Source organism: Bos taurus, chromosome 2 (genome assembly GCF_002263795.3).
Source record: "Bos taurus isolate L1 Dominette 01449 registration number 42190680 breed Hereford chromosome 2, ARS-UCD2.0, whole genome shotgun sequence".
Lineage (NCBI taxonomy): Eukaryota > Metazoa > Chordata > Mammalia > Artiodactyla > Bovidae > Bos > Bos taurus.
In genome coordinates, this window is record NC_037329.1 from 59,468,388 (window position 1) to 60,621,820 (window position 1,153,433).

Consider the following 1,153,433-nt stretch of genomic DNA (forward strand, 5'->3'; position numbering starts at 1 on the left):
GTGACAAAATTTATTTTCTTGGGCTCCAAAATCACTGTGGACGGTGACTGCATCCATTAAATTAAAAGACACTTGCTCCTTGGAAGAAAGTTTATGACCAACCTAGATAGCATTTTAAAAAGCAGAGACATTACTTTGCCAACAAGGGTCCATCTGGTCAAAGCTATGGTTTTTCCAGTGGTCATGTATGGATGTGAGAGTTGGACTGTATAGAAAGCTGAGCACTGAAGAATTGATGCTTTTGAACTGTGATGTTGGAGAAGACTCGTGAGAGTCCCTTGGACAGCAAGGACATCCAACCAGTCCATCCTAAAGGAAATCAATCCTGGATATTCATTGGAAGGATTGATGCTAAAGCTGAAGCTCCAATAGTTTGACCACCTGATGTGAAGAACTGTTTATTTGGAGAAGACCCTGATGTTGAAAGATTGAAGGCTGGAGAAGAAGGGGACAACACAGGATGAGATGGTTGGATGGCATCATTAACTTGATGGACATTAGTTTGAGTAAACTCTGAAGGTTGGTGATGGACAGGGTAGCCTGGTGTGCTGCAGTCCATGGAGGTTGCAAAAAGCTGAACAAGAATGAGCAACTGAACTGAACTGATGCAGTGTCACATATGAACTGGTGTCAGTCTTCACTATGAGCCATCTCCATCTTATGTAAAGTAGAAAACCAACCCACTAGGAAGATATCTCATTACCACTGTCTCTCTCTTTTCACTATATCCACCTTGGACAGAACACCATAAATTCATCATGAATGCAGATCTTTCCTTTTCCCTTTTCCATCTATAGGTCTTGCAGTATTTTCCATGAGGCTGTAAACTGGATAAGGAAGAGTCAGTGAAGCAAGAATAGGCACTGAAATCTGAACTTCTTGGTGCTTTTTATCCACGTACTCTGGACTTACTAGTGTTGGAATGTGTGTAATTTCCACTTTTGTCCATATAGTATATAGTGCAATGACTGCTGAAAATGTTCCAATTTTATGACTGGTAAATTGTATAATACCAAGTACATAATAAGTGATTTAGATCACCTGCTTGGTACCCTATAGTCAAGTATTCAGTTTCTCCTTGTGCCCAGTCAGCAGAAGCAAGGGCTGCATTTCAAATGGAGTGTAATTGTCAGAAAGAGAAGGCCAGCAGGACATAACTCAACTTCAATGTCCTTAGGGTCTGCACTGTGCTTCTTCTATGGGAGTTTGTCATATGTTTCATTCAGCATCTCTCTTCTGTTTCCAAAACAGTGTGTCTACAAGTCCCGGGTCCCAAGTGACATGGCAGCATGCACTGTATCCCATTCTTGCTGCAGAGACTTTTTGCTTTAAGGCCCCACTCAAAATCAGAAGGCTTCCAGTTAACACAGTACACATCTTGAAACAGTGAGCCAGAATAAGTGATAGTTACCCCTAAATTTAGAGGACCACTGTCATTGGGTCTGTTTTCATTGGTGAGTCAGCAAAGTATAGTCAGCCGTCCTACCTGTGGCCTCTGCATCCACAGAATCCTCTTATACAGAGGGCCAGCTGCATTATAGCTTTTTATATTAGGGACTTGAGCATCCACAGGTCTAGGTATCCAAGGGATACTGGAACCAATCCCCTGCTGATACCAGTGGATGACTGTGTGGCAGGGTTTTGTGATGGTGGTTGGTTGGTTTTTTGTTGTTGTTTTGTGGTGGTGTTTTTTGAAGATATAGAAGATATACCAATGTGTTCAGTGGGTCCAGGAACCTATGTGGTGGGGCACTAAATGTTAATGGGTATTTGGTGCCCACCTCTGGCACACATATGTTCCTTCCTACTTATTAAGTACAAAGAGGAAAATGTTATCAATATAAGGAGCCAGCATAGTTTTTTGGAGGGATATCAGGAAAATCAAACTCACTTTGAAATTTATTATGGATGGAGATTAGGAAGGTTAGTATAACTCAGTGACAAGATAATAATAGTACACTGTTGTCCCAAATATGTGAAGGTTAGTATACCTCAGTGACAAGATAACAATATACTGTTGTCCCAAATACATAAAGACAAACAGCTTCTAATTAACTTTGCACATAATGATAATGGCAGAAATCATCAAGTTAATATCTGTATAATAGGTGCCAAGGAATGTGTTATTTTATTCCAGAAAAATGCCACATTCACAAAAATCACTGAAATCGTCATCACTGAATCATTAAGTTTGTGCTGATGTGTACTAGAATACATCCAGCATGGCACTGGAGTGGTGAGTGGCTGAGAGGAGATACCAAACGTCCAAGGTCAGAGAACTAAAATGGACTGGAGTGGGTGACTTTAATCAGATGACCATTATATCTACCACTGTGGGCAAGAATCCATTAGAAAAAAATGGAGTAGCCATGATAGTCAACAAGAGTCTGAAATGTAGTACTTTGATACAATCTCAAAAATGACAGAATGATCTCTGTTTGTTTCCAAGGCAAACCATTCAATATCATGGTAATCCAAGTCTATTCCCTGACCAGTAATGCTGAAGAAGCTGAAGTTGAACAGTTCTATGAAGACCTTCAAGACCTTTTAGAACTAACACCCCCCAAAATATGTCCTTTTCATTATAGGGGACTGGAATGCAAAAGTAGGAAGTCAAGAAACACCTGGAGTAGCAGGCAAATTTGGCCTTGGAGTTCAGAATGAAGCAGTAAAGAAAAGAAGAGTGAAATCGCTCAGGCGTGTCCTACTCTTTGCAACCCCCTGGACTGTAGCCTACCAGGTTCCTCTGTCCTAGGGATTTTCAAGGCAAGAATACTGGAGTGGGTTTGCATTTCCTTTTCCAGGAGATCTTCCCGACCCAGGGGTTGAACCTGGGTCTCCCACATTGTAGGCAGATGCTTTACTGTCTGAGCCACCAGAGAAGTCAATGAAGCAGGGCAAAGGCTAATAGAGTTTTGCCAAGAAAATGCACTGGTCATAATGAACACCCTCTTCCAACAACACAAGAGAAGACTCTGCACAAGGACATCACCAGATGGTCAACACTGAAATCAGATTGATTATATTCTTTGCTGCCAAAGATGGAGAAGCTCTATACAGTCAGCAAAAACAAGACTGGGATCTGACTGCGGCTCAGATCATGAACTCCTTATTGCCAAATTCAGACTTAAATTGAAGAAAGTAGGGAAAACCACTAGACCTTTCAGGTATGACCTAAATCAAATCCCTAACGATTATACAATGGAGGTGAGAAATAGATTTAAGGGACTAGATCTGATAGAGTGCCTGATGAACTATGGACAGAGGTTCATGACATTGTATAGGAGACAGGGATCAAGACCATCCCCATGGAAAAGAAATGCAAAAAAGCAAAATGGCTGTCTGAGGAGGCCTTACAAATAGCTGTGAAAAGAAGAGAAACAAAAAGAAAAGGAGAAAAGGAAAGATACATCCATTTGGAATGCAGAATTCCAAAGAATAGCAAGGAGAGATAAGAAAGCCTTTCTCAGTGATCAATGCAAAGAAATAGAGGAAAACAACAGAATGGGAAAGACTAGAGATCTCTTCAAGAAAATTAGATATACAAAGAACATTTCGTGCAAAGATATGCACAATAAAGGACAGAAATGATATGGACCTAACAGAAGCAGAAGATATTAAGAAGAGATGGCAAGAATACACAGAACTATACAAAAAAGATCTTCATGATCTAGATAATCATGATGGTGTGATCATTCACCTAGAGCCAGATATCCTGGAATGAGAAGTCAAGAGGGCCTTAGGAAGCATCACTATGAGCAAAGCTAGTGGAGGTAATGGAATTCCAGTTGAGCTATTTCAAATCCTGAAAGATGATGCTGTGAAAGTGCTGCACTCAATATGCCAGCAAATTTGCAAAACTCAGCAGTGACCACAGGACTGGAAAAGAACAGTTTTCATTCCAATCCCAAAGAAAGGCAATGCCAAAGAGTGCTCAAACTACTGCATAATTGCACTCATCTCACATGCTAGTAAAGCAGTGCTCAAAATTCTCGAAGCCAGGCTTCAGCAATACGTGAACCGTGAACTTCCAGATGTTCCAGCTAGTTTTAGAAAAGGCAAAGGAAGCAGAGATCAAATTGCCAACATCTGCTGGATCATCAAAAAAGCAAGAGAGTTCCAGAAAAACATCTATTTCTGCTTTATTGACTATGCCAAAGCCTTTGACTGTGTGGATCACAATAAACTGTGGAAAATTCTGAAAGAGATGGGAATACCAGACCACCTGACCTGCCTCTTGAGAAACCTGTATGTAGGTCAGGAAGCAACAGTTAGAACTGGACATGGAACAACAGACTGGTTTCAAATAGGAAAAGGAGTAGGTCATGGCTGTATATTGTCACCCTGCTTATTTAACTTATATGCAGAGTACATCATGAGAAACGCTGGTCTGGAAGAAGCACAAGCTGGAATCAAGATTGCCGGGAGAAATATCAATAACCTCAGATATGTAGATGACACCACCCTTATGGCAGAAAGTGAAGAGGAACTAAAAAGCCTCTTGATGAAAGTAAAAGAGGAGAATGAATAAGTTGGCTTAAAGCCCAACATTTAGAAAACTAAGATTATGGCATCTGGTCCCATCACTTCATGGGAAATAGATGGGGAAATAATGGAAACAGTGACAGACTTTATTTTTGGGGGCTCCAAAATCACTGTAGATGGTGATTGCTGCCATGAAATTAAAAGACACTTACTCCTTGGAAGGAAAGTTATTACCAACCTAGACAGCATAATAAAAAGCAGAGACACTACTTTGCCAGCTAGGTCCATCTAGGCAAGGCTATGGTTTTTCCAGTAGTTATATATGGATGTGAGAATTGGACTATAAAAAAAAGCTGATCACCAAAGAATTGAACTGTGGTGTTGGAGAAGATTCTTGAGAGTCTCTTGGACTGAAAGGAGATCCAACCATCTATCCTAAAGGAAATCACTCCTGGGTGTTCATTGGAAGGACAGATGTTGAAGCTGAAACTCCAATACTTGGGCCACCTGATGCGAAGAACTGACTCATTTCAAAGACCCTGATGCTGGGAAGATTGAAGGCCGGAGGAGAAGGGGACGACAGAGGATGAGATGGTTGGATGGCATCATTGACTCATTGGACATGAGTTTGAGTAAATTCCGGGAATTGGTGACAGACAGGGAGGCCTGGCGTGCTGTAGTCCATGGGGTCACAAAGAGTGGGACAAGACTGAGCAGTTGCACTGAACTGATACTAGAAAAATGTGATGGCTTTTGCACTCTTCAGACAAAAGGGAATAAGGGATTTTCATTACATGGGATGGAAAATCATTTTCTGAGGACTACTGATTTAGAACACTGATGACTTACCTGGACCGAAGAACAAAATCTATTATAGTAGTTAAGGTTCTCACAATATGATGCCAAGGCTAGAAGCATTGCTATCACTTAAAACTTTAACTTGCAGATCAATGGGCTCCATCAAAGACTCATTGAGGAAGATAAGTTGGAGGTGGTATCCAGCAATCTGTGTTTTTACAATCCTCTAGGTGACTATAGAGTTTGATAATTTTTGAAAACTACTGTTCTCTACTTGTTATTTCTCTGTATGTGTGCACTCAGTTGTGTCCAACACTTTGTAGTCTCAAGGACTATAGCCCACCAGGCTCCTCTGTCCAAGGATTTTCTAGGCAGTAATACTTAAGTGGGTCACCATTTCCTGTTCCAGGGATCTTCCCATCCTAGGGATCCAATCCACTTCTGTATTGCAGGAAGAGTCTTTACCACTAGCGCCACCTGGGAAGCTCCAAGAATTAAAACTTGGTTATATCTATATCAGCCTGGTGGCTCAGATGGGAAAGCATCTGCCTGCAGTGTGGGAGACCTGGGTTCCATCCCTGAGCTGGGAAGATTCCCTGGAGAAGGAAATGGAAATCCACTCCAGTACTCTTGCTTAGAAAATCCCATGGATGGAGGAGCCTGGTAGGCTACAGTCCATGTGGTCACAGAGTTGGACATGACTGAGCAACTTCACTTTCACTTGCATATCTATACCAAGTCTTAAATCTTGGACAGGGTAAATCATCACAGAATGTATTTGAGTTTTCACTGGACTTATTGTGAGATAGATTGGAGTCAGAAGTTTACCTATCACCTGACCTCTATAAGTACCCTCTGTGACTTATGAAACATATTAATGTTTTCAGTACCTCAGGATTAGCACTAGTATTAAATACTAGCCAATATATAATCATACCCAGAAGGTCTGTGCATTGCCATTTTTGTAGTACACAAAGATATTGGGAAATGATCACAGGTATCTCTGGAGAACGTTCAATCAGTATATAACTGCTGGAGAAGACTCTTGTGAGTCCCTTGGACTGCAAGGAGATCCAACCAGTCCATCCTAAAGGAGACCAGTCCTGGGTGTTCATTGGAAGGACTGATGCTGAGGCTGAAACTCCAATACTTTGGCCACCTGATGCGAAGAGTTGACTCATTGGAAAAGACCCTGATGCTGGGAGGGATTAGGGGCAGGAGGAGAAGGGGACAACAGAGGATGAGATGGCTGGATGGCATCACTGACTCGATGGACGTGAGTCTGAGTGAACTCCGGGAGTTGGTGATGGACAGGGAGGCCTGGTGTGCTGCGATTCACGGTTGCAAAGAGTTAGACACGACCGAGCAACTGAACTGAACTGAACTGACTCTGATTACATTGTAAGATTTCCTTTTCTACTGAGAGACTCAAATTATCTTAAATTAGTTTAAGTCTGGGACTTCCCCAAGTGCTGCTAGTGGTAAAGAACCTGCCTGCCAATGCAGGAGACATAAGAGACAAGGGCTGGATCCTTGGGTCGGGAAGATCCCCTGGAGAAGGAAATGGCAACCCACTCCAGTATTCTTGCCTAGAGAATCCCATGGACAGAGGAGCCTGGTGGGCTACAGTCATAGGGTCACAAAGAGTCAGACACGACTGAAACAACTTAGCACACATTGTATAAGAGACTACAATTTTCTACTGTAGTTAGATCTGTGTCACTAGACATATAATTTTTCTCCCTGTATTTTCTTTGGAAGGAATGATGCTAAAGCTGAAACTCCAGTACTTTGGCCACCTCATGCGAAGAGTTGACTCATTGGAAAAGACCCTGGTGCTGGGAGGGATTGGGGGCAGGAGGAGAAGGGGACGACAGAGGATGAGATGGCTGGATGGCATCACTGACTTGATGGACGTGAGTCTGAGTGAACTCCGGGAGTTGGGTATGGACAGGGAGGCCTGGCGTGCTGCAATTCATGGGGTCGCAAAGAGTCGGACACAACTGAGCGACTGATCTGATCTGATATAAAGCAATGCATTAGTAAATTTTCAGTCTTTTTTATTGAGGTATAGCTGATTTAAAATATGTGTTAGTTTCAGGTGTACAGCATTCAGTATTTTTGCAGATTATACTCCATTATAGGTTATTACAAGATATTGGGCATAATTCCCTCTGCTATACAGTAAATTCTTGCTGTTTATTTAAATATTTTATGTATAGTATTTTGTATCTATTAATCCCATAGCCCTGATTTGTCCCTCCTCTCCTCCCTCTCCCTTTTGGTGATCATGAGTTTGTTTTCTAGGTCTGTGAATCAGTTTGTTTTATATAAACACACTCATTTGTATTGTTTTTTAGAATCCACATATGTGCTATCATATAGTATTTGCCTTTCTCTGCAATTCAATGAGCACAGTGTTCTCTAGATCCATACACTTTGCTGCAATTGTTAGTATTTTATTTCATGGCTGAGAAAATTGCATTTATACATGTGTGTGTGTTTGTGTGTGCGTGTGTGTGTATCCACATCTTAAGACAGTCTTATGTTGATGGGCACTTGCATTGCCTGTGCGTCTTGGCTACTATAAATAGTGCTACTATGAACATTAAGATGCATGTATCTTAAATTAGTGTTTTCATTTTTCTAGGATATATATGCGGGAGTGGAATTGCTGGATCATATGGTAGTTCTATTTTTAGGTTTTTTGAGCAACCTCTATACTGTTTTCTGTAGTGGCTGCTCCAATTTATATTCCCATCAACAGTATATGAGGGTTCCTTTTTTCCCACATCCTCTCTAACACTATTATTTGTAGACTTTTTTTTTTTTTAATCTGACAGGTGCTAGGTGATATCTCATTGTGGTTTTGATTTGCATTTCTCCATTAATTTGTGATGTTGAGCATCTAGTCACATGCCTGTTAGCCATGTGTATATCTTCTTCAGAGAAATGTCAAAAAATCGGATTTTTTTTTTAATATTGAGTTGTATGAGCTATTTGTATATATTGGTTGCATCGTTTTCAAATATTTTCTCCCACTCTATAGGTTGTCTTTTCATTTTGTTGGTTTCCTTGCTGTGCAAAAGCTTTTAAATTTGATTAGGTCTCGTTTCTTTATTTTGCTTTCATTTCTTTTGCCGCAGGGGACTGATCCAAGAAAATACTACTATGATTTGTGTCAAAGAGTGTTCTTCCTATGTTCTCTTCTAGGATTTCATGGTTTCCTGTCTTATATTTAAGTCTTTAATCCATTTTTTGCTTGTTTTTGTATATAGTGTGAGAGAATGTTTTATTTTCATTGCTTTACACATGGCTGTCCAGCTTTCACAGGACCACTTATTGTTAAAGAGATTGTCTTTTATCCATTGCATATTCTTGCCTCTTTTGTCATAAATTAATTGACCTTAGATGCATAGGTATATTTCTTGGCTTTCTATCCCATTTCATTGGTCTATATATCTGTTTTTGGCCAATAACACGATATTTGATTACTGTAGTATAGTCTGAAATCTGGGAGGGTTATATTTCCAACTTTGTTCTTTTTTCTCAGGATTACTTTCTCAGGCTTTTGTGGGTCCATATAAATTTTAGAACTATTTGTTCTAGCTCTTTGAGAAATGTCCTGGGTGTTTTGATAGGGCTGGCATTAAATCTGTAGATTGCTTTGGGTGGTATGGCCACTTTAATTATAGTGATCCTTCCAATCCAAGACAATAGGATATCTTTCCATTTCTTTGAATTATCCTCGGTTTCCTTCATCAGTATTTCATAGTTTTCAGAGTATAGGTCTTTAACCTCTTTGGTTTATTTTATTTCTAGGTTTTTTAATTCTTCTTGATGCAATTTTAAACAAGGTTTTAAAATTTTTCTCTTTCTGATAGTTCATTATTAGCATATAGAAAGACAACAGATTTCTGTGTGTTAATTTTGTATACTACAACTTTGAATTCATTTATTCTATTAGTTTCTGGGTGACGACTTTAGGGTTCTCTATATACAGTACCATGTCATCTTCAAATAATGATAGTTTTACCTCTTCTTTTCCAACTTGGATACCTTTTATTTCTTGTCTGATTGCTCTGGTTAGGACTTCCAATACTATATTAAACAGAAAGTGTCATGAATGGGCAACCTTGTTCATGAATGCTCCCTTTGGAGAAGCTAAAGCCTGTGCAGGGCATGAGGTGAGACTTTCTCTCTGCTCCATGTCTGTTGACACCCTGTCAGGGGTAGGCTCTTCTCCCCAGGTGCTGGAGCAAAAGACCTGAAGATCATGCTTGAGTAGATTCTGTTCTTTTTGAGTGCATGTTTTGCCCCACAGGAGCACAGTGATGAAGCAAGTGAGGATTGTGCACTCACTGAGGTTCAAATGTGCTGCCTGTGCAGGTATTCACTGCTCTGCTTTGAAGCCCAAGGTGTGTCCCATCCCCTGTTGTGGTGATCCCAGATCTAGCACAAGACTGTGGCATAGGATAGGTGGGGCTGGAACACTCGCTAGGCTGGAGCTGGGGTTCAGGGCATTGTGGCTGAAGGACCAGAAGCAGCTGCACTGCTATCAGAAGTCTGGTTTGCTTCTGTGGTGCTGATTGAGCAAGTGCCAACACTGGCTGCTGCTACCCTACCTACCTTTCCCAGGCCCCTGAGCGCCCCCTGCATTCCTAGATCAAGTCTTCTTCCCATGGGGAGAACTGAACTATATTTTGTTGGTTATAAAGAACTTCAACAGACATCAATATAATTTTTACTGAGGTATAATTGATACATAAGAGTATACTGGTTTCAGATATACAACATAATGATTCAATATTTGTATATATTACAAAATAATCACCACTATAAGTCTACTTAACATTTGCTATCATACATTTATGATGGGAACATTTAAAATCTACTCTATTAGTGACTTTTAAATGTATCATAAAGTGCTATTAACTATAGTCACCATGCATCACATCCATGTCTTCTTTAGTGAATAACTGTAAGTTTTTACCTTTTGAACTCCTTCACCCATCTTCAGTTTCAGTTCAGTCGCTCAGTCATGTCCAACTCTTTGCGACCCCATAAATTGTAGCACGCCAGGCCTCCCTGTCCATCACCAACTCCCAGAGTTCACTCAAACTCAGGTCCATCAAGTCGGTGATGCCATCCAGCCATTTCATCCTTTGTCATCCCCTTCTCCTGCCCCCAATCCCTCCCAGCATCAGTCTTCCAATGAGTCAACTCTTCGCATGAGGTGGCTAAAGTACTAGAGTTTCAGCCTCAGCATCATTCCTTCCAAAGAACACCCAGGACTGATCTCCTTTAGAATGGACTGGTTGGATCTCCTTGCAGTCCAAGGGACTCGCAAGAGTCTTCTCCAACACCACACTTCAAAAGCATCAGCCTTGACTAGACGGACCTCTGTTGGCAAAGTAATGTCTCTGCTTTTTAATATGCTGTCTAGTTTGGTCATAACTTTCCTTCCAAGGAGTAAGCATCTTTTAATTTCATGGCTGCAATCACCATCTGCAGTGATTTTGGAGCCCCCCAAAATAAAGTCTGACACTGTTTCCACTGTTTCCCCATCTATTTCCCATGAAGTGGTGGGACCAGATGCTATGATCTTCGTTTTCTGAATGTTGAGCTTTAAGCCAACTTGTTCACTCTCCTCTTTCACTTTCATCAAGAGGCTTTTTAGTTCCTCTTCACTTTCTGCCATAAGGGTGGTGTCATCTGCATATCTGAGGTTATTGATATTTCTCCTGGCAATCTTGATTCTAGCTTGTGCTTCTTCCAGTCCAGCGTTTCTCATGATGTATTCTGCATATAAGTTAAATAAGCAGGGTGACAATATACAGCCTTGACATACTCTTTTTCCTATTTGGAATCAGTCTGTTGTTCCATGTCCAGTTCTAACTGTTGCTTCCTGACCTTCATATAGGTTATAGAGGCAGGTCAGGTGGTCTGGTTTTCCCATCTCTTTCAGAATTTTCCACAGTTTATTGTGATCCACACAGTCAAATGCTTTGGCATAGTCAATAAAGCAGAAATAGATGTTTTTCTGGAACTCTCTTCCTTTTTTTGAAGATCCAGAGGATGTTGGCAATTTGATCTCAGGTTCCTCTGCCTTTTCTAAAACCAGCTTGAACATCTGGAAGTTCATGGTTCACGTATTGCTGAAGCCTGGTTTGGAGAATTTTGAGCATTACTTTACTAGCATGTGAGATGAGTACAATTGTGCGGTAGTTTGAGCATTCTTTGGCATTGCCTTTCTTTGGGATTGGAATGAAAACTGACCTTTTCCAGTCCTGTGGCCACTGCTGAATTTTTCAAATTTGCTGGCATATTGAGTGCAGCACTTTCATAGCATCATCTTCCAGGATTTGGAATAGCTCAACTGGAATTCCATCACCTCTACTAGCTTTGTTCGTCATGATGCTTTCTAAGGCCCACTTGACTTCACATTCCAGGATGTCTGGCTCTAGGTGAGTGATCACACCATCATCATTATCTTGGTCGTGAAGCTCTTTCTGTATAGTTCTTCTGTGTATTTTTGCCACCTTGTCTTAATATCTTCTGCTTCTGTTAGGTCCATATCATTTCTGTCCTTTATCGAGCCCATCTTTGCATGAAATGTTTTCTTGGTATCTCTAATTTTCTTTTTTTTTAATTTTTTTACTATTTTTTAAAATTTTATTTTATTTTTAAACTGTACAATATTGTATTGGTTTTGCCATATATCAAAATGAATCCACCATAGGTATACATGTGTTCCCCATCCTGAACCCTCCTCCCTCCTCCCTCCCCATACCATCCCTCTGGCTCGCCCCAGTGCGCCAGCCCCAAGCATCCAGTATCGTGCATCGAACCTGGACTGGCGACTCGTTTCATATATGATATTATACATGTTTCAATGCCAAATTTTCTTGAAGAGATCTCTAGTCTTTCCCATTCTGTTGTTTTCCTCTACTTCTTTGCATTGATCACTGAGGAAGGCTTTCTTATCTCTTCTTGCTATTCTTTGGAACTCTGCATTCAGATGTTTATATCTTTCCTTTTCTCCTTTGCTTTTCACTTCTCTTCTTTTCACAGCTATTTGTAAGGCCTCCCTAGACAGCCATTTTGCTTTTTTGCATTTCTTTTCCATGGGGATGGTCTTGATCCCTGTCTCCTGTACAATGTCACAAACCTCTGTCCATAGTTCATCAGGCACTCTATCAGATCTAGTCCCTTAAATCTATTTCCCACTTCCACTGTATAATTATAAGGGATTTGATTTAGGTCATACCTGAATGGTCTACTGGTTTTCCCTACTTTCTTCAATTAAGTCTGAATTTGGCAATAAGGAGTTCATGATCTGAGCCACAGTCAGCTCCAGGTCTCGTTTGTGCTGACTGTATAGAGCTTCTCCATCTTTGGCTGCAAAGAATATAATCAATCTGATTTTGGTATTGGTCATCCGGTGATGGCCATGTGTAGAGTCCTCTCTTGTGTTGTTGGAAGAGGGTGTTTGCTCTGACCAGTGCATTTTCTTGGCAAAACTCTATTAGCCTTTGCCCTGCTTCATTCTGTATTCCAAGGCCAAATTTGCCTGTTACCCCAGGTGTTTCTTGACTTCCTACTTTTGCATTCTAGTTCCCTATAATGTAAAGGACATCTTTTTTGGGTATGAGTTCTAAAAGGTCTTGTAGGTCTTCATAGAACCGTTCAACTTCAGCTTCTTCAGCGTTACTGGTTGGGGCATAGACTTGGATTACTGTGATATTGAATGGTTTGCCTTGGAAACGAACAGAGATCATTCTGTCATTTTTGAGATTGCATCCAAGTACTACATTTTGGATTCTTTTGTTGATCATGATGGCTACTCCATTTCTTCTAAGGGATTCCTACCCAAAGTAGTAGATATAATGGTCTTCTGAGTTAAATTCACCCATTCCAGTCCATTTTAGTTCGCTGATTCCTAGAATGTCAATGTTTACTCTTGCCATCTCCTGTTTGACCACTTCTAATTTACCTTGATTCATGGACCTAACATTCTGGTTCCTATGCAATATTGCTCTTTACATTATGAGACGTTGCTTCTATCACCAGTCACATCCACAACTGGGTATTGTTTTTGCTTTGGTTCCATCCCTTCATTCTTTCTGGAGTTATTTCTCCACTGATCTCCTGTAGCATATTGGGCAGCTACCAACCCAGGGTGTTCCCCTTTCAGTATTCTATCATTTTGACTTTTCATATCCTATCCACTAGTAAAACCCTACCTCTCAACACTGCAAAACTGTTTGGTTCTCAAAATCTATGAGATTATTTTTATTTATTTTTTTAAGATTCTATATATGAGAGAAGTCACTGGTATTTGTCCTCTATCTGACTTGTTTCAGTTAGCATAATGCCCTCAAGTTCAACCCGTGTTATCTCAAATAGCAAGATTTTATTCTTTTTCATGACCAAGTAATATTCCATTAGATAGATTATACTACAACTTCTTTATCTGTTCCCTCAGGGATGGACATCTTGCTTGTTTCCATTTTATTTTTTTGGCTATTATAAATAATGCTACAATGAACATAGGTGTGCAGATATGTTTTCAAGTTAGTTTTCACATTTTCTTTGAATAAATATCCAGTAGTTGATTGCCGGAATGTGGTATTTTTATTTTAAATTTTTTGAGGAACCTCCATAGAGTTTTCCATATTGGCTGTGCCAATTTACATTCCCATCAATAATGCACAAGTGTTCTATTTTATCCTCATCTTTGCAAACACTGATTATTATTATTATTATTATTTTAAGTAGTCATTCTCTCAGGTATAAGGTGATTTCTCACTGTGGTTTTGGTTTTGCATTTCCTCGATGATTAGTGATGTTTAGGATCATTTCACATACCTGTTGGCCATCTATAGATGGTCTTAAGAAATACAGTGTATTCAGATGGTCTGCCTAATTTTTAATTAGGTTGGTTTTTTGTTTGGGTTGTTTTTTGATATTCAGTTATGTCTGTTCTTTATATATTTTGGATATTAGCTTATTATCAGTTGTATAATTTGCAAATATTTTCTCCCATTTGATAGGTTGTCTTTACATTTTGTTGATGGTTTCCTGCAAGACCATTGTCAAGGAAGTTACCACTGATATGTTTTTCTAGGAGTTTCATGGTTTCAGAGTTTCCTGATACATTCAAGTCATTATTCCATTTTGAGTTGATTTTTATGTAAGGTATAAGAGATCCAGTTTCATCATTTTGTTTGTGACTGATTTTCCCAACCCACTTATTGAAAATACTTTGTTTCCCCATTATTTATTCTTGGCTCTTTTGTCATAAATCAATTTGCCATATATGCATGGGTTTACTTCTGGTCCCATTGGTCTATGTATATATTTTATGCCAATATCATAGTGTTGTGATTACTGTAATTTTGTAATATAGTTTGATATCAGACAGCATGATGCCTCTAGCTTTGTTCTTCTTTATCAAGACTGCTTTGGGGGTCTTTTTTTGGTTCTATACAAATTTTGAGATTGTTTATTCTGTTTCTGTGAGAAATGCCACTGGAGTTTTGATACAAATTGCATTGAATCTGTAGATTGCTTTTAATGGTATAGGGAATTTGACAATATTACTTTTTTCCATTCACATGCACAGAATATCTTTTCACTTGTGTCTTCTTTAGTATCTTTCATTAATGTCTTATAGATTTCAGTATACAAGTCCTTTACCTCCTTAATTCAATTTATTCCTAGATATTTTATTCTCTTTGCTGTAACTATAAATGGAATTATTTCCTTAATCTGCCTTTCTGATTATTTATTAGTGTATTGAAATTCAACCAATTTTTGTATATTGATTTTGTGTCCTGTAACATTTCTGAATTATTTTGTTAGTTCCAACAGTTATTTGGGTGGAACTTTTAGGGTTTTTTATATATGATATGTCATCCGCAAACAATGGAAATTTTACTTCTTTCTAATTTGGATGCCTTTTCTTTCTTTTTCTTGTGTGTTTTGAATAATGCTTTCAGTATTATGTTGAATAAAACTGATGAGAATGGGCACGCTTATCTTGCTCCTGATCTTAAAGGAATAGCTTTTGGCTTTTCACTATTGAGTATGAAATAATGTTAGCTGTAGCCTTGTTATACATGGTCTTCATTATGTTTTTTCCTCAGTACCCAGTTTGTTGTGAGTTTTTGTTATAAATGAATATTGAATTTTGGTAAATGCTTTTTCTCTCTCTGTAAAGATGATCATATGATTTTTATTCTTCAATTTGCTAATGTGTATCACACTGATTGCTTTTGTAGATGTTGAATCATTTGTGCATCTCTGGAATAAATCACACTTGATCATAGTGTGAATTTGGGCTGCTAATATTTTGTTGAGGATTTTTAATCTATGCTAATCAGTGGTATTGGGTGTTTTTTTTTTTTTTTTCTTTTGGGTCCTTTGTCTGATTTGGTATGAGGGTATGCCAGCCTTGTAAAATAAGCTAGGTAGTGTCCCCTTCTCTTCTAATTTTTTGGAAGACTTGAGAAGTGTTGGCATGTATACTTTCAATGTTTGGTAGAATGTCTGGCCCCAGACTTTTTGTAGGGAGCTTTTTGTTTACTGATTTAATATCCTTACTAGAAATCAGTCTATTCAAGTTTTCTATTGCTTCATGAATTAATCTTGGTGGGTTGTATATGTTTCTAGAAACAGATATGTTTCTTCCAGTTTGTTGAATTTATTTGTGTATAATTGTTTATAGCAGTCTCTTATCCTTTTTCTTTCTGTGGCATCAGTTACTACATATATTTCATTTCTGATTTTCCTTTCTCTTTTCATCTTCATGAGTCTGGACAGAGGTTTGTTGATTTTGTTTATCTTTTCAAAGAATCAGCTCTTAATTTCATTGTCTTTCCTATATTTTTGACTCAATTTTATTTATGCTCTGATCTTTATTATTTTCTTTCTTCTACAAACTTTGAGCTTTGTTTGTTGTTCTTTTTCTATCTCTCTGAGGTATAATGTTAGGTTGATTATTTGAGGTTTTCCTTGTTTCCTGGTGTAGACATGTTTTCCTATGGACTTCCCTCTTTTGCTGCATTCCCTAAATTTTAGTATATTGTATTTCCATTATCATTTGTCTCATGGTATTTTTTTTTTTTTTTTTGATTTCTGCATTGGTTTCTTCTTTGACCCATTGGTTGTTTATTAGCATGTTTTATCTTCACAATTTGTGAATTTTCAGTTTGCTTCTCATAATTGATTCATAATTTCATTCCATTGTGGTTGAAACAGATGTTTTATATAATTTTAATCTTAAATTTATCGACTTGTTTTTTTGGCTTAATATAGGATTTGTCCTGAGTAATATTCAATATGTACTTGAATGTGCATTCTATTGCTTTTGATGGAATGTTCTATATACTCAAGTCTATCTGGTCTAGGTGACCAGTCTTTTAAGGTCAATGTATCCTTATTGATTGTCTGCTTGGATAATCTATCCATTGCTGTAAGTGGCACATTAAAGTCTTCTACTATTATTGTATTGCTTTATGTTTCTCTCTTTAGGTCTATTTAAATTTTTTTTAATATATTTAAGTGCTCCTGTGTTGGATGAATAAATATTGACAAATGTTATACAGTTGACCCTCAAACAATGCAGGGGTTAGTGGTGTTGTCCTCCTGTGAAATAAAAAATTTGCATATAACCTCAGTCAACTCCCTCAGTCAACTCCTTGTATATATGGTTCCACATCTGTGGATTCAACCAATCATGGATTCTGTAGTACTATGGTATTTTTTGGGGGGAAAAAAAAAATTAACATGAAAGTGGACCTGTGCAGTTTTCTCTCTCTCTCCCTCCCTCTCTCCTTTTGGGACTCTTACCATGTGAATGTTAGCCTACTTGGTATTGTATCATTCATCTCTTAAACTATCTTTACTTTTTAAAAATTATTTTTTCTTCTTTCTCCTTTGATTGGATGTATTCCAATGGCTTGTTTTTAAGCTCACTGATTGTTCTGCTTCATCCAGTCTGTTGTTGAACCCCTTTAGTGTAATTTTAGTTGAGTAATTATATTCTTTAGCTCTGTGACTTCTATTTGACTTTCTTATGTTTTCCGTCTCTTCGTTGAAGCTTTACCATATTTATCGATTCTCCTAAATTCAGTGAGCATCCTTATGACCATTACCTTTAACTTTTTATCAGTTAAATTGCTTATCTATGTCTTGCTGATTTCTTTCTGAGTATTTATCTTGTTATTTTTTTTTTTTTGGACTATTTCCTTGTTTCTTCATTTTACCTGACTCTTCATGTTATTTACTATGTATTAGATGAAACAGCCAACTCTCCCAACCTTGAAGAAGTGGCCTTGTGTAGGAGATTAACCTTACTGTTCAACCCTTCCCTAGCTCTTTGTTTTGCAAATCTTTATGATTGTCCCAGCAGCCTATTTTATTTTTAATAGCTTCCAATACTTGAGTGTTTGCAGAGACCTGTCAGTATCCCAAAGAGGAAGATCTCAGTCAGCACCTAGATTCAGGCTGATGCAAGCCAGACCGTAAGATAGCAGCTTTTAAAGTGATCAGTGTGTGGTACTATGGGACCACAAGTGTATGCTCCACTGGTCACCAGAACTCCCTTCTGGGTGAGCTGTAGCAAGGCAGAGGGAGATTGGCATACCACCCATTGGCCTACATTCCACCCCTCTAAGCCTCTCACTGTGCGTTGAAGCCTGGCCCTCGGGGTAAGCTCCATAACTAGCAAATAGGCCTCTTTCACAGAAAGACTGGGGATGTGTTTCAGTCTGCTTTTTGTGCAGTGCCCTGGGGGCGTAGCCTGGCAAGAACTGCAGGGATTGTTACAGTCCCTGAGAGCCAGTAATGCAAGCCACTTGACCACCAGAGCCAGGTGCTCAAGGGGTGTCCCCTGGGTGGCAGTCATAGAAACTGATGTGTGGCAGAGCTCCCAGCTGAGAGACATTGGCACTGCAGAGCACTGCAGAGGGAGAGCACAAAGGTAACTCTCACCCTCTGAGTTCTCTGGAAAAGATTATAGTCAGTCCTTAGATGTGTGTTTAATTAGAATTCTGCTCCTCAGACTGCAGTTATGATCAGAAACAAATAGGCCTTTTTACAGAAAGACTGAGTTCCTGGGTCTATTGCATTCTCTGAGTCTTGGAAAGAAAGAAAGTGAAGTCGTTCAGTCGTGCCTGACTCTCTGCGACCCCATGGATAGTGGCCTGCACCAAGCTCCTCCGTCCATGGGATTTTCAAGGCAAGAGTACTGGAGTGGGTTGCCATTTCCTTCTCCAGGGAATCTTCCCAACCCAGGGATCGAACCCAGGTCTCTCACATTGTAGACAGACACTTTACGGTCTGAGCCACCAGGGAAGAGTCCTGAAAGGGGTAGGCTTTTGAGAATTCATTACCAAGTGGTTATAGTCCTGTGGTACCTGTGAGCATAAGCCCTGCTGGCAACCAGAGCCAGGTGACATAGAACCACTGAACTGGGGCACCAGACAAGGGTTCCAGTTCCTTTCCAGGAGATACCAGCAAGCTGGAGTGAGGTGGAAGATTGTCTCTACCAGCTACTGTTTTCTGATAGCCCCTAAGTAGACCTTATTAAAAAAAAAAAAAAATGCACAATGTGAGAGTTGAGAGTTCAGTTTTCTTTGGGCAAAATGAGAACTGCAGCCCAGTGCATTCAGACAGTTCTGAAAAACTGTTCCAAAGAAGTGAGGGGAGGAGCTAGGATAGGAGTTTTGCAACAAAGGGCAGGCGGTCAGGAACATCAACATATTATTGTTAATTAAAGAGATCAGATATTTCAAGTTAAGGAATTTAGTGCTTTTCTATGGAAAAGATGCAAGGGTCTGGACTCATGAAATCATTCCTTTGATACATACCTCAGCTATCTGGGCCTAGTATCCCGTATTTGCACATCCTAAGTTTCCTCAGGACTCACCAAAGGGTGTGGCTGCAGTCTGATGGCTGCTTGATGGAGGTATTCTGAGTTTTCTCAGGGCTCACTGGCTCATACTGGAGGACTGCAATCGTTGATGACTGTAATATCCTTGGTTACTGATATAGCAGGAAATATTCCATTTCTCTGCCCTTCGATGTGTGCCATACCAAAAGCCTGACCCTCAGACCAAAACTCCAGGATAAGCAAATAGGCCTCTTTCTCAGAAAGATTAGGGCATGTTTTTTCTGCTATCTGTACAGTGCCTAGTGTTGGGGGGTGGTAATCTGCCGAGAACTGTCCCTCTGATTGTTATAGTCCTATAGGACTGTCCCCCTGACCTCCAGAGCCAGGTGATCAGGGTGAATGCCTAGAGTGGCACCCACAATAGACAGAACCAGAGGAAAAAACCCAGAGCACCAGAAATATGTAAAATGTCCCTTTTGAGAGGGGACTCTGGAGTGTAGCAGAGAAAGAGACCAGAATGGTAACAGCTGGCTGGAGTAAGGCAGAAGAGGAGCTCAAGGATAGTGCCTGCTGGAGAGGAAAAAAGTGTAGTGTTTTATGACTGGGGAGATGAGAGAGGGAGAATATAAAGATGGCACCCCCCAGGGGATGAAGGGAAGAGCCTAGGGTTTTAGAAAAGAGAAAGATGGTGTGTAAAGAAGGTGCCCACCAGCCTCTGACCCCAGAAGACTCCTGCATCTTTGTTAATTTCAATGCCTGCCCCTTGGGCTGACTCTTTAAGATCAACAGATGAACCTCTTTCATATAAACCCTGGGTGAGATCAGAGGTTTCCCTTGGGCAAGTGCATCCAAGTGGGTGATCCTTTCAACAGTCATTTCTCAGATTACTATTGCCTTTGGGTCTCATTGTCATGAGCCCCATTGGTTTTCAAAACTAGATGTCTGGGGCTCATATCTCAGGTATAGATTTTGAAAGTTGGGGTGCTGGATGTGGGCCTCAAACATTTTACTCTGCAGTGAGAAGCTTCTGATGGGGGTCCATACACTAGGGGTGGGCTTTATGACAAGATTGCATCTCAGCTTCTCCTACCCACTTTGATGTGCTTTTTCTTCCTAATTCACCTGCTATATGGTCATTGCTTAGCTAGTTTTTAGGTTTTTCTCAGAGCAAATTCTTCAGTGTGTCGCTGTAGATCTGATGTGTCTGTAAGAGTTCAGGATCCTTCTGTTTCCAGCTTGAACTGGCAATGTCAATATTTTGATTTCCTCTCTGACAGATTTACTAAATCCTCTTATCATTTTAAGTGTGTCTGTACATTCTTTTGCATTATCTGTGAGGCAGCTTTTTATCTGTAAATATTTTTTTCCTGATTTCACAGTCTTAACTTTCCTCCCATCTTTTTTGCTTGTTTGTGTTTCAGTGCCTCTTTGATCAGATCTTTATTCAAATTGAACTGTTCGAATGATGAGACCTTTAAGGAATAAATAAATTTTAGTTTATACAGCAAGCTGCTTCTGTGGACTTGATTTCTTCTGGCTTCTTTTCAGCTGGTGGCTTCTTGGCAGCTCCAGCATTTTTTCTCACCAAAGCTTTTTAACACCAACACTCTTCTTCCTTCACTACCACTGGCTTCTTGCCTGGAACACCCTTCTTATCTGATTTGGCTTCTAGGGATGCCTTATCTCCTTGGAGTTTGTGATTCTTGATCTGGCAAATAATGATATTCCAGTGCCTGATTTTTGCATATGAATTTAGTTCCAACATGATTCTCAGGTTTTTAAGTGGATTCTTCTGTATGAGTCTGTGATGAATCTTCTTATGTGGTGCTTGGAGGTGTCTTTGGATCTCTGGGCTTTTTTCAGACTCTGCTAAGGTCTGTATTGAGCATCTTATGTATGGGGAGGTTGCAGTCACTCTTGAGGAAGGCAACTTTACACCAAGTGCCATGCACATCATCTCACTTGAGGAAAGCACTTTCAGTCCAAACGCTATGTAACACCAGGAATAAATTTCAGAATGTTCAGTTTACTTATTATTGTGGTTGTTCAGTCACTCAGTCATGTCTCTTTGCAACCCATGGACTGCATGCCAGGCTTCCCTGTCTTTCACTATCTCCTGGATTTGCTCAAACTCATGTCCACTATGTCAATAATGCCATTCATTCATGTCAGTAATGCCATTCAGCCACCTCACCCTCAGTAGTCTCCTTCTCCTCCTGCCCTCAATCTTTCCCAGCATCAGGGCCTTTTTCAATGAGTTGGCTCTTCACATCAGGTGGCCAAAGTATTGGAGTTTCAGCATCGGTCCTTCCGATGAATATTCAGGACTGATTTCCTTTAAGATGAACTGGTTGGATCCTCTTGCAGTCCAAGGGACTCTCAAGAGTCTTCTCCAACATCACAATTCAAAAGCATCAGCACTTTGGTGCTAAGCTTTCTTTATAGTCCAACTCTCGCATCCATACATGACTACTGGAAAAACCATAACTTTCACTATATGAACCTTTGTCGGCAAAGTGATGTCTCTGCTTTTTAATACACTGTATAGTTTTGTCATAGCTTTTCTTCCAAGGAGGAAGCATCTTTTAATTTCATGGCTGCAGTCACTGTCTGAAGTGATTTTAGAGCCCAAGAAAATAAAGTCTGTCACTGTTTCCATTTTTCCCATCTATTTGCCCTGAAGTGATGGGACTGGAGTGATTTTAAGAATGTCTCTGAAGGGTCCTCTGTACTCAATACAGTGTTGTTGTTTAGTTATCATGTCTGACATTTTTGTGATCCCGTGGACTGTAGCCTGCCAGGATCCTCTGTCCATGGATTTCCCAAGCAACGATACTGGAATGGGTTGCCATTTTCTTTTCTCCAGGATGTCTTCCTGACCAGAGATCGAACCCACATCTCCTGGATTGGCAGGTGAATTCTTTACCACTGAGCCATCAGGGAAGCTCTCAATACAATGACATCTTTTCATTTTGCATTGCCAGCTCTCATTTGCTGAGAGCTTTTTGATATCATTCCAGGCCCTAAGTTTCTTAAGAAGCAAGATAGCCTTCTTGGTCTTCTATTAGCTTTCAGCTTTATCTTCACCCACCAAACAAAGTTCAGAAATTCCTCAGTGTGATGACCTTTAGACAGGACTAGTACTAGCAAGGCTGAAATAGAGCCCTGCAAATGGCATTTTGCTTCTGTGCTGTTTGCTCTGTGGGTGCCAGTGGTGCCAAGTTTCAGTTGATGCAAACATAGCCCCACAACACACATTTCCAAAAGCCCCCTGGCCATAACCATGAGCTAAATACCCAATACCTTGTAAATAAAACTGTGGATCAGCTTGAAACTTTGTGGCATCCTTTGTATATTCTTTCTAAGACACACATTTATCAGAAATCTCTCTCTTCAAAGGAAAGAATAGGCTTATGCGGGGTTGATTATGGAGGGAACAGGAAGATCATATTGGTCTGAAGGAGAGTGAATTTGTTGGCAGTTCCAACCCAGAATTCTTGATGATTACCTGGGGAACAGGAACCAACATTAGAATTAAAACAAACAATAAGTAAAATATCCCTCAAAATTTGGGAATTGGACCAATGACCAGATGAACACAAGTTGGCTTCTAGTGAGTCTGTTCTGGGATGACAGCTTGGATCCCAGAAAAATTTTTTATACATTGTCTTTATGGACAGGCATTCCTTGTTTTGTGTATTGAGCTGGCATGAGGGTACAGCAGTAATTGGGATATGCTGTATTTTGTCTCTTGATCTGTAAGCCCACGATTTACTCAGGGGCAGAATGGTGCCAGTCTGATGATTAATTTTCTGCTCATATGAAAAAGCTAATTCTTTATTATGGTAATATCAATCCATCTACCATGGGCTGAGCAGGGCAGTGAAGAACATTTTTCGGGTTAAGCAATTATATAATCTTGGTGACACAATATTTGACAGAAACCACATTTCTGTTACATTAAGGGATCCAAGTTCACATCTATTAAAAGCATGACTTTCTCTTATTTCTTAAAATACATTATTATAATAAGTCACTTTTCAGCATCCCCTATTTCTGTTGAATTTGATGAGTGAATGTCTGCCTTAAAATACTCATAGTAACACATGCTTTGTTTCACAGCCCCCAGAGAACAGTATGTTTTAATCAACATATACATTATACAAATATCTGCTTATCTTGGTTTTTTTGCATGAAAAGGATTGAAATTTGTTCCACCAAGGAAACAAAGTCAACACACTCAAAGTCTGGGTACAGGTATATTAGCATTTCAGAGGTTCAAGTGGCATAACTGGTTTAACTAAACAAAGCCATATGTGCATTTCAGAGAACTGCCAGGAAGGAGAATCAATTCTGCATTTGAATTGAATTCAAATAAATCTAGCACCATGTATCTGCACTCAGCACATCCCTGTTAGGGTTTCTACAAATTATTTGCAATCAAAAATCTTTCTTAAACTTGTTTGGAAAGAGGCATAAATTTGTCATTTTTATTAAACTGAAAGGTTTGGCCTTACAGAGATATGGAAATATTTTGTGTCCATAAAAGTAATTAATGTTGACATGCTACTTTTCAATTTCTTCCTTGGTATAATTAGTAAAAATTTTAACTTTAATTATAAAGGTTTTCATTTTGTTTGGGAGATGGAGAAAGTGAATGTATGGTATATAATGCTTAGAGTCAGAATGACCAATGGTAGTGAAGAAAGCACACCAAATACTAAGTCATGTGTATATTTAATGTTTCTGCAAATGGATAAGAAATTGATCTTTTAAGGGAAATCTAGAAAGCTAAGGAATTGGGGATGACTATTTAGTACTTGAAAATTATTTTTCATCTATTCTGAATCTTAGGATGAGGCAAGATGCTGGTGTAGTGTTATAATATTCAAAAAATACAATGTAGATGAAAAGCTGATGTATTTAAGATCTCACACTTAAAGGCATTCTGTTTAAAGCATAAAATCAACAAAACAGTTTTTCAGGTTAAAAATAAATTTATAGAACTTTTTTTTCCCCTTTTACTTCAAGTCTGTCTTTGGTACACTAGTTTCAATGTAAAACATTCAATCTTTTTCTTCATTTAAAATATAAAATATGATAAATTTATTTAAGAAAACACCAGAATTAGAGGAAATTATTCCACATAATGATGACCATCAGGGCTGCCACATTACACAACTGTAGTTGGAATTTTCATATAGAAAATGGCAGCCCTGCTGTGCAACTACTCATGAAAGGAGCTCCCTGGTGCTGGGCAATGCCCTGCAGCCTCCATGAGGGCTGTGAATGTTTCTCATCTTTGGTATCAGGTACATAAAGGGGAGGACTTGAAACTTCTCACTAGTTTGCCACCTTTCCCCCCACCACCCCCGCTATTGACAGCTCTTTAAAATACCTGCATATCTCCTCCATCCACTGCAGGTGATTAACCTAATTGGTTTTCCTGTTATTGTGTCCAAGGGAAGATGCAATACAGAGCCTTTAAGAGGAGCTAGACTCTCTTCTTGTTAACGATAAAAGAATGGGAACAAAAAACCCAGGATTCTTCAGCTACCCTATGTGGACCACAGTCACATGTTCTTTCTTGGCATCACAGACAACCCTGCATCAAGATCCTCATTTCCAATGTGATATACAACCATTGTTAACATTGGTTAGTCTAGGAGATGGCAGATCATAGCCCATAGTATTGGTTAAAGGATGAATCCCTTTTCTACTAGATGAATCCTTATTCTACTAGAATAGGTACCTGTAGGCCTATTCTAGTAGATTCATTACAACTTATTGGTGTCATGGAATCAAGTACCTCTCTGTAAAGTGAGGATAATTCTTTCTTGACTAATGTTGCAACTCTATAACGTATTAATATATTGACCCTTGACTGGTCTCAGATCTCCTCTTGTTGGTCTTAAATTTGGGTTCCCAGAGGAAATGCATACATACCTATATATATGTGTGTATACATACATGTATATACATATATGTGTATCTATACATACACATCTATATATGTATTTTCAATTTTAATTATGAACAGAACTTTCATAAGATTTTTATGGCAATGACTTTGGATCCTTTCAATTTATGATATATTAGTTATTGAGGAGTTCTCTACATTTTTACCTTTTCTTTCTGCCATCTCCTATCTGTGTCCCAATTGCATGTTTGCTGGTAACTTTTTTGTCTTATGTAAGTACAATTATGTTAACTAGGTGTTAATGAGAGATGTTTGGATAAAGGGTCTGATAATAGAAAACTTGGGGGAAAGTGCATATTACTCCATGTTAAGGACATCTTCTATAAAAATTATATCTGTACTAGATCATATTTTCTAGGGGTGAGTGATCACACACAAAAAGTCCTTTGATTGCTTCCCTTGTGATTTTAAATATGTAGCAAATCGATAGTGTTAGATAGAAAGATATTTGGGAGATTTGGGACATAAATTGAAACTGTACTTTTAGGACTCTAAACTGCAACAAAATGAGGCTCAAGTGGTTATTTTTCCCTAAATGAACAACAAGCCCATGGAAAACAAACATGGATATCTAAAACCCTAATGGCCCTTCAGAAACACAATTCTGGTTGGCTGTGTAACAAAGTCTTTTGTGGATTACATTCTCCAGATTTTAAATTTATAAAGAAAAACCAGCAAATCACAGCATCAGTCAGATATGTGAACTACTAGTTTAAGGCAGTTGATATTTCAATATTAGATTGCATTCCATTTCTTTAGATGATGTCATATCTTCCAGAAGCTGGGTTTTCATTGATTGGTGTGACAAAAGTAAATAGTGAACAAAAATAAATATGGAATAAGAAATGGGGTGGCAGTATCTGATCTGATACCGTGATCTGATAAGAAGTTCCAGGAGCACAAATCCATTTGATGTGTAACTTGTGGCTTTTTAAAAATGAAATGCAATTTTTTTCTTTTAATGTATGTGTATTGTTTATTCAGAAGGTTGCTAAGTTGTTAGGGCATAAATTATTAAGTTGTCTGAACCTAACAACTTCATAAACAGAATGATTAGGTTTGCTTTTGGGCTGTCAAACATCATGGGGATGTTACTGAGACACTAAGCATCTTATAAACCAAAGGAGTCTGGGAACCTCTGAATTACACAGTTTTTTAAATTTGACATTGTTGAACTGTTTGGATCTGTTGTTTTTCTTTGAAAATAACCAACAAAGGCCAAGTGATACTCTCAGAAGGCTCTTTGGGGGCTGTGCATATGGTATATAGACTATGGCTAAATATTCCTCAGCTCACCAGTCTCTAGCAACAAATTGAGGCAGGGTTTTCTTATTAGGTAGCTGAGTCACATGTTTTACTTTCCATTACTCCCACTTCTGGCATGTGATTGATGAGGCTGCTCCATGGTAGACATAGAAATTCCTTATTAGGAAGGTGCTTAGAGATTTGGTTCTGAGAAGCTCAGCTATATAAGGAAGTGGTTGTTGTTTAGTCACTCAATCATGTCTGACTTTGCAACCCCATGCACTGCAGCACACCAAGCTTCCCTGTCCTTCACTATGTCCCAGAGTTTGCTCAACTCATGTGCATTGAGTTGGTCATGCCATCCAACCTTCTCATCCTCTGTCGTCCCCTTCTCCTCCTGCCCTCAATCTTTCCCAGCATCAGGGTCTTTTCCAATGAGTTGGCTCTTTGCACCAGGTGGCCAAAGTATTGGAGCTTCAACTTCAGCATCAGTCCTTCCAATGAATTCTCAACTGATTTCCTTTAGGAATGACTGGTTTGATTTCCTTGCTGTCAGGGAGGTATAAATGGAAAACCATTGCACACTGCTTGATGAAGGAATTGTTACATCTTGGTTTGGGTTGATTCATTCTTGGACAAACATGAGAATATGAAAATTATTCTAACCTTGGCCCTCATTCCACAGAATGTGAAAATTATCTTATATCTCTGGGGCAGAAATATGGAGCCAATTAGCAGTCACTGTTCCTCTAGCCCATCAAAAAGCCCTTACTCTTCAGCATGTAGCTCAAATTCCATTTTGTTCCTAAGCCTCTCCTTAATCTCCCAAATGAAGTTAGTCAAGGCTACCTTGGGTACTCATTTATATCAGTGTTCCTTATTGTTTATATGTGATTCCCCTAGTTTGTAAATTCATGAAAAATATAAATATACTTATACCTTTGTCCAGTTGTCCTGATGAGCTTTAAAGTCTCAGCAGTAGCCACAGACTTGATGACTTTTTTTTTGTCTTTTTGAAAACAGATGTCATTAACAAATTATGATTGTGTCCATTGTAACTTCTTAACCTTATGCCATTCATATAATAATTCTATAACACATCAAGGCTAAATGGATGAGGCCATGGCCAACTGAGTGGGAAGGTTCTGGTTGCCCCCACTGTGGTAAGGCACTGATATTTTAGCAAACCTGTAACCCATGGGAGGCAAAACCAGTGCACTCTAGTATATTGGTTGGTAGGGGGTTTTTTTGTATTTTGATTACACTAACATCTTTGTGCATAAATTTCTTGGAAGACAAGTTATAAGCATTGTAACACATTTAATGCATAAAATTTACAAAACTCCCATAAAGTCCTTTTGTTCTAAAGCCACTGAGTTTGCTATTAAATGTTGTTATTGAAGAACTATGCAGAGCTTGCCAGTAAACCTGTCTCCCTGGGGCTTCTGCCCATAGAGGGATATTTTGAAGTAGAGTCTTTGAAAACTGGGTGTCCCTGGTGACTCAATGGTAAAGAATCCACCTGCAATGCAGGACACACAGGTTGAATCCTTAGGACTGCAAGATTCCCTGGAGAAGAAAATGGCAACCCACTCCAGTATTCTTGACAGGGAAATACCATGGACAGAGGAGCCTGGCAGGCTACCAGGCTGTCTCATGGCTACCTCATGCCAATCCATGAGGTTGCAAGAGTCAGACACAACCAAACAACAACACTGAACACTAATCTTTTGAGATTTCATTACCATAAATATTTCCCATTCATGAAGTATTTACTGGACTAAGATGTGGAGCACAGGTCAGGGAAGTAACACAAATGAATGGACCTGAGTCAGTCCAGCACAAGGAATATAATAAACCATGAGATCATAGTAGTCTGAATCTCATCATGGTATCCCACTGTTAAAACCTTCCTGTGGCTGTCCATAAATTCAGAATAAAATCCAAATTCTTCATTATGAATTCATCATTGTATGCTGTCTACTGCTTATTTTTGTAACCTCATTCAATTATTCTATAAATATTTGTTGAGTAGCTACCATATTCCATTCATTTGGGATATATATATGAACAAAGTTAAGATTTTCATCCATGGTATTAATATCTTAATATAAGGGAGAAAAAGACTAGAAGTCATAAAATAAACATATAAATAGAATTTTAGAGGTTATAGGGCCATGGAAAAAAGAAGTTGGGGAAGTTATAGGGGATTGAGAGTATCAAAAAAATGCTGTCGGTTAATATTTTAGGCTTTGCAGACCGTAGTGTCTGCGGAAACCCTTGTAACACAAAGGCAGCAATAGATACTATGTCAGTGAATGAGTATGTCTGTGCTTCAGTAAAACTTTACAGAGACAAGCAGTTGGCCTGATTTAACCAATGGGCTGTAATTTAAAGACTCTTACAGTATTAAACATCACTCAAGAATGACTTACTGAGAACATAGGATTTGATCAAAGTTACTTTCTGTTCCGGTGTCCTGTATAATTTTAATCATTGTTGTTGTAATTGTTCAGTTACTCAGTTGTGTTCAAATCTTTGCGACCCCATGGACTGCAGCACACCAGGCTTCCCTGTCCTTCCCTGTCTCCTGGAGTTTGCTCAAACTCATGTTCTTTGAGTTGTGATGCTATCCAACCATCTCATTCTCTGTCATCCCCCTTCTCCTCTGCCCTCATTCTTTCCCAGCATCAGAGTCTTTATCAATGAGTCAGCTCTCTGCATCATGTGGCCAAAGTATTGCAGCTTCAGCTTCACCACCCAACCTTCCAATGAATATTCAGGGTTGATTTCCTTTAGGATTGACTAGTTTGATCTCCTTGCTGTCCAAGGGGCTCTCAAGAGTCTTTTCTTAGCACCACAGTTTAAAAGCATCAATTCTGCGGCGCTCAGCCCTCTTTATGGTCCAACTCTCATATCCACACGTGACTACTGGAAAAACCATAGCTTTGACTATATGGATGTTGGTTGGCAAAGTGATGTCTCTGCTTTTTAATATGATGTCTAGGTTTGTCATAGTTTTTTTTTTTCCCCCTAAGGAGGAAGTGTCTTTTAATTTTGTGGCTGAAGTTGCCATCCACAGTGGTTTTGGAGCCCAGGAAAATAAAATCTGTCACTCTTTCCATTTTTTCCCCTATTTGCCATGAAGTGATGGGACCGGATGCCAGGATCTTAGTTTTTTGAATGTTGAGTTTGAAGTCAGATTTTTCATTCTGCTCTTTCACCCTCATCAGGAGGCTCTTTAGTTCTTCTTTGTTTTCTGCCATTAGCGTGGTATTATCTGCATATATGAGGTTGTTGACATTTCTCCCAGCAATCTTGATTCCAGTTAGTGCTTTATCCAGACAGGCATTTTACATGATGTACTCTGCATATAAGTTAAACAAGCAGGGTGACAATATACAGCCTTGATGTACGTAGTCCTTTCCCAATTTGGAACCAGTCCATTGTTCCATGTCCGATTCTAACAGTTGCTTCTTGACCCACATACAGGTTTTTCAGGAGACAGGTAAAGTGGTCTAGTATTCCCATTTCTTGAAGAATTTTCCATGTTTTTTTTTGTTTGTTTTGTTTTGTTTTGTTTTTGTGATCCACACAGTCAAAAGGTTTAGTGTAGTCAATGAAGCAGAAGTAGATGTTTTTCTGGAATCCCCTTGCTTTTTTCATGATCCAGAGAATGTTGGCAATTTGATCTCCAGTTCCTCTGCCTCTCTTAAATCCAGCTTGTACATCTGGAATTTCTTGATTCACATACTGTTGAAGCCTGTTTGAAGGATTTTAAGCATTTTCTTGCTAGCATGTGAAATGATCACAACTGTATGGTAGTTTGAATGTTTTTCAACATTGCTTTTTGGGATTGGAATGAAAACTGACCTATTTGAATCCTGTGACCACTGCTGAGATTTCCAAATTGGCTGGCATATTGAGTGTACCACTTTAACAGCATCATCTGTTAGGATTTGAAATAGCTCAACTGGAATTCCAACACCTCCACTAGCTTTATTCATAGTAATCTTCCTAAGGCTTACATGACTTCACACTCCAGGATGTCTGGCTCTAGGTGAGAGATTACACCATCATGGTTATCTGGATCATTAAGACCTTTTTTTTTTTTTTTAAATAGTTATTTTGTGTGTTTGTGCCACCTCTTCTTAACCTCTTCTGCTTCTGCTAGGTGCTTGCTGTTTCTGTCCTTACATTTATCATCACATTAATATGTTTTATCTGGATGCTTGTTGTCAAGCTTTGTTTTTATCTCTCCTAATGAGTATTTAAGTGTCATGAGGGCAAGTGAGCTGGCTTCCTCTTTGCTCAGCATCTAGAATAGTGATAGCACATAGTATATATTCAATAATATTTGTTAGGTGAATGAGTGAAGAGTGAATATCATTCGAAAGAGAGCAGCCTCTTTAGTTCCAGCAAAGTATAATCATGAAAGATTGTGGTGTTTGTTACTCAATCTTCTGAGTTTTTAGAGAAGACAGAGACACAAATTTATGTTTAAAATTTCTCAATTTCAAATGACTGTAACTGATAAAAAACCTAAAACATTTGCATATAGAACTAAATACTTCTCAAGCTAGTTATCCAGGACTTCCACATACATTTATGAAGTGAATCATTTGGTGATTTTGCTTGTGTTTCTTTTCTACACTGTGCAGTATGAAAGGTAAATTAGGTGATTTGTTTAGGTCAGTGGGTAGTTAGTAACAGTATAGATTGTGGTTACTTCTTAAGACTTCCAATATTCTCTCCTGTAAGAACTATACATGTTAAAATTCTATTCACTATGGAAGCAATATGCTCTCCTAAGGAAAAGAGTGCACAAATTTCATGGATAAACTTTTGGAATCTGTGTAAACCTATGGAATATAATTTTGCACTTCTTAGTTTTGTTCTACAGGGGTGGAGCTTCTGCATCTTTGGACTGATGTGGTATAATTTTCAAATAAACTAAAAGTCAAAGGATCATATTTCATTGATTTTTAGTGTGTCTTCTAGTTCTGTGCCCAACATGGTATTTAATAAATATGTATTGTTTGTTCTGAGAATGAAATCTCTATTAATTATGATGTTTGAAAAATAGGTGTAATGAACATTTTGAGTAACTGTGTCATCTGAGAAATTACTCACGTCATGGATATTGAATATTTAAAAACACAAATTCAATACATGTATAATCATTGAATCTATAATGAATGAAAACTTTGGCTGACCTAAGGGCCCTAACTGAAAGTGCTATATTATACTAATTGTAGGTGTATTTATTATACATTTGATATGTGCTCTAATTATTATATGTTATTATTTTATTTTTAGAATAAGTAGAAACTATTACTAAGACTATGATTATACCAAAGCCACATAAACCATGCAATTTCAAAAAACTATGGCAGAAGTTTTCTATGGGCTTACCCTCAGATGTACTTAGTATTTTTAGTGCATTTCTTAGTATTTAGGGCTGTTTATTTTAGATAATTTTCAAGATAACAGAAAAGGAAAATGAATGATTGTCTAACCTCTAAGACATAAGGCAAGAAATCTAACACTGAGGTTTTTTGTTTATGATGTTCTGCTTTGGAAATCAGATTTGGGCTTCCCTTGGATTGCAAAGAATCAGACATGACTGAGCGACTAACACTTTTACTTTTTCACTTTGAATGACACACTCAGTCGTGTCCGACTCTTTGCGACCCCGTGGACGGTAGCCTACCAGGCTTCTCCGTCCCTGGGATTCTCCAGGCAAGAATACTGGAGTGGGTTACCATTTCCTTCTCTAGGGGATCTTCCTGACCCAGGGATCAAACCTGGGTCTCCCGCATTAGAGGCAGATGCTTTAACCTCTGAGCCACAGGGAAGCCCTTTGAATGATATATTTTGTTACTAATATTTTTTCAGTATGCTTATGTACATGTGAATCTATTGTGCTTTAAGGGACAAAAATATTCCAGATACTTAAGATATGTATATAGTATTGAGGACTTATTTCTTTAAAATCACATTATTAATCTTTGCTTATAAACAGTAACAGAACTAATAATACATACTGCTAATTTTAGTTTTTCCTACATTTTTCTTTTTTCCTTGAGATAAAATTCACATATAATATTAGGTTAACTTCAGGTATACAACCTAGTAATTTGATATATATATATATATATATATATATGTTGTGAAATGATCACTCCAAAGCCTAATTAATATCTGTTACCATATATAGTTACAAATTTCTTGTGATAAGAACTTTTAATGTGTACTCTCTTAACAAATTTTAAGTATACAAATTTTAATATACTATATTGGAGACCCAGGTTCAATCCCTGGGATGGGAAGATCTCCTGGAGGAGGAAATGGCAACCCACTCCAATATTCTTGCCTAGAAAATCCCATGGTCTGAGAAACCTGGTAGGCTACAGTCCATGGGGTCGCAAAGAGTCGGACACGACTGAGCGACTTCACTTTCACTTTCACTATATTGTTAACTGTGGTCACTATGCTATGGATTTCATCTCCAGGACTTATTTATTTATAATTGGAAGTTTTTAACTTTGGACACATTTTACCCATTTCACTGACCTCCCACAATGCCTACCTCCCAACTCTGACAACTATCAGTCTGTTTCATGTTTGTTTTTTTAAGATTCAACATATAGTGAGATCATAAGGCATTTGTCCCTCTATGACTTATTTCACTTAGTACAATGCCCTTAAGATCCATCTGTACTTTCACAAATGACAGAATTTCCTTCTATTTTATGGCAGAATAATATTCCATTATATAGATATCATATTTTCTTATCTATTCATCTGTTGATGGATGGAACAATTTAGATTGCTTCCATGTCTTGGTTATTATAAATAGTACCACAGTAAATCTGGGATGCAGCTATCTTTTAGGAGTTAGTCTCTCATTTCCTTCAGATAAATACTCAGCAATGGAATTGCTGGATCATATGGCAGTTCTTTTTTAATTTTTTGAAAAATCTCCATACTGTTTTCCACAGTGGCTGCACCAGTTTACATTCCCACCAACAGTGCACAAGGGTTCCCTTTCTTCTGACATCCTCACCAACACTTGTTATTTTTTTGTCTTTTTAAGAAAAGCCATTCTAATAGGTGTGAGATGATACGTCATTGTGGTTTTGATTGGTATTTCCCTGATGATTGGTGATATTGAGCCCTTTTTTCTGTACCTACTGACTGTATGTCTTCTTTGGATAAAACTCTGTTCAGATCTTCTGCACATTTTAGAAATAGAATTGTTTGTTTTTTGCCATTGAGTCATATGCTTTCCTTGAATATTTAGTATTAATACCTTGTCAGTTATATGATTTGAAAATATTTTCTTCTATTTGGAAGATTACATTTTTATTACATTAGTGGCTTTCTTTGCAATACAGAAGATTTTTAATTTGAGGGAATTCCACTTACTTATTTTTGCTTTTGTTGCCTTTCTTGTGATGTCAGATCCAAAGAATACCACCAAGATTGATGTCAAGAAGCTTATCATTTTTGTTTTCTTCTAGTGGTCTTATACTTGCAAGTCTATATCCAAGTCTTTAATCATTTTGAGCTAATTTTTGGGTACAGGGTAAAATAGGGGTTCAATTTAAATATTTTGTATTTGGCTGTCCAGTTTCCCAGCACCATTTATTGAAGAGATTATCCTTTTCCCCATAGTATATTTTTGGCTCCTTTACCATAAATTAATTGGCTATATATGTGTGGGTTATTACTGGGTTCTCTATTTGGTTCCATTGATGTATGTGGCTCTTCTATACTAATGCTATACTTTTTTGATTGCTAAACCTTTGTAATATAATTTGAAATAAAAAATCGTGATGTCTCCAGCTTTGTTATCCTTTCTCAAGATTTCTTTGGCTATTTGGAGTGTTTTGTCATTACATACAAATTATAGGATCATTCTAATTCTGTGAAAAATGGTATTGAAATTTTGATAGAAATTGCATTGATTCTGTAGATTTATTTAGTTAGTATGCACAATCTATCAATATTAAATTCTTTAAATCCATGAACATGGAATCTTTTTCCTTTCATTTTTGTTGTTTTCAATTTCTTTCATCAATGTCTTATTCAGTGTAACTGTCTTCCATTTCCTTGTTTAAATTTATTCATGGGTATTTTCTTTGCATTTTTGCAATTGTAAATGGGATTTTCTTAATTTCTCTTTCTGATAGTTATTAGAGTATAAAATGAAACTTATTTTTTATTCATTGATATTTTATTCTATAAATTAACTGAATTTATTCTATAGTGTTTCTTTTTAGTGGAGTCTTTAGGGTTTTCTATGTATAATATCATGCCATCTACAAATAGACATTTTTATTTCTTCTTTTCCAGTTTGGATGCCTTTCATTTCTTTTTATTGCCTAATTTCTCTTGTTATAACTTCCAATTCAATGGTGAGTAAATGTGGCCTTAGTAGACATCTTTGTCTTATTCCTGATCTTAGAGGAAGAGCTTTCAGTATTAAACCTTAGGTACGATGCTAACTGTGGGCTTCTCAAATATGTCCTTATTATGTTGAAGTACAACCCCTCTATACTCAGTTTGTTGAGAGTTTTTATCATAAATAGATGTTGGGTTTTGTCCACTGCTTTTTCTGCTTCTGTTGAGATGAACATATGATTTTCATCCTTTGTTTTGATAATGTGTCACACTGATTCATTGATGGATGTTGAACCTACTTTGCATCCCTGGGATAAATCCACCTGATGATGGTGTATGATCCTTTTAATGTATTTTTAAATTGTTTGATAATAGTTTGTTGAGGATTTTTCACCTCAGTTCATCAGGGATAATCACCTGTAATTATCTTTCCTTGTAGTGTTCTTGGTTTGGTACCAGGGTATAACGCTGCCTTGTCAAATGAATTTGGAAGTTTCATCTCTGTTTCTATTGTTTGGAAGAGTTTGAGAAGGATTGGCATTAGCTCTTTAAATTTTTGATAGAATTCATGATTGAAGTCATCTGGTCTTGGATTTTAGTGTGTTTGGAGGTTTGATTTACTAGTTTAATCACCTTATTAGTAATTGGTCTGGTTGGGTTTTCTAGGTTTTTTTATAATTCTTGGTAGGTTGTACATTTCCAGAAATTTATTTCTTATAGGTTGTTTAACTTGTTGACATATACTTGTTCATAGTCTCTTATGCTTTATACTTCTATGATATCAGTTGTAACATCACTTTCATTTCTGATTTTATTTATTGGGGTAATATCTATTTTTTTTTTTTTTGCTGAGTTGCTAAAGGTTTATCTGTTTATCTTTTAAAGGTAAAGAACAGTACTTATTTTTACTGATATTAACAAATGTATTTTTAGACTATGTATCATTTATTTCTAGTCTGATCTTTATTTTCTTCCTCCTATTAACTTAGAGCTTTATTTGGTCCTCTTTTCTATTTCCTTAAAGTTTAAATTTCAGTTGTTTGAGATCTTTTTGTTTACTAATATGGGTGTTTATTGCTATGAACTTCCCTCTTATAACTGCTTTTGCTGAATCCCATAAGTTTGTTTTATTTCTGTTTTCATTTGTCTCAAGGTATTTTTTCATCTCTTTCTTTCAATTTCTTCTTTGAGCCTTTGGTTGTTTAATACCATGTTTTCCAGTTTTTTTCTTATAAGTGATTTCTGTTGCTGTGTTTGAAGAAACCTGATATGTTTTAAATATTTTTAAATTCATTAAGATTTATTTGGTGGTCTAACATCTGATTTATGTTGGTGAGAATGTTACATGTACACTTCAGAAGAAAGTGCATTCTGTTGGTTTTGATTGTGATGTTCTCTATATGTATGTGATATTCATCTGACCTATTATGTCATATAAAGCCAATGCTTCGCTACTGATTTTCTTAATTTAAAAAATGTATTTCTTCAGCTGTGTTGGGTCTTCACTGCTGTGTGGGCTTTTATCTAGTTGTGGCGAGCAAGGGCTGCTCCCTAGTTGTGGTGTGATGGGCTTCTCGTTGTGGTGGCTTTTCTTGTTGCAGAGCATGGGCTCTAGGGTGAATGGCTTCAGTGTCTGTGGCATGTGGACTCAGTAGCTACAGCTTCCAGGACCTAGAACACAGCCTCAGTAGTTGCGGCAAACAGGCTTAGTAGCTTTGTGGCATGTGGGATCTTCCTGGCACCAGGGAACCCCCTTTACAGGTTTTCTATTTGGGTGATCTATCTATTGATGTAAGTGGGATATTAAAGTCATCTACTGTTATCATATTTCTGTCTATTTCTCACTTTGGGTCCCTAATATCTGGGTCCTCAAATATTATTTAATTTATATTTAGGTGTTCCTGTGATGGGTGCATACATATTTACAGATGTTAAATCCTTTTGTTAAACTGAAATCTTTACTGTTGGATCATGGCCTTTGTTGTCTTTTATTAGAGTTTTTTTTTTTTTTTTTAACTTAGTCTATTTTGTCTAATATAAGTATAGCTACTGCAGATCTCCTTTGGTTTCCATTTCTGTGGGATATCTTTTCCATCCTTTCTCTTTTAGCTTGTGTGTGTCCTTGTATCTGAAATGAGTATTTTGTAGGCAGCATGTATACAGATTTAAAAAATTCATTTAGCCACTCTGTCTTTTGACTGGAGAATTTAGCCCATAGATAGTTAATGTAATTATCAGTGGGTATAGACTGATTGTCATTTTCTTAATTGTATTCTATCTCTTTTCTAACTCATTTCCTCATTCTACTTTTACTCTCTTCTCTTGTGATTGAATGACTTCTCTAGTGGTATGCTTAAATTTCTTTTCCTTAGTATATCTGCTCTTGGTTTTTGCTTTGTAGTTACCATGAGGCTTACATATAACAACTTATATTTATAAGTCTATTTTAGTCATAACACTGTCATAACACGTTCTAGAGCACTACATATTTATCCCTCCTCTCACATTCTATGATTTTCATGTCACAGTTTACAGTATTCTTACTTGCATTTTTTCAGTCTCTAAGTCATATCTGACTCTTTGCAACTCTATGGACTGCAGCATGCCAGGCTTCCCTGTCCTTCCCTATCTCCTGGAGTCTGCTCAAACTCATGGTCTTTGAGTTGGTGATGCTATTCAACCACCGCATTCTCTGTCATCCCCCTTCTCCTCTGCCTTCAATCTTTCCCAGCATCAGAGTCTTTTTCAATGAGTCAGCTCTTTGCATCATGTGGCCAAAGTATTGCAGCTTCAGCTTCAGCATCCAACCTTCCAATGAATATTCAGGGTTGATTTCCTTTAGGATTGACTGGTTTGGTTTCCTTGCTGTCCAAGGGGCTCTCAAGAGTCTTTTCTAGCACCACAGTTTGAAAGCATCAATTCTGTGGCACTCAGCCTTCTTTATGGTCCAACTCTCAGATCCACACATGACTACCGGAAAAAACCATAGCTTTGACTATAAGAACGTTGGTTGGCAAAGTGATATCTTTGCTTTTTAAAACATTGTCTAGGTTTGTCGTAGCTCTTCTTCCAAGGGGCAAGCCTCTTTTAACTTAATGGTTTCAATTATTGTCTACAGTGATTTTGGACCCCAAGAAAATAGTCTATCACTGTTTCTAGTTTTTCCCCATCTATTTGTTATGGGAGTGATGGGGCCAGATGCCATGATCTTAGTTTTTTGAATGTTGAGTTTTAAGCCAGCTTCTTCACTCTCCTCTTTCACCCTCATCAAGAGGCTCTTTAGTTCCTCTTCATTTTCTGCCATTAGTGGTATCATATCAATTAACAGATTATAGTTATAGGTATTTCTACTATTTTTGTCTTTTGACTTTTATACTACCTTTATAAATTATTAACCCCTCAACTTCACCACATTATTCTTTTACTGTGTGTTTCCCTCTACCAGTAAGATTTATATTTGCATACATTTTCCTATTACTAATGTCCTTTTGTTTTAACTTAAGAAAGTTCCTTAAAATTTCTTGTAAGGCCACTTTTCTAGTGGTGGTGAACTCCTTTAGCTTTTGCTTGTCTGGAAACTTTCTATCTTTCCTTGATTCTGAAGCACAGCTTTGCTGGGTATTCTTTATGGCAGGGTTTTTTTTATTTTTCAGTACTTTCAATATATCATTCCACTCCCATTTGGCCTGCAAAGTTTCTACTGAAAATTGCTGATAGTCTTATGGGATTCCTGTATCTAACAAGTGTTTTTTCTCTTGTTTCTTTTAAGATTCTTCCTTGTCTTTAGTTTTTGACACTTTAAGTATAATGTGCTCTGGCTTGGGTCTGTCTGTGTTCACCGTATTTGGAAAAATTTACACTTCCTGGATCTACACATCTGTTTCCTTCCCCAGGTTTAGGGAAGTTTTCAGCTCATTTATTATTCAGATTATTTATTTAAATAAGTTTTCTGCCCTTTACTCCATCTCTCCTTTTGGAAATCCTATAATGAAAATATTGTTCCTCTTATTTTGTCCCATAAGCCCTTAAGATATCTTCACTCTTTCTGATGTTTTTCTTTGTGCTACTCTGATAAATTTGTCTGTCTTGTCTTCAAGTATGCTGGTCTATTCATCCATTTCATATCATCCGTTGTTGAACTCCTTTTCTAGTTCAGTTATTGTATCCATCAGCTATGTGACTTCTGTTTATACAGTCTTATATTTTCTATCTTTTGTTGAAACTCTCAGTTTGTTCATGCATTATTCTCTTGACCTTGATAAGCATCATTACAATGATTATTTTGAACTGTTTATCAGGTAAATAATTTGTCTCCCATTTCATTAAGGTCTTTTCTGAGGGATTTTCTTGTTCTCTCATTTGGAGAACATTCCTCTGTTATTTTATTTTCCTTGATTCTGTGTTGGTTTCTAGTCCTTCTCTTTCCCAGTCTTGGAAAACTGGTTTTGTGTAGAAGATGAAACTTTGTATGTAACCTGACCTTTCTTGGTTCTTTTCCAAACCTCTTTGGTTGTCCATTTAGCCTACTTTGTTTTTAGTGGCTACCAATAGTTCAGGGTTGCCAAGACTCATCAGGGTCCTAAGTAAGAGGATCTTTAGGATGAATGAATGGTTGCTAGATTTATAAGCAGCAACTTTCAAACTGAGTAGATATACCTCTTCCAGCAAAAGACTGAGATGGACATTTCTGCTTGTCCTTTCTGTACTTTGCTCTGGGATAACAGACAATTAAGAATTCTTTCTTTGTTTGCTATCCTCATGGTGATCCCATGAACAATAAGCTGCACTGACCACCAGAGCATGGTTAACAAGTGATATGTCATCTGGGCAGTAGCCACAAAAGCTGGAGTGCCTGGCATGTGCACAAGCTCCTTTAGGAGATACCAGTAACCTGTGGTGAGGTCAAGTGAGAGAGCCCCAAAATAGTACAGATCAAGAAGCAACCGTTAGAACTGGACATGGAACAACAGACTGGTTCCAAATAGGGAAAGGAGTACATCAAGGCTGTATACTGTCACCCTGCTTATTTAACTTATATGCAGAGTACATCATGAGGAACGTCGGGCTGGAAGAAGCACAAGCTGGAATCAAGATTGCTGGGAGTAATATCAATAACCTCAGATACGTAGATGACACCACCCTTATGGCAGAAAGCAAAGAAGAACTAAAGAGCCTCTTGATGAAAGTGAAAGAGGAAAGTGAAAAAGTTGGCTTAAAACTCAACATTCAAAAAACGAAGATCATGGCATCTGGTCCCATCACTTCATGGCAAATAGATGGGGAAACAGTGGCTGAATTTCTTTTTCTGGGCTCCAAAATCACTGCAGATGGTGACTGCAGCCATGAAATTAAAAGATGCTTGCTTCTTGGAAGAAAAGTTATGACCAACCTAGACAGCATATTAAAGTAGAGATATTACTTTGCCAACACAAGTCCATCTAGTCAAAGCTATGATTTATCTAGTAGTCATGTATGGATTTGAGAGTTGGACTATAAAGAAAGCTGAGCACTGAAGAATTGATGCTTTTGAACTATGTTGTTGGAGAAGACTCTTGAGAGTCCCTTGAACAGCAAGGAGATCCAACCAGTCCATCCTAAAGGAAATCAGTGCTGAATACTCATTGGAAGGACTGATGCTGAAGCTGAAACTCCAATACTTTGGCCACCTGATGTGAAGAGCTGACTCATTTGAAAAGACCCTGATGCTAGGAAAGATTGAAGGCAGGAGGAGATGGGGACAGCAAAGGATGAGATGGTTGGGTAGCATCACTGACTCAATGGACATGAATTTGAACTCTGGGAGGTAGTGATGACAGGGAGGCTTGGTGTGCTGCAGTCCGTGGGGTTGCAAAGAGTCAGACATGACTGAGTAACTGAACTGAACCTAGCCTCCCTTGTCTCCAGAAAGGGTTGCAATTGGCTCCTAAATGCATGCCTGCATCTCAGATGACAGCTACAAAGATAAGGGAATAGTTTTCTTTCATGGATGACTTGGCATTTCTGTCTGCTGCTTCTGTGCTGTGTTCTGGTTGGGGGGAAGCTAATTAAGAAATCGTTCTGTTTTAGTCCTGTGGGACCTGCTAATGTAAGCCCCACTGGCTTACCAGAGTCAAGATGAGCAGCATGCCTGGATGGCTGCTGTAAAAACCAGAGTTTCAGATGTATGAACAAGCTACTTTCCAGGTGATACTGGAGACCTGGGGTAGGACAGAAGGAGAGTTAAAAAATAGTGCCTACCAGTCTCCATGGCTTTTGGAGAGTATTTCATTTAGCCTCTAGATGTGGATTAAATTAGAGGCCTATCCTTCAGGCCAAAGTTTAAGATCTGCAGATGGGCCTCTTTCACAGAAATTCTGGACTCTTTTCAGTTGCATGCTGCCTTGAAGGTGGCCACAGTAAGTTTATGCAAGCTCTTTAAATACTGTTTCTTCATATCCTATGGTTTTGTGGGTCTTATTGTCACAAACCCTGTTAATTTTCAAAGTTAGATGTTTTGAAGACTTCTTAGGTGCAGATCTTAAAAGTTTGGGTGCAAAGGTGAAGTTCAAGCCTTACTTCTCAGAATCTGAGGGATGTTTTCCGTGCTGTGGAAGACTGCACCAGAGGTGGAAGTTACAGAGAGGTTGTATTTCAATCTCTCCTACCTATTCTGATGTGCATTTTTTTCTTGTGTGCCTGATGTGTAGGAGTCACTCAGCTAGTTTTTGGATTTCTTGTGGAAGATTGTTCCATAGGGAGCTGTAGATTTGGCATGTTTGTGGGAGCAGGTAAGCTCAGAATTCTCCTATGTGGCCATCTTGAACCAGAATCCCTTTAACATTTATTGTTAATGTCTACCTTAGGAGAAAAATAATTTCATTATCTCATTTTGTGGGTCACACAACTGAGGCGGAGAGGATTTGGCATCCTTGCACAGGATCACACAGGCAGTAAAGGGGATAGCTAGGATTTGATCTCTGACGCAGGATCTCTTGGGCTACCAGGAAGTCTTCTGAAGCTTTTTAGCCTAAGTGAAATAATGAAAGGACAACTCTAGGAGTTGTTCCCTCAACCACAATACTGACATCAACTATTCTCTTTTCATTGAGTTTTTTCATGTAAAACCATGGTGCCATTGAAGAAAATCAACTAGTGTTAAAACGATTAGCAAAAGCAAAAGTCCCAATTTAAGTAAAACCATTCTCTAACTTGCTCACTCTATCATATTTCTAACATTTCCATTTTCTCAGGCCACCCAGTTCATTTACATATCAGTGTTTGCAATATTACACAGTGGTTTGTTCTAATGTTAGCTAAGCTTTAAATATGCCTTCAGAGCTACTCTGTGTAATCATGCTTGTCTCCATTTCACAATGTAACCAATAGTGTTGAGCATGTGGGGAAAGAGCCCTTTTCTCTGTCAGTGATTTCAGCTGTCAGCCTCTAAAACAGTGACATGGGGAAGCTGTTACTAAAGCTGTCTTTGTCAAATCATCCCTGGAGAAGGAAATGGCAACCTACTCCATGGGCTCTTCAGTAGGAAATAAATCTACAACAGTCAACATTTCAGTCTCTTGAACACTTTATTTGTTATAAATACAAGTCCATACCACAAGATGGCACCTTCTTACTTTCCAACATCTACGATTACAAACATTCATCTTCATAAAATGGTTTCAGCTTTTTCATGTGTTGTTTAGATATTATTGAAACCTTATAAAAGCAAGACTTCCTACAAACAGGATCGGTGTTAGATGTATATTAAATGAGGTCAGATAATTAAATTCAAAAAAAGAATTTATAAATATTCAGATAAGAAAATTGAAATTACAAAAGCAGAGTTTGTCATCATTAAACTGAATTACAACTGTGTGTGGCTAATGCTATATCTACATGGTAAAGTTTTTGTTAAAATACAGTTTTAGTAATTAAATAATTTACCTCTTTTTTCCAATATAACCTCTGATTTCATTTGTACACCCTAACATTCAGTACACATTTCATTCAAAACCACTTAGCTTTCATCTAGTCCAGCAACTACACACATTTCATTTGTTTTCAATAGATACAACTCATGAAGTGCCATCATCCTCCTGGCTACAAAACAAAATACAATTTGTAAAGGTAAAAACTCAGAATTTCTGAAATGGTAACCCATTCTCTCTGTGTTCGTGAAAATAGGCAAGCCAATTTGAAAGTCTTTGAACTGACGTAAATTCTAGAAAACTCAGTGTTGAAGTATGGGAAGAATAAGGATTTGCACTAATATAGTGCATAAGAATGCAGTGTCAGACTGATCATTTACAGTAAAAGCCTTGGCCTCTCCGGATTGTCATCATGCTGCTGAGGATAAAATTTACTTAAGTCTGTGGGAATTCCATCATGTTTTCTTCCTCCCATTTCCAAACAGGAAGAGAAGGGTTTTCAGGTCCCTTGGGAAAATCAAAAACATTAAACACTCACACCCACAAACAACTGGAAAGCAAAATGGCAGACCTAATAATCCTTGACTCCATGTCCAAATGAAGTTGAGGCAATATTACTTTTGCAGTATTTGTATTCTGCTCAGTATATCACACCATGAGATTCCTCAAAAAACTGAGAAGTCTGAGAGCTACAAAATAGAAAGCGGTTAAGGCAGTTGATGTCTACATTTGGATTTCTTTTTTCGGGTTACATGTCTAAGTCTCCATCGTAGGCTAAGGTCAGAGGCTTCTGTTGGGGAGGTGTGCTTTGATGCGGTTTTGGCTTCTTGCTGTAAAGGGAAAAGAATTCCTGAGATGAAGAAAGTTCTCAGAGCTCTGTTTCATCTGCCAAAGAAAACTGTAAGGTACAGAAATCCAAGTGGTTAGACAAAAGACTGATTTCTCTGGACTGGCGGGTTCCTTTTTGGAATACTGGTGTACTTTAACCCTTAAACCAGGAGAAGCCTTTCTTTTCCCCCCAAAATCTTATAAATCTTAAAAATAGTTTAGTGGAAACAATGAACTTGGTAAAGGGCCACTTTCCTTTGTTTATACGCTGTAATGTGAACATCTGTTGCTCACTAATTCCTAAGCTACCAAGACCTCCACAGCGCAGATGTTTTAACATTGTAAGTAGCTAGAACAGCCAGATTCTCTTGCTTTACTCTGCTGTTGTTTTTAAGTAAACACACTTCTGCTCGGGCTTGAAACCTGGCATCTAGCTGCCAAGTCACCAAGGTCTGTTAGGAGAATTTCACTGATGTACCAGGCAAAAGCTTTCTCTTCCGGTCTCTGTGCTCCCTGAGTTTGACATCTTTGCCAGGTTAGAGAGGGCTGTTCTTGCTTCTCACACAGAGAGAAGCTGAAACTGAGTTACATTCCCCAGACTCTCAGCAATGTCCCAGATCTGGGGCAAACCATGCTCCATTATGCCTTTTGATTCTCAGTGTGGGTGAATGTCAACTAATGAGTACTTACAGTTTAATTCTGCTACACACTGCCTTCCCCACCATCATTCTGTCTCCCTTCTGTCCTCAGTGTCTAGGCTTTGCCATGCCTTCAGAGCCCAGCTCTTTGGGTTGTCCTCACCAAGAGGGAGCCACCTCTGGCTTTGTCTCCAGATTTCTATACTATTTATTTTCTTGCAGCATGTTATTAATCGGATGCATGTACTAAGTGCCAAGCCCTGTGCTGAGCACTTTACATGAAACACCTCAATAAATCCCAGGCCAGAAGTGAGAGAAGGGGGCATGGGGATTATCATTACTACTTGACAGAGAAGGACTGGAGAGGTTATTACCTTCCCCAAGTCACTGAGTGAGTGGCAGAGCCTAGAATCCAAATGCATCTTGTACACACAGGAAAAACACTTTTAACCCTTCAGTGCATTCTCCTTGTAGCCACATTATTAATTAGGCACTTGGTAGCAACAACTCTTTTGTCTGTACATATAGTTAATTTTTAATACTTTGAGTGAATGTAAATTAAAAACAAACATTTTAATCTGTACAGTTGATTGGCATTTTGAACATTATGTTGCAACGTTGCATAATCATTACCCCAAAGGGAAACTCTTCCCACTAAGCAGTCTACACTTTGGAACAAGTAGCCTTTGGGACACTTTCCAAATACCATTCTTTAAGGCAGCTCCGAGAAACCAGCATTTGTCCAAAGGAGGAGACTAATGTAATGCATTATATAAGGCTATATATTTTACAAAATGCAATGTATCGTAAAGGGGGTAATTAGGAACTGTTACGGACTCAATATTTGCATTACCCTTTCCTCAATCATATGTTGAAATCTTAACCCTGAATGTGATGGTATTTGGAGGTGGAAGATGGCCTTTGGAAGGTGATAAGGCATTCTCTACCCCTGGCAACCACCTGTCAACTTTCTGCCCCTGTAAATTTGCCTATTCTGGATATTTCCTATGGAATTATACTGTATGTGTGGCTTTTTGTGTCTGGCTTCTTTTACTTAATGGCTAAAAAGTTGAGAATTGCATGATGCGTGCATTTTACCACAAAAGAGACACATGTCTGATGACATTTTTTTATAGGGAGAATCTCCTAGTTTAAAATACTGAGAGAAACTTTGTTTGAAACAATTTATAGATGCTAGAAGCAATTTATAGATGTTGAAGAGGTGAATTAGAATTGATTTCTAAAAAGCCTATTGACAGGAACCAGAGATCCTACAGCGTCCACACCCGGCATACAGTAGGTGTCTGTGTGTGACTGAGTGCTGGGCATGGGCTGCAGGCAAAAACATCCTCAACAGTGGAGAGGCAGAAATAAGCTTCAAAATTCACTGCAGAGGTATACTCACCCTAGGCCTGTTCCCCTTCTCAAAGAACAGGGACTGCATAATTATCTGAATAACATCCAAATTTGTCTATATTAATGTATATGTAGAATCCAGTGGCTCTAGTCACACTGCCAGGCTCCAGCTTGGGTGCAGAGCACACTAATCTGCATTTAAAGGGACTAAAAACTCACACAAATGAGAATTTACAACAAATTGGAAGTGACGGTTTGTCTATTATCCACCCTAGGGATGGTAGTAGAAGGTGTCCTAATGTCCAAAAGAATAGGAGGAATTTCATTTGGAATGACCATAGGGATCTTCTACCTCCTCCATCTCCTGCTGTTTTAGGGGAAGAAAAGAGAGGGGCAAAAAATAAAGGTGTTTCCAGAGTTTCTGGCAATTCACTTTTTAAAGTATTTATTTTAATGACATATAATTGATTTACAATGTTGTTAATTTCTGCTGTACAGTGATTTAGTTATATGTATACATGTTCTTTTCCATTATAGTTTATCACAAGATATTGAATATAATTCCCTGTGTTATACAGTCAGACTTTGTTGTCCATTCTCTATACAACAGTTTACATTTGGCAATCCACTCTCTCTTTTTTTTTTTTTTTGAGGAATTGGCTTCTCTAAAAAAATTATTTCATTGGAGTATAGTTGATTTACAATGTTGTTAGTTTCTGCTGTTCAGCAAAGTAAATCAGTTATACACATACGTATGTCTACACTTTGTCAGATTCTTTTCTCATATAGGTCATTGCAGAGTATTGAATAGAGTTTCCTGTGTTATACAGTGATCCTTATTAGTTACCTAGGCTCAGGGGTAAAGAATCTGTCTTCCAGTGCAGGAGACTTGGGTTCGACCCCTGGGTCAGAAAGATCCCCTGGAGAAGGAATTGGCAACCCACTCCAATATTCTTGCCTGGGAAATCCCATAGACAGAGGAACCTGACAGGCTACCATCCATGAGGTTGCAAAAGAATCATACATGACTTAGTGACTAAATAACAAGCATGTGACTCCCAATCTCCCAATATATCCCGTCCCACCTGGTAACCATAAGTTTGTTTTCTGTGTCTGTGAGTGTATTTCTGTTGGTAAGTTCATTTGTATCATTTTTTTTTTTTTTAGATTCCACAAATAAGTGATCATAACATTTGTCATGATATTTGTCTTCGACTTACCTCACTCAGTATGACAATCTCTGGGTCTGTCCATGTTGCTGCAAATGGCATTATTCTAACTGGCATTTGTTAAGGGCTTCCCAGCAGCACTAGTAGTAACGAACTTGCCTGGGAATTCCCATGGACAGAGGAGCCCGGTGAGCTACAACACACAGGGTCAAAGAGAGTTGGACATGACTGAAGCGACTTAGCACACACAGCTACGTAGGAGAAACATGGGAAATGACGTCCTGGGATGTGGGGAAGAGGGGTAGAGACGGGTAGCTCTTTATGAAAAGACAACAGTATTGGTTACCAAAGGAGGTGGTGGTTAGAGTTAAATTAGGAGATTGGGATTAATATATACACACTACTATTCATATATACTATATTATATATGAAATAGGTAAACAAGGACCTAGATTATGGCACAGGAACTCTACTCAGTATCTTGTAATAATCTGTAATGGAAAAGAATTTGAAAAGGAACAGATATGTATATACACATATACATACACACACACACACACAAAGAAATGGCAACCCACTCCAGTATTCTTGCCTGGAAAATCCCATGGACAGGGAGCCTGGCAGCTATAGTCCATGGAGTCACAAAGAGTCAGGCACAACAACTGAGCTTGCGCATGTGTGCACACACACACACACATATATATATAAAACTGAATCACTTTTCTGTACACTTGAAACTAACAGCATTGTAAAGTAAGTATGCTTCAATAAAAATAAAATCCCCCTCTCCCCCATGAAAGAGACAATATTGCCTAGGAGACATCTAAACTTGGCCAGCCTCTAGGAGCTGTGCCTAGAAAATTCAGCTCAAATATTACTTGAATTTTTACACCAGTTTACAGGTATGGAATTGTGAACGTTGTGCTCACCTCTAGGACAAAAAAAGAGGTGGCTCCTAGTGTGTAGGCTTGGGGTTTTTGTGGTGTGTGTTGGGATGGTTGTGATAAAGGCTTCATTTCATGATGTCTCTCTTCATACCTTGTAAGCTCTCAGTTGATGTATTAAAATCACAGCTATGAATGTGTGAGGGGCTTCCCTTGTGGCTCAGCTGGTAAAGAATCTGCCTGTAATGTGGGACACCTGGGTTCAATCCCTGGCTTGGGAAGATCCCCTGGAGAAGGGAAAGGCTACCCACTCCAGTATTCTGGCCTGGAGAATTCCATGGACTGTATAGGCCATGGGGTCGCAAAGAGTCCGACATGACTGAGTGACTTTCACACACATGAATGTGTGAGATCTGAGAACTTTTAGTGAGTTTAAAAGTTAGCAACCACTGAATAATGTGGTAATGCTGCTGAGAAGCTGTGGCTTTAGAGCTTCCTGGCTGGTTAAAAAGAACCCTAAGAGAAAGATCTGAGTAGGGGCCTGCCCTCTGCAAAGTCAGCAAATAGGAAACTTTTCTTCAGAAGCCCCTGCTCCCTTTCCTTTCTTCCTTCCTGATCTTTATTAGGAAATTCATTTAGAAATAGTTTTTAAATTATTTTTCTCTTTTCAACTCTGCTATCAGGTAAGGTATGAGCACCTCACTCACACTAAATCAGGACCCCTAAATGCCTGGCCCGTGGGCCGCCACCACCCCCAGGCATCCTGTGCCCGTGGTGGCCATCTCCCATCCATCACACACTTCTTTCCTGTTGAGCCCAGGAATAGCCTCATAATTCTTCCTAATGCAGCGCTCTTGACAGCCACTACCACTTTTAGAGTTTGCACAAGGGAGAAAACCATTATGCAGCTCTGGCTGTAAGAGATCATTGACTGACACGTTTTAAAGTCACCTTTTCCATGATCATTTGCATTTTAGCAAAGGATAAGCCCATTAGACCAGAAAAGCGAGTTCATTATGAAAAGACAGGTAAGTGCTGACACTTCTCACCACCCTTGATTGCAAGCCACAGGACCCAGACCAGAAGACACTAACAAACAGTCAGCCACTCATGAGGGCTGAGCCTCGGAGGTGGCAGCATCACCTTCAAACTTGAGAGCCCATTCCCTGCATTGTGCTGAGCAAGATAGAATAGATGTGGTTCTCCAAGTAACTTCCAGACACTATGTCTAGATTAACTAAAAGCTCACCCAATGGTCGTTCCCACTAAATGACCTCATGGATCTTTATTGCCAGGGGAGCTAGGGCATCAGTAATATTTCAAGAAACCCAAATGTTTATGGCAGACATACAAAGGATCATATCTAACCAAAGCAGTCCTTGAGAAGACTATTTTTCTCTATTTTCTGAAAAACATTTCCAAATGTTATTATAAATTGCTTTCATCTAAAGTATACACCTAACACCTGGCATGTTATAGCAGCTCTCTTGTCCTAAGTTTTTTATTTTGAAGGAGAAAATATAAAATCTCCAAAACTGTCATCTTCTAACTCTTCTGCAAGCTATTTAATAGAAATAGATGCTGTGAAAACCTATTTGGATTCTTTAGGCAGCTCATATGTAACAGTAAGTGTTCTGATATCACTAAGTCTGTTCCCAGGTCTATAACTTACTTTTCTTGGGAAATGAAGATCTGCTAAAAAATGGAAAAGGTGTAGACATTAAATTGAGTCTAAAGAGTTTTCGGGATTACTCAAGGACAAGAAATTACAGAGACTGGAAGTCCAGTGGAAAGGGGTTAAGACATTTGAGGGTTAAGACGAATCTGGAGCTGATTTTACCAGGCTGATACCCTTACATAAGTTATTGAACTTTTCTGAGTATGGCTTACTCCCTCTTTAAAATAAAGATGATAATAACAACACTTTATTGGATTATTGGAAAGACTGAATAAGGCAACCTATGTAAAGCACTTTGACATATGTGAATATTAGATTTTTTTCTTGACCTTTAAAGATCATGGGCAATAGATTGTTTTAGCTTATCCACTCATTGATTCATTCACTTATTTAATAAATATTTGTGAAACTTGTACTCTAAAAAATAAGTCATTAAAGCTCTTCTCCCCCACCCCCAAGTCCTTATGGTTTGGTAGATGTTGGAAGACGTTTATACAAGTAACTACAATGCCAGCATGGAGTAAATGCCACAGGGCTGGCAGCTTATACAAGTTATTCCAGGCTGTTTCATAAGGAAAAAGTTGGCATTTAAATTTTTATTGGGAAGAACTGTTAGAATGCCAATAATTTATGAAAATTAATTCTAGAAGAATGAACTGTAAGGAGTAAACCATGCAAGCAGAAGCTTTCTTGTGAAATAAGATACCACACTATGTACCCTAATGTAAGGTAACGCTTCCCAAAACACTATCCTTCAGAAAGAGGTTGTAGCCTTATATTCAACTCCTATAAATATTATGAAAGATTACAATATAAAAAGTATTTTAATGGAGATCATAAATATACATGAGCAGTACAAATAAAATGACAAACGTCCCTAATATATATTAATAGATACTTACATCTTGAGATAAAACCTCTGAAATAGCAACACAAGCAGATTGAAAGAAGTGTTGTATCTCAACCAACTTGGATGGATATGAGTATAGTAAACTTGAAATGTTGACTTTGATGTAGAATGAGATTTTAAATGCTTCAATGATAAAGCAACAATTTAAATACAAGGCAATGGCACCCCACTCCAGTACTCTTGCCTGGAAAATCCCATGGACCAAGGAGCCTGGTAGGCTGCAGTCCATGGGGTCGCTAAGAGTCGGACACAAGTGTGCGACTTCACTTTCACTTTTCACTTTCATGCATTGGAGAAGGAAATGGCAACCCACTCCAATGTTCTTGCCTGGAGAATCCCAGGGACGGGGGAGCCTGGTGGGCTGCCGTCTCTGGGGTCGCAGAGTCAGACAGGACTGAAGTGACTTAGCAGCAAGCCTATGCAACACACTGGGGCATAGAGAAATATGAAAATGAAGTTGAAAGAGTTGTTTGGGCTCAAATAGTGGAAGGCTTTTAATGACTTGCAAGGCAGCCAGAACATGACTTTCATGTTGCTGTCAATGGGAAGCCACTGCTGGCGTTTGAGGAGGAAAGGCGCTGATCACTTGGCTAAGTTTTAAGAAGACTAATCTGGCTATAGACAGTTGAAAGGAGGATTGTAGGGCTTCCAAATATGGAGCTAACTGCTACTTCCAATGGGGGATTATTAAGGGTGGATACTGAGGATGAAAAAAATAGATATACTATACACATAAGTATCTATATAATTTGGTCACTAAACAGTAGGGGATGATTCCCTTGATCTTTTACATTAAAAATTCTCTAGAAAATTATGTTTGTCACCACAATTCAGTGAGGTACCTATAATCAATCCCCAGAGCCTAGGAAGGGCTACAGTAAGTATTGTTGAAGGAATGGATTAAGGGTAACATACTTTTAAGCTGAAAGAAAGGGAGAAGTGTAAAAGGGCAGAATTTATGAATGTTAAATTTTAATTTTTAATCTTTTGGATATTCAAGGAAGAAGGAACCATAGAATCTGGAATTGGGGATGTGACTGTGAAGTAGAATACATCTCAGCTTTCACAGACTGATAGACTAGCTGATTATCTTACACTATACTGGGCCCTTGCTTTGAGAGCAGTTTCTCATCTATCAAGCCTTTATGTTCTTTGTTTCAATTTGAGATCTTTTCCTCATTTTTTCTAGTGGTGAATGCTTCCTATCACTCTCAAGCTCACATAAGGTTTTCCACTTCACATTTGTTCATTAAGACAGGATCTAGACAATACAAAATTAATTCAAACATAACTGGTCAAATCCTTTGATTTTAAGGTAAATAACTGAAGGTGTTACTTTTTTATTGCAACACTGAGGAAGTATTAGCTGGATAGCAATCCAACTTCTAGAAATTCAATCTCAATCACTATAGGTGGCAGAAAGAATTAAAGTCACTTGATTTTCTTTACTAACTTTCACTGACCGAGAGCAAAGACTTAAAAACCTGTGTAACCTTGGAAGTATGAGCTAAAATACAAAGACTGGATTTGAATTGAGATTAAAAACTTGGGCAAAAATTGTCAAGGAAACAGTTTGAGACAGATGATGAATATAAATATCTCGATTTAGAGAAAAAAGCAAAGTAACACTTTATGAAAATTAAAAAAAAAAACGTTGAAAAATTTCAGGAAGCTAATAAAATATTCTCAACACACTTAAAAATATTCAAAGGTATTTACTTCTGTCTGGTTTTAAGATCAGCTCATCAAATAAGATATATACAATAAAGTAATCACCATTTTGTGAGAATAATATACTTAAGGAACTAGTTGCTTACAAAACAGGGTTCCTGGAATGGACAATCAAATTTTCTTTTATGGTTGGTCACTGTAGATAAACACCTGACTCTACTGTCTAAAATATACTCATAGGTTTTTTGAACCAACTGGTCAATTTAACATACTTGGTAAAAATAGGTCAGTTTGAGAAGAAAATTTAAGAACTAGAATTTTCTCAGCCTTGCCTGCTATTAGTTACCTGGGGCTCTTTTAATTACTCCTGCATGTGGTCAAGTTGTCTGGATGCTTAAATCAGAATTCCTGGAGCTAGAGATAGCAGAAAGGAAAATTAAAAAAAGTACCTTGTAAAATCTCACTCCCCTAAAATAAAATACTGAGGAATAAACCTGACCAAAAAGGTGAAATAAACCCACAAACCTATGGTCAATTCATCTTTGACAAAGGAGGCAAGAATGTACAATGAAAAAAAAAGTCTGCTCAGCCAGGGGTGCTGGGACAGCTGGACATATGCATGTAAATCAATGAAGTTAGAACACCATAGACAAAAATAAACTCAAGATGGTTTAAAGACTTAAACATTAAGACATTATATTATAAAACTCCTAGAAGAGAGCATAGGCAAAACATTCTCTGACATAACGTGTACCAATATTTTCTTAGGTCAGTCTCCCAAGGCAATAGAAATAAAAACAAAGATAAACAAATTGGGCCTAATCAAACTTACAAGCCTTTTGCATAGTACAGGAAACCATAAACAAAATGAAAAGACAACCTACAAGTGAGAGAATATATTTGCAAATCATGTGACTGACAAGGGCTTGATTTCCAAAATGTACAAACAACACACACAACTCAACAAGAAAACAACCCAATTAACAAAAAATGGGCAGAAGACTTCAGTAGCCACTTCTCCAAAGACATACAGATGGCCAACAGGCACATGAAAAGGTGCTCAACATCACTACTTATTAGAAAAGTGCAAATCAAAACCACAATGAGATACCACCTCACACCAGTCAGAATGGCCATCATTAAATAGTCTACAGATAATAGATGGTGGAGAGAGCATGGGGAAAAAGAAACCCTCCTATATTGTTAGTGGGAATTTATTGAATAAGTTGGTGAAGCCACTGTGTGAAACAGCATGGAAGTCCCTCAGAAAACTAAAAATAGAAATATCAAATGATCCAGCAATCCCAATTCTGGCCATACATCCATACGTGAAGTTGCTTAGTCGTGTCCGACTCTTTGTGACCCCATGGACTGCAGCCTACCAGGCTCCTCTGTCCATGGGATTTTCTAGGCAATAGTACTGGAGTGGATTGCCATTTCCTTCTCCAAGGGATCTTCCCAACCCAGGGATCGAACCTGGGTCTCCTGCATCATAGACAGACACTTTACCGTCTGAACCACCAGGGAAGTACACAACCTTAGAAAAAATATATGCACCCCTATATTCATAGCACCACTATTCACAATTGCCAAGACATGGAAAAAATCTGTATGTCCATTGACAAATGAATGGATAAAGAAAATTCTTTTACAAATATGCGATGGAATAGTACTCAGCCATAAAAAAGAATGGAATAATGCCATTTGCAGGAACATGGATGGACCTAGACATTAACACAGTAAGTGAAGTAAGTCAGAGAAAGACAAAAATGTCCTATGATATCACTACATGTGAACTCTACAGTATATAAATGAAACTGTCTACGAAACAGAAACAGACTCACGGAGATATAGAACAGATGTGTGGTTGCCAAGTGGGAGGGTGGTAGTAGTTGTAAGCTTTTATATCTAGAATGGATAAACAACAAGGTCCTACTATATACAGCACAGAGAACTATTTTCTATATCCTGTCCCCATAATGGAAAATGAAAAAGAATGTGTGTGTGTATACATATGTGCCTGCTGAGCTGCTTCAGTCGTGTCCGACTCTTTGCAACGCTATGCTCTATAGCCTGCCAGGCTTCTCCATCCATGGGATTCTCCAGGCAAGAATACTGGAATGGATTGTCATTTCCTTCTCCAGGGTGTGTGTATGTATTTGTGTGTGTGTATGTGTGTATAAACTGAATCACTTTGTCTAACAGCAGAAATTAAAACAACATTGTAAATCAACTACACTTAATTAAAAAAAAAAAAAAAAAACCTCTGTGATTAAGTCCTGGTACTAAGAGGTACCAGGAAATTCCAGTGTGTTAAAATGGTACTGATCTAAATCAAAATTGTAAAATGGGAAAGCCCTGATTAATGATTTGCCTCGTATACCTGTGATATTATATGAAAGCCAAATATAAAAATGTTATTTCAAATGAGGACAATAAAGATAATACTCTCCCACTTAAACTATTTAGCAATTCTAATGTTGGTGATTATTTGTGAGTTTAAGGGTCCTGTTTTAATGACCAGATTTCAATATAAGTTTTCTTTTAGTATAATATGCCACCAATGAAAATATAGAGTATAAACTTTTTACTAGTTAGTACTTACCAAACAAGGTAGGAAGTAAATACTAGGAAAATCATGATAAGAAAACCACCACCTGAAACTCCATAAACCCAAATTTTCACTCGGCCATCTGTTTAAAATAAAAAATAACAGGCTTAGCATACAAAAGCTTTTATTTCTCATTTATTTAGTGTATTATTTATTTCTCATCTGAATTCTGAGATTTGCATAAGTCAGAAGCATATGTGAAAATACTCACACGTGACAGCTATCAAATGTCCAAAAAATAGGTGAAAATATTAAATATAGGTTATCAATTTTTTCACAATGCCAAAGACCAGTGCTACTAATCAGTACTTCATAAAATCTAACAACTTGTAGGATATTTTGAATTTATTTTCATTTATATATACTTCTAATACAAAAGTCTTACAAAGCATATCCACATGTAGAAGTATATATTATTTTGGATTTAATATCTGCAAGAGGTTAAAAAAAAAAGAACCAAATAGTCTGATTTATTTTGTGATTTTAACTATATGACACACACCTTGACTGTATGTATGGTGTGTGTATGTATAAATGAGTTGTTTCTGGAAAACACATGGTTTTTGTTATGTTTTACATGAGCACACAGTTAACTAAACTTAGAATTGCACTGATAATAGCAATTCCTTAGCTTCCCAAAAGGAATTATGCTCCTTTCTGAAAGATGTACACACCAAGGTTCATTATACTACATTGACTGTAATTAACTGTAGGTCCAGAAAAACACATGTCAGAATCTTATTCTAAGACCTTCATGGGATAAAAAACAATCTATTGTAAACATTTGTTTGAAAGAAAATCACTATTACTTTCAATTATATTGTGACTATCTATTACAGTTTTGGCTTACAAGACACTTTCAAGCCTCAATCGGGTTTTAGAATGAGTTTTCAACATAGTAATGACCCTTTTTATGGTCATAAAACTTTTAACAAAGCTTTGATTTTGATCTCTTTGAAACACTAATGATGTGATCCCCTATTCTGAATTTTTTACATTGTCACTCAGGGAAGACTTTTTTTAATTGCCAATGTACTTTTCATCTTATTACCCCTAAACCTCATAAAGCTGAAGTATTGTAAGATCCAGTGCTTTTAAATCCCTATTGCAGAGGTATGTGATCTGGGTGACCTTTAAATCATGTTACTTAAAGAAGAATTAATATAGCTGTTTATACGAAGCTAATGCTGTATAGCACAGAGGGCTTAGCTCGGTTCTCTGTAATGACCTGGGTAGATGTGATGAGGAGGGAAGTCCAAGAAAGAGGGGATATATGTGTGCATGTGACTGATTCACTTCATTGTACAGCAGAAACTAACATAACATTGTAAAGCATTTATACTACAATAAAAAATAATTTTAAAAAAAGATATGTAGTGGAAAATTAGTCTTCCTGCCAATCTCTGAGCTCCCTACCCAGGTGCCACTGTTACCAATTTATGAACCATCTCAGTTTTCTCTGCAAATGCAAGTGAGTATATACACAACATACATGCACTTTTTCAAAAAGACACAAATTGTCCTTATCATTCATTTTGGTACTACTTTTCCACCTAACAATACATAATAAAAATATTTCCATACTAGTTCATAAAGGCAGGTCCATCTCATCCTTTTTAATACCCCTAAGAGACATTACACAGTTGAATCATATTTTTGTTTGTTATTCTGTTTGTAGACATTTATGTTATTTCCATTCATTTGCTATATAATAAGCAATCATATAATGAATATCATTTAAATTCTTCTCTCAGTATATGTGTGTATATTTGTATGATTAATTTGTAGGAGGAAAATTTTAGGTCAAAATGTATGATAGGTTTTGCCTAATTGCCTTCCTGAGAGTTTGCTCAAATTTTTAACCCCATTATGAGAACCTAATGAAAGTTATAAACTTTCTCACAGACTAAATATATATTTTACATATATGTTTATATACATACATACATATACAAGTGTATATATGAGTATACATATATGTGTCTGTGTTTATGCATGTATGTGTACACACATGTATAGTCACATACATGGTATTGATGCTTCAGTTAGATCTCCAGTTTAAGGACTTCATTTGTGGATTTGAAAACTCATTTTCTTGGAACCTCATCTTAATTCTCTCTCTGAAATAGGGTCTAGAAGCAGTGAGTGAGACTGGCTGCATTTCATAGCATGCTTCCCTCAATTTTAAGTCTGTTTCTCTAGCTAAACATCACAGATGAATATGATTTTTAATATCTATGTCACGCCCAGACGTACTATGGAACCAAAAGTTAAGATATTGTGGTCATCCTTATAAGCTAGTCATAGAATGTCTTGTTTCTTCCACTAGATCTAGGGTCCTTTGTGCCTGGGCTCTAGTTTTGCTTCATTTGAGCATGTCATCAGGGCACTTTGGTATGACCAAGGCTTAGGATCTGGGCCAAAAGTTCCCAAGGTATATTTTGTCTGAGCTTCATGTGTGTCTTCCTTCTCAAGGTTCCTTCCATCAGTCACGCTATCTCCCTGTCATTCACAGCACTTTGTTTTCTGGAAGAGGTATGTACATTAGGCACAGAGAATTTTGCTTTCATATTTTTGTCCAGTTCTTAAAGAAGAAAGTAGAGGCCAGTGCTGTGTAAGGATCTTATTGGCTTGCCTTTCATACCTTTCTGTCACTTACTGGTGCTGTGACCTTGGTCAAATTATTTTGCATTGCCAGTTTCAGAATCATAATCTCTAAAGTGGGGATAACAACATCTCATTATATGTTGCAAGAATACAATGAGGTGAGTCATGCAATACAACCAGCATGGAATCATAGGGTATAGAGAAATTATCTAATACTGTTCATTCTTATCCTTAATCTCCACTAAGTTTTGAGTCCTATAGGCCTGACACTGTGCTAATACTCACAAAAATTCTTCAGGACAGATGCCTAGATTGATTCATAGATGAGGAAACAGTTCCAGACAGGTAAAGAAATTACATGCAATTACAAAGGAAGTACCTCTGATCCTTGATACCCATAGGTCTCCTGGCCTCTGAAACTGATGCTGTTTTACTATATCACTAGTGTTTCTCAAACCAGATAGGGTACCTGGAATTTCCCTATGTAACTCCATGTTCTTGAGAATCTATTGCTTTTCTCATTTTTCAATTATATATAAAACGTCACAATTTTTATTATAAAGTCTTTGGCAAAGATAATTTACAATTCAAACATTTTCAAAGATTAATATTTGGTTCCTTAACTTAGACTGGGGTTGGGGTTGACAGACTTATTCTCAACCACCCGTGAGAACGTTTTACACTACATGGCACTCAAATGTGAGGAACCTTGAATAAGACTATATTGCCTTTTCTGTCCCTTCTTCCCTCCATGCTTTCCATCATGAGCAGTGGTCACAATATGAACCCTAATCTCCCAAGAGAAAATTTACATTTCTTACTCATAACTGATATGTACCTGGATCAAGGGGTTGGAGAGACCAACCTTTAAAAATATCATGTATTTTTGAATTCACAGGTCTGTTTTTCCCAGCAAGGTTTTTCACATCAGCTTTTTTATCCTCTGAGCCCGGTACCTTCATGCAGTAATCCAGGAGACCATTTGATCTCATGATCTCTGTATAGCCTTTCTCACAACCACAGACTCCACCCTACAGCATGAAAAATACATTTCTGGTTACACAGTGAGTTGTACAGATGAAAAAATAACACCTTAATTGTTGGAACTGCTCGATAGTTGCATGATATGTCATGGCAATTTAGGGTTTTTCAGCACCAGACTTGTCAAAGCAATGAAAAATCAATAAATAGTTCATCATCTTTCTGATTTCCAAAGCCAACACTTCAATAAATTATCAGTTCTTTCTAGTGATTGATCATTCTTACACCTTCCAAATTGAAATCATAATTTTTTGTCAATAGAGAATATGAACTACATCCTTTTCTCTCTTATAGAGGTGTTTAAAGCTTTAATTAAAAATTTACTTTGGTTCTTCCCCCAGCTATCTCACATTCCTGCCTGCTTACTCCAATTTGTCCTTAACATTGAGAAGCAACGCAACAGAAATTATGTGCATCTCTTCTCTGAGTTTTGTGCTCTTTGAGGCCTCTTTCTGCCTCTATCATCTTCTATCATTGATCACAAATTAGAATGAACTGGCTCTCCACTCGTAGGCTTAGTTCCGCACTCAGAGGAGACAGTCCAAGGCTGTGAAGGGGGGAACTTCACCAAAGGCACATGTCCATGAGAGGGAGGAAAGACAGAGAGAGAGATATCTTAAAGTAACCTGAGTGTCACACCACATCATCACATTCCTAGTTGGCATCATGACAATGGGTCTTTCATATTTGTCTGTGGATTCCTGGTAATTTTCATGCACAATAAGCCTTTCGAAGAAACTGATAATGATACAGTGTAATGGGCAAAGATTTTCTATCTGTCTCTGGAAGTGAAACTAAATAACTGCTCTTCCTTCCTCCAGGAAACATAAAGCCAATAGAGGAGAATAGAAAATAAGCATGAGATTATGAATCTCTATGACTTTGCTATTAGGATTCCTTACATAAAACTATGTCTGGTATTTTCTCAACATACCTTAGCCTTAAATGGTAACTCATATCAATCTTTATGCATCAGCCATGTTTACTTACTGGTTCCAAATAGGGGAAGGAGTATGTCAAGGCTGTATATTGTCACCTGCTCATTTAACTTATATGCATAGTACATCATGAGAAATGCTGGGCTAGATGAAGCACAAGCTGGAATCAAGATTGCCCAGAGAAATATCAATAACCTCAGATATGCAGATGATACCACCCTTATGTCAGAAAGTGAAGAGGAAATAAAGAGCCTCTTGATGAAGGTGAAAGAGGAGAGTGAAAAAGTTGGCTTAAAACTCAATATTCAGAAAACTAAGATCATGGCATCTGGTCCCATCACTTCATGGGAAATAGATGGGGAAACAGAGGAAACTGACAGACTTTATTTTTGGGGGCTCCAAAATCACGGCAGATGGTGACTGTGGGCGTGAAATTAAAAGACTCTTACTCCTTGGAAGAAAAGTTATGACCAGCCTAGACAGCATATTAAAAAGCAGAGACATGACTTTGCCAACAAAAGTCTATCTAGTCAAAGCTATGGTTCTTCCAGTAGTCATGTATGGATATGACAGTTGGACCATAAAGAAAGCTGAGCACTGAATAATTGATACTTTGATCTGTGGTGTTGGAGAAGACTCTTGAGAGTCCCTTGGACTGCAAGGAGATCTAACCAGTTCGTCCTAAAGGAAATCAGTCCTGAATATTCATTGGAAGGACTGATGCTGAAGCTGAAACTCCAATACTTTGGTCACCTGATGTGAAGAACTGACTCATTTGAAAAGACCCTGATGTTGGGAAAGATTGAAGGCAGGAGAAGAAGGGGATGACAGAGGATGAGATGGTTGGATGGCATCACCGACTCAATGGACATGAGTTTGAGTAAACTCTAGGAGTTGGTAATGGACAGGGAGGCCTGGCGTGCTACAGTCCATGGGGTCACAGAGTTGGACATGACTGAGTGACTGAACTGAACTAATTTACTTAGTCATCAGTTGTTGACTGAACACATGATATTGAGGAGCAACAGATACTAAAACTAAAAAGTAGAAGTTAAAAAAACATAATTAATAAATGCCTAAAGTTTAGGAAGAGAGTATATAATGACAGTTATCATTATAAATATTTCCAGTGGTTTTACTTAAAGACATTACTCAATGTTCAATGGGGAGAAACTAATGAAGAAAATTGGTACAAGCTCAGATATGAAAGCTATCGTTTGAAGATGTGTCTCTAGTCTGAGTGAAAAGCTGTAACCAGTTATATAGGCCAAAGGTTCAAGGGAAAAGGTATTTTATATTTATTACAGAGGGTATCCAGAGAGTTGGTGGGAAGCCACAACTTCTATTTCACAAACATCATTAGCCCATGAAGTCGTTGCTGATCTCTTTTCCTTCTTTTTTCCACTGGAAACTTAATCCCTAGCTTTCCTATATCAAAGAATTAACCTACTTCTACTTGAAGTAGAAGGTCCATGAAATAGAATGGAGCATTTGAATCATTTTAACCAAATCATTTTTGGAGAGAACACAGTATAAGAAACTTATTTCTTTGAGAGACAGGGCACACCTTTCTTCTTTATACACTGTACACTGTGAGTACCACTGATTAGAATACATGGTACATTTTGCATTAAATCCTGAGCAGTAATGGGTGGGAATTAAAGAAGGAAAAGGAGAAAAATTTCTGCTTTAAAAAATGTATATATCAGACTCCTTTTCTTCCTAGTGTTGTCAGTTTCTCTCCCCAGAATGTAAGCTGCATGAGGGCAGGAAGTTTGTTTCCTGCTGTGTCCTCAGCACCTTGGACAGTTCCCTGTGTGTCAGCCATTCAGTAAACTTTTATTGGTGACTGAATAAATAAATGGGTGTTATGGGGCAAAAAAAAAAAAAAATGTGTGTATATATATATATACACACCCATAATTATTACCCATAACCATACTATCAACATTTAAAATCAACTAAAAATTTATACACACTAATCACAGTGTAATCAAATTTAGTACCTAATGTTTAACAAACATGAACATGAACATATCCTTTTAAAGATTTTGCAAAATAGTTTAGGTATATGAAATGGAGGAAATAAAATCAACTGAGAACACATTGATAATCAGAGGAGAAATAGAGCTAACAGAGATTAGATATCTGAAAGAGAGGTTAGCTATAGATGGATTTAGAGTAAAAAAGACTGCTTTCTTGAACACATGGCCATGCAAAGAAATTCTTAATAGCTGTGATTACTTCTGCAAATGCCTCTAGGTGGTATCGTGGGCCCATGGAATTGCTGCTTGGGCTACAGGAGACTGGAAAACATCAGACAACATACATATAACACAATTAAATTACCTGTCCAAGCCTCAGCACCTGACTCACCTGTGTGCAGTAGGAGAAAGGTTTTCTGCAAGCTGGGTTACACTGCCGAATAGCAGCAGGGCGTGCCTGAGGGGAGCAGCCTCCTACAAAGGAAATCCCGCCATCATTTACAGATTTTTCTAGGATAAATATTCACTTCTTTTCCTCTCTGGCACTGGCTACCTTGTAACAGTATTATTTTTAAAAAAATCTGTTTGCTGACAGTGTGGCTCAGTTTTATTTTGTTGATTATTCTAGGAAGGGCTGTTTGAGATGGGAGGCTCTGCTAACAGAAGTTGTTTACAGTTGAGATTTTATACCTGCGTGTTGGCCAGGTGATTCTATCATATGGCTTCACTTGAGGGCAAAGCCTGTGAGTGTCAGGATCAGCAAAAGAATTGATGAAATCTCAGTTGAAGTTCAGGAGCAGAAAATATATACGCTCAAAGATCTGTCTATATAGTTTTTTTCCAGCTTCCAAACTAGGCACTAGACCAATTCCCAACAACCAAACACTAAAAGAATGCCACTAGCCCATTCATGAGACCATGATATTAAACAATTTGGTAACATTTTAAACATATTTCAGCCAGAATACACACATATACACACACATGCAGAGTCACATACAGATTGCCACACATATTTTTAAGAGCAAATGTATATACTCCAGCAGGGATAATCATACATCTGACACTAGTACTTGCAGGTCCTTATTAAAATAGCTTTCAGTAACTAGATGGAATAATATCTCTGTAATCTAAAACTCATTTATATATTAGTCATGCCTTCCTGGATTCAAGGTACCAGCAAAGAAGTTGACATATTATTCAAGGGCACCATTGAAGCTACATTTATATACCACTGGTTGCATTTATAGGTTCTAGTCTCTGCATTATTATAATTGTCAACCAATTATATAGTATATAATCATAACACAGCCAATTATGATTTTGTAACTAGAGAAAGTTTTGTGCTTAAGGCTGTGTAGGGAATGTGGCATCTACATTTTTCTGAAAAATGAAACAGCTAAAATCTGTTACTTGAAAAATAATTTCCACAAGAAAAAAAACACCAGGCTCCAGAATGAGCAGGTAGGTGTGAAACTGATCATGTGTTAGTGGCAGTAACCACACAGCCTTGTCACTGCCAACAGAGTTTGGAGGTGGTGTTTTTTCCTCCTTAAACCAGGGATCTCCACCATGCAGTGTGTATACTCCATGGGGAGAGGAGCACCTGGGAGCCAGGAAAAACATGTTAGAATTTGTATATTTTAGCCAACATTTTAAATTTTAACAGTTAACTTCTTTAACTTTAACTTAACAAATTAAGCTGTGATGATACTTGGCAGGTGACACTGGTAACCTGAACTCATTCATCAGGTGGCCCTGGGATGCACACCGGGCGCGAGGTGCTCCACGCATCTGATAGTGGAGCCCTCACCGGTTGGTTAACTCCCAGCATGCTGCAGCAAGTGATGCTTTCTGTGTTCCTGGTTAGGCAGATGTACCGTATATTTAGTTTTAATAATAACTTACACAATGGGCAAGTCACTTAAAATAAACGGTTGTATGGAAAAACTATGGACTTAAAGGGACAACCAATAATGAAAAAAACAAGTAAACTAGAAAAAGGTGAAGCAGACGATCTTTCTCCGATAGAAAACTCGAGATTCTTCTATTCTGATGAGCTCTTAGTCAGCCGTAGCGCTAAGTAAAAAGAATGACAATTTGATTTTCTTTCATAAGAAGGCATTGAAACAAACCCCTTTAAAATGATTGAGAAGACCATTTGTACAATCTAATTGCATTCACTGCCCTGAATGAGGAACCCTTCCTTCAATATATATTCAGATATTAAATAATAATCAAGGCTACCACATTGTTAAAAAATGAAGCTTTCAGTACATGAACATAAGCATCTATAATTTACAGGAAAATGTTTTTAATCATTAATATATTTTAGCTTTATTATATCTTTATCAACTCTTTTAATTTCAATTTCTGTATATGTTTCATAACATGATACATTAGCACAGTAGTGTGGGATTTTAGGATATTTTGAGGTCTGTTCTCAAATACCTTTTACTGAAAAGGTACATCTTTTAAAATTTTAGAGACCACTGTTTTAAATCAACATCTGTGTCTTTCCGTTTTTGTCTTAGATCATGATATTCAAGGAAATTTTATTATGTATCAACTGATGCTGAAGCTGAAACTCCAACACTTTGGCCACCTGATGTGAAGAACTGACTCCTTGGAAAAGACCCTGATGCTGGGAAAGATTGAAGGTGGGAGGAGAAGGGGACGACAGGGGATGAGATAGATGGATGGCATCACCGACTCAGTGGACATGAGTTTGAGTAAACTCTGGGAGTTGGTGATGGACAGGGAAGCCTGGAGTGCTGCAGTCCATGGGGTCACAAAGAGTTGGACACAAATGAGTGACTGAACTGAACTACTACTTTAAGTTGTCTGATATACTGTGTGTGTGTATGCTCAGTCAGTCAGTTATATCTACTCTTTGTGACTCCACTGTAGCCCACTAGGCTCCTCTGTCCATGGAACTCTCCAGACATGAATACTGGAATAGTTTGCCATTTCCTTATCTAGGGGATCTTCCCGACTCAGGGATTGAACCCCTGTCTCCTATGGCTCCTGCACTGGCAGGAGAATTCTTTATAATTGTGCCACATGGGTAGCCCGTCTGAGATATTATGGGACTTCATATAGAACTGTTTGCTTTCTAAGATGCAAAGATCTAATGGCAACTTGCCATGAAGCTCATCTAAGTCCACTCCCCAGTCTTCCCTTGCTTATAATTTTTAAGCTAATTCTTCTCACCAACAGCAACACTCAGAGATCTTTCCGAAGTGCCCACATGAATCTTAGGCAGGAATACCTGTGACGTTAATGCCATCTGAACGTTGGCACCACACAGTTCGTTCATTATTGTTCCAAAGACTTGCTTTCCATGTGTAGTGATAACATTTACCTCCTGCAAGTAAATATGATAACAGCGGTTCTATTATGCCTCAATCAAAGCAGAATAAGCATTGATCAATCAAGGCTGAGAGTTGAAAAGTGCTCTTGGTACCTGTACAAGGGCGTGTTTCTAGAACCTGCTGGGGGCAGCTGTCTTGGTTCTCAAAAGACTGAATTATAAATGTCCTTGACCTAGATTGGCGACCCAGAGTCTCGAAGCTTCTTCCATCAATGCAGGTCAGCTCACATGTGCTCCACTCTGACCATTCTGTTAAATGGCAGTCTCCTGGAGGATCATGCAGCACAGAGCAGAGGAAACAGTGTGAAAACTGGCCCCTGACCCCATTTACACACACAGGGTTCACAGCCGGATTTGTGTGGTGCCACAGTGACCACGTGCATTCCAGAAACTACAAACTCTATGCTGACAAATTTTCTAATTAGAAAGCACTAGGAGTGAGGAAGTAATTTATGGTTTAATCTAGTTGAATGAAAAGCGCCAAGCACTATACTGCCATTATTTTGCTTCAAATCATGGCAGTTTTATCTAGAGAACACTAGTGTCTACTAGTGACGATAAAAATTTTAAAAGGACGTGTAAAGATTACAGCAACTCAGTTTTTAAAGAGCATCATAACATCATAAAATGGATGTTCATAGAAATTATATAAAGGAAAGAAGTAGAGTAGCTTTAAACTTAAAGAATGTTTCATTTAACAATCCAAACACGCCCAATTTGTGTGTGTGTGTGTGTGTGTGTATATATACATGAATGTATGTATACACACATATATGTCACATGCCATATTATAAGACCACATAAGGATATATTTAGCCACCTTAAGCTCCTGCCATACAAGGTTAAGTTGTGTTATTAGGATTAAAATAAACTCATAAATCTTATGTAACTAAGAATAACCTTCACAATTACATAGGACTTGCTTGTTTAACAGAGTGCTTTCACGAACTTTTACCCTTACTTGTCGTCACCATGTCATCAGCCAGGGTTCATTACTCATGGATTCAGTCAACGTTTTTTGAATGCTGGCAATGTTCTTGGTGTGGTCAGGTATTATTAACACATTTTCTAGATGGAGCAACCACTGCTCAAAGTGACAGAGTATATGTCCCAGGCAAAATGCCAGTGACGTGATAGTGACCAGATTCTAACTTAGCTCTTACATTTCCAAGTCCAGTGCGTCCCCCCAACTCGCTCTGCCAGCCTACTTTGCCTCTATAGAAGCTGTTAGGTATATTCCAAAGTGATAACCAATGACACATGGATTAAAGTTAGTTACAAACTTCAACTTGGATGAGAGAGAACTCCAAAAAACAGAAAAATAAATTAAAAGGTCACCATGGAAGGCATTCCCAATCATTTAAAATTGCCTACCTGGGCAAGGCACTGAACACGGCTGTTTCAAGACGCTGTCTTGAAAGGGCATCTCTCTACACAGTGCATCATCTACACGTACAGTCCAGGGAGATATTGAACCATTGTGGACCACACAGGAGAGGCTGCGGGTCTGGACTCCTTCCCCACAGTCTCCACCCTGTCAGAGGAAAGGATGCTGTCAGCATTACCCAAATCAGGAACATCTCAAAGTTTTAGCTCCCGCCACCTCTTGGGAAAAAGAAACCAAAAAACAAAAAAACACAGTTGCATATTTCTTTAGCTTCCTCCTGTTGAGAGTTATCTTTCAGTTGTTGACAATAAGGCATCCCTGAGCAATTCTCTTAGAGCTGACAGAGCAATTGAAGCAGAAATGCAAATTTATGCCTTGAAATTTATGCACTCAGAATATGACGATTCATTCTGGAACTCAGCCAGGATTGACTGAAAAAGAAAAACAATACCTAATTTGTCTAGGTGTATGTGATAAAGTGGCCTAATCCATAATCACTCCCCAAAAGAGCATGTACAACCACAGGGTGTACATTTCTCTTTTGCTTTGCTTGTTTTTTTTTTGTAGGGAATTCAGTACTTTTTCATGTGGATTAGATTGGGGTTTCCAGTAAAACGCTGATTTTCTCGGAATGCCTCTGTGCTGAATATTATTCTTTGAAGACATTTTATACAAATCCCACTCAGATTTTTCTGGCCAATTAGAAAAAAAATTTGCAGTTTCTCACAGAAACTGAAGCTTTGTGGTTATCTAGCTCAACCATCTGCCTGATGAAAGACTTCCTACTCTAACATTTTTAGCAGATACTCACAAGGTGAGTATTATCTCCTCAGTTTAGTCAGGTGCTCATATTTCAAAAAGAAGTCCATTGGATATTTGGATAACTGAAGAGGGTAGTTTTGTGGTTTTTTTTTTTTTTTTTTAATCCCAGGGGTGCAAGAGTGAGGCTGAGAGAGCCATCGCGGGTACAGAGGAAAAGCAAATACGAGGTAGTGTGTTGTCAACTGGCCTCAACTTCATAGTAAACACAGCTGGTTTCTTGGTCAGTCACAACATTGTTTAGACAGGCCACATGGATCATCTAAGATGTGGTGGCAGGGAAAAGGCAGAGGCATTTATATGCCACCTCCTCCATGGATCCAGTTCTCATTGATCAACTTTCATCCCAGGGAGTATTAACTCCCCTATACTTCCGAGGTATGTTACTCAGCTCCCACTAAGCCACGAAATAGGTGGAAGACCAAGAGTTTTTATGATTACCTCTGGTATAGATGGAGAGAGAGAGAAACAACATTTGCATAGACTCTGTCGCTGCACACAAGGATGCTACATGCTACCACCCATTATTAGGTGATAACTGGACAACTGGGCTCTGCATTGGGAAACCGAGTTTCGGCTCCTCCTCATTTCTCCCTCCCACCACAAGACTCAGAAACTACATTGCTAGAACTTCTGCTCTGGCAGCAGCAGGATTGAAGAGGGACATGGTGGGCAGCTAAAGCAGTCATGACAGTGCTCCTGGGTGTGCAGCAGGTGACTCAGAGGCTGATGGGCCTGCTGAGCACCAGCCAGGTCAAGCCACAGTGGCAGCAGCTGCTAAGTATCAGGGGCAGGTTGTGGACGGGCTGCCGGATATGCAGGATGGTACAGAGGCTGCTGATAAAAATTCTTTCAGATTCAAAGTTATACTGGCAAAAAAAAGAAAAGGTGCAACTTGGAGGAGGTCTAAGTTACAGCAACTTAGAGACTGAATCATCTGAGCAGATGCACAAACTGGGACCATCACATCCTTTTCCATAGATGTTTTAACAAGAATTGTGCTTTGTTTATCTAAGATGGCAATCCCCACACTTGCTATCTCAGTATCTCATAACCGTTCTAACCATTGTGAAATGGTTAAAAAAATGTGCCCTAGTTATGAACCCAAGTGCACTTTTTTTTTTTGAGAAAGGGAAGTTCAAAATCAATTCACAATATATTTATCCAAACCAAATGTTCTAGTAAATATTTATACCCCAAAGTTGAAAATAACTAGCATAAGTTAAATTTGGGTTTGGGGGTGGGTTCTTTCTGTAACTTTTGGCCATTGCATGGCCAAATTGCCTAAGGTATATGTTTCACTGTAGAGTGTCAGAGTTCATGAACTTGGAGTCTGAAGATACTGCAGCATGTCTGAAGTTTGAAGTTACTGCTCTCTAGAACCTCAGGTAACTGGAGATGCAATTGATTAGAGCTTTGTTTGACATTCCAGGAGATGGAGTGTGCAGAAATGAAGGGAAACTAGTCAACATCAGGGAGCACTTTCAAAACCAAGACAAACAATAATATGTTTCTAGTATGTATCCATGTTCCACCTTAATCTCTTATAACCTTTGACAACAACAGCCACAGTATGAGGAGAAATCAGCAGTAGAATGATAATTTCATTCATAAAGCAAGCATTCATCCAGTCTCACTCATAAGACTTTACAAGCAGGACTTGAAAACAGAGCCAGGCTTCTTAGAAGAAGATGGTCAACAGTCAGGATTCTGTCACTAAGTCTCTGCTGTCCAGATAATTAATGGACTTCCTGTCTACTCTGGATCAGCATCACCAGATGTGGATCAGCAGGTTGTGCTAATGCTCAAAATCAGAGTTTTTATCGACCTTATAATAACAACCTCAATTTATTGAGCTCTAAATTTAGGTACTATGGTCAGCACTACATATGACTTGTCTGCTGCTGCTGCTGCTGCTGCTAAGTCGCTTTAGTCGTGTCCGACTCTGTGCGACCCCATAGACAGCAGCCCACCAGGCTTCCCCGTCCCTGGGATTCTCCAGGCAAGAACACTGGAGTGGGTTGCCACTTCCTTCTCCAATGCATGAAAGTGAAGTCGCTCAGTCATGTCCGACTCTTAAGGACCCCATGGACTGTAGCCCACCAGGCTCCTCCATCCATGGGATTTTCCAGGCAAGAGTACTAGAGTGGGGTGCCATTGCCTTCTCTGTATGACTTGTCTAATCGCTACCAAAACCCCCAGCAAAACAGGTACTACTGCTCCTCTTGTGATATACATAAGTCAACAGAATTTGGAGAGTTTGAAAACCTGGCAAAAAGTGCAGAGTGAGGAACTGGAAAAAAAATCTTGACCAAAATTAGGCCTGCAAAGATGCTGATAATAGGGGGAAGCATGCAAGTTTGGGAAATTAAGAGGCATATGGAAACTCTCTGCTCAGTTTTTTGGTATATTTAAAACTACTTTAAAAAAATACAGTCTAGAGACTTCCCTGATAGCCCAGGGGTTAAGACACTGCTTTTCAATGCAGGGGGGCACAAGTTCAATCCTTGGTCAGGGAACTAAGGTCCCACATGCCACAGGGTGCAGCCAAAAATTAAAACAAACAAATTAAAAACACTCAATTATCTTTAAATAAAAATAAAAGTCTACTGATATATATTTAAATAATAATACAAAATATGTGTGTGAGTCTATAAATATACACAAATGTAAAATGGTGAATCTAGTGAAGAGTAGGCAATGGCACCCCACTCCAGTACTTTTGCCTGGAGAATCCCATGGATGGAGGAGCCTGGTGGGCTGCTGTCTATGGGGTCGCACAGAGTCAGATATGATTCAGTGACTTCACTTCCACTTTTCACTTTCATGCATTGGAGAAGGAAATGGCAACTCACTCCAGTATTCTTGCCTGGAGAATCCCAGGGATGGGGGAGCCTGGTGGGCTGCCATTTATGGGGTTGCAAAGAGTCGGACACGACTGATGCGACTTAGCAGCAGCAGCAGCAGTGAAGAGTAGAGGGTATCACTTCATGTTATTCCACTTTCAAAATGAGAAGCTCTGAGAAATACTAAGGAATAGATGAAGAAGTCTACAAAATAATATTTAAGAATATATAAAATAAAATCTAAAAGAATTAGACCTGAGAGACTCCAGAGTCTGAGCTCTGAAACAGATTTTGCAACATATGTGTGGATACGTGTTATCAGCTAAGAAACTTGGAAGGAGTTAGGAAACCCTGAAAAAAAATGAAGCCTGAGGATAAACACTTTCGTTTGCAAGTCTCTTTCCACAGACGATGGTGACAGAATTGGCCTATCCACCATGCCCTGGGTAAGCTCCTCTGTTTGGGGTTTGATCCACTTGATGGCAATCAGCCACTTCAAGATCACAACCACCACCTCAAGGGAAAAAGTCTGCAACCCACACTGGGCAGGGCAGGATATTACCGAACAAGAAGCTGAAGGACAGCTGTGAGGGAGGTGCACTTGCTTTGTATGTGGAGATTCATGTGTATTTTGATCAGTAATTCCCCAAACTCAGCTTACACAGATGAGTAAGAAAAGGGGACTCATTGAAAATGTCTTGTGTTATGTATCTCACAAAGCATTCAAAATCAGGCTTCAGGAAGAACAGGAATGCAGTTCAAACTCAGCAAAAATTCAAATATCATCCAGATTCTCTTTTCTTTTGCCTCTGAGTTACTGACTTTATCTAAGGTGGGAATATGTGACAGTGATGAGTTTTTGAATATAATATCTTTGAACAGCTTTAATTCCATTCCAAATTCTTGGTGAAGAATGCTGTTGGTCTCCTGCAGATAAGGTGCCCACGCAGGAATAATTAATACAGACACGTTTTCTGAGAGCTTTGCCTGGATTCAGGCTAACTCCAGTTTCCTCCTGACTGGAAATGTCAGTGAATGGAATGACCTCATCTAGAAATCTAAGGCACCTTTGAAATCTCTGGATACACCTGCTCTCATGGTCTCCAGGGCCCCTGGGTCTGGGTATCTCCATCAGATGCCACAACCCCTTCTCCCAACCTCCACAAGTACTGCTATAATGTTCACAACCCACCACCCTGGCCTCTATGGTTCTGGCTAAAGTTCAGTATGTGACAGCAAAATCTCAAACATTACATTTGACATTTCCCCTGCACGTTCCTATGAGACAAACTGGCAGATTTGTCTATTAAAAAAAAAAAAAAAATCTCTGGATACCCAGGAAGATAAAAGGAAAAGTATTGGGTTGGTCAAAAAGTTTACCTTGGATTTTCTGTAACATCTTGCAGAAAAACCCAGATGAACTTTTTGGCCATCTGAATACAAAAGAACAAGTGAGGTATAGTAGCAGCTGTATGGCTGGTGAGACACAGAGTGTGGAGTTTGTCCCCCATCCTTTCCTTCTTCTTCCTGTCTTTTCTCTTTCTTCTCCTGCAATGGGTTCCTAAATTCTTTGAATTTGTTTTCTTTACTCTCTCAACAACTATCAGGAGAAATCTTCCTTCCATTTCTTATTTGTGATTCTAAGCAGTACTGAAAAAACTGTTGAAGGTTTAGGAAAGAGACAAAGTATTCATATTTAAAGCCATTCGGTTACTATTGAATTAATTAGCATGGTACCTTATTTTCTGTAACAAGCAGACTGAACAAATGTACCACACATTTTATTCCTCTGGGACTTATTACAATACATGGGCATTTAACTTCTGCAAGATAATGATGCTGCACAACAATGTCATCCTGACAGGAACACTATGAGAATACTCTGCAGATATCTTAATGCATAATCAAAATTATTGTTACCTAATTAAATCTGCCTTGGAATACGAACTGAAGGATGAACTAGTAAAACAAGAAAATAGAGAAAAATCAATGTGCTTTTTTCTTACACAAGAAACCAGAGAGAAAATGCCATAGAGCATCATTGCTGACCCAGCAAAAGCTCTGGGTATATGATATATTATGATGTTACTAGGCATTTGTATTTCAGGTCAATAAAAAGCAATCATTGAGGAAAATGTAGTAACCTTGGTTTGTGTAATAATGTTAAAATATATCTTTCATACACTTTTGGATTTCTGCCCACATGCAAGATTTTGTCTAAGCCTAAAAGTGCTTTTTTAGGAAATACAGTCTACGACAAGTTGTGCATTTCTATAGCATCAGGGTTTTGCCTAATTGCATAATGCTTTGATATTTCCAACAAGCCAAGAAGATAGAGAATTCTTTAAGATGCTAAAAAGATTGAAAGTCCCCTGATCCAACTTATTACAAATAGTTGATAATGATGGGCATTTATTTTCCTAGCAATATCACTCTGCATGAAGTTAAGTCATTTGGTTTTTTTTTCCATGCTCTCTATGGCATAAAAATACACTCTGCCAGGCCCCTGGTGCTGTGAAGTTTGTTTCATCAGCTTGTAGGTTTCAACAGACAAGTACTTTGGACAGACTGAGAAACATTTCTTTAAATGCCATTATATGACTTACCTCCAGTTTACATGCAGACCAGTTGCTGAGGACCCAGCTGTAGCAGGGGGTCATTGGGCAAGTTTTGTGCTGGGTAAGCTCTGTGGGACATGGCCGGCCTTCTCCTTGGGTTGACATAAGGATAAATCGAGTCCGGCTCCTTTGACCTAAAATGAGAAGGACAATGTCAACTTTTCCGTTAGAGTTTGGCTAAAAAAGGAATTAAAGAACAGAATGTTGCCATATATACAAAGGTCTTCACTAAAACACGCTGAACTTTGTCATGTCCAGGTTTCAGTTATTTTGCTATTTTAATTTCGGTTTCCATGGAGATACAGGTTATCCAAGGTCTGCATATGCTTGTGGATCTGAAACTCTGTCTTCTACTTCAGCCATCTTACATCCAAACTCTGTACTGTTGCCAAACAGACTGAGCCCGTAAACACTGGCAGAATGTTAATTCATTTCATAAATATTTCTCTATTAAGCTCTAGAATAACCAAAGCATCCTGCCATGTGCTAGGGGGGTACAGTGATAAAACAGCCCGATGTACCTCCTGCCTTCACAAACCTTACATTCTAGGCTAGGATCACCAATATTAAGCAAAAAGAGAACAGTATTTCTTATGTTAGGTTCTAAATCATCAAGTGAGCTAGAAAATTGCACATAATCCAAATTACCCTAGAAAATTTCCTAGGAAGATGCCAAGATTACCCTAGAAAATTCCCTAGGGTGGTTCCAATACTGTCACTCCATTAATTCAACATGACCAGTTTTCCTAGAGTTTAGGGCCAATTTCTCTTTTTCACTGAATATAAGATAAAGTTGTTAACTTGTGTGAAGAAGCTGTGATGGTTGTAAAACATTTTTTCAAATACCAGTATTCCATTTCCTAATGAGAAGAAATTGGTTAATAAGAATGGTTCAGGAAAGAGCAGGACTCTCATGTCATCTTATACCCACTGCTAGGCATCAGGTCATAAACTCACTAATAGGAATAATGGAGGGAATTTAAATGTTTTGTTTCTCTCTCCCACTCACTCTTGTCTTTACTCATTTGCTACTGATGAACTATGGTATGCATAGAGTTTCCTTAATATTAGTTATCTGAGAATCCAATGCCCTTCCACTGTTGTTATAAAATTAACTATGTGATTGTATTTGTGATAAATGTGAAAGGAAAAACAGAAGGTTCTCTGAGAGCATGTTATGGGGATGCCACCCAGTCTGAGAAAGAATCAGAGCATATTTCCTTGAGCAGTTGAGCTTTAAACAGAAATCTGAAGGAGTAAGTCAGACATAATGTACGGAGAATGGCCCACTGGCCCGCAGAAGAAAGAGCATGTGAATAGGTCATGAGATACAAAGGAGAAGGACAGGTTTCAGGGGCTCACAGAAGACCATTGTGGCTGGACAAAAAGAGAGCAAGGGACAGAATAGACTGAGGGAATACGGTTAAAGCTATTAAAAGTGAGAATCAAAGATTATACATTTATATTTTAAGAGAAATGGGAAGATAGCAATGACTTCACTTCTGCATAGAATTTACTTGAAAACCTTAGGTAAGCATAATTCTCAGATGTCCTCAAGTTCAGGGAGAAGAGGAACGAACACAGTCAGTGGGCTAGACCTTAGTGGGCACCAGAATATTATCATAGATATGGTGGAAAACCAATTCTCTTTAAGAAGATCTTTGAAGAAAGTGAGGACATTCTCATCACTAGATTCTAAATTCCTTGAGGCCTGAGAATCTGTCCCTAACATGAAATTCCCTATATATGAAGCACCAATTGATTATAGAGTAGAAGTGAGAAATATATTTAAGGGACTAGATCTGACAGAGTGCCTGATGAACTATGGACGGAGGTTCGTGACATTGTACAGGAGACAGGGATCAAGACCATCCCCATGGAAAAGAAATGCAAAAAAGCAACATGGCTGTCTGGGGAGGCCTTACAAATAGCTGTGAAAAGAAGAGAAGTGAAATGCAAAGGAGAAAAGGAAAGATATAAGCATCTGAATGCAAATTTCCAAAGAATAGCAAGGAGAGATAAGAAAGCCTTCCTCAGCGATCAGTGCAAAGAAATAGAGGAAAACAACAGAATGGGAAAGACTAGGGATCTCTTCAAGAAAATTAGAGATACCAAGGGAACATTTCATGCAAAGATGGGCTCGATAAAGGACAGAAATGGTATGGACCTAACAGAACCAGAAGATATTAAGAAAAGGTGGTAAGAATACATAGAAGAACTGTACAAAAAAGGTCTTCAAGACCAAGATAATCATGATGGTGTGATCACTCACCTAAAGCCAGACATCCTGGAATGTGAAGTCAAGTGGGCCTTAGAAAGCATCACTACAAACAAAGCTAGTGGAGGTGATGGAATTCCAGTGGAGCTATTTCAAATCCTGAAAGATGATGCTGTGAAAGTGCTGCACTCAATATGCCAGCAAATTTGGAAAACTCAGCAGTGGCCACAGGACTGGAAAAGGTCAGTTTTCATTCCAATCCCAAAGAAAGGCAATGCCAAAGAATGCTCAAACTACCACACAATTGCACTCATCTCACAGGCTAGTAAAGTAATGCTCAAAATTCTCCAAGCCAGACTTCAGCAATACGTGAACCGTGAACTTCCAGATGTTCAAGCTGGTTTTAGAAAAGGCAGAGGAACCAGAGATCAAATTGCCAACATCCACTGGATCATGGAAAAAGCAAGAGAGTTCCAGAAAAACATCTATTTCTGCTTTATTGACTATGCCAAAGCCTTTGACTGTGTGGATCATAATAAACTGTGAAACATTCTGAAGGAGATGGGAAGACCAGACCACCTGACCTGCCTCTTGAGAAACCTATATGCAGGTCAGGAAGCAACAGTTAGAACTGGACATGGAATAACAGACTGATTCCAAATAGGAAAAGGAGTACGTCAAGGCTGTATATTGTCACCCTGCTTATTTAACTTCTATGCAGAGTACATCATGAGAAATGCTGGGCTGGAAGAAGCACAAGCTGGAATCAAGATTGCCGGGAAAAATATCAATAACCTCAGATATGCAGATGACACCACCCTTATGGCGGAAAGTGAGGAGGAACTAAAGAGCCTCTTTATGAAAGTGAAAGAGGAGAGTGAAAAAGTTGGCTTAAAGCTTATCATTCAGAAAACGAAGATCATGGCATCTGGTCCCATCACTTCATGGGAAATAGATGGGGAAACAGTGAAAACAGTGTCAGACTTTATTTTTTGGGGCTCCAAAATCACTGCAGATGGTGACTACAGCCAGGAAATTAAAAGACGCTTACTCCTTGGAGGGAAAGTTATGACCAACCTAGATAGCATATTCAAAAGCAGAGACATTACTTTGCCAACAAAGGTTCATCTAGTCAAGGCTATGGTTTTTCCAGTGGTCATGTATGGATGTGAGAGTTGGACTGTGAAGAAAGCTGAGTGCCAAAGAATTGATGCTTTTGAAGTGTGGTGTTGGAGAAGACTCTTGAGAGTCCCTTGGACTGCAAGGAGATCCAACCAGTCCATTCTGAAGGAGATCAGCCCTGGGATCTCTTTGGAAGGAATCATGCTAAAGCTGAAACTCCAGTCTTTTGGCCACCTCATGCGAAGAGTTGACTCATTGGAAAAGACTCTGATGCTGGGAGGGATTGGGGGCAGGAGGAGAAGAGGACAACAGAGGATGAGATGGCTGGATGGCATCACTGACTCGATGGACATGAATCTGAGGGAACTCCAGGAGTTACTGATGGACAGGGAGGCCTGGCGTGCTGTGATTCATGAGGTTGCAAAAAATTGGACACGACTGAGCGACTGAACTGAACTGAATTGAATATTTGTTTAATTCATATTTTTGTAAACTGTCTCTATGATATTATCTGGTGTGCAAACATGTGTGATGCTATTGCTAAGCAATTTTCTAAATACTTATATACTGACTCACTGAATAGTCATAACAATCCTAGAGAAAAATTCTATTATTGTCACATACTATCGATAAGGAAATTGCAGCACAGAGGTGTCACTTCTTTAAGGTCAAAAACATAGTAAGTTCCAGAACAGGATTCAAACTCAGGAAGTTTTGCTACAGAGGTGACTGTATTAGCCAAGATGTGAATGCAAGAGAACATCACATGAGGACCCAGACAAGACCGCAAGGAAAGGACTGATCTAGGTCTGTATGGGAAACAGAAAAGAAACTTGAGGTAGCAGTAAAGTTTGTGTCATCAGTAACTTAGGCTTTGTGAACAACAGAATCTACAAATTATGCATTCCTGGGCACAGAGCAGAGCATTTACATTTAGACCAATGTTCCCTCCCAACATCACTCAAACCAAATCATACTTGGTGGACATCACCTTATTCATGTGAAACATTGTCCCTGCTCATGGATACATTTGGCTCAATATTTCACATTAACTCTTACTTAAATACTCTTCAGTTTTATAACAATCTTTATGTTTATTCTCTTGAACTAAATATCTATTAATCTAACGTCATTATAATTGCATCCTGTTCTCTATCCATCTTTGTAAAACTAATGACAATGTGGTGTCACCTTTATCACAGCTAAAGAGATTCTATTTCATTAAAACCAAATAACTTCAAGCTTGTTCTTGAATTGATAGCATGCATCACTGCCATTCCTTTAGGACTATTTTATTTATTTCCATTAAAGTGACAGATATTTTCTGCTGGACATAAATGTGGTGGGGGGAACCTAATAAAGTCAATAGAAAAAAAAATAATGAAGTCCTGTAACCACTCACTGAAAGGACAGCCATATGATTTCTCTGCCTTTTGCTATCCAAACACAAAGATAAGTTCAAACAATGTCAACTATTACCAAGAAGCATATAATTCTATATTTTGAAGTATATTATCATTTTTTTTTCTTTTTTATTATTGGAATATAATTGCTTGACAATGTTGTGTTAGTTTCTGCTGTACAACAAAGTGGATCAGCTATATGTATACATATATCCCATCCCTCCTGAGCCTCCCTCTCATCCCCTCTCCCCATCCCACCCATTCTAGGTCATCACAGAGCACAGAGCTGAGCTTCCTGTGCTATACAGCAGCTTCTCACTGGCTGTCTATCTATGGTAGTGTATAGTCCTAATTAGTGTCGGTCCTCATTTCCCCATTGGTCTCACCCTTCCCTTCCTCATCATATCTACATGTCTGTTCTCTATGTCTGCATCTCTATTCCTGCATTGCTATTAAGTTCATCTGTACTGTTTTTATAGGATAAAGTAGTCGCTCTGCTGCTGCTAAGTCGCTTCAGTCGTGTCCAACTGTGTGTGACCCCATAGACGGCAGCCCACCAGGCTCCCCCATCCCTGGGATTCTCCAGGCAAGAACACTGGAGTGGGTTGCCATTTCCTTCTCCAATGCATGAAAGTGAAAAGTCAAAGTGAAGTCACTCAGTCGTGTCCGACTCTTAGCGACCCCATAGACTGCAGCCCACCAGGCTCCTCGGTCCATGGGATTTTCCAGGCAAGAATATTGGAGTGGGTTGCCATTTTCCTCCTCCAGGGGATCTTCCTGATCCAGGGATTGAACCTGTGTCTTCTTTATCTCCTGCATTGAAGGCAGATTCTTTACCCGCTGAGCTACTGGGGAAGCCCAACACAACCTGATAGGTAGGGTGGGAGGTGGGAAGGAGGCTCAAGAGGAAGGGGCCATATGTACACCTATGGCTGATTCATGTTTATGTATGGTAGAAAACAACACAATATTGTAACTATAATTAAAAATAAATTAAAAAGATGTGATATATATATAATATATATATGTATGGAATATTACTAGGCCACAAAAAGGAACAAATTCGGTTATTTGGAGTGACATGGATGGACCTAGAGTCTGTCATACAAAATGAAGTAAGTCAGAAAGAGAAAAACAAATATTTGATATTATGTTTAACTGGCTAATATTAACATTCAGTAAGAAAACTTTATTTATAAATGCATCAGAGTATAAAAGGTACTTGCTGTACCTTAAGTTTCTGTGAGGTACTATCTTTTAATAAGTTCCTTTTTAAATCAGGAATCTTATAAACTAAATAATCAGAGAAAGTATCCCACAATTAGGCACTTTACCCACAATTCCTGAAGTTGCAAATATACTATCTAGCTACATGGAATACAAGGAGCCCTGCCATTTCCAATGGTCTCTGGAATTCTAAGCATCATATTGGATGGAATACTCAACCACGCACCTATCTCTCAGCACAATTATTCTAAAAGGGACCTTTAAGGACTGAATACTTAAGGAATTGTTTTGATGATAGTGATTTTCATGTGAGAGATAGTGGAGAATGTAGCCAAATGCAAGATATTTAAAATTATGATCTGTTGTAGAACATGAGAAAGATCATTTTAAAACACCTGATGTATGATGCAAAGAAACCTGGATGTGGCATCAAAATTCTCTATTTGGAAACAATTCTCTCAAATTAACAGCTCGTAAATGATGTGACCGTATGAAAGTACTTTAACTTCTCTAAGCATAAAGTTCCTCTTCTGTAAAATCAAATTAAGTACACAGATAGTCCTCATTATATGAGTATAATTCACATTGGGGAAAATGCCACTTAAATTAGGTTATTTCAAATAGGAATTACATTATTTTAAATAAATAATAAATATCTAAATGGGACTTATTTTGGAACTAAAAATATGTGAGTTCATTTTATCTAATATCAACAACCACTATCATTATATAGTATCAATTATATTTATTTTATCTAGTATCATTCAGTTCAGTTCAGTTCAGTCACTCAGTCATGTCAGGTTCTTTGTGACCCCTTGAACTGCAGCACGACAGGCCTCCCTGTCCATCACCAACTCCCGGAGTTCACTCAACTCACGTCCATCGAGTCAGTGATGCCATCCAGCCATCTCATCCTTTGTTGTCCCCTTTTCCTCCTGCCCCCAATCCCTCCCAGCATCAGTCTTTTCCAATGAGTCAACTCTTCTCATGAGTTGGCCAAAGTACTGGAGTTTCAGCTTCAGCATCATTCCTTCCAAAGAACCCCCAGGACTGATCTCCTTTAGGATTGATTGGTTGGATCTCCTTGCAGTCCAAGGGACTCTCAAGAGTCTTCTCCAACACCACAGTTCAAAAGCATCAATTCTTCGATGCTCAGCTTTCTTCACAGTCCAACTCTCGCACCCATACATGACGACTGGAAAAACCATAGCCTTGACTAGATGGACCTTTGGTGGCAAAGTAATGTCTCTGCTTTTTAATATGCTATCTAGGTTGGTCATAACTTTCCTTCCAAGGAGTACAGTTCAGTTCAGTTCAGTTCAGTCACTCAGTCATGTCCAACTCTTTGCGACCCCATGAATCGCAGCATGCCAGGCCTCCCTGTCCATCACCAATTCCTGGAGTTCACTCAGATTCACGTCCATCGAGTAACTGATGCCATCCACCCATCTCATCCTCTGTCATCTCCTTCTCCTCCTACCCCCAATCCCTCCCAGCATCAGAGTCTTTTCCAATGAGTCAACTCTTCACATGAGGTGGCCAAAGTACTGGAGTTTCAGTTTTAGCATCATTCCTTCCAAAGAAATCCCAGGGCTGATCTCCTTCAGAATGGACTGATTGGATCTCCTTGCAGTCCAAGGGACTCTCAAGAGTCTTCTCCAACACCACAGTTCAAAAGCATCAATTCTTCGGAGCTCAGCCTTCTTCACAGTCCAACTCTCACATCCATACATGACCACTGGAAAAACCATAGCCTTGACTAGACGTACCTTTGTTGGCAAAGTAATGTCTCTGCTTTCGAATATGCTATCTAGGTTGGTCATAACTTTCCCTCCAAGGAGTAAGCGTCTTTTAATTTCCTGGCTGTAGTCACCATCTGCAGTGATTTTGGAGCCCCAAAAAATAAAGTCTGACACTGTTTTCACTGTTTCCCCATCTATTTCCCGTGAAGTGATGGGACCAGATGCCATGATCTTTGTTTTCTGAATGTTGAGCTTTAAGCCAACTTTTTCACTCTCCACTTTCACTTTCATCAAGAGGCTTTTGAGTTCCTCTTCACTTTCTGCCATATGGGTGGTGTCATCTGCATATCTGGGGTTATTGATATTTCTCCTGGCAATCTTGATTTGAGCTTGTGCTTCTTCCAGCCCAGCGTTTCTCATGATGTACTCTGCATAGAAGTTAAATAAGCAGGGAGACAATATACAGCCTTGACGTACTCCTTTTCCTATTTGGAACCAGTCTGTTGTTCCATGTCCAGTTCTAACTATTGCTTCCTGACCTGCATATAGGTTTCTCAAGAGGCAGGTCAGGTGGTCTGGTCTTCCCACCTCTTTCAGAATTTTCCACAGTTTACTGTGATCCACACAGTCAAAGGCTTTTACATGAAGATAATTATAACTATGTAGTTATTAACAGAAAGAATAAATATTGATATTTCTTACATAATTTTATGATGACCCTATGAAAGGTTTATTGTTATCACTTCTGGGTTTCATAGTTTGGTCATAGAACCTTTTTATTTTAGTTACTTTTCATCAATTTTCTCAAGAGCTCCCTTTAATCTTTGGTGTACAGACTGCCTGATTTTGTGCCCCTTTCTTATGGGTACACATTCCACTTGCAGCTAGACATGTACCAGCAAATACCCTGATGCAGTGGCAGAGCACATGTGTTACTCCAGAAGGCTCACTGACTGGGGGATGGCTTTACAAGTGGTCAGTTCATCCGTGGGTATTTTGATAGTATGAGGAGTTCTGCTTCCTATAGATCTTACAATTATGCTGATTCAGGTGAAGACTAAGGAGATGATGAGGACTCCTTGGACTAACTTCATGTTGGTTATATGAGTGAAAATACACCATATAGAAACTACAGCATATCTGAAATATAGCAGGTGCTGGCTAAGTCTTAATATTTTTAAACATTTATTTTGACAACTAATATTTTATATCAGTTCCTTGATGGGGCCCTGGAACAAGCCTGTAATGGGAATATAAAGTATGATACTCATGTTCTACTGGGCTTTATAACATGAAGTGCACACAACTATGAAGTCCGTAATGATTCAGCCTGGTCCCACCAAAACCGCTACACCCTGGCCTGCACTCCTCTGGCCTCAGTGTTAAAGAGAAGGTTTCTGCCATCTACATCCGCATGCAGCCAATCTGAGGAGGAGAGAAATTTCTTGGACACTTTCCAGACAACTCTTGTTTGGATTTCTGAATCTATCTGAAACCTGAATTCAATAGTTGGTATAGACAATATGTTTAATGGATAATACCAATGAGATATAGAAACTGATGCTCTTATTCATCTACACTTCAGGCTATAAAAGAGAGAAAAGCATTGGTTTTAAAATACGTTGCCAATTTAATAAAGACCTTAGATTACAGTAGGTTAAGTTTGCTTACAATTCTCTCTAAAGCTTTTCCTCTCCTCCCTTGAGGAATATTGAAAACTCATTATAAGCAACAGTGATACTAGGCCTACTATTAAATTAGCAATAATTTCTGGCAATTAAGGAAAAAGGATTGCCTGATGAGACTTCCCGAAAAAAAAAAAAAAAGATAATGAGGCATGCTAGTGTGACACATGCATGCACATGCACACATGTATACACGGAACCCTAAGAGAGGCCAATTCTACTGCCTACACACAAGTTTAAAGGATATTGGGCCAGATCACACTCCCATTGAACTCAGCAGTAGTCAGGCTTTGCTCTGAGGCTCCACTGACAAAGGGAAGGTGTGGGAAACTTTAAGTAGTAAAAGAACTCCTCAAAACTGGTTACATATTTGTCAATGCATACATTCATAAAAAGAGTCAAATGCAGTGGTTCTCTGTTCTGACCATACTTTCAGGTCCAGGTAGCCAACCACCAACACTGTTACAGTGGAGGCTCTAAACAATGAAGCCCCTGACTATACTGACAGATACTGATGGAATTAGCTGAAAATCATGGTTTTCATAGCTCTGGACAATTTGAATAAGACCCAAGCAAACAATGCAAATATGTTTGTATAGGAAACTGGAAAGGAAACAAGAATAATAGAGCAATGAAGAACATACTTATTTAACCTTAAACAGATCATTAAATAAAATGTCTAAGCAATTCATATGAATATACTTATATACTCCAATGTGCCACAGACATAAAAAATACAAAAACACCAGCATGTGATGCCACTTTGCGCTTAAAGAATGTGATTTGAAAATTATTATTACGGGTTTGCTTTCCACCTAGGAATTGTTTGTTTTAATATGAGTTAAATTTTCAAGGCAGGTGCACAGTCACTGGCAGGGAATTGTCCTCCTGAGCTGACATCTATAGGGGCTGGCTCCCCTACACCACAAAGGATGATGTTCAGTGTCACTGACCTTAAGGTGATGATAGTCCTTCTTGGTGGTTCAGTCACTAAGTCATGTCTGACTGTGATGATGGTCCTTCCTGATATGCACTCAAAAATTAGGTTACTGAATAAAAGGTGTCTGCCTTTAAGTATTTTTTCTTATGAATTTATTCCTAAGATTTTGGCACCTAATATTTTGGCTACCTAATATTAATATCAAGGCTGTATATTGTCACCCTGGTTATTTAACTTATATGCAGAGTACATCATGTGAAATGCTGGGCTGGATGAAGCTCAAGCTGGAATCAAGATTGCTGGGAGAAATATCAGTAATCTCAGATATGCAGATGACACCATCGTTACGGAAGAATGTGAAGAGGAACTAAGGTGCCTCCTGAAGAGGGAGAAAGAAGAGAGTGAAAAAGCTTGCTTAAAACTCAACATTCAAAACACTAAGATCATGGCATCCAGTCCCATCATTTCATAGCAAATAGATGGGGAAACAATGGAAATAGTGAGAGACTATTTTGGGGGGCTCCAAAATCACTACAGAATGTGACTGAAGCCATGATGTTAAAAGATACTTGTTCCTTGGAAGAAAAGCTGTGACAAACCTAGATAGCATATTCAAAAGCAGAGACATCACTTTGCTGACAAAGGTCTATATAGTCAAAGTTATGGTTTTTCCATAGTCATGTATGGATATAAGGGTTGGACCATAAACAAGGCTGAGTGCCAAAGAATTGATGCGTTCAAACTTTGGTGATGGAGAGGACTCTTGAGAATCCCTTGGACAGGAAAGAGATCAAACCAGTCAATCCTAAAAGAAATCAGTCCTGAACATTCATTGGAAGCACTGATGGTGAAGCTCCAATGCAGATGGTGACTGCAGCCATGAAATTAAAAGACGCTTACTCCTTGGAAGGAAAGTTATGACCAACCTAGATAGCATATTCAAAAGCACAGACATTACTTTGCCAACAAAGGTTCGTCTAGTCAAGGCTATGGTTTTTCCTGTGGTCATGTATGGATGTGAGAGTTGGACTGTGAAGAAGGCTGAGCACCGAAGAATTGATGCTTTTGGACTGTGGTGTTGGAGAAGACTCTTGAGAGTCCCTTGGACTGCAAGGAGATCCAACCAGTCCATTCTGAAGGAGATCAGCCCTGGGATTTCTTTGGAAGGAATGATGCTAAAGCTGAAACTCCAGTCCTTTGGCCACCTCATGCGAAGAGTTGTCTCATTGGAAAAGACTCTGATGCTGGGAGGGATTGGGGGCAGGAGGAGAAGGGGCCTACAGAGAATGAGATGGCTGGATGGCATCACTGACTCGATGGATATGAGTCTCAGTGAACTCCGGGAGTTGGTGATGGACAGGGAGGCCTGGCATGCTGTGATTCATGGGGTTGCAAAGAGTCCGACACAACTGGGTGACTGATCTGATCTGATCTGATCTGATGTGAAGAGCCAACTCATTGGACAAGACCCTGATGCCAGGAAAGATTGAGGGGGCAGGAAGAGAAGGGGGTGACAGAAGATGAGATCATCAACTCAATGGACATAAATTTGAGCAAACTTCGAGAGACAGTGAAGGACAGGGAAGCCTGGCATGCTGCAGTCCATCGGGTCTCAAAAAATCAGACATAACTGAGCAACTGAACAACAACAACCTAATACTAATCAGTAGAAAATACTAGCAGATGACAAAATACATGAAAAAGAAACAAAGTGATACTATAAAAACCTTGTTAATGGCCGGTCATGCCAATCTATTTACCAATTTTAATCACATATGTTTCTGTGGTTAAGGCAATTTATTGTATAATTCCACTGGTCATTATAAAATTATTCCTCATTATGGAGGAAGGGCCTAAATTAATTGAGTGAATACAGTGTTCTAGGATATAGAGATGATATAGCATATTCTTGCTTAGCTCTTTTCCCTTCCTTCTTCTGATTTTTTTGCCTCCCTTCACCTGAAAGCACCCACTCTCCCCATGCCCCTGGAATCTATCACTTCAACAAAAATCCCAGTCTCATATTTCATATGTGGTAAACTGAAGCCCAGAGAAGTTAAATAATTAGCTAAGTCACATAGCAAGAAGGATGGTAACAAAAATAGGTCGAATTCCAAAATGATCTGTTTTCCAACAAATTTTATCTGGTCCAAGTCAGGTATGATACCAGTTCAAGGCCACTTGAACAAGTTTGAGAAGTACACTTAGGTCTGCCCTCTGCAATAAATGTGTTACCTATATTCATGTGTTTAATTTTTCCTTTAGAAAAAAAAATGGTAATTAAAATTATGTGACTAGTACTTTCTCTGTGACAACTCATTCACTTTTGGGTATTTGTCAGAGTAAATTTCCAAAAGCATCAGGAAGTCAGATTGTATATAAAATGCTCAGTTAATTTCATGCAGTTCTTTATGCTGGACATCTGTTTTTTACTACTTTTCACAAACATCACTAAGGAATTTTTATCCAAATTTATTTTTAAGTGCCAAGTTTAAGTATACATCCTGTATTGACATGGATTTGGGATCAAGGTTATTTTCTAATGTAACAGGGTGGAGAAAAATTATTGTCTTGAGCTGCTAGCTAAAGATAGATCTTCAGCATATGTTTGATATCATGAGAGACAGAAGATGCAATAATATTCCTGCATTCAGAGCTAGAGTCCCTGAAAGTTAAAGTCACTCAGTCATGTCCAACTCTTTGCGACCCCATGGACTATACAGTCCATGGAATTCTGCAGGCCAGAATACTGGAATGGGTAGCCTTTCCCTCCTCCAGGGGATCTTCCTAACCCAGGGATTGAAATCCAGGTCTCTTGCATTGAAGGCAGATTCTTTACCAGCAGACCCACAAGGGAAGCCCAAGAATACTGGAGTGGGTAGCTTATCCTTTATCCAGCAATCTTCCTGACCCAGGAATTGAACCAGGGTCTCCTGCATTGCAGGTGGATTCTTTACCAACTAAGCTGTCAGGAAAGCCCCAAGTTTCCCCTATAGAGGGACTCCTTGACTTGTCTAAAAATTGCTTCAGGCACCCAGACATCTTTCATCCTAAAGAACACTCAGGTTAGGCAAGGCTAAGATTTCATAAGTTATTCAGATTAAAAGAGACCAACCCCAGCCATGACCATGTATTTGGGAGTGAGGTTAGTGGAGCAAGGAAGTAACAAGACCACATTTTAGAGGGTAAGATAGACCATGGTATCACAGAAGAGAGATGGGTCTGTTAAGGGCAGAAGATTAGGCATTTTTGCCTTTGCTTGGAAATAGAGCTCCAGATTTTTCCATGATAGTGAGTATGCATTCTATCTGTTGGAACATAGTAAAACAGAGTTCTAGAAAAAACATCTGCTTTATTGATTATGCCAATCCCTTTGACTGTGTGGATCACAAGAAACTGTGGAAAATTCTTCAAGAGATGGGAATACCTGACCACCTGACCTGCCTCCTGAGAAATCTGTATGCAGGCCAGGAAGCAACAGTTAGAACTGGACATGGAACAACAGACTGGCTCCAAATAGGAAAAAGAGTACGTCAAGGCTGTATATTGTCACCCTGCTTATTTAACTTATATGCAGAGTACATCATGAGAAACACTGGGCTGGAGGAAGCACAAGCTGGAATCAAGATTGCCAGGAGAAATATCAATAACTTCAGATATGCAGATGACACCACCCTTATGGCAGAAAGTGAAGAAGTACTAAAGAGCCTCTTGATGAAAGTGAAACAGGAGAGTGAAAACATTGGCTTAAAGCTCAACATTCAGAAAACTAAGATCATGGCATCTGGTCCCATCACTTCATGGCAAATAGATGGGGAAACAGTGGAAACAGTAACAGAATTTATTTTCCTGGGCTCCAAAATCACTGAAGATGCTGACTGGAGCCATGAAATTAAAAGACGCTTGCTCCTTAGAAGAAAAGCGAAGACAATCCTAGACAGCATAGTAAAAAGCAGAGACACTACATTGCCAACAAAGGTCTGTTCTGTCAAAGCTATGGTTTTTCCAGTAGTCATGTATGGATATGAGAGTTGGACCACAAAGAAAGCTGAGCAACAAAGAATTGATGCTTTGGACTGTGATGTTGGAGAAGACTCTTGAGAATCTCTTGGACTGCAAGAAGATCCAACCACTCAATCCTAAATCAGTCCTGAATATTCATTGGAAGGACTGATGCTGAAGCTGAATCTCTAATACTTTGGCTACCTGATTTGAAGAACTGACTCGTTGGAAAAGACCCCAATGCTGGAAAAGATTGAAGGCAAAGGAGAAGGGTATGACAGAGGATGAAATGGTTGGATGACATCACTGACTCAATGGACATGAGTTTGAGCAAGCTCCAGGAGTTGGTGATGGACAGGGAGGCCTGGTGTGCTGCAATCCATGGGTTGCAAAGAGTTGAACACAACTGAGAGACTGAACTGATTCTAGTTGCTTATTTTCAGTTCCATTCCCAACAATCACATTTCAAACCCAATGTATCAAAACTTAACAGATCATTGTAAATATACAGCAGAAATACCCACAATGAGGCTCTCCCCATGGGATGCAATACGAGAAGGACACAGAAAGTGATTCTGGCAATCATAAAGCTCTCTGTCCATCAGACTCACACATTCCCTATCTAGAAGGTTGGTTCCCCACAGCTATATTCCAATTAGATGGACTAGATAATATACAACATTGTCAATTAGGAAACAAGTATACATTTAGGAGGCTTACAATTCAGAGAGTCTTAAAACCCTCACCGCCCTTTGTGTTTCAGCCTGTGATCCATTTCTTCTGCTTGTTCTTAAATATACCTATAAATTGTGAGAATTTTAATAAAATAACCTAGTACGCTACCCAGGGCCATGTGTATAACGTGAACACTTACATATACAGTGTCAGATGTGAAGGGGCACAATGGAGAAAATGGGGCTTAGGAGACACCTGAACTTGGGTTCAAATCTTTCCTCTGCAACTGACAAGCTGTGTGACCTTGAGCAGGTTAATTGCCTGTCACCTTACCTTTACAATTATGCCTATAATTTCATAATACTTTCATAAAGAGTTATTCTAATACTCCTGGCACCAATAACTGCCTTTGACCAATAGATATTAAAGAGTAATTATTCTAATATTCATCATTTTACAGATAAAAAGTTCAAGTGAAGTCTACAAATGGTGGCTCAAGAGTCTTAACTTGCCTTTGGAAAAGCCACCTTGAAAACTAGATATTCTTGTCTAGTCTTTATTTTTTTTCCATTCTACAATTTAGCCTCTTGTTCCTTGTCATAGGAACTAATTATTTGATATAGTAAATAAGTTTGAGCTTTTACAGCTATTGGACTGCATATGATCAGGGATACTACAGTGATCATAATTTATTCTGACACTAACAAGGAAGGTTACTGGCTTGCCTTTTAAAGTCTTTAAAAAAAAAGAAAAATGAAAAAGCTGGAATCACAAACTTGTGATTCTCTGCAGTTAATATAAAATTATTTTTTCATTATGGGTTAGAGTTGACAGGATAATCATATGCCATCTGGGACACACAAGCGGCAGGCTGGGTTACACAGTGTAGAAAAATACTATAAACTCATGTGCACTGAATTAAAATATGAAAGAGGAACAAATCATAAGGGGTTAATAACCCTTTTGGAATGTTATCAGTTAAATAATAATTATGAATAATTCATGATATGCTAAATTTAGGGAGTTCAGCATAAAACTGAACTGGTGAAAATTCATCAAAGAACATGACTAATCCAAAATTTAAGCTCTTCTATTACACGCTTTGATCTTTGAAATCTATCTAAAAGGATCCCTTAGTGGAAACCTAGAATTGGTCTCTCTTTAACATGAAATAAATTAGATTCAAGCTATTCTGACCTTGAAATCTTTAACACAATTAGAAGGTATATGCCAAGCATAGGGTGCACATTAAAGAGATAATCCAGACTTTCGGAAATAAAGAAAGAGCTCATTTCAAAATTTCATCTTAGATCAAGGTAGTTCTTTGGTTCAGATGGCAAAGTGTGGCTCTGGGGAAGCTTCTGGAACACCCAGCTCACCAGGATTTTTCTGACAACCCAGTGACTTCCTAAAAGGAGACAATTGTGTGCATTTTGCTTTTGATAAAGAAGTCAACAGAGAGCAGCAGGTGCTGAAGGCAGACTCCCAAGCAACTTGTTTGCATACTTGAATGTAACTAAATAAACTCTGTCTCCTCTTGTGGTCCCTGCCCCGCTGCCATCACTAGTTGGAAAAAGAAAGCGGCTCATCTGAAAGACAGCTGCGGGCACACCGTTTTAGAAGAGACAAGGCACAGATGTTTTTCAATGATAGCTTCCAACCTTTTCAGCGCCAGGAGTTCAGTTTCTTTTAAGAAACAAGTTCATCTGTGCCACATGTTGTGGCTTTTGACTATTCACTGTTTGTTGCTTTTAGCTTGTGCTGCATGGGGATTAAGGCATGGTTTAAATACAGAGTTCTCCAGCTGCCAGGGATTACTGATCAGGGAAGAGCAGTGCTGGAAGACTAGACCTGGAAGGCTGGAATGGGAGGTAGCCTGAGGGCTGGTGGGATGGAAGGGAATGGAATAGAATAGATAAAAGGAATAGAACCTGAAGACTGTCTCAGCATGGTTCTGGTGGTAGCTGCCTATGCCTAAAAATTCAAGGGTGATGTGTCCTATTCTTTGTACTTTTCATTTTATTTCTTAAAGACTGTTGCTGCTGCTAAGTTGCTTTAGTCATGTCCGACTCTGTGCGACCCCATAGATGGCAGCCCACCAGGCTCCCTCATCCCTGGGATTCTCCAGGCAAGAACACTGGAGTGGGTTGCCATTTCCTTCTCCACTCTTAAAGACTGGGCACAAATAAATCAGAAAAATAGTCCTTTTTATACTGAAGTCTGGAGGTCCTGATATAGAGCCTTGGACGCAACAGGTATGCAAAAAAGGCTTGTTTAGAGATTAAACCCTGAAAAGCCTACTGAAGAAAACAGCAATGACATGAACAGCATCACTTCATCATTGAATTCCGACAGAAATACCTCCTTCGTGGCCTCTCTTCTTTCATCCCTCACTTCCCTGCAAATACTTGTTATTCTCCATCTCATGACTTTTTTAACATGGCGCTTATTGATGTGTGTTACCTTTGTGTATGTTTACTTATTTATTTGTCATCTGCCTGTCTTTCTTATCATTGCCATCTAGTTCTCTACTAAAATATTAGTTTTATGAAGTCAGGGGACTTTGTTTCCCTGGGATCTTAGCCTTTCTATACACAGTGTGTTTTTAGCTCCTGGGAGAATGCCTGGCTTTGGGGAAACTTCCAATGAGTAGTTGTGAAATATGTGAGCAAACTTCTCTACAGCTCTGCCTTCAAGAACAGAAGTGAGAATAGGAGCATCTCCATATAATTTCTTTTCCACAGTATCTCTTTTGACAATGAAAGTATATACCAGTTGGTGTCAGGATAATAGGTGTAAACTTTATAAATTTTGATTGAATAAATAAAGAAAATGGAGTACATATACATTTAGATTCCTGGAGGGTTTGCCAAATATCAGGATTATGGAATATTTTTAAAAGACACTATTGCATCTTAATTTAGGAGATCAAGGTCAAGAAAGGATTCCCAAGAAGTTATCCTAGCAGACCCTTAGAAGCTAGCTAGAAATGATTTGTAACTAGCGCTATGTTTATGTGCAGTAGAAGCTATCACATGACTTCCAAGTGCTTTGTGCAATTCATTCTGTGCCTTCGTTCACACAGTGACTTTCCTTAGGAACTTTTGAGTGTTTATTATTCTAAAGATTAGAAAAGATGAATTTAAGTTCAAACTCTAATTGCCTAGAAATCTCCAATAGTGGGATTCAGACTTGGAAAGGACTTTTCCTTTTTTGTTTTTGTTTTTCTACTAGACTAACAAGGTCTGATGAGTCCACAGCACCAACAGAACTCCTTAAAAAAATCAAAGTAATATTTTATGGTACTAAACTTACAATTTGGGGTACTATTTTCAAAGGTTGTTTATCAGCATAACGTGAAGATCTGTCATGTTTCACTGACTTTGTACAGTGGCAGAATTAAGATTTGGGGACAAGAATAATAATAAATGGATCTGTCTCCTTGCATTGAACACATTCTGGACTAATGATACCTAAGACTTATGATGTCAATTAGAGAGAGAGGAAAATAACCACTAGCAGGGTTTGACTTCCTTTGGGCTTCCTTTGTGATCCAGTCTGCAAGCTCTTCCCCTTCCCCCTATGGTCCAGAACCACTTCTGTGTACTCAATGACACAGTCATGTCCACTCTTTGTGACTCCATGGACTGTAGCCCTCCAGGTTCCTCTGTCCATGGGATTCTCTAGTCAAGAATCCTGCGGCAGGGGGGAGGTTTGCCATGCCTGTCTCAAGGGGATCTTCCTGACCCAGGGATTAAGCCCACATCCCCTGTGTCTCCTGCACTGGAAGGTGGATTCTTTACCACTGTACCACCTGGGAGCCCACAGAACCACGTGGGCAATGACAAATGTTAGCTGAGATTCCCCTGATATGCCATGTAGCGTGTTTGATGGGAACTAGAGGGATTCACCCATGAAGAACTCCAAAAAGATCACTGATTCCTTAGACAGATATGAAAATTGATTCAATTTATACATATTAAAGTAGTAGCGAGTGATAGTGGGATAACAGTGAGATATTCCATGGGAGGCAAAGTGTAAGGAAGCAGACACTCAAGATTATGACTGAAATATACTACATTGCAGCAGAGAGATCCAACATGATAAAGAAGGGTGGTGGGAACAGACAGACAGGCACTGTGAGATCCTACAGGTCCTGTGGTCTGTGCTCACCATACAGGACTTCATCCTTTCTCTGCTTTTTAATGCTACTCTTTACCACTGTGAGAGTCACACCTCCTGGCAGAGGGCCATGAGCATAAGACTACAGGGCTTCTGGCTGTGGGATAATCAGGGTGGATCACTCTGGACAGGGTAGCAACCATTCGTCACATCGCTAATGCAAATAATTAGTGCTCTGTCAGTGCTTTCATTTCCACATAGTATTACCTACTTGCTTGTTGTCTGTTGTCCCTCAACTAGATTGTAGGTATCAGGGGATCATGGGAATAAGGAAACTGTCTTTTTTCCCCTCACTGCTTTATGTCCAACTCATTGTACTATGAATGGCACATTAGTATTTATTTAATGGATAAATGACTCAAGTCAGTAGAAAAACAATTATTCAGATTTGCATTTTCAAAACATTGCTTAGCTTGTGATTTTAATGTATGGACTTTAAGTGGGGTGAAGGATGAGATGTGAGAGTAGATGATGAGAGAAAGTGAGTCTGTGGGATAATCTTTATAAAATCGGAGGGAGTCTCTGATAAAAGTCTTTCCTACTGGTGGGTAGGAGGGTGGAGATGAACATTAACACACAATAAACACCGATGCTGTGTCAGATACTGTGCTCTATGGCTACATATACTTCATTGTATTTAATTCTCAAATCCTAAACAAAGCCTCTAATGTGCATGAATTCCATTTTAGAGATGAAGAAGCTGAGACTCAGAAAGAGTAAGTCGTTTGCCTAAAAAGCTACAATTCAAACCTGGATTTACCCAACCTTAAAGTGGATGCCTAATTGGGAACTACACCATGCTGCCAATCAGAATAATTGAGAAAATAGTTTAGGTCACTCACCAAAATCTTGGTCGTAAGATTTACCACTTGGTTTCCTGATGTGCTTCTGCAGGCTCTCAGATGTGCACGAAATGGCATGCTGTTATCACTGGACATTGTGAGCCTCATATTTTCATTTCGAGTGATGCTCTTTGAGGAAGTAAATTTCAATTTCCTTAGCTACGTTTTCCTAATACATATCCTGAGTACTGCTGTCCGCTCTGTTCTTTCCAGGCTCTGAGAGCTGAGTTCACAGAGGAGACCCTCTTCCATGCTGTATCCTGCCTCAGTCCCTCAGACAATCCCAATTAAGGCAGAGAAGTATTAACAGTCCCAGCATATTCACTTGTGAGTAGCTTAGAGATGAGCCCATATTGCAGTGGCAGTGGTCCAATCACAGAGCTTCTAAAAAATCCCTTCCAACTGTCTTTGTTTGGTAATCAGATCCAGGGTTTTTAGCCCCATCTCCCTACCAGATTCCATGATTCCTGCAACATGCAGTTCTTCCTTCTCCTCCTCTACTTTGTGATTACCTATATAGCAGGATTTTCCCTAGGTCCCTACTCCAAATTTCTGTCATTTACCTTAGATAAACTGTAACTCTTTTTTGGGACCAGAATCCTATCCTAAACCTCAGCTCTGTGCTTTCCTGGTACACTCTCCTTATTCTCTTTACATGCACATCTCTTGGTCCCTGGCTCAAGTGCCATCCATGTTGCCATTTACCTAGCTCCCGAGCACCAGCTGCCTTCTGCATTCCCTGCCATTGTGCATTACTTACCTGGGAACTTTGGTATTAATTGCTATTTGTTCAGCAAAGGTTTATCCTCCCTTTCCTCCACAGGAACTGTTTCCTCCATAATACTGTTGCTAAGAAGTGATTGGTCATCAAGAAACTACATTTCCTGCTCTGCTATCTTGCACTGAACTGGAGAAATGGGACCAAATTTTATTCAGTAGAGTAAAGATAGTAGAGATGTATATAACTTCCACCCTGGTCCATAAAAACCTCCACAGGACCAGCGTGATATCATCTTCCAGAAAAAATTGATTATGTTTAAGTGGTAGGGGCTCCATCAACCTGTGTTCTTGATGGACTCTGTGAAGCAGACACTACCCCTCCCTTTATGTGAGTGAAAAATTAGTCTCTAACCCATGATACTAGGGGCTTCCTTGGTAGCTCAGCTGGTAAAGAATCTGCCTGCAATGCAGGAGACACTGGTTCAATTTCTGGGTCATGAAGATTCCCTGGAGAAGGGATATGCTACCTATACCAGTTCTGGGCTTCCTGGTGGCTCAGATGGTAAAAAATCCGCCTGCAATGTGGGAGACCTGGGTTCGATTGCTGGGTTGGGAAGATCTCCTGGAGGAGAACATAGCAACCCACTCTAGTATTCTTGCCTGGAGAATTCCCACGGACAGAGGAGCCTGGTGGGCTACAGTCCATAGGGTCACAGAGTGGGACATGACTGAGCGACTAAGCACAGCACAATATGATACAAAGTCACTGTTATTAGGGGTTTACCTGATACAGGAGCCAGTTTGACTTATAGAACACACACTTCTTCCAAAAACCATGGAGGTCAACATTTTTTGAGTTTGTTGAACTTAGGACCTTCAGAATAAACACCATCTCACAGGGCCAGTGCCCCCTCTGGTGTCTGCCACTGTTACCAGGCCAGTTCTTCACCCTCTGCCTTGTACTACTCAGCCATAAAAAAGAACAAAATAATGCCATATGCAGCAACACGGATACAATTTGAGATTATCATACTAAGGGAAGTAAATGAGAAAGAGGAAGACAAATACTATATGATATCACTTATACATGGAGTCCAAAATATAACACAAATGAACTTAGAGATCAGATTCATGGTTTCCAAGGGGGAGGGAGTTTGGGAAGGAAGGAGTGGGAGTTTGGGATTAGCAGAGATAAACTATTATATATGGAGTGGATAAACAACAGTGTACTACTGTATAGCACAGGGAGCTATATTCAATATCCCATGATAAGCCATAATGGAAAGGAATATTAAGAAAAAAAGAATGTCCATATGTGTATAACTGAGTCATCTTGCTGTATAGCAGAGATTGACACAACACTGTAAGTGAAGTATACTTCAAGAAATAAAACACAATAAAACAAAAGGACTGTTAAGAAGTCAGGCTCCCTTTCTCTGCTCCCCTGGGTCAGCCTCACGTGGCCAACATGCCTTATGCTCATTTATCAAGCTATGGCATACAAAGAGGTACTTAAAAACTGAATTGTTTCATGGAAACCACCACAGGAAAGCCACATACCTCCGAGGCCACAAGTCTGTGAGCACTCTGTCCAAGCTGTCCATCCCGAGAGCTGACAGTTGACCACACACTCCACCAGGCAGTGAAGGTTTGTCCTCTGTGGCTTCTCCAAGTTACGCTGCAGACGGGAAGGAAATATGATTGTACTGGAGAATTCATCGCAACATCAAATCAAATCACTATCCTTTTGTGGGATAATAATCTCTATTCTGTGAGAATAATTTTGCTATGTTTTTGTGAGAAAAATAGCCTGGCTTATAGAAACTGATGGCAAGTCTGAAAAAATGATGATCCTTACTTCATGACATAGAAACTTGTCAGTCCAAATTTCTTTTGATAAAACCTTCAACTTTAGAATAGACCCACATTTAAGGGACCAGGAAAGCAGGCAATTACGTTACACAGAGATCTGTCCTGTCACTCAGCCAGCAAGGAAACCAGAGGGATGCCTCAGTGCTAAATTCAGGCATCTTGCCCTCTGGATAGACCAATAGTATATAGAATAGTATATAGAGAGCTCACACTAACAGCAACCTAGGCTAAACAATAAGTAGAAGAATAAAACTGAAATCAACAACCCATCTAAAGTTCATACAAAAGACCGATTAGCTAAAAACATAAACATGATCTTAATCAAGGGAAAAGTTGATGATACGGTTTCTTTTCCTCTTGTCCTCTCTTAAACCCACATCTAGGCAAAATCACACATTTTCTAATGGCCAGTGTAGAAGAGGTCTTATTGAAAGAGTAAATCATCCAAGGGACACAGAAAGAATACCAAAATATTCAGTTTTAGGAATTGTACATTGTGTGATTGAGGAAAATACTAACATTCAATATATGTTACATATTAGCAATGTCTATTCTGAGCTAAAATTATTGATTACAGCATGATTACTTACTATATGGGCAAACTAGAAATGACATCATAAGATCTTTGATCCATTTGAGATATGTGGATATCCTGCTTAGGTTAATAATTTGGGACTTTAAATATTTGTTGAACATGTATTTAGAAAGAAGAGAAACTAATTTTTCTATTAATGAATAGTTTATACTGCTTTTATATCAAAAGGAAAGATTTACTATGTACACTAAATGTAAATTTTTTACTTGAGTTGTTGTAGGTTGGTGATTTATTTTTCTTGAAGCAGACAACAGTCTTGAGAGGGAGATGAAACAAAATGTTAAACATGACACTTGTTAGAGAGAACTCTGTATGAACCAGTCTCAGAATTTCATTAAAAGGCACATCTGATTTCACATGGTCTAGTTTCAGGGTTTCTGTTGGTCCATGGTGATACTGCTGGTTGAAAGTGATGTTATGGTAATACTTAATAAGGTTAACTCGGGATCAGTGAGGAGGTTTTGTTCTGATCATTTTAATTTTCACTTGTGGACTCTACTTATCTAAGGAGAATGAGACAACTTTTATTTTGTCAGTTTGCTAAAGACATTCCCGTGAAACCTGAGTTCACTGACCCCACACATTTCCAATTATTCCAAAGATTGTTTTAGTGATTCTTATAATGTGATAGCGTATGGTCATCTTTGTTTCTAAACTGCCATCATAGTGCATTTCACTTATATGTTGGGGAGGAAATGTCAGCTTTTGGGGAAGAGATTTGATTATAGCTTTTGTCCAAATTCCACATATTTTGTGATGGGGAAAAATATAAAATTAGAAAGATTCAAAACCCACCAACTCTACCCAACTTGGTAGAGAGACATTTAGCTTATTTTAAGATGAAAAATGCACTGTGTTTATTACCTAGCAAACATTTACTAAGAAAATTAGCAGAGTATTCTAATAGCAAGTATCACTATGCATCTTACATGCAAGGGACAGTGTTTCCTACTTAGGCAAATTGAATCATCTGCCCAATACTAAAAATCAGTTTTAGAGTCAATGATGTCAATTGTTAGTTGGCAAGCAAGTACATCTAAATAAGTTCTTAGAAATAATGAAGAACTATATTTTTAATGAACCCATTTCTCCAATGCAAAATGACGTTTCCTGTCATTTTAACTAAGTTCAAACTCATGAGATGTAACTGTATAATACTAGTAACTTTTACTCTAATTGAACCTAAGCTGTGATGAGAAGAAACTGGGAGGGTCATTTATAGTAAGCATTGTGAAGGTTGCAGACCAAAATACACATATTTACCTGCTCACATTCGTCCATGGCAACAGGCTTGCCATCACTGCGCACACAGCTCAGAAGGCGGGTCCTGATGCCTTGCCCACAGGTTGCATTTTCACTCAGCTGGCATGTGCTCCACTCTACGGGCATAGGGTCACCACACTGAGTTTCAAAGTTATGACCATGTGAGCAAAAGACAACAAAGCTTTGATTCTCTGCATCAGTGGAGAATAGTGCACACAGAATCCTAAAACCATTTCTATGTGGCTTCAAAAAGCATTATGCAATTCTTTAATTACAAAACAATCAATCAATCAGATCACCAAATAGAAGTGAATTTGCTTTCTTGAGGTCAGAAGCCAAATAGTTTATAGAAATCATCTCATAGGTGGCCGAAGTAGGAAAAGGAAAAAACCTAAGCACAAATGACCACCAGTTTGGAATCATCTAATTGCTGGATGTAATTGAGAAAGAAAAAACATACAGAAATGATGCTAGTCTGTGATATCAACTTGAAGATATTTTCAAAAAATAAATATAATTATCTAAATCATTGGGTATATTTGGTACAGTGGAGCCAAGAAAGGTACCCCCAAAGGGAAAGAAGTCATGACTAAAAGGGCCATTTTGAAAACTCTCACTTTAATAAAATTATTCTCTCATGAGAGAAGGTTTGTAGATTTGGTAGATTTGTAGATTTGTAACTGTATTACAAACTCAACAGCGAGAGTTAGAATAAATCATCCCATAACTAATTCTTTTAAAAAATTTTATTTTGGTGTGGGTAGAAAAAGAGATCCTCAATCATATACAGTGAGAACCTCTCTAAGAAGATTTTTCATATTTGGTAGATGATCTAAAAGTTAATAGGAAGAGCAAGTCCATGTATAGCAAAATCAGCATTTTAAAGACATGCTTTTTCAGTAGAGCAAATTTTATTTTATTTTTGGAAAATTAGTATGAAAACTAATGATCTAAAGGACCTTTAATGAAAGAAAAAGGACAAATACAACAGGTCAACTCTCACCTATAAAGACAGTCTCATAGAATTTACTAGAGGTTTTCTACATGAGAAATCTCAGTAGTGCCACTGTGACCTCAGTGGAAAATTTGTTTCAGAAAAAGGCAACTGTTTTGCCCCTTCAGGCAGCTGGCCATTTGGTTATCAGTACTGAAGTCAATGCTGAAACTTAACCTGATTCCACATGTCATGGCATTCTGGGTATCATTGCTGCAGGGAACAGATCAACATAGTTATACAGTCCTTTAGTTTCAGACACTGAACACAGTGGTATTCCATGTCTGAATAAGGAGGTCTCTAAAATATCCCTGTCCAGTCAGGCCTGGAGCCCCATAGAGCAAGTACATCACAAGCTTTAGTTTCTTGAAATAATAAAAGCCATGAGAGAGCTGCATTCTAGGACAGCATGATTCCATGCTGTATGGAATCAAACTTGTGGTTTACAGCCATACCTGTTAGATTGTACTGGAACTGGAAGCAATTTTCATTGAGAAGGCAGGGCCGCACCTGTGAGTCTTCAGCACACGTCCTGGAGCTCAAGGAAGGCCTCAGCAGGTGACGGGTTCTTCTCTGCATTGTGTGCGGATCACACGACTATGAAAATCAAAGAGCAGGCAGAGTTAGAAAGAACTTATGTTTGTTGATAAATTGAATGTGCTGATCTGTATACATGGAGGCACATGTACAACACCTACAGGGAAGAGACTATTGAATAGAGTATGAAACAGAATATTTAAAAAATAAAATCATTATGGGATTCAATGTAAGTAGTTTCTGGTTTTTCTACCTGACAACTCTTTCTTGTTCTACATTATGATGAATAATTAGGCACGTGGGGACCATTTTCATCCACTAAACACACTCTGTACTCTCAAATTGATTTGCCAGGTAGCAAGAGATGAACACATTTTGAATGTATAAATGAATGAGAAAAGGAAGACAACGTCCCTTGTGTCTCCGGCTAGTCCAGCCCCAAATAAATAACCACACAGAACACTTTAATGAGAAAATATTTTTAAAAAACAGAAGAGAGGGAATTATGAAATCAATATTGCCAATATAACAAAACTTTCCACTTATTTGGGAGGCCTTATGATCCACAGATTAGTTACTTCATGCAGTTGCCCTTTCAGCAAAATAAATGTATAAACAGGAACTTCAAAAATCTCTCACAAAAGTCACTTTACTTATGGGTCTACATGTCCTCTTATTGCCTCAATGCATATGACATTCTTGAGCCAGGTAAACCTGCCTGCCATCTGTCATCTATCTACTCTACTCACAGAGGACCTTCAGAAGCTCTCCCTACTAGAATAATCTCCTTTCCCATGTCCTATATCCTATCTTCCTCCTACTTCTTCTTCAGAACACTAATCAAGACTTCATCATTGACAGTCTTTCTTTTAATAATAACAAGTCCTTCTCTTCCATCCTAAGCAACCTTCCACCCATGTTCAAGAATTACTATACAGTATTTGATTCCAAACATAAACATATATGTTGCATTTGCCTTTATATGATCATTCTTTTTTCTTTATTATACCATCTCCTCCTTTTCTTTATAAATTCTTGGAGGACATAATAGAGCATGATTTCTACTTCCTGTGTCACTCCCTGAAAATTCTGGTATATATTTTACACATGGTTGTTCAGGTAACACCATTATATACAACATAATTCAGATCCAGAAATCTAGAGGCACGTAGATGTTTAAACCACAGGAAAGAGAAAAGTCTCTGAATTCATGTCATCAAACCATCATTTTCATATTTGGGATTTTTTTTAACTTTTATTCTTTTACCTTTTCAGACACTGTAGCAAGAACACAACCTGTAAACTTAATTTTGGCTGCTAAGCAAAGTGATAATGTTAGAATACACTGAAATATATAGAAAAATGCTACAAAATTCTCTTCTATTTTCAAATGTTTGGAGCCATGGAAACACATTTACTATTTATGTGACTTTATAGTTGGATAATCTGTCAATACTTATAAAGTATTTTTACATTTTAATTACATCAAATTGCCTCTAGATGATCAAGAAGGGCCATTGAAACCAGGTAATTATTCTTAATTATCTCCAAAGGAATCCCATGCTAACGCTTACAAATAATTTACTATTAATTCAGCAATTAATTTGATTGTTCTCATGAGAAGGAGTGATAACTTCAATGATTTACCAATGAAAGAAAATGAAAGCATCTTAAAAGTTACTCCTGATTAGTGTTCTACTACTTTTCTACCTTAAAAAGTCAATGATTGAACAAGGTGAATGTGTATAAGATTTATGAACTTGCTTAGTCTAGACCACCAAAGAAAGCAAAAGAGAAAATAACACACATGAAAACATGCATACACAATTCAAATTATGTAACTTTGAACAATTCACTTATATATTCTATATCTCAGTTCTTCATCCAGACCTGGGTGAGAAAGGGGCAGGAGCATAATTTGGTAGTTTTTAAGAGTACCTTCCCTCATACCTCACACTCTTATCAGTCTCTAAGTCTGCTACATATGCTTTTATAATGATACTCTCTGATTGTCATTCTTAACCAAGTAGACTTTAATTATCACTTTCTAGAAATTAATATACTGAAAACCAGCACTGCAGCTAACTCTCTTACTAACGCTGTCCAGAGAAACAGGCAAAGAAGGTGAATGAAATCCACAAACACAATCCAACCTAATCTCATATGGTATCTGCATATTCTACCTTATAAAAATTGCCCTAGCACTGCTTACAAATAATAGATGAATTAGTGTTTCTCCTTACTCTTTTCTCCCTGTGAGCTCTTTATAGGAAGTTCATAAAATAATGACTAGGTCACAAGGCAGATAGGGGTTGGCTAAGAAAAAAATGGATGGCAAAGGAGCCTTATATCTAGATGATTTCTTTATTGGATCAAAACTCTTCAAATATAAACCTGAATTTCCTCTCCCCTAGAATATTCATAAAAAGACACTGTCAACTTCCTAAATAGAGAAGTGAGAATGTGATGTGTGGATAACTAACGCCAAATCAACTTTAAACCAGTCTCATTATAAAGGACTACATTAGATAGCTAAAGTTTATTTGCTAGGGAAGGAGATGACCAATAAGAACCAATAGTATCTAGTATATAAGCCCTTTATGAGATTAGGTTTATAAACTTTGAAAACCAGCACTTACCTTAAAGTTTAATCTTACGATATAATATTGCACCTTCATACCTTTTTTCTCTCTAGCAATGAGGCCTCTATCCCTGGGCCTGACCTGAATATTTGTATTCATCTGTCAAAAGTAAATCAGATATTCCCTCTAAGAGCCTCCATTGATTTATTTGCACCCTTATAAGTGGACTCACCTTATCAAGTAAACATTTCCACTGTACTTGTATTGATATGTGTGCATTCCTTCCCATGGGCTATTTGGAGAATGTGTGTCTTAATTTTCTTGGACATTGAGAGCCTTGTTATGTCTCTGACAACAGTATGTAGATAATAAATATTTGGTGTAGGATAATGTTTGGTTATCCTAAAAACTAAATAATAAATATTTGGTGTAGGATAATTTGCTTCTTCCTGGGTAATAAGACTGGATTTTTGTAAACTGCCCTTAGTGACAAATGGTTAACCTTGGATTATGATCACATTGCCTAAATGTAAGGTTTCTCCATAGGTCTGCATTCTTGATAAAAAGATAATATAATATTTTCTCTCCTTCCCATACTTTTTCCATAAAATCCAAATGACAGCTCCCAGAATAATAGAATCTACCATTAAATGAATAAATTATAACAGTAAATGAGTGTTAAATTACCCATATAAAAATAAAAGATAACTTAGATGCTATATCCTAAATAAATCCAATGAAGAATATATAATTTTGTATTTTTCTAATACTGAACTATTAATATTAACAATGATAATTTAATAAAACCTGGCATAAGTCCATGTACTTATGAATTTAACTCACTCTCTAAATTTCTTGTCTGGAGGTAAGCATGAATCCCCAAGGCCTGGCCTTGTCAGCTTTCATCAGATATTGAAACCTAAGGTTTTTATTCTGTTACAGAATGGAAAATTCTGATAATTCTGAGACAATCTCTCCATTTAGCTAATTAGTCCTTTCTCTATATTTCATGAGGCAAAAAAGGGAATATATATGCTATGAAGTTGAGTCTTGTTTTTTTTGAAAAAGTGGGATAAAAGATGTCAAATAGTATAACAATGCTATGTAAGGAAACTTCCTCAGAGATTCTGAGAAAATGGTTACAGAAAGTGAAAAAAAAAGTTTTTTGCATATCACAGTGCAACAAGAAGAGCAAAATCAAAACCATTTAAACCAACCACATGCTCAGTAAAATTAATGACAAGTTTTCTTCACAAACCTCAAAATTTGAATAGAAGAGGACCAAGGACTGAAGTTACAGAACCTGTGTGATATCAGCATCCAACAGGGGAAAGGAGAAGGTAAAATGGAGTGTCTGCTGCTGCTGCTAAGTCACTTCAGTTGTGTCTGACTCTGTGTGACCCCATAGATGGCAGCCCACCAGTCTCCTCTGCCCCTGGGATTCTCCAGGCAAGAATACTGGAGTGGGTTGCCATTTCCTTCTCCAATGCATGAAAGTGAAAAGTGAAAGTGAAGTCACTCAGTCGTGTCCGACTCTTCGCGACCCCATGGACTATAGCCTACCAGGGTCCTCCGTCCATGGGATTTTCCAGGCAAAAATGGAGTGTCTGGTATACCCCAAAACACCAAACTGGAAAACTAAACCATGGAGTAGGAGGCTTTTGCATACTCCAAAAGCAAGCAAATATACGGAATCCATGGACAGGTTCTGGGGGCTGATGCAACCTGAATCCAGTGAATTCTCAACACTATAAGCCAAAACTGCCTTCCAGGACAATTTTCTGCCCTGAAAAGAAACTGGTGGGAAGAGTTTCCAAATTGCTCAAAGTAAGAGGACTAGCAGTGAAGGAAAAGAAAGGCCAGTAAACAAAGTTGGAAGGAAAATGGATCCAGTAAATTTCATGAATCTGCTAAATTTTTGACCACTCAAAGCAAGCAAACAAAAGCAGAGAACCCTGGACCACAAAAATGAAATTAGCTAAAAACAAGCCTCAATCACACCTGCTTCTAAAAGTTCATAAAAATTGATTTCCTGGAGAAATAAGTGAAGAAAGAAATCAAATTCAAATCCCACAAAATGGTGCTAAGAGGAAAAGTGGATTAAAGAATAACATTTCCATAGATAAGAAACTGCAGAAGACAGACATGCATAAAAAAACAGATAAAAACTCCTATTTAAAAAATAAGTGGTTGGTCATATCGGAAATGACAAAATATGAAAGAACACATAAATAAAACACAGATAAAATACAAATGTTAAAGAATGAGAGAACCTATGTAAAAGATATGACCGTTTTAAATTTTATTGCATTTTAACATTTTAACTCATGTTGGTGGAGTATAGGGACTATTTTCTGTGTTATATTGAATAGGGCAAATGTATAATTATGAAATATTCTGTTCTATCTCCAGTATCTTTGAAAAAGTGGATTTTTAGTATAAAATAAAGCAGATATAGATGTAAGATAGAACTTAAGTAAATACCTTTAGTTCATAACATGAACTCAAGAAGTATTTCATCTTCAAAATAAAGGAAATAATAGCATATATTTCAAAATTCCACTCACTGAAATGGTCTAGCAGCTGTGAAACCCAGTAAGTTCAGTATCCCTGAAGTTCTTCTTATGGCACCAAAGAGTTATTTCCACTAAAAGAACCCAGGGGTTTTTAGAGAGAAACAGCTGATTCTAAGTCTGGCAAAGAAAATGTATAAAATAAGCCTGAAACGTTGCACCATAGTGGGTAACAAGGAGGCTAACAAAGGCCACCAGAGTCTTGACTAAAGTGTTCATAGAACAAATTTAAAACACACTACAACTAGAACAAGCTGAGCATTCGTATAGGTGATCACTGAAAATGGTTAAAATATATCAAATTTATTTAAATCTATGATTTCATTATGATACAAAAATAGTCACATATAGTCAAAGATGCTAGGTAAACAACTCCTCGTTGTGAAAAATGGTAAATAAATGGCGAATAAGCATTTTCCTTGCCTTTTCTATTACATAATAGAGCAGTAGGTGATTAAATATCAGTTGGGATAAAAATTTCTCCTTATAGTAGTACTCCCACAAGTAAATGAGAAAGGATAATAGAATTGGAAGTTTGCCGTTTTCTGTTTCCTAAATGATAATGAGTTTAAGCTTTGACCATTGATGTTAGCCAAGCACATAAAAAGCTATAACCATACATTATGTGCCTCCTGAGAAAGAGCACGTCTTCTATGAAGGAGTCTTGCCAAAGACATGATTCTGATTAAGCCTTTGCATGCTATTCCCAATTTATGGGAAATTTAAGGACAGAGGAACATGTTAAATTTCACCACAAGGATGCAAATTAAGAGACATACTGGGAAATTCAGTAGAAAAGGCGACCCATTTCCTTACCAGTAAATTGCTAGGAAGAAAAAAAGAAAGCAATGAGAGAAGCTAGCTTAAAGGAGATTTAAAGGCATATGTAAAAACAGGTTTGAACTTAATGGCTGACCCACTCAGACTACAAATCTAAAGGAAAGTAAGAAAAAAGATTATCATAGAAGTCTTTACAGAGTTTAATTTTACCAGAGTGAGGAGGATATAACCTGTGAAGCTCTTTGTAAGTCGCTGGCAAGTTTCTATTTCATAACCTGGGTGGCTGTTTCAAAAGCGTTTGCCTGATAACGAAATTGTACAATTTGTTTTACATGGTTTTCTGTATTTGGAAAAGGAAATGGTAACCCACTCCAGTATTCTTACCTGGAGAATTCCATGGGCAGAGGAGCCTGATGGGCTACAGTTCATGGGGTTGCAAAGAGTTGAACACAACTGAATGACTAATATTATATATATATATATATATATATATATATATATATATATATATATAATAAATGCTGCTGCTGCTAAGTTGCTTCAGTCATGTCTGACTCTGTGAGACTCCACAGAGGGCAGCCACCAGGCTCCCCCATCCCTGGGATTCTCCAGGCAAGAACACTGGAGTGGGTTGCCATTTCCTTCTCCAATGCATGAACGTGAAAAACGAAAGTGAAGTTGCTCAGTCATGTCTGACCCTCAGCAACCCCATGGACTGCAGCCTTCCAGGCTCCTCAATCCATGGGATTTTCCAGGCAAGAGTACTGGAGTGGGGTGCCATTGCCTTCTCCGATATATATACGCTATATATATATAAAAAACAGATAACTAAGTACATACTGTTTAGCAGAAGGAACTCTACTCAGTTCTCTGCAATGACCTATATGAGAAGAGAATCTAAAAGAGTGGATACATGTATATGTGTAACTGATTCACTTTGCTGTACTCCTGAAACTAACACAATATTATAAATCAATTATAGTCCAATAATTTTTTTTAATTAACATTTTTAAAAGTTTTTAAAAATATCTATCATGCTGGGAAATTTAGGTTTCTTTTCATTATGGGATTTCACAGTCTCCAGATTGCAGTTTTTCCCAAAGAATGTTATATTCTACAGTGCATTCATAGGTGCTGAGAGAAAAGAGATTCATAATCAAATCCATTTTGGAAATGTTGAGCTAAATAGTCCTAAAGACAGATTTTTGTAACACTGTTATTAAGTCATCAAAATCTATTGTCTCCTTTCTTCCAGGGCACAGGAGTGGACCATATATCCAAGGTTTCTTTGCAGGTGGGTGTGACCAGGTAACTGAGCTCTGATAAACGAAAGGTAAATGGGAGGCTGTGTGTGACACTCCACCTCTCACCCTAAAACCCCCCACATGTTTCCTCCATGCCCTTCACCCTCTCGAGGGAGCAGGCATGGTGATGAGTAGAATGGTTTTGAAAGCCAAGCTTGAAGGTGGTAGACAATCTAGTAGCCTGCATCCCAGTATGACTGTATGGAGCAGAGAGTATCCTTTCCCCACCAGCAAATCCTACTTAGGACTGTTTGCTGGGAGAGAAATAACATTATATTCCATTTGATCAGCTACAATTGGGGGTTATTTGTGTTTCCAAATTATCCATTATTATACTATACATTGGGCTTCCCAGGTGGCTCTAATGGTAAAGAACCCACCTGCCAATGCAGGAAACGTGAGAGACGTGGGTTTGATCCCTCGGTTGGAAAGATCTCCTGGAGGAGGGCCCAGCAACCCACTCCAATATTCTTGCTTGGAGAATCCCATGGACAGAGAAGCCTGGCAGGCTGTAGTCCATAGGGTCACAAAGAGTTGGACACAACCGAAAGGACTTAGCACATACTGTTGGAGTGATGGGGCTGAAATCTTGGCTTAAACTTGGTTGAGTCAATTAAACTTAATTTCCTCAGAGGCAAATTTAGTAAACACTTTTGTTTTATAGGGAGGATGAAATAACTATACTTCCTTATAAAACCTTAAGATGTTCTTGTAAAATGTAAGTCTTTTGGGGAGACAAGGCATGAGCTCTTGGAAATTGATAGCATAAAAGCAAAATCCTCCCTGAGATGATGTTTTATTCATTGGTGCAGTGCCTTGCATTTAATGTATTCTCAAAAACTATTTATTTAAAGTGAATGGAGGGAATTCCCTGGTGGTCCAGTGGTTAGGGGGAGAAGGAAATGGCAACCCACTCCAGTATTCTTGTCAGGAGAATCTTGTGGACAGGGAGCCTGGTAGGCTGCTGTCCTTGGAGATGCACAGAGTCAGACACGACTGAAGCAACTTAGCAGGCATGCATTGGAGAAAGAAACGGCAACCCACTCCAGTGTTCTTGCCTGGAGAATCCCAGGGACGGGGGAGCCTGGTGGGCTGCCGTCTGTGGGGTCGCAGAGTCGGACAAGACTGAAGAAACTTAGCAGCAGCAGCAGCCGGTGGTTAGGACTCTGCTTTCACTGCTGAGGGCCTGAGTTCAATCCCTTGTTAGAGAACTAAGATTCCACAAGCTGCACAGAATGGCAAAAAAAACAAACAAAAAAAAACTTATAGAGGAATTCTTAAGGATAACAATTGATTCCTATAGATAATAAATTAATAATCTTGTAATTTATCAAGAACTTTCCATTCATTTATGTCTTTAAATCTGCAAGTCCATGTTTCCCAAAATGTGTTATCGCACAGTCCATATGGACTATGTTCTCAGTTTAGTGGGTCAAAATTAGCACTTTCTAAATTGATAAATCATAGCATGAGAAATATCTGTCATATATTCAGGGTGAAAATAATTTCATGGAACATTTCAGATATTTATATCTGTATCTATATATAGATCTCTCTCTCTCTCTTCTTCTATCTTTATATATGCATATATATGTCTCCATAAGTAAGTGACTATATACACGATCATATGTGATATAAAATGTATTTCTTACTATGTGCCATGGTCAAAAATATTTAGAAGCCACCAATCTAATATACATGATTATCAAAATAGCTTTTCTATTAAATAGCCTGTCATGGTCATTACTGAAAAACTGTTTATTCCATGTGCTTAGTCGTTTCAGTTGTGTCTGACTCTGCAACACCATGGACTGTAGCCTGCCAGGCCCCCCTGTCCATGGGGATTCTCCAGGCAAGAATACTGGAGTGGCTTACCATGCCCTCCTCCAGAGTAGCTTCCCAACCCAGGTTTCCCGCCTTGCGGGCAGATTCTTTACCATCTGAGCCACCAAGGAAGCCACAGGCATGTGGTTTTTATTTTGCAAATATGAACTGTGACTTTTTTAAAGAGGTGAATGTTCATTATATTTTTCTTTCCATAGTATTTTTCTTTATCATAAAAACTTTGTTTCTTCTTTAAACACAGGATTAATTTCAGGATAAAACAATTATTAAATTAAGTTTGTATCTAGAGAACCCACATTTATTGTATGGGATCAAATAATACAACACTGTTAAATCAACCGTGCTCCCATATGAAATTTTTAAAAAGCACAATATGATGCTTAAATGTAAATCTTAAGCAAAAACTTAATTTCTTAAACATATCTTTCTGCACAGGAAACAGGTGGGGGTAAGGGGGCAGGTGGTGGTTGGTGTTTGTGCTCTAGTTGGATAAATTATACCCAGCCAGAGGGGAGAGTGAAGGAAGTGCCTAGGTTAACTTTTTGTGTACTGGAAGAGCAATTCGATTCAGAGTACTCACTTTCACAGGGTTCTTTGTGACATAATAAAAAGTAGGATCAGCACTCAGAAACTGTTGTTCCTCATTTAGGCATAAGCTAATACTCTGTGCTGGAAGAAGCACAAGCTGGAATCAAGATTGCTGGGAGAAATATCAATAACCTCAGATATGCAGATGACACCACCCTTATGGCAGAAAGTGAAGAGGAACTCAAAAGCCTCTTGATGAAGGTGAAAGTGGAGAGTGAAAAAGTTGGCTTAAAGCTCAACATTCAGAAAATGAAGATCATGACATCTGGTCTCATCACTTCATGGGAAATAGATGGGGAAACAGTGTCAGAGTTTATTTTTGGGGGCTCCAAAATCACTGCAGATGGTGATTGCAGCCATGAAATTGAAAGACGCTTACTCCTTGGAAGGAAAGTTATGACCAATCTAGATAGCATATTGAAAAGCAGAGACATTACTTTGCCAACAAAGGTCCGTCTAGTCAAGGCTATGGTTTTTCCAGTAGTCATGTATGGATGTGAGAGTTGGACTGTGAAGAAAGCTGAGCGCTGAATAATTGATGCTTTTGAACTGTGGTGTTGGAGAAGACTCTTGAGAGTCTCTTGGACTGCAAGGAGATCCAACCAGTCCATTCTAAAGGAGATCAGCCCTGGGTTCTTTGGAAGGAATGATGCTAAAGCTGAGACTCCAGTATTTTGGCCACCTCATGCGAAGAGGTGACTCATTGGAAAAGACTCTGATGCTGGGAGGGATTGGGGGCAGGAGGAGAAGGGGCCTACAGAGGATGAGATGGCTGGATGGCATCATGGACTCAATGGACATGAGCTTGAGTGAACTCCGGGAGTTGGTGATGGACAGGGGGGCCTGGCATGCTGCAATTCATGGGGTCACAAAGAGCTGGACACGACTGAGCGACTGCACTGAACTGAACTGAATACTCTGTGATCTTAGCTCTAAGGTGGTGCTTCCACAGTAAGACATAAAGAACATTCCAGCACCTGTGATGTAATCTCTCTCATTTAACTATCTGGGCATTCTCTTGACCATAGCCAACCTCTTCTGCAGATATACCCAATACCCAAGAGTAGTGGTTCTCCACGCGTGGTCCCAAGACCTGCAGCATCAGCATCACCTGGACACTTGCTAGAAATGCAATTTATGGATCCTGTAAAAATCTCTGGGGGGAAATCCCCAACAACTACAGGGGTTGGGTTCAGCAACCTGTCTTTTAAGAAGCCCTTCAGGTGATTCTGATACACTCTGTAGTTTGAAAGCCACTGTCCTCAAGCCAGCTTGAATTCTCTATGTACAAAATAATAGACTCCTCATTTTCCATATCCCAACATCTTTCTCTAATCTTTCCTATCTCTTAATGGCAACTCCAGCCATCCAGAGTCTCAGGTCAAAAATTTTGGAGTCATCTCTGATTCTTCTTTTCCTTACATCTTACAACCATATCTTGAGCAGATCCTTTCAGCTCTAACTTCAAAGTAAAACCCGTGTTCTGGCTGCTTCTCATCATTTGCACCAATTTTACCCTGGTCAAAGTCACCATCACTTTTCACTTGGATTATAACAAATGACCTCCTATCTGATTCTTCCCTTCCTATTCTAGAGACCATGTTCAATTCTGGGGCCAGAAGTATCCTTTTAAAATAATGGAAGTTAGGTCACATAACTCCTCTCCTCAATGGTTTCCCAACTTAGCATGAAAACCAAGTCCTTTGCTAGGGTCTACACAGTCCTCTGCAGTCTGTCTGCATTGCTTGTGCGTGCTCAAAGCCTTCTGCACTCTTTGTTTACTGCTTCAGTCAGCACTTCAGCCCCCTCGGTGTTCCTGGACAGCTCCAGGCCCTCCTCGTCTCTGGGCTTTTGCTCTTGCTGTTCCCTCCACCTGCACTGTTCTCCCTCCAGCACCTGTAGGATTTGCTCCCTTACTTTCTTCAGGCACCTGCTCAAATTTGAGAGGACTTCTTTGACCAGGCTACATGAACATATCAGCAACTCCTCCACATCACTTTTTGTCTTTTTTTTCCCTCCATATCACTTACTACTAGCTGATATGCCATATAATAAGCCGGTGGTGTTTCTGTGTGTGTGTGTGTGTTTAATGGAGTATGACTGCTTTACAATATTGTGTTAGTTTTTCCTGTACAATAACATGAGTCAGCTATGTATATACATATATCCCCTCCCTCTGGAGCCTTTCCCCCACACTCCCCATCCATGCCTCTAATAACAGAGCACCAAGCTGAACTCCCTCTGTTATACAGCATCTTCCCACCACCTATGTATTTTACAGCTGGTAGCGTATAAACGTCAGTGTACCCTCTCAGTTTGTCCCATGCTCTCCTTCCCACTGCCACCCACTTCATGTCCACAAGTGCATTCTCTATGTCTGTGTCTCTATTCCTGCCCTGCCAAAAGGTTCATCAGCGCCATTTTTCTAGATTCCATATATATGTGTTAATATATGATATGTGTTTTTCTCTTTCTGACTTAAAGACTCTAGGTGCTGGTTACATGTTTTGTTTGTTTTTAATTATCTCCCTCCCCTCTATTAGAATGTAAGTTCTGTGAGGGCTGGACTCCTAGAGGAAATCATAGAATGCTCTTTGACATAAACTGCAACAGTATTTTGGCTCCATCTCCTTCTTACGAGACAGCAAAAGAGACACTGATGTATAGAACAGTCTTATGGACTCTGTTGGAGAGGGAGAGGGTGGGAAGATTTGGGAGAATGGCATTGAAACATGTATAATATCATGTATGAAACGAGTTGCCAGTCCAGGTTCAATGCACGATACTGGATGCTTGGGGCTGGTGCACTGGGACCACCCAGAGGGATGGTATGGGGAGGGAGGAGGGAGGAGGGTTCAGGATGTGGAACACATGTATACCTGTGGCGGATTCATTTCGATATTTGGCAAAACTAATACAATATTGTAAAGTTTAAAAATAAAATAAAATTTAAAAAAAAAGTAAAACAAACAAATGGGACATAATTAAACTTAAAACCTTTTGCAGAGCAAAGGAAATCATCGACAGAATGAAAAGACAACCCACTGAATGGGAGAAAATATTTGCAAGTGATATGACCAATAGAGTAATCCCTTATGTCCAACATATATAAACAGCTCATACAATTTACATCAAACAGTAAAAACCCATTTAAAAAACGGACAGAGGGACTGAATAGACATTTTCTAAAAAGAGGAAATCCAGATGGTCAACAGGCATATGAAAAGGAGTTCAACATCACTAATCATCACAGAAATGCAAATCAAAACCCACTAGATATTCTCATTGATTACTGATATTTCCAATACCTGGAATATGCCCAGGTCCGTAAGAAATACTCAATAAACAGATTTCCACAAACAATGTACTAATGACAATCCAACTCCTGCAAGGGCACTCTAACCATCTCATTGGCTCAAATTAAAAAAGAAAAAACATTGATCATATTTATCTCTTCAAGAGTTTGTGATATTTAATGAGTTAAATGGAACTAATGAATGCAAGCATTCTGGGTTTCTGGAAATTTCAGATTGTGAAAGTGCAGTGAACTCCTATTATTACTGTATTTTGCACAGGTCAAAAGATAGCATACAACAAAGGAATGTTTATGATGACATCATAGCAAACCTGATCAGATATTAAAATACTGTAAACTAAATTACTGGTCAACCCAAAGGGCCACATGTTGGATGCTTGGGTCCTACAATGATTTCTCTATTTATTCTGATACTTTACCCTATATTTGAGGGGTCCAACAAGAACTGCAAGCCTACGTAAAGCAGAATAGCCTCTTATAGCTTCTGCTTGTCTTTTGAGAGATTAAATGGATAATAACAAGAGAGACTGAGACTATATTTTGGATGAGTCCCTATCCCAGAAATAATAACAACCACCACAATTTTATACTGTGAACACACACCTAGCATTGTGGTGAACATTCTGTGAGGATTATCTCCCAAAGTCCTTCAGTCTCCCAATAATCCAGGTGTATGTTGAATATGTGTGCTTTTACAGATGATGAAACTGAATCTCAAAGGATGAAACAACCTTATAATAGGCACTCAAACCAGGATTTGAATCTGTGAGGGCTACTTTGCTCCTATCTTCAACTGATCTACTTGTAAAGTAGCAATGCTTGTTGACCATGAGCAGTACGTGTGGGGCCACCCAAGATGGACAGGTCATGGTGGAGAGGTCTGACAGAATGTGGTCCACTGGAGAAGGGAATGGCAAACCACTTCAGTATTCTTGCCTTGAGAACCCCATGAACAGTATGAAAAGGCAAAAGGATAGGACACTGAAAGATGCACTCCCCAGGTTGGTAGGTGCCCAATATGCTACTGGAGATCAGTGGAGAAATAACTCCAGAAAGAATGAAGGGATGGAGCCAAAGCAAAAACACCACCCAGTTGTGGATGTGACTGGTGGTAGAAGCAAAGTCTGATGCTGTAAAGAGCAATATTGCATAGGAACCTAGAATGCTTGGACCATGAATCAAAGCAAATTGGAAGTGGTCAAACAGCAGATGGCAAGAGGGAACATCAACATTCTAGGAATCAGCAAACCAAGATGGACTGAAATTTAACTCAGAATTTAACTCAGATGACCATAATATCTACTACTGCGGGCAGGAATCCCTTGGAAGAAATGGAATAGCCATCATAGTCAACAAAAGAGTCCAAAATGCAGTACTTGGATGCAATCTCAAAAATGACAGAATGATCTCTGTTCATTTCCAAGGCAAACCATTCAATATCACAGTAATCCAAGTATATGCCCCAAACAGTAACGCTGAAGAAGCTGAAGTTGAAAGGTTCTATGAAGACCTACGAGACCTTTTAGAACTAACACCCAAAAAAGATGTCCTTTTCATTATAGGGGACTGGAATGCAAAAGTAGGAAGTCAAGAAACACCTGGCCTTGGAGTACAGAATGAAGCAGGGCAAAAGCTAACAGAGTTTTGCCAAGAGAGCATACTGGTCATAGCAAACACCCTCTTCCAACAACACAGGAGAAGACTCTACACATGGACATCACCAGATGGTCAACACCGAAATCAGATTGATTATATTCTTTGCAGCAAAAGATGCAGAAGCTCTATACAGTCAACAAAAACACCACCAGAGCTGACTGTGGTTCAGATCATGAACTCCTCATTGCCAAATTCAGACTTAAATTGAAGAAAGTGGGGAAAACCACTAGACCATTCAGGTATGGCCTAAGTCAAATCCATTTTGATTATACAGTGGAAGTGAGAAATAGATTTAAGGGACTAGATCTGATAGACAGAGTGCCTGATAAACTAAGGAATGAGGTTCCTGACATTGTACAGAAGACAGGGATCAAGACCATCCCCATGGAAAAGAAATGCAAAAAAGTAAAATGGCTGTCTGGGGAGGCCTTACAAATAGCTGTGAAAAGAAGAGAAGCGAAAAGCAAAGGAGAAAAGGAAAGATATACCCATTTGAATGCACAGTTGCAAAGAATAGCAAGGAGAGATAAGAAAGCCTTTCTCAGTGATCAATGCAAAGAAATAGAGGAAAACAACAAAATGGGAAAGACTAGAGATCCCAGGGATGGGGGAGCCTGGTGGACTGCAGTCTACGGGGTAGCACAGAGTTGGACATGACTGAAGTGACTTAGCAGCAGCAGCAGCAGAGATCTCCTCAAGAATATTAGAGATACCAAGGGAACATTTCATGCAAAGATGGGCTCAATAAAGGACAGAAATGGTAAGGACCTAACAGAAGCAGAAGATATTAAGAAGAGGTGGTAAGAATACACAGAAGAACTGTACAAAAAAGATCTTCATGACCCAGATAATCACGATGGTGTGATCACTCACCTAGAGCCAGACATCCTGGAATGTGAAGTCAAGTGGGCCTTAGGAAGCATCAGTATGAACAAAGCTAGTGGAGGTGATGGAACTCCAGCTGAGCTATTTCAAATCCTAAAAGATGATGCTGTGAAAGTGTTGCACTCAATATGCCAGCAAATTTAGAAAAGTCAGCAGTGGCCACAGGACTGGAAAAGGTCAGTTTTCATTCCAATCCCAAAGAAAGGCAATGCCAAAGAATGCTCAAACTACCACACAATTGCACTCATCTCACACGCTAGTAAAGTAATGCTCAAAATTCTCCAAGCCAGGCTTCAGCAATACGTGAACCGTGAACTTCCAGACGTTCAAGTTGGTTTTAGAAAAGGCAGAGGAACCAGAGATCAAATTGCCAACATCCGCTGGATCATGGAAAAAGCAAGAGAGTTCCAGAAAAACATCTATTTCTGCTTTATCGACTATGCCAAAGCCTTTGACTGTGTGGATCACAATAAACTGTGGAAAATTCTGAAAGAGATGAGAATACCAGACCACCTGACCTGCCTCTTGAGAAATTTGTATGTAGGTCAGGAAGCAATAGTGAGAACTGGACATGGAACAACAGACTGATTCCAAATAGGAAAAGGAGTTCGTCAGGGCTGTATATTGTCACCCTGCTTATTTAACTTCTACGCAGAGTACATCATGAGAAACACTGGGTTGGATGAAGCACAAGCTGGAATCAAGATTGCCAGGAGAAATATCAGTAACCTCAGATGTGCAGATGACACCACCCTTATGGAAGAAAGTGAAGAAGAACTAAAGAGCCTCTTGATGAAAGTGAAAGAGGAGAGTAGAAAAATTGGCTTAAAGCTCAACATTCAGAAAACTAAGATCATGGCATCTGGTCCCAGCACTTCATGGCAAGTAGATGGGGAAAAAGTGGAAACAGTGTCAGACTTTATTTTTCTGGGCTCCAAAATCACTGCAGATGGTAACTGCAGCCATGAAATTAAAAGACGCTTACTCCTTGGAGGGAAAGTTATGACCAACCTAGAGCATATTAAAAAGCAGAGACATTACTTTGTCAACAAAGGTCCATCTAGTCAAGGCTATGGTTCTTCCAGTAGTCATCTATGGATGTGAGAGTTGGATTATAAAAAAAGCTGAGTGCCAAAGAATTGATGCTTTTGAACTGTGGTGTTGGAGAAGACTCTTGAGAGTCTCTTGGACTGCAAAGAGATCCAACCAGTCCGTCCTAAATGAGATCAATCCTGGATGTTTATTGGAAGGACTGATGTTGAAGCTGAAACTCCAATACTTTGGCCACCTGATCCAAAGAGTTGACCTATTTGAACAGACCCTGATGCTGGGAAAGATTGAAGGCAGGAGAAGTGGACAACAGAGGATGAGATGGTTGGATGGCATCATCGACTCTATGGACATGAGTTCGTGTAAACTCTGGGAGTTGGTGATGGACAGCGAGGCCCTGTGTGCTGTAGTTCTTGGGGTCTCAAAGAGTCGGATATGACTGAGTTGCTGAACTGTGGACCATTTTGAGGTAGGGACAGTGGGTAACACAGTGCATCACAGAGCTTCTCTGAAATTATGGTTATTGTGACTGCTATTTATTTTGACCTGGAAAACATTTAGAATGGACAATGGTAATTAGAGATGGAAAGGAGAGACAGAACAGACATAAGGAATTACAGTTCATGTGTGCATGTGTCGTAAGTTGCTTCAGACATATCTGACTTTATGCGACCCCATGGACTGTATCCCACAGGCTCATGGGATTCTCCAGACAAGAATAGTGGAGTGGGTTGCCATGCCCTCCTCCAGGGGATCTTCCTGATCCAGGGATCGAAACTGTGTCTCTTATGTCTCCTGCATTGGCAAGCACGTTCTTCACCACTAACACCACCTGGGAAGCATTATTATAGCTGAGAAGCCTCCCAAAAAGCAAGGTAAATCACAGACTGCACAATGGGAGAGTCAAGTGAGGGACAGATCTATGACTAAGGCTTCCTGCCTGCCTTGGAGGAGCCCATGGTTCATGAAAGATGTTCCTAGTCTAGGGGCTCCCTCGTCAGATTTAGGGAGTTAACTGGAAAGAGGGACAGACACATGTCTCAGTATAATGGGACTGTCAAGAGTAGGGTAGAACCTATGATATCATTGGATATATAAGCCCCAGTAAGGATTTGCTGGCCTATTGCTAAGAGCATGTTAGGATGACACAAAAATAGCAGGAGATTTTTGCTTAGCCAAGATATTTGTGTAAAGATTTTGTAATGGTCAGAGATAACCACACCTAGTCCCTTTACTTGATATTTTATAACATTGACAATTTGTGAAGGTACTTATTTATCATCCAATCAGAGGCCTTAGAAGATATGAGTGATGTATGGCACATCCAGTTGGAGAATCTGAGGCTGTCACCTGTTTATATCATTGTTGGAGCTTGGAAATGAAGAAGGGAGAATGGTCCAAACACAAGTCAAAATACTTTCAAAGTCATGAAAGACAAAGAAAGTTGAAAGACACTTAAGTGTTGTGACTACTTAATGCAATGTGGTCTGGAGCCTGTAATGAAAGGAATATAAATACTATCAAGGGCATTATTTGGGCCATTGAGAACATGGGAATATGACCTAGATATTATCTAGAGATTACTATTGCACCAATGTTATATTCCTGAATTGCTCGACTATTCTGTGATTGTGCTAGAAAATGTATTTAGGACATGCATGCCAAATTAACAATATTATGGGGTAGAGGGGTATGATACCTTCAACATATCTTCAAATGGTTCAGAAATAATAGTGTATGTGTGTATGCATACATATAACACTATTTTTTCATATGTGTATATATGTGGGTGCATAGGGGAACAGAGAAAGTTAATAAAACATAGGTGGCTAACTTAAAAACTGATGTGAATTTCCCTTAAATTTAAAATATTTCTAAATAATTATTTTTAAGTAAGAGAAAATCATAAATGACCCTGGCACATCAATGTTCAGGGGCCACTAATGAATGACATACATAAAGCCCACTTCAGGGAATTCCTTAGTGGTCCAGGGGTTAAGGTTGCACACTCTCATTACTGAGGGCCCAGGTCTGGTCCCTGGTCAGGGAACTAAGACCACACAAGCCACAAGACATGGCCAAATAAATCAATCAATCAAAAAATAAAGTCCACTTCATAACCATCTCTAAGGCACCCAGAGGTGGCAACTCCTATTTGAATTGAGGGCAGATAAACTCCTAAACTCAGTCACTCTCCTTTTCCTTTCTTTCCTTTTCTCCTTCTCAAAAATTTTCCATGTGATGCTCATCTCTCTTTACTCTTAAACCCTAACCATTCAAATAAAAAGACGAGTCAGAATAAGCAATAAACTGCACTGGGGCTCCTGGCCTGTAATAGGCCCCAGGTTGCTGTCTGGAATGAGAATACCAGGACAAAAGATTTGGTCTCTGCCAACAGAATAGGAGTGCTGGGTTCCAGAAGACTAAATGGGAGTCAGTTCTTTGATATTTTAGTTTTATTGTTTGTGATCCATTCCATTTTCAGTCCCCACCATAAATCAAAGAACAAAGGTTCATCATTGCATCTAGAATGTGTCTGGGATCGCACTCTTCATTTGTGCCTTTCCTCTCCCACCAATGAGTATTGGACCTCTTTCCTCTTATACTTGGGTAACCAAAATTATTTGGTTTACTAGAGGAAGTGGTGTTACTAAGTTCTGCACATGGGGCTAATACATAGAGGGCGTCATGGGATTCTGATCTGGGTTTGTTCTTTCTAGTCACACATTGCTCAAGGCTTTCCACTCACACTGAATCTTTTCTTCCTCCCCTCCCTCCATCTTTTCCCTTCACTCCTCTACTCTCTTTTGCCTGCTGCTGCTGCTGCTAAGTCGCTTCAGTCGTGTCCGACTCTGTATGACCCCAGAGATGGCAGCCCACCAGGCTCCCCCGTCCCTGGGATTCTCCAGGCAAGAACACTGGAGTGGGTTGCCATTTCCTTCTCCAATGCAGGAAAGTGAAAAGTGAAAGTGAAGTTGCTCAGTCGTGTCCAACTCCTAGCGACCCCATGGACTGCAGCCTACCAGGCTCCTCCATCCATGGGATTTTCCAGGCAAGAGTACTCACCCTTACTCATCTCTGAGGTTTCTTATGAATAGTCTCTCCTTGGAAAACTGCTCCAATTCTTCCTGGGTTTAGAAAATATGCCATCATATGCTCTCATGACACCTTTTACTTTTTTCTCTATTAACATCTTCTACTCTTTTGAAATTGATTAGGGATTTTCTGTGTTCCCCATTAGACTGGAGATTCCATGAGGACAAGGACTCTTCATTGCCATAATCCCAATGCCTACCATAGTATTCGGCACAGAGAAGGCACTTAATATTGGTATTCATGTAATATTCACAATTCATTTTGTACTTATATTCTAGACACTGTGCTAAATGATTTACACATATCAGTCCTTACTCTAACTTCTTAGATGTGCACTACTGTTCCAACTATTTAACTTACTGGGGTTAAATAAGTTTCCTGAAGTACCAATCTTAAGAAGGGAAACACAAAGGAAGGAAAACACAGTGAATCTGGACTGTTTCTAAATCTCAGACTTATTCCCTATAATTGTTCATATAGCATTGCTATGTACCTCACACTTGCCTTTCCACATGGAAATTAGGAACTCAAAAATAAGACATGCAACCAAATTGAATTTTATCTGGGCATCTCCTGGAACCGGAAAAAAAATCTAGGGGAAGGGACTATGGCCTCCACAAAATCTGTAATTATAAATGAATTTTAAGGTAAAAACATCAGTATTTCTATTACAAGTACTAGCTTTTTCTCTATTTCTATCATATAATGAATGTGGTATTTTAAAACTTAAAAAAATACTACAAATATGAAAACTAATGAATACTAATAAGATATGATAAATCTAATACAGTTAAACACACTTCATCCTTAAGAATTATTCATAGGGCTTTTTCAAGGCATATGTATATTATAACCAAAATGGAAAGAAAGTTAAGACTTGAAGAGGAACATATAAATTTATAAAAGCTGAATTGTGTATAGAAATCAGCAAGAGGTCTCTCTGTCCATTAAGACCCATCAGACACACCATTTTATGGAGAGGTTCCCTGGCAATCAATGCTGTAGTGTACCATGTGAAAGAAAGTGGAAGTATTAGTCGCTCAGTCATGTCTGACTCTTTGCGATCCCATGGACTGTAGCCTCTGTCCATGGAATTCTCCAAGCAAGAATACTGGAGTGGATTGCCATTCCCTCCTCCTGGGGATCTTCCCAACCCAGGGGTCAAACCCAGGTCTCCCACATTGCAGGCAGATTTTTTACCATCTGAGCCATCAGGGAAGCCCTGATGCATTTTTTCCCCATATAACCAACCTGGGGGATTGAAATGATGCAAAGAAGGATTTGTAGAATAACCTTCATGTACTGTAAACATATGTTTAAAATTCAAAGTGAAAACATGGCCTTTTCTTCTTGGACATGAAATATACATTTGAGATGGAATAAAAATCACAAGTAAAATGGAATATAGATCACAAACCTGAATTCAAAATCATTAATACATGGTTTGGTACTAAAGCTAAAAAAGCCATCATAATAATGAAATATCATTGATAGTGAAGACATCTTAGATCAATGAAAAATTGAGTCATTTTAAAAATTAAATTTTATATTTCATTATTTTAAAAAGTTGGAATAGTCACTCTTTTCATACTTTTTGAAGAAAACTGTACTTACTTTCGGAAAGCTATGAGCAATTAAAAGCATTTATTACAAGTGAATTTGGGTTCTGCCTCTTTTAAAATTTTAAATATACTAATTTTTCGTGATTTGTAATCCCAATAAAAAACACATTTGTTATTCCAGAAAGCAATTATCATACTCACTTCTACAGACGAGTAAAGTGTTTCAAAATGTGTTGGCAAGCTGTCAAAGTGACACAACACAAAAAGCAGAACAGAAACCAGAATCTCAATATCCCCTCTTTGTTATCTTCCTAAATGTCAAGAATTGCATCCAGTACTATATTTTTAAAAAATTTCCTAATACCAACATATTTGTTTATTAAACAAATCACTTTCATCAATTACTATCTTTATATACCTGTTTTATGAATAATGTTTGACCAATATTCATTTAGTACCAAGATCACTAATTTTTTTATTCTAACAGTGGCTAACTAGTCATTTGCCCATTTTAAATTGACTGAATGACTAAAATCTTCCAAGTACACTGTTCAATGATCTGGGTGCTGCTATGTCAAAACTATCCTATAAAGACAGAAATTTTGAGATCCTATGTTATCATATTGTGATTAAGCAGCAGACATTGTCAGAAGTCAAATCTAAAGTTATTGCCTCCAAAAATAAATAAATGTCATTTTCTTTTCTGTGTCTTTGTTTCTTCACTCATTGATTTACCCTATGTATAATTCGCAGTGGGCTTCCCTAGTGGCTCAGATGGTAAAAACTCCACCTACAGTGTGGGAGACCTGGGTTCAATCCCTGGGTTGGGAAGATCCCATGGAGAAGGGAAAGGCAATCCACTCCAGTATTCTTGCCTGGAGAATTCCATGGACAGAGGAGCTTTGTGAGCTACAGTCCAGGGGATCACAAAGAGCTGCACACAACTGAGCAACTAACACGTAATTCATAGTGAAGTCAAGACTGAGACAAGCTTGAGAGCACTTTGAAGAACAAAAGACATTCTACAAAGTAGTGCTGTCCAAATTGCAACTGGGCAGCGCTCGGATGAGGGGGGAGTTCTGGCTGATATGTACCGTGATACAGTGGCTCAGCATGAAAACCAAGAGCTATCAAGACCCAACTCTTCACCAATTACCCAAAGGTTGGAGCCACTCAATCAAGTGTCATCAGAAACAAACTGAAAATTTGTGGAGCACAAACAGATGACAGTCAGATCCTGGACTTTTAGTCAGTGCATGTTAGGAAGGCTGATGTCTGCTAAAGCAGTCTTTTGGGACAGTGAATGCACGTGCGTGGCACCAATAGAATGCCCCATTGCAAGCAATCTCTGAACTTCCCAGACTCAGAAATAAACAACACTTTAAAATGATAATTTGCAGTGTATTTATTCCCTTAAGAAGCAAGGTATGTTCTCTTATTCTGTAGGTCCATGTGACAGATAGAGCCAAAGGAAAGCAACAGAAGTAAATGTGAGAGAGGGTTGGTCATTGCAAGTTTGGAAACTCAAGCATAGTTAATGGAGTCAAAATCTCAGAACAGTCTAATGAATAGACATGATGAATTTTCATAAGAGCAGAGCAACCTGTGATAGTTTTGAATAAGTTAAGCTGAAAGAACACAGATCCTGGCTTTTGAAGTAGGCTCGATGTCAAATTCGGACTCTGCAACCTCAGGTATTATAATTATTCATAGTTATTTTACTTCTGTATCTTTCACTTTCCTCCCTAATAAAAGGGAGCCAATAATGATATGGGTATTACATAATATAATGCATACAAAACGCCTAGCACAGAGATATTTAGAAGGTTGGTTCCAAGGTTATAACTGAAATAAATGGTCTGTATTGTTTCCAAAGCTCAGTGCCCATTTTACTTCTGGTGAGCCCTAAATTCTAATAGAATTGATGGAGTTCAGGGTACATAAAAAGTGTCTGCATTGGTTCTCATATGATAATGTATACGGAGGGATGTGGGAGGATGGAAGGAGGAGGAGAAGGAGGAGGGGAAAAGACAGAGCACAAAGGAAGCTTAAAGGCATTGGAAAATGGTTAGTCCCTGTGACTACAAGCTTGCAGGGCATTCCTGAGTCTTCTAAGAAGGATGGCTTGGTAGGAAAAGGGCAGAAGGATACATGAGTGATGACCCAGCTATGAACAGTGAGCCACTCCATATACTTCTAGTGGATTCCTTCTTGTTAGATATTAAATCATCTAGCTTCTATTAAAATGCTTTATAAAAGCATCCAAAATGAATTTCTTTGTGCTAGATGTTTGTCGATATCATATGAGGAGGGAGGAAAAAAAAAAAAAAAACAGGAGAAAAATCTCTAAGGTTTTCTTTGGAGGGTTACAAATCATTGAATTATGAGTTACACTGATATTTACAAGCTTGGCCTAGATACAGTATAGTAATCTATAAATGCTGTTCAAGTGATTTATGGCACAACTGTTCTAACACATTAACAATAGTAGGAAATGTATTTAATTTATTCTCAGGGAGGCGCATTTACATTATTCACAACAAGCCATTTATAGGGAAATGTGCAACCCTTAAACTAAAGTGAATGCATCTCTAGTGGGTTTTGAACAGTTTTAACTGTCTAATAAATGCTTGTCTCCTAACTTACTGTACAGCCAATGTAAATGTTCACTAGCTATCCTGTAAGCATGTTATTCTGTGAGTTAATGAACAGCTCTGGAATGCATGGCAGAATCTGTAGTCTGACAAAGTTTTCTGAGTCCTGAATGACAAAGAGCCTCCTTTCCTTGCTGAAATTTTCTAAGGTGTGAAAAAAAATCATCTTTTATTCCTGATCCTATATCCTAGATGTTTCAGATGTAGCAGAGTGATGTATTTCAGATTCTGAAGATCTCTAAGCATACTTGGCAATTGTCTGGAAAATGTACCACCTGCCAGGCTACTATGGCATCGGACCAATTTGCATTCTACCTGCACCAAGACAAAACTGTTTGGGGCTTTTCTGAGTTCTTTGTCAAATAACCACATGTATAAGGCTTGGAGACTTAGGTGAAGAAGAAACAGAGAAAAGAAGAAAGTGGGAGTGAGGAAGAGACAAGGGAGAGGCATGAGAGAGAGAGAGAGAGAGAGAGAGAGATTGAGTGACAGATGCAGGAAAAGGAAGCCCTATGCTACTTCATGGGAAATAGATGGGGAAACAGTGGAAACAGTGTCAGACTTTATTTTTCTGGGCTCCAAAATCACTACAGATGGTGACTGCAGCCATGAAATTAAAAGATGCTTACTCCTCGGAAGGAAAGTTATGACCAACCTAGATGGCATATTCAAAAGCAGAGATATTACTTTGCCAACAAAAGTTCGTCTAGTCAAGGCTATGGTTTTTCCTGTGGTCATGTATGGATGTGAGAGTTGGACTGTGAAGAAGGCTGAGCGCCGAACTGTGATGTTTTTGAACTGTGGTGTTGGAGAAGACTCTTGAGAGTCCCTTGGACTGCAAGGAGATCCAACCAGTCCACTCTGAAGGAGATCAGCCCTGGGATTTCTTTGGAAGGAATGATGCTAAAGTTGAAACTCCAGTACTTTGGCCACCTCATGTGAAGAGTTGACTCATTGGAAAAGACTCTGATGCTGGGAGGGATTGGGGGCAAGAGGAGAAGGGGATGACAGAGGATGAGATGGCTGGATGGCATCACTGACTGGATGGATGTGAGTCTCAGTGAACTCGGGGAGTTGGTGATGGACAAGGAGGCATGGCGTGCTGCAGTTCATGGGGTTGCAAAGAGTCGGACACGACTGAGCGACTGATCTGATCTGATCTGATGCTAAATCATCATATGTCCTATTGTTTATTTCTCAGGAACCCCTTGAGGTAGAGTTACCTAAATAACTTTTTATAGATATAAAATGAAGGACTACATTACTAGATATAGATAATTACAATTGAATAGTCAGCGTCTTACCAATAAACCTTGTAGCCCTGCTTTAAGGTAATTAACCTACAACTGCCAAAACTGTTTATCCTTTATAAATTTCAAATTAGAAAACTCAGTGAAAAGAACATTGATCTTTTACAAGTTTAGATGGCTAAGTTTTACAAAATGGAAGTATATTGTGTGTTTGGATCATAATATATTTATTTGCCATTTGTGTCTTTATGATGCTTGCAATTGCTTGAACTTTGGATTTTCTGTCTCTTGGCCACTGATCAAGACAATCCTTGTCATTTATGCAAAGGGGAAAGTGAACTACAAGCCGACTCTTTTTTTGATTCCCAGATAAATTATATTGCAGCCAGGAGATAGCTACAAACAAGCACTGTCTTTTGTAAAACAACAGTTGCTTTCTCCCACATTTGCACATTAAATCTTCTTGAATTAGTAAATGACTTTGACAGCTCAAACAGCCGATGCATTTTGAATACAAAGACATCTGTTTTCAAGCCCTAAAGGACCATGCCCTGAGGCCTGATGGACATCTGAGCGTTCTAAAGTCTAAGATTGTTTTAAAGTCAGAGAATTATAGCTCAGTTTTATAGGTGTTTGATAATACAGGCAGAATTCCATTATTCTAAATGCCATTATGATAAAGATTGTGTCCAACACTCTATTTTATTTCCCTGACTCATTCAATTGTCCATGACAACAGTAAAATTTGTTGTATTATTTACAATGGTGTTCTATTACAAAAAGTTGCTCAACTAAAATTTCAGCCCATTTTTTTCAAACTAAGGGTCATTCGCAATGAGAATAAGATAAGTGTAAGGGTGTACTATATGAACAAAGTAATTCTCAGTCCTACTTCTTTTGAAAAGTCAAAGTCTGAGTTGCGGAAGAGCAGAAAAAGGGCAGAAAACTCTTTATTAATGAAAATTAAAGTGCTATATTGTGTTTTATTAAAAATAGGCCTAAGATTTCACTAACCCCTTAATAGAGGAAATAATCAGAATAAGTTAATTTTTGAAAACTGACTAGACCATAATTAGCTGTTGTACTCTAGGATAACTAGTTAGCCTTGTATTCGCATATACAATATGATTGTGATCATATCTGTCCCTGGTTCCCATGGTACGGTTGTGAGATCATATATGTGAAGGTATGCAATTATAATGTTACTGTGGTTTCCTCAGCACTCATCAACACTTTCTGAAGAACTAGCTTTATTGTGTATTTGATAGTTTTCTTTGGTGACTTTGTGTGTTTGTGTATGTGTATGTACATGTAGGAGGATCAGAGAGAAAATGCATATATATTGTATAATAAAATTTACCCTTTTTTCTAGGTTCCATATATCTAACTTTTTCAAAGTTGTGCTAAGATTTACTCTTAAATTACACTAACATTAGCAACTTCCAATTTACTAATATCCATTCTAACAAAATTTTAAAATCACAGACTACCTCATACCCATGAACTTGGAACTGTACTATCAGAAATACTATTTACAAAATGTTTTTTGTGTATGAAATACCATAAAATAACTTAAATATTTACAAAAGTGATGACCAAATATTACATTCTTATATTCTATTGTTTCTATGGCAATACACATGTAGCATCTCTGAAATTTATACATACTCATCTTGCTTTCATTATCTCATTTCAAACCTTTATAAATAATGTCGAGTATATAGTAACGGAGGAGTAAATGTACTGATCAATCCACTGTTACTGGACCATAGAAAATACCACACAGTACTACCAATTATGAAGAGAAAGAAAGGATAAAGTTCCCTAAATAACCTAAAAAAAACAAAAACAAAACCAGAAGTACCATATGATCCAGCAGTTCCACTCCTGTGCACATATCTGGAGAAAACCATAATTTGAAAAGATAACATGCAACTCTATGTTTATAACAGCACTATTCACAATAGCCAAGACATGGAACCAATCTAAATATTCACTGACAGATAAATAGATAAAAAGATGTGGTACATACATGCAATAGAATATTATTCAGCCTTAAAAAGGATGAAATACTGCCATTTGCAGCAACATGGATGGAGCTAGAGGTCATCATACTAAGTAAAGAGCTGGACAAAGACAAATATCATATGATATCACACATAAGTGGCATCTAATTTAAAAAGATGCAAATAAACTTATTTACAAAAATTACAGGCATCAAAAACAAACTTATGGTTACCAAAGGGGGAACATGGTTATGGAGGAATAAATGAGTAGCTTGGGATTCACACACAACATGCATATAAAATAGATAACCAATGATAACCTACTGTATAGCACACGGAACTCTAATCAATATTCTGTGATAAGTTATACGAGAAAAAAATCTGAAAAAGAATGAATATATGTATATGTATAATTGGATCACTTTGCTGTACACCTGAAACACAACATTGGAAATCAATTATACTCCAATAAAATTTAAAAAAAATACAATAGAGGAAGAAGAAGCATAGGAAGAGGAAAAAGAAGGGAAGAGAAGGGGAAAGAAGGAGGGAGGGGAGAAGTCAGAGGAGGAGGATGGGAGGAGCACTAGGAGGAACAGAGGAAAGGCAGATGGAGATGGATTGGCAGAGATCAAGGAGAGAGAGAAGAAAAAGGAGAGAGAAGGAAGAAAAGTAAAAGAAACTATACATATTAGAAATTCAGAACACAACTCAACTCGCACATTAACTCAACTTGAGTGTATGTGGATCAATTTGAGTGAAGTCAGTTAATTTTATTTTGTGAGGTGAAAGTTGCTCAGTCACGTCCGACTCACTGCGATCCCATGGACTGTAGAGTCCATGGAATTCTCCAGGCCAGAATACTGGAGTGGGTAGCCTTGGTAGCCTTTCCATTCTCCAGGGGATCTTTTCAACCCAGGGATTGAACCCAGGTCTCCCACATTCAGGTGGCTTCTTTACCCGCTGAACCACAAAGGAAGTCCAAGAATACTGGGGTGGGTAGACTATTCCTTCTACCAGATCTTCCTGACCCAGGGATCGAACCGGAGTCTCCTGCATTGCAGGCGGATTCTTTACCAAGTGGGCTATCAGTGAAGCCCAAGATAAATATGAGTTGAGATATAGCTAGAAACTGTTTGATATCCGATCTGAATATGTTTGACTATGATGGTAAGATTTTGGTTTCAGGAGGTTTACCTGCTCATCTGAGCAATCAGAAAATGATGTTTGAACACACCGTTAAATGAAGTGCAATTAAAGGAATATTTTTAATGAAAGTTTTTAGGAAACATGCAGTTTTCAAAACATATGCTAATTCTATATGCTGGCAATTTAAAAATAATTTCTTAATCTGCCATTCAAAACCTCTGTTCTCTGCTCCGGTTTAGAAGAATCCTTGAAGTTTGAAAATAGCTACATTGTACTTTAGGTAAGACACGTTCTCCCTATCCATAGAATATGCTATATCATACAGTATGCATTCATGCTTTTTGCTTGTGTTTAATGACTAACTATTGTCTTTCTCCACTTCTTGGGTTTACAGTGATCTTATGACCCTACGTGAAAGGATTAATTTCTCAGTTGTGTCCGACTCTTTGTGATTTCATCGACTGTAGCCCGCCAGGCTCCTCTGTCCATGGGATTCTCAAGGCAAGAATACTGGAGTGGGTAGCCAATCCCTTATCCTGGGGATCTTCCCGATCCAGGGATTGCATCTGGGTCTCTTACATTGCAGGCAGATTCTTTACTGCCTGAGCCACCAGGGAAGCCTGTGTGACACTACAATAAGATTTAAAGACTGAAATATATTTGACTATTTTGTATAATCTCTATTTTTTTGCCACTTGTGCCATTATTGCATATTTAATACTTAATCACTTGAAAATTAACATATTAAGTAGGCATCGAACATAACTCTCCCCTAAAGGACTTTGTAATGAACTATATTATTTTATAATAATAAACTATATTATTTTATTACTCTGGTCATAACAAACACCCTCTTCCAACAACACAAGAGAAGACTCTATACATGGACATCACCAGATGGTCAATACCGAAATCAGATTGATTATATTCTTTGCAGCCAAAGATGGAGAAGCTCTATACAGTCAGCAAAAACAAGACCAGGAGTTGACTGTGGCTCAGACCATGAACTCCTTATTGCCAAATTCAGACTGAAATTGAAGAAAGTAGGGAAAACCACTAGACCATTCAGGTATGACCTAAATCAAATACCTTATGATTATACAGTGGAAGTGAGAAATAGATTTAAGGGCCTAGATCTGATAGATAGAGTGCCTGATGAACTATGGAATGAGGTTCGTGACACTGTACAGGAGACAGGGATCAAGACCATCCCCATGGAAAACAAATGCAAAAAAGCAAAATGGCTGTCTGGGGAGGCCTTACAAATAGCTGTGAAAAGAAGAGAAGTGAAAAGCAAAGGAGAAAAGGGAAGATATAAACATGTGAATGCACAGTTCCAAAGAATAGCAAGAAGAGATAAGAAAGCCTTCTTCAGCAATCAACGCAAGGAAATAGAGGAAAACAACAGAATGGGAAAGACTAGAGATCTCTGCAAGAAAATCAGAGATACCAAAGGAACATTTCATGCAAAGATGGGCTCGATAAAGGACAGAAATGGTATGGACCTAACGGAAGCAGAATATATTAAGAAGAGATGGCAAGAATACACAGAAGAACGGTACAAAAAAGATCTTCACGATCCAGATAATCACGATGGTGTGATCACTGACCTAGAGCCAGACATCCTGGAATGTGAAGTCAAGTGGGCCTTAGAAAGCATCACTATGAACAAAGCTAGTGGAGGTGATGGAATTCCAGTTGAGCTATTCCAAATCCTGAAAGATGATGCTGTGAAAGTGCTACACTCAATATGCCAGCAAATTTGGAAAACTCAGCAGTGGCCACAGGACAGGAAAAGGTCAGTTTTCATTCCAATCCCAAAGAAAGGCAATGCCAAAGAATGCTCAGACTACCGCACAATTGCACTCATCTCACACGCTAGTGAAGTGATGCTCAAAATTCTCCAAGCCAGGCTTTAGCAATATGTGAACAGTGAACTTCCTGATGTTCAAGCTGGTTTTAGAAAAGGCAGAGGAACCAGAGATCAAATTGCCAACATCCGCTGGATCATGGAAAACGCGAGAGTTCCAGAAAAACATCTATTTCTGCTTTATTGACTATGCCAAAGCCTTTGACTGTGTGGATCACAATAAACTGTGGAAAATTCTGAAAGAAATGGGAAGACCAGACCACCTGACCTGCCTCTTGAGAAACGTGTATGCAGGTCAGGAAGCAACAGTTAGAACTGGACATGGAACAACAGACTGGTTCCAAATAGGAAAAGGAGTTCGTCAAGGCTGTATATTGTCACCCTGCTTATTTAACTTATATGCAGAGTACATCATGAGAAACGCTGGACTGGAAGAAACACAAGCTGGAATCAAGATTGCCGGGAGAAATATCAATAACCTCAGATAAGCAGATGACACCACCCTTATGGCAGAAAGTGAAGAGGAACTAAAAAGCCTCTTGATGAAAGTGAAAGTGGAGAGTGAAAAAGTTGGCTTAAAGCTCAACATTCAGAAAACGCATATCATGGCATCTGGTCCCACCACTTCATGGGAAATAGATGGGGAAACAGTGGAAACAGTGTCAGACTTTATTTTTCTGGGCTCCAAAATCACTACAGATGGTGACTGCAGCCATGAAATTAAAAGACACTTACTCCTTGGAAGGAAAGTTATGACCAACCTAGATAGCATATTCAAAAGCAGAGACATTACCTTGCCAACAAAGGTCCGTCTAGTCAGGGCCATGGTTTTTCCTGTGGTCATGTATGGATGTGAGAGTTGGACTGTGAAGAAGGCTGAGTGCCGAAGAATTGATGCTTTTGAACTGTGGTGTTGGAGAAGACTCTTGAGAGTCCCTGGGACTGCAAGGAGATCCAACCAGTGCATTCTGAAGGAGATCAGCCCTGGGATTTCTTTGGAAGGAATGATGCTAAAGCTGAAACTCCAGTCCTTTGGCCACCTGATGCGAAGAGTTGACTCACTGGAGAAGACTCTGATGCTGGGAGGGACTAGGGGCAAGAGGAGAAGGGGACGACAGAGGATGAGATGGCTGGATGGCATCACTGACTCGATGGACGTGAGTCTCAGTGAACTCTGGGAGATGGTGATGGACAGGGAGGCCTGGTGTGCTGCGATTCATGGGGTCGCAAAGAGTTGTACACGACTGAGCGACTGATCTAATCTGATCTGATATTATTTTAAGAGGTTTTGTGTGACTAACATATCATTCATGATGGATCTATATATCTATTAATATCTTCATTAATATATGTGGAAATGTATAGTGTGTGTATTTTTTAAATCAGATTCTTCATAAAGGACAATCAGCAAAAAAGGATATTAGTTTATATGCAAAGATAGTTCATCCTGATCAACGGGAAAGTTGAGTACTTCCAAACCAAGTCAACATAGTAAATCTTTACTTAAATTGTTCTGAATCAATATTTTAAAAAAAATTTTAAGCTAAACCAAAATAGATTTGAACTTACACAAATAAGACAACAAAATGTTAGCAATCAGAAAACACTTTTATATATTACATCACTCTGTCTTCTGAGACTCTGTGTCTCTTGTGTGTTAGGATGTGTCTGCTATTAAGCTCCTTATTCAGCCATATGCTATAGATCAGATAATAAAGTATGCCAAGATTTATGAAATTCACCACAATTTTCATACTACTTTCCATGAGAAGATATGAACAGACTGGCAAATAACAGGAGCAGATGTAACATTTTCATATCTCCTTTTAATTAAATATTGTCATTTTGGAAGAAAGTAGCATAGGAAGTGCATCAGAGAGGGATTTAGGTTTTAGAGGCCATAAACAGTATGGTGATGAAATATGAGGAAGGAAGTCTATCTTATGAACACTGGAAAGATCATGTTTTCTGCAGAAAAAGAGTGCTTTTATCACTAGTGATTTTAGCATAAGTAATGACATTTAAGGATAATTTTTGAAAATTAATATCAACAATGGGAAAATGAAAATAGCAATTTCATTTATAGTAACATTGAAAATATAAAAATAGAAGGAATATGTTAAGATATACAAGACCTCTATATGGAAAACTATAAAACAGTGCTGAAAAGAATGAAAGAAGATCTTAAAATGGAGAGATATACCAGGTTCATGGATTAGAAGACTATCTTTAAGATAGTAATCCTCTCCATACTGATTTATTAATTCCATGCAATATTAATCAAAACACAGTGGCCTTGGTGGAAGAAATTGCCGATTGCATTCTAAAATTTATATGGAAATGCAAAAGACACAGAATAACTATGATAATCTTGAAGAATTTTTTTTAAATGGAAGATTTTAATTCTTATTTGAAATCTATAGTAATTAAAACAATGTGATATTGTTATGTGGATAAACAGATAAATGAAATAAACGGTCCAGAAATAGAAACACACATAACTGTTCACTTCATGGCATTCAAAAAGAAGAAAAGTAGGTCTCTTTAATAAATGATGCTGGAGAAATGAGCTATTTGTATGGAGGCAGAGAGCATTCATTTTATGGTATATATTGTTAGTGCATTCAGATTACTTTGCATATTTGCAATAGCTCAGAGTTTCTTTTTTTTTTTTTTGCTTCTGCATGCTCTGCTGCTAACGACTGAGACTCTCAGATAATTTCCCTTGGACATTTTCCTACCTTTCTGAAACTGTAAAGAGAATCAAAAGCACCTATATGATTTAACGGTGGTTTAGTTCCTAAGTCATGTCCGACTCTTTGTGACCCAAAAAGGCAGCTTATGGTGGGTGAAAGATTAGTAGCAAGATACATGAATCTAGTTACTTTGCGTCACTTTGCATCAAGAAGGAACAACTTTTTTTTTTTGTAATTATGCTCCAGTTCTGCTTTCAAAATCAGGCTGAATCAGGGACTTCCTTTGAAATGGGACCCTTATGTGGCTTCATTTTCTTTTCAGTTCTTCTTCCTTATTATATTATTGGTTTCTCCTTAGACTATTCCTTAATAATTCATTTATACTGAACTATTGGCTTAGGATCCAACTTTGGAAGAACCCAACCTGATACACCCTAAACCATGTTACACACACACACACACACACACACACACTTTTGAGATGGACCATAGATCTAAATGTATACCCATTTAGCATTCCCTCCAGAGAGGGTCCTCCCGCCCCCAACCTAGGTAAATGCAAGATCCACCTTTCCCACCAGGGCTGCCAAAACTGGTCTGCTTTCCCCACCAGAATGATGTTATTGCGAACCAGGGAAACAGGAAAAAAGGTACAGTCTCTATCCTCACGGAGAAGGCAATGGCACCCTACTCCAGTACTCTTGCCTGGAAAATCCCATGGATGGAGGAGCCTGGTAGGCTGCAGTCCATGGGGTCGTGAAGAGTCAGACATGACTGAGTGACTTCACTTTCACTTTACTTTCATAGATCTAAATATGAAAATGAAATCTATAAGCTTTTTAGAAAAACATAAAGGAGAATGCTTTTATAGCTCTGGGTTAGGGAAAATAGATATGACCCATAATATATTACTAGAGAAGGAAATGGCAGCCCACTCCAGAATTCTTGTCTGGAGAATCCTGTGGGCAGAGGAGCCTGGTGGGCTGCCATCTGTGGGGTCACACAAAGTCAGACATGACTGAAGTGACTTAGAACAGCAGCAGCATAATATAAAACAGTAAACTGGATGACACTGAACTAAAATCTTCTGCTAAAACAAAACAAAAAACCCATAGTAATGAAGTAAAAAAAAAAAAAAAAAAACTAGAGGTTACTAGGAGAAAATATTAATAATGCATTTATCTGACAAAGGACTTATATCTAGAATATTTAAGGAATTTCTTTAAATCAATAATAAAAATAGAGTGATGTCTGCAAAATGGTGAAAATAACAACTGTCTGTGGACAAGATGCCTTTGTAAAAATTCCAGAACCCGAGGATGAGATTGAAGCAACCCTGTGCACTAGAGAAAGAGAAAAACTACATTAGAAAATAAAACGGATGGTTTCACTTTGACTGCAATTCCCCACCCCCCACCCAGGCTGGCACACTGCTGTCTCCACAGGGTTGCCCTGGACCTACAGTTCCTCCAGTGGTAGCAAGAGAGCCCAGGATGCACAACTAGCTTCTCCATTGTTGCAGGACGCTCTCAGAAGGCCCCCCTTAGGTCTTGCCTCATGGGGATCACTGGGAGAACCATAAGCCAGTCCACTGTGGATCAGCTACAGATAGGAAAGTAGAGGGGATACACAGCAACCAGCACACAGATCTCGGCAGACAATGTTTCTTCTGCTTGTGGCACCCAATATGCTTTGCCCATGTGCATAGCTGAGCTGGTGGCTCTCTGTGGCCAGGAAGCCAAATCAGCAGGTCTGATTTGGGTCCCCAGCAAATGGGCCACCCTCGCCGTGGACACCATTTTATAGCCTAACCTGGACAATGAAGCAAATCAGCAGCCCTGCTCAACTACTGAGCCAAGCCTCTAGTCCCACCTAACCAGGAAGCTTTGCCAGACACCATATCTAACTACAGAGTTCACCCAATGGCCAGTTTTATTAGAGGACCAAGCCAGCAGCCCTCCACAGCTGTTAGGGAGAGCCTCCAGTTATGACTAATCAGTTAGTGCAGCCAGATAGCCTGGGCAACCATGGATGTCATCCTACAGCCTTGCTCAGGCAAGAGCAAGCCAGCAGTTTAACCCAAGTACAAAGCATAACCTCCAGGCCTGCCTAACCATGGAGCCTGACAGTTATCATGGGCAGGCTTGCAGCCAATCCTACATTTTGGAACTCAGTATACCACAGCACCCAGCAACAGAGTCTGTCCTATGGTCCTGCCCAACTGTTGAGCAGTTGTGTCCTCACCCAGGCAGGGAACACTGCCAGTAACACTGTCCAATTATGGAGTCTCACAAGTGGTACCATGCTGTCATGGAACATAGCCTGTGACCCTGTCCAACCAATGGTGGTTACTGAGCCTAGGTAATGGCTCCATCTGATGTAGATCCAAACCATCAGCCTGGCTTTACCAGTGAGCCAATCCCATGGTCCCACTTGAATGTGGAGCCTGGCCAGCACACCCCTGACCTCAGAGCCTGGGCAATGGCCTGGACCAACTAGAGATCAGAACAGCAAGCCTCATCTGCTTGTATACATTACCAGGTAACCCATCCTAACCCCCAGACTAAGCTGACTGATGAGGTCTTTCCTTGCTTAAGGGAAACTTTAAAAGGTGGAAGAAGAGGCTGCTTCCTGAGATGCACAGCAACCAATGCAGAGACAGAAGGATCACAAAGAATAACGCAAACAGAAAAACATGACAATACCAAAAAAATAATAAAATCCAAAAACAGATTCTAAATAAATGAAGATACAGGTACTACCTGCAAACAGTTCAGAATGATCCTCTTAAAAATTTCAGTGAACATACAGATAACAAAACAAATTTGGCAAACATTGAATGAACAAAATGAGACATTCCACAAAGATAAAACACACACACACACACACACACACATATCAAAAAAACAGAAAACAATTAGACAAACAAAACAGGAAACCCCAGAGCTGACACATACAATGCCTGCACCAAAAAATTCAATAGAGAGATTCAACAGCAAACTTGACAAAGCAGAAAAGAAATCAGAGAACTCAAAGATAAGTCATTTGAACTTAGCCAGTTAAAGCAAAAAAAACCAAAAAGAATGAAAGAGTGAAGAAAGCCTTTGGCGCATATGGGACAGCAAAAGAAAGAATATATATATTATGGGAATCCCAGAAGAAGAGGGGTAGAAAAGGATAGAATGTCTATTTAAAAAATCATGGCAGAAAATTTGTCCAAATGTGGGAAGAAAAATGAACATCAGATTCATGAAGCTACAAATCCCCAACAGGCTGAAATTAAAATGAGTTACACCAAGACATAAATAAATTGTCAAAAGTGGAATACAAAGAGAGAATTTTGTAATCACAATACAAAACATACATAAAAACATATACATGTATAAAAATCCCAAGTAAAGATACAGTCAAGGTCAGATTCTCTAGTATATATTGATGGTGCATACATTTAAATAGAGCAGGGCCCTATTATGGCCCCCACTCCCCATGTCTTCTGCTTGTCTTTTGCCCGTGGAAAAGCTTAAGCCAAACAACAAGCTTAATCAGAGAAGTGAGAAAATGCAGAAGCAAAGGAAAGCAGTCAAACAGGACAAAATAATAGTTTAGTCATCAAGCAAGGACCTTTAGTTCCTTCTCAAGGGCTATAGATACAATTGAGGCATATCCTGTGAGCCGTCTTATAGATACGGAAACTCCCACCCGGTTGAAGAAGGTAATTACATGGTGACCACACTACAGCCGTAACATAAACTTCCACCATTCTGAGAATGGGCCTCAAAGAAATGGGAATGAACTGACCCTGGAATTCAAGATTAACAGTACCTAAAACAATGAGGATGATGCTAATCAGACCACCACATGACCAAGTTCAAGATGACTGTCACAGCTGACTGTGCTGTTTCTGCATGTAGCCTCCTCCTTCTATCTATAAAAGTCAGGCTTTGGACCAGGAGTCTGCCTTATCTCCCCAGCTGTCAGCATCCAAAATAAAGCAAACTTGCCTTCTAACAACCTTGCTTTTTTATTGCCTTCCAAGGAGCAATTAGCCAGACCCCTACTTTCAGTGAAAAACAATCACTTTCAACTCTAGTTTCAAATGTAGAGTAAAAGGTATTTAAAATAGCTATAACTATAATACTTTATTATGGGATATAAAACATTAATAATGTATGTCAGTTATAATACCAAAAACCTAAAACATGAGTGGGGGAGAGGGGTAAAAATAGAGTTTTTAAAATATTATTAACAAAGTTATCAGCTTAGAATAAGATATTATCACTGTAAAGTATTTTATGCAAACCCTATAGTAACCACAAAGGAAAAATCTGTGGTAGATACACCGAAGGTTAAGATAAAAGAATCAAAGCATACCACCATAAAAAGTTACCAAATCACAAAGGAAGTTAAGCAGGAGAGGAGGAAATGAACTACCAAACAGTCAGAACACAATCAACAAAATGGCAATAAGATGGTACACGAATAATTATTAATACTTCAAAAATAAGCCGGGCCTTAATTGCTCCACAGCATGTGGAATCTTCCTGGGCAAGAGATTGAATCCATGTTGCCTGGACTGGCAAGCAAATTCTTATCCACTAAGCCACCAGGGAAGGGCCTAGAAATAGATTTGCAGCTTCCCTGGTGGCTTTGTGGTAAAGAATCCACCTCAAGGCAGGAGTTCTGGGTTCAATGCCTGGGGTGGAAAGATCCACTGGAGAAGGGAATGGCAACCCACTCCAGTCATCTTGCCTGGAGAATTTCGTGATCAGACGAACAGGGCAGATTACAGTCCATGGGGTCGCAAAGAGTAGGACATGACTGAGCAACTAACGCTTTCACTTTGACCAAACATAAGCCTCTTGAGAAATCTGTAGGCAGGTCAGGAAGCAACAGTTAGAACTGGACATGGAACAACAGACTGGTTCCAAATAGGAAAAGGAGTTCGTCAAGGCTGTATATTGTCTCCCTGCTTATTTAACTTATATGCAGAGTACATAATGAGAAACGCTGGACTGAAAGAAACACAAGCTGGAATCAAGATTGCTGGGAGAAATATCAATAACCTCAGATATGCAGATGATATCACCCTTATGGCAGAAAGTGAAGAGGAACTAAAAAGCCTCTTGATGAAAGTGAAAGAGGAGAATGAAAAAGTTGGCTTAAAGCTCAACATTCAGAAAACGAAGATCATGGCATCTGGTCCCATCACTTCATGGGAAATAGATGGGGAAACAGTGGAAACAGTGTCAGACTTTATTTTTGGGGGCTCCCAAATCACTGCAGATGGTGACTGCAGCCATGAAATTAAAAGACGCTTACTCCTTAGAAGGAAAGTTATGACCAACCTAGATAATATATTCAAAAGCAGAGACATTACTTTGCCAACAAAATTCCATCTAGTCCAGGCTTTGGTTTTTCCTGTGGTCATGTATGGATGTGAGAGTTGGACTGTGAAGAAAGCTGAGCACCGAAGAATTGATGCTTTTGAACTGTGGTGCTGGAGAAGACTCTTGAGAGTCCCTTGGACTGCAAGGAGATCCAACCAGTCCATTCTGAAGGAGATCAGCCCTGGGATTTCTTTGGAAGGAATGATGCTAAAGCTGAAACCCCAGTACTTTGGCCACCTCATGCGAAGAGTTGACTCATTGGAAAAGACTCTGATGCTGGGAGGGATTGGAGGCAGGAGGAGAAGGGGACAACAGAGGATGAGATGGCTGGATGGCATCACTGATTGGATGGACGTGAGTCTGAGTGAACTCCTGGAGTTGGTGATGGACAGGGAGGCCTGGCGTGCTACGATTCATGAGGTCGCAAAGAGTTGGACACGACTGAGTGACTGAACTGAACTGAACTGAAGCAGATTAAATTCTCTAAATCAAAAACCACAGAATAATTGAATGGAGATTTAAAAAATCCAACAATATGCTGCCTACAAGAGAGTCATTTTAGCTTTAAGAACACACATTTGTTGAAAACGAAAGGAAGAAAAAGATTCCAAGAAAATGGAAACCAGAAGAGGGCAGAAGTGACTATACTTATGTCAGACAAAGTGGCCTATAAGTTAAAAACAGTCACAGGAGAGAATGATCGTCATTATAGAATAATAAATGGATCAATTCATCAAGAAGATGAAACAATTATAAGTATGCACCTAACAACAGAGCACCTAAATATATAAAGCAAATACCTACAGAACTAAAAGGAAAATAAATAGCATATAGTAAGAGTAAGGAACTTGGGCTTCCCTTGCTACTCAGCTGGTAAAGAATCTGCCTGCAATGTAGGAGACCTGGGTTTGATCCCTGGGTTGGGAAGATCCCCTGGAGAAGGGGCAAGCTACCCAGTCCAGTATTCTGGCCTGGAGAATCCCATGGATTGTATAGTCCATGGGGTCACAAAGAGTCGGACACAACTGAGCGACTTTCACTTTTTAATACTCTATCAAATGGACAGGCATTCAGACAGATAGTGAAAATGTAAATGGTGGATTTAAACAGTATCATAGGCAAAATGGACCTAACAGACATATATAAACATATCACTTAGCTGCAGTAGCATATACATTATTCTCAATTTTCAACAGAATATTTTTCAGAAGAGATCATGTTAAGCCATAAAACAAGTCCAAACAGATTCAGGAAAATTTAAATTATATCAACTATGTTTTCCTACACAATAATATGAAACTAAAAACCAGTACCATGAGAAAAGGTGCAAAATTCACAGTATGTCATAATGAAACAACCCCCTCCTGAATGATCAATGGGTTAAAGATGAAATCAAAAGGAAAATCCAAAAATATTTTGAGACAAAATGGAAACATAGCCTACCAAAATGTTTTGTTTTTTTTTTTAAAGAAAATGTATGGGATTCAACAAAAGCAGTTCTAAGAGGGAAGTTTATAACTATAAAAGGTTACACTAAAAAAAAAAAAAAGAAAAAAAACCTCAAATAAATAACCTACCATTACACTCAAAGAACTACAAAAAGAATAGACTAAGCCTAAAGTTAGCAAAAAAGAAGGAAATAATAAAGATGAGAGGAGAAATAAGTAGAGAATAAAAACAATATCAGGAAAAATAAGACTTGGTTATTCAAGAGGATTTAAAAACTTACAAACCTTTAGAGAGGATCATCAAGGAAAAAAAGATAGAGGACTCAAATAAATTTTAACATGAAAAAAAAGATTTACAACTGATACCATAGAAATACAAAAGGATCATAAAGGCCAACTATTAACAATTACATGTCAATAAATTAGACAACTTAGAAGAAACAGATAAATTCCTAGAAACATACAATCTACCATGACTGAATCATGAAGAAATAGAAACTGAATAGACCAAACATCAATAAAGAGATGGAATCAAGAATCAGAAACTTCCCAACAGAGAAAACCCTAGGACCAGATGGCATACCCAGAAAATCCTACCAAATATTTAAAGACGAATTCATTCCAATCCTTCTCAAACTCTCAAAAAATAGAAGAGTAGGGAATACTTCCAAAATCAATTTAAAAGGCCAGCATTACCCTGATAACAAAACAGAGTACAATAAAAGAAACAATCAACAAAACGAGAAGCCAACACATATGATTGACTAAAATATTTGCAAGTCATACATAAGTTTAAAGATAGCTCATACAACTCAGTAGCAAAAAATCAAATAATCCAATTAAAAACGGTAAAGGACCCAACTAGATATCTTTTCTAAAAATGACATACAAATGGCCAACAGCTATAGGAAAAGATGCATAACATCTATAGAGATGTTACATTACTACTACTACTACTACTACTACTACTACTACTAAGTCGCTTCAGTCATGTCTAACTCTGTGTGACCCCATGGACTACAGCCTACCAGGCTTCTCCATCCATGGGATTCTCCAGGCAAGAACACTGGAGTGGGTTGCCATTTCCTTCTCCAATGCAAGAAAGTGGAAAGTGAAAATGAAGTCGGTCAGTCGTGTCCGACTCTTAGCGACTCCATGGACTGCAGCCTACTAGGCTCCTCCATCCATGGGATTTTCTGGGCAACAGTACTGGAGTGGGGTGCCATTGCCTTCTCCCAGATGTTACATTAGGAAAATGCAAATCAAAATCACAATGAAATATCATTTATTAGCTGCTAGAATGGTTACCATAAAAAATACAAGCAATAACAAGTGTTAGCAAGAATGTGGAGAAAACCATTGGGCATTGCGCACTGTCACTGAAAAAGTAAATTGCTACAGCTATTATGGAAAATAGTAGAGAGGTACCTCAAACAATTTAAAATAGTACTACTATAATACTCAGCAATCTCATATCTAGGTATACAACCAAAGGAAGTGAAATTGCTATCTTGAAGAGGTTATATGTATCTCGATTTTCGTTGTAGCATTATTCATAACAGCCAAGATATGGAAATAGCCAGTGTCAGTCGACAGATGGATAAAGAAAAGGCGGTATATACATATGTGTGCTTGCGAAGTTGCTTCAGTTGTGTCCAACTCTTTGCAACCCCATGGACTGTAGTCCGACAGACCCCTCTGTCCATGGGATTCTCCAGGCAAGAATATTGGAAAGATTTGCCATGCTCTTCTCCATGGGATCTTCCCAACCCAGGAAATGAACCATGTCTCTTATGTTTCCTGTATTGGTAGGCATGTCGGGTTCTTTACAGCTAGAACTACCTGGGAAGGCCACATAATATATATATACACACATATATAAAATGTAATATTATTCAGCCTTAAAAAAGAAAATCCTGCCATATGCAATAACATGGATAAAACTTGAGGGCATTATGCTAAGTGAAATAAGTCATATACAGAAAAATAAAAATACTGTATGATGTCATTTATATGTGGAATAAAAAATGTAAAAAATTTATAAAAACAGAGTTGAATAGTGGTTGCCATGGGCTAGGAAGTAGGAAAAGCAGAGAAATATTGGTCAAAGGTACAAACTTTCATTTACAAATAAATAAGTTCTGGGGATTTAATATATAGCATGATAACCATAGTTAATAATAATGTATTGTACACTTGAAATTTGCTAAAATAGTAGATGTTACATGTTCTCACCATAAAGCTAGAAAGATATTTATATAAGTTGAAGGATGTGTTAACCTTATTGTAGAACTCATTTCACAATATATATGCATAGCAAATTATTACATTATATACCTTTAAACTTATACAACGATATTTGTTAATCATTTCTCAGTAAATATAGGAGGAATAAACCACTTCCCCTACCCACAAAATAAATCAATAGATTTAAAAAACAAATATTTAAATGATTCGAACAGTTATTTTACAAATAAGATATCTAAATGGCCATAAGCCTATGAGAAGTTATTAATTATTATTAGTCTTCAGAGAAATGCAAATTAAAATCATGAGATATTACTACAAGCCCAATGGAATATCTAAAATTTAAGCATGAAAGAGAGTTCTCCTGACCACTGCCAAGGATAGACCCTCTAGTCATCTGTTGCCATCCAAGGAGGCCTGTCCATGTGGCAGGCAATATCGAGTTTCCACTGAGTCAGAGATCTCCATTGGGTTCTTGTGCCCTAGCTTTTGGAACTCAAGTAAAGGCCCTTTCATTTCGGGTGAAATTCCTCTTGGTAGATTGGACCTAGGCTGGTGTTTTGGAGAGATCACGCCCTGAGCCTTTGGAGTGACAGCACCGACTCCAAGACCCTAGACAACCAGAAAACTAATCCTAGGGTGTACCCGATAGTGAGAACTCACACAAAGGGAACCATTTGAATACAAGACCAGCATCATCCAACCACTGGTAGCACCCTGTGCAGGACACCTCACCTAAACAATGAACAAAACAAAAATACAAACCCAATAATCAGCAGACAGGATTACCACCTCATTCAGCCTTGCCTATCAGAGGAAAAACAAACCAAAAAAACTCAGCACAAATCTCACCCTATATGCCAACTTACACAAACCACTGGACCAACCTTAGGAGGGCAGAAACCAAAAGGAAGAAAGAATTCAAACTTGAAGCCTGGGAAAAGGATACCTCAAACACAATCAGTTAAAAAAAAAAAAAATCATGAAAAGGCAGAGAAATACTACACGAATGAAGGAACAAACTAGAAACACAGAAGTCCAAACAATTGAAGAGGAAAAAAGCAAACTACCTGAAAAAGCATTCAGAATAATGATAGCAAAGATGATCAAACACCTTAAAAACAAAATGAAGAAAATGCAAGAATCAATTAACAAAGACCTAGAAGAATTAAAGAATAAACATACAGAGACAAACAACACAGTTACTGAAATTAAAAATACTCTACAAGGAATCAATAGTAGAATATCTGAAGCAGAAGAATGAATCAGTGAGCTGGAAGATAAAACGGTGGAAATAACTTCTGAAGAGCAGAATAAAGTAAATAAGAATGAAAAGAACTGAGGATAGTCTCAGAGACCTCTGGGACAATATCAAATGCACCAACATTCAAATTATAAGGGTCCCAGAAGAAGAAAATGCAATGGCAACCCACTCCAGTACTCTTGCCTGGAAACTCCCATGGATGGAGGAGCCTGGTAGGCTGCAGTCCATGGGGTCGCAAAGAGTTGGACACAACTGAGCGACTTCACTTTCATTTTCACTTTCATGCATTGGAGAAGGAAATGGCAACCCACTCCAGTGTTCTTGCCTGGAGAATCCCAGGGATGGGGGAGCCTGGTGGGCTGCCATCTCTGGGGTCGCACAGAGTTGGACACGACTGAAGTGACTTAGCAGCAGCATCAGCAGAAGAAGAGAAAAAGAAAGGGTATGAGAAATTTTTTGAAGAGATAATAGTTGAAAATTTCCCAACATGGAAAAGGAAATAGTCAAGTCCAAGAGGCACAAAGAGTCCCACACAGGATAAACCTAAGGAGAAATATACCAAGACACATACTAATCAAACTAACAAAGACTAACCACAAAGAAAGAATACTAAAAGCAGCAAAGGAGAAGCAACAAGTAACATACAAGGGAAACCCCATATGCTTAACAGCTGTTCTTTCAGCAGAAATTCTGGAGGGCAGAAGGGAATGCAGAATATATTTAAAGTATTAAAAGGGAAAAATCTACAACCAAGAGTACAGTATCTGGCAAGGATCTCATTCAGAATTGATGGAGAAATAAAAAGCTTTTCAGACAAGCAAAAGCTAAGAAAATTCAGTACCACCAAACCAACTTTCCAACAAATGTTAAACAGACTTACATAGTTAAGAAATACAAGAGAAGAAAAAAGATCTATAAAATCAACCCCAAACAATTAAGAAAATGACAATAGGAACATATATATCAACAATTACTTTAAATGTAAACGGATAAATGCTCCAACCAAAATACACAGACTGGCTGAACGGATACAAAAACAAGACCCATATATATGCTGTCTACAAGAAACCCACTTCAGACCTAAAGACACATATAGACTGAAGGTAAGAGGATTGGAAAAATATATCCCATGCAAACGGGAAGCAAAAGAAAGCTGGAGTAGCAATCCTCATCTCAGACAAATAGACCTTAAAATAAAGAAGATTACAAGAGACAAGGAAAGACACTACATAATGATCAAGGTATCAACCCAAGAGGAAGACATAACAATTATAAATATCTATGCACCCAACATAGGAGCACCTCAATACATAAGACAAACACTAACAGACATAAAAGGAGAAACTGAAAGTAACACAATAAGAGTAAAAGACTTTAACACCCACTCACACCAATGGACAGATCATCAAAACAGAAAATTAATAAGGAAACACAAGTCTTAAATGATATATTAGATGATCTGGATCTCATTGATATCGTCAAGACATTTCATCCAAATGCAGAAGAATACACCTTCTTCTCAAGTGCACATGGAACATTCTCCAGGATAGACCACATCTTGGGTCACAAATCAAACCTCAGTACATTTAAGAAAACTGAAATCATATCAAGCATCTTCTCCATCACAACGCTATGAGACTAGATATCAATTACAAGAAAAAAACTGTAAAAAACACAAATGCATGGAGATTAAACAACATATTTCTTAAATAACCAACAGCTTACTGAAGAAATCAAAAGGGAAATCAAAAAATTTCTAGAAACAAATGACAATGAAAACACGACAACTCAAAACATGATATGCAGTGAAAGTAGTTCTAAGAGGGAAGTTTATAGCAATACAATCCTACCTCAAAAAACAAGAAAAACATCAAATAGACAACCTACCTTTACACCTAAAACAACTGGAAAAAGAACAACTCCCCCCTCCCCGCCCCCACCAAAATTCGTAGAAGGAAAGAAATCATAAAGATCCAAGCAGAAATAAAAGAAAAAGAAATGAAAGAAACAATAGTAAAGATTAATAAAACTAAAAACTGGTTCTTTAAGAAGATAAACAAAACTGAAAGCCTTTAGCCAGACTCATCAAGAAAAAAAGAGAGAGGAATCAAATCAACAAAATTAGAAATGAAAAAGGAGAGGTTATAACAGACAGTACAAAAATACAAAGGATTATAGGAGACTATTATGAATAACTATATGGTAATAAAATGGATAATCTGTAAGAAATGGATATATTCTTAGAAAAGTTCAATCTTCCAAGACTGAACCAGGAAGAAATAGAAATTATGAACAACCCAATTACAAGTACTGAAACTGAAGCTGTGAGCAAAAATCTCCCAAAAAACAAAAGCCCAGGACCAGATGGCTTCACAGGAGAATTCTATCAAACATTCAGAGAAGAGCTAATGCCTATCCTAAAACTCTTTCAAAAAATTGCAGAGGAAGGAACACTTCCAAACTCATTCTATAAGGCCAGCATCACCCTGATACCAAACCAAGCAATGACAACACAAAAAAAGAAAACTACACCTAATATCACTGATGAACATAGATGCAAAAGTCCTCAACAAAATTTTAGCAAACAGAATTCAGCAACACATCAAAAAGCTCATATACCATGATCAAGCTGGGTTTATTCCAGGAATGCAAGGATTCTTTAATATACGCAAATTAATCAATGCAATACACTATATTAACAAATTGAAAGATAAAAACCATATGATAATCTCAATAGATGCAGAAAAAGACTTTGACAAAAGTAGCACCAATTTATGACTAAAACTCTTCAAGAAATGGGCATAGATGGAACCTACCTCAACATAGTAAAGGCCATATATGATAAGCCTACAGGAAGGCAATGGCACCTGACTCCAGTACTCTTGCCTGGAAAATCCCATGGGCAGAGAAGCCTGGTGGGCTGCAGTCCATGGGGTGAGAAGAGTTGGACACGACTGAGCGACTTCACTTTCACTTTTCACTTTCATGCAGAAGGAAATGGCAACCCACTCCAGTGTTCTTGCCTGGAGAATCCCAGGGACAGGGGAGCCTGGTGGGCTGCCGTCTATGGGGTCGCACAGAGCCGGACACGACTGAAGTGACTTAGCACCAGCAGCACAGGAAACATTATTCTCAATGGTGAAAAACTGAAAGCATGCCCCCTAAGATCAGGAACAGGACAAGGGTGTCCACTTTCACCACTATTATTCAACATAGTTCTGGAAGTCCTAGCTACAGCAATCAGAGAAGAAGAAGAAATAAAAGGAATTCAGATCAGAAAAGAAGTAAAGCTCTTACTGTTTGCAGATGACATGATACTGTACATAGAAAACCCTGAAGATAGTATCAGAAAATTACTAGAGCTAATCAGTGAATTTGGTGCAGTTGCAGGATACAAAATCAATATGGAGAAATCACTTGCATTTCTATATATTAACAGTGAAAAATCAGAAAGAGAAATTAGGGAATCAATCCCATTCACCATTACAACAAAAAGAATTAAATATCTAGGAATAAATTTACCTAAGGAGACAAACAAACTGTACACAGAAAATCAAAAAGATATACACAGAAAGACATCAAAGATGACATAAACAGATTGAGAGTTATTCCATGTTCCTGGGTAGGAAGAATCAATATTGTGAAAATGCCTATACTACCAAATGCAATCTACAGATTCAATGCAACCCTATCAAATTACCAATGGCATTTTTCACAGAACTAGAACAAAAAATTTCACAATTCATATGGAAACACAAAAGACCCTGAATAGCCATAGTAGCATTGAGAAGGAAGAATGGAGCTGGAGGAATCAACCTTCCTGACTTCAGATTATATACAAAGCTACAGTCATCAAGACAGTATGATACTGGCACAAAAACAGAAACATAGAAAAATGAAACAAGATAGAAAGCCCAGACTAAACCCAGGCACCTATGGGTAACTTATTTTTGACAAAGGAGGCAAGAATATACAATGGGGCAAAGACAGCCTCTTCAATAAACGGTGCTGGGAAAACTGGACAGCTACATGCAAAAGAGTGAAATCAGAACACTTCCTAATACCATACACAAAGATAAATTCAAAATGGATTAAAGACCTAAATGTAAGACCAGAAACTATAAAACTCTTAGAGGAAAACATAGGCAGAACACTCGATGACATAAATCAAAGCAAGATCTTCTATGACCCACTTCCTAGAGTAATGGAAATAAAAACAAAAGTAAACAAGTGGGACCTGATTAAACTTAAAAGCTTTTGCACAGCAAAGGAAACTATAAGCAAGGTGAAAAGACAGCCCTAGGAATGGGAGAAAATAACAGCAAATGAAACAATTGACAAAGGATTAGTTTCCAAAATATAAAAGCAGCTAATACAACTCAATACTAGGAAAACAAACAACCCAATCAAAAAGTGGGAAAAAGACCTAAACAGACATTTCTCCAAAGAAGACATACAGATGGCTAACAAACACATGAAAAGATCCTTAACATTCCTCATTATTAGAGAAATGCACATCAAAACCACAATGAGATATCTCCTTACACGGGTCAGAATGGCCATCATCAAAAGGTTTACAAACAATAAATGCTGGAGAGGGTGTGGAGAAAAGGGAACACTCTTGCACTGTTGGTGGGAATGTAAATTGATACAGCCACTATGGAGGACGGTACAGAGATTCCTTAAAAACTAGGAATAAAACCACCATATGACCCAGGAATCCCACTCCTAGGCATATACCCTGAGGAAACCAAAATTGAAAAAGACACATGTATCCTATTGTTCACTGCAGGACTATTTACAATAGCTAGAACATGGAAGCAACCTAGATGTCCATAGACAGATGAATGGATAAAGAAGTGGTGGTACATATACACAATGGAATATTACTCAGCCATAAAAAGGAATGCATTTGAGTCAGTTCTGATGAGTTGGGTGAACCTAGAACCTATTATACAGAGTGAAGTGAGTCAGAAAGAGAAAGATAAATATCATATTCTAACGCATATATACTGAATCTAGAAAAATGGCACTAAAGATTTATTTTTAGGGCAGCAATGGAGAAACAGACATAGAGAATAGAATTATGGACATGGGGAGAGGGGAGGAGAGGATGAGATGTATGGAAAGAGTAACATGGAAACTTATGTTACCATATGTAAAACAGATAGCCAATGGGAATTTGCTGTATGGCTCAGGAAACTCAAACAGGGGCTCTGGATCAATCTAGAGGGGTGTGATGGGGTGGGAGATGGGAGGAAGGTTCAGAAAAGAGGGGATATATGTATACCTGTGGATGATTCATGTTGAGGTTTGATAGAAAACAACAAAATTCTGTAAAGCAATTATACTTCAATAAAAAAAAATTAAAAAAAGAATGAAAAAAAAACCACCCAAAACTTCAAGTGTAGATGAGGATGTATTAGAATTAAAACTTTCACATATTGCTGAAATTAATCTAAAATAATTCTATAACTTGAAAAATTGTCTGACCATTCCTCTTGAAAGTGAAAGAAAGTGAAAGTGAAGTCGTTCAGTCATGTCCGACTTTTTGTGACTCTGTGGACTGTAGCCCACCACGGTCCTCTATCCATGGGATTCTCCAGGCAAGAGTACTGGAGTGGGTTGCCATTTCCTTCTCCAGGGGGATCTTCCTGACCCAGGGATCGAACCCAGGTCTCCTGCATTGCAGGCAGACGCTTTAACCTCTGAGCCACCAGGACCATTTCTCTTAATATACTCCTATTCTATGGTCCAGCTATTTCTTTCCTCAATATGTACTCAAGAAAAATGAGTGCATACATCCACAAATGATTCATAGAATACTCAAAGAAGCTATATTCATAATAGTCCTAAATTGAAAATGACCCAAATGTCTACTAACAAGAGAATTGAAAATAATTTATGCCTATAATAAAATACTATTAAGCAACAAAAAGGAAAAACTACTGACCTTCTCACCAACACTTATAAATATCAAAGACATATTGAGCAAAATAAGCTAATCACATGCATATATTGTGTGATTCCATTTACATAATGTAAAAGACATACTACTGAGCTAATAATTTTACATATAAAAGAGTAGATATTACATTATGCTTACTACAAGAAGACAAAAGTAAAATGTGTGAAAGAAATACAGAGAGTGACTAAGTTGGGGCACGGAACTCTGCATATATACTGAAAAGTAAAGATCTGTCTAGTCAAAGCTGTGGTTTTTTCAGTAGTCATGTATGGATGTGAGAGTTGGACCATAAAGAAAGCTGAGCACTGAAGAATCAATGCTTTTGAATTGTGGTGTTGGAGAAGACTCTTGAGAGTCCCTTGGACTGCAAGGAGATCCAACCAGTCAATCCTAAAAGAAATCAGTCCTAAATATTCATTAGAAGGACTGACGCTGAAGCTGAAGCTCCAATACTTTGGTGACCTGATGCAAAGAACTGACTCATTGGAAAAGTCCCTGATGCTGGGAAAGATTGAAGGCAGGAGGAGAAGGGGACGCCAGACAATGAGATGGTTGGATGGCATTACCAACTTGATGGACACAAGTTTGAGCAAGCTCTTGGAGTTAGTGATGGACAAGGAATCCTGACATACTGCAGTTCAGTTCAGTTTCAGTTCAGTTCAGTCGCTCAGTCACGTCCGACTCTTTGAGACCCCATGAATTGCAGCACACCAGGCCTCCCTGTCCATCACCAAATCCCGAAGTTCACTCAAACTCACGTCCATCGAGTTGGTGATGCCATCCAGCCATCTCATCCTCTGTAGCCCCCTTCTCCTCCTGCCCCCAATCCCTCCCAGCATCAGAGTCTTTTCCAATGAGTCACCTCTTCGCATGAGGTGGCCAAAGTACTAGAGTTTCAGCTTTAGCATCATTCTTTCCAAAGAATACCCAGGGCTGATCTTTAGAATGGACTGGTTGGATCTTCTTGCAGTCCAAGGGACTCTCAGAGTCTTCTCTAACACCACAGTTCAAAAGCATCAATTTGTCAGCACTCAGCTTTCTTCACAGTCCAACTCTCACATCCTTACATGGCCACTGGAAAAACCATAGCCTTGACTAGACAGGGGTCACAAAGTGTTGGACAGGACTGAGCAACTGAACTGACTGAAGGGTGCTAAAATCAGCCCGTATTTTGATGTGTTTGGTTTTTAGTCAGATGTATAAAAAGTAAAAAGGCATAAATTGTAGCTTTAAATTTTGTGCATTTTAATTTGTAAAGATTACTGAAAATGTCCTAGACAGCAAGAACCTACTAGCACAGGGAACTGCTCTGCATTAGGTGCAGCCTGGATGCGAAGGGGAATCTGGGGGAGAATGGATACATGCATATGTATGGCTAAGTCCCTTTACTGTCCACCTGAAACTCACACAGCATTGTTAATTGGCTATACTCTAATATAACATGGAAAGTTAAAAAGAAGTCCTAGAATTGGAAGAGGAAAATGCCCATGTAAAAACCTAAACCATCTAACAGTGGGTAACAGAACAATGCAACATGGACAAAAAAGTATCTGGCAATAGGTGAAAATGAGAGGTAAAATGTAGGAAAAATGGTAATGGCCTTAGAATACACTGAAGCACTTGAAATTTCGTTAAAATGAAGCAAACAGAAAAATGAGGTATCATTTCAACTTGCTTGAGGTGATATTTATAACTAGAACAAGAGTAACATGCACTTAAAAGCAAAACTGGTCTAATAAAAAAGAGAAAAAGACTAACATTTCCTACGTAGACATCTACAAATAATATATGATTATGTGAGACACAGAAACTGACAAAATCATCTAGTATATGTATAATATCAGATAAGATCATAATGACAATTGGGGCTTCCTCTGGAAAATCCCATGGGCGGAGGAGCCTGGTAGGCTGCAGTCCATGGGGTCGCAAAGAGTTGGACACGACTGAGTGACTTCACTTTCACTTTTCACTTTCATGCATTGGAGAAGGAAATGGCAACCCACTCCAGTGTTCTTGCCTGGAGAATCCCAGGGACGGGGGAGTCTGGTTGGCTTCCGTCTATGAGGTCGCACAGAGTCGGACAGGACTGAAGCGATTTAGCAGCAGCAATGGCTCAGTGGGTAAAGAATCTGCCTGCAAGTCAGGAGACACTGGAGATGCTGGTTTGATTCCTGGGTCAGGAAAATCCCCTGGAGGAGGAAATGGCAACTCATTCCAGTATTCTTGCCTGACAAATCACAAGGACAGAGGAGCCTGGTAGGCTCCAATCCATGAGGTAGCAAAGAGTAGGACATGACTGAGTACCTAAGCACACAGTGACTCAGATAGGTTTTAGGGAGAAATATAGCAAGCTAAGTAGTTTGATATACAGGGTTCATAATATACTGTTTTTCAGAAGTTTAGAATCGAGGAATATATATATATTCAATTTTGTTTATAAAAATGAAAGAAAATAATAATGTTAAATTATTCTAGTGCATGGAAAAAGGCATAGCCCATGAAGCCAATGGAAACAACTGAAATTTCAAGGATACTTCTTTTAAAACATAAAACACAACAGTCGTCAGTTTGTAAAAATTAGAATAAATTTTAAACAGTCCTATGAAAAACCAAAAAATGAATGTATACTTGTTTTAGAAGTCTTTTTGAAAAGAGAATAGCATAGAACAATATGCACAAAGATAACACAAATAAAAAGAAAGTAAAGCAACAGGAAGACAAAAATAGAATAAAAAGGCAACGTTTTGATGAAAAAAGATCTATTAAAATTATTGAAGCAAACATTTATGAAGTTTGTTGTGCTAAATACTATGGTATCAAACTATAGAAATGAAACACAATTATAAAGGCAAGGAGAATCTGACAGAAATAAAATTGTAATAGCTTACTCTAGTAGACCAAAGTCTATAACTTTTCAAATGGCTGATGACAAATATGGACACAAGAATATTGAAAATTATAATAAGTAGAGCTGAATTTTTCCATATATGTTCTTGCATCCTAAGAAAGGCAATAGCTAATATTTTTCAAGTATAGTGGAACATTAACAAATATTGATCATACATGAGTTCTCCCAAACCACATTTTTTAGAGCAAATAGAAATAAATAAAAATGAGTAAATAAGTAAAAACATCTTTGAAATTTAAAAACTTATATTTCATAAAAATTATTTAAGACACAAGAACATGTGTATCTTAATGACTTATTAGATAACACTGAAAATGAGAGTTGTTGTTGTTCAGTCACCTAGTTATGTCCAGCTCTTTGTGACCCCACAGACTGCAGCATGCCAGGCCTGCCTGTCCCTCACCATCTCCCAGAGTTTGCCCAAATTCATGTTCATTGCATCAGTAATGCTGTCCAACCATTTTGTCCTCTGATGCCCTCTTCTCCTTCTGCCCTCAACCTCTCCCAGCATCAGGGACTTTTCCAATGTGTTGTCTGTTCGCATCAGATGGCCAAAATACTGGCACTTCAGCTTCAGCATCAGTCCTTCTAGTGAATATTCAGGGTTGATCTCCCTTAAGATTTACTGGTTTAATCTCCTTGCTGTCCAAGGGACTTTCAGGAGTCTTCTCCAGCACCACAGTTCAAAGGTATCAATTCTTTGACATTCTGCCTTCTTTATGATCCGGCTCTCACAACCATACGTGACCACTGGGAAGACCACAGCCTTGACTACATGGACCTTTGTCGGCAGAGTAATGTCTCTACTTTTCAACACAGTGCCTAGGTTTGTCATTGCTTTCCTGCCAAGAAGCAATCGTCTTCTGATTTCATGGCTGCAGTTACCGTCTACAGTGATTTTGGAGCCCAAGAAGAGGATAACCTGTTACTACTTCCATTTTCCCCTTCCGTTTAACATGCGGTAATGGGGCTGCAAGGAGGTCCAACCAGTCCATCCTAAAGGAGATCAGTCCTGGCTGTTCATTGGAAGGACTGATGTTGAAGCTTAAACTCCAATACTTTGGCCACCTCATGTGAAGGGTTGACTCACTGGAAAAGACCCTGATGTTGGGAGGGATTGGGGGCAGGAGGAGGAGGGGACAACAGAGGATGAGATGGCTGGATGGCATCACCGACTCGATGGACATGAGTTTGAGTAGACTCCGGGAGTTGGTGATGGACAGGGAGGCCTGGTGTGCTGCGATTCATGGGGTCGCAGAGTCGGACATGACTGAGTGACTGAATTGAACTGAATGGGGCTGGATGCCCTGATCTTAGTTTGCTTTTTTTTTTTTTTTTTAATATTTAGTCTTAAGCTGGCTCTTTTACTCTCCTCCTTCACCCTCATCAAAAGGCTCTTTAGCGCCTCTGCTTTCTGCCATTAGAGTGGTATCATCCACATATCTGAGGTTGTTGATGTTTCTCCTGCTTATCTTGATTCTAGCTTGTAACTCATCCAGCCCAGCATTTCTCATGATGTATTCAGTGTACAGGTTAAATAAACATGGTGACAGCAGATAGTACTGTCACACTCCTTTCTTGATCTTGAACCAATCAGTTGTTCCATACAGGGTTCTAACTGTTGCTTCTTGACCCGCGTACAGGTTTCTCAGGAGAGAAAGATGGTAAGATGGGTTGGTATTTCCATCTCTCTAAGAGCTTTCTACTGTTTGTCATGATCCACATAGTCAAAGTCTTTAGTGTAATCAATGAAAAGAGTTAAATGTATTTCTGAAATTCCCTTGCTTTCTCTATAATCCAGTGAATGTTGGCAATTTGATCTCCACTTCCTTTTCCTTTCCTAAACCCAGCTTGGACATCTGGAAGTTCTTGGTTGACATAATGGTGAAGCCTAGCATGCAAGATTTTAAGCATGACCTTACTACTAGCATGAGAGATGAATGTGATTGTTCAATGAGAGTACTTCATATCAAATTTATAGACAGAGTCAAACTCTCAATATTCCAGCTGGTCTTACACTGCCCAATTCTATTATAAATAAATACTAAAATGTCCTTGGTATTAACATCCTTAAATGTTTTCATTACTACAAAATGCTGTATTAACACACATTAACAAGTGTCTTATTTTATTTGGAAAAATAAGTACCTTACAACTCAAAGAAAATAGATTAAGTACAACAAACAAAAATAAATTAGAAAATAAAAAGATAAGAATTGGAAAAAAAATTAAAATCACTGAAATGAACAAACTTCTGGAAAATCTAACTAAAATAAAAGAAGATAAAAAAACAATAAATGAAATGACAATGAAAAGAGATACAGTAAAAGATACAAAAATTTCTTCCCCCAGGGAAATTTTTAAACATATTAAATATATGTATGTGTGTGTGTGTGTGTGTGTATATATATATATATATATACACACACACACACACACATGAGTTAGTTACTCAGTCATGTCTAACTCTATGACCCCATGTACTATAGCATGCCAGGCTCCTCAGCCCATGGAAAGCTCCAGGAAAAAATACTGGAGTGAATAGCCATTCCTTTCTTCTAGGGATCTTTCTGACCCAGGGATCGAACCTGAGTCTCTTGCATTGCAGGCAGATTCTTTACCATCTGAGCTTTCTCTCTCTCTCTCTCTCTCTCTCTCTCTATATATATATATATATATATATGTATGTGTGTATATATATTCTCAAAATTAGCTGAGGAGATAATATGCAGGGGAGACAATATGCAGGTTCTCCTTGGCTGGTTGGAGAATGAATGGGAATAAGACAAGGGCTGTAAGAAGCCTGGACACAGCTCATGAGGAATGTGCTATGCTAGCTAGCCCCTAAAGCAGGGTGGAGAGAGGTCTCTTCTAGTAGATGGTGGGTTTCTCTGTACTACCTTGCCACGTGTCCCAGCCCAAGCAAAGTGAACACTCCAGCTCTACTCACTACATGCTGTGGCACTGGATTTGGAGTGGCCTTGACTAAGGAAAAGACTTGACCATAGGATGCAAAGGCAACCTGTTCCCAGAGAGGGGCCTGGGTAGGGCTGTGGTAGCCATTGTTGGTGTTTATTCAAGCATCACCTTTGCAGGAGCCCAGATCTCTGATGGCAGTTGCTCCACCCCAGCTTACCCCCTGATACAAGTCCACATGGGCCCCACCAGCCCTGGTGAGTGGTTCCACAAAAGGACAGGGGAGAAAGAACTAGGGGCAATGATTAGCTGTGCAGCCTTTTTCAAGGCATATATATATATATATATATATATGCCTTGAAAAAATGGTAACTGAATTAGGGAAAAGAACTGATGTACAAAGTGAATGTGTTAACAGGAAATATAAAACATAAAAGATAAAATGAAAAATGAAGAATTCAACACATGAAATTAAAAAAAAGAAAAAAATTAATAGCAGACTAAGTGATACAGAAGAAGGTATAAGTAATCTGGAAGACAGAATACTGGAAATCATCCAATCAGATTAGTAAAAACAAACAAAAACTAAATAATGGAAATAATTGAGATTGCTGAGATACTTTAAGCATACCAAAATTTACACTGTGGGGGTCTCAGAAGGAGAAGAAAGAGAAATGGGGATCAAAAATGTATTTGAGGAAATTATAACTGAAAACTTCCTAAAACTGAAGAAGGAAATAAATATCCAAGTATACAGGGAGCACAGAGGGTCCCCAGTAAGATGAACTAAAATCAATCCATATCAAAAAAAATCATAATTAAAATGGCAAAAGTTAAAGATAGAAAGAGAATTCTAAACGCAGCAAAAGAAAATCACAGTGCATATAAAAGGGTATCTCCTTAAGGTTGTCAGCTGACTTTTCTACAGAAACCTTAGAGGCAGAAAGGAGTGGCATGATATATTTAAAATGCTGAAATGGGACATCCTGCACATTAGGATACTCTACCCACTAAGATTATCATTTAAAAAGAAAGAGAAGTAAAGAATATTTCAGGTAAGTAAAAACAAAAATAATTCATTGATCATAAGCTATCCTAAAAGAAATGATAAAAGAGCTTTCTAAGCAGAGAAAAAAAGAACATACAGGAAAGGGAAAATTCCACTAGGAAATGCAAATATATAGTACTGATTGAGGGTCAACCACTTAAATAAGTAAGTATGAAGATTAAAAGATAAAAAAATTGTAAAAGCAAATATAGCTATAATAAACAGTCAAGTGATAAGCATAAAGATGCAAAATATGATAAAATCACAAAATGTGGGGGAAGGAAGTGAAAAATATAAATCTTGTAGGATGTTTGAACATAAACAATTATCGATTTATAACTTGATATAGCTCAATGTATATGAACCCCATGGTAGTCATGAATCAAAATCTGTAATAGTTAAACAAAATTAAAAAGAAACACAAATATATTCCTAAAGTAAGTTGTCAGTCTGTAGGGGAAAAAAACAACAAGAATCCATGAACAGAAAGAGTTAAAAAAGCATCTGGAAAAAGAGTAATGAAATAGGTACATGCTCTCAATAATTAAGTATCAATGAATTGGACAAATATTTACTGGATAGCTAAACAAGACCATTCAATATGCTGCAAACGAGAGACTCATTTTAGACCTAAAGAAACACATAGACTAAAAATGAGGGCATTAAAAATATTTCATGAAAAATGAAAAGAAAATAAAGCAGGGGTAACAATACTCATATCAGATAAAATGGGCTTTAAAACAAAGGCTATTACAAAAGGTAAAGAAGGGCATTATATAATGATAAAGCGATCAATACAAGAAGAGGGTTTACACTCATTAACATATGTGCACCAAATATAGGAGCACCTAAATACATAAAGCAAATACTGAGAGTCATAGGAGCAGAAACTGACCATACTACAATAGTAGTAGGGAATGTTAACACCTCATTTACACAAATGGACAGATCATCCAGAGGGGGAAAATCAATAAGGCAACAGTGGTCTTACATGACACAATAGGCAAGTAGAACTTAACAGACATCTACAAGACATTACATTCCAAAACAGCAGAAAACACATTCTTTTCAAGTACACATGGGATGTTCTATAGACCACATGCTAAATCACAAAAAAATTATATCAAGCATTTTTTCCAACAACAGTGTTATGAAACTAGGTATCAATTATAGAAAGATAAATAACAAACAATGCGAAAATAACAATCACATGGAGACTGAACAACAACATGCTACTGAAAAACCAATGAGGCAATGAAGATGCAAACAAAAGACTCAAAAATCTATGGGATGCACTATAGCAGATCTCAGAGGGAAGTTTCTAACAGTGAAGTCCTTCCTCAAGGAACAAGAAAAACCTCAAATAACTGCTACCTAAAAGAACTAGAAAAAGCACAACAAACAAAACCCAAAGTCAGCAGAAGGAAGAAAATAAAAAAGATCTGAGAAGAAAGAAAATCATGACAAGAAAAAAAAAAAGACCAGTGAAACCAAGAGGTGGTTTTTTTTAAAAAAAGAAAAACAAAATTGATAAAACTTTTCCACAAGCTCACCAAGAAGAAAAGAGGAAAACAAATAAAGAAAATAAGAAGTGAAAGATGAGGAATGACGAGTGATACCACAGAAATATAAAAAAAAATCATAAGATAAAACTATAGCTATATGTCAACAAATTAGACAAGGTGCCATTAGGAAGAAATGGCACCTTCATGTATCACAACCTTGTCGTGGCAGTGGGGGTTGTTTAACTCGAGGAAGCTGTGAGCCATGCCATGCAGGCCCAGCCAAGATGGATAGATCACAGTGGAGAGTTCTGACAAAAAGCGGTTCACTGGAAGAAGGAATGGCAAACAGCTCCAGTATCCTTGCCGCAAGAACCCTGCAAAAGGTATGAAAAGGCAAAAGGATGTGATAGCAGATGATAAGGCCCCCAGGGAAAAAGATGTCCAGTATGCTACTGGGGAAGAACAGAGGGCAATTACTAATAGCTCCAGAAGCAATGAAATGGCTGCGCCAAAGTGGAAAAGACGCTCAGTGTCTGATGGTGAAAATCAAGTCTGACGCTGTAAAGAACAGTATCGCATAGGAACCTGGAATGTTAGGTCCATGAATCATGGTAAATTGGACATGGTCAAGCAGGAGATGGCAAGAGTGGACACAGACATCTTAGGAATAAGTGAACTAAAATAGACAGGCATGGACAAATGTAATTCAGATGTGCAAATTTAATTAAGATGAACATTGTACTTACTACTGTGGACAAAAATCCCTTAGAAGAAATGGAGTAACTCAGAGTCAACAAAAGAGCCTAAAATGCATTAGCTGGATGCAATCTCAAAAATAACAGAACGATCTTCATTCATTTCCAAGGCAACCCATTCAACATCACAGTAATCCAAGTCTATGATGGAATTAAGATTGCCAGGAGAAATAGCAATAACCTCAGGCATGCAGATGACACCACCCTTGTGGCAGAAAGCGAAGAGGAACTGAAGAGCCTCTTGATGAAAGTGAAAGAGGAGAGTGAAAAATACTGGCTTAAAACTCAGCATTCAAAAAACAAAGATCATGGCATCTGGTCTCATCACTTCATGGCAAAAAGATGGGGAAAAATGGAAACACTGACAGGCTTTATTTTCTTGGGCTCCAAAATCACCGTAGATGGTGACTGCAGCCATGAAATTAAAAGATGCTTGCTCCTTGGAAGAAAAGCTACGACCAACCTAAACAGCACATTAGAAAGCAGAGACAGTACTTTGCTGACAAAGGTCCATCTAGTCAAAGCTATGGTTTTTCCAGCAGTCATGTACGGGTGTGAGAGTTGGACTGTAAAAAAAGCTGAGTGCCGAAGAATTGATGCTTTTGAACTGTGGTGTTGGAGAAGACTCTTGAGAGTCCTTTGAACTGCGAGATCAAACCAGTCAATCCTAAAGGAAATCAGTTCTGAATATTCATTGGAAGGACTGATGCTGAAGCTGAAGCTATAATACTCTGGCCACCTGATGCAAAGAATTGACTCATTTGAAAAGACCCTGATTCAGGGAAAGACTGAAGGCAGAAGGAGAAGGGGAAAACAGAGGATGAGGTGGTTTGATGACATCACTGACTCAATAGACATGAGTTTGAGCAAGCTCTTGGAGTTGGTGATGGACAGGGAAGCCTGACACGCTACAGTCCACAAGGCTGCAAAGAGTCAGACATGACTGAGTGGCTGAACTGAACTGAACTGATGCCCCAACCTCTGGTGTCAAAGAAACTGAAGTTGGCTGGTTCTATGAAGTCTTATAAGATCTTTGAGGTCTGACACGAAAAAAACACATCTTTTTCACCATACACGATTGGAATGCAAAAGTAAGAAGTCAAGAGATCGCTGGAGTAAAAGGCAAGGTTGGTCATGGAGTACCAAATGAAGCTGGGCAAAAGCTAACAGAGTTTTGTCAATAGAACACATTGGTCAGAGTAAACACCCCTTTCCAACAATACAAGAGAATAGCTGAAATAGCTCAGCTCCCAAATTCATTCTACAAGGCCATCATTACCCTGATACCGAAACCAGAGAAAGACAATACAAAAAAGAAAATTACCAGCCAATAGCTATCATGGATATAGATGAAAATACCCTCAACAAAATATTAGCAAAACAAATCCAACAACATATAAAAAGGATCATACGCCATGATCAAGTAGGATTTATATCAGTTATAAGGATGGATTGACATTTCACAAATCAATTACTGCGATGTACCACATGAACAGAAGGAAAGACGAATATTGCAAGATCACCTCAATAGATGCAGAAAAAGAATTTGACAAAATTCAACATTATACATGATAAAAACTCTCATCCAAGTGTGTATTGAGGGAATTTTTCTCTATATAATAAAGGCAATTTATGACAAACACTTAGCTAACATCATACTTGACAGTGAAAAGCTGAAAGTCTTTCCTCTAAATTCAGGAACAAGACAAAGATGCCCACTCTTAACATGCCATGATATAAAAACAATAAATAAATAAAAGGTATTCAAATTGGAAAGAAGTAAAACTGTCACTACTAGAAGATGACATGATACTTTGTACATAAAACCTTACAGTCTCCACCTGAGAATTATTAGAATGAATAAATTCAGCAAAGTTTCAGGATACCCTATTAATATACAGAAATCTGTTTCTTTTCTTTTTTTTAAATTTTATTTTATTTTTAAACTTTACATAATTGTATTAGTTTTGCCAAATATACACTAATACTGAACTATAGGAAAGTAAAAAAGCAATCCTGTTTAAAATCATATCAAAAAGAATAAAATACCTATGCATAAACTTAACCAATAGATGAAAGTCTTGTAGTCTGAAAACTATAAAACATTTATAAAGGAAATTGAAGATGACATAAAGAAATGGAAAGATATTCTAGTGCTCTCGGATTGGAAGTGAAGTCGCTCAGTCATGTTTGACTCTTTGCAACCCCATGGACTGTAGCCTACCACACTCCTCCGTCCATGGGATTTTCCAGGCAAGAGTACTGGAGTGGGTTGCCATATGTTAAAGTGGCCATACTGCCCAAAGCAATCTACATATTTGATGCAATACCAATCAAAATACCCATGATACTTTTTACAAAACTGGAACAAATAATCTTAAAATTCATATGGAATCACAAAAGATCTCTAATTGCCAAAGTGACCTTTAGAAAGAAGAACAAAGGTGTAGGTATTACACTTCCTGATTTTAGACTGTACCACAAAAAGACATCTTAGGAATGTCTAAATAATAGCTGGTAATAGTTTAAATAACAGCTAGGTAATAACTGTTATATGTAGATATTTTAATGATAGCCATGCTGACTGGTGTGAAGTGGTATCTCATTGTGCTTTTGATTCACATTTCTCTAATAATTAGTGATATTCAGAATCTTTTCATGTGCCTGTTATCCACTTGAAAAAAAAAAGTCTATTCAGTTCTTCTGCCCACTTTCCTTCTGCCCATTCTCCCTGGTAATAATACCAGGTAATAATTCCCGGTAGTTACAGGAATCAAAATAGAATGGTGCTGGCACAAAAACACAGATCAATGGAACAAAACTGAGAGGCCAGAAATAAACTGACACACCTATGTGGGTTTCCCTGGTGACTCAGCCAGTAAGGAATCCGCCTGCAATGTGCGAGACCTGGGTTCGATCCCTTGGTTGGGAAGATCCCCTGGAGGAGGGCATGGCAACCCACTCCAGTATTCTTGACTGGGGAATCCCCATGGACAGAGGAGCCTGGCGGGCTACGGTCCATGTGGTGGTAAACAGTTGGACATGAATGAGCGACTAAGCACACAGCACCTATGGCTAATTAATCTACAATAAAGGAGGCCAGAATATACAATAGATTAAAGACATTCTCTTCAATAAGTAGTTCTGGGAAAACTGGATTGCTAAATGAAAAACAGTGAGATTAGAACATTACCCCACACATATACAAAAATAAACTCAAAATGGATTAAAGACCTAAATGTAAGATCTGCAGCCATAAAACTCATAGAAGTGAACATAGGCAGATGACCGTATAATATAAATCAATAGCACTATTTTGGGGGGAATTTATCTCCGAAAGCAAAATAAATAAAAGTGAAAATAAGCAAATGGGACAGACTGAAACATTTTTACGTATCAGGGAAACTGTTGACAAAATGAAAAGACAATCTATGGAATGGGAGAAAGGACTTGTCAAAGATATGACTAACAGGGGGTTAATATCCAAACTATACAGACAATTCGTACAACATAATACCAAAAAACAAACAACCCAAATAAAGAAAATGGGCAGGAGAACTGAATAGACATTTTTTTTTCAAGTGGATAACAGGCACATGAAACAATTCTGAATATCACTAATTATTAGAGAAATGTGACTCAAAACCACAATGAGATACCACTTCACACCAGTCAGCATGGCTATCATTAAAATATCTACATATAACAAATATTGGCAAGGATGTGGAGAAAAGGAAACCCTTGTACACTGTTGGTGCAAATGTAAATTAGTGCAGTCACTATGGAAAACAGTATGGAGGTTCCTCACAAAACTAACAATAGAACTACCATACGAATCAACAATTCCACTCCTGGCCATATATCCAGAAAAAACAGATAAAAGCAAACAAAACCTACCTAAGACAGTAATTCAAAAAGATGCATACACCCAAGTGTTGATATTAGTATTACTTATAATACCTAAGATATGGAAGCAACCTCAATGTCCATCAATAGACAAATGGATGAAGAAGATGTGTTTTATGTATACAATGAAATATTATTATTCAGCCCTTAAAATGAATGAAATTTTGACATTTAAAGAAATGTGGATGAACCTAGAGAATATTATGCTTAGTGAAATAAGTAAGACAGTGAAACACAAATACTGTAAGATATCACTTATATGTGGAATCTAAAAAAAATGAAGCGAATGAATATAGCAAAACAGAGATAAAATCATAGATACAGAAAGCCAACTAGTGATTACCAGTGGGGACAGGTAAGTAGAAGAGATAAAAACTGTTATGTATAAAATAGGTAAGTAATAATGATACATTATATAACATAGGGGATTATAGCCATTATTTTATAATAACTTTCAATGGAGTATAATCTGTAAAATACTGAATCACTATGCTATTCATTTGAAAGTAATATAACACTGTAAAGAAACTAAACTTAACTTTTAAAAAAATGGCTCAAACATCATATTATGATAAACACCAGGAAAGAACTGAAATAATTTTAAATTGATTTTTAGCATTATTTAGAAAGCTCTTTCTAATAAAATATGTCCAGAGAAAGTTATGTAAATATCAAAAAGTTAGATAAAAGTAATTATTTGCAGGTTATATGATTATATATAGTTTGCATGATCATATGATTAGGAAAACCTAAATATGTGAACCAATAAAGAAAGCAACCAAAATAAGAAAAGTTAGGAAATATGGTGAATGCAAGATATACATAAAACATCCAATAGTTTAATTAGACACCAGCCCAGAGTTCAAGAAACAAAATATTATCAGCACTGCCTAAGCCCAGATCATGCCTTCTACTAGTTACTAACCACCCTTAGACACTCTGAATGCCATACTGTTAAACTTTTTTTTTAATTAAAATTTTTGTCTTCCATATAAGTATGCTGAAGTTTGTTTTGCCACACAGTGAAGTTACTTGTGAATCTCCTTGATCCTTCTAAGTTTTGTGTAACTTTTATTAGGGTAATTCTAGAGTAGACTTTAGGTCTACTTTAGCCCTCCTCCTAAGGCATAACCCTTATTAGATCCTTGAGAGCTCGCAGAGCTACCTCTTTACAGGTTGGATAGAATTAAAATATCTCTCAGACTTAGGTGATCTGTGGAATGTGTAAAGCTTGTAGCTCCCCAGGAGCCATTTCTTATGTGGACTTATGGAGTTTTACTCCATGGATGTGTAAATCAGTATTTAAACAAGAATTTAAAGAGACCTCCATCTAGATGTCTATGGGATTGGGCAAAAATGTTTGTTCAAGTTTTTCTGTAATATCTTTTGGAAAAATCAGAACAAACTTTTTGGCCAACAATAGATTTCTTCATTTGCCTAGCTAAAGAGGAACTAAAGAGCCTCTTGAGGAAAGTGAAAGAGGAGAGTGAAAAAGCTGGCTTAAAACTCAGCATTCAAAAAATGAAGATCATGGCATCCGGTCCCATAACTTCATAGCAAATAGATGGGGACACAATGGAAAAGACTGACCAATTTTATTTTCTTCATCTCCAAAATCACTACATATGGTGACTGCAGCCATGAAATTAAAAGATGCTTGTTCCTTGGAAGAAAAGCTAGACAATTAGAAAGCAGAGACATTACTTTGCCAACAAAGGTCCATCTAGTCAAAGCTATGGTTTTTCCGGTAGTCATGTATGGATGTGAGAGTTGGACCAAAAGAAAGCTGAGCACAGAAGAATCAATGCTTTTCAACTGTGGTGTTGGAGAAGATTCTTAAGAGTCCTTTGGACTGCAAGGAGATTGAACCAGTGAATCCTAAAGGAAATCTGTCCTCAATATTCATTGGAAGGACTGATGCTGAAGCTGAAGCTCCAATAGTTTGACCACCTGATGTGAAGAACTGTTTATTTGGAGAAGATCCTGATGCTGGGAAAAACTGAAGGCAGGAGGAGAAAGGGACAACAGAGGATGAGATGGTTGGCTGTCATCACTGACTCGACGGACAGGAGTTTGAGCAAGCTCTGGGAGTTGGTGATGGACAGGGAAACCTGGTATGCTGCAGTCCATGGGGTCATAAAGAGTCGGACATGAATGAGTGACTGAACTGAACTGACCCTCTTCATTTGGAGAAGAAAATGGCAACCCAACTCAGTATTCTTGCCTGGGAAATCCCATGGACAGAGAAGCCTGGCAGGCTACAGTCCATGGGGTTGCAGAGAGTCAGGTATGACTTCACGATGGGGCAAACACACACACACACACCTTCACTATTTTACTCTTCAAATTTCAGCCTTCTCCACATCTCTGACTTTTGACCTCTGCCTCCTCACCATGATCTTGTAGGCATCACATCCCCGGCATCACCATCCAGATAATTCCTTTACCCAAAAAGCCACGGTGCTTGTAACACTCAGACATCATTTGGTTTTCTTCTCTTGGGATCATGGTTGCATGCTACATATGAGCCAATATCTTAAAACTGTTTTACATATTTTGCTCTTTGGTTGTTTACAGTGGGAGCATAAATGCAGTCTCTTTCAAATAAAACAATTGCTATTCCAACCTTGCTAATAGTTTTCTGTCCTCTCTAATCCCTGAACCTTACAATCATGCTGCTTTAATTATTAACGAGTTAATTAATTTTTGACACTTCATATGAGAATCATGTTTTTAAGTTTTTGAAAACCATCCTCCTAGAAAGTATAAAAAATAATGTGGCTTTCTGTTTTTGTTGTAATTAGTCATATTTCTCAGGAAGATATATAAAAATATTTAGAGATGAAATGAGATGAAGTGTGGGATATACATTAAAGTTACTTACTTACAGGAGAAGGGATAAGAACTAGAGAAGAAATGAGTAAAACTGTCATGTACATAATTATTGAAGCTGAGCGATCAATATTGAAATTGAGTGATCAATATTGAAGTTGAGTGATTAATTTAGGGGGCTTATTATATAATTTTATAAATTATAGAGATAGGTAAAGATAGGTAGAAAGAAAGGGAGAGAGAGAGTCAGAGAGAGAAGAGATTGAGAGCAATGGAAACCTTATTTTGTACTTTAAATAGGTAATAGTGATAGTCAAAGAAATTGTACTGTATAAAAAGTGATAACAAACATATTAAACTTTAAAAACTGAAGCAGCTCAAAGGCTGCTTTTATAGGACTGTCATTTGCTGCTAACCTGCATGAAATGAGACACCTATTTTTGTAGGACCTAATTTGATTGAGGAAATAAGAATAGTTCTGAGTTTTATGAAAGCTCACTGCTCACAGGGGTAAAATACTCCGCAAGTCCCTGAGTAATGAGTTATTGGCTTCTGACAAGAGCCAATATCAGTGTAACAGAGGCAACCAGAATTTGCAATCAGAACACAGAAAACTATCGTCTTTCTCCTCTGGCTTTTAGTTCTGAGCCAAAGAAAAGCACGAGATAGCTTGAGGGTTGTGACCATTAGACACGTCCTCCAGAGACAAATACAGGTTGTCATGTGCATGTTGCAGACTGTGAGGAGAGGCTGATGAAGCATTTGGAGATGAAGACTAGTCATAAATATTGGGGTAAATTGCTTCCCTGGAAACATAACTTTCAGAGGCAATGCTAAGGTGCTAAACATGCTGAGTCATCAGTAACTGAATGTAGCTGTTGACAGCCCTTACCAAAATAACACATGAGCACCAAGGGGAGCGGGGGGAGGGGAAGGTATTTTTCTTAACCTCAAACCTTAATTTTGGAGCACTTGTCAGAAAACCAGCATGCATTTCTCTTTCTCTTTTAAAGCAGTGTCTTCTGTCTTCACTTGCAGGGTTAATGGTGGTCTTTATGTGCCTACATATATCTGCACTGATTTCACTAGTGTATGGCACATATATAAAGAACAGAGAGAAAAGTAAAGTATAGGAAAAAGATGTATTTTGGAAGTACACTGAGACTATGATAGAATCTAGATTTGATAACACTTAAGCCCTCAAGAGATGGGAATATCAGACCACCTGACCTGCCTCTTGAGAAACCTATATGCAAGTCAGGAAGCAACAGTTTAGAACTGGACATGAAACAACAGACCGGTTCCAAATAGGAAAAGGAGTACGTCAAGGCTGTATATTGTCACCCTGCTTATTTAACTTATATGCAGAGTACATCATGAGAAACGCTGGGCTGGAAGAAGCACAAGCTGGAATCAAGATTGACGGGAGAAATATCAATAACCTCAGATATGCAGATGACACCACCCTTATGGCAGAAAGTGAAGAGGAACTAAAGAGCCTCTTGATGAAAGTGAAAGAGGAGAATGAAAAAGTTGGCTTAAAGCTCAACATTCAGAAAACGAAGATCATGGCATCTGGTCCCATCACTTCATGAGAAATAGATGGGGAAACAGTGGAAATAGTGTCAGACTTTATTTTTTTGGGTTCCAAAATCACTGCAGATGGTGACTGCAGCCATGAAATTAAAAGACACTTACTCCTTGGAAGAAAAGTTATGACCAACCTAGATAGCATATTGAAAAGCAAAGTTTGCCAACAAAGTTCGATCTAGTCAAGGCTATGGTTTTTCCAGTGGTCATGTATGGATGTTGGACTGTGAAGAAAGCTGAGCACCAAAGAATTGATGCTTTTGAACTGTGGTGTTGGAGAAGACTCTTGAGAGTCCCTTGGACTCCAAGGAGATCCAACCAGTCCATTCTGAAGGAGATCAGCCCTGGGATTTCTTTGGAAGGAATGATGCTGAAGCTGAAACTCCAGTACTTTGGCCACCTCATGCGAAGAGTTGACTCATTGGAAAAGACTCTGATGCTGGGAGGGATTGGGGGCAGGAGGAGAAGGGGACGACAGAGGATGAGATGGCTGGATGGCGTCACCGACTCGATGGACGTAAGTTTGAGTGAACTCCGGGAGATGGTGATGGACAGGGAGGCCTGGCGTGCTGGGATTCATGGGGTCGCAAAGAATCGGACATGACTGAGCAACTGAATTGAACTGAACTGAACTGAAGCCCTCCATAGTTTCTTTGCAAAATTTCCCTTTGTGCTTTTTCTCCACAGGTTGTTCTGGTGATAATGCCAAGATGTGAGTCACTGTTTGATCATGAGGTTGCATTCAGACCACGGTTTAATGAGTCCAATTCTCACAGTGTGAGAGGATGCCCAGCGATGGTATTAGCCTGCCTTTGATGCATTCAGCTGGGAGTGAATCAATTAAAGTTCAAATGGGTTTGCTAAAACTTGAGTTGTCGTTCTGGGGAGAGTTTCTGAAGGCTTGCTTCTGTAAAGCCTATAGCAGTTTGGAAATTAATCTCCAAGACCCTCCTTGTTTTTTTCTTATCTATATAATTGTTTAAGAAATGTCTTTGTCAAGCCTCCAGGGACACTCATAAATAGAAAATCATTATTACACATTGGAAATTTCCTGTAAGGGTTGGCATTGTAAATAAACAGAACCATGTAGTCCTTCAGATGTGTCAGGGATGGAGCAGTTTCTGAATTTAGAAATTTGTAAACCTCTCCTGGAGATTTTATGAATATTCATCAGCATAATTTTGAAGTATGAAGGCTAAGGATAAAAACTAGAAAAAATATTAGGTAGATAAGAGAGGAATATTGTGCCACAAACAACAAATTATTATATATATAAAATATAAATATGTATATATACATAGATGCATATATATGCATGTGTTTTTATACACACATATCTTTAAAGAGTAAACAGGATTTCAAAAAATTTTATATGTATAATTCTACAAGATTTCTTTCAAATTAAAGCATTCTACAGAAGTGAGCACAATGGAATCAAAAAATAAATTACATATATATATTGATTAGTGTGTGTGTGTGTATGTGTGTGTCTTACGGGAACAAGAAAAAATGAGAAATGAAAATAAATTAAACACACAGTTTTCCATTTTCTTCAAATTCTGTCTTGAATTGTGTTTATTTTTGCTTGATCCATTTTTGATCCCCAATTTTTCCCAGGACAGTTAAAATGGCCCCATTACAAATTTTAATGCCTCCATCTTATGTCCTCTTTGTTATACTTGGCACACAATTCAGTTCTTAACAAACCATGCTGTGTGACAGGAACTAACAAAGTGTTGTAGGTCAATTATATTTCAAAAACAAACTCATAGCAAAAGAGATTAGATTTGTGATTACCAGAAGCAGGGGTGCGGAGAGGAGGAACTGGTGGAAGGCAAGCAAAAGGTACAAACTTCCAGTTAAAAGAGAAATAAGTACTAGGGGCACGATGTACAACATGATACGTGTAATTAACACTGCTGTGTGTTATATATGAATGTTGCTAAGAGAGTAATTCATTGGAAAAGACCCTGATGCTGGGAGGGATTGGGGCAGGAGGAGAAGAGGATGACAGAGGATGAGATGGCTGGATGGCATCACTGACTCGATGGATGTGAGTCTGGGTGAACTCTGGGAGTTGGTGATGGACAGGGAGGCCTGGCGTGCTGCGATTCATGGGGTCACAAAGAGTCGGACACGACTGAGCGACTGATCTGATCTGAAGAGAGTAAATCCTAAGAGTTCTCATCAGAAGATGAAACTTTTTTCTATTTATTTAATCTGGAATCTATATGAGGATGGAAGTTCACTAATTTTTTTGTGATAATCAATTCATAATGTGCATCATTATGTCAAATTACATATTAATTTGCAATTAATTAAAAGTCAAAGCATGAAGCTGTATATCTTAAACTACTCAGTGCTGTATGTCCATTATATTTCAATAAACATAGAAGTAAATTTTTTAAGGCCATTTCCCCTCAAAATAAATAAGTAGGATTATGAAAAAAATGTAATTAAAATGAGATTGACAAAGAACAGGATTTGAAGATGACTAAGAGCAATGACATAACAATGTCATAATGACATAACAATGACATAACAATGACTAAGAGCCTTGTGACTTAAAGCATGTCCCTAGAATGGCAGAACCAGTATTACCTGGAAAGTTATTAGACATGGAAACTCATGGGAAACACCCCAGACAGACTGACTCAATTTCAGGACTGGACAGAGGAGCTGGGTAAAAATCATTGACCCCGAGGTTAGAAAGTATATTTTAACTTATTTTATATAGTGCCTACCATCTTATTAGAGAACACTGTGTGAACTAATAAACAGACTGCTAGTAGTTACTGAATCCTTTGCTACACCTAAACAAAAGATACTGTATTAACAAAAGATACTGAGAATTGGAAACTCCTCAATGCACTGATAGTCTGGATATATGCGTTTGGCCTCAGAATATAAGACAAATACAGGGATTCAAGAAACAGTTTTAATTAGTTAACTGGTTTTCCTAAGTTTCTTTAATTAACTGCCAAATTGATTTACTTAACTATGTTTTAAAATATTAAGCTTATTTCACATTAAATAACTTTCTTATAACTAAATCAAAATATAAATTTCAGATTTTGTGGATATATAAGATAAATGTGTATTTGTCTCAAAAATATTCTGGCTTAAAAATTATTTTCTGTTTGTATGTTTATGTATTTGTCTTTAAAGAACTGACCTAGGGGAAAAAAAAGAATAAGAAAAAAAATAACACAGTGAATTGGTTTCATTAACATATGTCACACTGCAGACTGTCAAAGGAGAACTTGGCAAATAATGGCCAATATTTAGAATCAGCACACAGTACACAGAACAATTTACAATAATTGTTTCCGTTTTGCTCAGAAAATGTTCATTGAAGTGCTCGTTAAACTTCAGGCACACAGATTCAGCTCACTAACTTTGTATAATCATGATGATGATCACCATTGAGCACCACTTAAAGTACCCATGATGTTGGCACATTATGCTAAGATGATGCAATTTATTAAAATGATGCAACATATTTGAAGATAGGGACAATAATCAGGCACGATCCCTGATTACCTTTCTTTTCCATTTTAATGTCTTTATTTACACTGGAGAGCAGTGTGCATCTGAGAAAGAATGAGGCCATTGTGGTTGGAGAGACCTGAGTGACCGTGGGTAAGTGTTCTGACATCATAGAAAAGTGCAGTGTCAGTTACATACGGTGGGCTCAATGACAGTATTGTTGTTGTCAGAGATATTATTAATACGTAACTTAGAAGGAATATAAACACTTGAAGAAACAACTCCCTCACTTCATGCTGACAGGCGAGTAAATGTCTGTGTCATCTTCTAGACACATGAAGGAAGTTAAACTCTCTTCTCCAGCTCCGTTTCTAAACACTCCAAAAATAGAGTGCTTATGTTTAGAGAAGCAAACCTTAAAGAAAATTGCCTCCAGGAAACTTGAAGAAGGAAACGCAGAATGCCAGGCCATCATAACATGCTCCTGAGACAAGCATTTCAGCTCAGTCAGTGGCAAGATACACTGACTTAAAGGGGCAATGTTTTCATGGCCAAGTTATCATAGCTTAATGGAGTTTTCTGTGAGCAAACTAGAAGAAAAAAAAAAAGAGAGGGAGATAGTTATTGTTGTTGTTCAGTCATTCAGTCACATCCTGCTCTTTGAGATCCCATGGATTGCAGCCTGCCAGGCTTCCCTGTCCTTCACCATCTCTAGGAGCTTGCTCAAACTCATGTCCATTGAGTCAGTGATGCTGTCCAACCATCTTGTCCTCTGTTGTCCCCTTCTCCTCTTGCCTTCAATATTTCCCAGCATCAAGGTCTTTTCTAATGAATTGGCTCTTCACATTAGGTGACCAAAGTATTGAAGTTTCAGCTTCAGCATCAATCCTTCCAAAGAATATTCAAAGTTATTTCCTTTAGGATTGATATGATTGATCTCCTTTCAGTCTAAGGGACTCTTAAGAGTCTTCTTCTGCACCACAGTTCAGAAGGATCAGTTCTTCGGCAGTCAGCCTTATTTATGGGTCCAACTGTCACATCCATACATGACCACTGGAAAAAACATTGCTTTGAGTAGACAGACCTTTGTCACTGAAGTAATGTCTCTGCTTTTTAATATGCTGTCTAGGTTTGTCATACTTTTCTTTCAAGGAGCAAATGTCTTTTAATTTCATGGCTGCAGTCACCATCTGCAGTGATTTTGGAGCACAAGAAAATAAAGTCTGTCACCATTTCCACTGTTCCCCATCTATTTGCCATTTAGTGATGAGACTGGATATCATGATCTTAGTTTTTTGAATGTTGAGTTTTAAATCAGCTTTTATCTCTCTTTTACATTCTTCAAAAGGCTCTTTAGTTCCTCTTCACTTTCTGCCATAAGGGTGGTGTCATCTGCATATCTGAGGTTACTGATAATTCTATCAGCAATCCTGATTCTGACTTGTGCTTTACCCAGCCCAGCATTTTGCATAATGTACTTTGCAGATAAGTTAAATAAGGGAAGGTGACAATATACAGCCTTTACATACTCCTTTTCCAATTTTGAACCAGTCTGTTATTCCATGTCCAGTTCTAACTCTTGCTTATTGATCTGCATACAGGTTTCTCAGGAGGCAGATCAGGTGGTCTGGTATTCCCATCTCTAAGAATTTTCCAGTTTGTTGTGACCCACACAGTCAAAGACTTGAGTGTAGTCAATGAAACAGAACTAGGTGTTTTTCTGGAATTCTCTTGTTTTTTTTCTATAGTCCAACAGACATTGGAAATTTGATCTCTAGTTCCTCTGCCTTTTCTAAATCCAGATTGAACATCTGAAAGTTCTCAGTTCAGGTACTGTTGAAGCCTAGCTTGGAGAATTTGGGGCATGAAGCTGAAGTTGAACGATTCTATGAAGACCTATAAGACCTTCTAGAAATAACACCAAAAAAATGACGTCCTTTTCATCATAGGGGATTGGAATGCAAAAGTAGGAAGTCAAGAGATACCTGGAGTAACAGACAAGTTTGACTTTGGAGTACAAGATGAAATAGGACAAAGGTCAATGGAGATTTGCCAAGAGAATGCACCGGTCATAGCAAACATCCTCTTCCAAGGACACAAGAAACAACTCTACACAGGGACATCACTGGATGGTCAATACTGAAATCAGATTGGTTATATTCTTTGCAGATGTAGATAGAGAAGCTCTATACAGTCAGCAAAACAAGACCAGGAACTGACTGTGGCTCAGATCATGAACTCCTTATTGCAAACTTCAGAGGAAGATATTAACCTCTACAATTAAACTTTTTCAGGTTGGTAATTCTTCTGCAAGTTGATTAATAAAGAATATATGCGGCCACACTTTCTAAAATGTGAATTTATGTCCTCAGTCATGGAATAATCATACAGATAGCTCAAGTAACTAGCTTTGTTCTTAAAACAACTGTTACATCTTAAAGAAACAAGTGTTGAGTCTAAATCCACCTTAATTCTTCTAAGATAAGTGAGCTGAGAATGTGAGATCAAAGGCACTGGCTCCATCAGATGACTCATGAACTGCTCCATAACTTCTGAAATGTGAAACCTTATGCAAGCTACTTTAAGAGCCTTGCTGAGAATCAGTTCCTTCAGCTATACAATGGGACTGATAACAGTATGCACTTAAGTAGGATTATCGCAAAGGCTAAAAGGAAGCATTCTTACTCGTGCCTTGCACAAAATAAGTGTTCATGGAATGTTAATTTTTATTATATTCAAGTTACACACAAAATATATGACTTAGTAGGACATTCCATTCCTACAAGTTACCCTTTATTGGTGCCTCTTTAACTTAACATTGTATGAACCTATCCCCAAAGAACAAAGGGATTTCCTATGACTCAGCAGGTAAAGAAATTGCCAGCAATAAAGGAAACACAGGAGATATGGGTTCAATCCCTGGGTTAGGAAGATCTCCTGGAGGAGGAACTGGCAAGCCACTCCAGTATTCTCACCTGGAAAATCCCAATGAGCAGAGGAGTCTGGCAAGGTAAAGTTCATGGGTTGCAAAGAGTTGGATACAACTAAGCGACTAAACACAAAAGAACAGGGACAAAGTCTTTCATGAAAAGAATTACAGAAACATCAAAGATAAAATTGCAATAATTAATAAGGAATCAATAGTCAAAAACTGAAAATATAGGATATTAACTGATTTTAAAGTATTTTCCAGGCAAAACATTATTTGACATAAATTGCACCAAAGTTTTTTAGTTCAGTTTCCCAAGGCAATAGAAACAAAACCAAAAATAAACAATTGGGACCTAATGAAACCTAAAAGTTTTTGAGTAGCAAAGGATACCATAAACAAAATGAAAAGACAACCCATGAAATGGTAGAAAATATTTGCAAATTATGTGACTGACAAGGGCTTAATTTCCAAAATATACAAGCAGCTCATATAATTCAAAAACAAAGAAACAAACAACCCAATCAAAAAATGGCAGAATAGATATTTCTCCAAAGAAGACATACAGGTGACTAATAAGCATATGAAAAGATGCTCAATGTCAACAATTATTACAGAAATGTGAATCAAACTGCGATGAGGTACCACCTTCACACCAGTCAGAACGGCCATTACTAAAAACTCTACAAGTAACGAGCGCTGGAGAGGGTGTGGAGAAAACACAACCATCTTACACTGTGGGAATGTAAGTTGGTGCAGCCACTATGGAAACAAGGATGGAGGTTTCTCAAAAAAACCAAACATACAATTGCCATATGATCCAGCAGTCTTACTCCTGAGCATAGATCCAGGAAAAAAACTATAATTCAAAAAGATGCATGCATCCCTATGTTCACAGCAACACTATTTACAGTAGCCAAGGCATGGAAACAACATAAATGTACATAGACAGATGAATGGACAAAGAAAATGTGGTACATATATACAATGGAATATTACTCAGCCATCAAAAAGAGTGAAAGAATGCCACTTGCATCGACAAAGATGGACCCAGAGATTATCATACCAAATGAAGTAAGTCAGAAAGACAAATATCATATGATATCCCTTATATGTGGGATCTAAAATACAATACTAATCAACATATCTATGAAAGATAAACAGACTCAGATATAGAGACGAGACCTTTGGTCGTCACGGCGGGGAGGGGAGGGAAAGAAGGCGAGTTTGAGATTAGGAAAGGCAAACTGTTATATATAGGATGCATAAACAACAAGGTCCTACTACATAGCACAGGAAGCTATATTCAATATCCTGTGGTAAACCATAATGGAAAAGAATATAGAAAAGACACATGTATGCATAACTGAGTCACTCTGCTGTACAGAAGAAATCAATGAAGCATTCTAAATCAACTATACTTCAATAAAATTAAAAATGCATTTTCCATTTTCATACAAAGATTTTCTACAATCTTTTCACAAATCAGTATCACCACTGAAATCAAAGTGTCCTAATTCTTTCCTTCCCAATATTTGGAGCCATATAATATGCTCCTTATCTTCATTTTCTCTTTTAGCTTTTTAAGCAGAAACATAAGTCTAAAATATCCAACTTTATCTTCTGAGAATATTAAATTGAACTGTGCTACTTAAAGAATATTTATTTTGCCATACTCCTGTTACACTTCCAATTTTTTTTTTTTTTTTTGGAAAAAAAAGAGGGAAAAGGCAAATGCTTTAGACTTTCAAAAAAGGACTTTCTGTCAGGTTTGGAAGAAGAACATGGTGAAAGAACATATTATCTTTGGGAAAATAGCACGAGGCAAAACAGATCATCACTTATCACTAACAGAAGCTAAATAACACAGTGAGGTACTAAGACATATTGATTCTGCTATGGAAAAATGGAGCAGAACCAATATATTATAATGAGGATGATTTTGGTACCAAAGAAGCCCCTTTAGCAGTGGGCATACATTTGAATCCTAGTGTGACCATTTTAGGTTCCTTTCCCTTGTTCGTACTCCCAGGATAAAGGCCTTAAAGAAGCACTGGCATTTTAAATTGTTCTGTCTTACTTGCTGAATTCTTTTTTTTTTTTTTTTCTTTCTTTCTTAGGCAAAATTATTTTCCCATATTACAAGAAGGATGCTTTGGAGAGCTGCACTGTGCAAATGCAGAGAATGAAAGTGATGGCAGTCCTGGAGGATTAGAACAGTGACAAGGGGAGAGAGATTACCTGTGGGCATTTGCTCCAATGTCCCCACTCAGACATGACACATTCGTTGGGACACAGAAGAGAGCAGGACTGGGTTTCTGGGGGAATCGCATCCTGGCTGCACAGGCTGTTATCCACAGCTCCCCCTTCACCATCAGCAGCATTCATGCATCTATAATGCAAGATCATAAGATAGCTTGAACACTTAAAACAGTGAGGAGTAAATTTAAAATAGTTATGATATATCCTAATTACTTACCCCTCAAAGATAACTAAACATAAAATAAGACTGATAGAGAAACCAGAGCAAAAAACAAACAAACAAACAAAAAAACCTTTCAGTCAGTCAGGCTTTGAGTGAGTGAATGAAAGTCACTCAGTCGTGTCCAACTCTTGGCAATCCTGTGGACTACACAGTCCATGGAATTCTCCAGGCCAGAATACTGGAGTGGGTAGCTTTTCCCTTCTCCAGGGGATCTTCCCAACCCAGGGATAGAACCCAGGTCTCCCGCATTGCAGGTGGATTCTTTACCACCTGAGCCACGAGGGAAGCCCAACCAGGCTTTATTGAGTGGTAACTCAGGGCAGAGCCATTTATTCAGCAGAGCAGGAAAAGACTAGAGACAATACTCATCTTTGAAGAACTCTCCATCTAAAGAGAACTATCTACAATATATTTACTTAGGTTTTTTCATTGTAACGAATCTTGAACGTTTTCCTCTGAATAAATCCATCACTTGGTAATAACTAGACCTTGGATTGTTCCTATGACTCTCTCAGACTTTTCCTGGACTTCTAGCTCAGAGCATCTAAAGTTCCCTAGTTTTTGTTCAATATATTTAAGGTCATGGCAAAGTACTGAAAAAACATTTGAACATATTTTTCTTTTAGGTATTTTCTGCATTTCAGTAAGGAATTTTCACATTATAAACCAAAGGGCAACACGCAAGCATTTTCCTGCAGCAGTTGAGCATGTGCTACTGATGCACTATTATCGTTGCTCTGAGATAAATGCTGATGAGGATGGGATAAATAATCATGCTGCTGATTTAATCAAATTAAAACCAAAGAGTTATACTGCTATATACCTGCCAGAATGGCTTATATCAAAAACATGGAAAATAGTGAGGGTTGGCAAGAATATGGAGCAACTGTAACTCTTCTCACTCTGCTGGTTGGAGCATAAACTCTTTGGCAAACTAATTGGTGGTATGTCTATTAAAACTAAACATATAAACACAATGTAACCCAACAGTTCCACTTCTATTTATATACAGAAGAGAAATGTGGATCTCCCTGTAAAAAAACAAAAAAAAACCTGCTTGGAAATGTTTATGGCACCACTATTTGTAATTAGCCAAAGTAGAATTAATAGTAGTATATCTACAATAGCTATTCAGCCACAGTAAAATGGACAAATATATTGTGATAATTAAGTAATAAGAATTCATTACTATTGTTGTACAGAAGAGCATGAATGGAGCTCACAACCTCAATGTTGAAAAAAAGCTGGACACAAAAAGAGTTCAGAAAAGAGTACAGACTGTACAGTTCCCTTCACAGACACTTAACAGGCAATACTCATCTATGGTGTCAGAAGACAGAATAGCAGTTACCCCTGTGGGAATGGTTATTGACCGATAGGGGCTTACATAGTCCTGGTAAAACTTTGTGTCTTGGCCTCTGGGTTGGTTACACAGATGAGTTTATATTGTGTAAATTCATGGAGCTGTACCCTATGCTGTGGCCATTTCTCTCCATTTATATTATATCCCAACTCAAAGTTAATATTTAAATTATTTTCTCAAAAATATTTGATAAAGACTTGCTGTATATAAGCCTCTTTTGTTTGGTGTTGGAATACAAAGTGATTTGTTAATAATGATTTATTTATTAAATATTTTGAGGGGCTTACTTTGAACCATGCCTTTACTTGGGTGCTAAGGTACAGAACTGAAAGGAAAAAAAAAAAAAAAAGGACAAGATTCCTTCTTCCAATGATAATGATCAAAGTAAAGGTGAAAATGACAATGATGTTAAGGCAAATGGTGCCATTTGCTGATCTGCTACTTTCAGATACAAAGCCACAGCCAAGGAATAAGCAACTTAGGAGGGCTGTGCTGGAAAGCTTCAGCTGGAAAAGCTTTTAGCTTTTACAAATCATGCTATACTGGAATGAATTACCCTATGCATTAGGAGTTTCTTTTATATAATTTTTTTTTTTTATTAAGGAAAACTGCACCGAAGTCTATGACCTGGTACAAAATAAACTTTATGAGGTGCTAAGTAATAAAGAAAAAAAATAGATACTGTATAAAGCAGGTTAATAGAAAATGGTAAACAGAGAGGAGATGTAAGTCATGTCTTCTAATGTAGGGAGGCAAGGTACAGAGTCATCTATAGACTTTAATTTCTCCTGTGGTAATAGTCAATACTGGAAGGAGGAACCACTAAATGGCTTTAATGCCTTTCCCTGGGCAAACTTAAAAGCTGAAAATTGCTTTCCTTCTTGCCTGTACACTCTTCAGCTGATATTCCTTTATGATTTCGCTTAAAAAAGAAGAGGTAATACTTCTGGTCAATGGTGTCCAGTTGGACATATGCATTAGTCTTTGTCTGCTCCCAATATGCCACAAAAACAATAGCAAAGGAATTTAATACAAAACAAAAAAAAAAAACAGGGGAGAAGGAAATGCATTATCTTGCAAGGACAAAAAACACGGGAAAGGACAAAGGCAACGAAGGGAAATAGATGGGCTAGTGGTGTCTTAGCACACAGAGAAAACTGATCACTAAGCCTTCAAAAGAAAACAAAGTAATTCCATTCACACATCAGAATACTTGAAAAATTCAGGAATCTGTGGCACCAAGTACCTTTGGAAATGTGAAAGAAGGTGAGGCAGAAAAACTGGAGGATTTATTGTGTTTATGTTTAAGAAGTACCTAAGTTCTGAGATGCCCTTTCCCAATACACAGAGCTAGGTGATGACCCCAACCCTGCCCCTGCTGGTAACTGAAGGTTTAGTATCTGTATAGGGTCACAAAACAGGTCTTTGAGTTGGAGAACACATGGCCCAACTAAGGATGGGAACATCACACTGATAACAAGGTTTAAGGAAAGTTAACATAGTGAACAAAATGATCACTACCTTCATGACTTAAACAATGCACATTTATTATTTTACAATTTTGTAGTATAGGAATCCAACATGGAACTCACTAGACTAACATCAGCAGTCTGGCAAAGCTACATTCCTTCCTGGAGGCTCTAGGGCAGAATCGTCTCCTAACCTCTTTCATAGTCTAGAAGCCACTCACGTTCCTTGGGGCCATGGCCCCTTTCTCTCTCCTCAAAGCCTTGTACCTCTCTGTGTCTTACTTTTTTCCTTTCCCATCCCCTCATCCATTTTTAAGGATACTTGTGAATAAATTGTTCCCATCCAGAGGATCCAGGACAATCTTCCCTAATCACATCTGCAAAGACCCTTTTCCTATTTAACGTAACATATTCACAAATTTCAAGGGTTAGAATGTGAATATTTTGGGGAGCTATCATTCTGTTTACCACATTAGCCTTCTTTCATTTTGTTTCCAAAATATAGGTTTCTAGGATTATTTATTTCACATGTGATTTAAGAAGAGAGTCTTCCAGTGATTCTGACAAACACAAAAGTAAAGACTTACATAGACTGAAACTGAAGCTGTTTTCAAATGAAAATGCTGTTGCATATCCTGCATCAATGTCCTTGCCATATCTCTCCCTTTGGTCATCATTTTCATTTCTACTCAAAGCCATTACAAAACTGCTTTAAAGCATGGCTATATCCACTATCCCCACATCCTCCTCCTCCCTTATTACCTCTTGGACTTACTTTAATCACACTTTTATCATCATTCCAGACAAAACTGATATCATCAATAGATTCCCCTTTGCCAAACTCAATGAAAGTGAAAGTGAAAGTTAAGTCGCTCAGTACTGTCCGACTCTCTGCGACCCATGAACCTACCAGGCTCCTCCGTCCATGGGATTTTCCAGGCAAGAGTACTGGAGTAGATTGCCATTTCCTTCTCCAGGGGATCTTTCCAACCCTGGGACTGAACCCAGATCTCCCACATTGAGGGCAGACGCTTTACCGTCGAAGCCACCAGGGAAGCCCCAAACTCAATAGTCAATTATTGTTTTAGTAAACTTCTCAGAATCATTAAAACCACTGATTACATTTTCTTTTTTGAAAATCCCTCCTTTTGCCATTTTTGGGTTGAGGGTTAGGGTTCCAAATACAGCCACATTCTCAGGTATTGCAGGTTAGTACTTAATACATAGATTTTTTTTTAGGGGGGGGAGGGACACAGTTCAACCCACAACACATGATATTTGGTAGCTGTCCTGTTTTTATTATACCAGGCTTCATCCATTTGAGCTGAGAGGTATGGCTTAAAGGCCCTCTTGTTCAAGTGTGTTTTTCCTCAATCAACCTGCCACAATTCTGCCGGTAGCAATTTATTCTCTTAAAGCTTTCCTCTCTCTCGTGGGACTTTGCTTTAATACTGCTAAGAGGCCAGGCTGGGATGAGAGTGAGTGATGCCACAGCTCATTTACACGTATTACCTGATAAGCTAGGCTAGTCAGTCATTTCTCAAAGCCATGAGAAAATAGGACACAAGAGACAGACTTTGAAGAAAAAGAGGTAGAAGCCCAAGTCTGTGACAGCCTGAGCTTTCCCCAGGGGAAAAGGCAGTGAAAATGGAAAGAAAGACAATATGTTTACGAGCGTTTTGCCCGGGTTGGTGATGAGGAGCACCTCTGCAATTTTGCCAGTGGCTGTTTCAACGTGTCTACCAGTGACTTTGTGACAATGGGGCCAGGTCTCATAAATGATGGATATATCCTGAATCACTGAATAAACTAAGTTCACTGGTGTTGAATTACACCAACGTATAGAAGTTGGGTGTTCCCTGGCAACTGACTTCAATCTCAAAGATAACTCGTTAGGGAGATACCCGATTCAGCCATAGTGTGTCAATTTGAAATGAAGCTTCCTAAATATAGCAGAATGACATACTACACTCATGCAACTGAAAAGATGACTACACTATTGTTGATTTCTTCTTGAGCTTACATACTAAATCATTATTTACGATTAATACTTTGGCTTATGATTTTCTTTAACATTCATTGGTATTTTCCTCAGTTGATAATAAAATTATCCTCTTTTTTCCCAAATCATTTCTAAATAGACTTTTTTTTTTTTTTGGCTGCACAAACCAGCTTGTGGGGTCTTAGTCCCCTGATCAAGGATTAAGACTGTGCCCTTGGCAGTGAAAGTGCTGAATCCTAACCACTGGACCACTGGTTCAGTCAGTTCAGTCACTCAGTCATGTCTGACTCTTTGCAACCTCATGGACTGCAACATGCCAGGTTTCCCTGTTCATCACCAACTCCTGGAGCTTGCTGAAACTCATGTCCATCGAGTCGCTGATGCCATCCAACCATCTCATCCTCTGTCAACCCCTTCTCCTCCTGCCTTCAGTCTTTCCCAGCATCAGGGACTTTTCCAATGAGTTGGCACTTCACTTCAGGTCAAGATTTGGAGTTTCAGCTTCAGCATCAGTCCTTCCAATGAATATTCAGGACCGATTTCCTTTAGGATTGACTGGTTTGATCTCCTTGCTGTCCAAGGGATTCTCAAGAGTCTTCTCCAACCCACAGTTCAAAAGCATCAATTCTTCTGTGCTCAGCTTTCTTTATAGTCCAACTCTCACATCCATACATGACTACTGGAAAAACCATAGCTTTGACTAGATAGATGGACCTTTGTTGGAAAAGTAATGTCTCTGCTTTTTAATATGCTATCTAGGTTGGTCACAGGTTATTCTCATATTGCATTCTGAAGTCTAATTTTGGGAGTTTACATTGACTTTTTCAAGATATAGACATCCAAAATTAAGATAATGTCCATCAGTTATACTAACCATAGAGCAAAAGAGTGACCTGGCATCAGAGTCTAAATCATCTAATTTGTCAGCAGTGATGGCCATACATCATTGGAGGGATGTGATGGTTTTCCATGCAGTTGGTTTTTCCACTGAAGTCATTTGCAGGAAATGTTCAGGACTGTGGCTGCCATGCAGATAGAATCCCACAATATACATGGCAACTCAAGGGTCCTATGTGTTCAGGAATACTTAAAGATGAGCAGGGACTTCCCTGATGGTCCAGTGGCTAGGACTCCATGCTCCCAATGCAGGGGTCCTGGATTCCATCCTTGGTTAGGGAAATAGATCCCTCATGCTACAGCAAAGACTTGGTGCAGCTAAATAAATACATGAATTTTTTTTTTATGATGGGCAAAAGCCAGAAGATACGGTTTGAGAAGCAGAGTGTACTTGGATCAGCAACACTGTTGTTTTCATAAAAATATGTAAGTTCCACTGTCACATTTCCCAAATGTCTCCATGGCCACACACCTGATTTTCCTAGATTGCGTTCCTCCTCCACAGCGCGGGGACCTCAGCTCATTGTGGATTTTGCATGGAGACCAGTGCTCTACAACCCAGGAATACTGATTGCACTCACTGTAACATGGGACTGCCTCATGCACCTGTCAAGAACAGGAAAGGAGAAGAAAATTATGTGGAACTATTCAAGTCATGGAAAAACAGCCTATCTTTTAGTAAAGTCTGCTGAACATAATCCAGGAGCTATAGTCTGGCCCCAAGAGCTAAACTGCATTCCCTCAAAGCAAGATATATTTGGCTTCTTTGAAATTACTAATGTACCTAAAAAAACATATGGGGACCATCAACTAGAATACGATAGTGTGCCTTTGCAGAAGAGAAAAAAGGATAATAATGACTATTATCTCCCACCAAGAATAGGAATTCCATTATCTTTTCATTCCCCCAAAGATCTCACATAGCATCTATTAGAGGTCCGGCTCTCAATTACATGGTATACTGTACTCTCCAATGTACTTTACGAGGTCAACTGAAATGAATATATGTAAGGAAAATTTACTCTTGAATATAAGAGGTTCTTAGAATGCATAAGAAAAATGGTATTATTTGTATTAGACATTTCTTTTTCTATACCCAAACGATCAATGCTAACAGGTAATCATCCAGCCTTCTGGGCATTGTGGCTTTACATGAATTTAGCTATTTATAGGATGTTTTCAGAACATAGCTAAAACACAGACACACACATACACAAGACAAACACACACACATGATAAATGGTGTGCATGATGACAGACTGAATACATGCAGATTATATAGTAAAAACAATGAATGCAGTAAATGAATTGTTAGGTTAATTCCTACGCATTTATTTGTGATGAGTTTTTCCTGAAATATTATAACATTGTGTAGGCAATTGCATTTGCCTTTTTAAGAATGAATTTTAAATGCATTACTCCTCAACAGAGAACACAGCATTCCCCCTTGGTAAGAAAAACAGTTATCCTGTCCTATGATACTAATATGTTTTAGTATGATTTCCCAGTGTTCAGCAGTAAAGAATCTACCTGCAATGTAGGAGATGCAGGTTCAATCCCTGGGTCAGGAAGATCCCCTTGAGGAGGGAATAAAAACTCACTCCAGAATTCCTGCCTGGGAAATCCCATAGACAGAGGGGCCTGGTGGGCTACAGCAAGAGAGTCAGACACGACTTGGTAATGTGGTATGTTACTCTCAATCACAAAGTGGCTCCAGTGTAGCACGATGATGAGTAGTGATTCTAACTATTACCAAAATAGTTATTTAATGCTTTCCCTTTTAAACAAGAACTTGAGCCCCATGTCTTTCCTCTCCTGGCCTTTCCAGTTCCATAAAATTGTAAATGATGACTAGGCAGTGCTATCCAAACAGAACCATTACTTGCAAGTTTCCTCTAAATGTAAGGGAAAGGACTATGTAATGGGATAATCAGAAACCAAGATTGGAGCACTGTCAGCATGTGAGATGGAAATCAGATGAGAAAAGGTAATTTGTGAGGCTACATCTTAGGAATCGCAAATAATGTCAGAAACTATTTTTAACTGTGGGGTTCGATTTGGCTCTCTCATGTCGAGCATATGAAGATAAGGAAAACTGCAAAGTGAAAAATATGTGAGGGTGAAATGAAAGGAGATGGGAAAATAGGAGTGGAAATGAGTGAGAGGAAAGGAAGGAATTAAGTAATAGAAGAATCACATTTCATGCTGTGAATGCTGATAAGAACAGAATGAAAGGGTTAGAAGCAGTGCCTGCATTAGAATAAGGAAGTGACAACTTGTAAGGGAGGTAAGTCTGTCTCCCCCGAACTCATAGGGTAGTATAGGTAAGAGAAAAATCTATAAAAATGAAAAGACATGACCCAAATCCAAGAGACACTAGGAAACTAAGCTGATGATGGCTGAGGTTTTAGCAGACCCAACTTCATGGAAATTAAGCTTTCACTAAATTTACAAGTTTGTTCTATAAACTCTTCAATATGTATCAGATAATTTAAAGAAAGCTTTTTGGCTTTCCTATGAGATAGAAGGGGGTTTCCCAGGTGGCGCAGCAGTAGAGAATCTGCCTGCCAATGCAGGAGCCACAGGAGACGCAAGTTCGATTCCCGGGTCGGAAGGATCTCTTGGAGTAGGAAATGGCAACCTACTCCAATATTCTTGCTGGGATAGTCCCAAGAATGGAGGAGCTTGGCAGACTACAGTGCATGGGGTCACAAAAAGTCAGACATGACAGAGCAACTGAGTACACATGTGTGAGATAGAAGAAAGCCTGCTAAAGCACTTGCACAAATGGGGGAGGTGAAGAACTTAATTAAAAAAGTAATTTTCCCACAGCTCATGCATGGATCTGAGAGCAAATGGATGGGATATTCTCGGTGAGAGGGACCTATTTTTCTAAAGCTCTCAGTAGCAAGTGCAGTTTACACTTTCACCCTCCCTCCCATATAAAGCCCCAGGGTCAGATGGGAAATGAAAAACTGTTTAGTTGCATGTATCTTTGATATACACATTTGAACTCCTGGTCTTGTACTAGTTTACTGGTTTTATTCTTTATGCTCCAGTAATCGACATGTTCAGTTCAGTTCAGTCGCTCAGTCATGTCTGACTCTTTGTGACCCCATGAATTGCAGCACACCAGGCCTCCCTGTCCATCACCAACTCCCGGAGTTCACTCAGACTCACGTCCATCGAGTCGGTAACGCCATCCAGTCATCTCATCCTCTGTCGTCCCTTCTCCTCCTGCCCCCAATCCCTCCCAGCATCAGAGTCTTTTCCAATTAGTCAACTCTTCGCATGAGGTGGCCAAAGTACTGGAGTTTCAGCTTTAGCATCATTCCTTCCAAAGAACACCCAGGGCTGATCTCCTTCAGAATGGACTGGTTGGATCTCCGTGCAGTCCAAGGGACTCTCAAGAGTCTTCTCCAACACCACAGTGTAGTGAAGTCACTAACTTTGCTGATAAGCTATGAGAAGAGAGGGAGCAGGTCTGTGCAGGGAGATGTTGACCCACCTTCTTAAATAATGCTGTGAAAAGTAGGACTTCTTGAAGAAGATTCTCCATCACATGGATTTGCCTATTTTTCCCCTGTATGCATCTGCCATTTTAATATTTCTTTTACAGTCATTTCTGGCTGATACACCTCTTCCTTCCTTCAAAGTTCAAGTAAATCCCACCACTTCCACAGGGCCTTTCCCATGACTCCACCTGGCATGTCTTTGGTACTCAGTTATTTGTTCAATCTCGTCCGACTCTTTGAGACCCCATGGCACCTCTGTTGTTGTTCAGTCACACAGTTGTGTAGGACTCTGCAACCCCATGGACTGCGGCATGCCAGGCCTCCCTGTCCCTAACCATCTCCTGAAGTTTGCCCAAGTTCATGTCCATTGCATCAGTGATGCCATCCAACCATCTCATCCTCTGATGCCTCTTCTCCTGCCTTCAATCTTTCCCAGCATCAGGGACTTTTCCAATGAGTCAGCTGTTCACATCAGATGACCCAAATACTGACTCCTCTCTGTTTCTCCTATTTTCTCACTTATTGGAGCTCTTTTTTCTCACTACTCTTAATGTCTACTTTGTACCATAAATCTACTGAAAGATCATGCCAAGAGAAACACAATTTGAAACTCCACTCATAAATATGCTTCTGGTTTTAACCAGTCAGACCTGGATATATCAGTGTGTGTTAACATGAGTACCTGAACAAAACCTGTAAATCTTAGGAAGGCAGAAACTGTGTTTCTATGATGTCTATATTGTAGAGGAGGGGGTGATGTCCAGTCAGTATTTGTTAAATTGAAACTAATTTTTGAAGGGGCACTGATTGCTAAACAACCCTCACCTAATTTTCTAGAGAAAACAAGTTCGTGAATGGAACATGTAAGTATTTTACAAAGCTTAAAGGATATTAAGAGGAAACAAAAATGAAATCCTTTTCTTTCCATTATAGGGCTTTGGTGAAGGATATCCATCACGGTTATCAAAAGGTGCTGCCTGATGATTTAGCTACAGGAAAGAAAGGCTGTCTTTAAAGAATTGTGAGTTTTTTCTTTAGAGACCTTGCTCATCAGGCTTGGATTCTTACCTAGAGGATCAACACCCACAAGAGGCAAAAAGGCAGCAGGCATTCAAGAATAAAAATGTACTATCCAGATGCCCAATTTCTTCTCATGTCAGTCCTTTATGTTCTGGCTATTTCATATTGCTATTTAGTTGGTCCTTATTAGAGTTTTATGATGGAAATGTGTTAAAGCCTGGACTTTATCAGAGAATCATATGGAAATGTTCCAAAGGAGAAAAATGAGCCATGGGAAAGTTAAATGAAAATCATTTCTAAATGGTGCAAATTAGGAAGAAAATAACAGGGCTTAATAGGGCCACCAGTGCTAAGAAATGCCACTGGAAAATTTAAAACCTCTAACAGAAGTAGCATTTCATTCTCCTGCTAATGAGTCCTATGTGTTATTTCTTTATTGGGGAATGCTGTTTTTATAATTTCACATTTCAAGAATCACATCTTAAACTCATTCATTGAGTCAGTCATTTAAATATTTATTAAGTAAACCTGATCAATTACTGTACTGTAATTGATCAATTTTGTTAGTACTGTTTTCTGATAAACTCTCCAACTATAGACTAACTGGTAAAAACTTGGAGGCAGCATCTCATTGGGGTTCAGCAGGTATCATTATTATATATCAGAGTCATAGGGTTCAAGGGCTCAAACAAAGCAAATAATCCAACAACAACCACACACACACGCACACAATAAAGAAAGGAAAATTCACAGCCTCCAGTTTTCTGTAGCAATAATGTTTTGCTCCAGTAAAGCTGCCAGCCAAGACTGCAGTAGAGATCTTCATGCTTGAGACTCCATGCTGGGACTGTGGCTACTTAGTAGAACCTGAAAATCAGTTCACAGGCAGAATTGAAACTAGAAATCCCTGCCAGTCGAAACCAAGGTCTGTTAAGATCAGTAAAGCACTATGGGTTTCTTTCTCCTCAAAAATGTGAGTTCTAGTTGTTTTTGTTTAGTAGCTAAGTTGTGTCTGACCCTTTTGCGACCCCATGGACTATAGCCTGCCAGGCTCTTCTGTCCATGGGATTTCCTGGAAAGACTGCTGGAGTGGGTTGTCATTCCCTTCTCAGGGGATCTTTCCAACCCAGGGATGGAACCTGTTTCTCCTGCACTGGCAGACAGATTCTTCACTGCTGAGCCATCAGGGAAGCCCCTTTGTCTCTTTTCTTATGGAGTTCGGCTATGGAGTTATGCTCTCCCTCCTTAACATTTATCTGACTAGCTAGAAAGTATCAATAATTGTTTGGTCCATGGTGTAGTATGTCTGTGCAATGCTAAAAAATTCAGTCCTAATGCAACTGCAGCCACAATGTGCCTGTCTTTCACCAGTCCCTGGTCATCAATGGACACACAGTGATGCTCTGTGGATCTTTATGTCTGTACAAGATAGTCTATGTCTTGGGTTTGATCATCAAAATTATGAGTTAGATCATCACAACTGTGAGTTAGATCATCACAACCTTGAGTTAGACAAGGTTGCTGTGATTAGAAGAAGCTAAGTCTGTCATTTATGGCTTATAAAACACAAGGCTGGTGCTCAAACTGAGATTTGAGAATCCTACTCTGGTGATGTCCAGAGCTCATGGGCTCTGCCTGTTCAGACTGAATGAGAATACCATGATAGCCATCATCTGTTCAGTGATGAAGATACTGCTAGCATGTATAAATTCCTGAAAAAGTAAAACCCAAAGCTGAATATTAAAAGATGTTTACATAGTAAATCCTATTAACTTTAAATAGAAAAAAAATTGCCTAAGCAATTCATTTCTAGTCTTTGGGTATGAAATCTCTTTTCTCAATTTCAAAATCCTCAAAAATGGCTCAGAAAACTAATGCAAATTTAAAGCAAGACCAGGCCTCTGTCTTTTGAATGGTTTTAACTCTTTGGGTGAAGATGATGGATTAAAAAAATATATCCACAAATGTTTTAAAATTGGTATTTTGGGGAAAATAATTATGTCTGTGATTTTGTGCTATGAGACGCTCTAAAGGGCAGCAGTTGGAGTCAGAATGTTCTGAAGTCTGGTGATATGTACAGGGTTTGGATAACTGTCAGTGTCAGCCCAGATGTTCAAGTCTATGGCCCTGGCTAAGCCCCTCTTGCCAGATGTTTTCTTACACTATATTCTCAGCTACCTAGCAACCAAAAAGACTTCCTCAGAATTCTCTGAGCTTACCCACATTCCTGGTTTATAAGATTCACCATTGGTTTTAAATATGCATTATATGTGTTCTTTTCAATCTTGATATTAAAAATCTAAAAATGACAATAATAATGCTGGATGAGTTTTATCTGCAAGATTTATGGACAAATAAACTGTTGAACATTAAAGGCGATAAGAAGTTTATTAAAATAACGACCATGGTAGCTTCATTCTCCATGTCCTAAGAATCATGGTTCCCAAGTTTGATGTGCATACCTGGAGAATTGTCACATTGTTTAAAAGGGCCTGTGAATACATTCTCATTCCAAATCTCTGTAGTCTCAATGAATAATATAATCTCACAAATGTTAGTCCTACCACTTGTCACATGAACGCAGGGAATGTTGTGATTTTAAAAGTTTTAATTCTCTTTGAAGGAACTGCTGGATTTGAAGTCATTCATTAAGAATTTTCCCAACCTAGGCTAACTGGTCCTGGGTTAGAACATAAGGTCCTCATATCACTCAGGGAACCACTGTTTTTTCATATAAAGAAGAGAATAAGTAACTAACAAGAAGGCTATGCCCTATACTCTTTATATCCTGATAAACTGTGTTGTATAGAATAGCCCTCCTTCCAAAACTACATATTGAAATAAATTTTTCCTGAGAAGATCTAAACTCCAGATTTTTTACTTTTCATTTTCCAATGGCCTATGGCACTTTACTCCTTCCCTCTGGTCTAAATATCACTGATGATGTTTTAAGCACAGGGTACTTATTATCAAGACCGACACCCATACAAAGCTAAACCGTCTCTGACATCCATGCAGTACTATTTTCCTCCTCCCATGGCAGAGGGTGGAGAGATGCGGGGTGGGAGAGCTGGTTGCTTACAGCGAATAAGCGTGGCTCCAAGTCATGCTACTTCTTCCTCTTCCCCATGCTTCCTTCTCCCTGTCAAGGATGTCACCCATTACAGAGAGTATTTAATGGAGGGGAACCACAAAGCCCTCATCCAAATGGCCATGGTTAAGCTCAGTAATCTGTGCTGGTGTAGTTTACTTATAATGGTGAATAAGTATAATTGCCTTAGTTTTTATTGCATAATATTTCCCTTTATAACAGATTTACATTTCTTATTGTATATAATTTAAGTGACTATAAAAATAATCCATGAAAAAAAAAATAAATAAAAATAATCCATGGTCTTCAAGGAAACTATATGGTAAGGGACATCAACAACAAAAATTTTTGCTGTGTAGATCTCATAATGCACAGGGTATTCTACAATAAAGTGTGTGTGTGTGTGAGTGCACACACAGGAGCACTGATCAGAATCCCTCTGTACCTGGTATGTGATACAGAACTGAGGGAGCATAGTGACACAAGCAATTTGGGGCAAGTTGAACTATAAAGCCCACACTCTGTATCACAGTACTCTAAACAATCATAACCAGTAGGATGAGAGGAGACTCACTCCAGAATCTGGACTGTCTTCTCCAATCCCCTGGGAGATACCACCCACGGCCATGCTGTGAGATGAGATCAGAGGGAATTTTGTAGGTTGCTCACAGTATGCCAGTGACTACTGTCATGGCTGCCCTTTGGATCTTCACAGAACAGATTGCAGTTATCAAGCTGAAGTGAAAAAAAATAAGTAAACCTGTGCCAAATTTGACTGATACTTCCAGAATACTGTGTAATAGCTATACTCATAACCCTTTAGAAAAGAGGTTCTGGATGAATCTTGAGCATATTATATAAAATAAGCCAATCACATAAGGATAAATACTGCATGAATATATGTGTATGAGGTATATCAGATAGCCAAACTCACTGAAGCAAAGAGTAGAATGGTGGTTATCGGAGATTGCAGGGAGGGAAAAATAAGGAATCACTAATCAATGTGTATAAAATGTCAGCAATGCAAGATGAATAACTTCTAGACATCTGTTGTATAATACAGCCTATGGATAACCACACTGCATTATATACTTAAAAAACCATTAAGTGGGGAGGGCTATCTTATATTAAGGGTTCTTACCTCTATAAAATTAAAAAGAGTTACATATCTTACAGGGGGTTGGGTTGTACCATGGAAAACTGACCAGTGAAAGAAACTTTCTGTTCTTAGCATCTGTTAGATACTGTCTAGGGGTCTAGTACAGAGATTAGATAGATGGATGGATGGATGGATTGAGAGACAGACAGATAGATATGGGGGACAAATATACAGGCAAAAAGTAAGTCTGGATCCAGAATAGGACCATCAGAAATCAGGTGAGAAAGGAAAGTTTTCTTTCTCTGATGCAACAGAAAGAAGAACCTGAAATAGAGATTGCTTTCCTTCTGCAGGTTACAAAAGTTTATAGCCATGAGGCAATGCTAAAGCAGAGATGAGCAGATCTCAGTTCTTCGAAATAGATGTCCAAAGGGTAAGTCAGAACACTATATGGTATTGTTTGGAGTTTATCTGGAAAATGAGGAGATGGGATTTAAGTCCTTACATATAAACTTGAAACTCATTATGTAAGTGTCCAACAAAAGGGAAGTTTTGGGGAAAACCTTTACTTTCTTTAGTGGCCTTTGCTGGGAGAGGGTCTTGGACTGCTCTCACCCATTCTCAATAGTTGAGAGCATCATGCTATCCCTACTCTAGGATGCAGGCAATTGTCTTTTCACTTGATGAATATAAGAGCCTATTGCAGCATGCTTAGGAAATCAATCTAGTTTGAGTTATAAAAAATAAATGTGTATAAAGAAGCAGTATGATCTAAATTGAACGTTCCTTAGGTAAAGACATCCTATGTTTGTGTGGATGAACTATCAGATCCAGAAGGATAAGGATAAGTAGCTCTAGTTGAAATTAATCTACCATGACCTTCTTTGGATGAGAAATTTGTCAAGCAACCAAGTAAACAAACCAAAATCTAAATCTCATAAACTATGTACAAGGCCCTGGTTCCTGCAAGATGAAGCTTGGACTGTAGCTACCTGGGGTAAGTAAATAGGAAATTTGACAAGGAATAATTTAATTGGTAGACAATGGGAGCCATGAAGACTTCTGAAGTTCATGACACGAGAGAATATTCCAAATGAGGTTTGGGGCACATAAATCACCTTCAACGTGAGGGAAATGAGATGGAGATGTGTGAGAAGGCTGGGAAAGGGGAAGTGGTTCCAATATGAGATTATGGTTACCAAAAAAAACGATCATGATCTACCTTTTTCATAAAACTTCCAACATAACAAGAAAGGAGAAATACCAAGATTTGGTGGTGAAAATGAAAGAGATAAGTAAAACATTATTCAGTTCAGTTGCTCAGTTGTGTCCAACTTTTTGTGACCCCATGGACTGCAGCACACCAGGTGTCCCTGTCCATCACCAACTCCCAGAGTTTACTCAGACTCATATCCATAGAGTCGGTGATGCCATCCATCTATCTCATCGTTTGTTGTCCCCTTCTGCTCCTGCCTTCAATTTTTCCCAGCATCAGGGTCTTTTCCAATGAGTCAGTTCTTTGCATTGGGTGGCAGGACTACTTTTTGAAATCACTTAAGCTTAATATATTCTAGAACCTCGTGACACATTAACGTTTTCTCTTTTTTACCAACAGAATTGTAAGAAGATAAGACATCAGCTTTCCTGATGTCCTGAATTCCAGGGAGTATTGCTAATGAGCATAGCAGCAGAAACTCTTGGGGGTTTGTCAATAAAACTTCTTTATAATATTTTTACTGTCTTATTTTATCATATCTTGGCTTAGTAGGGCTAAATCTAAGGTCATGAGTGACCTAAAAGAATTCTAGTCTTTGAAGGGTTTGCTCAGAATTTCCCAGTATTCACAGTAGGCAAGAACAAAACTGGCTTCTAGGACCAAATCCAAAAGGAAAATCCCATAATTGGCAAGAAATTACTTTTCACATATTTCCTATCATGCAGTGGGAGCTCTGGGCCCACCATGCTACTGTCTCTTAATCACTACAACAAACAAATCTTTCCTACTCTAAAATGCATTGGTTCTCAAATATCACTTACTCCAAAGTCTATCAGGGAGTTAGAGAGAACAGAACAAAAGAACGAGCCATCAGAAATGGCCTTTCTTCTATGTAGTAGAAGAAAAGAGAAAAGAATTTCAGTCTACAAACTTTATTCCTATTTTGGCTAATTTATACATGCTCCTGACATCACAAAAGGCAGAAGAGGAGAGGAACAGTTTATCTTTTCAACTAAGGGAAAACAAAAAAGATAATTATTATTTATATGTAGTTTGAGGCAAAAGAGAAAGAAAATAAAAAAAAAAAAAAATGCTACAAAATATCCCTAGAGACTTTTTGCACAAAGATGTTATGTGTGACACACACAGACACACACGCAGAGTAGTCTTTCTTCTACAGATAAATGTGCCAGGAAGCAGTTCTAAGGCTGTATTGCGCTCTAACACTTCTCCTTGTTAAAATACAAGGCCAGGCACAGCACAAAATGACTTTTTAAAATATGAACTCTTGGTGTGAGTCCTTCCATAACAAAGCTTAGGTGTCTAAGACAAAGTTAAAGTGAAACATAGAGCCCCAAGTGATGTTTTATAACCAGGATGGCACAGCCTGACCTTTGCAGAAATGAGAGGCAAGATTGATTGGCTAATGGAATCTCTGCCATTCACTTACATGGTAATAAATTGGGATCTTGGCTCTGATTCCCACCCTAATTTCATCAGTTGGAGACTCTTATTAGGGGCTAATTGAAAGCTGCCTCTTTATGGAATAAAGAACATTTTATTGGCAACAGTCTTCCCCTGAGGCAGAAAGTTAGGGAAAGACAGGGACTGATGTGGACCTTTTAGTTTCTTCACAAAATAAAAACAGAAGATCATTGTTGAAGGAAAATGATAGTTAAGGGCAGACCTGTACCTGGACTCTGTTTTAGTAAATATTGTTTTGATCAAAGGAAAGAAAGCTGATGATAAGGTAGAAGTCGTGTCTAACAATCAAGTATCATTTCTATACAACATAAATGATGAGCCTATTCCTGGACTTGCAAAACACAGGTTATTTGAAAAACTTGACAAAGAAGTTCTTAAAATATACTGCAGAATGATGAATTAAGCCATTTACATAAAGTGGGCAAGTATCTGCAGACTTGGACTTGATAAAAGCTAAAACATAAATACACAAAATGTGTGGAACCAATGACAGCTTTTCTGAGATATTTACCGATAACTAAGATTTCCAGATATATTTTCTATAAACAATCCCTTCCCTATCCCTAACCCCCAAATAAAATAATTTATAGTGTCTCTGGTTTACACTCTGTACTCAATAGATATATATTGGCAGAAATATGAAAAAATTAGTACAGAAATATTCTCTAAGCATGTTCCTGAAAAGTATACATAGACCAAACCATGATTCTGGCATCACCTGAAGCTCAAAGTTGTGCCCTTTGTAATTAACTGTATAGGAATATTGATATTATTCATCAAGTATTCAAGTCTAATTGCTTGTAACTGTACCCTAGTCCAACATTTTAAAGTAGATATCCAAGTGAATTGAATATTTCTTAGATTTGGTTATTTAAAATTTTTCTCATCTCTGATTTCATTTGACTCCTCTGAATAGAGATGATGGTACTTGGACTGTATTACCCTACTTCCCTATCCCAATCATGGATGCCTTGAATGGATTATAAAATACATAAGCTTCTAAAATGTCGGTTTCTTTCCCTGTAGGCAGATAATATTCAAGATGTTCAGGACTCACCATGCCTGCTAACTAAAGGCAGACCCTGCTTGCACGAGGGAGCCAGGCTCACAGTGACAACTGGATCTCTCTGAAGGGAGGGGCCATTTCTCGCACATCTCTTATGTTGCACTTAGCATCTGACACGCGAAGGGACAATAATAGGCTCATAATTAAGTGCACGTCCAACTGAAAACTAGGAAGTATAGGGCTTATGGTTCTAGATCTCAGCTGGCATCTCACTTGCCAGGGTGGAGGGGTCTGTTATAATATACTTCCTTAGCAGGAACCACACTGGTTTGGATTGATGACACGGCATCTGTAGAGCAATTTAGGAGATGGGCAGCATCAACTACTTTACTTGTATTGGATTCCTGTCCTCCATTATTGGATTTCTTGGTTAGATTCTATTAAATTGATAATGTGCTCCTCTGTAGGGGTGGACTCATTTCAGTGATGGGTGAAGTGATCCTTTACTCTGTGCTAAAGATTATCTGTGGTCTAGTGAGCAGAAGATATGAAGAGAGCCATGAGAAAGTGATTATGATTTAGGTTCTGCCATTAATTTCCTGGCAGTTTCCTGAAGGATCTCTTGGGGTTTAGCTTTTCTCTCTATAACCTAATGTTAATACTTATTCTCAAGAGAATTTCAGTAAGGTATATGAGCATAGAAAGTCCGAAATGGTTCACTATAAAAAGTAGTATTTTTTTAATACGATTAGCATTGAGGCATGGAATTGAAACCCTAGAGTAGGAAATGGCAACCCACTCCAGTATTTTTGCTGGGAAAATCCCACGGACAGAGGAGCCTGGCAGGCTGTACTCCAGAGGGTCACAAAGAGTCAGATACAACTGAGTGCACACACACACACATGAGCTGAAGACATGTTAGAGGTGGAAGTAAACCACATGATCATCTGCTTCAGCTGCATTATTTTCTTCATCAAAAATACACCTGTATTCTCATCTAGATTAAACTAATAAACTTTGAATAGGTGTTAACACTATACCCTCAAAACATGGGAGAACTGACAGATGGGAAGAGACAAATGCCTTGAATTTTTATCCTTCTTCCTCCTCCACACCCCCTAATATATTGATTAGAAAAAGAAGCCCAATCAGGAACAGCTAAATCAGCAAAACAACCTGAGTCATTCTAGAAACAGCATTATTATTTCTAATAAACTGACATCAAGGCTTTTTACAATTCCATAGTCACATCAATATTTGAAATTTCTCTTTAGCATGAAATGATTACTCCTAAAAAGGAAAATTCTTTAATTTCATAGCTGAGATGTAAAGAGTGTGCTATGCTTAAAGTCAAAAACTATTAGCATTTAGGAATTGTTTGCTACATAAAGGTAAAGAAAAGGGTATTGATTAGGAATAGAAAGAAAAGGAAGTATGACTATCATGAAAACTACTTTTCATTAAAGATAAATGTCATCTGATAACAGTTAATCTTTTGATAGTGGGAACTTTTGATAGTTGCAACTAGATCTCCTGTATTTACTTTTTTACGAAGGGGTCAATTAGTTAGACATTTACTGAATTTCTACTCTGTAAGACACAGAATCTCCTTAGACACTGGGCAGAGATGACACGCATTATTTTCTCTGATGTAGGTGTTGGAAAATGTATGGTCCATGGGTCAGATTTGACTTGCCGCCTATCTTTTTCCTTAAAAAAAAAAAAGTGATATACATTTTATATACCAAAATATTCACTCTTTTATAGTGTAAAGTACAGCTTTTAATATATTTAAAAAGTTGTGCAACCATCACCATTATCTCTAATTTCATAATATTCTATTCATCTGAGAAAGAAGCCTTTTGTCTATAGACAGTCACTACATGTTCCCTGCTTCCCCCTCCCCTGGCAGCTAACCACTAATCTACTTTTTGCTTCTATGGAGATTTACCTATTTGGACATTTCATATAAATGGGAATCATACAATACATGGCCTTCTGTATCTTTTTACTTTGACTTAGCATAATATTTTCAATGCCCATCCATGTCACAAAATCAGTAAGTATTCATTATTGTTTATGATTGAATAACATTCAATTTCATGGGTATACCAAATTTGTTTACCTATTCTTCAAGTTGATGGACATTTGTGTTGTTTCCATCATTTGGATCTTATCAATAATTCTGCTATGGACATTTGTGTACAAGTGTCTCTGTGGATATATATTTTCAGTTCTCTTGGTTATATATTTATAAGTACAATTGCTCTGTAGATTCTACTTCTAAATATATTTAGAAAACTCTGTTTATCTTTGAAGAAATGCCCATGAGTTTTCCAAAACAGCTACAACATTTTAAATTTCCAACAATCCATGAGGGTTACAATGGTTACAGTTACTCTCTCAACATTCTTGTTAACACTTATTGCTGTCGGTTTTTTTTATTATAAGCATCTTAGTAGGTGTGAAGTGACATCTCATTGTGGTTTTGTTTCATAATTCCCTAATAAATACTTATGCTAGCATCTGAGCATCTTTCCATGTGCTTACTGGTCATCTATCTTCTTTGGAGAAATGACTATTGAAGTTCAGTGTCTATTGATTAATTAGGTTATTTGTCTTCTTACTTCTGAATCACAAGCATTCTTTATATACCCTGGACACTAGAGCCTTATAAAATATATAATTTCCAAATATTTTTTCCCATTCTATGGGTTGTGTTTGTACTTTCTCAATTATGTCCTTTGAAATGCAAATTTTTTTAAATTTTATTTTTTAACTTTACAATATTGTATTGGTTTTGCCATATATCAAAATGAATCCACCACAGGTATACATGTGTTCCCCATCCTGAAGCCTCCTCCCTCCCCATACCATCCCTCTGGGTTGTCACAGTGCACCAGCCCCAAGCATCTAGTATCGTGCATCGAACCTGGACTGGCGACTCATTTCATATACGATATTATACATGTTTCAATGCCATTCTCCCAAATCATCCCACCCTTAATGCAAATGTTTTAAATTTTGATGAAATTTATTTTTTCCCTTTGGTTGCCTGACCTTCAGAGATATCCATGGCCTGACCCAAGATTACAAAGACTTATGCTAATGTTTTATTTTGAGAGTTTTATAGTTTTAGTTCTTACATTTTGATCTCTGATCCATTTAGAGCTAACTTTAATGCATGCCCTGAGAGAATGGTACAAATTCATTCTCTGCATGTGGATATCCAGTTGTCCAAACACTATTTGTTAAAAAGACTATTTTCTCTTCATTAAATTGCATTGACATCTGTGTTACGTTTCACAAACCTTGACAAAGATATCCATGTCCTAATCTCTGGAGCTAATGAATGCTGCTTTATATAGCAAAAGGGACTCTGCAGATGTGGTTAAGTATTTTGTGATCCAGAGATACTCCTGGAATATAAGGTAGGCCAGATGTAATTAAGAGAGTCCTTCTAAGAGGATCACAGAATAGTCAGATACAGAAGCTGATATGAAAATGAAGCAGAAATGGTGCTAGTGGTAAAGAACCTGCCTGCCAACACAGGAGACATAGGAGAGACAGGTTCAATCTCTTGGTTGGGAAAGTCCCCTGAAGGAGGGCATGGCAACCCACTACAGTATTCTTGCCTGAAAAATCCCATGGCAGAGGAGCTTTATGGGCTACAGTCTGTAGAGTCACAGAGTCGGATATGGCTGAAGTGAATTAGCACACATGCACAGCCATGGATACTGGCAGCTTCTAGAAAATGGAAGAGGAAAGAAATAGCAGATCCCTTGGAGCTTGCAGAAGGAACCACTGCTGCTGCCACCTGTGAGACTTTGGACTTTTTACCTCCTGAATGGCAAGACAACTCATGTTGTTTTAAGTCATTAAATTTGTGATGATGATGATTTCTTACAGAAGAAGCAGGAAACTAATGGAACACCCTCATCAAAAATCAACTGTCATAAATGTGTGGGTTTATTTCAAGATTTCTGTTACTATTCCACTGATCTACAGGCCTGTCCTTAGGTACAACACACTATTAATTACTGTAACTTTGTAGTAAGTTATGAAATTTCAGAGAGTAAATCCTCAAAATGTGTTTGTGTTTTTTTCAAGATTATTTTAGCTGTTCTGATTCCCTTCAATACTTTACTTTGTATGGTTTCAGTCCACTTAAATTTACTGAGACTGTTATGTTCCCTAACATGTTGCCTGTCCTGAAGAATGTTCCATGCACAATTGAGAAGAATGTATTTTCCAATGTTATTTGCCAGAGTGCTTGATAGTTTACCTTTTCCTTTACTAGTACTCTTTGTTTTCTCATGTAGACTTGAATTACTGTCTAGAGTCCGTTCATTGTGATAAGAAGTGCCCCCGTTAGCATTTTGTGTAGGCCCAGCCTGCTAGCAACGAGTTCCATCTGCTTTAGCTTATTTGGGAGTTTTTAAAGTTTTCCTCATTTTTGAAGAATGATTTTACTGGATATGGAATTCTTGATTGAATCTTTTTATCTTCTCCCATATGTCTTCCCATTGTCTTCTGGTCTTAATGGTATATGATGAGAACTTAATTGTTAATCCTAATAATGGTGATCATGTGTATACAATGAGTCCCTTCTCTCTTGCTCTTTTAAGATTCTTTGTGTCTGACAGTTTTTATTATGATGTATCTATGTGTATATTTCTTTGACTTTATCCTGGCCTGGAGTTGGTTGAGTTTTTGAATGTGTAGATTAATGTTTTATCACTAACTTTAGGAAGTTTTGACCTTGTTTCTTAAAAAAAAAAATCTTTGTTTCATCTTTCCTCTTTCCCTGGGGCTCCCATTTTGCATATGTCTGTATTCTTGATAGTGTCTCATAGATTTTAGGCTCTATAAATTTACCTCCATTATTTCATTTTTTCTATTCTTCAGACTGGATAATCTCAAGCAGCATATCTTCCAATTAAATGATTCTTTATTTTTGCCTTCCCAAATATACTGTCTGGGCCCTCTAGTTAATTTTTTAATCTCAGTTTATGTACTTTTTAACATCAGGTTATCGGTTTGATTCTTCCTTATAATTTCTATTTTGTTATTGATATTCTCTGTTTTGTTTGACACCACGCTTATATTTTCCTTGAGTTCTCTCAACATTTTTAAAATAATCAATTCAAAATCTTTGCCTAATAAATCCAACTTCTCAGCTTTCTCAGAAGTAGTATCTATTCCCTGCTTGCTGTATATGGACCATACATTTTCCATTCATGTTATTGTGTGTGTGTGTGTGTGTGTGTGTGTATGTGTGTGCATGGTTGAAAACTGAATACTTAACCTAATATGGCAATTCTGGAGACCAGATTTCCCTACTCTCTGTAGTGTTTGTTGCTTTGGCTATTTATTACTGCTATTGTTTGTTTAATAACTTTTGGTAAGTAATTATCAGGAATCTGTGTTGTTTACATGTCTAAAGATGTATCTGTCTAATGATCTGACACAGATGTCCTTTAATGCTTGGCACCAATAAGTCTTCTAGTAAATGCTAAGGGTCTCTATATGTTGGAGCACACACTCAACACGCAGCTAGTTTATTTACAACTCCACCTTTGTCTTCACTTTCTGCTTGCACAGAGACTCAAGGTCTGAGCAGAGAGGGTCTTGTCAGGGCTTTCCTGAATATGTGCACTGCCCCAGGCAGGTGTATATAGCCTCTTACATTCCCGGAAAATAGTCAGGATTTTTCAAAACCTCTATGGACATCCTATCCCCTAGCCTTTCCTTTTAAATATGTAAAAAAATGAAGTATAACTAGCATATAGTATTATATTAGTTTCAGGTGTATAACATGGCGATTCAATGTCTATATACATTTCTAAATATTCATCACAATGAATCTAGTTACCATCTGTTACCATACAAAGTTAACACAGTATTACTGACTATATTCGCCATAGTTTATATTATATCCCAAGACACTTGAGCACTTAGATGAAGCTTAGCCACAACAGGAGGTATGATATCATAAAAGTTTGAATTTACCCTTAGACCCCAATTAACGGAAGACTGGTAGGTCTGGAGTTGTACATTTTATTCCCTCCCCAGTACATGGAATCCAAACTACTAAGCTATTTTATTGTTCTTTGTTAGTCCCTGTAAAACTTTGCACCTGAAAAAATTTGGATTCTCCTGTGACTGAAAAACTCACTTTAGCTGTATTTAGCTCTTGGTCCCTAAGGCATCATAAACATCACTCTAGTCTACTACACAGGTAGCTTCTGAAAACGTTACTGATGTATTTGTTCATTATATGACCAACAGTATTTCAAATAAAATTGTGGTGGACAGAAATAGCTTGTGGATTTATTAAAACTATAAAAGTGAAGAACCTGAGATTTATATGAGATATTGATGTAATCTTGAAAAAAGATTAACATCTTTAAAAAGAAAATGAGAGAGAGATTGAAAGAGTAAAAGCTATTGATATTCTGAAGACTATTTGTTAAGAATTTGGTGATCCTAGAATCAGCATATTGATAGGAAGCTATGTATGGAATTCTTAATACTAAGTTTGGAGTTACAGAGATCATGCACAATGCCATCTCATATACTCTGAAAGTAGAAAGTTTAATGTCAGAAATGTTTTAAAAGTCTGGTATGCTTTGCTGATTCTAAAATCTCAGAGTATTGTTTTCTTTATATCATAAGATAAGCCCAGCATGGCCAATTTAAGAAGATAGATATCAAATTTCTGGATTTCTGAAATAGCTACTTTGCTGATGTAAAGGAATTCATTCAACAGCAACATACAAGTAACTGACTCTCCTGTGGGAGATTTTTTTTCGTCCATGTGTGAACAATGTTTTGATCAGGATTTACAAAGAGAAAAATGCTGATTTGTGAAAGACAACATCAAAGCTGCTTTTCACTAAATGAAAACAGTAAAGATCAAAACAGATTGCAACACCAACCTGAGCCTTTGTAGAAGTCCATGTTGGCAGTGCATGACAAGCAAAAGGGAAAGAAAATTATATATGCATTAGTTAAGCTGCTATTATAATGCAAAATAGAAAACGTAGAAATTCTTTCCCCTGGTTATTCAAAATTAACAGCTTACACTTTAGCTTGAATTTGAATTTTTCCCACCTAACTTTCAAGCAAAATACTCCCTTTACATGGACATCAAACATATGATTGTGTGAAAAAAAGAAGGCATGGATCTGAGAAAGTTAAGTAGATTTTCTCCACCTGTCCTCTGGTTATGAGAGCTGATTCCTAAGACCAAATCCTAAGGGAATACTATAAAGCCCTGAAGCTTAATCCAAACTCCCTAAGAAGTAGCACAAGTATTAGTCACAGCTTATTAGTTATGGCAAAATAAAGAAAAAATACACAAGATTTATTATTTTTGAAGCTTATAGCACATACTGTTCAGACCAAATCTTAGAATATGGATGCAATGACAGTTGGTCTTACTGCCCACTCCTCACCCCACCATGTACTTTTATTCCTCAATCTTACGATGATTAAAATTTTGAATTTACTCAAATGCTTATCTAATTACTGTCATCTCTACAAATAGACTGTATGCTCCCTGAGGGCAGGGTTAGTATCATTTTTCTGTTTTTCATCATTGTATTCTCAATACATATCCAGTACTTTAGATTGAGTAGATAGTTTTCAAAAATATTTTCAAAAGGTGAGTGAATGAAGGCAGTCCCAAGGCTGCATGTAAATACAGCAGAAAGAAAGATTTAAATACATTTAAAAATCATAACCCAAATTAAAAATTCATTTTCAATCTGAAATCAAGTTGTACTCTTTTAGGTGACAGATCAGAAATCTTAATTTACAGAATAATATTTCCAAAGGAACTAGTTTGGGTAAATTGATTAAACATCCATTTACCTGCATCTTGGAGATTCTAACCACACTTGAATCAACCCACCGTCATCACAAAGTATAATTCATGATTGTTTAAAATCAGAAGTCACTGAACCCAAAGGGCTTCACAAACATATGAGGTGACCACACTTACTATTACTGTTTCATAGATAGTATTAAAATTCATACATTTGCCAGGTCTAAATTACATAGGTTAATCAAAAGAAGAATATTTTTTGGCTTAGAGATAGTATAAGGATTAAAAATCCTTAATGATAAGAAGCTAAGGAAAATCTCTAACGTTAGAAAATATCTGTTTTCAGGATAACAGCTAGATACAATTAACTCAGAGTTAAGTGCTTAATGAACAATGAACAATGTTCACATGATTATTTTATTGCACATTAGAATCACTCTTTGGAAATGATTGATGTACTATTTTAATATTACTACCAAATCATGATGATGACTGCCCATGGATGGAATTTTAATCAATGAACAGAGAAACTTGAGTGTATTACTTCTTTTACTCTAGTTTTTGTGCAGATATCCTACACGTTTGACTGTCCAGCATTAGAGTTCCAGGTGTAGGATTCTAGGCATATAGCTCCATGGTCCAAGGATTGCTAAAACTTCAGTTCACTGCACTTCCAGAGCAAGTATGTAGAAATATGTGTAAAAAAACAAACATATTATTAACATTAAAGACCAAGAATTCTCTCCATGAAAATAATAAGTAATTTTTTTTACATAGATGGTTAAATTTCTATAAGGCAATGCATAAAAGCATCAAAAGTACCTCTTTTTTTTTTTTTTTTATTCCCAAAGATGCATACTGAAGATGTTTTCCAAAGTATTGTTAAACATGTTAGATATGGGAATCTTACTGTACTCTGAAGAACTAAGTTGTTCTCCAGAAATTACAATTATTACTTTTTGTTTTTCTGCTTTAAAAAAAATATTGGTTCTATAATTATTTAACTTCTGGCTAAAATATATAAAATTTTGAGATATTTTAACAACTTTACCTCTATTTGCAGCTTCCACTTTCTCCTTGGCTTTATTTAAATTTTTAATGGGAGTATAGTTGATTTACAATGTTGTGTTAGTTTCAGGTATACAGCAAAGTGGATCAGTTATACAACTACTTTTGGCTACCTCTGGTTTAAATACTACTATCACATACATGGTTAAAGAAATACTGCTTAACATTCCCACTGGGCCAACTCCATTTCCACATGTCTAAATACTATTCTTTCTTTAAAGATCAATTTAGGTCTTGCTTTCTTTTACCTTAAAATTTCCAAAACCTGTGCCTCCATACTATCCTGAATTCCTGAGGCCCAACAGATTTGATTTTTAAATGCATATGTTCTATATCCTTAGATGAAGTCCAAGTCTGTCTTGAGAATGGGATCCATAGCACTTCCATTACACAAGTTCAGACCAATTCATGTGACCACTCAAAATATGGCAGGGCTCCTATTACCCTTAGAAACCATACCTGTGGTTCTCTTCCTCATGGCCCACTGAGCCTTAAGTGACCCCACCCTGCCATTTGCCTAAAAGTATCTCCAACTTTCTCCTTCTAGCTCATTCAACTCCAGCCATACTACCCTTCACACACAGAAAATTTCCCCTTAAGTTATGCATTTATTTGGTATTTGGTGCACAGTGGTAAGAATGAATTAGGTATTATACACATTTTCAATTTGAGATAGAAAAGCTTAATGAAGACACAACTCAAACATGCTACCTCTTTCCTTAGAGTACCTGTTTTTTGTTGTCTCCTCAAAGACCAAACAAGGAAAAAAAAAAAAAATTCATCACATTGCCCAGGAATCTCATCAGTGTTATTTTTCAAAGAATACAATTCCTAGTTGGTCATAATACACTATTCAACACCCACAGTGACATAAAAGAGATCGTTACACACTATTTAATAGCCACCAATGACATCTAAAAAATAGATGTACTGCTCTTAGAACCCTGGTTCTCATTAATCTCCTGAAATTCTCCAAAAATAGGTAGGAAGGCAGAAAAGGAAATGACTCTTTCTATTTGATGGTACAGAAACTAAAAATGGAGGAATAAGCTCGGATCAAAGGCAAAGGGGAAATGGAAGGACTGGGAAAATAATCAGTGTTTCAAACTCTGTGGAAATCAAAGTTGGAACAAAACAAGCTACTTTGCCAACATTGTTAACTGTGTGTGTGTGCATATGTGTGTGCGTGTGTGTGTGCGTGTGCCTGCATGCACATCCATGCATATGGGCACATGTGTGAGCATGAGTGCATGGACAGAGTTATTTAACATATACTTTGAAAATATTTGAATAAACAAGAGTGATATAGGAAAGAGAAAGTGCCAAAGATTGGAGCTAACAAATTAAGTGTTTAGTCAAAGTTTTTGTTGTACTTCCATCTAATGAGAGAACCAATCAGGCAGTCAAACAAATAACATGATCAGAGGCAAATTGCTGGTGCTGAGTCTAATCAGATGCAACTTGCTGAAATCTCATAACTTAGAAAGCCCAGTGGCAGCCCAGGCTTAGGATGGGCATCCTATGACTATATTAATACAAATATACTAATCTATCTGGGGGATTATTACTTCCTTCTAGTGCAGGGAGCTTATTTACATAACATTTGAAATATGCTGCTTTGCATATCAGTTGACTGAGTCACTAAACAAAGCCTGTGTTGGAATGGGAGGTCTAAAACAAACAAGGCAAAATCTGAAACAATAACAAAAACAACTAATGCTTCGATAGCTTTGCTTAACTTTTAGCTATCAGAAGGGCAAGGATCTTTTTTTTTTTTTTTAATTAGGGTGCTGAGATGAAGAAGTTAGTGGATTAAGGTAAGTCTGAAAGTTGTATAATAACATAACAGAGGAGTTTTTATTCATCTGAATATAAAGAGATGTAGATTTAATCAGAGTAGGAGTAACAGGTTTTACTCTGTATTTTACTTATTTTCTAAGACAATATTCTGGACAGTCATGTTATAGGGAATTGGAACATTTCTAATACTAGAGGAGTGAGCCAAGAACAATGCAATTTAGAGAAACTAAATTAGCATTCAGAAGTCATTTATACCCATATCATATTATATATATGATATGTTTGTATTTATATATATATATTATAGATATGCCAGATAGTTATACCATATATATATATATATATATATATATATGTATGTATGTATATCTTATCCAAGAAAACAAGTGAAAGTCGCTCACTCATGTCTGACTCTTTGCAACCCCATGGACTATATAGTCCATGGAATTCTCTAGGCCAGAATACTGGAGTGAGTAGCCTTTCCCTTCTCCAGGGAATCTTCCCAATTCAGGGATCAAACTCAGGTCTCCTGCATTGCAGGTGTATTCTTTACCAGCTGAGCCACAATCTGAGCAATGTGTGGGTCAAATACTCACTTCCCCATCTTTCTAACCCAAATATTTTAAGATGTATGGATTAAATTTTTAATATCAAAATCATGGTTTATTCACTATTTTGATTCATTATTTGTCATTAGAATTATTTGTCTTAATCACTGTGGTTTTGTTCATACAGTCACTTGCTAGCAAGTTTATGGACTTGTTTTCATCATGTTCAGTTATTATAAAATTTCTAAATCATTCATCATTAAAAAAACACAAGTGTTTCAATGCCATTGAAACATGTATAATATCATGTATGAAACAAGACGCCAGTCCAGGTTCGATGCACGATACTGGATGCTTGGGGCTGGTGCACTGGGACGACCCAGAGGGATGGTATGGGGAGGGAGGAGGGAGGAGGGTTCAGGATGGGGAACACATGTATACCTGTGGAGGATTCATTTCGATATTTGGCAAAACTAATACAATTTTGTAAAGTTTAAAAATAAAATAAAATTAAAAAAAAAAAAAACACAAGTGATATTGTAAAATCCTACAGATAAGAGCAGAGTTAAAATAAGAAAGAGAAATGAAGATGCAAGGAGAAAGTCAATCATACTCTGTACCTGGAGACAAACTCTGAGGGATGGGAAAAATGTATTTAGTCTAAATTTCACAACCAAACATTTTAATTGTTTATAGAGAAGCATTTAATTCCATGTATTCTCTAATAAGAAAATCCTACTTCCAAGGTATTAATTTTTCCCCAAAGGCTGTGATCTCATTGAATTAAATCTAAATTAAATGTGCTTTATAGGAACTTAGTAAATTGTAAAACAAATAGAACCAGAATAATCTAGAATAATTCTATTTTTTTCTTAATCTAAAAGTTTTACCTTTTCTATAATTAGAGTATCTCTAGTTTCTTCAGTAATTAGTAATAGCAAAGATCTAAGAATTGCTCTTTTAGAAGCTAAGTCAGTAATAGCTTCATCTGTTTAGAAAAACATCCTTTATTGGCATTTGATATGCAGAGAAACTAGCAAAATACATTTGATCAAGATGGTTATAATGATCCCCCAAGACACAGATTCAAAATGGTCCTAAAGTTAATTGCATTCCCCAAACATTTACTGACACTTAATGTGGCCTCAATATCAGGCTAAGCAATTAACTTGGTAAATCAGAGCTCCTAACCTCACTTCTTCAAGATTCAACTCCAAAAATACAATTAAAATGAGTTCTTCCTTTCAAGTACACCTTGCTCTGTCAAATACACTCTCTCTGTTTATTTTATAGGAGTCTAATCATCTCTATTTGGTTCTGAGTCCTAGACTAGAGCTCATTTCTCTTCCAAGAAAGCACTACTTGATATTCTGTGAGCAAAATATCACAACCCACCCAAAGTCTACATGTCACTCCAGGAAGACACTTTACCTACTGAGAATATAAAATGAAGCTGAATTAAGCATAAGCACTAAGTAGTGGCAGAAAACCCACACACATTGAGAAGATTCAGTCTCATAGACTTCTCTTCCTCTGTGTACCTCTAACCCTTACAATTAACTGCAGGTGTATGAAATTGCATGCAGATTTAAATTGCACCTGAAATTGGCTGTCTGTAACTGGTCAGTTGTACCCTCCCAAGGGAATCTTTGGTTAATTATGCCAATTATTAGCTAATTATAGGTATAATTAAATGAATTTCCATATGATTGTATTGCTTAAAAAACTCTAGCACAGAAACTCTGATATGAACATAAGTTTTCATAAAATTTTTCAGTAAGTGAGAGCACATCTGGGTTTTGTGCTTAAGAACTGCATTTCACACTAACAATTCTTAGTCTAGGGGCCTGCCTTACAGTCAATCATTGTTTGATTCATACCCATAGGTTTTCCAACAAAGTGATATGGCAAGGGCATCGGTGACAGAATATCTTCTTAGTTTTAGGCCTAAATGCCACCATTCATTGTAGAAAACATTATACTCTGATAAGACTGCTTTACTGATCTTCAGAATCTAAGACTGTAAATATTTTATAGTTCAGTGTCCTTGTCAGAGGCAAGAAGTGTACCTCACTAGGTAAGTCCTTACTGCTGTGAGATAGAATGCCTATACTCCCCTAGTACTGGGTTGGCAAAAAAAAAAAAAAAAAATTCATTTGTTCAGGTTTTTCTATAAGACGGTATGGAAAAACCCAAACTAACTTTTTGGCCAACCTAATAGAATTAGCTTACACTCTGTCATTTTATTTTCTGGTGATGGAAACAATGAGGTTGTGATTGCTAAGCCCATCTTTTAAGAAAAAAGTTCTAGGCTACAAAAATGCTCAGTATGATAGAAAATAGAACCCAAATATTGCCTGTTTGGGTATTTGAGAATGGACAATCTACCTGGTTAAATAGCAGAGTTCTAGGACCAATGGTGCCTGTCCTCCTCTCTGTTCTAATTCCAACTACTAAGGTCTGGCCATATTATTGGTGGGACTCTATCCCTCACAATAATTCTAATCACAGGTCCTATTCTCGTTCCTGTATGCTTTAGTCAACTTTGTGCTTTCAGTTCAGTTCAGTCGCTCAGTCATGTCCAACTCTTTGCGACCCCATGCCAGGCCTCCCTGTCCATCACCAACTCCCGGAGTTTACCCAAACTCATGTCCATCGAGTCGGTGATGCCATCCAACCACCTCATCCTCTGTCGTCCCCTTCTCCTCCTGCCTTCAATCTTTCCCAGCATCAGGGTCTTTTTAAATGAGTCAGCTCTTTGCATCAGGTGGCCAAAGTACTGGAGTTTCAGGTTCAATATCAGTCCTTCCAATGAACACCCAGGACTGACCTCCTTTAGGATGGACTGGTTGGATCTCTATGGAGTCCAAGAGACTCTCAAGAGTCTTCTTCAATACCACAGTTCAAAAGCATCAATTCTTCAGTGCTCAGCTTTCTTTATAGTCCAACATTTATACATGACTACTGGAAAAACCATAGTGTTGACTAGACGGACCTTTGTTGACAAAGTAATGTCTCTGCTTTTTAATATGCTGTCTAGGTTGGTCATAACTTTCCTTCCAAGGAGTAAGCGTCTTTTAATTTCATGGCTGCAGTCACCATCTGCAGTGAGCTTCCTGAGGTCCTTCTTCTGCATCCTGGCCCCTCAAATCAGACCTGCGATATCAATCACCAGGAGTCTCCTTAATGCTGCCTCTTTGGACCTCCTAATTTTCCCCTCAATGGTATAACTCATCTTCCTGTCTGAGAAAATAAAAGAGTTTGGTGCTAAAACAGCATCATTATCCAAGCAAAGTCAATGAAGCGTTATCTTGTCATTGGAAGGCTCATCTGACAGATCCAAGAAACATCATTTCTACTGCAGTTTTGTCTCATTTCAGGCATGCTCCATCAACACCATCTTCAGGAACAAGGGCATCAATATGAATAGTGCATTTTGTCACTGAGAAATATGGTGAAGCCTGGCAGATCTTTTAGCCATGTGCAGCAACATCCTCATGCAAATCTCACACATGGCATAATAGATCAGACTGCAGCATCTTTGTGGTCAAAGGAAAAGCTGTAAACCTATGAAACATTCACAAATTTTAATAAGGTCTATAGTCAAAAATACTTGTGAGACTGCATATATACATACATATATATACATATACCACGTTTCTTTCATAATGTGTATTCATATATAAGTTCTGAGACTACCAGAAAGAAACACATTTGAATTTGTTAAAATCCATGTTTCTCCAACTTATTTTAATACAGAATCCTTTGGGAAGCAGAATATCTGATAATAGCCTTTATAACATCCCTGGAACATGCTCTGAAAAACATTCAAAAGTTCCATTTGTAAACACGGTTGACTCATTTTGGGTCCCTCGAGCTTCTTTATCCATTATTTAGTCCACAATTGATGACTACAAAGGGCAGAAGAGACAAACGCATCTCGACACTAATTGCAAAAGCCACAGTAGGATTCTGATTTTTTCCTACAGATCTGCAGTTTTAAATGCTAATCCTCCCAGGTATACTACAGAACATGCTGCATAACTAACAGTAATTTTTTCAATTAACAGTCAATATTTAGAGGGAGAAGTTAAAATTTTTTAAAAAGCTCCTTTCCACTTAATTTTTCCATGAACTACTTAAAAGGCACTTTTCTCCCTTTTAATGTTAATTGAATGATCATCTACTTGTCACTCAAATTTGAACCGTGTGACAGGACACTTCTCTAAGTGCTGCCATGTAGTCAGAAGGCCACACTCTAAGCCCACACATCTCTTTTCTCACCTCTCATCTCAACCACAGCAAGAAAAGTAAATGTGATATCTAATGGACAGTGCTATTCTCCTGATGGTTAAAAACATCCTCTTCTAAAAGCTTCAACTTTCAAATTGAATTTCTGAAGTTCCTATGTTTTTCTGAGCACAGATGCACTCAAGATGAAACAGACTTGTCGTTACCAAGGGAGAGGTGGGGAGGAAGAGGAATGAACTGAGAGTGTGGATTAGCAGATGCAAACTATTACATTTAGAACGGATAAACAACAACATCCCACTCTATAGCATAGAGCGAACTATATCCAATTTCCCAGGATAAACTATTACAGGAAAGAATATAAAAAACAAAGGGATATATGTGTGCAACTGAGTCACTTTGCTATACAACAGAAATTAGCACAACATTGTAAATCAACTATACTTCAATTAAAAAACAAAACGGAGTGCCGGGAGCCATCTCCCGGCATATTGCATATTGAGTGCAGCACTTCTACAGCATAATCTTTCAGGATCTGAAATAGCTCAACTGGAATTCTATCACTGCCAGGAGCCAGCGTGAGGAACTCCGCCCATGGCAAAGGTCATGAGGAAGGAGGCTCGGCACAATCAAAGGCGGGATCGAGCCTCAGGAGTCCCCCTGGAAATTCTTGAGCATCTACCCCCAAACCAGAGCCTGCCTACTTTCTGCTTTGTGCTTTCACCTACACCTCTGACTTTACAGGGGGCTGTCCCCCACTACCTCACTCTGAAAAAAGAGTTAGCTTACAGCTCCAGCTAATAATTCCTGGGTGTGACAGTGTTTCAACCTACAAACTCCTTCGGAAGTCCTCTAGCCTACCTGAATAGGTTTTTCCGGCCACATGTGATTGCTCAGAGCCTCCCAACTGTGAGAGGCATGAGATGTTCTAAACTGTCTAAATACAGAGTCCTTTGAGCAGTTAAAAGATTGATTAGAAATTGTATTGGTGAAGGGTTTTTCACTTGTTGGGCCAATGTTTGCTGCTAAGTCTCCATATCCCTTACCTGCTGTGTCCCTGGCAGTGTATTGATTCATATAATTGGTGTAAGTAGTAGCTTTAATGTTTGTAACCTTGGACCCTTGAGTTAATTCTTTTTTGTTGTAGCCCACCACACCTTTGCCCTATAGGAATGCAACTTTAATGCTTTTGGAGGGTGGCACCTGCCTAATCACCTTTAGAGAAAAATAAGTTTTCTGAAGAAAGGGTCTTAAAATGTTAACAGGCCTCTGGGCCAGAAGATGATGCAAATCATCTAAACTTTTGCATATGATAAGTTAGCAGGAAGAAAGCCTGGCTTACTGCCTGACTCTACCCCTTCCCCTATTATCCTCTATGCATAACTTAAGGCATAAAAACTACTTTGAAAAATAAAGTGCGGGCCTTGTTCACCAAAACTTGGTCTCCCCATGTCGTTCTTTCTCTCACCTTCTGGCTGAATTATTCAGCCTCTTTTCTCCACTGAATTTCCTCACTGAGCTATCCTCATTCTATTACTCTTTATATCTTTGATGAATATTTAAATAAATAGGTTGCCGATGCCATCTCTCCTTCGAATACCCTGGATCAGCCGGGGCTGGACTCCGGCAGCGGAGGATTCTAAATTCCTTAAAATATCCAGATTCCATGGATATTCTATACTAGCCTGTTTTTACTGCTTGCTTATTCTTCTCCTTCAAGGCTCAACTCTTACTTTACTTCCTTTATGAGGCTTCCCTAAGCATAATGAAATTATTTAGCCTTTATCTTTCAAACAGTCATTAGTCCCTTAGCACAAACAGGCCTTATCTTGTTAAATAAACCTTAGGTGAAAGAGCTAATTCCCCAACTGGATTGAAAAGCCTCACTGTGTCATTATATTTCTAATGCCTGTCACAATGAATCATTCAATCTTTTATTCAACACATATCTATAGAGGACCTCATTATATAGTAGTGATCATATCTCGATCACTCATAGTCCAGTGGAGAAAATGATGGAGCATGGGTGGGTGACGATCATGGAAAAACAATTCATAAAAGTGAAAATGGTTTCAAAAAGAAAAAGGATTCTGTTATAGTGGGGAAATCCTGGAAGATTTAACTTAACCTCTATTACTAGTGATAGGGCTTCCCAGGTGCTTTAGTGGCAAAGAACCTGTCTGCCGATGCAGGAGACATAAGAGACATGGGTTTGATCCCTGGGTTGGGAAGATCCCTGGTGGAGGGCAAGGCAACGAACTCCAGTATTCTTGCCTTGAGAATCCCATGGACAGGGGAACCTGGTAGGCTACAGTCCATAGGGTCGCAGAGTCAGACATGACTGAGGTGACTTAGCAGGCATGCATGCTATCACTAGTGATAAATGGGGATTTGCTAAAGAGTAAAATGAAAGATTTTGAAGGTGAAAATAATTACATGAATGAAAATTTAATGACTGAAGATAATCGTATGCTCAAGGAATGCCAAGAATTTTCCGTGTGGCTGGAATGCAGCAGATGGAGGAATAACAAAATGCTAGAAAGAGGAGTCTAAAAAGTGCCAAACAGCTGAATGTTTTATGTGCCATCCCAAGCAGTGTGCTCTTTACCCTGTGGACCAGTAGGTCTTGAACTTTGGCATTCACTCTAGAAAGTCTTAAGGATTCTAAGGGAGGAGGTCTACACTGGATTCCAGGAATATACATTTGCAACATCTCTGGTGGTTCTGATTCAGGTTGTCCACAGATGACATCATGAGAAGTGCCATGTGTGTCAACAGGAAACCTAAGGGGGTTATTAAACAGGCAGCACTCAGGCTGCATTATGCTGGGAGGCTTAATTTTCCATTGCTAACAGACTTTGACATTAGATCAGGCAAGAAGGTAAATTTTAATGATAAGGATTATAAACAGCTTTAGTTCCTTGCTATCATTCTTGCACAAAACAAGATTGTACCTGAATGATCTATAAATAGAGGTACTGAAATATCTTTTGTTTGATTCACAATATTCTAGCATCTGTCATTCTTACCTTGTTATACAATATACTATCCTACTTTGGAGAAGGAAGTGGCAACCCACTCCAGTCTTCTTGCCTAGAGAATCCCAGGGATGACGGAGCCTGGTGGGCTGCCATCTATGGGGTTGCACAGAGTCTGACACGACTGAAGTGACTTAGCAGCAGCATACCCAAAACATATGGAGAAGGCAATGGCAACCCACTCCAGTACTCTTGCTTGGAAAATCCCATGGACGGAGGAACCTGGTGGGCTACAATCCATAGGGTCACTAAGAGTCAGACACGACTGATCGACTTCACTTTCACTTTTCCCTTTCATGCATTGGAGAAGGAAATGGCAACCCACTCCAGTGTTCTTGCCTGGAGAATCCCAGGAACGGGGGAGCCTAGTGGGCTGCTGTCTCTGGGGTCGCACAGAGTCGGACACGACTGAAGTGACTTAGCAGCAGCATCCTACTTTAAGAGCTTTCTTGGTGGTGCAGTGGTAAAGAATCTGTCTGCCAATGCCAAAGACGTGGGTTCAATCTCTGGTCCTGGAAGATCCCTGGAGCAGGAAATGGCAACCCATTCCAATATTCTTGCCTGGGAAATCCCATGGACAGAGGAGACTGGCAGACTATAGTCCATGAAGTTCCAAAGAGTCAGACATGACTTAGCAAGTGCAAAACAACAATCCCACTTTGGCCTCATAAAAACCCTAGTAGGTAGTTCTTACTATCTCTAAGGAAATAAGGGCTCCAGGAGTTGAAATGACATGCTCATTGTATTGTATGTTACCCAATACATACATGATAGGGGTGTAGATTAAAATCTAGGTCTGTCTGACTCCTTTCTCTATGCCATGTTGCCTTTCCAAATAACTGCAAAATAACTTTCAAAATACGCAATGAGATGCAGCAGACATCAGTTTTGTGCATGACAAAGCTTAACATGAACTTGATATTATTAAAGTTTAAAAATACAGGTATCCAATTGCTTGTATCAGGACTGTCCTTATTGCAACCAGCAAAACCTCAAGCCTAAATGGTTTAAGCAATGTGGGAATGTATTGATTCTTAAGGCTGAGAAGTCCATGATAGTCCATGATAGACCAGGTATTACTTGATTCAGGAAACTAAAAATAACTCTAGAAACCAGTTTCTCCCTCCTCATCTCTTGGCTGCTTTTTCTTTGTCTCCATGTGTAGCTCCACTCATCATGGCAAGATAGCTTCTTCTAGAGCTCCAGCCTCAAACCTTCTAAAGTTCAATCTAATGAAGAGAGCACATTTTTCTCCCCAGCATTCTCTGTCAAAGATCAACTGTAGTTCTTACTGGGTCATGTGTCTATCCCTCAGTCAACCCCATATCCAGTGTTACTCAGTACTCTGATTCTCCATGTGGGAGTCTACTGTTTACCTGTGGGTCCAGCATGGAGTTGGGCAAATATCTCAAAGAAGTAGGGGAAAATTGTTGTTTGAAGTAAAATTGGGGTTTCAACCTTGAGACAACACTAGCAAATAACTACTGTGTTATTAAAGAGCAAGTTAAAGAGCAAGTTAACTCACTATGGTTTTATATTTTCTGACAGAATCAATTACACTCTTTGATGAATTTGGGCTTTCCTGGTGTCTCAGATGGTAAAGAATCTGTCTTCAGTGCAGGAGACCTGGTTTCAATCCCTGGGTCAGGAAGATCCCCTGGAAAGGGAATGGCTACTCACTCCTATATTCTTGTCTAGAGAATTCCCATGGCAGAGGATCCTGGTAGGCTACAGTCCATAGGGTCATAAAGACTTAGATGACACTTTCCTAAATTGCCCTTTTCCCTCAGGATCACACACCACCAAAATAAATAAAATATATTTTAGCAAAGAATGTGCCTTTAGATGGACTCTCTATACACACACACATATCTATAAGACGCCTTTGTTCATATTAATTGAATCTATTCAAATAAGATTACTCTGTAAACAACTGATTGAATTCTGTCATTTCATTTTCAAAATAACCCACTGATCAATCGAACTCAAGCCCTTTAAAAAAATTTAAATTAATGTGTGTGCACATAGAGCTACAATCATTCCTCAATCAAAATTAATTCTTTAATCAATACTTCCTTCTAGCAATTCATATCTTTTATTATTTTTCCCAAATCACTCATTTCTATAAAGAAAGTGGAAGGTTTTTAGTGATCAAACTCTTTGGTGGATTGTTTCAGTTTGTTTCAGAATTTTGTTTCAAAATTTCTGGGCATATTTCTCTTCTGCAATATTTTATATACTTCTGAGTATAAGTATTAATTTTCAACCTGCTAATTCTTCAAACCACAGTTCAAGCCTCTAAGACACCACCCTTCTATACTGAGAGCCCCTTATTCCAAAAATTTAGCAGTGTGCCATACTGAAGTATGCGTACCATAATAATAAAATTAATTACACAAACAAGATTCACTAAACTAAAATAACAGTTTATTCCTGCATCAAGTGAAAGCTCATTGAGGTCACAGCTCTGATTTTTCAGCCTCCAGACAGTGTCTTATAAATAATAAAGCTGGTTGAATGAGTTAAGATATATGTCATATGGTAACTGAGTCTTTCATATTTTCAAAAAGTTGATTTTGCTTCATCCTTCTGGATGAAAAGGTTACAGAGGGAACATAACAGGAGTCATTTTTCTATTCCTGCAAGGCAGAGCTTTATCCCTACTTCAATCCAGGCTATAAATGTAATGAAACTGGGGAAAGGAGAGAGAAGTGAGGCAGTGAAAACAGGCCATATGGCTGTGAATTTGGGAGGAGCTAGGTTGATGCAAATATCTGAAGCTGAACTTTGAGTGCCTAGAACCAAAGACCAGGGACACGAGAGGAGGTACTGATAGACTCAGGAGGAAGGGGCCAACTGGTGCTCCGACTGTAACAACTGGGTGAAGCTGGCTATTAAGTAATTCCTAAATTGGGATGCACGACTGTATTACAAGCTAGGAGCAGAGGGAGTCATTTGGTTACACAGACACCTACTTATCCAGCCCCCCCTGACTCATTAAATACTTATACACGTGTGAACTCACCAGAAGCTCTTTGCTCTCCAGCTCTTCTTCCCATTAGTTGCTCCTTCCTGACTATAATATTTCCATTTGTAAGCACGGTAAATCATGAAATATTGGTATAAATGATATTTAAACAAATTAAAATGCACTATTATGTTGGCCAAGTGTGGCCCACATCAATCAACACAACAAATTAGAAATGCAAAACACTACTTAAAGCTGCATAATGACAGAGTTCTTTAAAATTTGTCCCTGAGCAGCAGTTAGGAGTTTCAAGAGAAGAGAGAAGAATTGTACATGATTGGGAAATGGATAAATAAGTAACCAGCCTTGCAAAAGGGTTTGCCTCACGCAATGCGTGCTCCAAAGGCATGCCAATAAGTTGCTTGCAAAATGAGAAGAGATTTGCTGCTACCAAGGAAGTGAAAGTTCTCACCTCAGATGTCATCTGGGGCTGTGGTTCTCTTTTGTGATGCTAAGAATTAGAATCCACCGAGATGTCTGTGGTCAGTGACATAGAGTGCTAGAAATTGTGTATGGTATCTATTTTGTTGTCACTTTAGGGGGTCATGTTCTAAAACTATCGACTGGAGAAAAACACACAACCTGAAAGTTACCAGTTAAGTTTAATTAGGAGAACTTACAGAAGACTAGACGCTGGTAGATAGTCTCTCAGATTTCTCTGAGGAACTGCTCCAAAAGGTAAGGGAGGAGCCAAAATATATAGGATTTGGGGCTTGGGGGGGGGGTGGGGAAGCAAAATCAAAAATAAAAGTAGTAGTCAAACTTCAAAAAAAACAAAAACAGTGAAAGAGTTAGTCGCTAAGTCATGTCCAACTCTTAGGGACCCACCAGGCTTCTCTGTCCATGGAATTCTCCACACAAGAATACTGGAGTGGGTAGCCACTCCCTTCTCCAGGGCATCTTTCCAACCCAGGGATCAAATCTTGGTCTCCCACATTGTAGGCAGATTCTTTACCTTTTGAGCCACCTATTGTCTCTCTGGCAATTTATATTCTAAAAACTATCTACTAGAGAAAAACATAAAGCCTAAAAGTTGCCAGTTAAGTTTAATTAGGGAACCTTATAGAAGCCTAGAGCTTGGGAGACAGCCTCTAAGATAGTTCTCAGGAACTGCTCCAAAGAGGTAAGGGATGGGCCAGGATACATAGGAGTTTTTGATTGGGGAGAAACAAAAAACAAAACAAAACAAAACATGTAGTCAAATGTCAAAAAACTACTGTTAATCACAAAAACTGGGCATCTCAAGTTAATGATTTCATCACTTTTCTGTGAATGGGAAAATGCAAGACTCTGGGCTCAAGGAATTGTTCCTCAGATATGCAAATTCACTTTCTAGGGCCAGTATCCATAATACTTCCAGTCTTTCTCTATCTTGAATTCCTCTCAGGGCACACTTTCAAAGGGATAGGGAGCTGATGGCTTGATACTTACTGGAATGGCAGGCAACATTGCCTGTCTACAAAGCCATCTACTGGAACAATATTGCTAAAGAGCAGGCATATCCACTACTCTTGGTATGCTGAACCTCCTAACCAAACAACAAATATTTATTTCATACTAAGTACCAAGGGTGTGCCAAGTATATGGGAAATATAAATCAGATCCAAGTCAAAGAACAAACAAAAAGTCACACAAACAACAACCCCAGAACATGCAGTGCAAACTCCTATCTTCAATCCTGGTTGTTAACATTCATGAAAAGAGAGAAAATAGCAAATTAAAAAAAAAAATGCTATCCATAATTCAGTTGAATACAAGTTCTAGTTAAAAAGCTGGCTTAAAACTCAACATTCAAAAAATGAAGATCATGGCATCTGGTCTTATCACTCATGGCAAATAGATCTTCTTGGGCTCCAAAATCACTGTGGACAGTGACTGCAGCCATGAAATTAAAAGATGCTTGCTCTTTGGAAGAAAAACTATGATGAACCTTGACAATGTATTAAAAAGCAGAGACATTACTTTGCCGACAAATGTCCATATAGTCAAAGCTATGATTTTTCCCATAGTCATGGGATGTGAAAGCTGGATCATAAAGAAGGCTGAGAATGAAAGAATTGGTGTTTTTTAACTACGGTGCTGGAGAAGACTCTTAAGAGCCCCTTGGACAGCCAGGAGATCAAATCAGTCAATCTTAAAGGAAATCAATCCTGAATATTCATTGAAAGGACTGATCTGAAGCTGAAGCTCTAGTACTTTGGCCACCTGATAAAAAGAGCAGGCTCTTTGGAAAAGACCCTGATACTAAGATAGATTGAGGGCAGGAGGAGAAGGGGGTGACAGAGGATGAGATGATTGGATGGCATCACCAACTCAATGGGCATGACTGTGAGTAAACTCCAGGAGATAGTGAAGGAGGGGGAAGCCTGGCATGCTAAAGCCCATGGGGTCACAAAGAGTCAGACAGGACTGAGTGACTGAACTGACAAGTTCTAGAACAATGATGATGTTTAAAATACTTCAGCCCCCCTGGCTATGTAACATAAGAGGAAATATATTTAGTCTGTCCCCTGTTCCTGACACAGAGCTCCTAAATCTTAAATCTCTTGGAGTTTTCTGGGTTATAGGAGCATCCTTTGTTCTAATGATGCAACACTTTTTGGGCTCCCAGATAGCTTCAGGATGTAGAATGGTCACCAGGGACATGAGTCATGATTAGAAGCCTGGATTCTCAGCCCCAACTTTTGATGTTCAAGGTGGAGAGTGAGGCTGGAGGTTGAATTAACCACCAATGACCTATGATTTAATCAAGCATGCCTATGTATTGGAACTCCACAAACTCTAAATAAAGGGGATCAGAGATCTTTGTGTTGGGGAACATATCCATGTGCCAGAGGTTGACACATCCCACCTCCAATGGGACAAGGGCTCCTGTGTACAAGACCCTTTAAGACCACACCCTAAGTACCTCTTTAACTGGCTGATAATCTGTATCCTTTATAGTAACACTCTTTATAATAAATCAGTGAATGTAATAAATCAAAAATGTTGCCCTGACTTTGGTGAGGTGTTCTAGCAAATTATCAAATTTCAGTGGGGAAGGATTGTATTAATCCTCGACTTTACAGCCAAGGTAGATGGAGGGATAGGTACCCTGGAGACCCCACACCTGTGACTGAGGGACTGAGTCCTTAAGCCTGTAACATCTGACACCAACCTTGAGTAGTTAGTATCAGAACTGAACTTATAAAATACCCGATTGGTGTCCACAGAGCTGGAGAACTGGTTGGTATTATAAAAACATCCCTTATATTTGGTGTCAGAAGTATGGTGAAGAGTAACGGTTTTCCTTTTGTCTAGGACACACCAATAAGGAGAATCACCAAAATATCAGAGGAAGTACCAACAGGTACCTACCCATGGCTGGTCTGTACTAAGAGGATGGGACAACTTAAGATGGGAAGCTCACCTCGAACCACTGCACGTGGATTTCCTGACCTTAGGCAGGTACATTTTTTCTCTGCACACTCGATGTTTATAAAACAGAATATAAGCTTTCTGCATGTTGGCATTGTTTCATAGTCGACATTTAATGCACAGCGGTTGACCCTCTAACCTTGGTTCCGCAAACAGAAACAAGGACATTGCAGCCACCTATTAAAACTCTAGACACTTCTGTTCTGGATTGTGTGGGAAGGTGAGGAGGCATCTTGTACTCCAAAATATCTTGAACCCCAAAATAATATACAGCAGGAAAGAAAGCAAAATCAACCAAGAGCTCTAACGAGCATGAGCCCTGTTGTGCTGACTGCCAAGCAGCAAATTCCCGTGGCCCATGGCAGGAATGGGGAGGAGGGGGTTCCACATGACAAACTTCTTCATGAGTTGGAAAATGTCTCTTAGGCTAACTGCATGGCCTCCCCGTGCTAGGCTGGAATTTTTCCAGTGGCTTACTGAATATCCTATTAGTATCTCAAGGCATTCTCTTAAAATGAGGTTTTGATGCCAAATCTTTTGACATTTTGACAGTTACAAAACTCAAAACAGCAGGATTTTCCATTTGCTGCCATTGTTTGGGTTTCAACGCAGTAAACACATATGCAGTTTCACTCAGTGGACTGTAAATAGAGTTTGGATGAAATCCAGAAATTGATTAATAGACAATTGTAATGGGGAGAAAATCCATTAAAAAAACTACCTTGACATGAAATTAAATCCCCTCAATGTATTTTTTTAACTAAGAGGCATGTGTTGAGAACATTTAGAATATGATACAGCAGTAGTTTTCTACCTTGGCTTCATATTTAGAATATAAAATGATCTTTAAAAAATGATGGTTCCCAAGCCCCACCCTTGGGCTTACAAAGAGTTTACCCTAGAGATGTATTCATAAGTAGAGATTGCAATAACTAGATCATGGGCTGACTGAAACAACATAATAGAATAACCATGTCTCAGTTAGACCATCTTGATATACTTAGGGAAGTTGGATGTATAAATGAGTGAACACATTTGGGTTCTGTGGACATGAAGAAAGGAATAGAAAGAAGAATGGCTATTGGGCAGTGGCTGGGCAACCAAATGTGCCTGCCACAGACTCTAAGTATCTCAAATGATTCTTAGACAATTTCAGAGTGAGATGGGAAACTTACCAGAGCATAGTTTGAAAGTAACAGTATTTATCATATTAATTCTTCTCCTATACTTCCTGTTCTGTGTGAGCATACAAAGTTACTGACAATGGCTCAGGAACTATGGATTGGATTCAATAATTTAAAGTCTTTGACTGTGTGGATCACAGCAAACTGTGGAAAATTCTTAAAGAGGTGGGAATACTAGACCACCTTACCTGCCCCCTGAGAAATCTGTATGCAGGTCAAGAAGCAACAGTTAGAACCAGACATGGAACAATGAACTGGTTCAAAATTGGGAAAGGAGTGCATCAAGGCTGTATATTGTCACCCTGGTTATATGCAAAGTACATCATGAGAAATGCCGGGCTGGATGATTCACAAGCTGGAATCAATATAGACAGAAGAAATATCAATAACCTCAGATATGCAGATGATGTCACCCTAATGGCAGAAAGTGACAAGGAACTAAAGAGCCTCTTGATGAAGGTAAAAGAAGAGAACGATAAAGCTGACTTAAAACTCAACATTCAAATAACTAAGACCATGGCATCCAGTCCCATGACTTCATGGCAAATAGATGGGGAAACAATGGAAACAGTGACAGACTTTATTTTCTTGAGTTCCAAAATCACTGCAGATGGTGACTGGAGCCATGAAATTAAAAGATGCTTGCTCCTTGGAAGAAAAACTATGACAAACTTAGCATGTTTAACAGCAGAGATATAACTTTGCCAACAAAATTTCCATCTAGTCAAAGCTATGCTTTTTCCAGAAGTTATGTATGGATGTGAGAGCTGGATATAAAGAAGGCTGAGCACCAAAGAATTGATGCTTTCGAACTGCGGTGCTGGAGAAGATTCTTGAGAGTCCTTTGGCATCAAGGACCAAACCAGTCAATCCTAAAGGAAATCAGCCCTGAATATTCATTGGAAGGACTGATGCTGAAGCTCCAATATTTTGACCACCTGATACAAATAGCCAACTCATTGCAAGAGAACCTGATGCTAGGAAAGATTGAGGGCAAGAGGAGAAGGGGGCAACAAAGGATGAGATGGCTGGATGGCATCACTGACTCAGTGGACATGAGTCTGAACAAATTCTAGGAGATAGTGAAGGGCAGGGAAGCCTGGTGTGCTGCAGTCCATGGGGTAGCAAAGAGTTGGACAAAACTGAACAACAAATCTTACCTGTAAAATCCTGTGATTCAAGACACTATGGGAAATTTCAGGTGTGAGAAGGACCAAGGCTTTCTGGCACTGAAGATATGATGGTCTCTTAAGGAGACATATCATGGACACATTTGAAGACTATACTGACAAGTAAAATTAATGTAGCAAAACTTGAACTTTGAATAAATAAAAGAAAAAGCTGTTAAAATAACAAAAGCCATCTATAATCATAGCACTCAATATCTGCACAGTGTTTTTCTGTACCCATGAATCTGAAGTGACATTTATAGAATTATACTGGTTTAAAGAAAGTTCATCACTCCTTGGCAGATTTTTAGATTGTGGCACTTACAATATCAAACTCTACTCCTCAGTGTATTCACTGAAGACACAGTCTGCTTAGTAGCCACTATGCAGAATGTACTCTGCCATATGATAGGAATATTTGAAGATGAATAAGATGTGATCCTTGCCATCAGACAGATAAAAAAAATAGTGTGAATGCAATCATCCAGCACTAATGGTAGTAATTGGTAGGATCTTAAGTGCAGAAATGATCTATTTGGAGTAAATGGATATTGCATCACAACGTGATTCTAAGTGCTTTGTTCTGCTCTGCTGAGAGATTTCTAATCAAAACGTGCTTTGTTCTCATTCAAGTAGCAGGTGCGTTTACTACAAAACTGTGCCCTTATGAAGCTGGGTTTGTAAAAATGTCAATGACATAATACAAAGGACTGAAAAGTCCACAAGCAAAGGAGTTGCAATAAAGTTTCTAAATCACTAAGGAATTTCACTTTTGCCCCATCTCTGTTCTTTCCTCACTTATTAAAAAAAAATTAAAAAAACACCTGGAATTGCTTTCTTTCTCTCACCTGAAATTCACTCAACAATTTATTAAGTAATTCCTCCATGGTGAGAAATATGGTAACCACGAAGAAAAACAAACATTCAAGGCAGTCACAACACTAGGGAATTTCTGGCTTGTTATCATTCTGTGTTTGAGATAAAGGAATTGACATACATAAACTGATTTACTCCTCTGCAAAAGAAACATGTACAAAGTTAGGAATTAAGCTTACGTAATTAACTCCAGGATGCTATTAATTTAGAGCATCTGTGGGGATACCTTGGTTATTACAAGAGAGGGTTATCTGAGCTGGTCCAAAACTCAGAAAAAGATGGCCCACCTATACAGTCCTCGGACTGAGTTTGGGAGAAAGGGAAATTTACCTCCATGTACAAGGCTGTACATGTTTATAGAGGGCAGGGCCAAGCAAGACCTAGAGTGTGCTTTATAACAGCCTCAGGATGTATTCAAGCACTGGTCATCTCATGCTCAAAAGTAAGACAGAACATGGGCTGAGGTTGCTTAACAGCCCAGGGACACATTCCTGCTAGGCGGTGTGGATGTCCTATAATTGACAAGCCCTCCAGTGGTCCCCAAGTGATACAGTGACCATATGCTAAGGAGCACTCCTGCTCTATGGGAAGCCAGATTGTCAGAGAAGCGACAAAAGCCAGGCAGATGCCAGCATCCTTCCACTGTCCCTGATCTACCAGCAACAGCCTTGCCAGCTGGCATCTCTGCCTCCTCCAGCCATGCTCTGATCACAAACAGCAAAGAGGGTTGAGATGCTCACAGCTCTGTTCCCTATATCAGGGCAGCCCTGCCAGTGAGCAACAAATGCACGGGCAGGGAAGGGGTCCAAAGAGAGGGCAAAGAGGCACGAGGAGAAGGGCAAAGAGGCAAGGGGAGAGTGATGGGCCTTCCTCTAGGCTTTTCCTTAGACAAGCCAGTGATGCACTCTGTGTGACCTATTCTAATTTAACTCTTGAGTAGTTCCCCCTACTTATCAGAGTCCCCTCTTCTTGGTAACAGAGATGGTCTAACTGCCTTCAATAGTCACAGCTTCCAGCTGGCACAATGGCCAGCATAGAGTGAAAGTTCAATAAGTATCTTTTGCTACTTTTTAATTTTTTTATTGGAATATAGTTGCTTTACAGTGTGTTAGTTTCTGCTGTAGAGCAAGGTGAATCAGCCATACATATACATATATCCCCTCCTTTTTTTATTTCCTTCCCATTTAGGCCAACACAGAGTACTGAGTAGAGTTTCCTGTGCTATACAGTAGGTTCTTATTAGTTATCTAAGGTGGTGCTAGTGATAAAGAACTCGATTGCCAATGCAGGAGACGTAAGAGACATGGGTTCCATTCCTGGGTTGGGAAGATCCCTTGAAGAAGGGAATGGCAACCTACTTAAGTATTCTTGCCTGGAGAATTCCATGGACAGAGGACACTGGTGGGCTATGGTCCATAAGGTCACAAAGAGTTGGACACAACTGAGGAGACTCAACACTCAGAGAGATCAAGAGTGTATATGCATCAATCCCAATTTCCTAGGCCATCCCAGCCCCACCTTCCCTTCTTGTGCTATTTTGTGTGTGTGTGTGTGAAAAATGATGCTGTGATGATGAATTGAGGCAGAATTCCTACTGAACAAGGACTGTGACATTTCTATAAAGTAGGGCCCTGAGATCCCAGGAACGGTCCCTTCTCACCTAGAACGTCAAACAAATTACTTTATTGCACATACTGTGCCTAAATGACTAAGTGCCTCTGCAGCAGTTTCAGGCCTGTGCCAGCTGTACTGCCAGACAGCAGAAACTACCACCCCACCCCAGCCCCACTCCGGGTCAGAGAAAGGACTGGAAATTGGGGGTGCTAATGTTCTCTCTCTGTCTGACCACAGAGTTCACTAGATATAACTTTCAAGCAATTTGGAAATATATTAAAAGTCCAAGTGCTGATGATTTTTAAGCACTAATCATCCAGTATATTAAATTATCAAAAGTAATTCTGTAGAAATTTCATCAGTCTTGAGTATTATGAAAGCAATAATATATAATTGCATATAATTGCAATTTAATATGAAGCATTGCACTCTTTATTGGCTTCCTAATACATATGCTATGCTGAAGTATAAAGACAAAGATACTGAAGATAAACTTTCTTACAGCAAAGAATAGTAAATGAACGGAAATCAGTCAATGCATGACCTTATCGTTCTTCCAAGTGTTTCTCCTTTTACAGTCCCTACTAAGCCTTCAGACATAAACCACTTGTAGTAGTTATGGGCATCTTCCTCGTACCCATTTAAAGCTCTTAGTGGAGAGCTGAAAATTAGTTTCAGTTCTGGATTCAGCTGTCTTCACATAAGAAGAGTAACTAGTTCACTTCCTTATACCTAATTTGCTCTTCTGTTAAAAAGGGGTGCTTCAAACATAATCATAAAGATGATAATTTTACATTCAGTGTATAGCATCTGGTGTATGGATTAGTTGTAGAATCTGTCATCATCAATTACGCAGAACAAAAGCTGGATGAGACCTTAAGAAACAAGTAATCCAAGCTCTCTTTTTTCTTCAGAGAAGAGACAGCACACTGTTAACCAATGCACATGCCAAGTAGTGTATGACTCTGCGGCCTTATGGACTGTAGTTCACCAGGCTCCACTGTTCGTGGGATTCCCTAGGCAAGAATACTGGAGGGCTTTGCCATGCCCTCCTCCTGGGAATCTTCCCAACCCAGGGATGTAACCCGTGCCTCTTATGTCTCCTGCATTGGTAGTGGGGGGCTTCCCTTGTAGCTCAGATGGTAAAGCGTCTGCCTACCCTGTGGGAGACACGGGTTCGATCCCTGGGCCAGGAAGATCCTCTGGAGAAGGCAATGGCAACCCACTCCAGTACTCTTGCCTGGAAAATTCCATAGATGGAGGAGCCCGGTAGGCTACAGTCGATGGGGTCGCAAAGAGTCAGACACGACTGAGTGACTTCACTTTTTTATTACTAGCGCCACCTGGGAAGCCCATGGTAACCAATATAGTACACCAAAATCATTCAAGAAAGCAGGGAGAAAAATTAAAATAGGAATACATCCTAACTCCAAGTCTAGAGATTTTTCACACAACTATTAAATGATTTAAAAAAAAAAATATTTTTAGGTTACTAAGGGCATTGGGGTTGCAGAGAGTTGGACATGACTGAGTGACTGAACAGCAAGGGTACTGGATTAGGAGGTCTCTATTATCATCTCTCTTGCCAAGTTCCTGTGACAATGCTTCCCATACCTCAGGGCTCTCTGTCAGCAAGGAAATGGCAATTGGTATTGAAATTTTTATAGTCTCTTGCTGACATCCATTCCTTTTTAAAAAAAAAATATTTTCTTGGTCACACCACATGGCATGTGGAACCTTAGTTCCCTGACCAGGGTTTGAACCCATGCCCTTTACATTGGAAGGGTGGAGTCTTAAACCACTTGACCACCAGGGAATCCCCATTCATCCTTTGACAAACGTTTCCTTTTAAAAGTCTGAGTGACCAAGTAAAGCTACTGTTTCTATATTTTAAGTATTTATGAACTGCTTCAGAAACCATTAAGAAGATATCAAATATATAATAAGAAGGTCTAAATATATAAAAAATAGGAACACTAAGACCACCTACCTCATGGCAGATACTTTATTTTTTTGTTTCCTTTTAATGTATGAGACATTTACCTATTACTTTTCAGCCTCAAACTTGTCTTTCTAGATTCACCTCAAAACTGCTAGTACCAGGAGCCTGCAAACTTCAATTTGCAGGTTTCCTTGCTAGCAAGTTTCTGGTTATATCGTCACTTAGAATTACTCATGCTGAAATGGAAATCAGTAAAAAGTTAGACATCCTGTATCTGGTGGACAATCCTGTCAGCCAGCGGTCCCCAACCTTTTTGGTACCAGAGGCGTTTCATGGAGGACACTTTTTCCACAGACTGGGGAGGAGGGATGGTTTCGGGAAATGGTTCAGATGCAGTACATGTATTATGCACTTTATTTCTAACCTAGTGCTGCCATTGATCTGACAGGAGGTACCAGTCCTTGGCCCGCAGGTTAGTGACCCCTGCTATAAGTGGTAGCAACAGCGACACGATCAGCAGCCCGAGTTCTACTAATTAAGCGGTTTAGAAGCAGGAGTTCCATCAAGTGAAGAGACGACAGCTCCTGCTCACAGCCGCCTGCTGTGGTTCTAGCAGCTTTAAAGATGACTGTTCTAACAATCTTAGGGGCAAGAATGCTGTTACGGGGATCAGTCCAGGAATGGTAGTATCCACCTATCATCTGGGTAACATCTTCTCCTTTTACTTCTCCAGCTCTTCTAATACATTTCTATTAAAAAAATAATTCTCTGACTTAAATATCAGATTGGTGTCCGTTTCCTGACTGACAATGGTATTGGATTAAGATACACTTTATTTTTACAGTGATGTTTACAAATTTATAATAACTTGTCAAGATTGTATTTTTACTTCCACTTTACAGATGAGAAAAATAATTCTTAGAAAAGTTATGTACCCAGCTCAATCTGGCTAGCAAGAATTAGAACTAAAGATTTGTTAGGCTGAAATACCCTTATTATGCAATGTTGCTGCTGTTAAGTCGATTCAGTCGTGTCTGACTCTGTGGGACCCCATAGACGGCAGCCCACGAGGCTCCACTGTCCCTGGGATTCTCCAGGCAAGAACACTGGAGTGGGTTGCCATTTCCTTCTCCAATGCATGAAAGTGAAAAGTGAAAGTGAAGTCGCTCAGTCATGTCTGACTCTTTGTGACCCCATGGACTGCAGCCCACCAGGCTCCTCTGTCCATGGGATTTTCCAGGCAAGAGTATTGGAGTGGGGTGCCATTGCCTTCTCCTTATGCAATGTTAGGCACCACTTATTTAAGCATGTTATGAACATTTTAAGTGTATTTTATTGTAATTTTGAAACAATCCATAGTAAATTTATAAGACTTGGAAATAAGACATAAGCATTGCTTTTTAAGTCTCCAAATGAATTGAGCAGCACTTTGATCATTTCCCATGGGCCTGGCTTCCCAGATGTGGTAAAGAACCCACCTGTCAATACAGGAGACCAGGGTTTGATCCCTGGGTCAAGGAAGATTCCCCTAGAGAAGGGAATGGCTACCTACTCCAGTATTTTTGCTTAGAAAATCCATGGACGGGGAGTTTGGCAGGTCACCGTCCATAGGGTTACAAAGAAATGGACATGACTGAAGCAGCTTAGCACGCAGGCACAATACAGTACATATCACATATTCTGTCATATATATTAGCAGGAAAGGAGGATGCAAGGTCAATTCTAAGGTATTCATCAATTTTCAGTTGCTGTTCAGCGAGAAAACACTATCAGAAATGAAATTAGACCATTGGTCAAAGAAAGGGGGAGAAAAAGAGAGATAAAGTGAGATACAGAGGCAGAAGACAACTGAATTACTACTTTGAGACATATAAACATTATATTTTACAAAGGTAAATGGAATGGTATAGTCAAACTGTGTCTGACACAATTCACATCCCCCCTCAGAGCCTCTGGGTATGACATGTCTCCTAGTACTCTGGCTTTGTTCATAGATTCCCCACTTCACCACTGCCTCATCTGCAAACTCTACTTGTTGTCTAGACAACCCAATTAAGCACTGGTTCCAGAACACCCTTCACACTTCCTCTAGATTTGTGTCAGTCTGTTTTCTAGAGTACATTGAATAAGACAGAAGGCAAAGAAAATCATTCTTAAGAAAAAAATTACTTATATGAGTTAATGTTTTCTGGTCAAATTTATATCACAAGATTCTTATTAGGAAAGTTTGAAGTTGTCAATGTACATAACATATTTATGTTTACTTGCACTATTTGGATCATAGTTTTCTGACTACAAATTTGAGGATTTTATCTTTGCTTTTCTGCTCCATTGATCAAGTCTAGATTTTTACGTGAAGCTAGATCCTGTATTTTCCATTTCTCCTACCTCCAATTAAAACATCAATGCTATAGAGATGTCATGAATTTTTCAACAATTCACTTTACTATGCCCTTTCAGATATGTGTTGCAGTAAAAATTCCCAACTTTCAAAAATTCTTGACCTCAAAAAATTCATGCAGAATTGCAATGTAACTGACTGTATATTATTATTTGACTGATTGATGGTACAAAGTATGGGATGTGAATTAGAGAAATAGACAGCATTGTTAAAAAATATGGTAAATATACCCCAATGGCTAAAGAACCTTGAGTTTTTCCAATATATGAAAGCTTCAGGAAGACACTGGGAAATATCAGAAATCACAGTGTACACCCTTATGAGGTTCTGGCACTGCAGCTTGGACATTTTCAACTTGGTCACAGTTGTTAGTTCACCCAGTGTCAGAAGGTAAGTAACAGTCTTTGAGAACTTTTGATATTATGTCAGGTTTGTTTCTCTAATATTAGGAAAGAAGAGACTGCATGCAATGGTTGATTATCCCAGAATGCCTGAATTTGAATTCAGCTCTGTAATTTAGTAGCTGGTGATCATTGGGAAGTCATTTATCCTGATTTACTCATTGAAAATGAGGATAATAATATTTCCTTACAGGAATGATTTGAAGATAAAATTATTATGTGTGATGAATGTAGAACTGTGTCAGCATTAAGTTAATCTTTAAATACATAGTATTTTTTAATTATAGGCTTTTCAGAGTCTTTTAAACATCTCATGATCATTTAAAAAAATAAACTTAAATACATAAAGATTCTATGAATGATTTAAAATGATTTATGGAAACATTTAAAATAAAAAGAAAAAATTTAAATAGGTCAGAATTATTAAAAATAATCATTTCAGGACATTGAAAAATGACTAAAGGTAAGCAATGACTTGAGGGTTATTTATTTTTGAAACTGCTAATTCATTCATAAGACGTGATTTTATGGCCATAGTGCTAGATATATTTCCATTCTTTAATCTCAGGTGGCACAATCCTGTCGCTGTATCATTTGGTGTTTGCGGACTCAATTCACAGCAGGTGGCAAAACAACTAGAAATTTCTGGGAGGAAGTTTGGAAGTGAGGAAGATGTAGAAAACCTGGAAAAAATACACTGTCCACACATCCCTGGCTTATTCTTAACTACACATGCAGGAGGGGCACACCAGGGATTCCAGTGAAAACTGGAAACCTGGGGAGCACTGAGCATTTGCCATGCCTCTGAGACCATTTGTCAACCAACACATAGCGCAGGTGACAGAGGATGGAAATCTTACTGGAGCATAATGCCTGTGTACATCACTGGTTGACCATGAACTCTGCAAGAGGTCCAAGCTCGCAAACACTGAGTAAATACACTGGGACTGTACACTGCAGGGCATACAGATTTTGCAGCTTAAATTCAGGAAATTTAATTGCCTGCCAAAACAGTACAACAATCCTCAGAATAAAAGATCACTGACATAAAAGTAACCACAACATATCATCTACATGGTTCACTCTCTCACAAAGTAAATTACTAGACATGTTAAGAAATAAGAAAGTTACCAATGCCCAGGAGAAAAAAGTCAATAGAAACTGACTTGAAGTGAATTTAGAAGACAAAGACTTCAAAGTAGCTATTCTAAATCTGCTCAAACTGAAGGAAAATGTATACGAAGAATTACAGGAAAACACATTCAAAGCATTTGAAAACATGAAAATTATAAACAAATGAATTTAAGAACAGATCAATACTCAATTAAAAGAGCAGAGAAAAAGTGCTTAAAAGAATCAACTAGAGTCTCAGAAATCTGTAATACAGTATCAAGCATTTCAACACTCTAATAATTGGAGCCCCGGAAGAAAGTGAAATAGGGAAGAAGGAAGAAAAATATTTTAACACTGATGGTCAAAAATTCCCTAATTGGTTAAAAAAAATTAACTTATGCACACAGGAAACTCAATAAACTCTAAGAGAGTGTACCTAGATACATGATAGTCTACTGTTGATACAGACTATCGTAAAATAAAGTGGAAATCTTGAAAACAGAAGAGAAAAATGACAAAACACATACAAAGTAAAAACTATATGATTAATGGCAGAATTTTCTTCAGAAAGTGGAAGCCAGAAACATTGGAATGCTGTTCAAAGAACTAACAGGAGAAAAAAAAATCAGTGAAGAATTGTACATCCAGCAAACTCATTCTTTAAAAATGAAGTGAAATAAAGACTTTCTCAAAATAAAGAAAACTATAACAAATTTGTTCCTGGGATGGCTATACTATAAAAAATACTAAAAGAATTCCTTTAGGCTGAAGGAAAATAACACAAAATGATGACTTAGCTACACTGGGAAAAATAAAGAGCCCCAGAAATGGTAAACATAGAGTAAATGTGTAAAATACACACATACATAAACACACACACACACACACACACACACACACACTTCCCTTTTCTTAACTTCTTTAAGATTAAGAATTGTATAAAGCAGAATTTATAAAATTATATTTGGGGGCTTATAATACATAGAGATATAGTATACTTAACAATGCAAGGATGGGAGAAATGGAGGTACATTTGTACAATTTCCTGTTTTTTATCAGAAGTCAGTGCTATTTTATCTTAGATTATAACAAGGTAAAGATGATATTATAATCTTTAGAGCAACCACTTTAAAAATTAAAGTAATATAGTTAAAGAGTCAGTAGAGGGCAAAATTATTAAGATAAATAAATGAAAGGAAAAATAGAATAAAAAATGAATGAAATAGAAAACAAGTAGCCAAATAACATATCTAAATCAAACCATATCAATTATTATATTTATGTGAATTTACAAAACATATCAAATAATACAGTTTTTCAGACTGGACAAAAAATTCTGACTATATACTGTCTTTGGAAATGGGGTTTAAATTTTAAGATGTAAATAGGATAAAGGGATAGAAAAAGTTAAACTAACCAAACAATAAATAATAAAGAGATGGGGTTGCTATACTGATAGCAGACAAAATAGACTTCAAGAGAAGAAATATAATTAGAGAAAGGAATTTAATATTTAATAATAAAAGGAATAATAAATCATAAGCCTTTAACAGTTGTAAAAGTAGAAGTTTCTAACCAGAGGAGTAATTGCAAAAGGGGAAGTGGAAAATGTAAGGGATAATGGAAATTTTCTAAAACTTGATCCTGGTAGTGGCCAGAACTCTTTTCACTCATTGTATAGTTAGAATGGTTGTACAGAAATAAAACAAAACTAAATAAATATATGAAAAAAGTGAAGAAACACACAGGAAGGTGATCTTAGACTACAAAGGCTGTCATAGATGTTGCAAATCTCTGGGAAATTATTTTTGATGGTGCTCCTGTCTCTGTAAATGAGTCTTCCAAAATCAATATCAGCGCTCTTACAGAAGCCTGATCTTGCCTGAAAAATAAATATTTCTCAGGTTGGCAAGAATAATTCCCTTGCCAGGTTTTCCTTCAAGAACCAGAACTTGGCCAGAACCTTCTATCATATACTAAGACAGCTGTGTGTCCTGGGAATTCTTGGTTAACCCTGCATGGAGGACTTCCCTGGTGGTCCAATGGTTAAGAATCCACCTACAAATGCAGGTGGATTCAGGAAGAGTCCACATGCTGCAGGGCAAGCAAGTCCATTTGCTGTGACCAATGACTCCACACGCCCTGGAGCCTATGTTCTGCAACTACAGAAGGCACCGCAATGAGAAGCCCACACACCTCAACTAGACAGCAGCCCCACTCGCCACAGCTAGAAAAAGCCTGCATGGAGGAACAAAGACCCAGCTCAGGCAAAAAAAAAGAAAAACAAAAAACAATAACCCTGCATAGAATAGAGAATTGAAGATTTCTCTAAGGCTGCAAATAAGACAAAACCTCGAGTAGTTCTGGCTCAGGACCCACTCAGATAGTTACTGCAGCTAGATGATTCCACCTTTTCTATCAAGGTGCGTGCATTCTCAGCCACTCAGTTGTGTCCGATTCTTTGTAGCCCCATGGACTGTATAAAGGAGGGTATTCCAAAACTCCAAGTCCTTGAGAAGAGACAGAAGACCTGCTTTCCCAGGTCTAAGGGAGGTGCTAAGACTATACCTATGCACAAAAATTCAATTTAATTAATTTACTTTCAAAATTATTTCTTTCAAACCACTGTAATCTAAACTCAGGTCAATTCAACCTGTTACCTACTTTTCAAATAATACTTTAGGCATCTTCTTATTTAACAAATATAGCAACTATTGTATGCCAGTTACTCTTAATTGTTTGGCAAATATTAACTCTCATGAAGTAGATGCTATTTTTTTTTTTTTTTTCCTATTCTAAAGATGAAGAAGCTGATGCACAGAGAAGTTTAGTAACCTGACCTTATGTACACAGCTAGTTAGCGGGGATAGGATTTAATCCCAGGGAGCATGGCTCCATAATACTTGCTCTTAATCATTATGCTATGTTAGTTAAAGCCTATATATCCTATATAAACAGAAAAAATATCGATTGGGCTAATGCTTTCAACTTAAAACATCTTTCTAAAGAAATCTCTTTCATGAAATACAAATAATTATTATTATTTTTTTTTTACCAAAAAAAAAAAAAGGCTTTATTGAGATATAATTCACATACCATACAATTTACCCATTTAAAGTGCCCCATTCAACAGTTTTTAGTATGTTCAAAGATATATGCAATCATTTGCCACCACGGCTGAGTTTAAAACATTTTCATCACCTCAAGAAGAAATCCGCCACCCTTAATCTCCCACCGTGTCCCCATCCTCCCTGCCCCCCAACACAGAGCAACCATGATTCTGTTTTCTGTCTCTATGGATCTCCCCATTCCGAATTTCCTCTGAATATCCATTCACATGGTATGCAAATAATTATTTTTTAAAGGATGGAAAGAAAGAGAAAAGAAAATGGATTTGAACACAGCAAGAAGGATTCAGGTTTGAAATTAATCTGCTATTCAAGAGACATTATAACTTTTCAAGGAGCTTGTGTGTGTGTGCTCAGTTGCAGTCATGTCCGACTCTTTGCAACCCCATGGACTATAGCCCGCCAGGCTCCTCTGTCCATGGGATTTCCCAGGCAAGAATACTGGAGCAGGTTGCCATTTCCTACTCCAGGGGATCTTCCCAGCTGATTACCATTTATTACCTATTTCAGGCCTTTATTAAAGTCATGAGGGAGGAAGCAGAGATTGACGACTTCATGGAGGTTAAGCCACCTGCCCTAAGTCACAGAATAGCTAGTACACAGAAGAACTGACTTGGACCCCACCAAGTTTATTCCATCAAATGGCACTCCAGAAATTTTAAACCACCAAAGTCAGGGGATTTTGTTTTCTGAGGATTTTCTGGTATGATTTAAATTCTGAAAATCCCAAAGTCACAATGTGTGTCTGTGGTTTGACCTCTCCCCAAGGCTGGCAATTCTTGGACTTTGTGTTGAGGTGGCTCTATTTCAGCAGTTTGAAGAGAAGCCGGAAGGAAGGACTGTTACTTACTGGCACTGGCATGAGACCCATTTGTAACTTCCCTCCCCCTGCTGTCATTGCAAGATGAAGGTTGACAAACAGGCCAGATTTTGGATGAATGAGAATACTCCATTCCTGGAGGGATTATCTATTTTCTTTACAAGGATATAATTATGTACAGTGCTGCCCTCCCAAATATCTTTAAGCCCCTGGAGTCTGCCAGCTAAGCTTCTATTGTTATTCTAAAGTAAACATGACTTTCTTCAGAGAACACCAATTATGGGATTGTCATGTCTCACAAGCCTCTGGGGATGAGTGTGTTTGCTGAGTTTAAGGTTGCCAATTCACCTTTCTTTAAATATGCTTTGTGGGACTCCTTTTTGATGCAGAGATTCTTACTATTTGCTGTCTCTGAAACCTAGGAGCCCAGCCAACTCACCATAGCTTCCAAGACATTGCCAGACAACAAAGGCTTCAAGTCCATCACCACTGAATCAGGTTTTCATTATGAGGTCATCAAAAAAAAAAAAACATAAAAGGACACTGTAGGATAAAGAGTTCTGGAGAAAAAGATGCCCACTCTGAAGCTTTATTTTGTGGTAAATGCTAATGTATGAGCCTTGTGGGCCTTCCTGACCTTCCCTCCTGAGTGTGTATCTTAGACTTTTCATTACCATCTTTGTTCTCCACAAAGCAACTTTTGAAAGTTGCTTATGAGGGAGAGCTCTGTGGTTAGACAGCTGGGTTCACATCCTGGTGCTGCCACCTGTCAGCTGTGTGACTTGGGGTGGGTTACTTGAGGCTCTGCTCCTTCATCTGCAAATGGGGGTACGGGGGCGGTGGTTGTAAAAGTCACTGGTTGTGGAGCTCTTGGCTGGTTGGTGAGCAGTGGGTGATGCCAGCTGCTGCTCTGCCATGTTATCTGATAACTTATGGTGAACTGATAATAACCAGGAGTCAAACAAAGTTCAATTCAGCCTTTTTAGAAAAATAAAAGGGTTATTTTAATGGACATTAACTGGTATTTGTATAGAAGGAAGACTTTGGTTAAGTTTTCATCCAGGAATATTATAGAAATCAAGAAGAGAGGTAGAAAATTATTGTTCTAACTAGAAAGTAGCTCTTGCAAGGGCAAAACAAAACTCCAGAGCTAATCGTCCTTGGGTACGAGTAGTAACACCTAGGATGAAGAGGCATCCAAGGGCTTTTTGTACCCACAAGTCACTGCTGAATTGTATTAAAGATAGTTCCAGCTTCTGTAAATTTGACACTTAAATATCTAACCTACATGCCTATGCTAGACATCCCTAGTTCTGGACAATCTGTCAATGTGCCACTCACCCAGCCATGGCCTCCTGACTCCTTCTTCCAGTCCAACCATTCCTTTGGAGGAATCCATTTTTTTTTCTCATGGGCATTCTTCACAATCAATCCATAGCTCACTCTCAACAATCTCCTTATCGGGCTCTTATACTGTGGACTACTATACACCTGATCTGATCACCCCAGGGCCAAATATCAGACAACCTGAGACAGTGCCTATGTTCCAGAGCCTGCTGGAATCATTTAAGCCTGCCTATCATCCATTCTAATCCTGATTATCTGCCTTGCTTGTTGCTTCCTGTAGAAATCATCATAAAGGCTCTTGCCCACTGTCCCCCCATCTCTTCCTATACTACCTGCCAACCTTTGTCCTGTTCAGTATGGTTCCTCATGGTTTGATATGCCCCCTCCTTTTAATCAATGAAACTACTTTTTTCAATGGCAGTCATTTTTCTGATCTGCTGGCATCCTAGACATACAGTTGTCTATTCATTCACTGTATTTTATAATATGAGCTATTTATCATTCATGGTTACCACACTTTGTACAACATTATCTCAGAAAGTTGGTCACAGATTATTGGTCCAGGGATGACCATGCAACATGAAACAGCCATCTACAGACTGGACACTGGCCTAGGAATTGGTCTGGTACAAAAGCTCTATGTAACCAGGCTTCCTTGACTGCAAATGAACAAAGGAATAATGAATCCATAAACATGGGGTGATCCTACCACTGCAACCCAATGGTGGTCCTTGGACCAGTGGCTTAAGCAGCTTCTGTTTGCTAGTGAGAGCTCCAGAACCTCAGTTCCCTCCGAAAACCTCCTGAAGCAGAGCCCGCATGTAATGGAAACCCTAAGTGGTTTGTATGCTCACTGAAGCTGGAAAAGGACCATCCATGTGTATTAGACGCGCAAGGTGCTGAACTCTGAAATCCTTCACAGTGTTTGCACAGAGGCCAGGCTTTCCATGGGCCACTCCCAACCCATGACTGATATCAGCAGGAATACCATGCAGTCCCATTCTTAGGAAATGTGGGTGCCCCTGATACATAAATTTGGCTCAAGGACTCTGTGACAGCCTTGGTAAATTTCTTGGGGCTAGATCCTAAGATGTTGGCACCATCCTTCTTTCATTCCTTCTATACTTCACCTGGGGTCAGACCCTCATGGTGGTACAATGGCTCACTCAACACATTGCATTTCTTCTTACAGGTATTTTTCCCCAATAACTTGCTTAAGGCTTTTATTCTGTCTTAAAGTTTGCCTTTAGGATAACATACAGGTCTGTACCTGTACCATTTCAAGTGTCAGCTTTCTAGGTCTGCAGAGGTTGCAAAACTGACACAAAGAAACTGGTTGGAATTGCAGTTACATGACTGAGGAGTAGACAGATATATACACACAGATATACATGTCTCCAAATAATACCTCACTAGCAATGCAGCAGTTTTATATATTTCTTTCTGAGTTTATGATCCAAGACTAAATACTGTACAGATGGATGTTGGATCCAAGATGACTACACAAAAATGATCAAAATATCTTCAATTTACCAAATATGCAGTGAGGATCTAATTTTTGTTTAATTCAATTGTATTTGTATTACATCAATAGCCATTTTAAGTAAAGAGAGTAATAAATACCCTTGTTTAAAGAATAGGTGTACTATGGGGAACAGTATAGAGCTTCCTTAAAAAAATAAAAATAGAGATGCCATATTATCCTGTAATCAATCCAAGGAATAGACATATATCTGAAGAAAACCATAATTCAAAAAGATACATACATCTCAATGTTCATTGCAGCACTGTTTACAATAGCCAGGACAGGGAAGCAACCTAATGTCTATCAAAAGAGGAATGGATAAAGAAGATGTGGTTCATATATACAATGGAATAGTACTCAGTCATAAAAAAAGAATGAAATAATGCCATTTACAGCAACATGGAAGGACCTAGAGATTATCATACTAAGTGAGGTAAATCAGACAAAGAAAGACAAATACCATAAGGTATCACTTACATGTGAAATTTAAAAACACAGTACAAATGAATTTACATACAAAACATGAATAGACCCACAGATATAGAAAACAAACTAAAGGGGGTGTGGTAAAATAGGAGATTGGGATTAGCATACATACATTACTATAAATAAAATAGATAACAAACAAGGACCTACTGTATAGCACATGGACTATACTCAATATTTTGTAATAACCTATAATGGGCTTCACTGGTGGCTCAGACAGTAAAGAATCCACCTGCAACACAGGAGACCTCGGTTTGATCCCTGGGTTGGGAAGATCCTCTCAAGGAGGGCATGGCAACCCACTCCAGTATTCTTGCCTGGAGAATCCCCATGGACAGAGATGTGCGGTGGGCTATAGTCCATGGGGTCACAAAGAGCCAGCCACGACTGAGCAACTAAGCACAGCATAGCACATAATGGAAAAAGATTGAAATTATATATATATATATATATGTATTTGTATAATTGAATCACTTTGCTATACACCTTAAACTAACCAACATTATAAATCAACTATTCAGTTCAGTTCAGTTCAGTTGCTCAGTTGTGTCCAACTCTTTGCAACTCCATGAATCGCAGCACACCAGGCCTCCCGGTCCATCACCAACTCCCGGAGAATACTTAAACTCATGTGCATCGAGTCGGTGATGCCATCCAGCCATCTCATCCTCTGTTGTCCCCTTCTCCTCTTGCCCCCAATCCCTCCCAGCATCAGAGTCTGTTCCAATGAGTCAACTCTTCTCATGAGGTGGCCAAAGTATTGGAGTTTCAGCTTTAGCATCAGTCCTTCCAATTAACACCCAGGACTGATCTCACTTAGAATGGACTAGTTGGATCTCCTTGCAGACCAAGGGACTCTCAAGAGTCTTCTCCAACACCACAGTTCAAAAGCATCAATTCTTTGGCATTTAGCTTTCTTCACAGTCCAACTCTCACATCCATACATGACCACAGGAACAACCAGGGCCTTGACTAGACAAACCGTTGTTGGCAAAGTACTGTCTCTGCTTTTTAATATGCTATCTAGGTGGTTCATAATTTTCCCTCCAAGGAGTAAGCGTCTTTTAATTTCACGGCTGCAATCACCATCTGCAGTGATTTTGGAGCCCAAAAAGATAAAAGTCTGACACTTTTTCCACTGTTTCCCCATCTATTTGCCATGAAGTGATGGGACCGGATGCCATGATCTTCTTTTTTGAATGTTGAGCTTTAGGCCAACTTTTTCACTCTCCTCTTTCACTTTCATCAACTGGCTTTTTTAGTTCCTCTTCACTTTCTGCCATAAGAGTGGTGTCATTTGCATTATTGATATTTCTCCCGGCAATCTTGATTCCAGCTTGTGCTTCTTCCAGCCCAGTGTTTCTCATGATGTACTCAGCATAGAAGTTAAATAAGCAGGGTGACAATATACAGCCTTGACGTACTCCTTTTCCTATTTGGAACAAGTCTGTCGTCCCATGTCCAGTTCTAACTGTTGCTTCCTGACCTGCATATAGGTTTCTCAAGAGGCAGGTCAGGTGGTCAGGTATTCCCATCTCTTTCAGAATTTTCCACAGTTTATTGTGATCCACACAATCAAAGGTTTTGGCATAGTCAATAAAGCAGAAATAGATGTTCTTCTGGAACTCTCTTGCTTTTTCGATGATCCAGCAGATATTGGCAAGTTGATCTCTGATTACTCTGCCTTTTCTAAAACCAGCTTGATCATCTGAAAGTTCACATTTCACATATTGCTGAAGCCTGGCTTGGAGAATTTTGAGCATTACTTTACTGCGTGTGAGATGAGTGCAACTGTGCGGTAGTTTGAGCATTCTTTGTCATTGCCTTTCTTTGGGACTGGAATGAAAACTGACCTTTTCCAGTCCTGTGGCCACTGCTGAGTTTCTCAAATTTGCTGGCATATTAAGTGCAGCACTTTCATAGCATCATCTTTCAGGATTTGAAATAGCTCAACTGGAATTCCATCACCTCCAACTATGCTTCAATTAAAAAAAAATTTTGAAGTTTCTACTGTTATTGTGGGTTAGCTCATAAAGGAAAAAAAAATAGTTAATCTATGTGGATTAGATGGGAGGGAAATAATCCAACACCAACCTTAGAAACTGATCTCTCAGAAGCACAATAGGAGTTGATGGAGAATGGCGAGGATACACTTAGATTAGTTAGATACAAGAAAGACTATCATCTTCTAGATACTACACAGGGAAAAGAAAAGAAAACACTGTATCCCATGTATTAACATATATACCTCTAATCAATTTCTGCAGTATTCTAAGTGAAGTGAGAGTTGCTCAGTCATGTCCGACTCTTTGTGACCCCCTGGACTGTATAGTCCATGGAATTCTCTAGGCCAGAATACTGGAGTGGGTAGCCTAAGAATAGTATAAATTCATCATCTTGAACATAAATATTACAAATGATGACATATGGAGTTACAGATCTTGTCCAGGGTGAAGATTGACCAGTAGTCTTCAGAATAAAACTAATTTGAGGATAAGGCATGCTTAGCATCATAAAGGTAACAATCACTGCCCTGAATGAATCATCCCTAGGGTCTAATTTATTTCCTTTTTTGCCACATTTTTCTGTACCCTGTAAGTAGATGTCATCTCTAACAGGGGAGAGAACCAGGGTTCATAGAAGTTATGCAACCTGAATAAAAATGATGCACCAAGCAAGTAAGTAATCTGGAATTTGAAACCACTGAAACCCAGGGCTGTTTTTATTACTCTCCATATGTTTTGCTTAATATTCTTCCCATGAGAAAAATATAAACATAACATTTAAAAACTGTACTATATACATGTACAATTTTCAAAATACTTTCATATGTCTGTGTTCCCCAACCCACAGCATGATTAGTACTGAATGTAAAGGCAAGCTTAAAATGGGGAATATCTTTGATTTTAAGCCATATAGTAGAAACTGAAGCAAAAATGATGGTGACTGAAAAAAGGGCATGAGGAAACCTTTTTTGGGAAGAACATTCTACATATTTCTTCCGGTGGTAGAAATATTTAGCCTTTGCATTAAATGGCAAGACTATTACAGTTGGCAGTTACACAAGTGTATGTGCTTGTCACAACTCACTGACCTGTACTGTACACTTAGGAATGAATTTCATTATATATAAATTAAATCTCTAAAGTTGGTATTAATAATATCACTAAAAAAAAAGTCCCAGGGTTACAATAATGGTAACACTTGAAGATTATATTTCTTTCTGGATGCATAAATCTCTGCAAATAGCAATGACAGAATGAAGTTTTACTTAAAAATGTGCATTTTCTCCTGGCTGCTTCTTCAAAAAGATTTCTTACTGTTTACAGCCTGTTATTATATAAAATATATAATAATGACTCTCATCCTGTAAAAATGACATAGGGATTTTTTTTTCATGATTGTATTGTATTATGTGAATATACACAATTTACATGATTTTCTTAGAACTCTAAGAACATAAATTTTTCAATTTGAAAATAATATTGCCAACCACGACCCACGTAGTCATAGATATTATACAGAGCTGAGATTGACTAGAAGTGACCTTCGGAGTAATTAGAAGACAAAGTGTGTCAGTGAAACCAAGCAGGACCCTTTGGGGCTCCCAGTGCAAATCCTTTCTGTGTCCTCTGTTTCCAGTTTGCATGAAATAGGCTTCATTTATCCTCCAGCATCTTCCCTGAGTTCTAAAGGGAAGGTTCAAACAGTTGCTAATCAGGGAGGGGAGGGGATACAGGAACAGGGGAGAAGCAGTCCAAAAACATGGGTGCAGTCTTGGGGCAGGGGCCTGTTTCTTCCTCAAGGAATACACAGAATATCATCTTTGAGCCGTCTGCAGGAATTAAGACTCTCAGCCAGATAAAGGATGGAATCTTCAGGCTGACCACAAGATTTCTAGAGAACAGCTCTAATACCTTACCACCAACCAATCAGAAGAAAGTCATATACCCTGCACTCCTCACCCCAAATTTTGTCTGCAGAAAATTTTTCCCCCAAACTATTGGGCAGTTCAGGGTTTCTGAGCATAAGCCACATGTTCTCCTTGCTTTGCACTGCAATAAACCTATCTCTGCTCCAAATTTGGATATTTTGGTTTGTTTGGCCTCACTGTGTTCGGCACATAAATTTTGTTTGGTAACATCAGCATTGTATTAATTAAAGTGTGGGTTGTCCCAAGGTATAAAAATCTCAATTCATTTGATTTATTCAGCTTATATTTATTGCAGCAATGATGACAATTTTAACTTGGCAGAGGCAGCTGCTTTCATCACATTTTAATCTTAATCCACAAAAAAGACAGTGCTTGGAAAGCATTTACTTAGTGCCCAGGGTCAAGTTTAGCAAGAAGTTAGATTATATTCATTTTGCCCTTGAGGTTGCATTAATAGAATCAATGCATTCCCTTTCAAATGTCAGGCTTGTTTCTACTCTTTCTCTGGGTCTCTGTCATTCTCTCAGTCAGTTCAGTTCAGTTCAGTTCAGTCACTTAGTCATGTCCGACTCTTTGCGACCCCATGAATCGCAGCACGCCAGGCCTCCCTGTCCATTACCAACTCCCGGAGTTCACTCAAACTCACGTCCATTGAGTCAGTGATGCCATCCAGCCATCTCATCCTCTGTCGTCTCCTTCTCCTCCTGCTCCCAATCCCTTCCAGCATCAGAGTCTTTTCCAATGAGTCAACTCTTCGCATGAGGTGGCCAAAGTATTGGAGTTTCAGCTTCAGCATCATTCCTTCCAAAGAACACCCAGGACTGATCTCCTTCAGAATGGACTGGTTGGATCTCCTTGCAGTCCAAGGGACTCTCAAGAGTCTTCTCCAACACCACAGTTCAAAAGTATCAATTCTTCAGGGCTCAGCTTTCTTCACAGTCCAACTCTCACATCCATACATGACTACTGGAAAAACCATAACCTTGACTAGACGGACCTTTGTTGGCAAAGTAATGTCTCTGCTTTTCAATATGCTATCTAGGTTGGTCATAACTTTCCTTTCAAGGAGTAAGCATCTTTTAATTTCATGGCTGCAATCACCATCTGTAGTGATTTTGGAGCCCCCCAAAATAAAGTCTGACACTGTTTCCACTGTTTCCCCATCTATTTCCCATGAAGTGATGGGACCAGATGCCATGATCTTAGTTTTCTGTCATTCTCTAGATGTACACAAATGCATAGCAGACACTTTAACCTCTGAGCCACCAGGGAAGCCCATATTAATAAATACATGTGTGTATATACATATACATACATGTGTAATTAGAGGACAAAGTATACATACATGTATACATATACATGTATGTATATGTATCTAGTCCTCTATCATTAGGATGTTGCATAGTGAACTCCTAAACTGATTTTATTCTCTGACTTAGTAAGAGAACTGCTAAAGTGCAAAATCGTTATGATGAAAGAACATTAATGTTGGAAGAATAATAAATACAAGGATCCTATCCTTAATGCACAGAACTTGACTTCATCATCATTGGTTTTATTAGCTAACATATTTTCAGTTTATGCTAAAATGTTTCACTGTGTCTCATTCATTGGTTTATGACATTCTTGTATTTAGGCTTAGGATAAACACTAAGAGCTGACAAATCAACACTTTTTATCTTATGCATTGATCATCAGTGCCCATTTAATCCTTTCCTGTTTACTCAATTCATTAGCCAGACCACAGGAGCCAAGATACTTCCACTTGCATTCAGGGAAACTCAATGCTCTTCACTGAGAGCGAGCCCAGCTTACATTTCTACAATTTCCCTTATAATTAGCTGCTGAATTTAACTTGCCTCTGCTCTGCTGTGGTTTCAGAGATGTTAATTTTCTTGCTAACCCACAATTAGAGGAGTAAAGCATAGGCAATTTTCTTGAAGGAATCTTGAGTTAAATGCAAATTACTTGAGTGATTCCTATAAGCTCAATCAAATTGCTAATACACTGATGACCCTTTGTGTGAGTGCATGTGTGTGTGCGTGCGTGTGCGCGTGTGTGTGTGTGAGTGTGTGTGTGTGGTGGGGGCAGGTTAGGGAGGGGAGGATGGGAAGAGCATCTCTTTTGTTCTTTTTTAAGGAAAGTTTCCCATCTCTAAAGAGGCATCGACCAATATGAGTAAAGCAAAATAAATGGAGGAATGTATTTATTTTATGTCATAGAGTAGAACTCAATCAAAAAATTTTGCGATTATCTATTTTGACCTCTGAAAGTATTATTTTGTTTCAAAAGATAAATACAGAATACCTCCACTAATACTGAAGAAATCCTAATATTAGGAATAAATTCATCCAGCATTCCACACATACTGGGCTAGCATTTCACTAGATACTTTGTGGGGAGATGTAAACCCTCTTATTGTATTGTGTGTGTGCATGCTTCGTTGCTCAGCCATGTCCGACTCTCTGCAACCCCATGGACTGTAGCCTCCCAGGCCCCCTTGTCCATGGGATATCCCAAGGAAGAATAGTGGAGCAGGTGCCTTCTCTAGGTTATCTTCCCAACCCAGGGGATCTTCCTGACCCAGAGATCAAACCCACATCTCCTTCATTTCCTGTACTGGGAAGGGATTCTTTACTGTTGAGCCAACTGGGTTGTTGTTGTTGTTCAGTTGCTAAGTCATGTCTGACTCTTTGCAACCCCACTGACTGTAGCCCACCAGGCTCCTCTGGCCATGGGGATTCTCCAGGCAAGAATACTGCAGTGGGTTGCCTGCCCTCCTCCAGGGGATCTTCCCAACTCAGGGATCAAACTCAGGTCTCCTGCATTGTGGACAGATTCTTTACCACTGAGCCACCTGGGAAGCCCAAGAATATGGGAGTGGATAGCCTATCCCTTCTCCAGGGGATCTTCCCAATCCAGGAATCAAACTGGGGTCTCTTGCATTGCAAGTGGATTCTTCACCAGCTGAGCTACCAGGGAAGCACACTATCTCCTGGAATTTGCTCAAATTCTTGTCCATTGAGTTGGTAATGCTATCCAACCACCTCATCCTTTCCTACCCCCTTCTCTTTTTGCCCTCAATCTTTCCAAGCATCAGGGTCTTTTCCATTGAATCAGCTCTTCATATCAGGTGGTCAAAGTATTGGAGCTTCAGCTTCAGTATCAGCTGAATCTAGATTTCTCGTATCTAGAAAAGGACTAAAATACATAATGGAGACATCTGTTTCTTATGACTAGAACCAGCCTTCTTATGACCAACAGCCAGTCTCTGCAAAATGTATGCTTGACTGCATGTATCCCTCTTCACACAAATCACATATATATTGATATCCCCTTTGCTTCTTTGGAGCAGTTCCTCAGAGCTCTCTGAGATGCTGTCTACAGGGCTATAGTTCTCATTTTGCCCCAAATAAAATTTAACCCATAACTCTAAGGCTGTACATTTTTTTTTCCAGTTGGCCCTGGTTCCCTATATCAGTGGTATCTAATTCTAAGACGAAAGAGGTCTTAGCTACATGATTTTATAAATGGGTGCTAGGTAAAGCCCTAAAAGAACTGCCCTTTTAAAGTAAATGTCACAGTTCAGGGCGATTCTAAATGTTAACTATGCCTGCCAAGCAGTTGATTTTCCTCTTGTGTGAGGCACTAGAATATTTAATCTTACAATTCTAACAAAATTGGAAGATGTTCTGTGGTTTTTTTTCTTCTTTTTTTTTCCTTTATAATACAAGAAGCCACACAATCAGTAAATTCTAAGCTTAAAGTTACAATGTACATTTTCAATAATTCGTTCTTGGGTAACTGCTATGTTCTAGTCTGTAACAAGTCACCAAGTGATAAACTTAGCAGATATATGGTATGCACTTCTCATGTGTGCCATAGAACTTAGAAATGCTCAAAATGTATTTTATTAATCTGTAATAAACAAAATGATACACATTACTGAAAGCTTACTGAATGTCAGTTTCTATATTAGAAAATGTGAAAATATTATTTTGTTTAATCCTCATAGAAAGCCTCAGAAAAATATAGTATATATGCCTAGTTTACAGATTTAAAAAGTAACTTCAGAGAGTGGTAGTGACTGAGCTGCAGGGCCTGACTTTTTTCTTTTTTGTTTCCTGTGCTTTATTGGTGAAGTGAAGTCGCTCAGTCATGTCCAACTCTTTGCGACCCCACGGACTGTAGCCTATCAGGCTCCTCCGTCTATGGGATTTTTCAGGCAAGAGTACTGGAGTGGGGTGCCATTTCCTTCTCCAGGTGAGTCAACTCTAAACCCTGGAAACTCAACAGAAGAGTGACACATATTGAGCTGAAATGAGAACTGAGCTATCAGCCTGAATATACACACCTACATATCAAGATCTTTGCTACTGAGTAAAAAAGATGTCTCTGAATTATCTGAGGCAGGAGGTAGACTTCCCCTCTACTCAGGGTAAAGCAATTGGTAAAACACTCCCTACTGACTGAAACTCCAAGATGAGAATAGTAGGAAAACTAAGGGAGGAGGCTGGGCCCTGCCCAGACCACATATTTCTCATTCCCGAAGGCTGGATACCTCTTCTGCACCACACATGTCCAGATAGGTCCCTGGAGGCCAAAGGGGGAGTGATGTCAAGGGATGCTTTACCCATATGCCTTTGTGGTAGAGTCCATCTTGGCTAAGATTTGCATGCACACACATGGAAGGATCCTGAGAAACACGACATACAGACTGTGAACCAGGCAAATCAAAATGATTGGTCAAGGAAAACCAAAAGAAATGCCCCATATAAGTGATTTAAACTGTCATGAGGGTGCAACTCAGGGACTCTGCCTCTGAGTCTGCCCATGTATCTATCCACACTTACTGAATTCTTTTCCTCTTAATAAATAATTTACTTGCTTCACTACTTCCCATTTTTATAAAAATTCTTTTCTGCAAAGTGAAGAGCCAGGCCCTTGTCACTGACCACTGGTCTAGTGGATAGGATGTGGTGCATCACAGCCTCAATCTCTGGCTGGGAACCCAAGGCCCACTCCAGTAATTGCAGACTGATGCCACCCAAGAGCATATCCATATAATTGCTTTAATGTGTATTTCCTATAGGAGATCTAAACATAGAGTTAAAGTTTATACTTTTGTTAGGTTGTTATAATATCTCATTTTATGCACTTACATAGGCTTTGCTATTCAACATTCAATTCTCTATTCAAAATAAGATTTCAAAATGAGTATTTTAATTAGGCCAGGATTTCACTAGTGAGTGATGTTTTTTTCCAAAGAATGTGGAGACTTTAATTGGAATTGAGAGTTTCTGTCTCAATTCTTTCCTGAAACAGTGTCTTGAAATGAACATGCTTTTTAAAATTTTTCTCTATATTATCAGGGATTAGACACCATAACGATTTTTATATATTATCCTATTTTTCTTAATGAGCTGAATTTCTTTTTGGTCTTAGAAGATTTTACCCTCATCTTTTCTTCCAGGATTTACATAGTTTCCTCATAGTATCCTCATTTTTTCTGGATCACACTGTATTGCCTGACCTCTCGCAATGCCCTCCTTCTGCAAGAATATCTGATAGCCTTCAAGGTGCACAGATACATCTAATCACATTCTTATCATTCAGCTACAGTCACCACAAGGCATTTCTCAGTCAGTTCTCTTCTGGCTCAGCTCCAGAAGAGAACTGACTGAGAAATGTTCCCCACGGCCACTGTGCAATTCATGAGGGCTTGAAAGAGCTCCGGTTGTCATGGCACGTAGAGAAGTTGGAGAGAACAGTGTTATCCACAGATGGATGCTGGTAAGAACTTAAGCTATTTAATACTTGTGTAACTCATTGAAACTATGAGCCATGCCATACAGGGCTACCCAAGATGGATGAGTCATAGTGAAGAGTTCTGACAAGGTACAGTCCACTGAAGGAGGAAATGGCAACCCACTCCAGTACTCCTGCCCAGAGAACCCAATGGACAGTATGAAAAAGCAAAAATATATGGCACCAGAATATGAGCCCCCTGCCCCTACCAGGTTGGAAGGTGTCCAACATGCTACTAGGGAAGAGTAGTGATTACTAACAGCTCCAGAAGAATGAAGCAGCTGGGCCAAATCAGAAACATCACTCAGCTGTGGATGTGTCTGGTGGTGAAAGTGAAGTGCGATGCTGTACGGAACAATATTGAACAGGAATCTGAAATGTTAGGTTCATGAATAAAGGTAAATTGGACACAGTTAAGCAGAAGGTGGCAAGAGTGAACATGGACATCTAGGAAACAGTGAACTAAAATGGACGGAATGGGCAAATTTAATTCAGATGACCATTATATCTACTACTATGGGCAAGAATCCCTTAGAAGAAATGGAGTAGCCCTTACAGTCAACAAGAGTTCAAAATGCAGTACTCATGTGTGGCTTCAAAAATGACAGAATAACCTCAGTTTGTTTCCAATGTAAACCACTCAACATCTCAGTAATCCAAGTCTATGCCCCACCACCAATGCCAAGAAAGCCAAAGTTGACTGGCTCAATGAAAACCTATGACGCCTTCTAGAACTAACACCAAAAAAAAAAAAAAAGAAAAGAAACATGTCCTTTTCATTGGAAAGGACAAGGGGATTGGAATGCAAAAGTAGGAAATCAAGAGATACCCAGAATAACAAGAAAGTTTGACCTTGGAGTACAAAAGGAAGCAGGGCAAAAAATAACAGAGATTTGTCAAGAGAACAAGCTGGTCATAGCAAACACCCTTTTCCAACAATCCAAGAGATAATTCTACATATGGACATCATCATAAGGTCAATACCAAGATCAGATGGATTATGTTCTTTGCAGCCAAAGATAGCAAAGCTCTGTTGCTGCTGCTGCTGCTGCTAAGCCACTTCAGTCGTGTCTGACTCTGTGCGACCCCATAGACGGCAGCTCACAAGGCTCCCCCGTCCCTGGGATTCTCAAAGCTCTATACAGTCAGCAAATATAATACCTGGAGCAGACTGTAGCTGAAATCATGAGATACTCACTGCAAAATTCAGACTTATATTGACGAAAGTAGGGAAAAACACTAGACCATTCAGGTATGGCCTAAATCATATCCCTTATGATTATACAGTGGAAGTGACAAATAGACTCAAGGGATTAGGTGACAGAGTGCCTGAAGTACTATGGATGGGGATTTGTAACACTATATGGGAGGTGGTGATCAAAACCATTCTAAAGGCACACACACAAAAAAAATGCAAGAAGGCAAAGTGGTTGTCTGAGGACGTTTTACAAATAGCTGAGGAAAGAAGAGAAGCACAAGGCAAGGGAGAAAGGGAAAGATAGACTCATCTGAATGCAGAGTTCCAGAGGCTAGCAGGGAGAGATAAGAAGTCCTGTTTAAATAAAAAATGCAAAGAAATAGAGGAAAACAATAGAATGGGAAAGACAAGAGAATTTAAGAAAATTGGAGCTATCAAAGGAACATTTCATGCAAGGATGGGTATAATAAAGGACAGAAACAGTAAGGATCTAACAAAAGAAGAAGATATTAAGAAGAGGTGGCAAGAATGCACAGAACTATACACAAAAGGTCTTAGTGATCCAGATAACCACGATGGTCTACTCACTCACCTAGAGCCAGACATCCTGGAATGTGAAGTCAAGTGGGCCTTAGGAAACATGACTATGAACAAAGCTAGTGGAGGTGATGGAATTCCAACTGAGCTATTTCAAATCCTAAAAGATGACGCTGTGAAAGTGCTGCTTTCAGTATGCCAGCAAATTTGGAAAATTCAGCAGTGGCAACAGGGCTGGAAAAGGTCGGTTTTCACTCCAATTCCAAAGAAAGGCAATGCCAAAGAATGTTCAAATTACCATACAAGTGCACTCATTTCACATATTAGCAAAGGAATGCTCAAAATTCTCCAAGCTAGGCTTCAACAGTACGTGAACTGAGAACTTCCAGATGTTTAAGCTGGATTTAAAAAAGGCAGAGGAACCAGAGATCAAATTGCCAATATCTGTTGGATCATAGAAAAAGTGAGAGTTCCAAAAAAACATCTACTTCTGCTTTATTGGTTACACTAAAGCCTCTGACTGTGTGGGTTGCAATAAACTGTAGAAAATTCTTAGAGATGGGAATACCAGATCATCTTACCTGCCTTCTGAGAAACCTGTATGCAGGTCAAGAAGCAACAGTTAGAATCAGACATGGAATAACAGACTGGTTCAAAAATGGGAAAGGAGTGTGTCAAGGATATACAGTATCACTCCACTTATTTAACTTATATACAGAGTACTGAGAGAGTCGGTTCCTAGGCAGGTTGATAAGGAGTCTAGGGGTCCCCAAGGAGAGAGGGGTCTGGAATTCTCAAGGAGGAAGAAAGGACAAACTTTTTTTCTTTCTCTACATTCCTTAGGATTATATAACAATAATGTATCCTGCCTGAGGACAGTCTCTGGATTAAGGACAGTCTCTGGATTAAACCTTCTGTTATCTTAAAATGTAAATTATGGGAGTAGACCTGGTCTTTACAAGGATGTATCCTGCCTGAGGACAGTCTTAGGACTAAACCTTCTGGCTAATTCTGTTATCTTAAAATGTAAATTATGGGAGTAGGTCTGATGAGGTCTTTACAACCTCCAGACATTCTTTGGATTCATTGGAGAGTATGTAACTTCATTGCTAACACTAGCAAGGAGGTACTCTTTCTGCCCCCCTTCTGATACCTATGTCAGAAGCTTTCTCTATCTCCTTTATACTTTAATAAAACTTTATTACACAAAAGCTCTGAGCGATCAAGCCTCGTCTCTGGCCCTGGATTGAATTCTCCTCTGGGGGCCAAGAATCCCGGTGTCTTCGTGTGATTCAACAACAACCTTTCATCTTGGGGGCTCATTCGGGATCCTTCAGGACAAGGTAAGGATGCTTGGAGCTTTAGTTCTTTGTTCTCTTAGCAAACACGTTTTCTGCTGTGCTTTACTAACTCTACGGTGTGCTTGTGTGAATGAATGGCATGCCCTACGTGAAGCAAGTAAGGAGCCCTGCTCTGCGGTTCCACGGTGATCTCATACAGCTTATGGCAGAAACCTGTCAGGGGGTTATACCAACCTGCCAATGCCAAGAGGCACCCGATGTGTCCGGGAACCAACCAGAAATGGGCAAAGCGTGTAGACCGAACTCTCCTTTCTCGGTCAAATTTTTCAGTCTCTTTGACCATTTCATAACTCCTTGGGAATTAGAAGTACTAACCTAATCTATCGGATCATAGACTTTCAAGGGACTTGTGATCTATACTGTTATTGTATACTAAGGCTTAGGTCCCAAACTTGGATTGGTAGTCAAGAAAGCGCCTAGCCTCGCTAGGAATCGAAAGTTCAGAAGCTAGATGGAGCTCTAGCTCCAAGAACATCTCTGAGGTTAAAGGTTACACAGATTGGGACTGAGATGGGTTTTTTCCTTTGGTAACGCCGGCTTTTAGTGGATCAGAGGAGGCTATTATACTGGTGTGGTGATGCTTAGAAAGAACATCTCAGTTTTATATTTGTGTCAGTCTTATTGTGGTCAGGAAATACTCAGGGTCGTGCACAGGCACTCAGGTGACAAATGTTTTCCCCAGAGGTCTTAGCTTGGGAGGCATTCCGGAAGGTTACTCTGATTGCACCCCGGGTGATATCAGAGGCAAGCAAGGTTAAAGGTGAAGAGCTGGACGTCAAGTAGGGATGCTATCAAGTCTACCCCTGGTACATCCCCACCCCATCTCAGTGGTAGAACTGGGAGGGACGCGGACTGCACCTGTGTCAGTAAGGGACAGATTAAGTCCGACCAGGAAGGAAAAGCTTTTGGTGTAACGTCTGCCTACACCCTCATCTAGAGCAGGGAGGGATGCCTCCGGTAGAAAAATGGCCTTGGTCGCTTTTTTCCTCTCTTACAGATGGGAGCTAACAATTCCAGCCTCACTCCTTTGAACTGTATCCTGAAAAACTGGGCTTAAAGAAGACACACCTGGTCTTCCTATGTGATACTGCATGGCCACGGTATCCATTGGAGGACAGCGAATGGTGGCCAGTTGGAGAGTCTCTTAAGTATGTTAGGTAGGTAGAATAGGGAAAAGGAGTCCAAAATGGCAGTGGCTAAAAGACAAGGAAGGTCTGAGGACCAGAGTGAAGACTTCAGGCAGAACAAACAGAACAAACAGCACTCCTGGCTAAGCCCAATTTGCACAGGGCAGGCCCAGGTGGAGGAAAAAAACATATAAAAGGAGGAGCCAAAGCGCTTTCTCTTGGACTCTCTCTCCCACGTGCGTGAGCTCTTTTCTCTCTCTTTCTCTCTTTCTCTCTCTCTCACTCTCCTGCTATCTTCTAAATAAAATAGAGCTGTAACACTGATTTGCTTAAAAGCTGTAATATGGTTTGTCTAAGACCCGAGAGCTGTGATGCGCCAAGGGCTTTAATGTCCGTTGCTCCAAATCTTTGTTGTGACGAGACAAAGAACCGAGGAACATACACTCGCGTGACAAGTATAATACTGTTCTGCAATTAGACTGGTTCTGTAAGGAACAAGAGAAATGGGTAGAAGTAGCATATGTGTTGCCCTTTTTCTCTCTGCGAAATATGCCAGACTTATGTCCTAAGTTTATAGATTTGGGTGTGAAACCTTACAAAGAGAAAAAGAAAAACAGGTTTCTCCAATCTATCCCTGGGATCATATGCACAGAGTAGCCAGAGAGACTGAGGAACAGTCACACAAGCTGTTGCCTCTTTATGAAACACCCACTGGGAGAAATAATCAGTCTGTGAGAGTTAATAGGCCTTTTTCTTATCAAGAAATACAAAGAATCAAGGAGGATCTGGGAGACTATTTAGAGGACCCAGAAAAATATATTAGAGCTTTTAAAGGTGTTACTCTGCTTTATGACCTCACTTGGAAGGATGTGATGTATATCTTGGGACAAACGTTGACTCCCGAGTCAAAGACTCGAGTTTTGGGAAAAGCGGTTGCTTATGTAGATGAATGGCTTGGTAATGAATCAGTAGGGAAGAGGGAGAATGAGATAGTGGCCCTCCCCACTGGGAATCAGGCGGTCCCAACTATAGAACCAGACAGGGACTACAACACAGCTAAAGGAAGATGGAATCAGAGTCATTTTCTTAGATGTATTCTTGAAGGACTTAGGCAGTCGCGTTCTAAGCCTTTAAACTATGGCAAATTAGCAGACATAGAACAGGAGGAGAAGGAAGCTCCTGGTAAATTCCTAGATAGACTGAGAGAAGCCCTTTGCAGATTCACTGAGATTGATCCCGAAAGTGAAGAGGGAAAAGTGATCTTAAAGGATAGATTTCTCACTCAGTTGGCTCCAGATATCCGCTGTAAGCTATTAAAACGGGTGTATGGACCAAATCAGTCTTTAGATACTGTTACAACTGGCTCAGACAGTCTATTATGGTAGGGAATATGAGGAAAAGAAAGAAAGGCAAAAAACGACAAAGGAAAAGGCGGAAGCCTTCATCATGGCTATGAAAAACATTCTTAAACAGCCTGAGAAAAATGCCCAGAGGGGCCCAGGTGAAAAGGGATGGGCTTGCTATTACTGTGGAAAGGAGGGGCATCTCAAGCAGGATTGCCCTCAGGCATCTAAGTCACCCTGGGCTCCATGTCCGGTCTGCAAAGGACCACACTGGAAGAGAGACTGCCCCAAGAGGTGTAGGTCTCCGGGGTCGGACTCTCAAGACAATCAGGACTGAAGGTGCCCAGGGATCCCCACACAAGCTCCCGTCCTAATTACACCTGAGGAACCCCGGGTATTAATAATTGTGGCAGGCCAATCTGTCGATTTCCTTTTAGATACTGGGGCAAATTTTTCTGTGCTTACTGAAGCCCCTGGCCCACTTTCTTCCCAATCCGCTTCCGTAATGGGACTGTCTGGATGAGCCAAAGGTATTATTTCAGTTATTCTTTATTTTGCAACTGGGATTCTGTGCTATTTTCACACGAGTTTCTGATCGTGCCAGAATCTCCCTCACCCCTTTTGGGAAGGGATATACTGAGCAAGGTCCATGCCTCTGTTTTCATGAATATGGAGCCCTCCCTTTCTCTCCCTTTAGTTGAACAAAATGTAAATCCTAGAGTATGGGCTGATGGAAAATCTGTGGGTTGAGCACAAAATGCTATTCCTGTAGTTGTTAAGCTCAAAGACCCACACATATTTCCACATAAGAAGCAGTATCCACTGAAACCTAAAGTTAAGGAAGGGTTAAAATCCATCATCGAAAATTTAAAGGAGCAGGGACTATTAATTCCCTGTAACAATCCTTGCAACACTCCTATTTTGGGTATAAAGAAATCAAATGGTAAATGGAGACTAGTTCAAGATTTACGAATAATAAATGAGGCTGTAGTTCCTTTACACCCCGTGGTGCCTAATCCTTATACTCTATTGTCTGAAATTCCTGAATGGGCCAAATATTTCTCAGTAATTGATTTAAAGGATGCCTTCTATTCAGTGGGCTTCCCTGGTGGCTCAGAGGTTAAAGTGTCTGCCCGCAATGCGGGAGACCTGGGTTTGATCCCTGGGTTGGGAAGATCCCCTGGAGAAGGAAATGGCAACCCACTCCAGTATTCTTGCCTGGAGAATCCCATGGATGGAGGAGTCTGGTGGGCTACAGTCCACGGGGTCGCAAAGAGTCGGACATGACTGAGCGACTTCATGTTCTATTCAGTGCCTTTGGCGGAAGAAAGTCAATTTCTATTTGCCTTTGAAGACCCTACGCAGCCAGCTTCTCAGTTAACCTGGACAGTTTTGCCCCAGGGATTTCGTGACAGTCCTCACTTATTTGGACAAAGTTTGTCAACAAACAAAAAGTGATTCAACAACAACCTTTCAGTACCTCATGTGAAATGCCAGGCTGGATGAAGCACAAGCTGGAATCAAGATTGCCAGGAGAAATACCCATAAACTCAGATATGCAGATGCTGCTGCTGCTGCTGCTGAGTTGCTTCAGTCGTGTCTGATTCTGTGCGACCCCATAGACGGCAGCCCAGCCCACCAGGCTCCTTCATTCCTGGGATTCTCCAGGCAAGAATACTGGAGTGGGTTGCCATTTCCTCCTCCAATGCATGAAGGTGAAAATTGAAAGTGAAGTTGCTCAGTCGTGTCTGACTCGTAGCGACCCCATGGACTAAAGCCTATCAGGCTTCTCCGTCCATGGGATTTTCCAGGCAAGAGTACTGGAGTGGGGTGCCATTGCCTTCTCCGCAGATGACACCACCCTTATGGCAGAAAGTGAAGAGAAACCAAAAAGCCCCTTGCTGAAAGTGAAAGAGGAGAATGGAAAAGCTGGCTTTAAACTCAACATTCAGAAGACTAAGATCATGGCATCCAGTCCCATCATTTAATGGCAAATAATGGGGAAAATGTGCAAATAGTGACAGACTTTATTTTCTTAGGCTCTAAAATCACTGCAGATGGTTACTGCAGCCATGAAATTAAAAGATGCTTGCTCCTTGGAAGGGAAGCTATGACAAACCTAGACAGCATATTAAGAAGCAGAGACGTTACTTTGCCCACAAAGGTCTGTAAAGTCAAAGCTATGGTTTTTCCAATAGTCGTGTATGGATGTGAGAGTTAGATCATAAAGAAGGCTGAACACCAAAGAACTGATGCTTTTGATCTGTGGTGCTGGAGGAGAAGACTCTTGAGAATTCCTTGGACTGCAAGGAGATCCAACCAGTCTATGCTAAAGGAAATCAGTCCTGAATATTCATTGAAAGAAAGGACTGATGCTGAAGCTGAAGCTCCAATAGTTTGACCACCTGATGTGAAGATCTGACTCACTGGAAAAGATCTTGATGCTGGGAAAGGCTGAAGGCAGGAAGAGAAGGAGATGACAGAGGATGAGATGATTAGATGGCATCATTGACTCAATGGACATGAGTTTGAGCAAGCTCCAGGAGTTGGTGGTGGACAGGGAAGCCTGGCATGATACAGTCCATGGGGTTACAAAGAGTCAGATAGGACTGAGTAACTGAACAACATCATCCCACTGTATTTTATATATATATATGTGTGTGTGTGTGTGTGCATGTATACAATTTGTCCCCATTACACTAATAATGAAGATTTCATGATCTTGCCCCATCTGCTCCCAGTATACCTCCTCAAATACCCCCAAGTCTCCTGTAATTCTGAACAGGAGTCTACAGATGCTTATAAACCCTTAATCACAGTCATACACAGGAGCTCCAGAACCTTCTCAGCCATATCTGTGTCCAGGAAGCCACCCAAGGGTGTCTTAGTACTGCCTCTGCTAGTGGTAATGGCCATGCTTACATCCATGTTTTATGTTATCTGTCTCAACCTCTCAGAGGAGAAAACATCACTGTATTCTTGGCAGAAGTGGGGAATAGATCCCCTTTCCCAGCATAGCACAGCTCACCCTCATTTAGGCCCTGAGATAGTTTGCTCTCTCCTAGAGTTTCACACAGAGAAGGCAATGGCACCCCACTCCAGTACTCTTGCCTGGAAAATCCCATGGATGGAGGAGCCTGTTAGGCTGCAATCCATGGGGTCGCTAAGAGTCAGACACGACTGAGCGACTTCACTTTGACTTTTCACTTTCATGCATTGGAGAAGGAAATGGCAACCCACTCCAGTGTTCTTGCCTGGAGAATCCCAGGGACGGCGGAGCCTGGTGGGCTGCCATCTATGGGGTCACACAGAGTTGGACACGACTGAAGTGACTTAGCATAGCATAGAGTTTCACAAAGTCTACCATGATCTTGATTTCCTTCAGGACATAATATTCATCTCTCTTCCTTCTTACTCCCATTGAATCCAAAAGCCAGTTCCTAACCTTGCTCTTTTTGTCTTCCTTTGTCTCTGAATGATTTATGTAGGTAACCACAAAATGCCCAATGGAAAATTAAAAGCCTTCTCCTCCCACCTTTGAATCCTCTCATCAAAAATATTCCCATAGAATATATCCAAAGAAGGTCACTGCCAGTAAACTTTATTAATTCTGAAGCTTTGTTTGAGATTGGTAGGACATCTGTTTTCGATTATGCAAGTTTAGAAGATATATATGATATATGATCATCTCATCGATGCTTTCATTTAAGGATAAGAGTCTGAGACCTCAGAGGTATAAGTAATGTCTTAGAGCTACTTCGTTATGAAATCAATTAGAATTTTCCAAATCATGATAATCAGTGCTCTACATGTGAAACAAGATTTCATTCTTCCTTTACAGAGATGTGATATACTAAACTCAATAGTCTTAAATTATCTTTTTATTCTCTGTGCCTAACATAATACCTTGGCACAAAGGGAGGGGGGATAGTGCAAAAAAAAAAAAAAAACCTATGGTGGGGGGGGGGTGGTAAAGACAATATAGGGGAGGAGAGTGGGAGTTTTGAAGTACTAGGTTTCAGACAGATTACAAGGATGTATTGTATAACATGGGGAATATAGTCAATATTTTATAATAACGGTAAATGGAGTGTAACCTTTAAAAATTGTGTTAAAATACATTAACAAAGAATGAAATCACAATATAAAGTACATCTTCAATGAAATCAGAGGAGGTACTATAATTTATAAATAATTTCATTTCATATTTATCTAAAAATATTTGAAAATCTCAAGAAATATTAGTTATCATAATATTATTTTATATCTGGCTAAGTTTTTTATGCCTTAGATATTCAAATTGCAATGGTAGTGAAACCAGTGTTCTATGGTTCACTGAATTATCCTATGGTGTTGAGCATTCAGGGTTACAAGAAAAGTGAAGTGATGAATCTATAGTCGAATCTATAATCTCAACAGGAAGGTTACATTTTGTTTCATCTTGATAGAAAATATTTCTTTGAGATTTCTGAACCTTAAAAGGAAACCAGCTTTCCATGAAAACCAATATTAGTTTACTCTCTTAAAGCTGAACATATGTGACTTTAAAAATGGGAGCCATTGAAGGAGTCATGAAACTTTCCTGCTATTTAATAATGCCTTTATGTCATAAGGGTAATTTTACTCAGTAGCCTCTGGCAGTCGGAATTAAGTTATACTATTGTTAGAGATTTTTTAAAGGAGTCAACAATTTTCCTCATATTTACAGGGGAAATTATTCATTTGGGTAATTTTTTTTCCTGTATTCTATTACAAAAAGTTTATATGCAATGGGTGTATTTGGAAATTAATCTAGTCTTAAAACAGGGCTAAAATAACCATGGCCAATAATATGTTGTTCATGGGTTTCTATACAATTTACTAACAAGTTGAAAAATATTTTTAGAATCTCAGATTATATTAATTTTATATATTTATATATATTTATATATATTTATATTTACCAGCTCAACTGGTAAAAAATCCACCTGCAATGCAGGAGACCCCAGTCTGAAACCTGGGTCAGGAAGATCCCCTGGAGAAGGCACAGGCTACCCACTCCAGTATCCTTGGGCTTCCCTGTTGGTTCTAGTTGGTAAAGAAATCCACCTACAGTGTGGGATACCTGGGTTCAATCTATGCAATTTACCAACAAGTTGAAAAAAGTTTTTTAGAATCTCAGATTATATTAATTATATAAACTATATAAATCTAAACTATATATATTTATACAATATATATAATATATAATGTTAATAAACAGTACTTTATATTCTTTAACAAACAGAAAGAGGCTTAAAGTGAATTTGTGTATTAGTTTCACCTGTAAGAAATCTAACACTAACCAACAATCTTGGTGGAAATCTTTGTCTGCATTTGAGTTTGGCCAGTGCTTGGCTGGGATTAAATTTAACCTTTTTCTTTTTTTTTTTTATAAATTATTGTTAACTTTTGAAGAACTAAATGATAATTATGGCTATTTTCTGCAGAAAGTAAACAAATCAACAAACAATCACATAGAAATTTTCCCTATTATTTCAAGTGGTTCACTGACCCCAGAAGAATAGATATCTGAAATCTCTCAAGGGTAATCACTGAATGTATTAATTTTTAAATCTCTAAGTCAGGTATGCTGTACACACTCAAAATTATGCCTACATTAAAAAAAATTATCTTTATGAAAAAAGTTAATGAGAAGCCACAACTCTATGACTATAAATTACACTCAATTTTTAAAATGGTCTCCACTCACAGCATGTTTACAACATAATGATCACTTTAGAACTCTTCCAATTATAAGAGTTTATCTTATAAATAAGTGGATCAGAGATTGATGCTTTTGGAAAAATCAAATATTGTCCATGGTTGTTTAAAAGTGCAGTTGAATGAGATAAGTTATTGACATAATGGTAATTATAGCTAGTAATAACTTAAAAGAGTTGGCTGTATAAAAGAAATCTAAATACAATAAAAGCTGGCGAAGTTTTGGGGCGTGAAAAAAAAATCCATAAAACAAAGAGAACTCAAATAGTTTAGAAATGGGTCTATAATGTGGGAGGGAACAACATTTTGACAGGGAGCCCTGATTAATAGGGCTAGACGAGTTTATCTTTAAACTAGATGAGTTTGTCTTTAAAATGTAAGAGGAGACAGACCTACATTAGCTAGGATAGAAAGTGTATTGATTTGGTTGTCAGGAAATGAACAAATCAGTCACTTTTTGGCTGTAAAAGGAGGCCTCAAGAAAGTCACCTAAGAGCATTGAGTCTGGATTTTATCCATTGCTTGTAAAATAAGGGAGCTCATTACTGGAGCTTGAAAGTCTTTGATAGCTTTAAAAATTAACTTTCTTTGATATCTCTCTACTTATAGAATTTCAAAGGATGGCTTAAACTACAACTCACCAATTTTCTTTTCTATAAAAATTATTATGGAAGCAAAATATAGCTTAAGAAAAAATGGATATAAGCTAGGAAAAATATGCAGAAAGAGTAAAAAGGTTAGTGAGCAGAGATGGTCAATTGATGCTTAATAAATGCATATGCTTTTTAGGGAAAGTGAAATTTCTCTTTTGCTTTTATCTGCTAATCTAGATCCTTAAAGAGGTAGGAAAATAAGTAGACAGACTGTATTCTCTGTCTACATATCCTGCATGATAATTGCTTAGAATGAAACCAGAATGTACAAGATCTCAACTAAATACTATCCTTTTTCCTTTGTACTTATAGAAATAACGATGTGAAGAAAAATTGGCATTATGTACCAATCGAATTTTTAAAAAAATAAATTCTAAGGAATATATTATAGGTGATACAATCCACTGCCTATATCTTATGAAATTTCATCTACTGTACTCCTAGGTACACTATGATGACATTAAGGAAATATAAGGATACAACCATCACAGAATATCCTATTCATTATATCCAGCATACCATCCTCTATTTAATAAGGCTATGAAGTAGAATAATACTTTTTAAGCTATTTTCAACAGTAAAGATTAAATTAGTACCTTTCTGTTAACCACAACTTTAAAATATAATAATAAATGTCTTTTCTTCATGCATCTTGGTTAATCAAGAGGCAGGAAGATTGATTTCTCTTAGGAAAATGGTATGCCATTCTTCAATTTTCTTACTAGTAAAAATGTATAGTCAAAAACATCACGCATCGAATTTAATTACTAAGCAGATCATTGCATACAATAAAAGAGTAAAGTTGTATGAAATGTGAAGAATAAGCTGAACTTTTAACACTATCATTTTCCAAAATAATGCAGAAGATAAAATATCCAATGGTACACAGCTTTTCCTGAGTATTGGTATCATTCTTCTTAAAGTATGTTCTAACTGAAATGAAAATAATAGTAATAATAATAATAAAGTAGGAACAAGGGATAACACATTTCCAATATGTTACTATTCTTTGCCTTTTGGAAAATTTTGGCTCTTAAAGGTTGTCAGCACCTTGCCTTTTATCTTATGACTTTGTTTCTCTCTGAACCAGAAACTAAAGGTACAACTGGACTCATGAGCTGACCTTTACCACCAGTCATTCTTTTATTTGAACATGATAATAGATTTTCCTTGTAGTAGAGCTTGTGAGCCATGAATGCCCTCACTTACCTTACTGTTCAAGTGTGTGACATGGTGATAGCAGTGGGGAGCAGGAGGAAGCCTCTCTTAGGACAACAGAAGCCAGGCATGGCTGCATCACAGTTTATTAGCCTTAGAATATTCTCTGATTACATATAATAAAGTTAATTTCTTGCTGACATTTAACTTGCATCTTTGTGGCCAAAATAATAAGACCCATTCTACAAGCTTTTAGAGAAAATAACTGTTAAAACTATAAAGGAAAGGTCTCTGTGAATTTGGCTCCTAGCTTCCTATAAATATCTATCCAGAAAAACAAGAGATTTAAAGAATACTATGGATATAACATGAAAGAAAAAGAAAAAAAAGAACAACTATTGTCTGAAAATATCTTCCTTAGTTTATTGCCACAGTACTTAAAATTGAGTTATTTCAAACTGCTAATTTTTGCATTATTAACTGCTAATTAATAAACACTGTGCTTGGCACTTTAGATATATCATCTAATTTAATCATGGCAAGATTCCTGAAAAGTAGAAATTGCTAAGTATTTTTACAAAGGAAACTGAGATTAAAATGGGGCTAGAATGATTATTCAAGTGTTCTTGATCCTGGGACTACTCTGGTGGTCCACTGGCTAAGTCCCTGAGCTCCCAATGCAGGGGGTCTAAGTTCGATCCCTAGTTGCAGAACTAGATCCCACATGCCATAACTAAAGATAGCACATGGTGCAACTAAGACTGGTATAGCCAAACAAATGTTAAAATATACATATATATATATTTTTAAAAAATTGTTCTTGACTCATATTTCAAACTCTTTTCATGCAGACCTTCTACCACCTCTTTACTTAGCTTGAATTAGGAATTTTTCTTTTGCAAGGCAAAAATTAATACTGGGCAGATGACAATACTATGCCTATTAGCCACTTACTCATTTTCACCTTAGTCAGACTTGTTTCATTTCAGATGATTTCTCCCCTGGAGTTGGTTTACTTGATGTAAGGGTGGGAGCAGAAAGGTGTCTAAACAGAAATGAAAGAGGTTCCTAACAGGCACAGAGACACAATGGACAGTTGGTGGATAGGAACACTGAATTCTGGAAAATAAGTACAAGATAAAATTAAGAGGAAGTTTTTAAAATGAAACATTTTGTTGTTAGACGGCCCTACTTAATTAAGGTTGCAGTCTTTCTGAAAGTTGGAAGATAAAGTCTTGTAAGCAAAAAGAACAAAGGGTGTCAGTCATCATCCTGTTATACAAAGGGTTGTTACAACCCACCAAAGTTATTCAATGACAGTGCACCCAGAGGGAATTTGGGAGGGAAAAGATAGGATGAAGCATTTTGTGCTTTGGACATATGGGTCCCTAGATAGTAAAGATGCATATCTAAGGAAGAATTTCAATGATCCCAGTTTCTTGTATCTTCCTGTAAATAGAAAAGCAGTAAAATAATTAACTTGAGAAGTTGTTTCCCTTAGCAGTAATCTTTCTCCAAGATGTATGCTTGACAAGATATATTTCTCAGTGAAAAACCTCATATATATGTACCGGCTCCTCCCCTACCTCTTTGGAGCAGTACGCTCAGAGACACTGAGAAGCTGTTTCCCATGCTAAAGTCCTTAGTAAGGTCCCTGAAGAAAACTTAACTCACAACTTTTACATGGCGCATTTTTCTTTCAGTCAACAGTTTTGGCACCAATGAAGGGACCCAGAGCAGAATTTTCTCCCTCACTTGAACTCCAGGAGGATTTGGATCAAGGGTTCCTTGAGCCCGTTCACCATCTTGAAGAATATGTAGGACGCTGGCCTGACATTTTTCTTTGAAATGACTACTAAGTAAAATTTGTTGGAATAAAAGTGAAGATACCAAATGAAAGCTCTCAGCTCCAAAGATAAGAGGCATAACTCCTTCTGGCTGATTATGACTTTCTCAGGTAACTGAGAAATTTATGGGAGTGGAATAGGCGAGTCTTCACACTGTGCAATAGTACCATAGGGAAACACACTCATTAATTTAAATAAACTAGCGCATCTAGAAACATACACAAGAGGATTGGCCATCCAGCACTCCAAATGCCTGTGGTGGTTTTAGACTACTAGAAGGAGAAACCAAGACATATAAAAGAGATGAAATGAGGGTGCTACCTAGAGGAGGCTGCTACCTAGAGGAGCCAGGCTCACAAATAGCACACCAGGCCATCACACAGTCTTCAACAGTAATTTTATCCTGACAAACTGATCCTGAAATGGAGAACAAAGTTTCCAAAACAGAAGAAAGAGGGGTGCTAGGGAACCAACCTCCAACTAACAGCCCAACCTTGTTTACCTACATATAGAACATATACTTGCAAGTACTTACTAAATTGGGAACTAAAAACATTTTGCCCTGAAACGGCTAATATGGGGCACTTTTTTTTTTTTTAACTTTTACTTTTATATTGGAGTATAGCTGATTAACAATGTTGTGATAGGTGGATGGCAAAGGGGCTCAGTCATACATATACATGTATCCATTCATCCCCAAACTCCCCTCCATCCAGGCTGCCACATAACATTGAGCAGAGTTCCCTGTGCTATACAGTAGGACCTTATTGGCTATCCATTTTAAATAAGCAGTGTGTACATGTACATCCCAAACTCCCTAACTCCTCCTTTCACAGTGGGGCACTTTGACATTTCAAAACTGGAGAGAACAAAAGTCCTTCTAGAAGAAGCTTGCATTTCTCTCCCTGTGCCTTTGAGATGTAAATAGTCTACCAGGTCAGAGAACCCTTGTCTAGATCATCTCTAATTCTAGGAATTAGGAGGGGAAGGGGTGGAAGAGGCTTTCTTTAAATTCAAGCAAGTAAACTTAGCTTACTCTAGCTGTTATTTACAAACTAATGAATTTTATATTGTAATACCAGATTTATAATTAAGTTTAAAATAAAGCTATGAGATCTATGCTTGTATCTATCTTTATGTCTGTTTGTACCTATAGATATGCTATGTCTATACCTTTAGATGTTATTATCAAAATTTGTTAATAAAAGAGCTTTATTTACCTGACTTAAAAGTAAATGCTGGAGCCTATTATACATAGTGAAGTAAGCCAGAAAGAAAAACACCAATACAGTATACTAACGCATATATATGGAATTTAGAAAGATGGTAACAATAACTCTGTGTACGAGACAGCAGAAGAGACACTGATATATAGAACAGTCTTATGGACTCTGTGGGAGAGGGAGAGGGTGGGAAGATTTGGGAGAATGGCATTGAAACATGTAAAATATCATGTATGAAACGAGTTGCCAGTCCAGGTTCAAGGCATGATACTGGATGCTTGGGGCTAGTGCACTGGGACGACCCAGAGGGATGGTATGGGGAGGGAGGAGGGAGGAGGGTTCAGGATGGAGAACACATGTATACCTGTGGTGGATTCATTTCGATATTTGGCAAAACTAATACAATTTTGTAAAGTTTAAAAATAAAAAATAAAATAAAAAAATATTACTATATTAAAAAAAAAGTAAATGCTTATTAATTAAATATTTCTAAATAATAAAAACCAACCCAAATGAATTTCAAGTTCATATGATCTGGGAAATGTTCAAATTAAATTAATATTTGGTATTAAGGTTACTTTGGGATTGGAATGAAAACTGACCTTTTCCAGTCCTGTGCCCACTGTTGAGTTTTCCAAATTTGCTGGCATATTGAGTGCAGCACTTTCACAGCATCATCTTTTAGGATTTGAAATAGTTCAACTGAAATTCCATCACCTCCACTAGCTTTAGTAGTAGTGATGTTTCCTAAGGTCCATTTGACTTCACATTCCAGGATGTCTGGCTCTAGGTGAGTGATTACACCATCATGGTTATCTAGGTCACTAAGACCTTTTTTGTCTATTTCTTCTGTGTATTTTTGCTACCTCTTCTTAATATCTTCTGCTTCTGTTAGGTCCATACCATTTCTGTCCTTTATTGTGCCCATCTTTATATAAAATGTTTGAAATTCGTATGAAATTTTCTTGAAGAGATCTCTAGTCTTTCCCATTCTATTGTTTTCCTCTATTTCTTTGCACTGATCACCAAGGAAGGCTTTCTTATCTCTCCATGCTATTCTTTGGAACTCTGAATTCACATGGGTATATCTTTCCTTTTCTCCTTTGCTTTTTACTTGTCTTCTTTTCACAGCTATATGTAAGGCCTCCTCAGATAAATATTTTGCCTTTTTGCATTTCTTTTTCTTGGGAATGGTCTTGATCACTGCCTCTTGTACAGTGTTGCAAACTTCCGTCCATAGTTCTTCAGGCACTCTATCAAATCTAATCTCTTGAATCTATTTGTCACTGCCATGGTATAATTGTAAGGGAACTGATTTAGGTCATACCTGAATGGTTTAGTGGTTTTCCCTACTTTCTTCAATTTAAGTCTGAATTTGGCAACTAGGAGTTCATGATTTGAACTATAGTCAGCTCCCAGTCTTGTTTTTGCTGACTGTGCAGAGCTCCATCTTTGGCTGCAAAGAATATAATCAATCTGATTTCGGTATTGACCATCTGGTGCTGTCCATGTGTACAGTCTTCTCTTGTGTTGTTGGAAGAGGGTGTTTGCTATGATGAGTGCATTCTCTTAGCAAAACTCTATTAGCTATTTGCCCTGCTTCATTCTGTATTCCAAGGCCAAATTTGCCTGTTACTCCAGGTATTTCTTGAGTTCCTACTTTTGCATCCCAGTCTCCTATAATTAAAAGGATATCTTTTTCGGGTGTTAGCTCTAGAAGGTCTTGTAGGACTTCACAGAACCATTCAACATCAACTTCTTCAGCATTACTGGTTGGGGCATACACTTGGATTACTGTGATATTGAATGGCTTGCGTTGGAAACGAACAGAGATCATAGTCGTTTTTGAGATTGCATCCAGTATTGCATTTTGGACTCTTTTGTTGACTATGATGGCTACTCCATTTCTTCTAAGGGATCCTGGACACAATAGTAGATATAATGGTCATCTGAGTTAAATTCACCCATTCCAGTCCATTTTACTTCACTGATTCCTAAATTGTCGATGTTCACTCTTGCCATCTCCTGTTTGACCACTTCCAATTTGCCTTGATTCAAGGACCTAACATTCCAGGTTCCTATGCAATATTGCTCTTTATAGCCAAAAATGCTCAAACTACAAAACAACTGAACTCTTCTCACACACTGGCAAAGTAATTATCAAAATTCTCCAAGCCAGGCTTCAGCAATACATGAACCGTGAACTTCCAGATGTTCAAACTGTTTTAGAAAAGGCAGAAGAACCAGAGATCAAGTTGCCAACATTGGCTGGATCATCAAAAAAGCAAGAGAGTTCCAGAAAAATATCTTTTCTGTTTTATTGACTATACCAAAGCTTTGGACTGTGTTGATCACAACAAACTGTGGAAAATTCTTTGAGATGGGAATACCAGACCACCTGACCTGCTTCCTGAGAAATCTGTATGCAAGTCAAGAAGCAAAAGTTAGAAATGGACATGAAACAACACACTGGTTCCAGATCAGGAAAGGAGTCCTTCAAGGCTGTATATAGTCACCCCGCTTATTTAACTTATATGCAGAGTACATCATGAGAAATGCTGGGCCGATGAAGCACAAGCTGGAATCAAGATTGCTGGGAGAAATATCAATAACCTCAGATGTGCAGATGATACCACCTTTATGGCAGAAAGTGAAAAACTAGGAGCCTCTTGATGAAAGTGAAAGAGGAGAGTGAAAATGTTGGCTTCAAGCTCAACATTCAGAAAACTAAGATCATGGCATCTGGTCCCATCACTTCATGGCAAATAGATACGGAAACAATGGAAACAGTGACAGACTTAATTTTGGGGGCTCCAAAATCACTGCATATGGTGACTACAGCCGTGAAAGTAAAAGATTCTTGCTTTCTGAAAGAAAAGTTATGACCAACGTAGAAGGCATATTAAAAAGCAGAGACATTACTTTGCTAACAAAAGTCTGTCTAGTCAAAGCTATGGTTTTTCCAGTAGTCATATATGGATGTGAAAGTCAGAATATAAAGAAAGCTGAGCACCGAAGAATTGATGCTTTTAAACTGGTGTTAGAGAATACACTTCGGAGTCCCTTGGACAGCAAGAGACCCAGCCAGTCCATCCTAAAAGAAATTAGTCCTGAAAAATCATTGGAAGGACTGATGCTGAAGCTGAAACTCCAATACTTTGGCCACCTGATGCAAAGAGCTGACTCATTTGAAAAGACTCTGATGCTGGGAAAGATTGAAGGTGGGAGGAGAAGATGATAACAGAGGATGAGATGGTTGAATGGTAACACTGAATTAATGGACATGTGTTTGAGTAGACTCTGGGAGTTGGTGATGGACAGGAAGACCTGGCGTGTTGCATTCCATGGCTTTGCAAAGAGTCAGATATGACTGAGCGACTGAACTGAACTGATTAAGTTACTTTACATATGTTGGTTTAATTACTAATTAAGATTGCCAGGAGAAATAACAATAACCTCACATATGCAGATGACACCACCCTTATGGCAGAAAGTGAAGAAGAACTAAAAAGCCTCTTGATGAAAGTGAAAGTGGAGAGTGAAAAAGTTGGCTTAAAGCTCAACATTCAGAAAACGAAGATCATGGCATCAGGTCCCATCACTTCATGGGAAATAGATGGGGAAACAGTGGAAACAGTGTCAGACTTTATTTTGGGGGGCTCCAAAATCACTGCAGATGGCGAGTGCAGCCATGAAATTAAAAGACTCTTACTCCTTGGAAGAAAAGTTATGACCAACCTAGATGGTATATTCAAAAGCAGAGACATTACGTTGCCAACAAAGGTCTGTCTAGTCAAGGCTATGTTTTATCCAGTAGTCATGTATGGATGTGAGAGTTAGACTGTGAAGAAAGCTGAGCACCGAAGAATTGATGCTTTTGAACTGTGGTGTTGGAGAAGACTCTTGAGAGTCTCTTGGACTGCAAGGAGATCCAACCAGTCCATTCTAAAGGAGATCAGTCCTGGGTGTTCTTTGGAAGAAATGATGCTGAAGCTGAAACTCCAGTACTTTGGCCACCTCATGTGAAGAGTTGACTCATTGGAAAAGACTCTGATGCTAGGCGGGATTGGGGGCAGGAGGAGAAGGGCATGACAGAGGATGAGATGGCTGGATGGCATCACCAACTGGATGGACGTGAGTTAAGTGAACTCTGGGAGTTGGTGATGGACAGGGAGGCCTGGCGTGCTGCAATTCATGGGGTCACAAAGAGTCAGACATGACTGAGCAACTGAACTGAACTGAACTAAGATGTTTTACTTTCATCTCACCTAGGTTTACCAAAATTCAGATAAGATCACGTTAACTCTGTTACAAAATTATTCAGTAAGAATAATAGCTTGGAGTTAGTATAATTTCTCTAGAAATTTCCAAAACTGCAATCTAAATATAAGTGTTGAAAACAAGTGAAGTAAATAAATATAAACAGGGTAAGAGCTTTTAGGCATAATTTTTAAGAATAATCATGTTTTATGATATGACTACCTAAAAAATAGTTTCTTCAGGTTTTTGTTAACTTGAAACTTGAGCACTTTGTTGAATTAAGCTAAACGATAAAAATTTACTGTCTAGATCATTTCCAAATAAGATAAAATATTGAGAAATTAATTATGAAACAGGTTTCCTTTTACAGAGAAATTAAGTCCAGCTCAGTTCAGTTGGTCAGTCCTGTCCAGCTCTTTGTGACCCCAAGGACCGCAGCACGCCAGGCCTCCCTGTCCATCACCAATTCCCGGAGTTCACCCAAACTCATATCCATTGAGTCTGTGATGTGATTCAACCATTTCATCCTGTCATTCCCTTCTCCTGCCCTCAATCTTTCCCAGCACCAGCATCTTTTCAAATAAGTCAGTTCTTTGCATTAGGTGGCCAAAGTTTTGGAGTTTCAGCTTCAACATCAGCCCTTCCAATGAACACTCAGGACTGATGTCCTTTAGGATGGACTGGTTCGATCTCCTTGCAGTCCATAAGATATTAGTAAATATGTTTATGGCTACACTGAGACATTTTTCTGTAAGAAAGCACATGTTTTTAGAAGCTATAAATAGTATTTAGAAGTTTGCCAATACACAAATGCTAAAGTAAAAATTCATTATTGCTTACTTCTTAGCTTTCATGAGAAATTAAGGTTTTGAAATGTCAAGGATTCTAATTAAAATATGTAATTAAAACCACCGAAAACTTATAAGGAAAACATCCTTGTATGCATGAGAAAAGAAGGTATAACAAGTCCAAATGCATTTTGTTATAGAAAATAACAAAAAGAAAGTAATTTTGCTCTAGAGAATGATTAAGAGAGACAGAAAGAGAGAGAAAGAGGGGAGAGGAAGCAAAGAGAGAAAAAATCATAAGACAAAATCAAGGTAAGAAAGAAATGTATAGAAGACTATGGAAAAGAAATTCTGGGAAAAAGAGCTTAATGTGTAGTTAGGACTGAATAAGATCAGAAAAAAATTAACTGAGTAATTAAATTTAATATTAAAGGTTTGGTAATACAGACTACAATTAGGTTTTCTTTCTTTGTTAAGAGGACAACATTTCTTGAAATATTGTTCTACTTCTGAAAACAGACTGCAAAACATTATGCAATCTTATATAACTATCAATATTTCCTTTTAAAATCTTTTATTGTCATTTTGGTTAAGTGTTGTTGGTAAGTTTTGTTTGTTGGTAAGTATTGTTTCACAGTGACAAGTCCTATTTGACATATTGTTTTAAAACCTTTTAATAGCTTTGAAAAACTTCTTCAATCAAATTCTAAAGTTCTTTTAAATCCCAGCTAACTTTAGGATGCTTCAGAGAGCCCATGAAACATCTCAAGGAGAGATACTAATTAGGATTATTAAATTAAATGGTAAACATCATCAAATGAGTGATGATAAACCTTCTCAGATTATACTATACAGGTACAAATTATTATATACAACTATTAAAATTTGGACAATACTAATATATGTCATGGCACCCCACTCCAGTACTCTTGCCTGGAAAATCCCATGGATGTAGGAGCCTGGTAGGCTGCAGTCCATGGGGTCGCTAGGAGTCAGACACGACTGAGCAACTTCACTTTCACTTTTCACTTTCATGCATTGGAGGAGGAAATGGCAACCCACTCCAGTGTTCTTGTCTGGAGAATCCCAGGGATGGGGAAGCCTGGTGGGCTGCCATCTATGGGGTCGCACAGAGTCAGACACGACTGAAGTGACTTAGCAGCAGCAGCAGCAATATATGTCCTGGTATGTTATGAACTCATTTTCTAGTTATTATCTTAAAATGCTATATGTCACAGATATAACCAATTTCCTTGTTAATTATATTGCAGTGAGTGCTTTAACCTTGCCAGTTGTTTTTTTGTTTTTTTTTTTGTCATGTATAGACATTATTTTACTCTAGTACTTTTATAAAAATTCTTCATCTTGAAAAAGTTTCATAGAAAGTACTTTTTAACAAGTATAGAGTTCTAAAAACTTTAAGGTCACATGACTAAACTGGGTAAGAAGTTAGAGAGTTCTAATGGAAAATGTGATGGATTCATAAAACTGTTAACAGAAGATCAAGATTTACAAGAATTAGTTATATAGGTTGAATGATAATTTTTATGACTTGTCTGAAATATAACTGGCTTTTTATTATTTTTTTCAAGATATAAGAAAAAACTTTCCCTCTTGATCTATCCTTTACCATAATTAGGGAGATTATAACTTTTTAAACAGAACTGAAATATTTGTCTTTGCGGTCTACCTGATCCCTTTATAATTTGGAGATTTTTACTGAGCATTCTTACCCCCCCACCAAATATTATTTTCATAACAACATAGTTATTTGCCTAAGTTCAATAAGAACCTGCCCTTATAACAGTAAACAGTTTTATATTACCATGGATTTGACTGGAATGTCATATTTGAGAATATGGATAGAATTAGATATAGCCAGACAGCTTCAAGGAACCAAGGTAGACTTTATGAAGCAGTAAAGCCCCTTGGAAAAACAACCTAGTGCTTAAAGGCCACCCAAGCAGCCTTTTCAAGTGAATAAGGAAGGCTACTTCCTGGCAGGTGCAGGAATCTCAAGATATACCAGAAGCCTCAAGAAGAGAGGAATCGACCCAATATTTAGATATTATAGGCAGAATGTGATGACAAGTCCCTGGCATGGCTTTCTTGGTCTTGAGAAGCCTTTTACAGTTCAACCTGAGACTCCTTATGAAACGGTCTGCATTAATTTAAAAGAGTTTGTCTGATTAAACACAATTATGTAAAACAAATCAGGCCAAATTCATTGAAATCATTCCAAACCTCAAATACAGATATGGCAAGAAGAAACAAGGAAATGCATTTATTGGATCATAACAGACTAGTAAGACAGATGATCCAAAGAATTTTATATTATTAACAGGGCCTAATCCAGATATAGCACATGAAATGGCCTATCAGTGAAATCCTGAGTTGTCCTGGGAATGAGCACCTGCCTGTTGAGAAACCTGTATGCAGGTCAGGAAGCAACAATCAGAAGTGGACATGGAACAACAGACTGGTTCCAAATAGGAAAAGGAGTACATCATGGTTGGATATTGTCACCCTGCTTATTTAACTTCTATGCAGAGTACATCATGAGACACGCTGGGCTGGAGGAAGCACACGCTAGAATCAAAATTGCCACGAGAAATATCAATAACCTCAGATATGCAAATGACACCACCCTTATGGCAGAAAGTGAAGAAGAACTATAGAGCCTCTTGATGAAAGTGAAAGAGGAGAGTAAAAATGTTGGCTTAAAGCTCAACATTCAGAAAACTAAAATCATGGCATCCAGTCCCATCACTTCATGGCAAATAGATGGGGAAACAGTGGAAACAGTGCCACACTTTCTTTTTTGAGTCTCCAAAATCACTGCAGATGGTGAGTGCAGCCATGAAATTAAAAGACGCTTACTCCTTGGAAGGAAAGTTATGACCAACCTAGACAGCATATTCAAAAGCAGAGACATTACTTTGCCAACAAAGGTCCATCTAGTCAAGGCTATGGTTTTTCCAGTAGTCATGTATGGATGTGAGAGTTGGACTATAAAGAAAGCTGAGCATCGAAGAATTGATGCTTTTGAACTGTGGTGTTGGAGAAGACTTGAGAGTCCCTTGGACTGCAAGGAGATCCAACCAGTCCATCCTAAAGGATATCAGTCCTGAGTGTTCATTGGAAGGACTGATATCAAAGCTGAAACTCCAATACTTTGGCCACCTGATGCGGAAAGCTGACTGATTTGAAAACACCCTTATACTGGGAAAAGTTGAGGGCAGGAGGAGAAGGGGATGACAGAGGATGAGATGGTTGGATGGCATCACTGACTCAATGGACATGAGTTTGGGTAGGCTCCGGGAGTTGGTGTTGGACAGGGAGGCCTGGCGTGCTGCGGTTCATGGGGTCGCAGAGTCGAACACGACTGAGCGACTGAACTGAACTGAACTGAGCACCGTGGGACAAACTGGTCATGAAATGCCTCCAAAACCTTTGTCAAATTTATGATCAAAAGGGAGAAGCAATAAACAAACAAAACAAAGAATGTCATTCATTATCCTATTGCACAAAGTGTATACAATCCACTGCAGTGGGCCTCAGAAAGTGTGCCCTGAGTGGAATTCAGGAGGGGTAAAACAGAATGAAGGATTCTGTGCTTCAGATATATAGGCCCCTAGATATTTAACATGCATATCTAAAGACAAATTTCAATGACCCCAGATTCTTGCATCTTCCCTTATATAGGAAAGCACTAAAATCATTAACATGAGATATCTGTTCTTTGTGATTACCAGTAGTCTTTTCCGGTGATATATGCTTGATGACATGTGCTTCCAAGCCAAAAAATTCATATGTATAATTTAAAATTATATATGTAAATATATATATAACATGAAAAATAAATATATATATATGTATATATATACATGGAAACTTACAATACCATATATAAAATAGATAGGCAATGGGAATTTGCTGTATGATTCAGGGAACTCAACCAGGGGCTTTGTGACAGTCTAGAAGGGTGGAATTGGGACTGAGGTTCAGAAGCGAGGGCTCATGGGTGTACCTATAGCTGATTCTTGTTGATGTTTGACAGAAAAACACAAAATTCTGTAAAGCAATTATCCTTCAATTAAAAAAATAAAGTGTCAAAAATTATATATATATGCACATGTGGATATGTATGTATGTGTATATATGTGTGTGTGTGGCTCCTTCCCCGCCTCTTTGGAGCAGTCTCTTTACAGCTACTGAGAAGCTATTTCCTGGGCTATAGTCCTTAGAGAGTCCTAAATAACACAACTCACATATTTTATATTGTATATTTTCCATTCAGTTGATAGTCTCATTTCTGTCCCATTGCAATACTGGCTATGTACTTTACCTTGAAGAAGCAGAAAAGGAATTCAGCATTAAATGTCAAACTATAAAGGATGGATACAGTTGAAAATAGAGCTAATCAAGAAATTGCTCTGGTCTTCCTTGTTGAAATGCAAAGATTAGCTTAGACCAAAACCAGATTAGAAGTAGTACTCTTAAGAAAAAATAATAATAATAAAGAACAGCTTTAGATTTTGCAAAGATCAAACAGCATGGATTGCTTAATAAAATCAGGTAATAATCACAGTACATAGAATACCAGAAACAATCTGGAAATTAATAGAGTTGTACACTAATCTTCTAGGAACAGTGTAATTCATTTCCTTCAAACAATTCCCCCCCCCCCCCGACTTGTAACTTTTAAATAGTTTAGCTGTCTTTCAATTGACATTGAAATCAGGAAAGGCATAATCTTTCAAAAAGGAATTGGAATATAATTTCAACCAGTGTACCATGAAACAAGTTTTGGATCAAAGTGTGCTGGCTTCCAGCAGCTTGGGGTGAATCTAGAAAGTGAAAGTGTTAGTCGCTCAGTTTTGTCTGACTCTTTGCAACCCCATGGACTGTAGCCCACCAAGCTCCTCTGTCCATGGAATTCTCCAGACAAGAATACTGGAGTGGGTAGCCATTCCCTTTTCTGGGAATCTTCCCAAACAAGGGATCAAATCCAGGTCTCCTGCATCGCAAGCAGATTCTTTACCATCTGAGCCACCAGGGAAGCCCACAGGGTGAAAATTGTCAACAGCTAAATCTATTGACTACCTAGCATCCAAACTTGTATTCATATGACGGAAAGACAATAGTCCATCTAGATAAAAATACTGAGGACTGGGAACTAAAAGTCATCAGTTAACACAATGCTTGGCATTTTGTAAACAGAACTAAGCTGCTACTGCTGCTAAGTAGCTTCAGTCGTGTCCGACTCTTTGTGACCCCATAGACGGCAGCCCACCAGGCTCCCCCGTCCCTGGGATTCTCCAGGCAAGAACACTGGAGTGGGCTGCCACTTCCTTCTCCAATGCATGAAAGTGAAAAGTGAAAGTGAAGTCACTTAGTCGTGTCCGACTCTTAGCGACCCCATGGACTGCAGCCTACCAGGCTCCTCCGTCCATAGGATTTTCCAGGCAAGAGTACTGGAGTGGGGTGCCATTGCCTTCTCTGAAACAGAACTGAGCAGTTCACTATTTTTTTCCTTTGGTTTGCAGCTATTACGTAAGCCCAGATTAACAGACAAGTCAGAAACTCCATCCCATATTCATGCAGTGTTATTTACAGAAGCCAAGATATAGAAAAAATCTAAATGTCCATTGATAGATAGTCCAATAAAGAGATATCCACACCATAATTCCTCATAGTCTTTTTCAGCAGTTAATTCAGGGGAAAAAAAACGATGAATATAGTTTCTCTCTCTCATCACCCTTCCCGCTTGTTTTCACTTTAAATCTGGCAAAGGTGAAAAAAAAATCACTATTTCTGGTGTATGTGTATAGGCTGCATGCATGCGTGTGTGTGTGTGTGTGTTTCCTTCAAGGATCAACTGAAAACTTCATCTATTTTTGTTGGGAGTGCCTACCTTTATCACACAGTGTTTGCACACAGTAAGTACTCATATCAAAAGCAGCCTATCTGCTGAAGAATACATCCTTGTAATAACGAGGGACAATATGTCTCTAAGTTCAAAACACAGGGAAATACGCACAAAAACCTCCATTTCTATGTTCACTGCAGCATTATTTAAAATAGCCAGGATTTATTAATAGAAACAACCTAAATGCTCATTGACAGATAAATGGAGAAAGAAATGCAGTATATATTATACATACAGTAGGATATTCTTCAGCTTTAAAAAAGAAAGAAATCCTGCAGTATGGGACAACATGGATGAACCTTAAGGACATCACACTAAGTGAAATAATCCAGTACAGAAGAACAAATACAGCATGCTTCCATTTATATGAGATCTTTAAAACAGAAAAGCAGAGAGTAGAATGGTCATTGCCAGTAGCTGGAAGAAGGGAGAAGAGGGGAGTTGCTATTGAACAGGCATAAAGTTTCAGTTACACAGATGAGTAAGTTCCAGAGACCTGCTGTATTACATTGTGTCTTTAGTTAATGATACTGTCCTGTACAATTAAAAATTTACAAAGGGGGAATATTTCATGTTAAGTGTTCTTCAGTTCAGTTTAGTTCAGTCACTCAGTTATCTCCAACTTTGCGACCCCATGAACTGTAGCACGCCAGGCCTCCCTGTCCATCACCAACTCCCGGAGTTCACTCAGACTCAACGTCCATTGAGTCGGTGATGCCATCCAGCCATCTCATCCTCTGTCGTCCTCTTCTCCTCCTGCCCCCAATCCCTCCTAGCATCAGAGTCTTTTCCAGTGAGTCAACTCTTCGCATGAGGTGGCCAAAGTATTGGAGTTTCAGCTTTAGCATCATTCCCTCCAAAGAAATCCCAGGGCTGATCTCCTTCAGAATGGACTGGTTGGATCTCCTTGCAGTCCAAGGGACTCTCAAGAGTCTTCTCCAACACCACAGTTCAAAAGCATCAATTCTTCAATGCTCAGATTTCTTCACAGTCCAACTATTGCATCCATACATGATCACTGGAAAAACCATAGCCTTGACTAGATGGACCTTTGTTGGCAAAGTAATGTCTCTGCTTTTGAATATGCTATCTAGGTTGGTTATAACTTTCCTTCCAAGGAGTGAGCGTCTTTTAATTTCATGGCTGCAGTCACCGTCTGCAGGATTTTGGAGCCCAAAAAAACAAAGTCTGACATTGTTTCCACTGTTTCCCCATCTATTTGCCATGAAGTGATGGGACCAGATACCATGATTTTAGTTTTCTGAATGAGCTTTAAGCCAACTTTTTCACTCTCCTCTTTCACTTTCATCAAGAGGCTTTTTCATTCCTTTTCACTTTCTGCCATAAGGGTGGTGTCATCTGCATATCTGAGGTTATTGATATTTCTCCCGGCAATCTTGATTCCAGCTTGTGTTTCTTTCAGTCCAGCGTTTCTCATGAAGTACTCTGCATATAAGTTAAATAAGCAGGGTGACAATATACAGCCTTGATGTACTCCTTTTCCTATTTGGAACCAGTCTGGTGTTGGAGAAGACTCTTGAGAGTCCCTTGGACTGCAAGGAGATCCAACCAGTCCATTCTGAAGAAGAACAGCCCTGAGATTTCTTTGGAAGTAATGATGCTAAAGCTGAAACTCCAGTACTTTGGCAACCTCATGTGAAGAGTTGACTCGTTGGAAAAGACTCTGATGCTGGGAGGGATTGGGGGCAGGAGGAGAAGAGGATGACAGAGGATGAGATGGCTGGATGGCATCAATGACTCGATGGATGTGAGTCTGAGTGAACTCCGAGAGTTGGTGATGGACAGGGAGGCCTGGCGTGCTGCAATTCATGGGCTCGCAAAGAGTTGGACATGATTGAGTGACTGAACTGAACTGTTGTTCCATGTCCAGTTCTAACTGTTGCTTCCTGACCTGCATATAGGTTTCTCAAGAGGCAGGTCAGGTGCTCTGGTATTCCCATCTCTTCAAGAATTTTCCAAAGTTTATTGTTATCCACATAATCAAAGGTTTTGGCATAGTCAATAAAGCAGAAATAGATGTTTTTCTGGAACTCTCTTGCTTTTTTGATGATCCAGTGGATATTGGCAATTTGATCTCTGGTTCCTCTGCCTTTTCTAAAACCAGCTTGAACATCTGGAAGTTCACGGTTCACGTAATGCTGAAGCCTGGCTTGGAGAATTTTGAGCATTACTTTACTAGCGTGAGATGAGTGCAATTATGCAGTAGTTTGAGCATTCTTTGGCATTGCCTTTCTTTGGGATTGGAATGAAAACTGACCTTTTCCAGTCCTGTGTCCACTGCTGAGTAGTCAATCTAACCACACTAGGACCACAGCCTTGTCTAACTCAATGAAACTAAGCCATGCCCTGTGGGGCCATCCAAGACGGGTGGGCATGGTGGAGAGGTCTGATGCAACGTGGTCCACTGGAGAAGGGAATGGCAAACCACTTCAGTATTCTTGCCTTGAGAACCCCATGAACAGTAAGTGTTCTTACCACAAGAAAAAAAAAAGAGAGAGAGTCAACTGTAACCATCACTAGTTTATGGATCTCAAGTTAAGATTCAAAATAAATCATTTAATTACTTGTTACTAGTGTGTGCAGAAACAGAAATGTGAAAATGATTCAACTAACCATATCACTTGCTTGCATATATAGTATTTATATGAATAAGCCAGAATAAGTAATACATAAATGTATTCTTTTCACAAGAATTCTCTTTGTAATTAAAATAATCATAAACACATGCCTGCATAGTTCTCTTGAAAAATTTATGGGCTGTCTAGACTATGTGCATTATCCTCTGGGGATATTCAGACTCCAGAGGAATAAATTTTCATATAGAAAATTAGCTTACTTATTACTTTCCAACAACAATGCTTCTGTTAGAATCTTCTGAAGGACCAAAAAACAACAACAAAAACAATTTAAATGTTCTGGCATCTTGTTAAAATCTTTAACTTACTTTACTTTCTAACATCATTAGGAATGAATTTTTAAGAGTATGATCTTGTGTACTTAAACTGTGAATTATCAACATGAAATAACTAAAATTTATACTTCAAATGTTATAACATCTAAAAAAAGTAAATTTCTAAAAAGTCACCATCCTATCAATTACCAACTACTCCTAGTTGGAACTTAATGGGTATCTTTTGAATGTTAGTGGTTAAATGCTAATTAATGGCCAGGAAATATACACATTTTAGTTGTACTCACTTGACCAGTGTTTATAACATTATCATCCATGTTAGCTTGGTGATTATTCTGATTTTATTTTCTGTTCAATCTATGTGCATTTCTCCTCGGCAAAACTCAAATCACCACTGATTTCTTTGATGAGTTTTTCTAATGAATATCTATAGTTCTCGAGTTGCTCAACTATTTCTCTATATGATACTGGGACAAAAAAAAAAAAGAACATTATTCCCTGGACTTCACAATCTGTGATGTTTGTGTAGCAATTGCCAAAGGAGACAATGCAAGGAGGAGAGATTTTCTCTTCAAACTCTGAGTGATTTGAAATATAACAGATAAGTTCAGGATGGCAACACAAAAAATTCTGTATTTATTCTAATACAGAATATTCTATAGTAAGTGTGTGAATGCATGTGTATACACATCAGGAATAGTGCTGCGTTGCATTTCAGGAATTCCTTTTAATTTTTCCAATTTTTAAAAGTTATTGGTTGACTGAAGTACAGTCGATTTACAATGTTTCAGGTATACAGTAAAGTGATTCAGTTTTATATATATATATTTTTTTCATTTCAGATTTTTCCATTATAGGTTATTACAAGATAAGGAATATAGTTCCCTGTGCCATTAAGTAGGTACTTGTTTGTTTTATATATAGTACTGTGTATCTGTTAATCCCATATTCCAAATTTATCCCTCTTCCCCTCTTCCCCCTTTGGTAACCATAGGTTTGAAAAAGACAAGTCTGTCTTTCTGTCTGTAAACCTATTTCTGTTTTGTAAATAAGTTCATTTATATCACCTTTTTAGATTCCACAAAAGTGATATCATATGATATTTGTCTTTTTCTAACTTCACTTAGTATGATAATCTCTAGGTCCATCCATGTTGCTGCAAACGGCATCACTGCCTTCTTTTTTTGGCTGAGTAATATCCCATTGTGTGTGTGTGTGCACTGACACACATTAAAAACCACATGTTTGATACATACCATTTGATGTTTGGCATGTGTATGTCATTAGCTTGACATGTGCACATCGACATATGGTATCATAACCACAATCAAGGGAATAAACATAAACGTCATCTCCAAAGTTTCCATGTGCCCCTTTCTTTGCAAATATCTTTAAGATGAGATCTATCCTCCTAAAAAATTCTTAGGTACACAGCACTGTATTGTTAACTAGAGGCCCTATGTCAGGATTTCCTATTTTTAACGATTCAAATCATGATTAATCTAGATCATATCACTTTCAGAGTGACTCAACAGTGATCCTAAAAACTATGGTAAAAAAAAAATAAATAAATATATACTTGATTTAAAATGCAATTCTTAAAACAAAAACAAAGCAATTTGCATTCACCAAAATTCATAAACAGTAAAGAAACAAATCATTAATCATCTCTTATTTTTTATGGGTTTGGGTGGATTAACTATTTTCTTGAGAAGAAGAGATATATTAGAAGAAATCATTGATTGCTATGTCTTTTCTACTTGTTAGCATTATAATTATACCCACTGTAAATTACTAGAGGTCTATTCTGAAACAAAGTCACACCCATAAATCTAGTTCTATATCAGTATTTAGAAAAACAAAGTGCTTTTTCTCATAGATTTTATATATATATATATATATATATATATATATATATAGTAGATAATATATATAGGCACATGCACACATATAGTATGTGTATACATATATATTTGAGAATACTTTATTATTATTTATTTTATAACATTAAGTGTAAGAAGTTACTTCTGATTTGATTATAAAAGTTACTACCAGTTGAAATATTTCACCCTTTTAGTTCCACCTCAGTGTGCCCCATGTTAAGCATTTTCCTGCACTTCAGGTCTAAATATCCATCTATTGATTAGAAATCTGCACCTAACTACCTTAAGAAAGCTCAAGCTAAACATGTCTGAAATAACTGCATCATGTCCAACCCTCAAGGTGTTCTCTGTCCATTAACAGTGTCAGCATCTCACCAGCCATCCAAGCATGAAAGATGATTCTTCCCTGGCTCTCTCTGCCTCAAGTTCTGATGCATCAACATGTCTTATAAATTCTGTCTCTGAAATGATTCCATAGGTTATAACCCGCTATACTTGACAACTCACTGCTCCTTGCCTACACCAAGGGCTGTGGGCCTTTTTGTTTTCTCCTTTCCAGGAGGACTTTCTTCTGTTTGCCATTGGTTAAAATTCTCCTAGAGACAGTTACTACTTCTTCTATGGAAGCTTTCCTAACTTCATTAAATAAAATCAATTGTTTCTCCCTAAGAGCTTCTGAAAATCCATCCATAAAAATATAAAAACAAATAAACAGTAACTAGAGATCAAAGAAGAAGGTGCCATGGGTAAGTGTCACCCGGGCAAGGGCTAGATCACATTCACTTCTGAGCGTCCTGCTTCCAGCACAGTGCTCAGCACTGAGTGATCTTTACAGACTTCAGATGGGATTAGGGGCTTCTGCTCCCTCATGCACTGGGTCATTAGAAACAGGCATTAGCTAGGACTCTAGGGACAAGCTTCCCTGGGTTTTAATCCTAGATCTATGACTTAGTAGCTATATAACTTTAGGTAATTATTAAAACTTTTTTCCTCATCCATAAAAACAGCATGATAGCAGTACCTTCCTCAGAGGATTAAGCAAACAACTAAAACAGATGATAGAGGTAAAACATTCTGCTTACTAGCTGAAACTCTTACTACCAGAATTCCCTCGAGCAGGAGAGTCACCAAACACCGGAACAAAATAACAGTTGGTGCAGAAGACGGCCAAGGGAAGAGCAGTGTAGGTCTTCTTAGGGACACTTCTCAATTCCAAAGGGGACAAAACATACTTTCTGGGCTTTCACCTATGGCTCTGTCTCTTGATAACTCCCCATGCCTCCCGCCTCATTAGGCTGTGAGAACCAGAGCACTCCGCATGTTTATGTGTCCAGGGGTCTCAAGTATCCTTCATCTGTATTTCAGAGAACTAAGGCTGCTTTGGGTATAAGGATCTATCCCAGTCTTATTTCTTTTCACCTCACCCTTGTCGGTTTTTTCTGTTGTGGAACAAAGCGAGAAGTTGGAACATAATCAAGGTGGAAAGCGAGGTCTGGGAGTACAGGTTGAGGACAGACAGACCTAAGCGGAGGCTGATGAGAAGAAATAGTTATCCTTAGGAGGATATGGAGGCTTTTAGCTGGGAAAGTTATTTCCAGAGGCCCAGTCAGAATTAAGAAAGCTGTCAGGCATACACCCAAGCTGGGACTACGTGGACTAGCTCTTCTCAAACTATGTTCCATATATTTTCAGTGATTGCTCCATGGAGATTCTATGATTAAATAAGTTTGAGAAATATATCATCACCATACTGTCACTGTCACACTGTCATACTGCCATTGCATCATGGTATATATAAAAAGTTTTATAAATAAAAAGCAAACAAATACATTTAGTTTTGATAAATCCTGTGTTTCTGAAAATAATCTGGACATGAGAATTTACATAATCCCCTCTACCCTTATTGTCAGTTTCTTAGTGAACATGCAAATTATAGCTGAAAAGCTGGCCTATACTAATAACTAAAGTAGCCAACGGTTTTATATGCAAAAATGAACCTATGGCTAAGCTCATATAAAATGCAGTTTCCACTAGCATTTGGTTCCTTTGGTTCCCAAAGGAACCACAGCATCTAATTTTAGAGGCATTGTTCCTGACAGTCCTTGGATGTGTGAAAGGGATCTGTTATTTATGTGATCTCTGATTTTTAATATCTTTTCTAACTCCAGATATTCTAAAAAATTCTTCATTTATAGGGGGCTTGAGCAACTTAGCAGTAGCAGTAGCAGTGAGGGTTGGTAAACTACAGTCCACAGGCCCAATTCAGTACACTGCCTGTTTGTGTAAAGTTTGTTTTTCTTTTTTTTTTTTTAAGGTAATCCAGACATGTTTACTTGTTTACTTATTGTTTATGACTGCCTTTGCCATGCCTCAGCAGAACTAAGTAGTCCTGGCAGAGATCATATGGCCTACAAAGCCTAAAATATTTACTATTTGGTTCTTCATAGAAGAAGTTTGCCGACACTGACTTCTCAGATTATTTTTTAAGAATTAGATGACATCTTTCTAAAAATAATCTCACAGAATTTATCCACATTATTTCAGTATGGAAAATGCCTAGTTAATAACCTCCTCTAGTGCCAGCACAAAACTTTAAAACTATCATAGGAGTAAAACTAAAACATCAAAAACTGATATTTCTATATGAGTCACAAAAGTCATAGCATGAAGAAAGTCTCAGAGTTTTAAGAGGTAACTAACAGTTAAACATGGGAGAAGGTGATGGCACCCCACTCCAGTACTCTTGCCTGGAAAATCCCATGGACCGAGGAGCCTGGTAGGCTGCAGTCCATGGGGTTTCGAAGAGTTAGACACGACTGAGCAACTTCACTTTCACTTTTCACTTTCATGCATTGGAGGAGGAAATGGCAACCCACTCCAGTGTTCTTGCCTGGAGAATCCTGGGGACGGGGGAGCCTGGTGGGCTGCTGTTTATGGGGTCACACAGAGTTGGACACAACTGAAGTGACTTAGCAGCAGCAGCAGCAACAGTTAAACACAGAGTACTTCTGGAAGAGTTTTTTCCCCCATAATTTTGATTTCATTTAAAAAACTTCACAAAGTACTCTTTTTAAAAATCCAGGCTCTTCCCACATTCCTTCACATGGTTAAAATTTTAATCTTGTTAATTTATTAATACACTTAAATGTAACCTCTTCTGAACACTAATTAAAATCTCTATTTGAAATATAATTAATTAGAAAGTTCTTGAAACATACAATTTAGCTTAATCAAAAGTGAAACTTTTCATCTTTTCTCAATAAATACAGAACTTCAGAGTAATTGCTCGGTATGTAGAACACTCTACATGTAAATTTAATGAAAAAAATCTAATATTTACAGCTAGTTTTTTTTGGTTGAATTGCAGAATTTGATGAGAACTATGTGAGCACTATGATAAATATAGTGTTGGTATTTTAAATTAGTGTCATATATTATAAATCAAAACAAGTGTCTGAAAATTCTGTAAGATAGCACGGACACAGAATTTTTGTAAATGTGGAGACAATAGCTATGATTTTAAATTGCTGATAAAAGAATATCTTGACCGTATTCTCTTTAGAATCACAAATGGTAGTCTAATCCTATATTCTTACCCCAAATGTTAAAGAACGTTCTAAAAGTACTTCAAAAGTGAAAAGTTTGAAGAATTGAATATTGAGTGTATATCTAAATACATATGACAAAGACTCTTTATGTAGAAATATATAAGGAGAATAAATGACATCACTCAAGCACACTGAGGACACTGGCCTTTCTGAAGAGAGTCTTTTTTTCTCAGAGTCCCTGAAAAAAAGAACACCCAGTCCTGGTGAGACTTATACTTGAATTACACAGAATTATAACATTACAGAAATAAGACAGAAAGTGAATAGAAATGGAATATAACTCTCAAAATAATTTACTGACATTAACAATCACAGCTCCCACTTATTGAAGATTAATCTAGTCACAGACTGTGGCATCTGTGTATCATTTTTACGTATCAATAATATAAATACCATCATCACCATTTGTGATCAGGATATTGGGATGCTGAAAGTTTAATCTTGCTAGAGATCAAATAATAAATAAATGACTATCAATTTTAAGATATGTTTACCAGAATCCAATGCCCAGGCCCTTTTAGCTGTGTCCTAAGACACTGAAGAGAGGTTAACTAATTAGAGCAAATCAAAAGATGGGTCAAGGAAGTACTAATAGCTCTTTAAAAATCTTAACAATCTAAGGGATCTGTCATTTGATCAGAGTTCTGAACTAACACCATTATTAGAAGAGTCTATAAAGGAATGGTTCTTGTGAAATATCTGGCATTTCCATACATCTTGGTCAAGTTCAGTTGACTTTATATAAAGTCTCTATCTTGGGAGAATGGAGAAACAAAGTGGCACTGGTAAAGCTAGGGGAGAGCGGGGAAGAGAGAGAAAAGCCTGTAGACTTTGACAAATAAAATCTGAAATCATTCCATTGGTTCCTTTCAGGTCTGATGACTTAAATGAGACTCGGAATAAGATGAAAAGAATCCAAGGGGAAAGATTAATTGAAAACTTATAGAAGTTTTAAAAAAGCTGAAAATTACAACAACAACAAAAAAAAGTAGATGATTGAAGAGTAACTTCAGAGCAGTATTTGCAGAGAGGAGCTATAAATGATATGGGAAGACTATGTACTTACACAAAGAAAAGTCAAATGGGAGGATTTTAGTTATGAGTGAAAATGGTTTTCTCGAAGTGAGGAGCATAAGAATTGTGATGTCTTGGAAAAAGTAGTTAAGCAGTATTCTTAAAACAACAACAAAAACAACAACAAACCTTGGATTGTCTTATAATGGATTTTTTAAATGACTAAAAGGGAAGTCTAAGTAGAAAATGCAATTTTTCTTCTCTCTTTCAAAGGGTTCTACACTCATTCTTCTACTTTTAAGGTAGTAGGTTTCAAAGCATGGTTTGTGGACAGCTAGGGAGTGTTTGTGGAGAAGGAAATGGCAACCCACTCCAGTGTTCTTGCCTGGAGAATCCCATGGACAGAGAAGGCTGCAGTCCATGGGGTTGCACAGAGTCGGACACGACTGAAGCAACTTAGCAGCAGCAACAGCAGGGAGTGCTTGACACATTCTAGAGGGTCTAAAGATCACAATTATTTTCATAATAATAGAGATGTCATTTTTTTAACTCAACACATTTGTAAAAATTCAAAAGCAATGGTGTGTAAAAATGGTGGTCCCTAAACATACCAAGGAGTGGCACAAAACTATACTAGTTATCATTGTATTCCTCACCACTCCACTCTAATTACACATCGTTATAATATTCTGCCTAATTTTCAAGTATTCATGAAGCACTCTGCATACAGAAATCTGATGGGTCTGTCAAGAAAAGATATTTGCGCAATTAAAGTACAGGCTGAATGAGCTCCTTTGATCATGAAACAACACTTTTACTTAAAAAGAATATTTTGCAGACAAACTGGTTATAGAGACTTAAATATTTAGCAGACAATTTCTCAAAATATGAAGTGAGTCCATCATTTTAAGTAAAACAACTAAGTGTATTTGTTTGCAATGATAAAATTAAAGCTGTTAAGTGAAAACTAAAATTTTGGAAAACATGATTCTGTCACCATAAGCTTGGGAGCTTCTCAATACATAATGACTTTTTTGATAAGATCAGTGGTGATATGAATAAATAGGAATTTTTGATACTATGTAGTGAAATAGGTCAACATTTCAGCAGAACTCAATAGACAAATACATTCCAAATGAACAATGCATGAGGTTACAAAATCATGCATGGATTAAAGACTTATTCAAAGTGCCAGATAGTCCAATGTATTTTAATGTAACAGTGTAGGAAAAGTGGATTGTTTAGATTTCAGATTTCACACTGCAATTAAACTTTGAAAAAATTACCACCTGCCAAGTTTGCTTACGCTACCAAACACTATCCAAAGTTAACTTTTTAGGTAAGTAAAAAAGTTAAAAGAATGAAATTAGAACATGCCCCAGTACCATAAACAAAAATAAACTAAACATGAATTAAAGACATAAATGTAAGGCTGGACACTATAAAACTTTTAGAAGAAAACATAGGCAGAACACTCTTTGCCATAAATTGCAGCAAGATCTTGTTTGATCCACCTCCTAGAGTAATGAAAATTAAAACAAAAATAAACATATGGGATCTAATTAAACTTAAAAGATCTTGCACAGTAAAGGAAAACATAAACAAAGTGAAAAGACAACCCTCAGAATAGGAGAAAGTATTTCTAAAGAAGCAACCGACAAAGGGTTAATCTCTAAAATACACAAACAGCTCATGAAGCTCAATAAAAAAACAAACCATCCATTCAAAAAATGGATGGAAGGTCTAAATAGACATTTTCCAAAGAAGACATATACTTGGCCAAAAAGCACATGAAAAGATGGTCAGAGAAATCCAGTCAAGACTACAATGAGGTATCACATCACACCAGGCAAAATGGCCACCATCAAAAAATCTACAAACAATAAACGCTGGAGAGGGTGTCAAGAAAAGGGAACCTTCCTTCACTGATGGTGGGAATGCAAATTGGTACAGCCACTATGCAGAACAGTATGGAGGTTCCTTAAAAAACTAAAATTAGAACTACCATATGACCCAGCAATCCCACTCCTGGGCGTATACCCATAACCATAATTAGAAAAGATATATACACCCCAGTGTTTACTGCAGCACTATTTACAACAGCCAAGACATAGAAACAATATAAATGTGTATCAACAAAAGAAAGGAAGATGTGGTACATATATATGATAGAATAATTACTCAGCCTTGAAAAAAATGAAATAATTCCATTTGCAGCAACATGGATGGATCTAGAGATTTTCACACTGAGTGAAGTAAGTCAGACACAGAAAGGCAGATATCATATGATATTGCTTATATGTGTAATCTTTAAAAAAGGGTACAAATGAAAAAAAAAAAACTCAACATTGAAAAAACAAAAAACAAAAAAAGGGTACAAATGAACTTAGAAAACTGAGGCAGAGTCACAAATGTAGAAAGTAAACTTACATTTATCAGTGGACAAGCCTGGGCAGGCATGCAGTGGGGTGAGGGGGAGGTGGGGTAAATCGGGAGACTAGGACTGACATATACACACTACTATACATAAAATAAATAGCTAATAAGGACCTACTGTATAGCACAGGGAAATCCACTCAATACTCTATAAAGGACTATAAGGGAGAGAATCTAAAAAGACTGGTTATATGTATATCTGATTCACTTTTCTGTACACTTTAAACACAACATTGTAATTCAACTATAGTCCAATAAAAATATTATAAGAAAGTTACCTAAAAAAGGCCTACTAAAGTACTTTTCCTTTTTCTACCTTCGTATATGTGTAAGTCTGGAGTTTCTTCATCTACTTTGCTAAAGCATTCTATTACAAAGGCTGAATGCAGAGGCAGACAGAGTTCAGCTAACTTCTATGATGCCAGTTATTAAAGAAATTTGCAAAAAGTAAAACAGTGCCTCTTTTTAAAACTATTTGTTTTGAAATAGTTATTTTTAATAAAAGTATTATTAATGTTAGCATATAAGGAATTTCATTTTAATTAATATTTAGTATTTTAAAATGAATTAATAATTTTTCAAATATCTTAAATTTAGAGAACAGTAAATGTAAGTAGATACAACCCATATGAACAAAAGCTCTTTGAGATCCTCTTGCCTTTTTGAGAGTCTAAAGGTTCCTAGAACCACTGGTTTAAGAGCACTTCCTAAAATGTTTTTTTAGATTAAACTCTCCTAATTTCCTTCTTACACTCTGGCATTGTGGCAAACAATTAATATTCACTAGTAGTCACTAAGGAACTTTCCTGTAACTCAGTAAAGAATCTGCCTGCAACGGTGGAAATCTGGGTCTGATCCAGGGGTCAGGAGGATCCTCTGGAGAAGGGAATGGCATCCCACTCAAGTATTCTTGCCTGGAGAAATGGACAGCGGAGACTGCCAGGCTACAGTCCACGGAGTCACAAAGAGTCTGAAACGAATGGGTGACTAACATTCCACTCCAGCAGCCACTAAGCACCATAAACAAGACACTGAAATTCAGATAGGAGGAAGATGACTAAACCAAGTGCTTCAACTCAAACACCTGCAAACAAATCACAGGGCATATGACATAAAAGAGTAAAATAATCTCCATTTGAAAAATATGCAGGCTGCAACCCTCTCCCCACATGAGCATCCCTAGGCCTGAAGACTGGGACCAGGGTGTCTGTCTGCAGTGGGCAGATCTTGTGCAAGTAGACGAGGGTGTCTGGACAGAGCTGGAGATGCCAGAGTGGAAGCACAAACCACAGGCTGAAGACTCGATCTCCCAATGGCATCACATTCCACAACAGAATTTTGAGAATCTCAAATCTGAATTTAGCCTTCTCAGTTGTGACTGAAGGTATACTGAAAGTCACTCAGTAGTGTCCTACTCTTTGCGACCCCATGGACTATAGAGTCCATGGAATTCTCCAGGCCAGAATACTGGAGTGGGTAGCCTTACCCTTCTCCAGGGGATCTTCCCAACCCAAGGACTGAACCCAGGGCTCCTGCATTGCAGGTGTATTCTTTAGCAGCTGAGCCACAAGGGAAGCCCATTTGGTAAGGTAGGATGATTAAAAAAAAACAAAAAACGTATTTTGTAGAAACTCTTTTCACCTTAGTTTGTAACTTAGTTGTGGAAATAGAGGAAATGTGGATATCTTTTTTGTGTTCTCTCCCCGGCTCACAGATGTTTAGGGATGAACCTGGATATTGGCCTAGGCATAGGAGAGCTCTGTGTACAGAGAGAAGGAAGATACTCATTATACTAGTACAGTCCCTCTTAAAGAGGACAGGTATTCTCAGATTCTCATTGCCTTCAGAGAAGGCAATGGCAACCCACTCCAGTATTCTTGCCTAGAGAATCCCTTGCACAGAGGAGCCTGGTGGGCTGCTGTCCATGGGGTCTCACAGAGTCAGACACGACTGAAGCGACTCAGCATGCCTGCATGCATTGGAGAAGGAAATGGCAACCCACTCCAGTATTCTTGCCTAGAGAATCCCTTGGACAGAGGAGCCTGGTGGGCTGCCGTCTATGGGGTCTCACAGAGTCGGACACAACTGAAGTGACTTACCAGCAGCAGCAGCATTCTCAGATTCAGAAAATTGGCCAGAGCTTCTGATATTTGCAAAGATTTTAGAAATCCAAATTTTAATGCAAGTTTTTCCATGTTTTAAAACTTGACAACTAATCAAATGTATTAACACCTGGTAGCAAACCCTGAACAGTACAAAGAACACTTTGACATCTAGAGCTTGCCAATGGACCACCAGGTTATAATACCTGGGCTTGAAGAAAGTTTCCAAAAACCTTCTCTCAGAATCCCCACCAGACTCATGATTAATAATGTTGGAAATAGATAGTACTTAGAGAATGCCTCATACAAAGCCAGGCATTATATTAGGACCACTGAACACATTCTCTCAATAGCATTCATATTTTAAAATGTGTTTTCATCTACGAAAAAGCTTTGGAGTTGAACCATCAGTTTTCACCTAACCAGTCTATTCTGTAATAAGTCTTATCAAGAACTCTGTTTACGCTTTTGCATAGTGACTTGACTATGGCAAGGTTAAAGTATGTGCACATAGGTTAGAACAATTTACCTGGTCTGTGGAGGTCTTAAACTTTGGCACAAATTGTAATTAAGTGTATTAATCTGTTTTTCATATTGATTCCAAGTCTGTTATTCAATAACAGATTCTGGGCAAGTGAAACCTGAACCCTTCTGAGCAAAAACTCTTCTGCTTCTATGCCAATAAAGTATCATCTCTTGATTATGATTTCGTTTATAGCCTTTCCATAGCTCCTTCAAATGGTATTCTAGATGGGCTATAAAGCAGTTAATAAGAATAAATTAAAATTTGTACTTAGCACTAAAATGTAAATTAATTGTATGTTTTCTCCCAAATCTAACCATTTTAAACATCTGGTATATATTTTAGTGCTTCATTCGCTCTAATGGTGATGATTTTAGAAAGTTGTTAAAACTGCTTTTCACTTCCCTATCATGGCAGTGCAAGGGATGTCAGCACTGAAGCATCTCTTACAAAATCATTAGAAAAACAACCAGTCCTCCTTGGTTTATCATAAAGTAAAATAGAGCAGAACATTATCATCTGCCCACTGCCAACCAGACAATGAAACCACTGGCCTGACCGTGAAGAAAGCTTAAAGTTTTCAAGAATCAAGGGCATTAAGTACAGAAAATTAATCTTTTCACTGCCATGTTTTATTCTTTTGAATATCAATTTTCACCAGCTGTGATAGCTTGTGTAGCATCTGTTAGAAAGTAGGGAAAAAATGCACAGAGATTGTACTTAAGTACAGCAATAGTTTTATTTATTTTTTGCTTATGACTAAGGCCGACAGAATCATGGGAAATTCATGACTTGCAAATGATATAAATTACATAAAGATTGAAAATGCTCATAACTTACTTTTAATTAAGTAATAAGCCAGAACAGATTTTTCTATAGTTTGATTAATGTACATTTCAAATGACAGGCAATAATTCATGCAAAGACTATCATATATTGAGTTCAAGATGTGCATATTTCACTTTTACATTCCAAAGCTGTTTCAGTTCCTCTTAGTTCTTTGCTCTTCTTATTTAACATTAAATAGCTAACTTGACCAATTGCTTCCCCAGAATTATTCAGCCTTTTAACTCAATTATCTTTCTGGTTTGGTTTCCTAGACATGGAGAGTTTTAATTCCAATGCCTATAATTACAAGGAGAAAAAAAGTAGAATGCAGATAGGTCTATAATCAAGTCACCAAATGTTTCATGTTTGTGGATTCTCTTCCTTGTACTTGACTGAATTGCTCATTCGTATAGACATTGCTTCTGTCACTACATGTAGAAAAATCACCATTTTTTAAAAAAGTAGACACAGTTGGAAATTCAGTTTTTAATAAAAATTTGCAATTTCTTTTTACCAAAAAGAGAAGAATGAATCATACTGATAGAGCAAAATGACTGCACTAAACTTCCCTTCTTACTCTAGAACTCAGGGATTGCTTCTGCTTGTCTAGTTGCTACTGCTAAGTCACTTCAGTCATGTCCAACTCTGTGTGACCCCAGAGACAACTGACCACCATGCTCCCCCATCCCTGGGATTCTCCAGGCAAGAACACTGGAGTGGCTTGCCATTTCCTTCTCCAATGCAGGAAAGTGAAAAGTGAAAGTGAAGTCGCTCAGTCGTGTCCGACTCTTAGCGACCCCATGGACTGCAGCCCCCCAGGCTCCTCCATCCATGGGATTTTCCAGGCAAGAGTGCTGGACCGGGGTGCCATTGCTGAGTAATAAATTCAAACACCATAAAGAAGCCATAAGGGCAGTAAATATAAGACTAAAAATGGAATCTGAACATGAAGTATCGAAATATACATGCACCACTATCTTAGTTTGAGCTGTTATAATAAAAATACCATAGGCTGGGTGACTTTTAAATAGCAGAGATTTATTTCTCACAGTTTTGGGGGCTAAGAGTTTAAGATCAAGGTGGTAACAAGTTTAATGTCTGGAGAAAGCCCACTTCCTGGTCCACAGACAGACATGTTTTCTGTTTGCTCACTTGGAGAAAGGGTCTAGGGAGCTCCCAGGGTAATTTTTATAAGGGCACAAATTCCATTCAAGAGCACTCCACCCTTACAACCTAATCATCTTCCAAAGCCCCATCTCCAAATGCTCTATCACATTAGGAATAAGGGATCAAAATATATACGCTGGGTGGAAATATACACCAAGTTTATAGCAGTCAGCCTACCCTCCAATGGCTCATAATTTACCTCGCCTGGAAAATCCCATGGACGGAGGAGCCTGGTATGCTACAGTCCATGGGGTTGCGAAGAGTCAGACACGACTGAGCGACTTTACTTTCACTTTTCACTTTCTTGCACTGGAGAAGGAAATGGCAACCCATTCTAGTGCTCTTGCCTGGAGAATCCCAGGGACAGAGGAGCCTGGTGGGCTGCCGTCTATGGGGTCGCACAGAGTAGGACAGGACTGAAGCGACTTAGCAGCAGCAGCAGCAGGAGGGTTAAACTTTCACCATGTCAGAAATTATACACACAGGGATTTCCCTGTGTGGTCCAGTGGTTAAGAATCTGCCTTCCAATCAGGGGATGTGGGTTCAATTCCTGGTTGGGGAACTAAGATTCCAAATGTCCCGGGCCAATTCCTGAGCCCATGCTCCACAACTGAGAGCCTGCATGCTGCAACTAGAGAGAAGCCCACACATCACAATGAACTGCCCTCATGCTGCAACTAAGACCTGATGCAGCCAAAAATAAAAATAGGATATTCTATACACATATAAAAAATCCATTTGCTTCTAAAATATTTTTCTTTCCTTGTTTTCCTTTATGTTGTTAGGAGAACACATGGAATGTAGTAAGACTGTTGTGAGTGCTCAGTCTTGGAACAGTTATGATGGCAATAGAAAACAATATCTACTTGGTAGAAGCCAAAAGTCTCAGGATGAAATGGGACAGACAGACAAACAAACAAAGAAGATTACAAATAACTACATGGGGATGCACATATTAAACCACATTCTAAGTGTCTGATGTCTCATTGTTTGGATTTTTTAAGATTCCACCTGTACCTATTCTGAATGTATCATCCCTCAGGGGCTGTTAAAATGTTTTAAAGCAGCTATATATCTCAATCTAAATATATAAATCTCTTTAAATGAACAGTTTCACTGAGATTTCTTTTCTATAAATATGGGCTCTTATTTCACCTCGTACAAAATGATATTCAGCTCTACTTATTCTTACCATCTGCTACTGTTACTCTCATTACCAAATGGTGTTGCAATGTTGAATAGTCTATAGAAGGTTTACTTGGATTGGAATGTTCTACAGGAATCTAAAGATATTGCCCTTGGTTTCCTTCATTAGAGTTCTTTTGAACTCTTCCCATTATGTGTATAATTCCAACATGACTTTAAATTATTGATAATTAGCCCAAGAAAGGGTTGTGTGGGCTACACAGAGCAGGGAAAATAGGAGAGACACATGGTATATGAATGCATTACTTATCTGGTAGTTGTCTGCTTATTTATCATATAGAGTGAGGCACAGGTAGGTTGGTTATGCCAAATAATTTACAAAATGGAACCATGATGTCCTTGTCAAAAAAAAAAGTATCAAGAAATAGACCAAGTCAAGGCAATTCATATCTTCATAGGGACTAAGTATTACCTCATATTTCTTAACACAATAGACTTTCAAATATTCAATAAAAAACATTACTTAAATTTTTCATCTAGCTTTAAGGCTCAAAATGTTATTTAAAGCAAATTATATTCTTATGAAGTTAAATGTCAAAAAGAGTAAAATTAAGAGTATACAGTGGACATTTTGGTTCACTCTTTCATCATGCATTCCACCCCAGATGATTAGCCTAAGGGAGAACTTCCAGGTCACACATATTAGCATCTCAAGGTATAATCTGCAAACTAGCAGCCTTGCCACCACCTGGGAGCCTTTTAAATTTGCAGCCTTTTTTCTCTTCCCCATAGGACCTACTGGCCTTGCCTGGTAGTTCAGGGGTAAAGAATCCTCTTGCAATGCAGGTTCTATCCTTGGGTCAGGAAGATCCCCTGGAGGAGGGAATGGCTACTCACTCCAGTATTCTTGCTTGGGAAATCCCATGGACAGAGGAGCCTGGCAGGCTAAAGTCCATGGGGTTGCAAAAGAGTCGGACATGACTGAGCGACTAAAACAACAACAGCAACCAGATCAACTGAATGAGAGTCTGAATTTTAGCAAGCTCTGTCAATATCCAACTTCAGTGACTGAGATGTGAGTTATAGTCCTTTAGGGGAGTGAAGGAGGTTCTGGAAAACTTTACTGGTTTTAAGATTCTCTAGAGAGAATTCAGAGAAGGCGATGGCACCCCACTACAGTACTCTTGCTTGGAAACTCCCATGGACGGAGGAGCCTGGTGAGCTGCAGTCTATGGGGTCGCAAAGAGTCAGACACGACTGAATGACTTCACTTTCACTTTTCACTTTCATGCATTGGAGAAGGAAATGACAACCCACTTCAGTGTTCTTGCCTGGAGAATCCCAGGGACGGGGGAGCCTGGTGGGCTTCCATCTATGGGGTCACACAGAGTCAGACACAACTGAAGCGACTTAGCAGCAGCAGCAGAGAGAATTCTTATTCTTCTAGTCATTGTTGCATCAGGAGGCTATGCCTGACACTGCTGATTGTGCTGTCATCCTGAGGTTTATCTTTCATTCTTCAGCTGACTTCATACCAACACTGATGATGAAAAAGCAGAGAAACTGAAAAAAAAACCACTATGTCCTTGATGGCATTGCTGAGCCACAAAACCAATCAACCCTGGAGCCCACAGAACCACTGGGTTTCTTGTTATATGAGGTAATGCATTTCCTTATTGTTTCAGCCAGTTTGGATTGAAGTTTTGGTTAGCTGCAAAGCATCCTAATACAGAGGAGAAGCAGGAAATTTTTCTGATTGAATCCATGTTGGTTTCATGTATTTTTCAAAATGGAAAGTATCTATGGCCTGATTGTCCATAATTTCAACCCATTGAACCTCTCTCTTGAGTTTCCACGAATGCAGGCTCCCAGTGGAAACTTGTGGCGCAGTGGAGTAGAAATTGGAGGAGGAAATGACAACTCACTCCAGTATTCCTGCCTGGGAAATCCCATGGATAGAGGAGCCTGGTGGGCTACAGTCCATAAAGTCGCAAAGGAGTCAGAGATGACTGAGGGACTGAAAAGCAGAATAGCAAACTCCTCCTGGCTTGTCATTCTAGAGACGCATATGCTGAATGAATGACTAATGGCACAGGTGCAGAGAATTAAAGTTATCTTCCAAAGTATTTATAATTACCCTATATTCAATTTTATTTTTACCTCTTCTCTTTTTGAAAGCTACCATGGCTCATTAATAAATTACTATTGCTTAGAAGTCCCTATCCACAGGATGCACTTATATAATTGTACCTGCCACAATGCAAGTTTATATGTCTCTTTCCAATGTCCCTAATTATACAGCATGAGAATTCACATATGATATCTGTTGAGAACTACAAAGCAAAATATATCTACCATCTTATCATACCACTCCAAACCATGGATCCATGCGATATATGTTTCCACCTATTCAGAGGTATTTGCACAGCCTCCGGGTAAGTTCCCTCACACAGGAAAAGACCACATGTTCAGTTAATCTCAAAGAGGTCACTTGCTCATGGTAAAGGCCATGACTCTGGGCTCATAGAATATGGTTGGGTCAAGATCATGAAATGTCTTATAAACTATATCATGTAGTTTGTGTTTTGTCCTGAAGATAACAAGAAAGAAGCAGAGGAAGCATGATGGGTATGGCAGCAAGAAGGCAGTGCTCACACATTTGATCTCTTTGGGAAGAGACATATATGTGGTAGGAGACAGCAATCACTGATGTGCTGTGATATGGAAGGTGATGAGATAAATAATACATCCGTATGGCTTTCACATCTCTTTACATGATGTCAGACAGGTCATATTTCAAGTCATTATCTAGAATTATGTGCTACCTATATTCAGAATGATCTGTGGCAGTGTATAAGTTAAAATGAAGTGCCAATTATCTACTAAAGTTGTGTATGTGCATAGCATGTGACCTAGGAATTCTACTTTTAGGTCTGTCCAATAGAAATGCATACACGTAAGCACCAAAGACATGTGCAAGAATGGCTGCAACAATGTTCGTTGTAATAACCCTAAATTGGAAATAATTCAAATGTCCATCCATTAATGAGAACAGATAAAATGTGGTATACAACCTAATAATGGGACATACACAAGGACACTACATAAAGCAATGGAAATGAACAAAATTATTGCTATCCATCACAATATGGACAAATCTCACAAATATGCAGAGGAGAAAAAGGCAGACAGAAAAAGAGTACATAGTGCAGAATCCATTGTGTAAAGTTTCTTTAAAAATTATAAAACTAATTTATCCTGTTAGAAGTCCAAATAATAGTTCCATTTGGTGAGAAGAAGATGGTAGAGAAGGAACTAGAGTTCAAAAGGGGGCATGAGAGATATTGATAAAGTATTACTTCTTGATGTGGGTGGTGATTGAATGGGAAGATTCACTTTGTGAAAAGTCATGGAGCTCTATTCATATTGATTTGTGTATCTTTCTGTTACACGCCTTAATAACATTTATGTAAGTAAAGATCCAAAGAACCTCAAGGTCATAGGAAATTAGTTACAAATATGTAATAAGTTACATCTCTTTTTGCCACTAGGAAAAAATGTAATATCAAATAATACAAGTGAAAACAAACTAAACTGGAAATGGAAATTATGTGTCAGAGACCAAGAAAAAATAATACTAATATTTATCAAGTATTTAAGTCTTTGCCAAACAACATAACAGGAAGTTTATATTTACTTTCATTTTATATTAATTAACACAATAATCTTAAAAGGTAGCTGTTATTGTTATACTCATCTAACAAATTATGAAACTGAAACTCAGTAAGGTTAAATAACCTTACTGAGATTTAGTAAGGTTAAATAATTTTCTCATGTTCTCACAGCTAGAATGGGGCAGGGTAGCACTTGACCTCAGACCTGAATGACTTTTAACCCCTTATAAACATCATTTCCATAGTGAAGTGGTTATCACGTTTGCCTCACACATCAGTGGGTCAACCTGAGCAACTTATCATCCCCTCTAAGCCCTAGTCTATTCCTCTGTGAAATGGGAGAGTACTCCCAAATTTGCTTGGAGTAGGAAAAAACTAGTGGTTGTGTTCACTGTAGATATTATTAGAAAGGGCATGCTAAGGCAACTGCTGGGAAAATCTTTTCCAGAGCTGACTTCAGCAAAAATTATCACCTCAGTGACAAGATTCTTAATTCAGCACTGTTCATCAATGTGCCTGATCAGAAAAAGGAGCAAAGACAAAGCTTTGTTAACAAACATGCCTTCTTGAACTTACTCTTGTGCTGGCCACAGTTTGCAGAGCAGGGGCCCGGGAAAGTGTTTTATACCAACCTTTCCTCCACCCATGGTGATTTTTCTACTCTCATGATCAGTAAAGATTATGAAGCAAACTCTATATTACAAAAGATTTAGATAAGCTTCTCAGAGAGACTATTTTTATCTTGACTCTTAAGTCATGTTGTTTTTGCTGTTCAGATGCTCAGTAATGTCCAACTCTTTGAGACCCATGGATTGCAGCACGCCAGGCTTCCCTGTCCTTCTTCATCTCCGGGAGCGCGCTCAAACTCATGTCCATTGAGTCAGCGATGTCACTGAGTCACTTTGTCCTCTGCTGTCCCTTTCTCCTCCTGCCTTCAGTTTTTCCCAGCATCAGGGTCTTTTCTAATGAGTCAGCTCTTCAAATCAGATGGCCAAGGTACTGGAACTTCAGCTTTAGCATCAGACTTTCCAATGAATATTCAGAATTGATTTTCTTTAGGATTGACTGCTTTGATCTCCTTGCAGTCCAAGGAACTCTCAAGAATCTCCTCCAACACCACAGTTCAAAAGCATCAATCCTTCGGCACTCAGCCTTCTTTATGGTTCAACTCTCAATCCATACATGACTACTGAACAAACCATAGCTTTGAATAGATGGACATTTGTTGGCAAAGTAATGTCTCTGCTTTTTAATATGCTATCTACGTTTGTTATAGCTTTTCTTCCAAGGAGCAAGCATCTTTTAATTTTATAGCTGCAGTCACCATCTACAGTGATTTTGGAAGTCAAGAAAAGAAAGTCTGTCACTGTTTCCATTGTTACTCATCTATTTGTCATGAAGTGATGGGACTGGATGCCATGATCTTAGTTATTTGAATGTTGAGTCTTAAGCCAGCTTTCTCGCTTTCCTCTTTTACTTTCATCAAGAGGCTCTTTAGTTCCTCTTCACTTTCTGCCCTAAGGGTGGTGCTATCTGAGTATCAGAGGTTATGGATATTTCTCCTGGCAATTTTGATTCCAGCTTGTGCTTCATTCAGCCTAGCATTAAGTCATGCAGAAAAAACTAAATCTTGGTTGAAAGAGTGTTTTTGCATGGATTGATCAAAGGATCTAGTCAAGACCTTGGTAATTGGCTTTTCTGGTAATTTAATCAAGGGATAAAGCTTGAAAAATCTAGAGGGCACAAGCTTACAATTAGTAGATAAATAAATCCTGGAGATCAAATTCACAGCATAGTGATTATAGTTCACGATGCTGTACTATAAAGTTCCAAGTGACTAAGAGACTAGGTTTTAATTATTCTCACCACAAAAAAGGAAATGATGATTATGTGATATGAGAGGTGTTTTAACTAATTCTATAGTGGCAATCAAATTACAATGTGTAAATGTATCAAATCCATACATTGTACATCTTAAACTTACACAGAGTTATATGTCAATTATATCTCAGTTTTAAAAAAAAGAACTGGAAAATTAATGTGCCATTTAGAATCTTTCTTTGAAATGAGTCTTAAGTAGGCTATGTTTAGAAGAGCTTCCAGGTAGTTCAGTGGTTAAGAATCCACCTGCCAATGCAGGAAAGGCAAGAGACTCAGATTTGATCCCTGGATTGGGAAGAGGCCCTGGAGGAAGAAACGGCAACCCACTCCAGTATTCTTGACTGGGAAATCCAATGGACAGAGGAGCCTGGCAGGGTTGCAAAGAGTCAGACGTGACTGAGCATGCACATGCAGCAAAACTCCCATCAGTACATGGCTTAACTTTCTTAATGCTTGTGGTTAAAGTCATATTTTTAATGTATGACAGGAGGAGGGACATTTCCGATTTGCATTTAAAACTTAAAAGGTAGGATGATTCAGGGAAGATCTGAAAGGTAGATTCTGCCAATACTTTTTTCTAGAAAAGTACCTAAGCACTTCTACCTGAGTACTTTGTTAAGAAGACAGTTTTGCAAAATTTCCAATACAGATGATGTGAGGCTGCTGCTGCTAAGTTGCTTCAGGTGTGTCTGACTCTGTGCGACCCCATAGACAGCAGCCCACCGGGCTCCTCTGTCCCTGGGATTCTTCAGGCACGAATACTGGAGTGGGTTGCCATCTCCTTCTCCAATGCATGAAAGTGAAAAGTGAAAGTGAAGGCGCTCAGTCTTGTGTGACTCTTCGAGACCCCATGGACTGTAGCCTACCAGGCTCCTCCATCCATGGAGTTTTCCAGGCAAGAACACTGGAGTGGGTTGCCATCTCCTTCTCCAATGCATAAAAGTGAAAAGTGAAAGTGAAGGTGCTCTGTCTTGCCTGACTCTTTGAGAACCCATAGACTGCAGCCTACCAGGCTCCTCCATCCATGGGATTTTCCAGGCAAGAGTACTGGAGTAGGTTGCCATTGCCATCTCCAATGTGAGGCTAATATTACCTAATATATTTCAGAACTTCAGGAGTTAAAGGACTAGGAATAATATGAGGTGTAACAGCACATTTGAAAGGGTTCCAAAGACAAAATTTGACAAAATTTGCCCATTTCACAATTTTATAGCTATCTCCTGCCAATCCTGGAAACCCTGCCTAGCAACAGCATTGGGGAAATTTGCCAAGCCACATTAGTAGAGAACTATCTAGAGGTACATAGGAATCTCTTTCATAAAAACTAAAAATGAGTTTGAGTATGTGCAGAGCGGCAATACCCAGTATTAAAAAACACAGTAAAATGCAAGAGAGTGGACAACATGTAGAGGACAATTGCTTCTCATGAGTGACACTGGCAGTTCTCAAGAAACATGATCAAAGTTGCTTAAGATTTCAACAAGTCTGAGGGACAGTCCTTCTGGAATGATCAACAATAGGGTATATGTAGAGACAAGTGTAGCGGGGAGAGGAAGCTCTTGAGAAGGAAAATATGATTTTTTTTCTTTTATTTTTTGCTTGGAAATGGCGACACAGCAAGAACAAAAATGAAAGATTGCCTTTCCTGCAAGCTCTACTCAGCTCAGTTAGTGGTTTGTCACAAGTAGAAAGCACAGCACGTGGATTGGCAGACAGCCACAACGGATATGAATGGGTGAACACCAGCCTTCAGGAATCATTTCGCTCTGTCTGTGAGATGGGGTGACATGTACCTGAGTTTTGCTATAATAATTACTATGTCAGGGAGAGGTGAAATGTTTTAGTAGTATCTGTCTTTATTAAATCCTCCCAAGTAACCCTAAGAAATAAATCATGCTGCATCTCTTAATTTTTTGACCTATGATATTTCATAATTACAACGAGTTCTTATCAAAGGTATAATTAATCACCAAGCCATACCTCCCTATGCAAGAACAGTACACCTGAATGTACTTGATCATGGATAAGTGTGGGCCTTCTATATTAATGCTCAAGAAGATGACTTCTTGCTCCATTACAGTCTGGGGCTCCTGCCAATTCCAGAGTGAGCAGAACTCTGCCAAGAATGATTTGGACTAGCTTAGGATGAGTGGAAGTTGGGCAGATCCAAAGAAACCAAGAGGCCAAAGTTGGTTACATCAAATTAAGCATTAAGTGTAGCCATATTTTTCTGGGTAAACAAACATTCAGATTGAATGACAGTTATCCTCTTTCCACATCCCAACATGCTACTAACAATTAATGAAGCAATATTAAAATGTACATAAGCTACTTCTCTACGGAAAACTTTTCTCATCTGAAGTTGCCTTCTAAGGGAGAAATGCTCCTGCTAAAATACAACTGTTTATCTTTGGAAAGAAAGTATTCTTTAAAATAGTATTACCTAGCTATGAAAAATAAAATGAATTATACTCATCATTTACAAATTTAGGCCACTTCTCTTTGGAGTAAAGACACACATTTAAAATAGAAATTGTTTCTAGAAAACATTCATTTAATTTATATCCTCTCATTCATGTGCAAACATAATCAAAACTCTTTAAAAAATGTGTTTAAATAGATAGGGTAGATTTTTTTTAAAGTATAGATAATGAATCCCAATGTAAGATTTCTGCTCACGCACACTGAACACATAGATTTGCAACATATAAACAACATGGAATTTCCTGCCCCTCCCTTGCTTTCGATTGTGTAAAGAACTCATAAAGGGAAATGTTAATCCAATGGAACTTTAATGTCCTCATATTTAATCTTCTATTAAGCAGAATTACAAAAGAAAAAATACAGCAAAAAGATACAGTACAAGTGCACTTAAATCCACTCACTACATTATAGATTGTAAAAAATTAAAATACATTATCTATTTGATTTTGAACAGTAGAGGCAAGGACATCAGGCAACTGACCTGATAATTCAATAAACTATTTAGAAGTTTTCTAGCTATACGAAAGCTTTGGGTAAGCTGCATGCTGGAGCTATTTAGCATCACACATACACTTAGCAGAAAGCCATCAAAGGATTGCTGTCACTTTGGTGCTTCTGGAGAAAGAGCTATCATATTGATAAGTTTTAGTTGAAAAGGGAGGCTTTTTATGAGAGATTATAAATATCAACTTCACAAACTGACTCAGAGCAGTTTATGAGCTTGTGTACATAATATCAACTCTTTCATTTATATCACTGAGTTAAATTTCAATGGAGATACAAACACAGGACTTTTCCAGGCAAATCGTTAATGAATCCTTAGGACAATTTGGAGTTCTTATTTCTTCCTGAAGAGCTCAAGTTTTTTGAGAATTCGAATGACAAATCACAGCTTAAGAGACCAGAGTTCTAATACGTATTTTATTCTTTCTATAGAGCTAGCCACCCACTCATCCAGAGAGACAGCTTCTTTTCAAATAAAGCATCCAATGGATGTAATCTTACAATTCACTGGATGGTGGACCAGGGGCTAGAATGAGTTACAAAAGCAGAAAGACAGCCCTCGCCCTTGGAAAGACCCCATGTTTTGAAACGGAACAAAGGAGGAAAGTGACTAAGTGCATGCACGTGTACTAACATTTACACAGCTTGCACATAATATACGTATATATGTAGGTATACATATGTGTGTACAATAAGTATATACAATACACACACATAAGAAAATTCAATATTTTTCAAATGATATGTTAGGTTCAATCCATCATATACTGAATCTTCTTTATGCACAGGTACCAAAGATATGAACTTTTCTCACTGCTATAATTTGGTTATATTTTTTAAGCTCTTTCTTATGGGTGAATACATGAGAGAGTATTACTCTGGTTCCAAAAATAGGACAATAAATTGAGACCTAAAAACCAATTGGAAAGAAGACCAATAACCTAAGGCCAGTAGTAAAATTGAACTTTACAAAACAGCCTCAGTGTACCTCTACTGGATCTAATTTCCAGCATAGAGAAACAAATAGCAAGCTCTTCTATAGAAGAACTGCCAGAAATAATAGAAGCTGGGGAATATTTCGTAAATAATGAAAATTCCAGACAATTTATTTTCAGATGAATTAAGAAAATGTGGATAACTTCAACAAATTTCAACAAATAACACACACACACACACACACACACACAAAGGGGGTGTCTGCAATACATAAGAGCAAAAATATAATGAAATCTATAGACAGCTTTCCACAAATACACTTTAAGTAAAAGTACGCTTTAGAAACGGAGAAGGCAATGGCACCCCACTCCGGTACTCTTGCCTGGAAAATCCCATGGACGGAGGAGCCTGGTGGGCTGCAGTCCATGGAGTCGCTAAGAGTCAGACATGACTGAGCGACTTCACGTTCACTTTTCACCTTCATGCATTGGAGAAGGAAATGGCAACCCACTCCAGTGTTCTTGCCTGGAGAATCCCAGGGACAGGGCAGCCTGGTGGGCTGCTGTCTATGGGGTCGCACAAAGTCAGACACGACTGAAGCGACTTAGCAGCAGCAGCAGCAGCATGCTTTAGAAAAGAAAGGCCTCTAGTGACAATTTCCTTTACGTTTAGTATTTTTTACAGTAGCATTTTTCCTTGCCATTCATAGACTTACAAGTGAGAGGGAGGGCTTATTTTTTACTATCTTGATCAATTATGTTAAAATATCAAGTATGGATTAGGGTGAAGTTTTTCAAGTTTAAACCACATGTATTATAAATACCTGAAACCTCTTTGCATCAGAGTACATGCCATGTTAAATTTGATTTCTGATAACTAAATCTCAGGATTCAATTCTGAGCATCACAACCAATGTCTTTGGAATGCTACCCACTTCCTTCCCGAATGCAAAAGCTAGAAACACCTCCTGCAGACAAACCTATCTTTGCTTAGCCTTCACATATGGAATTTATCTAAGATTCTTGAACATAGGATTAATTTCTAATGTGTACTATTTAAGGGCACAAGTTTTAACATCAGTTACTCACCTAGAGCCAGACATCCTGGAATGTGAAGTCAAGTGGGCCTTGGAAAGCATCACTATGAACAAAGCTAGTGGAGGTGATGGAATTCCAGTTGAGCTCTTTCAAATCCTGAAAGATGATGCTGTGAAAGTGCTGCACTCAATATGCCAGCAAATTTGGAATACTCAGCAGTGGCCACAAGACTGGAAAAAGTCAGTTTTCATTCCAATCCCAAAGAAAGGCAATGCCAAAGAATTTTCAAACTACCTCAAAATTGCACTCATCTCACACTTTAGCAAATTAATGCTCAAAACGTTCCAAGCCAGGCTTCAGCAATACCTGAACCATGAACTTCCAGATGTTCTAGGTGGATTTAGAAAATGCAGAGGAACCAGAGATCAAATTGCCAACATCCGCTGGATCATCAAAAAAGCAAGAGAGTTCCAGAAAAACATCTATTTCTGCTTTATTGACTATGCCAAAGCCTTTGACTGTGTGGATCACAATAAACTGTGGAAAGTTCTGAAAGAGATGGGAATACCAGACCATCTGACCTGTCTCTTGAGAAACCCGTATGCAGGTCAGGAAGCAACAGTTACAACTGGACATGGAACAGACTGGTTCCAAATAGGAAAAGGAGTACGTCAAGGCTGTATATTATCACCCTTCTTATTTAACTTATATGCAGAGTACATCATGAGAAATGCTGGGCTGGAAGAAGCACAAGCTGGAATCAAGATTGCTGGGAGAAATATCAATAACCTCAGATATGCAGATGACACCACCCTTATGGCAGAAAGTGAAGAGGAACTAAAAAACCTCTTGGTGAGAGTGAAAGAGGAGAATGAAAAAGTTGGCTTAAAGCTCAACATTCAGACAATGAAGATCATGGCATCCTGTCCCACCACTTCATGGCAAATAGATGGGGAAACAGTGGAAACAGTGTCAGACTTTATTTTGGGTGGCTTCTAAATCACTGCAGATGGTGATTGCAGCCATGAAATTAAAAGATGCTTACTCCTTGGAAGGAAAGTTATGACCAACCTAGATAGCATATTGAAAAGCAGAGACTTTACTTTGCCAACAAAGATCCGTCTAGTCAAGGCTATGGTTTTTCCAGTGGTCATGCATGGATGTGAGAGTTGGATGGTGAAGAAGGCTGAGTGCCAAAGTATTGATGCCTTTGAACTATGGTGTTGGAGAAGATTGAGAGTCTCTTGGACTGCAAGGAGATCCAACCAGTCTATCCTAAAGGAGGTCAGTCCTAGGATTTCTTTGGAAGGACTGATGTTGAAGCTGAAACTCCAGTACTTTGGCCACCTCATGTGAAGAGTTGACTCATTGGAAAAGACTCTGATGCTGGGAGAGATTGGGGGCAGGAGGAGAAGGGGACGACAGAGGATGAGATGGCTGGATGGCATCACTGAATCAATGGACATGGGTTTGGGTAGACTCTGCGAGTTGTTGATGGAGAGGGAGGCCTGGTGTGCTGCAATTCATGGGGTTACAAAGAGTTGGACACGACTGAGCGACTGAACTGAACTGAACTAAGTGTTTAGAACAAGTTTCCTTTAAGTCCTAATAGGCATACAAGTACTTTATCTTATCCATAGTCTCAAATTTGATAGACAGTTTTTGATACATTTGCATACACACAGTAAGAATACAGTTTTGGGATCTGCGCTCAAATGAAGTCCTTTTACTCCCTGGATAATTTTCTAGTTCATAAAAGTAGTGTATTAAAACTAGTGTTTAACACTAGTTTTATAAAGGCTTTGTTTTCTTTTATGGTTTTGAGGAGACAAAAGAATTATCACACATTATTTATAATTACAAATGCCTAGCAGTTATTTCCTTCTTTAAATCCCTGGAAAATCCCCTAGGGAGGGTAAACTAGTCTTCAGACAGAGGATTCATTTCAAAGTCCTCTTTCTGATCATCAACTTGGGTCATACCTTTCTTCATACTGAGGAGGTTTCTCTCCTCAAACTCCCCCTACTTGGGTTGTTTCCCTCCTATTTTCATTAATCATATCCCAACCTTCCCTTTCCCAAACTGTTGTACTTGAGAAGTTTTTTCTTTTTTTTTTTTTGACAAAATTTGTGTGGATTTTGCAATACTCTGAATTGTTTTTTCCCCAATATGCTTTATATTTGCTTTGAAGGAAGCAACCAGGATCATCATTTTACTCTACATAACTTTAAAAAAAAAAAGACTAGCTTAATACTTTGCCCTGTCTTAGAACACAAACATTTTTTGCCATTATAATAATTTTTCATTTTCAGCAAGTTATGTATCTTTTATCAAAACTTACAAAAAAAAGCTAGAGATGTCAGTCTTGAAATGACAAATGATATCTAAATAGAAATAGTACTAGATATGTTATTTATATTAATTAACTAGACATTGGATTTCCCCTCCATTAAACAATCTCTATATAAAGTCTGATCAAAATGGGGATTAGAGGGAAGAAATAAATAGACTTAGTAATAGAAGCCTGTGTAGCTATTCTGCTAAAAGTTTCAGAGTCATAAAGGATCTGCAGGCCCATGTTTAAGACGCATGTCACTTAAGAATAAAGAACTTATTAACAACTGTCATCTTGTACTTCACCTAATCAATTAATTAAAATATATATATCAGTCCATGTATAATAACAGTATGCAACAATGGGAGAAATTTGAGTTCTGTATCATAATTCTTCATTAAATCTTAGTTTCTGTTATATGGGTAAAGTTAAATGAAATATTCTAATCAATTTTGCTTAAGATGGAAATTTCATTTGATATCTGCATGACAGTGTATGCTTTAGGTTCCATTTATGAAAACGGCTTTGATTTAGGGGGAAAGGTAGAAAAATAGCTCAGAAGAGACAGAAAGAGCTGTGAAAACACTGACAAGATTAGGAACAAAGAAAATTACGATGAAGAGTTAGGTAAAGGAAAAACAGAACACCAGTTTTGGAGTATGCAGATAAGACCACTAATTATATCTATAGCCATAAAGTAATTGATATTCTCCCAACATTATTACATACACACACACACACAGAAACCTTTTATAATATAATTAATCAAATAACATTTCAAGATAATTTAAAAACCAACTGGATTTAATTTTTGTAAACATCATTATAGCTAATATTACCAAGTCGTTCTCAGCATTGCCTAGGAGTGGACAAAGCTTCTATTAACTAATTCTATTATATTAATTTCTACCCTCTTATCCACTCTTCTGAACGTCTAATAACTTTTTATGAGCTACTTAGAACAAGATAATGACTTCAATTTCAACAGGAAATAATAAAGGAGATACTTTTTCTGCTCTGTATTTGTTGTTTCATGTACTTTACCTGATTCTTGAGATCCAATTTGGGACATGGGCGACCTCCATTGTATGGTTTTTCTTTCAGCCATTTAGATCTAATTCTCACTCCAATCCCACAAGATGAACTGCAAGACCCCCAACTTGACCAGTCGCTTAACTTGCAATCAAATGGGCAAGGAATGACACATTCTTCTTGAATATAGCCTGGAAAAGATATAAAAGAAGTGAAGAAAGTCTGATCAAAATGTACTGATCAAATTTACTTTGTTTACTTTATTAGAGATCATATTACCTAACAATATTGCTGCAGGGGTTTCAATAAACAGACAAAAGATTTCCAAGAGAGATACATATGGTTACTTCTCCATTCCAAACTTGTGCCATCTGCTTACTTCATAGGCAAATTTGGGATTGAGGAAGGAAGAAGGGAAAAGTGCAAAGTCTTCCTTTCTAATAAGAAGAAATGAAGCAGCTCAGGGTTAATGATGGCACTATCTCCCCCTGCAATGGATCTACATTCCCTTTTCTGGGAACAGAGAGCATAATATAGTCAATCTCAGTGCCTTCGATCTGCAAAGCTTTCACAAAGAAAGATCTTGATTCTCACTGCTGTAGTGTGACTTGAATGAAGGAGGAGGGCAAAGACTGAACCACAGATTAGGAAGAGCAGGATACTACTGAAAGAAAAGAGGAATCGTGAAAGGCTGTACATGAGATACTGGACTGGAATCAAGAGGTGAAGGTTGAAATACAGTTGCAGATGTTCTAGCTTTCCTAGCTCTTATTCTGTCCTCAACCCACTTCTTGCTACAATTTTTCTCTGATTAACCATCACATCTACAGATCATTCCGTTCAGTTCAGTCCCTCAGTTGTGTCCGACTCTTTGCGACCCCATGAATCACAGCATGCCAGGCCTCCCTGTCCATCACCAACTCCAGGAGTTCACTCAGACTCACGTCCATCAAGGCAGTGATGCCATCCAGCCATCTCATCCTCTGTTGTCCCCTTCTCCTCCTGCCCCCAATCCCTCCCAGCATCAGAGTCTTTTCCAATGAGTCAACTCTTCACATGAGGTGGCCAAAGGACTGGAGTTTCAGCTTTAGCATCATTCCTTCCAAAGAACACCCAGGGCTGATCTCCTTCAGAATGGACTGGTTGGATCTCCTTGCAGTCCAAGTGATGCTCAAGAGTCTTCTCCAACACCACAGTTCAAAAGCATCAATTCTTTGGTGCTCAGCTTTCTTCACAGTCTAACTCTCACATCCATAAATGACCACTGGAAAAACCATAGCCTTGACTAGACGGACCTTTGTTGATAAAGTAATGTCTCTGCTTTTGAATATGCTATCTAGGTTGGTCATAACTTTTCTTCCAAGGAGTAAGCATCTTTTAATTTCATGGCTGCTGTCACCATCTGCAGTGATTTTGGTACCAGATATGTATTCCCAATTTCCATCTCTCCAATAAATTCTATGCCACCTACTGATACACTCTAACCAGATTCCCGATTCCCCTCAAATTTAACATGTCTAAAGCTGAGGTCACCGATTTTCTCCTAGAACATTCTAATTTTCTTATATTCCTTACCTTAATTAACTGCAGCATATCTGATTTCCATGTACTGGTGTATGAAGTTGCTCAGTCCTGTCTGACTCTGTGATCCCATGGACTGTAGCCTATGAGGCTCCTCAGACCATGGAATTTTCCAGGCAAGAGTACTGGAGTGGGTTGCCATTTCCTTCTCCAGGGGATCTTCCCGACCCAGGGATCGAACCCAGGTCTCCCGTATTGCAGGCAGACACTTTACCATCTGAGCCTCCAGGGAAGCCCATACTGGTGTATATACCTGTATAATCTCTTCCCTTTGAATCTGGGCAAGACCTGATTAGATTATGGTATGTGGCAAAAGGGAAGGGAATGCACAGATATTAATATGCCAAATTTTGAATTAATCCAAAGGAAGATTATTCTGAGGGGTCCTGAATTGATCAGGTGAAAATCTTTAAAAGAGTGATTGGGCTTTTTGTCTGTGTGTGTGTGTAGAACAAAATTCTCCTACTGGTCTTAAAGAAGCAAATAGCTGTGCTATAAAATGCTACAGTTTGGCCACAGTCCAGGGGACCACAGCCAGCTTCTAGGGCCTGAGGACAGCCCCTGGCTCTCAGCAAGCAAGAAAACAGGGGTCTCAGCTCTGCGGGTTTTAATACATGAAGATGATTCTGCCAACAATTACAAGGGAACTTGGAAGAGGAGTTTCCCTCAATCACACTGGGCAGAGTCTTAAATCTTGACTCACAACTTGATTACAGTCTGGTGAGACCCTTCAGCAAAGAATTTAGAGAGGCCACGGTTGTACTTCTGACCCATGGAAACTGTGAGATAATACATGTTTTGAAGTGCTATGTCTATGTTAATTTGTTATGCAGCAATTGAAAGCTAGCAGATTATCCAAAATAAAAAATATTTCAGTTACCTTAGACCAGCCTCCATCATTTTACACATATACTAATTAGTTCTTACGTTGAAGCATCACAACAATGTCCCCTACTCTATAATTCTTCTTTTTTTAATTTTATTTTATTTTTAAACTTCACAATATTAGTTTTGACAAATATCGAAATGAATCCGCCACAGGTATACCTGTGTTCCCCATCCTGAACCCTCCTCCCTCCTCCCTCCCCATACCCTCCCTCTGGGTCGTCCCAGTGCACCAGCCCCAAGCATCCAGTATCGTGCATCGAACCTGGACTGGCGACTCGTTTCATACATGATATTATACATGTTTCAATGCCATTCTCCCAAATCTCCCCACCCTATCCCTCTCCCACAGAGTCCATAAGACTGATCTATACATCAGTGTCTCTTTTGCTGTCTCGTACACCTATAATTCTTCTGGTTCATCCCTGGTTCAACTCTTTCTGACCCAGAATACTGAAATATTCTCCCCACGAGTCTCCTTTTCTCCTAATCATTCTCTTTGGTATTGGTCAGTCACTCTGAGGAAAAAGTTACTATTCTAAAATACATAATAATTTACACTAGTCCTTTTATAACCTTTGCTGATTCTCTATTGTCTTGAAAATAAAGTGACAACCACTTTGCAAAAACTATAAGATTTTTCATAAGTGGCTCTACACAAAGATTTTCAACGTTGGCCACAAAATATGTTCCCACTGGCCAGGTTATACTAGGGACTAATTCAACCAAATCTCAGAGGATGGGACCTAGGCAATGGTAGTTTTCAAAGATCCCCAGAGAATTCTAATGCGTAACCTAGTCTCAGAACAACCTCCCTGACTTGTTTTCCTCCTGCCCTTCCCTCTCCTATATCTTGAAATCTTTCCACATAGACTCTACTTCATCTTCTCCAATAATATTTATGCTTTTCCTCATGAAAACACCTGCTCTTCCTCTAACCAGTTTAGCTTTCATTATTTCCCTAGTGGCTCGGATGCTATAGTCCATGGGGTCGCAAGGAATCAGACACAACTTAGCGACTAACACATACACATACATACATACACACACACACACACACACACACACACACACTTCAACTACTCTCTTGAAGTATGGTTGACCATCTGGCCCCATCACTCCTCTGCCATGCCCAGTCTGGCAAAACTTCAGATCTAAATTGGTCCAACTACATTCCTACCCTGTGCTTAATACTGGAAACCAAGTGGAGACTAAGGCAGTGCTAATGCCATACATTGCTTGGTGATTCTTCTGAGTTTTCTTCTCACTCCAGTTCCACATGACAGCTTTGCCAAACCTCCTCTCCTATTTTCAAACTTTTAAGATCTGTTCTTTTTCAGAAGAAATAGGAGTGAATACGAACTCTTTTAATTTCCTATGACTATATTTGTATGAACTTCCATATTTTTCTTCTATCTTCATATCACAATGGAAAAGATATGCATTTTCTTATATAAGCCATCTTTTCACCATTTTCTATCTCTCTACACTCTCTCACTCTCTAATTTTAGAGTTATATTTCTCATACATTAATACTAGAATGATTGTACATTCCCCAAATAACACTCACTGATAAGAAAGAGCACACTTTAAACACCTAAGTCATCAAGAGGGATCCCTCTGAGGTTGAAAACAAATTCTATTTGGGATTGTTAACATTCTCTATTGTTTATCATAGTTATAATTGTACAGTCATTACTAAGGAGTTTAAATTATTAATTTAGTACTAGGTGTATAAAACGGAGAAGCCTATGGCACCCCACTCCAGTACTCTTGCCTGGAAAATCCCATGGACGGAGCAGCCTGGTAGGCTGCAGTCCACGGGGTTACGAAGAGTTGGACATGACTGAGCGACTTCACTTTCACTTTTCACTTCTATGCATTGGAGAAGGAAATGGCAATCCAATCCAGTGTTCTTGCCTGGAGAATCCCAGGGACAGGGGAGCCTGGTGGGCTGACATCTTTGGGGTCGCAGAGTTGGACATGACTGAAGTGACTTAGCAGCAGCAGCAGCAGTAGCAGGTATATAAAAAATGCTAACTATAGGATTAACTAGAGGCCACAGGCATTACTTGGTTTTATAAAGAAACTGAGTCACAAAATTATTCCATTTGCTACTGAATGAAAAAAGTGGATTAGTAATTGAATGAAATTAATTTTTTCACTCAATTAATTTTCATGGTGTAAATGCTTCAAATATGAAATTTTAGGAGACTTCATATAAATTAACTTGTTAATCCTTGTGTGTCTACTTAGATTCTATGTTAAAGTAGATTTTGAATTAGATGCTCTTTTAAATCAAGGAGACTTAATATAAATATCTATATTTGCATATTGAAGGATTTTTAATTATAGGGTCTCTTAGTGATATGTTTTTTTTTCCCTGTGATAAGACATGAAACCAGAGGATCTCTATGAAAATCAAGGTCATAAATTCAATGAGTAAAATATAATTCTGAAATTCAACAGATTTGAGCAGTGGTGACATTTATTTTTCAAAAAAGTTATTGGCATGCTAGAGTATACCCCAAAGGAAAGACCATACTGAGAACCATTAATAACTGCATAGTTTTATACCTATCTTATAATACCTACAACTGTTGGTAGTAGAATATGATCAAATGTGACTACCTACAAGTTAACCTACCATAAGAGAATTCCAATTTCTGACTATGGAAACTTCAATAATGTTTTAAAAGTTCATTTCCATAAAACATACTACAGACTAACTGCCTTGGCAACATTCATAAATCTAAATCCAATTGCTATGAAAGAAGTACTTTTTCTACAAAAAATATTTTACACTATAATTTATAAGCAGAATGTGTTGCTTGGACCAACATTTTACTTGACCTGTGGATGCCTTCATGTTCTATTTTAGTTATCTGTATGCATATGAAATTGAGTATGAAGTAGTTCTTACAAAATTATCAGTAGAGAATGCAACAACAGTGATTTTATAAGACATTGTACATAGTAGGTATTCAAAAAGTATCTATTGATATTACAGATAAAGATGAGCTGAATAAAATCTATTAATAGAATCTGTATGTTATAGCTGGAGGAATTTAATGACTTAACCCCAATAGGGCTGAAGCCCAGGAACCTGGTTTCAATCTATATTACTAACCCCCATATATTGCTCTTTGCTGCTGCTGCTGCTGCTGCTAAGTCCCTTTAGTCATGTCTGACTCTGTGCGACCCCATAGACGGCAGCCCATTGCTCTTTAGGTTAGTTCAATAGATGTAGGTAAAAACACAGCTCTCTAAGTATGATGGCCTCATTAATAAGACCACTTCTCAGGATATTATGTGCTGTAGATATTTTTCTTTTAGCATTCAATTACTAACACTTCCCCTTCACACCTCTCACTGTCCCCTGAAAATCTTGTTTTGGAAGATGTGAAAGAAGGAAATATTGATGATATTAAGCCTGAGGAAATAACCTAGGTTAATTTACTTATATTTTCCCACTGTGTAAAGTAATAGCAAACATCTGCCTAGATAGTGAATGTTCTATTGACTAACACTGCTAAAAGAATAAAAACACACTACCAAAAATAAAATGCTGCTCATCTCTTCTCCAGTTCAAAGTGAAAACCTGGGAGAACTTTGTGAGTTCGAATGATATCATGTCTTCATTTGTCCATATTTAAAGATTTATTTATACATTTTAGTCCTATTATTTATTTTTTTTAAATTTTATTTTATTTTTAAACTTTACAATATTGTATTAGTTTTGCCAAATATCGAAATGAATCCGCCACAGGTATACCTGTGTTCCCCATCCTGAACCCTCCTCCCTCCTCCCTCCCCACCAGTGCACCAGCCCCAAGCATCCAGTATCTTGCAATAAGTAAAATATACTGTACTTAAAAGTATGTGATGACTTAAGTCAGAATGGTTTAGATATTCTTCAGGAAAAATGGGGAAAGCATGGGGGCAGATGTTTTATTATCACAGGAAAGAATTTGAGAAATTAGAGCAATACTATGCCATTGTTCTCAAGGGAAACACTGACAAAACATCTGTTTAAAATCTCAGTCCAGGTTCGATGCACGATACTGGATGCTTGGGGCTAGTGCACTGGGATGACCCAGAGAGATGGTATGGGGAGGGAGGAGGGAGGAGGGTTCAGGATGGGGAACACATGTATACCTGTGGCGGATTCATTTTGATATTTGGCAAAACTAATACAATTATGTAAAGTTTAAAAATAAAATAAAATTAAAAAAAAAAATCTCAGTCCATTAGCATGTGGCTAAGTAGTGTGCCGCACTACTAACTGAAGTGCCAGCTTGCTGGTGTGCATTTATATTTTGAACTGAGAATACTGCTCATAAACAGCAGTTACGTTCTTTCAAAGATGCAGTCTTTCAAAAATGGGCCCAACAGTGTTTAGGCATCTGGAGGCCTGAGAAGGGAAGAGTTGGAAAGCACCTAAAGTACCATTGTTTCTTCCTTTAAAATTTTGATTTATGGCATGGAAGAATTGATGTTTTTGAACTGCAGTGCTGGAGAAGATGCTTGAGAGTCCCTTGGACAGCAAGGAGATCAAACCAGTCAATCCTAAAGGAAATCAACCCTGGATATTCACTGGAAGGATTGATGCTGAAGCTCCAATTCTTTGGAGCTGATGCAAAGAGCCACCTGATGTGAAGAGTCACTTGATGGGAAGAGCTGACTCATTGGAAAAGATCTGATGCTGGGAAAGATTGAGGGCAGGAGGAGAAGGGGATGATAGAGGATGAGATGGTTGGATGGCATCACCGACTCAATGGATGTGAGTTTGAGTAAACTCCGGGATATAGTGAAGGACAGAGGAACATGGTGTGCTGCAGTTCATGGGGCTGCAAAGAGTCAGACACAACTGAGCAACAGAATAACAATAGCAACAACAAAAAGAACAGTTTTGAAAATATACTCCCTACTGGTAGAAGAATATCTTTACTGCATATATGAAAACCCATCAGCACAGACTCTCTAATATTAACCATTATAAAATATGGTTATGGTACTGCAAATAACAAAGTAGCTTATTTGGATCCACAACCTCATCAGATACCTGAATGCAGCTAAATAAGAAATCATACAAAGTTCTAATAATCACATTAAGGAAACAGTTTTCTGGATTCCCTAAAACTCAAATATTTCATAGCATTATGTATTAAATTTTATTACATCTACCAGAAAGAAAATCATCTAAGTGTCAACTATTTTTCTTAATTAAAAATATAATTTATTGGTGAACTTTCAGATGAAAAGCTATTGAAAGTCATTAAGGTCAAAAGCTTCAACTTATAGACTGGTCAGAATTAGAAAGGGAACTTGAATCCAGACTTGATGGAGATACACAGCTCACAATCAAGTAAGAAAAAATCATTATTATGACCTCAGAATGTTCTCTTTGGTTCTAGAGTGACAAATCAGAAAATCAACCCTGGCCCTAAAGAAATTCACATTTTGCTAGAAAGCTGTCTTATAAATAAGAAAAAAAAACACATAGTATATAATCAATGACTTTAACTATATGATACAAATAATATATATAAATCATACAACAATCTGAGGTAACAAATGGATTCTGGCTTCAACTGTCCATCACATGAAAATAAAAGATTGGCACATTTTTTTAGGAAGCACAGGTTTTTGAGTAATTGCTCAACCTGGTTCACTTACTCAAAGTAAATGTATCAGTGTCAATTTAATCAATCAATCAAATCATATAAAGAACTGATCTTCTAAATTGAATTACCCAGGTAATTTAATATAGATGGTATCTGCAGGTGTTCATATAGACAGAGTTTCAGCATTAATAGCCTCGTATCTGGCTCCTCTAGGCAGACAGAAGAGATATTTTGCTCTTAGAAGGTATTAAGGATGTTAGGACAAATGAAACACTAGACAGAAACATTTGAACCATTTGAACCATTCACTTAGGACTGTATGTACCAAAGCAGTTTTTATCATTACTGCAAATAAATGCTGTTAGAATTAAAGTGACTGAATGCTTTAACCACATAATAAACTTGGCATTTGAAATACTGCAAAGCTGAAGACTGCAGACAAGACAATATTACTGGGTAATTTGTAGGACTGTGGCTGCAAGAGCCTGTATAAAGTCCTCTCATGACATCTCCTTGCCCTGAGAAAATCTTGACTTAAATTACACCAATCAGTAATTTACATTTTCTTTCAAAGTTCTGAGAGCTGATCTCAGAGCACATCTGAGACACTTATTCTTGTCATGTCATCAGTGCTATTCTCCAAATACTTTTGGTTTTGCTTCTGGACACATGGCATGATTACACTTCCCTGCCTCTAGAATTGAGATGTGATCTTCTTACTTTATCCAGTGAAGTGTAAGTAGAAGTGAAGTGTGTCCATTCCAGGTGGCATCTTTAGGAGCTCAAGTGTATGGATTTCCCCAGTGGTCCTGTGGCTAAGACTCCACACTCCCAATGCAGGGGACCTAGGTTCAATCCCTGGTCTGGGAACTAGATTCCACATGCTGTGACTAAGACCAGGAGCAACCAAGTAAATCAATTAAGTAATGAATTATTTTTAATAAAAGAGAGTTGGACTGTAATTTGTCCCCCCCTTTCTTTCTATATACCAGAGGGTCCAAAAACACCAGCCAATGCACAATGGACATGGATACTGAATGATTTTAATGGCTTTCAATCTCTGGGATTTTGAAACTGTCAGTTTCATTTGTTACCATACCATAACCTATCTTATCCTAATGCATCAATAGTGGCATAAGAAAGTATATCTTCAGAAGATCAAGTAAAGAGCACTCAGTTCAGTTCAATTCAGTCGCTCAGTCATGTCCAACTCTTTGCAACACCATGAATCGCAGCACGCCAGGCCTCCCTGTCCATCACCAACTCCCAGAGTTTACGCAAACTCATGTCCATCGAGTCGGTGATGTCATCCAGCCATCTCATCCTCTGTTGTCCCCTTCTCCTCCTGCCCCCAATCCCTCCCAGCATCAGGGTCTTTTCCAATGAGTCAACTCTTCGCATGAGGTGGCCAAAGTATTGGAGTTTCAGCTTCAACATCAGTCCTTCCAATGAACACCCAGGACTGATCTCCTTTAGGATGGACTGGTTGGATCTCCTTGCAGTCCAAGGGACTCTCAAGAGTCTTCTCCAACACCACAGTTCAAAAGCATCAATTCTTTGCTGCTCAGCTTTCTTCACAGTCCAACTCTCACATCCATACATGACCACTGGAAAAACCATAGCCTTGACTAGACGGACCTTTGTTGGCAAAGTAATGTTTCTGCTTTTTAATATGCTATCTAGATTGGTCATAAAAATATTTAGAGTAGTTTGAGCATCTATACATAATGTCCTAGGAAAATAAGATTAACTTGTATCAGTAGTTAGCACAGTCTGAATGGCAGCACAATCCAATAAGAATGTGACTTTGCAAAAGTTGAGCCTATAGATACGTATTTCAGGAAAATGTATAATTTATTATTTTAAAAAAGGACTAGTGATATGGATTATAAATCAAGATCTGACCTTATGTGATCTGGAATAAAATATTAAATCTCAATCATTCAATTTTCTCTTGTGAAAATAAAAATGTAAGAATGCATGTCTTTTTTTTAATTCTCTTTAATACTGTAAGGTCAAAAATATAATAAGCAGGAGTTAGTGGAAAAATAACATATAATACAAGCAGCATATTAATATTTTACCATTACTAAAAGCTATATAGCAAGGTAAAAATGTTTTTTCCTTATCTTGTTTCTGTGCTAGTGATTGATAGAGAACATAATTCTGTAAAGATGCTTAAGCAGAAAAATTATAGGGTAATAATTTTCAAATTTGGGTGCCATTTCTCATTCCAGATCATTTCCATATAAATTAAAGGCTAAGATAACATTGACAAAATGAGCAATTTTTTACTGGATCAGTAAATCAATTGTGTTTTGAGTCCATCTCTATCTTTCCAAGTCTGCTGCCACCAGCCAAGGCCAGATGCTCGTTATCTCTCACCTGGACTATTATAATGGCTCCTTAACTGGACTCCAGGTCTCCAATCTCTTTTAACCCATTCCATATCTGATCACATGAAAGAATACAGGAGGAGTCTACCTAGAAAGCTCCACTTTGGAAAAGGTGCATGCAAGAGAGAGGTCCTGAAGTTTAAACTTCACTGAGTGGATTGAGTTCTATGGCCATCAGTACCCTGCATCTTACGAGCACCAGCATTTAAACATAATTCCTAAAGGTGGCAATAAGAGACATCAAAAATACCTACTACAGAATGAATACCTAGAAAGAGGCAGATGACAACATCCTCATTCAGAGCCAACTTCCTGCAAGCCCTGGGGCACAGAATAAAGCTCATTCTGTGCTGAGGTGTGCATAGAATAAACTTCAGAATGAAACATCAATTATTTTTTTATTTGCTGGAATGTTGAGTCATCCAGACAGTGATTTTTATCCATGAACAATGAAATAAGTTGTTATTAAAGATTCTAAATTATGGATTACACGACCAATCAAATTTACCTCCAAAAGTTTGCTTTTGCCAAAGAACTGCATCTTTCACTGAGCTAATGCAGAAATCAATGTACTGGAATGAATTCATAGCACATTAACTCTTTGCAAGTTACTGTAAAAAACCTTTTAAAATATCACCAAGGTGTAAAATTAAATAGGACTCCTAGCCTTGATTTATACTGCATGCTGATAATGGTGAATTTGTTTCACTCACCAATAAATTTGTTTCCTAATGGATTGTGGATCAGCCAGTCCAGAGATTTACATTTAGGTTTCTCTTGTCTTCTATAGACAAATAGATATCTGATGATTTTATTTACTGATATTTCATGATATAACTGCTAAATGAACAGAAGAAGATGCAAAGAAAGGGTGAGATGTTTACTTTTCCTATAAGAAAATTGAAATAGTCAATAATCTTCTAGTTATAGTAATCATGTCAAGGAACTGCAGATGATTCCAATTCACAAAGAGAAAGGGCCTTTTACATCAAGAGAAAGTCTCAAGAGTGACCAGAAGTGTCTTTCAGAAGAGAGAACAAAAAGTGACAGAAAAGAGTTTATTCAATTCCTGGGGTTGTCATAATCAATAGTCACAAACTTGGTGGCTTAAAAAAGCAGAAAATATCCTCTCATAGTTCTAGAGGCTGGGAGCCTGAAATTAAGGTATTGGTAGGGCTGTGCTGCCTGCAAAGTCTGTGGAAGAAAACCCCCTTCCTTGCCCTTCCAGCTCCTGATGACTCTAGGCATTCCTTGGCTTGTGGGAGCACACCCTCAGTTGCTGTCTTCTCTCCACAAGGTCGTCTTCCCCGAGTGCCTGTGTCTCAAACCTCCCTCTCCTTCCTCTTAGAAGGATGTCAGTCATTGGATTTAGAGTACAGCCTAAATCCAGGATGATCTCATCTTAATTTCCTTGTCTTAATTATATCTGCAAACAACTTGGTTGCAAAAAAGGTCACCTTCACAGGTACTGGAGGTACTTTAATGTATTTAACATATTTTGGTGGACAAAATTCAACCTCTTAGAGAGAGGAATGAAGACTATGGTAAGAAAGAGAGTTAACACACGGATGACGGTTTGACCTTGGTATCATGCCTTCCTAGGCCTATCCCCCATTTTAACAGCAGCTATCTAAATCTTCTGTTGTTGTTTAGTCACTAAGTTGTGTCCAACTCTTTTGTGACCCCACAGACTGTAGACTGCCAGGCTCCTCTGTGTGTGGGGTTTTCCAGGCAAGAACACTGGAGTGGGTTGCTGTGCCCTCCTCCAGAGGATCTTCCTGACACAGGGATCAAATCCACATCTTCTGCACTGCAGGCAGAATCTTTACCACTGAGCCACTGGGTGGCTAAATTTTCTCAGCTGCAGTTTTTTGGGAATATTTTTAAACATTATACTTATTTATGTATTTGGTGGGGTCAGGTCTTAGTTGCAGCCTGAGGGAACTTTGTTGAAGTGCACGGATTTTCCAGTTGTGGTCTGCGGACTCAGTAGTTGTGGCTCATGGACCCATTTGCCCTGCAGCATGTGGTATCCTAGTTCCCCGCCAGAGACTGAACTCACATCCCCTGCACTGCAAGATGGATTCTTAACCACTGGACCACCAGGGAAGCCCTCAGGTTCACTTGTATCATCTAAAACAAAGATTGGACAATTGTGACTTGCAGGTCAAATTCAAATGGACTCTTTTTTAAGTAGTTTTGTTGGAATAGAGACACAATCATTTAAGTGCTGTGTACAGTGACTTTTCCACTGAAACAGCAGAGGTGCCTAGCTGTGATGGAGACAGTATGACCCACAAAGCTAAAAATATTTATCATCTAGATCTTCACAACAATGTTTGCAACATCAGATTTATAAAATGGGAATAGTAATAGTACCCACCGCATAAGATTATTATGAGGATTAATTGAGCGCTCAAAACAGTGTGGACCACACAGTGAGCACTCAGGTTCCATAAGATAGGAACAGTGCCATGGTGGATAACAGTATGGGCTTGAAAATGGGAAAGAGCTAATTTCAAAGTCAACCAGGACACTTACTACTAGTGGTGTTAATTTGCAGCTGTCACTGAACCCCTTCAAGCCTCAACGTTCACATCTGCCAGATGGAGGTAATTATTACCGACTTCAAAGAATTGCTTTGTGCATTAGAGCGTCTGGAATGCGGAATTAACCATGGCTACTACTATTTCCCGGAGAAGGCAATGGCACCCCACTCCAGTACTCTTGCCTGGAAAACCCCATGGACAGAGGAGCCTGGTGGGCTGCAGTCCATGGGGTCGCTAAGAGTCAGATACGACTGTGCGACTTCACTTTCACTTTTTACTTTCATGCACTGGAGAAGGAAATGGCAACCCACTCCAGTGTTCTTGTCTGGAGAATCCCAGGACAGGGTAGCCTGATGGGCTGCTGTCTATGGGGTCGCACAGAGTCGGACACGACTGAAGCGACTTAGCAGCATTACTATTTCCAGGCGGCACTAGTGGTAAAGAACCTTCCTGCCAATGCAGATGTAAGAGATGCGTGTTTGATTCCTGGGTGGGGAAGGTCCCCTGGAGGAGGGCATGGCAACCCACTTCAGTATTTTTGCCTTGAGAATCCCCATGGACAGAGAAGCCTGGCAGGCTATGGTCCATAGGGTTGCAAAGAGTCAGACACGACTGAAGCAACTTAACAAACAGCATCGACTACTATTCTTATTCATTACAAAGAAGTTATGGTATCATCTTTGGTGTATGAAATGGAGATGGGAGGTAGGAAGACAGTCCCAACTTGAGAAATCACATATAGGAGAAGATCCAACATCTTGAGTCTTTGCAAAAAGTTACTTTCACATCAAGACCCAGACGTCTATTTCATAGGGGAATGAGGAAAGTGTGCATATGAATTTTTGTCTGTTGAACAAACAAACAGAACAGACAATGATCATCTTTCAGTACATGACAACTAATAATCCCATGCCAATTATACTAGAAATATCTAGAATATTGAACAAACAGAGCTTGAAGGTCACTAGAGACTGAAGTGACGTTATAAGATTTTAAAGAAAAACACATTGAGAGTAAGAATAAGCACAGGACCTGTCAGGCAATCACATGCTTAATATAGGTCAAGTATTATCATTATTATTGGAAAAAGTTCCCCCGTAATAACCTTGCAGCATCTGTTATTGCAATGCCCATCCAGCATGACAACTATAAGCCATGATTACCCTTTGCTTCATATTGGAAACTCGAAGTATTCGAGTAACAAGCAGACTATATTCTGCTATACAATTTCTGCTAATTAAATTTCTTTATTGTGGTATTCTCTGCCTCACATTCCCAGTTGGGATAAATCCCAAGGGAATATGGGACTATACAACTTGATATAGTCCATTAAAAACTTAAGGGGGTGAGGGATAAATTAGGAGCTTGGGATTAACACATTAGTACAAATAAAACAGATAAATCACAGGACCACTGCTTAGCACAGGGAATTAAATTCCATATCTTGTAATAGCCCATAATGGAAAAGCATTTGAAATAGGTATGCATAACTGAATCACCCTGTTACACATCTGAAACTAACACAACACTGCAAATCAACTACACTTCCAAAAATAAATAAATAAAATTTGAAAAAAAATTAACTTGGGGAAGCAAGACTACAAATTTACTGCATAAGTTTGTGAAAAATCTATTTCTCCTTCACTGTGAGAGAAAGTATAAATTGTATAGGCTATTTTCCCCTTCACTTTTAGTGAGATATAATTGAAATACAGCACTATATACATTTAAGGCATAAAACAATGATTTGACTTACATACATCATGAAATGATTATCACCATAAGTTAAGTGAACATCCATCATCTCACAGAGAAGCACATTATCATCCCCAGTTTTGACCAATCATGTTCCTCCTTCTGTTCCCCATCCTACTCCTTTGTTAAAGTCCCAGCTGTTTTGAAATGACTTACAGGGACTTCTATAATCTACTGCTTCAGTGTCTCTCCATTATGAAACTCTGTACCTTTACAATGTCCAACAGGTGGTAGTAAGTTCAAAATATGGAGATATAATTCAGGAAGCACTGAAGACAGCTTCTTTTGTTCTACTTCATGCTCTATACAACCATCCTAGCTTTATAGGGATATCTTTACAATTATCAGGGTTTCCCTGCTAGTTCTCTTGGTAAAGACTCTGCCTGCCATGCTGGAGACACCGGTTTGATTCCTGGGTCCAGAATATCCACTGGAGAAGAGATAGGCTACCCACTCCAGTATTCTTGGGCTTCCCTCGAGGCTCAGCTGGTAAATATGCCCGCAATGCAGGAGGCCTGGGTTTGATCCCTGGGTTGGGAAGATCTCCTGGAGAAGGGAAAACTACCCACTCCAGTATTCTAGACTGGAGAACTGCATGGACCGTATAGTCCACGGGGTTGCAAAGAGTTGCACAGGACTGAGACTTTCACTTTCCTTTCCTCACAATCATCATGTAAACTGTGTATATTTCAGAGTGTAACTCTGGTCCAAGAATGTGCTGAGTATGCCATCTGGAGTTAACATGTCTGTATTCATCCTTCCAGCGTCCCAAAAGATGATTCAGAAAAAGAAATGAGATAAAATCCTCAAGTCTTATCATGTAAGAGGATTGAGATAGTGCCAACTAAGGTATTTTAAGGTATGATTTTTGTCTTGGAGCTGTTGGAAATAATCAAGTGAAACCAGCCCACACCTGGATTAAGCAGAACTCCAGGGACATAATACAGACAGCAGACCTAAAAATTTCGTTCTAGCATTGATTCCATATATGAGACTCAAAATCTGAGAGTTGTCAACAGTACAATTATAAATGTAGAGGTATAGAAATGGAAAGCAAAAGTAAAAAGCAGTTGGAAGGAGAAAATATCCTTAGAGTTCAAAGACTCTCAGCTATTAGTGTTTTGGTATATTTGTCCTTGTTTTGTTAATGTTATTGTTTTTAGTGTTGTTGTTGGTTTTCTTTTTGGTAAATTATATTAATACTATCTTACTATCTACCTAATAATCATACTGTAGCACAGGTGCCATAACAGGCTATTCGCACCATTCATTGATGAGTTAAGACTGGAGTAAAGCCTAGACAGTTTATCACTATGGGAAAAGAAATATAAAATGATAAATACGTGTAAAAGATAGAATAATATGCAGTGCCCCCAAAAGAATAAACAATTCTGCATACAGAAGAATGAATAGAGGCAGTTAATATGTTAAGAGATGCATTCTGGAACCAAATTGCCTGGAAGAGAAAACAAGCTTGACATTCTTAGTTGAGCAAGCTTGTGCAAGATCCTTAACCTCCCTATTCCTTAATTTCCTTTGGAAGGACTGAAGCTCCAATACTTTGGCCACCTGATGCAAAAAGTCAACTCGCTGGAAAAGATGTGGAAACTGGGAAAGCTCGAGGGCAAGAGGAGATGGGCGCAACAGAGGATGAGATGGTTGGATGGCATCATTGACCCAATGGAAATGAGTTCAAGCAAACTCCTGAAGATAGTGAAGGACAGAGCAGCCTGGCATGCTTCAGTCCATGGGGTCTCAAAGAGTCAGACACAACTTATTGATTGAATAACAACAACCTGATGATAAAACTAACATCTAATTTAGACTATTGATAAGAACAACATGAGTTAACAAAGAACATTTAGAGACAGGTATAGCCTATTTTCGGAGAAGGCAATGGCAACCCACTCCAGTACTCTTGCCTGGAAAATCCCATGGATGGAGGAGCCTGGTAGGCTGCAGTCCATAGGGTCGCTAAGATTCGGACATGACTGAGCGACTTCACTTTCACTTTTCACTTTCCTGCATTGGAGAAGGACATGGCAACCCACTCCAGTGTTCTTGCCTGGAGAATCCCAGGGACGGGGGAGCCTGGTGGGCTGCCATCTATGAGGTCGCACAGAGTCAGACACGACTGAAGAGACTTAGCAGCAGCAGCAGCATAGTCTGTTTTAAATGTTCAATAGATGTTAGTTATCATTATCAGGGAACAAACAAATAGCACTGCCACGTGGTTCAGCAGTTCCAGTACCGGGCATATATACAAAGAAAATTAAATCAACGTGTCGAAGAAACATCTAGACTCCCATGTTCATTGCAGCATTACTCAAAATAGCCAAGATATGGAAACAATCTGTCTGTCCATCCATGGATGAATGATAAATAAAATGTATACACAAACAAGGAAATATTATTCAACCTAAGAACGAAATCTTGCCATTTGTGACATCATGGATTAACTTGGAGGGTGTTACATTTTGTGTTGCTGGCATGCTTGGTGGTGTCAGACTTTTTGCAACTCCATGTACTATAGCCTGTTAGGCTTCTCTGACTGTGGAATCATCCTGCCAAGAATACTGGAGTGGGTTGCCATTTCCTCCTCCAAGGGATCTCCCCAACCCAGGGATCTAACCCACTTCTCCTGTGGCTCCTACATTGGCAGGCAGATTCTTCACCACTTGAGCCACCTGGAAGCCCTGGAGAGTGTTATGTTAAGTGAAATAAGCCAGACACAGAAAGAAAAATACTACATAATTTCACTTACATGTGGAATCTAAAAATAGTTGAACTCATAAAATCACAGAGTAGAATGGAAATTGCCAAAGGTTACAGAGTTGGGGCAGTGGGGAGATGCTGGCCAAAAGAGACATTTCATTTGCACAAGATGAAAATCTGAAGTACAACATGGTAGTTAATAATATTGCATTATATACTTGAAATCTGCTGAGAGTAGATCTCAGTTATTTTTACCATACATACAAAAAATGCTAACTATGTATGGTGATGTATATGTTTATAAGCTTGACTCTGGGGAGTAGTTCACTATGTATGTGTTTATCAAAACATCAAATTGTACACCTTAAATATATACAAACTTACGTGTCGCTTTTACTCCAACAAAGGTAAAAAAGTAAGATGGTTATATACTCTAAATGTACATCAAAACAAGCTAAATAATTATATTCACACTTCAGGAACACATAGGCTTCAATATAAACAGATGTAGAGAGGGCTGGAAGGTTATAAATTAAATATGAGGGAAGCTAATAGGATTGGAGATACAGAGTGATAGGGGAAATTATAAAACTAAATTAAAAATAAAAGAAGGATGTACATGGACTTAAAATGAGAGAATGCAGCACCTTAGTCAGATCCTCTCTCCAGGAATTTTAAATGAGAAACACAGAGAAGTAGGTAGATACAGAGGAGGAAGGCAAAGACAAGGTTGTCAAGCAAGACTCAGCAGACCAAAGGCACGTTCATGAAAAGGAGAGTCATACTGCGGGGAATAGAAGCAAAGGGCAGAACTGGCACCACTGTATATTTCCTCCTGAGGTGGAGGGAGTTCTCTTTGCTCCCTTAGCTCTCCACGTACCTAGCAATGAGCCCTAAGACCTGAGGTTATTTGTTTGTCTTCATCCTTTGAAATTAAAAATAGTCTAATACTACACCTGTCTGATGCGACACTTCAAAGAAAATTTGCCTAGGGCATACATGACAAAGTGCTTTGGTTCAACTTGAGACATAAATTATAAAAACGCTGAAAACTACTATAATGACCTTCAAGATAACTGTTATTTTTGTCCTGCTCAAAGCCCCACAGGGGACAATTGCTGGGACAGAAATGGGAAAAATGGTGTATTTAAGATCTCTGTGCCTAAAATCCACTGTTCCACCCCCTTGTATCATGTCAAGAGTTTGAAAATTTTTTAATATTTTAATTTCTTCCAAGGAGATAAGATATCAAGAGTAAGGGTGTGTGGGCCTTGAGATTTTATTCCTGTTAAACAGGTGTTGTAAAATAATAAAAGCAAAGCCCTGAGCAGATTGCCTATACATAACATGCATTAAAAAAGCTAAAATCTTAACCTTCCCCAATCACGGCTCCAATATCCAAGAAAAACCTACCAAACATGTAAAATGAATTGATTGCTACTTATATAGATGACATAAGTGAAAAGGAATAGAAGAGAAATCTGGAATGAAGTTCCTGGGACTTAATAGCCTTAGATATGAGGATAAGGCCCTTAGGGGGATCCCGATGGTACTATTTTTTGTTTGTGTGTTTGTTTGTTTGTTTCCCAAGAAGAAGCCTTTGGCAAAGAAGAGGAAGGAGAATATAGAAAGTAAAATGCTAGTAGTATAGATACTACTGAAGATAATAACTGAGTATTTTTGCTAACAAACTCATGGAGGAGGACATGGCAACTCACTCCAGTATTCCTGCTTGGAGAATTCCACGGACAGAGGAGCCTGGCGGGCTATAGCCCATAGGGTCACAAAGAGTTGGGATACAACTGAAGCAACTTAGCTAGCAGTAGCAGGCTTAGAAATATAATAAATGTTTTGGCAAACAATTAAGTACAAAGTGGAGAATCAAAGAATATTTTGCAACTCGCATGAACTATAGGAATTTAAGCCAAATTTGAAGTAGAGGGGAAAAAAATGGACAAGAAAAGTATAAAACTGAGCACAAGACTAAAATCAAGGGTAGAGGAGGCTCAAGTTTCCGTAAAGAAAGTAGAAGAGGGGGACCTCCCTGGCAGTCCAGTGGTTAAGACTTTGCCTTAGTGCAGGCTTGATCCCTGGTTGGGGAACCAAGATCACACAAGACTCCTGGCCAAAAAACCAAAACATAAGATAGAAGAAACACTGTAACAAATTCAATGAAGATTTTTAAAATTGTCCACAACAAAAAAGAGAGTAGGTAACAGAGCAATAACTGAAGAACAGTAATTGTAGCCAATATTATCTGTAGACCAACACACAGAATATGGAAAGCAAACACAGTAAAACTAAAATGTGGATTAAATCAGGGTAGGAAATATATCCCACAGTTACATCCCTATGGTGTCCAACCAGGCCCCTGAATAGCATCACTATATGAAAGGAACAATGAGCTGTTAAGGGACCCACCCTCACTTGGCTCTGTGCAGCTTGGCCTGGGATTCAGGTCACTGAGATTCTACCTTCTCCCAGTCTGGCTAGAGTTAGTCAAGAGGAGGTTAACATAAAGCCATGGAAGTGGCCAATTCTGGCAAAAGCCCATAAATATATATTAAAGAGTAATTTGGTACTTTAAAATAGAAGTGGGCATTGGGCATCAAAATGAGCTCATGTGCATGCATGCAAAGTCACTTAGTCATGTCCTATTCTCTGTGACCCCATGGACTGTAGTCTGCCAGGCTCCTCTGCCCTTGGGGATTCTCCAGGCAAGAATATTAGAGTGGGCTCTCTTGCCCTCCTCCAGGGAATCTTCCCGACTTCGGGATCAAACCCATGTCTCTTATGTCTCCTGCACTGGCAGGCAGGTTCTTTACCACTAGCACCACCTGGGGGCAGCCTGTAGGAACCATCTCTTAATACTTTCAATGAGTATATCCTAGGTATCAGTACTTCATTCCTCTAACTGCCAAGCTAATTTGAAATACAAATGCTATATTTTATTTATCCATTTATTAGCAAATGAAAATATGGGATGTTTCCACATTTTGGTTTTACAAGTAATGTTGCAAAATATTTCTGTTTTATGTGAATACATGCTTTCAAATCTCTTGGGTGTATATTTCATTTCTGTTGGGTCATATGGCAACTCAGTGTTTATCTTTATTAAGGAGCTGTCAAACTTTTTCAAAGTAGTCTCATCATTTTATATTCTCATCAGCAATGTATGAAGATTTCAGTTTTTTTGCATCCTCACCAACACATTGCCTTTTTGACTAGTGGATATGAAGTGACATCTGATTACAGTTTTGATTTCCATTTCCCTAATGACTAATGATATTAAGCATCTTTTCAGAAGTTTAAAAGCCATGTATACTTAATATATCTTCTCTGGAGAAATGCCTGTTTAAATTCTTTGACAATTTTTCAACTAGGTTGTCTTTTTTTGTTGTTGACTGAAAAGACTTTATTCTGGATGCAAATCTATTTTTATCAGATACACATTTGCAAATATTATCTTCCATTCTGTGAGTCTCTATACATTGTGTTTGCTTTCTGTATTACATTTTAGCCATGATATTTTGTCTAATAATTTGCAGGTTATGGTATCAACTATTCACATATAAAGCCTATTGTGCAGACACTACACACAGGAAAAAAAATAACACTTTGTGAGTGGTTCTTATACATGAGAAGTTTCCAATTCTTTTTCATTTGCACATCTTTAAAAGGTTTAGTTGCAAAAATACAACAGCCTTAACATATTCTGGTATGCTAAATAATGGCCCCCAAAGATATCTAAGTTCTAATCTCTGGAACCTCTGAATGGCCCCTTATATGTGAAAAGAGACTTTGCAGGTGTGATTAAATCAAGGATATTGAGGTGGGAATATGAATCTGGGCTATCCTGAGTGCCCTTACAAGAGGAAAACAAAGATTGGGACAGAATTGACATTAAAGAAGTAATAAGACACCAAACAGGATGCTATACCACTGGTTTTGAAGACAGAGAAAGAGGCCATGAACCAAGGAATGCAGCTCTAGAATCTGGAAAAATGTCAGGAAATAGATTTCCCTCTAGAGGCTTTGAAGGGAGTGAGGCTCTGACTACACCTTGATTTTGACTCAGTTATACTGATTTTGGATTTCTGACCTTTAGAAGTGTTGAAGAGTAAGTGTGTCATCTTAAGCAACCAAGGTTGTGGAATTCTTGCTGCTGCTGCTGCTGCTGCTGCTAAGTCGCTTCAGTCGTGTCCAACTCTGTGCGACCCCACAGATGGCAGCCCACCAGGCTCTGCTGTCCCTGGGATTCTCCAGGCAAGAATACTGGAGTGGGTTGCCATTTCCTTCTCCAATGCATGAAAGTGAAAAGTGAAAGTGAAGTCGCTCAGTCATGTCTGACTCTTAGCGACCCCATGGACTGCAGCCTACCAGGCTCCCCCGTTCATGGGATTTTCCAAGCAAGAGTGCTGGAGTGGGGTGCCATTGGCTTCTGTGTGTGGTATTCTTAGAGCAGTCATAAAAAACTACTACATATATGTATATGAAAATTCTTTATATAGAAGCATAGATTTAAATTCTATGTTTTGTTAATTACAAGAATGTATGATGCATTGACTCTTTGCCAGATGTTTGTGACCACACAGTAATGAAGTAGACACAGTCCCTCCCTCAGGGATGCCATACTCCTCTGTGGCAGGACAGACTAAGACATACAGCAGGTAAAATATGAGAAGTACTAGGATTGGGAGCCTGTTTTTTCAAGGTATATACAGCAGATACACTTAACTCCTAATAGGTTCTAGGATTTGGGAAAGAACTGACTAGCAGGATTGCCTGGAATTTCCCAGAAAGGGTGACATTTCTAACCTAAGTCCTAAAAGGTTACTAGGAGTCTACTAGAGAATTAGCTTGCAAGGGGGAAAAAATTAAAGTGTGTATGTAGAGAAGGCAAAAGCCTCATGAGAAGGAATGGTATGCATTGAGATATGCAAGGTTCTAAGATGGCTGGGGCTCAGCATGGGAAGGAAAAAGGATGAGGTTTCAAGGGTTAACAAAGGGAAAAACCATGAAGGGTCTTGTATGTCACACTAAGTGGCCTGGGCAGTCAGTTGACAATGAGAGTTTAAAAATCTATGGCAGTGATCATGATACCAGCCTGTGGGAAAGATTCTTCTCATTGGAATGGGACCAAAGGGTGGTGGAAGGAAGGACTGAGAAAGGCCAGGTAGTGGGTCCTCACTGCTGTGGATCTAAGGAAAGGTAAGGAATCTGAGCAAATCAGGGAGAACCACTGGAATGGAGAAACACGGATAGAGGATCAAAGCATCTCTAAGTAGTGATTTCATATGAATTTTTATAGCAACATTCACAGGAAAAATGAAGCAAAGGAAGCAAAATCTCAACACAGAAAATACAGACGCATATCCATCTTGTCAAACTTAAATTTATTTGCTAAGGAGTAGACACTATTATTCCTTCTCAAATGATGATTTGAAGAGCTTTTCAACATCTGAAAAAACATACAGGTGCAGAAGATTTAGGAAATAGGTCATTTGGCAAAAGCTGCAGATGACTAAAGAGTTGCTATTTCCTTCTGCAAGAGATATAATTACTCAGTCTCTCTGCCTGGTGGACTCATAAAGGAGAGCTCACAATACCTTTAAAAGTTTGTCCTATCTTTGAAACACACAACTCTTTGCCAGGACACTTCATAAAATGCTCTTTTAAACAATTCAGTTAATAAAGATGTAAATTTCAGTCTATCTTGGCCAAAACAAACTAGCCCATATGTAGTTGAGCTAAATCTTTTCAATAATATAAAATTCAATATAGTCATGTTAGGGGAAGCACACTGATTAAAACTGCCCACCCTGGCCCAGCACCATAGTAACCATTTGCATGAGTTGTTTTATGACAGGAGATCCTGATAAGGAATACAGAACTAATAAGCCACCACCAACCGGAAGAGTTCAGGAAAGGTTGAAAGGAGACACCACGTGTCCGTCCACTTCCCAGAATCCCTCTTGCTAGCATCCATCTTGGCTGAACGATGTGTGCGCCAGCAGGAAAGACTCTGAATTAGAATGATTGGCCAAAGACCACCCAGAAACTAATCCCATCAGCATAAAACCTGAGACTGCAAGCCACGTGGCAGAGCAGTTCTCCTGGGTTCCCTTACCCTACTGTTCTCCACCTGGGTACCCTTTCCCAATAAAATCTCTTGCTTTGTCAGCACATGTGTCTCCTCAGACAATTCATTTCCGAGTGTTGGACAAGAGCCCAGTTTCGGGCCCTGGAAGGGGTCCCCCTTCCTGCAACAGTCATAGAAACTAAACTTTCTAAATGTACTAAGATTAAATTCCCATTTTGTCAGTAACTGCAAGTACATGAAATATTATTCTTTAAATCACAAAGATTTCTTATTGTGCTTTGCTTGCTATCCATACCTCCTTATATATAACAGCAAATTAGTTGACTTGCTGTACTAGACTTAAGTTGCAAATGCCAAGTTATTTCTGGGTGAAATACAAGTGATCATTAATATAAGATCATTAATTGCCTCTCCAACTCAATCATAATTTATCTGGAATCAGATATGAAACAAATTCCATTTTCACTTTATAATCTGATGAATTAAAATTTTATTCACATAGTTCTCACTGGATCACTAGGAAAATTATTTTTCTGCATTTTTCCCATTCTTTCAAAAATATTCCTTGTCTACTGGTAGCAATACAATTTCATTCCAGTACATTAGGACTTCCCCTAATCCCAAACATTTTTTAAGGGCAAAATAAAACAAAATATTCTAGTGTTTGTCTGGCCTTGTGTTTTAGAGTCAACTTCTCTGTGGTTCCCTACTTATTATACTCAGCTATTCTACCCAAACAACTCTTAACACACACACACACACACACAAAACTTTTATCAAGGCATGCACGTTGCCTCTGGTCATATCTAAACTCACCTTTTCATTCATTCAACCAACATAACTGAAAGTCTATTGTGCGCCAGACCCTGTGTTAAGCCCTGGGGATGGAGAAATGAACTTGAGTCAATACACCTGAATTGAAATGAACCTGATTCAATAAACAAACAGGTTAGTAAGAGAAACAGAAAAGTATATTGTTGGGGGCCAGCGTGAGGCACTCCGCCCATGGCAAAGGTCATGAGGAAGGAGGCTTGGCATACGCAAAGGCGGGATCGAGGCTCAGGAGTCCCCCTGGAAATCCTCAAGCATCTACTCCCATAACCAGAGCCTGCCTACTTTACTACTTTGTGCTCTCACCTACACCTCTGACTTTATGGGGGGCTGTCCCCCACCACCTCTTTTGGAGAAGTAGTTAACTTAGAGCTCCAGTTAATAAAAACTCCTGGGCGTGACAAGAGTGTTTTAACCTACAAATTCCTCTGAAGTTTCTCTAGCCTGCCTGGACAGGCTTGTCCGGCCACGTGTGATTGCTCACAGCCTCCCAACCATGAGAGGCACGAGATGCTTTAAACCTTCTAAAAACAGGTTCTTTAGAGAAGTTAGAAAACTATTAGTATAAGTATAGTGGGCTGATTAGAAATTATATTGGTGAAGGGTTTTTCGTTTGTTGAGCCAATGTTTGTTGCTAAGTCTCCATATCCCCTGCCCTTACACACATTAATGAATATATAGAAGAAATAAGTATTAACCTTTGATATTAATCATGTTAGACCTTAGGCTAAGTAAATTCTTTCCTTAATTAAAACCCACTACACCCTCACCCTATAGGAATGCAACTTTATCTGGTACCTTTGGAAGGTGGAGTCTTTTTTAAGAATAATCACCCCTGGAGAAATAAGTGTCCTGGTTGATTGACCGCTGTCACAAGGAGAGGGTCATAAATGGTCAGCAGGCCCCTTGGCCAGAAGATGATGTAACACCCCTAAGACCTCTGTATACATTTGTATGAAGCAAATACTTTGATAAAAGTCAGGACTGCTGACCCCGCGTGACTTTTGCGTAACATTTCAGTGTCTAAAAGTAGACCATGGAAAATAAAGAATTGGGATCAATTTCTCAAAATACTGGTCTCCCCATGTCGGCTCTCTCTCTCAAACTCTGGCTGAGTCTCCATCTGGAGCGCGGAACCCACCAAGCTTACTAATTATGCCTGGGCTTCTAAGATCTGACTGGGGAGGCCTCAGTGTCTCCTCTCCTTCGGGAGAACGGAAGGATGCCTGCGGCCTACGTAAGTGGTGCAAACTTCTTGTCTTGAAGTTTTATTGGTCTCCCGTGTAAACCAAGCTACTCAGCCTCTTTTCTCCACTGAATTTTCCTACTGAGCTATCCTCATTCTATTACTCTTTACATCTCTAATTAATATCTAATTGAAGCTATTGTATCCTGATCCTCGTCGATGCCGTCCCCGCTTCGAACACCCTGGATCAGCCGGGGCTGGACCTTGGCAGTATATGGCTAAAAAAAAATCTAAATATATTGATAAAGGAAAAAAAGGATGATCCTCTTACCTACCCTGGAAATGGAAGTAGGAAAAGTGCTTCCTGGATCAGGCATCACTTTGTCTTATCTCAAAGGAAGAGGAGCCTCATGAAAGGAGGAAAAAGAGCATGCCAGGTGGAATATATAGTCATGGAACTCCTTTAAGGTCCTGTTAAGGAGCTGGTATATGCAGAAGAGACCAGGAGAAACTGCCAGCACAGCACTGGCATGGTCACACATGTCTTTTAGTGTGATGATTGATGGCTCTTAGTGGATAATAGATATCAGGTGGTTAAGACAATATTGTAACATCTGTCACTGGATGTAGTAGACAGCAAGAGAAAAGAGAAGCTTGAGAAAATGCTTAGGAGGCAAACTTATTAAGACCTGATGGTCTAGTCATGTGTTTACAAATATGTTTTAAATACCTACTAACTTTCAGGCATCATTCTAGGTGCCATGGATATAGCTGAAAAGAAAAGTAAAAAATAAAAAGCAGTTCTTTCTTTATTGGAATTTTACTATCCAATCATAGGAGAGAGAGATAAAGTGTTTTTAAAATGTAAATGCATAATATTTTAGTTAGTGATTAAGTACCATGAAGAAAGATAAAGACTGGTAAGGGGAATAAGGAGCTTCCCAAGTGGCATTAGTGTTAAAGATCCCATCTGTCAATGTAGGAGACATAAGAGACATAAGTTCGAGATCCCCTGGAGGAGGGCAAGGCAACCTACTCCAGTATTCTTGCCTGGAGAATCCCATGGACAGAGGAGCCTGGAGGCCTACTGTCCATAGGGTCTCAAGGAGTATGACACAAATAAAGCAACTTAGCACACATACATGAATGGGGAATAGGAAGTGATGAAGAATGATTTATTATAGGAGTTGGGCAAAGATTTGTTAGGAGCAGAGACGGGAATGAAGGAAGGGATGAAGGCAGGACATAGCGGAGAGAATGGAGTATGTTGAGGTGTGGGGTGCTTTCATGTCCTATTCTTTGAAAATAATATCACTGGGATAAGAGGCATAACTGGATGTAACTCTCCCAAAGTATCATTATTTTGGCACATTCTATTCTGTTGACTGAATTAGGTAATCATCCAGGCCTGTTGTCACACAGAGTTGAGAATTAAATCCAACACCTTGACACTAGACAGTGATAAACTCAACAGCAGCAAAGATCTGCTGACAGGATACAGACACAAATTCCACTCTTAAGTGTTCTGTTTGCTTTAAATGAGGCATAATTTTAATAGTGGTCCCCTCAGTGATATTCCTAAAGACAAAGAGACCGGGCTAATATTATCTGTGGTTTGAGTATTCCATAAAATCCATTCAGTTCAGTTGCTCAGCTGTGTCCGACTCTTTGCAACCCCATGAATCGCAGCACACCAGGCCTCCCTGTCAATCACCAACTCCCAGAGTTCACTCAGACTCACGTCTGAGTCAGTGATGCCATCCAGGCATCTCATCCTCTGTCGTCCTCTTCTCTTCCTGCCCCCAATCCCTCCCAGCATCAGAGTCTTGTCCAATGAGTCAACTTTTCACATGAGGTGGCCAAAGTACGGAGTTTCAGCTTTAGCATCATTCCTTCCAAAGAACTCCAAGGGCTGATCTCCTTCAGAATGGACTGGTTGTATCTCCTTGCAGTCCAAGGGACTCTCAAGAGTCTTCTCCAACACCACAGGTCAAAAGCATCAATTCTTCGGTGCTCAGCTTTCTTCACAGTCCAAATCTCATATCCATACATGACCACAGGAAAAACCATAGCCTTGACTAGACGGACCTTTGTTGGCAAAGTAATGTCTCTGCTTTTGAATATGCTATCTAGGTTGGTCATAACTTTCCTTCCAAGGAGTAAGCTTCTTTTAATTTCATGGCTGCAGTCACCATCTGCAGTGATTTTGGAGCCCAAAAAAATAAAGTCTGACACTGTTTCCACTGTTTCCCCATCTATTTCCCATGAAGTGATGTGACTGGATGCCATGATCTTCGTTTTCTAAATGTTGAGCTTTAAGCCAACTTTTTCACTCTCCACTTTCACTTTCATCAAGAGGCTTTTTAGTTACTCTTCACTTTCTGCCATAAGGGTGGTGTCATCTGCATATCTGAGGTTATTGATATTTCTCCTGGCAATCTTGATTCCATCTTGTGCTTCTTCCAGTCCAGCGTTTCTCATGATGTACTCTGCATATAAGTTAAACAAGCAGGGTGACAATATACAGCCTTGACATACTCCTTTGCCTATTTGGAGCCAGTCTGTTGTTCCATGTCTGGTTCTAACTGTTGCTTCCTGACCTGCATACACCTTTCTCAAGAGGCAGGTCAGGTGGTCTGGTATTCCCATCTCTTTCAGAATTTTCCACAGTTTATTGTGATCCACACAGTCAAAGGCTTTGGCATAGTCAATAAAGCAGAAATAGATGTTTTTCTGGAACTCTCTTGCTTTTTTGATGATCCAGCGGATGTTGGCAATTTAATCTCTGGTTCCTCTGCCTTTTCTAAAACCAGCTTGAACATAAGGAAGTTCATGGTTCACATATTGCTGAAGCCTGGCTTAGAGAATTTTGAGCATTACTTCACTAGCATGTGAGATGAGTGCAATTGTGCGGTTAGCATAAGTAATTCAGAATTTACTGAATTGTGTTGTCCACAGCTATATGTACAATCTATGTGCCCATCAACAGACGAGTCAAAGAACTTGTAGTGTATATAAACAATGGACTATTATCCAGCCATGAGAAAGACATTAACCATTTGTGACAATGTAAATGGACCTAGAGGATAGTACACTGAGACAAGTCAGAGAAATATGTGTTATATCAACTTATATGTGTAATCTAAAAGTGTCAAACTCATAAAAACAGTAAAATGGTGGTTTCCAGGAGATAGGAGTGGAGGGATAAGACAAGGATAGAATAATTTTTTTTAACAGTATGTACTTGGAATGAGCAGTAAAGAAGCCAAAGAGATCTAATGCACAGTACAATAATATGGACAACAATATAGTCTTATAACCAAACTTACTGAGACTAGAATTTTTCCAAACACTGAAAAGAAATGATAAATATATAATATTATATGTGTGTATCATCACTGCAATTGCAATCATATTACAACCTACAAATGTCTTGAATTAAACTGTACACCTTAAATTTATGCAATGAATGTTATACATCAAATATATTTCAAGAAAATTTTAAAAATAGACCATTATGTATACTAAGGGCTTCTCAGGTGGCTCAGTGGTAAAGAATCCACCTACCGAAATGCAGGAGATGGGTTTAATCCCTGGGTTGGGAAGATCCCCTGGAGAAGGAAATGATAATTAACTTCATTATTTCTGCCTGGAAAATCCCATGGACAGAGAACCTGGAGGGCTTCAGTTCATGGGGTCACAAAAGAGCCAGATACAGCTTAGTGACTAAGCAACTGGAGTGGGTAGCCATTCCCTTCTACAGGGGATCCTTCCGAACCAGGGATCAAACTAAGGACTCCTGAATTGCAGGCGGAAGAATCTTTACCACCTGAGTCATCAGGGAAGCCCTAAACAACAACAATGTATTTTGGGTGAAAAACAAAGATCAGAGTAGTCAACTCTAGCTTTTCCCAAATGGGTCCGTTACTTGTCTGTGATGTGTTTAATGTTTCTGAAAGTAAAATCACTGAATACAACACTGCAGACTAACTCAACAGGCAGTGCAATGACTGTGCTAACTAAAAATTATTAAATCTCAAACTGCATTCCTATAATGATCCAGGTATAGCCTAAATAAAATGAGCTGATATACTAGCAATATAGAATAAAAACAAACTATCATTTACTTGTGTGTTAAAAGTGAATTCAATTTGTTATTTCTGGTTACTGAGAAAACTTAATAAAATATAAAAGCCTTGATGATAGTGACCAAAATCTATCAATTTTATTTTATTTTTTTAGAGTTTACCACTCAAACATAAATTCTCTCTATTCGTACCTTCTATAAAATCCCTAACTTCTTTAGTTTTTGTTTGTTTAAGGGTAATTAAAAACCAAAAAGTAGAGCAGGAACTAGATAAGCTCCACTGCTATCAATAGTCAAGCCTCCCCCATCAATGTTTACACCAACTGTATTTAACCATCATTCTTTTCTCTGTTTACCCATATCTTTTAAATTATGTCAAGGTTCAAAAATAATAAAAAGAGGGTCTTCTCCCTGTTTAGTGGCCAGGAGGACCAACCCTACGCTCGAGGCCAGGGACAGCGGCCGGGAGGACCAACCCCACACCCAAGGAGCAGTGGCTGCGCGGGCGCAGGAGGGCCTAGAGGAGCTATCCCACATTGAAGGTCAAGAAGGGCGGCGGTGAGGAGATACCTCTCATCCAAGGTAAGGAGCAGCGGCTGCGCTTTGCTGGAGCAGCTGTGAAGAGATACCCCACACCCAAGGTAAGAGAAACCCAAGTAAGATGTTAGGTGTTGCAAGAGGGCATCAGAGGGCAGACACAATGAAACCATACTCACAGAAAACTAGTCAATCTAATCACACTAGGACCACAGCCTTGTCTAACTCAATGAAACTAAGCCATGCCCATGGGGCAACCCAAGACAGGTGGGTCATGGTGGAGAGATCTGGCAGAATGTGGTCCACTGGAGAAGGGAATGGCAAACCACTTCAGTATTCTTGCCTTGAGAACCCCATGAACAGTATGAAAAGGCAAAATGATAGGATACTGAAAGAGGAACTCCCCAGGTCAGTAAGGGCCCAATATGCTACTGGAAATCAGTGGAGAAATAACTCCAGAAAGAATGAAGGGATGGAGTCAAAGCAAAAATAATACCCAGCTGTGGATGTGACTGGTGATGGAAGCAAGGTCTGATGCTGTAAAGAGCAATATTGCATAGGAACCTGGAATGTCAGGTCCATGAATCAAGGCAAATTGGAAGTGGTCAAACAAGAGATGGCAAGAGTGAATGTAGACATTCTAGGAATCAGTGAATGAAAATGGACTGGAATGGGTGAATTTAACTCAGATGACCATTATATCTACTACTGCGGGCAGGAATCCCTCAGAAGAAGTGGAGTAGTCATCATGGTCAACAAAAGAGTCCAAAATGCAGTACTTGGATGCAATCTCAAAAATGACAGAATGATCTCTGTTCATTTCCAAGGCAAAACATTCAATATCACAGTAATCCAAGCCTATGCCCCAACCAATAATGCTGAAGAAGCTGAACGGTTCTATGAAGACCTACAAGACTTTTTGAACTAACACCCAAAAAAAGATGTCCTTTTCATTATAGGGGACTGGAATGCAAAAGTAGCAAGTCAAGAAACACCTGAGTAACAGGCAAATTTGGCCTTGGAATATGGAATGAAGCAGGGCAAAGACTAATAGAGTTTTGCCAAGAATATGCACTGGTCATAGCAAACACCCTCTTCCAACAACACGAGAGAAGACTCTACACGTGGACATCACCAGATGGTCAACACTGAAATCAGAGTGATTACATTATTTGCAGCCAAAGATGAAGAAGCTCTATACAGTCAACAAAAATAAGACCAGGAGCTGGCTGGTCATGATCAGATCATGACTCAGATCATGACTCCTTATTGCCAAATTCAGACTTAAATTGAAGAAAGTAGGGAAAACCACTAGGCCATTCAGGTATGACCTAAATCAAATCCCTTATGATTATACAGTGGAAGTGAGAAATAGATTTAAGTGCTCAGATCTGATAGATAGAGTGCCTGATGAACTATGGAATGAGGTTCGTGACACTGTATAGGAGACAGGGATCTAGACCATCCCCATGGAAAAGAAATGTAAAAAAGCAAAATGGCTGTCTGGGGAGGCCTTACAAATAGCTGTGAAAAGAAGAGAAGTGAAAAGCAAAGGAGAAAAGGAAAGATATAGGCATCTGAATACAGAGTTCCAAAGAGTAGCAAGAAGAGATAAGAAAGCCTTCTTCAGCAATCAGTGCAAAGAAATAGAGGAAAACAACAGAATGGGAAAGACTAGAGATCTCTTCAAGAAAATTAGAGATACCAAGGGAACATTTCATGCAAAGATGGCCTTGATAAAGGACACAAACGGTATGGACCTAACAGAAGCAGAAGATATTAAGAAGAGGGGGCAAGAATACACAGAAGAACTGTACAAAAAAGATCTTCATGACCCAGATAATCACGATGGTGTGATCACTCACCTAGAGCCAGACATCCTAGAATGTGAAGTCAAGTGGGCCTTAGGAAGCATCACTATGAACAAAGCTAGTGGAGGTGATGGAATTCCAGTTGAGCTATTCCAAATCCTGAAAGATGATGCTGTGAAAGTGCTATACTCAATATGCCAGCAAATTTGGAAAACTCAGCAGTGGCCACAGGACTGGAAAAGGTCAGTTTTCATTCCAATCCCAAAGAAAGGCAATGCCAAAGAATGCTCAAACTATCGCACAATTGCACTCATCTCACCTGCTAGGAAAGTAATGCTCAAAATTCTCCAAGCCAGGCTTCAGCAATACGTGAGCCGTGAACTTCCTGATGTTCAAGCTGGTTTTAGAAAATGCAGAGGAACCAGAGATCAAATTGCTAACATCCGCTGGATCATGGAAAAAGCAAGAGTTCCAGAAGAACATCTCTTTCTGCTTTATTGACTATGCCAAAGTCTTTGACTGTGTGGATCACAATAAACTGTGGAAAATTCTGAAAGAGATGGGAATACCAGACCACCTGACCTGCCTCTTGAGAAAGTTGTATGCAGGTCAGGAAGCAACAGTTAGAACTGGACATGGAACAACAGACTGGCTCCAAATAGGAAAAGGAGTACGTCAAGGCTGTATATTGTCACCCTGTTTATTTAACTTATATGCAGAGTACATCATGAGAAACGCTGGACTGGAAGAAGCACAAGCTGGAATCAAGATTGCTGGGAGAAATATCAATAACCTCAGACATGCAGATGACACCACCCTTATGGCAGAAAGTGAAGAGGAACTAAAGAGCCTCTTGATGAAACTGAAAGTGGAGAGTGAAAAAGTTGGCTTAAAGCTCAACATTCAGAAAATTAAGATCATGGCATCCTGTCCCATCACTTCATGGGAAATAGATGGGGAAACAGTGGAAACAGTGTCAGACTTTATTTTTTTGGGCTCCAAAATCACTGCAGATGGTAATTGCAGCCATTAAATTAAAAGAAGCTTACTCCTTGGAAGGAAAGTTATGACCAACCTAGATAGCATATTCAAAAGCAGAGACATTACTTTGCCAACAAAGGTCCATCTAGTCAAGGCTATGGTTTTTCCTGTGGTCATGTATGTATGTGAGAGGTAGACTGTGAAGAAGGCTGAGCGCCGAAGAATTGATGCTTTTGAACTGTGGTGTTGGAGAAGACTCTTGAGAGTCCCTCGGACTGCAAGGAGATCTAACCAATCCATTTTGAAGGAGATCAGCCCTGGGATTTCTTTGGAGGAACGATGCTAAAGCTGAACCTCCAGTACTTTGGCCACCTCATGTGAAGAGTTGACTCATTGGCAAAGACTCTGATGCTGGGAGGGATTGGGGGCAGGAAGAGAAGGGGACGAGAGAGGATGAGATGGCTGGATGGCATCACTGACTCGATGGACGTGAGTCTGAGTGAAGTCTGGGAGTTGGTGATGGACAGGGAGGCCTGGCGTGCTGTGATTCATGGGGTCGCAAAGAGTCGGACACGACTAAGCGACTGAGCTGAACTGAACTGAACTCCCTGTTTAAAGTTTCAAAAATTCCTCCAGCTTGCCTAATTTCTTTTCTACAATTCTAGTCTTAATTTACATGTACTTACACACTGTACTGTACAACATTTAATATTAACTTTTTCATTGGTATTTTGTCAACACCCTTATGAGACACTGAAGGTCTGATGCCTTCTATATAAGTGATTAAAGCACCAATAAACAGCATAAAATATATTCATTTGTGTTAGGTTTGGCTCTCTCAGAGAAAGCCTGTGCTCACACATAGAAGTATAGAGAGACGTGAGTCAAAGATCCGAACACTCACATTCCAGATAACCACTGTATATGTACATTTCCTATATTCATGCTTAATGAGAGGCAGTGTGTTTTTGACAAAGGAAAACTGAAGCAAATATTAAGAAACAAGGTTATGAGTTCTAGACCTGGGACACACATCCTGGGCTACATGTCAGTATTCTCATGGGTTACTCCTCACCCATTTCCTTACCAGAACTGTTGCAGTGGACAGGGTCAACAGGTCTTCCATTTTTATCAGAGCAGGCTACTGCTCTAAAGCGCAGGCCTTGTCCACATTCTTTGGTATCTCCTTGTAGCCGCAGTCCTCTATGAGCCTCCTTTCTGCTCTCAGGAAGGATGCAATCTGACCAGTTTCCATAAGGATGAGATGTAAACACATCACAAGGACATGGTTCTGTTTCCACTAGAGGGTACAAGTCAGCATCCTGGCATTTCTCCTTCTTTCTGCTTTTCCCTGTTCCAACAAGAGACATGGATGTGTTAATTTCACATCTGTTGTTTTGCTAAGTTGTTCACATTTCAAAGCTCTTAAGCAATTAAGTCAAATAAAGCCTTTCTTTTTTTTTTTTTTTTCCACTTTTTTTTTCCTTTAACACAGAAGTAAATCCTAGGACAATGAAGCAATTCCCACAGCAACTTTGAAATTTAAGTTAACTGGGGGGAAAAAAGGCTTCATATTGGAGAGTGGCAAAAAATATTTAGAAAAAATTGCTACAGTGGCTTGACAACTAGAAAAATTCTTGTTGATTTATATTGATGTCTTTATAATTTGTTGATAAAAACTGACTACCTTGTCTCCATTTTCCTTGAAAGTAATGGTTTCCAGGGAAGTGAACAAAATGGGGTAAGTATAACTCTGCCTTTTTTTCAAGTGACTTTTAAAAAAATAGTTTGTTTATTCAAGGAAAAAAATTATATCCTCCCAGACAATGGCCTTGGAGTTAGCCTGGGTGTCACCTGGGGTGTGGCGGACAAAGTGTAATTTATTTTGATTCCTGTTATCAGGAACTCAGAAATGCTGACAGAAACAATATATTGAAATAAATGCTCAAAGCAAGTTGGGTAATTTAATCTGAGAAAAAGATATGACTTGCACTTTGAGAGACCTTTTTAACTTAAAGATTTTAGAATATGACCTAACATTACCAGTTGACTTTTATGGACCTTTTAGGTGTAGTCCCAACTTTTGAGTAATGACAATGCAGAGTCATTTTTCAAAGCTGTGAGTACTTGATAATTATGTTTAATGGATTCTAAGACAGTCTGTAACTTGACTCAACTTTGCTACTAACACACTTCCTCTAGATTTTTAAGTTTTCCCAGATTTAATACTTTTTCTTTGTTTCTTCATTAGTGGGCCATTAGTGAGAGTCACGGCTGGTTATTTTAAATAGTAGGGAGCTTTATTAATCTATTTCCAGTCTTAAATGGCTGTTTTGGAAATGCTTGCTATAAGTTGATGATACATAGATTACTTTCTCATTGTGAAACAGTTTACATGTGCTGTGTTGCTCAGTCATGTCCAACTCTTTGCAACCCCATGAACTATAACCTGCCAGGCTCCCCTGTCCCTGGGCATTCTCCAGGAAAGACTACTGGAGTAGGTTGCCATGTCCTCCTCCAGGGGATCTTCCCAGCCCGGGGATTGAACCCAGGTCTCCCTCATTGCAAGTGGATTTTTGACCCTCAGAGTCACTAGGGAAGCCCACGAATACTGGAATGGGTAGTCTATCCCTTCTCCAGTGGATCTTCCTGACCCAGGAATCAAATGTGAGAGCCTATGTTGCATGTGGATTCTTTACCAGATGAGCTATCAGGGAGGCTCCAGATAGTTTACATTACACACAACAATTCTACAGTTGTCACCTGGAGGACCAGCTGTATCTCTTCTGTGATGCTTCTGGACTCAATAAATAAGGATTCCTATAGGTTATGAAAGATCTTGTAGAAGCTTTGGACACATCACTGTCTCTCCAGGGGGATATATTTCTTGCATCTACCATTAGGGCCACTTACTGAGAATAAGTTTGAGGAGCACTCCCTCTATCTCTGCTGTGAGCATTTACTGCATGGGAGACATATCAGTGGGTGAGGAGGATTAACACCTTCTTATCAGCATTCAACATACCCAAGTATCTAGTGCTTCTCACATGTCCAAAAAGCACAGTTTTCTCCATCTTTTATGTGTCCATTCTCTTCTCAACACACTTAACTCTAGATTTTCAGTCTACCTATTCCTTAAAACTGCTAACTCTTGCCAGAGTAATAACATCCTGAACTATCTTTTACTTTTTATCTTTCAGACTTGATAGTCAATGATAGCCTTGGAGCATTGACTACACCATCATTCTTGAAATGTCCTTTCACAACTTACCTTTCTGTCCCTCACCTCTGCTTCACACCCCCACCATCTTTCTGGGCATATCATTTTCTGTTCATCTATTTGTTGAATTCTTCTCCCTCTGTACCTCTCTTAACTAATGGGTTTCCAAAGGCATAGACTGACACTCTCTTTTCTGATCCTCACAAAGAGCATAATCCTCTGTACCCCTTAAGTCCTTAATTATTGTCTTCAGCTCAGATTTCTTACTCAAACTTCAGGGCCACAGACTGAAAATCTACACCTAAAGGATCAGTCAAAGTCAACCTGGCAACAGCAACACTCACTCACTCTGACCATCATAACTTTTCCTTCTCCTTCTACATTTCCCAGTTCTACCAATACTCATATTTAGCCCTCCACCAAATTCCCAGCTTAAATCACTATACTGGCTGCTTTCAAGATTTTATGGCCACCATAACTCATTCCCTTCAATCTTTTCCCTGCACTTCAGCCAGGACCAACTTACAAAGTTGGAAACTTGATCATATCATTCATCTACTTAAAAGTTTCCAGTGGTTTACACCATTCATGGAATAAAGTCTAGATTCTTCACTTTGGTCACCAAAGTTCCATAGGATTGGGTCTGTTGATATTTGTCTCACAAATATGCTGCACCACTCTGCTTGTGTCATACTAAAAATTCTCAGTATTATTTTTAACATGACAGTATTATTAAAAATAATACTGAGAATTTTTAGTTCCTAAAAGCCACTCATTTAACTTCTGGTCTTTGCATGTTCTATTCCAGGAATGGTCACCAGTTCTACCCTCTCTATATAGCCTAGTTAATGACTACCTGTCCTTTAGGTCCAAACTGGAATTACTCCTCCAGAAAGTCATCCTTGAACACACTCTTTATCTCCGTTCTAGAAGAGGTATTCTTCTGGACTTGGGTAGCATCTGATGGGCAGAATGCTGGCTCTCCAAGAACGTTTACATCCTAATCCCTAGAACAACTAAACATCTATGGTAAAATAAACTTTGTAGATGTAACTAAGATTATGGATGTTGGGATGAGATCATTTTGAATTATCTGGTTGGGTTCAACATAATCACATGATCTCAAATTCAGAGAACTTTTCCAGGTTGAGTAGAGTCAGAGGGGATATAAGTATGATAGAATAATCAAAGGCATACAATGTTACTGAATTTCAAGACTTTGGAGGAAAAGAACCATAAACAAGGAATGTAAGCAGCTCCTAGAAGCTGGGAAAGAAAACATGTTCCGCTAAACCTTCTAGAAAAAAAAAAAAATCCTATCTTGACAACATCTTGTTAATAGTCCTGTAAAATCTCTGACTTCAGACAAAGAGAAATGTAAGGTAATAAATTTGCATTGTTTTAAGTCATAAAATTTGTGGTAATTTGTTACAGAAGTAATAAAAAAAAAACTAATAAGCACCCTACATAACAGCTATTGTAGCAAGTACTATACTGTATTGTCACTATCCATACCAAAAATACCTAAATTATACTGCTGCTGCTGCTGCTGCTAAGTTACTTCAGTCATGTCCGACTCTGTGCAACCCCAGAGATGGCAGCCTACCAGGCTCCCCCGTCCCTGGGATTCTCCAGGCAAGAACACCGGAATGGGTTGCCATTTCCTTCTCCAATGCATGAAAGTGAAAAGTGAAAGTGAAGTCGCTCAGTCGTGTCCGACTCTTAGTGACCCCATGGACTGCAGCCCACCAGGCTCCTCCATCCATGGGATTTTCCAGGCAAGAGTACTAGAGTGGGGTGCCATTGTCTTCTCCGTAAATTATAGTGGAAGCTCTTAAATTAAAACCAAGTCTATCTATTCCTTTGTAGAGCTCCAAGGTCTAGCACACATAAATGATAAAAATTATTCCTTGAATAATTGAACAAAGTTTTCTAAAAAGATGAAAAAAAGGAAGACATAAGAGAGAGAAAGAATGGGAATAAGGAAAATGTTCATGTACAATGTAACCAAGTTACTGGCAGAACAAATATTCTGTAAAATGTATGCTGTCTCTATGTTTGTGATATCTTTCTTAATTACATGGGATCACTGTTTGAAGAAGGCTTTGAGCAAATTGGTTAATGCAGAGATAATTTTCACAATAAAAAACAAATTATCGGTGGTCCTTAACTTTGGAAAATTCTGAAAGAGATGGGAATACTAGACCACATGACCTGCCTCTTGAGAAATCTGTATGCAGGTCAGGAAGCAACAGTTAGAACTGGACTTGGAACAACAGACTGGTTCCGAATCGGGAAAGGTGTACATCAAGGCTGTATACTGTCACCCTGCTTATTTAACTTATATGCAGAGTACATCATGAGAAACGCTGGGCTGCATGAAGCACAAGCTGGAATCAAGATTGCAGGGAGAAGTATCAGTAACCTCAGATACGGAGGAGACACCACTCTTATGGCAGAAAGTGAAGAGAACTAAAGAGCCTCTTGATGAAAGTGAAAAAGGAGAGTGAAAAAGTTGGCTTAAAGCTCAACATTCAGAAAACTAAGATCATGGCATCCGGTTGCATCACTTCATGGCAAATAGATGGGGAAACAGTGTCAGACTTTCTTTTTTCAGGCTCCAAAATCACTGCAAATGGTGATTGCAGCCATGTAATTAAAAGGTGCTTACTCCTTGGAAGAAAAGTTATGACCAAACTAGACAGCATATTAAAAAGCAGAGGCATTACTTTGCCAACAAAGGTTCGTCTAGTCAAGGCTATGGTTTTTCTAATAGTCATGCATGGATGTGAGAGTTGGACTATAAAGAAAGCTGAGTGCTGAAGAATTGATGCTTTTGAACTGTGGTGTTGGAGAAGACTCTTGAGAGTCCCTTGGACTGCAAGGAGATCCAACCAGTCCTTCCTAAAGGAAATCAGTCCTGAATATTCATTGGAAGGACTGATGTTGAAGCTGAAAATCCAATACTTTGGCCACCTGATGTGAAGAACTGACTCGTTTGAAAAGACCCTGGTGCTAGGAAAGATTGAAGGCGGGAGGAAAAAGGGACCACAGAGGATGAGACAGTTGGATGGCATCACCAACTCAATGCACATGAGTTTGAGTAAACTCCGGGAGTTGGTGATGGACTGGGAGTCCTGGAGTCTATGGGGTCGCTAAGAGTCAGACACAACTGAGCGACTGAACTGAACTGAACTAACTTTGATTACATTCTAGTCATAATCAGTATTAATCTTTGGATTCAGAACCAGCTAGTATTTTAAAAATATTTTAAAAAATCAATCTCCACTACAACTCTGAGGACATTTTTCACCTTAAATTAGAAACTTATAACTTATTCTACAAAAACACAAATCTACAATATTTAAAAGGTATTAGTTATCCAGTTATTTTGAATATATCATTTTTTAGTAACCTAGGTAGATTTTCTATTTTTTTAGACTGATAATTTACAGTACTGTATAAGCAACTGCTTTAGTTATCACTAAATCTAAAACTTGTGATTATCTAATTTGCATAAAACACAGAGAACACTCAGATATTAAACTGAAGACTCTAGTTAAAAAAATGGAAAAAGAAAAAATAAACACCTTAGATGGTCCCCTATACAACAAAGGGCTTGTATTCATGTCTGTATGCTTCTCTGGGTGTGTCTATGTTAGAGAATAGCATTGCTTTATAGTCTAAGCCCATGTTTTTTAATACTATCATTCATGTTTGAGATTGCTTATTTTATTTACTACCAAATTACATGGGGGAAACCAAAATACAAGCATTCGTATCACAACAATAAAAATAAGGCTTCAGAAGTGCACATTTTTCACTACTTATTTTTCTACCAAAGATATGGCAAACAAAAGAAGAGCAAAGAGTATTTTGCTCTCCATTCAACTTTACAAAGATTAACCCACTGTAGTTGCTGACTGACAGTGAACTCAATGTTTCAGACAGAGGAAATTAAAGACAATGACAGAATGCTTGTGGTTTGGACAAACAGACCCTTACACAGTTACATGCACTTCAGAAAGAATTCCAATAAATCACACTTCTTAACATCTTCCAATACATAAAAGCAATACAATCATTACATTGAGATTTCTGTTTTTTGTGACTAGCGGTAGGTTTCTACCAAGATGCATGCTGACTGCATTACCTAACAACAAAAGTTCAGTTCAGTTCACTCAGTCGTGTCCGACTCTCAGTGACCCCATGGACTGCAGCACGCCAGGCCTCCCTGTCTATCACCAACTCCTGGAGTTTACTCAGACTTACGTCCATTGAGTCAATGATGCCATTCAACCATCTTATCCACTGTTGTCCCCTTCTCCTCCTGCCTTCAATCTTTCCCAGCATCGGGGTTTTTTCAAATGAGTCAGTTCTTCGCATCAGGTGGCTGAAGTACTGGAGTTTCAGCTTCAACATCAGTTTTTGCAATGAATATTCAGGACTGATTTCCTTTAGGAAGGACTGGTAGGATCTCCTTGCAGTGCAAGGGACTCTCAAGAGTCTTCTCTAACACCATAGTTCAAAAGCATCAATTCTTCAGTGTTCAGCTTTGTTCACAGTCCAACTCTCACATCCACACATGACTAACTAGAAAAAGCATAGCTTTGACTAGACAGACCTTTGTTGGCAATGTAATGTCTCTGCTTTTTAATATCCTGTCTAGTTTGGTCATAACTTTCCTCCCAAGGAGCAAGAGTCTTTTAATTTCATGGTTGCAATCACCATCTGCAGTGATTTTGGAGCCTGAAAAAAGAAAGTCTTGCCTCTGTTTCCACTGTTTCCCCATCTATTTGCCATGAAGTGATGCAACCAGATGCCATGATCTTAGTTTTCTGAATGTTGAGCTTTAAGCCAACTTTTTCACTCTTCTCTTTCACTTTCATCAAGAGGCTCTTTAGTTCTTCTTCACTTTCTGCCATAAGAGTGGTGTCACCTCCATATCTGAGGTTACTGATACTTCTCCCTGCAATCTTGATTCCAGCTTGTGCTTCATGCAGCCCAGCGTTTCTCATGATGTACTCTGCATATAAGTTAAATAAGCAGGGTGACAGTATACAGCCTTGATGTACACCTTTTCCTATTCGGAACCAGTCTGTTGTTCCAAGTCCAGTTCTAACTGTTGCTTCCTGACCTGCATACAGATTTCTCAAGAGGCAGGTCAGGTGATCTGGTACTCCCATCTCTTTAAGAATTTTCCACAGTTTATTGTGATCCACACAGTCAAAGGCTTTGGCATAGTCAATAAAGCAGAAATGTTTTTCTGGAACTCTCTTGCTTTTTTGATAATCCAGCAGACATTGACAATTTGATCTCTGGTTCTTCTCCCTTTTCTAAAACCAGCTTGAACAACTGGTAGTTCACAGTTCATGTATTGTTGAGCCTGACTTGGAGAATTTTGAGCATTACTTTGCTAGTGTGTGAGATGAGTGCAATTGTGTGGTAGTTTGAGCATTCTTTGGCATTGCCTTTCTTTGGGATTGGAATGAAAACTGACCTTTGCCAGTCCTGTGGCCACTGCTGAGTTTTCCAGATTTGCTGGCATATTGAGTGCAGCACTTTCACAGCATCATCTTTCAGGATTTGGAATAGCTCAACTGGAATTCCATCACCTCCACTAGCTTTGTTCATAGTGATGCTTCCTAAGGCCCACTTGACTTCACGTTCTAGGATGCCTGGCTCTAGGTGAGTGATCACACCATCGTGATTATCTGGGTAATGAAGATCTTTTTTGTACAGTTCTTTGTGTATTCTTCCACCTCTTCTTAATATCTTCTGCTTCTGTTTGGTCCATACCATTTCTGTCCTTTATTGAGCCCATCTTTGCATGAAATAGTCCCTTTAAGTCACATATAAACTAGCTTTCACCACTACATCTTTGTAGCAGTTCCTTAGAGTTATCTAAGAGGCTATCTCCTGGGCTATAGTTATCATTCAGACCCTGGATAAAGCTATACTCACAACATGAGTGTTGTGCATTTGTCTTTCAGTGAAAATTTTGGTGACCACTAAGGGACTCAGAATATACTTGTCTCATTTGCCTGAACTCTATCTGGGGCCTTGACCCTCCAGAAAAGGCCCTTTGTGCTAATCTACACCCTCAGGGAATCTAGACAACTGGGTTAGTCTCTCCTAGGTCCTGGATCTCCTGTGTTGATTCACAGTTCTTAAGGTTTTTTTTTTTTTTGGTGATTGTTAAACTCCTTGCCATTAAGAGTAAGTTTTCCTTCAACTTATATTCAAGAAGAGGTAACTAGGTTACCCGGATGAAAGACAATGGGAAGATTTTGCTCAGTTATAAGCCACTGAGTGGGTTATTCCAGTTGAGAGAGGTTGGGAGCTCGCTCAGTTGAAATACACAGAGTAGTTTGGACTGGATGATTACATAGGAGGCTTGATTGGCATCTTTTCTTGAATACTTTAAGCAGAGTTTGTCTGAATAAGTTACCATGTGAGCACTTTCAGCTCCAAAGATAAGAGACACAGCTTTTCTCAACCAGTTACAGCTTTCTTAGTCAACTGGGAAAGTTATGACAGTGGCAAGGGCAAGCCCTCACACCATGCAATGGTCCCATGAGGAGACCCACTCCTTAATTCAAAGACACTGGCTTTGGGGACACATATAACATTGGTCATCCAGTGTTCCAAATATCCATGGAAATTTTATACAGCCAGAGGGAGAAACAGACATGTGAAAGAGCTGAGATGAATCCAGGGTGCTTCCTAGAGGTGTTAAGCCAAACAGCATACCAGCCCACCATGCAGTCTTTTATTCTGACAAACTGACATTTAAATGGGAAACAAAGGCTTCAAAGCAGAAGAAAGTGGTGTCAGATAAACCTTTGACTCATATCCTGCCAGGTTCATATATATATATATGAGCTTATACTTGCAAGTAGTTTGGAAATTAAGAAAACTTCATCCTGAAAAAGGTCTTGATGGGATTCTCCTGACATTCCAACAGTGGCTTTTACATATGCAGTTAGAGAAAAAGCTGGCTTTGTATAATATTCTTTCAAAATTCTTACCCTAAGGGAACAAAAGTCCTTCTAGGAAGAGCTTACAATGATCTCCCTGAGTCTTTGAGATGTAAATGTTCTACCAGGTCTTCTCAGAAACTCTTATCTAGACCATCTCTAATTTCTGAGATTGAAAAAAAAAAGGGGGGGGCGGTTAGCTTTTATCCAAGAGTAAACTCCAAGAATAAACTCATTCCAACAGTTATTATAAACTAGTGAGTTTTATATTGTAATACCAGATTCATGTCTTAAGTTTTAAAATGAAGCTGTGAGATCTCTGATTATATGTCTGTGTATATATTATAGAATATTATATGTTTCTACCTTTGGTAATGTTTTATAAAAATTAAACTGTAAGAGAGACCTATTTAATTGGCTTAAATATAATGAAGTGCTTCAAGAAATTCTCAGAAATACAAGTTAACCCAATTTTTTTTAAGATCACATGATTGAGGATTAATCATTACCCAATAGAAACAAGCTTATTGGTTTAAGTAAAAAACCAATAGCATGACAACATTATTGTATCTATGTTTGCTGAATGTCAAAAAAGATCATGTTACCACTAACAAAATTTGTCAGCAAGAAAAATGATATTTTCATAAAGAAATTTCAATGCAAGCACGATTTTTAGGTGAATGCTAAGAATGTTTATGTCTTACTCTATTTCTACTTAAAGACAGTTTCTCTAGATCTTCTGATAACTTGAAACTTTAGAGTTTTACTAAGTTAAATGATAGGGATTGATCAACTGTCTAGATTATTTCCAAATAAAATACAGGAAAATTTATACTTGCTTAGCAATTAAAATCTCAAATTTCATATTCTTACAAAAAAAAATAAAGATGTTTGGTTCACTGGGCACATGTCTTGTACCACATTGGAGAAAAAATTACATTGTGGAAAAATGTGTGTTTCTAGAGGTAACGGAATATGTTCATAAGTTTGACAATCAGACATGCTAATGTGATAGTTTACAACTGTTTTTTCTTGGTTTTCACTAAAGATGGAGTTCTTAAGGTTTGAAAATTATGATTAATATGTGAAATTAGAACCACTAAAATAAAGAAAGTGTTTTCATATGCAAAAAAACTTTTAAAAGGGTAAATAGAAAGGAAATGCATTCTATTAAGGGAAAACAAAGTAATTATTTTCAAAAGACAGCCTAAGAGAAAAAGAAAAAAGATAACTCAAAGGATAAAATCTAAAACAAAAAATGCAAATTATAGGCTTATGGAAAAGAAATCTTGAGAAAGAATTTGATGTACAGTCAGGGCTGGCTAAGATTAACATGAACTTAATTGGTTGAAAGAATTCTAATATTAAAAATAAACTTTTGCAAAACTAGAATTTGAATCTCTCTGTTATGACCTCTTGCTAATGTTGGCATTTCTCAGAGAGCCCCAGAAAAATCAAAGGGAAAAAAAAAAACAGAGAAAGTTATTAAATTATTTAGGTTTACTTGATATATTAATTATATGATTAACATTGTTAAATGAATGATGATGAATCTTAGGTAATATTGTATGAATAAATATTGTTAATGTAAATATTCTAGAGTTTATATGAAATTGCTAAAATTTAGTTGTCCTATGTTATCATTTATAGTCCAAATTATCTTAAAATGTAACAGAAATAACCAAATTTCTTTGTCAATAGTAATCAGATCCTTAAAGATGCCATTTTAAAAGTCTTTTGTCATTTATAGTTATTTTATTCTATTACTTTTATGAAAATTCTTCATCTTCAAGAAGATTCATAGAAAGGGCTTTTTTGGGGACAATTACAGGTTTTTTTTTAATTAATTTATTTTTTATTGAAGGATAATTGCTTTACAGACAATTACAGGTTTTTGACAACTTTCAGATTATACTACAGAACTGGGTAAGAAATTAAAGAATTCTAATGAACAAACTGATGACTTCATAAAATTGTTAACGGGAAAGCAACAAAATTAATTGCCTAGGACTGAATGAACTGATGATAGGGTTATAATTTTTTAGACTATTTTTTCTCTTTAGACTTTTTGTCTAAAATATCACTGCTTAGCTTTGTTTTTCTAGATATAAGGAAATATTTCTTGTACAATGACTAACAATCATTTGATAAATTATACCTTTGTAAGTAGAAGTGAAACATTTATCTTTTTTTCCTACCTGATCCCTCCAGAATTGGATACTTTTTATTCTTATTTTCATGGAAATAAAGTTATTTGCATAAGTTCAATAAAAATCTGTTCTCCTTTTAACAGGGCACAATGGAAACATTGGTTATGTTATTATAGCTTTGACTGGAATGTTGTGTTTCAGAATAAACATAGAATCAGATATAACCAGTCAGCTTTAAAAAACTAATACAAACTTTGTGCGTATGTGCTTGCTCTGTTGCTCAGTTGTGCTCATGTCCATACCCGACTCTTAACGATCCAATGCACTGCAGTGTGCTAGGATTCTCTGTCTATGGGATTATCCTGGCAAGAATACTGGAGTGGGTTGCCATTTTCTTCTCCAAGGGATCTTCCTGACCCAGTGATCCAGCCTGTGTCTCCTGAGCCTCTAGCTTTGTCTCAGGCGAATTCTTTACCACTGAGCCACGTGCGAAACCCCAAGAAAGACTTTATGAAGCCATGAAACCCCTTAGAGTGACAGCCTACTCCCTTATTTTCAGGGTTCTTGGCAACCTTGGTTGGTGGCTCAGAAAGTAAAGTGTCAGTCTGCAATGCAGGAGATCTGCGGTTCAATCCCTGAGTTGGGAAGATCTCCTGGAGAAGGAAATGGCAACCCACTCCAGTATTCTTGCCTGGAAAATCCCATGGATGGAGGAGCCCAGTGGGCTACAGTCCATGGGGTCACAGAGTTGGATCTGACTGAGCAACACTTTCTTTTCTTTCAGCAACCTTATCAGGTGAATAAGAAAGGACTCTCAAGCTATCTGGGGGACTTGAGAAGAGAGGAATTCACCCAAATCTATAGGTATCATAGGTAAATCTGATGGCAAGTCCTAGGCATAATTTTCCTGGCTTTGAGAAGTCTTATAAACTTTAGTCTGGGACTGTTTATAATTTTAAAAAAAAAATGCAACCAAATTTAAAGAGCCTATATAAACAATTGCTATTCTTGGTACACTTATATAAATAATCAGGCCAAGTTTATTGAAACCAGACTTACTAAATTAGTCTTAGTTTGGCTGTATTGGTGGAAATGAGGATAATTTTATAGAAAAAAAATTTCAGTAATATACCTTTATAGTCCTAAATGGCTCCTGTTGATATATTATAGTGTCACAAAAGTTTAAATGAATTGTTAAAAGGACATTTTAAGCTTGTTTCTGAAGTTTATCACAGTAATCTGTCTTTGGATAAGGATCAGATACCCCATGAAGTACATTCCGGAGAATATATACTGGAAAAAATATATCATTTAAAGGACTCTCTCCCGCCTAGATGGAAAGACCTTTATCAGCTACTCTTAGCTTGTTTATGCACAACAAAACTAAAGGGAATTGACTCTTAGATTCATATTTCCCACTTAAAAAAGGTCCCTGAACCAGACTTGTCTGTAGAGAGGATTGCTAGCCTCAAACTCACCTTCGCACAAATGCTCAAACAGAAGAAAAACAGCATCCACAATAGGAAGAGAAGATGAGGGCATCAGAAGCAGATATTTATTCCAAAGTACCAGAGCAGATCTTGATTTCTTGGGACTTCTACATAGGAATCAAATGTTTTTCTAACACAGGCACAATCCTATGAAAAATTTTAAAAATCTAATGTTTTGATCTACGGTCAATTATCTATGTCCAATACTTCTGGTTCACCTTGGTAGATTTCTAACACTCTGATTGGATGATCCCTTTGAAAATTTTAACATAAATATGAATTTTCTATCAAAGTTATTCAAGCTCAATCAGAACAATAAGCTAAATTTCACTAGAAAACCATAACTTCCCACTTATCAGGAGGGGCCTTTCCTCAGCTATGGACTGTATTTATATGGCAAGAGTCACTTAAGAGTAATGACTTAATTGGACTTGTTAATAGAACACATTTAATCACCCACATTAAAAACAAAAAAGAAAATCAGATTTCTGCCTTAAACAGTCTGTTCCCTAGTCTTGGTGATCTCTTAAGAACTGGTTTGATGCTGGCCGTTCAGTGCATGAATCCCCATTATGACCTTATTATTACTTCTGGTAATGTAACATATATTCTGCTTATTCTGCTGAGTCTCTGACGAAAGTAATGATTACTAAGAGACTTGAAATGACTGACTGAATATTCAGTTCTATATAGAATTAAAATGATTATAGTAGTGCTATAGTAGATGTAAGAAGAAACAACAAGGGAGAATCATTTCCTGGATCATACAGACTAGTAAGACAGGTAGTCCAGAGCTATTTATGGTTACCATTAGAAGGACCTAGTCATAGCACTTGGATTGTTTATCAATGAAATCTGACCTTGACATAGGAATGAACATTCCTAGGGCTATGGGACATGAAATGCCTCCCCAACTTTGAATTTATGACCAAAAGGGGGGCACTCAAGCAGAACAAGAGCAAAGACGATCCCACTCTCCACCCAAGTCTGCAAAGATTAATCCACTATACTCCTTGACTGACTCAGTACACTCTATGCTTTCAACAGAGGATGCTAAAGAAAATAAAAAGAGACTGTGTGCTTTGGACAAACAGAGCCATAGATAGTTACATGTATTTCAGGAAGAATTTTAATAAACCTCACTTCTTGCATATTCCTAGAACACTACGATCATAAAGTTGAGACTTCTATTCTCTGTAACTAGTCGTTTTCACCAAGAGGTATGCTGTATCGAATTCTATAACAGAAACAAAATCACATATAAACTAGCCTACTCCTCTACCTCCTTAGAGCAGTTTCTCAGAGCTACTTGAGAGGCTGTCTCCAGGGCTGTAGTCCCCAGTTAAGGCCATGAATACACCTTAACTCTCACATTGTGCATTTTTCTTTCAATTGACACTACTATGTAATCCATTTGACTGATTTTTTTTAAACAGTTCATGTATTTCATGAAATCGGCCAGTTGTTTAGGTCATCTAGGTACTCAGACATACAAAGATCAATTAGCTAGGCAAAACCTTAGCATTTAATGATTTAGAAAATGAAGTCTAGGTGGTTTTTTTTTTTTTTTTGGTGTGTGTGTGTGTAATTTTTAGGATAGAGTATAATGGTTTTTCAAGATTTACCTTAAAAGTATATGTTAAATAAAAGTCATTAAAGTTATGATAATTGATAACACAAACTTACTGGCTGTAAAATAAATAAATGTCCTAGGATTTTCAATTATTTCATTCTCAATTTACTGACAAATTATCATTAACAAACCTTCAAAAGGAAGAAAAAATTGGCCACGAATTAAAAATTTTCTTTCCCTCTCAAGGAAATTCTCTCTCATCTCAAATATATGGACAGAGCTGTTAAGATAATGGTTTCTGAAACATGACACACGAACATGCAAACCAAGTTCCATTAAACTGTCCCTTAACATGGAATTATTCCTGCCACATATCTTCTACCCCACTATACAGTGGTCATGTATGGATGTGAGAGTTGGACTGTGAAGAAAGCTGAGCGCCGAAGAATTGATGCTTTTGAACTATGGTATTGGAGAAGACTCTTGAGAGTCCCTTGGACTGCAAGGAGATCCAACCAGTCCATTCCAAAGGAGATCAGCCCTGGGATTTCTTTGGAAGGAATGATGTTAAAGCTGAAACTCCAGTACTTTGGCCACCTCATGTGAAGAGTTGACTCATTCGAAAAGACTCTGATGCTGGGAGGGATTGGGGGCAGGAGGAGAAGGGGACAACAGAGGATGAGATGGCTGGATGGTATCACTGACTCGATGGATGTGAGTCTGAGTGAACTCTGGGAGTTGGTGATGGACAGGGAGGCCTGGCGTGCTGTGATTCATGGGGTCGTAAAGAGTCAGACACGACTGAGCAACTGAACTGAACTAATATTGTTAAAGATTAAAAATCTGTTTTATCTTAGAAGCAGAAGATATGTTTTATGCTGCATACATTTATATATGAGCACTTATTATAGACAAAATATCAAAGTATAACATGTAACTTAATGTTTCTCTTTGTGACTGCATGTTTCACCTTACTTACAGATGGGTTCCTGATCTGCATGCAGAAATACTATTAAGGACTCTCATGGATTTCGTCAATCCATTAGAGTAAGTTAAATGTAAAATAATCATGCATCTAATGCATCCAAACAAAGGGGAGTCTTGAACCCAAGGGAATTAGCACTTGAGTTGCTCATGAGAACAAATGGTCATCTCTGCTTAATTCTTCAATGTCAATACCAATAGTATTAACCTAATTATTATTCTGGTATTTTTCTTGGTTCTCATTTCCTGAATTAAGCTTTTTTTGCCTATATGAAAAAACCTACAATGAAGAGAAGTTCTGGAATATTTATCTAGATAAGAAGTTAGATATATTACAATGTCAATTATTTATATATTATCGCAAAAACTGCTCTGATACTTTGATTAAACTACTTATGACTTTAGTTTTCATTAAATTTCAAAGAAGTAAATTGAACCAATAATAAGCATATACCATAAAAGCAGAATCTATGTATGTACGTATGTATGTATCTATATGTGGGCTTCCCAGATGGTACTCAGTTCAGTTCAGTCAGTCATGTTCAACTCTTTCTGACCCCATGGACTGCAGCATGCCAGGTTTCCCTGTCCATCACCAACTCTCAGAGCTTACTCAAACTTACTCAAACATCGAGTCAGTGATGCCATCCAGCCATCTCATCCTCGGTAATCCCTTACTCCTCCTGTACTCAATCTTTCCTAGCATCAGGGTCTTTTCTAGTGAGTCAAGTTCTTCGCATCAAGTGGCCAAAGTAATGGGAGTTTCAGCTTCAACATCAGCCCTTCCAATGAATATTTAGAACTGATTTCTTTAGGATAGACTACTTGGATCTCCGCGCAGTCCAAGGGACTCTCAAGAGTCTTCTCCAATTCCACAGTTCAAAAGCATCAATTCTTTAGTGCTCAGCTTTCTTTATAGTGCAGTTCTCACATCCATATATGATTATTGGAAAAACCATAGCCTTGACTAGATGGACCTTTGTTGGCAAAGTAATGTCTCTGCTTTTTAATATGCCGTCTAGGTTGGTCATAGCTTTGCTTCCACAAGTAGCAAGTGTCTTTTAATGTCATGGCTGCAGTCACCATCTGCAGTGATTTTGGGGCCCAAGAAAATAAAGTCTGTCACCATTTCCATTGTTTCCCCATCTATTTGCCATGAAATGATTGGACTGGATGCCATGATCTTAGTTTTCTGAATGTTGAGTTTAAAACCAACTTTTTCACTCTCTTTTTTCACCTTCATCAAGAGGCTCTTTAGTTCTTCAATTTCTGCCATAAGAGTGGTGTCATCTGCATATCTGAGGTTATTGATATTTCTCCCGGCAATCTTGATTCCAGCTTGTGCTTCATCCAACCAGGCATTTTGCATGAAGTACTCTGCATATAACTTAAATAAGCTGGGTGACAATATGCAGCTTGTACACACTCCTTTCCCGATTTGGAACCAGTCTGTTGTTCCATGCCCAGCTCTAAATGTTGCTTCTTGATCTGCATACCAATTTTTGAGGAAGCAGGTCAGGTGGTCTGGTATTCCCATCTCTTTCAGAATTTTCCACATTTTGTTGTGATCTACACAGTCAAAGGCTTTGGCATAGTCATTAAGCAAAAGTAGATTTTTTTTATTTCTGGAACTCTCTCTTTTTTTTTTTGATGATCCAACAGATGATGGTAATTTGGTCTCTGGTTCCTCTGAATTTTCTAAATCCAGCTTGAATATCTGGAAATTCATGGTTCACGTACTGTTAAAGCCTGGCTTGGAGAATTTTGAGCATTACTTTGCTAGTGTATCAGATGAGTACAAGTGTGTGGTAATTTGAACTTTTTTGGCCTTGGCTTTCTTTGGGATTGGAATGAAAACTGACCTTTTCCAGTCCTGTGGCCACTGCTGAGTTTTCCAAATTTGCTGGCATATAGAGTGCAGCACTTTCACAGCATCATCTTTCAGGATTTGAAATAGCTCAACTGGAATTCCATCACCTCCACTAGCTTTGTTCGTATTGACTTGCCTTTGCATTCAAGGATATCTGGCTCTAGGTGAGTGATCACATCATCATGGTTATCTGGGTCATGAAGATCTTTTTTGTACAGTTCTTCTGTGTATTCTTCTACCTCTTCTTAATATCTTCTACTTCTTTTAGGTCTACACCATGTCTGTCCTTTATTGTGCCCATCTTTGTATGAAATCTTCCCTTGGTATCTCTAATTTTCTTGAAGAGATCTCAAGTCTTTTCCATTCTATTTTTTTGCTCGATTTCTTTGCATTGACCACAGAGGAAGGCTTTCTTATCTCTCCTTGCTATTCTTTGGAACTCTGCATTCAAATGGGTATATCTTTCCTTTTCTCCTTTGCCTTTAGCGTCTCTTCTTTTCACAGCTATTTGTAAGACCTCAGACAACCATTTTGCCTTTTCATATTTCTTTTTCTTGGGGATGGTTTTGATCACCATCTCCTGTACAATGTTACAAATGTCCATCCATAGTTCTTTAGGCACTCTATCAGATATAGGCCCTTTGAATCTGTTTGTCACTTCCACTGTATAATCATAAGGGATTTGATTTAGGTCATACCTAAATGGTCTGCTGACTTTTCCTACCTTCTTCAAGTCTGAATTTGACAATAAGGAGTTCATGATCTGAGCTACAGTCAGCTTCTGGTCTTGTTTTTTGCTAACTTGTATAGAGCTTCTCCATCTTTGGCTGCAAAGAATATAATCAATCTGATTTCAGTATTGACCATCTGGTGATGTCCATGTGTAGAGTCCTTCTCTTGTGCTAATGAACGAGGGTGCTTGCTCTAACAAGTGTGTTCTCTTGGCAAAACTCTATTAGCCTTTGCCCTGCTTCCTTTTGTACTCCAAGGACAAATTTGACTGTTACTTCATGTATCACTTGACTTCCTACTTTTGTATTTTCCAGTTCCCTATAATGAAAAGGACATCTTTTTTGGGTGTTAGTTCTAAAAGGTCTTATAGGTCTTCATAGAACCATTCAACTTCAGCTTCTTCAGCATTACTGGTTGGGGCATAGGCTTGGATTACTGTGATATTGAATGGTTTGCCTTGGAAACAAACAGAGATCATTCTGTCATTTTTGAGAGTGCATCCAAGTATTGCATTTTGGACTCTTTTGTTGACTATGATGGCTACTCCATTTCTTCTGAGGGATTCTTGCCCACAGTAGTAGATATAATTGTCATCTGAGTTAAATTCACCCTTTCCAGTCCATTTTAGTTCACTGATGTGTAAAATGTCAATGTTCACTCTTGCCATCTCCTGTTTGACCACTTCCAATTTGCCTTGATTCATGGACCTAACATTACAGGTTCCTAGTCAATATTCCTCTTTACCCCATCGGACTTTACTTACATTACCAGTCATATCCACAACTGGGTGTTGTTTTTGCTTTGGCTCCATCCCGTCATTCTTTCTGGAGTTATTTCTCCACTGATCTCCAGTAGTATATTGGGTACCTACTGACCTGGGGAGTTCCTCTTTCAGTGTCCTATCTTTTTGCCTTTTTATACTGTTCATGGAGTTCTTAAGGCAAGAATACTGAAGTTGTTTGCTATTCCCTTCTCCAACAAACCATATTTTGTCAGAATTCTCCACCATGACCCATCTGTCTCAGGTGGCCCTACACAGCATGGCTCATAGGTTTATTGAGTTAGACAAGGCTGTGGTCCATGTGATCAGTTTGGTTAGTTTTTTGTGGTTGTGGTTTTCTGTCTGTCTGCCTTCTGATGGATAGGGATAGGAGGGTTATGCAAGCTTCCTGATGGGAGAGACTGACTGAAGGGGAAACTGGGTCTTTTCTGATGGGTGGGGCCATGCTCAGTAAATCTTTAATCCAATTTTCTGTTGATGGGCAGGGCTGTGTTCCTTCCCTGTTGTTTGACCTGAGGCCAAACTATGGTGGAGGTAGTTACAGAAGGTTTTGGTGGAGGTAATGACACAAGGTTTTGTTTGTGCCCTCCAAGAGTCTGTTTCCCCAGTCCTGTGTAAGTTCTGGCACTTCTATGGTGGGGTTAATGGTGACCTCTTCCAAGAGGGTTTATGCCTAACCCAAGTCTGCTACACTCAGAGCTCCTGCCCCTGCGGCAGGCCACTGCTGACTTGCACCTCCGCAGGAGACACTCAACACAGTTCTGGCTCAGTCTCTGTGGCCTCTCTGGGTCCTGGTGCACACAAGGTTTATTTGAGCCCTCCAAGCATCTCTGGTGGGTATAGAATTTGATTCTAAATGTGATTTTGCCCCTCCTACCATTTTGCTGGGGCTTCTTCTTTGCTCTTGGATATGGGGTATCTTTTTATGGTGGGATCCAATAGTCTCTTGTCGACCAGGCAGTGCTAATGGTAAAGAATCTGCCTGCCATTTCAGAAGACACAAGAAATGTTGGTTTGATCTCTGGGTCAGGAAGATCCTCTGAAGAAGGGCATGGCAACCCACTCCCATATTGTTGCCCAGAGAATTCCTTGGAAAGAGGAGCCTGGTGGGCTACACTCCATAGGGTCACAAAGAGTTGTACATGACTGAAGCAACATAGCACACACACACAAAAGCAGAATCTATGTATATAATCAATTTTTGCCTTCCACTACTAAAGTTTTAAAATATCAAGTTACTTATAAGGTAATGGTAAAGACCCTGATACTGGGAAAGATTGAAGGCAGTGGGAGAAGCGGACAACAGAGGATGAGATGGTTGGATGGCATCACTGACTCAGTGGACATGTATTTGAGCAAACTTTGGGAAATAGTGAAGGACAGGGAAACCTGTCATGCTGCAGTCCATGGGGTCGCAAGGAGTAGGACATGGTTGAGCAACTGAACCCACCGATAAGGTAACGGCAAAAGACAATGATATAGGTGAGGTCTGTCTTTGATGCTTTTAACAAATCAGGTACTTCTTTCAAGCTTGCTGAGATCCTGGCATGAAAAATACCAGAAACTCTGCCATTTACTATTCTAAGGAAGTTGGTTGATATACTGCCATTTATCACGATAAAAATTAAAACGCTATATAGAGAGGAACTTCATAGCTTTGGAATGGTTCATATCTTTCATTTATTTCACAAGTATTAACTGAGTACATATTGTGTGTCAATCATATGCCTAGGAGATACATAATGGCAGGGAGGGTGGGGGGAAAGGGAGAGGTGATATAATTTCCCATCCTTCTGGAATGGATATTCTTCTCAAAAGGTTCAGGACAGCATCACCTGCTTGAAGCTAAAGAATAAAATGCACAACCTACCTGTGAGCTGTCGCCTTCTACTTCGAGTTGTTTCACAATTCGCGGAGCAGGGTGTAAACTTGGACCAAGCAGTGAAGGTGCAGTCATTGCGACATGGGACTGTACATTCTTGCGTGAGGGGAGGCATGCTGTTCATCTGCTTGAGGCATTCCGTCATTTCTGCTGATTGGTTATTATCAGAGATGCATGAGACAGCTAAAAAAAAAAAAAAAAAAAAGGATACTTTTGTTGCTATTTTAATTAAATCAAGCTGCTGCTGATTCTTGGACGAAATAGCAGAATTCCCTAATGTTTGAAAAATTTTGTTATCACTGTGATTGCAAAAGGTGTTCAACATAGCTAACCTTATTTCTCTCTGGAAATTAAATGTTTATTGTTGCCAGTGGAGGTATTTGATAATTTAATTGGTTTCATTATTAATCCAAACCCTGCACTGACAGCAACCAAAATAATTGTTCAGTAATTTTCTGTATGTCCTGCTTGTGAGCATTTGATCTCTAGAGATGGTATAAAACTAGAAAACAGAATCTACAACAGAACAATACAAAGATGAAAAAGGACCAAACCATGAAAAAAATCATTTGCATCTTTCATAGATTTGATTTTTGTTAACTTGCTAAATAGCACTTATGTTTAAATGGTCCTATGTTTGTCAGTCAGTATTTAAAAATAAATTTCCCTTTCTACAAGTAAACCATTTTTTCCCCTTACTAACATTTCAGGATAAGGTAAAATTTTTAATCATTTTTTCCAAGTACAGGCATAATGTCTCCAGATAATCCCTATTACAGATATCCTACCAATTGCAGATAACTCTTCAATGCTCCTCACATACTTTTTCAACTGGAATTGTCTGCAGTCATACCATGAACTTATTTCAAGGTAAAACATTTTTTTTGATTTTGCTTAATTTTTTAGTCTTTAGACTAATGCCACTGTATTCAATTATGAACAAATAATATTTTGTGCCTCTTTTATTCACCCTAATTATAGACTCAAAGGATGTATCTTTACTTTCTAGACCAGCATGTCTCAAACTTGGCATCAGTGACATTTTAGATTGGATCATTTCATTTTGTGGATACACAAGTTTGTCTTGCACATAGTAAGATACTTAGCAGCATTCTTGGCCTTAGCCAATTAGATGCCAATAGCACACGTACCCTCTTGGTTTTGAAAACCAAAAATGACTTTACACATTGACATGTCCCCCTGGTTGACAACTACACCTCTCAACTGATTTCTAACCATGGATGTCTTCGAGAATACAGAGATTTGATGGCATAACTTCAGATCTACTCAAACAGCATCTCTGGGAAAGAAGTCTAGAAATATTTTTTGTCTCTAAGTGTCCCAGGTGGTTCTGATCCAGCCTGTCCAATGGCCACCTGCCTTTGGCATGATGTCTTTGGAAATGGTATGTGTTAATGGATATTTGCTGAGTTTAGCATCCTAAGAACAAACTGTTTAGGATCACTTTTATTACAGCTCTTTAAATTCTACCAAATTAAAAGGAATAAAGAGACCACAACTAGGAACACTGTTGTTAAGAACTGTTTATATAAACTTTTCTAGCACAGGGTAAGTATATGAAAGGGCCTTCAGTTGTCCATTTCTCTTATATTCTGAATTTCTTTATCTGGAGCACAACAAAAAACAAGTCAATCTGAATATTATCTATCCATGTATCCATCCATTTATTTACTTATTATTTATGAAGTGGTGAAAGCCAAATGTATCTAATGCTTTAGGACCAAGGAATTAGCTAAAATAACAATGGCTGCACACACAATATGTCCCAGTTTGTACATCTGCTCTGAAGCAGGTGGGGCTATTCATTCATTCTGAATAGTTTTATTCTTGTTTCTGTCCATATCCTAGGAACAAAATCCACTGCACATCAAGCCAACATCACCTGCATTTTCTTTGTTGGGAATATTATAGCCATTAATGATGAATACAGTGCAAGATCTTTTCTCAAGTAGGGTACAAGCAAATGTTTACTTGAATTTCATGCTTAGATAACTAATCTGGAGTCAATTTAGGGGATTTTTACCATGCTAATTTATTTTCCAAGATGACAGTGTAATGAATAACATAAAGAGGAATTTTAAACACTTTGAAAAAATATTGCTATTTGAAAACTAAACCTCTACAAATATACAAATTAAGAGTTTTTCCAATGATAAAACATTTTTAAATACTTTATATAATTTCATTTAAGTTTAAAACTTGAAAACTATACAATAAACATTCAATGATATTTTTAAGTTTGGCAAGCTATCTAAATTAGAGTACAAATGGATTTATGAATGTCTATATTCAACTATATTGGTTTCCCTGGTGGTTCAGTGATAAATACTTTGCCTGCCAATGCAGGAGACATGGGTATGATCCCAGGGTGGGGAAGCTCTTCCGCATGAGAAAATGGCAACCCACTTCAGTATTCTTGCCTGGGAAATCCCAAGGACAGAGGAGCCTGGCAGGCTATAGCCCACGGGGTCGCAGAGTCAGACACAATGGAGCACACACACACACATATAGTTCTGTGGGCAATATTAAGCATGTATAAACTCCTTAAGTCAGAGTTTTTTTGAGAACTAAATCAGAGGCGGTAAGTAGATAAACTTATCAAATTTTGGGCCTTTATTACTGACACCTTTTCCGCTAATAGAAGTTACTGAAATTGAGTCATTTATTCATCCATCCATCTGCTCACTTGGTTACAAAATATAAGGAATTATGAATAATTATAAAAGCATTTTGTGTGTGTGCAAGGAAATATACATGTACATATAAATCTATCTTTCAAGGACGCTACTGTAGTGGCAGAGGTAAGCACATACACAGATAATAGCAGCACATTAATGCAGTTTCCCTAATGGCAATGACCAACTGGAAATCCTGGTACACAAGAGAAAAACAGGTACTTCATTCTTGGATGGAAATGATGTATAAGGTACAGGCGGGAAAGAAATAAGAAGAGACTGGACCTGTCAGACATCTGCTATTTAGTCGAACTCTGAGTTCTGGAACTTTTTGGATCATAGCACATCACTTGAAGGTCACAATCTAGAGAAATGATGTCTCTTTTGGTGTTTTTAAGTATTGAAAGCATTGTACTGTACTAGTGGGAAAGGTCTTTTCATCAGGCAAGGAAGAGGTATTTACTATTGATCATCCCTGTCATGTATTTCTACCCGAAATGAATCTTTTAAGAGGAACAGCAAATCAATGCTTAATTATATTTTATTAATTAAACTTGAAATATGGCTCTCTTTACTGGAGGAAAATTGTACTCCCAAGTAAAATTAGCTCAAATAGCTTTAGAACAATCTTATTGTGTGTTGTTTGAGATTTAGCTATCTTAAGCTTTGGACAGAAAGCTCTCAGACTGGCTGCCTGGAACAGCTGGGCACTGTCTTTAAAGGAATGATGGAGAAGCAGGTGGGTGAGCTGAGTTACTGAAACAGAGGTTCTCAGATGACAACAGTCACCTGGTGAGTGGGTGTGGTCAGAGGACCTGGAACCCTCCACATGTCTGTGTGGTTTTCTTATCCATAGTGTCTAGCAATGAGCAGAAAGCACAGAATTGAGTTCAGCTTTATCTTTCTCTTAATCATGACATAGCCTGAGTCTTGGGAGAAAAAAAAAAAATCACCAAAGAGGGGAAAAGAGTTACTAATTGCTTTCCCATGGTACATGATTCTTTTCAATTCTATCAGCATGAAAAGGAATGGCCTGGCAGGAAATGTAAAATTATCTGAGAATTTAGCAAAAGAAATAAAGCAAGGATCTGTATGTATTCTCAGTGTGATTCCTAGTTAATTTTTGGAGGACACCAGCTGTCAATGTGAGATGGTTAGGCAGCCTTCTTAGGCTTTAACGATGACTGAAATCAGCAGATTATTAACTACCACTAAATGACTAGACTTTCTGCCCCCATCACCTCTAAACTCTGATAGTGAGACATGCCATGATAAGTTTGTCTTCTATTCAATTATGATATGAAGAGGGCAGGGGTTGCTGGCCTTATGATAAGAAATGGTAATATTCTACCTGGAATGACTAAATAAGTGATGGAATCCACTTCAGATCTACTCGTGTTCATAACCTTCACCAAGGTCACATTACTTTCCCAAAGTTGTTCCTAACTAGAGTCCAACTCTAATAGTTGACAAGAAAAGGTAGGAAAAACTTGATTCAAGAGGTCATGATTTCCAGGAAAGGAGGGTGACATGCTAGAAAAATAGAAGAGCTCTATTAGCTTGCTGTTCTGAAACTGTGAACCACTTCAGTTCAGGTAGAGTTTGATATATGTACATCGAAAAGGAGGGGGCAGCTACTGCTCGGCTCACACAACATTCGAACAATATATTCTGCAGGGCAGACCCTGCAACAGAGGCCTGGGATACACAGGAGAAAGAAACATGGAAATAAAAGCTCATTCCACTCAGGGTCTTGCAAGGGCAGGACTCTGGGGCCTCAGGCACTGGGCAGCCAGGAGCCTTCCTGGATGGAGGGGAGGCTTGAAGAATGTACACAGTGAAGACATGAGTCTGACCAGGGGCCTGGCACAACTTATATCTGTGCAGAGGAATAAGCAGATGCGCTGGCTTCTGGCCCTTGCTATACACATTCTAAGATCCTGTACCTCTTCTTTGATAAGGCTCATAACATTTGTGACTACCTGTTCCATGTCTGTGTAACAGGAACAACTAATTTAATGATGCAATGCCAGGTTGCCCCTTATACATGTGGGGACTGGCGCTGGAATACAAGAGGAGGTCACAGATGGTAAGTCTAAAGAGTTAGATGTTATCATTGAAATTTACAAGCCTGTAATAGATCAGTTCTATTCTAATTAAAATACACGTCTTCATGACTTGGAACATGAAGTTCCAATATAAATTCTGGGATTACTTGGAGTTTCAGGCTGGAATGTGCCAGCTCAGGAACGATGGGCCCAGGTCTGAGTCTCTGGCCAGTCCTCCTCTCACTCCCAGCTGGATTCTACCTCCGGAAGGAACATCTAACATTTGTGAGTGGGCACTACAGTCAATACTCCAAAGCTCAATTCACAAATTGGCCACCCTTGTACACCCATCACATTTAGGGTGTACATGGAGTCAGTGCAAATGCTGATCACAGGTCAGACTCAGAGAAGAGGCTCCTGTAAGTTACTGAAGCTGGTTCAGGGCTCTTGCTGATGCTGCTAAGCCACTTCAGTTGTGTCTGACTCTGTGCGACCCCATAGACGACAGCCCACCAGGCTCCCCTGTCCCTGGGATCCTCCAGGCAAGAACACTGGAGTGGGTTGCCATTTCCTTCTCCAATGCATGGAAGTGAAAAATGAAAGTGAAGTCGCTCAGTCATGTCCGACTCTTAGTGACCCCATAGACTGCAGCCTACCAGGCTCCTCTGTCCATGGGATTTTCCAGGCAAGAGTACTGGAGTGGGGTGCCATTGCCTTCCCCATCAGGGCTCTTAAGACAGGGGATTCCAAGGTTCTGACAACTAGGCAGAGTTTAGATAAGGAGTGGATGAGGAATCATGGCATCCTTGCTTCTGAGAAGGAACAGGCTGGAAAGGGGCCAGAGAAGGGTGCTCTAAGGCAGGGGTCCCCACCCTCTAGGATCTAATGCTTGATGAGGTGGAGCTGATGTAAATAATAGAAATAAAATGCACAATGAATGCAACGTGCTCGAATTCTCCCTAAACTATACTCTCTACTTTGTCCACGGAAAATGTCCCTGGTGCCAGAAGGTTGGCAACCCTGCTCTAAGGCATGGAGGTCAGCTCTTACTGAGACTAAGGGCAGAACTGCATTCTACTCCAATTATTTCATCATACACTGATGCAATCTTTCTTAAGAGCACCCTTCCTTGTAGATAATCAGGAAAGGTGCAATTGCCAATTAAAGCTATCTCAGATTTGGCCATTTTAATTAGCCTCCTTCCTATTTAAAATAATTATTTTCAGGTAAATGTGCAGTTTCTCTTCCAGCCACTTCCCCCTCTCCCCTCCAGGAAGGAATCTAGGTGCCCAATAGCTATCAGGGGTCTCAGATCTGTATGAAGGTCCTTCAGAAGTGCCCCGAGTCACTGCCAGTGTCTACAGTGACAGTGGCCCTTGTCCACCGGGTGGCTGCTCACCCACCAGGGAAGTCCCCTTTCAGGGTGAAAATCACACGAACGCTCCCCTCTCAGCCTGATCCTCATCAGAGGGCTGTTGTCCTCTAAGCTGATGAGGGCTCAGCCCACCTGGTACCTCGCGTGGAACTTCCTGCTGGGGCCCTGTGATCAGCGTTCTGGGAGAGTCAGAGTATGTTCTCCTGTGAAGCCTGCCCACACCAGCAGCTACCACACCCTTCCCAGGGCCTGGGGGCATTTCTGCAGACTCTGTAACACAGGAAACTCAGGGAGCTTCTGAAGAGGCAATGAGGCCCTCCTCCTGGAGTGGCACCCCTGTAGGGCCTCTCTTCCCAGAGTTCTGAAGAAGACATGGAGCAGAAATCCTTCAGCTTTTTGCTGGTTCCTTAGCTAAACTCTCCACCCTCTTATATCAGTCCTGAGTCAGCGAAAATCATGACACAAGTTACTTTTGCTTGGCTTCCCCACCCCAGCTTTTCTTTTACTACTAATCACCCACCCAGGCAAAAAGACAAGGGCTTTGCATTCTTTCTGATTGATAGACACATCCATCTCCTATCTGAGATGACATTTATCTTGTCCCTTTCTATGAAGCCATAATGACAGACAAGATGCAGAGAGAAAATTTTGATTGGATTAAGGATGCTAATTTAAAGACATCTAAAAAATATGAAGCCTGCCACACATGTGCTTTACCACTAGGTGCTGAGATCTGGAGAGTAGAGCCTGTGACTGGCTGGTATAAGGATGTTTATTACAAATTAATGTGCTTCTTCCCCTTAATACAGTAGAGGACTTCCCAGGTGGCACAATGGTAAAGAACCCACCTACCAATGAAAGAGATACAAGAGACACAGGTTTGATCCATGGGTCAGGAAGATCTCTTGGAGAAGGAAATGGCAACCTACTCCAGTATTCTTGCCTGGAAAATCCCAAGGACAGAGGAGCCTGGTGGGCTACAGTCCATGCGATCACAAAGAGCTGGACATGACTGAGTGTGTACGTGCACACACACACACATAAAATAGAAGGGTTTTTTGAAACCCCAGCACAATGTAGGAGGCAGGGGTCACTAGGCACGTTGCCTTGGGAGTCAGGTGCTGAAGGACTTAAATGCTCTACTGCAGCGGTCCCCAACCTTCTTGGCACCAGGACCCAGTTTAATGGAAGACAATCTTTCCACACACTGGGGGATGAGAGGGAAGGGGTAGATGGCTTGGGGATGATTCAAGTGCATTATATTTATTATGCACTTTATTTCTAGCCTATTTACACTATTGCTCTGACAGCAGATGCCAATGTTTAGCTTAGAGTTTGGGGACCCCTGTTCTACTCAAGAGCTCAACTATTGGTCCTTTAGTTTCAGGAAAGACCCATGAGATGCTTTTTAATGTTACTGTTTCCAGGGTATTATTGTTTTTTGTTGTCACTGTAACAAATTACCAAAAACTTAGCAACTTGTAAGAACAGAAATATTTTCTCTTACAGTTCTAGGAATCAGAAGTCCAAAATCAGTTTCCTTGGGCTGAAGTCCAAATGTCATCAGGACCAGTTCCTTCTGAAGGTTCTATGGAGAATCAGGCACCAGGCCCTTTCTAGTTCCAGCAGATGCCTGAATCCGTCACTCTTAGCCCCTTCCTCAGCCTTCAAATCCAAGAGTGTGGCATGAGCATATGAGCAGGTCACTTTCTTTCTGCATCATCAAAGGGCGTCCTGCCTCCCTCTCACTTTGAAGCTCTGTTGTGATTGCATTGGATTCACCTGGGTGATCCAGCATATTCTCCCTTCACAGCCTTAACTTAATTAATCACGTCTGCAAGGTCCTCTTTGCCATGGAAATAAGATATCACAGGTTCCTGGGATTAGGGCTTGTGCATTTTGGGGAGCTTTTAGCCAGCCTACAATATAGAGCAAAGGTATTTCTTCGTAGCTCATCCACTGGAATAAGAATCAAGCCTACCTCATCTACTTGCAAAAATAGGAAAAACAGAGTTGACACAATCAGGCTTACCACGCCTTCCCGCGTCCTTACTCTCACAACAGGTTGGTTTTGTTTTAATTCTCTGGTTTTTCAATCACCCAGCCTGACTTCCCTCAGCCACTCAGGCACCTTTAGAATTACTCTCCCCACCCTCTGTTGGGTACCCTTAGGGAAAACAGACAGATTCATTTCTTATTCAAGACAAAGCATAAGGAAGACTGCATACATCTATATTAAACAGAAGTGCATTTCAGTGGCAAATACCAGGATTGGGGGTAGTCTGAGCCATGGGAAATGCAAAGCCACTTTCCCCCTATCCAATTGTAACCCTTGGATTGTTGGCTTCATGAATAAAGGAACAGTCTCTGCAGAGAAATATTAAAATTGAGAAGGAGTGAGAACAGTTAGAAGGAATAGGAAGTTCTAAGTCCTGGAAAAGTGGCTTCCCTGGTGGCTCAGTGGTAAAGAACCCACCTGCCAATGCAGGAGACACAGGAGATATGGGTTCAGATCCCTGGGTCAGGAAGATCCTGTGGAAATGGCACCCCATCCATTATTTTTGCCTGGAGAATCCCCATAGACAGAGGAGCCTGGTGGGCTAAAGTTCATGAGGCCTCAAAGAGTCAGACAAGACTTAGTGATTGAGCATGTGAGTCCTGGAAAAGAAGGCTAAGTCTAAACTCTCATTCACAGGAAGCATGCCTTATTGCTCCTGCTTTGAACTGTCCACCATTAGAGAGGAGAGCCTTGAGCCACCATCCAAGCTCGAGAGCCACAAGCTGGTCAGGGATGTAATGGATATCAATATGGGCTCCCACATGCTGTGTGCAATTGTCTTCCCAGCTCGTCTGTGCCTATTTACTCTGGCCTCTGTTCTAATCCTTCATGCAAGTGGCCAGCGCTGATGTGGGGCATGGCCAGGAGCCCTGGTATCATCATTGGCAATAGGGATGGAGGCCCCCACCATGGCATTTCCCAGGGCAGAGACTGGGGTCACCCAGGACTGACCAAGCCAACTTCACTCAAGGATTAAACCTAGGCCCTTCCCCTTCAGACGTCAACCACCAAAGCTCAAACTACCAGTCGTCTCATGTACCCTAATTCTCTCAGTGGATGTCCCAGCATCTCCATTTCTGTGACAACTATAGGTAGTGGAGAAGACATTTTCACTTGCTATCATCCAAATGAGTCAATCTGGAATGAAAAGCCAGTTCTTTCCATATTCCAAGTGTTTTCATTTTCTCCTAGTATTTTTTCTCTTCCTGTGCAGAGCACAGTGGGTGAAAGCATGGTATTTGGAAATCCCATTCTTCAAAAACTATATTTGAATAAAATGTGTACTTATTATTACATGCTGAATGACATATATGCAACTTTTGAGTGGAACAGCATGAGTTGTGGAAATTGAATTAAACAATAAACGTGTAATTGCTTGTTAGGGTGCTTTAATTGACTCATAAGTACCATATGAGAAGCTGTGTGGCTGCAGGAGCCCAATTATAGGCTTGCTTATGGAAAGATACAATTCATTTTGCATGTTGGAAACATATTCCCCAATTATTGGTGCCCTCCCAGAAAAAAAGAAAAAAGAATTTTCAAATAAATAAGAAATGCTTAGTAAGCTAATAATGTAGACTTAGTCCCTTAGTCCCTTGAAGCACTTTATTTAGGTTTTAATGCATGATCAGGAAATGAACAATTAAAAATGCCCATTGATTTTATTCCAGGGGATTTTTAAGCCCCAAAGCTCTCTCTATCCACAGCTAAGTAAGGAAGCATATACAGGCAGGGCTCTTTACTTCAAAGGATCTGTCCCCTAACTGAAAAATACTGGCTAGAATTAAATACTTCAGGAAAGAATTGGACAGAATAAAATTACAAATTTTGATATAATTTTGATACAAAAATTATATCAAAAAGAAAAACAAACAAACAAACAAAAAGGATACCAAAAACAGGTGAGTCACAAGGGAGGGCAGGGGATCTTAAGCTCTGACTGCTGGTCTGGTGTGGCAGATGCTAGAAGGGAATGCTAGGCCTGTGGTCAAGATACCCAGCCACTGCTGGGAAGCAAACGGAGCCAGATGAGCTGTGGGCCTTGGGGCATGAGAAACACAGGAGGAGCAAGTTGACTAACAAATCAAGGCAAGAAACCAGAGGTTCCAGACGAGTATGGTGGGCACCTTCAAAAACTGGAGGAAAGAAGGAGTAATCATTAGGAATCTTAAATCTAAGGGAGGAAAGCATTACACTTTGCTAGGCACAGTGTCACCTGACAGTGATGTCTGCATGAGCTTTAGATCCCCAGTGATTTCCATTAACCACAGTGAAACTACTCAAATATTTAAGTACAGAGGGTAGCGCGCTTATTGAAGACGGTGCAAGACAAGTCTCTTAATCTCCAACCACCTCTCCCCTAAACGAGACCCCGGAAATAAATACTCAGAGTAGACCAGACCAGGCTATGAAAAGTCAGCTATAAAGTTCTTAGCCTTTCCTTCAATTTAAACTGCCTCTCTGAGCCCTTCCTCCTACAGAGAAACATTAAAACCTGTATTGAAGACCACCATTTAAAAATGCATCAATTCATCACATTTGCAGACATAACTATAAATTAATTCATGACAGTGAATATGAAGGAGTCATTATTGCAACCAAGCTTTTTGTACATCAGCGACTCCCTCCCTGGTTTTATAATACCTTAGAGTAGCTTCACAATGGCAACCCACTCCAGTTCTCTTGCCTGGAAAATCCCATGGACGGAGGGGCCTGGTAGGCTGCAGTCCGTGGGGTCGCTAGGACTCGGACACGACTGAGCAACTTCACTTTCACTTTTCACTTTCATGCATTGGAGAAGGAAATGGCAACCCACCTCAGTGTTCTTGCCTGGAGAATCCCAGGGACGGAAAGCCTGGTGGGCTGCCGTCTATGGGGTCGCACAGAGTCGGACACGACTGAAGTGACTTAGCAGCAGCAGTGTAGCTTCATGCATCTCAGTTGACTTTCTTTCATTCAGTGGGGAATGACTGCTTATGGTAGAGTTTTTTTTGGGGGGGAGGTGGGCGGGGGGTGATGAAAATGTCCTGGAATTTGAGTGTGGTGATGGCTGTATAACTATAAACGTATTTTTTTAAAAAACTACTAAATTATACACTTTAAAGAGTGAATTTTCTCTCAATGTAGCTTCTAGGAAAACTTCATCATGTAAGTATTCTGAATTACTTTCTGAATCAAATAAAATTTTAGAAGAAAGAGCTCAGAAATCATGGCACAAAATTTTCAATTAGATGCTGCATGTCCAGAAATCCTGGGAATTAACTATTTACCAGTAAGCAAATAAAATTTTCTCCCTAAAGTTATGCCCCAAACCACTTATATTAGCTTTCATAGACAATTAGTAAGAATGTTAAGATTTTTAAAATTATTTTTTAAAATGTTTTCCTCCATTAAGGGAAAAAATACCTTTGCCTAGACTTTCTGTGGTGCTATATTTATTAAGTTAGAATTCTGCAGAACTCTATTTTGTGGACATAACATAACAGTTTAATAGAAGATAAAAATCTCTGCCCTACGAGAGATAATAATCTATACAGAATAATAATCTATATAGAATACTCAAATTCCACAAGCGGGGTGAAAAAAACTCACTAAATATACAAACATCTATGAACCACCTGCATTTAAATGTATTCAGTATGCACAATCATCACATGGTAGTTAAGAGTTAATTTCTTACCATGTTATAAAAATCTTTCAGGTAAGAAATCACCTAGCTCCCCTTAAAATGTTTTTTTCTTTCCTTCTTTCTATATCGTGGGCTCATTAGAAGTGTAAACTAATGATGAGATGCTTTCTAGTATTTCCAAGTCATTTTTCTCACAGCCACTAAAAACCCATCAGATCAGATTTCTTCAGAAATATCTCCCACATCTAAATTCTTGTCTTGTGTCAAATGAAATCCTCAAGTATGGAAGTTTTTTGACATTTCTTTCATATATGTCAGGGAAAATTCATACACACTTCATTCTACAGAATATTGTCTATAAGTATGCAATATGCTAGAAGCTTTATGCTTCTCTGGTCCCTATTTTATGTACATGAACCAAAGTAATGTATATTTGGCAGGTGTGAACGAATAAATATGCTAATTCACACACTGCATGTAGAAAGTGATTTATTCCAGTTTTAAAGGAATATGGTAGTGTTTACATAAGATTCACCTGTATCTCTGCTAACAGCTGTTGTGTAACCAACTTCCAAATGAGGAGAAAAAAATGGGCTGGGTATTTTTTTAACAGTTGCTCTGAATTTGACAGATGGATGGTGCTTAGTTACCTACTGCACTTCACAGAAAGCTACAGGGAAGACTTGGGCCAAATCGCTGCAGCAGGTAATTATAGATTTTTTTTTTAAAGAATTTACTTTAGGAGCTTAAGAGGTAAGATTCTTCAAAGCCTTTGTGAAACAAAGATTGTAACTATATGTGCCATGAAATAAGCTATCTTGATAATGAGTGCTAAACCTCATGTCATATAATCATCCCAGTAACAGTAACTAATGAGATGTAACAGTAACTATTCACATCTCAATATCCAATGAGATGTGAAATGCAAATTTCAAAATAATTTGGTGTTCTCTATTGAAAAACAACTTCAAAGACCTAGGATACTAATTATCGCATTGCTACAGAGAAACAATAAATCAGCCCTATATCCATATTTATCTTCCCCCCTTATTAAAGCATACTACATTTTCTTGTGGTTCTGTCTACTAAAACATCTCTAAGGAACTCTCCTTTTTCTACAAATGATTTCCTCTTTGAGATCACTATGGGTACTCATGCTTTACATAGAACCATAATCACCAGCATTATAATAAATTGTCGGTTATGTACAAAGCTGATGTCATGTCAAGAAGACATTTGTTTTCATTTTCTTGTCTCCTCCTCCATACACTCTGCCAAAATGCTGCTGCAATTATGTTTATTCATTTCCATTTCCTCTTTGGGCCTCTGGAGACCATGCATTTGTGACATTCTCTATGATAAATACAACTGTTACATTTTAATTCAGTTCGAGAATCTCAAACTTAATAAAATCCCATTACAAAAGTCTGAGTAATGATGACTTCAGAAAATCATATGCACTGTATATATTCATTGGTCATGCAATTTCTTTTCTCTCACAAGACTTTTTAATAAAGAACAATTCACTTTATGTAACATGTGGATGGAATCCTGAAAATTGTATGCAAGAAATGTGAAGGAAATTAATTTATTTTGATGCAATAGTGAAGCCTGCTATGGGAAGACTTTCTATCCAGAATAATGACCTCTAACCTCAAAGGTGCATTTTTCAATGTAAACAGACAATGTTGTGCTTATGTGAAACTGAGTTTGTTTAAAATGATACATACCTCAAAATCAAATGCCTCCAAATATCTTATGTATAAGTTTTTAACAGCTAAAATTAGCTGAATTAAGATTAAAACTGTCTTCCAGCATCTTAGCAGTTATGAGTAAAGTCAGGAAATTGATCTACTTTTACCTTTAAGTACTGAGAAATAATGAATCTTAATGTGACTATTCAATTCACATACTACTTGAGGAAGTACTGACATCTTGAATGCTGATTTCAGACCCAAAGCTAACCTGACCCTGTAATCAGATCTTCTCTTAAAAATTACATTATTTTACATATTTGCTTCAAGTCCTCACAGCATCCAATGAAACTTGCTTTTCCACCAGAGGTCATGCCGGTGACCAGGACAATCTGAGGAGGCAACATGGCCAGCCAAGAGGATGAGCCTGGCTCCAGCTTTTCCTATAATAGCTGCAGGACCCACTGGACTAGGCTCCTTGAAACTCCAGTGTATTTATATGCAAAATGAACGAGATGGACCAGTATGTGCTGGGTCTCTTTGAGCTTGAATAGTCTTTGATTATGAGTACATGCATGTACAAAGTACTCTGGTGGGTACGTTACAGTTCATGGTTCTATTGAAAACTCGTAAGATTAGCACAGACACTTAGTAACAAAACAAACACTCATGCATAATTGTTTCTCTTTCATTTAGTGACATCCTAAGTACACATAGCATGCTAACATACAATGGAAAATATTCTAATTTTAGTTAAAAAAAAACTCCATACTTATCTCCGGAAATCATTTTAGATAACATAAAATGTAGACTTCCAGGTAAAAATGGCAGAGAAGAAACTTACATGCACTTGCGCTTTTTGCTTGTGTGCATGCTCAGTTGCTTCAGTTGTAGCTGACTGCTTGCGACTGCATGGACTGTAACTCACCAAGCTCCTCTGTCCATAGGGATTTTCCAGGCAACAATACTGGAGTGGGTTACCATGCCCTTCTCCAGGGGATCTTCCCAACCCAAGGATTGAACCCACATCTCTTATGTCTCATGCACTGGCAGGTAGGTTCTTTACTGCTAGCACTATCTTAAATATCATTAAAATTTAACACACTGAGAAAATGAGAAAGAACAGAATGGTGTCATGATTCCAGAAGTTTTGTATCCGGGGAGCAGAGTTAAAGGATTAAACAGACTAAACAAAATATTAAATTTTAAAGTAGAAACAGCAAGAGCCAAATCTGACTTATATCATAGAATATCCAGAAGTGTGGCTGAATGGGGGGAAATAGGTGTTTTTTAAAAAATAACTCACCTTGAGTATATACAAAGCAGTCATCTCCACAACTCACTGCCAGGTCACATAGCAAGGATACTGACTCCTTTCTACCCACCCTTTTTGCAAAAGACTGGATTTTAAAATAAGTATGTTATAGGCTCACTGAACCAGAAGCCAAACACCCAGCTGAGAAGTTTACTTGATCATGGTCGTACTGAAATCTCTCACCAGCTTCCCTAACTCAGTCCAGAGACTGAAAAATAAGTTTTCCTCCTCCAGGCAGCCAATTTGGAAGTCTGTTCTAGGAAATACAAAGTTCAAGAGGAAAGACTTAACTCTGTTGAGGTGAGAAGTTTTCCAACTGAACAGCCCAGGTAGATATTCTACTCTTAAGCTAGCATGAGCAGCCAACTTCATATAACTCAACCTTGCTAATTCTAAAGAGAAGCAGAAAAACAAGAATGATCAGGTATCTGAGGAAAATGTCTGACATAAAAAGAGTAACCAATTCAAACTATAGAATAAAAATAAGTTGGGACACGTTGAAATCTTATAAGGGGAATTCAAAAAGAAACATGTACCTCAATATTCATTGCAACACTATTTACAATAGCCAGGACACGGGACAACCTAGATGTCCACTGACAGAGGAATTGATAAAGAAGATGTGGTACATATATACAATAGAATATTCAGTTCAGTTTAGTTCAGTTGCTCAGTCGTGTCCAACTCTTTGCGACCCCATGAATACTACTCAGCCATAAAAAGGAATGAAATCGGGTCATTTGTAGTGATGTGGATGAGCCAGGAGTCTGTCCTACAGAGTGAAATAAGTCAGAAAGAGAAAAACAAATATCATATGTTAATGCATGTATATGGAATCTAGAAAAATGGTACTCATGAACCTATTTGCAGGGCAGTAATAGAGATGCAGACTTAAAGAAGGGACTTGTGGACACAATTGGGGACGGAGGGCTTGGAATGACTTGAGAGAGTAGCACTGACATATATATGCTGCTTCTGCTGCTGCTAAGTCACTTCAGTCGTGTCCGACTCTGTGTGACCCCCTAGACGGCGGCCTACCAGGCTCCCCCGTCCCTGGGATTCTCCAGGCAAGAACACTGGAGTGGGTTGCCATTTACTTCTCCAATGCAGGAAAGTGAAAAGTGAAAGTGAAGTCGCTCAGTCATGTCTGACTCTTAGCGACCCCGTGGACTGCAGCCCACCAGGCTCCTCCATCCATGGGATTTTCCAGGCAAGAGTACTGGAGTGGGGTGCCATTGCCTTCTCCATATATATACACTACCATGTGTGAAACAAGTAGCTAGTAGGAAGCTGCTGTGTAGCAGAGGGAGCTCAGCTTGGTGCCCTGCGATGACCTGGAGAGGCGGGATGGTGGGCGACGGGAGGGAGGTTCAAGAGGGAGGGAGTATATGTATGCATATTGCTGATTCACATAGCTGTACAGTAGAAACTAATACAACATTGTAAAGCAATTATATTCCAATTAAAAATAAATTTGAAAAAACCTTGATGGGGAGAACCAGAAAATAAAAGGCTATCACTACCATTTTTTTCATATATATATTTCTACCATGTCACTGGAAGTGGACACTCCGAAAAGAGAATGTTGAGCAAATAAAGACCTTTCAGAAGTTTAAACAAAGAGAAAGGTGAAAGTGAAAGTCACTCAATCATGTCCAACATTTTGTGACCCCATGGACTATATTCCCCCATGGACTATATTCCATGGACTATCCATGGAATTCTCCAGGCCAGAATACTAGAGAGGGTAGCCATTCCCTTCTCCAGGGGATCTTCCCAACCCAGGGATCGAACCCAGGTCTCCCACATTGCAGGCAGATTCCTTACTGGCTGAGCCACTAGGGAAGCCCAAGAATACTGGAGTGGGCAGCCTACCCCTTCTCCATTGGATCTTCCCAACCCAGGAATCAAACTGGGGTCTCCTGCATTACAGGTGAATTCTTTACCAATTGAACAACCAGGGAAGCCTTCAAACAAGTAGCAGAAACTAAAAGAGAAACTCACTAGAGGATAAGATTACGTTGAGGAAGTCTTTCAAAGTAGAATAAAAAGACAGATGGAAATTAGGAGAGAAAAAAATTTAGAAAACATATCCAGAGGGTCTAACATTTGGCTTTTAGGAGCTCCGGAGCTAGAGAATAAAAGAAATTAGGCAAGCAAATCATTAAAACAAAAATAGTTCATGAAAATGTCAAGAATATATATTTCTAAATTAAAAGAAATTTTGAATGCTTCAGTTCAGTTCAGTTCAGTCACTCAGTTGTGTCCAACTCTTTGCAATCACAGCACGCCAGGCCTCCCTGTCTATAAAAAACTCAATTAATATAGATCCCTAAGAAGGTAAATCTTAGTGAAATTTTAGAACAAGGTAGACAAAGATCTCAAAAGCTTCTAATGTCTTGCCCCTAATGAAATCCAGAATGAAAACATATACAAAATTCTGAAGGAAAAGTTTTTCCAGCTTAAACTTCTATACCTCATTTTATTGTCATTCAAGTGTGAGAACAGAATGAAGGTATTTTCAGACACTCCTGGTTATGAAAACTTTAACTCCAAATCCTTTCTCAGGAAACTACAGAAGGGTGAATTTCACTAAAAGAAAAGAGTAAATCAAACAAGAGCAGAGGAGAGAATGAGAAGAAAAGTGGATGAGGAAAGAGGTCCCAGGATGACAGATATAAATATAATAATTGAGCTGAGATTGAATAGATCAAAAATGCCATGAGAGCTTTTTCTGAAATATGAAACTGATGGATCTGATCATCTTGAGGAAACATTTACTGAATCATCAGAGTTTGGGGTTTTTTCCAGCCAAGAGAAGACAAATAACAAAGTAAGAAAAAAATCTAGAATATGAATAACTCCAGGGATAATAAAATGTTACATGAAAAAAATGATTATCATAGTTTACTTATACAAGTCAAGGATTTCAAAAACACTGATAAACCAATAAAAACACTGAATATATTGATCTAATAAAATTACATAATTACTAGATGGGGTAACAGGAAGGGTGACTATCTAATTAGGATAGGGTGAGACAAAAGAAACACATCCTTATAATTCATAGTGAGAAGGCAGTAGTTAATGTGTAAGTCTGAAAAAAGAAAAATCCACAAGCCAAACACAATTTTTGGATATATGTTTCAAAAAACCAACATAATTAGCTAAAATAAATGAAAGTAGTTGACCTTGGGGTGAGGCAAATGAAGGCAAATGTCACAGAATATTTTTTAAATTTTATTGTAGAACTATTTACCCTTCGAATTGTGCACATATATACATTTGCTAAAGATAAAAATGAATAAGGGAATGATTAAAATAGATTAAGTCTAACATCTTTAAAATACTCTCACAATATATATATAATAGTATATTAAATCAAATACATAATATACTGGATTATATATCATAAATACATACAAAGTCTTTCCAATTTGCTTCCTTTTGCCAATAAAATACAATGGAGCATAAGTCTATATTTTGATACTCTTAATATTCTACCTATTTATTTCTTATCTTTCTCAACAAAAAAACAACAGCATGAAAACGTGGCAGATTTTTTTTTCTTCCAACTTTGTGAAAAAAGCAGAAACAGCTAGCCATGCATTTCCTTTATTAATGGCTTACTATGTGCCAGGTACTCTATTAGGCATTATAAAGTAAAAACATGAAAAAGAATTCCAGTCCTTGGCTTTTGACAACTTAAGTGGTTGGTTGGGAAGGAGGTTGGTTAGATGGGTGATGTAATTTACTTTCAACCTCCAAACGAGAAACTAGAACAGGATGTAGAGAAAACTGCTGATGACAGAGATCAAAAAGATGAATATAAAATGCAATGGTCATTGGCTCATAATGAGACAGGAACTAGGAGGAACACCTGGGCTAACATGGGAGGATAATTATTACTGATCTGTGTGGAAAGGCAAAGATAGCTGGTTACTTACAAGTTCTTTCCTTAGTGAGTTCACTAAATTCATTTCCTTATTTAGTACTATTCTGCCTTTTTCAGGACATTTAGCTCCTGACAATTACTAACTTAAAAATAACATAATCTCAGATTTAATTTCCATGTTGCTTTTTCTCCATTTCTAAGAAAGTAGCTTTAATTTCTGTATCCCTTTGATTTTACAAGTCACAGAGAAATAGTCCAGTGCAAATCCCAGACACTGGACATGAATTCTGTTTTTGAGGGCTTTCTACTCCTCCAAGCTGCTGCCTGCTAAAGCAAATAACACCAGACATCAACTTAAGAGACTGCTGACCACAATTATCAAACCCAAGCCAAAATAATCTCACTTTATTCTCAGCCATAACAAGCTCATTAGTGACTGTGAGGGATCTGCTTCTGTTCAAACCGTGCAACATTTTGGGGAAAAGGGATGCAAATGTGCGATGCTATCTGAAGTTGTTTCAAAACAAAATAAAATAAAGCCAGGAAGGACAGTGGGCAAGTGCAAACCTAAACATCCAAGAAAGCATTTGGTGTCCTGGGTGTGAAAATGATGAAAATATTCTTAAAACATCTGGCTTTAACACATTTAGGTAGCACTAACATTCAAGTTTCCCAATAGCCTATTTCTTGGAAAATGTGAACCACATAAAGGGGACCAAGATGACTCAGTAATCTACATCAAAATGAGAGTGAGTTTGAAAAATTCTATGCAGACTGTTATTTAAATATGATTAAGGATTCCAAATATCATATGATATCTGTCTTTATCTGAGTTACTTCACAAGATAATCTCTAGGTCCATTCACGTTGCTACAAATGGCATTATTTCATTCACTCAGGACAATATATAAAATAGATAACCAACAAGTATCTACTGTATAGCACAGAGAACTATAATCAATATTTTATAATAATCTAAAATGGAAAAGAATCTGAAAAAAATAGATATATGTATATATAACTAATCCACTGTGCTCTATACCTGAAACCACCATAACAATGTAAATGAACTATACTTATATATATATATATATATATATATAGGATGGAAGATTCTGAAAATTACATGATGGTAGCATTCTTGTGGTCATAATGGACCCATTTACTGGATAGGCAATAATTAGAAATTAATTAACTTATATACAGAGAACATCATGAGAAACGCTGGGCTGGAGGAAGCACAAGCTGAAATCAAGATTGCTGGGAGAATATCAATAACCTCAGATATGCAGATGACACCACCCTTATGGCAGAAGTGAAGAAGAACTAAAGAGCCTCTTGATGAAAGTGAAAGTGGAGAGTGAAAAAGTTGGCTTAAAGCTCAACATTCAGAAAACGAAGATCATGGCATCCTGTCCCATCACTTTATGGGAAATAGATGGGGAAACAGTGGAAACAGTGGAAACAGTGGCTGACTTTATTTTTGGGGGCTCCAAAATCACTGCAGATGGTGATTGTAGCCATGAAATTAAAAGACACTTACTCTTTGGTAGCAAAGTTATGACCAACCTAGACAGCATATTAAAAAGCAGAGACATTACTTTGTCAACAAAGGTCCGTCTAGTCAAGGCTATGGTTTTTCCAGTAGTCATGTATGGATGTGAGAGTTGGACTATAAAGAAAGCTGAGCACCAAAGATTTGATGCTTTTGAACTGTGGTGTTGGAGAAGACTCTTGAGAGTCCCTTGGACTGCAGGAGATCCAACCAGTCTATCCTAAAGGAAATCAGTCTTGGGTGTTCATTGGAAGGACTGATGTTGAAACTGAAACTCCAATACTTTGGCCACGTGATGTGAAGAGCTGACTCATTTGAAAAGACCCTGATGTTGGGAAAGATTGAGGGCAGGAGGAGAAGGGGATGGCAGAGGATGAGATGGTTAGATGGCATCACTGACTCAATGGACATGAGTTTGGGTAAACGCCGGGAGTTGGTGATAGACAGGGAGGCCTGGCGTGTTGCAGTTCATGGGGTCACAAAGAATTGGACATGACTGAACGACTGAATTGAACTAAACTGAATGAATCAGGATAAAGCTAAAATACACAGTATCTAAAATAATGAATGGATTGATATGAAAATTTAGTTTCCTTATAAGTTACTTTCCAAATAGTAGAAACTTTCATTGCATCTGTTTTTTACCTGTTTAATGCTCTTGGTTCTATAACGCTCAATTCTGATTGTCTAAATTAGCACAGTAAAAATATGTTTGGAATGAAACCCAAACATATGAACATGATGTCATTGACAAAATGAGTCTAGATTAAAATAAACTGAGTTTATATGTTATCCTTTTGCAAACAATTGCACAGAAACTAGTTGAAGAATCCAGCATTAATTTACCTAATATACTCTTTATTGATAACATAATTTTCCTATGGCTAGAGGAACCCCAAAGGTTAAAACAAATGCCTGTTTACGGATTCCAATTTTTTTTTTTACTTTTAAGATGAAAAAAATGAAGGAGAAAAGGAAAGGAAAAATAGCTTAGCCTTTTGGTAAGGAATCTTAGCATGAAATTCCCTATTTTTTTTAATCAGGAGACTTGGTTAACTTTTAGATTTTTTTTTCTTTTATATATGCTAAATTCATCCTTCCTTAATTTGGAAGATAGTTCCTTGTTCTTTCAATAACAGAGACAGAAAACAATGAGCTCACATTATCTGCATAATCTTCAGATGTAGGAATGCTCTTCTTCCTTCTCAATCATACACCATCAAAGAAAAATGGCAGTGAGTCCTTTAGAACCTTTAACTGCTTAATCTATCCTTTCCAACATTTCCAGGCAGACACACTAAATGGTTATGCTATGGACTGAATATTTGTGTACCCTAAAATTCAACATGAAGACCTAACCCCCAACATGATGATATTTGGTGATGACATCTTTAGAGAATAATTGGGTTTAGATAGAATTAATGGCCTTATAGAAAGAGGAAGAAAGAGACAGAGAGATCTCTACATGTGCATAACCAAGAAAGACCATGTGAAGACACAGGTAGAAGGCAGCCATCTGCACATAAGGGAACTCTCACCAGAACCTGACCACGCTGACGCCATGATCTTATACTTCCAGTTTCCAGAACTGTGAGAAAATAAATTTCTGTTGAAGACATTCAGTTTGTGGTATTTTGTTATGACAGCCCTGAGTTCACTAATACAGGTAATAAATATTACAGGATTTTAAAGCTGCAAACATACTCGTGGACATCCATACCAAGGGATTAAAAACTGGTGGGCTTCTGAATTAGCCTATAAATATTCATAGAGTTAAAAAATACTAAAAAAAAAAAAATACTTTAGGAGTGGTGTGTTAGTTGCTCAGTCATGTCCAACTCTGTAAGAGCCCATGGACTGTAGCCCACCAGCCTCCTGTGTCCATGGGATTCTCCAGGCAAGAATACTGGAATGGGTTGCCATTTCCTCCTCCAGGGGATTTTCCTGACCCAAGGATTGAACCTGGGTCTTCATAGTTTCATATAAGCCCCATGATTGTCAACTGCATTGTCCTACCCTAATAAGACATCTGTGTAACTTGATTCTTGCTAGTTACTCTGGTTACTGCTGATCCTCTCCTTTTATACATGAGGAAAATAAAGTCCAGAGATGTAAGGTGACTTGCCCAAGCTAAAGAAAGTAATTAAAATGAAAAAGGGGTCTAGAATCCAGATTTATTGATAACCTATCTGGTTTTCTGCTACACAGCCCACCTAAGGGATGCATTAGTTAACCATAGCACCAGGACATTAGGCTAGCAAATAATTTGGTTACTTGAAGCATGGAGACCTGGGGGAAATATCAAGCAAAAAAGGAAAAAAATAAGTCATTTATTTTTTATTTTATCTATTTATCTGTCCAGAAGGATTAATCCTGAAAAAGTACATAGTAAATTTCAATATGAAATATCATCATTTTGGTAGTAAAAAAGCAAAACAAAAATTCTCATACTCTGTTCTTTGAAGTAATTCTGTTAATATTGACTTCAAAAAGAATGTAAAGGTATTTTGGTAGGAAAATATGATAAAAGAGATGACAGCAAAGGAAATAACATTAAAACGTAAAAATAATTATGAAATTCTATATTCTGACCCAGGGATCAAACTCAGGTCTCCTTCACTGCAGGCAGATTCTTCACCATTGAGCCACCAGGGGAACCTAGGAAGAATGCATGCAATTCTGCCTGATAACATGAGGAAGGAGGAGATCCTACAGATGAGGAATAACAAGCCTAATTAGTCCTTCTCAGGCTAAAACCCAAAGATTGAAATAAGTAGGAAAAGTAGGAAATAAGACTATCAAAGTAAGCAAACACAAAACTGAGGAAGGCCCTGGATGTTCTATTAAGGGCTTGGTCTCTACAGATAATGAAAATCTGTGAAAATTGTTTTGTTTGATTTTAGCAGAGGAATATGTGTTTTAGGATATATGATGAATGTCCATAAGTAATAACTTTCTTTGAGAACAGCTGCAGGGAGCCAAAGAACCCACAAATCCATGTGCTTACAATAAAGGACATTGATATAAATGGTTTATGAAAGTTGACAACCATGTTAAGATGCCCGAAAAAGCAGTTAATAAAACTCGGTTGAAACAGTCACCCACTGAATAAATATCAACTAAGCACCTTCCCAAGATACTGCATTGGCACTGAAGGTATCCAAACTGTAACATATGGCTTCTGCCCTCCATGGGTCTACAAGCAACTCTTTTTTTTTTTTTTTAATTTTATTTTATTTTTAAACTTTACAATATTGTATTAGTTTTGCCAAATATCGAAAATGAATCTGCCATAGGTATACCTGTGTTCCCCATCCTGAACCCTCCTCCCTCCTCCCTCCCCATACCCTCCCTCTGGGTCATCCCAGTGCACCAGCCCCAAGCATCCAGTATCGTGCATCGATCCTGGAAGCAACACTTAATAGGTCTCGTTTCCCTCAAACCTCCATGTGGTGATAAGTGACAAAAGCAGAATGCAGGAAGTCATTGGAGCTGCCAAAAGGGCTTCTCATTTGAGAGCCACTCTCCAGAATGTGTGGCTTTCCTGGTAGCTCAGCTGGTAAAGAATCCACCTGCAGCGTGGAAGACCTGGGTTTGATCCCTGGGTGGGAAGGTCCCCTGAAGAAGGGAACAGCTACCCAATCCAGTATTCTGGCCTGCAGAATTCCATGGGCTGTATAGTCCATGGGGTTGTAAAAAGTCGGACACAACTGAGTGTGACTTTCACTTTCTTTCTCTAGAATGTATTCCCATTTTTTCCCCTGGGATGTTATCTTCATAAACCAATAACACATTTAACACTGTTTAAGATTTGTTCTCAATCATTCAGTCGTGTCTAACCCTTTGCAACCCCATGGACTGTAGCCCACCAGGCTCCTCTGCCCATGGGATTTCCCAGGCAAGAATACTGGAGCGGGTTGCCATTTTCTACTCCAGGGGATCTTCCTGACCCAGGGATCGAACCTGAATCTCTAGCATCTCCTGCATTGGCAGGAGGATTCTTTACCCCTAGTGCCACCGGGAAGCATTTATGATATTTGTTTTCAAATTAATTTAGCATATTTCTAACCACTTTTAAATAAACATTTTTTATAGTTTTAATAAGTTTATATCAAAATCAGCTACTGTCTGCAAATTAAATTAGATCTTAATCATGACCAAAAATGGTCTCAAAAAATGCTATTACATGAGATTGAAGGTTAGGTCTATTTGACCCACTTTATAAAACAAGAGAAAGAGAAATGAGGTTCTCATTAGAGCCTTGACTACCAATTTAAAGATATGTCTTTTCAGGGAACGTGTCCACAAGGAAATTTCAGTAGAAATCTCAGACTTCCTTTTAGGTTAAAAAAAAAACCGACAAAAAGTCTTCTCTTTTGCAGTCTACCCTGAAAAAGAGGCTTGCTTTACTTGTTCTCAAATATTTGAAACAAGCAACATCCAGGACTGGTGCTTCAGGGCACAAATGCTCACTTCAGCCAAAACCAAAAACAAACAAACAAAAAAAAATCATTAAAAAGGGCAAAGGTGCAAGAGAATAAACAGAGAAATATTTTGCTCTGAAATGTGAAAAACTGGAGAAGGAAGATATTTGAAGTACTGGGTAAAACCTCATCACTTGATGCTCTAATAGGTGTGACTAGTATAAGCTGCAGAGTAAATTATACAGGTGTTACAGGGCTCCTGCAATTCCATCACTATTATCTGTCTCAGCCTACAGCAGTGTTGATCAACATCTTGACATATGGATATAAAACATTAGAGAGTGCGGTACCAGCACTGGTGCTGCACTAGTGATCAAAAGAGTGACAAATTAGAATATCCATTTTCTCCATTATCTACAGTTGCCAAGATATGGAAGCAACCTAAATGTTTATCAGCAGATGAAAGGATAAAGAAGAAGGGGTGTATATAGGTATATACAATGGAATACCACTCAGTCATTAGAAAGAATGAAACTCTGCTGCTTGCAATAAAATGGATGGACTTAGAAGTATTACATTAAGTGAAACAAGTCAGAGAAAACAAATAATATATATCATCACTGTATGTACACTCTAAAAATATAAAACAAATTAGTGAATATAACAAAACAAACAAACAAAAAATAAGCAGATTCACAGATTACCAATCAGGAGAGGAAAGGAGGGAGGGACAAGAGGATTGAAGAGGTGCAAACTACTATATAAAAAACAAACAGCTAAAAGGATATATGGTATAACACAGGGAATGTATCCAATATTTGATAACTCTAAAGAGTATAACATTTTAAAACTGTGAATTACTAAATGTTGTACACTTGGCCATTAACGTCTTAGTTCATTTCAGTTCAGTTACTCAGTCATGACTATTTGCTATTCCATGGACTGCAGCATGCCAGGCTTCCCTGTCCAACACCAACTCCAGAGCTTGCTCAAACTCATGTTCATCAAGTCAGTGGTACCATCCAACCATCTCATCCTCTGTTGTCCCCTTCTCTTCCTGCCTTCGATCTTTCCCAGCATCAAGGTCTTTTCCAATGAGTCAGTTCTTCACATCAGGTGGCCAAAGTATTGGAGTTATAGCTTCAACATCAGTCCTTCCAATGAATATTGAGGACAAATTCCCTTTAGGATAAACTAGTTTGATGTCCTTACAGTCCAAGGGACACTCAAGAGTCTTCTCCAACACCACCATTTAAAATCGAGTGTAATCGAGTAGTCATATAGTAACTTCTCTTCTTCCTCTTACCATATACTAGTTTTGAGAACATCTGGACATACTTTAAATGAAACCACTGGAAATAATTCCTCTTTGAAAAATATATTTGGAGTGTTCTGCCTATGTTTTATTTTAGGAGTTTTATAGCTTCTGATTTAAATTTATGTTTTTAATCCATTTTGCATTCCATTTTAATTCATTTTATATTATTATATCCAGCTGAAGATGAAGAAACTATATACAGTCAGTTAAAACAAGACTGGGAGCTGACTGTGGCTCAGATCATGAACTCCTTATTGCAAAATTCAGACTCTAATTGAAGAAAGTAGGGAAAATCACTAGGCCATTCAGGTATGACCTAAATCAAATCCTTTATGATTATACAATGGAAGTGACAAATAGATTCTAGGGATTAGATCTGATAAACAGAGTGCTTGAAGAACTATGGATGCAGGTTTGTAACACTACAGGAGGCACTGATCAAAACCATCCCCAAGAAAAAGAAATGCCGAAAGGCAATATGGTTGTCTGAGAAGGCCTTATAAATAGGTGAGAAAGGAAGAGACACAAAAGGTAAGGAGAAAAGGATAGCTATATCCATTTGAATGCAGAGTTCCAAAGAATAGCAAGAAGAGATAAGAAAGCCTTCCTAAGTGATCAATGCAAAGAAATTTAGAGGAAAACAATAGAATGGGAAAGACTAGAAATCTCTTCAAGGAAATTAGAATGACACAGGGAACATTTCATGCAAAGTTGGGCACAATTAAGAACAGAAACGGTAGGGACCTAACAGAAGCAGAAGATATTAAGAGGTACAAGAATACACAGAAAAACTATACAAAAAAGATCATAATGACTCAGATAACCATGAAGGTGTGATCACTCACCTAGAGCCAGACATCCTGAAGTGTGAAGTCAAGTGGGCCTTAGAAAGCATCACTATGAACAAAGCTAGTGGAGGTGACAAAATTCCAGTTGAGGTATTTCAAATCCTGAAAGATGATGCTGTGAAAGTGCTGCACTCAATATGCCAGCAAATTTGGAAAACTCAGCAATGGACATAGGATGGAAAAGGTCAGTGTTCATTCCAATCCCAAAGAAAGGCAATGCCAAAGAATGTTCAGACATCGCCAGATGGTCAACACCGAAATCAGATTGATTATGTTCTTTGCAGATAAAGATGGAGAAGCGCTATACAGTCAACAAAAACAAGACCAGGAGCTGACTGTGGCTCAGATCATGAACTCCTTATTACCAAATTTAGACTGAAATTGAAGAAAGTAGGGAAAACCACTAGACCATTCAGGTATGACCTAAATCAAATCCCTTATGATCATACAGTGGAAGTGAGAAATAGATTTAAGGCACTAGATCTGATAGATAGAGTGCCTGATGAACTATGGAATGATGTACGTGACACTGTACAGGAGACAGGGATCAAGACCATCCCCATGGAAAAGAAATGCAAAAAAGCAAAATGGCTGTCTGGGGAGGCCTTACAAATACCTGTGAAAAGAAGAGAAGCAAAAAGCAAAGGAGAAAAGGACAGATATAGGCATCTGAATGCAGAGTTCCAAAGAATAGCAAGAAGAGACAAAAAAGCCTTTCTCAAAGATCAGTGCAAAGAAATAGAGGAAAACAACAGAATGGGAAACACTAGAGATCTCTTCAAAAAAAATAGAGATACCAAGGGAACATTTCATGCAAAGATGGGCTCGATAAAGGACAGAAATGGTATGGACCTAACAGAAGCAGAATATATTAAGAAGAGGTGGCAAGAATACACAGAAGAACTGTACAAAAAAGACCTTCACAACCCAGATAATCATGATGATGTGATCACTGACCTAGAGCCAGACATCCTGGAATGTGAAGTCAAGTGGGCCTTAGAAAGCATCACTATGAACAAAGCTAGTGGAGGTGATGGAATTCCAGTTGAGCTATTTCAAATCCTAAAAGATGATGCTGTGAAAGTGCTACACTCAACATGCCAGCAAATTTGGAAAACTCAGCAATGGCCAGAGGACTGGAAAAGGTCAGTTTTCACCCCAATCCCAAAGAAAGGCAACGCCAAATAATGCTCAAACTACCGCACAATTGCACTCATCTCACATGCTAGTAAAGTAATGCACAAAATTCTCCAAGCCAGGCTTCAGCAATACGTGAACCATGAACTTCCTGATGTTGAAGCTGGTTTCAGAAAAGGCAGAGGAACCAGAGATCAAATTGCCAACATCCGCTGGATCATCGAAAAAGCAAGAGAGTTCCAGAAAAACATCTATTTCTGCTTTATTGACTATGCCAAAGCCTTTGACTGTGTGGATCACAACAAACTGTGGGAAATTCTGAAAGAGACGGGAATATCAGACCACCTGACCTGCCTCTTGAGAAATCTGTATGCAGGTCAGGAAGCAACCATTAGAACTGGACATGGAACAACAGACTGATTCCAAATAGAAAAAGGAGTACATCAAGGCTTTATATTGTCATCCTGCTTATTCAACTTATATGCAGAGTACATCATGAGAAACGCTAGACTGGAAGAAGCACAAGCTGGAATCAAGATTGCCAGGAGAAATATCAATAACCTCAGATATGCAGATGACACCACCCTTATGGCAGAAAGTGAAGAGGAACTAAAAAGCCTCTTGATGAAAGTGAAAGAGGAGTGTGAAAAAGTTGGCTTAAAGCTCAACATTGAGAAAATGAAGATCATGGCATCTGGTCCCATCACTTCATGGGAAATAGACGGGGAAACAGTGGAAACAGTGTCAGACTTTGTTATTTTGGGCTCCAAAATCACTGCAGATGGTGACTGCACCCATGAAATTAAAAGACACTTATTCATTGGAAGAAAAGTTATGACCAACCTAGATAGCATATTCAAAAGCAGAGATATTACCTGTCAACAAAGGTCCGTCTAGTCAAGGCTATGGTTTTTCCTGTGGTCATGTATGGATGTGAGAGGTGGACTGTGAAGAAGGCTGAGCACCAAAGAATTGATGCTTTTGAACTGTGGTGTTGGAGAGACTCTTGAGAGTCCCTTGGACTGCAAGGAGATCCAACTAGTCCATTCTGAAGGAGATCAGCCCTGGCATTTCTTTGGAAGGAATGATGCTAAAGCTGAAACTCCAGTACTTTGGCCACCTCATGCGAAGAGTTGACTCATTGGAAAAGACTCTGATGGTAGGAGGGATTGGGGGCAGGAGAAGGGGACAACAGAGGATGAGATGGCTGGATGGCATCACTGACTCAATGGACATGAGTCTGAGTGAACTCCAGGAGTTGGTGATGGACAGGGAGGCCTGGCGTGCTGCGATTCATGGGGTCACAAAGATTCCGACATGACTGAGCGACTGAACTGAACTGAACTGAACCGAACACTCTAGCAAAGTAATGCTCAAAATTTTCCAAGCTAGGCTTCAACAGTATGTGAACTGAGAATTTCCAGATGTTCAAGCTGGATTTAGAAAAGGCAGAAGAACCAGAGATAAAATTGCCAACATCCACTGGATCATAGAAAAGGCAAGAGAATTCCAGAAAAACATCTACTTCTGCTTCATTGATTATGCTAAAGCTTTTGATTGTGTGGATCACAACAAACTGTGGAAAATCTTAAAGAGACAGGAACACCAGACTACCTTACCTGCCTCCTGAGAAACCTCAAGAAACCACACTTAGAACTGGACATGGAACAATGTACTGGTTTCAAATGGGGAAAGGAGAGTGTCAAGGTTGTATATTGTCACCTTGCTTATTTAACTTAGCAAAGTACATCATGAGAAATGCCAGGCTGGATGAAGCAAAGCTTGAATCAAGATTACTGGAGAAATATCATTAACCTCAGGTATGCAGATAACACCACCCTCATGGAAGAAAGTGAAGAGGAACTAAAGAGCTTCTTGATGAAATTTAAAGAGGAGAGTGAAAAAGCTGACTTGAAACTGAGTACTCAAAAAACAAAGATCATGGCATCTGGTCCCAGCACTTCATGGCAAATAGATGTGGAAACAATGGAAACAGTGAGAGACTTTATTTTCTTGGGCTCCAAAATCACTGCAGATGGTGACTGCAGCTATGAAATTAAAAGACACTTGCTCCTTGGAAGAAAACTTATGACCAACCTAGACAGCATATTAAAAAGCAGAGACATTACTTTACCAACAAAGTTACGTCTAGTCAAAGCTATAGTTTTTCCAGTAGTCATGTGTGGATATGAGAGCTGGACCCTAAAGAATACTGAGCACTCTCAAGGACACTCTTGAGAGTCCTTTGGAGTGTAAGGAGGTCAAACCAGTGAATCCTAAAGAAAGTCTGTCCTGAATATTCATTGGTAGGACTGATGCTGAAGCTGCAGCTCCAATACTATGGCCACTTGATGGGAAATACTGACTCATTATAAAGGACCCTGATGCTGGGAAAGATTGAAGCCTGGAGGAGAAGAAGATGACAGAGAATGAGATGGTTGGATGGCATCACCGACTTGATGGACATGAGTTTGACCAAGCTCTCGGAGTCGGTAATGGACTGGTGTGCTGCAGTCCATGGGGTTTCAAAGAGTCGGACACAGCTGAGCAACTGAACTGAACTGAACCTATTGTGAGTTTTTTTTTTTTTTTTTTTTATGGTGTTAGAGAATAATCTACCCACTCCAGTGTTCTTGCCTGGAGAATCCGAGGGGTGGGGGAGCCTGGTGGGCTGATATCTATGGGGTTGCACAGAGTAGGACACGACTGAAGTGACTTAGCAACAGCAGCAGAGAATAATCTAATTTCACTATTTTACATGTAACTGTCCAGTTTTCCAACACCACTTATTGAAGAGGCTGTCTTTTCTCCACTGTATATTCTTGCCTCTTTTGTTTAAATTAATTGACTATGCTTTTATGCTTATTTCTGGTCTTTATGATGTTAATCTTTGTGTCGTGTGTGTGTGTGTGTGTGTGTGTGCCAGTACCATACTGTTTTGATATTTGTAGCTTTATAATCTGAGGGAGAAGGCAATGGCACCCCACTCCAGTACTCTTGCTTGGAAAATCCCATGGATGGAGGAGCCTGGTAGGCTGCAGTCCATGGGGTCTCTGAGAGTCGGACACGACTGAGCGACTTCACTTTCACTTTTCACTTTCATGCATTGGAGAAGGAAATGGCAACCCACTCCAGTGTTCTTGCCTGGAGAATCCCAGGGACGGGGGAGCTTGGTGGGTTGCCGTCTATGGGGTCGCACAGAGTCGGACATGACTGAAGCGACTTAGCAGCAGTAGCAGCAGCAGCAGTATAATCTGAAGTCAGGGAGCATGACTACCCCAGCTTTGTTGTTTTCTCTGAAGATTCTGTTAGCTGCTCAGGGTCTTTGTGTATCCATACAAATGTTAAGATTATCTGTTCCAGTTGTGTGAAAAATGCCCTCGGAATTTTGATAAGGATTGCAATGACCCTGGGGATTGCCTAGGTAGTATGGTCAATTTAACAATATTAAATCTTCCACTCTATGAATATTGTATATCTTTACATTTTTGTTATCTTCAGTTTCTGTCATCAATTTCTTATAGTTTTCACATTATCAGTCTTTTATCTCCTTTGGTAGGTTTATCCCTAAGTCTTGTATTGCAATAGTAAATGAGAGTATTTCCTTGATTTCTCTTTCTGATAGTTTGTCATTAGTGTACAGGAATGCAACAGATTTCTGTATATTAATTTTGTATCCTACAGCTTTACTGAATTCATTGATGGGACTAGTAGTTTTTTTTGGCATCTTTAGGATTTTCTATGTATAAAATCATGTCATCTGCAGACAGTGAGGACTTAAGTGAAGAGCTGTCTAATTTTTTAGGGTGATTCCTATAGAGAGAAGTGGGGGAAATTTTTGCCCATGAATTGCTGGATCTTGTACTCTGTCCTCAATGGACATCCTAGGCCAGGTATGGCACTGAGATGTGCACATGTGTGAGAAATAAAAGTATTGAGCATAAAGATATGCAAAATTGGTAACCCACCACAGTGCTTTCTTGGCCAGAATTCATCCCAAGGGTTGTGAAACTGTCTTTACACAAGAACCCTCGTGGCCAGGTGACAGTCAGCAAGGATGAACCACAGGACCACCACAGCAGATCAGCTTTCAATCACAAGTCTCTGCCTCACTGAGAAGCCACGCCTGCAGTGGACTTCATGCATGCCCATTCTCTCCCTTTTTGAATTGCCTGACAAACTACCACCTCCATAATTTTCAGGAACAAATAAGATCCAGGCAGATGTGCAAAATAAATACAGTGTTAACTTTATGGAGCTCTTACTATGTGCCAGATTCTAGTCTATACACCATACTTAGATTCTATTATAATTACTGTTTTATAAAGAAGGGAATTAGAGGCCAAAAAAGCTAATTAACTTTTCAAAATACTGTTACCTGGCAGAATTAGGACTTAAAATCTAAAAGTCTGATTCTAGAACCTGGGCTATGAACCACTGGTCATTCTGACCTTGTAGGGGGCTAATTAATTACAAAAACTAGTATTATAACTATATTTGCAACTCTTTGGAAATTCCATGCTAATTTTAAAAAGCATTCATGAATTGGAAATTGTCTATTAGTACGTTTTAACCTTAACCATACCTCTACTCCCTTCCCAGATGTCTGTGTCTGGGCAAAGATATATTTATTTTTATCAGTAGTAAATTGATGTTTCTTCTCCTTTTCATTCTCTCTTGAGATGTTTTTAGGAGAATATATATATGAATAAATGAGACCTAATAAAAGCTTTTGCATGGCAAAGGAAACAATAAACAAGATGAAAGCACAACCCTCAGGATAGAAGAAAATAATAGCAAATGAAGAAACTGACAAAGGATTAATCTCTAAAATGTACAAGCTGGACCTGCAGCTCAATATCAGAAAAACAAACAACCCTGCCAAAAAATGAACAGAAGACATAAACAGACATTTCTCCAAAGAAAACATAGAGATGGCCAACAAACACATGAAAAATACTCTACATTGCTCATTATCAGAGAAATGCAAATCAAAACTCCATTGAGGTATCACCTCACACCAGTCAGAAAGGCCATTGTCAAAAACCTGCAAACAATAAATGCTGGAGAGCATGTGGAGAAAAGGGAATTCTCTTGCACTGTTGGTGGCAATGTAAATTGATACAGCCACTATAACGAACAGTATGAGAATTCCTTTAAAATCTAGGAATAAAACTACCATATGACCCAGCAATCTTACTAATGGGTGCAAACCCTGAAGAAAACCAAAGTCACATGTACCCCAATGTTCACTGCAGCACTATTTACAATGGCTAGGACATGGAAGCAACCTGGATCCCCACTGAGAGATGAATGGATAAAGAAAATGTGGTACATATATACAATGGAATATTACTCAATCATGATAAGGGACGAAATTGGGTCATTTCTACAAATGATATGGATGAACCTACAGTCTGTCATACAGAGTGAAGTAAGTCAGAAAGAGAAAAGCAAATGTCATATATTAATGCATATATATGATGTGAAGAGCTGACTCATTGGAAAAGACCCTGATGCTGGGAAAGATTGAGGGCAGGAGGAGAAGGGGACGATAGAGGATAAGATGGTTGGATGGCATCACCAACTCAATGGACATGGGTTTGGGTGGACTCTGGGAGTTGGTGATGGACAGGGAGGCCTGGCATGCTGCAGTTCATGGGGTCGCAAAGAGTCGGACACCACTGAGTGACTGAACTGAACTGATGGGATCTAGAAAACTGGTACTGATGAACCTATTCGCATGGCAGTAATAGAGACACAGATGTGGAGAATGGACTTGTGGACACAGTGGGAGAAAGAGAGGGTAGGACAAATAGAGTAGCAATGACATATATACATTACCATGGATAAAACAGATAGCTAGTGGGAAGCCACCATGTAACACGGAGAGCTCAACCTGTGCTCTGTGATGACTTTGAGTGGTGGGATTAGGGGTGGGGGGTAGAGGGAGGAGATCTATGTATATTTATAGCTGATTCACATAGTTGTACAGCAGAAACTAACAAAACACTGTAAAGCAATTAATGTACAATTAAAAAAAGAATATATAGGTGTTAAAATGTATCTTTAAAAAGAGAAAGCTTCTATTCTTATGGAAATCTTCCTACTTATAAGCATGTTGTTTAGTTCATATTAAATAAACATCAATCAAACAATATTACTTATTTTGTAATGTGTTATGGGCCACTCTGATCTTCTGGCCTTCTGGTATTTAAATGACCATCCACATTTCAATATTAGAGTTGATAGCAACTCGTTTATTTTTATTGCCTTGGCTCCAGCAAAAATAAAACCCACCTAAGGAAACGAGGTACTTAAAAAGCTTTAAAGTGCATGGCTCTTCTTAAGAAAAGCATAAATATTTGAGGTCTGAAATTTATTTATGACTGTTCTTTCACAAATCATCAAAAACTTGAATTATTCCAAATCTACTAAAGATACTTGCAGTGGATGCTTAACTAAATTTTTCTTATTTTGTTGTTTAGTTTACCATTTCCTTGCTAAACTGCAGTAGTCCCTTGCTATTCTTTTTATTTAATAGTTATTTCTAATCTCTTACAACATCTGCTTGCAGCCTCACTGTTAATTTCAGGCAAAATGAAAATGCATTTAGAATATTCCATTTTGATTAGAATGATCAAGACACAGTAAAAATGACTGCTCAGATACCCATAGGGACCTGAAAATTCAAACTTCAATCAAATAGGACTTATTTTGTCAGCTGTTTTTTGAACAAAAATAGTCCCACCTTGATTGTAAATTTCACGGCTACCAAAAATATGCAAGATTACCATAGATTTCATAATAGAATACATAACCATAAAGGCAACTGCCAAACAACTCAATCACAAACTATTATGAAACCTGATGTAAAACTCTTAACTTTAAGCTATTTTCTACATGCCAGATGTACCCTTTGTTATTTAAAAGGAGAAAAGTATAAAGTTAATTATAGTAAAATCTAAAATGTAAATAATCTAAATGTAAGAATATGTGATTTTTATATTGCTCAGCAGAGGATTTGCATGTATGAGTTTTAAAGAAAAATCTACCTATTTGGTCAAATTATGAATATGATTACACGTTATTGGTTCTTCCCAAAAGTCTACCTATAGGGTATTTAAGCACTTTCCTTTTCTCCTTAAAAGAGAGACTCTTAAAAGGTAATGTGCCATCCACTACACATTTACTGGAATTAAGATATCCAGAGTAAGGAGTTCTTTCCTGACTGTATTAATTATATTCATGCACTGAACATCCAAGATCTATGAGGTATGGGGATGACAAAGACAAGTGAGACACTACACCAGGGACTTCCTGGTGGTCCAGTGGTTTAGACTCTGCCTTGCAATGCAGAGGGCACGAGCTTGATCCCTGGTCGGAGAAGTCCTCACATGCTATATAGAGCTACTGAGACCACGTGCCACAATTTGAGAGTCCATGCACCACAACAAAATAATCCTCATGCCATAACTAAGACCTGGCACAGCCAATAACTAACTAAATAAACGTTTTTCTTTTTTTAAAAGACATTATATCCTTAAGAAGTTCATTATCTCATGGGAAAGACAAATACATAAACGAGTGACTATAACACAAATGTAATGAAATATTTCAGGGGAGAGATGCACATAGTTGTGAGAAGCAGAGGGGAGAGAAACACGCAGTTTACCTCTAGGGAGAGTCGTGTAGTTACAAACAGGGTTAGTCTGAGACAAGATCAGACATCAGACCCAGCGGGGGGCTGGAAAAGCAGACCATATGGCTGGAAAATCGTCCTTCTCTAATAAAAAGTGACATAGAAATTGATTTCAACGTGTTGTATTTTTTCCTTGTGGCTATAGCCTACTAATTCTTCTAAAATATACTCTCTTTTCCAACCATATGTGGAAGCTGCTGCAATATTGAAAATGAGGATTCTGAAAAGTTTGAAGGAAGGCTTCTCTGTGGCTGAAGGCTTCTATTTTGTTTGGCAGAAGTAAGTTAAAGATCATTTTTATTCATATGTATTTACTTACAAGTCTTTATCTAGAAAAATGAACAGAATGAATCCAGGTAGATTCTCACTGCTAAAGAGTGCCAGGAGTGAAGACAGACAACCTTATCTGTCAATACAATGGACTCCAGGAGGTCCGGAAGAATGATTCCTCAGTCCTGTGATTCTTTGGGGGAAATTCAGACCCTTGTCCAGCATATAAGAAAGACCCCTCCTACTCTGAACACCCTCCAGCTTCTAGGAAAAGGAGCCTGGTTGGACAGGGCAGTGAAGTGGGGAGGCTGGGACACAAGGATCACTGCCCATTGCTGAACACTTGGCCTTGTGGATAACAGGACAAGCTTCACCACCAACCTGATGCCAACCACAACAGGAATGATCTAACTGACACAAGCTGCTAAACTCTCAGAGGAGGTTGTCTGTGTCTCCCTAAGTTAGCATTCCACCACACCTAACACTCAGTTTCTTTCTGACTGCTTTTCTTGTTATCCACATCTCCAGGTATTCCCGATTTCTTTCCAATTCTTCACCTCTGTCTTTCTAAAAAGTGAGTCCAACTGAATCAGTTACTAATATAGAACACTTGAATTGAAGAGAATTCCAGATCTAGGCCAATTAATAGGTCCCTACTCCTTTTCTCTGGTGGCTCATCTTATAAAGAATCCGCCTGCAATGCAGGAAACCTGGGTTTGATCCCTGGATTGGGAAGATCCCCTGGAGAAGGGAAAGGCTACCCACTCTGGTATTCTGGCCTAGAGAATTCCATAGACTGTATAGTTCATGGGATTGCAAAGAGTTGGACATGACTGAGTGACTCACTCACTCACTCCCTTGTGTAGATAACTCAACATTTTACTATATTCCAGGGAACACAGCTTCTAGGAGAAGTTAATCAGTTTGTTCTGCATTAAAAGAGCTAGGGAAAATTCATACCTGTTGGAAACTCACAATGGGACTTAAATATAAAGACTCTAAAGTGTTTCAATAAGAAAAAAAGAAAACCTTTTTAACTGTATTGAATTGTTAAAGGAATCACTTTTAAGATAAGAGTTTATTTTTGTCTTGAAAACTTTTTATCACACTCAATATTTAAAAGCATGTCCACTTAATCTGTAGTTTGGGAAAAACTGCTTGAGATGGCTTCAACTTGAATATTGAGATCTGCTTCTATGAGTTGTGGGCCGAGGGTCAGAGATACATGACACATACTCAGCAATTTATATGTCAGGATCCACTAGTGGACGTTTGCCTCGAACGAGGGCTGTAGTCATGGCAGGAACTTTGAATCCTGTCAATCCTACTCTAGGCAAACCCCATAAACCATGAGACAATGACTTAGAAATAACTTGGTTACAGAGTCACCAAGGATGAGAGAATTAAGTTATGTAAAGCAAGAGCCAGCTCAGGTTTCTGAAGTCCCAACAAAGTTTCCTACCCAAACTGTTTTTGAGTAGGAAGGCAATAAGTTTCTGTCCCTCCTTAAAATAGATGCATTCAAACCTGGGGACTTTCAGAAGCAACTATGGTCATCTCAGGTGATTCATCCATCCATTAACTTCATTTGGATCATGCAGGTAGATGAGAAAGGTAAGAGAGAGCAGAACCTCTGTTCTGTCCTCTAGCACTCAGAATCCATCTCCCTCTCTCCCCGCAAAAAAGACACTAATGAACCTATTTGCAGGGCAGGAACAGAGAAACAGATATAGAGAACAGACTTCTGGGCATGGGGCGGGCAAAGAAAGTGTGGGACAAACTGAGAGAGTAGCACTGACATATATATACACTACGATTTATAAAATATACAGCTAGTGGGAAGCTGCTATATAGCACAGGGAGCTCAACTCAGTGATCTGTGAACACCTAGATGGGTGGGATGGGGGATGGGGTGGGAGGGAGGCCCAAGAAGGAGGGGACATAAATACACATATAGCTGATTCACATTGTAGTACAACAGAAACTAACACAATATTGTAAAGCAACTATACTCCAATTAAAAAACATATATATATATAAGAATCCATCTTTCATTTATAATTATATAAAATGCTTCCCCCCTCCCTCGTTTCCTTTTCTTTTTTTAGGTAAAATGTTGCTTTGAATATAGAATAAATAATGCAATTATTTGGTGGTATGCTGCTGCTGCTGCCACTAAGTCGCTTCAGTTGTGTTAGACTCTGTGCGATCCCATAGACGGCAGCCCACCAGGCTCCCCCATCCCTGGGATTCTCCAGGCAAGAACACTGGAGTGGCTTGCCATTTCCTTCTCCAATGCATGAAAGTGAAGTCGCTCAGTTGTGTGCGACTCTTTGTGACCCCATGGACTGCAGCCCACCAGGCTCCTCCGTCCATGGGATTTTCCAGGCAAGAGGGAGGATTAAAATAAAATGCTCAGTATTATTGAAAGGTCATCCTTAAATAAACTTGTAGTTGGCACCATTTATCTCCATGCACCCCACGTCCTAGCTGTCTTAGCTGCATCCGGTGCTTCCACCTCCCTCCCATGTGTTCAGGGTCCTCATGTTGCAAGTCACCCAGAGTCCCATGCTCCTAGTCTCTACATTTCACCTATTTCCTAAACTCTATCAAGACTCACTCATCCGATGCTTCATTCTATCAGAACCCTTTTTCTATTTAGCTGGAAATCATCCTTAGTAAAAATGTCTGCTAAAATGATAATCTACTCTGCTTATGCACAGTTGGGTAGTCTTTAATTTTACTGACAAATAAACTGAAGCTTTGGAGGCCATGACTTGCTTGAAGTCTCAGAAATATTGTCTGTGTCCAGGTGAAAATACAGTACTTCATTGCACGGCAGTTTAAAAATATATACCACAAAACCAAACTTATGGTTACCAAAGGGTAAAGACAGGAATTGGATAAATTGGGAGCTTGGTATTAACATATATGTGTCACTTAGCTGTGTCCAACTCTTTAAGACCCCATGGACTGCAGCCTGCCAGGCTCCTCTGTCCATGGGATTTCCAGGCAAGAATACTGCAGTGGGTTGCTATTTTCTCTGATCCCCTGAATGAGTTAAACCTCCATCTCCTGCATCTCCTGCATTGTGCCTGTGCTTGTGTTTAGTCAATCAGTTATGTTCAACTCTTGCAACCCTGTGGACTACAGCCCGCCAGGTTCCTCTGTCCATGGTGATTCTCCTGGCAAGAATACTAGAGTGGGTTAACGTTTCTTCCTCCAGGGGATCTTCCCAACCCAGGGATCAAACCCAGGTCTCCCGCATTGCAAGCGGATTCTTTACCATCTGAGCCACAGGGGAAGCCCCACTAACACATACACACTACTACATTTAAAACAGATAACAGCAAGGACCTACTGTATAGCACCAGGAACTCTATTCAATATTTTGTAATATCCTATAAGGGAAAATAATCTGAAAAGATATACATATATATATATATATATATGTATGTATAACTGAATCACCATGGTGTAGATCTACACTATGGTGTAGATAAAAGAAACTAATATGATATTGTAAATTAACTATACTTCAATAAAAAAGTAAAAAAACAAAAAATATATTAAATATATGACTTTGATGTTCAATGTTAAGCACATATCTTGCTAATTATTTACTTAAGTTATTAAATGGCACCTAAATGCATGTTCTACCATTTGACCTTTTTTTTAAATATAAATTTATTTATTTTAATTGGAGGCTAATTACTTTACAATATTGTAGTGGTTTTTGCCATACATTGACATGAATCCACCACAGGTGTACATGTGTTCCCCATTCTGAACCCCCCTCCCACCTACCTCCCCATCCCATCCCTCAGGGTCATCCCAGTGCACCAGCCCCAAGCATCCTGTATCATGCATTGAACCTGGACTGGTGATTCATTTCACATATGATAATATACATGTTTCAATGCCATTCTCCCAAATTATCCCAACCGCACCCTCTCCCACAGAGTCCAGACTGCTCTATACATCTGTGTCTCTTTTGCTGTTTCACATACAAGGTTATCGTTACCATCTTTCTAAATTCCATATATATGCATTAGTATACTGTATTGGTGTTTTTCTTTCTGGCTTACTTCACTCTGTATAATAGGCTCCAGTTTCATCCACCTCATTAGAACTGATTCAAATGCATTCTTTTTAATGGCTGAGTAATACTCCATTATGTATATGTACCACAGCTTTCTTATCCATTCATCTGCTGATGGACATCTAGGTTGCTTCCATGTCCTGCTTATTATAAATAATGCTGCAATGAACACTGGGGTACACGTGTCTCTTTCAATTCTAGTTTCCTTGGTGTGTATGCCCAGAAGTGGGATTGCTGGGTTGTATGGCAGTTCTAGTTCCAGTTTCTTAAGGAATCTCCACACTGTTCTCCATAGTGGCTGTACTAGTTTGCATTCCCATCAACAGTGTAAGAGGGTTCCCTTTTCTCCACACCCTCTCCAGCAATTTATTGCTTGTAGACTTTTGGATAGCAGCCATTCTGATTGGCGTGAAATGGTACTTCATTGTGGTTTTGATTTGCATTTCTCTGATAATGAATGATGTTAAGCATCTTTTCATGCGTTTGTTAGCCATCTGTGTGTCTTCTTTGCAGAAATGTCTGTTTAGTTCTTTGGCCCATTTTTTGATTGGGTCGTTTATTTTTCTGGAATTGAGCTGCAGGAGTTGCTTGTATATTTTTGAGATTAATTCTTTGTCAGTTGCTTCATTCGCTATTATTTTCTCCCATTCTGAAGGCTGTCTTTTCACCTTACTTATAGTTTCCTTTGTTGTGCAGAAGGTTTTAATTTTAATTAGGTCCCATTTGTTTATTTTTGCTTTGATTTCCAATATTCTGGGAGGTGGGTCATAGAGCATCCTTCTGTGATTTATATCAGAGAGTGTTTTGCCTATGTTCTCCTCTAGGAGTTTTATAGTTTCTGGTTTTATGTTTAGATCTTTAATCCACATTGAGTTTATTTTTGTGTATGGTGTTAGAAAGTGTTCTAGTTTCACTCTTTTACAAGTAGTTGACCAGTTTTCCCAGCACCACTTGTTAAAGAGATTGTCTTTTCTCCATTGCATATTCTTGCCTCCTTTTTCAAAGATAAGGTGTCCATAGGTGCGTGGATTTATCTCTGGGCTTTCTATTTTGTTCCATTGATCTATATTTCTGTCTTTGTGACAGTACCATACTGTCTTGATGACTGTGGCTTTGTAGTAGAGCCTGAAGTCAGGCAGGTTGATTCCTTAAGTTCCATTCTTTCTCAAGATTGCTTTGGGTATTTGAGGTTTTTGTATTTCCATACAAATTGTGAAATTATTTGTTCTAGCTCTGTGAAAAATACTGTTGGTAGCTTGATAGGGATTGCATTGAATCTATAGATTGCTTTGGGTAGTATACTCATTTTCACTATATTTATTCTTCTGACCCATGAACACGGTATATTTCTCCATCTATTAGTGTCCTCTTTGATTTCTTTCACCAGTGTTTTATAGTTTTCTATATATAGATATTTTGTTTCTTTAGGTAGATATATTCCTAAGTATTTTACTCTTTTTGTTGCAATGGTGAATGGAATTGCTTCCTTAATTTCTCTTTCTATTTTCTCATTATTAGTGTATAGGAATGCAAGAGATTTCTGTGTGTTTATTTTATATTCTGCAACTTTATTATATTCATTGATTAGCTCTAGTAATTTTCTGGTGGAGTCTTCAGGGTTTTCTATGTAGAGGATCATGTCATCTGCAAACAGTGAGAGTTTTACTTCTTCTTTTCCAATTTAGATTCCTTTTATTTCTTTTTCTGCTCTAATTGCTGTGGCCAAAACTTCCAAAACTATGTTAAATACTAGTGGTGAGAGTGGGTACCCTTGTCTTGTTCCTGACTTTAGGGAAATGCTTTCAATTTTTCACCATTGAGGATAATGTTTGCTGTGGGTTTGTCATATATAGCTTTATTATGTTGAGGTATGTTCCTTCTATTCCTGCTTTCTGGAGCATTTTTATCATAAATGGATGTTGGATTTTGTCAAAGGTTTTCTCTGCATCTATTGAGATAATCATATGGCTTCTATTTTTCAATTTGTTAATGTGGTGTATTACACTGATTGATTTGCGGATATTGAAGAATCCTTGCATCCCTGGTATAAAGCCCACTCGGTCATAATGTATGATCTTTTTAATGTGTTGTTGGATTCTGATTGCTAGAATTTTGTTAAAGATTTTTGCATCTAGGTTCATCAGTTATATTGACCTGTAGTTTTCTTTTTGTGTGGCATCTTTGTCAGGTTTTGGTATTAGGGTGATGGAGGCCTCATAGAATGAGTTTGGAAGTTTACCTTCCTCTGCAATTTTCTGGAAGAGTTTGAGTAGGATAGGTGTTATCTCTTCTCTAAATTTTTGGTAGGATTCAGCTGTGAAGCTGTCTGGACCTGGGCTTTTGTTTGCTGGAAGATTTCTGATTACAGTTTCAATTTCTGTGCTTGTGATGGGTCTGTTAAGATTTTCTATTTCTTCCTGGTTCAGTTTTGGAAAGTTGTACTTTTCTAAGAATTTGTCCATTTCTTCCAAGTTGTTCATTTTATTGGCATATAATTGCTTATAGTAGTCTCTTATGATCCTTTTTATTTCTGTGTTTTCTATTGTGATCTCTCCATTTTCATTTCTAATTTTATTGATTTGATTTTTTTCCCTTTGTTTCTTGATGAGTCTGGCTAATGGTCTGTCAATTTTATTTATCCTCTCAAAGAACCAGCTTTTGGCTTTGTTGATTTTTGCAATGGTCTCCTTTGTTTCTTTTGCATTTATTTCTGCCCTAATTTTTAAGATTTCTTTCCTTCTACTAACCCTGGGGTTCTTCATTTCTTCCTTTTCTAGTTCCTTTAGGTGTAGAGTTAGGTTATTTATTCGACTTTTTCTTGTTTCTTGAGGTATGCCTGTATTGCTATGAACCTTCACCTTAGCACTGCTTTTACAGTGTCCCACAGGTTTCGGGTTGTTGTGTTTTCATTTTCATTCATTTCTATGCATATTTTGATTTCTTTTTTTTTTTTTAATTTCTTCTGTGATTTGTTGGTTATTCAGCAGTGTGTTGTTCAGCCTCCATATGTTGGAATTTTTAATAGTTTTTCTCCTGTTATTGAGATCTAATCTTACTGCATTGTGGTCAGAAAAGATGCTTGGAATGATTTCAACTTTTTTGAATTTACCAAGGCTAGATTTATGGCCCAGGATGTGATCTATCCTGGAGAAGGTTCCATGTGCACTTGAGAAAAAGGTGAAATTCATTGTTTTGGGGTGAAATGTCCTATAGATATCAATTAGGTCTAACTGGTCTATTGTATCATTTAAACTTTGTGTTTCCTTGTTAATTTTCTGTTTAGTTGATCTATCCATAGGTGTGAGTGGGGTATTAAAGTCTCCCACTATTCTTGTGTTATTGTTAATTTCCCCTTTCATACTTGTTAGCATTTGTCTTACATATTGCGGTGCTCCTATATTGGGTGCATATATATTTATAATTGTTAAATATTCTTCTTGGAATGATCCTTTGATCATTATGTAGTGTCCTTCTTTGTCTCTTTTCACAGCATTTGTTTTAAAGTCTATTTTATCTGATATGAGTATTGCTACTCCTGCTTTCTTTTGGTCTCTATTTGTGTGGAAAATCTTTTTCCAGCCCTTCACTTTCAGTCTGTATGTGTCCCTTGTTTTGAGGTGGGTCTCTTGTAGACAACATATGTAGGGGTCTTGTTTTTGTATCCATTCAGCCAGTCTTTGTCTTTCGGTTGGGGCATTCAACCCATTTACATTTAAGGTAATTATTGATAAGTATGATCCCATTGCCATTTACTTTATTGTTTGGGGTTCAAGTTTATACATGCTTTTTGTGTTTCCTGCCTAGAGAAGATCCTTTAGCATTTGTTGGAGAGCTGGTTTGGTGGTGCTGAATTCTCTCAGCTTTTGCTTGTCTGTAAAGCTTTTGATTTCTCCTTCATATTTGAATGAGATCCTTGCTGGGTACAGTAATCTGGGCTGTAGGTTATTTTCTTTCATCACTTTAAGTATGTCCTGCCATTCCCTCTTGGCCTGAAGAGTTTCTATTGAAAGATCAAGTGTTATCCTTATGGGAATCCCCCTTGTATGTTATTTGTTGTTTTTTCCCTTGATGCTTTTAATATTTGTTCTTTGTATTTGATCTTTGTTAATTTGATTAACATGTGTCTTGGGGTGTTTCACCTTGGGTTTATCCTGTTTGGGACTCTCTGGGTTTCTTGGACTTGGGTGATTATCTCCTTTCCCATTTTAGGGAAGTTTTCAACTATTATCTCCTCGAGTATTTTCTTATGGTCTTTTTTTTTTTTTTTTGTCTTCTTCTTATGGGACTCCTATGATTTGAATGTTGGGGCATTTAACATTGTCCCAGAAGTCTCTGAGATTGTCCCCATTTCTTTTTATTTGTTTTTCTTTTTCCTCTCTGTTTCATTTATTTCCATCATTCTATCTTCTACTTCACTTATCCTATCTTCTGCCTGCATTATTCTACTGTTGGTTCCCTCCAGAATGTTTTTTAACTAATTTATTGCAGTATTCATTATATATTGACTCTTTTTTACTTCTTCTAGGTCCTTGTTAAACCTTTCTTGCATCTTCTCAATCCTTGTCTCCAGGCTATTTATCTGTAACTCCATTTTGTTTTCAAGATTTTGGATCATTTTCACTATCATTATTCTGAACTCTTTATCAGGTAAATTCCCTATCTCTTCCTCTTTTGTTTGGTTTGGTGGGCATTTTTCCTGTTCCTTTACCTGCTGGGTATTTCTCTGCCTTTTCATCTTGTTTATATTGCTGTGTTTGGGGTGGCCTTTGTGTATTCTGGCAGCTTGTGGAGTTCTCTTTATTGTGGAGTTTCCTCGCTGTGGGTAAGGTTGGATGGGTGGCTTGTCAAGGTTTCTTGGTTAGGGAAGCTTGTGTTGGTGTTCCGGTGGGTAGAGCTTGATTTGTTTGTTCTGGTGGGTGGAGCTGGGAGTGCAATGAAGTGTCCAGTAATGAGTTATGAGATGTCAATGGGTTTGGAGTGACTTTGAGCAGCCAATATATTGAAGCTCAGGGCTATGTTCTTGTGTTGCTGGAGAATTTGCGTGGTATGTATTGCTCTGGAACTTTTGGCCCTTGGGTGGTGCTTGGTTTCAGTGTAGGTATGGAGGCATTTGATGAGCTCCTATCAATTAATGTTCCCTGGAGTCAGGAGTTCTCTGGTGTTCTCAGGATTTGGACTGAAGCCTCTTGCCTCTGGTTTTCAGTCTTATTCTTACAGTAGCCTCATGATTCTCCATCTATACAGCACTGATGATAAAACATCTCCTTTTGAAGACAATGGGCTGCTTTTCTGGGTGCCTGATGTCCTCTTCCAGCATTCAGAAGTTTTTTTTGTGGAATTTACTCAGCGTTCAAATGTTCTTTTGATGAATTTGTGGGGGGAGAAAGTGGTCTCCCCGTACTATTCCTCCTCCATCTTATTACCACCCTCCCATTTAATCTTTAAATGTTGGAGTTCTTCTGGGCTTGGTCTTAAGCATTCATCTCTTCTCACTTAACATACTCTCTTAGACTAGCAGATCACACTCACTTCCAAAGATTCAATTACCATTGGTAATACCAGGCTTGAATTTGTAACTCAGACCTTTCCATTTAGCCCCAGCTGTCTAGGCATCTCCTCCAGAGTATTTGTTTCAGGCTAGGTAAACATGACATGTCCAAAGTTTAATTAATGATCTTCTTTGCATCTTGTTCCACTCTAAATGCTAACTCACTCGTGGAATCAACATCAATGCTATCCTTGCTCAAGCCAGAACCTGAGTGTTGTCCTAAATACTTCTCTCATTTTACTTCCCTATTCAATTAATCTTGGGTATTCTACTTTTAAATATGTCTCCAGCATATCCTTTTCTATTTCCACTATTGTTTTGATAATCAAAGCCACTCGCCTATCTTCACTGGATTATGAAATCAGCCTCTTACCTAGTCTCTCTTACTCCTGTCATCCTTCCTCTCAATTTATTCTCCATATTGCTGTTAGAGTGATCTTTTTAAAACAAAAATCTAATCATGCCACTCTGCAGCCAAACACTGCACTGCTTCCATCGTAACGTCTAAGTACATTATTTCCATGGCTTACATGCTTTCCTATAAGCCTCCTTCCCTTCCCACTGGTGTAGCTTTACTTCCAACACTCTATTTCCAACACAAAGTAGTTATATTTCAATTATTCCATTGCAGTAAACAACAACCTTACATACAGATTTACACATACTATTTCCTTTGTTGGAACTATCTTGTCTCCTGTTCTTGATCAATCAAATTCCTTTTATCCTGTCTCCACATCATTACACTCACTCATTTCACTCTGAACTTTTCATTTATAACACTTCTAAGGATAAGAATTGCTAAAAATATATTGGTTCAGTACATAATTGCATCATTAAATTAAAATATCTGCATTGTTTTCTGTTCTCCACTCTATCCCTGGTACCTTGGAACATAGCAGGCTATCAAATAGTACTTCCTTTTGTAAATAATTTATAATAAAAAATTAATATTTAAGAGACATTTTTAGTAATATTTGATGGCAAATCACTATTTATAGTCTCTAACTGTGTGTGCCATAGTAAAAGTATGAGAAATATAATTTAGCAAATAATGATTAAGAATGGGCACACCTTATGATTCAGAGTTGGCAGGCAAGAGAAGACACTTTTTAAAAAGTAGTTCTTTTTATACCTTCAGCATATTACAGTTCTTGTTGGCTTATCATTGAGCAAGATTTTAAAAAAGCATGGACTCATTTTAAAAATGAGAGAATAGAAACTTGAAATAACTATCACAAGTAACTACCTGGGTATTCAAGAGTCAAAGAAAAATGGTCTCAATAAAATGTTGAACATAGCAGGCAATGGCAATAGCCTACTTTGAAACTGTAACTGGAAGCACAGTTTCCAGTAAGTGGGTCACACAGCTTTGCCCTCCTGGCATAAGTTTTTAAGGCAATTGAGAGATTCATGAATTAAAGATAGACCTTTCTAAAATATTACAAATCTATAGCCATCACCTGGCACATTATTTAACAAATTGCCAAGGATTTTCATGAACTCTGCACATGCCAGGCATGATTCTTACAAACAGCATTGGGGTACTGTGTCCCGGCTGGCTTTAATCAACTGAAAAGGAATGCAATCAGCACCACAAATTAATAATATTCCTTTTCATGGTCATTTTGTTCCATAAAGAGTGACAAATGGGTAAAAAAACACTGTGAGAAAAATCACAAAATGATGTCTCCATAGGAAAAATAAGCTAGTTTGATTTGAAGATCCCCGTGATTATTTCTACATGATTTCCTAAAGCAATAGACTTCAATGGATGCCTCTGAAAACATTTTTCATTTTGATCAGAGTCAAATAAAGAGCTTTGCCACAGGACAAAATAAATCACCAATCTTACCTAAATGTATCACAGACTGAGGAAATAGTTAGGCAAATACACACGGGCACACAAATTCACATTCAGAAAATTACAATTTTACATGGCAAAAAAACCTGTTATTGTATACTGTTATTGATTTTTCAGGACTTCCAGATTATTTTCACTTCTTAAAACCTCATGAAAAGTAAAGAACAATATTCTGTACCCAGAGATGTTCTACCAACATGCACAAATTTGTTTTTTTTTAATTAATTTATTTAAATTGGAAGATAATTGCTTTATAATATTGTGATGGTTTTTGCCATACATCAATATGAATTGGCCATAGGAATCAGCAAACTAAAATGAACTGGAATGGGTGAATTTACTCGGATGACAATTATATATACTACTGTGGGCAGGAATTCCTTAGAAGAAATGGAGTAGTCATCACAGTCAACAAAAGAGTCTGAAATGCAGTACTTGGATGCAGTCTCAAAAATGGCAGAATGATCTCTGTTCGTTTCCAAGGCAAACCATTCAATATCACAGTAATCCAAATCTATGCCCCAACCAGTAATGCTGAAGTTGGATGGTTGTATGAAGAACTATAAGACCTTTTAGAACTAAAAACCAAAAACAATGTCCTTTTCATTATAGGGGAAAGGAATGCAAAAATAGGAAGTCAAGAAACACCTGGAGTAACAGGAAACTTTGGCCTTGCAGTACAGAATGAAGCAGGGAAAAGGCTAATAGAGTTTTGCCAAGAGAATGCATTGGTAAACACCCTATTCCAACAACATAAGAGAAGACTTTACACATGGATGTCACTAGATGGTCAACACTGAAATCAAACTGATTATATTCTTTGCAGTCAAAGATGGAGAAGCTCTATACAGTCAGCAAAAACAAGACTGGGAGCTGACTGTGGCTCAGATCATGAACTTCTTATTGTCAAATTCAAACTTAAATTGAAGAAAGTGGGGAAACCCACTAGACCATTCAGGTATGACCTAAATCAAATCCCTTATGATCATACACCAGAAGTGACAAATAGATTTAAGGGACTAGATCTAATAGAGTGCCTGATGAACTATGGATGGAGGTTCATGACATTGTATAGGAGACAGGGATCAAGACCATCCCCAAGAAAATAAAATGCAAAAGAAGCAAAATGGCTGTCTGAGGAGGCCTTACAAACAGCTGTGAAAAGAAGAGAAGTGAAAAGCAAAGGAGAAAAGGAAAGATATACCCATTTGAATGCAGAGTTCCAAGAATAGCAAGGAGAGAAAAGAAACCCTTTCTCAGTGATCAGTGCAAAGAAATAAAGGAAAACAATAGAATGGTAAAGACTAGAGATCTCTTCAAGGAAACTGGAGATACCAAGGGAACATTTCATGCAAAGATGGGCACAATAAAGGACAGAAGTGATATGGACCTAACAGAAGCAGAATATATTAAGAAGAGATGGCAAGAATACACAGAAGAACTGTACAAAAAGATCTTCAAGATCCAGATAATTATGATGGTGTTATCACTCACATAGAGCCAGACATCCTGGAATGTGAAGTCAAGTGGGCCTTAGGAAGCATCAGTATGAGCAAAGCTAGTGGAGGTGATGGAATTCCAGTTGAGCTATTTCAAATCCTAAAAGATGATGATGCTGTGAAAGTGCTGCAAGCAATATGCTAGCAAACTTGGAAAACTCACCAGTGGCCACAGGACTGGAAAAGGTCAGTTTTCATTCCAATCTCAAAGAAAGGCAATACCAAAGAATGCTTAAACTAACACACAATTGTACTCATCACACATGCTAGTATATTAATGCTCAAAATTCTCCAAGCCAGGCTTCAGCAATATGTGAACCGTGAACTTCCAGATGTTCAAGCTGGTTTTAGAAAAGGCAGAGAAACCAGAGATCAAATTGCCAACATCCGTTGAATCATCGAAAAAGCAAGAGTTCCAGAAAAACATCTATTTCTGCTTTATTGACTATGCCAAAGCCTTTGACTGTGTGGATCACAAAAAACTGTGGAAAATTCTGAAAGAGATGGGAATACCAGACCACCTGACCTGCCTCTTGAGAAACCTATATGCAGGTCAGGAAGCAACAGTTAGAATTGGACACGGAACAACAGACTTGTTCCAAAAAGGAAAAGGAGTACATCAAGGCTGTATATTGTCACCCTGCTTATTTAATTTATATGAAGAGTACATCATAAGAAACACTGGGCTGGATGAAGCACAAGCTGGAATCAAGATTGCTGAGAGAAATATCAATAAACTCAGATATGCAGGTGACACCACTCTTATGGCAGAAAGTGAAGAACTAAAGAGCCTCTTGATGAAAGTGAAAGAGGAGAGTGAAAACATTGGCTTAAGGCTCAACATTCAGAAAACGAAGATCATGGCTTCTGGTCCCATGACTTCATGGCAAATAGATGGGGAAACAGTGGAAACAGTGACACGCTTTCTTTTTTCAGGCTCCAAAATCACTGCAGATGGTGAGTGCAGCCATGAAATTAAAAGATGCTTACTCCTTGGAAGGAAAGTTATGACCAACCTAGACAGCATATTAAAAAGCAGAGATATTACTTTGCCAACAAAGTTACATCTAGTCAAAGCTATGGTTTTCCCAGTAGTCATGTATGGATATGAGAGTTGGACGATAAAGAAAGCTGAGTGCCAAAGAATTGATGCTTTTGAACTGTGGTGTTGGAGAAGACTCTTGAGGGTCCTTTGGACTGCAAGGAGATCCAACAAGTCCATCATAAAGGAGGTCAGTCCTGAGTGTTCATTGGAAGGACTGATGTTGAAGCTTAAACTCCAATACTTTGGCCACCTGATAAGAAGAGCTGACTCATTGGAAAAGACCCTGATGCTGGGAAAAACTGATGGCAAGAGAAGCGGATGATGGAGGAAAAGATGGTTGGACGGCATAACCGACTCATTGGACATGAGTTTGGTTAAACTCCAGGAGTTGGTGGTGGACGGGGAGGCTTGGCATGCTGTGGTCCATGGGGTTGCAAAGAATCAGAAACGACTTCAGAAAACTAAGATCATGGCATCTGGTCCCATCACTTCACAGCAAATAGATGGGGAAACAGTGGAAACAGTGGCTGACTTTATTTTTCTGGGCTCCAAAATCACTGCAGATGGTGACTGCAGCCATGAAATTAAACAATGCTTACTCTTTGGAAGGAAAGTTATGACCAACCTAGACAGCATATTAAAAAGCAGAGACATTACTTTGCCAACAAAGGTCTGTCTGGTCAAGGCTGTGGCTTCTCCAGTGGTCATGTATGGATGTGAGAGTTAAACTATAAAGCTGAGCGCTGAAGAATTGGTGCTTTTGAACTGTGGTGTTAGAGAAGTCTCTTGAGAGTCTCTTGGACTGCAAGGAGATCCATCCAGTCCATTCTAAAGGAGATCAGCCCTGGGTGTTCATCGGAAGGACTGATGCTGAACTGAAACTCCAATACTTTGGCCACCTGATGAGAAGAGCTGACTAATTTGAAAAGACCCTGATGCTGGGAAAGATTGAGGGCAGGAGGAGAAGGGGATGACCAAGGATGAGATGGCTGGATGTCATCACTGACTCGATGGACATGGGTTTGAGTGGACTCCAGGAGTTGGTGATGGACAGGGAGGCCTGGCATACTGCGGTTCATGGGGTCACAAAGAGTCAGACACGACTGAGCGACTGAACTGAACTGAACTGATACATGTGTCCCCTCCATACTGAAGCCCCCTCCTACCTCCCTCTCTATCCTATTTCTCCAGGTTGTCACAGAGCAGCAGCTTTGGGTTCCCTGCTACATACATCAAAGTTGTACTGGTTTTCTATTTTATCTAAATGTTGAAGACAATAAGAATGAAAAAACCCAGCATTTAGATTCCAGTGCCTTGACTTTGACCTTAATTAAGTTAAAACTTGTTTGGTCCACCACTCCCTAAGTAATACTTGAAAGGTTAAAAAAAAAAAAAAAAAGAAGAAGCATTCTTAGAGATAGGATAATGAACTATTCTATCTAGTTCATGAAATATGACCACTGTTTCAGAGAGACACTTTGATTTAATGTGCATTGGCAGACAATGCAAAAATTATGAGTGGCCCTTATGTGCCACATGCACACACTGCAAAGCTGAATTACTCATTTGTTTATCTCATAAAGCATAGGCTGATGCAACGTAAGGGCATTTCTAGCAAAATCCATGGAGACATAATCTGTAACTGTTTAAAATGATAAAAGGCTAATGAAATGGATTGAACACAGCCTATCGAGGGCATATGATTAACAGCATTCAGGAAATCAAAAACTAGAGAAAACACCAAGAAAAAAGCATGAGTTTAAACATCTGGCCATGCAGTTATGAATATTGTCACTATGCATTCAGTGGCAAACAACTGCTTTCTAGTTAGTAAATCAGGCTTGTCTTTTGACACCACCTTGTATTCCCTGAATCTATCTGGTCTATTGGTGACATTTTAATCATATCTTTTGTTGAGGGTCTACAGCAATTGGATAGCTGTGAAATTTTGCATTTGATTCTATCACAGTATTGTTCTTCACATGAAAGCATTTAAGATGGATCAAATGCCTCCACATAGACTTTTCCACATTGCTGAATTAACACAAACAAAATGATGAATGGTCCAATTTAAGTGTAGCTGCTGTGAAATGCCAGGCTAGATTCCCTGAGCAATGCCACTTGTCTACATGCCACACCCTACAACTCAACAACAAAAAGAACAAATCAACTGATTCAAAATGGGCAAAAAATGTGGATAGACACTTCTCTAAAGAAGATACATAAATGGCCAACAAGCATATCAAAAGCTGTCCAACATTACTAGTGATCAGGGAAATGCTCATCAAAACCACCATGAAATTCTCCTCACACCCACTAGGATGGTCACTATCAGAAAAACAAAACAAAAACCAAAGTGAATACAAGCTTGGTGAGGTTGTAGCAAAACTGGCACCCTTGTATACCATTGGTAGGGATATAAAATGGTGCAACCACTAAAGAAAACAGGAGAGCAACTCCTTAGAAAGCTAAAAATAGAATTACCATACAGTCCAACAATCTCATATCTGAATATATATATCCAAAAGAATTGAAAATAGGATCTTGAAAAGATTTTTGCATATTTGTTCACTGTAAAATCACTCAAAACAACCACAATGTAGAAACAACCAAAATGTTCACTGCCGGGTGAATAAAGAAAATGTCGTTTATTATGTGGTGTATATACAATATTACTCAGCCTTAAAAAAGAAGGAAATCATGTTACATGTTACAACATGAATGAACTCTGGGGACATTATGTTAAGTGAAATAAATCGATCACAAATGGATAATCACTACATGATTCCACTTCGAGGAAGTTTTTAAAGTAGTCAAACATAGGAACAGAAATTTGAATGGTGGTTGCCAGGGGCTGAAGGGAGGGGATGAGGGGATTAGTTTTTCCTTGTGTATAATGTTTAGCAGCCATGAAATTAAAAGACACTTGGTCCTCAGAAGAGAAGCTATAGGACAAACCTTGGAGAAGGAAATGGCAATCCACTCCAGTGTTCTTGCCTAGAGAATCCCAGGGATGGGGCAGCCTGGTGGGCTGCCATCTGTGGGGTCGCACAGAGTCGGACATGACTGAAGCGACTTAGCAGCAGCAGCAGCAGACAGCATATTAAAAGCAGAGACATCACTTTGCCAACAAAGGTCCATCTAGTCAAAGCTATGGTTTTTCCAGTAGTCATGTATGGATATGAGAGTTGGACTATAAAGAAGGCTGAGCACTGAAGAATTGATGTTTCCAAATTGTGGTGTTGAAGAAAGACTTTTGAGAGTCCCTTGGAGAGAAAGGAGATCAAACTAGTCAATCCTAAAGGAAATCAGCCCTGAATATTCATTGGAAGGACTGATGTTGAAGCTGAAGCTCCAATGGTTTGGCCATCTGGTGCAAAGTGCAGACTTATTGGAAAAGACCCTGATGCTGGGAAAAATTAAGGGCAGGAGAAGGGGGAAACAAGATGAGATGGTTGGATGGCATCACCAACTCAATGGGCATGAATCTGACAGGGAAGCCTGGATTGCTGCAGTCCATGAGGTCATGAGGAGTCGGACACAACTGAGCAAGTGAAAACAACAAGTGTATCGGACTGGCAGGAAAAAAAAAAGAGTTCTAGAGATTGCCGTACAACAATGTACATGTAGTTAACACTGCTACACTGTGCACTTAAAAGCGGTTGAGATGGCAAATTATCTGTTATGTGTGTTTTTACTACAATAAAATAAGAAGCCCTTGAAACAAACACAGAGCAGGTAAGGGAATGTACACAAGGCCAAGAAGCAGCTGACAGCACCTCAGTCTACATAGAAACAAAGGGGCAGGTTCTCCACCCCATCTCCTCTCCACACTAAGCAACCTAGGACACTTCATCAAGGAGGGCTTGGGTGGTATAAGCATTTACTAAATTAAAAAATAAATATTTTATTAGATTTCTGTTACTGCTTACTTTTTTCTTTTCATCGTTTATTTATTTTTAATCAGCTAAATTGCTTATATCCAAGATTTCGTTCCTAGTTTGACAAACTATCAAGTCCATGATCTCTTCATGACCCCTCCTTCCTTCTGTTCTAATGTAGGTTATCTAGGCCTGATGAACTCCTATGTTTCCTTGCTGTCTTTGTTTAACTGATCTTCTTGTTCACAGTCACTACTGCTTGGACTCTATATTCAATCATTCATTCATTCATGTTCTCTCTCTCTCCTCTTGCCCTTTAAATGTTTATCTCTAATTTTAATCGAGGGCTTCCCTAGTAGCTTAGTTGGTAAAGAATCCACCTGCGATACAGGAGACCCCAGTTCAATTGATCATAACCCTTAAGTACTTAAGAAGCTTTGATTCTTATATCGCATTATTTTCCTAAAATTATTTTTCTTCTTTTTGAGGTACATGTTTGCATTTCCTTAGAGAGATCTGTGTCTAGAAAGCACTGCATATTTTTGCATGTCTAATTTTTAAAAAGCCTTATTTTCTCTTTACACAGGAATAGAATTTTATGTCCAGGAGTTCGGCATAAAATTCGAGGTGGCAAGTTGTTTCCCTTAGCTCTCTGAGGCACTGTTGCATTCTCCTGGTGTAGCCAGAATGCTGAGATAGAAAACCAAAATCACTATTTACTTTATTCTATGTGTGCTTCCTCCATTAACCCTTTTTGTAGGTGATTCCTCCATTCATTCAGTTTTCTTCCTTGCTTTGGTGATGCTGTCTTTCCTTAAATGTTCAATGACTAATAGCTATTTGGATTAGTTTGTAGTTGAAATTTTCTGCATGACTATTGGATGTATCAATACATACAGTCTGTCTGAGGGTGGAGGTTAGGGAAGGCAAGAAATGACTTTGGTGGTTTGTACTCACATCTCTTTTAAGAAGGAGGGAGTAGGAGGCTGAATATGTAGTCAAAGACCCTGGGGTCAGTCTCTGCACAGCACACTGCTTATTCCACTTGGGTATCACCAGCTTGTCTTTCCCATATAAGCTACCATATACAAGGCTCCATCTTGTAACTTGTCTCTCCACCACTGCTGTTTAACCCAGGCTCGAGTAGAGAGATAGGCAAGGGTCAACCCATTCTGGTTCTGTTAATAACTACATATTCTTTCATTTGCCCTTGGACCACTCTCACACTCTTTATATTCACTCTTTCCAGGTGTGTTAATTCTTATGTTATCATTAGAGGAAAATGATTCTTCCCAACTCAGGATCTTTCCTCTACATGAAGGAAGCTTTGCTAGCTATAACACTTCTGGTCTATCTCTTGCCTTTAAATATCCCTCCCCTAGAGGGGAGGACATAGATTGAGGTATGCTGACATGCTGTGGTGTGTCTCTCACACATACTCACAGAAAGACGCACCACTTTGAAAACAAAGTGCTTTCCCTGGTGGCTCAGCTGGTAAAGAATCCTCCTGCATTAGAGGAGACCTGGGTTCGATCCCTGGGTTGGGAAGATCCCCTGGAGAAAGGAAAGGCTACCCACTCCAGTATTCTGGCCGGGGGAATTCCAGGAACTGTACAACCCATGGGGTCGCAAAGAGTCGGAAACGACTGAGTCACTTTCACTTTCACTTTCTTTGAAAACAAAATATCATTACAGTGAATGAGGTAACTGTAGTGGAAATAACCTGGCAAAGCAATGGCCAAATTCTGCAGAACTGAACACCCTCCTGGAGAACGTGATGATTAGGTGGCTTCTCCCATCTCTGCACAACTCATGTGTTCATGACACAGAATAAGATGTACAGTTCAGAAGCAAACCCCAAGGGGCCTAGAACTGCTACACACAAGGAGTGTCCTGACCTGACCCTCCTGTGATGGGACCTTGCATCTCCATCTTCTGTAGGACCTTCAAGCATGGGTTATCATGGTCCCTCCTGTACCACCAAGCTGTTTATATGCTAACAGGAAATAGAGGCCTCTCAGTGGAACCTGATCTTTCCAGCCCTTCAAAAATTGCTACAGGACCCTAGGTTTATGCTGATATAATCCTTCTTAATGCACAGCCCCAAATAAGAAAATAGTACCAGACATTTCTTTCTGTTTGCAGTTTTGATTACAAAGAAGGAAACTGGGTTGTTGGGGACAAAAGGAATAAGGAGATTTTTTTTTTTTTTAAGTTATTTAAATGTGCAAGTATATTCTATAAAATTTTGAATAAATTTAAAATTGGGGGAAAATAAAAAAAATAAAATAAAATAACGTGGGCAAACCAAACTCAGAGACTTCTTTTTTCCCTCACTCCAAAGTGCCTGCCTTCAGAAATCATGATATCTTCTCTGTTCTGCTACACTATGGATCTTACAAGGGCAGCAACCACATCTCTTCATGTGGGAAGGTCTGCTCCAGTCTGGTGTTGCCTTGGCTGGCTGGGAGGTCTGTTTCATGCTCCTATACACAAACTCGCTTGTCCTGAGATATCATATAAGGCACGTTCTCCAGTATCAGTTTCAAGAAGCCAAATATGTCATTCCAAGTCTTAGCCCACTGTCTTTGTTCTCCACTGATTCAGAACTCAAGGAGTAAAGCAGACCCACTGTGTATCAGACACCTTAGAGCTGAACATAGGTATTTGAGACCACTGTTTTCCATCACCTTTCTAATCTTCCATTTTAGCAATTTCTGGTCCACCAAGGAATCAATATATTGCAAAAGAATCCAACCAGTCTATCCTAAAAGAAATCAGTCCTGGGTGTTCGTTGGAAGGACTGACGCTGAAACAGAAACTCCAATACTTTGGCCAGCTCATGCAAAGAGTTGACTCATTGGAAAAGACTCTGATGCTGGGACAGATTGGGGGCAGGAGGAGAAGGGGATGACAGAGGATGAGATGGCTGGATGGCATCACCGACTCGATGGACATGAGTTTGGGTAAACTCCAGGAGTTGGTGATGGACAGGAAGGCCTGGCGAGCTGCAATTCATGGGGTTGCAAAGAGTTGGGCACAACTGAGCAACTGAACTGAACTGAAAGTTATGCATTAAATTCACTTTTCTACCATTTCTAAGGGTTAAGTGAGGAAGTTGTGCTCTACAGCATGTAGTCAGCCTAACATCTGAAAACATATCCCTTCTTCTAAAACAAATACATATCTAGTCTAGTTCAGAAGTTCTCAGCTGGCAGAACAGTCCTGCTCAAGGTAGGATTTAAAAATGAGAAGCATCGTGGTTGTCACAACAACTACGTGGCATTTGGTATCTAGGGATAGAGAAGCTAAACATTTTTCATTTCAAAATAATCCTACGATGTAATTACTAAATCATCATCACTCTAGAGAAAAGAAAATTAGGGTATTAGAAGATTCCTTGACCTGCCAAATAACACCTGGTTGGTATTAGAGAAACTGGGATGAAATTTCAGGTCTATCTGATATAGAAACTATCCCATTATTTTCCTGTTTTTTTCTTCTTTCTGAAGCACATCTTGCCATTTTTCAGAGAAGTCTGTATCTAGAAAACATAACTTGTTGCTTCCTCCCCATGGTGGCCCCACTCCTAGGGTCGCATCACAATAACCACTTGGTTAAAAGCACTTTCCTGTATTATTCTCATTGAGACACCAATTTATTAACAATAACTGCCTTATAAATTTCCCCCAAACCTCAACCCCCAAGTGAAGGGTCCTTTTTCCTTTTTATAAATCAATTTAGAGACAAAGGCATTCACCTGAATAACCCCAGTTCCTAATCCTTCTCGTCACAGTCCAATGCTTTCCTCTGCTTCATCCCATCCTATATTCCCAAGTATGGCAAGAAAGACTTGCTCTGGCTGTTTCTATTTCTCCTTCTCTCCCAGCACTCAGCAGAGCATTACGGAGCTTGTGCTCATTTGCTCTTTCCAGTTATTTCTGTATCTACCACAGTCACACCTGCTCCAGTGATTTCTGGATGCACTGGACGCCCGCCATCTGACAGAAACAGTTGTCTTATTTGTCTGAGCAGAAGGACTGCGTTGCTAATGGCTCAGGACTCCGATTGATGACACTGTTCACAGAAGACAAGGACCAGAGGTCAGTCTGTAGTTTGTCTTCAAAAGCTATTTTTTTTTCCAGGAAAAAAAGTTTATCCTGTGTCAGTTTTTAAGAGAAGGTTCAGGCTGGTACTTCCTTGTTGGAGAGAAATAGATTATAAGTTCCTTGAGAGTGGAGACCTATATTTATTAATATTATATATGTTATCTGTAACTACATATAAGTAATCAGTTATACATATAAGTAATCAGTTACAGAATCATAGAAAATATAACTTCCTGATGCTCAGGGACCTTAATAAAAGTTCTGAAGAATAATTCACTAGTAAAGACACAAGCTCTACTAGCTTTCTGTCCTCTACCCCATCTACTTCCTTCCATTAGTAAATGATTTCGTGATGCACAGTATACCTAGAGGCTTTGTAATTAATTAAACAATGAGGTTATGGTATGTCAGATTCATAACCTCCTTATCCACAGCACTCAGGACAGCATCCTAAGGAGAATTTTGGTTTCAGTGAAACAACATCAACTGTCATGCTAAATTAATATTGTTAATTAAAAATACATGGGACTTCTAATTTTTCTTACATTTAACTTGCATTAGTTTACAATCAAAAGCCCTGCAAACATAGAAAATATTTCTTAGCTTTATATAAATTTAAATGATATTAAAATTAAACTAATTTAAATCAAAACTGGGCACATGTAGTGATCCATCTCCAAGATGCCATCATTTTCTTCTCTCCATTTTGTGTAGGCTATTCCCCCTCTGAGAGTAGAAGGCCAAGCCCCTAAATTCCCAAACATGAACTCACTGGCCTGTAACTTCTCATCAACAGAACACAGCAGAAGTGGCAACAGCAATAATGTGGAACTTCTGAGGCTGGGCTCTCCAGAGTCTGTAGCTTTCACTTGAAGCCCTTGGGACATGCACTCTAGCAAAAGCTACCTATCATCTAAGATGTCCAGCTATTTTGAGACTGCCATAATATGAGGAAGCCTAACTAGCCATGTGAAGGAAAGACATGGAAAAAGAAGTACCTGATGAGCCCCACTTTTTCTAAATTCTTGGTCAGGCTTCAGACATGTAAGGACAGAGGCCTTCAGCAGTCTTGGCAACTGTTTGAGTCCAACTGTTTGAGGGGTCCCAAGTGAAAACCACCAAACTCAGTCCATCCTCAGAAGCACAAGAAATAATAATAAAATGCTGTTTTAAGCCACTAAGTTTGGGGTTTGTTTCAGTTTCAGTTCAGTCACTCAGTCGTGTCCGACTCTTTGTGAGTTTGTTACATAACATTAAATAAATAGAATTGTGTCCATACTTTTTTCTTTTTAGGAAAATGTTAATATATGGAGCCAACTTGAAGGAGTTCCCAAAGGCCAAATTTGGAACATTTGAGCAACAACATAATGATAGTAATGGATTCTTATTGGCTAAAATAACTATCCCTGAGTCCATACTGATATAAATAATTGAATAATTAAATTAATGGGGAAGAAGAGACAATTTTCCTGCCAGCAGTATTCAAATCAATAAATACAGTCAGAATGATAGAAAATCACCACTTGACAAATATCACATACATAATTTTTGCTGATAAGAACCACTGATGGCTGCTAAATTCCATTGGCAAAGAATAACTAGAAACAGGATATTTGTATAGCCTCAAAAAGTGGTGAAGAACCTATCTGCCAGTACAGGTAGACTTAAGAGACACAGGCTTGATCAGGAAGATCCCCTGGAGTAGACAGGAAGATCCCCTGGGCATGACAACCCACTGCAGTATTTTTGCCTTGAGAATCCAATGACCATAAGAGCCTGGCAGGCTGCAGTTCATAGGGTAGCACATAGTTGGACATGACGGAAGCAACTTAGCATGCAAACTTTCCACAAAAATACTTATTATTATGAGAAAAAATAGCTACTTCACAGTGGAGAAACCTGTCAGATACCACCTTAGCAAAGGGATCAAGATGAATCTATAATAAGACATGCTGATATCATGTAACTCCTGATTTTATGCTAATCCTGCTTAAAAAAAGGTATAACCTATTCCTGCTTAAAAAAAAAAAAAAGTATAACCTTAATCTACTCATGAGAAAAAAACTCAGACAAACTCAAACTGGGAAACATAGTGCAAAAGTAAATGATGATCTTAACAACTGTTAGGGCCACCAGAGAGAGACTGAGAAACTCTCAGATGGAGGGAAAGGAAGGATGCATGAAAACAAAATGCTATGTGGAATTCAGGACTGTATTTTAAACCAGAAAAACAAAACAAAAAAGGAATTCATGGAACAACTGGTGCAACTTGAGTAAAGTCTGAAGACTCCTAATATTATTGTATAAATACTATATTCCTGGCTTAGATAACTATATGATCACTGTTATCATGTAAGATGTTCACAGCAGGAAAAGCTGGCATACAAAAAGATCCATGTACCACTATGCAACTTTTTTTAGGTCAAAATTATCTTAAATAGATAGTAAATATCAATAATCACAAAATTACATCAGAGGAGGATTGGGTGTGACCTCTAAAGTTGTTTCATTTTATTCTTGCAGAAGAGACATTTAAACGGCTATTTTAAAAGACATTTTAAAAAAGTTGATCTATAAGTCAAAAACTGACAAACACAGTTGTGTGATCTTCTATCCAAAAACACAGTTTCATAACTTAATTGCCTATCCTGTGGTCTATGTCATCACTGCTTTTCAGGTTTCCAGCACAGAGAGTAAGGCTATGAAGAGAGCTGCCATCTTGCAACTGCAATTGAGCTGTTGAGAGTTTTACACAGGTCTTGATTTTGGTTTGCTACGCAAATCATTCTGGAGGTGGACATGGAAGGGAAGAAGGTATAGGTTCTCTAATACCACCTGTGTAAAGAATTTTCTTGTTGCACAGCATGGATCCTTGGCTGGCACTTGAACCCTGCAAAATCTTGCCTAGTAGGTTGAACCAAGATTTGAAATATGAGAATAAAACTTGTGGGTTGAAGTGGAGTCAGTCAGAAGCCATTGTTTAGTTCCAGCAGAGCTTCCAAAGATTAATAAAAGTAGAGGGTGGGGAGGAGGCAGATCACTTTTCCTGCTTCAGCTCTTTATTTTTCTTTACATCAGACATAAATATTGGACTATTAATAGTGCCCAAACATTGAAAGTCACCTTAAATATTTTGGATGACTTAATTCTCATAACTAACTGCTTCTCTGACACATTAGGGGGCTTCCCTGGTGGCTCAGACAATAAAGAATTTACCTGCAATGCAGGAAACCCAGGTTCAAACCCTGGGTCATGTGGATCCCCTGGAGAAGAGAACGTCAAACCACGCTGGTATTCTTGCCTGGGAAATCCTATGGACAGAGGAGCCTGGTGGGCTACAGACCATGGAGTGACAAAGAGCTGGACACAACTGAACGACTAACACTCGACACATTAGTATTGATAATTGAGAGCTTTCTTCTGTCTCAAGAAAGCAACACTTATCTTTTAATGATCAGCAGATTTTAAGACTTTATACTTTTTTAATACTCATCTAATTAAGAAGCATCTGTGTTCTTTGAAAGGTAAGGCTATTAAATAATATTCATTAATGATGCACTAGTGGAATATCTTGCCACCAGAATGAAGTCCCAAGGGCATTTAGAAAATTTAAAAATAAATAGAGCATCAGAAAAAAAATACTAAAACCATGAAAAAAAAAAAAAAAACAAACACATTTCAAACTTGGCAGGGCAATGTTCTTCACTTAAAACCCAAGAAATGTTTCCTCTGAAGGTACTACCATTGACTCCTAATCGCCATTCTCTGTGCAGGTAAAATCATCTCAAATCAATATTCTGGTCTTTCTTAGGTTTTTGTTATTTTAGAAACCAGCATTTGGCCCATTTACACAAGGTGCACCGAAGGTCAATAACTACAACTCAAAATCACCTTACTGCCCTCTCGTCCTTAATCTGGTTCCAATCTGTCTAACTAATGTAATACATGCCAAGCATGTATTCTTCCTAAACCAATATTATCACCAACTGCTGCTGATTTATTTAGGGGCTGTGAGCATGGGTTAGTCACTTTGGCAGGAAAATTCAATGTGGATAACAAAAAACTCTTTACAAGAGGAGAAGATAAAAGAAAGGTTAAAATAAAACTCCTTCCAAGAGATGATAAAATAAGCAAGATTTGATGCATCAGCTCCTAATCTGTTCTCTGTTCTGCTATGAATAGAGCATGTTCATGTCTCCTCATGGAGACAGCAGAAAGATGATTATCAGAGACTGTTTCCAGAACCCATGGAGAGCATTACCCTCCTTGATCATCTCTGACTCACAAACAGTGCCTTGGTTACCTTATCTGTGAGTGCTCAAAATACTCCAGCACTAAGCAATTCTTGGCTTACCTGGAATGCAGAAGTATCAATAGTTTCTAACTTATGAAATTATGTCATCATTAACTAAACGTTCATATGTCATGATAAACTCAATTTGAATCTCCAAATAACTACTGTGTTTGCCTATATAAATACAATTTTCCTCATATACATTATAGAAATATAGTTAACTCAATTTGAGCATATTTAACTGTCCTCTGTAACAATCTGTATGGAGAAAATGCACTGAGAAGTAACCTTGGAATCCCAGGAATACATGTCCTTGCCAGATGTCCTGCTGGGCCAGTCACTGCTGCTGACCTGGTGGGCAGAGCTCACAGGAGAGGGGAGCTGGGGAAAGGGGAGAACGTAAGCATTTGTGGGAGGCATGCTGAGGAGTTAATAATAGGCTGGAGGGTTAGGAAGAATTCCGCACAAGACACAGGGTATGATAGAAGGGCTTGGGAGTAGAATCAGGGTATGGAGAACAAAGACAGAGAGGGTTTATCCCCTCCCTCCCATCACTTCCCTTCTTTCTCCCTGCTCTGCTCTAGTGGAACAGGTGCTGGGCTGGATAAGCTGAGCAGGGAAGGAAAGATGGTGGGATAAAATATATCAAATGCTTTCCTGAATTTTTCTCCTCTTTCTTTGGTCAATAGCATAGGGCTGATATAGAACAACTGTATGGTCAGGTCACTCAAGATGGCTGTTTTCTTGTGCGCTGTACCTCCCCTGCTCGACCTGCTTCACCTACACCCTACTCACACGACTGGTCTTCCTACATACTTGTCTGCACCCATTTGGTGATTGTTCTAATCTTTAGATCAGAATATCCCCACCATGATAGCTTATCAAAGGGGTGATGAGGGGCAGGCCTCTCTGCTGGTTTCCCTGGTAACTAACGTGCCCACCTGAGGTCAATTTCTCTGCAACTGGTAATCTCCCCTAACTCCCAGGGGCGAAGATGGCCTGTCATGTTCTGCCTGCCCTGTGATATACACAGTGGGGCGTCACTCCAGAACCTTGCCTCAGATGTGTAAGTTCCCCTATCCTTTAAACCACCGATGTCTTTTTTTGCTGACTTCAGGCTCTTTCTTCAGTCTTAAACCTTGGCATGTGCAGGCCTCGTAGGTCTTTGGAGTGCAGCCAGGCAACAACCTATGGGAGAGATCTGGACTGCTGCTGCTGCTGCTGCTAAGTCGCTTCAGTCATGTCCGACTCTGTGCGACCCCATAGACGGCAGCCCACCAGGCCCCCCTGTCCCTGGGATTCTCTAGGCAAGAACACTGGAGTGGGTTGCCATTTCCTTCTCCAATGTAGGAAAGTGAAAAGTGAAAGTGAAGTCTCTGAGTCTTGTCTGACTCTTAGCGACCCCATGGACTGTGGCCTACCAGTGCAAGAGTACCCCATGGACTGTGGCCTCCAGGCAAGAGTACTGGAGTGGGGTGCCATTGCCTTCTCCGGATCTGGACTGATACTGGCTTGTCTACACTATAAAATTTGGGATTTTGTCTTTTTTCTGGCTCTCTTTTCAAACCACATGTGGATCTTATTTTCTCAACTAGACAAAATCTTCTTTATGTGAAAAAGCTATATGCCTTTTATGCTTTCCTTGGTGTCTGCTACAGTCCAGACACAGGTTGAGGAACGTAATCAAGAGTGACCAATTGATGGATTAGGGACAGAAGCTATTTATTTGTGTAGAAGTGCTCAGAGACAAGTAAATACAAGAGTTAATTTAGATAGGTGAGCATCTCTGAAAATTCTCAGAATGCACTATCTGAAGTACCACTATTTTTATAATCTTCTCTAAATTTTCCTGAATTTCAAGAGGCTGCAATTGGGAAATAAATGTATTTGCATGAAAGATTTTTATTTCTTAACCATTTTAGGAAATTGCATTCTGAAAAGGTGGACATTTTATCATTACTTTTTTTCGTTTCAATATTGTCTCTCCATTGCATGCTTACTATGCCAACACTCACAATTTTCTGAATGGTTTCATGCTGAAGAAAAGATACAATGGAAATATTTCAATGATAAAAGAAAGCCAGTTAAAAGACAGTCAAGACAGTAGAAAACATTCAAAATTTTACAGCACAGACAACTAGAAAAAAGTAGATAAAAATCCATAAACCAAAATTGTATAGCATAGACAACTAAAGAAAAGAGATACAGGAAAATGTTCAATTCCTAATGTCTGATGGCTCAAAAGAATTTCAAAGAAATACTTGCAAATAAAGACTGAATTTTTAGCATCATACTAACCATACAGTTGACTAGCTAACTATAAACTGCTCTTAAGGGAAATTAAAGTGCTGATTAATGCAATATTAACATAGAGCTAAATATAAGTAATGGCATAACATTCCTGACAATAATTTTAATGAGATATTATCTAATTTAATCTTTACAATTACTACACGTGCATGCTCAGTTGCTAAGTTGTGTCTGACTCTTTGTGACCCCATGGACTGTACCAGCCAGGCTCCTCTGTCTGTGGGATTTTCCAGGCAAGAATACTGGAATGGGTTGCCATTTCCTCCTCCAAGGAATCTTGCTGACCCAGGGATCGAACCCACATCTCCTGGGTCTCCTGCATTGGCAGGTAGATTCTTTTTTTTTTAGGTAGATTCTTTACCACTGAGCCACCTGGGAAACCTATTTCCAATCACCATGTGTCACATTCTGAGCCTTGTTGGAAACTAAGTCTAAGGATGATTACCTAAGTTGACCAAGGTTAGATAGCAAGGAAGCTAACACTGGAATTCCAGTCTCTTTGATATCAAAACCAGAACTCACATCGACTACTCTCTACTTTCCTTGCATGAAGAGTCATTTATTTTATATACACATCAATTAGTGTTGCCAAGCACTATACTAAATACTGGGAAACCAGGAGTTGGCACAATAGACGCAAGTTTATAATTTGGATATCATGGAGTTTACAATCTGGTCTTATCAAATCACTCAGTAAAAAGTACATATTAATCAACTAATCCTACAAATTCATAAATGAAAGTTGTGGTAAGTGCTACAAAGACATGAGCTGTCATAGAAAGATCTTAGCAGTCGAGGGGAGAAAGAAATTTTTCACACTGAGGAGAGGCTCTCAGAAAGCAAGAAGAGTGCTGCTAAAGGCTGGAGGTGAAAGAGAGGAGCATCTGTTCTAGGATCCGAGAGAAACTGGTATGGCTAGAGCATGGAGTCTGGGTGAAAGAGAGAAGCATCTGCTCTAGGATCTGACCGAAACTGGTATGGCTAGAGCATGGATTCTGGGTGAAAGACAGGAGTATCTGTTCTAGGATCTGAGCGAAACTGGTATGGCTAGAGCATGGAGTCTGGGTGAAAGAGAGGAGCATCTGCTCTAGGATCTGAGGAACTGTATGGCTAGAGATGGATCTGAAAGAAGAGCATCTCTCTAGATCGAGCGTACTGGTATGTTAGAGGTGAGTTGGGTAAAGAGAAGATCTGTTAGATCGAGCAAACTGTATGGCTAAGCATGAGTCTGGTGAAGAGAGGATCTGCCTAGATCTGAGCAAACTTATGGCTAGAGCATGGTCTGGTGAAAGAGAGGAGTATCTGCTCTAGATTGAGAGAACTGATATGGCTGGAATGGAGTCTGGGTAAAGAGAGGAGTATTGCCTAGATCTGATGAAACTGGTTGCTAGAGCATGGAGTCTGTGTGAAAGTGAGGAGTACCTGCTCTAGGATCTGAGCGAAACTGGTATGGCAGCATGGAGTCTGAGGTAGGAAGGGCTTTTCCAGGCCTGGAAAAGGGCATTGACATTCAGGCCTTTGCCAACCATTTTAAGGACGTGCCTTCATATACGTGCAGCCTAGAACAATGGTACAGATGAACTTATCTGCAAAGCAGAGATAGAGACACAGATGTAGCGAACAAAATCATGGATACCAAGGAAGGGGAAAAGGGGGTGAGATGGACTGGGAGATGGGATTGACACATATACAGTAAGGAAACTGTATAAAATAGATAACTAATGAGAACCTACTGTTATAACACAGAGAACCCTACTCAATGCTCTGTGGTGACCTAAATGGGAAGGAAATCCAAAAAAGAGGGAGTATATGTATAGTTGATTCACTTTGCTATACAGCAGAAACTAACACAACACTGTAAAGCAACTAGAATCCAATAAAAATGTTTAAAAAATAAAGAAAAATACTGTATGATCTCACCTAAATGTGAGATCTAAAAAAGTCACTATCATAAAAGCAGAGAGTAGAATGGTGGTTACCAGAGGCTGGGGTTGGTGGGGAGAAATTGGGGAGATGTTTAAGATGAAGTTTACAGCTAGTAGATAAATAAGCATAGTGAATATAGTCAGCAAAACTGTATTATTTTTAAAAAAGACTGTGCCTTTATCTTAAGAGTAAAGGAAAATCACTAAAGGGTTTAGGCAAGTAAATGGTATCATTTAAGACAACACCTGAGCAGTAGAGGAGAGTATGGATTGAAATATTCATCTGACCTGGTGGGGTGGTGATGGAGATGGTGAGTTCTTAGAAGACAGATGTGTGAGAACTTGGTGCTGGGCTGGAGATGAAGGGGGAGAGATGTTTGGGATGACCCCAATACTGCCAACCTGGGCTAACTTCTTCTCCTTTGGTATTGTAGTTTCCTCTACCTCACAGACTCTCCCAGTATTTCTCTGGACAACTTATGGTGAATTGATGCAGTTGGTTTCTTTAGTTCTTGGATACATATGACTCCATGAACACCTAATACATTCGATGGCTTGCTAAAACTTTCTGTGTTAATAGAATTTGAGAAGGTATGGTGGAGAACTGGAAAACTAGTCAGGCATCACTGAGCAGAACCTTCTAAGAAATATAATCACTACTAGTATACATTCTGCAACTATGTTTTCTTTTTTTATTGAAGTATAGCTGACTTACAGTGCATTAGTTTTAGCTATGTAGCACAATAATTCAACTTTATATATATATATATATATACACATGTCCTTTTCAGATTCTTTTATGTTTTTAAAATTGTGCTATACAATAGATTCTTGTTGGTTATGCATTTTATATATAGTGGTGTATATAGGTTAGACCTAGATTCCTGATTTATCCCTGACCCCCTTTCCCCTTTGGTAATCATGTTTGTTTTCTATGTCTCTGGGTCTATTTCTGTTTTATAAATAAGTTCATTTGTATCTTTTCTGTTTTCTTGATTCACATTCATGTTTTAGATTGATAATAAAAACCAAAATTGATAATTTTGGTTTTATTTGTCATAGCAAAATAAAAATAATATGTTAATTTTTAATGGGATAATTAATAGTGTCCCATTTAACACTGAATTGTTTCATGTGAAATTTCAGAAGTGTTCCCCAAGAAACACAATATAATCAATCCTTAGAGTAAGGGGATAACCTGTTGCTACCAGAAACTGTCTATTGTACTTGTTCATGAACATTTTTTATATCTAATTTTTAGTAGAGAAACTCTTGTGATAAAATAAATCCAATGAAAATGAGTAGACATTTTTTCAATATATTTTCTAAAATTGTGTTTTCTTTATCTAATTGATTAGGTCCACACATGTTTTCCTAAGAATAAGATGTCAAATCTTACAGAACCATGTCTCACTTACAAAGAAGCAATGAAAAATGCCAATTACTTCTAAATAGCTAATTAGAAACCCAAATCCCCATATTGATACCAGAAAGACAGTGTGAGAACTTTGTAATGTTTTGCCTCAGTGGTGTCTTGAAAACTCATCCAACTAAGGAAAAAATGTCAACTTGGACTATTTGCTTTTCAAAATGTCAGCATACCTTTCACAAAAAGACCCCTGAAGAATAATCGAGAACCTCCAAAGGCCAAATCTGTAAAATTTGACAGCTTTTATTTAAAATAAATAATGCCATTCAGCTATTGTGCTGTAAAGAAATACACATGTTGGACTAATGATTAGAATGATTTTCTTCAGTCTCTAACAGCACTGAAATTGTTACTAGAAAACATCTTTTTACTACATCCAGCTCTAGAAAGTCAGAGCTCATTTAAAATCACACACTATAAATCACAGTCTCACACATGTTTATCGATCTATCTACAATAAGCTTGCAATAAATATTTAATGATGGAGAGGAGAAAGGAAGGGAGATGGAGGAAGTACAAAAGGAGGAAAGAAACATAAGAAGAAAAGAGGGTGAGTAGAAGGAGAGGAGAGACAGAGGAGAATAGAGGTAGTGAAGAAGAGGAAATGTAGATGGAGGAGAGAAAGCAGAATCAACAGAAGAAAGAGGAGAAAGACACCATTGGAAAAGCGTGGACCACAGGTTGGATTAACTAATCATAGTAAGACAATGTGAGTTTTCACTCCTTGGTGAAAAGCTAAAAAAGAATGATAAGCTTAAAAAAAAAAACAAAACTATGTGATGTACTTCTAATATTAACAGTAACAAATCAAGCTAACCAATTACAGCCTGAATCCATTGGCTAGTTGGTAGGGACTGATGCTCTTGGGCAAGATTAATGAGGGTCCACTTGGCTGCACAAGCTCCTACTACGTAGCATAGGGAACTATAGTCAATATCCTGTGTGAACCATAGTGGAAAAGGACATGAAAAAGAAACTATATATAAGTAAATTATTTTGCTATACAGTAGAAATGAACACAACACTGCACATCAACCATATTTCAATAAAATTAATTTTTAAAAAGTGAAGTCCACAATATGTAGCACATGTCACTGCATCTGTTTAGCTTGGCAGTGGCCTGAGCTTGCCAGATCCTCATCCAGCCAGATTTCCCACCTTGACCTAATGCTTGTCTGCTCTTTAAAACAGAAATCTCAGTAGGAGGAGACAGGTGAAAACTGCAGTAAATATACTCAGCTTTCATTTGGCAATAACACATAACTTACTAGCCACTATGGAAGGAAATATGACTTAAAATAAAACCACAAAATGTGTGGATAAATGTGTTTTCCAGGAAAGAATCAACTTAAGTGTTCCAGCATTGACCCACAGAAAGATTTTATGCATTTCTTATTTTCACACTTGAATATTTATCACAAAACACATTTAAGCATGCCTGTTGTGTGTAGGAGTCTTCTCTCCAGCATACACTCTTAGAAAGTCTGGTGTTTACAAAGAAAAAAAGGCCACAGACACATACAAGTTAACAGGTTGATAAGCAGCCTTTGAAACGACTATTTTTTCAAGGGAGGGGTGCATTCTTGTGACATTCTTATATTGATTTGTGCTGGTTTATTCGCTATTTTGTGAAGACTCAAGTCATTTTCACTTGTGTACATCTAGTTTCATCAATATTTTGTTTCCAAAGAAAGTTCATTCCAGTGTCTTCTATTTATTTTGATATCTCCGTAGCTCTGCATTTGATGGACCTGAAATCAATGCCTTGGACTAACTGACAATTTTTCATACTAAGAAGGATAGTAGAACCTGAGGACATGATTTTGGGAGGGTATCAAAATTAAAAAAAAAAATAGAGCACTGTTCTCTATCAACCATTTACCTATGACTTAGGAATCTAAGTAGCCTTGTATAACCTACTATGACGTTTCATTGCTTAAGTTCACGTTGAGCAACTACATTCCTGACAAAGATGAAACATGTTCACAATTGTGTTGAAATGATGCTGGATGTTCACACATTAGGTATTCACTCTTCCCCTTCTATTCCTGATGGAACCCTGATTTTCCTTTGGGCATCTACCCCTCTCTACCAGGATCTTATACCTCAATAAAAGTTAAGGTCCTAGTCAGAGTCAAAGTGAGGCTTGAAGACTCTAAAGGTAACTTTCCTAGAGCTACTGACTCAATCAAGAATTCAAACAAATCAGTTTTTGTTACTCTTTTATCAATAAGATTGTTTCTGGAAGAGGCTTGCAACACAAACCAAGGCAGTGATACATGTAGGAAGATTTCCAAGGGTTTCTATGGAAAAGTCTCTCTCTTACTTAAAAGAGGACACTGGAAAGATGTGTTTCCTCTCCTTTGGATGGTATGGCAACATATGGATGTTAAGTCTGGAATTGTACAGCCATGGAGAAGCCAGTAAATGAAGGTTGCAATGAACAGAGTCAAGACAGGTAAAAAATGAAGCAGACCCATATCTTGACATCTGGGTAGTGGGAGAATCTGAAGAGAGTTTGCAGCCAAAAACACCCTTGTAAGTACAGTTTTTGCCTCTCATTTCATCTCATCAAATACAAGAAGTAGGTATTATTCCCATTTAAGTCGCTTCAGTCTAGTCTGACCCTGAAACCCTATGGACTATAGCCTGTAAGGCTTCTCTGTTCATGCAATTCTCCAGGCAAGAACATGGAGTGGGTTGCCATGCCCTCCTCCAGGGAATCTTCCTGACCCAGAGATAGAACTGCCTGTCCTATCTCTCCTGCTTGGCAGGTGGGTTCTTTACTTCTAGTGTCACTTGGGAAATCCCTTTTACATTCTGTTAACTTTTTTTGCAAATAATCTCATTAAGCTCTGAAACAATCATCTGACATTGTGTCTTCTCATTTTAAAGATCATGAAAGTGATAAAGGATATGTAATTACACCATCGTCAAGCAACTAGTGCATGAAAAAAAGAAAAAGAAAAAAAACTAGTGCAATGCTGGTGAACCCCAACATCACGTTTCCTTCAGAAAAATCATTTTGTTGGGTACAGGGATTTTCAACCTGATTTCACTGCTGTCCTTGATTTTTCCCATGGGAAAGAAAAGAGAAATAATAATAATGAAAAGTTATGAATGAAAAGCAAGCCAAAGTACAGGTCAACTACTTACTTTGTCTTCAATTTAGAGCTGTCTCCCTGCCCTGGATGTAGACCTTCTGTCTGGGACCAGATTTTTTTTTTTAAGAGGAGGTGGGGAAGACAGCTATTAATGGAATTCAGAGATAATTTCTCATTAACCTGTAACTGCTTGTCTAGTGACTATTTCTTTCTATAGCAACAAAATCCCAAACAGACCCAACAATTAATGACAACACTTATGGCAAAACCCCACTGAATTAGAAATAAAAACACAATTTGAGTAAATCTGTCATATCATATCATAAAAAACAACCAGTTGAATGCAGTTAGCTATGAAATTAGTTGGCTCTTCTTCCAAAGGAAGGGGCCTGCATTGATCAATTTGACTCAGGTCTGAGGTATTCTTCCTCTTGGGGGAAACTTCCTTGGAAAAAATATCAGTTATATGGAGCTCTGACTTTGCTCTGACTCCATTTTAATTTGGCTTTTTGGTTCTTTCTTTGAACTAATCCCCTCCTGCTTTCATACTATGACAAAACAATAGTCTTTGAATTTGTATTTTCCTATGGGAATACACATTTGTTTTTTTAAATAGTTCACTATTAGCAAAGGGAGAAAAACTGCTTTACAAATCAATGAGTAAGTCACAATCCCTCCAAAAAGTATGTCTGTTAATGATCATGCCACTTAGTTTTCCATTAAACATAATCATTTTAAGGGTAGGAACTATAAGCGTTACTTTCTTTTTCTTGTTATTTCAAAAGGTGTCTAATAGAATCCAAAGCAATGAATGAATGGATTCTAAAATATTTAATAATTTCTCACTGAATGGAATAAACATGATAGATTTCATTATTTATTGGCTGACTATATTTTTTCTCCACAGGAGTATTAATTCTAGTATTGTAAATATAACCATGAACACATAACTCATTAAGGATGAGATATAACATCCTTGGTTTATTTTTTTGTTCATTAAGTGTGTAAACATTGAGTGCCAACTGTGTGTTCAACTACTCAGGACTTTAGGGCTGTAGATGTTAAAGGGTTTGTTCTCTGCCTAAGAGTGTTGAGGACAAAAGAAGTAATTACAAATTGTAAAACAATGTGATAAGTGAAAGAAGAATACAGCACGAACTTCCCAGTACAACCTCTTACTTTCATGTTTGAAATATGTTATATCCCTAAGAGTTTTGACAACAGGGGAAAAGAAATCTAAGTCTAAAATGATGATGTCTTTTTGGGTCACTCATTGCTATGAGCCTCAGAGAGTGATGTATTTTCCTATTTAAAATTCACTTGCAAAATGATTATGACCTAGGGAAAACATGGAAATAAATGAAAGGCATTACTGCTGACAATAACACAGCATTTTTCTTTGCCAGAACTGGACCATTTATTCTTGTCAACTAGAGTCTCATTCGTCTTCCTAAATTTTCTTATATCAAATGATGAATATTCATCTGTGAAATTTATGGAATTAATATCTTTCAAAACTACCAATTCACTGCAGTCCTTTTCCACTGTGGCTTGGAGACCGATTTGTCACCCAGTTTCCAGTCAAATTCATTCATATAAGCAAGAGATGAAACACTTAGCCACAACTACTTCATCAAAATAGGTTCCTTCAGGCCCTCAAGAGCTAATAAGCATCAAAGAAGAGAGCTGTGTGCAGCTAAAATTCTTTCCTTAATGCCACACACTATCTTTCAGCACAGACAGCGAGAAACAGAAGCGTTACTTCATTCTTTTGATTGAACATGAGAGAGTTATTTATGATATTTCAATAGGAAAGAGGGAGAGTGCTGGAAGGTTATTCTGTCAGGCAATAAGTGAGGGAGATTTCATGGGAACACTTTGATACCTAGCTCCCAGTGTGAGAAAGACTCTAGGGTCCACGGCATCCAGAAGGTTAGGCTACTTGTTTCCATGCTCATGGGTTGGATGGCATTTCTATCACACCACCTTCACTTCTACATTATTTGTTCCAGTCCACTTTCTCTGTGAGGGCTTCTGAGGTGGCTCAGTGGTAAAGAATCCACCTGCAATGCAGGAGATTTGGGTTCAATCCCTGGGTCTGGAAGATCCCTCTGAGAAAGAAATGGCAACCCACTCCAGTATTCTTGCCTGCAAAATCCCAAGGACAGGAGCCTGGTGGGCTACAGTCCATGAGGCCGCAAAAGAGGTGGACCTGACTTAGCAACTAAACAATTCTCTGTCAGCTCTGCTGGGTTTGTGCGTGTGTGTGTGTGTGTGTGTGTGTGTGTTGCTGTTCTTCTACTTTGTAAGTTATTTTTAATCCCACAAATTCTGTTCACTCATAGTTTTTTTCATCCAAAATTTCATATTGAACATGATCCATCATAGACTTTTCGGCTTGTTTTTCATCACATTCTTGGAGATTCCACTGAACTATGTGCATCATTATGTGTTAACTGACTTAGGTCAATGGCCTTTTCCAGGAGCCAGGAATGTGGAGCCAAATAGTAATACTGGTGGTTGGCTAAGGAATGCCCTTTCAATGGGAGCTTTGGAATGACTTTCCTTTACAGAAGCTGTGTGAGTGTCGGTCAATTTCTTGATTTGCTTGTGGTAGAGACAATGAAATCCTCTTCTCTGTGTTCAATTCCCACACCAACTAAAACTAGGTGTCTGTACCTTCAAGACAACAAGGTGAGGCTCTGTGATGTTCAGAAATGATCTAAGTCTAGGAATTGAAATGGATTAGAGGCTATTCCTGGAAATTTCTTATATTCATCTAAATTTATTATAACCATCCCAAGGTTATGGTTCATCAATGTCCCATGATATCTCAACTCAAGGTCCAAATGATTTTTTTTTTCACCTTTGGTCAAAGATTTATCAGCTAACATTCATGAAGGGAAAAAGAAGCACAGTTAAGGATGCCAACTCTGGAGTAAAACTGCCTGAGATTGAATCCTGGTTCCAAACTTTCATGATAAATGAGCCTGGCAGAGTTCATTCTCTGAGATTTAGTTTTCTCATACATGAAGTGGGTACAAAAATAGTACCCACCTAATAGGATTTCTTGAGCATAAAATACAATTCATATAGTTAGAGCTGAAAGGTCACTTTAATTAGTTATTATTATTACTATATGCCAGGCTCCCCACTCCATGCTCTACTCCCATGATTGCATTTCAATCATCATAACATCTCTACTGGGAACGTGTTATCACCTGTCTTTGACACCAGAAGTTGGTTGACCTCAGGCTGGAATTAAAGTTTTCATGGGAACTTCCAGCCCAGTGATTTGCAACTTTATAAAAGCTTCTACTCAAAATCAAGATTAAGGTTGAAATTATGATCCCATACCAGGGAGGAAAAGGGAAACGAGTTTTGGAACGAGCAAATGACTTTTTAACCCTGTGTACGAGACAGCAAAAGAGACACTGATGTATAGAACAGTCTTATGGACTCTGTGGGAGAGGGAGAGGGTGGGAAGATTTGGGAGAATGACATTGTAACATGTAAAATATCATGTAAGAAACGAGTTGCCAGTCCAGGTTCGATGCACGATACTGGATGCTTGGGGCTAGTGCACTGGGACGACCCAGAGGGAGGGTATGGGGAGGGAGGAGGGAGGAGGGGTCAGGATGGGGAACACATGTATACCTGTGGTGGATTCATTTTGATATTTGGCAAAACTAATACAATTATGTAAAGTTTAAAAATAAAATAAAATTAAAAAAAAAAAAAACAAAAGCACAAAAAAAAAAAAAAAAAAAAAAAGTTTCAAAATTATACTCCCACCGTGGCATTAACACTTAACAACCTCAGTGCTCTACAAACTCAAAATCCTGTTTGCTGCTGCTGCTGCTAAGTTGCTTCAGTCGTGTCCGACTCTATGCGACCCCAGAGACGGCAGCCCACCAGGCTCCCCCGTCCCTGGGATTTTCCAGGCAAGAACACTGGAGTGGGTAGCCATTTCCTTCTCCAGTGCGTTAAAGTGAAGTTGCTCAGTCGTGTCCGACTCTTTGCAACCCCATGGACTGCAGCCTACCAGGCTTCCTCCACCCATGGGATTTTCCAGGCGAGAGTACTGGAGTGGGGTGCCATTGCCTTCTCCGCAAAACCCTGTTTAATTTAACATATAAGGAGTAACAGCAATGCATAGGCAGCCACAATGCAGAGGCTGGGAGTGCAGAAAAAGCATCTGCTTCCCCATAATGTCTCAATGAATCATTATGACAAACAGAAATAAAGCCAATGCATCTCACTGTATAGCTGATGCCGCTTTTCTGCTCACAAGGCACAGGAGTTAATTATTATGAACAGATGTGCTTAGATTGGACAAGAATTTATACTCCATGAAATTCAGCCTGGACTAAAATAACACAATATGGTTGGTATATCTGTATTTCTTGGAGGTTGTTGGAAGGGATGCCCACCATCCCAGAGTGTAGATTTGAATGTCCTTGTGGGCTGGATTTTCCTATTGCCAACCACTTCACAGCTATTTCACTCCAGGAGAATCCACTTTACACACTGACACTCATTTCACTCTTAAGATGCCAGTGACTGGCTGGCTCTGTTGTTGGCATGGGTATCTTTCCCATCTGGGGTGTCATATTTGATTCAGTATTTCACCCCTGTTGTACTCCTTCTGGAGTAGGTGATCAGATAAAAAATATATGGATTCAGTAGCAGAAACAAAACACATCTCTTATAATAGTTCAGAATGCATATACATGATCTTTGTATACAAAGTACAAAGTATGCAAACTCAATTGTTACTACTAAATCCATTCACTCAAAATATACTTGTTTTATCGGTACACTAATCCTGTTCAATAACTATGTTATTCCACCATTTAGGTTGAGGCTACTCAAAGATGAATAATTCTACACTGTACAGAAATGAGCCTCTAAGAGACACAATGCTTTAAACTTCAGTATATGTGAAGTGCTAAAATGAAAAGAATAATTCTCATAAGGCTAATGAAGAAGATAAGAATGATGAAAGCTTCTGTAATTTGAATGTTAAATAGGGGTTGACTGCTTTGTGAAGACCTTATATAACTAACTTCATTTAATTTCATTGCTACTTTATGGCATGGGTACTATTATGGTTATTTTTAAGACGAGAAACCTGAGGGTTAACATATTAATAACTTATCTAAGGCACAAAACTTGTCTAAAGCTCAAAGTCAGAGAGTCTGGATGAGAGCCCAAATGCATTTTTCTTCAGTGCCCTGGGAAGCAAGAAAAGAGGAGGAATAATTCTGTCTTGGAAGCTAGGAAGGTTTCATAGAAAAAGTGCCACTTGCTTGGGGCTTTGAGGATAAGTAGGATTTTATCAGACAAAGAAGAAGGCAAAGGGCATTCAAGGTAAAGCCAGGTATAGAGAAAAATTAATGAATTTCCTATGATTTGGACATAAGTCCTTTCAGCTCACTTTTGTGAGCACTGCATTTTATTTACATATATATATATATAAATTTCTTTACACGCACATATAGTTTTATTTATTATATATATATATATATATTTCTCCTTCAATTTAGATATGAAAGCATAACCTCAGATATTTATTTATTTATTTATTTATTTATGGCTGTGCTGCATCTTTGCTGCTGTGTGAGCTTTCCTCTAGTCACAGCAAGTGGGGGCTTTTCATTGCGGGGGCTTCTCTTGTTGCAGAGCACAGGCTCTAGGGCACGTGGGATTCAGTAGTTGAGGCTCCCGGACTCTAGGGTGCTGGCTCAATAGTTGTGGTGCACGGACTTAGTTGCTCTGAGGGATGTGGGATCTTTCCAGATCAGGGATCAAAGCCATGTCTCCTGTGTTGGCAGGAGATTCTTTATGACTGAGCCACCAAGGAAGCCCAACCTTGGCATTTATATAAATTTATAACCCTAACATTAGTCCAAATACTATAGTCAAATTCAATATGGCCTAAATATGCAGACATGAGCTCAAAATCAAGGACAAATTCTTCATCTAATGTTATTTCCTTAATCAAAGACTATTATATCTTACTGAAGGTTGTGATTTCAAAACAGTTATACTTTCCAAAGTGCTTCTCTAGTGGCTCAGTGGTAAAGAATTTGTCTGCCAATGCAAGAGACACAGGTTTGATTCCTGGGTTGGGAAGATTCCCCTGGAGAAGGAAATGGCAGTCCAATACAGTATTCTTGCCTGGAAAATTCCATGGTCAGAAGGGCCTGGTGGGCTACAGTTCATGGGGTCACAAGAGTCAGACATGACTTAGTGACTAAACAACGACAGCAACAATACTTTCCAATAAACTTGGATGATTCTTTTTGGAGAAAAAGGGCACTTTCCTATTTTTTTTCTTTAGTTTAAGTATGGTATGCTGCTGCTGCTGCTGCTGCTAAGTCGCTTCAGTCGTGTCCAACTCTGTGCGACCCCATAGGTGGCAGCCCAACAGGCTCCCCCGTCCCTGGGATTCTCCAGGCAAGAATACTGGAGTGGGTTGCCATTTCCTTCTCCAATGTAGGAAAGTGAAAAGTGAAAGTGAAGTCGCTCAGTCGTGTCCGACTTTAGTGACCCCATGGACTGCAGCCTACCAGGCTCCTCCATCCATGGAATTTTCCAGGCAAGAGTACTGGAGTGGGGTGCCATTGCCTTCTCTGAAGTATGGTATAGTAGGCTAAAAATCTTTAACAGCACTGTGCTATGTAACAAAATGCAATGATACATATAGAAAAAATATTTGATAGAATATATGATGGGCTACAATGTAATATAATTACGATAACTTTAGACTTTGTGAGATCATGTGCAAAATGTTGATACTACGATAAAAATAAAATAAAGGAAGAGTCTATATGGGAGCCTAACAATTAGGAATTATATTCAGCTGCTAGTAACAGAGATCCATTCTGTGGTTTGAATGCATTAAATCCTCTTCCAATTTCATTCTCTCATAAAACAAAAACAGTGATAAGTGGTCCAAGGCTGAGAACAACTCCCTTAGGCTTTTCTGTCTTTTGGCTCTGTAATCCTTGGTGCATGCCCTCCATCCTCAAGGACACAATATGGCAGCTGGAGCTCCAACAATCTCACCCATGAGCTAGGCAAGAACAAGCAGAGGGACAAGCCGGTTCACTTCTGTTTGAGGATATTTCCCAGAAAGCCCAGTCAGTAATTTTCAGCCTTGAAACTTCCTTGAGGAAGCCTTGGAAGCAATGATATTTTTTAAAGCTGGGAATCCCTAAAAATATCAAAATCTGTTGTTAGGGGAAAAGAAAATAAAAATTAAGCAGGCAGCTAGTCTCCACCATAGTGTGTGATCATAGTGTGTGATCAAAAATCCAAACTGTTAAATAAGTTGAGAAAATAACAGTAAGAGTAATGATGGATTCTTTGTGGTGTCTTACTCTTTATAAAGTGCTTTTGCAGTCTACACAATATTGAACATGAGGTGATTAAACAGGAATCAGCCAGATTAAAGGGGCTTGGGCATGCAGATACTAAGATACAGCAATTGTCATGAGGGATACCTAATAAGTGACTCTTTCTGCTAAGAGCATTATTCAGAGCTCTTCTATGTCTATCTCAGGCAAAGTGGCAAGTGAACAGAGATATACTGTCCTCAGGTGAGAGTTACAGCTGTAGGTAGCAACATACAACTGTGTTTGTTATCATATGGAAAAGAAAGTCAGCAGCTGGCAGAGAACACTGGAGGCGAGAAAAAACCTTCCAGAGAAATCATTCCTAAAAGTTTGAACAAGAGCACAGTGAATAAGTTATCGGAGTAAGAGAAAAACCAGACTTAGGGACCCCATGGACTGCAGCCCACCAGGCTCCTCCATCCATGGGATTTTCCAGGCAAGAGTACTGGAGTGGGGTGCCATTGCCTTCTCCTATAATTGACCTAGTTTGTTATATTTTCTGTTGTAGCAATGAAAACAATCTCACCTAATAAAGTCAGTTTATAAAAGATAAAAAATAGGATGTAACTATATGATGTAATTAATATTGATTATTTAGGACTGAATCAGGAAATACTATAATGTAACCTAGGGCTTCCCTGGTTGCTCAGTGAAAACGAATCCTTCTGCCAATACAGAAGAAGGAGGAGATGAGAGTTTGATCCCTGGGTCAGGAAGATCCCCTGGAGTAGCAACCCACCCCAGTATTCTTGGCTGGAAAATTCCATGGACAGAGGACCCTGGCAGGCCACAGTTCATGGAGTCGCAAAGAGTCAGACATGACTGACTGACTGACTGAGCGGGCGCGCACACACGCACGCACACACAATCTAGGGGATCAATAATTTTTAGAACTCATGTGTTGTGAGTTAGTAGAACTGTCTTACTCTGAGCAGATTTGGGACTTTTTCCCCTCTGGAGATGTCTATGCATAAACTATAAAAGTATTTGATTACAAAGAACCTTCTTAGAGTCCTTATATTTTTTTGATCTGATATCACTTGATCCTCTAAATAACACTCTAAAATAAACACTCCATAAATACAGTCCATGCACTGTATTTCATAAAGTGCATCTACAAGTAGGCAACTGTAGAAAATATAATAACAGCATACCATGAAAACTGTTTATATGTAGTAGGCTCCTTATACAATTATCAATAAACACTATCCAAACATCTTGCATTCATAAAGATGTTCTATTTTATATATGAAACTACTTGAAGTAACTGCTCACAGATATTTTAGGAAAATAAAAATAGACCAGACAACTACTATGTAGGACAAAGTGAGTTTATGGATAAAAAAATAATACCTGATCAATATTCTGCAAAGAAACAGAAAAAATCATGCTATACAGAATTTTATATATCAACATCACATGGGAAAAACTGTCAACTGCATTCAAGGATCAGTGTAACACCCTGAATAAGAATTACTTTTATAAAATGTTTCAATTTATACTCTAAATTCTACAGACTTTCCCCCTATGGTTTTACTTTTACTCGAAATACAGATTATGTCAGAACACACCAAGTCATAAAATTAAAAGCCTTAATTATCCACTGGGAGTAATAAACTTATATAATGTTAACAACACTCAGTGATTATAAATTCTGTTTCTTTAACTGGCTCACTCTCTTCATCTCTCATTTTTCCCACCCAAGTTAAAAAATATACAAATCTGATTGTGTTGTTTCATAGCAGTTAGTTCTTATTTAGACAACAGACTTATGTGAACCTAGATTTTTTTTTTAATATTTTGGGCAACATTATAGAAAAGATTGGGGAAAGGGAAATAAGCACTCTAGGAAAACAGCCACGCCATTTTTTTTTAAAGGCTGTACCATTTGGTATCTTAGAATTTAGTTTCCCAACCAGGGATCAAACCCATGCCCATACAAAACCCATACAAATTTTTTGCAATGGAAAGCCAAAGCCAATGTCTTAATCATTGGATAACCAGAGAATTTCCAGTAATTTCTTAATAATTTTTTTTGACTAAGTGTCAGAGGTTATTTTCACCACAGAAACAAAGATGGTGGCATTCTGCTCAGATAAATCATTCAACCTTTACCATGTCCTATAGCTTCTTAGTCTTAAGGATTCATTTGAACCTACCATTTATGCTAATGTTTTTAACACTCAACCTATATGAAGACTACTTCTACAAATCTGTGATACTATAGACATCTTTGCTATAACTGACAATATATTTCCACCAGACTTATCTTGCAAAAGTCCTAAATTTAATCCAAATAATAATCTGAGGTGATATAAAATCTATGGAATGTGCACAATATGAAGTTCTTAAAAGTCAAAAATTTAATAAAGGGTTCAAAATTCACAAGAATAAATATATAAAATTCTGAAAATAACTGTACAATGCAAAAAAAAAATGACCTAATAGACATTGAAACATATTACAAAAGTATGAGTATTATAAAAGTGGAATTACTATCATGTGAATAGAAGGATCAAAGAAAGAAAATAGGGCCCATTAACAGACCCTAATGAGAAATTTTGGTAGGCAGTTTTAAGATTATAGGATAGTTGGGGATAACTGGCTGGCTAAATGAAAAGAAAAGAAAACATTCAATCTCTTTTTCAACCTTTCCTCCAAATATATTCCAACATAATACAATAATTAAACATTTTAACATAACAGAAAAAGAAAGTATAAATGCATACTTTTATAATCTTGTGTAGAGGGACTTTTTCCCACAGACTAAATATGCTTTTTATTGTAAAAAATGGTTAATGACACAAAATTCCATGTTTTTCTTATTTAAAAAAATACTCTTCAGCTGAAATTGTGTCATCAAAATATTTATCTCCAGGTTGTATACAAAATGTTTCAAAGAACAAACACTTTTTTTCCTTAGAAAGCCAACCAAGTGAAAGCAAACAAAAGGTAGTTGTACAACCAACAGTATGACTGTTTTACTAATCTATTAGAAGATTTAGGCTACAGAGCGGATACATAATAATACCTACATTTTAGGTGCTTCCCTTTCTTCATGATAAATTGTCTAATTACCAACTTTTGGAAATCTTTCAACAAATTATTTGAAAAGGTTATTATTGAATGAACATTTTTTTTTTTTTTTTGGTCTCAAAATATTTGCTGATGGATTAGCTGAGCTATCTCTTAGCAGGACTGAATCATTTTCCCCTTACTTCAGGTTATTGATATTGTAAATAAAGCTCAAAGTTATCATTTAATTTTTCATTGCTAATTTTTCATTGTCCTCTAATTTTCCTTTGTTAAGTACTGTACACTTATCACTTTGAAGAATCTAAATATCTCAGTTACTTAGGACTTTCCTGTTGGGGGCCAGCGTGAGGCACTCTGCCCGTGGCAAAGGTCATGAGGAAGGAGGCTCGATGTACGCAAAAGTGAGATCGAGCCTCAGGAGTCCCCCTGGAAATCCTCGGGCATCTACCCCCATAACCAGAGCCTGCCTACTTTACTACTTTGTGCTCTCACCTACACCTCTGACTTTATGGGGGGCTGTCCCCCACCACCTCTTTCAGAGAAGGAGTTAACTTAGAGCTCCAGTTAATAAAAACTCCTGGGCGTGACACGAGTGTTTTAACCTACAAACTCCTCTGAAGGTTCTCTAGCCTGCCTGGACAGGCTTGTCCGGCCACATGTGATTGCTCACAGCCTCCCAACTGTGAGAGGCACGAGATGCTTTAAACCTTCTAAAAACAGGTTCCTTAGAAAAGTTAGAAAACCATTAGTATAAGTATAGTGGGCTGATTAGAAATTGTATTGGTGAAGGGTTTCTCATTTGTTGAGCCAATGTTTGTTGCTAAGTCTCCACATCCCCTGCCCTTATACACATTAATGGATATATAGAAGAAATAAGTATTAACCTTTGATATTAATCATGTTAGACCTTAGGCTAAGTAAATTCTTTCCTTAATTAAAACCCATTACACCCTCACCCTATAGGAATGTAACTTTATCTGGTGCCTTCGGAAGGTGAAGTCTTTTTTAAGAATAATCACCCCTGGAGAAATAAGTGTCCTGGTTGACTGACCGCTGTCACAAGGAGAGGGTCATAAATTGTCAGCAGGTCCCATGGCCAGAAGATGATGTAACACCCCTAAGACCTCTGTATACATTTGTATGAAGCACCTGACTTTGATAAAAGTCAGGACTGCTGACCCCACGTGACTTTTGCGTAACATCTCAGTGTCTAAAAGTAGACCATGGAAAATAAAGAATTGGGATCAGTTTCTTGAAATACTGGCCTCCCCATGTCGCTCTCTCTCTCAAACTCTGGCTGAGTCTCCATCTGGAGCGCGGAACCCACCAAGCTTACTAATTATGCCTGGGCTTCTAAGATCCGACCGGGGAGGCCTCAGTGTCTCCCCTCCTTCGGGAGAATGGAAGGACCCCTGCGGCCTATGTAAGTGCTGCAAACTTCTTGTCTTGAAGTTTCATTGGTCTCCCGCGTAAACCAAGCTACTCAGCCTCTTTTCTCCACTGAATTTTCCTACTGAGCTATCCTCATTCTATTACTCTTTACATCTCTAATTAATATCTAATTGAAGCTATTGTATCCTGATCCTCGCCGATGCCATCCCTGCTTTGAACTCCCTGGATCAGCTGGGGCTGGACCTTGGCACTTTCCATCATAATTTGTGATTATCTGCTCAATAGTAAGGTTAGTTTTTTTTTTTTTTTTTTTTACTTTTTTAGTTATAACAACAAATTTAGAAGCTAAAAATTGAAAGTTGATAGACATGCCACTAGAAAATGTTTAAAAATTGAATACATCAATCCCTGAACCTTATCCAATAAATTTTAAAAACACACAAAAAATCCCAAACAAAGTTGAAAGCAAATATCAAGTTGGGAGCATATTTTTAAAATATAGTACAAATAAAGTTTTATTATTCATAATATATTAAATGACATTTAAAAACTATATGTGTGAATGAAAAAGGTTGCCTGTCATGTCAGCAAACAAAGGATGCTGCAGCCGTTAGCCATTACAGCCACCCCCAACAGAGAGCCCTAAGGGAAATCAGGATGGGAAGGAACAGAATATGGGCCCTAGATAGGTAAGGTAATGTCAAAGGAATGATTTCAATAAGACCAGACTCTTGCATCTTCTCATTTTAAACTGTTAAATTCCTTAACATGAGATGCCTGGATTTCTTTAATTAATAGTCATCTTTTGATGTTTTCTTTGGTTTTTGTTGCAAAAATTCCTATATATCCTGGCTCTTCTCCTACCTCTCCTGTGTAGTCCCTCAGAGCTATCTCAGAGTCTGCCTCCCAGGCTTGAGGTCTCCGAAAATCCACCAAATAATGTAATTCTCAGCTTTCAGGTTTTGCATCTTTTCAGTTGACATAGGCAAAGACAAAAAGCTAGTATACAAATAGACAAATAAATGTGAGAGGCAATGTTTACAAACAGTCCATGGGGTCACAAACAGTTGGGCATAAATGAGTGACTGAACAACAACAACAGTGTTTACAAAGGAATATAATTGGCTAAGAAAAACTAGCAATGAAAGAAATATGAGTAGAAAAATAAGCTATCACTTGAGAAATGGAATATTTCCTGCCATAACAGTAAACAAACGATGTCACAGTCATCGGCTATTGCAGCTACCACAAATGGTGAGCTGTTGAACCTTGAGGGAACTCAGGAAGAAAAGAATATCTGCCATCTAGCAGTCATCAGACTGCAGCCACTCCCTACAGTGAGCCCTGAGGAAACTCAGGATGTGAAAAGAAAGCACAAGACACTGGCCCTGGATAGATAAGGTGTGTATCAAATGAAAGATTTCAGTGAGTCCAGACTCTTGCATCTTTCCATAGAAAAATACTAAATTCCTTAACTTGAAATATCTGGTTTTCCTTTAATTAATAATAATCTTTTGATGTTTAAAACATGACTTTGAATAATCTGCCTTCTGTCCTCTGTTGCAAAATTTCTATATAACCTGGCTTGCCACCCTTGTCTCCTCAGAGCATTTCTCTCAGGGTTACTCTAGGTGCTAACTCCTGAGCCTGAAGTCCTAAAACTTTCTGCCAAATAAAACATAACCCTCCAATTTTAGGTTGTTTGTATCTTTTCAGTCAACACACGTATCCATTTTGATTGACAAATGTTAAAACTATTGGCTAGACCTAGCATTTGCTAAAGGCATGGGCAATAGGCATAACCCTATGCTTCTATGTTGAGAGAATAAAATGATACAACATTTCTAGAAGCCAACTTGAAAATATTTAGTGAAATTTTTAAAGACACAAGTTCTCTGATTTGGCATTTCTAACGGTAAATTCAAGTCAAAAGTGAACAAAGTGGTAGTGAGTGGTGTTCCTGATAGAGGAACACCGTCACATCTGTCAGTAATAAGTTGATTACCACAAAATGGAGCCTTCATACATCAGTGGCTTTGTATCATAATAAATGCACTCAGAAATGTCTATTACTATTAGGAAGGAAAAATGCAAGAATGTTTTCATGTATATATGTATAAAAAGATGTTTAGAAGTTTGGTTACTAAATAAATAGTTCAGGTGACTTTTATGATATTATTTTCTTCAGAATTCTATGAAATAAGGGGATTTTCTTCAATATATAACACTTTTAGAGTTTTTATTTTGGAAACCAATAAAATTCCATAAACGCATAAAACAAGCCAAAAATAGAAGTTGCTTGTCTGAAAACTGTAACTTGACAGCTATCCATTAATGTGTGCTAAGGGACAATTTAAGGCTATGATACATCAAATATGGATAGTGATTCTGAACAAAATCTAAAATAGGTCTTCTTAAATGTGGCTTGTGATATCTAATGGTACCCCATCACTTAGAAAGTCCCTACACAACTCCAAAGTAGAGAACTGTTTCTGCTGGATCTCTATTTACAGATGAAATAACCTGGTCTGGAACCTGATCAGGAAACTCAGAGCCAATAAAATGAATCATCATGTACTGTTTGAAAAGGCTCAACCCTTTCCTCCTGGAGATCTTTTCTGCTTGAAGCTCAAATAGAGCAGGCCCATGTCCATTGCAGCTGGGTCTGTGTCTTGAGTTTATATGAGTGTGATGTGCACAGTCTTGTAGGATAAGTAGGAGAAACAAGAAGACATCAACTGAACACCTGGAAAGAAGGGGAATGGAGAGCCTCCATATTTTTCCCTATGGTGCATGACAAATATGTATCTAATGAGACGGCAGGGACAGAATGATAAACAGCTGGTATGACAGGAAATCTTGCCCTGTTTGCACCCCTACCTCCCAGAAGAATTCTTACCTCCTGTTGACAGGTGATAGCAGTTCTTGTGAGTGAGGGCTAAGGCTTCCTCTGTCATCAGAAAAAGTCCCCAGAGAGGGACATCCTTGCTGGTGAGATTCTGGAATCCTCTGATGGACAAAGGCACTGAAGCCAAGAATAATAAATCCTAAAATACATACTAATCCTACAGTTCATTCTGAGAAGAATTTAACTGATGTTTGTGCAACATAAATCCAGTTGATGTTTAACAGTGTCCAAATTGCACACAGAATAGTAAAATCATGTTCAGTGGTATATGACCATTGCTTTTATCTTTCATGAAAATATCTGGATAGTCTCCTAGGAATGGAAGCCTAATAGGATTTTTAGGGACACATTTCACATTTGGCATCTGAGCTTCCCATGTGCAGTCTATCCAGAACAGTCTCATGATTTTTCTATTATGTCTTTAGGAGGTAAGTTATCACCACCTTTGGATTCAGAATGAAGTAGAAATTGATACTGATTCAGAGATGCCTTCTATTCCTGACTTGTCAACACACATTCCCGGAAAGTTTAGTGTTTCTTTTATTCTTTGAATGCTTATGGTCACCTTGCACTCCCTGTCTTAGTGAAATCATGTACAAAGCCCTGTGCCCATGTCTTCTGAAGTAAAATGCTGACTCAATAGTTATGATATGATCCTCTATACATAAAACCCTAAAGATGCCACCAGAAAATTACTAGAGCTAATCAATGAATACAGAAAAGTTGCAGGATACAAAATCAATACACAGAAATCCCTTGCATTCCTATACACTAGCAATGAAAATTCAGAAAAAGACATTAAGGAAACAATCGCATTCACCTTTGCAACTAAAATAATAAAATACTTAGGAATAAATTTACATGAAGAAACAAAAGACCTGTATACAGAATATTATAAAACACTGATGAAAGAGATCAAAGATGACACAAATAGATGGAGAAATATACCTAGAGAATACCTAATATTCTTTAATAGAAATATACATAGAGAATATCTAATGTTCTTAGATTGGAAGAATCAATATAGTGAAAATTAGTATACTACCCAAAGCAATGCATAGATTCAACACAATCTCTATCAAACTACCAATGACATTTTTCACAAAACTAGAACAAATAATTTCACAATTTGTATGGTAACACAAAAGACCCTGAATAGCCAAAGCAACCTTGAGAAAGAAGACTGGAACTGGAGGAATCAACCTTTCTGACTTCAGGCTCTACTACAAAGCTGCATCATCAAGACAGCATGCTACCGGCACAAAGACAGAAATATAGATCAATGGAACAAAATAGAAAGTTCAGAGATAAATCCATGCACCTATGGACACCTTATCTTTGACAAAGGAGGCAAAAATATACAATGGAGAAAAGACAGTCTCTTCAACAAATGGTGCTGATCAAACTGGTCAACTATATGTAAAAGAATAAAACTAGAACACTTTCTAATACCATATACAAAAATAAACTCAAAATGGATTACAGACCTAAATGTAAGACCAGAAGCTATAAAACTCTCAGAGGAAAACATAGGCAAAACACTCTCTGACCTAAACCACAGCAAGATCCTCTATGATCCACCTCCTAGAGTAATGGAAATAAAAACAAAAATAAACAAATGGGGCATAATTAAACTTAAACTTTTGCACAATGAAGGAAACTATAAGCAAGGTGAAAAGACAGCCCTGAGAATGCGAGAAAATAATGGCAAATGAAACAACTGACAAAGAATTAATCTCCAAAATATACAAGCAGCTCATGCAGCTCAATACCAGAAAAATGAACACCACAATGAGAAAGTGGGCAAAAGACCTAAACAGACATTTCTCCAAAGAAGGACATACAGATGGCTAATAAGCACATGAAAAGATGCTCAATATCACTCATTATTAGAGAAATGCAAATCAAAACCACAATAGGTATCATCTCATACTGGTAAGAATGGCCAAAATCAAAAAGTCTACAAACAATAAATGCTATAGAGGGTGTGGAAAAAGAGAACCCTCTTACACTGTTGGTGGGAATGCAAACTGGTTCCTTGGAAGAAAAGCTATGATAAACCTAGACATCATGTTAAAAAGCAAAGACATTACTTCATCAACAAATGTCCATATAGTCAAAGCTAGGACTTATCCAGTAGTCATGTATGGATGTGAGAGTTAGACCACAAAAAAGACTGAGCACCAAAGGACTGATGCTTTTGAACTGTGGTGTTGGAGAAGACTCTTGAGAGTGCTTTGGACTTCAAGGAGATCAAACCAGTCAATCATAAAGGAAATCAGTCCTGAATATTCATTGGAAGGACTGATGCTGAAGCTGAAACTCTAATACTTTGGCCACCTGATGTGAAGAACTGACTCATTGGAAAAGACCCTGATGCTGGGAAAGATTGAAGGCAGGAGGAGAAGGGGACGACAGACGATGAGATGGTTGGATGCCATCACCAACTCAATGGACATGAGTTTGAGCAAGATCCAGGAGATGGTGAAAGACAGGGAAGGCTGCTGTGCTGCAATCCATAGGGTTGCAAAAAGTCGGACACAACTGAGCGACTGAACAACAACAGCAGCAGCCACTATGGAGAACATTGTGGAGATTTTCTCCTTAAAAAACTGGGAATAGTACTGCCATATGACCAAGCAATCCCATTGCTGGGCATGCATTCAGAGGAAACCAGAATTGAAAGCGATACATGTACCCCAATGTTCACTGCAGCACTATTTACAATAGCTAGGACATGGAAGCAACCTGGATATCCATCAGCAGATGAATGAACAAGGAATTTGTGATATATATACACAGTGGAATATTAGTCAGCTATCAAAAGGAACACATTTGAGTCACTTCTAACTTCAAGTGGATGAACCTGTAGCCTAATATACAGAGTGTAGTAAGTCAGAAAGAGAAAGACAAACACTGTATATTAAAGCAAATATATGGAATGTAGAAAGATGGTATCAACGATCCTACATGCAGGGCAGCAAAGGAGATACAGATGTAAAGAACAGACTTTTGGACTCAGTGGGAGAAGGTGAGGGTGGGATGATTTGAGAGAATGCAAAACATGTACATTACCATATATAAAATAGATGACCAGTGCAAGTTCAGTACATGAAGCAGGGCACCCAAAGCTGGTGCTCAGCAATGACCCAGAGGGACAGTGTGGGGAGGAAGGTAGAAGGGGAGTTTAGAATGGGGGGGACACGTGTATACCTGTGGCTGATTCATGAATGGCAAAAAACAAAACAATGTTGTAAAGTAATTATTCTCCAATTAAAATAATTAATTTATAAAAGAAAGAGTTAAGATTAAGAAATGTAAAGATGTAGAAACAAAGAATAAATATTGGGCTAGGGAACTTGTAACTATTCAAACTACAATTCTGCCATATACCAGGATCACTGAACTCCAGGTTCCCTGAAAGATATAAAGGTATGAAAAATATTCCTGACCTGTTTTATAGGAAGCAGAACCCCTCCAGATAAAAATTGATGACCACAAGAACATAAACCTTAGACAAACTGAAATCAGAAAACTGATGATGCTTGAAACTTCATCTTGATATCAACCAATCCAAGAACCATCCACGAGCTGATCACACCTTGCTCCCTGAACACTATAAAACTCCCCTCTCCCTCTCCAGGGTGGGTCACCTGCTCTTGAGAGCATTAGCCTAGTGTGGCCCCATTTGCCCGGCAAAGCAATAAGAGCTACTCTTTTCTACTTCAACCAAAACTCTGTCTCTGCATTTCTATTTGGCACTGGTAAACAGAGGCCAAGTTTTGACATTAGTAGGGTTCTGGGAATTACTTTGCCGGAAGGTGGTCTCTGCTAGGAGGGCTGAAAAAGGAGCCTTTTGTGGGTCTGCTGGGAGCACCAGCAACAAAGGTATTAGTAACAAAAAGTCAACTTGAGCTGTTCTTCCATTAAGAAACTGCATGTGTCATTAAAACTGAATGAAGGGCTAATCCCCAAATAATCCTTTCTTTCCATGGGATACACCAATTTGTAAACCTGCTGCAGAACCCTATACTTCAAATTAGTCCTTCAGAGGAAATATAAATAAACAATGAAGGATCCCCAGAACTCTCAGGAAAAACAAGGCTTAAATTTAAAGGCCAAGATGAACAGAGATAATGCAGATTACAGAAGAGAATTTAAAGCAATCCTATTCTTCAAGATTTGACATTGCATCATTTATTAAAAGGCTGGTACTTGAAAATATTTTTATGTTCTATCATCTACCTACCTACCTACATAGCTACCTATCTACCTATGTCTTCCTTATACATTTTGAAAAAAGAAACAATAAAAAATAAGAAAATTTAACTAAAAAAAAACATGATTGATATTTACAAAAACTCAATAAACATGTTAAAAATAGAATAGACATGGCTGAAAACCATATCAGAAAGCTGAAAACCATATCAGATAAGACAATATTTTTTTCTTGATCCAAAGGAAAAAGAAAGAGACAATAAGAGAAAATTAAGGTATAGAAGATAGAGATAGAAGATATCTATCAGTCTAAAGATATCACAGAAAAGAACAGAAATTCTAGACCTCATAAAATAGAATTCTTTACTACAGAGACATGTAAACCTTCAAATTTTGCCCACTAACTTTACAGAAAGACTAAAATAACAAAAGCAATGTCTTATTATAACAATAAATAATATAGATGAGGATGAGAATGAAGATTATGGTGACGATAAACAAAGCAAGTTCTGGTAAAATTTTAGAAGTACAGAGTAAAAAATAAAGTTTGAGAAAAGAAATAAAAGGTCACAAACACAGACTACTTGAAAAGAAAGTATAAACGAAGGTGGGAGGGGGAAGGATGGGGAAAGAAGTAGAAGGGTGGCTCAAGAGGGAGGGGACATATATATATCTATGGCTGGTTTATGTTGATACTTGGCAGAAACAAACACAATTCGATAAAGCAATTATCCTTCAATTTAAAAAATACATTTAAAAAAGAAAGCATGCGATGGTTTTTGTATCATGTCAACTTAGCTAGCTTCCCAGAAACTTGGCTAGTTTTCCCAGAATTCCCTTAGATGTATATTTCAGGTTGTACTGACACATAAGGGAGATTTTTAGATTTCAAAGGGGGAGAAGAAGCTATAACCATTCCATAGCTCATATACATTGTCGCTGATCTGCTGACTTGTTTCCTTGGAATGAAGCAGCAGCTAAACTAGAACTGTCTGTCCTTCATCTGGGTCCGTTTTTAGGTCTCACACTCTTGTGCCAGGTTGTGTGTTTCACTATGACAAGAAAACAGCTTCTGCAGGATACCTCAAGGTCAGGACAGGCCAGAGTGCCAATTCATCCTCTAAACAGTGCTCACGAGGTCAGGCTACTCATAATTTCTTCCTCCTGCATGCTTACCCTGGAAACTTCAAGCTTCAATATCATACACTACCTTTCAGAGATAGCTTCACAAGTTTCCATAATTACATAAGCCAAGCCTCTCAATAAATCCACATCTCCTACTTGTTCTGCTTTTTGAATAGATTCCTAACTAGTACTATGAATATCTGGTTGGCATAAGATTTCTGACCTGCAACATGAGAAAAATCATTTCAAATCCAGAATTGCTGTACTCAGTCAAACTGTCATTTCACTTTGAGGAGAAAATAAAATCATTTTAGAACACAGAAGATATCAGAAAATTTACCATATCAGGGCTCCCAAAAAACTAAGCCAAGAAAAATTAAATATGAATTCAAGAGAAAAGAAGCAGAACTAAATCTAAGTTCAAGTCTTAATTTTATAATCATGTACTAGGTCTAGAAAGTTCCATGAATACATGCTCAAAAAGATAGCATTCACCATCAAAGACTGTATAATCAAAATCTTGAAAGTACAGTTATGATACACAGTTCCTACGAAAAATGCATAACATCATTTCTTAAACACATAAACAAAAAAGGAAACTTTAGGAAAAAGTAGTCCTAACAAGAGTCATGACTCACAGACAAACAAGCTAAATGTGGTGTGGTTTGACATAATGAATAACATATAGAAGAATTTCTAGAAATGTAACAATAAACATACTAGTGAAGAAATTGCAGAAATTTAGATGTCTAAGAGAATATGAAGTCATGTGATTTTTATTTTTAAGTGGAGGATAATTGCTTTACAATGTTATATTGGTTTCTGCCACATCAATACAAATCAGCCGTAGGTATATGTATGTCCCCTCCCTCCTGAACCTCCCATCCACCCTCCACCCTATCCCATCCCTCTGAATGTTAAAGTCACTCAGTTGTGTCTGACTCTTTGGGACCCCATGTAGCCTGCCAGGCTCCTCTATCCATGGAACTCTCCAGGCAAGAATACTGGAGTGGGTTGCCATTTCTTTCTCCAGGGGATCTTCCTGACCCAGGGATCAAACCCAGGTCTCCTGCATTGCAGGCTGATTCTCTACCATCTGAGCCACCAGAAAATTTTTTATCATTTATAAAATTTTTGCCTTTAACCTTTCCTTATTACTATTTCTAAAAATGGATTCATGTCTAATATTCTTATTTTTAAAATAATTGTAAATTCTATAAGGCAAGAATTTTATCTACATTGAAATTACTGCATTTGGATTTTCTAAAATAATGCTTAGCATACAGTGCTTGAGATATACTTCTTGAATTAGTTAATTAATTTTTAAAATTTAGGAAGATTTACTTTGCTATTTAGACATCAGTGGTACATTCTAATTTTTAGGAAACAATAGACTAAGTGTTATTAATGAAAATAAACATATGACCACTAAGAAACACACAAATAAGATAATAATTCCAACTTATTGTTTCTCTAGTAAACAAAACTGCAAAGGTTGTAACACAGTATGAATTTGTATTTTTAAAGTGCCTCTCTGTGTGTCTGTGTGGATATTTGCACATACATTTCTGTAGAGATAAATATCAACTTCAGTTCAGTTCAGTTCAGTTCAGTTCAGTTGCTCAGCCGTATCCGACTCTTTGCCACCCCCTGGACGGCAGCATGCAGGCTTCCATGTCCATTACCAATTCCTGGAGCTTACTCAAACTCTTGTCCATAGAGTTGGTGATGCCATCCAACATCTCATCCTCTGTCGTCCCCTTTCCTCCTGCCTTCAATCTCTCCAAGCATCAAGATCTTTTCCAATGAATCAGTTCTTCGCATCAGGTGGCCAAAGAATTGGAGTCCTTTCAGCATCAGTCCTTCCAATGAATATTCAGGACTGATTTCTTTTAGGATGGACTGGCTGGATCTCCTTGCAGTCCAAGAGACTCTTAAGAGTCTTCTCCAACACCACAGTTCAAAAGCATCAATCCTTCAGTGCTCAGTCTTCTATGATCGAACTCTCAGATCCATATAGGACTACTGGAAAAACCATAGCTTTGACTAGACAGACCTTTGTTGATGAAATTATGTCTCTGCTTTTTAATATGCTGTCTAGGTTGGTCATAGCTTTTCTTCCAAGGAACAAGTGTCTTTTAATTTTGTGGCTGCACTCACCATCTGCAGTGATTTTGGAGCCCCCCCCAAAATAAAGTCTCTGTTTCCATTGTTCCCCCATCTTTTTGCCATGAAGTGATGGATGGGACTGGATGCCATGATCTTAGTTTTCTGAATGTTGAGTTTTAAGCCAACTTTTTCACTCTCCTCTTTCACTTGCATCAAGAGACTCTTTAGTGCTTCTTCTTTGCCATAAAGGTGATATCATCTACATATCTGAGGTTATTGATATTTCTCCTGGCAATCTTGATTCAAGCTTGTGCTTCTTCCAGCCTGGCATTTCGCATGATCTACTCTGCATATAAGTTAAATAAGCAGGGTGACGATATACAGCCTTGATGTACTCCTTTCCAGATTTGGAACCAGTCTGTTGTTCCATGTCCAGTTCTAACAGTTGCTTCTTGACCTACATACAGATTTTTCAGGAGGCAGGTCAGGTGGTCTGGCATTTCATCAAGTTACTCTTTAGTTTATTAGAGAAGTGAGAATGTGGTGGGAGGAATGAAGGTTAAGGATTGCATTTATATTATATATTTTTTTCTTTTCTTTTTTAATGATCATAACTTCATTGTTTAATACATAGAGGAATAAAGTCAAACTCATCCCTTCTTGGAGAAGGCAATGGCACCCCACTCCAGTACTCTTGCCTGGAAAATCCCATGGACGGAGGAGCCTGGCGGGCTGCAGTCCATGGGGTCGTAGAGAGTCGGGCACGACTGAGCAATTTCCCTTCACTTTTCACTTTCATGCATTGGAGAAGGAAATTGCAACCCACTCCAGTGTTCTTGCCTGGAGAATCCCAGGGACAGGGGAGCCTGGTGGGCTGCCGTCTATGGGGTCACATAGAGTTGGACACAACTGAAGTGACTTAGCAGCAGCAGTAGCAGCATCCCTTCTTGCCTTTAAAGACATCCTTCCAGCAATTCTCTTCTCTTTGTCCACCAGGAGCTTCTCTCTCTCCTGAATCATTCCCTTCAGCTGTTATGTTTCCAATAATGGAAAGAAAATAAGTGAACAACCCCCTTCTTCATTCCCTTCACAAAGTTGTTATAAGGTTTTTTGTTTTTTTTTTCCCACCAGTTACTACTATCTCCACTTTATTTTTTTAGTCCTCCATGCAGCTTGCAGGATCTTAGTTTCCCAAACAGGGATTGAACTTGCACCCTCAGCAGTGAAAGCAGAGCCCTAACCACTGGACCACCAGGGGATTCCCTCCAACTCTGCCTTAAACTCACTGTACTTATACTCTTGCAATTGTCCCCACCCATCTATGTAACTGTTCCTGTCAAGATTAACAATGACCTCCACATTTTTACATCTTACAGACAATTCTCCATCCCCTTTTATTTATTCTTTTGACAAAATTGAGTGCAATAAATAGCTCCTCCTTCTAAAATACTTATTTCTCTTGGTATCCAAGACTTTACCCTTTCCTGGCTTCCTCCTATACTCCTGATCTCTTTTCCTATCTCCTTTCCTGGTTACTCTTAATTTCCCCAACATCTTAGCCTTGGTTCAATCCTTGGACTCTTTCCCAGCTACATGGAATCCCCTGGTGATCTCATCCAGTCTCATGGTTTAAATAACAACTATGGGCCTATGACTCCCAAAGTTGTATCTTCAGTCATTCTAGGATAACCTTCCTCTCATAACATGTATCCAATATTTTGCAAATACCCAGCAATCCCACTTTCAAAACATATTTGAATGACCATTTCACACCTCTAAACACAATATCTTGGCCAAAATCCTCCTCCTCGTTGCTCACATCATTCTAATATCCTCCTAACTGGATTATTGCTTGGATCCTTCCACTTATAGTTTACCATCCACTCAACAGACATATAAGTCAGATCATAAAGTCTTCCGCATGATGCCTCAATGGCTGCCCATTTCATACAGAATACCAATCAAAGTAAAAGTCTTTATAAAGCTGATCACAATACGGTTCTCTTTAACCAACTCCTGCATTCATGACCCCTCTTTTCCTGATTTGTATTTCTCTACCACTTATCACCATCTGACATGCATATCATTCCTTTTCTTGTTGTTGTTCCTAATAGATTTATCTTCATGATACATAAGTTGCCAGAATTAAATTGCTGATTATTATATTTCAGCATCTAGAACTGGTGCTTATGATACTGTAGGTATAAATATTTATTAATAACTAAATAAATAAGTGAGTGAATTACTAAGCCATGAGTATGAACTGAAAATGGGTTCAGAGTCAGTTACTTGAGAGTCAGAAAGGGAAAAGCAAGAGCAGCACTTCCAAAAGAAGCTGAGGGCAGATGGGTTAATGCCCATAATAAACATTAATGGGCTGGCTGTGATGCAGTGCTGGGTGTAGTAATTTCTTTAAAGAGCAAGTGGGAGGGAGGTTTTTATATTGTTTCATGAATTATATGAAAGGTTATAAATTCCAACTGCAAAAAGACAACTTGTTTTGTCAGTGATGAGAATCACAATAAGGAACTTTTTACCTATTACAGCTACCTCTACTTTGTTCTCTACCCCCTCCAATATGGTTTCTAGAACTTTCATGCTTTTTCCAGAATATTCCCTGTTGTCTCAGTCCTCACTGTCCTGGTTGCCCTCTACTTTCCTCAACCATTGCAAAACACCTTTCATTTCTTCTTCCTACGCACCTTTGTCCTACCGTCTCTTATTTTTGCCATATTCAAATCAAGGACCATCATAAGTATGAGTGAATTTTCTTGGCTGGTTTCACTTTTCCTTTTTCCAGAATGTACCTTCTATTACTGTTATCCTCTAATCAATTCTTATAAATTTCCCCTCTCTAGATTTTCAGCCAGTATAAATTACATGATAAGGACAATTTATTGCCTCTATTTCACATAGGATTGTTAAAAATTTTGAAATTTCACTTCCATGTGAAATGTTGTAAGGAACAGCAGTTGGATGGATACACACACACACATACACACACAAACTTATCCGAGAATTGTGGACTGAGTTATGTCACTAAAAGGACAGATGCAATAGAGATGGCATACCATACAATTATTATTCAAAGAAAGGAAGGAGGGAAGGAAAGCTTTTAAATTTTCATAACCTTGTGTAAATTACACAGTAACTTTCCCAGGTTAAGTTGTCAATTTTTTCAGATTCAACAATATTGCAATAATCAGTGTGGATACTTAGACTGGAATAGTTAACTTTTTCCTCTCTTCTGGCTTGGAAGCTTAGGTACAGCGGCAGGTAGGAAAATGAATCAACTCAAATAGCATTAAATTTATAAATACTAAGTATGAGATTCCTATGTGATTTCCCTTAGCACATAAAATGTAGAGGAATAATTTCACTTATGAAACAGATTTTTGAGAAATCATAATCAACCTTTATCTACTCCTATTCATTCCAAAAAGTAGATAAATACTTTTCATCAAGCACATAGCAGTGAGACACAGTAATGCTCCTGTAAGGAACATTGTTCAATACTTTATTGCCCAATTGAGAAAACAGATGTAAAAGACTGCATATAATGTCATGTTTTATGATAAAAACAATTTCTCAAAAATATAACAAATCTATAGAGAAAGTTTAAAGATCATATCTATCATTCACTGGTGCCAAGTCAATTTGGTATACTGAATAGAGAAAAACCCATGATACAATAGAGATGATTCAAAATTTAAAATATCTATAATGTTTATATTTATCAGCCAGTTAAGCCCACAAGTTTAAATATTTTTAAAGTGTAATAAGAGTATAACATTGTTTTCAAATAAAAGATGTTTCCTTAAATCTTTCTATATTTTAATAAAGTAGCTGATAGTTGCACTAAAATTTTTCTATTCTAAAACCTCACTCTCTGAGATTTCTTGATCTGAAAAGGCTAAATGGAAGCTTTCAATAACACAAAATAAAATCAAGGGCTCTTATAGTTAATAATATATTTATACATGTTTAAATAAAGACTACAACAAATTAATTTAGTAAAACTGCTATAGAATACTGACTGTGCTAGAGAAGTTAGGTGAGATTTCCAGGTGGCCCTGGTGGTAAAGAACCCCCTGCCAATGCAGGAGACATAGAGACATAAGTTTGATCCCTGGGTTGGGAAGATCCCCCGGAGGAGGGCGTGGCAACCCACTTCAGTATTCTTGACTAGAGAATCCTCATGGACTGAGGAGCCTGGAGGGCTAGAGTCCATAAGGTCACACAGAGTTGGATGTGACTAAAGTGACTTAGCACACATGCACACATACAAGTTAGGCACTTTGGATTCACTCCAAGAATATGAGAGAAGGAAATGATGTACAATACAAATTTCAATATCATGTGTTGAGTCATGATAGAACTTGGCTTTAAATATTTAAATTGCCATATTTATGGAATCACCTTTTGTTGATCAATTTATTCCCTTTTAAATGTATGAGTATTACTTACCTGGAATTTTGGCTTTAAAAGAATTTCAAACATGACCTAGTTGAACTCAGGATATTTACCTATAAAATATGTGGGCAGGCTGAAGAAAGAACAGTATGATAGTAAGGTCACCCTAGTGGATATTTTCTGAGATCCCCTCTGACCCTCTCATTTATAATTCTTTGGAAAAGACAACAGATCTAAGCAAGAGTGTGCAAATCCAAACATTAAAAGAATAATCATAAAACCATTCACCAGGATTTCCTTGGTGGTCCAGTGGTTAAAAATGCATCTTCCAATGCAGGGGACATGGGCTTCATCCCTTTTGAGGGAACTACGATACCACATGCCTTGGTACAACTAAGCCTGCACGCTCTGGAGCCTGTGAGCCACGACTACAGAAGCCCATACACCGTGACTAGAGAGCTGACTCAGCCCAAAGAAGACTCAGTCCAGTCAAAATAAAAAACAAACCAAAAACTCTTTTGCTGGAGAAACCAACAGAAAAGGCAAAGCAGTAAACATGAGCCAAGTAATCCACTATACCAATTATAGAAAAGAATAAATTTGAAGAAGACAGGTTGATTTGGGGGGGGAGGTTTCAGTGTTTTTTGAGGGGTGGAGGAGACTGAGTGAAGCAGATTGCCCTCTCTGGTGTGAATGGGCTTCACCCTGTAAGTTGAAAGCCTGAATAAAAAAAAAAAAAAAATGAGTAGGTGGGAAATTCTCTTGTCTGTTTGAGCTAGAATATTGCTTCATTCTGGCTCTTCCTGAGGCTCAAGCCAGGTTCACTCAGATGGATATTTACACCATTGACTCCTCTCAGTCTCCAGTATTACCACTGCAGATTTTGGCACTTTCTAGCCTCAAAAATCTTGTGAGTCAATTCCCTATAATCAATCAACCTCTCTTTCTATTTCTCTTTCTCTTTCTGTTTCTCTTTCTCTATTTCTGTCTCTTTCTTTCTCTCTGTCTCTCTGTATAGAAACCAGATGGAGGCCCAGGGGATAGGAGTCTTATTCTGCATCTGATAGCACCTGTGCGTGCATGTGTGCCAAGTCACTTCAGTTGTGTCCAACTCTTTGTGACCTTATGGACTGTAGCCCAGCAGGCTCCTCTGTCCATGAGGATTCTCCAGTCAAGAATACTGGAATGGGTTGCCATGCCCTCCTCCAGGGGATCTTCCCTACTCAGAGATTGAACCCAGGTCTCTTATGTCTCCTGTATTGGCAGGCAAGTTCTTCACTACTGGCACCATTTCGGAAGCCCCTGACAACTGTTACTTCTGGTATTTATTGCCAACTATGATGATGGTGAGGGAATTAAAGAGGTTCTTCAGAATATCTTCATTTTATCTGTCCATATATATGCAGAGTATGTTCTTGTCAAATTTGTCATTTAGATTTCAACCACATTATTGGTGCTAACCCTGTGTGTATGTGTGCCGTCACTCAATCGTGCCCAGCTCTTTGCAACGCCATGGACTGTGAGCTGCCAGGGTCTCTGTCCATGGAATTTTTCAGGTATGAATACTGGAGTCGGTTGCCATTTCCTCCTTCAGGGGATCTTCCTTACCTAGGAATCGAACCTATGTCTCCTGCATTGGCAGGCAGATTCTTTACCACTGAACTACCTGGGAGGCCCAATGGTTTTAACCAACAACTGCTAAATATAAGCTTCAGAAAACTATGTAAAATCCTCTCTGACATCACAGGGTTACAGTCTATAGCAGCTACATTGTTTTCAATTGCACTATCTGAAAGGCAAAAGGAATGCCTTTACTACTTCACTCATACTCACCTAGAGCCGGACATCCTGGATGTGAAGTCTGGTGGGCCTTAGGAATCATCACTATGAACAAAGCTAGTGGATGTGATGGAATTCCAGTTGAGCTATTTCAAATCCTGAAAGATGATGCTGTGAAAGTGCTGCACTCAATATGTCAGCAAATTTGGAGAACTCAGCAGTGGCCACAGGACTGGAAAAGGTCAGTTTTCATTCCAATCCCAAAGAAAGGCAATGCCAAAGAATGCTCAAACTACCACACAACTGCACTCATCTCACATGCTAGTAAAGTAATGCTCAAAATTCTGCAAGCCGGGCTTCAGCAATATGTGAACTATGAACTTCCAGATATTCAAGCTGGTTTTAGAAAAGGCAGAGGAACCAGAGATCAAATTGCCAACATCCACTGGATTATCGAAAAAGCAAGAGAGTTCCAGAAAATCATCTATTTCTGCTTTATTGACTATGCTAAAGCCTTTGACTGTGGGGATAACAATAAACTGGAAAATTCTGAAAGAGATGGGAGTATCAGACCACCTGACCTGCCTCTTGAGAAACCTGTATGCAGGTCAGGAAGCAACAAATAGAACTGGACACAGAACAACAGACTGATTCTAAATAGGAAAAGGAGTACATCAAGACTGTATATTGTCACCCTGCTTATTTAACTTATATGCAGAGTACACCATGAGAAATGCTGGGCTGGAAGAAGCACAAGTTGGAATCAAGATTGCTGGGAGATATATCAATAACCTCAGATATGCAGATGACACCACCCTTATGGCAGAAAGTGAACAAGAACTAAAGAGCCTCTTGATGAAACTCAAAGAGGACAGTGAAAAAGTTGGCTTAAAGCTCAACATTCAGAAAACTAAGATCATGTCATTCGGTTCCATCACTTCATGGCAAATAGATGGGGAAACAGTGGAAACAGTGGCTGACTTTATTTTCTGGGCTTCAAAATCACTGTGGATGGTGATTGCAGCCATGAAATTAAAAGACGCTCCTTGGAAGGAAAGTTATGACCAACCTAGATAGCATATTAAAAAGCAGAGACATTACTTTGCCAACAAAGGTCCATCTAGTCAAGGCTATGGTTTTCCCAGTAGTCATGTATGGATGTGAGAGTTGGACTATAAAGAAAGCTGAGAGCTGAAAAATTGATGCTTTTGAACTGTGGTGTTGGAAAAGACTCTTGAGAGTCCCTTGGACTGCAAGGAGATCCAACCAGTCTATTCTAAAGGAGATCAGTCCTGGGTGTTCTTCAGAAAGCCTGATGTTGAAGCTGAAACTCCAATACTTTGGCCACCTGATGAGTAGAGCTGACTCATTTGAAAAGACTCTGATGCTGGGAGGGATTGGGGGCAGGAGGAGAAGGGGACGGCAGAGGATGAGATGGTTGGATGGCATCACTGACACAATGGACATGGATTTGGATGGACTCCAGGAATTGGTGATGGACAGGGAGGCCTAGTGTGCTGAGGTTAATGGGGTTGCAAAGAGTCGGACATGACTGAGCGACTGAACTGAACTGAGAGATAATTACTTAGCTTCAACAGCTCCATAAATGATGCCCTATTAACTCACATATCAAAGCCTCCCATTGTGGGATACATCTATTTGGCAGAAAGTCCTATGTAAGTTGGGTAGCAAACTGAGTCACTGAAACCAAGAAAGTAACAGCAGACAGTGTTTAAGAAATAGATGAAAGAAAGGTAATCTTTATGTGTAATAAGAGTCAAGCTGAATAAAATCAGCAAAAACTTCCAGTTAAACATAATATACATGACTTAATAAATTTACAAATAATACGGCATACATTGTGTTCATCATCTATGAGCTCATGGCTCAAAGGAAAATATTTGAAAGAAATCTGTGAAAAAGTCATTTTCAACACAAATGGATTTTTTTTTCCCCAAAAGAATTGTGATCCACTTACAACAAGAGTTAGTGGTATCTGACTTCTGATGGCCTAGGTTAATAAGCTATACCATGACTTACTGATACCCATAAAACATGTACTGCACAAAAAAAAATTGAAAGGAAGAACTCAGTCCTCAGTCGGTGAAAGAGGTCAGGTCATGCAGGACACAGATTTACATAGCTTAATCTAGCTCAGCCAACAGAAGACAAAATATTTTGGGAATACGTATATTAATGGAAACAAATCAGCCACTGGGAACCTGACCATTTAAAGAAGCATAAGCCTGGAGAGTCTATGAGCTAAAAGGATTTCTCTTTCACTAGGGCAAGGTGTTCTCTTTAACGCTGATACATTTTTCATTGTCTGCTTGGTGTTTTGCTGTGCTCAAAGAATGGGAACATGATACATAGAAAAATTCCCAAGGGAATCTTACAGCTGGAAGAGATACAAAGAAAATAAAAGAAGATGAGTATCATATATCTACATTAAATGTATTTTAGAGAAAATGGAAAAAACCTGTCATTGCAAAATATATTATAAACTAGATAAAACAAAAACATAAATATTTTTTCAATTGACACTTTGTGTTATTTAGACTATTTCTTTAGCATTTGTTGTTATGATATTCCTGGCTGTGATAGTGTTTTAATTGGTACAGACTCTGTTGTTTGTCTATAGTGACTCCAAGGAGGAAATGTGAAGAAAATGGAGAAAATTAGAAGCTCACTTAAGAAATTACACTCAAGACATGTGAACAAATGTCAGCAGTGATAGTAGGAACAGAAGAAGAGGGATAAAGGAAATGGGAAAGTAGTGCATTAATAATTAGTTAATATGGGTACATGTGTATGTATTTGGCTCAGTGGCGAATAGGCTCTGAATGGTGGCTCAGACTGTAAGGAATCCACCTGCAATGCAGGAGACCTGGAGTTTTGAAACTCTCTCCAGAATAAAAAGTAAGATGTCATCATTATTTAGAATTCCATGACAATAAGAGAAGATAAGCAACAAATGATCAATTTTCTAGGTATTTATTGGGCACCTAGAATGTGCTGGATACTATGTATAGGGGATACAGAGATGGATAAAACAGAATTTTAACCCACCACTAGGAGACAGATCATCTGTGCTGCATGGCTCAGAGGGTAAAGAATCCGTCTGCAAAGCATGAGACCTGGATTCCATCCCTGGGTAGAGAAGAACTCCTGGAGAAGGGAATGGCTACCCACTCCAGTATTCTTGCATGGAGAATTCTATGAGCAGAGGAGACTGGCAGGCTTCAGTCCATGTGGATGAAAGTGAAAGAGGAGAGTGAAAAAGTTGGCTTAAAGCTCAACATTCAGAAAACGAAGATCATGGCATCTGGTCCCATCACTTCACAGCAAATAGATGGGGAAACAGTGGAAACAGTGTCAGACTTTATTTTTGGGGGCTCCAAAATCACTGCAGATGGTGATTGCAGCCATGAAATTAAAATACGCTTACTCCTTGGAAGGAAAGTTATGACCAACCTAGATAGCATATTCAAAAGCAGAGATATTACATTGCCAACAAAGGTCCATCAAGTTAAGGCTATGGTTTCTCCAGTGGTCATGTATGGACGTGAGGGTTGGACTGTGAAGAAAGCTGAGCGCTGAAGAATTAACTGATGCTTTTGAACTGTGGTGTTGGAGAAGACTCTTGAGAGTCCCTTGGACTGCAAGGAGATCCAACCAGTCCATCCTAAAGGAGATCAGCCCTGTGTGTTCATTGGAAGGACTGATGCTGAGCTGAAACTCCAATACTTTGGCCACCTCATGTGAAGTGTTGACTCATTGGAAAAGACCCTGATGATGGGAGAGATTGGGGGCAGGAGGAGAAGGGGACAACAGAGGATGAGATGGCTGGATGGCATCACCGACTTGATGGACATGAGTTTGAGTGAACTCCCGGAGTTGGTGATGGACAGGGAGGCCTGGTGTGCTGTGATTCACAGGGTCGCAAAGAGCTGGACACAACTGAGCGACTGAACTGAACTGAACTGAAACTACTTTCACTTTCTTTTCAGGAGACAGATAAGGAAACCAACAATGACAACTCGCACTAAATGAGACTAAAAGCAGGATGGCATGGGAGAGTAAAAATCTCCTATTCTGATAGCACAGTAAAGTGTTTGACCCAAGAGAAGTGAGAAGACAAACAATCCAGGAAAATTCAGTGTGGGGCTGAGTTAGGTGTTGGAGGGGTAGCTCCAGATAAGGTGTTGAGTGAAACCAGGAGCCAGATCATGAGCAGCTCCATATGTCATGTTTTAGAAGTGAACAGAGATGTACTCAAAATGTTAGTGACACAAGGAAATATTAATCCTAGAAAAATCATTTAGAAATATTGGGCAAATATTTGAAAATTAATGTAATAGAGTCTAAAAATAGTAATGAGGCATTGAACTAAACTGGCAGTAGTAAGAAGCCAGAGTTCATTTGAGGTAGAAGGAAGATTTGGGATAGAATCTATAAGATCTTATGCTTAATAAGATATAATTACTTAAGAAGCGAGAAGAGTCCAGAATAACTTTACAGTAACACCATCCTTTTAAAAACGGGATACTGGAATAACAAATTCAGAGTATTGGTGTATATCAGCTAGGGATTTAAAGCTGCAATCAAGATAATTAACTCCCAACTAACCTAGGTTTTTCCAGTGGTCATGTATGGATGTGAGAGTTGGACTGTGAAGAAAGCTGAGTGCCAAAGAATTGATGCTTTTGAACTGTGGTGTTGGAGAAGACTCTTGAGAGTCCCTTGGACTGCAAGGAGATCCAACCAGTTCATTCTGAAGGAGATCAGCCCTGGGATTTCTTTGGAAGGAATGATGCTAAAGCTGAAACTCCAGTACTTTGGCCACCTCACGTGAAGAGTTCACTCATTGGAAAATACTCTGATGCTGGGAGGGATTGGGGGTAGGAGGAGAAGAGGACGACAGAGGATGAGATGGCTGGATGGCATCACTGACTCGATGGACGTGACTCTGAGTGAACTCTGGGAGTTGGTGATGGACAGGGAGGCCTGGCGTACTGCAATTCATGGGGTCGCAAAGAGTCGGACACGACTGAGCGAATGAACTGAACTGAACTGAACTGAATTTAAGCCAAAGGGCCAGTGAAAGAGAGAAAGAGATGAGAGAGAAACAGAGAGAAAGGTAGGGAGAAAGGAAGGATATAAATCATTTTAATGATAGAAGAAAAAAATAGTGATACCATATCATAAAATGAAAACCAGTTTTTAAGTCTGACTAGCAGTTTTTAAGTCTGACTAGCAAGGAGATTCTTCTGAAATTACTACAGTTGGTTCATTCAACTTAATACTGAAAACCTAGGAGACTAAAGTCTTAATGACTGGCTGGGAAATTATGCCATCTATACCTTGGCAAAGAGGGTAGGCAATTTGATTGATAGTTCTTCCAAGACATAAGAAAATTTATTGCTCTTATTAGATTGCAGGTGGAGATACAGAGTGTTAATATAGAAATTTAACCTATAAGATGAAAAAAAGGAAGAGCAGGTGATGCTACATACATAACAGCCAACACAGGGGTCATGACAAAGTCATGGTTTAGAGGAATTAGAGATAACTGGGTTTATGGAATTGCTGCTGAAAGTTAGGGAAATGTGAGGGTCTTTATACCCAATAAATATGGGTAGTTAGTACAAGGGAATAAATAGCCTAGTAAAACATTAGAAGATAAAAACAGTTGTAGAGACCAAGTCATTTTACTGGCAACATAAAGAAGAAAAAGTACTTATTAAATGCAAACTGTGTTAATGGTAGATTAGATGATTAAAATAATACCAATACAAATTAAACTTAGCAGGTTCTAAAATATAAACATAGAATAAACAATTCTTTATGAGAAGTACAATGATATTTATATCATCTCCAAACCCAGACTTTCAAGGAAAGTTGCTCATAAGATGGCACAGTACTCAAATTTTCAGTCTGCACAAGTGTTTCAGAATTTAATTATGAGTCTGCAGGTTTGAAATTGTCATATTACCATCCTCCTTCCAACTGTAAAGTCTGAAGTGTTCTGGATCCACAAATTCTTTAAAAAAGCACTTAGCATGACTCCAGCTTAAAATGCATTTGTAATGAATTTACCACTAAGCATGCAGTTAACCAATTATTAACAATGTGTATAAGCTATAAGAAGTATTATTTATATGGGAAACATTCTGATCAGTCCTTTAAATGAAAAGCCATTTTTAATTAGAGTTGTTTAATCATGAGGAAGTGTATGAACACTATACTTCTGGTTCTAGAAGCAGCATTTCTCAACCTTGGTATGCCAAGCACTCTTGGTGTGTCAGAGCTATGTCTGTTGTGCCTTGTGCTTCCCAGTCATGACAATCAAAATGTCTCCATGGGACTTCCCTGGTGATCCAGTGCTTCGGAATCTGCCTGCCTATGCAAGACATGGTTTCGATCCCTGGTCTGGGAAGATGCCACCTGCCAAGGAGCAACCAAGCCCATGTACCACAACAACTGAAGCCCTCGTGCCAGTGCAATGAGAACCCAGGCACTTCAACGAAGAGTAGCTCCCACTCAATGGAACTAGAAAAAGCTTGCATGCAACAACGAAGAGCCCATGTGCTGCAACAAAGACCCAGTGCAGCGAAAATTATAATAAATTAAAAAAAAAAAGTCTCAGATGTTGGCATATGTTCCAGGGGAGCAGATTCACTGATCAGAGAAAACCAGTATTCTAGAGAAAGTGAAGCAACACCTTTTGTCCACTCTGCTACAGGTGAAAGACAAAATCCTCTCACTTTTACATAAATTCATGGAGAGGCACCTACCTGACAACTATGCTTCCCTGGTGGCTCAGATGGTGAAGAGTCCGCCTGCAATGCAGGATACCTGGGTTGGGAAGATCCACTGGAGAAGGAAATGGCAACCCACTCCAGTATCCTTGCTTTTGAAGAAGGAAATGGCAACCCACTCCAGTATCCTTGCTTTTGAAGAAGGAAATGGCAACCTACTCTGGTATCCTTGCTTGAAAATTCCATGATGCAGGAGCCTGGCAGGCTTCAGTCCACGGGGTCCCAAAGAGTCAGACAGGACTGAGTGACTTCACTTCCTTTCTTTGGCAACTATGGAAGTTCAGTCCCTGATCTTGACAGGAGAAAATCAGCTTGTGTGATTAGAACTTTATCATCATTTCATTATTTTTCACTAGAAATACACTTTTGAAGTAATATATGGGGATAGGCTGCCCACTTCAGTATTCTTGGCCTTCCCTTGTGGCTCAGCTGCTAAAGAATCCGCCTACAGTGCTGGAGACCTGGGTTCAATCCCAGGGTTGGGAAGATCCCCTGCAGAAGGGAAAGGCTACCTATTCCAGTATTCTGGCCTGGAGAATCCCATGGACTGTATAGTCCATGGGGTGGCAAAGAGTCGGACATGACTGAGCAACTTTCATTTTCATAAAATATGCACACTGTAGAGTAAAGCCTCTACTCTCTAGGAGGCTAAGCTCTCAGAACTATAGTTCCTTTTCCTATTACTCGATCTAAGCATAGATATAATATTTTATAATAGCAATTTTAATACCTTATAATTTCTATTTTGCATTTACTGAATAAAAACTAGACATGCATTGCATGTACCTTTATTCTTTATCCTTGGCTAAAGTTCTGAACTTTTTATTCTGGTACACAGAGTAATGATTATTGAGCAAAAATGTAATGAATAACTACTATGCACATAGTAGAGGGATATTTGGGGAGCATTGGTGATATAGAGATGAATATCATACACACTTTGCATTTTAGGACTTGTAAAATATTGGGTTAGCCAAAATCTTCATCTGGGTTTTTCCATCAGATGTTACTGAAAAATCCAAATGAATTTTTTAGCCAACCAAAAATAAGAAGGTGGACATTCAGGGCATAATTACAAAACATAAAGTATGGGTAAGAAGCAAGTGTACACTGAGAAATTCCTACTTATAACAAAAAGAATGGAACTATTTGGAGAAGGAGCTAACATCTGAGATGGGACCAGGAGGAAGTATGGAATCTCGACAAGCAGAGGAATGGAAGTATTCCCAAGCCAAAATAAGTGCCCTGTGGTTTATGGTAATGGCTTAGGCAATGGCTAGGTGTTGGGGACTCGGAGAGACAATAGTGGGAGAAGTGAAACAGAAATTAGGAGGATATTTAGGGCATGGTAAAGGCTTTCAATTGGAAAGAAACGTGCCTGGAAACAACAAATGGGAGGAGACAGTAAATGTGGTCTAGAAAAGGTGAGAGAGACAGTGGAGGTCTTAAGAAGATGGGATTGACGGGATTTGTTGGCTGACACTATTAATGAATGGATATGCAACTCATTGAGATTGAAAACACGGGGGAAAGAAATCTAGTTTCAGAAGGTAGAAACTAGATTTACTTTTGGAAACAATGAATTTAAACCATTAGTAGACTGTATGGTGATGAATGTTGAGCACATGGAAAATTCTCATCTCCAGTTAAGAGAGATACTTTCCTTAACACATAGTGATTATCTCAAGGGCTAAAATCCTGGGAGAAGCTGGGGTTACTTGGGGAGAGATTATACATAGAGATGATAAAAGCAAAGAGGAGAACTGTGAAGAAGTTAAAGTTTGAGTGAAGAAAGAGAAGTCAAGCTTAGAAAATGGAATATAAGTATTTAAGAGAAATGGAGATGTTCTAGGAGAAAATGGGACAAGCTAGACCCTTTGGGCTTTAAAAGAAGATGACTGCATTTATAATTAAAATATTACCAGCGACTACTGGAGAAGTGGTTTCTAAGGACATTGAGCCATTTTATAAAAGCTCTTTCATCTTCTTTCCTGACCCTGCATCTGTGTTCTGATATTTTTCTTTAGGGTTCAGAAGAAACAAAAAAGACTTTATTCTTTTTCACTCCTGTATTTACCTCTACATGCAGTTACATACCCTCCTAGCTCTAGAATCTTGCTCATTTTAGTATTTTACCCCCCCCCTCTAATGGCTTCAATTGAACTGTGGTGTTGGAGAAGACTCTTGAGAGTCCCTTGGACTGCAAGAAGATCCAACCAGTCCATCCTAAAGGAGACCAGTCCTGGGTGTTCATTGGAAGGACTGATGTTGAAGCTGAAACTCCAATACTTTGGCCACCTGATGTGAAGAGCTGATTCATTTGAAAAGATCCTGATGCTGGAAAAGATTGAAGGCAGGAGGAGAAGGGGATGACAGAGGATCAGATGGTTGGATGGCATCACCAACTCAATGGACATGAGTTTGGGTAAACTCCGGGAGTTGGTGATGGACAGGGAGGCCTGGCGTGCTGCTGTTCATGGAGTGGCAAAGAGTCGGACAAGACTGAGCGACTGAACTGAACTGAATGGCTTCAATATATTTTCCCTACCACTTAATTCTGTCTGTTCTTCCTACTTTTGCAACGTGGTCTTATCTCCATTCTTTGAGCCCTGAGCTATAAGACTACTTCTTTCCTTTGACAAATATTCTGTGAAGTCATTTATTCAATCTGTTTTGTCTCAATTCTTGGTTTTAAAACTGTGTTTTTTGGGGGAGTGGGGCTGTTTTTGTTGTTGTTGTTATTGTTATTGCTTTCTTGTCTGCACTATTTGGCACGTGGAATCTTAGCTCCCCAACCAGGGATCAAACCCATGCCCAGTGTGTTGGAAGCTCAGAATCTTAATCACTGGACCACCAGGGAAGTCTCTAATTTTTTCTTTTTTTATTCTATGACTATTAATATTTTGATAAGACTAGATATGAATATTCAGATATATCCCCTTAGTTGTCAAATCATTTCTTCCCTCTTTATTTACACAATTATTTCCAAAACATTTGGCAGCATCATATACATATATTCTGAAAAGTTCCATGCTGTGATATTTATGATAAAGTACCCACATTTCTCAAAAACATAAAGATGTCAGTTGCTATTTTGTGAAAAGCAGATTCTATGGACAAATGGATTTGGGAAAACTCTCCATTTATTAAAAAAAAGTAATAGATCTTTTCATCACAGCCCATCTAAGAGCCTTCGGTATGTTCATTCTGAGAATTTCTAAGAGGAAGATTATTTGATCCATCACAGAACTCTTTTTTTAATGTAACCAATGAATCTCTCCACGTATTCCTACTCATTTACTTAAATAAACCCTATTTTGCAATATGTTCATTCTCCCTGGTTTCTAAACATTCCCATCTTCCAATTTTTATAAAAGGAAAGGAAGTTAACACATCCTCAGTGACTACAAACACTGGTAAAAGGAGCAAGAAACCAAAATTATTATTTCCATTGTAGAAGGGAAATCTGAGGCACAGATGGGTTAAGTGATCTGACCAAATCCATACAAACAGTGAGTGTCATAACTGTTATTTGAGTCTTTCATATTTCAAAGCAAAGGAACAGTCTCCATGACACCACACCAGACCACTTCTAGGTCTTATACCTCTACTCTTTCTCTATGCTTTCATTTAAGAAAAAAAAAACTGGCAACAACTACAACTTTTAAAAATACAGGCTACTTTTCTGTAGTCTGTATTTTTCACAAGAAATGACTATTCATGGTAAAGGCCATGATACAGAATCTAGATTTAATAACTAACTTAGATGCAGTTTCACCCTCTCCCAGAAATGTACTCTTTGCCAACAAGTCTGGAATTTTCTAGTTAGCAAGCATGAGGTAACTTGTCTGTGGGCTCTCTCTACCCTTTAATGAGAAAACCTTTACCATTCCGTGGCTGAGTAGTGGAATATTACTCACTCACAAAAAAACTCAAAATAATGCCATTTGCAGGAACATGGATGGACCTAGAGATGATCAGACTGAATGAAGTTGTCAGACACAGAAAAACAGATACCCTACATCACTTATCCATGGAATATTAAAAAAAATACAAAAGAACTTATTTACAAAACAGAAATAGAGTTACAGGTGTAGAAAACATAGGGGATAAGGTCAGGGAGGATAAATTGGGAGACAGGGGTCTATACAACCACACTACTATATGTAAAATAGATAACTAATAAGAATCTGCTGTATAGGACAGGAAACTCCACTCAGTATTCTGCAATGGCCTCTATGGGAAACACATCTTTAAAAAAAAGTGGATATATGTATAACTGATTCACTTTACTGTACACCTGAAACTAACACAACATTGTAAATCAACCATATTGCAATATTTTTTTAAAGCACTCTCTCTCACACATACACACATACCCTTTCCCATTCTCTCTGTCCTGATGGCTCAGATGGTAAAAAATCTGCCTGGAACATGGGAGACCCTGGCTCAATCCCTGGGTCAGGAAGATCCCCTGCAGAAGGAAACGGCAACCCATTCCAGTATTCTTGCCTGGAGAATCTCATGGACAGAGGAGCCTGGTGGGCTACATATAGTCCATGGGATCACAAAGGGTCAGACATGACTGAGCACGATTAACACAACACACATAGACATCACCAAATAAGTTGGATAACCTGAAGATAATTTTTTCTTTTCTTTTGTGCATAGCTCCCTTGACCCACTTTTCTTCCTACATAAATCTTCCATTTTGTACAACCCCTTGGAATGTCCTTCTAATTGCTGAATGGGATGCTGTCTGATTCAAGAATCATCTAAGAAAGCTAATTAGAGATTCAAATTTACTCAGCTGAGTTTTGTTTTTTAATAAATCGGTGGCAATGAGATCTGAAGTGAACTTCTGATGGCATCTGGGGGCAAGGAGAAACATAGGTGAGGCACCCTGTGATCCTTTGAGTTCACTGCCTTTCTCTCATATCCAAGGACTATTGGTGAGTTCCTCTTGGTTGACCTTCACATTTTTGCTTCTGAATTCCAGATCTAATTGGCTTTTCAGACAGTAGTTCCCTGGGTGGAAAACCCTGGGTCTCTGCCTCTAGATTTCACACTGGGAATGGCTGATGGTTTAGTCAATAATTCTTTGCTTGGGATCCTTCCACAGATTGCATGCTGGGAACTGCTGGCAGCTACAGTGCTCCACTTATGTGGAATCACACGTCCATGATCCTCATTTTCTGAGGTCTGCTGGGTTTTCCTCAGTCCAAAATTCCACGGGAATTGGTGGTGGTTCAGTTCAGTTCAGTTCAGTCGCTCAGTCATGTCCGACTCTTTGTGACCCCATGAATTGCAGCACGCCAGGCTTCCCTTTCCATCACCAACTCCCATAGTTCATTCAAACTCGCTTCCATCGAGTCGGTGATGCCATGCAGCCATCTCATTCTCTGTCGTCCCCTTCTCCTCCTGCCCCCAATTCCTCCCAGCATCAGAGTCTTTTCCAATGAGTCAACTCTTCGCATGAGGTGGCCAAAGTACTGGAGTTTCAGCCCTAGCATCATTCCTTCCAAAGAACACCTAGGACTGATCTCCTTTAGAATGGACTGGTTGGATCTCCTTGCAGTCCAAGGGACTCTCAAGAGTCTTCTCCAACATCACAGTTTAAAAGCATCAATTCTTTGGTGCTCAGCTTTCTTCACAGTCCAACTCTCACATCCATACATGACCACTGGAAAAACCATAGCCTTGACGAAATGGACCTTTGTTGGCAAAGTAATGTCACTGCTTTTGAATATGCTATCTAGGTTACCTTGGTGTTAAACTGGGTCCAATTTAAGAACAGGACTGTGTCTGGGATCAGACTGTCTGATTTAAGAACCAGACTGAGTCTGACATTTGCTGGACTGGGTTCAGTGGGAAGCCTCAGGTAGATATTAAGTTAAAAAAAGTTATTGATGGGAGTATCAGAAGTAACTGGAAGCTGATTAATGTGGCTCTGAGAAACCCAAAGGCCCAGCTAAAAGAAATGGTATATTTTATATCCAAAGAGTGGAGTGTCTTATTTTCTGCCACAACTGCTTATTTTATGTTTAAGAACGATGGTCCTAGGAGCTGAATATATTTAATAAAATGGCAAAGTTTTACTAAAAACCACCTAGAATTAAAATGACCATTATGGGGGAGTGTTCCAAATAGATAAAATCATTTTAAAAGTTCACTTAAAAGCAAAAATTATGGGGAAAATAAAAAACAAGGATTATGCAGAAGCCTCCAAATGTTTTCAAAAATCCAAAATAGCTTCTTGAATCATTGCAAAAGGCTACTGATAAATTAGAGATTAAAGGTGCCTGAAATGAAAATATGGTAAGACTGATATATACAGAGGTCCACAACCTTTTTGGTACCATGGACTGATTTTGTGGAAGACAGTTTTTCCATGCACTCAGAGGAGGGATAGTTTTGAGATAACTCAAGTGCATTATATTTATTGTGCATTTTATTTCTATTATTATTACATCAGCTTCATCTGAGATCATCAGGCATCAGATGCCAGAGGTTGGAGTCTCCTGATGACTGGCATCCTCTCTATGGCTCTGCTCAATCCCCTTTTATTTGAGTACTCTGTATTTTAAAATAGGGATACCTTGAGACTACAGGAGACCTTACTCAGACACCTTTCACTTATAGGTCAAAGGTCAATTGAAAGGCCATAATTACTTTTCTAAACTCAAGAAGGATCCTGAAAAGGTTTTGTAAATGGATTACCTCCTGAAATCCATGAATAAATAAAAAGGTGAAAAATAAAATGGGAATTCACAAGTCTGAAATTTGGTCATGACTATCAGTGCCTGCTAGAAAAAAAAAAATTTTTTTTTAAGTCCTCCTCCTAAGCTAGGTGTACCAGGATGGAAAGAAACATTCCAATAATATGTGGACCAAGGATGTCAGTCCTTTTGCCAATCCTAAAAGTAAGTATCTATCTCAAAATACTTGTAGGTATCGGGACACCTGAAACAGAAATGTCCTGCAAATCTGGCTCCCAAAACTCCATGTCAGAAGAATCTTGGACACCTTCTCTGTGCCTTTGTGATACAGATTTTCTACACCCATCTTCTCTAGAACTTAAGAACCATTATTTGAAATGCAAATGGTTCTCATCGAAGGGAAAACAGAAAACATTTGGAAATTTGGCTAATGAGAAGTCTCACAGATCTACAAGTCTCCTCAATAGATATTAAAAATTATAAGGTGTCTGAGTCTATGTGTCTGCCCATACGCCCATATGTATGTATGTTGTAGATAAGTGGTATTTTTCTACCCCTAGATGTTGAAGCTGAAATTCCAATATTTTGGCCACCTGATGAGTAGACCTGACTCATTTGAAAAGACCCTATGCTGGGAAAGATTGAAGGCAGGAGGAGAAGGGGACAACAGAGGATGAGATGGTTAGATGGCAATCACTGACTCAATGGACATGAGTTTGGGTGAACCTCGGGAGTTGGTGATGGACAGAGAGGCCTGGCGTACTGCAGTTCATGGGGTCGCAAACGACTGAGCAACTGAACTGAAGATAGTATATCAAAATTAATCTGTAAAGGAACTCTACTTAATTGGGTTGAAGGTCAAGCACTTTAAGGACTGACTATTCTAAAACTCTCATCAGAAATACAGAAACCAACCCAAATAATTATTTCAAGTTCATGTGATCCAAGATTATCTTTGGTAAATAAAAGCTAGTTTAACTTTGTTGGGTTACTAAAACAGACATAGCTTTGGAGCTATCAGCTTTAAGTATAATACTTTTATTCTACTTAGGCTTAAAATTTGTCAGGAAGAAACATAACTTGGTATGATGAAGTTTTCGTAGGTAATCTAAACCTAATTTGTGGGAGCAAATGACTCAGATAGATGCAGTGTAATTTGGATAAGAGATACAGAAAAACATTTTAGCAACAATTACATTTTATAGTATATGTACTTAAAAATAGCTTCCAAAATTCTTTTTGGTATCTTAGAGCTTTGCTAAGTTAAGTTAAATGATGAGAATTCATTGAATATATAGAGTATTTCCAAATAAGAAAAAAAAATATGGAAACATTAACAAACATAGGTTTATCTACTTTGGGTTTCTTATTACAAAGATACTAAAGATAAATTTGGTTCTATCAGTAAACATGTTTAGTGTCATGTTGAGAAATTTCCATGTCTCTAGAGATTATAAAAATATTTATCATTTTGTTAATGTAACAGTCATTTAAAAAAAATAGTCATTTAAAAGACAGCCCATGATTCTTTACTTCCTAAATTTTCACTAAAAATTAAAGTTTCTAAAGGGTTAGGAATTCAAATGTAATTGAAAATTGTAAAAAAAAAAAAAAAACAACAAAAAAAAGGAAACCTTTCCTTATGCAAGAAAAGTAGGAAGTAGGATGTGTTTTTGACTAAAGAAAAAGATGAGAAATAAAGATGCATTTGTGTTCAGGAAAATGAGAGTAATTTTGTCTAAACTAGAACTTCTGGGTATAAAGAATAAACCAAAAGTATATAAAAGGCTCCAAAAGTATGTATAAAAGGCTGAAGAGAGAAAGATAATCTTTCCTTGTGTAATCAGGGAGGCAAAAATTAAACTATTATAAAGGTTTATCTTTTAATTATGCTTTAATATCAATGAACTTATGTAAAACTAAAACTTAATTTTTTTCAATTGCTAAATAGATAACTATTGTTTCATATTGATCTGTGATCCCATTTAGTCAAGTGTTCAAACCTTTTGATATCTTTGATGTGTGTGCTACATGTATGCTAAGTCGCTTCAATCATGTCTGACTCCTTGTGACCCTGTGGACTGTAGCCCACCAGACTCCTCTGTCCGTTGGATTCTCCATGCCAAGAATACTGGAATGGGTTGTCATGGCCTCCTCCATGTGATCTTCCCAACGCTGGGATGGAACCTGTATCTCTTATGTCTCCAACATTGCCAGATGGGTTCTTTACCACTAGTGTCATCCGGGAAGCCCAGATGTCTTTGACAAACTTCTCCAAATCAAATTCTTAAAATAAAGTCTTTATGACCTGGAAGCAACCATGGGATTTTTCCAGAGAACCCCTGGAACATTCCAAAATATTTGTCAAGCTAATTAGACTTACTTGATGTTCAATATGTTAAATCACATGGGAAACACAGTCAAATAAGAAGTTGTGACATTGTGTCTATTTAGGAATACATGAAATTATGTGGAATTCCTAGAAGTGTGATATGTCCTGACATAAACTGTTGCCTGTCATCAAAATTGATGCTAACACTAAGAGGAATAAATGAACTTGAAAACTGTGTGTGTGTGTGTGGGGGGGTGCCCTTACTAACTTTCATATTAAAGCAGCAGCAACAGAATCTGTAATGATTGTGGCAGAGGTGGATAAAGTTCATTCTGCTTCTGCAAAAAATGACCTCTCATTACCAAACTTTTGGCATCCTGATGTCCTTGTAACATGGCAACCATCTGCTCTTGAATCAGATAAATTAAGATGAGTAAACAATAACCATAAATGAGACAAACAGTTCAAACTATGGGAAACCCAAGACAACCACTTAGTTCTTTTTGACCCTCTGGTAAACCCCATTTCTGGGTCTTTGCATTTCTTCACCTATCATAGTACATTTAAGCAAAACTGTTTTCATCCTTAGAAGTCTCAAATATCCTCCCTGGGGACCCTTTGAACATCTACAGCAGAAATTTGTTCAACTGTCACTTAGCGTGAGTTTTCAGTGTGTTCTTATTGTATGTACGCATGTTCTCTAAATGGGTTGAAGCCATCCCCTGTCACAAGGCTGGTGCCCTCACAATGGCAAAGAAAGCATTACAAAATGTGTTTTTCAATTGGTATACAACTTCCACTATCTCCAATGATCGAGGTACAACTTCACTGGGCAAATCATATCAGCCTTAATGAAAACCTGGCAAACTTCTGGGAATTATCGCCACCCAGTCACCCTCAATCACCAGGCAAGATGGAGAGAACTAATGGAAAAACTGAATTCAAGCAGAACAAGTAGTAGTTACATGAAACCACTAAACCAAGGAGGATGCTCTAATGTTTCATTTTTCCAGATTTAAGGAGACCTTTTCTCCTAAGCTATTTATGACTTACATGAACCTGGTAAATTATGCTTTACAATGATGAAACACTGATGTTTTCTTCCTACCTGATCCTTCCAAAACTCAGAAATTTTCAGCAAGTGTTATCTTCATGACAATATATCTGTCTACATAAGTTTAGTAAGAATCTGTTCTCCTTGTAATAGGGCACAATTAGAAAGACTATACATATCCCCATCACTTTGACTGCAATGTCATCTTTGAGAGAGTTGTGAATAGACCTACATATGACCATAGAGCTTTAAGCAACTGCTTAGAAAAGTCAGCCTGGCTTATAAGGTTTCCGCAAAGCTGTCTTAAAAGATAATTTTTATGATCAATCATTATTATTGCTTCACTTATATCAACCACTAGGCAGCAACATGGAAACTTGCATTACCATATGTAAAATAGATAGCTGCTGGGAATTTGCTAAAAGACTCAGGGAACTCAAACCAGGGCTCTGTAACAACCTAGAGGGGTGAGATAGGAGGAAGACAGGAGGGAGGCTCAAGAGGAAGGGGATACCTATGGATATATATACCTATGGCTGATGCATGTTGGATGTTTGGCAAAAACCCACATAATTCTGTAAAACAATTATCCTTCAATTAAAAATAAGTAATAATAAAAAATAAGCAGGCTAAGTTATATACAAGCACATGAGTTTCATTGTGATTATATTTGGTAAAAAAAATGGAAGTAATTGTAGACAGAAAAACTATGTTTCCAACTTTGCAAATATTAGATTCTAGTCCTGTTAATTATCTTTGGGGATTTTTTTTTTTTAACTTGATTTTACTTTATTTTTAAACTTTACATAATTATATTAGTTTTGCCAAATATCAAAATGAATCCGCCACAGGTATACATGTGTTCCCCATCCTGAAGCCTCCTCCCTCCTCCCTCCCCATACCATCCCTCTGGGTCGTCCCAGTGCACTAGCCCCAATTGTTAGATACCTGTGAACTTGGATCTTGAACTGTTCTAGCTTCCTCAAATATCTGGCTACAACTCACCAAACTAATGTTTCCAATTTTCTCCCACCCTTCTGATCTGGAAGGGAGCTTAAAGACAGCCCTAAAGCCCCACTGTAAAGGACCTCACCATGAACTCCTGATCACTGACATTGCTGCAAAACTAGAAATGTACTGACACACATCTCACAGTTCAGGAGGACTCCACCTGATACCTGCTGCTGCTGCTAAGTCGCTTCAGTCATGTCCCACCCTGTGCGACCCCATAGACGGCAGCCCACCAGGCTCCCTCATCCCTGGGATTCTCCAGGCAAGAACACTGGAGTGGGTTGCCATTTCCTTCTCCGATGCATGAAAGTGAAAAGTGAAAGTGAAGTCGCTCAGTTGTGTTCAACTCTTCATGACCCCATGGACTGCCGCCTACCAGGCTCCTCCATCCATGGGATTTTCCAGGCAAGAGTACTGGAGTGGGGTGCCATTGCCTTCTCCTGGTCGTATGCAAATGCTGGAGAGCACTGACTAAAGAAAGGGAAGTAGCTGACATCAACGTAGGTAGACTGCTTTGGTTCAAGATGCCAGATCAACACTTCCTCCTTCAGCTAAACATGAAAAACAACTTTTTTTTTTCTTCACATTTTCATTGGCCTGGGAAGATAATGCTATCATTTCTGTAAGGCATTGTACAGGGGTGTGAGGGAGCAACCCCTAGAATTTAGGATGACTCTATTGCAGGCTAGGACACTGTCTTCCAATGTGTGCTAAAAATCTGACTGACTCCTGACTTGAATGGGTAAACACAACAGTCCTTGTGAATGAAGCCATTCATTACACTTCCAAACAGGAATGAACTGCACCGGTAAGTCTTGTGTTTGTGATAGTAATCATTCTCCTTATTCTCCTTAGACCTATCAATGCCTAGATGGCTGGCTCCCATCTTAGGCTACCTAACTATGCTCCTAAGGGCTCAAGGAAGGACCCACCAGGAGGCATTCAAGATTCAGGAACTGATTCCTCTGGCAGGATTCCACTTCCCTGGTTAAGAGTTAATAACAAATGAGATTATGATCAGGAACATTTCCTTAACTCTTAGAGACACTGCAGATTCCATTACGAAGATATTAGCTTCCTCCAAGAAAACTATTGGACTCTCAGACCAAGCTTGTTTTTGATAATAGGATAACTCTTGATCATTCTTGGGCTGAGCAAGGAGGTGCCTGTGCTGTGTTGTACTTGCCATACCTGGATTGACACTTCTGGGGAAGCTGAAACTCAAGTATGTAAGATCAATGAGTAAGCCACTTAGCTTAAAAGGGTAAATCCTTCAAAGGGTTTCTTTGACTGGTTTGGGTCTTGGAGACCAGGGCTCTGAAATGCACTGCAAACACTGGAAATTATCCCGTTTATAAGACTAATAATATCCCTGGTGCACTGTATCCTCTCATGAGTTTCAAACACATGTTCACATCCACTGACCAGCAGGAACACACTCTCCCTAAGACCAAAACATCAGAGAAGAAGCAATGAGAATAACCAACTTAAAAACTGTGGATCTGAATTTCACCAAAAACATCATGATCATGACCTATGATTACCATATCAAAGGTCAACAAAGCAGTAGCTGAGATAATGCTAAGGCCTTAAATTTTTATCATCTTGCTCAGTTAGGCTGAAAATCTGATCAAAAGCGGGTAATTATTAAAGAGAAAAACACAGGGCCAAAATGGCATTACTTGTGCTAAAGCCCATGACGGCAAATCTAGATTTAATACCTAACACAATTGAACTTTTGACCTTTTCCAGAAAAGTACCAGTCTAGAATTGTCTGGTCTATACCAATGAGGTAATCTGCCACATAAGGCCTCTGTAACCCCAGAGGAAGAAGAAATCTGCATGATACAACTCTAACATCCCTTCTCCACCACAAAATGGAAGTCCTGGCCTCAAAGTCCTTTCTTTTCTTTTGTTAATAGCTCCCTTGCCTCATCTTTCTTCCTATATGAATCTTCCAATTTGTACAACTCCTTGGAGTACCCTGCCAGTTGCTAGATGGGCTGCTGCCTGAGTCATGAATCACCTAATAAAGACAATTACATCTTCAAATTTACTAGGTTGAATTTTTTTAAAATAATACTCAAATATTGTGTATCTCTCTCCTCTCTCTCTCCTTCCCATTTTTATGATTGTATTTATGTCATTTATATCAAATTTTTGTGATGATACTGTTTTCATTGGACATTTTAAAACCATTGAATCTTTTACAAGTCCTCATTATCCTTTACTCTGTATATAAATGAAGCTTCCCTGGTGGCTCAGATGGTAAAGAATCTGCCTGCAATGTGGGAGACCTGGGTTCAATACCTGGATTGGGAAGATCCCCTGGAGGAGAACATGGCAACCCACTCTAGTACTCTTGCCTGGACAATTCCCATGGATAGAGGAGCCTGATGGTCTACAGTCCACAAGGTTGCAAAGAGTTGGACACAACTGAGTGACTAAGCACAGTACAACACTGTGTATAATTGTAGCTACACATTCTTATTTTTCCATAAAATTCCTTTTATGTATATTCCCTCTGATCCATTCCCAAAGTTACTACTGTGGTATAGGCTTTCAAAACCCTTTGTGTTGTAATTACAAAGCCTTGGTTGACCCCAACCCAGCCTTCTTGCATTGAGTTTCTCCTTTCAGGATCTTGTTATGAGGTTGATCATCCTTAAACCTACTGAGTTTAATTGACTATAATAGATTTTTAATTATCATTCTTCACAGCTTCCCAGATGGCTCAGTGGTTAAAAGAATCCATCTGCAATGCAGGAGACACAAGAGACGTGGGTTCAGTCCCTGGGTCGGGAAGATCCTCTGGAGGAGAAAATGGCAACCCACTGCAGTATTCTTACCTAAAGAAAATCCCATAGACAGATGAGCCTGGCAGCTGCAGTCCATAGGGTCACACAGAGTCAGACAGGACTGAAGCAACTGAGCACACACACAGGCATGCATCTGGGTTAAAAGACTGCTTTGTGTCACCACGTGAATCCTTCAAAACGTGACTGGCCTAAAAAAAGCACTTGTTCTATAACTTTTGAGACTATAGTCAATCCTTGGTGTATGAGAGGCTTTGGTTCCGGAGCTCCACTTAGATATCAAAATCCACTAATGCTCAAGTTCCTTATATAAAATGATCCTCTGTATCCACTGATCAAACCAATACCTAATCTGTGGATTCAACCAGTCACAAATGAAGACTTGATCCACAGTTGGTTGAATCCTTGGATATGAAACCCATGAATATGGAGAGCTACCTTTATGCTTATTGAAAAGTATCTGCATATAAGTGGAGCCATGCATTTCAAACTCTTCTTATTCAAGAGTCAACTGTATTCAAATCCAGAGCAGAGGTTTGTCTGAGTTTTGTTGCTCTTCTATTAGTTTTTAGAGCCTTTTCTGTAAGTGAGGGCTCATTCTCCTCTTGCTGCTGCTAGAGGAATGCTGAGGTTTCTGTTTCCTTTAGAAATGCAAATAAAAATGTAAACTTAACCTCCTTCTGATACAACCCCAAAATAGCTTCTGGGCTAAATAGAAATGAATACCTTGACCTTAGTAACCTGAGAGTTTAGGGAGGCCTGGAGGTTCATATCTATTTGAATTCTGGTCCTGAACAAGAGAAGCATAATCCTATTACATTTACACAGCTTGCAGTAGACTTTGAAATTCATATTAACATTCCTGAAGGGAAGATAGTTTTGTAACTAAGAGCCATGCAAGTCATAAGAGAAAATTATTGCTCCTGGTTTAGTGAATAACTATATTTCTCAAAGGAAAAAAAAAAAACATCCCTTCCCACCCTCCACTCCTCATTCCCTCAGGGAAAAATATTTGCTGGTGATATGGGTGGGGTGGAGGTGGACAGAGGAGTTACTTTGTGCTTTGCATGATACCTTATTATGTTAAAAATAGAGAGGCAGGCATGAGACAACATCTCTGAATTTTAGTTCACATTATGTTAACTAAAGCACCATGCCCACGCCTTAGGTCACTCACTTCCTTTAATATTTATTTCTAATTTATTGCCAATTTTTGAAAAAAATGTGCATATTTTACCTGCAGGAACCATGAAAGCCACATAGCTAATCCTACCCTAAAACATGCAAAGAAATGAAAAATAACCACTCAGAATCATTATTCACTTATTAAAATGCAATCTTTGCTACAAGTCCCACATTTTACTCTCTAAACCAATGCCTACGGTATTATAAAATCTGCTCTTTTGTTAAAATCCAAGATATTTTCACTTAGAGAGCTGCCCTACATTGTCAATTTAATTTCTACACTCTAACCTGATTTTTTTATTTACATACTTTAACAAATTATATTTAAAAGAGATTTTTAAAGTTTCTTAGAATCTTTATAATAAATTGTTTCCGTATCAGGTGATGATTAGTAAGACAAATTAACAAAGAACGTCATGTCCTCCAACTGGTTATTCTGATGTTGAAATCAGAACCGAAGTTACAAATTCCTCTAAGAATGATCTTGGACACAAAGAATCCTGGGGTTGGATAATTTATTGTCTATGAGATGAACTCACAGTTACCAAAAAATGAAAATATGAAAGTTTTTGAAAATAGTGTTTCTCATTGTCTAGACTGGAAACCCTAGATGATATGGGGTCGCAAGTGGTATCAAGTACTCCCTTCTTGAAATAGACAGGAAAGATATCACCAAATATCTTTAATCATTTAAGAAACAGTTATATCTGTGGACCGAGTTCTGGAGGTAGCTAGAGTTACTCCTGACTCTCTCCTGGAAATGCCCACAGTTCATAGCTAATGTAGCTCATTTCCGTTCAAGTTTTGAAGCTAAATGGAAGAAGTTATCTTCCCCCTCTCCCTCCTTCACCAAACACAAAAATAGAGATGACAGTGACAATATTTGTTTTTGACTATTGTTCAGTTATAAATTCTGTATATTTGTTTTCCTCTCTGAATCTACTGAAACAATTTCTTGCTGTGATCTATGTAGATGAATATGACAAAAAATAAATTTGTGCAACTTATATGACTGCCTCCACTTGGAGATTAAAAAGTCCAATCATTCAGAGATATTCTCTTAAACTCTTAAAATGAAAGGGTATTAGCAAACTTAATCCTCATGTGTATCTGTGTGCATATATGTGTGTGCACTCAGTCATGTCCGACTCTGTGACTCCATGGACTGTAGAAAGGCTCTTCTGTCCAATGGGATTCTCCAGGCAAGAATATGGGAATGGGTTGCCATTTCCTTCTCCAGGGTATCTTCCCAACCCAGCGATGGAATCCTTGTCTCCTGCGTCTCCTGAGTCTCCTGAATTGGCAGGCGTGTTCTTTACCACAGAGCCACTAGGGAAGCCCTAAAATCATTCTACCTATTTCTAACTCTCTGACTTTTAAAAATAAAAGTAACCCAGAACTTATACTGAAAGTGGATTACTTTGCCCAAGCTTTTTTTTTTTTTTCCTGGAAGAGCATCTTTAAAAAAAGGAAAAATCTTTATTTAAATTAGAGGATAATTATAATATTGTGATGGGTTTTGCCACACATCAACATGAATTGGCCATAGGCATACATATGTACCCGCCCTCCTTAACCCTCCTCCCACCTCCCTCCGCACCCCATCCCTCCAGGTTTTCATAGAGCACAGGCTTTGGGTGCCCTGCATTATACATCAAAACTTTTAAAGAGAACCCTTGATTAAAAGTACAGATTGCCAGCTATAAAATAAGTCAGGGGGTTGTAATGTACACATAGGAAATACGGGCTATAATGTAACAACTTTGTATGGTGATGGATGATAACTGATCTTTTTGCTAAGATCATTTCACAATGAACAGTGAATAAAATGAATGAATAAAAATATCAAAACACTATGTTGTACACAAGACTAATATAATATTGTATGTTTATTATAACTCAATTAAAAAAATAATGAGATCCTCTGAACAAAAAGAAAACATACAGGTTCCATCTAAACTATTGTGGAAGAAGTCTATGCCTTTCATTGTGATAAAAACCAATTTAAGGAAGAACAAAAAGATTTGATAGAAGATTAGAGATCGGCCTCCCTTGGTCCCTGTAAACATTGTTCAGTGAGAACAAACCAAAAGAGAATGCAGGGACTTCATGGAAGTCAAGAATATCTAAGGCATCACAATTTTGATCTCCAGTGCTTACTCTGTATTCATTATAGTGTCATAGACGTCAAGTCTCTCTTCTATGATAGAGTATACCCACAGACTTCTGAATGAGAGGAAAGCACTATCCTAAAGAAAAATACTGCTAAGTCCATTAAACTAGCTTTAAAGTAGTCACTGTGAACAGCAAAACAAGAATCAGACCACAGTGTCCACAGACAAACTCACTCCCCTTCTAACATGCCCGCATTCTTACTTGTTCTTATTTTAGTACTGATATTCTACCCTATGAAGGGTAGACACATCAAAGTATGCTGGAGTGTTTAGATTTCTTCCTCTTACACTTTCATTTTCCACAGAAGCTGAGCTATCCTTCCTTCTCTTTTATACAATTATTTTTATATTTATTTATTTATTTGGCTCTGTGGGATCTTTAGTTCATGGCATTTGGGATCTAGTTCCTTGACCGGGGATTGAACCCAGGCCCCCTGCATTAGGAGAGCAAAGTCTTAGCCATTGGACCATCAGGGAAGTCCCTATCATCTCTTCTTAATTCAGATCAAGCACAAGAAGCTGTGTAGAGAGAATACCCAGTCTTTCCTTGAAGGATGACAAAGTTAGGACAAAGGAATCTGAATGCCCATTTCCTTGAAGACTGTATAGATATTAAGTGACAGCTGTAATTCTATTTGCCCTTCTATATTTTGTTTTCCTGTTTTTGAGTAAAAAGGTATTCTTATTGCAAATCAGTTAATCAGCAATATGAACACAGTGAGATAAAACAAGGAGCACTTCTGTTTGGGATGGCATAATTGCTTAGAAATCATAAAAATCCTTCTTCATGGAAAACAAACAAACAAACAAAATTAGGTAAAATATATCTGTTCTAAAAAGATCACAGGGTTGGCCCAGAGGAAAGGAACCAATAATGCACAAGCAAAGTAAAAGCTCAGGATGCAAGGTACACAAGAGAGACAAACTTTATCATCAGGGTTTCTACAAAATCTTGGAGACTTTAGTTTCCCTTTCATGACTTTAAGGCCTGTTATGGAGAATTTCATAAAATACTTCATGCCAGAAATGATGACCACAAAGACTGGCCCTCAGTGTAAGAATAGACTGGAAAGAGACATGCCAAGTAACACATTTTGCCATGTATGTCTACAATTTAATCCAAGATGGTAAGGGGACCAAACTCTCTTGTGAGAATTTATAATCTCAAGCTGGCCTTTCCAGGACTTTAGGGTCTGAATTCATGCTCCTTCTGTGATTCAAAAAATCCTCAAAGCAAAATGTAAATAGTAAGTGCTTGCAGATTGCTGGGCTTCCATGGGACAGAAAGGTGTAAAAGCCACCTGACCAGCATGTTACAGCAGCAGAGGAAGGGGCTGAGCATCTCCTAATTCCTTACTTTGATCCTCCTGACTTCACAACAGCCCCTTGGCTCCTTCCCCCTCTGACTGTAGTCCTAAATCCACAACCTCTTTGGTTCTACATCTGCAGAAAAAACCTCCAGGCTCCTACATGAATCAGAAAAGATGGGAGCCTGACTGCAGGGTGAGGGGCAGGGTGAGGCGAGTGCACACAGCTGGCTCTTTAGTCAGACTCTCAAAAGCTCCTGATTTTGCTCGCACCCCCAACACATACACATGCGTGCGTGCACACACACACACACACACACACACGCCCACACACACTCCCACACACAGCCTTGCACTTCCTTCTACACTTCCTTCTGTAGAAGGTGGTGCTTTTTTGGAGTTGTTCAGGCCAGAGGACCTTGTTTCTCTTCAACCCTCCACCCCCATACACACTTAGGTATAACCCTGCTCTGCAAATTACTGGGTTGGCCAAAATGTTTGTTCAGATTTTTCCATGTTACCCCATATTTTACTTGTATCTCCATCCACTTTCCACATCCTATGACTGAGGTTATAGACGACTCCTAAATTTGCTTGAAGGTGAGCTTATTGTGCTTCTTGTTCTTTGGTAACAATTTTATAAAAGGAATCTCACTGAAGTTTACATTTTTATTACTCTTTCACGTTTTTATTGCTGGTTATAAAGTAATTTTAGAGAAAAGAATAGAGTAGAAATACCTTTGATCCACTATCTTAAAACTGGAGATCCATCCTACTAATTTAGAAGTGCAAATTTCCAAACAAGCCAATACTAGGAATTCTCTGATGTTGGGGTCTAACTTGGGGAAAACTCAGAAAGAATGCTGAGCCTGAAGAATTGATGCTTTTGAACTGTGGTGTTGGAGAAGACCCTTAAGAGTTCCTTAGACAGCAAGGAGATCAAACCAGTCAATCCTAAAGGAATTCAACCCTGAATATTCATTGGAAGGACTGACTGATGCTGAAACTGAAGCTCCAATAATTTGGTCATCTGATGTGAAGAGTCGACTCACTGGAAAAGACCCTGATTCTGGGAGAGATTGAGGGCAGAAGGAGAAGGAGTCAACAGAAGATGAGATGGTTGGATGGGTATCATCGAATCAATGGAAATAAGTTTGAGCAAACTCCAGCAGATAGTGAAGGACAGGGAAGCCTGGCAGGCTGTAGGCCATGGGGTCACAAAGAGTTAGACGCAACTTAGTGAGTGAACAACAATACGTATCTACCTTGTCTACTTTGAAGGACTATCTGGGCTCCAGCTAGAATCCACTGAAAACACTTCTAAGATAGATACAATAATTTGCCACTATAGGGTAACTTTTTACATAATTTAAGAGCATCCTCTCTGCAGAATTCACTAAGTGATTTTGCAGTGGAAACAAACCATAATTATCTCTAGTGTCACAGAGCATCAAAGTCTAGGTCACCATATAGCTACACTGGGCCCTGCACAAAGGTACCATTTTATTTGTGGCTGTACAGCATGGCATAAGGGATCTTAGTTCCCCAACTAGGCAGCAAACCCGCACTTCCTGTGTTGGAAGCACAGAGTGTTAACCACTGGATGGTCACAGAAGTCCCAAAGATACCATTTTTAAAATACTTCATTTATGTAGATTTTGCTGATCTAAATATTTAATAACAACTCTGCAGCAGAAAGTTAAGTACAAGCCTTGGAATAACAAGATTATATTATTATAACAATTTTCTGACATGCGGAAACAAAATGTTATTAGGAAGTGGTTCCTTCCTGTAATTCATAGCCACTGTATAGCTTCTGAAAAGTCCTAAATCTAACTACCTTGCACATCAAATTTACATCTGCAAGTGTTCTGACAAGGACATCATTTCCAAGGTATAACTATTAGGGACTGAATTCTAACCCAAGCTCAATCACTTTTCCTTCAACAAGATACCACACTGGTCCATTACACTGGTGACTTTATACTGATTGGACATAATGAGCAAGAAGAAACAACTCTAGACTCACTGGCAGGACATTTTCATGTCAGAGAGTTAGAAATAAATTTGAGAAAGTACATGTGACCCCCCATGGACTGTAGCTGCCAGGATCCTCTGTCCATGGAATTCTCCAGGCAAGAATACTGGAATGTGTTGCCATGCCCTCCTCCAGGGGATCTTTCTGACCCAGGGACTGAATCCAGGTATCCTGCAGGCAGATTCTTTACCATCTGAGCCACCAGAGAAGCCCTGAGAAAGTTCAGGGGCTTTCAACTCCAGTGAAAGGTCTAAAGGTCCAGCCATGTGAAGCATGCTGAACCCCTTCTAAGGGAAAGATACCTTATTATATATGGCCCCTTCTACAACTGAAATAGAGATACAACATCTAGCATATTGTGTCTCTTCAGATTTTGGAGGCAACACAGCCCTCATCTGGGTGTGTTACTCCAGCCTATTTGCCAAGGGATCTGACAAGCTGCTAGTTTTAAGTGGGGCCTAGGAAAGAAAAACAAACAGACAGGCTCTGTAACAGGTTCAGGCTGCTGGGAAAGCTGCTCTGCTACTTGGGCCACAGGATCAGCAGATCCAGTGGTGCCTGAAGTGTTAGTGGCAGGTACAGATGCTCTCTGGGGTGCATGGGAGGTTCCTATAGGTGAATTGCTGTTTAGGTCCTTCCGATTGTAGAGTACAGCCCTGCCGTCCTCTGCAAAGGGCTTCTCTCCATTTGAGGAACAGCTTTTGACCAGCTACTGGGCCTTCATAGAGGCTGCATGCTTAACCACACATCCTGAGCTGCCCATCATGAACTGGATATTATCTGAGATATCAAGCTACAGGTAGGGCATGCACAGCAGCACCCCATCATCACATGGACATGGTATATATGTAATCATATATTACATTGGGGGGCACCCAAATGGACAGCTGTGACACTAACCCCTTTCTGAGACATCCATGAAAGACAGAGTGAAGGAAGTCATCCTGATGTATAGAACTTCAAGCAGCATGTATGGTTGTTCACTTTGCTTGGAAGGAGAAATGGCCAGCTGTGGGATTAAGTACAGACCCACAGGCTATGGCCAACGATTTTGCTGGATGGCCAGGGACTTAAAGGAACACAATTAGAAAATTGGTGACAAGAAAAGGTAGGCAAGTGGTATGTGGATAGGCTTCTCTGAATTGGCAACAATGTGAACAGATTTGTATGCAATATTTGTATCCCATGTGAATGCTTCCTAAAGGCTGACCTCAGTTGAGAAAGATTTTAATAAGCAATTGAATAGGATGACCTATTCTGTGGATAGGAGTGAGCCTCTGTCCTCAGCTACCCCTGCCATTACCTAATGAGCTCCTGCACAAAGTGGCCATGGTGGTGGGAAGGAAGGTTATGCATGGACTCAGCATGGGCTTCCACGCATCCAGGACAACTTGGCTATAGTCACGTCTGAGTGCTCAATCTGCCAGCATCAGGGGCCAGTGCTGTGCCCCCAATATGGACCATTCCCCAAGGTGATCAGCCAGCTACACGGTGGCAGGTTGATTACATTGGACTACTTCCATCATAGGAGGTGCAGTGCTTTATTCTTACCAGATAGGTACTTATTCAAATAGGATAAGGATTTGCCTTTCCTGCCTGCAATGCTTCTATCAAAATTACCCACTGCAAGATAAAAATGATCACTTGCCATCTGCCTCTACAAGGATGAAGTCACTAGCCACTGCAGTCACTGATCTTCAACACACTCAGAAAGGAGTTCAGGGCAATGATCAGGAATGAGGCACTCTGTGCTCTGTGATAAACCAGCAGACAAGGCCTTCAGATAGTTAGGTATTTTCAAGAGAAGATTTTGTGAGCTCAAATTCTTGCATCTTATATCTAGCAAAGCACTGAAATCATTAACAAAGACATCTGTTCCTCAAGACTAGCAGCAAGTCTCTGGCAAAAGGTGTGCTTGATAAAATGTATCCCCCTTCACAACAAACATATACATAATACTGACCTCCCCCAGTCCCTCTCTGGAGTAGCTCCTCAGCTACTTAACTCACAATTCTCATGTTGTTGCATTTTTTTTTCAGTTGACACTATCATCCATGGACTTACAGGACACCTTGTCCATCATCATGATATTCCACACAACATTGTTTTGGATCAAGGATCTCACTTTCCAGCAATTGAGATCCGGCAATGTGCCCATACTCATTGATTCCACCGGTCTTACCAAGTCCCCCACTATCCTGGTTTGATATAAGGGTGAAAAGGTCTTTTGAAGACTTAATTACAGCACCAGTTAGCGGGCAATACCTTGAAGGGCTAGCGAAAAGCTTTCCAGAAGCATCCAACATGTGGTGTTTTTCTTTTTTTCTCCCATATCCAGGATTCGCAGGTCTAGGAGTCAAGGGTGGAAATGGCACTGGCATAACTTACTCTTACCCCTAGTGATCCATTAGGAAAGTGTTTGCTTGTAGTTCCTCTGCAGTCTTATGTTCTGCTGACCTACAGTCTTATTTCCAGAGGGAAGAATGCTTCCACTAAAAACAGCTATGATTTCCTTGAACGGGAATTGAAAACTGCCACCCACCCACACTGGGCTTCTTACACCCGGGACTCAACAAAGAAGGGAGTTATTATGCTGGCTGAGATGACTGATCCTGACTTAAATGATAACCTATGCAATAGGAAGAGAAATAATTCTCAATATGCTTTTCAGCTGAATTATGAAACCAGTGATACACAGCCAGTCCTACAAGGTCTGAGTTTGGCTACATACATCCCTTTAGTGACAGAGTGGTCAGGTTTTAAGAACAAAGCCTTCTTGTTAATCCTTATATTATTGGCATGTGAATTCTGAAAGAAACAGAACAGTGAGCAACCTGATGACTTTCTGAGTGCTTTTCAGAGATTTCAATATGCCATACTTTCTCAACATTGATGATAAAAGGCACTTACATGCAGATCCAGAAGTCAATTCATAAGATCTTCCAGAAAAAAAATTTTAAATATTGAATGCATCACAAATCTGCATGTCATCATTATACAGGAGAAATGCTAATCTTCTCTGTATTAGCCCAATTTCAGTATATGTGCTGCTGAAGCAAGCACCAGAAATTTTAATAATTCCGCTCTATGCATATTCCATATGAAACATACAGCAAGTACGTACATAACAATCAGGTGTAAATCATGATTGCTATGATTAGTTAATTCATTCAGCAAGTATTTAATGAGCATCTAAAATGTACAATATATATTATCAGATCCAATTTCAACACATCCCTTCATTCTTTGACTAATATCCAATGTGCATTTGGACCATCAGCACTAGGGTATGTTAAAGACTGAGAACATGTACTTTCTTACATTGCATTAGTCCCTAGGTGCACTAGCTAGCTATGGTTAAAAGGTGGTCTAATATCAGCATGAACTAATGTCAACCTTAAACTCAAACACTCATAAACAATCCAATCCAGCAAGATCACAACTTATCCAAATATAAAAAGAGATACCAATTTATAAAAGCAATATAACTTTGAATTACATTTGATTAGAAAAACTGTTTTGAAATCCCCTTACCTCTTATTTGCACTCCCTTTCCGCAGGTTTCACTGGTGCCTATTAGTCCCTGCCGGACAGACTCTGGCACGAGGACACAGGGGCTCCATTTCTGTGGCCTCCATCTGTGATGACAAAGAACAGCAGACTAGAAATTTCACCACGGCAAACATACAAAACAAATACTGGAAACAGATGAATTTGAAACCCAAAGCATAAAGGTAGTAATTCAATAAAAATGGATTTGAAACCGATGTTATAAAAGGGAGCTCTGGCACACACTAGGGATGGCATCAGTCTCTCTGCCCCAGATCCATAGTTAAAGCAGTAATTCCATTTTTTTAAAATGTGGACATTTTGCACAGAAGCCTTAGTGGATATAGCAAAGTGGCCATAAAGAAACATTAGAGGCACAGATCAAATCTAGAAGGTTTAGCTCTGTATGAACTTAAAATTGTTTAAAGAAAAACAATATAAAAAAGAAAATCAAAGAAAGAAAATTCCTATGCCCCATCTGAGCATTAGAGAATCAAGGTGATAACATGTGAAAATTTTAGGAACAAGCCTTCATACTTGATCTTCTGCCTCAAAATTTTTACAAGGTGCTTCCCAGAACTTCGGGGTAGCTCAAACATCTCAATAGGTTATAGAGTAAAGACAAGGCAGGAGGCCGTAGGGACTTATCTTATGCGATGGTTTCTCTCAGAGAAGAGAAATGGAACTGTCTCTGAGGAATGACCCATATTTCTTCTCCACAGAGGGAAGAGTATGTACGGAATCCTTCTGGCTTGCCTGCGTCTGTGTGTGTGTGTTTAAGGTGAATAGAACTCTACTTTTATGACCTGCAGGGCAGACTGTGACTTGAGCCCTTAAACCTGTGTCTTTGGAATGTTCCAGAAAACCCAAACCCTAAATGTAGCCACAGATTTTGCTCTTTCATTGAGTACATTTTTGTACTTTTTCACATAATCCAATACCTCTGATAAGAGGTGCTAATTAAAAAAAAAGAAACAGAACCATAGCAAAAATATTATTGACTAGTTTGTCAGGATGAGAAACATCGAGAGAGCGGTTGTACTTCAATGTGCATACAATCAAAACTATAGAACTGTACACTTAAAAATGGTTAACATGGCAATCTCTGCTGTACAGCAAGGTGATCCAGGTTTACACATATATGCATTCTTTTTTTAATATCCTTTTCCATTATGGATTGGTACAACATTGTACATCAACTATACTTCATTAAAAGAAGCTAATTTAGAAAGAAAAGGTTACAATGTAACTTTTATGTTATATGATTTTTATCACAATAATAAAGAAATCTCAGCAAGAGAAACAATAATGTATAACAGAACATGGAGTAGACTTCCTTTGTTCAGGAAAAATCACCTTAAGGAACCCTTTTAGTTATGTGAACATAGATTAATATAGCATGTGAAGATCACTTAGTATAACCCACATATTAATTAATTAACATCATTTATCTCAGCAATCACCACCCTCTCCTCTGTCTAGACTAAGTGAATCTCACTTACTGGAGGTGAGGCAGTGAGGGTGTTAAGAAATAGATACAGACTGTCTTGCAGAAAAGCAAAGTACATTAAAATGTAAAAGTGAAAAAAAATACATATCAGTGACCTCATTCAAGTGACCTCCATATTAAGAACAACTGAAGAGCTGGAGAGAAACCAGGAAACAACAGAAAAACCTGCCCCATTTTTTAAAAAAATCACCTATTACTTTTTAAGTAGTTAGAAATTTGCTTTGTAGATGCAAAGACTCATTAAGTATAATTCTAAAACACAGACGGAAATGGTAAGGGAGTTTAGTCTAGCTTTTCAACTGGGATATGTCATTCACTCAGATCCCTCAAGTTCCTAAAATACTTACTAAAGTGAGACCAAGGAATTCAATTTAGCTTAGTGTGCTAAATAGAAGGGAGAAATGTCAAGAACTCTTGTTAGATTCACAGTTTTAGAAGGATAAGCCTGAGCTCAGAGCGGTTTCGTGACATGCCTGAGATTGCACATGAAAGGGCAGGCCAGCTGTCGGTCCTGAATCCTTAGATGCTCAGCCACAGACTCTGGGAGACATCCCACTGCCGATTCTATTTAGGGGTATATCACCCACACCGTCTTCCCTCTTGCTTACATTGTCAGCCATCCAAATGTGACTCAATTGAATATTGTCTATCTGGAATGAACGTTACTTAAGAAATGGCCAACACAAGAGGGGCACTCTGACTTTCCTTCTGCTTCCCTCCTTCTGCCTCCTTCCTTCTGCTTCCCCTTGAAAGCAGGAAATAATTCTCTTCTGTGAGCGGTGCCCTTCCCACCCACATCTGAAGGTAGAAGGAAACCCTTACCACTAGGGAATTCAGGCTGTATAAACCTTGATACTTTTAAAAATTTAATACCCCAAGCTCAGACTCTGTTTAGATTTTTCATGGATTGAGCACCCAAAGCCGACATTTACTCATCCAGTCAATTCTTTACTAATTTATTGTTTCTCTGTCTAAAAAGGATAAAAGCGTCCTGCTTTGGCCACTTCTTAGGTTCAATTTCTATGGGATCTCCATGCATATGAATTAACATTTGTTGCATTTTAATACTAACCTATCTCTTGATAATCTATCTCATGTCAATTTTATTATTAAGAGAGCTATAAGAACTCATGAAGCGTAGAGGGGAAAATTTCCTTTCCCCAACACTAACTTAAAATTAACATAGTGGGAAATGCTCAAATTCATAGAAAAAATTCTATAGACATTGTGATTCTGTTTTAAATTGTGAATGTCTCATCTTGCTGCTGCTGCTGCTAAGTCACTTCAGTCATGTCCGACTCTGTGCGACCCCATAGATGGCAGCCCACCAGGCTCCCCCATCCCTGGGATTCTCCAGGCAAGAACACTGGAGTGGATTGCCATTTCCTTCTCCAATGCATGAAAGTGAAAAATGAAAGTGAAGTCGTTCAGTCGTGTCCGACTCTGAGTGACCCCATGGACTGAAGCCCACCAGGATCCACCATCCATGGGATTTTCCAGGCAAGAGTACTGGAGTGGGGTGCCATTGCCTTCTTCACCAATGAAGGGAAGGCAAAACCTAAAGAGGAACTGTATGCTTAAAATTCAAGGGTGTTTGACTAAGAGTCTCATGCTGATAAGTTGGACACACTATCAGCATCAGGAGACATGATACAATCAGGCAATCCAGGAAGAGTGGAACTAATTTTTTGGAAAAATGGCAGGAGGTCATTTATGGAAACAGGTTCAAGAATGAGTGGCTACACTGAAATACCACAAGAGGGCAAAGAGAGTGGAGAGTAGGAAGAGAGACCGCTAACAGTTTCCAAGATTTTCTCTGATTATAATAGCACCGGGTTCAGAAAATGTGTAACATTACTTGATTTGGCTATTGTTTTTTTCAACTGACTACTTTCTCTGACAGCTCTTTCACTGAGCTAGAAGTTTCAATATTTAAATGTGGCACAATACGATGGATATTGACAGTGTTCCCACAATGGCCTGGCCGTTGATGAAGAAATTCTGGCAGTCTGGGCTTGTTCCAGGGCTGATTCATGTCTTTCCCAAACTGGTTGTTAGATAGGAACAAAGGAGGAAGTGATGATGAATTGATCATGATTGGGGCTTCTTTCTAGCTAATGGGAGGCCTTCTTAAAAAACAAAACACGACAAAACTTATATTTTCCAGAATAAATTAGCTCATTTTAAAAATATATTTATTTGTATTTATTTATTTGGTTGCACCTGGTCTTAGTTACAGCACGTGAGATCTTTAGTTGAGGCATGTGAACTCTTAGGTGTGGCATGTGCGATCCAGTTCCCTGACCCAAGATCGAACCTGGGCCCCTTACGTTGGGAGCTTGGAGTCTTAGCCATTGGACCACCAGGAAGTCCCTAGAAAAAATTAGCTCTTGAATCACATAGACTTAAGATACAGTTTCTCAATCAGGGAAAACCCTAGACATTTTGAATAAAGGCATTTTTAAGTATGCTGATAACAACATGATTATTAAGACCTGGGGCTTGTTTCCACAAAACAATAAAACCCAACAGTGATTGAATTTAATCCATAAGTATTAATACTTTAAAGCAGTGCTTCAATCTGATGTTAAAAGAATGAAAGTTTATGACTAAAGACACAAACCTCAGGTACTGTTTTTATAAATAATAATCACTTTCTTCCCAGAGGGGCAAATATGGGTAACATATATAGTTTAAATGTTACTCATTTTCTTTTTCTAAAGACAAATTACCCATAGGTTAAAATTTTTTCCTAAGATTTCTTAAAATATGTACATGACAAAAATTGAGAACCAAAACCATTTTTGAACTAAAATAAACAACTGTTCAGGCAGTAAACATTTGTTCTTAGTTCTTGATTACAGGCTTTAGGATGAGAAAAATAGAATGAGGTAAGGTGTGTGTGTGTGTGTGTGTGTCTAGTAAGGACCTCAACCTGCATATCTTTGAATCCTAATCCTGAAAACTGATTACCTGGGTGGCTGAAGTCAAACAGCTCAACTGCAATCAAAATCTGGCTGTTACCTTTTTTGTTTTAAATTAGACTTTCATACTCTTTACTCTCTCAAAACATACTCCAGAAAAGGGGAAAATGGTGAGATATTTGAAGATAAAAAAAATACTACCTCTTTGTATTTCTCACTACAAGTGTTTCATATAATTACCACATACTATATAAGAGCAAATAGGTCATGGCTTATACTAAGGTCTAATGATTATTTTGAAAGTAAGTAATTACCGATATGTGGAGCACAATGACACATCTTCACACTCTCGCTCTTCAAATAAGGTATCTGGGCATTCTTGGCCTCCGTTGGCTGCTTCTTGGATGATAATCCTATATCGAGACTGTTTTATTGTAGCATTTCCTGAAGTAAAGGAAAAATAAAATAATAGTGCCCTTTTATGTGGAGGCAAAGAAAAGTCCAGGGATAGAGAGCAATTTAATAAAGAAAAAAAAGAAAAAAGAAGAACCTATGGAAAGACTACCTGGGAAATGAGAATAATAAGAAAAGACCAGAGATTAATACTCAACCTTACTTCTATGAGAAAGACACATCACACTTACTGTGATTTCAAATCTGTATGTTCTAATATGGGAAGATTGTTTCCCACTGATAATATATTTTAATTAATCAGAATCTATATTATATTTTGCATATATTTCAGCATAATCTGAAAGGCCCCTGAAATACTCTTTGATCTCAAAGCAACAGCTCAGGGGGTTAACGTTTTACTATTAGCAATTTTCTCCCTCAGGTGGGGTACTTCCTTCTTTAGGCTACTTTTTACTATGCAAACACTTATTAAAATTAATACATTACTCACATATTTATTAATGGGAATTAGTTTATTAGATTTCTTATTCCTCACAACCTGAGGTAATATGTGTACAATTGGAATTTAGAGAAGAGGCAGTAAAATTACAACAGAACAAACATTATCTTCCTGGTTATTTTGCTGACCCACAGAAGTAGTAATAGGCACCTGGATAAAAAGACAGCTGATGTTCACTCTAATGTGTGGGGCATTCATTTCATAATCTTTAGATGCCTTCTAATCAACAACTACTTCCAAAATCAATGACAGTGCTTAGCAACTATTTCAATTGCCATGTGTAAGATACTGTGCTCGATACACAGATACAAAGTCTTGAATTTGCAATGAAATGGAAAGAAGAAGAAGGGGCAGACAGACACACACCTAGTCATTTGGGCTTTGCAGAGTGAGATGCGTCAGACACTGGCACAGTATTAGGAGAGTACAGAAGAAAGCATAGTCATGTGGGGAAACCAAAGACAGTTCCTAGAGAAGGTGGATTTTATTCTGGCATTGGAGGGATAAGTAGAAAAACAATTTTTTTTTCCAAAAAGCAAAACAAAAATACCAGATGATATTGCTTATATGTGGACTCTAAAATATGACACAAAGGGACCTCTGTGAAACAGACAGACTCACAGACATAGAAAACAGGTTTGTGGTGGTCAAGGTGGGGTGGCGGGGGAGAAAAATCAGGATTTTGGGATTAGCAGATGTATATAGGATGGATAAACAAGAAGGTCCTCATATAGCACACAGAACTATACTCAATATTCTGTGATAAACCATAATGGGAAAAATATATTTTTAAAAAGAATATATATATATATATGAATCACTTTGCAGAAGAAATTAACATAACTGTATTTCAATAAAAAAAAAAGAAAAACATAAAGTCTGAAGCCATTGCAGGTCAAAGAACCAGTGTGAGAAAAGACACAAAGCTGTAAGAGTGCATGGACTTCACAGAGAAAGAGAACAGAACTGCATTCAGGAGGGTGTATGTGTGTGGGGCTTGTGTGCGGGAGCTTCTGGTGGCTGGAGGAAGAACACAGAGAAGGTTATAAAGAATGGAGAGGAGACGCCTAGGAGAAAACCAAATTAATTTTTAGGTTTAAGACAGCTAATGAACCTAATCATACAAAGAAGGAAATTTCTATAGCCAGCAAACTAAGTGGAGCCAAAAAAAAAAAAAAAAGGAGCTTTTACTAAAATTATATATTCATATGGTTTCTCAAAAATAATTAATGCAAAAAAGACTTCCTATAGTGAGAAGCAACAGACCTACATGCCATTCCCTGTCTTCCTCCTTCCAGAACATTCTGAACTCTATCTGTATTTAGTTCTTCTCTGGTTACCTCCAAATCTATAAATAATATGTACATGTCATCACTAGTTGTTTTCTTAACTTTAGACATCATCTATTGACTTTCTTCTGTAATCAATGAATATTTTTTTCCACTACTGTTCAACTTTTTTTTATAACTGTATCACGATTTTTATGCCTCTCCTCATTATTTAAAGGTTTTATATAACCTGCATTTTTTTCTGTCCCACTTCTTACTCCCATCCTCCATCAGATCAGCCACTATGTTTCTAAAGAGTCTTTCCGGGCAGATGAACTTCCTTTTTTATTGCCATCCACTTTCTGCTATATTAAGTCCTGTCTTCCTGTGCTGCATGGTCTGTTTCTATGCTCTTCAGTCTTTGTCCACTGAATCTTTCATAAACAAGTTTAGATCTCTCAACCACTGATGGAACTCTTTGTTTTTGACAAAGAATTGGGAATTTTAAAATCCATTTCTACCACTTTAATGAGATTATGAGAAGGGGAGACTAAAAGTTAGGGAGATGCATGAGGCCTTTGGGGGCTTCCCTTGTAGCTCAATCAGTAAAGTATCTGTCTGCAATGCAGGAGACCTGGGTTCGATCCCTGGGTCAGGAAGATCCTCTGGAGAAGGACATGGCAACCCACTCTAGTATTCTTGCCTAGAGAATCCCATGGACAGAGGAGCCTGGCGGGCTACAGTCCATGGGGTCACAAGAATTGGATGCGACTTAGCGGCTAAACCACCACCACTGCCATGAGGTGTTTTCCATCTGCTGCCTTTTTTGGCCCTTCTTTGCCAACATCTGTTGGATCATGGAAAAAGCAAGAGAGTTCCAGAAAAACATCTATTTCTGCTTTATTGACTATGCCAAAGCCTTTGACTGTGTGGATCACAATAAACTGTGGAAAATTCTGAAAGAGATGGGAATACCAGACCACCTGATCTGCCTCTTGAGAAATCTGTATGCAGGTCAGGAAGCAACAGTTAGAACAGGACATGGAACAACAGACTGGTTCCAAATAGGAAAAGGAGTACGTCAAGGCTGTATATTGTCACCCTGCTTATTTAACTTATATGCAGAGTACATCATGAGAAACACTGGACTGGAAGAAGCATAAGCTGGAATCAAGATTGCCCGGAGAAATATCAATAACCTCAGATATGCAGATGATATCACCCTTATGGCAGAAAGTGAAGAGGAACTCAAAAGTCTCTTGATGAAAGTGAAAGTGGAGAGTGAAAAAGTTGGCTTAAAGCTCAACATTCAGAAAAGGAAGATCATGGCATCTGGTCCCATCACTTCATGGGAAATAGATGGGGAAACAGTGGAAACAGTGTCAGACTTTATTTTTGGGGGCTCTAAAATCACTGCAGATGGTGACTGCAGCCATGAAATTAAAAGACGCTTACTCTTTGGAAGAAATGTTATGACCAACCTAGATAGCATATTAAAAAGCAGAGACATTACTTTCCCAACAAAGGTTCATCTAGTCAAGGCTATGGTTTTTCCTGTGGTCATGTATGGATGTGAGAGTTGGACTGTGAAGAAGGCTGAGCACTGAAGAATTGATGCTTTTGAACTGTGGTGTTGGAGAAGACTCTTGAGAGTCCCTTGGACTGCAAGGAGATCAAACCAGCCCATTCTGAAGGAGATCAGCCCTGGGATTTCTTTGGAAGGAATGATGCTAAAGCTGAAACGCCAGTACTTTGGCCACCTCATGCAAAGAGTTGACTCATTGGAAAAGATTCTGATGCTGGGAGGGATTGGGGGCAGGAGGAGAAGGGGACAACAGAGGATGAGATGGCTGGATGGCATCACTGACTCGATGGACGTGAGTCTGGGTGAACTCCTGGAGTTGGTGATGGACAGGGAGGCCTGGCGTGCTGCAATTCATGGGGTCGCAAAGAGTCGGACACGACTGAGTGACTGAACTGAACTGAACTGAACTCAGAGATCCAACCACAGAAGGTATGTATTAGTGGCTACCTTGTCCATTGGCTTCTGGTCAGCTTTGGTCAAAGGTGGTTTGGGGCACACAGTGTAAAGATAAAAGTTGACAGAGGAAGGGCAGACAGAGAGAGAAGAAAGATCAGGGTACTTATTCCACCAGATTTCATTGTCTAAATCACCTCAAAGTTGGTTCCCTTGCTCCCCAGAGCCACAGTTCTAATGGAGCGGTAAAAAGTAAAGTGAAGTCGCTCAGTCGTGTCCAACTTTTTGCGACTCCATGGACTGTAGCCCACCAGGATCCTCAGTCCATGGAATTCTCTAGGCAAGAGTACTGGAGTGGGGTGCCATTTCTCACCTGTAACTACCTTCTTCGAGATCTTCTAATAGCTCCTACAGGTATCAGCTTTCAGGCTCCCAACTCCCTAGCCAGCTACTATTAGTTTCCATTAACCCTGTCCTCTCCTTTGTATTATAAACTGTTCCTTCATTGAATTTTCCCCATTTGCGTGGGCCACCTATTTCCTACCAGGACATGCTTATCAAATCAAAGGACAGTTGCTATTATTTGACTGAGAAGAATGCTATAATTAACTTCTTTTTAATGTGGTTAAGGCCCAGTGAGGAGTATAGAAAAAGAAGGCTAAGAAGGAGGGAAAAAAGTATAATTAAAACAGTTCTACATAATAATATGCAAGCTATCTTTATCGGGGTGGGGACAATCTGGATAAATAATTGTGCCTTTAGGAAAAAGTCTCTCTCCTCCCCACCCCCAGTTAATTCCAATTACATTGTACTTACACTGGTAATTATTGTTTACCCTCAGGATGTGTGGGATTGTGTGTGTGTGTCTGTTTGCTTTGTCCAAGTGTTAAGAGTCCAGAAATAACCATTGAAGACAATAGGAACAATTAAGGGGTTGACTTTATCCCATATTGAGACAGAACATAGATCAATGCCTCTCCTTTCATAGGACATACATACATACACACACACACACACACACACACACACACACACACACATCCACACACACACAACCACACACACCACACCACACACACAGAGTGCAAGCTCACACTTGATGTATTCTTCCTTATCGTGTAATTCCAGGTCAAATAATTCAAAGTTTTAGAAAAATAGTCACATTGATTATCATACTCTATAGATCTCGAGGTGAAGGTTGAGAAGGATACACTCTATGGGCAAACTAACTTTTAGAACTGAGGTCACATTTTTCCAGAGAAAAAATTGATTGGCACCACAGAAATTAAGAATTATTTCATGTCTATGAAGAGAGAGAGAGAAAGAAATAAGGGAGCCTCTTAATAAAGGCAAAAACCCCCAGGATCTATGAGACACCAGTTAAGACTTTCTCATTGTAAGTGAACATGTGTTTCTTGAACATTGGACTAGTCAAATTTAGCTGCTGCTGCTGCTGCTAAGTCGCTTCAGTCATGTCCCACTCTGTGTGACCCCATAGACAGCAGCCCACTAGGCTTCCCGTCCCTGGGATTCTCCAGGCAAGAACACTGGAGTGGGTTGCCATTTCCTTCTCCAATGCATGAAAGTGAAAAGTCAAAGTGAAGTTGCTCAGTCGTGTCCGACTCTAGCGACCCCATGGCCTGCAGCCTACCAGGCTCCTCCGTCCATGGGATTTTCTAGGCAAAAGTACTGGAGTGGGGTGCCACTGCCTTCTCCAGTCAAATTTAGCACTCAGGTTTAAAGGATTTTCCCCTTCCCTATGATGTACAGTGCTTCAAATTATGACAACAGAATTGGTTTTGCAGAATGGACATGATTTAGCTGATGTCATGGGAAGTCAAGAGCAGGCAGGTCTACACTTGAGATGAAGCAGCCAATCGTCTTCTCACACATGAATTTTGAAGGCAGCATGAGGGTAGTAGCTTTGTATCAAAGTAGGACAATACTTTCAGAAATGTGAGAGGTGATTAGCAACAAAAGGAGTGGACGCTCCTGACAGCACCCAAGATCATGGCTTGAAGCCAGACAAGAGAGGATGAGCAAAAGGCCAAGTAGAAGCTCTCAGGAAGTGATGTCAGTTTCCGTTGCCTTTGAATACATAAGAAAATGATTTCTGAGAGGTAATATTGAGATGCAAAGATAATGGCTTTGCAGGAGGAAAACATTTGTATTACATATGTACCTAGAACATGTTAGATTTCTAAGTGAATTTCTTTTTTCTTTTATTATTATTATTATTTTTTTTACTTTACAATATTGTATTGGTTTTGCCATACATCAACATGAATCCACCACAGGTGTACATGTGTTCCCAATCCTGAACCCCTCTCCCTCCTCCCTCCCCATATCTCATTCTTTTACTACAACACTTTATGAGGTTGGTATTATTACTATTGTTTTGTTATTGGCATTATTGTTATGGTACCCATTTGACAGACATGAAAATGGAGGTCAGAAGGGGTCAATAATTTCTACAAAATATTTTCCACAAAATAATTTCCTGTCTAGGATGAAAAGAATGGCTAGGTAGATATCAAAACCCATGATTTTTCCATAAAAGAGACTTTAGAACAAGATGAAGAGAAAGAAAGGGGCACTCCAAGCAGGAGTTCATGCCACAGGGACTCTGCTATTCCCAAGGGACACTTCTTTCCTAATCAATTCTTCAACTGTACCCTGTTGGCAGAAAGCTCCAAGTATCATTGAAAGCAATGTTCGTAGGGCTTTGTTGATGCTTTCAACCTCATTAGGCCTATGAAAAATACCAATAAATGAAAGTGCCTGTCTGCAAACATAAACAATTGCTCAAGCATGATTATGGCTCATAAACAACTATTCTACATTCAGCTTTAATTTACACATACTTTATCATTAATAGGTCATTGAACATAATTAAACTTAAGTTATTAATTATAGTCAAAAGACATAACATTTAGAAAAGATGGCAACTTAAAGATCAACAGCCGTGTTTCATAAGGAAAGTATATGAGTGGACTGCAAACACTGAGGGATATTTAGAGATTCTCAGTGAAGTCTTTCCTAGACAGATGGTAGCCAAGGTGGAGAAAAACAGTACCTCTGGATGACTCACAGCCAGGTAAGCTGGGGCACATCACACTGACCCAAAGAGTCAAGGGTGTTGAGCCCTGATACCAGGGTTATTCAATCAGAGATTTGAAATAAAGACTTTAACCTCTATATTTCCAATTGATTTGAAATGTGAGAGCAGGGAGCAAGTAGAGCATGGTGAGCATCAGCTCTGGCTGATGGGGAGGCAGGTTTGCAAATGCTCCCAAAGGAAAGAGGATGTGCGTGTATTACACTGCCATGTGTAAATGGACAGCTAGCGGGAAGCTGCTGTGAAGCACAGGAGGCTCAGCTCAGTGCTCCGTGATGACCTAGATGCATGAGGTTGGGGGTTGAGAGGGAGGTCCAAGAGGGAGGGCATACATACATATACATAGCTGACTCACTTCATTGTACAGCAGAAGCTAACATAACACTGTAAAACAAATATACCTCAATTAAAAAAATAAACAAATAAAAAGAGCATGTGCAAAGGGGATGCAGGATAGATGGATATCAACAAATCATGGAAGTTTTTCCAACACCAATCTGTAGAATTTTGATGGTACATTGATAACAAATGACCTTTCTGGCTTTCCCTGGTTTCTCTATTGTTTCAGTTACTAACAGGTTTAATGGATTTCAGCAACCCACTCTGCTTCTAGGCACCATCATCCTGCTAGGCTTACAGACTTGTAACTCTTGGTTGCCACCTAGTGCTCTTCTTCTTCCTCCCCACTTACACACCCAGTTCACCGTTAAAAACAAAACCAAAAGTCTGTTGATGATTCCTCTCTAACCAGTAGATCTTGAAGCCAAAGGATGGTACCAGTGATATTTTAAGATCTGTATCATATAAACAAGCCAATGCCTGTGTGTGTGCTCAGTTATGTCCAACTCATGGACCTTCGCTTGCCAGGTTCTTCTGTCCATGGGATTTTCCCAGGCAAGAATATTGAACTAGGTTGCCATTCTTCCTCCAGGGATCTTCCCAACCCAGGAAATGAACCTGTGTCTCTTGTGTCTCATGCGTTGGCAGAAAGATTCTTTACCACTAGTGCTACCTGGGCTTGTAAACATCCATACATTAAATACATCCTGGGGTGGAGTTACGACTCTAGTGCATATTAGATTTCAGACAATTCCTTTAATCACTCTGAACCTCAGTTTCCTTGGCTATAAAACAGGGTGACTACAAGCTCCTATTTCATATGACTGTTTTGAGGATTAAATGAGACACACGTGTAAAGCATGTCAGCACTGCTGGTACAGGGAATCTTCTCCAGAGTCATAAAAGTTCATGAGAGAAAGTGAGAAGGAAGCGTTTAAGAAAAGAGGAGGATAAAAGCTTCAATAGTTGAGGCTTTTTCTAATTAAAATAAAAATGTGGCAAAACAGTCTTCTGTACAATGGTGGGTCGCATTCATGTTCTGAGCATCTAAAGGTGGACCGTGAGTGGCTTGAAATCATTCCATGTTTCTGGTAAATTAAACTCCAACTACAAGGCAGTTAGCTCCGACCACCTTCTGATATCACTGGAGAGGAATGGGTAGGGGGATCAAACAATCCTGTTTGCTCAGGACAGTCTTCATTAATGCCTATTATCTTGGCTTAAATATTAATAGTTCATCTACTCACTGTCAGAAAGACCATCTACTCACTTTCAGAAAGGCCTCTGTATAAAAAACTAAATGATAACTCAGAAAAAGACCATCACCTCCATGCCAATGCAAGAAAACAAGCACATTTTGTTTCTCACTGCACCAAAGGGTTGCATTTCAAATGTGTGGAAAATGTAGACTGCCTTGTTCTTAAAATTATCTATTCAATCTGATCATTGATCTCGTTATCTTATGCCACAGAATTCTGCTTGAGATAGCAGTTCATGCAGTTGAAGAAAACTGTTTTGTGCCTAAAGCACACTTCCTTATAAATCATAAAATTAAAAAGTAAAGGGAAAGAAGAATATAGGGCTTACTTCAAAGTAATCAACTAGACCTACTTGATATGTGTCATTATAATAGAAACATCATAAATAGATGCTATGTAACTACTGGGAATCAGCACTGAATCAAAGTGGAGCATCAGAGGACCAAGTTTCACTTGGCAAAGATTCCAAATGGTTACTAAGAAGTCTGTTTCTAAGTCAGTTCTATAGACAGAGGTTGTAATATTGCATTAGGCAGTCCAGGTTCATGAACATCAAATCCCCTAAAATGTAGATTCTGTTTACTGATTCACTATACATAAGAGAATACTCCCTTCTACCTTATTCACAACCGTTTTTGAGATTTGAAGCTGATTTCCTTTTCAGAAAAAGTACCAAACCAGGATTCAACCATCCCAACTTTTTCTCACTTAAATTTGGAGAAATACATACTGTGACCCTGAGTTCTCAGAGGGACCACATACAGTGTTGTCATTACTGATAAATATTTTATCATGTATCTGCTATACATGGAGCTACCAACATGTTTGGTGCTAGGGGTAATGAATCTGCTTAATGCAGGAGACCTGGGTTCGATCCCTGGGTTGGGAAGATACCCTGGAGAAGGGAATGGCAACCCACTCCAGTATTCTTGTCTGGAGAATTCCATGGACAGAGGAGCCTGACAGGCTATAGTCCATGGGGTCGCAGAGTTGGACACAACAGAGTGACTAACACCACACCATACCATACATGGAGGATACATACCTAAGTGCTATGTGTTACACTGACGTGTACATATATGTAGTATTAAATCTCCCCAGTAAAGCAGAAGTGAAACATGATTGAGAGATGATAATGTAGACGTTCTCCATAGTTCTATAAGCATTCAGAAAAGACAGTTAAACATCATATTTATTTTCCAAAGGCCATCAATCTGGTATGTTCTCTCTTTGCTCAAGGGGGATTAGAAGGTTTAAGTAGTAACAAATGCAATGTCCTAGAACAGCTATGAGTAGGAAGCTTTTATCTCTTCCTCCCTATTCACCTTGGTGCCCCATATATAGAGCAAATACATCAAAAGCAGCCTCTTCCCCCAGAATTCCCCTCCAGCTTGCAACTCCAAGTACTTCAAAATGAACACTGAGTGTAAAAGAGAGAGTGGGAAGTTGCTAAACAACACAGGAAGCCCAGACTGGCACTTTGTGATGACCTAGAAGGGTAGGAACAACAGACTGGTTCCAAATAGGAAAAGGAGTACGTCAAGGCTGCATATTGTCACCCTGCTTATTTAACTTATATGCAGAGTACATCATGAGAAACGCTGGACTGGAAGAAGCACAAGCTGGAATCAAGATTGCCAGGAGAAATATCAATAACCTCAGATATGCAGATGACACCACCCTTATGGCAGAAAGTGAAGAGGAACTAAAGAGCCTCTTGATGAAAGTGGAAGTGGAGAGTGAAAAAGTTGGCTTAAAGCTCAACATTCAGAAGACAAAGATCATGGCATCTGGTCCCATCGCTTCATGGGAAATAGATGGGGAAACAGTGGAAACAGTGTCAGACTTTATTTTTCTGGGCTCCAAAATCACTGCAGATGGTGACTGCAGCCATGAAATTAAAAGACGCTTACTCCTTGGAAGGAAAGTTATGACCAACCTAGATAGCATATTCAAAAGCAGAGACATTACTTTGCCAACAAAGGTCCGTCTAGTCCAGGCTATGGTTTTTCCTGTGGTCATGTATGGATGTGAGAGTTGGACTGTGAAGAAAGCTGAATGCCAAAGAATTGATGCTTTTGAACTGTGGTGTTGGAGAAGACTCCTGAGAGTCCCTTGGACTGCAAGGAGATCCAACTAGTCCCTTCTGAAGGAGATCAGCCCTGGCATTTCTTTGGAAGGAATGATGCTAAAGCTGAAACTCCAGTACTTTGGCCACCTCATGTGAAGAGTTGACTCATTGGAAAATACTCTCATGCTGGGAGGGATTGGGGGCAGGAGGAGAAGGGGACGACAAAGGATGAGAGAGCTGGATGGCATCACTGACTCGATGGATGTGAGTCTGGGTGAACTCCTGGAGTTGGTGATGGACAGGGAGGCCTGGCGTGCTGCTATTCATGGGGTCGCAAAGAATCGGATATGACTGAGCAACTGAACTGAACTGAACTGAGAAGGGTAGGATGGGGGTAAGGGAGGGAGGCTCAGGAGGGAAAGGATATATATATAATTATGATTGATTCACATTGTTTTATAGTAGAAACTAAAAATTTTAAAAAATGAATGAGCCTGTTTATATATGGATAAAATTAAAATTGCAAAGCTTTTTCTTTTAAAATTCCCAGGAATGCTAAAAAAAAGGCTCCAGGATATCCATATAGATCTTTCATTTTGAAATGTTGCCTGAAAAAATATATTCTATGTTCTTAAATTTTTGTAATCATCATTCACTTTGCAACAGAGGTCAAATTCAATGGCTCTGCCAATAGACAAGACCTCCACAGCTCTGGCTTCTAAGCCCAGTTCATTACTGAATCATTATATGACCTTGCACATCGCACTTCACCTTTCAGAACTTCAATTTTTTTGCTTGTCCTATATGGATAATATTGTCAAGCCAATTCACAAGGTAGTTGATAGGAATGTTTAATTAAGTGAGATTTAAAGCAATTTTAAAATGTTATATATGTTATATATAATATATACAGAACCACTAGATTTAATGCAAGTCTTTAACATAGATTTCAAAAGGAACAATTCATGTTTACATCTGCATGGGATGACAGTCAAGGCAAATAAACACTTTCTTTCTATAGCAGGCACTCATGGAGGCCTAAGCAATAGTTCTAATCTCTGCAAGGAGATCAAACCAGTCAATCCTAAAGGAAATCAATCCTGAATATTCACTGGAAGGACTGATTCTGAAGCTGAAACTTCAATACTTTGGCCACCTGATGCAAAGAACTGAGTCATTGGAAAAGACCCTGATGCTGGGAAGGATTGAAGGCAGGAGAAGAGGGGACAACAGAGGATGAGACAGTTGAATGGCATCACTGACTCAATGGACATGAGTTTGAGCAGACTCCAGGAGTTAGTGATGGACAGGGAAGCCTGGCATGCTGCAGTCCATGGGGACACAAAGAGTCGGACACGACTGAGCAACTGAACTGAACTGAACTAAGGACTATTTCCAGTTTCCTTACTTGCTACCCTCAACTACCAATGTACTTAAAATACCAATGTACTTAAAATATCTCCAATCTGGAGAGTTAACCTTCCAAATAGTGACCAGTCCTTCCTCTTGCTAAATATCAAAACTAAGTCCTGCATAGCTAATCTTGCCATGCATGGACTCAGTCCATGTGGTTCTTAACCCTAGCTGCATATTAGAATCTCAAAGGGTGCTTTTATAGATTCCTAATACCCCTCAATCCAAACCATTTAAATCAGAATATCTCAGGGGTGGGGCCCAAGCATTGAACTGTTCAAAAAATCTCCAGGGCAGAAAACCACTGATTTAGCTCATTGACAGCTAGCATCTCATATTCATCCAGTATGTAAAATAGGAAAAAGAATGCAGCATGCTTAACCAAGCAATAGAAAACAAATGAGCACCAGCTAAATCAAGGCTGCTGTCAACACATTTAAAACCTGCCCTCTAGCCAAGTACATTATAATGGGTATAATTGGAAATGTGTGCTAAAAAGAAGGAGGGTTAACAAAACTACTTGTTGCTCTTGTCTTTTCCTCATGCCAGTGAGTGAGGAAATGACAGGGATTTATATTCCCCCCAACCTAACTCCTTTTCATTTTCACAGATGAAGTGTCTGGAGGTTGCCTGCCACAGTGCTCCCTAATGTGTTGCACTCTATCAACACCAAGACTGAACTATGCTGCAATGCCATGTTGCACTGTATACAAGCAGGTTTTAGGGGGACACAGATGTCAGCTAAGACACAGGCTCAAGAAGCTGTCATCATTATTAGGCATGGATCCACAACTATACATTAGAAGAATCCTTTTAAATAATGCGTGTTGCCCTAGCCCATTAATGCTTTATGCTTTCATGGGCATGAAACAATGATATCTATGACCAGTCTTGTGCAGACAGCCAGAGGACAGAAGCGTTTCCAGTTCAAGCTCATGTGTCATAGCACAGTAAGGACAGAGACTTCAGAACCTTTGGGGATAGAAACTTTAGAACTTCAGATCCCCCAGTCTTTTTACAAGAGAGTGAAGTGTAGCATTTGGCCATTTGCAGTATGGAGTCTGACATCTTTAAATGCATCATCAAGCATGATGGCTCAACCACATAAATCCTGGTTTCTGCAACTTTTTGCAACATCCATTCCAGGATGTATCTACATGCAAAGTGCAGGGAATCAATGTAACATGCAAGGAATCAATCACACATTAATATCAGTTGTGACATTAAAAGTTGGTTTGGGAATAGTGGTAGGATACGTTAAAGGAAAATAACCATGAGAGCAAATAGGCAAAAAAGGTTTTGCATTTTCAACTATAAATTCTAGAATAATGTAGACAGAGTCTCTTAATAATCCCTTTTATATATTAGGTTTGTGCTATCCCCTGTCTTACTATCTTTATTATTTTGCAATGTCAACATAAAGTCACTAGGTTTTGAAACTCCTTTTTTGGCTTAGTACTGGTGGGATAACATGACTTCAGTGAATCTAGAATTCCAGGTTTATGAACTTGGAAAAATTATTTATATCCTGGTATATCAAAGGGAAATAAGGTATTTTATTCTAATAACTAGAATACCTTGTTTGGGATTTTTAACAAGAACACTTAGGAAAAGAGATGTAAAGCAGCTCAGCATTTGGCATTTGGTAATGATGCTGGGAAAGATTGAGGGCAGGAGGAGAAGAAGGTGACAGAAGATGAGATGATTAGATGGCATCTAACTCAATGGACATGAGTTTGAGAAAACTTTGGGAGATAGTTAAGGACAGGGAAGCCTAGTGTGCTGCAGCCCATGGGGTTGCAGAGAGTCAGATATGACTTAGCAACTGAACTGACATATATAAAATTGTTCCTTGGTAGACAAGTTAGTGTCGAGAATGGGGCAAGTGTATTTCCTCTTCCTTTTTATCTAGATAACCACTAAACTTCCTTTGACACTGAACAAAGTCTTTCTTTCAAGAAGTCTTTCCATCCTACCCTCAGCCAAGGCGCTGTCTCCCAAAGCTCCCACCTCTCTATAAAATCCCCATAGCACCCGACTGTCTTGTTCTGTCTCCAAATAGGAAGCCTCTCCAGGTTTTGCTGTAGTTTGTAAAACCTGGTTTACAGCTGAAGAAAGATTGCTGAATGAATAAAAAGATGAAGTGACAGTCACGACTGCGTGAATAATATGAACATCAACCAAATATTTGGTTGGAAATATTAGTTTCTGCCCACAAGGCAGAGAACATGTATGGAGAAACTCTGCTGGCACAGGAAAAATATATATTACTGGTGAATTTTTAATTCAGTTTAAAAGTATCTTTTTAAATTTTGGAAATGTTCAAACATATCAAATAAACCCAATGTTTTCATCCATCAGCTTTGATAATTATATAACCAAGCTTGTTTCATCTATACCCTTACCCATTTACTCACACTCAAGTTATTTCAAAGACATCATATGGTTTTATTTATAAATATTTCAGAATAGATTCATAAAGGATAAGAGCTCTTTTTTTAAAACACAACCGTAGGAATACTATCATATATAGAAATATTACTATAATTTATCCCCAATAAACATAGGAACACTTTTATACATAGAAATATTGCTATCTGTAATCCCCAAATACCTGCAAATACCCAACTGTCTTTGGACTATAATTTGGGTCCCAGTTGTCCATTGGATTACAATTGGTTGATATGTCCTACAGGAGTCTCCTTATTTTTGTTTCCTTTGTACTTCTTGTTGAAATAATTTTAAAATATTTTATAAATGCATTGCTAAAAAAATAGGACATTCAGGAAAAATTTTGGTGCACTGATTTTTGAAAAATATCTCCATTGCTAGTTCTAAGAGCTTGTTTTTTAATGGATGTGGTAAATCAGATAACAAGAGAGAAATCCTGTAGCCAGAGCACTCCCGACTCCACACATACACACACACACATGCACACACACACACACACACACACACACAGCCTGAATCCCTTCATGTGTGAACCAGGAAATCACCTATGCTGACAAACAGAAAGAGTAGAGATGCTTGTCTGTTTTGGCCTTATTTCCAGAAGGAATCAAGGGAAAAAAAAAAAGAAGTCAGTCAGAAATTTCCTAATCAGATGCCTTCTATTAATACATGTGTGAAGCTAGAATTTTTACTATTCTATATAGAAGAATAATAAGATATAACTGTTTATAAACTGTTCTGGATTATTCTGAAAAGGGACTATTGAAATCCTCTAAGGGGGAAATACTGTTCTAGAATTTGAGAATACAGCACAAGAAAAAACATCCCCCTATTCATAGACTTTACATTTTAATGGAGAGAAAGACAAAAAATAAATGTCAAATATTTAGTATTTTATATGGCAATTAAATGCTGCTCAAAAAAAAAGAAAAAACAACAAAAGACAATGTAGAAAGAAGTGCTAAGGAAAGTGTGTGTGTGTTTTGTGGGTAATTTTAAGCTTAAAAGCCTCAATAAGAAAGGAATATTTGAGCTGGAACATGAAGGAGGTTGAGGCACTCATCTGAATAGTATCTAAGGGAAGAGGAATCTAGGCAGAGGGAATAATTTTGCAAAGGCCCAGAGTAAAAGAGCAAGGGAAAGAAGAATGGCTAGATCACTGGCTATATTGGGGTGCAAAGGGAAGAAACAAAAGGTCAGTGACTCCATATAGAAAAAGAAATTGGATTCTTTTTTTAAATTTTATCTTTTGGCCACACTGCATACCATGTGGGATCTTAGTTCCCTGACTAAGTACACAATCCATGCCCTCTGAAGGGGAAGTGCATAGTCTTAACCACTGGACCACTAATGAATTACCCTAGAAATTGATTTAATATGATACATAAAATGAATTATTACAGATACACATAAAATTTTCCAAAGATAAAGATAGGGTAAAAGCTTTATGTCTTTGAGATAACAAGACATATCCTAAAACACAACAATGAAATCGATTATAAAGTAGATGATTGGTAAATTCAACCTCACTGAAATTAAGCATTTCTGCCCACTGAATGACTAGCCTCACCCTGAATGGTAATTGTTGCATTACAGGGAACTAACTAAGCTTCACTCTCCAGGATACAATCTCCAAAACAATAACAAAAATGATCCAAGCACTTACTATGTTTCATTCACTTGCCAAGTATGAATCACTTAGTCCTCATTATAATCCTAAAACACAGTTCCTCTCATCATTCCCATTTTGCAGGTTAGAGAATAGAAGTACAGAGATTTTGTCCTTTGTCCAAGGTGCCAGGAAAGTGATAGAGTAGATTTGAAACCCAGGAGGGATCATTTAACCTTCTCAGCTGAGCACAGGAAGAATTGTGATCCAATGCAACAGTAATCTAGCAACCTGGGTTAATGTCATAGTTACAGGATATGACAACTGTTCTCAGGAATCAAAACTTAAAGTCAGTGAGGAATCTGACCCCTACAGAAAGCCAGTGAGAACCAGGGCAGCACAGTGGGCCTATGATCTGTGTGAGTTTGCACAGGCTCAATGGGGCTCTTGGGGCTCTTAGTTTAATGCTCTCCCACACCTTAAACGTGTTAGTAATTTTAGAACAAGGTACCCACATTTTCATCTTGCACTGGATCCTGCAAATTATGCACTGGTCCTGGTAATAATAGATGATGGTATGAAATAGTGAAGGCTTCTTTGTCTTTGGGCTTATCTTACTGCTTGGAAGTATACACTCAGAAGGATGATCAGGAAGGATCTGCTCCATCCTGGAGTTCCTTACTGTGTTTCTCTCTTACCACTGACATCTCTTGAGCTGGAAAGAGGATTTGCATAATCCTCCAGTTATGTGAACTCCACAGGATGGGTGGGGAACTCTGGGTCACAAAAACATGCTATTAAACAATGTTGAGATATGGAAATTTATATGCTTACCTACATATTTTTATTTTTTTATTTGATAAAACAGAGTCTCCTTATTTCTTAGCCAGATAATTGAATAGACTCATACTTTTCCCATTGGTTTCCAATGCTGTCTAACCTCATTATTTTCTGTACTTTTCTTTTCCCCTTAAAACACTAAGTCTGATTTTATCATACCCATGCTTCAAATTTAAATTGTCTACCAGAATTCTGGGTAATGTCCAGACTTTTTAGAATAGCATAAATCTCTTCATGAGTTGGCTCTTGACTGTCTCTCTAACCCTATTTCTTATCACTCCTGCATATGCATTACACAACCCAAGCATTGCAAGCTGCCTGTAAGTCATTTAATTAAAACAGATTTTCACATTGCCAAGCCTCTTTACACATATCCCCATCTTTAAGATAATTGTACCCCCTGTTTACTGGGAAACTCCTAATTTGCTGAATCTTGTCTCCTTTAACCACTTTGCTAAGGGAAGACATTCTCCTCTTGTTTGCTGAATATACTGTGCTCACTCCCCTTAGTTAAAGAAGATGCTTACACATTTGAATGCCCTCATAAAAAGCCCCCTGATTAAAGTAACCTCATCTTACTTATCTTAATGTTACTGGCAGTAGCCACAAAACCTGGTATAGTAGGTCCTATGCAAACTTTCACTGAACTAACGATATCATCATTCATTCAATAACCATTTAGGCACTTTACCACTTTGTGGCTGCCACTCTTTCGTGTGTCTAAACAGTGAACAAGACATAGAACTTATGGTCTAGTTGGGAGACCATAGTACTTAGGGCCTAGTTGGTCTAGTTGCCCTCACAGGGCAGTGCAGTGAGAAAATTAACATGGGTTGATGAACAAGAAAGAGAAATGAAAGATGATTCCTATGATTGTCAAAGACTTTGAAGTATGGCATATGAACTGAAAACAAAACATTGATCAAAAGGCACCCATGCAAAAGGCTGGAAGAAGAACACAATAGGGAGAAGAAACAGCAAATGAAATTCTGAACAAGCTTGGTCAGAATTGAGGCCAGCACAGTGGAGGTAATTGAAAGAAATGGTGGGAGTTAGTGCCTGAGTTCACAAAGTTGCTTAGCAAGAGAGAGCGAGGGTGGCGCCCTCCTGATGATTTCGTCCATGTGAAGGGAGCTCCACTTCTACAGCCTTCATCATCCCTGAACTCTCATCACCTCCCAAGAAGGAGAGGTGCCTTTTTTGGGAATGCTGCTGCTGCTGCTGCTGCTAACTCTCTTCAGTCGTGTCCGACTCTGTGTGACCCCACAGACGGCAGCCCACCAGGCTCCCCCATCCCTGGGATTCTCCAGGCAAGAACACTGGAGTGGGTTGCCATTTTCTTCTCTTGGGAATGATGAATGGCACCTAAATCACGACTTTGGGCGAAGGAAGTGGGCATATGTGGCCCTTCTTTCTCTCACCATCTCTTTCCTCATAATACATATGCTCAGAGGAGGCATATATTCTGATCTGTTCTCAGCCACACTCATTCAAGTTTTTAGGGGCTCAACAGGGGCTGTGACCAGGCCAGGTAGTTAAGTCTGTTTAATTAATTCTAGGGTTGAGAATCAGCTGATATTCTGATCTCCCTCTGCTTTGATGAACTCAATTATTACTGAATCAGAGTGAGGGAGAGTTAGGTAAGAAGGATGGACTTCCTCAAAGTCTAAGACCCTGTGTGGGTTTCTTGGTCATGTATAATGTTGCTTCATATTTCAAGCCATGTAATACAATATTTACTAAATTCCTATTATTGTCCTTCTAGAAAAAGGTGTGTTCTCTCTCTCCTTCTCTTTCTCATTTTCTCTTTAAACATGCACACACATTCCCTTAAGTATCTCCTGTTTATAAAATAGATAATTTTTATGGCTTACACTTGAGTACTCACAGATCCTACAGCTTAGCCAGGGGAGACAAATTATGAGTGGGAGGACAAGGTAGGGATTATCAACTGAGCAACTATTACTGGGGCAGCCTCTTCACAGATGGAGAAGGCAATGGCACCCCACTCCAGTACTCTCGCTTGGAAAATCCCATGGATGGAGGAGCTTGGTAGGCTGAAGTCCATGGGGTTGCGAAAAGTTGAACATGACTGAGTGACTTCACTTTCACTTTTCACTTTCATGCATTGGAGAAGGAAATGGCAACCCACTCCAGTGTTTTTGCCTGGAGAATCCCAGGGACAGGGGAGCCTGGCGGGCTGCCGTCAATGGGGTCACACAGAATCGGACATGACTGAAGCGACTTAGCAGCAGCAGCAGCTCTTCACAGAGGGTAAGAGAACCCTAGGAACCAAGCTGTCTTGCTATGCTACACATTATATTTTTGCTAAAGATGAGCAAACAGATTCTCAGAGAGGTTATCTAAATTTCAGAACACACGACTGAGAAAAGGCAGCATCAGGAGTCTGCTGTGTGTTAGATTCCCAAGGTCTTTGAGCTTCTCACACTACACATAAACAAATTAGAAAGAAGCTCAAGACAGGATATAATTAAGTGTGAAATGGAATGTAATCAAATATCAGTTGAAAAAGTGCTGTGGTTGTTCAGCAGTGTGGGAGGTATTGTTGATTCAAGTTAGATCATACCTCCCACAGAACTTGTCATCACACCCATGCAGGCTACATTTGGACCCTGGCTATCACCCATAAGGTCTCCAAATAAAGTTATGATAATATGCATGATAATACATATTTTAGGTATCAGAGCAAACAAAATTAAACTTGGGTTTCAAATGGCAGAGGATCTATCATTCCTAGCATACTTATTTTAGGATATTTTCATCCTTATCAATGAAACCATGTTATTCAGTAGCTACTCTATCTGAACCATCTCCATGTAGTAACTTAATCATGAATGAACCTCAAGAGATTAGCAGGATATTCAGTGACACTTTTTCTACTGAACACTTAAAAGTTGGTTGTCCAAACCATTAACCACCTGCTTCATTTTGAGTATGGATTTCATATCTTCCTGATTTGCTACCATACATAAATTATTTGATGTCCTTATAACATCTGTAGCTCCAAACTGATATATTAAGATCCCAACATTAACTCAACTTTAGGCTTTGTTTTAGTAATACAAATTAAATCATTCAAAAGCCTACCATCATATTAGCTAGTCCAATGAGTCAAAGATTGCCTGAAACCACACTCTCATTGAAAGTCACATTTACATTGGATCAAAGCCAAGGAAGTGAAAAATAATTAATTTATCCTTTTTAACTGTAGAAAACTATTTAATAAACTGAAAGTAATACCCAAGCTAAAGCAAAAGCAATTTATTCTATTTCTTTGTAGAAAGTACACTGAGAGTCTAAAAATAAACTACTAATTAGAATGGGTACCTTGGTTTCTGAAAGGCAACTCATTCACCTATATAGGCAAATAAGGATTATATTGTATTGTTATATTGTATTGTCTGCAGAGAATTCTATAGATGTGAGAAATAAACCAGCCAGAAGTAAAAACATATTGAAAAGAAAGAGCATTCACCCTCAAAGAAACACAGATTTTTGCCACCAAGGCTAACAATAAATCATTATGAATATCCATGTGAACCACAGGATTTATTTATGGTAGTGTAGCTTGACTGTTGAATAAAGGAGATTAATAGAGTTTGAAACCAACTTTTAAATGCAAACTAGAAGGTACAACAGTGGATTCCAGGTGTAAAAGACAGAACTTCAGGCATCAAATCTACATTCGATTATTTTGTTTGATTTTTTATTGATTTGATTTTGTATGGTATGTTAGCTTTTCTGAAAAAAAAAAACAACCAAGACAAGACTGTTTATGATAGACTCTGGATAGGAATAATATCATAAGCATTTTGATATGAATTCAAGTACATGGAGAGTCCATATTTTATCTGTTTGAAGTGAAATTTCTGGCCCAGATCACGTTCAGGGTGAATGCCTTCTCTCTTCCCAGTTTCTGTTCTACACGAAGTTGTCATTCTACTGCATTTATATTCCCTGTAGTTTCATTTTCCTTCTCTGTATTTCCACTTAATTTACAACAGCTCTCTTCCCAAAGTGAAACTTTGACGTGAAAAAAGGATGACTTTTGGAGTTGAAGCAGGCTGGCAGATTCAGCTACTCCTCTGCCTATTGTTCAGCACCGAGAGGGGTGGACAGCAACCGAAGAGAGGAAGTTAGGTTCTGAATTCTCTCCCAAAGGGCTAAACATGGGTATCCTGGAGAGGTTGGTCTCAGCAGGGAACAATCACTGTCCCTTTCAGTTCCTGCTGCCTTCCCCTTCTAGAAGGCTCCTGACTTGAGGAGAATGATGAATCCATGGGCTGCTGTGTGATAGAAGGACCAAACTGACACAAACTAGGCCAACAAAGTCTCTTTCTTGGTAATAAGTAGATTAAAGAACCTGAAGGGAAGGAAGCTTCTATCATGCTGAGTTCTTGACTTAAAACATTTTGTAGAGTAAGGAGCAGACAGTCATTTGGGGACTTTATATCTCCTACTTGGAAGAGTAGAGATTCAAATGACACCTGTTAGAATCTGTAGAACAGCAGATATACACAGAGAAGCAGAGCTGGGAGAATCACACTGGCTCTGAGAGTTGAAGCAGCAACCCTCAGGTCCTGTTTGCATTTCTAATTCTTACATGTACACTTGGACATCTGTGAGATTTCCTGTTCTAATTTCCCAACAAGCCTCTTTTTACTTATTGTAGCTTTGAAAGCTTTATAGAAAGACCTCTGTTTCTTGAAAACCAAAACAGACTGGATTAGAACAATATAGTAGAGGTGAGTTACACCATTTTTTAAAGAATCCATTGACTCATAGTTAAATGTTTCTCCAGGTCAGTGGGTCTCAAACATTAATGTGTCTTAAAATGATTTAGGCAGTTTGTTTAAATATGAAGATTTGGAACTCTCAATCCTGACTTCAAAATCGGAGTCTCTTAGGGTTTTAACATGCATTCCAGGTAATTCTGAGCTAGAATTATATTGTCCAAACCTTCAGAAACCTAACTATCTTCTAACTATTCTAAGTTTTATCTCTGAATCAATTGAGGACACTGAAAGACTGCAATGATCACACTTTTGCAATTCAACATTATACCCTTCAGTTATATATTAAAAAGACTCTGACTTTATTGCATTTCCTTAGATATTTTGCCTCAGCTGGTGACCTTGGTTAAAGTGTGGAATTCTAGTAGGAAAATACTTTTAGGAATTAGAAATCCAATAGCCCTTGCTTCCCTTAAGATACTCATATAAACTCACTGAAATATTAATAGCTAAAACTCCAGATTTACTAGACAAAAAATGAGTGACTGAATGAGTGAGCAAGTGAATGAATGAATAAAGACTTGGGATGTGTTTCCGTTTTAATCCCATTTGCCAGGAAACCGATGACATCTGATTTTCAAATTGCCACATCTTCCATTGCCAGCATCATCGTGTGTTATAAAAGAAATTTAATTGCAAAGGCAGAGCATAATTCCTTTTAGTAGTCTGCTAGGTTTGCTGAAGCAAGTAAGTTCTAACTGGCATCCATTTATTTATCACAGATATACTGAATTCTATTCTGTTAAGTTTATTACCAGGCACTTTAGGAATAGAAACTGAAAAGGGTTGAGCCTTCACGGACTTCATGTTTCTTCAGAGGGACACGAAACACATTTACCAATAGTGAGAATGCAAGCCATTCAGACAGTGTTATGAGACTCAGGAGTGAGAAGTGATTATTTCCAGCAGGATGATCAGGTCAAGTTCCACAGAGCAAGCAGGGCTGTACATCTAGTAGGATGGGCAATGAATAGAGATGAGGAGAAAGATAATCTAGACACAGGAAATCCTGATTTTCCTTACTAGCTTTTCTCATAGGTCCCTGCATTTCTGCAGAGCTCCTACTGTCTTTTGTAACTGCCATTCATCTAGGCAACTATGTGTTCAATGCTTCTATATTCCTCCACTACTCAGCACTACCCACAAGACAGGGCTGTGTGTGCTTCACACACCACTCTAAGTACACATGCACACAGTACCCAGCACAGTGCCTGGAACACAGTGATTGCTCAGCAATAATTTACTGCTGAATGAATGGTGAAGAGCCTAGGATTCTACATGGTTTGCCATTTGTTCCTTTTGAAATCTTCGGACTCATATCTAAGTCTCTGTTGCCTCCTGTGTAAGATGAGGCTGTAATAGTCCTTTCCATATAGAATTGAAGTAACTATTAAAAGGACTGTACATGTCAATAAATTATAGGTATTTTTACTTTTATAGGAAGAGGCAGTGGTACGAAGCAAAGCAATGTAGGAGTTATAGGTTTTAGGGATGAGTATGAATTTATCTGGCTTTTTTTCTTTTTTCTGTAACTTTACAGGTTCACCAGGCAAAGCAATGTAGCAAGTTTGATTTAAACTAGGTATCTCCCAAAGCAATCTATAGATTCAATCCAATCCCTATCAAGCTACCCATGGTATTTTTCACAGAGCTAGAACAAATAATTTCACAATTTGCATGGAAATACAAAAAACCTCGAATAGCCATAGCAATCTTGAGAAAGAAGAATGGAACTGGAGGAATCAACCTTCCTGACTTCAGGCTATACTAGAAAGCTACAGTCATCAGGACAGCATGGTACTGGCACAAAGACAAAAATATAGATCAATGGAACAAAATATAAAGCCCAGAGACAAATCCACACACCTATGGACACCTTATCTTTGACAAAGGAGGTAAAAATATACAATGGAGAAAAGACAATCTCTTTAACAAGTGGTGCTGGGAAAACTGGTCAAACACTTGTAAAAGAATGAAACTAGAACACTTTCTAACACCATACACAAAAATAAACTCAAAATGGATTAAAGATCTAAACGTAAGACCAGACACTATAAAACTACTAGAGGAAAACATAGGCAAAACGCTCTCTGACATAAATCACAGCAGGATCCTCTATGACCCACCTCCCAGAGTAATGGAAATAAAAGCAAAAATAAACAAATGGGACCTAATTAAACTTAAAAGCTTTTGCACAATGAAGGAAACCATAAGCAAGGTGAAAAGACAGCCTTCAAAATGGGAGGAAATAATAGCAAACAAAGCAATTGACAAAGAATTAATCTCAAAAATATACAAGCAACTCCTGCAGCTCAATTCCAGAAAAATAAACGACCCAATCAAAAAATGGGCCAAGAACTAAACAGACATTTCTCCAAAGAAGACATATGGATGGCTAACAAACACATGAAAAGATGCTCAACATCACTCATTATCAGAGAAATGTAAATCAAAACCACAGTGAGGTACCATCTCATGCCAGTCAGAATGGCTGCTATCCAAAAGTCTACAAGCAATAAATTGCTGGAGAGGGTGTGGAGAAAAGGGAACCCTCTTACACTATTGGTGGGAATGCAAACTAGTACAGCCACTATGGAGAACAGTGTGGAGATTCCTTAAAAAACTGGAAATAGAACTGCCATATGACCCAGCGATCCCACTGCTGGTCATACACACTGAAGAAATCAGAATTGAAAGAGACACATGTACCCCAATGTTCATCGCAGCACTGTTTATAACAGCCAGGACATGGAAGCAACCTAGATGTCCATCAGCAGACGAATAGATAAGAAAGCTGTGGTACATATACACAATGGAATATTACTCAGCCATTAAAAAGAATACATTTGAATCAGTTCTAATGAGGTGGATGAAACTGGAGCCTATTATACAGAGTGAAGTAAGCCAGAAAGAAAAACACCAATACAGTATGTGAAGTGAAGTCACTCAGTTGTGTCCGACTCTTTGCAACCCCATGGACTGTAGCCCACCAGGCTTTTCCATCCATGGAATTTTCCAGGCATAAGTACTGGAGTGGGTTGCCATTTCCTTCTCCAGGGGATCTTCCCAACCCAGGCATTGAACCTGGGTCTCCCATATTACAGGCAGATGCTTTACCATCTGAGCCACCAGGGAATCTCCCCCAATACAGTATACTAATGCATATATATGAAATTTAGAAAGATGGTAATGATAACCCTGTATGAAAGACAGCAAAAGAGACACAGGTGTATAGAACAGTCTTTTGGACTCTGTGGGAGAAGGTGAGGGTGGGTTGATCTGAGAATAGCATTGAAACATGTATATTATCATATGTGAAACAGATCGCCAGTCCAGGTTCAATGCATGAGACAGGGTGCTCAGGGCTGGTGCACTGGGATGACCCAGAGGGATGGGATGGGGAGGAAGGTGGGAGCGGGGTTCAAGATGGGGAACACATATAAACCCACGGTGGATTCATGTCAATGTATAGCAAAAACCACTACAATATTGTAAAGTAATTAGCCTCCAATTAAAATAAATAATTTTTTAAAAAACAAAATAAAAAGTTTAAAAAAATAATAAACTAGGTATCTCGACTCAGTCTTTCCTCCCATTGAACCAGGCAATAAGGAGTGCTTCCCTTGAAGATCCCATTGCTTCTTTTATGAAATAGGACTAACACAACAGCTGCTCCTTTATCATGAAACTGTCCTGATGGTCAATGAGAGAGCACAAGTAAAAGTTCTATGGAGCAGATCTGTGCTGTACAGAGCCTGTGCCATAGGTTTGAGGATATCCAGCTTTTTCTTGAATTGCTAGTAAACAAGCAAGATAAGCTGTGCCCATGTGAAAACAGGGCTTGTTGTGGGATGAAAACAGGCAGTCCCTTGAGTCAGAGAAATCTCACTTCCAACCCTGGCTCTGCTTCTGACATGCTGGGTAACCTCCGACCAGTTACCTTATCTTTTTAAGCTAGGCATTCCTCACCTGTTAATCACATACAATTAAATCTACCTCCTGGAGTGAAGGGCTTCCCAGGTGGCTCAGTGGTTAAAAAAACAAACAACAAAAAAAATCCGCCTGCCAATACATGAGACGTGGGTTCAATCCCTGGGTCAGGAAGATCCCCTGGAGAAGGAAATGGCTGCTGCTGCTGCTGCTGCTAAGTCACTTCAGTCGTGTCCAACTCTGTGCGACCCCATAGACGGCAGCCCACCAGGCTCCCCCGTCCCTGGGATTCTCCAGGCAAGAACACTGGAGTGGGTTGCCATTTCCTTCTGCAATGCATGAAAGTGAAAAGTGAAAGTGAAGTCGCTCAGTCATGTCTGGCTCTAGCGACCTCATGGACTGCAGCCCACCAGGGTCCTCTATCCATGGGATTTTCCAGGCAAAAGTACTGGAGTGGGGTGCCACTGCCTTCTCCGAAGGAAATAGCAACCCACTCTAACTCTAGTATTCTTGTCCGGGAAATCCCATGAACAGAGGAGCCTGGTGGGCTACAGTCCAGGGAGCTGCAAAAGAGTTGGACAGGAATTAGCAACTGAGGATACATGCATGCCTGGGGCCACTGGAGGAGGCAAAGATAAATCCCAGTAGAGATACTGTGAACTCCAAGTTCCTGTAAATATACATCTATCTCTGGTCCAGAAAGAAGAGGGAGTAGGGATAGGAGGAAGAGTGCGGACCGAGAAGGCTTCCCTGTCCGCTCTCACATGGACTAAAATGTCCTCTGAGTGGGGGATGCAGATAAAGCCAATTACAAGCCCGGCCCTCCAAGCAGCATTTCTCCTTACAACCCAAAGGTGTTCTTCCACAACTGGATGATCATAGCACTCTAGTGAACTGTACTAAAAAAATTTTTCTTTTTGCCAAACTTGATTTTTTTGTCAAATTAAATCTACCACATACAGACTTTTAATAGGGACAGACAGAAGGTACCAATTTTTAAGGAAACACACACACACAGGTGAGGAAAAAAAAATAATTTAATGTATATATTTTTTTCCTATGTATGAATTGAAGTAAAGTGTTTGTGTCTTTTATGACTTTTATCAGCAGAACTCCTCGGTTTGGCAGGAGGATGATTGAGAACTGTAATTTCTACAAGCCTGAGTGTTTGTCATTTCTCCTGCTAAATTTTCAAGAATATTTATTGAGTACCGGGCTATGTAGGGATCTATGGACTTTAAATTATACAGTAAAGGGGGCACAGCCTCCCTCAATGGAGCCTATAAAAACAAAGGCACCCATACTCTGGGTATTGGGTTGTGGATTGGTATGTATATGTGAGATACACATCTTATTTTATGAAAAACACTTGGAAATAGAAAACATCCAAAATTTATAGGGGTTGTAACTTAGATTTGGACTAAGTCACTTTCTTAAAGTAAGTCATTAGATCATTATATTACCTTCAACCTTATTTTGGGTGTTGGTGTACCAGGCCCCATATCTTTGATTATGCAAACACCATTACTTGGGTGTAAATAAGCATTCCATCTTCTGTTTTCCAGGAGGACAAAAGCTGGTGCACTGGGATAACCCAGAGGGATGGGATAGGGAGGGAGGTGGTAGGGGGTTTTGGGATGGGGGACACATGTACACCTGTGGCTGATTCATGTCAATATATGGCAAAATCCACCACAATATTGTAAAGTAATTAGCCTCCAATTAAAATAAATTAATTTTTTTTAAAGTATGTATGAGCCTATGGGGAGAAGGAGGGGACCACATCTGCATGAAAAGAGTAAATAAAGACAGAGGCTGATGCTAGTATGCCTTTGAGTGGACAGAATGTGGCTTCTGATGGATCTGACATTCTGAATGACCAATACCTTTTCCCCTAATTGGCCTGGACCAACTGAATAACCTTTTAGTGTTTTGGCTTCATTTAACTGGGAGCAACATCTTTGGGAATTAGAACTGGTAATGGGAAAGATATGGAGTTTATTCACTCATTCATTCAACAACACTTACTGAATGCCCATGATGTGCCCTCTGGATGTTATAACCTGTCCAAGAAAAATGCAGACAGGAAATAAGTGCCATAATACTAGCACGTGGATGACTAGACAGTGCAGGGTAACAACATAATGAAGACAAGTTACCAGATTTTAAGGAACTTACATCATCATTACCATTGAAATTTCTGCCATGTGTCCTATTCTCATTTAATCCTTATGACCAGGCTATGAATTGGGTGTCAATATTATCTCATTTTAGAAACGAGAAAGCTGAAACACAACAAAACTGAAAATGAGTCTAAAGTAACTTGTACAGTAGAAATGGGCATTGAGTCAAGGGAGTCTAACTTGAGATTCCACGCTCTTAACCACTATATAGTATACCACCTGGACATTGGAGAAAAAAAAACAACAACAAACTGTCATTGATAATGGAAACTCAAGACATAACTCCAGGAGGTCTGATGCAAGAGCAAAGGACCCCACCAAATGAAACGTCCTAGCAAATCCCAGCAGCAGTTTGCCTTCAGTCTTCCAGTTACCATGACACTGCTCACCAGCTTGCCCCTTAGAGAGGAAGGTTAAAGGAGTTCCCTCAGCTTTAAGTTATTAAAATTTCTATAAATTTACAAATAATCATTAACTCCATAGTTTCTAGGAATCTATGAGAAAAGCTATTTTGAATATGCCACATTTTATCTACCAAACTGTCAAATGACATTACCACTTACATATTTTTACCTTCCATGGAAGTGATATAAACATCTCGGAATCATTACAAAAATATCCACTGGCAATGAAATATTGGTAACAGTAATACAAGCAAAACAAGGGTAGCCATGAGCTGGCAATCATTTTTACTTGGTGATGGCCACATAAGACTACATTCTATTAATCTGTAATATTTTCTATTGAAAGTGAAGTCACTCAGTCATGTCTGACTCTTTGCGACCCCATGGACTGTAGCCCACCAGGCTCCTCCGTCCATGGGATTCTCCAGGCAAGAATACTGGAGTGGGTTTCCATTTCCTTCTCCAGGGGAATCTTCCCCACCCAGGAATCAAACCCGGGTCTCCCACATTGCAGGCAGATGCGTTAACCTCTGAGCCACCAGGGAAGTCTGGTGGCTCAGATGGTAAAGAATCTGCTTGCAATGAGGGAGACCCAGGTTCGATCCCTGGGTCGGGAAGATCCCCTGGAGAAGGGAAAGGCTACCCACTTCAGTATTCTTGCCTAGAGAATTCCATGGACAGAGGAGCCTGGTGGTCTGCAGTCCATGGGATCGCAAAGAGTTGGACATGACTGAACGATTTCATTCATTTTCTATTAGCATTATATTAATTTTATTACCTGTCTGATATTTGTATTATTAAATGTTGAAACTTTAAACTGAAACTCTTTAAAGGTAACTGGAGAGAAATTTTGGAAAATCAGTCCTGATTTGTGACTTTAAAGTAAAAACATTAAGTATGATGGTTATGAGATCATTGGCCAAGATAATTAATTTCTAAAGGCTAACCAGGTAATTATCAATGATAGGCTAAAATGTATTTGAAGATACCCTGAAAGGATAAAGTACTAAATGAGTGTGTCTCATCCCTGCCCCATTACAGGTGTCACTAACAGTAGGTTTTAAAATTGAATATGTCCCTTTAACATGAAGAGATTCTAACGTGGGATGAGGTGAGTCTCAGATGGTTGTTCATTGAAAAACAAAACTTCACAGGTCTGAGAAATGAAAACAATGTGGTAGTCCCTCAGTCTTGTGCAACTCTTTGCAACCCCATGGACTGTAGCCCACTAGGCTCCTCTGTCCATGGAATTCTCCAAGCAAGAATACTGGAGTGAGTAGCCATTCCCTTCTCCAGGGGATCTTCCCAACCCAGGGGTCAAACTCAAATCTCCTGCACTGCAGGCAAATTCTTTACAGTCTGAGCCACCAGGGCAGGCCTGAGTCTGAGAACCTCTACAATAAATTGCAGCTATTATTAAGCAAATAATATTGAATATTTATTCAGGCATTTGCTTTATTTTTGCTCCTTATTGCAAAATTCAGACTTAAATTGAAGAAAGTAGGGAAAACCAATAGGCCATTTGAGTTAAATCAAATCCCTTACGATTATAGAGTAGAAGTGACAAATATATTCAAGGGATTAGATCTGATAGATAGAGTGCCTGAAGAACTATGGACAGAGATTCCTGACATTTTACAGGAGGTGGTGATCAAAACCATTCCCAAGAAGAAGAAATGCAAAAAGGCAAAATGGTTGTCTAAGGAGGCCTTACAAATAGCTGAGAAAAGAAGAGAAGTGAAAAGCAAAGGAGAAAAGGAAAGATATACCCATCTGAATGAATACAGAGTTTCAAAGGATAGCAAGGATATAAGAAAGCCTTCCTAAGTGATCAATGCAAAGAAATATAAGAAAACAATAGAATGGGAAAGACTAGAGATCTCTTCAAGAAAATTAGAGATACTGAGGGAACATTTCATTCACAGATGGGCCCAATAAAGGACATAAATGGCATGGACCTAACAGAAGCATAAGATATTAAGAAGAGGCAGCAAGGATACACAGAAGAACTATGCAAAAAAGATCTTAATGACCCAGATAGCCACGATGGTGTGATCACTCACCTAGAGCCAGACATCCTGGAATGTGAAGTCAAGCAGGCCTTAGAAAGCATCACTAAAAACAAAGCTAGTGGAGGTGATGGAATTCCAGCTGAGATATTTCAAATCTTAAAAGATGATGCTGTGAAAGTGCTGCATTCAATATGCCAGCAAATTTGGAAAACTCAGCAGTGGCCATAGGACTAGAAAAGAGCAGTTTTCATTCCAATCCCAAAGAAAGGCAATGCCTAAGAATGCTCTAACTACTGCACAATTGCACTTATCTCACATGCTAGCAAAGTAATGCTCAAAATTCTCCAAGCTAGGGTTCAGCAGTAGGTGAACCAAGACCTTCCAGATATTCAAGCTGGATTTAGAAAGGGCAAAGGATCCAGAGATCAAATTGCTAACATCCATTGGATCATAGAAAAAGCAAGAGAATTCCATAAAAAAATTTACTTCTGCTTCATTGACTACACTAAAGCCTTTGACTTTGTGGATCACAACAAGCTGTGGAAAATTCTCGAAGAGATGGAAATACCAGATAAACTTACATGCCTCCTGAGAAATCTGTATGCAGATCAAGAAGCAACAGTTACAATCAGACGTGGAACAATGGACTGGTTCCAAATTGGGAAAGGAGTAAGTCAAGGCTGTATATTGTCACCTTGCTTATTTAACTACATGCAGAGTACATCATAGGAAATGCCAGACCTGATGAAGCACAAACTGAAATCAAGATTGCTGGGAGAAATATCAATAACCTTAGATATGCAGATGACACCACCCTTATGACAAAAAGCAAAGAGGAACTAAAGAGCCTCTTGATGAAAGTGAAAGAGGAGAGTGAAAAAGCTGGCTTAAAACTCAACATTCAAAAAACTACGATCATGGCATCCAGTCCCATCACTTCATGGCAAATAGATGGGGAAATAATGGAAACAGTGACAGACTTTATTTTCTTGGGCTCCAAATCACTGTGAATGGTGACTGCAGATGGTGACTGTAGCCAGGAAATTAAAAGACACTTGCTCCTTAGAAGAAAAGCTATGACAAACCTAGACAGCATATTAAAAAGCAGATACATTACTTTACCCACAAAGTTTCGTCTAGTCAAAACTATGTTTTCTTTTTTCAGTAGCCATGTATGGATGTGAGAGTTGCACCATAAAGAAAGTTGAGCACGGAAAAATCGATGCTTTTGAACTGTGGTGTTGGAGAAGACTCTTGAGAGTCCCTTGGATTGCAAGATCAAACCAGTCAATTCTAAAAGAAATCAATTCTGAATATACATTGGAAGGACTGATGCTGAAGCTCAAACTGCAATACTCTGGCCTCCTGATGTGAAGAACTGACTCATTGGAAAAGACCCTGATGCTGGGGAAGACTGAAAGCAGGAGGAGGATGACAGAGGATGAGATTTCAGATGGCATCGCCGTCTTGAAGGACCTGAGTTTGAGCAAGTTCGGGGAATTGGTAATGGACTGGGAAGGTTTGGGTTCTGCCGTCCATGGGGTCACAAAGAGTCGGACATGACTGAGCAACTGAACTGCCTGACTTGCTTTACGGACAGAAGGAAGAATAGAGAAATTAACAAGAACATCACCAAATGGTTCTTGATTATTTGGCTAATGTTTTTACTGGCACTTAAAATTTGGAGAGTCCACAATAGGACCACAGATTGATAGCTATTTGATTTGCTTAGAAGAATGTGGGACTACCATTAATCCTTTAAGGAGATACTCAGATGAACAGGAGTAAAAAGACAGGAAGCATGAGTAGCTACAAATGAGATTATTCATGGCTTGAGAATACTTTTAAGTTGTAAGAATCTGGATCATAAACCCAGCCAGGACCAAATAAAACCTGATACAACTTATCCATTGCTAAAACCCAAATCACTCCAGGGACAGTCTGCCATTGGCTTTTTGAGAGGTTTAGAATGGATTTGGTTTTGGAGTCATGTAATCATGCAATTTCCTTGGTCATAGAAAAAAACTATTAAATCGTAATGTCTTGCAGTAGGATTCATGCATCGGGACATTTTAGAGATCTCTAAATGACCCCATTGTGTAGGCAAATTTGGGGGTAGGAATGTAAACTCCTCACACTCATCCATCTTTGCATCCTCCATCCTTTCCACCCCTCAACCCACCCTACCCGTGTCCCCATCTTTTAGTCTGTCCCTAGTCTACACTTTTCACTTTATAACTTTGGTCAGGTCATTGCCTTGGTCAAAAATGTCTAACTTACCCTACCCTTATCTCTGGAGTTTTGTAATCAACATACAGGTATCACCTGGGAGCTTACACCAAGGTCTAATTCCAGGTCCTGTCCAGGTCTACTGAATTAGAACTTACATAATATTTTAATAAGATCCTCTGGAGACTCGTATAAGCATTTACATTTGATAAGTATTGCTTTAAAACATTATTTCCCAAAGTACGTTTTGAAGGACATTGTCAAGGACAGAGAATCTACTGCCCGGATTCAAAGACACACTTTCCTCTCTCTTTACGGAACATCTGTCCATTCAAAAAATGTTTATTCAGTGACAACTATACCCTACACTATGCCAGGTTTAAAGGATCTTGTGGTGAGGATGACAGAAGCGGTCCCTGCATTTGTGGCCTGCAGTCTAGGAAGGCAACGTTAACATGGAAGGATAAGTATAGGAGTGCCATAAAGGGGAGATGCAAGATGCTGTAGGATGATCTAGTTAACGTCGATGGGGAGATGGATGGGGAGGGTCTAATGAAGTTAGGAAGGTGAACATAACATTCCTCAAAAAAGGCTGCTACAGCAGTTCTGTGCTGATAGAGTTTGGAGGACCAAGGAGAGGTAGCTGAACACAGCTCCAGCATCCCACAAGGCAGATGCAGAGGCTTGGAACGACGATAGGAATGCTTGCCCCATGCCTGCTCCATTCAAGGCAGTGTGGGCTCTAAGTATTTTCCTTTTCAGTAGGTGCGGTTATGAACCCTATTCTACAGATAAGGAAACTGGGGCACAGAGAGATTAAGGAAGGCATCCACTGTCACACAGCAAAACTTGGAACTCAGCTCTGGCCATGTGCCTCCAGCACTTCTGTTCTTAGCCATCATACTCCAGCATGCTTGAGCTGGGAAGAATATGGCGCATTCAGGAAGCTGAAAAACAGGCTGTGTGCCTAGAGGTCAAGCATTTGTTCACAAATCTATGATCCTTTCTTATCTTAAGGGTGAAACTATAATACATCACCATTCAGCTGTGACTTCTTATAGCACAAATTTTTAGAAACATCCCATACTTACTGAATCAGAATTTCTAGCCATGGAGCTGAAAACCTGCATTTTCATAATGCTTCAAGGTGATTCAGAGTCAATGCAATTTGAAAACCATAGAATTAGCAATACCAATTCCTCCAATAACCTCCCTATCATAGTCTCCCCTAATTAACCCACAGTTATTTAATAATATATTGGTCCCAAAGTATGAACTAAACATCAGGGTAAATAGGATTGAAGCTGAAAGAAATCTGAAAATTGAATCTATGCTTCTCCAGGTCCCCTGACTGTCTGGCTGTGAAAAGAATTATCTAGACTTGAAAAATTGGAGGCTAAAAAGAGACCACAGAGGCTTAGAACTATTTTCATTATAATGCCACCCATTTAAATAACTAATTGAATCTCTGGAAGTTGGAGTAAAATCTGAAATTGCTGGAAGAGCAATTATTTCACATGGCTTATGACTCCTCCATCCTTTCACAGTGCTAGGAGAAGATGCCCATGCAGCAGAGAGAATTTTCTCAAAAGTACTAATAAAATGCATGCAATAGCAGTAGCTAAAGTAATCTCTGGCCACTGGGGCACACAGACTCAACAAAACTAATATGCCTTCTTAAGTGTCCAGGGACCTTGACAGCTCTACCACCAATATCTGGCTGCCAGTAGGGTATTATTTTTAATTTAACCTTTTCTTTATTAAAGCCATTTAACAGAGGAATTATGCTAATCTCTTATGAGACAGAAACTAAAAGAAACAGCTGCATTTCAATAAACCTCCATCTTCATATATTATCTTCCTGCATTTTTCCAAGACTTATATTTAAAAGCTTGAATATTATTCAGGTACATTAGTATTAAAACTTCAAAATCCATCCTCCTCGATGTTGCCTTTCAAATGGTTTAGAATAAAGATCACAGTTTTTCTGTCCCATTCTGTTTGGAAATAACATTCCCCTGGCTATTCCACATACCCTGTTCATTCAGCTCAATTACTTTGAATTTTTATTTAGGAAAACAAGTTTTGGAGAGTTCCTAAAAGAGATTGCTGTCTCCACCCCTCAAAAGATCAGATAAATATCCCACTGTATTTTCCAAGCTCTTCTGTATTCCATATGTTTAGTTCTGATTCTACCCATAAGCAACATTTACTGCATGCTACTCTGTTAACACTGTGACAGAAGATCATTAAAAAGATGAAATGGTACAGTCAGAAAAACTTTATGTGGCTACCTCACCAGTGCAATGTAAGACACTGATGATGATAACCTTCAAGAGCTGTCACTGCCCCCTTGCCAATCACTGAGAGGCGGTTTGAAGTGGCAGACAGATGTGTGTCGGTGTTTGCTGCAACATCATGTCACTGCCGTGAAGATGTGTAAGTCAAAGAATGACCGGGGGATCCTAGATGCCCAAGGCTGGACTTCCGAGGAAACATATTAATAAGCTCAGTATTTGTGGCAGGTTCTCTCCTGCAGAATGACCTGCTTTCCTTTCCCTTCTTCCAGGAGGCTAATGCAGAGACACAGGAAGAGCCAGGCCCTGAATGAGAGGATGTTATTGCCAACACAAGGCCACAGAGATGTGGATGAGACCCACTTTGCTTTGAGCACTAGTGTTAATATGCTTCCATCCTTCCTTCCCCTGGGTGTGCCTTTTCTTACTCTGGCAATAGTGAGATCCATAGGACCCAAGATAAGAGTATGAGACTATGGAAAAGGGACCAAGTTATTAATTCCAGGTCTTAGGTCAAAACAGGGCCTTAGAACTAGGAGTTCTTGTATCTCAACAGGAACTAGCTCATCAGGGAACTGAAACAGGTATGGGGGAGAAGACCCATTCTAAGAAAGGCAGTCATTTTACAAAAGTGCTCCTCTGTGTTTGTCAGGACTTAGCTATTAAATATCCTGGATCATAGCATTCCAAATATACCTAAGTGTATAAAGCATCACCATTAAGAGTAAAGAAATAACAAATCATATACTTCCGACTTCTGCACCTGTTCAATACTTTTTAATGTATTGGTCCCTCTTCTTCCACAGGCTTATATTTATCAGTGATATGTGCATAGTTCTGAAGGCCCTGCATTCTAATGAAGATGCCTGGAGTCAGGCTTAAGCACACAGGATCCACAAATAAATTGTGATGGTATTCATGCCACATTTAAATGGCTGTTCAAAATACCACAACAGTGTTAACAAAAGACAAGAACTCCTACAGCACACAGCTGTAAAATCATGGCATAGAACAACAAAATATATTTTCCCTGCCAAATCATAATGGTTCTAGAAAGCTAAGACTTCATTTACAAATTTTACAAACTTCATTGCCTGGGTTATATGCAAAAGGAAAAGAAGGGAGCCCTTGCTCCCCCATCTCTCACTGACTCAGTAGTGGAGGAGGCAATCAAGTGGTCAGGAAGCAGAGAGCACTAAGGAAACAGCAACCTACCTGGTTGGCACAGCCTTGGGCAGGGAGTCCACTCACTGAAAGCAGTCACGAGACAGTCTTTTTTGCACGGGAGCAGACAAGCGCGTACAGTTTCTGGCCGAGTAGATTCTGGACATCTGCCAATGTGAAAGACTCGATCAATATCTCCTGGAGAAAGTAAGTAGTTTGACACAGAACCATAGGATTCATAACTAAAAACACTGAGACCCTGTTCCTTTTACAGACATGAGGAGAAAGATCCAGGAGAAGCTACTCGCCCAAGGACTCAGAGCAGGAGGCAGAGCATACAACAAACTTTATTTCTCTTGACCTAGAGACTAAAGCATCAGAAAGGGAGGGGAGTAAGGATATACACTTGGTAGTTTGTAGCCATAATGCTATATCTACAATGGAGGTAGGTAAGAAAGTAATAAGGACTTTCCAGGTGGCGCTAGTGGTAAAGAACTCGCCTGTCAATGCAGGAGACAAGAGATGCGGGTTCGATCCCTTGGTCGGAAAAGTTCCCTGGAGGAGGGCATGGCACCCCACTCCAGAATTCTTGCCTGGAGAATTCCACGGACAAAGGTTCACGGGATAGCAAAGAGATGGGCATGACTGAAGCGATTTAGCAAAAGAAAGAAATAAAGTGGTTGCCAGGGGCAGGACAGGAGGCAGGAAGGGGATGGATGAGAGCAGGGTTGAGTGCAAGGCCATTCATCGTTGTATATTATATGTCTCCTTGTATTTTGTTATAATTTATGAACCATGTGAATGCTTATCCAGTCAAAATAAAGACAGAGAAAGGAAGAAATGAAATACAAAAATCATTAAAAAGGGGTTGTATTTGGGATGTGGGATGCTAAGTGGAGGAAGGTGTGGCCAATTTTCACCATCAGGCCCTTTGTATTATTTTATTATACTTGTATAATAATATATAGAAGCATATAATACTTGAAAACACATTAAAATGGGAATGTATATACTCACAGAAAAGGAACTGTTCAATAATTATTGGTGGCCTTATTATTAATCATCCTTAATATACACACATAAAAACTGTCTATCAAATAGGTCAATTCAATGAACATAACAATAGAAAAAACAGTGTCTTTAGAGCACAAAGTATTATTTAAGCAAGCTATTCTGGTAAGGAAAACTGATGTCATGCTTTAGTAGAACTAGCAAAAAGCACTAAACTCATCCCCAAGTTCTTTAGTCATCCCTTGAAAGCTACTAAAATTAAACTGAACTGCTATTTACTCCATCTCCCCTCCAGTCTCTCCTGGTATCTGTCTGGAAAGGAAAGTGCAACTTGAAACATGTCAATTTCCTGTGTTCCCAGTGGGGCAGCAGGGTTTGAGGGTACAGGGAACCCAGCCAGGACATGCTCAGACATCACAAACAGCTCAGAAATGCCTGTGGTGCTGGCTTGGCTTCAGGCTTTCTGGAGAGGGTGGTTTATTCCCCAGGGACTTTGTTCATTTCAATTAGAAGTAGGTTTTAATCTCTTTTTCAACTTTTAAACATACCTTTATTGAGGTATATTGTTATGTTGTTTTGTGTGTGTGTGTGTGCTCACTCATGTCCAATTCTTTGCAACCCCATGGACTATAGCCTGCTAGGCTCCTCTGTCCATGGGATTTCCCAGGCAGGAATACTGGAGTGGGCTGCCACTTCCTTCTCCAGCGGATTTTCCCAACCCAGGGACTGAACTGGCATCTCCTGCGCTGGCAGGCAGATTCTCTACCTCTGTGTATACCTGATACGGAAAGGACTGCACCCATTTAATGTGATGAGTTTGAATATATGCGAACCCCTGTGTTCCCATGTCCACAAGCAAGGTGATGGACCCATCCCACACCTCCCAAAGTGGCCTTGTGTCCCTTGGTTTTGGTTTTTATTTTTATGTAAGGGAGGTGTTAATCTCTTTTGGGGAACTGATATGGCCTACTTCTAAATTTCTGATTTATTAGCATCACTCACAATAAATACTCAGTGGCCATAATATCAATTCTTCATATCATGGTCCCCTTTCCCAGTGTTCTTCGTCTAAGTCCTTAAGACAGAAACACTATCATCCCCTCAGGGACAAAGCTCAAATTCAGGTTATCTTGCTTTTATAGAGGCCATGAACTAAGGGCTTTCCTGAAGTATGATTTCTGGTCTGATAAGAGCCAAATATTCTCTTGCTAGTGAAACCTTTTGTTCATTTCTTCTGCCAATAAGGTTTATTTAGAAGACATCAATTTCCTTAAAGGTCAATTACCTCTTCTTTTCTATTTACATGATGTTTACCTTTCCCAGGATCACATTTTCAATTTTCATAAATTTTCTCTGAATCATCAAGAATACTCTCCTTGACCATTAGCAACTTATGTGCTAAGTTGCTAGCACATAAGTTCCTAAGATCCACATAGCTCCTAAGAAATATAATGTTTATTTTATTTATTGTTTACTGACACTAAAAGGTTTTTGATATTTGTTGCACTGCTGGTTTTCTGTGTGTGTGTGTGTGTGTGTGTGCACATGCACGCGCACATAGGCATGCGTTATATAGATACTAATTTTTAATGACTTCATGGTAGAGTTTCACCTCATATCATTGCTTAAAAAATGCCAGATCTTAATGTTGTGTAAATATTTAGTAATACTAACTGAATGATTGAAAAGCATTCTGTGCCATTGGAGCCTGAAGACAAATCCCTGGGGAAATAAGGCAAATTTATCTAGTCATTTCCAAAACAAATTTGAAACCTTAAAAACTAGGGTAACATATGGATTCACATTTTAGCTAGTAAACACAGTATGGCTTCTTGCCTTTTGTCATAAATTATACTTTTTACTGTTATATAACACTCTGATCCTAGATTGGCAATACTCTTGCTAAAAGGGTGAATGCATTTCATTTCAACACATATATTTTTCCAGAACTTACACTGGAGTATTCCACAATTGCCTCCTGGTTGCCCTGGAGGCTTCCATTCCTGTGCTGAAAGGCATCAAACTTATCTACAGGGGTCTGCCATTTCTCAGTTATGTGCCCATAATCATGAGGTAGACATAGTCATTCAACCCTGGGACTGAGGGGCCATCCCAACCTGCCAACTTTGTAAACATTCAATGTGTTAATGCAGCTCCCCATTACTATGTCTCACCAAATGCCCAGTGTTTTCTCAGGAAGTGCCTTACATGACCTTTGGAACGTTCTGAGTTGTGTGATTTTAATCTTTATTATTTTTTCACACATTGCAACTGGGAAAAAAAGAAAAAGAGAAGTGAAACAAAGCCACATATCCCAAGAAGCTCTCAAGCTTTCACTCCTGTTTGAGTTGCACCCTAGCTAGTCCTCATTTTCTGATGTGATCAGTTCTATTACTCATACAATGGTAACATTCTTACCTATACAGTTACAAGGAAACCAGAACCCCAATCCTGGGAAGCAAAGAACTGCAAGGAGTTCTGTGCACCCCAGTACAATGGGTTTAGAGTATCAAACACATCTTGTTAAGCCCATCCAGTCTATGGAGACACATTTCTTTTTTTCTACTCTGAAGGCCACTCTTTCTTTAGGATATTTTCTTTTCCTATTGCCATTACCTTCACCCAAAGGATTTAACAAATGGCAGGGAATTTTTTTTTTCTCTGCAACAGCTTTCACATAAAAAAGAGCAAAAGCATACTTTTTGAAAGGGCAAAGCAAAGGATACTTTCTCTTGCTGATAATCTCACTATGTGCTTCACTGGACACTAGGTATTATTTTCTTAGCTCAATTAATCTCATTAACCTCAAGAATTTTAATTAACTTTACTTAAGTCAATGCAGCCTCCTCTTGTTTAGCAGGATCGTTTGGAGACATACAGTAAGAATTAAAACTAGGCTGTTAAGTCTCTAGCCTCATTAAAAGTGCAAAAAGTAATTAGCAATGTCCTTATGTGTGGGCATGTATGTATGTGTGTGTTAGGGAAAACATCTGTGCAATTCATTTTTCTCTGTTGCAAAACTGAGTTAACACGATAGGTTATTCACTGTAATAATATTTTAGTCTTATGAAAATTATCAAACAAATCCATATGTATTTGTTCATTATGTTTTAAACTATAACCTTTTGACTCTGGTTTATCTGGTCACAAAATATCATTCAGTTAATATTTGTATAAGCTGATGAGCTTAGAAACTTTTATAAAAAAAACTATCATTCAATGTAATCATAAGGCTAGATAAGGAAGCAGAGGCCTATTTGAACATATAACCCAACCTTTCATGTCTAAATAGGTTTAATAATGTATTTGGCAGTTGTCAGTCTCAATTCTAATGTTCCTTTGCTAAGAAAAAAATAAACTACATTCATAGCAAGTGTGGATATTTCCTATTTTGGGCCAGAGGTGAAAAGTTTTATGGAAGGGAGATCAGGCTTCAGGAATGCTAATTTTTCTCATCATTCTAAAGAATAATAGTTTGTTGCATTTCACATAGCATTTATTCCTATATCTAAGCTATGTTTATTTTTATTTGTATATTCAAGCTAATAATTCTGGCATCTTTTTTTAAGCAGTTGAAAAATCTACATTATGAAAATGAACATTATCAGGGCTGCAATCCTTCTCAAGATAAAAGTAGTTCTCTTGTTTGCATAATATCTTTGTAAATCTTTCAGGATTTTACCATAACTCCAAGAATTAGATTAACACCTGAACGAAGTGATATGCAAACATTATTGTTCGCGTTTGCCTATATCTCCCATTGACTCTATCAGTCCACATGGTGTTATGGATACCAGGTAAGTTAAAACATACAAGTGATATAATTTGATGTTCTAAAAATATCACAAGCAACCCAGAGTTATATGCTAAAGCAGAATTAACATTTATGAGTTAATAAGAGCAGAAGGTCATTCATGTGATCTGTTTATTACTTTTCATGGCAGTCCCCTTTGCCAAACTTTACCATGGTAGATAAAATATTTCTTATTAAAGCAAAAAATAAACATCAGCTTCTCAAACTTCTGCATCTCATATCCATCCCCTGTCAAATCATTTTACTTTCCTACACACAGGTCTAATTAATTCATGAATTCTAAAAATGTTTTTGGACAATAATGACATGCCAGTCATGGTTCTAAAATCTGCAGTGGCAACAAGGAAGATCATCCAGCCCCAGCTACATCCAACCTTTGGAAGCCACATTTAGGAGGGGAAAGAGAGGAAGTCTTTTTGATTGTGCTTCAAGTCAAATTTATCTTCCCTTCCATTTTCATAGCCATCTGCTCATTTGATGCTCCAACACCAGCAGTATCTGGCCAATCTGTCCTGTTTTTGCCATTAGCAGTTTGTTTCCCTTAACTGAGCTTCTGTGACTTTCCTTACACACAGCTCAAGTAGTTTCCATGACACTGTGGATAAGGCCCAGAGCTTATCATCATGGTGCCCTGAGATGAAGTTAATCAGGTTTAAGTTGTCCATGACAGCAACACAAACTGGACTGAATTAGGCAGAAGAGCAAATGTAGTTGCCTATGTTGCCAGGAAAAGCAGGAGGGCTCTTAAGTGAGAAGGGACCAGAACTTGATATTTGTTCTGTTCCAGTTTCTCTCTTTCTAGTTTTACTCTCTCTTCGTGCTTTTTCCACCAGGCGTGACCATGGCATGGCAACTCTCCACTCAAATACTTAGAGCATCATGAACAGAAAGAAGAGAGAGTTCATTTTCTCAACTTAAAACTTTTGGAGGAATTTGTGACACTAGACCAAGGCTTGAACCAACCCATCCTGGTTACCCACCAGTACTGTGGTTGGGGTAGGGTCTTTCAGCATGGCCACTTGCAAATCTCTATGGACAAGCCGGTCACCCAGTCTCTGTGTATAACTAGGTCACTTACTTTTTCTTTTCCATGAGCCTTCCTGCATGCACTTGAAGAAGAGTTATGTTTTCTCATTTGGTCTAGAGAAGAACCCCCCACAGCTGAGCTCTCCAGTCAATTACTCTTTTTTCCTCCATCACTTGCAACTATTCCTGAGCCTTTTCTTATCCTAGCCCCCATGTCCAAATTCTTTTTTTTTTTTTTCCTATTTACATTTCTATGTGCAGAACAGAGCAGCCTTGAGATTGTAAACATACTGGAGGACATGAATTAGTCTATTCAAAATGGCTGTATGGATTTATGTCTCACCTCAGACAAGGCCAATGGGATCTAAAGAAGAGTATAACACAGCCCCATATTTCAAAGTACATAACCTACCTTGTTGTGAACCTAGTCATCATGTGATTGGAAAAGAGTCAGAAATACTGATATCAACTGTAGAAAAGTTGATTATTCAAACAGATTCAAATTTGTGGGCATTATATTTACTGTTATCCTTCAATGAATGCATATATTAGAACTTAGAAGAGTGTCTACCTTTGGACAAGACTCCAACAAAACAAAACAAAAACCTCTTACTCTAGTACAAACTGGGACATATTCAGTGCTCAAAAATGCATCTGACTAAAAGCACTCAACTATGCAATTATCATCCCATGTACTTTCAATAAACTATTGATCATACCTTTTTGTCATCACTTGTCCCACGTGACTCTTGACACAGAAGACTCTCCGTGTCTGAATGCCCACACCACATGTAGCTTCTCCATTCCAGCCAATGGTTGCATTAAGGGCAGTTACTAATGTGTCTTCAGAACAGGGACCCCAAGGTGATGTCTCCCAGTAGAGCTGCATGCATGAATGGTCATTGCATGAGCGATATTCTTGGAGGGCCTGACTAGGAGGGCATGGTTTTCCACCTGCAAATATCAAAAGAAAAAAAGAATACATCGTTGTGGCTGTTATTGGCATATTGCTGCTGTTATTCCTGTCATTCTTATTGTTTTTCCTGTTTCAATGTTCTAGAAAGATGGCCTTTTGGAACAATCTTCCTAAGACCTGAGCCACTGTACAATGTTTCTGACTCTATGAGCATGGTTGTTCTGTCATGAGTAACAACCTGAGGACGATATACTTCACCTTTCTCTTCTCAGTAACAGGCAACAGTATGTTAAAAAAAAAAAAAAAATCAATTCACTTGGACATACCTCTCCTCCAGCAACAAAATACAAAGAAACCGTATGGGACTAAAAATAAGGCTGTGCACTCCCACTTGGGACAAATTCGGAACACAAGGTACAAAGAGATGAAAACATCCAACTGTCACTTTTGAAGAGCCTGGAGCAAAAGCAGGTTACTGAACATGCCTCCTGCCCACAACATTAATGGGTGGGCAAAGCAGCTAAACTACCCCTCCAGCCACGAGCCCTGGACACACCCTTACCCTCACCCCCACGTGCGCGAGCAAGTTAGGGAACCTGTTGCTGTGTGTTCCCAGTACCCCTTGGTGCAGCAGAGGCCCTGAAAAAGCCTTGCTTGGAAAAGATCAATCGATTCTACTGCTCACCTCTGTGTCATGTATCTCTGAGATAAATCCCAAAGATACCTGCTTTTATTTTAATATTATTATGCTGACATAAATTAGCCAGTTAGATATAATAGACCATGACCTTGAAGTGGTATTATTCAAACCCAAATACTCACACACGTTACCTGCATATGGGTTCTCTTTCCTAAGACAGCATGATTTTTCTCAGAGAACCACTTTAAGACATCCATCCTGCCTCAAGCAGTGCATTTTACTGCAATTTGAGAAATCCAGAAATCTCTCTTCAAGTTTGGCAGGAGAGAGCTCACCCTTAAACTCTGAAATCATATCTGACAATGTGTTATCCACTGGCAGGGAGACCAGACGATTGTGCATTCCTACACTCCTGGGTGAGTCAGACAATCACATTTCATTACTATCTTTTCTTTCACAATGTTATATCTATGTAAAAACTGGTATTTATCTAAAGCATTGATGCTTCCCCCTGACTCTCCCACAGCATAATGATTTATTCAGGGGGCCAAATGCTTGAGAAGATTTGTGACCTTGATTTTGTTATTCTTGTTATTTTCCCCCCATTAAACACTATTGACTTTTTTCTCCTTCCATAAAAATAACAGACAAAAGGAGGAAGCCACTGCACTTTGAGAACATGAAAATCTTCATTTCTCTTGAACCTGACCCCATTTCTTATGATCACAGGACAGAATCTTATCTTAAAAGGAGCTCCTCAAAGCAAGTGGCCATATTGCTCTGTTGTCCTCACTGAGCTGATGGCAGACAGAGCCAAGGGAGGGCCTAAAAGAAATGAAATGGCATGTGTGTCTGGGGATGGAGACCATTGCTCTAAGTGATAGAAACAGCCGCTCCTCTAATTTGTCCTCAAGTCACCCGTTTACATTCCCATAGCACATTTTAGCTTCTTCAGTGCCATTTTCACAGCCTTCATCTTTTTCCCTCTCACAATGTGCCAGCCTGACAGAGCAGGAAATGAGGACATGCAGATCAGGTACTTTGCCAGTGTTAGTGGTGGCTCCAGGTCAAGAAGTCACATCTCTTGATTCCTAATTTTGAACTCATTCTACCAGGCATATTCCAATTATGTTCCCAACTGCATGAGCTATCAGAAGCTGGATGTTTACCAATGAAGTCTTGTCTTCTTCCCTAAAAATGTATAACAACTAACACCCATCTGCCTGCCATGACCTGAATTTGCATGAGTTCTATGATATATCATGTGTGCTCAGTCACTCAGTTGTGTCCGACTCTTTGAGACCCGTGGACTGTAACCCACAAGAATCCTCTTTCCATGGAATTTTCCAGGCAAGAATATTGGAATGGGTTGCCATTTCCAACTCCAGGGGATCTTCCAGACCCAGGGATCAAACCCACGTCTCTTGCATTTTCTGCATTGGCAGGTAGATTTTTTACTAAAACAAGTAATGTTAATCATGGGAACCCAACATAGATCAACTAGGGAGAGAGAAATGCTTGGAAAGCAAATTGTTTACGTAGATTTAGGGACTAGAAACCTTTCTTATTACTCACCTTCTCCAGCCAATGCCAGGATAGTCCTTGACCTGGTCTGTTTCCCATCTGAGTTTTTATTTGAACAAGACTGAGAGCAGGATGACCACTCTGTCCACTCGCTCACCACACAATCCATCCGGCAGGGAATTTCACATGCCATCTGTTCAGGAGGTGGAGATGCTGGGCAGAGACTCCCTGATACATCTTCTCCTGTAATCAACCAGATCAAGACAGCTGCTGATGAATGGAAAACCGAGGCCAGTCCAGGAACATTCAGATTCATCTCTTCCTCTATTTCAGCTTAGCTTAGAAGACTTCACCTTGTGTCTAAACCAATAATGTTTTTGTTGTTGTTGTTGTTGTTCAGCCGTTCACAATATTTATGTCAAGAAAAACTTTTAGGAGATAATTTGGCATTTAGAAAGGTAGATACAATAGGAAAACTGCCTTTTGTCATCCTTCCCAGGGACAAGTGGGCTTTTTCCAGAAACAATTTAGCCGAGATGGCTAGGGACAGACTGACGTGCTATTGACAACCACATGTAACAAGTACATGCATTTCTGCAAAATTGGAGCTAGAAGCATCTGCTGACCTGAAAAACCACAATTTATGCTGAGCCATCTATTGTACTCCCTTCCCAAGTTATCAGTCTAATTTTCTGTTGGGTGTTTTCATCTCCAAATGCATGTGTGTGTCCTCAGTTATTTCCAACTCTTTGCAACCCCATGGACTGTAGCCCACCAGGCTCCTCTGTCTATGGAATTTTCCAGACAAGGATATTGGATTGAGTTGTTATTTCCTAATCCAAAGGATCTTCCCAACATAGGGATCAAACCTGTGTCTCCTGCAGCTCTTGCACTGGCAGACAGATTGTTCACCACTGTGTCACCTGGGAAGCCCCGTGTCTAAATATGCAATCTTAATGAAGACTATTGCACAATGACTCGTTTATTCTATTTGTGCATAGTGGTAAATAATCCAAAGTCACAGTGGATATGAACCTGTGGCTAAAATTATACACTATGTTGAAACAAATGGTGAACGCAAGCCCCCAATTTTCCCAAATCTATACCCCCTTTGATGAACTACTCAAACCAAAACACACAGACACAGACACACACACACACACACACACACACACATGATAATGGGGAATGTAGTTTTACAATTAACAGACACAGCCAAGGGGATCATTTCTAAGTTGCTATTCTATATCACAAATGATTATAATGAATTTTTTTTTCTAAACTCTCTTTTAGGTTATGTATCCACTACTTTTAGAATTCAAATATTCCTCTTTATAGATAACAATTCCACTCTTACTATCCCCTCCTTCACAGTCACCTCATGAATACAGAAGACATGAACAATAGTAAAAACATTTATGGTTTGAAGCAACAACATGAAATGTGGAATGGCAGGTCTAGGAGACAGGCAGTTTCCTCTTTGTGACTTTATGCCCGTGGAATTCTCCTGTCATAATCTGACACAGAAAGTAACTGTGAAAGGGGGCTAATATTTATGCAGCATCTCCCTTGTGCAAGGCACTGTCCTCATAAGATGGTCCTAGACACAGGCGTGACCCATCTTGTTTTGTAGATGAGGTGTCAGTGGCTCTGGAAGGAAGACTTGCTCAGGGTCACAAAACTTGCTCACAGGCCTGAGTAGGGAAGCAAATGAAAACTTTCTGACTCCAGAAATTCTGGTTTCTCCATTAACTATATTGTGTCTAATTCCAAGAGATAGATAGTTCTTTTTAAAGGAAGTACCAGGTTGGCCAAAAAGTTCATTCAGTTTTTTACACCCAATCTTACAGAAAAACCTGAACAAACTTTTTGACCAATCAAATAAATAAAACAGCTGTCAGTAAGCAAGACTCCCTGGACGAGAAGCTAGTGCCCTCCTAAAATTTGCATTCATATTTGTAAATGAGACCAGGCTCACTGCGCTTGAGGGAAAATAAAACTTTTCAAGCATATTATAGGAAGTAATAGAGATTCTAGCAGATAATCACGCTGAAAGACCAGTTCCAATCACTCTTTTTTCAGTCTCAATCTATTTTCTTGTTGAATCTACACTGTATACTACATGTAAACACAGACACACACACACACACACACACACACACACCCCCAATATAACTTAGGGAGAGGGCTTCCCCAAGTACAGAAGTAGGCAGGTCAAACAAAACATACCAACTACATCTAACAAAAATTCAATTTCCACATTCATGAATATTATGAGCATAACTTCTACACAAAAACTTTTCAAAGCAGTGTCTTGCAAAGAACATTCTGAGGAATAAGATATTTGAAGGTTCTTATTTTAAAAGGGAGGGTGGAGCTGAGAAGTACTAGATTAAAATAGTAAAACTGGTCTCATTACTGGAGAGTAGTGAGTGTTAAAAATGCCAGTTATCACATAAACTCCCTTTGATGCAAATAGGATGTAGTATTTTTCAGTCTTATTTGACTAATGGTTTTCCTTTTGGGGGAGAATCTCTCCCAGAAATTTTATTTTTATCAGTATGCTTTGAGAAAAATCCTGCCTTCAAGAGTTATAAAATTATCAACTACTATTTGATGAGCATGTATTACATCCAAGGATTAATGGGATAAATATAAATGAAGATACTGTGATTTATCCCCCCAGAGCTCATGATTAATAACAGAGATGAGCTATAAATACAAAAAGATAAAACCTAGTCCAAAAGTAAATGTCAAGTACTGTGTGTTTCAAATAGAGAATCCTATAGTGATTTAGGGAAGAGAAAGCTCCCTGGGGACCTAATCTGAGAGTAGAAGACTCTCAGTAAGGAAAAAGAGAAAGATTAGGAACTGGTGGCAACCAGGGAGGGCATGTCAGTCAATACAAGTGTCAACAAAGGTATAATGATAGGAAAATACAAGCTATGTGGAAGGCAGTTAAACCTGAGGGTCCATGGGGAAAAGAGAAAGCATATGTTGGAAGAGTTGTTTGACATCAAATTCTGGATAACAGACTGAAACACCAGTTCTATTTCCACCTTCATTCAATTCCCAAACGCCCAGGTTTCCCACGACCCAAATTTAACACCCTGTAGGTCATCCATCATCTAGTAGCTTTAGTATTCACTTCCAGTGCTGGAATGGTTTTTAAAACCTAAGCTTTCCTATAAACTGATACGTCCATTTACACAGGGCAGTGAAATGTCAATACTCCCACCAACACTTTGACAGCTTGTCTATATGCGCCAATGCAGAAATGTGGGCAATCAGATAAGTTGTTCTTTAGTGAAGCCAAGCTAATAGTCATAAGCAGGCTATTCAGTTCGTGTGTGAGCTATTTTATAAGAAACCTTGCCAAAGAAAAGATCACAATGGGATCTTGGTTATGGGTAACCTAGTCAGACAGAGTTAAGTATCTGAAGGTGGAGCTTAGGACCACTTATCCTCCGGGGCATATCACTTAACTTCTTTGAACCTCTGTTATCTGCAATAATGAAATAATAACACCTACATTTCAGGGATAGTCTAAGGATTATAAATCACTAATGCAAAATACACCGCAGTGTTTCCAACAACAGAGGGAGGAGACAATATAGAGGAATGTGAAATAGATCACCAGTCCAAGTTTGATGCATGAAACAGGGCATTCAAAGCTAGTGCACTGGGACAACCTGAGGGATGGGATGGGGAGGGAAGTGGAAGGGGAGTTCAGGATGGGGGACACATGTACACCCATGGCTGATTCCTGTCACTCTATGGCAAAACCCACTACAATATTGTAAAGTAATTAGCCTCCAATTAAATAAATTGTTTTTTCTTTTAATGTCTGCAAAGACGTACACCACCAAATGGAGAAGGGAATGGCAACCTATTGCGTATTCTTGCCTGGAGAATCCCATGAACAGAGGAGCCTGGTGGGCTACAGTCCATGGGCTCACAAAGAGTTGGACACAACCGAGCAACTAATACTACACTACACCACCCAAACCTACTGGCATTCTTGATCTAAAAATCTAGAGATGCATGCCATAGCCATGAGAAGCACTTGCTCTAACATGCATACATACGTACACATTACCAGCAACAGCTTCACAGACTAGTTCACATAATATATAACGAATGCTTATAATTATCCAGATAACTTTGCTTATATGTGACTCATCTAATCCATTTAAAAGCCAAAAATAAAGCACTTGAGCCTGAACAAGCTCATTAGCCCATCTACACTGGTACAATTGTCTTCCTACTGCAGAGAGAACCCATATCAAAAGGGGAGCATTTATTCTTTCCTGTTTTCATTTTCATGGATGGATCAATGAGACCACCTGAAATCTCAGGCAAGCATGGGAAATAAAGCAGCGCATGGGACAGAAACCTAGTCATTAAAAGTGATTTTCACAAGCTCTTATAATCTAGTGTCACAATAAAACTGAATATATTTAAGAAACTGAATTCATCTTTCAAGAAGACTCTCAAATTGTTCCCTGTCCTCATCAGGTTCCTTGATATCAACAATGACAAAGTGGATTATCTCTCCTCAAGGAGTAGACTTCTTTAAATTAGTTGTAATTCTGAAAATAAGGTATAGGGTGCTGCTCCAACTTTGTGACTTTTTTAAAAAAAATTTAATATGGTGACAGCCCATTACATAAAATTAACCATTTTAGAGTAAATATTTCAGTAGGATTCGATAAATCACAATTTTTGTACAGTCCATCATCTCTATTCTTTGTGATTCTAGAGACCTTGGCTTAGATAACTGGGTGACCCGGTCTTGCCCGTGGGTCATAGTACCATTCTCATGCTTGCCCATTCATGACTAAAAACAACAGTTCTTAGATAAGAGAAAGATTATTTTCTTTTTTTCAAAGTACAGTGTATTTACAATGCTGTATTAGTTTCAGGTGTACAGCAAAGTGATTCAATTATGTGTGTGTGTGTGCATAAGAGGGACTTCCCTGGTGGCTCAGAGGAATCATTTTTGGATTCTTTCCCATTATACATAATACAAGATATTGCATATATCTCCCTATGCTACACAGTAACTCTAGGTCCACTATGGAACTAGGAACTATGGATGGAGGTTTGTAACATTGCACAGGAGACAGGAATCAAGACCATCCTCAAGAAAAAGAAATGCAAAAAAGCAAAATGGCTGCCTGAGGAGGCCTTACAAGTAGCTGTGAAAAGAAGGGACATGAAAAGCAAAGGAGAAAAGGAAAGATATATCCATTTGAATGCAGAGTTCCAAAGAATAGCAAGGAGAGATAAGAAAGCCTTCCTCAGCGATAAATGCAAAGAAATAAAGGAAAACAACAGAATGGGAAAGACTAGAGACCTCTTCAAGAACATCAGAGATACCAAGGGAACATTTCATGCAAACATGGGTACAATAAAGGACCGAAATGGTAGGGACCTAACAGAAACAGAAGATGTTAAGAAGAGGTGGCAAGAATACACAGAAGTACTGTACAAAAAAGAGCTTCATGACCCACATAATCACCATGGTGTGATCACTGATCTAGAGCCAGACATCCTAGAATGTGAAGTCAAGTGGGCCATAGGAAGCATCACTGTGAACAAAGGTAGTGGAGGTGATGGAATTCCACTTGAGCTATTTCAAATCCTGAAAGATGATGCTGTGAAAGTGCTGCACTCAATATGCCAGCAAATCTGGAAAACTCAGCAGTGGCCATAGGACTGGAAAAGGTCAGTTTTCATTCCAATCCCAAAGAAAGGCAATGCCAAAGAATGTTCAAACTACCGCACAATTGCACTCATCTCACCTGCTAGTAAAGTAATGCTTAAAATTCTCTAAACCATCCTTCAACAATATGTGAACCATGAACTTCCAGATGTTCAAGTTGGATTTAGAAAAGGCAGAGGAACTAGAGATCAAATTGCCAACAACTGCTGGATCATTGAAAAAGCAAGAGAGTTCCAGAAAAACATCTATTTCTGCTTTATTGACTATGCCAAAGCCTTTGACTGTGTGGTTCACAATAAACTGTGGAAAGTTCTGAAAGAGATGGGAATACCAGACCACCTGACCTGCCTCTTGAAAAACTGGTATGCAGTTCAGGAAGCAACAGTTGGAAAGGACAGGGAATAACAGACTGGTTCCAAATAGGAAAAGGAGTATGTCAAGGCTGCATATTGTCACCCTGCTTTTTTAACTTATATGCAGAGTATATCATGAGAAATGCTGGGCTGGATGAAGCGCAAGATGGAATCAAGATTGCCAGGAGAAATATCAATGACCTCAGATACGCAGATGACACTACCCTTATGGCAGAAAGTGAAGAACTAAAGAGCCTCTTGATGAAAGTGAAAGTGGAGAGTGAAAAAGTTGGCTTAAAGCTCAACATTCAAAAAATTAAGATCATGGCATCCAGTCCCATCACTTCATGGCTAATAGATGGGGAAGCAGTGAAAACAGTGGCTGACTTTGTTTTTCTGGGCTCCAAAATCATCGCAGATTGTGATTGCAGCCATGAAATTAAAAGATGCTTACTCCTTGGAAGGAAAGTTAAGACCAACCTAGACAGCATATTCAAAAGCAGAGACATTACTTTGCCAACAAAGGTCCATCTAGTCAAGGCTATGGTTTTTCCAGTGGTCATGTACGGATGTGAGAGTTGGACTATAAAGAAAGCTGACCACCAAAGAATTGATGCTTTTGAACTGTTTTGTTGGAGAAGACTCTTGAGAGTCCCTTTGACTGCAAGGAGATCCAACCAGTCCATCCTAAAGGAGATCAGTCCTGGGTGTTCATTGGAAGGACTGATGTTGAAGCTGAAACTCCAATATTTTGGCCACCTGATGTGAAGAGCTGACTCATTTGAGAAGACCCTGATGCTGGGAAAGATTAAGGGCAGGAGGAAAAGGGGCTGACAGAGGATGAGATGGTTGGATGGCATCACTGACTCAATGGACATGTGTTTGGGTGGACTCCTGGAGTTGGTGATGGACAGGGAGGCCTGGCGTGCTTGGTTCATGGGGTCGCAAAGAGTCAGACATGACTGAGTGACTGAACTGAACTGGACTCTAGGTCCTTGTTGCTCATCTATTTTAAATATAGTAGAGTATATCGTGTATGTGTGCATGCTCAGTCATGTCTGATTGTTTGCAACCACATGGACCGTAGCCCACCAGGCTCCTCTTTCCTTGGAATTTTCTAGGCAAGAGTACTGGAGTGGGTTGCCATTTCCTCTTCCAGGGGATCTTCCCAACCCAGGGATTGAACTCACATCTCTTACATCTTCTGCATTGACAGGCAGGTTCTTTACCACTGAGGCCACCTGGGAAGCCTATAGTATGTATCTATTAATCACAAACTCCAAATTTATCCCTTCTCCTATCTTTTCCCGTTTGGTAACCATAACTGTGTTCTTTTACATTTATGTGTCTGTTTCTGTGTTGTAAATGAGTTCATATATATCATTTTTTTTTTAGATTCCACATATAACTGATACCATAAGATATTTGTCTTTTTGTGTCTGACTTACTTCACTTAGCATGGTAATCTCTAGGTCCAAATGAGAGAAAGATTCTTGAACACATGAATAAACTCACGATTCCCTGAAAATCTTTTTTTCCAGTTCAAATGTATATGCTACTTAAAGTATAAATAGTTCACAGCAGACTGTCTATGGTGGCCATGTAAATTTAACACTAACATAGCTTTCAGACTTTGGCTTCCACATAAAATTAATGTTTCAGCCACACCTATGCTATATCCTATGTCCTGTGGCATCCTTTGTTTTATAACACTAAGGAACTAGAATTTAATATTATAAGCCACCATCTCTCTTTATAATAATAGAACAAACAGCTATGTTTCTTATTTTTCTGACCTGTACTATGTATCCAAAATGAGAAAAGATATAGACAAAATAGAAATAAAATGAGAAACCAGATAGCTACAAATCTACAGTCTGATTTAAAAGTAGACTAGCATTTTGTCATCATACACAATTTAAACTATCTTACTCTTTCAAAAAATAATGCAAATTGGGTACTTCATCAATATTTCCTCTTGTATACTATTACACTATCTATGGAAAATAACGAAGCAGTTATTGAAAATACTTTACACGTCATAAAATTTTATGTCCTATTTAAATCTGAAAAGAATGCCAATAAACATTGATTAAATGCTTGCCAACAGCTAGTAAGATGTCAGTGGATGGTATACAGCAAATTTCCTGGAATTCATATGCACTTAATTTCATTTTTTAAATTTAAATGTTATCTCCTTAAATGTAAGTAGCCCCTAGCCACTTCTGGACTGGGGCTCTACTCAGCTAAGGAAACGTTTATACTTCAAAAGAACAAAATATGAAAGAAAGCTAAGGGCTAAACAGAAGTTATGTGCAACTCTGCAATGCCAACAATGCAATTAATGTTTCTGCTTGCGAATTTTACCATTTGAAGCTTATCTATCTAGTTTGTACACACAGGAAGGCGAATTTTAAAAATATGATGTTAAGTATTATCATATTTATAATAACAAAAACAACTGAAGTAATAAAATAACATCAGCATGTGATATCTGGGAAAGTATAGAGTGGGCTGTACGCTGCACAAACCACATTGCTTTTTTTTTCCTCAAATTTTTTAAAGTTTTAATTGGAGGATAATTACAATATTGTGATGGCCTCTGCCATACATTAACATGAAGCGGTCATAGTTAAACACGTGTCCCCTCCCTCTGGAAGCCTCTCCTACCTCCCTCCCCACCCCATCCCTCCAAGTTGTCACAGAGCACCAGCTTTGCATTTCCTGTGTCAGACATCAAACTCCCACTGACCATCTATTTTATACATGGTAATATATAATATATATATTATATGTATATAATATATAATTATCCCACCCTTTCCTTCACCTAATGGATCCAAAAGTCTGTTCTTTCTGTCTGTGTCTCCTTTGCTGCCCTACTGACATCATTAGTGAGGCATTACTGTCACACGTGAGGTACAGAGAGCTTAAAACCACTTGTTCAAGAAACATGTGGCTGGTAAGTGTCTGACCTAGAACTGGAAAACATACCAACTAGACCCTAAAAGCTATATTCTTAACTATTTTGCTGTATTGTGTCCTGGTTCATATGTCACATACGCCTTTCTCATCATATTACTTTTAACTGATACTAAACTATGAAGAAAGAATTCTATACAATCCATTGTCAGCTAGTAAGTATATTTAGTATTGGAAAGAATCAGCCCAAAGGAGTGAGCAGCTTAATTATCTAGGAATTGCATCATAAGATGAGGCAGAACAGGGTGATATTTTTCAAAAATAGAAAAAGCAGATGAAAAAGAGTTCATCATGCAGAGTTGGAAGAACAAGATAGAAGGCAAGACAAAATAGGAACACGAAGTATGGATGTTCAGCAAAAACAGTGCACTGTATGATTAGATAAATGACACAAACACAGGCTAAACATAATAATGATGTGGCGCTAGAGGTAAAGAACCTGCCTGCCAAGGTAGGACATACAAGAGATGCGGGTTCGATCCCTGAGTTGAAAAGATCTCTTGAGAAGGAAAAGGCAACGTGTTCCAGGATTCTGGCCTGAAGAATCCCACAGAGATAGGAGTCTGGTGGGCTACAGCACATGGAGCCCCAAAGATCTGGACATGACTGACTGACTGAGCACACACACACAACTGTATGCACGCATGCTCAGTCGTATCTGCCTCTTGTGATCTTATGGACTATAGTCCACCAGGTTCCTCTGTCCATAGAATTTCCGAGGCAAGAAGACTGGAATGGGTTGCCATTTCCTACTCCAGGGGTTCTTCCTGACCCAGGGATTGAACACCCATTCTTGCATCTCCTGTGTTGGCAGGTGAATTCTTTACCACTACGCCACCTGGGAAGCCCAGTAATGATTAAGGACGCTCACAAAGCAGAATAACAATACACTTCTAATAGCTGATCAAATAAAAGAAAGGAGAACATAAGAGCAAAGGCTAAAATAAACATAGGGGAAAACTCAAACATTAAAAGGAAAAGACTTTAGGTAAGAAATAATAACAGCTAAATATAAGAAAACAATATTTCCAAGATAAACATATTTACAATGGCCAGAAGCTGAAATTGCATCTAATGGCAGGTGAGCTCTTTGTTCAGAAGTCTGTCTAACTGAGCAGCTGTATCAAGTTTATTCAGCATACAAGAATATATTGATAATAGCAGCTAACACTTTGATCATTTAGAATGTACTCAGCATAATGTTACACTTTACATGTATTTAGTAACTCATTGACGCTCAAAAACATCAATAATAGTAAACATGTATACTGTACATAACAGATGTTAGTTATTACTCTAAGTGAATTACATATATCAACTCATTTGGATGTCACAATACTATGCCATAAGCACTACCATTATGTTCATTATATAGAGGAGAATATTGAGTCTTAGATGAGTTAAAATTACCTGCCCAAAGTCAAACACAAGTAAAATGGTAGAGTTTGAATTTGGACCTGGGTAACTTGGCTCTAGAACCCATTTCTTAAAGGCAACGCTTTATTGACATGCACACCTTCGACTCAATGTCAGGACAATTTATGTACCCAGCTGTACAAAACTCAATCCAGTGGAGAATCAGTGAACTGTGAAGCATCCCAACACATTTAGCTCATGAATTCTGTGTGTTACTCAGGGTGCGAGAAGATGCAAAAGGGCAGAAACAGTCTATGATTTAGGAGCAAACTACAATCGCTCAAAAAAACTCCAAGTAAAACCTAATAAAATTCTTAGTGGGGAAACGTCACATTTCCTTGGTCTCAGTCACACATTCCAGAGGGCAGTAACCACTATTTTATGTGTATGAAAAAGGTCTGAAAATTATGCACTCTGATTTAGGTTTGGAAAAAATATTTATATATTTCTGGTTTTGACACCTTCCAAAATGTGACCTTGAAAAATAACTTCTTCTTTTCTAACAAATGACATCAGTTTGCTCACAGCCCCAATTTCTGGTCGGTAGTCAGGGCCAGATGGGAGTTGGGGAAGGAGGGGAGAAACAGAAACATATCCATTTAAAGTAACTTAGCAACTCATGATCAAACTGTATCATTTCAAAGTTAACTCCATCTCAGTTTTTCAATGCTTCTCCCTCTCTCCTTTCTTCCCTTCTCTTTGGGTGGCAGCTGAGTCTAAGAAGAATGTCTGTCTCAGAGCTGCACATTCTCCTTTGAATTCTGTTGGATCCCTACTGAGCTATTACCATCAACCTGGTTTTGGTATACCATTACCTAGTCCTTAAAGGTGCGTCTGCATCCACTCTAATTTCAAGGTTTCCTATCACAGCTACTGACTTTCTAATCCACACACTTTATACTCATTTAGACTTGACTCCAAGCTAGGTCCAGTTTCCTGGAGGGGTCAGCACCTCCACATCCTATAGTGGGGCATGATTTCAGGACTGCCCCCATATTACCAGGAAACTGGGGAGACCCCATTGGGAAGGTGGTGAGCAGCTGGCTCAGACCCACTCTGTGCCTGAACACAGCAATCACTGCTTCACTGTGGCAGCCCCATCGCTTTTTGCTGGGAAACAAGGAACTCTGTGTGCAGTCTCTTTCTGCAGGCTCAAACCAGAGAAGGAAGTACTAGCCCTACTGCTTTGGTTTTCCCTTTAACTTATCTGAAATGTCCACAGTTTTCATTTCCTCAGCGCAGCATTTCAACTGCAGAATGAAAAGGAGCCAAGGGACCTCATGTCCATGCACTTCTCAAAATCTTCCCTAGATTCCTTCTTTCTGATCCAGGAAACCATCTAATGCAGAAGTCTGGCTTGTGCTAAATCTGTATTCTGAGACTTCAGGCCTCTCATTTTAATCTCTGGAGGGAGCTCTTCAGAACTTATAAAACGCTTTTCTTCCATACACCTGCCTCTTGCATAAGAAAGTCAATTTTTCAGGATTATTGTCCCTGAAAAGAGCTTTAAGATTTCATTTTTGGGCACTTACTTGTTCTGTTTGCATCTGAGATATAATAATAACCTAACTTTTGTGGACACAGTGGATAGCTCAGAAATCTACTGAGGTGGGGCAGGAAGGTGGGGGAGGTCCTGTCCAGTAAGGCACAGAAGCAGACACCGAAAGAAAAGCACTCACGCATCTTAAAACATAATTTGAGGACATCTGCTTAGTGTGGAAATCCTGTTTCTCATGAGAATTTTATAGAGATTCTAATTTTAAAAAAGATTAATACAGAGGGACAATAATTGAATAAATATACTTAATAATGCAAGACATGCTTTTACAAAAGAGAAAATCTCAGAGTAAATTAACAGCACATGATAAAGGACAGAATATTGGGAGGAGCTGTGACATCTGGGTTTGAGTTCTGCCTTGAACACTTAACAAAATGTGGCCACGAAAAATGGTTAAGCTTTTTTAGGCTCCAGAAGCCTTGTGTAAGTAGGAGGTGGGGCACTGCTATCATCCTTGATTATATTATCTGGTCAGATGATAGATCAAAGAGGCTAATGTAAAATAATGCTTTGGAAATTGCAAAGCATCATTTATATATAATGTAGCTTTTTATTATTGGTGAAAATGGGGCTAAAGGGCACTCCAAATAGGAAAATGATTTAAGTCAAAGATACTATCTTTCTTCTCCATCTCAATTTTGTCATAGCTAGAAAAATAAGGGGCACTGAAATGATTATAAAGAAATAATGTTACTCATTTCATCTACTTATCTAGCTATATAACTAGCTATTAAGAAAAGGATTTGGACCAGCTTGAATATGTGGTATACCTTTAGAAAGCACTTAAATTTGTCTAAAAGCTTTCTGAAAATCAATATTTTTAAGTTAAACTGAGGAAGTCAACAGAGTAAACCAATAAAAGAGCAGTAAAGAATGGTCATTTTCTCTCTGTAATTAACCTTCAGAAACATAATTTTAATGCCTTTAAGTGGGAAATATATTATGATTTATTTAACTACTTCACTTTCATGGCACAATTAAGATGTTTTCAATTCCTCTTTTGATAAGCAATACTGCAAAGAACATTGTTGATTAAATCATTGATTGCTTTCCTAAGAATAAATTTCTAGAAAGGGAAAAATAAAGTCAAAGAATATGAACTTCATTGAAGTCCTTGCATGGAAAATAGTGCCAGTTTGCTTTTTAGTTTTTTATTCCTTATCTTACCTTCATTTTAAAATTTGCACACAATAAAATTCACTCTCTGTGCTATACAATCCTGTGCATTTTGGCAAATACATAGAGCCTTGTATCCATTATCAAAACTATGAGACAAAACAATTCTATCACCACAAAAAACTTCCTTGTGCTGCCTTTTTGGAATTATCCCTTACATCCTCTGATCTCCCCCCGAAAAATTGATATGATCTCTGTTCTTACAGTTTTATTTCTGTCCCCCAGAACGTCACAACAGTGGAATTATACAGCTTGTAGTTTTTGTACCAATATGCATTTGAGATGTGCCCATGTTGCTGCATATAAGAAGAATAGTTCATTCTTTTTTGTTGCTGAGTAGTATTCCATTTCGTGGATACAGCACATTTTGTTTGTCTATTTAGCTGAAGGACATTTGCATTGTATCCACATTTTGGTGACTATGAATAAAGCTGAAATACAGGTTCTTGTGTAAATATAAATTTCAATTTCTTTGGGTAAATAATTAGGAGGGTAAATATGGGATCATACGTAAGTGTTGATTTTATAAGACACTGTCAAACTGTTTTCAAAGTGTCCAGACTATTTTCATTTCATCAGCAATGTATGAGCTTTCTGGTTGCTCTGTCTCCTACCAGCATATGGTATGACAACTCTTTTACTGCTTGCTTAATTTTTATTATTCTTTTTTTTTTTTCTAATTTTATTTTATTTTTAAACTTTACATAATTGTATTAGTTTTGCCAAATATCAAAATGAATCCGCCACAGGTATACATGTGTTCCCCATCCCGAACCCTCCTCCCTCCTCCCTCCCCATACCATCCCTCTGGGCCGTCCCAGTGCACCAGCCCCAAGCATCCAGCATCGTGCATCAAACCTGGACTGGCAACTCGTTTCCTACATGATATTTTACATGTTTCATTGCCATTCTCCCAAATCTTCCCACCCTCTCCCTCTCCCACAGAGTCCATAAGACTGTTCTATACATCAGTGTCTCTTTTGCTGTCTCGTACACCGGGTTATTGTTACCATCTTCCTAAATTCCATATATATGCGTTAGTATACTGTATTTATGTTTTTCCTTCTGGCTTACTTCACTCTGTATAATAGGCTCCAGTTTCATCCACCTCATTAGAACTGATTCAAATGTATTCTTTTTAATGGCTGAGTAATACTCCATTGTGTATATGTATAGGGATATAGTGGTAATATATTGTCATTTTGATTTTAGTTCAGTCGCTCAGTTGTGTCCGACTCTTTGTGACCCCATGAATTGCAGCACGCCAGGCCTCCCGGTCCATCACCAACTCCCAGAGTTTACCCAAACTCAAGTCCATCGAGTCGGTGATGCCATCCAGCCATCTCATCCTCTGTTGTCCCCTTCTCCTCCTGTCCCCAATCCCTCCCAGCATCAGGGTCTTTTCCAATGAGTCAACTCTTTGCATGAGGTGGCCAAAGTACTGGAGTTTCAGCTTCAGCAACAGTCCTTCCAATGAACTCCCAGGACTGATCTCCTTTAGAATGGGCTGGTTGGATCTCCTTGCAGTCCAAGGGACTCTCAAGAGTCTTCTCCAACACCACAGTTCAAAAGCATCAATTCTTTGGCACTCAGCCTTCTTCACAGTCCAACTCTTGCATCCATACATGACCACTGGAAAAACCATAGCCTTGACTAGACAGACCTTTGTTGGCAAAGTAATGACTGTTTTTTAATATGCTATCTAGGTTGGTCATAATTTTCCTTCTAAGGAGTAAGCGTCTTTTTAATTTTATGGTTGCAATCACCATCTGCAGTGATTTTGGAGCCCCCAAAAATAAAGTCTGACAGTTTCTACTGTTTCCCCATGTATTTCCCATGAAGTGATGGGACCAGATGCCATGATCTTAGTTTTCTGAATTATATTTTCCCAATACTAATGGTGCTGAATATCTCTTTATGTTGTTATTTACCATTTTTACATTCTCATTGGTGAAGTGTGTATCCAAATCTTTGACTTTGTTTTTATTTGGATTAAGTTATGGATTGAATGTTTCTATTACTCCAAAATTCACAACCCCCAATGTTATGGTATTTGGAGGTATGGCCTTTGGGAGGTGAATAGCTTTACATGAGGTCCTGACAGTGAAACTCTCATTCTGAGCTTAATGTCCTTATAAGCAGAGGAAGAAAGAGCACATAGTGAGAAAGTGGCTGATACAGACCAAGAAGCAGGCCCTCATCAGACACCAATCTACAGGCACCTTGAATTTGGACTTCAAGGACAGTTCCAAATAAATGTCAGTTTTCAGTTCACCCAGTCTATGGTATTTTGTTACAACAGCAGCAGCTAAGACAGGCTGTTCTCACTGAGTTTTAAGAGTTCTGCATATATTCTAGATATAAGTCCTTTGTCAGATTTGTGATATGTAAATATATGCTCACAGTCTGAGTGTTTCCTCTTTTCATTTTCTTTCTTTTTTTTTTTTCTCAGCAGTACTTTTTTTAATATAAATTTATTTCTTTTAATTGGAGGTTAATTACTTTACAATATTTTATTGGTTTTGCCATACATCAACATGAATCTGCCATAGGTATACACGTGTTCCCCATCAGCATCTTTTCAAAGCAAAGTTTTCATTTTTAATTAAACTTTTAAGTTCCATTTGTCAACTTCTCCTTCATGCATTGTGCTTTTACACCATATCCAGTTTGTTTTTCAAAAAGACAAATTTTCAGGAAGGAACAGAAAGTGGATTGTCTGCTGCAAACAAACACTTATTTGAAACTTACATATTAGGATCTAAAACTTCATAATTTTGATACAGAGACGTCTCTAACTAGTGTGTCCTAGTGTCTAACAAAACACACACATTTTGCAAACATTGCAATTTGTTTCCATGACAAGTATTTACTGATATAAGAGTTGAGAGTCAGCATTATAACATACTGATGATATGTGTCATGCAATGATAATTAGCTTCTAGGTACACAACTTATGTCATATTCACACAGTATAATGGACAATGTAGGAAGATGGGATTTGGTCTTTTGTGATGCTGCATCAAACATTTGGCACAATGTATGGTGTCTATTAGGTCTTAAAAAATTCTGACTGAAGAAATGAATGAGAAAGGAAAGATATTTAGCCTGTTTAAGGTATAAGCAAACCATAGATTATGCTTTATAGTAGGCAACCGAACCTCAGTGCAGTATGCACTGAGAGATAACTGTGATGAATCCATCTAGGGGATGTCAGGCACTAACTGGGAGACAGGTCAGGGTTAATAACCCACTATTAACTGAGAGAGAGCACAGCATAATGGACTCTGGAGTCGGACTGCCTGGGCTCCAATTCTACTTTCTTTTTTTTTCTTAAGATTTTCCTGATATGGACCATTTTAAAAGTCTTTCTCGAAAGTGCTACAATATTGCTTCTGTTTTATATTTTGGTTTTATGACCAAGAGGCATGTGGTATCTTAGCTCCCTGACCAGGGATCAAACCCACATCCCCTGCATTAGAAGGCGAAGTCTTGAACCCCTGTACCACAGGGGTGCTGGTGATTTAGTCGTTAAGTCTTATCCACCTCTTGCAACCCCAGACTGTAGTCTGCCAGGCTCCTCTGTCCATGGGATTCTCCAGGCAAGAATACTGGAGCAGGTTGCCATTTTCTTCTCCAGGGGGTCTTCCCAACCCAGGAATTGAACCCAGATCTCCTGCATTGCATGCAGATTCTTTACCGATTGAGTTATGAGGGAAGCCCTCGTACCCCCAGGGAAGTTCCTCTAACCCTACTTCTGATACCTATCTAAATTGGGAAAGGAGTATATCAAGGCTGTATATTGTCACCCTACTTATTTAGATTATATTCAGAGTACATCATGTGAAATGCCAGACTGGATGAAGCACAACTTGATACTGTCAGGAGAAAAATCAATAACTTGAGATGCGCAGATGACATCAACCTTATGGAAGAAAGCAAATAGGACTAAAGAGTCTCTTGATAAAGGTTTAGGAAAGTGAAAGGGCTGGCTTAAAATTCAACTTTCAAAAAACTAAGATCATGTCATTTGATCCCATCACTTCATGGCAGATAGATAAGGAAACAATGGAAACAGTGAGAGACTTTATTTTCTTTGCTTCCAATATCACTGCAGATGGTGACCACAGCCATGAAATTAAAAGATGTTTGCTCCTTGGAAGAAAAGCTATGACAAACCTAGACAGCATATTAAACAGCAGAGACATTATTTTGCCAACAAAAGTTGGTATAGTCAAAGCTATGGTTTTTCCAGTAGTCATGTATGGATGTGAGAGTTGGACCATAAAGAAGGTTGAGTACCAAAGAATTGATGCTTTCTAACTGTAGTGTTGGAGAAGACTCTTGAGAGTCCCTTGGACTGCAAGGAGATCCAACCAGTCAATCCTACAGGAAATCAAACCTGAATATTGACTGGAAGGACTGATGCTGAAGCTGAAGCTCCAATACCTTGACCACCTGATGCAAAGAGCTGACTCATTAGAAAAGACCCTGACGCTGGGAAAGATTAAAGGCAGGAGAAGGGGACGACAGTAGACAAGACGGTTGGATAGCATCACTGATTCAATGGACATGAGTGTGAGCAAGCTCTGGGAGATGGTGAAGGATAAGGAAGCCTGGTGAGCTGCAGTCCATGGGGTCGAAGAGCTGGACACATCTGAGTGACTGAACACCATTCCCTTCCTAGGGGATCTTTCCAACCCAGGAATCAAACCCAGGGAAGTCCTTGGGGTTGCAAAGAGTTGGACATGACTTAGCGGCTGAACAAGTAGTTGTATATTAATATAATTGTGGGAGAAACATACTGAAAGTTACAGACCATGGCAAACTATTTTCATCCAAACACAAGTTTCAGCTCAAGCCTCTGGGAAGCTTGTCTTTGAATAAATTACAAGAAAGGCGAAATAAACTTGCTTTTTTCTTTAGTTCGTCTATGCTTTTATTTTGTGTCTAATTCACAGGCTTACAACTGTGGGAACTGTGAAATTGCCAATCCTTCCCCTCAGACTCTACACAATTTGGGATCTAAGAAGAATATGTAAAGTTCACCAACATCTTCGAAGGATTTTTTACTGGGGAAGAATTCTACAAAAGCAGAACATTTTAAAGCAGAGAAATATTCCTGATCATATAATTCTCAGAAGACAACTATACCATTTCCCTTCAAAAGCGTTGTTGATGTCTTTTTCCTATTCCTGATCCCCTGGCTATTAAACTGTTCCTATTCAATTTTGTAAAACATAGCAGGGGTCTAATGATTACTTTTGCACCATATTGAAGAAGTATAATAAAACACCAAACTGCAAATCTACGTGATGCTTTGCCATGTTCATCTAGTGGAAAATCATACTCTATCATTTTCTCATTGAAATGCTACAAACTAATTAAGGCTCTAAAATAATGACTGGATTCTACTTTTCCGGTCTGCTTCACAAACTTATTTTCAAATAGAGAATTACAGTACCTAAGACCAGAGGGCACATAAACTGATTTTCAGAATATGTTTCATTATTGGTCAGAATTTGAGATCAAAACAGAGAACAAACAGTTTTTAAAAATGTAGTTTGGTCTTTTATAAACAAATGAAAAAAAAGTAAAACCTCCAAATGAAAATTAGGTAAATAATAATTAGAAAAACAGGATGGTGAAAAAATGAACACGGAAGGTTTATTAAAGTTTTTATTCAAGTCAAATTGATTTCAGGTGGAAATCTGTATGTACAATAAATAAAAAGTTTTTGTACCTAGATTAATTACATGGGTGGTACAAGGTCCAAAAGTTTTTTGACTTCTACTATAATTTTTACCTACTATATGTCACTAGTACTATCTTCAGACTGATACTGTTGTCTTCCAGCAATTGAATGAATACTAAAGTGGAATAAACATTATCTCTATTTGTCTATCTTCCCCAAACTTATCTACAATTACAATGATAATTCAATTGGCACTGCCATTTTTTTCAAGGCAATCTCAAGTAGCCCAAAAAAATCAATGAAATTTAAAATATCAAAATAAAATGTATGCTGAAATATTTTAAAACACGAGGCACAAACTCAAGCAAATATTTAAAAAATCCAAATCTTACTTTATACCACTGCCAAATTCTCCTCGATACTTCATTAGGGTAATTATGACAATTGATTCAAGCTGTATTCTCAGAGTAACAAAAGATGAATACAGACATTTGAAATCTGTGTACTCCTTTTTGTTCTGCACTTGAGCCCAGAAAGAAACATGTTCTGATTTCATGAAATAAATATTATTTTTGGGGGTGTCTGCTTTACTTAAGAGGTCAAATCCTTAATTACATCATTAATAATTATGCTGACATTTACTGCCTGCAAGGCATGGTTTCTTTGGAAGCAATTTAGCAGCACTAGATATTTCAGATCATTTATCTTATTCTAACTGGTCCACTGGTTAGAAGAATAATTTTCTAATCTTTCCAGGCAGTTAAAACAGCGCTTATTAGGTTATTTGTAAATAAGCACTTTTTCCCTGAGACATAATAAATGAAAGGAAACATCTACTCAACAAATTTAAGATTGTATAATGTTGTAAGTCTTTAGCTCATTATATTGCTTGCTTGGCCAGAAAAATGATGTATCTTATGTATTTCTGAACACCCAGTGCCTAGAACAGTACCTCCTTCATAATAAATATTCAATAAATGTGAATTTTGTAATTGAACTGAACAGATGTTTTAAAGTCTGAGACATTTCTGGTATCCATAGGGGCAGCACAAATTGAAGACATTTTTAAATACCTAAGAATGAGCAACACAAATATATCTGATAAAGGTCCTACTATTGTGAATAAGGACATTGATTTAGAAACAGAAAGACATGAGTTTCAATTCTAGCTTGTTCTTAGTAGTTGGGTGTCATTGGGTAAGTTATTTCAATTCTCTACAAAATGGTTTCCTTATCTAAATATGGGAATTGATCAAAACAATGAAGATGACATATGTCTACCAACCTCTTTTAACGCCTTTAGATTTTGCATAAGTTCATTACAGATATAAATGAATATGTGAAAGATTATTCTAGCACAGGAGAGAAGTTAGGAAGAATGTAGAAAATAATACATATACCAAAAAGCATTTATGTAAAGATATGTAAGGCTCATCTGATGTGTCAGTTTGCTTGCGTAAGCAGTGGGTTTACCTATCTGTGGTTTTTATCTTGCTTCAGGTAATACTACATTAGCATATATTTCCTCATGCAGATATGCTAAGAAACAATGCTGACTGGCAATAGGAACATGTCAAAAGGAAAGGTTACCACAGGGGGTCTCACTTAGATAATCAAAAATGACTGAAAGTGCCAAAGGGAAGATAGAAGAATATTTTACAAAAGGGTCAAACTCCCACTATACATAGCTCTCAAAAGATGCAGAAGCAAACCTGCTCTGAGACAGTCAGAAGAGGTGACAGAGACAGTGCTATTTGTGCATCCTTAAAATATATGAGCTGACAGTGGTAGTCTGAGCATGTGATGTGTTATTTTGTTTACAAACCTGGCTTCCTGCGACTTTCCAAACTCCATTGCACAGATCAGCCAAAGCTCAGAAAACCACATTTTATTTCCCAATGAAATCTCACAAACCGCAAAAGCTTAATCACCAGCCACCTGACCTGCCTCTTGATAAATCTGTATGCAGGTCAGGAAGCAACAGTTAGAACTGCACATGAAACAACAGACTGGCCCCAAATAGGAAAAGGAGTAAATCAAGGCTGTATATCACTCTGCTTATTTAACTTATATGCAGGGTACATCATGAGAAATGCTGGGCTGGAGGAAGCACAAGATGGAATCAATAACCTCAGATATGCAGATGACACCACCCTTATAGGAGAAAGTGAAGAAGAACTAAAGAGCCTCTTGATGAAAGTGAAAGAGGAGAGTAAAAATGTTGGCTTAAAGCTCAATATTCAGAAAACTAAGATCATGGCATCCAGTCCCATCACTTCATGGCAAATAGATGGAGAAGCAGTGGAAACAGTGGCTGACTTTATTTTTTGAGTTCTAAAATCACTGCAGATGGTGATTGCAGCCATGAAATTAAAAGATGCTTATTCCTTGGAAGGAAAGTTATGACCAACCTAGACAGCATATTAATAAGCAGAGACAATACTTTGCCAATAAAGGTCCATCTAGTCAAGGCTATGGTTTTTTCAGTGGTCATGTATGGATGTGATAGTTAGACTATAAAGAAAGCTGAACACCGAAGAATTGATGCTTTTGAACTGTGGTGTTGGAGAAGACTCTTGAGAGTCCCTTGGACTGCAAGGAGATCCAACCAGTCCATCCTAAAGGAGATCAGTCCTTAGTGTTCATTGGAAGGACTGATGTTGAAGCTGAAACTCCAATACTTTGGCCACCTGATACAAAGAGCTGACTCATTAGAGAAGACCCTGATGCTGGGAAAGACTGAAGGCAGGAGAAGGCAATGACAGAGGATGAGATGGTTGGATGGCATCAACAACTCATTGGACATGAGTTTGCGTAAACTCCAGGAGTTGATGATGGACAAGGAGGCCTGACGTGCTGCAGTCCATGGGGTCGCAAAGAATCTGACATGACTGAGTGACTGAACTGAACTGAACTGGATCACCAACCTGTTTTATACAGCAAGTGAAAGCCTGGCTGACCTATGAGATCTTTGCTAACCATGCCAAACCCATCATTGGACATCTGGGTAACACGGGGCACTTGTGTCCAACTCAGAAGTAATTGTACATTTTTTACTATCAGGTTTGACAGAGGCTTCTATAATTTCATATCTATGAAATTTCAGCAACATGGAAGGGGAAATCTGTTGTTTTCCTTATTAATTGCTTTATCCCAAACCTCACATCTGTAAAGAACAATTTTGACCCACTCTTCCAAACTGAGATTAGTCAATGAAAAAGAAATATGTGTGCTAATTTTCCTCAAAATACAAAATCCCCAAAGTTAGAGAAAGCAATATTGTTGCTTTAACTTTGGAAATATTCTTCATTATTCAGTTATTATAATAGAAGAGAATATACTGACAAATGATTTTGGCAGAAGTTGTTATACTTATGTGTGCAAATGAATAAGTATGTAAACAGAGAAAAATATAAAACTTTAAATGTTAATCTATATTTTAATATCCAAGCATATCTTGATAAACTTCCAAACACAGAATGCATGAAATTCATAAAATATATATGAGCATGATTGCATTACTGTTTCTAATTTATTTTCCTCCTCAACAAAATTCTGCCTTTGAATTCTTATTTATTATCCCCTTTATTCAATTGAGTACCCAGGCAGAAAATACAATAAAGCTTTGCTAATTTCATAAAATATTGAAACACTGAAACTGCAAATAGAATTTCACTATCTTTATGTACTTTTGGGTCTATCTCGCAGTTTAATCTAAAAACCTAGTTAAGGAAGCCATGATTTCTTAGACAATTATCCTGATAAATTACTTACAGCACCTTAGAGAAGAAATATTCAAGCAGAACTCAGAAATAACATTTCCACTTGTTCAAAAGAAGCCAAAAACTAGTCCACAAAGACCACGAGATTAAAGAAGACAACAAATGTGGCCAATGTCTTAACACAAGCTTTCCAAAGCAAGTATTTCTCCCACCATCTGGCAAGGTCTAGAATTGAATCAAAACCTTGCCAAGACAGTAAAGACTACCTCTAGATGGTAATCTTTATTAGGTGAGCATTTTCAAACTTATTGTATTGTTCTAATTTCCTAACCTATATATCTCCTTCTGCTGAAGGCATATAACACTCCTCAGGCCACCATTTCTCCTCTATCTATTACAGATAATGAATACCTTATTCCAAATGACTTCTCCCTCTATGGGGATTTTGAGTGTTAGTTTTTTTGTTGTTGTTGTTGAAGTGATTTTATTTATTTATTTTTAATATAAATTTATTTATTTTAATTGGAGGTAGCAGCAGCAACTACTTTACAGTGTTTTTAAAATTTGTATAACCTGCCTTGGGATCTGCCTTGCTTGTAGAAGAAGGTGAGAACAGTCCCTATTAAAATGCTCACATCTCTCTTTGTGTGTCTCTTTAGCTTCTACCAAAGGCAGGGCTTTTAAAACTTGAATATTTATTATACATCAGGCTAGAGATTATTATTAGAGTTCATATTCTTATTTAATAGGTTGATTTCCTACTTCTTAATCTTTCCTAATTCTTAATGTCAGTAACCTTATATGTTAAACATACAAAAGATGGTAAGCAGAAGGAAAATCCAGATAAAAGTACATAAATACATATAGTAACAATATTAAGTATTCTTTATTTGCCAAAAAGAAAAACAGCTTCTATGAGAAAGCACATATTCTGCCATTAATACATAAAACCTATGGTATAACGTTATCAGTTAGAGTCAGAGCCTTCAAGTTATTAATTTCTTTTCCTCATACCTGAAACATACAGGCATGCAGATTCTCATAATAAAATACAATAATATAACTATTATTAAAATTACATGAGATTCCAAATTTACTACAAAGAAAACATTTATAAAAGTATTTTAACTTTCAATGTTAGCTTATTATCAGTAATCTTTCCTCTTTCTATTATGTTAACTTGATGTTCCAGTTATTCTAGGAAATAAAATATAATGATCCAATTGAAAACAAAGACTTTTGTCATTATCTAAAGGGCATATGTAATATACAATATATAGTTTCCTTACATGTATATCTAGCACATCCACATCATAGTAAATATATATAACAAGAATAAGCATTTTTTAAAGCTATGCTTGTACATCATTTGTTTAACTGGGACACTCTAATGACAAGCATGAGCAAATAACACTGGCTGAGGTCTTTGGTTTAACTTTGATCTTTAATTTTTTCTTTTTTATTTGAAAAGAAGATGAGACTTTTGTGCCTACCTTTAGAAGTTAAAAAGGCTATCTTATTTAACTTTAAATAGCACAGAATTTAATTTTATAGACATTAAGATATAAATAGAACTTGAATTCATGACTTCAGTATATTAAATTTTCATCCTAATGCAATAAGTGAACCCTAAAAACTTTAATCACACAAAATATAGAATTACATTTATTGTGAGGTGAGAGAAATGCCTGGGATGAGCCTGAGTAACCAGCTGGGCTCTCCTGAGACTGCTCTGTGACCCAATCCAGCCTGCCATTTATCATCACCTGATGGCTACTGTCTACTTTGGTTTAGAAGAGCATGGGAACAATTCTAGATCCTAAGTCTGGCTGAGATTTTCAGAATCAATATCAAGATTCCAAAATGAGCTTGTTGGTACTGGTTTTATCACCTCTATTTGTCTAAGAATGCACTGGGGATGAAGAAGGCAATTCTTAGCTTTACAACTTGAATTTTGTTTTGGCATTAGTAGATAATGATATATTTATGTAATTAACAGTATGATATGCTATATATAATAACAGATAATCACATAGTTAGTCAATAGACCATCTATTATCATGCTATTACATGTGATTATCTGCTACTATATATGCCATACCATACTTATTAATTGTATTATGGTACAATAGAAAGTATATTATATTATATACTATATATAACATAGTATTAACTTGATGCTATAACCTAAAAATATATCATACATTACCTTTATATTATATAGGTTAGACTAATAGTATCGACTACATTCAAAGGTATTAAATATTTTATATACCATATATTATATACTATACTCTATGTTGCAATTATATACATATAATTATCTGTTAATTTAGTAAAAAAAAAAAAAACATTTAAGCAGAGAGAGAAAGAATTAGTGATAGGTAATACCTGTTATAGGAGAAGGCAATGGCACCCCACTCCAGTACTCTTGCCTGGAAAATCCCATGGACGGAGGAGCCTGGTAGGCTGCAGTCCATGGGGTCACACAGAGTCGGACACGACTGAGCGACTTCACTTTCACTTTTCACTTTCATGCATTGGAGAAGGAAATGGCAACCCACTGCAGTGTTCTTGCCTGGAGAATCCCAGGGATGGGGGAGCCTGGTGGGCTGCCGTCTATGGGGTCGCACAGAGTCGGACATGACTGAAGCGACTTAGCAGCAGCTTAGCAGCAATACCTGTTATAATAGGCAAGTTTGGCCTTGAAATACCAAATGAAGCACAACAAAGGCTAACAGAGCTCTGTCAAGAAAACACACTGGTCATAGAAAACACCATTTTCCAACAACCCAAGAGACAACTCTAACATGGACATCACCAAATAATCAATAGCAAAAATAGATTGATTATATTCTTTGCAGTTGAAGATGGAGAACTTCTATACAGTCAGCAAAAACAAGACCTGTTGCTGACTGTAACTCAGATCATGAGGTCCTTACTGAAAAATTCAGTCTTCAATTGAAGAAAGCAGGGAAAACCACAAGGCCATTAAGATATGATCTAAATCAAATTCCTTATGTCTATACAGTGGAAGTGATGAATAGATTCAAGTGATTAGATCTGGTAGACAGAGGGCCTGAAGAACTATGGACAGAGGTCCTAAAACTGTATAGGAGGCAGTGACAAAAACTATTCCCAAGAAAAATAAATGCAAGAAAGCAAAGTGGTTGTCTGAGGAAGCTTTACAAATAGCCAAGGAAAGAAGAGAACCAAAAGGCAAAGGAGAAAGGGAAAGATATACCCAACTGAATGCAGAGTTCCATTGAATAGTAAGGAGAGATAAGAAGCCCTTCTTAAATGAACAGTGCAAAGAAATATAGGAGAACAATGGAATGGGAAAGACTAGAGATATTGTCAAGAAAATTGAAAATATTAAGGGAACATTTCAGGCAAGGATGGACATGATAAAGGACAGAAACGGCAAGGACGTAACAGAAGCAGAAGAGATTAAGAAGAGGCAGTAAGAATACACAGAAGAACTGTACAAAAAAATGTCTTAATGACCTGGAAAACCATGATGATGTGGTCACTCATCTAGAGCCAGACATCCTGGAGAGTGAAGTCAAGTGGGCTTGACTATGTTCATTACCATGAATATCGCTGTTGGAGGTAATGTAAATCCAGCTGAGCTATTTTAAATCCTAAAAGATGATGCTGTTAAAATGCTGCCCTCAACATGTCAGCAAATTTGGAAACCTCAGCAGTGGCCACTGGACTGGAAAAGATCAGTTTTCACTCTAATCCCAAAGAAAGGCAATGCCAAAAAATATCAAATTACCATACAATTGTGCTCATTTCACATACTAGCAAGATAATGCTCGAAATTCTTCAAGCTAGGCTTCAGCCCTATGTGAACAGAGAATTTCCAGATGTGTAAGATGGATTTAGAGTAGGCAGAGGAACCAGAGATCAAATTAACAACATTTGTTGGATCATGGAGAAAGCAAGGGAGAGGGAGTTCCACAAAAATAGCTATTTCTGCTTCAATGAATACACTAAAGTCTTAGACTGTGTGGATCGCAACAAACTGGAAAATTCTTCAAGTGATGGGAATACCGACCACCATACCTGCCTCCTGAGAAACTTGTACGCAGGTCAAGAAGTAACTTAGAACCGGACACGGAACAACTGACTGGTTCAAAATTGGAAAAGGTGTACAACAAGGCAGTATATTGTCACCCTGTTTATTTAACTTCTATGCAGAGTACATCATGCAAAATGCCAGGCTGGATGAATCACAAGCTGGAATCAAGATTGTCAGGAGAAGTATCAACAACCTCAAGATATGCAGATGGGTTGCCACTTCCTTCTCCAGGAGATCTTCCCAACCCAGGGATTGAACCCCGGTCTCCTGCATTGTAGGCAGATGCTTTACCGTGTTAGCCACCAAGGAAGTCTATAATATGCAGATGATAACATGCTAATGGCAGAAAATGAAGAGGAATAAAGAGACTCTTGATGAAAGTGAAAGAGGAGAGTGAAAAAGCCAGCTTGAAACTGAATATTTTTTTTTAAAAAAGATCATGGCATCTGGTCCCATCACTTAATGCAAACAGAAGGGAAAAAAGTGGAAGCATAGACAGATTTTATTTTTTAGGATTCCAAAATCACTGAGGATGGTGACTGCAGTAATGAAATTAAAAGATGCTTACTCCTTGGAATAAGATCTATGATAAACCTAGACAGCATATTAAAAGCAGAGATATCACTTTTCTAACAAAGGTCCATATAGTCAAAGCTAAGTTTTTTTTTTTTTTTTCCAGTAATCATATATGAATGTGACAGTTGAACCATAAAAAGGGTGAGCACCAAAGAACTGATGCTTTCAAATTGGGGTGCTGCAGAAGACTCTTGAGAGTCACTTGGACAGCAAGGAGATCAAAGCAGTCAATCCTAAAGGAAATCAACCCTGAATATTCATAGGAAAGACATACTGAAGCTGAAGCTCTAATACTTTGGCCACCTGATGTGAACAGCTGTTTCACTGGAAATGACCCTGATGATGGGAAACATGGAAGGCAAAAGGAGAAGGGGGCAACAGAGGATGAGATGGTTGGATAGTAACACTGATTCAATGGACATGAACTTGGAAATAATGGAGGGCAGAAGAGCCTGGCATGCTGCAGTACATGGGGTCACAAAGAGTGTAACATGACTTAGTGACTGAACCACAACAAGATTAGATGTACTAAAGATGTTTCAGATATATACGTGGTGTGTGTGTGTGTGTGTGTGTGTGTGTGTGTGTCACTGAGTTGTGGCTGACTCTTTGCAACTTTATGGATGGCAGCCCTCCCAGCTTCTCTGTCCATGAAATTCTCTAGGCAAGAACACAGGAGTGGGTTGCCATTCCATTCTCATAGATAAATCTGATAGCTGATATCTATTATTCTATGTATGTATATACATATATATCTGTATCAGTCCAGTTCAGTTCAGTCACTCAGTCATGTCTGACTCTTTGCGACCCCATGAACCAAGCACGCCAGGCCTCCCTGTCCATCACCAACTCCAGGAGTCCACCCAAACACATGTCCATTGAGTCAGTGATGCCATACAACCATCTCATCCTCTGTCATCCCCTTCTCCTCCTGCCCTCAATCTTTCCCAGCATCTGGGTCTTTTCAAATGAGTCAGCTCTTCGCATCAGGTGGCCAAAATATTGGAGTTTCAGCTTCAACATCAGTCCTTCCAATGAACACCCAGGACTGATCTCCTTTAGGATGGACTGGTTGGATCTCCTTGCAGTCCAAGGGACTCTCAAGAGTCTTCTCCAATGCCACAGTTCAAGAGAATCAATTCTTTGGTGCTCAGCTTTCTGCATAGTCCATCTTTCACATCCATGCATGACCACTGAAAAAACCATAGCCTTGACTAGACAGACCTTTGTTGGCAAAGTAATGTCTCTGCTTTTTAATATGCTGTCTAGGTTGGTCATAACTTTCCTTCCAAGGAGTAAGTGTCTTTTAATTTCATGGCTGCAATCACCATCTGCAGTGATTTTGGAGCCCAGAAAAACAAAGTCAGCCACTGTTTCCACTGTTTCCCCATCTATTTGCCATGAAGTGATGGGACCAGATGCCATGATCTTAATTTTTTGAATGTTGAGCTTTAAGCCAACTTTTTCACTCTCCACTTTCACTTTCATCAAGAGGCTTTTTAGTTCTTCTTCACTTTCTGACATAAGGGTGGTGTTATCTACATACCTGAGGTTATTGATATTTCTCCCAGCAATCTTGATTCCATCTTGCGCTTCCTCCAGCCCAGCATTGCTCATGATGTACCCTGCATATAAGTTAAATAAGCAGGGTGACCATATATAGCCTTGACATACTCCTTTTCCTATTTGGAACCAGTCTGTTGTTCCACGTCCAGTTCTAACTGTTGCTTCCTGACCTGCATACAGGTTTCTCAAGAGGCAGGTCAGGTGGTCTGGTATTCCCATCTCTTTCAGAACTTTCCACAGTTTATTGTGAACCACACAGTCAAAGGCTTTGGCATAGTAAGTAAAGTAGAAATAGATGTTTTTCTGGAACTCTCTTGCTTTTCCGATGATCCAGCAGATGTTGGCAATTTGATCTCTAGTTCCTCTGCCTTTTCTAAAACCAGCTTGAACATCTGGAAGTTCACGGTTCAAGTATTGCTGAAGCCTGGCTTGGAGAATTTTAAGTATTACTTTACTAGCGTGTGAGTGCATTTGTGTGGTAGTTTGAGCATTCTTTGGCATGGCCTTTCTTTGGGATTGGAATGAAAACTGACCTTTTCCAGTCCTGTGGTCACTGCTGAGTTTTCCAAATTTGCTGACATATTGAGTGCAGCACTTTCACAGCATCATCTTTTAGGATTTAAAATAACTCAACTGGAATTCCATCACCTCCACTAGCTTTGTCCCTGTGATGCTTTCTAAGGCTCACTTGACTTCACGTTCCAGGATATATCATTTGGAATATAAATTTTAAAAGTAATCACAGAAAATTTTGATGGAAGCTATGTGCTCTGTCAAACAAAAACCAGAGTTGGATAATATAGTGATAAAAACAAGACTGTATTCAGAAATCTTGTAATTGGGGGAAAGAGACCTCAGTATAGAACTGGGCTGAATTCTGAACACAATAAGGAAAAGTAGGGATTTATACCCAAGGAGCAGAGTGGGGAGCTGATGGGTGGTAAACTCCTAAGAGGGTAGTGTTATCCTTGCTAAAATGACCTAAGAGGATTCTTGCTGAAGACGTGCTAGGATGATTAGATATTACCTGGAGGTGATGACGGATAAGGAATTTTGGCAGTTATTGAGAGTGATCAGATATCAATGATATGGCTTCTTTCTAACTTGACTTAGCAGGACTCTTGCTAAAACTGGACTCTTTTAGGACAGATAAGAAAGTCCAAGATGTGACCTAGTTGAGCTGAGGATTCAGAGGAGTTTGCCTAAAGTTTGGTAAAGGAGAAAATTTTTGTCAGCCCCAATAGGCTAATACTCCTCAGTGTATTTAGAAATATCTCACAGTCTTCTTCAAATGCAAACTTTCAAAGATATTACATATCTGATAAGGTTTCCATGTAACTTTTTTGAACATATAGATGTTAGCTTATAGAATTTACCACAATTTCTGTTTAGGCAGATTCTATGAATCTGGGCCTGAGTTGAACTATATTCCTGTCTTTGAACACTTATTCAGGTACCAGCTATCAAGAAAAGTATTCTAGTTTTTATTTTAATTACTAAGCCATTATTTTATATGATTTGCTGTTCTTTTCCAGGCCTCCACTTTCTAGCATTTTAAGTTTTGTCCCTGGAGCTGTTCTTAAGACTTAGTGCATCATTTTACATATTAACCATACTCAGAACTCTTCTTAAATATACTTTATGTTCATGACTGACTAGAGGTTGCCTTGAGCTACATAATTTTTGAACTAAAATTCATAGGACAAAAATGACACTCTTTGTGTATTAAAGCAATGCCAAGTTAGAGGTGGGGCCAGCCTTAAAGCACTTGGTATTACCATATCAGCTCTCAATGCCATCAACTTTCAAAGCCACTGGTCTCAAAATCACTTGTTTCAATTTGCCTTAAAATTGTATTACATATTATTTCTCTTGGGCATATTTTCAATTACCCTGTTTGACAAAATTTCTTGACAAATCAAATTAGTTCTGAATAATTTTCAAGTATTCTCAAATTTTTCCAAATATGGATAGTTTCCTTGAGAAGTCTTTTTATAATTCTGTTGTGAATAGCCAATTCTGTACCATTTCAGTGGCTCTGAAATGCTAATGGAGATAAGAACTTTGAAAATTAAACCAAAAGTTCACTCATGTCCAAATGAATCCAGGAGAATATATATATATATATATATATATATATATATATATATATATATATATATATAAAATTATATCTGCCAAAAACAATAGTTAAAAACTGGCCAGTATCTAAGGGTATTAAATTCAGAATAAAAAAAAAGTGACGTAACTATACAAAATGTAGCATTTAAAGATATTTAATAACATAAATATTTTTAAACTGTTGACTTTTCAAGAATATATTAGAAGACATCAGCACAAATACTTTAGTGGTTTTACATCTGTGTGATTTTTTAAAAAATGTGGTTTAATATAAAATGCCCCTTTCCTTTTATTAAGCTACAAGATGAGTCTATTTCTGTTTTCCTCAGCATAGTATCTTCCCTCCCATCATGGATCACAGCACATAATATCAACTCAATACATCTGTATTCAATGAATGAATGTAGGACTAACAGGAAAGGCTGATTTTTCACTCCATCTTTATTGAGGTATAACTGGATATAATGTTATTTTAGGTTAAGATATATAATGCGATGATTTGATATACATATATACCACAAAATGATCACCACAATATGGTTAATTAACACATACTTCACCCCATATAATCAACATCTTTTTTTTCTGTTGCATCGATGGTGAGAACATTTAAGACTTACTCTCTTAGGCACTTTCAAGTATACAATACAGTGTTGTTAACTATAGTAACCATGCTGTACATTAAGTCACCATAACTTATTCATCTTACAACTGAATGTTTGTACCATGGTCAACATCTTTCCACTTCTCCCACCCTCTAGCCTCTGTCAACTATCATTCTACTCTCTGCTACTGTGAACTCAATTTTCTACAATCTGCATATAAGTATAATTATTTTGTATTTATCTTTCTCTATCTAACTTATTTCCCTTAGCATAATGCTCCCAAAATTCATCAGTGTAGTCGCAAGTGAAAGCACTTCCTTCTTTTTGTGGCCAAAATAATATTCCATTGTATGAATATTCCACATTTTTCCTTCTTTGTCAATAGCTTAAACAACATGTCTCGATTACTCTGAGTAATGGTGCAAGGAAAATGGGAAGTGGATTTCATTTCTTTTAGATATATAATCAGAAGAGAGATCATCATATGATAGCTCTATTTAAATTTTTTGAGAAATCTTCATACTGTTTTCAAATAGTGGCTGTACCAATTTGTATTCCCACCAAGAAAGCTCCCATTTCTCCACATCCTCACTGATACTTGTTATCTCTTGTCTTTTAGATATTAGCCATTTTAACAGGTATCAAATGGCACTGCATTGTGGTTTTTATTTACATCGCCCTGATAATTAAGGCTTCCCAGGTGGCACCAGTGGTAAAGAATCTGCCTGCCATGCAGAAGACACAAGAGACATGGGTTTGATCCCTGGGTTGGAAAGATCCCCTGGAGTAGGAAATGGCAACCCATTCTATTATTCTTACCTGGAAATTTCCATGGGCAGAGGCCCCTGGTGGGCTACAGTCCATCAGGCCACGAAGAGTTGGATACAACTGAGTACATCAGATCAGACCAGTCGCTCAGTCATGTCCGACTCTTTGAGACCCCATGAATCGCAGCACACCAGGCCTCCCTGTCCATCACCAACTTCCGGAGTTCACCCAGACTCACGTCCATCGAGTCAGTGATGCCATCCAGCCATCTCATCCTCTGTTGTCCCCTTCTCTTCTTGCCCCCAATCCCTCCCAGCATCAGAGTCTTTTCCAATGAGTCAACTCTTCGCATGAAGTGGCCAAAGTACTGGAGTTTCAGCTTTAGAATCATTCCTTCCAAAGAAATGCCAGGGCTGATCTCCTTCAGAATGGATTGGTTGGATCTCCTTGCAGTCCAAGGGACTCTCAAGAGTCTTCTCCAACACCACAGTTCAAAAGCATCAATTCTTCGGCGCTCATCCTTCTTCACAGGTCAACCCTCACATCCATACATGACCGCAGGAAAAACCATAGCCTTGACTAGACGAACCTTTGTTGGCAAAGTAATGTCTCTCCTTTTGAATATGCTATCTAGGTTGGTCATAAATTTCCTTCCAAGGAGTAAGCATCTTTTAATTTCATGGCTGCAATCACCATCTGCAGTGATTTTGGAGCCCAGAAAAATAAAGTCTGACACTGTTTCCACTGTTTCCCCATCTATTTCCCATGAAGTGATGGGACCGGATGCCATGATCTTAATTTTCTGAATGTTGAGCTTTAAGCCAACTTTTTCACTCTCCACTTTCACTTTCATCAAGAGACTTTTGAGTTCCTCTTCACTTTCTGCCATAAGGGTGGTGTCATCTGCATATCTGAGGTTATTGATATTTCTCCCGGCAATCTTGATTCCAGCTTGTATTTCTTCCAGTCCAGCGTTTCTCATGATGTACTCTGCATAGAAGTTAAATAAACAGGGTGACAATATACAGCCTTGACATACTCCTTTTCCTATTTGGAACCAGTCTGTTGTTCCATGTCCAGTTCTAACTGTTGCTTCCTTACCTGCATACAAATTTCTCAAGAGGCAGATCAGGTGGTCTGGTATTCCCATCTCTTTCAGAATTTTCCACGGTTTATTGTGATCCACACAGTCAAAGGCTTTGGCATAGTCAATAAAGCAGAAATAGATGCTTTTCTGGAACTCTCTTGCTTTTTCCATGATCCAGAGGATGTTGGCAATTTGATCTCTGGTTCCTCTGCCTTTTCTAAAACCAGCTTGAACATCAGGAAGTTCACGGTTCACATATTGCTGAAGCCAGGCTTGGAGAATTTTAAGCATTACTTTACTAGCGTGTGAGATGAGTGCAGTTGTGCGGCAGTTTGAACATTCTGAACTTGAGTATCTTTTCATGTACCTGTTGGCCATTTGTGTGTCTTTTTCCAAAAAATGGACTTCCCTGATAGCTCAATTGGTAAGGAATCCACCTGCAATGCAGGAGACCCCAATTGGATTCCTGAGTTGGGAAGAGCCCCTGGAGAAGGGATAGGCTACCTACTCCAGTATTCTGGCCTGGAAAATTCCATGGACTGTATAGTCCATGGGGTCACAAAGAGTCGGGCACAATTTAACAACTTTCACTTTCTTTCTTTCACTTCAGAAAAATGTCTATTTAAATTCTTTGCTAATTTTTCATTTGTAGATATTTGATCTTATGTTTGTTTTTGCTATCGAGCTGTGTGAGTTTCTCATGTATCTTGGATATTAACCTCTTACCAGATATGTAGCTTGCAAATACTTTCTCCTATTCCATGTGTTGTCTTTTCACTTTGTTGTTTTCTTTTGCTGGGCAGAAGCATTTGAGCTTCACACAGTCTTCCTTTGTTAACTTTACTTTCGTTGCTTGTGCTTTTGGTGTGACACTCCACAAATCATTGCCAAGATGCACGCCAAAGAGCTTCTTCCCTGTTTTCTTCTAGTTTTATAGTTTCAGATCTTACTTTTAAGTCTTTAATCCACTGAGTAAATTTTTGTAAGTAGTATAAGGATCCAACTTCATTTTGTTACATGTGAATATCCAGTTTTCCCAATACCATTTATTGAAAAGACTTTCATCACTGAGTTTTCTTGGGTCTCTTCTCAAATACTAGTTGACTGCACATGGGGTTATTTAAGGGCCCTCAATTCTGCTCCCTTGTTCTATGTGCCTGATTTCATGCTAGTATCATGTTGCCTTGATTATTAGAGCTTTGTAATACAGTTTCAGATCAGGAAGTGTGATGGCTTCATCATTGTACTTTCTTAGGTTTGCCTTGGCTATTTGAGGTCTTGTTTGGTTCCATACAAACTTTAACATTCTTTTTCTAATGAAATTTTGCAAGGGACTACATTAAATCTAGATGACTTTGGATAGTATGGACATTTTAATAATATTAACACCTCTTATTCACTAACACAGGATATCTTTTCATTTCTTTCATCAGTGTCTTCTAGTTTCAGGGCATAGATCTTTCTCCTCCTTGGTTAAATTTATTCTTAAGTATTTTGATGCTGTTTGAACAAAACTGTTTCATTTCTTTTTCAGATAGTTCATTGTCAGTGTATAGCCATAGAACTGAATTTTGTATGTTGATTTTGTATCCTGAAACTTTACTGATTTTGTGTTATTAATAAAAGTTTTTTGGTGGAATGCTTAGAATTTTCTACATTTAAGATCACGTCATCTGCAGAGAGACAGTTTTACTTTTTATTTTCCAATTCAAATGCCTTAAGGCTGTTTTTCAATCCTCGATTTTCTTTTTGTTATCTGATAGTAGGTAGGTACTCTTGCAAATTCCATGAAAAACTACTTGAAATAATAACCATAATTTCAACGAAAAGTTAACAACACCACCAGCAAAAAATAAACTTAAGGAGCATGTATCTGTCAATTAGACTATTTCCCATTTGTGAGTCATATCATCTTATTTTCATTATCATCTTACTTTCACAAGGAATCTGAGGTACAAGATTAACTGGGTTGTGCCAAGTCAGCTAACACATGGGAGAGCCATAGTTCAAATGTGAGTCTTCCTACTAATATCATTTATAATTTCTATACTAAAAGTTCATCTAAATTGTTAAAAGACATAATATTAATATAAATTATTTAAAATAAAAATTATACAACATACATATATGCCTCCCAAATCATTAGTGTTTTATAACATTTTTCATATAAAATACTGGCTTTATTGAGAAAGTCTTGAGTTTAAAACATTAAAACCATAATTATGGCATAATCTTGTGTGGTTGTGTGTGTGCCATGAATGTAGGATGGGTATATAACCTTGTGTGTGTGTGTGTGTGTGTGCTATGAATGTAGGATGGGTATATAACCTTGTGTGTGTGTGTGTGTGTGCTATGAATGTAGGATGGGTACATAACCTTGTGTGTTTGTGTGTGTGTGTGCTATGAATGGAGGATGAGTAGAGTACGAGTGAGGTCACAGACAGTGAAGGCGGATTGATAGTTTTAAATAGTCTATGTCCCATTGTTCAATGTCAAATTTTATGAACAAAAATATCAAACATTTTCTCATGGCCAGTATCTATTTGTGCAAATCTCAGCTCCTAAGCAGATGTGAAAGATATTTGAGATCACTTGCTACCTTTGAAACATTAAATGACTAGGAAGCACCTTGCCATATAATAGATTCTCAATGAATGTTCACCTTCACAAGCTGCTGAACTCCAGAGACACACAAAATCAAGGCCCAAAAACAAAGCTAAGAAAGAATGGCTAATGTTCCTGCAATCAACAGGATCAAAGTTTGAAAGAAACAATTAGAATAGGGGAAAAAATGTCTTTTTTTCCCAAAATGAATTATTCTAAAAATTCTTCAAAATAAATTGAAAGACAGATACTGAATTCAAAAGCCATATGACATCCCAAAGCCTGATGTACCTAGAGGGCTAAGTTTTATCTTCTGAAATAACTATTTTAAAAACTTCAACTAGAATTTAATTTCATTAAATGGCATAATGCAGAAGTGAACCTAAAAACTGTACAAGAGAAACATTAAGCACTTTCAGAAGAAATTAATGTTTATTGCCATAGTCTTTGATATACCTCTCATCTCTAGTTTAAATGCTGTGTAAAAATATTGCCACACATCAAAGCAAGTCAGGCTAGTAATTTCTTATAAAATTGTCCCACTCATAGTTTATAAAGTTTTGACAATGACTTATAGGTATTTTAGAAAGAGATTTATCCTTGAATGATTTCAATGTTTAAACTTGAAAAGAAAAAAAATATGTAATAACAGAGGTTCCTATGTGACTGTAACAGCAAATACTTGAATCAGCTTCAATAGATAATTTAAAACAAATGCATATATTTTAACCTCACTTTATAGGGTACTTCATTTCTCCAAATATCTCTGCACCCATTATGCAAATGTTTTCCAACTATAAGCTGCAGAACTTGTTAATATCATATGCCCCTGTGCTCAGGCATGAGCTACTTATGCTTACTGATTAGTGGTAACAGCTACTTAAATGTCAAAAAGTGAAAGCTTGATAAACTATGAGGAACTTAGGTGATGTAGCATCTCTAAGGAAAAATAAACAGCATGCTGTCTTAGTTTGCTTGGCTGCCATAACAAAATAGCACAGCCTGGTGGCTTTAAATACCAGAAAGATATCTTCTCACATTTCTGGAGGCTGCAAGTTCAAGATCAGGGTGTCAACAGCAGACTTAGTTTCCTCTGAGGCTTCTCTCCGTGGCTGGAAGATGGCATCCTTCTAGCTGTGTTGTCACATAGTCTTTCTTCTGTGTATGTACCCCCTGATGCCCTACTGTGAATGCAAATTTCTTCTTCTTATATGGATACTGCTCACACTAGATTATGGCCCTAACTCTAACTACCTCATTTTAACTTAACCACTTGGTGGAAGGTCCTACCTCCAAATACAGTCATATTCTGAGCCACTGAGGTTTAGAACTTCTACACATGAATTTCCAGGGGATTCAATTCAACCCATCACATGTGCCAAGTTGCTGTAACTCTCAGGTTTCTTTTTTGTTTGTTTGTTTTTGGTTTTTTTGTTTTTTAAAGTTTAAATTTTATTTTATTTTTAAACTTTACATAATTGTTATTAGTTTTGCCAAATATCAAAATGAATCCGCCACAGGTATACATGTGTTCCCCATCCTGAACCCTCCTCCCTCCTCCCTCCCCATACCATCCCTCTGGGTCATCCCAGTGCACTAGCCCCAAGCATCCAGTATCGTGCATCAAACCTGGACTGGCATCTCCTTTCTTAAATTCAAATACTATTTGGTAACCTGCTCTCTATCTCCTTGTAGTTAGAATTACAGGTACATTAAATGATTATTTGAGCATTATTTAAGCGATTTAATCACTTGCAGAATCCATCAGTACCTAGTTCCCATTCCTAAATTTAAATGTTACCCAAATGAGTTTCTAGATATTACCAGATTTTTAAAACTTAAAAGCTATAGCAATAATTACATCATTTTTAGGTAAGCAAGACAGTCACAACTACATTGGAAATAACCTAATTACTGCTGGCCCTCTTAACTATGTCTGATCACAAATCAGGCACAGTGTGGGACCTAGTAATAGTCACTGGTGAAGAGATTAAACCCAGTCCATTCACTCACACGTTTTTTTTCTTATCCATTTATTTTTTATGTTGAAAACTTTCTGTGCCAGAAGTTATGGATTCAAGAAGAAATAAAGCATAATTCCTGCACTCAAGAGGGTCTGACTCCAGTGGAGTCAGCTATGTAAGTAAAGACCTATTTGATCAGTGTTACAGGTATTTGAGAATAGCAGTGATAGCACAAAGGAGGGTGTGGTTCATTACGTGTGCAGAGATCTGAGAAGGCTTCATCGAAGTGGTGGCAAAAGAACTGGCGCTTGTATGAAAGGGATCCACACCCCCCACTATCTATAAAATATTCCATTCAATGCCCTCTCTTAATACCTAAAGCCACACTGGCTACCCTTCATTTCTCTTTTATTTTTTCCACCTGTTCTTATGTTGCATGATTTGTTGATATCTTTTTCTTCTGGCAAATGATCTGCCTCCTGCTCTGGTGGCCAAAGGGTGACCAGCCAAACAGTGTGCAGGGGTTTGTCACCACCTGCTGCCTCATGTGCATTAATTCAATAAAGTCTGATTACCTGAGGGTTCTTTGTAATATGCATCCATTCTTGTTGTGTTACAGGGCTATGGGGTTTGGTAGAAAAGAGATGTATCAATAGTAAAATAAGCCAAGCTTCGGAGCAGAAACATCTAGATTTGAGCAATAACATCATCCGTTTCTAATCTTCTGAACTTGAGCAAATTATGTAACTTTGCTAAGCCCAGCTTCCTCACTGGTAGTAAATAAATGTTGATAATGAACTCTACTTGGTTTGGTCGTTAACACACGAAGGCACCGAAACAAGTAGGTATCCCGTTAGCTGATGGATTACCATCATCTTCCTCCTCTTTACCTTTACAACTTGCCTTGTCTCCTCACTCATTGTAACACTGTCCTAAATTATCTATTTTAAGTATCTATTTCTTTCTAACATCAGTATTTTCTTCCCCTATGCTTTCCTTTCTAGAAAACCAGTGATAACTTTCTTCAAGCCTCACCTAATCAGTTCACATCACTTCTGTGAATAATACACATTCTTGCTCTAATTAGAGCAAATCCTTGCTTATCTAATTGCTCTTATTTCTCTCAATATATTAATTTGTATTCACAGCTCCAACCACAAAATTGCATCTATTTTTCTTCTCTGATTCAACTTCAGCTACTGAGTGGGTCTCCGTAAACAACGTGCCCACGAAATGGACTATCTGGTAAACAAAACATATCCTTACCCTTACTCAGATTCACTACCACAAAACATACCTCTTTTCCCTGTCCAGAATCCCTTTTGCACTGAACTTTCCAAGAGTTTATTTTGTTCAAACATGAGCTCTGTTCAATTTTTACATAGAGAACAGTGATGTTCAGTCCTCTCTGCATAGTAGAATCACCTGGGAATTTTAAAACTATATAATGCTGTTAGGGTTCAATCCAAGTTGAATTAAATCAGTGTGTTTGGGGATTGGGCCCACTGATATTTTTTAAAAGCTCACTAGGTGGTACTTCTCTGGTGGTCCAGTGGTTAAGATGCTGTGTTTCCAATGCAAGGGGTACAGACCCAACAGATTCAAATCCTGGTCTGGGAACTAACATCCCACACACTGCAGAGGCAATGAAAGGTAGCAAAATGAATGACCTAGCACAGAAAATGGAGAAGGCAATGGCATCTCACTCCAGTGCTCTTGCCTGGAAAATCCCATGGATGGAGGAGCCTGGTGGGCTGCAGTCCATGGGGTCACGAAGAGTCGGACACGACTGAGCGACTTCACTTTCACGTTTCACTTTCATGCACTGGAGAAGGAAATGGCAACCCACTCCAGTGTTCTTGCCTGGAGAATCCCATGGACACAGGAGCCTGGTGGGCTGCCGTCTATGGGGTCACACAGAGTCGGACACGACTGAAGCGACTTAGCAGCAGCAGCACAGAAAAAGCACAGAGGATGTGCTCAATGTGTGTGTGTCTGTGTTTTTTTAAGCTCACCAGGTAATTCAAATGTGCAATGAGGCTTAAGAATCTGAGAGTGACAACTGACTACAAAGGATTGTATGTTTGGAACTTTTACTATTTTCATTTATGTTTCTTGCATCTCCCTCATTGTTAAATATAAAGACCATTTTCATATTAAGTCTGTCCAGGTACTAGATGCGTGGCCTTAGGCAAGTCATCTAACCTCCCATAATCAAGCATCCTGATTTTTAGAACTTCATGGGGAATCCCACTCCCAGGTAGTGTCAAGAATTAAATGAGATCAGTTGGAAGGTAAATATAGAGTATTACTGCTGCTGCTGCTAAGTCGATGCAGTCATGTCTGACTCTGTGCGACCCCATAGACGGCAGCCCACCAGGCTCTCCTGTCCCTGGGATTCTCCAGGCAAGAACACTGGAGTGGGTTGCCAATTCCTTCTCCAGTGCATGAAAGTGAAAAGTGAGAGTGAAGTTGCTCAGTCATGCCCGACTCTTAGCGACCCCATGGACTGCAGCCCACCAGGCTCCTCTGTCCATAGGATTCTCCAGGCAAGAGTACTGGAGTGGGGTGCCATTGCCTTCTCCAATATAGAGTATTAAACAGCTGCTAAAGAAGCATCCACTAAAAATAAAATGCCCTGCCTCCAAAATGATCCACCTCAATCTACTTCCTATAAAAAAAAGGAAATATGAGACACAGAAATTTAAAAAAAAAAGAGAATCTTTGCTGAAAATATAAACTACTTTCTTTGTCAAAAGAGGTACATATTTGTATTGGCAATGAACTTGTGTCATATAAGGAAATAAGTTAGTAGATGCTATTAATATGAAGAAATATGCTGACAGCAATCTTGCCGCTGACATTATTCTAAACACAATGATAAATAATGTATTAGAGCAAGTAGGGTCTAAATCAATGCAAACTACTGTAAAATAAATGTTGAACTGTTGTAAAACCACTTCCCTGGGATTAAGATGCACATAATGTTAAAAGTGGGCTTCTCTTTTGGCTCAGCTGGTAAAGAATCTGCCCGCAATGCAGGGTACTTGGGTTCGATCCCTGAGTTGGGAATATTCCCTGGAGAAGGAAAAGGCTACCCACCCCATATTCTGGCCTGGAGAATTCCATGGACTGTATAGTCCATGGGGTCGCAAAGAGTTGGACACGACTGAGTGACTTTCACTCTCACTTTCAGTGTTAAAAGTAAAAATATTTAAATGCAAAAGTAGGGCTCTCCAGGACCCTAGAATCTTAAAATATGGAGCCATTTCTATCCACCTGAAGTTTGTAAAAAGGAACATATTAGGAGATAAAGAACATCCAAATTTGAGATTGATGGTCAAAGTCATCCAAACCTGTACCACTGAGAAGGTCTCATACACTAAACTCAGGGATAACAGTGAGAAACAGCATTTGCCTCTACTGTACAAAAACCAACCAAATGAGAACTAAAACCCAAAAAACTACAGAATTAAAAAATGGAATAAGAATCAAAGGACTGGGTTTAACTATCCAATTTCCTTAATTTCTTGGAAAACTTTTCAATGAGTGGTCCATTATTACTTGAATTTTTCCAGTGACAATGAATTGAAATCTCTCTTATAGTTACTGAAATGATGTTTTACAAACCCATTCATTTGCAGTAGAAGAATCCTTGGGATTTTGTCAAGTCCCCAGGGGACCAAATAGAACAAGTTTAACACATGTTCTACATGGCAGACTTTTAAATGCCTAAGAACAACTTTTATAAGTCCCAGGAATCTTCACTTAAAAAATCCTTTTTTCTTTTTCTTTAACCACTGTCAACACTCTATTCAGCAATAAAATTGGCATTAGAAAAATGGTACCCAGTAGCATCCTGCCATCTTCCTTCCACTGAAATGTGGACAATAGGGGATTTATACCTGGTTTATGCAGAGACAACAAAGAAACTGATGTGGGTAATAGATCAAAGACCCTGTTTTTAGATCATCTACTTGCAGAGATGGATCTATGGCCTCACTGACTCAATGGACATGAGTTTGAGCAAGATCCAGGAGATGGTGAAGGACAGGGAAGCCTGGTGAGGTGCAGCCCATGGGGTCACAAAGAGTTGTACACGACTGAGCAACTGGACAATAACAACAACAACTGGCAGTGTACCCTGACCTCTCTCTTCTCACACAGTGATTGGGTGTCATATTCGGATCCAGTATTCTGTGATGATGTAGGTTTTGTCATGCATTAGTGATTCTCCTTGACTCTAATTTTTGTTAATCATTTCATAGTCTTACAGATGCTAATATTTTAGTGACTTTTTTCTTTTCAGTAAATCTGCTAAAATTCTCTATAAAACCTACTACATCATGAGCTATGAAAAATGCTACATATCACAATCACACTTTACAAGTATAACTTCTTAAGATTTTGAATTGATTCTGGTTTCCTTATATGGTTCATGTAAGTAATATGCCCGGACAAAGCCACATCTATACTAAATAAGTGTATGTGTATATAAACAGAAATTATAGATGTATTTCTAAAAGAAACAGTCTCATTTTTGAAATGGTTTCCTTTTAATAAACATCAACTGTAGAATGTCAATTACAATTTCTCAACAAGTCTAACTCACCTCAGATCTCAATCACCCATAGACAACTGAACAGCAGAGCAGTCAGCATACAAAAGGTTGTAATAAGAATTCACAGCTGACATTGCAGCACAAAAGATATGGAAATCTGAAGACCACAGCACCATGGGGAAATAACATACACCATGGGCCTCCTGACTATTATTAGGCATTTCCTACTGGAAGCCAAAAATAATGGTGAGAACAAATATTTCTCTGTGGCTCCTCAGTAGAGTTTGGATGTATTCATATCTTAAGCCTGTTTAGATAAACGGTAAAGCAACTTTTTTAAAAAATTGATTTTTCTTTGGAAAAAAAGAAAAAGTACCCACATAAGCAGACTGGAATGCTATTTATATGATGCCCATCACAGGTACCATGCAATAGACTGTCTTCTATTTAGAAATCTCAGAGGACTCAACAGCACAACTCTTGTCTGTCGTTCTATTCCAATTATCATCACATTAACATTCAGGAAAAAAAAAACACATTTGGCATTATTTTCCTTGCTGCTTTAAATTGTTACTTTTCCCTTGAGGTTGTCTATGATAATCTTTCTTTTACATACTTCTGTTTCTCACTGAGCACTCTCATGCTCCCACCGGACTCTATCTTCTTGAGTTCCAAGACCTTACTTTTTTTTCTTAATTTTTTTGAAGGATAATCGCTTTATAGAATGTTCTTGTTTTCTGTCAAACCTCAACATGAATCAGCCATAGGTATACATATATCTCCCTTCCCTTTTGATTCTCCCTTCTATTTTCCTCCCCATCCCACCCCTCTAGGTTGATAGAGAGCCCCTGTTTGAGTTTCATGAGCCATACAGCAAATTCCTGTTGGCTGTCTATTTTATATATGGTAATTTAAGTTTCCACGTTACTCTTTCCATACATCTCACCCTCTCCTCCCCTCTCTCCATGTCCATAAGTCTATTCTCTATGTCTGTTTCTCCATTGCTGCCCTGTTAATAAATTCTTCAGTACCATTTTTCTAGATTCTGCATATATGTATTAGAATACAATATTTATCTTTCTCTTTCTGACTTACTTCACTCTGTATAATAGGTTCTAGGTTCATCCACCTCATTAGAACTGACTCAAATGTGTTCCTTTTTATGGCTGAGTAATATTCCATTGTGTAGATATACCACCACTTCTTTATCCATTCATCTGTCCATGGACATCTAGGTTGCTTCCATGTTGTAACTATTGTAAATAGTGCTGCAATGAACAATGGGATACATGTGTGTTTTTCAATTTTGGTTTCCTCAGGGTGTATGCCAAGGCGTTGGGATTGCTGGGTCATATGGTGGTTTTATTCCTAGTTTATTAAGGAATCTCCATACTGTCTTCCATAGTAGTTGTATCAACTTACATTCCCATCAACAGTGCAAGAGCATTCCCTTTTCTCCACACCCTCTCCAGCATCTATTGTTTGTAGACTTTTTGATGATGGCCATTCTGACTGGTGTGGTATCTCACTGTAGTTTTCATTTGCATTTCTCTAATAATGAGCAATGTTGAGCATTTGTCATGTGTTTGTTAGCCTGTTAGCCATCTGTATGTCTTCTTTGAAGAAATGTCTGTTTAGGCAAGACCCTACTTTATTTAACAAACACCTACACCTTATTCCTTGTTGGCATGATTTGAAGTTTCCAGTGTCAAGAAGACATACAAATGACCAAAACACACATGAAAAGATGCTTAACATCACTAACTCTTAGAGAAATGCAAGTCAAAACTACAATGAACTATCACCTCACACTGGTTACAATGGCCTTCATCAAAAAAATCTACAAACAACAAATGCTGGAGAGGGTGTGGAGAAAAGAGAACTTCCCTACACTTTTGGTGGGAATGTACATTGGTACACCCATTATAGAGAATAGTATGGAGATTCCTTAAAAAAAAAAAAAAAAAAACTAAATTAGAGCTACTATATGCCCAGCAATCCCATACCCAGGCCTGTATTCAAAGAACCATAATTTGAAAGGATTCATACACTCTAATGTTCACTGTAGCACTATTTACAATAGTCAGGACCTGGAATCAATCTAAATGCCCATCAACAGAAGAACAGATAAAGAAGATGTGGTACATAAATATAATTTAATATTGTGTGAAGTCGCTCAGTCGTGTCCGAATCTTTGCGACCCCATGGACTGTAGCCCACCAGGATCCTCTGTCCCTGGTATTCTCCAGGCAAGAATCCTGGAGTGGGTTGGCATTTCCTTCTCCAGGGGATCTTCCCAACCCAGGGATCGAATCCGGGTCTCCTGCATTGCAGGCAGACGCTTTATCCTCTGAGCCACCAGGGAAGCCTGTAATATTACTCGGTCCTAAAACAGAACAAATAATGCAATTCACAGCAACATGGATGGACTTAGAGACTGAGTGACGTCAGACAAAAACATATATTTTATGATATTGCTGATATGTAGAATCTAAAGAAATGGTGCAAATGAACTTATTTATAAAACAGAAGAAGGAAAAACACCAATACAGTATACGAACACATATATATGGAATTTAGAAAGATGATGGCGATGACCCTGTGCACGAGACAGCAAAGGAGACACTGATGTATGGAACAGTCTTATGGACTCTGTGGGAGAGGGAGAGGGTGGGAAGATTTGGGAGAATGGCATTGAAACATGTAAAATATCATGTATGAAACGAGATGCCAGTCCAGGTTCAATGCACGATGCTGGATGCTTGGGGCTGGTGCACTGGGACGACCCAGAGGGATGGTATGGGGAGGGAGGAGGGAGGAGGGTTCAGGATGGGGAGCACATGTATACCTGTGATGGATTCATTTTGATATTTGGCAAAACTAATACAATTATGTAAAGTTTAAAAATAAAATAAAATTAAAAAAAAAAACAAACAAACAGAAGTTGAGCCACAGATGTTGAAAACAAAGTTGTGGTTAAAATGGGGGGAGAGGGATAAACTCAGATATTGGGATTAACATAGACACACTGCTATATATAGAACAAATTATTAATACGAACTTACTAAATACCACAGGGAAGTCTATTAAATATTTTGAAATAGTCTATATAGGAATAGGATCTAAAAAAGAGCAGATGTATGTGTATGCATAAGTGACTTGGCTCTACAGCAGAAACTAACACAAGACTGTACATCAACTCTATTCCAATGTAAAAATTAAAGTTCCCAGTATTATTATCAGCTGTCTCAGTTCTTAAATGCCTTAAGCAATCTGCATACATACTAATAAATTACACTTTATTTAACAAATATAATTAGATATTATTTACTTTCCATTCCACTACCGAGAACTAGAAAAATGTACCTTATTAAAATTTGAATGATCTGTCTTCAGTCCCTTATACTCATATCAATCTTTGGAAATTGAACACAATTATCATTTTACTATCTAGGGAAGAATAAATCAAGAAACAACCTTATTTCAGGGATTTAAAATATCAATAAGAAAGATAGTTCTTAATCTATACACTGCTTGCTACCTTAGATCAAGAAATACCTTATTCAAGAATTAGAAATAGTTATTTTTCTTCCCAGAGAACAAAGTAAATTCAGAGAAAAACTGGGAAGAATTTCAGTTTTAACGACGGTTTACATAAGACTTCTGCTTTGGGCTCTGATGGAATAGTTGGATACATGCCAAAAATACACTGAGAAAAAAACAGAGAAGTCTAATAAAATACTGTTCGTCTATCTGTTTATCAATCCATTGACTGATTGCCATACAAGAATTGTCAATATTGTATTGGTCTCCAATTTAAATAAAAAAAAAAGAATTGTCAAGTCATAAAGCAATCTGTAGGTCAGGATTCCAGAAAGATGGAATCCCAGGGGTGAGACTAGAATCTGCAATCTTTGCGCTTAGCTCATTGGACATTCTTGCTGTGAATCTGGGCTACATTTATGCAATCATAAATATAAGAAGCCTGATGAAACCTGTTTTAGTTTCCTAGGGCTGTTATAACAAATGACTATAAACCTGGTGCTTCAGAAAACAGAGACCTATTCTCTCACAGTTCCAAAGACCAAGTGTCCAAAATCAAGGTATCAGTGGTAATACACTCTCTACAGAAGCTCCAGGGGAAAATCTGTTCCTTTCTTTTTCTAGTAACTGTTAGTTTCAGCCGGTCTCTGGCTTATGGTCACATAAGAATCCGCTTCTGTCTTTTTACTTTGCCTTCTCTCTGAGCCTCCTCCTCCAGTGTCTGCCTTATAAGGATACTTGGAACAGCATTTAGGGCCCACTTGAGAGAATCCAGAATTTTCTCTTCCTCTAAAGATCCTTAAACTTGAAATCACACATAAAAACACCTTTTTTTTTCCCCAAATAAAGTAATGTTCACAGGTTCCAGAGATTTGATGCAGATATCTCTTTGAGAAGTACTGTTCACTCTACTATAAACTAAAGGAAAATAAAAAATCTTTTTAAAAAATTATACATGAGCTCATTTGGAAAAGCAGAATCATTAAAAGAAAACTGTAATAAGTTTGTTCGATGGAAATGAAAAATCTTTTCTTCAAAAGACACTGTGATGAATGTGAAATTCCACAGTATACAGTAGAGGAAACAGCTGTGTGAAATAAAGAACCCATTTTCAGAATACGTTGAGAACCAAGCACTCTTAGAGATTAACAAGAAAAAGGCAGAGAGTCCATTGGGAAAATCGACAAAGACCTGAAAAGGAATTTCACAGAATAGATATGGCTGACAAAGATAAGGAAAGCTATCTTTTGCATTTAATAAATATTAAACCACACATCAGACACTACTACTCTCCCACTGAGTGGTTAAGAGGGGAAAAAAAATAATGGTACCAAACTGACACAGGTGTATAGAACCCAGCACTGTCCACTGACGCTGTGGCTCCAGCTGCACAGAGCTGCACTGGAGACTGTGGGCAGCTTTGTCTAAAAGTGAACATATGAACAACATATGACATAGCAATTCTGCACCGAGCTTTTAAAAAGTCACTCTTAGAAACAGCTGTCAACACAGAATAGAAAAACAAACTTCTTATAATCCAAAGATGGAATGCTTTTAACTAATGAAAGACAATAAACTATGAGTATATTTGTAATATTCCAAATGGATGAATCCTACAAATACAATATGGAAGATATGTTATTTCTGCATAAAGTTCAAAAACAGGCAAAACTAGGCCATGATGTTAAAGTCAAAGTAGTAGCTACCTTGGAGAGTGTATATAAAGAATTGGGGCATAAGGAGGTATTCTGAGCCTTAGGAATTTTCTGTTTCTTAATATGAGTACTGTGTGAACATGCAATTATATTTTAAAACTTTATACAGGGAAACTCATTTTATGCTGATTTCCATATGTATATTATAGTTTATAAAGATTTACTTCGCAAATAGGATAAACTCATTTTAAAAAATCAGTTCCTGAAAAACCAAGAAAGAATAAAAATCTGAAGAGTAAGTAGCCTAAACCAATTCATAAATAAATTATTCAAGATCACATCTTTTCATCTTTATATTCCTAATGCAATGAATATACAGCAAAATGTATATAGAAATATACAAGTAAAAAGGCACTTCCATTATCTTGAATAATTTATAGCCATCACAGAAAAAGGATTATATATGTCTGAAATATTTAAGGCAGAATTCAGTGGTACAGATGTAAGGATTTGAGTCGAGGGAAAATCATTAAAGACTGAAAAATATTCAAGTTTCCAATGTTCCTTGTAAAAGTAAAATAACATAATTATGTGAAGATTCTGCAATATACAGGTCTGATTCTGAGACTCTTTCTTCCCCAAAATCACTTATATCTCTAGAAATATTTGAACACTAGCATTTCTTTCTCATTAATAATTCTAGTCACCTAGCCACTCAAAATATTTTTCACTAGCTTCATATTTTTAATTTTCTCTATAAAACCTATTTCTGGGTAAGGTTCAAAGTATAATGCAAGATTCTTATATTTGCACATTTCCCTTAGTTAAGCAGAATATAAAAAGAACTTTTCAAAAATGTGAGATAGGAAAACAGATTACCCTCACTTATCAGAAGAAAGATGCAATGTGGTATGTTTATCTCTTAGGAATCTTCATCACAGCATGATGCTTGCTTGTTTGTTTGTTTTCTTTCTCCCCATGTAATGAGTACTGGAATTAGCTTTCACTATCCTTTCAGAATGCTCACCACTAAAACCAAATATTTAGGATTCTTAGAGATCAACTAAAAGGCATTACCTCGTAAGTCTGAATTTTTATCCATGACAGATATAAACATATATTTATAGATATTAAGTGAAAGTGAAAGTCACTCAGTCATGTCCAACTCTTTGCGACACCATGGACTATAGCCCATCAGGCTCCTCTGTTCATGGAATTTTTCAGACCAGAATCCTGGAGTGAGTAGTCGTTCCCTTCTCCAGGAGATCTTCCCAATCTAGGGATCAAACCCAGGTCTCCTGCATTGCAGGCGGACTCTTTACCATCTAAGCTACCAGGGTATATGTGAGTAAGTCAATATGTCAAATCATATCAATTATTGGGAGTAGATGCTGATTGGGGAAAGGGCTTTGTTATGGGCAACACTCATTTTCAATGTTACATATATTCTTAATTCTAAAAATATTTATAGCAAAGTTTGTATACTGCAAATTCTTCTTAAAGTTCTGAAAGACTGTTTCTGTTTAGTCACTAAGATTTGTCCAGTTCTTTTTGTGACTCCATGGCCTGTAGCCTGCCAGGCTTCTCTGTCCATGAGATTTCCAAGACAAGAATACTGGAATGGGTTGCCATTTTCTTCTCCAAGGGATCTTTTCTACCCTGGGATGGAGCCCACATCTCCTGCAGGTTGGAAGGCAGATTCTTTACTGCTGAGCCACCAGGGATGCCCTCATATTCTCTTTCAATGTATTTTCTAGGGCAGAAAGAGAAATGAAAATAAAAGCCTGAGAAAAGCACTGTTCTTGAAGCAGGTTCACCCTTGCCATTGAAGAGCTAGACATAGAAGGATACCGAATACAACTCACTTGTGTAATGGGAGGGCATAGCCATTATGCATCCAATCACATGGTAGGTCACACAGTTCTGTGCTGGACATGATGCATAATTCCAGCCCTCTCCTGGAATGGTGAGGAGCCTTAAAATCATCCATTATTCTGATCAGTTCAGTTCAGTTCAGTTCAGTTGCTCAGTCGTGTTCAGCTCTTTGCAACCCCATGGACTGCAGCACGCCAGGCTTCCCTGTCCATCACAAAGTCAGGAGCCTACTCAAACCCATGTCCATCAGTTGGTAATGTCATCCAACCATCTCATCCTCTGCCATCCCCTTCTTCTACTGCCTTCGATCTTTCCCAGCATCAGGGTTTTTCCAATGAGTAGGTTCTTCACATCAGGTGGCCAAAGTATTGGAGTTTCGACTTCAACATCAGTCCTTCCAATGAATATTCAGGACTGATTTCCTTTAGGATGGACTGGTTGGATCTCTTTGAAGTCCACGGGACTCCCAAGAGTCTTCTCCAACACAACAGTTCAAAAGCATCAATTCTTCAGTGTTCAGCTTTCCTTATAGTCCAACTCTCACATCCATACATGACCACTGAGAAAACCATAGCTTTTACTAGATGGATCTTTGTTGGTAAATAATGACTCTGATTTTTAATATGCTATCTAGGTTGGTCATAGTTTTTCTTCCAAGGAGCAAGCATTTTTTAACTTCATGGCTGCGGTCACCAGCTACAGTGATTCTGAAGCCCCTCAAAATAAAGTCTCTCATTGTTTCCATTGTTTCCCCATCTATTTGCCATGAAGTGATGGGACTGGAGGCCATGATCTTAATTTTCTGAATGTTGAGTTTTAAGCCAACTTTTTCACTCTGCTCTTTCACTTTCATCAAGAGACTCTTTAGTTTTTCTTCGCTTTCTGCCATAGGGGTACTGTCATCTGCGTATTTGAGTTTATTGGTATTTCTCCTGGCAATGTTGATTCCAGCTTGTGCTTCATCCAGCCTGGCATTTTGTATGATGTATTCTGGATATAAGTTAAATAAGCAGGGTGACAATATACAGCCTTGACATACTCCTTTCCAGATCTGGAACCAGTCTGTTGTTCCATGTCCAGTTCTAACTGTTGATTCTTGACCTGCGTACAGATTTCTCAGGAGGCAGGTCAGGTGGTCCGGTACTCCCATTTCTTGAAGAATTTTCCACAGTTTGTAGTGATCCACAGAGTCAAAGGCTTCGGTGGAGTCAATAAAGCAAAAGTAGATGTTTCTCTGGAACTCTTGCTTTTTTGGTAATCCAGGGATGTTGGCAATTTGATCTCTGGTTCCTCTGCCTTTTCTAAATCCAGCTTGAACATCTGGAAGTTCACATACTATTGAAGACTGGCTTGGAGAATTTTGAGCATTACTTTGCTAGCATGTGAGATGAGTGCAATTGTGCAGTAGTTTGAGCATTCTCTGGCAATGCCTTTCTTTGAGACTGGAATGAAAACTGACCTTTTCCAGTCCTGTGGCCACTGCTGAGTTTTCCATATTTGGTCATTCATTCCAAATAAATAATTCAAATCCAGGACATTCAAATTCCCCAACTCAAAATTCTTAGCTGAAACCATAGCAATATCCCCTCCAAAGGCATCTTAATATTTAAATAATAAGAGTTAAAATAACAATAAGGTAATTTATTTCATTCTTTTTTCATAAGGCTGTTTGCAGCAACATGGAAGGACCTGGAGACCACCATACTAAATGAGGTAAGTCAGAGAGAGAAAGACAAATATCATAAGATATCGCCTCCCATCACTTCATGGCAAATAGATGGGGAAACAGTGGAAACAGTGGCTGACCTTATTTTTGGGGGCTCCAAAATCACTGCAGATGGTGATTGCAGCCATGAAATTAAAAGACACTTACTCCTTGGAAGGAAAGTTATGACCAACCTAGACAGTGTATTAAAAAGCCGAGACATTACTTTGTCAACAAAGGTCCGTCTAGTCAAGGCTATGGTTTTTCCAGTAGTCATGTATGGATGTGAGAGTGGGAATATCAAGAAAGCTAAGCGCCAAAGAATTGATGCTTTTGAACTGTGGTGTTGGAGGTGACTCTTGAGAGTCCCTTGGACTGCAAAGAGATCCAACCAGTCCATCCTAAAGGATATCAGTCCTGGGTGTTCATTGAAAGGACTGATGCTGCAGCTGAAACTCCAATATTTTGGCCACCTGATGCGAAGAGCTGACTCATTTGAAAAGACCCTGATGCTGGGAAAGATTGAAGGCAGGAGGAAAAGGGGGCAACAGAGGATGAGATGGTTGGATGGCATCACTGACTCGATGGAAATGGGTTTGGGTAAACCCGGAAGTTGGTGATGGACAGGGAGGCCTGGCGTGCTGCAGTTCATGGGGTTGCAAAGAGTCAGATACAACTGAGCGACTGAACTGAACTGAACTTAACTGAACTGAACATGTGGAATTTAAGAAAAGGATACAAATGAGCTTATTTACAAAACAGAAACAGACTCAAAGACTTAAAGAATGAACTTACAGGGGCATGGGGATAGATGGGGAGTTTGAGATCAATATGTACACACTGCTGTATTTAAAAGAGAGAACCAATAAAAATTTTAAAAACCTTCATTTTCAGAAAAAAAAAAACTTTTTCAAAAAAATAAGAAAAAAACACAGTATGGTAATCTAAATTCTTTATCTAGAAAACAAAAGCATCTTCCAAAAGATTTTTCAGATATAACTGCTCCCTTATCAACCTCAGAGTAAAGGTTTGTGTTGAGCGATATAACCATTTAACGAGAGTCCACAGAAATCAGGAGCTAATCAATACACATCTTCCCACTGAATGTATAAATCACCTCCCCTTTCCTTTTTATAAATACATTTTCTACCACTCAAAGAGCATCTACACCAGGGATGCGGAGGGAAGGATCTGACACTCAGGTGGCTGCAAACTAGCTGCAGAAACCCTGAGTCTCTTTCCCTCAGAAGCTTAAGTGGTAGCAGCAGCAGCAGAATAATTTTGTAAGTGCAGCTTCGAAAAGCTTGGGAGGAATTGCAGAGGACATGTAAAGTTTGCCATTTACTCTCAGTGAGCAGATTTTCATTAAATAGAAGTCATCCCTCTCTCTTCCCTCTCTAAGTGTCCAGGTCTCCCTTCAGAGGTTTAGGGATGATGAGGTAGTTATAGCACTGAACAATTACAAGGAGAAAATACCACGTCTCATATTCACTCTTCAAAATCAGGGGAGACAGACAAGCAGTGGAGAGAGGATTCCCAAAAGGAAGAAAACAAATGAGGATGAGAGAAACCCACTCACCCCATTGATTTCTGTACCCGTAATGCCTCTGAAGAATTTCTGATAAATGACCATATAGACTCATTAGTATTTCTGCTTCACTTTTTCCCCTTTGGTAAAGAAGTAATGAAAAGTAGGAACTAAATAATTGAAGAGCAGGCAAGCAGAAAGATGAAGTAGAAACAGAGGCATGAAGGATGTACTTGCTAGTCCTTGGAAATAAAAAACTGAACTTATCCACCAGCTACTCGCCACCCCATCCCACACACACACACTGTACATGCATACACCCGAGCACAACCGCATGTTACACAGGAGATGGCCCAAGTCATTTGATTTGATACAGGACTCAGCTAGCTATCAATGACCCTACAGAGAAAATCTCATTTTTGTTAATATAAAAGCCACCGCCTACGCTAAAGGGAATCATGCATCCCCAGCCTTCACAATCAATGTGTTCCAAAGTCTCTCAACAAATGCTGATGCCCTAAGATTAAGGGAAGATAATGTTGAGGTTGTTTCAGGGATGTTCTTACTCACCCTGAACCCAAGAACAAAGATTCTTACTCACCCTGAACCCAAGAACAAAGATTCCTCCTGTGCCTTCTGACTGGAGCATTTCTGAGATGCTAACTGTGCTTAATGCAACCCCGATTCATCTTCATCAGACTCATGACTTACTGTGACATTGCCGACTCAAACCTTTAATAACTTCCCATTTCATAATGCCCAAACTTCTCTCTATATATAGTCTGATGTCTCTATTTATTCTGCTTAATGCTTTTTTTAGTGGATGAATCATATTTATTTATAAACCATACTGTATTTATTTATTCATTTTGGCTGTACCATACAGCATGTAGGTTTTCAGTTCCCCAACAAGGGAACAAACCCACGACCCCTGCGTTGGAAATACAGAGACTTAACCACTGGACTGCCAGGGAAGTCCTATCTTATAAATGCTTTTTAACTGACATCTATTTTGATCATTTAATTTTAATTTATTTTAAAATTTGTACATGATTTCACACTGCTATAGACTGTCGCCCCAAATTCACAAGTTATTTAAAGTCCAGTCCCCAATGTGATGGTATCCGAATGTGTGGTTTGGGGAGGTGATTAGGTCATGAGGGTGAAACCCTTGTGAATAGGATTAGGATCCTTATAAAAGACACCCCAGAACTCCCTGGGGCCATCTTGCATGTCACAGACAGAGAAAAGATGACAATTTATGAACTAGGAAGCCAGCCCTCAGCACACACAAAATCTGTTATTACCTTGATTTTGAACTTTCCAATCTGTCTATAGTGTTTTGTTAGAGCAGCCTAAATAGACTAAGACACACACTCACATAAAAATTATAAGAATAAAATATTCCTGCCAACCATTCAACAAGAATGCCTGAATGTTATATTTTACTACACACTAAACTAGATTATTGCTCTGTCTCTGTTTCATAAACAATATAATTTAATGTTGAAAATAATATCATCAACTTTCCAAGTCTTTTTCAGATTTTGCTACTTACACCAATAATGCAAATCCAAAATCATCCAATATTTTGCATTCAGTTATCAGGACACTTTTTCTCTTCTAATCTGAAAAAATTGCTCAGTCTTTCTGTGTATTTCCTGGCTGACCTTTTTGAGGTTGTTTGCAGAATATTTCTAATTTGTGTTTGTCCAAAGTTTCTTCTTGATTCTATTAGGTAATCCATCAGGATTAGATTCAAGGTACACAGCTTTGGTTAGCAGGGCTACCACAGAAATGATGCTGAGTTTTTCTTAGGATGTCATAAGAGGAGGACTGTCCATTAGCCTCATCATTACTGGTATTTGGTTGTTCAAAGTGATATCTGTTAATTTGTAAAGGTAACACTTTACTCTTTGGAATGAAAATGTATCTTGTGGGCACAGACTTTCAGATTATGTAAATATCCTGGTAGTGGTCATACTCAGTCATGTCTAACACTTTGGGATCCTATGGACTGCAGCCCACCAGGCTCATCTGCCTATGGAATTTTCTAGGCAAGAATACCGGAGTAGATTGCCATTTCCTGCTCTAGGGGATCTTTCCAACCCAGGGATCAAACCCAAGTCTCTTGTGTCTCTTGCACTGGCAGGCAGACTCTATCACTGACACCACCTTGGAAACCCCGCATAAGTATCCTGTTCCTCCTCCAACGTTCATCCACTAGTCTCAACATCCACTGATATTCTTGCCTGACTAAATTATTATTATAATGGTTCCAAATGTAAATTTCTAATTTATTGTATATTTATTAGTTAGCTCTCTTCTGCCAAGAAAAGCTTTTCCTTCTCCTCGTTCATTCAATCAAAGCAGATTTATACTTTAACCAATAGATTCTAATACTTAACTATAATTGATTTGAGGTTTCAATCATCCAAGATTTGGCTAGTAGGAGCCACTTCAAAACAGTCCCTGCATTCTTTTGTAATAACCATACCATTCTTTGAGTATTTTCTTATTTTTGGCACAGAAGATTTTCCAGTTTCAGCTTATCCTTTTTCTAACTCAGTCCTGGAATTGGCTATTTTTCCAAGGAGCCCAGAGTCATTTTAGTGGAGAATGACATTTAGAAACCAAGAACTGGGATATAGAAGTATTCACTGAAAGTGAAAGTGTTAGTGGATCCGTCGTGTCAGACTCTTTGTGACACCAGGGACTGTAACCCACCAGGCTCCTCTGTCCATGGGATTCTCCAGACAAGAATACTGGGGTGGGTTGCCATTCCCTTCTCCATGGGATATTCCTGACCCAGGGATCAAACCTGGGTTTCCTGCATGACAGGCAGATTCTTTACCACCTGAGCCACTCGGGAAGCCCAGGAGTATTTACTGCTATGAGCAAAACTGATGTCTCAAACTCTCACCTATTACCATACGGATCTTTCTAACCCTTTTCTTTGTAATCATCCATTCTTATAGTGAGAAATCTGGTTCCCATTATTCACCATCTATTTAAATCTTCAATTCCAGTATACATGTATAATGATTTCAGAGTTGTTAACCTTGCATATGAGAAACAGTCTAATCATCTGGACTTGTTTATGTATCATTCCTTTTGCCTTTATTTTAATACTTTCAGTCATTTCCAAAGTTACTTAGGTAATTGCTGCACTCTTGAGTGAAGAATTTCAAACAGTGTAACACAGATCATTTTGTCAGTTTGAATTTCATCCTAAATTATTAAAACATATATTTTCCCCCTATGGCTTTTCTGAGGATTTTCTCTTTTAGTTTTCTGCAGTTTCATTGAAAACTACCTAAGTGTTTTTGTTGTTGATTGCTCCTGGTATTTATCCTATTCTAGAGCTTCCTATACTATTCCACTTTCCCTTTCTCCTGTCAATTGTATCACATTATACCTTTTGATATCATATTATGCCTTTCAACTTATCTGCAGAGTACATCATGAGAAACACTGGGCTGGATGAAGCACAAGCTGGAATCAAGATTGCTGGGACAAATATCAACAACCTCAGATATGCAGATGACACCACCTGATGGCAGAAAACAAAGAACTAAAGAGCCTCTTGATGAAAGTGAAAGAGAAGAGTGAAAAAGCTGGCTGAAAACTCAACATTCAGAAAACTAAGATCATGGCCACCAGTCCCATCACTTCTGGCAAATAGATGGGGAAACAATAGAAACAGTGAGAAACTTTATTTTGGGGGGCTCCAAAATCACTGCAGATGGTGACTGCAGCCATGAAATTAAAAGACACTTACTCCTTGGGGGAAAAAAAAAAAAAGCTCTGACCAACCTAGACAGCATATCATAAAGCAGAGACATTACTTTGCCGACAAAGGTCCAACTAATGAAAGGTATTGTTTTCCCAGTAGTCATTTATAGATGTGAGAGCTGGACTATAAAGCTGAGTGCCGAAGAATTGATGGTTTTGAACTATGGTATTGGTGAAGACTGTTGAGACTCTCTTGGACTTCAAGGAGATCAAACCAGTCAAACCTAAAGGAAATCAGTCCTGAATATTCATTGGAAGGACTGATGCTGAAGTTGAAGCTCTAATACTTTGGCCACCTGATGCAAAGAACTGACTCATTGGAAAAGACCCTGATGCTGGGAAAGATTAAAGGCAGGAGGAGAAGGGGATGACAGAGAATGAGATGGTTGGATGGCATCACGGATTCAATGGACATGAGTTTGAGTAAACTCCAGGAGTTGCCTATAGAGAAGGAGGCCTGGTGTGCTGCAGTCCACGGGGTCGCAAAGAGTCAGACATGACTGAGCGACTGAACTGATTCCTTTTGAAATTGTCCCATAGTTCTTGAATGTTTTATCTTTTTCATTCTCTTTTCTCATTTCATTTTATTCTGGGACATTTCTGTTGATTTATATTCTAGCTAACTGATTCTTTCCTTATTGTGTACAGTCTATGAAGTAAGGCATCTTTCTTTCTGTTACAGTAATTTTTATTTTGAGCACTTCCTTTGACTGTGTCTTATATTACCCACCTATTGTTGCATGTTACTACTTTTTCTACTAGAGCCCTTAACATTTTAATTATTATTTTAAATTCCCTGTCTGATAATTCCATCATCTGTGTCATATGTGAGTCTGGTTCTAATGATTGCTTTTCTTTTTCCTTGCTTTTTTCATGCTTTGCAATTTTTTATTGAAAGTTGGACATGCTGTACCAGGCAGTAAGAACTGAGGTAAATAAAACTTTATCATGCGGGCTTATGTTAACCTGGATAAAAATTGGGCTGTGTTTAATTTTGCTTCTAAGTATAAATATCAAAGGCTTCCAGTTTTTGTGTGTGTGTTTTTAAGTATCATTAGATCCTTAGTTTTGTCTTACCTCTTGACTTTCAGTTCAGTTCAGTTCAGTTCAGTCGCTCAGTCTTGTCTGACTCTTTGCGACCCCATGAACCACAGCACGCCAGGGCTCCCTGTCCATCACCAACTCTTGACTTTGGGGTTGCTCAAATATCCCACCTTGAATAGAATCTGTGTTTTACAGAATTTTCAGTTGTACTGTGCTAAGTCACTTCAGTCACGTCTGACTCTTTGTGACCCTATGGACTGTAGCCCACCAGGCTCCTGTGCTCATGGAACTTTCCAGGCAAGAATACTGGAGTGGGTTGATATGCTCTCCTCCAGGGGAACTTCCCAACCCAGGGATCAAACCCAAGCCTCTTATGTCTCCTTTATTGGCAGCTGCGTTCTTTACCACTAGTGCCACCTGGGAAGCCCTAAGTGTTAGTCACTCATTGTAGCTGACTCTTTGCAACCCCATGGACTGTGGCTCACCAGGCTTCTCTGTCTATGGAATTCTCCAGGCAAGAATACTAGACTGAGTTGCCATTCCCTTCTCCAGGAGATCTTCCCAACCCAGGGATAGAACCCAGGTCTCCCGCATCGCAGGCAGATTCTTTACCATCTGAGCCACCAGGGAATCTACTGTTATTATCATGGAGCACTGGTGGAAAGGGCTAAAATTCAAGGAAGGAGGAGCAATCTACAATATTCTGATTACATCTCAGTCTTTTAGTGATCCTGTGCCTTGAGACTGTGAGCTTCACAGTGTTTCTATGATACTAAACCTTTTTTTTTCCCCTCGTCTCTTCTCTGGCTTCAGCTAGAATCTACTCTAATGGATTCACTCTGTTGGCTTATTCCTGCTGCTGCTGCTGCTGCTAAGTCGTTTCAGTCGTGTCCGACTCTGTGCGACCCCATAGACGGAAGCCCACCAGGCTCCCCTGTCCCTGGGATTCTCTAGGCAAGAACACTGCAGTGGGTTGCCATTTCCTTCTCCATGCATGAAAGTGAAAAGTGAAAGCGAAGTCTCTCAGTCATGTCCGACTCTTAGCGACCCCATGGACTACAGCCTACCAGGCTCCTCTGCCCATGGGATTTTCCAGGCAAGAATACTGGAGTGGGGTGCCATTGCCTTCTCCGTGGCTTATTCCTATTCCCACTTAAGTGAGAGAAGGGCTGGAGGAGGGAAAAGCCCTCTTCCCCTGGCTGGGATAAAGCTTCTGGCATCTTTAACATAAGAACCTGTTCAGGTTCCTGAAGGGAGAGCCCATAACAATGTGGGCCCATGCCTTAAGACTATAGCTTCTAGGAGTTGTTCACTTTTAAGCTAACCCACATGCCACTTTTAATACTTGGTCAAAATTACAATTTATGTGTTCCTATTTATTTATAGTTCCAGCTGCTTCTGTTCAATATACACAGATCTCAGGTGTGGTATTTCTGTGGATGCACTTGTCTCTCCAGATGTTAGAAGGACAATTTGCTGAGACCTTGGATCTCTGATGCATCCAAAAAATTAGTTTTCAATTTTTCCCACGTGTTCCTATTTTAAATATGGAAGCAAAGACTTTCAAGATCTTTACATGTTAGAATTGAAGCCAGATGTCTCTATCATATTGTCAGTTGTCTGTCTGTCTGTCTATCTATCTACATACCTATTTCTCTCTCTCTCTATTGGTCGTCACGTACTGCAGGCCATAATTTCATAGTTATACTGTCAATTCCAAACCAAGCTTAGAGATCATTCCATGATTTCCCCTTTCCAGATTTGAAACTCATTTATCCAACAGTGGAAAACCAGCCCCACAGAAGGAATAAAAAGTAGTTTCAGAATTCTAAACTATGCCTCTGCAGAGGAAACTTTTTGTTAGACAATTAGAGTTCAATATACCTTTAGACTTACTTGCTATTTTTTGTCTTTTGATCAAAAGCATATGTTTCAAATACTCTGCTTAAAAGTTACTTGAGTTAGTTCTCTCCCTCTTTCACTGTGACTATATTTACTCATTTTAAAAACAGCTCTCAGTTTATTTATTTCAATATGTTTTTTGATTTAACTCCACCTCCCTGTGCACTCTGTGCACTTTATTTCTTTTGATCCTTTTTTATCTATTTTTAATATGTGAAACATTAACATGATTCTAAAGATCAGGTCTCTAAAGAGATAGGGCTTCCCTGGTGGCTCAGTGGTAAAGAATCTGCCTGCCAATGCAGGAGACAGGGGCTTGATTCCTGATTCAGGAAGATCCCACAGGCCATGGAGCAACTAAGCCCATGCACCACAACCACTGAGCCTGTGCTCTAGACCCCAGGTGCTCCACAAGAGGAGCCGTCACAGTGAGAAGCCAGGTGCTGCAACTAGAGGAGCCCCCACTCTCTGCAACCGGAGAAAGCCTGCTTGCAGCAATGAGGACCCAGAACAGTCAAAAATAAATAAATAAAATTATTTTTTAAAAGATATATTCAAAAGTGTCATTCTGTATCTACCATGACCATCCCCAAATCCTTCTATTCTTTCCACTCAATTCCTACCCACACACTACAGGTAACCAATCTTTATCTCTGAGGTTTCTTTGCTCCATTTCTTAATATTTCTTACTCAAAAGTTAGTACAATTCAGTAATTTTTTTTGTACTCTGTATCTTTAACAATATGTCCTAGAAATTAGTCTACAACAGTTCATGAAATCTTCCTCATTTTTTGTTTATAGCTGTATATGACTTCAACATGTGGATATATCATAGTTTATTAACCATTGTCCATTCTACATCTCTCCTATGTATGGGCATATAGATATTTACAAGCCTTCTTAAATAACAAACAATGCCATAATGAATAGCCTGTGCTATATATATATATTACTGTGGGAGGTACGTTTTCTATTGTAACGGGGCATGTTAAACCAAAATATAAAAACATATATAATTTCTCTAGATATTTCCAAATTTCACTTCATAAGGGTCAATACTAATTTTTATTCCAACCAGCAATATGTTTTAATGTCTTTTTCGCCACATTTTCATCAACAGATTGTGTTATAATTTTTAACACATGCCAATCTATCTGATAACTGAGATATCATATTTCAGGGTCATTTTCATTTGTACCATTGTAAGTAAAGGTGAATTTTTATATGTTTAAGGGCCATTGATCTATGCGATTTTTGTGAATTGTCTATTATGCTTTTTCAAAATGTTATACTGGTTTTCTTATCATTTTCTCCCAGTTTCTCCCAGTGTTTCCCTTTCAACTATGATATATAAAATAATCAATGACAAGGAAATAATAATTTTCAGTCAGAAGAGATTTAAAAAAAAACCAAGAAATTATTTCAATTGGCTTTCACACAAATAAATTTGAAAATCAAAAGAAACAAATAATTTCCTAGAGAAACATTTACCAATATTCATCTCATAAAAATAGAAAGCTGAAACAGATGAATTTTCCAAGAATAAATTAAGTTTGTTATCATAGAACCACATCATACCCATATCATAAGGCAATTCTTTCCACCATCAAAAAACAGAGAGAGCCCTCATACTCTATACTATATATTGTTAAAGAAAAGATCATTAATAATCTGATAAAACTATTTAAAATAACAAGGAATAACAAAATATGCTTAAATATTAATGGAAATATTCAAAATAAAATATTAGTGAACACAATTATAATAATATGATTAATATTAATATCATACCAAGAAAATAATATACCATGGCCAATGGACTTATCCACGAAAAGCAGGGCTGGTTCAACATTAGGGAATCTGTTTATATAACACACTATTTGACAATATTCCACCTACATTCTCAGTTAAAATATAATAAAACAGGAATTGTTAGATATATTCTTAAAATACATTTACCTTAGCCCCAAAGCCAGCATTTTTCTTAATGGAGAGATACTAAATATATCTGTACTAAGACCAGGTAAAAGTAAAATGTCTCACTCTTGTCACTATTCATCATGCATTAATCAATGCATTTAGACAACAGAAATGAATTACTTAGATAAAATCTGAACTAAAAAAAGTAAAATAATATTTTTATGTGAGTATAATTATGTATTTGGAAAACCCTAGATATGCAAATAACAAAATAATTTAATAAATAGCAAGCTATAAAATTAACATAAATTACTAGTCTTCACTTACACAAATAATTAGAAGACACAAAGGGAGGATAATGAACTATTTCCAACAGCAGCAAAAGAATGAAATATTTAGGAATCACTTTAATGTGAAATTTATAAAACCTCCATAAGAAAAATATTAAAACAGTCCTGAAAAACACAAACCTTGATTTGAACATAGGTAAGGACACCTGGAGTAACAGGCAAATTTGGCCTTGGAATACGGAATGAAGCAGGGCAAAGACTAATAGAGTTTTGCCAAGAAAATGCACTGGTCATAGCAAACATCCTCTTCCAACAACACAAGAGAAGACTCTACACATGGACATCACCAGATGGTCAACACCGAAATCAGATTGATTATATTCTTTGCAGCCAAAGATGGAGAAGCTGTACACAGTCAGCAAAACAAGACCAGGAGCTGATTGTGGCTCAGATCATGAACTCCTTATTGCCAAATTCAGACTTAAATTGAAGAAAGTAGGGAAAACCACTAGACCATTCAGGTATGACCTAAATCAAATCCCTTATGATTATACAGTGGAAGTGAGAAATAGATTTAAGGGCCTAGATCTGATAGATAGAGTGCCTGATGAACTACGGACGGAGGTTCGGGACATTGTACAGGAGACAGGGATCAAGACCATCCCCATGGAAAAGAAATGCAAAAAAGCAAAATGGCTGTCTGGGGAGGTCTTACAAATAGCTGTGAAAAGAAGAGAAGTGAAAAGCAAGGAGAAATGGAAAGATATAAGCATCTGAATGCAGAGTTCCAAAGAATAGCAAGAAGAGATAAGAAAGCCTTCCTCAGTGATCAGTGCAAAGAAATAGAGGAAAACAACAGAATGGGAAAGACTAGAGATCTCTGCAAGAAAATCAGAGATACAAATGGAACATTTCATGCAAAGATGGCCTCGATAAAGGACAGAAATGGTATGGACCTAACAGAAGCAGAAGATATTAAGAAGAGGTGGCAAGAACACACAGAATTGTACAAAAAGATCTTCGTGACCCAGATAATCACGATGGTGTGATCACTGACCTAGAGCCAGACATCCTGGAAGGTGAAGTCAAGTGGGCCTTAGAAAGCATCATTACAAACAAAGCTGGAGGAGGTGATGGCATTGCAGTTGAGCTATTTCAAATCCTGAAAGATGATGCTGTGAAAGTGCTGCACTCAATATGCCAGCAAATTTGGAAAACTCACCAGTGGCCACAGGACTGGAAAAGGTCAGTCTTCATTCCAATCCCAAAGAAAGGCAATACCAAAGAATGCTCAAAACTACCGCACAATTGTACTCATCTCACACGTTAGTAGAGTAATGCTCAAAATTCTCCAAGCCAGGCTTCAGCAGTATGTGAGCCATGAACTTCCAGTTGTTCAAGCTGGTTTTAGAAAAGGCAGAGGAAACAGAGACCAAATTGCCAATATCTGCTGGATTATGGAAAAAGCAAGAGAGTTCCAGAAAAACATCTATTTCTGCTTTATTGACTATGCCAAAGCCTTTGACTGTGTGGATCACAATAAACCGTGGAAAATTCTGAAAGAGATGGGAATACCAGACCACCTGACCTGCCTCTTAAGAAATTTGTATGCAGGTCAGGAAGCAACAGTTACAACTGGACATGGAAAAACAAACTGGTTCCAAATAGGAAAAGGAGTACGTCAAGGCTGTATATTGTCTCCCTACTTATTTAACTTATATGCAGAGTACATCATGAGAAACGCTGGGCTGGAAGAAGCACAAGCTGGAATCAAGATTGCTGGGAGAAATATAATAACCTCAGACATGCAGATGACACCACCCTTATGGCAGAAAGTGAAGAGGAACTAAAAAGCCTCTTGATGAAAGTGAAAGTGGAGAGTGAAAAAGTTGGCTTAAAGCTCAACATTTAGAAAAAGAAGATCACAGCATCCAGTCCCATCACTTCATGGGAAATAGATGGAGAAACAGTGGAAACAGTGTCAGACTTTATTTTTCTGGGCTCCAAGATCACTGCAGATGGTGACTGCAGCCATGAAATTAAAAGATGCTTACTCCTTGGAAGGAAAGTTATGACCAACCTAGATAGCATATTCAAAAGCAGAGACATTACTTTGCCAACAAAGGTCCGTCTAGTCCAGGCTATGGTTTTCCTGTGGTCATGTATGGATGTGAGAGTTGGACTATGAAGAAGGCTGAGCACTGAAGAATTGATGCTTTTGAACTGGTGTTGGAGAAGACTCTTGAGAGTCCCTTGGACTGCAAGGAGATCCTACCAGTCCATTCTGAAGGAGATCAGCCCTGGCATTTCTTTGGAAGGAATGATGCTAAAGCTGAAACTCCAGTACTTTGGCCACCTCATGAGAAGAATTGACTCATTGGAAAAGAGTCTGATGCTGGGAGGGATTGGGGGCAGGAGGAGAAGGGGACGACAGAGGATGAGATGGCTGGATGGCATCACTGACTTGATGCACGTGAGTCTGAGTGAACTCCGGGAGTTGGTGATGGACAGGGAGGCCTGGCATGCTGGGATTCATGGGGTCGCAAAGAGTCGGGCACGACTGAGAGACTGAATTGAACTCAACTGAAGGACACCTTTGTTCTTTGATGGGAAGAATCAACATTAAAGATGGAACTGCTCCCTAGGGTAATTTATATAATTAATGCAATCCAAATAAAAATACTAGGAATTCCCTTGCAACACATTTGTTAGGACTCTGTACTTCCACTGCTGAGGGTATGGGTTCAATCCCTGGTCAGGGAACTAAGATTCCACAAGCTGTGTGACAAAGCCAAAATAAGATAAAAAATCAAATAAACAAAGAAACTTCTTTCCGTCTGAGGACCATTATCTTTCCAGGGTCGGTTTCTCGGATCAGGCAGAGAAATATTTACTTATCTGGCTGTACTGCATCTTAGTTGTGACACATAGCATCTTTAGCTGTGGCCTAAGAATTCTTAGTTGTGACATATGGGATTTAGTTCCCTGACCAGGGATCGAACCTGGTCTCCCTATATGAGGAGCACAAAGTCTCCAGGCAAGTTCCCCAGGCATGCCCTCTTACATCTCTTCCCAGAAGTAAGAGCTCTCAACTGGAAGGCAGTTTTAAAAATATTTTCATATGTAGTAATTGTTTTTTCCTTCCTTGTGGTGACTTGATGTCAATTTTAGTTCTGATGTCGGCTCATCTGTTCTCTCTTCCTACACTGCATTGGTCTCTCCCTACCCTTGAACTCCCTGAAGGCAAGGGTTCTGGAGACAGCCCACTGGATTTGGTGGTAGTTTTTCTACTTGATGAAATGCTTTGGTTCTTTTCTGCCTTCTAGTTATACTTAGGCTGTGGATTGTGTGTGGTTTTACTTGTTATTCTCACCATTTCCTATTGTTTGTGGAGGAGAAGTAGGGAATATCAGTTTTACATGGATTGCATTGCCTTGGCCAGTACTTCATTTAATCTTTACAGGAAACTTGTGAGGTTAGTCTGTCGACTTAATTCTCAGATGAGAAAGCTAAAACTGAAAATTCACACTCTCATTCACTGTCAAATAGCTACAGAGATAAGGAACTTAAAAAATATACAGTCTAGAGTATTATCTCGGATGCACAAGTTTATTTCTATGATTTGCCATCTAGGTTTAAGAAAAGTTTGATGCTTCAAGATGTGAAGATCAGAAGTTTTATATACATCCCCTATACTATGACTTCTGGCTTTCATAACCCAGTTTATGTAACTAGCACACCCTAAATAACAAATTCTTGATTTCATAAGGATCTACTCTGTTTATACAAAGTCTAAGGCATGCTTATTAATGAGGACATCAATAACGTAGGACCTACTACTGCCAAGAGAATCTGTAGCCATTCTTTTCCTTCAAAACCAGCGTCTTCTTATGGACTCTGTGGGAGAGGGAGAGGGTGGGAAGATTTGGGAGAATAGCATTGAAACATGTAAAATATCATGTATGAAACGAGATGCCAGTCCAGGTTCGATGCACGATACTGGATGCATGGGGCTAGAGCACTGGGACGACCCAGAGGGATGGTATGGGGAGGGAGGAGGGAGGAGGGTTCAGGATGGGGAACACATGTATACCTGTGGTGGATTCATTTTGCTATTTGGCAAAACTAATACAATTATGTAAAGTTAAAAAAAAAAAAAAAAAAAAACCAGCGTCTATGGTCTCAAGATGTTTTCTTCTCAATCAGATTTGTCCTGTAACTTCCATCTTCACAATCCTCTCCAAAATAAGCTAGCGTACAGCCACATATAACCCAGCTTACACACATACATTAATGCTCAGAGGTGTGTATGTACACACACACATACACACACACCTACTGGTGTGCCATGAGTATTAACCAGGGGCTGGACTGTGGAAAAGTATAGTACCACATCCATCTATGGGTGGATGGATAAGCAACTATTTACTGAGCATGCTAAACTATTTTAATATTTCCACAACTAGTACATACCCTCTGATTATCATAATAAACACCCTCTTACAACAACACAAGAGAAGACTCTATACATGGACATCACCAGATGGTCAACACCAAAATCAGATTTATTATATTCTTTGCAGCCAAAGATGGAGAAGCTCTATACAGTCAGCAAAAACAAGACCAGGAGCTGACTGTGGCTCAGACCAAGAACTCCTTATTGCCAAATTCAGACTTAAATTGAAGAAAGTAGGGAAAACCACTAGACCATTCAGGTATGACCTAAATCAAATCCCTTATGATTATACAGTGGAAGTGAGAAATAGATTTAAGGGCCTAGATCTGATAGATAGAGTGCCTGATGAACTATGGACTGAGGTTCGTGACATTGTACAGGAGACAGGGATCAAGACCATCCCCATGGAAAAGAAATGCAAAAAAGCAAAATGGTTGTCTGGGGAGGCCTTACAAATAGTTGTGAAAAGAAGAGAAGCGAAAAGCAAAGGAGAAAAAGAAAGATATAAACATCTGAATGCAGAGTTCCAAAGAATAGCAAGAAGAGATAAGAAAGCCTTCTTCAGCGATCACTGCAAAGAAATAGAGGAAAACAACAGAATGGGAAATACTAGAGATCTCCTCAAGAAAATCAGAGATACCAAAGGAACATTTCATGCAAAGATGGGCTCGATAAAGGACAGAAATGGTATGGACCTAACAGAAGCAGAAGATATTAAGAAGAGGTGCAAGAATACACAGAAGAGCTGCACAAAAAGATCTTCATAGCCCAGATAATCACGATGGTGTGGTCACTGACCTAGAGACAGACATCCTGGAATGTGAGGTCAAGTGGGCCTTAGAAAGCATCACTAGGAACAAGGCTAGTGGAGGTGACAGAATTCCAGTTGAGCTATTCCAAATCCTGAAAGATGATGCTGTGAAAGTGCTGCACTCAATATGCCAGCAAATTTGGAAAACTCAGCAATGGCCACAGGACTGGAAAAGGTCAGTTTTCATTCCAATCCCAAAGAAAGGCAATGTCAAAGGATGCTCAAAGTACCAACAATTGCACTCATCTCACACGTGAGTAAAGTAATGCTCAAAATTCTCCAAGCCAGGCTTCATCAATATGTGAACTGTGAACTTCCTGACATTCAAGCTGGTTTTAGAAAAGGCAGAGGAACCAGAGATCAAATTGCCAACATCCGCTGGATCATCGAAAAAGCAAGAGATTTCCAGAAAAACATCTATTTCTGCTTTATTGACTATGCCAAAGCCTTTGACTGTCTGGATCACAATAAACTGTGGAAAATTCTGAAAGAGATGGGAATACCAGACCACCTGATCTTCCTCTTGAGAAATCTGTATGCAGGTCAGGAAGCAACAGTTAGAACTGGGCATGGAACAATAGACTGGTTCCAAATAGGAAAAGGAGTACATCAAGGCTGTATATTGTCACCCTGCTTATTTAACTTATATGCAGAGTACATCATGAGAAACACTGGGCTGGAAGAAACACAAGGTGGAATCAAGATTGCCAGGGAGAAATATCAATAACCTCAGATATGCAGATGATACCACCCTTATGGCAGAAATTGAAGAGGAACTCAAAAGCCTCTTGACGAAAGTGAAAGTGGAGAGTGAAAAAGTTGGCTTAAAGTTCAACATTCAGAAAACAAAGATCACAGCATCCAGTCCCATCACTTCATGGGAAATAGATGGGGAAACAGTGGAAACAGTGTCAGACTTTATTTTTCTGGGCTCCAAAATCACTGCAGATGGTGACTGCAGCCATGAAATTAAAAGATGCTTACTCCTTGAAAGGAAAGTTATGACCAACCTAGATAGCATATTCAAAAGCAGAGACATTACTTTGCCAACAAAGGTTCGTCTAGTCAAGGCTATGGTTTTTCCGTGGTCATGTATGGATGTGAGAGTTGGACTGTGAAGAAGGCTGAGCACTGAAGAATTGATGCTTTTGAACTGTGGTGTTGGAGAAGACTCTTGAGAGTCCCTTGGACTGCAAGGAGATCCAACCAGTCCATTCTGAAGGAGATCAGCCCTGGCATTTCTTTGGAAGGAATGATGCTAAAGCTGAAACTCCAGTACTTTGGCCACCTCATGCGAAGACTTGACTCATTTGAAAAGACTCTGATGCTGGGAGGGATTGGGGGCAAGAGGAGACGGGGACGACAGAGGATGAGATGGCTGGATGGCATCACTGACTCCATGGTTGTGAGTCTCAACAAACTCCGGGAGTTGGTGATGGACAGGGAGGCCTGGCGTGCTGCGATCATGGGGTCGCAAAGAGTCGGACGCGACTGAGCTACTAATCTGATCTGATTATCTGCCAAGCAAACACATAAAAACTTACATACATATACACAAACAGTCAAGCTTTCCTTTGTAGGCTATGGGAAAACATGTCAAGACCAGGCTTCAAAATAGTATCTCCAATAACTTAGTCTAATCACCAACTCGGTGGACATGAGTTCAAGCAAGCTCCAGGAGTTGGTGATGGACGGGGAAGCCCAGTGTGCTGCAGTCCATGGGGTCAGAAAGAGTTGGACATGACTGAGCGACTGAACTGAACTGAACCAAATGGTGGAAAAACTTCACTAAGCATTTTCTACGGCTCCTTTCTTTGTCCCTTTGGAAAAGGTTAAGGTGATCAGGGGCTTCCCTGGTTGCTCAGTTGGTTAGGAATCTGCCTACAATTCAGGAAGACCCAGGTTTGACCCCTGGGTCGGGAAAATCCCTTGGAGAAGGGAATGGCAACCCAATCCAGTATTCTCCCCTGAAAAATCCCATGGACAGAGGAGCCCAGTGGGCTACAGACCATGGAGTTGCAAAAAGTTGGACATGACTGAGCAACTAAACACAGATGAACAAGGAAACAGTGGTTTTCCTTTTATGGAAAAAATTTTATATATAATTATTTAATTAATAAGAGTTATTAGATTCAAAATGTGTATAGCATGAACAAAGCACACAGTTACAGCAAGAAGCATAAAGGTGGCGGGTAAGTGACAGGAGTTTAGAGAAATAAGCACAGAGTTTTCTTATTCACGTAGCAACTGGAAACTCCCACCATCCTGGAAAGATGCCAATTGCTTTTCTGCCTCCAAGCTTTGCTTTCACAATTCTTTGCACTTAGAATTTTCTATCCATCTCCCGGTTTTCTCCTTCAGTATATCACACCAGTGCTTTGAGTCTCATTTGAAATGCCACCTTATCCAGAAAGCTCCTCTAACCCCAATCACCCTGGCCAGAAAAGACATTCGTGATTGATCACCAACAGACTTTAACTACTCTTCCCTTATGGGCTTTTTCCTTGCTTATACCATTTCTGAATGCATCTGGTTCGCCTCCTGTACTATAAAATCCTTAGTGATTATTTCACGCATCTTCCCACATTCTAGAACTATACACATGCCCTCACTCTGTTCTGTTGAATCAACACATGATGTATAATAGCATATTATTTATGATACACCCGTGATCAAACTGGAATAAACTTACACAGTCACAGAACTCTCCCTATCTCCATCTTTTCTCCCACTCTGAGGTTAACTTTCCCATCCCAGTAACAACACAGGAGGTAATAACTCATGAAAAATAAGTGGTGATGGCAGTAATTCCTTCTCTAACAACTCATTCTAAGGAAAGCATAAAGATTTGGTTACATACATAGTCATCCCAGCATTGTTTAAATAACCCCCAAACCAAAACATCCTAAGTATCCAAAAATAGATGAGTCTTAAATAAATCATATTTGTCCTATGATACACAAAGAAGTCGTCAAAAATGATATAGAAAAGCATATAAATGATACATAAAGTGCTCATAACACAATAGTAGGTTGTTATTCAGTATATATGCTAAAATCCATTTCTGCAGAATCTGGGCTGAGTAAGACTGCACCCATGCTACAACGGGGGTAATAAATGGGAGTCCCCAACTAAGTGGAGGGCCAGAGAGTGCTTCCTGGAGGAGACATCACCTAAACTGAGATGAGGGGTTGAGTGATGATGGAAGGCAGACATGGGGGAGTGTTACAAAGATGCAAAGGTGTGAATAAAACTCCAGAGGCAAGAAGAAGCCTAAGCCTGGGGGACACAACGTAGTTTACTAAACATCTAGAAATGCCTAGTTTAAAAAAAACACACACACACACACACACACAGCAGGATTAAAATAAGCACAAGGTTCCCTATTCCTATGCCAGGCTGGGGCAAAGCAGCTAGATAAGCCCTCATTCCAACCTACGCCCCAGACTAAGTCCCCAGCTGAATCTTGAGGCTATGACAAAGGAATAAATGAATACAAGTGATAATGAGAGAATTCATGCAAACTTCTGAAAATTAATTATATTTGAACTATTAAAAAAACCACAATGATATTTTATAATAGCAAACCAGGGTGGAGATGATGAAGTGGAGGAGGAAATCATAAATCCTGCCAGTAATGGACAAGTCTCTTATTGAATAAATACTCCCCAGGCCAGTAGAGAAGGTCACTATGGTGGCAAAATATCTGCTTTTAAACCTGCTTCCATTCTTGAGAAGACTGATCTCATCTGCTGAGATTATCAGCAGCTTCTCTGCAGGTTGAGCAAACCCTCATGAAGAGAGACGCCCCTCCTGGTCCCCAAGACCTCTTGTAAGGTTGATGGCACACTGCAATGGGCAGCTTGGCTTGCACAATCCTGTCAGCAGCTGTGTGGCTGTGAAATGTGGCAGCTCTCAACCATGGCTTGGCCCTTGATAAGCGGTCTGCCCCGAGGAGACATATAACAATTCACTTCCAGCTAACAGCCAGCAGGAAGTCAGTGGCCAGCCGTCTCCCAGGGCACCAGTGGCAGCTGATGGGGGCATGCACCCGTCAACTCTGCACAAGAGGGAAAAGGTGCAATCCCCTTAAAACCCAGGGGGAAAAAAAGCCTGCATTTTTCAGAAATGTGATTTCCTGACAGTGTGAACTACAACTCATTTCCTCTATGAATTCAAGTGGTAGACATGCATAACCAGCCCCCAATGGAGCCTTGTCTGGTATTTAGTGCTGAAGTTGTCACTCTGACTCATGAAAGCCCAGAAAAGGATAATCAGGAAAGCCATGCAGTACAGAAATCAAATTGAAGCCATAAACACCCAAGGAGGCTTTTGCCAAGTGTCGTCAAACTCAATGGGTTCAGAAAAAGAGCAAGTCCTTTGCTGCAGGTGGGTCTGGCAGAATCCTTTTCACCGTAGCAACCCCACAGCCCCCACCCTCCTCAGAGACAGCTGGGAACAGATGTTCTGATGTTGACGCCACATCATATGCTGCCCCAACTCAGGCAATTTGCTTCAGTTTTCAATCAACACAGAAGAATTGAAAATTGGTAAACAACTGATATGAACTGTAATATAGTAAGTGCCTGATACGCCCAGATTTTGAATAACACTTGACATGGACACTGTCTTACTTGTAACCCTCAGTTCAAGCTTGTAAATTTCATAAAATCATCTCCGTCCACCAATGATGGGAAATACTGAGGCCACAGAAAAGGGTAGATTCCCTAGTCAGTCAAAGCCAGAGTAAGGCTTCAACCAGTCTTAATTGTAGGCTACTCCCCGCTTTGGAATGAACAATTTTTCCTGGCAACCTGGACTGGACTTCAACACACAAGTGACTTCATGCAAGTTGCTGTACACATTTAAGGGCTGACCAAGATGATGTCTAAAACACCTTCTATGACTGAAACTCCCTAATTCATTTGAGCATTATGATATATGAGGCAAGGCAGGAAATTTAGAATCATTAAGACAGTCTCTCTTTCCAAGGAGTATACACTATAAGAAAGAAGCTCAGGTTAAAAGAATACAGTTAAAGAATTAAGTGTAAAGCTGTGTAGTAATAGCTACACAGAGATAGGATAAGTAGGAAAGGAAAGAAGGGAGTTGTCAGTCAACTCCCTTTCTTAAGAAAGCCCAGACAAAAACAGAAAACATAGGCAGAGTGGGCTCCACCTGCAATGCAGAGAAACATACCATGACCAGTAGAGGAAAGGAGTCAATGGACCAGAAGACCTGAGTAAAGAATCCAGAGGTTCCTGTGGATGAAGCAGGCTTGAACCTGAGCTCTGGAGAGTGCAGGCCATGGAAGATGTGAGTCTCGTGCGCTCCTACCCAATGAACCTGCAGGCCCCATGAGAAAGGGCAGGGCCTATAGTGGACATCATAATGGGTGTGGACAACACAGGACCCCAGCCAGAGATTATGTTACAGGGCCGGTTTATATACAGTTGTCTGTTTGTTGGTTTTAATTTTCTGATTTTTTCCCCCTTTATAGGTTCTTAACAACATCATGACAATTCTTGTGTAGAGAGAAACCAGTTTCCATATCAAGAATTTTGAAAGCCTCACTTCTGGTGAAAAAAGCTGGCCCTCAGGTTTCACAAATCTGGCAGGTGTCTCTGCCTAACACAGTAGCAGTAGGAGAAGCAGTGAGAACTGAATGTGTTATGGAGGAAAGTCAAGGAGGAAGACGGGATGGGAGCCACCTGCCAAAGAGGAGAAGAGTTGAAGAGAAATGGTGCCAAATATGGTGGGGCTGAACTTGGGACAATTACTATGTGTCCACACAAGGACGCTTCTGAGATTGAAAATGGGTGGCATTTGTGTTTATAGAAGAACAATAGAATACACTGGTTTTACTCAGCAAATCAGGTGAACAGCCACTCTACACAAAACCCTTCTTCTGTCCTTCCTAGTACCAAATGCTTAGGTGTGACTAACATCTTTTGGCAAAAAAAGTTCAGTTCTGCCTTCATGTTATCTGTAGACACAGTAGCATAGGAAATAGGCTGCTCCTAAGAACCACAGAATATTATTGGGTAACTTGTTCAACTCTGGAAGTTAGATGCCAGCAGTCCCCAAAACGTCATCCCTGGGAACACTTTTCTACAAAGCATCGGTATACACATAACAAATAAAGTGTTCAATGCTCCAACAATTTTGGGAAACTCCCAAGGAAACACAGTTAAGTAGGTTTCTTCAAAGGTATTCTTCTTGGAGCCCTGTCTGTAGCAATGTGCACTAGGAGTTACCATAAGAAAAGTGTACAGCACTTTCCGCTTTTATTTAACCAGAAACTTATTATTTTTTTTTACCTTGCTTATTGGAAAGCACTGTAACTAATGGTCCATGATACATAATTTGGAAAATACTCTGTTACAAGGATGAGTTAGGTTTCCAGATATAATATCTACTCACAATGTCCCAACACATAAAACCAGGAACATCAAAGTAGTTCTGCTTTGAGAAATGGAATATCCATCTGCTGATAAACGAAGTGAGAGAAAGAGGACTTGGCAGGCTGCTAGGTGACTAGATTCCAAATTCAACTCTGTCACTTTGAGAAATCAAGCTTTTTTGAATCTCAATATAATGGCAGGGTTGAATTTAATGCCTGAGCATCATTCAGCTCATAAATCTTAGGATTTCTATGTGCCAATGTAGCATTCTTTTAACTTATCAAACAAATCCTTATTGTCTAAGGTATGTCAAGTTCTTTACAACTGTTATAAAGCTATAAGATGAGCAATGAGACCTATTTTGTAGTGTCTGGAGCTGATGTCTTTATCCTCTGGGGGTTTCCCATGGAAAGCAAACAAGAAAATGTTGTTTTTTTTTTTTTTTTTTTTCAAATTTGGCATAAAAATCTTACATCTTGAATATATAGAGTGTTAGGAAAGAGTGTGGATAGAGGGTACATTTGAAAGGAAATTGAATATAGCTAAAAATTGAAAAACATTGAACTACATATATTCTAATCAGCACAGGATATTATTTCATGAAAAATTAATAATAACATACTTCTTTCACCACAGCTCAGCCCCCTCTCTCAGGATTTTCATGCATGGTCTGGCGTGGCAGCAGAGCTGGCATTCATTTCAGGCCCTCCAAATCGTATCTCCAAATCCTGGACTTTTAGTGTCTTAAAAAAGCAGAGGGATTCAGGAATATATCTGCCTAAGGTCTGTATAGTCAAAACTATGGTTTTTCCAGTAATCAGGTACGGATGGGAGGGTTGGACCATAAAGAATTCTGAGCGCCAAAAAATTGATGCTTTTGAACCATGGTGTCGAAGAAGACTTGAGAGTTCTTTGACAGAAAGGCGATCAAACCAGCCAATCTTAAAGGAATCAGTACTGAATATCCATTGGAAAGACTGTTGCTGAAGCTGAAGCTCCAATACTTTGGCCACCTGATGCAAAGAGCCAACTCATTGGAAAGACCCTGATATTGGGAAAGATTGAAGGCAGGAGGAGATAAGGGTGACAGAGGATGAGATGGTTGGATGGCATCATTGACTCAACGGACATGAGTTTGAGCAAACTCTGCAAGATAGTGAAGGACAGGGAAGACTGGTGCGCTGCTGTCCACAAAGTTGCAAAGAGTCGGACATGACTGAGCAACTGAACAACAACAACAACATGCTGTGCACTGGCCTGTGACATTTACTCAATATTATTAACACTGTTTCATTTGTAAACATTTTATTGATGTATAGTTGATTTACAATGCTGGGTTAGTTTCTGGTGTATAGCAAAAAATATATACATATATGTGTGTGTGCGTGTATATATATATATGTATGTATGTATATATATACATATATGTGTGTGTATATATATATATATATGTATGTATATATGTGTGTGCTTAGTGGCTCAGTCATGGCTGACTCTTTGCGACCCCATGGATTGCAGCACGCCAGGCTCCTCTGTCCATAGAATTCTCCAGGCAAGAATACTGGAGTCGGTTGCCATGTCCTCCTCCAGGGGATCTTCCCAACTTAGGGATCGAACACAGGTCTCCCACATTGCAGGCAGATTCTTCACTGACTGAATCAAGAGGGAAGCTCAAGAATACTGGAGTGAATAGCCTATCCCTTCTCCAGGGGATCTTCCCAACCCAGGAATCAAACAGGGGTCTCCTGCATTGCAGGCGGATTCTTTACCAGCTGATCCACCAGGGAAGCCCATGTATGTGTGTATGTGTATACATACATGCATATATATGTATGTGTGTATGTATATGTATGTTTAAGTGTGTGCTCAGTCAGGTCCGATTCTTTGCGACCCCATGGACTATAATCCACAAGGCTTCTCTGTCCATGGGATTCTCCAGGCAAGAATATTAGAACAGGTTGCCATTTTCTTCTCCAGGGAATCTTCCCCACCCAGGGATTGAACCTGCATCTCTTGCATTGGCAAGTGGATTCTTTACTACTACTGTCACTTGGGAAGCTCCGTATGGATATGTGCATTATACACACACACACACACACACTCTTCATACTATTTTCCATATGGTTTATTACAGGATATAGAATATAGTTCCCTGTGCTATACATTAGGACCTTGTGCTTTACCCACCCTATATACAATAGTTTGTATAACACCCTTTCAGAACAGAACTTCAGAAAAAACAAAATAATTTCGATTCCAAAACACTCCCGGATCTCTAAACTATAAAAGGTGGCACTGCTCTTGAGCTTGGTGTCAAACTGACACACATGGCCTGTTTGGCGGGTCACCGTGTATAGCCCACATATCTCCTTCATCCTTTCCCGACATGCATTCATACTCTGGTTGGTTCCCACGTTCACCATCTTTCCTAATCCTTGAGAAGCGATCTTGCCACTCCCTGATGCCTTCTCTCTCTTCACAAAGCAGTTTGGAAGAGCTGTAGTTACTGAGTATCAAAGATTAGGCAATAGACTGAGCTTCACAGACACAAAATGCTTTCAAATGTCATCCACTAGTGACAGAATCACAATAAGGCGTAAGGAAGCCTAGCCAACGCTCTCTGTATCCTGTCTCCAAAGTCACCTGGCTTCTGTGAGCAGGGCTTTTAAAAGGCACCCGGGATAAAAGTTTGCTGCTAGCCCTGTGGCTAGAAAGTCCCCTCATTTTCTTCTTTAATAAGCTTTGGTTTTGTTTCATTTTAATATGTTGATTGTATTATGGGAACTTATTATTTTTAAGTTGGCATTTGCCATTTCTGGGATTCCTTTGGGGGGATATTCAAACATTTGACCAAGCCTCTCCTTCCTGTTCTGCACAATATAATTCTACACTAGCTGCTGTAGTATATGAGTCAATAGGAAAATGACAAAAGAAAACAGAAAGCTAAAAAGTGGTTATCTGTGACTATAAATAAACACATGCAATCAAAGAGAGAGTAAAGAACTCTCCAATAATGTCATTTGGGGTGAGTGAAATGAAGTCTCGTATCCCCCAAACCTATCATCACCTACGAGGCTTTCCAGGTGACGCTAGTGAAAGAACCTGCCTGCCCATGCAGGAGATGTAAGAGATATGGGTTCAAATCCTCGCTTGGGAAGATCCCCTGGAGGAGGGCATGGCAACCCACTCCAGTACTCCTGCATGGAGAATCCCATGGATAGAGAATCCTGGCAGCTACACTCCAGGGTTGCAAAGAGTCAACACAACTGAAGTGACTTAGCATGCATACGTTCAGGTACAGATATAGATTTATAGATGCAGATATAGGCATAGGTGATACAGATAGGGATGGATATAAAGATGTGGATTTTTAAAAATTTCCCCATAGGGAATATAAATATTAGTCAGTGTCTCATCTATATTTCATTATTTGGTTATAGTTGTCTTGACTCTGTTTTCCTATTTAGAATCTCAGGATTCTGTAGCCAAACTTTGGAAATATACTGGTTTAGGAGTACGAAGGCAACACAAGCATTTGCCTTGTAACCTGAGACAAGCCACTTAACCTCTCACATCTTCAATCTCCTCTGCTGTAGATGAGGGTAAGCCACTAACTCCTGACTACCATGCAGGGCAATTGTGAAAGATAAAATGAAATAATGTAAGTGAAAGTGTTTTGTAAAGTGCAAAGTACTATAAAAATGGAAGGTACCATTACCTTTAATCAAAACTGTCAGAAAACATATGTATTTTTCATCATTATTGCATACCATAAACAAATTTTGAACTCTAAAAATGAAATCGGCCCAAAGTAAAATGTTAAAAATGACAATGAGTCATTTTTCACAACAAAGAAATTGATTTTCCGTAGATGCTCTTTCCTTTTGTACGTAAAGATCCATATCCATCAACGCCTGGGTCCTCGGTGTTGACACTGGGTATAATTACAGCTGATCACACAGTCGCTTGACTCACATTACTCTCGAGCCTGAGGTCACTAAGTTTCCTCCCTATTACTACAGGGATATGACAGGATTTATTGTGAACTCTGCTGCTACCAAGGCATTTTTTTAATTAATTAAAAAACAAAAGCGATCCTTTTCTAGAATACAATCTGAGCCTGAAGCTTGAGCTAAGCATGCACCTTGAAATTTAAAAGTTCTACATCTTTTACCATCATCATTTTTTTTTTTTACCATTTTATACTACTTGCATTTTCTTTTTTTTTTTTTTTTTATGATGGATGATGTTCGAATGCACATCACTCACCTGGGGGCTTAACTAAAGTCTGACAAGCTCAGAGAGCTTGTGCAGTGGGTGAGTGGACACAGCTGGAAATAGAACTGCCATATGACCCAGCAATCCCACTGCTGGGCATACACATCGAGGAAACCAGAATTGAAAGAGACACGTGTACCCCAATGTTCATCGCAGCACTGTTTATAATAGCCAGGACATGGAAGCAACCTAGATGTCCATCAGCAGACGAATGGATAAGAAAACTGTGGTACATATACACAATGGAGTATTATTCAGTCATTAAAAAGAATACATTTGAATCAGTTCTAATGAGGTGGATGAAACTAGAACCTATTATACAGAGTGAAGTAAGCCAGAAAGAAAAACACCAATACAGTATACTAATGCATATATATGGAATTTTGACAGACGGTAACGATAACCCTGTATGAGAGACAGCAAAAGAGACACAGATGTATAGAAAAGTCTTTTGGACTCTGTGGGAGAGGGCGAGGGTGGGATGATTTGGGAGAAGGGCATTGAAACATGTATATTATCATATGTGAAAAGAATTTCCAGTCCAGGTTCGATGCATGATACAGGATGCTTGGGGCTGGTGCACTGGGATGACCCACAGGGATGGTATAGGGAGGGAGGTGGGAGGGGGGGTTCAGTATGGGAAACACATGTACACCCATGGTAGATTCATGCCAATGTATGGCAAAACCAATACAATTTGTAAAGTAATTAGCCTCCAATTAAAATAAATGAATTAAAAAAATACCATCATCATTTTTAAGTGATGCTTTCTTTTTTATTTATTTTTTAAATATAAATTTATTTATTTTAATTGGAGGCTAATTACTTTACAACATTGTATTGGTTTTGCTATACATCAACATGAATCCACCACCGGTGTACACATGTTCCCCATCCTGAATCCCCCTCCCACCTCCCTCCCCGTACCATCCCTCTGGGTCATCCCAGTGCACCAGCCCAAAGCATTCTGTACCCTGCATCAAACCTGGACTGGCGATTCGTTTCATATATGGTATATATTATACATGTTTCAATGCCATTCTCCCAAATCATCCCACCCTCTTCATCTCCCACAGATAAGTGATGCTTTCAAACATCCTAACTAAAGATTACCACACACCCAACTCTTTGTAATCAAGATCCACTTCTAGAAAAATCAAAATAGCTGCCAGATCCTCCTTTAGGCCTTTTTATTGTTCTATTTAGCCCTCAAAACCAGGTCTATCATGATAATTTCAGTTTTGGTTTTGAACAATTGAACTGCGGTCATGTGAGATGTTAACAATGGGGGAAGTGTGTGACTGTACTGCTTTTGCCACTCCTCTGTAAGTCCAAAATTAGCTCAAAATATTGAATATAAAGTAAAAAAATAAAATAAAAAATCTCATAAAATAGCATCCTATTTCCAAGAGTCTAGATACTAGGTAATCATTTGCCTTCAAGTCACTAAACATTTCCATTATTTATACCAGCAATTCATTTGTAAGGATTTACAAGTTTATTTATACAAGATAGAAGATAATAATTGTAATTTTAAAAAAATATAGCTAACACTTTTGCAGCAGTAACCACATGCCAGGAACTGTCCTAAAAATCTGACATAGATCAAATCAATACCTACATCAACCCTATGATGTAGGTCACACTCTAATTCTACTGCACATGAGAAAACAGAGATGACAAGAAGATTAGTAATCTTCTTAAGGTCACATATTTAGCAAGTGGGGAAATGAGGATGATACCCAGGATACACGACAACATTCAAATGGCAGGGGAGAAATACAGGAGCTAAGAGAGTGAATACGAAGTGAATCCAGGAGGGAGGCAATTGGTGTCAGGTCAACAGTGCAGTCTTCTGAGCGAGTTCAACAAAAGCCCACCAGGTGATCAGGTTATGGTAAGAATGCTTAATCTAGGCCCAGACAGCCCTTCTTCTAGATATCCTCATGCAAGATGCTGCTACTTATTATTTGAAGGACTTAACTCTCAGACCTTTTGAGGAAATGACAATGAGTTTTGTGGGAAAGAGTCTGTGGTGCTAGAGAAGACTCTTGAGAGTTGCTTGGACTGCAAGGAGATCAAACCAGTCAATCCTAAAGGCAATCAACCCTGAATATTCATTGGAAGGGCTGATGCTGAAGCTGAAGCTCCAATACTTTGGCCATCTGATGCAAAGAACTGACTCATTGGAAAAGACCCTGATGCTGGGAAAGATTGAAGGCAGGAGGAGAAGGGGATGACAGAGGATGAGATGATTGGACGGTATCACCAACTTAACGGATGGGAGTTTGAGCAAGCTCTAGGAGATGGTGAAAGACAGGGAAGCCTGGCAGGCTACAGTCCATGGGGTCCCAAATAGTTGGACGCGACTGAATGACTGAACAACAAAAACTATGGGCAACTGATGTCACAGTAATATGATTCTGTAAAGACAATTTATAGGTTGTCAGTAATTACGTGCTCCAAGCATACAGCTCTCCTCTTCCCTGACTTAATTCAGGGAAAGACTGCAGACTATGTGGATTAATAACGTTTCTCTCAGCAGCACTTGTGAGAAATATCGGATGGAAATGATATGAAGTTGTGCTCCCACTAGGTGCCTAAAGAAAGGGGTTCTACTTATCTCAATAACACACTCCCACATGCAATACTATTCCTATAAAGAGGTAGACACACTTCTCTATCACATTATTTCTCTCACATCCCCTGGAACATCCTGTAACATAAGAAACCTTATTTACCAATCATGAAACTGGCCTTTCTGGACAAGTGAAATTCCTATTTACTGAAATCTAAAATTTTAACTTGCAGCACGGTCCTTATTCAAGTTCTTTGAATTGCAATGTATTCACAATATGCTGAAAATTTCCCTGTCTTAATTTGTCTTAAGTATTTAACATCAATCAATTCATTAGAATTCATTACTTAATTAAGCCTAACCATTTCTTGGTAACTTTGAAACGAACTGGGCATTTCCTTGTCCTCGATTTTCCATCAGGAGAAATTCTTCTGGGGGTGTCTGAAAATACATGAGGCTTGATTTGGGCTGACACAATGGTTAGAAAATGACAAGTGGTGTTTTAAGGGGAGAAAGGGATATGCTAATCATCTTCAAGTGTAGGAAAATTAAGAACAATGCAGAACTGTCCTGTCCAAAATGGTAATGGAAAATCCACATAATAACCCTCTCAGGCAGAATACTGTGGAGATTCTTACTGTAGGAACCCTGAGAGGAGGTCTCCAGCCTCTGTGTAAATGCCTTTAGTGAAAATGAGCTTGTCATTCTAATCACCATCGCCAGATACCTGTGGGATACATATTCAGATGTTAAACCAAATTTCGTCATCTTTTAATTTCTACCCATTTGTTTTCTGGAACAGTGTCATAAGGAAATTATGTACTCAAAGAATTACTATTAAAGTATATTTAAATAAATGTAGGGGGTGTGGGATGGACTGGAAGATTGGGATTTACACATATACACTACAATGTATAAAATAGATAACTAATGAGAAACTACTGTGTAACACAGGGAGCACTACTCAGTGCTCTGTGGTGACCTAAGTGGAAAGGAAATCCAAGGAAGAGGGGCTGTATGTATACGTGCAGCTGATTCACCTTGCTGTACAGTAGAAACCAACACAACATTGTAAAGAAACTATATTCCAATCAAAAAAGAATAAAATTAAATTAACATGGGTTAAGTAAAACAATGATTGACAGGTGTTGAGAAAAATGTTGTAATGATTTCATGCATACTTACCATGCCTATTAAAACATTATTACAACTTTATTTTCTCTTTGTTTTTATTGCTAGGCTACTTTTCTTCTTTGTGATGAGCATAATTTCCAACATTCTTGAAGTAAAAGAAATAGGAAGCCTTCTTAAAAGAGTCATATAACTTGTTATTGTGTCAGATGTGGATTAAACTATAGTAATGGTCTAAGTCTAAGTAATGGTCTAAGTAAGTAAAAGTTACTCAGTCATGTCCGAGTCTTTGTGACCCCATGGACTATATAGTCCATGGAATTCTCCAGGACAGAATGCTGGAGTGGGTAACCATTCCCTTCTCCAGGAGATCTTCTCAACCCAGGGATTGAACCCAGATCTCCTGCATTACAGGCAGATTGCTTACCAGCTGAGCCACCAGGGAAGCCCAGTGGTCTAAGAATACTGGTGTAATAGGAAGAACCATTTTGTGTAAAGAAATTATTTGCTTTTCACTAAACTCCATGGGAAATACATGGGGAAAGAGCATCAGACTTTATTTTGTTGGGCTCCAAAATCACTGCAGATGGTGACTGCAGCCATGAAATTAAAAGATGCTTACTCCTTGGGAGGAAAGTTATGACCAACCTAGATAGCATATTAAAAAGCAGAGATGTATATATACACAATGGAGTATTGCTGCTGCTAAGTCACTTCAGTTGTGTCTGACTCTGTGCGATCCCATGGACTGCAGCCTACCAGGCTTCTCCGTCCATGGGCTTCTTCAGGCAAGACCACTGGAGTGGGTTGCCATTTCCTTCTTCAGTGCATGAAAGTGGAAAGTGAAAGTGAAGTCGCTCAGTCGCGTCTGACTCTAGCGACCCCATGGACTGCAGCCTACCAGGCTCCTCCATCCGTGGGATTTTCCAGGCAACAGTACTGGAGTGGGGTGCCATTGCCTTCTCCCAGTGCAGTATTACTCAGCCATTAAAAAGAATACATTTGAATCAGTTCTAATGAGGTGGATGACACTGAAGCCTATTATACAGAGTGAAGTAAGCCAGAAAGAAAAACACCAATACAGTATACTAACGCATATATATGGAATTTATAAAGATGGTAATGATAACCCTGTATGCAAGACAGCAAAAGAGACACAGACGTATAGAACAGTCTTTTGGACTCTGTGGGAGAGGGCGAGGGTGGGATGATTTAGGAGACTGGCACTGAAACATGTATAATACCATGTGTGAAATGAATCGCCAGCCCAGGTTCGATGCATGATACAGGATGCTTGAGGCTGATGCACTGGGATGACCCTGAGGGATGGTATGGGGAGGGAGGCGGGAGGGGGGCTCAGGATGGGGAACATGTGCACACCCGTGGTGGATTCATGTTGATGTATGGCAAAACCAATACAGTATTGTAAAGTAATTAGCCTCCAATTAAAATAAATAAATTTCTATTAAAAAAAAAAAGCAGAGATATTACTTTGCCAACAAAGGCCCATCTAGTCAAGGCTATGGTTTTTCCAGTGGTCATGTATGGATGTGAGAGTTGGACTGTGAAGAAGGCTAAGCGCCGAAGAATTGATGCTTTTGAACTGTGGTGTTGGAGAACACTTTTGAGAGTCCCTTGGACTGCAAGGAGATCCAACCAGTCCATCCTAAAGGAGACCAGTCCTGGGTGTTCATTGGAAGGACTGATGCTAAGGATGAAACTCCAATACTTTGGCCACCTCATGCGAAGAATTGACTCATTGGAAAAGACCTTGATGCTCAGAGGGACTGGGGGCAGGAGGAGAAGGGGACGACAGAGGATGAGATGGTTGGATGGCATCACTGACTCAATGGACATGGGTTTGGGGGGACTCCGGGTGTTGGTGATGGACAGGGAGGCCTGGCGTGCTGCAATTCATGGGGTCGCAAAGAGTCTGACACTACTGAGCGACTGAACTGAACTGAAACTCCCCAAAACTGCATGATACAGTGTTATTTGCTAATAACACTGTATCTGTGTTGATTGTGTGTAGTTCTGTTGTTGATTCTCTCTGTAACTCTTCTACTGTGAAGCTGAGAAAAGCTGGCTGTCCCCAATGAGTTGTCTTTTCTACTTTCTCCTTTATGGTTTCATATATCTCCTTTTTCAGAGAATCTCATTCTCTTTGTGCTCTCAATCTAGAATGTTGAATAAGTTCTGTGCTGCTTAGCTGTCTGAATATAATCAAGATTAGAAGTAAAGTTGCCAAGGAGAACCGATAACTAAATCCTATATATCAAACTCCAAGACAATTTGTGCCAGACGGAGACAGGAAGCATGTGTGGGCTTCATGCTTTCATTGTATCCAGGGATCTCTCTCTTGCTATTAGCTCACACCAGGAGAAAGAGTCAAAATGTTTAGTGTGCATATAGAAATGGGTTTCATTTTTTGGACCTATATCAGTCAGCTGGCAGTGGTTGCCTTTAGTGCTGCATTAAGAATGACTCTCAGCCCAAGCCTCACTTAACAAAAAATAACATCTTAACCAATAAAAGTTATTGCGTGGGTCTGAGACACAGTAACCTCAGTGTTGATACAGGCAATATGTATTTGCTGACACTGATACAGTTAGAACAACTACTAATTAGGAGTCCCAGGTTTGGAATTCAAAATTCTGGTGTTAAAACTTACTGGCTGAGTGACAGTGGGCTATCAATATCTCTCGGCCAAAACACCCTCATCAATAAAATAGAAATAATAATTATAATTCCCAATTGGGCTGCTGTGAAAATCAATTGAAATAACTCTTTTTAAGTTCTATAAATATTTATTGAGTACATTCTAATACGCCTGACACTCTAGCATCACCCCAAGAGTAACATAAGGAATAAGTCAAGTTCTCTGCCCTTGAGAAGTTAAGAATCAAATGGGAAAAAAGGATTAAGTGAGGAGATGATTCCAGTATAATGTAGCAAAGACATGGATAACTGAGTCACAAAGTGTTATAAGAACACAGAAGATAGTCACCCTATCAAGTAGGATGATTTCTGCAATAGCTGATATAAACTGGCTTAATAATAAGGAAATCTATTGACTAACATTACAGCCAGGGCTCAAAATGTCGAGTCGGTGGCTCAGTGGTGTTCTCCAGGACTCAGGGTCTTCACATCTCTGCCTACTGTAAGCAGCAGTGCCTGCATCTTGAAGCCAAATTACACAATGGATTACGACAGCAATTTAAATTCCCTGCCTTACTCATTTCCCTCTTCCCTCATCTCATTGGTTCAAACATATTTAACCTGACACATTTCTGAACTAATCATCTATAAAGGAAATGGAATTATCATTATTGACTGTGACACAGAATTGGTGATAGGTGGTAACTGTAATATTCACTTGAGATTCCAAACCAGTTGAAAGATGTGAAGTGGGAGTAGAGAGGTGGTTTTCTGTAGGACATCAGTCCAAGTTTTTAAAGGATGAGTAAGAATTTGGCCAAAGAAAGAAGAGGAGGATGACCATCTCCAAACAAGGGGATAACATGATCATGATTGTGGAGGCAAATTAGGATAGAAGTAACAGTTAGCGGTAGCATTTACAGTGAGCTATGGATTCCCGAAATATCTGTGGTTGATTGAAATCTACCTACAGAGTAAGAGAAGTATCATGGTCTTAACATGTCACTAAATTAACTTTCAATACATTTTTACTTTATGTTTCTTTGCTATCAAATATATGATTCCTCTAAATTTTTTTTGTTTCGACCTCTTAGATATCTCTCCACAGAAAATTAAAATATACAATTCTTTGGGCATAGCGCACAATTCAGTGTATGGAATAAGCTATGCAGCATAAAGAGTAACACACTAATAACTCTCAATTTTGAATCATCAGTTAATTTAGAAAGACAAATGTTCTTCAATATAAGTCTAAAAAAAATGCTCTTCTAATTAGTTTTGTGTGGGATAGATTAGCCTTTCCAGGGTAGATTTATTTCATTATATTTTCTTGAAAACACAGAAGTGGGTACAGCACAGGTAGCCCCTTACTGCATACCCTAACTGAGTCATATTGGCTGTCTTATCAGTGGAAATGACTCCATCATCCTAGCATCGTGTTTTAACCCATGTTCTTTACTTATCCTATGTTTACAAAAAGAAAAAAAAAAAACAGAGAGATGGTATGTCAGGAATATCTACCCAAAGACCAAATGAAACAGCCATATACAACTTTAAAATGCATTTTAAATGAAATCAAAATTACATCTTCGTGACTAATGTTGTAAGTAACCCCTGTTAGGAATACTAGTGGAACACATAATGGAATAGGGAAAATTCAGAGTACATTCAGAAAGTCGAAAGTCATGGGAATGGTGGTGATCTCACAGTAATTCCCACTGAAAGGCTAAGATGACCGCTTAATCATATGAGCTACGTTTTGAAGCATCAGTATAACTTATGATTTAGTTTGCTTTCTGAATCATAAAGAATGGGAACAGAAAGTTGATTGCCTAGTGAGAATTTCAGAAGAGATAGGCAAAGGAAGCATTCTTTCTATAAGAGACGTAGGCACACTTAGGAAGCAATTTACTCTAGCTATTCTAAATATTATAAATCTGGAGAAATCAGACTATATTTAGTCTGATTGCGGAATACCGCTGGGTAGTGATGTGAAAACAGTCATTTCTTTAGGCATCTCAGTAAAAGAGAAAAGAGACAAAAGCTGTCCTGCAAAATCTGGGTAGGTAGCAGAGTGGAAAGAGGAAATAATTTCAAATACAATACCTGTTTATCAACAGACAACATACAATAAATATATTTAAAACTGCATTGCAGTTCCTCTCTCCTTAGCATTTAAATTGATTCACCAGTTTACATCCACTCACCACCTTCCCCTCAAATATGGATGGGAAAACTCTGATTCGAATAAAATCTTTATTTTTCTCTTTTGGATCCCCCTCATTGCCAAACATTATTAAAGTTTCACCTTTAATTTCACTGCAAGACATCTAAATGAAAGGGAATGATGAACTTGGCTACAGGAACTCTCAAATTTAGTCTCCTCTGCAGTCTGATTCCTGTAGTGTGAATAGCAGCCTGATCTTATTGGCACTTTCAACTGCAATGCCAGATTCATTTCAAAACTTAATACAATGTATTTGTCATCACCACACTTCCATCGGTAAGGACACTGACACCAAACTGCTACCAGTTGGTGGTCTGAGAAAGATAGCTTGCGGGAAATGAAAATTCTCTTCTCTAAACCTAAATAACTCATCTCATATATTATATGTCTTCTGTTTCTGCAAGAGTACACTATTGCTTTCCACCATTCGATCTTTCAGTAATCCATCTAGGTAACAATAAAGAAATAAAAGAACATTTACTCACTGCTTCCTTCTGGAATGACAGTAATATATTTCACAAATTTCAAGAAAAAGTTTCCCAGCCGGAAAGAAGAAAAAAATAGATTAGAATCAATATCACTGCTGATTATGTTGAAATATAAGACCTGTCTTTCACTATTTCAGTCTACCTCTGCTACGTACTAACATGATGAGGCTGCCCATAGGTCCCCTTCTTTCTAGAACAGAGTTTCTCAAAGTACAGTCCTTGGACCAGCACCATAGCATCTGAAGTTGGGGGAAGCAGTGTCAGAATCTTGCATTTTTATTATCCATCTGAGTGATGGATATATAATATCCATCTTATATATAATCAGTTTTAGAACCAACAACATAGAAAAAAGGAGATAAAGCAACATGTCCCCCTTTCACTTCAGACCCAATTTTTCTACACAAATAAGTCTGCTAATATTCAGAAGAGTCTGTTTTTCTTGTTCTTCTTCAAAAACATTCCAATACCCTCTGGAATTACTACAAAATGAAAATATGAATAACCTAGTCCTCCCCTGAGAGGCACAAACTGACTTGATTGTTGGAAAACAAGACTCAGGAGGATGGTATAAGTTACCAGTACTGTCTAACTGGGAAAGAAATAGGATCCACTGATGTTTAGTTGTTTTTTGTTTTGTTTTACATTTTCAAAGGAAGGACACAAGCAGCACACTGAAGCCCTTCAGATATTACCCAACAACTGATAAACAATAGGAGGTGCTCAAAATAATGAATGAAATCACATGAGAAACTATATCATTTCCTCCTTAGAAAGTGATTTTTAAATAGCATCATGGAGATCTCGCTGGCAGTCCAGTGGTTAGGACTTTATCTTCCAATGAAGGGAGTGCAGGTTTGATCCCTACTCATGGAGCTAAAGGAGAAGGCAATGGCAATCCACTCCAGTACTCTTGCCTGGGAAATCCCATGGACAGAAGAGCCTGGTAGGCTACAGTCCATGGGGTCCCGAAGAGTCAGATACGACTAAGTGACTTCACTTTCATTTTCACTTTCATGCACTGGAGAAGGAAATGGCAACCCACTCCAGTATTTTGCCTGGAAAATCCCAGAGATGGGAGCCTGGTGGGCTGCCATCTATGGGGTCACACAGAGTCGGACACGACTGAGGTGACTTAGCATCAGCAGCAGCAGGGAGCTAAGATTCCACAGGCCTAAGGGCCAAAAAAACCCAAAACATTAAACAGAAGCAATGTTGCAATTGGAGAAGACTCTTGAGAGTCCCTTGGACTGCAAGGAGATCCAACCAGTCCATCCTAAAGGAGACCAGTCCTGGGTGTTCATTGGAAGGACTGATGCTGAAGCTGAGACTCCAGTACTTTGGCCACCTGATGCGAAGAGCTGACTCATTTGAAAAGACCCTGATGCTAGGAAAGATTGAGGGCAGGAGAAGAGAAGAACAGAGGATGAGATGGTTGGCTGGCATCACCGACTCAATGGACATGAGTTTGGGTAAACCCCAGGAGTTGGTGATGGATAGGGAGGCCTGGTGTGCTGCGGTTCATGGAGTCGCAAAGAGTCAGATACGACTGAGCGACTGACCTGAACTGAACTGAGTGTTGCAATAAATTCAATAAAGATTTTTAAAAATTGCCACATAATATATTTAATAATAATAATAATGATAAACATCATTATCACTATGGTATGATTTGAATTGAACCCCGTATCTCTTACAGGAGTGGATCCATTAAATATCTTTTCAAGTATCCTTGTCACAGTTTGAGTTGCACTACAACCAAACTCTGTGACAAAGAATCATGGGCATTTATTTATTGTATTTACTGAGCAATAATGCCAAGGAACCGGCACAAGAGTAGGGGAGCGAGACAGTACACGGAAGGAGGCTGATTTTATTATTTAGTCATTAAGTTGTGTCTGACTCTTTTGCAACCACATGGACTGTAGCTCACCAGCCTCCTCTTTCCATGAGATTGCCCAGGCAAGGGTACTAGAGTGGGTTGCTATTTCCGTTTCCAAGGAATCTTCCCGACCCAGGGATCGAACTCATGTCTCTTGCACTGGCAGGCGGATTCTTTGCTGCTGCCACCAAGTGTGTACATTTTTTTAAAAATCAGACTATTAGTAACCGGTGCTTCATCTCACTGCAAATTGTAGGATACAGCATAGAACATAACCTCAAGGTTATTCCATCTGAGGGGTAAGGTAACTGGCATTTATATACCACCTCTCAATCACTGGTTGAAGGCTGCTTCCTGGAACTGTTAATTCCCTGGCACTTCTGACTGCGTATATGAGCAACGAAGGCTCCAGTGGCTGGAGAAATTCCTTAGGCAAAGAGATGCAGGTGGTGTCAGTTGAATTTCTAGCTGGCATGCAGACATGGTATGGCTAAGAGGATCTGGCCAGGAAAGAAGAGTACTTGCTAAGTCTGACTGCTCCAAAAAGTCATTAATCTAAATCTACACTGCTAATAAAAAATGCATGTCCATGTTTATTCTCTCCTTTTCGATTTCCTCTGAACACCTGGTAACATAGTTCTAAGATTTTCAAACCCTGCACAAAGATAAGTTTTTTTTTAACTCAAAATAGAAATAAATAAAAAGTTAAAAGGAGAAATGATAATGACTTTCTTTAAAATAGAACTCCAATTACTATTATCCTTTCCAAAATGCATATCTTAATAAACTGTGTGTTTATATGAACAATGCTGCCATTATTCAAAATTTTTAGAAGATTTGTATTTGAAATTTAATTTAGAGATACTGTATTCTCTATCATGGCTCTCATTTTATGATGTCTCTTAAATAGGTTGATTGATTGCATGAATATACTTGTATGGCAAAGAAATATCTGATGAATGCTGCTGCTGCTGCTGCTAAGTCACTTCAGTCGTGTCCGACTCTGTGCGACCCCATAGAGGGGAGCCCACCAGGCTCCTCTGTCCCTGGGATTCTCCAGGCAAGAACACTGGAGTGGGTTGCCATTTCCTTCTCCAGTGCATGAAAGTGAAAAGTGAAAGTGAAGGCGCTCAGTCGTGTCCGACTCTTAGCGACCCCATGGACTGCAGCCCACCAGGCTCCTGTGTCCATGGGATTCTCCAGGCAAGAGTACTGGAGTGGGGTGCCATTGCCTTCTCCATTCTGATGAATAATCTATTCCTTTTTCTTCCTAAAATATAAGAAAACAAATATTATGCTGAAACAGAAAGTCTTGTTTAAAAAAGAAAAAAAAGATATGCAGAAAAGTAAAGCAGTGCTTATTAATCAAATAAAGCACAACATGATCAAAGGTTTTATTTTTAAAAATAGTAAGTTGAAAATACAAATGTGGTTCTATTTAGAATTCTGGTGAATCACAAAATATTCTGATCAACCAATTCCCATATGAATCAAGTTTGACCTTATTCTCACAGGTCAGCTGAAGAATATTTCTTGAGATTTAAAGATAATAATAAACAAAATAAAACTTCCAATTCCAATCACAGACATATAAACATGTCTAAACATTGTAACCAACTCAAGTAAATGATTATTCTAGTATGCTTTCCACCAATTAAAGTCATCCTAGAAAAGGCACGACAGTGTTAAGGATTGCAAACACATGCCATTTTAGCTAAGATTAAAGATCACATTTTTGGCTTGTTCAAGGTTAATGATGCAAGGCAAGAACTCACAGAAATATGCCTCTGAGAAGAAAAGCCAAGTCACTGTAATGATGGGAAATCATTTCTCATGCTTTCTGTGCAAACATATATACCACTTAAGGAAAATATTTGCATGGAGGAGGTTAGTGGAACTGTTAAAACAAGAAACCTTGTATTCAAGGGAGTGATACAGAGGTACCAGAGAACTCAACTCCATGTACCTGTCAGCGTGTGAACCTTGTTCTTCCTGATGTATTGCGGTCTTCTCCAGGATGGATATTTGCTTTATATAAGTACAGAATGTACACTGCATTATTCCTTAATAAACATGTTTCCTGAAATATACAGACACTTTTTTTTAAACAGCCTATTTAGCAAATTATAGAGTAAAATATGTGCTGAGTACTCAGAATCTGATCGCTCGAGTGGGAAGTTTGGTATTTATACAATGGCACTGCAGTGTCCTCTGCCCATTTTGCATCATGGAGACATGAACAGAGGTAAAGAGTGGTCACCTGCCAGTCAGTGGGAATGCTGTCCACTGCCCTGGCATTATGGGCATTTTCCCAACCTGCTCTGGGAAGATGTCCCCTGATGTTCCATCTTCCTCAACTGCAAGCGAAACCTAGCACAATAAACCAGTTACATGTCAAAGAAACAAAGGTGAAAACAGTGAATTTACTTAATCTAAGGGAGATATATGTCAGCTTGCAGTTTGCATCACACTTCATTTACTTTTAAATGCTCCCCCCTTTTTTATTGAAGTATAAACCATTTACAATGTTATGCTAGTTTGTGGTGATTCAGTTACATAAAATGAATGTGCTATATAGTAGGACTTTGTCATTTATCTGTTTTATATATAGTCATGTGTATCTGTTAATCCCAAACTCCTAATTTATCCCTTCCTTTCTTTTCCCGTTTGGTAACATAAGTTTGTTTTCTATGTCTGTGAGTCTATTTATGTTTGTTAATAAGTTCATGCATCATTTTTTAAAGATTTCATATATAAATGATATCATATGATATTTGCCTTTCTGTGTCTGACTTATTTCACTTAGTATGATAATCTATAGGATTGTAAGGACCAATACTATTAAAATTACCATACTACCCAGGGCAATCTACAGGTTCAATGCAATCCCTATCAAATTACCAATGCCATTTTCTACAGAAGTAGACCAAACAATTAAAAAATTCCCATGGAAATTTAAATACCCTCTTGGAGATGTAGGAAACACACCTGTTAACGAGACAAGAAAAACCTATGTATACTCTATACTCAGTAGACTTCTTTTGATTCATAATAATTATTAGATGTGCAGAGGAGAGAAATCAAAGCTAATTTACCAAAGTACTAGAAATCAGATTTCATATCAGAATAATCATTCATATAATCTATGATATAATTTTATTACTCAAAATAAACACTACTGACTAACATTATCTGTTACCATCACAGGCTGGGTGAGAAATAGAAACATTAGTGAGATTCACTGAAGAGCATCAGTGATAAATAAAAATAGAGAAAGGGTCAAAGTACTAGATATCTACAGAGATACCTGTAGAAAATCATATATGACTACTTGTCTCTTAAGTAATCCAAAGTAGATCTCGTTTTTAAACTCACAAGTTTTAGGGATAACAGCTACTTCGTAGTTTCAGTGTAGCATAGATATTTTTAAGTCCTCAAGCTAATGGTAGGAATGAACTTTTGAGGGAAAGAGAAACATGCCTTTCTAGTGAGGGGAGTTATGCTGAACAAGACACTGTCAAGAGTCCTACAGAATCCTGATCACAGCTATGAGAAAATCTCTTGGCTCCACAAGCTGAATGGGTTGTCCACATGTGCAAGGATACTGAATCCTTTTGGTATAAGGGATACCTGGAGTGAGTCAATATGGACAAGTCTTAAAATAAAGAACAAAGTAAGTAACCTTGAAAATTACAGCAAGTCTCAAGTCTAATTAGATTTGAGTTTAATTTTTAATAAAAAATTATTTTCTTTGGTCTCATCCATTTACCTATGAATAAATTCTGAAATAAAAGCCTATGAAACAATAGACTCAGAGTAAAGAAAAGTCTCAATTGTTAAAAGAAAAAAAAATCACAGGAGATTCATTGAACAGATCTCAACCCTTTTTTTCTCTCTAAGCCTTTAAATGAATGTCAAGAGTCCTGTCAACTTCTGTAACTGTGTAAAGGCTATGACAATACGCATGTGTTTGTCACTCAGTCGTGTCCTACTCTTTGCAACCCCATGGACTGTAGCCCACCAGGCTCCTCTGTCCATGGAATTTTCCAGGCAAGAATAGTGCAGTGGGTAGTCATTTCCTTCTTCAGGTGATCTTCCTGACCCAGGGATCAAACCCGGATATCCCGCATTGCAGGCAGATTGTTTACCATCCGAGTAACCAGGAAAGTCCTATGACAATATGTGCAGAGTCAAACAGGAGCACTCTCTGGCAAATTGGGGTCATCAATCATCTAGAATCTCATAGATGATGAACTTCAAAAAGTGCAACCAGATCACATTTTCAGTTTCTCACTGGATCAAAGACTACATCAGCCACGTGGAGGCCAGTGCATTTTTGTAACCATGACTGTGCTTGTTGCCCCATAAATTTTGAAGGAGCCATCCAAGCACTAAAAACTACAAAGACTTCATGAAACTGATCTGAACAAGTAGTAATTCCTACATCTCCCATAGAAACTCTGAGTGTAAGCTCATGCTGAAAAATGAGTTATTTCACAGGAATAAGCAATAGAACTCCAGAGCTGCTGTAAAATGGTAAAGTTGATAGCTCTGTCAAAAATGTTCTGCCCTCAACTCCAAGGTGTACATTACATGTATGTGCAGGAGGGGGTGGTTTCCCCACACCACATCAAGCAAATTGCCCAGTCCAGCTGCTTTACCATTCAACTTATTTCTGATACTGTCTATCTGCAGGTAGCATCAGAGTCCACAGGTAAAGGGCTCACTCCCTCAAGACTGCCCTTCGCTTGAGACACTAATCTCAAGTCCAGGTTACCTGTGCTTCTCACCAAACTGACTAAAACCAGAAGTTCCCACGACCTGTTACTACAGTTTGATTAATTTGTTAGAGTAGCTCACAGAACTCAGAAAACCCATTTGCTTACTAGATAACCATTTTGTTATAACAGAATAAAATTCAGGAACAATGAGGTGGATAAGATGCATAGGGCAAGGCATGGGAAAAGGCAAAGAGCCTCCATTTGCTGCTGTTCCCAAATATCTATGTATTTATCAATCTGGGAGCTCTCTGAACCATGTCCTTTGGATTTCTACGGACATTTCCTTACACAGGCATGATTGATTAACTCATTAGCCATTAGTGTTTCAGTCAACCTCCAGCCCCTCCCCTTTCCCAAGATATCATTGGATGGGGTTGAAAGTTCTAATCTTCTATTCATGGTTACCTGGGGCAACCAGACCTCACCTTTAGGTACTTTTCCAAAGTCACCTCCTTAATATAAATCCAGTAGTGGTAGAAAGGGGCTTGATGTGAATAACAAGATGTGAATTTCAACTTTATGGACATGATTTCAGGAACTGAGAACCACTGGCCAAATGTTATACCAAAAGCTTCTCCCATTGCTCGTACTGCTCAGGAAATGCCAATGATTTTACAAGCCGTGTGCTAGAATAGGGACGGAGACCAGATAGATTCTTCTAATTATAAATCAGAATCTCTCACTGAGCAATACTGAAGAAGGGGCAGTATACACTGTGAAAGGAGTCCCCAGCAGCTGTTAAAATCTTCAAAACCTGCTATGACAAAGCTGGGCAGTCATCTGTCACTGGGTCTCAATCAAACAAATGATCTTGTTTCCACAGCTAGAGGCTGGGAGGATGAACTAGTATGGTCATTCTAATCTCCATTATTATTTCCATTTTACTAGTATAAAAGAATGCTGTTTGCACAAATCCCCTAGGACAGAAAACAATAAGTGTGCATTACAAATGAAATAAGCTCTCAGCTTATTTTGAATGTGCCAGGCATCTCACTTATCACTTTCATATAAGTAATTTACAATCTGAGAGTGAGAGGTAGGTTTTTATTATCCCTACTTTCCAGCTGAAGGAAAAGATGTCTCCACAGTTAAGACCATCTACCAGAACAGTAGCAGACTGGAAATTCCAACCTGTCTGACTCTAGAGCTCAGGTTTTAAACACCTGTTCTACTCTTTTTGAATTCAAAAATTGATCTTAGGTGCTCATGTTAATAATTCACATGTATGTCACCACAATTCAAAAATTGCTTTGTAATATTAGAATCTACTGTTAAATGATTTAGTCAAAAAGGACTATAGCTAGTACAATCTGGTGTGGCTCTCTATTTAATTAAACAACTACCTGGCTTCATGAGGTAATCAATTACATCAGTTGATAATTGTTTATTTGTATAATTATGGCAGTGATTTAAAAAAGGAAGGATGTATGGAGGGAGAGAAGGAGGCAGAAAGGAAGAGGGAAGGACAGAAAGAAGGAAGTGATGGAGAAAAGGAGGGAATGAGAGAGAAGAGGCAAGAGGAAGGAAGGGAAGAGGAAATATTAATACACTGCTGAATGCCAACCCTGTGTGAATGCTAAAATCCATTCTGAATCCACTTTGTAATTTCATTCTATTCTGTGGATCTCTTCACTCCATAAGTCAAAACATTTCACTCCACACACCATGAGTATTATAAATTATGACTATTCATGACAGGACTGATTAATAGACATACTCGATACTCTTCCAGGAGACTGAATATTTTTTTAATTCTAAGATAAAGGTTTTAAATGTCACTTTTCTCATTTCCATGTGACTTATGTATTTGCTAAATCACCCTTCATTGCACAAAACCACTGTACCAGAAGTTTGGTGATGAGGGAAAGACACCACTTTAAGTAGTTTTGTTAATCTTGACAACTTATATTTTAACACAGTTCTTTAGAATTGTTAGTATTATGTCTAGAACTGATTCTAATCTAATGCTATATAACTGAAAAGATGCAGCTTTTTACTTTTTATTTTTTTCCTTTTAACTTGGAGGGGGCTTCAGCCCTGCAGTTTACAAGGTGGTATTTGTTAAAAATGATAACATATAAAAAGCATGTTACATAATAACACCAATAAACACAAATAAATCTTGTTTTTGTATTAATGAGTTGGAGGTTCTCCAGACACTTTTTGTATTGTGCATGTCTTAATAAACTAAGAACTCCAGAGATCCCTCTGAGTTCTCTGCACTGCATTTAGGTATAATCAGTGTTCTGTCACAGAGCACACAGCTCTATATTAAGTCAAAGCAGCTTTCTCTGCAGAAATATGTCACTGTCATCAACTCAAACATGGATATTCAAGACTAGGAAAGACTGTTTCTCTCCTTGTGGAAGACGATCTGAGAGTGGTGATGTGTTATTTGGCAGACATTACTCAATCTCCATGTTTCTTTGAGTCATACCTTGCTCATTCTGGCAGACAGCCTTCAGGATGCGATGTCCAGGGCCACATTTGCCATGGTCAGGGATACAGATCCCTTCAGACGTCAGCCACTGGTAACACACAGGATCCTCACAGGGAACAGATTCCACCAAGTGAGGGCAACGGCCCGCAGGCCCCGTAGGTTCCATGAGGACATGGCGCTGTCTCATTCTAAAACCTAAAACAAAAAAGAAAAAAGCGTTCTGAGGATCTATCCTGATCTAGCAAAGGAAAAGAATCAGCAGCCAGGAAATTGATGAAACTTTTATTTATACATCTACATCTCAAAAGAAGAGAAGCTAAAGGCAAGGAGAAAAGGAAAGATATACCCATCTGAATGCAGAGTTTCAAAGAATAGTAAGGAGAGATAAGAAAGCCTTCCTCAGTGATCAATGCAAAGAAATAGAGGAAAACAGTAGAATGGGAAAGACTGGAGAGCTCTTCAAGAAAATTAGAGATACCAAGGGAACATTTCATGCAAAGATGGGCACAATAAACAACAGAAATGGTATGGACCTAACAAAAGCAGAAGATATTAAAAAGAGTTGGCAAGAATACACAGAAGAACTATACAAAAAAGATCTTCATGAACCAGATAACCACAATGGTGTGATCACTCATTGAGAGCCTGACATCCTGGAATTCAAAAGTCAAGTGGACCTTAAGAAGCATCACTATGAACAAAGCTAGCAGAGGTGATGAAACTCCATTTGAACTTTTAAAATCCTAAAAGATGATGCTATGAAAGTGTTGCACTCAATATGCCAGTAAATTTGGAAAACTGAGCAGTGGCCACAGGACTGGAAAAGAGCAGTTTTCATTCCAATCCCAAAGAAAGGCAGTGCCAAAGAATGCTCAAACTACCACACAATTGCACTCATCTCACACGCTAGCAAAGTAATGCTCAAAACTCTCCAAGCCAGGCTTCAATAGTACGTGAACCAAGAACTCCAGATATTCAAGCTGGATTTAGAAAAGGCAGAGGAACCAGAGATCAAATTGCAAAATCTGTTGGATCATAGAAAAAGCAAGAGAGTTTCAGGAAAACTTCTACTTCTGCTTTATTGACTACAGTCAAAGGCTGTGTGGATCAAAACAAACTGTTGAACATTCTTAATGAGATGGGAATACCAGATCAACTTACCTGCCTCCTGAGAAATCTGTATGTAGGTCAAGAAGCAACAGTTAGAACTGGACATGGAACAACAGACTGGTTCCAAATAGGAAAAGATTACATCAATCATATAAGTCAACCTGCTTATTCACCTTATATACAGTACATCATGCAAAATGCTGGACTGGGTGAAGCACAAGCTGGAATCAAGATTGCCAGAGGAAATATCAATAACCTCAGATATGAAGACGATACCACCATTATGGCAGAAAGAAAAGAGGACCTGAAGAGCCTCTTGATGAAAATGAAAGAGAGTGAGAAAGCTAGCATAAAACTCAACATTCAAAAACCTAAGATCATGGCATCTGGTCCCATCATCTCATTGCAAATAGATGGAGAAACAATGGAAACAGTGACAGATTTTATTTTCTCGGACTCCAAAATCACTGCAGATGGTGACTGCAGCCATGAAAGTAAAAGACATTTGGCTCCTTGGAGGAAAAGCTATGACCAACCTAGACAGCATATTAAAAAGCAGAGACCTTACTTTGCCAACAAAGGTCTGTCTGGTCAAAGCTATGGTTTTTCCAGTAGTCACATATGGATGTGAGAGTTGGACCATAAAGAAAGGTGAACACCAAAGAATTGATGCTTTTGAACTGTGAAATTGGAGAAGACTGTTGAGAATCCCTTGGACTGCAGGGAGACCAAACAAGTCAATCCTAAAGGAAATCAGTCCTGAATATTCATTGGAATGGCATCACTGACTCAATGACATGAGTCTGAGCAAACTGAAAGAGTTAGTGATGGACAGGGAAGTCTGGTGTGCTGCAGTCCATGGGATCACAAAGAGTTAGACATGACTAAGTGAACTTAACTGAACTGCTTCATTAGAAGGATTGATGCTGAAGCCCCAGTACTTTGGCCACCTGATGCAAAGAACTGACTCATTGGAAAAGATCCTGATGCTGGGAAAGAATGAGGGCAAGAATAAAAGGGGACAACAGAGAATGAGATGGTTGGATGGCATCACCGACTCAACAGACACGAGTTTGAGCAAGCTCCAGGGGTTAGTGATGGACAGAGAAGCCTGGTATGCTGCAGTCCATGGGGTCGCAAAAATTTGGACATGAATAATCGGCTGAACTGACTGAAAGATCAAAACCACATATTCTTTTAATGTGTTTTATTTTATGGGAAATTGGAAGATAAGGGGAAGAACAAAAGACAGAAGGGAAAAGAACTAGAGCAGGAAATCTGTCTTCCAAGAGTTTACAGTCTAGGAGTTGAAGAGGCCAGGCAGAATCAAATGCACTAATAAGCAGCAAATGTTCAAGGGTATCAGTAAACCGGTACAAATAAATGAAGACTCACAGATTCCTGATAGCTGGGTGGGAAGATCCCCCAGAGAAGGAAGTGACAACCCACACCAGTATTCTTGCCTGGGAAATCCTATGGACAAAGGAGCCAAGCAGGCTACAGTCCATGGGGTCACAAAAGAGCTGGACATGATTTAGTGACTACACAACAACAGAGAAATAGCCTGAACATAGATAAACCCCATGTTCTTTTGTTACTGTTTTTCACATTCTTATTTATGACCAACCTAGATAGCATAGTCAAAAGGAGAGACATTACTTTGCCAACAAAGGTTCATCTAGTCAAGGCTATGGTTTTTCCTGTGGTCATGTATGCATGTGAGAGTTGGACTGTGAAGAAGGCTGAGTGCCGAAGAATTGATGCTTTTGAACTGTGGTGTTGGAGAAGACTCTTGAGAGTCCCTTGGACTGCAAGGAGATTCAACCAGTCCATTCTGAAGGAGATCAGCCCTGGGAGTTCTTTGGAAGGAATGATGCTAAAGCTGAAACTCCAGTACTTAGGCCACCTCATGAGAAGAATTGACTCATTGGAAAAGACTCTGATGCTGGGAGGGATTGGGGGCAGGAGGAAAAGGGGACGACAGAGGATGAGATGGCTGGATGGCATCACTGACTCGATGGACGTGAGTCTGAGTGAACTCCGGGAGTTGGTGAGGGACAGGGAGGCCTGGCGTGCTGCGAATCATGGGGTCGCAAATAGTCGGACACAACTGAGCAACTGATCTGACCTGATCTGATTAGTCTGTATGAAGGTGAAATACATCTACATTTGGACACATTCCTGGTCACTGTTTCAGGCCTTGAGAGTTCCCTGCATTGCTCCCTTGACATTTCCAGGTCAGCCTGCCCTGTGAAGGCAGGACTATTTGGGGCTGCATGCCCCACCCTAGCTAGACATAGGTCTCTGGACAACTACTCAGTTTTTCAAAAATGTTTTGTGGAACTAGGGACAAAAGTTATGCCATAATAAGGATGTGAATGGACCTTCCATGCTACATGCCTACAGAGTCACAAACTCATCAGATACAAATGGAGGGATATGGGTCAACCACAAGACTGTAGGAAGTGGTGAAGTCTGTGGTAAAATGGAGGACATGTGCTGAATTTAAAGTGTACGGATTTCAGTCAGGCTCCACTGACAGTTACCACAGGAAAATGTGAACCTTCTGTTGTCAAATCTTCTGATTCTAAGACACCAGAAGTCCAAGCTATGTTCAGTTTTCATATGAAATCTATTTTTAAATGATGGAAACAAATTTATGTTTTTAAAAGCCACATAAGTTTTAAAATGTGACAGAGAACAAGATGCAACCCTTTTGTTTTTTAGTTTTCCATTTCTTGCCTTCAGGATATATCACTTCTAAAAGTTAGGCCCGGGACTTCCCTGGTGGCCTAGTGGCTAAGACTCCTCAATCCCAATGTAAGGGGCCCAGGTTCCATCAGCGGTCAGCGAACTAGATCCCACATGCTGCAACTAAAGAGGGCTTCCCCGGTGACCCAGGGGTAAAGAATCCACCTACTAATATAGGACAAACAAGAGACATGGGTTCAATCCCTGGGTCGGGAAGATCCCCTGGAGAAGGAAGTGGCAATCTACTCCAGTGTTCTTGCCTAAAAAGTCCTATGGACAGAGGAGCCTGGTGGGCTACAGTCCATGAGGTTGCAATGAGTCCAACATGATTTAGTGATTGAACTCGTGCACACACAGGTCAACTGAAAGATCCCACATGCTGCAATTAAATGTCCAGTGTGCCACAAGGAGCAAAGATCCCACGTGCTGCAACTAAGACCAGCACAAGCCAATAAATACATAAATATATCTTGTTTTGAAAAAAGAGCTAGGCTTACCTCCCATGGATCTCATATTTTACTGTCCATCCTTTCATTGTCCAAATTCAATCAACAGATTTAAATCCTCTTTCAAAAAAAATGAAACCCAATCTTATTACATAATAGCATCTTGAGATTATTTCTTGGGATAGGTAAAGATATAAAAAGATAGATAGGTAGGCAGATAGACTTAGCTAGGAAGATAGAAAGCCTGAGAACACTGAACTCAGAGCCAAAGACTGTACCCCACAACCCTTCCCACAAGAGAAGGGGAGAAAGGCAAGTTTGGGTGCATGAGCAGTAACTAAGCCAGTTGTACATCAGTTTACCAGGGCTGTGTCTATTTTCCCACAAGGAAGGATAGAAAGCTCAAGATGTAGTTGGCAAAAGACTGGCTCCTATAAAGTAGTCAAAGAGGATGGAACAAATGGACACATGTTTTTAGGCCACAAGAGGGAGCCGAGCTCCCTTAGAATATTGCAGGGTTGGGTAAGTGTTTTAGAGACACAGTCCTAAGGGCTTTATTTGTTTTGTCTAGGGCTAACCCATCAGCCCCCTTTATAAAAGACTCTTAGACTCTTACTTTGTGGAATGGCCACCTGTGGGGAGGCATCATTCAGTCAATCAGAGACCATATCCTCCAGGCATGGACAGTATTAAGGTCAGAGGTAATTAAAGGAGTAGATAGCTTCTACCACACTTCACACCTCCAAGCCTATGTCATTAATTAGTCAAAATAAAACCTGCAGCTCCCTTCCCAGGCCACCTTGAGAAGAGCGGCAGGAAAAATACAGGACTGAGCTCTACTTGATGAACATCAACCTACAATGACCTCTGAGCCCTCCCTGCCACACAACTTGGATGACCTCTGTTCTTTCATGTAAGACCCACATGCTGCTTATTTACTGTCTTATGTCTGCACTTGTTTTAAGTTTATATCTTTGAGCAGGACGCGGCCTGGGTCTCCATGATTTATGATGTTTGACAATCGGCCCAGAAACTTAGCCATCTTTACAAGGGAAGGCTGGCTGTCCTATTACCCAGAGCTCAACCCCATTGAGGGGCAGGTGCAGCTTTCCTCTATAAATCCAGTTGCATCCATCTCACCATAAATCTATAGATTATATCTCCTCAGTCAATAAATTCTTTCACTTTTTCATTTGTGTTGCCCTTGTCCTGACTCTAACCAGGCTCACATCAAAGCACAAGCTCAGCATAAAACAAAAACCTTGGATTCTCTTGTTAGCACTTAGCTTTAATCACACATTGGTGTTCATGGCTGCAACAGATGTCAGGCTTCCCCGGGGAGCTTCTGTTCTGAAAGATACAAAACTGCCAAGTCCATGGTGGCTGGGGCCAACCAACCACTTACCTTCATTTGCTGAATTTCATACTAATCACAGAGTATCACTCAATATACATTAATTGCCATATGTAGATCAGAGTAATATACCATGGGTAGTCACAGGAGGAACAGAAAACACAAACCCACTTTTCACAGAGCATACAGTCCAAGAAGGCAAAGAGCACATATGTTAACTAAGCATCTACCCTACACCAAGCCACTTAAGTTCTATTACACAAAATCAATGAATCCCCTAAACTATGTCATTAGTTACTATTCTCATTTACACATGTGAAAATTAAGACTAGATGATACCTTATAACTTCTCCTATGGCACATTGCTGATTAAATGGATATGTATAAGGATAAATTAGGCTAGGATTAACATATACATAATACTATATATAAAATAGATAATCAACAGGACTTACTGTATAGCATAGGGAACTATACTCAATATTTTGCAAATATTGTGTACCTATAAAGGAAGAGAATCTGAAGAATATATACATGCACACATATATACATACATATATAACCGCATATATATACATACACTTAACTGTATATACATGTATATGTGTAAAGCCGTGCTATATACCTGAAACTAGAACAATATAGTAAATCAACTACACTTCAATAAAAAATGGATATGTATGAAATCCAGCTGAGGTCTTCTTGATCTGTGACCTCTTTACAAGAAAGGATTCAATTCAGCACTTTATGACATGTTCTAGCCCCACTTCAAACAGTGAATATGAAAGTTACCATGTATCATTTCCTTAAAATAAAGTTGTACAGATTAGATTGGTGAATGTTAGGTGCTGGGTAGCAAGAAAGAGTTCTAATCATTACTTTCTGACCAGAGCTTAAGTTCACCTTTAGTGAAACTAATATTTGAGGGTTTTTTTTTTCCCCTTTGGACCCAAGGATTTAGTATGTAATCTAATATTTTAGTGCATGTTCTACTGAGGAAAATTAGAAAAGAATGATTTGTGAGATGGGGCAAGAAAGCGAAAGAAGCACAAATGCTAGAAGACAGGTAAATGTTTTTTTAATTGAAGCCATAGAAAAATTGAAGGAGGCTCTGGAGGATCAATCCAGGTGTAAGACCCTATATCTTCACATGCTTATAGCCCAAAAATGTCCACGTGAACTTCTATGAAACCACCATGGCCAACATTTGTCCCCTTCCAACTCCACCAGGACAGGCTTGAAGCAATACCCAGCAGGTTGACCAAAGATGAAATACAGAAGTTTATTCTCTAAGCATTCCATTTGCTCCTGAACTCTGCAGCCCTGGACACTGGGGAACAACTCTGAGTCAAAGAACCTGAGCAGATTGAATCTTTGATTCCAGCTCTTATCAGCTACCATTTCTGTAAGTGTTGCATTTTATAGTATTATTATAAGTTGACACCCTGTTATGAATACAGAGAATAAGAAGCCAAAGATCATGAGCATGAGAACCCTCAATGTTCAGAATGAGAAATAGGCATAGCCCCCTACAAGCTCCAACACACACAAACATGGAAAAAAGGAAAGAGAAAAAAATATATCTTACATTTAATCTGTAAAAAAGCAAACTTATTTCACAGACTTCTCATAATGGTGGAACTTTCTAGGAGGCACAGATGGAAATGAAAATTTTTTCCATCATTGTTACATAAGATCTAAAACATGTCAGCATTTCCCTACTTTAGCATATTATCTAAATTGATTTGTCTGAGAGCATAAAAGACTGTATTCATAAAGATGGTCACAGGTTCTGTTTCATAGTGTCTTTTCCTATGGGGATTTTTAGACTGTTAGGTGCCAGTCAATCCTAAAGAAAATCAACCCTGAATATTCATTGGAAAGACTGATCCTGAAGCTCCAACACTTTGGCCACCTGATGCGAAGACCTAACTCACTGGAAAAGACCCTGATGCTAGGAAAGACTGAAAAGGCAAAAGGAGAAGTGGGCAGCAGAGGATGAAATGGTTGGATGGCATCACCGATTCAATGGACATGAATCTGGGCACACTTTGGGAGGAGCCTGGTGTCTTGCAGTCCACAGAGTCACAAAGAGTCAGACGTGACTTAGCGACTGAAAAGCAACAAGGTTTTATAATAGGGTGGGGTAAGGGCTACTTTAGGATTCTCTGGAGTCCTACCTCATAAGCATTCCCTATTGTAAGACCATATCAGGAAGCCTCCATCAAATTCCTCTTTACAAAAACTTCTGTACACAAGGTTGCCTTTCTAGAATGTGTCTGTAAAAGGACAAGGATGTCATATAACTATATGTCCATGTATCAAAAATAATTTTAAAAAATGCATTATACCTATGGAGTTCACCAATCAGCAAGTTTTCCAGGTTATTTCTCTTTCATATATCTCTAATTATAACTCTCTGGGAGAATATCAAAGATAAAGCAATGAATGATAAAACCGGATCCAATTTAAATTCCTCTGAAAGTCATTCTAGCTTCACTTGACAAGCACTGGCCTGCCAAGCACTGTTCCCCTTGTCTGCCTGTCACAGAGCTGATGGAAGGCGTGAAGCCTGTGTACAATGGCAGGTTTTCTAATGTACTTTGAACAGCTGACAGCCACAAACCTCAGAGGATTCCTGATTGAAGGATGTCGGCCTAAGAATAACAGCCACGTGAAGATAATTTCTATAATAACTAATTTATTCTATTAGATAAATCATTTCCTGCTTTCCCATCCTTTACTACTTTTTTTTTTTAATGTGAACACAGGAAGCAAACCAAAGCAATAACACATGATTGGAAAAAAAGACAAGTGAGAAGAAAAAGTCATAGCCTCCAGCATCACACATTTATGTCTTGCACTGGTGGGTGTGGTTGTTTTTTTCTCCTCAAATCCTCCACCATCCACACAAAAAAGGGGTATAAAATATCTAGGAAAGTATGACTATCCCAGATTGCTGTGAGGAGGTTCACTGCATTTCTTTGGGGTAGGCAATTCAAATATGAAACTAAGCAGTTCAGTTTACATCCTAGAGTTGTGTCATGTTTAATGCATTAGCTCTGTATTCTAGCCTCTGTGGAATTCGCAACTGCATTTAGTATGTGCCTATCAAAGACTCTGGCAGAAACCATGGCAGGACCACAGGACATGCTGAGACTGAGAGGATCCCAGAACTCATGCTCACGATGACTTGGTAGAAATAACAAGATAACTTAGCCTTATCATAACACGCTTGGATTCCTTTCAGGCAGAGAATCATTTCCCTGGAGGGAAAACTCTATTTGTTATTCTTCCCAAGAGGGATGATAGGCAGGTGGTCCTGGAAGGTTTTAGCAAGATTTTAAAAACCAAAATTATCTCTGCTCTGGTGAAACATTTATGAAAGAGCACACTCTGAGACTCCAATAACAATCACTGAGGTTTATACTCTCTCCTGGCTATGATTACTTAGTTCCTAGAGCAGGTCACTTAGCCTCAGTAATTCTCATCAACTCCAACATGCCTCCATACTCTGCAGGTGGCTGATGACACTACTACCTTCAAGTAAGAAGTTTTTCTGTCTCTGTGCTTACCTTCAGTCCCAAAGGCTGAGCTTTTCTTTGAAAAATATATTGACGAAGGCAAAAAGCACACATCCCAGTTAGCTGGTGCTCTCAAGCTGTTCTTGGAACACCCTCCCCTTATCATACAACTGCAATCTACTTTTCCTTCCTCTCTAAAGATGACACACTGAAGCTAAACTGAATCCCATGCCTCACACTGTATCTCCTTCATCAGCACAGTGATTCATACCCAAGCCAGTGGTTCCCATGGGCAGAGGGCTTCTTCTAAGCTCAGTATTGGACTTCTGTCTTGATCCAAACTTCTTTATACTTATGAGAAAAATCACTAAGGAAACCAGTGCTAGAAGGAACACTGGACTAAGCATGTTGGCCCTGGCTTGGCCATTATTAAGTCACTACAGGACTTAGGATAATTCTTTACTTCTGTACACTCTGGTCTTGGCATTTTAGGAAGTGTTGGATCCTCGCTAAGCCTAAATGCTGACACAAAGTTGGGAAGTATGAAAGTTGCCTAGGATGACCAAAATAAAATACCATAAACTGAATAACATAAAACAACATCAATTTGCCTGACAGTTCTGGAGACTAGAAGCCCCAAATCCAGGTGTCAGTGGAGCCATGCTCCCTCTGAAGGGAAAGACTGAAGCCACGCTCCAGGGAAAGACTGTTTACAGGCCTCTCTCTTAGCTTCTAGTAATTACCAGCAATCCTTGGCTGGTACAGGCCCGACTAATGTCTGTCTCTGTCTTCATGTGACCTTCTCTTTGCATCTTCAGTGTCTTTATAAGGCACTCCACTCTGAGTGTAGCTGTGTGTCCAGATGTTCCTCTTTGTATAAGGATGTCAGTCATTAGAATAGGGCCTACCCTAATCTAATATGACCTCATTTCAACGTGATTACTTCTTCAATAACCCTTTTCTAAATAAGGGCATGTTCACACGTCCCAGGGGTTGGTACTGAACGTATCTTTCTGGAGAACACAATTTAACCATGGCAGGTGATGTCCGACAGTGCACCACAGTGCCTTTGTCAGAGCTGACTTATACAAGAGAGGGATACAAGCCAACGCTGAAGATGTCTGGCATAAAAGCATCTTGGACAAATGGGGTGAATGAAAGAAAGAGCCGGAATATTTTGAGTTCTCCAGATGAGTTCCATAGACCTGTTCTGAGTTATGCGGAAGAGGAAAACTGAAATAAAGGTTGAAAGTGTGGTTTTTCACAAAGGGTTTTATGAAAATTTGGCTCAAGTGAACAAAATAGCAACATACAATTGGAAAAAGAAGTATTTTCTGAATTGTTACAGAGCCTCTATGGGCCAGAACAAAGCAGTTAATAAACATCTGTTAAGTTGGACTCCTGCATTGGCTCTACCTTCTTACAGTATCAGGACCTCAAATTTCCTTAAGGGAGTTGTCCCTCCCTTACTCTGTCTGTGAAACTTGGGTGGAGTTATCCCTGCAGTGGTGGCCACATGCTCAGGACCTGGCTGGGTCAGTCCTACATCCTGCAGTCAGAGTATTTGCATCAGAGAGGAGCACATGACACAAAGCAGCCAATGAGATTCAACTCCAGGAATCCCTGAAATTATTAAGGAAGATACTTCTTTCTATATTATTTATTATCTAAAATAAAAATTTCCTTATATGTATATGTATGGTGAGTGTTTTTAAGATTTACTCACTTAGGAACATAAGTACATAATATACTGCTGTTAACTACAGTAAACCATTCTGGGCATTAGAGCCTCAAATAGTACTTATCTTATAACTGGAAGTTTGTACCCTTTAATCAATATCTCCCCATTTTCCTAGATATGCCCATGTGTGCCTGTGAGCCCTGTGGGGAGTGCTGAAATGTGGGTTTTCAAACGGACAAAGAATTAAGCTGATGGCATCAGTTCTGTAGCATCATGCACTTGGCCACATTAGTTTTTCTTTGCATGGGAAAACTGGAGGAATTAGTGCTTAACACGCTAGTGCTAAGCACAACAAACTTGTAGAATGCCCTTGCATCTCATTTCTCTTACTAAACGTAGTATTTCTTTCTAGCACTGCCATTGAAGAGAGCATGATATCAATACAAACTGAAAGGTCAACAAAAGATGTCACCAAAGATGAATGTTTGAAGATGCAGATGTGTATATAACAGCAAACAAAAGAAAACAAGATTGCCGAGACCTACACAGTTAAACAAGGACACAAAGTTTGAAGATTCTGTTTAAGCTTGAGGACAGCATCAAAAAAGGAAACAACAATAAGTGTCCTCCATGAAAATTTGAACCATAACATCAAGTTGAGCATGTGATTCAGCCTTTGGAAATCTAAAAATAAAAAATATATACAAAACAGTTGCTTCTCGATGTGATTACAGAAGCCATGTCTAATTTCTGTAGTATAAACATTATATGTTAAAAACATTACATTATGGTTAGCAAATATCTGCTTTGGCCCAAAATATCCATAAGACATTTGGTGCAAGGCAAAAGGTCCTTGAAATTTATTCCCAACCAAACCTAGGCAACATGGACCAAGTATGCTGATGGATGTTTTGGCCAGGAGAAACTATCAAGGACATTTTGGTGTGAACTAAGTGTCTTCTAGGTGTTTTGGTCAGCACCAAATGTCTTGCAGAGTTAAGTTACATCATTTTTGCATAATAATCACTTTATCAACTATAAGCCTAATTAAAAGGTCAACTAAAGTGGAATACTGTGCTCCAAAGAAGTATCCCCAATGTCTGCTTAATAACTGAATGCTGTCAGAGCTACTTATCTACATTTTATAGACAAATATTGTCCTAAGCAAACTTAAGGAGCTTTTCAGCAACCAGAATAAATCTGTGTGTACTGAGGAATTGAAGCACATGTAAACAAGGCACTCACCTTTTCTCCCCTGAGGATCACGGCAGTTTTCATGGACACACAGGCCCCAGGCCGACCAGGAAGACATTATACAGTCTGTAGAGCAAGGGATATTGCAGAGCTGAGAGGCCGAAGGGGCAGGTCCCAAACATAATGTCTTTGCCACAGGTCTAGAGACTGCATGGATGAGAAAAGAATGGCCGGAGTCACATTCTCTGAACATCCCTAGAATTTTCCCTGTCTATTTGTGTACCTGCCTTGCTCACATCAGCTTTGTGGTTAAACAGTTTATATGCAAACAAAATATCAACACTCTTCCAATATGTGCTACTTAGCTCTACATTATTAGCATTTGGGGTGAGGAAAGGCAAGAAAAGACAGTGACAAAGGGCATGCATTTAAGTTTTCTGTTTGACAGAGTGTTCCCTGGGAATCCAAGAGAGGACTAGCAATTTAGGTACAAATTATCTAGAGTTATGAATTTAAAAAAAAATTACGTGGCTCTGTGAATCTTAGAGATGAGTCTATCTCGACTATACAAATGACTGAGTTGCTGTGAAAAATTCAAAATCAAACCCCGAGGTGGGGTGTTTAGCATAACCAATCTACTGCTATTACTCCCCGGACTGGTGGAGCTCTTGAAGACACAGAAGAAAAATGGCTCTTAGAATAAAAAGAAAAATCAAGATCTGTGACTTCAGAATTAGCCCCTAGAAGTCAGTTTCATTAGTGAAGCAACCCAGAGGCACAAGGAGTGCCTGAGGAGCCACAGGGAATGCCAACTAGGAAACTTCCAGGTCTTCCTGATGTGCTCCTGCACCCAGAGAAGCCCAGAACTGGGTCACTGCAGGAGGCAGTACCCATCTGTCCAGTGGTGGTGCTTGTCAAGTGTCCTCTCTAGGCAGACCCATTCTGGGAACCATGGAAATACACAGATGAAGAAGATAGGATCCTGATCCATATGGAGATTATAATATATTAGGAGCATGGATAGCAATACTCCAAAATGACCCAATAAAAGAACACCCAAATGCATAGCTACACTTGCACAGTGTGATCCCACATAAGCAAGTTTTAGAGCAATTCAGTTTGTGAGCCAATGGTTTAAGATCAGATGGTTTTATCTTACAGATTGCCTTGTACTATGGTTGAAATATTTCATATATAGCACTTCTCTCCAGTTAAGCAGATCAGAAATACTTCAAAGATGGAGACTGGTATGAGACAATAGGGTGGTAAACCACCTGATCTATTTTGCTTCCTCACTCTTTACATAAGATGCAGATAGAGATGGCAAAAAATCACAGCTCTGATCAGCAGAACTTTGAATGTAAACCAAAGCAAAATCAAAATAAAAAAATACTATCTCTGAGATGTGCTAACCCATTGGAAAAGAAGTGTCTCTAGTGAACAATGGAGGGGCTTGAGGTGTTTATGAGAGTAAATGGGAAAAACAAAAGGTTGTCAAGGAAAATAATAATGGTTTGTCTGCAACTAATTTTTTTAGCTTCACTGCTCACTGATTAGGAATGTGAGCAAGTGAGTTTATCACTTTAAGTTTTGGAATTCTTTTAGTTTATCAAAAGGATTTGACCTGACTTAGAGAGGGGCAGGCAATGGCACCCCATTCCAGTACTCTTGCCTGGAAAATCACATGGACAGAGGAGCCTGGTAGGCTGCAGTCCATGGGGTTGCTAGGAGTTGGACACAACTGAGTGACTTCACTTTCACTTTTCACTTTCACGCATTGGAGAAGAAAATGGCAACCCACTCCAGTGTTCTTGCCTGGAGAATCCCAGGGATGGGGGAGCCTGGTGGGCTGCCATCTCTGGGGTCGCACAGAGTTGGACACGACTGAAGCGACTTAGCAGCAGCAGCAGAGAGTGGCAAAAGCAAGATTTGTCAAAGCTTGCAAGCCATGTGGAAAAGATAAACAAAGGAAGAGAGAACAGATATTGGGGGAGAGTAAAAGGTTTTCCTGAGGCTGAGGAATGTTGATGTTCAGAGACTGGGCTAAAGAAAACAGCTGGGCAGGGAGGATGGGGTAACCAGAACTATGGATGCATACATGACACTGATGGGCTGCACGCAGGTAAAGAAAAATCTGAGAGAGGAGGCAGAATTCTGTAACTCCTTCTCCAAGAGTAAAATAATCACAAGGCAGCCATTCACTGAGTGCATCACACATTCATTCCAAAACTACTGAGCACCCGTCTAAATCATGCCCTATGGATGCTGTCTGCTTTTAAGGAACTCTCAGTCAAGAAGGGTAAGTCAAATCGCATTTTAACAGAAGTGCTGGGAAGAGATGCTTCAGAGCATTGCATAAATGGAAAGGTGCACAGCCAGAGGTCTTAAGACAGAAGTGTATCTGGGCCCAGCCCCATGTTTGGTTAGCATGTATTCTCATAAACTCAAACTTTAATTCCAAAACCAAAACCTAAGTCAATGATGGAAAATGAAGTGGAGAGTGTAAACTGATTAATCCAGCTGTTTAATAAAAATTTACAGTGCATGCCAGGTACTGGTTATAAACATCAATTCATTTAACCTGCATAACTTTGAGATGTGTATTATTATTAGTCCTAATTTAAAACAGGTAAATTGAGACATGATTTACTCACTTGCTCACATTCCCAATCAGTGAGCAGTGGAGCCAGAATTTGGAACAAAATGGCCTGGCCCCAGAATCTGTGCTGTGGACCGCTGCACAAGGTGGCCTCATCATCAGACATTCAAACTACATAGCTAAGTACTTCCATGAGTTAACACTGAAGGTGTGAGGTTCTTTTAGATGCTGAAGCCAGATTAGTGAGTGAAACAGACAAGGTCCCTGTCCTCAGGGAGCCCATTTTCCAATGTGAACTGATATTAAATGTTCATGAGTCCATGAGCCTCAACAAGCCTGGATATGCTTTACTGCTGCTTCTCTTTGCCATGGCTGTCTCCCTGTAACACCAGTTAGACCTGGAGGATCTGATGATCAGCGCTTAGAAGATGCCCCAAACTCTCAGCTCCATGACTCAGCAGACACTTCCTGTCACAATCACTGAATTTGATGTTGGGTCCTGTAGTTGAAACTGGCCAATCCACCAGTGCAATCCCCAGGCTCTGAGTCGATCTGCACTAAATCTCTTTAGAAGCTCCAGAATAGCTTAACTGTCCAGAAGGCAGTTAAGCTTTGAGATTGGCAGTGTAGTTAGAAAGAAACTGGGGAACTTGTCCTGAAACTGCATATGTCAAGGACAATGCTTTTACAGGTATTATGTTTCTTTGGCTTATTTTGGAGGGCTATTGATGATTTTGAGGAGGTGAGAGGTTAAGTTCTCTAAGGTCCCTTTTGATAAACACTTAACTGTCAGTCAATTGACTGTTGGACATTAGGGCTAATGGAAAGTAAGGAGAGACATGGTATGCTGGTGAGGAATGGGGGCATTTCCCTGGAGGCTACTCAGTGGCATAACTGGAGGCTCAGGAGTATGAGTGAGGCCATTTGTCAGAGCATGCACGCAGCTTCAGCACCTGCTGCTTTGAAAGACAGTTGATCTTAATCCATATCAATAAATTCTTCCAGTCTCAGAGACATGTCTAAAATGCTTCATTTAGGCTTTGAATCAATGGGTTTAAGTCAACCTTTCTCTATTTCAGCCCCCCGGGAGACATTTTCTCTAGAAATAAATCATGAGTAAGTCACAAAGCACTTACCAGCTTCAGAACACTTAGGTAATCATCTCCTTGAAAATAGTGAACACAGGATATTGCTACGCCTATTGACTTGTAGAGCTAGAAGGGAGCTTTAGAGCTAATTTAGTTTAATTCATCAATTTCACTGAAAAGCTGTACTCCAAAGACCTTAGGTAGTTTCTCCAAGTTCATTCAGCAAGTCCAAGGCAGAGTAAGACCTGAGCCTTGTCCCAGGTGGCTGGCTCATTTCCACGTGTCCCTCTTGGCATTCCTTCAATGGAAGAGGGCAACTGACAGAACAGATGGGGTCTTCTGGACTGTTTATGAATTACAGTGACCTCAGTGGAGGCAACCAGTGACACAACATATCAAAGATATCTACCAAAGTTGAAGACTCAGTTTAACCCTTTAAACAAAATCCAAATTCTGTTCCTACTTCATTGCTACTTCAAAACCCCTTTAAGCCCCATCCCAGATCTCCCCAACTAAGCAGAAGGTAATGAGACCAAATATCTGCTCACTTTAAACAACTATACTTTTATTTGTAGCATTCATGCTGTGGGAGGTAGTTTAACTTTGCCATCAAAGATCCATCTAGTCAAAGCTATGATTTTGCCAGTAGTCATGTATAGATGTGAGAGTTGTACCATTAGGAAGGCTGAGTGTGGAAGAATTGATGCTTTTGAACTGTGGTATTGAAGAAGACTCTTGAAAGCCCCTTGGACTGCAAGGAGATCAAACCAGTCATTCCTAAAGGAAATCAACACTGAATATTCATTGGAAAGATTGATGCTGAAGCCAAAGCTCCAATACTTTGGCCACCTGATGCAAAGAACTGACTCATCAGAAAAGACGCTGTTTCTGGGAAAGACTGAAGGCAGGAGGAGAAGGGGATGACAGAGGATGAGATGGTTGGAGGGCATCACCAATTCAATGGACATGAGTTTGAGCAAGCTCCAAGAGATGGTGCAGGACAGGGAAGGCTGGTGTGCTACAGTCCATGGGGTCTCTGAGACATGACTGAGCAACTGGACAAAACAAACAAAAAATAGTTGCTTTACAATGCTGTATTATAATAATTTATACTGTACAGCACAATGAATCAGCCATACATATACATATGACCCCTCACTTTTGGACTTCCTTACCATTCTGGTCACTACAGTGCATTAAATAAGAGTTCTCTGTGCTACACAGTACATTCTCATTAGTTATCCATTTTTGACATAGTATAAATAATGTGTATGTGTAAATCCCAATCTCCCCATTTATCCCACCTCTCTTCCCTGTTGTTCTCTACATCTGTGTCTCTATTTCTGCTTTGTAAGTAAGATCATCTCTATCATTTTTCTGGATCCCACATATATGTGATAATATATATTCGTTTTTCTCTTTCTGACCTACTTCACTCTGTATGAAACTCTCAAGGTCCATCCACATTACTACAAATGCCCTAACTGTGTTGCTTTATATGAGCCCTCAATTCTTCTTGACCAAACTCCAGTCATGATGCTTGTGGGAAGAACAGTCACCTGAAGTCCTTGCTTTTTTAGTCACCTGAAATCTTTCTTTAGACAGACTGACTGAAACAACTTTATTTCTATTTGCTAACTCTATCTGCTCTAATGCAGTGGACCCCTGATGTGATCAGTGTCCCTATTCAGTGAAGGTCTGTGCTGCCCCTGCTTTCTCCAGCTGCCTTTGGCCATGTCACCTTGACATCTTCTGCCACTCTTGTGTTGACCAGTTGCCTGACTAGGTTAACAATTACCCAAAGTTTTATAGGATATTTAGGTTTTGTATACAGCAATGTTAGTCCCTATAAAGACTTCTCATGGCCACAAGTGTTAAAGAGAAAAAATAACTTTTCACTCAGATCAACCAAGATCACTACATAGCAGAAGCTTTTTAAATGCTAGGGAATACATTACAGTGTAAGTGATTGTACATATGCAGTAGTCATTAATGCTTTGAATATTTTGGTGCCTAACCTGGAATTTTTCATTTACAATAAGAAAATTATTAAATTGACCTGCCTTACAAGAAATGTGCAAGTCTGCTACTAATGATTGCAAAGTAACCTTAAATAATGAATTACTCCATGAACAGAATGCTAATTAACAAAGGGGAGCAAATATTCTGGGTAGCTGCTATATTTAATATTAAAGAAAAAAACTGTTCTAATTCCATAAATGTACAAAGGTCATACTTTTCCTTAATCACAAAGTGATCTTACATGGACATACAAATTCAATTGAAATGATTTGTAATTAAGAAGAAAAATGCCTGTTGTGATCATTAGCATGTGACCACCACTGTAAAGAAAAATGAGTACCTTCACGTTTCATTCTTTGAAACTAAATCAAGCTCTAATCAACACAGAAATAAATTGGCAAAGATTCAATAAGAGTATATTATCCCCCACCCCTACTGCTGGTCATTTTTTAAGATCTAAATTTCAATGCCATTTAATGCCTCAAAAAGAAATTAGATAAAATTGCATCATCATCATGATAATTAGTTAATTATACTTAATAACTAGGTACACCTCTGTAGTTTATTTTTTTAAAATGAGGAATGTTTGCTTAATGTAAAAATGTTATCACAGGATTCAATTTTTTTTTTTAATGTCTATTACTGGATAAAACATCAAGTCAGTCTTTAAAAACTTAGGATATGTTTGAGGCAATTCTGCTGTGGCATAATGGAACTCAGCTTTCCCTCCGAACAGAAAGAAAGATCTTGATCATGGGTGAGAAATTAGTCAAAGATACTGATTATTATTTTTTTCCAATATTTTCAGGGAGGTAGAGAAGAAAAGAAAATAAAGATGCTATTTCCTGAGAACTCTTAAAACCTTGATGATTTTCCCTGCTTTCTATCTTAGGAGTACCTGAGTACCCCTACACTCTACAGTCAGCTTATTTTACATAAGATATTTGATTTGCAGAAAGACATCAGCCTTCACAAAAAACTTAGACAGAAATGTTATATTTGTTTCAATTTTCTGAATCAAATGTAGGCCCTGTAAACCCCAATGGGAATTCTCACTCAATATTCAGGACCCCCACATTCCACAAGATGTCTAGGAAAGCACCATAATATATGCAGCAATTGCTCAGATTTAATTCAAAACTAATGAAAGGGCCTACTTATGTAAAAATCCTGCTTTCTAAATGACTTTTGAGAAACAATATTCCCTCTGACGTATTCATTTAGGGGAGTACACTGACTTGGCAGAAATTCAATCGACCTTACTGCTAAGATAAATAGACTTCTTCTACAAACTGAAGGAGTCAAACAGTTGAAGAGAAAAGACAAATAAAATTACAATTTTAACCAGAAAGCTATTTTCCTTCAAGAAGCTTCATGTATTATTTCAATTGCCTTTACCACTGGGATTTGCAAAATAAGGTATCATTCTTTTAACTTAGTGGGTAGGATTAAAGCAAATATGTCTTCTAGCACTTATAGAGACCTTAAAGAATTAAATCACATCTCATCCTATTATATCTAATAAAGCTTAATTTTAGCTATATTGTGACTCTTGGCAAAGTACTGTGCAATTCAGTTTGGCAGGAGGATTGCGTGTGTATGTACAATAAATATAATATCTAAAAATAATTCCTGCAATTAAAAATAATTATGTGAAATTTGGCCACATGTCAAAAAATTCTCCAAATTTCCTTCATTTCACATAGCAAATTAGAAAGTGACTACTGACTAGTGATTTTAATGTTACAGAGTAACAACACGATTAAGTAAAGATTGAAAACAATATTCAGAATAAAAATGAATACAGAATAAATGTATGTATGCAGTTTTAGAAGTAATTAGATCAATATCCAACAATTATGAAATTAAGGAAGAAATACAGGAGTTTTCAACCCTATAGTCACATATTTCTGTGGTTTCTTCTCTGTTCCTCTTTTGAGGATTTTGGTCTGATCATTTCTCAGATTCTTAACTCAGAGCTAAAACGAAGGTATAGAGAGGGTGGAAAGAATAACAGCTGACCTAAATGGTATCTTTTACATCTTACAGAGTTAAAAATACCATTATTGTTGAGAGAGAATGGAAAGGAAATAAGAGAATGTAGAGAAGTGGTCAGGCAAAGAGAAAAAGTAAAAAGGTAGAGAGGCAGGTAAGAGAAAGAATTATCTTCCAAGCTATCAAGGATAGAAATGTGCACCGTCAGGGAAGCACAGCTTTTAAAGAGGTTTTAGAGCAAGGGTCCCATGAACAGAGGAGTCTGGTGGGCTACATAGGGTAACAAAGAGTTGGACACAACTGAAGTGACTCAGCTCAAACACTCTTCTTCTCAGCACTTTGCAACCTGGAATTCATTTTGCAATAGAAACAATAACAAGATTAAAATGAGAGTCAGTTTTAGCCTGGATAGGAAGGGAGTTTGGGGGAGAATGATGCCTGTATATGTATGGCTGAAAAAACAAAAAACAAACCCAAGCAAACAAAAAACACTAAGCTTTGCGATTTTTCTCAAAGAAGATTAGCATCCTATATAGTAATTTCTCACATTTAATAAGTACATACAATACACTATCTTTAAAAAGATAAAATAAATGAATACATTAAAAAAATGAGAGTCAGTTTTCCCATGAATGACTGCAAATGTGTATTTCACTGATTAATGATAGAATTAATAGCTAATGCATATTACTAACCAACTTGTCCCAAAATACTGCATGAAGCACTTAAATGCAATTTCTCATTCATTCATCAAAATCACTGCAAGATAAGTAAAATCATTATTCCCATTTTATAGATGAAATAACTGAGGACAAATTATTGCTGAGCATGCCAAAAGCAATAAATGACAATCCTGGTGCAGGACCCTTAAAAGCCAATACCCTTTAACACTATGCTATAGTATGATTTTATATTGGCAATAAAAGTTATGATAGAAATGAGCAACTGTAGCATTAATAGTCAGAAAATAAATAAGTGGACACTTTCAGTTCATTTCAGTTATTCATGGCCAACTCTTTGCAACCCCATGCACTGCAGCATGCCAGGCTTGCTGTCCATCACCAACTCCTGGAACCTACTCAAACTCATGTCCATCACGTCAGTGATGCCATCCAACCATCTCATCCTCTGTCATCCCCTTCTCCTCCAGCCTTCAACCTTTCCCAGCATCAGGGTCTTTTCCAATGAGTCAGTTCTTCACATCAGGTGGCCAAAGAATTGGAGTTTCAGCTTCAGCATCAGTCCTTCCAATGAATATTCAGAACTGATTTCCTTTAGGATTGACTGGTTTGATGTCCTTCTAGTCCAAGGGACTCTCAAGAGTCTTCTCCAACACCACAGTTCAAAAGCATCAATTATTCCGTGCTCAGCTTTCTTTATAGTCCAACTCTTACATCCATACATGACTACTGGAAAAACCACAGCTTTCACTAGACAGACCTTTGTTGGCAAAGTAATGTCTCTACTTTTTAATATGCTGTCTAGGTTGGTCATAGCTTTTCTTCCAAGGAGCAAGAATCTTTTAATTTCATGACTGCATTTACCATCTACAGTGATTTTGGAGCCCCCCCAAAATAAACTCACTGTTTCCATTGTTTCCCCATCTATTTGCCATGAAGTGATGGGACTGGATGCCATGATCTTAGTTTTCTGAATGTTGAATTTTAAGCCAACTTTTTCACTCTTCTCTTTCACTTTCATCAAGAGGCTCTTTAATTCTTCTTCAATTTCTGCCATAAGGGTGATGTCATCTATGTATCTGAGGTTATTGATATTTCTCCCAGAAATACTGATTTCAGCTTCTGCTTCATCCAGTCCAGCATTTCACATGATGTACTTTGCATATAAGTTAAATAAGCAGGTGACAATATACAGCCTTGATGCACTTCTTTCCTGATTTGGAACCAGTCTGTTGTTCCATGTCCAGTTCTAACTATTGTTTCTTAACCTGCATACAGATTTCTCAGGAGTCAGGTCGGGTGGTCTGATATTCCCATCTCTTCAAGAATTTTCCACAGTTTGTTGTGATCCACAGTCAAAGGTTTTGGAATAGTCAACAAAGCAAAAGTAGATGTTTTGCCCCCTTAAAAAAATTCTTTTTGCTTTTTTGACTGTGCCATATGGCTTGGCAATCTGTTTCCTGACCAGTGACTGAACCTGGGTCATGGCAGCGAAAGCCCAAAATCCCAACCACTAGGCCACCAGGGAAAATGGAAATGGAAATTAAAAGATGCTTGCTTTTTGGAAGAAAAGCTATGATCAACCTAGACAGCATACTAAAAAGCAGAGACATTACTTTGCCAACAAGGGTCTGTATAGTCAGAGCTATGGTTTTTCCAGTAGTCATGTATGGACATGCGAGTAGGACCATAAAGAAGGCTGAGCACAGAAGAATTGATGCTTTTGAACTGTGGTGTTGGAGAAGACTCTTGAGAGTCCTCTGGACTGCAAGGAGATCAAACCAGTCAATCCTAAAGGAAATCAATCCTGAATTTCATTGGAAGGCCTGATGCTGAAGCTGAAGCTCTAATACTTTGGCCACCTGATACAAAGAGTCAATTCATTGGAACAGATCCTGATGTTGGGGAAGATTGAAGGCAGGAGGAGAAGGGGATGACAGAGGATGAGATGTTTGGATGGCATTACTGACTCAATGGACATGAGTTCAAGCTCCAGGAGATGGTGAAGGCCAGGGAAGGTTGGCAAAGAGTTGGACATGACTGAGCAACTGAACAACCACAAAGCCACCAAGGAATTCCCTAAAGAAATTCGTAAGCTGAAATAAAAATTTTTAAAAATAGTTCTAAAAAAATATGAGTAGTAAAGGCCAAAACTCAGAAAAGTAAGTGTTGTTAAAGAAATTAAGGATCTAGTCGAGTATTTTTGATGTGACTCTGAAAGGTACTTAAAATTATTACTAACGGGTTGATGGAGAGAATGAAATTTGAATAGAATGACTGTTTTCATCATAAAATTTAAGTTTAGAGCCATTCCCAAGGGATTATAATGAGTTCACCATAAGACCCACTCCCTCCCACCGCCACCAAGATTTTCTTAAAGAGCAAACGATGACCAAAGGAGCCTTTAAGGCAGGTTGGAACCTGGAAAGGAAGGCAAGTGGGTGTAAAACTCACCCTCCACTGGGTACCTAGCATCACTAGCACAGGTCTTTTTCCTTAACAACTATATCTAATCCCTCAACTGAGGAAAAATACAAGTAACAGTAGAATGTTTCTAAGTTCATTGGGCAAGAATTGGAAAGATATACTTCTTAAGTTAATTATTTTATTTTTGGCCACCCCCTGAGGCATGTGGAACTTCCCTAAGCAGGGATCAAACTTGTTTCCCCTGCATTGGAAGGGTGGAGTCTTAACCACAGGATCACCAGGGAAGTGCAGAATAAGGTGTTTTTTTTTTTTTTTTTAATGACTGCGATTAAGAGTATGTGAGAGAGCAGGAGCAGGGAACAGTGAGATATGGTAAGAAAGATCAGACATGGCTAAAGAAAGCAGACCTAGGTCTCCAAGTCTTCAGTACCAACCACAGGATGCCCCCGTGAGTCCATCAGTAAGACAGGTCTTCACATGTGTGGATTTCGAACACAGATGTTTCAACTTGGGAACAACTAAACAGAAATTTTTAATAATGTAAGAAGAGGAAATCCATACTCTCTGAGATGACCCAGTCCTCCAAGAAGAACACTGCAAACTCCAAAGCTTAAAGCCACTTCCAAGGGACCAAAAAACCAGTAGGGAAATATGTGATAATGATTTTAGAGCGCCAAGAAAAAACTATCGCTCTCTAAAATAAATATGCATACCATCTTATTTTTAAAGAAAGGGCTCACTGTACCTTGTTAGCATATGCTGCTTTAAATATGCAAATCCTTTTAGACTGAATAAGTTAATTTGACTTCAAAGGAAGGCTCGTGGGATTCACTAGGTCCCAAAGTAGTGATAGGAACAAGACGCCATCTAATAAATTCTTAAATGCAGAATAGTTCATTCTTTCATCTGAGAAACAGCATTAGGTATTTTTATGAGAAACACAAAAATTACAAACCAAAAATTCTGCACTACAAAACTTGATGAAAGCTCTTTTCCTCTCTTCCTCCTATTTTTATATTATAAGTCCTACCTTGTAAGCTCTTCACTATGTCGAGGCCAATGTTATAAAAGTAGTAGCTTCCAACCTGACTAAACCAATGGGATCAAAGGGAGACCCAACTCAAGAACTGGGTCAGAACTGGGAAGGGGGAAACAGAGAGAATAGTTAGAACTTAAATCTTTGAAACTCTTTATGATTAGCAGGTTGGAAAGTCAATGCCCTGAATAACTTCTGGAGTATGATTTTTGCAAAGCCAACTGGCCAAACACTATCATTAAAATCCATTAAATTGGAAGTCTACCATTGCCTGTGTAAATTGGGCAACTTGTTTAGCAACTGAACTTCTGTAAAACAGACTATGGGCTTTCCTGGTGGCTCAGTGGTAAAGAATTCCCCTGCCAGTGAAGGAGACAGGGGTTTGATCCTTGATCTGGAAAGATCCTCTGGAGAAGGAAATGGCAACCCACTCTAGTATTTTCGGTTAGAAATCACTATGGACAGAGGAGCCCAGTCAGGCTACAGTCCATGGCGTTGCAAAGAGTTGGACATGACTTAATGATTGAACAACAAAATAGACTATCTAATGTTTCTCACCTTTGTTATATTATCTCCTCCCTGTGAGCTTCTGTAAACATTGTTTCCCTAATTGTCCTTCCATCCCCTATGACATTTTCACAACACAAACATGCTGTCTAAATTGGTTATATACAGATACATGTGGCTTATGACTCTTTGTGACTCTACAGACTGCAGCCCACCAGGCTTCTCTGTCCATGGAATTTTCCAGGCAAGAATACAGGAGTGGGTTACCATTTTCTACTCCAGGGGATCTTCCTGACCCAGGGATCAAACTCGTGTCCCTGGCATTGGCAGGTGGATTCTTTACCACTTTGCCATCTGTGAAGCCCATATATAGGTACATATAGACTTTATATTGGAGAAGGCAATGGCACCCCACTCCAGTACTCTTGCCTGGAAAATCCCATGGACAGAGGAGCCTGGTAGGCTGCAGTCCATGGGGTCGCTAGGAGTCGGACACCACTGAGCGACTTCACTTTCACTTTTCACTTTCATGCATTGGAGAAGGAAACGGCAAGCCACTCCGGTGTTCTTGCCTGGAGAATCCCAGGGACGGGGGAGCCTGGTGGGCTGCTGTCTCTGGGGTCGCACAGAGTTGGACACGACTGAAGCAACTTAGCAGCAGCAGCAGACTTTATATATAAAAAGATTTTTTTCATCCCAAGAACCATTTGTGTCCCCTTGGGGGCAATATCATCCCCTTTGGGAATGCATGGACTAGACCATATATTGAACTTGAGTTTGTAGGCTGAGCAATCTACAAGTATATTCTGAGTTTATCAGCAAAACATTCCATGCAGCAAGTACTACCAGTGTCTCCAGTTTCCAATGAGACAACTGAAATTTTAGAACTCTGCCCAAGTTTCTATAATTAGCAAAAGCAGAGGCAAGCCCTGAACCCAGCCAGTGTGATTCTGATTTGCCCTGTTTTTACCATGTTAGGCTGTTCCAGCTCAAAGCTCTGAAATTCTTGGGTCCAGTGCATTGTTTTTATGGCTATAGGTTGGAATCTATCTTTTTTAATTTGACTCCAGTGCTCCTCAATATCTGTATTTTGCTTGAATTTGGAATCTACATGCTAATTTTTTGCAATAATCAGGAGATAATACATTAACAAGATAACATATTATTAATCAATAAGATAAGCTATTCTCTGGTAGAATACTGATACATGCAGAGAATACAGACATTTAAAACAGCTGAAAGGCTGTAGAATTTTATAAATTTTGTTTTTTATTTAAACAGTAATCAAGTTATTAAAAATCTTCCCTGAGAAGTTGCCTATTCTAATTTTGTGTACATTTAAATATATCATCAGAGCAAAACAGGTTACAATGTCAAGAGGACAGTGATTTATATTTTAAAATATTATAGCTCTTTTCTATGAAGTCTTAATTTGAGAGAAAAAGCAACAAATTATTTTGTTGAAATAATTATTTAATTAAAAAATAGATGATTTTATATTAAAGCAGTATGGATGTATCTATAGGCTATTTAAATACAAAAGAATATTAATTCTGAAAGTGTTCTTACCTATTTTTAAAAGGGAGAGGGAACTGAATTTTCCAAAGTAATACAGATTTTTTATATCATAAAATGAGATGCCACCGCATGCAACAATTGATTTTTTTCTAATGTTTGTGTATCTAAATTGAGTCTCTCTAATGAAAACACTGTTTTGTTCAGTCTGGTAAAGATCAAAGGTAAGACATGTTTATCATGGTTATACTTTTTGGTGGAGGGGACCCTGAAAGAACCATAAGCATGATTGGTCAGAAAATGTTCAGACCTTTGGCAGCTAGAGATCTTTAAAGTAGAGAAAGCAATTTAATATGAAAGTCAGCCTTCAGGACTCCCTATGGGCCTTACAGAGAATGATAAGTCACCTCACCTGAGGACCAAATGGTTACCAACCAGAACCATCTTGCATCCTCTCTAGCCAAACAGAATCTAATCTTTACAGAGACTTCTACCATCTCCACTCCTGCTCTCTAACATATGTCTTATGCTGCGAACAAATACAGGACCACATCCTGCAGGCCACCAGGCCATAACCAATTTTGTCCTCTTTACTTAACATGGCTTGCCAACTAATTAATTATATATGACACTTTTCATCTGAAGTTATTTTGTCAGTTTGTTATGATCAAAACCAGATATACACTGCTACAGTTTTAGAAAAAAAGAAACTTAGCAATCCTACTCTTGAGTTGATGCTTGTACGGTCTGAGAAAGTTTTATGTCTCATAAAGTAACCAGCCAGAACTTAAAGAAAATGGAAATCTACTTGAAATGTCTTTCCCCTCTGAGATAAGCTCCCTCATGGAATCTTGTAATGGAAGAGATCTTCAGTTCAGTTCAGTCGCTCAGTCATGTCCGACTCTTTGCAACCCCATGAATTGCAGCATGCCAGGCCTCCCTCTCCATCACCAACTCCCAGAGTTCACTCAAACTCAAGTAGTGTCTTATATAATACCTTATTTCTAAAAATGAGAAAATCAAAGTCTATAGTGGTTCTATAACTTGTCCAAGATCAACAGATTGTGTAAGTATCAACCTAGAATTCTGTCTTGCTACTTAGTTGACTTATTTATTCTGCCTCTAGATTTTTTTTTTTAATTTCCTTGATTAGCCTTACCATACCCCATTCACTGTAAAACCACAGTAGATGAAAGAAGTAATCAGAAACCAAGTCTTAGGGTCTGAGATTAGCTAATGTAGTTTTTTAGTGTTAAGATACTAAGGCATGGAGTGAAACACGGCTAGAACGAAGAATGTGGTTAATAGAGACATTCATCAAAAGTCAGAATGTTATATTTTTCGCTAATGATTCCAAAGTCCAAAAATTTAAATAGAAGTAGTGTGAAAGTGTACACATGAGGCCATTTACCTTTTGTAACCTCTTAGCAATAAGCAGTGTCATGTTAAAAGGAAAGGCTACATTCATCACTAGAGGAAATATTCTGGAAGCAGAAAGGACCTGCTAAACACAAATCACTGTCAAATAAGACAAAACAATTGAGCTGAAATTGCAATAAAATGGAAAACCACTAAATCCCCCTCCCCATTCCACTGCCTGATTCTCCAAGGCAACGGTTACTAATACCCAGCCCCTTTTCTAGGCACTGGTAGAAAGTACTGGAGAAGAGGCCATATCATCCCATATCTCGTTGACCTTATAACCTGAACAAATGAACTAGATTTACATATAAAAACTAAGCACTCTTAAACAACAGGTATGTAATTAGGCAATCATGGGCCTAGTACTTGTACAGGAGGCAGGTATTCCCAGAAGAAAACAGATCAGGGACAGCAAGTCAGTTTTTGTGGGATGCAAGCCTGGGCTTCTTAACACTCCAATGTTATTCTCTCTACTCTATATTACATTTCCACTCTCACCATGTAACTGATCACAGTTGGTATTTTGTAACCTGATGCTAGAGGACATCAGAAGAAAAAACATTCTTATAAAATGAAATTGCACTTATAAATAAATGCAAAAATCCAAATGATAATCATTTACTATGGAAATCTACTATGTTCAAAGAACTACAAATTTAACTCAACAACATATTAAAATATTGCAAATTTAATTCAGTAGCACATTAAAACACTAAAAGATTTGAAAATTAAAAAAGGAAATGTTTTTCCCTAAAATTGCAAGGATGGTTCAACAGTGGTATATCTGCTAATTTAACTTACTACAAGAACAGCTTGACGGAAGAAATACAAAAATTCACCTCAGAAAAAAAAATATATATGTATATATATTTACAATGACATAATACTTGATATAATATGGCATAATAATTATGATATAATATACAAATGATATTTATATATAAATTTCATAGCCATTAATAAAAAATACCCCAATACTCTCCCCAAAGTAAAAGTACAAATTCTCTTACTCAGTAAATGTCATTTAACATGACCAAATCATATTTATAAGTGAAAAACTCCAGATATTTAAGTCAGAAACAAGGCAGGGATACCAGCTAACATTTTATGACCTAACTCTATAGGATTGCCTTGCCAGTGTAATAAAACTTAAAAAGATACAATAGTTATAAATATAAAATGAGAAAAGATAAACATTACCATTTATATGATTATTGCCTAGATAACTTAAGAACTTCAAATATTCTTAAGAAGCCTTTTTTATCAAAAAAACTTAAGAATTTATAGGACTATCTCACAAAGTTTTATATATTGTCTTTAGTTTCTTAGACTTCCCTTATGTTTACTTTTTAAAGCTACTTACTATATTTTGTAATGCTCTCCCTGCTAATAAAAAATATTATCATGAGTGTGTGCATACTAAGCTGATTCACTTGTGTCTGACTTTTTGCAACTGGTCAACCCTATGGACTGTAGCCCTCTAAGCTCCTCTGTCCATGGGATTCTCCAGACAAGAATACTGGAGTGGGTTGCCATGCCCACCTCCAGGGGATCTTTCTGACCCATGGATGGAACCCAAGGCTCTTACTTCTCCTGCATTGGCAGGCAGGTTCTTTACCACTAGTACCACCTGGGAAGCTCACTGTTAGCAAATTGTTTATCAACGTATGGAGCCTCATACATAAAAAACTATATACTATATAGTTTTTGGTAAGAGTTTAAATAAACTTGTAGCTATATGTATGTCTTGACCTATATTAAAACCTAGTTCCCTCTATCCATTATCCAAGTGCTTTGCAGACAAAGGTAACAAAGAACATTGCAAATAGATGACCAGTGCAAGTTCCATGCATGAAGAAGGGCACCCAAAGCCAGTGCTCTGGGACAGCCCAGAGGGACAGGGTGGGGAGGGAGGTGGGGGACGGCTACGGAATGGGGGGAACTCGTATACCTGTGGTTGATTCATATTGATGTATGGCAAAGCCATCAAAATACTATAAAGTAATTATCCTCCAATTAAAATAAAATAATTAAAAAAACAAACAAAAAATATTGCACATAAGTTGGAGGCTGTAGTACTAAGTACCAAGAATGGGGTGAGGGAGTAATCTGCCCCCTGGAAAGAGTATTTTATCATTCATGTTGCTAAGTATCATAGGTTCCCTGTGATATATATATATTTTTCACTTTTAATTTTGAACTAATTATATTTTCACAGGAAGTTACCAAAAAACAAGAATAAATATGCATGGATGTGTACTTTCAACAAGTTTCTTCTATGGCAACTTCTTGCATAATTGGTGTTGAATATCAGAACCAAGAAATGGACATGGGTACTGTTTACAATTTTACATATACTAATGGCATATGCATATGTACATGTGTGTTCACTTCAGTTAGTCGCTCAATTGTGTCTGACTCTTTGTGACCCCATACACTGGAGCACACCAGACTTCCTTGTCCATCACCAACTCCCGGAGCCTACTCAAACTCATGTCCGTCACATCAGTGATTTCATCTAACAATTTCATCCTCTGTCATCCCCTTTTCCTCCTGCCTTCAATCTTTCCCAGCATAAGGTCTTTTCTAATGAGTCAGTTCTTTGCATCGGGTGGCCAAAGTATTGGAATTGCAGCTTCAACATCAGTCCTTCCAATGAATATTCAGAACTGATTTCCTTTAGGATTGATTGGTTGGATCTCCTTTTAGTCCAACGTACTCTGAAAAATCTTCCTCAACACCACAGGTCAAAAGTATCAATTCTTCTGAGCTCAGCTTTCTTTATAGTCCAACTCTCACATCCATATATGACTACTAGAAAAACCACAGCTTTGACTAGATGGACCTTTGTTAGTAAAGTAATGTCTCTGCTTTTTAATATGCTGTCTAGATTGGTCATAGCTTTTCTTCCAAGGAGCAACAGTGTCTTAATTTCATGGCTGCACTCACCATCTGCAGTGATTTTGGAGCCCTCAAAATAAACTCTCTCACTGTTTCCATTGTTTCCCCATCTATTTGCCATGAAGTGAAGGGACTGGAGGCCATGATCTTAGTTTTCTGAATGGTGAGTTTTAAGTCAACTTTTCACTCTCTTTTACTTTCATCAAGAGGCTCTTTAATTCTTCTTTGCTTTCTGCCATAAGGGTGGTGTCATCTGTATATCTGAGATTATTGATATTTCTCCCGATAATCTTGATTCCAGCTTGTGCTTCATCCAGCCCACCCAGCACTTCACATGATGTACTCTGCATATAAGTTAAATAATCAGGGTGAGAATACACAGCCTTAATGTACTCCTATCCTTATTTAGAACCAGTCTGTTGTTCCATGTCCAGTTCTAACTGTTGCTTCTTGACATGCATACAGCTTTCTCAGGAGGCAGGTCAGGTGGTCTGGTATTCCTATCTCTTTAAGAATTTTCCACAGTTTGTTGTGATCCACACAGTCAAAGGCTTTGGCATAGTCAATAAAGCAAAAGTAGATGTTTTTTTCTGGAACTCTTTTGCTCTTTCAATGATCCAACCAATGTTGGCAATTTCCTCTCTGGTTCCTCTGGCTTTTCTAAATCCAGTTTGAACATCTGGAAGTTCACGGTTCACATACTGCTGAAGCCTGGCTTGGAGAATTTTGAGCATTACTTAGCTAGCATGTGAGATGAGTGCAACTGTGTGGTAGTTTGAACATTCTTTTACATTGCCTTTCTTGGGATTGGAATGAATACTGACCTTTTCCAGTCCTGTGGCCACTGCTATATGTAGTTCTATGCAATACTATTGCCTGCAGCACCATCAAGATACAGAATGGCTCCATCACCACAAGGACCTCTCTGTGATGCCTTTATTGCCACACCCATGCCCGCGTATCACTAGATCACCTGACACCTACTACTCTGTTGTCTGCTTTTTTCTGATTGGGTTCACCATCACCTCCTGCCTATCTCCCCTGTTTCACAGGCCTCTGTGTGAGAGGCTTTTTGCTTCATCAGGGAATATTACAAGCACACAGCTACCATGGAACTTTGTACTTGTTCCCTCTGCCTGGAACACTTTTTCCCAGAGAACCACTCTCACTCTCTTCTTCTACTGAAGTCTCTGCTCAATGGCACCCCACTCCAGTACTCTTGCCTGGAAAATCCCATGGATGGAGGAGCCTGGTAGGCTGCAGTCCATGGGGTTGCGAAGAGTCGGACATGACTGAGCGACTTCACTTACACTTTTCACTTTCATGCACTGGAGAAGCAAATGGCAACCCACTCCAGTGTTCTTGCCTGGAGAATCCCAGGGATGGGGGAGCCTGGTGGCCTGCTGTCTATGGGGTTGCATAGAGTCAGACATGACTGAAGCGACTTAGCAGCAGTAGCAGCTGCTGAAATATTACCTCTTGAGAAAGAATTTTTGATATCACTGTTTGAAGCAGTTCATATTTTTACTCACATATTCAGCAGTTTCTTTTTTCTTAGTCTGCTTTAGTTTTCTTCATAGCATCTGCTTGCTGCTGCTTCTGTTTAGTTGTTAAGTCATGTCCTACTCTTTGCAACCCTATGGACTATAGCCCACAAGGCTCCTCTGTCCACGGAATTCTCCGGGCAAGAATACTAGCGTGAGTTGCCATGCCCTCCTTCAGAGAATCTTCCCAATCCAGGGATCAAACCAATGTCTCCTGTGTCTCCTGCTTGACAGGTATATTCTTTACCACTGAGCCAAACTTGGAAGCCCCTTAATAGCATCTATCACCCTCCAATGTGTATTTTTTCCCCAAATTAGTCATTATCTCTCTCTCCTCATCAGAATATAAATATCACAAAAAAGACTTGACTATCTTGTTTACAGCTATGTTCCAAGTATCTAAAATATTTCCTACACATAATGGATGCTTAATAAATATTTGTTGAATAAATAAATTCTCACAAATGATCACAAAGAGAAACTTTAAATACAAAGACTACAGTTCTCTCTTTTCCAGTTGGCAAAAACTGTAAACAAATGAAAACACTTAGTACTGGCAAGAATAGGAAGAAACTGGCACCCTTAGACACTGTTAATGAATTTAAAATGGCACAGCAGTTTTAGAAGGAATTTTGGCAGTATTTATCAAGTTTGAAATCCCCAAATGCAATAACTTCACTTCTAGGAATCTTATTAAAATACTGACATTTAAAATCTGAACAAAGCTAGGTGTATAGCTAGATGTTTTCCTCAACACTTTTTTGTTATCATTAAAAAAAAACCTCTTAAATGCCCTTCAAATGTAAAATAATTAAATTAACTAGGATCTTACCATGGATATTAAACAATTATTATTATGAGGGATCCCTATATATTTACTATCAAGGAAAAAATGAAAGAGCAAAAGGTAAGTTGTAGAAAATTATGTTAGGTATAATTATCTTATGTGATAAGGAAAAAGCAGATCTGAAAGCACATTTAGATGCGTGTGTGTGTGTGTGTGTATGTGTATGCACATGCACACTCCGTACATACAAAATTAGACCAGGAAGTATTTATACCAATTCATTTACAATAACTGAGAATCACTAGAATCTAGTAATCAGTGAGATTACTAGACCAAACTTGAGGGAAATGTTTGAATTTTTTGTACTATATATTTTCTATATAAATTTTTATATTAGTGCATTTATTTTATAAATAAAATCTGATGAGAAAAAAGTAAAAAGTAAATGGAATGTAGTCTCATTAAACTACTTCAGATTAAAGTACGTTTGACAAATAACATTGTAAGATATTTGATACAATGTGCTATCCTTTTAACGAAGAGACTTTTATTCAAACATAGTTCATAAGCCAAAGGAATAAAATCCTAATGGCAGAATTTCAGCTAGAATATTTCTACTATGGAGGGCTTCCTAGGGATCATTCCATATCCGCATCAATCAAAGAGCAGTATATAGGAATGTCTAAATCTCCTTTTATTCCTCATCCCATATCATGCAAACTATTCAAGGGCTTGTGAGGGAACATTCAGGATTCCATACCTGGAATTTAAATGACTACCAATAGATAGTTCCTTACCCTTCTTAAAAAAATAATATATATATATGTATATGTATGTATATCTTTTTAGATGACTTCTCAAAATGTATTTTTTCTGGTTGCTACAGATAGCATGTGGGATCTTAGTTCCCAGCCTAGGGATTAAAACCGAGGCCCTTGCACGGTAAGTGCAGAGTCTAACCACTGTGCCGCCAGGGGAGTCCCAGTAGTTTCTCAACCATCTTAATACCAGACCCCTACTGTGACTGGGCTGCTTCCTGGCTCAGCTAGTGGTCCCCTGTAGCACTGTTCCTTGGGCGGATTCACACCTGCTTCATGCTGGTTGTACACTACATCCTTCAAAATGCATTCCTTTACATCTAGGACAGCAGATCCTCTCAGTATTTAGCTTTTCCCACATAAAAATTCCCAAAAGAACTTATCAGATAATCTGCTAGGAGTGTGGGGATGACTAATGGCAATCTAGTTAATATTATTTGAAAACAATTCTATGAACATACCCTACTCTCAACCAGCAACATGTCCAAACAGTAGGTGCTGAATTTTAACACAGCACTTACTCTCAATGAATAACTATAGGGTAACCTTCAAGCTGAAAATGTAAGCAAAGAAAGGAAAAGAACCATGTAAAGCTGTAAAGTGGAATAGACAAAGGACAGAATGTTGAATGGGATGACAGAAAAAGACAACAGTAGAAGATATTCAGTAATACACAGGAATAAATACTTGGGAAACTTTAAAATAGCACAGTAATACCACCATACAGAACGAATTAGAAAGATAACGAGATGAGGTAAATAAGATGTGGTGAGTAATACCATGACTTGCTGGGCTAAAGCATTCAACTGGTGTATGGTACCTGCATAGCCCTCCACAATTTTATATTCAGAAGGATGGAGGAAAATAATTCAAATCTGTAACATTGACAGAATATAATGCTTTTACATTTTCTCACTAAATGCCACAGCTCTGCTTACCTGCTTGGAAATCAGTGGATCTAAACATGTGATGTATTGTTCAAGGAGGGCACCAAAAAGGGACAAAGGAAGAGAAGCAACCTTTAACAACCTTGGTAAACACAGCCAAGCTGCTAACAGACTTGGACATTGTTATTTTACACTGAAAACCATCTCAGTTCTCTTCCAATGAGTAAGAATTCCAACTTCGCAAAACATACAATAAGCAAATGAAAAACCAACCAAGTCATGAGGAAACACAAATTAAAATCACAATAAGACATTCATCCACCAACACAGCCAAAAGTAAAAGGACTGAAATTATCAAATGCTGATAAAGATATAAAGCAATGAGAATCTCATTGTTACACACAGCTGAAAGGTATGTAAAAGAGTATAATCTATTGGGGGAAAATTTTTTGAGACTTTTTAAAAAATAAAACTACATAACCTATTACCTAGAAATTCCATTCCTAGCTAGTTACCCAAGATAAATAAAGGAATTCATTCACAGAAAAATGTTTCTTTCTGTGAACAAATAAGCATATGAATGTTATAGTTTTATAAACAACAATGAAAAACATAATATTGATTGACAGGAGGAAAAAGAAATTGTGTTATATTCATCACTGATATATTACTCTATAATATGAGGATAACATGAATCAGATTCAGAAATATCATGCTGAGTGAACAACACAAAAAGGTACATGATATATTACTCCATTTATATAAAAGTCTGCTGCTGCTACTGCTGCTGCTGCTAAGTCACTTCAGTCGTGTCCGACTCTGTGCGACCCCATAAACGGCAGCCCACCAGGCTCCCCTGTCCCTGGGATTCTCCAGGCAAGAACACTGGCGTGGGTTGCCATTTCCTTCTCCAATATAAAAGTCTAGAACTGTATAAACTGACTGAAGGTTATAGATAGATAAATGGTTGCTTCTGGTGGAAGTTGGGGTTGGAAGTGAAATGGGACTGATTGGGAAGGGACAGAGCAAAATTTTGGGAGCAACAGAAATGTTGGTTCTAAAGATACATTCATTAAAATATACTCTTATCTTCTGAATATTTCATTGAATATAAACTGTATGTATATAAAATACACCTTAATTAAAAATCACAGAGCTATGTTAAGATAAAATGAGAATGTCAGCTGTGCAAATATTTAATGAAAATTTCATTCAACTAAAACCAAAATTTCTGGAAAATTCTGTTGGCAGTACATTCATAGTGGAAGTTGTAAAGCAAGTAGGGAAAGGAGCCGTCACCCCAGAAATAAGTCTGACAAATGAGAGGCTATCTTTGGTACTGAAGACATAACAAGAGTGCAGAAAGAAAGGGTTTGAATTGGATTAACTGAGATTCTGTCCCCTACGGTTCTATTTAATGGAAGTATATAGACACTACTTTTCTAGTCCTCAAATGTGTGATTGGCTCAGTATAGTACAAGTACGTGCTCAGTCACGTCAGACTCTTTGTGACCCCCTTGGACTGCAGCCCACCAAGCTCCTCTGTCCATGGGATTCTCCAGGCAAAAATATTAGAGTGGGTTTCTATTTCCTCCTTCAGGGGGTCTTCCCAACCCAGGGATGGAATCCATGTCTCCTCTGTCTCCTGCATTGCGGGGGGATTCTTTACTGCTGAGCCACCAGGGAAGTCCTTGGTTAACATGAAAAGAACTGAATTGTCCTGGAGGAGGGGGGGAATGATGGGGGAGGACTGTGGGGCAGGGGGAGGAGGAGAAGAATATGAGTTGAAAGAGGACAAAAAAGATAAAGAAGCCAGGAGAGAATAAGAATACCAAAGACAGAACTGAGACAGAAGACATACAGAAGAACAGACTTCTGGACACAGCAGGGGAAGGAGAGGGTGGGACGAACTGAGAGAACAGCACTGAAACATATACATTACTGTATGTAAAAGAGATAGCCAGTGGGATTTTGCTGTATGGAGCAGGGAGCTCAATGCAGTGCTTTGTGACAACCTAGAGGGGTTGGGATGGGGTGGGAGGTGGGAGGGAGGTTCAAGAGGGAGGGGACATATGTATACCTATGGCTGACTCCTGTTGATGTATGGCAGAAAACAATACAACATTGTAAAGCAATGATCCTCCAATTAAAAAACAAAAACAAAACAAAAAAACGGAAGCAGAACAATGTATCTAATGGCCTAATGAGGAATGTATTGAGTTGAAGAGTTTGATGTAATACATGTCTCTTCATTTTTGATTTCTTCAAATCTTCAGGAAAACATCCGTTTCACATTAAATATCATTGTTTCATTGCAGCTCTATTTGGAGGCTATGTTCAGAGACTGAGTCTTGTTCTAAAATGGAGATGAGTCCATTTGGGACCAGCCACGGACCGGTCCTGCTTCCCCCTGGTTTCCCTTCAAGGTCTTAAGAGTCTGTGACAGAGGCAGGGAGCTGAGCTAGACTTGCACCCAGAATTCAGAAATGCACATTCCAAAAGCCAAGGGCTAAATTTCGTAAGATGGAATACATTTTAAAGTGAATGCCTCACCCTGAAGGGAATTTTGATCCTCCCAAATATTACAAGAACACCAAAGAAGATTTGACAGAATAAAACTCCAAGGGGTTTTGTGGGGCTGCAAGGGAACTCTCCAAGGAGCACACAGTTTAAAGTCTTGCACAAATTTAGAAAGAAGGAAACACAGCCAAGACCATATGTTAGTGACTTTAGCATGACATTATAATAACATTATAAGAACTAAAGCTTGGAATAAAATGGGCCTGTAAAAATGTTAAAGAATGCAAAAGAGGGCAAAGGGTACTTTAAAAGTTTTATGGTAAGAAAAATAAGACAACTGGATGATTTTTCAGCTTGGGCAAATAGAATAATGATATAAGGGCTAGAATAGCAATGATAATTTAATAGTCAATTTTCATGGCATTTTTTTCTCAACATCAGGTACTAAGCTGCTGCTGCAGCTAAGTCGCTTCAGTTGTGTCCAACCTTGTGCGACCCCATAGACGGCAGCCCACCAGGCTCCATCATCCTTGGGATTCTCCAGGCAAGAACATTGGAGTGGGTTGCCATTTCCTTCTTCAATGCATGAAAGTGAAAAATCAAAGTGAAGTCACTCAGTCGTGTCAGAGTCTTAGCGACCCCATGGACTGCAGCCCACCAGGCTCCTCCGTCCATGGGATTTTCCAGGCAAGAGTACTGCAATGGGGTGCCATTGCCTTCTCCGACTTAGCTAAGTAGTGTATGTTTACTATTTTATATGATGCTTACAACAGCCCTGTGAAACCAGTGCTATCATTAATTAGCTCTACTTTAGGCTTGTAGAAAACAGGTTCCTAGAAGATAATAAGTTCCTCTAAGTCACACAGCTAGTGGGGGACATGATCATGTCTGAATACAGCATTCAGAGTCCAGACCCTGCTTTTGGAAGCACCACTCAGTAGTTTACCTTTCAAACTCCATTGTTGCTATTATTACCGAAATCCTTGTCTACAGGTGAAAAAGCTAGAAACATCTTGGCTGAGAAGGGATCAGACATCTAAAGCTGGTAAAGAGATGCTGCAGCTTGTCAAAATAAAATCAACCTCCTGCTCCAGGTAAAATTACAACCCAGAAGAGGTAGAATTTATATAATCAATGCATCAACCAGTGTTGACATGGGAGAAAGGAACCCACAGATTCACTGTTTTCTTTTGGTATAAAAACAAAAGTCATCCAAGCCCTCACCCCACATGGGTGTGGAAGGCCTGATCCCTGGGAATAGGTGTAAGAATTCACCTAGGGAGCAGGAGCACCTCCTGGGGCCGACCCCATCTCCCTCTAGACACTGGACCAGATGACCCAGGTGCCTCTGTGGCCTTGTTGCCATGGCTGCAAGTATAAGCCCCAAATCCTCCTTCTTTCCCCACCAATCTCAATCCCCAGAGGCACTGTCAACAGGAGGCCTCTGTTACTAAACTATAGAAGTTAATCAACACCACCAAAGGCTTAAGGATATCATACGGAAACTATATATACTCATCCTTTAAAAAGCAATTTGCACCTCGAGATCAGAGTTTAGTAGCCACACCAGCTCACAGAATCATCTTTTCTTCCCGAATGCCAAGCCTGCTGCTCCCACTCCTTGAAGACTTGCTTCCCTCAGAAGTCCCCTGCCCTGGATAAATGGTGAAAAACACAAGCTCCAGAGTCAGATTCTAGATCAAATCCTAGCCCTGCCATTGTGACCTTAGGCTAGTTACTGCCAGTTCAAAGCCTTGATTTCTTATGAGTTTAATGGGGACAATAATGACTCATCTAAAGCATTTATATGGTACTTGTATCTCCTAGCAGTGCCATGTGCAAAGCACGCATCAACAAATACTAGTTATTTGTGTTATTTCCAGGTTCTGAGAAATCCAACTCTCTATACTTTGAGCTGTACTATCCAATACGGTAGCCAGTAGAAAAAAAGCCACATATACTAATAAGCACTTTAAATATGGTTAATCCAATAGATGTGCTATAAATACAAACTATAGACAAATTTTCAACATTTAATACAAAAAAGAATTTAAAATAGGTCAATTACTGTTATACTGACTGCATGTTGAAATAATAATGTATTAGATGTTGGGTTAGAATATTACTTGAAAATTAATTTCACCTATTTTTTTATTTTTGAATTTTTTAATGTGGCTACTAGAAAAAGTACTATGTGACTTACATTTGTGACTCTAGTATTGACCATTATTTCTGCTACTGTGGGCAGGAATCCTTTAGAAGAAATGGAATAGCCATCATAGTCAAAAAAGAGCCCGAAATGCAGTTCAGTTCAGTTCTTGGATGCAATCTCAAAAACGACAGAATGATCTCTGTTCTTTTCCAAGGCAAACCATTCAATATCACGGTAATCCAAGTCTATGCCTGACTAGTAATGCTGAAGAAGATGAAGTTGAATGGTTCTATCAAGACCTACAAGACCTTTTAGAACTAATACCCAAAAAAGATGCCCTTTTCATTGTAGAGGACTGGAATGCAAAAGTAGGAAGTCAAGAAACACCTGAAGTAACAGGCAAATTTGGCCTTGGAGTACAGAATGAAGCAGGGCAAAGGCTAATATAGTTTTGTCAAGAGAACGCACTTGTCATAGCAAACACCCTCTTCCAACAACAAAAGAGAAGACTACAGATGGACATCACCAGATGGCCAACACCAAAATCAGATTGATTATATTCTTTGCAGCCAAAGATGGAAAAGCTCTATACAGTCAGCAAAAATAAGACCGGGAGCCAACTGTGGCTCAGATCATGAACTCCTTATTGCCAAATTCAGACTTAAATTGAAAAAAGTGGGGAAAACCAGCACACCATTCAGGTATGACCTAAATCAAATCCCTTATGATTATATAGTAGAAGTAAGAAATAGATTTAAGGGACTAGATCTGATATACAGAGTGCCTGATGAATTATGGACAGAGGTTCGTGACACTGTACAGGAGATAGGGATCAAGACTATCCCCAAGAAAAAGAAATGCAAGAAAGCAAAATGGCTGTCTGAGGAGGCCTTACAAATATCTGTGAAAAGAAGGGAAGTGAAAAGCAAAGGATATAACCCAGCAATCCCACTACTGGGCATACACACCGAGGAAACCAGAACTGAAAGAGACACGTGTACCCCAATGTTCATTGCAGCTCTGTTTATAATACCAGAACATGGAAGCAACCTAGATGTCCATCAGCAGAAGAATGGATAAGAAAGCTGTGGTACATATACACAATGGAGTATTACTCAGCCATTAAAAAGAATACATTTGAATCAGTGAAAGTGGAGAGTGAAAAAGTTGGCTTAAAGCTCAACATTCAGAAAACAAAGATCATGGTATCTGGTCCCATCACTTCATGGAAAATAGACGGCGAAACACTGTCAGACTTTATTTTTGGGGGCTCCAAAATCACTGTAGATGCTGACTGCAGCCATGAAATTAAAAGATGCTTACTCCCTGGAAGGAAAGTTATGATCTACCTAGATAGTATATTCAAAAGCAGAGACATTACTTTGCCAACAAAGGCCCGCCTAGTCAAGGCTATGGTTTTTCCCGTGGTCATGTATGGATGTGAGAGTTGGACTGTGAAGAAGGCTGAGCACTGAAGACTTGATGCTTTTGACCTGTGGTGTTGAAGAAGACTCTTGGGAGTCCCTTGGACTGCAAGGAGATCCAACCAGTCCATTCTGAAGGAGATCAGCCCTGGCATTTCTTTGGAAGGAATGATGCTAAAGCTGAAACTCCAGTACTTTGGCCACCTTATGCGAAGAGTTGACTCATTGGAAAAGACTCTGATGCTGGGAGGGATTGGGGGCAAGAGGAGAAGGGGACGACAGAGGATGAGATGGCTGGATGGCATCACTGACTCGATGGACATGAGTTTGAGTGAACTCCGGGAGTTTGTGATGGACAGGGAGGCCTGGTGTGCTGCGATTCATAAGGTCGCAAAGAGTCAGACAAACTGAACTGAAGTGAATCAGTTCTAATGAGGTGGATGAAACTGGAGCCTACTATACAGAGTGAAGTAAGCCAGAAAGAAAAACACCAATAGAGTATACTAATGCATATATATGGAATTTAGAAAGATGGTAATGATAACCCTGTATGCGAGACAGCAAAATAGACACAGATGCATAGAACAGTCTTTTAGACTCTGTGGGAGAGGGAGAGGGTAGGATGATTTGGGAGAATGGCATTGAAACATGTATAATATCATATAAGATATGAATCGCCAGTCCAGGTTGAATGCAGGATACTGGTTGCTTGGGGCTGGTGCACTGGGATGACCCAGAGGGATGGTACGGGGAGGGAGGAGGGATGGGGTTCAGGATGGGGTTCACGTGTGTACCTGTGGAGAACTCATGTTGATCTATGGCAAAACCAACAAAATATTGTAAAGTAATTAACCCCCAATTAAAATAAATACATTTGTATTTTTAAAAAAAAAAGATCTTCATGACCCAGATAATCAGGATGGTGTGATCACTGACCTGGAGCCAGACATCCTGGAATGTGGAGTCAAGTGGGCCTTAGGAAGCATAACTACTAACAAAGCTAGTGGAGGTAATGGAATTCCAGTTGAGCTGTTTCGAATCCTGAAAGATGATGCTGTGAAAGTGCTGCACTCAATATGCCAGCAAATTTGGAAAACTCAGCAATGGCGAGAGGACTGGAAAAGGTCAGTTTTCATTCCAGTTGCAAAGAAAGATAATGCCAAAGAATGCTCAAACTACCTCACAATTTCACTCATCTCACATGCTAGTAAACTAATGCTCAAAATTATCCAAGCCAGGCCTCAGCAATATGTGAACTGTGAACTTCCAGATGTTCAAGCTGGTTTTAGAAAAGGCAGAGGAACCAGAGATCAAATTGCCAAGATCCACTGGATCATGGAAAAAGCAAGAGTTCCAGAAAAACATCTATTTCTGCTTTATTGACTATGCCAAAGCCTTTGACTGTCTGGATCACAATAAACTGTGGAAAATTCTGAAAGAGATGGGAATACCAGACCACCTGATCTGCCTCTTGAGAAATCTGTATGCAGGTCAGGAAGCAACAGTTAGAACTGGACATGTAACAACAGACTGGTTCCAAATAGGAAAAGGAGTACGTCAAGGCTGTATATTGTCATCCTGTTTATTTAACTTATATGCAGAGTACATCATGAGAAACGCTGGGCTGGAGGAAGCACAAGCTGGAATCCAGATTGCCGGGAGAAATATCAATAACCTCAGATACACAGATGACACCACCCTTATGGCAGAAAGTGGAGAACTAAAGAGCCTCTTGATGAAAGTGAATGAGGAGAGTGAAAAAGTTGGCTTAAAGCTCAACATTCAGAAAGCTAAGATCATGGCATCCAGTCCCATCACTTCATGACAAATAGATGGGGAAACTGTGGAAACAGTAGCTGATTTTATATTTCTGGGCTCCAAAATCACTGCAGATGGTGAGTGCAGCCATGGAATTAAAAGACGCTTACTCCTCGGAAGGAAAGTTATGACCAACCTAGATAGCATATTAAAAAGAAGAAACATTACTTTGTCAACAAAGGTACATCTAGTCAAGGCTATTTTTTTTTCCAGTAGTCATGTATGGATGTGAGAGGTGGACTGTGAAGAAAGCTGAGCACAGAAGAATTGATGCTTTTGAACTTGGTGTTGGAGAAGACTCTTGAGAGTCCCTTGGACTGCAAGGAGATCCAACCAGCCCATCCTAAAGGAGATCAGTCCTGGGTGTTCATTGGATAGATGTTGAAGCTGAAACTCCAATACTTTGGCCACCTGATGTGAAGAGCTGACTCAGTGGAAAAGACCTTGATGCTGGGAAAGATTGAGGGTCGGAGGAGAAGGGGACGACAGAGGATGAGATGGTTGGATGGCATCACCGACTCAGTGGACATGGGTTTGGGTAGGCTCCGGGAGTTGGTGATGGACAGGGAACCCTGGCGTGCTGCAGTTCATGGGGTTGCAAAGAGTCGGACTCATCTGAGAGACTGAACTGAGTATTAGACTTCTGTTGGATAGCGCTGTTCAAAGCCTGGTCCATGGAACAACAGTGCAGGCAGTCTTCTAGGAGCCTAGATATGCAGGATCCCAACACCACACCAGACCTATAGAATCACAATCTGCATTTTAAAAGATAGGTAATTTTATGCACATTATATCTGAGGAGCAGTATTCTAAAGGGAAAACCAGATAGCCTTTTGCATTGTCTGCCTGGCAGAGAGGGGAATACCTCTTCACTCTAGTAGATAAAGAAACTGACTATGTTTGGCAAAACCAATACAATACTGTAAAGTTTAAAAGTAAAATAAAATGAAAAATGAAAAAAAAAAAAGAAAGAAATTGAGGCCCCATCTAGCCAACTTCGGGCTTCTGAGTTGGCACTGGTGGTAAAAAACCTGCCTGCTGGTGCAGGAGATGTTAAGAGATAGGGATTTGATCCCTGGGTCAGGAAGTTCCCCTGGAGGAGATATGGCATCCCACTTCATTATTCTTGCCTTGGAAAATCTTATGGAAGAGAAAGAAGCCTGGTAGGCTACAGTCCATGGTGTCACAAAGGGTCAGACACAACTGAAGCTACTTAGCACACACGTTACCCAACTTCTCCTTTTTATAGACTTCACATTTCACTTAACTATCAATTAAAGACCATATAAAAAATTGCTACTCCCCACCTTTACCAAAGGAACTCTATCATTTTAGGCTGCTTCAAGGTAAATTATTCTAGGCCTTACTACATGAGAAGCTTTAGACATGAAAATGGAGGTAGAAAAGAAACCAATTTTGAAAAGGGAAAGAGGGTGAATTCCACGGGATATTCAGTATGATAATAATCCCAGGCCAAATTCAAAGGCTTATTTTTAAATAGACAGTAACCACACAGAAAGGAAATCATACTTCATTATGAGATGATTAGGGTTCATTAAGCATCCTTTATGATGAAAGAATAGAAAATATGACCCTTGAAGAAAAAGTTGAAGACTGGGAGTGTTTGGTATAGAGAGAAAAAAGTAAGGAGTATAGTGTGGCTAGCTTTAAATTTTTGAAGGGTTTTCATATGCAAAATAGATCAATTTTAGGTAGCTCCTAAGTATAAAACTGGGAGAAATGGATTGAAATTAACAAGAAGCTATACAACATGAGAGACGTCTACATAGTAATTGGAAATGTATAGCATAAAAAGTTAGTTATCACTAGCATGCAATCTGAAACCATATGGAGAAATGCTTCAAAAGGAAATCACTGTCTGAGACAGGTTTGCACCAAACTACAAGACACTATGATTCCACTATCTCAGGCAGTAGAGGAAACAGGAATGGTCACCACCATACTAACAGCCTTCTAACCTCCACCTACATAAAGACAGAGCAGGTTAGTTTGGAACTGAGAGGCAGTCACTTAATATTGGGCATTTAATACATATACCACTAAAATGTTACATGAACATACGTTACATGAACATACATAAGAAAGATTCCTTATCTTACCAGTAGAGAAGGTTTTTATTCCCCAATAAAAGAGAAACATTTCTAAGGACAAATAGACACAAGCTGTTTCTGAAAATGGAAGTGGGTTCGAGGAAGGAGTGGGGATTCTACTAATTATAGGGATTATAAAGCATGATGCAGGACAACCCTTTGAGCAAGTAAGGCAACAATATACTGTTAAAATATATGAAGGAATTTGTCATGCAACATGTCTTTTCAGTGACTGTCCCATCCAAGTTTTTGAAATCAGCCTCACCTTCCCATATCCAAAATTAGTTATGGTCTCACCCACCTGCCCCTTCTGCTCCCCTCTCTCTCTCCACTGCAGCCCCCTCCAGAGTGGCTCTTACTTATTTGATTTACAAACCATCTCCTTTCTCCCCCAACTTCAACAATCTTCTAGAAAAACATCAAAACTCAGCCATATTCCAGTGTGTCCTCTAACATCAAATACCAAGTACATTAGAATAAAAATTTCTTTCATGTCCTATGTTTCCCCTAAAAATCTCACCCATATTCTCATTTGGAAGTGATCATGAGGAACTCAAAAATGGATGTATTTCATAGGTTCCCTGCCCATGACAAAAATGGTCAGTGCATAGGTAAAAAATGCTTGTAATTGTAAATGGAATAAGAAAACTGCTGTGGAAAACTGAGTTTAAAAGTATTACATAATGTTCAAAATAGGATGAGCAGAACAAGAAAATAAAGCTTCTATAAGAAGCCTTCTTTTTGACATAAAAGAAGCAAAAGCACATTGACCTGTGATAACAAGGTCTAAATTACACTGTACAAGGTTTTCCCTCCTACTAAAGATAAAAGGGAAAGCCAGACAAAGTCTTACTAAACTGAGCTTCACAGTTTTAAGATGCGAGTGATCAGATTGATGGCTGGTAATATAGCCACCATGCTTTTTTAAGCTTTAAATCTACCTCAAGCTATTTGGAATCTAAGTACAAAAATAATCATCTTCATCTTTGTAACAGGTTATATAGATTTTCAAGAATCTTTGACACCATATTATCACATTAGACAATTCCTGCAGGGTCATAAAGAAAAAACCATATACCTTATATAAAATGTAAGAGTAACTAGGAAACAGAAATCCATAAAATCCTAGGTAAAAAACAATTAGGAGTTAGCAAGTCATTAAAAGCTTTGATGCTAAAACTGTAAACCTTGCACCAAGTCCTGACATAAAGTTATCATTGGAACAAGTTCTTATAGCAACTCTGTAATTCCTGGGGCTGCTTTCCAGCCCCTAGAACTTGAATACTTGCTAAACTGAGCTTGAAAGAAAATTGTTAAACTCGTATGAAGAAAAATCAGTGTAAGTTAGTACAGATGGTGCATACTTTGTAAGCACATTAACTTTTAGGCCAGGGTAATGAATGGAGAGGTGGGTAGTTAGAAGTTTAAGGCACGGGCTTTACCCTTAGGTCTGCAATTAATCAAACTTGAGAATCAGGCAAATTCATCTACTGCAGGTCTCAAGTTGCATATTCAGGATAAAAGTATTGAATTGTGTCAATTTTCCATAACCTTCCTCATTTATAAGAATCATCTGTTTTATCACTTTAAAAATGTACAAATTTCAAGGCTCTGAGACGCACTGAAACAGAATGTCAGGAGAGGAGCCGAGGAAGGCATACTTTTGCCAAGTATTACAGGTAATTCATATCACTGGGTTTGTTGATAATTTATGCTTAAATGATAGCTAATTTTTCTCTCAGTTCCAAGATTACATTTCTTTAGATCTTGCTTCAAACAATAGTTTCTCATAGCCTAAACACATAAATGTGGAAAAGTACTCTTAAATCAACAAATAATTCATATTTAAATGAATGTATCAGTCTTAAAAATGACAGATGTGGTTTCAAGCTTTATCCGGTCTAAAGATACTAAATGAGTCTGACCAATTTCATAATATATCCTAACTAAAAAAAAAGAAAGTTGCAGACATAGAATTTTGGGGAAATTATGTACCTTTAGTGTCCTCAATCAATTCTATATCAAGGAAAGGAGATTATATGATAACAAGAATGCATATAAACAAATTTTATTCAGAATGCAACTATTTCTTTCACTTATATTTACACTAATATTTAATATACCTGTGAGATGAAAATGAATACATTCTATCATCTTTATAAAAGGATAAATTGAAGCCAGAATTGAGTAACCCATCTACCCAAGGCTAGGGATCATCAACAGTGACACAGACAGAATTAGAATTCTATTCACTCCCAGTCCAGTATTTCTTTTCACATAACTTCATTTATCAAAGTGTAATAGCTATTATCTCAGTTTCATGTACATTTGAATATTCCCACAATAAAATCTTTAAAAAATATATTACCTTGAGATAAATAGGTGGCAATCTCTAGATAGAAACCTTTCATTTTCTAGAGCAGAACTTCCAGAATAGTGGCTCTAGAAGGCATGGCACCCCACTCTAGTACTCTTGCCTGGAAAATCCCATGGATGGAGGAGCCTGGTAGGCTGCAGTCCATGGGGTCACTAAGAGTCGGACACGACTGAGCGACTTCACTTTCACTTTTCACTTTCATGCATTGGAGAAGGAAATGGCAACCCACTCCAGTGTTCTTGCCTGGAGAATCCCAGGGACAGGGGAGTCTGGTGGGCTGCCGTCCATGGGGTCGCACAGAGTCAGACACGACTGAAGCGACTTAGCAGCAGCAACCAATAGTTTTGGGAGAATCATTTAAAAGTTCACATCTCAAAAATTTCTGCAGGAGAAGCCAATCTGCTACATATTTATTTCTCTATGCTTAATGCATTCTTCTTACAGTTTGCTGGATAAAGCTGCACATCAATAGCCCAATACCTCTACAGTGTCTGTCTGAAGTTCCCTTGAATGCTGCAATTTTCAAGACAGAAAAGACGTTTTCTAAATAGAAGTATCTGTTGATTGTATGTATGTATTTTACTGTAATAACTGCATTCTATGAACTAACATCACAACTAGGATACTGAAAAACAAGGTTGCTTTTAGCCAATCAAAGATTTTAGAGGGCAGAGAGTCACTTTATGGTTTCATATATTGGAGAGCTTGCCTGGGGGCTCTGTGGTAAAGAATCTGCTTGCCAATGCAGGAGACATGGGTTTGATTCCTGGTCTAAGAATATCCCCTGGAGAAAGAAATGGCAACCTACTCTAGTATTCTTGACTGGAAATCCCCTTAGCAGAGGAGCCTGGTGTGATATAGTCCATGGGGTCTCAAAAGAGTTGGACACAACATAGCGACTGTACATTACCACCACCACAGTGGAGATACTACTTCCTGATTATAATCAGAAAACCATAAGATCACTCACTGTATATAATTTGTTATATCTTTCATTGAAAGGGACATATTAACCAATATGTGTCTATGTGATGTGTGTGTGTTGCTGTTGTTTTGGAGAGACAGTTTCTTCATGATCTTTCTTATTTCTGCATAACCTATGATCAGGATACTGACAACTTTTGTTTCAGATTATTTTTTAAAGTATGCTTATATAGTGATTAGCCTTGGGAAAAAAGGCTCTATTACCCTCTGGGGCAAAGGCTGTACAGGTTTGCTTTCAGCCCGTTTTGAAGGATTGGGGTCTCTAAGGTTCAATGTCAGGCTTCCCAGGTGGCTCAGTGGTAAAGAATCCACTTGCCGAGAAGGAAACCCAGGTTTGAGTCATGGCCTGGGAAGATCCTCTGGAGAAGAAAATGACAACCCACTCCAGTATTCTTGCCTAGGAAATCCCATGGACAGAGCTGCCTGGTGGGCAACAGTCCATGAGGTCTCAGAGAGTCAGACACAACTTAGTTACTAAACCACCACCACCACCACCGTGGAGGCTTAGTGTCTCCCTCCTGTTACGTAACTCACCATGTGTGCAGGCATTAAGGGCCCCTGTGAGTCGCACGATGGGAACCAGGGCTCCAGAAACCAGTCCAATTGATGATATTCTGGCAATTGACATGGCTATAAGTAACAAATGCCCTTTGTCTCTGACCAAGGGATATTATGTCTTCTGCCAGCATCTATGAAAAGGTTGCAGGCAAACATGTTAGCTGGCAAATAGAATAATATCTGAGACCCTCTACTGTTCTTGACGTGTGTGTGTCAGTTATCCACATTTGAGCTTACTGATAGCTCTTGCTATAAAGACTGCATAATTCCTTTAAAATTGTCTTTCAACTTTATTTACATACTAAGAAATCCAGGAGCGTCATTTTATGACTTGTCATCTCAATTAAGTAACTGAATAGCCTTGGGCAGTATTCTGAAAAAGTCAAAAATTTTTTATACTATTCTAAAATTCTCATCTATCACCCATTTTTTTCTATGTCAAACTATGGCAACAGAGTGCTTAAGTCATGGCCTGTAGACTTCATCCGTTAAAGTCAAATGAGATGGTTTGAAAGAGATCCCATTCAAATTTCTAAGGAAGTACCAAATCTGTTAGTTGTAGATTCTGAAGGTATTGAGACAGAATGTACAGATTAGTGCCATGTTCTTGGTGACTGACTAATCTCAGGTAGATGGTAACTGACACAGAACTTAAGGAGTGACTGTTTCTATACCCATCTTACCAGGTTCAGGGCAGCAAAGCATCTGGCCAATCCTGGGTCATGCCCTTTCCCAGAGAGAAATGATCACATAGTCTTATTGCTGAAAGAAACTTTGTTGTTGGATCATATTCGAATTTCCTCATTTACAGATGAGAAGCTGAACTATTTGCATTTTAACACAAATTTTAAAATACACACTCCTCCTTTTCTGGGTGGCTTGTTGTGTAATCTTGCACTTGAAAAATAATTTTACTTACTTGTAATATAATATTCTTTATATTATATCTGCATAATTTATTTTTGTGTTTCCTTCTCCAAATTGGCTTTGACTCCTAATAGCCAAGGTTGATTTGTTCACCCCTCTGTCCCTAATATTTGATTCACTATGTTGCCTATGGCAAGGCTCCAATAAATGTGAGTGCACAAGAAAGCAAAGCCTTTATTGTCTATAAAAGAAAAAAATAATCACAACACTTTTTACATATTGAGTGTTTACTACATATCAAGCACCGAGCTGTGATTTTTTTCTCCTTTAAATATAGATGATCTCATTTACTCCAGATAACTATTGTTATCTCCATTTAACAGATGAAAAAACTGGAGACAGACTGGCTATGTGACCTGCCCAACATCATTGGTCTTGTTTAGTCACTAAGTTGTATATGACTCCTTGCAACCTGGACTGTAGCACACCAGATTCCTCTGTCCATGGGATTTTCCAGGGAAGAATACTGGAGTGGGTTTTCATTCCCTTCTCCAGGGGATACTCTGGACCCAGGAATCCAACTCATGCCTCTTGGCAGGCAGATTCTTTACCACTGAGCCACCAAGGAAGCCAGTCCAACATCATATAGGGAGCAAATGGGAGAGCTAGTACTCAAACGTTCCAATTCCCACTTCAGAGCTTAAATTGTTAATTATAAGCTAATTGGACCTCTGTATGTCTTAACATCATGACATATAACCCATATATTCATAAGAATCACCCTCTAGTTTAGTTTTCAGTTCAGTTCAGTTCAGTCGCTCAGTTGTGTCTGACTCTTTGCGACCCCATGAATTGCAGCACGCCAGGCCTCCCTTAGTTTTAGTAACCCCCAAGTATTGATTTCTTTCAAAAGGGAGAATAGTATCTAAATCTTACCCCTACTGTGTGTAACAGGGGAGGGCAAAATCTGACTCCATGTTGTATCTGTTTCTTTTCCTTAACCTTTGTTTTTTGTTGCTTTTGTTATTATAGTCATACATAATGACCTAACTCAGGGAATCCTGCACCTCTGCCTAAATGTTTATCTAAAGTGCCTTTATTCAGCTCACAGGGAGATCAGACTCTGCCTACCTCTGAATGGCTGCAAAGAAGAAGAAATTAACATATCCCCTCCCTGATGCTGGCCAAGCCAGAATACATTTTGCAAAACTAATGACCTTTTTACTTTAGTTCCTCACCTCCTCCCTCTATAAAAGAAACATATCCAGACCCCAATAAGATGGGTTTTGGGGACAATAGTCTACCATCTTCTCAGTCTGCTGTCTTTCCGAATAAAGTTGCTATCCCTTGCCTCAACACCATGTCTCCCAGTGTGTTGGCCTGTCATGCAGCAAGTAGAGTGAGCTGGGACTCCATAACATGTAGATTTCAGATTGTTCATCATCTGACCTTGAGATGGGAGATTATGCTAGATTATCCAGGTGGGACCAGTGTAATCACAAGGATCCTTATAAATGGATGAGAGAGGAATAAGGGTCATGGAAAGATATCTGAGGATGCTATGTTGCTGGATGGCTGTGAAGACAGAGGAAGGAGTCATGAGCCAACAAATAAGGGGAGCCTTTCAAAGCTGATAAAAGTGACGGAAAGACTGTCCCTGAGAGTCTCCAGAAGGAACTGTGCTCTGTTTCCATCTTGATTTTAGACCAGTGAGATCCATTCACATTCTGACCTCCAGAACTATTAATCAATTTGTGCTGAGTCATTAAGTGTGCTATAGCAGCAATAGGAAATTAATACAGGGGTGTAATTAATAGTAAAGAATACCTGTGGCAGAGACAGCTAGCTACCCTCCAATTATCTTCCAACGTGTACAGCTATTGCTAGAAAATGGCTAATTAGCCAGAGGTCACACCCTTCAGGGACATCTAATCCCCATTCCCTTACTCTTCTGAAACAGGGACAAAATGACTAGTCTCTTCAGTATACTGTGAAAGAGTGTCAGTTCTGAATCAAGATGAGTTCCCTGTTCTCTGCTGCCTGTATGATGCAAGGCTATCTTCTTGCCACACAACATGGAAACTCAGACACAGAAAGGTCAACTAACTTGCTCAAGGCCACACTGTGTGGCTGGGATAGGATGAATGGAAGGGTGGGTGCAGCCAGGAGAGGCAGACAAGGGATAGATCATACATGGCTCTGTGAGAGAGGTGAAGTTTTAAATCAGACAGGGGCACTGAAGTCATTTTGCATGGGAACGATAGATTCATATAAGCTTTCTTGTGAAGCTGCTTCATCTGGAGAGTGGAAGAGAGGCTCTAAGTAACAGTGCATAAGGCTCTAAGTAATGCGTAAGCATATGTATGCTCATTTAATCCTCACAGCAGTCTATAAGTGAGGAATGATCATCATTTCACACATCTCCCCTGTAAGGGGTAGAGTGAAAATTTGGACAGAGGTAATGTGTATATTGTGATCCACACAGTCAAAGGCTTTGGCATAGTCAATAAATCAGAAATAGATGTTTTTCTGGAACTCTCTTGCTTTTTCGATGATCCAGTGGATCTTGGCAATTTGATCTCTGGTTCCTCTACCTTTTCTAAAACCAGCTTGAACATCTGGAAGTTCACAGTTCATGTATTGCTGAAGCCTGGCTTGGAGAATTTTGAGCATTACTTTACTAGTGTGTGAGATGAGTGCAATTGTGCGGTAGTCTGAGTTGCAATTCTTTGGCATTGCCTTTCTTTGGGATTGGAATGAAAACTGACCTTTTCCAGTCCTGTGGCCACTGCTGAGTTTTCCAAATTTGCTGGCATATTGAGTGCAGCACTTTCACAGCATCATCTTTCAGGATTTGAAATAGCTCAACTGGAATTCCATCACCTCCACTAGCTTTGTTTGTAGTGATACTTTCTAAGGCCCACTTGACTTCACATTCTACGATGTCTGGATCTAGGTGAGTGATCACACCATTGTGATTGCAGATGGTAACTGCAGCCATGAAATTAAAAGATGCTTACTCCTTGGAAGGAAAGTTATGACCAACCTAGATAGCATATTCAAAAGCAGAGACATTACTTTGCCAACAAAGGTCCGTCTTGTCAAGGCTATGGTTTTTCCAGTAATCATGTAAGGATGTGAAGAAAGAAAGTGGATGTGCCCAAAGAAAGGCAATGCCAAAGAATGCTCAAACTACCACACAATTGCACTCATCTCACAGGCTAGTAAAGTAATGCTCAAAATTCTCCAAGCCAGGCTTCAGCAATATGTGAACCGTGAACTTCCTGATGTTCAAACTGGATTTAGAAAAGGCAGAGGAACCAGTGATCAAATTGCCAACATCTGCTGGATCATTGAAAAAGCAAGAGAGTGCCAGAAAAACATCTATTTCTGCTTTATTGACTATGCCAAAGCCTTTGACTGTGTGGATCACAATAAACTGGAAAATTCTGAAAGAGATGGGAATACCAGACCACCTGATCTGCCTCTTGAGAAATTTGTATGCAGGTCAGGAAGCAACAGTTAGAACTGGACATGGAACAATGGACTGGTTCCAAATAGGAAAAGGAGTTCGTCAAGGCTGTATATTGTCACCCTGTTTATTTAACTTATATGCAGAGTACATCATGAGAAACTCTGGTCTGGAGGAAGCACAAACTGGAATCAAGAATCCCGGGAGAAATATCAATAACTTCAGATGTGCAGATGACACCACCCTTATGGCAGAAAGTGAAGAGGAACTAAAGAGCCTCTTGATGAAAGTGGAAGTGGAGAGTTAAAAAGTTGGCTTAAAGCTCAACATTTAGAAAACGAAGATCATGGCATTCAGTCCCACCACTTCATGGGAAATAGATGGGGAAACAGTGGAAACACTGTCAGACTTTATTTTTTGGGGCTCCAAAATCACTACAGATGGTGACTGCAGCCATGAAATTAAAAGACGCTTACTCCTTGGAAGGAAAGTTATGACCAACCTAGATAGCATATTGAAAAGTAGAGACATTACTTTGCCAACAAAGGTTCGTCTAGTCAAGGCTATGGTTTTTCCCATGGTCATGTATGGATGTGAGAGTTGGACTGTGAAGAAGGCTAAGCACCAAAGAATTGATGCTTTTGAACTGTGGTGTTGGAGAAGACTCTTGAGAGTCCCTTGGACTGCAAGGAGATCCAATCTGTCCATTCTGAAGGAGATCAGCCCTGGCATTTCTTTGGAAGGAATGATGCTAAAGCTGAAACTCCAGTACTTTGGCCACCTCATGCGAAGAGTTGACTCACTGGAAAAGACTCTGATGCTGGGAGGGATTGGGGGCAGTAGGAGAAGGGGACGACAGAGGATGAGATGGCTGGATGGCATCACTGACTCGACGGACGTGAGTTTGAGTGAACTCCGGGAGTTGGTGATCAACAGAGAGGCCTGGCGTGCTGCTATTCATGGGGTCGCAAAGAGTCGGACATGACTGAGTGACTGATGTGATCTGATCTGATTGGAGAAGACTCTTGAGAGTCCCTTGGACTACAAGGAGATCCAACCAGTCCATCCTAAAGATCAGTCCTGGGTGTTCTTTGGAAGGAATGATGCTGAAGCTGAAACTCCAGTACTTTGGCCACCTCATGCGAAGAGTTGACTCACTGGAAAAGACTCTGATGCTGGGAGGGATTGGGGGCTGGAGGAGAAGGGGATGACTGAGGATGAGATGGCTGGATGGCATCACCGACTTGATGGACATGAGTTTGAGTGAACTCCGGGAGTTGATGATCAACAGAGAGGCCTGGCATGCTGCAATTCATGGGGTCGCAAAGAGTCGGACACGATTGAGCGACTGAACTGAACTGAACTGAATGTTTCTATGAACCACATTAAAGACACCCCACTCTATTTATATGGGGCTAAGAGGACAAAGAGGGAAATAAGTCAGAAAACTATTATAGTAGTCCATATGAGAAATACTGCTAGAAGTGGAGATAGAAATAAGCAGAATAAACAAACAAAGAAACAGAGAGAAGTAGAGAGGTAACCAATCAAGACCCTGTGGGGCCTTTCCAGAATAGTTGCTGTTCATTTGCTCAGTCATGTCTGACTTTTTGTGACTTTTTGAGCGCCGAAGAATTGGTGCTTTTGAACTGTGGTGTTGGAGAAGACTCGAGAGTCCCATGGACTGCAGCATGCCAGTCTTCCCTGTCCTTCACTCCCAGGGTTTTCTCAAACTCAGATCCATTCAGTTGGTGAAGTCATCCATCCACCTCATCCTCTGTTGCCCCCTTCTCCTTCTGCCTTCAGTATTTCCCAGCATCAGTGTCTTTTCCAATAAGTCAGCTCTTCACATCAGGTGGCCAAAGTATTGGAACTTCAGCATTAACATCAGTTCTTCCAATGAATACAGACCCCTCCCAGTATCCTCTCCTCTAGCTCCTCTGAAGTACCTATAATAGCTGTATCTGATGCATATTTCCTGAGTTGTCTTAGAGATGCCAAAAACCCCACCAAATGGAAGACATTAACTACTTGACGACCATGAGCATATGGCCCTCCAGACTTCTTGGCACCTGAGGGTTGATACTCTTGACCCCTGTGACAATGCTCTGTTACCTTACCATCAACCAACTGGAGAATCATGCACGAGCTGATCACGTACCCTGCAACTCCCCTCCCTCCTTGCTTTTAAAAATATTTTGCTGAAATTCATCCAGGAATTCAGGCTTTTTGAGTACTAGCTGTCCCAGACTCCTTGTCTGGTGTCCTATCATAATCATTGCACTCTCCTTCACCACAATCCAGTGTCAGTACATTGGCTTTACTGTATGTGGGTGAGTAGATGCAAATTTCAGTATGGTACAACAAAATTAACAAAATTTAGTGATAAGCTAAATGTGGGCAAAGAGGTGAATGACAAGAGAAGTGCCAAGGATATTGTTCAGGTTTCTAGTACAAATGTTTGCAGGAAGAGAGAAAATTTCCTGAATTTTGAAGCCCTGGAAAAGAACCTGATATGCTGTTGGGCAGAACAATGAAAAGTCCAATCTGGGGAACATTGTAGTTAAAATGCTATGGTTTACTCCAAAAGAAATATCTGGGTTCTGTACTGACCTCCATGCCTAAAATAACTAGGACAACTCAGAAACATTTCATCAAGTCAGAAAGAACATTTAAGTCTTAGAAAAGCAGATCTTGAAAGAATAAAATGAACTACAATTATTTATTCCACACTGAAACACAGAGACTCTTAGAATTAGAAGGGGTATCATGATTCAGCTATTCTTTTTTCAGTTTTTTCTAACATGGAAACTGATTCTCTGCTCCAGTATTGAGAAAATGGCAGAAGACATAAAGAGTCATCTAACCATTCTTAAATACACAGAGACCTTATGATTAAGATCTAAATGACTCTTCCATCTTGAACACAGAATCTGGCAAGAAGCCCAAACCTCGAGCAGAGAAGAAAGCTAATGACTACAATAAGTTGGTGAGAAAGTTATGAAACTTTCATGAAGGAAGAGCTGGACAAAAAGTTGATATGTCTTCAATGTCCTACTTGCATTCAGATATTCAAAAAGACTGGAGAGAGAGATTTGGAAGGAACAACTTTGTTTCAGAAACTGCACTGCCAAGAGAAACCTCATTACCTCTTGGCTTGGTGTTCGAGGAAAATGTAATCCAGGTGACAGTTTAGAGAGAGACCTAACTAAAGATTGTAAATGCACCGGTCTCAACATGTTTTTTTTTTTTTCCCCCCCAAAATACGATCTTCGACTCTGAATGGAGATCTTAACTGTTCATTAATGAAGTGCAGGTGTATGTGAATAACTGCAATGAAGAGAAAAACTGTTCCAAAGTGAAAATAAATGCCTGAAACTGAATGGTGAAACTAGATGCAGAGGTTTCTATTCATTTGTTCAAGAAATACCTACTGAGCTCTTCCTACTTTTACTGGATGATATACTAACTGCTGTGAAGTTGACCAAAGGTACTGAAAATGTTACAGCTCACAAAGATTCATGTCAGATGAAAAGAAGAGGAAAAGGACCAGGAATGGGAAGAAATGGGGAAAAAAAATGAATGATGAGGAAGAAGGAATATATAGAAGGAGGAGGAAGGAAAATGAGGTTGCAGCGTGGGGGGAAGAGGAGAAAATGAAGGAGAAAAATAATGTTTACCGCTGCCACTGTACTTCAGGCTCATACTACGTCTCATGTAGACTGTTATAATAAATCCTTCAAAATAGTGTCTCTCATTTTTTCTTGTGATACATACTTGAGTTTTGTTGTTGCTGAGCCCTCTAGAAAGCAGAGCTTATGATGAGAATTAGGGTGTTAATACTTTATCTGTGAGATACAAGGCTTACCAGGCAGTAACAGAAAACAAAAACAAAAACAAAAAACCTATGGGTAAAGCAGGGAAAATAAGAAGTAATGCTATGTGATGTGTTTTGCAGGCTACCATTTTACAATGCACCACATGATATACAGCAGATTTAAGTATTTGGAAAACAGAATTTCTCTAGAAGGGTTAAAAAAATGTATTGGAATCATATACAGGTGCACAGGGAATAACCTGTTGTCATTGCTGTTGTTGTTTAGTTGCTAAGTTGTGTCTGACTCTTTACAACTCCATGAACTGTAGCCTGCCAGGCTCCTCTGTCCATGGAATTATCCAGGCAAGAATACTGGAGTGGGTTGCCATTTCATTTTCCAGGGGATCTTCCCAACCCAGAGATCATCTCCTGCATTGGCAGGCAGATTATTTACCACTGAGCCACCAGGGAAGCCCCAGGAGTAGCCTAGGTCACTCCTAAATTGTATTTCCCTCTGATGACGTTTCATTCCTCAAGGATCCAGGTCTCCTCTCCTTCTGGGTTGTATTTCCCAGTCCGAACTATCCAGCACCTCTTACTGCTGCTCAGGAAGCCAGATCCCAGGAACAACAACATGGTGTTTCACCCAAGTCTGAAAGTGGATTAAGAATCACATTACTGCAAAGCATCAGCCAAGAGAAAGAAAGATGAAGGTGGTAAAAGAAACATGAGAGAGGACAAAGCTTGAATTTAGTTCGAGCATCTTTTGTGTGTCAGACACTGTGCTAAGTGCTGGGGTGGTGGGACAGCGACGTCACAGACCTCACAGACCTTGCACAGTAGCCTGGTTAACAGTGAACACACGCAGTGCAATTACAATGCAGTGAGATGACATGACTGGGGAGCAGAGACTCTTTGTCATCTCATCTGACTGATGCTGAAGCTCCTTCAGTTTCAGGTGAAGCTTGGCCACCTGATGCAAAGAGCTGACTCATTAGAAAAGACCCTATGCTGGGAAAGACTGAAGGCAAGAAAAGAAGAGGACAATAGCAGATGAGATGGTTGGATGGCATCGCCGATTCGATAGACATGAACTTGGGCAAACTCCTGTAGATAGTGAGGGAAAGGGAAGCCTGGCATGCTGCAGTCCACGGGGTTGAAAAGAATCAGACTCAACTTAGTGACTGAAAAAAACAACAAATGTCAAGAACAGGTTGATAATCTAATGAATGCTTAAAGTAGACACTCTTCAAAATTTTTTACTAAGTTCAATAATTCAAAAACATTTGCTATACTAAGATGTTTGTTACACTTGATTAAAAAATCACTGAAATACAAATGCAGTGAAACAGAATCAGTAGAAACCAATTTCAACTTAGACTTCTCATGACCTAATTCCCTATAAGTATTTCATTTTCAACTTTTCTTAGCTTTCACACTTTTGGAGAGAATATTTGAGCTACATTTGCATATACGCTATATGTTCCCAATAATTGAGTATGTTTCTAAGGTAGAAAGATTACAGGTCAACAGACGTTTCTGTCTCTTGGTCTCATGTGAACTGCCATTCAATACCCAGCTATTAATTGGCAGGAATTACTTTGTCTAGTTATCTGTGCATCTCTATTACTATAAAACAAGAAGAAAAAAAAAAAAAAACTCGTAACCCCATTTAAACAGTCTCATTTCTCCTCTAAGGGTCCACACTAAGGAAATTTCTAAGCACATTACTTTCCTGACAATTTTCTCACACCCAAATGAGGTTATTGACCTTTAAATCAATTTCTAAAGACAGGTAAAGGACATTTCTAGACCTTCAAATGATGGTAGAGCACCTCCTTCAACTGTCTCTTAAGAAATCTGTTCATCTGTTTATAATGTAAATTATTTCAAATCTCAAAATGTTCTTGGATACTCAAATAAATCTGCAAATAGGACACGACCATTCATAACAATTCTCTTAGCACATTAACATCTGTACTCGAATTGTTTACCCCTATAGTGCCTCTATAGGTGACCTAGAGCCAGACATTCTGGAATGTGAAGTCAAGTGGGCCTTAGAAAGCATCACTACAAAGCTAGTGGAGGTGATAGAATTCCAGTTGAGCTATTCCAAATCCTGAAAGATGATGCTGTGAAAGTGCTGCACTCAATATGCCAGCAAATTTGGAAAACTCAGCAGTGGCCACAGGACTGGAAAACGTCAGTTTTCATTCCAATCCCAAAGAAAGGCAATGCCAAAGAATGCTCAAACTACCTCACAATTGCATTCATCTCACACGCTAGTAAAGTAATGCTCAGAATTCTCCAAGCCAGGCTTCAGCAATACGTTAACCGTGAACTTCCTGATGTTCAAGCTGGTTTTAGAAAAGGCAGAGGAACCAGTGATCAAATTGCAAACATCTGCTGGATCATGGAAAAAGCAAGAGAGTTCCAGAAAAACATCTATTTCTGCTTTATTGACTATGCCAAAGCCTTTGACTGTGTGGATCACAATAAACTCTGGAAAATTCTGAAAGAGATGGGAATACCAGACCACCTGATCTGCCTCTTGAGAAGTTTGTATGCAGGTCAGGAGGTAACAGTTAGAACTGGACATGGAACAACAGACTGGTTCCAAATAGGAAAAGGAGTTCGTCAAGGCTGTATATTGTCACTCTGCTTATTTAACTTCTATGCAGAGTACATCATAAGAAACGCTGGACTGGAAGAAATACAAGCTGGAATCAAGATTGCCAGGAGAAATATCAATAACTTTAGATATGCAGATGACACCACCCTTATGGCAGAAGTGAAGAGGAACTCAAAAGTCTCTTGATGCAAGTGAAAGTGGAGAGTGAAAAAGTTGGCTTAAAGCTCAACATTCAGAAAACGAAGATCATGGCATCCAGTCCCACCACTTCATGGGAAATAGATGGGGAAACAGTGGAAACACTGTCAGACTTCATTTTTTTGGGCTCCAAAATCACTACAGATGGTGACTGCAGCCATGAAATTAAAAGATGCTTACTTCTTAGAAGGAAAGTTATGACCAACCTAGACAGCATATTCAAAAGCAGAGACATTATTTTGCCAACAAAGGTTCGTCTAGTCAAGGCTATGGTTTTTCCCGTGGTCATGTATGGATGTGAGAGTTGGACTGTGAAGAAGGCTGAGTGCCAAAGAATTGATGCTTTTGAACTGTGGTGTTGGAGAAGACTCTTGAGAGCCCCTTGGACTGCAAGGAGATCCAACCAGTCCATTCCGAAGGAGATCAGCCCTGGCATTTCTTTGGAAAGAATGATGCTAAAGCTGAAACTCCAGTACTTTGGCCCCCTCATGCAAAGAGTTGACTCATTGGAAAAGACTCTGATGCTGGGAGGGATTGGGGGCAAGAGGAGAAGGGGACGACAGAGGATGAGATGGCTGGATGGCATCACTGACTCGACGGACGTGAGTCTGAGTGAACTCCAGGAGTCGGTGATGGACAGGGAGGCCTGGCGTGCTGCGATTCATGGGGTCGCAAAGAGTCGGACATGACTGAGCGACTGATCTGATCTGATCTGATAGTGCCTCTCCCCACTATTAAGCTGTTTTCAATATCTGAGTCTCTTTATGTTTTTTATATTCATCCATTTGTTTTATATTTTATATTCCACATATAACATCATACACTATTTGTCTTTCCCTGATTTATTTCAATAAATATAATATTCTCCAAATCCACCCATGTTTCTACAAACAGAAAGTTTTCATTTTTTTTTTATGGCTGAAAATATTTCATTGTATAAATGTATAAATCTTCTTTATTCACTCATACACTTGATGAACTTTTAGGTTGATTTCATAACTTGGCTATTATAAATAATGCACAATGAACATTGATATGCATATATCTTTTTAATATAGTGTTTTGCTTTCTTCAGATATATACCCAGGAGTGAAAGAGCTGGATCTTAGGTTTGTTCTATTTTTCGTTTTCTGAGAAGCTTCAATGTTGCTTGCCACAGAAGCTGTACCAATTTACACTCCCATCAAGAGTGTATGAGGGTTCCCTTTTCTCTAAATCTTAGCCAATATTTGTTATCTCTGGTCTTTTTGATTATGGTCATTCTGACAGGTATGAGGGTAATCTCATTGTGGTTTTGATTTGTACTTCTGTGATGATTAATGATGTTGTGCATCTTATCATGTGTCTCTCGGCCATTTGTATGCCTCCTTTGGAAAAGTGTCTATTCAGGTCTTCTATTTTTTAATTGGATGATTTATTTTTTTGAAGTCATGTTGTACGAGCTGCTTATATATTTTAGATATTAACCCCTCATTGTTCACATCATTTGCACATATTTTGTCCAATTCAGCAGGCTGGCTTTTTATTTCACTGATGGTTTCCTTTGCTGTGCAAAAACTATTAAATTTAATGTGGTCCCATTTATTTTTCCTTTTATTTTTTTAAAGACTTTTTGTGGACAATTCTTTTAAAATGTAAAATATTCCTTCTTCTTCTTCTTATATGTTTTGGATTTTTGGCCACAAGGGCTGTGAGATCCCAGTTTCCCAACCAGGAATCAAATCTGTACCCCCTGCACTGGTAGGCAAAGTTTTAACCACTGGACTGCCAGGGAAGTCCTATTTTTGCTGTTATGTTTATTTTTGCCTTAGAAGACAGATACAAAAATATTGCTATGATTTATGTCAAAGAGTGTTCTGCCTATATTTTCTTCTAAGAAGTACATCTAGAAGTTCTCAGTTCACAGGCTGCTTAAACCTAGTTTGAAGAATTTTGAACATAATCTTGCTAGTATGTGAAATGAGTGCAATTTGTATGGTAATTTGAACATTTTTTGGTATTACTTTTCTTTGGGATTAGAATGAAAACTGACTTTTTCCAGTCCTGAGGCCTCTGTTAGTTTTCCAAATTGCTGGCATGAGTGCAGTGCTTTAACAGCATCATCTTTTAGGACTTGAAATAGCTCAGCTGAAATACCATACCCTCCTCTAACTTTGTTCGTAGTAATGCTTCCTAAGGCCCACTTGACTTCACACTCCAGGATGTCTGGCTTTATGTGGGTGACCATACTATCGTGGTCATCTGGGTTATTAAGAGCTTTTTTGTACAGTTCTTCAGTTTATTCTTGCCAACTTTTTTTTTTTAATATAAATTTATTTATTTCAATTGGAAGTTAATTACTTTACAATATTGTATTGGTTTTGCCATACATCAACATGAATCCACCACGGGTATACACATGTTCCCCATCCTGAACCCCCTTCCCTCCTCCCTCCCCATACCATCCCTCTGGGTCATCCCAGTGTACAAGCCCCAAGCAACCAGTATCATGCATCGAACCTGGACTGGCGATTCATTTCATATATGAAATTATACATGTTTCAATGCCATTCTCCCAAATCATCCCCCCACCTCCCTCTCCCACAGAGTCCAAAAGACTGTTCTATACATCTGTGTCTCTTTTGGTGTCTTGCATACAGGGTTATCATTACCATCTTTCTAAATTCCATATATATGTGTTAGTATATGGTATTGGTGTTTTTCTTTCTGGCTTACTTCACTCTGTATAATAGGCTCCAATTTCATTCACCTCATTGGAACTGATTCAAATGTATTCTTTTAATGGCTAAGTAATACTCCATTGTGTATATGTACCACTGCTTTCTTATCCATTCATCTGTTGATGGACATCTAGGTTGCTTCCATGTCCTGGCTATTATAAACAGTGCTGCGATGAACATTGGGGTACACGTGTCTCTTTCCCTTCTGGTTTACTCAGTGTGTATGCCCAGCAGTGGGATTGCTGGGTCATAAGGCAGTTCTATTTCCAGTTTTTTAAGGAATCTCCACACTGTTCTCCATAGTGGCTGTACTAGTTTGTATTCCCACCAACAGTGTAAGAGGGTTCCCTTTTCTCCACACCCTCTCCAGCATTTACTGCTTGTAGACTTTTGGATCGCAGCCATTTTGACTGGCGTGAAATGATACCTCATTGTGGTTTTGATTTGCATTTCTCTGATAGAGTGATGTTGAGCATCTTTTCATGTGTTTGTTAGCCATCTGTATGTCTTCTTTAGAGAAATGCCCAACTTTTCTTAATCTCTTCTACTTCTGTTATGTACTTGCTGTTTTTGTCCTTAACTGTGCCTATCTTTGTATGAAATGTTCCCTTGGTATCTCCAATTTTATTAAAGAGATCTCTAGTCTTTCCCATTCTACTGTTTTCCTCTGTTTCTTGGCATTGTTCACTTAAGGAGGCTTTCTTATCTATCTTTATCTATCCTTGCTATTGTCTGGAACTCTGCATTCAGTAGGCGACAGAGGCAGTGGTGAGGCCAGGATACCCTCTGCTCCCAGGCATCCTCCAACATTAATTTCACCCTTCCACAGACCCCCTTCCCACCCACTCCAGCAGGGCCTTTGCCTCCACCCTTGGGCACACACTGACCGATACGCGATGGAAAATGAAGGTTTACATGCTTAACAAGGACCAGTATGGGACAACCAGGGCACCAGGCATGTCATCCAGCTACATTAAGTGGCTGAAGGCCATGTCTCTGCTAGTTAGGGCCTGACACATCATAGTCTGCTGGAGAAGGGAATGGCAAAGCACTTCATTATTCTTGCCTTGAGAATCCAATGAACAGTAGGAAAAGGTAAAAATATGACACTGAAAGATGACCCCTCTCCCAAGTCAGTAGATGGTCAATATACTACTGGGGAAGAGCAGAGAAAGAGCTACAGAAAGAATGAAGGGGCTGACCGAAGTGGAAACACCCAGTTTGGTTTCATCTGGTAGTGAAAGTAAAGTTTGAAGCTATAAAGAATAATATTGCATAGGAATCTGGAATGCTAGGCCCATAATTCAAGGTAAATTGGATGTGGTCAAATGAGACAGCAAGAGTAAACATTGACATTCTAGGAATCAGTGAACTCAAATGGACAGGAATGGGTGGATTTAACGCAGATGACCATTCTATCTCCTACTGTGGGCAAGAATCCCTTAGAAGGAATGGAGTAGACCTCATAGTCAACAAAAGAGTCTGAAATGCAGCACTTGGCTGCAATCTCAAAAACGACAGAATGATCTCAGTTTGTTTCCATGGCAAACTATTCAACATCACAGTAATCCAAATCTATGTGCCAACTAATAATGCTGAAGAAGCTGAAGTTGAATAGTTCTATGAAGACCTACAAGACTTCCAAGAATTAACACCAAAAAATGATGTCCCTTTTCATCACAAGGGACTGAAATGCAAAAGTAGGAAGTCGAGAGATACCTGGAGTAACAGACAAGTTCGGCCTTGGAGGACAAAATGAAGCAAGGCAAAGGCTAACAACTGTGCCAAGAGAATGCACTGGTCATGGCAAACACTCTCTTCCAACAACACAGGAGATGACTCTACACATGGACATCACCAGATGGCCAGCACCGAAGTCACATTGATTATGTTCTTGGCAGCCAAAGATGTAGAAGCTCTATACAGTCAGCAAAAACAAGATCTGTGGCTCAGATCATCAGCATCTTGTTGCAAAATTCAGACTTATTGAAAAAAGTAGGGAAAGCCACTAGGCCATTCAGGTATGACCTAAATCAAATACTTTATGATTATACAGTAGAGGTGATGAATAGATTCAAGGGACTCGATCTGGTAGACAGAGTGCCTGAAGAACTATGGACAGAGCTTCAGAACATTGTACAGGAGGTGGTGACCAAAACCATCCCCAAGAAAAAGAAATGCAAGAAGGCAACGTGGTTGTCAGAGGAGGCCTTACAAATAGCTGACATAGACTCACAATTCCACAAATTTCTCTCTCAGAACTGCTTTTGCTGTGTCCCATAGGTGTCAGATCATTGTGCTTTTTAGTTTATTTGTTTTCATTTGTTTCCAAGTATTTTTTATTTCTTATTTTTTCAGTAGCTATTCAGTAGCATATTATTTAACCTCCATGTCTTTATATTTTCTGAATTTTTGTTTCTTGTAGTTGATTTATAGAGTCATATCTTTGTGGCCAGAAAAGATGCATGATATTACTCTAATGTTCTTGAATTTAATGAGATATTTTATTCCCTAGCATGTGATCTATCCTGCTTAAGTGCTCAATGTACACTTGAAAGGAATGTTTTTGTTTGTTTGTTTTTTGCTGTTTTGGGACTGGATGCTCTATAGATCTACTAATATCTATTAAGTCCATTGGTCTAATGTGTTATTTAAGGTCTGTGTCTCCTTACTGATTTTCTGTCTGAGCTGTCCATTCGTGTAAGTGGGATCTTAAAGTCCTCAACTATTAATATGTTTCTGTCAATTACTCCCTTTATGTCTGTTGTTATTCGCTTTATGTATTCAGGTGTTCCTATGTTGCATGCATATACACTGTTGTATCTTCGTCTTGGAATGATACCTTAATCATTATGTAATGTTCTTCTCAGAGCCTAGTTTTAAGTGTTATCTAACTTCCTATGCTCCTCTTATAACAGTTCACATGCCACTGTTGAATATAAACATTTCTACATACTTTCATCTGTTCTCCCAGTCTTGACTTTGAGTACTTTCTTCTGTTGATTCTCCAAACTCTCTCTTAAGCATCATCTGCATTGTGAAGATTAATGTCAGGCATCATTAAATGGTTCTAACTATGCCATATATATGGGGCTTGCTCAGCAATAATCTGCCTGCAGTGCAGGAGGCCCAGGTTCAATTCCTGGGTAGGAATATCCCCAGGTGAAGGAAATGGCAACCCATTCCAGTATTCTTGACTGGGAAATCCCACAGACTGAGGAGCCTGGCAGACTATAATCCATAGGGTAGCAGAAGAGTTGGACATGCATTGGTGACTAAACAACAACATCATATATATAACATATGCATAAACATATATATACACATATACACACATATATATTGACAGCCTAGCATGCTGCAATCCATGAGGGTTGCAAAGAGTTGGACATAACTGAGCAATTGAACAACAACAACATATTATACAAGATTACTGAAATACACAACCTAAGACACTATAGCATAATTGTTAGTACAACTGTTGTCACAATTAAAAGACTATAAGTTAATGAGGCATCTTTATAATTCCTGCGTCTAGGACAGGCCCTAAAATATAGCTAGTACATAACAAATCATTTGGGGAAAAAAAAAAAACAACAACGTATGTATGACTGTCATCCATTTTTTTACTCAGCAAACCAGCATATTTAAAACTATGACATATCATGTACTGCCTTAATGCCAACTCTGAGCCTAGCTTCATAAAGACATAGGACTCAAGAACTATTTGCTCTTAACTGGTGTGGAGTGGTCAAGTAACTTAACAATTAAAAGCTAAAGTGTGTCCGTTCTGAAGTCGTTGAGTCCGTTTAATGGCAAATAATAAATCTAAAAGATGGGAAAATATCTAGGTAATATTCTGCTTAACTGCCACCACACCAGTATCTTTTTCCAGTCTTTCTTTTTTAGCTTTTAGGTTTCTGTTTTGTTTTATTCACCATATAAATACATTATATCTCTATGTTATTTCAACCTGCATTTGTTGATATGCCAATCTCTAGGCTACACTGTCTTGAATGAAATACATTTTTCCCTCTTTCTATTAGATTAATGATGGTATGTCCATTGTTTCAACATTTTACCACCTGAGAAATGACTCTTGAATGTAGGCTGAGTGGTTTTAATTTCACCTTAGAAAGGGGCAAGAAGAAAATGGCTTCAATGAATCCAAGTGTTTAGATTTATAGGCAAGCATCACTCTGGCAGGTGCTTCTGAATTATAAAAGAGAAATACAATTTTCTCTACTACAATAGCAACTGGTAAACAAAATCATAAATATTGTGCTATAGTTTGATTCACACATTGACTTGGCTATTACTATTACTATTGGCTTGGCTTGTAACTATTACTAGCAACACTTCTCATATTCAATATTACAGCATTAATTTTGCTGCAATTAAAATACCACATGGTCACTGAATAGCAGAACCAGGTAAATACGCCATATTATACTACTACACATACAATGAACTGAGGTCAAATGGAGAATTGGGTATCAACAAGAATAAGTTGGCAACAGAACTGCACTGAGATCCTAATTCAGCCTCACCAGCCAGAATGAGACTCGGAGGACCTTGGGAGAGAATTAGTAGTCCTTTCAATTTTTTTTTTCTTCTGGTATTTAGAAATTCTATTGCATCTTATCATGAGAGATCCTGGAAATAAACCTTATTTATTTATTTATTGAAAATTGTAGGTTCCTCTAAGATCAGGTTCTTGGAATGCAGAGCAGCTAGTTAACAGTGGATGGTGGGATTTCCAAGGAAGAAGAATCCAGAAATTCCACTCCAGAAAGTAAACAGAATATTCTATAGCCAAAGGTAAACTTAACTTGGTGGGAAAGTCAAGTGTGACTGAGAAAAGTTTACCAAAGTCAATGCTATTAAATGTCTCTCTCCCTTCAAAACAAAATCTGACACAATGATAGGGAAAAAAAACAAACAAACAAACAAAAAAGCTGATCTTCACAAAAATGGAAATGTTAAAAAAAAAAGTTACCAAAGTTTGGCCTTTGTTACTGCATTAGCAGAAAGGTTAGAAATATTTAAATTATGCCTCTTTAATTAGGCAAACATACTCTTTGGTCTCTTATAGTTGCAATTCAATTGTTTTCTTGTATTTCACTTGAGCCAAGAAGAAATTTTCACATTGCCAGATTTGTCAAGGTATATCCATAAATGACAGGCTTCCCACTTGGCTCTGTGGTAAAGAATAAGCCTGCCAAACAGGAGACACAGGTTGGATACCTGGGTCAGGACGATCCCCTGGAGGAAATGGCAACCCACTTCAGTATTCTTACCTGAGATATCCCATGGATAGAGGGGCCTAGTGGGCTATAGTCCACGGGGTCGCAAAAGAGTCAGACACAACTTAGTGACTAAACAACAATCCATAAATGGTAACAGTAGAAAACGAAAGCATTTATAAGAAACAAAACTAATAAATGATATTTCTGGTTCATGTCCACACAACAGCAAAATCAGACCTTTGTTAATGACTACAAATATAAGTAGTAAACTATACCATGCCTTTAATCCAATGTGGCTGTCCTGTATTTTCCAATGCAGCAACAGTTTGATTACTTTACTCAAATTTCTACAAGAATACATAGTTTCATCATATACATCCATGGGTATGTATCTTGTCCCCACATCTAAGCACCTCCACCAACCACCCCCAAGACCTGGGTTACCAAGCTTAGGCTTTCTAATCACTTTCTGTTTCCATGTGAACCAAAGTATTAATTTAGAAGTATGCCTTGTCCTAAGATTTTTTCCTCTTTTCTAGGTGCTTGAAGAATATTGTCCTGGGGCTTAACAGGCTGCTAAATGTGCACTTAACATCCTTCCTCTACTTAGTATTTCCCAACATGTAACATATGATTCCCAACCCTAGAACACCATCCTTCCAATTTCCTCCTAATTACAAACTTCCTGCCCAGCATGTTTCCATTAAGAAAGCTGGAAAGACTAAGGTTGAAAAAAACTTTAGAAATAGTTGATCCACAAGATAAGAAAGCCATTTTTACTAAAGAAACTTTAGGAAGATGTCAATAGAAGATTCAATGTTGAAGCTGAAAATAGATCATAATATATCAATTCTAAAAAAATTTTATATATGTTTTGACCCCTGAAGCCCCTATTACTGTAGACAACAGTAAAGGAGAAGAAAGAGAAAGTGAAATAGAAAGATCACCAATGTCTGAAAGAAAAATTTGAATTTTTTTAATCTAAATTCTATTCCTCCAAATTTAGAAAAGTAAGCATAGTCATGTCTATCCTGGAAGAGAAAGTGTGTAAATTTTCACTTTCCAAAAGAGACATTAGAGAAGGAAAAAAATTCACCTATTAAATAATTCTAGCCCTATAAATGCAGCACTGTAACTTCAATTGTTGAAGCAAATTCTAAGGAGTCTGTAAGGATGACCCCTCTATTAGTCATGCAGTGAATCATAGAAGGCTATGGTCATGGCCTCTGAAATGATGAGAGGCCATGTCACAAAAAAAGGCACCTGGTGAAAAACGTCACAGGATAAAACGGATATATCTCCACAATAAGAAAGCTCACACCTCTCTCCCTAACCAAGTTGGACAGTAGAGAAACGTACATGCACATTCTCAAGGAAGCATTTCCATCTTGACCACTTCTATAGCGGGCACTGCTAAGTGCCCCTCCAATGTGTCTGGTACAGACCGTATATTTTTTCTAGACTGGAAGCATTACTGCATACTCTTGGCTTTTCAATCCATTGACTTAAGTAAATCTGGGCCAGTTTTTCAGTTCTTATATGTTATCACCATGCCAAACTCTGAAACAAAAGGACTGTATACACCTAATGAGAGCATACCATGGACAAAGTTGTTTTTCCTCCCCCACTTTCTTCCTTATTGTTCTCTTATTATTTAAACTCTGGCAATAAGACAATGGATCCTTGATATCTGAAAATGATATGTCCGTAGAAGTTCGCACATTCACAAAAAAACCTCTCTTATAGAAAAAAAGAAAAAGACTGTTACTACTTCTTTGCCAACTGGCTGACTCCAGCATACTAGCCCCTTAGCATGCTGCATTCACTTCTGTTCCTGATCTTAGGTCTATTTTCTCATTTAATTTTCACAATGATCCCTTCCAATGAGGAAATTATTATCACTAGTAATTTTTAACTATTCCTAACTATTGCAAGTAGCAGAACTTAAGGATAGTTGGCAAATAGGCAATACAATTTTACATTTGTGAATGCTGAAGGTCCATTATACCAAGGAGAATATGAGGAGATGGTATTGGAATGCATTTCCATTCCAATCAGCAGCAGACTCTGGCCCCAGTACTGGCTGCCTACCTTCCTTGGCCCTCTGTGCTGTGGATGCTGGTGTGCTCTGGGCACAGTACACCTCTCGGGTCTGGATCCCACCTCCACAAATGGGTCCCGTCTCATGCCAGTGGAGGTACTGCTGCTCGAGAAGGAGAGAGACTTGGCATTCTTTCCATTCAGAGGTCTTCCAGGAATACCTGTTTGGTGTGATTTGTTTAAAAGAAGAAGAAGAAGTAAGGAAAACACAGAATTCCACAGGAAACTTATTGACATCAAATGTATGTAATCATCTCTCTTTCTAGTATCAAATCATCGCCTATGGATAAAGACATTTACCAGCTTTGAATACTAAACCTCTTTTATTTCCTTGAGAAAAAGTAGGCAGTCTATCATGCTAATAGCACAGGACCAGAAGATTGAATGAAGGAAAATATGGGTAAATAGTAGAGATGTCTCAGACTTAAAGTTCTAAGAGAATAAAGAATCAGAGAAAAGACCCTGGTAGTCCAGTGATTAATACTCTATGCTTCTAATGCAACAGGTGTGGGTTTGATCCATAGCTGGGGAACTAAGATCCCACATGCCACGCAGCATGGCCAAAAAAATTAGAGGAAGGAGCTGGAAACTAAATGAGCTTAATTCTAGCAGGTGAACTCATCATGGGGTTTAATTCCACAAACTTTTAGATGACTTTGTGTGAAAGTTGAGCTTTCTTTTTTAATTAGTAGGACAGTGTATGAATGTTTGAGTATATTATTTTAAATGAACAGAGACTACCTCCAACTTGTCAACCTTATTGATACAGGTATTTCTATCAATTCGACCCCATTGGAATAAAGGTATATGTATTAAAAACAAGTTCACCATCAGTTCAGTTCAGTTCAGTCACTCAGTCGTGTTCAATTCTTTGTGACCCCATGGACTGCAGCACACCAGGCTTCCCTGTCCAACACCAGATCCTGGAGCTTGCTCAAACTCTTGTCCATCGAGTCAGTGATGTCATCCAATCATTTCATCCTCTGTCATCCCCTTCTCTTCCTGCCTTCAGTCTTTCCCAGCATCAGGGTCTTTTCCAGTGAATCAGTTCTTTGAATCAGGTAGCCAAAGTATTGGAGCTTCAGCTTCAGCATCAGTTCTTCTAATGAATATTCAGGACTGATTTCCATTAGGTTTGACTGCTTTGATATCCTTGCTGTCCAAGGGACTCTCAAAAGTCTTCTCCAACACCACAGTTCAAAAGCATCAATTCTTTGATGCTCAGCTTCTATGTACCACTGTATTTAATTGGTGAGTTGTTTTTCTTTTTTTCACACATTTACAGACATGCCATTGTTATACTGACTTAGCATGTCTTCTTGGTTTACAACTGATTGAGATACACAGTGATAGACACATGCACACACAAAGAAGGGGGAAGGCATGATGAAGTTTCTGCACAACTTACAGAAAATAAAACAATGATAATAATACTACATTCATACCTAGAGAATGCAAAAGTAGGTTTCAGACAGAATCTATTTTTGTGGTTTATGAGAGCATTCCTAAAGCCCATAGCATTACGATAACCCAACAGAATTCACATAAATATCAGAAGATTCCTCAGTTACTGGAGTAACAAGCCAAATATAAGAACATTCTCATCTCTGCTGTCCCATTTCATATTTTAGGAAAAATTTCTCAGTTTGGGGATTGTTCAAAGAAAAAAAATAGTACTAAAAAATAAACACGCCTCACCAAGGCCCTGGCCTTATAAAAACTAGAGTAAAACTGAAATCAAGTAACAGACATCAAAATCAGGAAGCAAATCTCTGAAGTACCTAAGAGTGAGCAAAGCCCTAGACAAGGAGGGTTTTCATTCTAAAAAGCTTGAAAGCTGAGGCTCATCAGTCTTGTGAAAAGCCCTTTGTAGTAAAAGAATTTGGATAATCCTGTGGGGTTTGTAGTAACAGGATTCTGCTCCCTTTGCCTCACTACTTCATTTTCACAGGGTTTTCCAAGTGAAAATCAGTCAGAGAGCTGAACAAGAGTCTGAAGTGTCGAGCTAAGTCCTGCTTACACTAGGTGAATATAGACAATAACATGTTTCTAATTCCTGGGCATGAAAGATGGAGGAAAGTCTAAGTCTTCCCAGAGATGGTTCTTCTCCAGAGGTGATGATCCAAAGCTCTTTCTCCTCACTAGACAGAGGGGTCACCTAGACTCCATGGTCACTCAGGCAGAAGGCTTGTCTCTTGTGTCTCTGAGTCTCAGGGCACAGGTAAGTTCTCTTGTCTCTGGACTCTAAGGCAAGGCACAGTGTGGTAGGGGTGGGTTAATTGGACAGTTACCACATTCTCATTTCAAATCCTCTCCCCCCACTGATTGCCTAAAAGGGCTCTCTAGCTGTTAAGGAGGTCAGAGCAGTTCTACCCTAAGGCTCCTATAGCAAATAAGGTGGGGAAAAGGTGCAGTAAGGTGTGGACGACAAGCATGCTTTGGAATCAAACAGACATGGTTTGAATCTGAGCCTTTCCACTTACTAGTCATGTGACTTTGGCTCAGTTCTATTTTCCTAACTGTAAAATAAGGGTAATAACACTGAATGTGGATCAAAGCACATAACAAATGTTCAGTAAATGTTAATTCCCTTTTTTACATCCTTTTACACCTGTTTTTTGGTCTCCTGCTGACATAGAAAACACACACACACACACACACCCAACATTGTACTTATGAGAACTTAATTGATTTTATCAGAAGTTAATATTAGGGATCCAGGAATGCCATAGTCTTACCTCCAAGAATCAAAATTCAGTAAAGAACATAAAAGAAACTTAGAGCATTTAGAATTATAGCAAGTCACAGCAATTTGTTCACTTGTTTGAAAGGAATGGGCCATGCTGCATAAACTGCTTTTTCAATTAATTTATCATGACCCTATAAGAATTAGCAATGGAGGAATTTTGGGAGTCATTTTAGAGATAAATGAAAAGTTTAATGACTATGGTTTTCTATAAAGTAACAAAAACCCTGTTCGTAGCTCTTTAACCAAAAACACCCAAACTCCATTCACTGGCAAACAACAAATTCTTAAAAAAAAGAAAAAAGAAGTAGACATTTATCATGATTGCTATTGCTTACCACCTCAGAGAAAACACCAACCTAGCAAGAGGCAAAGGAAAAAGCACATTAGTGAAGGACTTCTATATTCCTTTTTAACATGCCGGTCTTTTCATAGTCTTTGCCTTTTTATTTTTATTTTTTTTCAAATGCAGTATGTTCAGTCACAAATCACCTAGAAGCCAGGAAAACTGAACATTCTGAACTCATCCAACCTGGGAAATTGTCTCTAGGATCTGACAGAATAAGAAATCAAAGGAGTCTTCTCAGCTAAATGTTGCCTGTTATCTCCCTCAGAGGCTGTGACAGGAATAGCCCTCCAGCCTCTGGACAACTTGGCTTCCTGATTGCCAGGGACATTCTCTTAATGTCCAAGTCCACATCAAAGACCAGGCCTTTCCACCCTCTCTCTCCCAACTCTGCTGCCTTTCAAGCCTTACTTTGTCCTTCTGCTTAAGAGAGAAATAGGAAGTGTCTCAAAGGCCAAGATCCTGCCTCTTGTCGATAAAGAACACTTTGAAACCAACTATACAAATGCCTCAAGTAAAGTAAACGGCCATGACATGAAACCAATTAGTCGATCCTCATAGCCCCTCATGAATGTAGCCCCTCATGAATGTAGTCTCTCATGAATGCCCTCATGAATGTAGCCTCTCATGAATGTAGCCCCTCATGAATGGATCCATTTGTCTTGTCACATGGCCTGACTGAACAGCAGAGACAAGGCATTCATTTATTAAGGCTTCTAGGATATCATGACATACACCTGAAGCAATAATAACAAAGTTTTCTGCACGCTAAGTCTGTTACAGGCACCACGTTAACCAATCTAGGTGTATAACTTCATATAGTCTTCCCAACACGTCTCTAAAGAGACTTGTTGAGAATATCATCAGTTAGGTTCAGTTTAGTTAAGTCACTCAGCCATGGCCGACTCTTTGCGACCCCATGGACTAAAGCACACCGTTAGAATTTGAACACTGTGGTCACATAGGGTCAAATTCTAGCATTTTCAGGAGATAAGAACAAGTTAAAGAGAAATATAAAACATAAACCCAATAAATGTATCTAACTGTAAAAATTCAAGTTCCCACAAAATGCTGAAATGACAATTTTCTGATGACTAATACCTTTTCAAGGCCCTGAAATCAAACTCACCATTTTGCTGCCTGGTTACCATGAGTGTTAGGGAAACCTGACATCAATCTTTTATGTGAAAATGATTCCAATGACCTCACCATTAGTGAGACGTCACACTGTCAGCCACTTATATACTGAATACCCAAGGGAAATAACTTGTGTTAAGAATATTTCAGTCAATGCTAAGGTATGTATGCGAGATGGATGGCAGAAAGGAATTAAAAGTAGGACTCTCTAGGAACAGAAATAAGCCTGCCCAATAGTAAGCAAATCACTTAATCAACCATGCATTTATTCCTTTTTTCTTTTAAGAAGTAATTCTTGAACTCTAATTATATGTCAAGGATGGATTCAGATAATAGAAAAGAATAACAATGATCAAGACAAAGCCCCTGACCCTGAAGAGATGACCTTCTAGGGTGGTAGACAGACAGAAATGAACCAAAACAGAATTCGGCATCAGATAACATGTCCATCAGAGAGAGATGGATGAGGAGAGCTAGTTCAATGCTGTAACAGGAAAGCCTGCAGAATGCTGAATAAAATAAAGCAGTGGGCACAAGAAGAGGTGGACAAGAAGCATTCTAGAGGAGAGTATGCTCCAAGGTCCCAGGGAAGGCGAGTGCTTTGCGCTTTGTAGGAAAGCTCAGGAGCCAGTGTGGTTGGAACAAGCAGGTCAAGGTAGGAGGGAGAAAGAGGGAGAGGCAGGCAGGGGCCAGGCTACAGAGGGAGGACTATGAGTGTTATTCCAAATGTGCTAGGAAACCACTGTCAAGTTTTGAGGAGGGTGAAAGAGTCATCCTGGCCACTGACTGAAGGACATACTACAGGGCAGTGGAAAAAGGGAGATAAATTTAGAGACATTTGTTACTCTAGGAAACATGCTGCTAAGGCTTCAGGTGGGGCACTCACAGTGAATATGAGAAGTGATCAGACTCTGGATATTCTGTGAAGGCGGAGACAGCCTTCTGATGATTAGATGTGGGTAGGAGAAGACTTCCCCAGTGGCTCAGTGGGTAAAGAATCTGCCTTCAAAGCAGGAGACACAGGAGATGCAGGTTTGATTCCTGGGTCAGGAAGATCCCCTGGAGAAGGAAATGGCAACCTGCTCCAATATTCTTGCCTGAAAAATCCCAAGGACAGAGGAGTCTGGCAGGCTAGAGTCCATGGGATTGCAAAGAGTCAGACACGACTGAGCAACTAAGCACTAGTGGGAGAGAAAGAGAGGAGTGGGGAACAATTTCAGGAACCTGCCTTGCGGTCCAGTGGCTAAACATCTGTACTCCCAATGCAGGGGTTCCAGGTTCAACCCCTGTTCAGGGAACTGGCTTCCTCATGCCTCAACTAAGAGTTTGCATGCCATGACCAAAGATTCTGTATGCCACAAGTGATACCAGGTGTAGCCATATAAAATAAATAAATAAAAAAGAATGATTCCAAATTACTTTGCCCCAAGTACTAGTAGCACAATTTCTTGGCACTGAATTCTTACCTGAAACAGCCCAGGAAATGGGACAAGAACTCAGATATCAGGTAAATGAATAAAACCTGAATTTCACTGCTATACTCTGCTTTCTGAAGCTGTCTCCCACACCTGGAACTCACTAGCCAATTTCTTCATATGTCCCCCATAATTTAAGTCTACTCTTAGGAAACGGTCAATAAATGTATTCACAGGATACTATTAAGTTACACATGTGTGCTTGCTCAGTCATGTCCAACTCTTTGCCACCCCATGGACTGTAGCCTTCCTGGCTCCTCTACTCATAGAATTTTCCAGGCAAGAATACTGGAGTGGGTTGCCATTTCCTACTCCAGGGAATCTTCCCGACCCAGGGATCGAACTCAGGTCTCTTGTGTCTCCTGAAATGACAGGCGAATTCTTTACCATCTGTGCCACCTGGGAAGCTCCATATATTAAGAGTTATTATTAAATATTTCATCATTCTGAAAAGGTATATGCAATTTACAAGAAGAAATCAAGATTAAACCAAAGAAAGAAATCTCTAGTGGTGGGCATACACATTTCCACAAAGAAATAGAGGAGACAATTTCTGGATTAGAAAAAGCTCCCCAAGGCCTGGAAATCTTATCCTCTGGGTAGCCAGCTTGTCTTCCTGAGAGTACTATTGTCTAACTCTAGGAAACCTGTACTCAAACTATTCTCCAAATTTATGGGGGAAGGCTAGAAGGGGTAAGGAATGAATGCATTGCTCTGAAGCAAGGAATAGAGACATTCTAAATTAGCAAAGTCAAATTAGAAAAGTACGTACATTTAGTGACTATTTTAAAAAGACTTTCATCCTACTAAGGTGACATAAACTGATTTTAATAGCAGTAGTATGGCAAGACCATCAGAGTTTTATAGCAACCCTCGCCCTTTAGAATGCATGCTTTGTCACTTTCAGAAGGCTTAGAATTGCTTACAGAGTGTGGATTTCTTTCCTCCTTCTAAAGGCTTAGATCTAAAGCAAAGCAACATGGAATAGAATCTTCAGTGATCTAACAATGACAGATTGAAAGAATAATTGCATTAGTGAATGGTCGTGTTTTGACTAAGCACATATAGCTTTGCAAACACTCTTGGAATTGAAACCCTAGCACAATATATTCAAATTAAATGTGCGTATATTAAAAATCCATGTACTGCAGCATGACTAATTTATGATAATGTCTGTAGTTCTTTTAAAATTGTAAATGCATTTAGAAAAGAAGTAAGTTGTCATTTTTTGCTGAACAGACAACCAAAATAAAGAGAACTGATCGAGCTTTATGTGTTTTACGCTCTAGTAATTTTTTATTGAATAGAGTGGGACTATTGATTATGGTAAGCTACTCTCAAGTGCAAAGCTCTTTGCTCTTCGGCAGATGACTTTGCCGGTCAAACTCCATGTATGCATTATTAATAGATTTCTATCACTACGCACAGCACTTAGCAATACGTTAACTTTCTTACACTAACAGGGGAGCAAATCTTCCATCCAGGAGAACTGAAAGTGGCACAACAGGGACTCATGAAAAAATACGCACCAATAAAAGATGGACTCAATAAAAAGGCATCGGTCTCCTTCTGCTGAAACAATTTACAGATTCTTTGAAACTGCTATTTCTTTCCCAAACAGATTCTCCTGAGGTTCCAGGTCATGACTCCTTTACTCCTCAAGTGCTGTAGAAAAGCTGCTTAATTAAAACAATTTTAAAAAGCTTCCTTAAAGAACTCATTAATTCATTTGGAGGATGAGATGGCTGGATAGCATCACCGACTTGATGGACATTAGTTTGAGTGAACTCCGGGAGTTGGTGATGGACAGGGAGGCCTGGCGTGCTGCGATTCATGGGGTCACAAGGAGTCGGACACGGCTGAGCGACTGCACTGAACTGAACTGACTGAGCTTCTATTATGTGCAAGGTGTTACTATGGTAGACAAATCAATGGGAAAAGATCAGTAGATGTGGTAGGCAATGTGTGTGCCCTTCTTTTCCAGAAGTCAGACTTTTACAAATGAAGAATCCACTGGCAATATGGGAGACCCAGGTTCAATCCCTGGGCCAGGAAGATTCTCTGGAGAAAAAATGGCAGCCCGCTCCAGTATTCTTGACTGGGAAATCCCATGGACAGAGCAGCCTGGTGGGCTATAGCCTAAGGGGTCACAAAGAGTCAGACAAGACTGACTGACACTAACTAATTGTGGTCTCATTTCTCACCCTTCTTGAACCTACTCTTATAACTAATGATGACAGAAACTTCTTTTCTGGAAATCCAGACACACTTAGCAAAAGCAAGGCAGCCACTGGGGACCACTTTACAAGTTCTGTGTGTTCATTCCTTCCCTGGGGAGATGTCCATATTGAATATTCTTTATGAAGCCAATTTCAGATGCCTGTTATACAAACTGACTTGAATTATTCACACATGTCATATTAAGTATCAGCATGGAATAAAGCACCCTGTGCATAAAATTGTTCTGGAACTGCCCTACATTTGATGATCTATCCATTGTCTGCTGAGCATTTACTCTAAGCCAGGCACTTTTATAGATGCTACCCACTCTGAAGTAGAGGCAGAAAAAAAAAACTAACAAAAAATCCATATGTTTGGGATGAGTTAAGGGAACATTACCAACTATTAAACACTCTTAAAGAACATAGTTATAAGCTTTGAAGACGTGCTAGTTTTTAATGAGAATATTATACAAGATTCTTAAAATCAGTGAACTAAGACAGACTGAAATTTCCTGAGTCTTCCACCAATCAGCACAGTGAAGGCTAAGCAGGTGTTGAACAAACATCTCTTCAAGACACAACATCCCTCTTCTAACACTCACTTCATTCCAATGGGCAAAGGAAGCCAAATACTAAGCCAACTTTTATCCACCATCCCTTCTCTTGGCACCATTACTTGGCTTTAACAGTCATCTTAAAAAAAAAAAAAAAAAAAGGTCATCAATTGATCCCCAGAGTTTTCTCAAGGAAAAATAACTTTATCTATAAAACTTAAAATCAGGTTAAATACCTTAAAGAGAAAATAGGAAGGAACAGCCTGGCCACAGCAGGTTGTTTTAAAAGCACATCAAAGTGGGTAGAAGACCCACATAGACCTCTCAGAGTCTGCACAGACAGACCTTTTACGAAGAATCTCTAGTTTCGCCCAAAACAGAGATAAATTAACACATACTAGAGGTAAGGAGAGACAGTTTATGAGGCCCCATATTTTTCAGTGTCAGACCAGAGTGTTGAAGCAATGTTTAGGAAATTGTTTTTTCTGGGCAGTAATTCACACACTCTATGTAAAATATCAGCCATACAGTGTCTGCCTAGAGATCTTCTTAAAAGTTTTACTCCATAGTGGTAACTGTTACCTTTTAACAGCACTGTCTTATACTTATATTAAATTTTAAATGTTAAATTAACATTTAGGAAATACAACAGTCATTTTAGTGTGAAAGCTGTTGTCTCCTGGGGAGATTGTGGAAGTTGCTGGTAGGTCATCCAAGGTGTCAGTTCCAAGAAAGATGCTGACATTTTTCAGTATTCTTGTCTGTTAAGTGTGTTCAGCCAGAACAGGCTCTATGCTTAAAGTACAGAGGGTCTGGAGTCATAGCTGTTGTAGCATCAGGTCAGGTCCCAGTTGTCTGTGTCCTCTGCCTTTTCTTATGCTATCCAGTAACCAGAGGTTCAAAACTGGGAAAGGAGGATGTCAAGGCTGTGTATTGTCACCCTGCTTATTTAACTTATACGCAGAGTACATCATGCAAAATGCTGGGCTGGAAGAAGCACAAGCTGGAATCAAGATTGCTGGGAGAAATATCAATAACCTCAGATATGCAGATGGCATCACCCTTATGGCAGAAAGTGAAGAGGAGCTAAAGAGCCTCTTGATGAAAGTGAAAGAGGAAAGTGAAAAAGCTAGCTTAAAACTCAACATTCAAAAAATGAAGGTCATGGCCTCTGTTCCCATCACTTCATGGCAAACAGATGGGAAAATAGCATCCTTTTGAAAACAAACTTACGGCTATATGTGTGTGTACATGAGTGTGTGTGTTAGTTGTTCAGTCATGTACGACTCTGTGAAAGTAGCCTTAAGCACTTTCTCTCACAAAGATCTTAAAGCTATACTGCTAACTCCCTCATATAGTTGACTCTTGAACAACTATAAGAGGTTAGGGGTGATGATGTTCCACATAGTCAGAAAATTTGGTGTTAGTCCACCCTTTGTATTCAAGGTTCTTTATCCATGAAATCAACCACCCTCAGATTGTGTAGTGCTGTATTATTTAGTATTGAAAAAAGTCTGTGTCTTGGAGGACCTGCACATTTCAAACCCCGGTTGTTCAAGTAGCAACTGTAGTTCTAAAGTTCGATACAGGATCCTCGGGGCTGGTGCACTGGGATGACCCAGAGGGATGGTACAGGGAGGGATGTGGGAGGGGGGTTCAGGATGGGGAACACATGTATGGCCATGGTGGATTCATGTTGATGTGTGGCAGAACCAACACAATATTGTAAAGTAATTAGCCTCCAATTAAAATAAATAAATTTAAACTAAAAAAAATAAAGTTTCCCAAATTAGCTTAACACAGGCTGACCTCAGCCTTTCAGGTTAACTTATGCTCGATGCTTCAAGGAATCTCCAAAGTGTTCAGGGTCAGGGAGCTCTTCTAGCAGGGGCTCTTCTTGGTCACAATTGCTTTCATGCCTTAGGGACTGGCACTCACAGTGTTCAAGTGAAAATGTTGATTAGTGAAGTCTAGCTAGTGAAAAGAGTAGCCCCTGAACTATACAACTAAAAACCATTGTGAACAGTATTATTATTGGAGGAAGTAGGAAGTAAACACATCTCTAGCTCATCTCTTCTTAGAATACATATTCTTCCTCTCATTAACTGAAATGCTAATTTCCTCACTTCCTTCAAGTCCTCCTCCAAACCCCAGTCCCTGATCCTGCTCGTTCAAAGGAAGTTTCTCTAATGACACTCTTTAATTCTATAACCTGAGCTGACCCTCATTACAGCATTCCAGAAGTCTCTATCTTTGCCCTGTTCTAATGATTCATTTTTTCTATATTTCATACACAAAATATATAGTTTATTTTATTTATTACATTTATTTAGTATATCTTCACTAAAATTTAGGTCCCATAGGAGGAAGGGAACTTTGTCCAATCTATTTTCTGAGATATCCCAAACATTTAATGTAGTGCTTGGCATATGGGAAGAGTTTAAGAGTATATTTATTGAACAAAGGAAAACATCTCCTACAGCAAAGATGGTAGAAGGGTAAAACCAAGTGACATTCCAAGAGAGGACATTTTCCTACTAAGGAGAAGGGTGGCGAATTAAATTTCTTGATACATATGAAGTGCTCATGAATTCTGGGAAAGGAGAAATGGATATTTTTGATTCCTAAGAGATTTTGTTTCTATTTCCCTTGTTCACGATGAATTTTAATCACCGGTGTCAAACTAGAAACAAAAGTTAACACACAGTCTTTATGCCTTCCTGAGGCAGAGGCCACAGCTCAGATCTCAGACAAATAAGAATGTCAGCCAATGTTAATTTTGTTGTTGTTATTTAAGTGTGCTCCTCCCCACCACCAACTAGAATCATTAGTAAACACATCATTCTCCCTAGAGAACACTGGTTGGTATTCGGTGAATTTTCTAAGACTCCTATCTCCTACAAATTCACTATTTGAGAAGGTTTTTAGAAAATGTCATACTCAGTAACATTTCTATACAGCAGATCTAGAGGCCCAGGTTAACCTCCAATGAACTTTTTGTCAGGACCTGTTTTCTGATGTGAAGGTTCAATTAAATGAAGCTCAAAGTAGAAATTAATCTTGGATAAATCTTATATGCAGAGTATATCATGTGAAATGCCTGGCTGGATGAAGCACAGCTGGAATCAAGATTGCCGGGAGAAATATCAATAATCTCAGATATGAAGATGACACCACCCTTAGGGCAGAAAGTGAAGAACTAAAAAGCCTCTTGGTGAGAGTGAAAGAGGAGAGTGAAAAAGTTGGCTTAAAACTCAACATACAGAAAACTAAGATCATGGTATCTGGTCCCATCACTTCATGGCAAATAGATGGGGAAACAATGGAAACAGTGACAGACTTTGTTTTCTTGGGCTCCAAAATCACTGCAGGTGGTGATTGCAGCCACAAAATTAAAAGACGCTTGCTACTTGGAAGAAAAGCTATCATTAATCTAGACAACATATTAAAAAGCAGAGACATTACTTTGCGAACAAAGATCCAACTCAGACCCAACTGAGTGACTGAACTGAACTGAACTAAACATCTTGAAGTATTACCATTCCATGGTATTATGTTGGGAAAAACAACACGTATGAATGCACATATATGTGTATCTATACCCTCATCTGGGTGTATGTCTTCACTAACATGAGAGTCAGTGTGAGGTATTGAAAAGATCACTGACCTTGAAGCCAAATGGACTTCAACTTGAATTAAAAGAGACAATACCAATTTACATCACTTTTTACAATTAAACATGTCCCATTTAGATGATAAACGTCATATTATTCTAAATAATCTTTATAATATCTCTCATAAATTTATTGACCTAAAGCATATACTCAATAAAAGGCAGTCATGCTTAACGAAGTTGATACAACTCAACTTCTTCAACATCTTCAGGGAGGTACCACTCTTACAAGAGAATTGCATAGTTATTGACAAAAAGAAGAGGAAAATGGAGGATATTTATAACTCAAAAAACTGTTGAAAATATCAGGAGAAAGTCATCAGCCATTCCTTGAAAAGGATGAAGGAAAAAAGGACACACGTGAAGTTATCATTTAACTCAGATTCTATTCCTGGCAGCATAACATTGAGAATCTTCCTAAACTAGACCTCCATAGGGAAAAAAATAATCTTCAAATCACTCAGAAGAATAACTTTCTATTCTATTAAGTTATTATAGAATAGATAATATACCAAAGAATGTTCAAAGTACCACACAATTACACTCATCTCACACAGAAGCAAAGTAATGCTCAAAATTCTCCAAGTCAAGGCTTCAACAGTATGTGAACCAAGAACTATCAGATGTTCAGGCTGGAGTTAGAAAAGGCAGAGGAACCAGAGATCAAATTGCCAACATCTGTTGAATCATAGGAAAAGCAAGAGAGTTCCAGAAAAACATCTACTTCTGCTTCATTGACTATGCCAAAGCCTTTGACTGTGTGGATCACAACAAACTGGAAAATTCTTATAGAGATGGGAATACTGACCACCTCACCTGCCTACTGAGAAATCTATATGCAGGTCAAGAAGCAACAGTCAGAACCAGACATGGAACAATGAACTGATTTCAAATGGGAAAATGGACTGGTTTCAAATTGGGAAACATACATCAAGGCTGTATATTGTCACCCTGCTTATTTAAGTATATCATGCAAAATGCTGGACTGGATGATGCAAAAACTGGAATCAAGATTGCCAGGAGAAATATCAATAACCTCAGATATGGGCTTCCCTGGTGGCTCAGAGGGTAAAGTGTCTGCCTGCAACGTGGGAGACTTGGGTTCGATCCCTGGGTTGGGAAGATACCCTGGAGAAGGAAATGGCAACTCACTCCAGTATTCTTGCCTGGAGAATCCCATGGACAGAGGAGTCTGGTGGGCTGCAGTCCACGGGGTCACAAAGATTCGGACACGACTGAGCGACTTCACTTTCACGTTCACTTTCAGATATGAACATGACACCACCTTTATGGCAGAAAGTGAAGAGAAACTGAAGAGCCTCTTGATAAAGTGAAAAAGAAGAATGAAAAAGCTGGCTGAAAATTCAACATTAAGAAAAGTAAGATCATAGCATCCGGTCCGATCACTTCATGGCAAATAGATAGGGAAACAATGGAAATAGTGACAGACTTTGTTTTCTTGGGCTCCAAAATCACTGCAGATGGTGACTGCAGCCATGAAATTAAAAGACACTTGCTCCTTGGAAAAAAAAAAGCTATGACCAACCTAGACAGCATATTAAAAAGCAGAGACATTACTTTGCCAACAAAGGTCCATCTAATGAAAGGTATTGTTTTCCCAGTAGTCATTTATAGATATGAGAGCTGGACTATAAAGCTGAGTGTTGAAGAATTGATGGTTTTGAACTATGGTATTGGTGAAGACTGTTGAGAGTCTCTTGGACTTCAAGGAGATCAAACCAGTCAAACCTAAAGGAAATCAGTCCTGAATATTCATTGGAAGGACTGATGCTGAAGTTGAAGCTCCAATATTTTGGCCACCTGATGCAAAGAACTGACTCATTGGAAAAGACCCTGATGCTGGAAAAGATTAAAGGCAGGAGGAGAAGGGGACAACAGAGAATGAGATGGTTGGATGACATGAGTCTGAGCAAGCTCTGGGAGCTGGTGATGGACAGGGAAGCTTGGCATGCTGCAGTGCATGGGGTTGCAAAGAGTCAGAGACTACTGAGCAACTGAATTGAACTCGTTACAGTATGCCTTCCAAGAGGAGATTCTCTTACTGGGGGAAATGAACCCACCTGAAAATAACAATAAGAATCAGTATACCTGTAGTGCCTCCTATGTGCTAAGCAGTGGGATAGACAGTGCTAGTCTGCAGCTCTTAAACCTCCAACACAGGCAGCATATTTAGACACATGTTATTGACGAGGGGAATGTCTTAAAGAAGTCGTATAGCTTTTTCAAACACATACAGCTAAAAAGTAATGGTATACAATTTTAACCCAAGGTCTATCCAAGTTCAAAAGGACAGAGACCTCAGGTTTTATTTCCAATCTCATGCTTTGCCCCAAAATTAGTGTCTTGAAAGACTGAACACACACTCAATACAATTAGGAAGGATTCTGTGACAGTAGGTTAACCTGTCAAGAATCAGGAACTGCATCTGCTTTCTCTCTTTTTCAGGAAAGAAATGATGTAAATATAAGTGGTCATCTTACTAAAAAATGAACAATCATTATATAAGGAGTATGTTGAATCAACCCCGATTTCTATGGTGAGGTGGAAGAAGTGTGTGACTAAGAATGTGAAAAAAGGAACTTGCTCAGCGATACCCCACTCCCCAACCTCTGCCCTCCTCTCACATGCATTCTTTCAAGTATAAGGAATAGCCAGGCCCATCCACAACACCAGGTGAGTCTGTAACCTGCTTATACTCCACATATCCCAGGTGATTAATTCCTACAGTACGGTATGTTTTGCTTCACTGTTTCACTGAGGAAATGGTCTCAAATCTTAGATACAATAAGAAACTAGAAAAGATCTATCTAATATAGCTACAGACTTAAGATACAGTTCAGGGCAGCTGTGCAGCAGGAATTATCACAAATTCATCCCCAACCGACTTCTGCACTTCTATCATTATCAGACTGAGTCCATTGTAAGCCAACAACCAGATGAAAATACACTGGGGTCTTCACCAAAGGCGACACAATCAGGCAAAATATAACCAATATCAAGGTCTTCAATTTAGCTATTAATTTGTGTCAACCCGTTTCCAGCATTTTCCATTTCCCTAGGGACCTGAAATAGAAACAGTGCCCCAGGGTGGCAGTGAATTTCAGAGAAAGAGTGTCATTAGAATCAGGGGGCTGTCATTCATTAACTATGTAACCTCAGAAATTGCTTAATCTCTCTGAGCATCAATGGCCTTATTTACAAAATGAAGATGCTGATGAATGACTTCTCAGATTATCAGAAAAATTAGGTCTGGCACATCAGGTAATGATAACTAATGGCTATTAAACATTTATGCTGTGGCAGGTGCTAGATGAAGTGAATACAGTTAGTAGAAGAGCAAACTAAGGCACTAGATTTAACTCCCTTGCCAAAATGCACATAACTGGAAGTCTCAGAAGTAGGACTGGAGGCCAGGGAATCAACGCAGCCTATGCCCTAACCCCATTGCATTCTACTGCCTAATATGAAACTTTGCACTGAGTAAAGACTCGACAAGTATGAGACACAGCTATAGTGATCGGTAACATGTCTATATCACGTAAAATCAGATTATATAGAACTGAACACTCATGCCAAAGAATACACAATACCTGGGACATAAGTGCAGAAGCTCTCCTTCGACAACGCAGGCTTCTTTCTCGATAAGTTCAGGGCAATCCTTTCCATCTCCAAGAGCAACGTGCTTCACATCGCGGCTCCTGCTCCTAAATCCTGGTGAGAGACTCCCTGAACGACAGGTCTTAGAGCAGGGGCTCCAGGAAGACCACTCAGTGGTTTCACAGTCTTTCGGCATGATGCAGGACTGGACAGTCAAAGGGAAGGAATCTTGCATGCAAAGGCTGAAGGAACAGAAACAGAAAACAGCAGGCCATGGGCTAAGAGAGTGCAATCACATAATGAAGCACCTAGTCTGGATTAAAAGCAAACAAACAAACCTGAAACCTGGGTTTTTCAAGTTTTCATGATAAGCTCTAAAGTAAGAGAAAAAAATTTTTTTTAATGTTAGAGGCATCATGATAAACCTATTGAAGGTCTTACATGTTAAGAATGAACACTGGATTTCATCTGAAACTGTGAAGTCACAATGTTTCACTCTCACAAGACACATAAGTAAGATGAGTCTATCGTGTACCTTGTTCCAAAGCACCCTCAGAAACAATGGAGGTTCTTCTCATGTGCCTGCACTTTCTGACACAGCCTACAGTTCCTCTTTATTCATTGGTTCCTCAGTGTCAGATACTGCACTGTGCTTCACGGGCATTTTCTTACAACAGTCTCATGAGTTTACCTATTGTTACGTCCATTTGTAGATGAGAAAACGTAAGGTCAGGAAGGCTAAATCATCTGTGTAAGGTCACAGAAAAGTAAATGTAAGCTTTTGAGTATTAATCTGTCCATTCTTTTGCACACTGGTCTATTAAAAATAAACAAATGTGGCCTTATGTTTCCCCATATTGTTAGGCTCTGCACATCAATGTCCTCATCTGCAAGACTGAAGTGCTTTAAATGCTAACAGTGTAATTGGAAAACAGATAAATAAATAAAAAGATATGATAATGTGGTGAACTCAACATAAAACCATTCCCAATGATGAAGAGAAAAACCAATGAGGCAGTGATAGACCACACGGGAAAGCTGGGGTAAGGACAGGGGGGCAATTCTAAGACGGACGGACATCCGAAACACACTTTAAAAAATTAATGGGAACTTCTCGGGCACAGAAAGAAGACTTAAAATCAAGTCAAGTCAGTAGCATATTTGAAGCCTTGAGGTAAAATTTGTGGGCATAGGAACCAGTGGTATGCTAGAACTGGATATACTATTCAACAAGGACCAACTGTAAAATTTCCAGAATTTTGCAAGCCAGTTGATTTCATGTAACTAGCTTAAACTTAGCCATGGTCAGAGTAGTTACACTACAGAAATCAGCAAATGCTACAAATCAAGCCCCCTACCCTACTCTGAACCTTCAACCACCAGAACTGGTGGTCAACTATTCAAAAGCACGCCAATGGGAGAAAGTAAAAGCCATAATGGACACATTTAGGGCACATAAAATTCAAAGAGAAAAGTGGACAAATATTAGGAATGTGGTTATGTAAAAAGTATGTCTGGAAAAGCTTCATGTCATGGACTAAGGACTTTGGATTTAATTGAGTATTAAATAATTTTAAGTGAAGGAAGTCAGATTCATGTAGGAAGATAATAATAATTCAAGTATTAATTGACATTCGTTTCTTTTTCATCTTGTTAGTATTTCCCTTCTTCAGTCAAAGACATCCATTACTTCGAATGAAAGAAAAGCATAATTTTGACAGGAATATAAATCAAAGAAAGGGTTTAAACACTGTTCAAACACTGACTTTCAAAACTGGGCCTGTGAAACCGGGTGGAACAACCCCTACAGATAGAGTTTGGCAACGGTTATTTTGTATGTATTTAAAAAGAGATAAGTATTAAAATGTTTCCAAATTTCTGACTTGGAAAAATAATGAAAATTAAGGGAGCCAATAAAGAAATAGATTATAGAAGATGGTGCAGGGGAGAATAATATATGTTTACATTTGGCCAGATCAATGAGTAAAATATGGTGAAATTTCAGTACAGATGTCCTTCATGAAGGGCACTAGGTGGCACTTGTAGTAAAGAACCTCCCCACCCCCCGCCACTGCAGGAGATTTAAGAGACACGGGTTCGATCTCTGGGTGGGAAAGATTCCCTGGAGGAGGGCATGGCAACCCACTCCAGCATTTTTGCCTGGAGAATCCCTTGGACAGAGAAGCATGGCAGGCTGCAGTCCATAGAGTCGCAAAGAGTCGGACATGACTGAAGCAACTTAGCAAGCATGCTTGCATGCATCCTTTATGAAACCACAGAGAGTTAGTATGGTTTTCAAATTTCACAATGATATAAACTTTTGGTACAGTATTTTTTAAAGTCTATTCAGATCATATGATCCCCTTCAAAATGAAAAAAGCAATGTATACCTCATTATCATTACTCACTTCAATTAGATATTTGGGGGTCTTGGGATTGAGAGAAAATAGGAAGAATCTTTGTTGAAAATTTCCCACCTAAATCATAATGTACCATCTTTGTACAATGGGGAGAATGGAAGGAAGGACCACCTCTTTTAAACTTGTGACACAACAGAAAACTGTTGATTAACAAGTTTCTAGGTTTTGACTTTTCAGAAAACATAATTGGCTGAGTCATGTCCTGACACAAATTCATACGTTGAAGTCCTAACCTTCAATATCTCAGAATGTAACTGTACTCGAAGACAGAGTCTTTAAAGCAGTAATTAAGTTAAAATGTGGTCATGAGGGTAGGCCCTAATCCAGTATGACTGGTGTCCTTATAAGAAGAGATTAGGGCACAGACACACACAGAGGGAAGAGTATAAGAAGACATGGAAAGAAGACAGCCTTCTACAAGCCAAGGAGAGAGTCTTAGAAGAAATCAGTCCTGCTGACACCTGATCCACCCTCCAGAATTGTGACCAAATAAATATCTGTTGTTTAAGTTACAGTCTATGGTATTTTGTTAAGGTAGCCCTAATCAATGGATTTAATAAAGTTTTTAAATGTGTGTATACTTTAAAAGAGTTTTAATTTCCAAAGTTGATTTTCTTCTTCTTTTCATAATGAAGATCCCACACTATACAGTTCTTTGTCTACAGAAGTAGTGGTTTGGTCCTTAGCATTTACCAGTTGTCATTCTCATCTTCCCTGAACGAATTTTTCCTATTGGACTAGAAGAAGGGGTAAGACTCCAACAGTAAAGCATTTGCATGGAGTTGGATGAATTAATCAAGGGGTTTTGTAATTCTGAAAACAGCTTCTAATTCTTGGAATTAGGATGGGCATATGTTTTAATGATTACATATTTACTATTTTAATGTTATAAGTTAATAGCAATATTTAATATTATTTTTACCAACTTACCTCCTTTATTGAAAAGAGTAATCATAAAAGGTACCACATAAAGCCCTGGTCTAACATAATCAGTGAGATTAGTTCTTTTTCTGAAATAGTGGAGTAAGCACTAAACGGTCTATCAGAAATGTCTGTATCCTGAATTCTGTATCAAAATACATTTCCATGACCTTAGTCTGAAGGCTACTTAGATTCATTATCTATGGGAAAAAGAATAATAAAATGTGATCTGCTTACCCTGTCCGGAGTTATAGTATTAATACCTTTCAGCCCAAGTAGAGTCACCTTACAAACTAAAGCCCCAGACAAAGAGTATTGTCTATACACAAATAAGACTCAATTCTTTCACAGAAGGTGATATGCCTTTTTAATAAAACAGACATATACTGCTAATTTAGCTTTAAAAAAAAAAGACAGAAAAGCCAAGGTAATTAAACCTTCTTGACATTTATAGAGTATGTTGTCATTTGCAAATTACTTCACAAGTATTCAACTGTAAAGGAAACCTTTGAAACCAAAAATTACTCTAGTTAATATTACTTCCTCTGGAAATGTAAGGAAATCTCTTTACTTAGAAAATAAGGACAGAAACACTTATAAAAACCAACAGAAAATTACCCTCATTTCATTTACGCTTCAATTACTACTTCAAGATAATATTAAAGAAACATTCAGAAAAGCTGAGTAATGTAACAAACACTCCCATACTCTGCTAGCAAAAGCTAACATTTAGCTTCAAACTTCATTACATAAATGTTTAAAAATTATAAATTCAGGTAAACAACCTATGTCTTTTACAATCTTAATACCATCTCTCTTCTTCATACACAGCCACTACCTTGAAATTGATTTCTATTATTCTCTACACATTTTTATATTTTAAGTAGGTATATGCTTAGAAATAACATTTATTGTCTGGTATGTTTAAAAAATTTTACTTAAATATTTCTTTATTATTCATATTACTCTGGAAATCATTTTTCTCATTTGATATTATGACTTCTACATCCATTTGAAAAATGCAGATATGGCACATTCATTTTTATTAGTGAGCAATATTCCAACAAGAATACAGGGAAATTTATTTATTCATGTTCTCATTAGTATACCTTTTGGTTGTGCTTAATTTCTTTTCCATAGGATTATGTTTTAAACTTTCCTTTGCATGTCTCTATGTTGCTATACATCTGTGAGCAAATTCCCTAGTATTTTTGCCTGAAGTTGGGCCATAAATATTCATGTAAAGCAATATAATAGGTAGTGTGATATTTTTCCTTTCCTACATGCTAAAAATTCTTGGTATTATTAGACTTATTTTTTCACCAAATGTTGAGTAATTGTATTTGTTTTTTCCAGGTTACCACTGAGCTGTATTTATATTTTTCTTGAATCATTAGTGACTACTCAGATTTCTATCCTATGAATTTACCATTCATATTATTTGTGCGTTGTGATAGGTAGACTAGTGGTCCCCCAAAGATGTCCGTATCCTAATTCCTGAAAGCTGCGAACACGTCTAAGCTGTGAACCTTACCTGCCAACGGAAACTTTGCAGATGCAACTGTTAGAGATACTAAGAGGAAGAGATGATCCTGGATTATTCAGATGGGCCCAATGTAACTATAAAAGAGTCCAAAGGGAGGCAAAGGGGCCAGAGACAGAGAAGCAGATGTGATAACAGAATCAGAACCCACGTCTCATGTCCTCCTTCACTGGCAGGTGGGTTCTTTACCACCAGCACCACCCGGGAAGCCCAGCAGAATCAGAGGCTGGGATAATATAAGGCCACGACCCAGGGAAAGTGAGCAGCCTCTAGAAACAGGGAAAATGCAAGAAAACAGATTCTCCCCTAGAACCTCCAGGGAAAAACAGAATAATACCTTCATTTCAAGAGTTCTTAAGGCTTCTGACCTCCAAAACTATAAGTTAGTACATTTACACTGTTTTAAGCCTCTTAGTTTGTTGTAATTTGTTATAGAATCTATAGGAAACTAATACATATTTCTAGTGGGATGACTTTTTCTTAAGATGAAAACTTAGACACATTATAGGTGATAAAAGTAAATACAGAGAGAGAAATACAAATTCTACATAGTAACCTGTTTTTTCTTATTTATGCTACAAATAACTTTTCTCATATTATTATTTTTAATTTGTATATAGTGTTTTGTGATATGCAATAGTTTGTTTTTTAGTCTTTCCCTTTATAGTTTGTGCCTTTTTTTTTTCACCATGTACAAAACTTTTTTCTCCTATCCCAATGTCATAAGCTACACTCTCATATTTTTCCTTCTAGAGAACTTTTATATTTCTGATTTCCTATTTAGGTCATCACAATTTGATATATATTTTCATATGTGGCATTTTATAGGAAGAAACTCCTATGTTGGAAACATCAACATTAAACTCATTTGTCCTTGTTTAACCTATATAATTCTGTTTTTTCCCTATTTTCAGTATTGTTTTTCTTTCAAAGAGATTCCCTCAATTATCTTTAAAATTTTTAATTAATTAAACATATTTAATTTAATTCAACATATTTAATTTAATTAAACATATTTTACAATCAAATTTTAATGTCCAACATTTTTTTCTTATTTCCTAATTTATTTTAATATTATTTTACTTTTATTTCATGAGTGAAATGTTTAATATCTTTGACAATATTATATATAACTTTTTTTTAACTTTAGTGATCCTTTACTCTTATGGAGTAAAATGAAGTACCATAAGCACAGATGGGAAACTCTTTGATCACAGGCGAGGCTCATTGAAACATTTCTGTTGGGTGATTATGCAGAACTCAGACTACTTTATTGGAGACCGTCAAATGTTGGTCTCCATCAGTCTCTACTCTGTAGCTCCCATTTTCCCTAAGATAGGACTTCTGCTATCTCTTGCACTATGTGTATAGAGCCAGTCATCAGCTTTATGAAAACTGGTTAGAGAAAGAGCTGTCAGAATACTCACACACTATGAATGGGTTTTCACTTACCCTGCATGTTCAGAGGACAATTTTTCACACTTAAGACTATGTTCTGCAGAGAAGGGAATAATTTTTAGGCATACTGAACATATTTGTCATCAGAGTTGCTTACCACTGCCTATAATTCTTAAACCTTCTAAGAATCTTATATTGGTCAGAGTAGAATAGGCTATATTCTGGTAACAAATAAACCCTGGAATCTCTATGACTTAACAAAATAAATGTTCACTTTCTCTTCACAAACACTTTAGTCTTTGATGCAGTTTATCAGCCTTCCTAGAAGACGCTCTTCTACCTAAAGACTTGAGAACTCAGTTCATACCCTTCTCCCTCTCCCTCTCCCTCTCCCTCTCTCTCTCTCTCTCTCTCTTTAATTTGGCTAGCCACGTCTTCGCTGTGGCAGGCAGGATCTTGCATCTTCATTGCGGCATATGGATTCTTAGTTGAGGCACCCTGGGTCTTCCAACTGTAGTTGTGGCTGCAAACTCTTAGCTGCAGCTTGTGGGATCTAGTTCCTTGACCAGGGATTGAACCCAGGCCCCCTGCACTGGGAGCATGGAGTCTTAGCCACTGGACCCAGGGAAGCCCCTGTATTCATCTTATAAATTCACCGTCTAGAATATGTGTCTTCCAAGTTCACCTTTAGGTAGAAAGGTAGAGAGAGCAAGAGGATAGCCCAGAGTGATTTATGATTTTGACCTGTAAATGGCTTATGTTACTCCTGCCACTTTGCATTGGCCAGAGCTCAGTCAGATGGCTCCTGTAAAACTGCAAAGAAGACAGTTAAATATCTTTCCGTGTGTGATGGAAGAGGCAAAAACGTGACAGGAAAATGGCTTTGTGTCTGATACAGCTGTGTCATGTAAACTGGTCTGCTTTTGACAGGTCAACCAACTGAAGGGGGAGCATTCAGCTTTTTCCACCCTGTTAAGTAAACCACCATGCATCCATCTACTTTCCAGCTTCCCTCATTTGCTGACATTTCATTTAAACTATTATATCATTTTCTATTATATTTCTCCTTGAGAGTTCATGCCTCTTTTATTCCTTTACTGTTATTTAAGTGGGGTTTCAGAATACAGCAGTAATAAATGGTTATGTTCGGTCTGCCATATTTAACCAAAAACTGAAAAAGTCCTTTGACACAATGCTTTGCAAAAGCCACATAATTATCTATTCAATAAATCAACATATTCCCACAGAGCTCAATCTTCCCTACATGTGGAAAAACACTGGATAGAAGTAATTAAAAATGGATGAGTGAAATATTGAATTGTGAAAGAATTTTCATTTCTATTATGCTTGTTCTAAATTATGTAATATTTGTTTACAGCCTTTAGTACTTGCAAAATACACTTAACAGTTAAAAGGTTATTTTTATAGAAGTACAATTGCAACTAACTAAGAAAGTACTTTAGCAAGCTTAATAAAACTGGGTGCTGTTCAAATGTACAGATATTCCAATTATTTAGCAAAAATACTGCTATCCATATGGTAGCAGCTACCCAAATTATAGCATAATAAGCAGAGAACAGTTGCTTCTAGGGCTTACACATTCTAACATAGAGAATGATTTCAAGATCACATTGTGAAAATAACACCAGGGAATAAAATGTGAATGGGAAAATGGAGAGAGAAGAACCAGAACCCAGATAGGCTTGAGAGAATAGATTTGGGAAACCAGATAGAATATATGCTATTTATTTTTAATGATTTTGACTCCAAATTGGTTTCATTTTTCTCCCATCAGTCAAACTAATAGGAATATCTCAGAAAATAAGAATAGTAACCTGAAGAAGAAAAACATGCACATATCAGGTTTATGTGAAATCCCTGGCCACTTTAGAAACTAGACTAAAAGTAAGCTGCCTACTGCCTATATGATTCAATGAGTAAAGATAATTTAAAAAGTTGACTTTTTAAAATTTTGTCTGGAAACCAACTTTGCAAATTTAAGAAATAGTTTAAAATTATCATGAAAATAATTAAGAATTCCTGAGAAATTTTAACTGGAAGATTACGAGTTTACTTTTCTAAATGCCCTTCCTGGTCACAGTAACCTGGGATAATTTATGTCTTATATGACAAAAGGCATTTATGTTAGGTTAGAATTTATTACTAATGGGAGCCTCTAATTGAGATATATAAATTGTTTTCTTCTAATCCACAATATAGTAAAGCTGAGCTCTTAAAATGCCTCTTAATTTCTTATTGTGATTTATATCATTTTAAAGTATTCAATAGATAATAAACCTAAAATCATGCACTAGAGCTAAAATAGCAACATGAAATTCTATTTTAAATACACTGCTCAGTTGCTTCTGTGGGATAGAGAGATTTTTCTACAGATAAAGAGATCAGAACACAGACTGAGATATTACATTCTTGAGAAGAAATATCCTTGAGAGTGATATTTTATCAAAAGGGAATGTTTTTAGTATTGTGCTCATTTCCTGTTACCAGAAAACATTATTCAACAGAATTTAAAGTGCAGTATAAGTCTCAGAATAAAATGGATTTTATCTTCTCCAAATTTCTTAGAGTACTAAGAATGATATGTTGGTATATATTTGTGAATGCTTAGAGATGAAAGCAATATCAGTAATCTTTGAAGGTCTTAGCTTCTACTTTCAATTTATGGAAAAGAACACTCGTGCCCCAAAAATGTTATGTGATTTTCTAATGGGCACACAGCAAGAATACAGAATGGCCAAGACTAAAATTAAATTTCTCCGGCTTTTAAGCCAAAATTATATTTACAGTTGATCCATGTGAGAGTTCTTGTTAGAGACTCAAATGTATAAGAACTGAAAATTGCATTAAAAAAAAAAATAGGTCCCATTTGTTTATTTTTGCTTTTATTTCCAATATTTTGGGAAGTGGGTCATAGAGGATCCTGCTGTGATGCATGTCGGAGAGTGTTTTGCCTATGTTCTCCTCTAGGAGTTTTATAGTTTCTGGTCTTACATTGAGATCTTTAATCCATTTTGAGTTTATTTTTGTGTATGGTGTTAGAAAGTAGTCTAGTTTCATTCTTTTACAAGTGGTTGACCAGTTTTCCCAGCACCACTCGTTAAAGAGATTGTCTTTAATCTATTGTATATTCTTGCCTCCTTTGTCAAAAATAAGGTCTCCATAGGTGCATGGATTTTTCTCTGGGCTTTCTATTTTGTTCCATTGATCTATATTTCTGTCTTTGTGCCAGTACCATACTGCCTTGATGACTGTGGCTTTGTAGTAGAGCCTGAAGTCAGGCAGGTTGATTCCTCCAGTTCCATTCTTCTTTCTCAAGATAGCTTTGGCTATTCAAGGTTTTTTGTATTTCCATACAAATTGTGAAATTATTTGTTCTAGCTCTGTGAAGAATACCGTTTGTAGCTTGATGCTTCTGCACAACAAAGGAAACTATAAGCAAGGTGAAAAGACAGCCTTCAGAATGGGAAAAAATAATAGCAAATGAAGCAACTGACAAACAACTAATCTCAAAAATACACAAGCAACTCCTACAGCTCAATTCCAGAAAAATAAATGACCCAATCAAAAAATGGGCCAAAGAACTAAATAGACATTTCTCCAAAGAAGACATACAGATGGCCAACAAACACATGAAAAGATGCTCAACATCACTCATTATCAGAGAAATGCAAATCAAAACCTCTATGAGGTACCATTTCACACCAGTCAGAATGGCTGCGATCCAAAAGTCTACAAGCAATAAATGCTGGAGAGAGTGTGGAGCAAAGGGAACCCTCTTACACCTTTGGTGGGAATGCAAACTAGTACAGCCACTGTGGAGAACAGTGTGGAGATTCCTTAAAAACCTGGAAATAGAACTGCCTTATGATCCAGCAATTCCACTGCTGGGCATACACACTGAGGAAACCAGAAGGGAAAGAGACACGTGTACCCCAATGTTCATTGCAGCACTGTTTATAATAGCCAGGACATGGAAGCAACCTAGATGTCCATCGGCAGATGAATGGATAGGAAAGCTGTGGTACATATACACAATGGAGTATTACTTAGCCATTAAAAAGAATACATTTGAATCAGTTCTAATGAAGTGGATGAAACTGGAGCCTATTATACAGAATGAAGTAAGCCAGAAAGAAAAAAACCAATACAGTATACTAATGCATATATATGGAATTTAGAAAGATGGTAACAATAACCCTGTATACGAGACAGCAAAAGAGACACAGATGTATAGAATAGTCTTTTGGACTCTGTGGGAGAGGGAGAGGGTGAGATGATTTGGGAGAATGGCATTGAAATATGTATAATATATATGAAACGAGTCGCCAGTCCAGGTTCGATGCACAATACTGGATGTTTGGGGCTGGTGCACTGGGATGACCCAGAGGGATGGTATGGGGAGGGAGGAGGGAGGAGGGTTCAGGATGGGGAACATGTGTATGCCTGTGGCAGATTCATTTCTATATATGGCAGAACCAATCAATATTGTAAAGTTTAAAAATAAAAATTAAAAAAAAACAGGAAAAAAAAAAAGTCTATCTTGATTTCAGGTTTGGAGAACAATGGTAGTTACCTAACTCTGAATTTCTCCTACCACCATTACCCCACAAAAAACAGTAAGAGTGAAACAAACCTTATATTACCATTGTGTTCACCATTACTGGATAAAGAGAACACACACACATAAAAATACACAAACACACACACACACACCTTTACGTTCAAATCACAAGTAAACAGAAAATATTCTAACAGATTATCCATTGACCCCCTTCAGACTCAATTTACTGGGTGCAGAAAGTAGAGGACAGGTCTTGTAAAAGATTCCATAATAACGATTACAGAGATTATCATACTAAGTGAAGTAAGCTAGACAGATAAAGAAACTAACATTGTTTATATATGGAATCTAAAACAAAAATGATACCATTGAATTTACATACAAAACAGAAAATACCAACGTACATAGAAAACAACTTATGGTTGCATGTATGTGTGCTAAGTCACTTCAGTCCTGTCCAACTCTTGGTAACTCTATGGAATGTAGCCCACCAGGCTTCTCTGTTCATGGGATTCTCCAGGTGAGAATACTGGACTGGCTTGCCATACCCTCCTCCAGGGGATCTTCCTGACCCAGGGACTGAACTCACATCTCCTGCACTGGCAGGCAGATTCTTTACCACTAGCACCACGTGGGAAATTTATCAAAGAGGAAAGGGTTGGGGTAGGGATAAATTAGGAGTTTGGGGTTAACAGACATAAACTAACTATAGTTAAAATAGATAACAGAGTTCAGTTCAGTTCAGTCGCTCAGTTCAGTTCAGTTCAGTTCAGTCGCTCAGTCGTGTCCAACTCTTTGTGACCCCGTGAACCGCAGTACGCCAGGCCTCCCTCTCCATCACCAACTGCCAGACTTTACCCAAACTCATGTCCATCAAGTCGGTGATGCCATCGAGCCATCTCATCTACTGTCCTCCCCTTCTCCTCCTCCCCCCAATCCCTCCCAGAATCAGGGTCTTTTCCAGTAAGTCAACTCTTCGCATGAGGTGGCCAAAGTATTGGAGTTTCAGCTTCAGCATCAGTCCTTCCAATGAACACCCAGGACTGATCTCCTTTAGGATGGACTGGTTGGATCTCCTTGCAGTCCAAGGGACTCTCAAGAGTCTTCTCCAACACCACAGTTCAAAAGCATTAATTCTTTGGTGCTCAGCTTTCTTCACAGTCCAACTCTCACATCCATACATGACCACGAAAAAACCATATCCTTGATTAGACGGACCTTTGTTGGCAAAGTAATGTCTCTGCTTTTGAATATGCTATCTAGGTTAGTCATAACTTTCCTTCCAAGGAGTTAAGCGTCTTTTAATTTCATGGCTGCAATCACCACCTGCAGTGATTTTGGAGCCCAAAAAAATAAAGTCTGACACTGTTTCCACTGTTTCCCCATCTGTTTCCCATGAAGTGATGGGACCAGATGCCATGATCTTCGTTTTATGAATGTTGAGCTTTAAGCCAACTTTTTCACTCTCCTCTTTCACTTTCATCAAGAGGCTTTTTAAGTTCCTTTTCACTTTCTGCCATAAGGGTGGTGTCATCTGCATATCTTAGGTTATTGATATTTCTCCCGGCAATCTTGATTCCAGCTTGTGCTTCTTCCAGTACAGCGTTTCTCATAATGTACTCTGCATAGAAGTTAAATAAACAGGGTGACAATATACAGCCTTGACGAACTCCTTTTCCTATTTGGAACCAGTCTGTTTTTCCATGCCCAGTTCTAACTATTGCTTCCTGACCTGCATACAAATTTCTCAAGAGTCAGATCAGGTGGTCTGGTATTCCCATCTCTTTCAGAACTTTCCACAGTTTATTGTGATCCACAGAGTCAAAGGCTTTGACATAGTCAATAAGCAGAAATAGATGTTTTTCTGGAACTCTCTTGCTTTTTCCATGATCCAGCAGATGCTGGCAATTTGATCTCTGGTTCCTCTGCCTTTTCTAAAACCAGCTTAAACATCTGGAAGTTCATGGTTTACATATTGCTGAAGCCTGGCTTGGAGAATTTTGAACATTACTTTACTAGCGTGTGAGATGAGTGCAATTGTGTGGTAGTCTGAGTTGCAATTCTTTGGCATTGCCTTTCTTTGGGATTGGAATGAAAACTGACCTTTGCCAGTCCTGTGGCCACTGCTGAGTTTTCCAAATTTGCTGGCATATTGAGTGCAGCACTTTCACAGCATCATCTTTCAGGATTTGAAATAGTTCCACTGGAATTCCATCACCTCCACTAGCTTTGTTCGTAGTGATGCTTTCTAAGGTCCACTTGACTCCATATTCCAGGATGTCTGGATCTAGGTGAATGATCACACCATCGTGATTATCTTAGTCATGAAGATCTTTTTTGTACCGTTCTTTTGTGTATTCTTTTCACCTCTTCTTAATATTTTCTGCTTCTGCTTAGGTCCGTACAATTTCTGTCCTTTATTGAGCCCATCTTTGCATGAAATGTTCCCTTGGTATCTCTAATTTTCTTGCAGAGATCTCTAGTCTTTCCCATTCTATTGTTTTCCTCCATTTCTTTGCACTGATCACTGAGGAAGGCTTTCTTATCTCTCCTTGCTATTCTTTGGATTTCTGCATTCAGATGTTTATATCTTTCCTTTTCTCCTTTGCTTTTCACTTCTCTCCTTTTCACAGCTATTTGTAAGGCCTCCCCAAACAGCAATTTTGCTTTTATCACTTCTTTTCCATGGGAATAGTCTTGATCCCTGTCTCCTTTACAATGTCACGAATCTCTGTCCATAGTTCATCAGGCACTCTATCTATCAGATCTAGTCCCTCAAGTCTATTTTTCACTTCCACTGTATAATCATAAGGGATTTGATTTAGGTCATCCCTGAATGGTCTAGTGGTTTTCCCTACTTTCTTCAATTTAAGTCTGAATTAGGCAATAAGCAGTTCATGATCTGAGCCACAGTCAGGTCCCAGTATTGTTCTTGTTGACTGTATAGAGCTTCTCCATCTTTGGCTGCAAAGAATATAATCAATCTGATTTCGGTGTTGACCATCTGATGATGTACATGTGTAGAGTCTTGTCTTGTGTTGTTGGAAGAGGGTGTTTGCTATGACCAGTGCATTTTCTTGGCAAAACTCTGTTAGCCTTTGCCCTGCTTCATTCCATATTCTAAGGCATTGCTGCTGCTGCTGCTAAGTCGCTTCAGTCGTGTCCGACTCTGTGTGACCCCATAGATGACAGCCCACCAGGCTCCCCTTCCCTGGGATTCTCCAGGCAAGAACACTGGAATGGGTTGCCATTTCCTTCTCCAATGCATGAAAGTGAAAAGTGAAAGTGAAGTCACTCAGGCATGTCTGACTCTTAGCCACCCCATGGACTGCAGCCTACCAGGCTCCTCCATCCATGGGATTTTCCATGCAAGAATACTGGAGTGGGGTGCCATTGCCTTCTCCGATTCCAAGGCATTAGGGAAATATAAGTCAAAATCATAAGATACAACTTCACACCTGTCAGAATGGCTATCATCAAAAAGACAAAGAATAACAAATTTGGCAAGGATGTGGAGAAAAGACTTGTACACTCTTGGTGAGAATATAAGTTGATGCAGTCACTATGGAAAGCAGTAGAGAGGTTCCTCAATAAAGTAAAAGTGGACTACTGTACTAATCTAGCAATTCTAAATCTGTGTGATATATGAAGGTGAAAGTGAATGTGTTAGCCGCTCAATTATATCCAACTCTTTGAAACCCCATGGACTGCAGCCTGCCAGGCTTCTCGGTCTTTGAAATTCTCTAGGGAGTATTTTGCCATTCCCTTCTCCAGGGGATCTTCCTGACCCAGGGATCGAACCTGGGTCTCCCACATTGAGGGAGATATTTTTTACTTTCTGAGCCACCAAGGAAGCCTGTGTATGTATATACTTCCATATATATTACATATTCTATATATAATATAATGTTATACATATAATGGGATATTATTCAGTCATAAAAATGAATAATGAAATCTTGCCATTTGCAGCAATACAGAAGGTCCTTGAAGGCAATATGCTAAAGTGAAATAAGTCAGGCAGAGAAAGACAAATAACATATGATTTCATGTGGAATCTACAACAAAACACCAAATTCATCGACACAGAGAACAAATTGGTGGTTGAAGAGATAGGACATGAATGAGGGGAGAGATGGGTAAAGGAAGGTACAAACATCCAGTTTTGTACAGCATGGTTACTATAGTTAGTAATAACAGTGTATTCAGTATTTGAAAGTTGTTAAGAGAATAGTTCTTAAAACTTCCCATTAGAAGAAAAAATACTTTTATAATTATGTATGGTGATGGATGTTAACTAAAACTATTGTGACTATTTTGAAATATACAAAGATATTGAATCATTATATTGAATACCTATGTGTAACATAATGTTATACATAAAATATATCTCAATATAAAAATAAAGGAATCTGTATTATTAAAAATGTTAGCTATATGTTAATTTATAAATTTAATGTAATCACAATAAAAATTCCAGTGAGCTAACTTTATTGAGCTAGACAAATTGATCACAAATTTTATAAGGAATGATTATCTTTCAAATAAGCCAAGAAATACAAACAAAGAATAGTTATGAGAAATGACTACCCAGTGAGATATTATGTTAGCAAAGACCCTCTAATTAAAGTAACGCCAGACCAGTGTTCTTGCCTGGAGAATTCCAGGGACAGGGGAGCCTGGTGGGCTGCTGCCTATGGGGTCACACAGAGTCAGACACGACTGAAGCGACTTAGCAGCAGCAGCACCAGCTCATAAATAGATAGACAAATAGAATAGAAGCCCAGTAAGAGACCCAACTATGTATAAAAATATAATACATAATAAAGATGATATCTCAATTATAGGGTCAAAAGGAGACACTTTTTAATAAAATAAATAGCACTGGAACACTGGAAAGACTTTGGGGAAAAGACTAAATAAGATCCATTTCCTATACCATATATAAGAACCCAGTGTAAATTGATCAAAGATTCAAATATAAAAACAAAATTAGTCACACACTAGGAGAAACTGAAAGAGTCAATTCTAGGCAGGTTGATAAGAAGTCCGGGATCCCCGAGGAGGAAAAAGGGGTCTGGGGCTCTCAAGGAGGAGACAGGGCTCTGGAATTCTCAAGGAGGAGGAAAGGACAAATGTTTCTTTCTACATTCCTTAGTAAGGATTATATAAGAATAATGTACCCTGCTTGAGGACATGTTTCTCCTTCCTGAAAACCTTCTGATTAACCCTGTTATCTTAAAATGTTTATTATGGGAGTGGGTCTAGTAAGATCTTTACAACCTTGAGACATTCTTTTGATTTATTGTAATAACCAAATAAAAAGTATATAATTCCCTTGCTAAGACTAGGGATTGGGGGCACTCTCCATCCCCTTCTGATGTCTATGGTAGAAGCTTTCTCTGCCCCTGTTTATACTTTAATAAAACTCTGCTATACAAAAGCTCTTGAGTGATCAAGCCTGGTCCTGAAGCTAAATCTTCTTGGGAGATCACGAATCGAACACAATTCACCGTAAGCTGTCATCTTGGGGGCTCATCCAGGATCTTCAGAACAAGGTAAGAACACTCAGAGCTCTATATTCTACTTTCTCAGTAAACACATTTTCTGCTTTACTTTACTAACTCCATCAGGGCTTCCCTGTTGGCTCAGCTGGTAAAAAATCTACCTGCAATGTGGGAGACCTGGGTTTGATCCCTGGGTTGGGAAAATTCCCTAGGGAAGGGAAAGACTACCCAACCCAGTATTCTGGCCTAGAGAACTCCATGGACTGTAGTCCATGGGGTCACAAAGAGTCAGACACAACTGAGCAACTTTCAGTTCACTTACTAACTCTAAGGTGTGTTTATGTGAATGAATGACATGCCCTGTTTGAAGAAAGAGATGAGCCTTGCTCTGCAGTTTCACAATGCCTCGTAATGACCGAAGGCAGCCCCAGAAAGGGGCTACTTGGTGGGGGTTTATACCGACCTACCAATGCCAAGAGACCCCAAGGTCCCTGTGAGGGGAGCGGCCAGAAACGGGCGAAGCATGTGGACCAAACTTTCCTTTCTCGGTCAACTTTTCCTGGTTTCTTTGACCATTTCATAATTGCATGGGGAATTAGAACAACTAACCTAATCTGTCAGATCATAGGCTTTCAAGGGACTTGTGATCCATGGTGTTAATATGTACTTTTATTTAGACCCCCATGTATGGAAGTGCCTTGCCTTGCTAGGAGCCAAACATTACAAGAGCACGTTTGGGATTGAGGCAGAGCTCTAGCTCCAGGAATGTCTCAGGCTAGAGATCACTCTCTTGGCTGGCTGCCTCGGGGGCCAGCGACCTGAAAGTGAGTCTTTGTCATGGTTTTGCCTCTAATCTACGTGGATAGAAGCACAGGTGGTGACCATAATGTATTTGAAGACACAGACTGGGAATTGCAGGATATGGTCAGATTGGAAGTGCAATGAGCTTCTTCCTGAGGTAGTGCTAGCTCTTAGTGGACTAGAGGAGGCTCTCTGGTGGCTTTTGTCTCAACTCTCTAGATATTCATTTTGTGAAATCTGTGGGAATGAACTGGAAAGACTGGCCCTCGTAGCTTGAGGACAAATATCACTTTTTCCTGGCTGGCCAACCCTCCACCACCGCTTTTGCTACACTGGTGTGGTGACACTCAGAAGGGACATCTTAGTTGTTCATCCCTTCATGACTCACCATTCTACTGAGGTCAGGACTGTACTCAGGAATGTGCACAGGCACATGTAAGATAGATGATTCCCCTACTAGCACTAGCTTGGAAAACATTCCAAAATCTGCTCTGCTCTACCCCGGGTGGCATCAGAGAAAAGCGCAAATCAAACAAAGGTCTTGGTGGTATGGAACTAAATCAGTCTGGGATGACATCAGGTCTACCCCTGGTGCATCTCCACCCCACCTTGGTGGCAGAGCTGGGAGAGATGAATACGGCACCTGCATTAGTAAGGGACAGACTAAGTCCAACCAGGGAAGGAAAGCTTCGGTGTAAAATGTGTCTATATCCCCATCTGGCGTACTGCAGTCCATGGGGTTGCAAAGAGTCGGACAGCACTGAGCAACTGAGAAGAACTGAACTGAACACCCTCATCTAGAACAGGGAGGGACACCTCCGGTGGAAAGAAGCCACAGCTGTGGATGCCGCTGTCTTCTGTCTTACAGATGGGAGCTAACAGTTCCAGAACCACTTCTTTAAAATGTATTCAAAAAACTGGGATGAGTTTGATTCCCCAGAATTTAAAAAGACACGCCTGATCTTTTTCTGTGATACTGAATGGCCACAGTATACTTTGGAAGACAGGAACACTGGCCAATTAAAGAATCTCAATTATAATACTGTCTTATAATTATATCAGTTCTGTACAAAACAAGAGAAATGGGCAGAAGTGACATATGTGTTGCTCTTTATCCCTCTGCGAGACATGCCAGACTTATGTCCTAAGTGTACAGATTTGGGTATGAAACCTTCAGCTCCCTTCTATCCTCTTATTTTGCCACTGCACCTGAGGCTCCCAACGGAATAGGCTGAGAATCAGGGCACCTTTCCAAAGGGGTTGCCTCAGTCTTGGTAAAAATTCAAATAGTCCCAATTGCGGTCAAGACTATCGAGAGGATCCAAAAAGCACACAGAAGCCTTTATGGGACTAACTTTACTTTATGAGCTTACTTGGAGAAATGTAATGTATGTCTTGAGACAGACGCCAACTTCTGACTTGAGAGCTCGAGTTTTGGGGAAGCTACTACTTTTGGAGTTGAATGGCTTCAACATGAGACAAGGGGAAAGAGGAAAGACAAAATAGCTCTCCTTCCTACTGTGAGCCAAACAGTTCCCATAACAGAGCCACTTTGCTGGAGGTATTCTTGTAGGACCCAAGCAAACACATGCTAAGACTTTAAACTATGCTAAGTTGGCTAACATAGACAGGGAGAGAACGAAACTCCTGGTAAATTCCTAGTTAGACTGTGGGAGGCTCGCCACAAGTTTACTGACATAGATTCTAAAAGTTCAGAGGGAGAAATAACCTTAAAGATAGATTTTTCACTCAGTTGACTCCAGCTATCTGCTGTAAGCTACCAAAACAGGCATTTGGACCAAATCCGTCTTTTAGAAAAACTGTTGCCGCTGACTCAGTATATTACAGTAAAGAATATAAGGAGGAAAAATGACAGCAGAAAAGAACCAAAGAAAAGGCCCAGGCTCTAGTGATGGCTATGAAAACTGCTATGAAACAGGCTGAGGAAAAATGCCCAGAGGGACCCAGGTGAAAAGAGACCGACTTGCTATTACTGTGGAAAGGAGGGGCATCTCAAGCGGGACTGCCCTCAGGCATCTAAGTCACCCCGGCTCCATGTCCGGTCAGTAAAGGACCACACTGGAGGAGAGTCTGCCCCCAGAGGCGTAGGCCCCAGGGGTTGGACTCTCAGGACAATCAGGACTGAAGATGCCTGGGCATCCCCACACAAGCTCCCATCCTAATAACATCTGAGGAACCCTGGGTATTAATAACTGTGCGGGTCCAATCAGTTGATTTTCTTCTGGACACTAGAGCAACTTTCTCTGTGCTCACTGAAGCCCCTGGACTGCTTTTCTCCCAATCCCCTACTGTAATGGGACTGTCAGGACAAGCCAAACGTTATTATTTCAGTCATCCTTTAAGCTGCAACTGAGACTCTGTGCTATTTTCACAGGAGTTTCTGATTGTATCCGTCTCCCTCACCCTTTCTGGAGAGGGATATACTCAAGAAGGTCGAGGCCTCTGTTTTCATGAATATGGAACCCAGTCTTTTTAACTGAACAAAATGTAAATACTAGAGTGTGGGCTGATGTAAAAACTATGGGTCAAGCACAAAATGTTGTTCCTGTCATTATCAAGCTCACAGACCCTCACTTATTTCCACATTAAAAGCAGTATTCATTAATGTCCAAGGTTAAGGAAGGGTTTAGTCCATGCAACATTCCTATTTTAGGTGTAAGAAAAGTCAAATGATAAATGAAGACTTGTTCAAGATATACAAATAATACGTGTCTAATCCTTATACTTTACTGTCTGAAATTCCTAAATGAGCCAAATATTTTTCAATCATTGATTTGAAAGATACTTTCTAGAGCTAAACCTATACTAAATCACCCTCCACCTATGACTTTAAAACAATTGAGAGGATCCTTGGACATTACAGGCTATTGTTGCATTTAGATTCAGCGTTATGCAGAACTTGCCTGGCCTTTCTATAAACTTATAACAGAATCAGCAGGCCCAACCTGACAAGCTGGTTTGGTCCCAAGAGACTCAAAAGGTTTTTAAGGCCCTTCAAACTGCTCTTTTGTAGGCTCCCGCTTTGAGCTTGCCCACAGGATCAAAATTTAGTTCCTTACTGAAAAAAGGCTATGGCCACATTTCTGAAGGGTAACTGCTACTATTGTTTTGCTAATGCCTAAAGCCAACAAAGGTCCGTCTAGTCAAGGCTATGGTTTTTCCTGTGGTCATGTATGGATGTGAGAGTTGGACTGTGAAGAAAGCTGAGCACTGAAGAATTGATGCTTTTGAACTGTGGTGTTGGAGAAGACTCTTGAGAGTCCCTTGGACTGCAAGGAGATCCAACCAGTCCATTCTGAAGGAGATCAGCCCTGGGATTTCTTTAGAAGGAATGATGCTAAAGCTGAAACTCCAGTACTTTGGCCACCTCATGTGAAGAGTTGACTCATTGGGAAAGACTCTGATGCTGGGAAGGATTGGGGGCAGGAGGAGAAGGGGACGCCAGAGGATGAGATGGCTGGATGGCATCACTGACTCGATGGACGTGAGTCTGAGTGAACTCTGAGAGTTGGTGATGGACAGGGAGGCCTGGCATGCTGCGATTCATGGGGTCGCAAAGACTGAACTGAACTGAACTGAAAGCTCATAAGTTTACTAATAGGCAAAATCTTACTGTACTGACTTCTCATGATTGAGAAGTCATTAAACTCTAAAGTTCAGAGCAACAATGCTCTGTCTTTAAAGCTACTGTAACTAAAGGGGTGTGGCCATAGCCTTTTTAAAGTTAAAAAGGCTAATGACATTATTCAGAGGCATCTGTGAAAGTTAACTCAGAAAACACAAGACAGTTTGTTTAATATTTTACCCATAGGTTTAATGAGGGCTCAAAAGCTCTCATTAAAGCACCCTTAAGAAGAAGGGTCTGTCTCTATGACAGACTGTTTTTGCACACAGATATTGTCATAGATCCTAAAGCCTTAGAACTAACTATGTGACTCAGCTTTCAGCTTTTCAACCTCCTCATTAACTGAAGATTTCCCATGGTGGGTTTCTCCACTTCAAGGCAAGGAGTTTCTTCAACTGTGCAAATACCTTCACCAACAACAATTGTATGTGACACCTCTTCTTGATCTGATGACATCTAACAATCCTAAGATGAACTGGTATAACATATTGTACCTCAACTATGGACATAATGTGACTTTAATTTTGATTAGGTTTTAACTTGGTTTAACGATTATTTTGCCTTAAATCAGCAACTAAAACAGGGTTTGTTTCTAACTGTCTGAAAGCTTTTAAGTTACAAATAGTTGTCCAGGTTCCTATGAGTACCACAGCCTCCTCCAACTATTACAGGGGGCCCATTGATCAGAGACCCTCAATATGAGGATCAGGAGAATATGTTGCCTCAACAATTTAGGGATGATGCCCTTCAATAGCAGGAAGTAGTTATGGAACAAAGATGACACCGCTTTCCCTTGGCAACATAATTCTCCTAAAATAAAAGGGGGAAAGAGAGAGTCAAGTCCTAGGCAGGTTGATAAGAAGTCCAGGGTCCCCAAGGAGGAGAAAGGGGTCTGGAATTCTCAAGGAGGAGGAAAGGACAAACTTTTTTTCCTACATTCCTTAGTAAAGATTATATAGCAATAATGTATCCTGTTTGAGGACATATTTCTCCTTCCTGAAAACCTTCTGATTAATCCTGTTATCTTATGGGAGTAGGTCTAGTAAGATCTTTACAACCTTGAGACATTCTTTTGATTTATTGTAATAACCAATTAAAAAGTATATAATTCCCTTGCTAAGTCTAGGGATTGGGGGCACTCTCCATTCCCCTTCTGATGTCTATGTCAGAAGCTTTCTCTGTCCCTTTTTATACTTTTGTAAAACTCTGCTATACAAAAGTTCTTGAGTGATCAAGCCTGGTCCCTGGTCCTGAAGTTAAATCTTCCTCAGAGATCACGAATCCAACACCACTCACTGTAATTTATCAAAACCATGGATACACTTTTGAGGTATTATTTTATCTTTATTTTGAGAAAAAGAGTCACTGAAAATATAAAGAATAATGTTTCTTAAAATATACATTTACCTCACTCCAATCTAGATCCATTGATTTTAACAACTGTCATACTTGCTTCAAATTATTCTCAAAGAAATAAGATGTTAATATAATAGTTTAATTCCCCTTAAACCATAACCAGGACTCCCTTTTCCAAGTACCAGAAGGAACCACTATTGTAACTTGGGACTATATTTAATTATAACTATCAGTTACTATTATATAAAAAATATATTTATCCATAACATTCTAGAATCTTGTATTCACACCTTACATTTATATCCTGGATATCCATGAATCTCGATATACAGAGAAATCTAGTTTACTTCTTTTCTTTGCTGTTTAGTGTCCTGTATTGTAAGTTTTAGTTATGGTATTCCCTTTTGACATTCTTTCTTATATTTTGCTCTTATAAATAAAGAGTAGCTTTACACACATAGGACCCACTGACAAGAGGTTATCTAGGGTCTATGCACAAAATGCATCATATGTAGGGTGACATAATAACCAGATGGCCTGGAAAAATCCCACATTACCCATTTGCTCTGGCATAAATATTAGTAGCACCTTGAAACCATCAATACATTCAAACTGGATGTGGAAAAGGCCATAATTAAACTTCAAATTCAATAAATTATACATAGAGACCAATATGACTACTTAGAAAAAATTTTAAACTTTTACATAAAAAATATCATAAGCAAAGTTGAAACACAAATTGACAACTAAAAGACAATGTGAAAACACATATCCCATATTCAGTGCTAATATCCTTAACTATTGATACAAAGACTTGGAAATGACACCTTGGACAAAACTTCCTATAGAAATGCAGGCAAACAAAAGATAGACAATTTGCAAAATGAACTAGAAATGCAGTCCCTGAATATATGGGCAAATGTTCAAATTCACATATATTAAGAGAAATACAATTATGATATCATTTTTCATATTTCAGATTGGCAAAAATTCCAAAAGCTTGACAAAACACTCTCTTTGTAAATTTGTTGATGGGAATTTAAGATGGCATCACTTCCAGGAAGGGAAATTTGGCAAAACCTAACAAAATTTGTATACATTAATCCTTTCACCCAGCTATCACCCTGTAGGAATTTATCCTAAAGATATACCTTCAACAGTATCAAAATACATGATCCAGAGTTTACCTACCAAATAATTATTTGTAATTAAAATATACTGGAATCTACCAAGAGGCCAAGCATAAAAATTTGTTCAAATAAGTGGTTTAGGGAGTCAACAAAATTCTAAGCAAATGTCAAAAAAGGAAGAAGACCTTGAATAACTCAATAACTCAGTAACTGATGTGGAACAATTTCCAGTAAATAATAGTAAGTAAAAAAAAATCCAAAGACAGTAGATAGTATGCTTTCTTTTGTGAAAGAAAGAAGAGAAAATATAAAGAAATACAAGGAGCAAAAGCTGGAAAACAAGAAAGTATATTATCTACAAGAAGTAGAAGACAGGATGAAAGTAAGTTGAATGGAGTATCATTTCTTTGAATTTAACTTTATGTATACATTTGGCTTTAGATATATGATACACCATTTAAAAATTAAATCAATAAAGATGAAGAGGGGAAAACTAAAATCTAAAACTTAAAATTGGAAAAAACAACAAACAAAATTTATTCTTTTCTCACTCTTCTTCCATTTTCATTCCTACCACCAAAACATTCTCTACTGGTTTCAAAGAATAAAGTATGAAAATAACTCTTTCGTTTTGGGTCTGCATTTTTTATGTTTGGGGGACTATAAAAATAGACAATTTCTTTCCAAACCTACTTTTGTGGTGGAGATAAAATGCAAACAAACACAGCAACAATAATATTTGAGCTTTAGAAATGATGTTTCCTTTATAGTCTTAAAATTTATTATCCTTCAGAAACTCTTTTCAGGAGAAATCAAAGTATTTATTCGACCACAGTGGTCAGAGAAATTAAGGCATGTTTAACAAAAATCAAATGATCACAGCTTATCCATGCCAAATTTCCCTCTATATTAAAATAAAAGTAAAATTCATTCATCTGAATTTTATTCATCCAAGCAATACATAAGAATCATTTTCCTATTCATATGAACAGATTGTCTAGTCTACAGATCAAAATTCCTAACTCAGATTCCTTCTACTTAAAAAAAATAAAGTAAAAGAAACAAAGTGAATCATTAAAAAAAAAACTCAATAGAGAAAACAACTTCATTTCATTAAGTCAAGGCTTTATAAAAAGCTCAATAACAGTATCATTGATATTTGAGAAAAGGAATGGTTAATAGGCTATAGGACAGCTATTTTAAAATGTAATAATGAAACCTCAGAGAAAGTCCTGTCAAACTAAAAGGCAAAACAGGATATGTAATGAGACAGTTAAAAACAAAAGATCTTTAAACCCAAGAGGCAAATCAATGAGGAGGGAGCAGAGTGGCACCATGAGTAATACAACTGCCTATCACATTGCACACGTAACTTTGAAGAGAAAATTGCTTGATGTGATTATCAAAAGTTAAAGAAATCAATGAGAGAGCTACTAAAGGACATTACTTAAAGCTCTGTGTTGTCCTAGATGAAGAAAATGACATTCCAGCAAGGCACAAGCAGGAGCATGCATTATGGAAGTAAAGATGAGGTCCTCCTATTCTAAATGCCAGGACAACCAGACATTGCCATAATCAAAACAGGGGAAGCAAAATGACATTTGTCCCAACAGTATCACAGAGAACACCAAAATAAAACTCATCTAAAGGTGGAACAAAAGAGTGAAAGGTATCTGTACTTAAGGAAAACTTGTACCTATTAAGGGAAACAAAGTTCATCCCAGAGGTCAACCGTCACATTTAAATGATGATATTTTCTTAAATGAACCAGACCCACAGAAAGAAAAATGTATGCTTTTTAGAAATAGACTTGAGCCTTTTTGGCAAAAATCCTGTGGATCAGGATTGATACACCTTTGATACAAATAAGACAATATTGTCAATAACTCAACCACACAGCTCTCCAGGATATTTCTGTTGATTACAGTGGAAGAGAGAGAAAACAGAAATGTCCCCACTGAACTCTGTATTTTCCTAGTAAGTCAAGTAACACCATATTTCCCTAGTCTGTGAGTCAATTTATAATGCTTCAATGACTAAATGGAATGAATACAATCAATTTCATGGAATAATGGTTTTAAAAAGGTTGCTTCAGTCTGATACACTGCATAGTACTCAAAAGAGAGGGCTTCCCAGGTGGCACTATTGGTAAAGAATTTGCCTGCCAATGCAGGAGATGCAAGAGATATGGTTTGATCCCAGGATCAGGAAGATCCCCTGGAGTAGGAAATGGCACCCCACTCTAGTATTCTTGACTGGAAAACTTCATGGGCACAGGAGCCTGGTGGGTTACAGTCCCTGGGGCCACAAGAGTTGGACATGACTGATTGACAGAGCACACACACACTCAAAAGAGAACAGGGTGACTTCTGGCTCCCATTTCAGCATGTAAACAGCTTGGAAGGCATCACTTCAGTCCTCACAACAGGACTGGACAAACTAAAAATCTTAGATCCATCAGAAAATTGTAGTCACAGGGCAGATGACAGCTCCAAACATTGAAGAGACAAAGACAGATACAGGGTACCACAAATTACTATTGGAAGAGGAGACCAGAAGCAGAAACTGCCACTGGAGTCAGTACCAGGGTAGGAAAACTTGAACTGAAATTGACAAATTTCTGGTGGTTGAGTATGGACAAGCTTTTCAGTTAAAATCTCTGGGGCACTTGGGGAGAGTCCTAGTAGATATTCTATCTACATTTTCATAAATTTCACTTCCAGAAGTCCTACCAGGTTATCATAGTGAAGATAAAAATCTCTTCATGCTCCCAGCAGGAAATGGGAATCCTAGCCATTTTGAAATACACCCAGAGAATTTTTTTTAAAAGCCTGTCCTCAAAGGAAACTATTTTACCAAAGCCTAACCAGCTGGGATTTTACCAAGCCTAATTAGCCTATTGGAAGGAAAACACTCAACTCTACCCTCTAGCCTTCCTGTTTTACCTCTGGAAGAAGGACTGAGGAATGTTTGTGAAGACCATGTTGCCGGGATATACAAGTTCAATACAAGATTGAGATATAATCACAGGACTAGAAAACACTCCTCCTCTCCTCAAAATCTGACATATCATCAATAAGTCTCTTGCATAATAAAAGGAGATTAAAACAGAAAGAATTGCATGTCCTAGATTTAGGGAGATTTATCTAAGGAATCTCCCCTAGAAAAAGAAGGAAGAGGAAAAACAAGGACACCAGAGGAAAATTTTAGACTTTAACACCTAGAGCATCAGCAAATATGACCTAACTCCTAGCTAGGTAAGTATAAAACTTCACACTAAAAATCTAGTTATCTCCATTCCTTACACTCAGTACATTAAGTCTAGCTTTCCACAAAAGAAAGGAAACAAAAGGTGTACTAAAATATAAAATACAGTCTAAAAGACATAGGAAGCACACCATTCAGACTCAGATAGAGTGAAATTTTGGCATTATCACAACTATGGGAATTTAAGACAACTATGATTAATATGCTAAAGTCTCTAAAGTAAAACAAATAGACAAAGTGCAACCAAAGATGGGCATTACAAGCATAGGGATGTAAATTCAATGGAAGAATCAAAATGAACTGATAGGTATCAAAGACTGAAACAGAAATGCCCTTCTTCATAGAATGCCCTTTGATGGACTCATCAATAAACTGGACAAAGGTAAGGAAAGAATCACTGAGTTTGAAAAACATCAATAGAAACTCCAAAAACTAAAATGTAAAGAAAACAGAAGAGTGAAAAAGACAGAATATCCAAGAACTGTAAGACAATTACAAATGGAGTAACATTCATTTAATGGGGATACTAGAAGGAAAAAAAATAGAAAGGAACAGAAAAATTATTTGAAGTGACTATCAGTGATACTTTTTCCAAAAATTAATGACAAACAACCAAACCACATAACCAGGATACTCAGGGAACAGATAGCATATGACAAACAAAAACAAAACAAAACCAACAATACTACATGGGTATTCTATATTCAAATTGCAGAAAATCAAATACAAAGAGAAAATTCTTGAAAGAAGCTGGGTATGGAAATGGGGGTGTTGGAGTAAGGCCTAGAGAGGAACAAGGATAATACTACATCAGATTTCTTTCAGAAACCATTTCAGCAAAATGAGAGTGAAGTGTTGAAAGGAAAAATACCACCACCGAAATTTCATATCTAGTGAAATTATCTTTCAAAAGTTGAGAAATAAAGACTTTCTCAAACAAAAATTCAGGAAATGTGTCACCAGGAGACTTGCCTTGCAAGAAATGTTAAAAGAAGCTTTTCGGAGAAATGAAAATAATATAGCTCATGACCATACTTTAAAAATAAAAATGAAGTAACTATGGCTCAGGCATCCAAGCTGGAGCCAGGTGGCCATTACGAACGTGTTTTCAGCTACGTTCCTGCATCAGTGAAAACGTGAGTTTTCTGAAATATATCAAACTTAAGACCACCCACCATTTTCAAAAAAAATATCTGCTAGCAGCTGCCAGGTGCAGTCTCAAGTTTCCCCCTGGTAATTACGCAAACTTGCTTATCAAGCACCCTCACTTCTTGACAGCTCCAACCCCAATTCTTGACAAATAAATTATGCGATTTTGTGGTTTCATTTATACATATCTCCTCCATTTTGTAGTCTGGTAGAATACAATTCAAGTATTTCTCGAATCTGTGTCTCCCACGCTATGGTCCTCAGTTTGGCTTGAGTAAAACTCTCCTCTATTCCTTATTATATCTTGTTTACTGATTTTGTTGATACTCAGAAACTTGGATCTACATAAAGAACTATTGGAATAAATGAAGATAAAATAAAATATTTTATTTCTTCTTAATTGAGAAAAGATAATTTGTTCAAAATTACTGTAACAACGTATTTGGTGATTATAGGTTATGGGTAAGTGAAATTAATGACAACAGTATCTGAAGGGATGGGGAAAATGGATGGGGAATACTCTATAATGCATTTCACTATGTGACATGTTATACTGCTATTTGAAAGTGACTTGGATTAGTTATAAATTTCCATGGCAAACCATAGGGCGACCACTGAAAAAGATTTCAAAAAATATAAATTGATACTAAAAGAGACATGGCATATTATAAAATATTAATTAAAAATAGAGAAATGGGAAAACAAAAAAAGCAGAACAAAGAACAACAGCAGCAGTGAACAGAAAACAACAATGAATGTGGTAGCTATTAATCCAATTATAACAATAATCATTTTAAATATCAATGATATAAATATAGCAATTAAAGGACTGAGACTCTCAGAGTAGATAAATAAATACAACTATATGTTGCCTATAAGAAACTTATTTTAAGTAAAAAGATACAGACAGATTAAATAGTAAAGTCATAGAGAAAAAATATCATATTAACAGTAATCAAAGGAAGCTGGAATAGTATATTAATTCCAGAGAAAGCAGATTTGAAAGCACAGAAAATTATCAGGAATAAAGAGGGGCATTGCAAAACTCTAATGGGGTGAATTCTCCAAGAAGGCATAAAAATCCTTGTTATGCATGTACCTAACAACAGCATCAAAAGACATGAGACAAAAACTAATAGAACGGCAAAGAAAGATCGATGAATCCGTTATTATAGTTGAAGACTTCAACACCCCTCTTGTCAGTAACATCAGTTCAGTTCAGTTCAGTCGCTCAGTCGTGTCTGACTCTTTGCGACCCCATGAATTGCACCACACCAGGCCTTCCTGTCCATCACCAACTCCCAGAATTGCTGACTCCAGGAGTCAGTAACATACAGATACAGTAAGCAGAAAATTAGTAAGACCACAGCTGAACTGAACAGCATTACCAATCAATTGAATATGATTGACATTTATATAGAATATTTCATCTAACAATAGCAGAATACACATTCTTCTCAAGCTTATAAAGAGCATTCCCCAAAACAAACCATATTTCTGGGCCATAAAACACAACATTAACAAATCAAAAAGAAATCATACAAAGTATGCCCTCATGACACAATGCACTTAAACTACAAATCAAAAACAGAAAGATGGTTGTGGAACACTCAAATACTTGAGGATTAAATAGAACATCTCTAAATAATACATGAGCAAAGAAGAAATCTAAAAAGAAATTAAACATTATTTTGAACTAAATAAAAATGAAAATAGAGCTTTTGAAAATTTGTGGAATGCAGTAAAAGCAGCACTTAGAGGGAAATTTACAGCACTGAATTCACATATTAGAAAAGAAGAATTATCTAAAATCAATAAACTAAACTCTTACCTTAGAATATTAGAAAATTAAATTAAATTCAAATAAGCAGAATGAAAAATACTGAAAATTAGAGTTGAAATCAACATAATGAGAAACTGAAAATCAATAGTGAACATAACTGAAACCAAAAGCCGTTCCTTTGAAGAAGTCAATACAATTCATAAACCTCTAGATGGGTTAACTAAGAGCAAAGGAAGAACAGAAGGAGGAGAGAGTGAGTGAGTGAAAGAGAGAGAAAACAAAGCACTAACAACAGTACTGAACAAGAGGTTCTGACTACCACTGAAATTCCCCATGGCTACGGGAGGATAATAAAACAATACTATGAACAAGCTTATACCCCCAAATTTCCTAACTTAGGTGAATGGACCAAGTCCTTAAAACACACAATCTGCTAAAACTCACACAAGAAGAAATCTATAATCTGAATAGATCTATATATATATTAAAGAAACTTAATCAATAACTAATAACCTACCAAAGCAGAAAGCATCAGGCCCAGATGGGTTGAATTCTACCAAAAATGTAAAGAAAGTGTTAGTTGCTCAGTCATGGGATCTTTGTGACCCCAGAAGGAAAAAAATACTATCAATTCTTGACAACTTACTTCTCAAAGCAGAGGACATGATTTCTCAATTCATTGTATGAGGCCAGCACTATCCTATTACCAAAACTAGACAATAATATTATAAAAAAAGAAGACTAATATTTCTCATGAACATATATGCAAAAATTCTCAATACAATAGTAGCAAATAATACCCAACAACATATAAAAATACTAATACATCATAGCCAAGTATGATTTATTCTGGGTATACAATATAGGTTTGACATATGACAATCAATCAATGTAATCTATCCCATCAACAGACTAAGTAAAAAAAAAAAATCATATAATTATACCTGTATATGCACAAAAGGTACTTGACAAAACCCAACACTTATGTATGATTAAAAATTCTCAGCAAACTTGGAATATAGGAAGAGTTTTTCACCTTGCTAAAGAATATCAACAAAAAAACCTGTAGTTAGCATCACACTTAATGGTGAGAAACCAGATGCTGTACTAAGATTAGGAGTAAGGTAAGAATGTCCCTTCTCACTACTCCTATTTGAGAACATACTAGAGGTCCTAGATAATGCAATAAGCAAAAAAATCAAATAAAATATGTCACATTGGAAAGAAAGATATAAAACTGTCTTTTTTGAAAATTATACACATGTCTACATAGATAACTCCAAAGGATCAACAATGGCAATAATAACAAAAATGGAAAAAAAACCCTCCTGGAACAAATACATTATAACAAGGTGCAGGATATAAGGTTAATATAAAAAGTCAACTGCTTTATTATATAAAAGCAATGAATAATTAGAATTTGAAATTAAAAACACAATACATTTACATTAGAACCAATAATATATAAAATACTAAAGTACCAGTCTAACTATATATATATATATATATATATATATATATATATATATAAGATCTATATGAGGAAAAGTACAAAACTGATTAAAGAAATCAAAGAAGTTTTAAATATATGGAGAAACATTCCATGTACATGACTAAATGCAATATTATCAAGATGTTAGTTCCTCCCAAGTTGATATATACATTACAAGCATTTCCAATAAAAATCCTAGCAAATTGTTTTGTTAATACAAACTGATTCTAAAGTTTATATGGAAAAGCGAGAATTCCAAAAAGTCAACACAATAATTAAATATAAACAAATTCAGAGGACTGACATTCAACTTGAAGACTTACTATGTAAAAAAAAAAAAAAGAAAGAAAAAAAAGACTTACTATAAAGATTAGCATTTAAGACAGTGTGCTATTGGGAAAGAATAGATAAAATACAAGAATGGAATAATGATACAGGGCCCAGAAACACATCCACACAAATAGAGTCAACTGATCTTCAATAAAGAAGGAATGGCAGTTCAATGAAGAAAAGTCAGTCTTTTTAACAAACGGTGCTAGGACAACTGAACATCCATAAGTAGAAAAATCCAGATACAGAACACAAGACTTTCATAAAAATTGACTCAAAATGGAGTCAAGACTTTCATAAAAATTGACTCAAAATAGAGTAAAATGCAGAACTGTAACACTCCTGGAAGATAACATAGAAGAAAATCTAGTTGACTTTGGGTTTGGTAATGTTTTCTCAGATATAATGCCAAAGAACAACCCATGGAAGAAATATTGATAAACTGGAATTCATTAAGATAAAGAATAACTTTTCTGTGAAAGACACTGTTAAGAAAATGAAAAGACAGATCAAAAACTAGAAGAAACTACTTTCAAAACATGTATCTGATAAGGGCTGGTATCCAAAATATACAAAGAACTCTAAACTCACAACAATAAGAAAAATAAAACAGACAAGAGATCTGAATAGACACCTCACCAAAGGAGAAAAACAGATGGAAAGTAAGCATGTGAAAAGATGCTAAACATCATATGATATGAAGTGACTGCAAATTAAGACAACAAGATACTACTACACACTTATTAAAATAGCTAAAATCTAAAACACTAATAACATCAAATGTTGGCTAGGGTATGAAGCAAAAGGTGCTTTCATGACTCAGTCACTTTTTAAGAGATTTTGGCAGTTTCTTACAAAACTAAACATAAATTCATCATCATAGCAAGAACAGTGCCCATTGGTATTTAAGCAAATCAGCTGAAAATTATATTCACATAAAAATTGGCACCTAATGTTTACAGCAACTTTATTTATAATTGCTGAAACTTGCAGGTGATAGTAAAATGATCACTGGTTGCCAAGGGTTTAGGGAGAGGAAAGGTGGAATTAGTAGAGACAGTAGAGAAGATTCTTAGAGTAGTTAAACTTTTGTGTATTATATAGTACTGCTGGATACATGCCATTATACATTTGTCCAAGTTCACAGAACGTGCAGCACAAAGAGTGAACTCTAATGTAAACTATGAGTTTCAGTAATGTATCAGTATCGGTTCATCCGTTGTATTCAAATGTACCAAACAACTACACTAATGCAAGATGTGTGTACGAAACAGTATATGTGTGGAGAGGGAATGATGAGGAGATACATAGGAGCTCTAGATTTGCTATTCAAATTTTCTGTAAACCCAAAATCACTCTAAAAAATAAAGTCTATGAATTTAAACAGAAATTAATTTAAAAACAGAAAAAAGCCAACATTTTTTAGTTTAAAAAAAAAAAGCCAGCTATAGGCCGAAAACATTCTGTGTAATATTCCAGTAGAGAATATTAACAAACAATGTTTGTACAGATCCCACATACATACTGAGACAATAATCACCCCAATCATCTGCTTAATCTTTTGTTTCACAGAAGCAGGGAATAAAAGGCAGAAAATCACTCTTCAATGGACTTGCCAAGTTATATGGCATAAATCAGAATGAAGCATCAAAGACAAAATATTTGTAAAGCAGAATGGGAGAAAAAATAAAAAAACAATCATCACACTACTTTGTTCTGAGATAGTCCTTTGTGCCAGCTGTGGATCCTCAGAAATGAGCAACTGATGATAATGATTAATTCCATCCATGAGTGTTTCATTGTTGATAATTCCAACTATTGAAAGCCATCTTAATTTGGAAGAAATTTAGCAATATACCAGGGATTACACTTAAGAACTTCTGAGGGAAAAGTAAACAGATACTACTTTTAATACACTTTTATGGTTTATGTCACGACACTATAATACAGTGTAAAGTAAACAATTACAAATAATTTTGTAGCCTAAACTATTGCTTTTAAAAGTTTTAGTCCATTCCCTTTAAAATCTGTCTTTCTAATTATTGCTGTGCAAGATAATGTTTCCATCAAATCAATGCCAAAGAAAACATTCTTGGATTACCTTATTGGTATTATTACTACTATAAAATATCTACAACCCAGAAATAAGAGAATCTGCTTACTCCTCAAAACAAAGTAAACAAACAAAAATCAGTTTAAATGAAAAATATTTATATAGCTTATATCCTAAATTTGAGAATAATTTAAATTTTGTCATTATAATAAATCACTTAGTATTTTATTACTGTAATAACAAAAAAAAAACATTTTTATGGAAGGAAAGAGTCTTTAAATTCAATAGTGCTTTACAATTTTTAAAATTTTACACATATGATTTCATGTAATCCCATAATAACCCTTTTTCCCCCAGTACTATATTACCCTAGCCTTTTCCCTTTCCCCACTGGTAACCTCACTCGTTTGTCTTCCAAATATGAGTCTGCTTCTTTTTTGTTTTATTCCCTAGTTTGTTGTATTTTTTTAGGTTCCACATACAAATGATATCATACCATATTTGTCTTTCTCTGACTTATCTCACTTAGTATATTGCCCTCTGAGACCATCCATGTTGCTACAAATGCCAGAATTTCATTCTTTTTTATGGCTGAGCTATAGTCTACTGTCACACCTTCTTTATCCGGTCATCTCTTGATGAGGACTTAGGGTACAAGATCTATATTTTTAGCTGACTGATATATTGATAAAATGTGAAAATGGATGACTTGTCCTATACAGTCACACTATTAATTACTCTGGAGTTCAGTGTACTTCTGGTCTAGACTAAAAAATGTTTATACTTGACACTGAAAGCTTTTCTAGAGCAACTTTTAAAAACTCAAATCCCAAACCTGATTACAATTTTCCCATTGTAGAAAACCATGAAGAAATTTTTTATAAAATTACACTGTAAAATATTTAGGTGAACCATGATATAAACACCACAGACCTCCTACCTTAACACAGCATTTCTTCCATCACTCCTTGTACACCAAACCTGGCGGGTTTGAAAACCTATCTCTATGTCCCAGGACTTGGAATGGTGATGCGCCTTGTAACTGTGATGTCTGAAAGTGACCAACTCCTTCGACTCAGAGCTAAAATCCAGAACGGTTCTTCCACTTAGGTTAAGTTCTTTGAGAGGAGGCAGTCTACATTTACTCCATGGTCCAACTTTAAGGCTAAACGTATATTCCTCTGCCCCAAGAGGACAAGAAATGGGAGCATCACAGGCTCTTGACTCAGTCAAGTTAGGACACTGTGACCCTCCATAGAGAGGGAGGGCAATAGCTGAGCGAGTTCTGTGCTGTAACTGCTTCCCACACCCATTGCTACACGTAGACCACGGTGAGAACTCAGACACCACACAATCCCGTGGGCAAGGGATGAGGCACGCTTGTTCCGTGGGGGGCTGAGGGGCAAAGTGTTCACATATCTCATTCACAACCATGGTTCTGTTCAGCTTCTGAACACAGTGCACCGTCCGATGCTGCAACCCGTGCTGGGCGGTCACACACGCTGCAGCCCGAGGCCTGGCGGGGCCCAGGGCAGGAGGAGCGAGTACACAGTGGTGCCAGTCGGAAACCTCCCACTGGAAGAGGTCTCTGTGCCAGTCACAGACTCGGAAGCAGCTTCTTTCCTTCGGAGGTCTGTTGTGCTCATCACAGTTAGACAGGTGGCTCGTCCACCCCTCAGAGTGGAAACACCACAGGGCACGACTCTGGCTTCCGCCTGGCCCACAATTTCCTGTACACCTTCCCCAGGGGCCTGCGGGCAGAAAAGACAAAGGGGTCGATTACTCCAAGATCCCAGGCCACCATCCACACAGAAACAGGTCAATCTGTACACCTTGAGACACAAGCAGTGTGAAATTGTGAAATACGAGAAAAAAAAAAATAACTTAGTGGTTAAGAAAGTGGATTCTACTCTACATCAGTTGGCCCTTCTTGAAACCTGCAATCCATCTCTTACAGCAATGTCAACTTGGATGAGTTACCTCAACTGCCTAAGTCTCAGTTCCCCACCTACAGGAACAGATAATTAAAGTGCTGACTTGTAGAGTTTTTCTGAGGATCAATAATAAAATGTGATTCCAAGTAACAATATACGTGTAATAAATGATTGGTATCATTATAATTATTATGTCTCAAAGCCTATATATCTAACTCAATATTAATACTTTCAAGTTAGGCAGAGTTTCATCTAAAAGAATAGCCCCAAATCCAGGATTTTAATAAACTAGGATTTTTCATGTTTCCAATTCTTCAGCTCACAACCTAAGTATACGCTCAGAAGAAAAAGACATTTAAAAAAATAACTTGCAAAAGCATCCTAAATATATATTTGCTTTCTAAATACTGTCCTCAGTTTTGGTTTTTACTTACAGAATGAAAAAGAAAAATGTGATACAGGGGTAAAAGTGAAGTTAATTAAAAAACAGCAGCACTGAACTGTCTGTGGAAATTCTGCCCCTACAATCCCTGAAATATACTGGCTGGGTAAAGCTTCCAAGGGCATCCCTGGTGGCACAGTGGTGAAGAATCCTCCATTGTAGGAGACATAGGATGTGTGGGTTTGGTCCCTGGGTCAAGAAGATCCTCTGGAAGAGGAAGCATGGCAACCCACTCCAGTATTCTGGCCTGGAAAATTGCAAGGACAGAAAAGTCTGGTGGGCTACAGTCTATGAGGTCGCAGAGTCAGACATGACCTAGCAGCTAAACAACAATAACTTCCAACATTAGCTTGTAATATGCCAAATCTTTTAATTAATGAATTAGTTTTATGAGAAAATTTCAAGAAATGGACAGATAAAAGCGCTACCCATTGACGTTTCTCGCTTTTCTTTTTGCATCCTAACTATAAACACACTGGCTGGCCTCATCCATTAGGCTGATCATCGATCTTTCCACAAAGACAGCAAGTAATCACATTTTGTGTCAATGGGAAAAAAATAGTTTCCTCCTTTTCTCTTTACTTAAATATTTAATAAGAGCCTGAAAAAAGAAGCTTATCACTGTTATATTTGCCCCTTTCCTAGCTTTGGAATCACCATAAAGGCAACTCACATCCCGAGAAATCATTTAATTTCCACAAGCAAGAGAAAGAAGGTGAGGTCTTTCTCTCTTTCCTCAAATCTGATCAAACTCCAACATGTCACTTAATTAGTCCCTGGAATGCATTTTCAAGCACATCTAGTACATTTCTAGGAGCAGTAAATGTGTATAGTAACATGCATTTAGGAAGAGACATGTGCCTGCCCAGAGAAACAGGTATTTGCATTTGCTGCAATGAGGATCTCTCTGTGGCAGGGCAATACTTTTGAGGTTGTAATGTACCCAGTCCACCAGTTCTTTCCCCGAGCCCTGGGTGTGCAGACCTGCTATTCTAGGCAATACCATGTTGATAATTTCAGTGCTGATGATTTCTGTCACTTTGTGAAAGAGAATAAAATGTACTCTCATCTTCTTTTGGTGCCCCCACACTCGAGTGTGGTGCTCCATTTCTTGTTGAAACAGAGTTTTACAGAATGAAGTCAGCCTACAGTCACCAAAATGCCCTTTGGTTTCCCACACTCTTTCCGGGGTGAGCTGTCCCAGCACTGCCTCCTCAGGCACAGTCAGTGTGCATGGAAAGTGCAGCGTTCAGCACAGGTCAACTAATCAATCATCTTTAATTCTGATTATTTCCTCCTGAATCACCCACAGCTTAGTATTCTGTACACTGAGATGCTCACTGTGACATGATGGTTATTTGCAGGCTCCAGGTGTCTAGATGTTCTGGAACAGATTCAGGTTCAATACGCCACTCCCTGCCCAGCATCGCAGACCCCGCATGCGAATATTTACTATCATTAAAAACACAAACTACAAAACCCAAATCCACGGTTACTATTTCAAAAAATATGTGATTGTAGGAAACTTTTTAAATCTTTAGATTTTAATCATTTAAAATTATTTAATAATTTAATCCATTAAAATTAGATTTTAATTTTTGATCTATCCAGGAATTTGGGATTAACATATACAGGCAAATTCTTTACTGCCTGAGCCACCAGGAAAGCCCAACATATACATACTAGTATATATAAAGTAGACAACCAATAAGGACCTATTGTATAGCACAGGGCACTGTACTCAATATTTTATAATAACAAACAAGGGAAAAGAATCTGAAAAAGCATATATATATATATATATAACACATATATAAAACTGTTTATATGTGTAACTGACTATATGACAGTTTATATATATATAACTGATTATATATTCAGTTTATATATACATATGTTCAGTTTATATATACACATACTGCATTATGTGCTCAGTCACTGAGTCATGTCTGACTCTTTGTGACCCTATGCATTGTAGCCCACGAGGCTCCTCTATTCATGGGATTTCCCAGCAAGAATATTGGAGTGGACTGCCATTCCCTACTCTAGGGGATCTTCCTGACCCAGGGATCAAACCCAGGTCTCTGTGTCTCCTGCACTAGCAGCCAGATTCTTTACCCTGGCACCACCTGGGAAGTCCATATAATATATAAGTATATATAATAACTATATATAATGTATATAACGTGTGTATAACTAAATCATTTTGCTGAACACCCAAAATTAGCACAACATTGTAAATCACTTACACTTCAATTAAATAAAATCTGTTTTGAATGATCTAAAACAGTTATTAGTTAAAATGAAAACAAAGCTTTTTTTGCTAAAACACTGGGTTTTAAAATATAGGCTGTCAGTTTCTATTTGTTTAGGTATCAAGTATATACAACTTTATACTTAGGATTTATTCCTGTGTATTAAAGAATGTAAGATGAAAATAGGGAGCCTCTTCTAACCAATCTTGAAAAGCTAACAGTAAATTTAATCAATCTAGAACTTCTTACAAAGTGATCCTTATTCTTAATTTTAAAATATTTGATTAACACATTTTCTTATTATTAACATTCTGTTTTCTTCTAAGTTTTTGCCCATTTTCAAAACTGTTAATGTAGCTTTTTTATTATTTGAAATCATTAATATTTTAAACTATATAAATTACTATTCTTCCCTTTGCTTTCATTTCTCCATCTATATAGAATTTTACAAACAGCCACATTTTTTTCTAGATCAATGGAAGACAAAATATAATTATTAACAATTATCCTCCAGTTAAAAACAAATAAATAGAAAGAAATAATTACTACCATTTGTTAAAGCCTAGTGGTGTTGTACTGTATTTGTTTTCTTGTTAAATATTCAGGAATTTTACCAGGTGGTCATTAAATCATTCATGATTTAAAATCAGCCATGGTGGGAGTATTTACATCACACTACAAATCAAGGCAAATGAAGGCTTTTTTTTTTTTTAAACAGTGAGCCAGTTGGTTTATCTTATATCACTGGTGACTTGATAAGTGCCTTCCTTCCTTCTGTTCCTTATAACAATCCCATGAAGTGGGGCTACTTTGCTCATTGTATCAGTTGAGGGGAATGGAACTCTTAGAAGTTACAATGCACACCCAAGTTATACAACCAGTGTGTGATAGACTAGAATGAAACTCCAGATCTGTGTGACCCCAAGCGTGGGCCCCTGCCCTACATTTGAAAAGACCCTTTCTACAGTGTGCACTGCTATGTGTGATCCTAAAATCACAAGGCAAATGCGTTTCTTCACTTAGCTACAATCTCTCCAATTTGTTAATATTCCTTTGGATGTGAGTAGAACAAGTTATCAAGGTTGTGGCGGCGCAGGATTTCCCCCTCTTGACCCTGGGAATTTAGGACAGCAGTTTTTGCATACTAAGACACACGCATGTTTATAAACTTAAGTTACCGCATTTAGGAAGGCATGGTCGAGGGAGAATAGTTTTTCCACATGTTAAAGCGAACTTTGCAGACAACTGAAAAGAATCTGAATAACAAGTAAATGTAACTTGAATTGGCTATGCTTGGAAAAAAATGAAAAACAAATTGTAAACAAGACATCTGAGACATGACAAGACCTCTCAGCAATTGACCTATAACAATTTGCATTTTTCAGACATGGAGAGAAAAATGTGTCCCATGATTTATTCAGTTGTGTTTGGCTATGAACTTAAAACACACACAATAGTGAAAATCATACAGCCCTGAGGGATTTTGCCTTTTCAAAAAACATGCATATTGAAGTAAAGTGTGACCTGCAGTATGACAAATCTTAAATCCCTTGTCCAAGTGCAGAAATAGAAGAGCTGATTAAAATTTTGAGCAGTTGCATGAAGAAAAAAGAATATCACTTTTAAATTTGACATATATATATATAAAACATATGGTTATATTCAGAACATACATCTGAGATAAATAATCTAAAGAAACAAATAAAAAATCTATGTACAAACAATAATCATTTTATATTTTTTAATTGGAAATAGGCTTCAAGTAACACAAATAAAACAAGATTTTCATTACTCTAGGAGATGTACCCTACAAGATACTGCTCTGATTTATGTCAAAGAGTGTTCTGACTATGCTTTCCATAATTTTATACCATGGTCATATGCTGCTGCTGCTGCTGCTAAGTCACGTCAGTCATGTCCGACTCTGTGCGACCCCATAGATGGCAGCCCACCAGGCTCTGCTGTCCCTCGGATTCTCCAGGCAAGAACACTGGAGTGGGTTGCCATTTCCTTCTCCAATGAATGAAAGTGAAAAGTGAAAGGGGAGTCACTCAGTCACGTCTGACTCAGCAACCCCACGGACTGCAGCCTACCAGGCTGCTCCGTCCATTGGATTTTCCAGGCAAGAGTACTGGAGTGGGTTGCCATTACCTTCTCTGATCTGGTGATATAATTAGGTCTTTAATCCATTTTGAGGTTGGAGGTTCCTTAAAAATCTAAAAATAAAACTACCATATGATCCAGAAATCCCATTCCTGGACATATATATGTAGAAATCCATATTCAAATATATATATGCACCCCAAAGTTCTTTGCAGCACTATTTACAATAGCCAAGACATGGAAAAAAATCTAAATGTCCATCAACAGATGAAAGGATAAATAAGATGTGGTACATATATACAATGGAATATACTTAGCCAACCAGTCCATTCTGAAGGAGATCAGCCCTGGGATTTCTTTGGAAGGAATGATGCTTAAGCTGAAACTCCAGTACTTTGGCCACCTCATGCGAAGAGTTGACTCATTGGAAAAGACCCTGATGCTGGGAGGGATTGGGGGCAGGAGGAGAAGGGGACGCCAGAGGATGAGATGGCTGGATGGCATCACTGACTCGATGGACGTGAGTCTGAGTGAACTCTGGGAGTAGGTGATGGACAGGGAGGCCTGGCGTGCTGTGATTCATGGGGTCGCAAAGACTCGGACACGACTGAGCGACTGATCTGACTGATCTGATCTGATACTTAGCCATAGAAAATGGTGAAATAATACCATTTGTAGCAAAACGAATGGACCTAGAAATTATCATACTAAGTGAAGTCAGACAAAGAAAGACAAACATCAATTATATGTAGAATCTAAAAATGATACAAATGAACTGATTTGCAAAACAGAAACAGACTCACAACTTAGAGGACAAATCTATGGTTACCAAAGGGGAAAGGGAGGTAGAAGAAAGGATAAATTAGGAGGTTGGAATTAACATATACCCACAACTATGTGTAAAACAGATAATCAACAAGGACCCACTGCCAAGCATATAGAATGCTATTCAATACTATGTAATAAACTATATGGGAAAAGAATCTGAAAAAAAGAATATATATATATATATACACACACACATATATATATGCAGATATGCAGATGACTCCACCCTTATGGCAGAAAGCAGGAGAAAAAAAAAAAAAAACTAAACAGCCTCTTGATAAAAGTGAAAGAGGAGAGTGAAAATGTTGGCTTAAAACTGAACATTCAGAAAGCTAAGATCATGGCATCTGGTCCCATCAATTCATGGCAAATAGATGGGGAAACAATAGAAACAGTGACAAACTTTTTTGGCGGCTCCAAAATCACTGCAGGTGGTGATTGCAGCCATGAAATTGAAAGATGATTGCTCCTTGGAAGAAAAGCTATGACAAACCTAGACAGCATATTCAAAAACAGAGACATTACTTTGCCAACAAAGGTCCGTCTAGTCAAAGCTATGGTTTTTCCAATAGTCATGTACAGATGTGAGAGTTGGACTATAAAGAAAGCTGAGCACCAAAAAATTGATGCTTTTGAACTGTGGTGTTGGAGAAGACTCTTGAGAGTCCCTTGAACTGCAAAGAGATCCAACAAGTCCATCCTAAAGGAAACCAGTCCTGAATATTCATTGGAAGGACTGATGCTGAAGCTGAAACTCCCAATACTTTGGCCACCCATGTGAAGAACTGACTCATTTGAGAAGACATTAATGCTGGGGAAGATTGAAGGCAGGAGGAGAAGGGGATGATAGAGGATGAGATGGCTGGACGGCATCACCAACTTGATGGACATGAGTTTGAGTAGGCTCAGGGAGCTGGTGATTGACAGGGAAGCCTGGCCTGCTGCAGTCCATGGGGTCACAAAGAGTCGGACATGACTGAGCAACTGAAATGAACTGAAACTGAATCACTTTGTTATACAGCAGAAAGTAACATAACATTGCAAATCAACTCTATACCAACATAAAATAAAAATTTAAACCAAAAAAACACAAAATTGAGAACAATTAAAGGTTTAAAAGTTTAATTACATACATAATTACATAGATAAGTTTTAAACTAAAACTTGAAAACATTTCAATGGTGTAATAGGAATAGTAATTTTCTACTTGTTTACCTGCACTAAGATTATGTAAAATCACAATCCACCTGTGACTCATTACCCTTTCTATGAAATAAACACAGCTACTCTGCAATAAACTGTGAAGTATTTCAAGTCACATCAGTTCTAATTAACACGCTAACATTTTTGTATCAGTTCAGTTCAGTCGCTCAGTCGTGTCCGACTCTGCAACCCCATGAACTGCAGCACGCCAGGCCTCCCTGTCCATCACCAACTCCCGGAGTTCACTCAGACTCACGTCCATCGAGTCAGTGATGCCATCCAGCCATCTCATCCTCTGGCGTCCCCTTCTCCTCGGCCCCCAATCCCTCCCAGCATCAGAGTCTTTTCCAATGAGTCAACTCTTCGCATCAGGTGGCCAAAGTACTGGAGTTTCAGCTTCAGCATCATTCCTTCCAAAGAAATCCCAGGGCTGATCTCCTTCAGAATGGACTGGCTGGATCTCCTTGCAGTCCAAGGGACTCTCAAGAGTCTTCTCCAACACCACAATTCAAAAGCATCAATTCTTCGGCACTCAGCGTTCTTCACAGTCCAACTCTCACATCCATACATGACTACTGGAAAAACCATAGCCTTGACTAGACGGACCTTTGTTGGCAAAGTAATATCTTTGCTTTTGAATATGCTGTCTAGGTTGGTCATAACTTTCCTTCCAAGGAGTAAGCGTCTTTCAATTTCATGGCTGCAGTCACCATCTGCAGTGATTTTGGAGCCCCCCAAAATAAAGTCTGACACTGTTTCCCCATCTATTTCCCATGAATTGATGGGACCAGATGCCATGATCTTCGTTTTATGAATGTTGAGCTTTAAGCCAACTTTTTCACTCTCCTCTTTCATTTTCATCAAGCAGCTTTTTAGTTCCTCTTCACTTTCTGCCATAAGGGTGGTGTCATCTGCATATATGAGGTTATTGATATTTCTCCCGGCAATCTTGATTCCAGCTTGTGCTTCTTCTAGCCCAGCGTTTCTCATGATGTACTCTGCATATAAGTTATATAAGCAGGGTGACTATATACAGCCTTGACGTACTCCTGTTCCTACTTGGAACCAGTCTGTTGTTCCATGTCCAGTTCTAACTGTTGCTTCCTGACCTGCATATAGCTTTCTCAAGAGGCAGGTCAGGTATAGAAGTGAATTTTTTTGGACACAGGGTAGAATTGATGAAATCTCAAGTTACATTCACCTTTATAACTCTATGATTCCTCTTTTTTTGTAAGTTCTGGCAAATTGTATTCTCTTAATTAAGTTATCCTTAAGTGGATTAGTTTTGATGAATGCATCACCCAATCTAAATCATCACAGTTAAAGCAGCCCACAGGATGCCTGAATATTAGGTGCAGTATTAAGAAGCCTGCAACCAAGGGGAAAAAAAGCACTCCAGAGAACAGGGAATAAACATATTCCCAGGAGCATTCACACTGTTCTCACCACTATTTGAAGTAGCAAACTTGATTTAATACCATTCACACAATAGGAAGAGACGTTTGTTTTATTATTCACTTTCTTTCAACCACTGCTTTTATTATCCTGACATTGCTTTATATTTAACTCGACCAAGAACACTGAGAAATGACATGGATGACATGGCTGAGCTTTACTGTTCTAAACAAATTATTGATGGATAATTACTGTACCAAAGCACTCAGAAACCTGAGCATTACACAATGTGACATAAAACAGCATTGATCCACTTGTAAGATGTCTCATCTACAAGAAATTGCTTGGAATTTCTGTCATAACTTTCACATCTCAAAAAGCTTTCACATTGATCATGGAGAAATTAAAGTAATATCTCCATTACACAGTGGACAATTATCTAGGAAATCACACTTTCTAAAATACATCAAAGAACCCAAGGGATGAGAAAAAGTGGCCAGTGAACATTTATTCACTGAAACAACCATTATTCATTATCTGCTATTTGACAAGTAGTGTATTAGACTCTGGGAATATAAAAATGAATGAGACATTAAATACATCTCATAATAACTGTGCACTAAATATAATGCCTACATGCTGATGAAAGGACATCAGGCCACTCAGGGTTGTCTACACTTAGCTTGTACACAGCATTAACAATCTTAATTTGACTTCCCAGAGTTTATTAAATCAAAAGCAGAAGCCTAGAAGTTGAGAAGGACCACTGAAGGCAGGCACAGTAATGAAAGTCAGAAGAGATGATAGCTTCTGAGTCTACATTTCAAAATATATTATAATAATTAATAACTTCCACTAGCAGGGGATGTATAAAGTCACCCAACACTTTCTAACCTTTCAGAGCAAACCTGCTTATTAGATATATCCATTTGTGAGTTATGCCTCTGATAGAAACAGGCACACAACACAGAAAATGGAGAGACAGGAAAAAAAAATTAATGGGAAGGAATTTAAACCCTAATGCATTTCATTTATTTTATGGATTTTATTAGATTTTTTTTTTCATTAGAGTATAGTTGATTTACAACGTTGTGTTAGTTTCCAGTGGGCTTCCTAGGTGGTGCTAATAGTAAAGAACCTGCCTGCCAATTCATGAGACATAAGAGACATGGGTTCGACCCCTGGATAGGGAAGCTCCCTGGAGGAGGGCACCATGGACAGAGGAGCCTGGTGGGCTCACAGTCGGTAGGGTTGCAAAGAGTCGGACACAATTGAAGCAATTTACCGTGTTGCACAGCACATTTGTTTCAGATACACAGAAAAGTGAATCAGCTATACAAATACATACACCCACTCTTTTTTAGATTCTTTTCCCATATAGGCCATTACAGAGTATTGAGTAGAGTTCCCTGTGCTGTAGAGTAGATTCTTATTAGCTATCTGTTTTATATATAGTAGTGTATATATGTCAATCCCAACCTTCCAATTTATTCTTCCCCATCTTAACACCTGGTAACCATAAATTTGTATTCTACATATGTAACTCCGTTTCTGCTTTGTACAATAGATATGTTCATTTGTACCCTTCTTTTAGATTCCACATATAAGCAATATCATATGATATTTGTCTTTCTCTCACTTAATTCACTCCACATAACAATCTCTAGGTCTATCCACATTGCTGAAAATGGCATTATTTCATTCTTTTTTATGGCTTAACAATATTCCACTGCATATATGTAACACATGTTCTATATCCAAGTCTCTGTTGTGAAAAACACAATGACACAGAGGTTAAACATGTTACTAAGTGACCAGTGGATCACTGGAGAAATCAAAGAGAATATAAAAAAATACCTAGAGACAAATGACAATGAAAATACAATGATCCAAAAACAATTGACACAGCAAAAGCAATTCTAAGAGGGAAATTTATAGCAATATAATTTTACCTCAAGAAACAAGAAAAATCTCAAACAAACAACCCAACCTTACACCTAAAGCAACTAGAGAAAGAAGAACCAACAAAACCCAATGTTAGTAGAAGGAAATAAACCATAAAGATTAGAGCAGAAATAAAAGAAATAGGAACAAAAAAACAACAGCAAAGATCAATGAAACTAAAAACTGGTTCTTTGAGAATATAAACAAAACCTTTAGCCAGACTCATTAAGAAAAAAAGGAAGAGGACTCAAGTCAATAAAATTAGAAAGAAAAAGGGGAAGTTACAATGGAGATAACAGATATATCAAGGATTGTAACACACTACTACAAGCAACTATGCACCAATAAAATGGACAACCTAGAAGAAATGGACAATTCATACAAAGGTACAACCTTCCAAGGCTGAACCATAAGGAAATAGAAGATATGAACAGAGAAATCTCAAGTACTGAAATTGAAATTGTGATTAAAAATCTCCCAACAAGCAAAAGTCTAAGATCAGCTGACTTCACAGGAGAATTTATAAAGTATTTAGAGAAGAATTAACACCTACCCTTCTGAAACTCTTCCAAAAAATTGTAGAGAAAGAAACACTCCCAAGCTCATTATACAAGACCACCAATACCCTGATAATAAAACCATACAAAGATATTATACCACAAAAAAAGAAAATTATAGGCCAATGTCACTGATAAACATAGATGCAGAGTTTCTAAACAAAATACTGAATCTAACAACACATTAAAAGGATCATCCATACGCCATGATCAACTGAGATTCATTCAAGGGATACAAGGAGTCTAAAATATCCACAAATCAATCAATGTGATACTCCACATCAACAAACTGAAAAATAAAAAACATATGATCCATCAAAAAATGTCCACTGACAGATAAACGAATACAGAAATTGTGGTACATATACACAGTGGAATATTACTCAGCTATTTAAAAGAACACATTTGAGTCAGCCCTAATGAGGTGTATGAACCTAGAGCCTATTATACAGACTGAAGTCAGAAAGAGACAAATATTGCATATTAATACATGTATATGGAATCTAGAATGACAGTACTGATGAATCTATCTGCAGGGCAACAAGGGAGACACAGACATAAAGAACAGACTTGTGGACACAGTCGGGGAAGGAGAGGGTGGGACGAATTGAGAGAATAGTATGGAAACATACATTACCATATGGAAAAGAGATAGTATGTGGGAATTTGCTGTGTGACACAGGGAGCTCAAGCCAGTGCTCTGTGACAACCTCAGAGGAGGATGGGGTAGAATGGGGAGGAAGGTTACAGGAGGAAGGGGACATATGTATACCTGTGATTCATGTACGGCAGAAACCAACACAATATTGTAAAGCAATTATCCTCCAATAAAAAGATTAATAAAAAGAGAGAAAAAGTTACTAAAAAAAAAAAATGATCATCTCAATAGATGCAGAAAAAGCTTCTGACAGAATTCAACTCCCATTTATAATAAAAAAAAAAAAAACCCTCTCCAAAAAGTAGGCAAAGAAGGAACCTACCTCAATGTAATAAAGGACATGTATGACAAACCCATAACAAACATCATTTTTAATTGTGAAAAACTGAAAGCATTTCCTCTCAGATCAAGAATAAGACAGGATGTCCACTCTGGCCACTATTATTCAATGTAGTTTTGGAAGTCCTAGCCATGACAATCAAAGAAGAAAAAGAAATAAAAAGAATCCAAATTGGAAAAGAAAAACCATAACCACTTGCATATGACATAAAACTATACATGGAAAACCCTGAAGATGTCACCAGAAAACTACTAGAACTCATCAGTGAATTTGGTAAAGTTGCAGGATATAAAGTTAATGCACAAAAATATCTTGCATTCCTATACACTAACAATAAAGGATCAGAAAAAGAAATCAGGGTAACATTCCCATTTACCATCACATCAAAAAGCATAATAAAGAGTGCCAAGAGAAATATCAATAACCCTTATGGCACCCTATGGCAGAAAGTGAAGAAGAATTAAAGATCCTCTTGATGAAAGTGAAAGAGGACAGTGAAAAAGTTGGCTTAAAGCTCAACATTCAGAAAACGAAGATCATGGCATCCAGTCCTATCACTTCATGGCAAATAGATGGGGAAAAAATGTAAACAGTGACAGACTCTTTTCTTTGGCTCCAAAATCACTGCAGATGGTGACTTCAGCCATGAAATAAAAAGATGCTTACTCCTTGGAAGAAAAGCCTTGACCAACCTAGACGCATATTAAAAAGCAAAGACATTACTTTGCTGACAGAGGTCCCTCTAGTCAAAGCTATGGTTTTTCCAGTAGTCATGTATGGATGTGAGAATTAGACTATAAAGAGAAAGCTGAGTGCCGAAAAATTGATGCTTTTGAACTGTGGTGTTGGAGAAGACTCTTGAGAGTCCCTTAGACTGCAAGGAGATCCAACCACTCAATGCTAAAGGAAATCAGTCCTGAATATTCATTGGAAGGACTGATGCTGAAGCTGAAATTCCAATATTTTGGCCACCTGATGAAAAGAACTGACTCATTGGAAAAGACCCTGATGCTGGGAATGATTGAAGGTGGTGGAGAAGGGGACGACAGAGGATGAGATGGTTGGATGGTAACCATTCAATGGAGATGAGTTTGAGTAAACTCTGGGAGTTTGTGATAGACAGGGAAGCCTGGTGTGCTGCAGTCACAGAGAGTCAGGCAAGACTGAGTGACTGAACTGAACTGAAAAAGCATAAAATAGCATTTTAAAAAATTCCATTGTATTTTTCATAGCAATCAAAAAACCCTTATTACTACTAAAACTATTTTCAAAATACATATTTGGGACTTTGAAAAATAAGTTTAGAAAAATTTAACAGCAACAGTCGAGAGATAGTAAACATTATTTTCATAAGTATAAAGATACACTTTTGAATATTTTTCATGATTTCAAATTCCAGACCACCACAGAGTATCTGGACTGCATATATACACTTCCAGTAAGCATATACATTGCTGCTAACATCCCAGGTTCTTTTTGCATGATTGTGTTCTATTTGACATCTAACAGCACGTTCTAAGTCCATTTCACCGTTATGGACAGATGCCTCTGTCACTTATCATTTATGATTATAAATTATTAGTTGCCAGTAGCCAGAACATCCATTAAAAGTACTTGACAGCGGAGCAGATTAGAAATCTATCTGAATGGCTAATCAGTTCATGCAAACACCATAGAGACAGAAAACTACCTTTTAAAAATTGTTTATCAATATTTCTAGTTTCTAAAAATTCTGAAGCCTAAAAGGGCATCTCAAACCTCATATACTTCATTGCATCCTGACATAAAGTGGGTCTTTTTAGATCACTCATATATACAGCCTGCAAACCACCAAGATTGGAGGAATGTAAAGGAAATCTTATAGCCCAGTTTTTGGAGCAGGGAGTGAAGTCCAAACAAAATCCATGACTTGCTCAAGGTCATGCAGTCATTTGGAGCAGAAATGGAATGGATCATGGCCCTCCAGAAGCCCAATCCAGTGATCTTTACAGTATATCACACTGGTTTCTGTTATAACACTCTACAACTGCAAGGGGAAAAAAGGGCTCCATCAACGGTCTGTCATCCAAGGCGGAAAAGGAGGAAAAACAGAACGAACAAATGGAAATTCCATAGAAACGCACTTTATATAAGCATCAACCCGACTGTGAATGCTGAGGGAATTTAATCTCCTAGATCACCAGCTAGGAACACACAGCTTCCCAGAGGCCCTTCAGAGCTGATTACGTGAAACGGGATCCTTCCTGTCTCAGTGTGAGTGAGAACATGGGCAAAGTTACTATTTGGGTACATCCAACAAGGCTTAGGGGTTCAGCACACAAAGAAAGTCATAGGCACCAATAATGTCCTTAGAGTAAATATAGCATTAATAGTAACAGTTGTCATTTTTGAAACATTTACTATCTTCCCCATATCATTACTGAGATTGGTGTGCTTTGCTAAATGAGGTCAGCAAAGCCTGAGGTCAAAGAGCTTTCTCAGGGTAAATGGCTCGGTTGTCCAGATACTGTACTCTTCAGTTTTATCGACTCCAAATATTTCCCATTGTAACTGCAGTTTACCTATTTTTAGAAGCCATATCTCTTGAGTAAATAAACCCTTGCAAAGCCCCTTAGGTAAAATATATTTAGGAGGAGGTCTATTCTGAGGGTAGCTGGGTGAGGGACTCGGGGTCCTGCTCTTCCTCTCCTGCCTACACCCCTCAGCCTTGCCAGAGTCCCAGCTCAATGGCCCAGCTCCCTGACGGCTCCAGAACTCCTGGGGCTTTGATACCTGTCAAGGGATACTAATGGGATGTTCTCATCCCATATATGCTCCACTCAACTTTGACTTTACTTGCAATAAACACTTCAGCTAAGCCCTCTCAATTCCCTGAAGACACACACACACACACACACACACACACACACACACACACACAACCAATTTTTCAGCTGTTTTGCATCAGTTCAGTGAGAAAGGCAATGAAGTGTAGGCCAGACATAGAGTAAAGCTGAACTCTTCCCAGTATTCTAAAGGACTTTCTCCCTTTCCTTATTGATCACTAGGCAGTGATGACTCTTCAGGAGGATCAGAGATGTGTTTGTTTTATACCACAAAGAAAGCAAAGTGGAGCAAGTTCTTAGGATGTTGAAATTTGTAGTCTGTGCCTCCACCCAGAAAATAGAAACCAAGTTCCACAGTGAATAATCAATATGTGTTGGGCTTCACGAGGAAGGCCTTGCCTATTGTTGTCTATTAGAGGCTCACAGAAAAGGCAGCAATGTTGGAATTATATGTGTAAGCTTTAAGAATATATAAATCCTTTTTATGTCTGAGTAATATTCCATTGGATTTGTCACTGTTTAGTCACTAAGTCATGTCCAACTCTTTTGCAACCCCATAGACTGTAGCCCCCAAGCTTCTCTGTCCATCCGATTTCCCAGGCAAGAATACTAGACTGAACTGCCATTTCCTTCTCCAGGGGATCTTTCTAACCCAGGGACTAAACCCACATTTCTTGCACTGCAGGCAGATTCTTTAGCACTGAATCACCAGGGAGGCTCCTGTGTTTCCTTAGCTTATGCTTCAAAGAACAAACATCCAACATAATGCTCAATGGGATTCTTAAATGTTGGTTTTACAAAACCCCACCTGTAATACCCATTACTCTTTGCTGCAACTCTTTGGACTCCTTATTGCCAGGCTCCATGAAGCCCATGCAATCAGGGATGGAGTGTCCAATCTTCTAAGGGTTGTTAGTTAAATGAAATACCTGTCTACAGAAATACAGTTGATCTTAGTCATGGCTCTAATCAGAATATCCTAGTGGCTTCAGGCACATTACTGAACAAGATGCTATACTCATTTTTTTCTCTTAGAGGATTCAAATAAATAAGAATTATATATCACATCTTACCATCCCAGTCTATGACTCACAACCCTAAAAAGTGACAGGGGGTAGAATTATCATGGTGGTCACAGGCTTGTTACAATAATAGCACTGACACAGTAGCAGACACTGTGGCTGACGTTTAATAACAACCATATTACTCAATCCCCAAAGCAGCCTTGAAAAGTAGGCTAATTTAGAAAGGACTCCTAGATGCCCTAAGTTCCCTAAATATTTTCAGGAAACTTTACAGAAAGAGAAAAAAGAGAGCAAATATGGTCTTTTGTTGACACGATAATATTCTCAGACACCCAGGAAAACACCTAAGAAAAGAGGAGTCTGGAAGACTTGCTTTAAAACTGTTAACTTGGGACACTGCTCAGCCTGAGGAGGAAGCCCCAGACACAGAGGTAAAGCTGAGAAACCTGCCATGATACAGGTTTCCAGTGGAACCACAAACATTCTGTGGAGATACCTTCATGCTCACATCTTAGGGGGATTTGAGTGGCACCATTATTCGGAAGGGTGTTTAGGTCAAAGACCCAGTACCCACATTCCTATGGGGTTGACAGATGGAAGAACCATGGTTGAAAGGTATATTTTGCTTACAGAAGCACAGAGATTTATTAGATGGTGATCTGAAGATATTTTTGAAACCAAACATAGCACAATAAGCCTCTGACTTCTGTGTAGACAGAAGTCCAGTCCATTAAGGTTCTGTTGGATGTTCCTGAAGAATGGGTCTCCTTCCCTTGCCACATGCCTGCTGGCTCAAAAATAAAAGTTTATCCCTGTTTCTTCTACCTGGGACAAAATTGATAATAATAGAGATCCTGATGTTAGTGAGACAGAGAGACATAGAGACCTTGTATCTTCCTTCCCCAGAAAGAAAATGGCAGCTGTGGATGTCCAGGCAGATAAGGCCAGGGCCAATGGGAACCTCTGAGATCCAGCACAGTGGAAAAGTTACACAAAGAACCAGCTATGACACAGAAGTTCTAGAGAGAGTTGACAGCTACCAAGAATAAGGGCCATCCAAGTGGTGGCCAGTATGAACTGATAGTTGAGGAATAGGTAGACTTCCCAGAGAAAAGAGGAGGGACTCCAGTGGTAAGAGGGCTCAAAATAATCAAACTAATCTAAAAATGAATGAAAAAAGTATCTTTTTTGCATATCTAAGTTTTCTGGAGGTGTTTCACTCATTTATTCGGAGGAAATCTTGCAAGAACTAGAAGTGTAATGCCATAAGAATGCATCCAGTCAGTAAGGCAGAAGCAGGAGGGTAGAGAGATAAAGGACGACGCCCACCAGGTCTGGTCCCTGGTGGAATCCAAACAGAGGAACCTCCCACTCCTTGCCATTACTCATTCTAAACTGAAAGTCACTCAGTTATGTCTGACTCTCTGCCACCCCAAAGACTGTTGCTTGCCAGGCTCCTCTGTGCATGGAATTCTCCAGACAAGAATACTGGAGTGGGTAGCCATTCCCCTCTTGAGGGAATCTTCCAAACCCAGGGATTGAATCCAGATTTCCCACACTGCAGGCAGATTCTTTACCGTCTAAGCCACTCATTCTAAGGCCAGTGCTTAATTCTAGGCAGAATGAGACTGAGGAACAAAATGAAAGTTAATCACCAAAGAACAGATAAAGCTGATTCATTTCTGAATTCAAGTAAAATCAATACAAAGAACTTGAATATTTGGCTGCCTAAATATTAAACAAGAAAATCTGGACTAGACATTGTCCCTCTTGAAAGAAGTGGAACCTCAAGAAAGTATTTCATCAAGGTCAAGGTTGCCATTGGGAGAACTGGCAGCCTAAGTCTTCAAGAGCGAGGGTGCATCAGACATTCTTATAAGTTGCCATGGATTGGCATGAGATGAAGAAGACCTACCTGGGTTCATGATCTATTCAGTCTACACAGTGGTGCACCCAAAGTTCTTAGCTGAGATGAGTACTGAGTATCACTACCACATATAAGAGTTCAGGGGAATCAGAGGAGTAACAATAAATATAGCCTCAACCACCCATTAAGCTGAGAGTCCTATGGGACATTCAAGCCCTTTGATGGATAGCACACTGAGAAAATACATCCTCATGATTCTTTTCTAGCTAGGTGAGCACAGGGCAGTGGCCTGAAGCCTGGGTCAACTCCTTTTAGCCCCTCAACCCACCCACTCATGCATGATGGGAATTTCCCAGAGTGCTTTGTGGGAATTAATTTACAGTGAAAGTGAACTGAAGAAATGTCATTTGAGATATGGGGGTAGTTTGCATTCACATAATGAAAATAATAATTATTATAAGGTAATAGTCACTTAGGAAAGTGAAAGGAAAAGAAGGAAAGCTATGACAAACATAGATAGATCAAAAGAGACATCCCTTTGCCAACAAAGGTCCATATAGTCAAAGCAATGTTTTCTCCAGTAATTGTGTATGGAGGTGTGAGTTGGACCATTAAGAAGGCTGAGCACCACAGTTGATGCTTTTGAATCATGGTGCTGGAGGAGACTCTTGAGAATCCCCTGGACAGCAAGGAAATAAAACCAGTCAATCCTAAAGGAAAGCAACCCTGAAGGGAAGGACTGATGCTGAAGCTGAAGCTCCACTACTTTGGCCACCTGACACAAAGAGCCGACTCACTGGAAAAGACCCTTACGCTGGGGAAGATTAAAGCCAGGAGTAGAAGGGGGTGATGGAGGATGAACTTGTTAGATAGCATAACCAACTCAATAAACATGAATTTGAGCAATCTCTAGGAGACAGCAGAGTACAGAGGAGCCTGGCGTGCTGTAGTCCATGGGGTCGCAAAAAGTCAGTCATGACTTAGCAACTGAACAACTAATAATCACTTGTAGACTTAATACACAAGTGATTAAGAAAAAAAAAAAAAAACCTGCTGGATTTTAACCATTCCTGGGGACAAGAAATACTGTTCTATCTCCCCATCTTTCCTGTATTATCAGATTCTCATCAGAGATGACATGTCATCATTCAGGAATTCCTAAAATATTTTCAGAGGAACAAAGACATCCCCTGAGATAAAAATCCAAAGAAGGGCTCTGTTATTAAATAAATTTGGGGACAATGCAGAGTTAAACCAAATTTAAGGTTTTCTTCTTTGTAGGACTTTTCCAATGTACATAAAAGCTTTTAATGTACATGTGAATTTCCAAGAATTTATCCCTAGTGTGTACCACTCACAAGTACCTTTGCTGACTTCACTCTTTCCCTAGAGGCAGACACAGAGAAAATATTTTGCATATGTGATGCTTTTCTCTTGTTAGCTGAGGTACTTGATCATATTTTATAACCTTAATAAGTTGAGATAACATGAAAGAAAAACATTTTTATAATTTTAATTTCAGAGTCTGTATATTAAGTTAAGGTTAAATAGCAACTTCCAAAGACTAGCACATACATTCCTCCCAGGATACAAACACACAAAACAAAGAATGCTTCAGAAGAAGTAAAAAATCTGCCACCTGTCCACAAAGGAGATGACACAAAGCACACAGCAGATATAGCAGTTGTTAGGCAATAGCTGAGCACTTTCAAAGACCTAAAACACAAGATCAAAGCACATGGAATGTGCCAAGGCTTAACGGCAAAAAGGCACGAGCCAATTCAGAACAGTCCCTGAATACATCATTAATTTACAGCTCAGTAAAAGGACTTAAAATGTAGTACACATCAAGGTTTAGAGTTTCTGTATCATTTCAGACATAGTTTGTACTATGCTGTGTTTGGGGCTTCAATGGGGCTCAGTCAGTAAAGAATCTGCCTGCAGTGCAGGAGATGCAGCTTCAGTCCCTGGGTCAGAAAGATCCCATGGAGAAGGAAATGGCAGCCCACTCCAATGGGCTTTCCTCTTTCTTGCCTAAGAAACCCCAAGAACAGAGGAGCCTAGCAGGAAAATTGTGCAGAGTCCATGGCGTTGCAAAGAAATGGACGGGACTGAGTGACTAAACAACCAACTGCCACCATGTTGGGTTTTACTTCAGGATATAACAAGGTGTACTTTGCTGGCAACATGTTAGTGAATTGCAACAATGTAATCACTGATTCCAAGTTTGGAACACAGCCTATTGTCTATATGCCATTCAGGGACCATTACATGAATCTGATATTCTACAATAATACACAATAAACAGGACTGGTTTATACATATTTTATGCAATTATATTAGCATTATATTATATTAAAGGTATAGTACACATGACATTAATATTATATATATAAATTATATGTTTTAGACAATTCTATTTCTTATGCATGGGGCTTCTCCACTGGCTCAGTGGTAAAGAACTTGCCTGTAAATATAAGAGATGCAAGTTCAATCCCTGGGTCCATAAGATTCCCTGGAGAAGGAAATAGCAACCCACTCCAGTATTCTTACTTTGAAATCCCATGGACAGAGGAGTCTGGCAGGTTACATACAGTCCATTGGTCACAAAGAGTCAGACACGACTGAGTGATTAAACAACAACATTTCTTATGCAAACTATAGTTTACATATTTCATTATATATACTCAGCGATCAGTGCAAAGAAATAGAGGAAAACAACAGAATGGGAAAGACTAGGGATCTCTTCAAGAAAATCAGAGATACCAAAGGAACATTTCATGCAAAGATGAGCTCGATAAAGGACAGAAATGGTATGGACCTAACAGAAGCAGAAGATATTAAGACGAGATGACAAGAATACACAGAAGAACTGTACAAAAACGATCTTCATGACCCAGATAATCACGATGGCATGATCACTGACCTAGAGCCAGACATCCTGGAATGTGAAGTCAAGTGGGCCTTAGAAAGCATCACTACGAACAAAGCTAGTGGAGGTGATGGAATTCCAGTAGAGCTATACCAAATCCTGAAAGATGATGCTGTGAAAGTGCTGCACTCAATATGCCAGCAAATTTGGAAAACTAGCAGTGGCCACAGGACTGGAAAAGGTCAGTTTTCATTCCAATCCCAAAGAAAGGCAATGCCAAAGAATGCTCAAACTACCACACAATTGCACTCATCTCACACGCTAGTAAAGTAATGCTCAAAATTCTCCAAGCCAGGCTTCAGCAATATGTTAACCGTGAACTTCCTGATGTATAAGCTGGTTTTAGAAAAGGCAGAGGAACCAGAGATCAAATTGCCAACATCCGCTAGATCATGGAAAAAGCAAGAGAGTTCCAGAAAAACATCTATTTCTGCTTTATTGAATATGCCAAAGCCTTTGACTGTGTGGATCACAATAAACTGGAAAATTCTGAAAGAGATGGGAATACCAGACCACCTGATCTGCCTCTTGAGAAATTTGTTTGCAGGTCAGGAAGCAACAGTTAGAACTGGACATGGAACAACAGACTGGTTCCAAATAGGAAAAGGAGTTCGTCAAGGCTATATATTGTCACCCTGTTTATTTAACTTATATGCAGAGTACATCATGAGAAACCCTGGACTGGAAGAAACACAAGCTGGAATCAAGATTGCCAGGAGAAATATCAATAACCTAAGATATGCAGATGACACCACCTTTATGGCAGAAAATGAAGAGGAACACAAAAGCCTCTTGATGCAAGTGAAAGTGGAGAGTGAAAAAGTTGGCTTAAAGCTCAACATTCAGAAAACGAAGATCATGGCATCCGGTCCCACCACTTTATGGGAAATAGATGGGGAAACAGTGGAAACAGTGTCAGACTTTATTTTTCTGGGCTCCAAAATCACTACAGATGGTGACTGCAGCCATGAAATTAAAAGACGCTTACTCCTTGGAAGGAAAGTTATGACCAACCTAGATAGCATATTCAAAAGCAGAGACATTACTTTGCCAACAAAGGTTCGTCTAGTCAAGGGTATGGTTTTTCCTGTGGTCATGTATGGATGTGAGAGTTGGACTGCAAAGAAGGCTGAGCGCCAAAGACTTGATGCTTTTGAACTGTGGTGTTGGAGAACATTTTTGAGAGTCCCTTGGACTGCAAGGAGATCCAACCAGTCCATTCTGAAGGAGATCAGCCCTGGGATTTCTTTGGAAGGAATGATGCTAAAGGTGAAACTCCAGTACTTTGGCCACCTCATGCAAAGAGTTGACTCATTGGAAAAGACCCTGATGCTGGGAGGGATTGGGGGCAGGAGGAGAAGGGGACGACAGAGGATGAGATGGCTGGATGGCTTCACTGACTTGATGCACGTGAGTCTGAGTGAACTCCGGGAGTTGGTGATGGACAGCGAGGCCTGGTGTGCTGCGATTCATGGGGTCGCAAAGAGTCGGACACGACTGAGTGACTGATCTGATCTGATCTGATACCAGGCTTCCCTGGTGGCTCAGATGGTAAAGTGTCTTCCTACAATGCAGGAGACCCGGGTTCGATCCCTGGGTCAGGAAAATCCTCTGGAGAAGGAAATGACAACCCACTCCAGTACTCTTGCCAGGAAAATCCCATGGATGGAGGAGCCTGGTAGGCTACAGTCTATGGGGTCGCAAAGAGTCGGACACGACTGAGCGACTTCACTTGTATACTATGTAGTATATAAATAAACATACATAATTGCAATATAACCATAGACATAGTACATATGTATGAGTTGAATATATATGTATGATCTTATCAGTTCAGTTCAGTTGCTCAGTTGTGTCTGACTCTGTGACCCCATTGACTGCAGCACACCAGGCTCCTTTGTCCATCACCAACTCCTGGAGCCTACTCAAACTCATTTCCATCATGTTGGTGATGCCACCAACCATCTCATCCTCTGTTGTCCCCCTCTTGAACCACCTTCAATCTTTCCCAGCATCAGGGTCTTTTCTAATGGGTCAGTTCTTCGTGATCAGGTGGCCAAAGTATTGAAGTTTTAGCATCAGTCCTCCAATGAATATTCAGGACTGATTTCCTTTAGGATGGACTGGTTGGATCTCTTGCAGTCCAAGGGATTCTCAAGAGTCTTCTCCAACACCACAGTTCAAAAGCATCAATTCTTTGGCACTCAGCTTTCTTCATAGTCCAACTCTCACATCCATACATGACTACTGGAAAAACCATAGCTTTGACTAGATTGACCTTTGTTGGCAAAGTAATGTCTCTGCTTTTTAATACGTTGTCTAAGTTGGTCATAGTTTTTCTTCCAAGGAGCAAGTGTCTTTTAATTTCATGGCTGCACTTACCATCTGCAGTGATTTTGGAGCCCCCCCCCCAAAATAAAGTCTCTCACTGTTTCCACTGTTTCCCCATTTATTTGCCATGAAGTGATAGGATCAGATCTTCGTTTTCTGAGTTTTAAGTCAAGTTTTTCACTCTCCTCTTTCACTTTCATCAAAAGGCTCTTTAGTTCCTCTTTTCTGCCATAAGGGTGATGTCATCTGTGTATCTGAGGTTATTGATATTTCTCCCGGCAATCTTGATTCCAGCTTTTGCTTCATCCATCCTGTCATTTTGCATGATGTACTCTGCATATAAGTTAAATAAGCACGGTGACAATATACAGCCTTGACACATTCCTTTCCTGACTTGGAACTAATATGTAGTTCCATGTCCGGTTCTAACTGTTCCTTCCTGACCTGCATACAGATTTCTCAGGAGGCAGGTCAGGTGGTCTGGTATTCCCATCTCTTGAAGAATTTTCCAGTCTGTTGTGATCCACACAGTAAAAGGCTTTGGTGTATTCAATAAAGCAATGTAGATGCTTTTCTGGAACTCTCTTGCTTTTATGATGATCCAACGGATGTTGTCAACTTGATCTCTGGTTCCTTTTCCTTTTCTAAATCCAACTTGCACATCTGGAAGTTCATGGTTCACATACTGTTAAAGCCTGGCTTGGAGAATTTTGAGCATTACTTTGCTAGCATGTGAGATGAGTGCAATTGTGTGGTAGTTTGAACATTCTTTGGCATTGCCTTTCTTTGGGGTTAGAATGAAAACTGACCTTTGCTAGTCCTGTGGCCACTGCTGAGTTTTCCAGATTTGCTGACATATTGAGTGCAGCACTTTCACAGCATCATCTTTAAGGATTTGAAATAGCTCAACTGGAATTCCATCACCTGCGCTCTTTGTTCATAGTATTGCTTTCTAAGGTCCACTTGACTTCACATTCCTGAATGTCTGACTCTAAGTGAGTGATCACACCATCGTGGTTATCTGGGTCATGAAGATCTTTTTGTATAATTCTTCTGTGTATTCTTGCCACCTCTTCTTAATATCTTCTTCTTCTGTTAGGTCCATACCATTTCTGTCCTTTATTGTGCTCATCTTTGCATGAAATGTTCCCTTGGTACCTCTAATTTTCTTGAAGAGATCTCTAGTCTTTCCCATTCTGTTGAGCTTATGAGTATGTGTAAATACGTACATACATACATACACACACAATGCCACATGTATGTTTTCTACTAATTCAGTTAACCTCTGAGTATATTTCATTAGTATATCTCAATAGTCCTCCTAATATGCATCAACTCAATTACAGACAGAACTGCTTTCCAGCATCTTCCCAAGCTCATCCCACCACCAAGGACCTTGAGAAATCTTTTTCTGCTTCTCTTTCTTCTCCACAAATGGGCAACTGTCTCCCTTATTTAAAATACTATGCTTATGAATACAAACATCAGCATACTAATATCCAACACATAATAAACTTTTGCTCTCTCCATACAGAGACCACACAGAAACTGCTGAAATACTGAATCATGCACAAAGTGATTAATTTACATTCATTGTCCTTTTAGAGTGAACTATACTCTGTTAAATCTGTGTTCTCCAAAAATCAATACTTAATTCATGGTCTCGATGTGAGGAAATTTAATATGAACCATAAAATTCGACTCCCTGGGCACTAGCTTACTGTAACATGCTATTAGAACTCTTTATCCCTCTTGTGATTTCAGAGAATTAGTCTGAGCACCTCATAATTCCTACCCTGCTGAAACACATTATCAAAAGCTTATACCACTTGGAAGTAATTGAAGTCCACACTTCCTAATCTACATTAAGATTTATTTGAGGTGTTTTTTTTTTCCTTACTCTGTTCAAGACAGACGTAGTCTCAGCACGTATCCCTGTCATTTACTTTTTCCAACTAGACCACATAAACCATGGGATATGCCAGGCAAGCGATCTACTAGGTCCTAGAAAGAGATCATGCTACATCTTTGCTGTCATCTAGCGGAGAGGAAGTATCACAATTAGCTTTTATATACTGTCTGGGGTTGATGGTGATCCCAGAGGTCCTGTCTGCTTTTCCACTGGAACACATTTTAAGCACTAGCCGGCCTTTGGAGTCATCACTGGACAGCCCCTTTGGGAGTGAACTTCTACATCGCCTCTTTGACTTGCTTCTTTCTTGTGACAGCCACAACAAACAGTGGAGGCAGGGCATCACTCATGGTGTGGCCAAACGTTTAGCTCTCCTAAGGGCTGACTACAGACGGAGCACTCTTTGGTTTGGAGGCCTGTCCTGACTAGGGAGTAGGAAGCAGCAGGGAACTACGAGAACATTAGGGCCTTTCCTGATGCCCCAGGCATGGGTGGGCAGAAGCACAGTGTCGTGGGTGGGACATCTTGACAAACTCACCCTAAATGCTTACGTTAATTTATTCTTTTAACTATCTAAAGTGAAGAGCCAAGGACAACAACTACTTTAAACCAGGAAGAAACAGGTTTGTAGGAAATGCTTCGGAGGTATGCAGATGTTAGTCCACATCTTAATTTTGCCATTCAGCACTCTGTGACCTTAAGCAGCATTTTTGGCCTCCATCATCAACCGTTTTAACCTACAGGCTGGAGAGAACTGAGATGATCCATGTAAAGCTCCTTGACACAGTGCCTGCCACACAGCGAGCCCTGAATGAACAACAGATCCACGTGGGAGGTGTTATCTGTCGCCAGGCTCTTGACTTACACATTTTTTGACCTCAAGTTTGTCATTTGACACTTGGTCAGATGATTCTTTGTTGTGGAGGGCTGTTCTGTGCATTACAGGATGGTTAGAAGCATTCTTCGCCTCTCCACATTAAATGGCACTGGTACCCCCCCATCCCCAGTTGTGACCATCCAAAGTGTCTCCAGACACTGCCAATTGTACCGTAGGAGCAAAAGTGCCCCGATCATCACTGCATCATTTAATCCTGAAAAAAATCCCAGGAGATGGGTGGCTTGTCCATTCTACAAAGAAGCCACATGAACTGTGTAGGATCCCAGCGGTAGTAAGGGGAGATCCAGGACCTCGGGCCAAGAGCCTGAGCTCTACTCCCATGTTCCACATCTTTAAAATGAGTATTTTTTAAAGAAGACGAATCGAACTACCACTGATGTGTACTCAGCGTTCTATGTCCAACTTCTGACTGGCCAAAGCAAGGTTTACGGGCTACATGTCTCACCTTTACTCCAGTTTTATTAACTTTCAATAACCGTATTTTCAGGGCTACCCTCCCACATATTTCAGTGCTACTTGATTAAGGTCCATTTTCTCTCCCTCTTCCTCCTTCCCTCTAAAGACAGCCTGAACTTGACAATCCAACAGCCTGGATTTGAGCTGCAGTTCTTCCACTTCCTAGCTATGTGGCTTCAGGCAGGTAATTTAATCTCACCCTTGTATCCTACACAGGGACAAACTGGATTTTGTGGACTTCCCAGCTAAGTAGATAGCCATCTCTACAGGGCAACCTGCTATGCAGAGCACAACTGTAGAAGGTACACAGCTGGAGTTGTGGAGCGAAACCCTGCCCTCAGCCCTCTTCTGCAGAACCGTCAGCACAGGCCGTGCCATGCTTTCCCCTTCATTCAGTGTACTCTGCTCATGCACAAGCTCTAAAGATTTGTCATATCTTCCCCACAGAAATGCAAATCAAAAATATAAAATAGACAACCAATAAGGACCTATGTACAGCACAGGGAACTCACTCAATCATCTGCATTAACCTATATGAGAAAAAAATCAGAAAAGAATGAATGTATGTACACAAGTAACCATCACTTTGCAGTACACAACCCAACTAACCGTACATCTCGCAATACCCAACAGAAATTAACACAACACTGTAAGTCAAATGCACTCTAAATTTTTTTTTTAAATCCAACTTCCTCAACAAATTGAACACAAGTCAAACATAACCCAACTGCCCCATTTAGTTTATGCCTAAGAGACTGTGGAAATGGACCCCGCAAGAGTGCCTGTTAATGGCCAAAAGCACTGGCAGCTCTTTTCCACGGAAAGGGTCCAGGCTTATACCAGTGGGAACTGTCCACAAGGGGGCAGCCAAGTCCTGTTGCCCAGCTCAGAGGAATAATTCCTTCTCATCAGGTGTGCTGGAACTTGACTGGCTTTCAACCCCCTTCCATCTAGTGATTTTGAATGGGGACGTCTTAACAAGATGCTCAAATAAATCTCACAGAGACAATGTCAAATATTCCAATCACTTTCCACTTCTACAACTTCAAAACTCATGAAACGTTCTTGAGAAAGGACAATTTTAAAGTCACACAGCCCTTAAATTCCAAACTGAGCAATAACTCTATCACCATTTTGAGTCCCAAATGCAAAATGATATGAAAAACTATGGGTAAGAGTTCGGTTTTCTGTTAAAATTATACAAAGTTAAGAAAAAAATTCTGAGTGGTTTTCCAAAGAAAGTGGCCAAGAAAACATTTTTATTTTCTGAAGCATTAAATAAGATGAAAATCTTCACACATAAATAAGAACATTTGGGATTATCCTTTCCATAGGTGATATGACCACAGCAGATACTGCTTTATGTATTAGCCCTATTTCAAAACATCTTCCTTAACATTCTTAAAGTTATTGTTAATGTCCTCTAAATACGCTTTACCAGACTCTAAGAATGCAGCTAGTACAAACTGCACTATTTATACTGCCTTCTCACATTGCAAACATGTGAGCATGTAGGAAACAGCAATCTTAAGATACAACTTGTTAGTGCAGGAAGTACTTTAGCCAGGTAAATCCATATTTATCTTCTTAAGGCTTGAAGAGAAGATACTTATCTTCTCTTCCTGTCTTGAAGAGAAGAGAGGAAAAAACAAAATTGTGATTTCTAGGCCCCCAGGTCAAGTGGAGTGAGAAGTCAAGTGGGCCTTAGGAAGCATCACTATGAACAAAGCTAGTGGACATGATGGAATTCCAGCGGAGCTATTTCAAATCCTAAAAGATGATGCTGTGAAAGTGCTGCACTCAATATGCCAGCATATTTGGAAAACTCAGCAGTGGCCACAGGCCTGGAAAAGGTCAGTTTTCATTCCAATCCCAAAGAAAGGCAGTGCAAAAGAATGGTCAAACTACTTCAAAATTGCACTCATTTCACATGCTAGCAAAGTAGTGCTCAAAATTCTCCAAGCCAGGCTTCAGCAGCATGTGAACCGAGGACTTCCAATGTTCAGCTGGATTTAGAAAAGGCAGATGAACCAGAGATCAAATTGCCAACATCCACTAGATCATAGAGAAAGCAACAGAATTCCAGAAAAACATTTACGCCTTCTTCACTGACTATTCTAAAACTGTTGGACTGTGTGGATCACAACAAACAGTGGCAAATTCTTTAAGAGATGAGAATACCAGACCACCTGACCTGCCTCATGAGAAATCTGTATGCAGGTCAAGAAGCAACAGTTAGAGCCAGACATGAAACAATGGACTGGTTCCTAATTGAGAAAGGAGTACATCAAGGCTGTATATTGTCACCCTGCTTATTTAACTTATATGCAGAGTACATCATACAAAATGCCAGGCTGGATGAAGCACAAGCTGGAATCAAGATCACCAGTGGAAATATCAATAACCTCAGATATGCAGATGACACCACCCTTACGGCAGAAAGTGAAGAGGAACTAAAGAGCCTCTTGATGAAGGTGAAAGAGGAGTGTGAAAAAGAACGTGAAAGAGGGGAGTGAAAAAGCTGACTAAAAATTCAACATTCAAAAAATGAAGATCATGGCATCTGGTCCCATCACTTCATGGCAAAATAGATGGGGAAACAATGGAAACAGTGACAGACTTTATTTTAGTGGGTGACAAAATTACTGTAGATGGTGACTACAGCCATGACATTAAAAGATGCTTGCTCCTTGGAAGAAAAGCTATGACCAACCAAGACAGCATATTAAAAAGCAGAGACATTACTTTGCCAACAAAGGTCCATCTAGTCAAAGCTATGCTTTTTACAATAGTCATGTATGCATGTGAGAGTTGGACCATAAAGAAGGCTGAGTGCCAAAGAATTGATGCTTTCAAACTGTGGTGTTCGAGAAGACTTTTGAGAGTTCCTTGGACTGCAAGAAGATCAAATCAGTCAATCCTAAAGCAAATCAACCCTGAAATTCATTGAAGGGTCTGATGCTGAAGCTCCAATACTTTGGCCACCTGATGAAAAGAACTGACCAATTAATAAAGACCCTGATGTTGGGAAAGATTGAAGGCAGGAGGAGAAGGGGACAACAGAGGATGGGATAGTTGGATGGTATCACTGACTCAATAAACATCAGTTTGAGCAACCTCTGGAGATGGTGAAGGACAGGAAAGCCTGGTGTGCTGCAGTACATGGGGTCACAAGAGTTGGACATGACTGAGTGACTGAACAACAGGTTAAGACCTGTTGGGAAATAAAAACAGGACTTTCAGATACAGAAGTGAGAAAAATAAAAATAGCAGACTATAGTTACATGGTAAAACAAACTAGATTCAGAAAGGTCTGCCCTTTTAGCATAAAAGTGCAATATTCTTAATATATATATATTATATATATAATATATATATATATAATAGTAGCAATCGTGTTAGTCGCTCAGTCTTGTCAGACTCTTTGTGACCCCAAGGACTGTATAGCCCACCAGGCTCCTCTGTCCATGGAACTTTCCAGGCAAGAATACTAGACTGGGTAGCCATTCCTGTCTCCAGAGAATCTTACCAATCCAGGGATCGAACCCAGGTCTCCCACATTACTGGCAGATTCTTTACTGTCTGAGCCACTAGAGAAGCCATATATATGTGTGTGTGTGTGTGTGTGTGTGTTTAATGTATGCTGACGTGTGTGCTCAGTCACAACTGAGTCTTTGCGACCCCATGGACTGTAGCCCGCCAGGCTTCCCTGTCCATGGGATTCTTCAGGCAAGAATACTAGAGTGGGTTGTCATGCCCTCTTCCAGGGGATCTTTCCAATCCAGGGATCAAACCCGCATCTTTTATGTCTCCTGCATTGGCAGGCATATATATGTGTGTGCGTGTGTGTGTGTGTGTGTGTGTATAATATCTACACAATAGTCTCTTGGTACCTACAGGGGATATGTTCTAGGATTCCTTACAGATACCAAAATCTATGGATGCTCAAGTCCCTTATATAAAATGGTATAATATTTGCATGTAACTTATGCACATCTTCTTGTATACTTTAAATCACCTCTGGATTATTTATAATACATAATACAATGTAAATGCTATGTAAATTGTTGCCAGCATGTGGCAGAATCAAGCTTTGTTTTTTACAACTTTCTGGAATTTTTTTTTCCCAAATATTTTCTGTCTGAAGTTCATTGAATTCAAAGATATAGGACCTCAGATACAGAGGCTCAACTGTATGTATTGGGTATAAACACCTCTATCTATCTATGTATGTGTGTGTGTATATATATATAAATATATATGATATATATTTTCAGTTCAAAAAACACGAGCTTTATTTTACATGGCCTTCAGAGTCCAAGCAAAATAATCTAGCATCTGCTTATATTTAAATAATTTTAGTATATAAGCATAAAATATTTGAAGAGTTGGAAAAGTACCTTCCTATATGAAGTATTCAATTCAGTATTAAGTACTATAAATAGCATCACAGTACAATGTAAATACTATAATTAGCACTCTGATACTATTTATTACTGCAGCATTATAGCACTACTTATAGTATTCATATATAAACTTAATTCAACTTAGTATTAAGAAAATGCTAAGCAGAAAATATAGATATCAAAATTAAATTAGAAATATAAAAAAGTGATATACAAGAAGTCATTTCTAAGCCCAAAGATGGCTTAGAATCTCAGAGAGGAAGAAAACTTAGCTAAAATAATGTTAATATAAAGAATAACGAGTAGTTGCTCCACATCCAACCGACAAAAGCTTCAGAAACCTTGAATCTGAAAAATTATTCACTCAGAAAATGAGCTTTCTCGTGAACAGAAGAAAGTGATAACCACACTTTCTTTGCAAAGATAGAGGTAGAAAATGGGAATGGTGTGGGCAATTCATTCCAAAGTATCTTGATCTTTTTAATCAAATGGGAGGGAAGCAGAGAGAAAGTTTCAGCTCAGCCACAGTGAAACAGATGAGAAATCTGGTAGAGATGAGTCATCATCCCTCTAAATGTGATGGCTGTTTTTGTGGGGGTTTTTTTCACCTTGCATTCATGATAGGCATACCCTCTCAATACCCTTTCAATGATATTCCAGCTCTTTGCTAAGTTGTTCTGGGAATGGAATGCACACACCATTCTGATTTAATACTTGCAGAATGATGTTGTTCTACAGACCCTATGTAGCAGTTGGAGGTATTCAAAATAACCTTATTTAAGCAAAAATTCTACTTGTTACAGGTATATCTTTTTATGTTTTTGAAAAATCACAGAAAGTTGTTACAGTTCATTCAATGTAAGTGAATAACCATTTTTTGCAACACTGGTAATGATGATAACATTTCCATCATTTACAGTTCATCCCTCATAAGTTGGATACTCTAGCTAAAAAAAGAGAAATTTAGTATTTCTCAGAAAAAATTGCACATGTACTTACCATGTTGGTGACATAAAACAAAGATATAACCAAAAGATGATGTGTGTTGACATTCCATTAAAACCTTTCTGGACATTTGTACATTTGTACATCTGGACATTTAATACAGCTATTAAGCAGGAACATCAGAAAATAAAGATAATCTTTTTTAAAAAAGAGAGATCATAAGGTAGATCTAGCAAACATTTTTAAGTGATTAGTGAGTATTTCAAGGGAACTGGTGAAAATAACTAAAAATTGCAGCATTTGTGATAGTCCTAAAAATACTTATAATTGCACACGAAAAACCTCTGAATCATTTAATCTTTTTTTTTTTTTGAAAGCAGCCATTTGTTTTAAGTGTTTGCACATTTTGAATGTATGGAAGCACATTTTATGTACTTTGGAGTACTGCTGATGTAGTAGGTAGTATATCATCAAACCACCGCTGCAGCAATTCTAAGGTCAAAGCTATTTCTTTTGGATTTGATACATTTTGCACATGATTTATGGATTAATTTTATGGAAAATATGTAAGCTATATGTCCCAAAAAGCATTTTATAGTATTATAACAATAAAACATTATAGTTATGGGACGCCCTTCATCTACATTTATCAAAGCCCTTTCCTGACATTAGTTAAGCCTTAAAATACCCTCAGAGGCAAGGAAGTATACCCACACAACCTTTTTTAGAACATAAAGAGCACTTGGGATTTTCACAAGTCTACCTAGGTTTAGAAATACTCTAAATCATTCATGCCTTTATTCATTCATTCTACTAGAATGAGCTACAGACTGTGCTAGGACCTGGGGATAGAATGATGTGGAAATACTAAAAGCACCATTCCTGGCCTCCCTCTTGAACCTTACTATGAAATATGTGAAATGCTTTCATTTATGGGAAACAAAACAATCTAATACCTTTCCTCTGATTTGGATTTCACTCTTGCAATCTGAAAACACACCTCTCAATGATATTTTCTAGCAGCAAAAAATCTAAGCTTCCAAGTAGCAAAAATGCATTACAGACAGTAGAGCTCCTCCATAAACCCTTCTGAGAACTAACTTTACCCAGATCCCTAACCCACGTTAGTCAATGGGATTCTAAGCAAGTGAGTCCAAGTAAAATTAGAAAAATTAGTAAAAAATTTCAAAGAAAATCAGAAAAGATATAATTGAATGGCTTTGAGAAGCAGATGCATCAACAGTGAGGATAATTTAGAGAGCCTAAAGAGAAGAAGAGTTCCACATAATTCCCCCAAAAGCAAATAGAAGAGCTCAAAGTTCACACTGGTCTGAAGCCAATTAGCATCAGGTGCTGAAGTCTTGGAGCTCATGCTTTCTTAATGAGGCAATAGTAGATTATTTGCAAGAAAGAGCCCTGAAAGTTTCAACCCTCCCTGCATCTATACCCTTTTCAATATGACTCTGCAGCAATTCTATCAAGATGTGATATTTACTTCACCCCCTGAAGCTGAGCTAACCCCATGACTTACTTCGCAAAAGAATGCAGAGGAAGTAATTGTGCCAGTTCTGACAGAGGTCCCAAGAGGCCTTATACCCGTTTCCTGCCACTTCTGCCACTGTCCTGTAAACGAGCCCAGGCTGCCTGCTTGCAGATGAGACACCATGTGGAGCAGACATGAATCATGCCAGCTGTGACCATCTTAGCTCAGCCAGCTTCTAGCAGATGCTCTCACTGACTAAAGATGCAAGAGCAGGTCCAGCCCAGATCAGTGGGGTCCAGCTCAGATAAGAAGAGCCACCTAGCTGGTCTGCAGATACAAATAAAATAATAAAATTATTAGTTTAGGCCAGTGGATTTTGAAGTATTTGTTACGGAGTAATAACTAATGTAACTGAATTTCAGCAAATATTATCTGTTGCATAATGATGAACTTGAATCACTAGAAAAGATTAAAGTCTACCCTGATCCTCTGTTGAGTTAGGCAAAGATACACGAACACATTAGAGTTATTTCCATTGAAGGAGCCATTAAAAATACATAAAAGGAAAAAAGTCCAAAACCTCTGAAAACTCCAATTATCCAGTATGGTTTATTCATAAGGGTGCCATATAATCTTAATTTTGCTAGACATGAAAATCACAATTATAAAAATGACAAATTAGAGAGTACTAGACATATTATAGGATATTACCATGCTTTGTAAAAGATCCATTAGATGGCTCTAATAGGCATTTAAACTATAATCTAATTTTTGAATAATCTACTTTTCAAGCAATTTTTTGCAAACACATTGTATGATAGGGGAACACTTTATTAACTAGGGCCTTCCTGGAGGAATTTTTGTGCCAAGTTGTGGAAAGCTAAGTTGACTAAGTATTCTAATACATTCTAAGGAAGTCATGAGGCTATTCTAAGAGAAGTGGGGCAGTGGTGACCATCTGCGGGAGAGAAATTTTTCCTTTGGGGGAAGACCTGGAACTGACAGAGAATATTATGAATTAAGTTATGAGCTGGGAATTACTCAATCCTTTATGTAATAGGGAAGAGCAAATCTGACTCCATGTTGGATCTGTTTCTTTCTCTTTAACCTCTGTGCTCTGTGGCCTGTGCTTAGTCATGCTCGCTCTACACATCTTGAAAAAGAATATAGTGTATAGCCTGATATATAGAGGATAGCCTATTATCAGGGTTCTGATCTTTAAGAGTCCATAAAGAGATAAAACATCGCAGAACAGAGAATAACAATTGTCTTGGTGGTGGTTTACAGGAACCTCGTGACTTGACCTACATGGACAGCTGCAGGAACAGCAGCAAACAATCACCCTCTCTCTCATTTTTAATATAAAAGAAGCCTGAATTTTGACTGGGATAAGACTGTTCGTTGGGACACTAGTCCGCCATCTTCTCAGTCTGCTGACTTTCCAAACAACGTCATTATTCTTTGCCCCAACAATTTATCTCCCAATTTATTGGCCTATAGCATAGGAAGCAGAATGAATTTGGATTTGGCAACATTTACCTACTCAAAAAATACTTGCTGAGCACCTATCACACGCCTAGTACAGTGTTAGATATGAATATATATGGAGATAATGAAGACAAGGCTGCTGTCCTTGAGTAAATGTGATCTCTTTAGAGAGATCAACAAGTCTGAGTCAGGGATCTAAGTAACAAACAAAAGGCCTGCAGTCAAATATCATCAGAAAACAAAGGATACTTTTTAAACCTCAGGCCTCAACTGATCAGAGTGCTCAGAAAATATTGTATGAAGAAGGTTTCTGAGATCCTGTCCCAGCTTATCAAAAAGCATGCAGTGGTTGGGTAATGATGTAATGTGTTGGTAAGACAATGTGATGTGTTGACATGGGTAATTTTAAAGCAGATATATTTCCCAAATATATTTTATTATTCTCCTTTGTGTATACATTTAATGAGGTCCACTTGTTAGCTAAATGCTGTATTAGTCACTGAGTATATGTGTCCTCATAGAGTCACTGTTCTCATGGAGATCATGCTGTAGTGTCATCCCTGTCACACTGTTTCTGAGGTGACAAAATACAAGGGCATCAATAAAAATGACACTACTTAAGAGACCGCTGGCCACAGAGAACTGGTAATGGTATGTTAAGATTTGCTTGCTGCTTTAACATTTCACTCTAGTTTTTTATGGTAGGCCAGTAGTAGGGGCATGAGTATTAAAAATTAATATAATAATAATAAATTAATATAATATTAATAAAATAATATAATAATAATCTAGTGTTTATGGAAAATTTACTTTGTGTCAAGTGCTTAACATATATTTTCACTAAATCTTCACAATACACCAATTATCCCCATATGGGAAGCTGTACCTAGCAAGGTTAAAATATCTGTTCAAGTTCCCCTGCCTCCTGAATCGCAGAGATCAAATTTACATGCACAACTTTCTGACTCACAGCCCAAATTCTTAACCAGCAGGCTCTCTTGACTGGTAACTATAAATATTCTGGTTAAACTTAATCTAATACTTCATACCACTAACAATGAAGAGTTCCAAAGGAAATGCCCCCAACACCCACATGTATATTAAAATATATTTTCCTAAGCTCTGTGGCAAGCTATGAAATTTCCTTTCTCTAAGTATCCTATATGTCTCTCTCCTGGAGTATTTATTGTGGTCTATATACAATATGGGCTTCCATGGTAGCTCCGATGGTAAAGAATCTGCCTACAATGCAGGAGACCTGAGTTCGATCCCTGCATTGGGACGATCCCCTGGAGAAGGGAATGGTGATCCACTCCAGTATTCTTGACTGGATGAGAACTTCATGGACAGAGGAGCCTGGCAGACTACAGTCCATGGAGTCACAAAGAGTCAGACATGACTGAGTGTATATAATATAGACATTTGTGCATTTGTGTTTATAACATTAAGCCTTCTCTATATGCATACATTCACGCCCTCCCACATGCACATGTACTAATACATAGTTATCTTGATATACTCAGCCCTCAAGGACAGGATCTGCTTCTCATATGCCAACATATACCCCAAGGGGTGTAGCTCAGTATTAAACAGTACACAAATATTTGCCAAATATGAGTTGAATTAAGGCACATCTCTTCCCACCTTAGCTAATATAATCTTTCAGCCAGCAGCAGGCTGCCTACAAGTTATAATAAATAAGTCTTTATAGATCTGTGCTCCATAGAACACTAGCCCTATCAGGAGCTCTGTATAAGTAGGATACCATGATCAATATACTATTATTATTATTATATATATCAATTATCAATATATCAATATACTATACTATTTCAATTATATATAACTTACCCAGAAATATATGGATGAAATAAACTGGAATGTTAACAGTGGTTTCTTTAGTTGATGGGATATGTAAAATATATACATGTATCTGTATGTTTTTTCTATATTTTAATATAACTCACTGTAAAATAAAAAGCCAATTATAGGTCATCAGGGAGCCAAAGCTTTGTTCACCTAACTAGCCTTATTTTTCAGGTCAGAGATTAGATTCAATTTCTTTTGAGAAACCATCTAGGAACCCATATCTGCTGTAGATACCCTATCTGTATTCTTTCCAATCATGGCATTTACAACATAGAATTCTATTTTCTCAGTACTTGTTTCTTGACCTTCTAGACTAGGTTTATAGATGTCTCCAGTTCATCACTGTAAGCCCAGTGTCTAACACAGTGATTGTATGTACATGGTAAGTGTTAAACATTTACTAAAAGTTGAAAGTTTGGATATTTTCTCATTTCCTATATATGTTGCATGAAGTGTGGCAAAAAAATATCAATATTCTGGAACAACAATGGTCATTCCCCCTTTAAATGATATCTATTATTAAGGTAGCTGATTTTGGGGATAAGTTGCCAGTACTTTAAATTTCCCATGAAACTTTACCTACAAGTCATTTCCTCCATACCAAGTTAAAGGGTAATAGAGGTCACTGCTATTTGTTACATAATTCACCCAGCATGACTAAGTACTGTAAGATTATATATGCACTGCTGCTATTTCTTACATAATTTTATCAGCATGACAACCTAAGTACTATAATGTTAATATGTACTCCTGTTTGAAGCTCTTAATTTGCTTCATATTAGAGTGTATTCTCGCCTGGAGAATTCCATGGACAGAGGAACCTGGCAGGCTGTAATCCATGAGGTCGCAAGGAGCTGGAAATGAGTCAATGACTAACACTTTCACTTTCACAATGAAATCCTCTAAGTTTTTTAGTCCAAAACAGTGAATTATTTGGAACCTGTTTTAATTCTATTTAATACTTAATTCTAGTGAAATTCTATTAAATTATCCTCAAATTTTCAAGATATGTTACTTGGGATATATATGTGTGTGTGTGTGTGTGTGTGTGTGTGTGTATAACAGGAATAATAATAATATTACCTAACATGTACTAGATGCTTACCATGTGCTAGGAATGATGCTAAGTGATATATATACCTTATCTAATTTGACCCTCACTTTATGAAGTAGATAATAAGATTTTACTCTTTGATAATGGGGAAATTGAAGCAACGATCTTAAATTTACAATGAATTCCAGAGTCAAGATTATATATCCCGGAGTCCAATTTATTAATCACAGTCATTCCCTCTACAAATATTTACTGAGTACCTATTCTAATCAAGACATTGTTTATTGGTATAGTCCCAGGACACAGAGCAAACAGAAAGTCCCTGGGCTTCTAGAGCTTACATTTTAATCAAGACAGAAACCTAAGCACAGGCAGGCATATGGCAAAGATGGCTGAAATTCCACCAAAACATTTATTTCCTCTTTCATAGAATATATTTGCCACTGGGAAGCAGCTGTTCAGCCAGGATGAAATTTATAAGTTGTTCTGGCATACAGACATGACCATGTGACTGCTTCTTACCAACTGAATGTGAGTTACAGAGATTTGTGTTCCTTTTCAACAAAGGCTTCAAGAAATCTGGTGTGGGGTGCAATCCCCACCTATCATTTTCCTTCTGTGATATGAATGAAGACAGTAATAACAATGAAGTCCTGAGAAATAGAGGAGCCTCTGCAGGGAATTTGCCTGAGTTTCTAAATCACTACTCAGAGGAAAGATGACTGCCAATCAGGAAGACATATCCTGGACCACTCTGTGAGTGATAAACAGCTGTGTGTGTGTGTGTGTGTGTCTGTGTGTGTGTGTGTGTGTGTGTGTGTGTGAAAGTCACTCAGTCATGTCTGACTCTTTGCAACCCCATGGATGTAGCCCACCAGGGTCCTCTGTCCATGGAATTCTCTAGGCAAGAATACTAGAGTGGGTTGTCATTCCCTTCTCCAGGAGATCTTCCTGACACAGGGATCAAATCTGGGTCTCCTGCACTGCATGCGGAATCTTTGCCATCTGAGCCACCAGGGAAGTCCAAACAGCCATCTATGGGCTCAGCCATTATAACACGAGGTTAAGTGGTTCAGTGGTAAAGGATCGGCCTGCGAATGCAGGAGACATGGGTTAGATCCCTGGGTCAGGAAGATCCCCTAGAGGAGGAAGTGGCAACCCACTCCAGTATTCTTGCCTGGAAAATTCCATGGACAGAGGAGCCTGACGGGCTACAGTCTATGGGGTTGCAAGGAGTCAGACACAATTGAGCAACTGAGCACAAATGCACTATTTGTTAAAGCTGTTAACACCATCCTAAACCATATAGAATGTGGCGCCGTGATTTGGTTGCTACCATGAAAATAACCTAAATATGTGGCATTAATTTAATGGCCAAGCATTGAGTGTCATGGAACAGATATCACAGACTAGGAATACGAAGCTCTATAATATAAAGCTACATATTTGAGAACACTGTTGCCTACAACAACTGGGAAGGCTGACCTAGCATCTACTTAGCTTATAGTTCCAAGAAGCATAACTTCTGAGTTTTAGTTAGTATTGGGTTATAGCTACTGCTTTTTCCAATGTATTATAAAAACTAATAAACTAGGGGAAAAGGTGACTGCTTAGCAAATAGAAACTAGGGGACTTGCTGGGGTGGAGAGACAAATGATCAATGACCACAAACATGAGGAGATGAGAATAAAAAATGAGAACAAATGTTTATTAAAAATTCTAATTTAAACAAATAGTCTCAGCTAGAAACAAAAGTATGATTATGAGTGTTGCTTCCCAATATATAGTTTCAAGAGGCTGCTGTCAGGCTGCGGGTGAGAGGCATAGGTTTGAGGAAGCAAAAAACCAAAGTAGCTTCCAAAGGGATACATAGAAAAAAAAAAAACATGGGTAGAGAAACAGACACACAATTCTGATCAGAAGCAAACAGACGAAAAGGCTAATAAGTTTTGATGAACTTTATTGCCAAAGGTACCATGGGTCTGGTTTTTAAAAAGCCTTGGACTCTTAAATCCTTAAAGCAGTCCATATTCCCCCAAATATCTGCTATGAGCAGGAAACAAGTTGCAAAAATTGCACAGAATCCAAGGAAGTCCAACTCACAAAGTTCACTATAGATATGTCCATGGAAGAAACCGAGCAAGGGAAAGTTTCGAAGGCGAAGCAAAGAACCACAGAGAACAATGGACGAGGGAGGTCCTCCCAATGCAATCTAGGTTCCAATGAGGAAACTTCCGTCACTGCAAAAGCAGAGTCTATGATCCCTGTCCCGAAGATTCCATCACTGTTCTGCACTATTGACTGTGTGAATCTCAATCTTCCCTTTTTGACTGGGACTCAGGGTGTACATACGTTGTCCCTGTTCTACTGTCTTATTTAGCAGTAGGAGAATGAAAGATCATCTTTCAATTAAGTCGTCAGAACATGATAAACCATATCAGGATCGGATAGGAAGAACTGAGCATGGCTCAGAGATTCGGATGCTGAGATGGATGCAGTATCTGAAAAGGGGCTTTGGAATATCTGGCTGAGCATGAGTTATGCTCTTCGTGAGAAAAAAAGAAAAGGCATGCTTCCCATATGGGCTTCCCAGGTGGCTTGGGGGTAAAGAATCCGCCTGCAATGCAGGAGACACGGATTAGATCCCTGGGTCAGGCAGAACCCTTAGAATAAGAAAGGCCAGACCACTTTAGTATTCTTGCCTGGGAAATCCTATGGACAGAGGAGCTTGTGGGCTACAGTCTGTGGGGTTGCAAAGAGTCGGACATGACTGAGCGGCTGAGCATACACACATGCACGCATGCTTCCCACACACTCACTTTCTTCTGCTGCTGATTACAGACTCAAGAGAAAAGCAGTCACAAGACAAGAGGCACCTGGGACTCTGAAGCCCCACATGGAGGGGAGTGGCCTCCCAAATAAGAACACCTACCTTGAACTATTACATGAGCAACAGATTAACTTCTGTACTGTTAAAACTAGGATACTGTTTGTGGATCTCTCTATTTCTACCATTTAGCCTTTTCTAAATAATCCACATCCACACATAAAATTCCAAATAGCGATGTTCTTAGGAAAAAACAAAACCAAACAGGGTGATGGATAGAACTATAACCCAGTTAGTTGGGGTGACCTCTTGAAATACAGAGATCAAAGAAGGTCTCTCCAAAGAGGTTAATTTTAGCTGAACAAGGAGTAGTCTGGCAAAATCTATGGGACAAGTGTCTGGAGCAAAAACTATAGCATGTGAAACATTTACGGTGTAAACCAATTTTATGTTTTCTGAGGAAAAACAAAAAGGCCCATGTGGCAGAGCACAGGGAGATGAGAGAGAGAGAAAGATGGTTAGCTGGTATCTGGGTCTTACATGGTGAGACAATTAGATAGATTTTGAGTCTAACAGGAAACTTTTGGAAGGTTTTAGGCAAAAGCATGACATAAATGATGTAGTTTATCCTTCTGGCTGCATGGAGACTGGCTTTAGGAAGGCAAGATGGAAGGACAGGATCAGACTAGAGGCTACCGTAGGACAAGGCCTGGTGGGGGCAATTGTCCAAAGGCCAGTGGTTGTTGATGGCAAGATGTGGTCAGGTTGGACTGTACCTTGAAGCTAGAGCTGAAATAGCCTGTATATGGGTATTGCAGGTGAAGAAAATCATAGATTGGATATTGTGGATATCCTCATTTCTCATGTTTTCAATGAGAAAACAATGATATCTGTATGTTTGACCTGAAAAGCTGAGTGGATAGTGTTGTTATTTACTGAGACTTGAAAAACTGGGGGACTATTCAGTTGACTAGATGTGAGAGAACTAGGAATCATGTGTATGTGTATTTTTATCAGAGTTCCTGACACAGGTAATGCATTAAATGTCAACTTTGAATACAGGCATGCTAATATGTCTTTTGCTCTCAGATCACCCCTATTAGAATAATAGAGGGCTGCTTAACATTGGAGATTTAGATAAATTTATCATATCCTTCTACTACCCCAAAATTTGAAATCAACTAATAAGCAAATCCAGGGAGCAACTGTAAAGAGATCTAAATATCACATGTATAATGAATGATGCTGATTAGAGAATACAAGTTTAGATCCTTAACTAAGTACCCCTACTAATATTAAGCCCCACTTCCTTGGCAGGCAGCTCTGAACAAAAGCATGCCAACACTGTAAGTGAGATCCCTACACACATACCCAGTGTGTGTGTGCCAATGCTGCCTCCAAAGAAACAAGCCCAAAAGTGCTGAAACCACACATTATTTCACAGGATACAATTACTCCACATTCAACCACAGGATACAATGAGGAGAAAAGAGAGAAATTTTCAATGGATGGATATCATTTCAAAGAAGAATGAACATGGCATCAATGGCCTTTTCCTTTACACTTTCAAACCCAGCTCTTAGAACTCAGGAACAGATTGAAGCCAAATTGAGATTTTATATTATTTCAGGTAGTAAGAGAAAAAGGCAAAAAATTAGAAGAGAAAAAAAAAAAATGTCTTGTCCACTAGCTGGATTTGGAGTGAAATTCTGTTTTCCTATTTTCCAATCTCATATTATATGGTGGCTCATACCCAGAAGGAAAAATTGTAACACTTCCTCCAGCTACAAACTGCCAGCTCATATTCCTTCACTCATATTCCAGCTCATATTTCAACCCATAGCTCAGTTGGTAAAGAATCCACCTACAATACAGGAGACCCCAGTTTAATCCCTGGGTCCTGGGGAAGGGATAGGCTACCCACTCCAGTATTCTTGGGTTTCCCTGTGGCTCAGCTGGTAAAGAATCCTCCTACAATGCGGGAGACATGGGTTTTGATCCCTGGGTTGGGAAGATCTCCTGGAGAAGGGAAAGGCTACCCACTCCAGTATTCTGGCCTGAAGAATTCCATGAACTGTACAGTCCATGGGGTCGCAAAGAGTCGGACATGACTGAGCGACTTTCACTTTTCTGAAGAGTCTAGTCCTCAGGCCTTTTATCTTATTCTTTCTTGACTAACCATCTTCCCTGAGGGATTAACTTGTAAAACTACTCAAAAAGAGTGCACATGAAGGGAGGAAATGTGTAGCACAAAAGGCTGTTTTTGTAGTCTAGCTCGAAGTTCCTTACTTCCCTCTACATCTACGTTTAATCTGTGGACTGAAAAGGCATTGCACTCAGATGTCATCCCCATGCATCCCAGGCTCTGCTGTACTTTGTGGGGTACCACATTCGTCAAATTCCATTCCTGATGTAGGACCACTCACTGCAAGGCACCTGTGGAAGACTGGAGACACAGAAGGTAGTGGGGGAACCTCTGGCAGCCAGTGGACTTCCTCAAGAGTGTGCTCCCATGTAAGAATCATTTTCTCTGTAGTTCCAACCCTTAATGGAAGCCCCCAGTATGGCAGTAGTTCCCACAAGATGGACTCTGAAAGCATAAAGTTTTACATAACTTTATGGCACATGAGGTCTAAATGGTTACTGACTGGCCTTTTGTAGAACATGTCCACTGACTCCTGTAATAAATAAAACAAGACACTCCACTGAGAGGCCCAGGTGGGCTATGTGATCCAATCAGGCTAGACCAGCACTGTCCAACAGAAACATGGTCTAAACCCACAGTCCCCTACATTTTTGGCACCATGGACTGGTTTTGTGGAAGATAATTTTTCCATGGATTGGGCGGGGGTAGAAGGGATGGTTTGGGGATAATTCGAGCACATTTCATGCTTATTATGCCACACTGGTCTGACAGGAGGCAAAGCTCAGGTGGTAACACCGGTGATGGGGAGCGGCTGTAAGTTCAGATGGAGCTCTGCTTGCTCACCCACCACTCACCTCTTGCTGTGCAGCCCAGTTCCTAAGGAGGATTGGAACCCCTGGTCTAAGCCATCTTGTAATTTTACATTTTCTAGTAACCACACTCAAAAAAACAAACATGTTAAACTAATTTTAAAAATACATATTATCTAGGCCAATGCACCCTATAATCCTTTTGCTGTTCATTTGCTAAATCGTGTCTGACTCTGCGACCCCATGGGCTGCAGCACACCAGGCTTCCTTGTCCTTCACGATCTCCTGGAGTTGGCTCACATTCATGCCCACTGAGTCGGTGATTCTATCTATCTCACCTTCTGCCACCCCCTTCTCATTTTGCCTTCAATCTTTCCCAGCATCAGGGTCTTTTCCAATGAGTGAGTTCTTCACATCAGATGACCAAAGTGTTGGAGCTTCAGCTTTAGCATCAGTCTTTCCAATGAATATTCAGCATTGATTTCTTTTGGGATTGATTGGTTTGATCTCAAAACTGTTGAGATATTTTACATTTTTTAGTACTGAGTCTTCAAAGTTCAAGGAGGATTTTATACATAAGCACATTTCATATGCTATGCTATGCTAAGTCACTTCAGTTGTCTCTGACTCTGTGTGACCCCATAGATGGCAGCCTACCAGGCTCCCCCGTCCCTGGGATTCTCCAGGCAAGAGCACTGGAATGGGTTGCCATTTCCTTCTCCAGTGCATGAAAGTAAAAAGTGAAAGTGAAGTCGCTCAGTCGTGTCCCGACTCTTAGCGACCCCATGGACTGCAGCCTACCAGGCTCCTCCGTCCATGGGATTTTCCAGGCAAGAGTACTGGAGTGGGGTGCCATTGCCTTCTCTGAGCACATTTCATATTGGACGCTAAATTTTCATAACAAATACTTGAACTCTATGGAGATCTCATAAAATCTACAATTGAAAAAGTAGATTCACACTGCATACCTAGCAGAATGAATAAAACAAAAAAGTAGTGACAAACACTAAATGCTGGCCAAGATGCAGAGAAACTGACTGGCTCACTCATATAATGCTGGCAGAAGTGCAAAATGGTAGGGTGCCCCCGAAAATAATTTGGCAATTTCTTATAAAACTAACGTGCACCTACACCGTGACATAAACTTGCAATCCTGGGCATTTATCCCAGTTAAATAAAAATTTATGATCACACAAAAATCTGTATGCACATGTTTAAGATAGCTTTATTCATAATAGCCTGAACCTGAAAAATCTGCATCTGCTATCCAACAGGTCAGTGGTCACACAGTCATGCAACCGAACCATGAACTATTACTTAGCAATGAAAAGGAGCGAACTATTGAAACATGGAACAATATGGATAACTCTCAAATGAATTAGTGAAAGAATTGAGACTCAAAAAGATGCTTAGTCTATGATTCCATTTCTACAGCATTCTTGGAATGGCAAAGTTACAGAAATGGAGAACAGAGTAGTGGTTGCCAAGGTTAGAAATGAGGGAGGGAGGTGTGGAAGGATGTGGGTGTGACTAAGAAAATGCATAAGAGCACATGAGGGACCCCTCTGGTGACGGGAGTGCTCTAACTACATTAATGTTAAAATCCTGTTTGTGGTCTGGTGCTACAATTCTGCAAGGTATTATCATTGGAGAAACTGGGTAAAGGAGACATGGGATTTCTCTCTCCTATTTCTTACACCTGCATGTACATCTACAAAATAAAATGTTTAATTTTAATAAAAATAATTCACATAATCAGGTTTCTCCAATAGCTGAAAGTCTTTCAATAACTGAATCAAATATCAGCTTTTAAATTTTAAAAATGAAAAATTCAATCCTCAAATCCCTCTTGTCACATTTCAAGTACCCAATAGCCAGATACAACTAGTTGTCAAAGCATTACACAGAGTAAATTGAGATCCTCTTTTTGGGCTAGGATGACTAAAAATAGAGCCAAATTTGAGGCATTAGAGAGGGAAATGGCCACACAATACTACTCCCAGAAAGCATACTTCCTACAAAGAAATGAACATTTCTATTCTAAACACTCTGCAATTCCAAAAGAGGTAATGAAACCTCCATGGTATTAAAAACTAACCAGTTGTGACAAACTGCTTATAGAGAGGTATTGTTCTCTAGACAGTTCCTCAGCCAGCTAACAGGATGCTGTCTCCTAGACAAGATGCACATTTCCTCCTTAAACTCGCTTGTTTAAAAAAATGATTAAGCAAATAAAAGGTAATTGTTTTAGATTACAGCGTCCCCCCACCAACCCCTATTTCTGCATGAACAATGGAGTTTAGCACGATGAGCAGAGATGGCACACACTTACAAAGAGAAGCTGATGCTCAGCTCAACAGGTCCCTCTCTTTGACAAGCTGACAGCTGAAACTGGAAGACGACATGAAATTATGGCTCCTCCATACACTGGCTGCCTGCCACACAGAAGGGCCACAGGAAACAGGTAGGGACTGTCTTCTGCTAATGGAGCACTTGAGGGGTGTGTGCAGGTTTCGGGGGCTCTGCTCTCTTGGGTGACCACTGAGGTTAGTTTCTCTGGGAAATAATGGGAAGCCTGGCACAGCTCCAACGTGCTGCACTACTTCTGTGTGTTCCCATCGGTGGGGCCTTGGGTGATACACGTGCCTTTTCAATGGACAGCAACAGATCACATTGTGAGAAAATCAGCAGGAACAATGGTCTCTTTAGATTGCAGCCTCAGAGCAGTTCTGGAAAGAAGTCAACAGCCCCTCAGTCTATGAAGCAAGGCCCCCCACCATCTGGACCTTTCTGCCTGCTGCCTTTATGTGCCTCCACCCTCTACTTTTACTGGTTTATTTCCTTTCTTCCCTCAGAACCCTGCCTGGCTGACCTGTTTAACACTGCTCGGGCTCTACCTCTGTCTACAGTGACACCTGTTTCTTTCATCTTTCTGAAAGTAATTTATTTTTGTCTTTATTTTTTCAATTGGAGTTGATTTATAATGTTGTATCAGTTTCAGATATACAGCAAAATGATTCTATTATACATAAAGTTATTCTTTTTTAAATTATTCTTTAATTGGAGGGAAATTATAATGTAGTGCTGGTTTCCACCATATAAAAAATCAAAATCAACCACAATTACACATGTATCCTTCTGCTTGAGTATCCCTCCCCTCCCCTCCATCTTACCTTTCTAGGTCATTCCAAAGTGCCAGGCTGGGCCCCCTATGTTACAGCAGCTTCTCATCAGCTATCTTACACATAATAGTGTACATATGTCAATCCTACCTTCGCAATTCATCCCAACCTCTCTTTATCCCTCTGTGCCCACAAGTCCGTTTGCATCTCCATTCCTTCCCTGCAAATAGGGTCATCAGTACTACTTTTTTAGATTTTATATATATAGATTAATATACAATATTTGTTTTTCTCTTTCTGACTGCTTCATTCTGCATAATAGGCTCTAGGTTCCTCCACTTCACTACAACTGACTCAACCTCATTCCTTTTTATGGCTGAGTAATATTCTATTGCATATATGTACCACATCTTCTTTATCCACTCATCCGTCAGTGAACATCTAGGTTGCTTCCATGTCCTTGTTGCTGTTCAGTTGCTCAGTCCTGTCCAACTCTTCACAACCCCATGGACTGGAGCATGCCAGGCTTCCCTGTCCATCACCATCTCCTGGAGCTTGCTCAAACTCATGTCCATTGAGTTGGTGATGCCATCCAACCATCTCATCCTCTGCCATCCCCTTTTCCTCCTGCTTTCAATCTTTCCCAGCATCAGGGTCTTTTGCTATCATAAACAGTGCTGCAATGAATATTGGGGTACACACGTCTTTTTAAATTGTGATTTTCTCAGGATATATGCCCAGTAGTGAGATTGGGAGGATTTAAATTGTGATTTTCTCAGGATATATGCCCAGTAGTGGGATTCTCAGGATATATGCCCAGTAGTGGGTCATATGGTAGTTTTGTTCCTAGTTTTCTTTAAGGAGTCTCCATACTGTTCTCCATAAAGGCCGTATCAATTTACATTCCCACCAGCCATGGAGGAGGGTTCCCTTCTCTCCATATGTTCTCCAGCAGTTATTTATAGACTTTTTGATGATGCAGTATCACCTCACACCAATCAGAAGGGATATAAAGCTATTCTTTCTCAGATTATTTTCCCTTATAGGTTTTTACAAAATATTGAGTGTGGTTACCTGGGCTCTATAATAGGTCCTTATTGATTATCTAGTGTGTATATGTTAATCCCAAGCTCCTATTTTATCCCTCCCCCTCTTTGCTGTCTGGTAACTGTTTGTTTTCTATGTCTGTGAGTCCATTTCTGTTGTGTAAATGAGTTCATTTGTATCATTATTTAGGTTACTCTTACAAGCAATATATGATAATTGTCTTTCTCTGTCTAACTTACTTAATATGACAATTTCGAGGTTCATTCATGTTGCTGCAAATGGCATTGTTTTATTTTTTATGGCTGAGTAACATTCCATCATATATATGTACCACATCTTTACTCATTCATTCACCAATGGACACTTGGGTTGCCTCATGTCTTGGCTATTGTACATAGTGCTGCTATGAACACTGAAGTGTACACATCTTTTTTTAAAATTAGAGTTGACACGCTGCTGCTGCTGCTAAGTCGCTTCAGTCGTGTCCGACTCTGTGCGACCCCATAGACGGCAGCCCACCAGGCTCCCCCATCCCTGGGATTCTCCAGGCAAGAACACTGGAGTGGGTTGCCATTTCCTTCTCTAATGCATGAAAGTGAAAAGTGAAAGTGAAGTCGCTCAGTCGTGTCCGACTCTTAGCGACCCCATGGACTGCAGCCTACCAGGCTCCTCTGTCCATGGGATTTTCCAGGCAAGAGTAGTGGAGTGGGGTGCCATTGCCTTCTCCAAGAGTTGACATAAATCCCCCCAAAAAAGTTTAGCTTTATTTGGATCTCATTCTTCCTTCATGGTGTTGGAGAAGACTCTTGAGAGTCCCTTGGACTGCAAGAAGATCAAATCAGTCAATTCTAAAGGAAATCAATCCTGCATAATTATTGGAAGGACTGATGCTGAAGCTGAAGCTCCAACACTTTGGCCACCTGATGTGAAGAGCTGACTCATTAGAATAGATTCTTATGCTGGGGAAGACTGAAGGCAGGAGGAGAAAGGGATAACAGAGGATGAGATGGTTAGATGCTGTCACTGACTCAATGGCATGAATTTGAGCAGGCTCTGGGAGATGGTGAGGAACAGGGAAGTCTGGCATGCTATAGTCCATGGGGTCACAAAGAACTGGACACAACTGAGTGACTGAACAACAACAAAAACCACAGTTCTTAGAAATGCACCCTCAATGTGAATGATCTTGCCTTCTGAAAGACTACTGTTGCTAATAATAATAAGAGCTGTATTTCACTGGGCAACTGTTTATTGACAGTTCTGTGGTGTTTTCATATTCTTTACCTTAATCCTCACAGACCTGCTCGGTGTGAATTATTACCCCCATTTTCCAGACAAGTAATTAAGGATGAAAGCTATTATGTAGCTAGCCTAAGGTCACACTTAGGATGACTGTTATAGCCAGTATTCACACTAAATCTGTTTTTTTGTCTCCAAAAACCTAACTTTTATTCCTGTACTATTCCATAAACTCAGGACACATCATTTAATCAAACCACATTTGCAGAGCATCTGATAGACACTAGGCCCTGAGCTAGGCTCCGAGGACACAGCAAATAATGAATTAAATATGGTCACCATACAGTAAGCACATTTGGTGAAGACATGTACTTCACCTAAGAATTATAAGGATTCTCAGAAATATGCCATTTATGGTGGGTTTTCAAGATGTATGAAAGTTTAGCAGGTGGAAAGGACTTGATCAAAGTCATGGCATGGGGGTGGGGAGATGCAGGGTGATATAGTCTAGATGAAGAAAACTCATGTGCAAAGGCAAAGAATTAGAAAAGTCCACAGAGGGTTGAAAAATAGTCCAGCAGCATGAGGAAACACTGTCAAGGACAGGTTACAAGGGCTTGCTTTGTCACTCACAGGAGCTGGAAGGTATTCTGTGGGTAACAGAGCCACAAAAAGGATTTTTTTGGCACAAGGTGGTCAGAACACATGGGCACCTCTTTCACTTATACAAGTATATATCAAGTATATTTAGGTATATATCAAGTACCAAGTATCTTATTGAAATTGGAGATATAAATAAGAGTTTCCAGTTGGGTGGTGGAAAGAATCAAATACATTAACAATCAGAGAAAAATAGAGTGACTTCTGGACAGAGCTGTGTGCAGGGTGATAGGAGGCACAGAGGGTGGAGCACTGGTTAGAATGGCAGGAGGTTACACGTGTCAGAAATGGCTCCCCAGAGGAGATGTTGCTCTAGGAGTGGCTGAAGGATGGACTAGAATGTGTTAAATGGGGGATAAAATGAGGGGATTGAAAATATAGTTGAGAACAGTTGAGAGTTATCTCACAAAAAGTATTAAAATATTTAGTAAAAAATTACTAGTAATTTTTATTAGTAAAAATTGATATTAGTAAATAATATTAATGTTTTAATATTAGTAGAAAGTATTAGTACAAAGAAGAAGTAGAGAAAAGTGGGCGGGAACAAGGAAGAAGTGGAGAGAAAGGGGAAGGGATAAGGAAGAAGTAGAGAGAAGAGTAGGCATTGTGTTGCAAATCTTTAGTCCACTGAGTTTATAGAGAGGCAAGGTATTGGGAACAGAAGAAGCAGTGAGTTTGCAGAGAAGGGTCTACATTCAGCTTTGTACACAGTAAGAGAAAACTGCCCATAATTCACAAACAAAACAAACAAAAAGAAAATAGAATAGAAAAAATATTGGAAATAAAAAATGGAATGCCAGAGAATAATATCATACTTACGTTATTTTTTTATACTAATCACTGCATCTGTTGGCAATAATGGTAAATATTTAACCATCTCACTTATCAAAATTACATGTTTGAGCTTACTAAAATAACAAATCCTATTTTATTTGTTTTCTTGCTCTAGGTCTCTTGCACAGCAAAACATGAATTCATTGCAAATTTGTAACCTGCACTTATAACTATACAATGGAGTTTTCTAGAAGTTATATTTCATTTGATGACAGCATCACTCTGACACCACAGATGTGTGCTTATATATACTTGTGTGTTTCTCAAAGTTTTGTGTTTAGAGCACAGTTATTTACATTTCCAAAGATAAACTCAGCTTGTTTTCAGTACTCTACTGTGGTCTTATGAGGCTTCTTTGGATCTACCTCCTACCATCTTTGTCCACTCCAGTACTCTTGCCGGGAAAATCCCATGGGTAGAGGAGCCTGGTAGGCTGCAGTCCATGGGGTCGCTAAGAGTCGGACACGACTGAGCGACTTCATTTTCACTTTTCACTTTCATGCATTGGAGAAGGAAATGGCAACCCACTCCAGTGTTCTTGCCTGGAGAATCCCAGGGACAGGGGAGCCTGGTGGGCTGCCGTCTATGGGGTCGCACAGAGTCTGACATGAGTGAAGCGACTTAGCAGCAGCAGCAATAGCAACTACCATCTTTGTAACCTCATTACCAACCAATAAATCATTGTTGTGAAATCTTAAAAATGTTCTTATGCCTATGTGGAAACACACTAAGGGCTAAGTATACTCTGTTGTCTTATTTTACAATATTCTTAAATTGTTTTGAAATTTTTTCAAATTTTAAAATGCTATCTGTATGCTATTTTTGAATTTAATGATATTTTACTCTAAAGTAAAATAAAATGCATTTATAATGCATTTTCCTTACAATTTAAGGACAGATTGCTGTTTTTTCTTTTTTTTTTTTAAAGAGAGAACTGAAGACTCAGTTTCTCAATGAACAGTATCATTGATTGGCATTTAAAGAGGCTGAAAAACATCAGAGTTCTTGATTGAGGAACAGGGAGAATCTACTCCTTTGGCCTCACAGATGTTAATAATTTCTCTTTCTGCATCTCATACACCAGACATCTTGGTAGTATATTTATAATAGTGCAAGCTAAGATGCAGCATTAATTTTTAATCCAACTGCTCAGGATTTAAAGAAAAAGGAATGGGATATTCCTTTTTGATGAGACATTTAGAAGCTAAAAATGATTTTCTAAAACTTTTCAAACTAGGAGTGGGAAAAAAAAAAATAAAAAGCCATGGAAGCATCTGACACAGTAAGACACCATACCACTTTGAGTAGAGAAGTACCCATAACACCCAGGCACTAATAAGGCCTATACAACACAACGGACAAAACATAAGGGATGCCCTGACATCAAAAGTGTAAGAACCAGGAGTCTACCCTTCAGCTGTCTCCTCCATTCTGTTCTTTTGCTTGACAGTCTGTTTCACACATTGGCATCTGCCATTTCCAACCTGAATACTGCCCTTCTGACACTGAGCAGATGATATTTAGTTGCTCAGTTGTGTCCAACTTTTTGTGACTCCATGAACCTGTAGTCTGACAGTCTCCTCTGTCCATGGAATTCTCCAGGCAAGAATATTGGAGTGTAGGTAAACATTCCCTTCTCCAGGGGATATTCCCAATCCAGGGATCGAACATGTGTGTCCTGCAATGAAGGCAGATTCTTTACCATCTGACCCATCAGGGAATTTGCTGCTGCTAAGTCGCTTCAGTCGTGTCCGACTCTGTGCGACCCCACAGATGGCAGCCCACCAGGCTCCCTCGTCCCTGGGATTCTCCAGGCAAGAACACTGGAGTGAGTTGCCATTTCCTTCTCCAATGCATGAAAGTGAAAAGTGAAAAATGAAGTTGCTCAGTCATGTCCAACTCTTAGCGACGCCATGGACTGCAGCCCCCCAGGCTCCTCCGTCCATGGGATTTTCCAGGCAGGAGTACTGGAGTGGGGTGCCATTGCCTTCTCCATCAGGGAATTTAGGCCCCTATAAATCACATTGGAGAAGAAAATGGCAACCCACTCCAGTATTCTTGCCTGGAGAATCCCATGGACAGAGAAGCCTGGCAGGCTGCAGTCCATGGGGTCACAGAGAGTCAGACACAACTGAGCGACTAACACACACATACACAAAAACTGGAGGACCAGAGCGTCAGGCCTGTACCTCTATGTCCTGCCTCCATTCAACTCATACAAGCCATTCCGTCACTCATGCTCTCCTCCTGCCAATAGTTGGCCGTCCTTTCTCTCCTGTTCTCTCAAAGGTGTGTGTCTCTCTTGCAAGTTCTTCCCAAAATTGTTTCCATCTCACTAATGACTAATTTTTCTTACAAAAAGAAAGACACAGACAGACAACACACAGAACCCCTTCTTTCAATTGCAGTTTTGCTTCGTTACTATTACATCATTTTTATTTTCTATCTGGTTAATAGCAGGGGATACATACTGTAAGTCCACAATCTCTCATCCACGTGCTAATGTACAGAAAGCTGTGAAAATCAACAAGTTATTTTGCAAGTCATTTGAGGACCACTCCTGATCTTCTAATTTGGCAGTAAAATCTAAAATGACACTTGACAAGAATAATCATATTCTGCTGTGGAAATATTACTCTGGAAGGCTGACACAGTGTGCTGGGGAAGGGGTGCTCTGTAACATAAAGTCTGAGTGCAGTCTATTACATTTTTAAAACACCTGTATTTTGAAAACATCTGGCCCCGAGTATTTGGAGGAAAGGACTATAAACCTGTACCATCTTTCATATCAATCTCAATATTTAGGAGCAATTACAGAAGTATCTACACTAATGTCTTTGATAAATACAGAGGCTGATTTCAAACACCAGTGGTTTCCAACTTAAGAAGCCATCTAAAGAATTGTGGTCTAATTCACACTGCAAGATGACATTAAGGTGCATTAACATGTCTAGACACTCTTCATATACCATTTAATATTCTCAGAGTATGTCCTCTGGTGTAAGTGTGGAGAGTTATCTTAATAAAATAAAACTTGATGATTCCCACGAGAACCAACAGATAAAAAGAGAGAATCACCATGGCCACTCTCCCAGCTAGGACGCTTGTAGATCACTTTTCCCAGAAAGATGTGTAGCGTAGTGACAGAATTTTACAGTCAGATGTCAATATTTGTCCAACTCACCACGGAGGTGAGTAACAGATATGCACCATCATTTCAAACTGAGGTCAAAACTGAAGCTCTCTAACAGACATACTTTGAGAGAGATGGTGACAGGTGATATTTGTCAAAAATGTCTCCAAAAGTCTACTGGATACAATATTCATTATAGCCTGAAACTCTCATGCTTGTTGTTATTCTTCTATTTTAGAAAATAAAATAGGCTACCTGTTTCCAAAAAGCTGCTGGTATAAATTCATTTTAGTATTAGTTGGTTAGGGAAGCTCTCAAGGGTCTCCTTTATCTAATTATTCACTTGACAAACCCTTTTCAGTCTTTGCAAAAGAAACAACAGCAGAGGTAAGACTGAGGTGAGTCTCACTGAGCAGGAATCCTCTCAGTTACTTCAGGACATGACTTAACCTCTCTGAGCCTCTGTTTTGTAGATTACCTACCTCAAAGGGTTCTTGTGACAATTATATGTGACTTTCTATGTAAAGCATTTAACAGAGTGGCTAACATGTAAGTAAGCATTCAACAAATGTTAGTGTGGCAGAACCTGAATACTCGGGCTCTTATATTATGCAAATTCAATTACTTTGTTTTAGCATTCACAATTGCACTAGAAGAAAGGAACCCAAATATTTCCATTTCTCTTCATTTCTCAGAAGGTTTTGATGATTAAGCCCTCCCTGATCTCAAGGAAACGGGAACTGATTTCTGTGCTACTAGTTCAGATGCTGAAGTTCATAGGACACCAAAGTCTACTTTGGAAAGAAAAGAGAATGGCTGGTGTTTAAGTAAGAGATAGAGTCAGAGAAGCAGGAGGCAAAGAGAGGTCTCCTGAAATTAGAAAGAAACTTTAAAGCAGGAGTAATAACAGAAGTCTTGGATTCTAGAATAATAAGTGTTCAGTTCTTATGATACTGACTGCACCCACAGAGGCAGAAATTACTTTTAAGGTAAGAATGAAATATGGTATGACAAAGGAGAATGAAATTCATACAGAATTTCTTGTGAAATATGGTATGTCAAGGGAGGTGAGTTTTGAAGGCCTTGAGGTATTCATCTTCACCACTGATTTCCAGTCCCACTCATGATACCAAAACACCAGAAACCTGTAGAAACAATGGATCTAATCTCTGCGGACACATGGGATATAAGTAATAAGTAGAAAACCTCTAATGTTACGACACAATCAAGTCTAACTAAGTTGAATTTCCTAACAGTCTATCAGAGTAACTCAGAATCAAAAAATATGTCGACTCATAGCAATAAATAAAGGCCACATTCCTTGGATGCCTGTGTCTTGGAATAAGACTGAAAACCTCTGCTTCAGTTAGCATCATTATGATTCTGTACTCCTATTTGGGATAAATACTTGGCATACATGAGTGAGCAAAAGATAGGGTCACTTGGCTCCTGGGAGTTTATCATTTAATAAGGGAGATAGACACTTTAACAGTAATTTTAATAAGCAGTGGTGATATGATACAGGAAATCGGAGATAAAAGTGGATTCAAGAGCACAGAAACAAGCCTAGGAGTCAGAAAAGACCTCTCTGAGGTAATGCACATAAAACTGAGCCTGGAAATGTGAGGAGGAGTTAGGCAGGTGAAGTGTGCCAGGTTGGGAGAACAGCATGGTCAAAGTTCCAGAGGTAAGAAGAGAGAATGTGATGTAAGGAAACAGAAGATGTCTAGTTAGACTACAGCACAGAAAGCAAGAAGGAAATGTACTTAAATGAGGTCTGTGGGAGGCTGAGGTCTGATTGCGGAGGACAAATTTTTCTGAATGATTTCCATGAACTGACCAGGGAAGTTCATGGTTAGGTTAGGGCAGCCCTTGCTGCCATGACCATGAAAATCAGGTAAAGCCCTCAGGGAGGGAGATGAGAGAGAGGCAGATGCTGAGCAGCCTGGATGGGGACCTTAAAGGGGGATCAAAGAAGCCTGGGCAAAGCTTGAAAGAGCTAGATGTGGTGGCAACGTATAAGCCCTTGTGGTATGTGCTCCTGTAAATTAATGAGGGCATTAAATGGAAATTAATTTAGGGAAGAGATCTCTCCCCTACTGGATACAAAATATTTCTAGTCCAGGGTACTGTTATGGACTGAATGCTCATGTCCCCCTAAAATTCATATGATGAAACCCTAATAATCATTGTGATAATATTAGTGAGACAGATTTGGGGAGGGAATTAGGATTGGATGATGTCATAAGCACATCATGAGAAACACTGGGCTGGAAGAAGCACAAGCTGGAATCAAGATTGCCAGAAGAAATATCAATAACCTCAGATATGCAGATGACACCACCCTTATGGCAGAAATCAAAGAAGAACTAAAGAGCCTCTTGATGAAAGTAAAAGAGGAGAGTGAAAAAGTTGGCTTAAAGTTCAACATTCAGAAAACTAAGATCATGGCATCTGGTCCCATCACTTCATGGCAAATAGATGGGGAAACAGTGGAAACAGTGACAGAAGACTTCATGATGGAATTACAGCCCTTAAAAAAAGAGACCAGTGAGCCCCCTCTTCTTCTCCCCACCTCCCATCACCCCTGCCATGTGAGGATAGGGCCAGATGACAGCCATTCACCAACCAGGAAGTGGGCCCTCACCAGAACTCGCATATGCTGGCTTGCTGATCTCAGACTTTCCAACCTCCAGAACTGTGAGAAATGAATACCTGTTTTGTGTAAGCCACCCAGACTATGGGTATTTTATTAAAGTAGCCTAAGCTAAAAGGGGTATTTGCATTTTTAATGGACCAAATAAGAGTACTTTAGGGCTGACAACCCTTGAAAACTCTAAGCTGAGAGAATGGATGACTCTGAGTCATTCATTCAGAGCAGGCATGGCTATAAGTTCTTGTGGAAAAACAGAAAAGAGAACTAGCAATCCTGGCCTGCAGGGGAGGAGATGCACCCTAAGCAACAAGCCCAATGGACACAGGCATTGCAGCACCAAAGTAAGGACCACCAGTCACATGAGTGTTCCATCCCAAGACCACTCACAACATATCTATTCTTTAAAATTATTTGCAACCACATTAATCTTCAGTTATGGAAACCACAGCTATGTGAGTAGTTGCAGCAATATCTGAACATTGTGCACGGGGCTTAAATCCTGACTCAGCCTTGTTCCAGCTGCATGGCTCTGGGTAACTTACTAGGCTCTTTGAACTTCAATTTTCTCATTAGGAAAACAGAAAATAATGGTCTTTCAAGGCTCTATGGCTGGCAGAAACGCAGTCAACCAACACAAGCAAAAGAAGAGGACTTTGTTTTCAGAATGAGGATGATGACATGGAACCTGCTGGCAGGACATGCAGTCAGGTCTCCCAGGGGAATGGAAGCAGACCCAAGAAAGCTGGTGGAAAATAATTACTCTCTCAAAGGCTCTGATTCTCCACCCCTGCTTTACTTTCTCCTCCACATCTTCTGTTCCTCCGAGTTGAACCTGGTAAACTGTGGCTCTCCATAACCTCTGGGTTAACATTTAGTTATTAAAAGAGACTGACTAGTTTCTACGAACCGTAATCCCTAATTCCCAGGAGAGAACCCGAGTGCCCACCTCTATCCTAGGGGCAGTAGATCACACACACCTGCCTGGCCCCAGAGCCCTCTTGTAGGGAGATGGGGAATGAGACAGAGGAAGAACATTAAAGAAGGTTCTGTAAAATGACAAGCAACACCCAAAAGGGGATCCTCTACAGGGAAACCTCATGAAAAATTTTGCTTAGGATTTATTTAATGGCTACATGTGAACCAACTAGCACATAAAATAATCCAGATATTATAACCTAGACCCTTACTGTACCCTCACAATGATTTTAGTAAATACTTAATTTCATGCAGAAAGATCCTGATGGCTAAAATGAATCTGTCTCAGTAGGTATGGCCTTTGTCACCACATTGGGAATTCTTATGTAAGTCTAGACTGCAGGCTGGAGAAGGAAATGGCAACCCACTCCAGTACTCTTGCCTGGACAATCCCATAGATGGAGAAGCCTGGTAGGCTACAGCCCATGGGGTCGCGAAGAGTCAGACACGACTGAGCGACTTCAATTTCACTTTTCACTTTCCTGCATTGGAGAAGGAAATGGCAACCCACTCCAGTATTCTTGCCTGAACCCATTCCAGTATTCTTGCCTGGAGAATCCCAGGGACAGAGGAGCCTGGTGGGCTGCCGTCTATGGGGTTGCAGACACAACGGAAGCGACTTAGTAGCAGCAGCAGCAGACCACAGGCAGTTTATATCCAGTTGTTATATGTGGAAATAAAACAATTTACTTGACAATTTAAAAGAATTTATTTATGAGCAGTAAGAGACAGGACTGTGCTTCAGACATCCCTACACAGTCTGTGAAATGTGCATCTGAAAACAGAGGAATCGCTATCAATCATGACATTAAGTGGAAGAAAACCACCAGGAGACCTGAAGGTGATGTCAGAAAGCTTTGGTTGCCCTAGCTTCTCAAATGTCATTACAAAGAACTTGAATTGGGTTCACCAACCTTTAATAATTACCTGAATGTCACATGAGTACTGAATTTACTGAACAAATCAATACACTCTGAATAATGAGCTGTGTTCGGGGACTTCCCTGGTGGTCCAGTGGTTAAGAATCTGCCCTGCGACGCGGGAAATGCAGGTTTGATCCCTGGTTGGGGAACTAAGATTCCAACTGCCGTGGAGCAATTGAGCACGTGTGTTGCAACTACTGGGTCTGTGTGTCTCAACTAGAGAATCCGTGCACTGTAACAACTAGAGAATTCCTACACTGCAATAAAAGATCCAGCATGACACAGTGAAGACGCTGCCTGCCGCAACAAGACCCAATGTAGCCAAATGAATAAAATTTGTTTAAAAGTTGTTTTCAGACAGATAAAGAATTGAATACGCAGGATTTTCTTCCAGTGACACCTATATGCCTTCCTTCCAAGAGTAAATCCAAACCATCACCTTTTAGGTGTTTCCCAGGTGGTTCTAGTGGAAAAGAATCCACTGCCAATGCAGGAGATGTAAGGGACTCAGGTTCGATCCCTGGGTTGAGAAGATCCCCTGGAGGAGGGCATGGCAACCCATTCAAGTATTCTTGCCTGGAGAATCCCATGGACAGAAGAGCCTGGCAGGGTTGCAAAGAGTCAGACATGACTGAAGTGACTTAGCATGCACATCAACTTCTAGAAAGACACATGTACAATTTACCTGAATGGATGTCCCTTTCCAAATATTCTCCTCAAAAGACCTCATTACTTTGTTACTAGTAATGATCAACCTCATGGTCCTAAATGGTTAGGTGACCCCCTTTTGCATAAAGAGCTAAATTATGTGGAGCCTTACTGCTGAGGTAAAAGACCACTACTTACAGTGTCTGACTCTCCAAACTCTGAATCACTCTAGTTATTATCTTCCTTCAGAACATGTAGTTCTCTAAGTTCAATTCCTCTGGTATCAGTTACTAAGCCTCCATGGTATTTGCTACACTGGAATCAGATGTTGGATTTATAAAAAATAATTTCCCAAAATGGCTGATAGTTATGAAGACAATACCATAGGTTATCTGTCACTTCTCCTGGTCAAGGCTGGGACCGCTGGTGGAAGATTTTTCTAGGTGCTCATGCACAGGTGACTAAGGCATGAATTTATAACCTAGTTTAGATAAAAAGATGTAAACCTTTCAGTAAACAGCAGTAGGCGTGGCTAATGGATGAAGATGGAGAATGATCAAACAGGAAAGACTCAAAATAGGAATTAGGAAGTAAAAGAGATGAAACAGGCTAGAGTGCATCGAGGAGGCTTATAGGCAGTAGGGAAAGCTCTCGCTGAGTCTTAAAGAAAGGGGAGGATTCATAGAATGGAAGAAGATAAAGGGGCTTGTGATGCTGCACTAGCAAATACGAGTAGGGAAGCAACAGCCTTTGCAGGAGGCACTTAAGACAGCTGAAAAGACTGAAAAGATTCATATAGCACAGAAGTTTTCAGCTGCAGCTGACTTTGGTCCTCAAGGGTAATGTGACAATGTCCACAGACATTTTCAATTCTTACAACTAGAGAGATGGAAACTAGTGGGTACAGGTCAGAGATATTGCTGAATATCTTAGAATGTACACTGCTGCTGCTGCTGCTAAGTCGCTTCAGTCGTGTCCGACTCTGTGCGACCCCATAGACAGCAGCCCACCAGGCTCTGCCGTCCCTGGGATTCTTCAGGCAAGAACACTGGAGTGGGTTGCCATTTCCTTCTCCAATGCATGAAAGTGAAAAGTGAAAGTGAAGTCGCTCAGTCGTGTCTGACTCTTAGCGACCGCATGGACTGCAGCCCACCAGGCTCCTCCATCCATGGGATTTTCCAGGCAAGAGTACTGGAGTGGGGTGCCATTGCCTTCTCCAGAATGTACACAACAGCCCTCAAAGCAAAGAATCACCTGCCCCATAATGTCAAGGGTGCCAAGGCTGAGAAACCTTGCTTGAAGAAGAGATTAAAAAGGATTTGAAATGGCTCACTGAAATTGCCTTCTTAGACTGTTCAGCCATGCTACCTTTGAAGCTGCCATCTTTATACCAACAGAGAGAAAAACAATGGAGAAAGGGGGCTGTTTAGAAAACAAACAGTATATAAATTTACCTCTAAGTTTAGAAGTAAAGCTTCCTTATAGAAGGCTTCCTATGCACACTGGCCAATTAAGGCCAGTAACACTGGCCATAAGTCTGATTCACTCTGTGCATATGTCTTATGAAAGCAATAAGATCTAACCCTAACCTCATTTCCTATTGTTGGTCTCAAGGGGAAGCTGGTCAGAGAATGTAACTAATTCAGCATCTCTATTAGGAAGATAAGTCAAAGCACAAGTTCTCCTAATTAAAGACTAATAGCATCACTTGATGATAATATTAATTATGCTAATGATAAAAAATTATGATGTTAATTACTTCCTGAGAAACCTTCCCTTGCCACTCTCTATAAAATAGGTCCCTCCATCACGCTCATCTCATCTTGGTATATTTTTTTCATAGCACTTACTCATTTTACAGCTATCAGAAATTATTAAAAGGTAGATAGGTAAGTCATAGGTAGGCAAGTAGAGAGATGATGAATGGAGGTTTAGGTTCTTATTGACTGCCTGACCCACTAGAATGCAAGCTTCATGAAGGAAGGCACTTTCATCTATTCCCTGCTATAGGTATTTCTGGATCTAGCACGTCCCCCAACTTGGCTTTGAAAAGGTGCTCAGTAAACATTTATTCAATGAATAAATGATGATTACTAACATTTATGGAGCTTCTCAGGTGGCACTAATGGTAAAGAATACACCTGCCAATGCCAGCAGATGCAAAAGAAGTGGGTTTGATCCCAGGGTCAGGAAGATCCCCTAGAGTAGGAAGTGGCAACCCACTCCAGTATTCTTGACTGGAAAATTCCAATGAAAGAGGAGCCTGGCAGGCTACAGTCCATGGGGTCGCAAAGAGTCAGACATGACTGAGCAACTGAGCACCCGCACTAACGTTTATATAGCCTCTGCCATTACCGAGCATTTTCCCCAGTGGCTAAGATGATAAAGAATCTGCCTGCACTGCGGGAGACCTGGGTTCGATCCCTGGGTTGGGAAAATTCCCTGGAGAAGGGAATGGGACCCCACTCCAGTATTCTTGCCTGGAGAATCCCATGGACAGAAGAGCCTGGCAGGGTACTGTCCATAGCGTCACAAAGAGTTGAACATGACTGAGTGACTAACACTTTCGCTTCATTCTTCGTGTCTTTACTTTAAGAATAACATGCACTGGCACTGTGACCCTAACTCTGGTGAGTAAGAGAGATCTAAGTTTGCCCCTTTATACACCTTACAGGCGAGTAAGAGTGCAATCAATGGAAAAATTATGACCAACTGATACGTATTCCAATACAGAATATTGAGAGTAAGAGGGAATCATAGGGATCCATAACAGGGTCAAGGGAGGCAGATATTACTATTCTTTTAATTTTATTAGTGAGAAAACAGCAGGTCAGAGAGCTGAGCAGAATCATCCAAAGTTACACAGTTTAAAGGTGAAGATGAGATTCTTATAGCTATATATGGACACCTTAGATATTAAGATTCATACCGTGTTATTATTTGGAAGTACACACATAACTAAAGATGGAACTTTATCTTCACTCTGTCAATATCTAGTTTCTTCCACCTGTGCTGTCTGCGAGGGTGTCTATGCATGGCTCTGTATCTGACTGTTATGGATTCTACCACTTCTCAAGTCAAAATGAGCTAGAGTTGTCCACACAGTGGGATGACCCACCATCAGGAGTTTGCCAGCATTGCAAAGCCAAAAGTCCCAAAGCAGGAACATGGAGGGAATGGAAAGGGCAACAGGGAAAGTCATCCACATTCATTCAGAGTTAAATAACAGCATTGGGATTGGGAAATCAGTCTGCCTTTCCATTCTGACACGACTGTGCTTAGTCACTCAATCACGTCCAACTCTTTGCAACCCCATGGACTACAGCCTGCCAGGGTTCTCTGTCCATGGGTTTCTCCAGGCAAGAATATCGGAGTGGGTTGCCATGTACTCCTCCAGGGGATCTTCCCAACCCAAGATCAAATTCAGGTCTCCTGCATTGCAGGTAGATACTTTACTGTCTGAGCCACCAAGGAAGCCCACAAATACTGGAGTGGGTAGCCTACCCCTTCTCCAGGGCATCTTCCCAACCCAGGAATCAAACGGGGGTCTCTTGCAATGCAGGCAGACTTTTTTTTACCAGCTGAGCTACCAGGAAAGCCCTAGAATGTGACCAAATGATGCTTTCAGAGCCATTTAAGCCCAGAATAGACTACTGGGTTCACTCGTATTATTTTATGAAGCATCAATAACTGCCAGAAAATACTCACTGAATGTAAACTATGTGCCAGATATCAAGCTGTTGTTCATCTGGAGACATTTCTGATTGTCATGACTGGTGGGTGAGGCACTGCAACACCTAATCAATAGAGGTCAGATATGGTCCTAAAGAGTCTACAATGTATGAAACAGGCCCACAACAAAGAATTATCTGGATTAAAGCATCAAGAGTACCAAGCTTAAGAAACCTTGGTGTAGATCAGAAAGTTCAAAAGGAAGAAATTCTGCCCTCAAAGACTCTAGGCACACAAAGAATAACAACTCAACATGCTAAGCCCCATAATCAGATCAGATCAGATCAGTCGCTCAGTCGTGTCTGACTCTTTGCGACCCCATGAATCGCAGCACGCCAGGCCTCCCTGTCCAGCCCCATAATAGACAATACTAAGATGCTTTAGAAGTACTAGGGAAGCAGTACCTGTATCCAGACTCCTGAGAAAGTCAGAAGAGGAAATTGTGGTTCTCTACCTTAGCTCTCAGTCAAAATGATTCCTATGTTATAGGAATCTGGGTCTTAAATTCTAGTGCCAGATATTACATCAGAGACTTATAGAACTTACTCCCAGTGGTTTTTACCTCATTCTGGTTCTTTACTCTCTGCAGGACAAAAAAAAACCCGATGTGGCATTCTAGGTTCAGAGACTGTCAGAAGCATTTTTATGTCAACCATTTTCTTAATGGTTTCTTAACACCCCATGCTGATGTAGCAAACAACAGAAATTACACAATAGTTTATACATGAATGTAGAACAAAGGATTTAGTTCAAAAAGGAAAGAATGAAAGGAGCCACTTAAGGTCACTTACACCTCCAGTGGTTAAAAAGAGGTGCAATATATTAGCTATCACTGTCTTCTTCATTCCCAAAGAAAGGCAATGCTAAAGAATACTCAAACTACCACACAAATGCACTCATCTCACACACTAGTAAAATAATGCTCAAAATTCTCCAATCCAGGCTTTAGCAATACGTGAACCATGAACTTCAGATGTTCAAGCTGGTTTTAGAAAAGGTAGAGGAACCAGAGATCAAATTGCCAAAATTCACTGGATCATTGAAAAAGCAAGAGTCCCAGAAAACATCTATTTCTGCTCTATTGACTATGCCAAAGCCTTTAATAGTGTGGATCACAATAAACTGTGGAAAATTCTTCAAGAGATGGGAATACCAGACCACCTGATGCGGGGAGCGAGCTCCGCCTCTGGCAAAGGTCATGAGGAAGGAGGCTTGGCATACGCAAAGGCGGGATCAAGCCTCAGGAGTCTCCCTGGAAATCCTCGAGCGTCTACCCCCATAATCAGAGCCTGCCTACTTTACTACTTTGTGCTCTTACCTACACCTCTGACTTTACAGGGGGCTGTCCCCCACCACCTCTTTTGGAGAAGGAGTTAACCTAGAGCTCCAATCAATAAAAACTCTTGGGTGTGACAAGAGTGTTTTAACCTACAAACTCCTCTGAAGGTTCTCTAGCCTGCCTGACAGGCTTGTCCGGCCACATGTGATCGCTCACAGCCTCCCAACCGTGAGAGGCACAAGATGCTTTAAACCTTCTAAAAACAGGTTCCTTAGAAAAGTTAGAAAACTATAAGTATAGTGGGCTAATTAGAAATTGTATTGGTGAAGGGTTTTTCATTTGTTGAGCCAATGTTTGTTGCTAAGTCTCCACATCCCCTGCCCTTACACACATTAATGAATATATAGAAGAAATAAGTATTAACCTTTGATATTAATCACGTTAGACCTTAGGCTAAGTAAATTCTTTCCTTAACTAAAACCCACTACACCCTCACCCTGTAGGAATGTAACTTTATTTGGGTGGCGTCTGTTTTGAGAATAATCAGCCCTGGAGAAATAAGTGTCCTGATTGACTGACCGCTGTCACAAGGAGAGGGTCGTAAATTGTCAGCAGGCCCCCCTGGCCAGAAGATGATGTAACACCCCTAAGACCTCTGTATACATTTGTGTGAAGCACCTGACTTTAAAAAAAGTCAGGACTGCTGTCCCCACGTGACTTTTGTATAACATCTTAGTGTATAAAAACAGACTCTGGAAAATAAAGAATTGGGATCAGTTTCTCGAAATACTGGTCTCCCCATGTCGCTCTCTCTCTCACTCTGGCTGAGTCTCCATCTGGAGCGCGGAACCCACCATGCTTACTAATTATGCCTGGGCTTCTAAGATCCGACCGGGGAGGCCTCAGTGTCTCCTCTCCTTCGGGAGAACGGAAGGACGCCTGCGGCCTACGTAAGTGGTGCAAACTTCTTGTCTTGAAGTTTTATTGGTCTCCCGAGTAAACCAAGCTACTCAGCCTCTTTTCTCCACTGAATTTTCCTACTGAGCTATCCTTATTCTATTACTCTTTATATCTTTAATTAATATCTAATTGAAGCTATTGTATCCTGATCCTCGCCTATGCCGTCTCTCCTTCGAATACCCTGGATCAGCCGGGGCTGGTCCCCGGCAACCTGACCTGCCTTTTGAGAAACCTGTATTCAGGTCAGGAAGCAACAGTTAGAACTGGACATGGAACAACAGACTGGTTCCAAATAGGAAAAGGAGTACATCAAGGCTGTATATTGTCACCCTGCTTATTTAACTTATATGCAGAGTACATCATGAGGAATGCTGGGCTGGATGAAGCACAAGCTGGAATCAAGATTTCTGGGAGAAATATCAATAACCTCAGATATGCAGATGACACCACCCTTATGGTAGAAAGTGAAGAGGAACTAAAAAGCCTCTTGATGAAAGTGAAAGAGGAGAGTGAAAAAGTTGGCTTAAAGCTCAACATTCAGAAAACTAAGGTCATGGCATCTGGTCCCATCACTTCATGGCAAATAGATGGGGAAACAATGGAAACAGTGTCAGACTTTATATTTTGGGGCTCCAAAACCACTGCAGGTGGTGACTGCAGCCATGAAATTAAAAGACGCTTACTCCTTGGAAGGAGTTATGACCAACCTAGATAGCATATTAAAAAGCAGAGATATTACTTTGTCAACAAAGATCCAGCTAGTCAAGGCTATGGTTTTTCCTGTGGTCATGTATGGATGTGAGAGTTGGACTATAAAGAAAGCTGAGTGCTGAAGAATTGATGATTTTGAACTGTGGTGTTGGAGAAGACTCTTGAGAATCCCTTGGACTGCAAGGAGATCCAACCAGTCCATCCTAAAGGAGATCAGTCCTGGGTGCTCATTGGAAGGACTGATGCTGAAGCTGAAACTCCAACACTTTGGCCACCTGATGCAAAGAACTGACTCATTTGAAAAGACCCTGATGCTGGGAAAGATTGGGGGCGGGAGGAGAAGGGGATGACAGAGGATGAGATGGTTGGATGGCATCACAGACTCGATGGACATGGGTTTGGGTAAACTCCGGGAGTTGGTGATGGACAGGGAGGCCTGGCGTGCTGCCGTTCATGGGGTCGCAAAGAGTCAGACACGACTGAGTGACTGAACTGAACTAATCTCCTTCATAAGCCATGATCACTTTAATATGACTCAACTCATTTATTTAGACAAAGTTAAACTGAAGTCACTCAGTCATATCCAACTCTTTGCGACCCCATGGACTGTAGCCTGCCATGATCCTCCGTCTGTGGGATTTCCCAGGCAAGAGTACTAGAGTCAGTTGCCATTTCCTTCTCCAGGGGATCTTCCTGACCCAGGGATTGAACCCAGGTCTCCCACATTGCAGGGATGCTTTACCATCTGAGCCACCAGAGAAGCCCTATTTAGACAAAGTGCTCTGGCAATTGCGATGTCTATGTAAATAGAAATCTTACTATAAGGTAAGCTCTTATAGAAAAGTTGAGTTCTATCTTTTAACTTTGAACACACACACACACACAGAGAAATCAACAACCACATCAACAAAAGAGCAGAAAAATTTAAACTTATGCTGAGAGACCCTACTTCACGTGGAGAACTAAAGAAATAAACCAAGTACTTTGGTTTCTCTTATAGGTTATAAATTCAGTTTTATTAATAGCTAACAGAGACAGACATTTGAAGATGCAGGGTACCCTAAAGATTTAATGATTTGTTTCATAGTTTCCCTTTAAAGTTGATTTCCATCTTGTATTTTATTTAACTCTTTTTGTACAAAATGGGACTTCTTAAAATCATTTGTTTCTACATGTTCAACTCATTGTTGAAAGAACATTTTCATTAAGATGTTATTCTATCCATTCCTTTATCATGACATGATTTAACAAATGCCCTGCAAAAGGTAGATGATCTGGAAAGGATTTTCCACTCTGAATTGCAAATAGAGATTTTGGCCACAGGATATTTTCCTGATCCACTCCAATCTAGGATATACTCTTTTTCTGATAATACAATACTTATTCATGCCTTTGCTAATGGAATGGATTAGATAGGAAACCATTGAGGCTCATAGCCTTGACATCATATAAAATTTATCTGGATAGCAGAATCCTTCAAGTAATTACTGCTGAAACCAAGCCAACTAATATCAATTATGCTCAGAAAAGTAGTCCACACATCACTCCATATGTTATGATGGATATTTGTTTCATAGATAAAGAACTAGTGATACCATCAATTAATCTGGAATTAAAGTGATATTTATATGACTCGTAGTTAAATCAAAAGACTTCTAGTCTCATGAATTCACCACATACAGTTCTTTGTCCAACTTTTTCACTGGCGATATGATATGTATAGAAATATTATTGTAAAGTTTCCCTTAATTTCTGCTTCTTTATGTCACCACAAAAATGGCACAAGAATTTCTTTTTGTAATTCTTATCTCCCATGTTGTACCTTTGCAACAATTAATGGTCTGAGTATAGAATTCAAGGTCGGACTAAGCTACCGACTTAATTTTTCTTTCATTGACGCAAACTTTACAAGCGATCTTCTATCAGCTTGTACTTTTTTTGTGAGTTGCTTATGCTATGATATGGAAGCATATTAAATTAGGCACTTCTAATCTTTTTCCACAGAGTCCCTGCCTTCATTCCTCCATTAGATGGTCATCTGTCTTTACTGGATGTTAATGTGATTCAAATCCATAGGAAACTTTTAATTGTTAAAATGCTTCACAGTGTAATTTAAACATTCCTGTGATAATTAGTATACATTTTAGTCATCAAAGTTTTCTCAAACCTAATTTAAGCTGCCCACAAAGTGACTTCCCTTAAAGTGACAAATGTTTGACTTAACTCCAGTTTCATTCACTACTGCCCCTTTTTATAATATGAATATTTACCATCTTAGAACTGAGACAGCCTACACATTCACACCCAGGAATATCTGTCTGCATGCAAATGTTTACTATTAGTCACAGGCAATGATGTGATATAGAAAATTTTTTTAAGTTACCCCAATGGATTTAAATGTAGTGTTTTCAAAACTAAGAGAATACTAAGATTAATTTGGCCATCATCTACACAGTTAGGAAGAAAATGTTGTGCACAACATGGATTTGAGTAAAATTTACATTTTTATCATGGAAAACTTTCCTTTAAATTATTTATATTCTAGCCTTTGACATCACAGATTCATAGAGGTCATGAATATAGTTTCAAAAATATTCCAATCTCTGATGAGATTTCTCATTAGAAAAGACCCTGATGCTGGTAAAGGCTAAAAGCAGGAGGAGAAGGGGACAAAAGAAGATGAGATGGTTAGATGACATCACCAACTCAATGGACAGGAGTTTGAGCAAGCTCCGGGAGTTGGTGATAGATAGGAAAGCCTGGTATGCTGCAGTCCATGGGGTTCCAAAAAGTCAGACAAAACTGAGTGACTGAACTGAACTGATGTTGAGAAATATTTGAACTACAGAGTTATAGTTCTAAATGACCCAGAATTTGAAAAATGTAAAATGGCCAATAAATATGAAATGAGATACGTCACATTTAATTAATTCATATTAGTTACAGGGTTAACCTAAGTTGAGATAAATATTTAATTACTTAGTTATGTCCTGCTGATGTTAAGAGAGTTGGTTACATCTTCTTTTTCAGCATTAGTGGCAGAGGATGGATTAGAAGTACAGCACAGACTTGTCAAACAAGCCAGTAGGATGAAAATGGCAAGAGGCATTCTTTAACTTTCACTACACAAATTCCAGTCCGTGTCACAATCAAATGCACATGCTTCATACAAACAACCCAGATTTATTCCTTAAAACAGCTCAGATGGCACAATTTTTTTTGAGACAGTTCTCATTGCCTTTGTATTTAGAGGTGTGAAAATGGTTTTCTATAATATTCAATGTTGTTATTAGCTCAGATCTTTCTTAACAATTTGAAAAAGATGTAAAGTCTATGATTTATTATAAATGTGTATACACATTCACATATACACACATAAAATTTCAAATGAGTTCTCTCTTCACTCCAGTAACACATAAAACTATGTAATCAATACTTTATTTGATTTAGTTTAATTTTCAGGCAGAGACAAAAAGAAATTCTTTTGAAGGTGAAACTTCAGTTAACAACATGAAACAACTGTGCTATTTGAGCTATACACAAAAGAATCTAGAAAAATAAGCTTTTTCTTTCTCTTTTGTGTATAATGAGAAGCCTTGATTGCAGGTTCCTTTTTTTCTACACAAGAAACCGTATTAATTTGCTAACTTGAAATTCATGTAACTTGGCAACTGCAGACGTCACTAGGGCACAGAGAAGCCAACAATACGGGAATACAATCACTTCTGCTCAGATATCTCAATTTCTCCCTACAGTCATGCCAACACATGCAGCCTGGTGTCCAAATGTTCTAACATCTCACAGTTCAACTGATGTTAAAGGTCACAAGGAGACCACAGAGGCTTCAGGGATGGGCAGTTTCACTGATGGCCAAACAGAGCTAATGCCCTGGGGATACAAGATAGCAGATGATATTTTCTGCTTCCCATGGGGTTGCAAAGAATTGGACACAACTGAGCAAATAATACACATTTTCTGCTTCATACCCTACTTTCCTTGTCCTTGGGGAATTCAAACCTAAAACAACCAACATGCTTTGGCAGGTTTTAGAATCTTTCAACTCCATCAGCTGACTTCTTCATAAACATTTGTTGGCTCAGGAGGAAAACAATTGTTAAAATAAGTTGGCCGAGTACTAAAACCATATTTTCATTTAAAAATCCTGAAAACCTTCCAGTTCTCCTGGATTGTACCAAATAGTGCTTCAAAGAATTGGCACAAAAGTCTCATCTGGTATATAATATACACATTCCATAGGATTTTCTGAGCAGTGATGTATATTTGTTTAGCTTATAAAATGTTTAGCTTATAAAAATATTTTACAAAAAAAGTCATAAAATGACTACATGAACGAGTAAATAGTACTTTTACATAATATCCAACTTCAAAAAAAGAACAATATAATGATTTAAATAAGATCTAAGGAAGTTGAAATACATTTTACAATAAAAATTCAGTGAATTCATGAATATATTTCAAATCAGTATAAAAACCTAACAAATGAAGACCTAACAGAAGCAGAAGATATTAAGAAGAGATGGCAAGAATACACAGAAGAACTGTACAAAAAGGATCTTCACGACCCAGATAATCACGATGGTGTGATAACTCACCTAGAGCCAGACATCCTGGAATGTGAAGTCAAGTGGGCCTTAGAAAGTATCACTACGAACAAAGCTAGTGGAGGTGATGGAATTCCAGTTGAGCTATTCCAAATCCTGAAAGATGATGCTGTGAAAGTGTTGCACTCAATATGCCAGCAAATTTGGAAAACTCAGCAGTGGCCACAGGACTGGAAAAGGTCAGTTTTCATTCCAATCCCAAAGAAAGGCAATGCCAAAGAATGCTCAAACTACTGCACAATTGCACTCATCTCACACGCTAGTAAAGTAATGATCAAAATTCTCCAAGCCAGGCTTCAGCAATATGTGAACCGTGAACTTCCTGAAGTTCAAGCTGGTTTTAGAAAAGGCAGAGGAACCAGAGATCAAATTGCCAACATCCGCTGGATCATGGAAAAAGCAAGAGAGTTCCAGAAAAACATCTATTTCTGCTTTATTGACTATGCCAAAGCCTTTGACTGTGTGGATCACAATAAACTGTGGAAAATTCTTCAAAAGATGGGAAAACCAGACCACCTGATCTGCCTCTTGAGAAATTTGTATGCAGGTCACGAAGCAACAGTTAGAACTGGACATGGAACAACAGACTGGTTCCAAATAGGAAAAGGAGTTCGTCAAGGCTGTATATTGTCACCATGTTTATTTAACTTATATGCAGAGTACATCATGAGAAACGCTGGATTGGAAGAAACACAAACTGGAATCAAGATTGCCGGGAGAAATATCAATAACTCAGACATGCAGATGATACCACCCTTATGGCAGAAAGTGAAGAGGAACTCAAAAGCCTCTTGATGAAAGTGAAAGTGGAGAGTGAAAAAGTTGGCTTAAAGCTCAACATTCAGAAAATGAAGATCATGGCTTCCAGTCCCACCACTTCATGGGAAATAGATGGGAAAACAGTGGAAACAGGGTCAGACTTTATTTTTCTGGGCTCCAAAATCACTGCAGATGGTGACTGCAGTCATGAAATTAAAAGACGCTTACTCCTTGGAAGGAAAGTTATGACCCACCTAGATAGCATATTCAAAAGCAGAGACATTACTTTGCCAACAAAGGTTCGTCTAGTCAAGGCTATGGTTTTTCCTGTGGTCATGTATGGATGTGAGAGCTGGACTGTGAAGAAGGCTGAGCGCTGAAGACTTGATGCTTTTGAACTGTGGTGTTGGAGAAGACTCTTGAGAGTCCCTTGGACTGCAAAGAGATCCAACCAGTCCATCCTAAAGGAGATCAGTCCTAGGTGTTCACTGGAAGGACTAATGTTGAAGCTGAAACTCCAATACTTTGGCCATCTGATGCGAAGAGCTGACTCATTTGAAAAGACCCTGATGCTGGGAAAGATTGAGGGAAGGAGGAGAAGGGGATGACAGAGGATGAGATGGTTGGATGGCATTACCTGCTCAATGGACATGGGTTTGGGTGGACTTTGGGAGTTGGTGATAGACAGGGAGGTCTGGCGTGCTGCAGTTCATGGGGTCGCAAAGAGTTGGACACGACTGAGCGACTGAACTGAACTGATATAATGTTTAATACCAAGAAGTAACAAGCATGGAGAAAAAAAATTCATGCTATAAAGCCAGACTAAACATCAAATTTGAATCTTCACTTTACCACCTACATTGCTTAACTACGGGCTTGTTGCTTGACTCTTGATGACACTCTTCCCTTGTCCTCAAGATGGATGGAACTGATAACACACCCCACAGGATTAGCTGTGATGACTGATAAGCTGATAAATGCAAAGTAAGGTGTAACACAGAGTAGGTACATTAAGCAGGGGCTTACGAAGAGTCTTTCTATGTGAAGAAGATCATCCAGAGCAGGTACTTCAAAGAAATTAACTTGAAAGTCAGAGCCTTTCTAGTCCCGCAAAGGAAAAGAAACTTTCATTTAACTGAGTTTTCATCCCAATAGCTGCCATGTTTTACCTTCTATTTCTTTTTGATACCAAATAGAAGATTTTTGCTCACTGACATTAAGAATTTGAGCACTCTTCTGTTTGTAGACCCTACTTTCTCTTTAACCCACTCTCTCATGTCTGTTCAAGGCAGGAAACACAGTAACTTGCTCCCTCCTTCTCTTCTAAGCAGTTAATTCTGCCTTTTCTCATTCTTGGAATGGCTTTCCCACTTCCTTAGCAAAACTTTCAACCTTTCTTTTTCAGTATTGTTTTAAAAGAGTAGGACTCCAAGACAGTCAAATTACATCTGAGTTTTATATGTTATGCGTTTATAAAAAGCAATGTCAGATTCATGTTGATATATGGCAAAACCAATACAATATTGTAAAGTTAAAAAATAAAATAAAATTTAAAAAAAAAGCAATGTCTGGGAAGGGGCTTGGGGGAGAATGGATAAATATATATGAATGGCTGAATTGCCCTGCTGTCCACCTGAAACTATCACAACATTGTTAGTTGGGTGTTTGTTGTTGCTGTTCAATGGCTAAGTCATGTTCGACTCTTTGCAACCCCCATGGACTGCAGCATGCCAGGCTTCCCTGTCCTTTACTATTTCCCAGAGTTTGCTCAGACTCATGTCCTTAAGTCAGTATATATACTCCAATATAAAATTAAAAGTTCAAAAAAAGTTAAAAAATACAAAGTAATGTCTGGATGCTCCCATTACTTCAACACAGAAAAACAGTATCTAGTTCAACGCTTACCATTAGGCAAATTACCATACCATTGTTAACTATTTTACAAACTAATAAAAAAATTTCCCATTAGGCAGATTACCATATTGGTGTTAACTGGCTTACAAACCAATAAATAGATTTCCCAGTGAAACATGTCAAGAATTTCAAAAGTTGATGAAGGAACTACTGTAGACTAGACAAAAGACTTGAGCTAGACATAGAGGCTTAATTTATTCAGATACCAAACAAAACTCAAGGACTTCTACATTTCCATAGTACCTGACCCTCTGCTGTCCACCTGCTTAAAAAAAGGAGCCATAAACTACATTTTATCTTCTAACTAAAATCTAGTTAATATATGAGAAATATAAGAAAAATATCTGAGCACAAAATATAAAGTTAGCATGAATTAGATAACTATAATTTTTAAAGTAATGGGAATAGGGGATTAAGGCAAAAAAATAGAGAGAAGAAAAAGGAAAATAAATGGGGACAATAATATCGAATAAAAATACAGAAATTAAGGCAGAAAACAAAACAAAACTGATAGAGTGATCTAGACAATATTTAGTGTCATTTACCAAAATTAAGTGAATACCTCTAGGGAATTCAATTTGTGTTCAAGATTATATAGGATGATAGAAGACAAAAAGAAAAAGGTATAGTTCCCAATTTTTAAGAATTTATAAAATAACTGAGAAGGGAAAAGGTATATGCATGACTGGTCTGAGATAGAGCAGGTTCAAGGAAAGGGCATGGAATCTGCAGTCACTCAGGCCCTGTTCTGACACTAAATGCTCTCATGACCTGGGACCACCCAAGTGAGTCTCTCTGGACCTCAGTTTTCTCATATGTAACATGAGGAGATCTGACTACACGGGCTCAAAGTTTATTCTATAACTCCAGTTCACGAGAGGGCATACTCCATAACTGAGACAAAAATTATTGAAAGAATAGAATTTAAAAACCAAAAACGTCACTTTATTGAGGGGTTACTTTGTGCCAGGTGTTGTTAACTATTTTACACATGCAAATTCTAAATCTTCATAATCGTGTTTTGAGGATACTCTATATCACCTGTATTAATGAGAAAACCAAGGCAAAAGAACCTTATAAGGGCAGTTACTCAATGTTTCACAGCTGGTAAGCTTGAAATCATACTCAAACTCACAGGTTGATTACAGAATTTATGCACTTAAGTATAGTTTCTAAATGTCTGTTCATACAGAAATTTGCTAATGGTTAAATAAACTACAAGGAACTAAAAGGAATGAGGGACCTATGCCTCAGTGTGCATGGACCCAGTCTTCAGAATAGATTAAGTGGTAAAAACAGATAAATAGCAACACATGTATTTAGTTATTCTGTGGGAGATGGGGCAGAGTGAAATTTAAAAGAGGATAAGGGAGTGGATTATTGACAAAGTGTCAAAGAGAAAATTATAGGCAAAACAATGTACAAAACTCCAAAGCAAGAAATGAGAATCATATGAGAAAGACAAAACTCCTATCTGGTCAGCCGCCATGTGGACTCAGTCAGAAATAACAGTAATGAGAGGTGGGAAATAGGGGAGGGTCTTGGAGACCAGATGCTTGAGTGAAGACAAGGCAACCTCAGAAAATATATAGGTATAAAATAATGAAAACAGTATCTGAAAAATGAGAAAAATATTTTCTAGGGGCAAAAGAAAAATGTTTGAACAAAGGGAACAAAGAAATTTAGGTGCCATTAAAAGTCAGAAACCTGTATGTAGATCAAGAAACAACGTTAGAACCAGACATGGAACAATGGACTGGTTCAAGATTGGGAAAGGAGTTTGTCAAGACTGTATATTGTCATCCTGCTTATTTAACTTATATGCAGAGTACATCATGTGAAATGTTGGGCTGCATGAAACACAAGCTAGAATCAAGATTGCTAGGAAACTATCAATAACCTCAGATATGCAGATGATACCACCCTTATGGCAGAAAGCAAAGAAGAACTAAAGAGCCTCTTGATGAAAGTGAAAGAGGAGAGTGAAAAAGCTGGCTTAAAACTCAACATTCAAAAAACTAAGATCATGGCATCCAGTCCCATCACTTCATGGCAAATAGATGGGGAAAAAAATGAAAACAGTGACAGACTTTACTTTCCTGGGCTCCAAAATCACTGCAGATGGTGACTGCAGCCATGAAATTAAAACACTTGCTCCTTGGAAGAAAAGCTATGGCAAACCTAGACAGCGTATTAAAAAGCAGAGACATCACTTTGCTCACAAAGGTCTGTAAAGTCAAAGCTACGGTTTTTCAGTAGTCATGTACGGATGTTAAGAGTTGGACTACAAAGAAAGCTGAGCGCCGAAGAATTGATGCTGTGGACTTTGATGCTTTTGAACTGTGGTGTTGGAGAAGACTCTTGAGAGTCCCTTGGACTGCAAGGAGATCAAACCAGTCAATCCTAAAGGAAATCAGTCCTGAATATTCATTGGAAAGATTGATGCTGAAGCTAAAGCTTCAATACTTTGGCCACCTGATGTAAAGAGCTGACTCACTGGAAAAGACCCTGATGCTGGGGAAGACTGAGGGCAGGAGGAGAAGGGGTGACAGAGGATGAGATGGTTGGATGGCATCACCAAGTCAATTGACATGAGTTTGAGTAAGCTCCAGGAGATGGTGAAGGACAGGGAGGCCTGACATGCTGCAGTCCATCAGGTTGCAAAGAGTCAGACATGACTGAATGACTGAACAATAACAATAAAAAGTCAGAAAAGTAGAAAAATAGCTGTTGGGTTGATAAACAAGGGAAATGAATGAGTAGGTGTTTTAGCAAAAGCGGATTCAGGTTGGAAGTTAGATAAATGGTCAGAGATTGAGCATTATTTCTGAATTGCAGCCTTTAGTACTGCATCACAATGGGCATTTCAGGGTCATTGAAGCAGCCAAAAGAGTCTGGCTTCTGCAAATATTTTAACTGCCAAATTTGAAGCATCTCCAAGCAGTACAAGTGTAGATGAGGAAGTGAAATTGTTGGAAAATTCTGATGAAACATATTTTCTTCCTCCTAAAGCTCAAAAACAATTCATTGGTCTAAAATTGGACTTCCAGAAATAGCAAATGCAATGCAATTCAAACAATAATTATAATCTGAGCTAACATTTATTGAACCCTTCCATGTACCAGGAATCAAGCTGTTTTAAAGGTACCATCTCATTCAGTACTTCCCGTGAAAGGAGAGAAAACGTTGTAGGTGGCCATAAACTATGATTCCAGCCTGCTTGCCCTATCCACATTTATATATGAAATTCAACACTCCTAGTAAGCAAGACAATTTTAAAAAGTCAGGTGTGTAGGGCAAATTCTACCCTTCATTAGTTGTCACCACACCAGGGAAGAACAGGTAGAGGTATCATTACCACCTCACACAGGAGAGGCCAAATGAATCCATGGCATTAAAAAGAACTCAAAGAAATGTCAAACGTGAAAAGGACTTCAGTGCATAAAAGTTAAATGAGGCAATCTAATAGAACACATGCTCTTAAAACCTTCAGCCTCCCATTTTTATTCTGTAATGTAAACATAATATTACTACCTGGAGGGTGGATGAGAAACAACTGAGGTCAGTTTAGTTCTCAGGAGGAGTGAAATAGAAGAACATCACTCATATTTATAATTAACCAGATTATTTCTGTAATAACTATGAGAGACACTCAAAATGCAATGGCTTGCTGAAGTTTCTTCTTATAACTAAAAATAAAAAAATAAAATAAGAACATCTGCAAAGGTATACCTGGTAGTTCTCTAATTAATGATCAAAAGTGCACTGACTTCACAATTTCACATTTTTATGTAAAGTCTTATTTGATTGTAATTAGCCCAGACTACAGAACATAATTAGGACTAATGATTCCTTAATGCAATCAGAATCCCAGAAGAACAATATCAACAGACTTTTATTGGTATTAGTGATGCAAACTTGTAAAATATAGAGCCAATTAACCTATAACAATGCTTCCAAAATAAAAAATAAAAATAAATTATGGGTGCATTACAAAACAGCTTCATGAATATACCAGGAACATAAAAACTGAGTTAATAGTCAAACCTCACAGGATCAGTCTTTCTTAAGTGCTAAAGATAGTCACAATTGTGAAGAATGTTAAAATATGCTACTCTTAATGAGATTAAGCATTTAAAGGCTTTCCAAGATACTGCAGGTTCTGTGGTGTCAACACAGCTCCCGAGAGTTATGAATTTCACAATTTCTAGATCATGTAACAAAATTCAATTATAGTGGCCATAAGTTTTGAAAAACTAAGTGTAGGGGAAAAAGTAAAGGGGAGGGGAACTTAGTAAACATTTTTGCTTTGCGACCCTCAGAGCATAACAAGCAAGTGTAATGTCTTGTCCATTACATCCTAAGTCTGTAAGATTCATTTTTCAGCCTCATGAAATGGTTTTGAACCCCTCTGGAGAGGAAAAAAAATTGTTTTACAGATATATATATATCTGTATTGAGACATTCCTGTTGCAATTTCTGAAAAGTCAGTAAATAGAATTTGTCTTAACACAGTAGGACTCTCCAGTGAAATTTCTCCAATGGAATTTTGTAATCCACCCTTAAAAAGTGTGGACTATTTCACATAATTAGATTTGGAAATCCAACTGTTCTCCATCCATTTCCAAAAAGTACCAAAGTGAGCGTGTTAGCACAGGATGGATTCTCTTGACTGAGCCTTGAAGTAAAACTTGAAAAATACAAATTGGCATACAACTTTCACTGAACCAAAATGAAATCCCAGCTGGGCTTTAGTCAGACATTAAGGGGGAGGTGCAATATTTGAAATATGTAATCTAAACAGTATGCTCAAATTTCTTAAATATTTTGAGTTTCTTCTCACAATACTGCAGATTCATAGCAGCTTGCCGCTGAGACAGATGCCAAAATCATACGCTAGGAGGATAGGGGACAGACTTTTAGATTTGGGGAATTAACTAATCCCTTACCTGCTGTCATTTGTCAGTATTTCTAGGGAGAGTTCAGCCAAGTTCACATAGATATGCCAAAGGGATAAATCAAAACCACCACCATGATTGAACAGGTAACAAAATCTCTGACTTCATCTATCATCTTCCACACTTTCAGGCAGAACATTCCTAGTTCCTAGTTCTGTTTCTTTGTTTTTTTTAGTCAACACACAAATTTATCATGCTCAATCTTTTATTAAACATGATTTAGTAGAGCTGATTAAAAGCATTCACCAGGAATGTCTAAAAGAATTTTTCTTTATTTGGGATAGTCGCACAGCTTTCGCTTTAGTTATCAAGATTCAGGTAATCTCCTTTGTGTCCAGAAGTGTAGGCTGAGATCATAGGGCTTGGGTGCTGTCTTTATGGGGCTTATCATCTTTCCTGAGGAAGCAGCAATACTCATAATACTATTGATAACTCCTGAGGCAAAATGAGTCCATAAATAGGGAAGGCAAAAAAATAGATACTGAAAAGAAGGAATGAGATGTGTGGCTAGGACTCCAACAAGAAGGAGAGTCTTGAACAGAATCTTCCCCCATACTTGCACTTTGGACAAAAGGAAAGGAAGCACACATATGCATGTGTGATGAGGATTACTTCAAGGAACATAAAATAGATGATGACAAAAAGGAATGCCGTAATTTCTTCTTTACCCACTAAGTGTGTTTTTAAGCTTCTCCAAGCTGTCACTTAGGTTTTTGCTTCTTGCAACAGCTTTAGACTCAGAACTTAAGAACTTGAGACCCGACCTTCCCACTCTCCTGAAAGGAACCACAAAGTGCCCTAAGCAGTAAATGAAAGCAAGCCTGTACATGAATGCCAGGAGGACCATTTGCTACTCTAGCCAGCAAAGATTCCCTCTCAAAAACCACTACTCCACATAACTTGATCCTATAAAGCTTTATGTTTAAAGTCAAATTTCTCACTACAACTTACAAAATCTTCCAGCCTCTGCCATTAGTAGTGCTTCTCCCATTTATCTACAGACAGGATGCAGAGAAAAGAGTCTTAGACGTCCCCATGGGAGTTAGGGTGTGGAATTTATACATGTCATGATCAGATGTACAGAAAAACATATTCATACTTCATCAAAAGCAAGGAGAAAAGAATGTTAAATTTTCTAATCGAGGTGTCTTCAGCTTTTCTTCCCTCTGTCTTGTTTTATATTCTTTTATGAGATGATCAATCAGGGATGGACACAGAGAAAATAGAAAAGAGGCTCGGGAGAAAACAGAGTCTATTATACTGAGAGAGCCCAGAGAGCCAGTTACATCAGTCCATGATAGGATGACCTGTGGGGAACGGCCAGGGCGTGGGCTCAGCCAAGCAGGTGGGAATCAGAGAATGAGGAACTAGGGGCAAGTGGCTTGATCGGGAGAAGTGAAGGGGGGGTCCACACCAACATGAATGAATGTCACTAGGTCACTCAGAGGAAGGTCGGAAGGAGAATCTGTGGCAGGGGGCACCTTGTCACCTGGTCTGGATGCTCACAGTCTGTTTATGAGAATGGTGAGGCATCAGGGAACGGCAGATTTAAGGGTGAACACACAAGTTCTTTCCATTGCTTTCTGTTTATAAGATTATTTTAGGAGGTAAATTCTGTCTTTTATGGATAAATTATAGGGTTTAGGGGTTTCTAATGCAATCTCTTCCCAAAATGGCACCTTAAGGGGAGTAGGAAGCTAGGTGATGCCATGGGGATTAAATGGGGTCCCTGGTTTTTGCCTGGGTCTTCAGTCAGTGTCTTCAGCTAGGCTACCCATTCCTGAGTACTTGTGAAGCTGTCTGCTAAGATGTGACTGCTGAATCCCCAGCTTTTTTTTTTCTTAGTCCACTCCAGGACACTTCCCCACAGACCATGGACAGAGGAGCCTGATAGGCTACAGTCCATTCGGTCGCAAAAGAGTCGAACACGACTGAAGCGACTTAGCATGCACACACGTCTCTGTGACTAAACACGTTTATTTTGCTGTGACTAAAGGGGGAAAATTAGGACATAGTGACTGATCACTTGTTTCTGCTACTTTTTTCTACTTTTCTTCACTCTTGTACTCTCAGAGATTCAAGGCTTCACCACCTCCTCTGCCACCTTCTGGTGGTGTCTATGCACCTGCTTCCCACTTTCCAAGGGGCTGGCGCAGAAAATCAATGGAGAGAGGCAATTAAAAAAAAAAAACTACATTGGTTATATGTATAATATCATATATGAAACGAATCACCAGTTCAGGTTCGATGCATGATACAGGATGCTTGGGGCTGGTGCACTGGGACGACCCAGAGGAATGGTAAGGAGAGGGAGGTGGGAGGGGAGTTCAGGATGGGGAACACGTTTATACCCGTGGCAGATTCATGTTGATGTATGGCAAAACCAATACAATATTGTAAAGTAATTAGCCTCTAATTAAAATAAATAAATTTATAATAAAAATAAAAAAATATTATCTCCACTGAGTTGAGGCTATAACATGTACTCAAAAAAAAAGGCCATGACTTGTAAAAGATATTTTATACTTTAAGCCTCAATTAAACAAATCACTCAATCATATGGATTTTGTCTTCTATTTGTACCCTAATTTTACAAGAATAAAGGAAATGTCAATAAAACAATTTTGTAAGTGGGATTTTAACTAAAAAAGGAAGAGGAGAAACATAGGATAAGGAGGAGATAAAGAAGGGAGGGAGAAAAGAGAAGCACATTCCCACACGAGAAATGTTCTCAGCTTGCTACAGATTCAGCACAGTTTATTCTACTCCTCAATTTTAAATAATCCTTGATGCTTATTATGACTAATTTTGTAGTACTGAAAGAAGATTCTGAAATCTAGAGTTATAATTGCATAACTAGACTGTTTTTCTCAGGACAATGAACCATTATAGATGTTCAAAAATAAGAAAAAATAATTGCCATTACTACTTAGAAAATGCATTCAACAAAGATAACCCGCTTTTTCTGCCCGTGGACGCCGCCAAGAAAGCATCATTGAAGTCTTCCCCGCCTCCACTGCCATCATGTCTAAATCAGAGTCTCCCAAAGAGCCCGAACAGCTGTGGAAGCTCTTCATCGGAGGATTGAGGTTTGAAACAATCGATGAGAGTCTGAGGAGCCATTTTGAGCAATGGGGAACGCTCACAGACTGCGTGGTAATGAGGGATCCAAACACCAAGCGCTCCAGAGGCTTCGGGTTTGTCACATACACCACGGTGGAGGAGGTGGATGCGGCCATGAATGCAAGGCCACACAAGGTGGACGGAAGAGCTGTGGAACCAAAGAGGGCCGTCTCAAGAGAAGATTCTCAAAGACCTGGTGCCCACTTAACTGTGAAAAAGATTTTTGTTGGTGGCATTAAAGAAGACACTGAAGAACATCACCTGAGAGATTATTTTGAACAGTACGGGAAAATTGAAGTAATTGAAATCATGACTGACCAAGGCAGTGGCAAAAAGAGAGGCTTTGCTTTTGTAACCTTTGATGACCATGACTCCGTAGACAAGATTGTCATTCAGAAATACCACACTGTGAATGGCCACAACTGTCAAGTGAGAAAAGCCCTGTCTAAGCAAGAGATGGCTAGTGCTTCATCCAGCCAGAGAGGTCGAAGTGGTTCTGGAAGCTTTGGTGGCGGTCGTGGAGGTGGTTTTAGTGGGAATGACAACTTTGGTCGTGGAGGAAACTTCAGTGGTCGAGGTGGCTTTGGTGGCAGCCATGGTGGTGGCAGATATGGTGGCAGTGGGGATGGATATAATGGATTTGGTAATGATGGAAGCAATTCTGGAGGTGGCGGAAGCTACAATGATTTTGGCAATTACAACAATCAATCTTCAAATTTTGGACCCATGAAAGGAGGAAACTTTGGAGGCAGAAGTTCTGGCCCCTATGGTGGTGGAGGCCAATACTTTGCCAAACCACGAAACCAAGGTGGCTATGGTGGCTCCAGCAGCAGCAGTAGCTATGGCAGTGGCAGAAGGTTTTAATTACTGCCAGGAAACAAAGCTTAGCAGGAGAGGAGAGCCAGAGAAGTGACAGGGAAGCTACAGCTTACAACAGATTTGTGAACTCAGCCAAGCACAGTGGTGGCAGGGCCTAGCTGCTACAAAGAAGACATGTTTTAGACAATACTCATGTGTATGGGCAAAAAACTCAAGGACTGTACTTGTGACTAATTGTATAACAGGTTATTTTAGTTTCTGTTCTGTGGAAAGTGTAAAGCATTCCAACAAAGGGTTTTAATGTAGATTTTTTTTTTGCACCCATGCTGTTGATTGCTAAATGTAATAGTCTGATCATGACGCTGAATAAATGTCTTTTTTTTTTTTTTAATGTGCTATGTAAAGTTAGTCTACTCTGAAGCCATTTTGGTAAACTACCCCAACAGTGTGAAATTAGAATTCCTTCAGTGTGATGCCAGGTTCCATTTGAAATTTATTTACAACCTGCTTGGTGGAGAAGCTGTTGTCTTCAGAACCTTGGTGTAGTTGAACTGACAGTTACTGTGTTGTAACCTGGAGTTCACCATTAAAAGGGTCACCCATGCAAAAAAAAAAAAAACAAAGATAACCCTCTCCCTTATATCACTTCAGTGCATAAAAATGTAATCATGAATGTTTCCAATTCAGGCCAACATCAGAGAGAACTACAATATTTTATTAGTAAAGTTAAAGGACAGCTCTCTCACAATCATTTATTTACACTTTTATATATGTGTTAGATGTATTTGCTTTGGCATGTAACACACTATTTTCAAAGGAGCCAATGAGTACCGATTAATGATGAAATTATGTTATTAAAAGAACCAATCTGCATTTTAGGTATGTTTCTAAATCATGTGTTAAAAACACAGTCTGACTCATTTGTTAGTAATTGAAACAGTTGCAATGTCTTTTCCAATTACCTACTGAATTGTGAAGTAACTTCTTCCTTTCTGCTAACCTTGTGTGCAGACAGATTAGGGAAAATAGAAATTAATGCTCCAGCAGCATCTCGGCAGAGTTGTCAACACATACAGGATTCATGCATTAAAAAATTAGTGTAACTTAAAATAACACCCTCACATTTTAAAATTATATGTTGCTGTTCAAAGATGCAAAATATTACATGAGATGAAGAAAATATAAAGCAAATTCCTTAAAACCTTTAGGAGAAAAATCAGTTGCTAGATCTAAAGATGAGGGCTGAAAAAAATATTCTAACATGGGACACACTGCTATTGATTCTGATTACAGTGATGATATGTACTCTATTCTCCTTCCACTCAGCTATAAATAAGATCTAGCATTAAAAATGAATAGCCCTGAAAATCGACTCAATATAGCACGTAGAATTCTGCCTTCAACAAGTTTTTTTCCCCTTGATTTCCTCATTAAAATGAAAAGGACAAAAGCAGATAACAACCACCTTTCTTTCTTAGTGAGATGCATGAGATTTGGGGTCCTTAGAAGATGATGAAGTCAGTAGAAGGTGCCAATCATGTCCTCTTCCCAATGAAAAGGATGAAGTCAGGAGAAAATGATGGCTTCCATATTGATTCACATCACATTTCCCTTAAGAAATGCCCTCCTCAGATGGGGTCAGTCCATTTAAGGAAACAGAAACATACTCAGACTAGTATGAATTAAAAATAGGTATTTAGTGGAAAAATTAGGAAAACCAAACTGAAATACGGGAAGAAAGAAGAGCTTGAGCTCAGAGAAGCAAGAGATGAGGAAGCACTGTTACTTGCTCCATTTCTCAGTGATGCTGGTCCCTGCATCTCTCTGGGATTTTGACTTTACTACTCACAATCTGTTCATCTCCCCTTCTCCACCTCCACATCCATCCCAACTTTTGCTGGTGACACATCCCGTTCAATGGCCTTTGGCAAACATCCATGTCCCACCTTCAGATCACAGTCTCCACCAGAGTTTGCTCTGAGGCAGCCATTTTCAGCCATCAAGTTCTGGGTTAAGGAGAATGACCCTGCCCCTCTACTCCAGGGGCAAGTATTGAAATGCTTCAGATGTCTCTTGACAGCTTAACACACTGCTCTGAAAATCGAGCTAAACTGTTGGAAAGACTCCGCCAGACAAATGGGTCATGGGGAGTAATGCAGTCAGGTTAGATCAGGCACCATGAAAGATACAAGCTCTACTGAAAGTCCCCAGTTGAACAGCATTTGTCAACCTACATTCCAGACCAGAATACCATACACAAATACAAATTAATGCCTAGTGTCCTACTTTCTGGAAAATGTAAACAATTCCTACTGCTTAGAAAACCATATATACAGGGCTGCATACCTACTTTAAGGAGTATGATCTGTATGTGAGCCTTGGTACTTATATGCATTATTTCTATAATCTTGAGCAAGTTATTTAAACTCTAGGTCTTTGTGTCCATGGACAAATAGAGGGGAATATTTTCCCTTTCCTACAACTGTCTCTTAACACCATACCAGATTATTATTGGAACGAAGTGACATAACAAAGGCAAAGTACCTCTCTCAGGACTCAGTACCCAGAAACTTTCAATATATGCTACTTCTCTTCTCAAACTATGATCTGAAGTCCTTACAAACCTCTCATGCTTTCTCCTCTATTACAAAATGATCAGGGTAAACCTCTTGTGCCAGATCCATCCAGCTGGGGATTTCCCTCTAAATCTGTGTGCACACCAAGAAATCCCTCTTGCAAAAATCTTTTCTGATAAAGTTAAGGTTTCCGTGATGTGCTGATGGTGGTTTAGTCACTAAGTCATGCCTGACTCCTGTGACCCCGTGGACTGTAGCCTACCAGGCTCTTTTGTCCATGGCATTCTCCAAGCAAGAATACTGGAGTGGGTTACCATTTCCTTCTCCATTCAGTGATGTAGCAACAGTAGAATTAGCCTTGAGTGGGAACATGTTTGAAAGGGCAGGTATACATCCTCCCTACCCATCTCTTCAGAAAATATACTTATTTCATTGCTTTCAATATGTATGTATACATTTATACACATAAATATATATGTATTTACCTCAGAGAATCAAGAGAAGAAGAAACACTGTTACTCTCTCCATTTCTCAGTGATGCTGGTCTCTGCTTCTCTGGGATTTTGGCTTTACTACTCACTATATATATATATATATATATATATATATATATATATATATATATATATTCCTCATGAACCAAAGGCTATTCTATCTTTTATGAACACACGCACACAAACACACAACTCTTCCAATTCAGCAATGGAAGTCATCTGGTAGATGTCATTGTGTCAGAGAACTCCAGCTAAATTTTGTCTGTATGCTGAATCTTCATAGAAAATATATTTTATTTGGGCTCCATAGTGTTTCTTAAATGTTTATGAATTACCTACTCATTTGAAATTTTCAACAATGTCACATGAGCATCCATATACCTACTATGGAAAGTCCTAAATCAAACTCCTTACAATTATACACTGAAAGCAACAGATTCAAGGGATCAGATTTGATAGTCAGAGTGCCCGAAGAATGATGGACGGAGGTTTGTGATTGTACAGGAAACAGTGATCAAAACTATCCCCAAGAAAAAGAAATGGAAAAAGGCAAAATGGTTCTCTGAAGAGGCCTTACAAATAGCTGAGAAAAGAAGGGAAGCTAAAAGCAAAGGAGAAAAGGAAAGAGTTACTTAACTGAATGCAGAGTTCTAAGGAATAGCAAGGAGAGATAAGAAAGCCTGCCTAAATGAACAATACAAAGAAATAGAGGAAAACAATAGAATAGGAAAGACTAGACATCGCTGCCAGAGAAGGCAATGGCAACCCATTCCAGTACTCTTGCCTGAAAAATCCCATGGATGGAGGAGCCTGGTAGGCTGCAGTCCATGGGGTCACAAAGAGTTGGACATGACTGAACGACTTCACTTTCACTTTTCACTTTCATGCATTGGAGAAAGAAATGGCAACCCACTCCAGTGTTCTTGCCTGGAGAATCCCAGGGACAGAGGAGCCTGGTGGGCTGCTATCTATGGGGTCTCACAGAGTCGGACACGACTGAAGCAACTTAGCAGCAGCAGCAGCAGACATCACTTCAAGAAAATTATAGAGAGTAAGGGAACATTCATGCAAATGGTCATACCATTTGGACCTAACAGAAGCAGAAGATATTAAGAAGAGGTGGCAAGAATACACCGAAGAACTATACAAAAAAGATCTTAATGACCCAGATAGCCATGATGGTGTGGTCACTTGCCGGACATCCTGGAGTGTGGAGTCAAACGGGCCTCAGGAAGCATCACTACAACAAAGCTAGTGGAGGTGACAGAATCCCAGCTGAGCTATTCAAATCCTAACAGATGATGTTGCCAAAGTGCTGTACTCAATATGCCAACAAATTTGGAAAACTTAGCAGTGCCTGTAGAACTGGAAAAGGTCAGTTTTCATTTCAACACCAAAGAAAGACAATGCCAGAGAATGTCCAAACTATCGCACAATTGCACTCATCTCACAGGCTAGCAAAGTAATGCTCAAAATTCTCCAAGCCAGGCTTCAAGAATACATGAACTGTGACCTTCCACACATTCAATCTGTATTTAGAATCTATTATAGAGTGTGAAGTAAGTCAGAAAGAGAAAGATAAATATCATATTCTAATGCATATATACGGAACCTAGAAAAATGGTACTGAAGAATTTACTTACAGGGCAGCAATGGAGAAACAGACATAGAGAATAGACTTATGGACATGGGGAGAGGGGAGGAGAGGGTGACATGTGTGGAAACTTACACTACCATATGTAAAATAGATAGCCAATGGGAATCTGCTGTATGACCAAGGAAACTTAAACAGGGGCTCTGTATCAACCTAGAGGGGTGGGGTGGGGAGGGAGATGGGAGGGAAGTTCAAAAGGGAGGGAATATATGTATACCTACGGCTGATTCATATTGAGGTTTGACAGAAAACAACAAAATTCTGTAAAGCAATTATCCTTCAATAAAAAATAGAGAAAATTTAAAAAAAAAACCTTAAAGATTGCCATGAGAAATATCAATAACATCAGATATGCAGCTGACACCACCCTTATGGCAAAAACTGAAGAGTAACTGAAGCACCTGTTGAAGAAGGTGAAAAAGGAGAGTGAAAAAGCTGGCTTAAAACTCAACATTCAAAAAATGAAGATCATGGCATCTGGTCCCATGACTTCATGGCAAATAGATGGAGAAACAATGGAAACAGTGAAAGACTATTTTATCTGGCTTCAAAATCACTGAGGACAGTGACCGCAGCCATAAAATTTAAAGATGTTTGGTCCATATAGAAGAAAAGCTATGACAAACCTAGACGGTTTATTAAAAAGCAGAGAGATGACTTTGACGACAAAGACCAACATAGTCAAAGCTATGACTTTTCCAGTAGTCATGTACGGATGTGAGAGTTGGACCATAAAGAAGGTGGAACACCCAAGAATTGATGTTTTCAAACTGGGGTGTTGGAGAAGATTCTTGAGAGTCCCTTGGACTGTAAGGAGATCGAACTAGTCAATCCTAAAGGAAATCAACCCTGCATATTCATTGGAAGGACTGATGTTGAAGCTGAAGCTCCAATACTTTGGCCACCTGATGTGTAGAGTCAACTCATTGGGAAAGACCCTGATGCTGGAAAAGACTGAGGGCAGGAGGAGAAGGGGGCGACAGAGGATGAGATGGTTGGATGGCATCACCGAGTCAATTGACATGAGTTTGAGTAAGCTCCAGGAGATGGTGAAGGACAGGGAGGCCTGCCTGGCGTGCTAGTCCATGGGGTTGCCAAGAGTTGGACATGACTGAGCTACTGAACAACAGCATGGAAAGTCCAGTTGATTCATAACTGCAGGGTGCAGGGACCACATCTCCTTATAGATGTGCCTAAGACATCAGTTAAGACAGAGCTCAAGCCCTTCATTTTACTAAAGAACATCACTTCTCACTATTCCATTCTTGACCTTGAGGCTAAGTGTTACTTACTAATTTGTCATATTATGCCTGGCTTGCTTTTAACTCACTTTACCTTCATGGCCATTATGGGCACTTGTTTTTGTGCACTCTGGACTATACTTTATATGCATTTCAGTGTGTTACTCAGATTTTAGACTCCAGGAGGCAAGAAGCACACTGGTTTGACTTGCCTTTTATATTGCCTAAAAGTGTCACATTCAAATGGAGATGCCTACTACATGTATGACATTATGACCGTGATACAAGCACTAGCTGATTTGTTCTTATATTCAGCTGAAATAGCTAAAGTCTCCTCTTAGTAGAAAAGGCCTGTTCTGACAACCCTTGATTGTGCATGGTCTGCTTCTCCAATTTATGAATCATTCGTGTAGCTTTGTTTTTATTCATTTTGCCCACTGCCTGATCATCTGAGTATTTCCTCCAGGGCAAGAATATAAATAGAAGGAACTCAAATCTCTTGATTAGACTATAGATAAATAGAAAAGATAACTAATGGCTTAAAAACTGCTCAGTTTTCCTGACAATCTAAAAATGGACCATCCCCTGGAGAAGGAAATGGCAACCTACTCCAGTATTTTTGTCTGGGAAATCCCATGGACAGAGAAACCTGGTGGGCTACATTCCATGGGTTCCCAATGAGTCCTATGCAACTTAGTGACTTAACAACAATAACAAAAAATGGACCAGCCGATTGTAGTAGGTTCTGTCAATGGCCCCTGCATTTTCCTGGGACCATTCTGTGTGCTGGGTGCAGTTTGACTACCAACTGCCAGCGGTTGAAATTTGCTCTTGAAATGATGTAAAGGCATGCCCAGATGTGCTACTGCATGGCAGGCCAGAAGTGCCAAGGAGTTAATACCCTCGGGGACAGGGCAGTCTTCAATCGATGTCTTGAGATTCAGTGTGCTGTGTGCTTTACACTACATTCCAGACGCCCACTGTAAGGCTGGTTTAATAGCGCACCTTTATTGACTACCTTCTTTTTCCTCCATCGCTTCCCTCCTCCCTATAGGCTTTTCCTATACTTACCAAGTAACTGTTATTCCCTCAATCCTGATCTTTGGATATGCTGCTGGAAGACCCACAATAAATATGTACACTAGAAATACTAGACTATCATTGAAACAAACAAGTAAATTGGCTCCCATGATTTCCACAGAGCCCAAATGACATTTTAAGATGTAAATACTTTCAGATCCATTACAGCCTTTCATCAGTGGGAGTTTTGCTGGAGAACAAATTTTATGTGCCATACTTTAGTCATTTAAATAAGGTCTTGGTAACTGAAGAAGGAAGATCATTGTGAAACAAAGACTCTTTAGTCAAGCTTTTTATCTTGGTTGATCTAAAATGTCTTTTTATTGCTGTATCAATCAACTAAATGATTTTTTCCAAGTCTGAGATAAAATTACATATTGGTGTGTTGGGAAAGAGAGACAATGAGGATAACATTTAACTTGTTTTCTTGAGAATGACTTTGTAGCTTATGTAAATGCTGAAGGGGACTCTGGAATTTTCATGATGGTAAAAGACCTGGGTTTGATCCCTGGGTCAGGAAGATCCCCTAGAGAAGGGGATGGCTCCCCACTCCAGTATTCTTGCCTGGAGAATCCCATGGACAGAGTAGCCTGGTGGGCTACAGTCTATGGGATCCCAAAGAGTTGGACATGATCAAGTGTACACACACACCAAGTGTACAACTGAGCGACTAACATTACTAAAGTGACTAATGAAAGAGGAAGAAACCAAGGAAGAAACCCTGTTTTAGGGCCAGACAAGCTTCCCAAAATTGTGAAAACCAATGTGGTGGTTTGGCATTCAGTTTATGAACCTAAATATAACTTCCAAAATACTCTTGACAAATTTCATTTGGCCATGGGGCAATAGTGAGGAAATGAGAATTTTTTTGGCTTTTCAAAAACTGAATTGAAGATCCTTTAAATTTTACTTGACAATTTTCAAACATTTCACACACATCATTTCATATGATCCCATGGTAGCCCCTTTACCCCCTACCCCTATTTGCTCCTCCCTGCTTCCCTCCCCTACTGGTCACCACTACTTTGTTCTCTATACCTGTGAGTCTATTTTTCTGTTTGTTGGTTTTACTCACTAGTTTGTTGTATTTTTTAGATTTCACATATAAGTTATATTAAACAGTATTTGTCTTTCTCTGTCTGACTTAGGAAATAAGAAAATTTGAAGGAAAGAAGTGAAGTAGAAGAAAAATTAATGGGATGAAAGAATGGCAGTGAGGACCAAATGCAAATAGGGCTGGGTAGTATTTGTAATTCTTGCTGCCTTAACAAGGACTAGGAAATGAAATGGCTTACAAACCAGTGGACCCATGGGACTCAATTTATCCATCTCTTCCAGCTCCTCAGGGATGCACGGAGACTCACCCAGCTACCACTCAGAGATTTTTAACTTGGAAGCAAAAGGGATGCATGGACAGAAATGGAGGGAGAAGAGGTCCCCTCCATTCCACCTCTGTCTGCCCACCCAGTTAGACTCATAACTTCCAATAACACCAAAGACAATATTTTGCAAATATATCATTAAGTCAACTCATCTTTCTCAGAATCATAGTTGACCTCAATATTTTAATATATTTTCTCACTCTCATTATCACAAAAGCTTGTCATTCATGGGACTAAAATATTTTTTACCTATCTCCATAATAGCAGTTATGTTAGAAACAATTTCTATGTGTTCTCCCTGACTAATAATGAGAGATTTGAGATCTACAATTCTACTGTGCTTAACTTTGCTTCACCAGAACTCAGCACTGCATTTGGCCCATTAGAATTGCTAAAAAAAAAAAAAAAAAAAAATCTTGAGTTAAAATGCTCAATTATTATCTAGTACTTCCTGATAAGCTAAAAAGTATAGTCTTTATATTGAATCCTGTAATTGTTCAGACTCTTTACATTTACAGATAACCCTGTAGCTCAAATGGTAAAGAATTTGCCTGCAATGCAGGAGACCAAGGGTTCTATTTCTGAGTCAGGAAGATCCTCTGGAGAAGGGAACAGCAATCTCCTCCAGTAATCTTTCCTGGAGAATCCCAAAGACAGAGAAACCTGGTGGGCTACAGTCCTTGGGGTCACAAAGAGTTGGACCTGACTGAGCAATTAACACACACGCACACCCCCTTCTTTTTTATTCTTTTTTTTTGTTTTTGCTATCCAACTGTGCCAGTGGAGATTCTGCGATAGTTTCAATGTCTTTCCTAATGTCTGAATCTCCTGTTTTACCTGCTGATTTGTGTTAAGAAAGCACCTTATCTGTCAGGTTTTGCACTGTTTCATTTCTGAATATTTTAGATGTAAGGGAATTTCAATTTGTGAAAATGCACAGTACTGAGAAGAAATACCACTGGCCAGGCATTGCTCCTAACTGGTATCTCTTCATCTCAAACATGGAATGTGAGAGGGAAGGGCAAACTCCAACTACTTCCCTGGTTCCTCAATCGAGTGCATTTAGTGTAAAAAGTTGTTGTGAACTTGTCCAGCCTAACAGGAAATGTCCTATGAAATAAGGCCATTTCCCCCCATGTTTTGCAAAGCACCTCCATCACAAGTAATTAGTGTCAATGACAGTGCCATGCACCCCACGTGTCGACGCATCCAAGCTGTTGACTGTCCTATAATGTCCTTAGACAAGCTCAGGTTCATTGGCTCCCTGCCTGGCATTTGCCCCCTACCGCTCTGTCCATCTGCTGCCTTCATCATCGCTCTGACCTTTTAAAGTCCCGTTGATTTGCTGACTCTCCACCACCCTTGTTCAGACATCTTGATCACCTTGACCTGACACAACGATAGACTCTGCCAGCATGTCCTATTAGCTCAGGCCTCTTTTTCCTTTGCCCCATCTGTCTGATCCTCATATCACAGAATACTAGAACGAGTACATTTTTTTAGAGCACAGAAATCAGGCTGGACCTTAGGGGAAGGAGCAATCAAATACCTGGAGTCCTGAGTTCTTCTTTTGGCTCCATCATTATTTAGATGTAGAAATTCAAACAAGTCACCAATTTTGCTCTTAACCTCAGCTGCCTTAATTCCAAAATAAGGAGCTTGCACTATATTATCTCTAAGAATATTTCTAACTCAATGATTAAAGTCATCCTCACTGTAAGTTAGCCAATTATATAAGACCATTTTTAAAAAAGGAAATAAAACGAAGATAAACTAACAGGATGGATGCACCAAGAACGAGGAGAGAAAGCACCGTGTAAAGAATAAACATGTGAGGACTTGCCTGATGGTCCAGTGGCTTAGATTATAGGCTCTCAATGCAGGAGGCTGCGGTTCAATCCCTGGTTGGAGAACTAGACACCAGAAGTCACAACTAAGTGTTCAAGTGATACAACTAATGATCCCACATGCTGCAACAAGATCAAAGATGCTATGTGCCACAACCAAGACCTGGCACAGCCAAATACATTAAAAAAAAAAAAAAGGAAGAATCAACATGTGAAACTGCCAGAAGGCACTAGGATCCTAATAGGAGCTACTGCCATTATGACCTCCAAACAGATCTCCCAGGTTCCCCCCACGAGCCCTAGATGGTATTTGACACTTAACCCTTAGTGTAATCTTGATTGAGTATCAATCAGATCACATGCCCCTTCACTCTCCCCCATGGCTTCCTATTTCACCTAGAATAAATTCCAAATGCCACAGGGCCCAGGCTCTTTGATCTCATGTTGGATACTCTCTCATTTCTTGCATTGCAGTCATAGACATCTTAGTCGGATCTTTCAAACACACCAACTTCGTGCCCTTCTAATTATAGTGACTGCTACACTCTCTGGTTGGAATGCCCATCTAGTCAATCTTCAAATGGCTGGCTCCCTGTGTGATTCCAGTCTCGGCTGAAATGTCCATCTCCTCCTAGAGGCTTTCTCCTGATACCCTATTTATACTAACCATGCCATCTTGCATCACCAATCATATCTCTTCTAAGACCCTACTTTGATTTCTTTGTATCATCGACCTCTGTCTAAATTTACCGTATGTATTTGTCTATTATTTCTCTCCCCTTACTAAAACAAACTTTTGGGGAACAACTTTTGGGAAACTTCTAGGAAAATTTTGTTCTTTTTTTTTTTTCATATCCACACCTGTCTTCCTATTATCCAGAATAGAACAATGTTCTCAATGACAAAATCTTGTTCAATGAATGAATAAAAGAAGGAGAGTTACTGGGGCATTAAAGCCTTCTTGGAGATTTGGCAGACTTGATTCTGAATGCAAAAGGAGAGACAGATTTTTAATGGAAAATAAAGAACAGGGCATCCTTGCTTCCAAATCTGCCAGGGAGAGTTCAGAAGTTTAGACAGGAACTCTATTTAATGCAGTGTGGTGACCTGAATGGGAAGGAAGTCCAAAAGGGAGGTGATATATGTGTATGTATGGCTAATTCATTTTCCTGTACAGTAAAAATACAACATCATAAAGCAACTATACTTCCATAAAAATTAATTTTTTTTAAGTGTGGATTGAGATTGTTTTGTCCTTTCTATGGCCAGAGTGTGGCCTCACGTGATTTTGGCCTCCACTGACATGTAGTAATCTGGCTCATGTGTGGGGAGCTTCCAGCGAAGAGTGTCCTTGGAGTGGCTACAGATCACAGAACTCTGTCCTCATCTTCTGAAAATATTTTCATTTTCCAGAGAAATGTATCTATAACCTTGAGAACCTGTCATGGATTTCCACATTTGGGCTTGTGAGTTTTTCCTCACAAATTCAGATTACATGTTGTTTCTTCCAATACCCATGTCTATCTCTTGTAAAATAGATAAAAAACCAAAAGTCTTACAAAATTCAGACTACAATACCTGATCACAGAATCCCTATCCTACTTCTGAGGTCAGAGACAGCCAAATTCAACCTAAAATCTTCCTGGCCCATCTTGTTCTCCTTAAAGTAAAGCCTTTGTGAATCTGTGGAAATCTAAAGTATATTCGTGGTTGCCTAGGGCTGAAGGGGAAGTGGAGTAACTAAAAAAGGGCACCATGGATCATACTAGTTTGGTGGATGTGTTCTAAAACTGAATTTTAATGATTGCCTGGTAACGCAGTATATATATCAAACATTATCATCTACTTTTGCTTCATTGACTATGCTAAAGCCTTTGACTATGTGGCTCACAACAAACTGTGGAAAATTCTTAGAGAGATAGGAATACCAGGCCACCTAACCTGCCTCCTGAGAAACCTGTATGCAGGAAAAGAAGCCATAGTTAGAACAGGACATGGAACAATAGACTTGATTCCAAATTGGGAAAAGAGTTCATCAAGACTTTATATTGTCACCCTGCTTATTTAACTTATATGCAGAGTACATCATGCAAAATCCTGGGCTGGATGAATCACAAGCTGGAATCAAGATTGCCAGGGGAAATATCAATAACTTCAGATATGTAAATGACACCACCCTTAAAGCAGAAAGCAAAGAGGAACTAAAGCACCTTTTGAAAAAGATGAAACAGGAGAGTGAAAAAGCTGGCTTAATACTCAACATTAAAAGAATGAAGATAATGGCATCCAGTCCCATCACTTCATGGAAAGTAGATGGGGAAAAAATACAAACCGTGACAGACTTTATTTTCTTGGTCTCCAAAACACTGCAGACGGTGACTGCAACCACAAAACTAAAAGACACTTACTTCGTGGAAGAAAAGCTATGCCAAACCTAGACAACATATTAAAAAACAGAGATATCAGTTTGCCAACAAATATCCATACAAAGTTATGGTTTTTCCAGTAGTCATGTATGGATGTGAGAGTTGGACCATAATGAAGGCTGAGCACTGAAGAATTGATCCTTTTGAACTGTGGTGCTAAAGAAGACTCTTTTGTATCCCTTGGACTGCAGGGAGATCAAACCAGTCAAACCTAAAGGTAATTAGTCCCGAATATTCATTGAAAGGACTGATGCTGAACCTGAAGCTCCAATACTTTGGCCACCTGATGTGAAAAGCCGACTCTGAAAAAGATGCTGATTCCGGGAAAGTCTGAGGGCAGGAGGAGAAGCAGGCAATAGAAGATGAGATGGTTGGATGGTATCACCAACTCAATGGACATGAGTTTGCGCAAACTCCAGGAAATAGTGAAGTACAGGGAAGCACGGTGTGCTGAAGTTCATGGGGTCACAAAGAATTGGGAACAATTGAGTGAAAAACAACAATTAAATTGAATGCTTAAAAATGGGTGAATTTTATGGAATGTAAATTAGACCTCAATAAAGCTTTGCTGCTATTGTTTTAAAATTAAATTTTTGGTCTTAATCAGTTGGGTTCCCCTGGCTTTCAGTTTCAAGCAGAACAGTATTTTTATACAATGAAAAAGGATTTTTTTCCTCTTTTCTTCCTTCAATTGAATCTAAGGACCATTTATTAATAAACCACTTGATAATATTGCCAGAGACATAGTTTTCACTCCAAAAATAATGTGTCATTTCTTCTTCACTAATTTTTTGGTAAACAGAAAGTAAAATCTGGCACACTTCCATGATCAAATCCAAAAGGACACAATTACTAGGTTATGTGAAATGTTGAGCGAATAATCCAAACTGAGTTAAAATGACACAAGTCTGAAGCAAAGTCAGAAGCCTGGTTTTGTGATGAAAGACTGCTAAAAATGATGGCCTTCCACACCTTTATTACTATTCCCTTCCCAACTTGATGTTTCTAATCTCCAAGGTTGCTTCAACTCTCTCTCTCTCCTTGTAGTAGAGATGAGATCATCATTTCCCATTTAAACCTGGCCTAATATGCTGATTTCTTGCTCTTTGTTACCATTCCCTGTGCGGTGACCTTTTGATTCAGTTTTCACTTTTTTTTTCTTTTTTTACACTTTTTAAGGTAAACAATTTATTTATGTATCAGGTAATAAATAAATATCTCCAGCAGTTCCCACCCAGTTTACTTCCCAAAAAGGACATACTAGTCTTTGATTCTGCAGCAGTCATAGTTATCTTTCCTGGTTAATGACTTCAAAATCAAAAGAGCTCTCTTTCAATTGCTCTCTAGGACACATTCTGAATGCCATTTGGGACAGATATAGATTGGGGACATATAGACATATTCTTTGAACCACTGTGAATCTAATTGCTCTCACTGGAGAAATGGAGATAATGGTAACTACCTTCCTGTATTGATGACAGGTATGAAGACAACATGGTGCTGTCTCAAGTGAGTGAATTTGGAGGGGCTAAATAACACAGTCTGTGTTCAGTTCCGTTCAGTCGCTCAATTGTGTCTGACTCTGCAACCCCATGGACTGTGGCACACAAGCTTCCCTGTTCATCACCAGCTCCCAGAACATGCTCAAATTCATGTCCATAGAGTCAGTGATGCCATCCAACCATCTCATCCTGTGTCATCCCCTTCTCCTCCTGCTTTCAGTCCTGCCCAGCATCAGGGTCTTTTCCAATGAGTCAGTTCTTCACATCAGGTAGCAAAAGTTTGAGGTTTCAGCTTCAGCATCAGTCCTTCCAAAGAATATTCAGGACTAATTACCTTTAGGTTTGACTGGTTTGATCTCCCTGCAGTTCAAGGGATACTCAAAAGTCTTCTCCAACAACACAGTTTAAAAGCATCAATTCTTCAGTGCTCGGCTTTCTTTAAGGTCCAAATCACATATCCATACATGACTACTGGAAAAAAACATAGATTTAACTAGATGGACCTTTGTCAGCCATGTCTCTGCTATTTAATATGCTGTCTAGGTTGGTCATACCTTTTCTTCCAAGGAGCAAGTGTTTTAATGTCATGGCTGCAGTCACCATCTGCAGTGATTGTGGAACCCAAAACAATGAAGTCTGTCACTGTTTCCATTGTTTCCCCATCTATTTGCCATGCAGTGATGGGACCACATGCCATGACCTTAGTTTTCTGAATGTTGACTTTTAAGCCAGTTTTTACACTCCTTCTTTCACTTTCATCAAGAGCCTCTTCAGTTCTTCATCGCTGTCTGCCATAAGGGGGGTGTCATCTGTGTATCTGAGATTATTGATATTTCTCCCGGCAATCTTGATTTCAGCTTTTGCTTCATCCAGCCCAGCATTCTGCATGATGTACTCTGCATATAAGTTAAATAAGCACAGTGACAATATACAGCCTTGACGTACTCCTTTCCCGATCTGGAACCAGTCTGCTGTTCCATGTCCAGTTCTAACTGTTGCTTATTGACCTGCATACAGATTTCTCAGAAGGCAGGTCAGGTGGTCTGGTATTCTCATCTCTTGAAGAATCTTCCACAGTTTGTTATGATCTACACAGTAAGGCCTTGGCATAGTCATAAAGCCATGTAGATGTTTTTCTGGAACTCTCTTGCTTTTTCAATGATCCAACGGATGTTGGCAATTTGATCTCTGGTTTTTCTGCCTTTTCTAAATCCAGCTTGCACATCTGGAAGTTCACAGTTCATGTACTTTTGAAGCCTGGCTTGGAGAATTTTGAACATTACTTTGCTAGCATGTGAAATGAGTACAATTGTGTGGTAGTTTGAAAATTCTTTGGCATTGCCTTTGTTTGGGATTGGAGTGAACACTGACCTTTTCCAGTCCTGTGGCCACTTCTGAGTTTTTCAAATTTGCTGGCATATTGAGTACAGCATTTTCACAGCATCATCTTTTAGGATCTGAAATAACTCAACTGGAATTCCATCACCTCTACTAGCTTTGTTCATAGTGATGCTTCTTAAGGCCCACTTGACTTCACACTCCAGGATGTCTGGCTCTAGGTGGATGATCACACCACTGTGATTCTCTGGGTCATGAAGATCTTTTTTGTATAGTTCTTTTGGGTATTCTTGCCACCTCTTCTTAGTATTGTTTGCTTCTCTTACATCCATACCGTTTCTGTCCTTTATTGTGCCCATCTTTGCATAAAATGTTCCCTTGGTATCTCTAATTTTCTTGAAGACATCTCTAGTCTTTCCCATTCTGTTATTTTCCTCTATTTCTTTGCATTGATCATTGAGGAAGGCTTTCTTATATCTCCTTGCTATTCTTTGGAACTCTGCATTCAAATGGGTATATCTTTCCTTTTCTCTTTTGCCTTTAGCTTCTCGTCTTTTCTCAGCTATTTATAAGGCCTCCTCAGACAACCATTTTGCCTGTTTGCATTTCTTTTTCTTGGGGATGGTCTTGATCACTGCTTCCTGTAGAATGTCACAAACCTTTGTCCATAGTTCTTCAGGTGCTTTGTCAGATCAAATTCCTGGACTTATTTCTCACTTCCACTGTATAATCCCAAGGGATTTGATTTAGGTCATACCTTAATGATCTAATGGTTTTCCCAACTTTCTTCAATTTAAGTCTGAATTTGGCAATAAGGAGTTCATGATCTAAGCCACAGTCAGCTCCCAGTCTTGTTTTTGCTGACTATATACAGCTTCTCCATCTTTGGCTGCAAAGAATATCATCAATCTGATTTCAGTATTGACCATCTGGTGATGTCATTGTGTAGAGTTTTCTCTTGTGTTGTTGTAAGAAGGTGTTTGCTATGACCAGTGCATTCTCTTGGCAAAACTGTTGGCCTTTGCCCTCCTTCATTCCATATTCCAAGGCTAAATTTGCCTATTACTCCAGGTGTTTCTTGACTTCCTACTTTTGCATTCCAGTCCCCTATAATGAAAAGGACATCTTTTTGGGGTGTTAGTTCTAAAAGGTCTTGTAGGTCTTCATAGAACTGTTCAACTTCAGCTTCTTCAGCATTACTGGCTGGGGCATAGACTTGGATTACTGTGGTATTAAATGGTTTGCCTTGGGAATGAATAGAGGTCATTCTGTCATTTTTGAGAATGTACCCAAGAACTATACTTAGGACTCTTTTGTTGACTTTGATGAAAAGAAATCCTTGCCTACAGTAGTAGATATAATGGTCATCTGAGTTAAATTCACCTATTTCAGTCCATTTTACTTCACTGATTCCTAGAATATCAATCTTCATTCTTGCCATCTCCTGTTTGACCACTTCCAATTTACCTACAGTCTGTGTAGATCACAAGAAACTGTAGAAAATTCTTCAAGAAATGGAAATACCAGATCACCTTACCTGCCTCCTGAGATAATCTGTATTCAGACAAAGAAGCAAGTTAGAACTGGACATAAAAAACTGGCTAGTTCCAAATCAGGAAAGGAGTATGTCAAAGCTGTATACTGTCACCCTGCTTATTTAACGTATATGCTTATTTAACACTCAAAATGCTGGGCTGGATCAAGCACAAACTTGAATCAAGATTGCTGAGAGAAGTATCAATAACCTCAGATATGCAGATGACACCACCCTTATGCACAAAGTGAAGAGAAACTGAAGAGCCTCTTGATGAAAGTGAAAGAGCAGAGTGAAAAAACTGGCTTAAAACTCAACATTAAAAAACTAAGATCATGGCATCTGATCCCATCACTTCATGGCAAATAGATGTGGAAACAATGCAAACAGTGACAGACTTTATTTTCTTGGGCTTCAAAATCACTGTAGATGGTGACTGCAGCTATAAAATTAAAACATTTCCCCCTTGGAAGAAAAGCTATGACCAACCTAGACAGCATATTAAATAGCAGAGACATTGCTGACAAAGGTCCATCTAGTTAAATCTATGTTTTTTCCAGTAGTCATATGTGGATGTGAGAGTTGGACTATAAAGAAAGCTGAGTGCCAAAGAATTGGTGCTTTCGAACCGTGGTGGTGGAGGAGACTCTTGAGAGTCCCTTGGACTGCAAGGAGATCAAACCAGTCAATCCTAAAGGAAATCAGTCCTGAATATTCATTGGAAGGATTGAGGCTGAAGTTGAAGCTCCAATACTTTTGCCACCTGATGTGAAGAACTGACTCACTGGAAAAGACCCTGATGATGGGAAAGATTGAAAGTAGGAGGAGAAGGGGATGACAGAGGATGAGATGGTTGGATGGCATCACCGACTCAATAGATATGAGTTTGAGCTAGCTCCCAGAATTGGTGATGGACAGGGAAGCCTGGTGTGCTGCAGTCCTGGTGATCACAAAGAGTAGGACATGACTGAGTACCTGAACTGAACTGAAATAATAAAGTCCCCACTTTGGCTGTTACCAGTATCCTGGGCTCTGGGATGGCCCTAAATTAGTCCTCAAACCCACTAGACAAATTTTTAGTATGTCAAAATAGCATTAGATCTATTTCTGAAATTATACGTTATCCTTAGAGTCATGCTTTCTTATGAATAGGAACTGACAAAGTGACAGAAATAAACTTTCTCAGATGATGGTTTACAAAGGTATTCCCATTGATGCTGGCAGGAATGGCTACCTACCCTGTGATTCATGTTCTCAGATAACATATAATGAACTGACTCTGAACAGCATCATTCCTGTTTGACATTTCCACAGACAATCCAGGAGAAGCATTCCAACTACCTCTACTTTTTCAGGCCTATGTTATTTGTGTCTACATACCTGCTCATTTCACATTCTTTTCAGCTAGACAATTATATAAGATGCAATGTGCAGATAATACCTATTAAAGTGAAAAAACATGGACTTCATACATCATACTCATTGTCCACCTGATAAATTATCACAGACTTTCTTGTTAGTGCTTATGGAATATTTTCTTTAAAAAGTCTTTATTTCCAGGCTTTCATATCCTGTTTTCCTGTCTGAGAATTGCTAAATTAAGGGCAAAAGGTATGCTTACACTTTGCATCTTACAAAACACATCAGATTGCACACTCAGTGCTCAATGAACCTTTATTAATTTGAAGTGTTTGGATTATCCAGACTTTCCATTCCACATGGCTGCACTACGTACTAAGCACACTCTTGAAGTCCAGGTTAGCAAACAGTGGTTCCTGAAAGGAGGGACCTAATCATGTTATATTTACCACATCATGTATATCATGCAATGTCTTCATTCTAATACAGGACATTTCTCTGCCATACTATTTTTTAATTAAAATATAGTTGATTTACAATGTTTCAGATGTACAGCAAAGTGATTTATATATATATATATATATATATATATATATATATTATTTATATAGTAAATATTTTTCACATTTTTTTCCATCAAAGTTTATTACAGGAGATTGAATATACCTCCATGTGCTCCACAGTGGGTCCTTGTTGGTGTCCTATTTTATATACAGTACTGCATATCTGTTAATCCCAAGTCTATAATTTATCCCTTTCCCCTTTCCTTTTTGATAACCATTAATTTATTTTCTATGTCTGTGAGTCTATTTCTGTTTTATAAATAAATTCCTTTATAGAATTCTTTTTAGATTCCACATATAAGTGAAGTCTTCTAGACAAATATCTTACACTATATGTCAGTGATTTCTGTATCTGTCCTTTATCGAGGTTGTGAGCTCCTTGAGAACACAATGGAATCACATTCATCGTGTTATCCTGAAAACACAACCCAGTGCTTTCTGCATAATGGCTCTCAAGACCTCTGTCAGAGTCAAGCAGTATGATAGGCACCAGACTACAGATGAGTACCAAGTCCTCCTGTCACTGGCAGAGAGTTAGTACACCAATGATTACAAGAAGGCAGACAAGGCTCTGTAACACAGGTGACCTGAAAACTTGAGTGGGAAAAGATCAAAGGAGACAGGTAAGATTTTCCAGATAAGTTCATAACAAAGAGAAAATGTATAGAGAGAAAAAAGAGAAGGCACTCATTCAGGATTTGTAAAACTGAACCTAGCATAAAGATAAGGCATGGCTAATAATAACAGAGAGACCTGACCTCTGCAAAATATAGTATAAGGTGACAATTAACTTTAATATCTAAATTATGTACTGGGACTTCCCTGGTGATCCAGTAGCTAAGACTCCCAGTGGGCTCCCAATGCAGGGCCTGGTTCAATCCCCAGGCAGGGAACTAGATCCCACATGCTGGATCTAAGTGTTCTCATGCCACAACTAAAGAGCCCACGTGCTGCAGTGAAGATCAAAGAGCCTACACGCTGCAACTAAGACCTGGGCAGCCAAAGAAGTAAATCTTTTTTAAGTATATATTTATTTTGAGTTAAAAGGTCATTTTTAAAGAAAAATAAAGATACTTAATTGTATTCCCTACATGTCTAATTTAGGATTCATTTATTCTGTCTCCTCTTGGTTTGAGTGTGTATATATATATATATATATACACACACACATACATACATACATATTTGGGCTTCCCTGGTAGGTCAGATGGGAAAGAATCCACCTGCAATGCAGGAGACCCAAATTTAAAAGTACACAGAGACACAAGTTCAATCTCTGGATCAGGAAGATCCCCTAGAGGAGGAAATGGCAATCTGCTCTAGTATTCTTGCCTAGGAAATCCCATAAACAGAGGAGCCTGGGAGACTACAGTCCATGGGGTCACAAAAATTAGACATTACTGAGTAGACATGTGTGCACCTTTTATAGAACCAACTATGAAGACAGAGGGGTATATACCAGCTAAAGCAACTGTCCATCTTAGAAAACTTTGGGAAGCATTTAAAAAACTATAAACAGTTACCTAAAAGTATTTTTTGTTTGTTTCAAAGTATTTTTAAAGGCATTATGGATTAACAGTAAGTATACCTTTTTAGATTACTCACTCCTATTCCTATGTAACATTAGTTTTCTACTGTGGCATACCTACACACAAGCATTCATATATCCAACAAATAATGATATTAGGCAATGCAAACAAATTAAACGATAAGAGACAAATTACACCAAACAAACACTCCTTTAAAAAACTGAATTATATACTTCTTCTGTCTCCTTCACTACGCTTCTGAACTGAATGATATGACAAACTCAAATCGATCCTTCCCCAACCATTTCAGCCATTTGGGAATAGTAGCCAGTTCTTAAGAAATGTGATCACTGTCTGCACCGTTCTGTTCAGTTACCAAGATGCACAAATTCATTTATATTGACCAGCCTAACAAATCACACACTTTATGCAACAATCTGATCAACTGCTCAGTAATTAACATTTTTTAGTCTCAAAACAAAATAAAGTAATAAGCTGTCTCCTCAAGGATAATCTTAGACATATCATCTTTTAAACTTCAGAATATATGTTCCATTTATTTATCAGTTGTCTCTACCCAAGTCCACATCTTCTATGCTCTGCTTTGTGACACTGGGGCTAGATCTCTGAGAACTACATACATTTCTCAGATTCCCTGACAGTGACACTGTCACTATGCTCTGACATATGTCAGTGTCACTGACATATGCTCTGACATATGTCAGTGTCACTATGTCACTGTCACCATGCTCTGCTTTGTGACACTGGGGCTAGAAGTCTGAGAACTACATACATTTCTCAGATTCCCTTGACAGTGGCCTTTTGGTTAGCTTCTGTCCATAGGAGACTGATGGAAGATGAGCAAGATGGAAAGGAGAGCAAAGGAGAGCTAGGGCTTTGTTTCCAATTCCTGTCCATACTCTTCTAATAACAGTGGCTGGCTCTTTCCCTTCCCTTTGGCATCTGAGGAGCAGCCCCATGACACACCTGAAGACCAAGACCAGCTCTGCAGAACTCTCCCAAAGGTTCTAGCCCACTGAGTAGTGTTTCTCAGTTACCAGTCCTGGTTCCATGGTGGCCACTCCTTGACCTACTTAGGTTCTCACGGCATGACCTCTTCCCTTTGTTATCCCAGCCATAGGAGTATTAGCTGTTAATACTTTCCACAATTACAAGTAGCAATTTCTTGGTTATTTCTTTGTCTACTTGATACTTTCTCAATGTCCCAATGTCTATACTAAAGTAGGGCTTCTCCAGTGGCTCAGAGGTAAAGAATCCGCCTGCAATGCAGGAGACCTAGGTTTGATCCCTGGATCAGGGAGATCCCCTGGAGGAGGGCAAATCAACCTACTCCAGTATTCTGGCCTGGAGAATCCCATGGACAGAGGAGCATGGCTGGCTACTGGCCATAGGGTAGCAAAGAGTTGGACATGCCTGACGTTACTGAGCATTCATGCATACTAAATTTATTCTGTTTAAAATACCTACAATATGTACTATCTCTTGAATGGAGCATGATTAACATACTATATAATGTATTTTGAAAGAGCAATTGTTAAATGTATAAGAGTAAATAAGACACAATTTTTTTCTAACATATTTGCCCTAAGACATGTGGATTTGGAAAAATTCCATAACCTCTAAGTCTTCGCATGCATGCATGCTAAGTTGCTTCAGTTGTGTCCAACTCTTTGTGACCCTATGGACTCTAGCCCTCCAGGTTCCTCTTTCCATGGGATTCTCCAAGCAAGAATACTGGAGAGGATTTCCATGCTCTCCTCCAGGGGATCTTTCTAACCAAGGGATTGAACCTGGATCTCTTATGTTTCCTGTGTTGGCAGGTGGGTTCTTTACCATTAGCACCACCTTGGAAACCTCTATTCACTCATATAAACTAAATTCAATAGCAATATCTATTTAAGAAGTTATTATTATTGTTGTTTGTTTTAGGTGAGGTTAAAAGAAAAGATGCAGGTTAATGCTTCAACACAGTTTCTGGCATGTGAAAAGCATTCAATAGATGTTTATATTATTATTATCATTATTCAGTTCAGTTCAGTTCAGTTTAGTCGCTCAGTTGTGTCTTACTCTTTGCGAACCCATGAACTGCAGCACGTCAGGCCTCCCTGTCCATCACTAACTCCCGGAGTTCACTCAAACTCACGTCCATCGAGTCAGTGATGCCATCCAGCCATCTCATTATTACTACCCACCAAATGCAACATTCTATCCAGTGTTGCCAGATGATTGTGAATATTTTTAAAACACATGTAGGAGAAAAATAAAATCAATTTCTAATAAACTATGTCTAAAATTATAATATATAGAGACAAAGTTGTGATGCTTACACAAAGCATCACAGAAAGAGAATAGTCTACATTAATTCTTTTATATTTTAAGATCAACATGAAACCTTTATTCAAAAAGCTGTGGTACATATACACAATGGAGTATTACTCAGCCATTAAAAAGAATACATTTGAACCAGTTCTAATGAGGTGGATGAAACTGGAGCCTATTATACAGAGTGAAGTAAGCCAGAAAGAAAAACACCAATACAGTATACTAACGCATATATATGGAATTTAGAAAGATGGTAACAATAACCCTGTATACGAGATAGCAAAAGAGACACTGATGTATAGAACAGTCTTTTGGACTCTGTGGGAGAGGGAGAGGGTGGGATGATTTGGGAGAATGGCATTGAAATATGTATAATATCATATATGAAATGAGTCACCAGTCCAGGTTCGATGCACGATACTGGATGCTTGGGGCTGGTGCACTGGGACGACCCAGAGGGATGGTATGGGGAGGGAGGAGGGAGGAGGGTTCAGGATGGGGAACACATGTATACCTGTGGCAGATTCATTTTGATATATGGCAAAACCAATACAATATTGTAAAGTTAAATAAAATAAAATTTAAAAAAAAACTTAAATATCTCTAGTTTCTTAATTACTAAATTTTACCTAAGAAAATTAAATTCACATTTTTATATTATTTCAATATAAAATATAAGGTATAAAACTTTTTATACAAGCAAATGGTATATCTTGAGAATGGCAACCCACTCCAGTATTCCGGCCTGGAGAATTACATGGACAAAGAAGCCTGGAGGGCTACAGTCCATAGGGTCCCACTGAGCAATTAACATAAACACACACAAACTGAGCAATTAACATATACACACATAAACACACACATATTTTGACACAACTGAGCAATTAACATATACACACACAAACACACACATATTTTAACACAAACCATATAAAAGCATTTTTGAATCCTAAGAATACCAAAATATCACAGATATAACAATATACAATGTAAGGAGCAAGTAATTTTCAATAGCAGGATAAAAATAAATGCCATAAGTTCAGATGAATATTCATTAAATTCTTACATAAATCATAACAAGCAAAAGAGCATAATCTGAATCATCATCACTTAATCACTTCCATTTGATCTAACTTCCATTAAAGATAAAATTCTTTTGAAATCTGTGGCTATACAGAGCATTTTCTCATGAAACTTTAGTTTCAAAATATTGTTTCCCTAACCTATACAGGTCACAAAGGAATAAAATAACTGCTTTCACCAAAACCCAACATAATAACTTGTACTCTCCAGAATGCTAGAGTTCAAAAATATTACCATAAATATTATAACTCAAGGGTGTTACTTTAATGAACTTAATTATGGAAAACACCAAATGCAATAATGTGCTAACAAAACAGCAATTTGAAACAGATGGGCAATTACAACAGCTTACTACAGATGGCATAGCAGTACAATATATTTGTCAAGTTTGGTTCTGATCAGAAAAGTAAATTGAAGACACTTTTCTACTGGTACAATAATAACATGAATATGTTGAAGACAGAAATCCATTTTTACAAATAATTTTGGAAAATGATGAATTGTGCTTTCCATGTAATGAAAAACACTGATTTTTAAAAACACCATTATAAAAAAGTACAGAAAAAATAAAAACAAAGTTATTGGATTGGAAAAAATTCATTCCAGTCTTTCTGTGTCATCTTAAGGAAAAACTTGAATGAACTTTTTGGCCAACCAAATATTTAATCTTTAAATTCAATCTATTTGCCAAAATAGGATGTAAAATTCAAAACTAAGTATTCCACGTTGAAATGCAGGACCACTTCATATTAAAAGAACCCAAATATGAGGGGTATAAAAATGGATAAGACATTAACTCCAGAGAATTAGGTCAGTTAAGGAAGAGCACAGAATTCTGATAGCCAGTACAGACAAGACATCATCTACTCCTGTAGAAAAATGAAAAGACTGGTGACAATATAAAGGAGGGGAAGAAGAAAGAAACCATACCTCCCAATTATAACCTTTGCACTTCCCAATATTCCTTGCCTTGAGGCATGGGGGTAAAACTGTGAGTGACCAGGAAGGCAAGACTGAGACGAGAGAAGATTATGTAGTGGGAAGTAATGGTTTTAAGAATCATATAATTTATACTAGTGACTTAACAAATGTTTTAAATCATGATTTTTTGGAGGGGGAGGGTAATGTTCTCCTTGCATCCAGTGATTTTCAAACCTGCATTGGAAGAGTTTTCAAAACAAACACGTGTCTTTGAAGCTACCTCACCCCAAAAGAAGTTTTGATGCAGTTGCTCTGGGGTACAGCCCTAGTATTGAGATATTATAAAATATTCACTGGAAGGACTGATGCTGAAGCTGAAGCTCCAATACTTTGGCCACCTGATGCAAAGAGCCGACTCTGGAAAAGACCCCGATGCTGGGAAAGATTGAAGGCAGGAAGAGAAGGGGGCAACAGAGAATGAAATGGTTGGATGGCATCACCAACTCAATGGAAATGAGTTTGAACAAACTCTGGGAGACAGTGAAGGACAGGGAGGCAGAGTTGCACAGGACTTAATGACTGAACAACAACAAGAAAATCCCTGCAGATGATGCAAATGTGAATAGGAAGCATTCAGAAGTATGCAGCCAAGTTCAGCATTATGTTGGTTACGTATCCAACATTTAGCCTTGCTCTAAGACTCTAAGCCCATTGTGATGGTCCTTTCTCCTTGACAGTGATAGGGTTTTAGGTGCAGACTTATAACGAATCCTGTCATGGAGACTGACACAAAGGTTTCTGTGACTGGGAAAGGTTTCCTAGATCCTAAGAAAGAGGTTTCCACAGAGATGATCCTCTTTCTGTTTCTGGACTGTTTTGTACCATGATAAACAATGCTTATGTTTGCTTTTCTATGGAATAGTTAATTTTCTTGGAATTTAAAAGTGTCACATTTTTCATTTGCTTAGTTTACTTTGGTCTATAGCTTTTTCTTCTTACACAATACATAAGTCATTCGTGATAATTTTTCACATGATAGAACACGTCTGGTGTGACCATACAATTTAATATCCTACCTGTGACACTTCTAAGGGTGAAAGTATGTGTTATCAATGATTATACCAGAACAACAGTATAAATCAGGGTTGTACCTGGAAAACCAAGACAGTCTCCATAAATACACATAATAATCTATCAAGGTGTTTTTAATTAAGGAGCTCCCTCCTTGTGTTCCCCTTTCTCCAGCCACAAACTAGACCAGCTGCTTTTTAGGACAGCAAGCCATAGTTCTGAAATGTCCCATCACAGACCTCCTGGGAATTCCTTGTCTTACTCCTTCTTGTTTAGGATATTCTGTGTATGGTTCTTGTGTTTTTCTCTTTATTTAGGTAGAGAATATATTCCAGTAGATTCTGCTTTCTGAGAGAAGTACACTGTTCTGTTGGAACACATCATTAAGTAGCTGCCTGAAAAAGTAATTTTTGAAATAAAGTATGAAAGTTTCTTTATTCTACATTTAAGTATAATTACCTACCTAGAATTTTAAAAGTTTTAATATATTACTTTAGTGCTTCCAATCATCCTGTCTAGAAATCCAAAGCAATTTTATTCTCAGTTCTCAGTATATAAAATGTTTTTCATTCTTTTTCTCTGAAAAAAAAAATCAGGATGTTCTCTTTATTTCTGATGTTATGCATTTCATTACCTATACTTTGGAGCGGGCTTTCCTGATGGCTCAGACAGTAAAGAATCTGCCTGCAATGTGGGAGACCTGGGTTTGATCCCTGGGTTGGGAAAATTCCCTGGAGGAGAGTATGGCAACCCATTCCAGTATTCATGCCTGGAGAATCCCATGGACAGAGGAGCTTTTGGAATACATTTGTTTCATTAGCTTAGTGAGTCAGAACTTGATAGGACTTTTCAATCTAGTTACTGATATAATTCAACTCTGGGAAATTTCTTATAACACTATTTTAGCACTTCTTTTTTGAGTTCTGTATTTTTGAAATTGTGTGTCAAGTGTTAGACCTCTAAAGTTGAATTTTTAAATGGTTTTACATTTTCTTTTGCTTTAATTCTTTCTTACATTTTTTCTTTTGTTACCTTTGTGTGTTTTATTGGATTCTGAGCATTCTTCAACTTTATCTTCTAAAATTTTATTTGATCTTTTTGTTTTTGTTTTTTTCCAGTTTTAGTGAGAAATAATCGATATATGTAACTGTATAAGTTTAAGGCATACAACATGATGATTTGCTTATTGTGAAATGATTACCACAATAGATTCAGCTAACATCTATGCCACATTTGTTATCCCTTATCTTTTTGATAATGGTCATTCTAACAAGAGTGAGGTGATAGCTCACTGTGGTTTGGTTTTAATTGGTATTTCCCTAATAAGCAGTGGTGGTGACCATCTTTTCATCTACCAATTGGCCTTTTGAATATCTTCTTTGGAAAAATGTCTATTCAGGTCCTTGCCCACCTTTCACATTGGATTATTTTTTGTTTTTGTTGCTATTGAGTTCTATAAGTTCTTTTTATATTTTGAGTATTGCCCCCTTATCAGATATAAGGTTTGCAAATATGTTTTTTTTCCCCTTCCATAGGTGGTCTTTTCACTTTATTGATGGTTTCTTTTGCTGTACAGACCTTTTTGGTTTGATATAGTCCCACTGACTTACTTTGCTGCCTGTGTCACATCTTAAAATTCATTACCAAGATTCATATCATGGAGTTTTTTTCCTTATGTTTTCTTCTAGAAGTTTTATGGTTTTAGGTCTTAAGTCTTCAATAAATGTTGAGTTAATTTTGGGGAGTGGCATAAGTTCAGTTCAGTTCAGTTGCTTGGTTGTGTCTGACTCTTTGCAACCTCACGAACCACATGAACCGTATGAACAGCCGCACGCCAGGGGTCCCTGTCCATCACCAACTTCCGGAGTCCACCCAAACCCATGTCCATTGAGTCAGTGATGCCATCCAACCATCTCATGCTCTGTCGTCCCTTTCTCCTCCTGCCCTCAATCTTTCCCAGCATCAGGGTCTTTTCAAATGAGTCAGCTCTTCACATCAGGTGGCCAAAGTATTGCAGTTTCAGCTTCAGTGTCAGTCCTTCCAATGAACACCCAGGACTGATCTCCTTTAGGATGGACTGGTTGGATCTTCTTGCAGTCCAAGGGACTCTCAAGCGTCTTCTCCAACACCACAGTTCAAAAGTATCAATTCTTCGGCACTCAGCTTTCTTCACAGTCCAACTCTCACATCCATACATGGCTACTGGAAAAACCATAGCCTTGACTAGATGGACCTTTGTTGGCAAAGTAATGTCTCCACTTTTGAATATGCTGTCTAGGTTTGTCATAGCTTTCCTTCCAAGGAGTAAATGTCTTTTAATTTCATGGCTGCAATCACCATCTTCAGTGATTTTGGAGCCCCTCAAAATAAAGTCAGCCACTATTTCCACTGTTAAGATATAGGTCTAATTTCATTCTTTTACATGTGAATATCCAATTATTCCAGCACCATTTATTGAAGATACTGTCTTTTCTCCACTGAGTTTTCTTGGCTCCCTTGCCAAATAACTATACATGCCTAAGTTTATTTCTAGGCTCTTAATTCTGTTCCACTGGTATATTTTTATATCAAATCATATTGTTTTAATTCTTATAGCTCCATAGTATAACTTTAAATCAGAAAGTGTTAAAATTTCTGCTTTGTTCTTTCTCAGAATATCTTTGGCTACTCAATGTCTTTTGAGGTTCCATATAAATTTCAGGACTCTTTTTTTTAATTTCTGTCAAAAGATGCCATTGGAATCTTGATAAGGGTTTCATTAAGTCCATAGATAGCTTTTTGAAGTACTGACATTTTAATGGTATTAATTATTGATATTATGGTATTATGAACACAGGACACATTTCCACTGTGTCTTCAATTTCTTTCATCAGAGTGTTATCGCTTTTAAAATAGAGATTTTTCACCTCCTTGGTTAAAGTTATCTCTTAGCATTTCATTGTTTTATGCTATTGTGCTAAGTCACTTCAGTCGTGTCCAACTCTGTGCGACCCCATAGACAGCAGCCCACCAGGCTCCCCCATCCCTGGGATTCTCTAGGCAAGAACACTGGAGTGGGTTGCCATTTCCTTCTCCAATGCATGAAAGTGAAAAGTCAAAGTGAAGTGGCTCAGTTGTATCCGACTCTTAGCAACCCCATGGACTACAGCCTACCAGGCTCCTCTGTCCATAGGATTTTCCAGGCAAGAGTACTGGAGTGGGGTGCCATTGCCTTCTCCATATGCTATTGTAAATGGGATTAAATCCTTTATTTCTTTTTCAGAAAATCTGTTGGGAATATATAGAAATGCTACTGATTTTATACACTAATTCTGTATCTTTCAACATTATTGAATTAATTGATAGGTTTTAAAAGCTTTTTTCAGTAAAACCAACACAACATTTTAAAGCAATTATCCTCCAATTAAAAAAAAAAAAGTTTGGTTTTTTTTTGTCTTTAGAATCCTCTCTATATAAAATCATGTAATCTGCAAACTCGCTTCCACAAATAGAGACAATTTTACTTGTTCCTTTCAAATTCTGATACTTTTATTTCTTTTTTGTTCCTGAATGCTTTAACTAGGACTTCCAGTACAATAATGAATAGGAGTAGTGAGAGCAGACACCTTTATCCTGTTCCTGATCTTAAAAGAAAAGCTTTCAACCTTTCACCATTGAGTATGACATTAGCTAAGGGCTGGTCATATAAGGTCTTTATCATGTTGAGATATGTTCCTTCTATGCCTAATTTGTTAAGACTTTTAATCATGAATGGATGTTAAGTTTTGTCAAGGGCTTTTTCAGGGTCTGTGGAGATAACATGATTCTTTTCTTGCATTCAATTATTGTGATGTATCACATTGATTAATTTGGATGCATTTGAATCACTGTTGCATCGCACTTTATAATGGTGAATGAGCCTTTCAACGTGCTTCTGGATTTGGTTTGCTAGTATTTTATTGAGAATTTTTACATCTACATTCACCAAGGATAGTGGTCTGCATTTTCGTTTTTAGTAGTATCATTTTCTGGTTTTGGTATCAAGATAATATCAACCTTGTAAAATCAGTTTGAGACTGTTCCCTCCTGTTTGAGTTTTTGAAAGAGTTTAAGAAGAATGTGTTATTTCTTTAAATACTTTGTAAAATTCTGTAATGAGGCAGTGAATATTGGTTTTTAAAATTCATTCAGCTATTCTATATCTTTTGATTAGATAATTTAATCTGCTTTTTTGTTATATTCACTAGTTTGTTGTATTTTTTTATTTTTTAAATATACTAAAACTATTTTATTTAAGATAAAATTATATATAAATGTTTATCCATTATACTTATTAAAAATTCTAAAATTCAAGTAAACCATAAGAATACATAAGAAACATTTTTCAAACATTCAAAGAAATGAAAACATTAATGGAAAATTAATCAGTACAACAAAATGTAGGAAAACAGAAATAAAATAACATAAAGATAAAATAACTCAATAAAAAATAAAGCCAAATATAGTAGTGAAAACTCCAAATACTCCAAATATAAATGAGTTCATTCCACATATAAGTGATATCATATAGCACCTTTCTTTCTCTGTCTGACTTACTTCACCCTGCAAGTTCATCCATGTTGCTGCAAATTTTATTATTTTTATGGCTTAATAGTATTCCACTGCATATATATATACACACCACATATTATGTATCCATTTATTTGTTCATGCACACTTAGGTTGCTTCCATATCTTGGCAATTGTAAATAATGCTGCTGAGTTGGACTGTGAAGATGGCTGAACACTGAAGAATTGATGCTTTTGAACTGCGGTGTTGGAGAAGACTCTTGAGAGTCCCTTGGACTGCGAGGAGATCCAACCAGTCCATCCTGAAGGAGATCAGCCCTGGGATTTCTTTGGAAGGAATGATGCTAAAGCTGAAACTCCAGTACTTTGGCCACCTCATGCGAAGAGTTGACTCATTGGAAAAGACTCTGATGCTGGGAGGGATTGGGGGCAGGAGGAGAAGGGGACGCCAGAGGATGAGATGGCTGGATGGCATCACTGACTCGATGGACGTGAGTCTGAGTGAACTGTGGGAGTTGGTGATGGACAGGGAGGTCTGGCGTGTTGCGATTCATGCAGTTGCAAAGAGTCGGACATGACTGAGCGACTGATCTGATCTGATCTGATCTGATGAACACTGAAGTACATGTATTTTTTCAAATTAGTATTTTTGTGTTTTTGGATATATATATACACCCAGTAGTAGAACTGCTAAGTCATATGATAGGTATATTTTTACTTAAGAACTGAACTGAACTGAACTGAACTGAATTATTAGTGATGTTGAGTGTTATTTCATGTGACTGTTGGCCATCTACATTTCTTTAGAAAAATGTCTTATTCAGCTCTTCTACCCAATTTTCATCAGGTTGTTTTTTTCATGTTAAGTTGTGTGAGATGGTTATAGATGTTGGATATTAATACCTTACTGATCATATTATGTGCATTTTTTTTTGCCTTTTAAACTAGAGCTGTAAGTGAATTATGTACCATCATCATCAAATTGGAGAAGGCAATGGCACCCCACTCCAGTACTCTTGCCTGCAAAATCCCATGGATGGAGGAGCCTGGTGGGTTGCAGTCTGTGGGGTCGCTAAGAATCGGACATGACTGAGCGACTTCACTTTCACTTTCCACTTTCATGCATTGGAGAAGGAAATGGCAACCCACTCCAGTGTTCTTGCCTGGAGAATCCCAGGGACGGGGGAGCCTGGTGGGCTGCCATCTATTGTGTCACACAGAGTCGGACACTACTGAAATGACTTAGCAGCAGCAGTATCATCAAATTATAGAATCTAACTTTGACTATGTATTTATCATTAGCAGTAAGTTGTAGGCTATCTTTTTATGTTTTTATGACATTAATTAGCATCCATTTACTTCCATTCAAATAACTCTTATTAGCATTTCTTGTAAGACTAGCTAGTATTGTGAGTTCCTTCAGCTTTTGTTTGGGAATCTTTATTCCTCCTTATTTCTGAAGGACAGATTTGCCAGGTAGAGTATTTTTGGTTGACAGTAGTTTTCTTTCAACATTATGAATATGTCACCCCATTCTCTGCTATATTGAAATGTTTCTGTTAAGAAAATTCACTGTCAGTCTTATGGTGGTTCCTTTGTATGTAACTTCTATCTTTTCTTTCTGCTTTTAAAATTCTTTCTTTGCCCTTGACTTTTGACAATTTAATTTTATGTTTCTCAGTGGAGCTTTATTCATTTTCAACCTGTTTGAGGTCCTCAAGACCTCATGGATCTGTATGTTCACTTCTCTCCCAGGATTAGGAAGGTCTCTCCCATTATTGCTTTAAATATACTACCTATCCCTTTCTGTTCTCTTTCTGGAACTCACACAATGTGAATATTATTTCTTTTCATTGTGTCCTATAAGTCTCATGGGCTTTCTTCACTTTCTCACTCTTTTTTTCTTTTTGCTCTTCTACTGGAAAATTTCTCATGTCCTATCCTCTGGTTCACTGATTCTTTCTACTACATGGTGGAGTCTTCTTTTGAAACTATTGCATTATTCAGCTTCTTTATTTTCAACTCTAGGACTTCAGCATTTTTTATGGTTCTACTGTTGCTTTGTTGAACTTGTTTGTGTATGCATTGTTTTCCTAACTCCATGTAGTTGTCTGAGTGTTCTTGCAGTTCACTAAACTTCTTTAAGATAATTATTCTGAATCCCTTGTATTAAGGTTGGTAGATTTCCTTTTGTTTAAGAACAGTTATTAGGGCTTTATTGTTTGACTTCCCAGGTGGCTCAGTAATAAAAAATCTGCCTGCCAAGGCAGGAGATGCAGGCTCAATTCCTGGGTCAGGAAGATGACTTGGAAAAGAAAATAGAAACTCTCTCCAGTATTCTTGCCTGGCAAATCCCATGGACAAAAGAGCCTGAAGGGCTACAGTCCATGGGGTCACAAAGAGTTGGACATGACTTAGTGACTGACCATAGGCACAGCACAGATTAGGGCTCTATTAGTTTCCTTTGGTAGTATCATATTTACCTGTTTTGTGTGTGTGTGTGGTGGGGGGGGGGGTATTGTTCCTTCATTCCTTACATTTGTATGCATGCACTTGTATAATTGAGTTCCTTTTCCAAACTTTATAGGTTTGTTTTGGTAAAGACAGATCTTCACCACTTATTAAATAGCTCAGTTGTGTTTCTGGGCATGTCTGCTGGTAATGTCCATGGTTGGGTAGGGCCTACTGCTGTGATTTATTTTGAGATGAGGTGACTATTCAAGCTCTGTGGTCCAAGTAAGTGGTGTGACACAAACTAAGAACAGCTGGATAGGACTGTTAGCCTGTTTCCCTTCCCAACTGAGAATGGGCTCCACAGTTGCCAGAATTCCCTGATCAAGATTACTAGACGGTTAGGACTGGGTACTCTATACAGCAGTAGATGGGACAATGAATTGGCTTCCCTCCCTATCAGGGCAATAGGAAGGAACCCAGGTCCTATATGGCTAGTTATTTGGGGACCTTATTCAGGCAAGAATGTGCCCTGCATTCCCTGGTCAGGTGAGGCCACCTGTTTTGCCCTCCAGACATGGAAAGCCACAGGCTGTGCTTTATGTTAAGTGTCACTGTAAACAGAGCTGCTGGGTGGGCTACACAGCTTCCCATATGCTATGGTTAGGTTCCCTAGTCAGGTAGACTGAAGACTGTATTCAGCATTGAGCATGGTAGTTTCCTAGTCTGGCCATAGTTAGAGCTGCAGCACCAAATCTGGTAAAGCCCTATGTGCCTTAAATCAAGCTAACTTGCACCCCAAGTTCCCTGCCTTAACAAGACTATTTACTTTGCTCTACAAACTTCAGTTCTGCCTGTCCTTCTCTCAGCTCAAGCACCTCTGACCACAGAGATCCCGGATATTTTTGCCATCACTTCTGGTCATATGGGACCAGGAGCCTCAGTAGGTGGGGCTTTATCTGTTTCCCTGTCTGAGTGGGAAGGGGATGGGACACTCCAGGCAACAAATTCACAACGGGTTCTTCTTTTAGAAGTGGCTAGAAGCTACTCTCAGCCTTGGCTCTGAATTAATACCTGCTGATGGAGGTATTCCCTGCAAGGGAACTCTCCATGTCCAGTATTGGCTTTGGTCTAGGGGCAATCAGCTCCACCAACTCACCTCTCAGCTCAAGGATGAGTGAGGTACACAGTTTCCAGGTGTTTCCATCAGCCCCTCTGGTTAGGTGTGGTCAGGAGACACTCTCCACAGCAGATGGGGCTATGACTCAGCTCCTTGCTAGGGCATGACTAAACCAGCCTCCAGGGCCACCAAAATTCCTCATTTGAGGATTGAACTAAAGCAAATTGGCACCTGTCAAGGTCCCTGGTGAGAGAGTACATCACCACTTGGTTCTGCAGATGAGCAAAGGCATTGGTTGCGATGACTCCTTGGGCACTGCAAAGATGAACTTATTTGCCAATATCCATGTGCTGGTTTTTACAAGTCCCTGCCTCCTTCTCCATCATAGTCACATTCCAGCAGTTGAGTTCCTCAGATTTCCCTGTAATCCCTAGTGGGTAGGGTGGAGGTGAGATCAGAATGCTGCTACTGCTAAGTTGCTTCAGTCGTATCCAACTCTGTGCGACCCCATAGATGGCAGCCCACCAGGCTCCCCCGTCCCTGGGATTCTCCAGGCAGGAACACTGGAGTGGGTTGCCATTTCCTTCTCCAATGCATGAAAGTGAAAAGTCAAAGTGAAGTCGCTCAGTCGTGTCTGACTCCTAGCGACCCCATGGACTGCAGCCCACCAGGCTCCTCCATCCATGGGATTTTCCAGGCAAGAGTACTGGAGTGGGGTGCCATTGCCTTCAGCAACCTACAATGCTGGGGGTGTCCACTTGTCACTGTGGGGTTCTCTTTTCTCACTGGAGGAACCACAAACTCAGGGAGACTTCTCTTTGCACTGTTGTGCTGGCCTGGGGGAGCGGCAGTCCATGTGTAGCTGCTCCTCTTACTCTTTTAATGCAGTCTTAGTCTCTGTTGTGCAGGGGGTGCTTCAGCCTCTAGGAGTCTCTCAGTGGCATCTCATTCTTAAATAGCTGTTAATTGTTCTTCTTATGAAGGGAGCAAAGTCAGGAATGATCTATATATCACCATATTGGTGACATCACTGTCTGATTTTTTTTTCTTTTATTTTTAATTTCCTAAGGCACATTGATATTCTGAGTTTTTTTTTTAAGTATACTGATTTTGTGTCATGCATTCAATATTTTCTCCTATTTCTCTCAAGATATTAATTTTAGAAAGTATTTTGTTTTCTGCATTGTCTCATCTTCCTTCCAGCTGCTGCGGTGTGTGGTTGCCTTGCTCTTCTAGTTTGTGAGTTTCATAGTGCAGGCTTCTCTCACACGTACAGTGTTCCCTGGATATGCAGTGATACGGCACAGGAAACACTGGAAGGCTGGCTGGAAGCTTGTCAATGGATGGGCTTCACTTAAGGTGAGTAGGTGGTAGCTTTTTGTTAGGGGAACCTTGGTTTCTCAAACACTGGTATTTCTAGGACTTTCCTCTTAGCTTATCCAGTTTCTTTAAAGAAAAATTCTCTATGTCCTGCCTGATATGTTCTGGAAACAGTACAGCCAATGAGGACTGGAGGTCTTCATTTATTCCTTTCTTTACACTTTCACTATTTTTCACAAAATATTTTTGGAACAAATTACTCATAATTAGATAACCTTTATAACTTCATATTAAGAAAGAATAAGAAAGAGGAGGAACTGATGATCAAAGGGATTCAAAAAATATTTTTGAGATCCTACAATATGTAAGGCATGTTTGATGCCCTCTGAGAGTCCAAAATTAAGATTTAAACATTTTCTGCAAAATAGCTGACAATCTTCAGGAGGGAGACACCAGCACAACTAACTTTAAAACAAGATCTGTTTTGTGGTATTTCAGAGAGGGAAGAGGTGTTCCTTAACCAGTGCTGGGAGACAAGATGAGGTAGTGGAAGAGGAGAGCAGAGCAAACATATCCCACTAAAGGGACTTGGAAAGCTTTTGAGAATGAACTAGACTTTTGAGGTTAATTCTTACAGTGTGCTGACTTAAACGCTGCACACTCTCCACACATAAACCATCCAAGCTATTATTTTAGAGACCATGAGTCTGGCTACAAAATACGAGGTAGATGAGAGGAGGGAGAAAAGAGTTAGAAGGCTGCTTCCTTCTATTTAACAGCTTAAACAAGAACCAAAGATAGAATAAAGACGAGTATTAAAAGCTTCCAGAAAATAATACGGGGAAAAACCTGCAAAAGTTCAGCATAGAAAAGGATTTCTTAGATTCTAAATGTACTAAATATAAGTGATTAAATTTGTCTACATTAAACTTAAGAACTTCGATTTTTAAAAAAGTGATGAAAATATATAGCAGGAAAATACATGTATATTACATATGACCAACAGAGGGTTCAACCCAAGGACATATAAGGAATTCTTTACATAAGTGAGCAAAAGGGAAAACAAAATAGATGAGTGGGAAAAAGACTTGAAGAGGTATTTAGCAAAAGGAAAATCCAAATGGTCAATAAACATGAAAAGATCCTCAGGTTCATCAGTAATCACAAAAATGCTAATTAAAAACTACAAACAGAGGGACTTCTCTGGTGGTCCAGTGGTTAAGACTCTGTGGCTCCCTAGAAGGGGGCACAGGTTCAATCCCTGATCAGGGAACTAAGATCCCATATGCCATATGATGAGGCCAACAACAAACAGCTATAAAGACTTTAAACACATAAATATTCATACATAAGCAAAAACAAAAGTTTTAAAAGGCAGGTTACAACACATATTATCAGTTTATGGAATAATACAGATACCTGTATAATATCAAAGCTAATGTAAATTACTTTCATCACTTGACTGTGTGGATCACAATAAACTGTGGAAAATTCTGAAAGAGATGCCTCTTGAGAAATCTGTATGCAGGTCAGGAAGCAACAGTTAGAACTGGACATGGAACAACAGACTGGTTCCAAATAGGAAAAGGAGTACGTCAAGGCTGTACATTATCACCCTGCTTATTTAACTTATATGCAGAGTACCTCATGAGAAATGCTGGGCTGGAAGAAGCACAAGCTGGAATCAAGATTGCCGGGAGAAATATGAATAACCTTAGATATGCAGATGACACCACCCTTATGGCAGAAAGTGAAGAGGAACTAAAAAGCCGCTTGATGAAAGTGAAAGTGGAGAGTGAAAAAGTTGGCTTAAAGCTCAACATTCAGAAAACAAAGATCATGGCATCTGGTCCCATCACTTCATGGGAAATAGATGGGGAAACAGTGGAAACAGTGTCAGACTTTATTTTTCTGGGCTCCAAAATCACTGCAGATGGTGACTGCAGCCATGAAATTAAAAGACGCTTACTCCTTGGAAGGAAAGTTATGACCAACCTAGATAGCATATTCAAAACCAGAGACATTACTTTGCCAACAAAGGTCCGTCTAGTCAAGGCTATGGTTTTTCCTGTGGTCATGTATGCATGTGAGAGTTGGACTATGAAGAAGGCTGAGCGCCGAAGAATTGATGCCTTTGAACTGTGGTGTTGGAGAAGACTCCTGAGAGTCCCTTGGACTGCAAGGAGATCCAACCAGTCCATTCTGAAGGAGATCAGCCCTGGGATTGCTTTGGAAGGAATGATGCTGAAGCTGAAACTCCAGTACTTTGGCCACCTCATGCGAAGAGTTGACTCATTGGAAAATACTCTGATGCTGGGAGGGATTGGGGGCAGGAGGAGAAGGGGACGACAGAGGATGAGATGGCTGGATGGCATCATTGACTCGATGGACGTGAGTCTGAGTGAACTCTGGGAGTTGGTGATGGACAGGGAGGCCTGGTGTGCTGCGATTCATGGGGTCACAAAGAGTCGGACATGACTGAGAGACTGACCTGAACTGAACTGAATGGTAGATTAAAGATATACATGCTCGTAGATATGAAGAAAACTCTAATTCAAAGAAATACATGTGCCCCATTGTTCATAACAGCACTATTTACAATAGCCAACACATAGAAGCAACTTAAATGTTCATCAACAGATGAACAGTTAAAGAAGATGTGGTACATATATACAGGGGGTATTACTCAGCCATAAAAAAAAGAAACACCTTTTGCTGCAACATGGATGAACCTAGGGATTATCATACCAAGTAAAGTAAGTCAGACAGAAAAAGACAAATATCATATGGTATCGATTACATGTGGAATCTAAAATAGAGTACAAATCAACTTATTTTAAAAAGTAAAAAGACTCACAGACATAGTAAACAAATTTATGGTTATTAAAGGGAAAGGAGGTGGGGGATAAATGGGGAGTTTGGGATTACCAGATACAAACCACTAGGTATAAAATAAATAAACAATAAAGTCGTAGTATATTGCACAGGGAATAAACAATAGTTTGTAATAAACCATAATGGAAAAGAAAATAAAGATACATGCTGAGCAAATCTACTCCAACACGCAAATCCCACAGAAATGCATGCACTTCCATAGTATAACATTTCTAAAATGTTCTGAGCAGTACCATTTGCAATAGTGAAAAAATGGAAACAATCCAATGTTCATTAATAATAGAATGAGAAAGCAACTTATAGAATATTCATTCAATAGAATAATACTGCAATAACAACATGTAGTGATACGTGGATGAATCTCAGAAACCCAAGTGGACTAAAAGTCACAAATCACAGAAAATCCACATAGAATCTCATCTTATTTACATAAAGTTCAAAACCAAGTAATTTCCTTAGGGAAGCATCCATCAGTGATAACTCTAAAGAAATGGCCACATTATAACAAACATCAGGGAAAGTGCTTCCCTCTGGCTGATAAGGAAAGGAGCAGATTGTGATAAGGATAAAGCACATGGGGGTACAGACAATACCTCTTGGTGTGGGTGGTTGCCTTATGGTTCATTTCACAATTATTCTATAAACCTACATTTATATGTATTTTCCCTAAGAATATCAACCAACAAAAAACAAAATAAATACATAAAGATTTTGCATACATGAATAAGGCAACAGATTTGGAGGAAAAAAAAATCAAAAGTAGAAAATGGGCTATTGCAACAACTAAGAAGACCTGAGGTCTTGGGCAATGAGAGGAGGAAGGAAAGGAATGCATCTGAGTTACCACGATAGAGAGAATTTAAAGGATTTGGTGAATGGTTAGTCACAATAGCAAGGAGAAACAGATGTAGAGATAGCGTCAAGATGTTTTTTAGGTGACTAGTAGGATAAATCCACCATTTAGTAAAGACAATAGAGGGAGGTGGGAAAGTTCACCCAACAGGAGAAAGGTGGTGAGCATGATAAGAACTTCTCGGGCAAACTGAGTTTAACCCCTTTTGTGTACATCTCTGTAGAGATACCCAATAGGCTTGAAATACTCATTGAGAATATAATTCCACTGCAATCATTTCTTTCAAGTCAACCCAGAACTGTTTTTTTGAGGACCTCCCGCTTACAAGGTACCATGTTCAGTGCTGTAAAGGACAATGAAAACATAAGCAGTATACTCTTCCCCAGGAAGCTTAAATGTTAGCCAAGGACATGGATCATATGTAACGGAAATAACAGCTAAATAAAAGGCAAAGGTAAACGAAATACAGAGATGATGAGTGACAGAGTTTCATAGGGGAAAAGGAAGGATAAATGACTGGACAGATAGGAGAGAGAAAGGAAACCATTTATGACTGGTCATTCTTTTGATCTGCATCTTGGAACATGAATAGAACTTAGACAGAAGGAACAAAAAGTATTTCCAGTCAGAGATGGTGCTAAATAGTGTATTCAGAAGACACTAAACAAACCAGTCTGGGAAGAATTAGAGGAACTGCAAACACAACATAGGGATGATAGAATGAACCAGATTTTTTTTTTTTTTCCCCACTAGCTGAAAAGGAGATGAGAAAACAAACAGAAGATAAAGAACACAGTTCAGAGATCATAGTACTATTGCAGTCAAGACAAAAAGATAAAAAGACCTGAGCTAAAAATGAAAGTGAAGGAACTGGCTCAAGAATATTATTTAGGAAAAATTAATATAAAGTTGCTGGTAGGGGAGACAAAACCTAAAGCCATCTCTGAGGTTTAAAGTCTAGACAGCAAGACTCTTGAGACCATTGTGAGAAAGAAGGTTGGCAGGAAGAGGAGATTCTGGAGAGACATTAGTTCAATTTTAAGCATTGAGAAGATAATGAGACAGAAGCTGATTAATCAAGCCCAAAAGTTCAATATGGTCTTGGAAAATTAAAGCATTAACTCAGGAAAAAAAGTTAGCTCAGCAGAAGATGTATGCACAGAAAAGTGGAAGCTGAATCTAGAGAAGTAAAAGGATCTCTAATGAAATTACTGAAAAATCATGTATTAAGCACCAACCATGTCTGGTATATCATTATAGGAACTTTGAGTTAAGAAGACAGAAAAAGCATTATAGGGAGAAAGTAGAAGAAATTCACAAATTTAAGAAGTGAGAAGAAGAAAAACATTTAAGAATTACCATGATTGGCGACTCCCCACTCCCCTCAGCCTAGCACAGGTACAAAGTTTCATTTATGCAAGATAAACAATGTCAAGAGATCTGCTATACAACACTGTCCCTATAGCTAACGATCCTATGCATGCTATGTTGCTTCAGTCATGCCCAGCTCTGTGCTACGCTATGGACTGTAGCCTGCCAGGTTTCTCTGTCCATGGGATTCTCCAGGCAAGAATATTAGAGTGGGTTGCCATGCTGTTATCCGGGGGCTCTTCCTGACCCAGGGATTGAACCCACGTCTCTTACGTCTCCTGCACTGGCAGTCAGGTTCTTTACCACTAGTGTCATCTGGGAAAAACCCATTAAGGAAGTAGATTTCACATTAAGTGTTCTTTTCACTATAAAACAACTTAAGATATATTCCAAGAAAATAAGAGACAAAACTCAAAAAAAAAAAAAACAAACCAACAAAACAGATTATCTCAACTAGAAAGAAAAGAAAAGTGATTGAAGGAAGACTAATAGCGCAAACACAACAAAGAAGTCAAGGAGAACTGGACACAGAAGGGATCTTTAAAATGCCACTGACAATCAGAAAGTCATTGGTACACTTCAGGAAAGCAGTGCCACTGATGTGAAGTGAAGAGAAGCCACACTGGGAGGGGAGAGCTCTGCACTAGTCCCCTCCATAGATAAAAGAGCACTTTACCCATGGCTGCTCCTTCACTTCCTTCATTATCTTTTTGCAGATGTCATCTTCTTAATGAAACCTCTCCTAATCCTCTTATTGGAAACTCTAACCCTCAGCACTCTTTCATCCCCATGCTCTGTGTTCACTGCAGCACTTATCACCATGCATGTTACTTATATTTTTTTCCTTCCATCTCATCCCATATAAACCCCATGAAAGCAGGGACTTATGTTTAGTGTTTATCACTCCAGGACCTAGAATGGTGCCTGTACAGAGGATGGCCTGAAAACTAAGTCAAGAAAGTGTATCAAGAGGAAGGTGTATTAACTGTGTTATATGAAAGGCCAGATAACACAAGGACAGAGAATGGGCAACACGATTTTGGAAGAAGACCTAAACAAGGGCAATTTCAAATGAGCAGAATAAAAAAATACCAGGCTGAAATGGGTAAAAGCATTCATGGATAGGGAGGAGGTAAACCTAGGAGTACAAACAACTCTTCCAAGGTTTGCTATACAGAGAAGGAGAGAAATGAGATGATAGTTAGAGAGATGTCTTTGGTTTTGTTTGGAGATGGGAGATGCCACAGAATATTTGTATAACAATGAGAATGTTCAGTGTTCAAGTTATTAAAATAGAAGAAGGGATATAGTTACTAAAATGATACCCTGACTTCCCTGGTGGCTCAGACCATAAAGCGTCTGACTACAATGCAGAAGACCTGGGTTCAATCCCTGGGTCAGGAAGATTCCCTGGAGAAAGAAATGGCAACCCACTCCAGTATTCTTGCCTGGAAAATCCCATGGACAGAAGAGTCTGGTAGGCTATAGTCCATGGGGTTGCAAAGAGTCGGACACGACTGAGTGACTTCACTTTCACTTTTCACTTTCAAAGTCTAAAGGGGGTAAATTCTGATGCACATGGTTGGAAATGCAGCCCCCAAGCCAGAAGGAAAGACAATGACCCCATTGGGAAAGGCAGCAAGGTCTAGCCTGGATGCAAATTGACCAAAGATAAGGCAATTCTCTTCTGATTCCTTTCTTAGTAAAAGGAAAACTGAGTCTGATTTAAGAATATATGAAAAAAAGAAGAAGATCTAAAAAGTTACCATAGGTGTGAGAAAACGAATCTACTAAGGAAATGTATAAAATCCTTAGATATTATTGAATGCCAATGGGAATTTGGGGGTATGGAATTTTAAATGAGAACACTGAGTAGCAAAATTGTGGATTATTTTTAAGCTATGTTCAATTGCACAGGTGCAACTGTTTAGTGGATGAAGGGTTGGGTTTAACCACCATGACTAGCAGTGATAACAGTGATGCATAGTTGCAACCCAGATAAACAGCAGAGCCTCCATGGCCTAGTCTCACCATGTTAGCATATTAACCCAGACATACACAAAGTCTAGTAATCAGAAGGAATTATTTACTCATATCTTTCAAAGAACACTTGAGAAGATGCAATTCAAACCATATGAACACTACATTCCCATTCTGTTCAGTAACTCTCTCACCCAGGGATACCCTGAAACTCTCTGCCACAATTTATTCAACTCTCCCAGTCAAAACTTCCATGACACTCAGTTGGAACAGGAGCTGCTCCTTTATCTTCATTTCCCTTTCCTGTTGTCTTCATTCCTTTCACTTTTCTTGAGCAAATCCTGAGCCTTTCCAATAAATTGTCTATCTTTCCTTATCTTATTCTTCCCTACTAATTATTGTAACAAGCGAAATAAAAGGAAGGGCAGGGTGGGAAAGATGTAAGAGACCATACAGACCAAACAGGCCAGTTCAAAGTTTTCCACGGGACAGGAAAGCAATGGTAAAAATTCATACATTCATCCCTGTGATATATTTTCATTATGCAATTCTCACACCAGTCAAAGGGCTACTACCTCTATCTCTGGAAAAATATTCAGAAGCAATAATATAATCTCTATTTGAAATTCCATCAGAACTTATACTTTGCTTTTTGTTGAAACAAACAGCACTTCAACACAACAATAAAAACCTGAATTTCAAGAAAAACATTTTATAATCAAAACTGAAGCATTAGTTTTTAAGTTCCTTTGTTCAAACTCTATGTATTTTTAAAATTTTATTGATGTACAGCTGATTTACAATATTGTGTTAATTTCTGCTGTACAGAAACATGATTTGATTATACAAACACATATTCTTTTTCATGTATGTACATTTCACAAATGACAAAAATACTGCTACACACTTATTCCCATAAGAAAAATCATAGATCATTTAACTTTATGAAGTTAAATTTCTCAGCAAAAATATATAGTAATGTAACATCATTTTACTGAGAATTTTTCCTCAAATGTCATATTTCTACAGTAAAGTCTTAGGGAAGTTTCTCCAGCCCAGAGCAACTCTTATCTCCCTCCCTTTCTTCTATTCAACCATCTCCAACACTGTCTGCTGTGTCTTCAGTGACTGACGTGACAGGCACTACTTTAGAGTTGCTGCCTTCATCCTTTCCACTCAAGATTCACTGTGGGATAGGGTAAAGTCACCCCAACTTTCCACAAATATGCTATTTCTAAAGGCAAGTGCTCACTCAACTTTTAGGATTTTCATTCATCCACTGTGAAGAAACAGACAATAGATTTTAAGAGTGTATTCATTTCCTATGTTGCTATAACAAACTGTCACTAACTTGGTGGCTTAAGACAACACAAGTTCATTATCTTACAATTCCAGAGGCCAGACGTCTAACATGGGTCTCACTGGGCTAAAATCAAGATGTCCTCAGGGCAATGCTCCTTCTAAAGGTTATAGAGAAGAATCCACATACTTGCCTTTTGCAATTTCTAAAGGCTACCTATGTTCTGAGCTCACAGCCTCCTTCCATCTTCAAAGCCAGCAACAGCCAGTCTAGTCCATTTCATGGGGCTTCACTCTAATACTCACTCTTTCATTTTTTTAATGTATAAATACCTTGGGGAATACATTGGGCCCATTCAGAAAACCCAGGATGACCTCCTCATTCCAAGTTCAAATTATTAGCAAACTTGATTCTATCTGCAACTTCAGTTCCATTTTGCTATGTAACACAACATGTCCCAGGTATTAGGTAGGCAAAGAGGCCATTATTTTGCCTACCACAGAAACAAAGATTATAAAATCTAAGAAATCTTTTTAAGTTCTCAAATTCATTTCCTTTAGTTCCAATCCCCTTGCTGATAGAGTAAGTAATTGGAAGTTGTCTGAGGCTTCTATTCACTTCCATTATTAGAGAAAATGGAACTTACCACAGTGCCCTGTTCATAAACAGCCCACTTGGGCTTCCCTCTGCTGTAATCATTTATCTTCCTTAAATATAAAGCTAAAGAATCAATAAATGCCCAGTAACAAATGCCCCCCTGCTTCAGTTGGACATGCATATGTTGGAAGACGTCCTCAGTAAAGGGCACCAAGCCCTGCCAGGAATGATCCATTCTGGGCATGCCTTCCAGTTGAACTATTTACATTTAAAATCATGTGCCTAAATGCCAATAACACCTATAAGTCAATATGACAGCTTTCCATCAGAAGCAAAAACCTTGACTTTTACCTGAGAACTTTCCAAAACTATTTGTCTCCAATTTTCTGTTAAGTCATTACCTACTCGACCCAACCCGCACCCGGAGAAGCCCACACGTCACCCTCCATTCTTCTGTTTGTTGGACCGAAAGTGACAGTGGCAGCTCCTGAATTTCTCCACACAAACAAGATAGGAACTATGTTGGCTAGGGAAGCCCTGGCGTGAGGGGCTGTGCACTAGAGCGACTCTTTGAAACGTGCTTATTAGAAAGGACAGTAAAATACCCTTTTTCAAGAACAGAGCGAAGCTGAAGCAGCTCATGGAAAGCCTAAAGGCATTCCTATCCCAAAGCCATCTTATCTTTACCAGCAAGGATAGATAATCCATGGAAACCTACATTTGAAAAAGCCCTTAGAGACCATTCTAGTCTGGGTCCCAATCTCCTGAACTCCCTCTAAGGAGCCTTTGAGACATGAGTCATCCATCCACTGCAGTATCACCCAAACACCATCTAGAATCACAAGTTCAGAATGGTGAGCATCTCAGCTCTGAGCTCTTAATCTGGGCGATCATAATTCTACATCAGGAAATCCTTCCTCTAGCCCAGTGTCCTGGTCCTTTCCACAAACCTAATATCTGATACCTGCAGAAGTCTCTGAAGTGCCCCTGCAGAATTTGCTTTTCTTGCCAGACTTCACTTCACTTGAAGAAAAATTTCAGAATCATTTCAAGCACAGAAGCACTCCAAACTAAGTCTGCAATATATGTATCAGGGAATTGACAGGGGCAGGAGCAGCTCCATCTTTTTAGATGTGCAGTCTATTTCTGGTCACTCAGATTCCAGGTCGAAAAACACTTGGCTGAGGAGCCGTAAATGGTTTTAAGTGACTTGAAGTTCAGCCCACCCTGTTGAAACACCAACAAAGAAACTCAAAATGATTCCTCCAACCAAATAAAATGCGTTATTTGAAAAAGTTCATGCAATGAGTGTTTTGACAACCAGGTAATTTTAAAAGAATGTGGAAAGTAGCAGGTTACTCTAAAACCTGTGTTTAGGGCAAAAATGAAGCAGTAAATTCAGAGAATGAGAAGTTCCATGACAAGAAGAGACAGGGCATCAGAATACAGTTCAATGATTCACTTTGACAAATGCTGTAAATTGCAGTGAAAAGACGCTGAGCTATGTTCCAAGCAGAGAGCAGGAGCTTATCTGAAGCAATTTCTACTGCCCTAAGTGACCACAGTGGCTCAGTAGGGAAAGAATCTGCCTGCCAATGCAGGAGACTTGAGAGATGTGGGTTTGATCCCTGGGTCAGGAAGATCCCCTGGAGTAGGAAATGGCAACCCACTCCAGTACTCTTGCCTGGAAATTTTCTTGGACAGAGAAGCCTGTTGAGCTACAGTCCATGAGGTTGCAAAGAGTCGGACATGACTGAGCACATCACAAGCGACCAAGACTATCATTTTGGGAAGAAAGCTGGACAAGCAGACAAAGAAGCAGGAAATGATGATGTCATCACGACTGAAGCAAATGAGTTGAAATTGTGTTATATCAAAGTAGTTCCTGGCTCTCAGATGTGCTAAGGATTCTGAGACAGAATCTATTCGCTTATGTTTCCTTGTGCATTTGCCACTGATACCACTTGAAACCTATTCCACTTCTGAAAGAATGTTCCAGAATCTCAGGATGGATGGAATCCTAAAAGCCAGGTACAATGTCCCTCCCTACCACCTCCTCCACCAGCATCACCATCTCTCTGACACCTGTCTGTCTGAAACCCACTCTGGAGGAAATTCAGCCCAATGCGGGGCAGTTCTGACTATGAGCCTCCCAGAAAACCTACCAGTAAGATATTAGACCCAGTTTCGTTCCTCAGTGTTGCCTGGAATAAACTGACTCGCTCTCCGGTATAAACACCTTTCAAATATTTAAAGACAGTTATATTCACCCTAAGTCTTCATTCCTCTAAGGCAAACACTTCTAATTTCCTCAGAATAATGACAGATTCTCTCCCCCTTGTTTTCCCTTTCCTCTGAGCCCATACTTTCATCAATATCCATCAAGCACAAAGCCAAAACCAACTCCCTGATTCTTCAGATGAGGGATAATGATCCCAGAATGAAAGGTGACTGTTTACCTCCCTACTGAATTAAACCAACATACATCTGAATCAATGTGTCCAAATTAACTGTTTTGGCCAGTACACCAGATTGTTAAGTCATTTATTCTTGCAATCAACTAAAACCACTGAATTATTTTCATAGTGCTGCTAATGAACCACACGTCTTCTTTACCATGTGCTCGGGCAGTCTGCAGCTTATTTGAAGGACATAACTCTAGATCTATACTTATAGAAATCCTTAGAGCTACTTTTGCTTTCACTTTTTTTTAAAAAATGGACTTTCCAATATCTGCATTTTGATAAATTAAAAAACATCTTTCCTCTGTCTCCTCATTCATTACTTCTATATTTGAACTTGTTTCCAGAAAGTAAATTACTTCAGATGGAAATAAATTTTAATTTGTTTTGGTAAATACATTGAACATGCCGTTGCTGTTGCATTGTGTTTATAGTCGCTCAGTCATGTCTGACTCTTTGTGACCTCATGGACTGTAGCTCACCAAGCTCCTCTGTTCATGAGGATTCTCCAGGCAAGAATACTAGAGTAGGTTGCCATGCCCTCCTCCAGGGGATCTTCCCAACCCAGGGATTGAACCCATGTCTCCCACAATGCAGGCAGATTCTTTACCATCTGAGCCACCAGGGAAGCTCAAACATGTTGTAATTAATAAGAAAAACAAGCTTGACAAATCTTACCTCTGTGTACCACTGTAAAAAATTAGAACTCCACTAAATTTCACCTTGGTACATAAAATAATTACCCTAGTTATTGAAGACCATTGCATGTCTTGATTTAGGTATGTAAAATATTAATCATCACTTTCAGCTTTTGTCCCACTCGTAAATATCTTCATTGATGGTTAAATCCAAAATACTGAAAAAAATACTACAAGATTTAAATTACTACCAACCTTAAGGCAAGCTATTAGCAACTAGTATTGGGTAATATGGCAGCTTTACTCCTCACAATTCAAGTACAGCCCTTTGTTAGTCAAGAGTCCCTCTAGCTTTGGACTATCATTTGGGTCAAGTTTTTCAAACTTTACCCACAAACTGATGAGATATGGCATCATGTAATGTACTGAAATATACATGACCACATTAACACAGATGTAGAGAGGTTTAATCCAGATACAAAACTCAGGAGGCTCTTTGCAACACAACAACAAAGAAAATGAAATGCTTCAGTCAGACCAACAAAGCTCTTTAATGGGACTCTGCTTAATATTCAGAAAGAAAATAGTAATAGTAATGATAATCAGGGAATTCCCTGGTGGTCCAGTGGTTAACAATCTGCCTTCCAGTGCAGGGGACATGGGTCCAATCCCTTACTGGGAACTAAGATCCCACAGGCTGAGGGGGAACTAAGCCAGAGTGCTGTAACTACAGAGCCAGTGTGTCATAACTCAGACCCTATGCAGCCAAATAAAATAAATAAATAAATATATTTTTTTTAAAAAAACAATGACGCTGATAATTGAACCAGTCAAGGCAAAACAGATTGTACTGGCTCATTTGACTGAAAAGTCACAATAGCCCACAGCAGAATTCTGGGCTCATAGGGTACAATCAGGACCTAGTTTCTCTCCATCTCTGGGTTCTGTTTCCCTCCATGCTGGTTGCACAAGGGAACAAGGTGGGGTCTAGTAGCTAGTACTCTAGACCTCTCAGAATCAATTCCTGGTTGAAAAAGCATGTCTCCTTGTGGTAATATCAGCTCAAGGTCTGGGAATAACTAAACAAACCAACATAGGAACTAAATGACACTGATTGGCCAGAACAACTCACATGCTCTTGGGATACAGGAGGAAAGCCCTTGGTCAGTACAATCTGAGGAAGGCAGTGGGAATTTGAGCTACTGTAACCAGAGCCAATGGAGGTTGAATGGGCCCAAACCTCAGATGGGTACCATGGAAGCATCATCAAAATCTTATGGGATGCTCACCACAAGAAAACACTTTGCCAGATAAAACAGAGGTAGATTGCTATCAGTGAGACTAATAGGCAAGCTTGAAATGTTTCCAGGTGCAAATAGCCAAGAGATTTCTTTCAGATTTGCAAGCCATGCAATCACATTTTCCATTTCAGCCAATGTAAGTTCCATTCTCACTCGGGGCCAAACTGGTACTGTGTGAGGCCAAAGAATTGATGTTGCTGATGTGCAGTTAAAAACCGTCATATCTGCTTTGCAAAGTACCTTAGAGATCAAAGGTTTAGTTCAGAATTCATACAGCTGGTCTCTTTTTGTATTTAAAGAATTTACGGTAAATTTAATCTTACTCCATGCCTGATTTTTTTTATTAAATTTCTACTGCCTGAGAGTAAGAACATTAACTTTTTTATGTGCAAGAAAACATGTAGTTTTTATATTCTTTTCTGCTGCCTCTTATGGATGAAATGCTCTCACTTTTGTCCTACTTTTATATTCACATCCTTTGTACACAACACTCTAAGTAATTTCTATAGAATTTAAAATCTGAAAAAAAATGATTTAAAAAACACATTCTAAAACTAATTGATACTGAAAAAATTAAGAAACCTACAGTTTTATAGGAACTCTGAGGACTGATTCTGTGACTGGATTTCCTGACACGGCACATCTGTTTCTCTGAGAGTTTCCTTTCTAAGGAACATGGGAAGCTATTATTAACACATGGGAAGAATCTATACAGAGTAGATTATGTTAGTCATATCAAATCCAATTCCCTTCTGGAGTGAGGCTGATTTAGCTAGGTGATTTTCTAAATTAAGTTATGACAACTGGCTATTACAGGCTGAAACTTACTCAGTTAAAGATCAGAGCAAACAATAGCTCTTGAAATTTCCGTTTATACATCAGCTCTATCAAGGTGACCCAATATATTCCAGCTATTTGAGAGTCACCTTAAATTGCACACAATTCTACTGCTAAGTCTTTGGTTTCAGAAAAGGGCAGAGTTTCCCAAGTCAGGACTCAGGTTCACCAGTGGGTGGTCCTCATTTCCACACCAGTAGGATGACTGATCTCCCCTTCACTCCCCATCATAGTCTTCCGGGGTCCCTCTGATAAAAATCAATACAAACAGGTGGACTTCATTGAAGGATAAAAAACCACTAAGACAGCAAGATTACAATCTACTGATAAAAACTAAAATGGTTTCACTCTAGAGCCTGTTCAAACATACAAAGAAATGACTGCAGGCAACCATATGCAAATGTTCAATCAGAAACTAAAGATCTGGATACTCTAGCGTGAAGCTGAGAACCCAGAAATGTATTCCTTTACTATCTAATAGAAGATACAAGGGGAAAAAAAAAAAAAAACAGAAGACAAAGAATAGGAAACCTTTTATGTAATGTCTTAAAAACAAAGTAGAGATACTAACTAGTCAATATTTCAAATGAAGAGGAAAATTACTATGAAATGAATAAACCAAGGGATATTTGCAAAACACTTTACCTTTTTTCACCTGGCTACCCTTTGATGGGTTTCTTTAAATCTCAGCTGAAACATGACCTTCTCAGAGAACCTTCCTGAATCCCAGGCCAGATGAGCTCCCCAGCACTCCATCCCCATTAAACTCCTACAGTAGTCCATTTTTCTCTTTTGGAGCACATTTTACAATCAAGACTTCATGATGAATAATGTTTTTTTTTTTTTTTAATATCTGATTACTATATTGCAGACTCAGTGACTGCATGGATCATGCCTACTTCCCCAGCATTTAGCCATGCAATAAATAACACACTAAGCAATTTTTGAGTGAACAACTAAATGAACCATCTAACTCTCGTATCCCCTAGAATATGATTCTAGAATAAAATTCTGAAGCATGTCACCATTTAGATGACTGGGTGAGGCTGTATTTCTGACATGTCTGTCACTAAGCAAACATATCTCCCATTCCAGCTCTGGCAACATCAGCAATTTTAACAACTCTCAACCCCTTAGAAAAGAATGAGCATAGTAAACAAGAGAATGTCCATGAGATTCTCAGAGGAGAATAACAAAGCTATTTAAGGATTAGGAATTATTGGTGCTTTGGGAATACATGTGTACTTGTTTTTCAGGATGGAGGAGATTAATTAAGAAAGGAAGTGATGGTTGGCTGATGCATGAAAATGGTGGGTTGGCTCTGAGGGGTCATCCTTCTTCCATTATGATGCTCCATTTAAACCTGACCCAGGTCATCCCTCACTGAGCCACATACATTTATACATAAGCAGCATAATAATGAAATAACTCCAGAAATAATCTCTACATACACCAGGAAAGCTTAAATATTAGGATATACAATTCTTTCTTTACTGTTTCTCTGTTTGAGTCCCTTATTACTTGGGTAGTAAATACTGTAAACTAATATGATGAGAAGTTCCTAAAGCTGAAAATAGTTGTTCTCTAAAATAGTTTAATGTGTTCTTTGAAATCAGTAATTAGATTAAGCAGCAGGGTCTTTAAAGGAGTTATTTAGCCTTTAAGTCACATAAAGAAGCTTGTCTTTCCTACAAAATTAACCTAGGAGTGAATTTTCATCCAGAGAGAGAGTCTTCAACTGTCCATTCCTTTGTTCTTAAAGTACAAGTTAAAAACTATAAGTGAACAATTTTGACCATGTTTATATTACTATTTTTTCTATATATACATTTTCTCCTTTAATTTTGTAATGTTCTGCCACTTTTTATTGGATCAGTAATAGTCTCTTGCCATGTTAACACACATGTTACTTTATTTACCTGTTCAATTTCTCCTAAGGAACGTATGCTGCTGCTGCTGCTAAGTCGATTCAGTCATGTCCGACTTTGTGGGACCCCATAGACAGCAGCCCACTAGGCTCCTCTGTCCCTGGGATTCTCCAGGCAAGAATACTGAAGTGGGTTGCCATTTCCTCCTCCAATGCATGAAAGTGAAAGTGAAGTCGCTCAGTCATTCCCGACTCTTAGCGACCCCATAGACTGCAGCCTACCCGGCTCCTACATCCATGGGATTTTCCAGGCAAGAGTACTGGAGTGGGGTGCCAAGGAATGTATAGCTTTATCCAAATGACATGTGCTTTATCTTACGTGATTTGGTTAAAGTTATAAACTAACATAAACATTTGTTTTGAAAGCATCCATATGAAACTGTAATTCTAAGTGGAAAAAGTTGGCTTAAAGCTCAACATTCAGAAAACAAAGATCATGGCATCTGGTCCCATCACTTCAAGGGAAATAGATGGGGAAACAGTGGAAACAGTATCAGACTTTATTTTTTTGGGCTCCAAAATCACTTCAGATGGTGACTGCAGCCATGAAATTAAAAGATGCTTACTCCTTAGAAGGAAAGTTATGACCAACCTAGATAGCATATTCAAAACCAGAGACATTACTTTGCCAATAAAGGTCTGCCTAGTCAAGGCTATGGTTTTTCCTGTGGTCATGTATGCATGTGAGAGTTGGACTGTGAAGAAGGCTGAGCACCGAAGAATTGATGCCTTTGAACTGTGGTGTTGGAGAAGACTCTTGAGAGTCCCATGGACTGCAAGGAGATCCAACCAGTCCATTCTGAAGGAGATCAGCCCTGGAATTTCTTTGGAAGGAATGATGCTAAAGCTGAAACTCCAGTACTTTGGCCACCTCATGTGAAGAGTTGACTCACTGGAAAAGACTCTGATGCTGGGAGGGATTGGGGGCAAGAGGAGAAGGGGACGACAGAGGATGAGATGGCTGGATGGCATCACTGACTCGATGGACGTGAGTCTGGGTGAGCTCTGGGAGTTGGTGATGGACAGGGAGGCCTGGCGTGCTGAGATTCATGGTGTCGCAAAGAGTTGGACACAACTGAGCGACTGGACTGAACTGAACTGTTAAAGGTGAAATGGATTAAAGATCTTCATAGAATTTTATTCCACAGAACATCATTAAGGCAAAAAAAGAATAAACACCTTCTTTTTACCATAATCAACATAAAATACACAAAGAATTTTAAGTTCTTTGAGAAATTCTTTAGGGTGCAATAAATCACGCATTTGGCACAGTAGTAGGAATTCACAGAGTAGAAATATTAAGATAAATTTAGGCCTCTTAGATGATTTACTGTTCAGCTCAGTGGCTCAGTCATATCTGACTACAACCCCACAGACTGCAGCATACCAGGCTTCCCTGTCCATCACCAACTCCCTGAGCTTGCTCAAACTCATGTCCATCCACTTGGTGATGCCATCCAACCATCTCATCCTCTATCATCCCCTTTTTCTCCTGCCTTCAATCTTTCCTAGCATCAGGGTCTTTTCCAATGAGTCAGTTCTTCACATAGGGTGGCCAAAGTATTAGAGCTTCAGCTTCAGCATAAGTCCTTATATTCAGGACTGATTTCCTTTAGGATTGACTTGTTTGATCTCCCTGTAGTCCAAGGGACTCTCAAGAGTCTGCTCCAACACCACAGTTCAAAAGCATCAATTCTTCCACTCTCAGCTTTCTTTATGGTCCAGTTCTCACATCCATACATGACTACTGGAAAAACCATAGCTTTGACTAGACGGACCTTTGTCAGCAAAGTAATGTCTCTGTTTTATAATACGCTGTCTAGGTTGGTCATAGTTTTTTTCATCCATGGGATTTTCCAGGTGAGAGTACTGGAATAGGTTGCCATTTCCTTCTTCAGACGATCTTCCCAACCCAGGGATCGAACCCAGGTCTCCTGCATTGCAAGCAGAAGCTTTACCATTTAAGCCACCAGGGAAGCTCTCCAAGGAGCAAGCGTCTTTTAATGTCATGGTTGCACTCATCATCTGCAGTAATTTTGGACCCCAGGAAAATAAAGTCTGTCACTGTTTCCATTGTTTCCCCATCTATTTGCTATGAAGTGATGGGACCAGATGCCATGATCTTAGTTTTTTGAATGTTGAATTTTAAGCCAGCTTTTCACGCTCCTCTTTCACTTTCATCAAGAGTCTTCATTTACTCTGCTTTTTGTCATAAGGGTGGTATTATCTGCATATCTGAGATTATTGATATTTCTCCCGGCAATCTTAATTCCAGCTTGTGCTTCATTCATGCAGTCCAGAAATTTCTCATGATATACTCTGCATATAAGTTAAATAAGCAGGGTGACAACATACAGTCTTGATGTACTCCTTTCCCAATTTGGAACCAGTCTATTATTCTGCAGGGAGCAGGAGCTCCGCCCATGGCAAAGGTCATGAGGAAGGAGGCTCAGTATATGCAAAGGTGGAATCGAGCCTCAGGAGTCCCCCTGGAAATTCTCGAGCATCTACCCCCAAAACCAGAGTCTGCCTACTTTTCTGCTTTGTGCTCTCACCTACACCTCTGACTTTACAGGGGGCTGTCCCCCACTACCTCTCTGAAAAAAGGAGTTAACTTACAGCTCCAGTTAATAAAGTTCCTGGGTGTGATAGTGTTTCAACCTACAAACTCCTTTGGAAGTCCTCTAGCCTGCCTGAATAGGTTTTTCTGGCCACATGTGATCGTTCAGAGCCTCCCAACTGTGAGAGGCATGAGATGTTCTAAACTGTCTAAATACAGATTCCTTTGAGCAGTTAAAAGATTGATTAGAAATTGTATTGGTGAAGGGTTTTTCACTTGTTGGGCCAATGTTTGCTGCTAAGTCTCCATATCCCTTACCTGCTGTGTCCCTGGCAGTGTATTGATTAATATGATTGGTGTAAGTAGTAGCTTTAATGTTTGTAACCTTAGACTCTTGAGTTAATTCTTTTTCTTGTTGTAGCCCATCATACCTTTGCCCTATAGGAATGCAACTTTAATGCTTTTGGAGGGTGGCGCCTGCCTAATCACCTTTAGAGAAAAATAAGTTTTCTGAAGAAAGGGTCTTAAAATGTTAACAGGCCTCCAGGCCAGAAGATGATGCAAATCACCTAAACTTTTGCATATGATAAGTTTGCAGGAAGAAAGCCTGGCTTGCTGCATGACTCTACCCCTTCCCCCATTATCCTCTATGCATAACTTAAGGTATAAAAACTACTTTGAAAAATAAAGTGCGGACCTTGTTCACAGAAACTTGGTCTCCCCCTGTCGTTCTTTCTCTCACCTTCTGGCTGGATTATTCAGCCTCTTTTCTCCACTGAATTTCCTCACTGAGCTATCCTTATTTCAGCCTCTTTTTTCCACTGAATTTCCTCACTGAGCTATCCTGATTCTATTACTCTTTATATCCTTAATTAACCTTTAATTAAGCAGTTGTTTCCTGATCCTCGACGACGCCGTCCCCACTTCGAATTCCCTGGATCCACCAGGGCTGGACCCCGGCATTATTCCATGTCCAGTTCTAACTGTCACTTCTTGACCTGCATACAGATTCCTCAGGAGACAGGTAATGTGGTCTGGTATTCCCATCTCTTGAATAATTTTCCACAGTTTGTTGTGATCCACACAGTCAGAGGCTTTAGCATAGTCAATAAAGCAGAAGTAGATGTTTTTCTGGAACTCTCTTGCTTTTTCCATGATCTAACGGATGCTGACAATTTGCTCTCTGGTTCCTTGGCCTTTTCTATGCAAAAACCCTTCAAAGATTAGTTCTCTGCCACTGAACAAGCCTGTACTTAAATCAACTCAGAGATTTCTAGGAAAGGAGATTCAATAAACAACAAGGAAACAATATTCACACACAAGACAGTCTTCCAACCAGAATATATCAGTCTTCTACCCAGACTATGCTTCTCAGTGCATTTATGGTCTTTTATGGAAACTGAGAAAAAGAAGCTACAGTATATAATTCATATTCAAGTGCAGGACAAGCTCATTAAAATAATTAATCTGACAAAGAACAATTTAAATCCCAAAGTTATTTCCATATCATGATCCACTGAAATAGGTTTAGTTAATGGTATTTAAATGAGTACATTGTAAGTGCTACTTTTTTCGTGGTCACTCTTTATTTAATAAAGTATCTTTATTAGATTTTTTTTTATCTTGATGATGTTACCTGCATTGTAATGGCAGAGAGAAGTTGATTTATGATTTAGGTTGAAATTGTGATAGCTCTTCTTTCTGACCAGCAAGGAGCAAGGATTACGCTGCTGACTACCCTAACTGAAATATTTGAATTCAAAAACCCATCAACACTATCATACCATCCTTTCCAACAAAACACTGTCATGTAGATTTGGAAGTTACTATCTGGGCTTTCTTGGATTTTGATTACAATGCTGATAAGACTCAGTTTACAAGGAACACAAAGATATTCGCATCATCATTCACAAAGGCCCAAGTTTCAGGTGTGGGGCAGAAGTGACAGAGCCCATTGGGATACGTCAGGGTGACATACCTGGAGGACATTCTTGGCAAGATGGAACATGGCAGGGAGAGACATATTTGTGAATGTCTATTTGGGGTGCCATGTTTCCAAGACAGAAAAAGTGACAGAGAAAAATGCATCAGTTATTACTCACAGAGTCACAATTTTATAAAAAGTGATCTATAGAAATCCCTCATGATTTATAGAAATTAACAGATTATAGAAGTTCAGTCTGATGCATATGTATTTATATATACATCTTAGAATCAATGATCAAAGTAGGATTTCCCTTCTTTTGATTGTTCACTTAATGGGAGATGACCAGGATCAAGAAAAACAGAAGAAAGAGAGTGAGAAAGCAAATTAATCTGCAAATTGGATAATTTTCTGACCAGGGTGGGTTGTTAACACAGATCCCTAGATTTAACCTATCTCTCCTCCAGGAAGTCAAATCTATAACAGAGTATTTTAAATGTAAATTCAATCCTTGATGGGCATTTGATATATTTTTTTCTCTGTTATAAAAGGTAACATTGTTTATGAAGACATTCCAACAAATTTGGAAAACAATTTGAAATGTAATACCCTCCCTGTTTGCTTAAGGAATTATTTTAAAGGTGAAAGAAATATTTAATAATCAGAGATTTTACAACATGAGAAGAAAAATAATCTCAAAAATTCTTCAAATATCTCAATTAACCAAATATTTCTAACTACCCTTTGTGTCTATGCTATTTTTCACCTCTCCAGTTTTGCTTTTCAATATGGTAACACCTGAAAACACAGCAAAAAAACAGGAAATAAAGTTTGCAATACTTTCCCTGATTGAAGAAAGACTTTCTCTTAGCTACATAAAATCATAATATTGATTATATTAAAAATAACCTATTTGATGATTAGTTCTTCAAACCCCATTTATTACACACAAGAAAGGATGTCCTGGCTAGGATAGTAGTTACAGACATTAATATATGCATCTTTTTACAAAAAAAATTAAAGCTCTGGAACACCATTGAGTCCTTTGGGATGAGATGGCAGGGGCAGTTGGTAGGGAGTGAAGGGAGAGGGAGTACTAAATAATTTAAATTATCTTGCCTGGAGGTCCCTCTAATAAATGCCGCATCTTTACAAGAGGGCTGAACAGAATTAGGGGTACAATTTGTGTCTGTGAAACAGAGTGAAGGGAGCAGACAGCCCAGATGGGAGACGGTGAGATGCAGCTACATTACAATAATGAGAGTTATAACAGAGCATTTGCTATGATGGTTCTGTAAAGGAAAAGACCACTGCTGTTTGTCAGAGAGAAACAAAGGCTGCATGGAAGAGACAGAGATGAGCTGAGGCTCAAGAAATAGCTGGTGATAAGAAAGGTGTATACCACATTTATGGTAATAGGAAAGATCTAACTTGCTAAGAATGATTTTAGAAAATCACAGAGTGGACTTCCCTGGTCAAGTGGTTAGGAATCTGCCTGCCAGTGCAGGGGACATGGGTTCAATCCCTGCTCTGGGAAGATCCCACAGGGCAACTAAGCCCATGTGCCATAACTATTGAGCCCATGACCTAGAGCCCATGCTCTGCAGCAACAGAATCCACCACAATGAGCAGCCTGAGCACCATAACCAAGAATTGCCCCCTCTTTACCGCAACTAGAGAAAACCCGTGTGCGGGGACAAAAGACCCAGTGCAGTCAAAATAAATAAATAAATAAATGAAAAAAAAAATTTAAAGGGAAAGACAAAAAAAATCACAGGGCATCAAGTAATAAAGTCATAAAGGCTGGTAAAGTGAAGGGGACTCCTAACTATAGGTAATGGGGCTGAGGGTAGTTAAAAACCCCAAGTAGCAAGATAACATATGAGCATTTGTGTCTGGAGAAGATGAATCAAGTACTTTCCATTCCAGAGTTGATTACTAAAGAACATGTTCAAACAATGCAGAAAAATCTGGAGGCTGCTTCTAGGGTGGCAGCAATAGGAATGCAAAGGTAATTTGAAGACATGCTCAATCTCACATGGAAATTCATTAGACTTGGGAGACAAATGAGGGAACTGAGGGAACTAGGAGCTGTAGGAATGAGAACTCAGGTAACCAGAGAAATGATGAAGCCAATGAAAGGGATGAGAAAGTCATTTTTATTGAGACCTGCTGAAAGATGCCATGGAATCTTGTTTTGCACGGCCAGGTGGATGAGTGACCAGGAGTGAACCAAGGAACACCAAAGAAGTTATGTATGATCCTTTCCATTACTATTGTCAAGGCACATAGCTGTATCTTGACTTCTATAACACTGTGGGTTGTATTATTTTCTTTTTTCCCCATTAATTCTCTGTCTGCATGAGAACAAAAGTTCTATCTTGGCAGCCACCTCTGTTATGCCACACAAAGTCAGATTGGTTTATTCATCATCACTCTGTTATGGACACAGACACAATGAGGGCTTCATCAATTCAGGTCTTCATCTTATTTTTCTTTACAAAAGCCCTGTCCACTCCTTGCAGCATCAAATAACCACCTTCCCAGCGATGTATCACGGTACAGAAAGGGAAAATGTGTTTCAATACATTCTAATCTCTGCTGTAACAATAGCCAAGAACATTGATGTGACTCCAAACTAAAGGAAAAGAACATCTATTTCAGATCCTACGTACCACAAGTGCCTGAATAAAAGTGAAGCAAACGAAAACTGTGTATATGTGGGTATGATACACATATGGAATAAATAAAAACATTGCATGTGAGGAAAAATGAGGCAGTGCTAATATTAAGGTTTGAAAAGTGAAAGTCAAAGTGTTTGTCGCTCAGTGGTGTCTGAAGCTGTGACCCCATGAACTAGCCTGCCAGGCTCCTCTGTCCACTGGGTTCTCAAGAATATTGGAGTGGGTTGCCATTTCCTCCTCCAGGGAATCTTCCCAACCCAGGGTTTAAACCCCGGTCTCCTGTATTGCAGGCAGATTCTTTCCCATCTGAGCCACCAGGGAAGCCTTAATATTAAGGTTTCAGTTCAGTTCAGTTCAGTCGCTGTGATGTCCGACTCTTTGCCACCCCATGGACTGCAGCACATCAGGCCTCCCTGTCCATATTAAGGTTTAAGTGTTTTAAATAAAGAAAGAGAAAACATTTCTGATCGCCTTTGCCCACTGAAGGATAAACTTGAGCCTTTATCTTCCTTTGGCTCCTCAGTTTCTAGGTTCAGCAATTTTCCTTTCCTTCTCCCCTCCTGTCTTAGCATTCTTGTCTGTTTAGTGACTAAGGCTTATTTTATTCTTTTCAAGCCTGCCTCCACTTAAAACCCCATATTCAGCTGTTTACAAAGGATGAGCACTTTATTCTCTCCTGGGACTGTCTCTCTAGTCATTAGGACCACCCATCCACATCAGCATCCTTCAATGTAGCCAAAAGGCAGATTCTGAAGCACAGCTCAAGTCTAACCGAGTTGGACTTGTCACCTTTTCCTGTACCTCATACTTTTTGGTGGACATCTTTTACCTGTTGAAGTACCCTTATATTTTTCCTTTATTCAAACTCAAACTGCATCAAGTAAGATAGGAGCGGAGTGTCTTGATACAAACTCTACTCATTAGAGACGCACCTATTTAAGGCCATTGTCCAACTATGCAAGTATTTTATTTAATCAATCACAAAATCAAGCAAGAGCTCAATTCAACTGTTTCTTTGATAGTTAAACTCAAGATCTCTTCCATTGCTAGCGAAGTACAGTTTTTTCCAGACAAAAAGAATCCACCATAGGTCCAAAAAGCAGATCTCTTTCATAACAAAATTGAGATGACTTAAATCTTTATTTGAGTAACTGTGTCAAACAGATGAGTGAATAGACAAGATAGTTAATATTAATTTGTGCTTTGAGATTAAAAATTAACAAATATTTATTGAATAGCCATTCCATACAAAGAACCATTAAATATTCTGTAGGATACCTAGGGATCAAGCAGCCTGTAACTAGTTTGGGAAAATAATGCCAATATATGAAAAATTAAATAAGATTTCCGTTTAAAACAGTGGAAGGTTTGGCATGAGACTATATAAAATATGCCTGCCAACTGGAGCGATCCAGGCTCAGAGAAGACATAATTCAATTCACCCTGAGATGTCAGCAAAGGTTTTACAAAGGAGATGAGATGTGAGCTGGGATTAATTGGGTTGACACAATTAGAAAAGAAAGGGACAGGGTTAGCAAGATGGAGGGAGGAAATGATGAGACAAAGAGACAGAAACGGCAAAGCAAAACCATTTACTGGAGAACTGGAGTAAACCAGAGAGGCTGGAGTAGAGATTCTAATCAGAGAAAAGGCAAGAGAAAGCCTCAAAAATGAGGGGGAAAAGTGAAAATAGATTCAGTTCAGTTCAGTCACTCAAGTCATGTACAACTCTTTGTGACCCCATGGACTGCAGCACACCAGGCCTCCCTGTCCACCACCAATCCAAACTCATGTCCATTGAGTCGGTGATGCCATCCAACCATCCCATCCTCTGTCATCCCTTTCTCCTCCCGCCTTCAATCTTTCCCAGCATCAGGGTCTTTTCAAATGAATCGTTTTTCACAGTGGCCAAAGAATTGGAGTTTCAGCTTCAACATCAGTCCTTCCAATGAACACTCAGGACTATCTCTTTTAGGACAGACTGGTTAGATCTCCTTGAAGTCCAAGGGACTTTCAGTGATTCCCTATAACTAGGGCTGCAGGGGGTGTGGAAAATGACTGCTAATAGATGTGGAGCTTCTTTTGTGGGAGGTGACAAAAATTTTACAGCTAGAATACAGTTGTATAACAAACATTTTACATGGTTGAGTGTTATCGTACAAGAATGCTATCTCAATAAAGCTGTTTTTTTAAAAAGGGAGGGAAGATGGTCTTGACAATCCTTGTCACTGAAAGATCTTCAAAGTTCTGTCTTATATAATTAGTCTAAAATCTAACAAATATCTCTGTATATACCACAAATTGTGTGACCATCATTGTTCCTTAAGTCTACTCCCTGGCATTCTTCACAGAGTACAGAGTATATTTCTTATCAATGTTCTTTTTTATTCCAAAGTTTGGCTTGGGAAGATCCCCTGGAGAAGGGCATGACAACCCACTCCAGTTTTGTTGCCTGGAGAATCCCCATGGACAGAGGAGCCTGGAGGGCTACAGTTCATGGGGTCATAAAGAGTCAGACACGACTGAGTGACTAAGCACACACAGCATGGACTTGGTTTACATTCATCATGGTTTTGGGAAGAACAAATTATATTAGTTTCATCTGATTTTTTTTCATATTAGAGAAACAACACCAAGTTCACAGCATAGCTGAATCTCAATAGTCTGCTGTCTTTTAGCCCATGGAATGTTTCCATCAAATTATAAACATGTGTCCCTAAATTCATTCATCCTCTTGATATACAAATAGCTTAAAGTGGCTAGTGATTGGTGGATCCTAGAATATATTCAATATATTCCATCTAGCTCTATTCCCTACATTATAAAAATGACATAATAAAAGTAACCTAAGTACATTGTTATTAGCATGTGCTAGTACTCTTGCCTGGAAAATCCTGTGGACGGAGGAGCCTGGTGGGCTACAGTCCATGGGGTCACTAAGAGTCGGACACAACTGAGCGACTTCACTTTAACTTTTCACTTTCACGCATTGGAGAAGGAAATGGCAACCCACTCCAGTGTTCTTGCCTGGAGAATCCCAGGGATGGGGGAGCCTGGTGGGCTGCTGTCTATGGGGTCGCACAGAGTCGGACACGATTAAAGCGACTTAGCAGCAGCAGCAGCAAACACTTTTCAGATACTCTCCTCATCAAATCCTAACGATGATGCTATGATAGAGGTATAAGGACCCCCATCATGTAGATGAAAATGTTGAGTGAGGCTCAGAAAAGTATAGTATAATAATTTTCCCCACCAATAGAAAGTAGTTCAAGAAGGTCTATCTGATCCAAAGCCTATCAAAAAATATTTCAAAGGGAGATAGAGTAGAATTATACATAAGTACAAACATTGGCTGAAGTCAGAACATAGACAAGAAGGTAGTTTTCTATCTGAATCATTTCTCAAACGTCTTTGGAAGTTTTCAAGTATGAAAATGAACCCTTAATTTTCTTTGGATCCATAAGCCTATTCTCATGATCACATTCTGCATAAATACTGCAGTTTTACATTCATCTTAATTTTAAAAGTTTCTTGAAAGCTCTAGAAATAATGAATTATAAAGTCAGCATTAGCCTGCTTATTCAGTAGCTAAAATTATTATGTGCTTTAAGAATAAAAATCAAAATACATATGATTTAGCATTTTTATAGAATGCACTAGTAGAAATTTTGAGCTAGACTGAAATGATTATAATTTAACATGCACACAGACAAAAAAAGGGAAATTATATGCTAAAATACTTAAATGGCTTAGGTATCCCTAATTTCTTTTTGCTACCCTACATTTATTTTCTAAAGTTAATTCTGATCACTAATCTCTCATCATTAAAAACGAATTTCCCCCAGTGCATATACAATTGTTGTCTATCTTCATCTAAAAGAGATGCTGAGATTCCTGCATCATGTTAGACAAAAATTCTGTGGGTCTACAAATTCATTTGGCAATAATTTGTTTATGCAAAGATAAAGCAGTGAAGTTATCCATGTTTAGGCATAAAACAATGGAAGATATAAATCTATTTTTACTGGAAATAAGAGAATGTTTCAGAGTTCTGCACAATCCGTTAACTACTATACCTAAACAAAGTCTTTATAATATTATATTTCTCATTTCATGAATTTTTATAGCTAATGTGTTTTCAGTCAAGAATAATGTGGTGATTAGAAGAGAGTTCAATACGGATATGTGGCAATACAATAAGTACAGAGGTTAATGAATTTCTCAGTGACTAGAAATCAATTATTGATTACCAAATTTTGGGAAGCTTTCAATCAAATTTTTCACTACAAAAAGTTTCTGGAAAAAATTCAAGAGGAGCTAGATGAAAGGTTTTGAAACTAATAAGATATTGATTTTTCTAACTTTGTATGCTAATCCGTGGATTTACTAGCCCCTAATTTAATTAGACGAATGCCTTTTGTGTAGACTGGCTTGTAGAGCAAGGCTGCCTGACAAAACTGAATCTGTGAACTGATGTGTCTCCAAAGAGGGGGAAATTAATACACTTCTAGTTTGGGAACTTCAGTTAACAGCATAACCTAAATAGCTATAGATTTGGAAGATCCATGCACTTTTATACCTGTTTCTTATTTATTTGTCACTTGAGGTCAGTAGACTAGATTAGGAATTGTTTTAAAATTCAATCAGTTAGATCCATAACCAATTAGGTTAATATAATCCAGCAGTAGGATATGAAAAAAGAGTAGACACTTCATTTCTATGATAATGCTGAATGACTGGGGGCGGGAATGGAGATGGGAAGCAGAGAAAAAGAGTGAGACAGAGAAAGATACTGATTACAGAAATGAGATTCATGTAATTAAAATCTATCTAGGAACCTCTTCACAAATCAAGAATTTTTAATGACCACTGCCGTATAGCAATCACAATGGATCTAAACTTAGCTTTTGTTTTTTGAGTCCAACCTACTGAAGAATGTATTAAAAGGAGGAGGGAGGGATAAATTAAGAGTTTGTGACATAAAATAGGTAACCAATAAGAACCTATTGCATAGCACAGGGAAGTTGTAATAACCTATAAGGGGAAAAAATCTAAAAAATATACAGATAGATTAATATAAATATATACACCCGAATCACTGTGTTATACACCTCAAGCTAACATAGCATTGTAAGTCAACTATACCTCATTTTTTAAAAAAGTCATAGAAAAAGTCTGTCGTTTTAAAAACACAATGCATTAAAGAAACAATTAAATAGTCAAGCGCTAAATAGAAACAAAATAGACAGTCTATAAATGAAGTAATTACCCCCTGAATAAAGTCTGATATTAAGATACCCGCTGAGTGATAGAAACCAGATTTACAAGTATTACTTTTCTCTTCTTATAACTTCACCCCAGTTAGCCCTACTGCATATGGTGCCCTCCAAGCTTCTTTGGCACATCACCACCCCCTGGTGGCCAGAAAGGGAAACTTCTGATCCCTCTTGCTTCCTTACCATCTTACAGAATTAGAATTCACTTTGTATTTTCAGTTTCTATGTCTTCCAGTCTGACTCAAGTAATTCCACCTCAAGAAATCAATATTCAGTTTCATTCCCATAACTAAGTATCTACTTCTTCAACTTCTATATCTCTTCAAACTTTCAGTAAATTTTCTTTAAGAAAATAACTTTATAACTCTCTTTACCCTTCTATCTCACTTTGATCTCCATAATGAGCTAAAAATGGATTAATGAGCTTACGGTTCAGGTAAATAATCACTAATAAGTATATTATTTCTGGTGCCAGAACTTTAGAAAATTATACCAAAGAGACAGAAATGGGATATAACTATTCTGAGAAAAAAATTACAAATGTAATTGAAATAGATATCAGAACAAGTACTCTCTACATTAAATGTAAATTTTAAAAACATTAGATCTAGTAAATCTATGTTAAATTTAATGGAGAAAATATCAGTTACTACTGTCTATATTAAATAATTTGAAAAGCGCCTCCAATGTCATTAGAAAATTCCACTACTGTTTCCCCATCTAGAAAAAACCTTTTAACTCCTTCTAACCTATATATTCGGAGAAGGCAATGGCACCCCACTCCAGTACTCTTGCCTAGAAAATCCCATGGACGGAGGAGCCTGGAAGGCTGCAGTCCATGGGGTCGCTAAGAGTCGGACACGACTGAGCGACTTCACTTTCACTTTTCACTTTCATGCATTGGAGAAGGAAATGGCAACCCACTCTAGTGTTCTTGCTTGGAGAATCCAAGGGATGGGGGAGCCCGGTGGGCTGCCGTCTATGGGGTCACACAGAGTCGGACATGACTGAAGTGATTTAGCAGCAACCTATATATTATAAGTGTTATACATTAAAAGCTAGTCCTAGTTTAATTTTGCTGCTTTTTCTTTGGCAACACCACATTCCACATTTTTATTATTTTATTACTACAGATTATAATATGAATAATAGATTTTTGTGGCTAACGTTTGACTCAATACTCTGTGACGCTTCTTATAGACAGAAAAGCTCTCCATGTTTCATTCTAGTGAGAGTCACGTGGATGTGAAGAAGAAAGTATCACCTTCCTACAGCAAAGAGCAGAACTACAGTGGCTGTGTTTGCTGAGAATATACCCTAGAAGCATAAAAGAAACACGAGGAAAATGCAACTAATACTTATTTAGTTTGAATAGACCCTCTACCACCATAGAAACAGGCAGTCTCATAAAGAAAAAAAAAAGTTATGGTTTGGAATTAAACTTAGGTTTTAATTCTCAGTCTACCAGATTTGTAGCTATTTAGCCTTGACCAATTGCTTGGCTTTCTGAGCGATGATTTCCTCATCTGCAATATGAGGCTGTAAGCACCTGAAACTGACACGACATCAGAAATCAACTGCATTTCAATGTTTTTTCTTTAAATGCAGCTAGAAAGGCTTATATTCCTAGGACTGCACTAATGTATTCATGAACATGTGCGTGCACACATACTCACACACACACACACACGCACACACATTTCCCTCCAACTCTTTAATCACTGATCTTCTCATTCCATCTTCCTGCCTTGACATCACTTTCTCAGGTTGCTCTCCCACAAAGCTGTAAGGATAGTGTCAGGCAGATCTGATTTTGTATTTTTATGGCTTCGTGACCAGAGGGAAAATAGGATTTTGTCTAAGTAGGATAATCAGGAAAAAAAAAAAAAACCTGGGAAAGCACTCTTATTGTCCCACATTGAGTTAAATATTTAAGGCTAGACAAATCACTCTGCCCTAGGGAATGTGCTAATGTATTGAACCAGCTTGAGCAGGACTTAAGGAGCATGAGTTGTCAGCTAACAGACTGGGTGGGCCTCCTGAGGAGAAATAGACGCTGGTCTTTACAAAGACCACCTTGGCATCTTGGATTCCTCATTTTCTAAAATTAATATATTCTTTCATTTTTGGGGGGCTGGGGGGCTGGGAGGGGTGATTTCCTGTTGGCTCAGATGGTAAAAAATCTGCCTGCAATTCAGGAGACCTGGATTCGATCCCTGGGTCAGGAAGATTCCCTAGAGAAGAAATGGCTATCCACTCCAGTATTCCTGTCTGGAGAATCCCTTGGACAGAGGAGCCTGGCAGGCTACAGCCCATGGGGTCACAAAGAGCAGGACATGACTTAGCGACTAACACTTCGTCACTATTCACGCCTCAAATACTTTGATCAGCCTGTATGACTGTAGCCGTTTTCTAGGTGGGTACCACTTCTAGATTCATCTTCCCATCACTGTCCTTTCATATTACTTCAGTTTTCAAGAACCTACAATGGTTTTGTGTGGCCTGTCATAAGAAATCAAACCTCTGCCATATGGCCTTAAAGCCCCTTTAATGTCTGGCTGTCCTTTACAGCCATCCTTATTCCTTAAGATGAACCATTCTTCTCAAATACTTTAATATTCCCTATCATGTCACAATCATTCTCCCCCAAGCCTCTGATTATGCTAATCTCATTAGCTAAACTCATCTCCTCTTCCATTTCCAAATACCACTCATCCATTACAAACCAATGTTCCAATTTTGTCCTGTATTGATATGAAACTCATACTGATCCTTCCTGCCCTTGCATTCTTACAGCATCCAAGTGGATTCAGTTATATAACAATTTATTACTTATTTGTTTTGCCATCTCTCCATTTAGGTTATAGGTGCTCTGAGATGAGAGACACATCTCAGAGTCACTTTCCTCTCTGATACCTCCCTTAGAAACCTTGTCCTCACAGTGCCAAGCATAACGGGCACCAACAACAAAAATTAGATGTTCCTTTGCAAACAGAGAACTTAGATGCCCTAAACAGTTAACCCCAGGATAAAAACAAACAGAACTGCTCTGTGATTAAACTCGTCTGTCTCATTTCTCTATAGCTATCATGAAAATGTTATGTTTCTAATTCAACATTTAAGTCCAATTCTGCTGCTAGATAAAGGTCATCTTCAGATGGTCATGTGACATTGGGGAGCCAGGAACTGAAAATTGCACATGTTTACAACCATTTCCTGGCATGCAACTCCTGCGCAGGGGAGACCCAGTATTCTTGCACACAAACCGATCGGCAGCAGTCTGCCATGGGGACGCCAGTAACCATCTCCTAAATATAACTGAAAACCTTAACTCCTGAATCCTAAGCAGCCAGTTCAGGCTTACATCAAGCTAATAAGAAAAACACCAGTTCGTCATGTCTTCACTGAACTGATGTGAGTTGTCGCTATTTTCTGAAGGAGTGATGAAAACTTTCCAACTGAGTGGCTTCTCACACTGCCATTTCTTTTTCTTTTCTTAGCTGAAAAATATCAAAGAACATAAAACTTACTAAAAATTAGATGCAGATACCTGACACTCTGAAGCAAAGAGATTAGACCAATGACCCTGCAGAAAAACACGATATACGTACTGATCTATTTAGGTAGAAAGCACAGAAATGGGAAGTCAGATCGGGAAGAGATCAGGAAAGTGAACATCCGCTGATTTACAGTGATAAGTGTTTCAAACCCAAATTGAATAAACTAAAGCAACCATCTGTTTTATAAACTGAAATGATTAATTTTTAGTAAATCTTCTGATGGGGCACTGTTTTTGGCAGAGCATTAATTTATAAGGAACAGAACAAACGGGCAATCCAGCACATTTCATAAAGGATAACTACATTTCCCAGTTATCCATCTGGGTCCTCTTCATTTCAGCGGTTTAATTAAAACTCAATGGTATTATCAATCTGTTACATTTTTCATGTTGATGGTTATTACGTTTACAGTACAGCAGGAGTACAAATTAAAGTGAGAAGATGATAAATCTCAACTCCAAATTTCATTTCTGTTTCTCTAGTAACTAATACTCTGGCAATATTTTTTAGCTCACTCATGTTTATAGAACAATTTCCATGATTTTTTATAATTAAAATAAAGGGAAAAAAAGAAAAGTGTTATTTTTTCCACAGCTTTTTTCCTTTTTGTATGCATTATGTTTTATGACTCTTCCATCAACCCAGTTTGTAGATTTATTTGAGTTGGGCTCCTCAAAATCTGCAATAAACTTATTTTATGACTTTCCTTTTAAAAATATTTGCTGTTGTTGTTGTTTTTTTTTTTTTTCCTGAATGGATCTTTTAATATTAGACTTCCTCAAAATGAAATAAGATGCATACCACTCAATTATGAATTATGGGGCTATACATCTATAGGTAAAATATAGTTACATTCTCTTTAAATCACTAACATAAATAAATGATTACCTTTCCAAATCAGGAATGCCACTTCAAACCTAGACCATTAAATATATAATCTTTGAGTTACACCAGGGGTATAATCATATACTGTTGTTAATATATGATTGTAAATTGACTTAAGATAATGTCAAAAGTAGAATGCCGTGAATTATACTGGAAAAAAAATGCTATATAAATGCTTTCAAAATACTAAAAGCTATATGACTATATACAAAGTTGTAAAAAATCAGATTGAGGCTGACTTTTAGAAGAAAATATATATATGTATACAAAATGCTTCTCTTTCTCCCACCTCCCTCCCTCCTGATCTTCAGTCCTGGAGAGGATGCAAATGAAAAGAATGGATATAATCCAGTGTGGCCTGACAGACTATCAAAAGGACTTTAACTTGACCACATCTTGAGAAACAATTGTTTTGAAATAACTGTTGTCAAAAATTGATCTGGAAAATCTCCACTTCAAGTCAACCCACTGCTCAGAAATGCTAATTAAATGCCCTGCAGTTTAACAATCTTTTTTTTTTTTTTAACTTTACATAATTGTATTAGTTTTGTTTGAGACTTACACAGATAGAGGTGGCTTTATCTGTTCTGTACTTTGAACAAGGGCTCCATCCCTGAAGCCAATCATTTAATGGGATCCCATACCATTATCTAAATGTCAAAAGATGCTCAGTCTGGTACAGCAGCAGTAGAAGAAAATCCACTTGTTAGCATTCCAGAAGTCAATTTGCCTGAAACTCAAACCATGTCTTAGGCAACATAACAATGAAAAGACAATGTCCCCTGGAAATCAGCATGCCTGAATGTCCTACTACCATAAGCCCATTCTCACCAAGTGCGTATGTGTGCAAGGCAGGTGGTGAGGGCAAAGTTCATATAGCAGGTAATAAAATATTTAGCTGGTAGCAAAAGATTAAAATAAGTTAACTATGTAGTGATAGAAAGAAAGTGAAGTAGCTCAGTCATGTCAAACTTTTTGCAAGCCCATGGACTATAGCACACCAGGCTTCCCTGTCCATCACCAACTCCCAGAGCTTAATCGAACTCATGTTCTTTGAGTCGATGAGGCCATTCAACCATCTCATCCTCTGTCATATCCGTCTCCTCACACCTTCAATCTTTCCCAGCATCAGGATCTTTTCCAATGAGTCAGTTCTTTTCATCAGGTGGCCAAAGTTTTGGAGTTTCAGCTTCAGCATCAATCCTTCCAATGAATATTCAGGACTGATTTCCTTTAGCATTGAGTGGTATCTCCTTGCAGTCCAAGGGACTCTCAAGAGTCTTCTCCAACACCACAGTTCAAAAGCATCAATTCTTCAGCTCTCAGCTCTCTTTAGTCCAAGTCTCACATCCGTACATGACTACTGGAAAAACCATAGCTTTGACTAAATGGACCTTTGTTGACAAAGTAATGTCCTGCTTTTTAATATGCTATCTAGGTTGGTCATTGCTTATTTTCCAAGGAGAAAGCATCTTTAAATTTCATGGCCTCAGTCACCATTTTCAGTGATTTTGGAGTCCAAAAAAATAGTCTGTTACTGTTTCCATTGTTTCCCCATCAATAGCCATGAAGTGAAGGGACCAGATGCCATGATCTTAGTTTTCTGAATGTTGAGTTTTAAGCCAACTTTTTCACTCTCCTCTTTCACTTTCAACAAAAGGCTCTTTAGTTCTTCTTCACTTTCTGCCATAAGGGTGATGTCATCTGTGTAGCCGAGGTTATTGATATTTCTCCTGGCAATCTTGATTCCAGCTTGTGCTTCATGCAGCCTGACATTTTGCATGATGCTTTCTGCATATAAGTTAAATAAGCACAGTGACAATATACAGCCTTGATGCATTCCTTTCCCAATTTGCAACCAGTCTGTTGTTCCATGTCCAGTTCTAACTGTTGCTTCTTGACCTGCATACAGATTTCTCAGGAGGCAGGTCAGGTGGTCTGGTATTCTCATCTCTTTCAGAATTATCCAAGTTGTTGTGATCCACACAGTCAAAGGCTTTGGCGTAGTCAATAAAGCAGAAATAGATGTTCTTCTGGAACTCTCTTGCTTCTTCAATGATCCAGCGGATGCTGACAATTTGATCTCTGGCTCCTCTGCCTTTTCTAAAACCAGCTTAAACATCTGGAAGTTCATGGTTCACATACTGTTGCAGCCTGGCTTAGAGAATTTTGAGCATTACTTTACTAGCATGTGAGATGAGTGCAATTGTGTGGTAGTTGGAGCATTCTTTGGCATTGCCTTTCTTTGGGATTGGAATGAAAACTGACTTTTTCCAGTCCTGTGGCTATTGCTGTGTTTTCCAGATTTGCTAGCATATTGAGTGCAACACTTTCACAGCATCATCTTTCAGGATTTGAAATAGCTCAACTGGAATTCCATCACCTCCACTAGCTTTGTTCATAGTGATGCTATCTAAGGCCCACTTGACTTTGCGTTCCAGGATGTCTGACTCTAGGTGAGTAATCACCCCATCGTGATTATCTGGGTCATAAAGATCTTTTTTGAATAGTTCTTCTGTATATTCTTGCCACCTCTTCTTAATATCTTCTGCTCTGTTAGGTCCATATCATTTCTATCCTTTATGGAGCCCATCTTTGCATGAAATGTTCCCTTGGAATCCCTAATTTTCTTGAAGAGATCTCTGGTCTTTCCCATTCTATTGTTTTCCTCTATTTCTTTGCCTTGATCACTGAGGAAGCCTTTCTTATATCTCCTTGCTATTCTTTGGGACTCTGCATTCAAATGGGTATATCTTTCCTTTTCTCCTTTGTTTTTACTTTCTCTCCTTTTCTCGGTTATTTTTAAGGCCTCCTCAGACAACCATTTTGCCTATTTGTGTTTCTTTTTCTTGGGGATGGTTTTGATCACTCCCTCCTATACAATGTCACATACCTCTGTCCATAGTTCTTCAGGCACTCTATCAGATCTAATCCCTTGAATCTATTTCTCACTTCCACTGTATAATCATAAGGGATTTGATTTAGGTCATACCTCAATGGTCTAGTGGTTTCCCCTACTTTCTTCAATTTAAGTCTGAATTTAGCAAGACTGAGCTACAGTCAGCTCCCAGTCTTGTTTTTTGCTGACTGTATACAGCTTCTCCATCTCTGGCTGCAAAGAATATAATCAATCTGATTTTGGTATTGACTATCTGGTGATGTCCATGTGTAGAATTTTCTCTTGTGTTGTTGGAAGAGGGTGTTTGCTATGACCAATGCATTGTCTTGGCAAACCTCTGCTTGCCTTTGACCTGCTTTTTTTTGTACTCCAAGGCCAAATTTGCCTGATACTCCAGACATCTCTTGACTTCCTATTTTTGCATTCCAGTCCCCTATAATGAAAAGGATATCTTTTCTGATATTAGTTCTAGAAAGTCTTGTAGGTCTTCATAGAACCATTCAACTTCAGAGCCTTCAGCATTACTGGTCAGGGCATGGACTTGGATTACTGTAATATTGGATGGTTTGTCTTGGAAATGAACAGAGATCATTGTATCGTTTTTGAGATTGCATATCCATGGAATACCTGCATATCCATGTTTATCACAGCTTTATTCACAAGCAACCCAAATGTCCATTAATAGATGAATGGATAAAGAACATGTGCTATATAAACATAATAGAATATTATACAGCCTTATATAAGAAGGAAATCTTTTCATATGCTATAACATGGATAAATTTTGCAGACATTTTACTAAGCAAAATAAGCCAGTCACAAAAATAAATACTGTGTGATTTCACTCATACAAAATAACTAAAGTAGTGAAAATCATAGAAACAGAGGTAGGTTGCCAGAGGAAGAGGTTGGGGAATTACTGTTTAATGGGTAAAGAACTTCAGTGTCACAAGTGAAAAAGATCTGGAGATCTGTGCACAACAATGTGAATATATGCAACTACACGGAACTACACAGTTAACATTGGTTACGATGTTAAATTTTATGGTACGTGCTTTTTACTCCAATCAAAAAACACTGGAAAACAACCACAGGCTCACGTGAACATAGACAGGAAGGGCAATTGGGGTGAAAGAAATGTTACAGGGCAGCAATGTTCTCTGATGTGCAAATAAAGGGGTTAGAAGTTTGGCTTTGTTATTTTACTGCAAAGGTGGGCTATGGCTAGCTTGATAAAAATGGAGACTAGTCATGGAAAAGAGCATACTACACAGTTTTACTTTAGAAAAGTATATAATTCTGTCAAGGTTATCTACTTTAAAAGTTAAATGTAGCAAACAACAGTTCATCAATCAAGTATAGCAAACAGAATGTACATCTCATCTCTCTATTTCCAGCTGACTGGAGAAACTGAAAATGGAAACATATAGAGATAAGGAAGCTTATTACATTTTTTAAAGTATAATTTCTGGTTGATAGGCTAAAAAGATTATCAACTGGAAATTACATCATGGCCAAATAAGTGATATTCCCCTTCAAAATAATGTAACTTGTTAGATACATTTCCTTTTTCCTTTCCAATACCTTCAGAAAGCTGGAATTCACAAGATTCCTACCTAGAGACACTGATTATGGGGAGGAGGGAGTAGGAAGGGCATGATCTCAGTAGAATCAGGTGGGGGGAAAGGGGGCTAAACTTATGATATATAACTCTATGACACATTATAACACTGTGTGGCATCAATCCTTCTGGTCTGAGAATGGCTGCAGTAGCCATCTACTCTGAGTTCACACAGTAGACCAGGCAGCCAAGTGGGAATTAAGGAAAAACTGATGCCATGCCAGACACAGTCACATTGCGCTTGGTAGCTCAGTTCCATCAGAGGTGGGAAGCATGTTTCTGAGAACCAAGAAGTCAATCAGTGAAGGAGAAATTAAAAACATATTGCAGAAAACAAGGTACCACTGTATAGTACAGAGAACTACGTTCAGTGTCTTCTGACAGACCATAAGGAAAAGAATGTAAAAAGAAAATGTATGCATGTATGTGTGGGCGTGGGGGGGGGGTTGTGTGTGTGTGTGTGTGTGTGTGTGTGTGTGTATAACTGAATCACTTTGCTTTACAGCAGAAATTAACACAGCATTGAAAGCAACTATAGTTCAATTTAAAAAAATGTTGCAGACAACACTGGGGCCTTTGATTCCTTTGCTAAGGTGTACGAAAGCATAGCTGAGGTTAGGTAATAAAAACTGAAAAGAAACGAATATTATAAAGTACAGAAGCAAACCCAGGCTCCAATTTCTCCAAGGAAGATTTACAACTCGGGAAGGTTCTAAGTAAAATATCCATTCCTGTGCAAAGTGACAGCCAATCAGAAAGACAAGGGATATTTAAGTCCTCATAGTCTAGGGACAGGGTTCAATTTGGCCCAATGCTCTACTGGCTAAAACCACAGTGCTCTGTTTTATAAATAATGGTTTGCAAAAACACAGCCTTTATGAATTCCGTTATCTAATGATTTTCCATTAACATGCTAATTAATTCCATAATTATGAAAACGTGAAAAAAATCTTAAAAACCTAGAAAACCAAGGAAATGCCAAATTGAAATTGCCATCTAGTCCTTAAGACAGTACTGTCAGGAGTTAGTAACATCTGAAACAAATTCCAAACATTTTACCTTTTTCCTTATCAAACTGTGCTTTCTACCTTCCCTAGCTTAGTAGTCTTACCTGGCCTATGTAACCTCACAAGAGAAATAAAATCCAGCTTCCGCTATGTATAAAAGCTGTGCACATTAGCAAAGTGAGATGACTGTCAATATGATATTCTTTGTCAGTCTCCAGAATGAAATATTTCGTGAACTTCTATTTGGACACGCCTGTTGCCACAATCATAGAGGGAGTTCTCTGAATTAAGATGACGCATATATATGGAATTTAGAAAGATGGTAACAATAACCCTGTGTACGAGACAGCAAAAGAGACACTGATGTATAGAACAGTCTAAGTGACTCTGTTGGAGAGGGAGAGGGTGGGAAGATTTGGGAGAATGGCATTGAAACATGTATAATATCATGTATGAAACGAGTTGCCAGTCCAGGTTCGATGCATGATACTGGATGCTTGGGGCTAGTGCACTGGGACGACCCAGAGGGATGGTATGGGGAGGGAGGAGGGAGGAGGGTTCAGGATGGGAAACACATGTATACCTGTGGCGGATTCATTTTGATATTTGGCAAAACTAATACAATTTTGTAAAGTTTAAAAATAAAATTAAATTAAAAAAAAAGATGCTGCATATTTAGAATAAATCTATTGGGAGGTAAGCATTCTTCCGAGAAAAAAAAGACAGGATAAACAATCATTAACATAACTTAATCTGGGTCATCAGAATGTAGCAAGCCAGGCTCCTAAAGAGCAGAATGCTTAAGGTTAAAATAAGTGTAGATAAGAAAGGGAAGGGGAACCCTGAAAGAGAAATTACCTCCTTTGGTCCTGCAGGAGATTAGGGCTAATTACCAGGAAATAATCAAGAATCCATTGTGGCAGAGGGAAGAATATACTCCATGGTATTACTATTTTAAGCAACTATTTCTTTTATGGTGGTTTTATCTGAGTGCCATCTTCAGTCAAGGGTTTCAAGAGAGTAAAAAGAACTAAAGCTATTGAATTGACAATTATTTACTAGGCTATCCTAAATCACATGCATTTTTAAGGAATTCATCATTTAGGAAATAGTTTTGCTTTGGGGCTTGGGAAGCACTTCTTTAAAGTCCTTTAAAGGACTTAAAGCTACTTTTTAAAGGAGTTCTAAATAGAGTGTTTAACGAGGAAGACCTGAGGTAAAAATGCCTCCACAAGGAGAATGCTAAGTCTTGCCAGCACTAAACTCACCACACTCACGCCTCAGGCCTCCAGGTGTTAAAAAGGAGCTGTCTACTTTTATTCGCCCAGGCCTGACAAGGACAGTATATATACTAAGAAAGGGAAGAGATCAATTTGAAGAAACTAACATTCCTTTGAACTCCATTGTCTGAGACTAGATAATTTCCTTAAGTGGGACAGCCAATTTAATATAGCACTTCTGGAAAATCACTAGAGGCCAGGTTCCCTGTCTTGTCCCAGCCGTTCAAATTCAGACCTATCACAGAGAAGAAAGAAAAGCCTTGGACACTTTCTGTCGTTATCCTTCACTGCAAAGAGTGCAAGTTATAAATCCTTTAGCAAAGGTCTACAATTATGAGACCTATAACGTCAGGGTTGCTGCCCCTTGCTACACTCTACCCCAATGTCTTTATTACACACATTTAGGAAAACATAAGCACAGGCTCAGTGAACAGGTCTTATGCAGACAAAGATAAGAATAGATAGAATGTAATGATTACATTTAGCAAGTAATTCAAACAGAGGAAAGGGGAGATGGATTTAGTTCCTCTTTACTTTTCTATTTCCAACTTGCTGAAAGAGTGGAGAAATGTACATGAAAGAGACCCAGACTTTGATCTTTTCTAAAATAAGATTATGTGAGTGGGACACAATGTAACAGAAAGGTTATTCCAGAAATCAGGTGACTTAGGTTGTGGTGTGACCTTCAACAAGTAGATTTTGTTTCTAGACCCAGAGCTCTTCACAATCAAATTAAAGAGATTATGGGAGAATAATCTCTGTGCTCTGTTTCATTTTCCAAGTAATCTGTGACTAAATATATTTATAATCAAACTAATTTTACAATTGAAAAAAAAATTTTTCAGAGTCCATAAAAATGAATGGCGTACAGATTCGAGTTTCTGCAGACTACAACTGGTAACTGGTAACACTGCTTTGAAATTACAATTAGTGTTCCAGAAATTTCTTCCACCCAAACCTAAACCACGGTATTTCAGTGAAAGGATGTTAAGCTTTTGGATATTGTACTTGAGACTTTATGCCAAAGTAAAGAAATCGCTCAAGGCACATTTGAATTTTTATGACTCTAATGATGTCAGTTCACAAGATGGACTATCTCCTTTGGAAAACAAAGAGTCCTCCAGGGCGACAGAACAGACGGAGGGCCAACTTTTACTTATGGCTCAGGTTACACAGATGCCGCACCTTAAAAAATTTATATGATGTGATCATACTCAGGCCTCATCTGTGGGAACAGACTGAACTGAAACCAAATATGCCCCAATCTGTATAGTAATCACTATTCAATGGCAGAGACACAGTGGAGAGTTCATTAGGCTAGCCAGAGTCTGGAGGCTCAGGCTACTTAAGTACTGAGCAGATGCTCAATTCTGGTTAAAATGCCTAGTTCTACCCTACTCCCAGCTGAGAGCTCAATAAATGGAAGCTGACTCACTGACTCAATTAGACAAGAGCTGGCTTTGGGAGGCCATAGACAAAACCAGACATCCATCAGCCTTTGTCATTCCCACATGAAAGAGCCCAGTAACATATGCTATCTCCATAAGCTAAAGAATATCTAAAAACACTGTAGCAGCAAATATATGTCCATTTACCAAGAAGAACTAGAAGAATAGGAATAAAGTGGGGAATGATAATACTACCATCCTACAGAGTTCATGTAAATTCAAAAGTTCTGCTCCAAAGTTTGAGAATGGGTACTTTCATCATCTGGAAAAAGTCAAAGTATATTTGAAACGTTCCTCATGCAACTAATTGATGGTTTATCCAAATTGCTTCTTGTATGAGATTGCTACTACCAGCCTCAATTTTGAGTGCTATTTTTCTAGTCATTTCTACGAAATTTATTTTGAGAACCTCATAATAATGCTGACTATAACAGGCTGGATACCACTAATTATCCATTTAATTAGGAGCCCTGAGTTCTAATTCAAAGAAGTGCAATGCCATCACTAGAGAATGAAACCACTGATTCATGGCCACCAGGATCAGAATTCAGGTCCTTTGCCACTATAAAGTGCTAAATGCTATTGGCCTTCTGCTTCCCTACTATGAGTGTGCAGCATGGCTAAATACTGTGGCCAGATGCAGCTCCAACATGGCTGAACTACCTGGATCAAAAAGGAGGCAAGGAGAGGTGAGAGACTCCAGAAAAGCCACATTTGCTGGAAGCTGCTCTTCATGTCCAGTGAGAAGCAACGGGGACAAAACATTTTCTATATCACTGGCTTGGACTACTATAAAAGGCACTATAAGAGGTGGGAAGTGGGTAGGAGTTCCAGAGATCCAAGTTCATAGCTGAGCTCTATTGCTCATGAGCTCTGTGACTTGGAGCAAATTTCTGAACATCTTGATGCCTGGCTCTTCTCATCTATAATACAGGATAACCATGTCTTCTAGACACTGTTGTAAGTAATGAGAAAACACATCTTAACTAGTCTACCTGGTGTGGTAGCTCCTCCATAAACAGCATCTTTCTTACTACACTTGCTACTTGTAGCCACCAAATCCTTTCAAGGCCACAAAGTTCAATCTGAACCAATAAACCTGATATTCTCATTGTCCATAGTGGGTAGAGGCTAGAACAGGCTCTTCCTATCCAATCAAAGACAACCACAGACAATCAAAACAACCTTACATTTAACAAGCACACTGAAATATGCTTTCTAGCACTTTTCTTTCTGTGGTTAGAAGTAGATTGAAAAACTAAAAATCTTTCAGTTTCTGTTTTCCTTCCTCCCTTTAGCAAAATTTAGATCAAAAAGAAAGCAATTAAATAAGTATAGGCAAAGGAAGAATGGCTCTTTGTCTCTGTTTCCCCAGAGGGGAAAGGAAGGGTGGGTTACTTCTGCAATCATTATTAAATGTGCTTCACGTTCACACACTTGACACAAACCTACAAACCTGGAAATGAAGGGTCATGCTGAGCAGAGATGTCTTTTTTTTTTTTTTTGGCTATATTTAACTGTAGATATTATTATAATTATCTGAAAATATTAGGCACTTATAAAGCATTAGTTTAGGATCGAGGCTCTGAAATCAGAGTGGGTTTGAATCCTTACTCCACTACAGACTTGCTGTGTGACCTGGGGGTGAGTATCTAACCTTTCTGCACCTCAGTCTCAAGTTTGACAAAAATCAAAATACTGATAGCACCAGCCACAAAAGAATATTAAAATGCATGCAAAGCAATTGTAACAGTGCCTTACTGTTAAGAAAAGTAGTAAATGTTAGCAGTTATGCTTAGTTATCACTGAGTGAATCCCATAGGTCTTGAGAGAAATGTGATAAATTAAGATTGGTTGTGCTAAACTCTGGAGAGTCTGAAATAACATTTTATAGTAAAGTCACTGAAAAACTCTCCCATATTCATGGTGCCTGCTGCCACACAGGAGAGACAGCATCCTATCACTGCATTTACACCTGATACAGGACATAAAGCAATGCATGATAAAGTGATCTCTCTGTCTCTTGACTGAGTGATCATTGCTGATCTGAATCACTGATCATTGCTACACTGAAAAACTAACCATTGCACTTTGCTTTGAAAAAGATTGTTTTAAGTCTCACAACTCATTTTACAGTAGTTTAACCCCAATATGAATGTTTCCTCCACACTGAAATGTCCTGAAAAAGACTGGTACCTCACTCGATTGCATGGAGGTGGTTTCCCTCCACCTCTCTGAGATCCCACCCTACAGATAAAACCCTCTTCTAATTGAGACAGTTTATTGAACAAACAGTCCATCTCCCATCTAAGATAACCCATAAGTCATATTTTTGTTCCTTCTAGCTAAAGTGCAATTATTTTTATCTTGACTTGCTCTAGTACAAAATGGCATCCTAAAAATTTCAGTGTATTTACCTTATCTACCTCTTTACCCTCTTTTGAATAATGTTACTAATCATAGCTGAAATTATATAACTATAAAATACAGATCATCAGATAGACACTGACCACAATTCACATAACTCATTTTCATCATAATAAAGTTATATCATAAAGTCATAATAATCGTATCATAATATTATACAATATCTAATATCATATGGGCTTCCCTGGTGGCTCAGATGGTAAAGAATCTGCCTGCAATGCAGGAGACCTGGGTTCAATCCCTGGGTCGGGAAGATCGAGCACTTTAACCCTCTAGTATTCTTTCCTGGGAAATCCCATGGACAGAGGAACTTGGCAAGCTGCAGTCCACAGGGTTGCAAAGAGTTGGACATGACTGAGTTACTAACACATACACACTTCTATTTGGGATATTTTATTGCACAACATCTAAGATAACCCAGAAGCCATATTTGTGTTCCTTCTAGCCAGAGTGCACTTATTATCTTGAATTGTTCTAGTACAAAAGGGCATCTTAAAAGTTTCACTGTATTTATCTTATCTATCTCTTAATCTTTTCAGTAATGTTACTAATCATATAGCTCAAATTATATAACTATAAAGTACCTATCACTGGGTACAGAATGATCACAATTCACATAACTCATTTTCAATTTCATAATAGTTGTGCTATAAAGTCATAATAATAGCTATATAAGATATAATACTATATTACAGTCAATATTATATATCTGTTATTATGACCTTTTCAAAGGTGATAATAGTGAGGCAGAAAGAGTGTAAGTAAGTGGCTCAGGGTCATAGAGATGGAAAGCACAGAGCTGGAAGCACATTTACCACTACACTAAGTTCAAATTCCTTCCTTCCTTTCTGTCTTCCATCATCCATCTATCCTTTTATCTATCTGCCTATCTCCCCATCCAGCTATCAACCAAGCAGTAGAGGAGAAAGAAAAAGGAATTAAGCATTTGCTTAGAAAGAAATTTGGAATTTAACTAATTCTAATATATCAGTAGGATTTGGTGGCTGTAAAGTGCTCACTTGTAGTAGGTTCAGCATGGAATGCATTATTAAAGAAACAGTGCTTTCAATGAGTATCAATTTTTTCAAAACCTAACAACTGGCTTTATTCAAGAAACCCAGGAGATTTGAAGGGATGTGTATAATCTTACTACAGAACGATCACGTTACTAAGATATGAACATTATATCTGAAAGGAAAGACATGATCAACAATTATTCTTTTCTTTCAGTAAGAAGAAAGCCAGGTAGGTGTATGTCTAAACTTCCTTTTCCTTCCTTAATGAAACTGCTATTGATTTTTCATGCTACTGAATCATTGCCTAGAAGCAATTTCTTTTAGCTGCAGGTTCTCACATTTAATTTGGATGTATGCTTAAGGGAGACTTTATCAATACAATCTCCAGAGGAACACCAAAAGGTTTATATTATAAAGAAACAATGAAAGCAATTTTATCAATTTTGTTAAACACAAAGATGATCAAAGAATTACTAAAGAATGGTATTTAGAAAGAAATTTCACTGTGAATCTGGGTCATATCAACATAGTCATCACTCTCAATGTTCTCAGTGGGCAAAAATATTAAAAATTTCCATGAGCAAAACATAAACTTGATACTATTAGAGGAAAGGGCAAATATATTCATTCACCAAAAGCTGGCCTTCAAGTTGACTTTGCTGACCCAAAATTAATATCTCCCCATGTTCTTTTAGCATCATCCCTTATTATGTACCTGTTATTGACTAAATAATGAACTATGTATTATCTTGTTTGACCTTATAATTCAGGTACCATAAACTGCAACATTATACACAAAGAAAGTAAGAGAATTTAAGAAATTTACTCCAAATTATATGATTATGAGATGGCAGAGCCAGCATTCAAACTCATGTTTGTGTGTTTCCAGAACCCACATTCATAACCCCATGAAATGTCTGTATACACAAAGTACTTTGATTCTCCACCATGTACCAAAAAAACCCTCTGAATAAAAAAATGTTTTCTTCACATTTATTAATGCTTCAGGACCATGAATTCTGTAGACTTTATCCATACGTGATCAACCACAAAACCCATGTGCAAATTAGAAAATGCTCTTGAGTTTCAATTTACTTTAGATTCTCAAATATATACAAGAACCATCAAATCCCACATGGAGATGAGTAAGTCCCTCTCAAAACATTGCCCCTTATCCCTAAAAGTATGCCTTCTAGAATGACTGCACCATGGAAAAGGACTAGTTGCAGTATCATCTACATTGTTGGCTTTTCTCAGCCCTTCCTGTCTCAACTCTCTTAATGCTGGCTCGTCTCCTGCCCCACGTCTGTTGCTAAACTAGTCTCAGTTCTAGATGTTTGTAGCTGAAGATGTTTTCTCCCTTCCCACAGAATTCTCCATATATGACACAGTATGTGATTCCTCTTTCCCTGGGAAACCTCAGCCCTGCTCTTGAAAGTGGCTCAAACCAAGGGAGAAAGTTCCCTACTCCACAGGGGCCCCAGCAGTCAATATAAGACTAAGAACACGACTGTCTTCTCTGCCTGCCAACAACTCCTTCCTATTCTATTCTACTCTCAAAGTTCTCACTGAGTCATCCCAATATGTCAGTAATTTGTGTTCATCCCCAAGGATATCATGCACAAAAATGAAGAGCAACAATACCCAAAACCAGAACAAAACAACAACATAAAAAGACTTAGTCATTTGTCATGTTATGAATACTAAAAAATGAGTACATCAAGGCTGTATATTGTCACTGTGTTTATTTAACTTATATACAGAGTACATCATGAGAAACGCTGGGCTGGATGAAGCACAAGCTGGGATCAAGATTTCTGGGAGAAATAACAAGTCAACCTCAGATATGCAGATGACACCACCTTTATGGCAGAAAATGAAAAAGAACTAAAGAGCCTCTTGATGAAAGTGAAAGAGGAGAGTGAAAAAGTTGGCTTAAAGCTCAACATTCAGAAAACAAAGATCATGGCATCTGGTCCAATCAATTCATTGCAAATAGATGGAGAAACAATTGAAACAGTGGCTGACTTTAATATTTTGGGCTCCAAAATCACTGCAGGTGGTGATTGCAGCCATGAAATAAAAAGACGCTTACTCCTTGGAAGAAAAGTTATGACCAACATAGACAGCATATCAAAAAGCAGAGACATTACTTTGCCAACAAACGTCTATGGTTTTTCCAGTGGTCATGTATGGATGTGAGAGTTGCACTGTGAAGAAAGCAGAGCGCCAAAGAATTGATGCTTTTGAACTATGGTGTTGAAGAAGACTCTTGAGAGTTCCTTGGACTGCAAGGAGATTCAACCAGTCCATCCTAAAGGAATTCAGCCCTGAATATTCATTGGAAAGACTGATGTTGAAGCTGAAACTCCAATACTTTGGCCAACTGATGTGAAGAGATGACTCATTTGAAAAGACCCTGATGCTGGGAAATATTGAAGGTGAGAGGAGAAGGGGATGACAGAGGATGAGATGGTTGGATGGCATCACTGACTGAATGGACATGAATTTGAGTAAACTCCGGAAGTGGTGATGGACATGAAGCCCTGGCGTGCTGCAGTCCATGGTGTCACAGTCAGACACGACTGAGTGACTGAACTGAATTGAACTGAATACTAAAGTATCACATAATTTTGGATTTATTATTGGAATTATTATTCAAATGAACTAAATGGACTGGAATGGGTGAATTTAACTCAGATGACCATTATATCTACTACTGTGGGCAGGAATCCCTTAGAAGAAATGGAGTAGGCATCATAGTCAACAAAAGAGTCCGAAATGCAGTACTTGGATGCAATCTCAAAAATAACAGAATGATCTCTGTTCATTTCCAAGGCAAACTATTCAATATCACGGTAATCCAAGTCTCTGCCCCGACCAGTAATGCTGAAGAAGCTGAAGTTGAACAGTTCTATGAAGACCTACAAGACCTTTTAGAACTAACACCCAAATAAATGTCATTTTCATTATAGGGGACTGGAATGCAAAAGTAGGAAGTCAAGAAACACCTCAAGTAACACGCAAATTTGGCCTTGGAGTACAGAATGAAGCAGGGCAAAGGTTAATAGAGTACTGCCAAGAGAACGCACTGGGTCATAGCAAACACCCTCTTCCAACAACACAAGAGATGACTCTACACATAGACATCACCAGATGGTCAACACTGAAATCAGATCGATTATATCCTTTGCAGCCAAAGATGGAGAAGCTCTATACAGTCAGCAAAAACAAGACCGGGAGCTGACTGTGGCTCAGATCATGAACTTCTTATTGCAAAATTCATACTTAAATTGAAGAAAGTGGGGAAAACCACTAGACCATTCATGTATGACCTAAATCAAATCCCTTATGATTATACAGTGGAAGTGAGAAATAGATTTAAGGGACTAGATCTGACAGACAGAGTGCCTGATGAACTATGGACGGAGGTTTGTGACATTGTACAGGAGAGAGGGATCAAGACCATCCCCAAGAAAAAGAAATGCAAAAAAGCAAAATGGCTGTCTGAGGAGGCCTTACAAATAGCTGTAAAAAGAAGAGAAGTGAAAAGCAAAGGAGAGAAGGAAAGATATACCCATTTGAATGCAGAGTTCCAAGGAATAGCAATGAGAGATAAGAAAGCCTTCCTCAGTGGTCAATGCAAGGAAATAGAAGAAAACAATAGAATGGGAAAGACTAGAGATCTCTTCAAGAAAATTAGGGATACCAAGTGAATATTTCATGCAAAGATGGGCTCAACAAAGGACAGAAATGATATGAACCTAACAGAAGCAGAAGATATTAAGAGGTCACAAGAATACACAGAAGAACTGTACAAAAAAGATCTTCATGACCCAGATAATCACCATGGTGTGGTCACTCACCTAGAGCCAGACATCCTGGAATGTGAACTCAAGTGGGCCTTGGGAAGCATCACTATGAACAAAGGTAGTGGAGGTGATGGAATTCCGGTTGAGCTATTTCAAATTCTGAAAGATGATGCTGTGAAAGTGCTGCACTCAATATATCCGCAATAGCCACAGGACTGTAAAAGGACAGTTTTCATTCCAATCCCAAAGAAAGGCAATGCCAAAGAATGCTCAAACTACTGCACAATTGCACTCATCTCACATGCTAGTAAACTGATGCTCAAAATTCTGCAAGCCAGGCTTCAACAATACATGAACCACAAACTTCCAGATCTTCAGGCTGGTTAAAGCCAGTTGAAAGGCAGAGGAGCCACAAATCAAATTGCCAACATCCGCTGGATCATTGAAAAAGCAAGACAGTTCCAAAAAAAACATCTATTTCTGTTTTATTGACTATGCCAAAGCCTTTGACTGTGTGGATCCCAATAAACTGTGGAAAATTCTGAAAGAGATGGGAATACCAGACCACCTGACCTGTCTCTTGAGAAACCTGTATGCAGGTCAGGAAGCAAGTTAGAACTGGACATGGAACAACAGACTGGTTCTAAATAGGAAAAGGAGTACGTTAACGCTGTATATTGTCACCTTGCTTATTTAACTTATATGCAGAGTACATCATGAGAAATGCTGGGCTGGATGAAGCACAAGCTGGGATCAAGATAGCCAGGAGAAATATCAATAACTTCAGATATGCAGATGACACCACTCTTATGGCAGAAAGTGAAGAAGAACTAAAGAGCCTCTTGATGAAAGTGAAAGAGAGACTGAGAAGGTTGGCTTAAAGCTCAACATTCAGAAAACGAAGATCATGGCATCTGGTCCCATCACTTCATGGCAAATAGATGGGGAAACAGTGGCCGACTCTATTTTGGGGGGCTCCAAAATCACTGCAGTTGGTGACTGCAGCCATGAAATAAAAGATGCTTACTCCTTGGAAGAAAAGTTATGACCAACATAGACATCATATTAAAAAGCAGAGAGATTCCTTTTCAACAAAGGTCTGTCTATCAAGGCTATGGTTTTTCCAGTAGTCATGTATGGATGTGAGAGTTGGAATATAAAGAAAGCTGAGCACAGAAGAGTTGATGCTTTTGAACTGTGGTATTGGAGAAGACTCTTAAGAGTCCCTTGGACTGCAAGGAGATCCATCCAGTCCATCCCAAAGGAGATCAGTCCTGGGTGTTCATTGGAAGGACTGATATGGAAGCTGAAACTCCAATACTTGGCCACCTGATGCGAAGGGCTGATTTTTTGAAAAGACCCTCATCTGGAAAAGATTGAGGGCAGGAGGAGAAAGGGACAACAGAGGATGAGATGGTTAGATGGCATCACCAACTCAATGCACATGAGTTTGGGTGAACTCCAGGAGTTGGTGATGGACAGGGAGGCCCGGCATGCTTCGGTTCATCGAGTCGCAGAGTCTGAAAGGACTGAGCGAGTGAACTTACTGAACTGAATTTTGAACATTGTCACAGTACATTCACACAACTTCCATTAACAATGCCACAGACATTTTCCCTTTATTTCTTATATTTATATATATATATATATATATATATATATTACTATATATTAGACAAACTAAATAGTATTCAGGGTTTCACAAATAAATAGAAGCTCAAACTGGATTTTCAAAAGGCATGTGTGTATTTTGTCATACACTCATTCTCCTATTCACTGCAGGTTCATTCACCTCAAAACCGAACAAAAACGTTGGGGTGCATATATCTTTTCAAATTATAGATTTTCTCCAGATAAAAGCCCAGGAGTGGGACTCCTGGATCATATGGTAGTTCTATTTCTAGTTTTTTAAGGATCCTCCATACTGTTCTTTATAATGGCTGCAACAATTCACATTTCCACCAAAAGTATAAGAGGGTTCCCTTTTCTCCAAATCCTCCCCAGCATTTATTTCTTGTAGATTTTTGGTACAAATGAACTTATTTACAAAGCAGAAACAGAGTCACAGATTAGAGAACAAACCTATGGTTACCAAGGGGGAAAGGGGAGGGGAGGGATAAATTGGGAGATTGGGGCTGACATATACACACCACTGTATCTAATACAGATAACTAGTGAGGACTACTGTACCACACAGGGAACTCTACTCAATATTCTGTAATGTTCTATAAGGGAAAAGAATCTTAAAAAGAGTGGATATATGTATATGTACAACTGATTCACTTTGCTGTACAGAAGAAACTAACACAACATTATAAACCAACTACAATAAAAATTAATTAAAAAAAAACTGAGCAAGACTCTGAAATCAAACTATGAGGGGTACAACGATGAGTAAGAAATATTCTTGCCCACAAAGCGTTTCTCCTCTAGGAGTGTGAACAGCAGGGTACCAGCCATTGTCTGTAATGGACAAGACATGAAACATCCTCTTCCTGTCTCTTTGGCACTTCCCCCTGCCTCATTTCTCACCCTCCACCCTTCATTTATCTGACCCCTCCCATACCTTGCCATCTTTTAGGCACCTAAACTTCCCATTTCATTCCTCTCCTACTCTCTGGTGACATAAGCTAAAGAGAATACTCAGGTGCATTTTTGAGGGCAGCTACATTTAATAAATCTGCTCCATTGTCTCCATAACTTGTCTTATCAAGGGATACTCTGTTTTATGTATTCAGAAAATATAAGTCTCTATAGTATGGCTCTAAAATGTCCAACTTCTTCCCCATACAGAAAACTCCAGTTCACTAGGTCCTTGTAGTCAATTTTTGATACAGCCAATGCAACTGACTAAGGTATAAGATCCCTCATTCAAAACTATGTTCTCTATCTGTCCATTCAATAATTACAATTTACGGGCATGCATGCATCTGCAAGTGATGCCCTATGTGGATGATGTATGGATCTAGAGCAGGCTGTCTCCTCCAAATGAGACCCCCAAGGTTCATGATGGCCATGATGGACTCCCATCTGCAGACTCAGTGTTCCATTTTTAAAAGCAATTGGTTAGAAGCACAAGGCTGTTAATAAGAATACGGACATATACACATTACTATATAAAACAGAGAACTTAATAAGGACCTCAATGGCACCCCACTCCAGTACTCTTGCCTGGAAAATCCCATGGATGGAGGAGCCTAGTAGGCTGCAGTCCATGGGGTCGCTAAGAATCAGACACGACTGAGCAACTTCACTTTTCACTTTCATGCATTGGAGAAGGAAATGGTAACCCACTCCAATGCTCTTGCCTGGAGAATCCCAGGGACGGGGGAGCCTGGTGGGCTGCCGTCTATGGGGTCGCACAGAGTCGGACACGACTGAAGTGACTTAGCAGCAGCAGTAACTTCTCCCCTGGAGAAGGAAATGGCAACCCACTCCAGTACCCTTACCTGGAGAATCCCATTGACAGAGGAGCCTGATAGGCTATAGTCCACGGGGTCGCAAAGAGTCGGACACAACTGAGTGACTTTTTACTTTACTTACTATTAAACACAGGGAATTTTACTCAATACCCTGTAATGAACTATATGGGAGAAGAATCTAAACCTAGTCTGATTTTCATAAATTTGACCAAGAAGTATTTGTGGATTACCTTAAAATTGAATACATGTTGCTTTTCTACTGATTAATAAACTTAATTTAACACACACACACAAAAATGATTGGACATATGGGTTCCAAATAGGAAAAGGAGTACGTCAAGGCTGTATATTGTCACTCTGTTTATTTAACTTATATGCAGAGTACATCATGAGAAATGCTGGACTGGAAGAAACACAAGCTGGAATCAAGATTGCCGGGAGATATATGAATAACCTCAGATATGCAGATGACACCACCCTTATGGCAGAAAGTGAAGAGGAACTAAAAAGCCTCTTGATGAAGGTGAGAGTGGAGAGTGAAAAAGTTGGCTTAAAGCTCAACATTCAGGAAATGAAGATCATGGCATTCAGTCCCATCACTTCATGGGAAATAGATGGGGAAACAGTGCAAACAGTGTCAGACTTTATTTTTCTGGGCTCCAAAATCACTGCAGATGGTGACTGCAGCCATGAAATCAAAAGACGCTTACTCCTTGGAAGGAAAGTTATGACCAACCTAGATAGCATATTCAAAAGCAGAGACATTACTTTGCCAACAAAGGTTCATCTAGTCAAGGCTATGGTTTTTCCTGTGGTCATGTATGGATGTGAGAGTTGGACTGTGAAGAAGGCTGAGTGCCAAAGAATTGACGCTTTTGAACTGTGGTGTTGGAGAAGACTCTTGAGAGTGCCTTGGACTGCAAGGAGATCCAACCAGTCCATTCTGAAGGAGATCAGCCCTGGGATTTCTTTGGAAGGAATGATGCTGAAGCTGAAACTCCAGTACTTTGGCCACCTCATGAGAAGAGTTGACTCATTGGAAAAGACTCTGATGCTGGGAGGGATTGGGGGCAAAAGGAGAAGGGGACGACAGAGGATGAGATGGTTGGATGGCATCACTGACTCAATGGACATGAGTCTGGGTGAACTCCAGGAGTTGGTGATGGACAGGGAGGCCTGGCATGCTGCGATTCATGGGGTCACAAAGAGTTGTACACGACTGAGCGACTGATCTGATCTGATCTGATCTGATAGTATAATTGATGCACTTTTACTGTACATCTGAAATACAACATTGTAAATCAACTATATTCCAATAAAAATGAAAAAAGAATATTCTAGTTCAAAGTCCAATCTGCTACTCACCTCCCTGTGTGACTCAGTTTCCTCAGATGTCATTGGAGATAATAATCTCATAAGATATTTATGAAGAATCAATGAAATAAAGCAACTAAAAGAAACCAGGGTGTAATAACTGGTCAATCAATATAAATATTATCACTGCTATTATTTCTAGCACATCTGTGGAAATTTTTAAAAGATTTACTTTATAGGTTATTAATTCTGTGCATGACAGTATTTTATGTAGCTCTAGAGATTTTTAAATGAGCCTAGGAAGCAAATTTTGGCATCTCTACTCAACACTTCTCTGCAAAATAAAAAAATTAAAACTACTAAAAAGCATGAAGTGTTTTAAATCAAAGTTGTCTTATAAACTCTCTGAAAAGATTAAATGAAAACTGAATCAATTTTTGAGAACTTTAAGACACTAAATTTTCAGGCAAATATAAAAACTTCAGATAAATGTTTTTTCATCAAATATAGCTGCCTGTGTCAAATTTCCTCTACTATTAGTGTCATACCTATCACCTAAAATACTGCACTAAAGTTGACATCCCACTGTTTAACGTTGGTGACATTTATTTTTAAGAAGGAAAATAAGAAGGAAAAACAAAAACCTCTAAACTGAAAGCTTTGTAGGCCAGTGAAATACAGCAGTTGTCTTTTCAAAAGAAGAAAAAAAAAATACAATGTTTCATTATTTAATACCATAATTATCACTTTGTGAAAGTCGCTCAGTCATGTCCAACTCTTTGCAACCCCATGGACTATACAGTCCATGGACTTCTCCAGGCCACAATACTGGAGTGGGTAGCCTTTCCCTTTTCCAGGGGATCTTCCCAACCTAGGGATCAAACCCAGGTCTCCTGCATTGAAGGAGGATTCTTTACCAGCTGAGCCACAAGGGAAGCCCAATTATCACTCTAAATTGTCACTTTAGCTTCTCTTAAACAAAATAAAAATTTTCAGATTTTAAGTCAATTTTCACTACTATAGTAAATTGGCAAAACAGTTCACGAAGCTAAAATGTCAATTATTTCTAGGTGTAAAATTTATTAAGATAATACCAGTTTTTATTATTTAAACATTAAAAATCAAAATTATTCTATGGCCTTTATCATATTTTCTTGTTTTGTTTTGTATTTTCTCTCTTGGTTATCAAACCAATGATCCAATGTAGGTGAACAAACAAGTGGATTGAAATGTATTGACTTGTATGGATTTGAAAATACAAAATTTAAATATTTGTTCAAAATTTTAAAAATAATCAATATTTCCTACTTTTGCAACTGATTCAATGAATAAAATTTGAAGACTACTTAATTTTACATGCTTTCTTCATTGTCCATTTTTAATCAGAGAGCTAATGAAACCTTTTTCACATTTCTTACCTAGAAATTTTCTGTATGTTTAATTCTACATATAAGTGAAATCATTACAGTATTTGCATTTGTAGCCTAGCTTACTTCACGTAGCATAATTCCCTCAAGATCCATCCATGCTGTCTCAAATGGCAGACTTTCTCTTTTTTATGGCTGAATACTATTGGGTGTGTGTGCATGTGTGTGTGTGTGCACATGCATGCTCACATGTAAAACACATTTTCTTTATCCATTCATCTGTCAGTAGTAACTTAGATGGTTTCTATGTCTTGGTTACTGTAAATTATACTGCAGTGAACATGGGAGTTCAGGTATCTCGGGATAGTGATTTCATGTCCTTTGGATATATACTTAGAAATAGGATTGCTGGATCACATTAATTTTTGAGGACTCTCCATACTGTTTTTCATAATGGCTGTATGTATAATGACCTCCAAAATTTCAGGTTTATTTTATGTGACCCCAATCCTGCCTCAAATAAATCCTCCTTCTTTACTAAGGGAATACCCTACAAGTACAAGAAAATCAATGTGTGTACTTTCCCCACTTAAACACCTTTCTCTGCCTTTCCCTTTCCCTCAACTCTCACCTCTCCCTCTCCCTCTTTATTCACACACACACATATATGCACTATATATATATATATATAGAGAGAGAGAGAGAGAGAGAGAGAAAGACATATACTTTTTATTTCTATACAATATTCAGAACACACATTGGAAGACCAGGTATTTTTTAAGTTAGGAGACTGTCATAGGATATCTGCCTGCAGCTGAATATTGAAAGTCCATTCCTAACCTCAGATTCCCCTAAAAATTTAACCCAAACAAGGGAAATAGGATAAACACAGGAATATAGAATATTGTAAAGACATTTATTAAGAAATGGAGAGGAAATGAGAAAACAGGTCACAAAAAGGAGAGCAGAGAAAGTGGGGGAGACCAGGATAAATGGTCCAGAATGCTGAGGCTGGGCTCTCCTACCAGCGACTGAGAACTTCATTTTACATTCACAGAAAATGCCCCAGTCTGCCTCTGCTTGTGGCTGGGAGTGTCTCCCACTGTTCTCCAACTTTCAGAGCCACCTGCATGTCTCCCTCCCTGCCCCAATGTAAAGACGTTTTCATGCTAGCTGCAAATGTCCCCTTCCATCTGACTCCCACTGCTTTTCTGTCTTTGCAAGAGACTACGTATTCCCTTGATTTTAGATAATCCAGGATGATATGTTTCAATGTATAATTGGTTATCACTGGTTTATCTGCCTACAACAAAAAGTGATGTATTATTCCTGAAATATGCTAAGAGAACAGGCACTATCTTGATTAGGGAGGATGACTATAAACCTAGATGTTAACTCAGGACCAATGAAAACTTCTTTCTAAGTTATAAAATAATCTGTGCAAAGCATTTAGCACAGTTTCTGGTATGCAGACTATGATAGCTCTTTTCCACTGTCCAAAGCATTATTTTTCATACAATATTCTTATGATTAAGATATCATAAGAATATCTTTGTTGGTTTGTTGATATCTTTGTTGGTTTTTCTTTCTGTAATTGTCTGCTTAATGTGCTATGTAACCAACTAGATGGTTAACTTCCTGAATGTGAATAAAAGGATATCATCATTGGACCCTTAGGGCCTAGCAAGTATAACAGTAAATACCATGGCAACCACCTCATAAATATCTGACAGTTAACTGAAGATAGGAAGGTCAAGTTTTGCAAAGTTCACTACCAATGAAGTAGGATGATGAGAAGAGCACCCAATCACTGATCTGGAAAACTGGATTTTGATTCCACCTCTGCCAATGATTTCCTGCAATATCATAAGCAACCCACACGGAAGTGGAGACAGTAACTTACCTATACATCCCCTAAAGTTGCTATAAGGATCACATTAGACAAACATGAAGATGAAAGCCAAAGGGTCCATCACAGAGTCACTTCCCTTCCTACAGATGCAGTTTCCTTAGCTGAAAAAATAGGCAGTGTATCAGCACCAGCAGCACTGTAAGAGCCTGAGGAATCCCTACACCAGCTACACTAAAGAAATTCTCAGATGAATGAAAACAAAATTACATCAAATGAAACATACATTTGCTGGAGGCATTTTTTTTTTCTTTTCTCTCAGTTTGTGCTAACTCCTTTGTCCAAAATATTTCATCTGTTCCAAGATTACTTGCCAGTGAGATCTGAGGGTTAATCACTGAAGGTTTTTTAAAGTCCTTATACTCCTCACTCCTCCCCAACTGGGATGCACCATCAGTGATTCAGCCCCAGCTGCCCCGCACCTGGGGGTCCCTAACCCTAACCCTAACCCTAACCCTAACCCTAATTAGTTAGGCCAGAGATGGCCCCTGCCACAGGACAGGAAGCCTCGGCCAGGTGCCACCACGGTTTCCCTATGCCAACAGTGCAACTCCAGCTCCAATTTATCTAATTTTTGACAAATGTTTTACTACTTTATCCAATTCCACATTTTAAAACAGCTTTCTGGGGTACATATAAATAACCCAATTTGAAAGAATATGATAGAGACCATAATAAATGCTATGTAAGTGTTTATCAAGTGAATGAGGGAAGGCAGGCAGATCTAAGGAGAACGCTGAAGCATGGGGAGGATGTACAAGTAGGCCACACTCACAAACTAATAAGAACAAAGCTCAGACACAAACCAGTTTCATCCAATCTGGAAATGCCTCTGTCCTGGCCTAAACTTGTTGGCACTGATTTTAAAATGAAGTTTCATTTTATTAAAAAATAGAAATAGATTCACAGACATAGAAGACAAACTTATAGTTACTAAAGGGATAGTGGTAGAGGGTGGGTAAGGGGAGAGATATATAGAGTTTGGGCTGAACACACACACACTACTATAAATAAGTCAGATAAACAACAAGGACTCACTGTATAGCACAGGGAACTCTACTCACTATTTTGTAATAACCTATAATGGAAAAGGATCTGAAAAAGAATATATATACATATATAAGCATACATATATGAGAATATATATATATATACACATATATATACAACTGAATCAATTTGCTGTACACTTGAAACTAACATAACATTGCAAATTAACTATATTTTAATTTAAAAAGAAACAAAAAATTAAAATTAAATGAGCTTTCCTCCACATAAATATTTTTAAGTAGCCACTTTTCTTCATCAGGTTCTAGAGCTGCCAACTCCAGTCTAGGTTCTCAGATGCTCCTCCTCTATCTAACGATGGGAGAAGAATCCTGACCTTTTGGCAAGCCATTCTGGACATCTCTGCTGTATTTTTCATCCATCTTTTCTCCTGAGGAGTCTCTACTGAATTCACTCATTTCAGCTTTCACTTTTAATGACCTGCTATTATGTAGACTATGGAATGTGGAATGGGAACCACTAAAATCCACTATCTGCTCCCCCACATCCAGGCTCTGGTCTTCCTATCATCAGCCCGTGTGGAAGAGGAAAGTGAAGTATACCTAAAAGGGAGTGCGAAGGATGGACCGAAAGCCTCCATCTCGCATCCCATCCTTGATGCCCCAAGCTGCCTTCCTGGCCCGCAGTTTGTTCACCTGTTGGTGAGAAGGCCAGGTTTGCTGATCTCAAGGTTCCATCCTCCAGCTCTAAAATTCTATGAAAATGTGTGCTTAAATACATGTCTCATAAGGGTCCAAATAGTTCATAACAACATTTGAAGCCACTAGAAAATGCATTGTACATTAACCTCTGGTGGCAGCAGTGGCATCTGTGTTCAGGCTGCTAATTTAAGCATCCTACATTGTGGCCCCTACCCATCCAGGAAATTAAGTATATCTTGCATTTGTCATCTCCTCCATTGTCTAAGCTCTAGATTATTTATCAGCCCCCACTTTCCATGATGAGACTTAAATGGACTCATCCCAGATTAAGAGGCACCAATAAATTCAACCCTTTCACATGTAGAACTGAGGACCTAAAAGGAAAGGCACCACTGTTAGGTCACCATGGGGATATCAGATAGTAACATATACACCACAGCTGTTCACTAACTCATCCTGAACTCTGTTTCAACACACCATCAAATATGATTTTGGGCTTTGGGTTCTGAAATAATTAAATCAGTCTCCTGCTCTGAAAGCTGGCACATCTATTTCAAAATTAATCAAGGACAAACAAATCAGAGAGTCCAACAAAAATGGAATGAGATGGCAAAGACTACCTTTGAATGCATGAGTGGCTTTAATATTGAGTACAAAATTATCTTCAAAAATACTTTTAAAAAAGTACTCTTAATTTGTGAAACTCTTATTGAGGATATATATTTTTCTTGAGTGTTACAAATAAAACTACCTGGGAAGCATCTCTCCTTGTCAAAATTCACCCTAATGGAAATGTCTTCAAAATATCAGAAAAACTTAATTAGAGAGCTAAAGTGATATTCTCAATAAATTATAAAATTTTTACCCAAGGGCTGAGGAATCTGTTAAGTTTAAGTATCTGTTAAGTTCTTCTCAAACATCCTTTTTCCAGTCATCTTGTTACCACCCTTTACTGGCCTTGTCTGTTTCACAATGCAATGATTAAGAAGTACTTGGATTTTCTCAGAAAATAGCCCAGAGCTTTAAAAAAAAAAGTGTGAAGCACTAAAGAAAGGATGTATTCTTAAAATATCGAAAGTTTTGTCATCAATATAACTTAGAGGAACAATCTTGGTGTTCTTTAAGAATGGGTCTTCGTGGGCCATGGTCTATTTGCTCCATGTTGAGATCAGTCAATGGCAGCTTTCCTACTAGAAACAGGAGCTGTGTCTTACTTCACTCTGTAACTTTCACAGCATAGCACTTGGCACAGAGTAACACTCAAGAACTAATAATATTTGCTGCATGAATAGAACTTTATCATTCAACCATAAAGGCAAGAAAAAAAAAAAAGCTAAGACATCACAGATCAAAACTTCTCTATTAAAACAATCAGCAAATCCAAGGAATGACAATACTTTCCTGATTTACAGAAGCATTGAGTATAAGTTCTTATGATGGTCTTCAAAGCATAATCAATTTATACAATCCTCTCACTTCATGCCTTGAGAGAGAGAGATTTCATGTATTTTAGGAGGGTTCATGTATTTTATTTATTCAGGGATACGCATCCACTCATTTTCAGACTCAGAAACAAAACTCATTAAGTTTAAGCTTCATGCTAAAATCACAGCTGTGCATACTTATCTTTCTTTCATCAAAATTTGAGACAGTCAATTTTGATGGATGTTTTATTTTTCTTTTAAAAATTAAATTTTCAGACACTTCTTAATAAATTGTCATAAAAGATTTATTTTAAAAATTACAGAATATATGAAAATGAAAGGGAGTGGTATGTAAAAGATATATTTAAGATAAGAAGTACTCCTTGAAACTATGAAGTATCAAATAGATGCAAGCTGACAAAGCATTAGATAAATAGACCCTTTTTTGTTTGTTTTTTTATAAAATGTAATAAAAGGTTTTTCATTATGGTCACACTGCTTTAATATTGAAAATGTTTTTCCACACTAAAATATAGAAAGTCTTCATTGCACTGTGCTGAGCTATGTGCTATGTCTGTGTGTGTGTCTTAAATTAAGCCATGGTTCTGAAGCAACTTTGGTGCTATTGATCAATAACAACACACAACACAAAGACATCCCTAGGGTAAAGAAGCAGAAGGAACCTTTTCAACAGCCACAAATAGTTTGTTGCAAATTCAGAGAAAGAGAGCAAGAACAGATATACTCACACAAGTGTGCACTAGTTTATGAGTCAGACTCACTACTTTATAGATCAAGGGGTTAAGAATCATTGGTTTGGAGATCCTGTTTCCAGCACTGGTGGGATACCAAGTAAAGGTACAAGAGTCTCCACTACAAAGATGTCAGATCCTCATTCATGGCACTCCAATAGGATGCTCTTTGAACACATGGCCTTTCAAGTGAAATTAATCAATCTCTTTATCACTCTCAATGCATCTGGAGCCATAATCATTACCCAACTGCTGAGAAAGAAATGAAACCACTCATCACACAGGGAGTAGAGCTTCGTGTTCAAACCACAAAATTTTTCTATTAAATTCTAATTTGAAAAGTCATTCTTCATGATCAGGCAATACCAGACAAGCTATGTTCAGAAGGCTGCACAACCAAGGCAAAGAGCAAAGTATCCACAAGCATGTTATCAACATGTTAATAATTATAGAACATATGTGTGTGTGCGTGCATGTGTTTGTGCTTAGTCACTCAGTTGTGTTTGACTCTTTGTGACTTCAAGGACTGTAGCCAGGCTTCTCTGTCCATGGGATTTTCCAGGCAAGAATACTGGAGCAGGTTGCCATTTCCTACTCTAGGGGATCTTCCTGACCCAGGGATTGAACTCGTATGTCCTGTGGCTCCTGCACTAGCAGGTCGATTCTTTCCTACTTTAAGAATCTACTTTCCTACTGTACCACCTAGGAAGTCCTATAGCACCTAAACTTTGTTTAAATCATTCTATGATTGAATCTTAACATATCTTATAATACTTACCATGCAGTATTTTAGGAATATCAAAATCCTTCTGATTATCTGAAATTAACATAAAGGCTGGTAAGTACTAAACACATGTGCATTTATGTTAAATTCTTCCTACTGTAAGAATCTACTTTCCTACTGTACCACCTAGGAAGTCCTATAGCACCTAAACTTTGTTTAAATCATTCTATGATTGAATCTTAACATATCTTAAAATACTTACCATGCAGTATTCTAGGAATATCAAAATCCTTCTGATTATCTGAAATTAACATAAAGGCTGGTAAGTACTAAACACATGTGCATTTATGTTAAAACACAGAAGAATTTATGTTTATAGTATGTTAGGGTTTTTTCCTTTTCTAATATATTAAGATTTTTTCAGAATCACACACACAAAGCCCCTTCAGTTCAGTTCAGTTCAGTCACTCAGTCGTGTCCGACTCTGCAATGCCATGAACCACAGCACACCAGGTCTCCCTGTCCATCACCAACTCCCGGAGTCTACCCAAACCCATGTCCATTGAGTCGGTGATGCCATCAAACCATCTCATCCTCTGTCATCCCTTTCTCCTCCTGCCTTCAATCTTTCCCAACATCAGAGTCTTTTCAAATGAGTCAGCTCTTTGCATCAGGTGGCCAAAATATTGGAGTCTCAGCTTCAACATCAGTTCTTCTGATGAACACCCAGGACAGATTTCCTTTAGGATGGACTAGATGGATCTCCTTGCAGTCCAAGGGACTCTCAAGTATCTTCTCCAATACCACAGTTCAAAAGCATCAATTCTTCTGTGCTCAGCTTTCTTTATAGTCCAACTCTCACATCCATACATGACTACTGGAAAAACCATAGCCTTGACTAGATGGACCTTTGTTGACAATGTCTCTGCTTTTTAATATGCTGTCTAGGTTGGTCATCGGAGAAGGCAATGGCACCCCACTCCAGTAATCGTGCCTGGAAAATCCCATGGACGGAGGAGCCGGGTAGGCTGCAGTCCATGGGGTCAGTAAGAGTCAGACATGACTGAGCAACTTCACTTTCACTTTTCACTTTCATGCATTGGAGAAGGAAATGGCAACCCACTCCAGTGTTCTTGCCTGGAGAATCCCAGGGACAGAGGAGCCTGGTAGGCTGCAGTCCATGGGGTCAGTAAGAGTCAGACATGACTGAGCGACTTCACTTTCACTTTTCACTTTCATGCATTGGAGAAGGAAATGGCAACCCACTCCAGTGTTCTTGCCTGGAGAATCCCAGGGACAGGGGAGCCTGGTGGGCTGCCGTCTATGGGGTCACACAGAGTCGGACACAACTGAAGCAACTTAGCAGCAGCAGGTTGGTCATAACTTTCCTTCCAAGGAGTAGGCGTCTTTTAATTTCATGGCTGCAATCACCATCTGCAGTGATTTTGGAGCCCAAAAAATTAAAGTCAGCCACTGATTCCACTGTTTCTCCATCTATTTGCCATAACGTGATAGGATCAGATGACATGATATTTGTTTCCTGAGTGCTGAGCTTTAAGCCAACTTTTTCACTCTCCACTTTCACTTGCATCAAGAGGCTCTTTAGTTCTTCTTCACTTTCTGCCATAAGGGTGGTGTCATCTGCATATCTGAGGTTATTGATAATTCTCCCAGCAATCTTGATTCCAGCTTGTGCTTCATCCAGCCAAGAGTTTCTCATGATGTACTCTGCATAGAAGTTAAATAAGCAGGGTGACAATATATAGCCTTGACGTACTCCTTTTCCTATTTGGAACCAGTCTGTTGTTCCATGTCCAGTTCTAACTGTTGCTTCCTGACCTGCATACAGGTTTCTCAAGAGGCAAGTCAGGTGGTCTGGTATTCCCATCTCTTTCAGAATTTTCCAGTTTATTGTGATCCACACAGTCAAAGGCTTTGGCATAGTCAATAAAGCAGAAATAGATGTTTTTCTGGAACTCTCTTGCTTTTTCGATGAGCCAGCAAATATTTGATCTCTGGTTGCTCTCCCTGTTCTAAAACCAGCTTGCACATCTGGAAGTTCACGGTTCACGTATTGCTGAAGCCTGGCTTGGAGAACTTTGAGCATTACTTTACTAGTGTGTGAGATGAGCGCAATTGTGAGGTATTTTGAGCATTCTTTGGCATTGCCTTTCTTTAGGATTGGAATGAAAACTCACCTTTTCTAGTCCTGTGGCCACTGCTGAGTTTCCCAAATTTGCTGACATATTGAGTGCAGCACTTTCACAGCATCATCTTTTAGGATTCGAAAGAGCTCAACTGGAATTCCATCACCTCCCCTAGCTTTGTTCATAGTGATACTTCCTAAGGCCCACTTGACTTCACATTCCAGCATAGCCCCTTCAGTCGTGTCCAACTCTTTGCAACCCTCTGGAGTATAGTGTGCCAGGCTCCTCTGTCCGTGGAATTTTCCAGGCAAGAATACTGGAGTGGGTTTCCATGCCCTTTTCCAGGGGATCTTCCCGACCCAGTGATTGAACTCAAGTCTCTTACGTCTCCTGCATTGGCAAGCAGGTTCTTTACCACTAGCGCCACCTGGGAAGCCCATCAAACACATGAATATCTAGGTATTCATAATTCTTAAATTTCCCCACCAACAATTTTAGGAACCCCACTTACAGCTTTAACATAAACCCAGTGAAATGCAAGGTACAAGATTCTCACCTACTTGCTACTTTTTGAACTTTTAAAAACCTCCCACTATTTCAGGACGCTAAATATAGCTTGATTCACTGGAAATTAAAGGCATATTCTTGAACAAAACCAGTTTATGTTAACTGAAATATGCTGTCCAACAGATTTATCTTATAAAACTGGACAAGAGTCTCCAGAATAAAAGTTACAGTGTCAGAATACAGTTTTAAAATCACATTTAAGAATGCAATAAACATCTTTACATTAGATAGTTGAAATGATAAATAGTAGTTACTTGAAGCATATAATAATACACAACAGAGATAAATATTAAAACAAAAACAAGACACTTAACTCCCAAGAGGCTAGAATAATAGAGCACCAGACACAGACTGCAGTACTGATCTTTAAACAGAGTTTTAGGAAACAGAAAAACAATACATTTTTTTCCACACAAGCCAAGTATCCTTAAATATATATAAGCTAAAAGAAACTGGCCAAGTTCTGCTATGTCTTTTTTTTTTTTAAAGTAAAATAGTATTTAGAAGGAGTTAATGGAGAATAGCTCCCAATTCAGCTGGCAATCAGAGCTTTTCACTTATTATAAAATCTTTGCTATTTGTAGAGGTGTGTTAAGAAGAAAAAATCCTAATATATTATAAACATAAATTTGTCTATGTTTTAATAGTGTATTCACTTAACAAAGAGTATTTTTCATAACATGGTTCACTGATACTTTAAAGGATGTGTTCTCTATTGGTTAGCTGGAAAAAAGAGTTTGCCTTGATAAGGTACAAGGAGAAACCTCTGGGCACGAGAGATAGCAAAGATCATTAAAAGGTTCGGTTTCCCACTATTATATTCCAAGTGAGTTGTAACACACTACAAGCTCCTTTTTTTATTAGGCAGGAAGTAGTCCAAATAAATTTTACCCCTACATTTAAGATCCTGGCAGCCCAAAAAATTCTACATAGTTCCCTAGTATGATCAATTTTAAATCAGAGAATAGTTTAATCACAAAAAAATAAGCTTAATAACCAATCCTGGCAACATACAAGATCAATATAAAAATAAACTTCATTTCTTTGTACTATCAGTAAATAATCTTAAAATCAAATTAAGAAGACAACTTCACTCAAAATGAATAAGATACTTATGAATAAATTTAATAATAAAAGTATAAGATTTATCCACTAAAAAGTAGAAAATATTACTAGGGGAAATAAAAGAAATTAAGAGACAGTTCATGTTCCTAAATTAAAGATTCAATATTGCTAAGATAGCAATTCTTTCTAAACTGAACTATAGATTTGGGCATAATCCCTTATCAAAAGTCCAACAAGCGTTTATAGAAATAGACAAACTAATCCTAAAATGGAAACAGAAATGCAAAAGACTCAGAAGAGCAAAAGGAATTTTTATATAAAATGAGGTTGGAGAACTTTCCAATTACAAAATGTATTATAAAGTTATCAAAATAAGCTACAGTTATCAAGACAGTGTAGTTATGGCATAAGAATAGACATATAGATCAATGCAATGGAGCTCAAAGTCCAGAAATAAGCTCTGATATTTATAGTTAATTGACTTTCACAAAGATGCCAAGGCAATTCAATGAGGAAAGTATAGTCTTCTCAATAAGCAATGTTGATACACGGGATATCCATATGGCCCCCAAAATAAATTTAAACCCTTACCCACACCATACCAAAAAAAAAAAAAAAGTATTTTAAAACTTATCACAAACCTAAATCCAAGAGTCAAAACTACCTAAATTTCAGAAAACAGAAGAAAACTATCTGACAGCTTGAATAAGGCAAAGATTTCCTAGCTATAGTACAATCTATAAATGAAGGAAAAATTGATAAATTGAACTTCAAAATTCAAAACTTCTGTACTTCAAAGACATCATTAAAAACTGAAAAGGCAAGTCACAGACAGGAAGAAAATATTTGCAAAGCTCATATCCAGTGAAGGTCTTGTATCTTGAACATAAAAAGAACACTTGAAACTGAATAACAAGAAGACAGCTAATAGAATTTAAAAATGCAAAAAGGACTAGAATAGACATTTCAAAAAAAGTATATAAATAGCGAATAAATACATGAAAAGACATCATCATAAGTCATTAGTTAAATGCCAATCAAAACTATGATACTATTTCATACCCACTAAAATAAATTTAATAAAAAATATAGACAATAACAATTGTTAGCAAGAAAGTATGGCAAAATATGAACCCTCATATATTGCTGGTGGTAATGTAAAGGCTCTGGCCACTTTGGAAAACAGCTTTCAATTTCTTAAAAAAATTAAGCATCAACCCAGCAATTCTACTCCCAAGAAAAATGAAAATGTATGATCATACCAAGACTTGTACACATATATTCACAGCAGCATTATCCATTTAAAATAACCAAATGTCCATCAACTTATAAATGGATTTAAAGAAATTGAAGTTATTATACCTCACAGTGTTTTCTTATAAATTAATTTTCACACTTTAAAATAACATTTTACTTAAAAGAATTATTTCTTAAGTGAATGAACCTATCTTTACTTGTGTTGATTGTGATCCTAAAATATATATGAGGACTATTTTCACATTGTAGTCTAAAGATTAAACTTTCTATCTAAATAAATAAATAAATAAAATAACCCAAATGTCCATCAACTTATAAATGGATTTAAAAAAATATCATATGAATATAACAGAATATGATATTATTCAGCAATATTAAGGAATGAAACATTGATAGTCCTATAATATGAAGTTCAGAAACATTGCTGCTGCTGCTGCTGATGCTGCTGCTGCTAAGTCGCTTCAGTCGTGTCCGACTCTGTGCAACCCCATAGACGGCAGCCCATCAGGCTCTCCCGTCCCTGGGATTCTCCAGGCAAGAACACTGGAGTGGGTTGCCATTTCCTTCTCCAATGCATGAAAGTGAAAAGTGAAAGTGAAGTCGCTCAGTCGTGTCTGACTCTTTGCAACCCCATGGACTGCAGCCTACCAGGCTCCTCCGTCCATGGGATTTTCCAGGCAAGAGTACTGGAGTGGGGTGCCATTGCCTTCTACATTTTGCTATGTGAAATAAGCCAATCACAAAGGAACACTTCCTGAATGATTTTACATGAAATATCTAGAAAAGGAAAATTCATGGAGACAAAAACTAGGTCAGTTCTTGCCTAAGGCTGGAGAATAGGAATAGGGATTAACTGTAAATAGTTTTGTGGTAGTGATAGTTGCTCAACTTGGTTAATGTAGTAAAAATAATTAAAGCAGAGTAAATGTTGGGCATATAAACTATACTTCAATAAATCTGATAAAAAAGAATCATTCTTTCATGCTAATAATTACTAGTATTGTAACAGCATAGAATGCTGCAGAGAAGCCTCCACTTGGCATAAAACATTTATCTGGATTATCAACCACCAAAATGATAATCAACTAACGTGAAATCTTAAGAATGGAAGCACCATAAGTAGCTCTAAGTTCAAAGTTTCAAACAAGGAAAAACCTTTGCATAATGAAAACCTAACCAAAATTTGAAATCGGCAGTGGGCTAGTGTTGGTTCCATCACTTAATATCTATGCTATTCAAACTTGGTTTCTTCCCTACCCTTCCCAGAACATCTCAGGCTATTCAGGACCATGTGAGATAAATAAAAGAGAATGTATTATGCTAATTTTTGAACTTACCATCAAATATAAAGTTGTCAGTTACATCCTTGATCATTCTCATTCCAAATTTGAAGATGAAGAAAGTCAATCATATAGATGCATCTAAGTTCAATCCTATGTTTGGTGAAAAAGGCTACACATTCTTGGCTCTTAGAAAGCTTTGAGACCATATTCTACTCGGTAACCATTTTGAATAACATCTCCAGCTTTTGCTTTGAAAAACAGTCAAAGAATTCTATAAACAAATATCAGGGGATGATATTATTGGAGGTCCAATATTTGAAACAGCTAGTGCATGATGAAGGATAGAAATAACAATAAGCAACAGAAATAAGCAATAAAATGGAAATTTTTTATATATTTTATTTTTTAACTTTACAATATTGTATTGGTTTTGCCATATATCAACATGAATCCGCCACAGGTATACACGTGTTCCCCATCCTGAACCCTCCTTCGTCCTTCCTCCCCGTCCCATCCCTCTGGGTCGTCCCAGTGCACCAGCCCCAAGCATCCAGTATCGTGCATCGAACCTGGACTGGCGACTCGTTTCATATATGATATTACACATGTTTCAATGCCATTCTCCCAAATCATCCCACCCTCTCCCTCTCCCACAGAGTCCAAAAGACTGTTCTATACATCAGTGTCTCTTTTGCTGCCTTGTATACAGGGTTATTGTTACCATCTTTCTAAATTCCATATATATGTGTTAGTATACTGTATTGGTGTTTTTCTTTCTGGCTTACTTCACTCTGTATAATAGGCTCCAGTTTCATCCACGTCATTAGAACTGAATCAAATGTATTCTTTTTAATGGCTGACTTATTTTAGAACATTAAAATGAAGAAAAAGAATAGCAAACAACATCTTGGGAGAAATTATATTCATTATAGCTGCATTTCTATATATCCAAACTAACTTGAGTTCCACATGTCAGGTGGGAGGAACAGTAAATAATCTCTTAGAGTAGCATCCATTAAAGACAAATAAAAAGGTAGCTTAACTGAGTACTTAATGTGACTTTCATCATGTAATACTTTGAGTATAGAAATGTACCCTTGAGTATGTAGTATAGAATATGAACTATGCTTTACACAGAGTCCTTCATTTATTCCAATTTTATTGATGAGAAAGTAAAGGCATAAGTTTGAGGTCACACACCTTCACATAACACCCAGACAGTTTTGACTTTGGTATCTGTGATCTGAACCACCCCATCACCCTACCTAGTATATGGAGCCAACATCTCTATTGTTTACAGGTTCTCTACAAATACAGCTAAGTAATTAAGCCTCAAAACATTTATCTAAAAATGATTTAGAAGGAAGCATTTGTTTTCAAAAAGTGAGCATACTTAGCAACAAAAATTCTTGAGCAGCTGCATTCAATTAAAAAAATTATTAACCTTGAGGAAAAATCCACACAAAAAAACATATCCATATGTTATTGTTACCAGTTGTTGTGTTGCTTTTGTAGTGAAGTGTATCCATGAATGAAATTTACCGTTGGGTGATAAAGTTACTTATTTCCACAACAGCTTATTATTCTCCTCTTTGGGGAGAATCAAGATAAGGGGGTAATAATATCACAGATTCCCTATAGGAACCACAGTTTGTTACCATAGTAATTCCAAAGAAGAAAAGAAACAAAAGGATGAGATGGTTAATTCATATTCATACACTTGCTATGAAAATAAGCTTTAACAGATATGGTATTAAAGAGAGTAGTAAACAAGAATGGTGTTAAACACACACTTTTGAAATTATTTCTCTGATTAAGTCTTAGATATTATCAGTGGCACTAACATCTATCACACAGATGTCACCTGTGGCTGTATTTTGGAGAACTTTGTTCATATATCAAAATAACCTCATGAACTGAGTAAATCCATAATCAAGCCACAAGAAGGTAAGCTTCTTTTTTTTTTCCCCCCTTTTTAATTCCAATCAACACTGCCTGTGCTTCATGGTAAATAAGATCACGAAGAGCTTTACAACATAAGTTTTTCAGCTTGCTTTATGAATTTGTAATACTGCCTTTTGGTCTTTAATTCGTATTTCAATCCCACTTTGATAGCTCAGACTTGTTTTCATCTTTGACTTCTCTATTTCTTTGAATGGAATCCTCTGTTTTTCTAGTTAAAAATAATTCAACCTTATGTTAAATATTTGAATTCTACCATGAAAGGAAAAGTTGAAGGAAGATAATTTTCAGGGGGTCATAAAGAAATCTCCATTGATAATCTGACCTTTAGGGAGAAATTGTTCCCCTATTTATCTCTAATCCAACAGCTCAGTCTGAAACAATCATACAGACCCAGTGAACATTTAAATTAAAACAAATTTTAACCTGGGAAAAGTCTGGTCAGTTTTGTTATAAACAGATTTTGTAGTACGTGCCCAACAGAATAAGGGAGTCAGTCACCACAAAAAATTAACATTTCAACATCCTTCTATTCCATAATAAATATCCTAAAACAGAAGTTTTAGGACAAGTAAGTTAAAGATGTCCAATTAACTTGCAGGACATGACACACACACACACATATATATATATATATATTTTTTTTTTTTTCACTCCTCTCCTGACACTCTCTTGAAATGACAGAAAAGGCATTACAAGATAAAACCCAATAAGGACCAAAAATATGGAGCTAGAGGTGAACAAGTAGCACTGAACCTTGGAACATTCAGAGCAGGTAGAGGAGCAGTAAGTAATTTGAAATGTGAAGGAAACCGGAGATTCTGCCCACAGATGAATACAACAGAAAAAGCTAATTTATACTAGCAGAACTCTGGGCAAGTTGAAACCTAGAGACCCTAGGAAAAAAAGCAATAAGGCTTATGGCTTGAAATGGGGGATAATTTAAAGCCTATAAATGAAATCAATTAGCCCCCACACACACACAATCCTTTCCTCTGCCATCCCTCCCCACCAGTCTTTTGCTCTGTCTGTTTCTCAACATCTGTAGGAAAAGAGACAACAGAACTCAGCACTCAATAAGGACATTTTTGAGGCAGGCACACAAAGTGAAAGACAGTGATGAGGTATCATGTTTAAAAGAGAGGAATTAAGTGAAATGCTGAGGACTAAGTGTTGAGCCATTTCTGCTAAGATTCTGCCCTTATTCTTTTATCAGTAGTCCAGTGTAGGCAGGGTTCATTTTAGGAGACACTATGATGGTAAATTTCATGTGTCAACTTGACTGGACCACAGAATGCCCAGACTAAACATTATTTATGTATGTATCTATGAGGGTCCTTTCAGATGAGATTAACACTTATATCAGTAGACAGAGTAAAGCAGATGGCCCTCCTCAGTGTGGGTGGATATCATCCAATCTGTTGGAAGTCTAAATAGGATAAAAATATTAATACAAAGGAAGGAAGAACCTACTCTCTGCCTGTTCGAACTGGAACACTGCTCTCCCCCTTCACTTGGACTAGGACTTATATTATCAGTTCCCCTGATTCTCAGGTATTTGGGCTCAGGCTGGACTAACCAATGGCTTTCCTGTCGGCCTCCAGACTTCTCAGCCTCCATGACTGCATGAGCCAATTCCTTATACTACATCAATCCCATCCCTCACCTCCCTCCCCCTCCCTCTCTGTCTCCCTCTCTCTCTCTCTGGAAATCCTGAATGATCCAAACACTGAATAGTCCCTGTTATGAAGACTGTTAATCATGACTGAATCTATTTTCCCTTCTCATCACATGGCTGTCTGACTATAAACTACATTTCATATCTTCCCTTGTGGCTAGCAGCAACCATATGAGCACATTCTCACCAGTGGAATGTGACCAGAAATGATGGATCAAGGAAAATTTAAAACATCTATCTGCAAATTCTTTGCCACTCCTCCAATCAAAAGATGAAATCTAGGTCCTCTGCTTAAAGATGCCCTTCGAACCAAAAAAATGCAGCACAAGTGACCATGAGTGACTCTTAGGCTACATTAGAAAAACCCATGCAGCTCCTGCCTGTTTCTCTTTGGAAGCTTCAGCTATCATGTAAGAACTCCCATCACCCTGCAGCCTCCATATAGAGAGAACATGCAGACACAACCACACAAAGAAAGATATGTGAACAGAGAGTCCCCATCATTCCAGCCCCAGCTGTATGAGTCTTCCCAGTCCAGGTACCAGATAAGTGGATAAAGAAGCCTTTCAGATAAGCCACCCTCTGCCCTTATCCAAACACAAGGGAGGAACACCCAGCTGCACCCACCCACCCCCAGATGCAAAAGCCAAATTGAAGACAGTCTTCAATTGCTTGAAACCACTTTTGGAGTGGCTGTTAGAACCGGAACATGTATGGAACTTCTACATCATTTGTTGCAATGTCTTTTTTTAGATTTTAGCTCTGTGCTCTTTTCATCACCAAAATATGGAAATGTCTGTGATCCAGCTTGAATGGGCAAAGAAGGATAATGTCCTTCGACAGGATAGAAGAAAGCTTTGTGGTTGAACAAACATATGGAGCAGAACCACTGGACAATCTGGTCCATGATGAAACCTTCTAATGAGTGAGATAGGAGCTGCTAATTTTTTTAAGCCATATATTTGGAATCATCGTTGTTACAGCAGCTTAGCCTTCACTTTAAATAACACCCATAATGAGCCCTGAAGAAAAGACCTTCAGGTACTGATGGATATAAACTTTTGAGAAACCCATCTTCCAATAAAAAAGCCAGTTCATGACTTAGAAGAGTCTGACAGTGAAGCCCAAACATCTGAGTCAGGTACACAGAATGTCAATCAGCTTTTAATGTCTCACCCTCAATAATCGAAAACACTAAAGAGACAGCCAATGATCAATAGACATTAAAAGAAACCTGCCCACAGCAGAAGCTATGATCAACCAAATAAATCAATAAAAGAAGAAAATAGATTTAGAGGAAGCATAAATGGTACAGAGCATAAAAAGGAAACAATTAAATTATTATTAACATCCTCTAAATGAAAGCACGCTGCATCTGTGAAGAAGATTCAATTTTACAAAGTATAGAACAGGGACTTTTCTGGTGGTCTGGTGGTTAAGACTCTGCCTTCCAGTGTAGGGGGTATGGGTTCAATCCTTGGTTGGGGAGCTAAGATCCCACATACCCCATTGCCATACAGATCAAAATGTAAATAGCAGAAGCAATATTGTAAAAAATTCAATAAAGGCTTTAAAAATGGTCCATATCAAAGAAATCTTTTAAAAAATTTTTTAAAGTATAGAACTCAAAAAAATTTTTTTAAGTTTTCTTTGATATGGACCATTTTTAAAGCCTTTATTGAATTTTTTACAATATTCCTTCTGCTGTTTATATTTTGACACCTGTGGCGGATTCATGTTGATGTATGGCAAAACCAATACAATAGTGTAAAGTAATTCGCCTCCAATTAAAATAAATAAATTTAAATTAAAAAAAATTTAATGAAAATACTACTCTTTAAAAAATAAATATATATATACATATAAAAAATAAAGTATAGAACTCATTGAAATAAAAAATATTCAAAGGAAGGTTTGAAAGATGAAACAGAATAAATATTTTACAAATTACAATAAAAATGCAAACAAAATAAAAAAACAGGGGAAAACTGAAGATCAATTAGAGAGGTAAAACACCATTCCAAGGTGTTTCAGAAGGAAGAGAGACAACACAAAATAAATCTCAGAACTGCAGAGCATGAGCATACTGGTAAAATATTCTCCTAATGGCCAATAAAATAAAGGTGAAAGGACTCACTTCAAAATACATAATTAAGAAATTTCAGAATTTTGTGGATAGAAAGAAGATTCAGAAAGAGGGAAAGAACAAACACGTAACATACAGAGATAAGATCAGAATGACATAAACCTTCCTAGCAACAACACCAGAGAAGGCAACAGCACCCCACTCCTGTACTCTTGCCTGGAAGATCCCATGGACAGAGAAGCCTAGTAGGCTACAGTCCATGGGGTGGCTAAGAGTCGGACACAACTGAGCAACTTCACTTTCACTTTTCACTTTCATGCACTGGAGAAGGAAATGGCAACCCACTCTGGTGCTCTTGCCTGGAGAATCCCAGGGACGGGGGAGCTTGGTGGGCTGCCGTCTATGGGGTTGCACAGAGTCGGACACGACTGAAGTGACTTAGCAGCAGCAGCAACAACAACCCAGGAGGCTGGAATAGAGTAGAGCAAAACCTTCAAAATTCTGAGGGAAAAGTGCTTTTTAACCCTGAAATCTACACCCAAGCTATCAGTCAAGCAGAGACCCTTTCAGACATGAAAAATTACTTCCAGTGTATCCTATTTTAGCAATTCTAGAAAATAAAGCAACAAAAGCAGAGAGACACAAAACCAGGAAAACAAGTTCAGGATGAGAAACTGCCGCAGTCCACACTGAATAGAGGACACGGGGCTGTGGAAATATCTCCCAAAGAAAAAATATAATAGAGTGTTCGGAATTGTGCTGAAATTTCAAAAAACTAATAATGAGCATGTCAACTGGAGCATCAGAGGAAAGCAGCAGTAAACTTGAAGAAGGCAAAGCAAAGAAAAGATGAGGTAATTTTTTAATTTCTATATAAGACAAAAAGTTGAAAGGAGGCTGTAGTATACTGCTTGACTTAGCAGAGTATCTATCTATGTAGAAATAATAATACAGTCACTGTTCATTGATATAAGTATTCTGATATAACTGCTTTCATGGGAGGCAGTAAGTAGGGAAAGATGTAGGTAGATGAGAGAAAAAGTCTCAACTAACATAAGAGAAAATAAATTGCAAATATTCAACATGTAAATTAAGGAACATCAATAATGAGTACATTACTTAGAAATCTGGAGGTAAGCAAAAAGTCAAAACTGGCCGCCTCTGAGGAAATTAAATGGAAGACAACATGCAACTGTAATATTTCAACATAAGTGAAGTGAAGTTGCTCAGTCGTGACCAACTCTTTGCGACCCCATGGACTGTAGCCTACCAGGCTCCTTCATCCATGGGATTTTCCAGGCAAGAGTACTGGAATGGGTTGCCATTTCCTTCTTCAGAGGATCTTCCCAACCCAGGGATCGAACCCGGGTCTCCCGCATTGTGGGCAGATGCTTTACTGTCTGAGCCAAATTACAGAAATAAATTTCTTACTCTGTGTACCTATTTTCTTTTTTATGACAGTTGTGTTCAACACCTTTTCTAGAGATGATCAAAAATGGTACTGGAACCAAGGAACAAGAAAATAAGGATGATTAATTTTCATATTTACTGATTTATAAGGTTGACTTTGGTTTTCATCATTTCATATCCTTTCTTCAATATATATTTCAGGTTCTAGAATAACAAGGATCTGATGTTCTATTTCTTCGGTCTCTACTCCTTACTTCTCAACTTCCATAAATACACACTTACAGTGGCCCTCATTTCACAAGTACTTAATGTGCTAGGGATATTCTGTGCAACAGTTATTCATGTTGTAGGTACTGAGAAAGTATCAGTGAATAAAATCGATAGCATCTCTTTCCTCAGGGAGCCTCCATTTAGTACTATTTAGAAAAAATCAGAGTAGTTTAGTTCAAGTTATTTAGGTAATATATACTTTTTCTGGCTTACTGAGAGAATTATAAAATTAGGGCTTGTGGTCCCCTAGGAAAAATGATTAGACATGAATCCCAGGCCATGTAAGTCTACGTTTTTTTGATATCACAGAAATAACACCACTGAGAATTTATTATACACATGGCTAAGACAAATTAATATCAATAGATGTAACCAAACGATTCCAATTTAATCAAATTCTCAGAAGAAATATTTCACAAAATTCTAGCACATATTAAAAAAAATCAGGTTTCTCCTAAGAAAGTTGTACTGTCTCTAAGATTCCTAAACTTAAATATATGCAAATATATAAAACACCATTTTTCCTTAAAGTCCTTTCAACATTGAAAACATTATTATGCAATCTATAATTAAATATTAATCTAAGATCCTTTTTTCTTACCCAACATCATTTTCATAATCCTTTTTTCTTCCAGAAAGATTGATTAATTTTGACTTATTTACTTAGTTCCTAGAACACAGGTCATTTTTTTCACCCTTTTCATTCACTGGGAAGGAATTACTGAAATTAAACTTTTCAAGAGTCTCATATAGAAAGTTTTAGAGCTAAAAAGTCAGACAAATTACTTGTGATCATTTCCTAATAAAGTACATATAGCTGTCAGATTGATCTCACCTCTTTTTCGAGTCTAAAGGAAAAAACTATACAAAATTGTATAACATAAAAGCAAGAATAAATATTTCAAATATCAAATAATATATAGCAATGATAAAAATAACAGCTAACATTTATGAGGTTATTGAAATATCAATAACCTCAGATATGCAGATGACACCACCCTTATGGCAGAAAGTGAAGAGGAACTCAAAAGCCTCTTGATGAAAGTGAAAGTGGAGAGTGAAAAAGTTGGCTTAAAGCTCAACATTCAGAAAATGAAGATCATGGCATCTGGTCCCATCACTTCATGGGAAATAGATGGGGAAACAGTGGAAACAGTGTCAGACTTTTTTGGGGGGGGCTCCAAAATCACTGCAGGTGGTGACTGCAGCCATGAAATTAAAAGACGCTTACTCCTTGGAAGGAAAGTTATGACCAACCTAGATAGCATAGACATTATGCTATGACAGTAAAGCAGAGACATTACTTTGCCAACAAAGGTCCGTCTAGTCAAGGCTATGGTTTTTCCTGTGGTCATGTATGGATGTGAGAGTTGGACTGTGAAGAAGGCTGAGCGCCGAAGAATTGATGCTTTTGAACTGTGGTGTTGGAGAAGACTCTTGAGAGTCCCTTGGACTGCAAGGAGATCCAACCAGTCCACTCTGAAGGAGATCAGCCCTGGGATTTCTTCGGAAGGAATGATGCTGAAGCTCAAACTCCAGTACTTTGGCCACCTCATGCGAAGAGTTGACTCATTGGAAAAGACCCTGATGTTGGGAGGGATTGGGGGCAGGAGGAGAAGGGGACGCCAGAGGATGAGATGGCTGGATGGCATCACTGACTCGATGGACGTGAGTCTGAGTGAACTCCGGGAGTTGGTGATGAACAGGGAGGCCTGGCGTGCTGCGATTCATGGGGTCGCAAAGAGTTAGACACGACTGAGCGACTTAACTGAACTGAACTGAACATTTATGAGTAGCTACTATACACTAGGTTTTTCAATATATTTGTTTTACTGTAATTTTCAAAACAGTTCTCTGAAGTATGTACTGCCCTCATTTTGATAGATAAATAGGGCTCAGAGAGATTAAAGAACTTTCTCCTCTCTAGACCCTTGGGACTTGAGTGTGAATCTGCCTGTGTACAAAGTATACAAAGTACACTCTTCCTAGTACACTGAGTGATCTCTGAAGATGACTTAGGATCATTAGAACAACCTCTCACAAGGAAACAAATACATAATTTTTTTTCCTGTCATACCTCATTATTCATAACAAATAGTTTTCCAGTCTTTTTATAAATACTTGTAAAATGTAATTTGGAATAGTGAAAATGTTCTGGAACTAGATAGCAGCAATGTTTCCAACACACCATGAATATACTAAATATCACTGAATTGTACACTTTAAAACGGTTAAAATGGTAAAGTTTATGTTATGTGTATTTTACCACCGTAATTTTTTTTTAAAGGCATTTGGCCCCAAGGAAGTACATTAGAACCTTACCCTTTACCTACACAGGATTACAGATTTCAAGGCTGCCTCTACATTTCTAACACTGTACATTTAAATTTGACCTCGCTGATATGGACTTCCAAACATCTGGTTCTAGGAGCGACCTGCCTCCTGAATTCAGACCCAACTTCCTGATCAGCATATCCATGTGAATTTCCAACAGGCTTATAAATCGAACCTGTCCTATGCCAAGTTCCTCATATTCCCCCACGCAGGCTCCTTCCCAGTCAGCCCAGGTTAAATAATGGCAATTCCACTCTCCGAGTGGCTCAGAGCAAACCTTCAGGCCACTGCCCTTGTATCTCTTTCCCTCCTCCTCCCTACATCAGTAAATCATGATGGTTTTACCTGAAAACACTGTTTCTCAACCTGGGCACTGTTGGCAAGTGGGGAAGGGATAAGTCTTTGTTGTGGGGGTCTGTCCTGTGCATTTTAGAATGTTTAGCAACATCCCCGGCTTCTACTTTGCTGTTGGTAGCACACCCCAGTTGTGACAACCAGTTGTGACAATCCTAAATGTCCTCTGCTGGGCAAAATTTTCCCTGATTGAAAACCAGACCTTATATATAGCAAAACTCAACCCCTTCTTACCACCTTCACTGACATGACCTTGGTTCAAGCTATTATCATCAACTGACCTTATTTCTACAGTAGCTTCCTAACTAGTCTCCTTGTTTCCAGTTCCTCGACTGATCACCCAAGATAATCCTATTAAAGTATTATAAAGAAAAAGAAAAAAAAAGATCATGTCACCACTCTCTAAAAACTCCCCATGCCTTTCTATCTCACCCAAGAGCAAAAGCCAAAATTGTATCCTGATCTATGAAGACATACCTGATTTGGGTGCCCTTTCCCCTCTGACCTGACCTCCCATCACTGCCCACCATGTTTGCTCTGCTCCAGAATGTTGGACTCTTCTCTGGTCCTCAAACAAGCCACACCTACATCTGTCTCAGGACCTTTTGACCTTGTTGTTCTCTTCCTGTGGGATATTCATCCTGATTTTCCCATGCCTGGCTCCCTCACTTCCTTCAGGTCTTTACTCAAATTCCCTTCCTCAGTGGGGGAGCCCCTAGCCCCCCCATTTCAAATGTCACTCTCTTGCCTATCACTTATGTGTGGACTCTAAAAATGGATATAAATGAACTTATTTACCAAACAGAAACAAACTTACCCACATAGAAAACAAACTTATGGCTACCAAAAGGGAAAGGTGGGAAGGAGGGATAAATTAAAAATTTGGGAGTAAGAGATACACACCACTATACATAAAACAGATAAACAGTAAGAACCCTCTGTATAGCACAGGGACTACTACTCAATATTTTGTAATACTTATATGGGAAAAGAATATGAAAAAGAATATACATATAACTGAATCACTTTGCTGAACACCTGAAACTTAACACAACATTGCAAATCAAATATATTCTAATAAAAAATAAATTTTAAAAACTACAAAAAAATAGTCATCTCTCATCTATCATTGCATATCCCTCCTCCTTTCCTTACCTTTCCTTCTAAGCCCTCATCACCAACCAATACACTCCGTTTAACTTCTGGACTGTGTTTATTAATCTGTTCATGAAGATCAAGGATTTGTCTCTTTTATTCTCAACTTTTTTCTAAGAACACCTGGCACATAGCGAGGTCTCATCAAGGATCAGAAGAATGAAGCAACCTCTCAGAACCAGTACTGAGGAATTTTTAAAGAGATCACTAGTTATCATAGCTTCAGAGACCATAATGTGCTCATCTCCAGGAAGCAAGCAGACAGCAATAGTATATGTTTACTTAAGACAACAAACAGCATCACTCCTTATCTGGTATTTTTGCTGACATGATCCTTCTTTCTTGGCTGACAGAAGCCAAACACTAAATATAGATCAATGGATCTCATCACAATGATGACAGGCATTCGATAGCCTTGCTGGATCAATGACCCCACAGCCTGTACCTCACCAGACTCTCTCTTAGTAGAGAAAACATAGCAACATAATACATCACTCACTTATTATTCATCAATCCATTGTTTTTCCACAGCCAAGACACACTTAGAAATGCCTCTGATTTGGCTGAGGTTGACTAACACCTAATCTATGTATGCCGGAAAAACAATAGATAAAGCAAAGAGCTTAAATGACTGGCACTACAATCTAAATAGGGAGGATGGTTTCTAGGTTTCTAAAATAAGGTATATTTATCTGGGTCTCCATGGAAATCTGTTCAAATTCCAGATTATACTGGACCTGAGTTGTTGGGTTTGATAATATACTCCAAAAATGCAGCTAATTTCAACTGCAATTGAGTTTTTAATTCAAATAAAATATAATAAACCACACATAAGTAGGTATAGATGCTAAGCGGGCTAACTTGTTTCAGTCATGTCTGACTCTTTGCAACGCTATGGACCGTAGCCTTCCAGGCTCCTCTGTCCACAGAATTCTCCAGGCAAGAATATTGGAGTGGGTAGCCACGCCCTCCTCCAGGGGATCCTCCTGACCCAGGGATTGAATCAATGTCTCTGGCACCTCCTACATTGGTAGGCAGGTTCTTTACCACTAGCAGAACCTGGGAAAGCCCTGAGGTTGTCTTTCTAGGTGATGACCCAGAATTGCTCTAGGGCATGTGACTTCTCAAACTGATTTATCTCTTACCTTTAAAAGAATAGTGCATTCATGTCAGTACTATTCATAATAACAAAAAGCTAAAAGCTAGTGAAATGGCCATGCAATAGAGGAAGAATAGATAAGCAAATGAAGCACTGATTAAATAAATTCATAAAACTGCAAAAGAAAACTATGCAACCAATAAAAGATGAAATTGACCCATGTGCACTAGTATGTAATATTCACCAAGTCATTACATGCTGAAAGCAACATGCAGAGTAAGACACCACCAAGTATGATTCTGATTGTATGAAGTACTGTGTGTCTGTATGTACATGTTGTTGCTGTTGTTTAATCACTAAATTGTGTCCGACTCTTTTGCAACGCTATGGTCTGTAGCCTGCCAGGCTCCACTGACCATGGAATTTCCCAGGCTCTAAGAATACTGGAGTGGGTTGCCATTTCCTTCTCAAGGGATCTTCCCGACCCAGGATCGAACCAGCATATCCTGCATTGGCAGGAGAATTCTTTACCACTGAGCCAACAGAAAAGCTCATATGTACACATAGGTATGTACAAATCAGAAATTTTCAGATCCACATTCTCTACCATTTCACACTCAGCTTCCCATCCAAAAGGCAGAACCATAACTAGTAATAATAATAAAACATATGTGTGTGTAATTTGGGATTTATATATACAACTATGCATAGAAAGGTACTTCCTTACATGTGCAAGGGATGTTTCTGAAGGATATATAAGAAATTGGAATACACAGCCTAGACTTTGGCTTTTAATTTTATATTTCTGAGATCTTTTTTACTTTTAAAATGACTGATCACATACAAGGAATAAATTAATAATTTATGAATGAAACCATACAGGAAAACATACATTATTACCTTTTTGATGGCACATAAATGAGAGAAAGAAGTAACGAATACCAGGGAAAATGAGAGTGATGACATGGATATTCATTTTGAACAGCGCAAAGCATCCGATGGGAAGGATTCTCACTTCTAAAACTTCAGTGTGACAGTCGCCACAGTGGCCCTCACGGTAGAGTGGGTCTGTGCCCGATGGGAAGCATTCTCACTTCTAAAACTTCAGTGTGACAGTCACCACAGTGCCCCTCAAGGTAGAGTGGGTCTGTGCCACCTTGCTCCATTGACCTACTTTTAGAAAAGCACACCTATTTTTAAAGTTTGCTTCAAAATAAACCCATTTTCTTAATACACGCCATTCACATTTCAGATTCTCTACTCTCCATCTTAATTGCACTTTTTTGAGAACTTTAGACCAGAGTACAGCCATACAAATGTGTTTATCTGGATTTGATCAAATGTGAAGTCTTTTCTGACTAAAATAAAATAACCCCTTTGCAAAAATGCAATCTTGACTTTTACAACTATTTCCAAAGCTTTCTAAAACTACTGTGAGGTAAAAAATGAAAATCACTAATGTGGTATTAGAGTCCACAATTAAATTAATTTATAAGGGCTTTAATGCAATTAAATTTCCTCCAGACTGTATCTCTAATGGTGCTGGGGTTTTACTTAATTTACTTTAAAGCATAATTCACTTTCGTTTTTGCAAAGCCATTTAAATATTACAAATATCACTTTTATACATATTTCCATGGTGACATAATATGTTTTCAGTCTATTTAATTTACAGATGATGAGCCTAAAATGAAAATTCTCCAAGGACCATAGATCTTTTATGACATCACAGTTTCCAATTCTAAGATATTAGGTGTATAAGTTATCTGTATTTGCTAGAATGGACTCTTGAAACAGTAATAGTATTTTAAATGATCTGATTGTGAAACTTGGAGAAAAATAAAATCTACAACAAAGAAAAAACATCAGTGATATAAAGAGCCAAGATGTTTGGGTTTATGATTTAAGTTGATAAAGTATTAGCCTTTAAAATTAAACAGTGCTCTTCCACAGTCACATTAAGGAAATATTTAGAAAAGAAAATAATTTATATGCAAGTCTCCAAACCTCAACTTATTCATATACTCATGTACAAGGTAGCTAAGGATCTCCAGACACACTAAGGCCACTGTATAATCACAACTAATGGGCAAAGCTGTTCGGATAATTTTCCATGCTTCAAAACTTAAATATTCAGAAGGTATGCTAGAAAATATACAATAATAAATACCTAGCTAGTTTCTACCATAAAAGAAAGAGACACAAATTAATATTTCAAATCATTTTGAGGATATCAACTAAATTCAGATGCCATTTTCACTACAAATGTGTTGCACAGTGGTGATATATTGACAAAGGAGAAGCAGACGTAACTATGGAGATCATAACTTTAATTGACAACAACATGAAAATTCAGAAGGATAACAAGCATCACGGTTGGAAGTGACAATACAGGAATAAGAATCAAATGTATTATAAAGAAGAACCTATTTTTTCTCCTCTCTGGAGATTTCCCACTCCTCCATGAGTAAAAAGGACAAGAATGGACAGAATATTCTTCTCGTTAATGAAAATGGGACAAAGGAACATCCAGGACATGCCTACCTGGTTTCCAGATGAACTGATTATCCTTTTTGCCTTCCAAATGAGCTGCATGGGACAGCAAGAGAGAAAGTAACAGAAATAGCTTCCTCATGCTCCTCCATACCCAGCCAGTGACAGCCAGATTATACTTCGGAAACATTCTTCAGAATTCAACCTCTTGACTTTCCTATTCCTAAAAGAAAAAAAAAGAACATCATGTAAGTTTCTTCTGTAAAGAAATTACAAAAACTCACTTCAACCGCTAGAACTTTTAGCAAAATGGCATTATAAATGTTCAAGATCATAAAGAGAGTACATGGAATATTGTTAATAATATTTTAAGGTCAGATGTGAATTATTGCATGTTTTCAATCCTTACCCATGGGAGGCGGGTTCTTTACCACTAGTGCCACCTGGGAAGCCCTTACCCATGGCAGGTGCTATCAATTCTAAGGACTCTGTGTGTGAGCGCACTGTCCACAGTCCCCCATACAGTTTATCCTTGTTTTTAAGAGCAGGGTTGGCAGATACCTAGTATACTCCCTCCTTCTATTCAGTCAAACTCCTTGAGGATCCCATGATTTGGGGAGAAAGATCAGCATATATAGCAAAGTTCAAAATAGGACAATGAATGCTCTAACAGTGGTATTAAGAAAGTGAGAGCGAACGATTTAGAAGAAGGCAATTAGTTCCTCTGTGATGAGAAAACAAAAACAACAAAAAAAAGGGAACTCTCACACAAGGTAACATTTGAGATAAGCCAGAGGAAAAGGGCTTGAACGTGTCAGGAAGGCATTTCAGGCTGGCTGAGAGAACTAGGTGCTGAGATGCATTTTGTATTTGGGACCAGGGAGTGGGCCAGTGGCTACAATGAAGGACACAAAGGGGAGGGTGGAATGGACAGAGATGAGATTTAGCATATAGGTTGGGAGCAAATTATAAAAAGCCTTGAATGTCATGTGAGGGTTTTGGGGTCCATTCTGTAAATATCAGTAAGAATCACAAGGGAGCAAATGAATTGTACATAACTGACATCAGTGAACAAAATGGATCACAAAGAAATTGAGGCCAGTTTAGAAACTAGGTAAATATTCCAGACAAGTACTGGTAAATGAAAGGATCAGAAGAAATTTCAAAATTTAGTTTACAGGCTAGATGTGATGGATTTGGTTACCAATTGGATGAGATGTATGAGAGAGATAAGATAGAAAGACAGATTCCAGAGCTGATGGGACCCCTCGACCAAAAAGGAGAAACAGGAAGAGGAGCAGATTTTCAAAAGAAGATTAAGACAATTTCCTTAAGAGAATATCAAATCTGATGTGCCTGCAGGACACAATCCTGCAGGTAGTTTCCCAAAAGACATAAGAAGATTCTACACCGAGTTAAAGAGATCTAGGGTGAACACGAAAGTTACTCATTTAGTTGTGTCTGACACTTTGTGATCCCTTGATCGCCAGGCTCCTCTGTCCATGTGATTTCTCAGGCAAGAATACTGGAGTGGGTTGCTATTTCCATCTCCAGGGGATCTTCCTGACCTGCCCCAAAACATAATGTTAGAAAAATATATTGATAGGTAAAAGGCGAAAAAAGGATATGTTAGAAAAATATTACATATGTTAGAAAAATACACTGATAGATAAAAGGTGATAAAAGGATAAAACAGTAAGAGTGTCAAGGATAGAAGTTATTGTCCATAAACATTTACCAAAGAATTGCGGAAAGTGGGGAGCAAGTCTGACTGTGAATTTCCTAGTTAAAAAAAAAAAAGACAAAAAGAAGTGGCTACTACAGCCCTCATATACAGAGGAGTAAAGTATATGTTCTTTTCATATTGTTTTAGGAGAAGCCATCACCCTGCTCCCAAGCAGTGGTGGAATCAACCCCGAGAGTTCTCATCAACACAGATGCCATGCTGAGTCATGCACTCAACGCATCCCTTCATCAATAAAACAGACAACAGCAATCTGCAGTCAGTGGGGTCTCCGGCTCTTGTAGAACACTCCAAGGGTACAGGGACAAAGTACAAGTCAGTGAAAATGATGCTGCAAGGAGTCAAGCAACGAAGTTCAAGTACACGGCTCTCTGATGACTTGACTTGGTCCAGGGATGAAGAGAATACTTGGATAAGCAACCAAAAGCTTCTTTTCTGTTTCTGCATTGCATACCAATATCGAAAGAGTGGAGTGCTGCCGCTAAAACGAAACAGAGCTCCCCTGCTTGACTGTTCCCAGGAGTGGCCTATTAGACTATCCCATGGAACCTGTGAGGCACTACTGGACACACTTCATAAACCTCTGGATGAGACCCATGCTGTACCCTTACATGAGACACTTCTGTGCACATATACATACATATACTTTAGACGATGGGTATTTCAGGTTGCTAATGGCAAAACCACGTGCTTAACAAGCAACACAACAAGGAAAGGTTTGCGAATTTCACTATGATATTTTAAAGTCTGCACACATACCCACGCATGCAAGTAGTCAATTCATTCTTCATAATACAGATTTGCTACAAAAACTTTGGTGTGCACATTTTGTAGAAGGTACCATTACCATTAATTCCATGAAAGCAGCTGAAAAATACCTAAATACTGCCCCCATTATACAACATGGGTAGACATGTTGAGACATGTAGAGAAAGACAAATATCATATGATGTCTCTTATATGTGGAATCTAAAAAAGAATAGTACAAATGAACTTGCATACAAAACAGAAGTAGAGTCACAGAGAGGGAAAACAAACTTGATCATTAAAAAAGAGAAGGGGGAGGTATAAATTAGGAGTTTGGGATTAAAATATACAGACTGCTATACAGAAAAGAGGTAACTAACAAGGACCTACTGTATAACATGGGGGCTATATTCAATATCTCTTAATAATCTATAGTGAAAAAGAATCCAAAAAAGAATGCACATATAATGTTTAACTGAATCACTTTACTGTACACCTGAAAATAATACAAAATTGTAAATTAACTATATTTCAATGAAAAAAAATTTTAAAGACAAGATAACTTCCTAGTGAATCCTACAAATCAAATTAGCTTAAAAATAAATACCCCTGGGAAAGCAAATGAATTGGCTTTCTGTATAATGATGGGTTTAAGTCATTGTAATGTCAGAGAACTTTTGATAAAAAGGATGATTCGTGTTTTAGGGCAGTTGATCTTACGCTATTATTATTACTATTAATACACTAATTAACCAGCAGGACCAGCTCTCTACTGAGACCACTTCTTTTGTGATAGGAAATCACCAGGGTATAGGTGATGACTTTGTTCATTCTCATTGTGGGAGACAGACTTTCAGCATATCTAAGAGCATGTTCGTGTCATTACAAGGTAAGCCAAAGAGATGGAGGGCTGAAAGCATGTTTGTTCAACTCTAAATGGCCATAAGTGAGAAGCCAAAAAAAGATTTAAAAGGATTTGGAGTTCCAGTGAGACTGCATGTAAGCGTAAGCTGGATTGATTAGACAATAATTTATGTATAAATAAATGTATATATAAATATCTTGAATTTTGCATCAATCTTTGGTTTTTTTTATTGCAAGACCTGAACAGAGTTGCTGTGAGATTACAAGAAGTAGGCTTCCTCACTGGCACAGAGCTCCGTACTAACTCTGCAAAGGGACCCACTGGCTTTAAGGGTCCTTTTGTGTTCACCTAAGCCAGTGGTAGATCACTGAAGAAAGTGGCTTACAGACTCCTGTCCTCATCATTATCTCCTGGCTATCACTGATTAATAAGGATAATGACAGTAAAGACATAGAGAACAGACTTGTGGTTGCCAAGGGGGAGGGAGCCTGGGACTTTGGGACTAGCAGGTGCAAAGGATGGATGATGGATAAACAACAAGGTCCTACTGTATAGCATAGGAAACTATATTCAATATCCTGTGATAAACCATATAAAGAACTATATATATATATATGTCTATGTGTGTATCTGATTCACTTTGCTGTACAGCATAAATTAACACAATATTGTAAATCAACTATACTTCAATAAAATTAATTTTTTAAAAAAAGGATAGTGACAGTAGCAACCTACAACTAATCTTGATTTAAAAAAAAAAAAAATGAAATGGAAATCTTAGAGAATGCACCAAAGCATCTCAGTTCAGGAGGCCACAGCAATTTTACTCCTAAAAACACCCACACATTTTTAGCATCTGTACTAGCTAAAACCCTATACCTCGTTACCTCTCTTTTCCCAAGAAACGTGGGAACAGAGGATGGGAAATTAGGCTTGAAGAAGTTTCCACCATTTGCCATGCTTTATATCCACTCGTAAATGGAGAATCTCTGCTGAGTTGATGGAGCGTGCAGGATGGAGCTTGAACACAGGTTTGTCTTACTCCACTAAACTATGCTGCCTCTATTCCCTCTAAAGACCTGAAACTCACTGAGTTATCCCTGGGAAGTCACTAGGAGTCATACTTGTATCCATGACTTTAAAAGCCACACAAGAGTTCATAAGAAACACAATGAGAGGAAACAAGAAACAATTAAAGCTGCCACTTCTCTGTTTGTAAAACACAACTGGAAAAATGCTGTAACTACCATGAAAAAATATATTATTCAGGAAGCATGTGCTACTCACAACGGCATGAATAATTTATATCAGGAAGGTCGTTGAGTCTCCAAATCAACTTATTTACTATATATCTTAGCATCCAAAATGTATTTGCAAGGTTAGCTCTAAACTGATGAATACTAAGAGAAATAAAAAAATAGTTTCTCCTTTTAGCCTCAGTTTTCTAATCATTTAAAGGCCATTCAAACTATGAAAAATGTGCTTTACACTTCATATGCATTTCATTTTCCTTTAAATGTATTCTTATCGTTGAAGTCCTTGAATATTTAAAAAGGTAAAAAACTTTAAAATAAAATAAAAACTGTTGCAATTTGCTTACAGCCCGAAGGAACAGCAATGAGAACAGCAAACTTGACTGTGCACACCCCCATAGCGCCATCTCATGGCAACTCTGCAGAGACCATGGCTCAGTAAAGATGCCTGAGTAGCAGCGGCTAGAGGGGAGGGTGCCCACAGTTCAGATCATCTCTGTTGACCAGGATGGGAACTCCAACCAGTTGCCAAGGGCAAGGGATTGTTAACTAAACACTGGTAAAGAAGCCAGAGAAGCATTTCCTTTTTCTCAGCCTTTTGCCTAATTTCTGATTGCAGTATTGTGCATTGCATTCCATCCCACATAATCTGTCAATATACAAAATATTGTCCTAAGCACTTCACTGAACTCTCACTATAGCCTTATGAAATAGATATTCTTGTTAGCCCTCGTTTTAGAGATAAGGAAACTGAGTCACGGAGAGGTAAGTGACAAGCCCCAGGTCACAAAGGTAGTAAGTTGTTGCGATGAAACTCAGTGACCCTCCTCTGAAACTAGCACTGTGACCCAATGCCAACATAAGTCATTTTTCGTAGCCTTAAAAATGTAGCTCCGTTCTAACCCTGCGTAGGATCTCTCAGCAGCTTGTACAAGGCAATTTACATATCATTTCACTTCATCCTCACATTATACTATGAGCAACTATTCCTATTTTTCAGATGTAAAAGAGACTGATCATTGAGGAGGTTAAATAATTATCCTAAGGTCACCTCAGCTAGAAAACATCACAGCTGAATTACAAAATGGCCCTGACCCCACAGCCCATATCTGTTTATAGCATCACACATGGTGACTCTGGCGGGTCACCAGCCTGGGAGCCTCAGGGTCCCACCTATGAATTGATGAAGGCCATCATCCCACAGTCCTGGGGGGTAAGGATGAAATCAAATAATGGAGGGAACATTCCCAGATGAGCACCAGCCAGGTACTTGCCAAAAAGTGAGCACTCCCTAAAAGGGTATCATTGTTCTTATTATCATGAGTGCCTGCATACTCAGTCACTCAGTCATGTCTGCCTTTTTGCAACACTTTGGACTGTAGCCCACCAGATTCCTCTGTCCATGAGATTTTTTAAGCAAGCATACTGGAGTGGGTTGCCATTTCCTCCTCCAGGGTATCTTCCCTACCCAGGGATTGAACTCAAGTCTCCTGCGTCTCCTGCACTGCAGGCAGGTTCTTTACCTGCTGAGCCATTGGGGAGGCTCCCTATTATCATGATTCTCTCAAAATTCAGAAGAGCCTTGATTCTGTGGGACTTCCCTGGTGACCCAGTGACTGGGACTCCCAATGCAAGGGGCCAGAGTTCAATCCCTGATCAGGGAACTAGATCCCACACGCCTCAACTAAAGATGCCAAATCCTGCAACAAAGATTGAAGATCCCACATGCTGCAACTAAGACACAGCACAGCCAAATAAATAAACTAATAAATATTACATAAAAGAAAAAATAAAACTCTGAGTCAAGAAACGTTTCAGGGAGGGTTTGAATGTTATCCTGCCCTGCGGCAAAGGACTGGGGGATAATATTTTCAACCTCCCCATCTCTGACTGTGTGCCTTATTTCTGAAGAGCTAAAAGCACTCTGTACCAAGAGCCCCACTAAAGATTCACACTGACACTGTGAAGGAGAAAACAGGTATTATCATCTCTATTTTATGAGAAGGTAACCTCTAGCCTCACAATCACAAGATGTTTAGTAACTTCCTTAAGCCTTTTAACCACCAGCCTCTTCCTCCATGAACCTCACTGCAGAATCCTAAATTATATCAAATACAAGCATGGGGGACCTGTAAGCATATGACAAAAAATATCCAATCATGTGGTTTTTGGTTTACAGTATGACTCAAAGCCACAGGTTTGCATCACATAATAAATTCTGAAAATTTTTCACAAAATACACACAAATGCTTTACATATCTGCAAACAAACTTTTGCCACAGGACATACTACTGATAGAAATCAATTTGCCCAAACCAACTTGGTAGCTGTGGCAGACAGTACTATTTTTACCCTGTATTCCAGAATTACAACTTTTAAAGAATGTCCACCAGCCCTGTTTGAAAACAAATCACATTTGCAGATTTCCTTGTAGCAAAGGTGGCCACATGACAGTTCTGGCCAATGATCTACAAGTGTCAAGGAGATTTTTCTTTAAAAAGGCAATTTTTCTTAAAAAAAAAAAAAATATATATATATATATCCCCCCAAAAATGTGGGAAAAAAATGCGGTTCTTTGCCGTTGGCCCCTTTTCCTATGACCCCTGCCTGGAACACAGACAGTAACGTCTGGAGGTACCAGCGGCATCCAAAAACCATGGGATGAACACCACTCACTAAGAGAGATGCAGCGGGAGGCAGACAAAGCCTGAGACTCAGACACCATGATGGAGCTATAGCAACTACTTCTGGACTCTCTGATCTGTCCTAGATTGGCAATTTCTGAACTTTCTGATTTGTGTGAAAAACAGACTCCTTTACTCAAAGCCACATTTTTGTTTTCTGTTACAGGAGCTGAAAGCAACTCCTACAGCACCCAGGTCCCTGGATTCACAGTGTCTATTTATAGCAGACCTATTTGTGTGTGTGTTTCTGTCTCTGCGGATTCTACAGATTGAAACAACTTCTCTCATGATTCAAGCAACACACCTAACCTCTCTGGAAACTTGGACAAGTATGTCCTCATTTCTAAGCAAGCGAGGTTGGTTTACTCCCCATCCTGGCTTTTTTAGGTAATACGTGCATTATCCAAAGAAAAGTAGCCAGATCTGTCACTATTTTTCATGAGTGTCATCACAGTGAAAAAAGGGGCATGTCCTCTATGATGAACTATATCTAAGAGAGAACGGTAGTAATTACCCTAGCACGCTGCCTCGGATTCCCTAATAAGAACAATCCACCCATAGCGACAGAGTCTAAAATAAGAACATATTTCTGGAGCAACCTTCTACACAGTTGCCAAGCTCTCCCTGGTTTGGAAGGTATTAAGACACATTCTTGTAATTTTGGAACCAACTCATCATCACCTGATGGAAAATCATCTTGATACCTCATGGCATCACATCCTCATGACTAAATTCCTGGTTGTTGCTCAAATCTTTCATGATTCCCTCCTTAATGGCTTTTTTCAGTCAGAACTGAGCCACCAAATCTCTCTCTCTCTTATTTTTTAACTTCTCATTGGCCACTTCTTCTCAGCTTCCTTTCCAAATAGTTCCTCTTATTCCGAGCTCTAAATGAGTATACCTCTAACTTGGTCCTCAAATTCCTCTTCTTCTCTAGCTTTGCTCACTCCCCAGTAGATCTTATATAGCCATTCAGTTTTACATACGGTGCTTCATGATTCTCATTTTTCCATATTCAATCCCGTATCCCCAGTCCTGACTTCTTTCCTTAACTCACACTTGCAACTTACCAGTGAATATCACCACTTGGATATCTGAGTGCAACTCACATGGAACATACATCAAGACACTTGTGATTCTCCTGTGTCATCCATGGTCTAATTCTCCCCTCAGTGTCCCCATTTCCATAAAGGCATCATACTGCCCAGAAGACCAGGAGTTCTCCTAAACTCCTTTCTTTTTCTCACACCTGAAAACCAACCCATCAGTCAAACTAGTGGGCACAACCTTCCCAATTTGTTCAGCATCAAGCCACTTCCCATCCTCTTGCTTAGTGCCAGCCACCATCATTTCTCACCTGAGCTATGGGAAGATTCTCCTACCTGGTTTTCCTGCCTTCACTCCGGGCTGCTTCTATGCATTCTCCACAGAAAATACAGGATAATCTTTAGGAAGAAAAATGCACCTTCCTCTTTAAAGTCCTCTCATGACTTTAGAATAAAATTTAAAGATTCTGTTGGTTGGACTTCTGCTTTCTCTTGTTCTGACCACTCTCCATTCATTTCTGTAGCCCAGACACACTGGACCTTTTCTTGTTCCTCAAGGATATATAGGAGAAGGCAATGGCACCCCACTCCAGTACTCTTGCCTGGAAAATCCCATGGACGGAAGAGCCTGGTAGGCTGCAGTCCATGGGGTCTCGAAGAGTCGGACACGACTGAGCGACTTCACTTTCACTTTTCACTTTCATGCACTGGAGAAGGAAATGGCAACCCACTCCAGTGTTCTTGCCTGGAGAATCCCAGGGACAGAGGAGCCTGTTGGGCTGCTGTCTATGGGGTCACACAGAGTCGGACACGACTGAAGTGACTTAGCAGCAGCAGCAGCAGCAGCAGCAGCAGCAAGGATATATATTCTCAAGGCCCTTGCACTACTGTTTCTTAGGTACCCATTCACATGACTTGCTTCCTCAGGTCATTAACCTCAAAGGCTTTCCCAAACCCAACTGTTCAGCACAACTGCAAGCACTCCATCCCCTTGATGTTTGTTTCTTCTGTTTCTTTGTAACACTTAAAAAAGATATACTTGACAATCTAGTGTGTATTGGTTTATTTATTTTCCTCTCCTCTAGTATCATCTAAATAGTTTATCTTGCTCACTGTTATATGCCCAGCACCCAGTATATTGCTTGGAAAATAGTAAGTGTTCATTAAATATTAGCTACGCAAATGAAAGGACTATGGAGTCTACATTTGTAGATTTTTTCCCCTAAATTCTCTTGATCTCAGACCACAATCCTGAGGAAAAGGCTTTTCCATATAATGGGAGACAGATGGATGGAGAAGCCCGTATTTCCACATTAGTTTGAATTTCTGAATTCTCTTCTCTGTGCTCAGTAAAGTTAATTTAGGTAACTTGTGAAACTGTAAAAATCAGTATGGACAACAGTAAATAGCTGAAAGATTCTTTCTACTTTACAAATAAATTACAAACATCCCAGTGTACTACCAAGAAAAGATCCAAAGAATTAAAAGTTTGATACGGTCTATGCTTTTTAAATCCTCAAGGAAAATAATCTATTTTTTTATAAAGTAGAAAAAAAAGTTAAATAGATTGATGGAAATTATATGAAAAAAACATAATGAAGTCATTAGAGAAAAAATAAAATCTGTGTCATCTCCTGTTCAGAGAAGCTTAGGTTAATAAAAAGAAATTGTATTCAATTTTAAAGCATTGCACTCTAGAAGAGTAATAAAATTAGTACAATCACTTCTGGAGATAGTTTAGGAAATAAAATAGGCACCTAATGGTGTTAGCCTGTAGTAGTGCAACCTTCTTGAAGATGCAGGGAAGGATTTGATAACTTCTTTTTACCACATCTTACAAACAGATAAATATTCATTTATATGTGTTTTATATGTATGAGTATAGACACAGCATAATTTTATGTGGGCTTATATTTAACAGTTACTCTAAAGAGGTTTATAAGAATTCAGGAAAACTTGAATGTGTGAACAAGATAAAATTCTCTGCTCAAACACTGTTGACCTTTGAAATTAAAAAAAAAATACTTAATTACTCAGTAATATTTCTCCAATATAAGATTTTAAATATTTAATGTCAGGAGAATTATCCAGTTAAACTGTAAATATAGCTTTGTGTTCTCTTGATTAATTATGCATCTACTGTTGCAAAGGAACTTTTTGAATTGTGTTAACAGCTGACATAAAAATAATAACATGTTTATAAGCCTATAAAATAATTCTCCAGCAGTCTCTTCCATTATCTTTTATAAGTGTTCATTTATTACAACTGGGCATTGACCATTAACAAGTTGCTCATCACTTGCATGAGATTTGATAGAAATTATTTTCATCCTGTCTCATCTCATTGTTCCCAAAAGGATGGAGTGATATCTGCAAGACAACATTTCAAACGAAGTTGAAGTGCAAATTGTGATTTTAGATTCTTCCTTTATTGCATAAACTATAAGAAAAGTTGCAAGAACATGCTTGACCAATGGAAAACAGACTATATTCTTTCTACCAGCATATCCAAGGGTTTCGGTTTGGTTTTTCATTGTTTCTAGCCATTTCAAACAGATCAACAAAGACTGAAGGCACTTGTTTTGAAATACATTTCATTTACCACCTTCATACCTTAAAAAAATGCAGTACATTTATTTAATCAATACTATCTACCTCCAAATTCACAGAAACAAGCAGAAACTGATGATACTAAATAAAAAGTACTTCACAAAAGTGCACATACATGTATGCACACACAGATATTTTTAAAATAATAAAATGACCAAGAGACCAAGACACAAAACCAAAATTTTCAAAGAGTGATTTCTCTCAGAGAAAAAGGAAAAAAAGTTCACTAGGTACCCTGGCAATTTTCCACTGCAAATTTTACATTTAGAAGTTTAATTACAAACTTAGATAAGTGGATTATAATGAAAGATATCTCTAGCAGGGGAGCCCAGACAGAAGCATCATGAATGCATTAAAGAAAACACCAGAGAGAGAACTCTCCATCAGCAGAAAGATTTTAATTAAACAGCAATAGGATGCATCTCTTCTGTGAAATTATATTCCTGTTAACCCATAGTTCATTAAAAATATTTACTACATATTAATAATATATTCTTTGAAAACATCCACTCTGGAAAGTATGTTTAAACCATTCATTTTCAGTCATGAAGGCAGAAAACTGTGGGTATGGAGGAGAGAAAAGATCCCCTGGTAAAATATAGGAAAAAAAGATCTCTTTGCATGCTATCCTCGGTCAACTGAGCCGGAAGTGGTTCCTCACTGCATGAAGACCCATGGGCTTCAAGAGAAGTCAAATGAGCCAGTAGTGAGCACCTAAGTTATTCCCCTAAGTACACTGAATGTTAGCATTGGTCGGTTAGGAACAACCAAGAGGATGGATAACATCAGTTTAATCCCGTCAACTTGTCTGCACTTCTGTTCTTGGCATGAATCCAAGTATTTACTTGGGATACTAAGTTGGGGCTTCCCTGGTGGCTCAGATGGTAAAGAATCTGCCTGCAATGCAGGAGACCCGAGTTCAATTCCTGGGTTGGGAAGATCCCCTGGAGAAGGGAATGGCAACCCACTCCAGTATTCTTGCCTAGAGAATTCTATGGACAGAGGAGCCTGGTGGGCTACTGTCCATGAGGTTGTAAAGAGCTGGACAGGACTGAATGCTTAACACTTTCTCTAGGTTGTTGTGCTTAGTTGATTAGTCATGTCGAACTCTTTGTCACCCCTGGACTGTAGCCCGCCATGCTCCTCTCTCCTTGGGGATTCTCCAGGCAAGACTACTGGAGTGGGTAGCCATTTCACTAGGTTGTTAAAGACACACATTTTCAAAATCCTCAACAATTTTCCTGAGTTTCTGTAATGTCCAACCAAAAAGTTCTTTCCTTAAGGGCAGGGGTCATATTTTCTCCATTTTGTATTTTGAGTTTGTAGTCTCTTATCTAGACCCAGCAGGTACAAAGCCAATGTTGAATAAATGAAGGAATTAATGAAGTGAAAAGGTACAAAAAGGATGCGTTCTATTCTAATAAAATCATAATTAACAGAAAAAATTGGGCTCAGAAAGCCAGTATCTTCAAACAGACACAAAAAAATAAATATTTATCCTAATTATACTTCCCTCTGAACACTGCAAAATTCCATTCCCACAAACTTTCTTAGATCTAATGTTTACTGTCCATCCTGTCAACATTAGGGACTGCCTAGGTGGCTCAGTGGCAAAGAATCTGCTTGCCAATGCAGGAGATTTGGCAGACATGGATTTGATCCTTGGATTGGGAAGATCCCCTGGAGGAGGAAATGCCAATCCACTACAGTATTCTTGCCTGGAAAATTCCAAGGACAGAGGAGCCTAGTGGGTTACAGTCCATGGGATCACAAAGCATCAGACATGACTGAGCACATACAATGTCAACATTACACTTGTTCTAACATACACTTTCCAGACTGTTGCCAATTCCACAGTTGGAATGAGGTACAATGTTACAGGACCTTTAGGGTTCCATGGAGGGTAACTTTTTTGAGTGTAACAGTACATAGAAAATGAAATGCCAAGCACATATTTTGGTAAAACAAGCAAACATTAATTAACAAACCAGTAAATTTCATAAAGAAAATAAAATTACTTCTGTCCCCTGGACTAGTAGTTTTGTTGAGCTGTCGGATACCTTATCATTTCTAGAAATAATGACTCACTTTTCCCAAGTTAAAAATAAAATCTCAGGAAGCCATCAAAGGATCTGTATCTTTAATATATGTCAGCACAGTGTTTTTTATTAAAATTCAAAATATAACTTCCTACACATCTTCTCTATTTGCTGTAACAGAGCAACAGATATTAACAGCAACCTGTTATGACCTCTAGTTGGTTAGACGGAGAGGAATAATGCTCAGAAATCTGAAGGTCAGGAAAAGATGTCTGTGGGAATAAAAGCTATAGTCTGAGAGAGAGAAACCTCTTAAAGTCATTCAAATGAAAATGATGGAATCTGAACGCACTAATGCAAGCACAAGATGAGCTTATGAAAAACTAGGTAAATGACAAGAGTGGAACTAAAACACCCATTCTCACAAATATTTAAAAAGGAATCTCCATTTCAACCTGTTGGTCATGTCACTGAAAAAGTGAAACCACATTCACTCCATAGGTGTTAATATTTTGGAGTGAAGCAGAGGATAAAGGTCATCATCCAAGCTGATCAAATCATACTCAGGTGGAATTGTAGATTACTGAGACAACAAATAGAATAATATGTCACCTGTGGGTCATTTGTATCCCTTTGTTCTGTGGCCACAGATGTACTTTAATCCACCATCTGCTTTAGAAATTTTCATTGTCAAAGGTTGTGGGTGTTCACTAAGCCTATATAAGGGGAGGTGATTCACTCCAGCAAATCTTTGACACTATTGTAAAAAGCAGACTGACATTTACATAGGAGCAATAGTCTTAAGAGAGGAACACCACTTCAAACTGGTGATGTCAGCTTCCAGTGATGACACCACTTCTTAACTGATGATTTCATAGTCCCTTGACAATTTCCAATAGATGCCACCAGTTTTCTATAAACCTGCTTCTCCTCTTCCTGGAAAGCAACTTTTCTTGCACCTTCTAGCTCACAAACACAAAAAAATGGATGCTAAAATCAATGCTGAAACATGTAAAAGAATATTAATAGTACTGACACTTACAAAGGTCAAAGAATTAAAAGGAAGTTAGAAGAGATTCTATAACTCAAACCTTCTCAAATACTCTTAGCAGTAACTCAATATTTTCAATGACAGGGAATTAATTCAATGCCCTACAAAGCAACCCATTCCATTTTGGGATAGCTCCAATTACTAGGACATGTGTCTCAACCCAGAATAGTTGTTCTTTCCTTATCTAAAGCTTTCAATCTTAACTCTTCCCTATGCAGTTATAGCTAAAGGATATCTCATCTGTCTGCAACAAGACAAAACTCGATTTTCCTCTTTTCTAGGCTAAACATGTCCAGCTCTTTCAACTACTCCCCATTATTCTTGGTTTCCACATCCTTCACCAATATGAACTCTCTATCCAGACATGTCTCCAGAAGGTGAAGGTCAGTTCTCTGGAAAAGGACAGGGCTGTGAGCCACTGGCACCCAGAATCACAGTCTCTGGCCATGTAAAGGGGATTTGGGTGGGGGAACCACTGGCCCAGAAACAGGGGGGGAAGTTGTGCACAGAAGTATTCTTATCAGGGATTATTATTAACATTAATTAGAAACATGTTTAATGTTAATTAGAAAGACAGTAACCTAAATGTTTACTCAAAAGAAATGATTAAAACTGTTACATCATCTCAAAACCATATCATGCTGTTAAGAAGGGTATAAATATGGAAACTGTGCATGTAATATGTTTTTAAAAACTTTAATATTTATTATATGTGACTAAAATGATGAGGGAAAATGTATGCATTACAAATTTTTTTCAGAAAAAAAAAAACACATGAAGAATGTTAGTTGTATTTAAGTGGTAGAAACATGAGAGATTTTATTCCTCTTTGTCTCCTTACTTACTCATGCTTTTAAAAAATGTAATTAAGATATGCAGTTCAGACTACCTTTATTTTACAGGTTTTTGAAAGAAAACCTGGAGAATACTTTGCATGTACCCAATACCAGATGAGGCACAACTTGGAGAGTATATTGAGTGCTTAATAAGCATCTGGTGCCTATTTGAAGAAGCCAGCTCAGCCAGGCCATTTCACTGCACTGTGTGGATTTTGGCAACTTGTCAACGAAACCATGTTTTTCCCAGGAAGAAAAATAATCTGCTGCAAAAGAAAGTTTAATGACTATTTTTAAAATAGTGCTGTCTCCCCATGTAGCCATTCCTCCCCAAGTAGCAAAGAGGGGATGTACTCCCCACTCCTATGTGCTTCACAAAGTGCATCTTAACACGGTTACCATCAACTTTTAATGGAAATGGCCTCGAGCAAGAAAGGAAGCAGACCCTTCGGTTTTATGATCCCATGGAAATAATCAAGGCTTGTTGCAGGATAACTTTTATATCTTTTATCATGAAAATTAAAATAAATGGAGAAGATTTGCCTCTTTCAAGAAGGGAATCTCAGTTTGACTTATTTGTGTTGAAGGCAATTCTGGGCTCAATAATGAAAGCTTAGAATCAGAGATCAACATGTCTACCCCTTCTGCTCTCCTTTCCCACTCCTCATAGTTATAGCCAGCCATGGGACCCACTTCCTAGTCTCCTTAGCCAACCCAAATCCACTATAATATCTTTTCCCAACATTCTGTGCTCCAGTTGGCTGGCAAGTCAGAAAATTGAGGCCAAATTCTACCATAGTCACTTACCCCAGCCAACTGCCAGCTGATTTCACTTAATATTACATGAATTCTAGCACAAAAGCATCTGGATGGTCCCCTGAATGCTGTTAAAATCTGACACAAAGGTAACTCCATGATATTACATCTCAGCAACACAGTGAACAGGACCTCAGGATTCTGTTCCTACTCTAACACAGTGAAGTGAAAGTCACTCAGTCGTGCCCGACTCTTTGCGACCCCAGAATTCTCCAGGCCAGAATACTGGAGTGGGTAGCCTTTCCCTTCTCCAGGGATCTTCCCAACCTAAGGATCAAACCCAGGTCTCCCGCATTGCAGGCAGATTCTTTACCAGCTGAGCCACAAGGGAAGACTCTCTAACACAGTATTTCATAGTGAAGAAAGTCATCACAAAATACTTAATAAATACCCGAATGTAGAGACAAAGGAAGAGTACTGGACTCAAGAGAAAACAAGAAGGGTTGCATAAGGCCCCTCCTAGCATGTTCACCAAGGAATTACAATTACCTGACATATAGTGAGTCAAGTGCCAATTTCCCATTACAGACCAAAGGCATCCTCAGTGTTTCCAGGGTGACTTCAAGGAGGGAAATTTGAAACATGGGTAGATATTTTAAAAAACTGAAACATGGGACAATACATGGAATTTCAAGCAAGGGAATGGCATGAAGTCTTGTACTGATGTTGGGGGTGACGCTTTAGAAACAGATTGACTACAAGGTAAATGATCTGAAATACAAAAGCTTCTGATTTTACTCAATAGGCAATGGTGAAGTGATCAAGTGTTTCTCCAAGAGGAAACAACTTAACACTGTACTTTGGGATATAACGGACAGCAATATTTAGGGCAGATTAAAGAAGATGAACTCAAAGTAGAAGATTCTGGCAGTAACTCACATGTGAAGAAGACCTTCTGGAGCTACAGAGAGACCACTACAGAAAAAGAAAAATGGACAGGCAGCAAGAGATGAGACAAATGAAGTGCGAACTGACAGAAGAAGTGGCCATAACTAGCAATGAGGTCTCAAGATGAGAAATAGAGTTGGAAGAAGTTGGTAAAGGAAAGTGATGACAAGCTTTGCTTTGTCATGACTTTAATATAATGATGTAACATTCAAGCTATAGCATCTACTGGGGAGCTGAAGAAGTAGAGCTGAGAGGGATCCAAGTTAGAGAGGTGATCTGGAAAATCAGGCCCATTAAAGTTGGTATTCAAGTCCAGAAGCAGAAAATCAGGCCAGCTCTTCAAGTACAGAAAGAGTAGGAATCTAAGGACAAGGTCTAATAGTCTTCTCATACTCAGGAGGAAGAAGAAGGAGTTTTTGCTTATGTTGCATCTTCCAGATAAAATTCTCTTTTTTACTTGATGACTTAATGAACTTTTCTGCAGCACAAAGGGATAGAACAAATGGCACTTCATCTGTGGGATCTTCTCCAGCACATCTGCGCAGAGTCACTTTCTCCCTATTTATGATCCCACAGTATGCTGTACAATAATCCTTTAGACATCTCTTTCAGCCATTAGCCTGGGAGCTCCACCATGATAATCTGCCCAGCATACTGCCTAGCAGAGAGAGACAATTAATCCATGCTTATTAAATGTTCAATGTCTAGCAAAGCTGAGGGAAAAAATGACCTGACAAGTATGGGAGGGGAAATTTTGTGGAATAATAGCAATAATACCTAGACCTAACTTAGAAGATGGGATTTTGGACACTGAGCTGATGCTCTGTAACATGAGACTTTGGGGGACCAAGATAGCAGGGAATGCATTTTGCACGTGGGGACATAGGACTATGGAAGACTGTGGATGCCAGGCCCCAAGACAGGGTCCTATTCTCATCTCCTGGTATTCATACACTCTCACAGTAAATAGGAAATTGTGAGAGTGAAGGAGGGTGACTTCCTAGGCTAGGGCATAAAAGACACTGCAGCTTTTGCCTTAAGCTCTCTAGATTGTTCACCTGAGGAACAGCAAGTGCCACGTCATAAGGACATTCCAGCAATCCTATTGTGTCCAGGTGGCAAGAAATTGAGTCCTCCTGAAAACAAACAGCAGTAATGTGCTGGGCATATGTGTGAGTCCCCTTGGAAGCAGATCATCCAGCCCTTCTCAAGCTTTTAGCTGACTAAAGCCCCAGCTGAAGTCCTCAATGCAACCTCATCAAAGACCCTGGGCCAGATTCCCAACTTACAGAGACTGAGGCAATAAATATGAATAGTTGTTTTAAACTTTTTCAACCTTGGAGAAATTTGTTATACAGCAATAATGATTAATACACTTAGGTTCTTTGTGTTTTTCTAGATCTCATCCCTGAAAGGAGGAAGAAAAAGGAAAGTAAGTGACAATGACTTTGAGAGAAGAGACACTACATTTTACTACTGATGGATCAAAGACTGGAAAGAGGGGTGAACTTGACTCAAAGTTGAGTACTTTGAGTCTCAAATGAGGACTACAAGTCCTCATTCCATCACTGGATTACTCTGTGATTCTGATCAAGTCCCTTCATCCATCTGAACCTCTCTTTCCACCTGTCCTGCAAAATGAGAATAATAAAACCTAATGAACAGGATTACTGTGGGATTGTCTTCAATGAGACACAATTTCTTGAACACCTGTCCTCATCAGATTTAACACAGAAGAGATGCTCAATAAATAGGAACTGAATAAAAATCCAAAGACAATTCACAGGCTGACAGGTAAGTGGAAGAAACCATATAGGAGACAAACCACAGAATAATGAGATTCTAAAATTAGACCTCTGTTGCTCACAAAATGTTTCTATGCCAGGTCTTGCCTCCTATATGTGTCAGAACAGGGCCATCTCACTTCTCTAGTAAATCCCTCCCATGCTACCCAAATCATTAGCCTGTGGGCATGTCTCCTAACTCAAAATAATTTCATTCTCTCAAAATATAGTGAGTACCTACTTCATACAAGTATTGTCTTGGTGCTAGAGATATAGCTGTAAACAAAACAAACTTAAAGCAGATAAGCTGAGCTATGCAGATAACTGGAAAACAGTGTTCTAGGCAGAAGGATCAGTAACTTCCAAGGTCCTTGAAGGAAGCCAGTGAAGCTGGAGTAAAGGAAGCCAGAGGAGAAATAGAGGAAACTATGCTAGAAAAGTAACATAATGAGTATAGGACATCAAAAGAACCCTTCAACCAAGGTGGCTTTTCTAAGATAGAGGTGGGGAGCCACAGAAGTGTTTTGAACAGAAGAATGCCAGGATGTGACTTACATTTCAACAGGATCTCTCCAGTGGGTGTGTTGAGAAAGATTGCAGGAGGGGAACATATAGAAACAGGGGGACTGGATATGAGGAAGTTATGATGAAAGACAGTAAGGATAAGTCAAGTTCTAGAACATTCTGAAGGCAGTGGCAATGAGATTTGCTGACAGATTAGATGTGTGTAAAAGAAAAGAATCAAGGATGACTCCAAGATTATGGGCAGGAGCAACTTAAAGAACGATGTGTTACTAATAGAGAGGGAAGGCTTGGATGTGAGAAGAGCAAAGGTGAGGTAGGAGGGATGTCAAAGTTCAGTTTTGGATGTTAAGATTGAAATGCTTCTTACGGATCCAAGTAGAAATGACAACTAGGAAATTATAAATCCATGGTTCAGGGAAGAGCACTGAGCTGGTGATATTCGGAAGGCATTGCAACAAGTGTGAGCTTGAGGGCCTCTCTGGTGGTGCAGTGGTTAAGAATCCACCTGCCGATCAAACATGGGTTTGATCCCTGGTCTGTGAGGATTCTACATGCCATGGAACAACTGAGCCTGTGCACCACAGTCTGGAGACTCCAAGTCCCAACTCCTGAAGCCCACGTTCCCTAAAGCCTAGCTCTGCAACCAGAAAAGCCACCACAATGAGAAGCTCATGCATAGAAATGAAGAGTAGCTCCCATTGGTCACAACTAGAAAAAGCTCATGTGCAGCAATGAAGACCCAGCACATCCAAAAATAAATGTAAAAGTAAAGAAATCAATCTTTTTAAAACAACGATAGTAGTAGATAGGCAATGCTTTTTTCAATTTTTTTAAAGTGTGAGGTTGGATGATGTCACCAAGGTAACAAAAGTGAGGAGAGGAGACCCAGGATGGCACCAGGTCCCCCATCAACAATAATGTGCTCCCTCCACTCACATCTCCATCTCGTCTACGTTATCTCTCATCTGACTTCCCTGACCTTCCAAGATCCCCAACTCCTCATATAAAACATGAAGCATCTTCTTTAATCCACTCCAGTTTTAAACTAGGCTCCACATTTAACTCTTCCAGCGCTGCTTCCCAGCATGATCTGTTTCTCTCGCTTCTCTCTTCATCCATTGGTCAACAACAGGCAAACTGAGGGTCCATCCCTGCTGTCATTCCCACCACAGTTCAACTAAGGTGTCGAAATACTCCCTTCCCTTCATTTCCTGACGTATTCAGTTCTGGTCTTCTCTTTTAGAGTCATACCGCTCCTCTTAAGAAAAATACCAAAGAGTTTGTAAGGTGACTATTTCCAAGAAATATTAAAAAAACTTTGTGGGACTGCATATACTTGACTATTCAGTCTTGTCTCTCAGCACCGCCCACAGGCAGGTCTACATTCAGGACCACACCAACCTTCCAATCAGTACCCTTCTCCCTCATTTTACTTGGTAACTACCACTTACCCTTCCTCTGAGCTTGTCTCTAGGAACTCTGTAAATGCTATTCTCCACGAATGTGGTTGTGCCCTCCTCTGCTGCTGCTGTAATGGCCATCTATTAGCCTATCAATCTGTACAATGTTTGTTAACTTCCCTGACATTAGTCCATTTTTGGCACCAAATATAATTATGTGACTGGAAAATTTTTAATTTCAGTTAAAATGGCTTTTAAAATAGGCCCATGCATAGTCCTTATCTGCTTACAAAAATTATTCACAAGCATGTGACAGCCTCCTTTCAGACACTTTAAAATAGAAAATACTGGCTCTTTCTGGAAATGAAATCATAGTTCATCACGATTAAGTGACTTCTCTAAAGCCATGATTCATAGTTAGGACAGAGGGCTCCTGGTTTAGTAACCTGTTGGCACATTATATTTAAATAAATAACAAGCTGATTGATAACAAGTGTCAACTGTAAAACACTACTAATTTCAGAGGACATTAGTTTGTTGATACGTATGTAGCTGAAACTCTCACATTTCTTTCCATGCATGTGAAAGAAGGAGTTGTCAGCCCAACCCGTTTCCAGGAGGTCATACAAACGCAGAGTTCAAATTGTATCTCTACTCCGGTAATTTGTCCTTCCCTGCTGTCACTCCCATTATGGTTCAATTAACAGTGGAAGCCGGGAGCGACTTGATGAACATCTGTCGCATCCACCTGGAAATAATTCAATAAGAGCACACTATGGGAAGACATTATGGGACACCAGCATGAGGTTTTTTTTATTTTTCCCCCCATTTGCACTCCAGGTAGCAAGAGTAATTCAGATAATGGGAGGGAAAAGGGTACTCCATCACCTGGAAATATTAGGCCAATTTCCCAGTGTAGCATTCTAACACATACTGAAAAGGAATATAAAAATAACAACAAATGGATTGGACTCATGAAGCTACATGATCACACTGGCATCACTGTTATAGGTCATATAAATAAAGCACAGCATTAGCAGAAGCTGCTGTCAAACACAGTGTGTATGTGTATGAAAATCGCTCAGTTGTGTCCAACTCTGCAACTCCATGGACTATACAGTCCATGGAATTCTCCAGGCCAGAATACTGGAGTGGTAGCCGTTTCCTTCTCCAGGGGATCTTCTCAACCCAGGGATTGAACCCAGGTCTCCTGCATTGCAGGCGGATTCTTTACCAGCTGAGCTAAATAGTGTATATTGTATAAAAGAACATATTTTTGACATATTACCTAAGCACTTTATGGGACGCCCAAGGTTGATCTGGTAATGGACAAAAAACACTAAAGGACCATTAGCCCTATATTGTGTGGATTGAACAGATAATGACAATAGCAATTAAAGTCTGGAAGGAAACACACTTTTGTGTGTCTGAAATTCCCAAAATAGACACAATTAAAACTGGATAGATCTATAGATTCATTTTTCAATGTTCATTATTTGTTGATTTCTTCAAACTAGATTATTTTCAATGCCCCAAAGAAAATATTCCAAAAACATAGTAAAAATGTGCTGCCCAAGCCTAAAGAACTATTTATTTAATAATCACCACTCTAAATTGTTTTTAATTAGCATATCTAAATAAAAATCTCTTTTCATTTAAATTGTTAATTATTTCCCTCAAATGCTATGCTCAATTATGTTTTTAAGACATCTGTTTGTAATGCTATTCCCATTCAGAATAAAAAGTTGCGATACTAGGCTTAGGAAAAAAGGCTACAGAAACTACAAATATTTCAGAATAAAAAGAGAAGACAGCCAGTGAATAAATATAATCGCCTTCAAGCAATACAATGAGTAATAGACAAGGGAGGCAAACCACTATTCTCTACAGATGCTAGAACAGCAAGAAATGGGCTTAAACTGCAGGTGCAGGAGACAGGGTTTAGCTTAGACAGAGGAAAGATGATACATCATGTTCAACAATAGAGAACCATTATTATGAAAGATAAGACTCCTTTTTCTCCCTCAAATTATTGTAAAACTGTTTCATTATTGCGTGAGGTTTGTCAGAGCCATATGAATTTAGCAACCGTATCTGGTAGACCACAAATCACTCCTGCAGATATACGATACTGCCTCCACTTCATAATTATGCTAGCAGATTTCACAGAGGTGTAGAAACAGTTCAGAGATATAGACTAGGAAAGAGATCCAAGGGCAAAATTAACCCCCGGGAAGAAAACGTTCACAGTGTGCCTAAAAGAACTTAGAAAAGAGGCATCAGGTTTAACACTTTCAGGATTAGGGAAAGAGACACACAAGTGGCTATCACTTTCAGCCACCGACTGCTGCATCGAGCAGAAATGAAAATATGGACTTGCCATGGGCATGTGAGTCCCACAGGATCAGAGCACTTCCACTCAACAGCCTGAGCCCAGGAAGGACGTGCCAAACGTCACAAGGAGAACCTGATTCTGGAAATTCAAGAACTTGTCATTTTGTTTGGTCCCATAATTGTGTGAACTATTTCCAAATTGGCGACAATTTAAAATCAATATACCCAAGTGAAATTTTAATTTAATGCTTATACATCAAGTGATTTTTCACAGAGGACGAGCCACATTTCTGGTGCTAGATGAAATGAATTCACTCAAAACAGAGCAACATCACATTAAGAAACCAATCTAGGTCTGTATTCTAAAAAAGGTGAAAATTAGGCATGCGTAAAATGTAGTTTCTGAAATCTTGGGATTCCTCTCTCTTTCTCTCTCTTCCCATCCCCCTGCCTCTCTCTCTTTCTCTTTCTCTCACTCTCTCACTGAAAGTACTAAAATGAAGATTTAAGGAAAACAATTCATAGGAATCTGAACACTACTCAAATATGAAGCTCATGATAATTGAGTGATCTATCACTTCAAGAGATAAGTAAATTGACCTAAGTTCAAGAGAGGATTTAGCACTGACATTAAAAGTCATTTCACAGAAAATTTGGAAAAAAACCATGACACAGCAAGCAATAATAAGAGCTTTTAGGTGAAATGTAACAAGCAAGAGCTGGCCTCAGTCTGTTAAAAAGGTAATTGGGCTTTCTCAGTGGTTCAGAGGGTAAAGAATCTGTGTGCAATGCAGGAGACACAGGAGATGCAGGTTTGATCCCTGGGTCGGGAAGATCCCCTGGAGAAGGAAATGGCAACCCACTCCAGTATTCTTGCCAGAAAAATCCGATGGCCAGAGGAACGTGTCAGGCTACAGTCCATGGGGTCACAAAGAGTTGAACATGGCTGAGCAACTAAGCATACAACTCCCTAAATGCCCAGTTTGTGTCTGATTCCATCTTAGTAATGTAGAAATAATTCAGTCTTTCATTTGACAGGCATTTATTACAAATCTACAGCATGCCTATAACTATCCTTAGACCACAAGGGCCCGCTCTGTACTGATACGGAAGATATTAAGAAGTAAATAAATCCTTATACAGACATCTTTCTGAGAGTGATACATGCTATGAAGGAAAATAGAGTGATACAATACATAATGGGACTGTGCAGCCCAATCAAAAAATGGGCAGGACTTCCCTAGTGGCTCAGTGGTAAAGAACCTACCTGCTAATGCAGGAGACACAGGTTCCATTTCTGGTCTGGCAAGATCCCACATGCCATGGGGCAATTAAGTAAGTGCACCACAACTACTGAGCCTGTGCTCTAAAGCCTGACAACCACAGCTATGAAGCTCACACACCCGAGAGTCTATGCTCTGCAACAAGAGAAGCCACAGCCAAGAGAAGTCTGTGCACTGCAATGAAGAGAAAAGTTCACACAGCAACGAAGACCCAGTATACCCCCAAAAAAGATTAAGATGGTAATTTTTTTTTAAAAAATGGGCAAAAGATCAGCAACTAAGACCCAGTATACCCCCAAAAAAGATTAAGATGGTAATTTTTTTTTTAAAAATGGGCAAAAGATCTAAATAGACATTTCTCCAAAGACACACAGATGGCCAAAAAAAAAACATGAAAAGATGCTTGACACTGCTAATTACTGGGGCTTACCAGGTGGCACTAGTGGTAAAGAACCCACTTACCAATGCAGAAGACATAAGACAGTGGGTTTGATCCCTGGGTCCGGGATATCCCCAGAAATGCAAATCAAAACTACAATGAGATATCACCTCACACCAGTCAGAATGGCTATCTTTAAAAAGCCTGCTGCTGCTGCTGCTAAGTCGCTTCAATTGTGTCCAACTCTGTGCGACCCCATAGACGGCAGCCTACCAGGCTCCCCTGTCCCTGGGATTCTCCAGGCAAGAATACTGGAGTGGGTTGCCATTTCCTTCTCCAGTGCATGAAAGTGAAAAGTCAAAGTGAATTTGCTCAGTCGTGTCTGACTCTTAGTGACCTCATGGACTGCAGCCTACCACTACCATCAATAAATGCTGGAGAGGGTGTGAAGAAAAGGGAACCCTTCCAGATTGTTGGTGGGAATGTAAATTGATACAGCCACTATGGAGAACAGTATGGAAGTTCCTTAAAAAGCTAAAAATAGAGCTACCATATGATCCAGAAATCTCACTCCTAGACAGATATCCAGAGAAAACCATGGTTCAAAAGGACACATGCACCTCAGTGTTCACTGTAGCACTGTTGATAATAGCCAAGACACAGAAAGCAACCTAAATGTCCATCGACAGATGAATGAATGAAGAAGTATGGATTCCCTGTTAGAAGTGGTGTACAGTGGTCATGTAAGATAATGACCTCGTTTCTGGAAGACACACACAGGGTATTTAGGGATGATGTGCATCATGTCAGAAAAAGACCATGTGTGCGTGCATATCAGTTCAGTTCAGTTCATTCGCTCAGTCATTTGCGACCCCATGGACTGCAGCACACCAGCCTTCCCTGTCCATCACCAACTCTCAGAGCTTGCTCAAACTCATGTCCATCAAGTCAGTGATGTTGTCGAAACCATCTCATCCTCTGTCGTCCCCTTCTTCTCCTGCCCTCAGTCTTTCCCAGCATCAGGGTCTTTTCTAATGGGTCAGTTCTTCACCTCATGTGGCCAAAGTATTGGAGTTTCAGCTTCAGTATCAGTCTTTCCAATGAATATTCAGGACTGATTTCCTTTAGAATAAACTGGTTGGATCTCCTTGCAGTCCAAGAGACTCTCAAGAGTCTTCTCCAACACCACAGTTCAAAAGCATCAATTCTTTGGCTCTCAACTTTCTTTATAGTCCAACTCTTACATCCATACATGACTCCTGGAAAAAGCATAACTTTGACTGGATGGACCTTTGTTGGCAAAGTAATGTCTCTGCTTTTTAATATGATGTCTAGGTTGGTCATAGCTTTTCTTCCAAGGACCAACTGTCTTTTAATTTCAGCTGCAGTCACTATCTGCAGTGATTTTGGAGCCCCCCAAAATAAAGTCTGTTGCTGTTTCCATTGTTTCCCTATCTATTTGCCATGAAGTGATGGGACCAGATGCCATGACCTTCATATTCTGAATGTTGAGTTTTAAGCCAACTTTTTCACTTGGCCTCTGTGTGTGTGTATATATATATATATATACACACACACAGAGATGGTGGGGGGATGGGAGAAATACAGCAAAATGTTAACATATTTAGGGAAACTGAAGAAGACATAAGCATTCCTCTACACTTCTTTTAGCTGTTCTGTTGAAACAATTTCTAAAAATTTTAAATTACCTGCAAAGTTTTGTAACCAAAATTTCAAAAATAATGAAGAAATTTAATGGTAAGAAGACAAGCCAGTATCTCAACAAATAGAACCTGAATTAACTCCAGATTTTGTGTATAACTATAAAAATTAAGTTATCCAGGACATTCTTTCCCTTATAAAATAAAAATGACTTCTAGTAAAAAGAGGAAATAAAGATAAACATATATTATATTAAAAGATGTTAAATTATTATAGAAAGAATACAATTGAAAGCATGGAGATTAGATTTGTTTTATAGGATTGATACAACAAATTAACACACATTTAGCAGCTTAAGAACAACACCCACCATCACCTCACAGTTCTTTGGGTCATAAATCTGAGCACAGCTTGGCTCACCTGGCTCCTCTGCTTCAGAGCTCACAGGACAAAAACCAAGGTGTCACCAGGGCTGAGTTCCTTTCTGGAGGCCCTGGGGAAATCCACTTGAAATTTATTTAGGTTGTTGACAGAAGTTAGTTCCTTGCAGAAAGACCGAAGTCTCTATTTTAAGGGAATTCCTCCCATAAAAGCAGACTATATCTCCACATCCCTTGACTTTGGGCTCAGGCAACAAAGATTACTTTGTCCATGACAAAGCACTAGAAATGAGGCAAGACTAAGTCTTAAGAAATTTTGAATGCTTTAACTTGCCTTCTTGTACCTCTACAAGCATCATGCGAAGAGCATCTCTCTCTGGCTCGCCGGGTCAAGATGAGAGACACGTGCAAAAGAGCCCAACCCAGCTGAGCCCAATCAAGGTGAGCTGATTTCCAAGTGCTACAGATGTCTAAGCAACATAGTTGTTACAGAGATCTTTGTTTCAAGCCACTGAATTCAAAGATGATTTGAAGGAACAATAGCTAATAGTACAATGAGTTAAATGCTAGTCTACACTAATCTGAAAGTATATAAGAATTCACCCAGAATCCATACAAAGACAAAGGAGAAAATAGCACCAATAAGGAAGCTAAGAGACATGGAGGGTAGGATGAAGGCCAACATAACATGCAACTGATATCTGCAAAAAAAGAATAAAAGGAATGATGGACAAGAATATTTACAGAGATAACAAATGAGAACTTGACATAATTTAGGAAAGACATAAATCTTCAGATCAAAAGAATATGTTTGGTCCAAGCAAGAAATTAAAGATAAATTTATATCTGGATGTATCACAAAAAACAATAGAACACAACAAATTTTAAAGGACTATAAATTTTCAGAATTAAAACAAAGATGATCTATAATGGATCAATTACTCTAACAACAGAATTATCATCAGCAATTTAGTTTGTTTGTTTGTTTTTTTTAATGGAGAAATGTCTTTAAATGTTTGAGGAAAAATCAATTTAAATATCTAGCTTTATAACCAAATAAATTATCACCCTGAATCAATATAGTTTTAGACATGCAAATACTAGAAAAAATTTAAACTATTAAAGAATACACTTCAGAAAAAAGAAAAGTGAAAATAACCTTGGTATGTAGGATATAAGTAATAATGAACACAAAATATCGATGCCAGTGCATTAGTGAATTTAAAACAAACAGTTAACTATAACATAATTCTTCCTCCTGGTTCAAAAGAGGTAAAACCATCTTTTGCACGTGTGCATACTCAGTTGCTCAGTCTTGTCTGACTCTGTGCCACCCTATGAACTGTAGCCCACCAGGCTTCTCTGTCCATGGGATTCTTCAGGCAAGAATACTGGAGTGGGTTGCCATTCCCTTCTGCAGAGGCTTTTCCCAACCCAGGGATTGAACCCGGGTCTCCTACTTTTCCCACTGCCAAACAACATATGAAAGAACTGTTCAGCAACACTAGTTACGAAAATGAAAATTAAGACCACAGTAACATATCATTTTATATTTTCCATACTGAACAAAATGTATCTGATATTACAGTCTTGTAATAAAGAACGCACACACAGCTAGTAATAGTGTCCACTGGTACAATCCTTCTGGAAAAGTACATTATCTGGGAAATTCAAAGATGTATCATCCTTTTATGCCTGCAGTTCCACCTCTAGCTATCTCAAATTACTTGCCTTATCTTCCTTTAGTATACTACAGAAATCTTTCGAAGGTCCTCAAAGAGAAAAATAGACAATTTTTTGTATATTAAAAAAGCGATCCTTACTACATCATTGTTTTTAATAGCAAAATATGGAATCAACCTAAATGGCCATAAGAGAATGGATAAATCACCTTTAGTGTACTCACACAATACAGCATTCAAGAGTCATGAAAGTCGATTAACTAAAATTACATTTATCAACATAGATAAATCTCCAAATACATAAGGTTAAGTGAAAAATCAAGTTGCTGAATCATGTATGAAGCAAAAAAAACATTCATGTAAAGTTTAAAAACATCAAACAGCACAATGTATTTTTATAAATGCATATATATGCAGCAATAGAACAAAAATACCTATCAGAATTACAAACACCAAATAAAGCCTAGTGCTCACTCAGCAGACGGGTGAAGAAGAATGGGTTTGAAACAAAATAAGAAACTTCCAAGTTAAAAAAAAAGTATTAGAAAATCTTCTGAAGCAAGTATGAAAAATTATTAAGACTTGATAAAGCTGGGTGATATATACACACATTATATTTTTTGCTTTATTTTTCTGTATTTCTCTCATATTCTGTAACAAAAAATATCTGAACATCTTTTTCCTGAAGACCATTCAGCTTAATTCAGGAGAGAGTAAAATCAATCTGGAAGGGTGTTTTAGTGGCAGCAGCCCTCTCAAGGGTGGACATGCCTGCAACAGATGACCAGAGAGAACAAGGCTGCCTTTACACTTATGAAACACTAATGGAGAAACAACAGCCCCGGCATAGCTTCCCAGAGAGGCAGGGTGGAGACTGGACTTCTCTTATAATCCACAAATCCCTCCAGCAAAATTTCCTATTCTGCCCATGGGTAAGACTGACTATAGTGAGGGGAACTCATTGCAACAGTCATCAACTTTAATAACCTTTCAAGACCATCTCAAGGCTTAAGGAAAGACTGTGGTATCTCTCGAAAGGATTTAGGGGCCAGAAAGACTTGAGTTCAAACACTGCTCTGCAAATTATTTAGGTAGGACCCTTGCCCTTTCTTGAAGCTTAAAAATTCTCATTCTCAAAATTAGGTTAGCATACTTCATTTGCAGGGTATACTTTACTTCATTTGGTTCACATTACTTCCTCTTGACCTCTGTCCTCTGGTTTTAGCAAATAATACACTGATGACAACAACAACAAAATACAACTACTATTTACTGAATGACAGTGGTTTTATTCCGAGCACTTTAATGTATGGGGCATCTGAGTCTCCCAATACTTTTGTAAGTTAAATTTTTACTTAGAGGTTAGCTTTACTTCATTTGCAGGGTATAGTGAGAAATAAATTAACTCACATATATAAAATGCATAGCATCACATCACTCAATATCTGAGTATATTAAACTTCACTCAAACAGTACTGACATAAACAAAGATAAAGTGCTTCAGAAACTAGATGTATTATTTGTGGAAAACGTGTTTTGTAATAAGGAAAATGCTAGTCTTTACAACCTAACATATCAAATTGCATACATTTCTAAATAAAGTCTTGTGACATTTCTTAGTATCAGTCTCCTCACCTGGAAAACAGACATTTAAAAATTTAACTTACAAAAGTATTGGAAGACTCAGATGCCCCATACATTCAAGTGCTAGGAATAAAAAGCACTCAGTCACTCAATAAATAGCAGTGGCTATTTTGTTGCTGTTGTTGTCAATGTTACTATTCGCTAAAACCAGAAGACAGAGGACAAGACAAGAGGAAAAGAAGCTGGGAATTTGTGATCACAGAGTAAGAAATTAATTATGAATTTTGAAACCACTGAAAATCCTGTTCAATCTAATGTATCTCTGAACAAACTTTCAAGAGAATAAGAACATTTCATCCTCAACAAAACTTTGCATAACTAATACCCCTACAGCTTTCTCCAAATGATTGGCAGACTTGCTTGTTGGCAAAAAGATGAATAAAAAGGATCTGATAAATGCTTAGGTCTTAAGTCTTCCTTGCTCTCAACAAATACATTCAGAAGAACATAATAAAATCTAAAATTAAGATTGTCAAATGAGAAGCATACTTGAAAAAGTTATTAGAATTTATATTGTACACCTAATTTAGCATATGTCTTTTTATTGTATGTTCTTTTTTGTTCATTTTCAAATCTCAGGAACCATCCAAAACTGTAGGTTATATTTTTGGTTCTCAAAGTATCATCTCCGTACCAGCAGCACTCAGGGACTTGTTAGAAATGCAAATTTGAGGGCCTCATCTCAGGCCTACTGAATCAAAAGCCACAGGAGTGGCTCCAGGGGTGTGTGCTTCACAAGACTTCCAGGTGATGGGGCTACAGGTTACAGTCTAGAAGCCCTGGGTCACATCGTAGGAGATCGCAGTTTCCAAATCTCAAGTGTTACTTGTGGTGCCCTGACCACTCCGGCCAGAGGCGGGCTGTGCAAGGAATTCATACACTGGTGGGCAGCCTGGATTAGAAGACCTCTGAGATTCCTTACATTTTTGATGCCGCAAATAATGGTCTCTGTACTTTCCCATGATCAATAAGCCAGTCATGAGAAGAACTTTCAAATGCACATGGCAGACTTAGCAAATGCCTCTCTGTAAGAAAAAAACAACTAGAGTGGAGATGGGCTCTGTGGTATTAGAATTCCACAAGTTTTGCTTCTAATGTGTTCATCCAAACTAAATAAAAGCCTGGAGTGGAAAAAGAACCTGCCAGCATCAAGTAAAAATCAAAGTCATAGACAAGAATCTCAAAGCCAAAGATCTGCTGGCCTGCCCTTTGACATGTTTCTTTTTCTTTTTTTAAGATTTTTCTTTCTCTTTTTTTCTCATATGGACCATTTTTAAAGTCTTTATTGAATTTGCTACAATATTGCTTCTGTTTATGTTCTGGATTTTTCCCACAAGGGATGTGGGATCTTAGTTCCTTCACCATTGATTGAACCCGCACCCACTGCATTGAAGGTCTTAATCACAGGAGCACTAGGGAGGTGACTTTGACATGGTTTTGAAGGATGCAACTTAGGTCAGGCCTTATGTGGGCACTGATAGAGAGACCCAATTAAGTTCAAGGACTCTGAGCCCCTCAGAGTCAGCAGATAATCACATACACACATCTCTTACTTGGGCCTACCACAGAGAAATCTCTTAAAGGAATATTAATATACTATATATAGAAAACCACACAGGTTACCAATTCCAAGTTAATACTAAATCCAGAAATAAATTAACTTTATTCCAAACTGGCCAACAAGACTTTCTCTGAAAGGCATATTACCCCTCCCAGGAATACCTATCCCATTTGTTCTAGGAAACAAAGCATTCCATGCCTCCCAGAATATCCTTGCCCCTCCCAGCCTGCAGTGCCACTCAACAGAATGAGACCTGGTGACTCCAAAGATTGCTTTGCAGAGAATTCTTCAGTTCAGTTCAGTCGCTCAGTCGTGTCCAACTCTTTGCGACCCCATGAATCGCAGCACGCCAGGCCTCCCTGTCCATCACCAACTCCCGGAGTTCACTGAGACTCACGTCCATCGAGTCAGTGATGCCATCCAGCCATCTCATCCTCTGGCGTCCTCTTCTCCTCCTGCCCCCAATCCCTCCCAGCATCAGAGTCTTTTCCAATGAGTCAACTCTTCGCATGAGGTGGCCAAAGTACTGGAGTTTCAGCTTTAGCATCATTCCTTCCAAAGAAATCCCAGGGCTGATCTCCTTCAGAATGGACTGGTTGGATCTCCTTGCAGTCCAAGGGACTCTCAAGAGTCTTCTCCAACACCACAGTTCAAAAGCATCAATTCTTCGGCGCTCAGCTTTCTTCACAGTCCAACTCTCACATCCATACATGACTACTGAAAAAACCTCAGTGCACATTCATTTCTGTCATGGAAGATCCACTCTCAGATTCCAGATGGACTCTCTCATTCTGGGCTTATTCTTGGTTCTCCCTGAGTTTATTAGCATGATGGCACCTTAGCCAGGCCTAGAGTCTGTTTTTAAAATAGGGTAGCAGGCTTCCTTGCCGAAAGGTTTATTCCCAACCAAAATGATTTCATTTATTTCCATCCACACTAACTATGTATTCATAATACATCTTCCTTCCAACATTTAATTCTGCAATAAAAGTCGGGGAAAGGGAGGCAGATGCACACAGGAAAATCGTATCAGACAGAAACTTTCAAATACGTCTCCTGTGGGCCGAACTAAGCTTTACATAAATTCTAAATAACCTACATAGCTACATATGGATCCAGAAGGATTCATTTTCATATAAAAATTGAAATCTCAACTTTTCACCATTATTTTTATTATTGATATTTATTGCACATCAATAGAGTACTAGGAAAGAGTTGCTAATAAATTCTAATGCTGTGCTAAAGTTAATATGGAAATTTGTGTATCATAAAACCCAGGCTTCAGTGCATGATTTTCTTTTCCAAATACCAAGCATGGGTCATATTCTTACTGACTTCTACATCATAGGAGTAAAAAGTTATATCCTAGTAGGGCAATTTTCAATGTATAATTATGACGATGTCTTTGCAGCTTGTACTCTGGATGAATTACTAAGTAAGGTTAAAATGGAATCACGAAGTGCTTTTTAATAAAACACGAGCATCTATAAACAATTCTCATGTTGATTATTTAACATCAGCTTCATAACTAAAGAAAATCAGGCAGGTACTAGGGTGTTGCTCCTGCTCCTTGCAATATATAAAGTTTATTATAAAATTACCACAGCAGAAAGTGTTTTCATTTCTTTAATGAACAAAATGATTGCATTGCCTAGTTATGGCTCCCTTCCCACACAACACCAAGCATAAAAGAGAATCCTAAGATTGTCTTTCAAAGATTTGTCTCAGTACCTGACTCTCCCTGGTCACTGTATTTAGATCTCTATCAGAAAAGACAATGGCTTGTGAAGCCCACCCAGCTCAAGCCCAGACTGCTGTGGATACGGCTAGCCATGGCAATTGGGGCTTCATTTTATCAGGAAGGCTTTCCTGTCTTGCTTTGACCCCTGGTGATAAGTATCCACCACGGATAAAAATATAGTATCTTTAATTGGTTTTAGAAATCTCATGAGTGTTCCCAGGGCTAAGATGAGGGACAGTCACAGAAAGATGTCTGACCATCTCTTGCACTCACCAGAGTTCTCTCCTCGGGCCACCCACCATGGTCAGTAATGACAATGGCCTAATACACCTTCAATGTATACAACATATCCTCAGGTTGTATAATATCCCAAGAAATCAGTAGGAACCTTCCATTTAAGCTCCCAAATGTTCAGGAATAATTTTTGATGATACCTCTCTTCCTCAACACAGCTATAAAATACTATTTGCATTTTTAGCATAGTTATCTTCTTTAGGAGCCTGATAAATCCATGCTCACAGACACCTAAATCTACTCTGGAAGAAACAGAAAAAGCGCACCTTGCCTTTGTGTACTATCACACAACTCCTTTCCTATACCAAAGGTCATTATAGGTTAGCACACCATTCCATTATGGAATGGCTTATAATTGTGCCTTTCTGATTTTCTTGCTTTCTAATGTGAAATCCCAGAAAAATAAAAAATAATAATAATTTGTATTTAAACAATGGCTTTTTCTACCTGGTTCAATTATGCTACTGTGATTAAAAGTTTTTATGGGGCAAGAAAAAAAAATGAGCCAGTATGCAAAATCTTGTTAGAAAGCTTATTTAGAATCCACACGCCTCTTTCTGGCATACTGTGAAATATGTTCCCCCAGATGCTGCTAGGTTTAAAAGAAAAACCTCCTTCTATTATCAGAGCTTCTAGCCCTCCCCTGGAGCAGAGTTTAGGACCCAGGACTGGTCCTAAATTCTTGCACTACCTCTTGCACTAAGCATGAGAACTCTCACTATACCTTCAACTGAGTTCTTCATCTTTTCCAGAATCCCCTGAACACAGCCACCCACCTATTCCAATCCCCCTCTCCTTTCTCCTCCTCCATAACAATGGGTCCAAGGTCCCGGCGCTGGAAGGACTTGCTCTTTTCTGGCATATCTCTTACCTGTACAGAGAATTATGATCTGGTTTCCCCTCCCAGATCCAAGACCTGTACATGTCTCCCTCTGTCCTGGATCCTGTCTAAGGTTTGAGCTGCTAAGTATGTCTGATTCCAAGTTCAAGCTACCTAGAACCAGATGCTGAAATGGAGTTTGAGGTACAAGACATTTCTGAGGTATCAACACCTGTGAAAGGAAGAAGGGTGAAGCAGAACTGGGCCTAAGGAGAAGTCAAACCGACCTTCAGACTCCACAAGTCTCCAACCCATCTTGGAGTTTTGAAGAGAACACTGCTCTTAGGGTCATGCCACCTCCAGCCTGGAGGACTGGACCTTTCCACATTCTCTCACTGCCCGAGTCGGGTGTGCCCCCAGGCCACCAGGTTCTCTGTATCTGGGACAAACTGAAGGAGCTGACACTTGAAATCGGTTGACCACCCTTCCTTCAGCTAGTTGTTGCCTAGAGAAGGGTCCCCCCCCCCCATACTGGTCTCAGAGCTCATCACCTGTCTGTACTCAGAATCAACCTGGACTCTTCTCTAACAAGCTACCTTTCCCAAGTTCGCAGTTCCCTTACTAGGTTCCAACAGGAAGTGATTAGAGAGCAGGAGGAAAGAAGCCAGGGTACTCTTTCCCTGTCTCTCTGTTTGAGGGGGCCTCTCCTCCCTGGTTCCAGTTCCTGCTGAAAACTTCCGCCCTCTGGAGAGTCAACATCCAATAGGTGGGTTGACCGCAAACCCAGCCTCCATCAAGTGGCCCTAACTCCTGGGCTTCAGCAACACCTCTGCCTCCCCTTGTTTCTCCAGACTCAAGAACGGTAGTAGCTTCTAGCTGTGACTTCCTAGTAGCCACATTGTCCATTGTTTGGCTTCTCTGCTCTTTCATCACCCATGTTACCAATCGCCTATGTTAAATTCTGCTGGAAATATCTAGAATGGTTTTTGTTCACCTGACTGGACCCTAATACAACTTTCTCAGAAACAAAATCATATACAGAAATCCTAAAAAAAAAAAAAAGAAAGAAAAAAGATGAAAGTCCTGAAGGTCTAGCCACATGGTATAGGGAGCACTGTGCTCTCGTGCCAGGGAGGCTTCGGGCTTCTCAGAGAGTCTGCAGCCCACCATGGATGATCCTCATTACTACTGGTACTTTACACATTGCCATCATGCAGGTGGAGTAAACCGGAGCTCAAAAGGGACTCCTGTGCTCCTATGAGAACAGGGACTATCCCAGAACCAGCCAACTACATGACAAGACAACAGATAAGCGGCCACCTCAGAACCATCAGGGGGCCTTACATTGGATACTTCCTCACCTGTCCAGTACAGACAAAAAGTTTTACAGTGGCTCAAACAGTAAAGAATCTGCCTGCAATGCAGGAGACCTGGGTTCAACCCTTGGGTTGGTAAGATCCCCGGGAGAAGAGAATGGCTACCCACTTCAGTATTCTTGCCTGGAGAATTCCATGAACAAAGAAGCCTGGCGAGCTACAGTTCATGGAGTCACAAAGAGTCGGACATGACTGAGTGACTTTCACTTTCAACATTATGTAGCTTTCATCTTCAAACCAGGGGATAAGTTACTCACATGGATCATCTTTAGATACCTACAATAATGGAGGGCGTAACTTTGTCATACCACTGATTGCCATTGGGTCTTCATATATCTGTCTCTTCTATTAGAGTATCACAATAATTATGTCTTATCTAGCAAAAGTCACCCATAAGAGAGTGCATGGCAGATAGTCAATTCTTAATTATCCCTTAAGTGTTAACATTTTTTTTCCCATTTTTATGGTTACCATGCAGGAGAAAAGAACAGGACATTCAGGAATAAGATTCTGTTTTGAGGAAAAACACGTTAACATGAGAATCATTAGAGATAACTTTAGATGAAGCTAGAATTCCTCTTGGGAAATGCAAGAAATGTAAGATTTAAGTAGACTTGATAAAATTCTAACTTTCCCCCAACAGGCACCAATAAAAACAATGGGACATTGCCTTACTTCAAAATGAATGATTACTCTTGACAATATAAGTATAAACAGTGCTTTTAAATCTGTTAAGATATATGAAAGAAAAGAAAGCAAGATCTTAGTAGGGATCCAAGTAAAGCAAAAAGAAAAACCATTTGGTATGAGTGAACAGTTATTTTGCTCATCTTCAAAATTACAACAGCTATTTTTTGGAAAGGGAGACCAGTCAAAGATTTGATTAGAGTTCATCATTCAGGGGAAATAAAGAACACTGACTGAATAATTGCAGTACATGAAGGATTGTGTTTGAAGCTTTCACATGTTTTCTTGTACAATCCTTAAAACAACTTTGTGAAATGTCACCCCACTTCATGGAAAAAGAAACAGAGACCTGTTAAAATTAAATTACTTACCCAAAGTCAAGTAGTGAAGTTATGGGATCAAAACCAAAGTAATCTGATGTCAAATTCCCATATTTTTCTATTTTCACTGTACGAGGATTTGAGTGAAATTATTGCTCCCTTAGTGAAAATATTTTGCCTATTATTTTTAAAAAATGTTTTCCCAAAGAGAAAATAATTTACTCTGCATTCCTCTTTCAAATGTCAATTTTAAGAACATAGCTTACTTTCCATCCTCCTGATAATCCAGAGGGAGAAAACAGGAGCTGTATTTATGACATTTTTTCCCCTGAAATCACCTCACTAAGTAATTGTTCTAATTATTGCTTTCTTGCTAAGATAATATCTGTTAAACGCATGCCTGTTTATGAACTGGTATTCATCCACTTATTAGAATTAACCTATCTTTGACCCTCATAATGGGGCCAGATTGATATAGTTGAGATTAATGAGTCAATTATTTTTGGACAAGGTACAAGGAACACTAGCTGTTTCACACTGATAGGACCTAGCACGTGATGTTCTTTACTTCCTGTGTAGCTTTTGACATCCATAAAAAAATCCGGTGAAGCACTTTTTCCTGCAACTTAAAATGATGAATACTGATATTTTCCCAGGAACACAGAAATCATCTGGATGAAAAAGGAAGTGATAACATAAGAGTGCAAGCTATTCTTTAAAAGCAATTGTCTTTAAATCCTTTTATTTGACAAATTCATGCTTCCACAGACTTAGGTGCCTCAGAGTGTCATTTTTATAGTTCAATTAGCCTGCTAGAAGAATTTAGGTTCCATTATTGGTGAAGCAGGAGACACTGACAAATTAGCAACAGACTAACATGAGAAAACACTAGAAATCTCCAGAATCTCTGAGAACCTTTCTTGTGAGAATTAAATATGAGATATAAATCTGCTTATACAATTGATCTTTTCATTTCTTCAGATACAATCTAAAATCTTTGTTTTCTTCATAGAAGGTCAGGGTCCATACAGTTGCATGGACCCCAATGATTTTTATGGTTTCCAAACCTATCTACTGATGATTTCCAAATGTTTTTCTGGCTCTGATTATGAGTCTGAGACCCAAACTCATATATTCAAGCACCTAGATAATATTCCCAGTTGTGTACCCTGGAGACATCTCAAGCTCCCCTCACCCTACTTGAAAGTTCACCCACAACAATGAAGCAGATTTGGCTTTTTGTGTAACAAGACCCTGAATGACCATTTTTCCTATTCCTGTTTTTAGATATTTCCTCTTTTATATAATGAATGCTCATTTCCTTTAAAACAGAGCAATACTAAACAGTAAATAACTGTGTGTTGTGTTAAGTGTTAGTCACTCAGTTGTGTCCAACTCTTTGCAACCCCATGGACTGTAGCCCGCCAGGCTTCTCTGTCCAGGGGATTCTCCAGGCAAGAGTACTTGAGTGGGTTGCCATGCCCTCCTTCAGGGGATCTTCCAGACCCAGGGACTGAACCCAGGGTCTGCATTGTAGGCAGATTCTTTACCATTTGAGCCATCAGAGAAGCCCTTAAATAATAAATATACAAATTTAAAATATTTTTAAGCAGATCATGAAGTCAGTACTACTGGCTTCAAATCTTATATCTGACACCTCTAGTTATGTGACTTGGGCCAAGGTATCAAATCCCTTGGAATTCTGGTTCCTGGTATGTAAACTGGGGGATAGTAATGGTTCTTAAGTCATAGGACTGTTAGCAGACTTAAGAGTAAGGAACACCAAGAGCAAGGCACACAACAAGTGCTCAGTAAATGCCAGCTGCATAGATGATAGTTTAGAAAGCTCTTCTTGCTGACTTTCCTATTGTTTGGTAACACCGCCAACTGTCCAATCACACAAACCAAAACTTCTGGAGTCGTTCCACATTTTCCCTCTCATTTCCCACAGCCCTAACCTCCTGAGCTGTCATTTTCATTACTTCAGGCCTCTCGACACCGTCTTCCTCCCTTTTCCTATGTCATCTTCTGCCACTTCCTACATGCTTTCCCAGAAGGCTCATTCTCCAAGAGGCAATTCTCAAGGCAATGCCCAGAGAATGTTCCCTGGAACTTAGTCAGACCATACCCCTCCTATGTTTAAGATTTGCCAACAGCCCCCGTTTTTAGGATAAATTTCAAACTCATTTGTAAGACATCTGAGGCCATTTGTGATCTGACCCTCATTTCTTGCCAATTCCTCAAAATTCCTATGCCCAAAACATGTAAATCTATTTAAAATCCCTGAAACTGACCATGTTTACTACCTTGCTTCTTCTTGCACTGTTCCCTTTCTGCCAAGTTTATCTTCAACCTCTGATTCCAGTGGTAACCTCCCTAGAGAGCCTTTCCTGACCTGCCCTAAAACTACCCAATAGAAATGGCATTTCCTTGCTCTGTACTCCGTATGTCTTCTTATACATATTTCTATAGCTGTGCTATCAATCTGCCTTGTACTTACTATTTTATCTTCCTGTTTACTAAATTGAAATTCTCCTTGAAGCCAAAATCCATGTCTTTTCAATTTAATATCCAAAGAGCCATAACACAATATCAGATGCATGCTGCTGCTGCTGCTGCTAAGTTGCTTCAGTCGTGTCCGACTCTGTGCGACCCCACAGATGGCAGCCCACCAGGCTCCACCGTCCCTGGGATTCTCCAGGCAAGAACACTGGAGTGGGTTGCCATTTCCTTCTCCAATGCATGAAAGTGGAAAGTGAAAGTGAAGTTGCTCAGTCGTGTCCGACTCTTAGCGACCCCATGGACTGCAGCCTACCAGGCTCCTCCGCCCATGGGATTTTCCAGGCAAGAGTACTGGAGTGGGGTGCCATTGCCTTCTCCGATCAGACGTATAGTCAGCACTCAATAAATGCTTAGTAAACAAAGGTTTAGCTTTCACTGGCTTCCCTGATGGCTCAGACAGTAAAGAATCTCCCTACAATGCTGGTGACCCAGATTCAATCCATGGGTTGGGAAGATTCCCTGGAGAAGGGAATGGCTACCAACTCTAGTATTCTTGCCTGGAGAATTCAATGGACAGAGGAGCCTGACAGGCCTCAGTCCATGGAACCACAAAGAGTTGGACACAACTGAGCAACTAATACACACACAGCTACTGAATATTTAGCTGTTTCAATTTATGTAGAATATAAAATTGATTTTAAATACTCCAACTAAAACTTGATGAATGGAAAATGTTCAAATTCTATATTAAAAGATGATACTATGATTTTTAAAGTATTTAATGAACACATATCCTTAAAATAAGTGAAAAGTGTTAGTCATTCAGTTGTGTCTGACTCTTTACAACGCCATACACTGTAGCCTGCCAGGCTCCTCTGTCCATGAAATTATCCAGGCAAGTGGGCTGTCATTATACTGGAGTGGGTTGCCATTCCCTTCTCCAGGGGATCTTCCCAACCCTGGGATTTAACCCAGGTCTCCTGCATTGCAGGTAGATTCTTTACAGTCTGAGCCACCAGAGACTATACCATCTGAAATAAGACATATATATAAAAGATGTCATTTTAAAGCCCACAACTCCACTTCAAATATATACATCTTTCCAGATCTGTATTATTTCTTTGCTGGACATCATGAAATTAGCACAACCAACATAAGTGGGTGAGTTCTAGTTGCTCATCAGGCCCCACAGAACTAGCAGAAAAAGGAGATTACAAAACATTTTCATGCAATGATATTATCAATACATTAAGAGAGTACACTGATCATTTCTTTGAAAATCTTTTCCCTTATCCCCAACTCTCACCCTACGTTTAAGGTCAAGCGGCTCCTGAGAAGACGAGGGAGGTTTCCACCTCAAGGAAGATGGTCAGTGCTAGATGTAGAGTCTCAAGCTTAAGTTAATGAGTCCGCAGTGTGACAATAATCTCCAAAGTCAAATTTATAGCAAAACTAAGAAGTCCTAAGTTTTCTCTATTATAAGCTCCCCATTTATATAAGAAAAGTAAATATGTTGAATTCAGATCATAGGGTTTTACTATAAGCCATTAGGGGACTTGAGCTGGAGGATGTGATTCCAGGGAAACTTGCATCTGATTGGAAGCAGAAGGAATTATTTTTTCCCCTGGTCCTCATTAGCAGCAGCTAGAGAAAGAGAGGGAGAAGAAAGAGATGGAAAGAATATCCTCCCAGCCAGGAGTGACACTCAGGCCATGGACAGGATGTAGAAACCTTCAAGTTAAGGAGGAAACTCCGGATAAGGGCCACTTGCTCTTTGCTCCTCAGAGCATAATCTAGGAAAATCTGCCAGCTCCTTTGTCTCAGCATGGCAAGGGAGCAACACGACAGTGTCTCATAGGTGATTTAGAAATGGATGACAAAGGCTTCGAGGTGAACTAGCGTGCTGTCTCGCTGACTCTGGATGTCCGGCCTGGTAAGACTAAGCAGCTGAGAGGTCCTGGCTTCCTCCCCACTGCCCAGGGGTCTCCAAGGGCTGAGAGAACAAAGGAATCTGAAGAGATCTGTACATACAGATAAGGCTGGTGGAAGATATTTAAACTCAAAGAAAAAAAAGATTTTAGTAGCAGTGCCCCACTCTCCAAATGCACGCCAGGCCTGTCACACCTCTATAGACACACCAGATGCCCAGAACCAGAGCCCATCATACTCCAACAAATACTTGAAGGCAGTATACCAGCCTCACAAGCCTCTCCTGCCATGGGGACCCAATCCTGGGAAGGAGGACAAAGAGAGGGGAGAAACTCCATACAGGTGGATATTTACCTGCCAAAAAAAAAAAAACAAAAAACCATTAAATGACTACCATTAAATGACTACCTTTTTAAACGAAAAGAGGCTGGTGTGCCTTTTTGTTTGCAACTTTCCATTTCCCCAAACCCTGTACTAGGTGGAGAGAAGTTAACATGCAAAATGAGATCAACTACAGAAAATAAGAAAGCTACATTTATTACACAGCTTCATTTGTATTTGTTTAAATATTGACTCTATTCATATGTAAATGATAAAAGGCCCACTGTGCCTCTATCAAACCCCAAAATACCACCTTCCTCAATTAGGAATGGTGAAGCAAACTGCCCACCCTCCTTCCCTCTATATTTAAATCATAATCCGAGAAAGCAGACCCTAAAAAAACAAAGAAATGAACCAACCAGAATAACAACCAGGTCACCAAACTTAAAAAGACTGACAAATGTGATTACGTGATGATCAATGATTCGGTCACCAAAAAATCTGTTTACACAATCCTTTCATACCAAAGAAATAACAGCAAGTACTCTGAGCATTAGCTCTAACCTGGGAGCTCTAAGTGTATGTGTGCGCATGCTCAGTCATACTCTACTCTCTGTGACCCCATGGACTGTAAGACCACCGGGCTCCTCTGTCCATGGAATTTTCCAGGCAAGAACACTAGAGTGGGTTGCCATTTCCAACTCCAAGGGATCTTCCTGACGCAGGGATGGAACTGGAGTCTCTTGCATCTCCTGCATTAGCAGGCAGATTCTTTACCGCTGCGCCACCTGGGAAGCTCGCTTAGGAGCTCTATATACATGATTGTATTTATTCTTTACCACAAACAAATAAGTTAGTGTAATGTCATTACCCCCAGTTTACAAATAAGGAACGAGGTCAGACAAAGTGAAAATGTCCACGAATAAAGTCATTATTAGACAGCCAGCATTAAGCTCAGATCTGTTTCTTTCTGAGTGCTGTGCCTGGACCCATTAGGCTTTTAAACTGCCTCTTCAATCAGATGCTCCTCTGATCTAAAGGGACCAGAACGCTGTTGAGTATTCAGAGCAATGTAGGCTAGGATATAAAGAGATACCTTAAATCACCAGAAGATGAAAATTAGAGAATAGGTAAGGATATCAAGGAAGAAAGATTAACATAATTATATCATTTATTCATTCATTCATCACATGCTGGAGACACAGTAGCAGAGACACACCATGTCATGTCCAAAGGGAGCGTCCATACTTTCTGAGGAGACAGACAGTGAGCAAACCAGTGAAATGGCCAATGTGACATCAGGTAATGAGAAGTGCTATAAAATATTTAGCAATGATAAAGAATTACAGGGTTGCTGTTTTAACTAGAGTAGTCAAGAACAGAGTTCTAAATGAGATGAGGACGGAAGCCTGTGGGCATCTGGGGGCAGGGAAAGAAGGTCTGAATGAGGACAGGGAGTAAGCCTTGCCTATAACTAGGGGAAGCACATTGAAGGCAGAGGGAAAAGAAGCCCTGAGATAGAAAGCTGGTGGCCAGAAGGGAGGCCAGTAGAGCTAAAGAAAAGTGAATAAAGCAGGGACAGAAGTGGTAGAAAATGTGCAAAGAATGACAGACAATGATGTCCAGACTATGGCCGCCCTTGCAGACCAGGATAAGGACTTGAGATTTCATTCTCAGTAAGACAGGAAGCCCTTGGAAGACAGAGAGTGGCAGATCCATCTTATATTTTCCATGGTTCCCAGTGAATATAGAAGGTGGAATACTGGCCATTGTCAGGTTAAGAGAGGACACAAATCTTTTGAGAAGATGAAGTCAGTTCAATCTAGGAAAATGTAAGTTGAATTACTGACTTACTTTGGAATATACGTGGGATATACCTTGAAAGTATAGCTGACAGAACCTGCTAAGAAACTGAAGGTGAAGTGAACAATGAGAAAGAAAGTTCAAGACTAATCCCTGGTTGTTTTGGCCTGGGGAACTGGTAAGTGCTAACTCCATTCGCTGAGATGAGAAAGAAGGGGGAAAAGATGTGCAGGAATCAACAGTTATTATTTTAGACACACTGGATTTGAGATGGCTTTAGACATCCAAGGAGAGATATACAGTAGAAAATCAACACAAAAGTCTGAAACTTGAGAGCTACTGGGACTAGAAATAAAAAATGTGGACAACCTCAGGATATAGATGGCATTTAAAGCTATGGGAATAGATAAAATCACGTAAGGAATGGCAGTAGTTAGATAAAAGGAGTGGTCTAAGTGCTGAATTCTGGAGCACTCCAACACTGAGAGGCCAGGAAAGGATGGGGCAGCAGAGATGCATCAAGGAAAACTGATGGGGTAACAACAGCCGGTAAGTTTTAAACTCCCTTGGAGGATATAAGGTTGCAAGGTGGTTTTAATGATTGCCATAATGAATATAAAATGTTAATGTGCATAAACTAACGAATCTCATTCCTGCTAACCACAGAACTAGACTAGATATATGGCTAAAATATTGTACATGTGTATATATTCATGTGTGCGCATGTGCGCATGCACACACACACACACACACACACACACATACACACACTTACTGATAGTGAAGATGGAAAAGCATTTCTTAATTCTCTTCTCTCAGTTTTGGCAAAATTTGAGTATGAACCAACTCAAAAAATGAGACCAAATTAATATTGCTGTTCAATTTGTAGCTGGAGCTCAGCATCAGTGAAACTCTCACTTGCGATTATACCCATGAGATGTTTGTATAGCAGCCCACATACACAATTTTTGAATAAATATGTTTTAAAGAATGTAATAACATTTCCAAAATGGCCTGCTCTGTTTTGACTAGCAGTTTCTTCAGCTCTGAAATTAACTTCAAATTCTTTAATTTCATATTTGAAAACAGACACCCGCTGAATGCTCTTCCCACATGCAATGAGCTCCTTTTTAATAATGCAGTCTGCTGTTTTCTGAAACAAAGATTAAAGAGTACAGTCAGAAACTTCCTAAATAACTTTGATGAGATTAGTTTAATTTCTTCCCTGAAAGCAAAGATAAACAGACATTCATTCTCAGTCATTTTCTCTGTCCTAATGCAGCTCGAAGTTGTGTTTTCTTTTATCAACATTAGGGATAGACTCAGTCCTTGATCTGACATCTCAAATGTGTACCACTGTTTTTTCTTGGAGAATGGAGCATTCAGGAAGTATAGCATGTTTCCAGACAGGAAAAATGTATATCCGTCTTTTATTTCTCCACTGTTTTTGGAAACTAAAAATCTAAAAGATCATATTTTAGTGTTCATGTCTAATCAAGAAAATACTAAAATCAATGACCAATAATAGGGTTAACTTCCCAAGAAGACCTAGGATACAACTCAAAAGGTGGCCCACAGAGTGAAGAGAGAGAAGGTACCCAAGTCAGCTTGCCAAAGGGCCCAGTCCACCCCTGACATCGGTGAAGGGGCAGATGTTACAGCCACAGCCTGCGCACAAATAGCAAAGCTTAATGAACTCACATTCTACATCATGATCGTTTACATCATTGGTATTCCTAATTTAACAGTTTCTTCATATTCAGTAACATCTTCTATGAGGCAGGGAAGCATTAAGAATCCTACTTAAATAACTAAGGAAAATATGGTTTAGCAGTCACCAAAGTATTATACTGGATTCAGAGAGTTCAAAGTATTATCCTACTCCCCTCTACTTTCATGAATAACACATAAAAAAGAGCATCCCTTTTCTATAATTAACGATGTCTTTGCTTCATTTTGTTTTGTTTCATGACCTAGAAGCTTTTCCTAACTTTATCTGAAATGCTGGGTTTTGTATGGAGATGGGGTGTTGACAACTGTGAGATGTCCCAGTATCAGAGTGGTGTGAATGATGTCATGTGGGCTCTGGAGGCAGATCTGAGGTCTTGGCTTTAGAAATATGTCAAGTCACTTAACCTCTATAAAACAGAGAGAGTAGCACCTTTCTCATTGATCATTGATTTGATGAGGATAAAACGAGACAAGAGGTACATTTTAACATTTATTTACATCCAACCTCATTTCATCCATGATTTAAAACATTCAACTGATTACTGCATAAAACACAGAAGGCAACATAAATTTGTCAGAAGCCACCAATGTCCTCTTTTCTTAATCAATCTTGGAATCAAAGCAAATCTTGAAGTCAAAGCCATTCAAGTAGAATGTGTTGCATTTACACTCACAGATATGAAACCTATAATTACCAATCTTAAACACCTCCAGCACAAAACTCTGAGAACTCCACAAGTATTTCATGCACTCAGCCTATGTGCATTCCTTTGGGACATAATGCTAGTGACAAAACAAGAAACCAAAAACAAGCACATCTGCTCACTCTTGCCAAGATGTATGGGGCTTTTTAAAGGCGTGATATCTACCACTTGGAAGACACTCAAAACAGCCACCAACAGGAGCTGGCAAGGTACAAGGTCCTTGGTGGCCTCTATTGTACTAAACAGTAACTCTTTAACTCTTTGATTCTGAGAAATTTCAGCAGGTTGGGACAGTGACTTTTACCAACCACTAGGGAAATAGTTCAACATTCTTATAACCAATTGTGGTCACAGGACTACATATTAGTCATAACAACTGCTCAGCAGGAAGAAGTTTTGATACAAGTTCTAGCCACATTATTGTACTCCAAAATCCCAGGAATAAATCTCAAAAGTATTGGGGGAGAATTTGGATGCTATACCATATATGTTAAACGAGGAATGAAAATTACAGTGAATATTTTTAGTATTTTAACTATAGGGAATTTGACCATTTTATGAATGCAAGTGATTATCCATGTCTCAACAAACTTTTCTTCCACCTGACCTCAAGCACCTTTCATTCCCTCATCTTCAAAGGCTGAGCAAGTGGACCTATTACGCATGAGAGAAAAAAAAGGTGTTTAACGATAGTCTAAATTATTCTACTGGCCTTTTGCACTTTGCCTGAGTGAAAAACACTCCCTTCTATCAACTAGATTCTAAATCAGCAATTTTTAGAAATGTGGCTTTGAATACACAAAAGTAAAATTGCAAAGTAGGATATTTCTAACAATATTCACTACAGAGTCCTTTAAATTATGAGACCCACACTTGACCCTTAATAGTTATCTAACCAAGATTAGCTATAATTACTGTCTTAAATCTAAAACAGAAAAAGATGGGTCATTAAAGTACCAAACAGCTAATTGATAACTAATTGATATTAAAAAAGAGAAAAAGAGAAGGTTCTAGGAAATAATCAAGATCTATACACCTAATTGCCCTTTACTTTTAAACTTGGAGGATTAATTTATAAAGGCTTCAAAACCATTTGACTCTTAACTACTGAATCTTTCTCTACCAAACATCTAGACAAAAATTAACGCTTACCCTTCTCAAACTATTCCAAGATTTGCAGAGGAAGGAATACTTTCTAACTCATTCTATGAGGCCAGAATTACCATGATATCAAAATCAGATGAAGATATAACAAAAAATGAAAACTACAGGCCAATATCACTGATAAACATAGACACAAATAATCCTTAAGAAAGTATTACCAAGCTGAATCTAACAAGACACTAAAAAGATCATATACCATGATGAAGTGGGATTTATCCCTTGAATGCAGAATTTTTTTAATAGCTGCAAACCAATGTGATAAATCACATTATCAAATTGAAGAATAAAAATCATATGATTGCCTTAATAGATGCAGAAAAAGCTCCTGACAAAATTCAATAGCCTCTTATGATTAAAAAAAAAAAAAAAAAAAACTCAGAAAGTGAGTATAGAGGAACCATACCTAAAAATAATAAAGATATGTTCAAAAAACTACTAAAGCTCATCAACAAATTCAGTAAAGTTGCAGAATATTAAAATAATATACAGAAATCTATTGCATTTGTCTATACTAACAACAAACTATCAGAAAGATTAAGAAAACAATTCTATTTACAATCACATCAAAAGAATAAAATATCTAGGAATAAACCTACCTAATGAGGTAAAAGACCTATACTATAAAAACTATAATACACCAATAAAAGAAATTGAAGACAACACAAAAGAAAAGACATAGCTTGTTCATGGAATGGAAAAATCAATATTGTTAAAATGATCATATTATTCAAGGCAATCTCCAGATTTAGCACAATCTGTATCAAATTACCAATGACATTTTTCACAGAACCAGAAGAAATAATTTTAAAATTTGTAAGGAAATACAAAAGACCCCAAATAAACAAAACAATCTTGAGAAAGAGAAGACACCTGGAAGTATCATACTCTCTGACTACAAAGTTACAATCTTCAAAACAGTATAATATTGACACAAAAACAGATATATAGGCCAATGGAACAGAGCAGAGAACCCAGAAGTAAACCCATAAACCTACACCCAATCTACAACAAAGGAGACAAGAATGTACAATGGAGAAAAGATGGTCTCTTCAATAAGTGGCAGGTGCTGGGAAAACCAGACAGCTACGTGTAAAAGAATGAAATAAGATATTATTTCACACCATACACAAAAATAAACTCAAAATGATTAAATACCTAAACCTACGACATGATATCATAAGACTCCTAGAAGAAAACATAGACACAACACTCTTTGACATAATCATAGCAGTGTTTTTTGGATCTACTAAAGCAAAGCAAATAAAAGCAAAAATGATCAGATGGGATATAATGGAACTTAAAAGCTTTAGCACAGCAAAGGAATCCACCAAAACAAAAAGACAACCTACCAAATGACAATTATCCGAAAAAGACAAATATCCAAAACATATAAATAGCTCATATAAATCAAAATCAAAAAATCAACAAAAAGTGGACAATCTGAATACACATTTTTTTTCCAAAAAGCTGGCCAACAAGCACACAAAAAAACACTGAATGTCATTAATCATCAGAGAAATGCAAATCAAAACCACAAGGGATATCATTCCACACATGTCAGAATGGCTATTACCAAAAAGAACACAAATAAAAACATGTTGTCAAAGATGCAGAGAAAAAGGAACCCTTAACCCTAGTACTCTGTTCATAGGAATATAAACTTGGGCAACCACTGTGGAAAACATTATGCAGGTTTATAAAAATTTTCTTTTTTAATTAGAGTTACCATAAGTAGGAAAAGGCATACATCAAGGCTGTATATTGTCACCCTGCTTATTTAACTTCTATGCAGAGTACATCATGAGAAACACTGGGCTGGAAGAAGCACAAGCTGGAATCAAGATTGCCGGGAGAAATATCAATAACCTCAGATATGCAGATGACACCACCCTTATGGCAGAAGGTGAAGAGGAACTAAAAAGCCGCTTGATGAAAATGAAAGAGGAGAGTGAAAAAGTTGGCTTAAAGCTCAACATTCAGGAAACGAAGATCATGGCATCTGGTCCCATCAGTTCATGGGAAATGGACGGGAAAACAGTGGAAACAGTGTCAGACTTTATTTTTGGGGGCTCCAAAATCACTGCAGATGGTGATTGCAGCCATGAAATTAAAAGACACTTACTCCTTGGAAGGGAAGTTATGACCAACCTAGATAGCATATTGAAAAGCAGAGGCATTACTTTGCCAACAAAGGTCCGTCTAGTCAAGGCTATGGTTTTTCCTGTGGTCATGTATGGATGTGAGAGTTGGACTGTGAAGAAAGTTGAGTGCCGAAGAATTGATGCTTTTGAACTGTGGTGTTGGAGAAGACTCTTGAGAGTCCCTTGGGACTGCAAGGAGATCCAACCAGTCCATTCTAAAGGAGATCAGTCCTGGGTGTTCTTTGGAAGGAATGATGCTGAAGCTGAAACTCCAGTACTTTGGCCACCTCATGCGAAGAGTTGACTCATTGGAAAAGACTCTGATGCTGGGAGGGATTGGGGGCAGGAGGAGAAGGGGACGACAGAGGATGAGATGGCTGGATGGCATCACTGACTTGACGGACGTGTGTTTGAGTGAACTCCGGGAGTTGGTGATGGACAGGGAGGCCTGGCGTGCTGCAGTTCATGGGGTTGCAAAGAGTCGGACATGACTGAGCAACTGAACTGAACTGATGACCCAGTGACTACAGCCATGAAATCAGAAGGTGCTTGCTTCTTGGAAGGAAAGCTATGACAAACCTAGACAGCATATTAAAAAGCAGTGACATTGCTTGCTTTGCCAACAAAGGTCTGTATAGTCAAAGTTATGGTTCTTCCAGCAGTTACGTATGGATATGAGAGTTGGACCATGAAGAAGGCTAAGAACCGAAGAACTGATACTTTCAAACTGTGATACTGGAGAAGACTCTTCAGAGTCCCTTGGACAGCAAGGAGATCAAACCAGTCATTCCTAAATGAAATCAACTCTGAATATTCATTGGAAGGACTGATGCTGAAGCTTCAATACTTTGGCCACCTGATGTGAAGAGCCTTCTCATTGGAAAAGACCTTGATGCTAGAAAAGATAGAAGGCAAAAGAAGAAGAGGGAGGCAGAAGATGAGATGATTATATAGCATCACCGATTCAATGGCCATGAACTTGAGCAAACTCCAGGAGATGGTGAAGGACAGGGAAGCCTGTTGTGCTGCTGTCCATAGAGTCGCAAAGAACTGGACATGACTTAGCAACTGAACAACAATAACATGACCCAGTAATTCCACTCCTGGGTGGAATACCTCCAAATAAGGCTCCCTAATTGAAAAAGAGATGGTTGGATGGTATCACCAACTGGATAGACATGAGTTTGAGTAAGCTCCAGAAGTTGGTGATGGACAGGGAAGCCTGGCTTGCTGCAGTCCATAGGGTCACAAAGTCAGACACGACTGAGAGACTGAACTAAAACTGAATTCAAAAAGATACCTATGCACCCCAATATTCATATCAGCATTATTTAAAATTGCCAAGATATGAAAGCAACCTAAGTACCCATAAACAGATGAATAAATAAAGATATAATATATATAACATAAGAAATAGGACTCAGCCTTGAAAAAGAATGGAATTTCCTGTTTGCAACAACATGGATGGATTTGTAGGGTATTATGCTTAATGAAATAAATCAGAAAAAGATCAATACTATATATCATTTAAATATTGAATGTAAAAAAAAAAATAAACTAGTGAATATAATAAAAAAGAAACAGACTCCCAGATATAAAGAACAAACTAATGGTTACCAGTTGGGAGAGTTAAGGGGAAGAAGGGCAAGATAGGGGTAGGAGATAAAGAGATACAAACTACCAAGTATAAAATAAATAAGCTGCAGGGATATACTGTACAGCACGAGACTATAGCCAATATTTCATAATAAGTATAAATGGATTATAACCTTTGAAAATTATAAATCACTATGTTGTATAACTTAAACTTACATAATATTGAATATCAAAAAGCATTGCAAAATAATAGTTACTAAATATGTACATTTACTATTTTTAATCTTTAGTTAAGATCCTTATTTCTTCTTAATGTAAAGATACTCTTACTATTAGGAAATATCATTTTGAGTTGCCTCTGATGAAAACAGGATGAAAATAGAAAATAGTCTTATTGATGGCAATTACCAGTTGATGATTGTTTCATGTATTTATAATTGATCCACATATGTCATCTTCAGTTAAGTAATGCAACTCCTCCTTTTCTAAAAACAATCTCAAAAAGAATCAATAGGTATTTATGTATCATTTGCCACAAGATCTAACTCCTAATTTTAAAAGATGTACAGTCAAGATAGAGTGAAAAATTATCAAGCATTAAACTCAGAGCAATGCTGAACAGGGTATAAGTAAGTAAAAAATTACAAACAGAACTAAATGCAATAACAATATTACAGCCAATGAAATACATTTGCAAAAAATAACCCACTGTCCCACTGTCCATTTAAACTATCTAAGTTAATCACATAAAAAGGAAAGAGATTTTAGAAACTGGAAGAAAATGAGTAACTGAAAAATCTGAAAGGGGAAAGCATAGAAAAAAAATTTGCACTCACAGACACATTTGACAGTAGAGAAAGGAAACATTGCAGCATGTTACTGAAATTCTATTTTCAAATACTTTAAGGTTAGTGAAACTCAAAACATCATAATGCACTATGTAAGCTGAATAATAAAGGCAGAGATAAAGAATCCCCAAGAGAAAATAAAAAAAGAAGTGTGAGTACTTGAAAAAACACATTCAGGAGATCACTTAGGACCGAATTAAGTTGTTTGCTTAAGTTCCCCATTTTATTCATTTTCAATGGAAAAAAAAAATGTTCATTACAGGATGTAGCTAATTTTCCATCTTTTAACTTAATGTACTAAAAGTTTTACATAAAAAATTTCATTTGTCAAAAGCCAAACATCTGCACCCTTGATTACGGCCCTACTATTGAGATTCTGCTTTTTCAGGTACCATATGTCACAGTATTTCACTTCAGCTCAATCTTTGTTTATGTGCTTGGAGGAAGGGGTTGTCTGTATGTGTGTGTGTACACTCACACAAGGGTGCACAAGGAAGAAAAAGGCATCTGGTATCTAGAAAAAGAAAAGGAGCAGAAGGCCTGGTAAGAAAAGCAATCAGATTTGTATGTGAACATAAACTCAGCCACATACACAACCACTCACAATTGCCAACATGACACCCTGTGGGGTCACAACTTAGAGCCTGTATAATAGATTTAAAAAAACATAAGAGGAGGCAAGAGCGGTAAGAAGACTTTTTAAAGGAATGTTTTAATGTATAATTATTCCATAAATAAAAAGTGGCAAAGCAAAAGGAAAAAAGATAAAGCATATATGCTCCAAACAAAAATAAATTCTAAACAAAGTTTTCATCAAATATATAACCCAGCCCTCCCTCAGCTGGTTTCACCCACACACCCATATGTCCCCCACAGGATCTTCCTGGCTTTCCCTGCCTCAATTAATTTAGATTGCCAGCATGTGTGCCTCATCCTATTAATGAGGGTTTAATCTTTCTTCTCTAAATTTAAATAAGACAACCCAGCAAAAAACAATGGGCCTGGAGTCAGGGGACCCAGGTTATGGCCACAGCTTTTCTTCTAATTAGTTATGCAACCTGGTCCAATTTACTGCACACCTGCCTTCCGAAAGGCAAAAGTGGCTCCTCTCTGGTTTCAGTCTCCAACCTGAAAGGTGAGGACTGGAAGCCTGCCCTCTCTCAGGTTCCATAAAGCTCCTGCAGAGAAGTGGATGCAAATTAGTGACCTACTGCCACCTCTTATCTGTCCCCGCGTGAGCTCTGTGTCCCAGGGCAGCTGGAAGAGAAAGCCAAGAAAAGAGGTGCACGCTGTGCTAAACCACTTCAGTCGTGTCCGACTCTGCAACCCCATGGACTGCAGCCCGCCACTTCCTCTATCCATGGGGACTGTCCAGGCAAGAATACTGGAGTGGGTTGCCATGCCCTCCTCCAGGGGATCTTCCCAACCCAGGGATCAAACCCAGGTCTCTGGCACTGCAGGCAGATTCTGTACCATCTGAGCCACTAGGGAAGCCCTCCACATATATGAAACAAAGATAAATCAGTCCTCAAGTCTTGGCTCCTCAAGCCTGTTTTGTACTACGAATCATTGGGCACACTCTGGAGAATCTTCTCTTTTTTTTTAAGCATAAGATATGCTTCTTGTCTTCAAAGACAGTGTGCCCTTATAGAACTTAACTATCTAGTTAAAAGAAAACTCTAATACACATTAAAGAAAAGAGAGAGCAGAGAAGACTCACACTGAAGTGATGGATATTTGAGAAGGGAGAATTTATGTTACAAAAAGCTAACAAAGACTTCATAGTAAGATTTTACTCACTCAAATATTTACTGACTGCACAATTTGTGTCCGGTGCAGAAACAGGCATAGTTTCTGCTCTCCTGGAGCTGATAATCTAGTAGGAAACAGATACCTATTAGAAAGGCCCATGCTTCAACATGAGAGATAAAAGGGGGAAAGAATCTACTTAGGGAACTCAGAGAGCACTTCTCAGAAGGGAAACTAACACTAAAATGTAAGAACAGAAAGGCATGAAGCAGGTGAAGCAGAAGAGGCAAGGCTACTCGAGACTGAGGATATAGCATGTGCAAAGGCCCTGTGGTAAGTAGGTGCTTAGCACATCTGAGGACATGAAAGTAGGCCACATAGCTAGCATCGTTGCTATGTGGCTAGCAAACAATGCTCGAGAGCAAATCAACACCAAGCATGCTGAGTCCTGTAGGCCAGGTTAGCACTTTCACTGTGAGGTGAAAATGTCTTCAGATGGAATGTCTGACAGCTGTGTGGGGAAAGGAATGGAACAGGACAAGAGTAGATACGGGGAGGTGTTTAAGAGACAACTTCAACAGATCTGACTAGAAATGATAACAACATGCAAGGCCCAGGTGGTAGCCATGGAGATGGATGAGATAAAGATAACCAAATCTGCTGATGAAGTGGATATGAGGGTGTGAAAAACTGAAGTGGCCCGGGGCAGCTCCTGAGTTTCTGATGTGCTTAACAGAATGAATGACAGTGTCATTAACTGAGAAGGGAACACAGGAAAGGCAATTTTGAAGACAAGATGATAAATGCCAAATGCCCTTGAAAGGGTAAGATGAGGACTTTGAATTTAGAGAACTAAAGGTTATCAGAGAACTTAGCCATTTTTTTCTGTTTGCATGTAACATGGCTTTTATTTTTATTTTTTTGCTTTCTATTGAAGTATAGTTAATTTACAATACTGTATTAACTTCAGGTCTACAGCGAAGTGATTCAGTTATATACACACACACCACATTTATATATATTCTTGTTCTTTTTATTTTCCACTATAGGTTAAGATATTGAATACGTGTTGATATTCTATGTTCAGACCTTAGCCACTTGCAGTGGAGTGAGAGGTCAGGTGATACAGAAGAATGGGCTGAGGAGCTGGAAGTCAGAAGTGCAGGGAACTTCCTGATCTCCAGTTGGCAAGTCTTCACTCGTCTGTGAGCATCTTCTTGGTTCCTATGTCATGTGTCCACTCATACAACACACAAGAACAAAAGACAGACACATTTAGGATATTTTCTAAAAACCGGTACTCTCTCCCTGGAACAGCCAAAAAGGTAAGAAAAGGGCTAAGTTCAATTATTGTAATCTGAAACAAAGCATGAAATGATCTTCTTTTATCCCCTGTCTATACTTATCTCTCTATAGTTCTTTCTCTCTTGTCTGTCTCTCTCACTTTTTCTCTCTCTCTCTCTCACACGCACACACACACAAACACAACACCCTTCCGTGTAACTGTCTCTAAATATCTCATGTCTTTCTACTGACAACTTCAGGCTATATCTCTGTAAGTATAAACTCAAGAAATTTGCATGTATCTTCTGCTAAAGGAAAGGGTCCATGACACACACACAGCAGTGGGAGAGCGTCCACGTTTTCCACCTAGCAGCTGAGGCTCTGAGGTCCTTTCTGCCACTCACCCCTTCACTGTCCACCTCCACAAAACGGTGACAACATGCTGACAACAGAGGCTGGCCATCCGAGGAACATTCTTTCCTCAAATAAGACTCTGTTTTTATCCTTTGGTGTACAGAGGAATTGTTATCATTCACCTGATTGGGGGAACTAAAGTTTCTCTCTCCTTGCTGTTTAAGGCCACACATGTTCCGTGTTCTCTTTTTCCTATATTTTATTTTTTTAATGTTTACTGAAGTATGGTTCCTTTGCGATGTTGAGTTCGTTTCTACTATACAGTAAATCAATCAGTCATACATACACCTATATTCCCTCACCTTTGGTCTTCTTTCCACTTCAGGTCACCACAGAGCGTAGAGTAGAGTTCCCTGTGCCATACAGTCGGTTCTCATTAGTTATCTATTTTATACAGAGTATCAGTAGTGGATATGTGTCAGTCCCAATCTCCCAATTCCTCCCACATCTCCTTTGTATCCAAACATTTGTTCTCTATATCTGTGCCTCTGTTTCTGCTTTGCAAATAAGATCATTTATACATTTTTCTAGATTCCACACACATGTGCTAATATATGATATTTGTTCTACATGTTTCAAGAACACTTGCTTATCTTTTTTTTCCTAGGATGCTGATCCACATAGGTCTGACAGCAGAATACCATACATGTGAGTTTTCTAAATATCTTGATTATTGTAACACTTTATTATGCTGAACAGTCCAAGTCAGTGAGAAATTTTTAGAAAAATTGGGACAGAAATCCTGGAAAAGTCTGAAGCTGACCTAACATTACCAGGGGGACTGGTGACTTCTCATGATTCTCTTTGCTATAGTTTGACTGTAAGGCCAAATCTGCTCATTAATCACAGAAACTACATTAACCACACTAATATTTAGCATGTTTTCTTTTCCTCCACTTGTTCTGGTTTTCTAATACTAGATTTCTATTTATCAGCACTGCCTTTTAATAAGAGAAGTCAGAAACTCTGTTGTCAAAGAGAAAGAGATATAAATACATAAATGATATAAATACAGAAATTAACCAACTAATCAATACATCTACCCAGAGTTAGATACTATGCTCCAAGTTATTGCTACGGTAACATCAGGTCACTTCTGTTCTATCACCGGACATGTAGAGATGGATACATATCCCAGTGCAGAGAAAATCAGGAGTCTACTGTGATTAGGGAACTGCCAGGAAAGCACTTGTTATTGTTCAGTCCCTAAGTTGTGTCCAACTCTTTGTGACCCCATGAAATGCTGCATGCTAGGTTTCCCTGCCCTTGACTATTTCCCTGAGTTTGCTCACACTCATGTCCACTGAGTCAGTGATGCCATCCAACCATTTCATCCTCTGTCATCCCCTTCTCCTCCTGCCCTCAATCTTTCCCAGAATCAGGGTCTTTTCCAATGAGTCAGCTCTTCACATTAGGTGGCCAAAGTATTGGAGCTTCAGCTTTAGCATCAGTCCATCCAATGAGTATTCAGGGTTGATTTCCTTTAGGAATGACAGGTGTGATCTCCTTGCAGTCCAAGGGACTCTCGAGATTCTTCTGCAGCACCATGGTTCAAAAGTATCAAGTCTTCAGCACTCAGTCTTCTTTATGTTCCGACTCTTACATCCATACATGACTACTGGAAAATCTACAGCTTTGACTATATAGACCTTTGTCAGCAAAGTGATGTCTCTGCTTTTTTAGAATGCTATCTAGGTTTGTCATAGCTTTTTTTCCAAGGAGAAAATGTCTTTTAATTGCATGGCTGCAGTCACTGTCCACAATCATTTTGGAGCCCAAGAAAATGAAATCTGACAGTTTTCACATTTTCCTCATCTATTTGCCATGAACAAATGGGACCAGATGTCATGATCTTAATTTTTTGAATGTTGAGTTTTAAACCAGCTTTTTCACTCCCCTCTTCCACCTTCATCAAGAGGCTTTTTAGTTCCTCTTGTTCCTCTTTACTTTCTGCCATTAAAGTGGTATCATCTGCATATCTGAGGCTGTTGCTATTTCTCCTGGTAACCTTGATTCCAGTTTGTGATTCATCCAGTCCAGCATTGACATGATGTACTCTGCATATAAGTTAAATAAGCAAGGTAATAATATACAGCTTTTATGTATACCTTTCCCAATTTTGAACCATTGTTCCATGTCCAGTTCTAACCATTGCTTCTTGTCCTGCATACATGTTTCTCAGGAGGCAGGTAACGTATTCTGATATTCCCATCTCATCAAGAATATTTTACAGTTTGCTGTGATCCACACAGTCAATGGCTTTAGCGTGGTCAATGAAGCAGAAGTAGACTTTTTTGAATTCCCTTGCTTTTTCTAGGATCCAGAACATCAGATTCGCAATCTAATCTCTGGTTCCTCTGCTTTTTCTAAATCCAGCAGTGAGACAGCCTGGGTACAAGCATGTCATCCAGCTACACTGAGCAGCTGAAGGGCATATCTCTGCTAGTTAGGAAAGCATTATAGCTAAAAAATCCCTCTTCCATTTACTGGTTGTACCTGAAGATCCATCACCTCTCTCTTTGGTAATTTTCATGACTATTACAATGCAAACACACCTATCCAGAATATCATGAGTGAAAAATTTAACAACCAATTTTGCTTTGACAAAAGGCTCCTCTTACCTTCCACAAGAGGTAAGAACAGACACAGAAAAGAAGAGACATAGAAAAGAAGAGAAAGAAAGAGGCTAAAATCAGAAAGCACCATCAGAGTACCTTGCCCACTGTTCTTTGGACCAGCCCTATCGGAGTTGTTAGTAATCAAACAGTTCCTGAATAGCAATCAACAAGGAAAGAGACCATGGCTTCTACATTGAGCACAACCCTTTAGGAAAGAGAGGATGAGTCAGATACACCTCCTTCAGTATTGTTGAGGACTCAGGTTTATTTGGGAACTACAACAAATGTACAAAACAATTTTAAGCCTCAGAAGATAACAATGTACTCTCTCAATTCTAATGCTAGGGCTTTGGCTTCTTAACCTGAGGAAATTTATGGAACAGAGCCTCTCTATTTCATGTCTAAAATGTCTGTTTCATTTCCTCAAATCTGTTTCACTGCTGTACATTTAAATAATTATGAATGACTTTGTATTTCAGAAAGTCTACTTCAGAGTATATAAGTTCATAAGTAAAAGGATGAGACTAACATTCCTTCCTCCATCTGTGCAAGGCATTGGAGAATCCATGGTAGGCAGAACAATGCCTTCCCCCACACCAGCACCATGTCCATATATTAACCCCCAGGATCTGTGAATATGGTACCTCACAGTGCAAAAGGATGTTGCAATGGTCAGGATTTTGAGATGGGGACACAGTCCTGGGTTCTCAAGGCTGTCATTGTTACTGTTCAGTCATTAAGCTGTGCCAACTCTTTGCAACCCCATGGGCTATAGAACACCAGACACCTCTGGCCTCCACTGTCTCCCTGAGTTTGATCAAATTCATGTTCATTGAGTCCATAATGCTGTCTAACCATCTCATCATATGCTGCCTCCTTCTCCTTTTGCCTTCAATCTTTCCCAGCATCAAGGTCTTTTCCAATGAGCCAGCACTTCACATCAGGTGGCCAAAGTATTGGAGCTTTGACTTCAGCATCAGTCCTTCCAATGAGTATCCAGGGTTGATTTTCTTTAGGACTAACTGGTTTGATCTCCTTGCATTTCATAGGACCTTCAAGAGTCATCTCTGGCACCACAATTTTAAAGCATCAATTCTTTGGTGCTCAGCCTTCTTCATGGTCCAGCTCTCATATTCATACATGACTACTGAAAATACCATAGCTTTGACTATATAGACCTTTGTCAGCAAAGTGATGTCTCTGCTTTTTAGTACACTGTCTAAGTTTGTCATAGCTTTCCTCCCAAGGAGCAAATGTCTTTTAATTTTATGGCTACACTCACCATCTGCAGTGGTTTTGAAGCCCATCTCTTTTTGGTGTGATTTCTAAAAAGTGTTGGGAGGCTTCATACAACCAGTCAACATAAACTTCTTCAGCATCAGTGGTTGGAACATAGACTTGGATTACTGTGATGTCAAATGGTTTGCCTTGGAAATGAACCAAGATAATTCTGTCATTTTTGAGACTGTGTTAAAGTATTTCATTTCATATTCTTTTGTTGACTATGAGGGCTACTCCATTCTTCTAAGGGATTTTTGTCCACAGTAGTAGATTCAATGGTCATCTGAATTAAATTCTCCCAGTATGGCAGAAAGCAAAGAGGAACTAAAGAGCCTCTGGATGAAAGTGAAAGAGGAGAGTGAAAAATCTGGCTTAAAACTCAACATTCAAGAAACTAAGAACATGGCATCCAGTCCCATCACTTCATGTCAAACAGATGAGGAAAATGTGGAAACAGTGTCAAATTTCATTTTCTTGGGCTCCAAAATCAGTGTGGATGGTGACTGCAGCCATGAAATTAAAAGACACTTGCTCCTTGGAAGAAAATCTATGACAAACCTAGACAGCACACTAAAAAGCAGAGACATCACTTTGCCGACAAAGGTCCATAAAGCTGAGCACTGAAGAAGTGATGCTTCTGAACTGTGGTGTTGGAGAAAACTCTTGAGAGTCCCTTGGACTGCAAGAAGATCCAACCAGTCCATCCTAAAGGAAATCAGTCCTGAATATTCATGGGAAGGACTGATGCTGAAGCTGAAACTCCAATTTGGCCACTTGAGGCAAAGAACTGAGTCACTGGAAAAGACCCTGATGCTGGGAAAGATTGAAGGCAGGAGGAGAAGGGGACAACAGAGGATGAGATGGTTGGATGTCATCACCGACTCAATGGACATAAGTTTGAGCAAGCTCTGGGAGTTGGTGATGGACAGGAGAGCCTGGCATGTTGCAATTCATGGGGTCTCAAAGAGTTGGACATTACTAAGTGACTGAACTGAACTGATTCTCATCCATTTTAGTTCACTGATTCCTAAGATGTTGATGTTCACTCTTGCCATTTCTTGCTTGACCACATCCAATTTATCTTGATTCATGTACCTAACTTTCCATGTTCCAATGCAATATTGTTCTTTACAGCATCAGACTTTACTTTCACCACCAGACACATCCACAACCGAGTATCATTTCCACTTTGGCCCAGCCTCTTCATTCTTTCTGGAGCTATTAGTAACTGCTCTCTGCTCTTCCCCAGTAGCATATTGGACCCCTTCTGACCTGGGGGGCTCATCTTCCAGTGTCATACATTTTTGCCTTTTCATACTGTCCATGGGATTCTCCAGGCAAGAATAGTGGAGTGGGTTGCCATTTCCTCCTCCAGTGCACCATGTCTTGTCAGAACTCTTCACTATGACCTGTTCATCTTGGATGGCCCTGCAAGATATGACTCATAGCTTCATTAAGTAATGCAAGCCCCTTTGCCACAACAAGGCAGTGATATGTGAGGGGGTTATCAAGGTGGGCCCAATCTAATCATAGGAGTCCTTAAAAGCAGAGAACCTTCATCGGATGGGTTAAAGAGATGAGAGGGAAGAAGGAGGGAGACTGGAAATATCAGAGTAACTGAATTGCTATTGCTGGGTTTGAAGACAGCAGAAGGGGAATGAGTGAAGAAAAGCAGGCAGTCTCTGGAAACTGGAAGGGGCAAGGAAAAAGATTATCTCCTGCACCCTCTAGATCTGAACACAGCCCTGCCTAGACCTTGGTTCTAGCCCAGTGAAACCCATGTCAAACTTTTGACCTAAAGACCACTAAGATAATAAATGTGTTTGATAAACTTAAATTATCAGGTTTGCAATCATTTTTTATGGCAGCAATAGAAAACTAACTTGTTTTTCTTTACATTTTGAAATCTGTAAAATGGGGACAATTCTCTTTCCATTTTTCTTTTACACCATTATAAAATTAAGAAGCCAATATGAAATGAAGATTGTTTAAAGAAAAGAGCCTGAGTAGGAAGAAACAGTATTGAAAATTTTCTTCATTGTACCTCCTTTTCCTAAATTTTACAGGACCCAGTCAATCAGAAAGTAAACCAGAATCCTAATATATCTTAACAGTTTCATGGCATCCCCAGGTAATCAGAGGCAATCTTTCATATTGATCATAATATAAAACTAGTTGAGTTATAGAGACACATATCTTGTCAGTTCTTTGGCAAATGTAAAGCCTCCCTTGGAAAAATACAGTAATGAAATATTCTCAAAGTCAGTATGCAGATCTCCAACTGCTAGGCAAGTTAATGAGATGCATAGCTTGGGACTTAGCATGCATCTCCAGCACTGGTTCTGCATAAGAAACACAGCTGATTCTGATCTCATCACCTTATCCATTTTTTAGAGAAACATCTATCAGCAAAGAGAAGACACTCCATGTATTAAAAGTTTCCACATCCTCCCTGAGCTATCAGATACAGGACAGCAGGCCATGTATTAGAGTTTGCAAACCTAATAAAATATTTTGCAAGTAACATATTTAATCAGTCAAACACTGATTATATTTGGTATATTCAAAATACCAAAGCTCAGCCACACAAAATGGTTTGTCAGCATGCCAGGAAGAGCCCTTTGAAAGAAGTAACTTTGGGGTTTATATATTAGATAAGGCTCCCAAAAATGAGGTTCCAAGTTAGCAGAAAATCATTTTGCAGATGTGAACAAAAAAAAAAAAAGGATCTTAGTCTCATGATAGCCAATCATCAGAATATGCTTATAAATAACAAAAGAATACTAAATCTACAATTCATATTTATATAATTTTTAAGAAAGAAAAGCAGAAAAGGGACAAAACATGTCAAAAGCAACTATCTATCTTGGCTACTGCATTGTATCTTCAGGAAAGTTTCTTAATTGCTTTTCACCTTGTTTTCCTCTTGTGTAATAGTATTTTTAAAGCATAAAATAGCATGGAATAGCATTTTAAAAACCATTCAAAATAGCCTTTGGATTTTGGGATCCGCCTCTAGGTCCTCTTCTCACTCCATTTCTCCTCCTGTCACACCAGTGCCACAGACACCCGGCTCTTTCAACATCCCCCAAGTCTTTCCATGTGAAACCTTCCCATTAAAACTGTGGCATCAAAATCCACAACGGACAGATTACTTGCACTCTGGTTAACAACAACAGGAGCGCAATGATTATAGCCTATATTCCTATCTTCCCTGGTACCCTGGCACAGGAGTGGGGCAGACAGGTGATGGGTAAAGGGCACCCCATGAAACAGTCCTCTGGCATCCTCAGCCTAAACAGGGCCTCAAGGGACCACCTCCATTTGACTGTTCCTTCCGAGAAGCTTCTGCCTTTAAACCATCCATCACTATTACCTCACTCCCAGTAAAAGAGCATATTTTCCTTCTCTAAATAGAAAAAAAATAAGAGGACTGAGCTCAGCACATTACTGTGAAGATTAAAGGAGATAATAAGCACAAAATGTTCAGTACAAAGCCTGAGCCTCAGTACACACTCAACACATATTAACAATTATTTTCATCAATTATGACCATCATCATGGTAGGACCTACTTGCCACAAAGTCTGCTAGAGAACTGACAACAGTTCATCAGATCCATTTTTTCTGTATCTTGGTCAATTTTCTAATACTAATAGGAATAATGCAAAAGAAGGGACTAATCCAGATGTCCTTTGTTAATTTAGTAAAGAACCACACAAAAATTTCTTTGCTGAAATAAATGTTAGAAGCAACTATGCAATGGTAGATTCTAAACTTTGAGGAAAGCAGGAGAAAAATCAGGAAGACAAGAAAAATGAACTTTAGAAAATTTGCCCAGGTAATAAATTGGCTCAGATGAGATCTTTGTGGAAAATAAAGAGCAAATGGGAATGTCATGAAAAGCAGAAGTTAGGCCAGTTTTACGTAGAAAGAAGTAAATATGTGAAGACACAAGTTTAGGGAAAAAAATAAGCTATTACTGGCAAAAGACACAGAAGACCTTACAAGGCAAAAGAGAGATGCAGGAGGAAAGGTTAACTGATAACTGTATGAACACGATCTTGTGTTTTCAACTATGCTTCTAAAAAGTTGTATCATCTGCTTTCTGCTAAGCCAAGCATGTACTGTCTGACACAAGAAAAAAGAAATTGAAACCAAAATTGAGGAAGAAAGTAATAAAATGTGTTTGAGCAGCTGACTACCTTCAAATCAGCAGGGTCATAATGGCCCACACTGGAGGATAGTTGAGGAATTTCCAAATGTTATTACAAAGAGCCCTATTCTTCTTGGTTGTCCATTATCTCCACCTTCTCATAAAGGAGTAACTTACATTGCAATACACCTCCTCTTACAGATGATATACATTAAAAAACACAAACAGAAAGCATGCATTGGGTCAATGATTCTGAATAAGAACCAAGTCATAAAAGGAGATGCTTAAAAAACCTCAACATTCAGAAAACTAAGATCATGGCATCCAGTCCCAACACTTCATGGCAAATAGATGGGGAAACAGTGGAAACAGTGGCTGACTTTATTTTTCTGGACTTCAAAATCACTGCAGATGGTGATTGCAGCCATGAAATTAAAAGACACTTACTCCTTGGAAGGAAACTTATGACCAACCTAGACAGCATATTAAAAAGCAGAGACATTACTTGTCAATAAAGCTCCATCTAGTCAAGGCTATGGTTTTTCCAGTAGTCATGTATGGATGTGAGACTTGGACTATAAAGAAAGCTGAGTGCCGAAGAACTGATGCTTTTGAACTGTGGTGTTGGAGAAGATTCTTGAGAGTCCCTTGGACTGCAAGGAGATCCAATCAGTCCATCCTAAAGGAAATCAGTCCTAGGTGTTCATTGGAAGGACTGATATGGAAGCTGAAACTCCAATACTTTGGCCACCTGATGTGAAGAGCTGACTCATTTGAAAAGACCCTGATGTTGGGAAAGATTGAGGGCAGGAGGAGAAGGGGACGACAGAGGATGAGATGGTTGGATCATCACTGACACAATGGACATGGGTTTGGGTGAACTCCGGGAGTTAGTGATGGACAGAGAGGCCTGTCCTGCTGTGGTTCATGGGGTCCCAAAGACTTGGATGCGACTGAGCGACTGAACTGAACTGAACTGATTTGATAATTCTGCCTTGTCATTTCAGCCCAGTCTTCTTCAAGGAAAGATCTCTAACAATACTCTCTAAAATAAATGAGAATTCATGTTTTCTTCTGGTGAACAATTTAATTAATATGTATGGCTAAGTCTAGCTATCTCTCCAGGGCAATTAGGACATCAGAATTATCTGGGTGCTTTTAAAAATACTGGAGTCCCCAATCCACCCACTGAATCATGAGGCCTGGGAGGTTCAGGGTGTGTGTGTGGGGGTGGGGTTCCTCTCTTTTAAACACTCTGCATGGTGATGTTTACACATAGTAGCATATGTCCTCATGTCCTAGGCCTTCTTTCCCTAGCTTCTTCCACAGGGTACTTCCTCCGTTTTGTTATTAGACATCAGTTCAGTTCAGTCACTCAGTTGGGTCCGACTCTTTGCGACCCCATGAATCGCAGCACGCCAGGGCCTCCCTGTCCATCATCAACTCCCGGAGTTCACTCAGACTCACGTCCATCGAGTCAGTGATGCCATCCAGCCATCTCATCCTCTGTCGCCCCCTTCTCCTCCTGCCCCCAACCCCTCCCAGCATCAGAGTCTTCTCCAATGAGTCAACTCTTCACATGACGTGGCCAAAGTACTGGAGTTTCAGCTTTAGCATCATTCCCTCCAAAGAAATCCCAGGGCTGATCTCCTTCAGAATGGACTGGTTGGATCTCCTTGCAGTCCCAAGGGACTCTCAAGAGTCTTCTCCAACACCACAGTTCAAAAGCATCAATTCTTCAGCGCTCAGACTTCTTCACAGTCCAACTCTCACATCCATACATGACCACAGGAAAAACCATAGCCTTGACTAGACGGACCTTTGTTGGCAAAGTAATGTCTCTGCTTTTTGAAAAGCATATTGATATGCTATCTAGGTTGGTCATAACTTTCCTTCCAAGGAGTAAGCGTCTTTTAATTTCATGGCTGCAGTCACCATCTGTAGTGATTTTGGAGCCCAGAAAAATAAAGTCTGACACTGTTTCCACTGTTTCCCCATCTATTTCTCATGAAGTGATGGGACCGGATGCCATGATCTTCGTTTTCTGAATGTTGAGCTTTAAGCCAATTATTAGACATAGTCATGCATATTTTAAGACAGGGTTTCTAAGAGCAACAGGCTTCAAGTCAATCAGAGCTAGAATCAAAACCTCACTGTAGTATGCAATAGCCAAGTAACCTCTCAAAACCTGTTTAATTTTTGTTTTATATCAGAGCATAGTTGACTGGGCTTCCCTGGTGGCTCAGTAGTAAAGAATCTGCCTGCCAAGCAGGAGATGCGGGTTCAAACTCTGTGTTGGGAACATCTCCTGGAGAAGGAAATGGCAAACCACTCCAATATTCTTCTCTGGGAAATCGCATTGACAGAGAAAACCTGGTGAGGCTACAGGAGTCCCCAGCACAGCAAAAGAGTCAGACCCAAGTCAGCAACTAAATAACAGTAACAACATAGCTGAATAACAACGTTGTGATAGCTTCAGGTGTACAGTAAAGTGACACAGTTATGTACATATACATGTATAAGTTTTTTTTTTCACATTCTTTTCCCATTTAGGTTGTTTTAGACTATTGAGCTGGAGAAGGCGATGGCACCCCGCTCCAGTACTCTTGCCTGGAAAATCCCATGGCTGGAGGAGCCTGGTGGGCTGCAGCCTATGGGGTCGCTAAGAGTTGGACACGACTGAGCAACTTCACTTTCACTTTTCCCTTTCATGCATTGGAGAAGGAAATGGCAAGCCACTCCAGTGTTCTTGCCTGGAGAATCCCAGGGATGGGGGAGCCTGGTGGGCTGCTGTCTATGGGGTCGCACAGAGTTGGACATGACTGAAGCGACTTAGTGATTTAGCAGACTATTGAGCAGAGCTCCCTGTGCTATATAATAGGTACTTGTTGGTTCTCTTATTTTATCTAGCAGTGTGTACATGTCAATCCCAGACTCCCAGTCTGTCCCTCATGCCTGACCCTCCCTCCCTGGTAACCATAAATTGGTTAGTCTGTGAGTCTCTCTTGGCTTTGTAAACAAGTTCCACTGAATCACCCTTTTTCTTCATCTGTGAAATGGGAGCAATAAAGCCTATTTCACACATTTGCTCTGCTCGTCTGAGGACTAAATGCTGCAAATGCTAACATACTTGAAGAGTCCCTGACTCTCCTCCATCCTTCACTGAAGGACCATTATAAAACTGTGGTAGCAGCAACCAGCTTCAGAGAAGACCTATGACAGCAGAATTCTAAAAGGACAATATGCCCCCTTGGATTTGGCATTTCAGTACACACACCTAAGGAAACAACCTAAGGTATTCTTTGCTGAAATTAAATCATTCTCAAGTGAGTCTGGTGGAGGCATAGTCTGGATGGGGTCTCAGAGCCACAGTCCTCATAACTTTGATCAATCCGTTCACCAAGGAGGACAGTCCACTGGTTTCTACATAATTCAGAGAAGTACAAGAGGAAAGAGTGTTGAACTTCCCATTTATAACTCCCAACTTGTCCTCCAGTTATGCCCTGATTACTTTGTCCTTCCTAGTGTAAATATTCTGAACACAACTTTTGAATTGTGGTGCTAGAGAAAACTCTTGAGAGTCCCTTGGACAGCAAGGAGACCAAACCTGTCAATCCTAAAGGAAATCAACCCTGAATATTCAATGAAAGGACTGATGCTGAAGCTGATGCCCCAATACTTTGGCCACCTTATGTGGAGAACTGACTCACTGGAAGAGACCCTGATGCTGGGAAAGACTGAAGGCAGGAGGAGAAGGGGGCAAGAGTATGAGATGGTTGGATAGCATTACCGACTCAAGGCACATGCATTTGAGCAAACTCAGGGAGATAGTGAAGGACAGGGAAGCCTGGTGTGCCACATTTCATGGGGTCACAAAGAGTCAGACACAACTGAGTGACTGAACAAGAATAACAAGCGTGAATTTGGCTCATTCTCTCCCTTCAGAGTGATGTGCCTGGATCCAGGGCCAAGCCCTCTCATTATGTGGCTGGTCATTCACGTCCATATCTCTGCACACATTTTCAGTTCAGTTCAGTTTCTCAGTCGTGTCCAACTCTTTTCGACCCCATGGACTGTAGCACACCAGGCCCTATGTCCATCACCAACTCCTGGAGTTTACTCAAACTCAAGTCCATTGAGTCGGTGATGCCATCCAACCATCTCATCCTCTGTCATCCCCTTCTCCCGCTCTCAATCTTTCCCAGCATCAGGATCTTTTCCAATGAGTCAGTTCTTAGCCTCAGGTGGCCAAAGTATTGGAGTTTCAGCTTCAGCATCAGTCCTTCCAATGAATATTCAGGACTAATTTTCTTTAGGATGGACTGGTTGGATCTCCTTGCAATCCAAGGGACTCTCAAGAGTCTTCTCCAATACCACAGTTCAAAAGCATCAGTTCTTCAGTGCATGCCATATAACAGTTCAGAGCTCCCTATTCCTGGCCTCCTAGAGTGTGTCTGCTGAGCCTGGCTCCCATGGGGTTGAATTTCTTCCCCTCCCTCTTACATCCCAGACTGCTCAGCAGGTGGTGGTAGGTGGAGGTAGAATTGGGGTCAGGGCTTTCTTTATGGTCCAACTCTCACATTCATATCTGACTCCTGGAAAAACCATAGTTTTGACTAGACGAACCTTTATTGGCATTGCACACATTTACTGAACTCCTAGTAGGGTCTATGCATACTGCAAGGCTGTGCCCTGCTAAAGTTTGCAAGATACCAGGCAGATTCACAGTCACAAGTGGGCTATAGTAAAGCTCACTGGTAAGGTTATAAAAAGATGTGCAGACAAACTCCCTGCTACATGTCACTGAGTTTGGAACCAGGGTAGCACATGCATTGCCTGTACTAACACCAAGGCATGAGAAACAGTGGACCACAGTCAAACAGAACAAAAAGCCTTACAGAAGTCATGAATATGCACTTCCAGCACTAGCCAGAGAGGCAAGTGGTAACAGAGGAAAAAGGTCCTCTATTCACCTGGTCCAGGTGCTGTGCTTGTCAGTCTCAGGAGAGGACTCCCAGCCCTGACCCCAATTCTACCTCCACCTACTACCACCTGCTGAGCAGTCTGGGATGTAAGAGGGAGGGGAAGAAATTCAACCCCATGGGAGCCAGGCCCAGCAGACACACTCTAGGAGGCCAGGAATAGGGAGCTCTGAACTGTTATATGGCATGCAGTGTAGAATTTCAAACTAATTATGAGTATCAAGTATGACAAAATTATCAATAGGGACTGAAAAGCCACTAATTGGCCCCCATTTTCTTTCTCCATCTCTCCACAAATACATGGAATCTGGGTGCTTAAGTGGTCAAGCTGATATAAATTATGGGAAAAAATGTTTCACATAAACATGTCAAATAGTAAAGACCTGTCCAGCCATACCTGCCACATTCGTTTTTAGAGTTTTTTTAATTAAAAAAAATCAAACTTACATAAAAGTGGCAAGAATATTAGATGAGCAACATGAAACTGGCAATTTTACTAGTAAGATATGGCCACATATTGATTATATCATATGGGTCGTCCTAATATTATTCTTGCAATTAACCTGGAAGTTTTAATATACTGAATTTTCATTTACCATTCCCCTAAACTCTCTAACTGCTAACATTTTGTTGCATTTGGTTTTTTGCTTGATAGATAGATAGATAGACAGATACATAGATAAATATGGGTATAGATATACAGATAGCTAGATAGTGCTGAAATTTTTTTAAGTTGCAAACTCCATAATAATTTATCCCTAAATACTTCAGTGTGTTTCACAAGACCAAGAACTATATCTTATGTAATCAGAGGATAATCATTAAGATCAGGAATGTGACATTGATATGTATGTTCCTGGTGTCTAATATATGGTCCATACCCAAATACCTCCAGCTGTCCCAGTAATGACTTTCATAGTATTGTTTTCTTTTTTTTTCTTTTTTAATTTTTTTATTTTTTTAAGGCTAATTACTTTACAATATTATATTGGTTTTGCCATACATTGACATGAATCCTCCATGGGTGTACATGTGTTTTCTAATCCAGAATCACACACTGCACTGATTGTCATGTCTCTTGAGTTTCCTTTAATCCAGAAAGTTTCTGAGCCTTTCTTTGATCATTCATAAAATGGTATTTTTTGAGAATACAAGCCAGGTATTTTACAGAATGCTCCTCCTGTTGGATTTATCTGATGTCTTCCTATGTTTCCTTGAACCTCTGGCAAGATGGCAGAAGTGATGCTGTGTCCTTTTCAATGCATCACATTCAGATCAGATCAGATCAGATCAGTCACTCAGTCGTGTCCGACTCTTTGTGACCCCATGAATCGCAGCACACCAGGCCTCCCTGTCCATCACCAACTCCTGGAGTTCACTCAAACACACGTCCATCGAGTCAGTGATGCCATCCAGCCATCTCATCCTCTGCCGTCCCCTTCTCCTCCCACCCCCAATTCCTCCCAGCATCAGAGTCTTTTCCAATGAGTCAACTCTTCGCATGAGGTGGCCAAAGTACTGGAGTTTCACATTAAGAGGCACTAAATGTCAATTCATCCCATTGTGGGTGATAGTGACTTTGATCACTTGGGAAACAGTGATTCCATCATACAAGGCACCATTTCCCCCTTGTAGGTAACAATATGTGGAGAAATTAGCTATCCTTTTATATTCAGTTCAAAAATATTTATTGAGCACCCACCTGATCTGGACACATCTCTTCCTTCAAGGATCTCATTTCAAAGGAGGTGGGGGAATCTGATATACAAATAATTAAGGATTTAGTGTTCTAGAAGGCATTTCAAGGGTGGCTATGGAAGTACATGTGTCCTTTCATTTTAGATAGAGTCCAGAAGGACTCTTGGAGGAGGTGACAATTTAGCACAGACTTGAAGGGGTAATGACCATAGCCATGGGGAACAGAAAAGCTTTTCAGACAGAAGGAGCAGCAAATGCAAAAGGCATGAGGTACCTGGCATGTTTCAAACACATCAAAGGGCCAATGCGGCTGGAATAGAAAGAACTGAGCAAGGAGGAGAATAATATATTTCTTAGGATTCTTTCCATTATAGATGACCAAAGTGAAAGTGTTAGCCACTCAGTCATGTCCATCTGTTTGCAACCCCATGGACTGTAGCAAGCCAAGCTCCTCTGTCCATGTCCATATTCCAGGCAAGAATACTAGAGTGGGTTGCCATTCCCTCTCCAGGGGATCTTCCTGACCCCGGGATCAAATATGGGTCTCCTGCATTGCAGGCAGATGATTTACCATCTGAGCCACCTGGGAAGCCTCAAAACACTCCCTAACCCTTTCACTGAAGTAAGAGGAGGGGGAACAAAGGGACTGTACTAGCTAATGTAATTTTCACATTCATGGTAAAGCTCATTTAATCCACAGCTGGACTGGGGGCTTAAATGAGGACCTGGAGAGACCGGCTCTGTCCAAGTCAGATCTTGTCTCTGATTTCCTCTCCCCAAGTGGTGGCTCAGGTGGCCACTCCAAGTCCAGCCTTTCATCACATTCATTTAGCCATCCCAAGGGAAGGAAGTGCCTCTTTCCCAGCAGATACAGGACAAGTCCTAAAATCAATGTCCACTGACCTTTGCTCACCTCATGTTGAATTCCAGAGTAAATCCCTAAGGGGCAGGGGTGGAGTGAGAAGAGGAGGGGGAGGACGTTAGGATGGACAAGGTCTGCATCCTAAATCCAACCCTAGAGCCAGAGGAGACTTCAACCCTATCCTAGAACACAGTGAGAGAAAGACTGAGTAGCAATTTTCTCTCAAAGGAGATTAAGGTCCTAATTCCAAGGAAAGAAAGAAGGTGTACCGAGCAGGACAAACAGCAGATGTGTACTATTCATGCATTTACATAATCAAACTTTGTCTCCTTAAAAAAAAATAATTATCTTGACTTTCAAAACCCCTGATGAATGACAATTTGACAGAGATTTTTGGCCCTTTTTTCTTTTTCAAGGACACTAGCTTAGATCCTTTTGTTCCCAGTGTTGACTTTGGAGGATTGAGAAGAAACAAGCAAAACAAAGTATTAAGCACATAGCTTCTTGGTTGTTTTCATGTTCATTAAATCTGCTTTCACCCATGCATAAACACCTAATTCTCTACTGAGATGCCAAGATATCAGGAGCATAAAAGTCCAAAAGTACCTAAAACAAAAATTCTCCTTTATAACAGCACCATTTTATTAGTGCTATAAGCAGCCAAATCAAGTCCTCTAAAAAACAACTTATTTGAAAGCCAATGAACACTCTGCAAAATGGAAAAAAAAAAAAAAATCAGAAAAGAGGAATCAGTGATCTTTTTTATACCCCTGACCTTAACCCTTATGTTAAACAATTTCACATAGAGGCTGGAAAAACTAAATTAAAACATAAATTCTGTTTTAAGCTAAAGGAAACAAGGGCCTACAGTCATTGCCTAACGCATTCTAGGTTATTTATAAGACTGAACACAATACTTTTCTGAAAACAACAACAAAAATAGCCTTTATAAAAAATAAATTTGACAAATAACACCAAACAGGATCCTAGTATTTCTAAAAGTTCTACTTGTAAAGGGAAGCATTCAAAATTACAGATTAATCAGGTGTGTTCACCCAAAGTCAGCCCTAACAGTATCACAGTCCTATCTTTTTTTTCCTACTAGCATTGTTTTCTGACTCAGATAAGAACAAAACAACAAGAGAGACTCACACACAGTGAACGAAGATGTTCACTCCTAAGCCTGGAGGGCTACAATCCATGGGGCTGCAAAAAGTCAGACACGACTGAGCAACTAACCCTAATAGGATCTACTCTAACCTCTCTGCTTGTCCAATCGCAAAATAAGAGATTCATCTCACACACGCATGGAATGAATAGGTGAGACTGACAATATGACCATATACAAAATATACCACAAAGCATTGTTTTCTTAAAATACCAACAGTAAGTCTATGGAAAATAATGGAATAAAGATGCTCATTCATCATACAAACAGATAAATGGGTATATGGGTATAATATTTATGAGAAATGTGCAAATGCTATATTAAAACATTGTGAAGCTTTTCTTAGATATAGGGATAAAGGTATAAAAATTAGTAAATGAACAAACAAAATGTCATTCACCTACATTCTCAGTAAAAAAGGTAAATCTGTATAGCCTTTCTGGAGGCTATACATATTAATCTGGCATTACATATTCAGTTCAGATCAGTTGCTGAGTCATGTCTGACTCTTTGTGACCACATGGACCATAGCACACCAGGCTTCCCAGTCCATCACCAACTCTGGGAGCTTACTCAAACTCATATCCATTAAGTTGGTAATGCCATCCAACCATTTCATCCTCTGCCGTCCCCTTCTCCTTCCACCTTCAATCTTTCCCAGCAACAGGGTCTTTTCAAATCAGTCAGTTCTTCACCTCAGGTGGCCAAAATATTGGAGTTTCAGCTTCAGCATCAGTCCTTCCAATGAATATTCAGGACTGATTTCCTTTACGATGGACTGGTTGGATCTCCTTGCAGTCTAAGGGACTCTCAAGAGTCTTCTCCAACACCACAGTTCAAAAGCATCAATTCTTCAGCGCTCAGCTTTTTTCATAGTCCAACTCTCGCATCCATACATGAACACTGGAAAAACCAAAGCTTTGACTAGACGGACCTTTGCTGGCAAAGTAATGTCTCTGCTTTTTAATATGCTACCTAGGTTGGTCATAACTTTTCTTCCAAGGAGCAAGTGTCTTTTAATTCCATGGCTGCAGTCACTATCTGCAGTGATTTTGGAGCCCCCCAAAATAAAGTTTGTCACTGTTTCCATTGTTTCTCCATCTGTTTGCCATGAAGTGATGGGACCAGATACTGTGGTCTTTGTTTCCTGAATGCTGAGTTTTAAGCCAACTTTTTCACTCTCCTCTTTCATGTTCATCAAGATGCTCTTTAGTTCTTCTTCGCTTTCTGCCATAAGGGTGCTGTCATCTGCATATCTGAGGTTATTGATATTTCTCCCGGCAATCTTGATTTCAGCTTGTGCTTCATCCAGTCTGGCATTTCTCATGATGTACTCTGCACATAAGTTAAATAAGCAGGGTAACAATACACAGCCTTGACATACTCCTTTGGAGTATTTGGAACAAGTCTGTTGTTCCATGTCCAATTCTAACTGTTGCTTCCTGACCTGCATACAGATTTCTCAGGAGGCAGGTCAGGTGGTCTGGTATTCCCAACTTTTGAAGATTTTTCCAGTTTGTTGTGATCCACACAATCAAAGGCTTTGGCATAGTCAATAAAGCAGATATTTTTCTGGAACTCTCTTGCTTTTTCGATGATCTGGCAGATGTTGGCAATTTGATCTCTGGTTCCTCTGCCTTTTCTAAATCCAGCTTGAACATCTGGAAGTTCATAGTTCGTGTACTGTTGAAGCCAGGCTTGGAGAATTTTGAGCATTACTCTTCTAGCGTGTGAGATGAGTGCAATCGTGTGGTAGTTTGAACATTCTTTAGTATTGCCTTTCTTTGGGATTGGAATGAAAACTGACCTTTTCCAGTCCTGTGACTACTGCTGAGTTTTCCAGATTTGCTAGCATATTGAGTGCCACACATCATCATCTTTAAGGATTTGATAGAGCTCAACTGGAATTCCATCACTTCCACTCACTTTGCTTGTAGTGATGCTTCCTAAGGCCCACTTGACTTCACATTCCAGGATGTCTGGCTCTAGGTGAGTGATCACACCATTGTGGTTATCTGGGTCATGAAGATCTTTTTTGTATAGTTCTTCTTAATTACATATTAAGTCTCACAAATATGTATATCTTTCATAACAAGGAACCCTCTGTAAAAATCTACCCTAGGATATCCCTGGTGATGCAGTGAAAATGAATCTGCCTGCCAATACAAGGGATATGGGTTCAATCCCTAGTCTGGGAAGCTTCCACATGCAGTGGAGCAACTAAGACTGTGAGCCACAACTACTAAGCCTACGTCCAACTACTGAGGCCCATATAGCTAGAGTCTGTGCTCCACAAGAGAAACCACCACAAGGACAGCCCATAAACTGCAATGAAAAGTAGTTCCCTCTAGCCACAACTAGAGAAAGCCTGCACAAAGCAGCGAAAAGCAAGTGCAGCCAAAAATCAATCAATCAATAATTAATTAAAAATTTAAAATCTATCCTAAGAAAATAATTAGAACTGAAGATCAAGTTTGCTTATCTAAGTGTTATTTATTAAAAAAAAATCCAGAATTTCAAGAATAGAGAACGACATTCCACATATGCAACAGTACCCTACATAGCTATTAAACTCATATTTTACTTCAAGAATATGCACCAGCCTTAAATAATATACTACTAAACCAGGATACCAAATTGAAGAGGCAGAATTTCCTCTATTTCATAAGATGTATGCATGTAATAGACACTTAATGTTATAAAAAGATACCTTCTAAGCTTCTCAAATTCCCATATCCACCTGCATCAATATAATAATCTCTCCCATAAAATGCAATCATATATAATGAAATAGTGTTAAGAAACTCTTCACTCAATATGTGAATAAAATCTACAGAGCGTGGGACAGAGAAATACATTCTTCATGTTCCAAATAATCCCAGGCCCAATTCTGACATCCCTCCTCTGATGCTCTCTACCCACTAGAAGAACAACCTCACTTTCAAATGCCCTGGATCTTCCAACTGAATTCATAACCTAATTTGTTTCCATCTTTTTAAAATAGTATTTTCCAAATGACTCATTTATTTCCTAAATTTATATTATCTACCAACTTACAGATTATCTGTTACTCTCTATTCCTTCTTTACATGGGCTCGTGTTTTTATGTAAATGTTTTGGTCACACATCAACCATAAAATTAAGGATTTGATGTCATAATTATTTTTTCTAATATATCTTAAAATAAACACCTGGATCAAAGGACAAAAGCATGTAATAAACTATCTCATACACTTACATCACTGCTGTCTATTTCAATAGGAAACACATGGGCAATACCAACTCAGTGGTGCTGATAGGTGACCTGGGTATAGTTTAACAAAGTTTAAACAATGTTTTAATCCAAATTAGTGTCTTTTAGAGCACCAAGTCAAGAGTCATGGAATGTTAGCCAGGGAGCATCTTTTAGAACAGGCCACACATTTAACAACTTTCTGCCTGACTGATCTACTCAACTCTCCTTATAGATCACTGAATCCTTGGCTTCTTCCCTCTGAAATCCAAGAAGCAATAAAGTGAAGCAAAAGCCACTCAGTTGTGTCCGACTCTTTGCAACCCCATGGACTATACAGTCCACAGCATGCTCCAGGCCAGAAGAGTGGAGTGGGTAGTCTTTCCCTTCTCCAGGGGATCTTCCCAACCAAGGGATCGAATCCAAGTCTCCCTCATTGAAGAAGAAATACATGTAGGAAATGAAAAATGTATTTAAAGCAATACAGATATACTTTCCTATAACTTTCCTGAAATAAAAATTTGGCAAACTTTTTCTGTAAAGAGCCATATAGGGATTCCCCTGCTGCTTCAGAGGTTAGGAATCTGCCTGGCAGTGCAGGGGACACAGGTCAGATCCCTGGTCAGATAACTAAGATTCCACATGCCATGGAGCAACTAAGCCCATGTACCACAACTGCTGAGCCTGCATGCCACAACTGGGGAGTCTGTGAACTGCAGTGAAAGATCCCACATGCTGCAACTAACACCCAATGCAGCCAAATAAACAAATAAACAGTAGAAAAAAAGAAGTTTATGTTTTTTAAAAAAGAACCATATAGTAAATACTTTTGAGTCTGTAGAGCATACAGTCTGTCACAACCACTCGATTCTGTCCTTATGCAAAGTGGCCACTGGTATGTAAATGAGCGAGCTAAGTGTGGTTGTATTCCCATAAAACTTTATTCCTAGACACTAAAATTTGAATATGACAATAATTTCACATGTCATGAAATATTCTCTTTTTTTATTTTTTTCTCAACCCTTGAGAAATATAAAGTATTTTCTAAGCTCAAGAGTCATACAAAAGCAGGCAGCAGGCTAGATTTATCCAACAGATCACAGCTTGCCAGCCCCTGTTTTAATAAAGACCATCAAGGATGGTGATGGTATTGCTTATATGAACGGATGAAAGTAAAAGTTCAGTGTTTACAGTAAATTTTCCTAAAGACTTTTTTGCATATACAGAAAACTGTTTGTCAACATGTATTTTAAGAGTTGGTGATGGACAGGGAGGCCTGGCGTGCTGCGATTCACAGGGTCGCAAAGAGTCGGACACGACTGAGCGACTGAACTGAACTGAACTGATTTTATCCAAAAAAGTTTTTTTAAAAAAGACTTCAAAGAAGAACTACAATTGGTGAACTTCATACCCGTCAGGCTCCTCTGCCTGTGGGATTCTCCAGGCCAGAACACTGGAGTGGGTTGCTGTGCCCTCCTCCAGGGGATCTTCCCAACCCAGGGATTGAACCCGAGTGTCTTGTGTTTCCTGAATTGGCAGGTGGGTTCTTTACCACTGGTGCCACCTGAGAAGCCCATATCAATACATAATTACCAGCAAATCCATTCTGAAATTCATCTGTGTCAGTCTGGCTTGGACAGTAAAGAATCTGCCTGCAATGCAGAAGCCCCAGGTTCGATCCCTGGGTCAGGAAGATCCCCTGGAGGAGGGCAAGGCAACTCACTCCAGTATACTTGCCTGGAGAATCCTATGGACAGAGGGGTCTGGCAAGCTATAGTCCATGGGGTCACACCAAGAGTCAGACATGACTGAGCTAACACATGAATAAGAGACCTTTAACTTTTCCATTTCTTCCCATTAAAGGCCTGCTTTCATTGTTGTGGCTCAGCTGGTAAAGAATCCGCCTGCAACATGGGAGACCTGGGTTTGATACCTGGGTTGGGAAGATTCCCTGGAGAAGGGAAAGGCTACCCACTCAAGTATTCTGGCCTGGAGAATTCCATGGACTGTATAGTCCGTGGGGTCTCAAAGAGTTGGACACAACTGAGTGACTTTCACTTCATTATATTTGAGAATTTCAGCATCTTCAGGCAGGAACAAAGAAATGTATTCAGTTTACATAACTGTCCAGACCCAGATCAAATATAGAAGAATAACAGAAGTCAAAGTTCCTGAGTCATAGTTCTGGAGCACGTGTCCAACAGAACCCTGTGAGACCCAGAGAATGCAAGGGTCTGAAACAGCCCAAGTCAGAAAACCAGAGGCCCTGCACTGCCACACACCAGCTAAGGGACAGATCACCGCGTCACTTTGCTGAGCCACGATCTCCATCTGTCAAGTGAGGATCACTTCACTCACAAAATTTTTCTACAAATCAAAGGAGAAAAGCTCCCTGTCAACTGAGGATGATAATGCAGAAATTAATGAAATCTCAAAGAGAAATGTGATAGAGTCAGTAGCATAGAAATGAGCTGCTCAGACTCATTAAGTAAATGTAACAAGTAATCTCACTTCGAAGAATATGTCTATCATTTCACCCTACATGTCTGAAAATAATTTTTAAAAAATCATTCCATGGAGCTCCCTTTAAAACCATGACTGAGGAACACTTGAATTCAATCACAGCGTTTTTCAGCAAGATTATTCTTAATTTTGCAGTTGACGTTAAATGTTGTATAAGTTCAAACCTGAAATCAGGAGTTAAAAACCTGCAGCTGTCTCCCAACTAACATCAGTGTAAATACAGTCAAGCCATTTGTCAATTCCACGTGTGTGTTGAAGTCATTTCAAAGAGCAGTCGCTCCATTTTTCCTTCTCTTGGGAAATGAGACGCATCCATCATTAACCTGCCAACCAGCATGAGCTCTGTGGTCACACTGTGGGGCTAATCCAAAGGGTTTGAATGCTCAGCAGTCTCCAATGAGGCACAGTGGGTCTGAGGGCAGGTTAAATGGTTTTAATTAAGAATAAGAATAAAAGGGAAAGATTCTTTGACACATAGGTCAATATTTTTCCTTCAACACTGATGTAGGCATACTGGGACAAAATCATTGCATATTCATCAAGATGAAGCCAGTATGAGACCTCGGAAAGGATATTAATCAAAGAGAGGAAAAGTAATTAAACATTAGAAAAAGATGGTACATAAGACACACTTTTATTGAACCATATTATTTTTCTTATCTCGTAAATCAACTGATTTAATGATAGCTGGGCAATTTCACTCACTGCGGGCTGAATGCCAACTAGCTTAGCTCATTTGCATCATCAGATGTATGTAAATAGATCCATATTCGCCCAATAAAGACTGCTTATGTGAACTCTCAAAAATAATATACTTTTGTAGTAAAGTATACTATAGTCCGAAACACAATAGTATCCTGAATTAGAAGATCCGAGCCCTGTCATTTATTAGTGAGATAACTCAGAAAGCTCATGGTGGTAACATTAAAGTACAAGAGACCTGAGGCTGCCTTCCACACTCTCTATGTGTGACCTACAGCAAATTGCTTAGTTTCCAACTTTGCATCTTCATCTAGGAAAGGAAGATACTGACACCTATTTGTTTGAGTTGCTCTGATAAGTAAATAGGATAATGTATGTAAAGTATTCAGCACTGTGCCTGGCACAGAGAAACTTTTCCACAAATAGTAATTGTTATTAGCACCACTTTTATTACTAACACTTTGTTATTTTGCTCAGATTCTAAGTTTCAGCTTACAGCTACTTCAACATCTTATCAGAATCATATACAGCATGAAACGCGATTTTTATTGTGTGTGTGTGTTAGTCATTCAGTCATGCCCGACTCTTTGCGACCCCACAAACTGTAGCCCGCCAGGTTTCTCTATCCATGGAATTCTCCAGGCAAGAATACTGAAGTGGACTGCCATTCCCTTCTCCAGATTTTTTTTATTTTACAGAGAGCCAAACATATATTAATATATTATAGTCAACTATCAAGTTTCAGGTCAATCTACTGCTGTAATCTTTTTTAAGATTCTTTTCCACATGCCATTGAAAGTTTTCATGACAATAACTAAATAAATAAGTGTTGGCCACTTAAGAAAAAAAAAAATTACCATTTTCAGGCTGAAATAATTGTGCTCCAATGCAAATCTGAAGGGCTCCAGAATGAGCTTTCAGATTTTGGATATTTAAAAATCCAAGTTATATTTTATTTAGAATGAATTAATCACTCATGATTCACAAGATCCTAAAAGGTTTGGAAAAGACTGCTCTAACCAAGTATTTTGCTTTATATTGCATTTAATAATTCTTTTCATGTTAGTTTAGATAAGAGTTGAAACTCTCAACTGTAAAACATAGTCTCAGCTCTGCACAGGATAAATGCAAGTGAACTGCCAAGAGAAACAGGAGAGAAACGAAGGTGCTCTCTCCTACTCTGGAGCTCTGTTCTCTGTCTTCCTGGGGATGGATCATGATCTAGATTACAGAATGCTCAGCAATTACCATTGAGTCATTTCTTTAGACTCTATTGATAGTTATTACACAGTTCACAAGAATTATTTATTTTTATAAAAAGTTCTTTTCCTCAGCTCTTTTTCAGCTCATTAGCTTATGATTATTGTTAACACATTTTATTTTGAAAAAGATGGGATATTCATATACTACCGTGGAGCTTAATCGAGAACAAGTATTTCAGTGGCTGAATCCAGCTTTTATTTTTTATCTTATGCTAAAGATAAAAAAATACTTATCTTTTTTCAACTTTACAAGATTGGAAGTAAGTATTTTTATTTAGATAGAGTATTTTTACAAAAGCAACTGGTAATAGTAGCTGTTGGCAGAGAGGAAAACTGAGGCCCTGGAGATTCTGTTTGAGAAGGAGACTTACTCTTTGCCACATTCATATTGGTATAATTTTGGAGGAAAATGGTATATTAACTTTAAGAAAGTATTAGTGTGTAGAGTTAATGCTTTTGCATAAATAAATAAATAAACTGGAATAAAATGATCTCCAAGATTTCTTTCATTCTAAAGTTCTAGGATTCTAAATCTTATGTGCTCAGATAGCCATTCTACACCCAAAGCAAGTAGAATAAAACGAGTTCCTGCTACTGAGGGATTTATACTCTCAAAAGTTTCAGCATTGATGTATATGTGCCAAGGAGAACATGAGAAACATATTGCCATATACAGAAAAGCCCGGCTTGCTTTTGTGGGTCAAGTTACCCAAGACAGTCTTTTAATAAATAACTTAGCTTGGGGAAGGGGGGCTGCTAATTAAAATTCCAGTTTTTTTGGGGGGGTTATTGACATACAGCTGATTTACAATGTTGTGTTAGTTTCAGGCATATAGCAAAGTGATTAAGTTTTATATACATGCGAAAGTTATATATACATATACATAAGCCAAATTATATACATATATACACATAATTTCTTTTCAGATTCTTTTTCATTTTAGGTTATTACAGCATATTGAATTTAGTTCCCAGTGTATACGTAGGTCCTTGTCATTTTGAAGCCTTTAGACATGGCTTGCTTGGTCTGAACAATGTGTAGCATCTTTTGGAATTAGTTTCCATCATTTAAAAATCAGGAGATTTTAAACAAGACCCACCATTTCTGGCTTCTGTCAAAATATTTCAAAGTGACAGCATGAGCTCAGTAGTGGCTGTCCTCTTCTGAATGCTGTGTGCGCTCCAGGTCCCCCCAGTTCTCTGTATTCATTGATGGTGACCCACACTTAATTTCAATAGGTATGGGATCTGGGGGTCCTCTACTCTACAAAATAAATTCTTCCCAAACTGTGTTTGCAATTGAGAGCTTAGTTCCAACTCCTACCTAACCTGACATAAAATGAGTTATGAATGGATCCTGCCGACAGGCTAGCATGCCACATTCACCAACATTCAGTGTGTTTTAGAAAGAACCTGAAGGATAGAAACCACATCAACAGAGGGGACTTGAAGAGGAAACGAGACCCACAAGGAGCCTCTGCCACTTGGGGGTTGGGGGCAGTATATCCCCAGTGTCTGTCCAAGCCATTCCTATCACTTCACGTTTAGCCCAGAAGCACAAGTCAGGCATGTTACCCCCATAAAGAAACTCGAACACTCCATGGCAGGAGCACTGCTGACTCAAGGGTCACAACATCATCACATTTATTTCTTTATCTTTCAGAAGGGTTTGGCACCAATGCATGGTCCGCAAGGAAGGAACACATGTCTAACTAAGTTAGTGAAAATGGCACACACACCAGCTAAAGACACGGAGTGAAAGGATACAGCTAAACATCGCCTTGCTGTGCCCACTGTGCCATGAGAAAAGCCATGAGGGTGATGTTTCCTTTCATAAAGAAACCCAGTGTAAGCATCACCCAACGTCCAGCTTGATTAAGACACCCCAGGGAAGCCACACCACTTTGGCAGCTACAGAACACATGAAGTATTTTGCAGTTGCATTATTGGACAAGACATATCTTCAGACCACTTTTGCAGTGGGGAGCATGAGATTAACTACCAGACGTGGCTCAGAACCAGGCAGAGGAATCTATGGCTCTCTCCTTCTATACCTAGTGACCGCTTTTATAGTCGCACAGAGACATTTTTAAAAAGATATCACTTCTGTCTGCTCACAGGGAGAAGCCTGCAATAAATGACTGGGGTCTGTTTTCCTTCTTCTATGGCAGGAGCAATTGCTTTGAAAGACTACACTCTGGAAAATTCAAAGTTCGGCTGAGCTCCTCTGTGGCTGCTTTGCTTTGCAGGAAAAGCTTTCATGGGCCATGAAGTCAGGCAGCAGCACATGACAGCATAAGTAAAAACAGAAGGAGAAAGGCTAGTGTCACACTCCTCTCCTCTACATGCTGCTGCCACTGCTAAGTTGCTTCATACGTGTCTGACTCTGTGTGACCCCACAGACGGCAGCCCACCAGGCTCCACCATCCCTGGGATTCTCCAGGCAAGAACACTGGAGTGGGTTGCCATTTCCTTCTCCAATGCATGAAAGTGAAAAGTGAAAGTGAAGTTGCTCAGTCGTGTCTGACTCTTTGCAACCCCATGGACTGCAGCCTACCAGGCTCCTCCATCCATGGGATTTTCCAGGCAAGAGTACTGGAGTGGGGTGCCACTGCCTTCTCCATACAATAGGCTGAAGAGATTTTAAACTTCTAAATCAAATCACATCATTCCCAGGTACCTCCCTGGTGGTGCAGTGGTTGAAGCTTCATCTTCCAATGCAAGGGGTGTGGGTTCAATCCCTAGTTGGGAAGCTAAGATCTCATATGCCTCCTGGCCAAAAAACCGAAACATAAAACTGAGCAATACTGTAACAAATTCAATAAAGACTCAAAAAAGAAATGGTCCACATAGAAAAAAATAAATCCCATCATTCCAATGCTCAGAATCCTCTTCAATCTTATTCTCATTCAGAATGAAACCATGATCAAAGTCTCTAGCTTTGCTATTCAGAGTAGGACCCATGAACTAGCACTCAGAAGCTTACTGGAAATGAAACATCTCAGGTCCTACCCGGGACCTACTGAATCAGAATCTGCATTTCAACAGACTCCCAGATGATGCCCCAGCTCATTAAAGTTGGTAAAGTACTGTCTACCAAAACCAACAGAACCTGGCCCTACCCTTTCTCTCCAACTTTACACACCCCCCACCCTTGCTTACTCAACTCTGGCCACAGAAATCACTGCTCCTCAAAAATTGAAAGAATCCTGCCACTTCCAAGCATTGGTTCCCATGCTTCTCTCTTCCTGAAATGCTCATACCTCTGGACATCCACCTAGCTCATTCCCTCACCACTACCAGATACCTGCTCACCATCATCTTCCCATTGAGCCTTTCCCTGATCGCTCACCCTCTCCTGAAAACTTCAGTGTTCTCCAGAGTCCTAGACCCTGCTTTAGTTGGATCATAGCATTTATCACTCCCTTGTGTATGTATGTGCTAAGTCACTTCAGTCATGTCCAATTCTTTGCTACCCTATGGACTGTAGTCTGCCAGGCTCCTCTGTCCATGGAATTCTCCAGGCAAGAATACTGGAGTGGGTAGCCATTACCTTCTCCAGGGGATCTTCCAGACTCAAGGATCAAAATTGTGTCTCTTACGTCTCCCACATTGGCAGGTATGTTCTTTACCACTAGTGCCACCTGGGAAGGCATATCACTCCCTTGTATTGCATTATATTGCTTTATATTATATTATATGAAAAGCTTTTGTTCCCCACAATGGAAGCTCCATAACTCTAATGGCCTTGTCTTTTTTTTTCCATTGCTTTATACCCAAGGCCCAACATATAGTAGGTATTCAATAAATATTTGATGAATAAGTGAATATATGAAACTAGCACTTCCAGGGAACAGTGAATTAGGCAAGTATCCAAACTTCTTACAGGCTTTACAAAAGATAATGTTAGACACTTCTGACTTCTAAGAAAAAGTAAGCTATAGTTGGCAATTAACATGGTCAAACCTCCAGCACAAGGACACAGATTTTAAAAAGATCAGATGACCCCAGGAAGCATTAACTTTGGTCATAAGTTAAAAAATAGTATACTCTGATAAGTTATGTATATTAATGTAATAACTGTAGCGACAACTAAAAATACATACAAAGATATAATAACAATATTATACATAAATTAAAATTCATAAAAATGCTCAAGAAATCCACAAGAAGGCAGAAAAATGAAAAAAAATTAGCTATAGAAAAATTTGACATATGAAATACATGTATGTAAATGTAGGTATTTCTAGGGATGAAAAGAATTGGCAATGCTAAGCACTACTGAAGATGTGAGACAAGAGGAACTCTCAGTTAGTGCCAGCGGAGAGTCACACACCTAAGTATTTATTAAACCGATGTAAAACACATGTCCATACAAAAACACAAAAGTTTATAGTAGCTGTCTGAAAAACCTAGAAGCAACCATGTTGTCCTTCAATAGGTAAATGGATGTGCAAACAGTGGTATATCCACACTACAGATTATACTATAGATTGATGAAAATAACAAGTAATTAACCCACACAACAACATTCAGTTCAGTTCAGTCGCTCAGTCGTGTATGATTCTTTGTGACCCCATGAATCACAGCACGCCAGGCCTCCCTGTCCATCACCAACTCCCAGAATTCACTCAAACTCATGCCCATTGAGTCGGTGATGCCATCCAGCCATCTCATCCTCTGTCGTCCCCGTCTCCTCCTGCCCCCAATCCCTCCCAACATCAGGGTCTTTTCCAATGAGTCAACTCTTCGCATGAGGTGGCCAAAGTACTAGAGTTTCAGCTTCAGCATCAGTCCTTCCAATGAACACCCAGGACTGATCTCCTTTAGGATGGACTGGTTGGATCTCCTTGCAGTCCAAGGGACTCTCAAGAGTCTTCTCCAACACCACAGTTCAAAAGCATCAATTCTTCAGCACTCAGCTGTCTTCACAGTCCAACTCTCACATCCATACATGACCACTGGAAAAACCACAGCCTTGACTAGACATGGATAAATCCTAAACATGCGCTGCTCTATGAAAGCAGCCAGTCTGGGAAGGCTACATAGTATTTGATTTCAGTTATATAACATTCTGGAGAAGGCAAAAGCATAGACAAAAAAATAGATTAATGATGGCCAGAAGTGTATTGGGTGAGGCAGGAGACATGAGTAAGTGAAGCTCAGAGGATTTTGGAGGTAGTGAAACTATTCTGTATGATGCTGCAATGGTGAAAACATGATACTACACATTTTTCAAAACCACAGAAATTTAAAATACAAAGAGTGTACCATAATGCATGTAAAATAAGAAAAAAAATCAATCAAGAGGGTGAGATATCCCAGGATGGAATGCAGATTTTGACAAAAGAATCTAACTTTATTTCAAATGTATGGCATAACCTCACTGAAGTGAGTGGGGGAAAAGAGGTGCTGATCTATATAACTTCAGAAATGGCTATACACTTTTAAAAACTACAGCAAAAGGAACTACCCCTAAGAGTGTACCTTAGTTGATAAAGTTTTTTCTCAGGAGGATACAAGTTTAAAAATTCTGAAAGCATTATACATGTGCACCTGGATTAGACAAGTAAATAAATGGATGACTGATGGTGGAAACCACGTTTCTTGCAGAGGAAGATTATGGCCAAGCATGTGGTGATTAGAATCAGTGATATCAGTAGGAAGTCAAGTTTAGCTTAATAAAGATACTCTATACATCCATGTACTCCTAGCTCTATCCACTGAGAGGGTCTAGAAGTAAAGAACACACCCAGTGTCCAGATCTTAGTTTAAAATATTATGTTCCAATAAAAGAAACAAAGGTTTCTTAGAGAAATGACTGGTTCTAGGACTGGGACAGGAAATATACAACAGGCAAGAAATATTACCATGTCAGAAAGTAAGTGTGAAGTCACTCAGTCATGTCCGACTCTTGCGACCCTGTGGACTGTAGCCTACAAGGCTCCTCTGTCCATGGGATTCTTCAGGCAAGAGTACTGGAGTGGGTTGCTATTTCCTTCTCCAGGGGATCTCCCCGACCCAGGGATCAAACCTAGGTCTCCTGCATTACAGGCAGACGCTTTACCCTCTGAGCCACCAAGGAAACCCAGGAAGCCAGAAAATAAAGATGCACTCAAAACAAACAAACAAACCAAAATGATGACTGTTTGTCAAAGGGAGAGAGAAGTAAAGAGCATTGAATAGCCAAAATGAGAATAATGTGAGTAACAAAATAAGTAACAGAAGACTGCATTTTAACTCAAAGTATGACATCATGATTGCATGCTGATATAAATAATTGGATAAATAAATAAATGAGGGGGAAGACAGAATATAAATCTCCCATACAGAAAAATTCCAAATAATTTATGCAAATATTTTCCCTTCAAGGAGACAGAACACAACTTCCCACACTTTAAGTAGAGCAAAGGATAGAAAAGGGAGAAATAAAAAGTAACCCAACAAACATGACCTCAGCCAGCTGATGAAGATTGAAAGGTTAACATCAACAGTGATGAGTTACACTGATAATACACACCCTTGACATGTCAAGAAAAATAATTCAACTATGTGGTCTTGCTCCCCAAAATTCCATAACCACAAATAAATCATGATTAAAATATCAGGCAACCCCCAAAATAAAATAACATTCTACAAAATTCCTGACCCTGTACTCCTCAAAACTTCCAAGGTCATTAAATCCATGGAAAGTCTGAAAAACTGTCACAGTCCAGAGGACCCTAAGGAGACATGACAACTACACATGATAACAAATATATCTTGAGTGGGATGCTGGAACATAAAGGGAAATTAGAGAACAACGAAAGAAATTAGAATAAAGTATAGAATTTCATTAATAATAGATGAGTATTTGTCAGTTGTGATAAATGTGCCTAGGTGATATAAGATGTTCAGTTCAATTCATTTCAGTCACTCAGTCATGTCCGATTCTTTGCAACCCATGGACTGCAGCACGCCAGGCCTTCCTGTCCATCACCAACTCCCAGAGTCTACTCAAACTCATGCCCATTGAGTTGGTGATGCCATCCAGCCATCTCATCCTCTGTTGTCCCCTTCTCCTCCTGCCCTCAATCTTTCCCAGCATCAGGGTCTTTACAAATGAGTCAGCTCTTCGCATCAGGTGGCCAAAGTACTGCAGTTTCAGCTTCAACGTCAGTCCTTCCAATGAACACCCAGGACTGATTTCCTTTAGGATGGACTGGTTGGATCTCCTCGCAGTCCAAGGGACTCTCAAGAGTCTTCTCCAACACCACAGTTCAAAAGCATCAATTCTTTGGCGCTCAGCTTTCTTTATGGTCCAACTAAAGGGGGAAACTGAATGCAGGAGATCTAAGGACTTTTACTATATTTACATTTTTCTGTAAATATAAAACCTAAAGCTTATTCAAAAAAATGAAGACTGAATATAACATATTTATGTGTCCTCTTGCCAAGTTGCCATTTATAGATAGACACACGATACTTGCTAGTTTGCATACATCATCTTATGTAGTCTCTTAACAACTCTCTGGGCCAAGTATTACTCTAGCATTTTACAGAATAAAAATAAAGAATATATGAACTGCCTACAGCCATGCAGCCTAGAAGTGAGGCAAATGGAACTCAAACCTATGTTTTCCTGACTCCAGAGCCCACATTCTATTTAGTATACTATTTTGACTCCATAAGACAATTCCTAAAACTTCCAAAATGCCAAGGATTGGAAAGGCAAAAAGAAAATATGTTTAACTCCACAATCCTGAAGAAGTAGCTCCAAAGGTATGACCTCCAGAGGAAAAGAGTCAACTGTGGCAAAGCCTTGGCCAAGTTATATGTGGTCATATTTACCAGACGCCTTACAAATGGCTGAGAAAAGATGAGAAGTGAAAGGCAAATAAGAAAAGGAAAGATAAACCCATCTGTATGCAGAGTTCCAAAGAATAGCAAGGAGAGGTAAGAAAGCCTTCTTAAGGGAACAATGCAAAAAAAAAAAAAATAGAGGAAAACAACAGAATGGGAAAGACTAGAGACCTCTTCAAGAAAATTAGAGATACCAAGGGAACATTTCATGTAAAGATGGGCACAAGAAAGGACAGAAACGGAATGGACCTAACAGAAGCAGAAGATACTAAGAGGTGGCAAGAATACACAGAACTGTACAGAAAATGTGTTAATGACCCAGATAGCCATGAGGGTGTGATCACTCACCTAGAGACAGACATCCTGGAGTGTGAAGTCAAGTGGGCCTTAGGAAGCATTACTACGAACAAAGCTAGTAGGAGGTGATGGAATTCCAGCTGAGATACTTAAAATCCTGAAAGATGATGCTGTTAAAGTGATGCACTCAATATGCCAGCAAATTTGGAACTCAGCTGTGGCCACAGGTCTGGAAAAGGTCAGTTTTCATTCCAATCCCAAAGAAAGGTAATGCCAAAGAATGTTCAAACTACCACACAATTGTACTCATTTCACATGTTAGCGAGGTCATGCTCCAAATCCTCCAAGCTAGGCTTCAACAGTATGTGAACTGAGAACTTCCAGATGGAGAAGCTATGAAGGAGAATACAGTGCCCCAGAGTGAGCAACAGCAGAGCTGTTACAGCCCCCAACCTGAGAGGACAGGAAGACAGAACACTTAACTGCCTAAGACAAAGAGCTAGGTGAGGAAGACCACTTGAGAAGCTTCAGACTCTGCAGTGAGGGCCCCGGGGGAATAAAGGTTCCACTCTTGGTGTGGGAAAAAAGGGAACCCTTTTCCACTGTTGGTGGGAATGTAAATTGGTGCAGTTACTATGGAAAAACGGTATGGAGATTCCTCAAAAACCTAAAAATGGAGATACTATACGATCCAGCAACTCCACTCCTGGGTCTATATCCAGACAAAACCATAATTCAAAAAGATACATGCAACCCTATGTTCATAGCAGCACTATTTGCAATAACCAAGACACGGAAGCCACCTAAATGTCCATCAACATATTAATAGATAAAGAAGATGCAGTATATATGTACAGTGGACTACTACTCAGCCATAAAAAAAACAGAATATAATTTTTCCATTTGCAGCAGCATGGATAAACCCATAGATTATCATACTAAGTGAAGTAAGTCAGAAAGAGAAAGACAAAAACCATATGGTATCACTTATATGTGGCATCTAAAATATCACACAAATGAGCTTACCTATGAAACACACTTACAGAGAACAAAATCATGGTTGCCAAGGGAGAGGGTGGGTAGAGGAGGGATAGAATGGGAATTGAGGTTAGCAGATTCAAACTGTTACATATACAATGGATAAACAACAAGGTCCTACTGTGCAGTACAGCAAAACCATACTCAGTGTCCTGTGATAAAGTGTAACGTAAAATATGAACAACAATGTATGTGTACATACACACACACATAAATATATGTAGATATCTGAATCACTTTGCTTACAGCAGAAATTAATACAACATTATAAATCAACTATAGTTCAATAAAGTAAAAATTCTAAAAGGCTCCACCCTTATTCTTCTCCCACCCTTGGTGCCTTCTACTGGGCAAACCCAAACAAAAGCCAATTGAAGAAGCAGCCGATATGGTTCTGCCACTTGGAGCTCACAGCAGGATAAACTAAAGGGGAAAATGGATCTGGAAGGGCAAAAGCAGCTCTTCAACGTACAAAGGAAGCTGGTTAGTTATTCTAACCATACACAATTACAAATGATTCTAATCATGTTCGACTCAGGAAGATGTGTTCTCATTGCTGCCATTGTAGAGTTAGAAGCTGTCTCACTCCGACTTACAAAATAGATTATCTCTCCTATCTCCCTGGTCAGGAAATAAAAATGCTCTTTTAATGTACTATATATAGCCCTCTGATTCTAATTCAAGAGAACCTAAAATGACCAAAGTTTGATCACTGTTTAAATACCACTATAGAGGAGTCCATTCCAAAAGAAGGTCTAGCAATTGAAGGGAACTGATAAGAAGTAGTGTTTAGTAATTGATCAGTTCTTTCCAAGAGCAATAAAGATACTGTATTGAATCACTTGTACTTTCAGTATTTTACTAGGGAAAAAAATGGAAGAACAGCCATGCCCTGAGTCCTTGAAGGTTTAGCTCAGCTTCCTAAGTGGCACTAATGGTAAGAACCCGCCTATCAATGCAGGAGACAAAAGAGACACAGGTTCAATCCCTGGACCAGAAAGATCCCCTGGAGGAGGGCATGGGAATCCACTCTAGTATTCTTGCCTGGAGAATCCCCAGGGATGATGGAGCCTGGTGGGCTATAACCCATAGAGTTACAAAGAGTAGAACATGACTGAAGTGACTTAGCATGCAAGAACCAGTCTGCAATGTGAACATCATGCACTTATAAGTGTGTTTAGCCACCAGCCCAAAAACACCCAACTCCTGGAGCACCATTTCCATCAAATGAGCACAGGGAGCCACATTTTCCTAAAATAAAAAGGAAACCTGGAGTGGTCCAAACTGCTGATCCTGACTCCAACGAAGTCGTGCTTATCTAGAAGCACCATGACATCTTAGTCTTGGTAATTAAGCAAGCTTTCTTTAAAAGAAATAACCCAAATAGAAACTACTTTAAAGGGACTTCTTTTAAATAATCCAAACTAAAAAAGCGACTTCAAGAAAAAGGGATGCAAATAGCTAATTAGCTCCAGGTTGTCTATAGGCAGGAATATACACAGCTTCTTCTTCAACACAATTTGAAATTTCCAGAGAATAATGCCCAAGATTTTATTATTCTGGTTGAGTGACTTACAAAGCACCATAACATTACTGAGACACCCCAAGCTAAACGTTGATAATCATATTGATCTTCATGGCTTTAAATTCAATAAGAATGAGCTCTATTTTCCCCAGCATTGATATATTTAAGGATAAATCTCAAATGAAAAAGGCGTCTGAGCATGTGTGTGTGTGTGTACGCGTGCATGTATCAGGACAACCATTTATAACACTGATGCTAAGGGACATAGGGGTGAACTAACATTGAGTTTCAACTTCTGCATATATTGGGTTGGTCAAAAAGTTGATTCAGATTTTTCCATAAGATGTTATGGAAAAATCTGAATCAACTTTTTGGCTGACCCAATACATTAATTCATTATATCGTTTCCATAACTCTCTAAGGAAAATCTTTGCAGCTGAGGAACCCAAGCCAAGGAAGGTAATTTAACTGCTGAAGACCACACAGATACAAACAGCCAAACAATATTCACAGAGAAAACTCTTTCCAATGCACCACATTTTCTTCAGAAGTCATACTGTTCCCAGCTTTGTGCAGAGCATATAATCTCATTTTTTTCATCCTATATTAAACATCCAGGTAAAAAAAATTATGTCTGTATTTTCTACCACAGAGCCACTGGTGACCTTTAATTTTCACTATATCTGAAGTCTTCCATATGTGGTCCTATGTAAAAGATGTCTTTTAGAATTTTATGTTGATTTAAGTTTACCATTAAAAATTGACATGTTACAACCATCATAATATGCCTCCCTATGATGACTGCCAGGAAAACCAGCACCAAAATTAATATTCAATCACAATAGCTCAATTAGCTTTTTGGTGGAGAATGTGTTTTTTCTTCTTTTTATGGTCGAGTGTTCATAGTATATATTTATTATATGTGTAATGACAGCTTAAATGGTAAAGAATCTGCCTGTAATGGGGGAGACCCAGGTTCGATCCCTCGATCGGGAAGATCTCCTAGAGAAGGAAATGGCTACCCACACCAGTATTCTTGCCTGGAGAACTCCATGGACAAAAGAGCCTGGCAGGCTACAATCCATGGGGTCGCAGAGAGTCAGACACAACTAAGTGACTAAAAATGAATATGCAGACAGACCAAAGAGTTTTATGTGTGTGTGTATATATATATATATATATATATATATATATATATATGTATGTGTGTGTGTGTGTGTGTGTGTGTGTATAAAATCCAGGAAATACTATTTGATCCATGATATATCCATAGAGTAGGAACCCCTAATATGAAGAATATTACTACATAGTCTATCAAATATTGTTATAAATGAACATCCTTTACTTAATCTAAACTGATGCTTAGGTTTTTCTGAGCTTAGATTTACTCCCTGAAAAATAATAGTTGATCTGTTGTTAGATATGAATTCTTTTTTGTTTCAAGAGAAATGTTTCTTTGCATGTCCATCATTAGATGATAATAAACAGCTGAATAATAATAATGGTGTTAATAATTCATTTGATTATACAGAAAGTGTCCCTCTAAGTGGAGAGGAAGGTCTCACATTTCTAAACCAAGCTGTTGCAATTCAGCAGGTGAATTAAATATTTAGCGGACTGCTTAATATTTCATTGTAGACAAATCATAGTGAGTTTTGCCCATCCTTGGGTACAAAAGCAGTGATCAAATGTCCCATGTATATATACTTTAATTCATAAATCATTTTAAAAAGCATTGTAGTCAATAATATACAAGAAGGGAAGCTTGAAGGACCACAACATTGGATTATCATAAAGCAATTATAGCAGTTTGCTGATGGAAGCCTTTGTTATCCTCTCAGGAGAAAGGATCTGAGGACAGGTAGACTTCACTCGTGCTCTGTACATTTCTGAAATCAAGAGAAACTGTGTTTCCTGCGCCTGTTACAAAGGAAGTCAGTACTTTAGCCAAAATATTCTGGCTCCCTTGCTACTGCATAGCTTTCCCCTCTGCCTTCGCTGTACATATATTGCTGAAATCTATTTGGAAATGAAAGGCAGTTAATTCTCCAAGGATCCATGGGATTGTATTGCCTCTGGCTGTTCTCGCTTCCTTTCCCACATGGTACATTTCTGTCAGCTTTGAAAATCTCTCGTGATGGTAATTGGCAATTTACCCCATTAATGTTCCCCTTATATTTAAAGTGTTTTCCTCATTACCAGCTATTTCTTATTCTGTCCCTAATAATGGGGAAGAATAATCCATCTCTACCCGAGTTAGTAGGACCCAGGGAGGTTTACAAGGAATTGCTTATTAAACAATTATTAACTGTTCGGAAACAACACATGGGTTTGTGTTATTGCAACAGCCACTCATTTCAATACAAGCAGCTCCCTAAATATGCAGAAGCCACTTCTCTACAATAACAGTTTAACCACACGTCGACATTATGCAACCAGAATGATATAATGCTCTGGTTTAAGATACTATCATTTCCTCCTCTGAAGTCTCCTTTTAGTTCCTGCCCTCCATATCACAGCATGTGCTGAAAATTACTGCCCTCATTTATCCATTCAAAGCTGCACATTCACATCCCAGCTTGCAGACACAGCCCCACTCACTGCCTTGCCAACTGCATTACAACACTATTCAAACCACCATCCTCTGTTTCAAATACTCTTTTCTACTTGTTAGTGCCTCTTTAATGGGCTGTTTTTTTGGCTTTTCTGCCATTTTTATTTTCCTAATGTAGAGACTAACCAGAGAATGCTGAAATGGAGAGAGGAAGGAGGAAAAGCAAACTATGTGAAGCATGTTTGAAGAAGTGGTCTTAACTACCTCGATCTGAGATCAAAATCAGCCCTTCTAAGAGGACTGAGGATGGACAAGACTAGCTCCACCATCTCTGTTTCTTAAAATGGGTTCCTCCAGCACTATCTCAAATGACTCCAGACACAACTGTGTCTACAGAATGGAAACTGAACTTTGGGGAAACTCAGTTTTTCTCATCTGTAAAACGAGAAATCTGAACTGAAAAAAAATTCAAGATTTCCTTTACTTTAGCCCAGAGATAAATCGACACACCTATGCTGCTGCTGCTAAGTTGCTTCAGTTGTGTCCGACTCTGTGCGACCCCAAGGATGGCAGCCCACCAGGCTCCCCATCCCTGGGATTCTCCAGGCAAGAACACTGGAGTGGGTTGCCATTTCCTTCTCCAATGCATGAAAGTGAAAAGTGAAAGCGAAGCTGCTCAGACTCTAAGCGACCCCGTGGACTGTGGCCTACCAGGCTCCTCCCGTGCGATTTTCCAGGCAAGTGTACTGGAGTGGGTTGCCACTGCCTTCTCCGGACACACCTATGGTTGGTCACCAAATCTATGACAAAGCAGGCAAGAGTATACAATGGGGAGTAAAAGAGAGTCTCCATAAGTGGTGCTGGGAAAACTGGACAGCTACATGTAAAAGAATAAAGTTAAAACATTCTCTAAGACCATACACACACACAAAAAAAATACTCAAAATGGATTAAATACCTAAATGTAAGGTCGGATACTATAAAACTCTTACAGAAAAACACAGGCAGAAAACCCTCTGACAAAAATCACAGCAAGATCTCTTTTGATCCACCTCCTAGAGTAATGAAGATAAAAAGAAAAATAAACAAATGGGACCTAATTAAACTTAAAAGCTGTTGCGCAGCAATGGAAACCATAAACAAAACAAAAATACAACCCTCAGAATGAGAGAAAATATGTGCAAAAGAAGCAACCGACAAGGGATTAATTTTCAAAATATACAAACAGCTCATGCAGCTCGATATAAAAAAAAAATCAAAAAATGGGCAGAAGATCTAAATAGATATTCCTCCAAAGAAGACATACAAATGGCCAAAAAGCACACAAAAGGACATTCAACATCTTTAATTATTAGAGAAACGTGAATCAAAACTATAATGAGGTATCACCTTACGTAGGTCATAATGGCCATCATCAAAACCTTTACAAAGAGTAAATGCTGGAGAAAAGGGTAACCTCCTACATTGTTGGTTGGGAATGTAAATTGGTACAGACACTATGGAGAACAGTATGGAGGTTTCTTACAAAACTAAAAATACAGCTACCATATGATCCAACAATCCCACTTCTGGGGCAGATATCCAGAGAAAACCATAATCCAAAAAGATACATGCATCCCAGTATTCATTACACCACTATTTACAATATCCAGGACATGGAAGCAACCTAAATGTCTACTGACAGATGAATGGATAAACATGTGGTACATATACACAAGGGAATATTACTCAGTCATAAAAAAGAAGAAAATAATGCCATTTGCAGCAGCATGCACAGACCTAGAAATTGTCATACTGAGTGAAGTCAAAAACAAGTATCATGATGTTGCTTACATGTGGAATTTAAAAAATAGGACAAATGAACTTATTTACAAACAAATAGAATCACAGATGTAGAAAACAAACTTGTGGTTACCAAGGGGGAATGGTGAGGAGGGATAAATTGGGAGATTGGGATTAATATATACACACACTACTCTATAGCACAGGGAACTCTGCTCAATACTCTGTGATAACCTATAAGGGAAAAGAATCTAAAAAAGAGTAAATAAATGTATAAATGATTCACTTTGCTGTACAACAAAAACTAACACAACATTGTAAGTCAACTATACTTAAAAATGATTTTAAAAAATACCAAAAAAAATTTTAAGTTATTTGTACCCCTGTTTTTCCAGCGGTCATGGCAGATTACACTGAAAGTTACATCATTTGTCAGAATAAACATCTCTGCCTTCCAAGCGATAAATTATCCTGGGGAGCACAGACATGCAAACCTTAAGGATTTAGGACCATTCCTAGAATGGATGACAAATGTACAGAGGATGAGGGAGAAGGAGAAGAATAAACTCCAGGTCTACCTGGGAAAGTCAGGAAAGGCTTCCATATGAGGTAGCTCTGGGTGTGTCTTAAAGGATGAATAGGAGTTTAACTGGCAGACAAACAGGGTGAGCACGTGATAAGCCCAGGGAACCACATAGGCCATAAAATAAAAATCTGCAAGATCTTAGGTTATTCTGGATACTACATAAGTTCTGTGCTCTCTAGAACAAGGAAGCTTAGGAGAAGAAAATCCAGAGAGTTGATCTTTCTCTTTCTCCCTCCCTCTCTCTCTCAGTATCCCTCTCTCAGGATCTCTTTGTCAATCTCTCCTTCCCTCCTCCTCTCTCTTCTCTCATTTAGCTCCTACAGAGTCTTAGCTTGTCCATCCCAAATGTAAAGACAGAAAAGATGAGGAAATGATGAAAGCCTATACAAATCTGCATCTACTTGAAAAATAGCTCATCTTGCAAACATTGATTTGATACAAGTTAAACAATATGCTACTCTGAACAGATTCACGTAGTTATGTGATTAACAGATGGACATACCCATCTTCCCCTTGATTACAGGTTTAAAGTTTGCTATTCTGATTTGACAGCAACAAGTCACACAATATTACAATTCACTTTGTGGGGAAGATACCACAAAATAATCACCCACCCACAGATATTGAATATAAACCACGGGGAAGTAAAATAAGCCAGGAAATGGTTGACACAATTTCAAACCCAGGCAGTGTAATCTAAGAGTCACACACACAGACAAAAAGGTTACTGTAAAAATAGTTGAAACAGATGCAAATATAATGGATGGATAAAGTTTTGTTGGTTTGTTGAGTTGATAGACATTTTTATGGATACACTACATAAAAGATTAATAGAACTTAATTTAATATGAGAACTAACGTAGGAGTTCAGATATGAACAAGTCAGGGTTTTCTTAAGGTAAAGAATATAAAACTGTTTTTTCAAAGGAAACAAAATTTCTATAAACCACCACTCATCAGAATATTTTTTAAGTCTATCCAAAGTAGATGCATGTCTGAACGAAAACTCTTCACATTTTAAAAAGCTTCCTTCTTTCAAATTACCTTTATCAAGTATTAGTTATTATATTTACATAATGATTCCGTCATGTCCATATTATGAAGAACAAAAGTAAAATCAAAGTGACTTGCCTTGAGATTTAAAACAGTGGCATTGCTGTTGTATGTACAGAGATATATTAATTAAAATGAGTCTTAAGAATAACTTACTTGAGGATAGAGAAATTTATGTTGATCCCCACTAAAAAGGGGAGAAGGCCATGGCACCCCACTCCAGTACTCTTGCCTGGAAAATCCCATGGATGGAGGAGCCTGGTAGGCTGCAGTCCATGGGGTCGCACAGAATCGGACACGACTGAAGTGACTTAGCAGCCACTAAAAAGGCAATATTCTAATCTCCGAAAGTTCTGCATTTCTGTCAAATTAACACTAATCCAAAAAGAATTACTCCACAGTGACAAAAAGACTATGTACAATATACAAATAAAGACGAGCCCATGCTCAGGTAGTTATGTGTTTATGTGTGCATATGCACACCCACACTCATGTATAGTCAAATACTCTTCATAACTAAAAAGTGACTTTGATGGTGCAACTACAGTGGAAAACAGTATGGAGGTTCTTCATAAAACTAAAAAAAAACTACCATAAAATCATCAATCCCGTTACTGGGCACATAACTGCTGTGTGTGTGCTTAGTGGCTCAGTCATGTCTGACTCTTTGTGACCCCAAGGACTGGGACCCAACAGGCTCTTCTGTCCATGTGGATTCCCCAGGCAAGAATACTGCAGTGAGCTGCCATGCCCGCCTCCAGGGGATCTTCCCAACCCAGGGATGGAACCCAGGTCTCCCACATTGCAGGCAGATTCTTTACTACTTGAGCCACCAGGGAAGGCTGGAAAGATACCATCTGAACCACCAGGGAAGCCCAGGAAGCATATATCTCAACAAAACTATAATTCAAAAAGATACATGTACCCCAGTGTTCAGAGCAGCACTATTCACAATAGCCAAGACATGGAAAAAGCCTAAATGTCCATTCAGAAATGAATGGATAAAGAAGATGTGGTACATATATACCATGGAATATTACTAAGCCATAAAAAGGATGAAATACTGCCATTTGCAGCAACAAGGATGGAAATAGAGATCATCATACTAAGTGAAGGGAGTCACAAAGAGAAAGACAAATGCCATATGATATCACTTATATGTGGAATCTAAAATATGACACAAATGAACATACCTATAAAACAAACAGAATCAGGGACATGGAGAACAGACTGGTGGTTGGGGAGGAATGGAGTGGGAGCTTGGGGTTTGCAAATGCAACTTTTATATATAGAATGGATAAAAAACAAGGTCCTACTGTACAGCACAGAGAATTATGTTCAATATCCTATGATAAAGCATAATGGAAACAATAACTAAAAAAGAATATGTGTGTGTGTGTGTGTGTGTATATATATAACTGAATCACTTAGCTATACAGCATTAATTAACACAACATAGTAAATCAACTGTACTTCAGTTTTAAAAAATGACCTTTGGAAAGTGACTTTGAATTTTGAACTCTGAAAAATCAAATGCTGATTGGCTAAAAAGGAGGTAACGATTTACAGTATATCTAAAATGACCTGAATTAAATTATAGACATGCTTGATACACAGGTCAGTGAATTTGAAGGTGAAATTGGCTTGGAAAAAAAAGCAATCTATGAAAACTATTGATGAACAAAGGATTCTTTTTTTTGGTCCCTGAAATTAAATAAATGGGTTCCAGTTGATGGTTCTAGTTGCTTAAAAAAGACACATTTCTAACATTTGTAGAACGTAAGTGTTAAAATTATCTGCTCAATCTCCTAAAATATTTCCTAAATGTATTCTGTACTAAGAGATTGGACAATTACAGTGTAGGTTACTAATGACATTATAGTAAAATCCCAGGGCCAGCCAACATCTTTCTTCCTATATGAAAATAAATTATTTTTCTTCTTGAGATAACAGTGTTAAGAACTATCATACAAAGCAAGTGTAGATGGAAGATACTGCTTTTGTTTAGAAAAGAAGAGTAGGAAAAGGGATTCCTTCAACAAGTAAGACAGCATTAAGTTTTTGCAAAGGGGAATTTTAGATGAGCCCCCAAAATGTACAGATTCACACTGAAAGTAGCAATATGAAAGTCTACTAGGACAAGATGCCAAAACTGGCAAGTGAATTTCTGGGTAAAGGCTAAAGGAAGTTAGGAAATGAGTAAAGACTACAAACCCAAGAAGAAAACATTGTGAACTACTTCTATTGTCAGTTACATCAAGGCTTATGGGTGTCTAGGTGTTTAGAGGCAATTGGCTAGGGAAACTGCAAACAATTACTGTTTTATGTAAGTTCCACAGACAGTGGTCACAGTGTGGCCTTGGACAGTACTGATTTTGAAAGAGGGTAAAAAAATGTTTACTAGCCTGTTTGATTGTAACTGATTTGGTTTTTTTTTTTTTTTAATTTTATTTTATTTTTAAACTTTACATAATTGTATTAGTTTTGCCAAATATCAAAATTAGAACAGTGTTGATAGCTTGTCAGTGATTCCAAACCTGGAACAATACCACCTCTCCATGGGGTCTTTTGGAAATGTGTATAGACATTTTTGGTCTTAAGGTAGAAACTAGCATTTTTGAGACAGGGAAGGGAACAAGGATGCTATGTATTCTAGAATATGCAGAATAGTCTTACATAATGAAGAACTATGCTACTCAAGATGCTGTAAATGACCCCATGAAAATATGCTAGGTTAGTTCCCTACCACCACACCCCCTCCCTTCGGAATGCATCCAAGGGTATCTAAAGCAATCCCTGTAACTGGCAATTTTGCAAAGAGACACAAGAACTGGATGCAGAGTTTTCAAGGAACGATTCCCACATGGTTAGCAGCCAATCAAACTAATCCACAATCAAAAGAAGATCAGGCATTCTTTGAGGTGCAAAATAAGGGTTGTGAACTTGGAAGATTTAAGCAATACACCCCTTAAATTCTGTTTTCCTAATGAAGGAGGGAAGACAGTCAAACTAAAGTAATTGATTTGAAAAGTACAATTTTAGAGCTTAATGTACTATATCAACCCAGAGCTATCCTTGAGCCTCAGGTAGGGGATCAGGAAATAATATTCCATGTAGGAAATAGAGAAAAGATAATAGGAGAGAACAAAACTTAATAAACTTAATTAACATAATAAGTTTAATAAACATAAACTTAATATGCATAATTTTTTTAGGTTCTTTTAATTTTAGTAATGATAGCCCTTTAAGTTCTCTCAGAATCATCTTACATAGCAGTGTTTGCAAGGATGTGGCTTGCCCTGTGTATAACTGCCTCCAAGTAAAAGTCAGATATAGTAAATGGCAAGACAAAATTCATAAGCCCATTTGGTCCAGGTATGCAAAATACCCCATGACGAAGTTCTAGTTTTCAATAACTCTGTGTGTGTGCACTCAGTCACGTCCAACCCTCCGCAACCCCATAGGCTGTAGCCCTCCAGGCTCTCTGTCCATGGAATTTTCCAGGCAAGAATACTGGAGTGGGTTTCCATTTCCTACTTCATTAACTCTTAAGTGTTTACATACGGTAGTGAATACTTGGAGTTGCCATTTTCTTTGTGAGAATGTACTCATGCTTTGAAACCAGTATCAGTTGACATCATCAGGCTAAACACCTTGTTTGAATGCTAAGACCGAAAAGGAAAGATGAATAAAATGCAAACCATAAAATGTTTCCTCTAAATGTTCAGAAAATAACTACACTCAATAAAAAATGATTATAATGTGTGCAAAACTGCATTGCTTTCCCCCTGACCTGTCTCAAAAAGATCACGGACAATCATTATGTGTGTGTGATATGTGTAATCAATGTCATATTTATATGCAACACATGAACATGCCCATTTCAAATAAGCCCTACTCCACGGTCTTTTCTCTGCACTAGTGAGTGTTCTCTAAGCAGATGTCTGCTCTGAGTTTGTTTATGCTGATGAGGTAGCCTACAGAAAGACTTATGTTCCCCGGAATTGTTTTTAAATCCATTAATTCAAAATGTAGAGAGGTTATATAATTAATGTGTATGTTTTAGTGACTCACGGGCTTGAGAGAACTAGAAAAATGTGGCAATTTAAATCCTTCCCCTGACTGAAGGGCGGGGTGGGGGGGGGGCAGGGGGCGCAGTCGTGAAAGGAAATGATGAGTATGTAAACCAACTAGTGGAGACCAGCATAATTTCCCAGAAAGAAAATTTCTCATGCTCTCTCAATACCCTGCCTCCAGGATCTGAATATACTGATTCACAGGCATACTACTCAGCTTTTTTTCAAAGTCTCCTATGTGAACAGAAATTGGATTTCTACCAAAAATGTCCCAGATACTTCACTTATTAGTAATTATTCTTGCTCTTCTTTTTGACAAAATCAAATGAATATTCACCTCTCTTTTTTTTGCAGATTATCAAATACAGCATCTTAATATCTTGGCCAGTAAAGCTGACAATGGAATATTCTGCCAAGCACTTTTAAAATTTAAGTCAGGTTTCTTTGTAAATGCCCCAGATATAGAAGAAGTTTATAATTCTAAATCACTATTAAATAAAAAAAACTCCTAATCTTAAAAATGGAAGCCCTTTAAGGAAAAAGACAAGTTCATGACCTCAGGCTTGGGATAATTTATATTATCATATGCCTGTAACTTCATCAAGAGGCTATTTCAAAATATTAACGAATACTGACTTTAGATGAACTGAAAAATCCCAGAGTTGATTAGAAGCACAAAGATTAAAAGTACTGGGGAATATTTCAATTTTATGATTGAATAATTAATCACTGAAGATCCTGAATTAGATTTGATAACTAAATGACTCTCTACTACCACCTACAGGTAGTACCCAACTCTCATGTTCATGCTTAGTGGCTCAGTTCATGGACTGAGCGACCACATGGACTACAGCACACCAGGTTCCTCTGTCCATGCAATTTTCCAGGCAAGAATACTGGAGTGGATTGCCATTTCCTACTCCAGGGGATCTTCCTGACCCAGGGCTTGAACCCGCATCTCCTGCGTCTCTTGCATGGCAGGCAAATTCTTTACCACCGAGCCACCTCTTATAATGCACTCTTAAAAGGTTTCAACAAAACCTTTGTACAACTATACCTGGCTTCCTGATGTCTCAGCAGTAAAGAATTCACACCTGCAATGCAGGAGACACAGGAGTTGTGGGTTCAATCCCTGAGTCAAGAAGATCCCTTGGAGAAGGAAAGGGCAACCCACTCCAGTATTGTGCCTGGGAAATCTTATGAGCAGAGAAGCTACAGTCCATGGGCTCACAAGAGTCAGACACAACTGAGCGACTAAAGAACAACAACTAGTCTAGTTTCCAGACAGAACCTCTCAGAGTTGTGTGAATTAGATAGCCAACTAGTCTACTGTAGAAGTTTACAGCTTCCAGCAGGGATCTCTGCTATGTCCAAAGTTACAGACCTCTCCAGGAAGAACATACTAGAATCACAAAAAAACAAGCATGAAAGTGTCCTTGAACACCAGCTAATGACCTTTCTCAGGCTGAGCCAGGGTCTACATCAGGTTCCCTAACATCTTCCTACCATGCTCTCTGAGGTCCCTTTAACTTTATTCCCTCATAAATGCTATTTCCTGACTCATGCTTTTAGGATGGCTGCAGAGGCCATAGCCACCAGTTGAAGTCCTACTGAAACTACTAAAAAAATATAAATTTCAAAAATCATATTTTCAAAGATCTCAAAAAGCTATGGGAGCAATGAAGACTAAATGAACTGAACGTAGAGTCAGAAGAACACTCTCCAGGTGAGAAGAAGGTAAATGTGGGTAAGATATTATATGTGTACACATTCAATATGCAAATAAGACAGGTAATCAAGGGGAAAAAAGACATGGAAGCAGATTTCACAAATAACCCAGGTATTAAAGTTAGCATACAAGAACTTTAAAAAATATATGATAAAGGTAAATCATTCAAGATGAACTATAATGCCATGGATGCTTATTGAAATCTCTAAGGTAACCTAAAAAATACAAGTATGCATAAAAAGACTGGATGAGCAAAATCAGAGCAATAAAATTCTTTTGTAATCTCAAAGAAGGCAGGAAAAAGAGAGCAACAAATAGCAAAAAGCAAGATAGTAGATGTGAACTCACTTATGCCATTAACTGAATTACATGTAAATAGATTAACAATAAAAAGACAAAAACTGTGAGAATAGATAAAAATAGCAATAGCTAATTGTATGCTGGTATGTTAGGCAGGGTAACAGCTCTTGCAAAGATGTTCATGTTCTTTGCTACTTTACATGGCAAAACGGACTTGGCAGATATGATTAAGGATCTTAAAACAGGAAGATTATCCTGATTGTTCAAATGTTGCAAGGTAAACACAACTGTCTTGGTAAGTGAAAAAGGGACTCAAGAGAGTTAGCATCAGAGTTATGCAACGTGAGGAAACGCCACCGCTGGCCTTAAATATGGAAGGTAACCAGGAGCCAAGGTATGTGCGCAGCCTCTCGTTGCTAGAAGAGGAAAGAAAATGGATTTTACCCTAGTGATTCCACCAGGAATGCAGGCCTACCAACACCCCAGTTTTAGTCAGTGAGACCCTAGTTGGATTTCCAGCTACCAAAACCATAAGAAACATATTTGTGCTATTTAAGTCAACACGTATATGGTAACTTGCTACAGCAGAATAGAAAACTAATATAATCGGTTATAAGAGAAACAGCTCAAATAGAAGGATATAGATAAGTCAAAAGGAAATAGAAAAAATTATATCAAGTAAATACTAATCAAAAAAATCAGGTGTGCCTATATTAATACTACATGAAGTAGACTCTGAGAGCACACATAAATGGGGATGTTTCATAAATATAAAATTGTTGGTAAAACTAGAAGATGTGGCAATCCTAAAATTTTAAACTACAGGGAAAAAAACAGAACTAGACAAATCCACTATCATCACAGGAGATTTTAACAGTCTTAGGAACTGAAAGAACAGCAGACAAAAGAAATTGGGAAGGATGGAAAAGACATGAAAAACACGATGAACTAAACTGATCTAATGAAAGGCATTTAAAGGAATGCCCAGCAGCTTCAGAAAACACATTTTTTTCAAATGTAGAGAGAATCTTTCCAAAGAAGGTCATGTATTGGGTCATAAAGCAAAACTCAGCAAATCCCAAGGGACTGAATCATATAGACAATGTGCTCTGATTCCCAAGAGAATTGATTTAGAAATAAAAAGAAGAAAGGTAACTTGAAAAATCCACCTTGAAAACTGAGTAGGAAGAAGTCAAAATTACAAAATGTTTTAAATGAATGAAAATTAAAATGTAACTTATAAAAACTTATGCAAGGCAGTTAAAGCAGTGCTCAGAAGGAAATTTTAGCTTCATGAATACATTAGAAGAGTATAAAGGTAGAAAATCAATTATCTAAGCTGCTGTCTTAAGACAAAGAACAAAAAATTAAAATTGAACTAAGTATAAGAAAGGAAATATAAAAGATAAGACAAAAACTAATGAAGCAGAAAGCAGATATGTAGGATCCAATGTAATCAAAAAGCTGCTCCTCTTAAAAGATTTGAAAATTGATATATACTTAGCAGGACAGAACAAGAGAAAAAGAAAAAATACCAAGTACAGGAATTAATGAGGGGAATCACTATAGACAAAAAGATAATAAGAGAATATTAGAAACAAATTTTTCAACCTAGATGAAAGGAAAAAAATTCACTGCAAAATACAATTACTAAAATGTATGAAAACACAAATAAATATCTGAATCCATAATTAAAAATCATTCCACAAAAGCCCAGAACACTTTACTACTGATAAATGCCTTCAAACACCTAAGGTAGAAACAATATCAAACTTAAACCTACTCCTTTATGGAATAAATAAAGTGGAAATATTTTTCAATTTATTTCATGCAACTAGCATAATCCTGATATCAACTCAAGAAGAATATTATAAGAAAAGAAATTAGAGGCTGTTATGACTTGTGAACATAGATACAAAAATTCTAAAGAAAATGTTAGCAAATTTTTAAATGCAGCAATATATAAAATGGATGATAATATATAATCAAGCAGTTTTATTCCACAAGTATAAGATTGATTTAATATTTAAAAGTCAATCAATGGAACATGAACAAGAAAAGAAATTTTCTGAATGGTACTGTATCAAAATTAAATAATTTCCTCTTCAAAAGACACATTCACCCAAAGTCCATAGTTTATATTAGCATTCAGTCTTGGTGTTGTAAATTCTATGAACTTTAACAAATATATATGACCCACCATGACAGTACTGTACACAATAGTTTCACTGCCTTAAAAATCCTCTGGGTTCCGCCTGTTTATCCCTCTGCTCCCCTAACTCCTGGAAATCACTGGTCTTTTTTACCATTTCCACAGTTCTGCCTCTTCCAGAATGTCACCGAGTTGGAATCACATAGTATGTAGCCTTCTTTGCTTTTGGCTTCTTTCACTCAGTAATACGCATTTAAAGTTCCTCACAGAAGAATTTTTGAGGGATTGATGGAAGTGTTCTAACTCTAGGTGGTGACATGAAAAACTGCTCGACACAATTAGCCATCAAGAAAATGCAAACCCAAAGCATGAGATACCACCTCACACCCACTAGTATCAAAAAGATAACAACAAAGGTTGGCAAGTATGTGAAAAAATTAAAATCTTGTATACTCTGGTGGGAAGGCAAAATGGAGCTTTGAAAATGTCTGGTCATTTAAAAGGTTATAAATACAGGTTACTTTATGATCCTGCAGTTCTATGCCTAGGTTCACCAAGAGAAATTAAAACAGACCCACACAAAGACTTGTATGTGCATGGCCATAGCATTACTCATAAAAGAAAAAAAGTAGAAACACTTAGGTGGCTATTAGCTGATGTATAAAATGTGGTATATCCATGCTGTGTAATATTAGGAGACAACAGAAAGAAATGAATATTGATAAACATCGATGAACTCTGAAAACAATACGCTAAGTGACAGAAACCTGTCACAAAAAATCACATACTGTATGATTCTATTTGTAGGAAATTTCCAGAATAGAAAAATTTATGGTGAAAGAAACTACACAGATTAGGATAGCAAAGGGCTTGAACAGGGAGGCAGGGGAAGGCGTGACTGTAAATGGAAACGTGGTATCTTTTGTGGGGGGATGAAAATGTTCTAACATTTATTGTGTTGATGATTACATAGTTCTGTTAATGTTCTTAAAACTACTGACTAGTACCCTTTAAATGGGTTAATTGTATGGTATGTAAATGGCACTTCAATAAAGTTGTCATATTAAAAACAAAAAACTAACCCTGCCGTTTTGATGCAGTTAAGAAAACAACTGGCTTATAGAGATGGTTACATAACTACACCTTACCAGGTTTCTTTGTCCAAAAGCAGTGTCAGCTGGCACAAAGAGATGCAGGGTTTTTTGGGGGGACAGGGAGGGTGGATGGACTGTTATATCTTCTGATTCTATGATTCCATTTCTCTAGGACCCTTAATTTTTCTTTCTTTCCCATTACTACCAAGTGTCTGAAGGATGTCCTCGCATGCCAAGTCACCGGCTTCACCAGATGCACTGCCTCCCTGTGAATGTCATGTCTGTTCCCATAAACATTCCTTTTAATACCCCAATGGCAAAACCAATCTACCAAGTCTTAGATCTCCTCTTAAAATCGCCAGCACAGGTGGTACTTTCCCTTCTACAGGTGACTATTTTCTGTGTGTCCATCAATCCTCCTGTTTCCCCTCTCCTACTAGTTTTCTCCAATGGGCTTACATGTTTCTCTAATTTGTGGTCAGTGGAAGTCTATCATGTCTTAGGTCTCTCAGTTGTGCTGTAGTTTCGTTTTCTCTCTTTGTTGATCTGTATTCTTTCTTGGGGCTTCCCTGGTGACTCAGAGGGTAAAGCATCTGCCTGCAATGCAGGAGACTCAGGTTTGATCCCTGGGTCGGGAAGATCCTCTGGAGAAGGAGGGAAGATGTGTAGATAGATCTGGATTTACACAGATGCCATTATCCAATGGTAATGTAAAAGCCCTATGTAGCATTTTTACTACTATCAATGTGTTAATTATCATACTGGAGCTAGTATAAATTACAGTCCTAGAAATCTCCAAGGACTTTCATACTTTCACAGAGAAAATGTTTAAACCCAGACAATAGGAAACAAGAGAAAAGTAGGTAATATGTACTTGAAAGCTCTATTAGCTACACAAATTATACACATTATAGAAATGTGGCATAAAAGTGGAGATAACTATGAAAAATTATTGATAAAAGCTTCATAGAGGCTTGAAGGAAGGGTTTTAACTATAATGAACAAATAAGATTTGTTATAGAATTGAAGTCTTGATATGATAACAATATCTAGTTCAATACAAGTAGCCAGATATTATTTTAGTATGTTGAGATATTAAATAGTTTTTATTTTCCTTCACATTTTCTTGTATTATCTATTCTTGCCCCCATTCAGTCAGTGAAGTTCATTACCTGTGGGGAAACATAATTCCTCAAAAATGGGAGGTGTGTGCTAAGTCACTTCAGTCATGTCCAACTCATTGTGACTCTATGGACTGCAGCCCACCAGGCTCCTCTGTCCATGGGGATTCTCTAGGCAAGAATACTGGAATGGGTTGCCGTCCCCTCCTCCAGGGGATTTTCTCAACCCAGGGATCGAAACTGTGTCTCCTGCATTGCAAGTGGATTCTTTGCCACTAATATCACCTGGGAAGTCCTGAAAAATGGAGTGGGAAAGGGTGAATTTCCGTAAATACACACCCTCCACACGAGGAAAGGTTCCCAGGCACCAGGAAGCTACAGAAAATTAAGAAGCAACAGTGAGCTTAGAATTTGGTCAGGTTCTGAAGACAAAGCCCTTTGCTTTCCCCAGGCCCAGGAAAAGCTCTAGATCAATTTGGGATGAAGTGAGCCTAGATACCTCTACATAGGGCTCCACTCCTTTTGCCATTGAAACTGAAGCATCCCTTGTTCAGGTAATATCACATGCTGTAAGAACTAGGAATGAAAAAGTTATATATTCATTCTCTAAACTATCCCCTAGACAAAGTTTTTATAATGTCCATCTTAATTTTGGGCTTCCCTGGTGGCTCAAACAGTAAAGAATCTGACTGTAATGCAGACCTGTGTTCAATCCCTAGGTCAGGAAGATCCCCTAAAGAAGGGAAAGACAATCCACTCCAGTATTTTTGACTGGAGAATTCCATGAACAGAGAAACCTGGCAGGCTACAGTCCATGGGGTCGCAAAGAATCAGACACGACTGAATGATCAACACTTTCACTTTGCATTTTCATCTTAACTTTGCAGTTGTTCAGATTCAGAAGCCAACTTTGAAAATAATTACACTTCCATTACTCATCCTTCTTTATTTACCATAACTGCAGGAATTTCTCTCTCCTCTAAAATATTCCCAGTACGTATTTATCAAGCTACAACTTGTTTCAGTGTCTATCTCCTTTATAAGGCTATAAGCCTCCTGGGGGCAGGGAGAAAATCTCCTAACATTTTTATCACCAGTTTAGCATAGCCCACAGGAAGTGTATGGTAAACCAAACAGAAATTATTTATTCTAATTAAAACTAAGTAAAAATTATCAATTCTTCAGGGTTGGGAAATCTATATTCACCTTCTTTTGAATGTTAAAAAGATAACTTTTTTGCTGAAGATTGAAGTGTACAAGCAAATGGCCTGCAAGCAATTTCAAAAACTCTAAAAATTTTACAAACCAAATTGTTACAATTTTAATATAAAAATTTGGCAATAATAGCCCTTTAAATAGTGATACTTAAACATCCTTATACCTCCAAGAACCTAGTTTTGTACTGAATATGCAAATCTAGAGGTCATCTCATTTACTAAATACATACCTCCTAATCAGCGGCATACTAATAAGTTAATCTGAAGGCTAAATTTCAATTATGAATTATAGACCCTCATCTCTGTTTCTTGATTGCCTGAACTACATGTTTCTGAAAACTTCCAATATGTAGCAAAATGATCTGTTGAAAAGAACATCACTTTGAAAATCAATTTCATTCAACCAGGTGACAAGAAGAGTGGTGTATCTCTAATTCTTAATTTTTATATAACTCCCCTTACTCAAAACAACAACTTATAACCAAGCCCCTAGTGTAACTGGGCTGACTTGAGGCACACTGCACAGGTTTGGATGCTGAAACTGAGTCCCTGAGGTTTGTAATTCAGGCCCATACTTCAGCAGGAGCATTTATCCTGCTTCAGTTCTGATAAATTAATTTGAATTGAAAAGAGAATGGTTTTCCCTCTCAATTCATAGCACTCACAGTTTATTCTGAGCATGTTTTCTCCAAAGGGAAAAAAAATCAAGTATAAAGGATTTTTTTTCTTAAGCTGAGTATGACATACATCAGTCGACATTTATACTTCAGTTGAAAATTAACTTGTGTAACTTTAAAAGCGACAGTTGTGTTATTTCACAATGTGACAATATAATTCAAGTAACTATCTCAAATAGCATATATGAAAGGAAAATAATTTAAAAGTCCCACTCACTTTCACTGAATTGTTCCAACAGATCACTAGTGCTAACCTCCGAACAGAACAATGCTCCAATCAGAGACTCTTTCTCATTCTTGCAATCAGTTGAGATATGTAGTGTTAGGCATGACTCTAATATCTTAAGATGTCTTCCAATGGACACCTTATCTCCATTCTGGTTTGGCAACTCACTTCACTGAATCACAGTGAGGAAAAGAAAATCCAGTTGCCTTCAAGTCAGCTATGCAAAGCAGATCACCATCTTTAAAATTCTCAGCCATAACTTCCAGATGGTATCAGCACAATCCTGTGTTATATTCATGCATCTCATTTCTCCTCTGTAGCAGTCAGTTTAGGCTAAGTTATGCTGCAATAACAAACAAACCAAATAAACCCAGCTCATTTCTGGAATATGCTACATTTTCCTCACAGATTTAAAAGCCAAGTTGAAAGAGCAGCTGCTGTCTGGGGCATGCCAGTCCTTGGGCAGAGGGAGAGAAGAGCATTGGTGAGCCTTCACTGTGGTTTGTATAACATCTGCTTGGAAACAACACTCATAACTTTCTACCACATTTCGTTGGTCAAAGCATACCACATGGTCAAGCTATGGACAGGAGGCAACTGAGCAAGGGACAGCAATATGCTTCCAGTAACATAATCAGTAATAAGGTAAAAATCCAATTTATACCACAAATATAAAACCCACAAATCTTTATATTTCCCAAGGAAAGACTCCAGATACTACTCTCTCTAAGAGATTTTGATCTTATCATCCCAGGGGAGAAACAGACCAGTCAAATTGGTGCCTTTTCTAAACTTACACTCTAGGCACCTTTTTACAAAGCAGCCTGTTCCTAAAAACTAACTCTTGAAACTCTTTGAGAATTCAATACCATTTAATCCTCCCAGCAACCTTAGAAGTAGTCTGTGTGCCAGAGGACAGGGTTATTTACTCCTGGCAAATGGAAAAGAATAATTTACATCTGAAGAGCTGAAAACACAGGGCTTATGAAGAAATTGTCAGAGTTCATAAAATTCTTAAACTTGGTCTAAACGATACTATACAGATTAAAAGGAAAAGTATTCCAACTCAAGACTTCCTTGAAAGAAAAGTTATCCAACTTCAATTTTGAAGCATCTTAGATTTCATTTTAAAGGAGTCTTACATTTTTTAAAGAACATAAGATTATGGATTTCATCACTTTCTAAACTTTCACCTTCTTCTTACACTGATCCCAGGTAGGCGTACACTCAAAATCAAAGTTTGCTAAAGTCACTCTGCTTTCTTCTGAATTTTAGGCTCAATTATTGGTATTTCTGGCAATTCTGTGTATCTTGGTCACCAAGATATGTCTCACTCAAAGGTTACGAAGACCTGGCCTCCTTCCTAATCTGAACAGGGAAATCCTGATGTAGCTACGTTTTTTAAGATCTGCCATACCAATCTCCAGTCCAAATGCTGGACTGGATGAAGCACAAGCTGGAATCAAGATTGCGGGGAGAAATATCAATAATCTCAGATATGCAGATGTGTGAGACCACTCCTATGGCAGAAAGCAAAGAAGAATTAAAGAGACTCTTAATGAAAGTAAAAGAAGAGAGTGAAAAAGTTGGCTTAAAACTCAACAACCAGAAAATGAAGATTTCATGGGAAATAGATGGGGAAACAATGGAAACAGTAACAGACTTTATTTTGGGAGGCTCCAAAATCACTACAGATGGTGACTGCAGCCATGAAATTAAAAGACGCTTGCTCCTTGGAAGAAAAGCTATGACCAACTTAGCATATTTAAAAGCAGAGACATTACTTTGCCAACAAAGGTCCGCCTAGTCAAAGCTTTGGTTTTTCCAGTAGTCATATATGGATGTGAGAGTTGGACAATAAAGATAGCTGAGTGCCGAAGAATTGATGCTTTTGAACTATGGTGTTGGAGAAGACTCTTGAGAGTTCCTTGGACAGCAAGAAGATCAAACCAATCCATCCTAAAAGAAATCAGTCCTGAATATCCATTGGAAGGACCGACGTTGAAGCTGAAGCTCCAATCCTTTGGCCACCTGATGCAAAGAACTGGATCATTGGAAAAGACCCTGATGCTGGGAAAGATTGAAGGTGGGAGGAGAAGGGGATGACAGAGGATAAGATGGTTGGATGGCATCACTGACTCAATGGACATGAGCTTGAGTAGACTCCGGGAGTTGGTAATGGACAGGGAAGGCTGGCATGCTGTAGTCCATGGGGTCGCAAAGAGTTGGACACGACTGAGGGACTAAATTGAAACTGAAACTGATACCAATCTCCATTCCTGTAGTATATCTAGCCATTTCTTTTGATTTATTATAACTTTCTTCATTATACCTGGTGCTAAAATTATTACCTGAATGGTTGATGAGAATCAGACACTCAATAATACCAAAATAACCCAATACATATTACTTGCTAGACAGAGGGGGAAACATATAACTGCAAAATGGAAGGATCTGAGTCAACACCCTAATCCTGCCATTAACTGTAGTATCACTAAGATTGTTTCTTCTGATATAATGCAATCTAAAGCATCGCTAATGAAGCAAAGTTAAGCAAAATTAATAAATACTTTAGACAAAAATGTTTAGTTCAAAAGAACAGAATAATAAGCTAAAGAACACCTTAAGAAGCCATCAGACAAACCAATAAGGTGAGACATTTCACAGGACAACTAGAACTGGACAGGTTCTTCGAAAGCCAATGACATTAATAAGTGAACTGATCATGCTGAGTTAAAAGAAACATAAGAGACGTAACAAACAAAATTAATATGTGGTCCTCTTCTGGATGCTGATTGAGATAATGAGCAATGAAAGATATTTGGGGTCACAAGGAAAAGTGGAACACTCTGGTTCTAGATGAGATGAAAATTAATTTATAAATTTATATATGCATATGCATGCATATGTACAGAGAGAAAGAGAGAAGCAAACATATACTAAAGTGTTCAAAGTGGTCATCTCTGCATGTTGGAATATGGTGTGCTTTTTCTTATTTTTGTTCCTAAGTATTGTCTAATTTTCTACAATGCATATTTACTGCTTCTACAATAATGCAAGACGTATTTTAGGCTTTGTCTCACCATAGTTAAATGAGCTGATGTTTTGAACTACAGCCTTGAAATGCCTTTCTGATTGTATTTGATCCTCGTGTATCTACTTCAGTTAAACCTTTCTCTGTCTCTAAACTATGCAGGAGGGGGGCAGGAGGGGAAAGGACTAACAGTTTTTGACTGGTCACTGGGCTTTTGTACTTGACGTAAGGTATCACATTTAATTTTCATAATAACCACCAAGCTGAGTATTATAAATCCTCTTTTACAAATGAGAAAACAGGTTCCCAAGAGCTACAGAACCCGCTTTAAGAAAGTATACTTGGTATTGTCTGAGGCACCCTCACCCCAGCTTTACTGAATTTCTTGGCTGAGACTTTAAGGACTCTCCCCCAAATCCAAGCACCACTACTGAATGGCCCACTGAATAAAGAGGAAGTCAAAAGAGAATAAAGATGCAAATCTCAAATTCTGACTGTTTAGGCTTAAAGGTAGCCTTGTATATGTGTTTGAAAAGGAGTTGAAACCTGCAAAGAAAAAAAAAGTTAGATACAGTTCCAGTTTCTAAGAAAGGGGATAAAGCGGAACAAGCAGACCCCAGAGTTCTGTCCTGCTCTTTTCTCTGGGACACTGAGAAATGGGAAGTGATCTCCTATCCCCACATCCTACTGTTTTCATGCTGCCGTGGCCCAGCAGCCCAGGTGGTGATGAGCGGTTGGGGGGCGGCGAGGCAGAGCAGGTGGACTGCCTCACTGAGCCCTCTGCGTGACCTGACGGAGCAGAGGGAGCAAGCGAACATTCCCCTCAAGACCAAGGCTGGGGCATGCAGGGCAAGACAGCAGACCTGAAGGGCCTCCCCCAGTGAAGGAGGATGCTGTGTGCAGAGCAGGATGGACCTAATGGAGGGAGAGGAGGCGTGGGAGCTGGGATATTCTACAGAGATCAGCATGTCAGGAAGGCCTGACAATGCCCAACACCAGAAGGCTTTACTTCTCAGAGGATGCCAACTGGACCATGCCAGACCCCTGAGGGTCAGATGCCTCTCCCAGAACAAGTGCCGTCCAGGGGAGAGAGGCAAGAGAATATCCAAAACTGAATGAAAAAGAAAGAGACATAATGAAGTTAACCCACAATTCTGCCATTTTAGGTTGAAAGGCATTCTGAAAATAAAGATTGTCACACAAGAGAAAAATAAAGAAATGTACTTATTTGCACTCAAGTATGTGGCTTAAAAATATGGTCACTAATAAAATTTATCTACATTTACAGAGCCAGTGGATATCAGTGTAACTTGCCTTGTAAATTGCAGTTTGCAGTGCTACTAACAAAGGCTAACAAATACTTCACCATGATGATGACTCTGTAGACTAAGAATAAAAATAACCTTGCATATAATGCCTTTGAAATTCAGAACAAAATGTTAGTTCTGAAATAGAACTATAGAACATGCCTTACAGATCCCTCTGTGAAAGCTGTCATCATTAGTTCTTCTCTTAGTTTCCCTTAGAGAAATTTGAAACTTTTTTTGAAATTTAAGATACATTGATTAAAATTAAATTGCACTTTTATTCAATAGTATAGCATCTTCATAAGAGTTCATGACCCTTTTCTTGTGCGTTTTCAATTTCTTTCATATATTTTACAAAAACAAAAAATAAGCCTACAGAGTAATAGTCTTCACCGGCCTGAACCTTTTTCTATCTTCCAAAAAAAAAAAAAAATCTAGTCATTTCTGCTGTATACATAGCATTGTTGTTCTAAATGATACAAGGAATGAACCAAATAAAAAGGCAGCCTGAACAGAAAGAATGTTCTCAGTCTCAGGGAGAATCTGTTCTCAAAATCATTATTTGTAAAAGCTCCATTTTGATTAGTTTTGTTTTTCCCTGGAGAATACTTTAATATTTAGCTGGAAATATAATTTTTGGAGGACACTACTGCCTACAAATTGCAAGGAAAAGAAGAAAGACAGGGTGGAGGTGAGAAGCACTGCCTTGCTACCATCATTTGAAGTCAGGGAGAGATTTCAACTATTAAAAAGTATTTTGCCTTATGATTAATTAGGGAAGAAGTTTCACAATGACACATATTATTCCCCTCTGGTTCACTGGATCTATGTGACCTACACTTCACACATTTGATATAAATAATCCATTAACCAATAAGTTTTCTCAAGATAACTCAAACAAAATTCTAACTATTGTGAATTTCTCTTACCAAATTAATGAAGAAGGCTTTAACAGAGGGATCCATCAGGCAACACTGATACCATTGATCAATTTCTCTGTTGCAAAGAAGGCAACAAAACAATGGGGCCACATCGATCATTCATCTCATTGCTCTCTGCCTTAATCCTTCTCTGCACTGTAAGGCAGGGACCTGATTCCTATAAACTGCATTCCCACCCTCCCTTTCCAATACAATAGGTGTTTGGTTAAGTTCCTATAGTCAGAGGATCTGGCAGGAGATTGGGGGTGGAAGGACAGGAGAAGCTGGGTATTTTTCAGTTCAGTTCAGTCGCTCAGTTGTGTCCGACTCTTTGTGACCCCAGGAAGCGCAGCACGCCAGGCCTCCCTATCCATCACCAACTCCCGGAGTTCACTCAGACTCATGTCCATCGAGTCGGTGATGCCATCCAGCCATCTCATCCTCTGTCATCCCCTTCTCCTCCTGCCCCCAATCCCTCCCAGCATCAGAGTCTTTTCCAATGAGTCAACTCTTCGCATGAGGTGGGTATTTTTAGACCCTCTATTTCTCAACTTAGGGCAATATTTTCATCCATGGCTATGACTCCTTTGTGGCACCAGGTCCCTCTGGTTAGCTCTGCCCCTGGGCTCTGGTAAGACCACCTCCTCCACTGGTCTCTCCAGTGAGCAGTAGGTTCCTGCTATAGGTAAGCTCTGAGTTGCCTCACCATCCCATTTATTTAAAAAAAAAAAAAGGGGGGGGGGGCGGATTTTTTTTTTTTTTTGGCCACCCTGCACAGCATGCAGCATCTTAGTTCCTTGACCTGGAATTGAACCCATCACCCCTGTGGTGGAAGCTTGCCATCTTAACCACTAGACCACCAGGGAAGTCCCCCCATTTACTTATTTTTTAACAAAAATTGTGAATATTTAAGATGCACAACATGCTTTGTTAAACATACATGGAGTAAAATGATCACTACAAGTCAGACTAATTATTATGTCCTCCTCAGAGTAACTGGTATGTGTGTGTACGTGTGTGAAGAGAGCACCTGAAATCTACTCTCAGCAAATATCCAGTATTCAATACAGCATTATTAATTAGTCATTACGCTGCACATTAGATCTCTGGGCTTACTTATGTAACAAAACTGTAACTTTATACCCTTTGAACTACACACCTCCATTTCCCCTGCCTCCCTGCCCTTGGTAATCACTATTCTACTCTCTACTTCTACAGATTTGACTTTTTTAACTTCCATATAGAACTTTCATGCATTTTTCCTTTCTACGTCTAGTTTATTTCACATAGCATAACATCTTCCACATTCATCCATGCTGGGAGAATCCTCTTTTAAGGCTAAATAATATTCCATTGTGTGTGTGTGCCACAATTTTTTTGCCCATTCATCCATTAACAAACTATTATTTTTAGTTCTCAAAAACACCTTTAGAACAATTACCCATCTTAAGGTTCCTCCACTGAACAACTTGGTTTGATTTCTGTTTTCCCAGCTCAATTCTGCCTGATAGAACAACCATGTAGACCATTAATAAAGAAACTGCCCCAAGATTTTGCTCTCTAGGTAGAAAAACACACTAAGCCATAATCAGCTATAAACCTTTCACTCACAGGATATACAATAGGCATGAGTCCTCAGAAAAAGAAGATGAAGGAAAGTATAACCAAGCAGGATCCTATGGGATCTTCCCAGGACAGTCTACTCCTCATATCCACTGCTATAGCACCTCTCAGAAGTACCTAAATAATATCTCATGCATAGTTCCTGAGATTTTCAGATGCTAAAAACCACCACCCAATGGAAAAAATCCACTATTTGTTAAACACCTAGCCCACAGATCTACTGACACTTAAGGACTGATAGTATTAACCCCTGTTGACACTGCACTGTTACCTCACCATCAACCAATCAGAGACTTGTGCGTGCGCTGATCACATGCCCTGGGATGCCCCTCCCTCACTCCCTTGACCTTTAAAAATGCCTTGCTGAAACGCTTCAGGGAGCTCGGGTCTTTTTGAGCAGAAGCCAGCAAGATTTTGGTCCATTTGGCCTCACTGGGCATCGGGCACATGAACTTTCCTTCAATAACAAAAGAAGACTGAAAGATGTTTCCTTTATTTGTCAAGTGCTACTAAACAGGCAACATGCTAGACGATGGGGATACAAAGATGAGAGAAAGCAGATGCAGCCCTCCCTGTGTCCTAGTCTCTAGTCTAATGGGGAATATGGGCATTTGTGAAAGATCACACAGACAAACGTAAACTTACAACTGTGTACACTCAGTTCTACTAAGACACTTGTTTTGAAATGATGAAATTGACATGTGAAAACACAATTTGACCAGAATGGGATTTCATCTGTGAGACATACTGGATGAACATGCAAAAATCTGCACCTAGCTGAAGAGAACCAGGTAGGCGTACACAAACAGAACACAAGCACAGACCTCTTCCTAGGATCTGGTTCACCGGGAGCCACGCCCATCTGGCTGTAGGACTTCCCCAAGGATTTCAGACAACCCTCTGCCCGCCACTTCACAATATCTCACAAGCAGCAGCTTTATGAAGCCTATTTCCACGAGTAAACTTCCAGTCTTTTTCAAGGTAGAATACCATATTTATTGGAGTCACTGTGCATTTCTTAATGATTTTACATATGCAAAAGCATACTACCACTTTGGATTAGCTTCCAATCTTTTTTTTAGGTGTCACTGAGAGGTTTTTAACTGTTGTGCCCCTACCTCATTTTCCTATAAACCCTGTGGTATTTATTTTGCCATTTTGCACAGCATAGCACCTTTTTTTTAAATGTATATGTTACATTACAACAGAACTGACTATATTTTAAAAGAGAAAACATGGTGCTATGAAAGCTTATACCAGGGAAAAATAATAATAATAAAGCCAGGGCAGGGCTACTATCCCTGTGGTAGAGAGGGATCAAGGCACAGGGACCTGAGAAAGGCTGGAGCAAAGTACCTGGTCAACAAAGAGACAGCAGTGTGGACTAGGGGGAGGCCAGAGAGCTCGGCAGAGGTTGGACATGGAGCCTGCCAGGGTAGGAAGCGGTGAGAGTGTAACTGAGCAGGACCTGCTAGGGCTTTCCCAGAATAGACCTCTACCCATGTCCTCCACTTGCCTTTTGTCTGTAGAAAAACTTTAGTCAAAGAATCAATTTAATCTGAGAAGTGAGAAAATGCACAAAGAAAACAATCAAGTAGGACAAGGAGAAGGGGATGACAGAGGGTGAAATTGTTGGATGGCATCACCGACTCAAGGGACATGAGCTAGAGTAAACTCCAGGAGATGACGAAGGACAGGGAAGTCTGGTGTGTTGTAGTCCATTGGCTCACAAAGAGTCAGACATAGCTAAGCAACAACAACAAGCCATTAAACAACATCAAGGAACTTTAATTCTTCCTCAAGGACTATAGATAATATCCTGAGCCATGCCCTTTGAGCTGTTTTGCAAATACTGAACCTCCACCAAGTGGAAGAAGTTAACTGTATGCTACCCACAAGCATTCAGACCCCAGAGAGGTTGGAACCAGAAATGAAATGATGCTGACTCCCAATTACCTCACCACCAACTAAGCCATCAGAAGAATGTCCCTGAGCTGATCACATCCTACTTCTTGCACAGTGTTCACCCTCCAGGATGGGACACAAAGTTTTGAAGGCATTATCTCACTGTGGCCTTCTTTGCCTGACAAAGCAATAAAGCTATTCTTTTTTACTTCATTCAAAAATCTGTCTCTAAGATTTAATCTGGCACCGGTGTACAGAGGCAACAAGGGGCCATAATAGACTAATGTGAAGGGCCATAATAGACAAAGGAAGTGGTCAGTAGGCCAAAAGTGCTCCATTTTCCCAATGATAAAATGCAAACTAATTTGTTTGGGACCAACCTGAAATACACACACACACACACACACACACACACACAAAACACATACTCTCTATGGCTCTTTGGCATATATATTACATTGAAAACATCTATTTGTAAAAACTTATTAACTATTGCATGCATGCATGCTAACTTGCTTCAGTTGTGTATGACTCTCTGCAACCCTGTGGACCATAGCCCACCAGGTTCCTCTGTCCATGGGATTCTCCAGGGAAGCATACTGGAGTCGGTTGCCACATCGTCCTCCAAGGGATCTGCTAGACCACTGTTAAATAGTTCCTGTTTTATATTATCAGACTTGTGTGTGTGTTAGTCGCTCAGTCATTTCCAACTCTTTGTAACCCCATGGACTATAGCCCACCAGGCTCCTTTGTCCCACGGAATGCTCCAGGCAAGAATACTGGAACGGGTAGCCATTCCTTTCTCCAGGGGATATTCCTGACCCAGGGATCAAACCTGGATCTTCTGCATTGTATGCAGATGCTTTACCATCTGAGCCACCAGGAAAGCCCCTATTAATTATTACACATGCACATTTAAAACACAGATGTCATGAAAACATACAGTGATTTTAAAAGCTAGCTTTTACACCTACATATTTCATGCATTTAACTCATAAACTATATGCAACTTCACATATTTTTTTATGCACTAGTGTCTGTCATCGATATTTATACTCACAATGGTTCCTTCCCTTCTAATTAGTTAGCTCTTTAATTATAGGTGTCAATATCTATCTGTTTGACACTTCTCTGGGCTCAGGAACTCTGGGGAGCCCTAAGAAAATGCCACCTGGATTGTTCATGAGAGTCTGAAAAGAACTAAGTGGCTATTGGACTCAAATGTTGGTCCAAAGAGATCAGATTTTGGATAAAGCGTCTAAAAAGTTGTGCTTATATACTTATTAGAAAGTTTAGGGTTTGAAAGAGAAACTTACATGAAGGACTTCATAGGTGATTCTCACTACTCAAAGGAATAATATGTAGAGGGGGGAATCCTTTCCATAAAGTGAAAATGAAAAGCAAGCCAAAGGTGGACACTAAAGAATGGTGAGTCTTGGGGCAAAGTGGAATCTGCTCACCCTGCAGAGAGGAAATCAGATTCACCAACGAAACAGAGGAGAAGTGAACAGTCAGCCTGCAATAACCTTCAAATTTCACCCAGATACAGGCCAGATGCCTTCACTCTTCCACCATTTCTGTCCACTGCACTCACTACACAACATTCTTCAGCACCTCTGACGTCAATCCCTCCCCAGGACTGCCTCATGGTCCCCCTATAACCAGAGGACTGGTTATCTGCATCCATAACCAATCTATCCACTTTCTCCCACTGGATTTCTGTAGACTAAATGGGTCTGCATGTATGCATATCTCTTCCTGCTTATAGTAAAATCCCATTTATTAAATGTCTAAAACCCCAGAAAATGTAAATAAACAGAATTTATAGTGCCATTCAATGGTAGTTGATTTTCTCAGTGTTTCTGAGAATACTCCAAGTTCCAAAAGGAACTCTAAATCATCAAAGCAAGATTAAAGTATGTTCAATGAAGTTTCCAAGTGTTTTTTTCCTTATTCTAATATGATTCATTTAAGAAATGCTTAAATTAGCTCCTAGTATATACACAGTAATAGTCTCAGCATGATGGAGAGAATCCAAATGTAATACAAGTTGTGGAACCTTAAAGCAGTTATAATATTCATATGAAAAAGTCAAAACATAAATTAAGCTACAAAATAATATTTATATTAATGCAGCTTGCCAACAAAAACTCTTTTCTTTCTGCTATAGTGTGTCCTAAGAAACTGCGTCACAAATCAGATTATATTTCCCAAAGGAAAAACAGTATAAAGTATGACTTAAGTGCTCTGTCTGATCAAGGAAATGGCATTTAAAAGAATGTACATATGTATGTACATATGCGCACATAAATATACTCAATATCATGTCACAAAACAAATAAAACTGGCAAAAAACCCTGGCAGTCATTTAATATGATGTGTCCCCAAAATTGGACAATAATTATGTAGAAATTATACAGTGAGACCCAATGTTCTCAAGTGTATACACAGCACAAAAATAAACCTCTAATGTAAACCCTAATGTATCATAAATTTTACTTAATGTCATAATGTCAGCTCTGATAAACACAGGCATATCATTTAACTATATATAGTTCTGCTTGACTCGTTGGATTTGAAAGAGCACTTTGGGGATGGCATGTAGGCCTGAGTCTTTTTTAAAAATGAGCTGATGTGTTCTTTTTCTCTAGATGAATTTCCCTGCAGAGCCTCTGAGCTCTCGGACTTCCTCGCAGACCTTAGAGCTGACTTAAAGGACCAGGGCAGGTGTTTAATAAATGTCTACTCTTGATGGTTACACTGGCATTAGTGTGCCTTTTCGCTTTTAAAAGGACTGACCTAACATTTATCCCCTTCAATCTCTTCTCTCTTGAGTTTTCTTAAAGGGACAGTTTCTGAACAAATTAACAACAACAACAACAAAATTGAGGAAAAGGTAAATATGGAATAAGTCTATTGTCTGCAAACAGGTATCTACCAATTTCATGGGGAAACCCTAACCACTTGCAATTGTTAGATAGTGGATCGAGATTCTCTTTGAAAGATGGTTTCAGTGGTGATGATGTCAACCAGGGAACTCTACAAGCAGACACGTCATCCTCTTGACACTCTGAATCAATAAGTTTGGTGCTCATAAGAGCATCAGTGACTAAGCACATGTTCATTTTTATGTCTTCCTTAAAATTGCCTCGTTTAACTTCTTAAAACTCTCCAGTAAGGGGAACATATGTGTGTACTAATCAGTATTTCCCCTCACCCCCTGAGGAGTTAATATGGTATCTTCTATAAAGGATTGTTATATTTTCTACTAATAAATTCTAATTAAGTTTCCTTCTACTTACCCACATCTTTCTCCATTTCTAAAGGCTAATATTCCAATCTCAACTTTATTTTCAAGCTATCCTTTTTGGCCAAGTGTCATACATTTCAATCTTTTCCAGTTTACAGTTAGTCCAAAATTACCCATTTTGCTTGTCTAAATCTCCAATAGTTATTTTGGCAGCTTTAAACAGAGACTCAAAATGGCAGGATCATGGGAACATTGCCAATTCATTTTTGGCTTTTCTAATACACTAAGATTCTACTTTTAATCATCATAATAAAATGAGTCTGAAAAATGTCCATTGGATTTGACAACTAAGAAATCATTCAAAATTTTGGCAAGAACTAATTTCAGTTGGAACAGTGGGGACAGAATCCAGGCTCGGTGATTCGAAGAGTGAATGCATAGTGAAGACAGAGAAAATTCTACTAGTTTCATAAGGTAGATTTGGGGAAAAAAAGACAAGAGATAATGAGGTAACTGGAAAGGGAATCAATAGTAGATTCTTTGTTTTACATGAGAAAGGCTTATGCTTATATATGCAATATATGAATTTCTGATGGTACATTGTATAGAGCATTAAATATCACAATGTCAACTACTGCTTCAAAGCACTTCCATTTGTTTTTATTCTTGTTCATAATTTTTCTAAATCTGAGAGAATGCCTAGTATGATTGGGTTACACAGATTTCTCCCTCCTTTGTAACAGGCTCAACCTTTGAAATCAGAGGCACGTTTTCTTTCACAAGTTTTGTCCTCTACACCCTTCAAACAGTCATTTGTTGGTTTCAGTGGAATGGTATGACAAGTCCCAGTAGATAAGAGTACTAATTCCCTTTCAGGTGAATTGTTTGCCTCCTCTTCCCTCTTTTCCTGCCATTTCTCATCTTGGATTTGCTATTACTTTGCTATCATTTAAATATGTGTATGTTTTCTTCAGAGTGTGTGTGTGTGTGCGCACACATGCACATGGTCACATGTGTGCTGTACTAAATTCCCATCATCCTCTGTTCACTTCCTATGCCTTCATAGCTTATCTGATTTCATACTATAAAATCTGAGCATCTCTTCGCTCTCAGTTCTTGGGGCTGATTGACTACTTTGATAATTCAGATGCTTTTATCTTGTAGCCATTTACCAAACATCCATGCTTGCCAAACTTGTTGCCAAATCAATGGATAATTCTGTCCCTGTGTACATTTCCCCGTCATGCTGACACATGCCAAGACAAAATTATTTACCTCAGATTAAAAGGATTTGGGTCTCACTTTATTTAGACTGTGAGCATCACAAGTTTTCAAATCAAAGAGTTTGAGAATGAGATCAAGTTCTACGCAGGCCAGTAAACCAGGGATAAGCCATTCTGCCCACATTTCCAGGCTGCAGAGGAGTTTGCAGTTGCTTTTATTCTTTTTATTGAATCTTGAAGAGGTTTCTTAAGCCATGAACTTCAAAATACTACATGAAATAAGGCTTTAGATTAAAGAGAATATAGATATCCAGTCTTACAGACTAGCATATATGATCCAGAATCAAAAGCAATGTTTGGAAAAACTATAAGTAAAACAAACATGGTGATGGGGAGCCACATTTATTCCTCCTTATGCTGAATCCATTAGTCCATAAAATTCCACAGGTGCAATTTTTATCTTTGTAGTATATCTTTCCCTTTTTTCTCCTACCTCCACATGAATTCCATGACTATTCCCTAAGCAGATGGCCAGTTTGGGGATATGGCTGTACATTCTGCCAGGCCAAGGATAGTGCAAAGCACACCATAGACACACAGTGCTCCTTACTGGTTAGTATTTTCTTTCTAATATTATTTTCTAATTTTTATTTTATATTGGGGTTTAATTGATTTACAATGTCGTATTAGTTCCAGGTGTATAGGAAAGTGATTGTTACACATATGCAAATATCCATTCTTTTTCAGATTCTTTTCTCATAAAGGTTGTTACTGAATATTGAGTAGAGCTCCCTGTGCTGTACAGTAGGGCCTTGTTGATTACCTATTCTATATATAGTAGCAGTGTGTATCCGTTAATCCCAAATTCTTAATTTATCCCTCCCTCTGCCACCTTTTCCCTTCGGTAACCATAAGTTTGTTTTCCTTGTCTGTGAGTCTATTTCTGGTTAATATTGTTATTTTCCTTGAGGAACTTGGTAGGTTGGGAAGAATTATTTTAAATCTATCAAAGTGTACTGAAATCCTTTCAGGCAAAATGCTAAATAAATGTCTTCCTGATGATCTGATGTGTTCATGCTGATGTTAAATTTTCTGAAAGTGGCTTAAACAGCCACACTAGCAGAGCAGCATATTCTATGCCTTGATGGGACAGTCCAGCCAAAGGGGGCTCTAGCTCTGTAGGTTACACAGACTTGCTAACTTCTAGTTGATTCCTTTTGTTCAAAGACACTAAGTATTCTCCTGATATTGTTTAGCCCTGTATTCTTCAACTGTCATTGGAAACACTACGCAGGTACATGTAAAAATATTTTTAGCTCACTCTGCTCCCCACCTCTTGCATACCGACCTCCAAGAATTACTTAACGTGATTGAATGTCAAAGTTCTTCATCCGCAGAACAAAACAGAATCATTTCTGGTGTACTCAAAGTGTCTGTTACTGAGGTTAAATCATGTTATGACCCTGGCATGCTGAGACAAGAGGCTCCACATGTCCATCAGGTTAAGACTATCTTTTTTCAACTGCAATGGAGCTGTCAGAAGTTACCAACTGGATTCGGCACAGTAGATCCAGCCAAAGGAGACACAGAGGAATTGAGACTAGACTTGATTTGTCTTCGTTATTTAAAATGCAAATTTTTATAGAAATGGTCCTATTATAATATGATATTATAGTTGTACTTTAATTCACAGTATAAATAAAATTAATGTACTACTTTCATTTAATCCAGCACATACCTGTGTACATATGTCCATGTTAAGTCACTTCAGTCGTGTCCAGCTCTTTGAGACCCTATGGACCATAGCCCACCAGGCTCCTGTGTCCATGGGAGTCTTCAGACAAAAACACTGGAGTAGGTTGCCATGCCCTCATCCAGGGGATCATCCAACCCAGAGATCAAACCCGTGTCTTTTATGTTTCCTGCATTGGCAGGTGGGTTCTTTACTACTAGCACCACCTGGGAAGCCCCTGCATAATTATTCTCTGCAAGTTGTTGAAAATACAAATATAAGTAAGATGCATTCTCTTGTTTTTACAGCTCATACTTAGTAAGAGAGCTAAATGTATATAAATAAGGTGATTTGGCTTGGCCAAGGACAGAGGACGTGCAAGTCTAATCTCACCAGTTAGAATACAAATTCCTGGAGATTGAGGCTGGTATCCTCTATTTGCTTTTATCCACTCTGTGCCAGGGACACAGCAGGCCCTCAATAAATACACTGAATTTATTCACACAGCTCACAAATGCATGTTGCATTTTCCATTGGTTTGTCTTGCTGTGTAAAGACTTCTTAGTTTAAAAAAAAGAAAAAGATGTGCTTCACAGGGGATATATTATGTCCACAAGCATTATGTTTTAATTCTACCAATTCTATAATCCAAGTGAAATATCTAATATTCATGCACATAATATTAGATGACATATCCCAAGAGTCTGTCTCCAAAAGGAAATTCCTCCCTATGAAGTTTAGAATTTTTTTCTTCCCAACTGCAGCCCTGTTCTTAGTAATTTTCTTTTAGTAAGCAACTCAGGTCAGGTTTAAGATACCCATGTAAAATGCTCCTCCCTCCCCACAAAGAGACTTGGAATTATTAAAATGTCCCACATTCTCACGTACAGCTGAATAGAGGTTACGCTCACAAAGGAGATGCATGACTTTTTTTTATGTTTCACGCAATGAAAGGCACGTCACATTCTGCTTTTTCAATTGAAGCATGCCACAACCCGGAGGGTCGGTTACTGTCAGAAATTCAACTTGAGAAAAGCCCTCAGATCACTGAGAAGAATGCTACCTGCCAAGTCATGAATCAAACGTACCCGAAATTACTACGATTTGATCAGAAATATCACTTTGGTGGGCTGCATGTCACTTCTGACTGCAGGAATCATAAGAATAAGGTAAAAGAAGACTGAGAAACATTAGCAAGTGAGAAAAATTTTAAGTTCACTCTTCATTAAAGGTGCTTTTCTCTCTTCTCGTTCTTATTAGAGATAAGCTGATTCTCACCTATGCCCATTTCATATGCATCAGGCTACATAGACATCCTAGCAAACCAATTAAAAAAAAACAATGATAATAAAAAACAGGACAAGAAACTGTAATTGTTTAGCCTGGACACAACAAGGGCAGGATGACTATGCATGTGAACAGTTGTAAACTGGAAGAAATCGGGATATGATCCACCACCACAAATGAACACATGGGATTAATTTTTTGACTGACGATACAGAGAACTCTTCCTACCTTACCTAGTGGCTCAGACAGTAAAGCATCTGCCTGCAATGCAGGAGACCCGAGTTCGATCCCTGGATCAGGAAGATCCCCTAGAGAAGGAAACGGCAATCCACTCCAGTACTCTTGCCTGGAAAATTCCAAGGACGGAGGAACCTGGTGGGCTACAGTCCATGGGGTCGCAAAGAGTCGGACACGACTGAGCGACTTCACTTCACTTCACAGAGAACTCTTCCTACCTTACAGGTTTTAAAAGTAAATAGGTTCCTGAGAAAAGCATAGAGGTATTTTAAGCTGGCTTTTTTGAAGAGATAATCCATGCTGGTATTCAAGAACAAAATTAATAACTAGCTGAATGACCTCATATATGCAGGCCAATGCGCTCTGGAAGGAAACTTGGCAGCCAACAGACAACAGTCGAGTGGGGCTGTTCACAGCACAGGCTCTAGTTATATCCCATAAGGCCACTCCAGCCACATGTGGCTACTGAGCACTGCAAACATGCTAGTCTAAACTGAGACATATTTGTAAGAGTGAATTCCAGACTGGCTTTCAAAGATTTGGTACAACAAAACTCTAAAACATTTCATTAAAACTAGGAATAAATCTACTACATGAACCAGAAATCCCGCTACTGGGTATATACCCTGAGAAAACCACATATCTAAAAGACACAGGCACCCCAATATCCACGGAAGCAATATTTATAATAGCCAGGACATGGAAGCAACCTAGATGCCCATCAACAGATGAACAGATAAAGAAGTTGTGGTACAATTTTACAATGGAATATCACTCAGCCATGAAAAGGAACAAATCTGAGTCAGATGTAGTGAGTTGGATGAAACTAGATCCTCTTACACGGAGTGAAGGAAGTCAGAAAGAGAAAAACAAGCATCATATATTAACACATATATATGGAATCTAGAAAAATGGTACTAATAAACCTAGTAAGAGAACGGATTTGTGGACACAGTGGGGGAAGGCGAGGGTGGGATGAATAGGGAAAGTAGCACTGTCATATATACATTATCACATGAAAAAAAGCTAGCAGGAAGTTGCTAAATAATACAGGGAGCCCAGCCTGTGCTGGGCTGATACACCATCACCTGATGCTCTGTGATGACCTGGAGGGGTGGGGTGGGGGGAGGGGAGCTCCAGAGGGAAGGGAATATATATATATATATATATATATATATATATATAATTATGACTGATTCACATTGCTGTACAGTAAAAACAAATGCAAAATTGTAAGGCAATTTTCCACAATAAAAAAATAAATAAAAATAGGAAAATAATCGTAATAATTTTCTTATAATTGATACATTTTGAAATAATATTCCAAGTACATTAGTTTGATATTGATAGAATACATTATTAAATTAAACTTCAATGTCCTTTTTGCCCTCTTTTAATGTGGCTACTAGAAAATGTGTGATTGTATACAGGCATTGTACTTGTGGCTTGCTTTCTATTTCCATTAAAAAGTGCTGCTCTAGAATCAGACTGCCTGAGTACATATCCTGACCTGGATGATGTCACTTACTGTTTCTGCATATGTAAGGTGGGAATAATGATAAGGCAATCAACTCTAAGAATTTTGAGAGGATTCCATAAATTCATACATGTGGAACAGTATCGAGCATATAGTATCACCAACTAAAACCTGTCACTTACTACCTGCCTCTACAAAGTCACTAGTCACTGCAGGCATGGACCTTCAACACCCCCTGAAAGGAGTTCAGGCTGGACAGCAGAAACAAGATATTCAGTGCTCTGGGAAAACTGGCAGAAGAAGCCTACAGATAGTTAGATATTTTCAGAAGATTTTATTAGCCCAAATGTTTGCACCTCCTCATATCTAGAAAAACACTAAAATCAGCAATAGCGACTTCTGCTTCTCATGACCAGCAACAAGCCTCTGACAAAAAGTGTGCTTGACTCCATGTACCCCTGCTTCACTAAAGTCATATGTAACGCTGACCTTCTCCACTACCTCTCTGGAGCAGTTTCTCAGAGCCATCTGAGAATCTGTTTCCAGGCTATATTCCTCATTTTGCCCCCAGTAAAACTTAACTCACTGGTCTCACGTTGTGTATATTTTTTTCAGTCAACAGTATATGTTTGTTAAAGCTGGTTTTAATATCCTGCACACAAGTCCTTTCTACAGAATATGGTGACATGCAGGTTCTAGTCCTCTATTTGAATAACCCCAAAGATAGGGAACCCACGTTTTCTTGAGATATGGCATTCCTGGACTTCTCTGAATGTGAAAAAGTTTATTCCTGGAATGAGTAAAAGTCTCTCTTTGCAACTCTGAATCTTCTGAGCTTCTTTATATACGATTGTGCCAGAGGCAAAGAGAGAAACTGGTCATATTCCAATGCTATATTTCTATAGAAATTGTTGAAAGACTTTGGTATTGGAAATGGGGATATTATACATTCCCATGGAAGTTCACGTCAAGAGACCTTATGCTGACCCAGCAAGACCTTCTTAGAAAACAAATTTTCAAAAATGTGATTCATCATACATGCTTCACCCAAGAACAACCTTTCTCTTTTAGCAGAGTTGTCCCTTTCAACCAAGGATACTTTGCTGTCAGAAGGTGGAAAAAAGAGGACAGACAAGGACACACACCGGATCAGTGGCTCCGCCCAGTCATGGGAATGACTAAGGCCACTGCCCGTCTACCCACACTCACATCTGGAGACCACTTTTCCCCCTTTCCCTGCTCCTGGTGCTAATTTCAAAGCTAATGCCTTGAATATTTGCATATTCAGGAGAACAGTTGTCTTAATGATAAGCCATTAATGAAAAGGAATACCATGTGGATTTCCTACACATGTGCGGATTTTCAGAATCTTCCAACAGTTTCTCAATAAGCCCACACTTTTATATATGTATGTCTCAAGCTCTTTACAATTCTAAGATACTATAAACTTTATACATAAGGTCTGCGCCAAATCAAACTGTAGCCTTTTCCTTGTGTCCTGATGACATGTCTGCCTCCAGGTAGAGATGATTTAGCATTGCTCTTCCTGTCAGTGGACTCCATCCATCACATGTGTAGGCTCTGGCGGTAGGTGAGTGTGAGTGACTCTGTGTGTGTGTGTGTGTGTGTGCATGCTTGCATTCCAGTAGAGGTTAAGATTAAACTTGCTGACTCAAACTTCAGGCTCGAGGGCAGTCTAGTGTGTCAGAAGCAATATGGGTCTTGCAGACAGACAGACTGGAATGTGAATCTTTACTCTGTGGCTTACCAGCTATCCTGGCCTCACACCCTGTGCCAAAGGTCCCCCAGCCTCCCTTTCCTAGTATGAAAAATGAGGCTAAATAATAGAAACCACTTTGCAGTGCTATTATGAAGCCTAGACATGTTGACTCTTACGTACCTAGGCGATACAGCATGTCACAGATAAGCAATTAGTAGTCACTTTTGTCATGTTCCTGGATATTGTTCAACTTTGCCCCCGAGATCCTCAAAGGGCCACTGTCACCCTTCTTTCCATCACACTCTCCTTTCCAACAGGTTTCAAAATCTTCAATAGAGTGGTACCCTTTCTGATTCAAGCCCTTTACTATCCAAACCGCACAAGCAGATGCTGATAAGAAAATAGATTCAATCAAACATTAAAATTAGAACTTACCACCTGAGTTGCTCGGACAGAAAGAGGGCTTTGTGAATTGGCATAATTAGACAAAGCTCAGTGGAAGTATAATTAAAAGTGGATCTTGACTAATAGGTAAAATGTGGATAACTGGGAGCTGGGAGTAGAAAAAACAACACGTGGGGACTTGTGAAATTGGGGTGGGTCTTGTGGTTGACGTAAGGAAGACAGGCCTGATAGCAGAAGGTCGATGTAATGTAGGACCTGTAATATTTTCCTTGTTCACAAGAGAAGTGTAACTTGTGTTTCTCAGGGCCCATTTAACACTGTTTCATTTTAGCCAGAAGACATCAGGAAGAATGCACCAAAGAATTCTCCTTATAGAGTCCACAAGGCTGGAATCATCCCTTCCCTCTCCCTGATTGGCCAGAGATCAGAGATATTCTAGCTCATGGAAGAGGTTAATCCCAGTGAAACCAAGCCCTGTTAACAAGACTTAATCACAAAAATGAATGGAAGTCGATATGAAATAAATTGAGTTAATTCTGAAGACCAGAAATGGAGATGGAAAAAATAATTACTTTTTCCCGCAAAAGAAAAAAGCCTTGTTGAACTACTCCCACATACATACATACATACATAAGTGGTCTGAGACAGCTGTGTGTAGAAGGAGATACAGTTGCAGCAGATGACCTGGGGTAGAAATTTGTCTCTGCCCTTTGACTTAGTATGCTTAGTTATATTGGGGTGGGGGGGGAGGGGCAAATTCAAGAGAATGTAGAGTGGTTTTATGGGGCTTCCTGGTGGCTCAGATGGTAAAGAATCTACCTGCAAGGCAGGAGACGTGGGTTTGTTCCCTGGGTCAAGAAAGATCCTGTGGAGAAGGGAATGGCAACCCACTCTAGTATTTTTGCCTGGAGAATCCCATGGACAGAGGAGCCTGGCAGGCTACAGTCCATGGGGTCACAAAGAGTCAGACATGACTGAGTGATTTTCATGACATGACAACAGAGTGGCTTTATAGAAATTGACAGCTCAACCCAAAGTGGTCTAGGTATTCGGGGCTCTTTGTTCACATAAGTATATGCAAATAATAATAGCTAAATGTTTTTAACATTAAACATTAATAGCTAAATATTTATATCTGTTTTTAACAGATATAAATGTTAGAGATTTAAAAAATAAAAAACAGGTTTCATGTTCAAATACTTGATAACACCAATGGCTGCACTGATTCATGTCATGAGTAAAAAATATCAAGAGATGATACTAGAAATACTTACCAAGTGGAAGGGCTTCAAGTGCCAACCAACCAGAACAGATTCTAGCAATACCCCTGGGGTGGGTCCCCAGGCCCTCCTGCCACACCAGCTAGTATCTGTCTGAGTTGCTGTAATAAGAGATGATCTAAGAAATGTCAGGGGAATAGCCATAGGACTGAGGTGGTAATAGGGTCCTCAGGGGGGCTTAGAACAACACCTGGTTACCTACTGGTACAGATTTCAATATTTTTACAACCAGCAAGGCTGTATCAGGTTCTTCCCAGGTGGCACTAGTGGTAAAGAACCCATCTGCCAGTGAGGGAGACATAAGAGACGCGGGTTCGATCCCTGAGTCAGGAAGATCCCCTGAAGGAGGGCACGGCAACCCATTGCAGTACTCTTGCCTGGAGAATCTATGGATAGAGGAGCCTGAGAGGCTACAGTCCACAGGGTCACAAACAGTCGGACATGATTGAAGCACTTGAGCACACACACGCATGCACATGCAAGACTGTATCAGTGGTCAAATCACCCGGAATGTGTCTAACGTAAGCAAGCAAGGCAGAAATCAATAGAGGAGTGCCCAGGAGCCAACTCTACAAGCAGAGATGACTGCAAGCTTTAGTCTTACTATAATTAAAATCTTTCATTTATGTGTATTACATGGTATAGTTCTCAAAATAACCACCTGAAAGAAACCTAAATTCAACTCTGCATCACTCCAAAACTACAGTTTAAGACCAAGCAATGGTGCCTGACTACCATGAAGTTAAGAGCTTTTCCCAACATTGTGATTCTTCCAGAAATAAAGAGTTGTTCAATAACATAACACTAGGACACAAATCTCCAGCCAACCCTCACGCAGACGAGTGGTAGAACACAGCAAAGAGCTGCTTCCAGTGAAGGCATGGAAGGATCATTTATGCATTAGTTACTCAGGATTCTGTTTTTAGCTGCAGCATATTTAATTACAAGAGGCTCATAATTAAAACATGCCTAGAGAGGCAAAATCAAAAGAAGGCATCATGTCCCTTGATGCAAAATACCTAAGTTGAACAATGACAGCCTTGATGATGTAGGGGACATCTCTTCATTCTCACCAATCCTCACATCTAAGTCAAAGTCCAACCTTTAATGATGGGAAGACCCCCTTTTTTTATTTCATAAAAGTCTACAGACTCCCACATCACAGGAAAAAAATGTGAAATAAGCTAATGACCAAAAGTGAGATTAAAAAGTTTTAAAGGTGCTGTGTTGTTGTTTTTTCATCACAAGAGCACACACCTACTCTTCAAATATAGTAGTTCTTCTATGTGCTGGATGACTTAATTGTTTGGCTTACAAACTGAACGTTGACTGTTCCATCCCTTCATTAAGCCTGAATCCTGGCCATCAGAGAAACTCTATTCTCCAGCATCTCTAGGATTGGCTTCAGAAGTGGACCAAAAGACATGAGATACCCTGTTTTGGGAAAAGCATCTCAGGAATTTGTTTGAAATGGATGATTTTCAGTAGATGGCTGTTCTCTACAGGTCCTGGACTTCTGGCTGGAACATATCCCAACCTCCAGCCAACCCAGGGCCCCCAGAATCTGATTTGCCTCTGGGCAATCTATCCTGTTATTGTTTGTCCTGAATTCAGTGGTGTTTGTACACCGACAGACTCTGTCGGTTTGTCTCAAGTCTGAAGTCAAGGGGAGACTCTGTCAGCAACCAAAGACCTCTGTTCGGTCCTGAATGGCAGGTTTTTCCTCAAATTCCAGGGCTTCTTCCTATGCTTGTGCTCCTAAATACATAGTTACACAACCCTCTAGGTTGTCTAGTTAATATATTGTGCAGTGTTCAATACACTGCACCCTTAAAGCTTTGTCCATTTTTAGTCTTCATTCAACAGTCTGAACATAAGGCTAGCATGTACTTGAACTCTTGGTGAAGTCTAAACATTAATAAAATAGTATACCCATTAAAAAAAAAGAAAGACATGAAGTAACTGGATTTCACTAATATTCTATTTTCCCCTTCAAATGAATTGCTTGACCTAGTTGCTACAGAATGCTCATAACAAATCATCAGCAGATTAAAATGGATGAAAATAACTAAGTCTTTATACTTTATTTACCTGGCCGGCTCCAGGCAACATGGCTCCAAATGCAAGTGCAATCCTAGGATTCAAGGACTGTGATCTCTATTTCCTCCTCTGTCAAAAGCTACATACAAGCTGAAGGGAAATGCACCTAATCCTCTTTGGCTTGCTTTCATCAATAGCTACTGTTGGCTCTTATGAATAACCATCCATGAAAATGCTAGTCAAAACATCAACAAAATAATCCCAACAAATGAGAAACTTAAAAGGGTGAATACAATATTTGTCGTCTTGGAGCAAGGTTGCCACAGACTTCACAGGTGCAAAAACACTAATCCCACTTGAACTCTCAATTTCTAGAATTAAAAGTAGAGTTGAAAACCCTCTACTTTCACAGATTTAACGTGTTAATTATCACTTAGATATAATCCTGTTAACAGCACTAAGTTAAGGACCTGTGTTATATTTGGGAAGCTGCCTGGTGTTAAAGGGAATGCGGCTGCTTCCTTTATAGCTATAATCTGGGCAAATGTCTTCTTTTAAAAATATAAAGCACTTATGTGCAATTCATATCCAAAAAATCCAAAAAGATATCTAAGTAGCTCATGTAAATAGTTTTGGATGCTGTAATACCCTCTATTTAGTCAAAGATCCATTTTTTATACTTCTGGAGAGTGTCTCTGGAACTATGCTGTCAATGGTGTTGTGCTTTTCTCCACCAAGTATTAATAGTATAGTTGTCACTACTTAGAATCTTTTAATCTGTTCATCTTGATCGTGTACTTAAGATACTGTATCATTTGTCTTTTTGACTCCTAACTCAATAGGGCCAGTCAACTATTTTTCATCATTCTATTCAAACTTTGAAATGATGTTATTACTTTCATGCCTAATCTTTATAAAGGTGTGCAGAACAGCAAAATTGCAGTTTGGGAAAGATATTTTCTTTGAAGGAATCAAATGACTTTAGCTTCAGTTTGTGAAATATAATTAAAATGAGTTACATGTCTTGGAAATTTTTGTTTGTTTGGACACTCCTCTTTCACTCGCTTAGTTCCTATGTTTTTATCCTGCTTATTCAGTCTATTATTTAAGGACAAAGTGTTTTAAGCAGATATTACTAAAAGAATTCCTTCAGAAACAGGATCTGAAGCAAGTAGATGAGGTCCTTAATAGGCTTTCTCATGAAGTACATTTTAGCGGTATCATTTTTCTCTAATTCTTTACCTCTTTCTTTCAAAAGGCACACTCAGCACAGAACAGAAAGGTATTTTCAGTTGCCAATTTATTAATGTCAATCCTCAAAATTGGAGACTGTGTTTATACTGCTTTTATCATCAGCAATTATTGTCTGCCCATCTAACAGTGTCTCTTGTTTCTTAGCTCTTCAACTAGTTAACAACTTTCACTAAAAATAATGGGGCTGGGGCTTCCCTGGTGGCTCAGATGGTGAAGAATCCACTGCAATGCAGGAGACTAGGGTTCGGTCCCTGGGTCACCTGGAGAAGGGAATGGCTACGCACTCCAGTATTCTTGCCTAGAGAATCCCATGGATGGAGGAGCCTGGTGGGCTATAGTCCATATGGTGGTAAAGAGTTGAACATGACTGAGCAACTAAGCACACACAAACACAGACATACCTAGGTCCTGCTAGGTACTGAAAATATGGAAATAGGCAAAAAGAAACATGGTCCTGCTTTAATGAGATGCAGAGTGCTGAATTGTTTCAGTTTGTGTCCAACTCTTTGTTACCCTATGGACTGTAGCCCACCAGGCTCCTCTGTCCATGGGATTCTCAAGGCAGGAATACTGGAGTCAGTTGCCATGCCCTCCTCCTGGGGATCTTCCAGACCCAGGGATTGGACCTGCATCTCTTATGTCTCCTGCATTGGCAGGCAGGTTCTTTACCACTAGCGCCACCTGGGCATACTAAACTTTAGTCTACTAAACATAAGCATTGAACAAATAAACTACAAAATACCTTTAAAAAAAATAATGAGGGTGAGTACTGAGGACTATGAAATATTATAAAGATAATTTTTCAAGTATGAATTTAAATATTAAAGTAGATATAAAGTAAGCCCACTTTTTCTGAACCATTGAAATGGACTTTGAAAGTCTATCAGCCCATTGGCAGACCTTTGCTGGAACACACATCTCCAAGTCCTCACACGGCTTAACTGCAAATCTTCAGAACCCTGAATGGTTTGCAGGTGTTTACAACTGCTGGAACTGTTTGTGTTAAAAAACAAGACTCTCCCACATTTTCTAAGTCAACAATTTTATCTGTATATGTTGTTACAGGGTCAAGAGAATTATCTTCAAAATTTTTTTTTCACTTAAATGTAAATGCAGAAGAGTTTCCAGTCCCCAACTCCCAGCAGGCGGGTGAAAAAAAAATCCACAATGCCCAGGCATAGTAAGAAGCCAATTCCAGGCATTTTCCAATCTACCCAGTTGGCTCATCTACCCACAGAAAGCAGAGAACTGGCCAAATGAAGTTTTAAAAGAAGGCAGCTGATATTAATGGTATCAAGGTTAAAAATAGCAGTGCATCAAAGTGAAGCCTCAAGACACATACTTCATATAGCTTTCAAACCACAAATACAGGAGACTCTTCCTTTACCACTGGATAGGACTTCTTGATTTGTTTAGGAACATCCTAAGTTGCTTTCAAGAAGCCTTAACCAACAGCTATAATATAGTCCAGAATATAAAGGAGCCTCCCTGGAGATCACTACCTCCCAGTTACCCAAGAAACCATTACTGTCCTGGGAGAGAAGCATACCACTTTGACATCCAAAGATTGCCTGGCAAAAGAAACTCCAGATGCACATGTGCACACACCTACACACACACAAACAGACACTCCACAACCATGCCAGCATGCATCCTGCCTACATGGGTTACCATTTTCATGATAACACAGCACCCACAGATGCCCTCTTGAAAAACACCAAGAAAGCTTCTCCAGCCAGGTTGTCATTTACAAGAGCACAAATGCACTGTAAAGGTGGAAAACAGTAAATTACCAGCAGATCACCCTGGCAATGAACAGAGCACCAAATAACCCTGGCATCTCCCACAGAAGAGGTCAATGTAACGTGATCTTGGTCAATTCCCCCTTGACCAAAGATCACGGAATTGTTATAGCTCTTGAGGAATGCCCAGAATAATTCCAAGAAGAAGTACCACCCGCCCTTCCCAGAAATAGTTTTCTCCCTTGACCTAAGAGATTGAGAGAGCTTAACACTTCCTCTCCCAACACCCCCGCCCCCCAAGCTTTCCAACTTCAAGAGTCATACTTTGTGGACTGCACAAAGGGGAGGATGGGTTCATTTGCATATTCAAATAACTTTCATACTACTGGAGGTGTTAGAAAGGAAAGGTGGTAGGAGCATATGGGTGATGCTTTAGAGATTACCCGTGTCCTCCTCCTGTCCCTTACTCTCAAGCACCATTCCCAGGTCTCTCTTCATAAACAGAGTGATGTAACACCAGACCCACAAGACCCATTCTCCCCCGCTCGCCCCTCGCAGGGACAGTGGAAGTATAAACTGTTGCTGCAGCTTCCCTACACTCCACTGATAAATCAGAAGAAGCTGCAAACTTCTTGGCTTGCTCGGCTATCCTCTCGGGGCACTGAACGCCCACGCACAGATTTCCCAGTCAGAACTACGGAAAGGGAACCCTCAGTCAACCTGTTTGCAAAGCCGCAGAACTCTACGCTTTCTGATCCTGGGCTTCGAGGCTCTGCGCTCAGGATGGGGGACCCCTGGCTTCCTTCATCAGCACCCCCAAAGCAAGTTGGAAGTGTAGGGGGTAGAGCTCTTGCCGTCCCACTCCCAGAGCTCAGTCCGGTGGCCTGAGGTCTATGCCCATCGTGTGTAGGGTATCTCCGCCTTCCCAGCGCAGGGGTCTCCGCAGGCTGCGCCACTGGCAGCCCGCCCTTTCTGCAGCCTCAAGCCAGAGGTGTCCGGGAAGCTCCGTTTGCAAGTTCCAGTGTACTGCCCGGAGAAGGAGAGGAGGAGGCTGCCCAGGGAGAAAAAAACAAAGTCTGTGCCCCGGGCGCGCCCCCCTCCGCCCCGGTCACCTCACCAACCGGGTGCCGGGCATCCCTGGCTTGCGGCGCAGCGCGGTGGTACTCACCCGCCTCGCCCGTGCCGCTGCCGCAGCCTCTGGGAGCTGCTGAGTCCCGAGCTTTCTGAGTGCAAAAAAGATGGTGGTGCGTATCGGGAGACCACCCATTCCAGCGTCTGGCAACCCGGCGGCGACTCTGGCTCCTCAGCACTGAAGGAAGAGGAAGAGGAAGGAACGGCGCAGTCGGACGCCATCTGCTGTACACCTCTGCGCTGCCATTGGCTGCCTGGCGCATCCCCGGGAACCGCGGACTCGGGCCACTGGGGGCCACCTTGCGCCTCACCGCCCCCAGCAGCTGCTCCCCGCCTCCCCTCCCTTCTTCCGTCTCCGCTCCACAATCTTCTCCTCCCCTTTTCCCAGCGGTGGGCTCACCCGACCCTCCACTTAGCCCCCTCCCCCATGAGAGCCACTGCGCACCGGCCTCAAGCGCCAGCCTCTGCTCCTCAAGACTGTTGTTCTCTGCAACTTTGAAGCTTCAGGGTGGAGGCGTGGGCCGGATAAAGGGACTCCCCAACCAGCCTGAGCCCCAGGGTACCCAAGCCTCCGACAGCCTCGGGCAGGGGCAAGCACTTTCCGCCTCAGGGGAATCTAAGGAGTGACAGGGGAGAAGGAGGCAAAGAGAGTGAGGGGGTGCTTTACTCCTCAGTTATAATCCCAAGCCCCTCAGCAACACATACACACACGCACACACAAACACACTCACGTGCGCACACAAACACACGCAACACTCACAGGCAGAGTCGTCCTGCCCTGTGGATAGCCTGGCGTTCCTCTGCAGTCCCCGGGCACGAGAGGGCTTCAGTGATACAGGGAAAAAGACAAAGAACATCCTAGCTGGATAGGTGAAAAAGGGAAAATCCAGGGTGATTCGGGGAGCGCAGGGAGGGGGGCGTGTCCCTAGCTATGGGTCCTGCCTGGACATCTCCTCCTAGAGGGGATCCCAGAGACTGTCAGCCCACCCAGACCCGAGCCTAGTTTCAATCTGCTTTTCAAAGGATTCGTGTAGTGGCTGCAGGAGGGGGGAGACGGGTGTGCTGTCCTTGGGAGGGAGGGGGCGGGAGCAGAGTCTATGGCAACTGGGTGGTAGAGGCAAGTGGCGAGTGAGGAGACCCAAGTCCGCTCAGGTAAGGCAGGCATGCAGAGAGCACGTGGGCAGGCTGGAGCAGTCACAGCTGAGAATCCTCCCCTTACTCTCTGATACCATTCCAAACCCTTCAGGTTTTAGACAACTTTGATCTAGGGAACTTCTTAGGCTCCTTCCGAGAGACGAAGTTTCTCCAAAAGAGGAAAAAAAAAAAATCATGAGGACTACCTATTGCCAATTACAGGGTATTTTGCCTATCATATCTCTTTAAATGTGTGAACCCAGCAACAGCAGGAATTGTATCTTTTCGAATTTATCCAACGCTTGGCACACCATGGGTGCTTCAAAAGAAGCAAAATAATCCTGAGAAAATTAAAGCTTGATGTCATACTGCAAATTAGATTTAAGAGATAAACAGAGCAGCTAGGGTTGTCACAGGGGGGAAAAATAAAAGAATGTAAGTGCCAGTGGAAAGGGAAATGTGAATCTGATGATGAGGGGTTCTGATCCACCTTGCTGTGGGACTGGATACTGAAAACGGGAGAGGGAACCTGCCTTGTTTAATATTTTAAACAGCAATTGCTATTCTCCCAGTGAGCGCTGGCATCACACTCGGAGTTGTGCCTTTCTTTCTGACATCACTCTCTTAAATCAGCTGCCATCCAGATCCTAGAATATTTCCCCAAATCCAAGACCATGATTTATTACTCCCAAGAAATAAAATGCCAATCCTATGAGCCAGGGGGAAAAGAAACTGGTCCATTATGTTTTATTGTAATCTCAATATATACAGATCAATAGCCAAAGAGTCTCATTTAAGTAACTTCAGGAACAATAGCCAAAGAAAAACATCTGTTTTCCTGAACTGTTCCATCCTGGCTTTCCAGATTCTGGTCTTTCCAGAATCAACACAGCGTTTTCAGACCACATCCCATGTACACATCCATATGGTAGAAAGATCTGTGTTTGCAGTCCTTGTAGAAAGAGGCTATCAAGGACCCACTTTGGAGTATGTCATTTATGCATGTTTTTACACTTTTGTATTCTCCTCCCTCTTCAGAGGCACCAATACATACGTTTTTCTTTAGGCTAGGAATTTGACTTCAATGTGCATTTTAATTTAATATGTTAGCCCATTCTCATTAACTCCTTGCTCCATATCAGTGATCATTATAGTATTTATAAGAATATTTTGATTTTTGAAGAGTAACTTTCATTCTCTGTTGCACTGTTTGGATTTGGTCTCCTGCTTTTTTGAATTTGGATATAAAAGATAATACCTATATGGCAATCATGTCCTATACATTGGGATTCTTAATCAAAAATAAGAAACTCATAAGGATAAAAATCTAAATCATATCTAAATAACAAAGAACCTTAAACTTTAAGCATTGCTACCTCTTGTTAGCTTACTGACTCCTCTAAACTATAAAATAGTCACTTTTTATTAAGACACTGTGCCAACAGCAGGTATCTCAGTATACCTGATACATAGTATAAGATGCTAAACTTTCTCTAATATTGTTCAATTGCATACAAAAATCTAGTAGAAGGAAAAAGCAGATGTTTCTAGTTCATATTCCCAATTTGTATTTTAAATACACATTTTACTGAGCATATGAGTTTCCTGCCAAAACAGTCAGCTTTTGGTTTTTAATAAAAATACATCCCTCAAAATCTAGATTAAAAGGATAATCTAGGCAGGGACAGAGATGTTTTCAATGAAGGTTGGGGGGATGGGTGGGTGTGAGGGGGAATGACCAAACAAAGAATTTGGAAGAAGGTGGCCTTGAAAAAATAGGTGTCATTATTATGTATAAGGAATAGATCAATATTCCAAATGGAAAATAAATTGGTGATTATACATTCCCACAACCCCTCACACACAGATGCCAAAGCCTCTAATCCCCTCTAGGCTTCCAGGAAGGATAAAAGGAAACAATAGAATAGAAGAGGAGAGGGGGTGGGAGGAGGTCTCTTGGGATGGAGTCCCTGATGAGAAACAAGGAGGAGCCACAGAGGAAAGCAAGTCTATACTAGCCAAACAACACTGGAGTTTATTTTTGGTTTTGTTCATATTTCTCACTGTTTTTTCTGAACACCACCTTCTCCATATAGTCTAACAAGCTTGGATAGGAAAGTGCTGTGTACATAGAACAGACAAGCATTGGCATTAAATAAATAAGGGATAATAAAGGCATGCAGAAAAAGCAGTCTAATTTTTAAGTCAGAGAGAGAAATGCAAGCCTGAGCCAGTATCTTGGGCTCTGCACTCAGGAAGTCACTGCCCAGGTCTACATTAGCCCGTCTCTGAAAGCAGTGAATTGAGTCAACTGCTCAGTCGCCCTGGGAGGCAGAAGTGGAGTGGGGAGGTAGGGGGAACCATGACTGCTTCATTCACACAATTCATTCAGGCCAATTCCAGGTTAGATGAGGTTCTATGGCGAATCTGAACTTTTTTTTTTCCTGCCAAAAAAGAGCACTTCATCCTGGCATACAAATGTAAGTTTTGAGCTTGGTCCAGTAATATGATTTTTATGTGTTAACATCAAAATACAATGTAAAGACAATGTATTGAAAAGCAGTGAAGTGGAACTCCACTGGCTTCTGGCCCTCCTTAGTCCCTCAGAGGCACCAACACTTTTCCCTTGGACACTGAGTAGTCACAGATCTACTCAGTCCTGAGACACAAGCCCTAGTTACTCACCCATCAAGACATTTGTTGAATGTCTTCTGCATCCCTGGCTCTGTGCACCATGGTGGTTGTCTGGTGGTACAGTGGCGGGGTCCTTCCCTCATAGAGTTTACAATCTAACAGGGACATAAGACAACAAACAGGCATCCAAATGATAGCAAACACACAAAAAGAAAGAAACAACTTTTGTGAGAGAGGATGCAGTGGAGTAGAAGGGAATAGAAAGGAAGGATGAAACTCAGGTGGGTGCTCTCAGAGGAAACAATGTTTAGGCTGAGACCCAAAGGACAAGAGGTAAATAACATGGTTCTGACGGTAAAGAACCTGCCTGCAATGCAGGAGACCTAGGTTCGATCCCTGGGTTGGAAAGATCCCCTGGAGGAAGGCATAGCAACCTGGAGAATCTCCATGGACAGAGGAGCCTGGTGGGCTACAGTTTATGGGATCACAAAGAGTTGGACACGACTGAGTGACTAAGCACATTAACATTTATTGAAATTTTTCTAGATATGAGGTATGGGCTAAATCCTTTACAAATATTATTTAATCCTCATAACTGGTCCATGAGGTAGGCACTGTGATCAAGTTTGTTTTTTACAATGGAGACAGAGTTTAAGCAATTTATTCAAAGGCATACGGCTGATGAGTAGAGAGCTAGGATTTGATCAGGCAGTCATGTGTACAATTTTTAACCCCTAAGAGACACTGCATCTCATACAAGTGGATAGCAGCCAAGAGGAGAGAAAAGGCAGACAACAGGACCAAAGACCCTGTGGTTTGGAAAGCTTGGCACACAGAGAACTTTTTAGGACCTAAAAGAGCTGCAGACTGGTGAGCTTGGAGGAACATCTCATGACATAGGGCAGAGGGGCAGGCTGGGCAGAACTTGCCAGTCCTATAAGCTAGTGGATGACACAGTCTAATCGAGACCTTTCAAAGAGACTTCCCTGGGGGCCCAGTGGCTAAGACTCTGCGCCCCCAGTGCAAGGGCCCTGGGTTCGATCCCTGGTCAGGAAACTAGATCCCACATGCCACAACTAAGAGTTCCTATGCCACTACTAAAGATCTCACATGCTGCAACAAAGATTGCAGATCCCAGGTGCTGCAATTATGATCTGGCGCAGTCAAAACAATAAGTATATAAATATAGTGTTTTTAAAAGAAGGTCACCTGCATGTCTTACAAAGACAGATTAGCGAGAGTGGAATGAACAGTGGTCCAGGCAAGAGATGAGGGTGGCTGAATGGAAACAAAGAGAACAGCACGGGTAGAGGGGTATTTTAAAGGCCTGCCCATCTCTTCCTTCTGCCTTCCTACCTCTCCCCAAGGCTGGCATCCAGTTGTTTACCTCAGGATCCAAAATCCTAAATTCTCGACTTCAGTCATTGGACCCTGGGTCTGTTTTCTTGTCACACATCTGATCTGCGAATGGGATGAAGAGCGATGAGCATGCCCCCCACCCTCATATGACCAACTCTGGGAACTTTACTTCTGAACCTTTTTCTAGAATTCTTCCTCCGTGCCCAGTGTCCTCTACGTTCTCTATTTTGCTGCTCAGCCTCCAACAATATTTACTGACCAAGAAGATCTAGGCTCTGATGGATGATCCCCTCTTCCCCACAGCTTTCTGACATCACCAAGCCATAGCCAAATTGGAGAGGTTGTCACTCCATCCACACTAAAAAAGAGAACATGAGCAGGCAACCTCCATATATATAAGAAATGACTCTGATTAATTTGGAAACAATAAAACCCCTGGAGTGACAACTTGGATTACATTCATAATGACTTGGTTTGTAAAGACCAGGTGTTATGTAGATTGGAACTTGTTATTATCCAAAGATTTGGCAACCCTAATCCTTTTCTACTGGGCACAAAGCCACACAATACTCAGAGGCCTAACTTTGATGAGATGGGCAAGAGAGCCTCTAACTTCTATTTTGCTGTTTTCCAAGGACAGCAGTCTCTGATGGGCAGCATGTGCCTTTACAGGTAGAAAGGATAAAAGACACTGGGAATGACAATATTGCCAACAGATTGCAAGATACAGTGTTCTTGACTGTAATATATGAGGTGGGACAAAGAGAAGAGCTTTCTGTCATTTCTTAATCATTTAAACTATAATACCCAATTATCTAGCAAACAAAAAATTCCCAATACATACTATGTTGAAAAAAAATTATACAACGGAAACTTCATAACTAAAACTTTCTCTTATATTCATCTTAGATTCTGAATTATACCATTTTCCTTGGTGCTACCTCATTGACTGTCCACCTTTCTCCATAGCATGTGTTATCTTCCTGGAATCTTCTTTACTCTGTCACTTTGATTCCCAGGAACTTCCTATTCTCTTCATCTTGTCACTTGGTCCCTTCATAAATATCAGCTCTTCAGAATAGCCTTCCCCGATCCTCAACTATAGAAAGAAAATGGCATATTTCATTTCTCTGTATCTTCTTATCCTGCCTTACTTTGCTTCACAGCATGTAACACAATCTGAAATTTTGTCACACAGTTGTTTCAGTGTTTATTATCTATCTTCTCATCAAGAATGTGAGCCCAGTGAGGTTAGGGGCTAGGTACACACCCAACAGTGCCTTGCACATGGTGGGCACTCAGCAAGCAGTTCCTGAATGCAGGACTTCTCTGGTGGTGCAGTGACTAAGAAGCTGACTTCCAGTGGAGAGCATGCATGTTCAATCCCTGGTCGAGGAACTAACACCCCGCATGCCTCGAGGCAACAAAGCCCATGCGCTGTAACTAGAGAAGTTCACATGCTACAATGAAGACCCAGAACAATACCCTCTCCCCGCAAAAAAAAAAAAAAAAAAGTTCATGAATGAAAGAATATTTATTTGCTGAGTCCTGAAATCATTCCCACTCTGGCTCCATCCTCTTTCCAGCCCTGTTTCTTGCCACTGTCTGATAACACTCTTCCCTCTGGTTTCAAGGGTCTCCTCACTCACCCTTTCACAGTCTATGAAGCTCTGATTCAGCACCTCTCCATGTCTCCCTCCTCAGCCTTACAGATCTGACCTCCCCTAAGAAATTTTCCTAGACCTAATTTCCTTTCACATATATTTAATTTTCCCCTTTACCAAACTCCTATAATGTTCACCGTCTGGGCCATTCAGTTTTTCAATTAACTGTACACCATCTCATACTGATCTCGAATGCCTTCCTAGCCATTAGCCTAGTTCTCTCAACTTCATTGTTCTTCCTAGAGGGTAGACGCTGAGAAACATACTTCCTTTCTTCCCTTCAATTTTCAGCTTCTGTTTCACTACAGGCACTCAGTAAGAACTTGCTGATGGACTAACTACATGAAGAATCTGAACAAAAACTTTAGGCTTCCTTTGGTCATATGATATTAAGAGAAACACTTATCACCTCATGTTTGTGACAACCAGGACCTTTACCACCTCACATGTGTGTGAGTCGACCTTGCCGGTGCCAGTCAAGACTGCTCATTCATTGAACAAACACTGTGAGAACCTGCTCTGTGTCAGATACCACTGCGAGCACTGAGGAGAGTCCAGAAGAAGATTATCCAAGGAAGCAGACAGTTAAATTTCAGTAGAACAAGCTTCCCAGGGATACTAGTGGTAAGGAATTTGCCTACCAAAGCAAGAGCTGATGGAGACGTGGGTTTGATTCCTGAGTCCAGAGGATCCCCTGGAGTAGGAAATGGCAATCCACCCTAGTATTCTTGCCTGGACAATTTCGTGGACAGAGGAGCCTGGTGGTCTACAGTCCATGGGGGTCTCAAAGAGTCATATATGACTGGGTGACTGATGGCGAGTGAGTACAGAGAAGCTTCAGAGACATCGTGTGGATATGGTGGAAACCTCCAGGAGAAGCATCTAACCTAGTGTCAGCTTCCCAGAATGGATCTATCTGGCCCAAAATCAGAACCATAGATAAAAAACAGAAAAGTTCCTCAGATTTTGTGACCTCCTGGCTTGAAATAGTTTACCATTGTAGCATTTTCACAGTGTGCTATGTTCCATTCATGATTTCACTCTTAAAAAATCACAGTACAGACTCTCTCACAACTAACAACCTAGGGAAAACATAACAGACAGTGCAATGTCCATGTGTTGTGTGCTTAGTCGCTCAGTCAGGTCCAGCTCTTTGAAACCTCATGGACTGTAGCCCGCCAGGCTCCTCTGTCCATAGGGATTCTCCAGGCAAGAGTACTCGAGGGGGTTGCTATGCCCTCCTCCAGGGGATCTTCCCAATCCAGGAATTGAACCCAGGTTTCCCACATTACAGCTGGATTCCCCACCATCTGAGCCACCAGGGAAGCCCTGAAATGTCCATGCATGCTGAAAAATCACCCCTCTGCTCAAATATTCAGGATTTGCACTCTAAGGATGCCATTTTTACACCTCATTTCTTCTCTTAGCTTCCTAGGCATCACACAGTCCTCTTTTACCCAATACCTGTGTGTTAGATCATATTCAAGTTCCAGACTGGGCTCCCTTTTCCTCTCCATCTACACTTTCTCCTTAAGTTATTATGTCCACTCCCATGATTTCAGGTAGTATCCTTTACTGAAAATGCCTAAGTCCATTTCTCTGGCTATAGTAGTCAGTATAGACTAAGTTGTGCTACAGTAACATATGAACCCCCAAACCTTGGTAGCTTAACACAAAAAAGTTTATTTCTCTCTTATCCTGTATGACCAACACAGGTTAGCAGAGGGAACTTGTGTAGTGTCCCTGGTTCTTCAACTCTGTATCTAAATATTTGTTTGCCATCTTTACTGGCATTATCTAAGTACTTTGAACCAAACATTGATTCATTTCCCTCCAAACCTATGTACTTCACAATGAACATTGATTTTCCTCCCCAAACCTGCTGTCCCTCCAATCTTCCTTGTCTTATAATAAAGCACCATGATGTTGTTCAACCCCAAGCTCTAAAAATCATCCCTCAATCCTTTCTCTCACTTTAATCACATAGAAATACCTAGTCCTATTATTTCTATCCCCCAAATAAATTCTACATGCATCCATCTCTTTCTATCTCCACTGTCCTCATCCTGATCTAAGCTATCACAGTCTTTCATGTCAGTGACAATAGCAGTTTCCTATCTGACCTCCTTTCTTACACCCTTGTCCTTACACAACCCATCGTCCATAGCAGTCAGAGTGATCTTTTTCAATGGTACATTGATAAAATCTTTTCCCTGCTTAAAATCTTCCAATCAGTTCCCAGTATACTCAGAATAGGTTCCAAATTCCTTGTGTCTGGCCGCTTTCTGAGAAGTCATCTCTTCTACTCTGTTGACGCTAAACCACAGCCTTGTATACCCATTTAGTGTTGTCTTGGGGCCTTTGAGCTGTACCTGGAATGCTAACTCCCTAGATATGCACATGGCTGCCTCGTCATCATTCAGATATCAAAGTCAGTATCATTTCCTCAGAGAGGGCCCTGAGGACACCCAAATAAAGTAACCTCTAGTCTCTCCCTAACACATTCCCCCTACTTGGTTCTTTGCGTAGTACTTGTCACAGTATTTGGGTTTTGCCATATCTTTATTTGTCCACGGAATTTAGGCTTTCTTAGAGCCAAACTTGGATCACCTGCTCACTCATGTACTGCTCATTGCCTATGGGAACAATGCCAGGCCCACAGAGTAAATGCTCAGTAGACACGAACTAAAGAAATGCGTTTGTCAGTTTACTGAGAAACTCTGATGCCACTGCCCATTCTCATCTTTATCTCTTCTTGGCTTCTTTTCCATATAACCTTTTAATACAAAAGACTCAGACTGAAATCCGTATTTCCAACTGATGGAGGCAAATCTAAAGAAATGAAACAGTGAAGTGATCATCCACATGCTGGTGATTTGCAGTCTTCTCCTTGCCAATCAGAAGGAAGAAGTTAACTAAAGAGGCAGCTACTTGTCACATCTAGAGGTTCTTTTGACCCCGGTGATTAAGATGATGTGCCTGATGTGGTGAACTTATATATTATGTTGCCAGAGAACTGGGAAAACAGCCCTTTTGTCACACTGAGTTCTCAATTTTGATGGTTGCTGTCACTGTTCTAGAAGGAAATGACTCACCCAAGATCAGGGGAGGGGGAGTAAGGGTGGTGATGAAATGGGAGACAGGATTGATTAGAGGGTCTGCTTCTAAGTCCATCAGAGAAAATAGAAAGTGAAGATGCCATAATGTACAAGCACATGTTGATACCAAACATTATATATAACTTTGGACCAATTTCTAAAGCTTTCAAAAAAGGAAAGCCCTCTGTGTTCCTTAGAAATTTCCTCTCTATAGACTGAGGATGTCCAGAGACTAAAGGTAGTTGATCCTGTAATATTTAGTTTTATCCAGATTCTCAAAATAGTTCAGGACAGGTAGCTGGTGTCATATAGAGAAAGGCCTTCATAGTGTATCAGTCTTCATCCAGCACTGCTTTCCCCACATGTATTCTTACAGCTTCCTCCTGATCCTCCCCATCACTGACTCCTTGACTTGGCTTCCTGTTTATGACCTCCCTTTGGCTCCCATCACCATGCTTCTCCTACTAGTACAATTGGTCTTCCATGTCAACCATGAGGTAGCCCATCTCTCAAGTGATAAATTGCTCCAATTGTTTGAGGAAAACACCCTACCCGGTCTAGTCTGACCTCAGCCTTCTTATTTGTCAAAGAAGACTCCCATTTTAGGTCATTGATTAGAGTTACAATTTCCCCTGCAAGATAGTTGTCATGGATAGAAAGTTTGTCTCCCCATAACATTTATAGGTTGAAACCTCAAATGCCAGTGTGATGATATCTAGAGGTGGAGCTTGTGGGAGGTAATTAAGTTTAAATTACATCATAAAAGTGGGGCCCCCATGATGGAATTAGTGCCCTTAGAAGGAGAGACCAAAGAATTCACTTGCTCTTGCCCTTGTTTGCATGCTCACTCTCTCCCCGCCGTCTCTGCTCCACGCCCTCCATCTCTGCATCCCCCTTCTCTGTCTCTCTCTGACATATGAGGACACAGCACAAAGGTGGCTGTCTACAAGCCAGGAACTGGACCGTCACCAGAACCTGATCATGCTGACATCCTCACCTCAGACTTCCAGTCTCCAGAACTTTGAGAAACAAATATGTACTGGTTAAGCCACCCAGACTATTATATTTTGTTATAGCAGCTTAAGCTAAGACAATATTCAAGTCTCTTAAAGGTCTGAACATTTCCCCCAAAATATGTTAACGTGCAACCTTTAGAGTCAGACTAGGAAGGAGAGTTCTTCTCTATATCTGGCCTAAATTTCTCGAGATTTAATTTAATTAGAGCTCATACCAAGATGGAGATTTTTACCTGACAAAAAAATGCTTCCTATTTCATTCCTATAAAGAGAACTTTTTCAATCTTTAAGGAACCTTAATTCAGCATTTGATCTATCCTTGATTATACAATTATTAGCCTTTTGGTGATCTAACCAATGACATTTAAAAGGCACTTATGTGCAAGAGCTTGAATTATGGAATCACAAAACTTTTTAGTTGAAAGAAGCCTCAGAGAAAATATAGTTCAATTCCTGTATTTAAGAGATAAGGATAAGTTGAGACCCAGATAGCTGAGGTGTCCTGTACAAGGTCATACAGCTTGTCAAGAAACAGAAGCAAAGAACACATGTGAGATGGCCTTTTTACCAGTTTACCTGTAGTTGAAGACAAGTTTTAGAAAGATAAAATGGAAGAGAAATGGATTTCGGCTCTTTAAAAAAAACCCTGATGCTATGCCAGTGTATTTTATCCTGCTTCAAGGATGAAACATCATTAACGCAGAGAAACCCTTTAGAACATAAGAACATAGGCAAAGCATAATTTTGAAAAGAGGTGTTAATTCCCAGATTATTGTGGTGAAGGGACATGGGGAAGAATGGAAGGAGAGGTCCTAAGAAAACCAATCTAAATCATAATCCCTGGAACCAGTTTCTCCTGCTTCTACCCTACTGGGAGTCTTTTTAAGAGAAAACTGGAAATGTTCAGCTGCACACAGAGTGCCTTATTTAGCAGACAATCTCAAAAAAAAGACCACATTTTCCCTTGTGATTTGAGACTTCATCATCTAATTTTCCCTCTGTGGTGCTCCTCCAACAGCAACCTCCTGCTAAATGGACAGAACAGACATGACAACTCTGGAGTTTCCATTCACACCCACAGCTTCAACTAGAGAGGCCACACAACTCAATATATAGCTCTTTCCCTTGAACTTTAGATTCATTTCTAACTGCCTGAGGTGTATCTCTACCTTGATGTGAACAGTCATCTTAAGCTCAGCAAGTCTAAAACAAAATCCATGACTTCCTACCCTGTGACCCCAAATCAGTCTCTTTTACAACTTGTTTAACCTGACCAGGTTAATGTTGGCACTAGGCATTCAGTAGCCTAAGCTGAACCCTCAGAAACATCCGTGACTCTTCTTTCTACATCATCTACCACATTCACTTCATTACTAGTCTCTCCTGTCTACCTGTTAGGCATCCCTGGAATCTGTCTCCTATACTCTATCCCCTCTAATATTTTCCTGAAGTCCAGACTCCATCTTTTGTCTGGACTGTTACAAGGAACTTCAGATAAAATAATTATTTTATTTTCCTTGCCTTCCACAAATCTGATATGCTTTTGCTAAAAATAAAAACTGTTGTATGGCTCCCAAGTGCCTAAAAGATAAATTTCAAGTTCTTTAACATGAAAAAATAGATGCCTTTAAATTCACTTTCTTAAACCTAGATACACACCCTTAATATTCCATCCTGAAACTTTTATCTACTAGTAATGGATCTGTTTTCATGAGCTGAATGTGATAAGAATCAACTTAAGCTCTCATTCGCAGAGAAGACTATGTATTGTGGTTGACAGAAAAGGTTACAAAAAGCAGATGAAACTCTGAGTCTACCATGAACCATCATTATGATCTATACACTTGTCTATTAAATGGAGATTATCGACATCATCATGAGAATTACATGAGATGTGTATAATGTGCCTAACAACAAAACTATCAGTATAGTGCATATATTATTAATATAATTGTTACTAACATAACAGATCTTTAAGTATCTTAGGATAATTATGATAGGCCCCTCATTATTCTCTCATTTAATGCAAATATTCCCACTTTTTACTATCAATTTCAAAATCGTATCATTTTGAGAATAGTTATCCATCCTGGTTAACTCCCATGGACCTGAAGAAACTAACCATGACTTTATCATAAAACTTTAAGATAAATAAGAACTCATCCTTCCTAACAGTTTAAAGGTGATTAATAAACACAGTCTCTTTTTCCAAAGGTGTTTTCTCTTTTAATCATTACAACTCAAAAGGATTAAACTCCTCTTTACTTTAGTGAATATTTTTGCTTCCTAATTGGGGCTTTCAAGGAAATTTTAGAGTGGCTGTTTCAGACCACCAATTAGTCTCTCCTTTCTAAAAATGTTCCATCCTTGCTTTGGTCAGAGATCATTGGCAGGAAGTTAGGTAAAGGTTTTACACTTCCTTTCTGTGGCTTCCTAGAGCAGTACTATCAATCTAACACTTTTCAACAGCTCTGAATTTATAGTCATTTTAATAAGTAAAAGAGGATAGTTGATAGAGCAGCAAATTGGTCTTCTCTTGCTATGAAAATGAAAACAGATAGCAAACACAGTCTATTCAAGTAATATAAGTACTTCCAAGAAGTCAAGACATTGTTGGAGATGTTTTCAAAATGTCAACAGATAATAAGATTGGGCCGTGAGCCAACGATACTGAAGGAGAGTATATGTATTTGTTTCGTATGTGAATTAAATGATTCCTCAACCAAAAGTACCAAGGAATTTCCCTTTAACACATTCAGAGTGTTGTTACTGTCATCTAGAGTGTGAAGGAGAAGGCGACGGCACCCCACTCCAGTGCTCTTGCCTGGAGAATCCCATGGACCGAGGAGCCTGGTGGGCTGCAGGCCATGGGGTCGCAAAGAGTCGGACACGACTGAGCGACCTCACGTTCACTTTTCACTTTCATGCACTGGAGAAGGAAATGGCAACCTACTCCGGTGTTCTTGCCTGGAGCATCCCAGGGACGGCGGAGCCTGGTGGGCTGCCGTCTATGGGGTCGCACAGAGTCGGACACGACTGAAGTGACTTAGCAGCAGCAGCAGAGTGTGAAAACTGATGAATTTTTTAAAATAATGTAGCATTATGAGATGCTCTTAGGTCTAAAAAATACCTTAGTCCTAGTGTTGCCCCATTCCTTAACTAGCCCTGTGACCTTAATCTCGCAAGATTGCCATTCACTCAACTCTAAAATGAAGAAGAGGAAATAAGAACATAAATTATTTCAGGAAGAGGACCAAGTCAACATAATTCACACCATATGCCAAACACTGAGCCTAGCATACAATACATACTCAACAAGTGTTGTCCACACATGACTGGGGTTGGATAACAAAACTGGTATGAATCTCATTTCATTTTTGTTTAGAGATCTAATGCAGTGACATCAAGTGAAAAATTCAGTCAACAGTTTTAAATTTATCTCGTCATCCTTTTGTTTTCAATCAATAGAAAATCAAATACCAGTAGGCTTTTTCTTACCAAAATGTCCAGCTACTCTATCATCCTGAAGAAATGCACTAAGTGAATATTTTCTTTGATACAGTCTTTTTTCTAACTTCACAAACTTAGCTGCTTCACAGAGATCTGTAAATGCTAAAGAAGAGAGTAGCAAAGTTTCATGCAAGGTCAGAGAGCAGCAAAAGATTAAGAAAAAAAACAATTCAATACTGTGATTGAGAATATTCTTCAAAGTTAACTATTTGCCATCCTGGCAAAAGTGCTGACAGAGAAGGCAATGGCACCCCACTCCAGGACTCTTGCCTGGAAAATCCCATGGACCGAGGAGCCTGGTAGGCTGCAGTCCATGGGGTCGCAAAGAGTCAGACACGACTGAGCGACTTCACTTTCACACACTGGAGAAGGAAATGGCAACCCACTCCAGTGTTCTTGCCTAGAGAATCCCAGGGACGGGGGAGCCTGGTGGGCTGCCATCTATGGGGTCGCACAGAGTCGGACACGACTGAAGCAACTTAGCAGCAGCAGCAGCAGCAGCAAAAATGTTGAGACTGAAAGGAAAGACTCTTCCTAAAAAAAACACCCACCAAGCAAAATAGGTGGCTTAAATTAGGTGCTAAATATATGAATAACTAAAACCAGTCATATCACTGCCAACCTGGAAAATAATATTTATTACAAGCAGAAGAGATGGGACTTTCCTCATGGTCCAGTGGTTAAAAATCTGCCTCATAATGTAGGACATGCAAGTTCGATCCCTGGTCAGGCAACTAAGATCCCACATGCCATAGGGCTACTGGGCCTACACATGGCAGTTACTGAGCCCATGCACCACAGCTAGAGTCTGCCCATTGCAACTACAGATGCCTGTGAGCTGCAACGAAGATTCAGTGCAGGCAAAACAAAACAAAAAAAGCAGAAGAGACGTAGGCAGCAAACTCTGAGAGAAGTTGGGAACTGCAGGACAATTATCCAAGTCTCAGAATTCTGTGGATTGAATAGTAATTAGCTTAGCTACCGTTCTGTTGGGAGTCAGATACAGAGGCATGATACATCCCACCCCCCCCCCTTGCTACACTGTGTACAAGAACATTAATTAATCAGTGAATACAGCATCATGATTAACTAAAGCAAGTCAATACAAAATGCCAAGATATATGTTTAATAAGGTGTTGTTTCCAGTATTAATCTAGGTAAGTAAATAAACTACATTGTCTTAACACAAGAATATGTCAAAGTTATTTTCTTGTGATTGATCAACATGGTTCACAATAAATTAGCATCCTCTAATGAAAAGGCCAGTGCATAGAAAATGTTGATGATAATATTTGCTAACATTAATTTCTAGATATGCACAGCCATACAGTTCTTAAAATGTTTTAATGAAATACAGTTGACACATAATATTGTATAAGATTTAGGTATATGACAGAGATTTGACATTTATACACATTACAAATTGATCAACAAAATAAGTACAGTAGCTTCCCAGGTGACTCAGTGGTAAATGCAACAGACATAACAGATGTGGATTCAGTCCCTGGGACAGTGTGAAAGTGAAAAGTGAAAGTGAAGTCTCTCAGTCGTGTCCGACTCTTTGCGACCCCATGGACTGCAGCCTACCAGGCTCCTCCGTCCATGGGATTTTCCAGGCAAGAATACTGGAGTGGGGTGCTAGAGAAGGGAATGGCAACACACTCCAGTATTCTTACCTGAAAACTCCATGGACAGAGGAGCCTGGAGGGCTTCGGACCATAGAGTCTCAAAGAGTCAGACTTGACTGAGCACACACGCACAGCACATGTGCAAAAGTATAGTAACCATCTATCACCAAACAAAGTTATTGCAATACTATTGAATATATTCCCTATGCTATATGTTAAACCCCTGTGCCTCATTTGTTTTATAACTTGAAGCTTGTACCACTTCAATCTTTTTTGGCTATTTTTTTCTCTCCTCTGGCAATCACCAGTTCTCTGTATTTATGAGTCTGTTTCTTTTTCTTTTTTTTTTTTATCCTACATATAAGTAAAGTCACATGGTATTTGTCTTCCTCTGACTTATTTCACTAAGCATAATACCCTCTGGGTTCATCTATGTTGTCACAAATGGCAACATTTCCTTCCTTTTTAAGGCTAACGTGCCACTGTATATATATCCCATATCTTTATCCATTTGTCTATCTATAGACACTTAGATTTCTTCCATATCTTAGCAATTATATATAATTATAATTTGCACATAGGCGTGCAAAAATATTTATGAATTAGTGTTTCTGTTTTCTTCAGATAAAGACCGAAAGCAGGAATTACTGGATCATACAGGAGCTCTATTTTTAATTTTTTGAGAAACCTCCACACTGTTTCCCTTGGTGGCTGCACCAACTTACATTCCCACCAATACTGCGGGAGGATTTCCTTTTCTTTACCTCCTCACCAACATTTGCTATTTGTTATCTTTTTGGTGACAGCCATTCTGAAGGTATGAGGTGATATCTACTGTGATTTTGATTTACATTTCCCTGATTATTAGTTACGCTGAGCATCTTTCCATGTGCCTATTGACCATCTGTAAGTCTTCATTGGAAAAGTATATATTCAAGGCTTCTGTGTATTTTTTAATGATTTTTTTAAAAATATTGAATTGCCTGAGTTCTTTATATAGTTTGGATATTAACCCCTTATTGGATACATCACTTGAAAATATCTTCTCCCATTAAGTACACTGCCTTTTCATTTTGTAGATAGTTTGCTCTCCTGATAGCTCAGTTGGTAAAGAATCCACCTGCAATGCAGAAGACCCCAGCTCGATTCCTGGGTCAGGAAAATCCCCTGGAGAAGGGATAGGCTACCCACTCTAATATTCTTGGGCTTCCCTTGTGGTTCAGCTGATAAAGAATCTGCCTGCAATGTGGGAGACCTGGGTTCGATCCCTGGATTGGGAAGACCCCCTGGAGAAAGGAAAGGCTACCTACTCCAGTATTCAGGCCTGGAGAATTCCATCGACTGTATAGTCCATGGGGGTCACAAAGAGTCAGACATGACTGAGTGACTTTCACTTCACTTCCTTTGTTAAGCAAAAGCTTTTTAGGCTGATGTCCTCCCATTTGTTTATTTTTGCTTTTGTATTCCTTGTCTGAGGAGACACACCCAAAAAAATATTGCTAAGACTGATGTCAAAGAATGTAGTGCCTATGTTTTCTTCTAGGAGTTTTATTGTTTCAAGTCTTACATTTAGTCTTTAACCCATTTTGAGTTTACTTGTGTATATGGTGTGGACTTCCTGGTGTCTCAGACAGTAAAGGATCTGCCTACATTGCGGGAGATCCAGGTTCGATCCCTGGGTCAGGAAGATACCCTGGAGGAGGAAATGGCCACCCACTCTAGTATTCTTTCCTGAAGAATCTCCATGGACAGAAGAGTCTGGCAGGCTGTAGTCCATGGGGCTGCAAAGAGTTGGACAAGACTGAGTGACTAACACATACAATGTAAGAAAATGCTATTGCTTCATTATTTTCCCTGTAACTTTGTCCAGATTTCCCAACACCATTTATTGAAGAGACTGTCTTTTCTCCATTGTATATTCCTACCTCCTTTGTTGTAGATTAATTAACTATTTAAGTGTGTGCTAATTTCTGGGCTCTCTATTCTGTTCCATTGATCTGTGTGTCTGCTTTTCTGCCAGTACCATACTGTCTTGATTACTGTAGCTTCAATATAGTCTGAACGTAGGGAGCAGGAAGCAAAACTTCTGAGCCCACCATCAGGCCCTCAGTCCAGGGTCCTACACTGGGAAGACGAGCCCCTGAATTGTTTTGATCACTGTAACATTGCAGGGCAATTTAGAATCAGGGAGCATAATACCTCTAGTTTTGTTCTTTCCCAAGACTGCTTTGGCTATTCAGTCTTTTGTAGTTCCATGTCAATTTCAGGATATATGTTCCAGGTCTGTGGGAAATGTCTTTGGTATTTTGAAAGGGATTTGATGAATCTATAGATGTCTTTGAATACTACAAATATTTAAAATCATCCCCAGCTCAGAATCACTGGTAGGTATACAGGTTATTATTAAGGGCTCTGGATTAGAATGCTTGCACTGAAATTCTGACTGACAACCTTACTAGGTATTTGGCCACAGGTACTCAACTTTTCTGTGCCTCAAATTGCCCTCTATAAAATGGACATAATACTAAGTATTAATATTATCTGATGATAAAATTAATTTTCCATTCTACACATGCATATAGCTCTCTGCACTTCATGGATATTTAATCCTCCCAGCAACTCTGTGAATACCAACATTGTTGTTGTTGTTGTTAAGTCGCTTCAGTCTCGTCCAATTCTGTGCAACCCCATAGACGGCAGCCCACCAGGCTCCCCCATCCCTGGGATTCTCCAGGCAAGAACACTGGAGTGGGTTGCCATTTCCTTCTCCAATGTGTGAAAGTGAAAAGTGAAAGTGAAGTCGCTCAGTCGTGTCCGACTCTTTGCAACCCCATAGACTGCAGCCTACCAGGCTCCTCCGTCCATGGGATTTTCCAGGCAAGAGTACTGGAGTGGGGTGCCATCACCTTCTCCAGAATACCAACATAGGTACTATTATCTCCATTTTATAGAGGACAAATCTGAGGCACAGAAAAGTTGAGGACCCATAGCTATTTACCCAGTAAGTTGGTGAGCCAGAATTTCAGTGCAAGCATTCTAATCCAGAGCCCTTAATATTAACCTCTATACCAGTGATCCTCAACCAGGGGTGATTTTACCCCCAGGGGATACTAGGCAATTTCTGAAGACAGTTTTGATTGTCATGAGTGAAAGGGGAGAACGCTACTGGCATCTAGTGGGCAGAAGCCATGGATGTGGCTAAACATCCTATAGTGCACAGAATGGCCAACCCCCCCATTACCACCAAACAGAGAATTCCCCAGCACAAACTATCAAGAGTGGAGGCTGGAGAATCCTGTTCTGTATCATACTGCCTCTGGGATTAGTTATACCCTTGCTACGAAAAATGTGGTCTGCCAATCAGCAGCACTGCATCACCTAGGAACTTGTTAGTAAAACCCCACCCCAGATCTACTTAATTAGAATCTGTATTTCAATAAGATCCCCGGGTTATTCATCCGCACATGGAAGTTTGAGGGGTAGTGTGTTATACTATTAACTCCATCATGCTGTGATGGAGAAGGAAACGGCAACCCACTCCAGTATTCTTGCCTGGAGAATCCCATGGGCAAAGGAGCCTGGTGGGCTACAGTCCATGGGATCGCAGAGTCAGACATGACTGAACGACTAACACACACACACACACACATACATGCTGTGATAGGTCTTGAATAAGACACACAGACCATTTGTCCCACACAACGGTAGAGTCTCCTTACACAGGTGCAGAGAGGAAATGTTAGGAAGGAGATAGGGGTGGGGTAGGAGGAGGAGGGACAGACCCACCAAGGATGGAATGTTAGGGGCTGAAATTATCTTCAGGTTACCTAAAGCAGCGGATCCAGTCAGGAGGCACACAACCTGGGGCTAGCAAAGAGAAACTAACACAACACTCAAACCCAACTTTGTCCTTTGGATTAAGGACTACACAGACGGCCGGAAGCCAGGTAAACACAGGTATGGAGTTGAAGCAAAATGAGCTAACACAACTGGTATGTGGAGGACTGGAGCTGGGGGAGGGTAATCGTCACAAGCATACAAGACAGCCAGGATAGCAAAGCTCCTTGTATCTGGGTACCAGTTGTGTGGACCAGGGATTGGTCTGGTTTAAAGGCACAAGTGCAGAGAAGGCCCACCCACCTGATGAGATTTATCTGTATGTTCGCAAAATGCAGTTTTCCTACACCATTTTTAACAGTCAATAAGGCAAAAGCACTACCCAAACACAAAATCTCTAACAATCCTTCGTCATTCTTCAAGACAAGAAGCCCATCCTTTTAAGACACATAAGCACCGTGGCTCATGAGACACAGAAAGAGTTCCTACCCTCAAGTGGCCCTCAGAGGGGACCACAACGTGCTGTAGAACCAACCAACCCTGATGTGGAAGCCATCACACAATTACACATTGGGAGATTTAAGATAATACTTTTTGTCAAAACACATTTCCTCCCCGACAGGCTTCTCAAAGCAATAAGCAAAATGACAATCTTTTGTGAGCTTTAGCAAATGTTAACTGGGAAACCCTACTGTTTTTAATTGTGCTTGAATAAATGCAGACCAGGATCTGTGAGTGCAAATAAAGTGGTTTCTCTCCCTGTCTCTGCCTTCAAATCAGCTCTGCACTGATGGGTGGGCATTCCCAAAGGAAAGGCAAGACTGAGGGAAAGTCCTTGGAGCCCAACTACTGTGAAAAGCATTTCACAGTAAACTGATAATTTAAGAAGACTTCTGTTGTGATTATCCAAATAATTTCCCCTTCTATCAGTCTCCATTCCTAAATCACCACTCTAACTGTTGCAGGAAAATCATAGCATTTGGGGATGAACTGTATCTTAAAGGATTTTCTAGTACAGTCGTTTCCAAATGTGATGTCCTCTGATTTGGGAAGAGACAGCTACTGAGAAAAAGCCAAGAGACTTTTTAAAATGTATACTCCTTGGATCCTATCCTCAGGAATTCCATTCCAACACATGTCAAGTGGTGCCCAAGGAAGCTGTGCTTTTAACAATCTCCTGAGACTCCTATGATGCTCAGCAGGTTCTGAGAACACTATCAAATTCAGTTCTCCCATTTCTTACAAGTCAGGAACTGAGATTTGGACAGTTCATTTATCGTAACACCAGGGCTAGCATCCTAACCTCCCAGTTTAGTTTAATGACCTAAGCCTGTCATTTTTGTTGTTTTTTTCATTTGGTCAACAATACCGCATAAAAGTAAAAGATAATACTCAAGAATGCGAAGCATTCTTCACATTCTTCATTGAGTACAGAAGAATCCAGGATTCAGAACTAGAATCTCTTCTGTTATTTCCACTTTCTATTCCTGCTCATTTTAATCCTTGTAAAAATTAAGCAGCTTCCCAGATATTCCAAAACACCAGCTTCCTGGCCTTCCCAGAGGAGGATAGGAAAGCTTTTCAATGAACAGTCTGAAAATTAGCTGTGTAATCCATGACATCCCATACTTATAATTTCTTCCTTCTAGTCTTTTAAAGCTTCATTGTTCTTGAGCTTTCTGGGAATTTCTGACTATATTTCCAAAAGAAGAATCACATTATTATAACCCAGGAACATTGGGGTGTTGCCTCTGTAGCCCTGTTGGTTGGCCAACTTCAATTATAATATTGCCTTTTTACCTCTACACACATACTTTTTAAGAGAAAGTTAATTTAAGGAACACATTCACTGTCTTTAATTTCTCTCATCGTGTTCTTGATTTTCTAAGAAGTGACTCATCTAACTCATTCACAAAACAAATAACAATAAGAAAAGAAAACTGCGTCATTAAGATAACGGTATTGTTAGTTTTTTGAGGGATAAGAAATACCCTCCAAAAAAAGGTTAATTATTTCTTTTTAGGCAGAGCCTCACTTCGGTTTGTGAAAATATATCTGCGGACGAAAAACGCTGCCTGCCATTTCAGTAAGCAGCAAGTGTTGCCTGCCATCAAGCCGTCAGCCACTGTAGCCACAGTGTACCCCGAGGGGAATTCGAGATGAAGAAAAATGGGATACTGGCCCTAAACAATTAAAATGCATATAGAAGGAATAATTTCGGTGAGCCCAGAGTCTTCTATCTTTCCATACATAAAAAAGCACTAAAATCATTAACTTGAAACGTCTGTTTTTTTTGTGATTAGCAATATTTCCATGTTTGACTGTAGGTATTTTTCTCTGCAGCAGAAACCCATATATATATATATATATATATATATATATATATATATATATGTATGTATGTATATTGGCTCCTCCCTTACCTCTCTGGCACAGTTCTTCAGAGCTATCTGAGAGGCTGTCTCCCAAGCCTCTGTCTCTCAAGCTCTAGTTCTCAGTAAGAATAAAACATAACTCACAAGTTTTAGGTTGTATGTTTTTTCTCATTTGACATTATCCAAATTCTGCCTGAGTTCACTTAGCCTGCAATTCTGCTTTGGGATACAAGCGTACTGTCACTATGTCTATTTATTCTTCAGGCATTAAAATTCAAGAAAAAAAGATCAAGTAATCCTAAGAGCCATGGCGTTTCTGTACAATGCACTTGCTGTTAAGTCCAGAAAATTTATGCTCATTTTTGATATCTTAACAGCCACTTTTCCTTTGCTATTATCAAGTTAACAAATATACTCTCATAAAAGATCCCAAAGCATATTTTATATCTTCCATCTATCAAAATCCTACATACTTTAGAGCCCACATGGTATTCTGCCACCTCTGAGAAGCACTTTGGCTTCTATTCTTCCTACAGCAACAAATATGGTCGATGCCCTTGCTACTTTAGTGATTTAGTTTAGTGTGATCTAAACACCAGCAGTATCAGCACCACCCAGAAGTTTGCTAGAAATGCCAAATCATGGCTCCACTCTGGGCCAGCTGAATCAGAATCTGCATTTTAGTAAGATTCCCAAGTGATTCATATATACATTCAAGTTTGAGAAGCCACGCTTTGTGCCAGGTAAGACTTCATTAGAGTTTGCTTTGAATCTCTTGTCTCCTCCAACCCAATTCTTCTACCTTCTAGGGAACAACTTTTGTGTTTTCTCAGAATTTGGTTCCATCAGAAATTTAAGGTGGAATTTAAGACAGTACTTGTGTACCAGACACTTTTGGTTGCTGGTCCAACAGCTATTCCTCACCTTCAATATCACTAACAGTACCTAGGCTTCAGAGAGGCATGTCCAGATGCCCCAGGGTTCATGAGGTCTAAGCTTCATTTCTAGCCTCAAGCTCAAGGAACAAGTCACAATTGGTTTATGCTGATCATGGTGATCCCATGGTCCCTGTTCTCTTCCCTGTGACTGGAGAGCAGGGAGTATGGGCATGGGGCACAATTACTGATGAGGGAAAAGTGTCTAAACAATTCCAAATGGATACAAAGGTAAAAGCCCCGTTTTATGACTCCTGGATGTTTCCAGATGAACATGTGATCCCTAAACTAAAGAAACCATCTTGTGAAGAGAGCTAGCCCAAAGAGAATATTCAGAATGGTCTAGTGGAAAGTTAGAAGGATCTAGATCTTTATAGGCATTACCAACCTTGGACTTGCTTTACTTCCAAAGGTCTTACTAACAGTCATCTTATTAAGCCATTAATGTTGGATGTTAATTACTTGAAACACAAATTATTCTAATTGATAGAATTGCTAACTAAAGTATCAACCAATAATTGAGAGGGAACACTCACCCTTTGGGCTTTGCCAGTGCCTCAGTGGTAAGAATCTACCTGCAATGCAGGAGATGCAGGAATTCCGACCTTGGTATGGCAATCCACTCCAGTATTCTTGCCTGGAAAATCCCATGGATAGAGAAGCCTGGCGGGCTAGTTCCGTGAAGTTGCAAAGTGTCAGGTGCGACTGAGCACACAATGCATCCAGCCTTTACATGTATTTATCTCATGCGATCATGTCAGTTCTATGGGGAAGCCACTGTTGTCCCTATTATGACATGAAAACTAAAGTTCAGATATATTGGATAACATTTCCAAAATATAGGATTTGAACTCAGATCTGCCGAATCCATAGCTCAGGCATCTTCTTCCACCCTCTTTCCATGGCTTGACTTGTTAACAACCATGATAATTTACTCACACTATTTTTGGGGTGACCTGTGTAAGAGTTGATCTTTGGGAGGATTATGCTCCAGCTCGAATCGGGAGGAAAGCCTTTTATAGGTTTTGAGAGTGGTTTATTATTTGCTTTACTGGTGAGGCGCATGAACAGATGTGTGGGTTATTTAAAATGGGAGTAGTCTCATCCTACAAAACTCTATTCCGGAAGAATCCTGCAGCATGCTAAGCAGGTTCAAGATGAATAAAATAATGAAGCTCCCCATTTGTGGAAACTATTCATTGTAAAGAGATGTTATGTTATAAAATTAATGAATCCTTCCAAGAGAATAAACCGATAACCAATTCCTGACACGTACACATGGGTCTGAAGGAAGATGAAACCTCTGCAAGTAGTGCCAGAGGAAAGCAGAACACTGCACTTCTTTTAATGTACCAGTTCACTTTGCAAGCATGTGGCTCAGCTTTCAAATCTGCCTAATTTAAGGGAGCATCTGCATTCATTTGTTCAGGTGTTTTGTCTGAAAGAGGAGATAAAAAAAATTCAAATAAGTGGAAGTCTTCAAAAACACCACTTAAATATTTCATTTGCCACTCTCATGTGATCAACGGGTAGAGATGCTACCCTTGAAATGAGGCCAACAGTTTACTCAGGCTGAGCTCGAAAACTGTAAGAGATGAAAGGGTTTTGAACCAATCTTTAACTCCCGAGGGAGTATCATTTTTATTCTTAGAAATGTCATTTTCCAGGTGTCTATGGACATATAAAAAGCAGCAATGTTTCTGAAATAAAAGACCACCAGCTTAGACACAATTAGCAACATTAAAAGGAAAGAAGCTGCTTTCAAGGAAAATAAAGCCCTGTCCTCACGCAAAAATAAATGTTTTGGGGCAACGGCCTTCAACCCTCCATGTACAGGCTAAACTTGGATGGTCACCCTATGTAGACAGAATGTTAAACCCAGCTCTTAATTAGGTCATTTAGTCAATACAGTGGAACATTCAGTCCCAAAGGTCACGTAATGCCTGTAAACAATGTCTTTTTTTCAGGTTAGCCTTAAAGATCTCTTAAATCTATTGCTGAAAGTGACCAATTATTTCAGTTAAAAGAGATGAACTAATACTTCTGTGCAGACATGGGCACTGCTGATTAACTCTCTAAGTGGCATCAATTCACTCAGCATTCTTTCAAATATTTCACTTCAGCTTCTTAAAAGAAGGGCTCTGACTCATTATTGAGAGAATCAGAAAACTGTTTCTCCTTCTCAAGAGAAAGAAAAATGAAAAGGAACTTATTTCAGTATTTTACCTTTCCATTGTATTTCTAAAGTTTGCACAGGCATCCTAGTAATTAGGAGGAAGACGAAAGAGGTGTGGGAATAGAGGAAAATGAACCATCCCAATTGCTAAAGTCAAACAGGTTTCACCAGCTTGTCTTTTGTACTGCCATGGAACTTTAATTTTTCTTCCTAATTAAGAGTTAATTTAAAACTATCTTATTGGATAGATGGATCCCTCTAGTAAGTCAGAGAAGACTTATGGTATAATTGATAAATTTTACATATATTTTTGGAAGACAATGCCCAAAATATTAAATAGTTTTATCATGGAAGATTTTTTAAAAAACTATAATTTAGGGGAAGTTAGAAACTTGAAATAAAATCAGTTTTTAAAAAGAAAACTAATTTAATAATCAATATACTGAGATAGTACTGATAGACATTTTGATTAAAACTGTATGTAAAAATCTTAATTTTCAGTCAAGCATAAATAAATGCTGTTGAAAATAAGGCATGTTACAAATAAAGAATGCAACTTTTTTTTTAAACTAAGGCATTTTATCTCTGATACATATACACCTATGATATTTTGATAGAAACATAATTCTAAATCAATGATAGGCACAAAATAATCCAAGAATTAGAAATCCTAAAATCACAATTTTACATTATTTATAACAATAAAACAATTTAAAATGTGACACAGAAATGAAAAACAAGAGATGAATGTTTTCACTATTTTCAGCCAATCTTTAGCTCCTAAGTTCTCACTCAGTAATAAAGGTCTATGACTTTTTTAAATTTTTCACTAAGTAATATAAAGCCATGACATTGTTTAGGTTACATATGCTGACTACTCGGAGACATATAACTATGCTTCAATCAACTGTTTTCTAAATGGTGAGCGTTATTTTATTAGAGCGAATCTATTCTTTTTATATAACCCTCAAGGCAAAGCCTAGTGGCAGCTGAGTGAAGATCTCAAATTTTCCCTCCCTCTGCATGTCACTTCAGATCCCCAAAGCTGCTATCAGCTGACTTTATAGAAATACAGAAGTTCTTTAAAGCAATCTACCACGAAATCTGCTGTCCTGGAACTCTGACTGGAATGACATCACTGACTTTCCTGGGTCTCCAGCTTACAGATGGGAGATCATGAGATTTCTCAACCTGCATCATCAGATTAAATCTCCTCTATATTCTACTGGTCTTACTTCTCTGCCTGTCTGCTAAGTCACTTCTGTCATGTCCAACTCTTTGTGACCCTATGAACTATAGCCCACCAGGCTCTTCTGTCCATGGGATTCTCCAGGCAAGAATACTGGAGTGGGTTGCCATATGCTTCTCCAGGGGATCTTCCCAACCCAGAGATTGAACTCATGTCTTACATCACCTGCATTGTTAGGTGGATTCTTTACCACTAGTGCTATCTTGGAAGTACCAATCTACTGGTGCTTCCAGTAGACATTCCAGTCTACTTCTCCAGGGAACCCTAATACATTTCTCTTTTTAGACAATTTTAAGATACCTTTCATTAGACTCTTCAGAAAGTCCTGACAAGAGTTAAAGCACTAAGTAACTTCAGTCACGTCTAGCTCTTAGTGACCCCAAGGACCCCATTCTCCAGGCCAGAATACTGGAGTGGGTTGCCATGCCCTTCTCCAGATGATCTTCCTAGACTGAAAGCTGAGTCTCTTCATCTCCTGCACTGGAGTTCTTTACCACTCGAGTGAATATGTCACCTGTAGCAGTGACTGATGCAATCACTTCATAGGGGTTTCCCTCCCTCTGTAGTTCACAATCCCAGCCCCTCCCTCCTACACCCTGGACTTAATTTCCCAAATCATGCACTTACACCCAAGGCTCTGATTCAGGCTCCACTTTGAGAAAGGCCTAGCCTAAGATACCTAGGACATTGTAATCATAACTGTGGTTACCTTTGACCTGCTACTGCTAAGTCACTTCAGTCGTGTCCGACTCTGTGCGACCCCATAGACGGCAGCCCACCAAGCTCCCCCCGTCCCTGGGATTCTCCAGGCAAGAGTACTGGAGTGGGGTGCCATTGCCTTCTCCATACCTTTGACCAAGCCTGCCATAAACTGTTTTCCAGACTCAGAAAGCTGACAGTCCTAAATAAGACCACTGGTGCTGACTGATGTAGTGAGAATGCAAAGTGAAAGTGAAAGTTGCTCAGTCACGTTCAGCTCTTTGCAACTCCAAGGACTATAGCCTGCCACATTCCTCGGTCCATGGGGATTCTCCAGGCAAGCATACTGGAGTGGGTTGCCATGTCCTCCTCCCCGGGATCTCCCCAATCCAGGGATGGAAGCCAGATCTCCCTCATTGCAGGTGGATGTAAGTAGGATTCAAACCCATGTGTGCTGGAGACTCAACGACTTTCAGCATTGCCTTTCATGTGGTACTGTTAAGAACAACACTCCTTAGACATTGAAAATTTGCCATCAACCAAATATTACCAAGTGTTTCAAGCTGTCCAGGTGCTTCCTAATACTAACAACAATAACTCCTATTTATTGACAGCTTCCCATGTGCCCGGTTCTGTGCATCTTTGTGATCTCATTTTATCTTTACGACAAGCGGTGAAATAATCCAGACCTATTTCCTCATCTTTTTGTCCCACAATACTGGCTAAATAGACATTTGGTGCTTGCTTATTGGATTAAAGTGAGTTGAAATAAAATTTAGAAAACACAGATCTTTTCTGTGTCCCCACTTCCTTTCAGAGAAATGAAGTGAACCTCATGCTCACAAATTTCCTGAAAATCTCCACTTTGTTCTTTGATAACCTGTTCTGATGCCTTAAGAACAAAGAGAAACATATTTTCAAAGCCTGGGTTACTAGTCCCTTCAAAGGGGGAATAGAAATGTTAGATTCACTCAAGGAGATTAGTATCGTGGCGTTATGGAGTTATAGGAAACCTCAGGAGGTTGTCTAGTTTATAACCTTGCCTCCAGGCAGAACTACAACAAAGCTATCATGAACACATCTCTGCCTGTGTCTCCAGTTCAAATCTTATTATAACCCATGATAATGCCAATCTCCAAATGATAAAAAGATCCCTCTGATCCAACAATTGGCCAGTTTATTTCAAGCAGTGTTTGATAAGGCCAAATTCCAACAAGAAACGTTTTAGTGGGCCAGAGAGTGAAAAATCAACAGGAGCAGAATTTCAAAAAGCTCCATAAAGGCCAAAGACTCTGGGAGCATGGATTTGCATCATCATGTTCTTTTTATTTTTTTTGAAACTGCAAATCCTGAACTCTGGGAGAAATTAAAGAGCAAAGAAATTCTGTAACTATAAAACTTCATTACACCAATAAAATAAATACCTGTTTCCTATAAGTCAGAAGTAAATGATCATCATTACATGTACTCTTTATTGGATTAATAAACAGGATCTTGTTCAAGAACCCGAAGGCAAATGTACACTAAAATGTGAACAAGAACAGGAAGAGAAGCATAATATCTTTGAGCACCTTCTAACCCAACAAGTAAAGTTTTATGTACACATTTTCCCATTAAAAATGCAAAGATCATTTATGAAAATAGGATGATAACAATGGGGCTTAAAGTGCAGGCATCAGAAGTCCATTATAATCTCACTCATTATTAGATGCTTTCTGCATTCAGCATGGGTCACAGGACATCCCCCGAGAGACATCTGAACTACACTTAGCAAACACTCTATCAGGTTTTCTCAAGTAACAGGTTTATTGAAACAGAGTTGAATATCTCCATTCACTACAAATGAATGAAGATTAGCAAATGAACTTAATTAATCAGTTAATTTATTAATTAAGGAAAGATGTCTTAAAAACCAGTGCGATGTTGTCCGTTGAGGATAAAGATGCTGATATTCTGCAGAGTCAGCTACATAACAGGAGTGGAAAGTGGCTTGGCCATGGTAAAATCACACAAGAATAGAGGGTTAGTTTCCCCATTTCCCTTCATGCCTGGGCCCCATGAATACTTTACATGTTGCCTCAGTGTTATCCAGGCTTACCAGCTGGCTCAGTGGTAAAGAAACCTCCTGCCAATATAGGAGTCACAGGAAATGGAAATGCTGGTTTGATTCCTGCTTCAGGAAGATTTTCTCGGAAAAGAAAAGGCAACCCACTCCAGTGTTTTTGCCTGGAAAATCCCATGGACAAAGGAGCCTGGTAGGCTACAGACCATAGGGGTTGCAAAAAGTCAGACATGACTGAGCACATACACACACACATGCACTCAGTGTCACTCAGATAAAGGCACTGCTGTATCCAGTACCGTACATGTCATGTGTCTTCATTTTAATTTTTTTAATGAAGGTAGCTGATGTATAATGTTGTGCTAATTTTAGGTAAACAAAGTGATTCTGTTTGTGTGCCATGCTGCTGTCATCGCCAGACAATGGAAAGATAAAGAGAAGGTACAAGGGGTCATCAATTTGGTATAAATCTGAAGCAGGAATACCCCTCATCATTTTCATTCTCATTCCACTGGTGAGTGTGTGCCTAGGCTAGCCAGAGGACCATATCTAGATTCAAATAGTGTTGGACAATTCAACCCCTGGCTGGGCAACCACCCTCCAGCTAAAAGTCTATTATGTGTATAATGCAAACAAATTTCACTTCACAATCAGCCATATTGTTCTAAAGCACACCCTTAAAAGGCTTTTACTCTTGCTGGTTGTTTTTTGAGAGGTGAGGGTTTCAGAGAGGTGAAATTTGGTCTATGGTTGAAGTGTGTGTGTATGTGTGTTTAGTTGCTAAAGTTGTGTCTGGCTCTTTGTGAAACCATGAACTGCAGCCCACCAGCTCCTCTGTCCATGGGATTTCCCAGGTAAGAATACTGCAGTGAGTTGCCATTTCCTTCTCCAGGCTATGGTTAAAGTACAAGACATTTAATGAAAAGGTCACCTCTCCTTAATATACTTGCTTTGCTGCTGCTGCTGCTGCTGCTGCTGCTAAGTTGCTTCAGTCATGTCCGACTCTGTGAGACCCCATAGACGGCAGCGCACCAGGCTCCCCTGTCCCTGGGATTCTCCAGGCAAGAACACTGGAGTGGTACTCACAGCCAGATTCATTGTCTGAAGTTCTTGTCCACCTGGGTAAAATATTGAGTGAATGTCTAAATGGCTATTCTTCTTCCTGGTTCTTGATCCGTAATTATATGATATCAAATTATTATTGAAATTGGCAAAGTTGGTCACTCCATGAGGGACCTTGTGTAGACACTCTGTTTCTAACAAGTTTCATGACTTTTTCTTTTTCCTGAATGTATTGATTCCGAAGTGGAGGTGATGTTCTTTGGTTAAATCCTTATGCTGCTGCTACTAAGTCACTTCAGTTATGTCCGACTCTGTGCAACCCCATAGACGGCAGCCCACTAGGCTTCTCTGTCCCTGGGATTCTCCAGGCAAGAATACTGGAGTGGGTTGCCATTTCCTTCTCCAATGCATGAAAGTGAAAAGTGAAAATGAAGTCTCTCAGTCGTCCCCGACTCTTAGCGACACCAAGGACTGCAGCCTACCAGGCTCCTCCGTCCATGGGATTTTCCAGGCAAGAGTACTGGAGTGGGGTGCCATTGCCTTCTCCGTAAATCCTTATAGACTTAATCTATTAAGGAAAAAATAAATTCTGGTAGCTCTTTATTTACTTAACATTGAGCATCTGCTGTGTACAAAATGCTGTGCTAGACTATGAGACTCCTGGATTATATAAAATGTAGCTCCTACTCCCAAAGAATCTTTAGGTAACCTTAGAAAATATCATTTAGTTGCTTAGTCGTGTCCAACTCTTTTACAACCCCATGGACTGTGGCCTACCAGGCTCCTCTTTGCATGAGATTTTCCAGACAAGAATATTGAACTGGGTTGCCATTTCTTTTTCCAGGGCATCTTCTTAACACAGGAATTGAACTCACGTCTCTTACATTGGCAGGCAGATTCTTTACCACTGAGCCACCTGGGAAGCTCCATAAGAAATAGTCCTCCCTAATTTTTCTTTCTATTTTTCTTGAAAAAAAAAAAAAAACACCTCCCAAAAGCTTACTTAGAAATTAGTCCAGTAGAGGGCAGCACACACACATACACGCACCTCCACTAGCACCCCGGCACCCCCAATTAAAGTAGCTAAGTAGACAGAACAAAGTAGAAGCTCTTTGTGCAGTACCCAGAACATGGTAGGTATGCAGCTGACTCCTAAGGAAAAAGACAGACATAGAGTGGCAAGAGAGAACACGTTTACAAACAGGCAAACGTGCCTTAAATAAAATTAGTATTCTAAAAAATAACGAAGAACAACCTAATTTATTCCCCATGTCTTAGTAATTGTTTCAAAAACACAGTGTACATAGAATGCAGTAAAAATCCACTTATGGTGAAAATGCTCCATAATTCAGCTCTATTATCATATTACTGTGTTTGATTTGTTTTCTCTGAACTCTGATATAGCTATGAAAATGAGAAAATCAAGTGTAACATTTTTTTCATCAGTGAAAATAGAGATAGATGGAATCTAATTATTAAAACTGTCATGTACCTTAGTCACCCACATGCTTAGATAAATTATCCAGTTCTTCAACACATTTTAACTATGAAAAAGAGCAAGAGATAAGCACTAACTCATTAACACTATATGGAATGGTTCAGTTTATTAATAAAAGACTCTAATAACAAAGCCTTGTGGGTCTATAAGGGAGATTTATAACTAGCATTTGCTAGGGGAAAAAATGTATACATTTGCTATTAATAAATTGACAGCAAAAGTTTTTTCTTCTTGCAATAAGCCTATATACAAAGGTTTGTGGATTGGGTTGTAATTATGGTCTTCAAGCCAGAGAGTTGCTAAATTAGCACATTTAATGAAATCAATACATTCTGAGGCACAAAGAACCTTTTTGAGGTGTGCAAGGAAAACTTTAGCAAGGCATGACTGCCTTTTGTTTCCATAGAATGCTGATTCATTACCTCTAAGCAGACAACTGATGACTGAACATCTGTTATTGAAAGAGTAAGTAAGATACAATATTAACAAGTTCATTCCTACTTAACCAAAGAGTAAAAAAAAATCCTTTCATTTGAGAGTAACAATGTTTTTTTGGCAACATAAGTAGTAGAAATATAGATGAGTGCAATTGAGATGAATAAATAAAAAGTAGAAAAACTAAAATAGTGCAGAGGAAAAATAAGGCATTTTCAGGAACCCTGGGTCACAAAAGACATTTTATCCTTCTTTCCAGTAAGGTTGCAGCCCATCGGATTTTCACCCTGACATTTGGGTTTTTTAATACTGTATAGGGTATCAGAGTAAACATTTGTCACGCTTTCAGATCAATTTAGAAAAAGAAATCAATTTTTAAAAGAGTCTGTGTCAAAACATCCCTACTCCTTTACCACTTTGAACTTTTTCAAGCTTAAAAAAGTTTTCTTCAATTTTTTGCTTCTAGAATCTAAGTGCTTTTTCCTTCCTATTTCATCAATTCTTGAAAGTAAAAAAAAAATCTGAAATGTTCAATCTAACTTTGTTGATAAAGGAGAGAAAATGGGTTTCCATAGTTTATTCTAACTGGTAAGGACAATCTCCTGAGGCATAATTCTTACAAATGCATGCATTTTGGCTGAAGATGCCATCTGAGAGGTAGCAAGCGGCACAGGGGGAACACGAGTTTGGCTGGATGAACACCGTAGCAGCTCAACTCCCTTCAATTCTAGAAGGAACAAAATAACTTAGAAGCGCTGCACCAACAGCACTTTTGCTTAATAGGCTTTTTCAAATGATGGAACCTATTGACTTTGATTTCATGAAAGGTCTTTAAATTATGTATTTCCCCCAAATCAGGAAAAGGGTAGACCCTCACTGGCTCCTGAGCTGGAAATGTACTTATTTGTGTTTGGAAAGTTCAGTTCCTTGCCCTGAGAATTTGTATTCTGTATTTGTCTCCCACAGTTTTAAGTTGGTCAGCTAACTTAAAGGTCTTCATATCCATGATTCTCAAGTCTTAGAATTTCTCACTGGAAGCAGAGAGCAGTTTTGCAAAGTCACCTACCCTGCTTCCAGATAGTGATAATAAATGTTTGGATAGAGCTTTATAGGATATGAAGTACTTGTATGATATATCCTGTAAAGCACAGACTAACTGTGATGTAAACAATGTTAACTTTGTGGAATACTGAACTATAAGACACTTACACCAAAAACAGATATACATTGACTCTGCCAGTCATTAGGCATGCGATTATATGCTAAATTTTGCTTCTACTTTGCTGCTCTGTATGATTTTTTTTTCCTCTTCAATCAGCTTTTAAAACCTTTCAGAGATCATATCACATATTTTTTTATCACTTTCACTCCTAGAACAATACTGAATAAAAAATAAATGTTCAATAAATAATTGAAGAAATTATAAAAAGTGAATGAACACATGAACTATGAATGACCCATTATGGAAGAAGCCATTAAAATTTAGCCTGATAACTCTAAAACCAGAACTTTTGAGTGTTAAGAAATGTGACTTCACGTCTAGGGTGACTCCATGCCTATTCAATTTTGGGCTTTAACCACTTTCACAATATGAAGTAGAGATGGAGCATGACTAGTATCTTTTTTTCCCTTCTGGGTACCTCTACTTCAACATCAAGATACATTAGGCCATTTCCCCCATCCTCTGTAAAGTCCTCCTTGTCTAAGCCTTAAAATCTTTGCTTCCTCTGAACTTTTGTAGCATTTATAGTCAAACCAGCAGTCAGTAATTTCTTAGCCATTTTTTGTGTGTGGGGTGGGGAGGAGGGCAAGCTTGTCTTTATTTTTGACTGTCTTCTACAACATTTGGATCTGCCAGAGTATTTGGCAGAGTAATAGTCACATGACGGGCATGTATTAAATATTTTCATTTAGATAATGTTTTTAAAGAGATGGGAATACTAGACCACCTGACCTGCCTCCTGAGAAGGTCTGCCTCTGTATGAAGGTCAGAAAGCAACAGTTAGAACTGTACAGGGAACAACAGACTGGTTCCAAATTGGGAAAGGAGTACGTCAAGGCTGTATATTGCCACCCTGCTTATTTAAATTATATGCAGAGTACATCATGAGAAGTGCTGGACTGGATGAAGCACAAGCTGAAATCAAGATTGCTGGGAGAAATATCAATAACCTCAGATATGCAGATGACACCATCTTATGGCAGAAAGCAAAGAAGAACTAAAGAGCCTTTTGATGAAAGTGAAAGAGGAGAGTGAAAAAGCTGGCTTAAAACTCAACATTTAGAAAACTAAGATCATGGCATTTGGTCCCATCACTTCATGGCAAATAGATGGGGAAACAGTGACAGACTTTAATTTGGGGGGCTCCAAAATCACTGTAGATGGTGACTGCAGCCATGAAATTAAAAGACACTTACTCCTTGGAAGAAGAGTTATGACCAACCTAGACAGCATATTAAAAAGCAGAGACATTACTTTGCCAACAAAGGTCCATCTAGTCAAGGCTATGGTTTTTCCAGTAGTCATGAATGGATGTGAGAGTTGGACTATAAAGAAAGATGAGTGCCAAAGAATTGACGCTTTTGAACTGTGGTGTTGGAGAAGACTCTTGAGAGTCCCTCGGACTGCAAGGAGATCCAACCAGTCCATCCTAAAGGAAATCAGTCCTGGGGGTTCCTTGGAAGGACTAATGCTGAAGCTGAAACTCCAATACTTTGGCCACCTGATGCAAAGAGATGACTCATTTGAAAAGACCCTGAAGCTGGGAAAGATTGAGGGCAGGAGAAGGGGACAACAGAGGATGAGATGGTTGGACAACATCACTGGCTCGATGGACATGAGTTCGAGTAAGCTCTGGGAGTTGGTGATGGACAGGGAAGGCTGGTGTACTGCAGTCCATGGGGTCGCAAAAAGACAGACACAACTGAGTGACTGAACTGAACTTTATTCATTCATGCATTCAACAAATATTGTCAAATACTTAGTCTTTGCCAGGGACTAGAGAAGGCCATGGCACCCCACTCCATCACTCTTGCCTGGAAAATCCCATGGACCGAGGAGCCTGGTGGGCTGCAGTCCATGAGGTCGCTAAGAGTCGGACATGACTGAGTGACTTCACTTTCACTTTTCACTTTCATGCACTGGAGAAGGAAATGGCAACCCACTCCACTATTCTTGCCTGGAGAATCCCAGGGATGGAGGAGCCTGGTGGGCTGCTGTCTATGGGGTCGCACAGAGTCGGACACGACTGAAGCGACTTAGCAGCAGCAGCAGCTCTGAGCATAGAAAGAAAGCAGGAAACAAAGCCATTGCCTTCACGAAGTTTACATTCCAGTTGTGGAAAACAGACTGACAAATTAGCTGGCATCTTCCACTCCAAGAATACTATGCCCTATGTCAGCATGAAATTATAGAAGCTGTACCTTTGCCCCTAATCCCATAGAAATGGAATGATATCTGACAAATGAGGATTTAAGAAGCTCTTTTGCCCCTTTTCTGCTTGCCTTTTTCTGTTCCCTTTAAACCTTAATTATAAAAATGAGATCAGGAGGCAATTTAACCCCTGACAAGTTCTCCTGAATGCACACCACATCTTGCTGAATTTGTTGACTATTTTGCTAGATTAAAAGAAAAGTGAATAATTAAGTAGTTAAAGAATGACTAGCCCTCTACCTCCAGTGGCTTGCTTAGCAATCCTGCAGGCAGACCATGCAGGTAAGATAACATCTGAAGAGCAAAAACAAGGAGTCAGCCACTCTTTAGTGGAGAATGACACAGAGCTTAACTTCCTTCCTTGATGATTCACTGACATTCTTTCCCCTTTAACATCTGTCATGGCTGAGCAGAATCTTGAGAGTTGGTTTTGAGGAAATGAGTCTGCCTTCTCCCCAGGTTGCCGGTCTTTGAATTAAAGCAAACTTTCCTCTCTACCAACAATTGCCTCTCAAGTATTGGTTATTTATTCTCATTTGTGTACCTGGGTTTTGTTATTGGTGTCTATCTGTTTGATATCTTTGATGGAATCAAGGTATTCCTTTCCATTCCATTTGCTCCCTTCTATGCTTTCATTTTGTATTGTGATATTTCAAAATGTTGCTTTTCATAAAAAGGAGAATCACAGGGTAAAATACAGGCATAGGCTGTATAAGGCTGTTGTTCGAGCTGGCCTCACAGACTGGTGGGATTCTCACCAGATTGGTGTCAGTTTGGACAAATTTGGCTTTACAGTGGTATAGAGAAAGTCTTTGGAGAAGGAAATGGCAACCCACCCCAGTGTTCTTGCCTGGATCATCCCAGGGATGGCGGAGCCTGGTGGGCTGCCGTCTATGGGGTCGCACAGAGTCGGACACGACTGAAGCGACTTAGCAGCAGAGAAAGTCGCTCAGTCTTGTCCGAGTCTCTGCGACCCCATGGACTATACAGTCCATGGAATTCTCCAGGCCAGAATAGTGGAGCGGGTAGCCTTTCCCTTCTGCAGGGGATCTTTCCAACCAGGGATAGAACTCAGGTCTCCCACATTGCAGGCAGATTCTTTACCAGCTGAGCCACAAGAGAAGCCCAAACTTGGCTTTGAGTCATCAATAAAATTTGATGAGGTTTTTCTTGTGTCTTAATTTTGTTTGTCCTGAGAGCCTTACTTTGATAGAGAGACTGTGCTCTTCCTGGTTTTCCACTTGTGAGGGGTGTACATTGTTGGCTTTGCATCCAGAAGACAAACATCTGGGGTGGGTACCCAGGACATGAAGTAGACAACTGTTACCACCTCTCATAGGGTCATCTAAGTCTAAATCTTCTCTTCCAGTAGAAAATCCTGTTTCTCCAATAAACTCTCATCATCATCCTTATTTTTAAAACTATCTTTCTAAATGGCATCATCTTACCAAGGATGATTTGGGCTTTCAGTGGCTCCTCTGGGAAACATTTGACATGGACAAAATTGTTCATTTGAGAGACATCATAGAAAGGATAAGATTACTTAGTCCAAATTGCTAGAATTTTTGTATTGGTATGCAGAGGCTACCAAATGAACTCAGAATCAAAAATTGCTTCACTAAAAGATTCTTTGTCCAAGGCTAACGAACAATTTGACAAACCTAAACAACAATAAATTAGACTCATTTCCCTAGTAAATCCACCTTTTCCTGGTCTTCCAATTGCTTACCTACATCCAGCCCACTCTTCCCCCTTGTCCTGTTCGTGCTCCCTCATTGCTATCATCTCCTCTGCCCTCCCCCTTGCCAAGACTCTTTGATTTTTTCCCAGTGATTTTCCTAGGATTCCAAAAGACCAGTTACTTCTAAAGGTCCATCTTCCTATGAGCAAGGTTGCAGGAAACTGTAGAACTTAATCTTTAGAAGCTGAACTAAGAGCTATTAATAAGGATTTTCCTAAACTCTGAGAGGGCCAGCAACTATCCAAAGAGAAACTTATAATTCTTTTGAGTACATAAGGCTGAGAGTTACCTGATCCATATCAAAATGCACATGTTGGACAGAACATGTTAAAAGGTTGGATTCAACCTTCACAGAGGTTGAATCTCAAATGGCAAAACCTGATTGGACTGTCCCAGAAAGGGACCTATAGGATATTTGTTTTCACAATAAGCCTAAATGTCCAAAATTAAAAAAACAAAGTTTAAAGGTCAAAACATATGTCAAAGTTCCCTAGAAACTACACTTGAACACTCTAATAAAATTCGGTCAGATGATAAATCAATCATATAAACAAAAGAAAAAACTATAAGATAATTTCAAGCTACACTAGGAAACACCTTCAAACAACACTCAGGAGATAAAGAAGGTGCTGAGGTAATAGCAGTTCTTTCATCTCACTTTTCATCAAAACTAAAACTAATATTAGATCCTACTTAAATGACAGAAATTAGAATGAGAAAGCTCCTTTACCTGAATTACAGCTCCTGGCAGAACATTTTGAAAGGCCTTAAGAACAGAAACCATACAGGACCCAAAATAAATGTATGGCCCTACAGATGGGACAGTTGAGGGCCCCCTCTCCAACCTCATAACTAAGACATTTGTACATGCTCTGAACAAAAAGAACACTGCAAAGAAGATTGACCTAGCTTGCAAAATGGAAGCCAGAACAAAATCCCAGAAAATTCACATCAGTAAGCATGTTCTAAAGAAAAATTGCCCAATATTGCACCTTACCCTTAAACGCTGAAGGTTAACTTGATTATTAACTTGAGGTAGCTGCTCAGTCCTGTCCGACTCTTTGTGATTCCATGGACTATATAGCCCGCCAGGCTCCTCTCTCCAGGGAATTCTCCAGAAAAGAATACTGCAATGGGTGACCATTCCCTTCTCCAGGGGATCTTCATGACTCAGGGATCAAACCCAGGTCTTTCACATAGCAGGTATATTCTTTACCAACTGAGCCACCAGGGAAACTTCAAACACCGAAGGTTAATCAACCATAAGTACTGATGGTTACTTCATCAATCTCTGGTAGATGAGAGGGTGACTTTTTACACTTTAAGCTCTGCCATCCTTTCCCAGCTTCCTCTCTGGAGAACATATTACCCAGATGGTAGGTATTTCAAGTAACCCATCTATTTCTCTGTGTTCCAGGCCTTGACTGTAACCCTTTGGGCCTTTACTAGTACTCTATGACACCACCCTTACTTTTTAATAGAAGGGTAATTGGCTCTACTGTAGAGCATATCCACCTTCTTCACTGTGTTTCTGGACAAGACCAATTCCTATGTTTCTATCTTCATCTGGAAAGGACAACAACATACGTGGAAGGCATGCCCAGAAGCTCACTGAAGCCCCCTTCTATTTTTCCCTGTTCCTCAATCAGATTTAAACAATCTCAGTTTCCATCATGATCCAGTTCTAATACAATATGTAGATGGCCTCTGTTAACCTTTATTCAGAAAACAATAAAGACTGTCAAGAGGATTCCATTTTCTTGCTCACATCCTTAGCAAAAGAAGGACACACAGTTTTTTCTTTGCCAAACAGTTCATTTTTTATGATCTAAGGGAGGAAAAATTCTCTCCCCTGATATATTAAAAAATATCTTAATGTATCCTAGATCCCTTAAAAAATAGCAACCATGATTTCTAGGTTTCAATGGATATTGCAGACAATGAGTGCTGAATCTTTCTGAGATTGTGACACCTCAGTGTGAGTTGACCAACTCCTCAGTAAGAGACCCTTTTTTCTGGAAACCCAAACATGAACAGGCCTCTGTAACTTGGATAAGGCTCTTCTCTTCCACAACCTCCTTCCCTAGACACCCCTAACAACAAAAAGGCTTTTTTTTTTTTTTTTGCTTATACATGAGATCTAGACAAGCCCTTGGGATTTTAATTCAACTTCCTGGGAACCATCAAAAACCCATTACTTACTATAACCTCATCCTTGACCCTATTGCAAAAGTTTACATCTGTCTTAGGGCAATGGAACCTCATGGTTTCTCATGCCGGACAGATGTTACTACTGACTGAGAACACACAACAGCCAGACAATTAAGCTTTTATGAGACTGTTTTTCTATCTTCACATTACTATTCACTGCAGCCATACCCTGAGTTTTGCCATTCACTTGCCCCCACCAGATAGAGGGGGATCTCCTGAATGCCTTGACTCAGAGAGCTTTCCTATATCTCACACAGCTTTGTTACAGACTCCAGTCAAGAATCCTGACTGAACATTTTCTTGCTGATGGAAAACTGAAACCAGAGATTATTGAGCAGGATATGATGTCACTAATTTAAGCTCTACTTTAGAATATCATCCCCTATATGAGATAAAATCATCCCAGATGGCAAAATTTATTGTACTTACTAGAGGTTATTTGGGCTTCCTAGGTAGTACTAGTGATAAATAGCCCACCTTCCAGGGCAGAAGATGTAAGAGACATGGGTTCAATCCCTAGGTTGGGAAGATCCCCTGAAGAAGGATATGGCAACCCATTCCGGCATTCTTGCCTGGAAAATTCCATGGACAGAGAAGCCTGTCAGGCTACAGTCTGTGGGGTCGCACAGAATCAAACACGACTGAAGTGACTGAGCACACACATACCAGAGCTTATTAATTAGCCAAAGATCAGGGAGTAAACAAATATGCAGATAGCAGGTATGCTCTTGGAGTAATACATGACTTTGAGATGCCTTGGAAACAAAGAGTATTTCTTACTTCTACTGGAACCATCATCAAAAATGGACAAGGAACTTTTAAATGCATCCATATGGCCAATAGGCACAAGAGAAAATGCTAAACATTGTTAATTATTAGAGAAATGCAAATAAAAATTACAATTAGGTACCACTGGTCAGAATGACCATCATCAAAAAGTCTACAAATAACAAACGCTGAGGAGGGTATGGAAAAAAGGAGACCCTCCCACACTGTTGGTGAGAACATAAATTGGCAGAGCTACTATGGATAACAGTGTGGAGTTTTCTCAAAAGACTAAAAATAGAGCTACCACATGATCCTAGTAACCCCACTTCTGGGCATATATCCAAACGAAACTGTAATTCAATAAGATATATGCACCCTACTGTTCATTATAGCACTATTTACAACAGCCAGGATATAGAAGCAACCTAAATGTCCATCACAGATGAATGGATAAAGAATATGTATTTCGTATATGGCATGGAATATTACCATTCAGTTCAGTTCAGTTCAGTTCCTCAGTGGTGTCTGACTCCTTGCAACCCATGAATCGCAGCACGCCAGGCCTCCCTGTCCATCACCAACTCCCAGAGTTCACCCAAACTCATGTGCATCAAGTTGGAGATGCCATCCAGCCATCTCATCTGGAATGGAATGGAATATTACTCAGCCATTAAAAGAATGAAATAATGCCACTTGCAGCAATATGGATGAACTTGGAGATTATCTTACTAAGTGAAATAAGTTGGACAGAGAATGACAAATACCATATGATATAGCTTATATGCCTAATCTTAAAAAATGATACAAATGAATTTATTTACAAAACAGAAACAGACTCACAGACTTAGAGAATGAATTTATGGTTACCAGGAGAGATGGGTAGGGAGGAGGGACAGATTAAGAGTTTGGGATTGACATGTAACTACTGCTATATTTAAAATAGATAGCAAACAAGGATCTACTCTAAAAAAACAAAAATTGGAACCCTGTCAACCCAGAGCAAAAGAACAAATCCCATAGACCAAGATAGGTTGTTCTATCTTGCTTATTTCCTTGACCTAGAGACAGAAGTATTAGCAATGGTACAGACACTGCCATAGTTAGCCAACAAGAAATCAAGAGCAATGCAATTGCCCATTGATACTCATGACAATGAATTTCTCTTGCTCTCTATTGAATCTAGGGCAGAGACAGTACTACTAATAGCTGTGGCCAGGGCTAGTAAATTTCATTACAGTCCTTTCTAGTTGTATAATTCCCACCAGTGGGATTAATGCTTTAATTTTTCACATAAATGAGCTATGTGAACAGCTGGTAAAAATGCCTAAATAATCAAGAGTAAGCTTAATTTTGGAGCTCTTGTCTTGAGTTGGAGTATCCTTTCAATTGGGTCAAATTTGGAATTGCTTCTTTAGTTGTGAAATATGAACCCAAGGATAGACTTCCTGAAGTCTCATTTCTGCATTTGTTATTAATAATACTTCCTAAGGTCCCTTTCACTGAAATTAAACAGCAGTTTTTCTCTGATGTCTCTTCTAAAACACAAAATCTTCTGGTCCAAGATCATGTTGCATACATTTAAGAAGATGTTGTAGGAAGGCAGTTTTACATTGTTGGTAATAGGACTGCCTAAGCCATTTGACTCCTTTGCAATATTTGCCATAACTGTATGAAGCAGGGCAAGTCTAGTTTCAGAAATAAAATCCTAAAATGCATGAACTTTCAGTTTCAAATCCATAAGGTGATAACAGATGTATTCTCAAGGGACTGGACTCCATATGGCTATAAGAGCTAGAATATTTGGCCAAGTGTTTCTGAAGATTTTTATAATTTTAATTTAAAGATTATATCAATTCTTTCAACATGTCCAGATGATTTTGGTGATAAGCACATATTGGGTTTTTAAAACTTTGTATTGGAATATAGTTGATTATACTCTTTGTAGCTGATGTAGAAGCTCTATACAGTCAGCAAAAACAAGACAGGGAGCTGATGGAGACTCAGATCATGACCTTCTTATTGAAAAATTCAGACTTAAATTGAAGAAATTAGGGAAAACCACTAGACCATTCAAGTATAACCTAAATCAAATCCCTTATGATTATACAGTGAAGTGACAAATAGATTAAAGGGATTAGATCTGATAGAGTACCTGAAGAACTATGGACAGAGTTCATAACATTTTACAAGAGGTGGTGATCAAAACCATCCCCAAGAAAAAGAAATGCAAAAAGGCAAAATAATTGTATGAGGAGGCCTTACAAATAGCTGAGAACAGAAGAGCAGCAAAAGGCAAAGGAGAAAAGGAAAGATACACTCATGTGAATGCAGACTTCCAGGGAGTAGCAAGGAGAGATAAGAAAGCCTTTTTAAGTGAACAATGCAAAGAAATAGAGGAAAACAACAGAAAGGGAAAGACTAGAGAACTCTTCAAGAAAATTAGAGATAACAAGGGAACATTTCATGCAAAGATGTGCATAATAAAGGACAAAAATGGTATGAGCCTAACAGAAGAAAAACATATTAAGAAGAGGTGGCAAAAATACACAGAAGAACTATATATATATATATATATATATATATATATATATATATATAAAAGGTCTTAATGACCTGGATAAACACAATGGTGTGATCACTCACCTGGAGCCAGTCATCCTGGAGGGCAAAGTCAAGTGAGACTTAGGGAGCATCACTATGAACAAAGTTAGTGGAGGTGATGTAATTCCAGCTGAACTATTTCAAATCCTAAAAGGTGATGCTGTGAAAGTGCTGCACTCAATATGTCAGAAAATTTGGAAAATCCGTAAGTGCCACGGGACTGGAAAATGTCAGTTTTCTTTCCAATCCCAAAGAAGGGCAGTGCCAAAGAATGTTCAAACTACCACAAAACTGTGCTCATTTCATATGCTAACAAGGTAGTGTTCAAAATCATTCAAGTTAGGTTTCACAGTATGTGAACTGAGAACTTCCAGATGTTCAAGCTGCATTTAGAAAAGGCAGAGGTACCAGAGAGCAAGGTACCAGAGTCTCCTGGACAGCAAAGAGATCAAACCAGTCAGTCCTAAAAAAAATCAACCCTGAATATTCATTAGAAAGACTGATGCTGAAGCTCCAATACTCTGGCCAACCTGATGTGAAGAGCCGACTCATTGGAAAAGACCCCAGTGCTGGGAAAAAGTGAAGGCAGGAGGAGAAGGGGACAACAGAGAACGAGATGGTTGGATGGCATCACTGACTCGATGGACATGAGTTTGAGCAAACTTTGGGTGATAGCGAAGGACAGGGAAGCCAGGTGTGCTGCAGTCCATGCAGTCACAGTCAGACACGACTGAACAGCATAGTTGATCTACAATGCAGCATAGTATTGTTTTTGAGTGAGGGGTAATACCTTACTGAAGATAATACCTTCTTTGATAATGGTTCTCATAAAATGTGATCCTCAGTCATTTGGTATAAAAGTTGGTCTGCTCCAGGTTGGAAACACAAAATCACACAGCATTTTAGCAACTGTTAGGCTGTAGGTTTTTGGCAAGGAAATATCTCAACCCATACTGAATGCAGACATACGATAACTGAAATACATTCAAAGCTCATAGAGAATGGAAGCTGAGTGCAATCCATCTGAAAGTGTTCCAAAGCCCCGTGTGGTTTTGGTTTCTGGTTGTGTTCCAACTTTATAGTTTTTCCATCATTATGTATTGTCCTTCTTTGTCTCTTGAAACAGTATTTTTATTTTATTTGGAACAGGGCTCCAAATTTTAAAGAATTGCATAGGGATTATTGCTCTTGTTCTCGTTATAGTGATCATGATGCTGGACCACTGCATTCTATTCAGAGCCTTAAATGCTTCTGCGCAGCTGCTCTCTCATGAGATGATTGCCATGATGACATAACAAAAGGGTCTAGAAAAGCTCATGATAATAGTGACTATGGAGACAACTAGATAAACTGCAGGAGGGGAATATCTGAATCTCTAGGGTTCTGTGAATTACTCAACCTCTCACAATCATGAGAATGACTAAAAGCAAGAACAAGAGACTGAACACATTATACAAATGCATTATACAAACACATGACCACAGTACTCTGACTTGCAACTTTTGTAACAGCACAGGAATCCAGAACAACCTCTACAATAACCAGTTGAGGAAGTCAAACCATAACCTCTGCAGCAATTGACTCAGAGTGGTCAGGACTTGGTCACTGATTTCCAACTTCCGTATTTTTTGCCCCTTCTTCCAATCAGAGAAAACCAAATACATGCCTCAAAATCAATCGCATAAGATGCTCCATTTTGGGTTAGACTGCTTCTGGCTTCCCAAACAACTTCTAGTCAGAGCATAACTGCAGCCATCTTCCTTCTGCACCATGAAGCTTTCCTACCATTCTGCCTGCTTTTGAGTCTCTGCCAGACACAAAGTGAGGGGAGCTGACCACCTACTTCAGCAAGTTCTGAGTAAGTAACCTCCGTACTTATTGAGGTGATTGTTACAGAAAGGAAAGAGAGGTGAGGGACAGACCATGGCTGAACCCTGAGAGAAGAAGCCATGATCTGATTTAGAGAGAAATTAGAAATCAAAATTTTCTCTGGGTCTCAGATCCTTCAAAACAAATTCATGCATTTCAAAGTGTCTATGTTCAGGTTCTAAAAAAAGAAAAACCTATTCCATAACATATCTTTTAATTTAAAAAAAGTGTCCATTATTCAGTTGTCTTCAGTAACAGATAAGGTATTAAATGGGATTTCTTTAGGCAATATTCCAATGAAAATGTTGGGTTGTTTAATTGATGGCTATTATGATATTGGACCCTAGGATTACCTGAATTTTTTTTTTACTGTCTATAAAGGTGATAAATCATATTGCATTTGGGACTGCAGTCTAATTCACAGCTTATATGCTTTTGTATTACTTGCTGGTATGCTAAAAGATGATGTAGATACCTAAATAAACCATACAAATTGTTAAAAATTTAAATAGCCACAAAATTCTAAAATCTACTGAGTTTGGTGGGTTTAAGCAATCAAATATATGCAGATTCTTTAAGAGAAAATGCTGTTTGGGAGAAATACGCTTCTATAGGGTTTGGGATTCTTCTTCCCAAAATATTTATTACTCAATTATCTCCACAAATGAAATGCAACTTAATTTTCTCTGCCTTACAAAAAGAAAAATGCCATTCTAATTTTTGTTTTGTTTTAGGCAAGTATATGGAGAATGGAAGAAACCCTGGAACAATGATCAAGACTTGTTCTGTTTCCTAACAACAGGAGGAAGAATACTGTGCAGTCATTTAGGGCTCAGAAGTCAAGCAGCCATCAGCTGGGGCACTCTAAATGCAGAGCCTGCAGAGAGGCCTGCTGAGCTGGGAAAATGGTTGGTGTGGTTTACATGTACGAATATCATTTGCTATTTAAAATTTAGGCTAACTTTAAGAGCCACTCTTTTCAAAAAAATAGAGTTTGTAAGACTGCTCAATTTAAGGGATAACCTGTAGGAACACTGGAGAACAAGACATCAATTAAAGGCCCCTCAAACTTCAGCTGATAACCAAGAAGGGTATTGCCAGAGTCAATATCTAAGGACTTCCCCAGTGGCCCAGTGGTTAAGACTCCACACTTCCCCTGAAGTGGGCACAGGTTCAATCCCTGGTCTGGAAACTAAGGCCTAGCATGCTATGCAATGCAGCAAAAAAAAAAAAAGAAAGAAAATCAGTATGCAGAGCCAGAAAAATCTCACATTAGACCTTTGCTTTCCCAGTGACTACAGAGATGAAGGTTCAGCTCATCAGCTAGCTTCACAAGGCTGAATACTATATTAGGAGACTCAATAGAAATGACTCAATGATTCTTGATTATATCACTTGGCAATGACTGCTGATACGAGCCCAGTCTTTTAACTTTGGTCTGGGAGCATGTAAGGGCATGAGGTTCCTCCATGCCATATATGGGCATTTTCTAAGCCATAATGGAGTGATTTAAGTATTGCTGAGTGGCAAATTTCTTCCCCAAGTCTGCTAATCCATGACTATAGTGAACTCAAACAGAACAGCCTCATCACCTCCTTAGAATAGTGATCACACTTCAGAGAACTTTCACATATATTATGTCATTGGTTTTGAAAGACCACCTGGGGTCTGAGTAATTGGAGGTTTAGGGATCTCTCACCAGCCTTACTGAGGTCAGTTAGACTTTGCAGGAACAGAAAAGAAAGAAAGATAGCACTAAGTCATGATCCAACTTCTGCGATCCCATGAACTGTAGCCTGCCAGGCTCCTCTGTCCATGGGATTCTCCAGGCAAGAATACTGGAGTGGGTTGCCATTTCCTTCTCCAGGGGAACTTCCCAACCTAGGAATTGAACCCAGGTCTACTGCATTGTAGGCAGATGCTTTACCAACTGAGCTGCATGGGAAGCCCTTTCTAGGAATGGGATCCTGTAATTTGCATTCTTATTAGTGAGCTCAGCATGTGGATTTTGGGCTTCCCAGGTGGCACGAGTGGTAAAGAACCTGCCTGCCAATGCAGGAGACATAAGAAACATGGGTTCGATCCCTGGGTCAAGAGGATCTGCTGGAGGAGGGCATAGCACCTACTCTAGTATTCATGTCTGGAGAATCCCATGGACAGAGGAGACTGGTGGGCTACAGTCCATAGGGTTGAAAAGAGTTGGACATAACTGAAGAGACTTAGCACACACACATGCCATGTGAATCTTATACAAACAGACCTTTCATGACCATTGTCCGTGATCCTCAAGCCACTCGTGTAGAGCAGCATACCAGGGATCTTGTCTTACTTGTTCTCAGCAACAAATAATTATTTGTTGACCAAATGAGTGAGTGAAATATTAAATAATAAATTAATTGAAGTATGAGGCAAATAAGAATTAAAGATCACTTATTTTATATATATATAAATATTTTTTCTTCTATTCCATTTCATTTTGTATCAGAATGCCTAAGGATCCTGTTAGAAATTAAGATTCCCTAGCCCCATTCTAGATCCACACTCCCCTTTCCTATAATAACAGGGCTTTGTTCAGTCCTCTGGACATCAGCCACTTTTCATTATTAACAAAACACAGTGAAGATAATGATTGCAATTAAATAAAATGAGATGTAATTTATTATCACAAAAGCCTAGAATAGAAGATTTTGCTATCCACATTTTATATATGGAGAAACATTAGGCGAAAAAGATAAATCATTTTCTTACTACCTAGTAAGAAGATCTACAACCTTAATTCACACTACCATTCCCCAGTACTTCTAATATCATGGAAAAGAGAGCCTACACATATATAGAGTATATTCATCCCCCAATCCTAAATGTTGAGATTGAAGGAGGACAGTATGCAGAGTTACCATATCACAGAGTCCTTTCTAACAAATCAAATCAGTAAGTATGCAGTGACAGTCTCATAGGTTCAGCAAAAATGAAACAGTAATATTGGAACCAGATATCAAGGAAAGACAGTATAGAAATCTTCAGAACAATGCCCCACTCTCAAATTAATGACAAAAAAGGTAAACTATAAATCCAAAGGTATAAAAGCAGGAAATGCTTGCAATGAACTGAGAAGATATCTAGGAAAAGGGATTCAAGCCAGACACTGGAGGGAGACAAGTTTTAATAGCCAAAATGGAGTGAACAGGTGTTCTTTTTAGCTCTTTATTCAGCAATTATGGATTATCTTTTAGATGCTAAAAGCTATCTTAATTAACAAGAAGGCAGTTTTGCCAATATGCCATTCATTTGGGAATCATCTGTATCCCATTTCCTGTGGACTGAGTGGGACTGACCGTATCCACCTGCCTCAGGAGTAGACACATGATTCAAACATGGGCAGTAAAGTCCTCCATTCTCTTGGCCCCAGTGGGATAAGCATGGGACCCGAGATGAACTGACCAAAGTCCTCTCAAAAGTATCTTTTCAGAGAAATGAAAAAAAAAACTAACTTTCCCATCACAAGCTATATATTCCAACATAAACATAGCTATGTATTCCAAGTATGTAGTGGTTGCATAAGGCCATCTTCTCTGGCTGCATGGTGGGAGCCTTATTCTATGAGAGAAAATATAGGCAGCAAGCAAAAGAGTGAATACCGATATTAACAAAAAATTATTTGACTCTCTAAACCCAGGTCTTACTCAAGTCGAAAACTTAGTATTTGAGCCAATGAACTTCCTTTTATGCTTAGGGGGTTTAAGTTTAGTTCCTTTCTTTTGCAGCCAAAAGATATTCCAACCAGTAAAGCAATGGTAGAAAGTAAAGAAATCAGCAAGATAATAGCTAAGCAAACGAGAACACTAACAATTGTAATGCAGTGTGACACAGGTTGTAATAAATCTTAAGCACCAGTTGCTAGACCAGCGTAGAAAAGGGTCACCTTATTCCTTATCTGGAGTTAGAACTATCACACTTCTGCCACTGAACGGTATTAGCAGGGATTATTTAGACTTTACCCCTCTAATTAATCTTTTTCCTCTATTATAAGTGGAAATGATCCAACCAATCAGTAGAAATTGTGTCCTAAACACACAGCATGTAAGCATTAAAAAATGGCACAGAAACCATGAAAGAGATTTTTCCTTTATTTTCTCGACTTATTAATGAAGGTGTAATTTATAAGCAATTTTAAATTAAGACCTTTCTTTACTAGGGAAACTCCCTGAAACTCAACATCAAAAGCACTATTTACCACCTCTTAAAATCCTTTATTTTCTAGTTAAGTACAAAATGCCCAGCTCAACAATGATCTTTAGGTCCAGAGATCCTCTGAAGCTAAATAAATATTCTCTGAAAATTGTTCTAATTTGTTTTTAGCCTCAAAGGAGTTGAGGAAAGAGGTAGCACAAAATGAGGGAAAGGGAAGAACCTGAAAGGAGATAACTCTGCATGTACAAAATCACGCCTATGTTGTGTTAACTGCAGTGATGATAGCAAGTAGTTACCAGTCACATCAAAGTTAGCTTGATTTCAAGTTACAGCCAGTATTCATCAATGGCAGGGGAACAAATATTGTACAGGATTGTCAAGAGAAGAAGTACCAAACTTTGGTAGGCTTCACTGTAATTCAAGGGAAGGGAAAATTCTCAGTTCTAGAAAATATAAAGAAGTCAGTGTGAATCCCTAGATCAAAGGGTAAAAGATGCTGGAAAGTAGAAGCAAAGTGGGCTTCATAAACACATGCTAATTCAAAGTATGGAGAATTTAAGTAAAAATAATGGACTAAATTCTGTTGCAAGGACCAGCTGAAATAGTCTTCTACGAAGAGAAAAGAAGAGGGAAAATAACCCCCTAAAATTATTTTCTGTATGCCGATTCCATGATTTTATGAGGACTGGAGACTTTTAGTGAGCTGAATTTATGGAAAATTAGCCCTAGTTGTTGCTCTTCCTTACTGCCAAACTGAGTTTGCCTTGCCACTTAGGCAAACTCGAGAACTATAGCAACTCATACTACAGCTCCACCTTCAAAAGGACAGGGGGAGTAGGGGAGAGGAAGCACTTTTATCTATAGTGTATAACTTGCTGCTTCTAAAAGAGGGCTTAGAGAAAACTCAGTAATAGACAGGAAACTTGTTAAGGATGAGCACTCCATCATCTCCATCTCCATCTCTTTGCCAACACTACTCTCATAGCTCTGCACATGGTAGAAGGTGATTGTGCTCAGACACTCAGTCATGTCCGACTCTTTGTGACTGCAAGGATTGTAGCCCGCCAGGCTCCTTTGTCCACAGGATTCTCTGTGCAAGAGTACTGGAATGGGTGGCGATTCCCTCCTTGAGGGGATTTTCCCAACCCAGGGTTCAGTCTGTTACATCTCCTGCATTGGCAGGCAGATTGTTTATCACTAGCATCATCTGGGAAGTCCAAAGAGGATTAATAGGAGTCTAATAAATGCAGGCAGATTAATTAATATTCAGAAGAATAAACAAAGCTAAGAGGCCATCATTCATTTGTTCCACTGAAATAACTGGGCCCATTGTAACCAAATCTCTCTAGGACAATCTCAGAGCCTACCATAATTCCTGCCTCACAGTGCGAGCTAAGTTATTTCTTTTTTTTTTTTCAAAATAATAGAATATTTATATATCTATTGATTATAAAAAGGAGTATTTTCTTGTTTAGTCTCCAAGTCTTATCTGACTCTTTTGTGGCCTCAAGGACTATGGCCCAGCTAGCTCCTCTGTCCATAGAAAGGAGGATACTCACTTAATTCAGGCTGCACCCTACTTTGTAGGCATACATTTCAAAAAGGGTAGCAAGTGTTGGGTAGGCCAGGATATTTCAATTGTATCCAACTCTTTTCAACCCTATGGACTCTAGTCTAACAGGCTCTTCCGTCCATAGGAATCTCCAGGCAAGAGTACTGGACTGGGTTGCCATTTCCTCATCCAGGGGATTTTCCTAATTCAGGGATCAAACCCGAGTCTCTTATGTCTCCTGCATTGGCAGGCAGTTTCTTTATCACTATTGCCACCTGGGAAACCTTGCAGTAGATGCCCTAAATAACTAGCATTTTAATGCATGCATGCATGCATGCATGCACTCATTCAAATTGCTATATTGAATCTTTCGTCTGGTTCACTTATATCCCCAAACCACTAATGTAGCATCCAATGTAGACAGATCATTTCCTGAGGCAAAATGGCTAGCTTCTCCCCACCTGGGTCTCACAGTTTTGACAATGTTAGATGAGCACTGGTTGCAGCAGTCAGAAAACTGTCCTTCTCCAAGGAAAAATTCCCCAATTACTGAGATAGTTTCTTCAGGGCCTCCAGATGAATTCACAGAGACATAGATGTTGACCTTGAGGGAAGGATTTTTTTTTCTTCTCTACTTGCTCTTATTCAAATGCTGTGCCCAAGTCTGTGACTTTGTGGCTTATTTGCAGAAGAACTTCTGTGCATAGGCATATTGCCCTTTAGAGAGCATGTCGTGTGCCCAGCTCTGGAAGACTGCACACTGTTTAACCAAAGGATCTAAATCCTTGAATACATTTTGTCTCTCTCCACTGCTTTACGCTTGATGGAAAAGGCAAGAGGCAGAATATTTTCCAAGCAACAGATCTATGATTTTTCACTTGAAGTGTAGAGTGCCCTTGCTAGGACTACACGAACACCTCAGGAGTGAAGGAAGTACACTTAGGAATGGGATGAAGTTTAGTTCAACTCAAATGGTTTATCTGAAATGTTTCTTAAAGCAGGTGGTGGCACTAAGCAACACTTCAAAGTCCCCTGTCAGTCCTAAGAGAATGTGAAATCCCATGTAAACTGTTGTGTTTGAGCCCCGCTAATCCTTATCCCGTCCTTGTTTACTAAAGGAATGTCAGAATCACTGCCTTCACTCCCAACAGGAAAGAAGTATCAGCCTGACCCATCCTTCCAGGGAGGTTTCTTCCTCAAACTACCGATTAAGCAAGAATACAAATAATTTCTTTTGTTGGGTCAAATGTGGTGACAAAAGTGTCCAAAAGGGGAAAGCTTGAAACTGAACCAGAGCAGCTTGAAGTCAAGGCAGGCTTTCTGGAATCTACTTCTCCACAGCTGTACCATCTCTTCTAACAGAATTCCTGGGCCACTTTTGAAAATATAAGAAAAGCTCTGAGTTTCTCCCAGAAACATACTCCGAAATAAGCCATGTATCTACAGTCAAGTGATCTGCAAGGCCCCGTGAAACACATTCATAAAATTTCTAGGGGATCCTTGTGCTCCAGGCTAAACATTCTCACACCAAACTTTTTGTTTTTGTTTTTGTTTTCTGTACCTTCTTGCATTGATTAGACTAGGGGAAGTATCTCACACTGTGGTTAAAAAAAGGGGGGGGGGGGCAGAAATAACAAGAATCAGAAATCCCTGGACCAGCTCTAAGCTCTTAAAAGAAAGCATTTAACCTTCCAATTACCCAAGCCGAAGTTTTGACTCCCACTCTAGAATGTGGAACTTTCACGTACAATGAGAATAGGACACAGTCTTTCCTGTAGCAAGTACTTCTTGAGCATCTCTTACATCAGCCAGGTGCAGGAGTAGTCACTAAGGTTAGAGATGAAAAGGTCTATAAGGAGCTCATTCAAAAAATATAGACAAGGGGACTCCCCTGGCAGTCCAGTGGTTAGAACTCTGAGCTGCCACTGTAGAGGGCATGGGTTCCATCCCTGCTTGGGGAACTATGATTCCACATGATGTGCTGCTGCTGCTGCTAAGTTGCTTCAGTCGTGTCTGACTCTGTGTGACCCCATAGATGGCAGCCCACCAGGCTCCCCCATCCCTGGGATTCTCCAGGCAAGAACACTGGAGTGGGTTGCCATTTCCTTCTCCAATGCATGAAAGTGAAAAGTGAAAGTGAAGTCACTCATTCATGTCTGACCCTCAGCAACCCCATGGACTGCAGCCTTCCAGGCTCCTCCATCCATGGGATTTTCCAGGTAAGAGTACTGGAGTGGGGTGCCATTGCCTTCTCCAATATGATGTGCAGTGTAGCCAAAAAAAAAGACAAGCACTGCATCATAATACAGTATGATGCTAACATGGATGTTAAGATGGGTGTTTTATGGGAGTGAGGAGGATTGGGAGGAGCTGGGGAATGGCTGGAGAAGACCAAGCAGGTCTCCATAGGAAGCTAATGCCTAGGTTGTGTGTGTGTTAGTCACTCAGTCATGTCTGACTCTTAGCAACCCCATGGATTATAGCCCACAGGGCTCTTCTGTCCATGAAATCCTTCAGGCCAGAATACTGGAATGGGTTGCCATGCCCTTCTCCAGGGGATCTTCCTGACTCAGGGATCAAATCTGGGTCTCCCTCATTGCAAGCAGGCTCTTTACTGTTTGAGCTACCAGTGAAGTCCTAATGCCTAGGTTGAGTCATCAGTAAGTAGGAGCAAGCTGTGGGGAGAAGATGGTGGTGGGAACATGTGCAATGACATGGAGGTGAGAAAAAAAAGGATGCTTTCAGGAGGGCAAGCAGGGACATCCCTGGTGGTCTGGTGGTTAAGAATTCACTTTGCAGTGCAGGGGACACAGGTTCCATGCCTGGAGGAGAACTAAGATTCCACATGCTGTGGAGCAACTAAGCCCAAGAGCTGCAACTAGAGAGTTCATGCATTTCGATGAAAGATCCTGCATCGACGCCATAACTAAGGATGGATGCAGCCAAATAAATCATTTTTAAGATAAATAAATTTTTAAAAAAGAGGGGCAAGCAGTGGTATGGCTGGAAGAGAGGAGATATAAAATGGAAGGCTGGAGGAACAGGCAGAAGCTATCTTGAAGAGCCTCAAAGAGCATGCCAAGAAGCCTGGCTTTTATTGAAGGCAAAGAGCAACTAAAGAACTTAAAATGAGGAGTGTCACCCAGCTAGCATTTTCAAAAGGTCATGTGTAGATGCCCTCAAAATATTTGATTGCTGGACTGCCAAAGAATTCTAAAACTTCATAGAAGAGATGTCAGTCACTCCCACTCTCCATGATTCCAATGCAAATAGCAACCAGGGCATGTGCACATTCATACCTTCCTGAGACCCTTAGCATTATGTGGATGGGCAGTAACTCACTGTGCTGCAAGTCCTTCTGGGTACAGAATGCAATGACATATTTCCAATAAAAATGAAAAATACCTTTACTGTCATAAATACATTTACTTTCATTGTGTTTCTTTTGAAATACAGTGTGTCAGCTCTCTATGGTTGTTATAAAAAATTACCACAAAGTCAGTGGCTTAAACAATGCAAATTCATTATTTTATAGTAGATCAGAAGTCGAACACCCATCTCACTAGGCTATAACCAAGGTGTCGGCAACACTGCATTCCCATCTGGAGATTCTAGGGGAGAATATGTTTCCTCACCTTGTCTAACTTCAAGAGGCCATTCAGATTCCTTGACTTGTGGTCCCCTTTCTCCATCTTCCAAGCCAGTAAGTTGAATCTGTCTGACTTTTATTTCATAGGATAATAACATCGCCCTCTGACCACAGCTGGGAAAGGGTTTTCATTTTATATACTCATGTGATAAGACTGGGCCCATCTGGGAAATCTGAGGTAATCTCCCTATCTCAAGGTCTATGACTTTAACTACATCATCAATCTAAATTAATATATTCAAACCTTTAGGGGGTTAGGACATGGGCATTTTGAAGAGGGTGGAAAGGGGTGTTATTCTACCTACCCCAAAGGAATTTGACAATTTGTCCCACATGCCATTATTACTACTTGACCAATGAAAGGCAATTCAACAGCAAAATATAATAAAGCCTCATCTACTTTTGTCTTTCATTTTTAGCTCATTGAAAGCATTTAATAAAATGTTTCTTTAATCTCCAAGATGTGGGTTAGGCCTGGAATGTGCCCTCAGTATCTTCAACCACTGCAGAGAAAGGTAAACCAGTGAAGGAATCAGTGCTGGCAGAAGAGACCAACCGTGGAAACTCAGTGTGAGAACCTAGGACAAATGACGGCTGAAGAACGAGGCAGATTCAGGCCTTTGAAGTATCATCTGAGTAACAGGATTGCCCTGAGACTAAGACAAGCTATAAAGTTGAAAATAATATCAAAGCACTGAAAACTAGTCAAGAGCAATCACAAATATCCATGTGTTTAAAATGAGCTAATCAACACTGTCAACAAGCATTCCCTATCTACCATGTACGTCCCAAAGGCAAAGCTCATGCATGTATTTGCACAGCAACAAGCCTATTGTCAATACTGCACCAATAAATTGTAACAGCTTAAGCTTACTAAGCTGGCCAGTGCCTGGGAAAGCTTAGATTTCAGAAAAGAACCAGAGCTTTCAGCCCTCTCAGGCCATTCACCATTTTAGAACACCCCGTGTTTCCAAAGAAAAGGCCATCTATCTCAAATGGCATTGCCTTTTCAATATTCACTTTGAGGAGAATTAGCCAAGCGTGCATATTAAGCAAATATTAAATCTCAATCATCTGGCGATATTCAATATGTTTCCAGAGAACCCAACTACTCATTCTATTCCAAATTCATCACTAGTTCAATCTTAAGTTCTGTTTTGACTTTGTGCTGTGTTGTCTTGGGGGCTTCCCAGATGGCACAGTGGAAAAGAATCCGCCTGCTAATGCAGGAGATGCAAGAAACGTGGGTTCAATCCCTAAGTCGGGAAGATCTCCTGGAGAAGAAAAAGGCAACCCGCTCTAGTATTCTTGCCTGGAAAAGTCCATGGACAGAGAAGCCTGGTGGACTACAGTCCATGGGGTCACAAAGAGTCAGACACAACTAAACACACATGCCCTACTACTACTACTACTACTACTACTACTACTACTGTGTTTTATGATACCTGTTCCAAAACAAATGGAAGATATCTTGCTTTGGGGAATGAGACACCTAGACAGGCAGTGAGGCCGCCACCACGTGAGGCGCTGGGATGCTCAGAGGGGACTCACACATTAGGTAGAGGTAGGAGATAGATTCTTTTCCAAATCTGAGATGCATCATTTCAATGATACATATATTCATCATTACATGCTTCTGGATATTGCTGAGCTATACTAGAAAAAAGGCCCCTGAGTGATGTCTCCTGATGGCTCTGCTCCAGACCAAGCCATCTTGCTTAGAGACATGAGATGCAGTCCTACAGGCAAAGTCGATAGACAACTCTGGGGTATGATCTGAGTTGCACCAAAGGTTGTCTCTCTCCCTGTTCTATGAGAGTCCTGCAGAAAAGGAGGGATTTGAGGGGTCCTAGGAAGCCAGATGGAGAAGGAAATGGCAACCCACTCCAGTGTTCTTGCCTGGAGAATCCCAGGGACAGGGGAGCCTGGTGGGCTGCCATCTATGGGGTTGCACAGAGTCGGGCACAACTGAAGCGACTTAACAGTAGCAGCAGCAGCAGGAAGCCAGATAGGATTTGAATCAGCTGAGAGTATTGGGAGAAGATTCAAGACGGCCATGAGCAAACAAGGTTGATGTGTTTGGAAACTAGTAAAACAATCTTGGAGAAATATCTACTGGGAGAGAGAGGAAGAGATAGTTGCAGGGATGGGGCAGGGGCAGGACATTTGGGGTCTTCTAGTATAATCCTGTACATAAGCCCATTAGGTAAAATCAGAACACAGAGGAAACTGACAGTTTTCAGAGTCCAAACTCTAACCTCCAGACAACTGGAAAGTAGGCATTGGGGAGCAGGATATCCCATGTAAAGCCACCTTGGGTGGGAGTTTGCTAGAGGAGGTTAAGAGCTGTGTGTTCAGTAAAAGTTAAAAGGGAAGAAAGACTGGACATTCCTCTCTACTTCAATGGTTTGATGTTGCCTTTGTTTATTCCTTTTTATTTTGATTTTTCAAATTATTGAATTCATAGTGTTTAGGAAAGTTTCCATTTGGAGGCATGCTGCTAAGTCACTTCAGTCGTGTCCGACCTGCGCGACCCCATGGACGGCAGCCCACCAGGGTTCCCCGTCCCTGGGATTCTCCAGGCAAGAACACTGGAGTGGGTTGCCATTTCGTTCTCCAATGCATGAAGGTGAAAAGTGAAAGCGAAGTCACTCAGTCGTGTCCAACCCTCAGCGACCCCATGGACTTCAGCCTTCCAGACTCCTCCATCCATGGGATTTTCCAGGCAAGAGTACTGGAGTGGGGTGCCATTGCCTTCTTCGATTTGGAGGCATACATACAATTAAAAGATCTATTTCATATAAAACATCCTCACACTTATCTATTTCATTAGTTAATAATTTATTCTTCCAGAATTATTTTTAAATACATATTGCTATATTGAGATTTGGTATATGTATATGAACAAGTATATATGTATCTGTATGTATGTGTTTTTATATATATATATCAACATTGGTATGTAAGCATATGTGTGTATATATATATATATATGCATACATACATATATATTTTTGTTTACTTGAGCTTCTCCCATTACTGTTTAGCTATCCCCATAATGTTTTTGAAAAAAAATCCTGCTTCACTTAGCTGTTCTGAGTGGAAAGGAAAGAACAGTGTATATATGTATCTGCTTCTCCACCTGGCCTGGGTATGTCCCGTTCAGGACAGCATTTGTGCCCACAAATAGAAGCCCTTGGAGCACAGGGCTGGGTGACAGTTGGAAGGAAAAAATGGATCAGGGAGCAAGTGAGTCCTCAGAAATTCATTCATGCTGACTAACCCATTCCCAAACACTGTTTTTTGTTTTGTTGTTGTTGTTGTTGTTTAATTGTATTTTATTTTAAAACTTTACAATATTGTATTAGTTTTGCCAAATATTGAAATGAATCTGCCACAGGTATACATGTGTTCCCCATCCTGAACCCTCCTCCCTCCTCCCTCCCCATACCATCCCTCTGGGTCATCCCAGTGCACCAGCCCCAAGCATCCAGTATAGAACCTGGACTGGCGACTCATTTCATACATGATATTATACATGTTTCAATGCAATTCTCCTAAATCTTCCCACCCTCTCCCTCCCCCACAGAGTCCATAAGACTGTTCTATATATCAGTGTCTCTTTTGCTGTCTCGTACACAGGGTTATTGTTACCATCTTTCTAAATTCCATATATATGCATTAGTATACTGTATTGGTGTTTTTCTTTCTGGCTTACTTCACTCTGTATAATAGGCTCCAGTTTCATCCACCTCATTAGAACTGATTCAAATGTATTCTTTTTAATGGCTGAGTAATACTCCATTGTGTATATATACCACAGCTTGCTTATCCATTCATCTGCTGATGGACATCTAGGTTGCTTCCATGTCCTGGCTATTATAAATAGTGCTGCGATGAACATTGGGGTACACGTGTCTCTTTCCCTTCTGTTTTGTTCCCTTCTTTTTTAATAAAGGAATTATCTTGGAATGACAGGAGGACTCGAATGAAAAGGTATGAAAGGAAGTGGATTAACTGACAAGTCAGAACATTTAATATACAGAAGAGATGTACAGAGAAAATTGTCAAAAGTTGTTATGTTTTTGCTTTTATATCCAATGCTCATCAAACAACAGAGGCCCTGACTCCTGTCCCAGCTAAGGGTTATACCAGTAATTTAAGCATTCATACTCCTGAGACCTAGCACACTTTCGGGAGCTCCAGTATCTGCTGGAAAGTGGACTGTAAGTGTTTTACTCACTCACTCCTATCAGCCACAATGTTTGAGCATGGACCTCCAATGTCAGCATATTTGTTTACAAATTGTTATAACACACCCATATAAAAAGCCATAAATAGAAATCTACAAAGGACATAAAATGGGACAAAGTGTATGTTTAAACTAACATTTGTATTGCATACACCATATGTTGGGCACTTGTTTAAGCATGTTACACATATTAACCCATTTAATCTTCATAATAACCCTTTAAGATAGGTACTATTATCAACCCCTATTTTACAGATGGGGAAACTGAGTCATGGGGCATGTAAGTAACTCATCCAAGGTCGCACAGCTTATAAGAACCAAAATTTCAATTCAAACCCAGTCGTCTGACTCTAGCATCTGAGCCCTAACCTCTGTACTACACTCTAATTTTTCAAATGCTTCTCTAATAGTTTTTCTTCCCTGTTCATCAGATTGACATTAGTTAATCTCTCAGGACACATAAGGCATTTTGGGAGAGGTTCACCATTAATGATGTCACTATTAATTCATATTAGAAATCATCTTCTTGGTAATTGTATCTGATCAAATTGCCATTATTTTTTTTACACCTTGATGGAGCTAACCAGGAGCTTTGAATGAACAGGACAATTGTCAGCATGGCCATTTTCTTGTGCTCCCTTGTGGCATTATGCTCCCTTGTGATAATGCTCCTTTGGCATTATCATCAATTCACAGGTTCTTTGTAGAATACTTGTTTAAGCCACTTGTTTATGCTGTGAGGGGTAGTTTAATTAAACAAGATCATTGACCCTTAAATCCATTTACCCTAGGCAACATAAATCTCTCTATACCAGAGTAAGCAAAACCCAAGTTAACTTCCACCCTCAGTCAATTTATCATGATTCTAAACACTTTGTCTAGGACACGACCAGAAGACTATCATACAGATTCAACCAGGACACTGGTGCCGATCTGCAGAAAGCGTAGGAGCCGTCTTTTCTGAACATAAACGTGGGAAGAAGTTCTGAACTTGTGTTCCTGCACCACAAAGGACTCTTCCTTTGGGACAGACATGTACAGACCCTGCTTTGGAGACCACTCCACTAGCAGAGTATTTCTCAAAGAGGAGCCCTCAAACCATTTAGATCAGAATTAACAAAGTTCTTATAAGAATTTGGATTCCTGGGCTTGAGTCCATGTTTAGTGAATGGGAATCTTGGGGTAGGACTCAGGAAATCTGAATTTTACATTATTCTTCAAATGATCCTTACACACATGAGTGTTGGTAGCCGCTGTGTTAGGGGCTGCTCAGTCTCTGATACAATATTAACTCCCAAGGTTACAAGAGCTTTTCAGTGGCATCTACCTCAATATTTGACCATCATAGTGAAGAACCAGATAGAGTGATAGTGATTCTCCTTCTCCAGAAGAGAAGATACATTTGATTACTGCTTTTCAATGACTCAGATATGTTCTATTTATTTAGTTTATTTATAACAACCTGGGAAACACATGTGCTGCTTTTTCATAACACCTATAGTTCTAATTCAGGACTAGAATACAGTAGGCCATGGCCAGAAAATAGCTTTTATCTCATATGATGCCTGATTAATCACTAGTTGCTGCCATGAGTGCTCTGTGGACAAGGATTCTGAGACAGAATTGGAACACAGTAATCAATCTCTGATGAGTTATCAATGTCTGCCATGGAAATCATGTGGAGAAGCGGCAACGTGGGATGGGCACATGGTGATACAAATGAGCCATCTCAACCACATATTCCCAAAAAGAATGAACACAGAAAGATATCCCAAGCACTGCATATGTGAGCACATCATCTCTCACTTAGGGAAGTGCATTTTTTTTCAGGTCATTCCTGTCAGAGAAGCCACTGCAGTGAGAAGCCTGCTCACCACCACAAAGAATAGCTTCCACTTGCTCCAGCTAGAGGAAAGTCCACTTAGAAATGAAGACCCAACACAGCCAAAATAATAAAATTATTTTTAAAAATAAGTCATAATGAGAAAGACAAATATTGTATCTCATATGTAGAATCCAAAAAACCCAAATTCATAGAAAAAAACAAAAGATTAGTGGTTGCCAGTGATGTTAGGGGGTGGGATGGGAATTGGTAAAAGTGGCCCAAAGATACAAACTTGCAGTTATAAGTAAGTTCTGAAGATGTAATATTCAGCATGGTGACCATATTAGCTCACAATATGGTACAGCGTATTTGAAAGTTGGCAAGAGAGTAAATCTTAAAAGCTCTCATCACAAGAAAAAATTATAACTGTGAGGTGTTGGATGTTACCTTAGTTTATTGTTTATACACACATAAATATATTACTCACATAAATATGTTATATTGCACACACATTCATACAATTGTATATGCCAAATATATCTCAATAAAACCAGAAAAAAAGACCACAAGTAACAAACAAAACCAAAGAAAGGAGTCTGAACCTTCCAGAATGAAGCAACAGCCACTGAAAAGAAAACATCTTCAAGTCTCTCTCATGCTCACCACATTTGTGGAGCCTCAAGTCAGGAGAACACTGGAAGTTGTTAGACACAGACCTTGGACAGCTCCCACCTTAGTAGCAAAGAGAATCAAAAAACTACAATTTAATACAAGAAAGCAAGCTTGGCTATTTTTAAGTAGCAGTAACCTGGAGTACTCTGGGATCGGGTTAGATATTCCCATCTACCACAGCAATTCTGTGAGTACAATAGTGATGATCCTGAATCGTAGAAACTCGAGGAAATTTTTGTATTTGAGCACTGAAGAATTGATGTTTTTGAACTGTGGTGTTGGAGAAGACTCTTGAGAGTCCCTTGGACTGCAAGGAGATCCAACTAGTCCATTCTGAAGGAGATCAGCCCTGGGATTTCTTTGGAAGGAACGATGCTAAAGCTGAAACTCCAGTACTTTGGCCACCTCATGCGAAGAGTTGACTCATTGGAAAAGACTCTGATGCTGGGAGGGATTGGGGGCACGAGGAGAAGGGGATGACAGAGGATGAGATGGCTGGATGGCATCACTGACTCAATGGACGTGAGTCTGGATGAACTCCGTGAGTTGGTGATGGACAGGGAGGCCTGGCGTGTTGCGATTCGTGGGGTCGCAAAGAGTCAGACACGACTGAGCGGCTGAACTGATTGTTTAGTTGCTTAAGTCATGTTCTACTCTTTTGAGACCCCATGGACTATAGCCTACCAGGCTCCTCTGTCCATGGAATTCTCCGGGCAAGAATACTGGAGTGGACAGTCATTCCCTTCTCCAGGGGATCTTCCCAACCTAGGGATCAAAGCTAAGTCTTCAGAACTGCGGGCAGACTGTTTACCACTGAGCCACCAAGGAAACCATATCCATAAAATGAACTTACCTGCAGCCTATAAGTAGGGCATTTTTTCACCTGGTTACCTGGAACTGTTGCCCCACCTTCTCAGAACACAGCAAACCCTTATGTGGTGGTGAACTGTGCAGAGACATGGGTACACACACCAGCTATAACTGCAGCTTTGTGGGGAGATTGAGCCTCCAGGCAAGCCATTGAGCACGAAGCATACAAAACAACAGTTAATGCATCTGTGTGCATCCGGCTTCCTGTTTCTCTATTATTAGTATTTTTGGCAAAAATAAACTAGATTTAGGAGAAAGGGATGATAAGACTTAGAATACTAAGATAGGTTAAATCTATTGGATCCGATGGGCATGTTTCAGATTGTATCACCTAAATAAATGTTTGGTAGGTGGGCAGATGACTGGGTAAGAGATATAAGAGTAGAATTTTTAAATTTCAATCTGTTGAATGTTTGTTGGGTTTTCATCTCATGTGGGCCACAAATTGGAAGACAGAAGAATATCCAAATATTTAAATTATGTTATTTATATTAAATTGTGAATTCAAGAAAGCAAGAATTTTCTACCTAAAAGTTTTAGGTAGAAAAGGGTTCATCATATCATCATCATTATTATTAGAATAGCTCATAGGACACCAGGGATTAACACAACTCTCTTTTTTCTTCAGAAAGACAACTCAAAAGGAAGAACATCTCCTCCTGCTAGATATCCTGTGTTTTATTTCTTCCTGTGAGTACTTGTTAACTGAGCTGTAAAAATCTGGAAACCAAAAATTTGGAAGTGCTGACTCTGCCTTTAGTGGCTCATTCTGAGCTCTGTAACTACCACAGGAAAAATGCTCAAAAGAGGCTGACAAAGAAGAGTTCATTTCGCATCATGTCTTGTCTGTTTCACAAGAGTAAGCATAGCCACGAGGGAGAGGGAGGACCCTCCCGCAGGTGTCAGTAGCTCTGAACATCATTCAAGGTACCAGCACTCGCACACTACATTTAACCTGCCCCCAAATCCTGCTCCTGAAAAGTCAGCACAGACTTGTCCACGACACTACACTTTTTCACTTTCTGGAACTAATGAGATAATTCAAGTGAAAAAGCTTTCAAAGGACAAGCTATTCTTCTTCACCAAATACTCATTGGGCTTTGGCTTGAGCACTTAGGAGACAAGTTGCAAAAGGAGGAAGCATGAGTTAACTTGCCCTCTTGACTTCTGTATGAACAGGTGGTTAGCGGGTGCTGTAAAAGTGAACCAGCCAGAAACTATCCCACCGGTTATTTACAAAATATTTAAGTGGGACTGTCAATTGCCATTTCTGCCTGCTGGGGGCAGAACTCTTGATTATGACATTAAACATTCAGAAAAATGTTTCAATTTGACCCTCCTGGTGATTTATAAATCAGGATTAAAGAATACTAGATTTTTGCTCTTGTCAAAATACCACCCTCTACACACAGGGACATCTCCACTCACCCTCCACCCAACCCTTGCTTCCTTTGACCTCTTTGTGAGTTTACTCAATGTCTACGCCCTCCAGGGTCCCTGACGGTGAGAGGTGGCTATTGATTCCCACGTCCTGGGAAGACTGGTATCTGGGCAGACGGTCCTCTGCTGAATTTCCTTAAAGCACAGAAGATCCTCAAGATTATGTAAAGTTGAAGTCCGTTTTCTTGGATTAGGGTTTCTTCCTGGAAAAATAGTATTGTGTGGCAGGATCACACAAGAAGAAATAGCTCAAGCAGAGCTAAGCAATTCACCAGTACAGGGAAGTTTATGGAGAATTTTTTTGAATATATTCATTTATTTTTGTACACACACATATACACACACACACACACCCCAAACACATTTTGCCTAGAAACCCAGAAAGAAAGCTGCAACTTAATGGCCAAAGCCAAAAAAGAAGAGTAAGAAGGAAAATTGGAATAGAAATTTTTGCTCTACATTAGTAATGTTTTGTCAGACAAGACCGCCAGCCTTTTCACAGCTGGAGCAGAGGCACTTATAACCACCCAGGGTTTTGAGTTCAACAGAAAATGCCTGCATATTTCTGAGGCCTGAGTACAGGATAAGTTCATGCCTGCTTCCCATATGCCAGTGCTGTGTTGAGGGCACCTTTATCACATTTAGCAGGCAGCCTCCCCATGCTGCCCATGTATTTGCATTGTGCTCCCTGACAGAGCTTGTCTATGTCAGTGCAGACATTGTCAGAAGCCCTGAGGGCTGACTGTGGAATCCATCCAGGAGGGCGAGGTTGCCCAGGAAGTCATCCAGTGGGAAGACACAGCCCTCTCCCCTCCGGCTGCTG

At 38.9% G+C, this 1,153,433-nt stretch overlaps 2 protein-coding genes, 2 long non-coding RNA genes and 2 other non-coding genes across 7 annotated transcripts; 3 read left to right on the forward strand and 3 right to left on the reverse strand.

Moving 5' to 3' along the window:
• Positions 1 to 42,360: 42,360 nt before the first annotated feature.
• THSD7B (thrombospondin type 1 domain containing 7B) lies at positions 42,361 to 953,427 on the reverse strand. The gene is made up of 27 exons (XM_015475729.2): positions 953,261 to 953,427; positions 753,381 to 754,191; positions 719,056 to 719,304; positions 703,283 to 703,452; positions 646,116 to 646,271; positions 634,002 to 634,199; positions 538,096 to 538,287; positions 535,684 to 535,918; positions 529,165 to 529,280; positions 493,136 to 493,265; positions 488,373 to 488,476; positions 357,916 to 358,110; positions 337,353 to 337,616; positions 303,234 to 303,412; positions 179,842 to 179,975; positions 173,395 to 173,545; positions 98,018 to 98,159; positions 96,569 to 96,684; positions 94,399 to 94,516; positions 72,069 to 72,214; positions 65,785 to 65,944; positions 64,504 to 64,677; positions 64,309 to 64,404; positions 61,429 to 61,511; positions 57,912 to 58,104; positions 54,461 to 54,548; positions 42,361 to 43,551 (listed from the first exon to the last, which is right to left on the reverse strand). Exons 1-27 carry the CDS (start codon positions 953,397 to 953,399, stop codon positions 43,470 to 43,472), a joined length of 4,821 nt encoding a protein of 1,606 aa, XP_015331215.2. The 5' UTR covers positions 953,400 to 953,427; the 3' UTR covers positions 42,361 to 43,469.
• LOC132343058 (uncharacterized) lies at positions 167,332 to 184,028 on the forward strand. Of its 2 annotated transcripts, none has more exons than XR_009491731.1 (3): positions 167,332 to 167,439; positions 168,322 to 168,377; positions 183,818 to 184,028. It is a non-coding gene; the product is annotated as an uncharacterized lncRNA (long non-coding RNA). The 2 variants fall into 2 exon arrangements; XR_009491733.1 differs by lacking the exon at positions 183,818 to 184,028 and adding an exon at positions 173,274 to 173,381.
• Positions 213,823 to 216,862, forward strand: LOC112442659 (uncharacterized). The gene is made up of 2 exons (XR_003030899.1): positions 213,823 to 214,043; positions 216,666 to 216,862. It is a non-coding gene; the product is annotated as an uncharacterized lncRNA (long non-coding RNA).
• TRNAR-CCU (transfer RNA arginine (anticodon CCU)) lies at positions 481,898 to 481,970 on the reverse strand. The gene has a single exon. It is a non-coding gene; the product is annotated as a tRNA-Arg (tRNA).
• On the reverse strand, positions 487,795 to 487,901 carry LOC112443607 (U6 spliceosomal RNA). Its single transcript, XR_003032011.1, has one exon. It is a non-coding gene; the product is annotated as a U6 spliceosomal RNA (small nuclear RNA).
• On the forward strand, positions 834,503 to 835,877 carry LOC785761 (heterogeneous nuclear ribonucleoprotein A1). Its single transcript, XM_002685402.5, has one exon. The coding sequence runs from the start codon at positions 834,569 to 834,571 to the stop codon at positions 835,529 to 835,531; it is 963 nt and encodes a 320-aa protein (XP_002685448.1). The 5' UTR covers positions 834,503 to 834,568; the 3' UTR covers positions 835,532 to 835,877.
• Positions 953,428 to 1,153,433: the final 200,006 nt, after the last annotated feature.

Coding starts and splice junctions, on each gene's coding strand:
- THSD7B (XM_015475729.2), bottom strand. CDS start 953,399: ATGTTTCCGAAGTATAATCTGGCTGTCACTGGCTGGGTATGGAGGAGC. Junction 493,266..529,164: donor CCCAAGGCTGTGCCAACCAG/GTAGGTTGCTGT, acceptor CCTTTACTTCAG/GAAATGCTACAATAAAACAG. Junction 173,546..179,841: donor ACGCAATCTAGGAAAATCAG/GTGTGTGGCCAT, acceptor CTTGCATTATAG/ATGCATGAATGCTGCTGATG.
- LOC785761 (XM_002685402.5), top strand. CDS start 834,569: ATGTCTAAATCAGAGTCTCCCAAAGAGCCCGAACAGCTGTGGAAGCTC.